This window comes from Megalopta genalis, chromosome 6 (genome assembly GCF_051020955.1).
Source record: "Megalopta genalis isolate 19385.01 chromosome 6, iyMegGena1_principal, whole genome shotgun sequence".
Lineage (NCBI taxonomy): Eukaryota > Metazoa > Arthropoda > Insecta > Hymenoptera > Halictidae > Megalopta > Megalopta genalis.
Genome location: NC_135018.1, coordinates 10,357,438 through 11,496,443, shown reverse-complemented (window position 1 = coordinate 11,496,443; position 1,139,006 = coordinate 10,357,438). Strand labels below are relative to the sequence as shown.

Here is a 1,139,006-nt window from a genome sequence, read left to right as displayed (position 1 = left end):
ACGTTGTATTCGATGGCTACACGTTGACGTATTTCGTGTGACACGAAAATAGTTCAAGTTATATATAGTTATAATAGTTATATATAGTTATAATAGTTCAAATTATGGTTCAAGTTTGTCAATCTTCAACTGACTACGGCGTAAGAGACCGTACAATCTATAAATTTATTTTTAGATAACGATATTTCTCATAAACGATTTGAACAGTTTGCCGAAGGAATGCAATATATCTATAGATAGTTTTAATATTTAAGAAATTCATACGTAGAGATTGTGCTTGAAACGGAAGTAGTAAATGTAAGAAATATTAATATCGTAAAATATAATGATTGCCGTCATCTTTATACATATATTATAGTTTTATGAACGGAATAGTAGGACATATGTATATTGTATTTTAATTTTGTAATTCAAACCTCGGTAAGTACTTTGAATCTCTTCCACACTAAACGTACAATGTATTGAAATGATGTATTGAAACGCAATCTTATAATTTTTATTAGACGAGACAAACCAAACCCAATTAGGGAAGAGGAGATACGATTATTCGAGCCTTGCGCCTCGTTTTTATAGTTACCGATTGTCAACAACTATAAAAGCGAGCCATAAAGCTCGAATAATCATTTTTATTTCCAAGCTGAGAGTCAATTGAGGGGAATTTATTGTACATTTCTACTTCAATTCAAATTATTTTTCAGATATTTTGTCTGTGTAACTGAAAATCAGAGATGCTTGATCTCACCATGTCAAGGTTTAACACTATCAAACGAAGTTTTAATATCATCACTTTTATAACACGAGATGATTGATACATACGTATAAAATTACTAACAACATATATTAACAAATTACTATTTATTTTTTGTTCAAAATTCGCCATTCAATAAGTTTGAAACTTTTAACAGGTGAATTTACTTTCTTTTAAGTCTCTAACATGAATTACAACTTTAATAAACATTTATGTTTGAACAATTTCCTAATTCTGAAATTAGAGAGTAAAGCATTAACATTTGATAGTTCAACGGCGAAATGAGAGTAGCATAGTACCAGAAAATGTTGATAATCTCGTAATCTATTTCGATTTGCAACACGGTGCTCGAATTTTTAAAGTTTATTGGCATAACAATAGGTATCTCACAACAGCTGACAATTGCATAATGTTGTGACTTATGAACTAATTTACATCTTAATCCGTGCGCCCATTGTTCGACGCTATTGTAGCTCAAGAGCTTACTGTGTTTAGGGTGGCAAACTTCGAGGTGCCGTAAGAAGACTGCGTATTTACATTCGTCGATTGCGAAAGAGATTCGTGATTAGTGAGAAAATTCATAATTCGCAGAAATTAAAATTGGTCATCATGAAAACAAGATTATTATGCATCACTCCTTATCAAAATTTTCGATAACTTGTATAATGTCGAGAATTAAATAGTCAAAATAAGTCAATTTTATTTAAAAATTTGTTTTAATTTTATGAAATTTATGATAAGTTCATAACACTAAAGTTCATTGACACTAAAAAAATGTTAAAACTCTTACAGTTTCTTATTGTGTTAATATTGTTTTATTTGTAGTATTGCATATTAAGTCATAAGAAATTGAAACCGATTAGGTTTATAATTTTTAATTAGCACATTTGTGAAACTAGCTTTTAGTATATATTATTCCATTTATATTTATTACACAGTCGAATGAATATATGCATTTATCTAAAGAATAATAAAAACAGTTGAACATCATACGTTATACGAAGAGATTATTTTTCGTTAGTTGTGGAGAATTTATGGAAATTTTTTCATACAGTTTTTGAAGGCATCATTTGTCAATATTGAAACTATCATTTCAGATAGAAACATTCATTGGTGAATATTCTGAACGTGTAATTAACAACTTGCGATTTCACTTGGTATTATAACAATTTGGGCAAGTATCCACTCTCAAAATGTCAAATAAAAGTGTTCACCGTAGTTAATTAATTTCATCGTATTTAATCTTCACAGTCTCAGAATATGGAACGTTCAATTGTACATCAATCTCTAAACGAATAGTAAGCGGGGTTGCCATCGAGCGAACGAATATTCCAATTTTCAGATGACACAGCTTGTCTTTTTTTCTTATTCGTTCTTTCTCGTCCGGCACTTGACTCTATTAAGCCGCTTCCAGACCCTGCTATTCTGTTCGGTCTTATATTTTCATTCCCAGTAAGTTCATTACACAAAACGTGATACCGATCGGAGTAGGCTCAAACGCAATATCGTTCGCCGCTATCTTACAAATGCATCTTTTAATTAAATTGTATTTCCTTAGATACATTCGTATCTACCGATTCGAGTCCGTCAAATTAAAAAGGTTCTCCTGCACCGTGTCCAATGGAAATGCTCGTGCAATGTTTCGCATCTGTCGCTGGTGAGAATGTTGATTGACAGAAATTCTTTGCATTTTAGAATGATCGATTTTCACGATATGATTTTAAAAGAGTTTTGATTATTTTAATTGATTTTATTTGACAGGGATATTTTATTGGGTCTGTGAAGATTAGTATGAATGCGGCTTTATTTGCAACAGAAACGAAACGTGATTTCAAAAGGGTATTGAAGTGATGGATAGTGTGAGGTGTGGTGATCGTAGAAACGGGTACTGGAGGGTGAAGAGGACATGGAAAATTGTCAATCAGTACGAGCCATCTAGACTTGATTACACCTCGAGCATTGGATTTGCAGTTTGTTTCGATGCTTTGAAAATGGCTAGCTAAATTTTTATGCTCAATGAAGCTTGTCTGCCATTGTATCAGTTACAGATACTTACGGTTTTATTATTGATCTGCTTCAAAAAATGTATATATCATTTTATTTCATTTTATATATGCATATTTTGTATGTATATAAAATAATATTACAAACTAACATAGTAACATTTGCATCAATAAATCTATGTTCTCCATTCTAATATCATCTCTATTGTAATTCTGTGCATAGTACATATAATTACACATAATATATTACAGTACATATAATATCTTGTTATATACGATAAAAAATTGTAGGAATTATTAAGGAATTGACCGAAATTAGAACTGAAGTGTTACTATGATATTTGACTGACTATAGAATAAATTTCGATATTTTTCTCGTATTCGTAAATTTTTAATCGGTGTTTCTAATAGACTTTTACGAACTAAATCTTTATATTTTATTCAATTTTCATGTGGTATTTTTGAGAAAATTAATACTAACGAGAAGAAATGAAATTTTTAAACTTGGAAACATCCTGTGCTTCAACTTTAACAATTACATATATAGTTTTAATGAATATAGAAGTAAATTGTGTAATGTTATTTTCTTTTGAATGTGCTTAGTATTTGTTTAATGTTGACTATTATACGCAAAATGACTATTAAAATAAAGTTATTTCGTGACACAAGTATTAATTGAATTCAGTCTAGAATGAAGCATTTTCTTTGCAAAATTCGATGAAATTGATTGATTGATTGATGCACGAAACTTGACACATTGTGTGTGTGTGGTGAATTTACTCTTTATCAATACTGAAAAGAGAATTTCGTATTCATTTTGAACAACCACAGTAGTTCCAATATTTCCTGGTCGTTTAAAGACTCACACATTTGAGTAGTATACATACAGTGCATTGTTCTATTCTCGGTGGATTCTATGCGAAAAAATTCAATGCGAAACACAATGTTTGAAAGTAAATGGATACTAATCTAAATTTCGCTTCACTTGTTTTGCAGCAACAAACTAGTTCATAGTATTCAAACCGCGCAAGTTCTGTACACAATAAAAATAATCTATTTTTCCATCGTCACCATAATTATTGACAAACAAACTTCAAAATACGGTGCAAATAAAATTTACGCTTTATATTCATTTCATAATTAGACACAGTATGTATTGCGTTACAGTAATATATTATAGCACGATCGGTGAAAGGTTCTCGTTTCAGCGATAACTCATCGTCACATTCTAAGGTAAAGAAGAAAGCATCATAATTTGGGCTTCATTATTAACAACTGAATTTCGTGAACAACAGCTCTTAAACAATTTTTTGCCATTGTTTGCTTCTTTTATTTAGTAAATCGCAGAGATTTTTAATTATTAATGATTCAGAAACGAAGTCAAAACCGCAATTTCTTACTTTTGATTGACAGTCGTTTCATGCAACAGAAATAAGAAACAAGTTCGGTAAAGTCTACATGTTACAGATTACGGATTGTATGTATTACTTAAAGGTGGCAATCCATCTCTTATTCAAAGCTCGATAACATCGTCCAGAAAAATCGTATATCAAGTTTCAGGGAGTTGTTGTTAAAGGAATGCTTCAATTTCAACGCTTTTAGAGTCATTTCAATTTGTAGCATTTTCGAGAAAAATATCTTGAATTTCCTAAGCGCTAGATTGTGCAAAACCATCTTCAGCTGCGAATGTGGAGGCATCAAACTTTAAAATTGTTGTAGGTTTATTTTTTCGAAACTGCAATAGTTTAAATACACACAATTTTTTGAAAATCAGGAAAGGATATGAAGTAAGTACAATATATTATTTTGTAACGTTGTGTGTATGTACTGAAATAAGAGTTCATAGGAGGGTCATACATGAATGAATCAATGCTACACGTGCAAATGTTTGTCTACGTGTGTGCGCGCGCGAAAGTGTCACAACCGTTCTTGCCCATTCATCTTTAAGTGCCTCGACGTGTAACTTCACTCGGAGAGAGTGAAAGTACACTCACTCTTCAACTAGTGTACGCAGAGGCTTAGAAATGACTTAAGAAAGTCTTTTTAAAAGAGCAACCGAATAAAGTATACTCTTCTTATAATGTATGTGAAAATGTACTTAAAAGGTTCCATATAAAAATATAATAGAATCTAGTTATGTAGCTCCCTATTTTCATATTTGGGGGGTGAAAGAAGGTTTCAACTATTTTTCTGAATGTGTTAATAACTAATGGATATCAAAAAATATATATGTATAAATGAGCTTGTAAATTGAGCCAAGTATAACGCAGATAATGATACTATACGAAAAACAAAGCCAAAGAGTTCTCTCGTGCATTAATACTGTTAGATTTTAATTAGTTAAGTTAGTGCCTGAATAATAATTTACATTTTCTGTAGAGAAATGCTGTCTGGTGATTTACAGACAACCGAGTAAGTAAGAATATGGATAGATTTCAATTTGCTAATTGCTGAGAAGCAGTAATAAGACAGTAAAAGGTTTTTGGACATGAGAATCGAAACGGGAACTGCGCGATTGATATTACTGTTTCCATCTTACGTTAAGTCAAATGCAGAGAATTTATTTAACCAGTCCAACGTTAATGGGGCACCTGCCCGAGAGAGAAAAGAAAGATGAAGAAATTTAATTAACCACTCGTCCAAAGGAGAAGGTAATTTTGTCGCACTTCCAAGGAATCGCAAAGGAAGTCTGTGAAGGGTGGTGGCATTGGACGTTTTCTCAGACATACAAGATCCAAGATGTGAGTGGCAGAGTCCTGCTTTTCCTTAAAATCAACAGTTAAAACAGTACTGAGGTGGCACGAAGGTAGGACATTTAATAGATTAGGTTTCCAATTTACGAAAATGCTCTCTCATTGATATGAGTGTTCTTAAAGAAATTCAAGGCATTATTAATTGTACTAATTTCATGAATCATTAATGAATGTCTTCAAGAATTTACTTGGCATTTAATTAATAAGTATTACATTATACTACATCCTCACTTTAATCGCAGCACTATCAGAGTCTTTACTCAGTGGTGAATAATCGAAAATATTATTTTTTTAAAGTTGCAGATTCATATGATAAAACTTAGAAGATGAAGAATAAAGAAAAGGGTTAGTAATTTAGATCACAAAGCTTTTTTATTCATAACATTATAACCGTTTTAATTTACTTATCGTACATGAAACTTGTGAGTTTTCAAAAGAGGTCTATTACTTAATGAGAGACATATAGTGCAACCACGCGAAACTGTATTCTAAATAGAAAAATAAGTAAAAAATATAGTCCATAATCTCCGTTTTTGTTTTGCGTTGCTTTTAAACCAATATCGTTTTATCGTGTTAAATTCTTTTTTCAGTACTGGGTGAGCAATTTCTCGGATGCACCAACAGAAACAGGACACCCTATACATGCATGCAGTGGATCACATTGTTGGGCGTTTCAATTTGATCCGCTATTAATCAAAAATTTGTCATGGTTCTTTGCTGTACGCATTCATTAATCTCTGATACACGCAAAAACGTACACCCTGTATTATAGTGGCACTCTGGTAAAAAAATCTCACCTATCTAGTGCACAGTACACCGTGGAAATTAGTATTCAAAAGGACGATAATATCATGTTAACGGACTTTTCGTCTCAAGGAACTTGCGGAGTATTGATTTTACTAAACCTTTAGATAAACTGTACTGAACACACAAGTCCCGCCTGATCGGCGAATTAGCGCCGTTCAACTTTTCTGAACGATTTCCATCCCCCCGTTTAGTATCATCAAACTCTAGTCACTTCCTTCGTAGTTCAAACTAAAAGTATATGCGATCCTTTGAGTCGTTGAAACGAAATACAAATAACATCGCCAGACTGTGCAAGTTCTATTTCATCGCAATAACTGAAGCGTTTATTTCGAACGCGTTTTAGTGGGTATTCTAGTGTAAAACACGCCCGTTTTAAATTTTCTTTTGCAAAGAAACTATAATGCTTTCTGCTTCCATATTTTTAGGAAACAATTGTATCTATTTTACATCGTTACAATCTTTTTTATTCGGAAAAATTCGAGAACCGACTAAATGCTTTTGTACATAATTGTCCAATAGAGAAACCTTGATTACTCGTCTAGGATAAAAAGAACTGAAGCAAATTCTTAATTAGCATGAGTTTGGCTGCAGCAAGTACTGGAACGAAAGAAAAAGGTCTATACTAAAAAGATGGCGACTCTTTAAAGTTTTGGTACTAATTTTCATCGCTTAATTACCTTTTTCTGGTTTGAGAAATAGAAAAAACGAAACTCTTAAAATTCATTCTAACACAGGCTTGTAGATTGATTGTTTTGAATGAACGAAATTAGAGATGTTAAAATATCAAATATAATAGTATAAACAAGTAGTTTAATTTTGAAGTTTTTGCACCAAGCATGTGGATTGTTTGAAACACTATATATAGCTGCTCCTTTTTCAATATAAATTACTTGAATTTTACTCCAGTATATTATTATCGAATGCAGATATGAGCATCACCGTATAATTCTTGGGGAAAGGAAACGAACATTTCCATAGATTTCCTTTCGTGTTCCGTCTCACACTGCTGTTCGCCGTACCGAGCACTATACGTATGTATATAGTCGCCATAGTTCCCACGAACCTTGTATATTTGCCAGATAAGTGGAAAGCCAGTGACGTAGGTCAAACTTTTGGTGGATTTACGGAATCTCAAATCGTACCAACGTAAGCGGATCTGGCCTCTCTGGTCAAACGAGTAAAGGTCAGCCTTGTCCGGTGAAGTGGTAGCGAAGGAAGAGAGAAAGTGCGGGTTCCTCTATATTTGAGAAAGGGAAACACAGAGTTGATGACCCCTAGAGAAAGTACAGATGAACGGAGGGATGAAGAGGATAGAAGTGACCTCGCATTCGCCGCAGAGAGTCGTCTGATGAACCACCTGGTGGACGCGCATTGCTTCTGAGAGCTAGAAAGCAAAGTTACAACAACGTGCTTCGTTTCATCTCTCTTAGTCCTTTCATTCTCCCTCTCCCGCGTTTGTGTTACAAGCTTCATACGCTAATGCTTTTAACCCACAGGTTAGTTACCCAGTTACTTTCAGTCTAAATAACGAATTACTGTTCTTACTTGACAATGTGCATAAACGAAATATTATTCTTCATGCTTCTTGCTTTTGTTTCCGTCTGCATAGAAGATACGTAGGTATTTCATGAAAATGTGGAGAAAAGCATAATTCAGTTTTTCTCGTCCATTTCATATGATTTATTGTTTCGATAAATATTTTGAATAATGCAGAATACACTGTCACAACATATGTGCAATTTTAGTAGGAAAAAATCGCAAAGTATACAAAATGATATGAAAACGCCAATAATTTTACTTTGGAAAAGAAATTTAAAGTTTGGAAATAAATTCGTTTTCAACGATATTCAAACATGTTCTTTAGTGAACTTGATTTTAAGATTACCATATAGAGTGACTTTAATGTTATTTTTGTTTATTTGAAGTAAGTGAATTTCTATTTCCTCTCCACTTGAGTTTGTATTTCTTATTAAAGTGAGAAAAGTAAAAATGGTTGGATTTCTGGATCTTCTGAGAGCAGCTGCAGTGAAGGTACAAAAGGAAATACATATTACCGAATGGATTGAGTGTACCTTTTGTAGCGTTTGGTATTATTGTTCGTGGCAGAATGAAAAAATGACGTTGGTTCTATGTGCGGAGGGTGTGCGAGTAAATTTAATAACCTCCAAACGAATAAACACTAGACAATTAATTAAATAAAAAATATTGAAACTTTTAATAGGTTCTATTTTTTGGCTAGGGGGTGTAAAATTAAAACACAGGCTCTATCGAACTCGTGTCATTGACTTCTTTTTAGAAACCCAATTTTAGAAACCCAAGCAATGCTAAAGTTGTAATAACACCGGAGGATTATAATACCACGAACAGACTGACAGCCAGACGTTTTATCGGGAATCTAATTATTGACGAAAATAATGAAGTCGGAGTGGGTAACAGGATATAAAAGAAGGGAAAATGCACTATCTCATTCGCTTCTATGCGCGATATAACAGCCAGTATACACTTGATTCAACAAAGCAAATCAGACTTCGACACGCGAAGTCGGTATGAAGCATCACGCGAGGTCGACCTCCCTCGGTCAATCTTTTCCCTGACTTTCTTAGCCTTGCCCACGCTTCCTCCTAAAATTAGTGTCAAGCTAATTCCGAAGCAGAATTTAGAAAAGTTTTCTTTGATCGTATGTTTCGATGTTACCCCGCCTAACTCTCTACAATCAGCCCTCTTTTTCTTGCTATATGCCGTTTCCATGAAACGGCAATTGCTTTGCATTGCAACGTGCATTATGAAAGTTCTTACCGAGTAATTTTTCGACTGCCTAACTTTTATTAGACTAAATGTGCATGCAATTGTAAAATACCACGAAAACGCATTCGGCTTGTGTATCGACGATTATTAGAGCGTAATAAATTTTGCCTGATTAATATTATAGATTAATTACATACATGAACTCTTAATCTTGGAAAAGAAAAATTTGTACTTACGTTTTAAATTATTTTTTAAATGATCGTAAAAACTCACGAAATAAGATAGAACTGTTTATTATAAAAGAACAAGGATGTAAACTATTTTCCTATATTCATTTCGCTATTATTAACTCTAGAAAGATCAAGACATGAGTCACTGATAAGATCGTATGATAATAGAATCAAATTCTACATGATCGACGATTTTTCAATGCCAATGTTGAAGTTAAAAATAACAATAATTAATATTTTCGGAAGAGTAGACCTCCTTTAATTTTTCTTGGGACAAGACACTCTCTCATAACATAGAACAGTACGGGATAATTACATTTAAAATATTTTGGACAACAAATTTTGCTTTAGAAATTCGACGGGTAGAAAAATTTTGAGCTCGTCCAGCAATGTTGTATTGTTAGAGCTAACAATGCTATCAAATCTAGTTACCCTGAGGACTAATTTTCTATGCTGCAGTCTCATGTAGTTCATCAGCTGACTGATCCCTTTCGGCAGAGGGCGTGAGAAAACAACTGGTTTTTAGCGATGTCGGTATTACCAGCTCGAAATCGCAGACTTAGGATCCGTACGTACAGACAGTGGCATCTTATGGACTTTCCTGTTTCAGCTTTGGTGGACTTTAGTGCCCCCTTACCATATCGTGTCGCGATCAGCATTACCGATAGTTCACGAAAAATAGACACGTTAACAAGATGCAAATATCCCGTATATTTCATTTTTACTACGAGTGCTGAATACATATTATTTGGAGGGAATAAGTGTGTACGGCAAAAATATTTAAATAGTGGAAATAACATTTATGAAATATGTAATACAGAAAACGATATTTTTAGTGTAATTACTTTATGGGCAATTGAGCAATCATTTTTATTAATTATATGTATAATTAGTGGTATATATACATTCATAGATAAATTTATAACGATAGTAAATTTATAAGCTTTACAGTGCTAGCAATTTTTTTAAGCCTCGGCGAATAACAGATCACAACATTTTTAATTTAATATTTATTTTTATTTGTAATAACATCTTTCAATATTTATAGAGATATTGTTACGCCTCCAAGATTCGTATGGATCTCAAGTCTGTACCGTCAGTACCGTCGCCGAAAGAAATCGCTTGAACGCTTTCATCGCAAGCATCATTCTAAAAGTTGGCAACGCTGTACATTTTGCTACCTCGGCACAGAGTCGGTAATTCAGACCCTAGGTCAAAAACGAGTATTGCATGCAATATTGGATCCTAAGTCTTGGACGAAATATTGTGCCCGTTGTTATCGATGATTCATAATATTAGACTTTTTAGTCGAAATCGAGTATTTTATATATTTCAGTCGTACTACCATAGACGAGGTATTCGTCTGTGATACTGTATTATCTAAAATAGAATATAGAAGTGCATCTATACCTCGTTTGCGGTAAAAGTTAAAAATTATATTTTCCTGCAACGCAAATTACGGTATAAGTTCACCCATTCCTCACAATAAATTGTTTTCAAACTAAGAGAATAAATCATAAAACAGTATAAATAGTTCCACCAGAAAACGATAAATGCAGTCAAGGAAAGTTATACTGAAAAACACTGCAGACAATTAAGATAATATCGCAATAATTGCAGATACGCGAGGTTCCCATCAAATTATACGAAGTGTTTCTCCATTGTCGAACGCATACCGTTTGATTAGATTTGCAGGAAAAGGCCAAGTGTTATAGTCCCGCAGAGTGATCGTACATTACCAATATTGTTTTCTGTCTACCCTACCGTCACTATGGAATGCCTGTGCAGTCTTATACACTCAATGGTCGCAAGCAGTACAATCCGCGGCTCGTAGCTTACGAAGTGAGAGATTAACATCATTCGAAAAATGTTGCATTCATTGAAAAAATCCACAAGCGTCTCATACCAAAAGTTACGGAAATTATTTTACGTCAAGGATTTTGTAACACTGATACGCCCCTATATTTTCATCATTTCCGTTCTCGGATACTTCCCCTATAGTATCTCACTGTCAACGTACAAGGTTGTCAAGAAGAGCTTTGTCTGGTCCTGGATAATGTTGATCAGCATGACAGTGCTATGTCTCGCGGTGCTACCCAGGTTAACTTTTTGGAACAGGCACAGAGACATAATCTCGAGATTGGACTACGCCAATATGTATGGTTTTGGTCTCTTTTGTCTTTGGGCAAGCTACTTTTCATCTCGATCGAAACTGCATTTTCTTCGCACGGTTTCGACTGCATCCCGAGTGCTGTCTCTTGGAACGTTCTGCAGCACTGCCAAGTGGATGTTCGTGATAGACATCATCAAGGTCACGCCGCTCTTGACCCACGTGGTCGTCGTAGAAGCGAATCTATGGTCGATCGTAATCTATGCTAGTTGTTGCTACATATCCTTGGAGGCATTGATAGCAAACTCGTTGTTCATCAATTCTCTATACGTGTTGCGCCTTTGTTTTCGTAACATCAACAGATCTCTGGAGAAATTGAGGATAAATCTGGTTACTGACGAGCCTCACCTACTTAGAAGGGTATATCATTCGCAGAACAATCCTACGCTATTATCAGAGCTGAAGACGCTTAGGAGGCAGCATCTAGAACTTGGAAAAATTGTTGATGCGTCGAATGAGACCTTCGGCCTGGAGATCATTTTTATCATCGCAAGGTCTATGATGACTATCATCTTAAATTTATATCGCTATTTGATAGAAAATACTGACGACGGTAAGATCGTGCATTTGTGGTCAATGTACATCGAGTATCTCGTTCATACTTGCCAGTATCTGATTGTTATTGCTGTCGTGTGTGAGATGGTGAAGGATCAGGCGAAGAATATTGGTTATAATATACATCGGATTCTCGTGACTACCTTTGATAAACAGATTTCCACAGAGGTAAGGGAAGAAAAAAAAGAAGATTTTTATAGACATAATTATTTATATCAAATTGAAACAAATATTCCTTGTAAATAGATGAAATCATTGCATTAACATTTCTCAACTTGTTGCACTTTAGAGATCAGTAATGTTGAAATAAGCCCAATGTTGTCATTACTTTTTCTCCACTCCACTAATTTTGAAGAAACATGTTTCAAAAGAGTAAGACTAGAGCAAAGAATAAAGCGTAGCTTCAAAATGAAAATAGTACCAATATATCCAGAGATATACATATAGTCATGCCAACTTTTGTTTCCACATTTGGAAAAACAGTTGTCGTCGTTCTCGATGGAAGTTCTGCAGCAGAACCACGCAATCGTAGCAAGAGGACTAATAATAGACGTGACCCTGCTGACAAAGGTAAACGCGATCTGGAACCATTGTCTACGAAACAAGTTTCATACCTTTCATTTACAGATAGTGGGAATCATCACGACTTATTTGCTGATCCTAATACAATTTTCCCTGATGAAACCCTGTTGAAGAAAGTGACAAGAGACCGTGCGAGACCGTCTTTCTTCGAAAGAAATTATAGAATTATGTATATGCAACACATTACAGACATTTCATCCCATTAAAAACTTTCGATAACATCGTCGCTGTCGATCCAAAGATGATTCCAGTCTTATCTATTCAAGAACGCATTCTTAAATCTGCAAACTTACAATTTACTGCAGAATGCTTGAAAGCACGATAAGGATTAATACCAAAAAGAGTCGCGAGCCATGGCGATCATGGGATACCACGAACCTCTCATCATTGATATACCATAACATCGTTTTCTGTCTGATTCTTGGACTTTTTCCGTGTAAGAGCAATCCTACGGAATTTGTGTTCTCAAAAACACGATTTGTTTGGTCGATGATCACGCAGCGGAACTACATACATAGTTCAATTGGCCTTGACACTGTACAACGCAAATATCAGTTGAGGTGATTGATCTGAACTTGTTCTTCATCTCGGAGGGTTTAATGACCTTGGTGTTGTACGGTTTATCGTACCAGAGGTTTCAGGTGTTACAAAAGCTGACAAAGCTCTCACGTGTTATTATCTGATCAGGACTTCGAGGTCATGACGAGGTTCGCGAACACGAAGGACATCTTCGGTATCATTCTATTCCTCGTGCACCTGCCGAACTGTATCGATGGTCTGAAACAGATAACCTTATTTTGTGTCATGACTTTGTACATGATGATGGTGTACATCGCCATGCAAATTATATAATGATTATATAATGTCGCCTGCAAAAATGCTGAGGATTTCGACGAATAGTGTCACGGTGTTTGTATAAATTTTAGTTTATCACGGAATCTATGGAAATATTTAATTAGATTAATTCTGGTAACTCATTGTTGGTCATTTCGAAAAACAAACAAAAACAAATATTTATCCATGAAAATGGTTTTATTGTTTTTCAAAATACTCTCCATGATGATCAATACACTTTTGTATACGTATAAACCAGCTTCTATAGCACTTTTTTTATTCCGATGTAGGTACCTCCAAAACGTGGCGTCGAAAATCGTTGTCCATATAATTTATTCTTCACGGACGGAAACAAGAAGAAATAATTAGACACGAAATCGGGGCTGTACGGCGGATGACACATCAATTCGATGTTTTGATCGGTTAAATATTGAGTTGTTTGGGCCGATGTATGAGAGCTCGCATTGTCATGATGAAGAATGATCCTGCGTCACTGGCTGCTTTTTTTATTTCTCGGTTAAATATTTATGTAATATCTTATCTATGCGACGATCTTGCATTATCAGTTCGCGCACAGCATTGATGTTTTCTGGCACAACAACCGATTTTGGACAACCTCTTTTAAATTCATCCGTGAGCGAACAACGGCCACGATTGAATTCACTGAAGCAGTGATATACTACAGTGCTTTTAGATAGTGTTTCATCGTCAAAAGTCGAAATGAGTTCATCGATTCATTATCGTTGCGATAATCCACACTGAAATTATCGCACGAAAATTTTCACGAGTTAATTCTATTATTTCACTGAAATTAAATTTTCAAAACGCAAATAGAGTCTGAGTACGTCATAATAAATATAAATGATAAAACGTTCTGAGCACGTCAAAATAGCTCAAACTTTACAACGAATATGTCAGATGGCGCCTACTAACACCAGTGTTACCAATTCCGAATACATAAATAGCAATTCTCGTGAAGTACCATCGAGTACTTAATCGCGAAATGTATTCTGATATTATCATCTATATTAGCTTTCAAGTGCCATTTTATTTATTCAAGACCACACTTCATTATGGCGTTGAATTTCTAGATCACCATCTCAGAAACAGTCACTTACCAGTCATTTTGAATATTGTTTATGCGAACAGTGCGTGCTAATCATTCAGTTCCTGAAACACGTTCATTCGAGCCGGTTGTAAAACAGACTACAGTCTTTTTCAGTTATAAATAAACTGTGTATCTTTCTATAAAATAAAAACTTACTGCATCAAGAGACAAAGGCATAAGTTAAGTCGAAATGCACTTTCGCTTTCAACAGATTTTAACGAATTAGTAATATTTTAAGCATATTTTAAAACTTTTTTTAGAGTTTTTGCTGCTTTGTTCACTTATCATTTTGGAGTTCGCAGTTTTCTTATAAACCAAAAATTAAAGAAGTACAAGAAATCAACGTGGACTACGTCATAGTTTTTCTGTCACATACAAATTTGAAATCATTGAGCAATGACCAATCACGCAACGAGAACCAACGATTCCAAAGACCGCAAACGATGCCTACTATTTAGCGTGACAGACTTTGAGTCTTTCATGCGTCCCATCATACTTTTGTCGCGGATATTCGGTTTTTTCCCGTACAACTATAAATCTGAAGAATGCGTGTTCTCCAAGAAAAGATTCGTCTATTTAATAATCGCAGCCTGTCTTCATTTGCTTCTCCAAAGTTACAACTTCTTATTAGTCAATTTTCTCGACACCAATAGCACCATAATGGAAACAATACCGGAGAATTTCTTCATTCTGTTAGACGGATCTATACCTCTACTACTGTTCGCTGCACCATTTTCGATGTCGGTCATATTCACAAAATTGTCAAAGCTTTCACACACATTATGCCGCCAGGATTTCAGTGACATGGCGAAAGTAACTTACACGGTTTGCATCGTGAACATCGTTTTCTTCGCGAGTATGATACCGTTATATTTTTGGAAGGTTCTGAAAGTACCTTTGCGGCGACGTCTCATTAATTTGTATCTGGCGATGTCATCGTCCACGGTGACATTTTTCTACCTGTCTTACGTGTGCATCTTGGGAGCGTGCTTCAAGAAACTTAACAAAAATCTGATACAGTTGAATGGACCTTTGTCAGGCCGTCATAAAGAATTGACAGAGAAGCAATTGTCACGAAGACAGAGTATCATGTTGTTGATGAAGGTGAAATATTACGAGGAGGTGCACGAGGAAATCAGCGACGCTGTCGAATACCTGAATACAATGTTTCGTACAATAAATATCGTTTCTGCGACTGTCACTTTCGCTGTGGTCACTTTTGATTTGTACAATACGATCGCGCAATGGTACGTCAGCGATGATGTAACAACGACGCGAAATCGCATGTCTCAAGTGTTTGAGGGATTAACATATGTGGTATTAAGGTTTGGGAAGTTCTGCATAGTGGTTTGGGTCTGCGAAACTGCCGCGAACTATGCAGCGGAGATCATTACCACGATTCATGATTGTGTTAGCCACTGCGCGGATGACACTATCAAGCGCGAGGTAATTGGCCAGTTAGATTGCAAGCTTTTATTTCACTTTTGTAAATGAAAAGGGAAGAAAGGTGTTATTGACACGTTAAGCGCTGAACAATTGAAGCAAAATATCCGCAACGTTAAAGTATACACTAGTGGACAAAATGATAAGGCACCTCAAGATTTTTGGTAGAGTAATGACAAGGGCAACTATCGACTATATAGGAAAGACGGAAATAAAATTTTTTCAAGGAAGTATAAATACTTAAATTTAATCAAGGGACGGATAGAGACTTACGCTGGCAGAATTGCTGGGACAAAATATATATTTCAGCAGGGTAATGCAGCTGTGCGTATCGCTCGCATAGTAAAAAATTATTTTGAAACGGAAAATATAAAGGTTTTAAATTTGCCAGCAAAGTCTCCTGACAGAAGCATTATCGAGAATGTTTGGGGAAATCTCAGCCGAATATTACATGAAGATGGGAAGCAGTATAATACAGTGTCCGAATTGAAATCTGCAATTTTAGAATCTTAGGAAAGCTTGGATCAAAAGTATACATATAAAAGATCTGTATAGAAGTTTACCAAGAAGAATGATTAAAGGGGTACAACGTAAAAGACTGTCCACACATTACTAAAACTTAAACAAACTATGTAATTTTATTTTATTTTAATGCTTTTATTATTTCATATTCAGAGTGAATTATCGTTTTGTCCGCGCAAAATATCTTTTATTTTGTATGAATAACAAATGGGTCGAACGATTTCTTCATATATTATGCCAAACTGGTATCTTATTTTGTTGTGTATTCATTTCCCATGTATATGTGCAAATAGATGTTTATATCCAAAAATCTTGAGGTGCCTTATTATTTTGTCCACCAATGTGTGTATTTTTGTATAATATAATCTTCTTAATGGAATGGGTAATTCGTAATTGATTGTACTCATTACTAGACTATCTTTACTCATTACTAGGTTTACTCATTACTCATTAAAATACTACTTATATATACTTACTTATTAAAATATGCAGTATGAAATTGTTTTTATAACTGACACGGTAATCAAGGTGTTAATTATTGTCACTTTGTACTTTATAAATTTCTGCATGTCACAACCGCATAAAATAATGATTATATTGTTACAGTTGAAGTATTTTGCTCTGCAAGTTACGCACAGAGATATTACGTTCACGACGAAAGCTTTTAATATTGATGGGAAGCTTCTATCGCAGGTAAGATTTATTATTAAGAAAGGGGATGTGAATGACAAAGGATTGTGAAGAATTCAAAGCTAGTGTATGTTAATAGATATAGATTATAACAGCAGCGATTTATTTACAGATTCTGAGTGCAATTTTAATGTACATGATTATACTCCACCAATTTTTAATGAGTTCTAATTGCACCAACTAATCGCTGGCGCCACGATCGACACTTTTTCCGAACTGATACTATTTTGTTTGGCACGTCAGCCTGATCAATGCTTTGATAGCCTCACGGAAGGCAACAGGATGTGTTCATGCGCAGATACCTATAATGACTCGTGGCTGAGTTTTTTGATAATAGCATTCAACTTAGTGTAATGATCAGACAGAAGATGACATGCTAACTTAGGGATTTTATGTTGAAGCCAATTTTGTCTCAATTGCACCAAACAGGAATAAAATCGACATTCGTTTCATGTTTGAATAGTCTAAATTAGTGGAGTAAATATCACGCTTTTCCTTTTTTTAAATGATATCCTCGCTTATTTAAATTCAATATCATGATTGACGGAACTATTGTAAGATTCAAATATTCTGTTGTCTACCTATGTACCTATTGTACTTATTACTGTAATTCCAGCATTTTTTAATCGTCTTGAAATTTTTACTATTTTGCCAATTCGATGGCAGCAATAAAATTCACTATATACTAACAAATAAACAGCAAGATCTAGAGAAAAAGTTGTTGTTTCATTAACCTGATCGATTTTAAAAAGGAAACACTTAGTAAATTGACATTGAACTTCCGAGAAAGCATGACAAGATGATTGCAACTCCCTTTTTAATTTTGTTAAAAGCCCGCAGATAGAATCATAGATACTAACTGAAAAACTATTGTTGCATCATTAACTGAACATTGCATTGCAACAATAAACTTTAGATCGCCATTTGTCAAAACTCAACAGTTGCAGAAAATACATAATTCCGTCCACCAATTGCATTCGTTTGAGCGAACAGCTACCCAAGTATGTATATAGTTCTTTTCCATCACACAAAATTTGTATCACTTGCGAGCCGTAAATTCAAACTACGATTAGAATGGAGAACGTGAATGATCTCGATTGCTGGCGGCCATCGCGCGCCACGGATATTCCAAGTAATAGCAGAATTAAAATAAAAATATTTTACACACACACAAAATTCAAGTCATTTGATCGAGTTTTAAAAAACTGTTTACATTTTAAAACTTATACGAACACTTTTGTGAGCCACTGCGTGTATTAGCGTTACGAGATCAAGGTGGTTGGTGTTTTAATTACCTTTTTAATAAACAACAAGCACCTGCTAAAAACATTCCAAAATTACTGAGGAGGATCACCTTGACTAAAATATGTCGAGGCCAAGGTCATTGAAGCTGAGTCCGCTAGATGTAATATTTAACAATTATTTTAGCCATTATAAAATAAGATTTCTTTCGTTTTTTTTATGTATCGTTCTAAAGATTATACGAATCTAGGGAGGTGTACAAAACACTGGTGTAGTGATTGTGCATTTGCATTTTGCTTTCAAAAAATGTCATTCGGTCATTGATCCCTACATTATTGGTATCTAGTTCATTAAATTTTTTCTTTGTAAGACTAAATAAATCATATAATAAAGTATGCAGTTGCATAATATAAGAATATCAATACCTATCGTCCACCTTCCTGAATCGATTTTTGAACAATCCCCTATCGATCAGTAAAATTCTGCATGAAATTACAAATAAATTTCTGAATTGAATTTTATACCATCCGTTGGTAAGTCGTTATCTTTACCGACTGCAAGTAAACTCGAACGGGTAAGTCCCAATGGTTCGAAAAGGCCCCCCTGCCAGGTTCCGAGATCTTTTAGCGGACCCCAAAAGGTTGCGCGTCAGGTGGTTCTGTCCCTCCGGTTGCCCCCATCCCCCACCAGGCAACGAGAAACATCGTAGCATACCACCTGCAAGGCGATTGGTCAGTTCGGAGACAGGTCAAACGGCAACACATCGGTTAGCGTCTTTGTCACATTTATCTCGCGTTTCGGAGTTGGTTCGAAGTTGTCGTCGGTCGAGTCTCGAACGAATCTCGGCGTTCATTTGCACCACGTGAGACACGAGCGACTTGGTCTTTGCGTGTGAAAAGTGTGGGGCGGGTCTGTTCTCCGTAGGGACCCACGAATTCCTGCGGGCTTTAACCGCGAGCTTTTCAAATGGTGCACGCATTATGCGCCGTGGTGACGCGAGTGTAGCAGAGTGTTTTGACATCAGCATGGTGCGGTGATTTCTGTGAAACGTTGTGTTCGATGAATGAAGAAGACACTGTGGCAGTTTGTAAACAACACGGAAGGATAGACCGTCGAGGTATGTCGCTTCGTTTCTCTCTGACGGCACGCCAATTTTAGGTTAGGTTAGGTCCTATCAGTTGCCAACATTCCCTTGCGGTTCGAAGCGGTAAGGTGGCCTGGGCTCGTGCGGTTTTTTCGATCTCGAATGATATCGTTCTTTCGAGGTCTCTGTATATAGAACCAGGACCTCCGGATCCAGGCATAAAAGGGTCCTTCTTAGTTCTAAACGATATGTGCCGGCGCACGTCTCTAGCGCTCTCGTCCCTCCTTTCAGGAATGCGAACCCGGGGGTCCTGCAGTGTGTCTACTGTATACCCCTCTGCAGCAGGTAGTGATAGGCAACGTAGCCGTACACTTTTCTACACCATACTTTCCTTCCATTATCGCAGCATTTCTTCTCGTTTATCTTCCTAATTCTTTTCTTCAAACAAGAGTTCAATAATATCGCGGGATAAAGTTTTGGAGTCGTTGGAGTTGTATTTATTTTCAAGTCGTATCCTTGTATATTTATAATCACCAATCATTATTATAATCATGTGGTTTCTCGTTCCGAGCATAATTTAGAGTGTGATATATTTTTATGAATAGGATTCAAATTATTTGTACGCAAAGTTATTTGATGATTGATTTATATTTTTAAATAAAATATTTATTGAAGTGAACTATTCAGTAGATAATAGTAGTATTTATTTAATTGAATAATGATATTCGTTGAATTTTATGATGTGTAAATTACTATGTCATTTATTCATATAATGTAATATAACGCTATAATTAACGTGCATAATTTTCTAAAATTAAAACACAAAAGTAGAACGACAATTCCATTCTTTCCACATTATTGCTATTTAGGATTATTCTGAATTACATATTGAACATAATTGCAACCTTCCGATTTTTCGAGTATAGTATGTGCACAAATAAAATACAATACCAAAGTTAATAAAAATTTATGGAATTATTTTGACGAAAGGAATTGTTACATTGTGATCGGCGATAAAATATCCTCGACCGAGAAATCTTCTAAGATCCAAATGGCAAATGTTTAGACAGAAACGCATGAAACGTGCATGGTAAATTTTACGAGGTACCGTTGCACTCGATTTTCGATACGTAATTTGACCCGCATTGCACGTTCTGTGTTTTATGTAACGTGGACGGATTTTGTAATTGAATACCCAACGCGAAAAATGCTGCGTGCCATGAGAATAGTGCTGGATTGAATGCAAAAACATTTTGTTTTGGTCTCCCACGGATTATTTCGCGATTTATATTTCAATTAAAAAATGAAATCATTTCTCTACTTTTCCTAAACAGATATTATTTTTGCCACTGCATCAATCTCCACCATTTCAACTTAAAATTTTTGTCATATTTATGAATTTTAATACTCGGATAATGGAGCTCGGGTCCATTTGGTCCCACAGCTTAAAAATTACTTGAACATCAAGTTTCCGACAAAAATTAAGTAATATTTTCGTATTACGAATTAGACATGATATACGCAAAATGTACCCAAACATCGGTGCTAATTCGAATCGGAGCAAGGCCTAAATGTTTACGAAAGTGTGCAACTGATCCGTTTTAGTATGCAGACGAATCATCAATCCTGTTGCGTGCGGCCACATGCAACGTATACGAATAATGTATAAAATAACCGAAAAAATTCGTATTCCCAATGGTTCAAGGTTTATAATCTCCCATCATGTGAAAGCAATAGAAAGGTCATACCAGTCTTGTTTTCACTCTGATTGCTTTCAGCATTCAACTAGCTCGGTTACATACTCCACACGAAGTCGCCAGGTTTTTTGTCATACTTGATATCACGTTGTAAATGAAACAAGTTTATCCTTTATCATTGATTTTTACCTTATGTCTTGCTATTATTGGATCTAACTGTACAACAGTCGTTTCGTCTTTGCGTGTAGCGAAGATGAATAACAATAATAATAATAGTAAATATGCAGCATGTAATGTTGCAAGCTGCGGTAGTCCTGCAGTCGATAAAGTCATCGAAGAATGGCACTGGTTTGGCGAACAGGAGCAACAGGTTGCTGGTCTCCTACTTTCCAGGGGTCTAATTTAATTTAAATAACTAAAAGGGTCTGTCCTTTGTAAGTATATTACACAGATCAGTTTCCATGGGTTCTGTTCCAGTGTCCCGGAAATTTGACTGGCTAATTGTTCTCGATTCGTTTTCTGTTCAAACCTTATTGAAAAGAAGCTTACGTAAATGATTTCGTAACGCTGCCAGTACCACCGAATCTCGCAAATGTGATCAACATTGAGAATGTTACTCCACAGTTCTGTTAACCGATAAAACGTTCGTATTCCTCTGTCATTTTGTGCATCTTTTTGTTAATTGGTATTAATTTTTAATTGTTAAACATTGACACATTTGGTCTTAGCTTTAATTTTAATTTCAAAATTCCTTATTCTGTCCTCCATATGTAACGCAAACATACAAAAAAATTGTTTTTTAAGTAGGAAGACAATAGATGTTACATGCGTACAATATTCACAGATCGGCTACTACTTTATCGATTCATACTACATAAGATAAGGCATCATTTACAATTACATACTTCCAAAACTTTTTATTTTGTTCAACACTACTCACAGTGAAATGATTGTTCTAGTTAGTTACGCTTTTTATTTGAATAAAATGCAATGATCGTTGTAGTAATAACTATCTATAATTGGGTACTAAAAATAATTAGAAGTTAGAAAAGACCGGTAATATTCGTGGTTTTCTGTAAATTATTATGTCATTATTTTAAAGAAGGGGGTGTTATAATGTATAAGATGTAAATTGAGAGAAAGTTCTGATTTATTTGTTGCATATTCATATACAAACTTGTCCTGCTTCTAAAAATTGGAGAATTATTTGTAATTATTCCGATATCAAAAAGAAATACTCATAAATTAACTAGCTTGAAATTTTCGAGATTTTTTTCTTCGATAATTCTCGCGAATTTGAATTTCGAAAACATAATGAGAATCACTGGCGCAGACGACTCTTCTGCTATTTAAATCTCTAACAGTGACGGGGTAATGTTTTCTCATTATTTCAGTGGTAAAATAACTTCATCGAGCAAACAAAGCTGCTGCAGGATCGTAGAATTCATGTGAGCGGGCAAGAAAGTAAGAAAAACGTGGACAAAAGAATGATGACAAGAAAGCGAAAACATTTTCTCCGGCGACGAGTTAACTAATTACCTTGTACTTCGTTTCATGGACCATTTGCATGTTTCCCATAATTATCATAAACGTGGCGAATTGCTTTCCATGTGCTATCAACCTTGAAATCAATAGGAAATACCGTAGTTGATACTTTCTTCGTTTCGATTCCGAAACTGTCAAATTGAGAAAGTCGCTCTACGAAGATGCATGTTGTTAACGTACGAAAGAAAGTTGCGTGCTCGATGCTCTTAACCAGCTGCATGGTCGTCTGCATGGCATCAGTAACGTTCTTATTAAATTCCTCTGCGTTGATGGTGTAATTCGCGTAGTCGTGTAGAGATACGAAATGACAGAAATCGTTGTAGAATTGTATTGTATGTGTATAATATTTAATTTTACATACAACACATACACATATATACATAAATAAATAAATATTTTCTGATTGTTCGAGTGAGCAATAATTTCTGGTCTCAGTTTTGAAATTATGCATTTATACAATCTGCATACAATGAAAACATGCTTTTGATCCACACACAAATACTGTTATCAATTATTAAATGATCTTTCAATGGTAACAGATGTTCATGCTTGAATCCATCTTGCTATTAAGATTATCCTTAAATATTTCATTGATATTTGTATAATATCGAATTGTTCGTATTTTAAATCTTATTTTGAAGGTTTATTAAGAGTTCTGTTATATATAATGGACTAATGATTGTACAATAAAATTGTAATAATAATTCTTATTTAGTACTTTAACAATATGTGAACAACTATAATTCTCTACGTACATTATTTTAGTTCGTTCTGGATTTGAATATTTCATTTGTAGCCTCCATTCAAACCGTTTATATGTCGTGACTAACGTATGTAATGAAAACTCCGTTTTCTATCGTACGAGGTATTTGTATGCATGCCAACATGTATTTTATTATTATTTCGTGCCACACTCTTTTTCATTATTTCAGACCTTCCTTTTTATGCACACATTATTGGATAATAAATCAGATTGCCCAGATAATTCATTAAACTTTATGTATCCACTAGAAAACTTATTAATTATGACCTACACTTTAGTAATTATAATTTCAACCTAATTGGTAAATTTAATACCATATATATATTATATTTTTACTTATTATACTTATATTATAATTATACTTACTTATTATACTCTCTCTCTCTCTCTCTCTCTCTCTCTCTCTCTCTCTCTCTCTCTCTCTCTCTCTCTCTCTCTCTCTTTCTCCCTCTGTACTATTTTACATTTATTATTTTAGAAAAAATTGATACAAGCGCAATAGCAATATAACGTACAATATTTTGTCATTTTAATTGGTAAGAGTAATCTGACCTATCGGAAGCCAATAAATATTAGAGGCTAGAGATCCTTTATTCTTAACACAACGATTATGGTAATAAAAAGTTTCTAGAATACTTGTTACTTAATGTAATTAGTGGAATGCAGATTTTATGATGGACATGAGTAAATGAAGTTTCAAATAATGAAAATATATTAAAAGAATTGAAAAACACCGATGTATTGTTTACAATTCGTCATAATTGTTACGGGAAGACTGACTAACGAATAATTCAAAAATTATCGAAGGAAGAATAAAGTAGAGAATATCAATTTGACATCTGTATCTGCAATTGCTGCAGGTAATTTTAGTTTTGCATAAAGATCCACAGTCCAATGATTACGTAACATGTTACGAAAACGAGTATAATATCGATTGCTCTCTCGCGTCATAACTGTCGTTGCGCGTATTTTACGATTGTGTACGCACCTTAATCGATAAAACGATTTACATGATTACGAGCATCCTCCTTCCATAACGTGTACAATTATTCTGCAGGAACGAAACAGAAAAAGATCGATTCAAATCGAAGCATGCGGGAAGCGGTTCACGAGAAATCGCAGGGTATCGTAACGAGGCCATTGCCGGCGCATTTTCTCGGTTATCTAGGAAACGGTTTTGTCCGTTCTTGGCGAGGGTTTTTTTCATCGTTCTTTTCTCGTGTGCGCTACATAACAAACCCGACGAGACAACTGACATCAGCACGATTCCCTACCACTCGGTGAAAACGGTCGTCGTGTCGTCGATGACTCGAGACACCTTGTAATTAGGGTACAGGATCTTGACCTGTACCATATTCAATTCCGACAGGTTCTGCAGGCCTTTCTTATTTCTTGTTGTAAATAGTTCTTCTGTGAGCACTTTCATTTTGTATTTAGTCGCGTAACATGAGAACGTCGAGTTTGTTGGCAGTCGTAAATCGATCGTTTAAATGATCAGTTATTTTATATCTATGATTTACTACAAACGCGTTGACGAAAATGCGTACAGGCAAGTAGTGTATATTTTATCAATATAATATTTATTTAAATTAAAAAAATAATGTTCTTTCTTCGAATGATCCGACATTTTATATTACTAATATTTGCTGCAAAATTGCGTGCATGCAAATGGCTCGTATTTTAATTTCGTATTAATTTTTCGTATTATTCCAATTAGAATTTCGTATTATTTCCCTCTCTTTGAATGGTTCTACATTTCATATTCATCGATTTGATATTTGTTGCAAAAATACGTGCAAGCAAATGGCCTGTAAGTTGGTTAGTAAAATATTCAGTTTAATTAAAAGCCATTTTTCATTCCTTTTGAATAGTCCGACATTTTATGTATATTATTGTAACAATTTATTTTTATTTATGTTCATTGCTGAAGATAAAACAGAGTACTGTATAATTAAACAGAGTACTATGTTCTAGTGATACGAAAATTATGACGGTTTTAAAAAATGGATCGATCAATTGGATAAACGATCTATTAAGGACTGCGTACACACGTGAAGGAAAAATATAATAAAGACAGATTATACGAAAAGGACGCTTGTCCAAGTCTAATATAGAGTTTGAGTTTGTGCGCGTTTCATGTGCATACACACACGAGGTATACATATAATGAATTTATTATTTATACTTTGACGAGGACATATTTCTCGCTTCTCAACGCGCATTCCAATAACGCATTTGTGGCCGCAGGCATGCATTTCCTGCACTTGTCGTATATGTAACACGTTGACCATGGACATGGATGTATAAAATGATGCATACACAAGCGCGCATCGGTTGTCGTCTTGCATAATTGACGAACGAGACGATGCGATTTTTCAGGCGTAGTTATTTTAGTTTGCATTCGATGATTCTACAAATTGTTTATTTATTTCATTTTTATTTCGTTCGAGCTGCTCAAAAGGTACAATCATTCGTTCTTTATTAGGTCACGACGCATTTGTGGAAAGTAATACTCATTCTTGCGGAAGAAGTCACTCGAATACAAGGAAAATATTTATTTTATTACTGTAAGCATAAAAAAAAAGAAAAATGCCAACATTCAGTAATTTTCATTTCTTTTTATTATCACCGAAACAGATTTTACTGCAAACACAGATGAACCGTTCTTTTTTTACCTTTTTTACTACATTGATTATCTAATTTCATTATACAATGCGCCTTCATTCTAGCTTTATTGGGCTCATCATTATCATTCTTGTAATCTTGCTAATACCTATCAACTAATCGTTTTAACGTTTTACATTTTCTCACGTTTATGCAATGTTTCTAGGACACAGTTTGCATTTTCGAATAACATTGTGACCTTCGTGCAAAACCGATATTTCTAGCAGATATTTCGTAAATACGTACAGTATTATTTGCATTATCGAACATCCTTCAAACTTAATTATACTTATCACGCTCAGGAATGAAGGCATTCTGAATTTGAAAAGGCTAATACTCTTGTCGTTTACTATACGTATAATATTGCAAACATTTTTGTCCTCTTATGCTATTACACATATATACTTTATACTCGTATAAATTATCTCATAAAACTGAGAATTAAATAATTTAGTAAATATTTCCAACACTGTCCACACACACACACTGTTTTTAGAGCTGGGGAAAAAGGTATTTTAAATGGCAAATAGTAAATAGATATTTTACTTTAGATCATGCATGTATTTTTTAGAAAATAAAATATTTCGTTCGTTGTAAACAATTTTTAAGATAATATTTCAAATAGTATTTTATTTGAAATACACTGAAAATATTTGTGCCACAGATCGGAATATTTTATTGATTTAATTTCTTATCATCAAATAAAATATTTTTATTTCACTAAATCATAGTGTTAAATTATTTTAGTAATCTAAAACGAACAAAGTACTTTTCCTCAGAATTATAAACGTACATAACAGGTGGATTTTGTTACATGCGAATAGTTGAATTTAAAAAGACAATAAATTTCATTTGCAAATATTATGATTTCCTACGTTATCTCTTCTTGCGTTACGTTAACCATTTTCACAATTTATTTTCAGATTAAGAAGTTTAGAAAGTATTCTATTTTATGCTTTATGTTATTCAAATAAACTATTTGATTTTACGTTTTACATTAACAAAATAAAATATTTATTTCATGCTTTAGTTGTGGATTATGAAAATAAGATATTTCATGTATTGAAATTTTATGTCCTGATCTATTATTTAAAATGGAATTATTTAAAATAACTTATATAACTTTTTTATAATATTCTCTATAAATATTAACTAAAATATTTTCTGTGTAAGTACAATAGTTTTGAAATTTAATATGATTTCTTATGTAACTAAAACAATTGACTTTTTTCTCAACAATTTCTTTTATATTTTCGTTTTGCTTTATCGCATGTACGTCACTATGAATTTAAACATCTAGCCTATCATTTAAGCAAGAAATACCCACAATTATCCCATAAACTCGAAACAGAATTGATGTCGTTACAAAGTTAAACAATTGTGAAGTGTTTATCGCGCGAAAACAAGAGTCCCGTGAAATATTTCACCTCCGGTTTTCAATTAAATCGTGCAGGCTTGCATTTAATCGCGCAATTATGTTCGCGGCTCGTTTTAATTGACGCCTAAGCATGCGTCGTGGGTAGAAAAATGTTGGATGACCTTCTTGCTGTGAAGCCATTTGGTTTTTTCTTTTTTAACGTTGACTAATAATAAGCGAGTTTTCTTGATACGAGTTTGCGTTCTTGTCTGGCTGTGCCATCCGTGCTCTAATTTGCATTTCGCCAGTGTGCGCCTCGATTGCCGGTTAGTAAATCATGAGTTACGGCGTCGGCTGGGAAAACAGTTTTGCTCGGAAAAATAGAGCATCGCGTTTCAAGTCTACGTGAATTTCATGCCGTAACGCTAGTTTAAGGGAAATGAGTCTAAAACCAGAAGGACGAGCTGCGCGTACGCACACGAGCATTACAGCAAATAAAATCTAACGTAGCACTAGTCTTTTTTCAATTATCCAGGATGTTTACTGTGGAAATTTATGTAAGCATATTCATGCAGGATATACATATACAATTTCGATTCATATGACTTTGATGCGTAATCTTACGTAAACCATGTATCCAATGCGCCTACAATGTTAGCGAATGATCACAAGTTCTGATGGCTGAATGATTAACTGACGCACCATTTTCGCATACTTCGTTAATTACTTCGATCTTGGGACAGCCGTTGGCATACATTAGCGTTCATAAATTTAAGTCGTATTTAATCTTATAGTCATTCGTACTTAATCTTATTTATTTAGTTTGTTCCGATTTGAAATCTACGCGCGTTTCACTTTCTTAACATTAAACTGGAATTTCTTAAAAAAATTTCTGAGGAACTACAGTTCGTCAAATGATTTAGGTTAATATGTTGAAACAAGTTCTTCTGAAATGATTATTGAACCAGTTAGCTGTGTGTTTGTTTTGGCAGTCTTTCGTGTTATGATGAGCGTACTCATCGTGCGTAAAAATTCGCTGTTTAAATTGCAATTTTAATGAGAATTAAAATATATTTGTAAATTCTAAGATTTTTTGAATATTTGGAGGCGAAGTCGAGATAGAACGAACAAGTGAAACAATATAAGTAATTATTATGAAAAATCTGTATATTATAGTATCTGCTTTAAGTAGTATACTCGTCATCGTTTGCTTTTTGCAACACATTTGAGGTACGTACTATATTTCAAAGAGTTCGCAATAACTAACTGGTTAAAAGACAATTGTCGAGCTTCTTTCAGTCACAGTTGATTTTTCAAAGATATCATAAAACATGTTGGCGATGTTAACTGAAAAATATTCGTTGTAGCTATAATATATTATAGCGCAGATCGAACAATGACCGAGTTCAGGGTAACAGTGGCGTTAACACTATTCCTACCGGGACCGGTCAAATGACCGTTTTTAAATTTTCAATTGGAATTTCTTACATTCAACGTAAGTGAATCGCCTTTAAACTTTACGACTTTTCCTCATATATATGTATGATACATTTTTCAATATTCACTTATTTTTTTATTGTTTATTTTCTGAGAAATATTTGTAGTCTGTCTTACCTACCACGACCGGTCATTTGACCGGTAGTACGATTTATACATTTTTGTAATAGTTATAAGAAAGTGCACAGGGGCAGAGGCATTTAGAGTGTTGGGATATAAATGGGAACTGTCTACTGCAAAGTTATATGCATTTTTGCAATTATGTATGCACGCGGCGCATATGAGGCTAAGAATATGGATATAGCACTTCTATGGAATAAAAAGTGGGGCCCGCCTTTTTTCTCAAATACTATGAGTAGACATGACTTTACGGAGATTATGAGATTTATTCGATTTGACGACAGAAATCAACGAAGCCAACGGTTACAAACCGATAAATTCGCCATGATTTCCGAAGTTTGGTACAAGTTTATTGACAACAGTCAAAATTGTTATAAACCAGGACCATATATTACTATTGACGAACAATTGTTTCCAACGAAAGCAAGGTGTAGATTCACTCAATACATGCCCAATAAACCGGACAAATTTGGTATAAAATTTTGGTTAGCATCCGATGTACGTAAACGGCTTTCCATATTTGGCATAACCTTGACATAACCATCAGTTCCTCTTGGAGAGTTCGTCACTATGAAATTAGCAGAATCGTATGTAGGATGTGGAAGAAATATAACCACAGACAACTTTTTACAAGCCTACCTTTAGCAACAAAACTTTTAGCAAAAAAAAAACTACGATTATTGGGACAATCAGAGCAAATAGAAAAGAGCTACCAAGACTGGCAAAACTGAAAAACGACGACATGGCACTTTTCTCAACCAAACTCTATCGCTCAAATAATTGTATGTTGACAATTTACAAAGCCAAACCAAGAAAGAAAGTTCTAGTTCTCAGTTCAATGCACAACTCCGTACAAGTTGAAGTAAATGACACCCGATCACCGGAAACAATTCAATTGTATAATAGCACCAAATTTGGCGTAGATGCGACCGATCAAATGGCCAGAAATTATTCGGTAAAATCTAAATTTCGGAGATGGCCTTTGCAAGTATTTTTTAATATCTTGGATTTAGCCGGGATAAATGCATGGGTGTTATATAAAGAAACTGCGGGAGGAGAAATTACAAGACAGGAATTTCTATTCCAATTGGCAGAAGAACTTGCCATCGAATATCAACGAGAGCTCGGCACAGAAAATCAACCAATACCCATCGCAAGTACAAGTACAGGTTCCCGTGAACGGAAAACATGTCAGATAAGGTATTGTAAAGATAATAAGACGAACAAAATCTGTCTAAAATGTAAAAAGTACGTATGCGGAAAATGTACAGTTGAGAAGCCCATTTGTAAAAAATGCGACGAAAAAGAATGAAATGTAGATTATGTACTCTTGAATAAAAGAAAATATATTTTTATACTGGTAAACTGGCTATTGGTCTGCATTCAATATTGAAAATATAAGTTGTGAAAGACCGGTCATTTGACCGGTCGCGGTAGGAATAGGTATACGTGAAGTGTCGGTAGGAATAGTGTTAACTGACCGACAATATCTTAATGTACGGAAGTACGATAGCTTATCAAACGAAGGAACTACAGCGGGCCTAACTGGCGTGATAGACACGAAAAGTATAGTCTGCACGTCCTCCCGCTGGCGATTCAATTTCCCCGACGATCGTAAATATGCACAGAAATCATAGATCACAATTTCTCTGTACTTTCACAGCAACCTCGTAGTTTCCCCCATATAAGACCTCATTTTCAAGGCCAAAGGGCAGCATCTCGCCGAACTGCGGCCTTATTCTTGCAATATTAGTCATACGAATTTGTTTTCACTAGTAAAATGTATTTGGTTCTAGGCTATCTTGATCCAACAAGAATTTCAGATATATTGGCGTTCACTGACAAGCCAAGAACAGTTTTACGATATTAGTGGGTTCATTATTTTCATCTGCGGTGTACGTACACGTTTATCGAGTACAAGATGAGAAAGTTTCGTTTAAATTATACCACAGGCTCGCGCGTTAAGAGATCAACGAACTATTGTTATTGGTATACTTAAATAATAGTATTTATTGAAGCAGTATAATAGGATCGTTTAAAATCATAGATCTATAAAATATTATCGAATTAAATAGATATTTAACATATGTACATATTTTGTATAGCTCTATAACAGAGATAGGAGTAACTTCTCTATTTTAACATTTCTTACACAATTTCTTAGTCACATATCCTTAGAGTATAAATATTTGTGACTATCTAGTTTCTGACATTTAATTTAAATTTTTATCTATTTCATTAAGGATTATAGAAAGATGTGCCTAGAAAGAGTAGCTTAAAAAATATGTCAAAATAAATTTATAAATAAAATTATAAATGATTCTTAGCGTATCCAATTATATTTTTGTCAAAAAGGTCCGCCGTTCGAGTGTTACTGCGGATCGTTATGCAAATCCTTATTTTCACTAATCATCTTTAGAATGCCTAAAGAATTAAAGAATTCCTTATATCGGCTAGAAAGTTCCTTGTGGCGAATATAGAACAATAATACAATTAATTTTCATGAATGTGCATGTTTTCTTCCAATTTATAAACTTGCGTGTGCTATAAATACATAAAGAATCGCGGTCTATTAATTACAGTATTGTATTTAGTATTTCTTCACCGTGAGCTGAATTATTGTCTAATTATTACTTATAAATACAGTAAAACTCCGTTTATCTGGACTCTATTTATCCAATATACATAGCTTGCCTCTATTATCCGACTCCAGTCTACAGGACATACCGATTATACAACTTACTATTTTTGCTTTGGTGGCAACTTCTAGATTAATCTCTCTACGCAATAATGTGAGATAAGAGTAACGATTTAATTCAATCACTTATATCCGTTTGATTCGTCTAGAACTGTGTTCTCAAAGAGTGGTGCATAAGCGTGATGTATAATTAGAAATAAACATGGAAAATATGCAGTGCCTTAACAATGCAAAAAATCTTGTTATTATGATATTCTTAACTATACACAATACATATTTTTCTCTATTTGCAATTACTTATTATTTAATTACAATGTGTATAGCTCTTTCATATCGCGCCTCTGTAAATTATAGTATTACCCCAGCAATATATCCTTGCTTATTTAATTATATCAAAGTATGTATGAATTGTAATTTGTTGAAACATATTGTACATACATGTTAAACGATGGTAAAATTGTTACTTACCCTTGTATTCAAAGCAACGTGTAGCAAAATCCAGTTATAGTAAATTCTCACTAATTGAGCCACAGATTGGAAATAAAAATTGACAATTTGGGAAGAGTAGGTACGATTATTCGAGCCTTGCGGCTCGTTTTTATAGTTGTTGACAATCAGTAATTATAAAAACGAGTCGCAAGGCTCGAATAATCGTATCTCCTCTTCTCAAATTGTCCATTTTAGTGTACAAGCTGGAGATCAATTCGGAAGAATTTACTGTATATGAAACATAATTTCAATTCTATGAATGAATAAACAGCGAAAGAAAGGATAATCAGCGGATCCCTATTATATCCGACAGATTCAGTTATCCGTTTTACTGTAGAAGAAATACAAAACAGTATAAACGTTAGAAGACTGTATAGATATTATTATTATTAATTTAAGAAAGGAAATCAATTTCTCTCGAGTTTCCGCAGTGTAATTACTACTATTATCTTCTACGTATATAATTGCTGAACGATAGTGTATTCTTGCTTCGAAGTTTTCTACTGCTTCTTCATGTTACATTCTAAACAAGCTACTTCCGTCATTGAACAAGTTCAGGTAGGTTTCAGATGTCCTGCATAATTAGAACCAAAGCATACTGTGTACTGATTGTCTAGGACGCTCTAGGACGACAACGGCAGGTACTGTCATAAACAATCTTGGACATGCGGGCGCAGGCGGTGACGTTTCTTGGAATTTGCCACCTACAATATCTCAGCCTATAGACAAAGATACTCTAACAGCCCTACAGGGCATCATTCAATTTCCTACCGATATTTTGACTGACGAATATTATTTATATTGCTATAAAAAATCTTAGACACGCTGGAGAGTAAATGAATTGTTAATTTTTAGAAGATACTCAATATCACGCTTGCAATGCAATCTTGTCGTAAATGAGTGAATTTATAATATAAATATACATTTATATAAACTTTTTAGAGTTTTTTTTAAGAATAATTATAATTTATTAAAATACAAATATATTTTAAAATAAATCATGTTTCGTTTAGTATTCTTTTGTTGACAAATTTGTAACTGGTATCGATAATCAGATGAAATTAAATATTTTGATAGTTATCTTGCAATCTTGTACTGCTGTTACTCTGTCGGGATAGAATTTCCGCGACTAAGCAACTATAATTACATCACAAACATCTGATTGCAATTTTCACTATTTATTTTAAATTCTCATAAAGCTATGCATAATCGAAAAAAATGAGAGTTTATTAAGATTATAATGTAAACCTATGTTCGGTTTTTATCGATAATGTGTTTGCTTGTTACCGTATTGTTACGACAGCCTATTACAAATTCATTGTTCAGTATGTACATCTTATTTTGCAAATTTCTTCTCATTTTTTATGTATTCTATACGCTTCTTGACAACAGATGGGTCATTTAAGAGCTTATTTATTCCGATACCATATGACGAAAATCGAAAATAAAAAAACTTGTTATTTCAATTTTCCGTGAAAGCTGTTAACAATTAGGAAGGTATTTTGTCCTAGAACTTCTAAAAATTCAGTTTCTTTCTATCGTAGCTTCTGAAAGTGTCGAAAATAGAAATCAAATAAAAATAAAGAGTTATCATTAGCTAGAAGGAGTATCTTTAAATTGTATTTTTAAACGCACTATTTTAGGAAACCTTGTTTCTTTCTAACTTTTTACTAGGTCAAAATTAAAAGAAAAGTCTAATAAATCGAAGCTCGAACTTCTAACCGCCGCTATTTTTTAAAATAATCAGTTATTTTATTCATTTGATTTACACCATTCTAATGAAGGAAGCTACTTCATCTTTCTGTTTCGAATTATCAGAACAATTAGTAAGATACTTTCTGATGCGGACCTGCATTTATCATACATTGTGTTTTAGGTACACATGGCGTAGTAATGACACTTCGTCAAATACGGCTTAGCAGAGAGCTTATCAAAACATTCACAATATATGAAGTTTTGTTATTTAAGATATTTAGTTTATATTAATTATTTAAGGGTAGGGATCCGGGGCTGTTACTAAAAGAAAAATAGAAATGGATACCCGGGTACTTGGTTGTATACACAAAGTTTAAAACATCTTCGAGTGAGAAGAGACATAATCCCCCAAATTTTCCTCTCCCGATCATCCCTCACAATTACGTAGAATTTGAGCTCTTAAGGCCACTTAACTGTATCCCCGCAGTTTGGCTCGTCCTCCAAAGTTAATGGACAATACTCATCCGCGGTGACTCTCTCCAAGTACCCTATGCCATCTATCTTCGGTTTGAACGGTAACTGGGAAACTAGAATGCCTTCGATCGGTCCTCTTTCGTCCGCGTCTTCCTCGAACTCCCAGAAATCGTCGTTCGAGGTGTCAACCACCGAATCGAAGTCTCTCTCTGTCAAGGTGATCGTCTTCACGGTTTGTTTTTTCGGGGTTGCAGGACCCCGCGCGATGTCCCTAGGGGTGACAGATTTCGTGTTTGTTTTGCTCCTCTTCTTCTTCACCGGCGAGGGACTCGATCGCCGATCGTCGTTCAACTCGCCATGCTGGAGGTCATGGTCGTCGCGATTAACGCCTAGTCGGGATTCCTGATCGGCTTCGAACGACTTCCTACTTTCCAGCTGCGATTCCGCGGTGGTTCCCAGGTATGCATTTTTATCGGTGGATCCGCTCTCGGCCTCGTTTTCACTGGTGCCACCTGTCACCTCCTCTCGCCCCGTATCATTGCCTGCAATTTCGACCGGACAGACGGCCGACTCGCAGGCTTCGAGGATCTCCCGCGACGGTGCCACTGTCGTTTCTGGCATCACCGTAGCGGGATCGTCTTTACCAACTGAGGCTGTCTGCAGATCGGACCGCATTCGCGGATTCTTGCGATACTCCTCCTCCAAGTAGTTACGAAACTGATCTCTGAAGTAGCCGTCGATCAATTTCCACACGTTGGTGCTGTACCAGGAGAGTATGCCGATCAGGAACACCCCACGGAAGAGCATCCCCAACATGATTCCGGGCTGTTAAATTCTCTGCTTCCGGTTGATCAAAATCCAGGATTTGTTAACACGTTAAGTGCCGAATGTCAACCCCAGAAATCCCCACAATATCTCACATTTATTTGATTAATGATAACTAAAAAGTTTAAATTTACGTAGTCTTAGTAGTTTAACTGTAGCAGTAACAGTGTACAGTTTAACTTTTACATATTCTAAAAATCCTAGAAACGTTTGTCCAATATATTGGAAGAAAAATGAATTTCGAAATCCAGTTAAAAATTAGTGTCACTCATATATCGCTTAACGATTAAATGATCTATCGGTGATGAACGAAATAATTGTTTTAATAGTGCAAAAAGCTGAATTGCTCGCGCGAGAATTGAGATAATGGACACAGTATTTGCTGAAATTAGGAGAATTGCTTGTAACACTTGATACTCGAGAACAGTTCAAGTTCTGTCCTTGGGCAAAATTTTGAAGTATATATCGGTCTCTTGCAAACAATCATTTAATCTTCGTCCCAAAAATATTCTCTGAGAAGAGTGACGGCCTCTTGTAGTTTCGGCCACCCCATAGTGACGAACACCAAAACCGAATTGGCAATAACAAATAGTCGCATCATTTCCATGCCATCGCTGGATCGTAGCCAATCGCTGAATCCTTGATTGTTTATCTCATCGTTCAAGCTTATCTCCTTTTTGTTGTCCTTCTTGTCAGCCCTTTTGTCGATCACGCTGGTGTTTTCGTTTAGTCGCCCTTTCGCGATCTTGCTCTCATTATTTCGTTTCCTCATCGCTTCTAGGCAGATCTCATCTGAAAATGGTATAAAACTCTGTTTAACCTATTGATTCTTGCACTGAAAAAACCTGATTTTATTATTTTAAAGTTAAAAAGTTGATGGAAGCATAAACATTGTGACTATAAATATTATATTAATCAATCTGTTATTTAAGAAGCAAATTTTTAACTTAGATCTTCTTGAATCACAATTTTTAGTTCACACTTTGATTATTTCTTAGTATACTGGGAATTCAATGTACTTACGACATAAATGACTGTACGAAATTGAAAACAGCAGGATAAATGTATATTATTCTCAACTCGTAAAGATCACTACAAAGAAGCTTCATTCGTTCTGTAATAGAAGGAAACATTTATATCAATAATATTTAAAAACATTTATAACTTATTTAAGAAATAAGGAATATTTTAGATAATTGATTAAAATTTACGGTCGTCCGGGTTCGAAGGAAGTAATCTGTAAATATCGACGTTTGTATAAAAATTCGTAGCCTCCTAATTACAATCGTCTCCCTGTTTCAGTGAAATCTCCGAGCTTTCACTTTGACGCGTTGACTAACGAACCAGCCCCTATAAAAATCTCGCGAACCTAAAGTAATATATTCAACAAAACCGAAATTAAATATTCAGATTTACCATAATGATAACTAAATCCCAAAAGGTTACACAAATTGTTTTTTCGTTGTAAACAATTTTCGAGAAAATGCAGTGGAGTAGAATTTAATTTTCCGTAATAATTATATTTCTTATATATAATATATATTTTCTTTTCGAGTAATAAATTTAAGTGACGTAAAATGCATTTCTGTGAATGCACCTTTTCTTCCTGCCACGAGAATATCAGGAGATCCACGTGCATTAGCTCGGGTAGTGCAGCGACAGAGGCATATTTCAGACATTCCTCCACGTAAAGAAGATGCGAGTGCTTGAGTGAGTGCGATGACCGTGATCTGATGTACATGCATGATTCACATGCGTGTGCACAATGCCGCGTGTAAAATGCAGCTCTTGAACACGGGGTTTTTGGGACATGCAGACAAATAAGAAAATTATTCATAGATGCATTTGCTTTACCTCTCATAGATTTTTCTTTGCTATTCTACTCTTAGACGATCATTTTCTTGACGCTATTCTCAGCCAATATTTTATGTGATCAGTCACCAAAATCTGTGAACCTTTTCATTATCTTCCATTAATTTTTTTCTCACAGATTTCAAATAACGCTTTCGCATATAAAACGTTATTGATTAGTTTTAAAAAAAATGATAAGTAGGCTATGGATCTTTGTACCAAATTTTAATCTTTATAGGTTACTTTATGACAATCATAATTACAGTAAATCATTCTTGTTAAGTGGAAGGTTTGGCAAGATTCAGAGCAAGATATTTAGTTGTCAATATACACATTTTTGTGTTTTACATATATATAATATATATAATAATATATATAATAATATATATATATATAATAAAAGTATATATATAAATTTATACGTGTCACCAAGTCTGAAACTATTATGCTCATCAGTTTTGCTTTAAAACGTTTCCCAAAATCGTCAGTTTCGGCTATTATAATAATGAATTTCTTAAATGCAAATCAGGAATATATGCCTAGTTAAGGAATCTTCGTTATTCAAATTTCTATTATATCATTGCTTTTGATGAGATAAATTAGACAAAATCTCAATTTTCGTTGTAATTAATAAGAGAACAATGCTTCAGCAACGTTTTATATGTTTCGAAATTCTAATGCAATTTGTGAAGGGTTCCGTGTGTCTGTACCTACGAACTATTTTAATAAAATTATTCGAGGAGACTGATGTGGCTTTTATACGATGTGAAAATGTATACTTTAGTCCATACTGTTTCACACGTGCTGTACGCGAGAAACGAGACAAATTTACGCAAAGCTTGCGAATGAACCAAGACAAAATTGTGGCCAGACGAAAAGCGAATCGTTATCGATGAAAGACAATCGGTCCACGGACGACAGTTTCTATGCCCGTTCGCAATTCTCCACATTTATGATTCCTTAATTAACTACCTATGAATTACGCAAGTTTGTCCACTAATTAATGCTACAGGGTATCTAGTATTACGAAAAACATCGAATAATAAGAATCTAATCTTTGATAGTATGTACTATGAAAAGTATGTTTGTGCATTCTCAATTTAAATAAAACTTCACTGTTTAATCTTCTTATTGAATCTAGTCACGCCATATCGATTCCGTTTTGTCATTTTTTTGGCGATGTACATGCGAAATTAGAGACTTTTAATTTTTAAAATTGTTTGCAGAATGCGAATCTTCAAATTGTTTAATTTTTACACTTTTAAAAATAAGGTGTACCTACCGATTTGATCTCGAAAACTACTTGTCAAATTGAATCGACCTTTTTGTCATTTTGTGCGGAAAGATTTGATCCATTTCAGGAACAATTCAGAAATGAATCTTGTACAAACGATTTCCTGCGACTTTCTCTTATAGCATATTTCGCGATCAGAAGTTACTTGCCGCGTCAACTATTCCACAAGTATCAGGAAACATACTATTCTAGTATTGCAGAAAATGTGGATTTTGATGGTAGTAAACCATTGATTAGAACAGAATAGAATGAACCCTTTGTTTCGAGCCTGTTTCCATCCTAAAACTTGGACGGTCCTATCGACCTCCTAATTACCGAAGTTTCCACTTCCATTATTTCTGTTGAAACTTGCATAATGTATGACAAAACTTGAATCGCCGGCGGCAAAAATAGTTGGTTGTTAACTGTGAGACAATTAGAGCTGTATCTGTCTGTTGCTATACCAGAAATCAAAAATTGTGAAACTTACTGTACTTTCCGTAATTTCTGAAAATTCTGTCGATAATTTTGCGAATCAATTTAAATGTAAATGTAGAGGAACATGTGCATAATATTATTTTTACATAGTCTTAGTTTCACCAGCTTTTTAAATCTGTCGCTAAAAAATTCTATCGTATACAAAATTCTAACAGTAGTAAATATATGTTAAGAAAAACATCGTCATTTTCACAAAAAACTAGATATCGATTTATGTAAATTTATGTAAATTATCGAAAAATACAAGATATCGATTTATGTAAAAGACACATATAACATAAGATTACAATGTTTAACTTCGATCACCTAAATCCAAGAAATACGAATTAAATGGTGTAATTAAACAAACTGCAAATTTCAAACATCTATGACAAAAGTGAGCAAAATGAAATACGAAACGAATAACAAATCTAAAGAATGTAAAGGCTTTATTACATTATTTTCAATTTGTCGAAATTATCGAGAGAAAAATAGATTTCTGTTTAATTCCTGTTTCTGTCAATCGATGCGAACAATTTTTAATTCTCATAAAAATCCACCAATTACAAATGGCCGATGATAACAATATACGACTTTTAAACTCACACGTTTCGAAACAATTTCTGTCAGCACCGAAAATTATGTTCACGTGAAACCCGACGATGTTTTCATAGCACTTGACGCGCACACATCCAAGATTTCGATTGTAAATCAAAGATCACGTATGTTATATTTATATCGTATCATCTCGAAGAGACGGCAAAAGTTCGATATGCTGTGTAAAGTTCACTAAATATAAACTACCTAAAAACGGAGTTTCCGTCTGAACAGAACTCACCGCGATAAATTAGTATTCTGTCGATCACGAGCCAAGTTTAGTGAATCACGATTCGGTCCCGAGTTTTCCAGCTGCGGAGCTTTCCAGTCGTTCGTGTTCACGTATCGTGACGCATGAAACGATCGTCTTCAACTGTTTGCCAGTTTTTTTCTCGTCTACGTCGCCGTGTATCCCATTGATAGGGCTTCTGGAATTGGTAAGCTGATTACAAGATCCTCTTGGTTACGTCAAAGGTTCTCTATGCACACCTAATAATTTAAATGAAAATCTCGAGTAATCTCTACCATGTGCATTATGCATGTCATAATTTAAAGGCTGGAGAGCTCAGAGGCATTTTTAATTCTAGAAAGAGTTTCAAGCAAAGTCATCAGAATGGGAAGAAGAAAAAGTTCATTCGTACATTTGTTTTTCACTTTAAATGGAATTTATGGTACCTACATTGTTCTTCTCGCAATTAAAAACATACAAATTAAGAAAGAAAATCTCTATATAATTTCGTTCGATAATCCCAACATAATCAATAAAATGAAATCTATTTGTTAATCTAATGTAGAAACTATTGTATATATTAAACCCACATGTAATCCGGCAGGCTGTAATTCCACAAGTGATCGCTAATTGCTATTAATCAGATGCAACAGTAAACAAATAAACCTTTGCTCCACAAAAAAAATTAGCTGTAATTTCATTTTCTTTTCAAAACTAAGAATTTTGTCAGATTTGAATCAAGGTTTAGTTCCCAAAGGAACCTGCTTTCCGTTGCAAAGTTAAAAGGAAACAAAATGTCAAGAAACGTATTAAAATGTCCCTACTTTAAAAGTACTTGACGCTAATGTCTTTAGCATGGTCATTTTTTACGAACTCTTAATCTTCGTACTTGGTAGAAAATAATCTGCCTCCGTACAAAAGTCTCCCCCCTTGTGCTATTTTATTTGTAATCTACAAACATTTTTTCCTTTCCATTATTTTTTCACTTAGCTGGAATAATCAGTATAATGACAAACTCTACAAATTTGCAAAAATGTATTTTCTATACATTTAGTTTGCTTTGTTCAATAAATAGGAAATAAAACGTTCCTGAGATCAGCTGTCTTTTTCTCACAAATCATATTAATGTAAACATTTAAGGATTAATTCATTTTGTTTAATAAGTTAGGTTCGTGAAGGTTGATGTAACATTTATATCTGCGACTATTTACGAAATTCTCAGTAGTTGGCGGCAATCAGTCTAGCGCATAATGATCGATGTATGTATGTTTTCAAATGTGATGATGCTTTTTCATGTGGAGTGATCGTTCCGGTTAAATCAAAGAGTGCTTCATCAATCATTTTCTACGTGTCATACGATATCACGAATACAAAAGGGAGCGTAAAAATAGTGGTATTTGTCCTATGTATTATTATGTTATCGCGCAATCTTCGTTTGTATTAAATAAACTAACAAATATTAATTTAATTATAATAATTACGATGCTGAAATGTTGTATAATTCATTAAAGAACTATTGTTTCTGCATTCGTCTTATATAAAATAGCATAGAAGCAATATCTACAAAACTGCCATATTTTTATTATTAAAATGACCGATGATAAACTATTTTTATTGATTTGCCTTTCTCCAGCCATTGAAACCATATCGTGGCATTCCTCATGTCCAACACTGACTGGATAATTAAAGTAACTGTGTCGAATCATCACAAGAAGCCACACAAAATACTGTTTTTCTATCGTCTTGGTTCATTGGCTCCTACACTATTGAAATCGTTCATATAAATTGTTCAAGGTTCCGATGTATTTTTTAGAACAATTTTTTTACATTTCCACGCGGAAAGTAATTTAATAAATTTTTATGATACCAGTTGTAGAACACTGAAATAAAAGTATACACGATTAACATTTTGATAATTATGAGTATTTTAAATTTATTATTTCTTGGGAGATTTTCAGGTTATAAATTGCAACACATACTCGTGGCGACGTTATCACAAAATGTAGCTGGCCATTCATAATATTCTGACCAGAAAAAGGAACAACTCGAGTGAACAGTCCTCCATTAAACTACTGGGAAAGAGGGGGGGGGGGGGGGGACGTTGTGAGCGAGCTCCTTCTTTGCGCAGAAATTGAATTCTAATATAATTATACCAGGTCCCGTTTTAGCGATAAAGCTATAGAATTTACAATACATTTCCAGTGTTCCCTCCAGATTTCAATATTGCAATATTTATATGTATAGGCACCCAGACCCCATTATTTCTTAACATTTTAACATCCATTATTCTAATCGCAAATTTATGAAGTTATTCAGCTAAAACGTATTTCAACTGTTCTAATTTTGTCACAAATAAAGTGATACGTAATAGTTTTATTGTTCCACTTTAATGGAATATGAAATAGCAAACCATAAAGACATTTAAGAAAGATTATTTTACTTATATACTGTTTATATTACTGTTATACCTTCTACAATTTATAAAAATAATTAAGAGAAGAATTACGATTTTATTCAAGTTTTGTTTCTTACAATTGATTTCAAACATTTTTCATTCCCATAAAGATTTCATTTCTCTTTTGTACAATTAATTTATAACACTTTTATTTTCCAAACTGATGTCATTTCTATTCCGTATAATTCGTTTGGAATATATTTATTTTTTTTATAAAGATCTGTAGCTTTCTTTTCATTCTAAACTGAGTCTACACAGAGATCATAAAGTAAATGTTCGTATCAAGGAATAATTTGCTCCTTTCCGTACAAGCAGTATCAAAACACACATTTGCCATCTTTCTTCTACCAATAGTAGAGCCATTTTTTAAAAGAAAAAAGTGGAATTCTTGGCCAATGGTTGAAAAGCTTTTCTTACGGTCAAGGAATACATTTTATTGGCCGTTTTGTTGAGAAATTTCTGGGTCGCTTGTGACTAACGTACCATCTATGTATGTACGAGCGGTCTAGGGTCTCTTTGAAACTCGCAACGTGCCACATCTTTCGTTCCATTTGTCCCGTATCTGGTGAGGATCACGCTAGCGCCAGTATTTTACAGAATAACAAGAAATGATTACGCGATTACTCTCTTTGACAATATCAGATACTGTCTAAAATCAGTGAGAAACAGCAAGAATTTCAAACTCATCAACTCATCCATCAGGTATTTACATCCATAGTCTGATTAAAGCGATTTAATTGTATGAAAATAAAGAAGCAATAATAATGAAAAATAGTTTTAATGATGCATCCAAGGCTACAGTGCTATACAAAATTTACATTTTACATCATAATAGTTATAGAAATGTATATAGTTATAGAAATCATAACAGTTATAGAAATCCCTTCGCAACGAACTCAGGCGAAACGAAAGAATTAGTGTGCGGCAACGGTGAAGGTTATCACATTGAATGTGCGAGGTGGAAGTCCAAGCAATATCACCGATTCAGATGATCCCAAAGTATTTGAAGTGCTAGAAATCACGGCATAGCTGCTAGGATCGTTTACCGCCTGGACATAATGGATGATTCCTGCGAAAGTGCCACAATCATAAACCATTTTGTTCATTAAACGATTGATACTTTATGAATCCAACAAGATTGTAGTGTAGCGATTTGTAATGTCATGTTACCTACATCGTTGCTTGGCAATAAGAAGAAAGACACTGAACAGTCGAAATAAATTTTCCTTTACTCAATCAAAAATTGATTATTTTCGGTTCAAAGCTACTAGAAAAACAAGTTCTATAAAATACGATTAATTCATTTTTTTGTGTTTTAAATAATACATAGTTTTAATAATATTAATTCAATTCGTTTAAAGAAAGTGTTATTTTTATTCGTTGTCCGTTCTTTACCATTTTTAGCAAATTAATGACAATATTTTTAGTAGGTATATTTTAGACTTAAAAAATGTTCGTAAAAATTACTAATATCAACTATATTTATGTATGTCTAGTACTATATTTTTGCCAATAAAGAAAATATGATATTTATTTTTAAATAATACCGTTTATTGTAAAATTTTACTCAGATTTGAGCAACATAACTATTTAATCGAATAAAGCAAGCAGAAGTTTCAGTTATTATAATGTGATTGATTACTAATCCGTGGTTCATAAAGTAAAATAAAATTAATAACAGAGAAATGTAAGAAGAAATATTTTACCGCTAGGAATAGTCAGGTGTAATTCCAAAATCACCGCATTCTGTTCACTATTTGCATACGCATTTCTTGCGCGGTATAGTGTTTCACCTGACCTGTGACTGCCAACCTCTAAATCTACACCGGCTAGACTACTTGAGTCGTTAAGCTGTCACATAAAAAATAATATTCCCATTAATAAACAATACAGGTCGAATAGGACGATCGCTAAAATCCGCTATCTAGTTGTCGTTATCAATTTTGCAACATAAAATCGTGTATTAACGTGAGTCGTAATACTTTTAACGAGGTTTTAAATAGAAAGAAATTTGATAATGTAAAAATTATTTTATGATGTGATGCAACAATTTTTTTTTTTTTTAGTGTCCCCACAAAGTCATCACTCGAGTGCAAAAGATTTTTGTGCCAATAACGAAATTAGTTTTATTTAAATTTCGTGCGATTTTCATTTTAATAAATGTTTAAATAAAGAAGTTTATGAAGAATCAGAACTGACCATTGTGCTAGTTCTATTTTTAAGGGTCTGCTTACCAAATTTGGTTCGACCAAATCGGTGACTTGTAAGTTTAAGATCTCGGTCTTGACCACTGGAGGCTCGTTGACAGGACTGGCAAGTGCTGCCTGAAGAACGGCCAGGACCGCGAAGAGGATGCAAATGGAACGAGACATTTCGTACGATTTAATTGTGACTGTGCCACTAACAAGACGTATGTCCCTTTTATAGTAAAGCTGAAGATAACTATGTTATCAGCATACTTTAGATTGCTGTGTTGATTAATCCGGATATGGTCATTTCTTCATCATATCTCATCAGCTATTTTTTTTATTATATCTTGTGAAATACTTCTTTCTGCACAGTGCATGGTGACAGATAATGAACGAAGGCGCGTATCGATATTTGTACATGCACTTTAATATAATACAAGATTATATACGCTGCTCAAATAAGCACGCACGCAAGTAGCGGGAAGGCACAATATAGACAATAATAGACAATAATAGGCACAATATACACTAGAGCGCATCAGTTACGTTCTGAATACTTATTGTGTGGTGCGATGCTATGAATCGCTCAACATTTTTTGTGTTAGATAAGTTATCCTTTCGTTGACCTGTGTCCAAAATGAATGTTTCGAGTTGAAAGTAGTGACAATACAGTATCCAGAACCTGAAATTTATATGCTTTTTAAATCTCTACAGTTCATGTTACGGAATACTAAGATTTATAACCACAGTCATAGGTATTTAAAAGACTAATACAGAAGTGAAGCAGCAACGAGTTAGCAACCGTATTATCTTTAGAAAAATCAAAATAATGTTTTGAAACAGAAACAATAATAATTTAAAGATAATAATTCTTCTAATTAATAATATATAAATGATAATCGTAGTATAATATAAATAAATAATAAAGTTTTCGTAGTTTCCTCCGAAGATTTAATTATTATTATTATTATTATTATTACTAATTTAATTATTCATTGTTTTGAAACAGAAACAATAATAATTTAAAGATAATAATTCTTTTAAATAATAATATATAAATGATAATCGTAGTATAATATAAATAAATAATAAAGTTTTCGTAATTTTCTTCGAAGATTTAATTAGGTTTTGAATTTTTGTTTGTATCAATAGGATGACATTAGGCTACTTTATCGTCATTATACAACTCTTGTTTTTTCTTTTAGAAAGGCACTACATATTTGGATTCTGGAATAACCCGTTAATCAAGGTTCCGATATAGTTGATTTATTTACTTCTTAATGTTTTATTTCTAAATACAAAAATTAATAATCATTAAATGGTTCATCGTCGTATGGATGGAACTTGGGTTAGTGATTTTATCCCTTAAACTCAAGTCTTCAAACATACCTTCCTAGTACAATAAAGAAAATCAAATAAAATCTGTTTGCCTATTTCTTTGTGAACTTTTCTACTAGCTAAGGGCTATTAGAGCTTTGAAAATTCTTTAATATACACTCAAATACTTAGTAGTCTGAATGGAAGCCTTATTACGATGTAAATTAGTACAAACATAAGTTTTCATCAAGTGTAATTTTTTTTGGCTTGCATCATAATTTCTGACAGATCCTATGCATGTCGGGAGAAAGGGGCTAGCTTGTAATAATATTTATTTTTAACCAGTTTATCAAGACATAATGGGATTGTACTAACTTAGTTGTTGTGAACTATATAGTAAATGGAATGTTTTCATCGTTGTCAATGTCGTAAACACCACCTCGGACGGAGATAACGGCGATACAAGGATAGACACCTAAATTCTTTACAAAGAAGAACAAACTTTAAAGACGATTTCTTAAAAACGGAGTCCCGGATAAAAATATGTTATACCAAATTTTGTCTTTATTTTTTCATACAGAATCACCCCCTGCTCGATCATATTACGAATTCCGGTCCACTCTGTATAGTGCCTTATTAGATGTTGTCCGTCAAACTCTTTACTTGTGCAGATTACTGTGCCATTTTATGAGACTTAACCTATATTCGAACCTCTTTTCCGCTAGCCACTTCGTTTTACGAAGAAGTCCTTAATAATGCGATTGTCGTATCTCGTCGAGAGTAAGCATTCAAATTTCGCAACATCTTCAGCTAATTTCGTGATTCGTTCTCTTGTCCAGTTGGGATGTCTTGTGATAAATCCATCCATAGTATGGTTTCGGTCGTGTGTCGGTTTCGGTGGAAAACCATTTCGAGGAATTACATTATTTTATACATATATTCTTGCGATACAGCTCCAGTAGTATAGTTAACAAATATAGTATTAAAAATAATATACTTTCAGTTAACGATCATAAAAAAATCATGATTTCGATGCATTTTATTTTTTACTTATATGTAGTCAAGAATATTTCAACCCTTTTAATACAGTAACAACTCATATATAGACTCCAACAAAGAATAGGATTTATGTTACGCATAATGTCTTAGGAAAGGACTTGTTAGTTTTGAATTCAGATTATATGTGAATTACTCACGTGATTTGTTTAATAATATTTTTTCGCTTTATATTTTTAGTCTTTGATCTTAAAAATGACAAAGAAATTTTCCATTGAACAACTTCATGTTTAAAAACTGCCAACAATCTTACTTTTCTGCTAAATTAACTGATGTTGTTACACAAAGTGATTTATCAAGATTATTAGGTCACCTAATTTATTCTTTATATATATATTCTGAAAACCTCAGAAGATCAATTTACATATTTTTTAAAAAAAGAGAAAACATGTTGATATGCTCTGATTAACGTTTCCATACTATACGTAATTGTAATCTTATGTATAATATTGCTATATGGAATTGCAAGCATGATACGGTATTCGAATGCTGCATTTTATCGTTAAATGCGTTTTATCATTTCCTTTGTGATTGTCGATACGCGATTGATTAAATGCAATCTCTACTCGAGTCTCGTATTTATGAATCAGCAGTGTTCAAAAGAACAAGAACTTTCCGCTGACACATGCGACGCGACGCGATGAAAATATTTTGTGTAGTATTCGTGAAATTTTCATTTGTTTGGTGTTCACCTGTTACGCATACTATCGCGCTCATGTGGGCATGTGCGTGTACAAACGTGATTTGTTTGCAGAATTGTCCGGATGCTCATTAGCCAATGTTAATTGCACACTTCGAATGCTATACAGGGTGTCTCAATTATGTGTGACCCCCAGAATATCGTCTTTAATTTTGATGTTGTATTTGTAACATGAATGGAATCAAGTGGTCAGTTAAGGAATTAGCCTTCAAGGTCCCTAATGTTCTCCTCAAAATAAGTTATTTTCTACATATATTCTCGCGGTGCATTCCGTAGCTAATAAAAGAATACATTCCAATATTCGTATGTAGTGTGACATGACATTCAACTGACCTTGAATCCCGAAAATGAAGATCAATCGTTTTCGTTTCTAAGAAGAATTTCGAGGCGTTTCGAGTAGTGCTAACATATAAATCTGTAGAAACATAGAAAGTGTTTTTCGTAGCATGGAGAATGTAGAGATGGTTGATCACGAAATTTTCAAGGCAATTCCTTTCTGTGGCGATACATTACTTGAATTGAATACCACAATAATATGAGTTTAGAAACCCTCAAGTTAATCAGTCCAATTATGGCAGTCTATGTGATACTCTGTGATAGCTGTTTGCAATGAATTATTCGGTAAAAGACAGAATTGATATGATATTTGAATGTGATGGGAATTTGAAAAAAGCAGTATGTATGTACTTACGTTCCTTTTCCTTTGTTTGGTAACACAGTAGCTTTGCATTTGTGGTAATAAGATGCGAAGTGAAGATATTATGTGTTGATCATCCCAGGACAAGCAGTTCTTATTATAAATAAGAACTTCTACTCAGATAAGTTTGTTTGAACATGTGATAGAAGGATTTTAATAAGTAGAATTAATAATGAATAAATAAGTAGGTATTATTTTGTCAAAGTATAAGATATATATATAAGACAAAGTATAGACAAAGTACAAGACATATATATATATATAAACCCATTCTCCTGGGTTTTCATCAAAACAATGGAAATGGTTAAGCAATTCATATAAAAATACATGCAAGATTTTATTTATAAATGAATGTTATGTAAATAGCAAGTTATATACATTATTACATGTGTTTAAAAAGTTAAGCGGCAATGGTGAAGGTTATTTCATGGTGAAGAGAATACAAATCGAACGCGACATGTTGTACGATTTAATTGTACTGTGCCATATTAAATATAATTGTACTGTGTATTTGACTGTGCCATTGACAAAACGAGTATCTCGATTTTAATGCAGCCGAAGTTCGATCGAGAGTGTGTGGATAACGTATAATACATAATGATACAGTTCGTTCAATTTAATTTTCGTGACATTAGGAACTTGAATATAGTTAGAAAAATTACTTTTACATGTAATTAATCTATATAAAAAGAATAGTGTAATTAAATTGCATAAGTTTTATATTTTTTTATTTATTTATATTATTTAAGATCGAATTAACATCATGGTCATTAGCAATTATCTATTGAAATGTTTGAGTAGACCACTGAGTATAGATAAATATACTAGAATGCAATATTTGAGAAATTCTTCTTTTAACGAAATCTGATAACTAACGATGGTATAAAATGTTCAACATATGATGATACGCTTAAGGTCAAATATGACATCTAATACGTCTAATAAAGTTAAATCCATGATGACTTGAATCAAAGGCGATGAAGTTTAATTATGTGACGCAATGGTCAAACTTAGCACAGACTTCGAAGTAGGTGGTACTCGTAGGTTTATGCTACCCATAGATGTTCCTAGACTTGATGGGTTGTCACAAACCACTGCATAACTGCCGGGATTGTTTCGTGCACTGACGTAATGGATCGCTCCTGCAAAACAAAAATAAGTTTATAAACCTCTTTGTTTGCAGAAAAATAATTTGCAACTCTACTATCTGCATTAATCATATATTCTTCATAACAGATCTTGTAATCGTCAATATTGATTCCTTTTGCTATATCATCTATTTATATAGGACTCCAAGAAATCATTAAACATTATTTAGGGCCTAGACTTATAATTCGTTGTTTCTTAATAAAATCATTTAATCAAAAACGTTGATTCTTTACATTATTTATTTGTAGGATGTGAAGGAAATCATAACATTGTACAGAATATAGAGACTACATCTAAAAAATGTATTGATTAAATTTTATCAATTGTTGACTTACTGAATTAGAACGGAGATATTACTAGTTAAAAGTAAATCAATATGACAGTTTCAGAATTTCTTAACTGCTCTAGCGCAGTTAATAAAGTGTAAATAAAAAATAGGACTCTCTTTGGATTGCACAAAATAAATAAAAAAAATTAATTTCTTGAAAGCAGATCTTTATATAAAAAGAATTGTCTGTATTAGTTGTAAGAAGCAGAAATTAAATAAAAATCTGTTTGACGTGGATGCACGTTCTAAAATGGAAATGATGAAACAATTAATTTTTATGCAAAATAAAAATTCCCTACACTCTTTGCAAGAAACAGTTCAATGGAAATTTGTTTCTACAAATTCTTTAAATATATTTATTATTCCGTGTTTCATTTCCTCATTTTCTCATTTTTGTCGTAATTACATAAAATCCGCAATCTAGTAGCAATGAATGAAGGGAAAAGAAGTGTTTACACAGTAACAGAAAAAGCTTACCATTGGAGACAGACAGGTTCAATGTGGTAGATTGAATCACGTTGGTGGGGTTCTCAAATTCGATCACTCGACGGAAAACTGTTTCGTCCGCATAGCGTTGACCAACCGTTAAATCTCCAATGAATCCAGTTCCACGTTCATCAGCAACCTGTCACAGACGTAATCATATGCACATTAACGCATAATATACGTTGAAAAAGGATGATCCTTGATTCGAAAATTATTTACGGAATTTTAGATGGATAATATTTGATGAGCATTTTCATTCCGACGTTTATTTATTTATTTTCAGCGTTTCAATTCGCAATTCTTTCAATTTTATCATCTAAAATTGTTGATCATCAAAATACTAATATTCAAGTCTTCAAGAGGAAGTATTTTTTTCAAAAATTTAGGTAACACATGAATACTCTTAAGATCCGAAACACTGAACATTTTTACCATTCCTGTGACTAAAAACAAAAAATTGTGTCAAGTCCTTTTTATATAAAATTTGTTCTAATTGGAACAAAACATCGTACAGTAGTATGATCGAAACCAATATTGTCGTTATAACAGTTTTTTCAATGTAGCTGAAAGATACTCTGATCATATTCAATTGATTTTGATCGTACTTTAAGTAGACACATGAAGTACAATTACAGTCTAAATTCGTTATAATATAGTCATAATAATTTTATCCATATATCAAAATTTATTATAATAAACTTCTCTTTGCATTCTAAACGACCTAGTAAAATTTAGTTTGTTCAAAGATAACTGTGATTGCTAAGAAGAACATCGCATTTCACATGTTTTCACTTCCGAGATATTGTCGCTTAACGTTCTGATCACTAATGTTTCGTATTATGCAGTAGTGTTTCAAATTGCATAATTTTTGTGAGCCTATCGAATCTGTCATCATGATTTTTTTTCTGACAGACACGTAAATGCTATGTGCTAAGGGTTCAGTTAATGCATTAACTTAAATGTTTTGAAATTGTGATCATCCGGTGTTTTTCCTTACAGCCACAGATATGACAACAAACATGACTTTTGAAAACTAGTCAAAAATAAGCGACGCCGTAGTTAACGTGTTAAAGGATCGCTCACCAATTTTGTTTGAATGCCGTCGTTGTCGCCGAATTCGACGCGTATGCTCTTGTACTGGGATACGTCGACGGCAGAAGCGGCCCGAAGCAGTGCCAGGGCCGCGAAGAGAGTGAAAATCGAACGAGGCATTTTGTACGATTTGACTGTGACTGTGCCACGGGCAAGGTGCACGTTTCTTTTATAGACCGTTCCGAAAGTCCGTCAAGGTGAACGTGACTTATCTGCACGGGCCTTTTGTGATTTCTCCATTGGCTCCTATCATGCTCTTCCTCCCGGCATACAAATAAGGGAAATTCTGCCGGGTACAGTGGCACGTACCTGTGTTATTCCTCTCGCAGCGAAATCGACCTTGGCCGATGAATTTCTTCTTTTTTTCTTTCTTTCACCTTAGCGACCTACCAAACTGTAACATCGCTTTGGCGAAACGCGTATAGGTGTTGCGGATCCCGTGAAATTTTCATACATCGGAGAAATTACCGGAAATAACTGAATAGCTCGGTTGCAATCTCTTCTCGTGTTTTTGAATATTTTCATTGGTTATTTTCAGATCACAAATTTGCTATTTTTTGATAGCAAACGAGAGTGCACGACGGTATCGTTCGTAACTGTTTAACTGTTGAATCAACGATCACAGAAACTCTGCAACATCGCAAAACTTTTTCGTTCATTAGTTGTTTGAAGTAATACTAATTTTCATTTGAACTACATTTATTAATGTATACTTTGCGAATTAATTTTATTGACAATCTGTAAGCATTTTGTTTACCAAAATACCTAAGAGTTTAGCTAGGGAGTAAAGGACAATTTTCTACATTAAGACTTTAGGTACACTTTGCTATATTGTTTAGCAATTATTGTAGTGAATGTAGTATGCGTTTTCAGTTTTTGAGTCTTCTATCTTGTGCGTATGGCACGAGAACTGGTCACAAAATGCAAATTAAGCACGCAGAACCTGATCTGGCTTTGAAAGATCAACAAACGCGGAAAGGAAGGAAGAAGCAAAATGGGGGATAGAAAATAACAAAATTACATTTGATCACTACACTATCACAAATTATAATAAATGAATCCTGTTAAGCGTCATTAATTTATTATCACTAGACTGCGGATCTTCATGCAAAATAAAAGGTTTGTGTATCAATTGCAAGAAACAGGAACTGCATTTACATTTATGTCAGTCTTGAATAATTTTAATGAGTTTTAAATAATATAATCGTATTGTAAAATTTTTCTAATAATGTCACTATTTTGTGTTTTCATCATATTAAATTTATAAAAAATCCACAGACTTATTAACACTTTCTAACTTGCTTACATATTTTTTCTTTCGTTCCTTCAGCGTTCATTGATCTCTCATGGTCAGATCAAATTCTAGTAAGCTACTTAATTTGTATTTTATGACCTATACTCACGCCTTATATGTCAAGGTTATGTCAATGTAACCTTGGCTTTGTTAGAATTGAATGGAAGTATTGTATAAATCTTACCACAATGAATTTTGGCCCTGTATCCAGTGACTCCGATGTTGTTCGGTTACCTCTTCGTTTGCTCGGACTACTAGGCCATTGTATAAGAGACTTAACCTATATTCGAACCCCTTTTCCGGTAGCCACTTCGTTTCATGAAGTTCTTAATAATGCGTTTACCGCACCCTGTCGAGAGTAAGCACTCAAACATCGTAACGTCTTCAACTAATTTCATTGTTCAGCCTTCTGTACCTGTCCGGCTTCGACGCTTTCTAACAAATCCTACATACTTTTTCTGAATTCTTTCAAAAAAATACTAGTGAATATTGTACAATGTATGAAGAACATTGCACGTCGAGATATATCGTCGTATTATCTCAGGAACTACACTCTGCAATCGTTTTCTTAACATGTTCGCTATTAACGTCACTAGCGTACGTAGTCGTAAAAGAAAAGCTATAAATTCTTTAAATATCATGCTGTGTGTTACAATTTTAAATAATTATACACACAACATTAATTTAATGTTCACATATGTGTGATGCTGGTAGTGAATGTGTTAACGAACAAGGCTAGCCTTCCTGAAAGATCTGACCACTGAGCAAGGAAGGTGGCGGTGCCTTCTGGTAAGAAGACTATTAGACTGTTCAACCGTCATTAACCAAGTTACAATTCTATCTTCCTCCTTTTTAATGTCTAATTATCTCCATTATCTCTTTAATTTAGTGAATGATTGATACCAATTCTTGTAAAATGATGAGTACAAAAATATAATCGGAGTAGCCAGGATATAATATTGCTTCGTATTCTAATATTACTTTGTGCTTCACATTCTATTTTATTAATACTTTATTCACCGACAGTTCTCTAATAGTTCTTTTAAGATCGAAGATCAACAGTTAAGAATTTTTTAAAAAATTGCTAAAAAAATACAATAACAATTACGATAATATATGTAAATGCTACAATAATCTCATCCGAATGCCTTCGAATTATTTAGATCAGGATAATGTAACAAGTTCTTTTGAAATTGTTATTTAAAAGAATATTATAAAGCTATTATTATTATTATAGCCTATTAATATAGCTTTTATAATTATTATTATAGCCTATTAATATTCGTGCAATTAAAGTGTCAATTTTTAACTTTTCATGTACATTCTATGGTACGTTCTTTTTACAATGCAGAGTTTCGGGGAGTATCTTCCATTTCGAAAGTATTGTGACGCACATTGCAGATACGTTTTCAATATAGAACCTTGAAACAATCAGTGAAATATCTTCATCCGATCGCTGCAATATGCTAGATACTGGGAATTTAGCGGCTATTCTTGTAGAACGAAAAATTCAATCAATTCCAAGGACTCGTAGCTGCTTGTTTTTTTAACTTGAAAATTGAACGTTTGTATTTTTAACGAATTGTATTTATATGCCTTAAACTTAGGTGAAAACGAAACACAGATATATTTATATTACCTGCAATGTGTTTTATAAGCTTTCAGAAAGAATCGAACGAAATGATCGAGTTCGATCTAAACACGTCATTCGAGAGGAAAATATTATAGAACAGCAAATATTTTGTTCATGTGAAAACTGATATGTGAAACGTGGATTAATCGTCGACACCTTATGCTTCATGGGATTTCCAAAAATAATAGAGAGATAATTGCCACGACTGATATTCTAATTTGTTAGCAATTGACTCGACTGTTTTTAGTTTGATTTTCTTTTAAAATCAAATTATCTTGTTAAGAATGATACACTTTAATTCGATTGGGCGTTTTCCAAATGGGATTCATGAAAATTTGAATTAAAACATTTTGGTATTAACCGTTTAGAGGCATAGAAATTAACACTGCGAAATTAGTGCGAGACAAATTCTTCTCATTTTACACAGACCAAACAGTTCTATTTTTAGTAGTTCTTCGTATTTGCATTTTCAACGATTTCCGTCACGACGCAACGCGACGGGAGGTCGATCATTCCCTGCTTCGAAACTAGATTATTGCAGCCTTCTCATTGCGGCTTGAGAAACCTCTTCCTCGTTTTGTTCGCATCGCAGTCATTTAAAATCGATGACAATATAATGAATAGATGTGGATCCTTATGTATTTATGGCACGTATAGATTTTTCAAATGCAAGAGAAATTGTGCAAAATAAAAATTGTCTACCTCAATTGCAATGAGCTAAAGTAAAATAAAGATTCGTTTTCTTCCTTAATTGGTGTAACAGTGAAAATAATGTAACAGTATCTTTTAAATCTTTTAATCTTTTCACTGTTTTGTATTCTATCTAACTCAGTTTTGTTGCATAAATGCGTAAAATCCGCGAACTACGTATAAATTAACAAGGTCTAATAACATTTCTGTTTTCCTTTTACAATGAGTAATTTTTTGACTGACGAAAGAAATGTCTCTTTAATTCTAATTTTCGTAAAATGACATATGAAAATGAGAATTTGCATAGAGATCCGCAGTCTAGTAATGAGTGTTGTGCATTTGTTACCATTGTTTTCGTTTTCTTTAATTCCAAAGATTTATTCAATTTAACATTTTATGTATACATTATTCGCAAAACGCTTAACAAGTATAAAGTGATATGACTACTGCGAACTTTATGCATTTATAATAGTTTTCGCAATACTAATGAAAACATTGTTCATATTTGTTCTTAATGATTGTCTTTTTTCCTTGCAGGTACGAACGATTGCAGACAAGCAGGAATGCGTGACAAATATTTTACAAAATACTGTATCGCGTGCAAAGATGAATTCTTTGACTGCGGCGAATCAACCTAGTTAGAAAACACTCTGCACGACCGATATTGAAACAAACACCAGGTACCAGAGAGAGAGAGCTCGCTTTATTTCATATCTAATGATCTTTTTTCAATAGCGGGAATAGATCAAACAATACTTTCTCGACCAAAACTGTTTTTTATATTTAAGGAGCATAATACATAATTATATAGCGTAATAACTTTTTAAAAATTGAATCAAATGATTCGATTTTTTTCAAATGATAGAGGAAAATTTTCAATTTTTTCAAAAATTATGACTGCGTGAAGTGAGAAAAAAGATAAACAATGTCTTTATTCCAACCAATTGTAATTTTTGCAAAAATTTGTTTAGTCATTGTCTAGCAACCTAATCCTTCTAATGTCTAAAAAACAGAATAGGCCAAAATTTGGTTCGGATGACGGATAAGAGATAAAGATTAACGAACACAATTTTATTCGACATTTTTTACGGACCTCTTCACATATTCCCGAAATTAACTCAATCTAAACTCTGCCGGATAATTCGGGGAAACATGAATTTTCATAAAGATTCGCTGATCCGATGACACACTTAAACAGTGAGTGTAGCACATTAACAGGTTGGACGATTTCGCTCCGACTAATAGTACCAATATGAACACTTCACGGGTCTCTAACATGCATACGTGCATTATGCGATTCCGCGCATATAATGATACGAACGAGGACTTGCACTTCCTACTTCTGCAATTAACCCAGATTTAATGAGGAAGCAAAGTAAAGTCCAGACGCGAAGAATTGCACAGATGACGTTCAAAGTAAGTCGCTGCTGCAGGAAATAATATCACTGATTTCCGGAGCGTGGAATGGAAACTAATTACCCGCATTAATAAGTTAGTATAAGGATCTGGAATTCGCACGACTTTCTTTTGTTGACCATTGGCTGAACTGGATCGGCAACTTCCTGCATATACAAACAGCGGATCTATTTGAACGTTTTGCCCTTTCAGAACTTTATCGTCGACCGTGTGCACCAACCGCATGGTATTTCAATGGCCAACAATGAATTGTGATGGAACAATTTAGTATTTACCTATCTCTGTGGGAATTGTTTAAAACAAATATTGGAATCCCATTGACAAGAATTTATAATTAATATTGTTCGATTTAGTGCGTCATGGGAACTAACGCGTTTTAATTTGCATCATGTTTAAAAATGCTTTATGCATGTTTAAGAAAGTCTTTAAATATTAAAACACTCATAATCATTTAGAGGCATGCATAGCATTGGTTGTTTTCTGAAAGAGTCAATTCCGTAGTCATTTTGTGTGGAAACAGGAAAAGTTAATCCCTTAAATGTTATTGTAAGCGTGAATACGCATAGCATTCGTTTAAAAATATTTTATAAAGATCTTTTGAGTACTTGATCACTACCTGAAACAGGTTGTTAAACAATTATTTCTATTATAATTTTCTATTAATCTCAATTTAGATTCCAACATCCGTCGACTGATTTTGATCTAATAGCATTATTCAACATAACGCTAGTGTTACGTCGCGATGCACTGCCGTGTGCCGTTACCTGTTACCCAAATCAAGAGCAACGGTAACAACGTTCAATAACAGACGCAGACGCAGCTGAAGAAGCGGAGCTGTCTCTTACTGCAAACTTTTTAAGTTCCCAGTTTTCAAAATTAGTCGGAACTTTTCGGTGTAGCTCATACCCGACAGCGGAACACAGACATCTAATCACCCCGAGAATTCTACGGTGTCACTCGGACGATTCTGCGGAGGAAATGCTCTCTCAATCTCGATCGATCGATCCCACGTGACTGGATCATCAGTACGCGCTTGGCGAGAGCACACGGGGTCGGTTAAGGAGTTGCAAAATGCTAAGGGACGATCACTAATGGGCGGGGGCGCAACAGTTGCGTGGGTGGATGCGCGTTTGATGGGAGAGTGGAGCAGAGAGGTGGAAGCAGGGCTGAAAGAGGGATGAGAGGCACACATAGGAAGGGGGTTAAATCCCGGTACCCGTCGACGTGCCTCAGTATTCATCTAGTATCCACGCGATGAGCAACCCTAGCCGTGGAATTTCGTAAGGGCCAAGCTCTGTCTCGCGAATCACCGGTCGGCTGGTGATCCTCAATTTCATTTCGACAACGGTCCGAAAGTTACACTGTTCAGTGCGATTCGCTGTGAAATAACGAAGACCGACGGGATCGTTCTCAAAGGACTTTCGACAGTGCTGGTAATAAGAAGTAGCAATTAACATTACAGAGGATCGCGAAAGTAACCACGTGGAATCGAAATTTCGCTGATCATTTCTCTATATTTCGATCACATGATCGCTGAATAAAAGCGCGGGCGTTTTGTAGTACACACGTTTGAACGTAGCAATCGAGTACTGTGTCTAACTTCTCCGTAGAATGTATGCATCCTTTTGGCCATAATTTTCATCGTACAATCAATTTTCTGTGAACGATATGTTCAATTATGAATGTGTTTCTCAAATTGTACGTGCTTTCGGGGAGTCGTACATACATAGCTCCATTGTACATTGATTCATTAATAAGTCTAGGCGGCTAACCGAAAGTCATCTAGTTAAACAATTCTAGCGACCCGTGCTTTGATCGGTATTTGCTGTGCTACTTTTTTAATTGGCGATATTCTATAAACCAAGCAAATATGTACGTTAAGTAAACAACCGCAGTGTATGGACAATAGTATGCTCGAAAGTGAATCATTTAACAATTGCAAAAAACTGTACACGTTCGCTGTTCTTTGTTTCTGTAACAATCTCCTAGATATTTTAAAAAATGCAATACATCGGTAGAACATTTAACAAAAAAATTTAATAAAAGTCGCACTTTCTTTGAACATCGCGATATGTATTGTATTATAATTTTACGTATTACATATAAGATTTATATATAAGTTCATATATAAGATTGTTATGAGATTTTCTTCACACAAAATGTGAGTTCCCAGAAGGAGACATATTTCGTGGCGAATGTGTTAAACATCGCGGTTAGTAATGATGTTTAAAAAGGTCCGGATGAATTGTAGTCGATTCGATGTTTCCGATTTTTGAAAATACGCTTGAGTGAAATGAAACCAAACTGCATTAGCTTTATCCTTATACGATAAAACAATGCAAAGTTACTTTAGTATGATATTGTATTTACTTTTACTTTTTCCATTTTAATTAGTGAAACTGAAACTAGAAAGTTAAAATATATCATGTACATACATAGTATTTGAATTCTTCTACTATATAGTGCATTCTAAACATCCTAGTAACTGGTGGTACAACCGGATAGGAGCTGATTCTATTGCACGTCAAAAAACAAATCGAAAATATACAATACAGGTTTTTCATTAAGAATTTCGTTTTCGAAAAAATCGCGATAAATCTTATTTAATTTTAGATCAATTTTATTAACGGAAATATTGTTTTGCAATTTTCGCATTTCAGACGCTATGATAATTCTTTTTTTTAACTATTCAATATTCGGTATTGTGTCAGTATATACCATAAACTTGAGAAGAGTAATAGAAAAACTGATAATTAACTGATTTTTAAATTTTATTTGAATGCGAAGTTTCCAATGAACGAGATTTATTCTATATTTACGACTTATTTCTTGATATTGCTTTTTCTCATATATATGTTTTTAAAGTTCTGCCAACGTATTGCTTTCTCGAAGCGAATTGTAGAATCAGTTCCTATCCGGTTGTACCACCATTTACATGACACTCTATGTTACAGTAGAAATGAATTTTGAAAACTAGTCGAACATTGCTGTCATCCAAATGTGACCGATGAGACGTTTAGCGTGTTAATAGAAGTATTTAAAATCCAAGTTATTTTCGATACTCACCATACTGATTTAGGACTGTCAGACGTTTCTATAGATCTCTAGACATTCTAATCCTGCGAAATGTCCTGCTGGCGCAGTTAATGATTTATTTATTATAAGGATGTAAATGGGAGAGCCTGACGTGTAAACAGCTTTGTTGGTAGAGCGCAACGTGGCACGCTCGAGTTTATATCGAAATATGATCGGAGGTTTACTCGAACATTGTGCCGCCTAACCAGTTTGGATAATCGAAGCTTCATCGTAATCGTGTTCGAGTTTCCTCGCGTTGATGTTGTTTCGAAGGCAACCCGACCGGGAGGGAGTTCTTCCGGGCCAAGTTGTACAAATGAGAAATCGAAGCGATGTGGATAGATATCGGTCTCCTGCGGTGTGTTCACGCTTCGAACATTATTCCCTTTAATGGCTCATCAGTTTCAATAGTTCCTATCGATCTACCCGTTATAGCATGCGTTTCTAACGCGTGGTTTGTCTACGACGCTCATCGCGAAGACCTTTTGCGGACGGTTGCAATCCGTCGAAAGGTTTCTTTTCGCTGAATGCATGCGTGCAGCGTCGGGCCCGTTGTTATGAATTTCTCCTACGAAAGTTCAGAGTTCACGGCGGCATTAATCGTGCGGTTCTTTCCGATTCGGGATTGACGGACCGGAATGGTAATTATTCAATAGCGCGGAAGCTCGGTGTCGGAAAAATGGACGGCCCGTGATTCGGACAGCTCCGAAATTATTCCCACGATAATGGTACTCAATCAGATTTTGATCGGACTGGAAATTAAAGTCATTATATGGTATTTTAACAGTTATTATACTGCGATTAATCTGTGGTATCTCGTACATTAATTTCCAACAATTGCGATTAACGAACTTGCGTTTTTGTTGCCGGTTCTGTTAGGTTGTTAAAAATTTTGTGACACTGTATGATATGCCATCGAACATGCATTTTAGGATTTTCTGGGATTTCATTTAGAATTTTCTACGGAAGTTCTGTAGCCTAGGTATCTTCGTAACTATGTAAGGGGGATATGGGATATGAGATATGGGATATCGGATATGAGATCCGGGATATGTGATATGGGATCCGGGATATGCGATATGGAATATGGGATCCGGGATCCGGGATATGGTATATGGGACCCGGGATATGCGATATGGGATATGGGATCCGGGATGTGGGATATGGAATATAGGATCCGGGATGTGGGATATGGAATATAGGATCCGGGATCCGGGATATACGATCCGGGATATGCGATATGGGATCCGGGATCCGGGATTTGCGATATGGAATATGGGATATGGGATACGGGATCCGGGATTTGCGATATGGGATATGAAATATGGGATATGTGATCCGAGATATGCGATATGGGACCCGGGATATGGGATATGGGATCCGGGATATGCCATATCGAATATGGGATCCTGGATATGCGATATGGGATATGGAATATGGGATCCAGGATATGGGATATGGAATATGGGATATGCGATATGGGATCCGGGATCCGGGGTATAGGATCCGGGATATGCGATATGGGATATGGGATATGGAATTTGGGATCCGGGATCCGGGATATGCGATATGGAATATGGGATCCGGGATATGGGATATGGAATATGGGATATGGGATCCGGGATATGGGATATGGAATATGGAATATGGAATATGGGATATGGAATATGGAATATGGGATCCGGGATATGCGATATGGGATATGGGATCCGGGATATGCGATAAGGGATATGGGATATGGAATATGGGATCCGGGATCCGGGATGTGCGATATGGGATATGGGATCCGGGATCCGGGATATGCGATATGGGATATGGGATCCGGGATATGCGATCCCATATCCCATATCCCATATCCTGGATTTCGGATCCCATATTCCATATCCCACATCCCGGATCCCATATCCCATATCGCATATCCCGGATCCCATATCCCATATTCCATATCCCGGATCCCATATTCCATATCGCATATCCCGGATCCCGGATCCCAAATTCCATATCCCATATCCCATATCGCATATCTCGGATCCCGGATCCCGTATTCCATATCCCATATCCCATATCGCATATCCCGGATCCCATATCCCATATCCCATATCCTGGATCCCGGATCCCATATTCCATATCGCATATCCCGGATCCCGGATCCCAAATTCCATATCCCATATCCCATATCGCATATCCTGGATCCCGGATCCCATATTCCATATCGCATATCCCGGATCCCGCATCCCAAATTCCATATCCCATATCCCATATCGCATATCCCGGATCCCGGATCCCATATCGCATATCCCGGAACCCATATCCCATATCCCGGATCCCGGATCCCATATCGCATTTCGCGGATCCCATATCCCATATCCCATATCCCGGTTCCCGGATCCCGGATCCCATATACCATATACCATATCCCGGTTCCCATATCCCATATCGCATATCCCGGATCCTGGATCCAATATTCCATATCCCGGATCCCATATCGCATATCCCGGATCCCATATTCCATATCCCATATCCCATATCGCATATCCCGGATCCTATATCCCGAATCCTATATCCCGGATCCTATATCCCGGATCCCGGATCCCATATTCCATATTCCATATCCCATATCACATATCCCGGATCCCATATTCCATATCCCGGATCCCGGATCTCGGAAACCGGATTTCATATCCCATATCCCATGTCCCGGTTCCCGGATCCCGGATCCCATATACCATATACCATATCCCGGTTCCCATATACCATATCGCATATCCCGGATCCTGGATCCCATATTCCATATCCCATATCCCGGATCCCATATCCCATATCGCATATCCCGGATCTCATATTCCATATCCCATATCCCATATCCCATATCCCATATCGCATATCCCGGATCCTATATCCCGGATCCTATATCCCGGATCCCGGATCCCATATTCCATATTCCATATCCCATATCACATATCCCGGATCCCATATTCCATATCCCGGATCCCGGATCTCGGATACCGGATTTCATATCCCATATCCCATATCGCATATCCAGTATCCGGGATCTCATATCTCATATTCCATATCCCATAGAATGGGGAACTGAACTCTGTCTTTGTAACGATAAATTGCACTCAAAAATTTAAATACGTTATTTTCGGGGGAGTATTTTTGAATACAAAGTTCATTAAATATATTCATATGTTGATGATTTTATGATACGTGCTATTTTATCTAGATTGAGCAAAGTTCTGTACTACAGAAAAAACGAGATCAACGAAATTATTTTTTGACTAGCTTATGCCTTAATTTTCTTCACAAAAATATGTTAGAAGTATGTGTAGTACGTGTAGTTCAAAGATAGGGCGAATTACTTATTTACTCCAAATAAATACTAAAGAAAATCGTACAAGAAAGTATTAAATAAAATTACCAATAATTTATTCAATTGTAAATTATAACAGCACAGATATTTATTAATTACATAGAAAAGTGCAGACGCAACGAAGCTAAAAAAGATGAAACAGTGAAATTGAACCATTTAGATGTAGCAACAGTTTTTCATTCACTTTCGTTTCGAATATTTTGTGCTTAAGAAATTTATTCACCTGAATCGTTTCTATAATTTTGACGGACTTCTACGCCGTTTATAATTTGTGTATTTCATGGAAATTTGTTGCAGCGTCGCCAGCGCTATCTTTCGCCTGATTCGTTCGGATGGTAATTAGTAGATTAATCGTGTAATTAGTTAAACATTGCGTTAACACGGTCGAGTGATTAATTTGATCATTTTATTTCAAGACCGGTCTGCGCACTGGAAACATAAAGCTCCTTTCAATTTCACGCCAGACTTCTTTAGAAAAATGTTTGCCCTCTGTTGGCTGCATCGGTCTTAATTCCTTGTAACGCGACGCGGACGAATTTATCCTGTGCTAATTAACACGAGGGAAAATTAGTACGGTTCAACGAGAGATAGGAGTCGTTTTATCACTTAACTAAACCAATAAATTGGTGTTTGTCCATTGTTTAACAATTGTTAATAAATGACATGGGAAATTCATTTTTATTGCATATAAACTCTCTGCGGATCAATGTCACCGTTGAGGCAGTATAACAATTGTTCCTATAAAATTCTGTCGCATAAATTTTATTGCTTGGAGAAAACAGGTGTGTAAAGTATTATATACAATTTTTGTAGAGGATTAATTTTTGCTAGCAAAATAAACTATGTTCGTGGTTTTATTCCGAAGATATATTAGTAATTAGACTGGTCAATAGAGTTTTACCAATATGCGCGCTAATGGGCGTTTAAATTATGAGTTCTGTGATGCAAGAGAGGTAAAAAGAAACTGAAGTTGTTCGGACATCAAAAAACAGATATCATGAATTTGAATTTTATATGTTATCGTCAATTAAGAAATAATCACACCAATTGTATACTCGTTGAGTTTATACATCCTGAAATCAAATTTCAGTTGTTATAATCGACCTCAATATTCAATAGATAAATTATTATTAAATAGTCTTATAAAATATTAGTATCATATAAATCTATTGAGTTTCAGATTTATGTATATCATATAACTGGACTCGTCACAAAAATGTAACATGAATTCAATAGAAGAGAATGGTTAAATTAATTATTACATTCAGAACGTAGTAAACATAAACACCAGACTCAAATTAAACATTAAAGATTTCTTTGTTATACCCATATTTATCACCTATGAAAAAGATTGAGATCATAACACCATGAGCTACTAAACGTACTGATTATTAATACTGACCGTTGTCCTAAATACGAAAACGCAAGAAAGAGGTTAAAAATACCCAACGGTACTGTTACGTAGCGCAGGGATTTTCTTTTAAATCCAGCTGGGGTTTTAAATCCCTAGTTGACCTTCGTGGATCACTATCGACTCACAAATCACCGTTATTATCACTCATCAAATTTATTTTGGTCAGTGGTTAATTGAACAAGATATTGGTCACACTAAGTTTTTGCTATTTTTAAAAATTCATTTCTATGGCAATGTATTCGAATAATCTGAATCTTACTACTAGGACATTTAGAATGTAAAATAGTTAATATTTTATTCACTACGATAAATGTTAACTTTCTAGTTTCAATTTCATTAACTAAATTTCTTTGATTTCTTGAACAGTTGCGATCGATTGTTCCGTACTCGAGAATTTTGTAACCGATAACAACGGATCAATGAAAAGAATTTCTTCCGTAAAATTTTCATTTATTTTCTTTAATCTGCATTAGATAAATGCACCATGAAAAAAGTGCAATCGCAACTGGATTATTTAGTACAACTAATGGACAAAATTTTTACCTCGCTAGAATCAAAGCAGCTTCCGACGAAAAACTATCGATCATACTTCGTTAAAAACGGAATATCAGACGAGGTTCGTCAAAGAAAATTATTCGCAATGGACTTTTTTAAGACTCAATTGTTCCGCCGCGCAGTCCCTGTAGGCGATGCAAATATTTTTTCCTTCTCGACGCCGTGGTGCATTCTACGATACCTTCGATCGACCGATTATTCCTGCAGAATAATGCTTCGGGGTTCGTCAGGATTTTATCGGGCTTCGTTTACGAATACGCAGACGTCGACGCTTTTAATACTTGTCGCATTCTTTTTCTGAGATATTCGGACAACAGGATCCGCATAATAGAGTTGCGGGAACGAAATCGTCCGGCTAACGTTTAATGCACACCGATTTATTTTCGCTGTAACAGTGCATCAATTACCGGGAATACATTGTTCTTTGTTCCTTTGTTTACTGATAGATCTCTCTTTATGGTGCTGGCTACATCAATTTAGTAGGACACAAATAGTTGTAATTATGGCCAGTTTTTACATAAACATCATTTGTGGCAGTATTAATATTATCATGATTGCAGTTTTCAAATCTAGATATATGTATCACGTACCAAAAATGAGAATTCTTTTGAATTCGCTTATGTTATTATTTATAATGTTCCATAATTTATCTCAATGGTAGTAGCAATCGAAGAGGCCCGAAAAGTATTCATGTTCTTTTTTATCAGTAACATTTTTGACAATATTTTTTGATCACGTTTATGAGACGTGAAGAAAAAACAACAGCAATTATTTTGATTCATTTCAACTTTCAAGTTTCAACTTTCCCAACCAAGCTATTTTGAAATTGTGAGAGTTTTTTGGATCTTAATTCGAGAGTCAACGTATTTTGCAATGTTTATTTCACTCAGTAGATTTAAGAGTAGCTTCTAAAAAGTACAACATATCTGTTGGATACTCTCTCTTACTAGGAAAATTAGTTAAAAGATTCGAGAAAATGTGACTTACACCACTTTAACCTCATCAATTAATGAGAGTCAGTTTTTCACGCGGTAACCATTTTGCGATATTTCGGTCATGCTCGATTACAATCGCCAATTTTCCCCAAAATCAATTTCGAACGAGGATCAGTATCTGAGGGAGATAAGGGTGAAACATGACGCTTCTAGCCGTGTAACGGGACGAGTCAGTTAATGTAAACAAGTTCACGTGCTCGATACAGGTTCGGCTCATTATAATATAGACCTCTTATTATACATTATATTGAGCTGGCCGCCAGGCTTCGTGTTCTTTATTAATAGCTCATTAATATAGTCAGCTTCTCTGAGACACCCTGTATTTTATGCAAATGTTTATAAATTATAAGTAAACTATGTGTCCATTCCATTTGCGAATTTATAAAATAGAGGAACAAATTCACGCTGAAAATTGATGTAGGAAACGAAATGTTTCCATCGTCGTCAATGTTTGTGAACAAACATAAAGTCGATTTTCTTGATAACGCAGTCCCGGATTAAAAAATATACAAAATCTGTTTCTTATTTTTTCATGTAAAATCACCCTCTGCTCGGTTATACTACGAATTCCGACCTACCCTGTATACTTTGATATTCTTTATGAAATTATATATTTTATAATAGTGTTGTATTTAAACAAAATATGAAAAAAAAATCAAATATATATATATATATATATTGTAATTACAGACTTTTCAAAGAGATTGCAACAGCTAACTGGTTAAAGAAAGTGCATAACATCTATATTCTAAGGAAAGATAGTTTGTCCAAAGATCTACGCTCAAAGTTGTAATTTAATCAAGTTCTGCGCGTCATATCAGACAGTCCAGTTTCATACACATTTTACTTTTTGACGGTGGTCAACGGTCTCTGGTAAAGGTTGAATTCTCGTGAATAATTGCGTGTTTGTGTTCACGGAGCGTAGCACGGTGTTGCGACCTACGGTTGCCCCTGCTATTTTCCCACCACCCTCGTTTTTTTTTGTCTTGGGCTTTCTACACTTCCATTTTACTCTAACCTACTATGTATAAGAAGAGACCCTACTGCCGCTTTAGCGTTCTACTAACGAGCAACGACCGCGGAAGTGCTGAAACGACGCCTGGCAATTTCAGTATGCACCAGCTCAAGTTAAACGCCTACCAAACGCCAGCTTCCTCTTTTGTCTCGCGATTCATTTATTTAATTAAACGAACGATAAATCGTTCGGGGAAACGATTGTCAACTGTTTCACGAATCCTTGACAAATAAATGATCGCGCGAACTTTTCCATGTGAGATCGATCACTTCGCAGTTAGTACCTAATTTGTTCTCTCGTGCGAAGCAACAGAAATAAAGGAGTTAATTGCTTTATGAATTAATTTCGTACTATCTATGCTAAAATAGCAAGAGTTAATTAACAATCTGCAACTGTTCCATTACGGTAAAGATTGGAAACTTCGTCAGAAAAAGATACAGCATTTTTTACATTTGCTAATACGCTTAGTCGCTGTTATTATTTATTTCGGTGCATTTGTGAGAAAAATGAGCAGGTGAAATACGGAACAATGAGAACAGTTGAACATTTCCAAAATAGTATTACAATATTCTATAGTATTGTTATACTATTTTGAATTTACCATTAACAGAACGAATGTATTTTTATTCGTCTTCTGTTCACTGCAATCGAGGTGAACAATTTTTATTTTGCATAAAGATCCATTGTCTAGTTATAATTTGATTTCTAAAATATTCGCCTTCAATTTTGTATCGAAAATTTAGCAAGTGGACACAAATTATTAAGAATGATGTTTAAAATTAATCTAGATATTATTATTAAATTTATAATATAATTTTTCTTCTTTTACTTTAAAATAAAAATAAAAGCGATCTACTTTGAGATTTCGAAATAAAAATGTTCATTCGGAATAACGCGACACCTCTAATTCTGCTATCACAATAGGCGATCTCAGCCAGTTGAGTCGTAACGAAATACTATTCAGAGTTCAATTCGCAGAGGATTTCCGAGGGAAGAAGTTCTTTGTCGTGGTATTATCCGTCTTTCTTAAAATTGAATTACTTCGTCTACCTTCTATCAAGGAAGTTATTATTTGCACTTGACTCGGTAACGGCGAGTTTCGATTAGCGATAACCGTGCCGAGTCTGTTTTACTTTCGAATAGGTTTCTTATACCTTTCCCAGTTTGTTATCTAGTTTGTGGCCGAGGGAAATGGTCGGACGGATATTTTAAATCGGTCCTAACGCTACATTCATCAAAAATTTGGGTTACCCTTGCACACCTTTAGAAAGTATTACCCGGCTCGTTGTTATCTTTCGATTATAGTTCTCGCTTCCATCTTAGTCTTTTGCTTTTCCGAAAACGAAGAGATAGCCGAATGAAAATTTCAATATGAACTTTGGATGGCGGATTATATATATATATATTTATATATAATTATTTAAGATAATTATTCGAATGAATTTCTTTTAGTTAAATATTTTATTCGAACAATTCATTAGTCGTCATAGAATATTCTATCTATTTATTCCAATAATCTCTTATTTGAATAATTTTTTATTCGATACGAGTACTTTGTTCTGTATGTAGCACGTAGGTGCTTTTAATCGGTTTAATTAACACTTTGACCGCCAAGTCTTTAAAGAAATCTGTTCTAGACACTAACCTTTCTTTTTTTAGATAAGTGAATAATAAGTAAAAAATAATAAATCTTTTTTTATTAGTAATAAAGCTTTAACGAATGCATCGCGTCGTGGTGGACGTCTACGAGGTATGTAACTCGCCATTGCAGTCAATATGTTAATCGACTGATTGGAAATTGAACTTATACAAAAAATTGAAATTGAAACTTATACAAAAAATTAAATTATGCTCAAACTCAACTCTGGTTCTAACCTATTTTCTGATTACATAGCAGGAAATTATCGATTCATACTCGTAGGACACCAACTCCAACTATCAAGTGATAGGTTGACAGAGCCGTGTTCCCTCAGCGCAGCGTTAGACAATAATCAAGTTCCCGGTGGATGCAAAAAGTTAAATCGATATCGGCCGCGTGACTGGACGCGTCTCATAGTTTGCTGAAACTTTTCCAGAAATTCGCGAGGGCGTGCTTCTTTTTCTGTGCGTGGTCGCACGTACCGCTAGGCTTGGCGTCGTCGTTCAATTGGATCGAGAAAAGAGGATACGGGAAGAGATAGGAGTGCGCCAGGAGAACGAGCCGTGTTGACAGAAACGGGGATCGACATACGGCGAGGATGTTGCTTTATACCAGTAATACGTCGTTTATCTTGCGGTCTATATCCGTCTCTTCGCCTCTTACGGTCGTTCGGTGTCTATATCCTGCCCACCTTTTTTCCCCTCCGTTCCTTCGCGGCTTCTCCGGTACGTAATGCCAATTGCGCTACGCGTTTATTAAATACCGTAGAACTTCGATTATTCGAAGTAAACATGAGAACATGAACGTTTTTTTCTTTTTTAACCATTCAAAATGAAATATCAAGTTGTACCATCACATGATTATTCAATACAGCGTTTAAATCTCGTACTTATCAATTCTGTGGCTGCAAGGAAGAACACCATAAGTCATATGTTTTAACTTCCGAGATATTGTTGCTTGAAGTTCTGATTACTAATGCTCGTCTTAGTGGTGCTTCAAATTACATAATTTTTTTGAGTCGATAGAATTTGTTTTCACGATGCCTTTTTCTGATAAATACGGAAATCCTATATGTTACAGTTCAATTAATGCATTAACTTAAATTTTTTGAAATTGCGATTCATGGCGTTTTTCCTTATAGCCACAGAATTATTCTCGTCTAAGACCTTCGTCTTAATGCTAATGTCAGAAAATGCTAAAAAATTTAACACTAAACCTATCGGGACGGTCAAAATGATCGTTTTCACATGTTTTCGTGAGAAATTATTGACTATGCCTCTTTGTTCAAGCCTAGATTATGTTAATAATGGCGAAAAATAAAAATAAATTCAGTCTTGTCATTCTTATAAAGCAACACACGTTAGTAATGTTTAGAAGTTGATAGGTTGAATGTTAAATTATAATAACATTTTTTCTAGTAATTTGTAGCTGGACACACGTTTCTCGCACACAAATATTCAAGAAAATAGTTTTAAATTTCAATGAAAAAATGAACAAAAGAATGTCATTTTGTAATATATGTATGTTTGAAACAAATCTCTTATTATTGGATAATTGCAGATATCCTTATTTAACACTCAGATGGCGGAGCTCGGGCCCATTTGGACGCAGAGTATAAAAATTATGTATTGATTATCTAGTTTCTGACATGTTAAAAAGATTTTCCTTCAGCTTGTAAACAAAAATGAACAATTTGGGAACAGGAGACACGATTATATTATTATTACAGTTGCGGATTATCAACAATTATAAAAACGAGATGCAAGGGTCGAATAATCGTATCTCCTCTTCCCAAATTGTCCATTTTTGTTTAAAAACTGAAGGAAAATTTGGGAGAATTTACTGTATCTCTATAAATATGTTAGAAGAAATTGATAAATAAGATTATAATCGAAACCACTTCAAAAAGATGAAATCTTTGAAATGATGTTCATCTCGATTAACAGCATTTCTTCGTAAATATTATCGACCTCGTACCGACTGCTGCTTTCTTGAATAGCACGAAATGAGCCAGCAGACTCAGCAAGCAAAAACATGTGAGACATGCAACAGCTGGCGGACGAGTATGACGTTTGCTTTATTCAGTTCTTATACTTACATGCATGACAACATGCCATTCTCTGTTTGGTTTTATTATGGAGCGAGTATTGTCGACGTGATTCACAGCTGAAACTCTGTTGCGCGTTTGAGGAAACTATCTCAATCTTTGTCTAGCAAAAATCATTACCGATTTTATTCGTCTTGCATAATTCATTTACAGTTACAAGAAACTGAACCAAAATGTTTTTCTGTTAGAATTTCAGATGGAATCGAATATCTAAATCGATAGATGAATTTTTAAGCAAACCGCTTATTACACTGCTTTTAAGCACATTCAATTTTTTTTACAAAACACGAATTGTACTCATAAGGTTTACCATTAAATTCTTCATACCGTGTAACAATGAATGTCGTTATGTACAGTAATGAACACGTCGTCAATAACCCTGTATAAGATTTTATAGTACAATACAAACGAAATATCGAAATCGAAAGCTGCATCAGTGTAATGAACAAACATATTGATATAAACATTCAGTAAAGATTGTTGATATTCCTGGGAATTTTATTGTACAGAGTGATTCGAAAATGATAGAATCAAAGTTAGAGAGATTCTATGGCGAAAATGAAAAACAGCGTAACTAAAAGGTCGTTTTTAGGAAAACTATATTTGAAAATCAGTTGAGCACAATCCACAAAAAACAGATGTTATGGATTCCACTATAGATGGCTACAGTGATCGTTTTTGTATAAAATACAAGGCATTGGGAAATCGCTCGCGATAACAACGGGTAACAGCAGTTGCATTTCGGTTATAATACGCTGCAATTGTAAAAATCATGCAGTACATACTCCACATTCGATTGTGCGATAGAAACTGTTATCTCTAATTCGATATCGTTCTGATGATCGAATATTACTGATTAAATTCGTGTTAATGCTTTGAAATATTTAAAATGAAATTTAGGTTAGTATATATTTCAGCACACAATTATTCAGAAAATTAGCAATTTGGATAATGGAACAGTGTTAAATATACCAAATTCTTTTCTCATTTTTTTCACGTAGAATCGCAGGATTTTTCTCGCAAGCTTGTTTAACGGAAGTGGCACTCATCAACCTGTATAATTCTGAAAGTTGCATATCCTTAATTTAAACAAAAATATTTCTGACAACATGAATCTTCGAGAGATATTAGAATTTATATTTTAGATTTATTATTAATACATTATTATTAATACATTCCAACTTATATTTGAAATTTCATTTTATTTAAATTTTTCGGTTTTTCGAATTCGTTAAATATTTATCATACCGATAGCTCGTATCTGTCGTCGTATTGGACGATTTGGAAATTTTGAGGACTGTTTCCAATTGAGCGGAAACAACAGAGTTTATCAGATCAGTTTATCAAGAACAGAATTTATCTTTTGGAATCGAATTTTCAGACGGAGATCGTCGCGCATCATTCGTTAAATATTTGCCGGCGCGGCGTGCATGGCGCACGAACGATGGAAAATCGTTCTCTATTCAATATGTCTGTTGAATTGGCGTTAGGTCCGAGTTAGGGGAAATTGCGCGGGTACGTGCGTTTGCGCGTGAACCAGATCAAACGTTATGAGTCTGTTAACGACATCACGCTAACAATAATCGCAAACAATGAACATTAAAAATGTTACCCGTGAACTACTATAAGAAATTACACGAGCCCCTCAAATCACTCAAATATCTTCCAGAATACTGACTTCATTAAACAATAGTTGCCACGATATGGACATCGACATATTTGCCGTTACAATTCATGATGAAATGTCAGTGAATTTCAACAAATAAATTCGTTGATGCATTTTAATACATCTAGAATTGAATTTAATCGTGTGTCTGTAAAGTGATTAGTAGGCTGCAAATCTTTATGCAAAATACAAATTTTCTTCATAAATTGCAACGAAGAAGATAGAAATTTCGTTTTTCGTTTAATAGTTTTAGTGAGTTGTTAATAATGAATAGATAATTTTTAATTCTTTTAATCTCCCTAACGTTTCAAATTTCACCAATCTATTTGAATTATAAATGCATAAAATCTGCAATCTAGTGATTAGCGTCTTAAACAAATTAAAATCGGTTCGAATCATGTCACGTGAATAAGTCATTTGTATTGTGTCATTCGAAAAGTTTCAACATTTATTTACGATTAAATAAAACAGTTTTTACGTAAAAGAATTTTTCAGTATCGATCAAATAGCAAACGATGAATATATTTAAATCTTTAATATTAAATAATTAACTGCATGAGCAACGAATGCTGGACGAATGAACTATCACAGCATTCTTCTTTCACGTTACCTACGGTTTATTAAAACGAGTTTTTCCAAGGGGACAGAGAAATTAAAAAGTTCGAGAAAACTTTGTTTTCTAAGAAACGGTTTTAAGTAACTCTAGAACTAATTAATTGAAAACGGAAGTTTGAAACTAAAAATCTTTTATCCCTGGAGAGAGGGTTAAGAAGTTCTATGTGATGTCGGAGACTCTACGTCAGTGGCAATGAACCTTACAAAAATCTTCATTCACCAACTTAATTCATAGTTTCAACAGTTTGGAGAACGTGATCGTTCGAAGTTTTGAATGAAATTAATTACAAAAATTCCAGTAGGTTAAACATTTATTTTGTTAAAATGAGCAAATAATATTAATAATGAAACAATTATAAATGAACAATGATTAGATGATATCAAGTAATAAGTGATAACATTCGCAACAATGATAGAAACCTCTATGTGTCAGAAAAAGAATACAAATTAGAATATTACTGACCTCCATATTTAATGGTCTATCGATATCAGACCTCCGTTCCGAGTATTTCGATAATTTTCTACGGAAAAATTAAAGTGATGAGTATAAAATAAAACAAGTTAGTTGTTTCATAGACATAATATGTTAAGGTTAAATTGTTAATAGAATTGAACATATTAATAATATGTTCAAATTAATAACTATTTCGATTAAATACGATGTGGAACAAGAAATGTTTTTAGTCCAATTTTATGTGAAACATCAATATCATATGGGCCGGCTTAATACGTCGGATAAATTAAGCACAGAAAGACTGAAATTATTTTTATTCAGTCAGTTTCAACCTGACTTTAAGCCGACATCAATGCCTAAGCGAATCAGAAATACGAGATCGTCGAACGTCGGTGAAATAATGTCAAGTGGCTTAACAAGATGTCGATCGAAGTCGCACATTTTCCTTCGAATTGCAGCGAGCGAACCGCGTTTCCTGCCGGCATTAACAAATCCAGCGGGATTTCTCTTCTATCTGGAATTTATTTGAAGCTCGTACCTTTTGCAAATTATGCGTTAAATATACGGTGCATAGCTTAATTTCCGAGACAGAAGATAACTAATTCTCACTTAAAAAAAAGAACTATAAAGGTATCGCTAAGCTTCATATTAATTGCGAATGCGTCAAACGACAATTTTAATTTTAACGAATAAGACTGATTAACCAGGTGATGTTTTAGTAGAATTCTTCTAAAACAACTTTTCTTTTTGATACGTTATTTTACAACAATCAGAAGAAGAGAGGAATTTCTTTTGCTGACTTTTTTATGCTAGCAATTGAATAAAAATATTATTCTTTAGTAACAGTAATATATTAGATAAACAGCCAAGGAAAATGTAATTGAACAATTGTTTATAATAGTAAGCGGTAAATAAATAATGGATATGTAATGAATATGATCGCATATGAAGCACCTGTTAGACACAGTCTTATAAATTCTCGCACCAGAACGACAAAATAATGCTTGGAAAAATGATATGTCACTTACTATTGAAAATGTATTTCTTGCAATTGGTATTTCGCTGGTACCACTTATAATATCGAGTGTATCTTCGTTTCGGACGAAAAACGAACGATCCGTTCACAGAATTTCCTCGAAGCTGGCTGCTTCTAATCGCTGATCAATGTCAATGCTGTCTTCTGCACTTAAGCGTCTCCCTTTCCGCTATATTACTGCCTTTGCAACTAATGGCTCGAATCCATTCTGTTTCAAGGGACTGGAATCCCTGACCTTTGGAATGTACTGTGTCTGGGAAATCAATCGAACTATCCCCCTTTCCAGAGTAAACCTGATAAAACCTCCATCTTGGAAATCCAATCGTTAGACAGATTATCCGAAAATATAATCTGCAAGCTAAACATCATTCAGGTGACTTTGAATTCGATGTTATTGATAATGACTTCAATTAGGGCGCATTACATTCGATAGAAAACTGTCGATATCACAATTCGCAGCGCACGAATAGCTTATTGTAACAATGATGGCATTATCCATTCACGCATTACTTGATATTGATAATCTTCACGGAAAATCCAATTACGAATCGATTTGCAGTACAATGTGTCAGACGTGAGCAGGTCCGTCTCGAATCATGAATATTATAACTGACAGATATATAAATAAGTAAATGTATCCCTATGAATATAATATATAATTAATTTAGTAGTTGTTTATTCTTTTATCACAGTTGCCTCCGTTCGAGATAGTATTTACAATGTTTCCATCATTGTCAATATTTGTAAACACTATATTGGATGGCGGCAATTGCGGTAGAAAAATAGACGACAACTAAATCCTTTACAAACATGAACAAACTCTGAAGTCAATTTTCTCGAAAACGCAGTTCCGGATAAAAAAATGTTCACCCCCTTCTCGGTTGTACTACGAATTGCAGCCCACTCTGTATATGCGTTATCAATCCGTATTATTACCGTAAAATGATCCTCATTGCGTTAGTAATGCGATATTACCGTTAAATGCTATTTTGACCAAGAATCGATTGCTACGTTCGAGTTTCACGCTATATCGTTTCACAGCTACATAGTCTTCTTGAAAATTTCCAATAACCGTAGCTTGCAGTGTTCACGTTACGTGTGAAATGATATCACGGAGGCGGATAATGATCTAAGAATTTCGAAGAATTCTGCTGACGATCAAGGCTACATAGTTCGTCGCGTGGGTGACAAAGCCGTTGCTTGCGTTCATCACTGTGTCTATGTGTGTGTAATGGTGGAGAAAGTTGCACACGCACGATGCAGCTGATGACCTTGAACTCCCTGCTGATGTTCGACCTCGTGTTCCTGTTCTTCTTGTTCCTCGTCGGGGTCTCCTGCCTCGTCTACTACCTGCCTGGTACCCGTTCGAATGATTTCGCTCCGCATGAAGTCATTACGGCGAGAACGCCACCGCGTTTCGACGCACCGATCGACAATGTTTAAGGTAAGACTGGTTTAGACCCTCCAACAGATGTATAAAATAGCTATTTGATGAAAAGGTACATTGGTTATCGTAACGATAGTAATCTTGCTTATCAGTCAACAAAACATGCCGAGTAACAAAATTAAATAATATCTTCTCAGTTTTTTATGTAAAAGAATATGTGAAATCTTTTTTCGAATGTAACACAGTTATTTAAATATTTGTGATGAGAATGAATAATTTTGTTATTATTGTTTTATTTACATCGAGCCTTCACTCCATTGAAAAGAGTTATAGGGTTCTCTCATTTATCATAAACCTGTATAATATAGATATATTTTAACTAACTAGTACTCAAATAATGTGTTTAACTAAATTTCTTGCATGTCGTTTCTTCTATACACGTTTGTACTTGTATCTTTGTATTTACAGTTTCACAATTTATTCTTTAAGGATAATTCTATAGATGAATCTCATCCGTAATCTAGTAAAACTTGTTTTTTAATGTGATTGTAATGGGTTGATTGAAAAATGGGAGGATAAATTGTCACAAGATGGTTGCTAATATTACGATATTTACACCTTCTGCTTAATACAACTTTTAATTCGATGATATCTTAATTAATTTTTTTAATAGACTCGAAGTGGTTGTTTGACATGCAGTCAGAATTTTCGAAGTTTACATGAAGAACGTGGCACACAAAAGAAAATTATGAGATATCGAATGCCACGGCGTAAATATTACAAGAATTTCATCAGATTCTTCATCTGTTTCGTATATGTCGTATTCGTTTAGGTACACGGATCTCGTTGCATGCGCGCATTAAATTGTACAGAAACAGAAATGTAGAGGCTCGGTAAAGCTTCTTCAGCGTTGTCATAATATTGGTCGTTCGTAGGAAGATGAGAGTTATTTATTCTATACATTCGCCGGAGAAGTTATCGACATTTTCCTTTGAAGCTTACAAATATGAGCCGTAGGGTATTACACGTCGTCAAAGTTTCTCGATGGTATCGAAGTACGAGTCAAAATTCGGATAGAAATTAATTTTCCTATGGCCTCTTTTTATTACGAGTAGTCTGTGGATTTCATGTATTTATGGTAAAAATGAGTGGATGAAATGGAAAACAGTGAAATGATTAAAAGTAATTAAGGATGTTCCTGTATTCATTTCAATTCATTACAATTATTAAAAAAAGAAAGAAAATTACAATTGGCTCATTTGTGTTGGAATCGATGCAACAAAGCTTTATTTTTCGTAAAGATCCTCAGCCTAGCTATGAGAAACGCGTGTAATTTCGAAGAATGTATTTTGGAAGCGCAAAATTGAAAAACGTATATGTTAGGAAATTTATGAAACTGTAAATAAAATGAAGACAATTTTTTCGTTGTTATTCCTATTTTGATCACTGTCATATATAGTAAATACATAATTGAATAGTATTGTTCAGTTTTACCAAAAATATAATATAAACTACTTACTCTACTTAAACGAACTACAAATTATGACCTAGAAATCGTCGAACTTTGAACTCTTGTAACTTCGTGTAAAAAATCTTCCGGCATTCTGCCAGCCCTTATTTCAAATGTCAAGTCTCTACAATCACGCCCAATAATTTTTGGGTGGTAATTTAGAGTTCCTATGGAAAACTTTGCAAAATGTTAATTTATTCTTTTATTAATAAAATCGATTGGAAAGTACGATAAATTGATAAAAAACGGAGACATTCATGACATTTAATTTCCTTTTTCATTCAATTATTCGTGAATTCAATTGTTAACGGGCTCGTACACAGAACTGCAATGAACATTTGTAACTTTTTCGGAGAGGAAGAATTTGAATTTTATATTTAGGGTATTAAATCATATATTTGATGTATAGATTCTGTACTTTTGATTAAAAAATTATTGAAATTAAAAGCGCAGCAGCAAATTCCGTGAGACTAATTTTTCTGACCGCGCCTACCATATATTTCGTGCAAAACGCGAGTAGAAATTTTCTCTTAAAATGAATAAAAGGAAATAGTTTTGTTGCTGTTAATTGCAAAATTGTCAATTGTCCGCAAAATGATGGTTATTTAAACTAAAAATGGTTATTTAAACTCTTAATTAACATAAAGAATGAACGATATTTAAAAAACAAAAATAAAAATTAAATATTTGCTTCTATTAGGTTGGCAAGAAAGCAATTTCGATTTTGAAACAACAACCGGAAATAGTTTCTCGACAACCCAATATATAAAAATCACTGTAAATTTCAACCCAGTCAGACTGTTAGGTTTCGACAAATATTGGCAACCATTTCGGAAAGAACAATTTTCAGGAAAATGTATTTGAAGTTTTAAACGCCATTTGTAGGTACCGCTGGAGTCTACGCAGGCCATAATTTCATCAATTTTATGCATTTTAAAATTAAATTTTCAGAAAATTCAATTTTAAGATAGTGCGATGGAATCAACACACATTGACGGAAAACCGATTTTTAAGCATAATAAAAGTATTATAGAATTTTTTCAGTTTAAAAGCGTAGTTTTAAAGAGACTAATTTCTATTAATCCTATTGTAAATAATTGAACGAACAACGCTTATTAGACTTTTTATATTTGTTCACATGTATTTTTGAGGTTATATCATCTACTAAAACAAAAAAAAATAAGTAAATATATCTTCATGAATATAGTATATAATTAATTTAATTGTTGTCTATTCTTCTACCAGAGTTGCCTCCGTCCGAGATAGTATCTACAATGTTTCCATCATTGTCAATGTTCGTAAACACTATATCGGACGGCGGCAACTGCAGTAGAAAAATAGGCGACAACTAAATCCTTTACAAACATGAACAAACTCTGAAGTCAATTTTCTCGAAAACGCAGTTCCGGATAAAAAAATGTTCACCCCCTTCTCGGTTGTACTACGAATGGCAGCCCACTCTGTATATGCGTTATCAATCCGTATTACTACCGTAAAATGATCCTCATTGCGTTAGTAATGCGATATTACCGTTAAATGCTATTTCGACCAAGAATCAATTGCTGCGTTTGAGTTTCACTCAATATCGTTTCACAACTACATAGCCTTCTTGAAAATTTCCAATAACCGTAGCTTGCAGTGTTCACGTTACGTGTGAAATGATATCACGGAGGCAGATAGTAATCTAAGTATTTCGAAGAATTCTGCTAGCGATCAAGGCTACGTAGTTCGTACAATACTTATTAGACTTTTTATGTTTGTTCACATATATTTTTGATGTTACATCGTCTATTAAAAGAAATTTTGTAGTAATTACGAATAAAAAAGCCTATTCATGCGATTTCTTTTATTTATTCTGATTCTAATACATCGATGAAAATTAAAATGTATTTGTGTGTGTGTGTGTGTGTGTGTATTTATGTATTTTATTATTATTTGAGAATTTTTAAGTTTACAATAACAATAACTTTTCAGAAATAAATTGTTAAGTTTTTCTTAAATAAAAATGTAATTCTTCTTCGTATTTTAATAAAATTTGTAATAGGACTATTTTGCCCTGTGTTCGTCGTGTATGTATACACGTTGTCCATGATTTTAATTCACTGTGAGGGGTTTTGAAAACTAAATTCGATGCTTAACTGGTTAAAGAAGAAGCTAATCCGGAGATCAGTTTCTGAGAGAAACTTAGATAACATCTCAAAATTATGTTTTCAAACAAACGTGCATAAACTTTAACAATCGATTTGAAGACAAATAGTACAGTGATTATAGCATTCGTCATATTCTGCTATCGTGGAGTTATAAAAGAATCCTCAAGGGAGGAGGCATAAAATGTTCTCTTCTTTCTTTGGAGTAATATTTATCGTATTGGCATTAAGAACAAGCAATCAGTTTATAATCTACGATTGATCGATAACAAGTACTTTAGTATATTCTTATATATAGTATATTCTTATAGCATCCCATTTTTATACTATCTAGAAAGGAAGAAATTGGACGTTAAAGACAATTGTACTGAAAGTTTGCTAGATTATAAATGTTGTTTGCAAAATTGGTGTTCTTTTTGTTTGAAAAAGCTGAAATGAGCTACAGAAGGGTAATTTTCAGTTAAAAAAGCTGAAATGTGCCGCAAAGAGATGAATTCGCAAAACCGTTACCAATAAGTTGTTATTTTCATGGGTCACAAGTAACCCAAGTGCAAACATCGAATGGTAGCTCGAAAAACCCAGTGTCTTCGTTGTTGATATAAAGTGGTGTGTCCGATTGCATATCATCGTAAACGACTCCGATCGCGACGTTACATTCGGATCGCAGTGTTTCCCTCGTTTTTTTTGTTCGGCCGATTGCACGTTGTATGAAATGACGAGCACAGGTCGGTGACAACATCGCGTGCACATGGGTCGGCCAGTAATTTTTCATATTGGATCGAACGCGCGTCAGTGCACAACCAAGCTGAAATTTAAATTCCTGCTGACTGACGGACGCAGACGCGCGTGCGGTCGCACCGGCTCTTGTCCGATTTTAATGTGCGAACGAGTTTTCACCGCTTTCCAGAATCCTGAGCTTTCTCGACGATACTAATATCACTGCTTTCATTCTGTCGTCGACCGAGGCTGGTTTTCAAACAAATAATGGAACACAAACGCGACACCGAAACCGCGAATGCTGATATTGCGAAGATTGTAATAGTTTTAATATACGACGGATTCGATTTCGCGAGCCACTTTTAGGGCGATCGGACAATAATTCCCTCCTGTTTCGAATTTCATCTCTCGCTATCGTTTTTACGATGGGTGAAACACGAGATGCGAAATACTTGAATATTTTTACACCCTTGGTAAAACGTTTTCGATCAGACTCGAAATTATGAAATTGGGTGAAAATATTTTCCTCTACTATATTTCATTCTGTTGAAATTAATGCATAGGAACAAGAGAACAAATCAGACATTAGGTGGAATATTTCGATTGAAAACCAGGGGAATAAGTCATGCCAATTATAAGTTGTATTAGACAAGTTATAGCTTGTAATATATGCAATATTTTATAGATAGATATTGGATTTGATTTATCGAATAATAGAGTGTGTCTAGCCCACTTTTCAATCCATTAGAGACGTCAAAATCTTGAGATTTTCATAATCCACTTTATAATTCAATAATTTGTACTATTATTTGGCAAATAACGTAATAAAATTGGATATCTTTTATGTGAATTTATTTTTTGTATATTCTGTTCAGTATATTAATTATTGCACAATTCATATTTTCCATAGTACGTTGACAAGAAAGTCCTTCAAAGAACCATTTTGCATAAATATTTTGAAATACGACTAAGTTGAAAACTCTTGGAAATGCAAGCGATCGATTTGTATGATTTTTGTTCACAAAAGGTTAACCTAAACAGCATAATAAATACGATTAAATTCTACGCGCTTATCATGTACGTAAATTAGATCACACATTCTCCTGCTCGACGGAGGTCTAATTTAAAATGCATAGTAAACATCAATTAGGCTGATAGGATAATTCGTAATCAATCTCTGAAATGACGGACAGGAATATATTGCAGAACGCGTCGGATACGCGTGAATTGATATGCATCAATTTTGAAAGGCTTTTCATTCGCTGCCAGCTGACTGACACAATGACAAGAAGATTTCATCTGTTTAACTAGTTTATCGACTCTGTACAAAAGCCAGTAATTAAGGAAATTATACATTAATTTAGTGAAGCCTGTTGGACGTAGCGTAAATTATTACGTGCTTTATCTTTCAATCCAATTATTATCTGCGATCTCTTGATTACATTATTTCATTGTATTATTATTCAGATTTTAACGTTTAAGTTGGATCACACGATCCTCTCTCTTTAATTATCGAAAAATGTTTCGATATTTAGAATCTTTTCTAAATAATACTAATTCTCTATATTCTAAGCTAATGTAGAAATTTTTTGTTGCATGAATTCTCAAAAATGCATTTAAAGCGTCACGTCCTGGTATAAATAATGCAAGAGAAAAGTCGCATCTCTAATTCTTTTGGACAATATCTTTAAAACACTGCGAAATAATGAACTTCCGCTAATGGTTATCGAACTGATTAATCTACGAGAGTACATAAACTAGGCAACAACCCCAAAAATAGGCTATAATCTCTTAATCATAACTTCTTAAATTCGTAGTTAATTTTCGAGCCCCGATAACTGTGTTTTACGGTTCACTCTTGTAATTGCAATTTAACCTCCGAAAGTCGCACAGCGCAACACTTAAAGTTTGATAGGAAGTTTTAAGAATCGTACCAGTTTCAGAACACTAAAAACTGTTTTTCCTCGACGAAGTTCGTCGAACATTTAAACCTTAACGCGTCAATCTAATTTTGAACTGTCTTACTTCCTCGAGTTACTGAATATTCACCGAAAGAAATGTGTTGAATGAAATCTTTCCGATAATTGTACTTTCCAAGCAAATCTACTTATAGAATTGCACCGAAACAAATATCATTTGAAATATTTTAAAAAATCAATACAACAGGCAAACAATTTCTTTTAAGAAACAAAGAAAAACATATTTAAATAATGTTCTCATTATATTTTCCTCATAGAAGGAAGCAATGTGTTGGACAAATTGGTTTTTTTTACACTTATCACAGCGTGCAGATTTGCCTTTTTCCTTATATGGGCATATAATGAGTCCGTTTTAATCCTTTACTGTTACCCACCGTTCGTTTTCACTCACCCGTTATCGCTCACGTCCATTCAGAATTCTTCCGAAATATTAGATTTGGACTCCCTATTCTCCTGCTCGTGAAATTCTATGTCAAATTGACATAGAAAACTCTTTTCATAACAGATATTGTCACATATTTATGTTACAAGTTTTTTCATTGATAGTTATTTAATTAATAATAAGTACATAAAAAAAGTTAAGGACCATAAAGTCTGAGATAAATTTTCCTAAAAATAGCAGAATAATGTATTCTAAAATTTGATAAAAAAATAAAATTGTCACCCGGAACGGATGAGGATTAAATGGGCGAGTTATTTATAAAAACGTATTAAATGATTTTGATAACGCAATTGATTTCTGAAAATATATGCGTAGCTTTACTCTGACAATGTGATGCATATTCATTGAAAAACATTTCTCCATTTTTATATCTCACTGTGCCTCATCATGAATTTCTCTACATAATTGTACACAGAAAATGGCACGAGGACGGCATAATCCGCTTTCCCTTATAACCCTCCTCAGTCAAAGTAGAGGGTTGAAGCTTGATATCAAATATTTACTTTTTTAGTAAGTTATTAAATATAATCAGATCTTATTTGCTTCAGAGCTTTCCGTCGCTTATGCAGATATAAGCTTTGTTTAATTTAGTATTTTGCTGACAATGGTAGAGCTTTTAGCTTCCGGCTAAAATACGCGATTGTGACGTATATGTAGTACGCTATTAATTTGTCACGCTGCATTAACTTGTCATTTATGCTGCAAGATTCTCTACGGAAACATCGCTGACTATTTATTATAGTAATAAATATTTTTCTAGGTAAAGTTATTCGTAGTTTTCATACTATGTTAGAATAATTGATATACATAATCGCAACGCTAGGAATACGAAAATTCGTTAAGACATAAAATTTTTGTTTTAGTACCAATTTCATTTAAAGAAACGAGTACTTGTTACGAAATATTTTTGTAAACGTAGTAATTTTTGTGTGATCATTAGACTACAAATCTCTATGCAAATTTTCATTTTCATTAATTATTTTCTAAATATCACAAGGACAACATTTTTTACATTTACTTAAAAATTCCTTACTGAATGGTGAATATTGTAGAATAATAATACCATTAATTTTCATCAGTTCTTGCATTTTACAAATTTCCATGTACCATAAATGCATAAAAATTCAAAGGTCAGTGATCATTAGACTGCGGATCTTTATGCAAAATAAAAATTGTCTACCCCAATTCCAACAAACTAATGTAAAATAGTAATTTTTGTAGTCTGTTTTAATATACCTGATAGAAAGAAAATAATGAAACGGCATTCTTGAAGTCTTATAATCTCTACACTATTCTGTGTTCCATTTGTACATTTCTGTCATAAGTGCATAAAATCCGCAGTCTAGTAATCATAATCTAAAGCCGGATTTAATCGCTTACACGAAAAAATGTCTGGAAAACAAGAAATCGAGATTTTCAAATCCAGCGGCGTGCACGAACTATTAAAACGCAGACGGATTTCCTGTCTATCGCGTCGACCCTCCTACCCTATAATTTTTTAATAAGCCTTAGTGACGCACTGTTGGACGTGTATTGGAAAAATTACAAGCAGTGGAGCGGCTGATTATTCGATTACGATCGTCCGTAGGAATTCTATTGAAAGTCACGTACTGTCGTTTGATTCGTTCTCCGATGAAATTTCGCGGAATTAGGCGAGGCACTCTCGCGGCATTGCCATTAACGGATTGTCCCCTAATTAAACAGCCTTCCTTCTCGATTCTTCGTAACGACCGCGTTCCCGTCTTCGCCTGCCTACTATCATCTACGAAATCCTCAATGAAATTCTTGTTTACGTTAACGAATACAATCACACCGGAGACAATATCCATTTTATTTCTTATAGTTTCTCCACGTGCGAAATGTAGTAAAATAATAACTATGTACAATCAGTTTTTTATACGATCTTTACATTATTTTTAATATACAAAAACTTATCATGTAGAAAACACGGTAAGATATTATAAAATATTTTATGAATATTATACAAATATTCTAGACACGCAGATATTAGTTACAGTTACAGTTTAAATGAAAAGAGACCGACCTTCTTATCGAAAAGTACCGAGATGTAATTGTACGAATCCTCGTCGAACATCGAGATGTGTCCGGACTTACCCAAGAGTTTGCGTAAGCAAGGCCACCACAGCTATCTGCTGTGGCGGAGTCCATAACGAGACGCGAAAAAGTAAAGCTAAGGCAATACTACTAGACATATGCGAAATTAGCGACTCGGGTACCTCAGGGACGCTAACCCCCGAGCCCCCCACGGGCGCTCCCGTGGGTCGGGGGCCCCTGAGTGATCTTAACCCCTTGCCGTATCATTTTCATTACATTTATAATAACTAGAAGTTCCTCGATAGTAATAATTTCTCAGAAGGAGATGAAAATTTGTATTTGTTGTGAGACTACATTTCTCTTTGAGTGATTGAATATTGTGGAGAAAAGAAGTAAAATTTAAATGAACTTGAAAGAAGTAAATAATACTCATTCTTAAGAGAAATCTTTATTATAAGCTAAGACCGGTTAAGACACGGCAAGAGGTTAAGATTCTTAAACTAAGACGCACGCACTTATTAACTAAGACGCATCCCACGGCGGATGATAATCTCTGTAATGTACCTAAAATGATTGAGAATAGTTAGACAGAATAGAAAAAGGGTACCAGGAGTAAATAGAAAACCTAAGACCAGCACAGGAGTGCCAAGCTAACCCGCACTCGAGTGCAATTTTTGAGAAATTGGAGAAAATGAAATTTAACAAACTTAAATTAAGAAAACTAACAACCTATAAGCGCCTCGGGCATCTCGGGGACGCTACCCCCCGTAGTCACTTGCGGGCCCCACCCGCAAGCGAGCCCCTGAGGGACCTCCGATCGGAGGAATACCTATATCAACAATTTTCGAACGAAACATTATTTCGAGCCCTGACTTGAAGTATAAATCCACACACTTTTAAAATGCACACTATTTTACAATATAAAGTTCGCAGCTATTTGCTCGGTATCATCCCCGACTCAAAAAACATTGCCATTGGCAACATTTTCTAGGTCGATGATGATACCGATTGCCCGGGTCTCACCGCGAGGAGGTTGCTGCTTTAGAGACCCGAGAGGGAGTCAGAGCGAAGTCGGAATTCGCTATGGCTTCCTTTCTTACAACGACGACTTATAAACTAACACGCACGATCGCCAGCTAGCTGGCACTCACCCACACTCACTCACACGTTCGCATATGTCAAGTACTTTTGCGGACCAAAGTGGATCAAAGAAGAAGTCTCCGATCCACGGAGACCAAAATGAATCAGTGCATAAGGCAGTGATTCTTTCAAAGTGAGAAACAATTGCGAGTCAGTGCAGAAGGTACTAACCCGAGGGTGACGCGACGCGTACAATGCTCGCACAAGTCTGGAGCCTCGCACATCACGATAACCGGCGCGATCACATGAGGAATGATGATCCAAAGTTGGATCATCCCACAATGAGTCGGACTTCTCGCCCCGCGCCCCGCCCCCAAGAGAGAGCTAAGGACGGCTTACATAGCGAATGTGCAAAGCGAGAGCCTCCTCAGAAGGAGGGTCCGCGTTCGAATCACCACGCCGCATGGTCACTCGTCGAACATCGAGATGTGTCCGGACTTACCCAAGAGTTTGCGCAAGCAAGGCCACCACAGCTATCTGCTGTGGCGGAGTCCATAACGAGACGCGAAAAAGTAAAGCTAAGGCAATAATACTCGACATATGCGAAATTAGCGACTCGGGTATCTCGGGGACGCTACCCCCCGTGCCCCCCACGGGCGCTCCCGTGGGTCGGGGGCCCCTGAGTGATCTTAACCCCTTGCCGTATCATTTTCATTACATTTATAATAACTAGAAGTTCCTCGATAGTAATAATTTCTCAGAAGGAGATGAAAATTTGTATTTGTTGTGAGACTACATTTCTCTTTGAGTGATTGAATATTGTGGAGAAAAGAAGTAAAATTTAAATGAACTTGAAAGAAGTAAATAATACTCATTCTTAAGAGAAATCTTTATTATAAGCTAAGACCGGTTAAAACACGGCAAGAGGTTAAGATTCTTAAACTAAGACGCACGCACTTATTAACTAAGACGCATCCCACGGCGGATGATAATCTCTGTAATGTACCTAAAATGATTGAGAATAGTTAGACAGAATAGAAAAAGGGTACCAGGAGTAAATAGAAAACCTAAGACCAGCACAGGAGTGCCAAGCTAACCCGCACTCGAGTGCAATTTTTGAGAAATTGGAGAAAATGAAATTTAACAAACTTAAATTAAGAAAACTAACAACCTATAAGCGCCTCGGGCATCTCGGGGACGCTACCCCCCGTACTCACTTGCGGGCCCCACCCGCAAGCGAGCCCCTGAGGGACCTCCGATCGGAGGAATACCTATATCAACAATTTTCGAACGAAACATTATTTCGAGCCCTGACTTGAAGTATAAATCCACACACTTTTAAAATGCACACTATTTTACAATATAAAGTTCGCAGCTATTTGCTCGGTATCATCCCCGACTCAAAAAACATTGCCATTGGCAACATTTTCTAGGTCGATGATGATACCGATTGCCCGGGTCTCACCGCGAGGAGGTTGCTGCTTTAGAGACCCGAGAGGGAGTCAGAGCGAAGTCGGAATTCGCTATGGCTTCCTTTCTTACAACGACGACTTATAAACTAACACGCACGATCGCCAGCTAGCTGGCACTCACCCACACTCACTCACACGTTCGCATATGTCAAGTACTTTTGCGGACCAAAGTGGATCAAAGAAGAAGTCTCCGATCCACGGAGACCAAAATGAATCAGTGCATAAGGCAGTGATTCTTTCAAAGTGAGAAACAATTGCGAGTCAGTGCAGAAGGTACTAACCCGAGGGTGACGCGACGCGTACAATGCTCGCACAAGTCTGGAGCCTCGCACATCACGATAACCGGCGCGATCACATGAGGAATGATGATCCAAAGTTGGATCATCCCACAATGAGTCGGACTTCTCGCCCCGCGCCCCGCCCCCAAGAGAGAGCTAAGGACGGCTTACATAGCGAATGTGCAAAGCGAGAGCCTCCTCAGAAGGAGGGTCCGCGTTCGAATCACCACGCCGCATGGTCACTCGTCGAACATCGAGATGTGTCCGGACTTACCCAAGAGTTTGCGCAAGCAAGGCCACCACAGCTATCTGCTGTGGCGGAGTCCATAACGAGACGCGAAAAAGTATAGCTAAGGCAATAATACTCGACATATGCGAAATTAGCGACTCGGGTATCTCGGGGACGCTACCCCCCGTGCCCCCCACGGGCGCTCCCGTGGGTCGGGGGCCCCTGAGTGATCTTAACCCCTTGCCGTATCATTTTCATTACATTTATAATAACTAGAAGTTTCTCGATAGTAATAATTTCTCAGAAGGAGATGAAAACTTGTATTTGTTGTGAGACTACATTTCTCTTTGAGTGATTGAATATTGTGGAGAAAAGAAGTAAAATTTAAATGAACTTGAAAGAAGTAAATAATACTCATTCTTAAGAGAAATCTTTATTATAAGCTAAGACCGGTTAAGACACGGCAAGAGGTTAAGATTCTTAAACTAAGACGCACGCACTTATTAACTAAGACGCATCCCACGGCGGATCTCTGTAATGTACCTAAAATGATTGAGAATAGTTAGACAGAATAGAAAAAGGGTACCAGGAGTAAATAGAAAACCTAAGACCAGCACAGGAGTGCCAAGCTAACCCGCACTCGAGTGCAATTTTTGAGAAATTGGAGAAAATGAAATTTAACAAACTTAAATTAAGAAAACTAACAACCTATAAGCGCCTCGGGCATCTCGGGGACGCTACCCCCCGTACTCACTTGCGGGCCCCACCCGCAAGCGAGCCCCTGAGGGACCTCCGATCGGAGGAATACCTATATCAACAATTTTCGAACGAAACATTATTTCGAGCCCTGACTTGAAGTATAAATCCACACACTTTTAAAATGCACACTATTTTACAATATAAAGTTCGCAGCTATTTGCTCGGTATCATCCCCGACTCAAAAAACATTGCCATTGGCAACATTTTCTAGGTCGATGATGATACCGATTGCCCGGGTCTCACCGCGAGGAGGTTGCTGCTTTAGAGACCCGAGAGGGAGTCAGAGCGAAGTCGGAATTCGCTATGGCTCCCTTTCTTACAACGACGACTTATAAACTAACACGCACGATCGCCAGCTAGCTGGCACTCACCCACACTCACTCACACGTTCGCATATGTCAAGTACTTTTGCGGACCAAAGTGGATCAAAGAAGAAGTCTCCGATCCACGGAGACCAAAATGAATCAGTGCATAAGGCAGTGATTCTTTCAAAGTGAGAAACAATTGCGAGTCAGTGCAGAAGGTACTGACCCGAGGGTGACGCGACGCGTACAATGCTCGCACAAGTCTGGAGCCTCGCACATCACGATGACCGGCGCGATCACATGAGGAATGATGATCCAAAGTTGGATCATCCCACAATGAGTCGGACTTCTCGCCCCGCGCCCCGCCCCCAAGAGAGAGCTAAGGACGGCTTACATAGCGAATGTGCAAAGCGAGAGCCTCCTCAGAAGGAGGGTCCGCGTTCGAATCACCACGCCGCATGGTCACTCGTCGAACATCGAGATGTGTCCGGACTTACCCAAGAGTTTGCGCAAGCAAGGCCACCACAGCTATCTGCTGTGGCGGAGTCCATAACGAGACGCGAAAAAGTTATGCTAAGGCAATAATACTCGACATATGCAAAATTTGCGACTCGGGTATCTCGGGGACGCTACCCCCCGTACTCACTTGCGGGCCCCACCCGCAAGCGAGCCCCTGAGGGACCTCCGATCGGAGGAATACCAATATCAACAATTTTCGAACGAAATATTATTTCGAGCCCTGACTTGAAGTATAAATCCACACTATTTTACAATATAAAGTTCGCAGCTATTTGCTCGGTATCATCCCCGACTCAAAAAACATTGCCATTGGCAACATTTTCTAGGTCGATGATGATACCGATTGCCCGGGTCTCACCGCGAGGAGGTTGCTGCTTTAGAGACCCGAGAGGGAGTCAGAGCGAAGTCGGAATTCGCTATGGCTCCATATCTTACAACGACGACTTATAAACTAACACGCACGGTCGCCAGCTAGCTGGAACTCACCCACACTCACTCACACGTTCGCATATGTCAAGTACTTTTGCGGACCAAAGTGGATCAAAGAAGAAGTCTCCGATCCACGGAGACCAAAATGAATCAGTGCATAAGGCAGTAATTCTTTCAAAGTGAGAAACAATTGCGAGTCAGTGCAGAAGGTACTGACCCGAGGGTGACGCGACGCGTACAATGCTCGCACAAGTCTGAAGCCTCGCACATCACGATGACCGGCGCGATCACATGAGGAATGATGATCCAAAATTGGATCATCCCACAATGAGTCGGACTTCTCGCCCTGCGCCCCGCCCCCAAGAGAGAGCTAAGGACGGCTTACATAGCGAATGTGCAAAGCGAGAGCCTCCCCAGAAGGAGGGTCCGCGTTCGAATCACCACGCCGCATGGTCACTCGTCGAACATCGAGATGTGTCCGGACTTACCCAAGAGTTTGCGCAAGCAAGGCCACCACAGCTACCTGCTGTGGCGGAGTCCATAACGAGACGCGAAAAAGTAAAGCTAAGGCAATAATACTCGACATATGCAAAATTAGCGACTCGGGTATCTCGGGGACGCTACCCCCCGTGCCCCCCACGGGCGCTCCCGTGGGTCGGGGGCCCCTGAGTGATCTTAACCCCTTGCCGTATCATTTTCATTACATTTATAGTAACTAGAAGTTTCTCGATAGTAATAATTTCTCAGAAGGAGATGAAAATTTGTATTTGTTGTGAGACTACATTTCTCTTTGAGTGATTGAATATTGTGGAGAAAAGAAGTAAAATTTAAATGAACTTGAAAGAAGTAAATAATCCTCATTCTTAAGAGAAATCTTTATTATAAGCTAAGACCGGTTAAAACACGGCAAGAGGTTAAGATTCTTAAACTAAGACGCACGCACTTATTAACTAAGACGCATCCCACGGCGGATGATAATCTCTGTAATGTACCTAAAATGATTGAGAATAGTTAGACAGAATAGAAAAAGGGTACCAGGAGTAAATAGAAAACCTAAGACCAGCACAGGAGTGCCAAGCTAACCCGCACTCGAGTGCAATTTTTGAGAAATTGGAGAAAATGAAATTTAACAAACTTAAATTAAGATAACTAACAACCTATAAGCGCCTCGGGCATCTCGGGGACGCTACCCCCCGTACTCACTTGCGGGCCCCACCCGCAAGCGAGCCCCTGAGGGACCTCCGATCGGAGGAATACCAATATCAACAATTTTCGAACGAAACATTATTTCGAGCCCTGACTTGAAGTATAAATCCACACTATTTTACAATATAAAGTTCGCAGCTATTTGCTCGGTATCATCCCCGACTCAAAAAACATTGCCATTGGCAACATTTTCTAGGTCGATGATGATACCGATTGCCCGGGTCTCACCGCGAGGAGGTTGCTGCTTTAGAGACCCGAGAGGGAGTCAGAGCGAAGTCGGAATTCGCTATGGCTCCCTTTCTTACAACGACGACTTATAAACTAACACGCACGCTCGCCAGCTAGCTAGCACTCACCCACACTCACTCACACGTTCGCATATGTCAAGTACTTTTGCGGACCACAGTGGATCAAAGAAGAAGTCTCCGATCCACGGAGACCAAAATGAATCAGTGCATAAGGCAGTGATTCTTTCAAAGTGAGAAACAATTGCGAGTCAGTGCAGAAGGTACTGACCCGAGGGTGACGCGATGCGTACAATGCTCGCACAAGTCTGGAGCCTCGCACATCACGATGACCGGCGCGATCACATGAGGAATGATGATCCAAAGTTGGATCATCCCACAATGAGTCGGACTTCTCGCCCTGCGCCCCGCCCCCAAGAGAGAGCTAAGGACGGCTTACATAGCGAATGTGCAAAGCGAGAGCCTCCCCAGAAGGAGGGTCCGCGTTCGAATCACCACGCCGCATGGTCACTCGTCGAACATCGAGATGTGTCCGGACTTACCCAAGAGTATGCGCAAGCAAGGCCGCCACAGCTATCTGCAGTGGCAGAGTCAAAAACGAGATGCGAAAAAGTAAAGCTAAGGCAATACTACTGGACATATGCGAAATTAGCGTCTCGGGTACCTCGGGGACGCTACCCCCCGTACTCGCTTGCAGACCCCTCCTGCAAGCGAGCCCCTGAGGGACCACACTTTTACAATACACACCATTTTACAGTATAAATTTTGCAGCTATTTGCTCGGTATAATCCCCGATTGAAAAAACATTGCTATTGGCAACATTTTCTAGGTCGATAATGATACCGATTGCCCGGATCTCACCGCGAGGAGGTTGCTGCTTTAGAGACCCGAAAGGGAGCCAGAACGAAGTCGGAATTCGCTATGGCTTCCTTTCTTACAACAACGACTTATAAACTAACGCTACCCTCTGTACTCGCCCACGGGCCCCACCCATGAGCGAGCCCCTGAGGGACCTCCGATCGGAGGAATACCAATTTCATCAATTTTTGAACGAAATCTTGTTTCGAAAGCCGACTTAAAATATAAATCGGCAACAGCACAAAAGTGCAATTTTTCAGAAAATGGAAAAATCGTAATCTAACAAACTTAAGTTAAGAACGCTAACGTACCCCCCACGTGAGGAGATTGACTCCGAATATGAGAATTACAATTTGATTTTGTTTGCCAGAGAGGTAAATCAAAGTGAAAGTGACAAAGAAATGATGCAGCGATCCTTGGTACGGCTACTCGCAGTGCGGCATTTATTTCGCAACTCTAACATAACGCGTTGGCAATTTTCGCAACTCTAACACAAAGAATTGGCAATTTCTTGCGACGCTAACACAACGCGTTGTTAATTTCGTCTCGCAACTCTAAGGAAAATCGCGAATGCCTGCACTGCGGAGGGTTGCAGCTGCAGCATGGGCTCTGAAAGACGAACGAAGCTATTGCAACGCGATTATGTCGTCGCGACGCTAATTCAATGAACAGAAATGCAAAAGCGAATGGACTTTAATGATCTTCGAAATCTTCTAACTTAAAACGCGATCGTGTTTATTCGCAACGCTATCTTTAACGCTTCTTGCATATCGAACCTAATGAAATCGCGATTATTTCATTCGCGACGATATACTTTGAATAATCAATTTCAATGCTAATGATAATCGCAATGGTTTTATTCGCTACGCTAATTTTGATCTCTGTTGAAAATGAAGCGAAACAATGCGAGATTCTTTCGCAACGCTATTGCAAGTCGCGGATGTGCCCATCTGCGCTGATCGTTGGGGCGGAAAAGCCAGCCCAAATACTACTACTACTACTACTATTACTACTGCAGCAAGTACAGTGACCAGTTAACAATACATATACATAATAATATACATGATAATATACACAATAATTTTTGTCTTACAATAGTATTAACCTGAAAATAAAGAATCTGAAAATAAAGGACCTGACAATCGTAGCTAAAATGAGGTTATTAGTTTCAAATTATTCTTCAAAATCAATTTGTTTCGACGAATGCGTGCGAATTTAATTACTCGATAATTAAATTCAAACGGGTAACGCAAATCATCGAAAAGAAAACATCCTAACTACATATGCGATAGAATTCGCAATAAGTATGTGGTCACTGTACTCGAAAAATTGAGGAAACTACTGGTAAAATAAGAGCATGCGACTTACATTTCGATGCGATGTTGGGTCTGGAATTTGTAGTAGGAAGAAGTAAATGGAAGTAGGAGCGGAGTAGCAATAGCAGCAGCAAAGACAGCAGTAGGAGAGAGGAACACACATCTCAGATTTTAATCCAAAATATTAATTTCCATTTGGACAGGATTTGGAAATTATTGGAAACCACCTGGAAATTCGCGTTGATATTAGAGATACGATTTTGCCAAACAACTGTTAATAATAATTTTACCGAATGTTAAATAAATTTAGATTCGAATTAAATAGAAAATTAATTAACTTCGATTATAGAAGGAAGCAGAGCGAATTTCTATTAACACTAAACTTTCCGAACAATAAAATTGATTGTGCACTGCCTGACACGAGTGAAAAAATCCAATTTACTTAGATTTTGTACATTTTCTGTTATATTCTGTTATAGTAGTTGTTCCAACAATTAATTAAGTAATTTAACGCAATAATTTTCCTTGAAAATTATATTATATCTTAATTCTTAACAATTTAATTTATAATATCACTTTTGCAGGAGCTTTCCTGATATGCAACTGATTTTTCCACTAAACGAGTAACGACTAATCGAGCAATGACTTTGAGTCGAGCGAGCAAACAAAGGACAAACGGATTTAACAAAACGCAAAGAAATTTAACCTTGCCTTTGACGATCAACGCCAGCCGATCGTCCTAGTCTGCGCCCCATGCCAGCGCATGACGTCAGCTGACCGTTCAGCAGCCGCCGGCAGCAGCCGATCATCCTAGCCAGCGGCCGACGACAGCCGATCGTCTTAGTATCGTCGCAATTCGCAATGTTTAGATTGCGACACTCACGTACGCACGCACACGTACATCGTGTGGGGTAAACGCCCGGGTGCTGCGAAACCGATCGACTACGTAATTTCGAAGGTCGCTCCGAAGGCGATTATAACACAACGCGTTGGCAATTTCTCGCCACGCTAACACAACGCGTTATTAATTTCGTCTCGCAAGTCTAAGGAAAATCGCGAATGCCTGAGCACTACGTTTCCTTTAAACTTATATTATATCTTACTTCTTAACAATTTAATATATTATAACTTCACGCGCTAATTTTACTTTAAAATTATATTATATCTTAATTCTTAACAAAGGATTCTTATTGCAAATGGTATTATTAAATAATCTCGTGGCTATTTCGTTGTAACATTTAGTAGTGGAGGTAATTAATAACGTCGAACATACGAAGTAATTTTTAAAGCACGAATTTATCGAAGAATCGTTACATCAAAAATATTCTATCGATGCATTTATTATTTCTAGCTGTTTTAATAATAATTTAGAGATAGTAGGTTTTGGAAACTATTCTATTTTTTAAGGCGTGTTCATTATATTATAATCCCCTATCGTTATTCGTATCTTAAACCGTAATCGTGATTGTATAATCGTAAATTGCCTTACGACGTTCGTCGCGTTCTGTTGTGTTCTGACGCGTTCCCTACGAATGCGTCCTTTCGACTTTGTGGGTTTCGTTCAACTAGTGCCCGACATCCGCCGATCGTCCTAGCAACCCCCGACGCCAGCCGATCGTCCTACCTGCGCACGATACCAGCCAATGTTCCTAGCCAGCGCATGACGTCAGCCGACCGTTCAGCAGCCGCCGGCAACAGCCGATCGTCCTGGCCAGCGGCCGACACCAGTCGATCGTCCTAGTAGCGTCACAATTCGCAATACTTATATCGCGACACTCACGTACGCACGCACACGCACACGTACATCGTGTGGTGTAAACGCCCGGGAGCTGCGAAACCGATCGGCTACGTAATTTCGAAGGTTGCTCCGAAAGCGTTAAACTTCGGCTACAATAATTATAAGAATTTCTTTTCCTAATGAAACCGCACCCAGCACTCTCTTGCCTGTTTTACTATCTAATGTTTAAACAAAATTAACGATCACAACTCGAGATAAAGTCGCCTTGCGCCAGCCGAAATCGTCTCTCATTGGTCACTGTTTTTCGTTAATAACTCGAATGCCGAAAATGCCGTGGATTGCAAGAATCACCCCTTTCCGGGCGTTAACACAATAATGGGACACCTTGTTTATTAACCCTTTGCACTCGAGTGGTGGCTCTGAAGCACCACTAAAATTCTTGTATCATGTTCCAAGATAATTTTTATCTTAACAAAGTAGAATACATTTCGTCGTACATCTTAATAATTTAATTTATTACAATTACACTCATTAAATTTCCTTTAAAATTATATCATATCTTAATGCGTAACAATTTAATTTATTATAACATCACGCACTAATTTTCCTTTAAAAAATTACATAATATATCTCATTTCTTAAAAATTTAATTTATTATAATTACAATTTTGGTAGAGCTTACTTGAAATGCGACTGGTTCCCTCAATAGCCAATTTCCGATTAATTGAACAGCGACTTCGCGCTTCGCGCGTCACGACCTTCGTCGCATTTTGTCGTGTTCTGTCGCGTTCCCTACGAGTGCGTCCTTTCGGATTTCTTCGTTTCGTTCAACCAGTGCCCGACGCCAGCCGATCGTCCTGGCCAGCGGCCGACACCAGTCGATCGTCCTAGTAGCGTCACAATTCGCAATACTTATATCGCGACACTCACGTACGCACGCACACGCCCACGTACATCGTGTGGTGTAAACGCCCGGGAGCTGCGAAACCGATCGGCTACGTAATTTCGAAGGTTGCTCCGAAAGCGTTAAACTTCGGCTGCAATAATTATAAGAATTTCTTTTCCTAATGAAACCACACCCAGCACTCTCTTGCCTGTTTTACTATCTAATGTTTAAACAAAATTAACGATCACAACTCGAGATAAAGTCGCCTTGCGCCAGCCGAAATCGTCTCTCATTGGTCACTGTTTTTCGTTAATAACTCGAATGCCGAAAATGCCGTGGATTGCAAGAATCACCCCTTTCCGGGCGTTAACACAATAATGGGACACCTTGTTTATTAACCCTTTGCACTCGAGTGGTGGCTCTGAAGCACCACTAAAATTCTTGTATCATGTTCCAAGATAATTTTTATCTTAACAAAGTAGAATACATTTCGTCGTACATCTTAATAATTTAATTTATTACAATCACACTCATTAAATTTCCTTTAAAATTATATCATATCTTAATGCGTAACAATTTAATTTATTATAACATCACGCACTAATTTTCCTTTAAAAAATTACATAATATATCTCATTTCTTAAGAATTTAATTTATTATAATTACAATTTTGGTAGAGCTTACTTGAAATGCGACTGGTTCCCTCAATAGCCAATTTCCGATTAATTGAACAGCGACTTCGCGCTTCGCGCGTCACGACCTTCGTCGCATTTTGTCGTGTTCTGTCGCGTTCCCTACGAGTGCGTCCTTTCGGATTTCTTCGTTTCGTTCAACCAGTGCCCGACGCCAGCCGATCGTCCTGGCCAGCGGCCGACACCAGTCGATCGTCCTAGTAGCGTCACAATTCGCAATACTTATATCGCGACACTCACGTACGCACGCACACGCCCACGTACATCGTGTGGTGTAAACGCCCGGGAGCTGCGAAACCGATCGGCTACGTAATTTCGAAGGTTGTTCCGAAAGCGTTAAACTTCGGCTGCAATAATTATAAGAATTTCTTTTCCTAATGAAACCACACCCAGCACTCTCTTGCCTGTTTTACTATCTAATGTTTAAACAAAATTAACGATCACAACTCGAGATAAAGTCGCCTTGCGCCAGCCGAAATCGTCTCTCATTGGTCACTGTTTTTCGTTAATAACTCGAATGCCGAAAATGCCGTGGATTGCAAGAATCACCCCTTTCCGGGCGTTAACACAATAATGGGACACCTTGTTTATTAACCCTTTGCACTCGAGTGGTGGCTCTGAAGCACCACTAAAATTCTTGTATCATGTTCCAAGATAATTTTTATCTTAACAAAGTAGAATACATTTCGTCGTACATCTTAATAATTTAATTTATTACAATCACACTCATTAAATTTCCTTTAAAATTATATCATATCTTAATGCGTAACAATTTAATTTATTATAACATCACGCACTAATTTTCCTTTAAAAAATTACATAATATATCTCATTTCTTAAGAATTTAATTTATTATAATTACAATTTTGGTAGAGCTTACTTGAAATGCGACTGGTTCCCTCAATAGCCAATTTCCGATTAATTGAACAGCGACTTCGCGCTTCGCGCGTCACGACCTTCGTCGCATTTTGTCGTGTTCTGTCGCGTTCCCTACGAGTGCGTCCTTTCGGATTTCTTCGTTTCGTTCAACCAGTGCCCGACGCCAGCCGATCGTCCTGGCCAGCGGCCGACACCAGTCGATCGTCCTAGTAGCGTCACAATTCGCAATACTTATATCGCGACACTCACGTACGCACGCACACGCCCACGTACATCGTGTGGTGTAAACGCCCGGGAGCTGCGAAACCGACCGGCTACGTAATTTCGAAGGTTGCTCCGAAAGCGTTAAACTTCGGCTGCAATAATTATAAGAATTTCTTTTCCTAATGAAACCACACCTAGCACTCTCTTGCCTGTTTTACTATCTAATGTTTAAACAAAATTAACGATCACAACTCGAGATAAAGTCGCTTTGCGCCAGCCGAAATCGTCTCTCATTGGTCACTGTTTTTCGTTAATAACTCGAATGCCGAAAATGCCGTGGATTGCAAGAATCACCCCTTTCCGGGCGTTAACACAATAATGGGACACCTTGTTTATTAACCCTTTGCACTCGAGTGGTGGCTCTGAAGCACCACTAAAATTCTTGTATCATGTTCCAAGATAATTTTTATCTTAACAAAGTAGAATACATTTCGTCGTACATCTTAATAATTTAATTTATTACAATCACACTCATTAAATTTCCTTTAAAATTATATCATATCTTAATGCGTAACAATTTAATTTATTATAACATCACGCACTAATTTTCCTTTAAAAAATTACATAATATATCTCATTTCTTAAGAATTTAATTTATTATAATTACAATTTTGGTAGAGCTTACTTGAAATGCGACTGGTTCCCTCAATAGCCAATTTCCGATTAATTGAACAGCGACTTCGCGCTTCGCGCGTCACGACCTTCGTCGCATTTTGTCGTGTTCTGTCGCGTTCCCTACGAGTGCGTCCTTTCGGATTTCTTCGTTTCGTTCAACCAGTGCCCGACGCCAGCCGATCGTCCTGGCCAGCGGCCGACACCAGTCGATCGTCCTAGTAGCGTCACAATTCGCAATACTTATATCGCGACACTCACGTACGCACGCACACGCCCACGTACATCGTGTGGTGTAAACGCCCGGGAGCTGCGAAACCGATCGGCTACGTAATTTCGAAGGTTGTTCCGAAAGCGTTAAACTTCGGCTGCAATAATTATAAGAATTTCTTTTCCTAATGAAACCACACCCAGCACTCTCTTGCCTGTTTTACTATCTAATGTTTAAACAAAATTAACGATCACAACTCGAGATAAAGTCGCCTTGCGCCAGCCGAAATCGTCTCTCATTGGTCACTGTTTTTCGTTAATAACTCGAATGCCGAAAATGCCGTGGATTGCAAGAATCACCCCTTTCCGGGCGTTAACACAATAATGGGACACCTTGTTTATTAACCCTTTGCACTCGAGTGGTGGCTCTGAAGCACCACTAAAATTCTTGTATCATGTTCCAAGATAATTTTTATCTTAACAAAGTAGAATACATTTCGTCGTACATCTTAATAATTTAATTTATTACAATCACACTCATTAAATTTCCTTTAAAATTATATCATATCTTAATGCGTAACAATTTAATTTATTATAACATCACGCACTAATTTTCCTTTAAAAAATTACATAATATATCTCATTTCTTAAGAATTTAATTTATTATAATTACAATTTTGGTAGAGCTTACTTGAAATGCGACTGGTTCCCTCAATAGCCAATTTCCGATTAATTGAACAGCGACTTCGCGCTTCGCGCGTCACGACCTTCGTCGCATTTTGTCGTGTTCTGTCGCGTTCCCTACGAGTGCGTCCTTTCGGATTTCTTCGTTTCGTTCAACCAGTGCCCGACGCCAGCCGATCGTCCTGGCCAGCGGCCGACACCAGTCGATCGTCCTAGTAGCGTCACAATTCGCAATACTTATATCGCGACACTCACGTACGCACGCACACGCCCACGTACATCGTGTGGTGTAAACGCCCGGGAGCTGCGAAACCGATCGGCTACGTAATTTCGAAGGTTGCTCCGAAAGCGTTAAACTTCGGCTGCAATAATTATAAGAATTTCTTTTCCTAATGAAACCACACCTAGCACTCTCTTGCCTGTTTTACTATCTAATGTTTAAACAAAATTAACGATCACAACTCGAGATAAAGTCGCTTTGCGCCAGCCGAAATCGTCTCTCATTGGTCACTGTTTTTCGTTAATAACTCGAATGCCGAAAATGCCGTGGATTGCAAGAATCACCCCTTTCCGGGCGTTAACACAATAATGGGACACCTTGTTTATTAACCCTTTGCACTCGAGTGGTGGCTCTGAAGCACCACTAAAATTCTTGTATCATGTTCCAAGATAATTTTTATCTTAACAAAGTAGAATACATTTCGTCGTACATCTTAATAATTTAATTTATTACAATTACACTCATTAAATTTCCTTTAAAATTATATCATATCTTAATGCGTAACAATTTAATTTATTATAACATCACGCACTAATTTTCCTTTAAAAAATTACATAATATATCTCATTTCTTAAGAATTTAATTTATTATAATTACAATTTTGGTAGAGCTTACTTGAAATGCGACTGGTTCCCTCAATAGCCAATTTCCGATTAATTGAACAGCGACTTCGCGCTTCGCGCGTCACGACCTTCGTCGCATTTTGTCGTGTTCTGTCGCGTTCCCTACGAGTGCGTCCTTTCGGATTTCTTCGTTTCGTTCAACCAGTGCCCGACGCCAGCCGATCGTCCTGGCCAGCGGCCGACACCAGTCGATCGTCCTAGTAGCGTCACAATTCGCAATACTTATATCGCGACACTCACGTACGCACGCACACGCACACGTACATCGTGTGGTGTAAACGCCCGGGAGCTGCGAAACCGATCGGCTACGTAATTTCGAAGGTCTCAATTTTATATGCACAGAATACACTTTGTCATACAAAATGGAAATACTATAAGTCAGAAAAATTAGTTTAGATTTACAGTTAAAATGGCTTCGAGAGCAAAAAATTAATCACCACAGATATAATACAAATAACCACAATACAATAAGTACGATCAACAGCTTTGCAACTTCTTCCGATTTTTATTCCAACATCTATCGGTGCCATTTTCTTAGGCATAGAGTTGCACAGTTCATTAATATTACATTTACGGAGCAGAAAATCCAGCTGTTTTCTATTAGTTTATAAAAGTAACAATAGGACATTTATTCTGATTTTTAACAAGTATTATTGTAACATTTGTCGTAAATTATTTATATATTACAATATATATAAATTGAATAAATAACTCACTACTATAACTAACTCACGTACTAAGTTTCCTTTAAAATTATATTACATCTGAATTCTTAACAATCTAATTTTTATTATAATTACACTTTTAGAAGAGCTTCCCTGAAACGCGATTAATTTCACACACCAAGCTTCCTTCAAAATTACATTACATCTTAATTCTTAATAATTTAATTTATTATAATTATAATTTTGGAAGAGCTTACTTGAAATGCGACTGGTTCCCTCATTAGCCAAGTTCCAACTAATTGAGCAGCGACTTCGCGCCGAGCGAGCACAAAGGATACCCCCACCACTGACTTTGACGATCGACGCGATCGACGGCGATCGATAATTTCGACAATTTCGATTATTTCCATTTATTTAATATTCGCGATAATTTATTTTGCAATAATGCTATCCGGTGCCCGAGAAATTATTTCATCGCTTAATTTGTTCATGAAAAGTACCAACGAGGTTCAATTAACAAGAGTCTTGCATAAATCGATCGAATTGTTTAAGTTATTATATCGAATTGCTTTTGTTAATTAATTTATTATTTCTCGCTTCCTAATATTTGCAACAATTCTGTTTGATAGAAGCATGGTTAAGCACGTCACTGGCTATTTAGCCATTTAATTTGTTGGTGAAATTAATTGATAGAGTCAGACATGTGGAATAATGTTTTGTGCACGAATGTTTCGAGCAAATTGTTGCAGTTGACGAGTTTCGTTAATAAATTGATTGTTTTTCGATGTTTAATATTTACAAGAACTCTTCTTGCCAATGATATTGTTAAATATTCCCGTGGCTATTTTGTCATATCATTTCGTAACGGAAGTAATTAATAACGTCAAACATACAAAGTGATTTTTAAAGCACGAATTTATCTACGAATCATTGCATCGAAAATATTCTATTGATACATTTATTATTTCTAGTTGTTTAATAATAATAATTATAAGAATTTCATCTTCTAACGATACTTTCGACTACTCTCTTATTTGTTTTACTATCTAATGTTTAAATAAAGTTAACTAACATAATTCGAGATAAAGAAAAACTTTCGAAACATAAATATTTATTAATCCAGTTTCACGTGGATGTTAGTCATATACCAAGTACGTGCAAACATCCGCGAAAATCATGTTCTTTCATACTTTAATAAACTTTCGACAATTAAATCAGAAACTCATTTCAAGTGTTATTTATATTTATTACCAAAAGTTAAGAATGTTTAGTTTATAAATATTTTTAATGAAAATTTCATTACAATACTTTCAATGATTCAAAAGTTATTAAAAAATGTCACTGCATTTCTCGATCCGGAGAGTTTTTCTACTTGAATCGAGTTTTTTTTCATTCGTAATAGAAAATGCCGGTGGCTCTGTGGCGGCTACCTCCAGACCTGCCAGCAGAGGGCTCCTCTTCCCGCTAGTAGCCGATCCGTTCCGATCCCTATATATACACCGAGACTTCGTCCTACCCTTACGTCTAAGGCAAGGGCCCGCTAGGATAGCCTTACTGATGAGTCCGCTAGCGGGCCCCGGACGAAACGTCTCCCCACTCCTTTCCACGACCTAACGAACCGCCGCCAAAGCTCCATCTCGTATTTATCAAGCAGCTACACATCTCTAGATAATTCCATTTATGCAACGAAATCTGTACAACAGGTACAACACCGACCTGCGGTATCCTTAAAGTCTTTTGAAGCTCCTGTAGGCACCTCTGCGCTATTATCTTCTGCATACTGTTTTACGTTCCAATAACGTTTGTATACCAGTTGAAGCGTTTTGCCACGGATGACTTTACTGTCATTCAAGATTGCTTAAAATAATTCTTTAAATTGTTTTTATGCATAATAACGAATCAATAACGAGGAAGTTAATAGAAAATATTTGCATCAGAATAGTACTAATTATTATTGTTTATAAAATGAGGATTTTAGTAAGAAATTGGACTGGGCAAGAGAGAAAAATAGGGAAGAATCTGGGGGAAAGCAGAAATAAAAGAGAAGACTAAGAGAAAAGATTAAGTAGAGAGAGAGAAGCTTAGATAAAAGTCTTGGAAAGGGACTCGAAGAGAAAAGAGTTTAGGAAGTAGAGAGTCTAGACAGTTCAGATGAAAGGGAATAAATATGAGTGTAGGACCATGATTTAGAGGTGAAAATGGTGACGGACATTGAGGTTAATAGGACGGAAGTAACCATGTTGATATGTACATGTTTTGCGATATTCATTTCGTTGTAGCAGCATAAGTACTCTACACGATGTTTCATAATTAATAAATGTAAGGAATAAATTCACCAAACATTGATTAAAATTAAGCATGGTCAAATTCATGTAAGAAATCAGGTAATATTTATAAATCACAATATTTACCACTCAAATAACCTGCATTCTTGGAAATATTTTGTCGTACTCGGTTAACAGGTTAATAATGTATAATGAAAGGTATTTTGCAGCATCTAAACTGAAATAAAAAACAGTTCCGCCCGATATATTTGTCGCGAAGAGGACTAATACTTCACAAAAGTTCCTTCGACCTTTTCCGTCAGGTAAAATTACTCCGGATGTAAGCGCTTTGACGAGCGTTCTGCAAATACTGGGACCCAAAGTCTCCCCTCGCCCCCTCTCAACGACCGAGGTCGAGCGATAACTTTTCACCGTTTGCATTTAAAACGTACACACAAAGAATGATCGGTATCGGTCGAAAAGTTTGGAATTAAAGCTCGTCCGGAAAGCGAAATTTCGAGGGGTATTGCAATCACTGCGGATCTTCCGTATTTCGTTCGCAGCGAATTGTCTCTATAAAGTAGTCATTTCACCTATCGTTCGCGTTTCTCTACATTTCGTATCCATTTTATGTTTTATAATTACGGGGATGCTGTCTTATTATCCACATTATGGGGATAATTGCCAACGCGATTACAAAGAGCAATGGGCGGGGTTCAACATTCAGTCAATTAACTGTTAGTAACGCAGTGAGTATCACAGCGATAAAACTGCATGAATATCAAAGAATAAAAATTAATATCAATACAATGTTGAAACTCAAACATTGAATAATAAAATCTGAAGAATGGTGTTGTAGATGAATTTGTATCTATAATATTGCTGCTCTAATTCAATACTGGAATATGTTTAAATAATGAAGTTTAAAGAAAAAGGTATTTAAAGTTTTACTTTCCCAATCATAATTTGTTTCTCGAAAATAATTACATATTATTTTCATTAAATTTTGTACTAATGTAGGTTTTAAAAAATGAAATACATATAAATATAAATAGATATAATTTAAAAAAGTCTATTTAAATATAGATATTTTAATATCTCCATATTTCTCCGGATACATACATACAAAGAATGTAAAAATGGAATAGTAGGATATGGTGATTAGTGCTTTTGCCTTATATACATTTAAAGATATGTCAGCTTGAATTATCCAGATAATATCATTTGATATAAAATAATAAAATATGAACCGCATCTTTTAACAATTTCAGTAAATCGAAAATAATGCGGTAACATTATTAAATTCTTCTAATATCGTCAGTACTTTGTATTTCAATTGCTCGCACGCACAATCGAAAAATCTATAATTAGATACAAATACGGAACAATATAAACCACGTGCTTAATTGGACAACGGAAATAGCGAGCATAAGAAGAATCCTTAACATTTCCATAACAAGAACGATCGGAGGCGTCACGTGCAACCAGAGGCAGCGTTCCCGGAAGGGCGCATACTGCGAACTCCATCAATATGTTACATGAATCTTCTTACGTATCAATTAGTGACATCTGAACAAAAACAAACAAATTTTCTCTTTGCAAGACAGATAGATCTATTATGGCAAACGAGTCGAGATTACAGCTATGGCTCTGGCTACAAATTCGATCGAATTAATTAAGAAGTCATGTTTAACGGTTGCACGCTTCTCAGGACGAAGTGGAGCGGAAACGATGCGTCGGACAAAAGAGATCGAAATAATCGAAGCTGTGTGCCCAACAAGCCCGATACATCCAATATGCACGCCCCGGCCTGTTTACATTTGCTTGTTCTCGACTGGCTGGGCGACACGTTGCCTCAATCTTGTTTCACCGGAGCCTGCCTCTGTTTGCAGCTTGTTTCGAGGCAGACTCTGGACGTATTGTCTGCGGATGAAAAATCGATAACGAACGCAAATGCTTGAACGAGGTTCGTCTGCGAAAGAAGTCTCGTTACGACCGTATAATTTTTAATTTAACCAAGTGTCTCGTATCTATATATTTTTTAATCGAATGTTCTATGAATCTAATCAATCTTCTATGAAATAATGATAATAGTAGCATTCGATAATGATAATGTAGCGAAAGATAAGATTGGTATTTTGTTGTGTTGTTTACTTGATGTTATTTAGAAGAACATGACACATATAACACATGACCAGGAATTTTTATATAATAAAAATTTGTTTAATTAATATATGAGTATACGCGATACTCATTTCATAGTCGGTATAATAATTTCGTACTTCGTTCACAGAAGGTTATAGAAATTAGTGATTTTGACAGAGACAGAGAACTGCATTAACATTTTGCAGGTCATTAGTGAAGTGTCCTATTATTCTGTTATCTAGATTAAGTTATATAATTGCAGATTACTAGACTGCGGGCATAGGAGCTAGATATACATTTTGTTCTTCCTTTAATCATTTTATCTAGTTGAATAGAGTACATCGATTTTCTTCATATTGTTCTTCTGCTTTAGATCGCATCTACTGAATTTAGTCATAAATGCATAAAATCCATAGAGTCTTTTACTGAAGTGTACGCGTGTCTATCAACATTTTTAGAAAGACTGCCTTTAGAGAATTAAAACTCGTGTGTTAGTTTGTAATCATTTCTTGGTATTACAATTTAGAATGCACATTTATAGGGAATTTTTTTTTTATTTAGTTATCTTATTCAAGTAGCAAAGAAAGTGACGTTGCTATAGCACAAATGTCGCTGAATGTTGCTTAATAAGGTAATAGCTAATAATGATGAAAGATAGAATGAGAAGAGTATTTTTAAACAGCTTAAGTGTATAATTTGCAAAATTTATGGAAGTTGGAGTGGTTATGAACATTTTGTAACGCTGAGAAGGAACGGAGTAATTAGCGAGACTTCCATAGGAAGGACGGGGCATTAATTAATGCGGCGTCGTTATAGTTACGAGAGAAAAACGGGGACAAAATAGAGGTATCAATTGTAAACTCTTTTAATCAGTATTAGTCTTCTTATCTGCGTTTTTAGGAACTTCGAGATCTTACGATTTAGCGCATAATTAAGCTGTTCTGTGATTTACAAAGAATTTAGTATTAATCCAACATGTAAATACTTGGATTTAATCAAAGATGTTTACTTCCACCGCCTTGAAATTATTAGGTAAATAATTCATTTGGTAATAACTACATAAATAAACAAGTAATTTATGTAATGCAAAATATCCTTAAAATATTCGATACCATACAGTAAGAACCGTACAAAAAAATTATATAATGTTTATTAAACGTAATATCTTTTTTAAACTTCATAAATTAGTTTAAGTTGTGTTGGGAAGTAAGAGTGCAAAAAATGTCCTTAAATTATTAAACTCTCGCAGTGCCGGCGCGGTGGGTTGAGCTTTTATGCGCAGCCTCACGTTCGAGTCCAGACGGGTGGACCCATATCCTTATGCATACAAACATTTCGAACTAAAATTTTGTTGTTATTATCATCATCATTATTATTACTATTATTATTACTATTATTATTACTATTGTCTTACCGTACCTTTTTTTACATAATAATTACATTTGCTACATTTGTTCCTGTATTTGTTGCCGTTGCTCTAACATAAACAAACAGCAGTAAATGTCAAACAGTCAAGGCAGGCCTTGAGCGACAAAAATCGAACGTGGTTAATATTGTACAATGAGTACTAACGAATAAAGTGTATAATATGTATAATAGTAAATAAGTTTAAGTCGTAAGAAAAATAAGGAAAAACAATTAATATGTGCTGTATAATCTGTATTGTAACATTGAAGATTTTGTTGTAATCGTTGTATGTTTAATGTTCGCAATTTCTTTGCAGGATGCAAACCGACCTAAGCGCAGGACCTGGTCTCGCTGTTGTGGCAGGGGATGTCCTTGCTCTTCGGGGAACAGGTCTAGCAGCAGCCGAAACATGGGCTCTCCTGTGCCAGGCTGCCCAGGCCCTCCAGGATCTCTTCCTCTCAAGTGAGAATATTTTCATTTCTATTCATAGAGCATTTAAAAGACGACATTTCATTTGCAGTTGCAAAAATTCACTTCATTTTTAAATATTGTGAGATCAATAGTGCGAGAACAATGAATGCAAAAGCTTTACTTATTCCATAGATTGTAGAGCAATTTTCTCGTAACAAACCTCAGTGAAACAAATCGGATTTTAAAGTTTTTAATCGACTTACAATGATTGTTGCCGATATCGACCAAGTAAGCTGCAAGAGATCTGGGCTCAAATATTTATTATGGGAGAACACCGAATGTCACAATCCACAAAGATTATGTTTTTACATTATGTTTATGCATTTACGTATTTAACTGAAAAAAATGATATAAACAAATTCTAATATGAAAAATTAGAGATCAAAATTTTAAGCGACAATACATACCTCGAAGGTAAAAATATGTGATGTGCGATGTTACTTGTCACTCCATATTATAAATAGAAATATTCGGTATTTGGTTATAAATGAAAACATTTTAATAACTAAAAATAATTCGTATTACAAAAAAAATAATAAAACTTCACTGCAAGTTATAAACCATGTAAGTTATCATGTGTGCAGGGGAAAATACTGTTAACATAATTTTCTGAATTTGCAAACAATTGCAAAACAATTTTTTTAATAACTGAAGGTAATCCATAAACAATAATGATATAAACGAAGAAAAAAATCGAGTGAAAAAAATAATTTCCGGTACCGGGAATCGAACCCGAGCCTCCTGGGTGAAAGCCAGGTATCCTAGCCACTAGACCATACCGGATTATGGAAGAGCTTCTTCGCATACAGTATATATAGTGCAAATTCAATTCAACTTTTTTTATATGTTAAATCATAAACAACTTCTAATTGATTGAGGATTGATATTGAAGAAATAATATTCCATTTTTTTATACGTAACAGTACTTTATACTTACGCAATAATTTATACTTACGCAATAATTTCGCAATACCGACAAAGATTCCAAAATTAATTTCATTATCGTTAATTACAACGTTTTACGATAAAAGAAAATTTGATTACCGAAACCATGATAATGTTACTATACCTGATCTATTTTCTTCTTAAAGAAGATATCTGAAATATATACATATACATATATATATGCTCGTACATTAACATACATTTATTGCGCCAAAACATATGTACACATTTAACAAAAAACTTAACAATAATGATAAAAAAATATCTCTAAAAAAACGTATGACAAAAGGAAGAACGTGGCTTATATTAATGTGTGGTAGAGATCAAAATACGACACTACACTACATGTAGAATCATACCAATTTTTGCTATGCAAAAGAATTTGTAACTTCCTATATATACAGCATTATTGTTTACACCATGAGAAGTTTTGTATCGGTAAACCGTAATGTATATAGGTACAGACATTATAGTAATAAATCAATGAAAACAATAAAAACCTGTTCGTACGTCATCCAACTTCTATGCTATTAATTTCGACGATTGCAAGAGTACGCGAACGGTGAATCAGTGAAATAGTTTAGCATGCGCCTTTGCCGTTTTTATTATAGTATTCTCGGCGTTTTCGCGTGCTACATTTAAACAGAGGTTATCACCAGAATAGATAAATATCTGTTACGCATGAGGTGATAGCTCGGCAATAAACGAGGAGAGCTCGGCGACACTAAACGGTGCAAAATGGCAGTCAGATTGGTATATTATAAAGGCTGTAACCCTGGTGTGGATCGATAACACTAAATCTCAAGACAAAGGCTATTCAGAGCGGTGTTAAATCGCACGATCACAGCCGATTACGGTTCGCACTGTCGAATCCGGAAGTTAAGCGCTGGCTGGTCGCCGTTAAATATTCAATAATCACAGGGCGTGGAGAAACGTGACCGTCAAGGTACCGTTGAATCCGCACTCGTTGCCTCCCGATTCATTCTGTCAGGAGAATCGACTACTTTCTAATATGGCTTCCTCGATTTGTGGTCAAAGTTTGTGCGACAAGCATTCTGAATCTACCATATTAGGTGCAGACAGATGTTGAATTAATAAATTCGTCGAAGCAGCTTTGAACATCGTCAACGGATTGAAAATATATGATAAATGGGATTGTAGCAACTAAATTCTTTGTGAACGAGGATTTTTTAAAGTTCTAGAAATATTTTCCTCGGGGATAGTTGTGTGTAAAAGTGTCAAAGGCTTCAATAATGCGAAAAATTAGCAATACATCCTGATATGATGTTATATTCATCATCAAATTACATGCTTAGAACTATTCAAATAGTTCTGATGTCGCCCCAGTCGCCAATATGTTCACATTCGTCGTCAGGAGGTAAAAAAATGATTGAATTTGATGAATAGGGGAAGATGACTTTCTCTGTCATTTTTGCTGGCTGTGCGAGATAAAAATACGAAAAACTTTCGATTTAAGATTATGATCAATACAAAATACAAAATAATATGCACAGTAGCGAAAAATAATATTATTTGTATTTTATTTGTTTCGGTAATCAATGAAAAAGCAGTGATAGAAATTAGTCAAAATGTTAAATAATTTGTCCTGAAAATTGAAGTTCTTAAAAATTAGTCGTTAGTAAAATTCTTTTAAATAAATGTGAGAAAAATTTAGTAGTGCACTTTTGAAACAATAGGAAACGAAAATGAAAAGTAAAAAATATGGTGATATCGATTTTGTGAAAAAATTGATGTAGCAATAGAAGTATGGAAAAGTCAGATTTTAATTAGTCATGGACAGCTGTGTACTATATGAGAGACAAAGACGTAGATTTGAAATGCTATTATTGGCAGTGTAATTGAATCCTGATTTCTCTTTCATATAATTTTATTTTGCATAAAATATATTTAATTTTTCACAAAAAGTATTACGTTGCCCATGAACGGAGTGTTAGTAGTTAAGTTAATAAGATAATAATATAAAACAAAAATTATATTCCGGTACCGGGAATCGAACCCGAGCCTCCTGGGTGAGAGCCAGGTATCCTAGCCACTAGACCATACCGGATATATTCTGCCACTCTGAAGATACGAAAGAAGTGAAATTATTTAATTTTCAATACAATTTATAATAAATATATATCACACGAAATTCGACTTGAATTTTATCGGATGTTGTTGTACCAATTTGGTTCTGTACTAGTTTCCACTAGTACAGATCGATAGAAAGATAACGTGATCTTCTTCTATGTTTCGTGAAGCTATAATAATACCAATTATGTTATGCAAACAATATAGAGAATTTGTTTAAGGTGTTCTTTGCTTTCCTTGATTACTTGTAATGCTTCAAGCAAAAATGATTGCATTTTAAATTGGAAATTATATCACGGGTTTCATGGCTATCTCAAGTTTATATTGCATTCATGATTGTATTAATTTGATTTACTTCCAGAAAATGTCCTCGAAAGGCAGAATAATTTTATCTTGGAAAATTTATTACTTGTATTTTGTACTTTGAACTTGTAGTTGTAGTCGTTTTATGTGAACTTGTAATTGTATTATTATATTTTCATTTATAACGAGTTAAATTAGTTACTGAATAAGTTAAGTTTAGTTTATTTACCTAATATTCACCTTTACGAATATTTTATCGAAACAAATCATGAAAGTAAGGCAATGTTTTCAGGAAAATAGAAAAGTTTAAAGGGCAATATATTCAGGAGAGTAAATAAATTCAAAATGCATCTGTTCCGGGAAATATACAAATTCAAAAGGCAATGTGTTTAGGAAAATAAACAAATCTTTTTTCAAAACTCGATGTTTCATTCATCGTCACTTTTCATCGCACACCAATGACTACATTTTATTACACTGTGAAAACACTTTTATCGCAGGAAACATCCTCTGTCCGCGTATGCAAATAAAACGCGTGAAAGCGATGTTGAAACGTACATCGTGTAAAAGTAAATAAAACATGTTAAAGAAAACCGTGCAAAAGTGAATCGCGTGAAAAAGATACCGTTTCAAAAAGAGCCCCAGGCAGGTGTGCAGGTTGTGCCTTTAGTGGCCACGATGACGTTTTGAGAAACGACAAATATTTTGAAGAGAAATCTGGCTCGCGTTCCTCGCACGCCCCGAGCTACGAAAAATATCATCGCGGACAATGAAATGCGTCTCGACCAGGACTCGCAACACCTGCTGCTAGGTGATTAGCAACGTGCTCTGGTATATGTATAATCCGTTGCTTTGCTGTCTGGATTAAATCATACAATTATCGATTATTAGGCTGTGAATCTTTATGCAAACTGAAAATGGTCTGTTTAATTTAAAGACATAAGAACTAGATATTCATTTTTTCACTTTTCTCGATCTGCTCCTTTGTTCTATCTACTCAATTTTCTCCTAAATGCATAAAATCCGCAATTTATTTAATTACTTCGAATGAAATGTACGTGCTTATCAACATTTTTAGAAAGACAATCTTTAGGAATTGGGTAGATCGATTAATTCGAGCGGCTCCTACCTTCTTCGCAAAATATTATTGTGTTCTACAGTAGGATATACAATTCACCACTAAGAGAAATTCGTATGTAATCCTTGCATAACCGAACAGAGTTCTATTTACGATCACATGCTGTTTCCTGTTAACAATTTCACTATATATACACATCTTGACAGAAGTCGTCTATGCTGTTGGATATTTTGGGGGGGTTTCTCAGTATTCCAAGAAAGATTTCACATTTATTGTTAAATTTTCTTTTATTTAAAGATACGCAGATATTTACGAGCTACGAAAAATATCATCGTGTGACAATGAAATACCCGTAACACCTGCTGCGCGTAATCATCGGGTTTCCCGAAGCGAGACGCGGGTGTTTGAATAACTTTGGATTTACGAGCGGCCAGCGAGCTCGATTCTGTCCTTAATTAACATACAAGAGATTTCTGTTTCCGTGTGTGGAAAAGTCGCTGATGAAAGTGGCCGTTACACATGTTCTCCGTGCACTTCCTAGTGGCCGTGCAGAAGTAGTTGTGGGGCGGATTGTACGCGTTGCTCGCATACGTTTCGCTCGCGCGGTTCTTGACTCGCGCGCGCGGGTTAATAGGCGTGTTTACAATGTCGGCAATTCAGTCTCCCACTCTCCGGGGCCCCCCTTGAAATTGCGAGGAGGCATCCTGCATGCGAATGCGATGCCACCGTTCGCATAGCATGACTCACGGCCGAGTATAACGAGAACTACCTGCTGCATACAGAGCTCTCGAGCCTCGAATGCCAAAGATTTGTCCTTGCATCCGACCGCGACCGACGAGCTCGCGAACATCATGATTCCTGGATCAGACCAGTTTCGGAACGTCTTCATGTTTATCTCGGATTCCTGTCTTCGGTACTCCGCCGGGTATCCGAGCGCATATTTCGATTGCTATTCGTTACAATTTTACGAGTGGCACATCCGCGATGACCATATACATATTAGGCGATAAGGTGCGCAGTGTAGGTATTACATGTTGATCATCCTTGAACAAGCTATTCACTGCAAACAATTGTAATAAGAATTATCACTCAGACAAATTCGTTTTATTACATGATTTTATCTAGAACAATTTTAATAGGTAGAATTAACGATTAATAAATAGATACATATTTTTTGTTAGTATAATTCAATGTATAAGCCATTCTCTTGGATTTTTATCGGAACATTGGAAATTATTGGAAACGAACTCAGGCGAAACGAAAGAATTAGAATGCCAATGATGAAGGTTGCCCCATTCTTCAACAAAGATGGTATTCTAACCATTATCACGGCTTCAGATGATCCCAAAGTTCTTCGAGTTTTGGTAAACTCGACTTGACTGCCATTAGAGTTTACCGCCTTGATATAATGGATCGTTCCTGCGAAGATGCCACAAACATAAACCATTTCGATCACTAAACGATTTATGCTTCATGAATCCAAATAGATTGATCACACGTATTAGTATTTTTATCATGTCATGTTCTTGACCACTTGATCGTAAACATCTTTGTATTGCTTACATCGTTGCTTGGTAATAATAAGAAAAATATTGAAATATTGTTCTCGGTTCACAGCTACTAGAAAAACAAATTCTATAAAATAAGATTAATTCAATCTTTTTGTATTTTAAATAATGAATGTTGTTAACACGTACGTTAATTCATTTCCTTGTTATAGGCTCCGATAAAAAAGTTGAAAAACATAAGCTTTTATTTCTTTTGTCATTCCAAGTAATATCAAAATTTAAAAAAGGTATTATAGTCATTGTTTAGTAGACTGGTCACTCTACCATTTAAAAAAATTCAAGTTATCTAGTCCAGTTTTTAAAAAAGTTATTCCGTTTTTCATGTGTACCTAAGTATTATATATGGACGCCAGTAAGTAAGTATATGTAAGTATACATATGTCTCTTTTATAGTGAAGCTGAAGTTCCGTCAAGATAACAATGTTATCGGCATACCTTGTAGACGACTTCCGCTGTTCCGCCGGAAATAATTCAATAATAAAGTATTACTAAGTTAGGTTAAACCACCCTATTTTTTCTGTGTTAGATAATTTCAGTTGTGCGTGATCGTTTTAAATTTCAAAGACTTGAATTGAAAGTAGAGATAACGTAGTATCCAGAACCTGAAATTTATATGATTTTTAAATCTCTGCAGTTCATGTTACGGGATATCATAGCCATAGGTATTTAAAAGACTAGAACTATCGAGTCAGCAACCGTATTACTTTTAGAAAAATCAAAGTAATGTATTAAAATAGAAATAATAATACTTTAAAGATAATAATTCTTCTAAGGAATAATATATAAATAATAATTGATATAAAAATCAAAGATTCCTATTCCGTAATACCATTTCTGTAAATTATTCTGTAAACATATTACAGTTTAAAAACACTTGAAGATACACGTTTGTACTTAAACTTATTTTAAGAGTTCTTGAATATACGGTCACAATCTAATTATTATATCTGTACTGATGTTCAAATTGTTACAACTATTTCTATATCGAGGGAGTAGAATCTCGATCATCCGAAGCAAAACGGTATATTTCAGACTTCCTTTTTGGTTTTATATCTTTCCCAGGATACTTTTATGTTAGAGCTGCGGATGAAGGAAAACTCGCAAACGCGTGCGGTTATGAACATGAATTCTTGTTAACAAATATAAAATTCTCAAGTTTCGTATACTGGAGCATTTGAAAACTTATTGCGTGCATCTTCCTAAGGTTTAATGATATAACGACTGACTTATTGAGTTTATTTTATTATCCGTTGATGTGAATGACCCGTTAATCAAAGTTCCGATAATTGATTTTTCGTTTACCGACATTCTGATATCGACCATCTCATTAATCTGGTTTCCGCTAATCGATGTTCTAATTATGATAAATTATGAAATTTTATCGCAATCATCGAATCACTTATGGAAAATCTTTTCGAACAGCATTTCTATCCCGAATAGTGTTTGTATTAAAAATAATTTCAAAAATAAAGTAAAGCAAAGACTCCGTATTAGTTATCTCGGAATTACGTGTAAATGGATAATGCCATTGCAATAAATTATAAGCCCACCCAATTTAAATAACATCAAGATCATTTTGTGAACGAATTCTGGCCATGTATTAGTATCACTGCAGAACTTGAACACTTTTTGACACTTGCAGCACTACACCCATTACTCGTACTTACATTTTTGATAACTTACTACTTCAGCAAAAGTTGTTTCCAATGATGGTATGGCAATTTTCAATAGAAGCTCACAGTCGAAAATATTAAGCATTTGACGACACGTAACGTTGTTTGGAGCAGCTCGCAGACAGACTGCTCCGTGAAATAAAAGTCTCCTCAATCCTACGCGGGAATTCGTTGAATTAGACGTATTCAGAAATTCCGCGCGAAGTTCTACCTGGTATGAACGTAACACAGAGTAATATGCAAGTACGACTTTAATAAAGTTCCTCGCACAATATGGTCGGCGAAGTGTTACCATTTGATGCACCGTAAATACGGTCCCTTATGAAAACCACGCATCGACACGGTTTTCTAGGCGTGCCTTTCTTCGCGATGTCATTCTTTGCAGATAGAATAGGCGGCCAGCTTGCCCTGCCTAAATAATCAACAAAGTACAAGGTTACTTTCCGCATCGTTGATTTTTTGACACGTTCAATTCCGCATCCTATTGTTCGAAATCGATGCTTGCTTATAAAGAAAACTGAAACGAAACATTCCGTCGTTGCCTTCTGCTTTCTTGCTTGCCTTTCGCATAGTTGTTTAAAAAGGCTGTATCCGCATGGTAGAAGATAAGTGTTATCGAATGTTCTTCATGCGAAAGATCAATTTAAAGGAATTTAATTATATATATATAATTTACAACTTATAGGCTTGATTATAAGACGACTTTTGAAAACTTTTAGGAAGAACATTATTAGATATTTGAATTTCAAGCCTGGTATATCTAGTAACCAATTTTGTAAGAATGCACTTGAATTTTCTTACTCGATGATAATAATTTTCTTCACAGTTAAGGCCGTAGTAGCGAGAACGTTTAGAAGAACTGTTAGTGAGCATAATTCTGACAGAACCTTTCCGTTTTAGAAGCATTGCGATAGAGGTCTTTCAGCAACGAAGAAAATCTTTTATAAAAGGTTATTTAAACATTCTATCTGAACAAATGGAGGAAGAAATGACACAAAAATTGTCTACGAACATCCTTTAAATAATTTTGAAAATAGCGTCAAATGTACCGTGTAATGTGAGCTATGACGTTTAAATATTTCGTTTCTTGTGTTATATCTTTTAGAAAAGCTTAAATAAGTGAATCAAATTGAAACAGAATGGTAGCGTTGTTTGATCGTCAGGAGAATCCCGTGAAATCGATTCCGTCGAATATTGGAAGTGTTACAATCGTTGCAATATCAGCGTTCACAGTTTTGATGTCACGCAAGCTGCGCCCACGTGCAAATGAAGCTTAATCCTTTCCATACGAACGGCAGCTATCCGGTACTAACGATAATTATAGTCTCCCGTTAAAATTGTATGCTCGTTAATAACTCTCGGTTGAGCTCACTATTAAAATTTGATAATATCGATCTCTATCTATTTAGATTTCGTCGTATATTAATTTCGGACGACTTGATTCAAAATTCAATAGAATTGATATTAGATTTAATTCGTAGCAAAATGTAGATTCATAATCCTTTCATCTACAACCTTAAGAATATTGAAGATATATTATATCTATGTATATAATACTTTAAATGCATCTTTATGCATTTATAGTATGTACAGATGTTTAAAATACAAGAAAACGTACAAACTTCTTGCACTATAACAACGAGTCAGACTTGTGATGAGGATTAATGATAGTAACTGCTAAACGTGTTATTCTTTTTATCTAAATTGACACAGAACTCGATTTTTCTGTTAGCACAATCTAGGAATGAAAGTAAATAAAGACATACAAGAAACAGAAATTGTTTCGTTTTATTAAATACGACGAACGTAGCTGTGAAAGAGATCATAGTGCAAAGTTTCAACAAGGTCTAATAGCATGTTTATTTTTATTTTGCAATGATTGATCTTTGAATCGACAAAGGAAACTCTTCTTTAATTATAATTTTTGTAAAATGTACGAAAATCAGAATTTAGGTAATAGTTCGCTGTATTAGTATTATTTCCTAGTTTTCAAAATATTCGAGCTTTTCATCTATGTCTATAGTCAATGGAGTAGCTGTAGTATCGCATCAATATACGAGCTGTCACAGCAAACGAGTAAAACTGTTTCACTGACCCTTGCACTTGCAGAAAACGCAAAACTAGAATTCGATTTTTCCGATGTTCTGTTGCCACAACATAACGGGAGAGTTTCACAAAATGTGAAGATTCTTGTTCCGATTGGAGTATTTTCCAAGATTTAATATCTGTTTAATGTTGTTTTATTTTAAAATATGTTCTCCAAGCCCGAGATAGAGAATAGCAGTGCGTTTGATTCGGACAATATTGATGGTTCTATGTTGTTTGGTGGGATTCTCTTGGATTTGTGGTAGAAAAGAACTATTTACGCACGCGTTCGGAAGGAAACAGATTTTCTTTCGAATCTATGCAATAAGGAAATTTCGGAAAATGGGAAATTTGGCTAAGGATCTGACATCGGACTGTTAGCTATTTTAAATTGACATATACAAGGTGTTAAACGCAGATATGATAGTTCCATGGGAAATATGGTTTTTATACATAGCAGGTGGTCAAGATAGTTCTAAATATATGTATGCACGTATAATATCGAAGCACGTATATGTTGAATGTCGAAGTAACAATAATAATAACAATAATAAGTGATAATTATGGAATGGCGCCGGTTTAACAACGATAGGTTATGATTATAACAATAATAGTAATAATAACGATAGTAATAATAAAAAGAATAAATCTAATTAGAACTAGAATAGTGTGGTGGAACGTAACACCGACCTGTTACAGAGAGTTTTCCTTTCTTTTCGAGACCTTCTTCCTGATTCGGTCGTGTGTCATCAGTCAACCAAAAGGTATGGATAACATAATCGTAGAAAACGTGGCAATAACCCTGTGCACGGGTTTCTGCACACACGTGAACAGAGAGATCCGAAGTTTGTGCTTGACGTGTGCGGAGTATGTGTCTCCCGCGTCTGATGCCCATTCCAGAGTACACTTTGCAAACAGCCACGAGGATCGTAGACAGCTACCCGGGTGAGATCAAGCTGCTCGATAGCTATGAAAAGGGAGCAACTTCGTAATCCCAACATATGAGTCTCTACCCGTAGTTACTCGCGCTTCTCGTTTCCCGCTTTCGAAAACGCGCGCGAGTCGGATCCAACACTCTTGTGGTATTCATTATCTTCTTCCGAGTATGGCGGTATGGCAAATCCTAACATTTCATTTCATAAAAACGAAACGGTTGTTAGTTTGGGTTTTCTGACGCTACGCTGTCAGTAAAGAAAACCGCGTGCGCGAACGATTTTTAGTAAATCTCATGTTTCAGTCCCTTTTTCCAATTTCTCTTTATTTATACGCGATATACAGTATATCAGTCGCAATGTTTTGAAACACTTAATTTTGAATATGTGGAGGGCATTCCTAAGGGAATAGTTTTTTTTATTTCGAATGTAATAATTGCTTCGTTTAAGTTCGTTCGTACACAAAATTTGTGCTTTGTCAATAAGAAACCTGTAAAATCATATCAAAGAAACAGTAAAAGTATACTTTTAACCAAGACAACAAAAGAATCTTTCACAAAAAGTATAAAATTAAACTTTTTCATTGCCTCAAAAAGATAATGGAATTCTTTCGGGTGATCAAGACGATCGAAACATCCTGTACAAATGTAACACAATGACCGTAGAAGGTTTGTGACATATTTGGAAAATGAGTTATTTTAACCTGTTTATGGACAGGATGGAGATTGAGTTTGACGTCATTCACGATGATGTATTTTAGCAGCTTGCTAGAGTTACCAAGTCGGGGTATCAATTTTTCATGTTTTCCAATAAACATTTTTTTCTCGTGGCGCAGCTACATGAAATATCGGATGCGCGCGAAGTGAATAAAGAACTTCGTGTGCAGCTTCGTGTTATCTCGATATATTTGATATATGTATGCGCGGCTTTTCAGCTGACATAAATAAAACTATCAGAAACAATGAAGAACGGTGTACCGGGACGATAAACTATCGGATATTGGTCAATTATATTCAAGCTTGAAATGATTATAATTACAATTTTGTGCTCGAGTAGTAACGAGAAATTTAATTTATCGAGCTTGCTTGCACGTCCCGACTGCAAGATAGATGTTTATGTTCCATATTACTTTCACCAAGGTATACAGAACGTACGAATGTGTAATCCTCCAAGGTTGTTAATTTAAGCGGTTTAACTTTATATGAACATCCAGTATTTTTAGTAATCATTATAGACTACGTATTTTATGCATTTATGGCAAAGTTGAATGAGTGAGATTTGTACTGGGAATATGAGAAGAATTTAAGAATGTTAATGTATTGTTTTCAATCTATTAAAATGACTAAAAAGAGAAAAAATTCTATTTGGTTTCTAATTCCTGTAATTTATGACCTTTTATTTTGTATAAAGATCTGCAGTAGTCACTAATAACAGTTCAAAAAAATAACGAAATCTAACGATCTTTTTATCAACTATGATCAACGAGTTTTCAATTTAAACAATGTAAAGTTACAGATAGTCAAAATTAGTATTTAAACATCAATTGATCATAACTGTCAATTAGAATAATAATCAACTAAATTTGCAAATTTTAGTTTTTTATAATTATAAGAAGGGATCCATTCATTACACTTATGATCCTTGCCTTGTGCCCGATATCCATGCCAGTTAACAATATGCTGATGAGCAACGCGATACGTGACCAACATTTCGGAGTGAAGAGAAACCAGTTTCGAAAATGGCACGTGCCATGGCCAATCCCCTTCGCCCTTCAATTTCTATTTCCGCTTTAAAACGATTCGTCGTGGTTTAGATTAGAGCAACTTGTTTAGCATAAACTTCGCGACAACGTTATCGTAATATAGTATACTATACAATAGATATGTTTTCGCAGAAATAAAATCGTAGAAAAAGATTCGAAATTATCAATACTATATGAAATAAAGGTTTCATATAAATAAAAAATATGTAAAAGAAGACAGCACATTGAAGTACTAAAAAAAATGGCACGCCCCACACGCTAAGTGGGTGCCCCATTGGATCCCTCCATCGGTGTTGATTACGCGTTACTTTGGCCCTGTCGGACAGAGAGAAGCGAGCAGCGAAGCTCATGGCGGTAAAACGTCGTGTACATGTTGCCGTTGAACATTTTCTCGATCTACTCGAAATGTATATCGTTCCGACACTTTTACCGGGCCGTTTCTTCTTCAGAAATGTCTACAGGATCCGATCTACTTTTCGTAAAAATACAAAAATATTGCGCAGAAACTGCTCACGTCGACACTTTCTTAAACTTTGACATTAATTTATTGCTATTTAGGACCAAAAACAATTCATAAATTGCATGCCACTATATTCGGGAAACTCTCCTCTATCTTTTAACACGTTTGTACTTTTCATGCAATACCTCATTTTTGTCGAAAATTTTAGGTTTTTATAAAAGTTCGTTCATTTAAAAAACTGAGGGTGATGGAGCAATTCGGTTTTCGGATTCTTGTTCAGGGAGTGAAGCTCTACAAGAATTTCATAGTGGCTATAGGAACCCAGAAAAAAAGTTTGATTTTGTCGGACAGTGTTTTCAACGAGGATCGTCTTATTTCGTATTCAGCTGTTACAACGAATACGCAGCTTTTTCTGAGCTTTCGAGCTTTTTGAACATTGGGCTTATGAATCTTGAGCTTTCGAGCTTTTGAATATTGGGCTTATGAATCTTAAGCTTCGAGCTTTTGAGCTTGAGCTTCCGAGCTTTTTGAACATTAAGCCCATGAATCTTGAGCTTTCGAGCTTTTTGAGAATTGAGCTTATGAATCTTGAGCTTTCGAGCTTTTTGAACATTGAGCTCATGAATCTTGAGGTTTGAGCTTTCGAGCTTTCTGAGCTTTCGAGCTTTCTGAGCTTTCGAGCTTTTTGAACATTGAGCTTAGGAACTTAAAAATCGTGTCGGACAGTGTAATCGTTGGAAGTCACTCAAAGTCAAATATGAAGTTGAAAACTTTCCGTGGTGCAATCTGATATTAACAGAAGTGTTTAATATAATACGAATTATATTAATCGTACTGGAACTTATACTATGAACTATATGAATCGAACTGGAACTTCTAATATTGTATACATGTTACGTTTTGTGTTAATGAACAAAATCGAAATCAGATGTAATTAATTTTACCGATATTGCGTTATGTTATGGCTTGCGGTTCTGATATCGATTCGGTTCTATTTTCAACATTAATTACATTTTCAAAATTAAGTAATAATGCGGTATATAAATGTATGGATATATAATTATAAATATTATTCTAAAAAAGTTTTCTAGGAAAGATGTATTAAATATATATTATCACATTTAATATTAAATTGTGAATATGTGAAAAGTGAACAAAACGTGAATTGTGTCTCGTCACTGCACTTGTTTTGCTCTACATTATTAAGCTTAAACAAATTTTTCTAGAGTTTACAATTTTTAAGATTTTGAATTCATCAATGTTTCCATAAATGGCGTTGTAAAATTGTATTATCATTACATGATAGTCAAGGTTAAGAGACAAGTCGAACGATCTTGGTGTGAATTTTAGTTGCAAAACTAAATGGAAATGAGTGTAATTAAACAATGATTACAAATTACAAATACTTACAAATACAAATTACAAATTACAATTAGCTCCTTTTTAGATCCATGACTTCATAATTAATTTCTATTTCATCCTAAAATACTTGTATATCTTTTATTCGAATTTTTAAGTGCTTCCTGAATGTAACATAATTTGATGACCGATGCATCTACACATAATGGAAGCCCGAATTCGGTGCAGTCCTGGTCGGTTTACCGATGCGAGTAACTTTGCTTTAACTGTTCAAGCTACACTCTTGATTGGCCCATGGAACTTACGACGGATTTCTATGCTTCTGCTGGTTCTATCTCGACCATTAATTACCTCGAGATACGCTCGTGCTCCGAACCCTCGACTGGAGTAGACCACTCAAAATCGTATCCCGCATTAACGATCCCGCCGACATCCCGCCGACTCTTTGCTGTCACTTGTGATTGGTGTAGCGTGACACCACTCCAAAAGTTTAACGATACCATAAAAATTGTTTTTCCAACATTAGCCTTCGTGTCTACCTACCTGCGCGCTCGAAAATTTTACGATTCTCCAAAATTCATGTGAAAAATTGTATACTATATTCTAACATATTTGTGTACGGTTGTATTACGAATTTCTTGCTTCGTTCTGTATATTAAAGTAAAATTTACGTCGATTTATACTTTTTATTAGCAATTTTTCACTAACTCAACATTTTCGAAATTATGGCCGATGATAGTATAGTGATATAGTTCGCATTTCTTGTAGGTGTCACACATGTGCTTATCTTCAAAAACCACTCTCAAACAATTATTTTATTTATATTTAAATCTACCCCCCCCCCTTTTGATTTGGCCTCCATATTTTCCATAAATTGGGAGGTAGACCCGTGAAATTCCTTAAAATGTTATTTTAACCAGAAGTAGACTATTCTGTAAACATAGGTATTGAAAATAGAGTGCTGGACCTATCCATCAAATCAAGATTGTCTGTCTGTTAAATTGAATAATCAATATTCTACTACAGGATGTTGAAGTGGCCACTAAAATTTCAATTCGAATTATGATGGCCCAAACAAGTTTTCCCGAGCATTATTTACAAAGAGAGCATCTGCCATCGACCACGTTCAATGGAACCGGAATAACCCAGTCAGTTGAAACCACATACAGATTAAGATCAACAGATGAATTTTTGAAGACCAAAGTCAGTTCAAGTTCATATCAATACAGGGAAGTGGAGCCGGTTACGGGGTGATCAATTGCTGGGCCTTTGGTTTATTTATTCTTTTAGTTTGTTTATTTTTGAATACAAAAATTTAATATGTCTTATTCGATAAATATAAAGTTGCATAGCGATAGATCACCCTACTTGTTCAAATTTAAGAAGATAAAGAAGTATACATAATTCATTTTTCTCGGAAATTATTTTTTCGACATCGCTCACATCTTTCGCATTCCCGCAATACAAAAACGTATGTAGGTCGCAATGATTAAACGCTCAACCGAAATGTAGTAAATAGCGTGCTCATGGCCGAATAATTCCGAGGACGACGAGGACTGAAGTTTCCAGCGCCAAGCAGAGTAATCTTATTTTCCCGTCGCCGGAGCGTACTTCCATCAGAGGAGTTGATAATCACGGGTTCACCATTCAATCCCCTTCAACCCGAAAAAATTCCCGTGGCAGAAGGGAAGTGCCATCCAAGCCGACTGGGGATCCCGGCGTTTCATACGGGATTTTAATCGTCACGTTTCACCGAACAGTCGCGCGTTCCGCCAAAGCTTTCTCTGTCCCCAGTCGCCTGCGGAGAATACACGTCGCCGCCCTGTGTCTGCGAAAACAGGGAAAGGGCGTAGGAGAGGTCGCGAGATGTGTGCAAAACGGAGCATATTTCACAGCGGTGCGCCGCGCCGCGAGCCAGGTGCCCTCGTCTCGTTCACCTCTTTGGGTTTTCCGAAGCTGGCACCGCGGGGTGGCTGCCGGGAGGCCGAGGGGTGATTGACCCGCTTCGCGCCTCGGCCAAGATAGTGGCCTAATGGCTTCTCGTCCTTATTTCGTCATTTACCGTCCGCCGTCAACGGGGCCAGTCCGTGGCTAAATATTTGCTCCCCGAGCGAAGGAACAGTCAATGCCCGGCTCAGCCGTCACTTTCCGAGGGTGCGGGCGTTTCTAATTCTCGCGTAATTCCCTCTCGCTGCACTGCCGTTCACGCTTTCAGGAGTCGAGCCGGCCGGATGGCCAGCCGGCTTTGATAAAAGACCGGCCTTAAATCAACGTTGACGCTCATCGCAACCTCTAATGCGTTAATTTATCAGATGAATTGATACTAATTTCAAGTTGCGAATTCTTTAGTTGAATAAAAAAGGGGTGTAAGGTAGATATGTACAAGACAAGCAGATATCATCCGTAATCATAACTCGCTGAATGTTCGTAATAATTGCTAAGCTGCGAACTTTGTGCATTTATAATAGAAAGATATAGATGCAATAATAGCTTGTGAAAATATTAATCCTCATCCGTGTGTCCATCGAGTGTGAAATTGACACTGTTGTAAAAAATCAATATAATAACAGGCAAATAATTTCTTTTACTAAATATTGAAATTCGCATTGAATGCGTCTTCTTAACCAAGAAAATCACGTTTAATTACACATTAATGGAATTTGACATTGCCCTACGGTGATTTCAAAATCTTAAGAATTTTGCTCGTTTATAATACATGGAATAATTGTACCTATCAACATCTTCGTTAACTTCTACATATTTTTCATGTTACTTCGTTTATAACATCAACTTGATTTTAATTCGTTTCACACGTACACAAGACTTCCATTACCGTACTGCCTACCCTTTCGGCCATTAAGCAATGGTAATTTTTTTATTGTGCCTTATCTCTGTGCTCGTTCTAAAATCTCACGGTCCAAACACGAAAGCCTCATTACAAAAAAGTTGCATTGTTTGAACCACTGGAAATCTGTTTCACTGCATCGGTGGAAGTAGTTCTGTAGACATTTAGAAAGTGCCTACAGCGAGAAATCGTTGAGACTAAATTCGGACGAACAAAAAGGTTTATTCCTTTTCCGTAAAGTAATATTTGTTTGCCAAATTCGCGATGAATTGAAAATTGAAGAAAAAGGACCTATTGACGAATGTGAATTTTCTATAAAAGTATCGAAACATTTTATCGAAGTATTAAAATATATGTTCCTGTAACCAGTATTAGCAATTCCTGATTACCTTTTGAGTCGTTTCCTGCGGTTTTTAGAATCCTTCGATAACTGTATGTATATTGTCTCCGCGTCTAACCCTCGTGACCACAGCACCGGAAGGTTATGCAAATTAAAGCCACTCACGGAATTTCAGTTATTTTCACATTCGCCTTTACAAAATGAAATTCCAGTCGCTTTGATGCCGAAACATGCACACTTATGCATTGATATTCATATGGCGGATGAGTCTTCCGCTCGGCGTTTTTTAAAATCTACTGAAACTTTACAAATTCTACAATGATATCCAGGGGGTTCGATCTAATTTTAGCACATCAAATATCTCTACAGTTATTGATAACAGGAAACAATATTGAAGGAAAATATTGTGATAGTACACATATATTGTAGTAAACGATTTTTTCTCAAAACCACAGATTTTAATGATATTTATATTATTATGACGGTAGCCGAAATTAAAATAAATCAAACGACCTATATTGTGGCCTTCACAGGAGCTTGACTGGCAAACAAAATATTAAAATTTATGTTTAAGTACATAAACAATTAGAAGTATAAATAACATCACCATTTTTATGAATTTTTCAACATTAACACGTTGAATGCCATGGGGGTCACCGGTGACCGGCGCGCCCAAATTGTTAGAAATATATATATATTCAAACGGTGACCCCTGTCGCAATTAACATGTCAAACATGGTTATACATTGTAACTTATCTATTGCAGATAATATTTCAACATTATATGTATCACATAAAAGAAAATTCATCGTGGCGCCACGGACAATTTCTGTAAAGCCGGCGTGGCATTCAACGTGTTAAGAATAACACTTAAATTATTTGTGCGGAAATTGATTTTCTGAGTCGTGTGTATAAATACTTGAAACAAAATGTGTTGGAAACAATTAACACAGTGCATGAATACAACGAAGAAGTAGGGTAAGTGTTTTAATCTCCTCACAGTAACTTTATTTATATTTAAAAACAACATTATTAAATTAAAGATATCGAATTTTTTATATAAAAATTGATCTGTAATTTTCGTAATGGAATTAAAACTTTAACTTTCTAAGACCTATAAAATGTGGAAACTAAGTTTTTAAATTTCTGATGTAAGATTTGATGTGTTTTTGCCTCGATCTTGTCGAAACACTTAAGAAACACGTTGCGAATAAAGATGAAAGAAAATTCAAAAATGATTCTCTCCAAAACAACGGAATGAACTATTGTATTCATAAAAGTCGTCTAAATTATAGAAAAACAATAATATAATTGATTTCTTAAATACATATATTAGGTCGAGTCATAAATAAATATTCGTATCTACCCACTATGAGTCACCGGGATAAACGAGTTTTTGCTTTCACTAAATAGATAAATCAAAATAAATAAAATTTAAAAAAAATAGATAAAAAGACAAAATAAATGTCTGATAAAAACGGAAGTTATTTATGACTCGACCTAATATTTTTATTTAAAGTAATTCAGTAATTAAAACAAATTTCATGTGTTTTTCGATGCCTGCGTAGATTACTGGGTACTCTCATGGAAAACTGTTACATATAACCTTACTTTCATGGTCCATGAAACGTGTGTACTCTACGCGCAATTTTCTTCCTTTTTTTGAGTAATTGTTATAGAATTATTTACCTAGAAAAGATCACAGTAACAGTAATTAGATCAGTGTAGAGAAATTGACACACAGTAATTAGATCAGTGTAGAGAAATTGACACACAGTAATTAGATCAGTGTACAGAAATTGACACATGGTAACTAGAAAAAGCACAGTGATACACAGTAATTAACTTTTCATCTTTTTTAAAGGCACAGTAACTCGCTCAAAAACTGTTACGTATATTTTGTTAAATATTTCGTGTTGATTATATATTTTAATTATAGAAAAATTCGTACTTATACAAACATCAGACATTAATACATAATTGAAATATTTTAAGAAGTGCTTTAATGGGCGCAATAATTGACACACTTACCCTAAATACGGAACTGAATATTGCTCTGAAAGTAGGAAAATGCATTGCAAATATTATCAGTCATCCATTTTATCAGTTAAACTGTTAAAAGAGGGATTACGAAGTTTTGGTCGATTATGCTAATGACATCCTGGTTGGCTGTCCGCCAAGCGAGTCGGGAATAAGCACCGTCCCGTCAAATTTTTCTCCCGCTCCATCGAGAACCGAAAGGAATGTGTCAGTATCAGGAATTTCTTAATGCCGTTTACGCGGCCGATAGGGTTTATATTTCCAGGCAGATCGCCTGAAAGCACACATTTGTTCCGGCATCCGATTCTTTTGATTTATTCGCTGTGCTTTCAAAGATTTTTCTTTCTTCTGCTCGCAGCAGGTTTCTTTCAGTTCATTTCTCAATATTCCTTTAATTCACAGACTTAAAGAATTCTACGAATCTGACTAATTAAATATATCATTTTACAAATAAGAGATCACTCTTTATAAGCGTCGAATTTTCTAAAGATATAAAATCTGTTATACCGATTGATATAACTTCATCAATTTATAAGTATCTCAGTAACTGTAACAGAAATAATTAAACATGCAGCGAGCTGTTATTTGAAATACAAACATTCTACGAATGCCTTTACCGTGCAAATGAAGAGGCACGGCTCGCAATTCAGTTGATAAAATGAGGTTGTAATCTGCATTGATGCTTTTTCCTATCGGATACCTATAGAGCTTCTAAAGAATTCAATTACCATTTAATAATTAAATGAAATCTCTTGTATTTTGTCAGAATCAAAATTATTCTTAATATGCATGTACTCTATTATATCTCTGAATGTCGATATTTGCATATATCGGTATGGCGTGATATATCGGTGTTTCGGTATTTTGGTTTCTATAAAGGTTATGAACGTGCAACTGAAAAATACCGGTATATTGTATACCGGTATCAGTTCGTGATCCTGAATATTAACTTTAGCGGTAGCATTGAGATTCGTGCGTTCCGATGAAACATACAAAACAGGATAAAACAAAACACAACAGAAAAAAGTCTCTTGATATTTATCAAATCTACACATGGTATAAAAGGTTTGCAGGATAATATCTAAACAATAAAGTAATCTTCTAAAGTAATCTAAACGAAGAAGAAGAAATTCATCCATTGTCCATTATACTCTGTAATTATATTTACTCATTTATACTCTTCCTAAAAAAGAATATGCCAAAACAGATGTAAACGGTGCGTTTGCCATGAACAGTTGCTCGATGCAATAATTCGTTACACGAATTCACGGAACGATTTATTTTCATACTGAGGAATGTCTGTTTCATCAAGATCATCATCCCTGAAAACGCAGTGTATCGTTTAAAGAAGTCCCAAAATTTTCCATTTGCATGTAAATGCTGCGTCCGTGTTTCTTCCGGAACTTTCAGCGAGTACGTCGTCGTCGGTTGCACTCATACTTAGCGGAATCCTGCATCTTAAAGAAATCTGGCAAACTCGGTCTCTCTCGCTCTTGTAAACATGCTTTTATTATTGGCCGTTCTGTCGGTTGCAAGTGCACGCTGCAGCGCCAGAATGCCAAATTAGCCGTGAGGCACAATGGGTCTAGGGTGAGCACTAAATATGCTAAGCCGGGGGATGATGGGAGTGGCTGAGGGCAGAAAACTGAAGGGGTAGAGAGATTTCGAATGGTCAGTGGAGTAGGTAGCATTTAATAGGACGGACAGCAACGGAGAGCTCTAGGAAACTATCCATCAATGTCGAAGCCTGTACATACTACACTGAACTATATAGGGTGTTCCATAACCGATAGGACAGAAATCGAGGTGGCATTGGAAAAGTAAGAGAGAACGTTTAAAATAGTCTTTCTTTTTCCACATCTTATAATTCTTGAAATAATCGGATCCGCAGATTGATGAGACGCGTATATCGAATACGATGCGTCTGACTATAAATGACTGATACTACTTGCAACGGAGGCTCTTATTACGTTCGCAACAACGTAAACAAAGTATAACAGAATATTTAAAAGAATATAAAAAATGCGATCAGTACATAATATTAATCTAATTGTGAATTAAAAGTAGGACGAGAAATTGATTTTTACTTTTTGTCAACTGCAAAATTAATACCGAACACCCTGTAGTTTCGGCCGTTTTCTTTCTCGAGTCCAAATAGCCGAGAACACGAGGACGGTGTATTAGTGAAATAAACGAACGTTATGTTGTAATGGGATATGTTTCAGGAAAACAATCTTCAAGCTGTCGCTATCTGATCGAAAACTCTGCTAAAACGTGTAGTTTCTGTAATCGTTAGCAAATAAACAGCACATTTTTAGCTCATATATTTTTAAAAAAATGTTATTATATAGATCTGCCGTATCTTTGAAAAACATTACTTCATTACAATAACTATAAAATATAAAATTAAAAACCTAAATTCAAAGTTACACACAAGTAATTTAAAATTTGCACTGCAATATTGATTTTTTTGAAATTGCTATTTGTGAGAAACGATAAAATGTCGATATTTATAAACAATTTGCACTATCAAATATTATGTTTATGTCACAAACAATCAAAAAAATATGTCACATAATTTATAAAACTGCCTCAAAAGATGAACCATTTTCATTTAATTGATTTATACAATTTTTCTTTTTGTTTAAAAATATTATTTCTTTTTTATATTAAAGCGTTCGACAGACATTATATTTATAATATTAAATATTATAAGTGTGCTATCTGTGAAACGACTGCCGTACATTGTTATTAATTCACTTCGCAGTACTATAAACTTCTTTTCACTAGAGTTTCGCCACATATTCACAGAAACACACTTGAGGATATCGTTTTTTTAGACAAACAATAATTTCTTTTTTACATGCATTCCGTCGGTTGAAAGATTGTGAACTTTTAATCCCGTTACGGTAGAATTTAACAAGCAACGGAACACCTCAGGAACTTTGAAAGGCAGCCGACATCGCACATTTGCCATTCTTTATTTGAAAAGGTCATGCGTTTCGGTGCTCTTTGTAACTGCGACAGCGGCGTGTATTAAAAGCTTGTGGAAAAACTTTTTCCCGCCGGCAAACGAACAGCAACATTTGGTTCCATTGTGGATCCACGGAAATGGCCAGAAAATAAGTGCGCTTAGAAACAGAAATGGAAACTACTTTCAGGGATTAAGTAATTGATATCTGAGTTCATAGACAGCTCGCGACTTTCATTTAATAAAAGATACTGTAAAGGGTCATTCCACAGGGTCATTCCAAATAAATGACTTTCCATCGTTGAGAATTTTCCTTAAATTCGAATGTAATGTACTGCAAAAGTAGGGAAAGATTAAAGACATTTCGTTGGCACTGAATAGCTTTAGAAAACACGAACGTCTGCAATTATTTTCGAAATCATTTGCTAAATTAAGTTGAATTCTTTTGTAATACTGATGTAAAATATTTGGACTGTAATAATATTAAGTAAAAGTTTATGGTATTATAACAATTTTTGTTATAATAATGTTTAACTTATGCATATACATATATAGTTTTATCAGTTTCAAAAACTTGTTGAATTATGCTTTACTATTGGTTAATAGTGTTAACGAAACTGGAAAACCACTGATTGAAGGACGAGAAGCATTAGCTTTTATGAAACTACTGATTTGTGTGTATCCTCCGTTCTGTCCATTAATCGTCTCTGTCGGGTTTCCAATTAATTCAGTGAAATCTGAACAACATGCAAAAATGAAAAATGAAATGGCAATTATCGCGTCGCTTTTAAATGAGTGTCTGGAGCACAGGATAACAGTGACACGTGCTATGCTAGGAAAAAGTTTCCTGCGTACATTGGATCTTGCGTAAAAACAGTGAGACTTTTTCGCTCAACGAATTTGTAAAACATCTTTTCACTCTTTTTAGTACTCTTCAATTGAATTTTAAATGAGAATGCATTTCATCGATCGCAAGAATAACATATTTCTCCTTGGAGAATTTTGCTCACGTAGCTTTTTATGCTAATGCAATGCAATAAAGTCAGAGCCACAGTTTTCCTGTATTTCTACTTGTTTTATGAGCTTCTCTTAGCAGATTACTGAAAAATTCGTTTTCCTTATGGACTGAACGGACATTAAATATTTTTTTCTTTGTTTTGCATCGTCGATGATTAAACGGGATACATAAGGAATATAATTTCTAAACACATATTGCAAGAGATAATTACCAATGCTACGAAATTAATGAATACTGATCTCATTTCATGTATATTGCGTCGTTTAAATTGTCAGAGCTTTTTTATAAAACCCTCGCTGCTGATTACTTTGAATGCAGCTTCGCTAGGTTTGCTTGATTAATGCGTCGCGTAGAAACGCAAATTGAATTTTAGATATTTAGTATCCACGTATTAGTTATTATAAAATACATATATACTGTAATATATATACATATTACTGTACGACGTTTCATCAAAATGTTTTTAAAATATATATACCATTTGTTTTTTCATACACGCCAGTTCAACATGTCATTTGAAATAACGTAGATTTTTTCTGAAAATGTGGTTGTCAAGAAAAAAAAACATGTGGTTTAATATATCCGCAAAATGTATAAATTCAATTCACAATTCCAGAAAGTACTAAATTATTTCGGTATAATAGAACTTCTCAGAATTTGTTACAAACCGTGTTTAACCATTCATTTTTCTGTAATTGATACCCTATTGGACATAAATTCGTTGGAGAATCTAGCGATCAATTCTTAATATTGCAATGTAAACAGTTCTATAGATATAGGATTAATCAAGAAACTTTTCCTTAAATTATTTTATGGGATCCAATTCTTTATTCGAAAATTAATAAAAAATTAATAATCTCTGAACCTTTCTACCCTAATCTACGCTCTTACTGTAGACTATGATATAGATTTACATATCATACTTTGAGGAAGTATGATATTAACGAATTAGTATATTTATTTTAACGAATTAGTATATTTATATATTCAAACATTAATTATCATTATTGTCTCAAAACTCGGCATCTGCCCAAATGTTGTATCTTTGTTGAAGGAAGATTTTGAAGAACTAAAGAGTTATAATGAATTTCAATAGTATTTCTAAAATAGAGTTTTTTTTTCATCTTTTGCACTGCGATATTGTGTCACAATATGTGAATGTTACTTGCTTCTTTTAAATGAAAGAGACCGTAGTGCAAAGGGTTAATATAACATATAGAACGTGTGCTATGGATTTTCGATGATGTAATCGAACGCCAATTTGAAACGATCATAGTCGAATCGATTTTATTCTCGATCCTAGGAAAGAGAACTTTTTCCTACAAACGAGTTTGTATCACAGATTCGTGGAACTTCAAGTTGCAAATAGAAGCTAGTTCATCGTGTCATTCCGGCCCGAGTCCGGCTTCAATTTCCTTGGAATTTCATCGGACGCAAAGTATTCCACAGCCCAAGGATGAATACCAAAATTAGTAGGTCATAGTAGGGGAAGAGCATTCTTAGTGTCAAAATGTCTGAGCGATCGTTACCCTGCTAACGTCCATGACACGCGCAAAATTAACGCCTGAATGGCGAATTATATTGGATTTATGGCTATGCTAAAGGACAGCTTGCACTTCAGGCTATTCTGCTTAACAACTGCTATCGAAAAACAGTCCAGTTGTCTTATCGTTGACGGTCAAACTTTAGCTGTATGGGGGCCCACCCAATTTATCCTTTTATATGTAGTGTTTCAGATCTACATATGTATATGGCCAGGAGCGTGTGGTATTAGGCTTATCATAACTTTTTCAATTGCCACCTTATTGAAGTCAAATTTATTGACTTTGCTTAGTTTTAATTAATAAATTAACATTTTTGCAATGTTCGAATGATTGAAAAAAATTAAAAAGTATTATATTACTAATTCGTGGAAGAGTTTATAGAATCGTTTTACGTGATCATTCGTTTAACATTTGTTAACGAAATAGAAACAATTTCTTGAAGTGGAAATTAAGATCGATAAAGGAAAACGTCTGACGTGTAAAAATCGTGCAGTGATTACCGACGCACAAGTGGACAATTTCTTAAATATTTTTAAAGAGCTATATTTAATTTAAGATTTTTTGTAGTTGAAGTGTGATAAGAAAAATATATTTTTCACATAAGAGACATTGAATGCGAGTACAATAAGAACTTTATTAAATTTTTACCAACGTAGTCCTTTTGTTTGAGTTAGAAAGGAAAATGTCGACAGCCATAAACGTCGGATTACTTTTTGTCGAAATTTCTCATAAATTGGGCTCGAAACTACGAATTAACAGTGGTTCATGTTATTGATTGGACAAGAAGCATTCGACGATTCTAAATAAAATCTTAACAAACGTCAGGAAACGTATGGAAACGTTAAAGGAAATGGTCAGAGGTAGACCAATCACCAATCCAAAGCGATTCTAAATGTATCTTCGGAACTTTGGCATTTGAGGCAGCTAGATAGGCATGACGCGGTTAGATTGGATCCGAGATGACGGAAATAGAACCTGCAAATCGAAGAAACAGGATTATCGCACCAACGATGGGAAATCAAATTGCTGGAATAAGCGCAGCCAAAGCGTTTCTTGCTACTTCCTCAATTTTTCTTATCATCTCCGTCAGCTCTGATTCACTTTCCCACGGAGTCTGATGAAATTCTTCCGCCATTTAACTATTCGACCAATCGAAACGTTGTTACTCCTGAATGTTCGATATATCGAATACATATACATCTACGCGTAATGCATTATCATCCTTTTTATTGTTTTTTATTGTATATTGTATACTGCCTAAATAGTGATTCACGCGAATCACTATTTATTATTGGCGAATTTAAAAATTGACAAATGTTTGTAAAATTAAAAAAAAAAGAAGCAAGCTCACAAAAGTACACATGTATGCATTATTTGAATTTCATCACCCTTTGTATTAATAAACGCGTGCTCTTATTTTTATGAAACGCGAAGTTAATTTTCACAGATCTTTAATGTTCTGGTATGAAAAGTGAGAACGTACTTAGAACGTACCTGCACGAGACCTTTTATTCGAAGGCCATGAGCGACTTACTCTTTTCAAATATTGTTTAAATATATTTCAATGTTTATAATATTAAAATAACATCTGCATTATATTTCGTTATGTACAGCTGTTACGATCACCTTAGAAAATATCCTTGAACTTGAAAATTACTGTATAACACTCTAATACTATTTAGTTAAAGATCAAAAAGTAAGCCGACAGCGGCTACACATTTAAGGAGAACAGGATGCAACATTTGATTTGAATCGTTCTGTATATTTACAAAGTTTCCTCACACCTAGTTTCTCAATACTTATTTAAATCTGTTTCAGACGGTGGTGTAGTCGGTGGTTCGAGAGCTGGGCCGGTGGTGACTCTTCACACGTTAGAGTTGACACCGCGTGGTAGGGTTTTGCTGCAACTTGCACCTCCCGAAACTGCTCGAGCGTATCTACCACCTGAATATCGACCGGGTCGTGTATATTCAGACACCGACTCGGAAAAGGTACGTGATACTGTTGCTATATTTCCGAAGGAATTAATTATCAATTCGTATCGTTCGACTACTCGGAATTTTATTTTGCTATGGATACGTTGTGTGGACTGGGTTTACGATGCCGACGTGACTTTCTTAACATTTTTCAAATTAAGATTTCAATGCACGTTTGCGTAGTATCGCGTCCTAATCACAATTGACATATTACGGGATCCCGTATGCATGAGACAGTACAGCAACCATGAAAGTTGACAATTTTCTTTCTGGAAGAAAATGCTTCTTCTGGAAACATCCTGACGTAAATCTTACATTATATTTTTTAGAAAAGCGAAAGAAACTGTATTTTTCGATAAATTGTACTAATTTATATTTATATTTTATGTGTAACAAATGATTAAGATGGTTAAAAGAAATTTGCAACATAGAATTCAATAATTTTATTCGGATAAATCTGTGTTTTATTTTAATTGAACTGGTTTAAACATTTTCATAAAAAAAACATTGTCATCACGGAAAATTCAATAAATTTAATCAAATAGAATAAAACGTAAAATCAGTTTTAAGTGTACAGTGTGTCCCATAATTATATTAACACCCGGAAAGGGGTGATTTTTGAGGTTATTTGGAGTAACTTTTTCCTTAGCGAAAATGCAATCCGCGGCTTTGTTTCCGAGTTCTTAATGAAAAACACTGACCAATAAGCGACTAGATCAGCCGTCGCGCAGTGGCCGAACGAACGAGCGGACGAAGCCACTTCCGCTCATTGGCTCGGCCGCCTCGCGCCAGCTGATCTCGTCTGAATCACCCCTGTATGTAACAGTATTCAAAATTAATTTACAAAAGACAAGCTATCGAAAACTTATTGATCATATGTATGTCGTATTACACTTGCAAATAGTAGTTTTAACTTCACTAAATGTATTGTAACTACTGGTTTGTCATTATTCAATAATTTCGTCACATTACAGCTTTTAGTTACGACTGAAACAACGTCTTACTTGGCAAAACGTTGAATTGAAATGTTCGTAATTAAACAGCACTCAGTATGTTTATTAACGCGAAGCGAGGGTTCGGGAGTGAAACATCGGTCTAAATTGCAGTGCATTTTTTTGCTAGTCTCAAGAGCCCAGACTTTTTTACCGAACGGCGTCTCGTTTCGAAGAACCAACCAACAAGCAGTCTAACCCGCGTGAACCAACAATTAATTGCGAGACCTGTGTAATGACGTTTTCTACAATGCGACAATTTAGAGGAAAATCGTTTGGCATTGGGCGCCACCAAACGCTCGGCCGTCAGCCTGGTAACGGACAAATTGGCAAACAAATTGTTTATCGGGAAATTAGCGGTCCCGCTTTTTTCGCCCGTATCCGTGATCGCCAGCGACTGTAATCCAGCATTGTTCGTATCCGTGAAATATTTATTCTCAATTGTCGAATCCAATTGGTGGAAAATTGGTGGGCTTGGGGTTTTGGCATCGCAGTCGAATTGAGTTAAATATTAACCCAGGATGTACCTGAAAATCGGCCTATATTTATCACCTTCCTTTGCATAAAGATCCGCGGTTTACTTATCAATTTTCTCATCAGTTAAGGAAAGATAACTTTTTATTGTAAACGTGTGTATTTTCATCAATGCTCGAAATTGCATGCAATTTTGGACTAAGGTAACATATGCTTCCCGTTCTTCATTTCTGATGCATGTAACGAGTATCAGCGTGACAACCAGATGCGCCGTATTGCTATTACAGGTCGCAAATAACATTATTAATTCTTTATTAAAGATTAATTCCTCTTATATCAAAAGAAATCGAAAGTTTATTCGAATTAGTAAAATCCTTAATGCATAAAGACTCTTGAATGGTATTTGTGAAATTCTGTATACTACTTGAATTTTGCATTTGTTCAACAATATCTATAAAATCTGATTCGACAGAAGACATTAATAGAATTATCAATATCTATCTAATTGACACACTAATTGACAGCAGTAAAATAAAATTAAATCCGAAATAGGAAATAGTAGAAGAGAATATTGATTGTTGAATCCTAGAGAGAATGATATAAATTGAATGCATTTTACTTTATACAAAATACAATTATTAAATTTCTTGATTGTACATTTTCAGCTTAAAGGAATATACATTGTGGCAGAAAAACGCATTAAAGTTTTTTGTATAGTTCTTTACCCTAAATGCTGCATTAATTTAATAAATCTTCTCAATTAGCATCAACAACTTCTAGAACTTTGAACTAGTTCTTTTTCTATATCCCGACTGCGTGTCAATATTTAACCAACTCATGCACTCATCTTCAAAGCAACATCTTCAACGACAATTTTGAAAATACTTTCGCACACATTTTTGCAAAAAATCGTGGGGAAGTAACAGGTGGAAAAATCAATTACTTGATGCAAAACGCATGAAAAATTGTCGATCTCGCGAAGCAATCTTCGGCACTGTATAGATCCACCTGACAGGTATATTTGCAAACTCTTTGTAAATGAAATTGAAAATTTTGTAGTTTTCTACGAAACAAGAAACTTCGGCCATAGAGTGAAAAAAATCGTAATGAAATACAAATGAAAATAAATGATTTCGACCTTGCGAGAGGAGACGATATCCGATTTTACGAGTTTTCTATTGATCCAGGATAATTTCTATCTCTGCTTTACTTTCCCGCTGTTTTCCTTCTTGTTTTCAGTCAGACAGAAGTCCGTTGTTCCGGCGAGCCCGTATTTATCTCCTCTAGATTAAAGGGCGAACAAACGGCACACGCAATAAATAAACTTCGAGCGTTTCTACAGTCTCGTCTACCTTTCGACACGATACACTTCGAAGAGGGAATTTTAAAGCAATTTTTGAAAAGTTAAATAGTCAAATTTTCCTTATTGCTATTTTATAATATAAAGCATCGGAACCTATAGGAATTTTCGGCAAATATTATAAAACTTCTAAGAACATTTTTACATGATAGTCAAGTTAATTTTGAAGAATATATAGGAAATAAAAAACAAATGTAATTATTACTTTGTCTGTACTCATCGAATCAGAATGACAGACTTATTGCTTTCAGTGGAATGTAACATTAGAGTTTAATTAAATGCAACTTTTTTATTTCGACTAGCATTCATTTCAGAATTAAAGCAAGCGATGGATTTAGCTATAATTACTTCAGGTTTTAGTAAGAAGAAAGTTAAGAAGTGCTGATTCCGAAGTAAAAATTGAGTCCCAATTAGAAACCATAATATTCTTTGCCTTTATTGCACATTCGTCTAAGATGCAGAGCACAAAATTTAAGGTATAGTCTGTCTTTCGAATGAAAACATCTGAAACATAGTCATAGACATAATTGCTCATATTAGTCAGTCTATTTCAAGTGTCTTCAAGTTTTATGTTTGCAACGAATTCAATAGAAAAGAATACAAAATAACGTATTAATTAACTCAATAACACTTCATCCGTATAAATAAATGATTTTGCGAGCCACTATATTTGCAAACTATCCTTTTATATAGCCGTCAATATGATTATACTTAAAATATCGATATTTATTACAAATACACAGTGTAAAATCTCACGATCAAGGAAGTGTACTGAAAAAGCTAATGGAGCACAAGAAGATAGAAGTGCGGTACGAAGATACTAGAAAACTTGATGACACAAGCTTGGGAGGATCTTCGATGTAATAAAAAGAGGATGTTTTCAGTCTGTGATCCGTGAAAGTCTACCACCACGAGCACATGTCTCCACTCTGGCTTACTTTACCCTGTTTTCCTTAACACCTGATCCGTTCATATTTCATCATTTACGTCAGCTAGTTCTAATGCAGACTGTCATTGTGATCGTGGTTTGAATAGCTAGCAACAGAGTATTCGGACGATTAGTCTACTCATACAGTAAGAAATATGAAGGGCGAATCCATTACCACGGGGAAACCAAGTGGATAAATTGCACCGTCATCCTGTAATCAGTTCATTCGGATAGGGTACTGTCAAGTGAACTTAGTAGTGAGATGCCAGATAAACATGCTATCCAAATATTTTTCCTTAATAAAAGAAAAACTCTTGCTATTGAAAACTATAATAATGTTTTTCTTTACAATTGTTTTTTCACAAGTTAATGCAAAAATGTGTATATTGTTTCAAAAACTTTTACACGGAATCAGAAATGTAACTATTTATTTACAGTAACGACAATAATAATAAGTTAACATAGACAACGTAAAAAATTATAAAATAATTATTATGTGTGACTAATGCAGAAATACATCATTGAGAAGGATTTGAGTACACTTTTAAAAAAGTTAAATAATATTTTATAATCAGAGTCTCAAATTGTAAAACTTTGATCATGGCACCCAATATGCAAAATTGACATGCGTGGCCTGTTAACGTCTTCTTCAAGAGCTGACCCAAACTTGAATTAGTACCTCGAGTGAAATTATAGTACCCACGCCCAAAAACCTGATGATTCGGGGTCACTTTCCAGAATCCTGCCACTTCTGCAAGGTAGTGACCAAGCTATATTTGACACTGTATTTGACACATCGATACCTTTAAGTGGCGTCTGTCTAGCATGCGGGTCAACCACTAGCCCCGCTAGTCCAACCTCAGACGATCGTAGCGAGGAATTCTACCCTAGGATGCCTCCGGTCTCCCATGATATCACTATTCGAGTTATACTATTCACATTTTCTGTGGTTTTATCCACTGTCCAGTTAGTTATCAACAGGCCTTCCCAAAATACTCGAACGATTGCACAGAGTGTCCAGACTGCTACTTTGTATTCAGAATTAAAACTTTCTCATTCATTTTTTGTATCTTGTCCTGCATCATTTGCAAAATTGCAGAATTAAAATCGCAAAGTTTAATCAATCGAAAGTAATGTTTACTGTTTTAAATACTAACTTTTATCATGAATGTACAAAATCCGTAGTCTAGTCATCATAAACGTCAACCCTTTGTTGGTTACCTTTGTTATCAATATAATACGATCAGTGGATAGGTGGGTCACGAAAAAACGAACACTTCGAAACCGTTCGAATCGACCAATATGATGATATCAGCAGACTTTTTGATTGCCAGACAAGCAGGAGACTTTTTCGTTAACCCTTTGCACTCCGATGTTGCCGATACGGCGACACTAAATTATCGTTTTTTAAGGTAATCATGTAAAATACATAATGAAAAACACAAAATCTTTTATTTATTAATTTCTATAAAATTTCACAGCAATATAATGATTTTTATTTAAGGTCGACTTTGCATAGCAGAGTCACAATTTTGGCAATATTTGTTGCGAGTTGCTAGTATAAGTACTTATATAAGAAAAATCTTCCGAGAGCTAAGGTTTAAAGGTCATTTAAAGGTATTCATAGTGTCCTAGTTCATTGAACTCATCTCGGTATTAACTATCACATAATACGATTAAAAATACATAGTGCGTTTGGGAAAAACATCGATGACGTCGAAATGATCTCCAAAAAACCGTTAATTAAAAAATCTGTTGATATCTTCATATTGGCCTCTTGAAACGGTTTCATTCCACTTTTGAGCTCTCTTTTATTCTTGATACCAACAGAGAAATTCAAGTATTCGGTTTTTTATGTCTCACTCTGTATGTATGTATGTAATGGTTGTAGTGACATGGATTCCGGTTGTAATCAACGCAAGAGACGATGTGTGCTAGAAATAAAATACAGTTGCGAAATAAATGAGTTTTAGATTCTGAGGGCTTAATTCGTAAAATCTGTTATTAAAAATCCTCAAGCTTTTTTCATTTACATTTTACAACTGATTAAATTAATTTTTAGTGAAATAGTACAATCTAGTCGTTTACAGAAAAGGCGTGAAAGTTTCTGCACTCTCTTATTTCGTTGAAACAGGAGAAATCCGTAAACTCCGTCATTAAAAATCCTAATTTCCTTTACTTATTTTGATGGTACAATAAAATGATGTGGCAGGAAAGATAATATATGACTGAAGAAATACAGAAGAAAATGTCACCAAAAAATTCTAAGTTTCTCTCATTATTTGTATAGCTTTATAATGATTAAAAAGATGGTTTTTAGTAAAGACCGATATCCGTAGTCATTTGCACAAAACGCGTAAGAACTTTTGTGCCCGTCTGTATCTTTAGAATTTTTCGAGCACCTTGTATACTGGAAGGCTTGACGCGAAATTTCTCTGCTTTCAGATGTGGATGTACTCGTTGGGAAGGGCATTATTGGACACGACCCCGCGAGTCGCAGCACTGACGGGAACGGTTTCCGTTTCACCCTCGTCGGCGCTCCAGTCCGTTTTAGCTGCCATGACGGAACCGGATCCCCGAAGACGAGCCTCATTGATGAATCTACTGGACGTGAGTCTGAAAATCCACTGAAAATTGTTTCCCGTTTCTTCCCTTTCTCTCCTGTCACAAAATCTGTCCCCAAGATCGGACAGCTTCTCCCATTCTCGCTCTCGCCGTAACAGAAACAAGCGTCGTGGAACCGGAAGGAACAAGTAAAAATATTTTTTCCTCTGGAACCTTTTTATCTGTGAAGTACTCCGATTCCGTTCATATAAATCGCACCTGTTAGGCTCTCAGCGATAAATTGTTTTTTGTATCAAGCTGGAAAATGGACAGCGGTGCGAAACATTTGTTTCCTTGGGTCGTTACCCGTGGAAACGTTTTTCACTGAAACAGAAGAACATAATAAATTTCTGCGAGTTACGATTATTAATTAGAATGTGCAAGGATTTCTGTTGCAAGTTATTGCAAATTCTATCTGTTTTTTGCGTTTATTTTTTCATAACTAATATGAATTCGTTAGAATGAAAGAAAGCTTTAGAAAATAATGAGTGCAACATGAAAGAATATTTTTATGTTCGAAAAATGAAACTTTTTTTATTATTCTTATTACTTCCAATAAAATAGGAACAGCGAATAGTACAAGGCTGTTGCAAACGTTCGTTAACATCTAACACGTTCACTACCAACGACACGCATTTCTCACAATCACGAGTATGTGTTACACACGAAGAAAGTCAAATTAATTTTGCATGCATCATTATTTAAAATTGCAATACAGTGGTTTGTATCCAGAGAGTTACCAATTTTTCTGTTACATGTTTCATGGAAAAGTTGTTGTGAAATACTGTATGTATTCACAAAGAACAAACCGCTAGAATAAAAACTGTCCCGAGAATATTTTGTAGTTTTGAAATTATGTAATTTTTCATTATCTAAATAAGAGTGAAACAAGGACTCAGAACTCATTCGCCATTGGACACATTACTTCGATTCCGATCAATTTTTCTCGCCGTCTTCGATTCCGCAATGATCACGTTCATATTAACCTTGATTGTAATCAATTACGTATTACTGATTGCAAAATCGTGGTTGGCGAACCGTAGAACGTTTTTGTCAAGCGAAAATTAATTTCTGTGTAACAGGCAAGAACAGCTAGCTCCCGGATAGCTATCTTGAATCAGGAGCCTCATTGAAGAAGCAGCTGCATCGGAGTTGAATCGGATGCATGCGCGTGATCCAAACAACGGGAGAACAACGGGCCACCCGTTCTGGAGAATAATAATGCAATCTCCCAGCCATAAAATGCAGCGTCCTCGTGTTATTGAAATTTTTAGGATATCGTGTACCGAAGTCGAAACCATGCCTCTCATTATCCATTCAGACGGAATGTACCGTTTGCATAATTTCACGAATTGGACCAGTTTCAGAGTGCTTGCTCAAGAAAATTTGCCATAAAACTATCACCTTGGATAAAATCGATTCTTTTAGCATAGAAATGTTCGCACATTCAAACCGACTGCTGTGGGTTCTTCAAAAAATACACTCTACAGATCCACTTCACACTTCTTACGTATTTTCAGTATACTTATTGCTATGACCAGTAACACAATCAAGTTGAAATAATTCCTTTTGTGATCAGTTAAATTGTTTTAATTTTCTATTTTTTGATTCATTGCAGTGCCAACTACAATCATACGTAGGTATACTAAATAAAAAACTAAGGCTCTTTTACGTTAGTTGAACAAATCTACGGTAATCATTAATTCGTCATGCGAATATCATAGTATTCATTCATATTCGAATGGATTCTTTTTTATAGCTGTACTCAATCCTTCATATATTATCTAAATCATAAGTTCTATTATCGTTTCTTATGTGTATGAATTCGTTTGGTAGTATGACATTTTTTTAAAAATAATCAAATATTTACACAAAAATACTGTAAAAAGGAGATGCAAATAAAATTTGAATCACCTTAATAGTTCTTTTATAAGTAATAATATGGAGAACAAAAGTTGACCGTCTGTTTATTAATCAAATCATATATATCTTTTCAATACATTCTTCAAGCAAAATTATTTCTTTTTGTCAATTTTTAACTTCCACGTACATAGCACGTATAAAATCTCGCTTGTCGTGTTACAATGTTCAACAATTGTAGGCAAATTCAAATAAAATAGTTTATCAGATCAATAGCAAGAGAGTAATCATTGGTTAGTTAAAAGCAAATATCTTCCCGGCGGAGCTTCGGATTACTTGATTGCCTGATGTTAGTGCTGTCGATAGGATTGTCGTTGCACGTTACCGATACAAATTTAATTATTATCAGATCCGTGAGGGATAGAACGATCGGAATGGAAGCGAATATGAGGACCTTAACGCGATCGCAGAGAGAGCACTTGAACGCTTGCGGAGGCGGACACAGGAGCTCGCTTTAACTGTATTATCTATCGCGAGAACGGAATGGTGAAAGAGAAAGGGGAGAATCGAACGATGCTCGCTAATACCTGACCCAGCCCTTCTGACACAAACGAAATTTAAACATTATTTCTACAGTCCACGAAGCCAAAGTGCGCATTAATTACTCTACGCATTGATTCGAGTAGTTGCAGTAAATCGGAGGAAGAATAATATAAAATCTCTACAGCATAATCTGTCCTTTAATATCAAATTGAAACAATGATAGAAAATGAATAAGATGGAACAATAAAGAATTGATTTCGTAAATTCCTTCTTTAAGAACAAAAACCTAAGATGAGATGAGACAAGTTTTAATGTTGATTATTCACATTGTACAAAACTAATAAAATAATCTATGTCATTCCAGCTAGTTGGTATTTTTGAAACACAGTTTTTAGACATTGTCTAGTAAACTGATCCCCCTACTATTTAAAAAAATTCAAGACATTTGGTCCAATTTAAAAAGAAAGGTATTTCGTTTCGAAGGGTGTTTGAATACTTTCGGAAGCTGCTGTAGGTACCACCTTATTCATTCTAGCTATCTTGGGTATCTTGTTAGGCACATTAATTATTTGTTTAGATAATTTGGTAACAAAGTTTGAAGGTAATACATTAGGAAATGAATTTTACCTTTTTTTTTGTTTAACGTTCATTAACAATAATTGAAACATATGCAAGAATAAAATTGGGCTACTGATATTAGCATTGTTGAATGTCTAGTATAATACTATACACCTACTTAAGGAAAATTCCAAGATATTCACGGCGTTAATGTAATAAAACAGTAATCTAACAAATCCAGGCGAAAACGCGTTTGAAAATTTTGGTAAATCTTTCACTCGTTGACCAGAGAAATACAAATGCCATTCGAATAGCGGCCCGAGAGGGTAGATTTGTTGTTCAAATTTGGCAGCGCGACCCCGCCACTTTCGAACAAGCAACAGTGAAATTATACGTTTCCTAGAAACCGTCCGCTTTAATAATGCTATTTCGGCGAGCGGTCGTAATTCATCGGTTGCACCTGAATGGGCCGCGAAATTGATGAAATCCCGAGGTGGGGGCGTTCTCGACACGCGAACTTATTCCGCCGCCACCAATTTCTGCGAGGATTCCTCGACTGGCGATAAATTATACGGCCCGAGATCGCCACTTCGCCGATCGCTGGTATGCAGATGAAACCTAAAGACGGAACTCGCCCTAAGATAAGGCGATACCTAGTCCATTCTGCGAAGCCTTGAACCGCGGATGCTTTCGCAAACGTTCGCGATAAATTAACGTATTGATTTTACGTTTGTCATTGTGTGGCGATCGCCGTTTTCCTTATCTGCACGATGCTACCGGTGTAATATCACCGGTGAGATCTTTGCGGGCTTGTGAAATTCCACCGCTGATAAGGATTAAAGTTTACATTTTAGGCTCTGAATCGCATTCATCAAATTTCTATGTGGAACGTGAAATAGTGGGTAGGATCTATTCGATACTAATCTTCGTAGTTGAAACGTTTTATTAACGAGAGTTTTTTCGTATTTTTATTTGTTAATAGACAATATTCAGAGTTAGAACCCATAATTGAAATAATGCTGTAAGAATTATAAGTGGGCGAGAAATGCTCACAAAGTGAGTATAACGTAGGTACATACGAAGAGCTAGATTTTAGAAAATTTTCTCTTTTGGCACTAACGGTTCCTTTTCTCAGTATCCACTCGACCGCTGAATGTGACGAAGGGAAATATATAGCTTCGCCAAAGACTTTTTTTGAAACTCGGCCTAAAGCCGTATTACTAGTACTATCTAGTTTGAAAGCAAAAGTACAAAAAAATTTACATATTGATAGGGTTCTATAATTTTTTTCTATTTAATATCCTTCGTCTAAGATGCACAATAGTAGTACAGTACTAGATACATTGAAGATTTAAAGTTGATGTCTGCAATAGATTCTGTGAAAATGCAACATAATGTGGGCTTTATTGTCTATCTACTGGAAAAGATGTCCACTCTTCTTAAATGCAATTTATTTGGTGAGTAAATGTGTACTGACAATTCTTGTTCAGCTTATTATGCATAATAATTGAGACAAATAAATTCAATTCAGTCACTTGCATAAACTGATGAGTTACATTAAAGCAATCAATTTTTGATCGACTGCCCAGCTACGCTGAATATTAAATACTTTTTTATGAAGCATCGATATTTGAAAATTGCAAATACACATTTTGTGATATTTTTTAAATTGTACAAAAATTTGTTACTCAAATTTCATATGGCAATATTGTGTAATTTTTACAAATACAATTGAAATCTCCAACTCGGATTTGTCATGCATCCAAAACGAAACGACGGCAAGGGAAATTCTAATAATCCAGCTAAAAGACTACATCCGCCATTAATGTAATTGAATCGCGGTTACGTGATAATTTAATGGAAGATTTAGTCAAATGATGCGTCCCTTGTATGATATTGTGTTTTTTAATTAAAATGTAATTTATCAATTCAAAATTTCGATAATGAATATATTCGTAATTAATATCCGATGTCACGATGTAGACTTTACGTTGCAATAAGCATATGTATTAATTCATTCGAGTTTTTATTTCAGTCTAAAGATCTGATCCTTGATTTTACTTGATATTATGCCAAAAACGTTCTAGGAAAAAGAGTTTGTCATCACTTTTGACTTCGTACGTCGAACAATATGTCTCGTAAGAGGAAGTGATTAAAGTAATTTCTGTACGGCACGGAGTTCTAGTTTGCTTAATTATAACTTAATTACGAGTACTACAAGGTTACCTCTTACAACCATGCTTCATGGTAGGAAGTTAAACAGCTTCTTAAATATTTTCCAAGCTCTATGTTTCCAACATTAATGATCTCCTGCGGTACCATGAAACTGATATAATTTTCCTAGCTTCGTCGCGTGTGATCTAAAAATTTCCAATAGAAGAACAATAAAAATCAAAGAGGCTTTCATATCACTTATCAAAAGTTTCATTAAAATTCTAATTAATACAAAATTAATATCTTAAAATCCGCAGTATATTATTATCACAAGATTGCGGATTTTATGCATTTATTACGAAAACGAGTAGAATGGAGTATCCATATATTACTTTTGACCTACTAAAAGTATTAAAAAAAAAGAGATTCTGAAGCGGCTTCTGTTTGTTGCAGCATATACAACTGTTAATTCAACAATACTTCAGTTGAAGATCCGTAGCCTAATCATCTCTATTAACATCGAATCGAACAATTCAATAGAGTTCGTGGAGAGATTTATAGATAAATGATAATTAACGGTATAACAGAAACAAAAGGATCTCTTGGAAGCCTATGTTCTACGGAATCGTCTTTCAAAGACAACCGCGTATTCAAGAGTCTGCTTTTGTTATCACGGAACAGTAGTACAATGAAACGATAATAGGGTTGGGCTTGCGGTCCGTTTCTCGGTTGATATCGTAACTCGCCAAGTTCGCATCCGGAACCCATGCCGACACTATTGTATTCTTTACACTAATAGTTTGTCCAGGCGGCAAGATGACAGTAATTTCGAAACCGAATTACATTTTCCAACGGATACTTTCACTTGTAATGCAAACGCATTCTCTACATGCAATTATATATATTTCGGTATTTTGAACGTTAATTTTCTGTACATACTGCTGTCCATAAATATTTGTAATCCATAACGTTCGCTTTGAAATGTACGTCTCCTATTATTCGATTGAAACCCTTCCAATTAAACTTTCTTTTTTAATCCGTTTTGTTTTTGGCCTTGAACTAGTGCGGAATTTACACTGGGTAATAAAAATGGTACACAATGTTATTTTACAGAATATTTACATTAACATCAACACATTTCTGTCGTTGATTTTCTAACCCTTTATGTTTCAGAACGTCGTGAATTCACTGAATATTTATAATTTTTTATTATTCATTAAATCACAATTTAAATATTTGTTCTAGTGAAACCATTTTTCTGTCCATTAATTTCGTCCATTATCTTATACTCAAGGTGATTTATAGATCATACTATTATCTGTCATTGGATTTACATTGATCTTTTTATCGTGTCAATGATAACAATATGTATAATCCCATTTAAAGAAATCAAACATTTAGAGCCCTAGAACTCTGGTCTTGATGTGCCCCATGTAACTATGATCCACGCACTTTATTTTTTCGAAGCTTAAAGTGTAAGGAATTTCCGAATAATCTTACCATATTTCAATTCATCCTTTGCCATCAGAAAATTTCTTAAGCAACCCTAACGATCATCTTAACTGTTCCAGGTGATTTCCGAATACTGTCGCACGCGGTTGCAGTCGAAGCCCTTCACCCACATAGTAATGGATATGTATCGAGAAGTGGTGAAGTCGCCACAGTACGCAGCGCGACAGCGTGTAGCTTATCAACACTTGAACCCGGCAGCGGGTGTGCGAAACCAGACAGAAAGACAGGACCCGAACCGTCATCACAATAACTATCCTCACCAGCAGCAACCACCGCCACACCATCTCGATCCTCTCCAATTAGTGCACAGCCAATCGGCAGCTAGACATCATCATCAGCACCAGGATCGACTGTATCATCCACCTAATCAGTTCAATCCTCCCCCGCGTCAGAGTCAGCCAGATCGGATACAGCGAGTCCCGAGCCAATTTCAAATGCACCAACAACATCAAGACGTTCAACAGCAGCAACAGCAGTCTCACGTGCCTAAGGTTCATCACTTTCCTCATCATCACCCAGCAAAGGGTGCTCTATTCAAGCTGCAATCGCAAAATTCTCATTCGCACCCGAACTTGACGAGTCTTTGCGGTCAAATGTCGCAGCAAAATCATCGTCGGGACTCGAACTCGAAAGATCATCGGGCACAGTTTCAATCACAGTTGAACGTTCAGGCGAGCTCGCATCCATATGCGTCCGGCGTACATCATCAGCGCAGGCATCATCATTCCAGGACGTATTCTCAGCCGATCTACACGAGGCTGCAGCACACGAGGAGCAGCGGCAACCTGCCAACGACCGTTGTCGGCGAAAATAATACCGGAGGGAACGTTTATAGTGACCCTATTTATGCGCAGCCTGTTAAGCCGTTCCTTAGCTCCCAAGACGTCCGGGTAAACGGACTCTCCATGAAGCCACCTGTCAGTCATAACGGGGACGTTTACGCAAGCACGACGATAGGAAGGTAGCGTGTCACTCTTCCCCGTTTCTTTCTCTGAATGGCCATTGCTATTGTGCTTCTCGCGGTAGAAAGTGTTTGCGGAACACTTCATTCGGAGGATACCCTAGTTTGCCTGTTATAAAAGAGATATAGAAGTGTTTACGCGAGAGGAAAGGGTAACACTATAGAATGCAAAGTAGGATAAAGGTGGCCGGAGTGGGAATGCTGAGAAATAATTGTTTCGGATCGTTGTGCTCGATGGTTTATGTACATTTTATAGCCTGAAGTTTCTGTTCCTTCATCAGAGTAGTTTTTCATGTTAAGTTTGGAATAATAAATTTTAGATGTGATTTCAATACCATGAATTAATGTATTTGTTTTTATTGACAGCTCCAATAATCTTCTTTAGTCTTAAAGTTTGTTGATTCATCCTTACTTGATTTGAAGAACAGAGCTACGGACAATATATTTCAGCATTTTGGCACTCATTACCTTTTAAAAATGTTTCTTTTTCGCAAAGAATAATTGTCTTCTATCTCTCTCTTTTCTGCTTGAAATCCAGTTTTCTTTCGGCCAAACTAGTTCTACTCGTTTAGATTAAAAAGAAACCCTATAAAACGATAAGTAGATTACAGATTTCAATGAATATTCACAACCAAGCTAGAACCATCACATAAGTATGCATATTTTGCATGTGTATTTTTGTATGCACGAAGTAAATCCAGCATTTTCGTAAGCGTCCGTAGTAACAATTGATAGGATCTCTGACGATAATATAAACCTTGAATAAAATTGAAACAAAACCAAATTTTAATCTCAACTTAAATATTAATAAAATGTCAATACTTTCAGTGATAGCGATTCATTCTTGTAGAAATAATTTTCTGAAATATTTTAATTCTAAAAAAGTAGAAAATATCGACCGTAGATAACCATATGCTAAACACGTAGAATTACGATACATAAATACTTCACAGATACACTTTTGTGCTGTAAAAAAAAACTATAAGAAAATGCAAAAGTAATACTTTTTTAAGGGGACGAGTAAGAACATCGTTGTCAGGAAGACAATCTGTTACAGACGACCGTCAGCTGCTGGTTATTCTCATCCAGACATTACGACGTCAACAGCAGAACGCGTGCGGGAAGAGGTTTACGGAAAATCAACGGGACGGACAAATCTCGCGTTGCAGAGGCAATGCTCGAATCCTCAGCTGCCCAACAGGGATCAACAGGAAGTGGATTTCAAGCGTCTCCCGGAGCAAAATTTCGTGACGGTCGACCACAGGTATTTGGCCCCTAGAAGAAAAGAAGAGCAAATAGAACAGCAACCAAATCCAGTGTCTTCCATGAGAGTCAGAGGTGTTCAAGGACCACCGAAACCACCGCGCATAATTACTTCATTGAAAAAGGCCACACTCTCCGATGTGGAGAGCAGCAAATCGGAGCCACCTGCGAAACCACCCAGGTATGATCGTTCAACACTATCATAAATAGACTGCGGATTTTATGCATGGTACGTGAAATACGAAACAATGAAGACATCGGAAACATTAAAAAAATCTCGTTACACTGAGTTTCATTTATCGCGATTATTAAAAGAAAAATTATATCTATGCTGTCTTTTGAATAATGTAATAGCATTGTACAAAGTGACAGAATTAATGAGTTAAAAACTAATTATTGTACCACTTGATTTACCATGTTAGTTCACAGTTACAACGATTAGAAGCTTTTCGTTTATAATAGTTTCTTGGAAGAAAAAAAAATTGATGTTTATTGTGTACCTTTATTTACTTGAATGATTAAATATTGACGAAGAAATAACACAATTTTGTCTGACTTCAAAGAAACGGAGTTTATTAATTAATTAATGTGGAGCACTGCTTTTGAAGCAGTATAGAAATACTTATGACACGAAATATAAAAACTGCAGTTATTATTGCACCCCGACCTAAAAGTTATATTCTTTGAACTTATGACAGAGTTGTAGGGTGATTCATTCAATAGTGCTTTCTATTTATAAGTATTGGCGTACTGTGAGGTTTTATTAAACCTATTATAAAACGTCTTTTTTCAATTGCAACTTTGTCGTTATTGATGCGACAGCAGTGCATTAAATTAGTGTGGTGAGCGCGAAGCTCAGCAGTCAAACAGTTCACTCGCAGCCCCCTGTCCCCATTATTAAGTTTGTCCCGTGCAATGTGTCTGCGTTAATATATGCTTTCAAGCGATCTAGGTCGCACATCCGGAACCAGCAACTCTCAAAGAGAAGAGTGTGCTAAGAGTGTAAGATCGCTGAGCCTGACAATACAAGGATAGAATGACGTTTTGTTAGGAACATAGAAGGCGCTTAGTCGTTCTAAAGCCGACGTGTTCCCCTGATTTTGGATTTACGTGATGGCGCACCACCAAATAGGACAATTCCTTACAATGGTTCTATGTTATGTGGAGGCTGTGGAGCGCTATGCATTTATTTCTTATAGAGAACTCCAAGATATACTGAAACAGGAAGTTCCATTCTAATTTTTTGGTGCATTAAATTCACGATATCATAATAACTAGTTTTTTATGAATCAAATGATTATAAAAGCAAAGCAAAAGAAAGTTCTTTCTGAAATGAAGTCTTAATTGAAGAAAATTGTGAATTACGAAGATTACAGACGAAAAATAATGAATAGAGTAAAATTCTTTTATGAAACAAACAAATTTTCATTCAAATAAAACAATGAAACTGGGTCTTTATGAATTTAAAGTTTAAATTCGAGTTCATTCTTTCGAAAAATTCAAGCTCTAAAACATTCACCATGCATTTAACAAACATTATAAAACATTATAACTTGTAAAAATTCAAACGAATATGTTGAACTGATGAAAATCACTGTCCTGGTTTTGATCAAAGTTCGACTTCCTTCAAAGTTGCTTCCTTCGTTTAAAGTGTTTCATTGGGTTGAACTGTTTCACAGTTCGATCTTTACGTAGATCCTTACTTCAAACTAGTCACTGAAGTATAATATGTTACTTTATGGTTCCGCTAGTTTCCGAAAGGAGGGAGTCTACAACTTTCTGCCGATAATTCCGACGATCGATTCTACCCTGTCATAACAGAGAAAATAAAAGCAGGGAGCGAAGGAATATGTAATTCTCCAGTTACAGCTATAGTTGTCCAGGACTTTTAAAACAACTAGATGTCAAGAACAAGAGATAAAAATGGAGTTTGAAAGATACTATTTTATGTTATACTTTAATTTTTTACATGGTTCTTTACTAGAAATTAGAAGTTATGATATTTTTTTATTCATATTTCTTTTACGTTATAAATTCATACCGTGTCCCGATTTTCCTTTTTATTTTTTGTTGCAGCTTTCTTCTTTAGGTGACATTTGCCCCCCCCCCCCTCCTATGATATATATATACCAGTAAAAAAATTAAAGTATAATTCAATTTTTATCTCTCTCTATATATATTTTATCTCTTATTATATATGTTACATATATTATTATAACTACATACATTGTGCAATATGTAACATATACCGAATACTTTTTTAAATGTCGTTCTTCTAAAAATACTTTTCACTTCAAATTGCTATTTAATATGCTTTCAGAAATTTGATAAAGAATGGACCAAGGGCTCGACGAGGCAAGGCAGTTCAAAGGGCGCCATCCCGGCTTTACAGAACAGTGGGCGGACCAATGAGGTCATTTAACAAAGCTCAGTGCGTTGGTCCTGAATTTGTAGTCCGTGCCAATCAACCACCAAAGACGTTATGTGTCGGACAAGTAAGGGTAAACAACTTTATTTTTCTATTTATTATCCCAACTTCTTAGTGAAGCAGTTCATCAATTTGTATTCAATTAATGACTTCCATAAATAATTTTAAAACAAAATAGAAACGATGAGTAAGAAGGAAAACGAGTTTGCAGTCATAAATTTTAATGCTGTTTCTTAAAAGAAAGGAATAAAAATATTACTTCCGGTACCGGGAATCGAACCCGAGCCTCCTGGGTGAGAGCCAGGTATCCTAGCCACTAGACCATACCGGAGATGCAGTCATTTTTCCTTTTACTTGTATAAATAATATTTTATTAATTGAACAACAAATTAATTTACATTTTATATAATAATATCTTATGAGATAAATTCAGGAAATTAATAGAATTCATAGAATTAATATGCTAGGATTTTAAAAAATCTGTACTATTCAACTTTACGAGAGTGGGTGTTTAAATTTTGTTGGAAATAAATGTATGTGTGTTTATTTAAAATTTAATCCCGTCGCCGGATTTATGTTTCTTTGTTTTTAACTCCTATATCGCACAAAATATTAAGGTTATGTATTTAATTAATTACTTAAAAGTGATTAAATGTATGAGTATTTCACTTGTACTTCACTAGATTATATCAGTATAGTCAACATTTCCTGATAAAAAGTGCTATTAATGATTCGATGCACGCTATAAAAATCCATTTCTTTAAAAATAATTATTGCTAAACATTTATTCTTTATTATAACGTAATAAAATTATTTCGAAATCAAGATTCTAATATACAAGGTGTCTCGCAATTCGTGGTATTTCATTTGAAATTTTGTTTTATTGAAAATCGAGTTTGAAGATCTAAAAAATACAAATACTATTTATTATGTTTTGGCTGACGCATTTATTCATGATCTACCATTTCTACTTCTTGGAAATACTAGGACACGAAATCTTAGAATATTATGATACTTATTTTCCTCGAAAATGAAGTCTTAAACCAAAAAATATTACTCTTTTGTTTTTATTTATTTCTGTATGTAAGATCATTTCCTTGCCACTTGTACCACGAGTTCGAAAACACCATGCATAAAATTAGAAAATCAAGAAGAAAAAAATAATTTCCGGTACCGGGAATCGAACCCGAGCCTCCTGGGTGAAAGCCAGGTATCCTAGCCACTAGACCATACCGGAGATGTTGTTATGATCGTTTTATGCCTGTTGCATCGTTAAGTTTTTACAATACTGAATGATCAACTCCAAATAACTATTTCAAGGATATTATAAATTGTAAAAATCATAAACAAAATTGTTGAATAAATCATGCACAGTAGCAAGTTCATATAAAATTAATAAAATATTTGAAATATTTAGAAGCCAATTTTGATACTTTACGTGAAATATTTTATTTTTCTTAGAAATTTGATAGCAACAATTGAATTGTAATTAAAATAATTTTGATGTAAGAATTTATTAGGTCAGTATTAGTAGAACACTGCAATTTTATAATAATATTATTCGCAGGTTACATGAACTCAGGAGATAGTAGGAGGAGTAGTAATTAATCATTAAGTTTGTTTTAATGACTATTCCAACGATGTACAGTAAGAATTATTACAGCATATAATGCAATAATATTCCACAATTATTTTTTTTTAGTGAACACAATTTTTAGTTAGTCCCTAGAATTTTAATTACTAATTCATTTATGACAAAAATTAGTTGCTCGATGACAACGAAGACATTTAAGAATTTTTAAAATTGTATTGTATTATTTTCAACTGATTCAAATGATTAAAGAATAGAATAATGTAGCTCATATATGCAATTAATGCACAATTTTTATTTTGCATAAAAAAGTTTGCAAGGTAATAATTATTATGGAACATATAAAGTACTTAATATAGTTGTGAAAAAGTTGGAGAAAGACTTCTGATTTTTGTATGAATTCCAAGTGTTTCTACAAACCGTATACATCTTTGCGACTCCGGGCACATCTGGAAAATGTCAGTTGACTTTTCATGAGAAAACAACCTCCTCGTATCATTCAATGGCACTCGACGTACCGTAGACCCTCACATAGTGAAAGGGGACACGTGATTTATGGATCGGCTTCCAAAGCGCAAGGGATTTAACCACGATGTCCTGCCAGACCCGCTTTCAGGTTAAACGCTGTAAATTTGTGGGTTTTACGTGATTCGTTAACCGTCCCAAATTTATTATTGACCATACACTCGGTGCCGACGACCTACATACTTTTTCTTTCACGTTTTTCAAGGAGGAAAAAATAATTCTTACATGTGATTTAATTTCGCATTCTAATTGTCGAAAGCAGTATCAAAATATGACTGTATTATATCGATAGCGATCATTATCTGATGAGTGACCCTCGATGAATATTGCATTTCTATCTACTATTTTTAGCTGCCGTTAAAGTATGGTTACATCAAATAGTTATCGCTACATGATGATTCTTTTTTATAAACATTTTCTCGCAGAATATTAAAAATGATTATAAGAAAATGGATCTCACTCTCCTAGTAACAGACACTTATAAGTTATAAGCGCTGTTAATTGTAAATGTTACTGTAGAATGTATAAAGAGCACGCATGATTATCAGTGATGCCATCTGTTGATGCTCTTAACTAATAATTTATACTTATTAGTACAGAATATTTATCTCAAAAATTCTTTTTTAATTTTATCGCTTTCGAAATTATATAAGGTGGTAATATTTATTGGGACAACATTATAATCGGAGAATTTATAATTTTTATTTAATAAATTGCTTTAATATTATACAAAGCAAGTACTTTGTATTAAATAAAACATTTTATTAACTACGAACATGAGCAACGAAAAAAAGGTGGTAGTTAACATGTTAAATCTAAGAAAAGAGAAGAATGATTTGCATCAATATTTAGAAAATGTATTATTATTATTATTATTATCATTATCATTATTATTATTATTATTATGTGTTTTTGAGCGACACCTATAACGTATTTCCATTTAAAAGAAAAAGGGAAAGAGTGATCTTCAAACGTTTGACGTTAATCCAAAAATATTTACAGCTATAAAATTTTCATTTAAAATGATTGAAATTTTGTTTAGCATTATTAAAAATATCAGAAACATTTTAGACGATCAAAATTAGTAAAACATCTTAAAATATGGTATGAAAAAAAATAATTTCCGGTACCGGGAATCGAACCCGAGCCTCCTGGGTGAAAGCCAGGTATCCTAGCCACTAGACCATACCGGACATTGATGTTTCATTGCTTTTATATGGTACACTTGCTATAGAGTTCTCAACTCATCGTGTAACTATAGATATTGTTTAATACATTAATTATTATATTTCGTAAATTCAAGTAATAAATTAATTCTATAGGAAAAATTCGGGAAACAATATGTAGGATGCAGTATGAGTAATAAAATGCTATGGAGATAATGTAACAGTTTATTATTTTATATCCATTTATTCTACGTCTAACTTTACAAACAAACTTGCACTTCTTAGTGTTTTGTTACTACATGGTTACATAATATACAATATACAGAAGAAACAAATTATTATACCAAGAAAAAATGAATATACCATCAGGAATATTTTTGGCACAAATAAAGCTTATAATATATAAATATGTTATAGTGTGATACTTCAAATTAAATAGATGTTTGCATATTCAAAAACTATAATTATGATAGATTAAATAAGTGAATAAATCCGATTGTAATATATAGTAATTATAATCCCTGTGCTAGATAAGTAATCAATCAAAACAAATTTTTTGTTTAAATAGACTGGAGTCTGCGGGCGTATAGTCGTTATAATGTTGACTGGTCAACGAGTGGAAGTGACTTGCGATCCTCAAAAAGTCACAGCTGGTGACCTGTTCCAGGTAAATTATTTAAGAAACTAAATCACTAACACATTTCAGTTTGATCTGTTCCATTCAGTTTTTATCCGATGACAATATTATTGTCTGAGCAGTGAATGAAATCTAGAAATTGATTTTTGGTGGAGAACTGTAGATCAATTTTTCAAGATGAAAATTGATGAGTTGAGGTGAAGTTCAATCGAAAGCACGAAGCGGTGAGAGTTTTCGATGGAGAGTGTCCGCTCGATGATAAGAGATCCAATTTGCTGAACAATTATATTCGAATGATACGTCACATACACACGAAAGTATCCGAACGACGATGTGTTGTAATTCAAACGAACACAATTCGTATATTATAATAAATTTTTTTAAATGTTTTATGTATTATACGTGTGTTCGAATATACATATTATACAGTAGAAAAATTTCAACGAATTTCAATTGAATGAACCATATCTTAATTAGAATCGCTTTATTATAAATTGGGAGATTTACTGTATATTACAAAATATTCGAACTACATATTAATTCAAGAATTCAGGATATGAAGTAAGGCTATTTTCGATTGAATATAATCATTTTTTTAAACGTTTTCATCTATACACCGCTTGTCAGGATGCACTGATATTCTAGTTCAATGATTCCTTCTCCATAAAACGTGTTTTTTCGTTAATCTTTTTTCCACTTCATTACAGAAATGCTCAATGGAACTTTTTGGTAGATGGAAAAATTTGTGGAGAGTATTGCGTAGCAGCTATCTTTTTATAATCTATAAGATTTTTATAATCTTTTTGTATAGTTGATATATTTCTCACAATATAAAAGTATAAATATAATACAAAATTATAAAAGTTGTTCAACAAAACAAATTTCTCTAACTAATCATTATGATGATCTATTTTATCGTTCATTTTAACGTGATGAGAACGGATCTAACACTGAAATTTCGTAATTTACTGATACGTCATATGTATTTGTAGATCCTGTTCGTACGGCTTAGCTTATGAGACAAACCAAATAATACGATACAATAAAATGGGTTAAAGTATCACAATATTAATCTTTTTGAAAAACTATTCATATTTAATAATGAATAAAAGTTGTATCAACAAATTGTAAGCTATTCTGTGAATTATTTTCTTATAATTAGTATATAAAATCTTTGTGCAAATAATTTATTTGATCGTGTATTTATTAGTATATAATTAATATGTATACGATTATTATATATATAATCGAGTTTGGCATTCTGTGTGATTTTATTTTACATAACTTTGTGCTGCATTATATAAAATACCACACTTTTGCTATAAGAAATTAGTCTAGTTTAGGATTTGCTCTACGTAAACAAGAAAATAATTGTTAATGTTTAACTGCTCTAATTTTCGATAATCTAACTATAAATGAAATCCGTGTCACGTCAAGTTTGTTTTACGATTGGCGCGCGTGCGCTCGATGGCTATCTATCCAGAATTATAGTATGAAGTACAAGACGCAGGCGGTTATTCACGAAACCACAAATTCCGGTGTGAACTCACGAGAAATTCTGGCATTCTGCCGAGATTAATTGTTACATACGACAAATCCACAAACCATGAGTTATGCGATATCAACGATAATCATACGGCCAGTACAAGACGAGTGTCGATCATTATAAAATATCGTATTTCCTGTCGATTCACTGCAGTACAATTTTAGAATCTGCCAAATTCTTTTTTTCATTTTTTTCAGACAAAATTAAAAATAGTCTACGAGGTCCGTAGCTCATTCAACAAAAAATAAAACTTCGAAAGTACTTAAAAGAACAGCAATAATGATTGAAACTTCTATCGGTTTAAAAGTGAAATTAAAGATTTCAAGGGAATGGATATAGAAGATCTGTGTACATATACATATCTACATATTGATCTATTCCTGAACGGTTCGAGAGCTGAATAAATTTACAGATTAATATATAGGGTGCACTAGTAATTGTGCTTAATGGACAAATCAAAAACTTTAGACTCGTTCCATGTTTATTCGCAAATATTATTAATTATCGGAACAACACTGCATAAATAATTTATATCGCAGTGTCAGAAAATATTTATATTGAGTTATTAAAATTTTCATGTTATTATTAACACATTTAACATAAGCTAGTTAATACAATTACATGAAACGGCCAACAAAACCGCCGGAGTATGCAGCCCAAATTAAATTGCTAGAGGCGAACCGATCGTTGATTGAAATTATCAAACATTTATTCAATATTGGGCTTAGACATGTTCGGTAATTTATAATCGAGCAGGTATTTTGAAGTTCAAACATTCTGATGCAAGAGTATTTCATAGCAATTCCCTGAATGCAATCGGCTCGATTATCTATTCAGTGCTGTCCGCAGTAGGGGCCCCTCATGCGTTGGTATGATACATTTTACCGAAACCGACAAAGACACTATAGCAAGTTTCTCCGTCATTCTAGTGCTGTGGCCACGGTGGTGAGGACACCGTTTATCTCCCGTTTATCTCCCGTTTGTCTCCCATTTGTCTCCTTTGTACTGCACTGATCTAATTGTACCGATAATAGTTCGATCTTTTACAACTATTAATTTGTTACTGGAAGAATGTTGAAATTTAACAGTGACTTTAAGGAAACATTAATTTTTGTCCAAATAGAGTAATCAACACGTTTTGTCAATGGCTTATAAGCTCTTCGATTCCATTATAGTAGAAGTTACATGTTCTGGTCATTCATATACCTAATTTCAAAGATTGTTGTCTCCATTTTTTAATTACTTCTTTCATTGATCAGGCCTGCACAAATATCATTTGAAATTAGAAGAAGAAATAACTATTTGAAGTAATTCATTTCGAACCGTTATTTTCAATGCTGTTGTTTGAAAATAAGAACAATATCGATCCATTTGAAAAAAAGCAATTTCAACTAGTCACGTCCCTTGTTTACCGTGTAACTTATCCAATAATAATCTAGAAGTCTAGAATAAAAAAGAATTGGAAGAGGCTGGGCGACCGATGGTCAGGCAAGGATGGAGCGGGCGACCGATTCCCCTTGCCCCTTGCGTCCTTTAGTTCATGCGTAGCGTTGCATTTTCTCGTTTCCCCATATTACCTTCAGGTTCTTAACATTATACATTAACGTAGACGTAAGATATCATATGATACAACGAAAATATGTATATAGTACAGCATGTTTGCTGCATACTGCAATGGAATGTTAATCAAGATGCTAATGTAATTACATATAATCATGTGTTAGTCAGAAGAATCTGAAGTTAATGCTTTAAGGATATGCTAACGCTCTTGCATTTCATATAATTCTTGTAATTCTCTTGATTGTTCTACGTCTCCTGACTTTCGACGCACGGCTTGCTCACCCGTGGTCACGTAAATAATACAACATATACACACCCACACAAAGCACAGACTCACGCGTCTGATGTGCTCCTAGCCGAAAATGGCAACTACGGGGAAGCGTGACGGTGACGTAGCGTTGTTTGTTTTTAATTGGCCAAGTCCGTTGTTTCGTGAAAATTTGGTGTTGTGGCTAACTTAGAACTAATAGGGTATCATTCCTGTCAATAAAGGGGACGAGTTTACCCTATTTCTGCGGGAACGTTAGAATGGGCGGGTTGGTGGAGATCGGTCCAACAATTTTCTCAGCGGACTTCTTCTGAGCAACAGACAGTACTACTTTATCGTCTTACCGGGGTTCTTCTTAAACGTCCTAAATTAAACACCCCACCAGCGGTCTCTAGTAAATTCCATAATAACAGTTATTAGTGCATTCATATTTGTATATGCGCGTTGTTTCCAAATGGAATTAAGTTGAACGAAGTCGCTGGTTGCTTTTATGTACACTTTAATATTACAGTACAGTTATGGTCTTAGCGATGCGTTATTTGCGTTCTATCTGCGTTCTTAGAGTTCTACAAGTTTTGGGAGTTCTAACAGTTCTGACTAACGTTCTAGGTGCCCTTCCGCTTGTCACCTCGGTTTTTTTGTTGATTGGTGGATGGTGGGTTTTGGTGGAGGAAATGAAGCGTTTTTGATTGGAGATGGGTGTGTCGGAAGGAACTTGAAATGAGGAGTGGGAAACTGTTCGAAAGTTCGGGTTGTAATTTTTCCGTTTTGTGAAATATGGAATTTATGAGTCGTGTTGTCCGTTCGTCGGGTCGAAGGGTATTTTCGTTCGGATGCATTTTTTACTGTCGCAGGTATATTGCTTAATTGCTCAAGGGATGGCCAGGGACGTTCGACCTTCGGTGTTGCCGTCGCAACAATACTTATTCGACCGATTTTGAAGTACATTTTTTTCGAAAACAAAGCCTTCTACGCAATTTGATTATTCTTGATTTTCGTATCATTTTGAGCCACAGAATTTTCCTGGTTTCATTTGTATTATAAACTACAGACCCCCCTCTCTGTATAATGCATTAGCAGATATAACGGTACCTTTTGATTTAAAAAATTCATAGCATTTTACATTATGAAATTGAATATTTGAAATTACTTTAACAACGTTATGCTTGCAAAATATATATCTTGTGAATGTTTACAGGCAATTGTGCAAGCCGAAAGCTTGGACGAAAACTTCACTCTTGGCCTGGCTGTGCTGTTAGCAGGTGATTTTGCAATTTTGCCACCTGAAACGAAATTGAATAAGGTCGCGCCACCGGGCTGGTTAAGCAGTGGCAAGAGTAAAGGTCTCCTGGGATTGCCGACTAGTTTCATGCTGTATCTGAGGCTCAGGTTCTTTTTACCTTCTCTTCGTGGAATAAGGTACGATGGAAAGATTTTTTTTCTTAGTAACAATGGTCGTCTGACATAGAAGGAAACAAGACCTAAAAATAAAGTTACGTTACAAAAATTATATTCAGTCTCATAGAATATGCTGTCGATATTTTTCAAGTTAAAATTGCAAATAGCTATAAAACGTAACCAGAATCCAACCATAAACCATATAAGTATTCGAAACGGTTTAACAGTATGTTCCGAGTGGCGAAAAGTGGGCAATGGTGGGTGGTGTCGTAAATACAAAAGTGTACAATTTTAATTTAGAAAATTGTAACGGAGAATCGTCTTCCCTTCAAAATTTATTGCCGGTTAGTATATTTGCTAATTTAGAGAGAACCCGTAACCATTCATTTTTCACATCCGGAAGAAAATCTAAATAACATTTCAAGTAAAAAATTTGCGATTATTTCTTTTCTGTATATGTGTTTACTTCGTTTACAAATTTTATTTGAGTTATACGTTCCTCTTCGGGATATCTCTTGTTACTGTTATATATTTTCTTTTAATATTACCAGATTATTAAAACCTCGTATTTTTTACTGATTATTATTTTTTAATTTTTATATTGGCTACGAAGTGTGTACACGAGAAGTACAGTAGTCAAATTGGGAAGATTGTTTTAAAACATTGAAAAAGAAGTGCATACAATTTTTATTTTTATATTTGTTAGTTTTGTTTAAAAAGAATTCCAAATAACACAGCATTTTGTGACAATCAAAGTTCGATGACCCCTCAATATTATACGCTTGAAATCACTACATATTTCGAATGCAAGTAAAATCAGATTGTATGTTCTTTGTATCATTTTGTGCACAAAATAACCAGCTATGAAATTACATAAATAGAAGTGTTCGTTTTGTTTCTATATGTGTACATATAAACGTTTTATAAATACTCTGAAACACTGTTGTATGAATTGTTCATGTACCAATTAATTGTCGGTTACTCGTATAGGAGTTGGATATCAAAACATCTATTGTATCTGCAAATACGACGATGTATATTGGAGCAACAGCTGGTATGTCCGTGTCCAGAGTTAATTAATCTAACTGGATTGGCACTTCAAGCCGAATTCGGGAATTACAATGTGAACGTAAGTAAATTGAGAGTCAACTATATTTACGAACATGTATTTTAAACTATTTATAAATAATTTTCACAAATAGTATTCTATATTCATTTCATTAAAAACAGATGTTTTTCAAACAACAGCATCCAAAAAGTAAACTATTGACAGATCTATTAATATGTGGTTTTATACATTGAGAATGACAATTTGTTTACTTGTTATTTAAGCAACTGTAAAGAAACAGGTAAATTGAGAAGAGGCGACTTCTGTATAACCACTGTTATAAAAACTGTTTCAAGCTCTTTATTATTTTTACTTTACAAATAAAATGTCAAAAGTGTGATTTTATTTTGTACTTTACTCAAATAATATTTTATTTCAAATACTTGTGATTCAAACAAATAATTTAACGCAAGATGTTGAACTAATTGAACCAATTGTTTGAAACTGCGGAAATGTTTACAACTTCATCGACATTGAGTTAGACCCATATGAAAATGAACAGTATGTAAAAATCTTCATTTTAAACTCGGTTGACAATGTTGACTTGACTGAAAAAGTATTAGATCAAATACAGAATAAAATGTAGAATTATTCTAAATAAATTCCGAATAACGGAATAATCTAGAGCAAATTACTTTGATGTTTGAATAAGTAAATTTTTTAAATAATGCTTGATTTCAAATAACATACACACACACACACCATCAAGTAACAGAATATACTATTTTAACGATTAATATCCAAATAATTCTAATCATTCAATTGAAACAATTAAGCGATTATTTCTCAAATAAAGTCCTTGTTTATAATCTGAACCAACACTTCGTTTATCATTGTGCGCATTTTTATTTAGGAGCACGGTTGCGGCGATTATTTCCTGTTAGAGCATTACATCCCGGAGTCATTGATTCTGAACACCGATCAACATCAGTCGCAGATTAACAACGGAGAAACGGAAGCTCTCCGAGCGCGACTCCACCAGGCTCATCGAGACAGACGGGGCCTCGACTCGAACAAAGCTGAGGAAATGTTCATCACTCACGCACAGACGTTGGCAGATTACGGGTCTCATTATTACATCGCCACGGTAGACTCGAAGGAATTGGAGAAAGTGTTGGTACAGCAGCGGAAGAGAGCTGCGAGCAAGGAGCGTAGTAAGTCGGACGGATTGCACGACGGCACGGAAGACATTTACGGACAGGATAGGGCTCAGGAGTATCCTCTTTGTGGTCGGATCGAGATCGCGCGATTAGGATCCTGCGAGAATCTTCCAAAGATCCCGTACAGCGGCGACGAGGTGAAACCGCCTGCTTTGACGAAGAGCGCGACCTCCAACGACATCTGTACCACCCAAAAGTCCTCCAAGAGTCGCATTAAGACGTGCAATAACAACAACAGCAACATGAATAATAATAATAATAATAATAATGTGAATCATGGCAATAAGAACGGTAAGGGAGAAAAGAACAAGAAGAAAACTGAGAGCAACGTTTGGCTGGCCATCCACGCGCAAGGGTTGAAGCTATTCGAGAGAGGAGGCGTGCCCAGAGAAAGGATCGAGCTGGCGCAGTTTCAGTGGAAGGATATTCAAACGTTGAGCTACAGCAAAAGCTGTCTGGTCGTTTACAGCAAAGTCAATGGAAAGCGATGCAAGTTTAAACTCAGAATGGACCATCGGAAGTAAGTCTCCGTTTGATTAATTGCTCGCGGTACAACCATCGTCGAAAGTAACCGGTTGCTGCATAAAAAACTGTTCATTAGGTACTCTGGTTCACTCATATTTAGACTTTTAAGATTGATTTGTCATTCCACAGATCTTTCTAAACGTATTAGCGTTTTTATTCTCACGTGTAGCGTTTGAAAAAAGAAATATTGGAAAAAGGCAAATTTTCAATTTAGAAAATGTGTCATTAAAATTATTTTAACGTAGCACTGTTGTGCTACAAAAATAGCTTTTTTGGGACAGATTTTCTAATCTTTAATAGAATAGTTAGTCAATTAAGGTCCAGAAAACTGTAGATATTTAAATGATAAATTGATAATTTAAACTCTGTTACTGACTTTTCTCGTCAAATGCTAATCCATTTTTCTGCGCATTCATAAGTGAAAAATTTATGTACATACAATGAACGTAGAAAGTATTCGTACAGCAATCAATTTCAACAAAAATTATATTTTCATCCATATCTAAGAGTTTTGTTAATAGTTTCATAAAGAATATAGATAAACAATTTCTTTTATATGACATTTGTTTTGAAAATTTCAAAGAATATGTTCACATCTTTTTTGTTAACACGTTTTTGTAATAAACAAAATTCTATAATGTTTTTGTTGAAATTGATTGCTGTACGAATACTTTCTACACCCTCTGTATATATTTAAATACATAATATAAATAGACTGAAATTTTCACTTTTGAATTTTATAAAAAAAGTTTTCATAATTGGTTTGTTATTAATATCATGAATCCATTTTGCCAACATCTCCATACTTCTGATTTAATATTCTGGAAAATGTTCTGAGGAAATATTAGTGTACTTCTCGAAGTGACTGTAGCTTTCGCATTGAATGCAATAACTTGAAGCGATTCTGGAAAATGTAGTTTGCATTTAAGTATTTACATTTGAATAACATAAAAAATAAAGTTGTAAATTTGCACGTGTGGTTCATATATTCAATACAAAGCGAAGCCAACGTAGTATAAGGGTATAGCACGCACAAAGTAAATGGAAGTATTACATTCATTTAACGTGCGGAAAAGGTGAACACGAACACTTTAGGTTTTCATGTCTAAACAGGTTGTATGAGTGAATGTAATGTGTGCTGCAAGACGTCTGCACGACGTCACGTAGTCGAGGTTAAAAGTATTTTTGTGTTTCAGAAGTTACTTCGCTTTTAAGCTTACCTCCTTGCATCACCAATTTTTCCTAAGGCTACGTTCCGAGCTTACTTCGCTTCAAGGACTTGCGAAAGGTGTGTACCAACTTTTACGGCAAATTTGGTATCCCGTGTTTCGTGAAAACGTTAAATGACTGACACAATTAAAATTATATTAATATTGTCTTCATTATGCAACTATAGATGATTAAACTTTTAACGTAGACACGTGCTATTTTATTCTAGTATTTACACTTTTTATTTAGTATTCGATTGGTTTTCATTCAATATTTAATATTAATAATTTGATAAAATATTATTTACTTTTTATTTTGGCGTAATACAAATGTTTTGTTTCTATTAATAATTTTAAAACAATGGAAATAATATACGTTTATAATCTTATAAACTTATATTCTTGATTCACGTGTTACAATATTTGTAATGAACGAAGTTTACGAACTTCACACTTTACAGATCATAAAATTTATGGACATTTTTATTAAACTAAAAGTTCTGCTGCAACTGATTAAATACATGATGCAAATAATTATTGATAGAGCAGTTGTATACAAAGTGCATGATACAACGAATTGATTCACAATTGCTGCGTTAAATTCAAATAAATTACAGAGTACAAATCATCGAATACGAGTAATTTGATCGCACATATTAATTGTATTAATTATGATTTCCAGAGTTTGGAGTTCCCACAACGCTGGAAACGAAAGCCTCACCAACAAAGACGAAGTCTCACGATAGTAAAACGAAGATAGCAATAGCAAACACCGTAAAAAATACTCAATTGAGATCGAGCTATCCGATGCAGCTCGAAGAGTATCAGAACAAGGAGAACGAAAATCCAGAGAAGGAGGCGAACATAGTATCAAAGCCGAAAGATCCTCTTCGCGAGCCTGGCTCGTACTCTTTCGAGGAAGATGCACTTTACGCGCAAGTGAACGTTCGATTAGAGCCGGAGGGCGAGTCTCGCGACACGGAAGATGAATCCGAGCGAAGTTTAACGACTCCAAATGAACCCTGCTCGTTGGATGCGAAGGGAATGAAAACTAACGGGCAACTTTACAGTTGCCCTCGAATCGAATTGGGTACGGACACCGAGTGCGGATATTCTTTGCCGAAAATTCTATCGTCGAATAATGTGGATCAATTGGAGAACCCTGGTAATCCCGAAGAACTATACGCAGCTATCAACAAAGTTGGAATCGCTAGGAAGGTGGACTTTCCGGTTCCAGATGAGGTATGGGATGTTTCCGATGTGAAGAAGTCGCTGCACAAGGTGCGCAATAGCCAATATGTATTTATCAAGTAAAACACATTCCCTTAGAATAATTTTATGCTGCCACTCATGTAAAGCATTTTATTCGGAATGTGAATGTTGAAGATGAAATTGATAAGATAAACGAGTATCCAGTATCTCATGCTATTTCAAGGGTAGCAAATTTTAAGCTTTTATTTTGGAATATTAAAGCTTCTATAATACGTTAAAAGGTCGATTTTTTCTAGTAAATTAAAGTATGTAAATGATCTAGTCGTTTAGAATAGCGTTACTTATTTTAGAATATTTTTATGGTATGTACTGTTTCAAGTATGTGAAAAAGAACAAGTTATTTGTATTTCGTTTTACCCAATAGATAATGCAGATCAAAGTACATATTTGAGCAATATAGGACAAAAGTTGAACATTAATGTAACGTTAGCTATAATTTCGTAAAATAAGTGAATTTCTTTTATATAAACAATTCTTCTTGTGCAATTATATAAATTTTCAATGGGAGGAAATTGATGTTTTCCAGATGAAGACCTCCAGTTTACCGAATTACGGAACATCCAAACAACCGGGTGGTTATCGTACACCCAGTTTACCACGGCGTCTAGGGGTGAAAATGGGAACGCGAGCGATCTACAACAGCCTCGTACAGAAGGACACCACTCTTACCGACGACATGGAATCGTTATCCTTAAAATCAGATGCGGAGTCGTCGATTCAATCACTATCTGGTCGGTCTACAGAATCTCCTCTACCGGAAGCATATGTGCTCAGTCAGTAATAATTTATTATAATCTAATTGCGCCTATATATAGGTTAAAATCACGATCGTTAGAATATTCGTCGTTAGTTTGCCGAGATTAAAATAGCTTTTTTTTTGTTAGTTTACATCTTGCTGGTTAGTCAATATGTATATTTAATTCTAGGAGAGTATTTAAATTAAAGCCTTAAATTACACTTCTTAACAGAGGCTTATATAGACTAGGATAAATATCTATAGAGTTTATAAAATCATTAAACTGCACATTCATGAGTAGAAATTAAATAATTGTCAATTGAACGGAAATAGTTACATGTTAGTCGATAAGTTCCAGTTTTTTGGGAACCTGAAACATCATTATCATTTCCGGATCGGTTGCAACGTTATCGATAGGTCACGTATTTAAACTTGTTAGTAAGAACCGGATATTCTGCATACTGTATTTTGACTATAATGTCAAAATAATTTAGTTTCGTTAAATACCATAGGCATTTGGGAACTTCTGAGAGGTCAAATTAAAGATGAAGATTACATTTTATGACAGATACATTTAGGATCCAACTTTAACATCATGGCGGGAAATCAATAAATCCCGTCCGATAGCTGAAGCTGGACCAAAAAAGTTTTAAAAGACCTATACATAGTCCAACCTGAGCTAAGCCATGGTAGGCTAATGTAATCCGAAGTAATCCAACGATTTTCTTGTACAAACATTAAACGATATAAGATGTATTTTTCCAAAAATTTTACTATTCAATATCGATTTCGGTTTCAGAAAAGCGTGGTCTTTCAATTTTTCATATACAAAATTGAGTCGCAGAAATACATTGAATATTACTTCATTTCTCATATCTCATCTATATAGATATGTAATTATGTATATGCATTACATAGTTACAAATTTGTTTATTATCTATTGCCTCTATTTGACTGGTTCGGTAGGTTTAGTGGAAAAGACAATCGCATGTATTGAAAATTCATGAAATTTGCAGTCAAGACATCAATATCTAAATCCGTGCAATTTCTGTATTCTAGACGCTGACATTCGCACGGACGACGAAACGTTCCACGTTACCGAGGACGAATCAATGTCCGTGTCCTTAGCCGCGCGTCTCGAAGAATTATCCTTCGCGGAGGAGCGAATCCTGCAGACGATTAAATTGGAAAGGGGTCACGGTGGCAGTATAGGACTGCAAGTGACAGAGGGTAACGATGGCGGTGTATATGTTCAAGCGGTATCGGTGGGTGGTTCGGCGGACATGGCCGGGAACGTGAACAAAGGTACATTTCTTGAAATATTCTTCTTCTTGGCGTTCGCATTAATTCAACAAAATTTATCGGCGACAGGCGATCGTATCGTGGCGATTAATGGACAAAATTTATTACACTTACGGTACGAGGAGGCTCTGAAGATGCTGCAGAGCTCGTGCGACACGATTGAGCTGGTTCTCTCGCAAGCCACCTCTCGCAAAAACGCAATCTCCAGGCAGAATCACGAACAAAACGTGGCAGAAAATAATTATTTGAAGTGAGTAATTTTTATTTTTTTTTTATCGTTTCGTCCGAGAATGTTTCCTTAAATGTGACAGTGAGTATTATGTTAACCCGAGTTCTCGTTTTGAGATACACATTTAGAGCTACGGAAAGAATTTCGTGTTATTGGAAATTTAATTGTATCCTGTTTTAATGACGCTAACTCAATGTAACGAATCATGTTCCAATTGGGCGCTCTATACATATACATACAATCTAATACATACATACATACATATTAAACTACAAATAATTAGATATGTTAAAAAAAATTCCGTAGAGACTCCTTTATCCGAACATTTACTTTTACAATATTTTAGTATTCAAACGTTTTATTATCTAATCACATTCTATCATCTGGATATATTATTACTTAATGGAGAAGTTGAATGAAATTTTTAGATAATAGAATGTTTTGGTATCAAGATATTACAAAAATAAACCTTCGGATAAGAGAATATCCACTGCAATTCGTTTTACATAGCCAAATAAAAATGTATGTACTTCGGGTATCACCATAAATTTCAGATATCTCTTTAGAATATCTGGAAATTATTTTTGAAGCTTTACATTTCTAATTCATAACAAGAATTTTAATTAATTATGATATTTGTAATGTATTTCTAATCGCAATTATTTATTTTTAAGCAATCTCTGCTTTTATCGATATAATGCTTAAAACATAGAAGCATAATTGCATTCTTTAAAGCGTATTTAGACTTTGCACCACGGATAAATCAACCAGGATGCACATCCAAAGCGCAAAGCCTAAATTCACCTTTAGTATTGAAACTGTTTATGTAACAATTATATAACAACACAATTACAATTTCTCTTCATAAACCACATTAATTTCATTGTCCGCCATTAGTGTGTACTCGAAACTTCGATGCAACAAATAAAAAGAGGGTTCTTGATATCCTTGATGATAGTGTAACCACTGATCTTTTAGCTGAAGGTTGTCCACGTATTGATTTCAGCAACATCAGATTCGACGTGTCCTCGGAAGCGGATACGTCGAGTGTGACGAACAAATGGCTCGTTCAGAGAACCACCGATGGTGCATCAGTCCAAAACACTTCGAGTGCATACAGCAGTGCTGCATCCAGCGCAATGGGCAATCATAATGCAAACAGCCTATACATGAGCGATCTCGTCGATAATAACGCACTTAAATCCGCCAGTATATTGCTTAATATAGAGGACTTCGATGTCAGTAGGACGAGCCGACAAGTCTTTATTTAATCGACTATATGCTTAATTGCAGGTACTTCACTAATATATTTTTGTTATTAAGTCTACCGTACAGTTCTATCCAGACTCAAAAAGCGTGTTCGATAGAAACTACGCGCGCATCACTTTATTACCTTATAATTTTATTTATCTATGTACACCTATGTTATTGTCCATTTTGCGATATTTTTAATGCAGTTTCTATAAAATTCAAGCTTCTTATTTTAAATATGTATTTGAATGTGATCCTAATGCAAATGTTGGAGAGGAACACGTTATCCTCATCGTGCAATTTGTCAGACGTAATAATTCTGTAAAATCATCTCTTCCCTATAAATATATTTTCTACATTGTCATCATTGATGAGTCAATTGTTGGTTTTTTTAAATTGTCATCGATAATATAAAATCTATTTTTTATTATTTTAAATGGAAACTTAAAGGAGTTTAATCATCAGCCAGTCGATCAAATTCATGCAGTTTTTTCTGTTTTGTTGTTTTAACAGTCGTCACTAAATGTTTTCTTATTTGTTTCTATTTTATTTTGGCGCTTCGAACCGTTAGGAAAATTTGTAATGCATCAATTACCAGAAAAACTATATAACTTGCTGGAAAAATCGCTGCAGTACTCGTCGTTATTATTCGTACACGTTTGCTTTAACTATTGAACTTTAAAACAAAGATTACAAAGAGATTGAAATGAAATCACTTCCCAAAAATTAATATAATAATGCAATTTGATTTTTTACAAAATAATCGTGCCAAAAAGATATTAGAACATGTTTCAAAAGTTACAAAACTTTCTGAACCTTCCGCAGTTCCATCGTGTATTTCTTCCATGTAAAAAAGCAAAAGCATTAAAAAAAATACGATAATAGAATTTATAAGGTTTTACTGTATGGAAAATTTTATAGGATGCAACTACAATATTTCGCTGATTTAATGTAGTTGAAACCGCAAAACATGTAATATGAAAACATAGTGATCAAAATTTTAATAGATATATTTTTACAAAAATTTACAACCCTATTTTTTTTAGTATTATGATCAAGATGGTGAATGCACTTATGCATAAAAACCATGACAGAATATCGTTAAGGTCGTTATGTCCATTACGTCGAACGTGGCTGCATCGTTCACGTAACCTAATCGAATTGTGTTTATCCATTTAGCGGGCGAAGCCTTGCTCAGAGTTCGAAGCAGCACCATTTGTTACACTCTCTATTTGTCCATTACTACGGTTGACCACGTTAAACTCATGCCGTTTAATAACGAATATAATGATTAAAAATTACATCTTAAAAGCATCGTCGCATATAAAGCATGAATAATATCTGAAACAAATATTTATGAAATTAGTGCATCTTAAGAAAGAAGAACAATCTTTTAAAAATATTTACAAAATATTAAAAAAAAAAATAACTAGAAGGCGATATATTAAAATTCGTAAACTGAATTGTTGAATAATGACTAATTAAGGAATTTTTGATGTGAACAACAATTCATTCTTCTAGAATTGTTAACATAAAGAAATTTACATAGCCGAAGTTAGGGGTTACATCTGGAATGACATTTGCAAGTGTCATTGATTTTAGCGTTTCACGTAGGTCTTCCTTCATTGAGTAAGAAATTTAAACTTGCTCGTGTTACTGAATCACTGCTATTGACCGCGTGTGGAGAGGGGTCGAGCGGACTGTCATTTGTAGAGAATCACCTTTAGTATTCCTCGAACGGTCTAACATTCGTGTCAGTCTCGCGTTTCCGGATCTCGGATCATTTTAAAAAACACTCGCCGCCGTTTGCTACCTCTCCAATATGCACAAATGTAATTACCAGTATTTGATTGTGCCTCGATAATATTCTCAATTTTAATTTCGTTTTCACTTCACTATTTAATCATAGCTCAACTGAGAGTTTAATTATTTGAACAGCGGTTTTTGAATCTTCTAATCTAACGTAATTAACACATGTCACAAAAATAGTTCAAACGATGTTGAACATTGCAATTTAAAAGTGAACTTAGGATCAATTAAATCATATTTAAAACACTTTTGGTGCAGTAAACAATTTTTTGGGAACTTTAAGATATGATTTACTTTGTGCGTGTGAAGCAACGTTTTTCTGGATATTAAGAATAAATTGTTTATGTCCGCACTTGATATTAAAACATTTTTTGTATTCCACTTTAACGCGCATCGGTACGTAATTTAGTGCATGATTAAATTCTTCAATCGTATTCTCGATCGAACAAGTATAGTGACCTTCGTGGATCTTTTAAGTGGTTCATTGACTAATACTGTTCGTATGTGAACAATATTGGAAATTGTTTCAAAATTGTACAATCTGTATTTTAATTAGTGTTATTTTTTTGCTATCTAAACTAAGATTTTTACAAACATAATGTAAATATGTACCTATACTACCACTGGCAGAAAATATTTGATTAAAATCGTGAACATGACTGTTGTTCTTGACTTTTCGCTAAATAAAAAAAATGCGTTATCCGTCGTTATGTGAAAATTATATAAAATTTAAAATATAACATAGCCACTTATTAGGATAGTTCGTAATACTTTGAAATGTTGATGATAATAATAATAATAATAACCATTGTATAACTTGGAAAAGAATAGATATATTCGTGTTTATATTAACATTTTGTTGATGTGTAACGAGTTTTATCATTACATTTGTATTTGTCAATAATGAAACGAATTTCCACATTAAATATAAGAACAATTACCGATGATAGACGCTTAATCTGTTTGGTCGAATATTTCTTACCAGGGGTGGTACGTAAAACGAGTGGTAAAACGAGTTACATAGTGTAAGCAAAATGTAATAGTTTTCATCGTCACATAAATAAATGTTCGTGAACCAATGTTTCCAGGCGCAGCATCAGCAAGCATACCGCCAGTCCCGCCGCGGCGCAAAAAGCGCAAAGCAAAGTGTCCCGGTACTGTAAAATCTCCTCAAGGAACGTCTTCGAGCAGTCTAAAGAAGGTGGAGAGAAAACGTCTGGCGCCGCCACCGCCGCCACCACCACCGCGAACAACCCGAAGAGTTAAATCCCACGTCACCAAATGTCACCGGGATGTAGATGAAGAAGAAACAATTCCAGACAGTCGGCTGGTCGAAGAGTCGGAGGAAACTTTGCACAGCTTAAGTTCGAAGAAGCCTGTCAGGCCTCTGCCGCGACAGTTCGAAGACACCGACCTGATACCGACTAAAGAGATGAGCAACGGCGCGAACGAGATAAACGATGCTCGCAATGCGGGCGCTGAACGCGCGTTTCCCTTATTCGAGACATTATCGAGAAAGGAGCCAGACAAGTACCCGCCGCTGCTGTTCACTCTGCACGACTTCCAGAACGTGATGTCCAACAGTATGCCGCGCGAGGAGGACACCACGCCTGAGACGATCGTCCAGCTGGTCAGCTCCATCCGCGACATTTTCCACGAGTCCTTCGAGCACTCGCTGGACGACGAAGAGGCCGACATGTGTTTCCGCGTGACTACGACTAACCTACCGTTCGAGAAGTGCCTGGACAGGTGGGGCAACACCTTCACGGACAACCTGTTCAACAAGTTCGACGACTCGAACCGCTTCGTTTTCGAGGACTACATCGACAGGAGCAGCAGGCTGAACATCCGCCGATCTGCTGGTCCGATGTTCTACGACAACTTCGACGAGGATCCACCAAGCGTTCCTAGGTTGACCAAAGTGAGATTCGTCATCCAATCCCCGAGTTCCTCAACCCCGGATCATGATCTTAGTGAGGATGGAGGAGAAGACATAGATCCACCTGTAAAGCAGAATACTACTCGCGGCACTGTCGCTTCTGCACAGCTGACGGAGATCACGGACAACACAGAGCTCAAAGAGGAACACCTCGAAGGATGCCGACAGAGCTCTGATGACTCCGACGAGTTCGGTGACGTACCTTTCTGCACGATTTTGAACAACCGCGACGATGCTGACGAGGTTCCATTCGAATACACCTGTATTTCTATGGACTTAGCTGATCGAGGATCGCCGGATGAAAATAACTATGAGAGTGTTGTTCTAAAGGATTCCTTTGGCGACTCGACTTTCGTGGAATTGCAAAATCAATCCTTTGAAACTAGTTCCTTGGTTGATACATTGAAGTCTGTGAACATGGATAGATTAGAGATAAGTTTGACGAGGACAGAAACAGATCCTCGACTGGAGAATACTTCTACGTTGGATAGAGTCGAAAAGGATTTGTCGAAGAGGTCTATCAACGATATCGATCCGCTGTTTGAAGCTCCGATTAATTTTGTTCAATACGTCAAAGAAAAGCACAAGACAGAACCGCGGATTCTATCAGATCTATCGGAAGAATTTTACGAGGATGCTAGCAGTAAATTTGAAACCGTTGAGACTACAATTTTTGGAAACACTAATGAAACTGTGGATGATGTTATCAAACAGAAAATAACGATGGACACAGAAAATACTGTGGAAAAAGAATTAATTAGTGATCCTGTTGCCAGCGAGGAAAAATTGACAATAAACCAAACAATAACTGAAAATCGGACAACGGTAAAGAACAATGAGGAGAGATGTAATTCGTTAATGAACAGTACTCAAATTAATACAGATGACCAATTACCTGTTGAAAAGCAAAAATGCGATAACTGCGAGGCAGCAATGACTGAGTCATTCGATAAATCGAGTCGGCAGTACAAGCGGCAAATTTTCGTCAACGAATCGCTTCGGAGCTGTGTGGTTTGTCATGACTCCTCGTCGAATGATTCTGAATTGGCGAGTCAGATCTTCAAAGATGAAACTGATAGTGTAGAAGCCGTTACTTTATCTTTAGCTGCACTTGATGGCCACCTCGACGAATATGATTTAGGGGAGAACATAGATGATGTGAAGAATACGAACAAAGGACCCCTTAGACGAGTAGGTAGCGTACCGGTTAGCATCAGGAGGAACTCATTTTTGGAGAACATGCTCTGTGAAGATGAGGCTGAAACTTGGGCCGGGTCAACGAGTTGCAAGATAGTAGCTACTCATCCGAAATCATCCTCGTTGGTGATGAACGAAGAATTGATCCCTATGATCGAGGAAGAAAGCGAAGTTGCATGCCAGCTACCCGATTCGATAAAGACGTGCGCGGAGATCTGGAAAGTAACGAAGTCCAAGGAAATCCCGAAGAAGATTGACACTTCAGTTAGCAATCCAAGATCGCCTAATGACTTTCAATCGAGCAAAAAGCACGCAAGCGAGGTAAAATGTGACGTGCTGAACGAGTTGCTATCAAATTTTAGCAAACTTAAATTGAGACCGGTAAACAATGAAAAACAAGGTAGCGATGGTATCCTGCAAGTAAGCAGTGACAAGGAAACGTCTGCTTTGACATCGGAGATCTATGAAGCAGAAAAGGTACACTATACTCGTCATAACAAAAATCCAACAGGGTCTTCGCAAAGTTCCAGACAGATGCGAACGTCAATGGAAGGTAAGAATTCGTCAGGTGAATTCAGCTTCAGAAGCACATCTACAACTGAACTCAGTGGATTTCCAGCCGGCCTTGACAGGAAGATCAACAGCCACACGGAGATCGTCAAGGTGGATGTACACAGATCGGAACACGGTGACGACGAGGATGACTTAAAAGTGTCAAGCAACGTACTTGAGACTTACGACGAGTCAAGGTTTCCGCGCAAAAACATCGTATCTAATGAGAAGGGCGATATGAGCGCAGCAGAGAGCTCCATGCTACCTCGACAGGTAGCCAGCTGCAGCGAAAAGACTGACGCAGAGAATCATAATGATGAGGAGCTCGATGACCGTGGCCCGGTCGGCGAACAGTTAGATTTAAGCAGGAGAACGGGTAGCGGCGCCAAAAGTGCCATAGCTAGGAGGATTCCTCAACCCCATTGTAATAATAATGACAATAACAGGGCTGTTACATCCGTAGCTGTAAGTGACGACCAATCCCGCGACACTGTAACAATAACCCCCGGTAGAGTTAGAAGCTTCGTTAAGTACTACGAGATTCGGCGCGATGCAACGACCGACAACGATTCTAAAACTAACGATAGAGATAAATTAGATAGAGATGAAATGCCGGGACACCAGTCGGTGTTCAGCATTCGTAGAGGACTGGAGGCGAGGGCGATCAAGGGTAGGCCCTCCGAGTTCCGGAAGGACACCGTTCAGACATCGGTCTCGGTCACAAGTGCGGTCGAATCAGCCAGAACAAAGGGCAGCTGCGCCGCAATTACGGACATGCTCGAGGAGGAACATTCGACCCGACTGAACGATTCTGTCGAGGTAATCGAGGATTTGGGAACGAGGAAAGATGAAGACACGTTGCTAACATCTCCTAGCGATTCAACCTCCAAGTTCGGTAAGGCTAAGAGGAAGAAGTCAGTGCAGTTTGAAGGTGGACACACTGTGATCGGTGCGAAATGTTCTCAAGATGCCGGTCCCTTGGGAAGCCCCGCGAACCAAGTTCCAAAATCGCCGAGAAAGAGCAAGGCTCTCGGTAGACCGACAACGGTGGAAGACGCCTCGCGTGCAACTGAGGATTCCAAAACTGCTGAGCAGAACGATTGGGTGGACGCTGGCGCCTGGTCTTTCAACAAACGAGAAATTGCTGCGCAGGTTAGTTGCCCGTGTAATTAGTTTAACAATGTTTGTTAGAATGTCCTTGGTGAAATTGTTGAAGCCTTATGGTTTGCTGTACGAACTACTTATAAAAGGGAGTTTTTTATTTCTTATTAAGAAAATATTGATTTCGTATTTTCGACGAGATCCTGTACATTAAAGTTGTAAGAATGTTATTGTGCAGTTTTAGATTTACATCTTTAACGATTAGTTGAATATGCGATAGCTGAATTATTTTTTTTTATCGAAACTTGTTTCACTTATTAATAGATTAATCCAAAATGGCCCACGTATAACACTATTCATTGTACATAGCAGTACAGATTTAATGTAGCACTGTAATTAAGTAACTATTTTATTGTTCTAAGATACTGCAGATTAATATTTCATCATAGTATTTTTATTGAAATGTTTTTAATGTTTTGCATTTGATCAACAGATTTTTGTCTTCAATGCGTAAAATGCGTAGTCTTGTTATCACACTTCGAATTTTTGTAACATTTTGTAAGCTTGTAATGTCATAAGTTAATCCTCGGTATTGTTTAGCATTTTTTAGTTATGCAGGTTGAAAACGTAAGGCATAACTTTGAAAAAGTCATAACTAAAATGATAGGTATTGCAGATATTCATGTGAAATAATTAACATTACATTTTTATAATCGGCATTTTGTAAATTGCTATTAAATAATATTTTTAATTTTCAAACTTAAAAATAATCCTGAGCGGAAGCATTTGGAAATTCTTCTACAGTTTTGGTAAAAACTCTTCTGAATATGTACATGTATTTAATTTCGTGCTGGAAAGTTGTTAATCGTCAGAATTATTCTATTGTCGTTTATAACTTGATCGCGGCAAAATTAATTCGAATCGGTCATTGTTTTGTACTCCTAGAGGGATATAAAGTAATTTCTCGAGGTTCCATTTTTCTGTGATTTAGATTTAGTTCGATTTGAGAGAACAATGTGTACGATGCTTGTATAATGTTATGCGCTATACCATTCTATATTGTATTGTGTGTAAAATTGTGTATCTACAAAAAGTGAAAATGTCACAAAAAAATGTATAGCAATCTATTTATCTATCACGCCATTTAAATGTACGAACGTCCGTGCTATAATGACACTGTAATGTACTTTGTACAGTGATCAAAAATAAATCTCGATATTATTAATTCGAATACTGTGACAATTAAGGAACGAATTGCAGATCTTAGTGATCTATAAATCGCAAGCAACTTTTTTAATGTTACAATTACTGAGACTATACACTATATTAATGAAACTACTGTTGCAGAATCAGTTCCATTAGGTAAAAAGTTTTCTTAAAATACATTTAGCAATTGTTGCTGCATTCTTTTTGGCTTCTTTTAAATAAATAATGTAATAATCATTTTACGAACCCTGATTGGAAACAAACATATTAAATGTAACAATTCTTTTCCATTTTTTTCGCAGATACAAGCCGCAGCAGGACGCAAGGAATTTTCAGGTATTAACAGCTTCGTTCCAAATCCAGATACCCCACGCCTCGTATTTTACTGTACTGTATAGTTAAAAGTAGTTTCTACAAGCTGTTGTCGTTGTTTCCTCGAATCTCAGCGAAATTTAACCGCGAGGTTACATAGCGTCAGTGTATCATTAGTTTTTGATGCTTTCATTCGAAGCCTCAACTCAAGAACAGATTTCCTAGTGATTCGCGAGATCGATTTTGAAATTGGATTCGAACTGTGTTCAACCGGTGTATTGGTTGAAATAATCGTTCATTAGCTGGTTCGCCGAAAAGTGGCGAAAATTAAAACAAAATTCTCACTTGAACAATATTTATCATTCCAAAAACTATCATAATATCAGTCGTGATGGATGTTTAATTCAATTCACAACATTAAACATTTAAACAATGGCGAAGACAATAATTTTGACAAGTACAATTGATAATATAAATTCAAATAGGATGCAACGCCTTGAAAATCTATAAAAATGTAAACGTAAATCGTGAAGCGTAAAACGTAAATCAATCACTTTGGAAACTACATTTTGCACACAGTAACAAACATTTTAGATAATGTGGTATTATCTTGTCGATTACTTTGTAAGTAATGATACTCGCGACGGTGATTACATTAAAATTTTTGTGTTCAATCAATCGCGTTATTAATTCAGTTACGCATGAACGCGTAAAATTAACGACATGTGCAGTATATTTGATTTCACCTAAATGTTACAAGCAATTTTGCTTATCTGGCGGAAATCAGAGTTACTAGTCTGCTGCGAGCATTTCGAGATTCGAAGATTTAGCGTAAAAACAGATTTTTTCGGTCAAGTGCTTCAACGATGAGCGCTATTTATTCGATATGCCCGACATTTGACTGTTCGTTTCCATGGCGATCCTCGTAATTTCTTGCACCATTTTGTCTGACTTATTTTACGTATTTCTGGATAATGGGGCTCAGCTGGATTTATTACCCCCTCGACGAGCATGAGCGCAACGAAAACAAGAAACTGTGCAATTTGTGGCTTTGCTCGAATCAGTATTATTCGGGCAATGAATTCATTTAAATTACAGCTAATTTTCCGTGGAATATTATTAGAAAGTACAATGAGGAATAAATACACATTTAATACGAGTCTTTAAATAGATTTTTTGTAAGCTAGAAAATATAGAGAACAATTTAATGTCTCGTTTAGAATACATAACATGTTTTCCTCGCTCATTGTTGACATTGATATGAAATTGAATCTGATATTATACACGGTTAGATTTGACTTTTATTATTCAATTTATCTCATCTTTTGCCTTCTCTTTAGAGTATTTGTAAAATAATTTCGTAAGCTTTTGACGAAAATGATTATGTTTTACATCTAATCATTGACTATATATTTTATGTTAATTTTAGTAAGTTATGTTTGTTAGAACGATCACAATGCTTTAGTTTCGAAGATTGTTCGTCTCTTAACTGTATAAAATTGTTGATTTTACTTTCAGCTAGTTTACAGAATATGTTTGATGACAGTGTTTAGGTAATTCTGAAATCATGATGCATAATAGGAATGCTGTGCTTGAAGAAGATTTTTAATTTTTATCTACCGCTTTTCCAACAATGATCAAGTCAAAATCACATGTTTACATTCGTTTATATCGTTGATGTTTGTAAAGAAGTATCAGGCTAAAACAGAAACTAAGACAATTTCATATTTGTACTCGGTTGCTAGAATTTTAATTATAACAGCAAATTATATTGCCAAATTTGTATAATATATTAACGAATAAAACAATAACTAGAATGAACTTTATATTTCTTCGAAAATTGTTCTTTCATCCTAAATTGTTAATATTCCTTATTTTGTAAGGGCTGCTGAATCTACTGGATTGTGTTGTAAATTACTTTATCCTAACTTTTATAAGAGTTTTCATTCTTGAAATGTTTATTTGTTGGTTTGTTTTCTACATTTCAATTCCATCAAAAATTTTACTTATATCCACTTACCGACTATTTCCCTGAAGAATTTATGATCAAATTCTTGCAGTGTCGATAATTCGTGAGCCGATAATCTCCTTTTAATTCTTTTAAATATGCAAAATTCTGTTTAATGCTCTAATTGCGAATGGAGCTTCTACATGAATAAAGAAATCAAGAGAAAAGAATATTACACAAAAAGTTTCTACTATGAAAAAATCGATGTCAAACTTATACGATCTTACTTCTTGTAACAATAATATTTATATTTACAATATAATTAGTAAACTCTGAATTTTTGTATATTAAAGTATATTAAAGTTCGCAGAAATTGAACTCAAACACAAAGTCTATTTCCTAATAGAAGAATCTATTTCATTCACAATTAAATGTTTCCTATCAATCAACGTCTCGTTGTTGTGTTCAAGAAATATTAGTACTAAAATGAATGAGCTTAAAGGTGTTTGTAACTCACTATACACATTAGTGTTTACACGTGATTAGAATTTGTACATTAACTGCAGGCGTTATTGTAGTAAGCAGTTTATCAAAAACCGAAAAATACTACACAAGATTCATCACCATATTTAAAAATGTTGAGAAACGCACTAATTGCGAAGTGTGTTACATATTTTGACAATTACTGCAATTCATCCGATGCACCCAATGGACAATAACAAATTTGAGAAAGTTCTAAAGGAACGATAGGAAAAATATGTGTCATTGTCTCGCGTACTAAGAATCTGTTCTTCCATTAATTTGCTTGTTAATTATGGTTAGCTTCCGGTTTCTGACGTACGCAGTCACGTGCATTGAACAGAAACGGCGAACAGCTTTCAGCTCTGTTATTGTCGCAACCATCTTAGCGCGATTTTCTATAGGTGAACATTGTTTTTTGACGATACAGCGTATCGCATGGTATTCGCACGCGCGTGTATCCCGTGGCCCTGTGCATATTCGAATTATTACGTAAACAGGGAGTAATTTACGTGGCTAAATAGCGGCAAAATAATATACTTGTTGTGCTGTTGCGTTATGCATACGTGTTTACCAGGACGATTTAATATACATATTATGTAGTGTGGTATTAAAAAGTACTCCCATTTTGATAGCCACGGAGAGACGTTCCAAACAGGTCTGCGCACTGCGCACGGATTACTAATTCGATATGTTTCTGCCTCAAATCATCAACAAAAAGGTGCAATGCCAAATAAAAAAGTAACACATTTTTATTGTATACTAAAAGTTGCTTTCGAAACGTTTCCTTCTCGACCTGCTATTTCAACTTCCTACGATACTGAAAGATAAAGATGTGGATTTATTTTATGTCATGAAATACATACATCACGATGTGTGATTATTTTATCTATTCTTTTTCGTATCTATTCAAAAGTATTTAGACTTATTACTTGAGTTCGACTACTGAAAAGTTCATTATAACGATTTTAACAATTACAGATAATATAATTATTAATAACAGTTGCGATTTTGCAGATAATGTCGGAAATAACTTGCGTACTTTAGTACAAATTTTATTGGTTTAAAATACGTATTCTCGATTAACATTAGGTTTCTAGCTTTTCAAAGCAGGATACGAAGAAAGAATAAAAACAAAAGATAGATTGTGTTAGCTTTTCTACAAATGCAGGGATTTTTAATGAATAATTGAAATTAAAAATTAAAAACAATAATAATAATTCCACAAACAATTTATCAACTATTTTGTGATGATTTAGTTGAAATAATTTGTGTGATCGTACCTGAAAAATCAAGATACAAAGCTAAAATCAAGAAACCAAGAAATAATCTCAATGCTTTTCGAAGGCAAACAAATCGACGAATCAATTAAAATGAGAGTACTTTTTGCAGAGTCGGCACACGGTAGGCGATATAGAAGTTTTGTTTTTTGAAGCGTGCAATTCGTCAGCCAAATGAGACTTAACGGGGTGTAATTATGCAATTGTTTTATTTTCCTCTGTTGATTTATTAATAAGTATGGCGATCGAAGCGAACGCGTTACTGTATACGACGTAAGGAGAAGTTGACGGTGAACAGGAGAGTAACGATATAGTTGACACTTAGGATACGTAAACGAAATGCTTCTTACGATTTACGTATTGCCATCAGAGAGTCGAGACCCGAGATTCGCGCATCGCTGATCGAAATTCAGACAGTTGTGCTTCGAACATGCTGATCGATGAGTAACAATGCTTAATGTTCTCCGCTCTGAGACGGTGAGAATGTCGGAGATTTTGATCATGATGCTCGGTAAAAGTTTTCTTCTTACCGATCACGATTTTCTAGCTGCGATTCCATGCGAGCAACATTCTCATCGTTCGATTCTACAAGAGATTTTTCTCCCCGTGATTTCCCTCTAGAGATTTCCCCAACGTGACAGTGCTCTGGCTACATTTCTGAGGGAACTAATAACCTGACCGTAATGCACTACTAGAGATGTGATTTCCGATTACAGTTCTCCGATCATAATCCCGATAGGTCTAATACGCTTTGCAAGGCAAATTTCGTTTGTGATCGTGCTCGTAGAACTATTAATCTAATAATCAGAGAGAATCGAAAGGGGGACAGTGTATCCTCTGTATTTGCATTCACCGATGAAGATGAAGAAACAGTGAATAAATGGCGCTAGTACATATATTTCCTTTTCTCGCTTGCGTAATGAATTATATTAGAAGAATCTAAAAATATGTACGCATATTTAACAAGTTAGTTGGATTCTTAATTTTCACCGATGTATTTTTTAATAAACCTTCAGGCTTCTTCCTAAATGACTATTCTATTGTACATTCGAATATCTGCGTTTTTTAAATTTTTTCGTTCATAAGTAGATATTTCAGTGTATAACAGCATAGTGATTTTTTCGATGCAATTTTAATCATGATTCGTTGGTTTTCTTATTATAGTTATTATATTTATGAGCGAGACATTTTTGTGAAGATAACTGCGAATAAGCGTAACTGTAATTATTACGACGGTATCGGCTCTCTGAGTATTATATACGCGTGGTTAGTCATTCGTGTTCACACTGTACGCAGATATTATTATTAAAAAGAATGAAATTTTGATATGAACACTTTCTGTCGAATATGTTTGTTCCATTTAGTTCACTTGGCTGTTAGCTCCAAGTGAAAGGTTTAGTGGAATATTTTAGGGAAATTGTTTAACATTGGAATTCGATTCGCAATCGAAGCATAATATATACGTGAACATATTGGGTAAACGCAAGTAGTATGCAATAGCAAACAATACGGAACATAGCAAAATATCGATGAAGAAGTAGCGAATTCTGAAGGTAACTGTGTATATTAGTTTCTCAGAAGCTATAAATAATCTTGCCAACAATTGCGCATCGCTTCGGCATCCGTTATTGAAAGAGAAGAATGTATACTTTTTCTGATATGCAATAATTTTTGGAACGTAAATCAAATAGTCAAGGAGTACTACTTTTGCATCATTTGTTCTATTGTTCGAAATTGTTTACCATCGGATTGAAAAAATGCTATACAATTGATTATTCGTAACATGTGAGAGATATTAATTTTTTCTTATAAAAGTAATACATTCTTCAATTTTCTTTACAGACTTTTTAGCCTTCCTACATATTATATTTGATACGACTTTTTCGAATTGTCGATTTTTACTTCTATTGAATTTTGTAGTATAATTTCGGAACATTCAACAATTTTTAATGTTAATTACATAAGTATAATTATAGTACTTTTTACAAGCTTTTAAAATCTGGTGTTCGAAATAATTTTGTAAATATTATGATTTTACGGTCATAATTTATATACATACTGTATCGTATTATACATTAAATAATAGGTATTACAAATATTATGTAAAATATTTTTTTGTCAGACTTCTAAAGATAGACGTTTCAAGTAAATTCGTTTCCATAAATTTGTTTACACATTTTATTCGTCATGTTTCTTTCAAGAGAAATCGACCTCGCGATAAAAAGAGTTGAGTAAGGAACACTGAATTTGTGAAAACCGATGGAAAAGAATTTGCATAAGGTAATATCAAATTATTTTATTTTCTTTGCTTTTGTTCGTCTTCTGCGTTCAGTATGGAAGCGAATGAATTGAACTGTGTATACATACATATATGTTTATAGAGACACATATGTATATGTAACATACTTGTACAAGATGAATGTGAGTATTATTATACAATAACTGTTCTGTAAAACGCAATGTGACTTAACCTCCTCCATGCCTCTATACCTCTGTTCATTATACCACTTTTTATGACGTTAATTTACATAGCTAGATAACGAAAAGGCACAGGAAGCCTGAGTTGTGCGAGATGAATCGCATTTAGGAGAGTATCATGTATAGCAGTGTACTTTGAGCCATACATTGAAAAAGCAGGAAAATGTAATACAGTAGATCCTTTTTGCAGCGATGCTTTCACAAAATTCTAAATTAAATAAAAAAAAGTCCAATCTTCGTACTACGTAATCTTATTATTAGAAAGACATTTAATTTTTATGTAACTTTAATAAGTGAAACACTACACTGTGAAGTAATTACGTAACTTTAAGAACATTATTATATTTCTTTTCACTTATTTAAATTGTTAAAAGGGGAAACACATTTTTATTTGACTGTTGCTACGTACGATTGATTTAGCAAACTTATAATTTTACATTAAATTTAGTAATAACACTGTGTGGTAATAAAAGCATAACGTACTATTCCGCTTTTTAAAAACAAACATGCAGACTCGAAATAACAATTAAAAGATGATCGATTTAAATATTTAAATATTTTTTATAATGATTTATGAAGCAATACTTCAAATATTTAAAGAGAGCTGTATAGTTCATAAAAATAATTACATCTTGCAATGAAAGGTGCTGCCTTCATTACGCTCACAATATTCCATTATTTACGTAATTTCATTCAAAGCTTTCTTCAGACTTTTAGTATCATTATTTCAGTTTATTCTTTTAAGTCCTTTTTCACACTGTATTCATGTATTATTTCACAGTGTCATTCCAAAACAATTATCATAGTTATAATTAAAGTGACAACTCGCTAATATTTGCATCTATTTTTTAATTACTGTTCACGTAATTACAAACTCAATTTTCACATAAATATTATGTTGTTTCGCATTTCACCAGAATTCATGTATGCTGAAACTGTATTTCCTGATGGTCAATTTACTTAATATGCAATAACAGGAGTGAAACTGAATTGTTAAATAAAAATAGAAGAGAATATATATTATTCATAAAATAATATAATGCATCCATGGTGCATTTGTTAGTTTACATCAAATTGTTTACAAATTGTTTACATCAAACGATGTTTACATAAAAAATAAACATATTTTGTTTTTCACAATCATAAGGGATGCATTTGTATATATTTTCAGTTACACTTTGTGAACGAAAATGAAGCACAAATGATGCTAAAAAACCTAGAAATATGTGTGTATTATTGTTACAAAAATATAATGAATATACTACAGAAGACTTACGTAAATCAAAATTATTCTAGTGCTCTCTTAGTAATCGAAATTATTTGACAAAGTGTACTTTATGCGATCATAAATAAATGTATAAAATTCACAGTGCAGCGATAAAGTCTCGATACTTTAATGAGCATCGAAGAAACAAAAATATGAGAAAGGTATGGCAATTATTGCATATATCGCTTGCTCGGGGAATCCACTGTATCCTTTCCTGTATTTACCACAGATGCTTGGAAATATGTTAGTTGCTGTCAAAGGAAGAAAGAATCGCATAGAAATAAAAGATTAGACAAATTTACGGAATAATTCCCTTCGCACGTTTCCAAACGTGGTCCAGATTTTTTAGTGATTTAGGAAAGAATATACATTCGTACAGGAAACAATGATTGTGTCCAACAAGAACGTCTCGTAATATGGTAACTACACACGCTCTTACGGATAGTTAACATTTATGTTCGTTTCGAGTAATATTTCGCATTGTACGTTTATATTTCCGCTAAATGTTGAATAAATTATTATTTTCTATGCTGTAAACGTAGTCTTTGCTCCTCTTATGATATGCTTGGAATCAGCTACAAGCTGATGAAGCTTCGCATGACACTAATACCTGAAATGACCACGAAGTCAACCATGTGAAGATTTGATCTAAGAAATAAATTGAGGTAGTACATCTAAAACAAATATAGTACAGTAAGTAATATGTCTTCATTGCCTAGGATCCAGTATATTGATCTTAACAAGAAGTTAAAAATATGTGGTGCCATTTTATAAAATATTATATATTTTATTTAAAATACATTCAAATATAATTCCATTCGCAATTCCAATAGAGGTATTAAATTTATTATTTATAAATCTAGTATAATCATTAGAACTATTAGGTCAATTTGGAAGGATGAAGACTGTTTGAAGTCATCGTGCTAGTAGAAACATTTGAAAAGATAGAAAAAAATCTACTAAAACTTATTACAAGTTTCTGGGCGACAAGGGTTAATCAAAATGAAATACTAAAACAATTTCCCTGTTTGAAGGCGATTACTTTCATATTTCTCGATGTATTTCTATATCCGTAAATGCAGTTCTTAAAAATATAATAATCTTCCTTTTTTTAATGTATCGCGTTGCAGCATACATATAAATATGCTTTATGACATATAATTATTTATTTTGGCATAATTATAATCATTGTTGTCGTTACTTTTATACTTTGTAATGGTTTTATTCATAAATATCCGAGTTTATAAAATTCCTTATCAGTGTTAAGAACAAAAAGTCTAAAAAAACCCAATCCCAAAATTGTGAATTACTTACTAATAAACCAAATATGATAATTTTATAAAATATGAAATTAATAAACAAATAATACAATTGTGATATTATATTACAGATATATTCTAGGAATAACAAATATTTTCAAATAATAGAAAATCTATCAATTAATTTTTACATTACATCACGACATACTTTTGACAATAATAATGATAAAAGAAGTTAAGCGAATAATCTTTTACCTGCTTGCGTGGCTAATTCTTATTCGAGTTTCGTTATGTCAGACAATGATTGATGTTCTCTCTCTCATCTGATTCCACTGTTCGCGAGGAAGCGTGCGCATGCAACGTCAAAATCGTAATTACAAGATTTATGTTTACATTGTTTCTGTATACGAGAACTTGTAGCAGTATGCTTCATCGCGTGTCTTCTTTTCACAGAGTTGAGCTATCCCGTTACGAAATCGCTGTAGATGAGTAACGAGAGGATTTATGTCAGAGTGGAAATTTTTGGCAATTACGTATTTCCATACTGACTCACCTTGGGCAGAAATGTTGCGTAAATGGGGCGTCTATTAACAGCCACTGCAATCGATTAAATGACACTTTCGGTGTATAATTCTTTCTAAATTTAGGGAGAGATTAGGTATAACTCCACGTTCCAACTATACGTATATGTCGGTCAAGCATAGTTCCACTGACATAGTTTCTTGTACTTCCACAAGAGTTGATTTTCATGATTTTGAAAAAATAAGTCGCTAAACATAGCATTTAGAAGACCTGCAAAAATATTTATTCAAAATAAAAAAGATATTACTAATCTCGGTACATCGAGATTAACGACATTCCAAATAAAAACTTAAATAATGAAATGATATCATATAAAATTATATCTTTATGACGATTTCAGAAAAAAAGTAATATTTTATAAAATTGTAGAGAAAATTATATATTAATTGTAGAGAAAAAGTATGACGAAATGGAAATTAAAATTGGAACATGGTAGTATAGTATGTAGAAAAAAAAACAAAAAAAATTGAATTACTAGCTCCGTAAAAATTCATTACGCGGATTTAACAAGGTATAAAATTGCCAAGCAACTAGAATTGGGCACATGGTTGCATGCAAATGCTTTTAGCAACATCGTTCTGCGGTATAACAGAAGATAACACTTATCTAGTTATTTACTTATGTGGATCACTCTTATTCGGTGTTATACGTAAAGTTATTAAATTTCGATGCAAAATATCACACCATATTTTGTAAAATAATAACAAATAAAAACATTTCAAGGAATTATTTGATAACTATGTAGAGCACCCCAAAACATTACGGTAAAAATAAGGAGAAGTGAATCAAAGATTCCTCGTAAAATGTATTAGTTAAAATTTATGAAAAGTTCGAACTGATACGGAGGATCTTTTAATGAAGAAAGTCATCCTGTGTGTGTGACTGTCGCTGTCCCTGAGGAAGCGTTTCGGTCTTTGGGGATGTTGCCTTCGACGACTCTTCAAAGAGAGTTGGCTGTAATTTACGACAAGTGCGACGCCAGACTTCTTGGGTCCGTCGCTGTATTCGCCGTAAACTAAACAATGGCGCGAAACCCTTACATAATGATTAGCTTAAATGCTGATTAAGACATGTTTCGTCCCGCCTCCTCCTACGTTATTAGATCTTACAACTCTAAAGTTTCTCTTATGCAGCGTATAAACGAAAGGGTTTATTACACAGAAGTACTTGTACACGTCAGGCCAGCAAATTAAGTATATGGAATAAAAAGTAAAGTAAAAAGTATATGGAGGATGTATAAATACTCGTCATGTAATTTTTGTTTGTCGAACAAGTTCACTCTGAAAGGATCAAATGAATGTCACACATCTTTCACTTCTCTAATTATATAAACAGTACATTTTTACCATAATCGTCATTAAAAGGAGCAATTTTTGTCGCAACATTTTTTCCTGTCTCTTATAGCTATTCTAAAAAATAGAAATTAAAATTAAAATTAAAATACAGTGATTACAATTTTTTGTAGCATTCGATCATTATAGAATACGTGTTCCACGAACTTAGTTATGTCAAGGTTATGTCAAGGTTATGTGACTTACTACAAGGTTAGTGATTACAATTTTTTGTAGCATTCGATCATTATAGAATACGTGTTCCACGAACTTAGTTCACTTGAATTATTCAATCTTCGTTATTTTAAATAAAACACACAAATATTTCAAACAAAAATTTAAATATTTAGAACAATTAATAGTATAATAATAGCAGTTTTTTGACAGATGGTTGAGTAAATGAAATATCAAGATCACTTTCGTTTCTTTAAATGGAATGAATTATTTCTTATGCTCGATTTCGATAATAAATTCTGATGAAAAAAGTACTTTGATACATTTATTTTCTTAAAACTTGCAAATATTGCAGTTATTGCAGTTATTCGTTCATTATTTGTAGTGTGCCGCTGTATTACCGTGATTGCACAATGCTTCTGAAACCTGAAGCTATGATGCTGAATAAAAATCGACTTTGAATAACATCATGTTCCAGCAGACGAAAGCAAAAAAGCGACGATACGATAAACCGTATGCCGGATTTCTGTGTAGGACCAAATACATGCGCGCATCTGTGCACGTATATGGGCCGTAGTTTACCGTGATCGAATGTAAACAAATTTTCAATAGGCCATTGATCCGCGATGGCTACGCGCGGCTTTGTCTTGGCAAACAATGTTGCGAGGCTTGAATGCATGGAACACCTCTAGCGCAGTCTAGATTCTCACGTCAAGTTTCGCGTTATATGCATACAGCTGGAAACTTCTAATGAAACTGCTGATAAAACTTGCCACGAAACTTTCAACCAGTCGAGTTAAACGCTTGCTGTTAATGATGTATATTATTTAAACGGTGAAGGGAGATTTGTAAAATTAACTATTCTTTAAGTATGACACTACCCTGTTCAGGCAAATCAACCAATTAGACAGAATTTTCTGTGATAAATTATAATTACATTCATCCGCTTTTACTTTCTTTTTCAAGTTTGTAATTTCGAACGAAAGTTTCTAATAAATACATCAATTTTTTAAAAGAAAATAGTGTATTAAATTGTGGAAAGATATTTTGAGTCTTATACTACTGTTTGAACAATGTCTGTTTAAGTAGCACTAGCATTCTACGTTGAAGTAGAATAAGAGCTAAAAACTGAAACCAAATTTTAATCGCAAACAAACTTAAACTTTTTTCATCATATTTAAATATATTATTAACTATTAAAGATATTAATAACTTTACATATATGTATTTTGAAATGATAAAACTTGTTCGAAATTGAACTACTTGAAAATCTTCTGTACAATAAACTACTTAAAACAGCTTTGAAATATTGAAAAACTGAAAATATACGACCGACGTTTCAGAAAACAGTTAATCGCGCTGTTTCATAAATGTCCGCATGAAAAATACAAGGTTGCTGCATCGATCCTTCTATATCCAACTGTTTCCGGTAGCAAATATCTGTTGGTTTGCATGAAACTTTGGCAGCAGACTTTCGTTCGGTTTTTCGGTGCGAGTATTCCATTGTCCTATGGTTGGCTTTTTTTGACAACATCAAAGGTCCCTGGCAGTCTATTATTCGTTACGTTTCGACGTATCATGTATATGTGGCAGCACCAATATCAAATCCAAATAACATGGCTCCTTCCGCACTAACTGATGGCTCATACTATGTACCTTGCGTGCTGTCTATTTGTGTTGTAAAGAAACACTCGAAGAAGCACGAGGGAGTCGCTAAGCTCGCAAGATGTGGTCATAACTTAACATTAATTAATAAGTTGCCCTCGTATGCATATCACATCATGTTATTAACCTAAATCTGTTCACGTGACATAATAAATATGGCAACCCTGGATTTTTGCACTTTTCATTCTATCAATCTGAGAACATTGTAGGAACAATGTCAAAAAATATTTATTTATGAATGGGAAAATGAAAGTTGGGGATTACGTTCAACTCACAAATGAAAAAATTATCAATAGAAATTTAAAAACTATGAATAGATTATGAGTAAAAGTATAATTAGGGAACAGTTTACACTTCAGCATGATAATCTTGCTATAATTGTTCACGAAAATATTCAGACTTCCTGGTTTTCGAGAAACCATCGAAACACTTCGACTTGTTTTAACGCTGTTCCGATTTATCGATCATTTTTTTCGACGATGTTTTTGCATAACATAGCGGGAATCTGAAGACGCGTATTTTTCTAAAAAGTACTACACATTGAAACGTCTGCAAAAACATTGGACAATTTTTTTCGTAATTGCGTCTACTACAAATTTGAAAATTACAGTATTACAAATTTAAAATTTACAGTATTACAAGGAACACTATGAGTGTTTCACATGATCAAACTTGTTCCTTATCCCTATCCTATAAAACAGCTTAAAAGAGTCATAGATAATGTTTTATGGTATCCTTGTAAAGGGGAGATTTCACTCGTCAAATTTATAATGGATATAGTGATAACAAAAATTTGCATCTTTGTAGATGTTTCAATTCGTAGCATTAACAATACAAGAAGAATCTTCGGTTTCGCTATATGTTTCCCTGTTCTTTTCTTTTGAGCCTACAGAATTTGTTTTTATGATTTTTGTAATACATACTTATAAATTATACATTCTACAGCTCAATCCATGCATAAAACATTGTTTAAAATTGTGACATGCGGCGTTTTTCCTGCAGCATAAATATAATAAATTTTCACTCTAGATTTTCGATTCATTTTACACGGATGGCATCTACCTCTTTAGCATGTACCAAGTTTATCCAGACCAAAATTTGCAAATTGTAACTGATATATCGTATCCATAATTTGTAAAAGAAATAATAACACATCGTATCAATGATTTATTCAAACACAATCCTTTATTTACGCAATATCACATAATATTTTACTATTTGCGTTCATATACCTGAATCTACTGTTCGACCGCATTTTATACAATAAAAGCTCAGAAATCACTGCAAGCTCGTTCATACAAGTGGAGTGCAGGCAAATAGAGTTCTACTGTATCGTGGTCAGTTTCAGCAATAGCGAAATCTCGAATGTGGCAAAAATATTGACTTTTGTATTTCGAAAGTGACTACGAAATGACCGTCGACTTTTATATGTATATCAATTCGATAGAACTACGCAACGTGAGCATCGCATGCAGCTCCCTCACCTAACTTTACCTATTGCACTACAATAACGAGTCAAACTCGTGATGAAGATTTCATACATAATCTACTAAATATGAATGTTATCCGTTTCTTCTAAATCGAAATAAAATTTCCGTATTCTGTTATCAAAATTTAGGAATGAAAGCGAACGAGGACATACGAGAAACAAAAATTGTCTCGTTCAAGCACTTGTTTGTCGCTAATCGATTTAAAAGTGTGAAAGATAATTTATATTTATTGAATGCCAACCTTTACTTTAATGTAAAAATATTGATAATCGTGCCAGAAATGAATATCACGGGCAGTACAGTCACGAAAAGTCACTACGCAAGGAATGAGGGCAGGTGACGCATATGCATGAGTCCCACACAGCGGCGAGAGTCGTTTACCCACTCTTGGCGTAGTAACTTTTCGTGATTAACCTTTCAGGCACGACGCGCCACTATAGTGGCTTGCTCTAGTAGCTCACTCGCTCATCGTTTGAATCAAATAATCGTCTTCATATGCATTGTCTCACACTTCTTTTGTCTTCACATCGATTTACAACAGTCTACAGGATGTCCCAAAAATGTCTCGCAATCCGGAAATGAGAAGTTTCTGGGATCATTTGAAGTAACTTTTTCCTTAGCGAAAATGCAACTCGTGGCTTTGTTTACGAATTATTAACGAAAAACACTGACCAATGAGAGGCGAGCTCGCCTAGCGCTAGGTGGCCGAGCTAATCGGCGGAACTGGGATTCGACCGCTCGACCGCTGGCGCCGTTGGCTCGGCCACCTCGTGCCAGCTGAGCTGGGATTCGACCGCTCGACCGCTGGCGACGTTGGCTTACGCGAGCTTAGCTGGCGCGAGGCAACCGAGCCAACGAGCAGTCGAAACCCAGTTTCGCTCATTGGCTCGGCCGCCTTGCGCCAGCATATCTCACTTCTCATTCGTCACTGTTTTTCGTTAATAACTCGTTAACGGTGCCTCGGAGAAAATTTGTGTAAAGGAAAAAGTTGCTTCAAATGGCCTGAGTAACCCGCCACTTTCGGATTGCGAGACATTTTTGGGACACGCTGTATATTCAGTATCAGACTCTGCTGGTCAGAGAAATAGCCTCGCGCAGAATTCAGCCGTACCTAAAAGGTTAAGCATCGGTTGGGCCCCACGTAAACAACTCGGGCCAGCCTCATGGTCATATCTTGTCGTTGTCATCTTGTCTCAATTACGTGTTATTTTTGGGCACGTTCGTACACACGTTGAAATATATTTTCTTAGACATATTAGAAAAATACCTCTAAAAAATATCTGCATAAAGAAAATTTAGTGATCATGAGGACAGTGAAAATTGTGCTAATATTGCAAATAATGATTTGTTAACTACTTCCGACAGTGACAGTGGCAGTAGTGATTTTGTACGTCCTGTATGAAACCGTCGAAAGCGATTAGTTACTAAGGATGATAACATCTATGAAGACCATATTAATCATCAACTATCGGAGCAATGGATTCGGAATGAAACGAATAATAAATCAAAAATCTGGAATTATACCAGTTAAGAGTAACCGAAAAAAGATTAGACATTTTTAATATAATATTTGATAATATAATTAAACGTGTATTTACATTCCGTAAGTCGTGTGCGATTGGCACAACTTGGCCGATCTTGTTGTCATTTGTGACACAGGGTAGTGGAACTTAAATCGTAAGGCACAAGGGGTTAAAGACGAAGAATTCGTAATTAACACTAGGTTCAGGGAACACGTTATTTTAACACGTACATTTCTTTTATTTACGATTATTGGAATTATAAAAGTACATTTATGGGAAATTTATTCAATTTTTCTTCATTGGACATATATTATAATAAAAGTCGCTAAAAGTCTGAATAAATATATGCTCGTTATTTTCATGAAGCAACATAAAATAGCTGTTTTTAGTGTTCCGTAAACCTACTGTTAACGTAGCTATGAAAGATATTGTGGTGCAAGGGATGACATGCAACATCGATCGGCTCGATAAGTATCGATCATCCATCGCTACTCATCGCTGCTCAGGGGCCTTGCTACTTTGCCAGACGAGCGTGCGCATATCTAACGGAAGGGCGAACAGATGGGACCGTAACAGCGAATGATATTCGTGACACAATCCACGTGCCAGCATTCCTGCATCCTACCCATTGGATCCCGCGGGATTTATTTTCGGATCGGTATGACGCCACCGTTGGTTTACACGCCGGTGCCGCCAAGCAGCCGCGCGCGACGCCCTCAGTGAATCCGTGGCTGGCTTGCAGCGTGTCCCACGATCGCAATGCTCCACACCGACATAGATCGATCGATCGATCAAACGGTTGGTTCGCGGAACGGGTCGCGGTCTGTGCTCGCGTAATCGGAATTCAGAGGTGCGTCGCTCGATCGCGAATCGCGTCCCGGCGATCTATGGATCAATTCTCCACCCCTCTTCATTTCGCTGTTTCGCGTTGCACCGCACTGCACAATGGTCGACTTTTTAAAAAAGAGTTCTTTTGAACACTATCTGTGTCCAAAGGTTACTATTCCTTAAAATCTTATACACGGTACGATTTTGTTAACGTAAGCACATAGATAATGGTAATAGCGTGTACCATCTGTGTACAGTAATTAATATTGCTTAGAATCTTGTAGAGAGAATGAATTTTTTTCATGTAATTAAATAGTTAATGGTAAATTTAGTGTGTACTGTTAGCGTATAAAAATCACTATTGTTTATAATCTGATAAAGAAGACGAATTACACACATTACAAAAATCACTATTACTTTAGAATCTCAGAAATAGGTCAAATATATTAATACATTGACTGCCACGCCTGTGCACTTAAATGTCACTCAAAATGAAAACAATTTATTATGAAGAAAAAGGAATAGAGAAGATAAGATATATTGTCGCGATTATTTTCGTCACCCTCTAGTACCTTATTTAGTCTGATAAAAAATTGTGTCACGTCAAAAGTGTTAACATAATCATATAGATAATGCTAAAGATTTGCGTGTAATTATTTCTTTATCGACTATTCCTTGAAATCTGTTATTACAGTATCCAATGTTATGCATTGTTTCAGCTTTGTATTTATCTTGATTAAAACTAGAACTGCTGGACGGGTCAAAATTCGAATGTTTCCTGTTACAGTTACTGATATTGTAAAAATATTTCCATGAGAAATTTTCTAATAAAAATTTCTGTTTTCATTTTATAATGAAAATTGATCGAATAAATTCAATTATTTAAAGTTTGGTAGTTGTAATTGTCGAGAATTATTTTTTTGAAACATTTTTCAGTCTTTGTGACACGCGATTCAAATACTTTAACACACTCTTTAAACTTGATATTGTATTTTATATCATAGAAAATCTATCAATATATCTTTATGGGCTTAGCTAGATATCGACAAATAATGATCAGTGATTCAACTCTCCCGAACTAATTTATCTTCTCATTTTGAAACGAATATGTATTTTCCAAATTTTTATGCATTCTTAAGAAATATCGATTACTGTGCATCCTATCATGTCACCGGGTTCCATTGACATCATCGACACAAGTTTTAGCAACAACGTTTTATTCGACACGAATTGTCCGAAAACAAATTAGCTTATGCAGTTTGAGCTATTCCACATATGAGTATTCCACGATTAGCAAATCTCTCACAAGGCTAAAAAGAATTCAATGCGGTTCTAGGTTCCTTTTTTCGTTATTCGACGATGTTGTTACTGCTGGAAATGAAAATAACTGATCTCTCATGAAATGTGGATACAAAAGGAGAATTTGCATAAACATCCGCAGTGAAGTGATCCGACTCGAATTGTAGACGCTGGCGAATATAAGCAAACTGTTAAATGTTAACAGCATGTTGTCAAACGTTTTTAAAAGAAATGGCTGCATATATTAATGTTTCTGAGTCACTGGGGTTTAACTTGATCGTTAGTATTAATTAGATGTAGCTGTATATTACTTACATCTCATTTTTGATAGGGGTCCTATCGAAACAGGACAAGTTTTATTTGAATCGAAATGAGACATCCTATATGATCAACAAGAATTTGGTTCACTCACAAATTCGACGATTTCCTTATAATAGTGGTTTTAATAAAAACAATAAAAACACACGTTTTTGCTGTTTGGGGAATCTAGTTTAATCGTTCTAGGGTATATTTTTCTTTCAAAGCACAGAAGAATCTCTTTCAAAACAGGATACGGAGTTCCATTAGTCCTTCCCAAAGGAATTTTATGTTGCAGCTGACGTCAGTGTTGACAAAAGAAAGATGAACGTACCGGGCTGCAGATAAACAGTTATTCTTGAGAGCAAATATCCCAGCAGTTTTTGTAAAAGTCAACCTGGGACCCATTGTTCCGTTAGCTCTGAATGGGTTAAAGTTTGAAGCTCCTATCCCTGGCTGTTAACTTCGATAATGTTCGTATTCTTATTTCAGAAAAAAACGACCTCATTAGTCCCTTTTGTTTCCGTTCGCATACAGAGTCATGTGCAGAGTGTCTCATTTATCTTAACGATTCAAAACACTCCTGCTATTTTCGATGGCACATAAAACAGTTTGAAACCAAAGTGACCGTGAAAGTTTCTTTTCCATTGTCATACTTTTGTAGATTGCAAAATCAATGTTACAAAATAGAACAGCATATTTTTATTTACTTTCTATTGCGTTTAACATTAAGAAAAATTAATAAATAAACTGCAGTATGAACTTTACCTAGTTTTGAAGATTGAAATGATTATTTATCTAGATCTAAAAATTAAATTTTACAACTTATTCTGTGACATAAATTTTATTCTCATTTCATTGACACGACGAATTTCAGATTTCTTAGTTTACGATTATTGACATTGTAAACATACGTTTATGGGTAATTGATTAAAATTTGTTTCTTTGGACAAACTGTGATAAGAATTGTTAAGAGTTTGAACAAATATTGTATATTTTTGTTCTTTTTATAAAGTAATATAAAATAATTGCTTTTATTGTTCCGTAAATCTAATTTTAAATGACTGGAACTTTTAAGGGTTGATTACCAAAAACATAAAATCAAATATTTTCATGTACTAGTACTAGTTGTTGCAGATTCATGCTGATAACGGAGAAATTTGTGTTTGGTGCAGTTTCTCCGGTCAAGTGTCGGTGATATCAATTATCAGAAACCCTGTAAATGAATTCACCGGTCTCTCGGGTATGTGTGGCAGCGAGTTTTTTCGTTTCGGAGGGCCTCGAGCTATGTCTTCCAAGATATTTTGAGATGCGTACATACAGATACAGTCGCTCACGGGACGGCCGCGTTCCTGTCCAATCGAAACCGGGACAGGTCGGAGTTTCGTGATTTGTGATCCCATAGCGGAGAACTTGGTCAAATCTCCGGGGAATGTCATTCTTTTTTAGGAACAGTTTCCTTGCATTATTGATCGTTTACTCTCTGACTGAGTTTTCCAACTTTAGTGCGACTTCAAATCACAGAGATATTAATTCCAATACCTTGGCGCGATTTTTTAAAATAGAAACTTTCACTAGCTAGTGCCAGAGTCGTGTAGTTCGTTCAAAATCTAACGAACAATGGATGTTGAATGGGTACAATCAATTATTATTATTATGTCAAAATGAGTGTTCTGATTCCTCTTGGTGTTCGATTGAGAAATTGTAAATTGTAAATAAATTAGGGCTCCATTTTCGAGAAAATCGACTTTATAGTTTGTTCATCTTTGTAAAGAATTTAGTTGTCGTTTATTTTTTCTATCGCAGTCCCATCCGTCCGAGATAGTGTTCAAGTACAAACATTAATTGTTGCGAACTGTGTTAATAAACGCGTAATGTTTTCATCATTATCAATGTTTGTAAACACTATCTCGGACGAAAGCAACTGCGGTAGAATAGATGACAACTAAATCTTGGTGGCGACTTCAGAAAATACATAAGAAGCATGTCAACAAACTTTTTTGCGCGCGATTAGTACAAACAACACATTGCCTCGCAGCTTCGAAAGCTCTTGCGTAACTTCTGATACAATATCTGTATATCGACACACTTTCGCTCCAAGAGGAATGGAACGGCCAACGATATTTCTTATTCTCTGTGCAGTCAAAGTAGAAACCTGTACGTAAATTTGGGAAAATTTAAACAACCGCAATTATAAAATTATTATTATTATTAAAATAACCGCATACACAAGCCAAGCAGGTTAGCGAAACGGCAGGGGTACACCGTTTCGGAAACATTCCAAAGTCGAACTCCCTCGATTCTGACAAGCTGCCAAACATCTGAGGTCACGTTACGTAAACGATGTAATATTCATTCGATTCCGTCGAAGAATGATTCTCGGTTCCAGTGTTTCGTGCAGCGGATATCTCGCGCGTTGGTTTCGGTGAGGGTGCGGAATACATATACATACCGGCGCGAAATACACATGCGGTGTAGTGTGGAGCGGAATGAAACGTGGACAGGCTGCCATAAGCAAACAAACATGTCCGAGGACGCGATTCGAAATGCAGCGCACGTTTGATTAACGAAACCGATCGAAAGAACAAACGAGCTTCGGTCGCGACGACGTATCTACAATGTCGAATCGAAACGATTGTCCCTTATCCAAAGAGATTTTCCGAATGTCATTATTTTTCAGAGCAACGTTTTGTGAAAGTGTCATGAAGACAGTGTCACGAAGAATTGCACTGACAATGCAACTTGATGACTTGTTCTAGAATCGCCAGTTTACAAGATCTTTGGACGGTGAAACAATTACCAGACGGAATTATTTTCTCATTTGCTATCGAAAGTGATGTAAATGTCCGACATTGTTGTCTGTTAAAAGATATTTTCTTCTAAGTGTGTGTTTAAATAGAATATTTACGTTCGAGAATTGAGAGTCATCATGGTATCGCATGAATTTAATTTCGCAGCTTGTCGTAAAAGTAAAGCTACAACTTCTTTTTACCTCTGATACTCAAATTGTACCTGTACCTAATTTAGACTACTGGAATTGTGTCATAGAATACAAAGAGTTGAGCAGACGAAGAAAACAGAGAAATAAAAAAAGATACAAGAGAAAGTACAATAAAACCGAATGATTGAATGAAGATTAAATAAATTGAATGAAGAAATAGTAGTATCAATTGTTAAGAAGAAAGGTCGATATTAAAATTGGTTCTAGAGAACAAGGAGAGCAAGAGGATAATTAAATGTTCATGCCACACGAAGTGAGAGGATTCGCCATTCTTATTACGATACTTTTATCCAACAGTGTGAGATTAAAATCGAAAGAGATTTCACAGAGAATTTATAGAAAAACATGACAGTACCAAATGTCAAGAAGCTTATACGTATCCACCTCGGGTGAAGAGAACGAAGAGATCAAGCTAATGCTTTAATATTAATGATTCAGGGAATAGCAGAAGTCATTCTACTCTCAGTACACTATTGTCTGCACCGTTCTCGTTTCCGCAACCGAGAACCATGAAGAGCGTTTACCCGTCGATAACAGCTACCACATGTCCAGAGAACCCGGACTCGTCATCTTCGAATGATGCCGAAGAGCCAGTCATAAGATTGAAGCTGGACAAACCTTTAAACTGGGAGTGGGAACTGACCACGTCTGCGGATACAGTTCCGGTGATCCAGTTGCTGGACAAAAATGGCCGGCTGCTGGTGGAGACGACCGGCAGGACAGCGCAAAAAGCGCGAGGGTCCTTCCGAGAGGGTCTCAAGTCGTACGAGGAGTTTCCAACCGGTAGACAATCCGTGGAGAAGATTCCTACCGCTTCCTCATCTTTCTCGTCCTCCTCTGCCTCGAACTCTGCGGTTCCCATGCAAGGGAACCGAAACATCGACGGATTCAGCACGAAGTTCGGAAGCTGCGAGTTCGGTTACAGGCCCCGGAAATCGAAGAGCGATGTCACCGTGAAAGAGAAGGAGAAGCGAGGGAAGAAGAGACACTCTGGCGCACCGGACTTATCCCAGATGGCCACGCAGCAGAACGGACAAGGGAAGATAATGCCGAAGAGGTACTCGTTGGGCGATTACTTGCGGCAACAGATTATAGATGACTTCAGAACAAGGAGCACGTTCGGTAAATGTCCGGAGGAGATAGCCAAGGAGAGGTGCAAGAAGATGAAGGCTTACCTGAGGAGTCAAAGCGAGACGCTGCCGCGATTGCTGCACGTGGAGGAGGAGGAGGAAGCCGGTAGCGGGAGGACAGAGTCGACAATTAACGAAGACGAAGTCAGAGATCGGAGAATCAAGGACGGTTTGAAGCGTCTTCGCGAAGCGATCAGGGAGGAGGAGCCAAGCGTTTCCGGAAGAAGCGGAACGGAAGTGAATAGTGAAGTGGGCCAGTGGGCGGCAGGAGGTAAAAGTAGCATTAGGAATGAGGAACTGAGGAAGGTGAAGGCGTTTCTGCAGAGGAAGCTCCAGCAGAAAATGGATCAGGAGCGGTCGGCCAGCTCGAGTCAATGCGACCGTCTACAGGACTCGGCGAACGGGATCCGAAAGAGGTATTCGGATTACAGGCAGAACGAGAAGCCGAGGGGTTATCGGGCGCGCAAGGTGCGCAGCGAGACGAACATTATCAGGTTCGAGCCGAACCCGGAGGCTCTCCAAAAGGACAAGCAGATATCGAGCAGCCAGCAGGAAAGAGAGAGGGAGAGGTCGAGGAACGGTAGGACGCATTCCGAGGATTCGCTGAAACAAAAAGTTTATCAGCGGTCGATAAGCGACGGCGTTTCGAAGGCGTCGGAGACCACGGATGCAAATCACCGAGCGAAAGTTCAAACAAGAGAATCGTCGGGCTCGGAGAAGCGAAAACTTTATCGTAAGACGAAGAGCGACGTGTTATTGGGCCAGGCGAATAACAGCCTGGACTCGGAGCAGGATCTCGAAAATCCTCCGAGACGCATCAGAAGCCAGGACAACGTGGACGAATCCTGGCGCGGTTACAAGGTGAGGAAGAAGTTAGGCAAGCTGCAACGGGACCCCGAAAGGGAGGTGAAGGAGGAGGATTTTATGAGCAAGCCGAGGTGGAAGGACCTTCAAGCGGATCTGTGCTCCTTTCGAGATTGTAAGGTCTGTCAGAACTCGCGGAATTGCGTAAATCCGTTGCTCAAGCGGCCCGACAATACCGGGACAAACGAGATCCCGGAGGATTGCTCGAAGGATTCCACGGTTGCGGTTCCTGCAACATTTGACGACTCGGCGAGCGACAGACCCAGCACCAGCCTTCAAGAAAATTATCTGGTTATCGATCGGGATGTCGGAGACTCGATGAATCCCACGATCGCCAGGATCCAGGTGAAGAGTCACGAGGTCGGGTCGTACAACGTGAACTCGCCCGACTGTGGTTACAACACGATCCCGAAAGAGGCTTTTAAGGATTACCGGGAACTGTATATGCGATCGAACGTGAAGAAAAGCGATACGTTTAAGATCGTAGACGGCAGCGAAGACCCTGAAGGGACCGGCGATGGGAGCGATTCGAAGGTAGATATAGACGAGGGATCGCTTGATAGTTTTGGATGTTCCAATACCGAGGGCTTGCTGACATATAAGTCGAACGAGGACATCGCCAGGGACTACTTCAAACGCGTTTACGAGCTGCTGAAGAAACGACAGGAAGAGGCAAGGAGAGTGCAGGAAAGGCTGGAGACGCCAGGATGCGACGACTCGTCGTCCTCTAATTATGTGGAGAAAGTACAGAAGAAGAGACCGAGGAGGAGGAAAAAGGAACGCATCGAGCAAGGTAAGAACAGAGTGTGTTTTTTCACTTTCTTCTTCATAGGTAGTTCACCTAATATAGATGGCTATGTTATGCAAAGGGATTGGTTAATTTGAGATGTAGGATAATTAGTATACTATGTAATAAAAGCAGCTTTTATGCTTTACTTTTTGCTTCATGATTTAGACAGCTTAGTGAAAAAATAAGACTTCAATATTGGTTACATTGGATCAGCAAATGCTTGTGCCTGATTTCAATAGATAACACTGAATTATTTATCTGCAAGTGATATGTGTTGTTGCTTGTGCAAATTTCATAGCGGATAAAAAGTGCGACATTAAATTGTTGTTTCAACAATATGCTTCTGTGTTTTGGCAGTTTTGTAAAAATTGTATTTCCGCGTTTTAAAGAATGACGCAATATATGTGGCACATTTTAGCATTGTTTTTTAATTGTTTGATTACACACGTTAAAGATAGATTTTGTTAAAATAAAATTACATGTTTGGTCTGGATTCAGTGTTTGTAAAATGCTTGAAAAAAATTTATTATAGAGCGAAATAATGTATTCGTACACTACTGTTCAGGTATATTTCATAATTCGTTCGGTCATGATTTTTACTTTCATAAGTGAAAGCTGACAACTAGATATTTAACTCTAAGAAGATTAAAGGAAAGGTTTCTTGAAACAATTAATTACTGCATATATTAAAATTTTTTCGTTTTTCTTGTGTTCTTAATTTAGTGATATTGTTTAAACTTTATAAGTCTAGAAGTTTATCTTCCAAGGTACTACAAAATTTACAATCAACACTGATTGTTGGTTAGAAATTTTAATCGTCAACACATGAGTATATTAAAATAGACGATATACTTAGTAGTTACATACTCAAATGCTTGTTTCATAATAAAATGAGTTAAGAAGTTCTTTAGTTAACCTCGTTAATCGCATCTAACTCTGATAAGATTTTCTGAAGACTGCGTTTTTCTAAAAAAAAAAAATTTTTCCTATTAGCACAAAACAACCACTAATGTAATTAAGACAGGAAGGTTACGTATAGTTTTCATTATTTACTGCAATAAAACGTTGCCAGAAAATAAGATCATTTCAGGAAACAATTCAGATGATCAGCTGATATTGATTAAATAAACCATAAAAACTTTCATTATCTTATCTGTCGTTTTCTCAATTAATACGCGGCCGTTTTCTCGGAGTTCGGCCAGTTCTACGAGAATATTCGCCAAATATTTAATATCCGGCAGGATCTTACGATTCAGCCGAGGCGACGAGCAACGAGCTGAAAATAATTATTGTGAAAGTAGAGTTGGAAGAGTTGATTACAGGAAAGCTACCGGATAATTTTGGGCAGACGTCGCCATGGACGTTGGTTGTATAGCGGACAGCCCCTGTTGGTCCTTACGACGGGCTTTCAGCCAAAGAGATTAGTGCCGCGCCTTCGGCCAGGAAGTCTCGCGGAAATCAGCGAAAAGCTTCGCCGCAACTCATCGTCGCTCTTCCAGCTATAATCTCATTACCGTTGTCTTCCCCCTTTTTACCCGTTAACCGGATATGACCGTTTAATTCGTTCCAAGATGTTGAGAAGGTTGAAATAATTAGCGCACTTTTATGTTACTTCCAATCGAGGAAACTTTGGTACTGTTAAGTGGAACTGTAAAATTATTTAGTTTCTAATTCCGAAAGTGAATGTTATTAACTATATCGATGCGATCTTTAAATCCACTTACAAAGTTGCATTTATTTGTTTTAATGCTTCATGTTATCAGTGGATCGCAGGTTCTTCTTTTTTTGTATCAATTAAATTGATCAGATATACAAAATTTCTTATCTTCTAAATTGTTTTAGTAAGTTGTAAATAGTACAATAGTATTTTTTTCATTCTTCTAACGTTTTTACTTTCTTATATTGTAAGTGTTCATTTTTGTCATGAATGCATAGACAATCTGTTGCCAAAATACCAGTAAATAAAACTATGCTACATAGATAGCTACATATTTATAATAAATGGAAGTCGAAACTAATATAAAATTAGGAATTGCCATCACTGGAATTGTCAGTACTTTTAGATCTTTACATTTCGATATTTTCAATAATTACTCCTGGTAATAGGGGACAATAATTGACAATAGCTACATTTTTTTAAATTTAGAATTAACAAAATGTTCACTATTGTAGCGAAACAACATTTTCATTAAAAAAAGACCACCCACGTAATTTCATTTTTACTTCTCCTCCTATTTCGAGCCATAAAATTTGTCTGACACCGTTTGTATCATGAATATTCGACTATCCTGTATACAATTTTCGATCAAAAGACGAAATAAAACTGAACAGAAACTCTTTCGAGTGTGCACCAACATACGTACATACAAGTATAACGCTAACCTACTTGGACCAGCTACGCGCTTAGTATTTACTCCGCAGAGACTACCTGACTTCTTCAAATAAAAACCACCTCTGGAAAACAAATCTGCTTTGAGAAATGTTTGCAGATGCACGGAGTTTGAAAATGCCACCGTACTAATCAAAATAAGCGTAAAGTTCTTTTACGCAAAGCATGAGAATAACCAGTAACTCAGAAATAAGTAAACCAAGCAATTCTTGTTAATCGACAAAGTATTGAATATCGAACACTCACGATGTACATGGGATAAATAAAATTATATTTCAAGAGAATTATACTTCAATACTTCAATATATATAATATATACTTCAATATTCAATTTATCACTTCAAAATAAGATAAACAAATTTTTAAAGAATGATCAACCTGTAACTTTAATATAAAATTTTTCAGTAGATTTTCTCAAACAAAATGATCTAATTCAATGTTACAGTATGATTTCATGATAATCATCATCCACTAAAGTTCTTACGGCATCTTATTATGAATTATATTAGAATTTATATGGATAATTTAGAACTCTCGTCATCCCGTAAAGAATAGACTATAATTAATTATGTAATTTTGAGTTTTGAGCACATTTGGAGAACAAGTCGTGTTTGATTGATTTGTGCTCATCCTAAAATTGTCTGGGATCCGGTGAAATTCGTATTTCAGTAAGGAAGATTTTGTTGTAGGGATGGATTATTTAGGACTGTCAGTGGTAGGCTGTTAAACGTATGCGTTAAGAAGAGAATGGAACCCCTAAGCCCGTGAGCACTTACATGCTGGTGGGTGATGTCGCGTATACGTAAGTTGAGGAAAGCTTATTACAAGATTGATGGCAATGGTAATGGTATAATATCAACGGTGCATTAATAAACAACATGTCCAAAAAGATGTACAGTTGTACATTATACATATACACTGTACACGACGAAAGCTAATCCATTATATGATATTAGAAACATGATCATCAAATATGATCATCATATTTGATCTCAACATGTAAATGTTGAGATTTAGCGTTTACCTATTCAACGTTAACTAGAATGATAAGATATAATAGAGAAAATTATTATTACGACTTTATATCATATTCGTATTATTTATTATTTATTTCTATTATTTTTACGACTTTATATTATATTCGTATATCAAATCATATATCGCTTATCCTTACATCATATTCATATTATAAATCATATAAAAATCATGACAGATAAAATTTGTCATAAATATTACAAATTAAACAATATAGCGAGTCGCGTACGAACTAACCATTGAAAGGGTTAAATTAAAAGTATATTTACATACTTATCGACTTCCTTGAATAGATTCGCCAATTGTTTTCCTGAACTGTAATCTTATAACTTATTCCCTAATCTGAAAAATAAAGTGACTAATGTGTCTTCTTTTAGAATAGAATCAAGACTGAGTTTTCGTTGAATTTTCTGTATGTAGAAGTAGACTACGGATTTTATGCATTAAAACAAGAAAAAGATTACAAGAATTAAAATGAATCAATATACATATTACTTTTAATATAATAACATTAAAGACAAGAAAAATGGTTGCAAATTTGCTCGTGTGTTTTACAACAGTTGCTGAATATTTTCGTTTTGCAGAAAAATCTGCAGTCTATTTGAAATATCGAAATAAAAACTGTGAAACCTATCAATTTGATCGACACAGTAGGTTTAGTGTTAATCATTGTGCTATCAACGTAAGTAATGTACGAACGTACATTGTCAAACGTGTGCTGTCGGTTTGGAACTATTCCTCATGATTTAGGAATATGAAGTTTCGTATTTAACAGTTTAATATTTAACAAATAATATTTCGATGAAATAGATAATTTCGGTCGGAGTGTTGGTCGTAACTCGAAAGTATTTAGCACTCAATGTCGCGTAACTATCGGTTTCAGCTGAATACTGGTGTGCAAACGTTTACATATAGCAGGAAATATCTACTTGTTGCTAGACAAGAGCCGATATAGCGTTTGATGTTGGCAGAGGAACAATCCCGATAGATATAGGTAGAAATTTACCCGAAAACATCATCGCCGCATATATTATTTCGAAAATGCTAACAATTTCGACGATGATCATATGATACAATCTTGCAAAATATTCTATAGACTATAATGCATGAAATAACTTAGGTAATATGAATGCTTTAAATAAAAATGTTTGTTATAATCAATTGTACACATTCAATACGATTGATCACGAAAGACTGGAATATTTTTTTTAAAAACAGCGGTTCATAGACACTGTTTATTCCTAAAATATATTTTTTCGTATAATTTCCTCTAGGAAGATAGTACCACGTTGGTGTAATGCTTCACGTTTTATCAAATTCAATATTGTCAATATTTTGTTATGAGCGAAAGATTGCCAGAAATCAATATCTTTACATTGAAATTATCGCACTCGATTTAATCCGTTACTCGAATGTTCTTTTCGAGAGGAAAAGACAAGATGGCGGATAATTGTTACTTATAAATGATCTAAAATTTTACTTCTCGATATCTGCCACTATTTTGCTCAGAAATGTGGCCGAGTTCTCGTAAATCTAATCAACCGATGGATCAAATAAGTTCATCGTCTGTTAACGCGTTTCTCTATTTTTCACGTCATCACGAATTTTAGTTCAGCTATATTATCATAATTATTTATATATCCTTATACCTTTTCAAATTAAATTCGTTACAATTACCATTGTATCAGTTAGAATAGACGCAATTCTACCAACAAACAGCTTACAACCAAAAAGTCAAAAGCAACGTTACATTATGTCTGCATTTCAATCTTTGTGATCATAAAAATGGACTATGTATTTTTAAAAATCCATTGGAAGCAGTGTGTGAATTGCTGCAACGAGGGATACTCTGTTTTCCGCCTAAAACCACTTTGAAACCAAAGTCCTAATCATTGTCGGTAAATTACTGGCATCCGAGGCGACGTACGAAATCCTATGTCAAAGCCCCTTCCATAGTTCCGCGCGATAAGAAGAGCTTCACGACAGCGTCCTATGAGCTTTTCCCTTTAATCAAAACATATCGTACCAACGTCCATGCGCGGCGTACAGGATAGAACGTGTGTCCTTGGTGCACGTACAGAAATGTGCATCCAAAGAGCTTGAGCAAAGTAGATTTAAAAATGGGAACAAGAAACATTATTCAACGTCAAAACGTGAGACCGAAAGTGGCTACACTGCTGTGTCTGCAAATGCGTCCGAACAGATTTTATTCACTTCCGTTGTAAATTCTATTGTTTCACGGTGGTTTTTCATTTGTTATTTCCTGATACTGTTGCTGACAAAGGAAGTTATACAAACGATATACAACGATTTTTATTTGCTTTCAGACGGAATGATTCACGAAAAATTGGACACTCTGTAACGATTGAAAAATTATTAAATCGAAAACAGGTACTTACAAGGACCATGAGGCAATAATGATGCAATGATATCTTTCTTCTTGTTATCATCAAAATCTTTCGAGGATTATTGATAGACAGTGGATTTTATGCATTTATAACAAAGGTGTTTCAATTAGGTTACAGTGTCCCGATTAAACAAATTGAAACCTGCTTATGTTGTTTTAAAAGTTGTTCAGTATGTTAAACTTGGAAACACATTTCAAGGCCAGTGAAATTTGGAAATACAAATATTCAAACTAATATAAATATCCAAACTGAAAGTATTCGAACTAACGCTTGCTCCATCAAATATTTTCTTTAACAAAAATAATTTTCGTGAACAAGTTTCGGCGAAGCAGTTACTTAATATAATCGTTATGTACAGTTTTCAAGAAATTTGAAATTTGTCATCTACGTAAACTTTTATTACTGACTTTACTGATTCATATATGCACAGAAAGACTGACGAAACTACAACACCTAACGTCGTTTATTTTATGACTCACGAGATACTGAAAGGGCTATAAATTATACTACTGTCGAAAGAGTTACTTCTTTTACGTTTATTCATTGCAAAATCAATTGCGAAGTCTGTAAAAATATAACACGATTCATTTATCTTATATTTCTCGTGTGCTGTGTTTTGTAGATAATCTGATAAGTAAATAACCCCTGCTTGCTATTAACTTATTTATTTATTATTAATTATGTAGAATACCTTTCGTTGGATGTAGAAGCGTCGGGTATTTCCGTCGTATTCAAGGAACTCGGCCAATTCTCAGTATGTGACGATTATTTTTGAAGCAAAACAGTCGTGGCTATTTGTTTACATCGCTATTTTCGTTAATTCTGTATAAAACTAACAACACTTCACGCGAATCCAAGCGAATCTTAGTCTGCATCGAGTTTAGATATCCATCTCCTAGCGACGAAATATTCTAAATTTTCAGACTATGTTGTGAGGTTGTCAACATTAAAAAAGGAACGTCAACTTTAAATAAATCACACACAAAAATTGTAAAAATAAAGCTGCAAGGACATTATAATAATAGAATTCAGTATATCTCAACATTTACAAATGTAAATTGAAAACTTTAAAAGATAAAATTTATATTATAAATTTTGAGAGAACTCTAGGGTAATATCATTTCGGATAACGAAAAATGTTTAACTTTAACTATATCATACTTTTATAAGTAAGCACTAAGTAAAACATTTATCGATTACGATATTGCCAAACTTCCAGGGAATAAATATTAAATCGAAAGTTGTACTTAATATACGCTGATTAAACATTCCGGCAATACGAAAGGGAAGTACGGAAAATCCGTCCGAATAATTTTCATCGATTAGATTTATCCAATCAGGAAAGGGTAGCAGTCGTTTTGCTCGCACGTTAAAGAAATGGCGGCGCACGTTCGTCGCTTGCCGGCGGATGTCTTTGAAAGTGAATTTGGCAGCGCACCAAACACGCCATCGTTGACTACTACTTCCTGACACTGTAATAGATTACCGTGTTGGGACGAATATTGAAATCAAAGGAGAAGTCCGGCTCTGACTGTATACCGTTACGTAATATCCCGATACGCCCCGATCGGAAGAAGGAACATCTATTTCCGGCTAATTGAAACCTCATTATTTCGAGATCAGCCTAGCATTCGTCTCTATAAGTCACGCGTGAATTATCGATAGGGATATCAATGACGTACACAGGATATCCTGAATTCGAGATAATCATTCGCCGCCATTTTGATTCATTGCGGCACCTTGAGGCAGTTTGAAAACGCACGGAACGTGTTGCGAGCGTCGACGTTACTATCAATGGAATGCTTTGTGCACTGAATAAAAATAACAATTAATATCGTATGAAGTAGTCATTCTTTATTAGAGGAGTGATTTAATGAATTCTTTATTGTTCGCGATGATACATTATATTCGCGATGATGGCATTCTTCTCGATTGTTTTGGAGACTGTTGTTTCTGATTATTCGGTATTTGAAAATGTAAAATTTTAGGAATCTAGAGAAGTTTACGTTTGGTTAGATTGTTTATTGCGTGCAGGGAAAGTGGCATTTATTTATTGAATGTGATATTAACTAGAAAGATTTATATTTCATTTCAAATCACATGTGGATCTGAAGAGGACAGCAGAAATTTTCTGCATCGATTATAAAAACGAGAGGCCAACTGGAACCCTTTTTTCCTTAATAATACTAATAAGATCAGAATATTGAATAATATTTTTAATCTTCTCCAGTTTTAAATTCCCTTAATAATAATATTAATAAGATCAGAATTATATTATTAATCATTTATATATATATATAAATATTTATAAACACGTCGTGTGCTGATTTCATGTGTTTCTTATTAACTTAACTCTTTATAATTTAACCTTTTTATGCTAACACTTTTGTCCAGTAGCATAAACGTATCAATGGTATCGAACAAGTTACAATAACACTCCAACTTGCACCAGCATTTCCAATACACCGGGTATAATCAAATCTTCTTTTCTATCAGTTCTGCTGGACAATGGCGGAAGCGGCCAGCCGACGTAAAGGAATATCGAACGGCCGATGCTATTTTTTTTTGCTCGCCAGTGGCCATGCCGTTATCGTAAAAGCGTTTCAAAACGAAGAAAAAGTATGCGTGGCCGTTGACGCATCCGGCGCGCCACCTTCTTTCTTTTTGTATATCGTTTGCACATGCAACGCCGTAATGAATCGTCCCGATGCAGTCTATCCGATACAGTCCGATGACAAATAACAGGAATCACGTGCTGGAAGCGAGCGGAGCTCTATTTGCACGGTTGATTGCTCACATTAGTTGAACGCGTTGTAATTACTCGCAGGGAAAAATACCAAATAAGAAAGATCGCCTGCGAAAGCATTTTTACCAGAAGATTGCAGTGGAATGTTGAAAGCTGATACAATACTGACCGAAAGGTTATTATCGACATAATTAATTGTGACTGTTTCATACCGAATTGGAGCTGAGAAAAAAAAATTTTCTATTAGATAATAACCGTGAAAGAGATTCTTAAATTATATTGATTATGATGAAGTGTTAATTATCAATTTTGGATTCACCGTTAAATAATCGTCGATTAGCATAATTTTAACAAAATATCAAAAATATTTACGTTATATGGTATTATTTTCATTATTTTTCAAATTATAATTTTAAGGTGATGCTGGAAATATATAATTATACTAAATGTGACAACTATGTTAATAGGAAACAATATTCTATTTTATAATCATACGACGATGAAGACAAGATTTTTTTAACATGAATGCTGACTTGGTCATCGATTAATGAATTATTTATTGATGTTTAATGGACTTGTTACAGAACTGTTTGTGTTCGTTCGTATACTTTTGCACCAATATTAAAACATACCCTCGTTTGTAAAAATAAATCATACATAAAATGTTAAACTGGAATTGGACGAAATATAAGCATCGCAATTACCTCTGCAACATGGTCAGTAATACGGTTTAATTACATTACATCAAACGTTATATCTATTCCTATGATGGAGTTCGAAATATATGAATTAACCGCAGCTACCACATTGTTGAAATTAAAAAGCATGATGTAATTGAAGCTTCAAGGAAACGTTCGTAGTATTCATTGCACAAGGACGCGAACACGTATGCAAACATCCTTTCTAATGCGTGCATAAGACAAACATAAGGCTTATTAAAAACATAGAAACAATATTTAACGAACATAATTTTTAATACGAAACAATTTGTCTATTAAACAAATATATGCAAGTTACTTTTAAATACTTTATTTATATAATGTATGCCATTTCGCGGACAAAATGAAAAATACCTTCGCATCAATTGTTTTAACAAGAAGGTTCCTGTAATGGAACTTAATTATTTCTGGTAACACGGGGAAAACAAACGAAGAAACTAGTTTCTAAACTAAACAATTGACAATATCGAAAAATATAACTGGGAAGTATGAAAACAATATTCCCACTAACATAAATCGTCGAAATCTAATAAATTCTTTTCATTTCCATGATCATATTTTATAAGAGTTATGTACACGGGTTTCGTTTTAATTCATCCAAGCAGTCCACTTTGCTTGTTCTTTTCTCAAGAAGTCTTATGACGTACACAAAGATCATTTAATTGAGGTGCAGTTGAGATTTCAAGGAAAAGTTTAATTAAGTAAAAATCTTTTACTGATTTAAACTGATTATTGATTTGGAACTGATATTAAAGACGTACAATGGAAAAATAGAAATATTTCTTATTAGACTTATTTCTATTATCTAATTAGTTACTACAAATTATATTTATTATAATTAAATTTTATATTAAAAATCTATTACAATTTAAATTTATAATAAAATTCATAATAATTAAATTTGGTATAAAACATCTATAATAATTAATTTTATCTGTATTTAAAATTAAGTACAATTTAAATTTCTATTAACAATCTATTATAATTTAAATCTCTATTAAAAATCTACTGTAATTTAACGTTTCCATTTAAATTCCTATAAAAATCCATGTACACCTACAGTACCATGTTTCGTCAGTCATGGTCGGTCGTTGACAATTTAAAAATTTTGCTTCTCACCCTCGAGGTTATGCTAATATAACAATTTATAAGAAACAGTTAGGACGACGTGTCCTGTTTGTCGATGAATTTAATTTATATAATGTACTATGCACACTAGAAAAAATAGAGGCAACATAATGTTTTTCGAATTTAAACAGCAGTTTCATTGTGTATGAATTCTTAATTATAAAATGATAAAATGCATTTAGTTGTTTAAATACTGGAGCTAATTAACAATTACACTAAACAATCGTCCCGAATTGGTATTCTGTTACTGCGTACAGCGATCTGCATAAATTTGAAATGCGTCAGACTGTTAATAAAATAGTCAGACTCGATGAAAAATAGGGCGCTCCACTTCTTCTCTGACGTCAGATAGAAGTCTTGCGATGCTAAAAATGGAGTATCCAGTAATAATCATTTGTTAAATATTAAATTGCGTTGAGTCGTGAAGATAGAATCTAACATTACTTACAGAATGAAATGCAAGGCATATATTACCAAAGGTATTATTATTTTATAATAAGAATGTCATTAAAATTATTATCGAACCCTTTGCAAAGAAGAAACTTTATGGAATGTATTCAGTATCATGCAGTTGTAACATTAATTCAATAATTGTTTCTCTTATTTAAGTTTTTAAATTTTCATAAATTCAATCATGCAATTTATTCAATTTATTTGTATAAATTGCCACAATTTATTTAAACTAATGACAGTAATCGATTCGCTTAAATGTAATACAGAAAAATATTACTTTACTCTTTCATCTGTTTATTTAAAGATCATATTTCATTATTCAAGTACTTCTTTTTATTGCAAATAGAATATTCTTACCAATAATTTCGAAATATTTCTAAAACGATCTCGAAGTTTCTCAGCTGCATTGCGATATTTGCTTTAATTTCCCTTATTCCCGCTGCAAATGCAAATAAAATAAAGTACCTCGGCTGCATGTCTCCCGCATGTTCTCCTGTCTCTCAAGCATTCCAGTTAGTCTGCATTGTTTATTCGTTTTTTTAGCAAGATCCACTTCCTCTCCTTTCAGATACATGCTTTAATACCCACGTTTTCGGTCGATAGTAAGAACTACTAAAAAACCTTCATCCTCGTGAAGAACATTGAAATCATTTCTATTTAACACCTATTTATATTACGTTATTATGATGCCTGTTAAACATGGTACTTCATTCTTTCCATATTTAGCGAATAATCGAGTTGTTATTAAAAGATTATTGCAAAACACCGATCATCGAAATATGCGAAATTATTTTTCATTAATATCCAACCATAAGTTTGAGCTTAATTAAATTAAATATTATATCATCTTTGATATGTGACTACTTTGTGTACCAAAGAGTTCATAACTGTTAATAAATAAATAAATAAATTATTAAACATTATTTGGAACATATCGGTTTATATATACGAAATTATACTAAGTACTCTGTACGTTATCTGAATACGCTTTACACGCGAATAGTTCCATTTGAGGTGATCCATTTGCAACACAGTTCATTGTAAAAATGAGTAAAAACATACTCTAGCAGAACTAATAACGGCTTAAATTATTTTGGATCATCGAAGTTCTACTGTAATCATTTTTATAGATTGCTAGTTTAAAAATGATTTTATAACTATAGCGCCTTAATCAATACGAAGAATGAATAGCGCTATTTTTTGTTATAATTTATGTTTCATTTTAATTTGAATAAAAATATAAGACTGAATACTGAATACAAGAATTTTTCGTCATCGAGATTGATTTTTATGAATGACATTCGAAAAGTAAAGTGGTATTTTATATTATATTTAGTTAGTCTCCTCAAAATTTTCATTGAACTAAGACAGTCTAGTCTCGTGCTTCCATTTAAGGGATTTAAGGGATGAAGGGGTTGAGAAGCACAGCGAACTTGATAATCGGAAATCCCCCTGTCATGACTTGGACTGCTGCAACTACAGTCACTCTTTCAGTGCACGTCCGTTTTACACAGAACATTGTTGAAGTAGAGTTTGCACAATCCGCGGAAACTACTCGCTAACTAGAGCTTTTCACTTTGTTAATGCAGACTTTACTTTAAAGTTTCAGAAATGCCGAATTATTTACCTTCGAGAAACGAACAATATCGAAGTAGAACCGAGGCAAACATTTCCAAGCGTAATGCTTTGGTATATTCACTATTAATGCACTGTGTTTTTCTTAACAGCTTTATAGTAACACATTTTTTTTTGTACAGTATATCAAATTGTTTCTGCGTCAAATTAGTATGTAATATAATTAGCAAATAAACAGAGTTAAAATGTAATTGTGACAGACACACAATACAAATCATTTAATAGTAATTTCTAAATAAAACTTTTATTGAAAATAAATTTTAAAATCATGTCATAATTTTCTTTCGAATTTCCTTTCTTTGTTTTGCATCACTACAGAAATGTCGTTCGCTAATATTCGTAATAAAACAACGTGTTATACAGGATGTCTGATCTTTATACAATCATTTATTTCTTAAACTGTGTATTCGTCATTCGAAAAAATCTGATTTTGAGACCTTAAAGGAAGCTTTGTTTATTTTTCTAAATAGATTTAGTATTGTTTACAGCCCACTCCGAGATCATGCTTAAAATGTAATTCTGAAAGTCGAGTATTATAGTCTTCAAGACTTGACCAATTTATATATTTGGTGCTCAAAAGTTAATAAAATTATTAACTACATCGTTACGCGTCGTAGTTAACTAATCTGATTATATTTACCCTTGAGCATCCGAAATTCAGGATAGAAATGTAACGTTACTGTTTTAATTTCACTAATTGCGCTTACTTTATCTCTCACGGTGAACCGTTAACACTGTAAAGACATAATTAATTGCAAAAAATGTGTATACACTAAACTTAAAGTACAAGTAAAGGCAATTATTCTAAAAATTCACTGAATAGGTATAACTGCCTAGTAATTTTTAAGTAAAACATCAGTTTCAAGAATTTTCTAAAATTACTATCATTCTAACGTGAAGCATACACCGCATAAGTATTTATCGGTTTGCACGGATTCCTGGTACTTTCGTTTTGTAAATTTGGATTCCCTATCTTTTAGTAGTTCACTTGAAATAGCTTTCTGACCTAATTTTCAGCAGCAGCCGGCGTATAGTGATTCGGGTAGAGAAATTAGCTGCTCAATTACTAAAAAATCAATTAACGAATTTATATCGATTTCTAAAGGTCCGTCAATGCTGGAAACAACGGAGTTAAAAAAATTTGTAAAAATTCGTACTTAGAAGACAAGCATAAAGATCAACATTTTAAAAGTAAATTTTTTTATGGATACCTTGGAGGGCTTATTATTTATTTATTTATTGGTTAGCTCCGCCTCCTGCAAAATTAGTGTGCTCCCTGGGCTATTTTTAAATAAACTTTCTACAAGAAATTACCAGATTTCTCGAAATCAAGCAACTGTTATCATTGCGTTTAATGTCTAATTTTTGTGCTAAAATGTAGCACAGTTTTTTCGTGACGCTTATCCGCTTCCACTCTCGCACAAAAAAAAAATAGTTTCTAGCGTGAAAGATACCTCCGTTCTGGCACAGTGTGTGAAACAAAAATGCTGCGAGTGATCGATCATTTAATAGTTGAGGTTAGGCGTCGTTCGCTCAGGGTAGAAAATAAAAAAAAAGTAACAAAATGATGAAACGACAGAGTTACAGTTGAAGTTTTCGTCCAAAAAGTCATTGCTTCCAAAGCCCTTAAAGAATATTCATTATCAGCGTTCTACGATAACAGAGGATGGTGTTCCACGTACACGTGTTCCAAAGGTATACAAAGTTTCGGAAAATCCGTGTCTGGGGAATGCAATTTCGAGGAAAACGCGTTTAAAGTTTTCAGAAAGATATTCATAATACCTATTCTGCAATCTCGCGCGCCCGACTTGTGTTGGGCTGAACACGCTCGCAGCGACGTCAATTTATCGAAATTTCAAAAGATCGTTTTAACGACCTAAGTATTTTCAAAGGACGAGAGAACCTGAAAACACGAACAGCCGAAAATGCAGGGGCTCACAATTTTCCCGCAAAAGTCGCTTTGGCTCGACGAAAAATTCTGCACCAGCGAATATTGTACAGAGTCGGGTAAAGGGATAGCGTCGTTAGTATTAATTATTAACGACGTACATCACACGCGTATGCTTGTCCGCGTCAAATGCAAGCCGGTTTTTAAAATTAATGGAAACGAAGACATGCCGTACTACTCACGCTGATGTCACGCATTGACGTTCGTAGAATGATTTTCAGTGCAAATTTGTTGCTATGTTGAAGCTACCATTTGTTCGCTAATGAAACTATTTTGTTGATTTGCGCCTGAAATAACGCACATAAAACGCCAAAGCCTTTGGTTCTGTGCTGCAAATATACGAAGGCAAGTTCAAGAATACTGATAAATTATTATTAACTTATATACCCTTTGCTCTCGAATAGCAAGTCTGAGATGACTCTAATAATTGCTGTATCATTTTCCAAAAGAATTTTTACATTATTGTCTACATCCAATAAATTGTTAAAACCGTAATTATTGTATGAGAAAATAGGTTCGATATAACATATAAAATGAGAATAATTAAGGCAGTGGAAATATTATGGGTAAGAAGAAATGTCTTGGTTTTGGAGTTAAAATAGCTTCGAATGCAAAGGATGTTGAGAATGCAATTTTCAAAATTGAGAAAGAAAGAAGAACATAATAAATCCGCAGAACAACGATGATACATACATGATATTTCCAGTTGTTTATTCATGCTTGATTTCAAATAACCATTAAGAATAACTATTGTTAATTCACTTTTCTCTTTTCAATTGAAATATTAAAAAATTTCCAGCATCGCAGTCACAACCCATTCCGTTCTGTATCACGAAAATATTCGTAAATCTTGATCAGATCAAGGACAGAGTACGGATAGATAAAACGATCGGAGGTACGTGAATTCCACTTTACGTCTGTTTGAACATTTTTATTTTCACGCGCGTGCTATGTGAAATGTAACCATGGTGGGCGAGAGCCGTTCGGCAACACCTGGGACGAGCCATTTGCCGAAAGACTGGTTGAAATTTTCCATCGGAAAAACAGTTTTCACAGTGAAGACTAACTGGCATGCGGAATAATTCGATCACTTCGGTCTTTGTTTACGGGCTATGGTTTGCGAGACTTTGCACTGGTATGCTTCGAAAACAATCATTTTTGTTGTACTGTTTTCCGAATGTCTTTCTCCGTGTGTTGCACAACGAACTTAAACGCGCACTTTCGCGGACAAAATGAAAAATATCTTCGCATTAATTGTTTTAACCAAAAGGTGCCTGTAATGGAACTCAATTATTTCTGGTAACACGGGGAAGACAAACGAAGAAACTAGTTTCTAAACTAAACAATTGACAATATCAAAAAATGTAGCTGAGAAGTATGAAAACAATATTCCATTAACATAAATCGTCGAAATCTAATAAATTCTTTTCATTTCCATGATCATATTTTATAAGTGTTATGTACACGTAGGGTTTCGTTTTAATTCATCCAAGCAGTCCACTTTGCCTGTTCTTTTCTCAAGAAGTTTTATGACGTACACAAAGATCATTTAATTGAGGTGCAGTTGAGATTTCAAGGAAAAGTTTAATTAAGTAAAAATCTTTTATGGAACTGATATTAAAGATGTACAACGGAAAAATAGAAATATTTCTTATTAGACTTATTTCTATTATCTAATTAGTTATTACAAATTATATTTATTATAATTAAATTTTATATTAAAAATCTATTACAATTTAAATTTATAATAAAATTCATAATAATTAAATTTGGTATAAAACATCTATAATAATTAATTTTATCTGTATTTAAAATTAAGTACAATTTAAATTTCTATTAACAATCTATTATAATTTAAATCTCTATTAAAAATCTACTGTAATTTAACGTTTCCATTTAAATTCCTATAAAAATCCATGTACACCTACATGCGCTACAGTACCATGTTTTATCACTCATTTCAATTGTTGACAGCATACTCTTGACAATTTTGACAGCATACTAGCCCCTAGAAAGTTTGCTCCTCATCCTCAAGAAATACACTGATGTAACAATTTATAAGAAACAGTTCCGTCGACATGTCGTGTCCGTCGATGAATTTTTTCCCGTTCCCGATCACGGATGCTTCAATTACACGAAGCTCCGGATCCGTTGGATTTAACTTCGTCAGGCGTTAAGCCAAATCTTGACACGGAATCGTCAGGATCCTTTTATTGTTCTGGACACAGCCTTTTGTGCACAAATCGGGCTTGCAGACAGCCGGATAAATGCGGGAAACCTAGCAAAGAGAGAAGGAGATCCAGTTGTCTACGTCCGGGCAAAGGCAAAAGAAGCCGGCTTCGTGAAAGACACGGAATAAATCGTGGAGAACTAGCCGACAGATGAATTGTAATAATCAGACTGTAGAAAACGGCTTCGTATTTTTTTTCTGTTCATTGTAAACGCCATTTTGATTAATTCACGATGGGACATCCATTTGAGAGCGTCTGTATACCCGAAGCTGTAAATTGCAAAATTTCGAAGATTGTTTCGTTCTTTCATTGCTTGTGTGATTGTGTTAATGTCACATTATTCGTTGCATTGAGAATGGTTTTAATAGATAATTTCTTATTTTCGACCACGATAAAGGACTTAGTTTATAATTGCAATCTAATCCCATTTAGACAATGGTTTCATTATAAATCTGGGTTATGCTTTCCTATATTCTGGATGGATGAAATTTCAAGAGAATATTTCAAATAACAGTTAAGGTAATATGATATGAAGTGCAGATGAAATAGAATTTTCGATAAGAAACAAAATTTCAACCAATAAAATATTTGTATCGTTTAAATTCGTAAAATTCAGTAATGAAGTAGTATTGTCATACTAAATCATATCGTGCAAATAAATGTATTATTAGACTTTGAATCTTTACGCAAAATAAAATTTGGTTTTGACTTGATTTCTGACCGACAGAAAGAAATCAAATGAAATTTTTAATTTTGTTTGGAACTTATCACATGATTCAAAATTAAATATGTTTATCTTCTATGTTCCAATAAATCCTCTTGTTTTCTTACCAAACCGCATTGGAGTCTGGAGTTCAGAAAAGATTCAGAAAATGTTCGCGTACCTTATTTTCTGTGGTATGAAATCACCGCATGTTATTTCTGTATCTGCTATGCTTCATAATGTATCCGCTGGCGAAATCTCATGCTCTGACGATTTCAATAAATTTTCTTTAAACGTCTTCATGAGAAATTTATGTGCGCATGACTTTCTTAGTAAGAGGGTATATTGCGCTTTGCGTAGGAAATTAAATTGCATAAATGAATTCATTTATATAGATGTATACGAATATAAATAATCTATATAATTCCACGTACTTTCTTACATTTACATTCACAGAAAAAGGAACGGTTTTTAAGCACACAATTGGTTACATTACATTTTATGTAATTTGTATTGTACTTATTTTTTTAATTACGTATCTAGTTTTCTTTATTTAATGTTTTATCCGTTTGCAGATGTTTACAAACGTTTGTTGATGTTCTTCTCCACACTGATGTTATTCACTTATTCACCATCATAGACAATATGATTTGTCAACATTATACATATGCAGTGAGTGTCGAGTCAACTCCACTAGATATACAACAGATTAGACTTCAGAATGTTTACAGATGTTTGCAGACATTTTTTTTCCAGAATCGAAACCGGTGTTATTCACTTATTCACACAGTGCGCGTGCGTATGTAGGTGTGTTATCACATTATACACAGAAAGTGTTGACCAACTCAATTAGACATAGAACAGATTAAACTTAAATATTTAGAGTGGTTTTCAAACGTTTCCAGACATTTCCTTCGAAACTAACGTCTGTCACTGATTCCGCTCTTCTATGCACCAGTTCGATTGTCTCTCAGCATAAACATTCACGCTATCGTTTATTTATTTTTCTCCCGGATATAACAATCAAGACATTGAAATGTCCGTGTCTATCCGTTCTTCCCTACCACCTCTCGTCTTAAAAAAGCCACAGCAGTTATCTCGAACCACGTACTCGATTATGCCCCACATTTCCTCATATCCCTTTATAATATCGCGGTCCTGTAACTGGTGGTGACCCATGTGGAACAGAAACTCTGTAAAAATCGACCAAAAATTTGTCAAAAATATCGATAACCTGATGAGATGCACTGACCGATAAGTAAATTAATAATAAGGATGGAAGGGGTTGCAGGTTGCTGGGAGGAAGAGAGAGAGAGAGAGAGAGAGAGACCGGAGATGTAGGTGGGGGGTTCGATTACCCCGATCCAGCTGCGGGACAAGTTCGAAAGGGGGTTGCGCGTCGAAAGGTCGAAAGTGGCGAGGGTGCGGAGCGAGCAAGGGGTGACGCCGGTCTCTGGTGGGGGTAAGAAAGGGGGATGGTACCTGCGCCAGACCCTCGGGCACGAAAGGGCGGTCGAGTATCGCGTTAACGCGCGACAGTTTCTCGCGAGCCGCGAGCGGTGTCGTACTGTGTCGTTCGTCGTATGCGCAGTCTCGGCTTCACCTTTGCACCTGTCGCCTGTCGCATTTCGCGCTCAAGTTTGCGCTTCGCTGGCGACGCGCGACGTCACGCAACTGCCATACGTTTTCGCGCCGTTTCCGTTCCGTTTTCATTCCTCTACGCACCGTGAAATCCTCTTTCCGTTTTCTGAACCTTCAAAACCGACGGAATCTCGAAATCCGCTTTGACCAGTGACGCAAAGTAAATTGACAATCGCAGGCAGGGAAAGCGTTTGACAGAGGAGAGATCCGCGACGAGGATTCCGTCTAGCTGCCGTGAAGTGTCGTTCTAATCCCTGCGTGTCTATCGATTCGGTGTGCTCGTCGATTTTCGAATCCGGAGTGTCAGTTGTATGCGCTCCTCGTGAATCATCGACGATCCCGCGACCCTCTTCGAGACTAGTCGATGCTCGCGACATGCCTCGTGTAATCTCGTTCGCCGTCGATCCTCTCTCTCCAGAGGGAGAGGGAGAGAGAGAGGGAAAGAGGGAGAGAGAGAGTGAGAGAGAGTTTAATTTCTCCCGAAATTAATCGCAGAGGCGATCGACGAAATTAATTACCGATCTATCTCGTCGCTCGGCTACCGTCAAAGCAGATCCGCTCCGGGGTGTGTTCGCGCAGAGCGTGACTTCCTCGCGAATGAAAACCAGAACCGAGCGTGTCGAGGTGAATCACAGCGCAGAGACACGGTTCTCGAAAGGTATCCGGCCGTCTCTGCTCCGTATCAGTCGCTCCGTTTCTGTTTCGGTTTCGGTTTCGGTTTCTGCTTCTGTCTCGGTTTCGGTTTGAATGCGCGCGGTCGCGACCGCGAGTGGCTCTCCGATCCGCTATTCGGAACCGGGGAATCTCTTTGTCCGTGGTGAACTGTGACAGAGTTAAATCGGCGACGGTGTTGCGTGCGTTGCGGATCAGAATCCAGGGGAATTCGAGGAATGGAGCGCGACCGCATTGGAGACGTGCACTATCTCCGCAGCTGTGCGACCAACTGCATCAACCGGTCGCCGAGCTTCCCGAACTTACGTGGATCGCGTTACCGTAGCTTGTAAGTGACGCATCATGCTTTTTTCACCAACGTTCGAAGCGCTATAATTCCACGCGACACGCATTGGCGAATTTGCCTTGAATCGTGAAGATTCCTTGTAGAACTCAAAATCTTAACGAGCGCTAAACTACACTAATGACTATGGTTTTGTAACAATGACAACATTTAATTTACATGAACCTCGTACAACTTCTCTATTACAATACATACTTGGATGAAAGTTTAATAAGAAATTAATCGTAGAAATATTTTTGTAATTTTCATAATCGTAAATAAAAAATTCAGAAGCCATTTCGACCCTTCAGCTAGTTCTAGTGTTAAATATTCGTACACTAAGCTTTATTTCTGAATATATTCCTTTGCGAATTTTTTGATTACCATTTTGTATGAAATTTTGATGTTCACATACCATGCCAAGCTATATCAATTTGGACAGGTATTTTTCACATAGATAGACCTTTTTTGGTTGGTGAAAACTATTCGGTTAAACAGAAATGTTATGTTTAGCCATTTCACATTGATTTTTGCCGTTCTTTGTATAATACATACAATACAATACATACGTTTAAGTGAGAACAGTGAACGTATAAATTAACAAGGTCTAATAGTATTTTTATTCTCTTTTTAGTCACGTTATAATTAATGAAGGAAATTTTTTTTTTAATTCTAATTTTTATAAAATGGCGTATGAAAATGAGAATTTGCATAAAGATCCACAGTGTAATGATAATATTTGTCTCATTGGACAGGCATTATATGTATCGTATGCATCATACTCGAGTCAGAAACCCTCTTTTCCTTTTTATTAAATAACGATTTGCAATCAAATTATTGAGGCCAAAACTTAGCTTATATTCTTTCGCCTGCTTAACAGAGAACTAAAGAATCCTCAGAAAATATTTTATATTTCCAAATAAAGGTCTTTTAACCAGTGCTTGAAATAATGAATGGAAATGTAAAATGCGGTACGGGCATAATTATCCATGATAATGTGCAAAGTTTATGCATTTACATACCTACATAATTTTATGTAACATCGACCGAGTATCCCATTCGTAAATATAAAATGAGGAAAAACGATGATTTATAAGCAAACCGTTTTACGTAAAGCATGTTGTAAACCGTTCAATGAATTTTCGTAACCGTGATTCCTCAGAAGCCTGCAAACGAGGCACAAAATAACGAGGTTTCTGTTGCACCGTTATTTTTGCTCTTATGAATTAATAGCTGTTTCTGTTTTGAAACAATATATATGTTCAACTAGAATAGACTTCCGTTTGGCGTTTTTCGTACCAACGGGGTGGGGGTTACTTTGAAATCATCGGCAATCTCTTCATGGACTATGTTTTTGTCGACACGAGTTTATCGACACTACAAAATCATCGACAAATATAATCATTGAGACCTATTCTGTGTTTGATCCGTGTTGTATCAGAATTATGTTACGGTAGGTTAGGTTAGGATAGATTAGTTTAGGTTCTGTTGAGTACGGTTGAGTTCGGTTGGGTTAGGTTTGATTGGATTCGGTTGGGTTGGGTTGGGTCAAGTTAGGTTATATTAGTTTAGATTAGCTTTGGTTAGGTTGGATTTGGTTACGTTAGGTTAGCTTAGTGAAGTTATTCTTGGTTAGATTAGGTTAGGACATGCTAGGGCTTGTCATGTCAGTTAAGATCAGGTCAGATCAGGTCAATTGATGTCGGATTTGGTGAGGTCTGGTCATGTCAAGTGATGTGAGGACAGGTCAGGACAGGTGAGATTAGGTTGGAACAGGTCTGTAGAATGAGCGTTGATTAAGAAAATTTGTCGATGCTTTCAGAGTATCGGTAGATGCATGCTGTCAATAAATCTCGATGCGTTGTGTCGATGAAAACATAGTCGGTGAAGTAAAGGTGATAAAAGGACTATAATGTAGAGATATACATCAATTTGTTTTTAAATACTAGGTTATAGTTAATATTTGTTACTGTATTGGTTATTTGTTACTATATTCAAAGTAATCGCAATGATAAAAGGACTGTAATGTAGATATGCATCAGTTTATTTTTAAATACTAGGTTAGAGTTAATATTTGTGAGATCTAGTTGGTGAATCACGTCATTTAGCAAACTAGCTATTATTCTTTCCAATCAATACTTTCTACAGTCTGATACAATATGTTTAATAGTAATTAGTACTTTGTGGTGTTCAGAAGTTAGTATTAATTTTTAATTACTCCATATTGCGTGATCTATTGTAATTCAAGTAATTAGAAATTAAAACAGCTTGCGAGGTTCCAGTAAAATTACTGGGAAATTGTTACCGTTCAATGTTTTTTTGTTCGAACCCGTTAAATACGAAATATATTACTCTTGACAGAAAATATTTGTTTCAAATCGTGATTATGATTGTTGGATGAATTATTTTCGCGTATTATTTTGTATATATTAGATAAATATGGAGCATATTTTTAAATATAAATAATTAAAAATTTTTTTGCCATCTATAAAATGATAAATTGTTCACTCTTCTGTGAAAGTTACAACGAAATTTTTGCAACATGTTATAGTATTCCAACATTCTCTAATATTCTAAACAATGAAGATTTTTATTTTATAATTTATTAGAAAAGCAAACATTCATTTTCATATCAAATTTCATTGCTGTATTAACATACAACATGTATGTACTTGGAAATCTTGTTTGTCACACCTCTTTGACATAAACGTAACGAAAGTTATGAAATTCTAAATAATGGAGTTTTCGCCATATCATGCGGCGTTGGTGTAGCCAAGGAAATATCAATTGTATAAGGTACACGGTAAACCGATGTGTATGCAAGTCTCAAATAAGATTTCACAACAAAATTCCCGAAAATAACCTGCCCGTTTATATTTCACTTAACGCTCCAACGGCGATCGATCTTCGTAATCTCCCGTGCGCCGGATTTCCTTAAACCGTTTTCTTTCTTTGATCGGCGGCCAATAAAGATAAATGTCGGGAACTCGATTTAAGATCCTTCGAAAGGAACGGCGGACGCGCAACTTTAGCTTTATGGACAAATAAAAAAGTCGACTCGTTAAACTTATCTTTTCTAATTTATCCTTCGTTTCTGGAGTACAAATGTAATATGAGTGTCAACAGTATTCTTACACAATAAACTTATCACAGACAGTAAATATTGTAAAAAATACAGTAAAAATTATGGTCATTCGAAACAACATGTTTCAAAGCTGTAATATAGGAAAATCGAAGCCAATTTATCGTAATCGTGAAATGTTTCAAAGTAATCGCTTGTAATGAACCCTTTCAGTGCTGACTAAAATAAAAGAGTATAGTAGAAGAAATATCTACTTTTTATATTATTTTTATAACTTTTTTATATTATATTCGTATTATATGTATGTACTTACATTATTTTCATATTAACAATATGAATGAATAACGCAGATTTGTTATCAAATGAATTGACGTAATCATTGTTTCTGCGTTTAACAATAAACTTAGACTTATCGAATGACGATAAGTTTCCTCTAGGCTCATAGTAGATCGCCTTTATTGAAAGACACTTCATTAATTTCGAAATAACACGCAGGTTAATTATGAACTGAGTTCATTACGCGTGCTCCATTGAATTTTTAATTAAAATCTGCATATTGCAGTAAATGCGATATCGACTACAAAAGTAACATGTTTTAAATGTTTAATACCTTCAAACAACAGTAACAGTTATTTAACTCCTTGCCGTACTCAAGCGTGCAGATTTTTAGTAATAATCTATCTAGTACGATTGTTATTTCGTATTTTTATGTCTCGATAAAATTCTGTTCTCTGTTTATCAATGTTTAAATATTCAAATAAATGTAGGCACGCGCACGCAGTAAATGGATATTTTTCTGCGAAGAAATTACTGCAATAAAAAAATTTCTAATTATTGTAACTGTGAAGAAAGTTGTTGGGTAACGTGTTAATAAAGTGTGATTCTATTCATCAAAAAATTCTTGCATATGACTGTGTTTTCTTTGTTTAACAAATATTCACAACCTATTTGCCTCAAGAGAATATACCTGAGCTGCGTTATATTCTGTATATTTATTCGCAGTTGAATGACATTTTTCTGCAGTTAAATAACTGTCTACCTTTTGCTGATTCGTAGAATCGGAAAAAATTTCCTTTCAATTTACAGAACTACAGGAACTGCATTGCTATTTCAATCGATTTACCCGAGGAGTAAGCCGATTCATTGAACGGCATTCAAAAAAATGATCTGATTCAAAAGTTGACAGCTCCCGAGCGAACGTTAAACAAGGTTCTTCTGTGAGGAATAATCGGAGACCGCTCACCCGCGGTTCGCCCTTTAAATCCGACTTAAACCTCGCGCGAAATCGGCAGCCGAGCAAGAAGCTTTAATAATCCGCCGTGCCACGGATTCCTTTGAAGCTTCCTATTTCGCCTGTGATAGTTGGGACGAGTCGAATGAATGGCGAAAATTCGAATCGAAATCGCTCTCGCGAGCAACACGAACGATCGGGTTCTATTCTCGGATCGGGTGGGCCGCGGAGTTCATTTTCTCGGCACCGATCGGTTATACCAACGTTCAAGGCGGGTTCATGACGCGCACAATGTAAAAACACGAGTGGACTAATCGGTGGTCCTCTGTTTCATCCGAGAATTCCGCGGATGTTTTTGATCGTCTTAAATTAACCTGCCGCGTCCGTTTCGTACGCACCACCACACGCAACGTATCAATTTCGAGCCACTTCGTTTTATTCGCACTTTTCGCCGTTCTTAACACTTCATTTCATTTCTGAAATCGTTTTTCGATGTATGGATTTCTCTAAGAAAGAGATGAATAACATCCAGTGTAACAGTTCATCGCAACAAAAATTATATATCCCTGTAATACAAAACCTTATTATTGTATAATTCAAAACTATCAAAGCAATCAAAACTGCGGAACGTTATGAGTCGTTTTCTTCTAAATCAACTTTTTAAGAATTAAGAAGTTTCTCAATTGTAAAATAACATGACGCATGCTTTTGTTCAAATTTTCCATACTTAAGGTATACAAAACACCATTTAATACTCATCGACATGTAACAATGTATATTGAACAGATAAGTCGCTATTCCAGTAATTAGATTGTGGGATACATATGTATATTTGATGGAACGTAATGTTCTAACGATTTCTTCGGCAATTAACATTTACATTTGTACACTTATCATATTGATTAACGATGTCACTAAACAATTAATTCATAATCGAACAACAATTTCTCGTAATACTTCCAAGGTTTTACTTGATTTGTTTATTTCTTCATCAAGCTTATTTTTTTAATAATATTTTTCCGTCCTCAAGTGAATAGTATGCTGCTTCTTTGAGTCACATTCTACCATAGAATTGCCGAATTTGTTATGGAACGTAATGTTCTAACGATTTCTTCGGCAATTAACGTTTACATTTGTACACTTATCATATTGATTAACGATGTCACTAAACAATTAATTCATAATCGAACAACAATTTCTCGTAATACTTCCAAGGTTTTACTTGATTTGTTTATTTCTTCATCAAGCTTATTTTTTTAATAATATTTTTCCGTCCTCAAGTGAATAGTATGCTGCTTCTTCTGAGTCACATTCTACCATAGAATTGCCGAATTTGTTATAGAACATGAGAAAAAGGAGCACGAGTATTATTAAGAGACACAATATGATACCGTTATCCTTTGATGTCGTATAGAGGACACAAAGTTATTACGTGCGTGAAATCGGAACAGAGCTCAGTATATCATTAAAAATACACAATGTGGTATAATTATTCCTTGATGTTATATGGAAGCCACAAAATTATATCATATAAAGAAATCAACAAAATTATATTATATACATGTAATAAAGATCACTGTTGTATGTTTTCAATTATAGGTTAGGTCACATAAATGGAATCATGTAAATATCTCCGTTATTTACGTTTTTGTAAAAAAGTTTACAAGACGAAGTTTTACTATTTCACGGAGCGCATGCAGTGATAAAATTACACAACTTGTAAATAGTGTTTCCGTTGTTTTGTCCAATCCCAACATAGTTCCCGTAGCTTGTGTTGAAAATATTTCTGCCTGAAATTCCAACTTCATCAGAAACAGTCTTGCGACATTGTCCAAAATAGCAAACGCTACGAAATGAATAGGGCGTGTAAGGAAAGTCGTGAGATATCAGTTAAAAAATGGGAGTAAGTTTACGTCACAAAGAGAAATAGGCCTATAAAACTTGTATACGGCTTATCTTCTAACTACGTATAAACGAGCCAACTTCAGCAGCAGCCATTTCTCTACGACAACCGTGGAATTGAGATGGAGTTGATAAAAATGTCAATGGTATATGCGCTGTGTCCTTAACACTTTAACAGTTGCACACCTATAATCGTATCTGTCGTCTACCGTCGACGTTATCTGATAATTTTTGTACACAGACTTTTGATACAATAATATTCGTTGTACAGAAACTAATATAAAAGGTTGTTGCAAATGTAAAATTTATTTAATTTTATTATTGAAGAAAATTTTTTATTGTACATTGAGCATGGAAAATGTGCATATTAATATACAGTGAAAGCAACTTTGATAAATATGGTGATGATATTTAATTTATTCATTTAGTAGTACCATCAACGTAAAATGCTATTCTAAACTATTTCATTTCTGAATTGAGTACAAAATTTAATTAGATTTTCTTCTGCATCTTCACTATTCGGAGTGAGTTGACAATTTTTAACAGATTTTCAATACTTTCTTACATTTTATATTTTTGTGCAGAAGAACAGAAACAAGTCATTTGGTGTGGAAGGCGGCCGTGTAACAGCTTTATGTGAAAAATGTAATTTAAATTAAATTTTCATAAAAAGAAATATTTTACAGCCCCATATCAAACACACAGAAATATGTAAAGAGCGTCTGTACAGAGTCGGATATTTGAATATCTGCTGAACTGTGTGCTACAGACTGTGAGAAATCATATATTCACGATATCAGCCGAAAGTATAAAAATATTTTGTTTTTGCGAACGCATGCCAACGTGTGCATATGAGCAGGTCGTTATTTTAAATATAAGTCACATTTACACGTACTAATGTCTAATGGGAGTCCCATTCGAGGTCTTTAAATTTCGCTGATATACGTTGGAAATATTTCCCGATACGATGAAGAATAGCGAACCATCTATGCACATACATCATGAGAAGAAAAAGTGAAGAACCAGTACGGCACTGCTGCATTTGTTAAATAGGTCAGCCTCAAATTGTAGACACTTGTACCAGTAATAAAACCTTGCGATTGATTCTTCTATGATCTTTTAAATTGTTGGCGCGATGAAGCGATGCGTCAATTGACACAATCAATTACAACCGTAAAACACATATTTGGTTGTCTATCTTTGTATAGTGTTTGCGACGGACCTAATAGTTTCTTAGATAAGAATAATCTACAAAATTTCCTGAACGAGATAAGATAGATTAATATTACATCGTAAATACATAGATTCGTTTAAACGATAATGAAATTAAGCAAAACTCCGAATTTCAATGTATTAAAATGTATTAAATTTAAAATTGTAAAATATTTTTTCCGGTGATGATCAATATTCTCCGCCATTGTTTACATTTTTTTCCCAACGGATTGGTAGTAAATAAAAACTTGACGCTCCAATGTTCCCAAAAAATTAATCACTTTATTACTTTATTACAACAGGAGAAAACAAAAGCTATCGGATGACGTACGAGACATAAAACTGTTAGGCAATTATTATGCGAAAAATTGAAATTAAAATCGCACGAACTTATGGACAAGACGACTCAATAAAACGAAATTGTACAGATCACATTGAATATGTAAAATGTATACGATTTTTCTATTTGAAATTGGAAGTTTATAAAAATTTAATATTTGTTGTAACAGAAAAAGTTCAATAAATATTTGCAATTCCCTTGGAAGTGTGTATGTAAAACATTTTATTCGTGCTCCATGGAAATAAAATTTTATTCGGACAGCGTAAAATTGGAAAAGTTGCCCAAAAGGAACATTATTCTATTTGTGTAGAATAAATAAATATTTCACCTTTTTGTTCACTGACATAACTTTGCGTTGTTACACGATGGGTACCGTAGTTATCAGAGCCGCAGTCTTGTTAACGACTGTAAACCTGCAACCCGATGTTCGATAGTTACTTCTGTATGGACCAGTTCTGTTACATTTACAAAGCAACGCTAAACCGCTTTTCCGTTAGTGAAACGCGCGGAATATAACATCACACGTGTGTGAGTTTTAAAAACTATTATACCGTTCCCAATACGCAAACAGTATTGGATATTTTTAGAACTTTTTATTGTGGCTTTCAGTACGTTGGTACTGACGCAGTACTGACATATTTTATTTTTAACGTGTCTTGACTGCCCGAGCATTTATCAATGTTTAATTATGTCAAACTTGCACTAAAACCACCTGTCGATTTATGCTTAAAACGAACCGATCTGAAACTAATAAAGTTAATCATTCGAAAAGCATTTTTCATATTTTTTTATCAGAACAATTTATACAGGTAATTGTTATTATGCAGGTAATTATTATACAGGTAATTGTTATAATAAAACACAAAATTTTTCAAAGAAAATGTAAATATTCTTTTGTTGAAGATTCAGGATATACTACGTAATGATTATTCCTTCAGTTGTTTCAGATAAACCTTTTCATAAACATTCTATTCTCATAGTTCATGTTCGTGCTAATGAAAGTTTGTTTAGGTAAATATGTGTTACTGTCTTAACATTTTCTGAAAACTGGAACTTACGAGTGCTATGATTTTTATTAAATAATGAGGCAACCATAAACAAACGAACGAGAAAGGTATTTCATTGTTTTCTTTCGAGCTATTAAAACTGTTGAAATGGTATTAGCTAGTAAGACACTTTTATAAAATCTCTTGCGCTGGGATGACGTACTACACAAGTCACCTTTAGCCAGGAACAAGAAAATAAATAAATGATGAAACTAGCTAGACATGCAAGAAAATGTCTCGTTGCGTACTGAACAAGATTATTGATAAAGATCTTCAACACACTGGTGCTTTCGTAAATAACTGTTTTTGCAAAGGTTCGTCACAGGCATCTACCGATAAATTTCCAGTGTAAAAGGTTAAAAAGAAAGCGAAATTATAACGTGTGAGGAATTAGTTCGACTGTTGTCACGTGAACCAGAAGATCGTAAACGTGCACACGTGTGACAACGGTAACGAACATGCTAACGCGTTAAAGAATGTCAAGTTCCGGTCAACTTTCCGATAGACCTGTCAGTGATTAAGAACTGTTAACGCAATTTCGCGCGAAGAGGTGCAGTGCACGTATATCTCTATCACGCGATCGAAGGAACGCTATGCGTGTCGTTGTCAGTGCATAGTTCGTACCTAAATGGCGTCACTTGAATTGCTGAACGCAGCCTAAGGTTCCTCAGCGGAACGGAGCGGAACGCGTCGTTATGCATTGTGACGCGTTTGGTGGGCGAATTTAGAAACGGCGCTGGGTAGTCGGACACAAAGACAGAAAAGAAAGGGAGAAGGAGGAAATGGAAGTGGAAAGCGGGATAGAAAGGGAAGGGGAGAATATAGAGACTGACCTAGATTCGGGTCTCCTCTAACCCTGTTTTTCGTTCGGCCCCTTCTAGTAAATAATTCGCAAACTTCGTCATGTGTGACGCTATCGAATATTTCTTCGTGAAACGGAGAAAATCTTGGTAATAAGGATGTTCGGGAGAACGACGTCGACGGCAACTGAGAAGCTTGACGTTGAGGAGCGTAAAACCTGTAACTAACTTTCCAGCAGTACAGCGGAACCTACCATGGTTCCTCAATTTTGTTAACGCATCGTGCGATAACATGCAACTATTGACTTGCGAACTGAAGCTTCGTATCTCTGTCGCTATTTGATCGATACCGAACGTGCTCATTTCGGACCCTGTTACACCGTTCGAGGAAATAGTTATCACTTTGTCGTACAGCGCTTCCTAATAATCTAAATAATAAATTCTTATAAAAATTGTTCAGGAGCGACCACAATCTCATCGATAATCGAACGATTATTTTGTTTATCATTAAAAGATCTGTGCATGTGCTTTTATTCAAAATCAAGCGTTAAAACGATGCAACTTATTATTTTTCAGAATGTCTCATATAACTTGCGCACTTTACAAAAAATATGTTTGAAATTAAATAGTTTCAAACGTGATTAGGTTTGAACGGACAGGCATTTTGGTCGTCTATAAGTTAAGCGAATTTAACGACCTGTAATATAATGATCACGTGATCTTGGGTACCAGAATGGGCATAAATGCAGTTAAGAAATGACAGTCACAGAAAAATTTGTTAAAATTCCATATTTTGACAAATTCTTAAAATAATGCAATTTTAATGTAATTTTTGGTAATTAAAATCATTAACTTGACTATATCGTAATAGTAAGAATAACAACAACTGTGTTTACCTCTGACAATCTTACACGATGTTTAATAATAATCGTAACATCTATTATCGTTTGACTTACGAGTCTCATCAATGATAAGTCAGATGAAAGCACAAAAATCCCAAATTTAGAAATAAAATATTTGGGAATCACATTTGCTTCTATTATTTGTACCTAGTGTTTGTCATTCAGTACTGACCACTTCAAAGTGTTAACACAAAATTCACTTGTTGGTTCATCAGCGCACGCAAGTACGGCGTAGCATAAACAGAATCAACTACATGTTCAAATGAGAAGTAAAGTGGAAATTGGTTGAATAATTAAAGGGAAATCAGCCAAAGGCACAACAAACACGATAGTACCGGTACTGATTCGTGCCGATTAAAATGCAAAATATTGATACAAGCTTGAATCCAACGTGCGGTGAGAGTACCCATGAACCATTACTGGAGGAAATGCTGAATAAGATTTGGTTTAATGCAATTCATAACAGCTAATTCGAAAATAGAACGCAATGTGACGCCTGATTGATTGTGATTTGCAATTGACTTGTAATTCGCACGGGAATCGATGTGCGAAATAACTATGGACTTATCATTGTGCTCTCAACTAATGTTTAAAAATTTTGATAGAGCTTTTTCGTCGATCTTGTATGGTATACATAAACTAGTAAATGTTTGTATTAAGTAAAAGTATATTATTAAATCGATCAATTCGTTTCGTTCGAAAATAAAATACAGTAATAAAATTTTACACATCATTGTACACAAAACAAATCAGTAAGTCACGTTGCGAATAAAAAATGAGGAAATTGTGTAAAGAAAAACTTTATGAAAAATACAATTCTAAAAATCAGCGTCACTCATGTCAGTTTGAATGACGATTATTTCGTGAATGTCCTCAGTTTCTTCGTATACTTTGAAGGAATAATTTGTCTCTTTGTTATTACTTATATTTTTATTGTTGCTTTAATGCGCGACATATAATAATATTCTAAACAATATACTGAAGTCACATAAAGAAGCAATTGCAAGATCGTTACAACGTCGTATTGTAATGACAAATATTTACTAAGAGACGTACCCAAGACAGTTAAATGAAAACGTTCCGTTCTATTTTTCTCCCAGGATTTTCAGCTTTTTTCCCCAGTCCCGGCAATTGAAACGTTATTCACTCTCGTTGAAAAGCAATACCTTTTCAGTCGAGCGGTTTTTTTATTCCGTTCTGTCCGCTTCTCACACGTACCAATCAAAACGATGGAAGACGCCCAGTGTGAAATATTTGGACATGTAGAGTGATAAACATTGAAGTGCTTTGATTGAATCATAAAATGTATAAAATAGTTATTTCTCCATTGCGCGATTCCTGTATTTTGCTTCGAAATATGTACTTCAATTATAACGAATAACTTTTTTTACGGCTCGCTTATCCGTACGAATATCTCAAATCTGATAATAATGTTATTCCGGATTTAGTTAGGTTAATAATTTAATTTAATTCAATTAATTCTGTTATATGTGTAATAACATAACAGTAATAACATAACAAGACAACGAAACCGACGTAAACAAGCAGTTGTATTAAAGACGAAGAAACGAAGGAAGGAATAGAATAGGAAAGGAAAGAATAGTCGGTTTAGTGAATAGTCTGTCAAATCTGACTATGATAAATAAGTATAAATTAGAAATCATCTACATAGAAACAATGTATATGTAATGTCCATCTTTTACATAATTATACTTAAAATATGCTCAATATGTGGAATTGTATTTTCGTGTGAAATTATTACCATTCATAAATATTCACAGAATCGTTAGTTTTACAATTATTATTAGTACGTTTTCATTTTTCTAGCGAAGTATGTCCTATTTTTTACTTTACGTGCACATTTAATCTGTGATTTATCTTTGGTTTACAAATGAAGTATGATAGTCTTTGCCTTGCGAAGCTTCTTCTGATTCCGTTCGAAATTCTCGGTTGAACATAATTATCATTGACTTCCGTTAGCTTTTAGATTTTATCTGGAGAGTGTGAGAAACAGAGAACGAAAGAAAATAATGTGTAAAATAAACATATTAATGATAATTATTTCTGTTTCTCTATTCTGTTCAATATACACGCTTGACCATTCGCGATAGATTCTATATTTAGATATGCAAGTAAGTTACAAGTTAAAGTCATAAAATGCAGGGTAAATGCGTTTTATGAGGTGTAATGTTTCGTCTTACTTGCATGGTTGTTAGGTAGCAGAAACCGCAATGGCTTTAGATGTAACGAATATCACCTTGACATCTAAGTTACATCATCACAATGAGTAATTTGTATCGATGTGTGTTGGTTCGATTAGTATGCTGTTCACGAGACTCGTTAGCATCACATTTACCCTCACTGGTTGACATTGACAATAAGACGTTTTCGTTAATGCTTCTGTTAATTGGTGTGACGTTGTTCACATTTAATTTCGACACATTCTTCGAATGCTTTATTAAGCTGTTCTTCTTTCTCAGAATCGTGTTACATCCTTTTCGGACTCTGAAAATTAAGAGTAATTTATAGATTATGTTTTCAGCTTTAATAACTTTTAATTCTTAAACAGCACTTTTGTCTGCTGACTTTTTGGAATGGTTACAAAACATGATGAGTAACATATTTATTGAATTTATAGCTTACGTTTTAACCCAATACTAAAACAATAGATACTAACTGATGGTATAAAACGCGAGGAAATTTACAATGAATCTTGTTATTAAGAAAGATATACAAAAGAACTATGTATTCAGTAAAAAGCTTGCATCCTCATAGTAAAGTGAGAAGTGAACTGCGGATCTTTGAGCTTTAATTTCTTAACAACCAACTGATCACAGTAATTAATTGATAATTAATGATTGCGTTTTTATCGGGAAAAGGAAAATATTAAAATGTTCGAATTTATTAGTATTTCTATTTTGTTGACATTCGTTTTGTCATATGTAAATAATATGAATACATAAAATCTCGCCATATTTTGATAATTACATTATTATCTGCGGTAATTTTTCGGAATATTAATTAGGGTGAGAATTAATTCACAAAATAAATGAATAAATCATTAAATCATTTGAAAGTTGATTTTCAAAGAGCAACGAGAGCAATAAAAACGAAATTAAATGTATATGCGTGTAATTAAATTTTGCATATTTTCTCATTAGTTTGAAATGTGATACACAAGTAAGATCACAAGATTCGCTTAAACTTCCTACGCAGTCCACTTTATAACAGAAAAATGATCGCAGGTGCGAACGGGCGTTTGCATACAAATGCGTTCCGCGTTGTTAGTGAAGCATTGGATGTTTCCTCTTCTTGAATGCCCCCTTTCATTGAAATTCGTTTACGCCTACCTTTGGAAAGTTGTAATGATTTACGTCAGTAACACGGTATTCAGGAAAAATAGCATGCATTATCAGTACAAATAGCGCTATTTTTCGTGTTACTTGTGTCATGTGATCGGTCCGTCGACCCTTGTCAGGAACATGATGTTCATACACATGATTTTAATTTAAAAAAAATAAATTGTTATGTCTACTGGAAAGATTTGTACAGCTTCAAGTAGAAATTGCATTGATGGTTATTTTATAAAATTCATGATCTCATACAATAAGTAGTGCCACGAATTCATCCTTTCTGCAAACACGTTTGTAACGAGTACAAAGTTTAGTCATGTAGATAACAATAGTTTCAAAACGATTATAGACCTTTAGAATCATAAAATAGTAGGTAATAATGGAAGATAGAATTCTTATAAACAGATGAAAATTATCTCTGATTTGGTACATGATTTGGTACTGATTTTATACATCAATAATGTATAAAATTAGTCTACCTTTTTCCTTATTCCTATCGGCAAATGTAAAGTTTCATAATATTTTGCAGTCTAAATTATGTATCATTTAGAATCTACCAAAAATTTCTTAAAAAATAATGAGTATTGTTATTTTCATGACGCAGATAGAATAATATACACTTATTTGATATTATGAAACAATGCAGCAGCACGAATATTAAAGCTTATATACAAAACCGAGTTTTTCTCTCAGATTATATTTGATGTATCTCTGATTCAAACATATTTTACATTTATCCACGTATACTGTTTCCCTTTTTTACTGACATCGGATGGAATGATGAGAATAATAACAGAGATAAAAAATGACCAACTCGATGAAAGTAATTTGACAGGAATGAATAAATAAAGTACTTAATGAAGCGTATGTCTCACATGTCGCACAGAGTGGCAGATTTTTATTAAATTATTAATTCAAGTTTCAGCGTGCTCGAAACATGTCAAAACTTTTTTTTACAATTACTGGCTTATAGTTCGGATTAATGAATTCCGTTCCGCTATGGGAATGTTTCCGATACAAAACTAACAATAAGCTGAGCTTAAAGCGAACAAGCGAAACTTCTAATTCAGGCTAAGCTTAATTGTGCAATAAACTTCTGTGACATCGTGGTTGCACAAAGCGTTGAAATAGCACCATACAGACTGGTGGATTTCCTAAAATCTAAAATACTCTTTCTCGGTCGGTGCCGCGGCGGATTACCAAGAACGTAGCACTATATAAATTGCGCAAGACAGATGCCTTCTTATATCATTCGTAATGGCGGTAGAAGTAATTTTATTTCTTCGCTAAATTATTTCTTTTCGACTTTCTCCGGTCGCACGTGCGATCTGATATAGTATGTAATTTAGAGTTCGTTCGATTGTTATTTATATTTCTTACTTGCGTTGTCCTTGTTCGGCCGCAGTGCACGGACACTTATAATTTATTCGCTTGTCCTATAAGAGTTTTAATTATAATAGAGATAATAATGATAGATATGATTTATTATGTTTTAGAAATATGTGACATATCTTAAAAGAAATCGATGTGGCACAAACTTTATTGTAATCGATGTAAATGCAATAGAGTATGTTGTCGCATGTGGACTACAGATTTTATGTACTTATGGCAAGTATCTGTAGATAAAACAAAAAACGGTGTACGCATATAAGAAAACAGGCAAGTTATTTTCAAACAATTAAAATTATTAACAAAAGAGATACAATTCAAATTAATTTCTTTTTGGTGTAAATGATATATACACATTTTATTTTGTGAGAAATTTGGAATTCAAATAATGTGAACCGAAAGAAAATAATGTTGAGGGGTTACACTGTTAAAATTATAAAAATTTGTTTGAAAACCTATTTTTATCGTGTGAAGTCTACGATGCACGTCATAATAAGTACAGTGGCGCTATCGGAACATTAGTTATATTGTTCAATACGTAAGTAAAACCACAGATTTATTAAACAATATGCCACAATGTTCGGAATGCACCGCAAATTTTAAAGCCACTTTCACTTTTAATAAATAGATATATAGAAATATATGTTATATATGCTGTATATACTACTACTATATGCTTACGCTATATAAAAATAAAATGACTATAATTAAACGAGGAAAACAAATGCAAGGATGAGGATCAACAGACATCATGTAATGTTATTAAAAAATCAAAGGATTGTATATTAGGTTACAGATAAATATTTACGCTATATTATGATTTCTTTTAACTTGCTTAACAAAATCTCATCTTTTCTGTATTTAAGTTTTATTATTTAATGATGGTAACTATGAATATATGTATACAACGTTTCAAAATCTTGAGAATAAAAATAGTTTACTTGGCAGAAATCGTTGAACACATACTTTGGGAAGACGCCTGAAATAAAAAAAGATGCAAATAATACATACGTAGGTACTATACGGGGTTAAAACAAGGATACAAATTTGGCATAACATTTTTTTATCCGGGGCTCTGTTTTCGAGAAAATCAACTTTAAAGTTCGAGCTTAAACTTCGTCCGAGATAGTGTTTACAAACATTAATTGTTACGAACTATTTATTTTCCGTCATTGTCAATGTTTGTAAACACTATCTCGGACGGAGACAACTGCAGTGGAAGAATAGACGACAATTAAATCCTTTACAAAGATGAACAACCTTTAGAATCGATTTTCTCGAAAACAGAGCCTCGAATAAAAAAATGTTATGCCAAATTTGTTTCTTGTTTTTTCATGTAGAATCACCATCCGCTTGGTTGTACTACGAATTCCGGCCCATCCTGTATTTCCAAAATATAGAACCGTGAGAAAGTACAACAAATTGATGCATGAGATCGTAAAGCAAAAATAAGTCTTAAGGAAAATTTCGACCGCTAAGTATTCGAAGTAGCAACAATTTGTAGCGTAAGCTGCGGGCAGTCGTCGTCCTGTAAATATTATAAATTTCGTACAGCGTTTTGTCGTTGATGAACAAAAAATAGTTATCTACCTTTACCGTTTCGCAATGAAAGGCAACTGATAAATCAGGCCGAGTCGCGACATTCCTCAGACGATTCTCAATTTCTTCATTCATGTCGAAAGCAAGAATCTTCTTGATGAAGACTGCTTTCATTTCAAGCATTTTATACAATGGATATGACAGATATTTTGAGAACGGTGTCATAACTTTGCTATTGGTTAATTAACCACTCATAACTATACTATATACATAGAGTATAAAGCATAGATAAGAGTATGCCAAGATACCGTACATCAATTGCCAAAATAGCAACACCGTATAATCGATATGGTCGGTATTCACTTATTACTGTCATTATTCGTACTACATTAAATAAATTCGTATTGTCTGAGACTAATTATATTTTCGCAGATATGAATATTTTGACAATTTGGAAAAGTATTGAAAGAATTTATAATTATGAATTTTGGAAAATGTGATTTATTTACATTCTGGGTTGAGTGACTGAATTATTGCAGCACAGTTATAGTGCACAGTTATAGGGTACCAAGTTTGTCATTACGTAAATTATGGATATTCAGATTATTGAAAACTCATTATGTTTTCATAGAATTAATAAGAATACTTTCCGAAGGAGTCGAAAGAATTTATAATAATGATTTTACAGAAGAAACTGCATTCCCCATTTGTCCTGAAAATATGACTAAATGTGATCTATACAATTACTGGTTACAGTGACAACAATTAGTGCAACGCATAAAGTTCATCCCAGTACGCGTAACGGGCATAAAAATTTCATGGTTAATAAAATGAACACTAATAAAGCGAAAATGAACATGCTGATTCATGTTTCACACAATAGTTATCGATCGCTATTGCCGCGTATTGCAGGATGTAATAGGTGTTGCCATTTTTCAATGGAATTTTCGATAAAATATGATTAGGTAGTCACTATAGATTACAAAAGCCTTTTAGTTTACGAGATCGCTACATAAAGGAAGGAAAGAAAATTATGACGCTATTAGATTGGTGTACCGAGATTAATTGAACGTGGTATATCAGCCTCGAATTTTCCATCGTGAAAAGGTACTTCTGCATTTTGATAAATGCTTTAAATTGCTGGCCTATGAGTTTCTTGCTATAAAATCGAAGTCTATCGTTTCAAATGTGCACGATTAATCATCATTTCCAAACAATTATCCTCTAATATAATATTATAAATACATAATTTATATAACTTGATTCATTGAACAGTATCGAGTAAAATATCGTTTCCAATAACGAATAGTTTATACAGTATAGAACGTTGTAAATTAATTTCAACATGAAGTATTTTATTAATAATACGGTAGAAAGCCGGTCGCTGTTGAATGGCCAACTGCTGTGCTTTTCGTATTTTTCGGGCATTATTAACTTTATATTTATCGATAAGACATATTACATTTTTTTATTCGTTTATCTTGTTTGTTGCTGCATGATAAAATGTAATATGTCTTACTCGAAGTTAATTATACCCGAAAACGAACCAAAGACTCAGCAATTGGTCACGTCACAGTAACCGACACAGTATCCCATTGTTTTGAAATATTGTTTAAACAGAACATTTCATTTGTAAGATACTGTAATTACAGAAAGTTTAGTCGAAACGTTTCTGCTTATATTTGTTGGATTGATTCCGTATTTGGATATGTTTTTCTAGCATTTCATTCAGTGTTTATATGTATAGAGTGCAAAAACATAGTTTCGTGAACAAAGTTACAAACTTCCGCGATATCGAGGACATATGTATAGTTGCGTCGTGTTTCATCGTCTCATTTTTTCCATTTATTCACACTTCACATATCTCTCAAATGTGCGAAAATATAAAATTTAATTTGTATTATGTGTGTAACAACTTGTGTGAAAGGTCATCTAAAGCACTAAGTTATAAAAGCACTCAGTCATATAATATTCTAATAAAATTACAATTACGCTACATAGAGAAAAGAGGCGAAATTTTTATAATGTAAAAATTTCAAACCAGTACAGCAAATGTAGAAAGTATTTTTGCACTGGTACATATGCCTCACAAATTATATTAATACTATTAGAGATGCAGAGTGGTAATTACCGACATATATCAAAACAATTTATGAACAGAACTTTCGAATATTAAACTGAACGATGTAAACTAGTCACTCATATGAAATACGAGATTGAAATGATTATGTCGTTTCAAACTTTCTACGAAATTATCCTCACTTCTAAAATAACGTTCCCATTTTTAAAATATCTTATGCCATAAACAGGCGTTATAAAAATGTTATTTTAAACGAGAAATATATAACTCTTACAATAAATACTCTGTTATGAATTTTATTTGAATCACAGTCAAATGCTTGACAATTAAATCATGAATTCCTACCAATGTTTCATAAAAACTTACTGTAGAGAAGTAATCACATAAATCAATAAATGAATTAATTATAAAATAAAATATGATATAAAATATTAAAATATAAAATACCATTGAATGTATAAAACGCTAAATAAAGATTTCAAATATTTATCAATAACCTACAGCCGTGATATTTTCGAATAACTATGAACATATTTTCCGACGAGAGACTATATTCAATACGAAAAGGGAACACGTTTACTCCATATATGCTAACACGAGCTTCTAGACGACATATCCACTGATATCGATATACAGCAGGAGGAACACCGGAAGTGGATACCGACTACAATGGCGAACGTGCTCGCCTTCCTGGCTAAAAGATGCCAAGACGCTCAGCAATGACAGGCATTACGTTTACCCTGTTCGGCGTGCAGCTGATTTATGGGGTCGAACCCATCGCACTTAATTTGCATGGAACTTTGGAATTTTGTTAAGATATCGATACGCATGGATCTTCGAATTGGATGTACTCGCTGTTTTACGACTTCAAAAACACCCCGGAAGCGTTGTTTATTTCTCGAACACGTTGTTTTCGATTCCTCCGGCTATGTGTATTTCGAAAGCTGATCTTTTGCATGTATCTCTTTGGCACATATGTATATACCGTCCAAACCTAAATGTGGCACGTTAAGTTCGAGACACATTTTCAGAAATGCGTGTACAGTCTATGTGCGTGTACATCTGATTTTCAAATTTTTGGGACGAGTAAGCAATAGTTTTAGATATTCTATGGACATCAATTGATTTATTAGTCGAAATTGAACTGTTCCTGAAAAATTGTATCTTTTCGGATAGGTCTATGTGACAGGTAAAACAGTATAAGAAATATCATCACTCTTCAGAGTTTCCTCACCTTCAAATAATTAGCAAATCAATGTTCATAAAAGATGCAAAATCTTTTCATCTTTTAAATAGTAATATTGGAAGCACGTTAATTGACAACATAAACTAATTGTTGAAAAACTGTCGCTGCATCGAATTTCTTGTCTGAGATAGACATTAAAGGTGGGGGTAAATTAATTAAGAGTTGAAAGGTTGAAGTCTAAATAATATGAAGCTATAAATATTTCAAGTGTTAAACGCTTATTGGAATATTAATTTACAAGAGAAAATTTTGAATTTTGAAAAATACATAGATTTTGATACTTATAAAAGGAGATGGCGGAATCCCCAAAGTTAAAGATTAAGAATAATTTTAAATATTCTGGGAGAGATATCCTACTAAAAATTAATTTTAACAACGTCCAATCGTAGATTGTAATTAAATAGAATTTTGGTTTCTTACTTAAGATTTATCTTAATATCTAGTGTTATAAACTTATAATTTACAATATAGTACAAAATTTGATCACATTGTGTAGAATGAATTTTGTCAGTTTCAATATTTCATTGAAATGTCCAATAAATGTAAATAAAATTCCTATTCATGGAGGAAATACATTTCTAATATTGGAAACATGTGACTACTATAAATTACATCTGTCGCCACGATTAACTTTAATTCGTGACAAATTTCATTACTCCCGCATTGATTTTCTCAATCCACGTGCACATTAAATGGAAACACTTAAATTAATCGCAATTTCCCTCGCTTCGTTATAAATTAATATTGTTTCACTGCTTTCATTAAACTCGAACCGTTTCCATTAAGACAATTATATTCAACTAGTTTTGTTGATACACTTTTGATATTCCTACTGTTGCATGGACTAAAGAAATGTAACAGAAGTTTTATTATCCCTTTACAAAATAGAATGCGAATTAATGTGCAACTTGCGTTTAACCAGGAATTAGCCGATTTGTCACATTTTCTGTTTTAACTAAAATCATTTTTGGTTAAATTAAAGATAGATTTGAGTAAAATTAGATTTTTATTGGAATGGGGTACATTATTTCCATAATAATTTATACGTACAATAAAATCTCGATGATCCAACCTCTGTATACCTCAAGTTGTTATTATCCAAATGTGTATCACCTGTAATAAATATTCAGTAAGCAATAGTACATATTGCGAAAATCAGTAAAAATTGAATATCTAACAATAAGTAAATGTTCTATTATTAGAATGTTCTCGCGGATCAGTTCGGATACCGGTGTTTCGCTTTATGTGGTATCAAAATATAAAGTAATAATTCGACAAAACATTACATAGTTTTACTTTAATTCGTTTGCTCGCGTATATTCTCAGTGACGGTGTTTCTTTATTTGCATCTTCAGTTATCAAATTATAATAATACTATCCATAAAACAACTATTAAAGCAACTGCTCACGGTGATGCTTATGAAACATATTAAAACTGCGGATTTTTACGCAAAATAAAAATTATTTGTGCAAGATAATTGCAAGATACAGGAGCTACATGGATATTATTTTGTCTTCTAATAATTCCAATGAGCTGAAAATAATGCAACGGTATTTTTAAATTCTTTAAATGGTTTTACTGTTTCGTATTTGACCAAATCATTTTTGTCATGAATGCATAAAATCCGCAGTCTAATCGTCACAATAAAAATTCCATCTCTTACCTATCTTTCACCTTCTTCATTCTAGCTTCGACAAAAAATTTCTAGAAAAAATTGTGTTACACTACTTGGTCCATCCAAAGGTTAAACTGACACATACGTAAAAATGTGAGATGGTGTCGCCGATTCGGCGAAGATTAGCCTTCGAGGATTAATGTCGGGGTCCAGAAAAGTCGTTCCGAAAACTGTCAGTTTCATGGAAACCTAAACGCTCCAGCCATTAATATTCGTGCGTCTTATGTCCTGGGCGTCGATATCAGCGTGGGATCAGAATTCGTAATTTGTTTTGCGTAGGGATTGCCAGAATCCTTATTGTTTTGTTTCCACCTCCAGATCGATCAGGTTTGCTCCAGTTTCCGTTTGCGTTTTCGTTTCCACACGACCGACCGTAGTTCAAACTGTACGAAAAACTTTTTATTCCGGCGAAACTCGGCGTCCAGCAAAGGTAGATGGATTCGGGCGTACCTGCGGTCCACTGCACCCCTGTTTAGGAATTTAAATAATCTCTCCGCACCTCTTCCGCCCTTCTCTACCCCTCCGGTCACCGTTGCGATGTGTTCCGTTAAGAAACGCGGAAAGTCACGTACAGGTCTTGGTGTCGCGGCCGGAAATAAGAATTCCGGTGCCAGAAATCTTACGAAGCCAGAATTTTTATTCGCATCGGCTAACCGATCGGGCATCGAGTAAAACGAATTCAGTTAGTCATTCTACGCCCATTGACGGAGGTGGGGTTACTCGGTTATTTCTCAAGGTGCGGGCTCCCGGTGCACCTGTGCGCTCTTGTATTGTTGTAGGAGGTCGGGCTACGGAAATGGACCACCGGCATTGAAAGCTTTCTCCGCCTCGTGACGGCACGATGAAATTTTATATTTTTTCCTGAATGGAAGACGAGATGTTTCGGTTTTAAAATAACGATATCTTCGTCGTTGTTCTGCTGCGACGGGGGAAAGGTAGACAATGAGAAATCCAGAAAGTTTTCGTACACTTTTATGATTTTCGACAAATTGTCGATATTTGAGCTGCTATAATTTCACAAAAACGAGGCGTACTACAATAAAAACGGATTTAATCGAAAATTTGAGACCTTTATCTTCATAGTTCATCGTTCATTTCTTCCTAACATACTTTTACTACAGCAAACCAAAAACCGAAGATATGGATTTATTCGAAAATAATACTTTGAACATGTTAAAAAATATCGCTAAATTTTTTCTTGAATGAATCTACTGAGTAGGTACGAAAATTGAAGTTTCCCTTATATAATGACCCCTCGAAACTTAAAATACGAATTTTTTTAAACGTTTTATGGAACAGAAACGAGGTACCAGTTCAGTATTAATAGTACCCATTGCATTTTCCATATTTCCAAAAGCCAAGAATAGTATGACTCTGCATAGGGATTTATAAACAGTACTACTTTTGTTAGTATTGTACGAAAAAATGGACAGTCTTTATGGTATTTTAGTGGAATTATACCAACTTACGTGAAAAACAGGTGCTTGAGAATAGGAACTGTTTGAAAGAAACAAGTTTTTTTATTGATCAGTAATAGAATGTATTTTTTCCTTTCGTCTCTACAACTTGTAATAGCATTTTGATAGTAATTTGAATACTAAAGTTTTTAACGAAATGACTAAAAAATCGTGGATCACTCAAATGCTTTAACACTAGTAAAAAGGTTTAAAATTTCAGAAAGCTTTGGCTGGCGTTGAGGTTTTACTTGAAACATGAACTGCAGAACTTTTTTAAAAACATTTTCATATTATGTATTCCCATGTAAAAATGTTTAAAACAGAAATACATAGATGTTTTGTTCACCGGTACTAAGAAAGTTTTTCATCATTGTGACGAACACTAAATATTATTCAACGAATAATACCACAACAATATTGAATAATTATTGTAGTTAAATTAATATTCTGAAAATATCGTTTATTTATAATACTTGCATAAATAATTCACAGTTCAAGAGTTTTTTTGTGTTTCTTCTGTGAAACTTCTTTTAAAGCAAATTATTTACAAAGTATACCTTTGTTGCATAGATTTTAAAGTAGCTATTCCACGAGAATGCTTTTTAAATATAAGCTAAATAAAGCAGATGAATAACTACTTTCATGCCTAGTTTTAAAAACTTCATTTTCCACAATGTTAACGTGTACATTGACGTTTTAACGATCCGTTTGCGTATGCGAGTCGTTTCGAAAAAAGTTATGTGTGCGCGAATGTAAAAGCATCACGTTAAACGTAATTGAACAAATATAACCGTGCAATTAAAATCTCGTCGTGAAATTTTTCCATCCCGAATCGCTGATTGGCCACTTAATAGCGTGCGCACACGGCCGTGTTTACAATCTCGAGTGCGTAAATTAAAATCATCGGTCGCGTTGTTAAATCAGTGTGACGATGACGACGACGACGATGGTGACGCATTAATTGCTTTGAACCGGGAAAATTAACCGCACGAAGCGTCTCATCGAGCCGGATTGACTTTTATCGACTCAGAATTAAGTACCTGAACTGCTTTCGTCTGAAATTCCGCTGTAACGAAATTACAAAAGTTTCAAACGCATTCGAATGGGTCGCTATCCAATTTGCAATCTGCGTGGCGAAGCAGATAAATGTTAATTTTGGTTGTGTGCTTCAGCTATGGAAATTGTGATCAATGAACGAACAGTTAAAATAGATATACACGTGTTAAAATGAAAGAATTACAAAAATACCACTCTTCGTTGTATATTTCAAATAAAGAAGAGATTTTTGCCTTGGATCTTGTCAATTCATACAAAATCTATGGTAGATTGAGTAACTGCTGCAATATTAAATATACTGCATGCTATGACATTAACAATATAATCAAAGAAACATTACCAAGCCATCGATGGATCTTGTGAATAATTGGATAATTGTATCACTGCTTGAAATTATTATATTTATATATAGTGAATTTAGAAAAATAAACAATATAATGAAATAACTGCAACAAGGTTTAGCCGAAGAATGTTCCCAAAATTTCAAGTGCAGTTTATATTATTAAATACAATAATTTTACACTATGAAAAAATCAAGTTTGACAAAATTAGCTGAAGGTACAAAATAGCCACGCATTTCCAAAGTAGATAGATTTTATTTGGCTACATTGGTGTAGCCTTTTAATTCCGCCGAGGCTATTCGACAGATCGATTTGCTGAAATGTAATCGTCCCCAGAAATAAGAAAAAGTTCTAGCTTCCTAATTTACACAAAGAGCTCAGTGTTGAAAGTTCCCATCCGCACTTCGACAAACGCGAAACTTTCGAGTAAGAAAATAGTATCGAGCGTCGTCGCTGCGTCGAGTTTAGGAACGAACCTCTGTTACCTCGGAAATAAGGTAATTTAATTGCGAATCAGGGCTGCGATAATGTGCGAGCAATTTTCAAGTTTCCATTTTGGCGCAATTATGCGTGTAGAAAGTGTGAAAGTATGCTGGAATTAAATAGGGTTTATAAATTACAGCTGTGAACATATTTATATTGCTTTTTAATCCAACCAAATTATTATATCTCCACATATAAGGAGAATATTTCCCGAGTAAATGAATTAACAGGGTGAGTTGGAAAATACTGGCGTTGAAGCTTTTCATTTCTGGTTTCTAAATTAAATTTATGGAATTGGAATGTTCTGTGACAAATTGTTATTAAAATTTAACGTTGATATTTCAAAGTCTATTAGCTTGATTTTCATTGTTGAAATGAAATAAATTAACACTGGTGAAATAATTCGTACGACAAATGGATTTTAGGCTTTCTGTTTCGCAGATAACAGCAGTTACATTTATGGTTTCCAGGAAGTCATCTCGTTTAAGGTTTCCTAAGCTAAAGTGTCTGTGGTGTTGTCGTTAGTCTTAGGAAAACCTACCTCATTTTATAAGGTTATCCATTTTAGAAAAACTTTTACATTAACTTATACATTAGAATATAATCCTTTCAATCTAATCATTATTTAAACATATTTACATACTCGTTACGTAATATTAATCTACGTCATTTTATTTAAGGTGTTTATTATTAAAACAAGAAAAATGCAGAAAATTACAACGTTATAATTTTCGTTTAATATTCATACGTCCATCGTATGAAAACGTATCCACTCTTGCTTGTTAGATACTGTGGTATACGTCATTTCATGAATAATTTGATTAAAATAAAATTACTAGGATTGAACTGATTTTTTCGAAAACTATACAAGTAAAAAATGTTTCTCTAATTCATATTTATTCTATAAGAATTTATAAGAAACGGCTATTGAAAGTTGAGTACTGCTTTCAAAGAAACGCTGTTAAACGAACTAAATGTAATTAAATATTACAAAGATTGTAAACGATCATCAGACAGGCCACTTGCAAATCTTTTGTTTCATAGCAGCCAAAAGAGATGAACTTACAATCATAGAAGGAAATGGTTCAACTGGATAAAAGCTCTATCTCATTACTTGTATAGTAGTAAATTATGCTACCGGAACAATACGAGTGCCATACGAAGTATCATCGTCGATACGACAACGCATGGAATGCAACTGCAGTGATCGCTTTGGAATGCGGTTATGCGGTGCTACGCTATTCTGCATAAGAATATGCATTACGATACGCCGCGATTTTTCAAAGATTATATCCTGTGCAATTTCGTAGTTTTAGGACGACATTGACGTAACGAAGTTTTGTCATTCATTACATACTGCATATCGTTTCCATATTGAGTTTTATGTCATGAAAAGACTGCGGAACATTTTGAAACTCCATGTATCTATGAACAAACTTCACGGGAGCGTGAAACATAAAATTCTCACTTTATAATTTTTCAAAAATATTTATATGCCATAAAAACAAGGATTTTCAAATAAGTTCTTCCAAAAAACATGTATAAAATTTCAATTACAGTTTCTGGTGACACGTAGGCATTTCTTTATCGTAAAATCGTTAGTCTTACAATCTTTTAAATAAAATTTTTCAAGCAAGGCACTTGGAAAGTAGTACTTTGCGTATTTTTGAAACATTGTGTTTATTTCGTTTGCCTAGATGTACATAACCAATTGAAATTAATTAAGTAAATATTTGATGGAATGATTTTAGAATGAACAGTCATTGTTTAATAGATCCTTTTCAAGTTATTTGATAAGAATCTATTCTCCCTTTGTGACTTTTTACTGCATAATTACAGATAAGTATGTTGATATGCGGTACGATGGAATCCAGCAATTGAATAATTCCGAAAGATAATGCCGCGGAGAAGAGAATCATTATAAGATACTTGTGTTGAAGTGTACTTGCCATGATAAATTTAACTCGAACCTCTTGGCGCAGTAAAAGCTTTTATAGAAGACGTCACTCTGGAGATGACAAAATCAAATAGGACCATTCTAATTGAAGTGGCCATTTCATTAACGCAGGAAGAGAAGTTTCGATTGAATCATGCCATGAAATACTGTGTAATCGTTGTTATACCCATTACGCCTTAGATAACAAACTTTTATGGATTTTGAAACTCACTATAAGAAACTTATTAAATTTAAAGAAGTAAAAGAGCCCCAAAGTGTTTACATAAAACGGACATTTTCCTGTTGATTCAAGAAACGTTTGATGTCACTTTAAGGATCATATTTGTATGCCTGCCGCAACAATAACACATTATGCCACTATAAAATCTCTATAACACAGTTAAAATAATTAATAATAAAATGGTGAGACTTTAAGCGAAAATGTTTAACACGTTCAGCGCCACGCGAATTGTTAAGGAAATCTCCGTCAAGCCACGCGCGTTTTTAGTTTTATATCATATTTTAAACTGTCAGCCACCGGTGGTTGACGCGGCCTAAACGGAAGGTTCACTATCAGCCACCGATGGCTGACATGGCACTCATCGTGTTAATATTGCACACGTTTTAATGCCTTATTGCCATAAAATAAGTGAAAAGTTAACTTAGTAACATGATTACAATTCCAGATATACATAGAAGAAGATTTAGTGAATATAATTATAAACAAAGCTAACCTTGTAATTTTTCATAAAACATAAACAAGTGTTTACGGATTGTGACACATACTTGGATCATACCTATAAATTCTATATTTGCATACCTTAGACTTTAATTTCACAAACATTGAATTTTTAGTCTAAATGACTAATAGATCTAAAAACAACTACAACTTCATTAACAATGCTAATTCTTGTAAACTATGTAGAAATGATCTCGAGATTACAGTTTGTCTAATAAAGTAGAAAATCCAGTTTAATCTAAAATAACGGCGTGGGACGAACTATGTATTAGATAACATTTCGAAGGTGAAACTAGATCTCATTAACACGCTGATACCTCCCCTTTCCCATGTTTTTCGTATCCGTGACTGAAAACGAAGCTGTTGACCGCGAAACTGGATCTGCCGATTGCATTGTCGAAAGCTCTTGTAACTGGATTTATACTACGGCGAAAATACTACTAAGCGCGCATGACAACACGAGGGATTTTCAAGTTTTATCTGAGAACGCGGTAACTTTAAGGTGCCTTAAACTTTGATCGCGAAAACTCGGGAACGGTATTACTTTGGACGGTACGCGAATCGACTTTTAATTTCTTATGTGCCCACTCACACCACTTCCCCGTTTCATCCTCCTTTTGTTCTTCACGTCTTCATGGATTATCGTCGCCAGGAAATTCCTTCGGGCTGATACACGCTGATAGTCGGTATCCCACTTTGACTAGGACCTCACGTAATCGTTGCCTTGAAATCATACTACGCCGGTCGGGGAATACAAATGAAAGAAGAGGGAACGACGAACGAATTCGATCCACGTGTCCGCTGGAGAATCAAGTTGTCGTTTTCATCGGAAGAATTCCTCAGCGTTGTGCGACGTAGCAATCTCGAAGTATAACTCACGTGCATCCTCCGAATTTCTGTTACACTCCAAGTCAATTTAATCCTTCAAAGGAAAATGATATATCGGTACTTATGTAATAATTAGACTGCGTGTAATGCAAGAAAACATACGTACTGGTGAAAATTAATTGTATCAATATTATGTGTTTATCATAAAGAACTTTCTAATAGATGTAAGTAATTAGTCTCTTTTTTTAGACATTCAAGAAATAATTGTATCCGCAATCTAGTAATAATATATTAATTTGTATTTGTATTATATGTACATAATTCATAATTTCTTCCATTTCTTCCAATTTAGCAACGTTTTCATTTTGCAAACTGTTTTCCAGTACTCTTTTGGTGATATACACAGTTGATGTTCATATTCATGATGCGTCACAAGTATTCACTATTCGAACTTTATTTAGTGCTACGCTAAATGTAAATTAACACATATTTTCTGTAATATTTAACACCTAGTTAATGATATCATTTTTAAAGTTCATTTTTCATCTTTTATATCGTGAATTGTATCTTTTAAAATTTATATTTCCGCATCTTAGAATAATTTTATTCTGTAACGACCAAACTCCTGAACTTACATCTCGAAAAATGAAGAACACTCGCTATAGCAATTTTCTGAGGAACCACAAATATTGAATAGACATATGAAAGGAGACACGCTCCGAAAAATCGCGCGAAATTTTAATATCTCTGCAGAAAGATAGTACAGGAATAAATGGCACCGGAAAGAATCTGCCAAAATCAGAACGTCCAAGGAGGACTACAATACTACAGGATCGTATAAGACGAAGGATGCTTAAAAATCATTTTATTTCTGTTATCTACATCATGCTAATTTTAATTCTTCTAAATCTTCACGTTTTAAGTTTATTAAATCTAAATCATTTAGATTTTCAATTTTATTTGAAAAACTGCACAAATTAAATTGAAATTGAAGATTCAAAATCTTTGTTATAGAAGTATTTACCTTCAAATTGATAGTATGTTGCACCTATATTTTAATGAATTGAATTCTTGATCTAACTTGACGCGGTAAAACTAACTTTACTCGTCGCGGTAAAACTAAACCTCCTGCCAATGAAACGTAGGATTACTAATTTATTGGCTTATAGCTATTAAACTCTTTATTATTCTTCTTTGCTTATTGCTTACTTAGGAGAGACTATTAATTAAGCTTCTATTTTAATCTAAGGATAAGGAGATATTAAATTACTCTGACTATCTCACGAGGAGTATTTAACGAAATTAAAAATAAATTGTATACATTAATCTAAAAGCAAATTTCTCTTGGATAACAACACTTTTAATAGCATGGGATACTATGAAAAAGCAAGAAATTGGAAATTTTTTTTAGCTTACATCCTACTTTAAACACTTGAATCTTAGCTTTTAATACAAACTCATTTTCGAAACACAAGATTAGAAGCATATTTATGTATAAGATTTATCAACGTTTTTGTATTCTATTATTTAAGACAATAAAAAACAACTTAAATACACGTTAAAAATAACGTTCAATAATCTACAAACGTGAAATGGTCTTGAAATGATGAAAGTCCGAACTAGAATAAATTTATATATTTCAAAATGAAAATCTCTTTAAAACGATTACACGCGGTATCGTAACAAAAATATGTGCATAACAGCATCTGTGATATTTAAGCCATGATGATGCGTTTCGTTTGCATCAATAAATGAATCAAAAAAGATATACCCTTTCTCCACTCTATCATATGATCATTGCAATTTAAGTTTGCCATGGAAATTTAGCACTTTGACTATCACATCAACAACTTCAAAATATTATAAGAGTATTTCATTTAATTATGAAATAATTTTTATTCGTTCAACATTCATTCAAATAATTCCTTCACTCAAATATGACGTTGCAATCAACGTCACCCATCAACCAACGTCAACCTATTAACGATTGGTTTAAGGATCCCATGAGATAAAGAAGATTGAAAAACACAGTGCTAGAGTATCTGATGTAACTGATATGTTTCATAAAAAAGCATACAGTGTTAATAAACAAATTCTAATCATCTCTTAGCCAGTCAAGGTTCGCATAGAGCGCGTTGGGAGATTGCTGTCTTGGCATGAGCACAATAAAAACGTGCTGAAGAATTTATACATTTCAATCCGCGCGCGCTTTCACCTCGAGGCGTTTTCTTTTTCACGCTTTCGGCCGCATGAACATGCACGTAATCCCGTGCCCTCTGTTTTTAAATTCGAACTCGCGCGGAATACGCAGGTGCCGGCTTCATCTCGCGTTACACCGAGACGGTCGTGGTATTTTTCATGAAAATATATGTGACACAGATGTTCCCGGGAAGACAGACCGAGTTTTATAATCGGGAAATTTCGGTATGATGATTCCTGTCCCGTCTCTGCCCGTTCGCGATCGTGCGCATTTATTATTTCCACTTTTCCACGGTTAGTATAATTCAATTCGCTACGTTTTCGTCTTCGTTTCCCCTTCGCGGCAGACAGCCTCCCCACATTTCCCCTCTCATGTTGCTTATGAATACCATCTTCTCAAACATGTAAGCTTTCCAAATGCGTCGCAGTCGTTTCAAATAATTTCTGTAAGTAATTCTCCCATTATTACGTTTTACATGTTCCCGATATTGGGTCAAGATTAAGGTTAAGATTGCAACCTATCATTTCTCTTGTTATGAAATCAGAATGTACTAAATTGATAGGTTATATAACCTCAATCGTTTTACTGTTCTTCTGTCTACTCGTTCAAATAAATTAGGTATGCAGTTCCACTTCGAAGAGCATCGAAATATTCAGAATCAATGAATCAGTGTCGCAGATTAGATAATTCAATTTATAATTCGATGAAAATCGAATGAATATGATATTGGAATATCCTGTAATCATTATATGAATGTATAATTTGGAATTTGTGGCAGAAATCTATGCTTATTGAAAATAATGTGATTCTATAGTTGGAATATTAATTATATTAATTATAATAATTATATAGTATAACAATAATGCCTGCAATAAACATATTCGCTATATTCACAACTCACTAGGAGAACTACACATTAAAAATATTAAAAAACTAAAAAGAGATTCATTTGATTTAAGTAAATATTCTGTACAAATATTTGGAACAGTTTGTACAAACATTCATTGATTTAACTGCTAAATTAAATACATACAATTAAGCTAGTTGAACAACTCTGACAGTTTTGGAAGTAGATAGAAATGTTTTCATTTTATTCAATGAAATCGTTAGAAGGTCTACAACTATGAATCTTAAAAAATACATGGTTCTATTGAAAAAAAGTCGTAGGTGATCTTCGAATCTTTAATACCAAACATCTTTTGTGTCAAACATTTATTTCCAAAACTGTAGCAGTTGTTAATCTTAAGTAACTTGTCTTAAGTATAATTCACATTTTTCTAAAATTCCTTTAATCCTGATGCGGCACATACTATTAAAATCGCTTCGAATATTCGTGTTTGCTCGGACGAATATTTGATGGCTGCACGTGAAACATGGGAAAGCATAACTGAGCACGTACGAAATCGTATCTGTGCACACGTGACTATAACAAGTTCATTAGGCGTTCTAAACGAGCACGTCAGTCATATGAATTTACGCATACATACATATGTATGTATGCACAGGGGAAGCCGGTGCATTAGCAAAATTTAATTATAAACAGCGTTCGTACAATTGCATGCTTCCCGCAGGTACCTCCCGAATCGATTAAAGTTGTTGTCAGTGAAAAATTGAGGATGCCTCAAAATATATGTGTTAATAACCTGATTCTGTCGCATCGTTCGCTGTTACCGTTACCGTTACCGTTACCGTTGTTTCGTTTCAAATTGAACATTATAATTTCGTTCACCATATCCTCGTTGAAAATTGAAACCTCGAAATTTGTTTAGTTCTTTTCTCGTACAAATTACCTTACGATAAGTTGATAATAGAACCTGCAATATCTGTAAACCTGTAATTTGGACATTCTATTATCCGAACAGTGAATTGCCCCACCTCTGTTCTCTACTAGCAGAACAAATTGAGACTTATAATTATCAGAGACATAATTAGGCAGATTTCAATGACTGGTTTACATGTTTACACGACTTTAATTCGATCAAAGCACAACAGATTTAATTGCTAATATCATTGTTTGCACCACTTTCGATTCTCACGCAGAACAAGGAGAAAATTGCAATGAAAGTAATAATGAGGATGTGCCGCCACACTCTGAAGCGTTTGTAGTATTAGAAGGTGGACTGAAATCGTTTGAGATAAAAAAACAGCTAGATGCGTTAAAAAAAATGTATATTTCTTAGCAGCAAGAAAGTATAGAATCTGTTAAATAATTTTAAAAAGATTTAGTTGTTTCGGAAGGTATAGATAAGATATTAGTGGAATTGCTCTTGAGTATAAACAGAGTACAAAGTCATGGAATCGATGTTTTATTCATGGTACAGCAGATTCTCGCTTATCCGAACATACCGGAGGATTGAACAGTGTTTCGATAGAAGTGGTTCACTAGCTGCTCTTAATAATTCAGGTAGTAAGAGTAGATGCTCGGAAAACTGAGGTTGTTCGAACATTGCGTTGCTTATGGAAAGTATATCTATCTGTTGTTGTGTAAGCGCGTTATTTTTCCGAAACTCCTTAGCTATTGTCATATAACCTTCTCATTTCTCCGTGCTAACTTAGCTTTAGTGACCACTCCTAACCGGCGCAGGTTAGTAAAAGGAACTTATCTTGGTAAAGTTGTTCAGTCCCTGCTCTAAACTTGTGTGTCACTCTTTTCGTTTAATCTGCTTCGAAAAATCCCATTATACTAACGTCTGCATACCCAAGAATGCGTTGAGCTACAGTTCATACGTTGAGTGTAACATAAAATTTTAATATAACTAATCTAAATCTATTGCTGTAACTAATCTAGATAAGCCAATATCTACACAATTTAAAATTCTCTCTAATATATTTAAGGAAAAGTAATTCGTTCTAATATATCTGGTCTAACCAAAACCTAATCTAGAATTTTTTATTATAGTTGAAGTCCATATCAGACCTTTTCCATATAAGTCTTATGGCTGAGAAAAATTTTGTTCTTAAAGATTATACACGGTTTAAATACGTAAATTAGATCTAAGCGAGACATTAAGTAGATTTAGGTTATGTACACTATGATAGTCATTAGACTACGGATTTTATATATTTATGGTAAAATTATGTGAATGAAATACAGAACATTGAAGTCGACAGTAGAATTTGAGAATATTACCACATTATTTGAAATTTATTGAAACTATTACGAAGCATATTTTTATCTAAATCCTGTTTTGTATAATTGTTTCCGAAAATTTTTATTTTGCATAAAGATCCGCAATCTAATAATCATACATCGTATGGCATTTTATATATTTATGATAAAAATAAGTATTTGAATATCATAAAACAGTAAAGTATTAGAAGAATTTAAGAGCACTGTTATATTAATTCCAACGTATTAAAATAAGTAGAAGATGAAATAATTCTTTACTAAACTCCTGACTTGTAATGGATGCAGAAAATTTCTACCCTGCACAAAGATCCGCAGACTAATAATTTGCATAGTATTAACCCCTTGCACTCGAAGTCATGTTGACTTCAAGATCCAGAAATTTCGCCCTATCCTGAACATTTTCTAAACAAGAAATTGCGAGCAAAATTTATTAAATTTATTAACAATGACTAGAAATGTACAGATTTTGCGAATACATTTGAAAATCAACAAAGTGTTCTCTTATTTTGCACGACTATGAGTTTTAAAATAAATCATACCATTACACTGAAGAACCTGCAGTATGAACAGTATGTATCTATATGTTCAGCGTTGGTGACCGCGTTTCTAGAAAGTTAAAGCTTCAGTTGAGAGGGCGTCGATGAAAACTGGGACCAAGAGCATTAAAAGCAAAACGATCTCATAAGATGAATTGGAGACCGAACATTACTTGGCGAAAGTGAAGAATGCATTTAGCGTTACGGAAAGGTAAAGGACAAAAATGATCCCCCTTGCATCTCGTTTGTGGAAAGTGGTCGTATTTAGCGAAACGGTGCACCACGTAAACTGTAAAAAGGCTCGCTGTTACATCGACGAGTCAGACGTCACCTTTACGATTCTATTTCTTCCTCGACCTTTCTGCCGTCAGCCTTTTCACCTGGCGAATAATAAGGTTCGAATTTCGCTGAGGGCCGCATAACTTACGATGCACTTTCGGCTCCATCACGAGGGAGAAAATTCTTATCGGCTGCTTATGAAACGCCACTGTAAGCTCCTATTGAATTGCGGGAATTTCTTTGTCAATACAGCTCAGCAGTCAATTACGGAAATTTATATCCATACCACATTCCTTTCAGAATCCTATCGCATTATGGGGCTTTGAATTTTTTAATAATGCTTCTGCTTTCTCCTTTACTTGTATTAGCGAACATCGTGCCTTGGTTGAACAAGATCTTTCTGCACATTGTTAGTGTTGTTAGATATAAAAATTGATTGTTCGCAAGAATGACCACAGTTATTGTGCTGTAAGTGGAGCTAGTTTCAATGGGAATCTGTAAAAATGCAGTTCGCAATATCTGCGAACGGTTTTTTAATAAAAACGGGATAGATATTTCTTTGAAATAAAATACTTTGATTGGCCCTACCAAAAATGAATCGTGCGATATTGGATAACAATTGAAAGTCGATATTACGCGAGAAACCAATGAAAGAAATTTTCATTTTTAGTAACAGTGCATGAAAAGATTACAATATTAGAGCTGTGTGTTTACACTTAATAGTATAAAATAACCTAGTAGCATAAAGGTAATGTACATAATACCAAAGGACCATTTATATAGAATGAGAAGAAAACAATAATAAAATACTTGATTTAACAATGAAAAGAAAAGTTAAGCAGCAATGAAAGCAAGAACTACTTTTCATTGATACCGTGTGTTACTTTCATCTATGTATATATGCAGTAGGTAAAAAAAAGTAATCGCATATTCTTTGAAACGCGATAACTTTTTTAAAACTGCACTAAATGTCTTGAATTTTTGTTTAGATGATACGGGGTCTAGTATATACTGGACTTCAAAATTTAAGAAATGTTTTTCGTAGATCTCGGTAACTTATATGCATGCTGAAAATTTTATGGAATTCGGTTGACGTTGTTATGAATTACAACAAATTAAAGATGACAAAAATCGCAGTTCTGTCACGATTTTTATCCATAACTGTAAGAAATTTGCAGTTTTTCAAATCTTCCAACGTGTGTAGCTTGACTCTGGGTTAACCGATTTCGATCAAATTTTCAATACGCATATAAGTTACCGAGACCTACGAAAGATATTTTTTAAATTTTCGTTATAGACTCAGGTAAAGAAAGTTAAAAGAAATTTTTGAAAAAGTATCTTAGAGAGAAAAGCATTTTAAAAAAAATTCAAGTCATTTAATGCAGTTTTAAAAATGTTATTACGTTGCAAAATGTGTACGAATACCTTTTTTATCCACTGTATACAGATATAAACATACGAATCGTCTTCGTTTACGATCAAAACATTCGCGAATCTGCAGCAATAATGGCTTTTACGTTAATAAAATCCATAATAAGGTTAGCAAATATTGTTCGAACCTCATTAGAGATCTGTCTGAAGAGTTTCCGTAAAAGAGGAGCAATACGCTCCAAGGATCGGAGTTATAATGAATATAAAGCAGAGTAACAAAAACCCCGATCCTTAAGTAGCGGTTTGGCACATTTTTAATGAGAAAAGTTTCGAATCGCTCGATATTACACAAGCTGCATTGCCGGCTTGAAAACATAAATACGTCGTGCAAAAATCAAATTATGAAATACGTTTGAGCTGTGACAACTGAACGTTACGCTATCGCGTAACTTCCATTCTGCTAATAATTAATTTCACGCTGATGTCTCTAATAATTAATCAGTACATCAAACTGACTTTAATTTGTGAATTACTACATTTGCAGAACTTATGTGTTGGCTCAGTTAGGCTTGTAATGAATGAACAAATATATTTAAATAATTTCTTAAAATACACATTATTTTATAATAATATTATGATCTTTCTTTGCAATGTATGGAGGGTTCCTTAATTGCATACTAAACGAAATGTTCTATTTATTCTGCATTAATTACAAGTTATCAACAGTAGAAACTAAAGCAAATAAATAATACATATAACTAGCAATATATAATATAAACTTTAGTATATGATTTTGACTGAACATAGTAAAAGTAAGTAACCTAACGCAGCTTCGAAATAGTTCACAATAAACACAAATGTATTGTATATATATAATGTATATTATGTATTATATATAAGTCTTTCTCATTTCTTCCCAAATAAACTATATAGAGTCTCTTTACATTTCGACATCAGCATTGCTTTTCTCACTTTCGGGTCCATTTGTTCTTTTGTACTTAATTCCCAAGTTCTTCTCCTGTTCTTTAATTCAGTTTCCATCTTTTTCTTTCTCCTCGGACAATAAGAACCGAAGAAATAAGAGTTTAACATTTTTCAGATTTATTTTCACCACTTATTGCTAGATGTAATATCTGTTTTTTAATCATGATAATTTAGCAGATAACGTAGTTTTTCGAATGCCACATCTTAAAGTCGTTTCTCTCAAAATAATTCTTTTCGCTATAATTTAGTTTGTCGCCATTTTCAAAATCTCTATTCCGAAATCAATGAACATCGATAGAAACGCGAAAACACAAAGCCGAGATTTTCGCTGTCCAGCATTTGGAGAACAACGCAACGTTCTGTCGAACACTACAAGAGTCGTATTAACCATAATAAATTCCAACCCACATCGATTTCCCGTCGATCAAATAAGTTTTATTTGATCAGGATCACGTCAAATTGTGTTTCCTATCTATCCCTAAATCAATAGCCTCGGTTTTGCGGGCGCTCTGTATTATTGCGAGATAACATGTTCCCGGACAGTTTCATAAATTATTTAACGGTGTATCAATTTCACGTAACCGGCAGACCATCGGATGATTAACTCGCGGTGCCGCGTGACCTTTCATTGTGCCGCGAAATTTCGAGCACGTGTGAAAGTGGGGCGAAACAACCTTCAATGCGTTGTTTCATATGTTGTTCAGTGCACGGTGCGAGGGGGGCGCGCTGCTGGGGTGGAGATCACGGGAGAACACAGAGCAAAATATCGTATACATTGCCGCGCAATCGTAAACCGAACGAACGAGCCCGGACCACTCATTTATTCAGCATTCGCGAAGATGTATCGGGGTCAATGCTGAAGTTTTCGAGGCTGCGCGCGAACGTCCTCTCGGAAGCGCGTCTCTCGCCGTACGAAATTGAATGAAATCCTTCGAGACACGCGTAGGTGTAACAGCGAGAGAATACCATGGGAACAAAACCAGTCCGCCCATGTTTTATTTACCTTGTAGAACCATGATTTCTTATGAAACAGTGCGTTTCTTCACAAACTCTGAACCACGTCCGCGAACAACAAAAATTGTTTCGGCTATCGCAAAGCTCTGACAAGTTTTAGGTGAACCTGCAGTCAAATCTGGTAAAATAAAACGACTAACTAGATAAACAATTTGAGAACCTGTTTTGGTTACGTTGAATGTGGAGATTATCCAAGCCTTGCGACTCGTTTTTATAATCACTGATTGTCAACAACTATAAAAACGAGCCGTAAGGCTCGAATAATCTTATCTTCTTTTCCCAAATTGTCTATTTTTGTGCACAATCTAAGTGTCAATTAGGGAGATTTTACTGTACTTTCTGTTAAAGCTTTCTGTTAAAGCGGAGTTTGTGACCTTTGCAAGGAAATTTTTCTGAATCTTAAAGATAGTGTTCAATAAAAAGTTGTTAAAGGATTCGTGAAATGCACATGCTTTCGAAATAAATTTTTATAACGATGTATTGGTATCAAAGAAATTTTATTACGATTTTTGAAGAACGATAAAGGCAGCAATTGTCACGATAAATTTTAATTTCCCAGTTTGGGTTTCATTAATTCACTAAATTATTTTGATTTTGTGGGATTTTTTACAGTTGATATTTGGCGGTCAACGTGTTTAATAAACAATTAAATAAACTCACCGAAAGCAAATATGTTCGACATATTCAAATATTGAATTCCTTATTATATTTATGGACACGCTTATATCAGCAATATATCAAATGTTATTTCGGTTGATTTCATATATTTTTTGGTTTTCTAATTTAAACGTTTTACAAGAAATTGTCACGTAGTCACGTAGTTATGACAGCCAGAACATTGAACAAATAAACGCATCTCTAGCAGAATGGCGAGAAGAAAATTGCTGGGTGTGTGTTATGACGTTCGAGGGAAACTTTTCATTGTTGCTTTGAAAACACTCCGCGGCTCGGTAATTCAACTTCCAGTATTGTATACGACTCCGCGGTCCTTGAGACGCCACGAAAAAGTATAACACAACGAGTACAAGGTTTTGAGACGAAAAATAAAATTTTCTCGTGAAATGGATGACAACTTGACGAACGTTCTGGCTAAATTTTTTAGCAAAAACTACATGTCTCAAGCGCAATGCGACAATTCTTTGCGAACGCGAAAATCTAATGTAGGTTGACTTCTACGTGTACATAATCCATAGAATATTACTATACTCTGCGACAAAAAGATAGCACAGTTTAAAAATAAGTGATTTTTATTTATTTAATGTTACAATCAAGATTTTGTTTTTATACGAACTTGCAAAACACCGCTATAAACATACACAAATGATATGAGAGACAAAAAATTGACAAATTCTTATTCAGTTTATTATTCACGAGATTTTTTAGAAACATATATATTTTATATTAGAATTTGACATTTGTATTGCACTGTGTAGTAAGTATACATTTTTATACAAAATAAAAAAATATCCAGTAACAATATTCACATGGAAAGCGATAGAACATATATTCTACTACTGCTCTAAATACAATACATAGATTCAAGAATCAACTTAACAATATTCAACAGTACGCATCACGTGATCATACAACATTCGTATCTTTTGAATAAAAAGACATTTTACACCAGATATAGAATTACATACAGGGTGGGCCGGAATTCGTAGTACAACCGACCAGTTCTACATAAAAAAATAAGAAACAAATTTGGTTTAACATTTTTTTATCCGGTGCTCCGTTTGCGAGAAAATCGGCTTTAAAGTTTGTTCATCTTTGTAAAGGATTTAATTGTCGTCTATTCTTCTACCGAAGTTACCACCTTCCGAGATAGTGTTTACAAACATTAATTGTTGCCAATTATGTCCATAATGTCTGTTGCTCAGAAGAAGTTCGTCGTTTCGCAGAGAGCAAGGGGGCATTTCGCTCGCGCGCCCGTAGTTCCCACGTTTCTATGACCTCCCGAAACCACTTCTATTTGTAAACGAGAAGACCCATAAGCTAATCGAGGAGCAAGGGAGATCGGTCGGCCGCGTCAACTAATCACGTCTCTTATTCAGGGCGTAACCTAGTCAATAATAAACAAAAGTCTGGAATAAAAAAAATTAGGTGAGGCTAGGTGGAGCGGGCAAACCCCGCTCACTTGCCCCATGCATCATTTAGTTTGAGTAGTGTTTCATTTCCTCGCTTCCTGATATCACCTTCAGGTTCTTAACTTTATACGTTCACGCAGGCATAAAATATCAATCAACATAAATATAAAAAAAATGTGTGTATACTACGTGTTAGTACAGCACGTTGCAATGAAAAGTTAATCAAGATGATAATTAGTAATTAATAATTACAAATAATCATGTACTCATTAGAAGAATCTGAAATTAATGCTTTAGGGATAAGTGAACGCTCTTGCATCTTATATTAATTGTTTAACTTTGTCTTCATTGTTCTATACCTCCTGACTCCCGTCCCGCGTCTGTGGTCGCCTGTGATCGCGTAAATAACACACACACACACACAAAAGCAGAAGCATACACGACTGATGTGCTTCTAGCCGAAAATGACGACCATGGCGAAGCAAGACGTGACGGGAGTTAGGAGACGTTGTTTGTTTTTAATCGGCCGGATTCGAGTCCCTCGTTTCGTGGAAATTCAGTATTGCGGCTAATTTGGAGCTAATAGGAAGGGATCATTTCTGCCAATAAGGAAAACGCGTTTACCTACCTCTACGAAAGCTTCGACATGGGTGGGTTGGTGGGAATCGGTCTTACACTTTTCTCAGCGGACTTCTTCTGAGCAATGGACAGTAAACGGAATGAATCATTGTTAATGTTTGTAAACAAATTATACAACACGATAACTAAATCTTCTATAAAAATGAGCAAACTTTAAAGTCAATTTTCTCGAAAACGGAGGACCAGATAAAAAATATTATACCAAATTTGTTTCTTATTTTTTCGTATACGGTACGTTCAGTTAAATTCACTTGTGCATATTTATGTTAAACATCCTATCACGTAAATCATACATAAAAACTTCCTCTTGAAAATTTACATATGCAAATATCTCAATTCACATCGTGATGTAGCAGAACAAAATGCACTTATGATACAGTACTTGAAAATTTGCTGCTCCATGTGTTAAATATATGTACGTGTTCATAGATGCTGCTCCGCTTGAAAGCGTGAAATTCGCTGAAATCTATTCTCGAGCGGCTAGAACCATGATAGCGATAGCTACCGACGAAAGCAACTTTTACGTGGACGTACAGCACACGGGTATACGAAGCGACAAGTTACAGAATCGAATTAACTTGTTAAGCGAGGACAGAGTTCCTGTTAATAATGTCGACGTTGGAAGAACGGGGAGTATTTCACGATCCAAACTTCTCCGTTTTGTCCGCATCAAATTGGCAATAGAAAATAATGACAATGAATCTGGTGGAGAAATGATCTCTATCATCGAAATCTCGTCTTGCGAAAGATATTCACCTCGCTATCATTGCTCCGCTTCTTCCTCGTCCCACCTGAACTAATCGACAACGTTTCAGTTTTTGTTTACGACACAGGCACAGAACGTTATGCCACGCGTCGTCATTCCTTAATAAAAGGCGTCGCGGTCGTTGAATTTCGATACTGTTAGAGAATTCTAGACGGAAGTGCGTTATATTCAGATGACCGCTTTTATGAGAAAAGGTTTGACTCTATTTGAACATTTATTGATAAGCTAAAGCGACGAATATGATTCATTCGTCAATAATATTTGCAAGTGATAATAATAGTAATATGACACTTGGAATGACAACAACAAAAGCGAAAGATAATCTCATCGAAGAGATCAAGATTTTGCAGCATCGATACACAGGATCAAATAATTGTAATTGAGAACTAACAAGTCTGTATCATCGGAAAAGCAAACGTACAGAACGATGTATACAGGATGTGCCAACAACATACACAACAGACACACAATAGATATAATTAAATACATTGGTTAAAAAACAGTCGCTTTAAATAGACGAACCATACTGAAAGCACTGCATCAATAGACCGCCAATAAATTCACACGTCCGACAATAATAAAAACGGAGAAATATGGACTGTACGTTGCTCCTAGACGAAACAATTAAATACAACGGACCATGCATTGTATTTTAGAATAAAATAATTAACACGTAACACAAAGTTGCAACAAAAGTGTAACGAATTTGCAATAATAGTAATAAATAATAACGATGAGAATAATTATGATCACGAAGATCATTTTTGGCAAAATAGGAGTATAATGTTTAAATTAATAGATTATTATTTTCTAAGCATTCTTTTGTCACCGAGCAGTGGAACGAGAAACTGCGAGATATCCGCAGTGCGTATACTGCACACTCATGACCTGTTTCGAAGAAGCTTTGAATATCGGGTAGGGAGTAGCGAAAGCCCATGGTTTTGATGGTACTCGTTGGGCAACTTGGCTATTTTTCTGCTGCTATAAAACATTATGGGTGAGGGTACAATAAAGAATGTTCTTATTTCTGTTCTTCTCTCGTTCGCAGTAACTTGTTTTCGCCTGCAGGACCTGCAGATACATGAACGTCATTTATTAGCTACACCGAGCCGTGGGTGGTTTAATAATTGCAGGAGCAAATTGTATATTTTAGAAATTTTATAAGTCAGCGATATGTACTCGTATTAATTTTCATGAAGTCATTGTATATTAACTTTCCAGAAATAAGGAAAATTCATTTATGCCATAGAGTAAATAATGCTCAATGTTGCTTGAAATAAATTATAAACTTTTATAAAGTTTAACTATGCGAACTCGAAATAATTTTCACTGTTTGAATTTTTATTGTAAATTGTTCATGAATTAGGAAAATCAAATATACCTAAATTATTTGATGTCCTCTGTTTCCTATAGTTTACGGAATTACTGTTTTCATTTTACTTTTTATTTAAACGTATGTAAATTCGAGATGTTTGTTTTAAATACAGTTTTATTTTATACAAAATTTTGTTTAAAATAACTTCTGCTTGGAGCATTTAATGCTTTTAAATTTTATCGTGGGTATTCTTTTCTACTAAAGTTTCCATCTGTTCCATGCAGTGTTCGCCTCTACTTTTGTTACATTTTTCATAACTTTTTCTTTGCTGCGGTAAGGGTTTGTGCATTTTTCGTTTAATGGTTGGAGCGTACCTTCTTTTATAATTTAATAAACTAATTCGTTGGTTCATATATTCTCTGCATTTATATAATATACATAGAATATAATATACGTTGAAGAAACATAATAACAAGAATCCAATTATTTTAAAAATTCTTGGATCTAGACAAATATTGATTCAATCCAACACAAATAGATTTCACAAATATGACAGCCGATTTGAATTTTACAGTGTTTTGACCCGTAAGTGTAATGTTAATACTTATTAATATTAATATTCAATAGTAACAGTAAGTAACATTCAGGTCTTACTTATAAAATTCTAGATAGTACCTAAGAATGTCAACTGTTTACTAGATTAAAACTGTAACCATTTTACAATTTTTCGGCTTTCCAAAAATCATTTTTATCAAAAACTGTACTGTAAAACAAGTTACACTTCAAAGAACCAAGAGAATGATTCTCCTTTCTTGTAATATTTTACAACTTTAGTCTCATTATTCACACACTCCCCTACAGACGCTATTGAGCAAAAGTTACGAAACTCTTACTAAATCCTTGTAATTAAATGCAAGGAGCCAAATCCATTCTTCCGCATTTTCTAATTAAATTTCAATCTACTGAAGCGAAGGATAGAGCACTTTTTACGAAAACTAAATGAAAATACGATGTCACATTAACATAGATAAAAAAGAAGCTTGGGTAGAAAATTATTGTATTTTAAATGGGGCACATGTCTCTGGAGGCCATGGTTATTTGAAGGTCATATTTTCGGAGATCTTTCGAGCAGTAATTTTTTTTTAATAGAATGACCTACTTCTTTATTTATCATTAACGATATTCAGTTTAGAAACTTCCCTCCTCTTTTGGAAGCCATGACTCATATTATTATGTCCAAAATTCAACGTGCACTATTTCTGTCCAGCCACCAGAGAGATAATAAAAAGGAGAGGCTACAATTAGCGTCGGAGAAAAATTGTTGAGCTGCGAAACCGGTTCCCTACAAAAAAACTCGAGCTATTAGAGCTTTCTTTTTTTCGTCCATGCCTCGAATGCAACAACAATATAGGTGCAGCTACTTTTCCGACGTAACGAGCGATCGCATAGTAACAGCCTGTGCACGAGGAAAGCACACTTTAAATTACGAGGAGAAATTAAAAGTTTCCCAGTGTCCCGTGCTCAGCCGCGCGCGCACCAGTAGCAGAAAAACTGACCACTTATCGTTCTTCCGGGACTCTCTTGATACTAGTTAGCCTATGAAAGCCGGCACTCTTTCACGTCTTTTGCGGACGTTTCACAGAAATCCGTCTCACGGGTTCTTGATACAAATACGAGCCAAGAAGAAAGACAAGGCTACCACTGTATTCGTTCCAATTGGTCCGCTAATGGCATGTGTAACTAGGTGAAATACGCGTTCGTCTTCTAGGTATCCGGAGCAAGCGGATGATGCCTGTACACACGTGAATAATCTCCTATCATGGATCTGCGCCACAAAATTGTGGAGCCGCATGACCGAAAAATTGTCAATCTTTGAGTTGCAACTTCGTGAAAAACTGATACGACACTTCGACACTTTTTAATCGAGCGTGCCGGGTATACACGTCGTGGAAAAACGGCAATTTTTCTTAATTGCTACCAGTACACTCATTTTACTATTTCAATTAAAAATTTTCTGCAACGTGTTCGTTCATTTTCTCGGACGTGTTTTCGTACAGTTTGGAATAATTTTAGTTGAAAGAAACTACACGCAGTGTACTTATAAAATGTGTTCAGAAATTTCGTACAGTTTAGAACAATTTTAGAAGAACTTGATGCAAGAAACTGCACGTGACAGGTTTGTGAAATGCGTTCATTTTCATACAGTTTAGAATAATTTTAGTAGAAGTTGCTGAAAGAAACTGCATATTCAATATATATTTGTGAAGTTTCGTACAGTCTATAATAATTTTAAATAACTTGCCGAAAATATGCATAGAATACGATGAACTATGTACAGCTCTTAGAAAGTGGCCTACACAGCTAAGAAGTTAAAGTGTCGAATGGGATTTTTTCAAAGACTTCTATATGTTAAAAAGCACATAAAGATGGATTTTGCCCTAAGTAATTCTATTAATTCAAACAATTTTTTGAAGTCTAAATTTCTCTCCGAGATAGTTTTTATGCTCGGCGCATTGCTGTACTTTAACTGAAGATTGTGCAGTTGGCGTTAGAATAATCCAAGGAATTTTGTGCACTTGAACTTGTAGCTCCTGTAAAGCGCGTGCTCACAATCAGTGTATGCACGAAATGCATTTAGGATGTGTTTAGTGAATTTGGAAGGAAAATCACCCCATCGTTGTCCTATCACTTCCTGGCATCTTCCATACATGTTACGTCGCTGCACCAACTCTTGAAAGATTTCATTCCAAAGTCTCCGAAGTACATTTCCAAATGAGTGCAACGTAGCGGAAGGTCTTATCAGACTTTTCAGTCGTCGATCAAGGATATCTCGATTGAATTTAATTGAATAAATAAGTTTGTTGTTTGTTAATAAAAATCTATAGCTTCTAATACTGTCACTTTAGTAAACCCTTTAAATGTTCACTAAAATGAGAAAGTATAATATAAAGAAGAAATTTACTTTAATATATTAGATTTATGGTTTTATATTATACCCGTATATTATATAAATACCATATTGAGATTAGAATATACAATGTAACTCTCTCGCCCATACCACGTACTGAGTAAACACATAAAGGGTTAATAAAGTCAAGTCCAATTAAGTCGTAGTTTGAAATTGAATGTCGAATGTATTAATCTAATATTTAACAGGATTTTAGTTGATGATTTAGGTGTTTTTGCGGAAAAAGTTCCGTTCGGGGCTTGTCATGCCGCTTGACCCGGCTCGCTTCGTACGTATTAACGCTTGAAATTAATTTGTTTGCCATTAGTCAGCGTGTCTGCCTTCTTCACATTTTCTCATAAATCACGAGCAACCGACTGACATCGTTTTCGTCCTAGTTCCTTCGCCGAAGGCCGCGCGTAACAAGGTAAAACATACATTCATCTCTGTGCAAACTGCAAATACAAGAGCGTGTAGATCAAGCGCCCACACTCTGCGATGACAGTCACCGTAACACGTGCGCTATAAGAAATCAATGATCGTTCTGAAGAGACCCCCGTGTGCGAGCTTCCAACGCATTATTTATTTGAATAACATTTCTTTGCAGCCGCTTTTGGAACGCGACCTTACTTCGAGCGTCATTTAGGATTAGTTCGATAGGATTAGTTCTGAAATCAACAGTATCTATACTGAATCGTGGGGTACCATTCACGAGAGAGCATTTTAATTAGTAAAATATCGAACATAATTGATTTCTCTATCGATACATGTAAATATGTGTATATATGCCGTAATTCTTCATGCAGGTACTTCAACAGTTTTAATACACAACAGTTTAATTGCTAAGCTGTAAATCTTTGTACATTTATGGCCTGTACACAATTTTGAAATATAAGGAAATCTGTAGATTAATTAAAGTTTGTGATATTTTCATTTTATTTTAACCACTATAGAAATTTTCTGATTGGAAAAGAAACGGTTTTTTTTAACTTTTATAAAATAATCTTTGAAAATTCGATTTTGCATAAAGATTCGAACTAACTATAACATATTAAAAATTTTACCTTATCTTTGCTTTCTACCAACATTTAATAAGTAATTTCTATTGGCACATTAGATGAGTGAAAAAGAATATTTTTCAACATATTGAAGAATCTAATTGTAATTCAATTGATGAAAGAAATACTAGTGACAGAATTGTTTAGAATATATTATAAAGGAAATGTTTTGTTGCGATAAGTATAACATATATTTTAGTATTATATTATTTTTTTTGCGTATTTTCAATGTGTTTTTCGTTCTTTTTAGGTAAGAAGTTTAATCAACCCGCTGACCTGGAATCTTGCGAGAGATCCTGCGCAAGTTTAGGTTTAAATTGGTCAGTACAAAATTCTTAACATTCTTCATTCACATATTTTCTGATTGATTTATTCTAACAATGAATAAATTTGTTAATATAAAATAATTTAATACAATTTAGGCCAAAAAATTAAAGAATAACTAAATGAACCGAAAAATTATCGATATTTAAACTACTGCAACTTCGAGAAAAAAAATCGTACGTTCATTTGCACTCATTTTAAAGAGTGAAGCCTCTACTTTCAACTTTTTCAATTTAATTTTTGTAAAGATCATTTGTTGTTGTCAAACGGAATGGAAAGTACATGTAATATACATGTAGTATACAATGTGTTCGAATTAGGATTTAGCTTCAAAAGCTAAAGCTAAAGCTTTTCAAGTTCAAAAATTTGTTTTTAGATAATAATTCTTGGTTACTGTTTCTTTTATATTACTATGCACAAAGCTCGATAGAACCGTAAATTAAAAAATAACTGAAAATTTCATTTACAAACGAACGTATATAATCTGTAACTGAAATGATTATAAACGAGACTGTTGCGCGTGTTGGTTAACTATCGTTGCTTAAAAGCAAGTGAAAATACAGCAGAACGAATATTCGTACTAAGAGAGAATGAGAGCAGACCTACGATTTATAAGGACATTCTAGACTACGGCTCCCATGCACAATAATCCCTCACGATTATACGACCACCCGACACATTCTCTTTGAGTTCCCGTTGCACGATTTAGCAGTCGGTCTCCAATGAAATCTGGTTAATCCATCTTTCCTTTTTGATTTCGTTTCTCCGTAACTGCCTGTGATCCAGAAATGAGTCTTCGAAATTCGCCGGGAACATTAATGGAATGATCTATCATGTCGGAACGCATTGATTCCCTTTGCCGCGGATAACGCGGGCTCAAAAGCGAAATTAAAACGATTTCAGAACGGCCTCTGATATTCGTTGAGAATTATATTCGATGTCAAGTTTAAATGAATATCATTTGGCTTACGCAGGAATTTCCATGTGGCGATCTCAACGCAGAAAATTATATAACGTGATCTACATTTGATTTTACGTAAAGCTTTATTTCCGTATAAACGATTCATTTTCACAGAGAAATTATTTTAAAAAAGATGACGTCATCAAAATCTACGTTAATATCGAACCTTTAATAGTAGAAATAGAATAACGGAGAAATTGTACAAGTGATAATCTTCAATAATAGTTAACGTGTAATATGAAACACGGCTATTCATTTGTTCGCCGAGAAAGGGTTAGTGTAAAATATTCACCAAAGAAATGTAAAAATTAAAAGGATATCCTAATTTAAAAATTCATCAAAAATGCATCCATGAAATTGGATTCGTTACTTTGAAAAGATAAAGAGAATTTCATGCAGGAATTTTCATATTACGTGATGCAATGCAAAATTTTACTATGCAATATTTGTTTTTTAACAAAATTATTATAGCAACGCCTAGCATATTCTCATTCATTATTAATATTTCTATGAGCTCGAATGATTGTAAGAATTGATGACTACAGAAATACTTATTGTTGTAATACCTATTACCTATTACGAGGTGTTTTTACTCTTGTAAACAAAACAGTGGGTGAAAAATTGTTTAAAATTACATTTAATCAAACTAAGAAATTTGTTGAAGGAACTAACCTGGTTTCGATTGTTATTTTAAACAATAGATAGACGTGAATTACGAAGTACCTTATATGCAAGAAACAGCTCGAGTGTGAACTTTCAAGCTGGTGCATAAGTATTTGTAAAAATGCAATTTCTGTGTGACTGTGTACCAGGGATTGGCCGAGCAATGAAGGCCATTCAAGAGCTGGATTCCGCTCCCATTTGTGGCTCTTAGAGTTCTACTTATAGTCTTTCTCACCGAGAGAAAAGAGCCATTAAGTGCACACGTGCGTCTAAGATAGGATAAAATGCGTGAACGAGTCAATTATATCAGAGCCTTTTAATAACAATTGTTGCAAGAAAGAAAGATATGCGAAGTGTATGTGAAATTAACCATTACTGATCTCGACTAAACTTTGTACATCAATGGTTTTACCAATCTGACGACGATTCTATAATTTTGCGCTACAATAGAAATATTTATTTTTTAATTGTAACCACAAAAAGTATTTTAAACTAATTCACTCTGCTCTCAAAATTTATTTTTCGGATCTAAAATAAGAGAATATGACGTATAACCATCCAGAAGCAACTTTGTACATTTCACGAATAAAATTCCGCTTCCGGCGTGCTGACATTTGCAATACTGCTTGTTCTTTTAAAATAATTGACTCTGAATAATTGACTCTGAAATCGAAAAGTTTATACACTACAGAAAAATTTTTGCTTTTTAATCCAGGTAAAATTTCATAAAAATCCTAGACTGCACATAATGTGTCACTTGACGTAGAATTATTATATAAAACATCAGAAGAATTTAAAAAATTTGTTACACTATTTTACCTTGCTTCGTTGCAATTGAAGTAGAAAATTTGAATTTTGTATAAAACCTATAAACGAATCATGGCAGATTTGCTGGATAAAAAACTTATCTACAGAAATACTGTGTAATGTTACTATGCAATCAGTATTCAATGCATTTTTATGAATTGTACTCAATGATTTTCTTTAACTGTTTAGCATTTTTTCATATGCGGAAGAAACTTCCCACAAGAAAGAACAGAACACCTGAACACTATAAACAGTGACACGTTCATGCACTTTAATTTCGTTGCAATACCTACGACTCGCAAGTTAGAAATTTTTAACTTGTTTGCAAATTCTTCTTGCTAAAACTACACGTACAATTTCACAGCGGCCACTTTTCCGTCAATTTTACATGTCTATATGCACCGACTTGGTACAAACTCGAGTTCGTAAAAGTCGCTGAAATTTAAAAGTTTTTACAATTTTGCTACGATATTTTCCCTGCTGTGAAGCCGGCCGGGTACGTTCGATAAACACTCGATAAAAGTTTGCAGGGTTTCATTACAACTTCCTGTAACTTAACACTGCGAATCCCCTCGGAACATTGTTTACTCACTTTTGCGAAATACCATTTTCTTTTCTACAGTAGAACGGCTCGCAAAGAGAAACTGTACATACAATGTAGGTCACACGAAAAATTGCGAATCATTTTTATGTGCCGTATATCCGTTTCTATGTATGTGTCATTCGAAACATGAAATACTATTACTTAAAGAACTCTAATTTTTGTTGCAATGTATCTTGCTACTTCGTATATTTGTACAAACAAATGCACTAAGATACACAGTATACTAATAACATCTGTTTAGAATTTCTGTGTAACGTAAAAATTGCATGTCTTAAAAATATTAGATGTAAATCTTAAAAGAGCTATATCTACTTAATTACTGTTTTATTTTACAGCATACGAAAATAAAACTATAGCTTCATTAATGAGTCATTTCTTCAATTAGACATTCAGAATACCGTGTGACAAATTTTATATATATAAAAATTTCAATCGAAAATTCTGCAAAATTTCTTTCGAAAAAACTATTTTTAATTTAAGAAGATAGTGACAAGTAAATGTTATTCAGGTCTGCAGGGACTGTCCGAAAAATGAATACACCATAACAATCGACACAGGAAAGTCGGTTGCACGACAAACGAAAGTTCTCTGGCATCTAATGAAAAAGAGTGAAGTCGATATCTGTTACGATTGCCGATAAAAACAGCTCCCAAAACTTTTAGTCCGCCAGGTATAATTGGCAGGGCGAAGATAGGAAACGATCCTAAATAAAAGAGGTATAAACCGAGTGAAAGACAGACTGAAAGCAGTTGCTGGATAAGGGCCAATTCACAGGTTCTGATTCGTTCGACGTGAATGCATTCTCGGGTGCAACTCTGTCGCGCCGCGCCGCGCCGTCGCGCGTTCCCTTGACGTGGCTCGATGCACCGAGGAGTCAGCCTCAGTCAAAAGCCTCACCTTTGACTTAAATCTCGTTTGACTCATTGCCAGTGGAAATTGACTCGATTTCTACCCGGCTGGTATTGCAACTAAGGGCTGCTTTATTTGTTCCGAATAGGAGCACGCGTCCAACGGTGAAGCGGCGTTCTTGTGCTCTGCGAGATTCCACTCAAAGTAAAAATCTGCCATTACTTAAAGTGAATTTAGTCTTCGCACTTTGGATGTACATCTGTTAATGAAAAATGAAACCATTTCACTGATTTCTCATTGTCAATGAAGTCTGGATACTAGTTGAATTCGTTTCCGGTGAGGGTCACACCAAACTTCCGCGGAGGTTCACTTGTTCATCAAACTCTTTTAAACATATCACTGTTGCTTCACTAGAGATGAATCATCCATGGGTACACATCCAATTCATCAAAAGTAGACTTCGGCTCTATTTCGTTCACTGTTCACTTTGGAAGAAATGCAGATGAGAACACACACACAATATTTACACTAAATTCGCCTTTAACGCCCCTTCTTTGCCGTTCCATCAATAGTGAAACTGAAACGCTGTTACACTTTCCATTTCTGTAATTTGAATTCCCCGGTCAATTAGAGTGGGACTGTCGATATCATTTAAAAATGCTAGATGTGTGTGAGACGTAACGAAACTAAAAGTCAGCATCAGCTAGTATGTAGATTCCTACTGAATATTCAGTAAAAGATACGATTTAATAACGTTAGCGTGTTTGATTTCATAGTGGATTGCGTAAGAGTGTGCAGTAATGACTAATTACAAGTGAGGAGAGAAGAAAATCACGAATAGCGTCACGCTCTTAAATTTTGCACTAACGAAAACGAAACAGAAACTTGTGAAAAGGAAAAAGATTTATTATTAAGAGTTTTATTTATATATAAGGGAGATTTATTTTTATTAAGAGTTTGTGAGCGGAATTGTTACATGTGCAGTTGCCCACAAAAGTGTTCGTATACCTTTTAAAACGCAATAATTTTTTTGAAACTGGTCTAAGTGATTCGAATTTTTTTTAAATGATAACGAGACTAGTTTACTAGACGATGACCAAAATGCTTTTTTTTAAATTTCGCTATTACTTGAAATGACAAAATAAAAATAAAAACACCTGTTTTTTAACTTTTTTATCTGAGCCTGCAACAAAAATTTTAAAAATATCTCTCGTAGATCTCGGTAACTTATATAAGTGCTGAAAATTTTATCGAAATCAATTGACGTTGTTATGCGTTATAACAAATCAAAGATGACAAAAATCGCAGTTCTATCACGATTTTATCCAAAACCTGAAAGAAATCTGTAGTTTCTTAAATCTTTCAACACCTGTAGCTTGACTCTGAGTTAACCGATTTCGATCAAATTTTTAGCACGTATATAAGTTACCGAAATCTACGAAAAGCTTTTTTTACATTTTTGTTGCAGGCACAGATAAAAAAGTTAATAATTCTTATTTCTAAAAATTTCTCATTTTTTGTTTTCATCTCAAGTAATAACAAAATTAAAAAGACATTTTAGTCGTCGTCTAGTAAATATCTAAAAAAAATTCAAGTCATTTAGTTGAGTTTTAAAAAAGTTATTACGAATTAAAAGATGTACGAACACTTTTGTGGGTCACTGTATGTCATCCAGGCGATGGTCTTCGTATTTTAGGAGTCAAGTCACTTTGAAATCATTACAAAATCGAATCTTTTTAGTCATAAATTGTAGTTTCAAGGTTATAAGAAATAAATAACATTTAAAACAAATTTAACAATGTTTTTTAATAGGTTATACCAATGTAAAGTAAGCCACAAAAATTTATGTCAATCAAATGTTTACTAAATCTTTACTAACCCCTTAACATAGTCTAAATAAGTATTGTAGTTTACCATTGTCATCAAATAAATTCATTTCAATATCGCTGCGTTAAAGAAGAATGAAAGCGAAGGTGAAACTGGTTTAGAATCCAACGTAATAGAACAATTGCACAGATAAAACTCGGTTCTCGAAGTATCAATGAACTATTATTAATCGTCAATAGAATAAAGTACTCTGGTATAATTTTTATAGTAAATATCCTATAACAATAAAGTAAACGTTATAGTTATCATTTTCTTTGGAATAAATGGTATTTCGCTATCAAAAATTATAGTGCATCGAAAACTAGTTTGATCCTTTTAAAAATTCTTAGTCGCGAACAATGACACCAGCACGTCGCCGTCGCGTAGCTATAGACATTCATAGCAATCACGAGGCCTTTAGGTTGCTACGCTACCACAGTGTCCAAACAAATGTTATCGATTACATGTAATGCTGTGTAGAACATGTGTGAATCAGGGGTGCAGTACTCCTTCATTGATCAAACAGTGCACACGATGTAATATCAAATAGTCGAGCAGTGCTGCGGAAGTAATTAGTAAAACAATTCCGGCAAAATACTCTTCCTGTTACAAAATAGTTCTTTTTTTCTCGTTTTATTAGCAGAAGTTCTACACCATTTCTAAAATTGGTATAAGAATCTCATCAATATCATCTAATTGTTTCTTCCTTTTCTTTAATCCTTCTTTCTTTGTTGTCTTGACGATTGTTTTTTTTTATTATCTAGTTGGCAATTAATTAGAAACAAATTGTGAAAGCAGTTACAAGAAATCGTTTTACTTCAAACTTCACAGACTTATTTCGAAAATGAAATTTTAGAAGTCACGAATCTTTCCTATTTTTCTCTAATTTCTGTCTTATACACAAAAGACAAACGGCCTTTAGGCGAAAATCGATACATTGGCTCTCAACTGCCATCATTCTACAGCTGATTAATTTTCCAAAAATTCTGCTCGTTCGGCGATGTGTAATAAAATACATGAATTCGCCTAACATATATTTATGTCACACTCCCATCGTAAAACACTTTTAAAATGAACGCTCTCCGGTTTACATGGCATATATATTCTATAAAGATTAACTCGCGGAGATAAAATGTGATAAATGTCGATGTTCGTTGAATATGTACTTCATAAAACCGATACGTATTTTCTTCAACAGTTGACAACAATTTTGAGAATAATTACTCACTTCTATCAGTTCATTCATAAATGAAAATCTATGTTACATATATTTGTATGTACCTATTACATATACGTACGAAAAGAAAATAAATGTACCGAACAGTTATCCGGTGCACATTATCGAAACAACGACTACGCGTTTGACGTTAAATTATTTTACCATTTAATTGGTAACCCCTTATGGTAATTGGTAACACCCCGTACCGTAGCACCGAATCTCCCTAGTCCATCGCGTCGTTACGAACTATTACGTTCCATTTAGCCAACACGTAAACATGGGGCCGGGGTGTTCCGTGGAAACGAAACTGGGGAACGAAATTCAATGGACAATTAAAGGGAGCCGAATATCTCAATGCCGATGTGCGGTCGTAGATTCTGAGCGGGTCAACATTGAGGGTTCCACTCGTTGCCGTAATTACGTCGCTTCTGAGCAACCATCCATATATCCGTGCATTGCGTCTATCCAGCCAGCATCGGGACCCATCTGTTTCTGGATCGCCGGTTGAACAATTGGCCGTGCTCGCTGTTTGATACGTGTTCACCGTGGTCCGGTGTTGCTCAGTATCGCCGACCAATTGGTTCGCATTTTCAATTATCATGTAATGGAAAAACGGCCCTACAAACACGGTCTGAGCGAAAAAGAACGCGAGGATTCGATTAATTGCCGCATAATTTATTAGCGTCTGGGGTAATCTTTGGAGAAGACCATTGCCATAGGTTATGTCAGCATGTTATGTCAGTAGGTTATGTTGTATATGCAAGTCACTTTCTAGAAACTTCTTTCACGCTAAATATGACTTTTACGTGATGCTTCATAAAAATTGCAAGATTTAATTTACTTAGATTTCCTGAAATTTTGATAACAATGTGTGCCTGATTGGGTCAATAACTTCTACTGGAAGCATCTTTAAAATTTGAGAACAATGAAAACTGTAAAACGATACTTCGATGGACAGAAATATATTTATATCGAATCTATATGTATTTAGATCCGAGTTTAAACACCAATAGCTTAGTTTACAAGGCTATAAGTGTGATCAGCTCAGAAATTTTCCAAAAATACCTAAATAAACGTAGTTTTAGCAATTGGACATTTTTGATAAGTGTAGATACAGTAAATTCTCTCCAATTATCCCTCAGTTTGTAAACAGAAATGGACAATCTTGGAAGAAGAGGTACGATTGTTCGAGCCTTGCGGCTTGTTTTTATAGTTGTTGATATTAGGCTACTATATTTTACAACTATTATACAGGGTGACCCAAAAATGTTTCGTAATCCGGAAATGGGGAGTTCCTGACGTCATTTGAAGTAACTTTTTCCTTAGTGAAAATGCAATCCGCAGCTTTGTTTGCGAGTTATTAACGAAAAAGAATGACCAATAAGAGGCGAGAACAGTTGGTGCGAGACGGTTGAGCCAATCAATGGAACTGGGTTTCGGTACGTTCGTTGGCTGGGCCACCTCACGCCAGCCGAGCTCGCCACTTATTGGTCAGTATTTTTCGTTAATAACTCGTAAACAAAGCCGCGAATTGCATTTTCGCTAAGAAAAAAGTTACTTGAAATGGCCTCAGGAACCATTTTGCGACAAAGAACTAAATCCAAAATACACCACTATTCGCCCTAGTCATTTCTCAAGCTTTCGAACGCTCAAGTGCAAGTTTGAAGTGCAAATGTGAAGAAAAAGAAATGGCAAAAAGAGAAGTGCTAGAATTGGTTCGAGGTGAGCAATTATTCAGCGAAAGCTTATCCCTGTTACTGGGTCCTGTGTTTTGAGCTTAACCTTCCTTTTGCAAAACATGCTTCAAAGTGATTAATCGGCTAAGTAATTAAGTACCGTGTGCGAATGGAAAATTCAGCAAAGAGAATCCTTGAAGCGTTTTATTCTGACATTGTTTTAAAAAATTTCGCTGAAAAGGTTAAACATCAGCCTTGTCTAAAACATTATTACCACATGATGAGGCTAAATAGAATTTGCAGGAAAGAACAGCTTGCAAAATCTCTTCAGGCCGACTATTTGAGTAGCCTGCACTTTGCAACGTGCAATTAAATCGCAAATAACGTCAGATGAACCAAAGACAACCTCTATTTCCATGTGGAGCCAAAAACAAGAAATTTTGAAGTGTGACGGTATACTTCTCGCGGTAAAATTGTAATTTCCGAACACCTACATCGCCTTTTGAAATTTTTCGCGAAATTCCTGATGGCAGTCTTCGACGAGAACTGTTGCGATTAGTGTATAATAGTCAATGGCCGGTTTCAGGAAGCGCATTGTCAGGGTTAGGCGACTCTGATCCGAGAGAAATGAACGCGGCCTTCTGTATCGATGTCGATTGGGCTCGAGTGAATTCGAAGGACAGGGAAGGTGAGGTCCGAGCAAGAGGACGTTGTCAATGACTTTGGCGTGCCGGAGAAAAATAAATATAGCACAGCAACCAAACCAGTTCTCTTAAAATAACTTGCGGTCCTAAGGAGCGCATTCTCCATCTCGTCGCTGGCTTTTTGGTACCGAAGAATGCGTGCGATCGTCACCGAAAAACAACGCAACGGCCTATCGCTACGCCAGGACTTCTGTCGCGATGCGTCCCTTGACTCGCTACCGAGTCATTCCACTTCGTAACGCACAGAATTTACTATATAGTCACCGATCAAACATGCGAAAGCCTTGAAAAATTAGGTTCCATCGAATTTCAGCAGTGTTTTATCGAGTTTTAGCAAATTGTTGATAGTTGAGGTTTTAGCGAAGAGACATGTTATTCTACCATCGATATTTCACTTTGTCCCAAGTAATCTTTGCTTACATCAATTTTTAAAACGGAAAAATATTCTTTTCGTATAATTTGTAATGAAATTTTTAATTATTTCAAATAGGTGTTTTACAAGGATAAAGATTTAAAGAATGTAGAGACCATCATTGTCCCAGTGCGTTATATCTTATAAGTTGTTAATGATGGCTTAAGTAATTTCATAGAATAATGAAATGTAATGGTAGAAAACGATGGCCATATTTTGCTTAAAGTAAAAGACACGTAATGAACAGAGAAACACTTTTAGACTTTTACTTACACGTCCGCTTAGGATCGTTTTTACTTATTACTGCCAAAGTTTGGCCAAGAACCATACATTATGTATATATAGTATATGTATTGTTCCTTCTAGCTTCTATTTCCTTATGTTCCCATTGGTTCCGAAAGTTAGTGGTTCTCTTGAGCCAAATGTAGTTTGCAATTCGCAAAGTTCTGGCAATTTGGTTTTTTATTACTTCTGATGGTTCTCGATGAAATATTGAATACGAAGTAGCAGAAAATTCAAATCGGATACCTGGGAAAATTCCTCGAAGATGCAGAAGTCCGTTTCCACCGTATATGAAACTTGCAATCCAATGTCATTCATTGAACTTTTCTTCTCATACAGTAACATAAACTCAGAAAGATTATTTTTTAATGTTTACATTAAAGAAGAAAGCAAAGTCACTCATTACATTTGATACATAACTTCTTTTCCAAATTAGTAAAGTTCATGAATTGCTCCAAAATTCTTCTAGAAAGTGGAGGAAAGCTTGAAATGTCAGGTACATGGAAAGTTTCACAGAGCACTTTAAAAAAGTTCGGTGATATAAAGTATGCATACAGAATGGTTGCGTTGTTCAAATTAAATTTTTAAATTGAATTTAGTAAGAAGTCGGAAAAACAACTTAACAACCATACAATTGACTGTAAAAGCTTTTCAAAGTTACTGAAAGATTTTTCATTCAACTAGACAAAGGATGCTGCTCTATCATTTGTAAAGACTAATGTTTGTAAAAAGTAGTTTCCACACCTTCGCGGGTGTCGCGTTTAATTAAAAGCCAACGAGTCATTTAAAGAATCAACTTTAATTTTATCTAAGCTGAGTTGGTTACCGACTAAGAGTACTTTAAATTCCAGGTCAACAGGATAAAACTGTCTTTGTTATTTTCGTAAACGTTTATTCTGGGTTCCCTGAGTATTTTTAGCTGTGACGCTACCTACCACAATTTACGGTTCTAAACTTGTAAACTTTATGTATACTAACAATATATATGTAAACTTGAAGGTGGTTATTGGTCGTTTTTCTTCAATCAATTCAGATTGAAAGAAATAGCATAATAGGCAACGCTTGCTGTTCCGAATTCGTACAGAAGTACCACTAATTTTGAAATATTTAATGTTGAACGGTTTAATGTATAAAGGACATTGTATAATCGCAAGCAATGATATTGACAGAACATCGCAGGAAGTAGTATTCATAAAAAATGCTAAAACATATTTGTTGTAAATGAATCACTCTTTTACAGAAAATTAAAACTGTCGAATCAGTTTATTTTCCATACAGTGATGCACGAAAGTGTTCGAGCACCTTTTAAAACGAAATAGCTTTTCAAGAACTGGTACAATATAAATTGAAGTTTTTGAAGATATCAAAGAAACTAGTATGCTAGAAAATGTGTCTAACAAATTTTGTTCAATAACACTAATTAACTGCAATGACAAGAACGTTAAAAACCTGCATTGGCAAAAAATACGTTCGAACACTTTCGTGAGTTACACTGTATTGAACCTGTGCCTCAAGTAATGTTTCTTTTAATACAAACAAGAGACTTACGCGACATTATGAACGTACAGATAAATCAATAAGTACTCCATCAATTTATTTCAGAATGAAGGAATAACACCGACGACGATTCTGTATAACAATACCTTCGATACAAAATATTCACGCTATAGATAGTGAATATAAAATAGCCCAAGTGAAAAATTGTTGCTCACCTGTGTGCAAAAACGCGCACCTGTCTCAAGTTCGGTTAATCACTGAGACATCAGCTCCTCATCATACGGCGAATTAGCTTCCACTCTGTATGTGAGTACGTATTTACTTATTATATTAACCTCGGCTTCGTCTGGCGGTTTAAACTGTCAGCGCGAGGTTTCCTCAGGGAATTTGCCGATTAGTTCGCAGTCGGTCGATGTGTGTCACGGAAGTTGCAAGATTCAGCGGTTCTCGATCTGCTCAGGCCAGGCAAGATTTCCGAAGCGAGCGCGATCATCGAACGTAAACAGGTGCACTTTAATTGCTAATTAAATCGTGAGAATGTTAGAAACCACGAAACACCGAGAGTTGTTCATCAGTCAGACTAATCCTGCAAACACTTTCAGATGCTTGTCGAGTTTTTGAAGCGAAACGGTTTTGCGATTAATCTGATCTTAAATTCAACTTTCGACTCGACAACCATACCATGTGTAGTGTAGTTCTTATTCTCCGACTTTTGATTTTTTTTTAATGTCACTCTTTATGGGAAAGGGGGGAGATTTAAGGCAGACAAAGTTTAAGTTATTAAAGTTATTAAAAAAGAATAGTAATCCCCCTGAGTGACTCTCTCCTGTTTCTTGCAACACATGCAAACATTGTTTATTTTGCATGAAGAACCGCAATCTAATTATGATATTTGGTGAGAAAATTATGAAGCAATCGAATAACGAGTATCCGTGCAATATTTGCGTTCAAGTTGAAAAATGTAAATGATTTAATTTCATTTTCAATGTGTATTACTTTTATCGGGTATCGTCGATGTTGGAAAGATAAAAACATCTCTTACAGTTGGGGATAATAAGTACATTTAAGGGTTACTGCATCATACGCTATACATATTTAATGGCAAAACAAGTCTGAAGATTCTGTATATATTTTCAGAAGTAACACATAAAGCTCATCATTAGTCATCTAAGGCATTGTCGTTTAATCAAAACCGTTTAACATTATTTCTAATATAATGATATACAATTATGTTTGAAAGTGAAATTACATCATTAAAATGTTTAAACTTCAACGCAAATGCGTTAACTTAACACAGATTGCTCTCAAATCTTTCATACATCATTTTCACACCAAGTGTCACAATTTAAGATGTAATGATATAATAGATAATGTGCACACAATATCTATAACAGATCTATTACATTCATTCTAAGATGTCTTGCATGCTGCGTTCTTCGCCTTCCGTCGACGTCTTCCTCCTCCCCGTTTCTTGTTTCTCGTCTCTCTTGCCACGACTCGTAACTCCTTCCGCGACGCATAAATAAAATAAGAACTTTCCGACACATAGTACGCCCTAACCATGCAAGTTATATACCCGCATAGTAAATTGATATGTCACCGACAGTGTTAATAAAGTTAATCGAGGATGCGGAGTAAATTAAGGGTGCCGACACGCGAGAATTAACGGAAACGCTGTGCCGCTCAGGATCGGTGGATTTATACATTTTTTATCTGCACGCAGAGCTTCTTGACGAAGTAAATGTCATTCCGATGAAAGTTTGTGAAACTGCAGCCCAGCGGAAGAATCGCAGATGAATCTCTGCCGAACAAGATCCGTAAATTCCGTAACAGGGTGAATGTAAATTAGAGATATTTGTCGACAGTTATATTCGCGCGGGCATTTCAACCAGCTTGGCCATGTTATTTCGCTGTTGATTCCAGGTTACGGTGCGCACTCCCCTAGTCCAGGCACCACGCCAAGTTGATTTTGATCTCCGACAGGAACAGCCGTTCTTGTACAACACTTGAGGTCCGTTGTGCTCTCGTGACCGTTTGTCCCGGAATCATGTCGTGCATGTACCTCATTGTTGGATCGCATCGACACGTTCTCCCTCTTCCGCGCATCTTCTGCACCGTGAGACACCGATCGAGAGAACTTCGACTATCATGATTTCCTGCGAAATTTCTAGCGATTGCCGATTCATCAGGGAACACGGTGTGCGTTAGAGTACCATCTCCTGTTTCATCCTTTTGATTCGAATTGATTCATCCTCGAACCTTATAAACACGATATTGAAAAACGGACCACGCTTTTGAATTTATTTGTTAAAATGTCCTAAAATCAGATCACTAATTGTGTGAAATGAACTACAGTCTTTACGCAAAATAAAAATTGTCTGCACTGACTGTATTTCATTTCTTAATCATTTCAATGAATTGATCATAATACAAAAGTATCTATAAATTCTTTAAATGTTCTCACTATGTTAAATTTGATCTACTCGTTTTTGTCATAAATGCATAAAATCCGCACTCTAATTATAACATTGAAAATGTGTGATAGAAAAATATATCATTGAAATAATTAAGCTTTCATAATGAACTAAATTACATTCTTCTGTACTCTTGCCTATTAGAAAATACACAATATCAGATTAGTTAGAACGTTTATTTTGTTGAACCTTATCTTCGTGCAAGGTTCGAGGAACCTTCGTGTACTATCTTTATGAAAATTAAGCGTTCTGGATTGTCTACATGCAATGAATTGCAATTAATTGTAAGAAAAATTCGCTAACCCACCTGCGAAGCATATCCGTGAAATCAAGCGTACGATAATCGAAAACACGTGAGTCACAACGTCTCGCTGCAACATGCTATGTTTATAGTCGAAGGTCGCACTTATCTTATCCAGAAGACATGTTGCACACGAAGTCGTGCAGGACATTACATAAAAGTGGAGTAATAGGGAGTTTACAACTGCGCGAGGCGTTCGAAATTAAAGTACAGCGGGATAAACTTTTTTGCGATGGTTCGTAGAAGGCATCGAGGTTTGGACTCATGCAATTGCCTCACGTCTATCCGTTATCCAACGCCGACAGCAATATAAGCAGGCTAATTCGGTCAGGAAAGCCAACTAATTCACCCGAGAGATATTATTTTCGAATAGTCTCGCGAAATAGGCCGTTCGAACGCGTTCGGGCACTGTACACGCAATTTATTTCCGAACCGAATCGAGGAGAAACTTCAGCGATATTAAATTTTAAGGTTCGTCCTAAAAAGACGGTGCTTTGAACTTTCAGAAGTGCTCTCCTTCGAAGGGAACGAAGGAATTCGTTTTATTTGTCAAAAGACATCTTATTCACCGAAGTTTGTGAATCGTTAGAATCCTTCTGGTAATATACACATATTACGTCATATAGAGCGTCACCTAGATTCAGAAGACACTTTCAAGGCACTGTTAAAAGACGTTTGTCCTCGTTCTTAGACTACGGATCTGTGCCCGGAGTAAAAATTGTTTGAACAGATTGCAAACATAGAAAGCGAGTCGGTCCATATACTTTTCTTTTTGGTAGTTCTAATAGTTCTAATAAATTGTAATGTGTCGATATTTTGGAATTCTTTAAAGCTTACAGCACAAGAGCAGATATATGTTTGAAGATGTTACATGAGTTTCTTCAATCATCTTTTGAGAACTGTTACTCATCGACGAATGTATCAGACATGAGAATATCAGGTTTATAGTTTGAGCGTAAAAACATTTGCAATTTAAAATATCGATATTGCTGAGAACCGCGGATTTCTTGAGTAGTATGATATTAATAATTTTTCCTTAATAACCTGACATGTGTGTACGTTTATGAAATAATGTCTATTCGTTGTCTTATTAAAGTAGAGTTTATTGCGAATTTATAAACGGACGCGGAAATTCGCTACTTTTGAGAAAGTGCACTCACGCGGTATTTTCAGCAGTCTTTTAATTAGTATTGAGGTCAGGCTATTAGAAGTAAATTACTTGCGTCACGTTTCTTCGTAAACACGTGGGCTTTTAAGCTTCTGGCTATCCACTAATAATGGTGTCGTAAACCTTCAGAGGCGACACAAACAGACTAAACCGAACATGATCAATTTAAAACAATTTGAAATTTCTTTTATTCATTTGCAGTGTCTATCGTCAATCGCACTTTAGTCTTACGTATTCGCCATAACTTACAAAGAATTATTGTGAGTTTCAAGGCGTAGTATGCCATCGTTATTGGAACAGATAACATAGAAACGTGAAAGTGAGACGTTTCTCATGATACTGTTAAAAGAATCATATTTTTTATAAATGATAGATTAATAATAAATTTCTAATGTACTGTACATAATGTAAATGAATAGTTTGACCATTTTATAGATCTCATGATGGGCATTAGCAGTATCTTATCTGTCCAAGAATTTTATCAGCAGGAGCAGTTGTATTTAGCGCACACGTAGTGCACACTTTCAAAAAAAGGTACACAAGCAATATAATCTACAGTTAAATAATGATTTACTTGAAATAATTATCATGCTACAACAGTAATGTTGGAATATTAGATATATTTAATGCAATTACTGTAGAGTTCAAATTAATTAGATTTCAAGCACACGTTATCCGATAAATCATACTTAATACTAGTTATAAAGATAATTTGCATACGATTTGTATGAACTTTTGATGAAGCAGAAATATTGATTGCTCTTCGCTTTAGTCCATTATTCTCGATCATTTATTTACATTAAATATTCTTAAATGCGGGTGCATAAATTTTAGTCTAATTTAAATTCAGTATCCGTAAACCCATATTTAATAACTGCTCGCTTGTTACAAAGGACAATTAAATGGAAGTTGATTTCACGCAGCGCTGCGATCTACATTTTCAAAACGCGTTGTGTGCGCATAAACGGTAAAATAAGATGCATGTCATTCATTGATCACGCAGAACATATTCTTCTACCGCTTGGATACCGTTGATAATAGTGCTAGAAGGATGCCATCACTTGCCGTGTACTCGACGACAGTTCGAGTTCAATATAAGAGCATAACGAGGTGTACCGGTTCTTCCACCAGTTATGTGCCAAGGAATTTCACTATGCGGTTTATCGCCTGAAGGTTTATGTGTTGGAACTTCGTTGTCCTGGTATTTCTTGGCGATATAGATAAAGTAACATACGAGGAAGTTTATACTAACCGAGATATATGCGATCGTTGCCATGTTTAGCGCAAAGATCACCCCCCTTTATCGAATGGAAATGCTTTATTATCGATAACTGCGCTAAGGATGTTTACGAGCTTGTAATATATTTTACTACACGCAACACGACAAAACAGTAAATTTATGATAGATAATGGAGCTTCTTTCCATAAATCATGGTAATAGAAATTCAAACCGCCCGGTCTATCCATGTTAAACTTCATTCCATCATTAAACTTTATTTTACGCCACTTTTTCTTAAATGAAATATGTTTCTCAAACACTTTCATGCTATTCCGTGAATGCAGGCTTGCTCTGTAATTTCTTTCAGTTCATGTGCTTAACATGTGCTTTTAGGTGTGTTACGAAGCCAGAGCATCGGCAATTTATCTCCCCGGCATCTTCAAATTTTTAATGCTAGTTTTATAATTACATGAGTTTGATAAGATGATAAAGCAAGAACACGACTAGGCTTCTTTTCCGTACCAAATTATCTGGTTCTTGTTTTACTAATCACGTTTCCACAACGATTTAAGATTTTTAGCAACTTTTGCAACTTCTCTTGAAACAACTTTAGGATGGTTTGTCTTTCAGATGAACTTAACATTTTCTCACGATATATTTGTGTAACTCAACAAACTGTTCAAGCAATTTATATTAAATATGATAAATTTTGTCTCATTTAAGGACAGCAATAGTTATTGCCTTCATAACGTTCCTCAACAATCGATACTATGCATAAACTTCCGTATAAATACTTAGAATTAAGTACCTTACGTAGTTATTTTATTGATGCATATAAAGATGTACATTTTCCTCGCATATTATATTAAATCATGACAAAATATATTCTATCTTTTCGTATAATGTATTTGTTAAAAAGACCATTGTATTCCGTATAGTAGAGCTCTAATGTTTTATACAAAAGAAGTACACAATCATTAAAAAATCTTTAAAAATTAAAGGCTAAGGATAAAGGAGTTACATATGCTATTTTATTAATTAGAAAAAGGAACAGAGAAACCTTCTCTCATTCAATTATTTCGATTTAGTATTATATTATTTCTTACATATCCTGTACAACAAAAAAGATAGAAGAGTAACCCTTGTCTTGATTCATACTCGTAAAGCGTTAACATTACTAGAAATGTCCACTACGACTCAGACTCGACAAAGTACAACGAAGTGTTAACAAGTGATGAATAAGGGTTAAACGCAAGTTAGCCTAAAACTAACGTCAATTACGCAAGAAATATTTCATAAGGACGGCCTTGACAACATATATCAAGGTCATCAAGGTGAGCTACCTTTTTCCGTACACAACCATCATCGATCAGAAAATCCGGTTTCCATAATCCCCTCTCCCCCTATTCTTCCGGGTTTTCAAACCACTAATGAGCCTGCTGGGCAAATGTGCCCGGGTCGCCGCAGGTAACAGGGTCGAGCAAGTCCGTGCACCTTGCTTTTCCCACGTGCGCGTCCGATTCCCCGTTCGAGCGTGGCTTCCCCAAAAAATCGGAGCTGATTGCGGCCAGCACGGCGTCGGCGCCGGCAAGAATACCGAAGGGAACGAGAAGGTTCTCGCGCGATAAAGGCCCGTAGTAAAATTCCTCTGTACGCGAAGCGGACGGCGTCGATGCCAGTACACGCCCCCATCTTACGGTGCCGACCGCCGAACGGTCGCCAAGCGGTCGACAGCTAACGAGCCGGTACGTACACTATAGTATATGTACTCCGGAGGTAGCAGCGGTGTTGTGCAGTCGCCTCCAATACAAAGAGAGAAAGGAAGAGAGAAAGATAGAGTGTGAGAGAGTGAGTGAGTGAGTGAGTGAGAGAGAGAGGGACGCCGGCACGCGGCCACCGGCTCCGAAAGAAGTTCCACGCCGAGTGCCGAGCGAGTAGTCGCTCAGAGTCGGAGCTCAGAGTCGCGGAGCTGCAGCTCTCAGCTGCTCAGCCACGCCAAGCAGACATTCCGCGAGCATCTTCTGGAATAGCCGAGGAACAAGTGGGACGCGACTGGGGACGCTTCGAGAACGCAGTTTCGGTTGTTTCACCTGGGTCATCGAGGAGCAGATTCTCTCGAGGAGCTTCTTCCTCCTGAGAGCCATCGACTCCAACGAAATCGCTGCGACCGCAGGATTGATTTACGAGATACACGTGATTTCAGTGCGACACTGCGAGCACGGTGGCCGAGCGTATGAAAGTTTCTTCAGACCTATGGTGTCTCAGCGGAGACACGTTCGCGACCCTTTGTCCGGTTACTGAAATATGTTTCGCGCGGTGTAGTTGCCGATACGATAGCGGGCCCCTAACACGCGAGTGCAGTGACGCCGCGCCGGTTTGATTAATCTCGTTCTGGAGCGGGTCGGAGGTGCTCCGAAAATTCCAGCGGTTTAAAACTCGTCATTCCAAGTAACCGGGCAACCACTGGCGTCGTGGGATCGAGACTACACAAACGAGCCCCTCGGTTTCCATGCAGCAGTTCCGAGGAATTCCGACGAAAAGGTACTTACCGGGGATGCTGACGCATCTTTTGGCGCTGCCCGATCACCGTAACCGTTCTATGCTTCCGTTAGGATTCATCGGAATCTATCACTAAATATCTTTGTGAGATGCGATTCAACGTAGGTGGGAGAAAAATATATCGGGCCACGTGTATCGGCTCGCATTCAGAGCGTCTCGTTGCAAAACCGACTGTATTTGCATGGTTCGAAGGCTGCGTGATTCATTCGCGTCGCTGGAACATTAAAAATCTCTCTACCTGACACCCAAGGACCGCCGAGGCTCGACCCTGCGCGCATTGTTCCGAGATTTAAAGCCCGGCGTTTCCCTGGCTCTCCCTTTCGCCTCTTGTTTTCTCGGTCGACGGGTTTCGACGGTCAACTATTGTAATAACCCCTCGCTGGAACACGCTTTCTAATGCCCATGAAGCCGGAGAGTTCTAACGCCGAAATTGGAGAGGTCGGGTTCGGGTCCCGCGTTTGGATCATAGGTGACCGGCCGAACCGTTAGCACGCATCCTCGAGAAGCAGCTCTTACGTGTCGTCGGACCTCGGCTGCGACCTCGGCCAACACCGGGTCTTCGTTGCCCCGGAACTTGCCAGTGTACGCACATATGGAACCGACGGATTTGTTAGTTAATGTGGAATCTGCGGATAGCGATCCACGTAATAAGGAGTGGAATAACGAGGATTCAATTGCTCCGCAGCTGTGAGCTCCGCGAGTTCGACGGATCGGCCTTGTTCGAATAATTCTGTGTAGTGTGTGAACCGTTACGTGAACGTAAATAATATTTATGTGGTTGCTCCTCGAATGATTTGTGACCGGTGAACTTGAATTACGCGTCGAAATTCCGAGTCGATGTTATCACCGGCATTCCGATGTTGCGTTGTCGAAATTCGCGGCGCATCGCGTACGTAATTTTCGATGCAATTGATGCTCCGGTAAACGGCGAATCGAAATGGACGAGTAACAATTCTAAATGAAAGGTTCGAAGATAGTTTGCCATAGCAGAACTGGATTTCCTTCGGGAAGCGTGTTTGCAAAAGTATACTATTCCGTGCCGCGACCGATAGATCGGTCGGTGGCCGGTGAAGAGCCGAACAGTTCCGTCAATTGCCAACAATCAGGCTTCGATCAAATCGTCCATAGAAAAGGTCGAAAAGCCGGAGAGCGTCCGAACAATTTTAACTGTTGCTCGCGCGGGCAGTTTGTTCACAGCTTGGCTCGCCGATTCGTTTCCCTGTGCTTCGCGACTGATGGTTAATGACTCGAATCGCCTGCCCGATGATGAAGAAGCGGAACGTTATCTGGTAGTGCGCAGGTAGTGCGGGAACACGACGTGTGAACGGATTGTGCAAACATGAAGCAGAAGCGTCCGCTGAAGCCACTTGGAGGCTTTCAATGGAAGAAAGACGACTGATCCGCCGCGATGAATCGCTGACATGAGAATCAAGGCGGGATTGGAAGCAGAATCGAAGCGATTAAAGGAAACAACGTCGCTGTCTCGCACGCGACGCCGATGGACTAATTTTCTGGCGAAGGATTTCGGCTAATTTTTGCAAAAACCAACGTCGTTAAGTTTACGTCCAAAGAAAATATGTTCCGAAAATCTTGAAATCAGCTCGCGGATTATTATACGCATCAGATCCGAGTGAATTGGTTTCGATAGAAAAAAGAAAGGACGAGACCACAGGTGCGGAATATTCATGTAGCGCAATACGTTTACTAGTGCAACAGAAACAGTTCGAAACGGAAACTGTTGAATAATTACGAGTTCGGTCAACGGCGAGCGATATAAAGTTCGCGCGACGCGATTACCAGCTATGAAAATGATGATTTTCATGGGGACTCGCGCGGGAGAAGATATTTGACAGGCTGTGTCGCGCCGATCAGGAAAAATGCGTAAGTATCGCATTGTGAAATATGGTTCACCGTCGGCGTAATTATGGTTTAATTGCAAAGGAACAGCGGGGTTTAATCGAACAAGTTTCTGGTAAGATTTTGGGATTAAGCAGCACAGAGATGATGTAGCAAAAATGTAATTAATGTAACACGTAAACCGTACTATACATACAGACACAGAATGAATATTGTTTAAAACGACAATCGTCTTCACTACACGAAATCATAACGAGTGACAATAAACATTCGGAGTATTCTATAATTCTCATGCAATGTCTAATATTTATACACGTTGTGCTGTTTACTTTTTGCATTTTCCATTATTAGTTAATGCATTCTAGGTAACAACAAACATTTTACAATATTTGACTGAAGCACTCTGCATATCCATGTCGAAATAACGTGTCATCACATATGTAGTGTGTACAGTGACATTGCCTAGTTGTGAAATTAACTTTTGTTTCGTCATTTTGTGCACACTTTTCTGTTTCCTGTTATTCCATAATACCCTATTGCAACTCTTTGCTTCGAGAAAATCGTAAAAATAATAACTGAAGCCGTAAGATAATCCAAATTGAGAAAAGCAATCACTTTCTGCGTTCTCGTGCTAATACACTTTATTTAAATACTCGTTTCTACTCAGTTTCTACTGTTCTTTGTAGTATCGACAATGTAAAATTGAGACGTACCATAATTTACGCTGCGTTTTAAACAACTGTTTCTTTTCCATAGAATTCTATAAAAGTACGAGATATTGTGCAGCAAATATCATTTTTAATATTGTATGTTTGACATTAATATTTCAAGGTAATACTTTATCAGAAATTTTTTAAATAATTATTTGAATCAATATACATAATTAAACTGTGGATTTTTATATAAATTTCTATATTCGTAGACTAAGTTAAAACAAACAGAAAAAATAAAAAAATTCTTACGTCCATCGGACGCTTCCTTTAGGTAAAATATTATGGTCAATATTGACGTAGATTTGCATACCATAAATACGTAAAGATTTTTGCGTTGTGTGACAATAATATAATCCTAATGCAAACAATATATGGTACTCTCTAATAAGAGAGACTTATACATTTGTATTTTTTTATTGTCTCACAGTATTGTCGTAAAGAAAGAAAGAAATTTACGATCACAACATCGTAATTTGATTGGTTAAACGCAGTTAGTTAAATCTCATGCGATGAGTACGCGACAAAAACTAAGAGCGGGATAATGAAAATGTCCAAGGCTGTAGAAATAAAGCACCTTTTCGCAGAGAAAAATAACAGGTTGCAAACACAGTTATTAAGAGACAAAGGGGATTAAAAAAAAAAGGACAAAACGGCGTCCGCGTTGCGGCGATTAACTGTAGTACCACTTAAGAATTTCACATAAGAAATACGATGAACAAGATACCAGTCCGCCCACTATATTCGTTCGTATGATCGTTATGAAGCGGTCGGAAAAAAAGGAAACGAAACGGAATAGCAATGTTCGCTCGGAGTTTATTGATTCATCTCATCTCTCTTAATGCATTATTCAAGCATCTCCGCGAGATACAGATAGCCGAGAGTTGAATTCGAAAATATGTCTATGTCCGTTTGGATTTTGTAACGATCATTTACGTAATTGCGAATACGATCGTTCGATCTACCTCGATACGCGCAGGAATCTCATACTGCTCGTCGAACACGGAAATCATTTTTCACCGGGACAAAGTATTACGGAAATTATTATTTACAAATTTGCAGTAAAAACGAAAGTAATGTAATTGTCTGATCAATCTTCGTTTAGTAGATTCTGAATGACTCAGGTCAAGATAATCGACTTACGATATACGTCGACTTGGAATATAAAGAAATAAAGAAATTCTGCGTTTTATATCAACTCTAGTTATATCTTGAAGGACAAAGATTATTATTAATGTTTATATTGTGCAAACATACGCATATTTTTCTTTCCAATCTATGTTACTTTTAGGGATTCACGATTAATTTTCTCAGAGAAAGAAGAATTACAGAATTTTTGGTCTTTTCAAAGACCAAATACGCGGATGGTGAGCAGAGCATTAATCAATTTAAAATTCCGATAATATCAGCGGACTGATAAAACTGTGGACAGCTAAAAATTATCGCCCCGATGAGTAATGCGATGTTCAAGTGTCATATACGGTTAGAATTTTTCATGACTCACCGTTAGCAGAAATCGGTTATCTAATACCACCAATGAAGCATGAAAATAATTCTGCAAAGCAGTTCTGTAACCGAAAGTTCACGAACTTCGGATTGTTACGGTGTTAATGACGATTATAACAACGAATAACAAGATCGACAACAGAAACATCGCGACGACACATCGATGATGACGTATTACGTATCGTTAGCCATCCCACTTTTTTTCCTTTTATACACGTACTAATGAGACTGAAAATAATAAATTCGTGTAATGAGCAGCTACCGGCTAACGACTTCCGCGATGATACGTGAGAAAATCTTAAACTGCGTTCTGCATGACTTCTCTGCGAAATAATGTGATCACCTAAGGATGTGTTTTCTCAACCGAATTTAGTTGAATAACCAAGTAAATCAAGCACTATACTTACCCAACATTATTGGTCACATTATTCCCAGAATAGTGTTGAAAAATGCAATCTTTGATTTATAATATAAGGAAGTTTGTTAGTTGAGAATTACTTAACCAAGGGAGATCACGTGTTAAGATAATATTTGCATACTTACCAAAAGCATATTTCCCTGTACGGAGCGATTAACACTTAATTCGAGATATTAATTATGTATTCATTAAACACAGGATTAAATTAATTCACTTAATAACTACATAGAAGCATTATTAAATAATTATTAGTTTACTCTAGCATGAATTTATTTTTTATGGAAGTCATAAGATGTCAATGGAACATAAAAATTGTTTGAACCAAATACGGTTATATATCATTCTTGAAGTAAAGATAATTGATACGTACTCGTCCATGTTCTTCGAATATAAAAATTAATAACATATTTTTCGTTTTATTGGACTAATAAAATACAATTCATTTAATAATACACTAAGCCTTATTTGTCGAAAACGATTACATGCTGACAGAATTCGGGCAATATTACAAATATATACTTAATATAATGCAAAGAAAATGTGAAAGATATTATCGAGGGACATGGAACAATAAACGTACACAATTTATAATCGGTGACAAGATACAAGTTTTAAATTATACCATTCATTATTATTCACTAACGTGCATACATCGCTATACAATTACATATAATAGAGAAAATTCAAACATTTTAAAACGCCTAGTGTTGAAGTAAAAAATAGTATTTATTCTTTATAAAAACATTGCTGCAATAGATAAGATTTTATTCAGTTTCGTACTCTCGACAATTTTTCTCAAAAAACAGCGCGAAATTGCATAAATATTAGCAGTCCAGTAATAAGGGAAAAGTAGAAAGCATTTCTCGGAGAGCGAGTACACGTTACGTATCACAGAATAACAATCAGGCCGTTTGTAATTTACATATGCGAAGTTACGAGCGTGCAGTATTACATTACACGGAACCCGTAAGTTTTTGTCGGATGTGAAATTCGTAAAATTGTGTATCTAAAACGAGGTCAGAGAGGATTATTAAGTTATTTAGTGGCACGTCTCGCCAGCATCGACGTGCTAGTTCATTCGCGATATTCTGATATCCGCGCCACAGGATTCTCACTTCGATAGCTCGCGGATTTGTACGGCTCGATAAGCGTTAATGCGCAACTTCATTCAGATTCGTCAACACAGCTAGCACGGTTTGCTATTCATCTGTTTCTGTTAATAGTAGGATGCAGTACGATCAAAGAATTTGTTCGAGTGGTCTACCGAGTCTGAGGATTCTATTTCTCCATCAAAAAATTTCTTCGAGATCACTCGAACCCTCAAACCGTTTAAGAACATTCGAAGTTGTCGCGTTTAAGACCAAATGAAGTGGCCGCTTTTAAGCTTCAATCGAAAATCTAGTTGTTCGATTTTCTTTTTTCGTTTTTGAAATTTTTCACTTTTATACTTAGGATGTTGAATAAACAGGCATTCATTTTTTATTTCTCTAAGTCGTAATAGGTATACCATAGTAATATAATTTGTAATATATCTTCTGTGATTATATGATAGTTATGTGATTTGTCGTGTAAAACTTCTATGATTAACACTTCCTATGTCACGTCAGACATATACAATCTTTTTTATCTACTTGGAATTTATGTTAAGATTAATTAAATAAATCAATCATCAAACGTTGTCTTCTCTATTCGTATATCGATAAGTATGTGTTGTTCAGATTCTGTGACTTTTTGAGTCAGTTAATGCGTTAAATCACGAAAGATTCTCAACATCGACAATTCGATTCTTCTTTAAATTTGAATTCCCCAAAAACCGAGGGTGATGGGAATTAACACAAAAGAGGAATTAACAAAAATCCATCTACTGGTCATGGGAATTTAAAGTAGACGTTGGACAGTATTATTAAGTGAAAAACCCGAGCTTTACGAGAGCCATAGTAACTGTAGAATCGCAAGGTCGAGCGAGTACCGCGCCATTCTTCAAAATAACAAGATACTTACGTCGTCGTTTCGACAATCATCCTTTTCGTAGCAGCGGCGTGGAACGTAATTAAATAAATTTTCCCATATGGTCCGCGCTCCGCGCTGTCCGAGGGACAAGACATTGGTATTCCATCGGTGTTGCCGCAAGCATACATCTGTATTCCCGGTCGACGTTTCGCGAAATATTTGCGATCGTGGTTCCCCTGGTCTTTTTCCGACTAGGCAACATCTGCGAAACAGGCTAAACTGTCCGGACCGCGTCGAGAACGTTTTATTGACTGAATTTCATTCGTCCGCGACGTACTGTGAATAGCAGGGCTTTCGTCCGCGACTGAAAATCTGTGAAATGCTGACAGGTACAGCAAATTCTCCCTAGAATGCCAAATTTCTGGTTGCTGTGAATTTCCCTGTGCTAATTCTACGCCTATGTGATTTATTGCTACATTGGTATTAAGGATCGAAGGAGTCGGTCAATTCGAATTCCCGAAAGACAACATAAAATGGTCTGCTTCGGTATGAGTCAGATAAGTAAAACCACGAAGCTACAAGATGCGTGACCGATCGCAACGACCGTTAATCCTTCACACTCTCCGTCAAACGCGTAGACTTGCTCCACCGAATCTCCGTTGAATCAAGGATGTGGCCTCCGAATTGTCGTCGAATGTAAGCCTGAATTTGTGCAATGAAACAAATTCAGTTACTTGCTACGTGCAATGAATAAATATGGTCAAAAGTATGTCGTGTTTGGTCTCATTTTAATTGGCAAAATCTGACCACTATATTAAAACAATTTTCATGTACAAAAAATTAGAAATAATAAAGTTAAGTCATCGTTTTTTTATTCTAGCATTAGTATGTACAGTAAATTCTCCCAAATTGTCCGTCAGCTTGTAAACAAAAATGGACAATTTAGAAAGAGGAGCCTATTCGAGCCCTACGGCTTGTTTTTATAGTCGCCAATTGTCAACAACTATAAAAACGAGCCGTGAGGCTCGAATAATCGTAAAGACGTAAATCGTCTTTTCCCAAATTGTCCATTTTAGTGTACAATCTGAGCGCCAATTAGGGAGAATTTCGTGCATTCGCATTCTCAGTCTGTTTATTATTTCAGAAAAGACTTGTCTTTGGTTTGTCCTTTCCACCCACTATGTTGTGCAAAAATATCTTTAAAAAGGAATGAAGAATGCAGTGGGGAAAATAGAGACTTTCACTTTAAAATGAATCTAGGCCTATCGCGGTATAATTCTTTTTCCCGAAATTCTAACAATTGTTGGAAATCAGGAAAATAGTTAGAATACTTGCATGAGTATACGCGAAGTATAGAAGAAGCGTGGAGCTGACTGGGGCAGATAAAAATCTGCCTGGGGCAGATAAAAATGATTCGACATGAAAAACTGAATGCCGAGTGGCGTAGGTAACGTTGCGGAGACGTTCGAGCAAAGTCATCCTGCACCCTCGCCCATCCTCAAGCAGAACTCTAAACTTCCATCCATTGCTATAGAATAAATACCGTTGCACTCCCTCCAGAGGGAAATCACATTAGCAGCGTAATGGAGGGGAAGTCGCAGTGCCCCCTAGCTAAACTTTGTCATTAGCGAGTTAGAAGTCAATCAACAGTCAATTAGGAGGTCAGGATTCATACAGGCTTCCAAGTAGTTGTCACTCTACAATCTTGAAAGCAATCAAGCTTACAGTTAGCCAGCTTTAGGGTCGTTTAGGTATTAAGAAGTTTAAGAGAATGTTCCGCCGCCATTAACCTTCAAATATTCCTAGTGAATTAGACATCAATTGGTTTATGAAGTGGCTCAGCTCAAATTACTCGGTCGTGTGAAATAGATCGCTATTAACCGTCGAGTAGCCGACCGTTTAACAGTGTCGTCGTCACTAATGGATCAATACTGACCCGTATCGACTTACTCGTTCTTACGTTTCAGTTGTCAATATTAAATATTATTTCTTTAGTATCGTATTGACCGAAAAAGCTTTTTGCTTTTATTTTTACTTCTCTTAGTATCGACCAAACGAGTCGTGTTTAGCTAATCGAAACATATCAAACCCGTTTCATGTAGCTTGGTAAAGCTTCGAGAAGAAGTTACAAAAATTTTGTAAAACCTAATAATTAGAAAATTCGGAAAGGGAAAAGAAATAAGAAACGAAACTGTTATTTATTAAAAATATTATGAAAACAACATTTCCTCCTATGTAGCCGACGATATATCGTCGTTCGGCACTAAAAGGGTTAAAGAAATTCGAATTCTTTATTGAACTTTTACTTTTAATAACTTTACTCCGTGCATTTTATGGGTCTCAACGTTTCCTATAATTTTCCTCTGGGAGACTTTTGTGAAAAACAAAATAAACGACGATTAGATGAAGCAATAATTATCAAATGTGGTGGACAAAGTGAAGTAATAAAAATGAACTGCAGATTTTCGATATTTTTCTTATTATTATTAAGTATCAGTGATGTTAGAAGCCCATTTCACCAAATTTCATAAATCCCAACGACACTTATTGAGTTAAATATGTCGTCTGAAGCAGTTGTTCTATAGCTGTCAACTGGAAATTGTATCATCCATATGTGGATGACACAATAGTCGATGTGTCAACCTTCGAATTGCGGATCATTGGACAGCAAAATATATCGTCGTGGATACAGGAATGTAGCTCTTGTGAAGCCTGTATTAGAAATTTCGTGGCCACGTAATACAAGCAGACATCACGTTAAAGAAAAATAATGCAAACGCATGGAACTTTATTAACATCAAAACTATCAAGTAATAAAACCAACTAGTTCAGTCATTTTCTTTTAAAAATAACTAAACTGTGTTTATCAAGACCTCGCACAATTTTTATTAGAAAATAAAATACACCCGAATAAATAGGTATATCCGTTAATTGTCCATTAAAGCATTTGTACAGTCTGAGTAATTATAAAATAAAGAGTCAACTGTTAAGTAAACGATTCCACATATTGTTTATCTTTTCTTTATTGTATTAATACTATAAATCACTTATGACTAGCCTCGTCATCAAATTTTAGTTAATTTAAGTCGTTAGTAAAAATGGATAGCTTAATAAATTAAAACAGTTACCAGTAAAAGGTACAAATTTCCTTACGCAAAATAAAAACTTTCTTAAACATTTCATATTTTGTTTAACAATTTTAACAAGCTGAAAATAGTACGCCGATGTTCTCGGATTATATTTTTTCTACTGTCTTAAATTCTACTCACTCAGTTTCGTTATAAATACAAAAACTGCACAGCCTAGATATTAAAATAAAAATATGACTTCTTGTGAACATATGCAGTGAAATTATCGTACAGTTCAAATATATGGTTAACGTATGAATTTTACTCTTCTAATAGGAGAACAGAAATTAAATACAAATAGCATCAATTGTGCAACGAATACGATAAGAATACGAATTAATATTCAATTAATTACGCACTTATACATATATTTGAAGTTAGCTCACTATCATAGATAAAAATTTGAACGTTGATTATTTCAAGTTCGACTCAATCTTATATTTTACAATTATTATTTATATATAATAATTAATATTATAATAAGCCTGTTCCCTATTTGCGAAAGGCCATTGTACAAAACTGTCCGCTCATTTCAAATACGATATTCACGTCGCGTCGATAAAATGTATCAGCGAATACTCTAGTCGCAATCTGTCAATAAATATAGCAGCGACCGGATAAAATTCGCAAGAATCCATATGGTTCGATATAGCAGTGCAGTGTCGCCGTGTTCCAACAGAGCAATATTAGCGGTATGCTAGTTTCGATTTCGAAACATCAGCTTCGTATCCTGAAATTCGGGTGTACAACGTTTGGTCCTCGATTCCTCGGTTTCTCAGTTCCTCAGTCAGTTCCTTGGATCTTTGGTTCCTCAGTTTCTCGGCTCCTCAGACACACTGTCGCAATCTGTGCCCGTAACGGTGCAATCCGCCTGCTTCCCGATATGCATATGCACGAATACATATACGCGACGGCAAGCAATATCCGTGCAACAAGCTCCGATGGTTTGGTAATATGCAATACCCTGGTCCGTCCGGCCACTTCTCTTTAAGATCGATTCGTGCAACGCGATACATTACCGTGAAACTTCATTCCCTTTGGCCCGTGCGGGCTCCGTTTCTTCACGAAACGGTAGAAAAATGCAGTTGTGCCGATTGCAGATGGTTTTCGGGCTCGGAACGATACGCCGTGAATAATGAAACGCGACCTGCTCAAGGTCGATCTGGCTGAACGACGAATTTCATGAAATTTCATCGAGCCCGCCTCGTCGGGCTGTTATTTCGCATCTATCTTGAGAAAATTCCGTTAACTGCAATACCACTGAATATTTTCGTAGGAAATTTTAGATTTCGCTTTCGTATTGACACGTATAGGATGAACAACAATAGCTTAAAATATCATTCTTATCTCGGTGGCAGAAAAGAATTAAACATGTTGGCTGTCAGATTACAACCAGTAATATATACATACGTATATATATATATATATATATATATATATATATATATATATATATATATATATAATATATACATACATACATACAAATTCAGAAAACTTCTTTCTTAATCCTTGCACGGCGGACCGTTTATGACTGCGAGCGTCCATTCAGACCCAAGTCTGGATTTCATTACTTATTCCATTACTTTATTTTTGCTTTATATGAATTGAAAATTATTTATTATTCTTTATTATTAGAGATAATACATAAAATACTATTTTTTATTACATGTGTATTACATATATGTATCTGGCAGTCTTCGCATTTCTGCGTACATTTATTATCATTACCGATACACAGGCTGAATCTTCCACGTTCCAATAACGACTGGTATATCTTCACGCGACACACGACGCCTGCTGTCTCACCGAGTCAGGATTAGAGTAGGGATAATAAGTCAACCGCGGTGCTAGCCGCAACTAGATTTCACGGCATACGTAAACATAAACATTGTATGGGTCAGCATGAACCCTGAGTCCGCCGGGCGAGAGTTAAATACTGTAGTAAGCATCATGTAATATTATTATACAATGTTTTTGAAATAAATTATTTATACAGAAAAATTTGATAAATACAGAAAACCAAAGTTAAAATACAGTAAAATGGCAAGTAATCACACAAATTTGTTTATAAATCTAATCAAAAAATAATGTCATCTATTTACTTGTGTGCAATTTTTATCGTCATAATGTAAAAGCTAAAATCAAGTCCAATGCAACGACCACGACACTATGACCATATGACATTTAGTACGAAAAGTCCAGAAATATTTACGACATTTCTAATCCTTCGCTGAAATGTATAAATCTCTGAATTTTTCTTCAAATTATTTTCTAAAACAGATAATTTAATCAAATTATATTGTTCAACCTGTAATATATTCATATTTATATTAAAAATCAAATAAAATTAAAAATTTATATTTAAATTTCTATTAAATATAATTCTTTAATATAGCTTATAATTCTATTAAATATAATTCCATAAACTACTCAAGATAAAAGGGTAACGAAGATTTTACACGTTTTATGGACATTGGTTAATATTGTGCTGGTTAAAAAAGTTAGGTTACATTTTAAAGGAAATTCTTTTGATTTATAATTGGTCCCTTGAAAACTCGTTAAAAAAGATCTGCTTCCTTCGAAACATCTTGTCGTGGTCTTTTATTGGTCACGATTAAGTCATTTCGTCGGCTGCGGCAAGCGTCGAAAGGAGTTTGCATATACAACTTCCGGCAGATATTTTTAACGAGTACGTTCTTTTTCTCCAGCAAGATCATTTAGGTACATAGTCGTCTATGGAGACTGAAGCGCCTGCTGCTTGTATAAAACATGCATCTTTTCTGATTACGGGAAGCGCGTTCACCGAAAAACATTTCCCTTCTACTCTCGTCCAGGCTCTCGTCCTTAGCCTTATTGCCCGGTTTGCGGTATCAAAGGAGGGATTAATTAATTGTAGCTTTCTACGCTTTTCTCCGATAACTTGGTCCTAAGAAATATTTCTACGGAGAAGGTCTTATTCCTTGCAGATTAATTACGTAGTTAAAACAACCCGATGCGTTCAGGATAAAAACAAGTTACTCTTATACATACAGTGGATAAAAAAAGTGTATTTGCACACTCTTGCGGATTGCATTTTCGCAAAGGAAAAAGTTACTTCAAATGACCTCAGCTACCCCTCATTTTCGGCTGTTAAAATAATTGTGGAACACCCTGTATAATCCCTGTGTCTTACAATTAATGCACAAACATTTTTATTTTACATAAAGATCCGCAGTGTAATTATAAACGATAAAGTTACGAAACATAATATTGTTATACCCATCCTTGAATTTGTACATTAGAAAATGATTTAGTCAAAAATATTTAACATTCTCTGCTTTGTTGTTGAAAGAGGAAGCAAGTCAATTTTTTTTTAAATGATGTGGGAACATTACTATCGAGTAGACAGTCAGCATCAATAACACGAAGCCAGCTTGAATAAAACAATGTTTCTCCACCTAATATTTTTAATAATACGACATTAAACACTTGAAGTATAAAAATTACGTTGTGAACGACATGCAGATTATTCTGCCTGTTCATATCAATCGGTTTCACTGCTCAGATGAAATAAAAACAGACAGAGACCAGAGTATTGGTCTTGATTTAATGTCGCCAGCTCAAGTGTCCCGGGCGACCATATTATTTGAATACTCGGCCATTTCGGGACAATTAAAGTAATCCGAAAATTTTGTCATCCGAGGGGAACGATAAATGCACCTTCGTTACGTGACAGGTAATCTAATCAACTACGCTTTGACGATGAAAGTCCCTAAGTGGATACGGTTCATTTGCAACTTCGAAGAGCAACGCCTGCCGCGGATAATGAGGCACGTCGAAACTTATCTGGAACACTTGGTTCGCGTCATATGTATCACCGCCCAGAAATATTGTTCGCTGGAAATATTTCTAGTCGAGTGGTTTAACCCTTATGTAGGCGCTCAATTGTATCATTTGACAAAGTGGACAGTTCCCGTGAAAAATACAACATGTCCTTTCAGATCCGTGTTTTGACTTCTCTACGACCATTTGTCTTCGCTACGGAAAAATCGATTGTAGGATTTCGAAGCGCAGGGATTCACAACTTGTACCACCTAGTCACCTTAACTTTGTTACTTTAAGTTAGGGAACTTCTTATCTCGTGAAATAACGTTTCAAACCAAAGTTGGAAAACGTCAGAAGATATCTAGAATGTAAGGATTAGATTTTTGACAGTTCGTTCTTTTATACCGATGCAAAGATCGCTTCGGTTTCTAAAATGCGATGTAACAAAATGTTCATGGATTTAATTAAAAAGTAGCATCGAAAATCTGAACTGTGAAAAGTTCAGTTTTTGTCCAGTTTTCACTTTTCGTGACAGTTTCACTGAGTTACAAGTGATGCTTGATGATTAATTTTTTAAATATCTTCACCTTCTCTACTGTTTTTAAGCTTTTTTACGCTCTTGAACATGATTCTACGCGACAGCAAACATAGAGGCGTTTTTAATGTTGTCCTTGATGGTAAAATAACAGTTCACATTCATCAAAATGTCAAAAATATTTACGACTGCAAAATATGCAAGAATGCATGCTTTTCGTATGCGATTCATGCGCCAAACAGAAAATTCATTCTTAAATGTTACGTAACAATCGTGCTCGCAAAATAAACGATTATTTCAACAACTGCCTATATCAATTCTAATAAAAGTAGTATTGATCAAATTCTAATAAAAATTGTAATAACCAAACATACAAAATGGCTTCGACACTCATTACTGAATATACGAGATCGTGATCGTAGTTAATACGACATTAGTAACAAACACGATCGAATGGACAGATTCATTTACTATTCGAGAGTTCTCCTTTAGCTGGCAAGCATCGGGAGCTACGTAAAGGTATTTGAAAAAGGTAACAAGCGAGGCTTTCACGCTCTCGCGTCGTTCAAGTTGCGTCATTCGGTTCTGACGAGTGGAGACGTCTGAGAGCGGAAGAATTCCGATTTTAATTCGGCTACACAGGAGACGGACGTGTTTACAACGGAAGGGCGGCGCTAATGCATATTCGAAGCTTGTACGCGCGCAATTTGCTCTCTTTCTCCTCTTATATTGCATTAATGGGGTATGCGGTACATTGAATTACAGCTTGGCTACGAAAGCAACGCTCTTTTGTGCTGTTTATCGTCAGCATTCCATTGGAATAAGCACCTAGATAGCGTCGAGAGACATTCCATAAGCACCAGAAAAAATCTTCAAGAGCGTTGTCCACGCTATAAAGATACCGATAGACTGGCGCCGCTTAAAAGCTGACGGGGGTTGTCCGCGAAATTATGAAGAGCGTGGAAATTGTATGGACCGAATCATTTCGATTTACGAGACGCGTAATTCACCATGCACAATCTATCGTTCTTGACAGGATAGTCGAATGGAATGGAAAAGTACTTGACGAAACGCGATACGTTGTTTCTGATACTCGTGATAATGCCTGACGAATCGAACACGTCTTCGAGCTTCGCTTTTCCTGACGGCGATTAGAATTCTGACAGAAGGTATCATTAATGATGTACATAATGTCTAATCAAACAAATTAATAATATTGTTATGTAACAAGAGCTTTTATCTTCTTTGTCATGCATTTTTTAATTCATTGTTTAGATCACATCAACGGTATTTAGATTTCATTTCAATAAACGTATGACATGTGAAAACGTTCTTCTCCATTCGATATTCGTATTTTTGGAAACAATTCCTAACATTCTAAAGTTTGGGAAGACACGATTGTTCGCCATATATAATTATGTATAGTATGACTAATTAATAATAACAACGTAACTGTATGATCAAATAACAATTTGCATCGAATCTAGCCATAATTCGTATACACTATATTTAATGCGTAAACGTTTATAAATGTCATATAGAAATAACTTCAAGATCGATATGACGTTTATAAATAAATGAAAACATGTTTCTAAATGGATTTACTCAATCAAGTTTTGTTTTCTTGGAGTCACACTCTATGACAGAGCTGTTCAACAGGCCTCGCGACGGGCAAGGGCAAAGCCGCGGGCGAGGGCAAAGCCACGAGCTAAGGGCAAAGCTGCGGACGAACGTCTTAGCGGAATGGGGCCATGTGGTTAGTGCCTAAGTCACTAGATCCTATGACGATCGTCCGATGCTCATTCTACTTCACTCAATTTCGACGTAACCTACAGTCAATCTTTGTTATCGAGTCGATATATGGCAATATATGTAATATCAACCAAGAACGTATCGTTACTGGTTAGGAGTTCCACAAAGACCTAAAAAATGGGTACGTACCATTGCCCCCAGAAGTAAGGCCTAAAGCCCGCCGATCGGTGTTTGCCCTGAGCTGAAAATCGCTGCTCGTATGGGCAAGCTATTGAACAGATACTTCTATATTCTATGGTAAAATATCGTATCTATCTGTTTGCTGTTAAATAATTCATTTTAATTAATTTAGAAAAGGAAACTAAGTAAAATTACATAACATTGCACAACTTGATTCTTGGCGAAAGTAGCAATATATTATCATCTTTTAATATCATTAAAAAGTATTATTAGTATGTACAATAAAAACCTCGATTATCCGAATCTTTAATATTTAAATTCTTTATTATCTAAACACGTTTCACACGTACATACATAAATAGATTGATCTAAGATGATCCACATTCAACACTATTTATCGTACGAATTAATACAAACTTAATCTAGCATTTTGAGTAACTGTACCATTATCCGAACACACATATTTCTATAATGAATGCGGACAATTCTGGGCTATATTAAACTCTTAAGTTATTGCGTAACAGCGATGATCATCATAGCTGCTTTGCATATTCGATTCTTTCACGGAATAATAACGAAGTACGATTTTCTAAAAGTTTATGAGATATACGACACGGCTCGACTGTTTTACCGAGGTCACAGAATGTTCGAGTAAATCTCGAAAGCGTGTAAAGCCATACACTAGACTAGACCAAAATCCTCGGCGCGATTGTGATAAAGCATTTAAACGCGGTGCATTGTTGAACGCTAAGCTCGATTATTTAGTTGATTCAGCTAATAATACATTACCGGGTCAGAGTAATAGCACAACGTAAACTAATATTCAATCCACTTAATGCTGTCCCGTTATTTCTAGAATATTTGTAGCAACTTTGATCTTAGTTTACGTGTAGTGTTGAAGCCTTTTGCGTGATCGCAAGTGAGACGAAAAATTGATTGAATTAATAATTTAATAAGTAAATAAATCATTTGTGATATAGTACGATTTGTGTAATAATTTGCAGTATGATACGAATTGTTATTATTAAATGATGCTTACTGCGTAGTTTTGTCTGAAATACGTTTTTACTGTTCTCTAGTAATAATGCATAATTCAATCATTTCAATTCTCTAATGAATATTGAAAAGTGTGTACCAATATAAAGTTTGATGGCTACATAAATATTAATTGGCGATAAAAAAATTAGTAGCCACAATATCAAAGTTCACTAACACGGTTATAAAAGCATGCAATGCATCTGTAGACAGGAAAGAGGTATAATTATTTCTTACTATTATCGATTATGTATTTATTTAACTTAATAGTCAAATATGTATATTTGCTAATGCTGTGAAAATATTTTCAGGCAACAACCATTGTGAACAAAAAAGTGTTCGCATAATATTTGTACTATGTTTATTAGAATGAAAAGTGCACCAGGTTGACAAGTTATACAATAATATTTATGATTTTATGCGATGTTAAACTAATTCATTTTTTGCACAAGAACTTTTCGGAGGTTGCATTTTCTCTAGGAACCTTGATTATATCGAGCATTGGAAAATGTAGGGAAGCTAACAGATATTTTCTATACAACATGCAGCAACACGATATTGCGAGTTTCCTATAAAATATCGAAAGTAGAAAGTTCCCACTGGTCGAACAAAAGTGCTGCAACAGAGTATCATCGTCAAAGGTGTTCACATCTGGTGGTTATTCGAATGGAGTTCCTAGTTAGGAAAAATTCTATTCGCATTTCTAAAACCGTTTAAGAGCTTCGGTCTAATAAGGCAACCATTGCGACGCCGCCGTTCTCGCGCTTGAAACTGAAGGATGTGCTCGAAGAAGCAAAGGAGTTGTGTAAACATTAACCATATCGGACTAATTTACAGCGTTTTAAAACACTAATTACTAAACTGGCTGGCTACCTAATGAGCACAGCATGTACAACCGTATTCCACTGTAAAGCATATTAGCTGCAATTGCCATAGATTCCAGGGACATTAAGGTTTCTATGGTAATTCGGGCTTGAAAGGAGAACTTGGTAAACATGATCGCAGATTTAATGCTACTTTTGCAGTTTGTCACTAACTGTGGTTACGGCTGAGTAACTATCTGACAGGACGTGTGTTCGCTTTTAGCATTTCAAATCGCTTTCGCCATTTTCAAGTGCAACTGTTCACAGTAGCCACATTCATCTCTTTTTAAAGCAACACTATTATATATATTAGACTACAGATTGAGCGCACTCATGATAAAACTGAATAGGTAAAATACTAAACTATAATGACCTTAGTAGAATTTAAGGATATTGTTGCATTATTTTCAATTTTTATTATAATTACTACAAGAAAATAAGTTTGAGGCCGGAACCAAAATCCTTATAATACTATGTGATGTAACATAACACTGTTTCATTGAAATATTAAAGAACATTATTTCATTCGAAACTTTTTATTTGTGTCAACTATTAAATATAGTGTACGTAACGTTTGTTCTGCTATGCACAATTTTACTGTTAAAGAACAGATTTTTTTAATAGCTTTTCAAAAAGGTTTTTATTATCGCATCTACGAAAAGCATTTGCATTTGAACCTTTTCTGGGCTGATCAAAAAATTCGAGGATCTTCATTAATTTTTGCAATTCTAATAGGAACGATAAAAAGTGCATCTGCAAAACCATTGCTTTTTACTTTATTCAAATCGGACTGTTACATTTTATGACGTCACCCCCGTGGCTTGAAAATATGTAGTTTCGAGGTAAACCGCATTTAAAATTTCTGGTAGACTCATTGGGATAAAAATTCACACTTCTAGTGTTATTCCGAGTATTGTATGCTAAACATGTAGCTAATAACTTATCAAATGATAATTCCCTATATGTCATTTTAGTAATTTTGTAAATTTCACTATTATCAATTTCAAGGTCACCCATTCATTGATTGTATTGTTTAAGAGATGGTTTGTCATTCTCACCATAATTTAATATCCTATTCTACATACATATATACTACTTTTTCGTAACTAAAGAATTAATAATTACAATTTACAGTTTTTTTTCTAAATTATCTTTTTTTAAATACTGTCGTCAAATGAATTTTTGAACTGACTTGAACAGACTCTCTCGAAAATATATTAGCAACATATTTATTTCGTAGTCACAGAATTATGATGACAAATGCATAAAATTTTTGTAGTCGTTTCAGAGAAGAGTCTTTGAAAAACTTTCATAGTAATAGTTCAAAACTCACGTTTCTTCAATCCCGCGACGCAAAAAAATCAACATTTGCTCGCCCATACACGCCTCCCAATACCAAATCGTATCATTTAATTTAATCGCAAACCCTCAAGATTTGTTCTGGTTCGTGACCGAAATTCATTGTGAACTCCTCCACGAATTTATACTGTTCGAACTAGCGCAGAATGTAGATAGCGCGATTTATACAATTCTTATCTCGCAAATGAAATTTATTCAGTGATTCGCTAAAAAAAATAAGCTCTAAGGAAAGATGATTTTATAACCACACATCGAAAAGTATGTCGGGACGGTCACGCGAAGCTATTAACGGCGGCCATGTTCCGTTTACTCCGAAGACCATCATGTCGCGTCGACACGAACTCCGTAACTTCGTATTTTACCGTCGAGAGGAAACCCATCTCCACGTTGCTTTCTCAGAACTTCGGGAACGCGGGGAACTTGAAAAATTGTCATTCGCGACAGAGCAACTTTCAAAGCTGCGTTCACATCTCGCTGGAATTCGCGACTTGAGACCAGTTTAAGCTGACTAATTCTGTTCAGTACATTATGGTCTTCTCGAAGGTCACTACAAGTTTTATTTAAAAATCCTTGTTTCCAGAACCCTTAAATACATGCATTCCTGAATTTTTGGAATTGCATATTTGCAGCAACCGGCGCTACCTGAAATTGCACAGATGTATACGAAATTGCAGAAAAATTCGTTCTGAAAACGTAGTTTCGAGGAAAATGGGTTCAAAGTTTACAGAAGAATGTTTTTAATGCTTAGTGGAAGAGGTTTATATAAAAATGTAATGAAAATAAGTTTCCATTTATTGTAAGAGACGAAGTACAATAAAAATTAACCTGTTCTCTCAATTTTGATAAATTGGATGTAATAGAATAGTATATTTTTTTTTATTCTTTTCATGTTTTCACTCTTTCGCATTTTACGTAATCAATTTCGTAATAGATGAATAAAGTCTACAGTCTACTCATCATTTATTATAGACGAAAAGCTTTCTAATTACTATTCCAATCTTTCTAAGACGTTTTTGACTCATTTAAAGGTAGAACCTTTGCAAATCCTTTTGTTGACATTCAGGTAACTCCTTCCATCATTTTTGAACGTTCCTGTCGAAATTCTGAATTTCCATTCTTTATCGAATAATTTTTATTTCAATTTACGTAAAATATTATCATAAATATTGAAGCTCCGAGAGTGTACATAAATAAGTGTACTACGAGCTACTCTCGTAGTATAATCGGTTTACTCCTGATAGGAAATCCGATATTTCATGTAAAACGACCTAATACATAAAATTATGCACTTTTAGGAAATCTGAACTGTATTCCACGCAGAAATTATACAAATATCGTAATTTATACATATGTATATGAGATGTTTCACCAAAAACAGCTAATTATCGTCCTTAGCTGTAGTGTTCATTTATATATACATATATTACGTAGAAAGTCATGGATGATTTTGAAAGGAACACTAAAAAGCGAGATTCACAAACTACGTATTGCAAACCTTAATAAGTAAAAAATTATACAGAGAAGTGAAGAAGATAATCAGCAAGTAACATTGAATTACAATTTCCCAAATTATACGAGTCACGTGATAGACATAATTTCCAATCAACGAAACATACGAAAGTAAACAAAATGAAGAGAACTTCCCCAAAATTTATTAAATCTATAGGCATATGTAAGAATAAATAGGAATATGGAATAATACCGAGCTCTAAACTAGTCTGTGACAGAACCTATGTTATAGCGTCATTTTGCCATGCATAAGTGTCCATGCAACATTAAAAAATAAAAGAAAAAGAAGGATTACAGTTTTGCGTAATTTTCTCTCGCACAAACAGTTGTATCGATAATTTTTATTCTGCGTGAATGAAACTACAAATACTTATACATATATAAATAGATTACAATTTCCAGTCTGCAAAATCATGTTTTGTCGTTGATTCATAAAATGTGCCGATGATGCAATAACCACATAAATCAAAGTCCGGGCAACGAGATTCCCATACATCGTGTATTAATTCGACGAGATTATAAGCTGATATCATCGGAACGAAACCACATTCGTGCATAAAGACCCATTTGGCACGCCTGGCGATCCGTGTCTTATCAATTATGTTCGTAACACACATTTCAGCGTTATCAGTATTACACAATTCATTCAGCCTCGTACCGAACCGATGAGTTTAGTTCGCCAGGTCGACGAATGGAGGCCAATTTCACTGGCTTTACTTTAAGATGGGACTTTGTGGCCGATATTGCACCCGCTGAACAACATGTACCAGGTAAGATAGAAAAAAAAGGAGAGTCTGGGACCCACCAGCCGTTTCCTTTGAAAATTGTCGGCTTTTCCACGGAACGAGAGACTTCCCTCGAAAGAATCTTGAAGATTGCGTACTAATGGATACACAAAAGTCCGAGTAGAATCGTTCCGACCGTAAAGCAATTTCGTTCCGCGTGTTGTAATCACGTTTTATTACATCCATTTCCATATAATTTTAAAGCTGAGAATATTGTACTGCTGGCATGCGCGAGCCTAAATCAGGTATACAATTTTAAAGACACCCAGTCCCCTTTATTGCTGCACCGTGGCGTGCGCGCAGTCGTAAATAGAAATTGCGTTTCAACGGAAAATTATGAACCGCGATCGATCAGAAATATTGGCTGACTTATCCGTAAGAGAATCTTGGTTTTTGACAACTTTTTTAGATTTTTCATTTACAAGATGTAAAAATAATAAACTAATGTACATTTTGACAGAAAACTTGCTGAAGCATACTACTATGAATTTGCATGACTATTGTATGTTCAATTCTGAGGAGAAACTTATTCATTCACTGGTACAATATTAGTTTCATTTATCGATTTTTGAAGACATATCTGCTGAAACATTCTTAAATTAATATGTGCCTATCAACATATTTTTACGAGATTAAGTGATTTAAAAGGTAGTAGATACAGTTCGGTAAATATTAAATGTTAGAAAATGTTCTACTTAAAAAAAACTCCAAGATTATTATAGATGAACAAATTTTGTACAAATTTTTACAAATCGAGAAATCTATCGATAGCATGGAAATAATATTCATATTAGATAAGCTGAGAATGAAAAAAATAAACATACAGGGTGTTGCACCTAACTGAGAACAGTGAAATATCTCAAAATATAGATCGAAGCTACGAAGACAATGTTTATACAAAAAGTGTTTAGTATAAAGAAATGTTTTAGAAATAATACAACATAGTATTCGTATTGAAACCAGCTATTGTAATATGACTAAAAAAATGTATGGTCCTATTTAAAAAAATCAACTTGACCTTGAAATATCATTCACCATTATGTCAATAAAAAATTATTGATACTACCTAAAACATCTCTTTATACTGAACACTTTTTGTATAAACATTATTTTCGCAGCTTCGATCTATTCCGAGATATTTCACTGTTCTCAGTTAGGCGTAACACCCTGTATGTAAATTTATGAAATGAATAATTGAGGTTTATACAAGAACATATGTGAATGTATTCCATAATTTCATTATTATTACTGGATTATATTTTTAAAATATAAAAATTTTAAAACATCGAATTTTCTAGTTGAGATACACCAAACTTATTTCTCATTCTAATTTGTACAAAGCAGACAATAAAAATTGTGATTCGCATAAAGATCCACAATTTAATTATTACGATAAAGGATAACAGTAATTTAATCGACATCATTCTTTTGATACAAATGATATTGATATTATGGCGCTTCTAATTAATTGTATAATACTTAATATCACATGCAAGTATTATAACGCTCCCCTAATCTTCCAATTAAGTCTGCTCTTTTCAAATACCCGGGACCGAATGAATTGAAATTTACTGCAGACTGCGAATATTATTATTATTATTATTATGCCGTGTTAACTACGACAATCGACGAGCATTTGCATAATGCACGTAAAACGGGGTAGGTCGGATATTTCAGTGAGCGTCGTTTAATTATCCAAGGCGATATCGCGCCCACTGCCTTTGACCTTTCTATAATAAATGCACGTCGGACTCGGTTTAATTGGCATACGAATGGATTTTCCTGAAACGGTTTCAGCACGAATGGATACGCCCCGGGCCGCTTGATTGAGAAGCACGTGCTCCGCATAATGCGAATTGGTTTACAATTTTTGGTAACCATCTGCATTTATTCACACTTCGAATTTCTTTCCCCAGAAACATTCAAGTCGACTACTTTTCCTAATACCGTACGCTTAACGCTTGTACAAAAGTGGAAATTGCACCTTCGGTAATGTCGGGTTTAATCGACTCATAAAGAACTGATGATGTAGGGTTTATTAACACTTTGTCTGCTAATGTACAAAATCGCATAAAATGGATATAATTTATGGACCGCTAATTGCCACACTGGTGTCCATAAAAGACAAACTAAATCAAAACAATTGCTTTAATAACGTAAATGTAGGAAAGAAAAGATTAATTTTCAGATTTAATAAGAAAATGTGTCAGACGTATATAACTGACGTGACAGTCAAAATATTGAAATGTACTTCGCACTTTGTAGATACGAACTTTTTGTACACTAAATATAAACACACGGAAGTTTATGTTTAAATTTGGACAAATAATTCTATCTCCAATATCTGAGAGATTTAAAGTGTCAAGAGGAATTTCGATCGACATCATGTGCCAACGCACCAGTTTCGTCGACATTGTTTATTTATCGACATATCGAGTTTGGGTTAGGATGTTTTTTTCCGGGTGATGTTGCGCAAAGAGAGGATCCCTGTTACCGATATATGAAAAATGATCAACTTCGACGTGGCTTCGTCGCAAATATTTGCCGTTAATATTGTCGAAACCTGTGTCGATGAAAATATCGTCGGTGATTTCAATATGTCTGTGAATAATCAGTGATTGATTTGGGCTTCTGGTTTTCAAGCATCCATAGCGAGAAAATCAGTCTATCAAATGTGCGTTCAATCAGTTGTCGACAACTGTTCTTCGAAATAAATATCGAACGGTTTAATATTTAAAGTTGAACATGTTATCTATGATATCTCTGATAGATTTTTATTTTTGTCACTTTCGAAATTGTAGCTATATTTTACATCACTTATTCTACGCTGATTTTTGCATACTTCGATATATATTTTCCAAACATTCAATATTATTATTCGTTATTTCATTATCTAATTCATCGTTTCATTTTCCAAAACTCCGTAGATTTGTTTGTAAGTTTATATACCGCATAATTACATTAATTTCCCCCAGAAAATACAATCCTTAACTTACTTGCTGATGCGCCAGTTGCGAGATTTAGAAGAACTACGCCGTTCGAAGTAATAAATTTCAGATCATCCATCCGTCCTTCTCTTAAGATGCCAATAATGTTTGACGTTGCCCCAGATTCTTTTCACCGTTCCAAATCGTGCGAATATTTTTAGAATATCCTAAATCATTTCTGGACCAACCTTTTTAAATATGCTCCCTGACTATTTGTAGACGTGCTATCTACAAATCCCTCGAAAGCTCTAAGTCCCTCTCTTTACCTCTCATCTGTGCCATTATAATTAGAATATGTCATAACACATTTTACAACTGAAATTTAGTCAGGAGTTAAAAGCACATTTTAACCTCTTAGCTGCGGACAATGTGTATACGCGTCATAAGGAAGTAGCAATTGTACATCTTACAACAAAAATACTCCTACGATTTAGGTTAAAATGCTTGTGTAACATATTTATAAATTTCCCACATCTTAGAATAATTCATTCTAAAATAACTTGCCGAAAGAAACTGCATCCAGTGCAATTTTGTGCAAAATTGATCTTAAACATAAATTGACGTAGCTAAGTGGTCAACTAAACATTTTGTTTCTTAAAAAGAAAGAATAATCCATAAGATGTTTGAATTAACATCGCGTTTACACCTATCGATCATGTTTACAGTAGCGATCAGTGAAGCAATTTCTGTTTTCGAAGCAACATAAACTATTACATGCGTATAATCACTTTCTGTGTTCGGTAGTGGGAATGTTGTAGTTGCTCGCTTGTATTCCATTGTCGGTGTTCGATCGATTCCTTCAATGACTATAGCTGCGATTTCCACCCTCCTTGGTCATAATAATAGGATTACCAATCGATCTCTCAATGTAGGTAGAACATGTATTTGACATATCTTCGAAGTATCTGGACAACTGTTTGCACATGATCGAGCAGTAGATTCGCGATCAATTTGTTCCCGATTAGCTAGATTCAAGCCGGTAAGGACTCAGGGAATAGATACCCCGATCAGATTCAATCGATAAGCACCGGATTTAGTTCGTCTGTTAACTTTACGACATCCGAATTCATCCGTACTCACTGCGGCAACAGATAAAGACTTCCTCTGAGAAAAGGATAACAAATAATAGGGGTTGTGGGGTGAGAAGAACAGCTTAGACTTCTTCGACAACGATACGATAACACCTATGTTTCACTTTATGCTGAAACTTATTTTCCTTATTCGATTGCTTCTTTATTACTAAATTAGCGAACTAACTGTGAAGCATCGTTAGGGTATAATCAGGCTAAGGATTTTATACATTTATAATATCATGCTATTACTTTCAACTTATTAAAATCATTAGGAGAAGAAAAAGACTGAATTAATTCAGTAAACAACTCTTATTTTAATTATTAAAAAATGATTCTGGTTATCCTTATATTGATTATTAAAAAAGATTAAGATTTGCACATTTTACGGATGTTAATTAACTTGTTGGTAATATATGCTACATAAACTATAAAAAGCCTAACGTTAGAATTATATTAGGCTATAATTATAACCTTTTTCTAATACATTATTTGATGCGTCGTGTTAACTAACGTAACACCATTTGATTAAATCTAGTTTCATTTGTTAAGTCTAATTAAAGAATCGTACACTCGTTTATCATTTTCATAATTATACACTTATCAATTTCTTCCCTTTACCTATTTTGCATTCGATAAATAAAAAAATATCTATTGTAACAGAAACCATCATATATATGTATTATAACAATACTTCTTTTATATCGGTTTTTTTTTCATTTGCACACTAGATTTCTAATTAACTTCAATTGAGTCATTATGTGTACAACAGATTTTCCATAAACCGCGATAATAGAATAGAAAATTTTCAAAGCGTAACGTTCCATGTTCGCAGTTAGGTGTGTACCGACGTAAAAAATATAATGCGTTACGATCTATTTAACTATCTGCGCAAACGAATCGCGCACAGTTACCGACCAGCAACAAGAGGCTTAGGAAATTAGCTACAATTTAATAACGGATTCGCGAGACCACGAATGTGTAACAATCGCCGAAGCCGGTAACACCGACGTGTTACGAAATCCGTTGCATGATCGATCGTTCGCATTAATTCGTCTCGATTACGTACGATTTTTCGACGTTGACTCTGCAAATGGTACCAGGGACGAAGCTGGCTTTGTAAGTCTCTCGACAGACTAGGCGTGGCACAAATTCAATACGATAAAATAAATTGTATAACAATAACGATACAGTCTACAAGTGTGCCAGATGTTTTATCAGATTTAATTGTTCTGAAATGCATTATACAATACCGATTATCTTATATTATACACGTACGTACCGTAGAATTGAATTCCGTAAAGAAATAACAAAAATTGACATTGTAAACGACCATCTTATCTGATACTTGCGAGTTTTATCTGACTTTCTTGGAAACTGTAATCACTTTTGTTTGTACAAGCGTCTCGGTTTTACAACTACAGCGAAGAATGCTGCTTTGCGGATGTATAATAAGCACAGTTTGCGGAATCATTAAATTGGAAGAAAGAATTTATAATATAACATGGATTAATAATTAAAGAATCTTGTCCGAGTGCACTGCAAGACGAAGATTCATAGCAACCGTATATTATGAACGCAATTCAAAAAGCTGCAGGTCCATTATATTTTATTTACAAACCTCGTTGCATGCAATTAGAAGTAAAATAAAGAAACACAATCACCTACTTTGTCTTAAATAATTATTTAAATGCTATAAACAATACAGTTTTTGTTGTACAACTGTACGCTTATGTCAACGATAAATGTGTTCCCTGTGCTTCATGAATTTGTGAGAATTGTAAATGTAGAACATATCGCAATATAATAATGAGATGTCGAATGAAATTTCTCGGATCTATTAATAATGGATTTTCACAAAATTAGAATTTGTGACAAGTAGTTATGCTCGACTTTCATTGAGTTCACCCAAAGTACGGGAACATGTTCCGTGTATGTCTGGTTGGTAATGATTTCTCGCGTGTTATAAATAAGTCATGCACTAATAAGACGCAACTACCGATGCAACGGTGGTTTCAGGTTTGGAAACTATTTTTCTTCTCGTGCGCACAGTAACGCTCAAATATATTTCATCACTTACAACTTACGAAATCCTCAGTTCACAAAAAAAGAGGAGAAAATGAAGAGGATTGTGCAGTCATTATATCATGATTGTGAGTTGCTGTACGTTTCTTTACGGTCACATGCAATAATTGCAGTTAATCAGTCTCAAAGATTTATTTGTGCTTCGAGCGAAGTGTTCAAATACCCTCGAATGAAAATGTTTTTGTTTTATGTTAGAATATGAAATATTTGTGCCAACAATCCATTTTCTAATCCATTCACTAATCTTATGAAAATCTGAGTCCTAATGGCAGTCATTTAATTTCTATCACATAGAAGAATGCTTTACCACATCAGGGAAAATTAGTGCGTTAATGTTTTGCTCTCTTCGAAAAGTCTTCAAGGACAATTAAAAGTTCATAATGCTATTAAAAAATATACTGTTTTAAGTGAAACTACAGAACTGTTCTACGTATCATTCACATGTATAGAAAAAAATTCTTAATGTTGGAAAACGATTCTCGATTCAACGCACTAAAATTGTATACAAATCATCTATCAATAGTCGAAGCATAAAAAGGTTCCAAATGTATTGAACGATGAAATTTTTTAAAAATTTCATTTGGGTTTAAACGACGTATAATGTGTAAATTATATATATATATATATATATTTAACATCGATTGGATGCTTTTTCTCAGTCAATTAATGTTGACGGAGACTAATTAAAATTCTGTATCGCACAACAGAATTGACCACACGTTGTGTACAAAGTTCACTGACTGAATAATCAGTAACTGTACTATATTAATTAGGACATAATAAGAACGAAGTAGATTCACCTAATTTCTGATACAGAGTGAGGTACAATCGTGCGAACGACGTTACCTTTTTTCCTCGATGTAAGATTAAGCCTGTAGAACGAGCAACCAACACAATCCAATTTCTAATTTGCAGTCTTAATTACGCGATATACTTTCTGACGAGCTGATTGTGTTCCATTTTCAAGAATGAAACACAAAGGTCTCGTCGATGTTCCTGTTGGCACTCTGAAAACACAAATACACGGTGAATCCTTCATTAATGAATGCTCTGTGAAACGCTGGCTTTCCTTTCTCCACTAATTTATTCTGTCATTCGAAGTGCATTTCGCATATTTCTTGAACCGACTCAATTACCGCCATATGCATAATGCGAATATGCAAATATACGAAACTCTTTTATCAAAATAACGGTTACTCGATCGTTACTCGAAGTACGCGAAATCTGAAAGTACAATAATAATAATAAAAGAACATAAAGGTAAAATATATAAAGGTTAAATATAACTTGTTACAAACGTCATATTTGTTGCTCTTTAATCTATTCTACTGTTGATATATATGTTCTGTTAATGTATATTATCTAATAAACGTAAGAAACACGAAATGTTTGTTATGCTTATCCTTTAAGTTCACGACAGAATAAATAAAATTGAAGACAAAAGAGTTGCCACCTAGGCTGTTGCGCCGATTACTCTTTGCAATTCACATTTCAAATTTAGTTTTGTGATAATACACTGAGTACGCCAATCCTGAATCTATGTAATTAAGCACACCAATTAAAGAAAGAATTCCAGCCTAGGTCCCATTTCTAATTCGATAAGAAGCAATTATTTAATAATATAATATTATTAGAAAGTAACGAAATATGAAAGTAGGGGATACTAATATCCTTAGCTACATGACAAAATCGATATACAATTTCGTATATCCTCATTGTATAACACTATTTATTTGCATTAGTAGTCTGATCATTAGCATTTCTTAATTAATTATTTTCGGGCATATTTTTTCGTGTATTTCTCAATTTCTCTTTGAATGTTTCAATGCGACATAAACCGATGCGACAACGAATACGTTAACACAAACCTAGCAAGTTAAGCTTGGGTTATTGTTCCCGGTATCCAGCTGATTCCGTTCACGGATTAGAAGAAAACGCTGCCGTCTGCAAACGCAACAAGCGGGAGCAACCCGAGCCGCTTTCAATTCAGCTCTGTTCGATGAATGCGTGCTGACGCGTGTGTGCACGTGCGTGCGTCTCTCATTAATAATACAGTTATGCAACGTGGTTCGTGTGCCGGGGATATTACTATCGCGCCGTAATACAGTGCGGCGCCTGTGAATCGGACCCGATAAACATAACGTTAGCGTTATACGCTCTGAATGCTGCATTCCGTGCAACGAAGCTTTAAAACATTCGAACGGAACAAGGAATCTGATTGTTTTGAGTCGCGTCTGCTTGCGGTAAATCAGCGATTCTTTTCGTTTCGTGTTTTCAAAATGCGCTTGCACCGGACGCGGTAAACTGGAGAGAACTTTCAACAGCAGGAATCGAAACTGCAGAATTCTGCAAAATCGAAACTGCAAATTATTGCAAGTTTAAAACTATGTGAAATATATTATATCCGGAACGATATGAAAACATTTGTTTAAACTTCGCAAGTCAGAAATGTGGTTAGTTTTTAATTGTACCCAACCGTCTATATAATGTTCCGCTGATTCAAAAAACAAATTCATACTTCGCAGATCAAATATATATATATATATATATATATATATATATATATATATATATATATATATATATATATATAAGTAAACTGACACACAAGAGTCATGTGTGTCGCAACCACTATGCCCATCGTGAAATGATCTAATGCGCCTACTATGGAAGCATTACGTTATTAGACTGTGATTCTTCGTGCGAAATAAAAATCGTTCGCGTCCATTTCAAGACTCAGAAAGTAGAATACATAGTAATTTATTTTTTTCTTTAATAGTTTGTCCAAGACGTAAGTAATCTGTATTCTTAAGTTCTTCCAATTTGTCTACTGTTTGAAATCTCACTCACTCATTTTCATTAGAAATTCCTAAAATCCGCAGTCCAGTTACCTCATTTCCGTGGCCAGTTTAACACTAACACTACCGAACCGATCAAAATGACCGGTCTTGCATTTTTATTTTCAAATTGCCGAAATAATAAAGATTACAAGCTTACGTTATAGTAGGTTTACTGTTGAAACGAGCATGGAGTCGTTAACTATTTCGTTAACAGTTCCTCATTTCCCGCGGACCTTGAACGTCACGGGGCAAACTGTAAAGCAGAATTCGTACGATTGTTACAGGTGAGGAAGTCGTAACAGTTCCACCTACGAGCGGAGGTCAGGATAGCTGGAAAACGCAGACACTTTCGTTGAGCAGCGAATCGCCGGGTAATCGGCGCAGAGGTTACCATCAACAGTTGCAAGCAGTGCCCACCGGTAAACGGACCCGTCCAGCTCCACCGCCGCCGCCGATATCCTGCAAGGTCAATGCGAAGGACATCAACAAGTATTTCGACTGGCCGAACAAGGAGAACCGGCCAGGAAATGCCGTGAACACCAGGAATCAAGAGAACGGGACGAACGAGAGTCAAGTCGAGGACGAACAGACGACCATGGGCTCGAATTTGAGTCGTCATAACGGGAAGGGCCTTACGGGCCGCAGGACCCAATCCTCCGGCAATCTGTGCGAACCCAAAGGGAAGCTGAACAGCATGGGCAAGATTCTGGTTCCCTGTTCCAGCGCGCAGAGAGAAAGGTAATGCTAGCATTCGCTCCGGTCTCTTATTCTTCTTCCAGCATCGACTCAGACACCTTTTAAAATGGAACAACTTTCTCAGTATTATAGAGTAACTTTTCAGAGCAATTTTGGCAAAAATTGAAATTGGTTGGAATGAGAAAAAAAAACGAAAAGATGATGTCTTCTTCAACTTTTTTATCGAAGCCTAGAATGAAAGTTGAAATAACGTCGACGAACGTTTTTTTTGTTACGAGATACAAATAAGTAAATACAATGAAATTCGGAGCTTTTTTCACAATTTTCGACAAATAACTATAAGAAATCTGGAGATTTTTACATCTTTTAATGATCGTAGCTCATAACTATGTTCATCGATTTTGATGTTCTAGGTTCTGATGAAAAAAAAGTTAAAGAAGACATCTTTTTATTTGCCTTGTTACTCCAACCAATTGCCATTTTTTTTTGTAAAAATTATTTTATTACTTATCTAATAAACTAGTCTGCCTAACATTTCAGAAAAATCATTTTGTTCGATTTTAAAAGACTTATTGTGTTTTGAAAGGTACCCGAATATTGAGGGAGAGATTTATATATACGTACGAGAGAAGAAAAAAAGAAAACGTGTAACACACAGGCTGCAATGCTTTGTTTCGGAATTAACAATGTAAAATCTACAATTAGGGATCTTTTTAACTTCGATGATACAAGACTTAACTTATCAACTTCTTAACTTTTCTATTCATTTTCACCCACCACGTATGGTTTTAAACGAACTATTTTTATGGCGAAGTAAACAGTAAACTAACAGTTTCAGCAAATTAAAAATGGCTCCACTTGATACTTTTGTATGTCAATTGTAAATCTTTCTAAATAAGTGCATAGAACCATGATTTAGACACAAGTTTTAGAGGTAGATAATAATAGGAGAAATAAATTTGACGATAGAACGATCTACCGATCGCCGAATTTATTAACATTCGTTTGTTAATGTAAATCTAAATCCTGCACTCTTGGTTCTTAGGACAGATACATTCGATTCCGTTCGACTAACTTTCATTCCATTGATTGAACGCTGTTCACATGCTAACACAATCGAGATAGAGTTGACAAGCGCGTTAAATGTCCACTGCACTATTGAACGTAAACCAAACATTGTCCTTATGCAATATTGTGCCGTCGAACCGCGCCGATCCGTTTAAACGTACATACATGTAGAATGAACTTTGCGAAAAGCTCGAGCTTTGTTCACGAATCTTAATAGAACAGAATCTGTAAACCTAATTTCGCACGTTTAAACACCTACGTTAGACGATATTATATTTCGCTGATGTTTTCCACGGAAAATACTAATTATTAAATAAAAAATGAACTGCTACCACAACTACGATAGGTCCATAAGTTCACATAATTAATTTCCTACGAATTAAAAACAATATACGCTAGATTGTTTTGATTAAGTTACAAACTGCGTTAGAGTTAAAACGCTGAACCGGAAACGCGTTGTAATTAAATTCCACCAGGAAGATGAGACAGTTAAGATAATTGAGCGAAGCGAACGCTGCAGTGCTTTCGCACGAATAAAATCCTCTTTTGACCTGAACGTGAAATTCTTCTACGTAATACAATCTGGCTGCAAAGCACACTCATGGTATCGGAAAAATTGTTAGATAACAGTTTTGCGGAGAAAACAATAAAACAACCGCAAAGCAGTGGTACTGGATAGAGTTACTGTTTTAATTAAAGAATAGCGAAATAATTTTCTATATCCATAAATTCACAGCCGTTTAAATAACTTTCGTCTGAGAGAATTAAAGGAAAAATCGGTTTGTGATCGTAATTGAATCAATTATATAATCAATTATATAATTTATAATCAATTTCCATATAATTATCGATGTCAATTTCAATTTAACTTCAATTACATTGATACGAGTTTTTGAAGAAGACAAATATAATTGGAATCTGTGCAGCAACACATGCGTATAACAATAAAGGTTGAAATAAAATCCATTAAATCGATGAGCTAAATATTAATTACATGACGACCATTGCACCTGAACGAACCGACAGTAATTGAATCAAAATTAACAACTTCAACCAAGCGATATTTACTCGTTACAAAATGTTTTCTTCAGTTCAACGAGCAATGATTTCATTACTTCAATGAATCGCCTTATAAATACATTTACATTTGTCGGACTAAAATTTTATCTCGTGTTTCTCTAATAAAATACATCCCGTTGAAACAATACTATGACTAATTTTGAAGCTAGATTTTCCCCGTTGTCCTTCATTTGTTTCGCTACTCATTTAACAATCGTACAAATTACTACGATACTCAGTCAGATAATTATCTCTGTGATAACCAAGCTCTAAATGTGTTCGGCAAACCGTGAACGTTTATGCAAAATAAAGACTGACTACAATAACTGCGAGATACAGAAGCTGTAAAGACATCGATTTCGTTTTCTAATAACTTTAATGAGTTGATAATTATTGAAAGAATATGTTACAAAGATTTTATCAAGATATTGTACAATTTTTTTTACAAAATGATCCTGAATACAGAAATGTATTCGGTAGTTATCCGTTAAAACATCTTTACGAGCTGAATAATTATAAAACAACAAATTTTGAATCCATCATTTTGCCGATTTTGGTTATTCTAGACTTTATAATCTCTAATTCAGGTAGAATGAATAGGTAGCAATATCACGTTAAAGTGATACACGTACGGAAACATCGAACTAGAGATGAAGCTGTTTAGAACCGGGATTAAACGACGCACCGTTGAAAATTCCTTATTACATGGCGGCACTCGGTGTTGCTGAAACAACCAGGAATAACGTGACATAACTTGGCATAACAAGTTGGTCACGAGATAATTTAAAGTTCCTTTAAGGTCGGTCAGTCGCGGAACTAGGTCGTTTACCATTAAATCCTCGTTTGCACGAAAACGGATACCGGCGGCGTTGCGAGGAGGAAGCCAAATGGAAGGGTAGCTCGTTGAAGAAAGAGAGAAAAACGTTAAAAGGCGCCCGCATTTTGATTTCATTTGCGTAAGTGCTGTTGTTATACTCGGCGAAACTGCTCATTTAACCATGTAATTTCATCTGTCAACTAATATTGCCGACATAGAATCACCGAGCTTACATTCATTGTGGCACGTTACTACGGTTGGACCTCGTTTAACCGAACACCGATTAACACATCACATTTTGCTCTCTTTGATTCATCTATTTATTAAGCTGATCGTCTACTTTCGGTAGTTCTATTTATAGGCACGTGGCTGTAAAATGTATCTCGGACATTAAATTTATCTCGGACATTGAGCTGAGTGAAGTATCAAAACTGTTAGATATCCTCAATGTAAATGTCACCGAAAGCACGAAAACACTTAAATGTCGGAAAATATATAGAAAGAATCTAAAGAAGATCTGGAATACACAAAGATCATACTGATGATGATGATGATGATGATGAAGTGGCCAAAATTAGGACTTTGTAGTCTTTGAACAAAATACTAGCATATACATACACTGGTGTGCATAATTATAGACTCAAAGAAGCTTTTACATTGTTAATGATATCTAAACGAAAACATAACAAAATATCATATTTGTATATTTCTATATTAGAAATAATAGAAAATAGAATTATATACCATATCTTGTTAAGTTCTTTTTTAAATATAAAGGGTGTTTCAGCTAAAAAGGAGGTCATCCACAGTGCTGTGAATAATTATAAACTCAAAGTAACTTTTACATTTCTACTCACGTTCAAATAAAAATAAAAAAAAGAAACTATATTTGTATATTCCTATTTTCTATTATTTCTAATATACAGATATACAAATTTGATGTTTTATTAAGTTTTTGTTTAAATACCACTAAAAATGTAGACGTTACTTCGAGTCTATAATTATTCCTACCACTGTATTATATAAATTGTAGTGACAATAATGTAATATCGTAGATCAAAAAGTAACAAATGAACATGGAAATTATAAGCAATTAGACAGACAATGGATTTTTATCTAAAATAAACATTTTTTTCTTTAATAATTTAAATAAGTTGATAATTACGTATTTTTACATTTTTTAAACTTTCTACTGTTTCAAACGCCTACACATTCTTCCCCTAAAACAAAATTGTAGAATTTATAAATATGCATCGTAAAAACCGTAAAATCGCAATCTACTAATAAATTATAATTTGTCGTATAAGATGAAGATACGGCGCGACGAGATTTCTGCGGTTTCCGAAAAAATTCAATTAACCGATCATTTTGTCATAATTCGTTCGCAAAATCGGAGGTAAAACGTCCCGCGTACAATACATTTCCGTGAATGTTGAACGTCCTGGTTGCTACCGCTGCCGACAGTGAACGTAGTCTTGCTAATATAATGTCACGTGCAAACGGCGTGAACGATTTCGACATAATTTGCAGTAAACCACGCATCACGTCTGACGGATCGCGTTACATTTAAACGCAACGATAACGCAAAGTGAACCACGGGATCCTAAAGCTGTTCCATTATGAAAATTTGTCCGTAATTAATCACCGATTCCTGAACCGTCTACAAAGCAGGCTCTAATTAGAAATCTTGAAAATGACGTGTAAACACTTTCAGCGCATTAGTATGTTTTATACTACGGTTGCGATCGAAAGTTCTACAATTAGTAGCCTTTACTTCTTACGCTCTTACGCTCATTTTGTTTCGAGATCATTAAAATTGTATTAATTGATAGTACATAAGTCATTCTAAAGTGATTCGAGAAATAAAGAAAAAAGCAGATAAAGTATAGACAAATAAGATCAATATTTACATGTGTATTATGTTTACACATAAACATCACTGACCAATGCATATTCGATATTTTCTTAATTAGATTTGTGTGAGATTATGTTGTGCTACTGTTATATTTACTTACTAAATACTTTCTTCACAGTGGGAAACGTGAAAGAAAATGTGCGTTTTTTAATATTGTTCTTGAGATATACGCAATGAAAATCGTGAATTCTGGTTTTCTTGGGATATCAACATTTCGCGAACATAATAATTAATAAGATAGTAGTTAGTTCTTACATAAATTGTATCGTTAGCTCCACTATCCTATTCTGTAATACAAGAATCCCCGTTTAAACACGCTCACCCGAACCAGAAAAACAAGGAGACATTGAAGCGTGTAAATTATGTAAACATAGACGATACATTTTCTTGCAGCAGCTTCGCGCCTCGTTTGCCAGCGGCGTAAAGTCAGCAGTAACATAAATTAGAAAATTGTTTCTTAGTTCACACTTTGTACTTGGTATTTTCAATGTAATGCTACCTTCTTCGAGAGAACAAATGTGCAAAATTTAATTTCTTATAAAGCAGAACAAAATGTTCAGTATATATACTCAATAACATGCGAAAGAACAATTTAAAAAATAAATTTGACCTAACTGAGCTGTAAATAATTTGTCAATGTGGGTATGTCATATACAAAGGCATACAAAAAATGGGACAGGACATGTATCTCTTTTTAAGAGTAATATGACCACATTTTTCCTACAAGTATAACGATAAGCTATCAAAATGTAACATCTTTTTTAATGCAATCGTAAAATTTACGACATTTTTGTGAGAGTATGGTTCTCTTTTCAACCTTCCCAATAATTCTGCGATTTAAAACAACACATATATCTTCTTCTACAGTATTAGATAAACTGTTATTTCAATGTTCTTATAATTTTGTTCACAGTGACGCTGCTGACCTTAATTAGAGAATCCACAAATAAATTATTGTTGGTTGGCATGTGGTACGCTTAAAATTTTACAAAAATATAATAGTGTATTCAGCAAAAAAAAATGTTTAATATTTGGAAATTAGAAATATGTGGAAACGTCTTCTAATAACAGTTCCATTAGCTAGAAGTAATTGCACTAATTATTGTGGAAGTTTTTATTTCGTTACATATTATCCAGGAAAGTAACTATGAACGCAAAAGATCTACAGGCTATTTACTGCCATGAATACAAAATATTCTCATCTGTAGTTTAAACATACACTTGGCGATAAAAACAACAATTAAGACAATTAACCTTCAGAGTTTTGAATGCACGAGAACATAGAGAGTTAATTGTAGCAAATTAACATTTCTTGAATATTGATAAAAGCGTGAACATAAATACTTGCTCGCGTTATCGTATAATTAATAACATTATTATTTGTTTATTATATTATATTTGCACTCACCTTTTGGTTATACAATAAACTATAAAATGTATTTTTGTCTTTTAAAATTACGGGTTTTTGAACGACTGCTATTTTCAACGACTACCTCTTAAAACTTGAATTTGAACGAGCATTCGCAAAGTTATTTTGTGAAACGGTAGCACAACTTATGATCCATTGTATATTTCATAGTATCTGCAGTTATCGCGTATTCACGAAAAGCAATATTTTGTGTAGATATAAATTCTGTGGCTCATTGCCCAACCATCTGGATGACAAGGACGTGCTGGATGACGATTCGAAAGAGAACAATAACATAATGACTGATACTATTGCCGGGAATCTTGGTGGAACGTTGCCACACAAGAAACGGTCGTTGGGCGTTCACTTCTCAGATGGAGGGCCAACTGGAGCGTTAGACCTTGTGAAACATCGATCGCAAGATTCCATAGATGAAAATGATCCTTGGAGGTAGGTTCACAATCATTTTAATAAACTAACAATCATATACGTTTAAGTACGTTTTCGTTAGCCTATTTGTTGTTATCCCGAATAGCAGGACTTGGGTTCATTTCGAAACATGACTATGAACGTAGAATCTAAATTCTAACTTTCTTTTAGTCAATATACGTTATTAGTTGTTGATAATCTTGATCTCAAAAAAGTAGATTCAAGAATAAGTACAAGAAAATTGATGATATGATGAACTGAATGGATTTTTATTCGGTATAAAGTCTCTTACAAAGATGTAACATAGGACAGATTAATCAACGCCAAAATTTTCCACAACAATCATAAAAACGATGTAGTTCTAATTATTATGAATTTTATAACACAAGAGAGGTTGCCAAAAAATATTGCACAACATTCACAAATCAATATTATCAATAGTCCTTTCACAAATCAATATTAAATTTTCTCTTTCCTTGGCTTATAAAAAAGCAAACATATCTCTCTTTTTGCTAACATTTTCTTAATATAATCGTATATATTTTCTTAATACATATATAATGAGCTTTGTCACTACAATTGCCTGTCCCATTCCCATGTTGCGAGCCGAGTCGATCACATATGGATTACACTAATTTTTGACTAATTTTCAAAATTCATTTTTATTTTAGTATATTGAACACTCTTAATATTACTGGGACGTTTAGAATGCAAAAGAATTGAAGTACCACCCACTGCGATAAATTTTAACTCTCTAGTTTCAGTTTCATTGATTGAATTACTATGATATTGTGGCAATTTTGGGGACTTAACGGCACTTAACGTGCTAATGATAAACCACGCGAAATATATCTTGTCAAGGATTGTATCTAGACGTCTGTTCTGGTGGTTGAAACTGCACGTGCGATCTATTTTCTGGCAGGTATCAGCAGAGCGACCTTGATCTGGTGAGATGTCGCCACGGAAATTTCGACTCCGTGAGAAGGAACCGAAGCACCGACACAGTATCCAGCGATTCCTCGAGGAGATACAACCGTGGTTCGTCCCTGGAAGACAGATGTCATCGGAATTCGGATCTTGACCTGGTGGGCACGCTGCCTAAACGAAAGCAGGACACCAGAAACGGCAGGAAGGCTTCCGATATCAATTCCTCGTCCTCACAGCCCAGCATCCCCGACGCCACCGAGAACGATTTGCTGATGCAAATTGTGCATAAACCCGATTGCGAACTAGTCAGGCATCGGCAACAACTTAGCAAGTGCATCGATCTTAAATTGAGCAAACTGGCCGGCGGGGAACCGCAGGATCAAGGTTACGCCTCGGAACGCTCTCCGGAAGACGAACATCCGCCTTCGTTGCCCGGACAACCGTTCCCGAATATCACACCTGGTGAGTACATCCTATGTTCGCGTTCGCATTACCTTCTTTTCGAATTGAACATACGCTGTCGCTTTAAACTTTCAAGTCGAAAGCATCCAGGCACACGAAACGTGCAATATGCTTGTCTGATTTTTAACGAACCCAATCTTTGGTGAGATAAAGTTTCTTATTCCTTCATTAATAATTTAACGTTAAGCTATTGTGGCATTATATTTACTTTTCCTTTCAGATACATATTTAGACACAGCTTGCGAAATTCTACACAGTTTCAGCAAGAAAATCGTTTTCGTCATTTCTTTCGAATACATATTCGATTCTATCCAGTAGCATTTATGAACCACCTTATATCACTGCGGCTACGAGTGTATTTGAAACGGCACATACATTTTTCACAAATGTCAATATTTAAACAACAAAATACCTTCAAGTCAAATGATAAATATTTTTCCTCCGACACCTGATGAAACAATACAACCAGTGCGCAGATACCTGCCAGATTTGTTCTCGTTATCTTTCAGCATTTCATTCTGCATTAAATTGATCTCGTTGCACTTGCAATTTCTTCGGAACTAATCGCTTCAAAAGTTCCCCTGTTAAATCGTGCTTTCTCTTTTCCTAGTTGCGTATCGTTTGTTGACCAATAGGAAGCTGTCCGAGCGCTGTTCCCATTTCTCGACTTTATTTTTCCTCCACTCGGTTCTACTTTCTTTTAATACCATTCTGGTACAACGTATCTGGCCCGCCGCTGCTTTTATTCCGTTCCAACTTCAGCCCTCATCTTTTGGGTATCTTTCAAATAATTTCTTATCTCCTCTTAAGTTCACTCTGTAATTTTCCTTCCTCCAGCCTTTGCCGCATTCTCGTCTATTCACCAGTATTATTCGACTTCTTTCCGCGGCAACTCCTTTATACCATATTCTACCCACCACCGGTGCATCTCCCCTCGCATTCACGACATAACTTCCCCGTCTGTTTGATCTGCTCCCGAATCCACTGTTTTCCCTGTGGCTTTGCAATTTATAACAAGCGTAACATTTTATGCTTCGTTCTGTGTTTCACAGTCATCGAGCGAAACAATGCGCCGACGACTGTGCTCAAATTATAACAAACAAATCGCAGAGCGATCGGTGTTTTTAAAAGAATAAGAAAATAAGAATCATACAGGTACCAGAGTGCCACAGATTATAAGTAATTGCTTGAATCACATGTAACGTATACTCCATAATAAATGAAAGTGCATAACATCTGCTGAATGAAATTATGATTTCACATAATGATATATTACAAGAGTAAGAAAGATGACAAAAAGTATGTCTGGTCGGTAATTATTACTGCATTTACATTTTTAGAATATTCATAGGTTGTGGTCGAACGAAAATTGATCTGAATAAAGAAAACATCAAACCATTGCAATTACACTTGCAATTGAAAATAATGGCCGACACATTCAACATCATGTTTTCAATATGTCTCCGGTCAAAGTAGTAGCCCCGTGCTGAGAGAAACGTTTATGGCTGGCAAATGTATTCTTATCGTATTAACATTATGTATGTAGCAATGAATTACAGCCTTCGGAATGTTTAACGCTTAGTGTAAAAACAGGCATTTTAACTTCCGAGCCATCAACTTGTCGTCATTTTCCAGGATCGTAAAGTTACGATCGTTCCCGCAGGTTTGCATATTTTTTGCGACTGCCTGCTTAAGATACAGCGAGCAGAGAAAGTGTATGGACCGAGGAACCCTGAGGTGTTCACTGTGGAAACATTGTCCAGCGTATCGCGGTTTTCTGTAGAAAATATCCACTTGTTTGCTAATACCTACTTTATATATACTATTTCTTTTATTTATATTTATACTATTTCTCTCTGATATAATCTGTACTCTTGCTCGTTCCGCAAAGCGAAACACGCTCCATTTCTATCAAAACAGAGTAATATAAAATGACAACAATACGGTGTTACTAATTTCATTGTCACATTCACGATCATTAACAACTCCTACGCAAGCAACTGATGCAATTGAATTTTAATGATCCGCAATGATTAATGGCAGTAATAAATTTACCACTCGAAAAGGAGTAAATATGTTAATGGGATCTACAAGCTATTTGACAACGGAGTTAAAAATAAAGAACGAATGCCAAGCTTGTTGTCAAAGCAAGGCTGTATCGCAGAGGCATTAAAAATCAACATTTCTACCCTTTTAAACTTCTCTCCTCTCGCAAAATTGATCTTGATCTTGAAAATTCAATGCAAAAATCGAAAGTTTTCTTTTTATTTACTGAAATCAATGTAAATGTAAATTCTATTGATCTCAATGATGAGTAGAATACGATGCAACGGAGAAAATGTTTAATCTTGATTTTTCAAGGTCGAGATCAATTTTACGGTAACTTACTTATATCGATGCGATGAAATAATGCAATCACACTGTTATTAAATTACTCATCTTACACGTTGAGACATTCAAAGTGACTCACAAAGCGATTGATCTTTATGTGCACAGAAAGAGACCGGCTTCTTCTTGATCACACCACGTATGATCGTCGCGATTGCTCCAGTGATCGAACATTAATGTAAATTACTTTACACACGCTTGACCTCTGTGTGGCACGAGCAGTTGTTTGTGAGACAAATTGGTCGGAGGTGCCCCTTTCCCGGTTTCCCTGTCTATTACGTACTTCCAGTTCCTTAGTTCTATCATTTTCCAGGAGTTTTTGCCGTCTAGACGGCGCGGCGCGGCGTCGCATCAAGTGGTATAGAGTAGAAACACAATGGCCGGGTAAGGACGAGGAGCTCGAGCTTGACATACTTTTCCCGAGTAAATTTTCCGAATAAGACGTGCAGGTATCTTCTGGGAATCCTTTGTCACTGATAGACGGCGAGCCGTGCGTCGAATTCTTCCTCTTTCTCCTACTCACCCTCTCCGACGCTTCTTCTTTCTGTCCATCTCTCACGCGAAGCACTGCGCCAGTTCAAATGAACGTGTGGCGATGGTTCTATTCTTCTTCCCCTTTCAACGCCTCCACATTCAATCCATCTTCAATTTTTCCCTCGGTAATCTGTTTCCGATAGAGAGCGCTTTATTGCTGAAGATGCGATCCCGTCTAGGTCGTGTAATTTTATTTCCTGTTTTCCTTTTTTAACTCGTGCTGATACATTTCTTCTTGCCTATACGAGCCTGGATACTTTCGTTAAATGCGTCGCGCAATTTTCTCGACAACTACATTAGCGGACAAAAAAATTATCCCTTTGCCTCGTAATATCGTCTCAGACCCGCCATGAAGATTTATTCTGTTCTATCGCTATTCAATTATACCCTTCTATCGATAATATTCAAACAATTAAGGTAAAGATTAGCAAAAAGAAATAAATTTAATATAATATTAATATAATGTTATTTTGTAAAATAACACTCGAGTTCGTGAAGCGTTTCTCGCTAGGCAGTCGTTAGCTATTGTCCGTCGTTCATAGAAGTCGGGGAAGTCTAAAAACGTCATGCAACTATAGATTTAAAAGCGAAAGAAACAAAGTAAATAAGTAACAGTTATAGAATATATGCGTATAATTGAAATGATCATTCATCGTCTTAAATTCATGACCGCTACTGTATATTCTTTTAGAGAATAACTGGTTTTCGTTCCGTTGCTTAAATAGATATTTGACATGTCTTTTGAATTGCAAACTGAAAATTGATTTCGCTCGTACGAGCGTTGCATTAAGAATTATATACGACAAGAAATTTATAACGCAGATTCACCGTCACCAAAGAACTGCTCGTCGATTAGAATTCGGTTTTACATCGTGATCGCGGGATTCCGTTTATTACCAGCGTTTCCGTGGCTGATTAGACTTGTATATTTTCGGGTTATTTTTATTACGGCAAACCTTTTTTAACCTAGTATCTGTACGACGAACATTTATCAGCGGCGTCTGATAACTACTAAGATTTACGCATAGAAGCAGGCCAGAGAATTTAAACTCTATTTAACGCAGGGAGATAAGTGGATAAGAGCGGCTGTGGCTTTGACAGAATAGGATTACGGGAAATATATCGAAATGCAAATTATAAGCGCGCAAACTTTCTCGCCGGTGATAATAATCCGGAAATCGAACGTTGTGTAAACGAGGACAACTGCGCTTCAACGAAACTGCGTTACCATGTTGTTTACAGTCTCGGTTTCCTCCTTACCCGTCGCCAAACTTTCGCAACCTGCAAAACTTTATTTCTGTCGCAGTTTCTCGTAGCTCGCTGGAAGATAAACGAATAACGTTTACAGAATGGGGGAAAACAACGCGCGAAAACAAATTCTGAAAAAATTGTATAAGTCCGCTCCGATCCCCCATCCAACTGACGAGTGCTCTTTTATTTGCTTCGATAATACAAAAATGAATACTGAATCTAATCAGCATAATCAACTGAAGCAGCATACTTCCAATGAATTCTTAAGTAGTTTCGTTTCTTCTCACTTATTTAGACAGAAAAATGCAGAACGACTAATGCTAATGTTCGTTTTTGAAATTGTACTGTTTAATGCAACGATTAGATTCCACGATCTTTTTTATACATATCTTGTGAATTCCATTGTTGTATCTTAAACAGTGACGAAGTTACAGCATACTTTATAAGTCAATATTCGCGTACATTGTAAGCATCTCTGCTTGTAATGATAAACTCGTACCAAACATACATCTACCTAAATTTTGCATGGTACGACTTTTTTATGTTAATGATGCTTCTGATAAAATAATTACAGAAATGTAATGAATCCTTGCTTATTACATTGTTTTACTATTATCATATTATTTTAGTATTGTAGTATACAGGATGGGCCAGAATTCGTAGCACAACTGAGCAGAGTGTAATACTACGTGAAAAAATAAGAAACAAATTTGGTATAACATTTTTTTATCCGGGGCTCCGTTTTCGAGAAAATCGTCTTTAAAGTTTGTTCATCTTTGTAAAGGATTTAATTGTGTCTATTCTTCTACCGCAGTTGCCTCTCCGTCCGTGATAATGTTTGCAAACATTGACACTGATGGAAACATTCCATTTACTAGGTACATAGTTCACAGCAATTAATGTTTGTAAACACTATCTCAGCCGGAGTCAACTGCGGTAGAAGAGTAGACGACACCTAAATCCTTTACAAAGATGAACAAACTTTAAAGACGATTTTCACGAAAACGGAGGCCCCGGACAAAAAAATGTTATACCAAATTTGTTTCCTATTGTTTTATGTAGAATCACCCTCTGCTCGGCTGTACTACGAATTCCGGCCCACCTTGTATATTACAGCACATTTCTTCAAGTAATAATATTATCTATCTATCTATATATCTATATATTTATTTTTATCTATATATCTATTATATTATTAAAAATCAATATAATATAAATGAGTGTAAATCAAAATTCATTGTATGTATTAATAAATTATACATATAACTCACATCGAGATTGTATACATATAAAATGAACGTACATCTTTCATAACATTCCTGACTGTGTTAAAACGACTTAATTACAAATATTCAACTTTCAAATGTTTGCAGACATTTTCTCGCAATTGACATTTATCACTAAGCCTACCCTAGCAGATAACAGCGCAATTATTCATTCATGGAAGAATAATAAATAAACAAAAGGGGTGGTCGAGATTATCAAATAAACCTCCAGATTTCTCGCAACAAACGAACAGAACCATGCAGCAGTCTCGCACAGTCTACACCTCCCTTCCAAGTAGCCATTAATCATTCATATACTTCGACTATGTTATAAAGTTATAAATTACCGTTGAAAAATGTACACCGAGTCGGGGAACAGAGAAATTGCAAATATCCGGCGAGCGTGTGTGTGTGTGGTGCCCTTCTCCCTTCGTTTCGTGACAACCAATAATATACGCTGGTAAATATTCCATAATTGAAAGCTCGGTCTTACGATTGATGCTGCCTTCAAGTCAATAACCAAGGCCGTCGCGACGTGCAGACAAATATATATCAGCGAATCATAAATTTCGACGTATTACGCGAATCTCAGAGAGCAATAATTCTGCGCCCGCGACGCTTATAACAGGGCGTCGCGCGCCGGGTCGCTGCCATAATCTGTCACACTCTGTGTGTATCAACGAGCAAAGATGGATCACAAAGTTTTCAAAGGGCACCACTCACCTTTATATCATCGCGCCTCTGACGCCCATAGCTCGTGCCCAGTAAATCATTGGGAACGCTCGCCGGAAAATAGAAGTTGTTTCGCAAAAAAGTGATATTACAGCGCAGCCTCGATTATCCGAACCGATCGGACCGTGCAACGTACACTGTGATGTATTAGCGATGCAGCAGAACAAAATTATTGCACCGGGAGATTAATGCTAGACCCGTTTTTAAAGGCCGCTTCGAAATAAAAACGGAACTAAAAATGATACACAAACTGTATCATAGAGAATGAAACTGTATCGTAGAGAAATGAAAGCACATCTTATTATTCTACATACTTTTCTTAATATTAGAATTTTATATATATTATTTTATAATAATATCAAGATTTTGGATTTAGTCAGATTTTATAAGATTTTCTTAATACTATGTGCTTGAATGAAATGTACTTAAAAAATAATTGAAATTAAGTAAAAGAAAGCTTCTTCGGTAGATCTAGTTTTAAACCGTGTTTCGAATGTTCGTTTATATAACTCTAGTGTAATTAATTATTTCTGTTCAGTTCTCTTACATCCACCGAAATCGCAAGAATGTTTGAAAAATTCTTATTTGAAAAAACGCACAGACACGCGTATTTTCATCTTCCAACGCGCGAATTCGTGATTAATGACAAAGGACCAACAAGAAGTCTGCAACTTGGCAGAGCTTAATCATTCAGTCAAAAAGCTGAGAAAAACAGGAAAAATTAACTCCGCCGCGTTAAAGAGAATTACAGGCTCACGCGCGAAAGGGTGCTGAATAACTAATGTACCATCTACCATCGTTCTCGACAATTTCCAGGCAATTTGATCAATAACGGGTTGAGTGTACATCGTAGTTTGCATTTTGTATGAATATGTCTATAACGGCACGAAAGCACGAAATCTACATATTTTCAATTTCAGTCTCATGCATTTGAAAAGAGCCGCTTATCGACTGACGTTCACAACTTCGCGAAATTATTTCCATTTGTTGTTTTTAGTTACATCGCCCCGCCCATCCAAAAATTATACTTCATCTGATGGCACCGGGTGTGACTAACAGTAAAAGGTAGCATTACTTGTTCGGAAGTAAAAGACGTTAAGTAAGAGACGTTATACCAGACATGAGCAGAAATTAATCAAATGAAACATTTAGGATAATACTCTCTTTCAGTTTCCAATATAACAATTTGTTAGATGATAAAACATCAAGATCAAAAATATTGCTAACAGTTGCTGAAAGAACAAGATCAAAAACGACATTTGAAAAGAAAAGCAAATTATGTTCGCTACAAACAATAACATTCATATTTTTATTTCTTGCAAAATCAATGCACTTAATGCTGATATATCCATTTACACTTATTTCACTAAAGAGATCGAAAAGTCATTCTTCAATGAACAACCGAATGCTTTTGTAATGTAATATAGTTTCGTAGATTAAAGGACTTAGTTTTCCCTGCTCGTACAACAAATTGAAAATGCGAATTATTCAAGTAACATCGTCGTTAGTAAAGTGAGACTGACTGTATTTCGGAACGTTTAAAACGACTCGCAGGGGGCGCGGCAACTACTACATTGATTCTACGAATTAACAGCACTCCGATGCTCAACGTTTAACGTCCAAGTTTCTCGGGCCAATTATTACTCCCGCACCGCCGACCACTTCGAAAGCCGATTCTCAAAGCCAACACGCGGCTCCGCTTTGCATTCTGGAAATCTTTTCATCTGCCTCGTAATCGTAATACGCGAGTACCTCTTTCACGTTTTCAAGCCCATTTTCGGAAGTGTTATGAGGGCACGGTCCTCTTTTCGTTTGCTTCCTTGACGCCATTTTGTTTGTCAAAATCTGCTTCTCTCTTAGAGATTAACAATTACAGTTTACGGCGCAAACTTAAAACCGTCGCTTATGTTTCTTACGTGACGTAACTGAGTTTCACTTGTTTATTAACTGGTAATGTTACGTTAACGTTCTTCTCAATCGTCTATGGTGTATCTTCTATAGTTTTTATGTGTTCTCATCGAATACTATAGTGTATTTAATAAGCAGGATATTCATGCATTCGTGGCATTTTTAAAATGCAATAAGATGAATATATTGACAAAATTTAATAGCACTTTTAAAGTGTCTGATATTTTAGTTGACCGTTTCAATTTCCATTTTTGACGATTAAAGTTGTAGAAAAATTATTCCGTTAATATTGTTATTTCAAAGAGTGTGTATCTCACGACTGTACTAAGTATTCGAAAAAAGAGAAAATATTATTAACTTGTCTTTGCAGTATTCGTGTATACTCACGTTTGATACGTCGCATAGCTTAAACAATACATACAAAGACATTTACACGTAAAACAACATGGATCTTCTTCATAATTTAATTTCTGGTTAAAGCCAACAATTCCCTTACTTAAACGAAGGGAAATAACATCTTTTCGCCTTCGTTTCGTATTCTACAATTAAAACCGTAATTCTTAATAGTGTGAAATGCACCTCAAGTCTAAGACAAGACGCTAAGTGCGTAACATCGATTTCATGCCCGGACGAATCTTTCTCGATTCTTCGTTGAATTCTCTGCGGAAACGGATTCCAACGACAAGGGGATGAAAATGAAGAACATTCTGCACCGTTATCAACAAAGATAACGTTCCAAAGTAAAGTCTGCAGTGATACTACGCCGTTTGGTGGTCGAAATGATAATATGCTTCGCGCAAAAGTGGCGCAGGAAAGAAAACCGACGACGCAACAATAATACTCTCCTCTCGAGCTTATCGCTAATTCAATTAGCGGCGCACCCTTTTTTTCCAGCCTAGAGGCACGGGATAATTCGAACTTAAGCAAAAATCATATTACCCGTTTAATGGAGGCGGCCGGGTTTAAAACGCGGAATGATGGAGACGATGGAAATTAGAAATTCAAATTACTTTCTTTCTGTGTTTCTTGCTTGACGAGGATCCGTATCTCCGCTTAAGATTTTAAGTGCAGATATCTTTCGTAATTAATATTTTCTACTGGTCGATATTAATATTTAATGAAACTGAATTAAATAATCAGTGAAAGGCGAACTTCAGTTCGATGGCAAACTCTTTGCTGTTGAATCTCACAATTTGGAAATGTGTAACAGCAAAACACTGAGAACAAAAAAAAAGTGACTAATTTGTATTGCTTTTTAAAAATAACGTGATTATATTTATTGAGATATTATACGATTTTTATTTCAACAGATACCTGAATAGATAGATATAACGAGTCATTGCTCACAAACGCATCTTTAAGACATTGTGAATAATTAATTTTTTGATTCGGTTAAAATACGATATCTTTAATACGCGAGTGAAGCAATTTCACTGGCACTGGCAAGTGCAACGCTCTAAATCACTGGCAAGTCATGCAGCTTGATTTTCAAGAGGTTGGAATGTAAAGTGCAAGCTCAAGGTATACGTTCCTGACATGAAATTACAGTTCCTTGAATCAACGATTCACAACGTACAAAGAAGATACACATCGACTCTAAACGAAGCTTGTAAATATTCCATGCATCTAGCATGTGCAACCCTCTTTATGAATTAAACAGATTCACTGTATTATCGACTGTATTACACTGCGATAATTCGTGCATTTATAGTGTACTTGACCCCTATTATCGTTTTATGGGAAAAGTTATACTATCTCAAGTGACAGATCCGTATGATGATCCATAGATAACACGAACCAAAATTTGGACATCAGCCTATATAAAAAGTAATGGGAACCCACGTGCATAATTTTCCGTAACACATCTGAAGAACTAACTCTGTAAAAAATTCTTTTAGAATCAACTCGGAGATAATAATTTTAAATTGCCGAAGATCTTGTGTTCGTCAACTCTTATTCCTATTGGTTAGTAATGAACATGATCATTTCCATTCCCATTTTTATAAGCAACAATTGCATTTGCCAACTATCTTACTCACTAGATCAAATTCTCTTCTTGCATCCTTCGTGCACGATGAGGACTATTTCGAATTATTGCAATCATGAAGTACGTATTATATCCTTTTCGTAATACCTTTCTGTCGTTACTTATATTTCTGTTGCAATGTATCATTTTAATGTCTGACGTTCCTCTTTCAATCTAAATTGCCACCTCAAGAACCGAACGATCAATACCAAGATAAAGTGTAATTATATTCATTTTGATGATCCCGTTGAAATCTCCCATTTGCTGAACCCAAATGATGGGCAAGCATAAAAGCAGAAGTGTCGAATAACGATGCCAATTATATCATAACAAATTCACGTTTCCCACTTTATGCAATTAATTGCAAGAAACATGAACCAACTTTCCCCAAAAACTTCGATAAGTTGAAAATGATATAAAATTTGTCCAAATCCATGAAAAATTACTGTATCAATGTAATTCTAGTTCCAACAATGGATCATCCCTGCTCAACGAATACTTGTTTAAGTTTCACAGAAACCTGTCTGTCTGGTTTCATGAAACTCGCGATTTTTGAATATTTTGAAATTAATGATTATAAAATTTAAGTATATAAAGTGATCTCGCCAGTGAATGATCATATAAACTGCATGTTTGTTAAAACGATCATCTATAAATCCTTATTTAATCACCAACATTTACTGCTAAAATGATACATCACTGAACACAATTGTATCTCGTCAAGGCAAACTGGCATCTGAGATCGTATAATATAACTAACGCATTAAGGTGAAAAGAGTACGATAAACGTTACTTTTTCATGTATATCAAGGGAAATGTTCATTCAATGAGATCATTCAAGAAAATAATCTTGAAAGTCGTCGATTATTTAGTAAATTGAACAAAATCGTTCGCAATTAATCGGAACAACGTGCGCATGTTCACAACAGCGAAAATCGGATCCACCAAAAAGCCGACCAATTCACCCGAAGGGAATCACTTCCCGTTACGTACACCGATTTAACTTTTCGTTCCTCTAGTCGGACAAAGTAGTATGTATTACGTTCCGAAAATACTTGTACCAATTCAGTTTGTCTGCTAGCCGATTTGGCACAGCCGCGGCATTATCATTTTGGCACGTCAACGCGGGACAAACGACGTCGTCGATGCTCCTTCACGTTGCTGATGCCGATGCCACTCGATTCATTGGCTCTTGAAGTAGCCTTCACACAGGGATCGGCGTTTCAGCCACTTAAGAGCCGAGGTTCTCGCTGATATTGTAAATTTTCTAAGTCAAGAATTTACTATTGATCGCGGCACGGACTCTCGTTCGCGTTCGTGTTCGCGTTACTTCGAAGTCGGTCATTTCGCCGTGGTACGTTCGGTGCGTCTCACCTACTGACCCAATTATCCGTGGGTCAGCTACATTGTTTCACAGGTCCTGTGTGTCCTTGCGCGGTAACGGCGCAAGGGCTCACGTTCCCCCGTACGAACAAACGTAATGAAAGTCATTCTTCAAATTCTCCCGTGAATGGAGGCCGCGATCGAGTTTTCGGATGATTGTACTTCCACGAAGTTTAATCGCGGCTCGCTGCGCGGACACATCCGAACAGATTTATGAACTTTTTTATTATCCTCCCCCTCCCCCCTTTTCAGCTGTCCAACGAAACGGAGATTTATGGGGCAGTTATGATCGCAATTTTTGAGCCGCTGGTGTGAACGGTGTGCTGAAACTTTACTGAAGTTTCGTCTTGCTTGATTGATTACACCGTGGTCTAACTGTTGTTATTTCGAGGTAATCGGTCTAGGCAAATTGTCACTTCGATGAATACGCTTGATTACTTATAGGCGTGTTCACAATGTTGTGATAGATGTACACGCATATTTAGTGCAATTTACGGGCGACATCGAATCGTTGACAGTCTTTCGATCGATCCTGTTATCAGCTATTCTTTACCATTAGATTTAAGAATTAGGTGTAATTATCAAGTGGAGTGATCTACAAATTTTTCAGTCGGCCACATGCGGGCGAGCATGTATTAATAATTGTGTAACACAATTTTAATTATCAACAACAAAATTATATTCAACGATGTCGTATAATCCATAAATGGTCTAGTAATGTTCTCGTGCGCCTTGTTTTACTCAATGGAATGATGAAAAATGTTTCAGGGTGTCATAGACAAAAGAAGAGGGTGACATAGAAATTTATGATAGATTCGTTAACAAACGAAATTGTTCAATACTCTTACTATGTCACGCACAACTACGTTACAAGAAAATAAATGATGGACCGCAAAAATAGGTGCATCCAACTTCAAAACAGGTCCAAGTACATACCTCGTTGTACAATTCATTATCACGGAATCACAAGGGTTGAAAGATCGACGATTTTTCGAAAATAGATGTTCTGCTACTTTCGTAAGCGACGTTGCATTCAACCATTTGGAATTTTGCAGTTTTAAATTACTAATACTTTCGAGCGATGTCAGGTCGAAACACGCAGCTTGTTTTTCAACACGGCACCAGTAAACAGGTAGAGTCTAGAGGATTTCTTCAACGTGAAAAACCTCATCGAACCCGTACCACATTTACCGATATTTCACATTCCCCAATAAACACCCGCCGACATTGACAAATGAAATGTTCGCAAAAAGGATGGAATCAAATGCGTCCAGCGAACATTGGAAGCAAGGGAGCTGAAAAGTCGGTTACCGAGTCTGCGTCTCGCTGCAGCTCGAGGTGCTCGACGAAACTATAACATTTTATTTCCATACTGTCGCCTACGAAGATCGATGTATCTGCACGGACAAATTCGCTGGCCCGATAACGCGAACAAGCCACACAATAAGACGCCAAGGTGGAACGGAAAGAATGAGAGACGACCGACCCGGAAGGTGTTCGAAAATGAGAATCCTCATCGATGCGATGGAAAAAAGAAGCGTTTCGCAATCGACAGACGAACGACAACTCGTTCAAGCATTCTATTAAAATGTTTCCAGGCATGCCAGCTACGTCGGTTTCCTGAAAATATGGAACAAGAAAGCCCCTTCGATTTGTTCCTGATCGTTACCTACCACAATATCGGGGAACAACTTACAGCTGACGTTATCGAGTTGTTACATACATATAGTCGGCAACGAAAATATTGGGGCACCTTTTAAAATGGAATAACTTTTTTAGAACTCGATATGAAATTTTTTTAGATAATAGGAAGACCTGTCTACTAGACCATAACTAGAATGCTTTTTTTTCAATTTTGCTATTGCGTAGAATGACAAATAAGAATTAACAAATTTTCATTTTTTTAACTTTTTTATCTGAGCCTATACGAAACTTGAAAAATGTGTTTTGTAGATGTCGGTAAGTTATATGCATGTTGAGAATTTTATCGAAATCGGTTGACCTGATATTGCGTTAACCGATTTCGATGGAATCTTCAGAGTGCATATAACTTACCGAGATCTACATTTTTTAAATTTTCGTTAAGCAATAGCAAAATTAAAAAGAGAAGCATTCTAGTTATAGTCTAGTAGACTGATCTCTCTATCATCTAAAAAAATTCAAATTGTTTAGTTTATTTCCAAAAATTTTATTCCGTTCGAAAAGGTGTCTTAATATTTTCGTTACCGGCTTTACATATGAAATGTTCGATTTTTATTTGAATGCTTTGAGTTGGGAAGTTTTGTGTGATATTGCACACATTTTCATATAAATTCTATTAAAATCCGAACCAGGTATAATTCTGTTTGCGCATTTGTGTCACTGAATGTCGATTAACGATTAATCGTTAAATACGTGCAACAGTGACACTGGTTTCTCACAATGTCAAGATTATGTCAAACAAGCATCACATTCGGCTGAATCAAGATTACCAATAGTAAATACCAAGATTGCCAATAATGAACGCCAAGATTATCAATAATCAATGACGAAATCACCAATAAAAAAAGAAGGTTTCCCTTGAAGAATTTATTTATATTTTAATATAAAAAAAATAAAAAAAAAATAAAAAAAAATATAAAAAAAAAAATAAAAAAAAAATATTCGAACTTACAAAATATGACATATTAAAATATTAAAACAAGATGTTATAATTTCTGCGGCTAGATGGGCAGGAGCAAGAGAATAAAATGAAAGAATGTTTCCGAAGGTGGACAAAATCAGCGGTAAATTGATCTAATGCGAGGGAGCCAGATGTCTCAAGAAAGCCAAACGATGAAGCTTTCACCTTGAAAGAAAGGTGTAACAGTTTCCGATAGCGAGCAGCATGTTAGTTAAATAGATTTCGCGCTCAAAAGAAATGAACACGAAAAATCCATCGACGAATAACGAATCGATAAAAGAGAAGGTAATGTCGATTTAAAACTACGCTGGCAGAAGGTCCTCGATATAACTACTTAGCAATTTTTTTCATTCATCTAACCAACTACTTCTGGATCGATCGAAACTAAAGTTGACTACCATCTGTGGGATTTCACTGATAACGTGAAAGTGAATTCGAAAAAAGATGCTCATAATCAACGAAACTATTGTAAATTGCTCGATGAACAAGCTTGCTGGTCGATTGCCTTGGGAATTTACGGTCGTTATGTTCCATTCGATGTAGAACTTTCCTGAGTTTGATTGGCCCTGAATGAATTATCAGTTGCTATGTATGTGGAGGAGCGTACATGAAATGGGTCAGTAATTAAGCATGAGAACGAAGATCTAGATTCGGCGAAAATCCAGCCGTGATAATTGAATCTGAAATGCGTCGTGATTGATTTCTGCACTTTCTCTTACCAAGCTTCGGTATTGGGAAAGATTTTTAGCATTGAACTGCGGAGTTTTGTGCAAAAATAAAATTGTCCACTTTAATTGAAAATAATTAATAATTAATTAAAAATTATTTCATCTCTGAATCATTTTAATGAGCTGAAAGTAAGGCAACAACGTTTCTAAATTCTATAAACGTCTCTATTGTCTTAAATCCACGTGCATGTTCCTGCAAAGTATAACTAATGTATTATGTACGTAATTACATAATGTAAGAAAAATTACGTTAGGTAACAGAATAAGTTATGATGTTACGTTTAGTTTTTTGCATAAGTATTATTTAATATCTTCGAAAATGTTTCATACAAATTTTTATTTTTATCAGTTGCCATTTTTATTACGGTAAAAATAAATAAAACAGATTACCATTTATTCTTTTACCGTAATAGCCTTTTAAGCTATGTTATTGCCAGTATATGCGGTACGTCGTAGAACATTAATTACCACACGAAGTAGATTAAAATTGTAACAAATGGTTTCGTACACGCAACGAAGAATTGCTTACAATATCAATTAAAACTGTTAGAAATGATTAATTACGAGTTGTCTTTTTTGTATCGTGTACATTGAATTACCAGAGTTGCAGGCATGAGAAGCTTGTCGCAATGTGTCGAAACGTAACATGCTTCCAATTAGTTCGATAATGACGGTAAAGTTGAAAACAGTTTTATAAAATGTTTGCCAGGATATTATCGTCTTCGATCGTGTACCTACATATCGCTCCCATTAATGGCCAACCAAACTATCTCGCGGGAAATCGCGGCAAAATGCGAGAACTCGATAAACTTTGTAGTAGAATCGATCATAAGCGGTTTCAGCTTCAGGCACTTCTTCAAGTTTCCATTCTTAGCTCGAGAAACTAATGTTTCTGACTTGCAATTTCCAAGGCGCGCATGGACAACAAACGGCGACTTCGTTAGAATTTTATTGTTTCGGAAACTTCGAGAAACGATGATTATTAGTTAACATTTGTTTCTCTCTGGAAACGGGCGATTAAAAGTTAATAGAATTTCAATAGAATTTCAAACGTTGAAATAATTGAATATGAAATAATTTTGAATATTCGCAATACGCGTAGCACAATTTTTTCAAATAATTTACAGCTTTCAGTTAAAGAAGGTAAAACATCAAATTGTGTCACACAATTAAAAAGTTAGATTGTCAGTGATACATAAGTGTAATAATAGAGTGAACAAGTGAGTTGTGTCGCATTTTCAAAATTACAACGTGTGATTACTAACTAAGCGAACAATTTGTAGTTAAATAAAATCTAAAATTTTGTACGAAAAATTGTCGCATGGTAAATATTCGAATATAAAACGAACGGCTGCAGCTACAGGACATTATAAAGAAAAAACACTGGGTTTTCGATGTATGATAAAAGCACTGTATCGAAGCTTAAACCATAGAGGTTCTTAATTTTCATGATATTTTATCGTGAGTAATAGCACTATTATAATCGGAGTATAACAAAGTACAACAAAACGACTCGATGCAACTCCGAGCTAGGTGCACTGACGTCGGTAATTTTCGGTCAACGACCGCTCAGATCGCATGTCAGAAACCTCAAAATAAACTAATTTGCAACCGGCAGTCAGGAAACACCGGGGTACTACAAAATGTGCAGTTATAAATCAAAAGCATGATCAATATCGCAGGAGCTGAATCTACCATGAAATTCGCTTTTCGTAACAAAGCTGCCATGATGTTAACAGTAATTCCGACAGTTTTATGCCTGAGACCATAAAATTTGATCGTTAACGTGAACATTAGTTCGCTCGTTTCTACACTTTTTTTTACTAACAGTGCATAAACAATTATTTTAAAAATGCTACAGAGATTATTATTAATATTAAGCAAATTAAAATAATGAGAAACGTATTGATTTTTACGAAAATTTTTTCTTTTTAAAAAAAAAGATTTAATTTTTCCGTTTCTATTAAAATAGTAACGATTAGTCAAATCCGAATCGATTTCGTACAATGTGTATCATACAAGAACGAACTGTTCGCCAAAATGCACGCGAGAAACGATTGCTTTCAGTAAAACCGTTCGACAATTACAAAAACGGAAACGAGCCGAAGAGAAATAAGAGTTTTCGTAAAACATGCCACCTGTCTAGCGGACTGTCGATCAATAACCCTTGGAACCATCGAAGTAGTTAAGTAAACCGTCCATGAACATGTTTATAATCGTGTTAAACGCTTTAATAAAGTTGAAGCGTTTGCTTCTATTCGTATAAATTCGTTCCTATACGCACGTCACGTTGTTCGAATTAGTTCGATTTTCCGTTCGATCCATCAATCGACACTACAAAAATCTGAAATGAACAATAAAGAACTCATAAATCTCGCGTTCTCTGAGAATAGCTAGTGGGATGCGAAAAATTCTTGTTGAAACTGCGACACGAAATTCATCTCCTGGAGAAATAAATCTATGATAAATTCTGATCGAAATAAAATATAAAACGCAATCTATATCTTGTCAGATACAAAAGCGAGTATGATATACGATGAATATGCCATATGAATAATACAAAACTGTTGAAACTGCCGTGTAATATGTACAACAAATCGTAATAAATCAGAATATCAGTTTGGAAATTGCTAAAGCTTCAGCCAGGAAAATCTCGGAATCAATAATTGATTACTGAAGAATTATTTATTTTTAAAAACCTACGCATTGATGCCGGTATTAGAGGAAATTATGGAAATCGTTCATCGAATATGTGATTCAGTAAATATGAATTTCGTTAATCCTTGAATCCAATTTATTGTTTAATTAGTGTTATATTTATCCTGAAAAGTTTGCGAGTATAAACTAAATTTGAACGAAAGATGAAGTATAAAATTTGGCGTTCAAATCGCGTTTTTAGTAAGGTAAATAAAGCTTTCAACGTAACGGTTCAACATGCGGGTAGTCTCTCACTTGTGTAGTCTGTGAATTGTCTAAAAAAATTAGGCCACGAACACACTGCGTACACGATTGTGATTCGTTAATTAGGGTTAGTAGGTATGACTAAACTTCTTTCTTTCTCTTTTCCCAACCTTTCTTGTTATTTAGACACATGCGCCGCATGTGTGCAAGCACACATTTACACACATTCACAGAGCGTGCTAGAATGTTGATATACAGAGCAACTCAGCCGCAGTATAAATAATTTTAGAATTTTACCCGTAGTCAATGTGTTCTAAACTGACGTTTTTCAAGATGTATGAGGGATATTCGTTTGGAACTTACCAATTTCGTTAGCTAGTCATTCGAATACACACCCACAATAATCGTACCCTAGGTATCGTGCAGCATGCTAGAACGTCGGCGCTCGCTAATACGTACAACTCAACCGCGGTATAAATAATTTTACAATTTTACCGGCTGCTAATTTACCCTGAACAGACGTTCCTCCGGAAGTACGAAGGAATTTCGGGCGTTCGAGTCCGGTAGCGTGTACCACGAACCCGCGCCGGTTCGGCCGGTAATTCCGAGCAGGTTGTTATCAGGATCCTACGTCGACGGAATAGCCAAACGGACGTCCGGCCAACCACGACAGGGTTCCAGGTATAGCCACGTTCCAACCCTCTCTGCCCTACCGTGGGGGTAATTCATAGCCGGGGTCATGGCGATCACGTTATCATGGTTTAATGCCTCCTTTTCGTCCCCCCCCCTCCCCCTATGCGGGAATTCCAGTCACATGGCTTCACTTTTCCGGAAGATTGTTAGGGCGCAGTTGGAAAGTATTCGGAGATTAGTTAATCAACGAATGCTGGGGAAATTAAAATCGGCGGTCGTTTGTAATGAGATTCGCCGTGTCAGTCGTACGGAAATGCGAGTTTTATAGCTCGTACAAAAAACGTAACGAAATCGTGATCGCGAACAATAAACGTTTTGGTGCTTTGAGTATGAATTGTTTTAAATGTTTGGTGAAATTATATTTTTTAACAATGAAACGTATGATTTTGTTTCAAGTGTACCTGCGCCATCCCTTTCAATTCGTCAAAATATTTCACATGCAGTTCGTACATTTATTAATTCTGGAGTGAATGAAATTAAAATGTATCCATGTAAACTTCTCAAATTTGCTTAACACTGATTTGCTGATCACACTGATATTCTACAAATATACAGGGTAGACCGGAATTCGTAGCACAATCGAACAAAGGATGATTCTACATGAAAAAAAGGAAACAACGGTAAAACATTTTTTTATCCGGGGCTTTCGTTTTCGAGAAAATCGTTTTTAAAGTTGATTCACCTTCGTAAAGGATTTAATTGTCGTCTATTAGTTGTCATCTATCTACCTCCGTCCGAGATAGTGTTTACAAACATTAATTGTTGCGACCTATATACTGTCCGTTGCTCAAAAGAAGTCCACTGAGAAAAGTGTAGGACCGATTCCCACCAACCCACCCGTGTTAACGCCCTCACAGAAGTAGGGTAATCGCGTTTCCTTTATTGGCAGAAATGATCCTTTCCTACTAGCCCCAAATTAGCCGCTATACGTGAATTTTTACGAAACGAGGAACTCGAGTTCGGCCGAATAAAAATAAACAACGCAGTTGCAGTTGCAACATATATATGATGCAAGAGCATTGACTTATCCCTAAAGCATTAACTTCAAATTCTGCTGATGAACATATGATTATTTGTAGTTACTAATTACTAATTGGCATCTTGATTAACTTTTCGTTGACTAGCAAACTTGCTATGCTATACATATATTTTTTATATTTATATTGTATCATATGATATCTTACGCCTGCGTTATATATATTATATAATATATATTATATTATATATATTATATTATATTATATTATATTATATTATATTATATTATATTATATTATATTATATTATATTATATTATATTATATTATATTATATTATATTATATTATATTATATTATATTATATTATATTATATTATATTATATTATATTATATTATATTATATTATATTATATTATATTATATTATATTATATTATATTATATATTATATATATATATATTATATTATATTATATTATTATATTATATATATTATAACGTTAAAAATCTAAAGGTAATATCGGAAAACGAGAAAATGAAACGCTACACATAAACTAAATGACGTAAGGGGCAAGGGACAGAGGGGATCGGTCCACCTAGCCTCTTCCAATTTTCAGGCTTTTGATTATTATTGGCTAAGTTACGCGCTGAACAAGAGACGTGATTAGGTGAAGCGGGCGACCATCCCCCTTTCTCTTCGCGACGATTAGTTTGTGGGTCTTCTCGTTTGCTAATAGAAGTGGTTTCGCGAGGTCATAGAAAACGGGCTACGGGCATGCAGGTCAGGCTGAGGGAGCAGAATACCCTCCTTGCCCCTCTACCGAAATGACGGACTTCTTCTGAGCAGTGGTAAACGGAATGCTTCCATCACACTATCTATCGCACTATTACACGAAGAAGACACCTGCGGTAGAAGAATAAACGATAACTAAATCCTTTACAAAGATGAATAAACTTTAAAGTCGATTTTCTCGAAAACGGAGCCTCAAATAAAAAAATGTTATACCAAATTTGTTTTTTTATTTTTTCATGTAGAATCACCCTCTGCTCGGTTGTACTACGAATTCTGGCCGACCTCGTATATTTGCGGTCCTCCCCACTTCTTGCTGAGTGACTCCGTCACAGAGTAGATGAAGGCTTAAAGATCAGAATAGTCTGCAAAGTATCTGTTTAACCGGAGATACATATAACTGAATACAAATGATTAATAATGATTAATAATAATAAATACTTAATTTTATTATTGGAATTGTGTGTTCGAAGAAGTTAAAGAACTATTGCTTCGTAGTAAATTGCGTGATTCGAAGTTATTTGCCAGCGTGCCATAAATTCTCTTAGATCGCGAGTCGAATGATCCCTTCAGGATCGTACAATATTAATCACCGACTTGAGCATGATACCTACTTATATGTATTGGCAACGTGTTATCGGTATCGGATCGATGGTTTAGGGAACTTAATACCGGTCGACGACCTTTTTATTCGCTCTAGTACACTTTGTTTCCTTTCCGTTTAGGATCAGATGGATTGAGAATTCGAAGCACAGTGTATTCATCGAATTATTTTCCGAGATTTTGTAATTAACAACTCAAAAATAATTTTCTATTATTCGTACACTATCAAATCAAGTAATATTTTTCTCAGATATTCTTGTTATTTAATATCATCAAGTAGAACATAATAAGAAACGTTGCAGACAATTAAATTATCATTTAATAGCACACAATAGGCATTGTTTATAAAAGAACCCAAAGATCTATTGTCACTTGTTTGATACTTTGGCAGTGTGACTAAAAATATAGCACATTTCGTTTTTCGTGTTTACGTGTAGAATGCCTTGATTTCGGCAGTGAAATATACTAGTACTTTCAAAGTACACTTTTTCGCGATCTTGTTACGCTTTCACCGAACGGACTAATGAGAACCGAGTGAATGGGAGATAAAATGATGAATCTCCTTGTTGTGTCCTAGCGTTATATTTCCATAATTCTGCAAATATAATGGAGAGTCCAACTTTAAAAAATGCTGAATAATTATTATTTATACTACACCTACCCAACATAACCTTGGTATTAATTTACATGTAGAATCTTTAGATCTGACAGTGAAATATCATCCACAGGTGAAAATGTTTAAATAGACCAATCCTCTTTTCATATTTCAAATTAATTTGTCCAACAGCTCAATCGATTTCGACGCTTGAATTGAATCCAACGTACAACCCTCTGTGTCAGTCTGCGCTCTGTCAGCAGTTTTAATACGTATTGCACGCAGAGTACGCATAATTTAAGAATCTAGTAGAAAAATGTTTCCTTGAAGAAAACGTCGATGAGGTGTTAAAAGACAATTCAAGCAAATGTATTCCAAATTAAAATGCATTTTATACAACCTTCAAAATGATGTCTATTAACCTGTAAACATTTATTTATTTTTTGTATAATATTATTACAGACTTCTGAAAACATTCTTGATTTGTAAGATTATTTATTATTTATTTATTATTATTTATTATTATTTATTCATTATTATTCATTGATAAAAATGAGACAATGTATAGTGTATAATATATCATATTCGAACGAAATGAAACAAACTATATGTTTGCGATCAATGAAATGAATATCTATCGCAGAAAGATCTGTCTTAATGTTATAGTTTAATTATACATTTCATGTGGTGTAGAGCACGATGGCAATTCCGAGTCATTCAATACGATTCCAGGTGCATCACCAGGTCCATGATCCGATGCATCGTAAATTATTTAATGTCGCCGTGTCGTTCATGGCGATCGCGATGTTTGAAATTGATTTCGAAATAGCTTGGTGGTTTTCGACCTTCTCCGATGTCTCCCACGGTATTTACAATCGTCGACCGACGAATTTGTTGTCAAGCTGATAAATAGAAAAACGTCTCGTTCCAGTTTCACCGCGATAAGCAACTGCACCCAGGGATTACGTAATAAATTGCACCTTGAGATAAATCCTTGCAGAAAGCTTGATGCGGAGCATGCATTTTCGTTTCCGGAAGACGGAAAGCAGTTCCGCTCGCATAAATTTTGGTCAACTCGATGCAAACTTTTGTTACGTTGAAAAATAAACCGCAACGAGATCGGAATCAGTTCGTCCGCGGATTACTGTTTCCCTTCAAATCACAGAATTTAAATCCCTCTCGTTTATTTCATAATATATTTGCGGAACTGCAAAGAATATTCAAAAATGCGAAGACTCCGTGAAAAAAGAAATATTCGTTCATTTCATTAGGATCAATAAAGATGATTTTTCATATTTAATCAGAGGGACACAAATTAAAATAAACTACCTAAATATCTCTTGATTATACTAGTAATACAGAAAAATATTTCAATAATTACTTCTATGTATCGTTCACCTAACCGATTTTAATGACGAAATCATCATTACGAGAACAACACTGTCCTGTACACATTACTGCTACTCGACCTTTGTTTATGAAATATACTGGAAAATATGTTCGAAACTAGAGATGTGTTTAATACTCTACAAACTTCCTTGCTTATGAGACATTTATTGATATACACAGATCATCGTAGACTATTTAACCCAGAGTTAGTCTAAACAAAATTGTTGTATTATCTGCTTTTTAATATTTACTATAAATTGTTCTGGACGAATTTGAAAGGCTTTAACAATAAATTTTATCAGTCTGATAACCTCATCATCGATGTAGCGTCGATATGACGGACAATAAGAAAGAAAAATTGTTATAATAAATATTGCTTATAATAATAAATAATATTAAATAATATTTGCTTGTGATAAATAAATACCACTAATACACACTACAACTAAAATGTACGTAAGTATATAAAATTACGATATTGCGTTTGTTATGACGCTATAAATTCAATGCTTATTTTCATATTGTTATAGTTTATGAACGCATGTATTAAGAAATTATAAGAACATCTTTAACGTTTGTTCCTAGACCTTCCTGTTACATAATTATTCCTGTTACATATTATAGAAGACGTGTGAGTTCAAGATTCCATGACCTTAAATGTGAAACATTGTTTGTATAATCAACGACAATTAAAGGACTTATTTACTCAAAACTGTTAGTGCTTGTGCATAGTTGCGTTACTAATACGAGTGCGAGCGAAGAGGGAACTTCATAACAACCGAATTTCGCCGGAAATCGAATTAACATCCATTTCAGAGTACATCGGGCAAAGCATACATGCAATTAGTGTCTTCATGGCACGCTTTGATTGTTCAAAAGGACGACGCACTAAATGCCAAAGGGACTCGCTGGAGCAAATCAATTTCTAAGGTCGAATGTTCGTTAATTAGAGCTGGTTATCGGGCCGAACGTGTAGTTACGGTTCGATCTAATCTTCGCGTCATCGGCGAACGTTTATATGGCCACTAAACACGGGACGGGATCAAGAGATCTAATTTCGTTTAAATCGAAGTACCTGCGGAGTGGAGGTCGGTTCTGACATCGTTTCAAAGGGAGCAACTATAGGTGTAATAATCGCTCCCGCTTTGCCGGGATGGAACCGCGATCTCGTAGGCGTCCCGCCGTGCCGTCATCATCGCCGTGGATATTACCAACACTCGAAATCTCTCGAAATTCAAACGTAATCGTTCCTGCTGATAGGAGGGAACTTTTACTTTAAATAAATGCACGATCATTTGTTAGAAATTAAACGAGTTTCTTTTCGCATTCCATGAGAATATTAATTTCCAAGTGTCATGTCGTTCCAAGCTTCGTAAAAATCTCAGAAAATTAAAATGATTTATTCAATCCTTGCTGAACAGAGAGAGATCGACGGGTTGGCAATCAAGAATAAAAAATTGCGATTTCAATCTCAAAGCAAAGTTGCGAAGTTATTCACTGCAAAGTTATTCACAATTTGAAAAGTATTTCTAATAACGGGAGTATTTTTAAAATCTCCAAAAATAAAATACAATTTTAATAGAAGAGAACAATTTCATTCACGAAATCAAATATGTTATTTGAAACTGTGTATATTAACGGTTTTTAATCAAACAGAACATTTATTATCTGAAATAATATTTTACCTAACTTTGAATGGCGTCTATGAGCTATTCTCACATAATTTTACAATTCTTTGAAATATTGATTTTAAATTATAAAGCGACATTGAAAACTGCTTCTAATAACATAAATTTCTATGGTTCTGTGTCATATAGTTTTATCGCGAAGCGTATAATGTTTTTAACGCATACTGCACTGCAGCTACTGGGAAAAATGTATTAATGATTATAACTTATCAAACGACTAAATTAAATACTTACCATCCAAGAATCTTCCTTAGAGTAATGAAGGAAACTTTTAAGGAATAATAAATTTAAAAGCGTAGAAGAAAAGGGCATCGATCTTCTCGGCCTCGATTCATTCGATTCTCTCTTCGTTTATTTCCATCCCATTAATTTTACAGTGCCCTCTTAAGCGTGAACGAACATTTGAAGTTTTTCATTCCATGACAAATCATCTTGTAGGCTACATTCAAATTTTTACATGTCATCGAGTTAGCAATAAAACTCGGTTGTTTCTACAATTCGATAGATTCTTTATTGTCAAGAATCAAAGCAATATTTTATTTGTATATCATCTGTTAGTGGGGATTCTCTTATATGTTTAAAATGCACCGATACTTTTTTTGCAATCAGGTTTTAAAAGACTCAATTATCTCAGTTTTTATGAACCTCCGTATGTCTCCTTTTTCCTAATGAATTAAACGACAGAGTTACTCTATTCAAAAATACTATCATTGCAAAACATAAATCGTTGAAATGTTCCCAAAATGTATAGCGATACTAGTCGCGTGGTCCCTAATAAATTTTCACGATTATGCTGCCCGCGCTATTTCATTGCTAGAGTTAGGTCACGTTTAAACATAAATGTGTAAGTACATTAGTGGTAATATTACCAGTGTTAACATTATGTGCGCTTAATTTCACACTTAAATTGCGTGAGGCGTTTATCAAATGCCGAGAAAACCATCCGCTCCATTATTTCCAAGCAATCTAACCGACGATGTAGTCAACAAACTGGTTAACATACTGAAACTATGAAAAGCTAATACATTCCTGTGGTACTGCGTGATGAAGGCCACATTTATCATTTTCTTTTTATTCGTACTCATTTTACGAGCCAGTTATCGATTATGAGTGGACTGCGTACGTATTTATGACAGAATCGAATACTTCAAGTAGTAGGAAGATTTAAAAAATTGAAGGGTGTTAGTATACACTATTTTCAATCTATTACAATGATTTAAGGAAAGAACAATTTTCTATCTGGTTTCTATCTCCTGCAATTGATGCAAACAATTTTTATCCTGCATAAAACTCCGCAATCTAATTATGAGTCATTATTTTCCTGAACAATGAGACGAATATTCTTCGCAAGAATATCAATCTATGCCTGAATTAAAGTAGTAGCAGTAGTGATACCAATGGCGGACGATTATTCCCCGTTTATCGATTATGGTCAACGGTATTATCGATTCTCGAAGTTTTGATAACGTTTATAGCACGATCACCAGAATCGTTCAGAAAATCCACGATGTCGAAATAATTCCGACAATAGTCGGCTCGTTCAGAAAGATTGACATTGCGCGATCCCAAACAATAACGTGACCAGGAGAAGGACAGATTTGAATGGCGAACGAAGTGAACAATACACGCAATATGTCGTCTCGATCGGATCAATATCCGGTAAAAGGCGAGTTATTTCGGCCCGGTGCTCCATCCATGCTAACAAGTCCACGATCATATGAAAAAATCAGAAAAAAAACATTCGTATCGCGGGTGTTTACATTGCGTAAAATTTATGGATTGGGTGTATATAAACCCACAATCTTGAAAATAACAATTGATTATTTGTAGTCTCTCCAGACTGTCGGTTTTATAGAAAACTTCAATTTTCGTACATCATTTTACAAAAATTAAAATTGGGGAAAAGTTTCCTTCGTAAACTAAAAGATTACTCGAACAAATAAAGTTAAAATGCTATTAGACGTTGTTAACTTACACGAGTATATTTTCTTGCATTTTAAAAATCTGCACTTGTCATAAATGCATACAATGATCCGTAGTCTAGTAATCACACTTTCATTAAATTATTATTTACGATGTCAATACACAGAAGTTCAACCTTATTTTTACATTGGAGCAATTAATATTCGTAACAGAATATACAGTTATTTAACTTAGCAAGCACTGGTAACTTTTTAATGTAATTTTAAGTGCATTTTCGCATTTTGAAGTGAAATGATCTCCGATTACAAGTAAACAGAAGTAATCAAATGGTTGAAAACTAACAGATGATCAACAAAAGGCTAAATCAGAAATAGTGCATCTGAGAATAGAATGTGAGCTGGAATTCGTGGTACAACCGAACAGAGGGTGATTTTATGAGAAAAGATAAGGTTTAACATTTTTTTATCCGGGGCAGCGTTTTCGAAAAAATCGACTTTAAAATTTGTTCATCTTTGTAAAGGATTTAGTTGTCGTCTCTTCTTCTACCGCAGTTGCCTCCATCCGAGATAGTGTTTACAAACATTGACAATGATGGAAGCATTTCGTATATTACATACAATAAATTCTCTCTAATTGTCCCACAACTTGTAAATAGAAATAAACACTTTGGGAAGGAGAGACTCACTCGCAACTCGTTTTTATAGTCGCCGAATGTCAGCAACTGTAAAAACGAGCTGTGATGCTCGAATAATCATGTCTCTTCTTCCCAAATTGCCCATTTCTGTTTACAAGCTGAGAATTTCTGCTGTAGTTCGCAACAATTAATGTTTGTAAACATTATCTCGGTCGGAGGCAACTGCGATGGAAGAATAGACAACTAAATCCTTTACAAAGATAAATAAATTTTAAAGTCGATTTTCTCAAAAAAGGAGACCCGGATAAAAAAAATGTTATACCAAATTTGTTTCTTATTTTTTCACGTAGAATCACCCTCTGCTCGGTTGTACTAGGAATTCCGGTCCACCCTGTATATGTATCTCTACCACGCTGTATGTAGAATTACGATCAACAAGGTGACACTACGCGCTGTGAAACTCACTATAACGCCTGAAATATGCAGCTGGTGCAGTGACACTACATAAAATAACGGGTAAAAAGTAATTGTTCACATAGCTAGCCCAATTCGTCGTATCAGGTCATGTATCACGCCAACGAGCGTACTAAATTACGAACTGGACTGAGTTTTAGAAAATTTACACAATCAAAAAACGCACCGTTCTTCCACTATGTCCATATTTTAAATATTCAGCGCCGCGCTTTTCCTATGTGGTGAACAATTGGTTCATCCTAGTTTTCCTCTGTACCGGTTTGAATTCATTTCGTGTAAATAAGCAATTAAAATTGAAACCACCCCAAACACACTGTTTCTATCAATTTGAAAATGGCACGCTTCCACCTGTTTATAAATATTATACGTTCTATTAATGTCGATGAAACATGGCATGTTTGGACATTTGCGGCTGTATATTGACAGAAGTTATAGAATATATAGTGTGTGCACATGTATGAAATATTGAAAACGTGAAATATAAATTCTAATGATCTTCTAAATATTATGCTGCACGTTACGGCTTTAAACAAAAACAAAACTAGCAAAATTAATTTCGTTTTCATCTGATGGTGACAAATAATTTTCCGCGGCTAATATTTAATTTCACATATGTGAATTATATTTCGTTCTCTGTTTATATTCAATTGATTAAACAAATAACTTTGTATACAATGTTGGCAGAAATAACTATTGTTATGTATTTATAATTAATGAATAGGTAACGGCGTGTAGTATTCTCTTCATAGTAAATTTAATAATATTGGCATACTATTTTAAACTTATCAAAATTATTAAAAGAAATGTTTCATTTTTCTTTAATATTCCTGATTCCTACAACCGTCTTGGAAAATGTTTATTTTGCACAAAGATTTGGAGTCTATTAATAATTATAATGTATGAAATATTAAGTAGCGCATTCAGCAAGATTTTATAAAAAAGTTCTGCCTTTTCGAAACGTGACCGTAATATTGTCTTCATCCTCGAATGAGTCAAGGGTACCTTAGGTAAAACTAAAAGTAAATACTTGAAAATGGAATTTTGGTTTTCGGAAAAGTTTCCACATGACTAATGTATTTTATTTCATTTTCAGAGAGCACGTTCCGGGTAACGTTGCAGAAAAGCAGTCGTGGACTTGGCTTAAGCGTTTCCGGTGGTGGAACCGCAGGGCCAGTACGAGTAAAAAGACTGTTTCCTCAACAACCTGCGGCCTTGTCCAATAAACTTCAACCTGGTGATATTCTCCTTGCTGCTAATGGTATTCCCCTAACCGGTCTCACCAATTATGTAAGTAAAGTTTAATTTCGTCAGCTGTGCGCGTTTTATCAACAAGAATTTTTGCCTAGATCGTATTTCCTTAACAAAAATAATTTATTTTATTAAATACATAGCACAATTTCTATTGTTATTTGAAAATAATATTATTTATTATTATTATTTTCAATAATACTCCCCATTGTTATTTAAAACTCTGTGTCTGAGTTGTGTTAAAATATATGTAGATAGATTAGATGTGTTTCTTATAATACTTGCAATATTTGCTTGCCTATAAAACTAGTACACATTTCATAAAATGTATACAATTTTTTACACTTGCCCAATATATTGCAAAAACATAAAATTACACTAAAGTTTCTTTGTCACAGCAATCAAGTAAGAACCTTATAATCTTGTATGTCTACAAATACGAAACAAATAAAATTGTAACATCACAGTATAAAAAAAAAAAATAATAAAAACTGAGAAATAACGTCGTCACAGAACTCCTAATTGAACTTTTGCATGTCCATTTATCAATTAAAGTTCGGTTCTCATTTAAAAAAATTTCTGTCCTCTGGCCCTTACTCAAAAACGTAATATTTCATCCCAGCCTATCCAACCGATTACTGTACCATATTTTGGATGAATTCCACAGGCTTGTCTTCTCGTAGCTGTTCCAGATTTGCATTTGATTAACATAATACGCTATCTTTGGTTAACATAAGACGCTATCTTGCGTATACATACATAGTTTGAGCACGTTTATCCTCGGAGAATCAAGGTATAATATCAGTTTATGTTGTTCAACACTGTTCGCCGTATTTTCTCTTGCACGGTAACACATCAATGGCGAATCCCAAAACTTCGATAACTCTGTTAGAATTTGAATTATGTGAATAATTTTAGACATGCATAATGGAAGACAATACTTGAACAACACTATTACCAAAACTTCTATTAAGTCAGGATATATTTTAGTTCTTCTTACTTGGTATAAAGATAAATTGTTCAAAATGTCTTAGAAAACATTGCAAAAAAGCAATGTTTCTACACTTAATCTTAGATTTCCCAGAACATAATAACGATAAATATGGACAAAAGTGTTAGTATAACGGAATAATGCTAAACGTTTGGAAATAATAGAACTCTCCATTCATATAAAAATAAATGTGTTTGTTTTTTCAATAATGTCTGGAATATTTTCTTTATACATAATATTAACATGTTGACTGCCGCATCGTTCATATAAGGATAACACTAGTCTTTGATCAGATTAAAAACTATTATCGAGAGCAGATTATGATTTGTATCATACAGTAGAATGAAAGAAACAATCGCATTAATAAACTTCAACTTGCCAGTTTTAATTTCCTTAACTAAACTGTTTATAAGTTGCAGGACTTTTTGGGATTGTGATGTGATGGTCAACGTGTTAATGAAAATATTTCCCATGCCGAAAGTATAAATAATTACAACGGTAAACGTTCGATTGAATCATATTTTGTTAGGTGTATTAACGATGCAATATCGAAATAGTTGAAGATGACCAACGTCGAGGAATCGGAATCTTGAATCTGATTTGAATGCAACTTGTTGCAGGAGGCTCTCGAAGTTCTACGAACGACACCCAGTACTGTGGAGTTGGTGGTGTGCCGGCTTCCGGGTGATACGAATGTCACACCACCCGGGGCACCCCCGCCGCCCCCGGCAAGGCGTGAGCCGCCCCCGCCTCTGCGTATTTTGAACCCCCTGCCGCCACTTCAAATCGAACCCTGCGGTGTAAGTAACCCTTATCAAGAATCCTTCCTTGTTGCGACCCGGTAGGCAACCGAATTTCCTGGATCACTGACTCACTGAATTCCTCGATTTTCCACCCCCTTGAATGCTAATCGGAAGATTGAAATTGCCCGATTGAGATACGACGGAATTACTATTGACAAGGTATTATGAAACCACTGTATTTCCATGCGCACACGAGTAACAGTTCCTGCAGACGTGAAATATAACCAAAATGCAAAGGAGCCATAGGATAACCATTATTTTTTCAACCGAAATGTTTTTTATAATATAAGTCATAATTATAAGTGACTAGCAGTTTTTTTTCATGACCGATTTAAATGAAACTTTACACTATTATGAATAAAATCGGTATCATGAAATTGGTAAGCGAAATACAGAGCAATGAAGACATCAGAAGAACTTATGATTCTATTTAGAATGTCTTTAATTTATTAAAAGTAAAAAAGAAAAGAAATAGAACTTGTTGGGATAACTTTTACTGCTAACATATTATCTCATGAGTTCCCACAGATTCTAATTGATAACATTTCAATCTGTTTGGCAATTCAGAAAAGTTAATTTTTAAATCTAGACTTATGAATCATACAGAAATGACCCGATAGTTCTTAGAAGTATAAAATATAAATGTAAATAATATAGTGGACAATATTTATTTTATTATTACATAAATATTTCATTTCGAATAATCAAATACATTGACGTTGTGAAAGATACTAAATTCGTAAAATACAGTCAAGGAAAATCTGTTTTTAAATATCTCGTGGTTCATGGCCATCAAACTCGACAGCATAACTATGTAGTATTCATAAAGCAATGAGTAATGAATATACTATCAGTTACATCCAGAGACTCTCCAGAGGAATACAGAATCCAATCGAAGTTCGTTTACAATTTAGATTTTGGCATCTCTTAGCTAACGAACAGTTTCTGATGCAATGGCAACAAAATCCATCGCGTTTATATGGGTCACATCAACTCCGATTACTCATGACACGTACAAATATTCGACATTATATAATAATCTACCTTCTATTCATATCATAAAAATCTCTTAAACATTTTAACTTAAATATTTCTCAATTTTTACAAGAATTTATGCTTTTCTTTATTTGAAAGACACTTCAATAAGTTGAACTTATATTACCTAAAAAAATTTTATTTTATTTTCAATCTTCGATAATTAATCGAAGGCTGTCATAAATTTTGATGCACTCATCGCAAATCGAATGTCTTTTTTTTGATCATGATGAATCTTCGAAAACTGTAAAAACAGTAACTAAAATTTTCAGTTTTAACAATTTCTCGGCTTTTACCATAAAGCCTGCACAGATATTTCTTGAACATTCTATATATTTCTATGTTATATATTTCTTGTACATTTTTGTACAACATTGCAAATATTACAACACGTTTATACTATGTTTAAAATTAGTAAATCCTAAAAGCCTCAAAAAATCAAATGAATTTAACTTACTTTTTTTTGTTATTATCCTAATACAATAGTATTATCCTAATTACTCTAATATGAAAGAACAAGTGGCCCTAAATTTTTAGTAACTCCGTCATCAAGGAAAATATTGAACAAGGCGTATTGAATCGGTGGAAATTCATCTACCCATTTGCCATAGGAATTCGACATAGAGATGACGAAAGTTGGCGGCAGCCTGGGTTTCACTTTGAGAAAAGCGGATAGCAGCGCACTGGGTCATTACGTGAGGGCATTAGTGCGAGAGCCAGCATTAAGCGACGGCCGCATTCGACCAGGGGACAAAATAGTCGCTGTTGACGGGGCACCATTGTCCCCCATGAGCCACGAAGAGGCTGTCCAATTGCTGCGACAATGTGGTCCCACCGTGAAGCTCCGATTGTACAGGGATCTGGCGCAAACTCCTGTCTCCGCGCTCTCGCCTACTGAGCCTGATCACCCTCTCCGTCCACCACGAACAAGTTTGAGGTGAACTTTTTCTTGTGATTATAAAGTATTTCCATGATCAAACAGAACAAATCAGTCCCTGATGCATTATTCATACCCGACTTCACTACTCGATAGTTTCAACTTACGTTCAACTCTTACTCAATTTACCTAAAATAAATCTATCGATACGCTAACTGTCCTAGTCTTTACGTATACTACATAGAGATTACATGGACATGGGTAGAAGCTTTCAGAACTCAATGCAAATCTTTCAAATCATACGCTCCTCACAAACAGTTGCAGATTCTTCATATATTAACACATTTCGACCACCATCTAAATGATCAGAGGAATAAGAGTCGCACAACTTTTTCTCAAAATCTTCGAAATCAATCTTTATTACAATTTATTAATCTCTTCGTGCTGTGATTTCTCTCACAGCCACGTAAATCATTGATTCGTTATCGCTGATAAATTCCTATACGAGACAAAAAATTCATGTTTGTTGGTCTAGATTCACTGTAATTGCCAAATATCGGCAACAAAAATATTAAACTTCATTTCCATTTAAGATAAGTGAGTAACAAACATAATTAGAAAACTATTGTTTCGCGAGCTTTACGACTTGTCGTGTCTAAGAAGCTTGTAAAAGTAATTAAGTAAGATATTCTGTGACTTTGTGTGACTTCTGAGAACACATACTCAGCTCGTAATAAACTAGTATGTCATGTTTAAAAATAGTGATAGAGAAACTAAAACGGATAGTCTTATAATAACTAAAATAGAAAATGTGTGAAGTTTGACTCGAGGAACGTGTGAGAAGTAAAGATCAGTGGCACGACGACGATGTTTAACAACTGGTTATGCATAACCGAAAGATAAAATACAGAAATGTTCTTCCAGACAAGAGGCAGTCGACATGCTCTGCGATTTAGCGGTTCGGAAACTATCTCCAGGTACCTCGAGCGGTTCAAGTTGCAAGCAATCCCCTGGAGCGTCTTGCAATTCTCCAAGAAGACTTCGCCGTCTTGCCACCCGCACACCTACCGAAAATGATCAAGGTATTCCAACGATTTGTAGCGAAGTATGATTCTTTAGAAATAAAAAGAACCGTAATTTTTTCTATGACATTTGTATCGTGTAAGTAATGCAGAATCCATCTTTGAACGGTATTTTAAATTATCCATCGGCAACAAAATTATCATTGACAATGTTGAAAAAGCTAAATAATATCAACTGTACTATGGTATTAAAGAAAGAATGTAATGAGCTTGAAAATGCTCACGGTCGCTTTGATATTTCAAGAATATCTTTCGAGAATAAATTTCGAGAATATGAAATTGTATTCATTCGATGCGATCCTTAAAATGCTGCGTAATTCATTATTAATATTCCATAGTATTGAAATTCATTAGTATTGACTCACTCTCCGTCGTCAAAATTCAATTAGTCGCAAATGAACTGGTGAATGAAGTATTTTGCCTGTGAACGACTTAAACATGTTCTCTCCTCGTGGCTGTAGTACAGTATGACACTTTCATTATAATGAACTTAACTTTTGAGGAAAACACACAACATATATATATATGAAATTGTGGTTATTGGTTTTTGTCAATTTTTGCGATATTAAAACAAAACTCTTGATATGAACAATCCAATCTGCATTACACATTCTAAGTTAGTTTTGGGTTGATTCTGGGTTTGTTATGAATGGGTTAATTAAAAGTTTCATTAATTATTATATTATTAACATATTGGAAACTAAAAAATGTCCATAAACAAACAATACCACCTTCCTACTCTCCTACCCATAGAATCTCAATTCACTATGATAAGGAGGTCATACCGTACTCTATATCCTATCTGGAGTAACGACAAAGAGAATCATCCACTTTCGAACAGCACCATTCGACAAGGTGTACTTAAACAATCCAGATATCGAAGAATCGATCGGAACAGCTCGATCCAACAATAAGACCGGTACCGATTCTTTCAGGAGCTCCGGAGAAGCACTCGAGCGTGCACACGACGTCGACGGCCAGCCAGGCGGAGACATCCGATTCCGACCAGTGCTCGATCAGGACGCAGATAACGAACTCCCAGCCAAACACACCGGGAACCGACATAATCGATCCACCGCCGCTCTACGACGTCTGCGATTCCAGTGATTCCTCGAAAACACCGGCGCGGCCGAGTTTTCTCGACCTAACGGCACCCCAAGGAAAGCCTCATTTTCAGTTCTGCAGCTTGGACTCCGATCTCGAGTATCCCGGAGGTGACGGGATCGCCGCTGCGGACGATCAGGCCGTGACAACGCCCGCCGATTACGAGAGGAGACATGCGAACATCCTCTGTAGCGACGACCATGACAACAATCTACCTTCTGAGCCGGCCTCCATGCCACCCGTGCTATCCTCAACGAGCAGCTCGAGCACAGCTGCATTCAGCTATAAAAACCCTGCTTATCAAAGCGCCAATCCAGCTTGCGGCGCCGGTATCGACACCGCTGCCAAAAATAAGGCTACACACTCCAGCGATCAGGACATACCAGGTTACACACAATATTTTATTCAAGATCGTACAACGACGCATTTGATTCCGAAATTCCGTCCGAAAGTCCACAAGAAATTGAACACTTTTTGGAGTATGTACTGTTTCACGGTTCGATGAAATTTCGATGAGAACGTACTTCAAAGGATTTTTCGAAATTTTTAAATCGTTGGTTTTACGGGCGATCAAAATTTCGAGCCTTTTTTGTTACGCTATAGGCGAACTAACAAACGGATGAAATTGAGCTTGTGAGTGCTTACTATTGATAATACATTGTATTCAATGATACGAAATGAAGAGAAAATGTACACATCTTTCACATGTTTTAAAAAATTATATCATTCGATTAACAAACTTTATATAATAGATTTTGTACACTTTTTTGTTATTATTTTATGTTAATACTAAAATGCTATCCCTTTTAATTTGTATACAAATATTTTTTGTTTATATACGCTGTTTATAATTCACACTAGCTAATTGATAGTATTATCTATAAAAGGATTGGAAAATCATTATCGTTTCCATTTGTTTTCCATATTACACTATAATAATAAATAAATTATATTCATATTAATTATATTAATTATATTAATAAATTATAATTATATAATTATAAACAAAAGTAAAAGCATATCTTGCAGTGATTAAAAACGATATGGAAGAATTGGTCGCAGAGAAACATAAATAAAATCGTATTCGATTATATTCCCTATTTTGAAATGTACGATGAAAAACATTGAACATTTCAATCAAAGTAACAAAATTTAGTTTAGTCAAATTTATTCATTTAAAATTTAGTTATTTATGTAATCAAAGAAACGTAATTTTCTAACATGGCACTAATATTTAACATTTCTGATAATAATACTAAAAGTTTTTGCGTGCATTTTAACGTAATAATATTAAACTCGCAAAATTAATTGACGAATCTCCTTATCGTATCGGTTAAATGTCTTTGATTTATCGAGTAAGCCAGAGATCATCAAACACGATGTTCAATTAAATAAAATAAACAGAAAGTAAATGAAAGTTCCATTCATTCGACTACTGTCCATCAAGTGTTTAAAGCATATTAGTCAACGTTTTACTATCTTATCTTTTAGTACTATAGGAGCGTGCAATCTCTTGTTGCTACGATGTCGAGTTATCTTGATTTTGCGTACAAAACCGAGTCCCGGCAACCACGAATAAGCAGTCCATTCGAGAGATTGTTAAATACTTTCATCGAGCATTACGCGTTTCATTATCCATATTATTTATTATACATACTTCATTATACTTGACAAACATTCTCTCTCACGTCGTGATCAAAGAAAATGATATAGAAGTGGAAAGTGAACCTTTCAATACCATTCTTCATACGGTAAACGAATGATAAACTAGTGATAAACTATTTTTTTCTAAATCATTTAATTATTTAATTAGAAAACAGTATGTGCGACTAGATTCTAAATCCCCCCCCCCCTCATAGTGAAGTTGAACGAAAAACAATGCCAATTAGTTCAGTCGCATAAATTAGAATCTAATTGCAGGCTGACATTTAATTAACTCCGTGCGTTCTAACTTTGATATATATCTGACATAGGAAAAATCTTGGGAGCGGAGGATCCCGCCGGTAGCAAGGGTTTATTGAAGTGGAAAGGTGTGATGTTTGCCCCAGATGATGGAATAGATAAAACTGAGAATGAAGAGAAGATCGGAAAGGATACCACGGATTCAGCTATCCCCAATGAAGAACTTGAACAAGGAACTGAGGTAGAAATTTGTCTCCGAATTGAATCGAGGTGTTAATAAATACATCCAAGTTTATTGTTCATTTGCGAACGATAATTGCTGGTGAACGATGAATTGTTTCAACGCTCAAAATTTAAAGCTTTAACAAACACAGTCTATAATTTTTAGAATTTTTCTAGAATTCTAGATTTTGCAATCACTTTTGTAAAATGTTTGAACAATTCACATGACGTATGATTTTATTATAATCAATATTCTTGTTAAAGGTGTTCATGGTAGAGCTGACGCGTGGATGGAATAGTCGACTAGGGTTCAGCTTGCAACCGGAAGGAAATCATACAGTTATATCAGTCGTACATCCCGACAGTGTTGCTGCTAAAGATGGCAGACTCAAGCAAGGAGATGTGCTTTTAATGGTACATTATGTTTCATTCTTATAACCGTAATTAATTAGTAAAAATATCAGGGCAGTAAAAGTTAAAATTCTTTGAATGTATAAATAATTGTTTCTAACAATAATGAAATACTTTCATTAATTCAATTTAAAAATAAAATTATATATATATATATAAATACTTAATTTAAGACTTCTTCTATAATAATAATAATAATATGATCAAATTGTGAAAATCGTTCGGAACAGAAGGAGAATACATTTTACATATTATTGCGATTCTTACAATTCTGAAACTTTCAATATGAGTATCGGTGTATGTATGTAGTTTTTATTAAACTATTATTGATTGAATTATAAATAATTATTAATCTTTTTCTCTCGCAGGTAAATGATGAAAGTGTGAAAGACATGTCTACAGCGGATATAATAGACCTGCTACGTAAAATCAGGGGTTCCATAGGTATCACGGTCATGAGACAAAGTAAACGAGAAAATGTAACGTGACGCTAGTCAGATATACATATAATAAAAGAACCCCCTAAAGAAAGAAATAACTTTCACGTCCATTATGGTAGAATGAGTCTTTTATTGTAAAGCATAACATCGATTTGCCAATGGAATATTGCTCGAATGGTATAATCCTTTGGTTCTCGTTTCGTTCGGTGGAAAACCGATACATCTATGAACGAAAACAACTTCCTCCATAATTATACGGTCAACGTGTTAACTGTGTGCAATATAAAGTTTCATGTGACTAGATTCTTAGGTAGAGTCCTTGAGAAATGAAGCCTTAGACGCGCTGTGGTGATTTAATTAATTGTAACGCGCATCCTCTTAAGAATCATTGTTTATGCGACTGCTAGCGTTAAGTTGTCCATTAAGTCCGTGCGATTCCTTACCAATGTTAAACTTTAATTTCTTTTAAAAATGAATTACATTCAATGCATTATATACTTCTTAACACGTGAGATTGAAATTTTCAAAGCAATTTTGATACAAGCAACTAGGAGCTATGTGTATAACAAGCAAATATTGGTACACAAAACTAGTAAGGAAAGTCGTACTTTATTGGACAGCTTAATATAATCGAATACAGCTTCCCCAATTAGCGCATTATCGAATGCGTTTTGAAAGCTGTATCCATTTCAACACTCCCAAGGTATATGAAACCTAATTGCTACTACGTGTAAAAATATATTATTAATATAGTCAAATTAATGTTCAGCGTGGTTCAATGAACGTCCTTCGAGTCAAAGTGCTCGCAGTTCGTTTGGAACTTTAAAATTTAAAGTGACAAGACTGCTTTAAGAATCCGAAAGTGGGAAAAAAATGTATGGTTGCTGTCTAGATATTTAATGGATGAATGCAGGACATGTACCGTATTAAACACATGTCTTTATTTTTACGTGATTCTTGTTGGGAAGTATAGGCACTATACTTGAGCATTCACGTGTGCTCAATAATTGCAAAGTAGGATATTTTTATAAACCTACACACCGAGTAGTATCTCTATTAGGAGATTTAAAACCATCGAAAGGAATACTATATGATTATTGCAAAGACTTTATATATACTCTATGTCACATGAATGTGAAAAAGAAGACTACTCGAAGAATAACAGCAACTTGTTCAGTTAAAATCTTATTAGTGAATTTACACAAATCGACTTATGGTGTTAGACACGTGTTGATAACGTTGAGTACCAATGTAACGAAATGAAATTCGTATAGGAACGCATAAACGAAGTGTTTGTATCAGCCAATTAGAAGTTGTAATTAAAATACGAAAATTTTGTCACACAAGTTACGATTTGTCTCGTTAATAAAAATTTCAATTACACAATTATAAAACAAAGTTTTGTGTGTGTGTGAATCCTTCATTCTAAAGAAATATACAATTACATTCTTCTCAACCAAGTGAACATTGTTAGTAAAAAGTAGTATTTGCTAAAGCTTTTGTTGAATTCCAAAAAATGTTAAGAAGAAATAATCTATTACATTAAAAGTAATAGCAGGAGAATTATGTATTCAACAAAAGTACAGCAATCTATGTCTGCAAACATTCTGAATATTCCTAGGCCAATGTTTCTCAAATTTGGAAATTTAAATAATAAAAACAATCATTTCATTCGCAACAAAAAAGAAAAATCGAGTATTACATCCAAGCCTATAATCAAAGAGTTAATCAAAATGTCGCGGTGAATACATGAAGAAGAATGTGTTTCTTTATTTTTATCTTTATTATGACACTGCATCTCCGCGCCTATTGTAAATAATTATAAGACGATTATTATGTTCTAACATTACGTTCTCAAAGTTTTAAAACGACAATGTTAGAGCTCGAACACGTCGAACATATCGTTATGAAATATAACGCAACCATACCTATACGTGTTCAATGCGTATAATACAAGCGAATCATAATGTGTATTATAGTGTAACAGTGTAACTCATCACTTTGCAATGTACAACCGAAGAATCACTTACAAACATGTAATCGTAAAGTTCCACGATTCTTGGACTGCTGTAGCATCTACCGTTTCTTATCGGAACGAGATTACTGTACGTGTGTTTATTAGCAATAGCAATTTCTAATTGTGCAATGTTCGAAACCTTTGTAATAATACCTATTACTAAGCCACTTGAATTTTTATGCTGCACTTAAAATCATCAACATTCTGTCGCAGTATCTAGAACGCTTTATTTCGACGCACCAATTAACACGTGAACGCATTGCGTAAGTGTAAGCTCCCTTTTAAGCCAAACAAATTTCTAATTCATAAAAATTATACATGATCTAGTATTGAATTATTTTCGAAATTTTATGAAAAGTGTAAAATTGATCTGTGAATTCTTAAAAAATTAAGATTACGCAAACTGTTTTTCGTCTTTCGAATTTGATTTTCTTCGAAGATATTTTTCTCTGTTTTTTCATCTTTTAGAGTTTTATGGAGCACTCTATGCGTAGGAAAAAATTAGAATCGCTTGCAGTATGTTTACAATTAGGAGCGTAGTAAACGAGTAACTACCTCGCACGATGCCATACCATAGAGCAGTGGTTCTCAAACTTTTTATGCGTAACCCTTTATTTTGAAAGCCTAATTATATGTATAATCTGGCAAATGAATGAACTAAACTATAACGTAGCATAAAATATTGTTGACTACAATTTAAAAGAAATAAACTGAGATATAAAACCCTATCGAAAGAAAATAAACATATTTTTGAAGATAAACTTATTTTTGGAATGTAATAACTAAGGAACAAATACAGAATGAATTATTTTCTGTATGAATATCTGTAATTGTATTGCAATCTAAGATAACGTAAAAAAGATCTTACATTGCAGTAATGCAATTGTTAATACAAGAGTACTAAATGATATACTTGCTTCATATTTACTATAGTTTATCTACTATATTACGTTATACTAATATCTTTTTAGCACAATAATATATGAGGTAATAATAAAAAACTAACACTTGCAGCATGAATTTCTTACTTGCTCGACAGAACTATAAAAACAAAGATTTTCGAAAGTACTTAAATCCCATGGTTTCGCAGAGAATGGTTTCAGAAACACTGCCAAACATGAGTAATACTTAATGCCAGAGAAATAATTGTTAGTAGAAGTCACATACAATTGTAGAAAAATTCATCCTTATAACGATGTTAAACTTGTATTTATTCACAGAGGAGAAAATATAATAATATAAATATGTAATGAATATATCATCTCCATAAGATTGCAATAGACTTAAAGAAATGTAAAGAAAATGTTTTATGAATGTGATAGTCGTTCCATTAGGATGTTAGAAGCCTTAATAGTTACATTAAATCAACAAAAATTATACTTGAATATATCGCATTATTTATATGTGATTAAATCAAATATAATTTGTATATAATACAAACATAATGTACATGAAATTAAATGTATAAATGAAACCAAAGTGTATAAGTAATAAAATGCATAACAAAGACAAATATTTTACTTGTATACAATACTAAAAATGACTATTTTAATGTTAAATTAGGCTTCTTATATTGTTGTTAATATCTATACATATGTGAAATGGAAGTCTGTGTTTATCATTATTTTTTCATTGTTAATCCTTTTCTGTTCAAATACTATAATGTATTCAATAAAACTCGGTGTTTTTGATATACAATTTTGTCCTCGTTTTATTAATTCGCTCATCTACTTAAACCTAGAAACATAATATGAAAACATAAAGTGCAAGTAAATTGATAATACTGTTTTCAGTGGTAATAAAAACCAGTTCTAAAGATTGCAATTAAGACACGATTCCAGGATCAGTAAATAATAAAAATATATTAGATAAAAACAGGTTAGTGATTATGAACTTTTCTTGTTTTCTTTATTCACGTTTTATAAATGTATTCTAAAGCTATGTGCACAATAAAAATACATAGTCAATGATGGAATAACCTATAAAGGATATAATAATCTCTATTTTATAATATATTAAGATCATTTTTTCGTTCGATAAAATATTTAAATTTTAAGAGGATTCCAGTATAATAAATTTTCCAGAGGATTCCAAGCATGCAAGGAATAGCACACTGCAATAACACATTAGCTGTTTAAAACAGCATAAAATTAACGCCTAACCCAGTCTGTCTACAATATACTTACTAATGTTATACAAAAATATTTCTTTAGATATTGTTCTTCCGTTTTGTTCGAACAGATTTTCTCAAGATTGTTGTACTTTCTACTGTTTCTGTGTTCATGTTTCGATTTCTTAATCGTGGTTTAGTTCGTAAACATTTTTCTTCATTATCGCACAACCTAATTCCTTCATTAGATACATCAGTCTCACTAGGATACGGTTGAGAGAATTTTTTAATTCTCTTCTTCATATCAGATATGGTTCCATTATCATTTTGAGTCACATCACGACTCCTTTTACGATACGTGCAACTTCCACCACATTCAGGAGATGAGCTTATATTTTCTTTCTCTATAATTGATGAGTTTAACAGACTATTATTGAAAAATCCATAATTGATAGCATTGGATTTGTTGCTAAATTTACTCTCATTGCTATCATTACTTGATATATCGCAACAAATGTCTTGCAAGATGGATGCATGCTTCTCACAGTCTCTATCTTCTTGATCTGAAATACTAACATGATCCAAATCATTCCTGCTTGTTGTAACAAAGTCTATCCTCTTCATTTCATTAGTTGAAAATGACTTTTCTTTATTTTTGGATATTTTGTACTTCGAAGAATTCGATACACATTTGGAATCATTCCCTGATATATGTTCCTCAACAATGGTATCCGTGGCAGAATGCATCCATCTATTAGATCCAGAAATATCACTATGTGCATCTGAATTGTCGTCATCCTTTTCTATTTCTACGAAAGAATGTTTGGTCGCATAAAATTCTTTTTCTCCATCAGGCATGTTATAACTTGAATCAGTTTCATTAATTCGAACGTCGCTATGACAAGAAGAAAATTCAAGATTAAGAAATTTCTTTGGATCATTGCTAGAATACATTTGTAAAGGACATGTAGTATCCGAATCGGAATCTTGAATAAATACAGTGGACTTCACAGATGGCAGATCACTTGTTTCAGTATCATTCATTGAGTCATCTGAACTGTCAGGAATTGTTTCAGGTTTTGGCGAAACACATTTTTCATCTTTGAAACTTTCGTTTAACAAATTACGTCTTACATTCGTACTTCTTTGTAACTCAGTATTCTTAATTTTTTTAATTAAACATTCAAAACTGTCTTTATGTGCTTCCACTAATGCAAAAAAAGATACACATTACAATAGTGTATGCATTGTAATTAATAAAGAAGTATAAACAAGGACTTACAATACTTTCTTCTTTCCTCATCTATAATGTTTTGTTCTGTATTTCTGTTAATTTGTAATTTCTGAAATAATTCGAAATTTTATATAATGAATTAAAATGAATAATAAAATTTGAATAATTTGAAACTAATTGTATATAAGTTTGCTATGCATAACAATAAAAGTATAGTTAATTACATTTATAAATGAAGAAGTCTTGTTCATTCTTTTTTCAAGGTTTTCTTCATCTTCACATTGCCTAATTAATTCCGAAACTGATCGTGGAGTTAATTTATCACATTCTGCATTATAAAGAACAATATATCTTTGCAATCGAGCTTCCATAGTCTTGCGATCTCCTTGAGATGACAAACCAAATTCTTTTAACTTCTTACGCATCACAGCATCTTTCATTAAACTAAATACTAACTTTGGCAATGGTTGACGTTTTGAATCTATGCTGGAAAGTAGGTAGCAATTGCATAAATATATTCAAACATTTCAATAATCTAATGTAAATTATATACGTAATATATATTAGTATATTTTTATAATTACTTAATTTGTGATTGATCTTTCTTTGCTTCTCTTTTTAAACAATCATCAAGATGTCTATTGATATTTGTCTCTGAAATAGTAACTTTACATACTGGACATATAACAACCTTAGGTTCTTCTATGCTGATTAGATCTGGACGCCTTGTACTTTTAGGAGTAAACATTAGAGGGATTTTGTTTTTACCACTAGTACTTGGACTAGATAGATCTTTATGAACATTTATAGAAGGTGACACAATATTGTTAGAAATTATGTTTTTACTAACAGTTACATTTGTTTTCCTAATTAAAGGTGAATGTCTTTTTTCATGTATTGATTTCGGTGTATTTAAAATACCATCACTCTTATTGCCTGGTAGAAATTGTAGTGGACTTTTTAGACATTTCTTTAGTTTATCTTTAATTTGCAGAAATTGTGCTATAATTTCATCCAAAGTTTTATTTTTTCGTAAGTCCTTCTCAAAAGTCTCAGAAAAACAAGTCGGACATTGTGTTTTATAATGTAAGTACTTTCTGATACATAACGAACAATCTAAAATGTATTATCCATTTATATTATTAAGGAAACAATGTTAAAGTCATTGCTGAAAATAAATAAAACATTTTCTTACAATTATGAGAACATGATGTTATTACAGATGTATTCATGTATTCGTAGCATATACCACAAAACATCAAATCCTCAATGTGCTGTAAAAGAATTTACCATTTTATTAGCTATTGTCATTACAAATAGTAGATCAGTTAATGTAAAATGTTTGCAATGTTACCTTTAATTGTATATATTCAGGGGGCCACATTATGCGTTATTGTTGTATACATATGCATATACGTATTACAAATTAAAGGTTAGTCTAGATTAACATTTTTTCTCAATATAAAAAGCATAATTATATGTTACTGAAAATTAAACAATAACTGTTATGAAAAACAAATTGTAAATTACAAATGTTGATGATTAACCACACGTTATAAACATAAATAAACAAATTAGTCTCTTCAAAGAAGCGTCACTTCGAAGTTGTGTACTGTATATGTAGGATAGGGAGTAGGGAGCGAGCACTCAGGTTCCTGACCGTTCTTGGAATTTCTACTTAAGGCCATTGTGCCCATTGGTGTTTAGTATGTCCAATGGTATCAGAGATTCACCTCGGAATTTGCTCCGAGTGGTGGAGAGGAGACCTCACAAATGGGATTGGACGATTCCAATGAATTGCCAATGGAAACCATTAGCATCATCCAATCCCATTTGTGATAGGTAATTCTCCTACTCCTATTTTCCTGAAAGAAAGTCGTAAAGCTGTCAGGATGCTGAGAGCCCTGATAGGGAGTAGGCATGAACCATGAACTACGGAGTTAGGAATAGAGAGATGGAGCATAAAGTCTTCTGGTGAGAAGGGGTATCTGCTTAGAAATGCGAGGGGGAATTGGATCAAATTGAGTGACCGCTATTATATTATACATACATACAGTGGGTAAAAAACGTATTCGAACACCCTTTGAAACGCAATAACTTCTTTAAAACTGCACTAAATGACTTGAATTTTTTTTTAGATGATAAAGAGACTAGGATACTAGACGATGATTAAAATTTGATTTTAAATGATTTTAAATTTTGCCATTATTTTGAATGGCAAAAAGAAAATAAAAAACTCTCGTTTTTTTACTTTTTCATCTGAGCCAAAACGAAAATTAAAAAAGAAGCCTTTTGTAGATCTTGGTAACTGATATGCGTGCTGAAAATTTGATCGAGATCGGTTAACCCCTGAATCGAGCTACAGGTATTGAAAAATTTTTTAAACTGTAGATTTCTTACAGTTTTTGATTTTTAAAAAACCATACCAAGTAAAAGCAAAATTTAAAAAGATATGCACTTTAGTCATTGTCTAGTATACTAGACCCTTTATCATTTAAAAAAATTCAAGTAACTATTTAGAATTACGACCACCTCATCAATTCTTTTGTGCCCTCGGTATATTGTATTGTTTGATGTATAGATTAAGAATTTGAAACGAAAAATTGTCATTCTCTTCTCATTTTCGAGATATAAATGTTTATATGTATATAAATATTTATGTATATAAATAAAGGTAGTTACTTCCGATTTCAATGATTTTTTAATATGTTATAGAATTCGAAATTTTGGACAACTTCTACGGATACATATGTATAACTGCCACTCGGCTTTAGCTTTCGAGATAGGTCTAGGTTCGGGTTTGATTTCTTTTCGTCACCAAACGGAGGATCACTTGTGGCTCGGAACGAGTGCGAGACTATGCCAGCTTCTTATTACAATATGTCGAAAACTAAAACCGAGTAGCAGTTATACGTATAGGTAAAAGTTGTTCAAAATGTCGAGTTCTATAACATATTAAAAACTTATCGAAATCGGAAGTGGTTACCTTTATCTATATACATAAACATTTATATTCCGAAAACGAAAAGAAAGCAACAATTTTTCCTTTCAGATTCTCAATTTACACATCAAAATATATGATAAAAGGCGCCAAAAATTTGGTGAGGAAGACGTTACTCTAAACAATTAACTAGATTTAAATCATTTAGTACAGTTTTAAAAAATACATATTTTTTTACCCACTGTATGTTCAAACCTCTGTCTTCGTTCATTTTTCGTGAGCGCTTCTAACCTTGATCACTTTCATCATCACTTTCACCTTGATCACTACACTTTCTTCCAGGAAAGTAGGAATGGGAGAATTACCCATCACAAATAGGATTGGATGATACCAATGGATTCTATTGGCAATCCATTGGAATCGTCCAATCCCATTTGTGAGATCTCCTTTCCGCCACTTGGAACAGTTTCCGAGCAGAATCACTGACACCATTGGACACACTAGACACCAATGGATACATTGGCCTTGAATGGAAATTCCAAGAACGGTCAGACACCTCAAAACCCTACTTCCGCCACCGATCAGTCCAACCCAAGACGCAACGTTTTTCAACGCTATTCATTCCTTGCCTTGCTCTCGAATGACAAACCGTACGTCTCATAACCTCAATTCTAATATTTTATTAAGTGTTGAACGTGTTGAACGTGTTGAACCTTGTTATTAATATAGAATACATCCTCGTTATTGTTTGTTGTTTTCATTATTCGTAAATATTCTAACTTGCTATTTCGATGCGGAACTTCAAAATTAACGTAATTTTTATTTATTCAACAATATAATTACGGCTTTTTTCTATACGAATTTGCAAAATGCCGCTATAAACATACACAAGAGAAGCAGAATTGAATTTCGTCGGTCTAATCAATTTTATTTGGAAAAAGAAAGAATTTTTATAGGAATATAATGAAACAAAATAATAACAACAAACATTTAACTAAAAAAATTATGTGTAGCAATAAATCAACGAATGATATTTAATGCAAGATATTTTGTGACTCCTCCTTTACATTTATTAACAGTCATTATCTTTGGCAAAGATTTATATGTAGAGTCTTTTTAATAGTCTTTTGCTTTAATTGCTTCTATTCATCTTAAATACATTACTTTCATTTGACAATATTTTGAAATTTTCTACCATTCGCATATACAGCTCGGTTAAGATTTCCAGAACCATTTTCAATGTTATAATCTTGCTAGTCAATTTAAAATGCGATTTTTTTTCGAGAAAAGTACTCTTTTACTACTTTCGCAGTGTTTGCTGCGGTATTATCCTGGTGAAAAAACAGGTTGTCTCTGAAAGTATGTACAAGCGGACATCAGGTGAATCCCCATAAAAAAAACATGAAAAAAATATAGAATAACTTTTTTTTGTTTGAGACTTAGTTTTCGAGAACATTTTTAGGTTAACATTAACCAAAGCAAACAATAAGTATTATGTATACATAATGTTAATTGGTTACTGTACCGTATGTAGTAACAGTAATAGTAGTTGTTGCGGTAGGAGTAGACTGGAGATCTTTCTGTTTTAAGAAATTCGATAAGATCGTGGGAGTTCAGCATAGTGTAAGCAGTGCGTGTAATTAATAACGATCAAGAAGGAACGTTTTGTAAAGAAATACCTTTAATGATGATATTCAGAAGTGCATTCGTGATCGCCGTTTCAAATCTGCACGTAGCGTACTGAGGGCATTTTGAAACGGAATTGTCACATTTAATTTACCAAATCACTTATTTATAATTTGCTACAAATGTATAATCACTACTGTTATAGTCAATATTTCTATATGTTTTACTGGGTCGAGTAAAGAACAGTAAAATATGAAAAAGATGAGCTCATCATCTGAAAAAAGAAAGTTCACTTTGGATACGTGGATTATTATTGTTAGTAGGATATAGTAGCAATGAGTTACCATCGAGAAACCTTCGTAACATAGATCGTACAAACCAGCCAGATTACACCGTACTTCCTTCACACTTCTCAACAATATGAATAATAATACTTTTTGTGATCTTGGTGATATACAGTACCATAACGAATTGGATCTATTTAATGAAACAGTGATATATTATCGCAGCTCGTTTTTGTAGTTGCCGACATTTCGTGTGTGTATGAGAGAGAGAGAGAGAGAGAGAGAGAGAGAGGGGGGGGGAGAGGGGGAGAGAGAGAGAGAGAGAGAAAGAGAGCGAAAATCGGTGCATTCTGCATTAATACAAATACATAATAATGCTAGAATAAAAACGATGCCTTAACTTTTTGTTTCTAATTTTTTATTCATGAAAATTTGCTAACATATTTGTGAGATTCTTCCAATTAAAATGAGACCAAACACGACATGTTTTAGATCATATTTATTCAATTACATCATGATTGACCTTATTTTATGCAATCAGAAATATCTGTCAAAACTATATCATGTTTGGTTTCATTTTAATAAAAAAAACTATCTGCAATATGTTAAAAAAAATTCAGTTTTAAAATGTTAAGATTAAAAAAGTGATGTTATTGGATTAGTTGTCGTTCCGGGAATTCTAGTAAAAGGAGCCGTGTCGCGTGCCGTAACATGGACTACTAGGGAGGATTTACTATATCAGAAATTAATTGTTTAAGCATTCACAATCTCACGTTCATCTTCTAATTAACTATTCAATTACTTTCAACTGATTTGAAGTAGCTAATAAATATTCAGCTAGTATCGCGTATTTCGTAATTAAAGATGTAGACTCACATTTTTTCAAAAATCTTCATACTAGTGTTTGTCAATCTCTGTCCAATATAATTATTTAAGAACATGATTATAAAATGCAATAGAACATCGTTTGCAGAAAAGAAAATATTTTCGAAATCATCCGCACTCTTGATTGCCAGGAGAAGCTGTTACACATAAAAAAACTACTTTATTACATTTCGTTCAACAAAAGCATTTTGCAATAATTAATTCACCAATTCTTCTTATTAACTTTTAATAATGCTTACACGGTATAAGTTTACAGCAAATGAAAGGATCACTCCTATAATCGCTATTAAATACGATATCATCAACTTGTCTATCATATCTGAGAGCGTTCTAGGTTAACAAAATTTTCAATATTCCAGTATGCCGGCCATTGATAGTTGCGAAATAAATAAACGTTGTAAAGAAAGTATAATTACTAGTTACTAGTGACGTGTTAAGAAAAATACTAACTTAAGAGCTCGTTTGTGCATGTCCACAGCTGACTGTACTTCTATTATTTCCGACGAAGCTGAATGTACCACATTGCAGATTGCTGTCTCTATTCGGTAACTGAAAAGATCGCAATATATGGTAGAATCGAGATAGTAGAATAATACAACCGGTTTCTTCTTTCCTCTAAAATTCAACAACACCGATGGTATATTGATTAATCCGACGAACATATTTCTATTTTGTCACGTCTCGCTCTCCATGGTCGTCTATTTTTATTTTAAAAAAAAATTAAAGTTTTAACCATAAAGTTTTTTGCTTAAGTTTCGGCTATTTTTAGTTCTCCGACATTTTACGAGCAATCAAGAAAATGACTATTTTTATTCACCCGGCATTTCACTAGCAGTCAAGAAAATGACTATTTTTAGTCATCCAGATGGTAATGTGTTAAAAAGTTTGCGAATCTTTTTTGGACTGACTGTATGTACATATATATGTTATTACAACCTATCTCCGAGATTACCACTGATACGACATTAACCTTTGCTGCATAAAATTTCCATAGAGTGCACGAGTGACATTCGAACTATTTACTAAGAGTTTGACGATGCTCAACAACGTTTTTCTTAAAATTATAATTTACACGTAGTAAAGAAAACACGAAAAGGAAAAGCGAAAAGTGATTTGCTATCTTGAGTGTACAGTAAAGTTTGATTTTTTAAATAGCAAAGTATACACGTATAATATGTATCCGAAGTGATAGTATAAACGACCCAGTTGTGTACAGGAATATGTCCGTATTGTTCAAGACTCACAAGGAAGAATGTCAAAAAAGATTTGGAAGAATCATTCAAGAATGAATTGTTTCAAAGATACCTGGCGATTTCAAGCAGTCCACACAAGTAGGCAGAAAAAACAGCGAGTACGGATTCCGTACTCGATATCGACAAGAGACCTAGTGAGGCAACGATTATAAACTGAAGACAAACACAATCAGCTATATGACCTCCCTCATGGAAAAAAAATCCAAACATGTGTAGATAATATAGTTGACGTTTTGAACGCAGTAGTGTGGGAACTAAGATTACCACAGTTACGTATGCCATTAATACGCACGATACACCTAGAATTTAAAATCGTATCATTTTAGTGTAGTTTTTACACATTTTAAGATATCGTCATTGTTATAAATTTGACACGAATCTGTTGAATATATTTGCCTAAAAATGCTACGATTACGCGTCTTGCCATTGCCATATGCTTCATGAATATATCAATTTCAATAGGATTTTTTGTTGCTTTCCAATCGTTTCCAATCATATCAAACACTTCTCTTGTCTAAAAACACATAAAAAGGCAATATTATGATTACATTTTGATCGCATTAATGCAATGGCGAAAATGGCATGTGGTCTAACTTACTATTGGTAGGTTGATAACGAAACCAACGTATCGTAGAAAAAACAAAAACATTGGGCATGAGAGCGATAACATCGTAACTGCATTGGACAATGATATTTCTACCGATCTTAGCTTCGATATCTGAAAAATATTTAATTTGTTTTTAATAGGTATAAAAGTATGTGAATATTTAGTGAAAATAACAGTTTCTACGCAACAATTTCCATGGCTCGATTATTTTAACAAAAAGCAAATCGAATACCTATAAACCGTTTCATGAAAAACTATAATTCTGAGTTCACATAAAAGAACTCTCATAGGTATTGATATGTCTATTGTATTGGGTTATTACAAAAGTAATTTCGGTTTTCCAAATTAGATAGCTCATAAAAAATCCGAAATAGTTTTAGCAATAACTCAATATATTGCAATTTTATATGTACATATTGTGTACCGTGTATTGCATGTATCGATAGTAGGAAAATGAATATACGGAAAGTGGTGTTTCTACCGCGAGTAGTGTGGAGCTTTAATTCATTTAAAGAGTCTTCCATTTTTATTAGTTCTTCCCCGCGTGCTATTCCTTTTCTTGAGAGTGATGTATTCATGAGAATAATGTCATTGGGTGGTAGTTATACCTTGAATTCTCGAATGGATTCCCATTGGGATCTTAGCGCTACAATTTTTGCAATATTTTTTTTTTTTTGCTGATTTCACTATATTGGCGATAGTAACAAATAGAGAAATATGCCAAAAGCATATTAACTACTTTAGTTGCAATTTGACTACGTGTAGAAAATTGAATATATGAAAGTGGATTCTTTTAGAAACAAAGCAATCCATGTTCATTTCTGATTTTAAACATACACTACTGTCATAATTTCTTTATCGGTAAGTTCAACATAATCTGTACTTCTCATTTTTCTACTTCTTCTGTTCCCACTTATAATTTAAACATTTTCGGTAAATTTGTGCTTCATTTTTTTTTAAACGAACAGTTTTATTTCCGTTTTGTTTAACTGTTTGCCACGTCCCATTTTTGCAATTATTAATGCTACTTCTTACTAACTATCGCAACAAGTTATTTGTTACACTACCGATCTATCTACTATCATTCAAATACTAACTCAAACATGTATAAAGCACGTCCTACTGTTTTGTCGTATCTGGTTTTAACACAAATGATGATAATTCCAAAAATACATCATAAATTGCAGCTGTTTTCTCGTCTATCACAAAGGATTTAACTAAATCACATTTTCACTTTTTATTTTTACTTGAATTGTAAATGCTGTCTTCTCCGTAAATGCGCAGTTACATCGTCAAAATAAAAAAAGTTTTATTTCAGTTTAAGAAACATTCCATCTCAAGTTGAATTTTTATTACCTGTATCATTATAAGGCTGAGAATGAGCAGAGGAAAAGATACTCTTTGTATCTTTGCTGATAAAGATTCGTCATAGGGCCAGAGCGCAGTTATGCCCAACAGAGTAGAATAAAGAGCGTAGTTCTTTCGAAATTCGTCCATCTTGGTCAGTGTTGATTGATGTCTGCATAGGGAGTTTGTTGTAGCATCCAACTTCATCTCGGGATTATAATTAATTTACGCTGAGATCCACATCCGCTATAAATTTTTAACGCATTTGATCGTACTTCATTCAAATTGTGTTGTTTGTCCGGAATCGATTGATTGCTTTAGCGCGCCGGAGGAAACGTTAAGTATTTATGATACTTCTCATTAATATTTTACATTTCCCTTTTTCTGTCGATTCCTCGCACGGGAACTAAACAGGTGGAGTCTTCGTCGGCAAGAATATCTGCAATAGCCGTCACGAGTCATAAACTTTACACTTCTAAAAAATCAACTCAAAACCGTAGGGATGCTCGAAGTTACCAATAGTGCACCTGGAGAAAGCTTGTAACAGTAAATTCTAATTTCATAGCTATTATCTTGGCATAACCATCAATTGTCGATATCTTCATGATAGAGGAAGAGATCCGAAGGAAGCCTAATGCAACTAATATTCCAGTGACATAATAGAATATAATAATATACAACTAACGCTCCAGTTTTTACAACAATAAAAATAATATATTTAACACTTATTAAATTCATCAAATATTAAATAATTATTAAATACGTCATATATTTAGCACTTATTGAATAGATCAAATATTTAACACTTATTCGATATTTGAAAATCTAGAAAGTACAAAAATCTAAAAGTTCAACAAGAGAGTTCTAAAAAGCCCAAGTACAAAGTAAAAGTTCAAGAAGTGCAGACCGGAGATTTTTATATCGGATATTGAAACGAAACTATTGCGACATAAGTGAGTGCTATCAGTAGTTTAACAACAAGGGGAATTAAGACTAGTCTGCTGTTTTGCTCAAAACAAGCATCAGGAACAAAGATAGTTTTCATAGTGGATTTGATCACCACGGAGTAAAGAAGGCGGTGATGCGTTCTGGTAAGAGACATTTAGTAATATCTGAACTCCTGCACGTTTGTCTACCTCCCTAAGCATTTTAAAAGGTGTTCGAATGTGTGATTTTTACACAAATATCAAAAAATAAAATCGGAGCATTCAAATTTCACATAAAATGTATCTACTTCTTATACACATTTGTCAGGATTCCGTTCACTGTACACATGAATAACAAAATCAGATGCATTGTAAATCTCTCTACCCGATTAAAATTATTCTTTATATTATAAATTATTCACTTGCCTAACTAAAAGCTAGTATAACACCTTCGTTATTTGCCTATCGATTTATTTTTTGATACGTTACCTTGATTAGTTCCTTATCTATTATTTGAACTGCTCTTTAATGTATTATCATTCATTTTTGTCTACACACCGGTTAACCTATTCATCGACATTGTGTGAACAAATTCTTCATATCTCTAAAATTAATTACTTTCAATAATGTCCTATCTAAGGCCTTGGAAATTTTACACCAGACTTGGGAAACTGATGCCTGATATAAACAGCTCGTACTCTCACGACTGCTATCTATTTAGTTTTGGACGCTTCGCCATCGAATGCTGGTCGCAATGTTAACAACAAGCACAACGATCGCTATTTTGTTAACTCTCACGTCGGTTTCGGCTATCACCAATGACCGCCCGATAATCGGTGAGTACTCATTCAAAACTAGATTCACCTGTCCGTTCACGAATCGATTTCAATCCTCCGAAAACGGAACTTGGTTCCATTTTAACATAGAATACTTAAATCATCAATTAATTATTCAATCTATGGCGATTTAATTAAATAAATAGCTGTTGCAATTTTTTTTAGCTGATGGAGGGACTAGTCTATTATTTTTTACATTTTCGTTATAAGCTGAGATAAAAAAGTTAAGAGTTTTTTATTTTTTTTATCATTCTAAATAATAACAAAATTGAAAATAACATTTTAGTCATTGTCTATAACAGAGCTCGGAATTAACTAGTACGTAATATGAGGATCGCGAGAGCTACGCCTCCTGAATCCTGTCGCGCGTCTCGCTCCCCGATGATCACCTAAATGCTACACACACGCATATAAAGTACCATGCACGTGTATGAAAAAGGTGACCACGGGGAGCGAGACGCGCGATGGGAGTCGGAAGGCGTAGCCTTCACGATTCTCATGTTGCGTGCTGGTTAATTCCGAGCCCTTGTCTAGAGGACTAGTTCCTCTATCATCTAAAAAATTCAAGTAATTTTGTCCAGTTTTAAAAAGATTATTGCCTTTTAGAAGGTGTACGAACATTTTTGTGGGCCACTGTATCTAAAGATCTGCATTATCTGAAGCATTGTCAATTGTATTGTCATTGACGTTTGTTTACAATGTATTTGTAAAAAAAGCCTGGCGTCCGAGGCTGAACGCGATAGGCTTTATTATCGTATAATTGGATAATTCACTCTCACGTATCTGTGTTTTAATTTTCCGAAAGGTATCTTGTCTCAGAAGGTGTCGGATGTAATAAACGGGAACTATGGTAATATCTATGACAGCTACATAGCCGCCTCGTATATTAAATTTGTCGAGGGAGCTGGCGCAAGAGTTGTACCAATTTGGTAAGTACATTCGATGACAATCGTATTTCTCAAAAACAAAAAACTTGAACTTAACGTTTGCGATGAACGAGCAATTACTTCTTTCATATTCATTAAACATATCTTATCGTGTTTTTCGATTCAGGATTGGGAAACCTAAATCGTATTACGATGATATCTTGTCGAAGATAAACGGGTGAGTTACGTTAACTTAGAAAATTAAAAAAAAAAGGAACGATGCAGTTGAGTTTGTTCATTTTTTAATAATTTCCGCAGGGTTTTGTTTCCTGGTGGAGGCTCAAACTTCGATGACAAATATGGTTACGGCGATGCCGCAGTACACATACACCGGTAAAGACAGCATTCTTATCCCTGGTTCTCATGCTCCTATAAAAATATTATTCAATTTGTAGAATTGCGAAACAAATGAACGACTTGGGGAATTATTTTCCAATTCTTGGCATATGTTTAGGATTCGAAGTGTTAACATATGCTATGGCTAATCGTGACAAACAGATCTTTACAAGATGCGAGGCTGAGAATATTGCTCTTCCTCTCGTTTTTATGAACGGTGAGTGCTTGTTGCGTGTTCAGCTCGAGTTAATGCAATCAACACTGAATAAGCTTTGATAACGAACGATCATTCTCTGACGGTAACTGATGACAATTTAGGGTCATGAGAACAATGATTGTACCACTGATCAAGAGTTTGATGTCTCTTTACGAATCAATTATAATTATAAATTTGGAGCATCTATAATTTGTAGATTCATGACACTTATATGCGTTCTAATAATTTAAGCTCCATAACGTTTCAGATTATCACGAAAGCAGAATGTTCGGAAATGTATCGAACGATATCATTGACATGCTGAAGAACGAGATGCTGACGTTTAATGCCCATCACAATTGTGTCACGATTAAAGTATTTTTCCTTTTTTCATTTCACGGAAAGTAAAATCCAATCGAGCAGATTTATTAAGTGGGAGATTCGGTTTTCTTGCTTCAAAAAACCAATTTTTGAATTGCTTTAATTAACAGCAATAGATATAGAGATTACACCCCCAAAGTTTCGGAAATGTAGTAAACCGGTTTCTCCTTTAATGTTCGGTAACTTGAACCCTTTAAAATCAAAGATTCTTAAACTCATGTAGAAAGTTGTTTATACCATTTTCAAATATAACCGCAATAATTAAGCCGTTTATTTTGAAAGTGGCATAAGTCACTTTTTCAAAAAAATCGAGTTAATGGCAACACTAATTACAATTGAACGGTATCTTTTCATTAAAAAAAAAAAACTGATAGAAAAGTGATTAATATTCGTTAACGCTAATTTTAATGTTCATTAACGCATTTTCTTGCATTTTGCAAGTTTGTGGGTGCCATGGAAGCATAACAATCCGCAGGATAATAATTAAATATTTGCCGCGAGTAAATTAGCATAGGGTAGTAATTTACTAACCCTGATCACTTCACAGCCAATATTCATAAAGCCAAATTGTAACAACTAATATTCATAAAATTGTAGCAACTACGCCATTACAATATAATGGATAAATTCAAAATACTGTCTGTGAACTATGACAAAATTGGCGAAGAGTATATTTCATCGTTCGAAACGATCGGATATCCGTTCTACGGTTTGCAATTTCATCCAGAAAAAAATCTATACGAATGGAAGGAGGACCTAAAAATTCCGCACGGAGAAAATGCGGCACGAGTCACTCAATTCTTTGCGAATTTTTTTGTGGACGAAGGTTAGTAAATTCTCTTGTTTTCCAAAAAGCAAAGTCAAGCGATTAGTATAGCTACTGAACGATGTTTTTCGCACAGCACGGAAAAATCACAACTACTTCACAAACGTTAATGAAGAGGCTCAGTCTTTGATCTACAATTATCCCGTACAGTACACGGCGCAGTACCATTCTACGTTTGAACAATGTTATCTCTTTTACAAAAACGGTACCACACGATATTATTGAGCAGCTTCATTGGATGAGTTAACACGCAAGCTGGTTTTGTTTCGTGTAGGTGACAAGGTTCGTTGTACATTTTTGTTATAATATGAAGGAGAATAACCAAAGTTGGACCATAGTCTGAGTTGAGCATAATTTCTAATAACACGCTTATAAATAGTTTTCTTCTCTGAGACATTAGTTGCACAGTTTAGCTCCTGAGCCTTTGAAAATAGTGAATAGGATAAAATTAGCTACCCTAGCTGATATTTTTCTATTTTGACATTGACAATAATCAATCGATAGGTACTACAGTAACATATAGAAATAATAACAAAGGCAAAGACTGCCGTTATGAAAACTACGGTAGTTAGGGAACAAGTTAATAAAAGTTATACTTAAAATGTTAGGAGAAATAGCATTATAAAAATTCGAGACAATTTATCTCGTTAAATAATATTTTCTTATGATTGTACCGGAATATACATTTTTACGTACAATTTTAAAAAATAATGCAATTACTGATTACATAAGCATGTTAGACATAGATTATTTTTTAGCCATCGAAGACAGATAGTTCAATGCTATTTTGCTTTCAGTTAATTCATGACAAGGGCGGGAGCTGTAAACAACCTGTTATAACAAACAATACTCTACTTAAATAAAAATAACATTTTTCTATCACCAAAAGGACTAATGTGCAATTTTTAGAACAATTTTGATATCATAAAGAAAGTATTGTAGACAGGATCAACTGTAGCTACAAGTGAAATAAACTATTTGTGTTATTCTAAATCTTTAGAGATGTTCTAACTTTTGAATGTTAACACAGACTTAGGATCAGTTTGACCATTTGTCTGCAACATAGGGACGACGGGGGAAAAGATTGCTGTGGAATAAGAATAAAATTGCTGTAATGCAGTATAAAGATATGTTTTTCTATTACTGAAGCCTTTTATTCAACAAAAGATCCTTGTATATTTATTAATGGCTTTGATTTATTTCGAGATTATATATTACAATATAAATTATAGATATTACATGTAAACCACTTTATTCAGTAAAAATATTATTTATCTTTTAATGAATTTTTTAAACTCGTCCTATGTTTTTCAAATCAGTGAGTCTATTTTATAATTCATTAATAACGATTTAATAATTTCTATTTCCATTAATAAAAAATGGTTAAATTATTATTATATATATAACAAAAGTTCGACACGAGTTTGTGAGGCATTCTTTGTTTCTTTACATGTATATATATTCATAATTCAATCTACACACATAGGTACACACTGTCAAAACACTGGTGAAATCCCTACGTGACAAAAATCATCGCAGGAATCAAAACTTAGACACATCGTACACAATAATCAAGCGGTTTTGGTTCTGGTCTTTAAAAGTACACGCATTTACCCAGGTGTGCTGTTCAGTTCCTACTAACGTCGTTACAAATATTTCATAAAGTGACCATCGTCAATGAGCAGAAGACACTGAAATCAGTGTCGAATTTCTAAGTCGGTATGACAATCACGATTGGCTATAAAAGTTCATAAAATGATTTGTCTATTCTGCACCTGTCTGTCACCAGTAATGTGCAGGACTTATTTCTCGATTAAATTCTAACTGGAAATGCTGCATTGTTTTCTTCCAATTAACTACATAGTTCGATTACATATGCGTTGTATAGGTGAACGGAGCACATGAAATAAATACTAAATTTCAAAATGTAAACGACAATAAATTGTCAAATCAGTTTAGATCAAATTATTTACAAAATACAATATAATATTTATAGTGTTTTATTTCTGTATAGATTTTATAACAATTTGTATAAATATATATCTTCATTGCAAAATATATAAAAACTTTAATGTAAAAAAATTGTATATAACAATGCAATTTAATAAAACATTTCATCAAAAATAAGTTTCAGATTATTCTACAAAGCATTTCTCATGTAAAAAGTTTGCAAAAATAAGCATCTGCGGCAATGTATAATTCCATATTTTAGAAAAAGATAGTTTCATTGCAATTGTACCACAGTGACTGTTCATATTTTATTCGTATTTTAAAGTATGTTCTTCATTTTATGTAGAAATTAATGAAAGAAGAGCTTTCTTGTAATCCCCAGATGTATCACCCTGAAATAATAAAAATTCATGTAATTCTAGTAATCCTATCAAATAAATATATTCATAAAGTACTATTCTATGAAATGCTTGGATATTTTTCCTAGTTTGATCATTGGGATTTCAATACTAATAACTGTAATAGTATCCTCTTAATAATTGAAATAAGATCAATAGAAATACATACAGCAACCCAACTTTCTAATGATTTTCCAAACCGCTCTTCAAAAGCTTTCTTAATATCACCCAGATCAATTTCACTCCGGGAAACAATAATACGAATAAGTGTTCGATCCTTTGTACCTATGCCATGCATACTAGCATATAATCTTTCAGCAAAGAAACCCACTTTTGATTTTACACATTTAACTAGAACATAAACAGGTTTAAAAAGATATTATAGAAGGAGTATATAAATTCACAATAAATTTTTAGGAGAAGGCTTACCTATTCCAAGGAGACATTTCTCAAGATTTCCAGAGAATTCCTTTTTTATAGCAACTTCTATATCATGTCCAGATATTTTTTCATATTCAATAAAAGTTTGCCTCAACTGTTGATAACTACGAGATACTAAAATAGCATTGAATTGAGATTCATCTGTTCCCCACTGTTTTTCACCTAAAATGTAAACAAATAATAATTTAATTATTTGATGATAATCAAATTATTTAAAATTTAGATGTATATAAATTATACACAAAATTTATCAATTCCTACTTTGCTTTTTCAAATGAAATGAGTGTTTTATAGTTTTGCAAACATACCAGCTTCATAAAGTACTTGTGCATCAGCTGTAGCTTGAGCTTGATCTATTCCCTGATTTTCATCTCTGTTTGCCTGAACAAGTGATACCAGCAATCTTTTAAAATGTCCTGTAGTATCCCCCTTCAAGTCACTCTCAAGAGTTTTACCATATACTGTTAAAGTACAATATTTTTATGAATGGAATTTATGCACGGAACATTAGAAATTAATCATTGGATTGATTAAGGTACTTACAATTTTCATAAAATGCTGCAATTGTGCGAATACCATAATTACTTAGAGTGCATAAAATTTCTACAATCGCTTCTTCATCCGTTCCTAATCCACTAACTGCATCGTGCAATTCCTTAGCATAATAATGAGGTAATGGTGTCATAAGAGCAATTATAACATCTTCTAATTTTCCTGTAAGTTCGCTCTTTAAATCACTAATCAGATCTTTTCCATATAATGTTTTATATGCTTCAGCAATTTCCAAACGCTGGACGATGCCTCTCTTTGTAAGTACATCGATAATAGTTTTCTCATCGGTGCCAAAACCTTTCATTGCTTTACGCAATAATGCTGCATCCGCATTTGCATCAAATGGATCAGCAGGGTAGACAGTAGGAGTACACTGTTCAAAAGAAGAAAATACATGTTCTATATTACATGCCTAATATATTATAATATTTGTTCTAAATAACATATAAGTTATAAATTAATTTTAGCTTTATATAAGATACTCCACTAATATTATAAATGAAAAGTGTAAGTTACCAACTGATATTACTTACTAAAACTGAAATTGATTTTATTATTTAAAAAAAAATTAAATTAATCAAAATTTTTGTTCGAACAACGCAGCGATATAAATACGATTGATCGATACTTCATCAGAAATAGATCGAACTGTTTATAGCCATGTAAAAATAAATTTTACTCAAATTCTAAATGTTAATATCAATGGACTTACTTTGAAAGGATAATACTGTTGTTGCGACATGATTATTTATTTAATCGGGAACCTGAAATTATTGCAATATTTATTAATCAATCGACTGTTCACGATTAGTGTAACATTTTTAGATTTACTTTGTTCTAATACGTGTGGAATGTTATTAGTTTTTCTTAATACTTTAAATTATTTGAAGGGAATACACTTACCCTAAATAGAATTGAACAAAATTGTGTAACGAAAATATTTTCGTTAAATCCAGATATGTAGTTCCTATACGGACAACGAGCGGCTAGTCAATAGCGAGACGCACCCACTTTCCCATCACGTCATCCGTAGTTGTCGAGGCACATACAGACTACCGGACTACGAATGAGTAATAAGTAAAAGAAAAAAGGCAACATTGCAACCAATGACAGCATTGTAAGATCAACAATATATATAGACAATTATGTATATATGTATACAGTACACCTACGTGCAATGTATCGATCCACTTATTCACGTTTGCAAATTTAAAATTCAAAGAACACTATTCTCTTCTGCATTTCAACGAACGACAAAATGACGTAAGAACTAAAACTGATATCTATATATTTTTTGTATTTTTATTATGATACGTTATAAATAATAGTACGTTGTAACCATGTATTAATATTTCATTTTACGTTAGTAATTTATTATAACCTATTTGTACAGATAGTTATCTGAAAATACATAAAATATCTCTGTTACTTTTAATGACGAGAAATGCGTAAGAAAAAAATGTTTGACTCACAATTATTGTGATAGAACAGATATGTATTCCTCAAGATTATTTGCCTTTCAGAGTTAAACATTTTTGCTCTCTTACATATTTCTTTGTACATATTATTAAAAACAACAGATATACTTTTGGTGAAAATATTTACCCTATATAATCAATATCTTTTTAATTTCTTAAAAATATATAGTAATCTAAATTAAGAAATTTTTAGAGAGTTAATTATTACTTTCATAATGTTATAAGCTATATGTAATAAAATTGTATGTACATATGTAATAAGAACTGAGATCACATGTTTACAAATAAGCAAAAATACAAGATTAATAATATTACGTAAACAAGTATATATTTCCGACTATTACTGACTTAAATAATAATTACGGCAATCGAAAAATTATTAAAGCAACATTATATATTTATCTATAAAACAACTTTTATAACAATTTTACTAATTCGTATAAAAAAACACAATATTTTAAGAGTTAAACGAAACGTGTTAACATTTCATTTATGATAATAAAATATTACACATAGATGCAACAACAAAACAAATATAAAAGGAAGTAATCTACATATATCGCAACATATGAAATGTGTTACGTTGTATGTACATCTTATTTTGTAGTTTTAATTTATACTACGTTAGTATTGAATGCCGTAGCTTGATGTTTAATACGTTCAATATTAGATGTTTAACTTGTTTACAAAAAGAAATTAATTTGTTACAAATATACGAATTCTTGATATAGTGCTCAGCTTTGGGGTATCTACCCTGCACAGTGTAAGTGGAACAATTTAAACAATCGATTTCTTAAATCGTATCTATTGGTTTTCAAATGTCACATAACCTATATAATAAACCACATCAATGGGCATAATTTAAGAACTTCATGCTGCTATGATTTGTAAAACATGATCAGTTTTATATAAATGTTGACTGAGTCTTTGTAGTGATCGTAATATACAAAGTGTATTATTTAAATAGATTATTGCGAATATTTTTGAAACCATTGGTGATATCAGAAAACATTTCAAATAAAAGTTGACTAACTCGTATGTATACACAATAATGATGTGAATAATTTTGTATAAGTAAATGCGTGCAAAGAAAATTCGGAGAATAACTTTTTTAATTCAAATGCATATATCAGACATGAATCTACTCATCTCTGCATATACATATTGTATACATATTTCATTTAACATTAATCGATGAAAGCTGTTTATGTATATATCATAATTTTAATATCAAGTAATCTTATAATTAACTAATTTATGAAACAAATAAATGATAATTTAGACTTACTATATGTTTAGTTCTTCTTCACAATGTTATTCAAGTACCTTTTAAAGCTTCAGCTCCTCAGTACGAGCAGTTAAAATCACGCGGTTGATTGTTACTTACACGGATGATACTGCTAGGTGTCTCTACTTAAGTTACAGCTTCTACCAACAGCTACTAGATGCCATCACTATCGCCCGCTTACCTAATGTCAGCTTTAAATTTTTTACACACGTTTTGGTTTCCAAGATATCTCGAAAACGTGTTGTTGAACCCTAATTCTGAGATTTGTTTTTATGTATATATGCAAAATCTATGTATTATACTTATTCAAGAAATATGTACTTATGCATTATTTCCTTACAACGAAAAAAATAACAAAAATCGAATTACGTTTGTATATGATTCCTATACACACGATTTTCTCAGAAAATGCATAAAAATTTTCAACTGAAAAAATTAACAAATGACTGCTCTTTTTAACAGATTATTCAAATATGTATATTTAAATGGTTTATTAAAAATACACAGATAGAGTGTTTAAGTATATAGTTAAGTTGAAATTATTCGTCCGTATTTATAGTCCAATGTATTTTACCTAATTTGTTCTTCACGCTTTCGTGAGTTCTTTTTAATCTTTCAGCATAAACAATAAAAAATTGGAATCAAATGTTTTTCTAAAAATTATTTGCTCTAGAAGTTCCATTCAAATCGGCAGATGTTGCCAATGGATTAGATTCGATTAATTGGAATAGACGTAGAATCATCTTTTATATGTTGTAGTACTCTTTGCACGACACCCTATGTATCGAACAACTATGCGGGTAAATAATATCGATGCAAGTTCAATGATGTATGCAAATGAAATAACGAGTCAAGGAGTTGACTCACGAAGCCAGCTTTTGTCGTGTGACTCATTCGTCGAGACAGTATCGAATAGACTGCGGTTGCATCTCGAACGCGCGTTACTCCCTCAATCGTTTTTATTGAGATACGACGTAAAAAAGCACCGAAATGTGCGTAGTGAAAAGAATATGGTATTTTCCAGTGATACAAATTTTAAATTACAATGCGACAACCACAGCGTGCACTCGCGATGAAATCGGAGTTGATAAAAAGATTTCGTCCGTTCCGTGGGGAAAATCGTTTCGAATCTTCCTCAATTCGTTATTTCTTTTACCTTACTTTTTTCCTTCAAAAAGTGTATGGTTTAATAGATTTTTATGCCATAATGATATATAAGATTAAGGATGAAGTCGATTATCTACGAATTTTTATTGTAACGTAAGTTCTCCATGTTTTAACGAATGATTTGGATATTATAAGTAAAATGTTTTATAGGGACATACTTTCAATTCGTGAATTATGGTTGCAGACTCGGCTACATTTTTGTATCATGTACGCATATGAATTGTTTATTGCATACATGCACAGATACGAGGCAAAAAATGTGAATATGCATATTATTATGCATTATCATATCGCTTTTTTTACGTCGCGGCATTCTCAATAAACTCTTTATTCATTAGTTCATTAAATTATCGATTTTTACAAATATTCGATTTCGTACATTGACCGCGCATCCGCCTCCGGCAATTTGACTGTCAGTTTGTGCGAAGGTATTTTGACGATCACTTTATTCCACTATTCCGTAGAGGTTGTTTATTATACTGACATAGGATAGATTTGTTAAACTTATTGCTGCAATACTATGACGTATGAACAATTAAAAATATTTGATCATGTTAATTAGTATTATTACGTACATTTTAGCAACATAAGAACACTATAATAGCGAATTCCACAGCTCTCGAGAATGTGTTTGTTTCAAATATAGAATTATCTTTGCGGATATGAAGTAAGCATACAAGATTATGAATGTGTATGATACATTTTGAATAATAACTGTAAATAGACCAGAAGCTGTACTGTATTTCACGTGTACATAGATTGCTGTATGTGTATTGCTGGTTATATAAGTAGAAGTTCATACATTAATAACTTACAAAAATTAGTTTATTATATCTTTCGATTCAGCACATTCTTGCCAATATGATACAAATTCATTTTTGTTATTTATATGAAAATACGATTTTCTTGTATCAACTTGAGAATGTACTTAATGATATTTGTATCATTTTACGTCGAGTCTTATCTTCTCTTACCTCATTTCCTATCATTTTCTTATTGTCGTTATTTTCTAACAGTTTTATGAAGTGAAGTACGATACAGTTTTAAAATGTTATATAGCATGAGTGTTATATTTCACTTAGTCACAATGTAGATCATTATCTAAAAAAGCTCTTTATCTAATCTTATACTAACGTTGTATATATATATATACATATATATACGTTGTATATCGTGGCAATTTTCAAATAATTCACGATGTCGAATTTGCGAGTTCGAAATACTGAAATTTACAAACTCGACGCTTGTCCAATAGTAATAGAAAAATAATCAAATTCAAGCTAAGAAGTGCTAAACTAATTACAATAAACTATAGCCTGGCGAAATAAAGAAAATAAAGCAACGACATAAATCACTGTTTTATAGGTGAAATTTTGTCATTTTTTGTATTTTCAGTGCAGCTAGTACATTGATGAATGAGTAGGGGTGTGTGGGTATCGGAAACATTCGGGTACTCGAAGTCATATCCGATCCCAAAAACTTTCGTGAATCCGAAATTCCAAAATGGGATTGGGGAGGCTTTAGACATTTCATTCGTTCTTCTTGATTGTGTATCGTCTGCCTCAGATGCGCAATAAATATAATATATAACATATTTCTAGATTTATAAACATTCCCCAATCCGCTTTCAGGATTTTGGGTCCCCGAAAATTCTCGGGCCTCAATTTCAAATCCGGATAACCGAATGTTCCGGATACCCAAAAGTTTTGGGTCTCGACCCAGAACCCGAAGAAAATACCCGACCGGATTTTAACCCGAAATATCTCGGGTACCCACCCACCTCTATGAATTAGTCATCTGATAGCTGGAAAGGTTTTCTATGGCCTACACTGCCTTAATTAGTAAATTTTGATTAGACAATTACGTCTTCCATTCCTATCCGCTTCTGTTCGATGTTTCAAAAAACTCATTTCAAAAAATTAATATTTAGGTTCATTTCCGACTTATTAACACTCAACACCAAAGAACTACAACACTGCCAGATTTTTCGAAAGTAATGTAATAGAACTATACGCGGTCGTTCCTTTAGGGATGAAATTTTTGTGTTAAAATAACGTGAAATAATCGATGCGAACTTGTTCAAAAGAGCTTGTTTCTAGTCGTTACTTACTTAAATACAGTAATAACGACACACGATTTAGATCAGTGTAGTCAATAATAACGTACCTATCTCGGTATCGAATTCTAGAGCCAAGTCATACAGGCCACTTTCGTGTCATGTGGCCGCCCGAAACCAAGGGTTTTAAATATGTCATTACAGGGTGCTTCATTTGAATAGTGGTCGAAAGGGGCACTCTTCATGCTTCCCAAATACGTAGGTACCAATAGGTAGTAAACTGTTCGAGGGCTGAGAAGATCGCGCGCATTGTGGTCTCATTATTGACTGTTGTGTCGCATTTGAAGGTTTATGATATGTCAATCACTATTGAGCTGGAAGCTAGACACTTAGAAATGCACGAGTTTACTAGAAGCGTGTGTAGTAATAAATCAGCTACTGCTAGCTTAACTACAATATTAGACAGTTGAAAACATCACTTATTGTACGCATCTTCTCAAAAAGCAAATTTTAATCATTCGTATCATAAACCTCGGTGGCAATATTTGAAATAGTATTTTATGAAACAGTGTATTTGCCAAACATAAATTTATGAAAACGATCCGAGTTACGATTGATTGGATCAGTGATCATTCCAATTTTTATTGCATAATAAAGCGCACGTTTTTGTCTGTCTATTAAATTTGTCTCTTGTCTACACGTATGAACGTTCCACACACACACACACACACACACACAATCGAATAAATCCCGATGAATTTCTTAAACGTACTGATTAGGGTCATTGAAAGGAGAAGAATTTGTATCACTGTTTACAATATATTGTAAGCGTGTTTACAGTCATCAGTCAAGATTTGAGAACATTTCTTGAGACCTTAGGAGTATCATGTTATTTCACTATTTACAACAACTGTTATGAATTTTTCGTACTCAAGGTTATGTAAAAGCCACAATATTACAGGTGGTTGAATTCGTCTTGACCTCAGCTATTATATAGCGATAATAAAAATATATCATTTCATTAAAAAAAAACTTCGATGACCTTGAAATCTCAAAGAATATAACCTTGAACAAATTTTGTTGCCTATCATAATATTTGCCCCTCTGAATCAATTAATGTTTCCCTTTGACATCTTTTTCTATCATAAAAAGTAAGCGAGATTTTAAATGCTCAAGTTAGGTGAGACACCCCGTATTGTATGAAGTCTGTAACTTCCGTTGTAAATAACTGCGAAATTGTAAATGATGTAGAAGAACTTGAATAACATTTTTCTTTTATCGTTTTCTATGTGGTTCCATAATTTGTGTTCAAATTCAATTCTTCGCTTCTTTTGGAAAATATATATTTTATCATATTATGTCACTTTCGTTGCATGCATGCGCCACAGTTATTCAAGATGTAGACCCCCTCTAAGCTTGCGATAATCTCTACACTGATTAATGCCAACGCGAATGATTTGTACCTTCCGCGTTTTAACTTAGTTCCAGCTTGAGAAAGACTTTCATATTTCGTACAACTGGAAAAGATAACATTGATAAATAATTATTATAATTTACAAAAATCGATGTGATAAATCTGTAGATTTTGGTATGTTTAATAATGAATCAAAAGGCTGTTAAAAATTTCAGCAACAATACATTTTTCGACTTCAAAAATGCGTGACTTTTATCGTGTGATTTTTAAGCTGACAAACAAAGAATTAAAAGATCAGTCCTTGAAAGTATAAATATCTTTTGTTTTCAATTGTACGTATATAATACACTAACTGTACTTGATTTATACACTGTTTACGCACTAATTTATAGTATTATAATACACATCACATTATTCTACTGATATCTCAATAGTATTACCGACTCTAACATTGCCAATTAATGTTATAGTTCCGATATCAACGAGTTCTTTTAAACGAATACAGAAAGTGTTAAAGTAGCTAGATGTTGGACATTTTCGAAAAAAAAGAAACAGTTTTTGCGGAGATCTGCTATCATCTCAGCGTAGCGGTTATAGTGTAACCTGGCCGAATAGCCGAATCATTGCATACATAGAGTAATATCTTGAACTGCTTTCCCCCAAAGAATTGTAGAACTGTAAACAATTCTAGATTTGTCTGCGTAGCCATGCGCGTTCAATACTTATCCAGACAGCTACGTATCTTATCATTTGTTCAAACCCGCCTGGTTTATAGCTGACACGCTATGATTGCAGTTTACCGCCAGCCTCAAGACGGCACGAAGAAAGAAAAGAGAAACGCAGTTTTGTGGTGATTTTCGATACGTATCTCCAAAACTGAAGAACGATAGTAGCTAGTAGGATGTCACGTGACGAGGCTGATAGAGGCTGGGCATGGATGATCGTCGCCGCTGTAACCATCATTAATGTAAGTTTTTCATTTTTCATCGTAGTAATATCGTGATGCATTTTATATTTACTTTATACTTGATCGTTGATATTTGCTCTAACAAGTATAATTACTATATATTTTATAAAGTATTATGACTACTGAATGAAGGTAGATGATCGTTTTTATCATTGCTGATTGTATATTCGTCATCGAGATTCCCCCTATTTCATATTATGTTTTAGTAAGTTTTTAATAATACAGATAGTATCGGCAAGATTTGTTGTTTTACATTTATTGCTTTAAAATTGTTTGGTTAAGTTAGATGCCGGGTAATTTATTAATCATATTGCAATGGAAAGTTGACATTTTTTTTTTATTAAACTATGAAACCTCCTACGGGGGGTTAATAGCAAAAGTTGTTATTCTGTATAATTTGAATTTCTGCAAAGTTGTAATGGAAGTATACTTGAAAGTAATTAGAAAATAAGATAATGATCTCATTATCAGCGGAACCAGGAAAATCAGGAAGTTCACCCAATCTTTTTACACACTCACGGTACCATTCGTCACATATAATTTACAGTTACAATTAATAGTGACAATGCTTATTTAAAATATATAACGTCGATGAATTTAGTTGACATGAAAAAGTGACGATGGATACATAATTGAGAATGAAAACGGTGTTCACTTAAATTGACCATTTAAATTTAAAAGATCCGCAGGACGTCAAACGCCTGGTCGAATCGTGTATTAATTTTTTAATTATATTAATTATATTATTATATTTAATTATATTATCCAAAATAGAATGTAGATGAAAGAGATCAAAGCAATTTTTATTTAAATAGTACTGTAATTTTTCAGTCATTTTCGCAGTCACAATGATATTATATTGTATTAATACTATAATAATATATTATATATTATATTAATACTATATTATATTATATTAATACTATATATAATATATTATATATATATATATGACATAAGGAAAGGAATTATAATAAAAGATTTGGGAGATATGTAAAAATTCTAGGGTTCAGAGGGAAAATAGCGTAAGATTAAATTTTTCAATGGAATCTACAGAAAAAATATTGTCTGTGTATCATTTGTATAATCCCCGCTCTAAATACCAATCGTTGCATGTGATTTAAAATCTAAGATATTATTCAGAATAGAATGACATATTAAGAAATGTCAACAGATTAATAACTTTCAAAGCTTATACACAGATTACAACAGCTTATGGATTAAATACTGATCAAGTTATGTAGTTGGAAATCGGGTGATCAGCGAGAAAAGTATGCATTATTAATTTACGTTATAGATAGCGGTGTATTTAATTTCAGAAATTGTTATTTACTGGATCTTTAGTTGACAAGCCAATGAGCGTTTTCTGTTTTCATAAAAACGAATTATTACAAATTGTTCAGAATTCCTTACTTTGTACTCAGAATTTTATTAAGTTTTCTTGGGCAGTGTTTTTCTTGTTTAATTTTCTGACGTTATCAAGGGAAACAAAGATAATAAAAATGTGAGTGGAAGCGCTATATAATATTTTACATACGTATCTAATCGTTAAAATGTATTTATCTCTTCTGAGCGTTTTAACCTGATAAATATAGTATGCACATTGTTGCATTTATATGCAACTTTATTTATGCAATTTATTTATATGCAATTTTACGATAAGAAAGGTCATTAATCTATTAAATGCACACACTTAATAATAACAACAATAATATCAATATAACAAATGATAATTACGATTAATTGTCCAGATAATTAAGATTAATTTGTTCCAATGATTTTGATATTTAAATATGATGTTACAGTGAATCACATTTATATATTCGGACATTCTTTAGGAAAACAAATTTACTTTCAAAATTGGTCCACAAGGTTTGAGTTATTTTCTCGCAAATTAGAAACATTAGTCTATCAGATAACGTGTAAAAGAAATGTCTAAAAAATCGTAATTGATCAGAATCGCTGGATTTGGATTTAGAATTGGATTCTCCAATTAGTTTCCATATTTGTTACATACGTATGTGTACATACGTTGTATTTTGAATACGACAATTGTTACAGATGTCAATACTACCTATACAACAATGCTTCGGTCTCATTTTCACGGAACGTTTCCTTGCACTTGGTATTACTGCCACACAAACGTCCTTAATTCTTCATTTAAATGGGACAATTACGTGCAGTCTAGGCTTGATAAGCGGGCCGATGATGAAAAGGTTCACATTTCGAAAAGTTGCTTTTGTCGGCAGCATGACAATTGCAGTTGGCATCTGCATGACTGCGTTTGCAGTCTCTGTTCCTTCTATTATCTTCACATATTGCATTATCCTGGGTGAGTGATTTATAATATCTCTTCACGCATTCATTATAAAAGCTCTCGATTGGAGTTCGTTGAAAATGTTCAGTTGCTATAATGGACTATATGGGATTCTATCGCGGCTTAATTCGCAGGCATCGGTTTCGGAATCATGTTTCCAGCAACGACCCTAGCAATGAATACGTACTTCCGGAAGAAACGTAATATGGCAATGGGATGCTCGGTTACTCTGACCGGTCTCGGTCCTATCTTAATGCCTCTTCTAATAACAAAATTACTAGAGAATTATGCTACCACCGGAACTCTTTTAATTCTCTCTGGTATTGCTGCACATGCTTTCATTGGAGCGTCATTGTTAAAACCATTTAGAGAAATGGAGGTAAGTCATAGACACGTTAAGATGCGATCGTTGTTAAGAAGACACTAAACGTTGCATAAAGAGTTCATATTTGGGTGTCACTCGTAATCCCATTGACAACGACGTATCATAGAAAAGAAACTAATTCAAGAATAATTGTGTCTCGGAATCATTTGTGTCGGTAGAAATGAAAAATGAAAATACGATTGTTAATTTTCATGATCATATTACTTCTCTTACATTCTTAATTTTTTAAATACATTGAAAAATATTTGCAGAAGTTGGGAAGTTCGAATGTTTTTTTCTTAAATCGTTTCCAAACATTATTTTCTACGAAACTTTTCTGTGTAATTTCACGTTACTTTGTCAGAAAATATTAAAATCTTTTTCGTCTTATAAGATTTTAACACTGCAGTTTTGTGTCTTCTTCATATTGTAGGTGACGAACGCGGACTTACGTTCACCGTCAGATTTGATTTTAAATAGATTTCATGTATCACGAAGGACAATGACACCATGGAATCTTCCGTAGAATGTATCGACGCTCGTGTTACCAAAGGATTTGAAGAATTGGACCTGAAAAATAAAACTGACGTGAATGATGCTGAAAGTAAATGCCAACTCTTGTATAAAAGTGACAATATCAAAATTAAAACGTCCACGCCAAGCCTGAATGATGAGGGTAAAAAGGAAGATAAAAAAACGTTTCTGTCAACGATCTCAGAGAATTTGGATCTCGATATGCTGAAGGACACTCGTTACGTCGCAGTTATATTAGGTAACGTCTCAATTGTTTAATATATTGTTTTTCTTTCTTTCCTAAATTCTCCTGACGCTGTTAACAATCAACTGACCAAGCAGTCAGTACTATGAATGATTAAAATCGTGAAACGAATGGCGGCACTAACGGCAATGAAAGATTGACATAATCGAAGCATGTACATGCAATACTGCAAGTTTGAAATCGAGATAGGAAAACATGCACCGTATTTCTGGAACCAATAATTCACGTTCTAGGCCGTCGCTTAAAGCTGTACCGTGCGATCAGACACCAGAAAAAGCGAATGGTAATTGGCACTAAAATCCGCTATCTGAATCAAGATAGTCTAGAACTGGCCTTGAAGGATAAGGGAAAAAATACAAAACAACCGTGGAATATATTAAGATAAAAACAGGATGCACTATAGCAAAAGTGCTGCCAATAGTAGCAGGAACGAGAAAGGCAATGCCCTTTGAAACAATCCAGAATCTGAGGATATCGTCGATAGCTGAAAAGATTGATTAGTTATCTTAATGATTGCACCGAGATCATTCATATGGATAGCAAACGTTTTACGGTTTAAATATATTTAAAAAATCAATAAATATACAATGTGGAGCACAAGGAAGAATATGTTCTGGTTTAGGTCTGGGTTAGATAGACTACATGGCGGGAGATTATTAAACATAAATGATTGTGATCTTGTATCTTTTTGATGCAGCTAATATAACCAGTGTTGTATATAATGAATTAATTTTATTATTGGCGTCTAATTAACTGCCACTATGTATGTTTTCTCTACAATAGGGATGGGAATATCTTTGGTCGCTGAGACAAACTTCAACGCTTTGATACCCTTCATTCTTGCCGAGCTGTCTGGACTTCAAAGAACTTCGATAGCAACAGTCATGTCGATTCAAGCTGCATCAGATATTACTGGACGATTGTGCGTTCCACTTTTGGCACAAAAAGCTGGTTGGACGCCAAGGAATCTTTACATATTATCGTTGATCGGCTCGACCATTGGAAGAACTAGTAAGTACAACAATTCATTATTTGAATACAAAAATTTCTCAAGCGTTTTCAATTTGAATCGTTTACCATCCGCAAAAGTTAAAAGTTAAAAGTACGTTACATTGATTAGCATCTGAAGAACAGTGTTTCATGCAGTGCAAATTATTGAATACAATCAAATTTAATTGAATAAATATTATCGGTTTCAGTATTATCGATCTGGGGAAGCAGCTACGCTGTTGTTATCGGTGTTGCATTGATTATTGGCATTGCAAAAGGGACGAAAGCTGTTTTCCAAACGTTAATAATTCCTGATTACGTGCCACTTGAAAGATTGCCCGCTGCCTCGGGCATGCAAATGGTTTCCAATGGTATACTATCTATTGCCATAGGCCCAATCATAGGTAAATGTTCATTTACTTCACTATCTTCTCAAACACTAGAATAGATGTAGATCTCTACATCTATTACTGTTCTGTTTGCGTTCAAGGTGTAGTTCACGATGCGATGAACAGTTACGTAGGTGCTCTTCATTTCACTTCTTTCTTAAGTCTCTCTTGTGTCTTTCTGTGGTACGCGGGAGGACTTTGGAGGATAAACAAAGACACTGAGGATCGTTACAAGAAAGGAGAAATGAAAGGTGTACCGGATGATGCGTATGAATCTAGCACGTAAGATACTGTTATGTAATTTAATTGGTAAATTTTTTTTTAAATTGTATAACTTAGCGATGGTATAAATTCTGTACCTGGGGGCTAGATCGATCCATGTTCTTCTATAACAATTTTCATCAAAGCAGAAATCATTACAATATCCCTAAACGTTCCTAAATTTCATGTTCTCAATGTCACACGAATGTGATTGTGTTATTAAATTGGTCTCAATCTCAGCTATTAGACACATCAATAGTCTTACAATTTTGGAAAATAAGACCTTGACAAAATTGCTGAAACTTTTTCATTTTTAAATTCTTTTCCATCATCAAAGATAAGGGAGAAATTTTAATAAGGGAAGAGTAGTAATATGATGACCACAACATTTTAGCAAAGTAAATTTGGACTAGTTTATCTCTTAGATACAGAATTCTACTTTTTCATTTACTTTATCTTCATGCCATACTTCAATAGCGCTATCAATAATACAATAACAGATACAATAACCAAAATCTGGACATTTCATCGTCATTGTTCAGACTGCCAGTTCTGGAGAATTCCAGTTAGTATAGAACAATTCCCATTTGTCCAAACTCATCCCATTTGAAGTGGAACCAAATTGGGATGAAAATATTGATCCTTATTAAAGAACTAAATACTGAATCTCTGTTATTGCAACAATAAAATAATCGATATTTGAATAATAAAGAATGTACTATATAATTGGTTTTGTAGTTCTGTCAGTTTTGCGAAATTTACGGACCCACGGTCATTAAAATTGAAGCCATCGTTCCATAATCTCAATAATAGTAATTACATTATATATTAATATTTTATTACAGATTTTTTCACAAGGATTCAAAGGGACCAAAGAAATTAAAATAAAAAAATAACTTGGGCTTATAATACTCCACTTAACTGTATAATTAAGGTCAGGGTTGAAAACAGCTACTCGCTGCACCTTGACTCTTTTTTTGTAGCAAATGTGTTTAATTTTTTGTTTCTCGTTTTCTAAGCACATTATTGTGTCTAATAATGTTTGATATTCATATTTTTGTATATATGAATACTAGACATTTTTCCTGCTATTTATAAAAGCTTATACAATTATACAATACTCATTAAATTCACAATTGTAATGTAGGTGTATATACAAATTCATTCGGAATTTTTTTTTACAGAAATCAACTTCTTGTTTTCAGAAAAAATAAAAATATCTTCTTCCTTGAAATATTTGCTATCATTTTTTTGTGGGTTTCCTCTATCTTTGGCAATTAATAAATCCTCTTGCGAAGAAAAGAATGACGACTTTGAATCGATAAAAAACCGTCAGTATACATATTTCCAAATTTCTCTCATTGTTTGGAGTATCTTGAAGATCATGAATTCAGTCTTATAATCAATAGTGCCTTGTAGTTCAGATTTAATAGATTTATAGAAAGTCTGTACTTTAAAGTGATGACCCACGGAGATATCGAATGTCTATAGAACGATAATTTTAGCTAATTCTACATTATAGTTTCGTATTTGTTAATTGTGGGCAAGTAGATTAAGATTAAAATAATTTTCACATCTGTGCTCAACGATCATAAGTAGCAACATATAAAAAGTGTCTGTTCCTCTTTTGAAACGTGGAAGCGTACTAACGGAAGAATGTGTGTTTACTTAAATACGTTGTCTTCGCACAGGAGTGCGATACTGCAGTGAAAGAGGCTGCAGTGACAGTGGTTTCGAGGTCAGTAGAACACACAGTAGGTTCCATTATAATCCGTAAACAGCATTTACGATCATGAAAAATTTCTTCACAAATTTTACCATAATTTTATACAATACAAATTTAAAAATAATGTTAAAGAGAAACGGCACGATTACGAGTATTGAGTACAATGATTATCTAATCACATTGCATTAATTAGATAAATTATCACCTAGTAGAGGACTTGAATGAATTTTTAAGATATATTACTAGGTTTTGTTATCAGGATATGACAAAAACAAACCTTCAGATAAGAGAGGCTCTTCTGTAAGAAATGAATATGGACATCTTTATTACATGTAATTTAAGTAGTATTTGATAGGAATTTCAGCTAAATATTTTATACTAGTACAAAACTAATTCTCCAAAACAAGTTTTGCGGTTCCAGATATATTTTCGTTTCATTCAAATATTTTTAATTTGATTCAATCATTTTCAAAAAATGACAGCTATTAGAACTAGCAATTTCCAACTTCCTTTGGCTGTGAAAAAGAAGAAAATATGCACGGATGAAAATCGTTAACGACTAGATAATGTTACATTAAAATTTGATCTAAATTGAAATAAATCCAGCACTTATATAATTTCAGTACCAATTATAACATTAATTTTAATTTCAATTATTTGTTGTCACTGTCCGAAGCGACTGCAGTGCCAAATCAAATGACTGCCTTATCAGCGTAATTCGCACCAACAGACTCGCTAAGTCAAAAGATTCATATCAGTGAAACTCGCTCTAACAGAATATACAACTTTTGTAAAAACGAGATATGGACCCATAAATCAAAAGACTGTCTTATCGATGCAATTAGTTTGGTCCAGTGTGACATTCATCTCGACTAACATTACTATTTCCGGGGCCGGCCGAGTCCACGCTGAAATGCGCGCACTTGCGAGGCAAAACCACCTTTCTCCTAATTGATCAAGGAAGAAATCCGTTGGGGCGACCAGTCGCGTAGCCCTTGCTACGTCACTGAAGGGGCCCCGTGACACACATCAATGGGCCCAAAGGTAACGGTACCGGCAACAGTGACCTACTCTTCGGCCGACGTTGCTCTCTCTTCCCCTTTCTTCCCTCGTAACTCTGTCTTGCTTTCTCTTGATTCTCGGTCAAGCGAGCGTCGAACGCTCCGCGAAGGACTTCCCGGCCCGTACTTTTACCAATGCTGGCTTACCGATGCCCGTTCGCGTCGCGTGTGAGCCGCCGGCTGATTACAGTCAGTAATGAAAGCGTCCTCTTCGCGCGTGGAGGTGCTGACATGTAGCCACGAATGCTCGCTCCCTCGTCCCGTCGCCCTTTTTACGGTAGCAATCGGCTTCCCAGTGTAAACGATACGCGTCCGAACCAGCCGCGTTGATACCGCCAATACCTTCTGGGCCGACGGTCCAACCCTCTAAACGACCGTCAAATACGAGTTATGAATGTAATCGGGAGTCTTGTTCTCCAGGTGAGCTTATTTCGCCCGTATTAATATTGAAAAACCGGAAAACTTTGCAATTTCTATGCAATGTAACATTGCTGTAGTGACAACCTGCGTACAGATACTGCGACTCTGCAACAGGCGCAAACAAAAAGTGACCAGTTTCGAAGTCTAATAATAAATAATACAATCTAAATATAGTATAACCTACTTGACAATAAAGCTACCGTGACCTAAACGCGATCAACGTTTGTTACTTCATAACGATGACAAGACTGAATTTCTCGAGCATTTTCTTCACAATTTTTATTATAATGGGTTTGATCAATAAGTTTCAATTCATTCACACAATCATTTCCTATGAAAGAGTCCTCACGATTTGAACAACTTTGGAATACAAAAATGTGAAACTGATCATCTTGATCGGTTCGGTAGGTTTAGTGTTAAGGGTGACAGATTCTAGATTAAGGAAAGCAAATCGCGATTTAGCTATTGTCACATTCAATTGTTTATGCATGGATCCACTTAAATTCATTTGCATTTATGACGCTTGATTCCATCAGTTGCACCTACGGCGATAGTTATTAGAAGTTAATTGTTGAAATGTTGATAGTCGAACGTTGAAATAAAAAGTTGGAAGAATATAGTGCAAAGTAACGTTAGATTTTAATTGTAAAGCTGTTTTATTAACGGCATCCTGCGAGCCTTCGTAAACTTCTGCCTATGTTAACGATTGCACAGAAAATGGTAAAAAAAATACCCTACTGCAATCGTGCGGCCATTGCGCTGCCAAATTCTTGTGCAGTATAGAGGAGAGTTCATTTTGTGGTTCCTCAAGTTAGCCTTTCTGTCTTGCTCTTCCTGCAGCTCATGATGATACAAAGTCGAACGATCATCCCTTACATTCAGATCTTCGAGTTCTCTTAATAAACGTATGGACAAATTTTTATTAAATATTCCACTAATTGAAACAAGAATACCAAAATGTATAGTGAAGCTTCTATGAACCGAAGTGTATTTAGAAATATCAAATAGCCGAGAGTTTTATCGGTCATTGCAATCTTTGATGAAGAAATGTTTTCTTACTTTTCGCTGCTTTTACGTTTCGATCTACTAGAAAAATCCTTATTAATTGATATGAAAACATTGTTCTGAGCATATCGTTTTCTGAGTAAATCTATTTCTTCTCTTGAGACAAACGACAATATTTCGATATCATTAGAATCGTTTGAACCAATATTTCATTTCACTTTCCTGCCCGGTTCCTACTACAAAGGGACCCCGAGAAAAATAACTTAGAGAAGTGAAAGTAACGGTTCCATCCTTTAAAATAAGTCCAGGTAGATACTTGTTTTCTCTTATGAAGTTACAATAAATTATGTTTACTCTGATCTGACCAGTTCACTTCCTTTCCAGTATAAGAAAGTAAACATATTCTATATTTCTCAATGCTATTTTGTTCGACGGTATTTATTTTTTACAGAACGCTTTGTATTTTAGTTCGACATTATTTCTTATGAAGATTTTGCATTTTGCACAGTTTAATTTATTGCGATCTAATTGTTGGACTCCGTTAATCTTCAGTATACCTTATTGTAGTATACTCAGCACGTTTGCTTCGTTCTGCACCCGATTGATACATGAGCGAATTGTGGATGGACTTTAACTTTCGATTGGTAGAACGCGGTCACGATACGTGGTACGAATTGCTAAAATTCATAACGTCAACTAATCTAACTCGTTAGAAGTAGGAGCGTAGCGAAAATATTTTAATATCCTTAATTAAATTTTAAAACTTCCCGGTTGCGATTACAAGAATATTTAAATTCTTATATATTTTTCGTATAACATCGATATTTGAATGAATCAACCCTAAATAATAAATATTATATATTTGAATTTGCAGGTCGATAGCTATCCAATTATTCCCGAATTTGACACAATCTACAGCACATTTTGAAATTTGAAATTGTTGACCTAACATATACAATATTTTCTCAATGGTTACACGAGTTCACTAAATGTTTTTATTCATGTTTTCATATAAATGATTTGTTTGTACGTAAACTCGATCATCAAAAGCTTTTATCACTTTAATTTCGTTTTATTCTATAGGTGATCATATATCAGCTCGTGCGATGTCAAGGAAGTGGTGGCCCAAGTACTTTTGGATATGATGCATCGTCAGCCTGCAGTAAACCGTACTCGCGTTCCGGACGTACGAGATTTACAAACCTGCCCTGTGACTTCCGGCGTCAAAACTGGTGTACAGTAGCTGGCAGTGCATATCCTTGGTACCTCAACCATATTATTTTATTATAATCCGGACGTAAATATTAGAAATACCTGTACTTGTACAAACATCCTAAAGGATAGCCTTCCATTCGTTTCTCTAAGAATTTAGTGACTTTAAGAATATCGTGCTTTTAAATATCTTGGAAATTTAGAACTGGTAAATAAGAATTTACAAAATCTTAGAAAGCAGTCTGCTTTTACAGCATATAACTGTAAAAACAGTGAAACTTCTGACTTCTGTTAAGATATAATTACAAACGTAATTATACTAATACTATACAGTTCGTAAAAATTGAAATATTAATTTTTTGTCTAATATTGCCAATTATTGAGATTTTATCAATGATCCTATACTGAAAATTATTTTTTCACACTTTGAATAAATATTCTTCAAAAATTAAAGAAAATAATTTATGAAACTTCTTTTCACGGATATGTTTAGAAAGACATATACAGAATAATTATATTTTTGTGAACGTTGGATGAGTATCCATATATTAGTGAGAACAGGGTGTATATTATCTTGTAACATTATATTATCGAATAACGCAGCTTTTAAATCTCTATATAAAATTTAAATTTTATATTTATAAAATAATATATTCCACGCGCAATGCAATTATATGACTACTGTAATATTTGCTGTAATTAGACTGCGGATTTTATACATTTGTAGGCTTTGTATAAGTGGAATACGCGAATAAAAACTTTAAGTAAGTTCAAAAAAAGTCTTCGTTTTATTTACTACCCAATTGTTGGTTTTCAACCAGGAACAGCAATTCCTTTTTAATTCCTGTACTTGTACAAACATCTGCAGCCTAGATTTCAGCTACTAGGACTATAAATCGTTGATTTCGTTTATAATGTCATTTTGCTAGAAAGTAGCACACGATTCATTGATAATGTTATATCAAATTGTAGCTGCAGTTAATCGATAATGTTAGGAATGTAGGTCATTAAAGTTGCATACCGTTGATATATGTATATTGTAAACTCAAGCTTGTATCATCGATGTTATATCGATATGCTTTATATTGTAACTATGTAACTTCAATGATACGCATCTTTAGGATCATCGATAAACGCTCAAGTTGGAATAAAACTCAGAGTATGGATTACGTATGAATATAAAGATAATAAGATGATGTTTAGAAAAGAAGATGAAAGATGAGATGGAGATTGAAAGGAAGAAGGACAGAATGAATTAGGACAGGAAAGTGGATGTGGAAATGAAATTAATTCAAAACAGATGTAGAAAGAAGTTATATAGGCAGGATATTTAATCATTAACAGAACTTATAAACGCGTACGTGCTGGACAATTTTCTTATTAATGACATGTATATTTTTGTTTTGCTTTAGGCACGCGGTTCGTCGTTTCGTGCAAGAGAATCAAGGATTAATGAGACGCATGTACGGAGACGAAAGGCATTTTAATGTGTTAAGAGCGGAGTTCGAGAAAAATGATGTAGAGTTGAAATATGATGATTATTATAACCATTTCGCAGACGATCATAGGTAAGCGTGAAACAAAATGACTGAAACGTTGGAGTTCATTTTCCAAGTTAATTTTCCTCTTTAATCTTTTGCACTCAAACATCTGCGATACAAACAAAAAAATGTAAAATTCGTGCAGTCCGTTGAGGCTTCCGATTGTACGTTGTTTTCTCATAATTATAAGTAGCTGAAATGCCGTTGTAACGTTGGGAAATATTCCTTTTACACCTGGCTTATCAGGAAGTCTCAACAAATGAAAATAGGATGTTGATAAAACTGTAAGTACCGTCTAAAAGCTACGAGTTTCTTTATTAAACCAGCAAACAAAAAGTGCAAAAGATTGGGTTGTTTACGCCAAATCTAAAAGCATAACGACAAACGAACTTTTAGAAAATATCAGTACGTTCAAGATTACGAGTACTTCGAGGATGAAGACAGTTTAGGGATAAGTGGTGACGAGTACGAGGGACGAGACTTCACAAGTAGATCGTTCAACAACAATCCCTCGAAACGGCTGAACAAATTCCCGAAATTGAGCGAGTACACGAGACCCCATTTTCGGCCAACCGAAAAATCGACGGTTTCGACTTCGACAACCGTTTCACCGTCAACTGCGACCGCTTCGTCCACAGTTGAATCGTTGTCATCTATAACCGTGGCATCAACAACTGCCTCTACCATTCGTGAACCAACCATCAAATCTTCGACAACTACTTTCACGAGCAGCGGCAATGAAGCTAAAAAGCAGAACACGACCGAGGAACCGGCACCAGCAACAGTCACAAGCCAGGTTGTGAAAGAACAGAATTTCAGTATCAACGAAATTTCCGAGCAGATCGACAAGGCTGAGGGAGAATTGGTAGAAGTTGCTGATGTTGTGGAGGTGTCCGAGGCGAATTTTGAGGAAACATCGACGTTTAACTTACCCGGCACCACGGAACTGCCAGACGAACTCGATTCCAGCGGAGACCTGTTTGCTACGCTAAAAGAAACGACCGTTCAAGAGACTACCAGTTCGAACGAGCAACAGGAATTTCGACCGCGACCAGAATATCGACCTGCGAATAAGCCGGAAGCTTCTTCCATGAAAGGCCAACTTTATCAGGATGTTGCAGCAAAGGAACAACAGGAACAACCGGTTCTGAAGCTGAGAGGCATGTGAGTACCGCTGGTATCACGTGCATCGATTATGAATTATCTGAGGCCGTTTCACTTTTGTTTGACACCCTCGCAACTTAATCGGGTTCCGCATAATTAATAGTGTACGTTACATGACACATTCCAAAAACTGAAAATTGAAGAAAGTAATCTGTAAGGGAAGAGTTAGTGAACTATCGTTGCGTCGGGTGTCACTTTTCTTTCAGGATAACTTAGATTGCTATACCTTTATAATTGTAGAGTTGAACTATCTAACATACTGGTCATGACATGAAACTCATTTTTTAGACAGTCAACGAAAGTACTTTTTTTTCTATCTTCTCTCTAAATGTATCCCTTACAACACAATATACATAATCTTTGGTATAAAAAATCAGTGTTGCTAACGTTATTATGAGTGAGTGGTTGCTTTATAAGTTCAACAAGACTTTGGAACGAAGACTTTAGAAGCTAGTGATTTTGAAAATCACACGAATTTGACATGAAAAGTTAATATTCTATCGTTGAAAAGAAATACTGAAACTTTTGAAACACAGTACGTATTGAAACAAATGCTTGTATATGTTTCAGAAATGCTTGTCCCGTAAAGGAAGAAGTCGTTGCTCCTTTCTGGGCGAATAATACAAGGGGAGAAGTATTAGCACTCCTGAATTTGTATCCGTTTGAGCAGTACGTTCACTGGGAAAAATGCACGTAAGTAAATATCAATGTAAACTCGTCACTCTCTCGCGATTCTCAGATAACAATTTTTGATTTACTACCTGGCTTACACAAAATATAGTAAGCATTCTAGGCTTCCACATAAAACTTGATTGTTTTAATATGATTTCAAATGTATTTCAAAACTTGCACATCTTTAAGGAAATATATTTTATATATAAAAGTAGAAAAATTTTAATGGGAATCACATTGAACTACCATATTAGCAGCTGCGCACAGAAGAACATCAAATTTTTAAAATCTGTTAAAATGATTAACTATTTATATTAGATTGAAATTGATTTAAAAAATGTAGGTTTTAGAACATCTAAAACAAATTACACAAGGTTTTGAATGGTTCTAGCCATGAAATCGTCAAAAAACATTTGCCTTGCGAGTATTAAAAAGTCATTAATGTAGTTTGTTTCGTGCTAGTTAACCGATCTATGATTAGAAACGATTTTGTTTCATAAAAGACACGAGAACAAACAGATGTACTGCAGAGACGGATGTAAATGCGAGCAGCAATACAGGCTTCATCGGTTGCTTGCCTACGATCCGAATAATGAATGCCGTGGTATCTTCAGCGATTGGTTCAAGTTTCCCAGTTGTTGTGTTTGCCGATGTTACGACTTGCCACTCGAATTTCGCGTAACATCCCGATCTCCTCGTACGCAGAAACAACGAATCAAAGTACGGCCACCACGGGACAATTACTCGTAAGAAATGGAAAACTCGCGAAATGTACATAATTCCGTTTACATGAAATCCTGACAATTCGTTTGATTGTCCATTACATAAAACGCATCGATTATTTATTATACATAAAAGTTATTTATTAACTTCTACTGCGTCTCGTTTACACAAAACTAGGGTTTGACTGTCAACGTTGATGCACACAATATATGTATGTACGCAGAAACAATTACATTCGTTTTACAGATTATTAATTATACACAAAGTATTTAAGTAATCTCATTGTGTTCTAACTTTATCGTAAGAAGCGTTACCTGTAATTATAACTAGGGTATATTGCAAAGTACTTTTGTAATTAACAATTTTATCTAAAATAAAGAAAATTAGTATTTGATACAGGACAATTTACATTGTACTAAATAACGAGCAATTTAAAAAAGGGTTAAACTACAATAAATATATTACAGCGTGTAATTTGTGCATACTATTTTTGTTTGACATGATGAAAATTTTATATGCTTAGGAAACGGAAATATATTTTGATTATGAATACTGCAGTATTATGTAGTAGTCACATGTTATATGAAATATTAAAGCAATACTACATAATAATGTTATTACGTAACATCAGTTTCTATTTATTTTACTTATAACTAACATTTTTATACTCTGTATGCACTTTTGAACGAAAATATTTAAATTTCTTTAAATTATAATCGAATTATGTCGAAAAATATGAAATAGAAAAAAATTGTAAGAATATGTTGTGAAAATAAGTTATTCGATATTTATCAATTAGAGCTGTATTTTTAAATCAAGAGAATTTAAACAATTACACAAGAATTAATATTTGCTGTTGGTCAAGATACATTGTATCTTATATTACGTTAAGAAACATTCAGAACATGTAATCGCAAAGGCTCGTGAATGAAACAACGTAAGCCATGTTTTTGTTACACCTAGTGTTAAATGTGTCAAATGAATTTGATGTACTTTATTGTAATGCTAATTGTTTACGTTTACAGAATGTGTTAATCGTCGAGAAGGAAAGAATTTTTGTTTTGTAACACGACGTAATGCGACGATAATGCCTATTCGAACGTAATTAATTTGGTTATAAGATATGTATTTATAATATCACCGTTCACATGTCTTTATACCTAAAATGTTTGGAGTAAAAACAAATATTGTCAAACAATTTTGTAATTGTCTCATAGTAATTTTGTATGTAACTACATGTATTTGCATTTAACAATAAAAAGTGGACTGATTACGAAAATGTATCATTTTTATTTCAAGGAATGATTTATATATTATACAATAACAGGACAAAATTATTCAAGTAATGACCCCCCTGCCAACACACACATATTTCAAGGACAGTTATGGGAAATTAATATATGTTAATACATACTTTTATATAACAGCAAAGAATCGACAAAACATTTATCATTATCTCATGGTTTGTATTTACATTTTATAAAATCGAACATATTGATCATTAATGTTGAATTAATATTGAACAGTACAGAACGAACGTAGACTTTTGTAAATTATCTTACATCTAAAAATCAATTATTTTGAATGTAACCTATAGTTTACGGAGCCACAGTTTTTTTTTTAAATTTAGTTACTCGCTATTTAAATAGTAATCAACGCGTTATAAATTCTTAGAAGTGAAAAATATAAAACTAAAAGTCAGTACCTATACGCATAAAATTTCGGATAAATGATCATTATCTTAACAAAGAATAATGAATTATTAGAAATCGAACTCGCCCATAAATGTATAAATAATTCGAACTCTTACGACAACCTAATAATAGTGGGTATCAAAATTCAATTGTTCTGCGCTACATTCTTTATGATGTAACAATTTAAGCTATCAACGTTTCTAAGAATAGAAATAATATTGCACTACAATGTCCCTCGTAAATGTAGAATCGAATATGATTTTTTTTTTTTGCAACATCTGAACAAACAATTTTTAGCAGATAATAATACTTGGTTACGTATATTGGACAGTGCTGAATAAACGAGTGGTGCAACACGAATACAATTAAGAATGTAATTTCTAGAGAAATACTTATTAAAGACTCGTTAAGTTAGGGCATTTTAGTATTTCAGCGTTTGTTCATCAGCGAGCAATTTCCTGTATAATCAATGCTTCTGAGTTATTAAATAAATAAATAGGGTTCAATTTTCAATAGAATAGAAGATTATTAAAGAAATACAGTTACAACATTTTAATAAGCGTATTGAAGATATTAACATCCAGGTTAAACTAGTTCATAATTTAAAACTTATATCAAATCTCCGATGTTCATTGTGTTCACAATTGTCAGAAACAGAAATGAAATAGAAACGCACATATTCTTTTCATAATTTTAATAAATCGAATATAGCGTAACAACATTCTTAAATTCTTCTAACATTTTCACAGTTTTGTGTTTCATCTATTCATTTTTGTCATAAATGTGTAACATCGTGCAATAAAAGCAATATCTTGTTTAAAATCTTTGAAATTATTATACATAAGTAGGAGAGGAACTATTTGATAATAAGAAATTGTTACTCGTAAATTTTTATATTCTTCATTAAACTATAGTAAAATATATAAATATAATTTATCAAGTAAAATTTAATTAAAAATAAAGAACTTAATGATAGAATTATTGATGTAAAAGTAAAGTAAAGATATACTAATAAGTGAATGAATCCTATAAAAATTAGAAAAATAAAGCAATTGCGATAGGGATTTTCAAACATGGTAGAAAATAAGTTTTCGATGAATGTATGAAAATAATCTGTTGGCTAGTATTAATGATCATAATGAATGTATAAAATATTCGTTAATGAAATCTTTTATTTTCATCTTGTTTATTATACCCACATTGTTTAATAAAGCAATTCATTTAAAATAGTATTATAAATCAAAGTATTATTTACAATAAATTAGTATGACTACTTAAGAACTGTTTTCAATTGGTCCGGTATAACTCCACATACAACAAATTACAATAAAATATATTATCAATAATTTTTACTGCTACATAATTAATAAGGCGATTGAAAAGTTACGATTTTCTTAATATTAAAAATTTAATTTAATGTTCTTTGAATATAATTCTGCATGTATTTTTGAATTTGAACAATTTTTGATTCCACGAACTCCAATTTGTAGAAATTAAAATTTCTAGATATTGTCAAAGTGTAGTATTATTTCTTAATTTAAAAGTAAAAATATAACGGCCCTGAAGAACACCTATATCAAATTCTTCTTTTTGATTTTTTTTTGAATATCAATTCTTACTTACCATTTTGCAAACTATCTAAAGCGATCAAAAGAAATATAACTTACGTATATTACCTTGAGCAAAGTAATTTCAATGTGAGCAACATAACAATATGCTAAGTTATTAGTGCTCGAGTTACAAAAATTAATAAGTAAGAATGGGAGACAATTTAAATTGTTTCCTTTTACATTGATACAAAAATTTTCAATTACATTCAAATGCCATTGGTATGCAAAGAAATCGATTTAGTGAAAAAACGTATTAACAGGATCTTAAAGAGCATGTCTCAATTACTTCATCGTAATCAAATGGCGAAACATACTATGGTAATTTATTATATGTATGTAGATGGTATATCAATTCATTTTATTCATCAATCTCCTTAATGAGATGTAGTACAAGTGTAATCGTATGTGGCTATTGATAAACTGAAATTTTCATTAACAGATCATTTATCTCGCGTGAATAGAGAGAAGGATAACTTTTCGAAAAATAACTATGGAAAAGTTCGTCAACTAACGGAGTTACACTGTATATGTATAATAGAAATCACTACACGCTCTTATATCTAAAATGCCCTATAATATTACTGATTGTGATGGAAAAAACATTTGAGATCAATAAACAAATTTTGACTGTTCTATTTATATATGATGTTTAATCGATATTATTATTATCAATCGTTTGGTAATGAAAGTGCAACTCAAAATATATAAAGTTTTCAATTTTACAAACAACAAGTCAATTGTAAACTACTGTTTTGACATTTTAGTTGACAATAGTAACAATAAGAATCATTATGCGTTTATAATGTACATAAACTTTCAGAAATTTATAAAATACAAAGTTGGTTAAAACATGATGTATATCTGTATTTTATGAAGTAAATAAAATTCAATTAAAATTTTTGTTATCTTAGATTTGTCTACAAATATGTAAATTTGCATAAAGATCTAAAGATGGTTTACAATTCTAATGAACTGAATGCAGTGATACGAGACGTTTCAAGACTGTATGTATTAAGTTACCTCGAAGCTGTTATTTAAACAGTAAATTCTTTCCAATTCTCTCTCAGCTTGTAAACAAAAATGAATAATTTGGGAAGAAAAGATACAATTATTCGAGTCTCGCGGGTCGTTTTTATGGTTGCCGATTGTCAACAACTATAAAAACGAGCCACAAGACACGAATAATTGTATCTACTGTTCCCAAATTTACCATTTTTGTTTACAAGCTGAGGGATAATTGAAGAGAACTTATTGCAATGTGTTGGTATCTCATGTAGAATAACAGATATAACACAATATTCACACATTTGCTTATAAAACAGTGTGCCCTGATTTCATATTTCAGTAAGAACATTTATAAATAAAACGTAGAAACTAACAAAGTGATTCGACAATTTATAGAATGATCAAATTCTTTGAACGTAGATGGATATAAATAATGTAAAAATGACATCATTTTGTTATTATTTCCATTTATTAAATATCCTTCAAGTCGCACCGAGTTCTCACAAAGGAACAAATCAAGCTTTTGATTCCAATTTTTGAAACCAGTAAGAAAGAAAAAAAAATCTAGAGAGGAACATCTAGATGGTTTCTCTAGAGAGAAACTGTTAATTTCGTTATACCTATAATCCTGAAACACCCTGATTACCTTACAAGGAAGATACAATTTTTAAATGTAATTTTCGTGAAACATTCCGACTTTTTGAGTTGCGCCATCATTATCGCACATAGATCGCATTAAAATTTTCATTATTCACTTCAATCAAAGTGAAAAGCAATACAGCTAAACGTCGGCGATGTATACAGAATGAATTGTTTGAGTCAATGAGTATTTCTATCCAACTGGTATATGTACTCGCAATTTCTCTCTCATTGAAATCGCAAGTTCCTGAAAATATTACCCACTCATCGCTTTTTTTTATGCACACGCATACATATGTATGTTGTGTACATTGTTTTATGGATATCGAATGGTTGAGAACCATGTGCTTACGAAAAATAGTAAAAGTGCGTAGTTAAATATATACATACATATATATATATATTTTTTTTTTTCGTATTTTAGATATAAATGTTGCCCAAAATATGAATTTCGTACTCAAGTTATGTATGTTTGTATTTACGTATATATGCATGTATGTATGTATATATAATAATAGTAATGTAGCAGGATCATGAAATTGATATGTCGTCGAAATAGTAATTATACGTATCACAGTGTCGTGATTGAAACTTACTTTTTTCGTCCACCATTTTTTAAAACGCTTGTTTCTCCGTTTGCGGCGTTTCGCTTCGCCCTCGACCTATCTTAATTATGTTCTTCGTGTCTCTCATAAAACCTATGCTTTACGAAGGCGTCGACAGCCTCGCACTTCGAAATACATATGTTGTATTTTTAAGAAACATATAACAACTGAGGCTATGCATATACATATATCTATGAAGGACACGTGTTTTAATTATCTGTAAGAATCTGTCACGTCATACATAGTTACCGTGTAAGGTGAGACATGGCATTATGAAGATTACAGACATGTACGCGATGCGAATATTAAAAACCAATATTTCATAAGGGTTTTTACATTTGAGATAGGAAAATTCCTATTAGAGATAATACTTGTTAATTAAAAAACAATCAAAATAATTGCCATCCACGACTAGGCAGCATCGATACGGTAAATTAGTTTATTTTCTTGCAAACAGTAGGATCTTAATTAAAGTTACTTATAGACCAATTTCGCATCATTCTTATGCATTTTTTATTGAATCGGCTATCTATAGTGAATTTAAATTACATTCCGAGTTTTTTCTCCACAAACTTGAATTTATAAAATTTTCATTTGTCTCTTCTAATCAAGAAAATTCATCGAAGTTCTACTCTATTTGCAACAACATCTGCACACTTGTTAATGTATTTTCTTTTTAATAATTCATAATGCAACTAAAAACCGTTGCAACTTCGAAATTAGAGCTTTGAAAGTTCCTCTTTATTGTGTTGAAATTCCATTACTTTTGATACATACATATATAAATAAAAATTTATGATAGTATTTGAAACATTGCTTATAAGTTTTATTTCATTTGTGAGTACTCCTTAAATAATCTATGTAATTTCAAATATTTCTTAAATAACAATTCCTATCACGTTGTTGTTATTAATACGTTTTACATTGCATCACATTGATAAAGAATACAATGCAATAAAAAATCAAACATCAATCTATACATCATTCTTAAATTTTTTAACCAATGTTACGTAATAAATATAATTTTAGATAAATGACATTGATAAATCGATTGTATCTCTACATTCGGTAGACGTTCTAAACAAAAAAATTATTTTTGGTAATTTCAAAACAACTTCATAAATATCGAAAATGTCAAAAAAATATAATATGCGTAATTTGTTAATACCAATATAAACAACAATTTATGTATCTCACCGTACACATGTATCACGTCAGAGATTCACATGTATGTGTACATATATTAATCATATCTTTCATATTTATTAAAAGAATAGAAATTAAATATCCTTTCCCGAAAATATTTCATTATATTAGTTCATTAATAAATTCCGTGTTTTCTAATTTTATTTCTAGGTTGTCGACATCCGATCTTTTAGTGTTGCTTATTCAGGTTGCGAAACACAATAATTCCTTGTTCAGAAATCGCCAAGTACACTCGGCTCTTTTAATAATGCAGTTTTCCATGATTTCTTCGTTCGCCTCTAGCTTTTCTCTACCGCGAAGTTCGTACCGATGATATTTCGCTTCTTTTTGTATCAAAAAGTATATATCTACAAACATTTTTGCATTAAGCGTGTCAACGCTAAACGATGCGGATAATTTTAATCGTAATCCTTATGAGTTAGCACAGTATTCCTTTAATTTTTGGTCTCGCTTTTGTAACTTACGCCTAAATATTGTCTCATTAAAAAACTAAAGTTCTGGTTTACAAAACGCGATACACGCAAAAGCGAAAGACAAAGCTGACGATCTTATCTTAATGATAAATGCGCCACAATGGAAATAAATTGAATCTTCTTTAAATTGATGCAAAGAAGATTGGCTACGGCTATAAGATCCAACCTGTAGCTCTTATAAAATATTAATGTATTTCATAGCCATTAGCTATACAATTTTTAGTATGTAAATGTTGATACTTGACTGTCAATGAAACAAAGTGTATATCAACTTTCGTGATATGTTTCAACACCAATATAGTTCGAATTTCGTACGGATAAATGACTTGTCTAAAATATAATTCTCACGACTTCAAATATTGTTGAAAACTGTAAGTTTGATTTTGTATTCATTCGGAAAATTCGGTATCGAGCAATAAATTGGTCTGAAGAAACAATATCTGGAAGACATAAAAGACATTTCATTGGGACCGATTAAGGCACTGAATGTGTTCCAACGGTTACAAAGGTCAATTGTTACATCTCTTTTGCCATGCCATTGGCTCGTGGTAAAGTGTTAAGAAAAGTTGGAAGACTTCGAAGATAATGAATAAGACAACTACTACTACAATATTTGCATCAGTAACGCGAAAATGTTTAGCCAATTTAAGGAAACATTCTTTCGTTTTATATTTCATGTTCCAATTTCGGAGGATACAAAAATTGATATTACAATAGGTGAATTTGAAATGCTTACATGTTAGTTTCAATTAGGGATCAGCGAATATCACAGGAGCTTAGTTTTTTCATTGGAGCAAAATAAAGGCACTTGCAGAATAATCATTACTCAAAATGATAAGTGTTTCAGTAATTATTAGATTTTAGATCTTTATACAATAACAAACTTTTAAAAATAAGTTTCCAAAATCCTAAACTGAATGAAAACTTATTTTTTGAAATTTTTGTTTTAGTTTCAGACTTATTTTGTTATGTATTATTTGATCAACTGCATTAATACGTACAGTCTAAGAAGTATTAATAAGATGCCTTGACTAATTTGATGTTTTTCAAAACTTCAATCTTAAAAATCAATACGCTTCTGCACTTTTTATAATTTATAAACAAATTTCAGATTTCTTTAAGGTGTTCAAGGTTATAAAATAATTACACGAATTTAGAATTAACGATTTATCACAACCACATGTTTCTGTAATTGTTGCTATATAGGTAGAGTCTTATATGTATTTATAAGAAGGATGCTCTTTTGTATTTCTATTATAAAATGCACAAAAAGTGAATCACTTAAAACAGGATCTACAAATATATCCGTCTGGTTTAATGACGTGAGAAAAATTGAAAAAGAAATATGTTAAAAAGCAAATTTTTCACAACGCGATATATTTTTAAAAACGAAGAAATCATTATTTGCTCTTGAATACATTAAATGTATTAAAAATTACATAATTTATTATAATATTTCAAATAAATATATATTTTTCATAAAAATTTTTTCACATCATTAAATATAACGAAAATAATGTCGCCTTCAATTTTACATGATTCACTCAACAAATGTGCATCAGTCTCATTCGGAACAATAAATTTACAAAATCTGCAATCTATATGTTTGCCTAATTCTTGTAATATTTATTAAGAGTTTCAAAAAATTTATATTTTTAAGTATCACTAGTTACTCAGTTATTTGAAAATCGACAAACTGTTATTTCGAAGTATACGTGTAATGGATGGAATCAGCGTATAATAATACGAATAGTATTTGTGGATGTTAATATTCAGACTTCGATTCATGAATCACGGATAACTGCCAAATTAAAGATATACTATGCAATTGACATAACATCTATACGCAATGGGGAGAATATAAGCACAATTACGTATTAGGCCATAAACTAAGTTTCTGCTTTTATGATTCTAATTTATCAATTCTAAAACCCTGATTTTTTTGCAGTAAAATTGCAACCTTGATAGATCGATCAGACAAGATAGTTAAGAACGATAGAAATTACATAAATGACTAGAAAATGTTGTTTATATTTTTTTTTGTAACGATAAATATATTGAAAGGCGTATTCTTAGCTTTATGACCTAACAACGACCTTGACTTTTACGCTCTTTTGCGTAATTTTAGCGCATTACTTGTGTAGCAGTACACAGCCGATTTAATAGTGAATGGAGCAACATAGAGGAAGTAACAGAAATGCATTAGGGAAAGTCCCTGAGTTTCGAATATTACACTGAATAGTACTGTTTATCATCACAATTATTTTTGATGCTAATAGTTGAACAGTGTATATGCTGGTAATTATGAATATAATCTAAGTAAAAAGATCGGGACAAATATAATTACAATAGAGAGAGAAATCATAGCAATATAATATAAATACATAATATCAATTCCAAATATATAATTCTAATAATATCTTGAAATAAAATATATATGAATTACTTTCATAATAATCAGCATAAGTAGTTCCGAAGTTATAAACCATTGAAGTATTAATTTATACAAACTCATAATACCCGTTACTTCTCTACTTCTAGATGTCTTTAATCTAACATGGTAGTATCAAGAAAGATTGACATGTTCATATTGAAAGTTCTAATACTCATGTTTACATAATTTACTGCTGCTTTATATTGCCATCTACCCGTACTCGATACACCGATCAATATTAGTAATATTAACCGGTTATATACAGTTTTAAATTGGAATCCCATCTATCAAGAGTATTCAACTGCTGCTGAGATCACAATCTAGAAATAATATATCAGACCTTCTTTGCATCAATTAAATTTAGTATATGTATCATAGAAACAAGATTAAGTCTAGTGTCTTTCACCTTTGCCTCACAGTTTCTTCAAGTTCAATTCCCAATCCAATATTTTCTACCCATGACACTTATAATTTTTTGTAAACTACGACAATTCCTCAGATGTGAACAACAAAATATTGTTTGGTTTTTCAACATGATATTTCAGCATTCAGTCATAGTATATTAAAAAGAGCAAGCCTCTTTTAAAGTCAGAAAGATATTGTTTAAAAAAGAAAGATTTATATATTTAAGTATCAAAGCATTGTAGATAGACATTTCTTGTTACCTGTAAATTGGTACATTCAATGCACCCTCTTTTGTCTGATAGTTATTTATAAAATTTGTATCTACATCCAAGCACAATAAAAAATATAAAAGTTTGCATTATGATTGTCATTAAATAGTTTACAGAAACGGACGAAGAACGATTTAAATATTATAATTAGGATTGCAATATAATAATGGAAGAATGTCAAACGCTTGCAAAAATATTTCGAAATCTTCAACAAATTCTGAATGTAGACACGTAACGGTACGTATTCGCGCGTTTCTAATATATTTTCTCAAAAAATACTTCGGAGCATTTTAAACTCCTTTAAAAAACACCATCATAGTGAAAATTTATAAAATAATTTGAATCTTAAAAATAAAAAGAGCAATAATGCACACCATTACGTATTACTTTGTTACGTATAATGTAATATCAAGTTAGTTTATATCGCTGACATCTACCGCTTATCTTTTATTTTTAGATATTTACAAATTCGACGGTAAAAAATGAACCGTCATCTATCAATTCCATAATTTCTTCTTCATCGCGTTTGTTAGTTCTTCAATTCAGAACATTAAAAATTTAACCTCTCAAACCGATTGCTCTTCATTACGAATTAATTATATATAATCAGTTTTACAAAAACGTTATGACTAAAGGTACAACTTAAATCTAACCGATTCGAACAAACTAAAAATTAATGTGCATATACTCCATACATACTGTAAGGAAATTATATACAAATAAGTAACTTCTTTTTCATATATAATATTACATCCTCTGTACAATAATATTAATCACGCGAAATCATTTTGTACAACGAAATGATTTGAGAGGTTAACAAAACTAGTTAAAAACGCGTTTGACTAAACCATATTTGCTAACTAATAACTTTTATGTTCATCCACCAACTGTCTAGCGGGCCACGGTACGACGAATAGATCTTTTTATGTTTACTCCAGACAAATTCATTTATGGTCTCGAGCCAATTACTGTTCATCGCATTACCATAAAGAATATTGCAACCTTTGCAAGAAAATTACGATTGATCGAGGTTCGAAGCAAAATGACAAAACAGCGAGTTGTTTCGTTCTCTTCATGCATAGGTAAGAAACGTTTGTATAGAGTTTTGTCATCAATAAATGATTTGAATATGAACAATGGAATAAATGCTAAAAAGCAATGCACTGATATTTTCTTATTTTCATATGGAAAGTAAATGCAAAATGTGACATGAAGTTGATACAAAATTGATTATCTTATAATTTTTGTTAATTAATATTACGAAGTACGATATTTTGACGTATATATATTAAGAGTTTATTTGATATGAATTCTGTTGTATGCTCTGCAAAATTTAGTAAAAAACAACAATTGAAAATTCAAAATTTAAAACAAATTTAGTAAAATAATTACTCTAATAAAATACGTGACTTACATCAAAATATTTCGATGCGCTAAAATACATTAAAGAAAAGGAACAACATTGCAACTTTCAACAAGTTGCATCACAACCGAAATATTTCAAATAATGTTGCAACATATTCTTAAATAGCATTGAAAACGTTATATACTGTCAAAGTAAATAAGAGACCATAAATAAACAAATTTGAAAGAATTTTGTATAATCGTACAGCATAAGGGCCCCCTGGTGGAATTTAGATTGATTTCCACTGTGGTTTGTGGGGACCCCCCCTTAAACGTCAGGGAAGCCCTCTTGGGACCCACAGCGCTTTGCTTTGTTCTTCATCTACAGCAGATTTCACTTGCGTACATATATACGCTACATTAACTCCGGCAGGTATTACAGCTAAAACAAAATACATAAATTGGTAAAAACAACAAAAATACAAAATGACTACTATCATTTCATTAAAAGTTCATGTTTCTTACTATTTACAATGAATCTGTAGTATTTTCAATAATTCTCAGAAATATATAGAACTTAAATACTAATAAACTATACTAGTAAAACACTGTATTGAGATATTCGTGCTTAATTATTATTTTGGGATCAAATTCTGTTACATGTAAGAAAATTCTTCAATCAACAGATTTTTGATGTAGATAAAAATGTGTAAATAAATGATCTTAACTCACCAGAAATATAATGCTTGTATTCGGCCTCAAATTTAAGTGCTTGTTCATACATTTCTTTTGCAGCTTTAGCACTAACTTTATCACTTGGATACCTGGAATCCTTGACTTCCTTAATTTGCTTTGTATTCTTGAATTTAATCAATAATACTATTGGATATATTTGATGTCGATGAAGTCGCTCAATCGATGCAATTGCTACATCCAAGATACAATGAGTATTCTACAATCAAAGAAAAATGAAAATGTATATGGTTTTATATTTAACCATTATAAATATAATGTAGTTCCAGAAATGATTATATAAAGTTGACACAGTTCATTTTTATCTGGTAAATCTGCCCTGTCTACGCGTTTATATAAATAACATTATCAATATTATGTATGGCATTGGATAAAAAATACCTTACCTTCTCACATATGTCCTTGACAGCTTGTACTGTAGTACACTCGAAATAGCTTCCTTTTTTTCTGTAGTCTACGTAAAGTGCGTCACGCAAACCTTGTTCGAGTGTTGACTGAGAACAGTGCATCGCTTCTGCGAGACACCTAGTGAATTGTCCAGGAAATTCTTGCAATAGTTTTGTTACTACACATTCGCTTAGCGGCCCAATAATCAATACTGGTCTTAAAGCTGGATCTGTAAAAAAATAAAAATACAATTATTAATTCTGCACTTTAAGCAGATCTTAAAATTGCATTTCCTAAATGATATATTGAAGTGAGCAAACATTAAATAAGTTAAAAATACACGTAATAAACCCACCAAATATAGAGTAAATGGAAATACAATATAAATTTAAATCTTAAAATTAATTTCTCCTTTATTAATAAAATATATTTATATACTAATTTCTTTCATGAACTTTTTGATGACTCTCCACATCTCCCTCTAGGGCCATGACCTATATTTTGAGAACCGCCGTAGCGGTTGAACTATTGAAGGCATGAAAAAGTTGTGATTATGAAAGCTTTTTGTAATAACAATATTTCATGTCTTTAGTGATGATGTCCCAGAAATCTCTACGTCTCTAATTAATAAAAGAGGCACGTTAAAAGTAATTAATATTTAACCCTTTTTACTAGTAAGTAATTAAAAATGCAAAAATAATTGTAATAATCTTATAAATTATAGGTTTACGAATACTTACAATCCAATCTTTCGACGCGTTGATAACTCGCTGGAAGAGTTTCCTCATTCAATGTGCCACTATCACTGTACCAACCCAAATTTACTCCAGTAAGATGTGATAACTCTTTACTATCCCTACTGGAAGAACGTTGATGTTTCTTCCGACGGAAGAAACTTCTTCTTGCACTAGTACTGCCTCGTCTAGTGGTGTCTGTTTCCAAGTCACCCATTGAACGTCTTAAAAGTAAATCTTCTTCAACCCTAAAAATACATTATTCATTAGGTGTCCCATCACACTATTGTAATATAAATACAAATCCGGTTCTACAAACGTACTTGAATTTGCTCGGAATAATTCCGCAGGTTTGTCTTCTTCCAGTTTGATCGACTATCCAAGCTCTCCAATGGCCCGGAGTACCATTGAACATGGTATTGTCGATATATAAAATATCATCTTTATTAAATCTAAGTTGTAGGCTATCTCCTACTTCGCCCACTCGATCGAACATCGCTTTTACATAAAAACTGTCCCCTGGTTTATCTTTTACTTCATTATACCTGTCAGGTACATATTGAGCAATCAACGTCACTTTATCTGCTGGCCTAGCCAATTCCAGAGCTGCCTGTTCTGCAGTCGCTTGCCTGAGATCTACACCGTTATATTCTAGAATACGATCGCCGGTACGTAGACCTGCCTCTTCAGCAAGGCAACCTGGTTGTACCGAATGTACAAATATTCCAACGCCGTTTCCACCAACAAGCGAAATACCTAAATTCGAGCATTTTCTGGTCTCAATGAATAAGTACCTAGGTTCACTTGGCGGTGGACTCTTACGATTTTGTTCTTCTTGCGTAGGACTTCTCACGGTAGCATTTTGTCGTTGCAACGTAGTCGCTGCCTGATTTAGCTGTGCGCGTGTGAGTGAATTGGCAGTACCACGCAATGTATCAAGAGTTACCGAATTACGCATATTTTCTAATGTAGCTGAACTGCGAAGTTCTGGTTTCCTAATGTTGATATCTAAGGACGCTGATGCTCTAATTTGTCGCTCTCTTTCTTCGGTACCTCGCACTTCCAAGGAGGCAGAATTCCTAATATCTCTTTCTCGAATGGTGCGAGGTGGTTCCAAGGTATTTGAAGTTTCGCGCATGATAGTTAATGTGTTGGATGCCTCGCGCTTTGTACTTAAGCTACTGGAAGCATCGCGTTCAGGTTCTGAACTCTCCAACTCGATTGTTGGTTTTCTTGTAGCTTCGGGACTATTACAAGGAGTCGGTGATCCACTACGACTACCACCCTGAGCACCACCAGCTTCTGACGAGCTCGAAGAAGCAGATCCTTCTAATTCGTTGTATTCTGATAAAAAGAACATATGATATATAAATACAGATTTCCGTATTGAACGAAGAACCATGCCATAGCAATAAATAATAATTACTTATAACAAGAAGGGTGCAAGACGATTTGAATAGTGCAAATTGTGATAGGGATTTACTACTCGTTCTAAAATGACACTGTACTCACTGTCTGGACTGTACTGCACCAGCATCGTAATGGAATTACCGCACTGACGCAACACATTGGCAGCAAGTTGATACGTGGCACTCCTCATATTAATACCGCAGACTTCGAGTAACTGATCGCCAATTTGAAGACCGACTTGAGACGCTAAACTGTGTTCACTAACAGTGGAGACAAACACACCACCGCTTTCCAAACAAGAAATCTGAATTCCTAACGGCTCAACCGACTTGTCTATATGAACCCTGCGAAGTTCTCCAGGGGCCGGCCTACATTGAGAATAACAATATTCTGGCATGCTAGACCGTTTATTGTTACTACTTCCTCTGACCGTTCCTCCAGAGCTACTTCCGCCTCCGGTGCCAGGACTAAGTACTTCCACGTGGAATGTCGGCATCGGGCTGCCTCTTTCCGATGTCCTTTCTATACTGCCAGTAGACAATTTACCCACGCTGCTTTTTGATGTAACACTAGGATTTGACGGTATTCGAAAACGTTGATTTTCCTTCTTTCTTGGAAATGTTCCACCTTCGTAGCCATGCGTGTATGCCGGTACGTCGTATGTAGTGCCGATCGGTGGAGCGCGAGATTTGTGATAATGCAAATCTACGGAGGGTGTGTGCAAATGCCCGAATCCTGTTTGCGGGCCGGGGCTATACGAAGGTTCGAAACAGTAAGATCGTGCATCAGGAAGTCCTATTGACTCCCCGGACTGTGCAGACGGCAAAGATGGCGGGGAAGGGTATCTCGAAGGTAAAGAGTTCTGTTGATGGGGATGCGGATGCGAATGCGTATAGGGAGGAAATGAAAAATTACCAGTTAGCTGCTGCCTCGTGCCGCTGGTCGACGAAGTTGATGATCCGGCCCCAGAATAAAGTTGAGATTGCGCTCTATTATGTTGCAACGTCTCTACTTGGTTATCGTTGCTAGGAATATATTTTTGCGCCCTCTTCTTCGAGAAATATTCTACGTCTTTTCCCGTGTTACCCGACTTCAAGGAGAAGTCGATGCTAGTTTCGGACGGTGTCAGCGTAGAGCTCAGTCTACTTTCCGTGTTCTCGAATTCGACCGTCGGTTTCTTATCTAGCGGGATATCTTTGAACTGCACCACTGGAGTAAAGGATTTCTGACTAAATAATTGTCCAGTTTTGAGGAAGTTTGGTAATGGTTTTTCTACGGATTTATAAACTGTATGCCGATTATTCACATTGGAGAAACTGGTTAAGGGAATAGGATTAGAAATACGATTATAATTATAACAGTCATACTTGGGCGGTTGATTAAGGAGAACACTTAAGGGCAGCCTTTCTTTTGTCTTACGTGGGTGTAAAATAGTACCGGTACCATTCTGTATTAAAGGCCCACCTCTCGCTTTCGGCCACGTACCTCCATTCTTCTCAATCTTTTCGGTTCCGCGTCGCTTACTTCGTTTCAATACCCCGTTATTTGCTTTTTTGTGATAACTCTCTATCACCGAGTCTAATTCCGCTATTGCATCTTGCTCCTGCTCGAAGGTATTCGGACTGGAATTACGATGCCGTTTCTTCTTTTCTTCTCGATCCTTACTGTGCTTACGTCCTCGTACTATGTCGATCTTCTCTCGTATGTTGTCCCAAGCATTACTAATACCACTTGGCTTTTCACTACTAACCGACTTCGAAACTTTGTAAACACTTCTGTCCCCGAAGTTGGCCGCTAGATATCTCCTGTCGTAATCGTCGGATGCTGTCTTCATCATCATTCTCTCTTGCTCCGTTTGCGAACAACTGTTTACCATTTTCTGTTTCTCTGCGCTAAAGCTACCATCGATGGTCATTGTCTCAGAACTAGTTGCCGAAGGTAACGGTATTCCCTTGAGGGTCGTAATAGTTAAAACATCTGTGCTCGTGTCATTTAAAATTGCCATCGCTTCGTGACTGGAATTTATGCCTTCCATAGTTTTGCTATTAATCTAATAAAAAAGAAACATTAATTTATCAATGACAAGGAATCTATCGTAAGTATTCAAACAGAATTTATATACTAAACACGTACATTTAGAACTCTATCTCCAACAGCAAGATTACCATCCTTTGCGGCTAAACTGCCAGGTGATATCTTTGAAATGTACACACCAAGTTCCAAAGAGATTCCATGAGGAACTGATCCAACCGGTAGTTGTGTTGTCCTTAATGATCTTCTAGTAACACGTCGTCTTCTTACTGTCAACGTAGCAGAACTCACCGAACATGTACGCAAAGTTTCCATTATGACACGCGTAGAAACCGATGTGCAATCGACATTGTTTACTCGCATAATGCAATCGTTCACTCTTAATTTTCCTTCCGCCGCGCTACCTGTTGTAACTTGAGCAACGTAAATTCCCGTGTCATTTGGATAATACGGACTGTCACGACCTCCGACTAGTGTCACTCCCAAATCACGGTCTGTATCTAAACACAGTCGACTAAGATCAAAATGAATGGTAAGAATTTCCCAATCATTGATATCGGTGTCGATTGCAGAGTCATGGGAATGCGCCAAACCTTGCGCAAATTGACTTGATCTTAACGCGTGATCACCAGATTCGATCTTTTCCTTGAGATCTTTCAGCTCCTTTGACGCCTCGTTCCGTTGTTTTTTAATATCATCAGAATCGCGTAAAGCACCCGCTAATTCCGACACTGCACGATCACGCTCTTTTCTTAATCGATCACATAAAGTTCTAATACTTTCCCTCTCTAACACTATTTTATCTCTTTCGCTGAAAGCCCAATCTCTTCTTCGTTTTGAAACTTCCGCCTCTTGAAGGGCTTCCTCGAGTTCTGCTTGCAATTTATCTACCGATTTCCTGAGCTTATCTAATTCCAAATTTGCCTGATCCAAGTTATCCATACGTTCTTTGTCTCTTTTAGTATAATCTGCAGTGTTATTTTCTCTTTCAGCTTCTTTACTTGAATTATCCCGTTCGCGATTATACGAATGTAGTTCCATACGATTTTTGTAATCACGGTTAGAACCCTCGGAATAATCTCCAAACTTCTGGCGCAACTGATTGGATTGCTTTAAAGCTTCGTCTCGATCTTGCAAAGCTGAAGAAATTTCCCTCCGTAGAGTTTCAATTTGATAGGATAAAGCTTTTTTCTAAAAATAATGGGAGCAGATTAAAACAGAGAATGTTCGCTTAAAAATAGGAGCTGCAGTAACAAGTAGTATATAGTATAGCTATATGATACGTAATATAAATAGCTGGAAACCAATATAAAATGTATGAAAAGAAAATAACAATAAGGAAAAAAATTGTTGCATTGACTTATTCAAAACAGTAATTAATTTGAAAATTAGTGTTAAGATGAAACAAAACTTCCGGCCATTTAATGAAATGAAAAAAGATCAATTAATTACGTTTACCTCTTCCATAAACTGTTTATTCTGGTTTTCAAAATGCGTGACCTTCGCGTATGCCTGTGTAAGATCATCCCCAAGTTTTTCCATTTCTTTGTGTACCGTGTCTCGTTCGCCCATAATTAAACTGTATTCTTGTAATGCGGCATTTCTTTCTTCCGTTAATCGTTTCATATCTTTGCTAGCCTTCATTCGTAGTACCATTGCATGGTTGATTTCCTTCACTGCTTCTTCATGTTGCTGCTGCACTTTGGCTAAGGCTTCACGGTACTCGTTTCGTTCCCTCAAGGCAATGTCCCATTGCCTGATTGCAGCAGTACATTGTTGCTTCAAACCATTACGTTCGCGAACTGCGCTATTGCGCTCTTGAACAACTTCGTCATACTGTTTTTTCAATCTGGCAGCCTCTTCTTGTGATAGTTCCAACTACATTTGATTATGCATATAAAGTTACATGAAATCAGACAGTGTTGTTTACTTACTCTATCTTAAAATACTTACAGAACTAATGTTTTACACTTACCTTATTAACAGCAGATGAATGTGATGATATCAAATCATCGTACCGTTTTCTAAGAGCATCATATTCGTCTTTGACCGCTTCATATTTTCGAAGTGCAGATAAATAATGTTGATTCATAGCATCACTATTAGTGGTGTCAGAAACAAGAACTTCTTGGTTCTGACATCGTAGCTCAGACACTTCCTTTTGCAATGCCTGAACCTCCCGGTCAAGACGTTGTTTATCATTTACTAAATCTCCATACTTGCCCCGCAATGCGGAGCTTTCTTGTGATGTTGCCTCCAGCTGATTCATGACTGGTATGTGCTGTCCTCGATAGTATTCCAATTCCTTCATAGTATGCTCACACCTGAGATTGAAATGTTATTGTTTAGCAATTACTAAATATGAAGCAATTTGAAATTAAAGAAAATTATACAACAATGCAAACATAAAAAGCAAATTCCAGTTTAAGATATAACTAGGACAATAACAAACCGTCTTATAGTATCGGAGTGCTTATGCCTAAGTAGCTGAAGCTGATGCATGGCCTGATCGCATTGAGCTTGCAAACCATCATAATCACTATGACATTCAGGACCACCAACAGGACTTCCGACACTGCCATAGCCTCCGCTATCTCTTTCTTCATGCACCACACGCAAATAGTATTCAACAATACAAATTGCAATACAAATAATAAATACAATGCAATGAAACATAAAGGTGTAATTTAAGTATGAACATATATTGACACAGTGCAATATGTACTAAATCAAAATAGATATATATATATATATATATATATATACCTATCTTAAAAGAGAGTAAGAAAAGCAATAATGAAACTGATAAACTATTAGAAATACACAGTATGTTTATTGTAAGTAAATTCATATAGAAAAAAATTGCTAACAATACATTCTTTTCATACCAAATATATAAATATTTTTCAATATTGTTCTTACCCATATTGAGTGCTCCATCTGCAAAACAATAATGAACAAAATCTTAATTGATTGTAAATAAAATGTACATCATTAAATATACACATGAAAAGGAAAGCACTATTATGTACCTCATACACTGTGTTGTTACAATTGGTAGAACAATATAATCAGATGTTCGACTAGCTTTCACCAGGAAAGAAACTCTATGTCACGCATGTAAGCATTATGATTCACTGTTTTTTGCAAAGTGAAATTATAATTACTGTTTGAAACACTATGCCAAGCAGTTTAATTCAGTAAAATACAAAATAATAATTTTGTTTCATACAATTGTCTCTTTCAAAAAGAATATTTAAAAGTATTTTGAGACAATTGATTTTTATAAAAATAAATATTTGATGATGCTACATTTATCAAAAGCTAATATTAGTACGCAAAGAAATGTCCTTTCATCCTTTGTAGGAGAATGGTACAACGACTTTATTATTTATCTTATACTTTGACGATGAATCTCCTTTAGCATCAATAAATTTAATAGGTCGAAGTATATTACTCAACTTCTATCAATAATATCGAACTGACACAAACATATCTAGAAATATAACACAGAAAACTAGAAACTACACTCACCACTACTTCCAGCACTATCCAAGGAAGATGCGCCAGAAGCCATGCTCTTGATTCACCGAGGATCTACCACGAATACTTCGCTAGCAAGGTACGTGCTAGGTATTGCCTGGAAAGTATCCATGCGCTGTATTTCATGGAAGAGTGAACCCTTTGTGAATTACTAAGAAGTAGCCTTCGGGATGACATTATGGCTGTAGTCTAAACGGTGCATGGCACTCATAAGAGGGATGCAACAGTGCACCTGGTGCACACACACGGCTATACACTCGCACGCAAACACATACACTCAACGCGCGCGCACATGAACACACACACATACATACACAGAGTAACTCTTACTCCAATACAAACACGTGCCTCGTAATATCGAAACGTTTCATGCATCACTGTTTTCCGCGCGATTACTGATACGGAAGAAACAACGGGTGAACGTATGTTTTCTGAATGGATGTAATAAATTAATCTACGTTTTGCTGATGTGTCTCGATTTTGAGATCGCGTCACATTTATCTCTTTATTCCCTGTCAACAGAGAGGTTATCGATCCTCGTTTAATAGTAGCACAGATGAGTGACGATCACCGGCTGGCTTATTCCTAACAAATTGAAAACTCGTTATCACTGTAGAAAAAAAAGGAGCCAACAAGCCTTTCAGCGGTGATCTCGATCGCGCACCTCTTCAAATAATCTATTAACTCTCTCGACAACACTGAAATCGACGCAATTTTCACTGACTTCGATCGTCCCAATCGCTGCAAACTGCGCACGGTTCATCCCGAAATGACTAATGTCCCGATATTAACGATAAGTGATCGCTCACCTGCTGCACCAACGAACCTGACAATTAGCCATTTTCATTCCGCCACTACAGTCTGTTTCGCATTGTCGATAATAAACATACATACTTCGTGGACGAGCTTGTTACTGAGCGTTGCGGCGCTAGTATCCACGGAGCACCGGTCGATTATGTCGTTTCAAAATAGGTTCTAATTTTAAAATTGTGTTATCACTTTACGAACTTAAAATTCAAGTCGAAAGAGTTCCAAATTTTAATTAATTCAAAAAGTTTTAAAATTCATATTTTCAAAACTGGATTATTTATGTATCAAATTAATCTTCTATTAATTTGATATAAGTTTTAGCATATACAAAAAATAAAAACGATTGTTACAGAAACAAACCTTAACAAAAGCGCATGGAAAGGGTCAACTCCCTAAAAAAGGAATCAACAAAGGAAATTAATATTCTTTAGAGGGTAAGAAATGCACGTAATGGGTTTAAACAATTTTATTTATTGGCGAACGTCATTACCACTGATTTTCAAGTCGACAGTCGTGCATAGAAAAGAAAAATAGAATGCGAATACTTACACCAGTCATAAGAAATATATACTTTCGTGTCAGTATGTCAGAGAGTAATAGTATTCGCAGTTCTGGTTGATAAATTTGGGCGATTAATATTAAATACAAAATATATATGTATATATATATATATATGTGTATTTATAGCAGTAATATTATATCTTTCTATCTCTCACTCTCTCATAATATAATAACACATATCTCTTTGTAATATAGATAATCTTTCTTTGATTTTGCAAGGCCAGCATAGAAATCACACTAGATAATGGTAAACTTAGCCTTTTCCCTAGATTTTAGACAAAGAGATCCCCTATCAAATGAGTCAATTAATTAAACGCACCTTGTATTGTATACAAATATAAAATTAACTTTTGTTATTTCACCATTTTTCATAAATACTGAATTTAATTCACGGTAATGGAAGTTCATTTAGATATCCATACCTAAATATGACGCTTTACAATATTTATTTTTCAAGAACGTTGACATTTTTCTGCTTTGAAACATGAATGTTTACATTGAATGGATGTATTTGTTTTATATACTAATGATTTGTATTATGTTATATAGAATATTTCAAAAGATGCGAATATAATTTCATTAAGGGAAACAGCACATTAAAACAAGGAAGAGATGACAGAAACATATTATGTCCGATATGTCCTTGCTTCAATATACCCGTTTTTGTATTACATCAATTGTTTACCTGCCTTTACAGAAATTGTTTGAAGTGACCATCTTCGGATTTTCGAAAAATTAATTATTGGAAGACAGAAATTCGGCTGTATTTTTAGTAAACAAGGTCATATAAATTATTTCCCTTATTTTAGTCTGTTGAATCCACTAGTGAAGTTTACACGTTCTGAAATGCACTGTGCAATAACATTAACAAAAAGAATAAACTGTGATACATATTTTAAGGATTTGTGATGCTTTTTTTCGCAATTCATTAATTTAGCAATTTATGCACACTAGAGATTAGAATTGCCATCTCCTTCGGTTTATGATAGCAAATTGTTTTAGTTTTCTAATTCCAGTTTTCGATTAAAGTAATTCAATCCTTAATCTTTAATGTAATATTTTTAAAAAATACATAGTAATTTTTTACATAGTATGAATAATATTAAATCTTTTGCTTTTGTATGTAAAAAAGTTGTAATCCCGATCGTGTTTTACAAATATCATAAAATCTGAAGACATATTCTAGTATTCAGTCTGAAATGACAGCATCATGAAAATATGAAGATCGTAAATCCTATAAAATATAGTGGATATTATTTTTTAGAACAGTTGAAAATAGCATCATTGCAAACTTTACGATAATTGCTAATTCAAATACTTGTTTTTAGAGGCATATTTTACTTAATGATTTTAGCCGGCGTTACAAAGATCATTGTTTAAAAGAAGTTCAAGATAAACTGTTACTATTAGTGTTTTGGCGATTTATTCATGAACTACATATTTTCTCTTAATTCGAATTCAGATTTAATAGCTTTCCGATTTGAAAGTAATGCAAAAAATGTCATTAGTTCATGTTACATCGGAAAATCAAATTTTTCATCAGAATGGAGAAATGCGTTATATTTTAAAACGACATTGTTTAGGCAGTGATAAATTGTGATATACCTGCAAAATATTTGTAAAGGCATACAAAGTTTCATTGAAATTCAGAAGAATTGTATTTGTAGAAAAAAACCTTCGATCAAGAAAAATATGTTGTCTTATACATAAATTTCAGAGGCGAATATTGTTTGTAAAGGAATGTAGAAAACTAAGAGACGTAGATTTTACTATGATAAACTTTGGTATTATATATGAGTGAACTTTCATGTCCCTCTATCCTTTCATTTCATTAACATTTTCCATCTTTCTATACAGAAAGATAGGCGATTATTTACAAAGAAAAAAAAATACCTATAAAGGACATAAGAATAATCGTAATCATACTAATACCGTCAGTGAAAGATAATGAAAATAAAAAGTGCATCACTAAGCAGATGAATTACATTTAGTTTACGTTTGCGTAATTGTGTATAGTGAACGGTAATACGTATCCTATTCGTAACACTATTGACACATTGAGACGCTGTGTGCACTTAAACAATTTGGTGCAGCTACATAAATCATCGTAATCGTTCGAATGGTTAGAAAACCAAATCTTACTCTAGGTTGGCTAACAATATCGGAAGATTAATTAACGAGGCATTCGTATTTTCTAGAATTGTTGCGGACTAATACTAAAAAAACTAGTAATGGTTTTGGTAAATTTACCACAATAAATACTGAAATGATACATATCCTTGTTTCAACACTGGACATCAGAAATATATAGACAAAACACATTTCTAGAGCCCATAATTAGTTGGTACAAGTTGATACACGTATCACACGCTTTATACTGTTTTACGGGTCAATATGCACGTCTTTCGTAGTATAACAATACGATGACAGCATATGTTACATCATATACATATATATGTATATACAGGATCCCTCAGAAGTTGCAGAACAGTTGATTATTCAAGAAACAAAACATTTTATTAAATCATGTTTGAGATAAAAGTGTTAATGATCATTGTGACCATTACATAAAATGTTTAATATCTCTTCTGTTTAAAACACTTTTTTCGGAAACAATTTTTCTTTTTCTAAAACAATTAACAATTCCGTGACTTTTGGGGGATCCTGCATAGTATTTATAAACATTTAATTACAGATAAAATGTATCATATTCGATTCTATGTGTTTACACTTAGTTTCGAAAATTCTAAATCTAAAGGCCATTTTACTTGTTTGATACTAGCGTTTTCTAATATTATAATGACAAGATGCATCTATTTCTTTGAATTTTTCTATCTACATTCACGTTTGTACGTATTTACGTGACCATTTACTTGTAATTATATTGACTATTAGAGGTCAACTTACGCATATTAATAAATTAATAGATAAATAATATGGTTTAAATTGAAACAAGTATTATACTACAAGTAACAATTAGCTCCGCTGCAAATATCTCGAAAGACGCGTTGCTATAATTATATATATCGCAGACTCACTTTTATTTCATCTTTAAATACCATTCACTGACAATGCCTCTTCTGACATTCCGCTTTTGTACGAATTTCTATCTAATTAAAGTTCAACCATATCAGTTAAAATCAAACGTAAAGCCTTTCGATTGCAAATTTTAAACTTTCAGAAAGCAAGTTCGGAAAGTTGTTTCTTTTTATTCAATAGAAGCAATTCCGAAAAAAGTAAGTGTTTCAACTACTGCACCTAATTAATGAATAAAATCTAAGAATAGTAACAGGAAGTTACTCGCCAATATAGGTGTACTAAAGACATGGTAAAATAACATTTAAACTGTAGACGTTTGTTGATTGTTGTTGTCCAATGGAATACTCGTCGAACAATCCTTCAGCAGCGCCCGTAACCGCAAAATTTCTTTTGAAGCAGCTGCAAGATCTGATTGTAAATGAAGCTCCTTCTCACGTAGACGTTTTATGTCACGTTGACAAGTCTGAAATACAATATTATATGTTAGTAATTATAAAATATAAATTATTATAAAAGGTCGAAAAATTTAGATACACGTTCCCTTAGTTAAATGAGACGTTTCCTTCTACTAATTTGAATCAATTTTAATTAAATATGAAAACAGAAAATTTCATCTCTTTTTATTCCCGTGCATCTGATCTTCTTTTCTGAACTCTAGGTCATTTGAAGATCAGAGTGTTACAGGTCGTTGGACTCGTCTTGATATCAGTTAATATTGTTATGAAATCAAAGATAGATCAGACCATTCAGAAAAATCAAGAAGACCTGTATATCTAGTGTATACATCACATTTTTGGTTCTTTCCCGTTTAATCAAACTTCGATTGAATTTTGATTATTATTTCTACTGAAATTTTTCAACTTCTTTCGAAGGACAGTAGCTATCTTTACTTACCACATTCTGCCTTAGCAAGTCTAACTTGTCGCACTTAAGCCTAGTAACTTCCATCCTCAAGTTCTCATTTTCCAGGACACCGTCCTTAGTGGTGCATCGTGCGGTTTCATGAGTCTCTGCGGAACTCATCGATTCAAGGCCAGTATCGCTATCTGGATATACAGCCTGATCGAGTTCCAATTCGCTGTTCAACGAACTGTCGTCACTTTCTGAGATGACGCGTTGCGTGGTCTCCGTTTTTTCTGATCTCTCTTGTTTCCGCAGGTTCTCGTGCGTTAATCTCTGGACCGACTGTACAGGAGCTTTGTCCACAATCGTTGTGTCATTGTTGACGCTAACCGACACGGTAGATTCTCTGCGATCTACCTCGTCCTGTTGCAGAGTAGCTAAACTGCTATCTTGATTGTCTGTGTTGGACAAACTACTGTCCTGACTTCCTAAACTAGGGCTTCCGCGTTCCGAATCCCTTCGGAGGGTCAAATCCGGGGAACCCAAGGGACTTGATGGTTCTACCGAACGCTTCCCACTAATCTTCGTAGTAGACTGCCGATTACTGGGTGGACTGGGCTCGGACTGACCCTTCTTTGATAATTGTTGCGGCACGCTCTCCGTTGACGCGTTTCTAACACGTGATATCAAAGCTTTCCGAACCGTGTCAATGAATCTGGAACCGCTGCCTCCACTTCCGGATCCTGATGTGTCGCTCGCTGTTGGACTTACTGGACAATTCCCTCCGAACCCCAAACCAGGACCTCCTAATCCGATCGCTCCTCCAAGAAACTCGGCGGTTTTGGCTTGCAGCTCTTCTGTCAGGGACTCCAAAAGTGCTGATCTTGTCCTTAGCTGTACATTCAAAATTGATTTCGTTATTAGATTGAAAAATTGAAAAAGGGGTAGGTTAAATTTCAATCTCGCATACGAAGAATAATTTAAAGAATTTAGAAATGTTTATCAATGTTTACTATAGAAAATTTTACTTTGCATAAAAATCCGTAGTCTACCTGATAAGCACAATTAGGCGCAACTTTTTTTGTTTCTGCTTGTATAAAGGAAGATCAATTTGAGTGAATTTTTAAATACAAAATTCTGATTATTTGTTGTGTCCAAATTTTAAAAATGTAGGGAAATCGACTACCTCCAGTTTTGAGAACTTCTCGGCTTTGTACGCGGCATTTTCAGCATTCACCAACTTCGTTAAAAGGAATTCCTTGAATTCGACTCCGCGCAAAAACACAGTTGGCGTCGGTAGAGCTGGTCCGAACCATGGAACGTCGTTTCGCGCAGTCACACTCACTTTGTACCTGCACTCGGAGTAAATAAACAACCGGTCAAAAATATTTCACGATGATGTAACTGTTGTTCTGTAATTGAACACAAAGGGGATTTATTTGTTCTGTTATTTGGCGAAATTCGGCGAAAGATTTAACGAGTTTTACAGCTATTCATATTGAACATTGCGAGCCGTCCGTATTTTTTTTAATTACATCTATATAACGTACATAAAAGTTCTGTACTTGCAATCAATTCAATATTGCATATGTATTACTTGATTTTTACAAAAAAATTTAAAATTTTTGAAGGAGCAAAATCTAAAATTTGACTTCCCATAACAATCGAATTTCTCACGTATTAAAGTTGACACTGTTATATTTCTGCATAGACTTAATTATGTTCTATATTTACTGCAACGGAAATAGAAGATCAACAGAAAAAGACACCAAGGAAGAACAGTGCGAGTTTCACAGCAGATAAATAATTACAACAGCGTTACTTGTCACTCCATAAGACTCTACGGTTCTATATATAAAATATTTTACGATAACAAAGGGGTAATGTTTTTATATCATGATTATAACCATAGAATACGTATATTTAACGTATTTCATCGGGACAAACAAACAAGTCCGGGCAACGAGCGATATCCAGCGCAATCCACTGTATTTTAAGGAGCCGTCTGTTTAAGCTCCGGAACCATGATTTCGTAACTGATACATTTGGATTTCGCGGTGCCATACTATGCAAACAGTATATATACATACGAATCTAAGAATATACCTCGTATTGGAAGTACAGGGGTCAACGACTTGTACCACGATGAATGCGTGTAAGAAGTGACTGGCAATCATATCTGGGCTGAAAGGTGTTGCCTCCTCTTGGAATATTATTGCAACGATGTCATTACCGATATGTCTTTTGCGCTGTAATTGCTGAGAGTCTCCAGGACTGTATGGGAGAAGAGAAGCAACGTGGAAGAGAACTTCTCGTCCGCGGAATACTTCATACACCGCGGAATCACCGGTTTGTCCGTGTCGGGTATCCAAACCTCCACGATATCTGCAACATTCAACATGTGGGCTATAGCGACAGCTTTAAATCTATTATCAAAGTTATACAAGTGTACAATTTTTCGAGTAATTGCAGAACTGCATTCATTAATATTTCGGTAATAAATAAGAGGTTTTCCTCAAAGCGGTTTAATATTTCCAATAATTGTAAAATAAGAAGTTTGTCCAGTTGTTCCCCTGTTAATTTATCATTCCCAAAGATAATTATAGTCATCTAGGAAAATTTTGTGCTCCTCAGTCTGGCGAATATTCGAATTTGATTATTCCAACTTCTACCGTCATACTTTGAATTTAGATAACTGGAATACATATCCAATAATTTGTACAATAGCAAGAAGTAACAGATAGTATGCTCAATTCGCGACGAAGCGTAGAGTTGCAAAACTGTGCCGCGGAGTGTGTGCAAGTCCGCTGGAACGAAAGGGTTAAAGAGACTGCAACGTTTTCTGTATCAGCGGCTGAGGGTATAAGAAATGTGCACATACATTTATTTTTGCTGAGTAAGCAAGGATCGCTGAGGGATACAGTGTAAGTGTCAGAATTCTACGGGAAGAATATTGCAGAGTCACGTAAACGCGGTGTCTAATGCATACGTTCACTACGGGAATCGCACTAGAACAAAGATTAACTTCTTGTTTTACGATCTATTTCCAAGCCTACAACAGTTGATTTCAATATTTACGGTCACAAAATATCATTTTTCTTCCAATGAACTGGAAAATATTCATATCTACTCAATTCGATAATCTTTGCTATATGTGCAAATGTCTAGAAAAATTAAACATTACTAGTAAAAATCAAGAATTAAATCGTAATATTTATTTCATGTCGCTTAGGCTACTCTCTCTCTCTCTCTCTCTCTCTCTCTCTCTCTCTCTCTCTCTCTCTCTCTCTCTCTCTCTCTCTCTGTTGAACACAAAATCATTTCAGCGAAACTAGATAGAGGTATGTATTTTTCTAGATAATGTCCCACTATTTTCAGTAAGTTGGAAATAAAATTTTAGTTTCAATAGTTATTAGAACAAATAACAAGTGCAGATTTTTAAAAATCTACATGATTGGAAACTGTATAAACTATTCGCGATTCGTGACTCACCCTTTGTGATCCTTCAAATCGATTTTTTGACCCAACAAGTCAAGAAATTCTTGGAAAGCTGGTGTAATTTGCCTGTTCCCGAAAAGCTGTTCTTCCGTCACTTGACCGGCACGTTGATGAAGAACGCCGAATTTAAACCTCGATACGAGAGCGTGTTCATCGTATCGTGCTATCAGTGTACCAGCACCGGAACAGACAACAGGCATCAGCGTGCTCACGTTCAGGGATTCGTTCATTGCCTGTAAAAAAAGGATCTGAGTCATATTGCGAACATATCGTATCAGTAGATGCGAGGTACAAACTGCGTATTGGAGTTTAAAAAAAGCTTTCTCAAATATTCATACATATACTGACAGCGTAAAAAGTATTCGCATGCTCTATTTCCGATTTTCTACAAATTGCCGATATTTGAACCGTTATAATTTCATAAAAGTGTGTCGTACGACAACGAAGCTGGACTCATTTTGAAGCTTAAAACTTACGCTGTGCATCGTTTATTTTTCTGTAATATTTTCTTGCATAATGCAACAGGTGGGAAACCGGAGACATGGTCTTTCTGGAAAATTTTACGGATTGAAACGTCTGTAAATATACTGGCAATTTTTCATGACTAATCTTAACATAGATTCAAAAATTGAAAAGCCTCCCTTTTATAATAACCTCGTAAACTTGGATGTACAATTTTCTTAGGTCACTCCATCGAGCTTCGATTAAAAGGTGTACTGCCTACTTTACAGTAGGACAAACACGAAGGCTGTGCACGACCAATCTTATAATGCTGCAATCTTCAAACTCGTGGTCGATTTATTATGGTATGACACTTTTCTACGAAGTTAGAAAAAAAAATAGTTCAAATATCGACAATTTGTCAAAAATCTGAAATTCAGTGTACGGATAGTTTTTACACTGACTGTACCTATAAACTGAACCGTTTTCAACGTATGAATCATGTAAAATAAAGTCTAAACCGTTGCAGGTGACTGGTAGAAACGATATATCAGTAACATCGGAAGATAGAAAGTGGTCAATTAAGTATCGTTAGCAAGCGAAAAATAAGAATTTTGGACGGTGAAAGGAGGTCATTATAAGCGAGCATCTGAAGAGCTCTATACTTTTTACGGTTTTTGTATGAACCAAGAAGGAAAGGTGTAAAAGGGGACGAGTGATGAACGTGAAAATACTTCGATAATGGATCGATATTCTATCAGGAAAATAATCGAAAGAAACTTTATACAAGTGTAGTATCATACAAGAATTAGAGACTACGTTTTCAACGCCGAAGAGACAAAAGAACAGTTAAAATGTTTGAGAATGATAGACATAATCGTCATTTAATTAGTAAATATTACTCGTGTGAACAGTTCTAAGTTAGATAGATATACTATTTTGAATAACGATGGAAAATAGTTAATGTCATAGCTGTCAGTTAGTCGTATCACTTCCCACCGAGTGCTCAGTTATTTAAATAGACATATCAAAGCGTCACGTGCCCTCACGTGACAAATGAATTCTGGTTAAAAACAAAAATCGTTTCGACATATTCCAAGCCAACATGTTTCACGGAAAAATAAAATTAGATAAAATGAGAAATGGTGGAACGTTTCGCAAAAAGACTGATTACTACCACGGAAAAATTAAAATCACAAAAAACAATTAGAGAAATATAATAATCACGTTTCGACACGGTCAGTGCCATTAATTACGGAGCTATTTTAAACGGTCATGTAATGTGCAAATTTCCTATGCTCTGATAAGCGAATAAAACTAGGAAGAGACATCCAACTATTTTACGACCACAAATTAAGGGCAATTAGAAGAATGATACGAATCGTGCTCTCGCCACGAGTCGTTGTGATACATGTCAACTATGAATCATTGCTTAAAACGATTTCACGAAGAAAAAGAAAGCTTTCGGCTTAAATCATTTTTACCATTCGAATTATCATCGTTTTATAACGTTGCATTAACTTTAGAAATCGATATGCAATTATACAGCGGGAATTGTGGAAATCGTACAATTTATAAAGTGTTTTTATAAAAAAATATAATGGAATATCTTGAACCAAATTAAAATGATTTCTTAAACCATCGTCAAACGTAATCACACGCAAAGAGTCTGAAAAATTCGGTCAGATTAGAATTACTGAAACGTTACAAGAATTCTCCTCACTTTCTCATAGCAAACCTTAACTATACAAATGGTATCGATGGTAACGAAACTGTATTCGAAAAGTTTGAAGCTACGCTGAATTTGTCAAGTATTATTTCAAGTGAGGGACACACGTACAAGTTTCCATTTCTCGCGGAGGATTCGGAATAGTTAATAGGTAAATCGTGTTAGTTTGTGTGGGATCGTTAAAAATCCTGGGAGTTTCTCTTCTGTGGGAAGCTCGACACTGTTCTAAGGGGAAATTCCAGAGTGGTGAAAGCATTAAACAAAAGAACACTCGCACGTGTCGGACATAGAGGAAGAGACACTTCACCTTGACCATTTTCGCGGGCGATGGATTCGGGCCGAGGTTTGCGGCTGGTACTAATTCGTGGGTCGAGCCTGCTCGCAGTCGTAACAGGACTCGCCAATGCTCCTGTCCGGCGACCGTTTCGGCCTTCACCGAGACGAGGACCGGCCCGTTCTCCCCGTCCCTTCCCACCAGGTTCACATGCTCCTGCAAAAAGAAGGGAAAAGTTGAAATGAAGTAGGGCCTTTTACGATCGAAGGCGGTCGACAAGTCGCGATCGTGGCCCATGCGAAATGCGACAACTACTGTTCGTCGATTCTGTCGCTCCTGTCTCGCGGGTCTTTGGTACTACATAAAAAAAACGACTATCGAATCAGTTTTGAAAGAATGATTGCGACAGAATTCGAGTTATGACAAAATGAGCAGTTGCAATTTCTAACGGTAGAAAGATTTCATTATGCCCACAGAAGGTTGCATCGGTTTTAAAAGAATAATGATTGCGACAAAATGAGCAATTACTATTTTAAACAGTAGACAGATTCCATTAAATCCATCAAACGTTGAATCGGTTTTGAAAGATTAATGATTGCGACAAGATTCGAATTATGATAAAATGAGCCGTTACAATTTACATTACATTATACCTATCAAATGTTAAATAGATTTTAAAAGAATAACAACTGCGATAAAGTTGGAATTATGACAAAATGAGTAGTTTGAGTTTGAAAGGGTACGAACACATTTCATTATGCCCACCAAATGTTAAATAGATTTTAAAAGAATAATGCTTGCGCTTGATGAAGTTAGAATTATGACGAGGTGTGCAGCTGCAATTTCAAACAGTAAAAAGATTTCATTATATCTAGCAAATATTAAATCAGTTTTAAAAGAATAATATTTGAGATAAAATTGGAATTATGACAAAATAAGCAGCTGAAGTTTAAAAGAGTAGAAAGCTTTTCTTATGTTCAGTTTATTGAAGTCGTCAGGGAAAGAAACTTCTGCTTCCCTGAAATCGAGGCAGAAAAGTTTCATTTTGCATCATGCTGTCTAGTTATAAAGCTCGAGGTGACTACATAATAAATGAAATAAGCGTCCTTTGCGCGTGGAATCACAGGGCTGAAACAGGAATTTGTCCGCTCTGTGAAGGGTTTAAAAGTGAAGTAAAGTAAAAATGTAATTACAGTTCCTTACTTTGCTCTGTCCTTTTTGCGTGCAGAATTCCTAGCTCAGTTCTCTAGACTCGATTCCACGGTTTAAGAAAGCGTTGCACTTCAAGCGCATTCTTTACACCCACAATAAGAACAGGATGCGTGCACGTACACAGACACAATGAGCTCGCAAATTTGTGCGGTGACGTATCAACGAGAAAGATATAGTATTTACGGAAAAAATCTTACCCTGCAATCATTCGAAAAACTATAATTTCTATGTATTATGCGAGATGATTGTTCGAGACAGGTGTACCCGAAGGAGTGTTAGAGATCTAGACTGCGGATTTTACTCGTTTATGACAAAATTGACTAGGTGAAACAATGGAAACATTATAGCATCTCAAAAATACTGAAACTTGTAAGAAAAGAAATACATAGTTCTTTGCAACTGATGCAGATGCTTTGCGCAATAGCATTTGGAAATCAATTACAAATCACAATCTTTCTGCAACAATAAGAAATTAAAAATGTTCGTGTTTTCTCTGCACCAGCATTATGTAGGAACCAGGCACTTGTACCTATGCGGTAATTTCTATGTATCTACGGAGCACTCGTAACAAATGCAGCGTGTATAAAAATAGTGTGTGTTACGAGAGGTTTCGTCGTAAGAAAAACTAGTATAGCTTGAAATTTTATGTTCTCGCCGGAGGGGTTCCGCATTTTGTAAAAACATGACAACCCTGAAAGAAGTGTTGATAGTGCAACGGTGCCCGGGGTATGTATTCCGCTGTGAATTCTTTTTCAGCCGCGCCAGACACCAACTCTTGAACCCATTGCTCTATGTAATGTTGTGCATAAAGGGAAAGAGAGTGAAGGAAGTAACGGCGGCGCGGCGGGGAAAAGTTCTTAAGCTGTGAAATTTATGTCGGACAGCGGCAAGACTACAGTATCTTATGCCCGGGAATATCGCTCCGTCGTATTTCTATTTTCCAATTTGTGGAGAACACTTGTAACACTTTCGAAACGTACGTTTCATAGTGTAATCATTTCTTACTTATAGACTGAACCCACTTCGCAGTATTAAAACACACGTATATTGAACGTTTTGAACGTAGGGAAACATATTTTTACACAGAGAACGCGCGTAATATTTGTTAATCTACGGAAACAATTTTTCAATCAATCTTTATAGCGAATGAATGTATTTTCTCTATGCAATTAAGTTGGCGAGGTCGCAGACTGCATAAATCTTTTCTTCTCTCAAGCTCTCGTTCTTCCTGCTCTCTTCTACGTGCAATTTCCACTTTATACCTCTGCCTTTTCTTCTGCCTTCACTTCCTTGGGCTTGCTACTAGCTCGGCTAAACTACTTACTCTGATCTACGCTTTGGTTGTTCTATTTTATCTGCTTTCGTTCCATTCGCTTAATCCGCTCATCCACATCCTTTCCATTCACTCGTGTGTTCTTTGGCCAAATGCAACGGCATAAGTCACTACCTGTTCTCAGTAATAGAAGAGGTAACTTTTCTCATAACCAGCTTTGTTCGATACGTGTAATTTTCTCAATTTTGCTAAGGTTTTGATGAATGACGTTGCTTTTGCTTCAATTTCTCAAGATAAGAACACTATAAGTTATGTAAACCTAACAAATATGTTAACATCGTATTTTCCACTGCTCGTCAATTCATGATCGTTTTATCTTCTATTTAACTCTGTATGTAATCATATTTATTTATTATTATTATATATATATATATTTATTAATTAGACCATTTATAATTTATAATTATATTTGTAATTAGACATTTTCTGAAGAAATCCATAAGCTTGTTGGTAAAATTGTGTTGGGCGGCCACGGTGTCTTCTCACATGGAACATGCGTTTTTGTAAAGTATTGTTGAAAGTTTCACGTAGAGAGAATATATCATTTGTTCTTGTAGGTGCAAAACATCTAACGGAGTCAAGTCTTTTTTGTTCCGTCTTGGCATACTTTTACCACACGATTCAGTTGACAAGCAAGTTCCTCGTAGTTTCTCGAGAAAGCCATCACATTTCTTGAAATTATCTTTTGCTTGTTTAACTTCTATGACGCTCACGTTTCGAATTGATGTATTTCATGGTACTGTTATGACACAATTTTTATCACGATCTTTACGTATTCATTTAACTCTGCGAATGTTCAAGACACTGATCTGTCAATCTCGATTTAAAGAAAAAGATTCAGACTACCACTTATTCTTTAATTATTAGGCTTTATAGTTATCAAGAATTTTCGCAGCTCTATTACAAAAATGTGTGTAAAACATTAAATATTTCGAATGAAGTACCTTTCAAGCGCATCATAATTTTTGAAAATAAATATTGCTTACAGATTTGTCAATTACTATAATTCCTACAAATTGGTTCAATTACTTTTATAAAATCACTCTTATAATTTATTTATATACTCGCTGCCCGTACCGTTTGTAATTTGACACCGATGCAAACCACATTCGTTGAGCCGTATACATAACCAGGTTCTTCTTCTCCTTTCTTTTCTTTCTGTGTAATCTTTGATGAAGTTACGCTTGAACGAACGACGTTATCGTGCATCGCTGACATATTTACGACCATTCTTCGATGTTCTACTATTAGTTCCTGATCAGTGACTTCTTGTGGAAAGTATTTAAATACATAATTGAGTCGGTGAGTTCAGAAACAGCGTAAGTCAGTTGCTTTTTCTTGGATCCTGGACATAGATGTAAAGGTTCGTCTCTCCTCTCATTATCGATGCCTCGTTAGCAAGACATCTAAACAGATATCGTCTAATTTTCGAGAATTTCTCTTCTTAATAAGAAATATAATCTTATTTAACCCTGCACGTATAACTATATAAAATAGGAGGAGGAGAAGACAGTCGTGCAGGAGAAGCATATTCGAAGGACATCTTTATATTTAAGAGTGGAGATACTGCTTTATACGTGTGAGGAGTACAGCCTAATTAAAATAGAAAATATAAACAAGCTTCATGCGTTGATAAATTGTATTTCATGATCATTTTCAATTTTAGAAAACGATCATCTAATTGATCATTCGTTGAAAGCCGTAAGAAATCACAGCAGTAGAAAAAAATTCTTATTGTTTACTAATATGTGTATTATTTACTGACCAAATTTATTGTTGAATTAATTTATAGTAAATTTATAATTCATTTCATTTTTTTAACATTTTGTCATGTATAGATTACATGTTAAGACAAATAATCTACGTTGTTACTATCAAATTACATTGTTATTTTTGTTTTAGTTTATTAATTGTTAAATTAAACTCGTATTGTATTAGTTTTTTATGCTCTTGGTTTGATAAAGCATGTAAACCGGCTGTGATATCATCTATTTTTAATCAATATTATTACCTGTTATGAAAAAGGCCGAGAATTATTTATTTTACAAGAAATACTGTTTCTCCTTTTCCTGAAAAATAGATAGAAAGTGCCGACTTACGCAGTGCCCGATCTCACCAATTCAATTGGAGAAAGCTTACTTGGCACCCTCTTGATTCTATGTTATAATGGTATTATAATGCATCATCATTATTTCTTCTTCAAACATATTTAGAGGAATTCAGGGCTCATGATAAATTTATTCTTAAGCTCTACTTTTCTGAATCAATTCTCAAGTAATGTTGAAAAAGTTCAAATTAAAATATACAAGTCAAAAGGAATAAACTTTGAGTCGTTCTATACTTAATTAATTTTCTGTACATCGACTTTGCAATGTCCCATTGACATCCACAATGAACTAGAACTGAGCAAAATTTCATTCGACGCTATCGAACAAATATCCAATCGAATAAAAATTTATCTTGATAAAAATTTACCCGAATAAAATTTTATTCGTACAGAAATTCATACGGAAAATAAAATATTCGACTAAAAAAGAATTCATTCGAATAATTATCTTAGATCAATATTTATATTCGAAACAATTCGAATAATTCCCAACTCAGCAATAACAGATGCTTCCCCACTTGATTAAAAAAAGGGAAGGGGGGGGGGCATATTACATTTAACATACACATAAATACGATTAAGTATGATTAAATTAATAAAGGATCATTAACTGAAACAGTTAATACATCTCCGCAAGGCACTGTAAATTAATCATCACTGCTAAATAGAGTTCTTTTGCAAAATTATAGTGATCTCTCTAGTTATCTTTATCTTTCAGATTTTCATTTCCCTTTCGCTTGTTTTTTCTAATTTGATTTCCAGCGAAGCGAGAGAAGAACTTCGGCATCGGGTGCGAGCTAAATGCCAGGTGAATAGAGAGGAAACATCTACGCGTTAAATTCTAGAAAACTGTGGCAAAGCCGGAGGAGTAGCAGGCTCGGAATACCAGCTATCACGGAGCACCGTTTCGTAGGTATACTAATTACAAGAAAAGACTGTCTATCTATACTCGTTCCAGTGCTTCATCTAACCATACCTCGGGTATTATTTCTGCGTTAAGCTTAATCGCAAAGTATAGTGCTGGCGAACGATATTTAGAATGAAAACGTTTACCAGCTTTCACTGAAATTTACGACGGACAAAATTGTTGGGTAAAATTGGACACCTACGATGTATTTACTCTTCATTCTGCGAATCGGGTTCCAAATACTTCCCACGACTATATTTTTTGCTTTTTTTATTCATTCAATTAAATTGATGAATCCTCCAGTACCAGCTGTTGTAAAAACTAATAAAATTCCCAAATATTTACAGAGCCGGAATTTAATTTTTGTATTTTGTACTGAAAATACCTGGAATGTAATTACACTCCAGTGGGCGGTTGTAGGATGTAGTATACGCAGAATGGTTTAAATTATATTTTAAACGAGATATATATTTAATAACAATTAAATTAGTAATCAATTTAACAACGATTAAATTAAACGTTTAACTGTTAATAAATTATAATAATGATTAAATTAACTGTTTAGTAATTTAATTAAATCACTCACGCCATTTTCTGCTGAGATTTCCGATCATCATAGAAACAGAGAATTTTATGGCTTGCATTTAACGCGAACGCTGCATTAAAATGGAATGTTGATCGAAATTGAATAAGGCGCGTTGTATATTTCAATTAAATTGCAAACGCTTGTCGTTGCAGTAAATTAATTTAAAAGTTGTGCGTAACGTGTTTGGTACATAAGCAAATAGAAACAGTTAATCTAGGCTCGCAATGAAGAGAATTAAATACACCCACGGATAGTTCCGTGGTACTAATTCGTGGGCTCCGCGCCTTCGTAATTTTGCGAAATTTTTAATAGAAATAAAAGTTAGTCGCTGTGGTACTTGTTCATTGAATTTGCACAAACTTTACTCGATTTGGAATATAAAGTTTAGGAAATTGTGTGTGTTGGAAACTCTCGTTTTCGTTTAATTAGAAGAAATTTGCTTGCTTATTTTTGTGTATTGAACAGCAGGCCGAGAAAGTTGATTCTTTCGAAATATGTTACATTTTATAAGCTAACAATCATTTCAAACTTCAAAACCACATTCGGTGTTTTTTTTTTCTAAAACGAAAAAAAAAGATTGAAAAGTAAAAAAAGTGAAAAAAGAATTATCTTGTTCATAAGAATTTTGTTAAATGCCTGAGAAATTACGGCTACTAATTTAATATCCTGTATAAAATCAATTAACGTATACATGTCTTTGCGATAATTTGAATTATAAAAATCGATTTTGCATGATTTCTTTTTTAAATGTATCATACTTATATTATTAATAAAATTGATCCTATTTATATTATTAATAAATTATATCACAATTGCACTATTATAAAAGTGTACACTTTGACTACCGCGTCACCCATATATGGGTGACAGAATTATTTAAAATTTAATTTTTTAAAATTAATTTTTACGCTAATTGAAGAAGTATTTGGTATAATATAACTTTGCTTTGCAATTTTAATATAATTGGCTAAAATGCTTTAATTTTATGAAATCATAGAGGTTATTGGCGCGGCCGTCAGTGTTAAATTAATTCCTGTACACGTGTCTATTTTATTATTCCATACACGATTTTCCCAAGACCGCAATTTTTGAGAACCTAAGCCCTGTCGTATAGGAATTCTCAGCGTGCAAGCGAAGCATCATCGATCACCATTTCGCAATTTTCATGTGCCATGTAGCAGAGGCCCGTGGAAAAGATTTAAAAGAATGGAAGAGTAGTATCTTCTGTTATCTCGAAGTCGGTGGTATCCGAATAAACGCCTTGAAAACGCGAGGAAAGAAAATGTTCAGAGGAGCAAAGTAAGAAAGATGGAATCGCGTGGCGGAAAAGAGAATCTGACCGTGAACGCCGCACCATGAATACGGTATCCATACAAACGATATGAAGGAAGAAGCGGGGACTGATGAGGAAGAGGGCAATCGGAAGAAAAGCAGAGGAGGTTTCTTAAAGCGGCTCAGCTTGAAAATCGGGGATGTCGAAGAGGAGAGGATAGTCCCTGTTTATATAGGCATTCCTTGTAGACGTAGACTATGAGAACGTTCCCACTCCCACGCCCGAAGTGCTCTTTTCCTTTCTCTGCGCTCCTCTTCGTCTCCTTTTCCTTCCATCTAACCCCATCCTTCTTTAGTATATGCATTCGCCATTCTATGTGTAGGCACATCTATTCGTTCGCACTCGCTGCTATACTCTGTCTACAGGGTGATTGCGAAGTAACTTTGGGTCAGACCTGGGCAAATATTATTCCAAATAAAACATAAAAATATCTACTTGAAATAATTTATATCAGTACAGTCACTTGAAAATAAAAATAATATCAATTCATTTGAGACAAAGTGATTTCAAATAATAATTTATTTCGTTACTTCTCTATCTCAAATTGGTTAAAATAAATAATAATCAACAAAAAGATTTGATTCTATGAAATCTTCAGATCAGTTTGTTTAAAGCAAAAAGGTGCAAATCAGCCGCATTAAATTAGCCTCATAATTACTTTAAATAATTATAAAATAAAATAATATTTCAAATAATGTTCTTTTAGGAAGGATCACAGGCATGAAAATAACTATGAAATAAAATGTTATTTGAAATGATATATCAAATAATGTAATTTCAAATGTGCCCAGGGGTCTGCTTCGGGTCTAAGAATGGGAACAGTTCTACGAGATCATATGCTTCTCCAATACTTTTATATATACATATATAGATGACCAAAAAAGTGTAGTGCCAAGCCAAATTAAGTTGAGATCTAATTTTTAATTATCTATTTTCCATTGTCCAAGTATTTAAAGTCTTTTGTCCATCTCAGTGCAGTATAGCATTGCTTCAATCCCTCTACAGATTCTATAACTAATTTTAACTATCTCTTGCGTTTTCATATTAATTATTGTATTCTTTTATACAAGGTGAGTCATATAACTTGCATTCCTCAGACAACTTTTAAATTATGTATGTATTTAATTAAAAATAGTTATATACAAAAGTTGTAGAGTTTTAAGGAGGCGATGTCGCATTCACTTTTTTCGTACATAGTGTAGTTTTCGAAATTTCGAGATCGAAAGTATATTAAATTATAAAAAATTATGAAAAATTAAAACGACGGCTGAGAATCATGTCTGATGCATTTCGATTTTTTCTAGCATGAAATATCAATTAGGAATTCTGTTTTTCTAGAAATATAAAATGTTGTATAATGACAATATTCGTTCTTAACACTGAAGTTTCTTTTCTATCTCGAATCTATGAAACTACTAATTACAATTTTCTTTATACTGCGCTGCAAGATAATTACCTAGTATAAAATGCCGTAATTAACGAAACTGCATACAATGTAGTTCGTGAAAACGAATCAATGCCATTGTCTAAGACGTAAGCTATAGGTACTCGCGAAGTTTCAAGGTAGAGGTACTAATTAAAATTTTTTATCAGCTCTTGTTTATTATTACGAGTTTTCAAATTTAATAGTATTCGACAGCAGTTGACATAGTAGTAGCAATGCTAATTTATCTAATTAATCTACCGTGTATTCCACTTGATTATTCTACGTTTAAGATGTAGCACTGTACGCAGTGGAGCTCATTACATAGATATGGAAGATAAAAAGATGTAATCTGGCAAACGAATGCTATCAGTGATAAAAGTGGAGGGGAAGATCAATAGTAACGATAATATTAAGGATGATGATGTTTACGTAGTTGATTAAACGCTTACCGTACTAGACTGCTTTTGTTTTATTTCCGTTTATGATAGCATGGTCAATGAAATAAACAGTAAAATAGCTTTACAGCAAATTGATATTTATAGAAACAGTTACCACGAAAGTTGAATTTTTTGGCTAATAACAGAGAAATACTATATATGTAAATACCATCGGAAATATTCTTGTCGTTCGAATTTAAAAAAATTTTAAGACGAGTGAGCAAGTTTCAAACTTTTCAAAATTTATGGTCATAAAATTTAAAATCTGTATACAAAATTTTCTACAAAACAAAGCTGTTAACGTTCGCTCTACTTTCATTGATATGTCAAATTGTATACCATCTTGCTTAAGTTGGAAACGAAAAAAATGTTATTGTTCTCATACCAACTGACAAATATGACGATACACTTTAAAATAATACGCATACAAATAATAAATGTTAATAATGACAATATGATACCCATAAAAATTTCGCATAGCCTGATCAATAAAAGGACCTGGACTACACTTATAATATACAAATTATAATTACAATATAAAAATTATTAATGGAACAATTAATATTCAGCATTATGTGGTTCATATCGCGATATTTCGATATCATTCGAGGATTGCGAAATGTCATCAGAATAATTTCCGATACCACTATAATGTATGGGAACACATTATCTCCCGGAAATGCATGTATATTCGTTTCAATTTCAGCGAAAATTGCAATAATATACCGTATTGCTAGTGTAACACGCGAATCGTCGGCACGCCATGTTGCCGGGAAGATGTTTATCAAGAAAATCACTAAAATGCATCATTAGGATAATCAGGAACTACTGATATTTCTTATTTACTAAACACGAAAATTATAAAAATGATTCGGTGGGTTTACTGTACTATCATGTTTCTTTTTCTACCCTAAATACGTTCTACAAGAAACACATAAAAGTATATAAAGAAATCACAAAAGGGATATAAATTAGTTGAAAAATTAGAGGTATATTCTACTTGTATGTGTGCAATGTCTATTTACGTTTTATAGTGGATGTTTCTTAACGAACGAACGCTTTAGTGAACAATATTTTGCATGAAATTGAACGACATATGCATTACATTAAATACATATACATATACATATAATATGTCACGTATAAACAAGAGCCAACAGATCTCAACTGTGTCAAAGGTATTGATTGCTGCCTCTCGAAAGTGGCCGAGAGGTGGTCATCGCGCCCTGCCTCCAAAGGATGAAATGAGAAAAGAATGTGATTAATGCTACATAATTTTCTATAGCAAAATTTCCGAGTAAATATTCAATACACGAATACGTCACATCCATATATGGGTAAGAGAATTATTTGTTCAGAAAAATTGAGATTCATACGCTAATTCGTGAAAATGTCGTAAAACTAATTGATGTTATACAACTGAACTTATCAATTTTAATTTCATTGAACAAAATACTTTAATTTTATTAAGTTTTTTATCTGTGTTAGCGTGGCAATTAAAGTGTTAAAGAAGCGCTTTATTTCGAGTCACTACTACGTATTGACTGCAGAACAAACCTGAAATTCATTTTTTTTTTCAAAAACGAAGACCCATTTTGAGAAAGTTGTTGAGATTTCTCAGTGCTGGACACATGCTAAAACATGTTTAGATACTCTTTCTCAAAAAGTTGGTTCTTCTTGTTAGTTCTAACTCTAGCTACTTATTGAGGTAGGCGTCTTCACATTTTAAATGAACAGTAATGCACGGTTAAATTTAAATGGATTTGGAAGCCAGTACTTTTCTAAGAAGTAGCCTTTTCTTTTCTAGCCAGTAAAGACTTTATTTTAATCGTGCACCACTGTACCTCGTACACCTAATATTATTAGGGCTAATACTTGGTTCAGATCACGTACCCTGCCGACGAAGAATCGCCTGTAACACTTGGCCGTGTCGTCCTGGTCTATCCTGGGTTGCCAGGCGGGTTGCGCCGGAAGTAGCGCCCGGCCAGCTGAGTCCAGGGAGTGTCGATGATCGGTACCGTCGACCCAGTATCCAGACGGTGTCACCACCAGAGGTGGCTGAGACCCGGAAGTGGCTTGCTGAAGCGCAGCCTCCATAAGTGCCCTGCCAACGGGTGCATCTCCCACCGGTGATGGAGACGGTGTGGGTGTGTGATTATTCTGACTGCCAGGACTCGACGCCGCTCGATCCTCCCGCGGAGTCTGTAACCACAAGACACCAGATCCTTAATTTACGGCCACGATTCGCTTAATCGTCGTAACGTTTCGATTCAGTCACGATCGGAAAAGACTTTGTGATATTATGTATCAAAGACTACGTATTCAATGCCCACACGTAAACGTTTATCAACTCTTATCTCTGCTATGTTAATAGCAAGAAACTTAAGTTGGAAGAAAATGTCATTTTTCTTTTAAAAATGACAACAGATCAAAAATAATGTAACGATGTCCTCAAATTCTTCTAATGTATTCAATGTTTTGAGAAAGCAAAGAATGAACCTCCAACATATCTCCGAAGTTTCATAATTTGCCGAAGTCTAATCACTTTTCCTCCATCAGTTGAAATTCTATTAAAGCTTCCACAGTGGTATTGGAGAATATAGGTCACGAAGTTTGGAGCTTTCCTGCGAGAGTAGAGTTCGAATGTGTGTTCTTTGAAATTTCAGAATCGCCTGACGAAATAAGGGCGAATAATTCGATATGTTACACATATACGTACAATATACGAGTATGTGCATACATTGTACACACAGTTTCGAGACTCATATATAATTCCAACGACTCTTGCCGTTGTGGTCACCCAACTGTTAGTAGCAGGCATTACATATGTATACCTACGCGATCGACTTTGATGGAGAACTGTCATAACCGCTTTAACTGTACCGCGCGATCTCTTCTAGAAACGGAATAATTATATTGACATTATCAGAACACCGCTGGCTGTCTGTCTGGGTGCGTGAAGAACAATGTGTTGTTCGCGAAATTTGCACGGCAATACTACCGGCAATGTGTTCACGAATCTCCATATATTCCCGCTTTCTACGTTTTTTCTAACACGTGTTATCCTTCTACAGTGACTTGGATTCCTCCGGTTGCATAAGGGATAAAAACTTAATGCGGAAAACTAGAAACAGTTATCTAAGGCTGATGTTCCTATTCGTGACTATGTTTTTGCAATTACTAACTGATTACTTCAAACAATTACCTTTTTCCTATTTATGAACTATAGTTAAAAATATATATTTGGAGTGTTTTAAGAATCAGTTGCTTATTTAGAGAAAATTCCGCCAATTAAATTAAAAATGAAAACTATGATAATTATATTATAAAATATAAATTGCTCTATTCACTGAAATACGATTATACATAAAGCTAGAATTAAGACTGATGTACATTGCTTCGTAAGAATGATAAGATTGGATTTACTAAAAGAAAAATTTGTCATTGAAACATTTTTATAATTTCAGTAACTGTAAAAGAAGAAATCAGAAACCAATCAATTGTGACTGGTTTGGTATTTCTAGGATTAAAATGCAAAATGGATCGATATTCGATGTCGAAATTCATCAATCGAAGAAAATCGTTAAAAAATCGGGCACGATCATTAATTCATAACAAATGAACAAAGCATGTAAACTCCCGTGAATTCAAACGGGAAATCGATTTATCATTAGTATTTCATTTGGTCAAGTTTGGGCAGTTGCGTAACGAAAATCAAAATGGTTATCGCATAAAATTTCAGTCGTGTCGCCGTGTTACCGTGTATATCATCGATCGGCTCGAAAGGAAGCAGCGGGAAAGAAACGGTCGGGCTGCAGGAAATCGAGATGTCTTTGGCTATTCATCGTGATCATGAAACCAGAACAATTGAATAGTCTCATAAATTGGAAAAGGAAACGCAATAATCGCGTTCATAAACGTCATTCGACACGAATTTCGTATATTTCAAACGGCGAATTACGAGCATTTAATATACTTATTATCTACCAGACTCGCGAATACTACCGAATACTACCACAGTACAGAATACAATTTCGAATTTTTCATTTCCAGCTCTACATGATACGAGTTCGTCGTTGAACCGTTGAATAAGTTCATCGTTTCGTTGAATACCCATTGAAATTCTCTGAATATCATCGATTATTGTCGTCGATTAATACTCATTTTTATGAAACATTTACTATGTAAAATATTTATTTTTTAAACGTTACATTGTATTATTTACATGCTTTTAATCGATTACGGATTTAACCAACGGAGCAGTTCAATAATTAAATATGGATTTTATTCATTTTTGTGAAATGTATTTCAGTTCCGCCCATTTATTACACTTTCAACAATATCATGTTCTTCAAAAGCACAAAAAATGCTTTCCAAACATTCTGCGATCACAATTAACTTCATTTGTAGTTCCAAAATCAAGATTTGTGCGGATAATCTTGAATACCAAGGTTTCGAAATTATACATTTTGGATGCGTACATTACGGCTATTACGATCGACAAAATATCAGCTGTAGATGGGAACCATAACCAACTCTAGCTGTTCGAAGCGAACTTAAACAATTCCCGTGGGAAAATAAAGTCAAACTGGAATACGCCTGAATGTCAATGCGAAGAACACGTATTCCAAGTGCATGTGTATTGGTTCATAATGTTGAAACGCACTTCGATGGACAGACGGTAGTTGCCCAGTTGAAATATCATTAGTTTAATTGTCGACTGTCATTATAGAAGCATTATCAATTACATGAAATACCTCTTTGCAAAGAAAATTACAACGGGGAGTACAAGAGTTTCTGGTAAAGAATATGAATTCTATTGGTCAATATTTAATTTCCACTTTGCAATATGCCTTTGTATATCTACAGAGAAACACGCGTTTCTAGTTCTTTATACTGATGATGAACGTGTGACATTACTTCATGTTCAAAACGTTGAACAGAAATTTTTGCACGCGACCAGCTCGCGTAGCACTGTATGGTTTCCAAACTAAAATTTCGTATATACTTATTTCGAATGTATTTTCAAATGGACACGATTTAAAATGACTGGTGATATTTAATAATAATTAGTGACATATTACTTGGTTAACAAAAGGTTGAATTGATGGTTCAGTACGTTCTAATAATTGCTTCGAATGCAAAATATTCATGATTTCAATTTCACGTTAAAACAGGTATTAAAGGAAATACGCCGAATACGTATTACAAAACGATACTGATATACAGAATGTTAAAAATAACTCAAGTCGAGTGTGCAAATAGATAGACCAGGCGGCGCTGATTAACAATACGAACGAAGCATTCAAAAACATTGAAATTTCAGCAAAACAACCACTTAATCACAGTCGTTAATTGAAACTTCGTTCTCTTTATTTTCTTTGCACCGTAAGTCCGTTACTATGTTACACGTGTTGCACAGCGTCGCATCGAAAAGAAGGAAACAGGTGAGAATTGGAGCAAATAAAATATGTACCCTACATCTGATTTTAATTGCTAATTCGAACGATTTAAATTGCAAACGTACCACGTCGCTTTTGAGTTTAAAGGGGAGATCGATATCTTTTCGTAATATTATAAGAGTTTCTGCGCGTGCAATGTTTCCTATACGTATTTTCGGCTGCTTATACATTGCACAGTGAATTTTAAAGTAACTAAAAACGGATGTTGGTAATCAGGCTTTTCCTGTAACTCCATAGGTTACATAGTACCTATTGTTGCGGAATTTTTGTCCGTTAAGATTGATTTCCTCTATTGAAAAAATTTATCTAATTCAATAAGAATATATCTTCTAGCTGAAGAATATTTTTTGCATATTTTTCATATAATAATATTTGAAACGATATTAAAGATGTAAAAATTTCATAAAAGATGTAAAATAGGCCATTTTTCTCCTATTCCGACTACCAAAGGAATGTTGTTTGAATAACTGTACATTCAACATACAGCTCTAAACTGGCTTGGAAAACATTTTTCTTACTATTTAAATACTTGTTTTATTATAAAAAAATATGAAAAGGAACTATCCTTGTATTTAAAAAGCTTTTAAAGCACCCTTGCACTACATTTTCTTTCACAGCTATATTGATTAGCACTTCTTCGTTTTTAATAATTTCCCCTAATAGAACGAGACAATTTTTGTTTTTTGTACCTATGTTATGTAATGTGCAATTTACTTTCATTCCTGGATTTTGATAATAGAAGTATCAAATTTTATTTTCATTGACACAAGATATGAATTACATTTATATTTAAATCGTATAAATAAATTCCAGTCTTTATATATATAGAGTGACGCTGTTGACTTCTCGCCAGTTCGATATTGCGTCATAGTCGATATAATCGAGTAAAAAGCTGACGGTAACAGAAAATCGTTAAATTCATTTAATCGTTTACTTGGAAAGTGCTGTGAAACCTTTTCCTTCTCGAAATAGGTCGATAATGGTATTAGGGTAATGGAAATGATGCAGGACTCAGTGTAAAGGGCACTGAACGTAAATAGTAGGAACACATGGTGTTGCGGCAGGTGTTACTGTAATGCAAACGAGTGCTCGTGAATATCGTTGCACTGGTGATATCGAACAGGCACAATTGGTTATTTCGCATCGACAAGATCCAGGTCCTTTATAAGTGCGAAATATTTCGCAAGGAAGAGAATCATTTCATTTTCGGGACGCTGAAAGTCCTAGCCGAACCCGAGCTTCTATGTAGACTAAATCTTCGTTTCTATTTCGATCACGTAAAGTCTTGTATTTATTTTCTCCGTGAGGACGTTGTTTAGTTAATCGAGACGTTGACATATGCTCCAGAGCGCTTCAGAGTGTCGAAATATTCTGTCGACGTACCAACTGATTTGCAGAACCTTAAAAAGTCATCCAGAAGCTCTAAGTTACCGGACAAAGAATTAAATTGGTAAACTTAGGGATTGCAAAAGTAACTTTCCAATAATTCTTTAAGATTCAGAAAAAGTGAAGTTCACATAATATTAGGTAAATAATAAAAAATAAATGATATGATGGACTGTACAATTATGGATTTTTAATCTTCTCATCATTTTGGTTCAATCTGCTTACTATGAGTGGTGTAATAAATTAAAATTCAAACCTTCTTACCAAAAGCACTTCTGTTATTATTTTTAAAATCCATTGGAAAGTATATTTGTTTTGCTATGGAAATGACAGTGACGATACTAAAACTTCACTTATCATACAATAGGATAAATACATATTCTATGCCGATCTCGATTTATGTATCGTCGTAATAATAGTAGACCGTAGAATTTTGTTAATCGCATCTGTTCCAACGCTACCAATCATTACACAAACTCAGAGAATAAATAAGTAATTGAACCTACCAAATCGCGTATTCGCTGTTATTAATTAAACAATCGATATCTAGTTATTTTAATATTTTCATGGTTCAGATATTTTGGGAATGTAACTAACTATTCATTCTGTTTCAAATTATGGGTAACGAGAATACCGCTTTGTTAATTTGTCTGAATAATTCGACCGACCGTTTCAAATTCCGCCGATTAATTCCACAGTAACCTAAATTTAATCAATAAGTGATAAACATCTAAATGAGAGGATATATGCATACGCAAACATCGAGAACGGTACAAAATTAAATCTGTACTAAATATAGATCTGATTGAATGATTTGTGAATTTAATCCTTTCCAAGCCTCAACTTCCTCTCGGTTTCACTCGCAGCGTACACGCCAAAATTGCATCGACTGCAATTGATCCTCGTTAGATAACACAATTTATGCTATTTTTAGCCTGACATACTCCAAAATATTTTCATCCGTACAAAATAATGTGGAGAATTAAAACTTCGCGCGAGCTTTGCGTTATTTTGACGTTTTTGTATCTAATGTAATCATATTTCGCAGAACTACTTATTAATAGCAATAAACATAAAAATATATCATTAATAATATTCCAATATATTTAAAAGAAAGAAAGATAAGATTCCAATATTTAAAAAAAGAGTTCTGAACTCATATTCTTATAAATACTGTGTAAATCCTCATATGTTTTACTTCACAGAAACAGATGCAACCTCGTTTTCTGTGAGTCGTAAATTCAGTGTTCTCTGTTTCGCAAATTCTCGGCATCGTGCACCGGATTTCGCGAACGCCGCGATTATTCAAGGGGACGAAATTCCTCATCAAAATCAAGGGACACCTAACCGCCGAGCGATCTAAAGATAGTGAAACGAGAGCCACGATGGAGTTTCAGCCGGTCCTCGACCTTTTTTTCCTCGATGATTTTCCTGGCTGCTAGCGTTCCCTTCTTCTCCAAAGCTTCGGCTTTCGAGTTTATATTTGGCAACGGTGGATAGAGAACGACTGGAGGACGACGAGAACGACGACGACGGCGTACCGAAACATCATCGTTCTCTCTTTATTCTCGTTTCGACGGCAGCACAGTTTTTTTCTGTCCAGTGTTCCCGGCTCCACACGAATTTAGAGACACTTAAATTAGTGGACGAAGGGCAGAGGGAAAAGGTGACATCCTCCGGGAACGAATGGCGCACGATACGTATCGGCAACTGTCGGGAAGCTCAAGCTCTGTTGACGACCAAGATTTTCAAACGTAATTCATACTTTTAACTTGACTGCGTTTTCGCGCCTTCTTTTATCAATTATGTCCAGTCATCAAGTGATCTCGCTGCATCAAAGTTTCGTATTTCATTTATCCGAAATAATCTTTTACATTGTACTTAATTTTAAGCGTTCAATTTATATTTATGTATTCAAATTTCTGTGGAATTTGTAAGTGGATAAAATTTAGTACACACAAAATGATGAGAGCTATTAAATTAATGAGAGCTACTGTACACATTACGGAATATGCAACACTTTTCACGACAGAATTTATACGTATGCATTGATAAGAAAAAAAAACTGTTTATACACGTGCACCTATGCATCGCTAATTACTGGCTTCGCTTGACAACACGTTATCTGCATGTGCCTTCAAGTTTTTAACACGTGACCGCGCCTATATTGAAAGTTGTGCCATTAGACATTAGTTTCGCGTAAACGAGTCTTTTTAACTAACAGTACAACTATAAGGAGAGTCAAGGGTGGAGGAATGTATTTTTACATCGCACCTTAAACATATAATATTACGTTATTTTATTATTTTGTCAAACTGACGTTTAAAAATACTTCATTGCGCAAATTAGCATGCTTCTAACAGTTTTCAAAAGTACATAAAAAATCATTCCAATGAACGTAGAAATATCAGAAGTGCCATTTTTTTGAATGCGCACTTTTTTTGCATTTCGAGAGTTTCCTTTCACTTAGTTCATTTTAGCTGAACATGTTTTGTGTATAAGCAATAAAGAATCGCGGTATAATTTGTGAACTAAATAATCGCGATCCGGTTAATCGAGTTTCACCGGCAATATTTCTTCTTTTGTTAAATTCACTTTTCGAACCTTTCAAAGCCCCTTCGCAGCGGATGCTCTAACGCTCGCAGTCTTGTTAAAATCCCATTCATTCTTGAAATCCATTCGGACGAAACGAGAAAGTTCTCTCTGTCTACGTGCTTGCACGCGCGAGTCTACGCATTCCGATGAACAGTGAACCTTTAAGTAATTTTGGAGCGAACGACTAGCAATTTTAAACCGCCCAAGGGTTCAATCGTCCTGCAGAGTCTACTGCTGATAGAAACTGAACCAGTGGATCGAACTTAATAAAAAGAATAAAATGATTTTAGAAAATCGTGCGAAATCTCGGTGAACACGAGACTAGCGTTTCCGAGATGGACGATTCACGTGCTTTTAACCATTTGCGGATGAAGATTTTTGTATAATAAGAATATTCTCCTCAGCAAACTAGATTACTTGTCAAATAATGGGACAAATTAAAAATATTGCAACTTCTGGGATGAGATACCTATTGGGTTGTTGCAATGTTGTTGATATATTTACATTCGTCTTCAAAAGGTTAATAACTGCGGATTTTTATGGATTTGTGACTTATGGAAATATGTATAAAATATAGAAGAATATGTTTACAGCTTCATTGCTGCATTTTTAGTTAGTATAATAATGTATCTTAATTATAGAACGTTTCACTTCATCTGTAAGAGCATATTATTTTTACAAAATAAAGTACCAATTTCTCTCGCTACGTGGAAAATGAACAAACCAACAATACACAGTTGCCTCCTTACATACTTCTCTCTAATACACATAAAAGATGTGTATCAGTTTTGGTATGCTTCGAACGAACTATCAGGAGAGTCGTTTTTGGAATATATACAAACGCGAATATGCTTCCTCGAGCTATCGAGAACCAAAGGAGAGAGTACTGTAGTTCCGGGAAACAATAATGTAGGAGTTGATGATTAAGTTTTCAAGTAACAATATCGTTTCCTTTTCATTTCATTCTTTCTTGGGGACGAAGGAAAGTACATCTCTTGGTAACAAAAATGAACTTAAACAGGAAGTAGTTCTATTAACACAGTACACTATAATACTTAGTAAAATGATTCTTAGCAGAATTGAGCAAAAAAGAGATAGAGACTAACGAATCAAATTTTATTCAACAGTATCGAATAAATATCCAATCGAATAAAAATTCACACAGAGGATGGCATCGGCAATTTTATAATTCTATAAATAGTTGAAGTTGAATTGATTCTGAATGTATTTGTATAAATATATTTTTACAAAATTACGTAAAAACAAAAACAGACAACATTTATTCGCATTACTATTCGAATAATTTTGCAGTCTCTATTCAAATAACTTATTCGAATAATTTTGCAGTCTCTATTCAAATAACTTATTCGAATAATTTTGTAGTCTCTATTCGAATATAAAATTATGCGAATAAAATATTCGACTAAAAAGAATTAATTCGGATTAATTATCTTAGATAAACATTTTTATTCGAAACAATTTGAATAATGCCCAGCTCTGATTCTTAGTATTCCAATACACAGAATCTAGTTACATATGTTCTTTCAAAAAGTCAATTTTAAGATGTTATTTGGAACATTTCTTAGAATAAATATTTCGTTTTCAAAGCAAAGAAGAATATGTAATATATGTAGTCCGTAGACGACAGAAATAGAGTTGATTCACACGATGTGCACTTGGTTATCGCTTACCTTGATCTACCTAAAAAATTATTTATGTATATGTACAACCTCCAAAACTCTAAAAAATCCAGCATTGTTTACGTATCTTCGAATTATCTTAAAAGTGAAATATTTCATAATCTTGTCCGTGTGTCGAATTTATCAAAACAACGTATGATATCATGTTTTTGGAATCTTAACGAGGTAGATGTGGTATTTTGGCAGCCGTTTTATGCAACTAAATCGATTCTGGAAATATAGTACATATTCTATAGAAATGTTTACCGACACATTTTCAACGTAGTTCATATTTTTTGACAGAAATAGTCACGCTAACAACAAATTCAGAGAGAAGAGAATTACATATATGTATATGCATATTAACAACAGTTTAAACAGAATTTTATTCATGTGAAACTCAAACACATACACTTTACTCGATTTTGTAAACAACAACCCCTATTAACAACCAAAACAGTAAACAGCCGATGTTTAAAGCATTAGTCACTCAGGCAAACGAGCTCATTCCCTACAAATACGAAGTTGCTGTGTTGTTCTGCGTACATCATTTCAACCGAATGCGCAAAATTTTTCCAATGAATCTGTTCACGAAATTCTACTGTGAAGTTCTAAAGTGTAACGCACATTACATTCTACGATAATTGCAGCGGTAACGTTATGCCAACAATAAAAATTGCAAGTCACATCTACACAATGAAATTTTCATGAAACAATCATAATTATGGCGTTTTAATATACATTTAGATTGGGTGCGAGCAACACTAAAATTTCGGTTTATTAAATGCATGAAACAGTATGCAATCGTCGATGCAGATTCAAAATTTCGCACACGAATTTAATTAATGCTCCGAAGCGAGAGTTGCGCAAGCACCTGCGGCGATTTGAAATGACGCCACTAATCTGCACAATATTTCACAAGCAATTGAACAGTTCACCGGTGCATTACATTTAACTTTATGCAATTGAACCCCGAACGCGAATAAAGAGAGGGAAAGGAGCTCGATCCCATGTACAGGGTGTCACAGTTTTTCATTCAAAACTCTTAAACGAAACCGCGGATTGCATTTTCGCTAACCGAGAAAGTTACTTCAAACGACCTCAGGAACCCCTTATTTCTCGCTTGTACAATAATTTTGGAACACCCTGTATAACAAATGAAGATCCACCTATATCAGATCGAAGTGGCCATGTTCTAGATTGAAAAGATTTCTCCTGTTTATCTGTTGGATACAACCACTGTGACACCGTGAACTAAAAATAGAAACGTATCACTCTGTACGCTTGAACAGCTACGCCTCTCTAAGCCTCTCCTGAAATATTTTATTAACAATTAACCAGTTAGCTGCTTTTTCTGTTATACCGAATATACTCGTGATGTGGACAAATTTGCTGTTTAAAATGCAATTTTAGAGAAACCTAAAATATATTCGTTAATTTTAAGATGTTTTGGATATTTGGAAGCCAAGACGAGATAAAACAAAACAAATAAAGTATTCTTGTCATTTTTTTCTTTTCACGCGATACATTTTAAGTACACGCTTTTCAAAGAGGTCGCAACAGCTAAATGGTTAACGGAGAAGTGTGGTATCATTACCACATTTCTCATGAATGACGCTGTATTACAATCAATATTGTTGTCTAATTCTGTACCAGAATTAGCAAATCGCGTGCAAAAATATTTTTCCTTATTTATTACTTACAAAGATGGATGAGGTTATTGTTCCTGTATACATATATAAATTGTGGTTCTATTAAAGAAAATTTCGTTTTAGTCTGAATTACGTATGCGCAGATGGATAAATGTTTTATGTGCGAATGCGAGAGCTTATTTTATTATTTTATTTCCCGTTTAGTTTATGCTTTCCGTTCCATTATCGACGTTCGTGATAACGTAAACCGTATTAACAGGTCTATAGAATAACTTGAAGTCAGCAAGCGTGACATTAAAAACATTTTTGCGTTGAAACGCGTAATGCGACTAAATGAACTTCTCCTTTCGTCAGGAACCCGGGACGCTGCAAATATCATGTTGATATTTAGATAAATATCAGGTACGGAACGTGTATATGTTAGTGAGTGGCAAGTGAATTATGTGTTTTAGTGCTCTGTGACGCAACCTTGTAATTACGACCTCGCCAGTGACGCGCAGAATGTAGTTTCGGATTAATTAATATTTTGCCACGATTACGCTGTCCAGGAACTATCTTGTAAATTTTGACGGACCCGTGTATGAAAATCTCAACCCTTTGTGAAATTTAATTTTGACAAAATCTCAAATGTAGTTTGAACGATTTTGTAAATTTTGGCAAACGTTTTTTAACAGAACAAATTCTATAAACATTCTCCAGTATGAAGATAAATTTTTGTAATATCATGAACATTCCAAAATATTTCAGCAATGTCCGAAGCGGCTCTGATCTTCTCTAATATTTTTAAAATCATTTATGACGATCTCGAACCAAATTATTATGACGTTATTATTTTAATGAACTCGTCATTATAGTATCTATATGTAGTTTCCCGCTATTCTCAAATCTCCTGCATGATAGGAAACTGGAATTATTTTTTACCCATGCAAATAAAGGTCAATACTAACGAATACGTGGGTATGATCGAATCCGACGCTGCGAAATTTAACATCATTCCGTTTACGAAGGGTAGATCTAATTGTAAACACACGATTCGTTGCTGACACATTGTTACCCGCCGTAAGCGTGAAGAAATCGGAAAACTTGTGTCAGCAAATAGTTTCCACACATTGAGTAAATTCAGGTTATAAAATATTTTCTTTATAAATTGTCAACACAAATAACAAGCCGAGGAAAGCGTAATACGACAAATGAAAACGTCAACAACGATATTTCCACTAACGAACCCGTCGGACGAAGAATAAGAAGAAATTGAATAAACCTTGAATCAAACTTTTCAAACTTCTTTTGTGCAACTTGTATACCTAAACATCCGTCCTCTTTTAGAGGAATTTGAGAAAACTGCTAAAACAGAATTTTAGTAAAAATCAACTCTATCCTATATTTATCATTTGTGGGAATTATATAACAATATTGGAAGCTAAAATAATTTTTAATTTTATTATAATTTTTTATAATGTCTTCTACAAATGTCTAAATTTGTAGACAAATTGCATGTATTGCTCTAAATAACTAATAGATGTCTAGATACAGAAGGCTTTAATTAAAGTACTAATAATGAATATAACTACATTAGAAATTCGATTATTCGGTCTTCCAGTATCATCAAGATAAAAATTGTCTAAGTTAATTTACAACATCCGTTTTTCTCTTTTAATCGCTTTACTAAGTTGTACGTAATAGCAAGATAATTTCGGATTCTTCCAATGTTCAAACAAGATTGGTTTTTTATTTTTCCTTTCATATAAGAAATTATTACATATGTTAAACTTCTTCGATCAAGCATACTTTATGATAAAAATTGTGCAAAGTTTAAATAAATACAATATAACCAGTATGTAGTCGTTTTTTTGGACTAGGCACATCTCATCAATTTCACGATAAGTGGTACCAGTGATCAACAGATTCCGTTTTCAACAGAAACATCGGGATCACCATGTTTCTATTAATATCACAAAACAAATGGTTCACCAGAAGCGATTGTCGTTGCGTTTAAAAAAAAAAGAAATGGCTACGCCATTTTTATGCGCAGCGCCGAGCCGAACGGATTTTCAATGCGATAACTCCCGTTCCTGTTCCTTCTCCTGTTCAGATAATGAACACGCAATTAACCGACTTACTGCCAAGTAAAACGTTGAAACGTGCACTGCCGATGACCACGACTACACGCGCGAGCGTTAATTAACCCCTTCATAAACGGGACTGTGAAGATATTCTATGGTTAATTATTCGCACGGTCCGAGATTTTTCTCAGTAATCGAATTGAATACAATTAGAACCGAAAGAGCTCCAATTACGAAAACTAAAACGAAATAATCACCATTCAGCGGTATCTGGCAGATCACGCGATAATGATGCTTCTGCGCTGGTATCTGCTCTGCGATAACCATAAATGGACTAATGACACAATAAATACATTTCTCACAAGTGGGTACTTAAGCCGCTGAGGATCACATATTTACATGAATGAAAATTTCTGATGTTATGGCATTTCAAGTAGGGCTCTAGTCGGTAGACTTACCGTTGAAGAAAAGGATTCTGCGTTGATTGCGAGAAACAGGAGACAAATACGAATGTATTGCTTTAACATTAGAACCACTAATAAAGTGAGAATGATTGTTTTCTGAACGTAGTTGCTGAAGTTAGTGAAACTTCTTTATTGAAACATACATTCGTCTTTTTGCACTTCCGATCAATCCAATTTGTAAATTAAATATACGCATTTGTTATTATTGTAGTAAGATTCATATTGAATTTAAAAATTGAATGACATCTTATGAATAATTATTGAAGTTGTAGTTAAGTTTGGTTTATTTTATAAAAATACGCATTTGAATTCATATCAAATTTAAAAATTGAATAAACGACTGCCAATTTTGATCTGTTAAAGGGTGCATCATTTTATTTATAAAAGGGTGATATGATTTACAAAAGGATTATAATTTGGACTTCCTGAAATTGAATATAATCTACAAAAGAATTAATTTTTAGTGTGGAACCTTTAAAAATTATATGTATACAGTTTGAATAAATCCAATCTTGTCATTGTTATAAAACAATAGATACTAGATGGGTATGGAACTCGGGTGTTCTAGCGTCAATCGTTTCGACAAGTTCGACTATTAATTGAATCGCTTACTTTGAAAGTAGTGTAAATCCATTTTGACAGTATTAATTCCAATTTATAAAAAAATATAGATCAATTGTAAATAGTATCTTCACTATGTCTTTCAATGATATTAATCTTTAAAGTAAAAATTACAAATATTTTCTACCTATAACTTATTGATACTTTTTCTTAGCTTAGAACCTAAAATTTGGCGTAATTTATAAATGGACTTACACCACTTTCAAATAAGTGATCCAATTGTTCTAATAAAAGCATATATATATATATATATATATATATATATATATATATATATATATATATATATATATATATATAAAATCTTACAACGGATCCAGAACGAAATGCTACCTATACCTGGAAAACATTTGTTTGGAGTCAATTCTCGCAGATTCATAATTTCAGAAAAATTGTGTAAAACTTTCCGATGTTGTCGTGCACCGTTTTCTGTCAAAATTCAAGTTTCTTTATGCATACCATCTTCGTGATAGCAAGATACTCCGGTACATGGAAAAGTTAAATATAAAGTCGCAACGACATATAAAATTTTCATTTTGCGTTATGGCGTTCAGCTGTCGTCGACCATAGACCTAAGCAGCCAAAAAGTTGTTTTTGTTCAACCAGTTCCCGGAATCTGCGAGAATCACGTTGGAACTGTTCCAGGGTTCTAAAGAGAGCAGATGCTACCTTTCGAAACGCTATTGTGTAAATTTTTGAAGCAAAGTAATTTAACGTATGAATCAGGTTTGTAACTAAATTTGCGTCTAACAGCCACCGTGAATATTTTCCAACTATGATACTTGGACCATAAATGTAATAAACATTGAAATAACAGAAACGATGAAACAATATTTAAGTTTTAAGAATCTTTAAGTCTGTAAAAAGACTGAAAACGCAGAAATAAACGGACTATAAGAATTATAGATCTTCCTACAAAAGAAAAAATAAAATGCTATTTTATCAAGAAATTATACAAATTTGCAATTTTGCATGTATATTTCTCAACGTGCAAAAAGTAAAACACGCATTACGTAAGATATCAAATTTGCACACGCTCCTATTACGAAATATACAAATTACACATTTTTGTCGCGATACTGTTATACTGTAGAGCATCGCTTTACCAAGTGTTTGTATAAGTCTAATGTATATTAAAATTGTAAAAATGTGTATGTGTGTAACGATCGAAAAGCGATATATCAAAGGATTCTAAAGAAAAGTATGCGCCAACGACAGATCTAGGCAAATATTTCAAATGAAATTACTATTACTATAATTAATTCAAAGGAAAAACTATTTTAAATAATTCATTTCGAACTGTCACTTTCAATGCCGTTATTTGAAAATACAAACAATATCGATTCATTGCAAATAATAGCAATTTAAAATAATGAATTATTTCGTTATTTTTTTATTTCGAATAAGACAAAAAAAAATTTCGTTTTAAAACGATTTTGTTTAAAGAAATCTTCAAAGCAATGTGCTTTGAGCAAAATTTTTTTCTCAACAAAATCTTTAAGAGATTTTCGTCGAGGTGCATCTAATATTGTTGCGAAAGAAAATAATCGTTCCACTGGTGCAGAAGACGAAAGAGAGATGATATTCTTCAGAAAAATACGTCTAATTTATCGTATACATAATCATTTAACATAGTCAGGCTTGGTCCTTTTATCTTGCAGAAGTGTCAGAGGGGATGTCAAAATAAACCAGACTCACCGTCACAGCTAGTAATTGGATCACCGTATAATTTTCCAGAAGCATTTTCCAATTCCACATTTCAAATAATGTTATTTCAAATATGCCCAGGTCTGAGCAGCGATATTATCACGGTAATCATTTTTCTTTTGCGCTTCAGTTTACCGGTGCAGCGGTACATTTCCTACTCTTTGTCGACTAAACGCCTGAATTATTGAATGCCAGCCAATAAATTGCTTAGGAGGAGGCAAAATGGCCTGAATAGCCAAAGATCGAGTATTCAGGCCATGCCAGCATGAGCTTTAAAGTCTTCAAAGATTAAATTCTGTAGAAGGCTCTATGTCTCCGAAGACAACGGCTATTTTTCCACGGTGTACGTGTGCACCTTCCATAAGGGAAGTGCAGGTAAAACCACGGGAAAATACAATGCTTTCCTGCAGGTAGAGCTAAGGATAGCATCGCGAGGCGCTCATCGTCCTAACAGGTCATGAAAGTGCAACTATAGTGTCGGGATACTATCTGATTGCTTGAACCAGCATCTTCGATGCGAATCACACTTTTGAACGCACTTTGTTGATGTACATACTACAACAACATGCGTCATTTGCATTTATTTCCTGTTCATGTTGATCCCCAAATGTTTACTGTTGTGCACAATGAAGATGGTTGCGCAAGTTGAAATTAAGTGAAATCGCGTCTGGTATGTACGAAAACAACACATTAGCGAACGTTGTTTTGATACGATGATGTAACTGTCGCGCGTTTTCTTAGAAACATGATAGTATACATACACAAATTTCTAAAGTGGTAGTATAAATAATAATTTTGATTTTACTAGTTACTAAAGGTGAAAAACAGGTGAAAAACAGATATGATAGAATTTAATGCAGATAATTATTTATTAATTTGAAAATACCATTTCACTATTAATTTCATTAAAATAAATAATTATATAGAACGTGCCCAATTTCAAATATTTCTAAAACTGTTCGTAATGCCAAAAAATGATGAATGGTTTCGAAGATTACGCAATTTGACATATGTAGTTTTACCGCAAATGAATGCACAGAGGACATCCGAAGGTTAATCATTTTCGTACAACTGGCATGCTTCTGGAGCAATTGAAAGGGATACCATGTGTGTGATAATTTACATATACCGTCGTATTCTCTCTAGATCGATGGAGGCAATGAAAATTCAGAGATATTCTATTGTTAAGATGACTAGAATTTTAGTTTAAATATTAGTTAAACATTATTTTTATGAAAAAATCAATTTAATTGAAGTTACAATATTGGTTTTTCAATTTCAATCTTAACACTTTATCTATCAGAAGCCTATTAATGGCATTTTCAATTATTGAGCTATAGGAATCTTAACAGAAATCTTAACAGTAAACCTACAGCGTTGCGATGAATATGACCGGTCCTACATTTTTCATTTCGACATTGTTGCAATTATGGAGACTTTTTCACTGAACCTGACTGAATAAATTTATAAAGTCATCATTCTTTGTCTATATGCTAATCCCAAATGAAATGATATCCGTTACTAGGTTTACCTATTGGTGCACAATTGAAGTTGCTGTTGCTAGTGAACAATTTATTAAAAAGTTTTCAATACAATAAATCGTAAATTCTCGAAAATTATGAAATCATTGTCGGTAGATAATGACTTAAGTTGAAGTAATAGGTGCATCAGATCTTACGGTTCGTTAAAACTTGTGTAGATGTTATATGTTTAGTTATCATTCAAGATTAGAAATTGAAATGCAATGCAATTCTATCTATGCGATTCATTTAGATATAACACTTGTTTATCCGTTTAGTCTAGAAACTGATATAATTTGAATTGGATTCAATCGTTATTAACCAGAATTGTCTTCTTGCAGCTCACATTAAAAAAATTCTAACTTGTCTTTGAAAAACTGCTGTGTCTATAGCGATCCTGTTTGAAGTTTCGTATTTCACACACGAAGATTTCAGACTCATTGAACCTTGAAGACAATTTTGGTTATGATATAAGGCTCCAGATATGTTTCAGTGAAATTCACACGATGATATTCACCAGTGCCCAGATAGCAGCTCGGTTAAGGAGTGTTCGAACATATGCTGGCAACCGGCTCCGTTAACGGATAGTGACAATTCAGGTTTGGCATTGTAAGTTTGAACAAAATCATCCGTTCCTTTCATAGAGCATGCTCGGCGCTGCGTGGGTTACCCGTGGCTTAACTGTAAGCTCAATATTCACAGAGCGTGTACACGGTGAGTCTACCAATACTAATTATTATATGACAACAATTTCAGTGTCATACAAAGTGTAAGTTACATTAAAACATGAACAGTTCTGCAGACATTGAGATAGACAAAATATATTGACAGATGTAGAGATATTATTTGCATTGTTGGCATTGTTGACATACATGAACCTATTCTGTAATCTTGCTGTGATTAAACATTAGAAATAAATTTCTGAATTATTTACTAAATTGTTTTGGTATTGCTGAATTCGCAGTCTAATTATTAAAATACAATCTGTTCAGACATTTAAATACTATCAAAACCGAAGTACAATACGTACAATAATTACTCAACGATATCAACGATCAAAGATTACATATATAGTGCCGATTGTATTTAGTAATGACCATCTCGCAATGAGACGATAGTCAGCTGCATCAGCAGTAAAAGTGAGCTGCACCTTCTTCGACTCTAAAAGCGCCAAAATCAAATGGGCATTACGCAACGTTGCATAACCAGTCGTCTCGATAACAACTGCAATAGTTTGGAAAAATCTCGAAGAGCGGGTCTGTCCGGAAATAACGGCTCGAGATATCTGTATTGTCTCCACGCGAGCCATCCTTGAAGAGAGGTGACACGGTTGTAACGAAGTTACGAGCGCTAATACGAACAATGGTAGCCTGTGGGCCGCATCGCGTCGTGCGGCACGGCGCCGCTTCGCCACGTTCTCGCAAGCGTAGAAATTATTCGATCCGGATAATGGGCCGAAGGTGGAGAAAATGTGGGAGGTAGATTGCGGTAGATACGACGCCGTTGCCTATCTCGCGGCGAGAAACACCAAGAGACAAGGAACTCGCGGAGTACAGTGGTGTGAATAATTATAGACTCACAGTAACTCTTATACTTTTAGTGATATGTAAACAAAAACTTAACGATATATCATACTTCTATGTTTATATTTTCTATTATTTTTGATATAGAAATAAACGAATATAGTTCTTTTTCTTGGATTCTGTTTAAATATCTGTACAAAATGTAAAAGTTACTTAAAGTTTATAATTATTTACAGCATTGTAGGTGATCTGTTTTAGCTGAGTTATCCTGTATATTTAAAAACAACTTAACGGAATATCATATTTGTATACTTTTATGTTAGAAATAATAATAAATAGAAATATAAAAATGTGATATTCTGTTAAGTTTTCGTTTGAATATCGGTAACAACGTAAAAGTTATTTTGAGTCTATAATTATGCGATATAGAGCGATACGACGAGGACAAAGGTATTTACGCTTCGGAAAGGCGGAAAGAAAACCGTATGTAGGCTTTGTGTCGATAATTATCGGACTGCATTCGTAACAAGTGTATGAAATATTAAACGGCGAACATTATTTCTGAAGAATTTACGTACTATTATGCTCCTCTTGACTTATTCTAATTAATTCTGTGAACATGAAGCTATTTTAACATTTGCGACACAGACATATGTCAATCTTTTTATTTCGTTTATAGGAAATTAAGCGCATTTTCTGATACCACATTTACGTTTTTAACAATTTGTTAGGATAAAGATGCAAGTACGATAAAGCAGTCAATAGAGAATAATTTCGATTGCATGCCATAATTTATATACACTTACGAAAAATTCAAGAAATTGTTAGAACATCACGAGCACGCTTAACATTAATTCTTTTTACTTGTTTCGAACTATAAATAATTTCTGTATATTGCAAAATAGATCCCGTATTTTTATGTTATATACAGAAAATTTTTAGAAGTCTCGAGAGTTTACATTGAAGTAAACCTGACTACCACGCCACAAAAAGGACACCGAAATACCGTAAGCAAGAAATCGCTGAAAAATAAATATGAATAGAAAGATAAAACTTTTCCTTCCATCACTTATATTAGTTTGGAATTGCTATCCAATGTAGAAACGGTACAAGCACTCGAAGAGAAAACTTTATGATTTCGCAGATTGTCGAAAGCGGACAAAAAGGGTATCTGAATAGACTTCGGGAAACACCGCGCTCACATCAGTGAAACTGGATATGTAATAAACTGATAGACTCAGATAAAACTGAAATATATGGTCGACGTAAAAAGAACACCGGGACATCCCGATAGGGGCGGAGGTGGGCACAGAAATTTATGTGGAGATAACAGATTATACGACCGCGAAAATGAGCCAAGATTATCATTGGTGCATTTGATAGCGCCATGGTTTTCCGCGCGTGACGTCTGAGATGAGAATGCAATGAGAATCGAATAAGAAGTCTTTGAACTTTGGAAACAAAGTCTACTATAAGATACATGAACAATTAAAATAAATTTTATTCGCTAATTGCTATTATTGGAGACTGAAATAAATTTTTCTCGCTGATAATTGTCGTAAGTTCCTAAAATAAAGCTTCCGTCACTGATTACTATTATGAGTGATTAAAACAGAATTTCCTTCACAGATAACTGAAATAAATTCCCCGCATCGAAAATTGTTATAAGTGACCGAAATAGAATTTCCGCCATCAATAATGATTATTGGCAACGAAAAAAATTTTCGGTTAATTTATTGATATTTGGAACCAAAAATTGCAATATTTTAACCATACGGTTTTCTGAACAATTTCTTTTACATTTTGCGATTGATAACTTCAACTTGAATCATAAACTCGTTTCTGTTACTGATCTTTTTCCACAAAAATTCGTGGAATGAGTGCTATTTTTTGACCCTGCTTTAGAGTATTTTAGAATGACCCATTTTTTTATGCGACACGATTTATAGTTGAGCGATCGATCTAGCGACGTATTTGAGTCAGTGTCCTACTATGCAAACGTTTTTGCAAATTAAATTAACCCTTTCAAAGATCTTTGATTGAAAATTTGCCACCTTTTATCAAATATCTACAGTTAATATGCATTTACATACTTACTTATAAAATAATACAAACTTCATTACTGACAATTAATCTACACTAATTATTTACAAAATGCCGTTCAATTTTTATATTTATGTGGTGTGAAAAATAATGAGTATGATCTACAGAAGGATTAATTCCGAGTACTGAAAGGTGAATGGAGTATGAAAAGATTAATTTGTAGTGCAAAATCTGTGCATTCTTTATCTCCAAATTTTTTCAATATCTTCTTTACGATCTTGAAGGTAAATACACAGCGCATCAAGCTTCGAATTTCGGAATTCAATCGGCGTGGTAATTTGCAGGCGGCGCGCGCCTTGCCATAAACAACGCGTTCATCGGCAATTGCACTATTTCCTTGTTTACATTCAGGGAGCACAGCACGGTGAATGCGCGTCTTACAGAATGTATGCCACCCTGAACACCGACGAGACGTTGTTTCCGCTTGAATTATAAATAACTATGTCCATATATGCGACCGACGGAAATATCTGGCCGAGTCGGATGAAACACATTCTAAAAATCAGCTGCGCCAGACCGAAAGAATAAATCTCTTTCAACGGGTGTCGTTAATTTCATTGGGAATGAGACTAGCTGATGGAAACAGCGATAGACGTATCGAAGTATTGGGTCTCAAAAAGTGGTCGAAAGTCAAATTAAAAAATCTCTTGTGCAATAATAATAGAAAAACAGTCGAAAATAATATATCACAATATCTTTTCTTTTCTTCTCTCTAAAGTAATATAAACAAACGTATATTATTTTTAAACATTCATAGATTTAGTTGTAAATTTTTTATATTTTGTACTTTTGTGAATTCATGTATACGGGTTAAAAAGTGATCTTTCAGGGTTTATTATAAGAGCTTACTATAAAGAAACGATTGAAGAATACATTAAACACAGGACGCTAAAATAAACAGTATATTTTTCGTTGAATTTAATTTATAATTTTCAGCCGAGGTATTGTTCAAAATAAATTTGATTTCCTCGAAAACGATGCCTCTCACACGCAACTTCGTTATTCTTGATTATCGTCTTATTACCATGAATTATGAAACACTCCGTATAATATATATATAGTAAATATATATAATACAAGAAAATATAATAAATGAGAGACTGTCAAACATACAAGTAGTTTCTAAACAAAGAATATTTGTTCAAAAAGAAATAAAATTATTTTGGCTAGCTTTCGGGACCGAGTTAGAGGAGAATTAGAGAACCAAGGAAATATATGAAGGAAATAGACGGAAACATTGAGTGGTGGCTACGGGGGAAGAGGAGAAATCGAGACCGAAAGAAGAGAATGACGGAAAACCAGAGGGGAAGAAGATGTCGCGTCGCCGAGAGGCATAACCGTATGGTGTGGTGTGCGAGACGTGACTCATCGAATAGCAACCGTAGAAAAGCCTCGATCGGATCGACAACGAGGAATACGAGAACGTTCGACAACTGTGGCGAGGGGAAACTGCGCAAACTTGCGGAGTGGATGGCAGACCAGGAAGCGGTATCGAGAGCAAACGCGCGAGCATTTGTGTTTAGGAGAAAGTTCCTCGCGACTCTCGGAAGATATATTGTTGACTCGGAACACGGCCTTCCTGGAAGGTCCACCTATTCGTTTTAAAGTTCGTGATCCAATTTACTCGATAGTTTCATCGACTCCGGGATTGTCTGTTCTTCACGGCAGAGCACCGGATCCGTTTGATTTTTTCCCTCCAAACTAGACTGCAGATCTTTATATGGTTTTTTAGTTACGTGGCTTCTGTTGGAACATTGCGCCGAGGGAATTATTTGTTTCGTTAATCCGAATATACATTCGGATATACACATTCGGACAACGCGGTTTCGACGTAACACGGATTTTTTTTCAGTTTTATCTTTTTTTTGCTATGAAAGAGATGAGGTAGAATAAATGCGAATTTGTTTGTGCGAAATAATTCTTCGAAAATTGCATTTGTACCGATTGTGAATTCAAACACATAATGTGTACATAATGTATTGCTACTTGAAGATACTCCACACTCATGATACAGGATCTTGCGTAGATACTAAATGTAATAAATATGTTACTCCACGTGCATAAATTGACAATGTAAGGGAACAGCAAAGGTGCTAGTAGTTTTTGGTAATTATAAATAATTTATTATAATTCTTATACAACCGTAAAATGCATTATTTTTAGCTTATTACTAGATTGTGGGCCTTTATGCAAATTCCCATTTTTATAAGTTATTTCATAAAATACATTTTACAGAAAACATGAACGCACAAGGACCCACAACCTACTTCATAGATTCTATTTTATGGTTTAGTAGCTATTTTGATTGAACCTTTTACTAAAGTTCAACGAATTTTATTATGTATTTACGTTCTCATTTTATTAGAAAACTGTGCGACTGTATTGCACTACATTCGGAATACGTGATGCGATATCGGAAGAAGAGAATTTTATTATTAAGTTCATATGATATGACCAAGTTCACTACGCGCAAAGAATGAAAACTTTGCACAGAACAGAATCCAATAGTACACTAAAAGTTACGTGAGTTCATAAAAAATCGTTTATTGTGATTGCAGACGTTCTCGTATTACGATAAAGCGCGCGACGTTGTATCAAGAGCACGAGATTAAAAATATCTCGACAACATCCTTTTCTTTTTTTCTTTGTTTCCTTAGAAAATTTCTAGGATGGGAGCGAATGCGTCATTAATGCCAGGGCAAAGACATAGGAAGCGGGGACACAGCACCCTCGACTATATCTTAGTCATATCTCTTTTCCCGGAATTTTAGGGGAGAATGCAAACGACCCTAAGGGGAGAAGAAAAAAGGAAAGTTTGCTAGACGAACACCAGTAATAGGCAGCTCCAGCGAACCCCTCGGCGCGGTTCTTAGATGCTAGAAGAACGGAAGAAGAGGCTACTAGCAAGAGCTGCGTGAATCGATTGAGCCGCGGGTAGTCTCGATAAGAGGCCAATTTCGTGTCTGACTCATACATTGCCTGCAATACCGATATCGAATTTATTGGGGAAGGCATAACACTTTGATAAAACTCGATCAAGGAAATCTACCCCGCACGAAATTCAACCAAACAAATGTGCTCGAGCACGATGTTCTAACGAATGTTCCCTGAAAGATCATCTTTTCATTTTAGAATTTCACTAACACGCACATTAATTGTTGCGAATTACAATTTGTGACAATTTGGGAAGAGGAGATACGATTCACAACATTCCATTTACTACATACAGTAATTTCTCCCTAATTCGCGCGCACAGAAATGGACAATTTGGGAAGAGGAGATACGATTATTCGAGCCTTGCGGCTCGTTTTTATAGTTGTTGATAATTGGTAACTATAAAAACGAGCCGCTAGGCTCGAATAATCGTATTTCCTCTTCCCAAATTGTCTATTTTTGTGCGCGCGAATTAAGGAGAAATTACTGTATGTAGTAAATGGAATGTTTCAATCATTGTCAATGTTTGTAAACACTATCTCGGAGAGATGCAACTGCGTTAGAAGGATAGACGACAACTAAATCCTTTACAAAGATGAACAAACTCTAAAGTCGATTTTCTCGATTTTCTAATTCACGTATAATCACTCTCTGCTCGGTTGTATTACGAATTCCGACCCACCCTGTATATCTTCTCATTTAGAAAGATGATCTCGAAGCTTTAATAGCAATGAAGACATTTTAAATCCAAGTCTGTCGTTAATTATATGTACATGAATTTAGTTCATAGCACGTGAATTAGATGATCGCAGTATAGAAATTATACCGAATTTTCTTAAACACTTTGTGTTTGAGTATATTTTACACTTTACGTTTCCGATTTAACACCGAGTATGTACGATTCATTAATCATCGAACGGGGCCCCACTTTCCTCGCTTTCCTATGATTCATCGCGAAATCTGACGAAAGGAAAGTAAAATATGCAAAACTGATGAACTCCCCAGCGTCTGTTTTATTGATATCGTTTCGAGTTGCCGCTGCTTTGATATGCATTAAGTAATAATCATATGTTATGCGGAGCTTCCTGTTATCACGCGAAAGTGCTGTGGAATCATTTCTCTGATAGCTAGCGCGAGTTAGAGAGCGGTGACGTTACGTTTGCACCGTTTCGGGCGCTAGAATTTACAACACAACGTGATATTATCACATTGATTTTATTAGTGACATCCTTGTTAATTGCACGTTAGACGCCAGAAGAAGTTAAGTAGGAAACGTGACGCATCAATTCGTAATTGCAAATTACCTCGTAACACACGAGAAATGGAGAGCGGAGTTAATAACTGTTTAAGATCAACGGATGTCTTGTTTGGAAACAGAGTAGGTAAGAGAAAAGACATCGACTCTGTACGGAATTTTGTCAAATTTACACAGAATCGACTTGATGAAGTCATTCCTATAAGATGATAGAGAAAATAAAACTAATAAACGATTGTGAACAAATTCAATCGCTCGTGTTTTGTAAACACGAAAAATGCGCAACAGAAATTCTTACACTCGTTTATAGTGCTTTGAAATTTGTCTTAACACCTTGACTGCCGCATCATCCATATGTGCGTGACGGGATTAATCGCTCATAATAATTTTATTAACCAGTTAGCTGTTTTTAATGAGACGTTTATACTCGTCATGAGAAAAGATATTGCTATTCCTTCATGAAACAGCTAACTGGTTAACAAGAACGTATACTTTGATAATCCTTATTAAGTTATGTATTTAATAAAAATATTGTATTTAAACAAAATATGAGAAAAATCAAACATATACAATTTAATTACAGTAACTTGCACGCTTTTCAAAGAAATTGCAACAGCTAACTGGTTGAAACGTAAAGATGTTGAAAAAGCAATCGATATCATACAACCAAATTGTTTAATTTTTTTTTGATTAAATAAAATACTTTTGAGAAACTGTTGTGGTTCTTGACATGAAATCGAAGAACAATACAAATTTCGGGACGCAATTACAGTAAATTCTTCCTAATTGACGTTCAGATTGTATACAAAAAATGGACAATTTGGGAAGAAGAGATACGATTATTCGAAATTGTTGATTTTTTTGTACAATCGGAGGGTCGATTAGGGAGAATTTACTGTACTCTTCGAATATAATTTCTCCTTTAACAAATTCCAATCGTGAACACTGAGCGCTGATCAAAACTTGACCGAAAGACATTCGAAAGTCCGAAAGCAAACAATAATAATCCGAGAATTAAATGGATTTTCCGTGCAGAAACCGCGATGAACATCAGTAATATCTAAGATGATATTCAAATAGATTCACTGGTTCCCACAGAGCAAGACTTTCTAATCCATGGGCGCGAGATCTGTGGAGTACAGAACGTGCCGAGAACAACCGGTATTTCTGAGTGGCTACGAACTACGAGCACAACCTCTAACGAGAAAACACTCATTAGGATAACCGAAATGACAGCTATTTCTTCCAACGTCCGCACTCGGCATCGACGAATCGGTAGGTGGAACGAGTTTCCAGGGGACTTTAGCTAACCGAGGTAAGGCCAGGCCAAACAAGGGAGCGGAGAAATGAGAGAGAGGAAGAAAGAGAAAAGATAGAGAGAAAAAGAGGGAGAGACTGAACGCAATTCCGGTATTAATAACGAAAACGGTAAGGGCGAGACAGAAAATCAGCGAAAAGAGGGGCCTTTTTAACCCCTGACAAGCCAAGGGGTTTGCTGCATTATCCCTCGACCCTAAGCAAACTGCGTGAGCACAGATTCATCGTTTCTCCTCCAACTCCTCTTTCTTTCCATCTTCTTCGTCTATCTATACTGCGGTTCGTCTATGCAACCGTACACACGCGCACAGACACGTTCCACGAGTTCACAAGCCGTGCATTTAATTGCCTATCCATATACCTTGTATTTGCATAGCTTTAAACAGGCGCTCGCCTAAAGCGAACTATGCAACTCTGTTTTCCAAATGTCTGGAATTTGGGGGAAAGGGAGAAAGCAGGCGCAGCGGTTGCAACTACGGTCTCTGTATAATAATTCAGCACACAATGAGTTGGATGAGTATTTTTATACTTTTATACACAGCTTTGTCGAGCAGTTCGTGCAAAAGTTACCTTGGAGACGCTAATTGCTTACCGTGCAAATAAAATGAATGGTCGAAAGGGAAGGAAAATATTGTCGACGAGTCTGATAGTCAAATATTTGGAAGCGTAGCGAAGTATGTACATGTCCATTCATTAGTCTCGCAGCGTTTATGTATGTAAAAATAGAAAAATTCGTGATTGATAATGTTCAGGATTGATTGGGAAGCGAATGTCTAAAAAGAAGTTAACAATGGCTTGCATCAAATAACTTGAATTGTTTTTTATCTGAGCTGAGCATTGCAATCAGTTAATGTTGTTTTAAACTACAAATAATTAAATATAGCGAAAATCACAGTTTCGCGAAAAGTGTGTTTTCCTTATTTTTCTTGTTGTGGCTCCAAGTAATAGCAAAATTAAAAAAAAAGTATTTTAGTCTTCGTACAATAAACTGGTCCTCTGATTTAAAAAAATATGTTTTAAAAGGTGTCCGAATATTAATGCGTCACTGTACATAAATCTGCGGATTAATGATAAAATTCATGATAAAACTAAGTAGATTGAAACACAGTCGTATAAACATTTACAGAATTTAAACATATTGAATTGGTGCACGACTGACATTGTTCGGAAAACACAAACTCTATTATCGAGATTACACCGGTATTTTCTGCGCTATATTCTTGAAAGTAGACTAATCACCGCCTGTACATGTATTTACTGTGTTGATTTTGGGCTCTTGAAGAATTTTCAAGCATCTGCGATCAATTAGGAAAGTTTCAAGGATAATCCATCTTCGTAACGGAACGGCGGAAAAAGAAATTGCTTCGACAAACTTTAAGCCGCAGTTAGAAGTCGATTCATTCGAGCGTGTAAGTAACGTCGTACAATAGATGCGTAAATGCATCAGCAAATATTCATGCGGTGCTCTGTGAGCAAACTCTGTGTACAGATTACATATGTAGAGTAGCACTTATGGGGTAAATCTTGCCATGCACACATGCATTGGTAATTCTCCATGGGAATTGCAGTGTGAGGCGATAGAAACGGTTAAGACTACGAAAACTAGCGGAGAAATTATTAGACAAGAATAGTATCCCATGCATCGTCGATAGACAGTATATTTTATGTATTACAAAAATGAATAGGGGAAATATAAAACAGTACAAGATATTTCAAGAATATCGATACATTATTTTCATCTTGTTAATCCAAATAACAACGCGACAAACTCGTTATGAAAATTTGAAACATAATCTCCTAAACATAAACGTTGTATACTTCCTTCGAATCGAAATAAAATTCTACTATTATCAATATTTCAAAATTAAAGCGAGACTTGCAATAAATATAAATTTTCGTTCTTCTCTATGTATTTATTAGTGACAAAGAAGTGCTAATTAACGCAGCCGTGAAAAACGTCCTAGTGGTTAAAATCAATAAAAGGAGAAGAAAACCATTTGTCTACTGCTTCGTGTAACTAATGCAGACTATGATACTTCTACGTAACGATTAGCAATGGAATTACTAGAATAAGCTTGAAACATCACCAAAGGTGGTATAGGACATGTTGAATTAAACATTTTCCTCATTTATATGATGCAACACTTTTGAAAAGAAATATGACGATGATAGATTTTGATTTGAAGAGACATGTGTCAGAGAACATTGACCGGGAAACACAAAAAGGGACAAGGGATGCAGATGTTTGTGAGCCGACAATAAATGGTTAAAGAATCATATGGTGACTCGTGTGTACAGTTTAATCGACCGCGACCGCAACCACGGTGCATATTCGCAAGAAGTCACGCAACCCAGTAAGAATACTTTATTCGTCAGGAGCCTACTACAGAAATAATCATTGTGGTTAGCGTAAGCATTTCCACGAATGTGTGTCTATGCATGATTGCTCTGTCGGCAAAGGGCCTTCCATGATTTGTTTCCATCTTTGCGCACAGTTTGTTATTTTTCGCTAGCTTTCAGCGAACTAACGACAAGTTAGATCAAAACCTTCATCGAAAAGAGGAAAAGCAATTTTCGATTTTAATATGTACGTAATATAATCTTATGATTAAAACACGAGCTTTTGGTGAAAAAAGTGGATAAGACAAATATACAATATTATAAAATTTAGGAGAATTCGAAATCACTATTATATTCTTTGCAACTAGTTAAAATTAGTAGAGAAATAAAAAGAAATTAAAATTTTTTTTTATATTTAGAATTAGAAACTTTTTTGGATTCACTTTTTTTGCTAAAATTTGCAAAATATTTAGAACGCGAATTCCACGTTGCCCGCGATTGGAGGGTCAATACAGTTTTCATTTTACATAAAGATCCGCAGTATAGTAATTAGTACATACAAAAGTAGTAACACATATTTTCCGAGCAATTCTCGTATTTAAAAGTAAATATGAGGTGTGCCATCAACAATGCAGTTACTGTCTCAAATACGAGTGGCGCACAGGGCTGGCAACTTTTATCCAGATCCAAATGGTTGTGCCTAGTCGTGACTATACTTCGGGCATGTGAGCGTTGAGAACGAGCGGAATCGATTCAACTGCGCCAAAGTGTAGCATGGCCATTGGAAATAAACGTTTAGAAACACTATAAGTTACTATAAAGTTACTATAAAAATCTATAAATATAATATACCATAGGTTGGAAGATTAAAATAAACTATAAACCTGGATACAGGTTTAAACAATCAGCCTGCTTTTCATTTTATATAATACAATCTTTGGTGAAACAAGAGATGAAAATGAATATTCTACTAAATATACTGCATGTAATGTAATGAACTCGCAGGTAACTATTTTTCACCAGAACACAGTGCTACGTAATAAATTAATCGTTCACAAAATTTGTGAAACTTCGTTTAAAAGTGTACTGTTTTTTGATCGCAGTAACTTCAAAAATTGAAAAGCCAAGACTACATCATACTGAATTTTCTTTTAATCTTCTTGCATTTTGCAAAGTCTATGATACACTTAATATACTAGTGCAAAAATTTATGTTTAAATCTAGATAAATAATTTCATCATCCATATGAGTGGATTAGGATTACAGTGGCATAAGTCCACATTTTCCACATTATGAGAGACAAGAAGGGTTATCGGTTATAAACATGTAAAATTATTATTATTATATTTATATATATATATATATATATATATATATATATATATAAATATAATAATAATAATTTTAAAAAATAAATAATCTTAACAATAAATTTGGTTAGTATATAATGATTTAATATATATATATTAAATCATTATATACTAACCAAATTTATTGTTAAGATAATTTTGAGTTAAATTAATATTTATAGTAGCTTTATAATTTGTTCACTCGTCTTTTCAACATTTCGGCATGTACATGCATATATCACATTTTTAAGTAGTCAAAATGTTCGAAACCGTAACTTACAACCACCATGATTCTAATCCATTTATATACGAGTGACGTAGCAGAAAAACCTGTTAAATTACTTTTCCACGATTATTATTGTGCCAACGAAGACAGAAGTTGACTCAAGTTAGATTCCATGAACAAGCAGAGCGCGTTTGATTCGCAGCAGCGTCTCAATGAAAGTGGCACTTCAGAGAAGTTTCAGAACAGAAGGGGAAAAGTGCAATTTCAGCTAAGAGCTCAGGAAAAAATCGTGCACGGGGTTTATGCAGTCGACGCGCGCGTTCAAAATATATAAGCGGTGATGTAATGTAGAGGGTAACGGAGCAATCATATTGCATTCATCGTCGGGATTTTTAACAATGCGGAACACGATTGCTGGGAGGAAAGAAAAATTAGATAATACTCGTTACATCCGCGTTAATTACATCGCTGACCGGGAGCGATCACGCGCGATAATTAATTCCAGTGTAACTGTGGCGCCGCATCATCGATCTGCAATTAATCTTATAACCTCTGGAGCAATTAGCAGTACCAATCACGAGTTTTTTTTTCTTTTTCGCTTTTCACGGCAAGGCCTGCGTACATTAAAAAAAAAAAAAGAAAAACATTGAACACGATAACTGAATCGTGTACCGATAAGAGCGCCATGCTTTCCGCTGAATATCGTCGGAGAGAAGAAAACACGAATGCGAGCTCTATGAACAATACCTATCGAATAATTTCTGTGATTACTTGCAGCACTAATTTCTAAACACCACACAACGCCAGTGCTTGATATTTACAACTTGAGAGTTGCCCGAATAAAAATGATAAACAAAGAAGAAACACGAGAACAGCGATTTATAAGCGATGCCTGAATTTACATAATGTCAAGACGTAATCTTTCTTCATTGAATTTTAAATTCGCGATGCAATTAGTAGCATTGGTGCCCTAGTTCCATTGTTTTGTTTGCTTCTACATAAACTACCATTTCTTACGGAATATCCTTGAGTCAATGTTCTCTCGCTAAAATTTTCAGTGCAAAATAAGCATAATTACAAAAAAAAAACGAATTTAATGTAGGTACCTAAATCATTTGCGCGCCGTGGTTCGCGTGCTGCTAGTCTGTAGCGGAAAAATTAACTTCTTCTGTAAGACTTTTCATGGTCGAGCCGGGACCAGCAAAAAAGCATAAATCAACCCGGTTCATGGAAGAAGAAATCCAATTATACATAATGTACCGGTTTGCTTTCCTTCCGCGGAAGAAATTTTTATGGGGCTCGCGATGATGACGATTACATTAATCAGGAGAATATTGCATACGTACTCGTGCGTTAATTTTTCGCCATGAAAATTCATTGGGTTAACGGGATAGTCTTTAGACTTTGGAAAGAAACCACAGTAATTGTGTCGAGGAAGTATATAAAATCATCGTACTTGATTTGAACGAAGTCATCTTATCGGATACTTCATTCAGTAGTAGTTTTATATGGCTATTAATCATGTTCATAGCTGTAGGAATATTTTTTAATATTATCCCGTTTAGAACGATATTATACAGGATGTTTCACCTAAAACAGGCCGTATAATTATTTTTTCTAGCTTTAATCACGAGATTATGTATTACAAATTACAAATATGCAACGTTTTCTGATATATATATCTATGCACTTTTGCTATAAATAAATAAAATATAATTAATCACGAGAACGATCAATTTGTGAATGGTAGGAAATTCAACATAACAAAAGTGACAGACACAAATTACAACGGATTATATAAGCAGCTAAAGGAGATAATTCTACATGAAACACATTGCACACATTGCATGAAAACATTTGTTCTTGTCCCTATATACTACAGTATACTTCATTTGTCTGCATACTGAAGTACAGCAGAATTCTTTACTATATAAATACGTTCAACGCGTAAATTAATCGATTTAACACAATCTGCAGGCCACACTGCTTATTGTATGGATTAGTAAAAATTTAATTTAGCATTTTAACCCCTTACTACACATTTGACAATTGTTTATGAAGTCAAACAAGAAACAAAAAAATTGTTTCGTTCTATTATGAAATATTAAGGACGAAGAAGTGCTAATTAACTTAGGTATACTAGAAATCGTAATTAAGCGAAGGGTTAATGAAGTAGTTGTCTCATTATCCGAACAATCCTGTTTTTCCTATTACATCGAAAATCCTATTACACGTTTCCATTTAGACCTGTAGACGTATTTTCGCTAACGATGATTCAGGAACGAATTCAGTTACGATTTTGACGGTAGAACTTGTAGAATATTCCGCGGATGAGAGTGTCGGGATCCCAGTGGCTCGTCTGTGTTGCATGACCAAAAAAAGAGAAAAGAGAAAGAAGAAAAGTCGAGGGAAAAAAGGGGGCCCTCTCTTATCCGTTGCGCCGAAGAAGGAGAAAGAAACAAGAGGGACGCTGTCTCCCGCGGGGATGAATAATTCAGCACGGGCGCGCATAGTTGGACGCGCCCATGTACAGATTCCTATACATATACATACATACATAAAGCAGAAGGTGCTGCCAGGAATGAAATTGTCGCTGTGAACCGCGGTCACTTCTGCTAACGACGTCAATCTATGCTTATCGCATCCGCAGGAATGCTATCAACCGAAAAACCGGAACCGACGTAATCATCCGGAAATTACGCGAGTTACTTTTTCCTTCTTTTAATGTTCAACTAATCCGTTTGAATATGTTCACTGTTCAGTCACACATACAGTGATACGCGAAAGTGTCCGAACACCTTTTCAAACCGAATAACTTTCTCAAGACTAAGGACCAAGCAACTTGAACTTTTTAAATCATCAGCGATACTGGTTCCCGATACACTCCGAGTTTCAAAGTCTTCTTAAGAGCAGTAGAGACCCTCCTGACATTCATTGTTTTAACCTTTACTGATCGTATAAAAATTCCATAGCGTACACAAGGGGCGTGACACACCCTAACAATTCCAAACGGCTCTTGTATTTCAGAATTTGCAATATCGTTCAGAATTTAATCGTATTGATAATTTTGCAATCTATTCAGTATTGTTGAGAAACATTACAATTGTTCTTACATAACATGTAATTGTGACATTGTTCATGTATATAATGTAGATCAACAAAATAAGTAATTGTTAAGACTTTGTTAGCCACGACACAACCATAAAAATTTCATAAAATTGAAGTATATTATTTAATCACAAATTGAGATTGCAAAGTTTTTCTACACTCTTACGTTTTGCGGATCCCAATTAAATTACTTAAATTAAATATAGTTTGTTCTTTAATAAAAAAAGTATTTATGACCAATCGATACTTTGTTCAATGAACTGGTACCAAAGTTGCAAGCGCGGTAATAACCCACTTGACATTCATCGACAGAAGTACCTCCAAAGAGCAGAACGAAAAGAGTGAAATGAAAGAGTGAAATGCCAATGTCGTGTTTAATGTTGTCTGAAACCGTCCCGTGAACTCTTCTCGAGAACCGTATCTGGCTGAAGCTCGACGAACCTCATTTATTATTCTGCTGGAATGGAAAACGCGGTGTAAAGCTCAAACCAGCATTTAGTACAGTTCGGAGCTTGTAGTCGCTTATGGAATACCTTGGACGTTACATCTAGATGGAAAACGAGCGAAACCACAACCAAAAGCGTGACCAATCGGATAAATTGCTGCGTCCGCTTATTAATCGGTTTATTCGGCTGGAGAACTTGAAAACTCACTCGACTCTGTTCGCTGAGAACAATTTTACCCTTGGGTATTTTCTAAGATGACGCAGATCGCCTCCGGCTATTCGGCGGATCTAGCACAGCTTCAATGTTACTATCTCCGAAGTTCGAACAAACAGCACAAATATCGTCGCACAATCTACGAATTTTGAGGACCAAATGAATCAATCGAATTGGTGTCTGCTGGCATTTTTTTTAAAATTAAGGTACTGCTGCAGTCACGTCATTTATGTTCAGATAGATTGGAACAAGTGCAAAGATATGAAATATCTAGTATATTAGCAACACAAATGTACATACACAGAATCTACGAAAGAAACTATACATTATTTCTGATAACTTTCAAGGTTACGACGTGATAACTGATATCTGTAAAACTGACCGTTGAATAAAGGAAATAATATAAAAATAAAATAACGGCAAAAGAAAAAAATATAAATACACGTTTTCTCTTTTTATTGCATCATTAGTAGTTTATTTTTAGCTTCTTGAGTATTAAATATTAAACTAAAATTTTTAAATATTTGCAATATGAATAGTACGAACTGACAATAAAATGTACGACTATCGCTTGTAGTAAAAATGAACGAATTTCATTTTACTAGATAAAGTAATGTTAAGATTATGAACGAATTAAAGATGACTTATTTCATAGAAAGAAATTGTTTTTCCTCAACCCAAAAAAAATGACCAAAGATATTTTATGCAGGTTGTATTTCCCATTTAACTGAAAACATGACACTTAAGTATGCAAGTTAGGTTATCAACAATGTCAGCGAATCGTTGGGATAATTTGTTTGATGCTCGGATGTTGAACTGCTTGCACATTAACATACTTGGTTTAGACAGATTCAACTGTATAGCCTTCGTCCACGACAGCAGACAATCCTATTCGTAAGTTAATCGTAACTCTCGTGACTTTAGTATGCTAAATGATTGTACCAATTGGGAATAAAGGCCGTATAATGGGTGCTATAATTCCACGCGAAGAACGGTAGAATTTCCATTATGGTCACATGCGCCGCGTACTTGGCAGCTCCAATTCCTTCGCCTTCAATGACATATAAGAGTTCTATTCTCAAACAAGAGAATTAAATTGATAGACAGACGCTAATTAGATATACAGTGGGTGTAGAAAGTATTCGTTCACCTTCTAAAACGGAATAACTTTTTTACAACTAGGCAAGGCGACCTAAATTTTTGGGAGATTATAGAGTGATTAGTTTACTAGACAATGGCTAAAAAATTATTTCCAAAAATTTCAATTTGTTGGCATGATAAAAGAATTGGAAAATGCTGTTCTTCAACTTTTTTATCTAAGCCTATAATGAAAATTTAAAAAATGACTTTGGTACTTGTCGATAACTTATATATATGCTGAAAATTTCATTGAAATCGGTTGACGCACAGTTAAGCTACAGCCATTAAAACATGTACAAATTACCTGTTTTTTTATTGATATTCGTGAAAAACTGTTATTTTCACAAACGTTACATTTTTACATTTTTTTTATTCCAAGTAACAGCAGAATGAAAAAAAGATGTGTTTTAGTCATTATATAGTAAATTAGTCCCTCTAATGTTTGCAAAAAAATCCAAATTATTTGGACCAGTTTTAAAAACGTTACTATACCGTTTTGAAAGGTGTGTGGACACTTTTATCAAAAGAATTACACATGATACACACAAGAGAATCACAATATTAATAGAAAGAATTATATTATTAATCTAAACTACGGATCACATTTATTGAAACCATTATTTAAGTAACCATTGTTCAAATCATTTAAATACTTGCATGAAAATTGATTTATAATTTAACTAGTTTAAAGTCAATTTACAGTAAGTTTAAAGCAATTTGAAACCAGTTTAATGTCATTAAAATGCAAATACAAAGAACTGTAAACAATTATAGGAGAATGTTAGAGTTAATGATTGCAGGACAAAATATTAATAATTACCATGAACACTTACATCTTTGTAATAACTGAAGAAAAAGTAGGCTTGTAGTAACAATTTATAAGGATACACAATGCAAATAAATAAGAATTTTGTTTGTTACAACGAATAAGAATTTTGTTTGATACGATTAAATAAGATGCTAATAAGATAAAATTATATATAAATTTGATACTAGTAAACAAGACAGTATGACTGCAACACTATGCACAAAATAGTAGCTCGATTGATGATTGATTTCGATTCGAGTCATCGAACAGCAATTTCTGTCCCATTTACCGTACAACGTTTTTAGGTTCTAAACATGTACAATCTTCCCGAAAGGCGGTCAAGGTCAAAAACATGAAATTAACGGCAACGCAAACATAACATCATGTTGAAACACATCGGATGCTATTACACGCGACTGTATTTAAACGTTCGATACATGATTGCACGTCTGCATATAGTTTTTAGGCTAATATCGCATCGCACAACTATAATGACCTGTCGCGAAGTTCTCGATGTTCATTTAAATCGCACGATAAGATCGATAATTACCAGAAGATGGTATGCGCGCCGTATCGTATCACCGTGGATAAAAAGCTTCGGACGCGAAACAATTGGGTCGTGATAATAATTCCGTACCAAGGGAGGTATTTCATTGGAAATATTTCCAGCATTTCCGTTGGTCTGGAATTTTCCGTTCATGAATAAGAATAAATGATAAGGAAAATGATTATCTTGCAGGAACATCGAGCATTATCCTCGTCCAGTCTAATGAAAATACATTGTCCGTGTAATCTGCTTGCTGTTATTCCGATACTGTATCAAGCAGCTCATATTTTAATATAATAATAATAATAATAATAATAATAATAATAATAATAATTGAGCAGTAACGGAAATAGAATGCTTCGAAAGATAGCTCATGTAAACAGAAAATTGTATTGCTTCATTAAAAAAAAATGTATGCAAACGCAAAGGAAGCAGAAACTACGAAATAATAGACGCTTACACGATAATCAAAGTAGCCCCTTCCAATGATATAATTTCAATTTAACCTTGAAATCACGAATAAAGTGAAATTACAATACATAGATGGTACAATAAATCCCTCGAATATGTTAATGTACAATTAAAGGTCAACGTACAGTGAACTTGCATATTTAAATGCTGCCGAGCCATAACAATACGAATTTGAAATTGAGATAGGTATACTTATACATTATAATATTTTAGCTTTATTTTCTTTCGAATATATTTGAATGTACTAAACAGAGAAATACCTTTGAAACGTTCACACAAATATATAATTATACTATACTTTATTCTTTTACGGTTACTAAGTCACAAAGTGAGTGTAATTTATAGCGATAGAATAAAGGCAAGCAAATATATGTTCTCCCTTTTTATGTAGTAATTAGCAAGTAGATGTAAGCGAGATATTTTCTAGAACGAAATAAAATTACTTACTCGTGCATTTCTGAACTATTTTTCTATGATACGGTATACTGCATCCGTAACCGGTAATTCGCGTAGCACAGGACACGTTAACGAATCGGAAGGGCATGAGGGTACCAAGAAAAAATTACTTCGGAACATTGTACTCATTAGCGATGTTTCTGAGTAGCGCTATGCATAGTGCCAGTGCCTATCGATCAAACTACATACATCGAAATAAATTTCCAGCGTATTAACAACAGTCATCTATATCAATTTTTATGAAACAGTATACATAAATATACTGTCTGATATTGGATAATTTATGAGATACAATTATTAACAAACCACAGATTTTATGCACATCTGACGAAAACGAATTGATGCAATTTGAAACAGTAAAGAGTTAAAAAAGACTGAATATCGATACATAATTTTCAACTGATCAAAACCAATTAAAGAAAGTTTACTGTTTCTTGCAATTAATACAAAGAATTGAAATTTTGTACGAAGATCTGCAGTCTATTTATTAGTTTCTAAATTCTGTCTGTGAACATCGCAAGTGCGAATATTGTTTTTTTAATTTTATTCATTTTAGTACTTCGTCAAATAAAAACTATGCAATAGAGACGAATTATTCCTCTATAATAATCTACAATAATCAATAGAGAATCGTATATAATTGAAGACATAAATTCATACAGAGGACGATGCTTCATACTTGCAAAGGTTAGGACCAACGATTTACATATGGCATAGATACAAGCAACAACATTGCACTCGTCATCGACCCCAGCACATGTACTTACAGACGTGATCTCAATCTTGACATTCGAAACGCATAATCCATCCATGTGTGGATCGGGGGAACAAATGGCGACTGTAGAAAAGACATCGAGCGTCATCACCGTCTTCCTTTCAAGAGTCTCTCCGTTCCTTTCTCGACGAAGGACAATTCGCTACGATGAAGTCCAGTTACTTTTTGCAAGAAACCTAGCGTTTCTTCGTGTGTCGATAATGATCTCGTCTTATCCGTATAATATCGAAACACATTGGATGACTGTTACGATTAGACCGCGGATCTTCGTGCATTTATGACGTGGGAAAACGAAGGTACAAAAAACTAGTTTGCACTTTTTCTGTTCTACACATTTGTTTTAACACGTCTGTATAGATCAACTTTTTCAAACTAGTTTCAAAACTAATTTGTAAAACTAATATTTCAGACTAATTTTACGCACATTTTATCGATGCCCACTTTCTTTCTTGCGTTAATTCTCCACACAAAGTCAGCATATATCCACGACAAGTATACTCGTCGCACAGTTAAAGAGTTAACTATGAAAACGAGGACTTGCATAAAGACCGGTGGTGTCCTTCGTTTACGAATAACTTGCGCATACAATTAACTACTACAGAGACCAATCTCACAAACAGCTGAGGTAAAAGCATGCAGAAAGATACGTTAACTGCAGGTTACATTAGCATCGTTGCGTACATGTGACCATTGACCAACAAAACCAACAAAAATTGATATTTTCACTTCAAAATGCTGCCATTTTTCTCTGTTCCCTCGTTTTTTGCATCTTTTCGTTACACGATTGCCTACGAGGCTCTGTACTGCCATTAATTTTAACTATCTCTCGTTGTAAAAATTTGTGAATATTGTTGAGAGAATAACAAATATATAAAGATGAAAAACGCCGATCCAAGGAATTACATAGTTTCGTTATTTAAAAAATACCAATAAAAAGAAAAGAAACTCGTCCTCGATTAGATTACTTAAGTGTTCATTCATTGGATCGGTCACCGCAGTGTAACAATCGTCAAGCGCTCCCGGTGAATCTTTTCCCACGAAAAATGTCCGCTAAACATCACCGCAGCAGGATAACGGTACGTGGTTTCGCGAATTCGCAGACGCGTTTCGCCAGGGGAACGGAGCGCGGAGGACGACAGCAGGTATGGACGCTGGAAATGGGTTAAAGGTGAGTTGAACGTATCGATTTTCCCATCGCAGGAAGAACCATGCTCACGCTAGCGAAAACTCAATTCCGTTCTAGGATGAATCGATTTTTCGGCATTTCGTCGGCCGGAAAGCAGACGGTCTGGCAGCTGCGCGGCGTGTTTGCACCTGGCTGTCTATATGGCGAGCGAGGGAACGTGTCGTTACGACAGCCGACTTATGTACGAAAAATCTCTCTTCTGGAGCATGAATGCGCGCGCGCACGCGGCCCCGTCGCTTCGACGTCGGGCCTTATACGTGAAAATAGGGAAAAAAGGAGAGAGAGGGAGAGGGAGGGAGAGAGAGAGAGAGAGAGAGAGAGAGAGAGAGGGAGAGAGAGAGGGAGAAAGACGGAGGGAGAGGGAGAGCATCGGCTATATGAACAGCTGTGCGGCCCCTTTTACGAACCGCCTTTTAAAACGAAGCTGCGGCCAACTCGTACGCGACCCGCACTGTTACGGCTGCGAAATACTCTTTTTCATACCTGTTTCGCCTGGTAAGTATGACTACATATATGTATACATACTGCTGCAGTTATCCGCGGAAGCATTTGAACACGAAATTCTTAAGTCGGAAAAATTGCCACTATTTAACCCTTCTGTGTTTAACTCGGTTTCCACTTCTGTATTTTTTTCGTAATTTTTAGTAATTCTTGATAAAGTGTCGCAAACACTAAGTTCAATTAGGTAGTGAATCCGGTTACTGTGGGGTGACCAGGTGCTGTGCCTCTGGTTTGCTTTCGGCCATAATTAATTTCATATTTGTCAGACATATATCATTTTTGTATTCTTTTTTTATATTTACTTTCGTTTCATAAATTTAATATCTATAAGCACTTTATATTTATTGAACAAGACATCTTACATTTTATTCTTTCATTTTGTTTACTTTTTAATAAAAAATGCAATGTCTTATTCGATAAATATAAAGTTAATTTCAACTTTATTACTCTACGACCAAGTTTTCTAACTTGAGGAATTTCGTGTTCAAATACTTTCGTGAGTAACTATAGCAGCCGTGACAGTTTAAACTGTTAAGTTTTTGTCAAATGAAATTGGACGAACATAAATCTAACTCGTTTCGAGGTTTGAATATCCATGATTAATGTTCTTGTAACATAGTTTTAATAATAATAATAATAATAATAATAGCGGGTGGAAAACCAGAGATACGCGTTATCTTGTTGAACATGTTGAAATGGCTCTAGAAACATTGGAAAATTTTGTTCATAACTGGATCGAACATAGATTTCAATGATGAAGCTTTACGATGATTCCACCAAACTTGGTGTACAATTTTTGTTAGATCTTTTTATGGTACGGAAGTGAAGAACAGATCGCAAATGTTACTGCGAAGTACACGTTTCATTCGATGCTCATTAAACATAATTAAATCTCACGTTTAACGATGCTTTAAGGTTATCTACGCTTCTTTCAATGAAAGCGTATCCATATTCATGTTGTCGTCGCACGTTACGGTCAAGGTCAAGATGGATCCAAATACCTACAATATTATGACCTTCGCGTGACTTCGTTTACCGAAAGTAAATGGAACTAGATATGATTAACAAACACCATCGACAGATTGATAATGAAAATTACCATTAACTTCGTTCGTTCATCGTTCATCAAATCTGTTGAAGTTACTACACACTGTTTCGAGCAGTTGCCAAAACTTCTCCACTGATTTTCAATATGTAATTTTTGGTATCAAAAGTTACGCAACGTGTCGATAATAAATCAGATATCGAAGATGGTGAAAATTACAATGCCGAAAGTTACAGTTCAGTTAAATCCGTACCGACCACGACAGAGCTAAAAATAAATTGATAATTTTTGGTGTAACCGCAAACGCATTTGCCGTTTCGTAAATGGAAATCCACTACATATTGCAGTATATGGTAGCTATGTGCTGTGACAATATTTAATCGACTGTTGGTCAATCATACAGTATGAATAGCCTGTTTCGCAGCCACGCGGCGCCCGGTGCAACGCAAACGGCCCATTCCGGCGAATGTCCGGGTAGCACTAATCTTTTATCAGGCGCATGCAAATGAAGAAATTTCAACGGGCGAATCCAGTTAATACCCATTTGTGAGTCACAACTGTTTTCGCGGAACATTGAAGACTGCTCCGGGGTTCACCGGAGACGAAAGCATCTCGAGAGTTCTTGAAAGGAACCATTTGAAAGTGAACGAGAGAACGACGATACAAAATGCGACCATATAAAGGCCAGATCGTCAAAAGAAAACTTCATAGAAAACGGGACAAACTAACGCCAGCGACACGGATGCTGCTCATAAATCGGATTCGTCGATATCGCCAGGAAGAGGTTCGAGTTGTTAATTTAGACAGCACGAGAACAGCTTTCGCTTTATGCAAATAATTCCACAAAAGTTGCTGCACGTTAAGAACGAGATCAGGAAGGCTCGGCGCAGTTTTATCCGGAACGTGTGATACAAATATATACTGTATCTCTATAGATATAGACTCTATCTCTGTATTTCTATAGAAACTGTTTTCAAAGATAATAGAGAATTTCGATGGGGAAGTGTTTATACGACGCTACACCATCGACACCCGACTTTAACGTTTACGCAACGTCTGTTAGACCGTTGTGCAAGTTTCTTGAAATTCATTTCTATGTGCGTCGAAACACAAAGACGGTATGTTTTAAAACAACAATAAAGTACGGAGAGTTCGTTAGCAGACAACCCATTATGTAAATCATTATCGAACACCCGTGTCTACGACAATACGAAGTGGGCAGAACCAGTGAATCATACGTAGAGAGACTCGACTATTTTCAGGGCGTGACGAATTCCTCGTTACGAGTCTGATATGTTAAAAAAGCAGGTATTTAATTGTGTACGTTCTTCTTCCTGTAACAACTTGTGGCTGAGCTGCTGCAGCGTTTGCTGTTTTCAGTTGAAAATTTCGATCGAACGTTCTTGCTTCATCAATAATTCAGTTGTAGATAAAGGAAACGTAGTATGAAGTAAACAGATTCAAGACACAAAAGGGTTCAACTTGCTTCAGAATGCAACAGTTTTCATCATCGGTAGACAAGGGTCTCAGCATCGAACATTTTGCTGTCAAAATCGTAAAAGCTCGGTCATCAAACATTCCTCAAACAATAAACGTTTTTGTACAACAATTGCGAATAATCTGAAAATACTTGTGCGATCGATAAACGCGTAAGTGAGTCATAGAATACGACAAACGTTCGCGCACAAGGAAGTTCGATTCAAGAAGAACGATTTGCGTATTATTACGCGTAACATTATTCCACTGCCAATACTCGACCGTAGACTGCGGATATTTACACGAAGAAAGAATTGCAGAGACTGATTCATGGAAACTGCAATTAAAGAGACATCCGTTTATCCCGCTAAAGACTCCAGAGTGTTCCAACACGTTATTATTTATTATTCTTCAACATGGAATTATTTGTTCAAACTTGATCCTTATGTTGATACGCAAGCACTAATTTACTATAATTCCTGTAATAATTTTCGACCCTGTAATATCTATTTATGGTTTCAAGATGAAGATTTGTACAAATGATCTTAAAACTTGGAGTTACTTACATACACGTTATGTACTCCAAATTTCTCCATTTGCAAATTACATACACCTTTATTCACACTTCATTGACCGGAAATCTGTCAATAGATCTTTCAAATGATTGAGCTGTATCGAAGAAAAGCACGATAATTTTCTTTCAAATAATAATTTGAAGAAAACTTGCCACATTATATATTAATCCATATAACTTGTTAGATTATGGACGAGATTATCGCAGTTTTCGACAATTTTTTGAATGTATTCGTAACCGTGTAACACCGATTTGAAACGAACTATTAGAAAACTGCCGGTGTGAACAAAGTATGAAACAAAATGAAAATCGCAGTTGACTTTCCAACTCTGTTACGCAGAAAATGCGTAAATACCCGCAGCTTAGGAGCGAGCTTACGACGCAATGCATATGGACTCAGGATAAAACGCAGTATGTATAAAGTTTCACGAGCTCGTCCGAACAGACATTGCTATTCCCATCGATGTTCTCTGCGAGTCACTTCGGCTCGCGCGACTTCGTGTGAAAGACCTCTCTCTAATTGACGATACCACTATGGTCGGGAGCAGAAATTTAAACGCCACGATCTTCGATACTCTCTCTCGCTCTCTCTCTCTCTCTCTCTCTCTCTCTCGCTCCCCACAATATCCCCGCTACCAATTTCGATGCTTGCACCGACATCTGGTACCACAAGACAGGGCCTATCAACGTCAGCTCTGTGTAGCGAGGTCTCACGAAAGTAACATCGCAACGCAACTCTGCTGAGAGTCACTGGCCACGTGAAGGGAAATAGGGGAAAGTGGAAAGATGTGGATACATACATATTGTGGTTATGAGGGATTCCTTGCTACCAACCTCGGCTCCCTTTAATCCTATATACCTCGAGCCAATATCGCAACCGTGTAATTGCGATTTGAAGCCGGGGCATGTACTTACTAAATTACCGACCTGCAAATTAATGCGTTTACGACGCCAACATGTTCATCATACAATCTTTGTACAAGGTTACAACTGCGGTAAGTGTGAAGATAATTGTTTTTAGGGACAAAAGACTGCGCATCTTGGCGAGCTAGGTTACAGAGAATTATGCAATAACGTATTTCTTTAGGCTCTTGGAGATTTTAACGTACTCCAAGATAGATATTTGATTATATTTTCCTATTGTTTTAACAGATTGAAAATGCTTAAAGTGAAATTAACTTTTAACTCTTTTGTCTCGCCGTGTAAGTCTGTCGATGTTTCGAGCTTGTATTTCTTTATAAATAGCTAAAATAACTACATATTGTCTACAGTGCACGGAAACTTAGGTACTATACAGGGTGTCCTCGGTTTTAATGTTCAAACTTTGTCAGTATATTCTATGGCACGAAGTAAGAAAAAAATGTTATGTAAACATAGGTCATATAGAGCTTTATTAAGAAGTTATAACAAAAATTCGTTCACAAAATGAAATGAAAGAGAATAGAAACGAAATTCGCACGGTCATAAATTCGATCTTCGATCGATGTCAATCATGTATTTGTCAACAACGGTAGACATTTTGAAATGTATTAATAAACACAGCTTACATAAACACACGGCATGTGCTGATTTATTCAAGCCAATGCTCGCAGTAACAGCAAGTTGATCATTATTCCTATTCTGAATTTTTGTTATAATTTCTTAATGAAGCTCTATATGACCTATGTTTACATAACATTTCTGTCTTACTTCGTGCCATAGAATACACTGACAGAGTTTGAACATCAAAACCTGGGACACCCTGTATATGTATATTTAACATTTTTTAAATTCTCAGATTTTATCTTTGCTATTACTTTCCATCTTATTAAAATGCCGATCATAACTCTAAGTTCGATTAGTTTCAACGTGGTTTAAAACGAATGTTATGCTTTAAAACTTCGCTCTTCCGTTAAAAATTGAAAAAATAACCAATCAAAATTGAGAGACTTGCCAATACAGTTCAAGGATGAAGATAGAGGTTGTCGGAATGAGACTATCCATCTTCCTTCTTGACAACGACACCTCGGTAAACGTAAATGAAAATTGCAAAACCAATACATCCAGAAGACGTCGGACACAAAAGCCGCAGACTTAGCGCGATGAAAGGCAACGACACCAAGTGGTGGCTGTTAATAAGTCGCCGTTCGGAGGCCTTTAAACGGGTATTGGTTCGAGGACAAGTGTAATTCCTGCCAATCGGGCCGGTCGCGTCTTCGGCAAGAATTGAAGTACCTGTCTCCGGAGCACGTGCTGGTAACTCGTTGAAGATCAAGTCTTTAACTCGGTGAAGCCGGCCGGCCTGTGGCATCGAGCAATTATGTGCGTGTAGAAGGATTTTTAGGTATGCGTGTGCCGGCGAGTCGGAACAGAGAGAACCAGCAGGCAAGCAACCCGTGGCGCAGGACGTAACCCACGGACTCTGCGCGGCCGGTCATGGGAAAATGGGACTTTTTAAAGCGTCTCGCGGCGCAGAACGATGGAGTAACGGGTTGTTAGAGGAAAATTACCGCGAAGCCGATCTTTGTGGTTACAGTTACCGCGCTCGTTTCTTGGCACTGCACCTTTCCATCCCGTCCTCCCTCTGTCTCTGATACTTTTCTGTTGTTTTGCTGCCCTTTCGAGCCCATCGCGGTGTTCGTCTTCGTCCTCTTCATCTTCTGCGTCTCGTCCGTCCTCGCGCGGTTACGAAGGATTGTCAAGCTCGCGCGCAAAAACTATAACAACGGTGCTCTTCCCTCTTCACCGACGTGGCGGAACGTTTAACGCACGAAAAGGATACACGCGGAAGCAAACGATACACGGAACCCGGGAATTAAGATCGCGGCTAGGCTCGAGCCAGAATGCCGGTGAATCGCGAACCTCTTGCGCGTGACGGTTCAACGATTATTCCATTTACCGGTTCGGTTATCAGCTATTATGGAGCAACGGTAGTGGAACGGTGCAATTATCAAGTCATTCTGAACGTCCCTCTGACATTTTAAACATTTGCGGGACTGCATTCGTTAATCGATGATGCCCACGGTATATTAACCCTCGCAAGGCGGCGTCTGGGTCAATTTTCACCAAGCGTACTTACATCGTTATCTTAATTACCGAATTTTCGGCAATTAGATACAATAAATTGCTGTTACATTGGGAACAACGGAAAGGCTTATTAAGACTGCAAGTAATATCTTCAAAAATATGTTCTGAGAAATTGCTGAATAAAGCTCCTTAGAATTGTTGTAAACAACGTTAATAGTGCAACTATTAATCTAAAAATGCAACGTTCTATCCGTCAGGTGGTAATCAATCTTCGTAAATTCGACGTTCATTTCATACAATTTTGTACTACGAATGTGAAGTGATGTGCGATTAAAAGGAAAATGCTTTAGTTTTTTTTTTTAGTTTTGATCGTGGGAAACGACGTCTACAGTGTGAGAGGCGATAACTAGTTACTAATGTAAGGTTTGCCGACATTTCACTTTTCAGACATCTTTATTCTTTTCGCTACAGATAGATATGTAAATCTATATGATAGCTTCATAATTGTAAAAAGTTGTGCTTAACCAATGTAGTATTTTTAGGCTGGTGAATCATTTGAAGTATAGAAAAGTAGGGTAGAGGAGGTAATTACATATTGTGTCCTGTTAGCAGCCTTCAGAAGTTTTCGCTAATAAACACAATTTTAGCAATTTAAATGACATTTGGCAGTTTTTGTACGTATGGAATTTTCCGTACAATATGTTCTACAGTTCTTTACGAAATAGGAGACAAAAGTGCAATGATATTTGAAGGTGTGCCAGTGAACGAGAAGCCCCTGAAAAATCTGCAACAGGAACTCTTTTTCTATTATTTTGTGTGCCCCTTTGAACTTTTCTAACCATGTTTTAAACACTTTCTCATAAGGTCTATTAATACGGAACCTATTTATATGATTCCGTCGTGAATGAACATACTTGTCGATACTGATGTTAAGAACCTTGTTTAGGTACCCAACACTCGTGCACTTTTCAGTACGCAATACTAGAATCAATCGAATAAAAGCAAATAAAAAAATATTTTACAATTCTATGGCTAATATTTGACTTACATATTTTTCAGTTACCCTAAAGTGATCTGTAAACTGCACATTTTAGGCATTCGAATCAAGAAATTTAATACAAAATTATTCAAAGAATTTAAGGACATTTATGTATTATTTTCAACTCATTGAAATTATTACAGAAGGAATTTCTATTTGAGTTATGTTTGTTGCAATTGATGAAGATAATTTTGTGTTTACTATCAAAGAAATTTCAGTAAACCCTCAAAAAACTATCGACACCATTTTAACGTTATAATTGATTTGCACTTGTCTTACATTACTAAGCAGAAATGAAGCTCTAACTTGATTAAGTTGATGTGAGTGAGAATTGAAAATCTAACCATTGCTTTTCGACGGTGTATTTTCGAAATCGATGAGCGTCACATCGTGTGGTCCATTTGTCAACTTTCGTGTGTATTCAGCTCGCGTGTTTGCGCCTGAGGAGACCGCGAAGCCGAAAATGAAACGTGAGATGAACGTTTCTAAAGTACATGGCTATTGAACCGAAGGGTAAAGTACCATCAATGTCCCAAAGACTCTAACTTCAAGATTTATTACTTTTTTTTAAATGATCTCTCATCTTTCTTCCACTTTGAACCACATTAATATTTATATAATATTGTGAAAATGGTTGAGATATATATTGATTTAAAAAACGATTTTCTGGTGACCAAGTAAAATTATATGTGGAATATTGATCATAACAATCGACTATAATTAATTTTTATATTGAAAATTCAACACATGATTTTTCATCGATATTTCAATCCTTCTCTGCACAACTAATTCTAACATTTATATTAGTGTGTGTGTGTGTGTGTGTGTGTTAGAATCGATGCGATTTGAGTGAGTGTGTCACGTGCTGTGCATAATCAATGAATTATAATTATAATAATCCACGTACATCTTATGTGTATAAAGTAATACAGTAATGTCTCTCTAATTGACGCTAAGATTGTGCACAAAAATGGACAATTTGGGAAGAGGAGACACGATTGTTCGAGCCTCGCGGTTCGTTTTTTATGGTTACGAATTATTAACGACTGTAAAAAACGAGCTACAAGGCTCGAACAATCGTATCTCCTCTTCCCAAATTGTCCATTTTTCTGACAATCTGAGCGTCAATTAGAGAGACATTACTGTACCTATTATTTTCTTAAATCACGGCTTTCACAACACACCTATTTTCAAGTTAAAAATTAAATAATCGAATATAAAAGTGTCCACAATAATACCAAAAAACCAACGGGACGTATACGTATTGTACATAAATCTGCATGAAAGTTCTGGTCGGAACGGACACACCAATTCGTAAAATGGAAGCTAAAAGTACCAGTAGTCCGCATGTTTCCTATTCACCGTTATACATCTGTCGGCAATACAGACTCTGCCTTCGCACATCAGATTCAAACGATAAACAGTCCCCTAATCCAAAGGAAAGCCTATCCTAATCTCAAGAGCTAGGAAAAAGAAGAATGACGATGGTAACATACAACGTCGTAAGTTAATATCAGCCAAAGAGTCCGAATTTCCTCTTAACATGTTCGAGAGAATTAGAAGAATGAGAAGTAGAATTAGGCAATGCCGAGTCAAACATTTAAAATGATATACAGTAAATCATATATTTTATCTTCTGCAGAATGTGCTTAATCCTCGAGAGGAGGGACTTAGGTTTCAATGGGATTCCAATGAACTCTAATTTTTCAATTGATTGAAACAGTGGTGGCTAATAAGACCAACGTTGATTCTAAGATAGTAGCCACGACTATCACGAAATCTTCGAAACCTTGTAACGGTTAAAATTGTATTTAAATATTAAGATACGTTACTCTAAAGTAGAACTTTTGTTTATGCAAATGTTCGCATTTAAACTGAAAATAAATGATGGTATTAAAATTTCTTGCATAAACAATGTCATTTCTTTTATTTAGTCTATATTATCACAATGTTTCTTCTTCCGCACTCCAAATTATTAATACAAAAATGTATTTTAACCTGTAGGGGACCGGCACATTTGCTCATATAAATCAGTAGTTTTATTCTAAAAATTATTATATGTCACGAGCGGTATCGTCATGACTCGAGGCAATATATTGTCTATCTGACTCTTTGAGGGTTAAATATTAGGGGGGCCGCAAAGTAATGTCGTTTCTGCGCATATTTATCTGTTTGAATTTAATGTAAACAAACGACATAACTTTCCGGCCCCCCTAATATTATCTCAACAAAATTGTGCAACATTTAACACCATTCCTATCACTATTAGCCAAATGAGCATGATAATATTGTGACCAAAACATGCCGCCAACTTTTACTATCTGGTAGGGTTAGTACCAATATTTGCAACCAGTATTTGGAATCTTTCCCTGTAAACATTACTTAACCCCGAAATCGAGTTTGATCAGGACGCGCGGTAGAGCAAAGAGCGCGGGAAAAACTCACCTGCGATATAAGTTTCGGCAACGTGTGCGTGTGAGGGTGCGCGTGCGCATGATTATTGTGTCCTGTCGAAGACCGGTCTGTGTTTGGCCGTTGTTGTTGCTGTTGGCCGGCATCCGATCTGAGATCGTGCCTCCACCTCAATACACCCATCATAACCGTCTACTGTATCCTCGATTCGATCGAAGAGACCACCAAACTCAGCCGTATCTTCTCGAGGTCCGCGCTACGGGGAACCAGTTCGATCTCCGCCGCTCCGACCTAACCTAACGCGAGTGTCCTGTTGCACCCTTTATGGTGTAGAGCCTGCACCGATCCTTGAAATAATAGACTCTCCTCGACGGGATGCAAATGAAGCCGGACCTCGAGCAAGACATACGTGCCGCTCTTCTGGTCGTCCTCGCGAGAAACCGTGCGAAGATAAAACGCTTTCGAAGCGCAACACGTTAGCCAGGCCCTCCGTGAAGAGACAGGAGTTTGTTCAGCACCGGGGTCACCACAAAAACTTTCGCCTTTCGCCGCGGAGCCTCTCGGTGAGTTAGCGTGCCTTCTTCACTGACATTACACGCGCGTGTCCTCCGCGTACAGCCGCACACCGACGAACTAGGATCCCATTCGATCGTGGTTCACCGGAGGCTTGGACACGCGATAATCTGTTCCGACCCTGACGTTCACTGTCATTCTCGTAATTCGATCTCGCGATTCAACCGCTGGATAAAAGCTCGATTCGCCGCCGAACGGTCAGCGGATCTGTATGCGTGTCACTCTTTTCCTGATGGCTGGTCTCTCTCCGGCCACCTCTGTTCGTGTCGCCCACGTTTCGATCTACCGAGCGAGGTCAGAATAGAAAGTGTTTACACCGTGGGCGCGTTCGCCAGAAAGGATCTCGTGTACACTCGCACGCGCACAAACAAAACCGGACACACCGAGCGGAGTCGCGGCCGTTGGAAAAAAAAAGGAAAGAGGGAACAACGCGCGTGCAGACACTTCGGCTACGTAGAACTGTAGAAACGCGACTAGCGTCAAACCGAGACCGTACCGTTCGAGAGGCTTGCCTCGTCTGCTATCCCTGCTTCTCCACCTTTCCCCACCGCCCCTCTCCGCGGCCGCTCAACCCCCACCTTTTTTGCCCCCTTCACCCGCCACGTCCCGCAACCCGCGCGACCCGATCGCTTCAACATCCTGCTGTCGTACCGTGAACAAACGTTGCCATGGTCGCCATCGAGCGCGTAAACTCGATTCCACGGGAACTTCGATCTTTTCTTTTTTCTCTTTCTTTTTCTCTCGCACTCCTGCGATTAACAATCCATCGATTATTACGCACTACATTTCAAATTAATGAAGAAACTTTTTTTATCTGAAAGTTTCGAAATGACTGAGTTCTTAACCCTTTTGATATTTGGGTTGTGTTTATCCGTCATAGGCACAGATAACGATTTTACATTTAATCGGTCAACTGTTCCACTTCGTTTTGAGCTTGTGCGTTCAATTAGTTTTACGCGGCGACGAGTATGCTCGACGACCGCAGTAAAGTGTTTTAAAATTTGTCTAAATTACGAATATGGTTTTAGCTTCACATGAATTTTAGTTGATCTATTTTTAAGATCAATTTTATACGCGTTTTTCTTTTATCGATCACGCTGGATGGAGTTTCTTTCGGCAAGTTGTTCTAGAAATATTCTAAAATGTGCGAAATTTATGAATATGTTTCACAAGCATTTCCACCTAAAACGTAGAAGTATTCTTGTTGGAAGACGTAGAATTGCCATTTCTTTATGACGCGTATACACGTCGTATACAGCTAGTAATTCCGTATTGAATGGCGAACATCGCTTTATTTTCTGCATCACGAGTATATTCGCCCCTTTAAATCCCTTCGATGCTTATGTCTGTGTCCATAGCTTTTGTCATTCAAGCTATTTTTTCGTGACAAATATACTCGACACAAACATCAAAAGAGTTAACAATGAGTGTACTCGTCCTAGAGAAAAGAAACCGGACTTCTCTATTGAAAATAAAATTACGAACGAATAAATAAGAAACACGTTCGTAATTTTAACACGCTTGTTTTAAAACGAGATATTTTATTTATTTTGATTCACACCGTAGCCACGCCATAGTCGTGTCTATATTAATAAAGGAGCTAATTAATTCCTTGGTTTCCAATTATCAGAGCGACTTGATACGTGTCAGTTAATAAGACATTTCTAAAGGACCTTGTTAAAAAAATGGGACTCGCATAATTTTAAATATTTTTGCTTAAAGTAATATACCGTACATTCTTGATAATGGTAAATATGTATATGTATATGTATACGCTAAATACTTAATTCTGATTTTTAATGGCAGGAAGAATAATAAGTCGAACGAAAAGTAGAATATTTTTTCCAAATGGTAACGGTCAGACAATTTATCAAATGTTTCTTAACATTTTCAGTTCGTGTCGTGGTTTGTTATTAAGAATGAAGTATTTTACACGCTTTCTTCACGGTATTATTATAGAAACCGAAACTATTCCGCCGCGCGTAGCGCTTTATGACTCGTAACCGACTCGTCAGTTCTTGACAATTTAATCTTTTATGTTCGTAATTGTGGCATTCTTATTTTTGTACCGTTCTCCTTGTTTGATAGCTGCGTTTTAATACATCTTCAAGATGTACATTCTTTTCGTAATAAACAATTCCGAAGTGTTTAAATACTACGTATAATTATCTTTTATCATAAATGCATGGAGCAATAGTTTAAGATAAACTTCATTGAACTTTTTAATTAGATACGTATATTTGATTTGTATTAGTATTTCATAGTACAATTGAAATATACAAAGTATTATTGAAACTATTTGTAATTAGAGTATGCTCATCCGTAAATTAAATTTATGTAATAACAATAACAATAATATGTATATCTAAATCTAGGAATAAACTTAACGTAAAGTACAAATAATATAGTACGAGGAAAAGTAATAAAGATTAAAACAAAAAGTTCGTTAAACATTTTCTGAATTATAGCTTTTTACACTATTCCAATCTATTATTAACAATGAATTTACACCTTCTAAAACGCAATAACTTTTTTAAAACTAGACTGAGTGACTTGAATTTTTTTTTAGGTAATAACGGGACTAGTCTACTAAATTTTGACTAAAATGCCTTCTTTTTTTAATTTTGCTATTACTTGGGGTGACAAAAGAAAATAAAAAACTCTCGTCTTTTAACTTTTTTATCTGAATCTATAACAAAAATTTTAAAAATGCCTCTTGTAGATTTCGATAACTTGTATGCATGCTGAAAATTTGATCGAAATCGGTTAACCCGGAATTAAGGTACAAACGTTGAAAGATTTAAAAAACTGCATATTTCTTCCAGTTTTTGGTCAAAATCGTGATAAAACTGCGATTTTGCCATCTTTAATTTGTAATAGCAAAATATAATAATAGCAAAACTTGAAAAAAGCATTTTGGTCACTGTCTGGTCGACTAGTCCCGCTATCATCTAAAAGAAATTCAGATCACTTAGTCCAGTTTTAAAAAAGTTATTGCGTTTTAAAAGGTAACACTTTTGAGGACCACTCTATGTATATCAATCAATATTTCTTTGTAGCTGTAATTCTATCAGAAATGTGTCCTAAATGATTTCTGTACACGAAAATATTTGTTGTTGGATATTTTTAAGTTTCGTTACTGGAACAAAGCGAAATTTGTTACGCGGGAGATACAATCCCTCGAAGGGTGGACACATTTAGCCAACGACCATCGAGCGTGTCAGCTCGATTCTCCTCGCGTTTTCGTTTCCCTCTCAATTACGACCGAATAAAAAGTTTTATATTATTTTTACCACTGGGGTCGTTAGTTTTTCGTGATATTACGGAATTTTGATATTTATGGGGCTTAGAAAGTTTCATGAAAGGATGCTACGCATCCGTTAATGCATCGACTATTAATTCTTATAATGATCACGCTAGTTTCTCAATTATATTGAACGTAAGCTGCTCAGAACATTTTTTCGTCAACAACTGGCATTTTACTCATAGTTTTATATTTACAACAATTTCATTGCATAAATTGCTGTTACATTCGGCACAATAGAAATAATAGCTCTACAAAAAGTATCTTCAAAACTATGTTTTGAAAAATTGCTGATAGAAGTTGAGAGTGTGTGATCACAAACATCGTCAAGAGATATAACGGCAGCATTTGGAAACAAAATACATATGTATTGTTTTATTATAATTTGGTGATTCAAAATTGAAACATTTAAGATTTAGTTTAAACGAAACTTTTCATTTTGCTGTAGTGGGAATATATCGATTTTTACTATTTTCAAGAGAAGTATTTATTGCAAAATCAATTTATCTGTGGCAGTTAACAATATCAAACTAAATTCAAACTACAAGTATGACGTAGAAATGATTATTTTTAATTTTAATTGTTACCTTTATTTTATTAGATACTCGCTACGAGCATTACAATATCATTAGCAAATTGTTGAGTATAATCGCATTGTGCAATTATCAAGATGCAAGTGTGTATGGCGATTAAATTAATCCAAGCTTTGCTTTACTTTAGAGAGTGAGAGAGAGAGAGAGAGAGAGAGAGAGAGAGAGAGAGAGAGAGAGAGAGAGAGAGGGAGAGAGAGAGAGAGAGAGAGAGAGAATGCAAATGACGTCAGGATATAAAGGATTGCGTATAGAACATTGAAATTCTGCACTACACCTGCGTTCACTGATCTTCTACAATTTAGCTATTGATTCATTATAGATATGATGACGTTACGGGAATTAATGGTGGTAAACGTGGAATTGTTTCTCTACCTATCAAGTCTACTCTGTAGGTTATTTGTTTCATCTACTTTTGAGGGCTCAGCCGAAGAGAACGCGTAGCATCGAAAGAATTATTTCAAAATAATTCTGTTTACTTTCTGTTAGTTATCTAAACTGAGGAAATCCATTTGCGTCCCAACTTGCTTACGACGGCTTGCAAAGATGGGTGAAAGGTGAAAATAAACGTCACAGAAACATACAGCTGTTAAAATGTAATTCTAATGAATGAAGATGTGAACTTAATTGGTAAAAATTAAATCGAAGCGATTCGAATTCGAATTCAAATGCAACATAAACATTCTGTCACCAATCGAATAACGAGCAATGAAGGAATATATTACAGGAAATTTTTAAATGCAGGAAATTCAGTTCGCAACAGCAATTTCTTTTAGATATTTTCTATTTCAACCTATCTAAAATAGTCAGATAGATGCTCATTAATGCAGATTGATTTTCAGTGATACATCGTTTGTGTAGAGGGAGATAGAGATCTCGGATCGATGCAATGATCCAATTCCAAGCAATACCGACAGTGAATACACTTCATTTTTATAGTCCAACGAATATCGAGATGAATCAGATCAACTCTCGATTTAATAACTAACGCACAGAGATACATATTTTACTGAATACGTGAAATACGATGTTCCAGTAGCGAGAAATAATTCTCTTCACAGACTACAGTAGCAATTTGTGTCTATCATTTGCGTTTATCTTTCAAGGACGACTTACTAGAAACGCAACTTGATTAGCAGTGAACAGATCCTGCGATTAAACATTCATGACAGTGGAAAACAAAGTCAGCTACCAAGAACAAAAACGTTAGACATTTGCAAACATTATTCATAGAGGGTTAACGATCTTCGCGGATTTCTATTCACATAATCATATTAATTCGACTTCGCTCTACTGTACACCGTGAAAATGATCGTTTTCATTTTCTTTTCACTTATTATTGAACAATTTCATCATGCTTTTCATTTTGTAATTGTTTCGATGTACGGGATAGTTACGTAAAGAAAACACATTACATTTTACTGTTCTGTACGTGTGATACTTTCTACGAAAGGCATATCTTGACTTAAAATTAGTCACAGTGTACACAGATAATGAAATAGTCCAAATGATCATTTCCGTTGTTTAATCTCACTTTCCGGGTTTAGATCTGAATTGAAGATCACGAAAATTAAAAATATTACGAATATACCGTTCAATTGAAATTCGAAGAAACTTGTATGTTACTGTTCCTAATACAGTTATATCGTACATTGATACGTGAAATTTTGTTTAAATTGTTACATATTACAAATTGTAACGTATTCACGTTAAAAATTTGAATGATGCTCTATAAAATCCTATCTAGTGTGTTTACAGTATGAACAATGTTCAAATAAAGAATACATAATAAGAGAAGACAACGCTTAGTGAGAAACTTACTAAAATATCCATAGACTTCCAGGGCTAAGTGGATGCATGTTCGAATAATAAAATATTGGGTTGGCAACTAAGTAATTGCCGATTTGTTCAATGAAATGAAAAATTTTTTTTACTTGGAACGAAGTTTAATCTGTAATGTATTTTCCATTTCGTTCGATGACCTTTTGCCATCTCTCTGACAACTTGAAAATTCCACGCTCGTAGAAAGTCTGATCCTTTTCGGCCAAAAACTGAGTTAAGCGAGATTTTACAGCGTCATCATCGTTAAAAGTTTTACCACGAAGGGAGTTGTCCAGGGATCGAAATAAGTGGTAATCCGATGGCGCGAGATCAGGGCTATATGCTGGGTGTAACATCAATTCCCAACCAATATCCAACAATTTTTGCCGAGTGGACAAAGACGTGTGCGGCCTAGCATTGTCCTGCTGGAAAATGACACCTTTACGATTGACCAATTCTGGTCGCTTTTCCTTGACCGCTGCATTCAATTCGTCCAGTTGCTAACATTCACGGATAATAAAAAATAACATAATAATAATAATAATAATTTTATAATATAACATTTACGGATATCATAAAAATGGGAGTGAGAGACATCTATAACCGAAATCGGCAATTACTTAGTTGCCAATCCAATAGTTGTTACATAACCAGATTTTATCTTTTTTCATTTCTGTAGTAAATCATTTTCCATATGGGTTTTCTTAGATTTTTAGATCGAGCAGATTGATTAGATCGAGGCCGGGTACAATCGAGATTCTACTGAATGCTCAAAAATTAACTTAAAGCTGGACATACGCAAAGATCGGCAATAACAATATTTGACAAAGAGACATGCCGAAAAGTCAGGAAAACAAGATACACGAGCAGCTTTCTTTGGCGAACACACATGCCAAGAATAAGATCATACGGTTAGGTCCGGCGTTTCCGTTAACCGGACGGCGGCGGGTCGGTACGAATTCTGCCGTGTTTGAAGGTAACGACAGGTGGAGGAAGGTGAAACCGAGAGGAAACAGGCTGTCATGGCGGAGGAAGACTGCCAGGAGAGCGGATGTCATTTCGTGGTCGACTTATTTCGTTGCCGGTAAGCTGGCAGGTACTGAGGCTTCCCATTCCTTTGTGTCCACCTCTTTCATTATTTTACCCAACTTCCTGCGCCCGAAAACGACGCCACTCGGCTCTAGACGGTACGACCTCACGTTAACCTTCTCGTTAACGTTAACCTTCTCGCAACCCTTAGCTGGTGAACTGGATTTTCACTTATTTCGACTCTTTCTTGAGAAAATAATATTTTTAACGTATTTGCGATAATTATAGAACTCTGGAAATATGATTTACAAGTTGTCGCTATACGACAATGTTGGCATTTCTTGAACAATGATGAAAATCTTCACTTATCTCCATTATGGTACTTTGCGCAATTTATTTTACTGTTTTGTATTGTAGAAATACAGCGAGTAATGATATTATTCGGACACCCCTTAACGTGTATAGTAACATTTTTAAAATTAGACCAAACGACTTGAGTTTTATTGAGATGTTAGACGGATTAGTTTACTCGGCAATACGTTAACAAATTTTTGCATATTTGACGATTTTCGACCGACAACTGCGAGAAATCTGCAGATTTTTATATCTTTTCCTGTTGTTACAACCAATTGCGATTTTTGCAAAAAATTGTTTACTCATTGTTTAGTAAATTTGTCAGTCTGGTATCGCAAAAAAATTCAAGCCACGCGGTGCTATTTTAAAAATATTGTGTTTTAAAAGGTGTCCATTTTTCTAATTTCGCCTGGTAAACATACCTGTCTTGAGTTACCACACTTTTGTCGAAACAGTACGATATAATGAAATGTCTACGTTAATTTATATTTTCTAGAGAGGACAAGTCATCTCTACTATGATCTGCAAAATATCGCCAACTTAAAATGATTGTGATGAGACACCTATTATAATTCAATGTGCGAAGAATTAAACTCTGCAATTTTCTATTTTTGATGTTCTTTGTCGACTCCAACTTCGATAGTAAAAATTTTGGTGCTTTTCGCATTAATATAAACCGCAACAGCTGTTTCACCGTACTGGAAACATTCGAGCCGTTTATTTTGAAAGTGGCATAAGTGACTTTACCGTAATGGAAAGTGGTGATTTTTTAATGTTTTTACGAAATTATTTATACCGAGAAAAATATCAGTATCCTGAGACAACGAATACAAGTAAATCTTCTCGAAAGTTAGCATCCATATTTTGAAACGTGTTAAAACGCAAACCCTTAAATATATCGACTTAAAAACAAAGTGACTTATGCCACTTTCAAAATAAACGGCTCATTTGTTGGAGATCACGCTGCTAGAACCGGTATAACTTTCAACAACATCATTAATGAATGAAAAAACCATTTGCACGATCTTCAAATTATTTACGATAGATAAGATTGCGTGGTTAGTGTCTAAATTTTTGAACTTTCGCCCGATTTTCAACCGAGTCTGTCTGTTGGGACAAACGGTCAGCAAACTGAATTTCGAAAGTTTGTTCGCCGTGTACGATTCAACGACGCTCGAACGACCGTTTAAAGCAGAAACAGTTTCGTATCAATGAAAATTTCATCGGTCGGAATGAATAGATATTGATATCGGATTCGTCTCTTTTTTTTTTTACTCTTACATCACGCGGTTTAAATCCGAGATAACGGACAGCTGCGCGCGATTTGAATTACTATCGAGAAGAGGCAACGTGTGGAATCCCACGTATCTGTCCATGCACAAATGTTTTCCCTGGGAACGATTCGAGCAAGTATCGACGGGTTACATTCTCCTCGCTAATCTGGAATAATTTTTTCATAGGTACATTCTCTTGACGACTTACCGCTCGGATTTTAAGTTTGAGTGTTTACGCAAAATCTATTATATCAACGAAACTGTTAGTGAGCTTATTTAACGAGTAATTAACGCGATCTATTTCCAAAATTGCTTACGTAAACGTGGTTGTTGGGTTGCTGAATAATTTTGATCGAAGTCAGAACTATAATCGCTGAATAATTTTTAAAAAATTAATAATCGCATTGCTGTTTTATTATCGTTAGCTTGTCCTTTTTGATCAGTTACATCAAGTAATAGTAATTATACAATATTTCCAGCTTCGCCATTTTTAACCCTTTGCGGTCGAAGCTATTTCAACAGAAAATATAAAATCATTTTTCCGACTTACAGTGTTTCTATTCTATATGAGAAAATGCATTTTATGCATATATGAAAATTGACTCTTGGGACTCGCGCAACAGTTACACTCTTAACAATTTTTCAAATGTAAACTTTGTTAATGTCAAAATTATTCTAAAAGGTGATATAACAAAGATTAGTGGTGCCTCAGAGTCGCCATTCGACTGCAAATGGTTAATCTACAAGAATGTATTCATTGGGTTGCTGATTTAATTTTATCCAAGTCAGAATTATAATCGCTGAAGAGTTTTTAAGGAATTAATAATTGAAGTCTTACGATTGTTAGTTCGTCATTTTTTGATCACACACATCTACTAGTTGTAATTATATAATATTTTCAGCTCTATCATTTTTCATAGGATAGAATTTGGAAGATAGAATTCCATTTTGATTCTCTTTGCCAAATAATAAAGCATTTTAAAGGATTATAGAATTTGCTGTAGTTACTAGAAATACAAAATAACATTTATTTGTAGAAGCAATATCATATGAGATCCTTTTTATAGGCCATCACAGATAAATATTTCAAAAATTTACTTACTGACATGGAGAAAATCGGCAGTGGTTCCAGTACAGAGACTCTCTGTTATGATAATGCTTGAATACACAACCGCAGAAACGTACCAAACACCAAGTATGAAATTCGGTTTCGTTTATCAGATTTTCCAGGCTAACATTATCTACCAGATAAACGAAGTCACCAATAACAAGAAATCTATTCAGCTTTCTATGAATCATCGTATTCCGCGGTCTTCCCGTTTCGCATCGATCAAATTTGATAGTATGTAACTGATTACAAATATATTAAAAACAAACAAATTCAATTTCAATATCGTACATAAGTTTCCCGGAATTTAAATGCATTTTCAAATTTTAGACCTGGACTGACTATTGCACGGTATAAAAATACATTTGATTAGTGCAAAATTAAAATTATCCACATCGATTGCTTATTTTAACAGTTCTAATAAATTGAAAATAGTGTAACATTTTTGCCATAAATGCATAAAATTCGCAGTCTATTCAATAGTTATTAATTTTTTAGCTAATCGCAACCTAACAAACATTTGTTTATTCAATTGTATCTGTGAAATTATCGGATTAATATTATTATGACATTGTTACGAACCACTGCCCGTTCTGTGTTTTCATTGCCATCCGCGTTCAAGTTTATCAATGTATTATCGACGGGGAATAAAAGCACTTGATATGTGTATACTATGCACGAACACAATGCGAGATGTACGCGTGTTAGTAATCCGTGTCTGTGGCATCGCGATGAATAATTTAAAGTCAGCGTATTTTATGTACGATAATAATGGCTTTTTGTGGCACGATAGCAATTTCATAATGTGCTGAAAGCGTAACGATGTCAAGTTCGACTTCGGTTACAGACTGGTTTCGGGGTCATTCCCACGTAAAAGCGGGGGTACAATAACCCGTTGTGTACCGTGAACGTCGTCAAACTCGAATCTACGATCTTCACGGGCAACGAGCAGGCCAGAAATCAGAAAATCTTCCCGGCCGTTCGGTTAAAGTCACACCATCACGACCGATCATGGTGGTTCAACCAGCACTTCCGGTCTGCGTACCTGCACGGCCGGAAACGTGCTTCTCCCCCTTACATCCTGAGGATCGCATGTGCACCGTGTTTTACCAATAACCCAGGCCCGCATTTCCAGCTTTTATTCGCCGTTCACGCAATGTTTATGAATCGCCTACTTTTCGAATCGGGAAGATGTTCCATGATCTTTCTTCGAAGACATTGTTAAATTATATTTGCTAAATTATACGATTAACAAACTGTTGCTGTTTATGCAAATGCACCTATTGACTGTGAAACTAAAGTGAAACAGTAATTTAATTAAAGTTAATTTTATTTCGAACTCTCTAAATATATTAATATTCTTTTTGCATTGTCTTAAACTATAAGTATCCCAAAACTTGTGTGACTTGTTTGTAAACGCAAAAATTACGTAGTTATAAATATTAATATTCGTTTCAACAGAATTGGTAAATCATCAAAATCAATTTTGCAAACAGGCATCAAAATTATGTACAATTAAATATCAACGTATTTATATAAGTTTATATAAATTTTCTAATAACTACATTAGCACACCGTAAAAATGGCTAATCTTTAATAGATTTAACAAATTGAGCAATGTATAGTATTGTTGCTTCTGCAAAAATCACAATCCAGCAATAAATACTATGTCCACAATTTCACCTTCGGATCCACTTAAATATTGACTGTATATATATATATATATCTCCCTATTATTCAAATACCAGTCTTTTATAGTTATAAATTTCGTTTCATCAATCACACAAAAAAAGAGCAATTTAGGAACTAGGCTTCTACGATGATTATAGTATTAACGTTAAATTAATCTGCAAGGACTTTTTATGTAAAATATAAATTCACAGTTGTCTTCTCTACATAATAACAAATAATTTAATGTTACTTAAAAATGCATTGAACTATCCTTGAGCATATTACTGTCACACACAGTAGTATGGGATAATAAATTACATATAGAAAAGTTAAACATTTTGTTCTAATTTGAATTACTCGATTCAACATAACTGCAAGCATTTCCACCCTGAATCGTAGTTTGTGTCTACACGAAACTTTTTTGCAAAATTAATATCTCAAAATGTATAATATATACTGCATTAATATTGCATTGTCTATAAAATAACTTTAGAAACAGAAAAATGATCGTATCGACTAAATAACTTAGTTGCTACTGGAAAGGAAGATCTCATTTTGTCCGACCCGAAGATACTTTACCGACCGTCGTAGAAGATACTTTACCGACGGTAAGTTACTCTTACCTTTTACCAGTGGTAGGTATCTACCGTTGGAGAATCTACTGTATCGATCAATAGAAGATCTCTGATATACCAAACGGATTTCCTGAACATCTGGAGTTGAGGAAACGTTTGCAAATCCGTATTTCTCACGATATGACCGCACGTGGTACGCAGATGATTACGGATGTCGCATTTGGTTAACAGATGCAATAGCTACAGAAGAAAGATAGGATGCACTAATCATATTCATGACACGACTAAATGCATCTTATGTGCTCGATGTCTTACAAACGTGTGCGAATCTCTCTTCGCACATTACACAATTGATACTCTACGCACATTTCGATTAATTTAGAAACTTATAAATAATCATAACATTGTTACATCGCGTAGTTTATAAATTATTACTGTAGCAAATTTGTTCCCGTTAATTTAATGGAAATGCCAAGTTAATTGAATTCTCATAGTATTAGTGTGTTATTGTATTTTAAAAATTCAGAGCGGTACTAAGTAAAATATTATTCCAAAACTTTTATTGTAAAAAAATGCTTTAACCCATTGACTGCCAACCACGAGATATCTCGTAGTAAGCGTCTGTACCAAAACTGCCAGCTACGAGATATCTCGTAGTGGGTGCTGCAAGTTTAGATTGGCTGCAAATGGCTATTTGAGTTAGGAACTATTAGAAAGGATGAATGAAAAATGTATATAGTGTAGAGGACATATTGATTATCAATAAAAAAAATACTGTAAATGCCATTGCAATATTATATCAGTAACTTAATATCATTATATTTTGTAAAACTTCATGTTTTTTCTTTAAAATAAAACCGTGGCACCCATGGTGAGACGCGCTAAATTTGCGTGGCTGTCAATGGGTTAAGTTAAAATATTGTTTCCCACATTTGAAATGATTAGAACGAAAACGCTACGTATATTTATTGTATATTTACTGAAATCTTGTTCTCTGCTTAATGACCATATCGTGCTACTAAATATTTGTTTTCCAAAATTTGTTCATTCTCGACCCATCGAAAATTAGATCTCAATTTTGCAAAGTCATGCTGAACCATTCGAGAAATTTGCTGTATCGCCGACGAATAGGAAAATCGACGATACAAATGATACGTCGTCGTGACATGAAAGCACGATGGCAGGATGAATGGATACCGCAACTGTTTTCGGTGACTCTGACCCCCAACTTGGGGCAGTTTAGCACGTGACTGACAGGATTTTCCCTTCCGAAACCGGCGCGGTGAACCGAAAATTTTATAGACACTGCGTTCGAGAGACATACAAAGCGGACGATTCTGATTGAAATTCGAGCGGTGTGTGACCAAACGATTCGTCCTAAACCTTTTTGATACTCGCACCGTAGACGATGACGTTCATTTATCTTCGAGTCATTTGCGGCGGACAGATTGGAATTCCGGTTCCACTCCTGCGGGTGCCACTAAATACGTAAATGGAAATCAAGCCTCTGTATCGAACGATTTCAACGGTGCAACGAAACTGAAACTATCAGGCTTGTTTTCTTGTCGAACAGTAACAGTAGTTTTGCTAAGTAGCTTTAAACTATGATTTACTTTTCACAATATTTCATACAACATTTTAATATCGAACCTACCGAGCACTTAAAGCGATTAGTCCTTCTAGCTCGATAACGATGCCAAGGCTGGATTTATCTAGATTTTTCACCATTTTATCGCATGGATTAAGACATCCGATTGCTTTTATTTGAGCAACTTTAAACGAAAAATAAGTTTACCGAAGTTTCACCAAATAATCTGAATTGAGTTTTCCGCGCAAAATAATTTCGATATTGTTGCAAAAGCTTCGACAAGAAAATAACAACCAGTTGTACGTGAACACGGTGCGATCAAAATAATGTAACGCGAGCGTGAGAAACAGAGCACGGACATAAATTGTCGTTAATTTTGACGATGATTTTACGAGATCGTCATCCGGCTGCTCCGACGAATATGAGAAATTCTATCCAGACGTTCCAGCAAAGCGAGATGATATACATTGGAGAGCATACGGGTGCCGGTATCGTGTTCTAACCCTAATTGTGTTGGTTCTACATCTTAATGTTCCCAGAAGGTATTGGTTTCGTTCTAAAGAATGGGCTCGAGGTTCTCGAATGAGGTCCTTACCTGCGAGAAGTATGGCGGAAGGACGCATCGTTGGTCATCGAGACGCGAACTCTGCACCCTCTCGAGTAGCTCGAATAAATCTTGCGTCGTGTTCTGAAACAGAACGTTTTAATGAATAACCATTGTTTATGCACACAGTTGGAAATCGTAGAGAGAAAGAAACCAGAATTGTTACAGTCATTTTTACTTCTACATGACAAGCATATTTTTCTATCGTAGATATGTCGAGCTGAATAAGTAGTCGTCGAACTAGTTTTAGTCCTTGGAGCTTTGCTTTCCTAGCATACTTGTTCAAAGTCACGTGTCAAATTAATAAATATATGCAGTTGGTATATGTTTCATGCCCCAGATGTTTTTTCGTTAACGAGAATATTGTCGAATTCAAAACGTTTTAAACGGTTCAGTTTACCAGTCCTGCTTTCGAGATTCAACAGCCGGTAACATTAGCTACGTGTAAGAACATAATTTCTTGAAAAGCTAGATTGTTGCTTCATAAAGGCTCGCCTGACTGTACACCACAAGCTGCACGCTAAAACCGTAGATTTTCTACGTATAAAATGATCACCGCAATTATGTACCCAAATAGATATCATTTAGAGATTGTGATTTAAGGTGTACATACACTGTGGCGACTGTGTGTTCACCTTTGTTACTCTTTTTTTTAAACATTGATTTAAAATATAGATTTAAGATACAAACAGAAAAACATTGCATTTCATTCGAATGTAAGAAAGAAACGTATTGTCATAAGAAAATATGTGAACGAGAAATTATGATAAGAAGGCGCGAGTCCTGTAGTACAGTATTCCTCCAAAACGGATCTGCTTTAACGCAGTTAGAGACTTGGGAGAACTCTCGGTATAACATGGTATTTTTACTTTAAAAAAAGCACAAAGTACAAGGGAAAATTGCATAAGAATGCGTCGAGGAGATTTTCACGCCTGGAAATATATGAAGATGTCTCAAGAGAATGCAAACAGGTAAAAATAACAGAATTCCTGGGGGAAGCATAGCATGGAAGTAAAATGTACTACAAAAAGAAGATGGATATTTTTCAATAAGTAAAATGGTCTCTCGTATTTTTCCAATATTACAGTATTTCAAACGATACACACTTATTCCGTATTAGTGCAAGTCGCTTTATTTTTGATAAATGTATTTTGTATAAAAAAAATTAAAATGAAGCTATTTTATTAATTTTTCGAAATTAGCTCTGGTTTCGTGTACCATGTGTTTGCGTAACGCGATAATACGATACGTATTTAAAAATTTGAAGCTGATTATGAAACAATTATATTCACGCTTACTTTGATTTTTTCCGGGTTGGCCCCAACATCTTGCCTATCATCTTCCACCGCATTACGACGTGAGTCAGACTCGCAATACTGTTCAAGTTGTTGCCTCCTGAAAAAGAATGAAGCCATTGTTACAAACAGTTTCCAAATTGCAATGTTAAAAATTACCTAAGTTGCATTTGTCTAAAAGAAGTCGATCGACGAAGAATCTTGAAATTTCAGAAAATATGAAGTACTACCAGAGGCGTACCTAATTTATTTATATAGCAAATGCAAATTATAACTTATAACCAAATATACAGATTTTGATTACAAAATAATGACTCCCCTTTACTATTTTTATTTATTTCCATACAAGTGTGGCGGGCTTGAAATACCGTCGCCCTTCTCCTTTTGAAGGTAACAGCTACTTTCGTTATTTATATCATGCCACATCCACCGTTAGGGTAATAGAGTTCACAGGTATACAAAGAGTTGCTAAGCATGTCATTACATTTAACCCTTCTCGTAGCAACCGAATGTATGAGTAATTTTCAAGCTCGCAACACTTTGACTGTCGCGACACCCGTACACGAGTGACGGAATTATCGGGTTGTTGCAAAAGTAATTTCCAAATAGAAATTGCTTTCGCAACGATCCAATATTTGCTCTCAGATTTGAAAATCAATTTCTACGACGATCTATTATATCTTCCTAATTTAATTGGGATCCGCAAAACGTAAGAACGTCTGAAAAGTAATTAATATCGTACAACTTGACTTTTCAATTTTAATTTAATTAGATAAAGTACTTCAATGTAGCAAAACGTTCGAGGATGTTGGCATGACAATCGGAGCGTGAAAATGATTTAATATTTTTAGAAGAATACGAAGAATCGTTGAAGTGGTTACAATAAACGAGTGTGCTCGGTTTTCGCGATAAGGGTTAATATATATATATATATAAATCCTTGTGCCCTAATAAACCTAAAGATCTTTTTCGGTGGATCTTAGTGCGCCCTTCGTTCGATCGAGTCGTATGCTATTTTTATCGCAACTCGTCGTTCCTTATCGTACCCTATAGAACAGTTCAAGGAATAGGCCGTTCATGTCGAAGTATATCAAGGAGCAGATGGGCCGGAACATCGAGTCGTTAAAAGGCTTTTCTCGGCGTTCACGACAAATGTGAAGATTGCCTAATTCGAAGCTTCCCCCCTACGAAGACTGGGCTGAACAAAACAAATGTGCATCTGGCAGCAGCTGCTGACTTTTCGACCGATGCGACGATGACGGTCGCAACATGCTCGATTTTTCTTTTCGTATGGTTGACGTCGATAACTATAGCTCATTGTCAGTATTAGCTTACAAACACTTCGCGTAATTCGTTGTGTTTAACTCTAATTTAGACGTTCTCAACGCTAAACATATTTGCGCATCGAAATGATCTCGACGTGTGTTGCTAAATAGAATTGGTAAGATTCGATTTACTTAGCCATTTCGCCATTTTGATTATAATATACGTGTGTTTGAATTCGAGAATTTATTGCTATGGAAGAAAAAATTTATTGCTATTTATTTATTCCTATGAAAGTGTCTGCATAATTTCAACAATTTTAAAATAGATATTTTCGAGCAACGTGATAGATTTTGTGTCAACGTTAAAGTCAGTTCTTTTCAGAGAAATTACAGGGGCAAGACATAAAAGACAAAGAATAGATGGAACCGAGATGGATGTTGTTTAATCGACTGGAGACTGTTTTGTTTCCCAACATGAATAAACACAAATCTAGTTGTGTTCGAGAATATTTTCAATTTATACACGCACCGTTCCCGCAACAATAACTGAAACGCTCGGATAGCATTGCTTTGCTATCGATTGCGTAAGCGAACATTTGTCACATTCATTTTATCAATGATCTTGTTTTGTGTTCGAAACTTGATCTCTTAAGTCTCTCGGAAATTCTAACATTTATTTGCTCCTTAAATACTTGCCATTTTTTAGCTCTTTTGTTACGGACGTACCCGTTGCCGTTCAAAATACGACGTCACGGTTCACGATTAACAGAGAAGGATACCATTATTCCATAACGGTTGAACAAATCTTGCAGACGTAGTTATATAAATTGCTTGCGTTTCATTTTGATGTACGAGTTTCATTAAATCTTTAACAGTAACAGGATTAAAACTGCACGGGGCACATATTAGCGGAGAATTACCGTCGAGGATCAGAGATTTTATTTTAACCCTAGTTTTTAACGATGCGCGGGGTTGTAGCTTCGAATTTATGACTCGATATTCGACGTTCCACCCCGTCATTTTATAAACGAAACTGTTTTCAGAGGACCAAAGATCATTTCTAGATACTAATTTTCTTATAAAAACGTACGGAATATATGGACACGTACGACGATCGCAAAGTTGAAATAAAATCGATGATTTACTTTCGCGGGGTTACATCAGCGCGACAAACGTTTGCAAAATAGGTTGGAACGTAACGAATTTATGGGACGACCCGGCTATTGGTCATTTCCCGAGCGCAAAAACTCACGAAGATAAACGTACGATGCATTCTGGGTTTCTGCAACTCATCCAGTCGGTCGCTTTCCATTCGATTACGATCGACCCAGTCAGATTCTGTCGTTCGATCGATCCTTCACATACACATCGTCGGCATTTCGTAACGTAACCACGAGAAATAACGGAAGATACGTCCTTGCGACTGGCCAGCAAAAGGACTGTACGTATGAACTAACAGCAATTCGCATAATCCTACATAAAAATACGGTGGATTGCAGCGTATCCGTTTTATTGAGAGAAAAAGTGAACGAAAGATCGCGGCCTTTTTGAAACGAATTTCCACCATAACGGTTGTGAGCATTTCTGGAATTATGCGATCGAGAAAATTTAAAACATTCGGAGAAACTATCTAAAGATGTTCCGTTTAATTGGCGTTAATGTTCTCTGCTGTACAGTAGTTCTATATTGTGATCTATAAATATTAACTTTTAAAATTCTAAACAAAGCAATCACCGATTTATTTTCTGATTACATTTGTTATTTAGCGGTGCTCGTTCTGCAAATGCTGTTTCTCTCAAAACGCTTTCCCTAATCATTCCAATTGCATTCTCGCCTCGTCGAGCGAACTTGCAGTTGAATTTTCTTTTATTATCCGTCCCATACTTTCCCGAGCAAAGTAATTGTCTTGAATTTTTCAGTTGGCTTACTTCAGTTGGAATATCTGGGCAAATTCTACAAGGAGATCAGATTGAATTTCATTAATTATTATCAACCTCGAAATTAAATTGTCTTGGAATGTGGATAAAAAATTGCATGCTACTACGGATTTAATGTATGTATGAAGAATTAATCCGTTTTACCGAGGACTTGAGGAAAGATATTCGCAACGTATGACGTCGAACAGAATTTTTTTACAATAGAAGATACCTAAGGTACCTGGCATTGTTTTTCTTTGATGTACACAAGTGACACGGAATACTGTGATATTCTAAACTCGTGACACAATAATTATATTTTTTAACCCCTTGCCTTACTTTGACGAGTACGACTCGTCATGAAAATTTCTAATAATAACCTATTGAGTATATATGTTATTCTGTCCATTAAAATGTGAATAAAATTCTAATCTCTTGTCATCAATATTTAAGCAATCAAGTAAATTTAGGCACACGATAAGCATCAATTTTCTTTCCCTTCTAAGAAATTATGGTAATCGAGAAATTTCTAATCGCAGTAACTGCGAAGAGAACGATATGTCAAGGGGTTAAAGAGATTTTTCCATCGTCATTTCCATCATAATTATGTTCGACACTATGTTTCATTTTCTATGCATGCACAATATATCTCTACCACAAAGTATTTGAATGACGTCGATTTTTTCATAATAACGAAGTGAAAATAAGTTTAAAAATTGACTTACACTTCTGAAATAACGCGTACGAAATTATTTGTACGTTACAGGATTAAGAAAAAAAAAGTGAACACATACTGTAAGTTTAGGCTAAACTTTCCCTTGGGGTTTCTATTTTTTTAACTTTCCAGTGTACGTTCCAATGGATATTGTCGAGAAATATTCAAAAATCGAAGTTCTGAATCTAGGAATGTAATGAAAATAAGTCACGAATTCGTTTGTTAAAAAGTTATGCGCGTTCGAAGTTGTGACGAATTTCCAGCGTTTCTGACAGATTAGCGTGTCAATGTTGACGCGTACTCATTCGTACTCATGATTCGTCAACTTTGACGCGCGTAACTTTTTAACAAATGAATTCAGGACTTCTTTTTTTTTAATTACATTCCTAGATTCAGGACTTCGATTTTTGGACATATTTCGACGAAATCCATTGGAATGTTGAAACCGGAGAGTCGAAAGAATAGAAACTCCCAAGGAGAAGATTAACCCAAGTTGATTCTCAAGAGCGTCGATAAGAAAGAAATTATATCGAAAAAAAAATAGTGTTTCGAAGATGCTGATTATGCTTCCGTTCTAACCGCAACGTTTATCTTGAATTCCATCGTATCCAGAAGTGTTGCGCATTTAGAAAGCAATATACAATTGGTAAATATCGACACGGGGAAATTGTTTTTTCAGCAAATAAATAGCCAGTTAATCGATCTGGCCCATTGCGAAGCGAGGTTATACAATTTTCAAAGTCCCCCGAGGCGAAGCGAGGAAACATTGTTATCGGTTGGATTTCCACGAAGAATTCTCAGATTCAATAACAACGCGAGCACGTAGCCTAGCGATTGGAGGTTGCGAAAGAAGGTCGAACGAACGAGAAAGCGGCCAACCAACCGGGCGGCCAGTCAGCCAGTCAGCCAGCCGGTCTACCTCGACAAGGCAAATCGGCGAGCTTCTAAAACGAACTGCAATCTTTCTGCGGCTGGCATTTATCGTCGTATCTGTCGATAATCGCGCATTCCTCTTCGTCAAGCGCCATAAAGGACCGACGCGGCGCGTGTGGCGCGGCAGCGGCCTAGTGTCGCGGGGTGTCGCGCCATAGCTGGCGCGATTACGCTCGCAATCGAGCCGGTCCGTAGCGAACTGGAAACCCGTTTTTCGTGGCCAAAATCGTATTTTCGATGTTTTCGCCACTTCGCAAAATTTGTCCACACATATGCAAACTTGAAAATCCATAATGCCAGCCATTTTAGATAATTATGCGCGCGGGTACGTCGCACTGACGATAAAGTTCGGAGACGCAAAGTGAAAACAATTATTCTAAGAACTCATTATGTACTAACAGGTTTGAAATTAATGTTTTATCGTTGAACACACACAGGTTCGTTATTTGTGTAGTTTCTAAGAATTATTTAATCTATGTACGAACGCCGCGATATTTACAACAATTTAAATATTGCGAAGTGTTTTCGTAAAATGTCTAGGAGTTCATGAAATATTTTCTTTTCTAACGATACACAAAATTTCGGAATCAATTTTTTTTTTCATGAAAAATGGAAGCTTCGATGTGTATTTTTGAGTTCATAATACTCTAGCTGATGTCGAGACGAGTGTACATTGTAACTTTGAATCTTAAAGTAACGTTAAAATCATTTCGGTGACAAAAATAGGATTTTAGCCCATTGTCCAAGAAAGAGCTACGAAACTTTTGTTATTTCGTTGACAAAAATTAAGTAAATTCTCCCCAATTTTGCTTCAGCTTGTAAACAAAAATAGGCAATTTAGGAAGAGGAGATATGATTATTATTCGAGCCTTGCCGTTCATTTTTATAATTGCCGATTGTCAACAGCTACAAAAACGAGGCACAAGGCTCGAATAATCGTACCTCCTCTTCCCAAATTATCCATGTTTGTTTACAAACTGAAGGAAAATTGGGGAGAATTTACTGTACTACTTAACTCGTTGCACTACAAACGAGGGTCAATTCACTAGATATAAACGAGACAACACATTTGATTCTTCTGCTACGAAAACATAGAAATGAAAGTAAATGAATGAATGATATAAAATGAAATGAAATGAATGATATGAACGAGACAACATTTGATTCTTCTGCTACAAAAACTTAGAAATGAAAGTAAATGAAGACGTATATGAGTACGTAAACAAAGATGAAAAAGTGCTGCAACGTAGAGCTGTGAAAAAGATCGTATTAAAAATATATAATAACCGTTTTAAATATATATATATTATGAACATAATAAATATTTCCTTCGCAATTATAATCTTTCGAAGCTGTAGATTGCAAAACACAGGAACTAGATCGAGTGTCTTAATAATCATTGTGATCGGTTGGAAATAATATGTATATTGAAATTCTTGAAATAATTAAATTTTCTTGCTGTACTAAATTTTATTCCTCGTGTTGATCATAAACGCATAAAAGCCGAGGCAAAACTTACCGCATTCGTAGGAACGAATAGTTTCGTTATGTTTCCCAATGGTAGACTCGCAACTCTAAATGTGATCGCTGTAACTTCCTCTACCGTAGTAAACAGACAAATTTATTGACTAGCACGTTAGCATCGCGACGTGTCGTACCGTTTAAGACCGAAATTGTTTCTGACCTATAGAACCAACAGTTAATTGGATGCTCGAAGCACTCTGGGAGATTGCCACGAAATTATAGGAAGAAGTGTTGGTATCAATCTCGTCGCGTCAAAGCAAACAGCGGTGTTTGCGAAGCATCGCGAACGATTTCCTGGGAACGATGCGGCAACCTTCAATGAAAGTGAACTGTTAACACTGTTCCTGCTAATCTTTTAAGCTAACAATCTCATAACAGTTCCCAAAGGAATGGGAAAACTCGCGCTGGGTGTGATTGAATGGATAGAGTTTGCAAGAAACTCTAAGTTAGAACGAGTAAGAATAAGTTTGCGGGAAAAACGAATCGGAGGAGCAGAATGACACTCCTTAGATATTTGTTTCACAAGTAAATTGGATTTCGAGATTGCCAATAGATTGCGCAGATCTTCAGGCAATATTTCTCTCCCATTTATCTTTCGAATCGAAACGATATCTCGATCACTGGCCAAAAAATTCAACGCGAGTCGCATATAAACCAGAAGTGTTTTCATTATTTCATAAGGATCAAGAATTCACACCAACTTCCTCGGCAGACTATTTCTGCAGCATTCTCTTCCCAGAAAGTTCAGTGAACTATAATTGGCTGACCTTGCATATCAATGTAAGTCGGGGCTATTACACGGAATAGTAAATCCTACTCGATAGACAATAAAGTGTCTATTAGACTAATTGTAAGGTAGCCTAAGGCAACTTTGAAACGAGCAACACCGAGTTTATCCACCGAGTGTGTCAATAGTAGACGCGCTTAAACCAAGCCGCTTCGAAATCGAATCTTTTTGAAAACAAACAATCCTGTAACAAAATACCTCGAGTTTACATTTGTTCTTTAACACGTTGACTGCCGCGTCACCCGTATTCGGGTGACAGCAAAAGTTCTCATCAGGCCACGTCACCTGTAATTCGGGTGACGCTGATTTGACTACTTACAAAGGATTTCCGAAAATATTTCGACAAATATACTACAGGAGGTAATGAGACTATTGAATTCTTATAAAAATGGTTTATTAAAAAAATTATTCGCAGTGTATAACATTAAAACATTCTCTGCAAGGTTGAGGTTGATCAGGACAGCTTGGACAAAAAGTTGTTTGTTTTTTCAGATATGCTCGTGCCTCTGATCGGTCCATTTCGTATCTTTTATTTGAACTGTAGCTTCCTCGGTATCATCAACATTTCTTTCTTCTTCCATGACCAATTCTCTCGTAAAATCTCGTCAATAGTATCTTCATAACATTCATTATCGCTAAGATTATATTTATCAGTATCCAAATCAGAATCTGACGATGTAATTTTATTTATGCTTCTCCTTCCGGGCAAACCGATCTCTTTTCATTATTGAAAAAAAATAAGGGCAGAGATTTTAAAGTTATACCATTCGGTGCTCGGCAAAGATTCCAACTGTTCATGCAGGAACAGAAACAGATATGAATTAACAGCGCACGCTTCCTATAGCGGCACGGGTGGCCTGTAGGAGATTTTGTTGTAAATACGCGTGGCAGTCAACGTGTTAACCACAGCTTCGACCGCGATTTTTCATTAAGTTCTTCCGAAACATCTGAAATCGAATACATTTCGCAAAAAATGATCGAAACAATGACGAGCTGAAACAAACATAACCTCGACAAGCAGACATTTCTCCGTGGCGATTTTACTCGTCGTGTTACAAATGAAGAGTCGATCGAAAATCTGTGACGAAACAAAGAAAACGCGGCGTTGCCACAGAGGCAAGCTAGGAAAGATGAAAAACGATTCCACAGTTGTACGCGATGAGACGAGTTAATTTCTGAAATGATCTGGAGCGTAACGGGCGCGTGATACACATCACTAAATAACGCTTCGCATCCAATAGATGGAGCCGAGTTGCCGGCAATTAGTTTGGAATTACGGTGTACCGATTATGCGAGACGTATGATCGACAACGGTCGAGTTTTCGATATATATATATATATACATATAGCTTGTTCGACTTATTGCCGACGACATCGATCAGTACAAGCAGCTGTAATAACAGTCGTTAGCTGGATAGTAAAACTAATCAAAATGCGACACGGGATACAGTTATAATTCGTGCTGCTCATCGATTTAGCCGATCGCTTGGCATCGCTGATATAATACCCGACGCAATTGTCCGCGTATTGTATTTACATATATTGGCCGCGCAGAATTTCTGTTTTCAGCAACAAGTACATAAGCTCAGGTCGCTCGTAACTATTACGCAGCCGTACCGCGCCGCGCCGCGCGCCGCCCGGCGCCGACCGCGACAAGAGCTATGGGCGTATGGGGCACCGATAAGCGCGCTCGCTGACCTGAATAACTACGATTTTTGCCAATTTGACATTTTGCTGGGAAATTTAGACTCCCTCGGTTATTACGCGAATCTTTTTTCGCAATTTTCTGTCCGCGGTATTGGCAGGTCGAGTGCCTCACCGACGAAACATTCATTTCCAATTGATAGCGAAAGATGAAAATAAATCTTTTGTACTGATTTTTAGGAAGCGAACAACCAAGAAACAGTCGTTTCGAGCATTCAAACGATAGAAGCAATATATTTTTATATTTATGTTATAGCAGGTATATTTTACTGTCTTCATCGGGATAAGGATTGATAAATTCGAAATGATAATTAATAGTGCAACTTGCATATTAATATTTATCTCTAACGATAAGTGAATACTTCAACTCTTGTATTTATTTCATTAGATATACAGTGGAACTTCGATCATACGAATCGCTGATATCACAATTTGTTATTGTCTACATTGAAGAATGTAGCATTGTATTACATATCAACAAAGTTGGTTAATATGTGTTAATTAATATTATAAAACAGTATATCATTTAATTGTGGTCAATGGGTTATTTAGTTATAACTCACAGAATAAAAATGTATTGGCATCATTCAAAAGAAGGATAGTAGAATAGCGTTCAATAAAGACAAAAGATAATGGGAAACAATTGTTCTCTTTTCATAGGTTCTAAGTACTTTGTCTACGGTGCCTTTCGGAAAGACGATCCTGGTTCACACGTGCTGTGTATTGAAACAGGTTGCAGACACAGGAGATGATAATAATTAGCAAGCCACATTCGTGCAAAGACAATTCGTTAATTTCCATACGGAGCGGAATCTCAAAGAACCTGCGCGTTATCGTCCCGTTTATCGATAATAGCGCATTCCTTTTCATCTGCTACCGTAAATAACCCATGTGCCTGTTCCTAGCGCCGCGGTATTCCATAGCGTGCCACCATGTCACGCAGTTGTAAATTAAATTATACCGTACTATTATACCGAAGCATTGCGTCTTATCTCGAATTGTTTCTCACATCGATTAAGGCGAGTTGTTTTGCGTCACGACTTACAGTGGAGCGTGAAATTTAAGTATTTTTCTCACTTGTTCCACCCCCTACCGTTTATCAAACTGTAAGGCAATGAAAATGCGAAATGTTTCAGATGTTAGTTACGCGTGTCTTGTGATTGATAATTAGACTGCAGATTTTATGTATTTCTGAAAAACGTGAGGAAATTTAAAATGGTAGAGATTAAAAGATTTACTATTACTATTATTTAGATTTACTATTATTTAAGATTACAATTTACAAGATTTACTATTATTTAAGATTACAATTTATACTTTATATATTATTTTCCCTTCATATGTTACTTTCAACTTTTTTATTAAAACTATCCTAAGGTTTCCTCTTTTGAGATTATGTAGGGTGGGTCGGAATTCGTAGTACAACTAAGCAGGGGCTGATTCTACGTGAAAAAATAAGGGAAAAGTTTAGTATTACATTTTTTTTAATACATTTTTTTAGTTGTCTATTCTTCTATCGCAGCTGTCTCCGGCTATGGTAATGTTTACATACATTGACAATGATGGAAACATTCCGTTTTACTACTGCACGTTGCTCGGAAGAAGTCCGTCGTTTCGGCAGAGGGACACGAATGCAGTCCCCATTTTTCTTGGTAAACTAGGAGACCCACAAGATAATCGACGCGAGGAGCAAGGGTCTTTCGCTCGCTTCACCTAATCACGTTTCTTATTCAGAGAGCGCGTAACTTAGTCAATAATAAATAAAAGTCTGGAATAAAAAAAAATTTGAAGAGGCTAGGTGGAGCGGGCGATCGATTTCCCCTACTCCTTGCGTCATTTAGTTTATGCATACGCACACACAGCCACAGAAAGCACAGGCGCACGCGTCTGATGTGCTCCTAGCTGAAAATGGCGATCACGGGGGGACGTGACGGCGTTGTTTGTTTTTATTCGGCCGGATTCAAGTCCCTCATTTCGTAGAAATTCAGTGTGCGGCTAATTTGGAGCCCCTGGGAAGGGATCATTTCTGCCAATAAGGGAAACGCGTTTACCCTACTTCTGCGAGGACGTTAACACATTGACGACCGCGCCGAAAGCATCTAAAAATTTCATAGAATTCAAGTATTTTAATCAATTAAATTAAACTTGCAAAGCAAAATTATATAACATCGATAACTACTTCAACATTCTTATCAATTGTGAATCTTAATAAAATGAAGAAATTTTTATGGATTAGCATGAAAATGAAATTTTAAATCATTTCGTCATCCGCATACGGGTGATGCGCGGCAGTCAAAGTGTTAACATGGATGGGTTGATGGGAATCGGTCCTACACTTCTATAAACAAATTTTAAAATCGATTTTCTCGTAAACGAAATCTCGAATAAAAGGATGTTATACCAAATTTGTTCCTTACATTCTCACGTAGAATCGCCCTTTGCTCTGTTGTCCTGCGAATTCCGACCCATTCTGTATATGCACACGGAAATAAATAAATTCGCTGCTTCTCAATTGAAAGAACAGTGGCGACTTCTACATATAAATCTCTGCATTCGGTGCAAAATCGAAAGGAAAATACTACGCACAGAAATTACTTTTCTTTAACCTGTGGTAAAAGAAAATTTCTTTCCAAAAGTCCTTCTAAAAGTTTCTTTTACACAGATTGCATTGCACTCATTCTTCTAGAACAAATCTATGATTGAAAAGAGTCCATGGAAATCGCTTTGAGACATTATTTGCTAACATTAAAGTAAACTCCAACACCGGCAAATTGTATTCAGAAGAAGCTTAAGAAGAATGCATGAATGAAACATAGCGTTTAAAAAGTACGGTACAGCATTTGTTCCCATAGGGAACGGGTTTCGACGAGAGCCGCACGTGCAGCCGTCTCGTGAAATAAAAGGACGAGTTCAATTAAACGAGTTAATTTAATAAGCGCCCATGACGAGGCGGGACAAGTACCACGGCTGGACGCTTCGGTACGACCAGAAAGAAAATTAACGCACGCTACGGTGAACTTTCTAATAGATGTCTCATTTTCTAGGACATTCTGGATAGAATTGGAACGGCACGTAACAACGTGTTATCCTCCCCATTACGATTCTGCAAATCGATTGGCGTCCCTGCAAATTGTAGAACTCTTTGCGCTCGAACGCCGACTCCGAGGCGCCACGGAAAATTTTTACCATAATTGGAAATAACTTGCATTTTTTACTCGATAAATTGCTAATACTTCGAGGCATGGGTAAACACTTAATTTTCCTTGTTTCTACAATATTCTGTATCGTAGAATATTTGCGGGTTCTACAAAATTAACCCTTTGCACTCGAAGCGATTTAACCTCCGTCACGCAGCCATTTCTTCTTCCGATTTATTTTCATTTTGTTTATATGGAATTAAATAATTGCACACAGATCACACTTAAGTATTTAGCAATTTATGAAAAACAGACAGATTTAGGTTATGAATTATGATATGGTATTTTTAACCCTTTTTCGCAAGCACTAATAACAGTCTCCTCAAAGAACCGGGCTATTGGTGAAAGACTTTAATAATTGGAAAAATTGTTAATAGAATTTGTTAATAGAAATTTAATTAGAAATTATATTTGTTAATAGAAATTTAATTAGAAATTTAAAATTATAATAGAATTTTAATAGAAAATTAAATTATAATATCTTTTGTGTGTGTTGTGTACATAATGAAATTATATGTTAGCAACTTTTGGAATTAGATACATATTTCTGATGTCACCATTCGAATGCAAACCCTGAGTGGAAATTTTTATTAAATATAACGAATTTAACAGTAAGAGAGCAAATAATTGTAGGCATGGAAACAAACTAAAATTTTTCACACAAATTATGAATCGTTTAAAAATATTATTAATCTGTAAAACTCGCGTAACTTCGAAAGACAAATCACATTTGTTCAGTGCTTTCATCAAAACTCGAATGATTTCAGATATTTCAAGGTAAATCTAGTCTTTTTATTGGAACGTTGAATCTCAGCCCCCTGCGGATTCAGAGAACAAATGGCCATAGAAAATGCATTATCGGTGTCACCGCCATCCTTTCAAGAGTCTTTGTGCCGTTTCTCTCCTTTCATTAAGAGGACAGTTTTTCTTTTGTTTCTTTTGTTCTGCCCGAGGTACAGTTATTATTCTTTGGAAGAAACAGCGTGTTTTTCCGTTTCGGCCATCAAGACGTTATCACGTTGTCGCAACGTCCCCGTTTCGTTCTGAATGCAGTTTTCTGAGCAGCTGGATGGTAACAGATTTTAACAGGTAATTAAGTATATTAAGAACACAGAAAATATAAGGAAAGTAATGTAAAGGAATGATAGCTCTACAGAGACTTCATTTCTGAGGTAAAGTGAAGAATAATCAGTGGAAGATCATTAAAAGCCTTGATTATTATTATTATCATTTCGTACTGTTTTCTTTTATCATCGATTGAAAGAATTTCTACGCTCAATGTGTGAATAATTTATCAGAACCAACGTTTACCATATTTGATTAAATGCTTTTACCAACCCATGATTTATATTTCTAAGGGAAGCGTCAGTCATAGTGTCTGTCTACCCTACTCCAAACAAGCAAACGTCATCAATCTAAAATAATTGTGATCGAGTAGCTATTACAACCGATAGTGTACGCGGGGATTCATCTTTCGAAAAACAGACTATAGACGCCAATACCATCTCTCTTTAGTATTCCATTTCGATCACTCTCAATATGACTGATTTTCCAGCCCCGTCACTTGATAGAAACGTAACGAATCTATGCGGATACAGTAATTTCTCCCTAATTCGCGCTCGGATTTTCCACAAAAATGGACAATTTGGGAAGAGGAGATACGATTATTCGAGCCCTGCGTCTCGCTTTTATAGTTGTTGACAATCAGTAACTATAAAAACAAGCCGGAAGGCTCGAATAATCGTATCTCCTCTTCCCAAATTTATCCATTTTCTGAAAGCAAATTGAGGAGAATTTACTGTATTCGGTCATTCGAACATCAAAACTTTTACCACAGTGGCACAGAGAAGCTTGTACCTTTAATCTCACAAACGATAGAGTCGTTTAAAATCGGGATAGATTCCCGAACACTTAATTAATTTCTAAATTCGACAGTTATTTGCTGAAATTACGTAGTTGTTGATGAACATCCACTACGGTTTATTAGGTTATCCAATGAATTCGAAATACGACGACAGTTATTGCTCGAGGAAGCCGTAAAAATTATGTCCCTGCACGGCAACATCCAATCGTGTTGCTCAAATTACGAAAGAAGCGATGTTTAACTCGGGATAGGAAATTCTTCCGCACACGACATGCTCATCCGATTTAGCCCCGAGTGATTAAGACTGGTTTCAGTCATTACTACACTACTTTGCTGTTCTACGCTTCAACGGTGCCCGGGAATATATCGATGAATTTATCGCGTGAAAGACATCAAGCTTTTTTTTTTTAACACGATAGTATCCTGCACGGAAGATGAAGGATAGTCATTGGCATCAATGAACTACTACATTCGATGACTCAATTAGCTTTCATGTTATTTCGTTGTGCACATTTTGTAATTCATTACTTTCTTCTTACATCCTATGACAACTATAAAATTCATATCAGTTCTAATTACATTAAAAAGTATGGTACTTTACGATAGGTGTCTCTTTATTCAATTAATTAAGTTAGTATACTGAATTTGCTCCATGTGTGGATAATCGAAACAATGTTTTGAAATTTTATTTTTAAATTTCGCGAAGAACGTGTCAGTCGACAGATATACGTATAAAAGCATGTATACGCGTGTGAAATATTTATAAACTCGTTATTTTTATAACATGCACACACATTCTAGAATACTCGTACTTTTAAAAGATGTAAAAAAAATTGATCTTGTCCAAAGATCCAAAATCAGAATACACACGTCGATCGAATCAGAATACACTACCACGTCGATTAATAGCTTCGCAATCTTGAGTAAACGATTTTCAATATTATAATATTAACATATAATATTGATATACAATAATTTTCAATTATTTCTATATTTTGGTAACGTACACAATGGTCGAAGATTATGAACCATTGAAAGCAGAAAGACTGGAAGTCATTATAAGTCGAACAACTTAATTTGTAGATGAAGAAGCATGAACTAAAATGCAATAGTTCTGTAAAATATTCTAGAAATGCGATAACATAAAAAATTGTTACAATTCTTTTATATAAGCCACTTTCAAGTTTTAACTTAAAATCGTTATTGAATTGGAAGATACCCAATAAAATATTAAATTAAATATGATTGAATAATATTAAATCGAACTGGCAAAAAATTGACATACATCACTCTTGCTTTAAACGGCTTCGTATACAGGTGGACGAACTGTTCCGTTTCTGAGTAATTTTGCTCACGAACTCGTGTCGTTATCGTAGAAATTGCGGAACTCTAACGATCGATACGCGTCGCCAATTAAGCCGATTATTTGCGACATTGGAGCGTGCACTATGAAAAGGAGTATGCTCAGGCATGTCCTAGCAATTAATGAAGCCGTGGCGAAAAGAAAGTATCTGCCAGGAAAGGAAAAAGAACGAACGCATGGAGATTCATGGTAGAGTTGTTTCATCACGAGAGCCAATTCGAAAGGATCCCCGATTCATCCAATACTCTTTGTTCCAGTTTTCACTCATCATTTGGAGAATAAAGGAAGAGGCGGGATTTTGTCACGCACGGACTTGTGAACGCGTCCATGACATTGGTGACAACGAGCCATCTCGATAACGGATAGCTTTCTCCTTCGCGTTCTACACGATGCGAACAATTTTTCACGCGTTTCGACCATTTGTCACGCGATCGTTCGCCAGTTCGACGCAAAACAGTTCACGTTTCGATCGCCGGAGTTCACGTTACTATACATAGTTGTACAGTGAGTTACATGCTCTACCGATGTGCCTCGAAACCGTGTACCAAACCGATCCAGAGTCATCGTTGACAAATACGTTGACTCCGACACACGGCGACTTTCTAATGGTTGCGTGTGTCATCCGGTGACCGAAGTTTCGCGATGTAACGGGTTCTGGTATTAACGCATCAATTAAAGTATCAATTAAAAGGACGCCGGGACCGCGTTCGCGTTACTTCGCGCGACCGTGGGAGTTATCGATGACTTTGGCCTTTATGAAACAGGAGAGAATATCGACAGTAGTACACTGTAATTACAAAGCGGGCCGACAGCTGCACTCCACGATTTTTTAATATCACCCTTTGAACTGGTTTTCGTGATCTCGCGCTGCTATTAATTAGCAGGATCCTTCGGTGCTTCGCGTCTGTCTCTCTTTCAGCCTCCACTTTATTCTTCTTTGAATACGTTTCAAATTATGGGATAGGATGGATCAGACAGATTTCGTCATCCGGCCCTTCAATCAATCGGAATTTGTACAAAAGTTCCTTGTGCTCGTGCCACCAAATTGAAGTGATCATTATTGCCACGAAAAGTTGCAGAGATATTTCGTTTGTCGTGAAAATCAGTCTCAAGAACAATGATCTCCAAACCCTTTTTTACTTAGTATTACAGTTAGATCGGCACGAAGCGACGCTCAGATGCAAATGTGTCAGTTGTTCGAACGTTATGAAAGTGTTTAAAAAAAAAAATGGAAAGATAATACTACGTTATATAAGGAAGAATTACTTTCTTTAACGATACAATTGAGATTCTATTTTTAGAATCGTACGAGAAACAGACGTGCATAGTTCGAAGGTAAGTAGCACATAGTGAGAGTTATCTTTTTGTTTGCAAGAGAAAATTTCTTAGTAAGACGAAGTAAACACATATATGGAAAAGAGTATTTGAATGTTTCAAAAAGCGATTTCCACGCTCGTAAGTATGTACCCGTTGTCGAATTCTTTCGTTTCCCCGATGTCATAACTGTTTTCAACCCTATCCGCCGAATGAGCAACGCGATACGGGCCGAACGAAACCATAGGAAATTATTCGAACGTGAATTAACATATCGAGGGATCGATATCGGTCCGAGTGCGGTACAGCGAGCAAATATTTGCCTGCCACAAAGCGCGCGGGCATTGATCAATCACCGAAACACGGAACGCCTTTGCGAGCCACCGGGATCGTTCTCTCTTCACCCTGGGTCGATAGCGACAACTTCATTACGATGCATGGAAAATCGACGAATCGTTGGGGCGATGCATCAACGCCAATGGGCGTTACCCATTGTGATTTATGGGACGCGAGTTTGCCGATATTAACGATACTGTTTCTGCATCGTCCGAGGAGGAAGGCCACAGGGAGCTGTTGAATGGAGCCCCGTGATACGAGTGCGAGAGGCAAGGCGTCGTCGTCCACGCCAGGTGACCCCCAGATCGGCCGGACAATCGGGAACGGTACGATTGTTCCCTGAAAATCAGCATGCCGTCGGAGCGGCGTTCCTTGCGTAATTTTCCCGACGCCCACGTGTTCGAGAAGGCTCGTGAAAACACGCCCAGCGCTCGGCCGCGAAAGCTACCTCGCTTTTGCATTTATTGGCGCAGGCCAGCCTCGCGAATAAACATGCGAATATATTGGCCTGTTCGCGGGACATTCTGACGGTGCGCACGATACTTCGCTCACTGCTCCTCGATCTTCCCCTTGGATCCAGATGCGTAGATACCGCGCGATTATGTTTCTAATGTATTCCAGGCGGAGCTGGAAACGCGCGGGACCGCGAGCTCGAATCCGGGAAGACGAGCCTTCGTCTACACGGAACGTTCTCGGATTCCGTCGACTTTTTACCCGCTGTGAAAATACGCAACAGCGTCCAGGCAAATTCGTGTCCGAACAATGTACCTCGTCTCGATCGATTCTGGATTCGATTTCTCGTTTAGAGTGGGTGGCTGAGCGTGATGCTGTCGAATGGCAATGAGCGTTCTTCAAGGGAAGACAAAGAAAGCAATCGTCGGGATTGTCTGTGACTGTGTAAGTCGTTTCTGATGCTGTTTAATATTATAGTGGGATGTCGATTATCTGGACGTCGCACACAGTGGTCGGTTTTCGTACAAAAAGCGGTAAAAAGTCAGTTTGAAAAAATATCCGCATAATTTATTTACTAGAAGTCAATTAAACATGTGGCTTATTATTTACTATTATCTTTTTCAACATTTGTCTATTTTGGACACGGCTACGTGGCTTCAAAGTTGTCTATATCCAAATCATCCATTTTGTTCTTTAAACTTAGTACATATGTATATACTTAGTATGTACTTATGTCACAGGACACTTCTTTATCTCTCACATTTTTTGAGTTATGTCCAATAGGATATGTTGAATTTTCATTTCATTTTCTTTTATTGTGAGTTTGGTGGAGTTCAGTGTTCGCTTTGATCGTATTTTGAAGGGTGATGCCTTAATAACAAAGTAAAAATTGGTTGCTGTCAGCCAACATACCGTGATATCTATGGGCTACCGAATTACGCGAGATGTTTTGAATAGCTTGAGTAAAATAACAATATTTTAACTGTTCGTACTCTATTGAAACTAATGAGAATAATTATAAATTATTATTTTTTGGATTATACGCAGATTATACGATCGAGAAATCGAAGCCATTTCTCAAAGAAACAATTGAACTACTGAAAATGGAGAGGGTGAGTGTATTTTTAAAAAATTTATTTATAAACAATTAAAACACTGCATTTTGTTTTCAAAGAATAATATTCGGGTGATGACTCTGAGGTGCCATCAAAAATTGTTACGTTACGTTCCAAAATAATTTTTACATTATTAAATTTCTTTATATCTAAACATTATTAAAAGTGTACATGTTAGATGAATCGCAAGACTCCATTTCATATGCACATTGAAATAGTGTAGGTTATTTTGGATTTACAGTTAAAATAGCTTCGAGTGCAAAGGGTTAAACTGCACAAATTGATTGAATTCGAAACTCGAATTTTCTATGCATGCGGAGGGATCGAATGACGTCAAACCTGTTTCGATATTCGAGTTTGATGCGATATTCGTAAATATCGGTTTTCCTACACCGATTATCCGGAAAATCATTTATCGGATCATGTTCGCTTTGCTATTAATCAAGGTAATCGACGTCCCACTATATTGGATTACAGTCTGTAACATACAGGCACGGGAACAGTCACCGATTTATCATTGTATTTGAAAAATACAAGAATACGAGCTTAATAATGAAAGTTAATTGCGTTATTGTTTTTACCGCAATAATTTTTCAGGTCGACTCAAAGAATGTTTCTTTTATTCAAATTTTTTAAAAAGTAATGCATAAAAATGAAAAATTGAATAAAGATTCTAGGTATCGTTGATTTTTGCTGGATAAAGAGAAAAAGCAATTTGGTATAACGTGTAAAAGGAACTATTTACCATATACTAAACTATTTTGTCTATCACAGTTGCGCAAGATGAGGCACGTGAACGTGTTCAAGAGAATAAAAAAAGCATCGTTCAGATCGCAGTAAGCTGTTTTATCATGCACCCATAAATGCCAGAGATATTTACGTGGTCGACCCTAAACCGGAAAGATCAAACTAACCTCTTGTTATTTTTCTACAAAATACGATTTCTATATAAGATATTGTTTATACTCTTCGTGATGAACTAAAATGAAAACGTGGTTTAAATTTTGCATGCCTGTGACGTCCAGTAGGATAATAAAAACTCGACGCATAGGTCAACATGCATTCAAATCTTCTGAGAAACAAACCTCGTGTTTACTATTAATGATACCAGTTATCCGTGCTTTTGTTTATCATAAACAAATAATACTGTGTCACGATTGTTCATTTTGTTACCAAGGAATGAACATAACCGCCACGGCTCTTTTGTAATAAAACGGGAAACTAACCAATTCGATTTTGTTATGAGTTATTATTATATTGTGGATCTCTCTTCTTCTTTATGCTAGAACAGATAGTTAAATTGAATCGTTTTCATTAATAATTTCAATTATTTCAAAACGAATATTTTTCAATATGCTTCTACTGTTTTATGTTTAATGCACTCATTTTTACCACAAATGTACAAAATTCACAGTCTATTTTCTATAAAAAATGGTAAGTTTCATAAATTGTGGATCTTGACATAATACTTTACCTCTTTGTCCCTTACGTCATTTTGTTTATGCGTAGTGTTTCATTTTCTCGTTTCCCGATATTACCTTCAGGTTCTTAACGTTGTGCGTTAATATCGGCGTAAGATATCATATGATACAACATAAATATGAAAAATATGTAGTATAAAAAAAAATATATAGTACAGCAGGTTTTCTGCGTAATGCAATAAATCAAGATGCTAATTAATAATTAGTGATTACGAATAATCATGTGTTCATCAGAAAAATTAATTCTTTAGAGATAAGTCGACGCTCTTGTAGAAGAATATGAATATGTAGAAGAATAAACGACATCTAAATCCTTCATAAAGATAAACAAACTTTAAAGTCGATTCGCTCGAAAACAGAGCCCCGAATGAAAAAATGCTATACCAAATTCGTTTCTTACTTTTTCACATAGAATCACCCTCCGCTCGGCTGTACTACGAATTCCGGCCCACCCTGTATAAGCCAATAATCATATAAAATTTAAATACCGTAGTTTGAAAGAAGTGTCTCTATGCATATTCACAATAACTTCTACGGATAATCTTCACGAGCTTGACTCGTTATACCACACATCATCAATTACATCCAAAATTTGCAGCACAAGTTCGAACAACTTAAAATCACAAACAGGTTTCCTTTTTAAATGATCCCCATCGAACAAATAAATATGAATCAAACACCGGGAACAACAGTAAACCGTGTCTTTCCTGTTCGCCTGCAATTTCGCCGGCGTGTCGCAACCGTCGAAAACAGTATACACATTTAACATGCCCGTTGTTCCTACTTACTCAACATTGGTAACCAAAGCGCTACCGTTAGTTCGCGCGCGAGTGAAAAACAATTAAATAAATCCGTGGAACGGGCGGCTGCGCGTGGCGGACGAATAAAGATGTCGAGAGGAAAAAAGGAACGAGGTGTCAGGAAAACATGTCCCCCGGTCGTGAACGGGGCCGGATGTTTGTTTGTCTTGTAACGATTAAACAGGAATGAGGATCGGTCCGCGAAAACACCGGACGGAACGTAAATACGTGTACACGTAGGATCGCGGTGCTGCGCGACGAGGTGCGCCGTATGTTTGGACAGAGGGTACCGCAACGGAGGAACGAGAAATAATAAACAGTGGTCCACGTAATTTCAGGGGTCCGACCGCTCGAGGGGTGACAACAGCGTGATATATGCGCAACCCCGCGCGGAGCATATGTCGCCGGTGCGCGCAGCCTTGCGCGTGCCTTTAATCTACAACGGAGAAATGCGAGCTCCCTCCAATCCGCTCTTTTTCTCCCACCATTTCATTCTTTCCCTCTTTTTCTCCCTCCAATTTCTGTCCTATTTTTTTCTATTAGAATTAGATTTAGTTATGGAAATAACAGAGTTACACTTTTCACTATTTAACTTGTAATGAATACTTTTTATTAACCAAGGAAGGTATAAAATATGTTTGCTCTTCTCGTGAGATCTCTACGCCAACCAACTCGATTAAACACAATACGCCGCGCTGGTCGAAGAAGATGGTAAATAAACAACTATTTGCCAGACTGACTTTCGTATTCAGCTATCTGTTGAAATTCAGCACTTCCTACATCTCTCTCTCTCTCTCTCTCTCTCTCTCTCTCTCACTTTTTCGCTTCCAATATCTGTCTTCTTCTCTCTACATATCTCTCTCCATCCCTTGTTCCTTCTATTTCTCCCTACATTTCTCTCTCACCCTCTTTTCCTCTCTCCATTTCACTCTCCCGCGGGCAGGCCGGTCTCATCCTCGCATTTGCATAACCCATATTTCTTCCTTCATTACCATTATTACGAGTATTTCGGTATTGTGCATCGAACATAATGCGGGCCGCTGGTGTCCCGTTGACATTTGCATCCCGACAAAGAGAGCATTCACGCCTCTCAATGACACCCTCGAAATTCTACGCCCAGGAGACCGCCGGATACCGAGTATCCGGGCGAGGACGAGATTGAGAACGAGGACAAGGATGAGGACGAATATATGTATTACACATTATCGAACGTTCCGTGGTACGTTTGTCTCGACCGAATGCGGATTACCGGCTCACCTGATGCATAAAATCAGTCTCGAGAGGAAACATAAGAGGATTATAGTCTTCCGTCTATGACGCAACGTCATTTAGTCGTTTGTGGAAGTTTCGGGATGCTTGTGATTTTGGGGAATTGTTGGCATTTAACCTTTGTATGCACAACCGGGACACCCACCTCTGTATCTCCTTTAATAATTTTTTTTACTAATTCTTGACAAAATATTGTTAAACAAGATTTATACAAAAGATCTTAAATCACTGTTGTGGATATATTGATGGAACGCGCAAGGGTTAAACAGCTATCGCTTCGTGAAAGAAGATCGTATGACGATGAACCTGGATTAATTTTAAAATGCCGATTGTTGCGTATCCTAGAAATCGGAGATGGAATTATTTCTCAGAACCGAAAAATGAATTTTTCGAAGTAATTTGTTTAGAAGATGAAAAATCGAAATGATTCGTTTGAAGGCTGGTGGATCGATAGGGAATATATTAAAGCTTGAAAGCTTTACTTTTATCGAATTATTAAAGACACGTTTTTTTTCTCGGTAAAGACCTTTGAAAACGTTGAACAATTTTTTCCGTGATTAAATCAACCACAGATTTGAAGATCGAAGGTTCCCCTTTTCAACGAAACCTTGAAATTTGATATACGATCTTTTTAGAGGGTTTGAATTGGGCTTTGAATGGAAGATGTACTATTAACTTTGTAGTAATATGAGGCGCGCGAGGGTTTTCAAAGGCTTTGACTTGCTCTTTATTCGTGTTCTATAAAATATCCAAAAAAACATACTGCTCAGTGAGTTTAGTAATATTATTTGTGCAAGTGTATAAGAATGCCTAAAAGAAGAATTTAGTGATAACATTATCAAAACGTTAATTTTCTCACATCGATTTCAAGTAAAATATTGCTTCTTAAATCTCCATAAATTTATAATTTGAAAAAATGAATAGAGTTTCATTAATCTTGTATTTAGAACTCTATATGTGACACTTGTTTAATATTATAACAATGCTATTTAAGATATTATTTCCGTTCATTTTCTAAAAATAAAAGAATTCCGTTCGCATAGAATTTATGAAAAAATACTGTTCGCATTAGGCTGAACAAGTTCATCGAAGTAAGAGAATTCGCAGCAGCCTCAAATTCGAATGGTTTCGCTGCACATAAGTATGCGAAAATAACAGTTTATTTTTTAATTTTGTTCTACTGGTCATGTCGGTATAAATTGTCAGCGTTATGTTGATTAATGACACTGAGAAACACTTTCAAAACACAACCCAAACGATAAAGAATTAAATGTTACGTTACAGATAAACCTTCGACTTCTATTTTCCATCTCAACTCAATTGAAACAGTGTGTCCTCCGAGCAGTGAGACTTAATTAAAATGCAGATTTCATCAAAATTTCCAGCAACGCCATTCCTCTTGTGCTTGCAATCTGGAAGCGTACAGTTTCTTTAATTTGCAATTTAGATTTCTGCAAAAAACACTGATCAGAAGACTTAATAGAAAGATATTAATATTCTTCGTAGACTAAATCACACATCTGAAAACTTAAGAAAAAATAGGAGCACGCAAACAGAACAGCTACCTCATTATACAAGTCAACAAATAATTTTCCCAAGACATCTAAAAAAAGTGGCGTCAACCATATACAATTTCAAAAATTACAGCAAGAAAACAGAACAGCTATTATTTCATTATATGTATACCTATATTATATGCCGGTCGCAAAATTGATCTATCACTTCAGGATTTTGAAAAAAAAGATCGATTTAAGTGAAAAAACTAACAAAATCGAGATTATTTCGCTGAAATGATTCGACAATCCGTTGATATAATAATCATACTATATTATTATATTATTATTATATCATATTATATTATTATTTAATAAAAATTATGTTATTTAATCACCAGCTAATCACAAAAGAGAGAAATGTTACATAAAGCAGTTGCTATATCACAAAAATGAGACAAAAACCTATCTTTAGACCTGAACAATTGACGATCCTCGCGTTTACATCAGAGTTTGCTAGTTTCGCTGATGACACCAGCAAGCCAGGTCGACAAACTCCATCCTTTTCTGCCACTTTCTGCTTTCACAATCTTACACTCTCATCTTAGCCGTCGAATGCTTTCTCCGTAGATCGACTATTAAGATAATCGAAGATTCGAAAGATAAGAGCCAGAATCCTAGAGTCGGTAGACTGTTTGAGAATGGTCGATCCCTCGTGACCAGAACGAGCGCATTAGATCCGAGCCATTATGACAGATGTTGCGAACAGGATGTGAGGACTATCTGCATGCGAGTCCGAGTCCGAACAACAGAGCCATGCACGAACCGAAATCTTATTAGGCGAGTTTCCGTCGCGAAAGCGAAGGCCGCCTCGGCGACGGCACACGATGGCGATATGGATTACGTATCTCTGCTCCCTATCGAGGATAAAATCGCGTCCTCGTGTTGTCTACATGACGTCGTTGATATACGAACCACACGGGCCCACACGTGCTCGAGGACTCGAGGCGCGGCGTTTTCATTCGGATCGGCAACAACAACAACAGCAACAACAACACGCGATTCCGCCGCGAGCGGACACGCAACAACGAGCTACGCAACGGATCGTCCATATGTCGGGATAGACTATGATTCAACTTAGAATATATTATTGTACTCGCAGGAATTTCATGTAACGATAGTAAGCTCGATATCGTGTTGCGTTCTGTCTACCTTGTAATTACCCGCGCAGCTTGTAAACCCAATAAACGATCGCCGCGACCTTCGAGAGATCGAACGTTCAATCGGCCACTATCGTTTCGCGGACTCTGGATTTCGTAGCGATATTAATTGCTGGCAAAGCTCTCCCACCAATTACCGCTTCGGAGTCGCGGGTATTCAGCTGTACTTTGCAGGAGAAACATTTCTTTATCGTCTTGCCAGTGCGAACATTGCAAAAGACACATTGCGCAAAAGAAACTTCGCCACGTTGACGCGGTGTTATTGATTTTTGAAATGAAAGTTTAGTTCGAGCATGATCGAGCAACAGTCGAGCAGTTTTTGCCAATAGTACTTTTAATTGCATAAAAACGTGTTTTATCGAAGTGACGCCTTGAAGCATGTGAGATTAATTTTACCTTCGACATTATCCATCTATATGTGTTCCGTCGTTTTTCTAATAAGCGCAGACCTCGATAAAACAAACATTGATGTTTTACACAAATAAATGATTTATTATTAATAACAACAGTTTTAAAATTCGTGCAGTTAATTTGATCGCAAATGGATCGCGAAAAGTTGAGCGCGATCGACAACATGTCCAAATGCGATTGTTCAGTATGGAACGACTGAAATATAATTAAGAAAATTGATTACGCATCCAAGATGCTTATCTAGTATAACACGCTTTAGTGTGCAAAGTAAGTTATTTATGTTCTCTTCCAGAATAAGTTGGTTAATTGAGATCCTACCGCATGCATACAATCAGTTACGGATGTCTATCGTATTTTATATAATGCAAACATTAAAGTCATAAAGGTTTCTGGCATTTGTCGAGCATCAACCTTTTGCATTTGTTCATTTCGAACTATATAGATGAATTGAAAACATTAAATCATACGATCCAATGCAAAGAAAAATCCTGTACATTTTATCGAACGTTGATTGTCAATTAAAAGTAAACAGAGATCGCTAAAAACATGAAATCAACAATACAAAATCATGAAATTCGCTATACAGCCAGAAGCGTTAAAATAACAAAATGTGTTAATTGTAACACATCCACAGTATTTCTAGGTTTATCTACATTTTTTTTTTCAAATTGAGGAGCATCTTTCATTTTCTAGGAGCTCATTTTACGCAAGAAACAGGTAAACGTTTAGACTTTTAATTTTTCTCTATGAATGTATACAATTCCTTCTAACAAACTGCATATAAAATTTGTTTATCCTGTTTCATTTACTAGGACTGTAATCCTTTCACGAAAGGAACCATAATTTTCAACTGGAATCATGAAACCAGCGAACCAAGTGACAGTCCAACGTTCAAAATTGGATCAATTTTTGAGACAATCCGCATACCCGAAATTTTGCCTTTTAAATTGACGCAAATTCCGAGTTCGCGATTGTTTCGCCGAACGTACGTAGTCGCAAAGGATCGAGATTCTACTGCACACGGAGTTGCATTTAATTCCGCGGCGCGCTCGTTTGCGCACACACGTTAAGGGTGCGCGCGTTGGAATGTCTGGATGTGTGATGATTCGAGCGCGGAACTCATTATTTCACAGGCGTTGAGTCCGTTTACGTAGCTCGCCACCGCAGCGCTAATTCGTCTTATTACCCGGAAACGTTTTACGGGGCGTGCCCGATTGACACGCTAAAATTCTCCGGGCGAAAGCGCCCGGGCCCTGGACACGACAGATCCCAGCCGGTCCTGTTATTACCGGATACCACGCGTGTAATCCGAAGTTGCTTATACCTCGTTATCCCCATATGTTAGATTATAATATCAGTTTACCGAACGGTGTTTGATACGCACAATACGACACGCGCGCGACGGTTTGTGCAACACCGTAACGCGACGACTAAATTTAGGACGATAATGCCCGACGGTGTATTAATTAATGAACGTCTACGGACCAGATGCGCCGCCTGCATTAACCGGTTATTGTACCTACTTTATCAGCGTCGCGCCGACACAAAAGGCACACCGTCGCGTCGTCGCGCTGAACACACGTGAAATTTTACGGAAATTGAATTCCACGCGGTTGGAACGGATGACTTCGGAAACGTGGTCTATTAACTCACATCCTGCCCTCATCCTATCTCTCATCTGTCAAATTGACGCTATTGTAAGGAATCAATATAATAAGAGGTGAAAAATTCATTTTACCAAATGTTCATTGGAAATGGAGAAGAACGTATTTGCACAACATTCTCTTCACAGTTTTCACATACACTCGACAGCAAAATTGAAGCATTGCTAATTTTCGACCGAAGAATGTTCACACTTTGAACAACTGCAACGCTGTTAAAAACTATCACAAAATTATGAATGAATGAAAGCTAATTTTTAATGCGGGGATGTTAGGGAACATATTTTCCTGATACCGAAAAAGTGCAAAATTTAACGTCCTCTGTGGAGCTGCAAAAATTTGTTTCGAGCATGCTGTTTACAGTTTGGACTTTCCTCTTTAATTTTAGGACAAAATTAAATCGCTACGATTTTTTTCTCTCGCAAAATTACAGCATTTTAAGTGATGTACCGCCGCCATTAGAATAATCCAAGGAGGAGGTTGCAGGGTTTGATTTGTACCTCCTGTGTACGTGTCTCATGTGTGTTCAGTGTATGTTTAACCTTTTAGGCACGACGCGCCACTATAGTGGCTTGCTCTAGTAGCTCACTCGCTCATCGTTTGAACCAAATAATCGTCTTCATATGCATTGTTTCACACTTCTTTTGTCTTCACATCGATTTACAACAGTCTACAGGGTGTCCCAAAAATGTCTCGCAATCCGGAAATGACGGGTTCCTCGGAGCATTTGAAGCAACTCCTTCCTTTACAAAAATTTTCTCCGAGGCACCGTTAACGAGTTATTAACGAAAAACAGCGAACAATAAGAATCGAGTACGGCTGACGCGAGGCGGCCCAGTCAACCAGCGCACGAAGCCCAGTTCCGCTCATTGGCTCGGTCGCCTCGCGCCAGCTGAGCTGGGATTCGACCGCTCGACCGCTGGCGCTGTTGACTCGGCTACCTCGCGGCAGCTGATCTCGCCTCTCACTGGTTCGTTAATAACTCGTCAACGGTGCCTCGGAGAAAATTTTTGTAAAGGAGAAAGTTGCTTCAAATGGCCTGAGGAACCCGCCACTTTCGGATTACGCGACATTTTTGGGACATCCTGTATATACAAACAGAATATGCAGTATCAGACTCTGTACAGTACACATCAGACTCTGCCGTCCAGAGAAATAGCTTCGCGCAGAATTCAGTCGTACCTAAAAGGTTAAGCGTAAGTTGGATTCACGCAAAGACACTTTTTCCTTGGCATGACCTTGACATAACCTTGACATGACCATGACATAACCTTGACATGACCTTGATATGACCCTGTCATGACCTTGACATAACCTTGACATGACCTTGATATGACCCTGTCATGACCTTGACATAACCTTGACATAACCTTTTTTTAAACCGTTTTTTCATTGGTAATAATAGATATATATATATATATATATATATATATATATATATATACTTCATGTTTAAAAAAGAAAAGTCATAAAGTCTGAGATGAATTTTCCTAAAAATGGCAGAGTAATATATTATGAAACTTGAAAATAGAGTCAAATTGACACTATTTGATATTGACACAGGAAGGGATGAGGGATGAGCTCGGTAGTTTTAAGAACTTTTGAAAGAGTTTCACACTTGGATACTCCTATTGAGCTATTTTAGTTTTAGAACCATAAAGTTGCTTCATACAAATAATAAACGATTTGTTATTTATACGCATGTACATATTTTTATATCAAAAGAAGTGATGTGAAAAATGTAAATAATTGAAACATCCAATGTTTCGTATATTTTTTTTTAAAAATTCATTGTAAATTACATAATGGAATAATGATAAACGAACTAACACTGTTAACGTTTAAATACTACCGCTTATTTAATACTCATATTTTGAATAATTTGTTCTTCAATATCTGAAATGGAAGAAGTTTATGCGAAATACAGAGTTAATTATACAAGATTTAAGAAAATTTTAAGCGATTCTCTTTGTTATCATTTGTGAAAGCAATTCAACGTAGAGTTAGCCAAAATCAAAAACAGGTTCGTCACGATTCAGTTGTGAAACGCCTGTTCATAAAACAGTCATCTCTGATCGAGATACACTGAATGGGTTAAATAAGACACACGAAACGTCAAACATCTGTTATGCATCGCTGCGTAACCACGGACGGACGTATCTCGAATTTTTTCTGGTTGCTAGCAGAAGATTAATTCCGCGCGTGGCTTTCGATATTATCGATGAAACCATCAGTAACGCACCGCTGCTCCATAGTAATCCCTGCTTACAATGAAGACTGGTTGTCATTATTCCTGGTACTCTATTATTCCGGTGTAACAAGTACCAACAATTTGATAACAATCATACCAGTTTTCAACTCTGTCGGACCAATTTTCGTCTGCAATTTACTCTTCTCTATGGAGTTGTACTCGGAAGCGACGAATTTTAATCCTTTATGTAACCGATTATGTCATTCGTAGTTTCTACCGCAAAGCCGATACCATGTATTTCAAAGGAAATAATACTTGTGCCGAGTATAAATTGTAGTAATTGAGACATAAATATAAATTGAGATTTTTTATTAAATATGGGCTATTGTGTGAATTCTTAATTTAAAATTTGGGTCGACCTCCTTGTGCGAATGGTATGTGAGATTTTTAAAAACGTTACCGTAATGAAAGGACAAACTGTCAGAAACAGAAAACAAGTAATGGCTGCATGACCTAAAAAATAAATGATTTTCAGATCGCGTCAGAGACAGCCAGCGCGTATATTCTATTTAAAACGTGTACTCGTATAACAAATACGCATTTAATTCTTCCCAATTTATATTCCTATTATCAAGCATTTTTGGAAACCGATTGTTTCATTAGTTTAGATTATACTGTTTATATTATATCCTAACAAAATTTGTTGAAAAAAAATAAAGTATGTTATACTTTATTATTTATTTGTTATACGAATAGAATGTTGTATTATTTCTTTCGGATAATCATAAATTATAAGCAATTAAATTAGCAACAGCGAGACGCGGACGGTATCGCGTCGGATGCCTGCATCTCGATTCACGTGTTATTTTGATATCTTCTCCAGCCAAATCGTTGTTCTCAGGCTAAGTTTCAGTTGCTTTCTTGGTTACCGTAGAAGGGTTCCGGTTTAGTGAAATACATCTACGATTTTACGTATTACTGAAATCGCAGGCTTTAGTTTCTGTTCGGATGTCGCCTACGAAATTCGTCCCTCACTTGTCGGTATGAATGAAAATCATCACCTCTTAGTCAAACTCATTTCGATTTTTTCCTTGTATGATTATCTGAAAGAATTAATACAACGTTGTATTTGTATTGAAACCACAGCTGTCGTAATATGACTAAAACAATGTTTGATCCTATTTAAAAAAATCAACTTGACCTTGAAATATCATTCACCATTATGTCAATAAAAAAATTATTGATACTACCTAAAACATCTCTTTATACCGAACCCTTTTTGTATAAACATTGTTTTCGTAGCTTCGATCTATTTCGAGATATTTCACTGTTCTCAGTTAGGCGTAACGCCCTGTACGTTGGCTTTCCAATGATCTTCAATTGACTCGCATAATCGACAATGGTTTCATTGTTGCTACTAATACGGTTGTGAGTAGATGTGTTAGCATTCCGATCGTCATGTAATACAGATTGAATAAATTGATCTTCTATCAGCTACAATATTGCAGTAACAAAAATATCTCGTTCCGTTTAACCCCTTAATGCACAATTTAAAAAAAAAAACCGACCAAAAAAAATCAATTTTTTTTATCTAAGAAAATACATATTTGGACCTTAATTTCAATAAATATTTAAAAAAAATGCAAAAATTACTAAAAATTCAATAAAAATAGTGGATAAATAATTATAGTGAATATTGAATCGCATTGCAGATCGAATTTTGTACCCATCGTACTGTTTTTCATATATTCGAATCTGAACATTTTAGCGACATAAGTTGCGACGCCGACCGTATATATACGGGTCTGCACATTTTGGCCGGTTTTGCACGCCCGTGTTAATACGTTTCTGCGCGTTAAGGGGTTAAGAAATGTTTGATAATCTTGAAACAGAGAATCTCTTTCTCTGTATAATTGTAGTCGTTTTGACCGAATAATTTGTCGCATAAATTCTTCATAACGTTGAAGGTAATAAAGATATTCGCCGGGTCCAATCTTAATATTAAAATAACTCACTCGTATATTCCGCTCTGTACATATACCAGCGAGTGTACCGTTCCATTTAATTTAGTTCCATCGAATCTGTTGGTTGGTCGGCCCGGGACCAGTGCAGCGAACGAAACGGAAAGGGTAAGAAATAGAAAAAAAGAAAACTGGATCGCGTGAAGTGAGTCGCCGACAATGATGATCCCCGGGGTTGTTGCAGCGGATGATGATGCATGACTCACAAAGTGCCCACTGTGCTGTACACCCCGTCGATTATCATTACCGTACGACTACAATGGGACCAGTGACCAGTTCCTAGCGTTCGTTGCGTAATGGACCTCATATTTCACGTACGAAAACGCAATAACGTAAATAAATCAGGATCGCTTTTGCATTACATAGACGCCTTACTGGGCTCGTAGAATGCGCATCAACTACACGAACACAACTACGCGCGTTCGAAGTTTACAAGATATTTTGATTTTGATGAATACGCCCCGCGGCCGAAATAGAATACAAACGAAACATAACAGAACTTTTTGTTTCTTAGTTCCTCCGATTTTTACGTTAGATATTGTTCAACATATGCATTCACATTAATATTTCAAATGCCTTGAAATTTCACATTTGGTACAGGTTAACTATTTATAGGTCGTTAATCAATTTAATCGGTGTTCGGGTAATGTAATAATTAGACCGCGGATTTGATGCACTTATGGCAAAAATGAGTGCGCGAGACAGGGGATAGCAAGGACATTAAAGTTAATTTATGAAAAGGTAGAATCAATCTGTGTAATACACACAAAAATGATAATAATATGATAAATAATATTTTAAAGATCACAGAAAAAAATCAACACCATTTCGGTCGTTTCGTTCGAAATACTTGAAGATATCATTCTAGGGATATAAATATAATACTATATAGGTTTCGCAGGCCAGATTAATCCTTTTGTAGATTATATTCACCAAATGACATAGCAAATGAAATGAACCCTTTCACAGATTAAAATAGACCGCTTCTTAATCAATTGTTCAATTTGGTATGAATTTATATCCTTATTTGTAAAATAATAGAAATTCCATTACAAATAATTACCAATAAGTCGAATAAAACCAGCGAACGTATTAATTTGATTAAAGGATTAATTTGGTGTACAATGATAGTATTCCACAGAGCTGCCAAAGTACGCGAGACACAAAGTGTCATTAAATACGCAGTAAATGTGCTTGCACCGTGGAACGTATAGGACAGATGAGAGGATCACTTGGATCCCGATCATTAAATCTGTAAACGCAGATATAATTGCGTCGGCCGCGCGGCCATTGAATCGGAACATGTTTCCGGGTCGATTCATCGTAAACGAAGCGAAAGAGATAAAAATGTGTAGAAAATCGAGCCGCGCGCCGAGTGACATGGCCGACCAGTATCCCATCGCGTTGTTATTTGAATAACAATCGGTCACTCTCGAGCGTCCGAAAAGCCGGACGGTAAAAACTTGAGTAAAAAAATGTTGATAGCCGTCCGGATAGCACAGGATAGCAGCGGAGGCTCGCCGCAGGGGTCGTCGTCGATGATGATCTCAAGAGGGGTGGCACCGATGGATGACGCGCGTGACTCACAAAGTGCCCACTGTCCCGCACACCCTGCCGATTACACCATTGTGGAAGCCAGTGGCGAGGAAAGGGAGGCACGCCGCTCATTCGGCGTCCCTTGCCGGCATTATGCCAACGCTTCCGTATGCGACGGAATTGCGGTTACGGTGTACAACTCCATTCAGGAAGATTACGTGCTCGATAACGTCTGTTTTGTGCAAACATGACTCCCCGACCGAGCTTTAATCGGATTGATTTAATAAAGCGTGCGCGCGGCACAGGATCACGCTGGAAGACGACGCGTTAACGCGGTCACCATTTGCGACTTTAACGCACGCTGTCGACATTCGTGGTTTTCACGCGTCGCAACGCATGCTGCTCTTCAATTCTGAAAACGTGACCTGTGTGGTGTTGATTTTCGAACGAGAATGGAATGAGTTTGGTACGACACCGGTGACGGTTATAACTCAGATCGAAACGTTGAGAGGGAGAGAGAGACTCCCACAGCCAAAACTCCTAAAAATACATTTTCTCGTAGGTTCGTATGCGTATTAACCGGCGTTTAGAATATTTCATTGATGTCCTTACGCTGTTCTCCTTAGTTACATCGTCTTAACTAACATTGCAAATCATCCAAAAGATAAAGCTTTAAATTATAAAAATCAGTATCGCAGTAACTGCGAAGAAAATGATATGTCAAGTGGTTAAATAAGTGGAAACAAATAGGTGAAGTTTCATTTGGAATTCTACGAAATATTAGCTATCCTTGAAAGGTAAAAGACACGCGATGTTCGTAATGTTTGAAAACATCCTGAAAAGTGGTGAATTAATAAATAATACATTTTAGCTAAGGATGACGATATGGTGGGGCGTGGGCAAAAATGTTCCACGAGCTTCGAAGAGTTTCGCATGACAGACGTCTAAGCAACATATGAATGATATTATTTCTGTTCAAATAATTTTCCATTATGTTTTATTAAAATTATAAATTCAAAATCGTAATCAGAGGTGCGGTAAACATTCCGATACTAATTTTTGTAGAAATCACGTGATTTTTTTCAAGCATCCATCCACCATTTTATTTTGTTGTAATTTCAAGTTCAGTTTCGTAATCAGCGATCATGAAAACATTCAATCATAGATTTTCAATTAAATATGAGTTGTCTTTATGGTTCGGCTATGTTGTCGGGATTTAGGACCGCTGTGCGACCGTGCAAAACGCGCGCGTGCAGCGGCCCTAAACCGCCTTTTGCATCATGCGCCGTATGCACCTAATCGCACGCTGGTCGATTCGAACGGTCAACAGCTCGACTTAGGCTCGGACAATGTGGGATGTCGGCTTTGCCCCGATCGCTCATTATTCTTTGACTTAACTTTGTTCGAAAAAAGAATGCCGTGCTAGCTATGGACGTGCAGGAGAGGTTGCTGTCCAGCGGAGATATGTTTTACAATGGATCGCAGGATTGTGTAAACACGACTATGACGAGTCGGCGAAATCCGGTGAAAAATATTTTCTAGACTGCCCGGTCTCGGCGTTGGACGCTCTTATTGACAATGGTAATCCGGATTAACACGGAGGTGTGGCACTGTAAATAGTAGTGGACTGATTATTGCCGAAGGGCAATGCAACGAGAAACATTGGCAATGTTTATTCACGATTTTACGGATGGATCGAATCGAGAGAAACGAACTTTCTGCCCTTTGAGGAAAGAATTTTGTCAAGTAGCGGGTCGTGTGTAAGAAATGTGTCCATGTGTGTTATTGTGTTGCATGTAGATGTCTAGCTTGTTCACGTCGAAGATTTGAGAAACTTTTATAAAGTGTATTTTGCAGGACAGAAAAGGATTTCATATAATCCTAGCTTTATACGTCGTATCAATTGCTAAGATTATTAATGTATTCCATATAATCCTCATGCGATTAATCGTATTTTAAGAATACGATTATATATATACCATTTGTATCATCAAAATTATTACGAGACGAAATAAAATGTCTATGCAGTTCCTGAATCCTGCAATCGATATGGATTTTATGTAAAAATCTACAGTTTAATGATAACATTTTGAATGAATTCTCAGATTCTCCAAAGAAGTGTTCAATTCGCAATCGTAGGGTTAAAAAAGTTCTTTAGACAATATTTAGAAAAAATGATTTTCAAGAAATGTTTTCTCCCAGCCAGGCAGCTTTTAAAATATGGAAGTTCAAATTTTAAATTGAATCTGTGGATACAGTTGAGTAGTTGGCAAAGCTGACTGCAATCCTTTCATAGGAGAGATCTTTGACAAGACCAGCAGATTATCTCTTGGATTAATTTTATCCGTCCTTTCCTCAAAATGGTTCACGTTGTACATTTGGTCGGCTTGTTTATCTCGGTTAGCATTCACTTATATACAAGACTCTTTCGGGATGGATTTCCCCGTAATTCAGTAAGAATTGGACGGTTTTATCGTGCAGCTGCGGTTGTTACTTCCGCCTGGATTACCAAATTTGCATCTGGTTTCCCTCTATTGTAAGCTTATGCCAGTCAACGAGATAAACGATATCATACAGCTACAATAAGAACGGGCATCGTTGCAGTGTAAATTAATAGTTCGCGAAAAAACATGATGAACAACACGTGACATGGGCAAGAAAATATAAATATTATTGTTCTACACATAGGTTTTACTGGAGCTTGTTAACTACGGAGTGAGCAATTGCTGTGCTTTTGGTTTGATTCCGTGTATACTTATCAAATTTATCGAATAATATTTATCATATTTGTCAATTACGACATATTACATTTTTTAATTAAAAAAATAAATAAAACAATTGTCTTTATATTTATATATTTTATATATTTAAATTTATTTTAAATTTTTTATTTACAAGTAAACAAAATAAAAGAATACAAAAATCTACTCTCAACTGTCCTGCTTCACTATCCTATTCACCATAACTTTCGAAGCAACACGAATCATTTGTTCAATGGATGTTTTTAAGCAGCGAATAACCAAAAAGTTGTGGAAAAATATTAAATTGCTCGAAACTCTTACTGGAGTCCTTCGTCATCCGGTCGTGCTCGAAAAAGGTTAACTTTTCGAATATTACCCAAGTTCTCTTGTAAACTCCTAAGATTAGTATCAGTCTCCCATACTTTTGTTCTTAGTATGACGTGGATCTACTTTCCGCGTTATAAGATATTATTTTAAACATTGCTATATCATCTAGTACAATGTTTTGCTCGACTGAAGCGAAAGTTTATTTGAGTAAAAGATTTAAAGAACCGTGAGCACGTACTCGAAATACATGCCCTACTCTGCAAATAACTTAGTGTATTTTCATCATTTGTATATAACATTATATGTATACATTAGGCATCGAGTTTGACGGGTTCAAGTTTGAGGTATATTTTGCACTTGATATATCAGCGGATTCTAACCGTTTATACGAAGAGTATGTTGCGCCCATAAAATCAATGGGAATGAGATTTATCGTCGCCAATTGATCTGGCGTGGGGAAAAACGTGGAAAAAGTGAAATTTCCTATCTTCGGCAATAAACGACCGTCGGAAATTCAAAACTAAGACGAGAAAATCTGTTATCTCGCCGAAGGCGTATCCACGCGGTAAATCAGTTTTACACATCTTCGATTATTCGATTTCCCTCGGTGAATAGTTCGAACTAAATCACCGATTTTATTGCGGTGGTCCGATAGCAATAGGTATCTACACAGTTGATCCATCGGCGCTTATAGCATTCCAATCACGATCGTTTCACACACCGTGGTCTCGTGCCGATTCGTGAACGAGTTTACGACCTCGTTTCTTTCTCCTTCTCATTCTCTGTCATCCTTTTCTCTTTTCCTCTCTCTCTCTCTCTCTCTCTCTCTCTCTCTCTCTCTCTCTCTCTCTCTCTCTCTCTCTTTTCTTCTGCTTCGCGTTGTTCTCTCCGGCTACTCTACCATAGGACCAGACTGCCTCGCATGTTGCTTCTTCTCTCGCGCGAGATAAGCTTGCTATGACCACTTAATTGCTCGTTTCCTGTCCAGGAGCGAAGCGAACTGAACACCACTTCTCTCGCAGAGTCCAACTACACGTACGGACACCCCCGACTAGTTAATCGAAACATGTCCCAATTAGCTGAGGAACAAATTCACTTTATGATATCGTCGATGTAACCAGATTATTTTTCAGTTTCGCCGTCTTTCAGTGGTCTTTCGACTCTCTCTGCTTTCACCGGATATTATTTGTTACAATTATTAATACACCGTTGGCGACTCGTCGAAACATCTCATACATTTTGAATTAGCTTTCATGAAATGTTATTTATTCTAAGTAGACCATGGGTTCCACAATTTTCTGACATTCTATAGCAAAACATTCTGTGGCAAAAGTTTTATTGTAAATGTTCGTTTTATACCCTATCTAATTAAATATTTAGCTCTTAAAAATTAATGCTTACACTTATTGTAATTAACGAGGGAATTTTTAGCACTTGAAGCGTATACGATTTTTTAAACTCTTTGGTTCCATGTTTTTTTTCCATCTAAGTTCCTATTTTGTTGATAATAATTTTACATTATAAAAAATGTAAAAGAATTGTTATTATCGTACCCATCTCTGCGCTATCGAAGTTTATAATTTCATCTACTACAAAGTGTTTACATCAGTTAAAAGAGGACATGTGTGCAGATCCAAATATTCGTACGTTGAATATAGTAGATATACAATTATATTAAGCATTTATGGCGAATTCTTTAAGTGTGTTTCGACTATATGTTGTAAAACTCTGTTAGAATTACGTTCGGTATTTCGGATGTACGAGACTGCATTCAAGAATGCTCGTTCCAACGAGGTACGGAGCCTTTCTAGTACGAGAAGTCTCTATGTACCATGCACTTGAATAACATGAATAATAAGTTGCGCATGAATTAATAATAATTGCATTCGATGCTCGTAATTAATTTTACTGAAGCCTCTCGCCGGTCCAATGAACTTGTCATCTATTAACTCAGTGTAAATTGCACAATACGCGACAATTGTGTAACTTGGTTAAAGTACAATTCCGACGCCCATTACTGCTGCGCTTTTAAAGTAAAAGTTCCCTAACCGAACAATTATATAATTATGGCAATTCAATCCTATCACTCTGGACTGTTTTCACATTATGTACCAAAAGTATTTCATAAACCACGTTTGGAGATTGTTTGAACTTGAATATAATTAATAATATTGTTATCCTAAATTCCACGAAATTTGAAGTGACATATAAAAATAAGAACAAGAATAAAAACACGTATTTAAAAAAAAATAATATGTACTTTCTTCACCTGAAACTTAAGAAATTTCTGCTATTTCTTTCGTTTTTTATTGTTTACCATTTTGCGATAGATAGATCAGCATCATTTGTTTCTATCGAAACGTTACATTTTTTTATGTAACTAATATAAATATGTATATTCTGATTACATATTTATTTTGCTTTATTTAATCTTCAAATTTCTTACAATCATCGTTGTGAAAAACCTGCCCTTATCTTTATTTATTTACAGTTCATAACATTAATCGATTTCGATGTTCAGCTCAGATAAAAACGTTGAAAATACATGATTATGTTTCACTTTTTTGTCATTCCAACAAACTGCAACTTTTGCTAAAACGATGTTACACGTTATTCAAGTTATTTATTCCTATTTTTAAAAAGTTATTGCTTTTTAAAGGATGCCCGAATATTAACGTTACTTATTGTATATAACATTTACATTTTTTTACCATTACCAATTTTTTGTTTTATACAGTACAATGTATTCGATATTCCATATAAATATTGAATGGTTTTGTTTGAACACCATGTATATAGAATATGTATATTGAAATTTTGTATAACTGCTCATGGGAACAGTTACACGAGTCTACGAATTCAGTAGATGGTCGTGTAACAAAAAAGTATAAACAGTTTGGTATTTCTAGCATCAATTTCTTTTATTAGTTTCCTTATTTGTTTTACTTTTAAGTTTTTTTGAAAAAATATACACAAAATTTCTATATATAAAAAATTGTACATAGTACAGAAATGTTACACATACTGCTACATATAGCATAAACGTTACACGTATATTTCAAACAGGTCCATATACGCTAAGAGCTAATAAGTCATCTGGGTTTATTAAGATTTCCTACTAATGTATTAGAATTGATCGTAACTGCTCGTAACTAGGCTGCTTAATGGCTTTCGAAGTACTTTAAGCAACAAACCACTCAATAATTTATACAAATACATGCTGGTTATTTCTTTCTGTGTTATTATTATAGCTCAGAGACCTCGGGCTGGCAAAAAATAGAAGAGATGGAAATAGTACAGGTCAGATTTGTTAAAAAGGAAATGGTCGAAGAACAAAAATACTCCAGACTACATTTGGAAGGTAAAATCGGCCAAAGTCGAAATAGCACCGCAAGCGAGGAAGAGAGTTAATAAATGTAGTCAATTGACCAAAGAACTCTGTAGTTACAAGTTAGCGTAAGTTAGATTAAATACACTTTATACCCATGTGCAATCGATGTATCCTAAAACTGTTTGTACGGATCGTGAATAAAATATACAAATATACGTATGTAATAATGCTGACTAAAATAAGGACGTGAACGAAGCGATTTCTGTAAACATAAAACTGACTTTTGGCACCTCACAGTTTTAGTTCGTATAATGGAGCAATTAATTTGGCTGCAAGTTCCATGGAGGATAGTACTTCATCGAACCGTCGGATAAAGTCGGATGACGTAACTCCTTCTGAACTATTATTTTTCAGAACCATAAACTTATTTCCTGGGTTTTATCAATAGGGAAGTTTAAATTGGACACATTCGTACAATGTGGACGTTTTGCTCGCGAAACGAATGACTTCGACGCGACTCACAGAGCATTAGTGTTCGAGGGAGGAAGCAGATGCTTAATTAATTCCTTGCTGCTCTTAATGACGAGATATACGTTTCGCCCGTCCGCGGGCAAGTGATGACGCAACACTTTGAAAAACATTCTTTTTGACCAACGAGTAAGCATCTCCTCCTCTCTGACTCTTTGAACCGTCTCAATTCCGGTCAATTTTCAGACGCGTTCTACATTCTTACATGATAGTATCACTTCTTCCGTTCTCCTTCGACTACGATGACGCGGCAAAACTGCAGCATCACGGGGATTCCACCGAGGAACTGTTCGCAGTTCCAGAAAATATTACTAATCCAACTTCTCTCGGTCCGTGTACACTTTGCTGTAACGCAAAGACATTTTGGAGATCCAAGTCGAGGTATAGCTGAGTCAAAGCTTTCTCGTGGTCTTAAATCCATCTTGTAATACGCACAGTTTGCCATAATCTGCACGGATTATTTCAGTCCCTTCTATTTAATTAAAATTGGCAATTACCGCAGACTTCATGCGCTTTACATCGAATTGATTAGGTTAAATACCAAACTTAAAAATTTTTTAAACAAGAATACATCAAGATCAATAGTCTAGTTACTATCAATTGTTTATAGCTCTCGTACTTGGACTCTTGTACATCAGCAAGCGTATAATAACATGTGGAACAAATTTTGCCTATTTTTCATAGCATTTTAAAAAAGAATCGATTTTGCTTCATTAGAACAATTATAATAAATTAAAAATTATAATAAATATCATAAATGCATAAAATTTGAAATCTAACAAGATTGTAACAAAACAATTTGTTCATAGGTTCGAACCCTTTCATTTGCATTTGACTTTCTGCTCATAAATCGGTCATTAATGATTATATTAGTATCATACATTTCTATAAAAATTATGTATATTGAAACAGTATATCTTATCCAAAAGTCTTATCCAAATGATCCACAGAAATGTTGCTTCAACGAATACATTTTTTCCTTAGTCTCGAGTCTAGTCTTTTCATTATTATTTCGCTGTATTGGTCTGGAAATCGTGTACTTCGTTGGTTTCACAGTTCTACGAATCACATGCGACGAATCGTCACTGGTATTACACAATGGACCATTCTATTCCATTATTCCTCGTTTCCGCGAAAACCCCACGGTGATAAGGATATCGTCGCGATGCAATAAAGTTAGGGCGTTCGTACGTTCGCCTCGAATTAATGAATGCGAAATAGGCCAACGATTCGAGCCACTTCCAATCTTCATGCAAAATCTGAGCTTCCGCGCCGCGTCACTATATGCAGATTTACTTAGCCATCGATCCACGATTTCTGTACGCCACAAAATAATTCCAATGTATGCTTGATGAATTGAACAGATATTTGTACATTATTGCTTTGCTTTGTAAAAATTTAATCGAATATTACAGTACGTTATACTATATATCGTATAGTATAGTCTTGACTACTTTTACAATTGAGCGGCTTTTTCCATTGTGAAAAACAAGGCGTATTATTATTTACTAACATGTGTATTGCTTATTGACCAAATTTATTGTTAAGATAATTTAGAGTTAAGTTAATTTGTAGTAACTCTATAATTTATTTCACTTGCCTTTTTAACATTTGGCATATATAGATTACGTTTTAGGACATAAGTCAAGATTACCACCACTATGATTCTAATCTAGTCAATTAGTGTACTTGTCCGTACGAGAAGGGAAGACTGTAAAGAAGGAATTTGTTGAAAAAACAACGTTCACCACAAAACGTTATAATAAAAAATGACGTCGTAAAAAATCCATTTGTAGGTGCTAAATGTCTGCTTAATGATATTGCGTTATTTAGAAATGGGAATGATAGTGTCAAACCAGCAGAAATATTGTTAAACTGGATTTTGTGCATTTATGTGTGAAAGTGAGTAGGTGCAATCTAAAACAGATAAAAAGTGGAAATATCAACGTACTAATGTCAACTACTTTCAAGTATTAGCTAATAAATACCTTTAAATAATTATCCAAAGTATTAAAAAAAGAATAGGGGGTCGATCTGAGAGTCCTATTTTTGTTCGCATAGAAATGCGCAGTCTAAATATTGTATTCCGTCCGTGTTTTCTCCTATAAAAAAAAAAGTCTCTGCCGATAAAAAGTTATATTTCTTACGGTTTGAGACCAACATTTCCTTAACTTAATTATAAAATACCAATTAAAAAAAAATAAACAATATAAAATTTTAGAAAGTTTTTTATGGATATTATAAAAATGAAAAATATCCATTTTCAATACATTTAAATAATTTTTCATAGTTTTTTATAACATTTAATCAATAGCATAAGCATTTTATAGCATTTTTTATAGCATTTGAATTTATATTATATAATATTTGAAGAATGAATCAATTTATTAAAATACAAACATATTTTCGTTTAGAATTTGCAAATGGTCTCTTGGAAGCTTTTCTCAGACCGCGTCACTACCAGATGTTTAGTTTACCTTCATTTCGATGAAGTTAGAATCCAGTTCGTAACTCGTTGTGCAGTAAAGTAATAAAAGTTTTACTGAAACGTAAAATAACAATAAAATGAAGTATAAACCTTCCAAAAAGTTTGACCTGCTTAGTTCCGCATTTTTATAAGTACATATCTAGTACAGAACCTTGCATGTTATATCTATATATACTCTCTCCATTATGTTATGACGCATAAAATGTGTCAACAGGTTACCTTAGTAGAATTTAAAATTTCAAATAATCCCAAAATCTTCACGAGCGGCAACGAAGCTTAGCAACGATAATAATTTAGCATAGATAGCAAGTGGCCGCATTTGGAACTAGTTTCTTATCGTTGCTTGCAACAAACGTCGTGTCAATTCACCGGAAGACAGTGAATACCAAGCAGTAAGTGTTTTTCCAAGTATATTTCTTGTATAACTTTCTTGTTAAATGTTTATGCATGTTTCGACTACGAATCAATTATGCAAGAAATCAGGCGACATGATTTTGTTGATTGATGTATTAGCATATTAATTGTAGATTCCTTGCCAATGTATAGTAAGTTTGAGTTTGTTTGTCCGAAAGATCATGCCTGTTACAATATTGGTTGATTTAAGAATTCGTATCTACTGTACTTGTGTTCCGAACTCTTCGTGCAATCTGTTCTTATTGTGAAAGCTTTGATTAAGACAAACTTAAATTGATGGACAGTAAATTTTCCCTAATTGACGCTCAGATTGTACACAAAAATGGACAATTTGGGAAGAGGGAATATGATTATTGGAGCTTTGGGGCTCGTTTTCGTAGTCACCGCAAGACACAATTGTGCACAATCTGAGCGTCAATTAGGGAGAATTTACATAGAACATAGTACATAGAATGATTATAGCAAGTTTCCGTTGACTACTCCATTAAGAAATGCAGTAAAATGTGCATGGAGTGTTAACAACTAATATGATCTCAATTATAAATAAATACTAATAAAATAAAAATAATAAAATAAATATAAATAAAATAATAAAATAAAACAAGTATTCCGTCGTTGGAAAGAATTTTATCATTTATAAGCAATAATTATTGGCACTTTTTCAATAAACAGAATACAAATGGCTGATTGTACTACTATAATATAGCTCACAGTCAGAAAAAAATAATAAAACAATTTATATAGGTTGTATATCGCTAAATATATTTCTCTTTGCGTTCAATATGTATATAAATTCAATCCCCATGGTCAAACAAGAAATTGACGTTCCTAAAAATAATTTTTGCAAGCGACAGAGATTTTGCTCGGTACTCCAAATACCTGGAAAAATACGTCGAAGCTGATGGAAATTCAGTCGCAAATCAGAATATTCGATTCGTTTCCAGCATGGGTTACCAGGTCACGTTTTCATATTCGATGAGAAATGACGAATTTAAGAGAAAACGTAAGAAAATATAGAAGTTCGTGAATCATGATATTCGTATAGATTCAGGGTCGTCCTTGGACAACAAAATTAAATTTCAAAGTTCCAGTTCCTTAATAATTGATAAAACCCGGGGAATATCGATGTTGGTAATAAATCGAGGTCTCTCCGTTACTCGCAAGGCCGCTGCATCGTAACAAATGGATACGATAACGCGACGAACAAAGAATTTAATTATACCAGTACCCCTCCCTTGATTTCAATGACCGCAAATAAAAAGTGAAAGTAGTTTTGTTCTGCGCGATTAAATCGGTCCTGGTATCCTTTTATCTGACATTCTTCTCGCTATGATTCTTTTCCATAATTATCCTGCTTATTGAACATTTACGTACAATTATTTATATAATTACTTAGTTACATTTTAATTACGCGATCACAGCGGAGTCAATTTTCATGTCGACGGAACAAGTGCCCACGTTTTACTGTGCCTTAATTTCCATAGATTGTAACATCGATAATTGTAATACCGGGGACTGTAATGTCGATATTTAATAAGAGGATTTAATGATCACCAGAATGTTCCGTGTATTAAAATCACTGTTGTTCGGATCTTTATGTATTTATGTAATTTGCATGATTGAGAGAAGCATTTAATCGATAAAATAAGATCAGTTTTATTTTGAAATTGATAAAATTGTAGGTTTGTATACAAATTAGCTAGTTTAAGATTACGATGTAGGTATTAACGAAAAATACAGGATGGGTAGAATTTATATTTTACTACTTTTTTAGTAGGTATGAACGAAAAATACAGCTATCTCTGTCCGAGATAATGTTAACGCAAACATTAATTGTAGCAAATTATGTACTGTCCGTTACTCGGAAAAAGTCTGTTAAAAAAGTGTAGGGCCGATTCCTATCAATCTAGCCATGTTCACGCCCTCGCAGAAGTAGGGTAAACGCGTTTTTCTTATTGGCAGAAATGATCCCTTGCTATTAGCTCCAAATTAGCCACAGCATTGAATTTCCACGAAACGAAGGACACGAGTCCGGCCGAATAAAAACAAACAACGCCTCCTGACTCCCGTCACGTCTCGCTCCCCTGCGATTGCCCATTTTCGGCTAGGAGCACATCAGACGCGTGTGCCTGCGCTTTCTGTGTGTGTATGTGCGTGTATTGTGTATTACTTACGCGACCACGGCCGAGCGAGTCGCGCGACGGGAACCACGAGACGTAGAACAATCGAGATAATAATACAAAGTATTAATATTAAAATTAACATTAACATTAATATTAATATTAACATTTTCTATATTTACATTGTATCATATGATATCTTACGGCTATGTTAACGTATAACGTTAAAAACCTGAAGGTAATATCGGAAAACGAGAAAATCAAACACTACGCATAAATGACGCAAGGGTCGAGGGGTAAGGGGAATCGGTCACCCGCTCCACCTAGCCTTTTACAGTTTTAAGACTTTTGATTATTAATAGCTAAGTTACGTGCTGAGCAAGAATTCGTGGGTTTTCTCGTTTACCAACAGAAGTGGGTTTCAGGAGATCATAGGAATGTGAGGGCTACGGGCGTGCAGGTTAGGCGGAGCGAGCAGAATACCCCCCCCCCCCCTCTGCCCCTCTACCGAAACGACAAACTTTTTCTGAGCAACGGACAGTAGTAAACGGAATGTTTCCATTATTTTCAATATTCGTAAACATTATCTTGGACAGACATTATCTGCGGTAGACGAATGGACAACTAGATGCTTTACAAAGTTGATTTTCTCTAAAACGGAGCCCTAGATAAAAAAATGTTATATCAAATTTGTTTCTTATTTTATCGCGTAGAATCACCCTCTGCTTGGTTGTACTACGAATTCCGGCCAACCCCGTATATAATATTTTGTTCAACAATTAGAAGATTCTTCGCGATAAAAATAAATAAAGAACGTTTGTAGACTATACTTTTGCTTGTAAATATATTCACGTTTGCGTGTACATAGATGCACCAACAACCGCAGCTTTGATTAACCTTGTCATTTGATGTTTCAACATATGTATATTAACATCCGAACGTCGTTGCTCGGGTCCATTTGAACCTAGAGTATAAATATTATTTTACTATTTAGTTTCTGACAGTGTTAATATAAATTTTTAGATATTTCATTAACACTTGGACAGCGGACCATTTTCACAACAATGTGGCTGAAAATACTTAGAAGCTTTTATACTTTTATTTAACAATAGTTTCCAACATTGTTTTTGAGGTACTTCATCTAAACACATTAGTTATTCTTTAAACCTCGACGAGCTACGTAAAGGTTTTTATTAATACTCATAAACTAAGTATTTAAATAACGATCCAGGACTCGGTGTCCGAACGGTAAGATAAATTTCAATAAATAATATTATAAATTATATTTTTATAAAAAAGAATATTTTATCGATATAAAAAATTATCTGCTTTTTCTAAATTAAAATGCATCGTGTATTTCTTCGGCAAATATCCTACATTTTCAAAAGCTGAAAAATGGAGGTTCAAGCAGTATAGAAACAAAAATCCTATATTTCAAATTACGCGACCTATTTCGATTTTCGGCCGGGAAAACGGCGCTCGCGAAAAATGTCAGAATGAACGGGTTAATGACACAATTTCCTTCCAGCGATTGCTCGTCCAATCGAAAATCCGCTGGATGCTGTACAACTCACAGAGGTTTGATTCATTCCTGAGGAGAGTGAGACGACGACGGAAAGAGCGGATAAACGACGCAGACTTTGAGTGGGGCGGAAAAAGCGACGACAGGCGTAGACGGAACTCTGGCAGCTGTGGCTGTGGCCGCAGAAGCATCGCACAGAATGAGAAGGAATTTGAGAAGCCAGCGGAGATATCACATGGAACATACGGTCACTTGTTCTCGACTTACATGTTAATTTACACATGTGTCTTAACATACGTAACGCGCATCTACTGTGGCTCGTATTGAAGATCGTCCACTAGCTTTCGGCGGTGATATTTTTATAGAAGATATTCAACTAACAAGGCAAGTTATCCAGGTGTCCAATTAGTAGACCACGGATCTTTATACACGATAAAAATAGGCCAAGACAATCGTAAAAAATAAAAATTAAAAAAAAATGAATCACTCCTTTTAACAGTTTTAGCAAGTCAAAAATAGTGTAATAATGTTTCGTTTAATGCCTCAGAAATTTTGTATTTCACCTATTCACTTGTGCTATAAATGCAAAAAATTCCACAATCCACACACTAATTACTTTAGGAAAAACAGCGATTAGAAGTTAGCATCCGATCTCCTATTAACTGATATGATGCCATTCTCTAAAATAGCTTTAAACGACCTTTTTTTGTAAATTATGTTGACCTTTTGGGTTTTTCTATATTGACGTAAGTAATTTTTTGAACTCATTTTAGTATATGTATGAGTCCAAAAAATTGTGTAGAATTTTTTGAAACAGTACATGAAAAATACATCCAGTAAAATTTAAATAAAATACATTATACTAAATATTAATCAGCCAGAATCCCTGCCAATTATTGTTTAGTATTTCTTAGAAATTACTTCGTCAAATGTGTCATTTATAGATCGCTTCTTTCACACGCGTATACTAAAAATCCAAAACGAAAAGACAAAAAAGTTGTAAAAAAAATCATAATCGTGAGTTTTGTTTTGATAAACTTCTCTTCGTAGATGATATTATAGTAAATTAAAAAAACTGTTAGACGGATGAAAGAGTCAAACTTTGCAGTAAATCAGTTGCTTTATCAGTAGACTACGAACTTTATACATTTACGTCAACCATGGATAAATGAAAGTTAAAAGAATTTAAGAAGAAAATGTAAGGTATTGAAAACTGCTTGGTTCAGCCATCTTTAATATATCAGAATGTGCCGCAGATTTTATGCATTCACGATAAAAATGAGTTGCTGCAATTTAAAACGGTAGAAAGATTGAAAGTGTTCGAGAATGTCTGCATATTATTTTCAACTCGTTGAAATTATTAAAGAAAATAAGAACTTTCTGATCGTTGCATGTTGCAATTGACGAAGAAAATGTTCTATCCTCGGCTTCAGTTCCTATGCTAACCGAAAACGTTGATTTACTTGTAGAGCATTTCGCAGGGACAAATCAGTAAGCAAGTGGAGGATTTTCCATACGAAACATTGTACGTCCGTGCACAACGAATCTCACAAGCGATTTCCAATCTACAGAAATACTTGATCGAACTTTCTTAGAGGCGACTGTCACCTCGAGCGCGCAAGGTGTAAATCATCTATTGTCACAGAGGCCCATGCATTTGAATTCATTGAATGCCTTCTGTGCACGGCTAAAACGACACCCATTGATCCTATTCAAGTACAAATTCATTGTAGAATCGAGTTACCGGTAGAATGCGACACGTCGCGTCGTTTGCGGCTACTTAAACAGTGTGCTACACAGGACTACTGAAGAAACGCCGACTGTTTGAAATTATAGGTTCTTCGGGATATTTCTGCACGTTGTGACTTCAGACGTTTCGATAAAAACAAACGGAAACTGGTTATTGGTGGAAATGAGTTTGACAATGGGACCCCGATGGACTGAATGGTAAATAATTTTTGTTTCCCTTTTCCTTTCTGCCGATCCAAGACACTTTAATTTATCTCGCATTCTCTATAGTTATTAACTGTTGCGATTGTTGTTCAATTTGAACAATCTTAATGCGACTACCTTATTACTTTGGCTAATATTTTTACAGTGGAATACATTTTCTATTCAAATATCCGAAACGTTTCGAATGCAAATATAGTGGTATATATAATTGACTTTTGATATTTTTAAAGTTACTTGATTTTGAGAATAGTAGCATTAGTTTAGTAGCAATTATCTATTTACAAATTAAGAGAATAAACTAACGCTACTATTCTCAAGATCAAGTAACTTTAAAAATATCAAAAGTCAAACAATTTTAAAAATATCAAAAGTTAAACAAATAGTTAAAAAATGAATTGTATTAAAATAATACGTATTAATCTTTATTGTATACACAGCATACCAACTCTATAGTGAATGGAAGCGGTGCAACGTACTCCAACAACTTCAAATAGCTGTCGCGTTTAAAATATTTATTATTTTATGTCCAAAAAATTCTTGAATATTCCTTAGACATCCTATGATAAGGGTATTTTTTTCTAAATTCTGACCTACGCGAAGTAAAAAGATCACGGAACGAGTTTGCGATAAGTGATTTGCTTTAGAAGAAAACGTTGGGGATGTCACATACCTGAAATGTACAATAATGATTAGGAATATTAAAAATGTTGAGATATTAATTCAACCAGGAGTAGAATTTAATATTCTACCCAACCCATCGGTACCTTTCCACGTGCTCAGTGCCAAGAAATACTATTTTAAATTACGTTGCACGAATTGACCCTTGACGAACGATCACGAACCATTTGTACGTGGAACGAATTTTTCGCGCACGGACTCGTCGTGAACATCTACTTGGGTAAACCAACATTTCTTGGGCAATTTTGATGTATCTTGTGCGGCTCTTCGGCCAATAGATCTCCGCCGACGATAAAACTAGCTGCGGGTTCGTAAGATGAAAACGATGATGAAACCCAATAAAGCGATCTCAATAACAACGATAATATCGACGTATATCTTCCATAACAGAACACTTACGGAGATTGAAAGGATAATAAGACGGTTCCAGGCGCAGAGAGAGGAAAGACATATTTCTCGGGTGAGCGTGTGTCTAAGTTCAAGAAATAAGCAGGAACAGAACGAGAAGCATTCACTGCAAAATGTCTTGTAAGATTATCGAGGTACTGGATTGTCGGAGAAGATTTAAAGATCCGTGGGATTGTGTACGGTATTGTATCATTATGATCACTGTTATTTGGATTTTAGTAAAAACAGTTAAAATATCAAATGCGTTTGAGTAATTTGTGGGACTTCTAGATGTTTCTAAACGATAAACAAGGAATTAACCATCGACGTTGACTAGGGAAAACAAAATTAAAATATAGAAACACGATATTTCAAAGAGAATTTAAATATACATTTCTATTTGAGCTCCAATGTACCATTACATATTTTCATTCTGTATTATGACAGAAATCAAACGACGATATTTTTAAAACATATTTACGCTATTTTGTGCAATTTTAAAAATACGCTTACAGCTCGCGTACATATATTACTATACCAATATCTTGAGAAGTTACCTGTAATATTCTTGTATTTGGTCTCATTTTTAATCAAAATTGTCTACTTACTAGTACACTAGTTTTACGAAGGCATTAGAAGCAACTACATACTTCATGTTACTTTATACAATATACACCGCTAAAAAAAAACGATAACTTAGAAAAATTTTGGATAAAGATTGACCAACTTTGACTGACGATAACTCCGCGAAAAATCATTGTAGGATGATGCTCTTTTTTGGCCTCATGGCCTCATATATATAAAGAGTTACAGTAGTGAGGGTGCATCGAACCTAAAATTCAAAACAATTACCTTAAAATAGAGGTTACAAGCTTTAATTTTTAAGAAAGAGTTGTGGCGGATCAGACATAAAAAGACACGTCCTCCAAAAGCGGGGTGTACAGATGCCTTTTTCGGGTTTTCCCGACGCAAGGCGTACACACTGCAATAAAACAATAAAAACGTTGGGACACAGCTTCGGACCATAGGTCCCGGATCACCCTGGTCGGAAAATCTTCGGGAAAGGCCTTCGCCCTTCCCAAGGACTTTCCCTTACCAATTTCAATACGCTCTCCCCAATAAATACGAGGACCTCTCGACCGGGAGACGTCAGTTAGCAAGTTTTCCTCCGACTCTCAACGTGTCCATATTTCTGTCTCATCCGTCACTCGTTTACCTTTACCTTTTACACACTGTACCTCTCATCGCCTTTTGTTACAAGTTATATTAAAGTTCTCGTTATATAAAAACCAAAAAAAACTCTCTCGGATTATTTTATATAAACCGTCGCAGTAACCCCTGCGACAAAGAGTCATCATCCTAAGATGATTTTTCGTGGTGTTATCGTCATTCAAAGTTGTCCAATTTTTATTCAAAATTTTTCGATGCTATAATTTCGTTCAGCAGTATATTTATTCGGATTTTTAACGATTTCTTTTGCAATATTTGTCCCAAGTAACTAAATAAATTCTTCACAAATATATGGTTACCTCACAATAATCGTCATTGAAAAAATTGTTCGCAGACCTAATTTAAAAATTACCTTAAATAAAGAAAATCTGTCAAGCACGTGATACCCATTCGTTTTAATTACGCAAAACGGGGAACGTGTTTTCAGAAAACGAGCGTCGCTTCGTATAATACGTCCATCGTTAAAATATGAAACGAGCGTTGGAATATGAAAAAAAAAAGTAATGCGAAAATTTCATCACATAAACCTTCGCGTTGTTGCATCCCCTGCAGGTTTTCTACAGGAGGCGTAATAAATAATTTGTTGGGATAAAGCTTGAATATCTTTCTAATGCAATTCGAAAGGTATGCGCATATGCACTTACACGCCGCGTATCTCATTAAATGAAACTTCAAAGGGCGCTTACGGTGCCAGGGTCGTTTCACAAGAAAAGAGAAGGGGGTCGGAAGAAAATTTATAGGTTCACCGTCGACTTAACGCTGTCCAGCTTAACACTGAACACCGAATGAATAGACACGCGTTCGCCGTGCTAACACCGAAAAAGGGGTGAGAAGTTCGCCCTTACATTATACCTGCGCAGTCGATCGGGACCTATTTGCTCCTCCTTTCAGCTAAATCAGTATTAATGGCGATAATATCCGTGGTTGATCGTGCTCGTCGATGTCATAATTTTCGTGACAGTGGTACGTGCGGGTCAACTTTCACGACGCGCTTTCATTCTGCTCCGATCAAAAGAAAATCCAAGTCATCGATTCCAGTTATCCATCGCGTGTGATCGAGGAGCACGATCTGTCACGCAAAGGGTACAGGGGCAGCTTGCGCGCCCTTCCCTTGTATCGTATAATCCTCCAACGTGGATTATATTCGTCCTTCGAAAATGCAAAATCATGCCAGAATTTTCGTTTATATTGCTGCATTTATTAAATTTTAATTTTACAAAATTAAGATTTAATAAATTAATGTTCACTAACATTGTAATATTTATTCAATGTTCACAAAATATGTGTGACTTCCCTTTTAAATTGTTTATGTACTGCATATATTGGAACATTTGTATTAATTGTCCGAGAAAAGAGAACAAAGACGGAAGAAATCCTAATGCACAATACATATACATATGTATGTGCGAACACATCGTCTTCGGGACGCATGTTGGAATATGAATTTTCATGCGTGACTATCAAGAAGCTTTTAGTTTATGTTCATCGTATCCCCAGTAATTAATTACAATTTCCAATGTTGTTTGTCCTATACCGAGTCGTGTCGATTCATTCGCCGTGCGTGCAATATTTTTGCCAGTCATCGTGAAAGGGATCCCCGAGTTATCAAGGGAGTCATCGTATTCGCTCGTAATCGGATATGACAAATTTTCGCCCATGCATTCTTAAAATTCGCTCGTGTCCGTGTAAATAGTTTAAGCGTCTTTCTGTTCGAATGAATATTTATGGCAGCATATTCCGAGCCTCGAATTACCATAATTCTGTTCGCGAATGCAGTATTTTGTACCTTCCTTTTTGGGAACGCTGGTAGGGGGTAAGTGAAGTTCGATAGCTTCTACAATTTTCAGTGAAGTTCGAAGTTTCTACAATTGTTCATGGAATGCCGTAATCTTTAATCATAATCGTTTCTATAATCTTTAATGAAATTCTAAGCCATCTATAATTTTTAGCAAAGTTCAAATATTTCTACGAGTTTTACTAAAACTGATTTTTTCTACAGTTAAAAAATCTCGACAATTTTCAGCAAACTTAAAAATTTAGCAATTTAATAATATGCTATAAAAATAGTTAAATTACTTCGCTCCCATATTAATAATCGAAAGAAAAATAAATCAGATCACAATTCCCACGGATTGAAGGAGAAGATCCTTGAAGCGTAACGTATCGCAGTTGACCACAAGCAAATTATTGTTGACAAAGGCCACAAATACATGTTACAGCGTAACTAGGAATTAGAGTACTTGATCGAGGGTAGTGAATGATACAACTGAGTCAATATTTTCACCCCACAGCTCTTTACAACGTCTTTTTAATGTAATGGTCGTACGTACAAAAGAAATCCAGATCTCCGGCTGTGACTTTGATCATTCCGTATGACCGACGATTGATCAAATATACATATACTTATAATAATTTGTAACGACTGCTCTGTAATTTAGTTTTTACGATTCCTGCGGGCATTCTCCAAACATCGAGTTCACTTGCACTAATTTAAGTAGATTTACATTATGTACGACGGAATAAAACTTCATAAGACGTACAAAAAGTAGACCGAATAAGAGAGAGTCGTGCCTGTCCTGAATTCTGCTACTTTTATTCTACGATGACTACGATTTTGTGTTAATGAAAAACATCCAATTAATTTTATGGATGTCATTATTGAAAATTGTAACAGAAGCAAGAAGGAATTTACAGCTTTTTTGTCACATTTTAATATTATTGTTATTATTTATTATTTACGGATGATGTAACTCATTTATTATAAGATACGTTTCAATAAATATAATAAATGAAATAAATATAACTAATTATTCGCCCTCAATAATTTCAAATTTTGCTTCAATTTAGGAGAAATTAATAATATTCGTATTTAGTAGATCATGCATGAAATCTTCATCGCGACTCTGTTTTGTTATAGAGCAAAGGGTTAACGCTGACATAAAACGCGTTATTTGATTAGGTCATTAAGTACGAAGTGCATACTTTACTCTCCAATTTTACTATAAAATTGTAAAATATTTAATATTTCAAGATATGCAATAAGTTTTGTGTGCCTGAGATTTTTAAGTGATACATGATGTAACTAGTGCATGTCAGCAGAATAAACAGATAAATGAATGTATAGAATGTTCACAAAAAATTATACAAATCGCGGAAAAACTCGTTCAGTCATCGGAATCTAATAAGTTTTTAGAAATTGATAAGCAACACGACCGAGCATTTCGATTTTCTGTAACGTCGAATGATTACAGCCGAGAATAGAAGCGAGCGGCAGGACAAAAACCATGGAGTCGATCAAACCGGTAATCACAATTTACAGACGAATTATTTATGAACTGCCATTTTGCAAATTACCAGGAGATTAAGGATCGTAACGGGCACGGTCGAAACTCTTAACGACATGCACCCGTAGGGAATGAATACCTGCATGGTACCCTAACTTCAATTACGTGGTCCGTCTACGGACTAGACAAACTAAAATGCTGCCCTAAATGCACTACACTCACCTTGTCGAGTAATAATGTTCAACGGGCGAGCGTATTATAGGTTGTACAAACATTTCCGCGGCCCCCCTTTTCTCATAGAAAAAATTAATCTGTGTTTACTTTGCTTTCATAACTCGTTTCGGCTTACTGTTTCCCCAATTTCTTCTCCGTCATAGTTTACCTTTTGGCTATATCAAGTTTCCGATGAAAAATAAAACATCGGGGTAAGTTTATCGTGCCGTACAGCTGACGTTTTGTTTTTAAATAACTAGGACTGTTTGTGTGAATCCTATTAGTAGGCAGAAAAGCGGCCTATTCTAATTGGTAATGCTACTGTCAACACTTTTAAATTGTAATTGCAAGAGCTAAACTGAACTGTATTTCTCAATTCTTCTTGAAGATATAATACATATATGTATATCCATTTTTACGGAATGATTGAGTAAAAGTGTTCCTATTGGGTTGGCAACTAAGTAATTGCCGATTTATTCAATGAAATAAAAAATTTTTTTTACTTGGAACGAAGTTTAATCTGTAATGTATTTTCCATTTTGTTCGATGACCTTTTGCCATCTCTCTGACAACTTGAAAATTCCACGCACGTAGATAGTCTGATCCTTTTCGGCCAAAAACTGAGTTAAGCGAGATTTTACAGCGTCATCATCGTTAAAAGTTTCACCACGAAGGGAGTTGTCCAGGGATCGAAATAAGTGGTAATCCGATTGTGCGAGATCAGGGCTATATGCTGGGTGTAACATCAATTCCCAACCAATATCCATCAATTTTTGCCGAGTGGACAAAGACGTGTGCGGCCTAGCATTGTCCTGCTGGAAAATGACACCTTTACGATTGACCAATTCTGGTCGCTTTTCCTTGACCGCTGCATTCAATTTGTCCAGTTGCTAACATTCACGGATAATAAAAAATAACATAATAATAATAATAATAATTTTATAATATAACATTTACGGATATCATAAAAATGGGAGTGAGAGACATCTATAACTGAGAAATCGGCAATTACTTAGTTGCCAACCCAATATTATTAAGAATTTCATAGGCAAATACGCAGTTTATCGTAAGAATAGATGAAAAATGTAAATACATATAGTAACTTTCGTCACATAAAATGATAATATGTCGTAGCTTTTACTATTTTATCTCGAATTCATTTTTCAAATGAAACATTGATATAATGGGAACCAAACAGTACCGCGATTCTTTCTGATTGTTGAAGAGTATTGGCCAAACGAGTCTGTGACAAAAAAAACATCAACTACTCACATTTACGATGTACAGTACATGAACTACAAGAGTCACAACTGAGCACAGAACTATGAATACCCTCTAGTTATATAAATCTTATCATCTGATAAGATGAAGCAAATAAAATTCCATAAAATACAGATCTTTAAAAGTAAACACAAGTCACGCACTCAGTAACATTATATGTAATTAAAAAATTGAATTCTTTTAATTTTTAGAAATGTTTTCTAATTATATACGACTGCAGCTGACGTTGTATTCCTTTAGCGAAGTATAAAATTGGCGAAAATTATCAAATGACAATAAAAAAACATTATAAACAATTATCGATTAACGATATTTTGTATCAGAATACAATGATTATAATATCACTGATTAAAATATTGAATAAACACTAAAATATTTCATCTTTGCAATCCTGCTTTTTTATTCTGGAAAATGAAGTAAATGAAGTTAAATAACAAATACCCTCCTTTAACACAGTAGATAGTTTCTAGAAAATGCTGTGTTGTGTGAAACTGTGTTATGAGACCCCAGTACAAAAAGGGGTCCATACTTAATTCCATATAGGCAACTTCACTTTCAATTATAAATATATGTATAACACAAAATGAAAAAAAGCAACAAAAAATATTTTAATTTAATGTAACCTTAATTTAATAAATTTCTTCCTCGTTACTACTCAGTACAATCAAGCGAGAACGTTTCATCGGTTGAACGATGTCTCACCTTCACTTTCTAAACCTTCTTCTTTATTCAGATTTTTTGCATCTCCTATCCCATTTAAAAAATCTGAAATTTGGTATGTTTGCTGGTTCTTATAAGGTCATTGGAGATTTTATAGTATTTATATAGACAATTTTGTAGCTCCCTTTTGAATTTTCGGCTTCTCTCAGCGGGGGGTATATATTTATATACCCTTAATTATAATAATTATATTTTCATATAAAGCTACTGTAGTTTATTATTCCCTCCCATCATTATTTTAAGGTAATTTAGTTACAGTACAGTGTCGTATAAAGGTTATTATCGTGTTAGAGCGATAATAACGATATGTTATACATAGATTGCAGTGCTATACGAGGGTTCCCTCAATTTATCCTATCGTGTTAAAGCGAAACCGTGTTATAGGATGCCATGTTGTAGGAGGGCTACCTGTATTATCAAAGAGGAATAAGGTTATCGTTCGACCCAATAATGAGATCAGGTCCAGAAAATTTTCAATAATGCTTGCATAATTGGAAAGTTGATTAATCTTCATGTCAATATTTGAGTATACCTATACTCAATTACTAAAATTATGTGTATGTATATCCTTGTTGATAAATAGATAAATTGTTCTGGATTTCGATAATTATAAATTCATTGTTATTTAAGTCGTAAAACGATGCGTTAAATACATCAGTTAACATTGGCGCTTTCAAATTGATAGAAAAATTAGTATTCTACGGAGAATGTAAATATTATAACATCGAGTTCTATTAACCGGAATCCAGTACAAGGTATAATCCATTGCGGACGTTTTTTTTTTTATACCAAGAATATTTTCCTTAAAGAATTAGATCATGCATCAAAGACTTCAATAATGGACGAATTATCTTTCGTTATATGCACAATAAAATGATACATTTGCAACTTCTGGAAAAAGATATAGAATCTCGACGTCGTCGCAATGCCAAAACATCTGTTCTCAAAGGGTTAGTAGAATGTCGAAAGATTTACCGTTTCTTGGAGAGTAGCGTGTACGACTCCTTGGAGCCGGTGCAAAGTCGCATCCGCATCTTGCGAGCGGTCCTGTCGACGCCTCGCTTCTTAGCTACACCTCCGTCCAAAACTGGCATCCAGGCGAATTCGATGTGGGTCGATCGACAACGACACAGCGATCATTGAACACCGCCCACGATCACGACGAGTACACCACTCCCACGCGCACCTCTCTTGAACGCGATCCCTTGGCGAGCAGTTTGAAAAAGTTTCGATCCACGGACCGACGGCGAATAATCGAGTCGACGCGATTAATCGTCTTTCGATCCCGTGAGCACGGTAATTATTTTGTCGGCAATTTTTTCCGAAGTCATATAGTAATATAATTTACAGCCGATAATTCTCGTCGGTTGCGAGCCTTATCGAGGAGAAGGGAACTATCGCCATCAACCCACGGCTCTTCTTCGCATGCACCGCCACCACCGGCTCCTCCACCCCCACCACGACGATCTTTCTTCTCTGCCGCCTTTTCCCGACAACTATTACACTGATAAGCTCAAGCGGCGTCCGGTCGAAAGCGCTTCTTCGACTCCTCCTCCGTTCCGCTCGCGACACGTTTCTGCTCTCACAAACGATCCCCCGGAATCGATTTCTAGATCACGGCTAATGCACCGCGCGAAACTTATCAAGCGCGGGTTAGGCCAGGCCCGTGGAAAAAGTCGCGGTCCTTTATAAGTGGCCTTTTTGCCTCTTAATCGAGGCAGAACCCGTCGGCCCGATAAGCGTAAGTGCAGTGGCAAGAAGTCACGCTACCAAATTGCCAGAGATCAAAGGGGAGTCTTGACAGCGACGTGTTTCGGTTACGTATGGACTCTCGAGTGGATGTTTCGAGAGCTCCTCGTGCTCCTTCGTGCTCCTCGACCTCAAGTTGAAATCCTTCCCGTGGAATTCGAGGATACAAAGCGCCGATTGTGACCTAGCTTCGCCGCCTGCTAATTCCTGCACTATCAATTTCTTGCGCCGACCGCCTCCCCGTATACTTCCGGGACGATTTTTCTCCGACTCTGCCTCGATTTATTTTGGTTTAATCGAAAGAATCGTTGGAAGTAATTTCGATCTGTTCCAACGGAACGACCGATTCGGCACACTGCCCCGACACAAAAAAAAAAACCCCGGTTTATTGACCGGCGACGATGTCCCCGTTCAGCGATCAAGAACGTACTACAGCAGACAACGCTCACTTCCGAATGGGCCAACGAGACAAGTCCGCTCTTGTCCGTTATCTGGCTCGAGATGCTTCGGTCACGTTCCAATTTGTGAATGAACCGACGACGCTCCGCGCGATCACCGGAAACAATAAATTCCACTCTTAGCACAGTTCCTCGATATCCGACCGGCGCGGCGCGGTTGTTCACGAAGACGCTTTTCCAAGAAGTTGCCAGTCAAATAAGGTTGCGAAATTCTCTGGAAACTGTGAACCACCACGCATTTCTTGCTTCTTGCTTTACTTCAAACGCTTAGAGATTTTCTTGGAATTGTTATCACTGGTACGATCATTTGACTTCTATGTCTGCGAACTTCAACGTTCACCGAGCGGAACGAGCTTTGTCAGCGAACACGAGAGCCAAGATTAAACGTCGGTAACGATTACCGCGAGTCTCTTGACATTTCAGTTCCACAGACTGCTTCGATTTTCGTCGTACGCTTCTCCTTCCGCTGGGGCGATGCAATGTTGGTGAAAATTGAAGAACGTCGGCAGCAGCTGCGTAAATTAGAGGCTCGCGTTATTTCCGTCGGTAGCTTTGAATCTTGAATGAAATCAACACGAGAGAAGCACGTGACCGAGCGCGGAACCGACGAGGCAAACGCGAGGCTCGCGTTTCTTCGTATGAGCCTCGATGAGCTTCGACGAGTGTGCTGAGCAGTAGATTCGTCGACGAGCGAGAGGGGCAGAACCCAATGGCGAAAGTCAACAACAGCTCCCGACGCAGGAAAGAAATCTCCAAGCCGCTGATAGACAGCACACTTACATCCTACTCATCCGCTGATACGCGTGTCAATATTGCGCGGGTATCGCGAGAGCTCTCTTTCGTTCACGTCACCTAACGTCTCGGCCGTGGTAGACGAATCGACATTAGGTTCGACAACGAAATTCTTCGCAACAATCCCTTACTGTCGCGTATCTTGAAAAATTCACGTGAGGTGATATGGTAGCCGCAAGGGTCGAAAACAGAGGTAAAAGATAAGAGTCGCGAGATTTGTCGTCAGATTTTTGTAGAACTTTTCAAATTGCAAGCAACAGATAACTGCGGACTAAAAACGAGGTCACAAGATGCAACGAAAATGTACGATCTCCTCGTGTCCGCTTATCGTCGAGTTATTCGAAATACACAAGTAGTAACAAAGAAAAATAATAACAAATCGTAACAAGTGAGACGAAAGTCACGAAAGATGTACACTTTTCTCATATCCAACTTGTGTTAAGATACTGCTAACAACACACTAGCAATTTATCAATTACACGAACGATTTCCAACAAGCAAACTCGCTGCAGAAAAATGTTTACAGTGCAACGTCCTTAAAATAAAGCTTTTCCGAGAGCCGCTGGCACAGAATTCTGATGGAGATTCCCACAAGCTGTGTCGTCATTTGAGATGCATCGGAAGAAGTTCTCCGCGGCGAAGAAACCGCAAAGTTTAAAATCCGGTGTCGCACACTTTCTCACTGGTGAATTTATTAACTTCACTGATCGGTAATTGTTTTATCGTTTGATCGAACCGACGTAAGAACAAGAACGAGCAACGAGACGAAGAACCGATCGAAGATCGAGTTACGTGCGAAGTTACTTCTCGAGAAACACGCACAGGGGATAGAGTAGAATTCTCGCACGTACACTTGAATGGGCCTAGGTGGAGAGCGCACGTGCGTGCGTACGTGCGCGCAGCCCGACGGATCGAGTATGAAACAAGAAGGCATGCGTCACGAGCTCGTAAGGCCCCGATCCTAGTGCTGCAACTGCACCGGAGGGGGCAGAACGCTGCGGGAGCGGTGGGGGGCACGGGTGCACGGGTGCAAGGAAAGGAAAATCGACGAGCGGACTCACAGGGAGGAAATATCGCTCTCCTCTTCTGTTCCCCATGATTTTTCTCGCTGTACTGCTTGGTCTTCTTTCATTTGCTCGTCTCTGTTTTACAGACAGCGAGGAACGATGATCTTCGGGCATCTTTTAAAATACTGTATTTTTCTCAAATTAGACCAAATTATTTCAATCTGTTTGAGATGTTGGTCGAACTAGTTTAATCAGTAAGCCGTTGCAATCCCTTTGTGAAGTGTATATGTTTAATTTTCTTCATATTTTGTTTCGATACAACACTTTTATAGAACGTATAATTTAATAAAGAACGTCAAAGTATATATCCTTCTTAAACAGAGCTATCTTTAACGAATATACCGAGTATACCAATTTTTGCAAAAATTGCAATTGGTTGTAAAAACAAAGAGAAATTGAAAATTAGTGTTTCTATTAACTTTTTTTTAGCATTCCCTATGACGATTGTTAATAATGCGTTTTGTAGATCTCGGTATCTTGTTATATCAATGCTGAACATTTCATTGAAATCGGTTCACGTTGTTATGAGGTACTAAACAATTAAACATAAACAGAATCGCAGCCTTTCATGGTTTTTGACCAATGCCTGTAAAATAAAAAAGTTGAGAAAATACTATTTTTATGTTATTTTTTGTCATTCCAATTAATTGCAATGTTTGGAAAATTCAACTTATTTAGTCCAATTTGAAAAGAGTTATTACGTTTCAACAGATGCCTGAATATTATTGTTCCTCATTGTATACAGTTTCATCCCTTTGTATTTCCTCGTGGTTGTAGGCTGCTTCGTTGCCTTTGTTGATTTATGTCTCGTTAGAGATTTTTCCTTTACAACTAACTGTACTACCAGCTTATTTCCTTGCAATCTGGCTCTTTTTCTGTTACGGTGCCTCGAGTTTCCAAGGTGTAACTCAAACAAGCGACTGCTGCCCGTCCGGTTTTCGAGGAAGTATTTGGAGCAGAGAATAGAGAAGTTTGCTGAATGAAACTCTGCGAGGTACATATTGTGGTAATAACTCAAAATGTCCCCGCGATTATTCATGATTTTAATTGGCTTTCCTGATATACTGTTAGGTTTTAACACGCTAAATATTCGATTTAAAAAAAGGAACATTATATTAAGAAGTTTTTTGTTGAACAGTTTCTATGCGATTTTGAATTACTGAATGTTTTGAAACGCTTTTGAAAGTAAATAAGTTTATTTTACATCGGATAATGTAAGAGAAATTAGTTTTATTATTCACCACATCTTAATAAGAAAAGTCTCAATTGTTCAACTTGGTTGTATATAAATGTACACATATGCGTAATATTAATTTTTATAGGGTACTTTTCATAGAATTAGACGCTAATTTATGTTCTATCTAAAATTTGTTGGTAACACAGTACTGTTATAAAAATCAAAACTCCAGAAATTGAGAAAAATACAAACTCCTATAAAACGCGACGAATTTATGATCGTCTGGCAATTTTCAATCATTTTGTTGATTTCAATAAAGAATTTGTATAACGATGCTACAACGTATAATGCAAATTAACTTATTCTTATTAAAACGAACTTTTTGTATTGTACTTTGCGTTTATTTTGTATCAATGATTTGATTACTTTCATGCTCGAATGTTAAAAATTCATTCTTCTGCTACTCGGCGAATGTGGTATTTGCTGATGCCAATGTCTACATACGTCCATACATAATATCTTTATCTTTCAACATCCCTGTTCGTGCGTCCGAGTCCATCCGCTTCTTAGATTAATCCGCTCCTCTCTTCTTCGAGTCACCCACGGCTTCTTCTCGCATGTTATTTTCTGTAGGATGACCCCATGTCACGCGTGCATATGTTTCTGTGATTGCTAGCAGCGAGGAGGCTCAGTACCGTAGGTGGTAATCGTCAATGGTGTAAATCGAGACAATTTTCGACCTCCTACAGTCAGATTTCTGAGCTCGGCTATACAATCGCGAGTTTACTGCTTTGGATGCAGTATGCTACTGGGATGTGAAACAGGCCAGTACATTTTCTACGCTAGTCGTATAATTATACACACAATTTCAAATATATTATTCTATTTTATCGTAGCCGCTTTCCCTTTCCAATTATCGATGACACTGATTCTAATGAAGTTGAAATTTTAATGAATATTGATGTTACGTGTTTGCTCACGTATTCGTTCCTTTAGAAATCAAATCATTATGCCTATTGGTAGTTAGATGATAATGCTTTCGTTAAATATTGTTCAATTTACTCGATACTATTATTGCTCGTTCAGGTCTCTTCCCATAGCAATTTCTAATAATGATCGTAGTCTATACTTTAATAAACATATCTTTATGCACACGGTCCCGAACATTTTATATTGTATTTATTTATTATTTAGATAATACGGTGACGAGAAGAATGCATTTCAAACTATGTATTTTCTCTAGTTACACACTACCACTAGTACATACTTAGCTGTGCTGTCGTTAATTAAATTAGCTTAAAATTTTCAGAAAATATTTTCACGAGTCAAAAATTACGTGAACATACACGATCAAAGACTTCAGATTTCCAGGCGGGCATAATATCGTAACATTAAAAATAAAATGATACCAATTGGTATCTAAACGAGTCGTTCCATTTGGTATGTGTAGCTGTTATGGTAACCAACAACACCAGACACGAATAACAGAACTAATTAGCCAGTTTTAGCAAGGTCGAGTGGATATTCATAAGGGACGGGCCTCGATCAATTACTCCGGCAAATTTCCATTTATGTAAACGAACACACCGTGTACGGCGATGGCTTGTACACCATTGAGGTTTATGGGTTCTCGCTCGATGCGTTTTACTGTCTAGACCTTCAATAAAATCTTCGAGGTGGTCGCGAAAAAAAAATGTCATTGCGGGTTCGAGTATTTTCCGCTGGTAGAAAATTCAATGACTCGAGGGGTGCACGCTCGATTATCCCTGGGCTATAAACTTCCGCATAAGTGGAAAAACGCGACCGCGAACCCCTTCTCAACAAAGGTGACAATTCTCGAAGGGTTCGTGTGACGGCACGCGACATATGCGACGCAAGATCCAATACTCGATCCCTCCAATTTCCGACGGAATTGTGGGAAAAGCTCGCAACCTCGCCGCAAAATCGGCCGCGGTGGGGTCAAGGGGACGCTAGAAACCGAAATTAATCGTCCATCCTTTGTTATCCGGTAATCGATGATTCGCCGATCCGTAAGTGATTTTGATTCGAAGCCACCGGACGCAGACGTTGCGGTTGCGAATCAGTGTGCGACAATGGGCCCAATTCGACGCCGGAACCGAACCGTTCCCGCGTGCAATTATTCGAGTGCGTCGTTATACCTGCGGCTGCCGCATATTCGGCCATTCATGCAGGCTGTTCATTTTCCAAATCGTACCCCTTCTGCACATTACCTTTCTCCAAGTCTTCATGAATGATTTGTTTGAACAAATTGCTTACTTCTTTCCTGTACTTTTCTGTTTGGAATCTACTGTTGGAACTCTTACGTTTTGCGTTTAATTTACACTTAGTGTGCAAGATTTTACAATGTTTTTCAAACGACAAAATGTATCCTGCAACAGATGCTTTTATCGAAAAATTGGAACAACGAACATACCACTGCATTTGTTCAATTGTTCAATGTTTGTCAATTCAATCACGCTATTGTTTCATTATTTGCAGTATGCGAAATGAACGCGTTTAAGTTATTGTACAGCTACAAAGATTAGAGAAGATGCTACTAATTCATAGAATATTGTTTTCAATTTTCATTAAGGCAAATAACAATATATATATATACGAACATCGTGGGACAACTTTTTAGGCAAATAGATTTAATATCTTTACATGTATTTAACTATAATGTATGTAACTTTAACACTGTTTCTAGCGAAAGTGTCAAGGGACGCCTTTTAATAATTTCCGCTATTTTTACCAGAGAGATTAAAGGACATCTTTTGATAATTTTTAATAAAAAATTTTTTCTATATTTTTGGTCAATTGTATAATACAAAGTATCGGTAAAAATAGTGTTAAGAGCATAATTCTTACGAGTTCAAATCGGAAAATGTACATCATTTCAACTTTCAATTAGTTCAATTATAATTGACGAAAACACAAATGTTTGAATCGAGACAGAGAAATATTCTATTCTTTCTTTAATAATCGAATAATATTCTATATGCGACACAAATGAATAACGTTGAAAATTTTAACATTGCGTTAATTAAGGTTCCGGGTGCCGCGAGAAAAATCGATTTCGTTTCAGCGTAACTGACGAGGCAGAGGCGGAATTTTCGAACAATATAATGGCAGAGGAAGGACGCGCGGACACGTTTGACGCGTGTAAACGTCAATGGGAAACTGGACTGTCGAAAATAATGTCAAGGTGATGATTTACAGGTTTTTTCACAGCTGATGACTGGTACTGTCCCAATGTGGAATACACCAGCAATACCGGGTGACGCTGTAACATATGTGCGGCACTCGTAAACTACGCGGACACAATGTATGCTCTTCAGGCTGATTGCTATTGTTCCAGACGTATGTGCACGAACATAGAATGAGAGTCAACGATGCTACAACACTCGACGGTTATGGCACAAGAACATTGTTTATGTAAAAAAATCAATTGCCATACGCACTCCCATAATTTCGCGTCGTACTCCAGTGAGTCGACTCATTCAAGTGTTCAAAAACTGTCGACGTAACAACGGTCCTTCTGATCCTCGAAAGCCGCAGTATTTCTGTGTGCTACACTGTGCGCGCGGTTTCACGTGTTCAGATTATATAATAGCAATTAAGTAACACTAATAGAAAGTTGGTTACATTTGTTACTGCAGGTGTTTTGAATTTTGAAGGATGCCAAGCAACACGATCACTGCAAACTTGACTTATTTGGCCGCGTCGATTTATGTTCTCATCCGTTACCAAAAAAAGGACTATCTAAATTCTGAGAGTGATGTAAACATTTGTCAGTGATTTCAACGCGGTGGTATTATAAACAACGTCGGTAAATGCGGTGTCGATGAAATAATTATTAATGATTTCAAGATGACCCTGTACACCGGATAGTTTACCACGGAATACATACTAATGAAATATTTATTTTCCGAAGAAAACCAACGAAGCACTTATAATAAAAGAGACAATAAAAGTTGTAATATTATTCACACAGTATCAAAGCTGTATTTAACTCATGCCTAATTATACCAGCATCTTATAATCGGTTTTCATTCTAACTTTCGATATTCCACTAAAATAGGATATCAATTAAGGATTATAAAATAAAAGATACCGCATATTCCGCCAGATAATATTCAATTTCACGAAGTGATAAATCACTGACTATTAAGTGGAGGCTAAGTAAGTTGAAAAGCCTGCGATAAAAGATAAAATGTGAATCGTTTTATGAATATAACCTGTGACATTTGATAACTTCTAGGCATTATATTGCAGCGGCTCTATAAAGACTCGTCTCACGCAGTATTAAGTCAATGCAAATTAGAGGCAAAGCGAATATTGCTCCCACCAAAATTGATTGAACTCGTGTTCATTAAACATTCGATTATATCACGGATTTTCGCGAATTGATTGCAGGAATTTCTGTGTAAACTGATAATAGCTGGCATTTACTGCGCGGATATCTATTATTCCTGTCGGTGGTTGCATCCTGTGCGTTCATTTCAAATTACCGAGCGAGCACGTGTGTGTAAACGTGCGCGCGCACACACACACACACACACACACACACACACGAGGACTCTACCTACATGAGGACAGTCGTTTGCCCTAGCTATCTACCTACCTACCTACCTACTCACCTACTCGTACATATCCATTCACCAAACCTGTCCCGTTTCTGCAGTGGTATGTTCCCGCTTAATGCGAGCAAACTATGCGAGTGTATCAAAACACGCTAAACGGGCGAAAGCTATAAAGGTGGCGCACACTCTATCCGATATCTCCGATCGCGCGATTAAGATTCAACGGAAGATCCTTGGGCGCAGCGAAATTCCCCATTAACAAGGGAAACAGGATGCTTCGAACAATTAAAAGATTGAACATTAGCCGAAGCGACGCTATTGTCTGAGAAAAGACCGAATTCGAATATCCATGAAACGATCGTATGCCAGTGATTATTACAATCAATTTATTATATGGTGACACTGATTTTTAGCTAAATTTTGAAATATATTTTTGCTGTAATATACATGAACAAGTTGAATGCTGGCAGCATTTTTAGAATACAAACGGGGAGTCGAACTAATATTTTCTATGGTACATTTTAACTTTCTACATTTCATTAGTTCAATGACTTTGATATTGGAATTTTTCGAGTTCATCCTCCGAACTTAATGTGTTAAGGTCCATTCATACTCGCCGACGAGCCGAGCGGATTGATAGCGTTTTATTATTTTCTTCTGAGCATGCAAAACCATATCAGTATAACGAAATTCGACGCTATCAATCCGCTTGGCTCGTGCACGGCTCATGGGTGAGTATAAATGGACCTTAAATAGACCTTTAATGGACCTTTTATGTTCTTCTAGACACAGTACTTCGAAAATCGATACCACAAGTAATTGAATACAGTGCAAATTCGATTATTCGAGCCTCTGTTATCTAAATACTCTGTTAGGCAAAGCACTATGATCAAGTAACTGTTCCATTATCTACACACCGCTAACTTAATTCTAGTGGTTACGTCAAGGTTATTTCTAGTGGTTCGGAAAACCGAGACGCCACTGTACTTTTTTAATTTAGTTTGACAAGGAGCTGCTGAATAGTGAAACTGCGTGATCTATAAACAGTGAAAAATTTTCGTTTGACTTCCCTCGCACTATAAAAACTGGTTAAACTCGTAACGAAGATTTCATGAATATTGTACTAAAAATGAATCTCGGTCATTTTTTCTAAATCGAAACAAAATTTGATTTTTTGTTATCAAAATATAGGAACAAAGTACATGAATTATTAAGGAAATTACAAAGGACGAAGAAATCCCAAATGGGACAGAGTTGGGCAAAAATAATTAATGATTAACGATTATAACTCGTTCGTTATTATAAATAATAATTAGTAATAATATAAAATATTACAAATTATTATAGATTAGTCATAATATAAAATATTATAAATTATTATAGATTATTTATAACATAAAATATTATAAGTTATTATAATATAAAATATTATCAATTATTATAGATTAGTTACGATAGCCAACGAGTTATAATCGTTAATCATTAATCAGATTACATTTTCCCAACTTTAAAATGGGTGCTTTGTATTATTTATTGTATGGTTCTCTGATGCTAGTAAGCGAGATTGCTTGAATGTTGCGAGTGTCAGCTGAAAATTTTGACAATCTTCGTCAGCGGTTTCGTGCGACGAAATTGCAGGGAAGGAAATGTCGAACACGGAGTTAGAACGCGACCGCGACAATAAAATAGGAATTGCGATATGCGGGTCGTGGCGCTATGAAAGAGGGCGTGTGACGCGTTCTCACTCTCTCGTCACCGCTTAAAAAGTTACAAAGCTGTCTACGCAGCGCCATGGTGCACATGTCAGATTTCGTAAACATTGGGATTGGCGGTGTACGCAATCTACCGATAAACGAAGAGGCGTGAATACGGCCACGCCGGTCTTTGCGGCGATAACGTAGATACCGTAGGCGATAACCTGTATTATGAATCACAATGCTCATTAATATGAAAATGATATTCGCTATTTCCCCGAGATTCGCTTATCTTGCGTGTGCCGGCGCAAGAAAGGACAATGCACTCGGGGAACTTGCGCGCGGGAAATGCTCGGTTGTCTCTCGCTGCAGAAACGGAAAAGAAAAAGAAACAATAAAAGACGTTACGTAACTACGCGTTGTGTTCATTGCGATATATACACCGGCTATGTACGTAATAAGAAAGCTACGCGGTATATAAACTTTGTAAAATATAACAAAGAACGTGACCCGCGCGTTACACGGAGAAACTGCAATACGTCTTTCGTTTTGTCTTTCTTCGTGATAAACTCGCGTTAAGTATAACCGGGATTTGTATTTAAAAATTTACGTACCTTGCAAGAATGAATGATTGTCCTAATTTAAATTGGTTGGAAAGTTTTTACATGATTGCGTATTTGTGTCCCATAAATTACATCTTATCGAGACTTCGTTGCCAAATTGTTGTGCAGGATAGTATTATTATTCAACTGGGACACGTGTGTTTGGGTCCTTATTGAGAGGAAAAATGTAAAGAAAATATTGTGAAGCTTATTATACTTCCGTAATGTTTCGTGTTTGTTACATCTCGTAGCAAAATGTTGAAAATAAAATGGTTGTCACGTGGTATAGATGTGCCCGTGATTCTGACAGTGCCCGACATAAGTAGACGACAATGAGAACTTACGAGAATAAATAAATAATTTTTATTTTACAAAAATCTACTTGTTCACTTTTAAATCAGTGGTTGTGAAAATAATTTTTTGGTATAAATGGATTATTTGTATGAAAATGGATTATTCGTATAAAAATGGATTATTCGTATAAATATTTGACATACCATCGCATACGTCACTAATTTTCAAAACCGAAAGATATTTAGCAGAAGAGTTCTAGGATCATCTTAAACTTATCCAAACAAATATAACCAAATTGAGTTCTGTACATCTTCCATTTAACCCTCGCTCTGTAAATGCAGGATAGATTCACATCTGTACAGGCTGTTCGGCAACAAGTGGAAGAAAATGAAGGGGTGATCGTCAATGGCAATGTAAAGCGGAAAGCAAGAGTAACTAAATTACGGTTTCGAGACTTCGCTTTTGGGTTGGTAACTATTACAAATTACCCTGATTAATCAATTGTTCATGGGTTAGATCAGGATAACTAGAACAGTGACGTACTTTAGAAAGAGACCGTGGACTTCAGTTATTAGTAATTGAATTCGTTGGACAAAGAAGAAATTAAGATTAAAATCGTTAAAAAATGTGCCACAACGTTCATCATAACTGTAACGATTCTATTCCGCTTCTAATATGAGTAATCTGCGGATTTTATGCATTGATGCCAAAATCGAATAGATCAGTAACATTTGGAAAATTTAGAGATGATGTATTATTTTCAACATTTTTAAGTTTTAAGTTATTATATAAGTGTCTATAGAAGATCTAAATAAAAAATTTGCAGTCTAATTACGAGAATTTCGAATAATTGAATAATTGAAATTTTTGTCGAATTATGAGACACGTTTGTGGCACATAACATCGTATGCAAGCACGATCCTTTTTAACACACACACTATTGGTACAATATTTCAAGTTTTAGAAATTTGCACACTGCGAAAAGTCCAAGCAGTTCTGTTTGAAACGAGATTACCTTCAGAGAGTTCGTCACATCAGAATGTTGTCTTTCACAAGAAAATGAAAAACGATTTTCTGTTGTTTAGAATAAAGTGTTGGAATTTCAACGATGACCCATCGAACTGTTTTATGGCCCTTTTGCGAGGGTGAGCCGTTGGCGACAGAGGCCCAGGTCGGCTCAGACGATAGTCAGTTCAAAAGTAGAAACCGAACCGTGAGGTTGCCACCTCGGGATTTCACCAACACCGTATTTTCTGTACCTCTGTAGTTTTGTAATATATCACCATCATTTATTTTACTGGATACGCGAATGTTCTGGAGTAGAATTTGTAATTCTGAATAAAGTGCTTTTAAGTATCTTTTCATTTTACAACATAAAGAAAAATGATCTGCTGACATTTTTAATAGCTTTGAAATCTTCAATGTTCAGTGACACTGTGCCGAAAATCCGAGCGGATTACCAGAATCCAAAATCTGAATTCCAGAACGAAAACAGCATACCACGATCGACGTTCATTTCAAAATCCGATCTCTCCCTCGTGGAAACGAGGCGGGTAGAGGTGGATGACGGAGGGGAAAACGGCACGAAAAAATGTGGAACGACGCTCGAGCAAGGTGAAAATAAAAGGTATCGTGGAAGGGGTAGGCGCCCCTTTCGACGGGAGCGTCGTCGTTTTGACAGGCCTTGACGAATTTTGACACGAGCCACCGCACGGCTGCTCGAATTCGAAATGCCGCGCGAATGGAATCTACCAGCGAAACTGAAGGGAGAGCATGCACCGTGGAGAACCAACAATCGAAATAATAATGTAACGCGTACTTGATCGTTTTCAGGCCACTGTCACATTGCGATCTAACGGCGGCGTTGCAAGCCTCGAGACTACCTCTTTGTGAAGTTGCGCGGCTGCGATCGTGTTTGGATAGGCGATTCTGTGCGCGTTCTACGATTCGAACTGGCAAAACATCGGCGCATTTTTGCGGCAGCTGGCCAAAAGGGGCGTCGAAATATAGGAAAAAGATCACGACCGGGGTTTTCTGCTTTGTTCGAGATCGATTTGCTGTCAGCCTTGGCAAAAATTTGATCGAATGCGGCACGCGTGTGTCATAATAATTATTCGCGTTTTCGACGGAAAAATGTTTGCACTAACGGTGACTGTGAATCATCAATACGCCTGTTCTGTACACGTTTTGACAGTGTATGGAATTAGGAAACTGAGTAACAATTTTAATTGAATACTTCTATCCTAATATTTTGCTAGGCTGTGAAAAGTCTGTCAATATTTTGATCTGACATTTAAGCATTATTCGTAATTTTTACTTTACTAAAGGTGAATAAGATATTGTTTCATATCTAATAAACCAACAAGAATATTTATCATTTCGACAATGACTGTAGAGATTATTCATTTATGTTAGACACATTAAAATTCTCTAATGTTATAACGAAAATAGTAGTCTGTAACAGTAAGAAATAAAATACAGTGCAAACTCGTCGAAAACAAAATACAGTAAAGTGTTGGAATAATAAAGTAGCTACTTTTTTACTTAGCTAGTTTTAATCTTTATCTAGATTTAATCTCATTTGTATAATAAATAGTGTTCTCTGTGGAACTATTTACTATAAGTGAAACGTCTTCGACCATAATTTTTGTACATCCTTAGAAGAACATTCGAATCTTCTAATTCGTTTCAAAATACAGATTTTGCTTGCAAAATCCGATTGTACATATTTCAAAATAGAACTTATGCCGACAAATAATCGCATTTGATGCCGAGTATTCGATAACAAGAACACGAAAAAACTTGTTCCGTACATAGCGGTCGCTCTCTTAGGTCAGAATTCATACATCGAACCTATTGTCTGGCTTTTCAGAATTTAAGCTCAGCACTTTAGAGCCATTAAACACTCTGATCCGCATTTAATGTTTGCAGGGAGCTAAACGGATCGTGTGCATTTCCGTGGGGTGCAAATGATGCGCGCGCGAGCGCGGTCGTAGTATTCTGGAGCGGAAACGAAACGATTGGAACGCGTGCTTCGGAAATAGGGTCAAAGCGTAGGGGAAGACAGAACGGTTGAAGAAAGACGAAGGGAGGCTCCATAGAAACCTGTTACAAACGAGGGTATCAAATTCTGCGCTTTCATCCGGTGGACGCGCGCGTACGCGACCCGGCCGATGAATACGGGGACACTGACGAAGAAATGATGCGCGTGCGACAGACAGACGTATTGTATTATTAATGACGACGAAGGGTCAGTCGATGCCGAACAAAACTTTCGAGCGATGCCACTTTTTCGACGGTGACAAAGTAGCAGCTTCACCCTCGAGCCCCGTGGTTACGCAGCTCGCGCCCCATGCCGAGTGTCAGGGTTCATTTTTTCGCGAAATTACTTACTACGGCCGGCCCTTTGAAATCGGGGCGTTTCCCGGTCCTATGAATCCCGTGCCATTTATTTTTCTATCTAGGAAACTACGTTTCCAGCGGACTCGAGTCGCAACGTTTCCGTTGAAGGTCCAATCACGACGGCGATTCTGTCCGACGCGAATAAATGATAATTTGATTCGTCTTTCCCTGCACCGCGAAATGCCATTCAATCCATTTAACGAAACGCCGCGCGCGGCTGCCGCCCGAGAAAAATCTTTTGACCTGGAATTCTGCACCGGGTAAAAGTCGTAAATGAGAGTCGCGAGCAAATCGTTTTTATACGCGTTTGTGTACGGATCAAATCCCAGCTGCGATGTTGTGCGAGACGATTCTTTGTATACATACAGATATAATGAGAAAGGTTGCGTGTCGGAAATTTACATCGAGCTTTGTTTCGCGAAGGCCGGTGTGAAGTCATCACTCGGAAGAGAGACTAAAAAGTGTGCAGAGAATTAATTAATGTAATTGAAACTGAACTAAACGTTATCTAGAAGAAAGATTAAGTATGTAAATAGATAAACGAAGAATGGCAAGGATTTTAAATTCTAGAGCTTGGAATGGTGCATTTTACACCTGAAAAGTTAATAGTATTTCTTAATCGAAACAATTTATAGTATTGACTATTACAAAGTTGAAGATTTCAGTCAAAAGTTAGATACAACTTTATGCTATTAGATAGTTGTATATTTTTTACTATCTCTCTTGATAAAAAATTAATATTTGTTTTACAATATAGAATAGATCTTCCTGTAATTTCATTATTGTAGCTTGCATACGTTTTCCAATGAGTCATTGACAAAATTTCGGATTTTTATGCAAAGTAAACATGGCCTGCATGAATTGCAAGGAGCGGTAAGTCAAAAGCTTCCTTCTTCTTTTAATAATTTTAATAAGTTGAGAAAGATGCATCGACATTCTTAAATTCCTTGAATCTTCTACTGTTTCATGTTTTTTCTACTCATTTTGCTCATAAATGCATAAAATTCGCTGTTTAGTCTGTTATCTGATAAAATACTGATGAAAATACTAACAGAAATTCTGTTAGCTGATAAAATATTGATAGAATATGTTAGACGATAGAAATGAAATCACATTTTAGTAGCAGAAAAGTGAACAAAGTGATTCGGAGTTGGTGCATCCAGTACAACTTACTTTTTTGTTGAATGCAACACACTGTTGTCGTCTTAGAATCTCGGCGTTTCGAAAGAAGATTTGTGTAAAGTTTTAAAGATTCTTACCTGCAACATAAAACATTCAATAGTTATAAAAATCTCAGTAGAAAGTGCGGCTCTTATTCCTAATGTATGCACCGTTGTTTAAATATGTTCCTATAGTCATAGTACAGTGTTAAAAGAAAATAACAATTTCTTTAGGAAAGTCTACAGAATGGCATGCAAATTCGAACTGCATAACTATTTTAATTAGTACAAAAAACGCCTCCGAAGTCGAAAACTTATATTTTTCCCTGAAACTGATCTTGAAGAAGAGATTGCTGTGCAATGCTGAGTTGATAAAACAGATCGAGTGCATTTAATAATGCATTGTGTTATTGCCGGAAGTAGAGTTCGTCAGCGTATCCTATATAAATAAGTTTTCTTATGTTCGAACGAGGAGAGAACGTGAACGATCTATTTAATTAAACCTGCCGTTCTGAATCTAGTGTTAGTCATAACCATAACCTGTTCACTCTCAACACACCCAGCGATAACTTTAAATTATGGTAGCTTGTCCTTACTAGATAGTTAAAGAAAGTAACAGCTTATTCCATTCACTCTTAAATCATAGGCGGAGATACTGTCGCAATCGAGGGTGTCGTTTCGTTAACAATTCAATTACTGTAATGATCGCGATTTAAATATCCCCGGCCTCGATGTTAATTGACGACTTTAATTGAAATAAATATATTTAAAAAATCGCATTTCACCGTCCGAATCGATTTATTCGTTTCGGTGCAATACTTTGTCCCATTCGAAACATTTCCAGTTTCATAAGGAAGGATTTAGATCGAATAATATTAAGAATATTATAATATTATAATATCTACGTGAATAATTACTGAGAAAGTATCTTGATCCTAATGAGAGCCGCACAAGAAATATCCGTTGCCCTATAAACGGAGTTGTATAAAATATTTCATAATCTGTTGACGCAGGAATCGCGAAGTGAACGTATCGGGCGCATTTACTCGGTAACTAGAGAGCTAATTGTAATTATACACCCGGGGACACGAATAATTCATTAAGCACATCGCGAAATAGTCGACCCGCGGTTGTAATTGTAAGTTACACGGGCGGATTAATAAATGACTTGTAACGAACAAACCTTAAATGTAGCCATTTTTAGCGAAAATTGCACTATTTGTTGCCTTGGCCGAATATAATTCAATCGTCGATTGTAAACAATACTCCGCGATTTATTTAGAATTTAAAAATTGTTCCGGGTTTTCGTAGCTTGATTATCAATGAATTTTGCTATATTTAAATGTCCTTAAATCAAACTGCTACACTTAAATGTTAATGTTAAGATCATAAAAAATAAATTTAATGAAATATATTTATATTTTTTGGAAGAAATGTGCGAATGGTAAGAAATTAATTAATATATATTACCGAAATTGGTTCATTAATTTGTAAACAGACAATTGTATTAATTATGCGTAGCACTAAAAATCTGATTTTGCAATTTCTTTCAGTTTTGTATTTGAAAAATGTAATCCGCAAACTTGTCAAAAATAAGAACATTTTTGTAAACTCCTTACACAACAGAACGTTAAATTATACAACAATATCGTCAACCTTTGAATAAAATTTGATATTTGAACAGATACACGTATTATTAAATTAAAAGTACATATTATAGTGAAGCGTATAATGCATCATTTATATTGCAATATTGTTTTATTTTGTGCATGCAACGAATAAAAAAATAATAAAAAGGAAACGAAAATAAAAAGCAAAATTAAAAAGTTATAAAGTAATGAAATTAATATTTTCGTTAACACAATACAAATTTGTATCCTATGACGCATGAACATGCGTCTGTTTAACATGTTCCTTAACTTTTGTCGGTAAGTATATAACTTATTTTCTATAGTAATTTATATATCTCAAGTATTTCATTCTTTGAAAGATTGTTACTTATGCAGCACAACGATTATTAGTACGTACTAGTAATACTATATTACTATATATAACACTTAATTATACTTAACCCCTATTATAATTAATATTATAATTATTTAATATTTAATTAATATTATAATTAAACACGTTATTTAAAGATTTATAGATTTTGTCTGGAGATAACATGAAATGAAAAATTCACAAATTAAGATAATAGTTCTGAAAAAGGTTTAATAATTGGGATCAGGAGGAATGTTGTTTGGGTCAGGAGACGTAGAACATGTCTTTGAATTTTTTACTCAATGGCTCGGTATAACGAGGGTCAACTGACAAGTGAACAGCGACAGTGCTATTCGAATCACGTTTAGAGATCGGACGGTTTGCTCGGTCCCGTTTCCGACATACGATTTCCGGCAAATTAAATCAATGCTAGCGTGCGCATCAAGATCTTCGGACACTTCGAAATTTCCTGACGCAAACGACGTTTGTATCGGAAAGCGGATGCGGAAATCATTTCTCCGACTTTACACTTCTGCACGTGTGTCACTGTTTCACTTTGAGAACTATAGCCCGGAAAATTAGTGTCTTTGGGGCCGTTGCGAAAGGGGCCGATGACTATCGATCCAAAGTTGGAGCCTTATCATTCCTTTGTCATATTTACAGGGAAAATGACTAATAAGTAAGCTGCGAATTTTATGCATTTATGTCAAAAGCGAGTAGATGGAATAAAAACCAATAAACACAAGAATGAAAATAAATTTGTGTTTAACTTTTGTTTCTTAGAACCGACGTAGAGAATTTTTATTTTGCATAAAACGTGTACTAATCAATATCACTACAACTATCACTACATTAAAAATTATAGGGCTGTGCGTATAGATTTTTTACAATTTTCATTGTTCTTGTTTTCATTATTTCTTCAATTAATTTTACAGACGACATTACAACAATTATTCACGGTGAAGATAGTGGCGCGAAACATACGACACAATAATGAAGATTCAAGTGAAACTTTCTGGCGAACTCATTAACTACATCTAATAAGCATTCTTGCAACACAAGTTTCTAACAATTTTGCGCCAAGTTTACTTGAAATGTGCTAATATTCTGCTAATCACAAGCTGTGTCAACCAAGGAACTGTGTCAAGGAACTGAGTAATGCAATTGAAATTAATTTTGCTTCAATATTCAGCTTGTGGTCTATTTCGGAGCACATTGTTACTCGGTTCGTTAGTTCGTGTTTAAAATCTAATTTTGCTGCACTCGAGAAACCTGTATTTCCACTTATTTGTACAGAAATTGAAAATATATAATGGAATCATTATCTTTTTATAAAATAAATAATTTTATAAAATAGATAATTTTATCAAATAAATAATTTTATAAAATAGATAATTTCATAAAATAAATAATTTTATAAAATAGATAATTTTATAAAGTAAAAATTTTTATAAGGTCGCGCAGGTTGATTGAATTGAGTGATCTAAATTCTTTATAGTTGGAATAATATTTGTCGTAAGTTTTGAAATACAAAGTAGCATGACAAAACAGATAATAATTTATCAGGGAAAGATGATGTATACATACATATATTAAATATACGTGATATCTGGAGAATAAGGTTTACTGTATGATTTTCTGTTTTCTTTTTACGGTTTTATAAATGTTCTCTTTTGTTTGATTATATTTACATATCTAATTGTAAGTCAAAAAGAAAGAGTTACAAAAATGATTGCTTGCAATGCGTGAAGAAAAGGAATCAACGTGTATTTTAGTTGTTTTTAATCAAGTACCAATCAACTCGAACAATAGTTACAAAAATTGAAAACTAAAGGACGTATATAATCTTATCTCATTTTTCACTGTTCGTTAAAAGGAGCTTGATACCAGCTTCACTGTATCAAGGATCTGGGGACAAAGATTAATACTGCGTTTTCACCGATCGTTTAGAGATCCATCAATCCTTTCAGTGACCCGTTAAAAAATATGAGACAGTATGACACGCGGCTGGAAGAGCCGTGTGAACAGCACATTATTTTCCGTCTTTGCTCACACTCGCAGATAAAACGAATGAGTATACTTGATCCAGGATGGAAATCCTTCTTCCTGTCGGCGGATCGTAAATCGACCTGACGTCCGTTTTCTCCGAGACAGTGACTAACGAGGTGTAAAGACACTTGGCGGTGGCGCGAGGGAGAGCAGGTTATGTTGAAGGGAATGTGAATCCAAATTGGCAAATAACGTTAACATCGCTCCAGTTCCAATTTCTCGACTTTCATCTTAACGGCTGTGCCCTGCTCGGCCAATTGTTACATGGACACTTAAAATATTTTTTATGACTCAGTACTTTTAGCGCAAACTCAATTATTCCGTCGAGCAAGATTAACGTAACACGACACATTTGTAAATAAGAATTTTACTCCACAAACTCTCCACAGCAATTGTAGCTTCCATATTAATTTTCCTCGGTGATTATTCTTCCGGTTTCCCTAAAATTAGAAGCAGCAAGTAGAACATGTCAGTCTTTCAGTCGTTCTTTCCTATCCAAACATTTTGAAAGCTTTTACAAGATTTTACATCAGGATAATTTCGTAACTGTCGATCGTTCCCAATTTTTTTCAACACCCTTTTCCTTATCAATTTCTTATTTATTTCGCTCTTACCAATCATTTCCGAATAACTACTACGAAGAAGCCGGAGAATAGTAAACATGCTTCTTATCGTCTAAAATAATGATAGGAAACATAAGTCAGATGAAAATGTATTTCTTGTTTTAATAGCTTCAATAAGCTGTGTATAATATAAAAATGTTCTCGAATCATCTTTACAATCTTGTTTTTCACCTAATCATTTTTGTCGAAAGTGCATAAAATCCGCGGCCACTTTATTCGACGCTCTATGCAAACAAAAGTTCTATTTTACTGAAATTTTTTAGAACTGACATTTTTCAACGCAGCGCTACGTATCCGTATCCAATTCGAAACTGCAGGTTAGTACCTTCCGTCCAAAGCACGGAGATTTATCATGAGAGTTTGACTATTTCGATGTGCTTTAGGCGATACCGCAGTCGTCTGCCGAAAAACGCGACAACGACGAACAGACGTGTCGTTGTCCGAGAAAAATCATACAATGCACCGGCCAGAAACACCTGTTGCACGCTGCCTGACGGTAAATCAATCGTGCTGGCAGTAATGCAGTTTGCGGGAAAGTCGTAAAAGCTAAGGTACGCCTTCGGTTTTCTTTCATTGGAACTTGCGCGTCTACGTTGCGTGTCGGTCGTTTTGCGTAATACGAACCTGGGTATTTATGCATGACAATTGTCACCGGCAAGTGATACCGAATGGAAACGCTTTATCATTCGATCTTGGGCCTTTTGTACCGGTTTATAACAGATAAATCGCTTTCACTCTTAGACTTGCACCGTACTTTTCTATCGTCATTAAAAATGTTCGTTACCGCGGCGCACGTAACGTAAGAAGCGGAATTTAGTTGTCCACCGTAAATTTTGCTTGCGAATGCGCACTTTTGTGGGGAAGTTTATTGGCGGGGAAATTGTACCGATTCGTGGACCAAGATCTTTGCAGAGGGTCCCGTGCTGCTTTTCGGTAGTGCTACAGTTCCTTCAAGTATTTATCGCTTCGACTGCCATGCTAGCAGCCTCGACAATTTCGTAAAATTGGAGCATTTTGTTTAATCAAGTTAAAACTGACAAGTTCAGTTGTGTATGGCATCCGTTCCTTTTTCAACATTCTCACATTGTCACGTATTTCCTGATCAAATTGGGAAGATGTAATAGATTAACGTGGAAATTATCGTATTATCATCGCCCATCGCATGAACGTTAATTCTGCTCTTGCTTTATATGAAATAGATCGTGGGTTTTGACAAAAATAAGCATCTATATATAATCTGAAACGATATAGAGATTAAAAAGGTTTAATAATGACGATATATTACATTCGATCTATGAGACTTATTAAAGAAAGAATATAACTTCTAAGTAACTCCTCTATTTAGTGCAGAACATTTTCAAGAAATGCAATATTTGTGATGATACGTTGAATTATATTTGTGCTGCTTTAATGACTTGACTGTCCATCCGAGAAACTCGACGATTCTTGCAAAAAGTTAACGGTACCTAGAGATGGCAGTATGACGTACAACATATGTAGAAGAACTAACTAAGAAGTTAACACGGAACATCTGAACAAGAAAGTAACGAGTTCAACCACTAATAACATAACAGTATCTTTGACAGAAGCTCAATACTAAGTGCTTACTCTATGATAACAAATACAAAATTGCTAGAAATGAAGAAAAGTCTGGAGAAAGATGGAAACATTTCGCAGAATTTCGGAGTCCCCCTTAACGAAATAAACGTTAAGTGATTTCTACTGAAAAAAAGTTTTTCTAATTCCGACAAGTTTCTGAGATCGAGTCTTTTTTTAATGAATTCGGATCGCGTGAATTGATGTCGCGTATAAAAAATACCATGTAAATAGTGCTATAATTTGCCGAGTAAAAAAGAGACTCGCGTAAAGATGTGTCGCGTGAATTGAGAGACGGTCGTACACATATTGTGAATACATATTGTACAAACTATATTTGATCGGGCCAAGATTCAGCCGTAAAACTGTCGTAAAATTCCGCAGCGGAGTCGGTATCGTCGTGAACCGTCATAGACGAGGCATTGCAAAATGAGACAAAGAAGATGTTTTTTGCTTCTGCTTTCCATAAAAGCTATATGCATCTGAGGCCGCTCTCGCGCGCATACCGACGCACGCAGAGCGGCTTTCTGCATACGTTTTCGGATTCAATGATTATTTCTCCGCGTACCAGCGAAAACGCGCATTCTTGGGTCCGGTCCGCGCGGAACTCCATATAATACGCCTCGCGTGTACGTGCACGAGCCGAGACGTAAACGCATCCGCGTGCGCGCGTAAGCGCAACCGCCTGGACTGAACCATAAGCGTGTATAGGTGGCCGACGTTCTCGTTGCGGGTGTCATGGGATTATTGCCCGAACTCACGAGCACGTCGGGTCACTGTACACTTCATAGGTATAGCCTCATTCACAACAGGCTGTTCACTTGTTAGTGGCTTTGTCCGAGAAACCCCGCCTCTAACGTGGCGCGTTCGCGTTCTCGTTTGCGGTCGTGTCTTTTAGTAATGGCTTAACGATATCTCGCGATGCAAAACGAACGGCGTGGACTTTCTCGGTTCACGCGATCTCTAATCCCACCCTATGACCCACACAATCGGAATTAATTGCAACGTTCTATATATCGACCTTCTTTTAGCTTGGGACCTTCTTCGCCTATAGCCGCCGCGAGTTCTGCTACGTAACCCCGCTTCGATCACCCCACGAGCAATGACTCGGGCGAAAATTGGTTCAGCTGAACGATGCGGGGCTTCGAAAGGGCTATATCGTGCGCTATTCTAATTTTTTGAGGTTCCCGGGTCTGAATGTGTGAGAAATTACGAAGGTCGGTCTATTTTCTTCATTTTACAAGCTAAGCTATGTACAGTTGCTCACAAAAGTATTCGAACGTTTTTTAACCTTTTAGGTACGGCTGAATTCTGCGCGAGGCTATTTCTCTGGACGGCAGAGTCTGATGTGTACTGTACAGAGTGTCTGTATATTCTGTCTGTATATTGTTAAGATACAGTTATATTGTTAACAATTATATTGTTAAGATAAGTCTGTATATTGTTAACAATTATATTGTTAAGATAAGTCTGTATATTGTAAATCGATGCGAAGACAAAAGAAATGTGAATCAATGCATATGAAGACGATTATTTGATTCAAAAGATGACCGAGTGAGCTACTAGAGTAAGCCACTATAGCGGCGCGTCGTCCAGAGAGATGACATCCGCGAAAGCCACTATAGTGGCGCGTCGTGCCTAAAAGGTTAAAACGGGATCATTTTTCAACGAACCTTCTGCAACTATTGACAATTTTTGAACAGAATTATTTAAACATTGTCTGGTAAACTCTTCTCCTTAAAAATCTCAAACAAAACTCAGCCCATTTGGTCCAATTTTGAAGAAATTATTCCGTTTGAAAATGCGTTTTAAACCTTTTTTATCACGAGTTTGTTGACGAAGCCCAGTTTCCGCTCATTGCCTCAGCCGTCTCGCGCCAGCTGATCTCACCTTTCATCGGTCAGTGTGTTTCATTAATAAAACTCGTAAACAAAGCCGTAGGATGCATCTGCGCTAAGAAAAAGGTTACTTCAAATGACCTCAGGAACCCGTCATTTCCCAATTGCGGGTGACTTTTGGGACGCTCTGTGTATCCTCCTTAACCAGTTAGCTGCCTTTGACGAGTACACTCGTTATGAAGAAACGGCAACATTCTGTGTTACGACGAATGTACCCGTCGAAAACAGCTGACTGGTCACATATCGATGAAAAGGGAACAGAATTTTCTTCTCGCTCGAAAGAACGGAATAACGTTCATATTTAACAGCTTATTACTAGAAACCTCGTCATGTGTCAGACTCGTAAAAGTATGGCAAGCGGTTAATATCTTTCTTGCACGTAAATTCACCAGATTCGTTCGTTGAAGAATTTTAAATTCGAACAAGTTTGCCGTGCGCCATTGATCAACTCGACCAATCCCGATTCCTTTTGCACAATGCTCGCGAAGCGAAAAGGAAACATACGATTTGCCTGGATGAATAAATTGCTCGTTGCACGGGACTGAAACCCGATCGGCAGCCCGTTACTGTGGTGCTTTTCAGAAAGGAGAAACGGTACGAAAGCGACACTCGGAAAAAGGACATGGCGGAACACAGCCCGGACGAATTATCTAATTCCATCTTATCTAGCCTTTACTTTCAGTCGCGACTGGTTCCGCGAGGTCGGGAACGGTGCGTACGACATCGGCCGCTGCGTCAACCTCATAATTAACCTGACGTGCTTTCAGTTCAGACCGTTCGCATACGCGAACGTTCGCTGCGGTCGTTCGCATCCTTTCTGCTCTCTATTGCGCGTCCACGTTCAAACGTGACTCGGAATTATTATCTTTCACTTTCTGGATCCGTGAAACGTGACGCGTAATTGTACAGTTTAAACGCAAGAAAGCCAAACCGTAATTGGACACTAAGAGCAAAGAGTATTGCGAGAGGAACTAGCGAATTCATTATAATACGGGCGAACTCTCGCGAGGAGCGCGCTGGAACACATTGTCGCAAATGTTCCGAATGCGCGTCGAGAAAAACATCGTAAACTGTAGCAAAAATCTGCGTCAGTTGCAAGTAAAAGATGCCACGTAGAAATTAGTTTCGTATTCCAACAATTTCGCTAAATTTAAAATAATGCATTGACGTTCTTTTAAATTCTTTTAATTTTGTTATCGTTTTAAACTTCACCTACCAAATATTACCATGAACGCATAAAAATTGGAACTTCAAAATCGATTTCCGTTGATTTCAACTGTGTCAAGTTTTATCTGAGTTCGGTACTATTTTTCTGAATTTAGCAGCCGTTTGGGCATTAATTTCTAACGTTTTATGCATTGACGTTCTTCCATAATGCGTTGGTCGTTACGTGTTTCAGTATTTAATGTTGGCTCCGCTGCAACTCTGCTCTCTTGCGGTAGCAACAGGATTTGAAGTAACCAATGAAACCATTAAACATTAATAAGAGGGTCATTCTTTCGTTGCAACGATGAAATTACCGTATCTCACATATTAATGTGAGATAATTTACACATGTAAATTATTACATGTGATTGTAGTATGTAATTTACAATGTTCTTTGATATAAACAGGTTAATACTTTTTCGCAAAGAATATCAAGATAAAACGTGCATATATCTTTATATATTTTATATAAATCTAGATATAGATATGTGTATCTATTTAAAAAATGTTAATGACGGAACGATGGTAATACGTGGCGAGCCATCCTGTATAATACAAGAACCGTCGTTATACAATTTTTCTTTGAAAACAAAAAGAAAAATTACATAGCGTGCTATGTAATATATGTAATGTATATCCACGCGTGTCTCCTTTTAATTTCTACGACTGCGAGCAGCGAAATGATCAACGTGTAACCGTTTCATTCGGGAGCATTCCGCGTTCTCCAAAGGTTCTCCCCTCATGAATGAAACCGGCGCGGCCGGATGTAGCTCGCCCTTTTCCTCGTGACAACTTCCTTTTATCGAGCAAAGATTGCAGGCACAATGAATAGCAGGTTTAGCAGGTAGAGGGCCCGGCCTACTCCCAGTTTCGTCGGTGCCTACGAACCCGGTAGATGCGATAGATTAAAAGCGAGTACTTGGCGCGTACATGCGCGTCCACCATTGGCCCCTTTTCACGAGGATGTAAGACGAGAAGAGCGCAAAAATGAAGTAGGCGTGCATGGAAATAACGTTGGGAGCCAGTCTCCGCGCAACAGGATCGCGTCACGGCGCTCTTTAATATTCGGTAGGTGGAGAACTCTTTATGGCCAGCTGAGTGACGGTTGAACAGATTTCACATCTCTCCACGTCATTCGGAACACAATGTATACATTGCGCATGAGAAACATTCACGACAACGTGATTAAACGATAATATCGCCGGCGATGATATGAAATCTCATTCCCCTTCGCAAATTCCTTCCACTTTTCTTTTTTAATTGTTTTCCTTTTCTCCGTCGGCTCCAGGCTTTCGCCTTGCAATTTTTTAACCATCGCACGACACACGGAAGTTTATTGCACAGAAGCTCTTAATGCTAGGGTAATGCTGCGTTCCACTTTTGCTGAACACTTTGAAACGCGACTCATCGTAATTTATTCATAATTCGATCTTCGTGAAACACGAACAGATATGAATGAATGGAAGAGCAAGGAAACACTCTGGGATGCGAGTTAAAGGATTCCAATTTTTTTTTAGAGGTTTACAGCTTTTCCGTCGATCCTAGAAAGTTTGTAGAAAATTTCTAGAAAACAGTTTCTAGAGTTAATTTCTAGAACACAGCTTCTAGAAAATTTCCGGTAATAGAGAACTGTTTTTCTAGAAACTTTGTTTGGACAACAGAGCTACATTACCTGGATAGCCTTATTTCAGACGTCTGTTTCGGGACGTCGTTTCAACGTCTAAAATAAGACGTCTTAAAGACATCAGACCTAAAGTGGACATAAAATGGTCGTCTTTAGGACGGCGTGTGCTACTATGTATGCGTCTGTTGTTAGATAGATTTTGTTACGTTAGTTACTTTTGATACACATCACATCATTTTGATATACATCGCGAGAAATTATAAAATCGTATTAACTTAACCACGTTCAATCGAAAATATCATTTCTTGCAAGACAATTAGAGTTTGCACTTCTTAAATTGTCTCGAAGATATTTCAATATCTCGGTACATTATTTGTATACGAGGAACCGCTTTGCAAAATAAAATTTCTGCATCTTGATTGCACCAAACGAAGTTAGATAGCAATTTATTTTCACTCTTAACAATTTTAACAAGTGGAAAATATTCTAACAGCGTTGTTAAATTTGTCCTCTGTGTTTACTGTTTTCAACTCACTTTTATTACAAACGCATAAAATCCGCAGTCTAGTAATACACCGTGCGAATGCCTGCACAGAAGCTGATTACAGGAATGTTGAACGCAACGCAGTCTATTCTCTATGCCCTATGCAGTGGAAACTAGTGACTCACATTGCAATTCTCGTTGGAGAATTACTCGTACAATTAAAACAAAAAGTCAAAGTAGTACCTAATACTGGCTGCAAATACCGAACCAAATTACCAATTGCAGTAGTAGCAGTTGCTACAAATTAAATGAAATTAGAAGAATGAACGCAATATTATATAACTAGATATGTAATTTCTTTAGCCTAAAAATTAATACCAAATATGCGAGATGAATATGCTTACCCAAAATTAGTTATCCTGAAATCTCTCAATTTTCATATGCAGCGACGCACAAGAAAGATTGGGTATTTCCTGGATCTAATCCACTACGGATTGCTTTTAAAACGCCCAGAGAAAATCTTCCTTCACCAACAGTAATCCTACAGAGGTTTCGGGATAATGCATTTGAAATTCTGCGAGGGTTTAATAAAAGATAAAGCGAGGTATGCAAAATCACGTTTGCCTGATCCGTTTTGTGCTCTCTATTATTTTTAGCAACCTTGTTAAATCTTCCACCTATTCAAATTTAAATCGCGCATTGAACACGCATCTAATTGTAAGCTTTTACGGCGAGCCAATAGCAATTTTAATCTGTAAACTAATTTCATACGGTCTGAAAATCTTTTTGTTGTTTAAACGGCCGGCTGGTTGGCTCGACGGTCTTTATGATTTATTTATAGCGTCTATGAAATAGTGTTTCGCAAAATTTATTGCTCACGATCATCCCGCGTGGAAATATTTAGATGGGAGAAGAAAAATCAACACGTTTAATATTGTGCTTTATTAATACCGACGATGTAATTTTCTCAGCATGGATTCGCCGCATGGTGCAGCCATGTAAATCCTTTCTATAGCGAGCGCGTAAAGACGTGATTTCAATTTAAACCTCGCTAAGCCGGATTCAAAGTTGAGATATTGTTAACTTACGGGAACCGAAAGTTAAAACAATTTCGACGTCACGCGGAATATTAACGTTGAATACACCTAGCCGGTCAAAATGACCGGTTTCATGTTTTCTATTTTAAAATCGTTGAAAAATTAATAAATTTAATCAGTTCTACGCGTGATGAAGTTGAATGTGATTTGCTCGTTAATAATCATACAATTTTTACTTTTTCGTCTTATCATCAGTAAGGAATTTATTACTAATACGTTTCTAAAATATCGATTATAGTATTCGTTAATGCATTGGCGACGTGATTAAGCTATTCGCGATGATATAGTGGTAAATTATACTGAGATTTCCGTCAATACTTTTTCTTTTGTTATGAAATGAATTTTTAATAACGGTAATCTAATTCTGATAACTATATATGTGTTCATATCTAATTCGGATAGAAGACAAAAGATAGATAATACCTATATATTATCTTCCCCAAATTCTTCTAACGCAGTTTTTTGCATTCTAATCCAAAATATGGAGTTTATTAGAATGTTCGTGGAACAGTTCCTTCAACCATCCGGTACAATTTTTTGTACAAAATTTAACTACATTATGCAACCCAATAATTTTAAAGAAACATAACAATGCAAATTAAAAATAAATATATATGATTTTACTAATACTTTACGCCATTTTTGATTTGCACTGCTGTGTTTCTTTAAATGAAGCTATACAGATTGTACAATTTGTTTTAAGTCGACGAATAAAATTGTCACGAAGAAACAATTGTAGAATATGTATCGAACACTGTATTTTTCCTATTATTATAGAAATGTTCGAGATCGTTTCAAATAGAGCTAAAAGAAAGAGTGCAAAAATGAAGAGAAAAAAGATGTATAGATTTTAGTTTCACTAAAAATACAAAGAAATTGTAGAAGTTTTCATAGCAAGATTTGAGAGAAATCATATCGAGATTTCACAGCTGTTACGTGACTAGACTATCTTCCTTTAAATATATCAAATCCGTAGTCTGCCAATGAACAGAAAAATGCAATCTGAAATAAATAAAAGAAAAAAAGGAATCCTGGCATTTCTTATCGATACGGAATAATTACTTCTGAACTAAATCTTATTAGATCAGTTTTTAACTTTCATGAAGTAACTCTGCAAAATGTGTACAAATATTTTCGTGAACACCGTATGTACATTTATAGTAATTATTCGAGGTGCAATAAAAATCGACGAGCACGCGTTCGAAAACGCTGATATTTGATGAAGCGTAGTCATTGAATGGACAGAGGAGTTTCATATACGCGAATTGCGGATTCCCATCCGTCTCTCATAATGCGATATTGCAGGTTCGAGGATCTCGGAATGAGGTTATTAAAGAGGATAATATCGAGGATATGCCGCCGCAACGAGTTTTGCTCCTTGCGCTCCAATTTGGATATGCATTTTAGACAAAGCCGCGCGCCCAGCCAATTACTACGGGACCAACTGAAGTATGAATCTGTAAATTAATTTACTGATGCGCCGGTGTATCTCGTAACAGCTCTTCAATATGCGTCTCCGGTTTGGAAAGGTTCTCCTGCCACGTGAGTGACTGTTGATCAGATCCCGGGTTCTCCGCCGTGTGTCGTCCGGTGCGCCGAACAACCATACGATTACACGTGCGAAAAGATTGCAACAAGGTTATTAAGAACGATAATATCAAGGGCGGAGTGGCATTTACATTCCTGCAGGATCAAACGGCTTCGCCGATTTCATGGCTCGCTCAGGGGATTATGATTCGTATATTTCTTCGCGACGCTCAACAGATGATCGCGTGCATTATTACGGTTCATAACTCACCGAACACCCATGTTAGTCAAAGTAGAATGAGAAAGAATCGATGTTACGAAATGACGCGAACTAACAGAGCAGGCTAGTACCCACTTATCGCGGCACTTGCATTGTACACGGAGGAATGTACAATACCGTTCACAAGTATTAAGTCGTGTTACTCGAATTATTCGAAGAATTGGTATTTCAATTTGAATACATATTTCATCGATTAGAATGTGCACCAGTCGCTTAATATGCATTCTTGTCAACGCGACTTCGATGAAATTCCTATCTCGAAGATTCGCGGAAGAATTACTCGAACGATCCATTTGCGACCGACATAAAATCCGATATTTCATATTACGCGATATTTAATATCGAACTTATTTAAATGATGGGTTTTAGATTTTTTATCTTATCGAGTTATTTATTTTATTATTGAGTTTCTAAAGGTGTTTTAAAGGTTTCATGAAGCAACGAAAATTAATCACGTTTTGAGCGTTGTTGTTCCAGTGTTCATCGTTAGGTACGAATGAAGTATAATAAATAAATATATACATATTATATATATATATATATATATATAATATATCTATATATATAATAAATATATAATAAAATAAGGTAAAATATAATAAATATTTATTTATAATATATAATAAATATTTATTTATTTTTGACAAAGCTCAAAACGTGATTAATTTTCGTTATATTTTAATTATGCACCGTTTTTCTCTATGTTTCGTTTGATGAATACCACGTATGTATACGTTATTAACGTTAGGCATGTTATATTGAAATTTGATATCTCTGAAGATAAATTATTAATTTGATACGACATATCGAATCACTAATTGGAACATAAAACCAATGTTTTTCTTATCGAGATTTATATTACCATTAATATTTAATTTCTCTATTTTCTGATTTTTTAATTTCATAACTTTTATATTCAAGCTTATCGTCTCGTTAAGATTTCCTTCAACGCAATTTCTGTTAACTTTAGAAACTTCATTGTATAATGAATTCTTTCCCGAAAGATAACTTCGTTTCCAAATTGAGAACAAAGTTTATACTCTGTTTCTAAGTTATCTACTTATCATGTTAAAGAAGAGTACCAACTTTTTATAGTCTGTTAATGAAAACGTAATTAAAGCATTGTTACAGGCAGATGGTAGTAGCATTACAACTGAAAAGATATTTTTCTAAACGTAAGAATATAACAACAGTGATAAATACTCGTCATTTCTAACAGAATTCTATATACATATAATAGTACATTCTATACTATCCAGTGAAAGTGATAGACGCTAACATAATACAAATTCTGACTTGTCAGAGCAACTTGTACCTTACGTAACTTCAAAAGTTATTTCACAGTTACGAATTGCACACTTAAACAGTATCAAGTTCGTTTAAAAAATACTTGTACACGGAAGTTATACGCGCGATACTTGCCAAGCACATAATACTGAGCACCCGAAATTTATTGCTCAATTAAATACTTAAACGCATCGAGGGTCAGTTATAAAAATCCCGGATCAAGTGTCAAAATATGCGTAAACATAATGATTATGTATCTTTAAGACACGAGTAATACGCTCGTTACCAAAAAATCAAACGAAACAGCTGGTCATCGTATCCGGCGCGTTGAAAAACGAGTGATTATGCAAATACATTGTATCAATTTGTTTCTGTTTCGCGAAAAAAAATGATCGGTGCGAGTTTCAAAGATTGATTGATCCCGAGCGTGCGTTGCATACAGTTTTCTGGTTCTTGCAAGGCAGATTCCGGGTGTGCTCTTTAATATTCGCTAAAAGCGAAATCGCATGCGATTAAACTGTGAAACAGATTTTGTATCTTCCAAACTGCAACGTACATTGTAATACACGCGGATGAATACATAAACCAAAATTACCGGAATTCACATATTTCGTGTGAGAAAACAGTTTTCAAATTGTCTTGTACAGCACGGCGAGAATGCCTCCGTATCTATGCGTGTAAACGGATGGACGGATTTTTATACATTTTCAGTGGATATTCCTAAATAAAATAATATTCCTAAAGAAATAACAATTCTTATGATGCTTAACAAAGCTAGAAGGATCTTTTTGTCTGGCAGTAATGGTTGTTAAAGTAATACATACGTTCCGATCAAATTCTTCTTATTATTATTTATAAAAGTTTATTTTCAAAAGGTTACATTAATAATAGAATCGTTAGCAGACTGCGGATTTTCTGCATTTTCGACAAAAATTAATAAGTGAGGAACGAAATTGTAAAGACATGAGAAGAATTTGAGAATATTTTTATATTATATACAACTTATTAAAATTATCAAAATAGGAAAGACATTTTCATTTGCCTTAAGTTTCTTGCCATCGGGTTATGCAAATGTTATTTTGCATGAAAACCTGAACTTCTGTTGTACATCAGTAGGTCGCACATTTTATGCATTTATGATAAAAATGATTAATTCAAATACAAAACTGTAAAGACATTAGAAGAATTTAATGATATTGTTCTATTATTTGGAACTTATTATAATCTGCATAAAGATCCGTAGTTGAGTCATCAGTTAGTAAATAATATATTATTATGTCCACATAAATTTGTCATTTGCAATGTAATCATTATTTGTCATGTAAAATTAGTGATCACGAAGGAAAAGTTTACAACAGGCTAGTAAGTACGACCTTACACTTTTACGAATTAACAACGATTGTCAGAACATAAAATGGAGACCGAAAGTGTTATTAGAACATAAGACTAATTGCGTTTTATAACGTTTCTATTAATTTCATAAGCACAAGGAACTCGTATTTACAAATTATGCGTTTCATATCATGTAAAACACCTTACGGGAAATCACGTGAAAGAAATTAACATTTTAAGAATTCAATTGGCTCCGAATAATTTGCTCGAATAATGCACACGTAAACGGCGTTCTGAAATGTATTGGCAAATTAATTGCAGTCACGAACAGATACATACGTTCCTCTTTTTTTCTTCAATGAAACACGTTGAACATTCTCGAAATTAAAGCTACACTTGAGTGTTTTCCGTGAATCTCAGCGTGATTAAAAACTACAGATTTTTTTTCCCAGGATTTTTTATGTGTTTAGTTTGAATGCAAGGTTATTCTTTTGAAGAATTCTATGAGTCTCTCTGTGCTTCGAACGTTTCATGCAAAACGTACACCTAAAAGGATGTCTGTGATTCTAATCACTCTTTACGGTATTGCTAAAAAGCTTTTAGATGTTTCTCTGCTGAATGAATTTTTTAACAGAAGATTGAGAGAGAGAGAGAGAGAGAGAGAGAGAGAGAGAGAGAATGTCAGATTTCTTCTCTTTCCTCATGTTACTTGAACGTGATGCGTGTGCGACATATAATGAGGCATTTAATTCCTCTAATTCGAAACTCCAAAGTTTACAGTCGAAAAACAGCATTTGTAATTTTATTTCAATTTCTTTAATGTGTAAATTGCAATTAGATAGCGGATTTTATGTATTTATTACAAAAACAAGTATTAAATACGAAATAATGAAAGCATAAGAATAATTAAAAAATAATACTATACTATTTTAAAACTATCAAATTTTTAAAGAAAGGATCAGAAAAGATTGAAATACACAATATTATACTATTTTTAAGCTATTAAATTTCTTAAGGAAGGATCAGAAGATTTTTTTAAGTAATATTATACTATTTTTAAATTATTAAATTGCTTAAAGAAGGAAAGAAGCTATTGAATTCCTCTGTTTTAATTTAAATAAAATAAAATTAATATTTAAATATGACTACTATTTATATCTAAATTAATATGAGTTAAATGCATAAATGATGGAACTGAGAAAGCTTGAATGTGAACATAAATAAAATATACCACTCTTAGGAAGTGACATAAAATTTTAATGAGGAGGAAAGTTTAAAGTGGTTCACTGGAAGTGGATTCAGTACTTACTCTTCCGGTAAACGCAGCACTGCTGTTGTTTCAAAATATAGAGATTTCGAAAGCAGATAGTATGCAAAGTATTAAAGATTCTTACCTGAAACACTGTATTGATCGATTATGTATGGAACAATGTGATGTTAAATGGCAAAATGTAAATTTTTTAATATTCATTTATATAATGAAATTTAATAGTTGGTCGAACATGCAATGTGTATACACGAGAATTATATTTCTATCGCGTTATTTCATCGGCGTAAAATTTCCGCGACTACAGATTTAGGGAGTTTAAAGTTTAAAACTCTTTCGACCGATCAATAAATCAGCAAAAGGCGAAGTGCTAATCTGGGAATTTATGAAGCTGTCATTGTTCACAGCTGAGGAAACTTTATTAAAACTGTTGTACTGTAAAATTCGGGAAGCCGTAAATATCACTAATTACAATGTCGTCGTAAAAATAATGTTCGATGTATTTATTGAAAGAATCTTTATATCCGAACACTACTGTGTAGAACATTTCGAAATTGGCAATTTTGCACCTTAATATTTGTGAATCGCTTGATTCACAGTAACTACTTACACGATTGATCAGAAATAAAATTGTAAGCATATTTGTCTATTTACCCGAAGAAATCGATCAGTTAGAATTTCAGAACTTCGAGAACTTTCATGAAGTAATTAATGTGGATGTTTCGATCCCGCAGTAATTACTATGTTCTTCAATTTGATGGAAGATCAAAAAGGGAAAGGTCAAACGCGTAGTCTCGATCAAATGAAAGTTCGTACCCGCTGATACGTTTCAAGTATCATTGCTGCTCACAGATTCATTGACTCAATTGAAATCGAATCGCTCGAACCACGCCAGCCATTTACACATTCATTCATTCATTACAACGGCAAAAGCTGATCGGAGCAGAAACGTAAATATATAGGGTGTTCCACGCAACTGTCGCCACGATTTTTCGTATTGCAGGCTGCAATATAAAAAATTTTAGAAAAGATATTTCATTCCAAACACAATCAAGGTCACCTTCATTTTCTAAACTGCGTGGTATATTTTTTACTTCGTATTATTGTAACTCGAGTCAAAACGAATTCAACGTCCTGTTATACCATGACTTGGTCATGGTGTAAAAAATAACCTTGACGTAAAAAAAAATGAAATGAATGAAGTGATACGTTTTCGTTGAAAATTGTTTTAATTTACATTGTATCAATTTGAAGTGTGGAACATCTAAAGCAACATCCCTTCGTTGATTTCACTTTTTTTCACGTCAAAGTCATCCAAAGGTCATGATATAACAGGTCGTTGAATTCGTGTCGATACGAGCTACAATAACATGAAGTAAAAATATACCATGCGATTTAAAAGAATAAAGGTGACCTTAATCTTTACGAATGACACACTTTTTCTGAAAGCTTTTATATTGCAATCTGTAGCTTTTAACTTTTGTTCGAAACATTTGTTTGTCAGACTGTCGGAAGTGCTCGTAAAATCGTTGCAACAGTTGCGTGGAGCGCTCAGTATAATCTTGTAACTGTCACGCGAATACTATGACAGATGTACTCGTGTACACATCAATTTATTTATTAAGAATGATGTTCAACAAGTTTGCCAATACACGCATCCAATCTTATATTAAATTGTTTACAACTTCGACTGAACCAATTCACGGATACTGCGTTATTGAAATGCACACAGTGTTCGATTTTAAATTTAATATTAGCTTTTGAAACTCTGCCAAAGCTACTACTTTACATAACGATATTTAACATTAAATTTGATTGAACAGCTAAACCATATTTCGTAATCGAAAAGAGAAAAATTGGAATGAACCAAAAAAGTATATAATTAACAATAAAACGGGTTTGTTGTGTACAGACACGACTGCTTTTAATTAATCCGCAATGACTAATCGATACTATTCCTATCGCTCCATTTCATTTATGTATACAGGGTGGGGCATTTTAATGGGAACACTTAATTATCTTCGTTAATTATAGCTCTCCGTGACATTTTTATACTTTACTGCAGGATCACCGACAACAGTCTAAGTAGTCTAAGTAGTCTAAGGAAGTGCTGATCAATCCGACTGTACATGTGGAAATTAAATTCAGTCCTTGTATAGACCAAGCGTTACATTGAATACAAACGAATTACTTATTATGCATGCACCTTAATTATATTACAGAACTGACTCAGCCGGTAAACAACGACGAATATAGTAAGAGACCAACCTACGCATCGAGAATGTAATCTGGCTATTGAAATATGACTAATTCGCAAGAGATTATTACAATAATAACGCTGAACAAATTTCGCTCTCGACTCCTAACACTGTTCGCTCATATTAATTTCAACATTTCTCGTTCGAATTGAACTTCAAACTTCACGATTAGGTAATTTTCAAGTGAATTTATGTTTACAAATTGATTTGAGAAAGCCATTTTATGTGCAATATTGATAAAAATTATCACATCAAAAATGAAATTGTAAAGAAGAATTTAAAAATGTTTCTACGTTGTGTACAACCTATTAAAATAAAATAGAATAATCGAACGATGAATAAGAATAGCATGACGAGAAAGATTGTCATTGTCGAGCGTCAAAATTCTGTTAATGTTTTAATTTTATATTTTGTATTATTCGTAAAATATTAATATCAACGTAAACATCCGCAGCCTAGTCATTAGTATTTAATCCAGATCGTTGATTGGGTTGCACACGTAATCATCGAAGGACGTTTCCCATCAAAATCTCACTAACACAAATTTTGCGACCACATATCTCATTTAGCGACGTTCAACAGGATACTAAGCCGGCCACCACATATCCTGTGTGACACAATCCAGCAGGATGCACGATTGAATTTGCGAGCTGGTAATCGTCGAGCGTGCCCCACGTAGATACAATATGCCCGCGAAACCGCAGTCTAAAAGCCTGCAGTCCATTTTATTGGAAACTCGGTGCAACAAAGAGCTCATCCAGAAGTGAAATTTTTGTCCAATGACATTCACGCGCAACTTCAAAACACTTTTTTACGAATAAAAGAGCCTGTGCGCAACAACGAATCTGGCACACTTCGAACGACATTCTACTTTCAATCCTATAGTTTCGAATTTTGGTTGCGGACACTTTTCGCAATGTGGTCACGCTTACGCTTGGATGAACCAATTTTGAACCATTGGTTGCGACGAAATTTGGGGCAAGCCCGGGATTGGCATTATTCGAACCGTTTCGAATCTATCTAGAATAATTACATATTCGAACGAATTCATGTTGCTCGAACATTTTATTCGAATAATGATTATTCCTTACTCGTAACAAATCATTCTATCTATTTATCTGATTCATTCTTTATTCTTTATTCGAACAGAGATTATAAAATTATTCGGACAGTACCTAATGCGAATAATCATTGATAATACGAATAGGTACATTTCTAATAGGAATTCCCAATAGGGTTCATCTAGTTTCCAATAAAAATATATTTTAAATTTTAATAATCGCTCGATTAACACGTGAAAAGATATAACTTTGTGAAACACTGAAAATGCATCAAGGTTTCCTACCTGTTGGAAGTTAAAACAAGGTATGTAGTTCATTTTGTAAGAATCATTTAACATTTTTGTGCGTTCGTCTGTGTCAGCATATTCTGTATGATACAGTTTAGTTTGACAATGAACATGTTCGTGAGGTTTGAAATATGAGAATTATGAATCACGATGAATGCGAAGCGTTTACGATGAAATTTTTAATATGTGTACGACTGACAGATCTGTAAGACGAATCCTTGAAATATTGTATGGATGTAAAAGTTTTAAAAAGAAACTTTTCAAAAAGTTTAAAATCGATTGGTCCAGTCTAGAAAATGCTATTCTCTTTTCTAGAGTGTCCGAATATCAATGAAAGCAACTAATTGGCTTGTAACACACTGTGTATGGAGAACACACGACACGAGAGTCAAACGATGCGTAATAAATATGTTTTTGTATTACCATTTTACGAAAAAACAGAGGAAAAATCGCCCGAATAAGTATCACGCGTGTAAGATGCTATGCATAAATCTGTATAAATGAATGTAATTTCAATGTCATTAATTTTTGATCGACGTCGTAGTTATTTGCGCGAGCGTAAAAGAAGATCGTTGCATTAAACGAAATCCCGGACATAACACTTAGGAACACTTTCTGAACATAAATTTCCTGAACAGACTGCGCACTCCATTCGAGTATGCTCTCATCTACTTAGGTAATACATATAATCTCCATTCAGGAAAGAGTCGTAACTTTCATATCCTGGAAGGAATGAAAATGAGCGTAATACTTTTCGCCTCTATCAATAAGTAGGATTAGATACTAAATTACAAATATATATATTTCCATCACACTAATTCTATAGTACCAATCTCTTGTCGATTCTAATATTAAGAACGTTATGAACGTACGATTCAGACATAACACTTCGAGCATGATATTTATATTTATGTTATGTTTATGCTATAGCTATGATTTTATTTTTCATTTGAATCCGAATTCTCGTCTCGATAATTATTCGTAGCCTACATTCGCTACTGTTATCTTATACAAACGATGTTGTAATATACTGATTTAACATATTTCTTTAGAAATAGGCATTTCTCTTTGTGTACGCGGCAATGGAATTTCTTATTCTCCATAAAATATTAATAGAATGCACATTAAAAGCACACTGAGTAAAACGAGTGCTCTCGTTCTTGGTACTCGGAAAAATTTCACCGAGTGAAACCTTGTGACGCCTCTCTGCCTTCCTGTCCGAGCATTGACGACCTCGTTAGATCAATTTGCTAACGTTTTGCACCCACAAACCGACCGTTATTACACCGCCGATAAATTGACGGCGTGGGTCGTGTTGAATAAACAGGAAATTAGAAACGTATTCCTGCTGGCTGACGCTTTGCTTATTTTATTGGATTTCATTGGAAAATTGCGGTTCCAAATTGGCCCAATAAAGCCGGGCCTAATTGATTCTAAATTCGTACGCGAACATCTTGCCGTACACGCAACACGTCTCGTGCTTCACAATTATTTGCACCAACAAAGATATAGTAATGTCGGGCTAAAATATGTTAACTCGATGGTATTAGCACGTTTATCTTGCTAATTGAATTGACTCGGACGATGTAACAGTTCGATTAATGGGAAAAATTTAATGATGTAAAAGATAATGTTTACAATTCCATTATCGTTTTGTCACAAATCTTCTGCAGATGTTTCTTATTGCCTTTAATGCAATCGTTTGGATGCAACCACGCGATGCAAAGATTAGTAAAGTACAATGGCATTACAATTAGTAATTCCGCTAGGTAGGTAAGTACTTGATGAACGAAACCACAAGGTCAGCACTTGTTCTTCCTTTCCTTGCCCTCGCTATTTAGTAGCACATGTCCCGATCTTTACTGATATTTCATGCTTAATTGACTTTTTTAAATAAAAATTATGTTTACACTTAAACAATGTAATCATTTACAGCAGTAATCTATGCAATATAATTTGCAATTCTTTACAAATTACTTCAAATATCGTATTTTATTTATCAAAAAATTCGCCAAATTTTTATTGTTGTGAAGAATAATACCGTGCAGAATCAAATTATTTTGATCCAGGAAATTCTGCGAATGCTGTTTTCAGCGTCTTTCAAAAGACAAGAAGCGTTTTTGAATTCACTAATGCCATTGAAATGAGCTTTCAGTATCATTTCGTTTTTCATTTTCCGTTTCACAGTTCCCGAGGAACTGTGAGTGAGTCAAAGTGTTCAACATTTTACTTTCGACGGTATCGTAACGTCGGAACTCTCTCTCTCTCTCTCTCTCTCTCTCTCTCTCTCTCTCTCTCTCTCTCTCTCTCTCTCTTGAAAATAGCAAAAGGCTAGAAGGATTTTACTGTTGAGAAAAGTTTAGAGAAGGCAAAATTCTACTGTTAAGAGAGCCTAAAAATGAAGGCACGGTTTTATTGTTAAGAAAATTTAGAGAAAAACAAAATTGTTCTGTTGAGGTAATTTTAGCAGCAATAAGATTCTGCTGTTAAGAGAATTTTAGAAAAACCAAGATTACACCATCGCAGGTGTTCGCTAAGTAAACCATCTTTACATAGGAAGTTAACAAGAAGAGAGGCTGTATCTCACGTCAACCTTTCTAGATAACGGTAAGAAAGTAGACACGATAGTGAAACACAAAAGGTAAATCACTTTCATTCGAAATTTGATGACAAAGGAAAGCTGTATTACAAGGTGCTCCTGTAAATGAATACTGTAACGGTAGTGCGAGACACGAGAAAATTGTCTGTAATGTCACTTGCAATTGTGAAAGTGATCTTTAATGGCCGACATCGCTGGCGTTCGTGATTCGAGAATAATAATTGAAGTTTCTTCAGGGCGAGAGCCTGAGAAGCAAAGTAATCATTCACGACGAGATTTTATCATGTTACTGATCAGTTATTCTCGGACCGTCGCGAACAATCGTTTCACCTAAATAATAAATAAATCTGTTAACATCGATTTCATCGCGGGAATTGTTTATGAAATGATACAGTTTACGGAATTAAGCGACAGAAATACCTGTAATTAGTGTAATATATTCATCGCATATATATTTCCTTTCTAAATTATTTTTAATTCAGATTAGTGTGTTCTCATTTTTTCGTCCAATCAACTATACGTTTCCAAAGGGCATTCATATAATATAATAAAAATCCTATAATATGTATAAAAAGTCATAAAAATAGTACAACCAGTAGATATTTTTTCTATTATACTTTTTCATTTTAATCAGCTTTGAAAGTGATAAATATGAGTATAACTTTATGTACTGTTGAGTATTTTGAGTAGCTTATAAATATAAATACTAAATATTACTTATTACGATGTTGCTTAGGATATGCTTATTTATATGTTGTTTAGATGTATTGGAAAGTTATCAACGAAAAATCAGCAACAACTTTTCTGGCAACGCAATAACCCGACAAGTGCTGACAAATGGCCCAATTAAGAACACATACATTAGGCGTATATGCCATTTTGTTTTATTCGAGGGTGACAGCGAGCTGAGGACCTTGACGAAACGAGGTTTCGGCTCGTTCTAATTTCGCCCGAAATTTTTATCTAAATACGTTAAGTGAATTCGAGGAGCCATCGTTATACGCGGAGTGGAAAAGAATATCGGTCTTGTTCTCGTGCGTGTTCATTAGTATTCTGAGCGATGCATTCCTAGTGGTGGACTGCGAGGCGTGTAAAATGGGTCCCCCAATCATAATTTCATTCCAGATGCGAATACCGAGTGTGTTCTTAAAAGCACAACACGATAAAAGGAAGTAGCACCTTGGAATTTTAAGCGTCAAAATATGCGCTCTTTTCTCATCGTTCCCTTAATTGCATATAGTTACGGTAAATCACTTTTCGTAGCGTCCACCGTGACAAGTACAATGCGATACACGAAGTCCCATCGATACACAAAAACAACAATCGAAAATAATTTTACCTTGCGTATAAAGAGTTATTTATAAATTACGACGTCTCTAAAATTTTTATAATAAAATTAGTATTTTCAAAGTGTTGCTGATCATAAATGCACGGTGCCATCAAATTGTTTAAAAGTAATTGCTGTGATTTTATTTATTCTGTTATTTCCTTCATAATCAATAATGGTATGCATTGCAATTTTTTAAATTTGCTTCGCACATCCGAGAGCATGCAAATTAACAAAGAATTGTTAATTTATATCTCAAGTTTGACGTTCCTAAATTCACTTATTTCATGTCACATTTATTATTTTGAACCAATATAAAATGTCGGACAATACAGAGGACTATGCTTTTAAAAATCTTGTAACTATCCAAAACTGCTAGAAGCGTCTCGAGGAATAAATTTGGCAGTAAAACAACAGCATTATTCAGAGGATTAAATAACGATCATGCAGCTTAATACTTTATGTACCGGAATTAATAGGTTTCACAACGGCTAAGCTGTACGTAAATAAAGCTCAGATAATTTAGTTTGAAATAACAATTTCAGAGGAAGCTGTTCCATTATAATAATTCAAATGAGTTGGATCATGGATGAAGCTATTTTCACTTTCAAAAAATATATCAAGAAATTCTCAACCGTTGATCTTCGCTTTTAACAGCACTTCATATTAGAAACGTTCCGGCAGGTAAATGGTTAAGTGTTCACTCACTGTACAGATCATCCTGCCTCATCGCCCAAGAGAGATAGAGTTTCCCACGAAAATCCTGTAAAAGTAGCAGCCCATTTCCCGAAAGCAAAGGTCTGACAGATTCTCATCATTCAAAGACGCGGCTCGACTGCAGATTCGCGGTGTGAAAATCAGCAGTTTATAAGATCGAAGCTCTGTCGTCGAAGTGCAAAAAGCAGGAGCTGTGCGGTAAGACTCACCCGGTGTCCCCGATGTAATCCAGCATCCGTATCTTCAGCATCTCCGGGGAGATCTCGCGCAGCCGCGTCGCATACAAGACAACTCTAAGGAGAATCTGGTGGCTCCTGGGAACCGCGGAATCTTTGAGCTCGCGCGGCGAGCAGCATGGAACGAGGAAGGTGGCCGATATCGTGGAAGGTGGACTCTAATGCGAGGAATCAAACGGTATCACGTCCCCGAAGCCTCGAATCGAAAACGCGCGTACGTGACTCAGCCTCGTAGGACGTGTGCATGCACTCGGACGGATGTTTCAATCGTGTTATCGGCCAGGCCTCGACGAATCCTTCGGTGTCCGCTTCTTCCTGCGTGTACCTCCTTCGACCTTTTTCTCGGATTCCTTCGTGCACGCGTCCGTCGAATCCCAGACGGAGCACGTGCCGGCAGATTATTTATCCAGGCGCAGCGGCAAGATCTTCGCACTCGATCTCACTCGTGATCCTCGCGGCCGATGATTAATCTCGAAATTCGAGCCCGGACACGGCGTATGCGGAACCACGGTGTCCTGCGAGCGCTACTCAATTATCCGACGTGTCACATTTAGTCGGTGTAACACTGTTTCCCATATTCGTACCGCGGAGAAACACGGGCGACCTCGTTCCGGCGCCGACTTCGTCGACCATTCGTTCGGTGTCCTGTCGCAGCACGGGAAAGAACACACTGATTTTTAGAATGCCTTCATCGATTTACTGCGACGATCGATCCTTATCCCGACCGAAGCTTTTCGAATCTAAATGAAACGCGCACCAAGAGGATTTTTAAGAATCTGTTGCGCTGGGCGACGCTGTCGGATTTTTCTGCGAAGAGCTGCTCTTAGAACTCTTTCGTCAAACTTGACAATTATTAATCTGTTCATGCTAGAACTAAGGTAGAGATAAACTTTTTCTCGCGTTTCATACTGTTTAGTTCTCTAGTTGTACAATTAAATATTTTCAGTTTGGTAGTTAACACTAGTTGCGTTAAGTAAACTTTGTTAGTATCTACGTGATATGAAAGGGTTAAGAAAACAATTGTTACGACATATCTTGCCTTTTCTACTCTTATATTATCAAACAACTTGTCCCGATTTAGTGCGCCTTTCTTGGAGTGGCTGTTAACATGTTCGCACATTAAACTTCTTAACCGATGAAACTCGTGTACGTATAATCCAAAAGCTGCGATTTAAACGTGTAATTCGAAAGGGTAATTATCACATTTGATTGGACTTTGTAATTTCTAGTTCGATCTGAAGATGAACTATCTTTTATTTTCGCAGAGGTGAAATCGCGGTGAAAACAGTAGAAAAGATTTACGGTGCACAGCGATGGTGACGGGCATGAAAAAAATGGTGCAAAGTTGATAAACGTTGTGGCAGACGTGACAAGATCGATGTGAATCGAATCTCGAGTCGGACTGAAAACAATCTACGTTACGCCGTACGTGTGATTTTTACGATATTGGAAATATCGGAATACTGGCTTAAAAGCCATTTACATCGTTTTACTTTTACGTTTTGGCAAAACTAATATCGGGTGTCAGCAGGAATGCAAAAATACTATTAAAACGGTGATAAAACAATAAAGTATTACGCGGAACAAAAATTCGAATGTTTCATAAACGTGAACAAAACAGGATACACGTATCACTTGGATCAAATTCGTGGTAATTTTTCTTCAATTTTAATTAAAATGCCAAACACATTTTAAGTTTCTCAGAAATATTCAAATCACTTCGCTATAACTACAAAATATATATTGAATGCTATGCAGGACGTGGGTCGCACGATGTTCTAAGCTTAAAAGCATGTTAATGAATCATTCCCATATAAATCGAGATCATGCCAGCTAAACGCCACATTATAAAATCAGAAGCATTACTATCTAGCATACATACTTAGAGTACCTAGTAGCGAACGCTCTTCAGTGCCTGCGAAATGGAGAAATTCGCAAAAAAAGAGTATAAATACAGTAAATTCTCTCTAATTGACCCTTAGCTTGTAAACAAAAATGGACGATTTGGGAAGAGGAGATACGATTATTCGAGCCTTGCAGCTCGTTTTTATAATTGTTGACAATCGGCGACTATAAAAACGAGTCGCGAGGCTCGAATAATCGTATCTCCTCTTCCCAAATCGTCCATTTTTGTTTACAAGCTAAGGGTCAATTAGAGAGCATTTACTGTACTAATTTAGTCCCATTGACTTAGTAGAAATAATAGAAAACTAGACTAAAGTGGTCTAGGAAACCAACCTAACGAATTAGGTGAAGAGTTACTCAGTCAGCCTAACCAGAAGATTGCACAGGAAACACACCACCGACATTTGTCTCCAGCAATGTGACGTAATAACGAACATGTATATGTACGTATATTCCCATGCAACAGTGTCTAGAAGTTTTTCGTATGCAATAAAACTTTCTTTAGCCACACACTCGCATTAAAACTGGAACACGACAACACCTCGTATTATGCAAAAACATAACTGGATCTCAAGCAGAGGGAGAAGAGGTAAAAGAAAACTGTCCTTCAATTGAAAAGGATCAAGGATTCTTGAAAGAAAAATCAACGATTATGTTGAATGTTTTTTCTGTGACATTTGTTCTCCGAATCCATAAAAGGATGGATTAGGTGCTTAGAATGTCACGACTGTACTCGCGCACATGAGTCGGAGGTGACGAGGACTATAAAGACATTGCTCGTGATGCAACGTCTGTAAATCGTTGTATTGTACAATACGAAAACGTTGTATACGTGTAAATTGTTTATACGATACATTTGTCATCATTCTTGTACCAAAGTCATCATTCCGTATTTTCTCTATTTAGTGTGTTTGAAAAATATACCAAAACACACAATATTTCAAGGTATTTTTTGTCAAGATTATGTCATTTTTACAAAAACATACTTCAGATCGCATATTTCTAACGTATTAAGTACCGATGGTTATTTAACAATTATTCTATGTTTACGAATCAAAGCTGAAGAGTTTCTAAAAAAGATTTCTGTCAATGCCAATATCAGTTTTGAACCAACAAACCACCCTCGGAAATGTAATTTAATAATTTCTTTTGATTATTATTCGATTATTAGTTTTGATTCGATTATTAGTTTATTATTATTTTGGAAAGATTTTCAAACATCTTGTCATCTGATAATTAAAGTGTTTTTACTGAAGAAAATCGGGGTGTGGACACAAGAATATTCTGAAAATACAGCAGAAACCATTAATGAAATTTTAAATCTCATTTCTCAAATAAATATAAAAAGACTAACGGAACATAATGTATTTATAAATAAAGTTTAATACGCACACGTACTTCATGAAAAATTCATACCTCTAATAGCATCTCTTTATACTTTTAAACTCTGAATGATAAGATTAACCGTTTGGTTACTACATAGTGCTATAGCGGTTTCCCGTTAAGTGATCTTTAAAGGTGAAACGCGAATGCAGTAGCTCTCTTTTGCAGACTATTTCAATGTATATCTAAATTGCTGACATATTTATACAATTTCGGGTTGTCAAATAGAAATTTTGAGAAATCAGTGTTCATTGGAATGTACATAAAATTAAGGAGATAGAACACAATAACGAGGAAATATACATTATGCGATTTCGAAACAGCGCACGAAAAATGAAATTATATTACAATTGTTACATCTTTGGGTTTTGCATAGTCAACTATGCATAAATATTAGTAGGTTGGCAAAATTGTAATAATGCGTTGAATATAATCTAGCCTCAAAATAGGCTTCACACCTTATTGTGCACTATTTTGTTAATTTGCTTTCCAAATGTAGCTATTATATACATTTAACCGTGTGAATTAATTATGGTAGTTTAAGTTGACAGTCCGACATTTTTGTAATATACTCAAAAAACATTCTCAATTTTCGATATTCAACAAATAATTTCATCTACTCTAAAAGCGGTGTTGGAAAATGCAAAATAAAGTGATCAAATCTTCAAAAATGTGCACAACTTGTATATTGTCTCGCAGTTTAGTCGCAACAATAAAGAGAAGCGACTGGAACAAGCAAGAGCAGATTTGAATAAACCAATAGTCTGCATCAAATTATTCCGAAAAAAAGCCGAGTGCACAAGTACGTTTTTGACCCGCTTCATGCGACTCGCTTCAGGGGAGAAGATAAAGCCGCGCATAAGGGACCGCTTCGTTGGCATTATCGGAAACGGGAAGCAGCCTCGACGAGCATAGTCATTTAAAGGAAGAGAAATCTTTACCGGCCACGAGATCCTGGCAAGATTTCTATTGCGACATTTACATTTAACGAATGATCCACTTAAAGAAGTCGATCGGCCGGCCGTGATTTATGCGGGAGAGCGTTGGCAAGGGGAGCGAATGGAAGAAGACATTTCAATTACGTTATCGGCGAGCAGAAGCGGACGCTGCGGCTAGCGTGGACACCTGACGGTCCAACTTCTCGACCATTGAACATTTTCTCTGTGTTTATCTCCGAGCAGAATGATCCGCTCCAACGCGTTCAACGACAACAACGAATTTTACGGTTTACCTGCATCGCAACGCGTCGAAAGGCAGCGGTTCGCTTTTAAAAAGGAAACGCCCGAGCTTCCACTTCCCGACGAACTTTCGACTGCCTTATCGGCGTTTCAAGGCAACTGGGCAGACTTGAAACCGTGAAACGTACTCGCGACGCCTCGCAATGATTCAGATCGAGTTCAAATAACTTTTGAACGATAAAAGATATCGGAGTGAAATTGTTACTAAAAATATTTAAAAAATAGTCACTTTTAACGACAGATGATGAAATATTTATAGCATTTGCTTTGCAACGAATTTTCATTGACATTTCTGACTGAAAGAAAGATGATGTAAATATCGTTTTCCAAACTATTTTGTCCTTTTTAAATATATATTTTATATTTATGTTTCACATATGTTAATAACATATGTTAATACGTAGAATGTAAATTTTATAAAAAATTTTTGTATATAACTTATAAAGCTTAATTAGAGTTATCGCAAATAAGAAATCATATCAAAATTGAGCTATAATCGTATTGGCTGGTATTAAATGTAAAGAATACTTTTAAACAAATTTGCCTTTATTTATTAGGGGTCCTATTTGAGTTATGATTCAAATTACTTGACATACATACATACAATAGGTTTACAGATGCATCGGATAATAACATAAGTTTACCCGTTTCTGTGGCAGGAACGTTTCATATATTGTTTCTTAACTCGTTAACACCTTAAGGCAGTCAAGCATCGTATATCATTCTAAGAGTTCGATTTTAGTGATTATTTTTGTAAAAGTATATTGTGATCGTTATAAAATAACACAATAATAAAATATATTTAAGATAAAATAATAATGAGCTATTTTTCAAATCATCACAAATGAAGAAAATAAAGAAAGATTATCCATTAGAGACAAGACACCCGATATAAGCAGAGATAGTTCTATTCAAATCAATCCACGCGAATGTCTTCGAAGCTTCAGGCGTATTTGTAAAATGTTTCGAAGGGAAGATAAATGGCGTCGAAAGGAACGTCATTCTGTAGACTGGGATAATCAAGATAAAACATTCACGTTCCGAAGTGTTCATAAAATAAAGAAGTTTCGTAACGCTGGATGCTTTGTGTCCAAGCTGTAAGAAGTTTTACTTATTCAAATGTGTTTTCTGCAGTAAATACAAACGAAACTCGAATGACACGACGCTTGAATTGCTCGGTGTCTCGAATAACACCGCAAAAGCTTGCGACTACGCTCGAATAATCCGGTAATTCAATTGCCCGGACTGTCCATATTTTAAATTTCGAGAAACGTCGGGGAGTAAAGAAGTCTCGGTGTCCAAAGGCGACTATCAGAATGTTTCACGCGAGATCTCCTCGCAAAGTCGAAGAGAGAGAGAGAGAACTCGAAATTTCGAGGATGATAGCGACCCAGCAGATGTTTCCATAAAGATTCCCTCTGGCCATCCAAAGGAAAAGGATCCGGTCTTTGGAGGTCATCGCAAATTAATCCTGTTTGAGCCGACATCTTGTGGTACAGGACTGATAAATGTAACGCAAAGTTTGTAATATGTCTGAGCCCCGTATGAAAAACCGTACAAATTACAACGAAGTAAGAATTCCCAAATACACCGTATACAGGTCAAAAAGAAAATACTATTTATATTACATTACATCCAATATTAAATAATATTTTATACACTTTGTTGTGTGAGTGTTTCCACAAGAAGCAAGTTTCAATATTTATTCTTATCCCAATTTTTGTGATTTTGTAATTTTCGGTTTGTGGTTATACTTTCAGGAATACGCTTGACAAAATTAGAACAATGATACACAATTAGGGTATAGTATCAAAAATAGAGTAAGGCACTTTGCTAGGAATTGTACACAGTATGTACTACACACACGGATCACTTAATTCGATGGGACTTGATGCTCGCATGAATATACAAGACTCGTTGAAATTATATTATAATTGTTACTTCATTAGGTTTTGCATAGTCAACTATGCATAAATATTAGTAGGTTGGCAAAATTGTAATAATGTGTTGAATATAATATAGCCTCAAAATAGGCTTCACACCTTATTGTGCACTATTTTGTTCATTTGCTTTCCAAATGTAGCTATTATATACATATAGCCGTGTGAGTTAATTATGGTAGTTTAAGTTGACAGCCCGACATTTTTGTAATATACTCAAAACACATCCTCAATTTTCGATATCCGACAAATAATTTCATCTACTCTAGAAGCACGCTTGACAAAATTAGAACAATGATACACAATTAGGGTATAGTATCAAAAATAGAGTAAGGCACTTTGCTAGGAATTGTACACAGTATGTACTATACACGGATCACTTAATTCGATGGGACTTGATGCTCGCATGAATGTACAAGACTCGTTTAGTTAGGCTGCGGCGGTTGATTAATGGAATGCGATGACACACATTTTATAGTATATTGCTACTTGAGTACGTAATAATGCGAGTGCGCAGGAAAAACGATCGACTCTTGCTGCAGAAGACGCTCCAAACTTATAATTGATATTTAATCGATTTCGAAGACACGATAGCTTCTCAAAGCTTTACGGCCGTCTCCGGCGTGCTCGCAATAACGAAGTTCGTACCTAGAAGGAAAACTGACAGCCGCAAATTCTTTTGTTGCAAGGAACGCTGTTAATTACATTATCGATTGCTTCAAAAACCTTCAAATACAAACCTGCAAACTATTAGAACATATAGACGTTGTATATAAACGTAAAATTAAATTTAAATCAAAGCATTAGACTGTAAAGATTACAGATCGAAAACGTTCACGAAAATATAGCAAACATTAACGCTAGGTTTACGGGACGCGTCAAAATGACGCGAACCAAACCTTTTAATTTATGATTATCGAAATTATAGAAATAACTCGGTCTCATTTGACATACATATTTATATCATAATAAAAATGGTTAAAAACATGAATAAATGTATGCTTGTTATTTTTATGAAGAAGTGTAGAATAGCTGCTTGTAGTGCTTCGTAAACCTAGTGTTAAATATGTAAAAAAGTTCATACACTGTTAGCTGCACGGAAAAGAGTTCTGAATAAAAATTACACGGCTGAAGATTGCATCACGTACGTTAGAATAATTTCTTTTTATACGCAACGTACGTAGATGCAGAATATTAGATGTGGAAGATCTATTTAAAAAAATTAGTTTTTTGTTTAATTTCGTTATATATTTGAAAGAATCCCTCTGTGAAATCCCAAAAATCCTCATTACATACATATTATCAACAGCTTATTTTCAGTTTTGCAAATATTAAATGTTTTTTAAAAAGCGGATTTTTTCAAAATTCATTGATTTTCCCCCGTTAGACGTGAGTGATCGAGTGAAGCTCGATCTGTGATACGCAGACAATGTGTTAAAAGTGTCCTAAATTTTTAAAAATAAAATATAATATAACAATGTGCGAGTTAAAAGAAATGTTAAGTTGTATGGAAGCTGACATTGATATAGCGGCAGGTATGATGATAAACTACTCTATTTGATTCTCTCCACGGTGCATGAATGCAACGGTGCGGCATGTGCTTGCATGTTTTGACAGTATATTTGTAACGTAAACTAATTTCCATCGTCAAAATACACCATCTCGATTCCATTTCATCCGGCTGTTTACTCAGGTCACGAATCTCTCTTTTTTTTTAACCGGTCCGTTCGTAAACGATCGAAAACCATTGTTTACGTTTGACCGATTTCCTCTATCCGTTTATTTTTGTAAATACATTTGAACGCAGATTATCGAATAAACAAAATAAGAAATTAATTCGCCGAAGCCACGGATCAGTGTTGTGAAATAACCAGACAGATAATTTCAATTAATTCAGAACTGTTGAAATTATATTTTCTATGAAATTAGTGTCGCTTAATGCAAAACGAATTAACAATTATCCGAGTAATTAGCATTTGACAAGCAGTGATACGTGTCCACGGTGAGGGAACAATGAAAATTCATAAATCGCGAGCACTCTGGAAATTCAATTCCGCCGGAGGAAATATCTCATAAAATTTCACGCTAATTACCTTCCCCATAAGCAGGTACTCTCAATTTACAATGTACCGTATATTTACGGTGAACAGTGATAACTTCGTCCAAGTTTAATCTACGCACAACTTAGCCTTCTGTAAACCACGTTATATATCCTGCAACTCCTTCCCAATTTCCTCGGGCCAGTGACTGAATTTCAATAAAAGACCTTCGACTCTCCACCTTCTCCGTTAGCGAGTTCTGGTATTAAAATTTCATTCGTTGCAGTCGGTCATGTAATAATTCTTATACTTCGCAGACATCGAGAATGGAAATTCGAAAAGTTTTATTTATCATTATTATTATATGATAAAATAAATTGTTACGTTCGTTGAACTAGGTAATACGTGATGTTAAGTTAATAAGATGTATTACGTATTTAGTAAACCGGAAGTCATTGTAAGCCGAAATGCAAGGATTATGATCAAATAAATGAATAAATAGTAATGTAAATATTCCGCAGGCATTGACAACGAAGTTCGAAACGTTTTCAGCGACTGAATTACGGCATCGGAAAGCTAATGTATGCCAATTTATGCGGGTCTAATTTTTCTCGTATTCAAGAAACGATCCACTTTAGAGCCTCATTCTTCATGCATTCTTTTTCGAAAGAAACTGGAGCCCAAAGGAATATGTTTTGGGATGAAAGCTCCGATGAAGAATACAGTTTAATTGCACGGAAGGTATAAATACTCACAAATACTAATAACTTTGAAAGGGCACGATAATTAAGTTCTCTTTCCGTTTCGCAGTGCTCGCGTAAAAGGAATTTCCACAGGCTACGCTTCAAACTAATCACTGGGATCGGTTTCAATGTCAGTGGAAATCTGTACACAGACAAAAAATTCCTTTCTCCACCGTCATTTGAAATGCACGATTCAACTTCCCGACGTTTTTTCGATATGATCACCATTTTAATATTTTTCAGCTGAAACGCTTGCACGAGCTACGAGCTTCATTGTTCTAAAAGGCAAGCTCTAGACAGCTTTCTTTTCAATAACACTTCCGAAAGAAATTGTGACATTAAATTTCAAGTAGACAGTTGGATCATGGATGAAGTTATTGTCGCTTTTGGAAAACTTTCCAAGAAATTCTCAACCGTTGACGTTCGATTCGAGAAAGACTATTAGAAAACTAGAGGCAGATAAAATGTTAATAGTTTTATGTATTTTATAACAGTTTTTAGTAACAGCTTCACTGTTTTATTGCTAGTACACATTTGCAACAGAGCCTTGAGAGAGACTCATTCATCAAGGAACAAGTAAAAATAGTAAAATTTTAGTTTTTAAATTACCTTTACAGTCTCTTCGGTGTTTCGTGAACTTTCTACATACTAGCATACTAATCGTTTCCCTATCATAGTCACTAAGAGTTCAATGACAACGGTAAGCTCTTTGCGTTGAAATAATGGATGTCACTTCAAAAGTGAAATTTCGATACTTTCACTCATTAAGAAGGAGATTATTCTAGAAAAGCTACTAGAAAATGTGATATCAAAGTTCTATGAAAGAAGGTGTTATCACAGATTTGTCGTGAAGATTTCAAAGAGAACTTAAAAACATGAATTATTTTTGATTGTTCTCAGTCATAACAAGATACCATCTTTCTGTTACCAACATTTCACTTCCGAGTAAATTACAAGTACAGGCCAACGTTCCAGGAACACTGAAATAGGAATTACTTCATGAAGCACCTTCTTTCGAGAGGCCTATACAAGTAGACGAAAACATTTGATTGAAAAAGAATCTACTAAGTCTACTAAATTATATTTCATTCGCCTCGTTTCTTCGATTACAATTGTAGTATTCTTTTCTCTGTTTGCCAGAGGTCGTTTAGGGAAATAAAATTGAACATGAACCTTGCTGCCTCTCGATGTTCCCCTCCGTAGGCCTTCGTATCCTCTCGAAGGTCACAGACATGTTTTACATAACAGTTCATTTTTGAATGTATTACTATCGTATAGTTTAACTGAACAAGCAAATCGCAACAAGGTTCATCCACTAAATTATCAATGAAAAACTAGCTTCGATGCGCGCAGTCGCGAAAACGTGTTCATATCGAGCAAAAATATCATGATCAGATTTCTGCGGATTCGACGCGATTCTTACTACACGTGCGCGAATAAATGAATTTACTTGTTTCCCACAAAAGCATCTTCACGATATCAGCGAACGCGAAAGAAAAGCATCGAATCGGCCGAACAACCTGTCTGCGGGTTGCAACGTTCACCGATAGAAATCTCGCGAAGACGTCAACGGCTTGGTAGCCAAGATGTCGTACAATCAGGCGTCCCCTTTGAGAATCACGTTGCATCAGTTTTTGCTGGTGGTTCTTTGAGCGTGTTTCGCAACCGGGCTCGTTATTGGAGCATAATCTAGGGGGTAGGTTTACCGTTCAACGAGACCAGTGTCCAGGATCCCCTCGTTACGCGTTTCGCCGAATCACGTCCCCGCGATTACACGTCCCAAGATACATCAAGATCCCGTTATCGTTTGCGATCGATTAACTCCCCTGATGTAGTTCCCCGACATCGGCGCAGCCGACCGAGCGATCGCGGACACGGAAGGAACTTTCTTATTCTCGCGTTCCTTTTTCTGCGCTTCGGAGTCTAGTGGCCAGTCGTTACAGTCTGCTGGGATCAGCCGAGAACGGTTGAGAACAGTTCACTCGGGAAGCACGCGATGACACTAGAGCCTAGAACCTTTTCCTACCACTTTCCCGGGGATAACCATGAAGTCGCGTTTACGAGATCCTCCGGTAAGGATATAGGATTCAATAAACACATCTAAGACATGGCATCTGCTGTCTACGAAAACGATACTAGCTAAAAAGCAAGAGGGAAGGTTGTCGTAACGTTTTAACGCTAAACTTACCGTGCCGATTACAATGACCGGCTCGGCATTCTTTATTTTAAAATTGTTGGGATCATAAAAAGCCTTTCGCAGGCACTGATCGAATGAATTTCTTGATCGAAGCCGACATTACAGCAAAAATAACAAAATAACGACACTAGATCGAGGGAACTCGTCGAGTTAAGTTAAAGTTGAGGAAACAATATAAATACTAATTTCTATCTATTTGTGTTATTTTATAATGTAATATTGTCGTTGTCATGGCACTTGGAAGTTTATCCACTTATTGTTTTCCGAGAGAAAAAGATCGTATGTCGTGGAAACCTTTCGTTTCCAAGCTATCAATACCAATTGAACAGTACCGTTAGAAGCAGTGACGAAATTTGGTGTTTTAAATTAATCTCACTGTGCAATCTCAAGTGGGGTACAATTTCAATTGAATGGAAACGATTCGTGCGTATTTCCGAAGGAACGATGCTTTGAAAAATTCCAACTTATAAGAACGCATCATTCTTTTCACGTCATTGAACTATGATATTGCAAATTCAGCCAACAGTGTTGATTTCCTGATATGAAAGGGTGATCGCTATCACAGAAAAATAGTGAAAGGAAATACTAAATATTTCATATTTCATAGAAAGGAAACAACGTCTTTGATCAAACCTGTTATCTTCAAAGTGTGCAACTTCTATTGTTAATTTCTACAATCAATTAATATATAATTTCGTCACTCTGGTAGTTGACGAACCTCTATGAAAAAGACATTGAAATCCATCAGAAATTGATAAAACGAACTTGCGTTTTCGTAATCGACAAATTCAGTGCCGACTACGAGATATTGGAACAAGAAGGACAGATGTCGGTGGCGGGGGTCGAATACAAACACTGACTACTATCTACAAACAACGTGACACGGCGCAGCCGTTTAAATCTGTTTTTCCCCGCGCGTCTTTTCTAGCCCAACAGACTCGATAGCAACACATCTTGGTTGCAGCTTGCGCGGAAGTCCGCAAGAAACGCACCACTTGTCCTGGCCGATATGAAAGTGCGATACGCACGGCTCTCAAGATTTTTAGCGGCGTCGTTCTCGGAAGCCCATCATCGGAGCGGCGTGTTTCCGTCCCTATTGTACATGAAGAGCCCTTTGTCATCAAGTCGAGGCGACACCTTAGCTCGGTCGAGATTTCGCGGTTATTTACACTGATTTCCTTGGTCGCGGCGCAACGCGTCGACGTCCGTTCGCTCGAGCCGACACAACAACCTCATCCGCTGGCCCGATAATTCCCGTCGAACTGCGATAAGAACTCGCAATAAAAAAAAACGGATTAATAGTCTGCGGTCGTTAGAAAGCGCACGGCCGGCGCGGTGCGTCGGTTCGTGGCGTACATGTTATTTTACACACTGCAAATGAACACGCGGACAGGCCGAGAACAATTACCGTTAGCGATGCGGTAATTGCCGCGTGCCAAGTGACTCGTTGCGGCCGGCCGCGTGAAATCCGATTTTTCCGGCTGGCGGCGGGGGATCCGAGTCTGTTGAACAGACTCTGTTCGGCTAGATAGCACGTCTTCGGGAAGATTAACCCAGTACGCTACATCTGCTAATACTAATTACTTGTCGTTCTAACAATTACCAGCAGATAAAGTTGTTTGCCAGCTGGCGAACCGTCTCGCCAACGCTCGCTCTCTTTCAGATACGTAAACAATAACTTCACTCGTCACGACCGCTATCGCAGCTTACTTTTCTTTACGCCGATGCTGGCTCACGATTACGCATGGTATCACTGAGAAACAAATTCGCCGTGATCACCTATTCACCAGATGCGATCGATCTCTGTTAGAAGATCGCGCCACTATTTTCCCGACCCTTGACACTGGACGCTTCGTTCGCACAGACCAAAAATGCTGACAATCCGATGAATTCACTTGTCTGCAGCAGCGGTTTTCAACCGGTGGATTTTTTCACAGAGATAGGCATCGGCGCGCGCGCGCGCGCGGTTCCCGAATGATCGAGGATCGGCACGCGGTACCCGGCCCGTCGATCCGTGATCTACGAGCGACGATCGATGACCGAGCAGCAGTCCGCTCGATCGGCACGCGCTACGCGATCTGACAACGGATCGAAGTGCCGTAGGACTGTTTTAGTGGCTGCTCAATGCATCGCCAGTGGCAGTCGCTCCCTTCTCTCGATCTCCCACATCATCCTCTTTTCTCTTTCCCACTTATCCGTGCACGCCGCCTCCACCTCCGCAGCCACCTCCAGGCCACGGCTTATGAGCGGCCGAGAGGTGGAGGGAATCAGGGAACACGCTGTGCAAAACGCGCGTCGGCTTAGCCGCTTGTAAACTTGTACCGTGTCACTCGTATTCCTGTTTGCGCGACTTATCCTTCAATTGTGCTCTAACGAATTTCATTGCGATGCGTCGATCGGAATGCCGCCAACAAAGAGCGAGGATTTAAGGCCACCGGAAAAAGTCAGTCACGAGTCTTTCGACGGACACTCGATCCCTGAATTGATTATTAGTGTGCGGATTCTCTCTATATAGGTTTACGACGAAAATGCATAACTGCCAATTCAAAGAATTGGTTTTATACGACTTACAAAAATTGTTACACATAAGGAAGGTACTCGTAAACTGTACTCTGGGATAGCGAATTTTTATTTTGCGTAAAGACTCGCGGTCTGTTGATTTCTTGGTTCATTGACTTTACCGATATCTTAATTTAATCGGACGTGTATTCTTGATGTATTTATAAAATCATAAAATTTTAGGGGATGTAATTGTGTATTTTTGTATAGCAAACTGTAAAACTAATTCAGAAGTATCAGGTTATTCGTACAAGATTAATATTGATTTTCTCATTGGATCCGATATAAGTAGCTGATAACTAGACTGCGGATTTTTATGCAAAATAAAAATTCACTACATCGATTGAAATATATAGAAACGCTAGATAGGAAGGTCGTACTTTCTTTAATCGTTTTAAGAGATTGAAAATAATACACTGACATTTTTAAATTCTTTTGATCTTTTTACTATTTGATACCCACTAATGGCATAAGCTGGTCGCTGGGAAATTGGAATTTAGCTAAAACGTTTGTAACCGTAGGCCAAAATGATCCGAAGTCCCGCTATTCGAGGGTTTAATTAATTGTTGCAGGATAAGCTCGTAATATCATGGTTATCGTCATCGGATAGCTATGATTTAGTCTGATTATCATAGTCAGTTTATGTCTGCCGTTTGTGGATTCTAATAAGTATTCGCTTCAGAGTGAATGCATTTTAGAATTTTCAGATCAATATCAGAGTTCATGTTTCATCAAGGATTCATATAGATTTAGTATATTTAACAAAATAGCGTACGTTAATGACATGAAGTAGGATTAAATTTGATTGTCATTGAAGAATTCAATATTTTCTTAAGATTTTTCAATTATTAATATGAAGGTTAGGGTTAGCACAGCCGGGTGTTCTATTATTCGCTTAAGTTTCCCAATTACTTCGTATATGGAGGGCTCTACTATATTATTAAATGAAGCAACCTCATACTACGCTGAGCGTATCAAAACGTAATTAGATTCAAATTTCTACCATCTGTTGTATATGAATAGAATCTATAAAGATGTCTGCTATATTTTTTTACGGCTGTTAATAGCTGAAAAGTCAGTAACCTTTACCAATAAATTAGAAACTGATCTATAATGAAATCTCAATTTTGCAAATAACTGTACAGCACTCTTCTGAAAGATATACAATTGAAATTAACATATTAGTTCTTTATGTACCTTGACTTGCTTTCATAATGTAAATTCAACACGAAAACAGCATAAATCATTTTTAAAATGAAATATTGTCTGTGTAACATAACTAATAATTAATCTCTGATTGGTAATAAACTAATTGAAAAAACTAACACACCTTAACAAATGACAATCCGTAATTTTGAATATCATAAAAATCAAGCAATTAATAAATAATGTTAGATTTATACCTTTCAATTGAACTGTTTTTTTGAACAAGTGAAATGGTTTAAACTACTTTCGAAAAAAACGTCGACTAACGTTTGTGAAATTTTTGAAAGCTGATTATTGTTTTCCTAGTTTTCACTATAAATTATACATTCTACTCGGAGAGCGTTATACTTTCTGTATTTACTTATGCGGAAACCGAGATTCTTAACAGGATATTTTGTACCAGTTTTTTTTTTAATGAAAGCTAAACACGGTATTACATTTATGGAACGTTTATTTGGAGGCGATTTCATCACACACATTTCACTGTGTGTGCTTAATACCACCGTCAATTACTCGTGGTTAGTAACGAGAACTTCGATGTATTATATATATAAATCTATCCTATTAAAAGCTTGCTCATTTGAGAATTTCTACGACCTCTTTTGTGTTTTATGGAGTATCAATGCTACGTATCATTATTCTTATGCTGGTTATTCCAACACTTACGCCGGTGAATAATGTACTCCACAGTAAGTAGAATGTAGCAAGTTGTACAATTTAGTGGATTTTTTCATTCCATTAATTGAGTCTACGTTAGCTGTGTACGCTCATTCGAAACGACTTTTTAATTATTATTTCATTGTCTTGTTTTAACAAAATATATAGGTATTTGCTATATGTGTTGTGGACAAATAAATATTTACTTACAACTATATCTGCTCTAAACAAATTTAAAAAATACCGTTTAAGGTATTTTGATAATTAATGTACAAAATATTATTAGCAACTCAGAAAATAAGATTTGATGAACATCTTTCACTCAAAATTTTTTTAATTACCACGAAACTGCAGATTTTATGCATTCATTATGATGAAAATAAGCGACTGCAATTTAAAATAGTAAGAAAGTAAAAAAAATCTCCTAGAATTATTACAAAACGAAGACAATTCCTAAGTGGCTTCTGTCTCTTCCAGTGAATTCGATAAATTTTTATTTTGCATAAATATTCGCAGTCTAATTATCACTTTTCCGAAAAGAAATATAGATTCGTACAAAAATTTTCCTTCTTGCGCTAATCTTCGTTTCATTATCAGACAATTTTAGTATTGCCAAAATAAGAAACATTTATTGAAGTAAATAAGAGTTGAGAAACAATGTCAAATAAATAATGTTCCCATCAGATAATTATGCTTTACTTTCGATTCACAACGAGCCCTTTCGCAGTTTCGTTTTCACTATTATTCCTCCTCGCAGAGCGTCACCTCCACTTTCACTATCATTCAAAAGAGAAGGTTCGCGGACAGAGTAAAAGGATCGCCGTATGCAAGCATAAAATACCGCGCGTTTTAACAGAGCATCAAAGAATTTGTTCCGTATTATTTGGATTTTTTATCTTTCTCCAGAGGAAGCAGCACTTTTCATTTCTCTGCAAGTACTGGCGCTCATTCTGCACGGTCCATAGTGTACGGATACGAGCTCCATTCTCTCGTTTTGGGATTCTTAAGCCATTCAATCAGACTGTGGAAACTTTTACTCAACGATTCAATTTTGTTTCTTGTTTTTCAAAATGGCAGTGGATAGTGAAATTAGAAGAAAGAATTTGTTTCTACGAAAACAGCGAAATGGTCAATAGACACGATTAGGATTAGCTTCACAGGGCTTGACGAAATGACGGGTTTCAAATTTGTTAAATTTACGGAGAATTAATTTAATTTTGTTTCTTATAACATGTATATAATATGATAAAAATCGTAAAAAATCTAAATAAACACATTTTTATTATTTTTATCAAGCAAAACAAAATGGTTGCTTTTAATGGTTGCTCATCCAGTATTAAACACATCTTTCGAGCACGATTATTACGATTCTTTCCAAACTAAGGAAATGTAGTTTTCCAAACCATTAGGACAATTTTTCTCACGTTCAAGAGATACGTACTATCTTTTTCGATGAAAAATATGTACTAGACATGGATCTACGTACATATTTATACAATTATTACGGGTATTACAAATTGTTTCATTGTAATTGTTGCCGAAAATAAACTAAGGGAATGATATTCTTAATAATTATACACGGTGGAATCATTTAAATACGATCACCTAAATATTTCTGTTGTCTTTATGGGAAGAATCCTCAAGATAATGTTACACCCACTGTCCCAAGAGGCACATGGTAGCTGTAAGATTAGTTTCTTTGCAAGGTTATAAGTACATTCTTAAACATGCTCTTTCATTTATGTTCTGGTAGATCGTTTGAAACAATCTACAATGACCTACATTATGAAGATCACACAAGGTCAACTGCAATAGAAAACCTTTCAAGATTCACGAACACTCCGCGTGTAAATATTACGTTTTGCCTGGAAGTATAGTACAAGTATTCGAAATGAACAATTGCATGACCGAAACGTTACCAACTCAATTAACCCCTTGCCGTACTTTGACGAGTCCGACTCGTCATGAAAATTTCTAGTAATTACTAATTGAGTGTAAATGTTATTCTTTCTTTTAAAACTGGAATAAAATTCTAATCTCTTTTTATGAATATTTAAGCATTCAAGTAAATTCGGGCACACAATAAGCATCAATTTTCTTTCCTTTCTATGAAATGATTGCAATCGAAAAATTTCTAATCACAGTAACTACGAAGAAAATGGTATGTCAAGAGGTTAATGACAGTCATCAATTTCAGAAATATGTTGGCGCCAAAAAATAGTACGCACACTACGGAGTCGCTACGTTTTCAATTGACCAGCCACGTTCCCTTTTCCTTTGTAGTTCGATCGCGTTTACGGAACGATCGTATAATTATTTACCAAAATTTGATCGGGGCAGCTCGCATTCCTCGCCAACGGCAATAAGGGCTCGCTCTATCTGGTGAAATTATTAATCCTTCACACGTTTACAGACACGCACTAGCGCGCGGTTTTCAGTTCTCATTGGATTCATCGCCGGTGGCAGTGAATGTCTCCTTTCAACCCTCGGGGAGCTTCCTTCTCTGCGGTCTTCCTCCTTTTTTTCCCATACTCCCGTTCTCGGAGGTGCTCGTGAGAGCGAACCGGGGGAGTTCGGTAGCTCGTACGCGTGTGTACGAATGCGCACTCGGGACACGGTAATATCGCATATTCATCGCGAACACAGGGCCCGCGCATCTCTATAACGCAGCTTTCTAACCGTGTCTCCTTTCTAATCACGTCGACTTCCACCGAATATAATAATAGGTGTGTTCGAACATTTTTTGTTCAAACAGTTTATTCGAGTTCGAGCGGATTGTTTTGAATTCGCTTTTAATAAGCAACGTTGATCGAGTCTTGCCAGGATCGCGTTGACTGTAATCGAGCCTCTCACAAAGAACACTATTTAACTGATGACAAAATCGCACCGCTCTTTTTTATATAAATCGAAAGTGTATGTTACAAAGATCGCAAAAATGTAAATTAAAAGTGTTACCATGGTTTGGTCTCAGCTTGAAAGGTCAACAAAAAGGAAAAAATAATAAGGGTACTGAATTTTGTTTTTTGCTGACTCTTTTTGCTGACTTATTTTATTATTTATTTATTTATTTACTATCGCTTACGTTCTGTAATTTAATTTCACGTAAAGATGGTTTGTCATTCTCTTTCCCTCGCTTTTCCTTCCTCCTTTGTTGATCTCTTAAGATCAGAGCAGGTCTTGATAGCACTTTTGATTCACATTTATGTAACGTTTATAGCATATATTTTCGATCTGTACAAAAAAAATCGGTGCGACTTATGGTATAATATTTCTATTTTATCGGAAATAATTATTTGATGGAAGATTTTTCTTTTCAATACTTTCAGGTAGCAAGTGGTAACAAGCGAGAAACAGAGAAACTACTGACAATGTTCATAGGTATGTACTGTAAAAGATTACGAGAAATTAGCTGCTCGAATTATCCTTTTAATAATCGCATCAAAAAATACTGAGCAAAATTAGACTCAATTGATACTAAAGATTAAATAATCAATGAAAATATATCTGATCCTTGCATAATGTTGTACTCATTTAAATATGTATCAACTCTTGCTAAACTCAGGCAATTTCAAAATGATTGGAGGATAAGTAAAATATTCGTCCCCACTCTTGGTTTGACAGAACAAAATCAGATATCCATTACAAACGCACAGCACGCCGTGGAATAACGAAATGTCAATTAATCTTTAACAAAGCAAGGAAGAATATTTCATGGGGAAGTCTCAAGAACAAACACATTCTTTTGTTGCATATCACTGCAGGATTTATATCTCATTTTTGCTACGCAATATACTGGCTAAAGCTCTCGCTATCAGCGGACTATATCTCATTTCAAAAGATGCTGGCATTCATCTTTTTCCTCCTCCGAGAATGAACTTTCTTCCTGCTTCTCCTTTTTGCTCTTGTTTCGTTTCTCTTCTTTAGGGTCTGAGGAAGTTCTTGTTTTTAATGAATTCATTTCCTGAGTGCACGGAGACATGTGCAGCACAACACGTTGGATACGAAGACAGTAATTTAAAGAAACAAATTCTAATGAACATTGTAGAAAATAATCATTTAACGAGGGAGTAAAATGGTTGGTATTTGAGAGATATGACTGCACAATCTGATCCGATAAGGACAGATTTATTGAAACCCGGCGACGACTGGAATTCAGCTATCGTGCTTAACGTTTAATGTCACAAGTTGGTGAATTAGCTCTTTCACATCCTAAAAAATACAGCAACACCTTCGATATTTCAAGGTAGGTTACGTGGTCATTACACGTCGTACTGCCACTTTACCTTGCACTCAGGTATACGGTGCTGTCTCGGTATAAGGGAAATAATAAACACAGCAGCTGCACATGCCGTGCAATCTAATATCTATAGAATACAATGCTGTACTTGCTGGCATAGATTCCCCAGCTCCGAAATGATCCAATTTTTTCGAATCGAGCCTTTACTTGTTCGTACAAGTACTGCCACTATAATATTCGATGCATTTTCGAAATGAATATCTATTAGTTTTGGATAGAAAAATTGTAGAATTGTGATTTTACATAGCCGTGCCTACGGCTATTGAGGATAACACCTTACTCATCTCGTGAGTAATGCAATCTTTGCCCATGTTATCCAATAAGAAAAAGCCGTATTACTTATGGGATGACTTAATTGTTTCTTACGCCGTCGCGTAATAGCGCGAAGGTAATAACAGGTGCAGACTTGTTCAGGTTTTCAAGCAACGTGAGCGAGTTTCTTGATTCGAAAAGAACACGGTCCCCCCGTAATCATGGCTTACTCATCAGAAAGAAGGAAATCGGGCAGAAAACAAACTAACGGTCTTTCGTAACATGTGTACCAGCGATCTCCGTTCGATCTTCGAGTCGACGTAAACGAAGATACGAGTATTTGTTTGCGGTGGACTCCCTCGGGACGGCATCCGGAGATAACGGATCCAGGAACTTTTACTATTCGAATATGGACGGTTCTTTACCTTTCCCGGTACAGATAAAATAACTGCGGGAATTTCGAAAAAGCACAACAGTCTCTTTATGACACTTCGTGAAACGCGCGAATGCCGAACGCATGCTGTATTTGCCAGCGAATTCGTATCATGTTGGTATCTTCGGCCCCCGAAATAAAGCCTCCATTTTGTTCGCTGTGCACGGGGAGATTGTGAACTTGCTGACAACGAAGTTAAATAAATTTCCTTTCGCTTCTGTTTCTCCTGCCGCGATTAAAATAATACGCGTGCGACAGCGAGTGGCGGGAAGTGCTTCCGCTGAAACAACATTCTACAGTCCACCTTAACAAATATTGAAGACAAAAATATTTGTATTCTCCCATTTTGAGCTCTTTCTTGAGTGCATCCACCCCCCTTCTCTCTCTTTCTCTCTCTCCCTCTCTCTATCTTTCTCTTTCTCTTTCTTTCCTTCTCTCTCTCTCTCTCTCTCTCTCTCTCTCTCTCTCTCTCTCCCTCATGCTACTTTGTTCAGTAGAACTATAGTAGCGGTCATAAATTTAAGATGACGAATTTTAACGATATAGCTAACGAGCTGATCAGCTACTCTTTCATAGAAAATGATTGATTAAATTTCTTAATCCGAGCATAAATTATAATAAAAATGGCGAAAGGTCTAAATAATTAAAGAAAAACTTGCACGAATATTGTGCAACTGTTACTTATTGATTTAGTTTGCTTCCTATTGAAATCTACAGACGCATGTTTCACTTTCTTAATCGCAAACATTACGCTGCGAAATTCGAGCAAGACAGGTCTCTCTATGTTTCTGGTCTCCTGACGTCTATGAACGGTGGACATTAGTTTACGACGATTTTCTCTAGCGAGAAAGAAAAACGCGAATTCATTTGTTCTTTGTTATTTTGATATACAAATATCAGAATTGGCTTTTTCGATGCTATAAATATGAGAAAGGCTAAATCTGAGGAAACTCAAGAATAGCAGGTTCTGTTGCCCTAGACATAAAAATTAATAACATAAATGACAAATAAAGATATTATTTCCAATTATTAATATTTTAAATAAAATTCTTCGTGTCCTATCCCTCAATTGAATGTATTGCACAAATAAATGTGTTAGAAATATCAACTATGTAGAAATTAGTTGTATATTAGCAATCATGTATAAGAACATTTCCATTAAAAATTTCGTGTATCAAGTTTTCTCGTAGATGTCTCAATAAACATTAACTGTTGAAAAAATGTGCTAATTGTTATTACATTTCGAACTTGACACTCTTTTGATTCGTATATATATAAAAGGTGAAGGATTATTCACTTAAAAAGAATTATCTTTGAAGAAAGAAATGCATCAAAATCTAGACATCGCTGCAAATAAACTCATTACATTGTGCGAAAATCGAGGCAATCATGAAAACAAATTATTCTCACATAACGAATTACGAAACATAAACGCATTATAAAACATGAAAGATTCTTCGCTGAAAAATCGGCAGGATCGAATCCTTTATGAGCATTCCAATAGCAGTGAGTTCAACGCAACGATGTTACAAAGTATGCTCAATCACGCGATGGTTTCGTGAAAAAGGAAGCAATTAAATCGGTCGACCAGGATAATCGTGAAGGTTCCCCTAGACTACTCACCGTTCCTTATCTGATGAGCACCTAGGGGTCTTCGCGCCTTGGCCAGAACCCTAGAAGGGTATTATCGGGAGAAACCATAAATGGTTACCTCCCACCTCGTACAAATCTGTACGTTTAACCCTCTTCTCCGGTTTGCGCAACACAGTGGTTTTTTCCAACGTTCACGAGGTTGCCTCGTGTGCACAAACGGTACACCATATCGTGATCGGTATCTAAGTTGATGGATCAAAGCGTTGCGCACGATTCACTACGATTAGGCAATACAATGCTATTTCTGTTCGATACCCTGACGTCAATGTTACTTTTCACAATAATAATCACAACGAACCCTAGAATGCTCAAAGACGATTCTTTTCTGCAAAGAGTTTTTAAACATTTATTTATTGTTGTTTACACATTCAAATGTAGCATAAAAAAATCATTATTAAACTTGCGAGCTCGACTACTTGCTACGTTGTACTACGTTTACGATGTACCGCATCTCGCCTAACTTCACCTAACCCAGATCTTCTTTTTTTCCATTGGTCTTTTTTCCATTGCACTCTTTTCGCAAAAAAGTTTTTGTCATATCAGAATGTATTATCTGACAAATTTGTAGAAATGAGAATTTCAAAATATTTTGAGCCGTTTTTTTTTTAAACCTTATTACGAAAATAAATCGAAACTATTTATTTCATTTTATGTTAATTAACATATCGCACATGAGCATTACAAAATTGCTATAAATTAATTAGAATCATATAATCCCTGTAATCTATAAATATTACATCGTAAAATGGCCTTCTGTTCATAAGTCATTGTAAACAAGCTGCGGTGTGAATTAACGTGCTGGTTGAGCCTCTAATATTCACTCAGCGAGCTAATTTGATGTTAATCTCCTGCTCAATTTTTTGAACATTCTGTTGCTAATTATGATTATCTAGATATTTTAACACTTCATACAGGTAGTTTTGAATAAATATGAAGCAATGACTTCTTTGAATTTTGTCCATTGGCGGTCGCAGTGTGCGCCGCGCGGTTTGTGTAGGGAAAAGTTGTTTCAGAATGTCTTCGACAACATATTTCAAGATCAAGGTCGTCAGAACTGGGTCCGTTACACCAGTCTTTAAGTACTTTAATCTTTAAAGTACGATTTCTTATCAATACAATAAAGCTACATATTGCATCGCACGACAAATTCAATTAATAGAAAAATTGAGTAAAATACTGTAAATAATATAGATTTTTAATAAATACGATAAAATAGATCGAACAACATGTATAACACAGTATCTTTACGCTCTCGCAATAGCGATACGCCTGCTCATCTACATCATTAATTAAATTACTTGGTAGTGTATTCGTTGCACGTTGCCATCGTAGCGTTAACCCTCGTGCCGAAGAGGGAGTACAGACATTTTGATCCCCCTGGATCAAAAAGGGTTTCGCGGTCAAAATCAAATGCGGCCGTCAACCCCTTCTGCGCGACCAAAAGAATAGAATCCTTTTGAACGATTCAATTACAGTAACTCTAGCAGGGTAGAGAGATGGATGGCACGGGATGGGGTGTGGCAGGATGCGCATTTCGGGTTGCATTTGAACTAGAATAGTCAATTACGGGTGCGTCGCGAGCGCTTTTTTTCGACCAATCTCGCGCTATTGTGACGACCAAATTTAGCGGAATTATCTTTCTCTCGTCCCGCCTCACCCTTTCCCCGTCTTGGTCATTAATCTCTGTCGCAAGCTGTAAACGTCCTTGAACCGCGTGCCCCGCAGCGTTCATCAATTCTCGATCAAAAATTCGACGGTTATAAAACGCGGAGTAACCAAAGCAAAGCCCGAGTGACCATTCGTTTACTTGCTTTTATGAAACTGGGGAAAGAAACGAACTGGAAATGCGCAAACTATTAGGTCCTCTCTCAAGTTCGTCCGGAAGGAGCTTTTTAAAACTTAACACTTTGAACATTGTCTTCTTTTGCTAACTTCCGTTACAAAGGTATGGAGGTACATTTATCCTGCTTCTAAACGATTCTCTATAGTTTCCCATTCAATAATTAGACAAAAAATTATAATTAAATTTCCTCAAATATTATACAAAAAAATAAAAAAATGTATTGTCAAAAGAGACTAATTAAATTCTATGGAACTTTAAAATACTGGAATACTGATTTCATATGGGAGCATTGTACTTATGATCAGCATCGATAGATGCTAGTAATTGTTCAGTAATATTGTTTTCGTGATTTTCATATGAAAGAAGAACTTAAAAAATATTTTTTTGTACTCGTATGCGGACGAAGTTCCCATATGGGAACAATCATAAAAATCGTTAAATAATATTGTTTTTTTATTTGTTTATTTTCTTTACACGTTATTATTTGTGTGCGGTAACAGCCAAATATAATTTTTTGTCTTGTCATAAAAATTCATTCACTTGCATGCTTTTAACAAATTATCCACTGGCGATAATTTCATAATTTCCAAAAGTCTACAATTTATAGCAGGGCTTAAAATAAACAGGTATCTTCCACTGTGAAAAAAATTCTGTTCGAACTTATACGTTTCGTTGAACAAAATATCTGTCCCTTACGAAATGAGTCTTATCTCTCGAGAACTTTTCCAATAAATGTTCTCGTGGAACAGATATTTTATGAATCTGTACATTAAAAGTTCCGTGAGCAGAAATTCTTTTAGAACGTTTATTCAAAAAGTCTCTATAAAATAAAGTGAACGCCGAATTATTCTATGTTGGATTTATTTAACAATGTCGTGTGATATTATGTACAATTTAGAGAAATGGTAATGATATCAAAACATTCGTATAATAACCCTGTTAGAAATATTGAATAAATAAAATCAATTTAACTTCACAAATAAAATATTTTTGGAATTTGTAAGACTTAAATTATTTCTATAATCATTCAGTATAAATTTTAATATTGAAAAGAACATATATCGAACATTATCGACTAGAACTGTCTTGTGAAGGTATGTAATTAAAGAAATTATTTTTGATATATAACCAGAACAATCATTTAATATTGTTCTGATATTATTCATTAAATAATATTTGGCACTTGCTATTACGTTTCAGAACATTTTTATATTATAAATAACGAAACATCTGTTTCTGTTGTAGAAGAACTTTTATTTTCAAATTTCAATTAGTTCTAGTCAAACCAAAATTTTGAGAATCTGAAGAATTCTTTACTCTACATGTAATAGATTCCAATGTAATTTATGTAACAGTTCCAGAACTTTTCCGAATCCTGAGTTATAGCCGATAATTTCTAAATAAATTGTTTAGTGGTACTAATTATTCAAGGTGTTCAATTTTCAATGGAAGTGGCACGTTATTAATTCTCGGTCTAAAAGCTCGGTTACCATAATAAAAGCTCTAATTAACATTCTTGTACCGGCGGGGGGCAGCACGTTCGGATTCATCGGCGGCAAGGACTCCTCAGTTATTATTCAAACGAAATTCGTTGAATTATGTCAGCTGCGTGGCGCTAATTGTAAAGCGCAAAACAGTAGCCGGCTGAACTGTATCAGGGTCCGTTTCTTCGGAAAATGAAATTCTCGAGAAACTACTTCCTGATTCGGCTCGCTACAATCTAGGAAGCGAAGTCTTACGGTATGGAGTTGAAACGATCCTCCGCGGGATTCTCAAACGATTTCTCGAGCACGCAATTCCTGAAAGAGAGAAGACGAGTATCGCGGTACGTATATCCGCTACACCGTCAGCTGTTACGAGAAAAAGTCAGCCAATACAGAACGAGAGAATTGAAAAGCTGGAGAACGATCACGGTAGAGGTAGAGGCTTGTGTTTGCTTATACGAAAGGTAAATTAAAAATGGATAGATCGTTCGCTCATGAAATCCACTGACAACGCCGCGACGAAAATTGCATTGTTGTTAACGATAAATAGGAGTGTGAACGTGGCCTGAATCGATTTTCAAATTCGTCCAGCTAACAATGAAACGAGGAATTTCCAATCTAGTTCTGACCTATTTTAGAGTTCGTCGGGAAATATTTGCCTTGCGCTCTCGTGATCGTAAAATAAACCTTTCACGCGGAAATTCGTCTCTCGAGGACTTGTTTCTCTCACAAATTTTACCGACTTTGTCGTATAGTTACAGTTCTATTTACGGAAATTTTGTAGAGAATTTTTTCAGCCCAGAACTGGACGACAACTGGACATTGGACGTTCAAATTTTCAAAAATTGGAGGATGACCTTCCATCCATCGAATTTTCGTGCAGCTTCGACGGAATAACCTTCGTCTAGAACCATCTTAAAGTTGAATGCATGTCTTAAGATTGCATACGTACAGGGTGTTAACAAAAAAAGGTGGTTCAAGACTTTAAGGTGTTATAGTACAATATATAAGAATGTCCAATCAACATGGGTTCAAAGATCAATCCTTTCGACGAAAGATCGACTATTAGTATTTATGAATATATGACACGTGAGAATGTTATTAGACTAGCATCAACGACGGTTCTTTCATAAATGCAAAACAAACTTTCTTTGTCACAGGAAGTTTTCCATGTGTCTTCCCTCTGTTGCAATGCACAGATCACATCTGGACCTTTACGCTCTATTCACCAATTTACCATCTACTACAAAGCTTACTACGGCAAAGTATTAAATTTGCATTTATGAAAGAATTCTTGTTGATGCGCTATTGTAATAATCCTGTGTTGACAACCTTGGACGTAGTACTTCTGAATAAATTTCTCTATTTATGTTAAATGCATTACGTCGCTGAAAAACCACGTCATCGAATATTCTTAGATACAAACAGTCGATTTTCTGTCGAAAGAATTGATCTTTGAACCAATGTTGATTGGACATTTTTTACTTCCCCTCGGTGAGTACTATAAATCCTCAGTCTTCAACCACTTTTTTTTAACACCCTGCAAAATAGAATTATTAAACGTTCAACTGTTTTCGAATTTTTAAATAGTACTAATTATTACTTCTAGAGTGGCATTTCCTCTACGATCTCAGCGAAAACTTTAAAACGTTCACAAACGATCTTTTAAGCTTCCAAGGTTGAAAACAGAACGAGTATAACAAGCTGTAAGATCTGTTCGCTTAATGGATGTTGCGTAAAATTAGTCCTAAATAAGAAAATATTATAGCGCCGAGTTTTATTTGGGGAACTAACAAATTCTCAAGCCAATTAAACTTTTTATCCACTCAAATTTGAATTTCTGTAAGTTTCGCAGTCATAACATTTTACTACTCAAGTGTAATACTAATATTTTTGTGATTTCAAACACTAATCAAATAAAATGAACCTGTATTAAATTTTTATCAACTTTGGTATTTTACTCATTTTTACAACTATTGCACGCTGTAAAATCTTTAAGACTTCTTAGTAGATTGCGAATCATTGTGGAAATTCTGATTTTTTTTTATACATCACTTTATAAAAATTGGAAGCAAAAGAAAGTTTCGTTCCTTGATTACAGTAAATTTTTCCCAATTCTCCTTCAGCTTGTAAACAAAAATGGACAATTTGGGAAGAGGAGATACGATTATTCGAGGCTTTTATAATTGTTGACAATCGGCAATCAATTATAAATTCCAAGGAATTTTGTTGCGACTTTTTGAAAGAGAAATCCTTTCTCTTTTAATAATAGATTTAATAGAAGATCGCCCATTCTAAAAATAAAATAAAAACAACATTAAAGCCCGTTAATTTATCATAAATACATAGATTCACGGTATACGCTTCGATTATAGATTGCAAGAAAAAACTAACGTCATTTGAATCAAGATTTCATCCTTCTTCAATTTCCGTCGTGCTGTTCCATCGAGAATAATTTCGCTGTGCCGTGCAATTACACGAGACAGTGTTTTCAAATGCCAAATGACGATTGTTGCTTGTTATAGCAAGTCGGAGGATAATAAATTGCAGTTACGTGGGTGAAGATCATCAGGATTTCAGCGGAAACTGTTGAGAGCGGGAAACTCGACGCGTCGGTAAATTGGACAAATGGCTTGGAAAAAGAAAAGATCAACTGTCCTGTTCTTGTTTCCGTTTCCGACGTTTCCGGAAGCCTGCTCAAGGTCATCTCCGTTCTTTCATCAGATTGCCCTAGTTGTTGGCACCGATTGCATAATCTCCCGTATTACCTCCTAGCAAAACTAATTTATTACTCAACGATCATCTCCGCTCGTCCGATCGACTATCGCGGGTGAAATGAGGATGTCCTCTATACCCTTCCCTAGCATTTCGCAATAGGTGACCCTCTCGATTATATTAAAAAAAAACCTTGCGTGTATGTTGCACCCAATAGTATCTCTCTTCGAATACATGACCGTATGTATGAACATCCATTATTGAGTCTGAGCAATGATTAATCGAGTGATCTAATCTCCGAGAGTTCGTAATCCGAACTCTATGTACTTGCTTATGTGAATAATGTTTGAAAAATAAGCTTTAGTGTCGCAGAACGTTTCTTCATGTCTATTAATTTAAATATGAAAATTACAAAAATTATATTGTTCACTCTTGAAAATGTTTTACAAAGGACACGCAGAACATGTCTGTGAACGATTAATTAAACACTTCGTTTCTTTCCATAATGAAATATTTTGATCGAAGTAGAGGGTATAAATTTTATTATTTTAATTGTGAATGAACCATTATAATCTTGCAATCATACTATTTTCATTTTATATAGACAATCTTCATATTGACAAATGATCGAATTTGAAGGTTGTCAATAATCTTTCCTAAGTAAAATAAAGGTAGTCTATCATTAAACGATTACATAATTGTTTATCTCAGTTATCATTTCAACGTGTTTGTTTTACTTTGTCTTTAAAATTACTATTATCTCCACATAATATAATAATATTGATCCAAAAGTGGATCAAAATCCTGTTCGGAGATTTCCTCCGTATGTGACTCGATAATTGCGATGAGATTTCATAATTTATCGTAATTAGAACATCGATTCGCGGAAACCATATTAATGAGAATGTCGATATCAGATTGTCGCTAAACGAAAAATCAACTATCGGAACTTTGATTAACGGGTCATTTCATTATAGGAATAGCGGTGTCTGAAACAAAAGACGAGAGTTGTATAATGACGAAGTATTTATAAACATTAATTGTTACAAACTATGTACTGTCCGTTGCTCGGAAGAAGTCAGCTGAGAAAAGTGTAGAAACGTCTCCCTTATTGGCAGAAATGATCCCCTCCTATTAGGCTTAAATTATATTAGGTGGAGCGAGTGACCAATCCCCTTTGCTCCTCGCGACGATTAGTTTGTGAGTCTTGTCCTTTACGAATAGAATTAGATTTCGGCAGATCATAGAAAAGTGGAGACCATGGACGTGCAGGTGAGGTGGAGCGGGCGGAATACCCCAATTGCCCTTCTGCTGAGATGACTGACTTCTTCTGAGCAACGGACAGTAATAAACGGAATGTTTCTATCACTGTCAATGTTTGTAAACACGATCTCGGACGAAGGCAACTGCGGTAGAAGAATAGATGACAACTAAATTCGTTAGAAAGACAAACAAACTTTAAAGTAGATTTTCGCGAAAACGAAGTCCTGGATAGAAAAATGTTATACCAAATTTTTTTCTTATTTCTTCACGTAGAGTCAACCTCTGCTCAATTATACTACGAATTCTGTCCCATCCTGTATATACTACATTTGTAAATAGAATCTTGTATTCGTCTTGATGTGAATTGCTTAATTTTTTTCAATGTTCCGATGAAAATCCAGAAGCTTATACTTTGACTTTAACTTATGTTCATAAGCTATGAATAATCACATCACAATACGTGGGAGCGTACGAGCTTAATTATTCCTTATGATCCGAACCATAGGTACTACTGGTAGAAGAACACGATACTATTTGCGATATATTCCCTTTGAATAATGTCTGACATTTAATTTCGCATCAGTCTGTTAGTAACGAAGGTATATAATGAGATAGCCGAGCAGACTAATTAACTTCATTTTAACTCTAGGAAATGAGAAATTACAAAGATCAAGCTACAATGCACCTGCGTGAATAATCCGCTATTGTTTGAAAAGTACTATTCATGAGCAATTTAACCCGATTTCCATCGAAATTCGATCTTAAATTGCACTTAATATACGCATACCGTAAGTACTTAGCAATCTCTGACCTTCATCTCTGACAAGCGTCTGTTTTATTTATATTACGAAATTGTTGCACTGAAAGCAATTAGAGTTTGTTAGTAATCAAGACGTATATTACAAACTAACATTTTCAGCCCGTTCGACTGTTCACACGTTATCATATCATAAAATTCTTTATCAGAAAGTTCTGATTACGTGTCTAAATAAGGAAAAGCCGAGGGAGACGACGTCCGGATAATTCAAAGATCGGATAATCAGTACTCCGATAATCAATAATACGCGGATAACCAACGTTACTGTAGAATTAAAATCAATATATCATTTAGGGACTCGAGAAACGTACAGGATGCTATCTTTATCACAGTTTTAATGCATGACGACATTCAGGATTTTGAACTCAGTATCTTTAATCATAGTTATCAATAACCAAATACACGCGATGCACGAGCGTAGAACAAGCTTCACGAAACGTTCGTGGGCTAATCAAATGTATTTTTCACACATCAAATTATCTTTGGCATCTTACAACGATTATAATACAAGAAAAATATGTTTTCAGAAATTGAGTAAGGTTGCGTGTCGTTCCTAATTTCAGAATAATTGCAAAACAAAGTGTTGAGAAAATGGTGGTTCAGTCTAACGTAAGAACTACGCCTTTCACTCCACAATAAAATCACCAAATTAAACGGAAAAAGTATAAATGGCGATCCCTTTAATTAACTAACATAAAGAAGTCTCATCAAAGTTTGTTCGAAACCAGACTCTCTGAAAGAATATAGTTGAAGACCGTAGTTTTTTCAGAAACCATAAAAAGTCCCTAATGGATGGAATTACTATTCCCATGATTTAGGAAAAGAGGAAGTGCTTTTAATTAGACATTACAGAAAAATTAGAAGTTTTGCGGTCTGCGTAATATTTAATGAATTATTTTAAAGATACAATTGCCGTATATTTTCCTTATTCTATCTTTTATTTTATTCAAGAAGCAATTGATTACTTTTAATTGTATCATGCAAGCAAACAACTAATGCGCCTTATCGTTTCCTTCCCAGCAGCGTAGCATGCTTTCCGCAACCTAATGTTAAATAATGTCACTGTTCCCACGGTATTATGATGCCACCGCCATGCAAACATGTCATCTTAACTGTACCAACCGTACTAAAATAATTACGGGACACGAGAATAGGAAAAATGCGGTTCCATTAACGAATATATGCGGTACGCAAGCAGGAGTGCAATTGTGGACATCAAAAAGCGGAAATATCTTATTAAAAAGTGCATTACTCTACACCGGGACCGGACAGCATGAAATACTTTTACCAACCCAAAACGTTTAATAATAATTCGTTTAGTAGACCGACCTTGAAAAATCAAACAGAAGAACTAATTATGAATTTATGGCGCATATATACGGTTTCACCGATTATCAAAATAAACATTTTCCTCATAGATTGTATAAAACAGGAATTAGATAAAATTGTGTTTCTTCTTTGAATACAGTCGACAAAGTGAAAGTAGAAAAAAAACTGTGCTTCATTTATCCATATTTACTAGATCGTTCCAGAGCTATACATGTATATGTCTTATTCGAAAACTACCTCTCACAGAAATCTCATCAACATCAATGTGTCAGATTCTGCATCATACGCTGCATTTAATAATAAATCAAAGATTTTGTATATATTTTTAAAAGTAACACATCAAGGCATCGTTATTTCAGGCATCGTCTTTTAGTCAGAAACGTTTAACATTCTTTCTAAAATAACGAACTACAAATGTTTAAAATTGTATTATTTAAAAATGTAATTAGATCATCGACATTTTTAAACTTTAACGCAACTGTGGAACAAGTTCCTGTTGTCCGAATTCTGCACACATCATTTTGTAATGTCACAATTAAAGTGGATAAAATTAGAAAAAATCGAAAGTCGAAGAATAAGGATCAGCCTATTATACACTGATTATTCTGCCTAATTCACTTCCCAGCTGAAACTTTTAAAAGCCAGCCAATTGTCACTCTGGAAGCCGGAATGTCCAATAGTGAAGTGACGATCCAGACTAAACTCCTTTCACGCCTCATATTTATTCAACAAGCTCGCCGGATCGACCAGAGCAATGTAAACACTTGTTGAATAACAGGTAAAATTAGTGTGACTTCCACTATTCGGATCTCGTCTTTCATGGTCCCTCTATTTTATTTTCGGTTCGTACACAGCCATTTCGTTCGACCGGTCGGTTATTGGAAACCCGGACCTGGCCGGTTGCAGCATTGCATTTCTTTTTCTTCACTGTCTTCCAAGCGACAAAACTAATTAAACGAGGGAAAAAGAGAGCAAAACGCGATAAAGAAAGGTAATATCGCGTTTGCGCCGAATATTCGCGTAGTTTAATTAAATCACGATACCCTCGGCAAATTCTAATAACAGCTTGCGAGTATCAGGCTTGTTAAAATAGGGGGCGATTACACCGAGGAAATTAATCTTCTGACTCTGTGTATACAGACTTCATTCTCGTGAATGACAACGCAGCTGAACATTCGACATGCAGTTGCTTAGGGACTATCTTAATGCTAAATCTACCGAACTCTAAAAATGGCTAACAAGAATTGATTTATAATGATGAAGAGACTGTATTCACATTTTAATCTTTTGCTATTTCTATTACAATGTATGGTCAATGTAATTTCAAACATTTTAGTACACAAAATGTGAATCCAGTCATTTTGTGTTGTGCTTAGTTTTAAAACACCCCCTGATTGCAAAAGATAACGCATAATTACATTTTAAGGAGGTCTTCCACTGTCTCGTTCGATTATTTTTTTTCACTTATTTTTTTAGGTATGTGAGTGTAAAAAAAGAATAGAGGGATGTGAAGTTTTTAATAATTCTGATTCAAATCATTGCCAAAGAAATACTGGAAATTTGTGCAAAGTTTCGTGGTAATCGATCAATCAGTTTTTGAGAAATCCTGGACCCCGTTTTGAGAAACACAGTTTTGGGAAAAACGTGTTTAAAGTATTCCCATATAGTATCTTTGCGGTACAATTCTACGAATTCTGCCAAATTGTTATGTAAATATGTTTTCATGGATTCAAACTTCAAGAAAATGCGATAAGAAAAGATCGATCTTTTTTCTGCACTCCACTCTGGGACATTGTATGCTGTTATCATATTTTATGATTATATTGAACATATTTCGCCATAAAATGTACTTTTTCCGATGAACTATGAATTAAACCTAAGTGTAATATGTTGATTTTTGAAGTTTATTATTTGAAAGATGTGTATCTTGACGCGAAATGCAAAATGCAATTGAAAATAAATCCATGCTTTCTAGCAGGAAGATAATGGCATAAATATAATTTGGAAGTGTGTTAAAAATAAGAAAAACATTTAAGTGTTTGTTAGATTAGACACTTTGTACGGTGAACTTTCGGCTGAGAAATGCAGGTCAACTGGGAGGTCTTAAACGATTGATTGGTTCGTTTGATAATTGCATGAACTACGATGCTCGCGTGCAGTTCTGGTCTTGTTTCCTTGTAACTATCAAAGTTTCGCTGTAAATCCAAAGTTCCCGACGTGAGTAAATTTTTGAAATATGGTCTGGAACATGGATAGCGCATAATAGGTACTCGTCACAGACTAGCGAACTAATTTTCAGGACGGGATTATTTATCCAGTTTATTAAATGCAGAGATAACGGAAAGTATCGTTAATGGTCCTGCTACCAGTTTCGACATTTTTAATTAAAAATAAGATTTTTGAAATAATCGAATTAGTGTAAATATTAAGTATTAATGTAAATATCGATGAATTTTCATAAATATGTGTAGGATAGATAAAAATACTGCAGCTTTATTTCGATCTCAGAATTTGTCGTTAGTCTTTTTATTTATTCTATACATATTTATGAAAATTCGTCGGCTCTAATTGCGACGCTTCGAACAAAACGGCGGCATTATTCGAGATCTTCAGCCATATCCGTTACAATGCATGCACGCTTCCAGCTCCAAGATGTGTGAATCTGTGATAGAAAAAGTTCTGTTTTCACCGTACATTTCGTCTGTGACCTATTTCCCCTACCAAGAATTGTTTACCATGCAGCGAGCTTGAACAAGCAACAAACTTTTCGCAACCCTGCACGAACCTGGAAACATACGCCGAAGACACATTATGTTCGAGAAACGATTCCGACGATTTTACGACGAGATAAACATTTGCCTGATGTCGCCGGACCCGGAGGTAGGTGGATCGAGTTTTTATCGTCATTTAAGAACTGTACCTTCGCGAAATGAGGCCTGAACGTATTTGGGTCACGAGATATAGGCCATTGCTTAATCCATGCACAAAAATATATGTGTACTCGAAGAATTATCCCCGTTTTTATATTTACGCCTCTGGATCGGTGCCTGTTTCCAGGCCATCTTGATTTGAATCCAAGAAATATTGTAATTATCTCGCAGCAATGCTTCCTCAAAGAGATGTACTATTATGCGCGATGTAATTCGGATTATTCTGCGTACACGTACCTTCTGTAGATTCAACAGATAGAATTTACAATTATATTCTCTATATTGATCGCAAACTTCTGGATTCTCAATTAACAATTCGTTACAATTATTCGTTTTAGAATATAATATCTGTAAACTCGAAAACCAAACCTTTAGCTTCCAGAACACACTTCGAGGTTTGCGAACATAGAAATCGTGTGCTGAATGCTAAGAAATTGATAAAACATAAGATAATGCGATAGAAATACAATGACTGATACCAGGTCGACTGGTACTTTGAATAACAAGTAACTTATGTAATTTATGTATCAGTTCCGTTTACCAAGTTTAAATATATCGCCATTCTCGTTTATATAAGTGAGATTATGGAGCTTCTGGAGGCTAAGAATAAACAACAGCACCACAATCAATTTTCACCTGTATCCTTGCCTAAAAGGTCCACGCACAAAAATTTTTTCCTTATCGAAATCATTAATTTAATTAGAAATTACTTCGGACTTCGGATATCTTTTAGCTACAATGCAGAAGATGGAATGGAATTGAAAATGTCATTCTATTTTTGTAAACATATACTTTAGAATTTTTTAGAATTTTTGTAATACCGAAACGCATTCTTTCTTAGAAAAGATTTCCAAATCTGAATGACATAATGACATAATTATGACATAATTATATAAAAAAAATTCAATATACCAAGAAGTTGCGCCAAAATACCATAGTAATATCAACATGGAATATTTGGTTTCTACTTTACTAAATTGATATGTTCTCATATGCATGCACTTTTGCACATAACGAACAGAGGAGGAATGAAAAATACATTCTGATGTATCTTCAATTAAGCGAACGGTTCAAGATTAACCCTTTGGCCACGACATATGATAGTTTAACTTGTACTACGAACAACGTCCGTGTATTTTTCAGTGAACCGTATTATATAATATATATATATATATATTAACCTTGACATAACCTCGAAACTTCCGTTGGCACCTGTTAGCTATATATATGTGTATATATATATATATTAATAATATTATATAATACCTGGTAAAATGTATCTATCACTTATCACCAATAGCAAATTTTCAAAGCTAACAGGTGCCAACGGAAGTTTCGAGGTTCAGCGAACAGCTCGATACAAAATTGCAAACATTGAAGACTATTTCTATATTTCTATATTCATAGAAAAGCGATGTCGGCTAGTCCATTAAATTAGGGACAAATTTCTGAGAAACGAACCATGCCCAAACTGCGGATCTTTCGATTGTAACGTGGTCGAAAGCAGTGCGCTCGCGCGGCTACCCGGAATGAGCCCCCGAAGGATGCACTGACCTGGACAATTTCGGAGCTAGCTTCCCCTGCGAGCGCGGGACACAACAGGTACACACGCGTGCACGGGACACGGGTCACACAAGCATAGATTGAAATGGGGTTACCTGTGGATCGTGATTCGTGGCTTCGGCGACGTGGGTTGTTCCCTAGACGCGAGGACCGTGGGGACCTTGAGGAGGTCGCAGGATGACAGGTGATGCCCATATTCGCGACAATTCCAGGTGTAACCGCTACGGTTGTCCTCCTTCATGGACTGTTGCCTCCTGGCGCCAGCATTATCACCTGTACTGCAACCGCCCTCAGAGAGATGGCGAATCAGAGGTCGTCGCATCTCGTAGGGGAACTTTCTTCACCGGCACATTCGAATCACTAGCACGCGAGTTGTCTTGCGAGCTTATCCTTCGATTTATTCGATGCGAACGGATCGATAAAGATCGATTTTAATGTATGATCTTATTTTAATACATCGCGAGGGGGGAATCGGTTCGGATAATAGCTGCGAGGAAATGATCAAGTGGTCGGGCGCCTCTGACATGCGAGACTTCACGTTCGAGTTACAGGACCATTGAAATCGGTCACCCTACATCACGCTCGAACCCCGGAACCGGAACGACGTAATCGCGACACAGGTTCTCGCGAGACTATGTACCACGGTACTTCTTGCACGAGTGTTTACGACCGTGCACCCTTCTCCTACCCTCTCGCCCCCAACCGGCATTTGTCTTACCTGCCACCCATGCTTCCAAACTACATCGAGCTCGAAACGTGGTTGGCTCACCAATAAGGTAGATCGCTTTCGTATCCTGCACTCGCTGGTTTCTAGTTTACCGATTCTTGCAAACAGGTGTCGGTAAACTTCGACAGGAAGCACAGACCGCAAATTTAGGATCCGTTCAGACTTCAAACGTCGTATCTTATGGGCTTTTCTATCCAGGGTAGCGCTTAGTGTTACCGATAGTTCATGATCTTGGGCACGTTAGCAAGAAGCGAATATCCTATATACTTCGTTCCCACTACGAGTGCTCAATATTATTTGATGGCAATAAGTCTTTAATTAGAGATAAGCATTTGCAACGTTAATAAATGTGTGAACTTTATGTTGCCAGCATTCTTTTTTAAACGTTGGCAAACAATAGTTGACGATATTTTAAGTTTAATATCCATTTCGATGTATCTTTGATTTTATAATATCATTTTTCAATAATGATCGAGATTTTCTTTTGTATTTATATTTTGATTCCTGCAGACATTGCCGTGCAACACTATCTTCTGTCTCAGAATCTGAATTACCGACGCTAGAAAATGCTGTGATAACGCAACTTAGGATGTCTGTATCTGATGTCTGCTCTGTGACAATATTATCGCAGTATAATATGCATAAGGTAGAGAGCGTAGCAAAATTATGGACATTATAGGTGTTTACCTCTGACTAATTCATGAAATTAGCCTGTTCGTTAACTGTGTTGTTATAAACGATAGTGTAGACTACCACGTATGAAAGTAGATATTGAATTGTGGACACACTGTTTTACAAAGAGTGGGGAATGTTGCAAGCCAATGCCAATAACTAGCAAAATGAATTTCGTTCAAAATCTGAACGGAAGATAAAATTATTAAACAATTGATATTACAACTGTGTAATAAAACATTTAAGCAATACAATCAAACACATTGGAAACATTTTCAATTATGCGTCTCAAACCTAATCTAAACAACGAATATCATATAAAATGAGAGATTATAATCGAAGGTCTGAAACTACTGTTAATTACAAAACTTTCTGTTCTTAATCGATTCCTTCTAAAACACTTAAAAATGTCTTTAGAAAAACAAACTCTAATTGACAAGCAATTTTTTAACATCTGTTTTTAAAAATTGATTTCAGGTAGAATTCTAGCACATATTTTAAAATATCTCTGTGTAGTTGTAATAATTATTCTCTTACTGCCCTTAAAATGGTTCAAAGCTGCTTTAAAGATACCATATATGTGTGATAAAAATCTTGTATTATTTATCGATAAAAAAGAAATTAGAGAGACCATATTTTTATTTTCAAAAGACTTTTCTGAAATTGTAACAAGTTTCAAATTACTAGATTGGTAAGGCAATCAACTTCAACCGAGAAAATCAATAAGGTGTTCGGATTATTCTTATATCCTATTACATTCGTTATTTAATAAATTGCAGTTGATTTATGCTTATACTTTGACTGTGGTGATGCAATGTTAATAATATTAACATGTAATTGGTCTTAATGGTCTTCGTTATTGTTGCGTATGACACGACTTACGTCATAGGTATAAATTACGCAAAAACTACAGATAGCCTTACACAAGCACTCTTATGTCATAGGTGGAAAAATAGCTTGAAGGGTAATAGACGTATCGTTGAATCTCTTTTTCAGTTTCTTCTAATCTACTTAACTAATTATTAGAAAATGTAAGCAATGACTGTGGACGTAGTTGCAAAATCTATATAAAATGTTCGCTAGATAGCGGATTTCTTTATTCGCTAGCGTATTTCTTGTAAATACATATTTTTTATTATATCAAGAAAATGAATCAAAACATATGAAATAAATTCGAGGAAATTTCACCATTGAGAGTAAAAGAAAAAGAAAAATGTTAGTGAAAAATTGCACCTAAATAACTTCCTGTTATTAAAAGAACAGACATCCGAACTTTTATTTTTCTAAATGTAGAATATAGGGCGTTAAATTAAAATCAAAGTAAAATATATATCCTCTCTATATTTCCGATATACATATGGTCCCCATAAAAATCCATGCTTATTCTTATTCGTACATCTGACTTGGTAAAAAGAAATTCTAATAAAAAGTTTGTCTCCACTAATATTTCAAAAGTAATTTATCGAAGATGATATAAAAGTTCGACTGCAAAATAAGGTTTTGCTTCAATATTAGGCAGGCAGATCAATGAACGCAGTCTTTCGATAAAACAGTATGCATTTATTAGTCAAAGATAAACGTATTTCTAAAAACCCTGGTTGCAGTTCCATCATAGTTTCACAGTAACGGAGATTGTTTCGGAGGATCACAATGGGACGTGGCGCTTAAAACAGTTAATCGCGCGTTAAAGCAAATATTGAGTTTATTTGTCGATTTGTGTAGTCATAAAATATATCGATTGATATTGGTAACACTGATAGATCTTCGCATCGATCGCACATTAATAAACAGGAAGTGGAATCGGATGTGGACTCGTGATCGTAGATACCTGAAGCGCGCGCGCAGTACTTGTATGCCTCGGTCGGACAGTGATTGTGAACTTTCAAATCAAAAATAGAACATCCGCGTATACACCCGTGGAATGAGAAACAAGGAAAGACTTCCGATGCGTCGATTCGTATCGAACGTTTTCAGGAAACGGACAACCCGTTTTCGTAGAAAAATAACCGATATCCATTATTACGGAACCATCGTTAAACCACAGGAGATCGACACGGCAAGGCGGTAGAAGGATCGAAAAGAACAAACAGAGGGGGATAGAGATCGGTAAGAGATAATAAAAAAAGATAAAAAGAATGGATCGAACGGAAAGCAAAGCATCAAAACGAAATTCGACAATCAAGGAATGTTCCGAACATAGCACCATATTTTATCCTTATCACTATACACGTACGAGCTAAGAAACTGTATTATTATGGCAGGCAATCGTACATACGTGCACATACGACCCGTCCCTAAGATGTCGAATCGAAAGAAAAGGATAACAGGAGGAAGGACGAACGAACGAACGAACGGATCACCGTTGTTCCCCGACGAATTAACTCCAATTTCGAGGCTTACGCGCTAATTAATAGTTTGCGAACGACCGATCGATTAACTGGAACCTGGGACTGCGATCTATATGTAACGATGCACACGCGTGTGTATGCACATCGCAGTGGTTCACACACGGAGACGGTGTTTACACCGACATGCACATATACGGAAAGACACGCGTGCAATTTAACGTTATCTCTACATTGGTAGGCGTGAACGTAGCCAGTACGACGCCCGTGGTTATTAACACGTAATTGCGTAACGCACTATAATTGAGCTACCGTCGGCCGTTCCTATGTTACGAACCGACCACCCTATGTATACGTAAATCACGCGACCAAGAGGAAAGGGTCGTCGGATGCGCCTGTACACGTGTGACCGTACATCCAGATGCACGCGGTGACGAGGTGGTTGCATAAGTGCAGGCGCGACATTAGGGAGCGCGCGACGCACACGTGTACGATCCTTTAAATTTGAATTCGTTAAATACATCTATGTAAGCGACGCGTGACGCCTCTTCTTGTACTTCGGGACTCTAGCAGCCGACCTGCTGGAGCATCGTAGCCAACCGAAACACTCGCATCCAGGCGAACATCCCCGACGACTGGGCACGACAGAAACCGCTCCTCCTCGACGAGCTCGAAGGATTCTTGTTCTCCGTCGACGTCGAGTGATCCTGGACTACCCGTTTCGGCGTCCCGTCCACCGAGCATATGTCGCTCTCCGACTTCCTTTCCTTCTGCTGTTGCTGCGGCGAGTACTTCATCACTGCGTATCATCGGGACAATTAATCAGACCTGCCTCGTTCAGCCTTTTACTCTCTATTTCAAATTCAATGAGAGTGACAGTGCCGTGTGAACCGCGCGGGATTTTCATCCGGACGAAAAGAAAACGCTTCGCTCGATCGTGTCGCGGGGACACCGGAGTCTTATATCCGTTGTAATTCCTACGATACCTTGGAACTAGACCAGCGCACATTTGATATTGCATTATTTGAAATATTATTTCGAGCAATACGTTATTTGATTTCATAATTATGTCTGTGCCTGCGTCGTCACTTTTAAAATAACATTATTTGATTTGTTATTTGAGGTTATGATTATTTCAAATAATTAGTTTAAATAATTGTAAAATTCTTATTGGAAATTATATTGTGATCTAATTATTAGCTCTGAGTCTGGTTTAAATGATTGTCCGATAATAAGAAACATAATTCTAAGAAATAACAGAGCCTCTTCCATCTTTCGCACAAGTGTGAAACGATTATTTTCTTTCGTGACAATATTAAAAATTTCTTAAAGATGAAATTTTTATATAATATTCTGTTGCATACTATTTAGGGATTATATCCTTATTAAGAGACTTCAAACAAACTGATGCAAAGGTTCCTTAAAATAAAATCTTTCTATTGCATATTTTGAGGATTATTTCTGTTACCATGTGTGAAATGAAAACATTGCCATATTTGTCATATTTGAAATATAAACATAACAACATTGAAAATAACGGCTCAAAATGAATTATTTCAAGTAATTATATCTTATTTTCATTTGAAACAAAATTCATTGATACCATCGTGTACAAAATTATTTCAATTCAGCTACTTTCCGGATTTTGTGATCCGTCGTATGAAAATTTTCTTTTTTCAGATCTCAGTATATTGTTTATGATCTGAATTTACCACTTTCACGTTTGGGGACAAGATATCTTGTACAATAATATTTTTTGAAAATTTGTTGATGCTTTGGGTGAGGAATCATAAACGTATTGTTGGAAAGAGGGCGGTTCATTATGAATATATTTATTAAAATATTTCATTTTAACTCAAACTGATAGTACATTTGAAGTAAGAGGAATCATTTCTTGCAAAAAGTAAATGGAGTTCGAGCAGAACAAGAGGAAATAAAAGAATACTGTGTTTTCTTCGAAAGCAAACAAAAAGTAGTGTAAGTAAGACGCTAGGGATGTTGAAAGTATTTCCTGAGATTATTTGTTCTGTGAATCTGAGGAAGAATGAATCTAGAGTTTATAATGTCACAAGATTGAACTTACATGTGCATGATTCGTCGTCAACTCTCATATTCGTCATTGATGTACAGACAATCATCGCTATATTTCAAGAAACTTTCTTCGTTTTGTATAATTTAGGTAATTTATTTTATTGCGTTTTAATAAACAGATATTAACGCTAATTGTCCTTAACACCCTATTTTTTATTTTATGCTCTTTACCAGGAATATTTTAATAATATATTTTGAATTTTTTTGATATTACGTTAGAAGGTTACATTTAAAGAAGAAAAATTGTATGTACGCTTAAATGAATTTTACGTGCATCCTACATAATGAATTTCAAAGCATAGAACTGTACAATATGAAGTATTGCAGTAATCACAAAATGTTGCTTTTCTTCGCGCAAACCACAATATCCTGACCGAAGTCGAGTCCCATAGGTTGATAAGGTATTATTAATTAAAAGGAGCGTTCTGAAATATATATAATATAAATAATATAATAATAACAATATAAATATAATAACAGTTCTGAAATATCAAGATATTAAAATGAACTGACTTGAAATATACACTACTTCTGTTTTAAAATCTACTTGTTTTCGTTTTAAAATAAATTTACTGGCAGCGAAGAAAATAATGAATACTGTTTGCCTATTTAAATTAGATATTTATTGCAACATTTTATTAAACAAAGCAAATATTTCGCAGTAATTTGATCATCGGAAAAAGGACCTCGTGTTTGCAAAACACTGTTGCATAATTTTTCCATGTAAAACGTACATCCGATACTCTCCGGCTCGTAGGTTCAGCTAAAGCAATGGGTGAAATGGAAAGTAGACTAATGATTTTATGAGCGCAGAATGTAAGCCGGTCTAGTATGATTAAGTAATGAGATTTTCTCGTGTGTCACTGCCTTACTTCTTTTCTCACGGCTAACAGTGAAATTCCTTTCAATAGCAAATCCTCTTTTGTTAAGACAGTCTTGAAGTTGTTTATGTAACGGGGGAAAATATCGTAACAGTGCAGAATAGGTCCCATACGCAACAAACCCAAGAACAATCGCCATTTTGTACAGTATTAATAAAATCACGGTGGAATGAGATTTTCCAGAATTATGTTACGTACTAAATTTTGTTAACATGTTATATAGAAACGCTGCGATTTAATGAAGTTATATAAAAATTGGTAGACACATTTTTTATGAGGCTAAGTCGTTAAAAAAGATTGTGTTCAATTTATTAATCATACCGTTGAGTTTTAATATCGCTTACTATCGCAGAATTAGGTCATCTATGCCCATTTCGGATTAAAAAAACAAGTGATATCATTTACGTTATAATGTTTAACAGAGAGAGAGAGAGAGAGAGAGAGAGAGAGAGAGAGAGAGAGAGAGAGAGAGAGAGAGTGATATTAACAAGTAATTGATTTTTGCAAAAGATGAACTATCGACTGTTTTCAATGATTGGCACTGTTTCTAAAAACAATAAGATTTTTGAATAATGTATACGAAATATGTTAAACAAAGTAAAAAGAAATAAAATATCGTCGACTCAGTATAGTTTAGAGGAAAACAAGATTTGGAGTTTAGAAATCTAACATTTCCGTATATGTCGCATCACCTTGACTATGTTCATGTTAAACGCTCATTCGGTCATGGTCGTAGATCTATTACGTGTTCACTTCAAAGAGCGCTGATATAACAACCGTACAACTTTGGACAAAAATTGCGAACTTTTTCAATAAAATCGACTGACTAGAACTGTAAACATGTTGATAATTTAATTGGACACGTGGTAAAATGGTCATCATTGTTTATCATTTATCTCTATTTAATTGCTCAATCTGGTACACTAACATCAAGATAAAGTTTTCGAAGAAGCCACGAATTTATATTTTATCTCCATATAACTTATAGACCAGAGACAAAAATAAATTTGGTTCTATTAAACATAATTAATTAGAGTTAAAAGATATTAATAGTCTATCTACCATCTTCCTCTGTTACTACTGTACTGTGTATATCAGAGGATTATAAGAGGCTAATATCGAATATATATTAAATCAAAATTATAATTGGAGATACATTGCTCGAAGCAATCAAAGTTCATTAGAGGAAACAATTCCATCGGGTCAATAAAGTAGAAGGAATAGATTGATATGTTGCACATACGATAAGGTAAGTGGTGATGGTCCACTTTTTTAAAAACATCAATGCATTGAAAAAAAGCCAATATGTACGATAAAATATATTCATAAAAGTACATACACGTGAACTTGTAATATCAAAATGCGTAGAGCTGCATACCAATAAATAAGGATCTTTCGGATACAGACAACAAAAAAGCATGAAACGATAGTTTATTAAAAAAAAGAAGAAGAAGAAACGATGGAAAAGATTAAAATCTCGTGAACCACATGATAATATCCCCTAGCGTTTCTTTGTCTTGTATATGGAGTGAGTTGCTATACAACATGTCAAACACGCCTGACCTGCATTTAAATGCGACTCCTAGCCCACGCAAACATACGTGCCTTGTATACCTAACCAAGTAAATGATTAAAAAATAGTTTTTCGTGGGTTTATCAGAAACCGCGTTTCAAGGATTCCTTTCTTCCCAGATTCCGAGTGTAGGCGTGTAGCAGACATTTCAAATGTGTTCTGGTTTTAGTGAAGCGCACGCGCCTCTTTCGGTCAGCTGATTCCCTAGACCTACTTTTTGCCTGATGATGCAGGCTACAAATAGGTATAGTCTCGAGTGCATGTGTGCTGGGTGTATGTATAAATGGATATGTGTATATGCACTTCTCCTGCTGTCACACATATGTACACGCATACATACGTAAGGAAATTCCGTGCCCTAAATCATGCGTTCTACTCGAGGTGATTTTCAGGCCCTTTAAAAATTACAATCGGTGTGTACACTTGAGATAAAAGATGCTTCAACATCGACAGAGATCTTTCTTGTCTCGATTTTTAATCTAGAAAAGGGAAATTAAATACAAGTGGCTCCAAATGAACGAGATAACTCTTTAAAAGATGCGAAGATAATCAGTTTCAAGGATGCTTTTGCTCACAAGGTTTGTAAAGTCTCAGATATACTGATTAAAAGCGGTATCAAAACCCCCAAAAGTATGTTCATAACACCCTAGGAAGAGAGTATTTAACGCCACGTAACACATATCTACAGACGCACAGTGCATGCACTGTGTGCATTCATAAAGTTGATGAATTACAAATCACAATGGGTTTTCGTCACGGTATTTCAAAGAAACCGTTACACGAGCGTGTAAATCGTTGGAAACGTTTTTGAATCTTGTATTCAACGGGTCACGCAACGATTGATATGCTAAACGCGTTCCCCATCGAAAGAATTGATTTTTCAAAGAGAGCTTAAACGACGCATCGAGTAAAAAACTACGAATACTAGCTCTCAACGCTCTTCTGTAATATTTATGGTCCGGTAGAGTCCAAACGCACGAAAGGGTTTAGATTCGGACGAATATTGTTTTAAACGCGCACGATTAGTTCACATGCTAATTCCTCAGATAATAACAACGCGTGTGATGCGTAAAAATACGACAAGCTTAACTGTCACTGTCATCGATTATTTCTGTCATTTATTTACCAATACGTCATATAAGAATAAAAAGGATTCTATAGAATTGATTTATTCGAATTAACTAGAAAACAAATGCAGAATCTGTATACAGAATCGTCAAATGTATTCGACACATACCTGTACCGATTTTATTCAATTCCTAATTCCTCAAGAAGAGGTGAACAGGAAACGGCTGTACTTTGCTGCAAACCGTTCTATACTGGTTCGAGGCGCTTCGTGTAGTGTTCTGCGGAGCACGACGAAATACATTCGTGTGACAAGGGACAGAAGCAAGGAGTGAGATAGAAATGGGGAAAGAGATAGCACCATGATCGCTCCCTCTCATTCTAACTTAAAACGCTGGTTGGAGAAGTGGATATATATCGCGCGATCGTTTCGACGATAGCAAGTGGTGGGGATACTCGTCTTCTTGGTTATGTACCGCCGTACCGCAGCGCCGGCGCTGCATCGACCCATCAGCACTTCGCCAGTGATGTGTTCGCTTCAATGTATCTTCAAAGCACCTATCCATTTTTTCCGATTATTTACGCTTCACGTTTATATAGATTACTTTTGATCGATTACATCCCCGAAGGCTATTCGATTTATATTCATCAACCCATCTCGTCTGCACATATGTTGTACCTTGTATAATACATACATATGCGAATTAACATATCGTTTCGTAAAATGCTAGCACGTGACTCCACTTTCGAAAAACATTTCGAAATGCGATCGCGGTCAAGGTAATCCTAATTGTTTCAGTGACAAAACACGAGGAAAACATTTTTTCCTCGATGATGCCAAACCTTTAACCTTACAAGATCTCGATTCATATAAATCTTTTTGCAAAAGTTTTCAGAAGAGAAGACTTTTATCGTTGCGTTATCATAGTACAGTTCGCATGGCATTTCTATTTATCCATCGTCGCATGTTAATATAGATTTTGAAAAACTTACCCACTGTCGACGTACCATTTTGAATTTTGAAATACGTCTGCTGAACTCGTCGGCGAATCTGTTGAATTGCTACTTGCCAATGATTTCGGTGATGAAAGCGAAACGCCACTTTCCGATGAAGAGTGTGAATGATGCTCTATACAGCTCGAAGGTAATTGCCAAGAATATCTGGATTTCGCAGACGGACTATTGTGGCCTGGACTCGGACTTGGGCTTTGCGAACTTGAACTATGTAACGGACTTTTCGGGCACCTTATTGAACTGGAACTAAAAACGCGGACTAATCGAAGTCTTAAAGAATTTTCTTTGTGTTTCACTTCACAATGACTATTATCACTCGTTGCCTCGTTTGTTTTCAAACAATCCGAATTATTTTTCATCTTAACTGGCAACTTTATGAAAACTTTTAATCAGTGAACGGACACGATTTTACGAGCAACTAAATTCAAATGACATAAAATTTGTTTAAAGAGTGTATAAAGCCCTCTTTACCGGGCTTTACTTCCCGCCATTCTTAACCACATCCTTCCTCCTTCTTATCGAAACAGTTCACAAATATAATATAAATCTGTAAAAGTATAATTTTTGTATTAATTTAAAAATTTCGAATTATTTCCTCATAATTTTATTTAATTATTTATCAGAATTTGTCATATTTTCCTTTTTAGCTAAATTTTAGCCATTCGTAAGGTACAGTGTCTTCTCTACCTACTTGACAAAGTTTAAACTATTTTAATCTTATTGATTATTTATTGCTTTTTAACATTTCGCTGCCCCGTGACTTTGGAAAAATTTGATCTTGGTTTTTAGAAAAAATGAAAACCTTATAAACATATTGTCGAATCTGTATTTTTGTACTGTTGCATTACAGATTATTAATCCGTTGAACGATTCGAACAGTGTACAATCATAAATAAATAAAGTGCACAATATACGTATGGCTCAGCCACCGCAAGAGAGCACCGGAATATCTTTAATGATGAAGGAGTACTGCAAACTCTAGTCAGTTCTAGCCTGACTTTTGTCAATGTATGTAATTACAATATGATTTATCTACTTATAATTCATAATAACAATTGTTCACTATTCAGACTTGCAAACGCTTGAGTACCAGATAAAGAGAGTGTTAATGAATGAGTTGAATGAAATATAGCGAAATGTTTATGAGGTTTGAGATGATAATAGTACTAGTTTCCTCTGGAACACTCGCTGGACACGTTTAGCGTGCTTTGTCATTTTCAGAAAAATCTCAAGCTTATTTTGCTGCTTGTTCAATGTACGCAATTAGATCTACACGTTCCTGTGGTTTCTTCAAACCAGCGAAGACCATTTTTGTACCAGGAATGTACTTCTTTGGGTTTTCCAGGTATTCGAACAGTGTGTCTCTATTCCAAGTGATACCTAAAATAATAATCCATACCTTAGTATAATATCAAGAATAATAGCAAATTTGCTATAATAGTAGCATTTAACATTATAATAATGAAGTAAAACCTTTTGCTTTGTTGGCTTCGGTGTAACTATAACCAGCAGCCTGTCCAGTTTTCCTCCCAACGATTCCATTAAGATTAGGGCCTACCTTGTGTTTACCACCAGCTTCAATGGTATGACACTGTGCACATCTCTGTACAAAAAGCTAAGAAAAAATAAATATAAATAAATTTTTAATTAAGTGCATTTTGTTTTTTGTAATGAAAATGCAAATAAAAACTAGTAATTAGAATTATCGCTTTGAAATGAAAATTAAATGGAAGGCTACATTGATCTTATCAAAAACTGATAAAACGTGACGTTTACTACACACACAATGCGTTTACGTCATCAGATCGGAATGTCGCGGGAAAATAGTATATTATACGAAAAGTTTAAATAGATTCGAATGTACTTGAAACTAATATTAAAAAATCCTAATATTTTTAATTTTCTATTCTTACTTTCTTTCCCTTCTCTACATCACCACCAGCGGGAGCACCCATTGTTGCTTCTTCTAAACAACATATTAAAATGTATATATACATATATTAATATATTACATTAATTATTCAAAAGGTAACAATTTTTTTTTGTTTCAAAAAACCTTATTTCGAAGTTCATGTGGATACAAATTCATTCTACTTAATATTTCTTTTGTTACATAAGCACGAACACGTGGAAAATCGGACGTTTCGAAATAATACGCGAATCAAACATGCACAACACTTACAAAATTTGTTAAACCATAAATCTTAACATTCTATAAATTTAAGAAAATATTTTATCAATTCAGGAAACACTTATATCTTCCATTTTTATTCGTGTATCATGTGCATGATGTATACAGAGGCAACAGATTATCTCTAATCAATTAGTGAATTCGACAAGCATTTAGCAATCGACATAGTGGATAAAATGTTCCGCCCTGTGCCAAGTATAAAAATGTACTTTCAACACTACTGTGACGGCATTGACATAACTGTTTGGTTAAAGGTCAAGTGGTACGTCTAATAAGTACGAGATATAGTACAAAATTTATTTATTTCTCATAAAAAACATATTTCATTGCAATGTGGATAGTATTAGCGTTTTTATATAACGAATAACAATGCTACTGTTATAGATACTATTTGGTTGATACTTAATATGATTTAAACTAATTATATTAATAAATTCACAATATTATGCAATATTTTGTAATGAGTATTAACAAATATAAAACAAAGGATTTTCCGTTTTTTGAAGGAAATAAGAAAAGTAATTAATATACATATATAGATTTTATCGTAATTAACTATAGCAAATTTTCAGTCATGTAAAGATAATTGGAACTTCAATCAATTAAAAATTCTACTCTGTTAAAAACTGAAATGTTCTTATTAACGAAAGAGTAATAATAGAGACACAACTCAAGGATAGTTCTATTACGTAACTTGTGATATTCCACTCAAGACTAAAGTAATTTATATGTTCAGTTCAAATATAAGAAATTAAATAATTTAACTATTCATGGGTTTATAAGAATTATGACTCATTTGCACGTGTGGAAACGCCATGCACATTAAGATTTATAACTGTTCGATTTAAATGTACGTGTACTTTGGTTACAATCTCAATGAAGAAAAACACCAATTTAATTAAATTAAAGATTACATTAATTGATAAACGCTTTGATAAAACAGAAAATCGAACTTACGTTAGTTCAATAGAACTCGCGCGTGCAAAGTAGTATCGAAGACGTCTGCAGTTCAACAGTAGATGGATAGATGGTTCGATCGATGTACATATAGTCACTGACTTCCTCTGAGATAGATTTCAGAGTACTTGAATGGCTGACGCAACGATTCATAAAACAGTAGAAAATGCAACGCCAGATGACGTTCAAGTGCAATAGAGAATTCCTTCTGATTGGTAAAACGATTTTCAAATAATCTACATTAATTGAAAACCAGATCTCTTCATGTCATTTATAATATACATGATAATGACATGTTTATGAAAATAAATTATTCTATTTAATAAATAAAATAATATAAAATCATGATTTATTGTAACAAATAAATTATCGTTTCTACTTATAATTTATTTTTAATTATATTTTGCTTCATATATTAACATGTTTATGAAAGTTTGTATAAAAAATATGTACATTTCTTCATTTAACCATAGATGAAGTATAAGGTAGAGAGCACTTTTTACCATAGATACAACAGAGTAGTTGCTAGCGCCATTATCAATAAGTAATACGTACTAAACTCCAACCATAGAGTATGTAATACTCTAACTAATCTTTATTGGTTTTCTTATCTAGTTGTATGACATAAGTAAATTCTATGGCTATGCAATGCGTGCATTAAGACAGCATCGAATCTAATGTGTAACGAAATTTTATCTTTCTTTTTCTTTTCTAAGAAAAAGTCATGGTAAATGTTACAAAAGGAATTTTGGTCGAATGGTACGTGTATTAAATAAAAATTATGTTACTTTTTTCATTCTTTATAATCTAAATCATCCGGAATATTAAATTGTTTATTAAGTTTTTTTTCAGAAATATCAAACTTATTTTTACACCAACTTTGAATACCGAAAATATTGTCTGTCCATACGTTAGCAGCTTCTTTATAAGCCTACAAAACAAAATATTTGTAAATTTCAATCAAATAAACATAACGTTTAATAATTTGATACCTCTGCTTTTTCCTTAAGTTTAGCTGTAACTTCTGGATCGGCATCACTAAATTTAGCAATTTGAGTTTTCAATTGATCCTCGTTTGCCTTTAGCTCTTCTATTTCATGTAAGAGAACTTGTCGTTCTTCTGTATTTTCCTTTCCTATCTACATGTGCCATGTGAAATATTATATAAAATATAAGAAAAAGTACAACGATGGTTTGTTTAAAAAAATTCAATTTTGTTTCAAACTTCAAACATATAAACAATGGTGTGTGTGTGCTGTGTTATTCTTATTACCTGTTCTTTAATACAAAGTTCTTTCAGTCTTTGAAGTTTAAATTCTGCCTCTACTATTTTTTTAGAAGCTTCCGATATTCTTTGCTCTATAGCAGTTATGTTTCCACTACACAAGATATGTTTTTATTATCTCATAAATAGTCAATTTTATAATAGTATCAATAAATGGAAAACTTACCCTGGAAATGTCCAGAAATATACAGAAGTACCAATTTTCTCTGATCTTACTAATCCATCATCGACTAATGCTTCAACTATATCTTTCACAGATTGTGTTACAATGCCTTTTTCTTTTGGTGCTATTTTTTCTAATTCTTTTAATGTAAAAAATTCCCTTTTTTCATAAAATATTTGAAGCATTCTTGCACGTTTCTCATCAAGAGAAACTCCTTTTCGCTTCGACATTTTACCTGTGTAAATGACAAAATAAAACTATTACATTAACAATTATTTATTATATTTTCAGTGATGCAGCTATGAAGGAATTCCTTTTACATCTGGATGAAACTTTTGCCTTAGGACGAAAATTTATAATTCAAGATTTGGATGAAAAACACTTATTTATTTCTGCTGATATCTTAGATACATTACAAGCAAAAGTTGATGATCTTATGGATCAAATATCATTTCCTTTAGCAGAAAAAGGAATATAAATATTACATAAGAAATATTTCACCTTCACTTTGATTCTAATTTAGAGATATATATCAAATAACACATTATGGCAGCACGGGAGTCTGGTAGAATAAAAGATGCATATCAAAAGCGAGTACTTGATGAAGCTGCTCGTAAACGCAGACAGAAAAAAGCATTGGAAGCTTTGGAACAAGACAATTTTCATGATGACCCACATGCAGATTTGGGTATATACATAACATACTTCAGAAAATTCAATTTGTGTAAACATTATAGTTTAAATATAAATTATTTAAATTGTTTCAGTAATGAGCAAAAAGGTACCAAAATTTCAAGAAACACTAGACACCAGAGGCGGTAGGAAGAAAAAAACTAGGTCAGCTGAATATTATAAGCAAAGGTTTAGAAAAACCTTTGCTCAATTAGTAGAAGAAGATCTTAATATTAATCCAAATTCTCCAAATTATGTCTCTGCTCAAGCACCACCATCACGCTTTCCTGAACGCCACTTTTGTGCAGTTTGTGGATTTCCTAGTAATTATACTTGTATTCCTTGTGGTGCTAGATATTGTAGCATGAAATGTTTAGGTACTCATCTCGATACAAGGTGTTTAAAGTGGACAGCATAATGAGAAAATATATTCTTTGTACAAACCGATTAGCGAAAAAAATTTGTAAGTAATTCAGCATTAAAGATATAGTAGTCAAAATATTATTAAGTTTTTGTACTAAAAATTAAAATTTTTGCAAGTTAAAAAAATAATATTATTATACATATATCATCAGACAGTTATTGTAAATATAATAGTTCTACCTATAATAAGATCTGTATGTGAAATAAAGTTAACTATTTTCCTACTAACAATTAGTATTTTTTTCCTAGTTGGTATGTAGTGAAAAAGCAAATGAAGTTATAAACACAAAGTAATAACAATGTATTTTATATTATTAGATGTGTGAGAACATACCTGCAATTATGAACTTAAATCGTTTCTGGAACAAAAATGTTAATTAATATTATTTCTTGCTATTTTCTTTCTTGCTTCATGTTCACAATATTGAATGGATAATAGAAGAATCGAATACAACAACTACCGTTGTTCCAATACTAACAAAATAACATATCGAAATTGAACAAATAGGTTATGGCATAGCCAATCAAGAACGAAAAAATTGGAAATGGACCACCTGTCAAAACTAAATAAGATTCGCAGCCACTGATCTCTAAGCACGTGTGTGTACCTTCAAGTTGGTTGCATATATTGGATGTGGCGGGAACGATTATTCATTTAATAAAAACAACATTCGCCCTCTGGTGGATTCTAGAAGAATCTTTGATGTGTGACGAAAGAGACAGGTATAGAAAAGTAGGAAGACGTCTAGTGGAAGGACGTGTGATCATTCAGAATTATGTGAAGTTTAAAGTCGTGAACACAATCTTAGTTCCGCCTAATACACGGACGGCTTCGAACGGAATTATATACGTGAAAGTGTTGCGATCTTGAGCACATTGTATTGTGTTGTTTTGAAGGGACTGGTTATCATATAGGTTACAATAATAGATAGGCATGTAAAATGTCATAGATGTAACATTTGTAAAAGAAGAGTGGCTAATAAATTATTCTCCTGTTATATCCAATAAATGTACGTATGCCTCGTATGAGTTGTATTTTATGATTATTTCGATAGTTGAAAAAGTCGATTCCTAAAATGTAACGAACTTTCCTCATGCTACTTAGTGAACGCATTATTAATTGATATCTCGTAGCTGTGTTCAATCAGGTAGAAAACTATCTAATTTCACTCTATTAGTAATCGTTTCTGCTAATATTACATTTTCAAAGGACCGACGAACAATATAATTTGTTGATAAAAGCGCGAATTTGGAACATTCAATTTTCACAAACACATTGTGCCCTCTACCGATATCAACCAATATTGTAACGCGACATTTGAAAATATCCGCGCGAAATATCTATTGGAATTTAGTTTACATTTCAATTATCTAAAAGCGCACGGACAGACAGCATCATTATGTTATTCAGTGCCATGTGAATTAACCTGTGATACAATTAATACTAAGTTAAAGAATGCGGATGTATGAGCGAAAAGGAACAGTTGAAGGTAACACTGTGTTTACGAATAGATTTATCGAAATAGTTAGAAATAGAAAATTCTCTTGTGAACACTACATTCGCATATTTTCTACTGGAGGTAACAACGAGAGTTAATTAAAAATATTTATGATTTTATAGCTACTAGTATATTTGCTTTTAGCAAAACCTTTTTTGTTTTAAAGTAAATCCATACATTGATATTGAGAGAAATCAATGCTTAATTATTTTTTGTAAAAATGAAATACAAGACATTTTATTTTGATGAGTTTCTATAATTTCCTTGAATGTAACTCGGTGAATATTAGGCTGTAATTGTTGCATGAACATTTTTTCAACTTTCTTTTACGTTCCACTCTGTTTTACCAACGCTAACGTGTCGAAAAGATCACATGCACTATAGTACCTGAAAGAAGGAAGTTCTTTTGGAGATATATGTATACACATACACGATATCCCACATTATACATATGTATACAGCCATTGTGCTAATGCAACATTACCGTAATTCCTAATATTCGCAATATGTCTGTAATGTCCTGAGTTTTCTATATCCATTGGTATTTGTATTTATAGGCGGAAATAAAACAGCCGAAGACAATTAGAGTAAGCTTCTATGTGTAACCGTTGGAAGTGGGAGTTCGTAACGAAGATAAGATCTTTGCGAACGGTGCAACTCTTTAATTGCAGAAGTTAATTACTGCGTGCCGCACGGTGCAATAACGATGACGACTTTAGACTCGCAGTCCGATAAAACATTATGTCACCTCGACAAGGTTCCGAACACGGAATTTGCGGAAACATCGTCCGATTGTGGATTCCACGATACGATCAGTTTATTGGAGACTCAGGTAGCCGGACATCCGTCCAATGACAAACGACGTACGATCGGTAAGCAACCGTTTTAATTAACACTAGCATTATGGGTGACTCATATTCACCGATATTAAGTTCATTTGTTTTCCTGAAGTTCATACAGCATAAATAAATCATGCATTCATACTTGCTTCTGTGAACCTCTGAAACAAGAATTTGAAAATCTTCAATATGAAAAAAGTCACACAGCTTTTAAACAGGAAAGCGATTATAGGCTACCCTGTATTTCTATATCGGGTCCGAAGGAAGATTAGCTCGTTGGTGGCTGCGCCGGTCATATATGGCTGGAGCGATTCTTAGGTCATTTTTAAAAATAAATTTCCGTTGTGATATATTTACATAAATATAATCTCATTAGAATTTATATGAACTGAAAAATAAGGATATATAACTTAACTTAACTTATTAACTTATGTACTTTACTGTCATTTTCTGCTGTAATCACTAAGTAATGATAATCACTAACATTATTCCTTGTCATTGTTTACGTTTGTTTGAGATATTAGCCGTTATAAAATTAATACGGAATTAATCGCATGTAGATATAGTTTAATAAGATGTAGTAAAGACTCTTCAGAAAATTAGATTTATGAAGACTGATTAGTTATGATAAAGTAACATCAATCGAATTGTTTTAAGTTATAATTTCTTGGTAAGTCTGTTGGCAAAACACGTTCGAGGAAGAGAAGTTGAAATTTGTATCATTAACTTGGCTATATTTACTGATTCGATTAGAAAAATACTAGTAAAAAGTGTGTACCACTTCTTTCGTTATTTACTTCCGATGCCTTCCGTTATAACCGGAAGTTCGTCACGAGTTTCAGTTTAACGATGGTGTAACTTCAATTTCATCACCAGTTGTTAGTATCAAGTTCCGAAGATAACTTGACTGTTAGCTTGTATGCAGCTTATATACAACTTCCTCTAAGAAGAGAAGTACGATACAGAAAAGTATTAAACCATTTTGATAGAGAACGCCAGTCAATGTGTTACATTAAAATTTACGTATAGTTAATCCAATTAAATTTTTATTATTATTATTTTAAATGTCCAATTTAGTCTCTAATAATTGTAAATGTACAATTTAGTGTTTACTAATTTTAAATATATAATTTAATCTGCAACAATTTGAATATCAGAAATTAACGAAAATTGTTTCGAATGATACATGGTGAAGAAAATTGTAAATAAGAAAACTCTTGTAATTCAATAATTATTTTAGATTAATCAATAGTACAGAAAGGTCTGCCACTTCATTTTTAAGTTACAGCTTTTGTTTGTATTTGCTCAACGATAAGCATCAAATTTTTCCCTCTTATTAACTATCAGTCTCATTCGATTAATCTTGTGTCGGACACGTGAGCGACATGTGCCACCCACTATACATATAACTCTTTCCTGATTATTTTTCATAATAAATATTTTTTGTCTATAATGGTAGGTCCCATTCAAATCCTCACATATATAAAATACATCCTGCTATCTTGATTATACATTCCATGACTAATGGGAATAAGAAAATTAATTTAGTAACAGATTTTCAGTTAGATTTCGCTCAGAACTTGGCACAATCTACGAACGTAGTAGTATTTGTAGTAAGAATATAATAGTAAGAAATATTGCTTCTGATTGCGTAAAAGAAACTCGTTTTAACAGACTCCAATAAAAGGAGTCATGCATGTTTAATTTACAAATGAAGTATAGGTTTTCTCGCAATCGTCTTGGTTGGTGACTGATTTAATGACGTAAGATATGGCGATCCTCGAATAAGAAAATTGAACGAGTTTGAACTATTTATACTTCGCAAATGTACAGTACCTATTGAACGCAACCAGTATGTTCTAGCTATTGCTCGTTAAGCGATTTATCAAATGACTCCGACTGTGATCCGGCACTTGAAAGGCTATGCCCCGCAATGTATCTATGTCTAAACAAAAAAAAAAGACGCGAAACAGTTTTTATGTATTTTTCTCTAGATACATACTACGATGTTCGCTCGACGACACAAGGAGATTAAATAAACCGTTATTCAGATAATCTGAAGCTATACTTCTAGTAACGCGTATTGTTGGTAACAACAACTTGTTTGTAACAAGCCAGTTTGGTTGTATTAAAATTTACTTTAAATGTACTTCACCTAAAATTAGTCCGATGACGTGCGTGGTTTAGTTGGAATATTCTGATTGAATGAGACTGCATTACAGAATTATTTTCTGACGCTCAAACGCTTATACATATGAATAGTCCACGTGTTAGATGGGAATTGATGACGAATAGTCAATAAGAATGGATCATCGTCAGTCAATTTCTGTATATTGAATGCAAGGTCAAGCGTTGCTATTAACGTGAAGTATTTATGTCTTTGTTACATAATTACATTAAATACATGTTTTACTGAATTATTTTTCTGTTTAACGTTAAAACGCGGTCAATGACAATACCTATTGGCTAAAATAATAATTTTCGTAATGATTTTATTAATAATAATTTTTATAATTTTTAAAACAATTTTTATAATTTTTAATATTTTTTGTTACACTAAAGGCTAGAGAACCCGTATATGTAAATAAATTCTAAATTCTAAAAGCAAATATTGCTTTTAAAAATTAATAAGATACCACAACATTCCAACCGTTTTGTTTGACAACATCTCACAAATTTTCAAATTTTCTGATTTTTCAAAATTTTGTGCACATTCTGTATAGTGTTGATGCATTTCTATCAGTTTAGTCTAGAACTTGGTAAATGTCTAGTATCAAGATTTTGAATGCGTTTCTTTTTGACGTCAATTTTATGATGTTTGTCCTAAGATTACGAAGAAAATATTTATCTAATCGATTCGGAAATTTGATATTATATCTCTTACGTCTTTTTCTACGATATCTGTACATCTAGTTTTTCTCTTATTAGGATCTCCGAAAACATATTTTTTGCGAGAATTTTATTTCTTGTCTCGAGAGTTTATCTTTTTTTAACGCTTGGAGTACATACTTCTGAATAGCTTGTCCAAGAATTTGCTAGAATTTGTTAACAGGCTCGTAGCATTTATAATTCAAAAAATATACTTCAAACAACACCTTAAAATCAGTCGAGGTTTGTGACATTTAAATTGATTATATATATATAACTTGGTCATTAAACACTCTATGTAACGATAAGTTTAAAAGATGTACATATTAGGATTCGTAATGAGTAAGCAGTGCAGCAAACATCAATTTGTACAAATTTAACTAGTTCCTTGTTTCTTCTAAAACAACATTGTTATCCGATAAAAAACTAGTGAATGAATCATATATCCAGTCTACAAGATAAAGTATAACGAGTGCGGTATTTTAAAAAATATAAAGAAATAATATATGTGGTCAATGTGTAGTCAATGTTTAAGCATTGTTGGATCTAGTCCTTAAAGCGATTAAGTAATTGTATTTTTTAATTTTTAATAATACCTCAATTTGTCGTGCGTTACAATAAATATTTAGTTATGTGTGTTGTGATTTTATTCCTCTTTAATCGATTTCATTTATTCGCTGCTTTCGAATTCCAATTAAAATAAAAAAAAAAAAATGAATAAGAAATAATTTAATTACTATTACAAAAAATTTGTATGCCGTATAATTTAATATAATGTAATGTATGGTTCAGAGATTATTTATTAGTAAACACTTACACGTGACTAAATTGAATGCACAAAAACAATTTTAAAAACATTGTCAGTTTGAAATTCTGGGCACATTGTCTTATTCAAATATGATTTTGCGCGAAAATCTAGTTTTAATAGGATCTGGCTGTCTTTTACACCTTTCTTCTTTAATTATTCTTGAATAGTACTGCCCACTGAATATTTATATCTTACATTGACCTTCTTTGTAAAGTTAAATTGTACTCACATTTTGGACTTCGTTGCATCTGGGTTTAGCTAATTTTGCATTATCTTGACCTTCGGCTTTTGATCTTTATTGTACCTATACGGGGTGTTCGGAAAATCGTGGCACAATCGGCAACATTTTTTCATACAGGTCAGCAACACCCCGTATAATTAAACTCTTTACAAATGATCTCCAACTTTCTTTAACTTTCACTTAATATTGTTATTCTAATATCGCACTTTGTTCCCGATTCCTTCCTTCACATATTAAAAGTTAATATAAACGTTAAACTATTCGCAGTGTCTATGACGATATCACTTATGATATTAATTTAATTTTATATTAGTATGCACTAATAAATACGTTACTAATAAATTTGGTTACATTCGAGGTCTGAATTTTCGTCTTAAAATTTTTAAAACCACCATGTGTGTGTGTGTGTGTGTGTGTGTGCGCGCGTGTGTGTGTGCGCGCTGATACAATATTATCTGCGAAACAAGGCATAAATTTTTAATGCCAAGAAATGCGATATTCTCCTGCTAGAGTTTATAACAAGGACATGTTCAATACTGTTAGCATTGATAAACGAAATAGTGAATTTTTAAAGCTGCCACCTAATATAGTTTATACGATGTAGGAGAAGATCTAAAACTTTAATGTCCATTTTATAGGAATAGTAACTATATCGATATCCGGCAGATTATTAAACATTAATATTTGATACTATTCAAATCAATTCTTTTCCGAATAACGAATGATGAATAAAGTTTCATCTGTTGTTCGATTAGAATTTTTCAATCGTCTTTCCGCTATGCTATGCGTGCTATCCATTCATGCGACGTGATGAATCGATTTCATTTTTCCGCTTCACTGTTGAACGCGAGAAAAGACTGATGAGGAGGAAAAACTGTCCAACTGTTGACGTTTCATTATTAATTTGGATAGAGTGAGACAGCTAACACACTAGATATCCTGCTAGCCAACGCGTCAGCGCTGGAATTTATTCATTAGTTACGAAGAATGACTAAACGCCTGTTTTTATTTGCTATTCTAAATAATTCTTGTTAGCGCACGTAGATCCATGTAACGTGTAACGCATAAGAAAGCAGAAACCGCAAAATAACAGTTCAACGACTTGTCCGTAACCCGAATTTGCATTGTTGTTGAAAAAAGTTTCCAATCATCTCTTAAAATGTTGCAACGTAAAACCCTACAACCGCATGGTGTTTGACGACTGCGTTTAAATATTTATTTTATTATTTCTAAACGACTTGATAAGGTTGAAATAATGTGTGTCTATGAAATCAGTACGTACATAGATCGTAACGGAAAATTTGCGGCAAGATATATTAGTTTGATAAATGTTTATAGATCATTAAAAAAATTTTGTTTGCACCATTTATTATTATTACACCAATTCTTCTGCTTGCGTTAATTTTCACACAAAATGGTCATTTTCTCTCCATTTTCGTTACTTTCACTCCATGAATATCAAAATTCACTAATCTTCCATGCTATATCTGTGTGCAAAGTTTCATTGCGATACAGTCTCGGTGTTGGAAGTCAAGGTTGCTCCGATTTTGGAGGGTACGCTATGTGTTTCATCTTTATGAATGTTATAAAATGTTTATCGTTCAAAATGTTGTAGGTATGCTACGTAGGCCGGATGGCCGTGTGCTTAAGCCTGTCGTTAAACCATTACTTGGTAAAAGGGAGATCGCATTCTATGAGAGCTTAGAGGAATCCGAAGATCCTGTAATGATGGAGTTGAAGAATTACGTGCCAAAGTACTACGGCACGACAGAGTTGCAAATATTTGGCAAACGTAAGGCATCAGATGTTGCAAATTTCTACGTTGATTTCATCAAAGCATGTCTTCTCATACTACTTTCTGCATGAATTTTATAATTGTAGACGCTCACGTAATATTTGGTAATGATTCTGTAACATCTTCTAACTTCGTGTTTTTGTATGATATTCAAGGAGTAACATTCCTTACGTTGAAAGATATTATCGATGGTATGGCCGAACCATGCGTGATGGATATAAAGATAGGTAGACGAACATGGGATCCTCTGGCCACACCGCAAAAAAGGGCCACGGAAGAATTAAAGTATGCCGAGTCGAAGCGCACTTATGGATTTTGCATAACTGGATTTCAAGTCTATTGTCTCCCTTCTGGTCAGCTAAAAAAGTTTGGCAAACACTATGGCAAAACCCTTGATGCCAAGGGTGTTGTGGAAGGTATATTATACAGTTCAAGTGTTTTATTATTTAGACTACGAATATACAAGTTTTTATTTGAAATATAGTCGACCCCCGTATAATACAACAGTGTTATCACTCAAATTCACGTGCTAAGAAAGAGTACAATGCATTAGTTTCCTTTCATGAATAAATAAACTGCAGTTGCAGTCTATTAGGGTTGTTGTATTATATGAGTGTTCTCGATTTTAATTAATTACAGGGTTACATTTGTAGACGTATCAAATGAGAATTAAGGAGAAAAGTATTGTGATATTTAGTATAACGATGTTGTTGCTAAGCAGTCACTAACAATATGGAACACTTTTGGAAAATTTAGTCCATACAATTTAGCAGTAACCCTTATATTTTCAATTATAAGTTGTTTTTTATTGGTATACTATTAGGAATATATGTAAAAATAATTTTTAGTGAGTGTTAACTAGTATCTGGTTTTTTAAAGTAAATATTCACTTGTTTTTTTTATTTGTATTTATATTTATTTCTACTTTTATGTACGTGCTTATTAGCAGCAAATTTTGTTAGTAAGAAAGGGAAAGGATATTTTAAAAATTGAGATGTTAAAAGTTGTCACAAACTTATTATTTTTATTATTTTTGTGTATAGAATCGATTTTCAAAAGTTGTCTCATATTTTTAGTGATATTTCTGTAGAAGTCGAATCCAAAAGGATGTCAGAAACTCTACGGGCGTATTCTACATTTTATATTTAAGAAAAACTAAAAAATGTAAGAACCTCGACGTTTTAAATATCATTTATAGTACAGAAGACAAATTTTCTCTTAAATTTGGCATGGCCATATTGAAGTCACTTTATATTTTTCTAAAATATTTGTGATTCAGGAAAATTCGGAAAAAATATTATATTTGATAATTTAATTCACAGTGAGATATTTAAGAAATTGTGAGTCACATAATGACAGAAATGGTTAAAATAACAGGAAATTAAGATCCGTGCTATTTTTATTATATTTTGGATTATGGATGTATTCCGGTATCTTCCTCTATTAAAATTTTTTAAAATATTCAAAACTTAATTACATAGTTACTGTAGACTGAACATTGCGGTATATCATTTTGATACAGTGACACACAATATTAATTAGGTTTTATAACTTTTAATTTCTTCGTGATAGTATATAAATAATACATTTTACTAAAAAAGAATATAAAGTGACGTTGGCACTATCTCACGAAATTTCGGAGGTAACGATTGCATGCAACGTTTAGTTAGCATTTGAACGTACACGTCAATAGAGTTTTGCTGAAATTTATTTAAATGTTTTATTCGTTAATGAAAGGTCACAAAAATGAAGTGCATAATTTTACAATAGGAAATTTATATACACGGTGAGCTAATAAAATTTAGGCTGAATAAAGCTTTTGAAACTAATTAAGCTGGCGTTTAATAGCTTTTAAAGAAAAACCGTTTCAATCGGTTTTTGTTTCTTTAATTTTTTAATTTTTAGTTTTAATTTTTAGTTTTAATTTTAGTTTTAATTTTTTACTCTAACACCATATATTGGCCAACATTTTTGAACCTTTCATTAATTTTTAGTACAATTATGTTACGTGGCTTTCGTTTTAACTCGCAACTGACATTTTGCAATATAGCCACTAAATATTCATAAATCAATGCAATTGTAATAATTAAATAAGCGCAGCCTTGTCTCGACTGATTTATGAAAGGGTCCAAACTTTCGGCCAAATAGAGGATTTTTTCGGGTAGTTATACTTCTCTAGTCATAATACAAAATGCTTGTCTAAGAATTCGATAGTTACGTAAGCATAATTGTCTTGCCCATACATCGTTTATTTAAGGAACAAATGCATAGTACTGTTCACAATTATTTAAATGGTTTTAAACATCCAAATGGACACACTTTAAAATTACAACCGCTTTAAATGCAAGCTTGTAGATTATATTATACTTTGATAACGATATTTATTCTTAATTAATCATCGTTGTAAAAAACGTTTGGCACTTATCCTTCCAGTTTTATTGACGTTTCTTGTTGGCCATCTCATTGCATACTTCCAGTAATTTCTTTGCTTATGCTCCTCATACGAAGTACAGTTCATTTCCTTGATTTTGAAATCATTTTAATTTAATCTTCGAGCAGCCGCTTACGGTTTTGTAACATTATCGGACTTTTCTGGTATCTTTTACGGCAGGTAATTCATGTTTTATCTTATTAACAGACCCCTAATCTCTGAGCAAAATATACATCGAGTATAAATCTCAAGAAACTGAAACCAAATAGAAATGCCTTTATTTGTTTAATAATTATAGTAAGCTGAGTCCACTAAATTATCGATCTTGATTTAACAAAGATAAAAATATAGCAAACTAGATGTCTCAGGCACTTACTTCATCTATATTTTTAACAATATCTTTATTAAACCAAAATCGATAGTTAAGAGGAATGTGGAAGACATAAGCAGCAATAAACAATATTATGACATTTATTTAAATCAGAAAAATGATCTTCTGATTTCAGTTGTGATGGTACAAACCATGCTTTCATACTAACTAGTCTTCTCAAGGTTTCGGAGGTCACCGATGTTTTATTACCTATCAATGAATTTTGGAGTCAGAGGTCACGTTAAGGTCATGTTATTAATATCGTCAAATACAAATCGATGCTATAGACAGGGGAAAGTTTATTTACTGACGAGAAAAACATCGATGACCTTCGATGGCTAGAGGAAGATGACCTTGGTCGAAAAATATTATTTGCAGCCTATTCGTACTTTGATACGATATAAATTGCATACAAAAATATTTTGATCATCGTAATCGAAGGAGTATAATAAGAGATTACAGAAATAATAAATGTATTATTAGTCCGTAGCGATGGCTAATCAGAATGCAAAAATATCTGTCTTTGGTCGTAAAAGTGCAATGATAATCATCGAAATTAATCATAGTAATTCCACTAAGTAACGATTTCTGCCAGCAGCGATATTTGAATTTACTTTCCCAAATCAGAGGAAAGCAGAAAACCTCTGCTGAGCCCGAATAATTCTGAACAGTACTATGTATGGGAAATGAACCTCCAGAACACAACACATAATTTGTCTTGATTAAGTACATCGAACAGTCCGTTTTTTTCCTGCGTAGCGCTGAAATTGTTCCTGAACATAAGTCCAGAAAGACCGCCTTGCCGTCAATTGATCGTGCAGCTTCTCTCTTTCCTGTGGAAGATCTTACTATTCTTTCGTACCCAGCGGCTGTTCCGCTTTTATTCTAGTTCTCTGTTGGTGGCATATGACGCGAAAAAATTGCGAAATTACTTGCACCCGAATAGCCTGAACATCGACAAACCGGCCAATTCGTTCTCCACCGGGATCAATCACGCGACCGTGACGAATGTGTTCAAAGATGCGACCGAGGTCAGCCGCGACCCCGGGACGAGCTTCGTTGAAACAGATAGAAAAGATAGAAACCAGACGACCGAGAGAGTACACTACATCAAACGGAGTATCAGTTTGAGCACCGAGTGCGAGTCTACGGGTAAAGAAAATCCCATGAACAGAAGCGTATCCTGCAGTTCCGATTTCAGAGCGGACAGGCTCTGTCGGACACACTCCTATGGGCACAATTACGAGGACGATATCGTCCAGGTGAAGAAGGATTACGACGCCTTGCTCAGCGAGCTCAGCATCTCTTCAGAGGAGAAGCTGAACTGGGTCCGGATCAACATGATCGATTTCACCCATGTCTTCCCGACCGAGGACCGGAACACGCTCGATGTAAACTATCTAGAGGGCATCGAGAACTTGATCAAGCTCGTCGAGATGTTCTTGATCCCTAAGGACAGCACTGCATAATTCTGCTTACTGTAACGTAGAGTCTACGTCGTAGACCGTCGATGTTACAGAGCCTTCGTTCTTTTAATTTACTTTCTCTTGGAATTGCAACATGACGTGTTACAAAACTGTATTTTATATTTTGTAATTAAATTAGATTGTTTATCATTAGAGAGCCAGTTAGAACTGCAAACAGATGTGATTCGTGTTAATGTCCATCGTTGCCGCGCGAATGGAATCGCGAACACGAGGCGGAAGCTCTCGGTTGTACCTTGTTTGATAGGATCTAGGTAGATCCTCGTTAACGTTATGTCGGACTTCCGCGGACGATTTTCGGTACCTGAAATTAACACGACAACGACACATATACCCGCGTCAACCAAGCGTTAACCGTTTCGTATCAGATGCAACGTCTGTGTCACGCTCATGTTCCTTCGATGTACCTCATTTGTCGCGGTTTTGCGTACTATTTTACTTTGACGGCCAGTGTCATGTATGCGTGATCTTCGTTCGCACCTCTTACCAGCGTTCTGTGTCGGCTCGGTGTCACTCCTTCACACGTGTTCACGGAGTACACCCGTCGATTTTCATTGTAAATACTCATACCACGACATTGGAATTAACGATAGTTTTACTAGTTTCAAAACGTCAAGTATATGTATTCCAGTAGCTTTATCAGATAAAGAACAGTGTTTGCAGCGATTGGCGGCGGTATGCTAAAGGATTTCCTGTGAGAAGCGCGGCCGTCAAAGTGCTAACGTCTACACGCCCACCGGTTTTTGATTTGAGCGAACATTAACACTAATTCTACCGAGCGCTAAAAGTGCCTAGTTTATATTACTTTGCAAATGTAATCAAAACTTGTTTATTTAGTATTTTGTTTCGATGTATGTCCATGGAGAACAATTTATTTAATACTTGCCCATAAGTAATCTAAATGATTAGAAAATAAGAAATGTGAGATCTCTGTGCCATTTTGATCGGTACGGTAGGATTAATGTTAATAAGAGCTACGTGTTTGTTGTCTACCCGACAACTGCTGTAGACGATTGTGCGCACTGTTTCCTATGTTACGGTCGTGCAAGTAAGGTTTTATCATCGCATATACCAAACATAAAAATTGTTATGTTAATATAATACAAAAAATAAAAGCGTTATGTAAAACGAAATAGTTTTATTCACGACCTTGTGCAGCTAGACGAAAATAAGTGTTAACAGATTTCTTTCATTTCTAGAATATCAGACGATCATCTAAAATATTTATTAAAATATCACGTGTATTGAGATACTTATTTGCTTACATATTTAATATGATCGTTTGCTAGCTTGAGTAAGTAATAAATTAATAAGTATCGATGCACGAAATATTACCTTAATATGCTGTTGTGGAGAGGAGTAATCCATGCAATATTGGATGAAAAAATTCGTGATCGTATATCTGAAAAATGTGAATGTATACAGCATTCTTAATTAAGTTTTGATGAATATTTTACGGAGAATATTAAACCGTTCAGCGCCCATTAAAATAAGAAAGTCTAGTATAAAGTTAGTTTAGATATTAGGAGTTGATTTACAAAAGCATCTTACTTATCAGCGTAAGCACTGTTTTGATGTGACATTTATGAAAATTTCTTATGTATTTTAAAAACTGTTATATGAATAATAACTGTATTCTGCATAGAGTAGCTTGGAATATACGAGGAATACTCTGCTGTACCGTAAAAGCAAAAAGAAAGGTGAAATAAGAATTAAGGTAATGGGAAAGCTGGCAAAATCGAACTCGAAGTCTAGCAAAAAATTTAATAAGCGTGGTACATGTATCCATCGTTTCAGGAACATTAACGAAACAAGTTGGACTTCTTACTGGGGCTCTATATCTTTTTTCTCCAACAAGCCAATGGACCATTTCGAGGACAGCTATCGACGCTTGATCAAAACGACCAGCCTTGTAATTACCGTGATCCGATTTCACAAGACTTGTACGCGCATGTTACCTAAGAAATCGACATTTAATTTAATAAACGATTGATTTACGCGTTACACAATATTATATCGATACAGCACCATCAACTTTCTTGTGTGTCTAATGAGCATATATTTCAAATGTGCAACTATGAATTTATTGTAGTTGTTGCAAGTACAAAACTTCGAGAGAAAGTATTTTTCTTTAACTTCAATGCGAAGAGAATTTGCCGAGATAGAGCAGAAACGAAAAGATCAAAATTCAAGTGGGTTAACTTTGTGTGCATAATAAAACCTAAAATATATTACATTTTAATATTAAAAGAGCAAAAGTTAAGCCATTATCGTGGAACATTATTTGCATACTTTATTGAAAATTAAATAGTAATTTAAGAGTAAACAATTTTCTTGCTTTTTTGTGAGAATTGTATAAAACAAATAAGTAAGTTGTAAAATGTAAGTTGGCTTGGAATAATATTATAATACTATTAATACGCTGATTAGAGGAAACAACAATAGAAATTATATTTCTGCATTAATATTTCATTTATTTAAGGACACCTAATTTGGTATATTTTCTTCATCAACAACAAAATAACTTTCTTGGTCCTACAATAACGGATAAGAAAGTTCGATCAAACACTTCTTGCCAAGGATACACTGGTTTTTTGTACAGTCGACATTGGCCTCCTTATGTTTTCCGTTGCATTGTGACAGCTTTCTTTCTCCTATAGAAGTTTCTTGTCAATAATTTACAGACTGCGATATAATATCTCCAAAAAGTACTCGATATAAAAAGCCGAGAACTTAGAACAAAATATTTTCGCTTAAGTCAACGTTTTAAACTGACTTTTCCAGAATACATGGTATTATTTTCAGTGTGAAATAATTACAATTTTGTGTGGGCAAGAGTATTTCATTATAAAAAAAGTAAGAATAATGAACTTAATCACGAAGTGCTGGAAATATGAAAAATGACATTAGGAAATTTAATTGAAAAAATTGTATTGGCTGCAGAATGTTTACAAGAACCAATGAAAATCATGTTCATATACATGCTTCCAAATGAAATAACTTTTCATTTGTGACCGATGATTTTCAATAAACGTGTTTCTCAAGTAAAACACCGGTGCTTATAACGATGATGAACAGAAAACTTCTTTCTGTCAGTAAGTTTATTATAATCAATTGTAACTTTCTTCAGTATAATATGCTAATGTAATAAATAAAGTTAAAATAAATGTTAATCAGACGCAGTATGTTACATGCACACCTCGAGTACATTTCAAATACAACATTGACTCCAGACAATACACGCACAGATAATCCAGTTTTAACACTTTTTTTATTTACGTCCATTTATATATTTACAAACTCGAAAACACCGATCTGAAATTCTCGAATATGGAATAGAATACTTTCGAACTCGTTTTAGGAGATTCGTTGCAACGATCGTTGGGAATAAAGCCAACTTTTCGAGTCAACTTTATCGTTGCTTTTTCAAATTTCAATTAGTATCACGTGGACTTACATAGTGTAATCGAGAAATCAGAGGAAAATCCAACATTGTGCGGTCGCAAAACATCTCGGTTGCATTACGGTTTAATATAACACCACTTCTCATTCGAGTTGTACCTTTATGCCCTGAATTATATGTCACTTCGCTATCTCTGTTTCATGTAATATTTATTACAACGGAATATTTTTCAGACGAGATGTAATCAAATTAATTGCAAACGTCTTTTACAATAGTTAAGTGTAAATGTGGAGTTCAAATGTAGCTGAATCAAATTTATAATAACTGTATTTGGCTTATAGCAGCATTTTAAATGAAAATAGTACACTTCAAAATATCTTCAGGACATAAAGGGTTAACGTACGGTCACATTAGCGTTTTTATAACAGACGTTATGTTTGATAATGTTGCAACGGATACGTCGGATTGCAAACGTTGCAACGTTCCTACTTACATCTATCGATGTAGTTATTCTTATATTTTACATATTTGGCTGGGTGTGGCTATACGAACGTTGAATTCGGTCCATTTTTCATGAATCTTTATTTTCTTTCGATAAAGCATATGTAATTAATAACAAACTGACAGTAAACAAAATGAATTTCCGTTTATCGATCTATATAATTAATCTTCAAACGTCTATCGATTTTTTCGTATTCTTATATGAAAAACGTAATCGTCTGTTCAATAATTTACTTTCTAAGATGAAGATATAATTTCAGCAACTCAACGTTGACTGTAAAATACAAACAACGTCATAGATTTAGGCAACTTCTTTATAGTACAACATTTCTATATAAACAACGTTATCTTTTCAACATAGAGAAAAGCATAAAAATAGAGTTCAACTTTGTAACAATATAAGATACGTTAAGATCTCTTAACATGAAATAAGTAGCAGATTTCTTGGTAAAAGTGTCAATTAAGTTGAAAAATATTTGCAGAATGAAATGCTTATTATACAAATTGTATGTTATGCGAACATATGTATACTCGATAATAAAAGAAAAATTTTAACGCATATTAATTAACATTATTGCATATGTTCACGCATAACAATACATCATATATTTAATAAACATATCATTTATTACAATTACGAAATCAAGGAGACGTGAACAGTATTTTATTAGTGTTTGAAATTCAACTGTATCATCTGCGTTAGTTCAGTTTCCCATAACACAAGTTGACATGGCACAACTTCTAGAAATAACTCCGCGTAATAACGAAGTTACCTGTACAAAAAGATCGCTATTTCGCCACGATCAATCTTCATCATGCAGACATCTATTATTTATTCATTTGTGAGAGAAATAAGGGATGACAAAACCAACGTTCGCTCAACACCAGCCACAAGCTTCATTAAAACGATCTTCACGGTGACGACGCCCGTTACTTCAATGTTTGCGCGACCGTAATTTGACAAGTGATATTTATCAGACGTTAAATTAGTTTTGAAACATCAATCTTTGGCAGTTATAATACTCGATAACGGTCTATAAGATCCATGGAGGAAGGTATAAGAGCCGTTTACGTGAAAATATTAGATCACTCAAGAAAATAGCGTAGAAGAGGTCCCAAACAGCTCTGAAAATGAATATAAATAACTTTCATTTCTGTATCCCAATTGAATTGAAAAATCAATTTAAATATTAACTTTAAAGTATAAATGTACTATAAAGTACTATGATATATACTATTATAAATACATTTATAAAGTGTACATTTATTGGATTCGAAATTGTGTTCCATTTTCTATACACGCGCAGAAATTTCTACGACGACACAACGGAATGGCGTAAATGTTTTTTGGAAAATCAAATAAAGACATGTTTAAAAATTATTCGACAACATTTCGACTTGCTCCATCGTGGTCATGTGTAATGAACGTACGAACTGTTTTATTCCATGTATGTTGCAAACGTTCTGAATTAACGAATTTATAATGTTCAATTATTTTATTAAAGAGAAATCATTTTATAAAAGAAAGTTACCAATATTCATGTGTAAAACCGTATGTAAGAAAAATTGAATGCACCCAGGATGGTTCTGAACCATACTCGTTACATTTCTTAGGACAATTTAGTCTTACAATTTCCAATCGTTGTTTCAAAACTAATTTCACGTCCGGCGATGTTTTTTGCAAAGAGCGGAAGCCGAAACAAATTTGGGCGCGATTCTGCTAGAAAAGAGGCCGTTAAGATGCCAGGATAGGACATTATGTGATTACAAAGCGAGTTTCAAGTTCCATTCTAAAACAATTGGCACGAATCAGCGAACTAACAGTGTTGATCGTTCGTCTTCAGGTTCGCGTTACATCGCAGACGTGGCTAGGCTAAACTTGTGTCATTTCTGGCAGTTATTTACGGGTAACATCAGCGTGACGATTAGACTGCGGATCTATGTGCATCATAAAAAAATGATCCGCATCGAAAGAATAGTCTAAGAAAAACTAAAACTCGTCATTCTGAAATTCTTCAAATCTTTCGGCTGTTTCAAATCGCGGGAACCCTCATAAATGCGTAAAATCCGCAGTCTAGTATATTACGGTTACCTTTTCGGCAATGTTACTTTCTTTAGTGTTTTACAGTTATGTTTCCTTTCTTTAGACGACGTAAATATATAACGTCGCCTATATATATATTTTTTTATGTAGGTGTGTGTGTTTTCTGTGTATAATATATAAATACAGCACGCGTTCATTATATACAGGCTCCATCAGCGCATTCTGTTTCGTTTTCATTCGCACTCTTACTTGTTCATATACATTGTCTTCTTTTTCCTCCCTTCAGTTTCCTCTTCATCGCGTTCAACACGATGCTCGGGAGAAAGTCCAGACTGCACGCTTGTCTCGCGGTTTATTTGTCTACGCGAATAAAGCTTGCGGGAGGAACTGTCGAGCTTCTGCCGATTCCGTCGAAGGCAAGCTCTCTCTCTCTCTCTCTCTCTTTTTCTCTTCTCGATTGCACCGCGTTTGCGAAACTTCCGCGATAATGCAGATAATATGCGATGAAAACAATTCATCGAGTTACTTTCTTAACCCCTTGCATTACAACAACGAATTGGTCTCGTGGTGAAGACTTCGTACATATTTTAATAAATATAAATTTTCTTCATTTTTCTTCTAAATCGAAACAAAATACGAGTCTTCCGTTGATGAAGACATACAAGAAAGAAAAACTGTCTCGTTCTATATCAGAGAAATTATTAAGAACAAAGAAGTGCTACTGAACTTAGCCGGGAATGAAATTTTAATGCAATAACTAAATCGGGTTGAACAAATATGGCTCTGTAAACCACTTTTTTAAAAGCACGATTGTTTTTACGCACAGTAAATTTAGCAAGACTTGTTTCCTTATTTTTCCGAGTTCTCTTTCGTCACGAATATATGCAATGGCTTTCGTATCGTATATGGGCATTACTCACGATGTATCATTCTACCAAATTGAAGCCTCTGCTTAAAATTTATTGTAAGAATTATGCTATAGCAACGTTAATGGAAACGAGGATAAATCGTTTTATATTAAAATTTTAACGTGCAAAAATGAATAACGTCAATGAATAGAGTATACAGGACTGGAAATAAAACAGAAAAAATAGAATATTCCGATTACAATTAATCAAAGTTCGTTAATTGATTTTCTAATATACAGAGTGTCAGGTTTAATGCATTGATACAATACCTTTTATAGAATTACCACGATATGACATAAATGTGTTACGATACCGAGAGTTTGTTATGACTTGTTATGTTTGTTGCTACGCTTCAAGAATCGTTAGAGCATTAAGTCACGAGATTTACAAAATAGAGATACAGAGAGAAATAAGGTGTTATACTTCGTTGTACTATGGATCGATATAAATCATTCAATTAGAATGTATTTTTTACAGTTACTAAAATTTTTCCGTTTTTTGCACTTGCTATTTAATTAATTCCGTATTTTCTAAATAACTCAACTGGTTTAAAGTATTAATAAATAATAATTGTCAAACAGAAGTAACAAATTGCAAATAACTAAGAACATATTAATCTGGTTAATGATATAGATTCATCGGTATTGCGATAAATCTTATAGAAAAGGACAAGAGAAATTGAATACAGTAGAGATTCTCTTACATGGAGGTTTATTTTTGTGATATACTTTGATACCAAAACATTCTATTATCAACAAATTTCATTCAAGTTCTCTATTGGGTGATAATGTATCTAAATAAATAAAATGATTAGATAATAGAACATTTGTATATCAGAATATCGTAAAAATAAGTGTTCGAATAAGAGGGTCTCTCTACTGTGCTTCATTAGCTGAACTGTATATGTAATGAACAAGTAATTAAATACATCGGCAAGAGTTGTAATTGAAACGTGAAGAACTGCTCGTTTCATCACAGTGTTATTTAACGTCGCGACTCGACTAGTTATTAAGATCCGTTATTAAAACACAAAAGGTTAAACAGTAACAACTCGAATCAATTGACCGTTTGTTCGTTAAAACGAGGATGTAACCACTTCCCAGCTGTTGACTGGAATATTTTTCAAACAGATGCCTGTGGCAAGTATTTGTTTCTATTCATTGAACCCCGTCACGAGCAAGTTGTTTCTCATTATGATTTAGAAATAAATAAATATGCAGGCGTAATTGCACGTACCTCGTCTTATGCGAATACTTGCTCGTGAACCAAGCTTTATTATTACTTTTACTATGATCACATACATGTAACCATTGCTAAAGTAAATCGTTTGTAAAAGTCTACCGAACCTGTGCTCGTTAATTTTTACAGTGCAGTCTGTATTATTATACGCATAGTTCCTAGTAATTAAAATTAATAGACGAATAATCAAAGACAAACGATAAAATCATAATACATATAAGGTTTCCTTATAAATCATGTTTGTACAGAACGCCTTCTATAGACTTCACTTTTAGACTGTGAATTTTGTAAAAATACATAGGAACACAAACTTTAATTTTCCTAAACATTTTACAAGTACATGCTGAGTTTGTAACATAAATCAAAAATTAATTTTAGTTCATTGAAAATAAACATCTGAATGATACTGTCATTGAATTTAAATAATCGAGCAACCGCTCGTCCGTTATAAACTTCTCGACTCTTAAACGATACTTTTCGAAGATAATGATTAACAGTAGGATGACTTGGACCCGCTATAAGCTATATCATCTAGCATTTACAAAAAAATCGTGCGATTCGAAAACGATTAAAATTCTTCTAAAACTGTTTTATAAGAGATGAGAAATAAGAAAATTGTTTGTTGTCAAGTCCGATGTTGCAAAGATTTTTAATCCTTCAATATACAGTTTTCGTTGCATTTCAAGTTGCATTCCGAGTCCATCAACAATGCAAACAAACAGCCATTGACAAACGATGATTTATACAACTTAGGCCAGAGTCAGACGAGTGTCGAAAAAAACGAATGTCGATCATCTTCCCTTGTTTTTCTAATTAAAAACAAGGACGAATTTTCGTAGTTCTCCATTAGTAAAAGAAGAAGAGACAACCACTGTTCGTCGATCTCGATGCTCGTGTAAACTCTGCCCTTACGCAGCAGCAGCCTATCACGATCGGACGCACGATTTATTTTCTTCCCTCCTGTAAACCGTGAACGCTGCTGCAAACGATCAAATATTTGTGAGCGACAGCGTGCACGCGTTTTAAAGCGCGCATGCAGCATGCATCCGGCGTTGCGCCGTGATTACGGTAATACGAGAAACATTGAATTAGGCCTGAAATTTGTACGATTTATGCGCGGTTTCCTTGTTCCTCGACGAGGATGCGCCGCGGCGCCGCTCAGCAGCGACCTCGGCGTCGTGGCTGCTAATTGACGGACGACTAATTGAGAAGCAAGTAGTAAGGATTCCGTAAAGTTTTCGTTCCGTTACGTTTATGCCCGGTACATTGTGTGCCGAGCTGCGCAGCTGTCGGCCGTGGAAGCTTACCACGGCCCATAATGTGTAACGCTTTAATTAAATTCGCCATCGACGCTATTCAACGCTGAACGAGCCAATTGAAGCGGGCACAATAAGCCCATTCAATGTCGTATCGTTTCTTTAATTCCTCGTTCAGCTATTATTCCGAAAATTCATCTCGTCGACAATACTCGTCCGCGGTGTGCAGCATCGGATAGATCGAACGATCGAAGACGAGAATCGCACTACGCGCGATCGCGTCTCGTTCGTTGCGCGCAGTCTTCTTCGGAACATGAACACAAAATATTCGTTTCTTTTAAATATATCACTTTTATTTAATCGTCACTTTTATTGAACGTAGCACCACAAAACTTGTATAACAAAGAGCAGTATAAATAAAATGATCGGTCGCTAGTGCCGTTAACGATGTCTCGATAAGGAAACGGAGTTAGCCGCGAATCCGAGATGAATCTCTTGATCTCTTGATCGCACAATCTTTTCTTACGCGCGCGTGTGTGTGTGTTTTTTTACCGTGTTCAACAGCATCTCTGTGTAAATGATAACGGGAGGCGTGCATCGTTTAAAGGGGCATAAATGAATGTCTCCGCGATCAAAGAGGTCACGGAACCCTGCTCGATGTCGAGGACAACAAACTATGCTTTAAAGGACGACCTACGCGTGAGCGCCGTTTCAATGCTTGCTGCCTAAATTCCAGACCGACAAAGAGAGATCTCGTGGAGAGGAATTACAACACTAAGTTCTGACAATTGTGCCTAAGTCGTGTTAAATTGGTCTTCTCTCGGCGGCGGGCCGATTACCGGCTGCATAATTCATCGGATCTTAAAAAAACGTTCCCGTCGATTCATCACGCTATGCCCCGGCTTCGTACATACGTTTCGACATCGCCGGGATGAACGCTTTCGCTCGCGTTCCTCGAATAATCAGCTTGTTATTCTCGCGGCTGCGCGCAGCGTGATATTTCGACAACCTAGGTGGATTTCATTTCAAAAGTGAAGGTGTTTAGAAAATTTCCGAGATACACCCTAATTTGAAAGCAATACCTCGGCGACTCTGAATAAGTATTATTTTTCATATTAAACTGTGTTCAGATGATTGTTATTACAATAACAATTACAATGTTATTACAATAATGTTATTACAATAGCAATCATCTGAATACAGTTTAATATTAAAAATAATACTTATTCAGAGTCGCTGAGTCTTATTATTATTAGTCGCAGAGTCTTATTATCGTATTATTCCACTTTTTCAGGCATGTTTCTAATATTTCTTATTTAAAAATTCTCTACATCGAATATATGACAGTTTGCAAAATATAATCATACAAAATCGAAGAACTTATATCCCATTATTCTGAAGACTAAAGCTTCGATATATGGACAGATGTGGCCTTCGCTCTTTACTGACCACATAAAACGAAGTCTTAGTTACTAGAAAATTGAAAGAAAGCGCTATTATTTTTTATGCCATCTTATACCGCGGTTACTAATGCGCGTTCACTGTACACATTCATCTGTCGTTGATCCGGACAGTTTTTTCATGTTCGTGTTTACAAACGTAGCTGCATCTGACGACAACAACGGGCGTTCAGTTCGCCCGAGAAATAAATAAAAGATAAAATGAAAAATATTTGTTAAACATTGGAAACGATTAGAAATCAACGATTTAAGTAATATTATAATCAAACGCATAATGTGAGAGAACGAAAGAAATAGTCATCGAAGATTAAGTCCCCCTACCGAAATATCGAAATATCACACTGTACAGCGTAAGCTGACGCTTTCGCGAAACTCGCGAAAGAACTCCAATGTTCCAAAGATTCAGGCGATTTGCGTTTTTGCCATTCGTTGGCCCTGCAGAGTGAAAATACTTCTCAAAAGGCAGTGAACATGGAGGAATCTCGTTGGAACGAAGATTCCATGGTGCTGAATATTTTTTTTTTTTTAAAGAGGCACTACGTTTTCTTTGTAACTGTTCAGAGTTGTTTTTACCCTGGAAAAGTTAGGCAGTGTCCTACAGACTCGCAAACTTTCAACAAAATTCGGAGGTCGAATTACAGTGGAACGCCGTTCATCCGGATTATCAAACATAATCGACTACCTGAGAAGTATGAATAATATGCGAGCAAAATTTTCACGTCAAGAAATTCATGTTTTAGTCACAACGAAGCGACAACGATGCTCGAAAATGTATTATACAACTTGATACAGCTTCGACTAAACTCGTGACGACAAAGCATCTACGAGAAAAAAAAACGCTCACAGACATTTTTACAGTAACAAAATATTTTTACATGTAAATATTACTATAAAAGTATCTACGTATATATAAACGTGCAATAAAGAAATCAAATGAAACGTATATATAAACTGTGTTATTTACGTCGTCAACGAACTTCTTCGATTATCCGGATTCGGTACTGTTTGAACAAGATAAACGGGGCACCACTGCATCATTTTTTCCGCAGTAATACAAGATGGGAAAGTTTGATAAAGACTACCGTACGTGGAACAGAAAGAAACTGGAACTGGCGACGATCGTTTCGCGGAAGTTTCGTTTAGTAACGCCGTTAATTTAAATGTTCGCACGGGTCGATGGACTAGCTTCTTCCGCGTATCTCCTATCGTTTACAATTAACCTTACGAATGGACTACATGTGCTCATCGATAGAAAACTAAGCTTATTCAACGTAGGCCTCGTCGTTGCAAAGCTCGCTGTTACTTTACATTCGTATAGTCTGGACTTCCTCCAAGATTTCAATTGGTCAACATCCACGAGCTTCGGGAGAAATTAGATTCTGGCCCGAGTGCTCGAGCGAGAGGCTACAGCACGCGTTCCCATAAGTGATCTTCCAGTAGAAAGAATGTCAAAGGAGGAACAGAAGGTCGCACCCTCACACAATTCTTATCCTTTCTTCTTTTTCTCTTCGTATTAGTCTTTTTTTTTGTTCGTTTTATTAGCATGAATGCCCTGTACACTCGTATTTATAGATGGCTCGCTTTGTTTCTCTCTCACCCTTTCTCTCTCTCCCTCTCGCTCCTTCTGTCGGGCGTGAAGATGACACGACGCTACGGCCGGGAATATTCAAAAAGGCACTAATCCTCAATGATCCGACAAAATCGAATGTGTATACAATCAGTGCGGCCGCCGAGGTGTTACGGAATCGTTCACCGACAGGCTTCTGTTTCGCTGGCTCCCCGTTTACTTTCGTTTTCTTACGCCTAATGGCTCTACAGCCGGAAAGCAAACCGCCAAAGTCCGAGGTCCGTCTTCGGAAAGCTCGGGAACACGTTCAAGACGCGGAGAAAGCGTGTCTCGTTTCGAGTTTCGACCCCGCGAGTCGACGTACGTTCTCGCAGACAACGTTGCACTCGTGTCATTTTGGCACTTCGAGTATCTAAATGTATAATACAAATATAAATAGAGTAGAACGTCGATTATTCGAGCACTAGAATATACTCAACGCGTTCGTTGCCCGGACACGTAAGTTTAGAACTTACTGGAACGCAATGACTTTCTCAAGAGCAATCGCGAACGGTCGTTTCTCGAACAGTTGTTCGTTGTTCGAATCAATTTGATGCATAACTTCCTAGCATTTCTTATCGCTCGAAGATCTGCAATTGTCAGACTATAGATCTTTGTGCATTTTGCATGTAAACGTCTTTGGAGTACAGTAAAATGCACACGATACCGTTGTAAATCGTTTTTCGATCTGTCATAATTAATGCAAGACAAATAAAGTTTCACGTATTTTTAAATGTTTAGGATAAAGGTAACAATGAGAAAAGAACAATGACGCAATTCAAAGGGTTAAATTGACTTCTACCTTAATCGTGACTCGTAGCTACTAGTTGTTCATCAGTTGCGTAATACTTATCAACGTTCTGTAATCACATAAATATAATGACAATTTATTTATGAGTTCAACGAATACAAGTTTAAAAAAAAAATGGTTTATTGAACATGGATGTTAATATGTACACCGTGTAACGTAACGTTATGCCTTCAGAATTACTATTCGCTAAGTGTTATTGCAAATTGAAAAAGAATTTAGGAGAATTAATATTACTCGTGCTGTATTACACATTTAATATGTAATGATTTAATACTTTACAAAATTATAAATCTGTTATACATACAGGATTGGAAAAAATTTTGCACATACGAACAAAAACATCGCAAGAAACATTGTAAAATTGTATATACAGTAATAAAAATAAGACCAATGCAACATTGATATCCTTACATCGCATGGTAGCTTAGAGCTGTCGCGTCTCGAATGAGTGTCACTATCAAATGTTGCTCTCGGAAAGCCATTAAATTTATATAAATAAATTCTAGGACCGGAACCATCCTAGATAATAAATATCAAAATAAATCCTAGAAACGGATTTCAGGGTTTATTTTCTGCTCACTAATCCGAACACTTCGAGCCGGTTTCCATCCGAAAGAGTTGTCCAGGTTGTGTGATACCCTTAAAAAATATTCATCTCCGTTCGCGTCTAATTTTTGTCCTCCCCTCTCCAAGAGTTTGATTGTCCGTAACGCTTCGCCCTGTCATTGTTTCAAATAATCGACATTTTACCGTAAGTCTAACATACACGTAAACGCATCGAATGCAATCAACGTAGAAACAACAGTTTAAATGAATTCGAAAGCATGACGACGTTTCTACATTTCACAAACATCGGCAAAATATTATGGCACTGGATTTGACCGTTAACGATTTAATTTAGATGCTTCACATTCATTTTAATGTCTTCAAACTCCAGATGAAAAACATGAACAGCAATTCCCGCTTGATGGACGCATTTCTCTCCGCTTAACATAGACATTATTATTATTATTATTGTTATTATTATTATTATTATTATTATTACTATTATTATTATCATTATCATTCCCAGGATTTCTTGAAAATGTCCGAAACTTTATTCCCCATTCCCATTCGACGTTTCTCACTCTTGTTTCCGATACGCTCAACAAGCGAGTCAACCGAACAGACTAACAATCGGCAAGCAATCAGAACTCCTACCTCCCTTAACAATACTCGTGATGCAGCACAGTGCGTTCTTTCGACAGACAAAAAATGGAAAAACAAGCTTCCCAACGAAATGAAAAAAAGGAATTGCTAGATCGTCCGATTTTCCGTACACGCTCGAAACTCGTTATCCAACGTTCACCGGGCATAGTTCAGCATCCTTGCCCAACATCGTTCCGCTAGCCGCGACTGAGAACAGTTGCGGTGCCCTCCGTTCGGTTGTGTTGCTTTCCTTCGTGATTCAAAGCCAAGTCATCGAACTAGGAATACGTGTATAATGAACTTTGTCGCGAGAATTAACCGCAGAATTACTTTAATTAGCTCTAGCATCCTTCGTCCGATTTAACCGATCCTCTCTGTTCCGTCCTTCAACGGAATTTTCGGGCTGCATTCCGTCTAACTTTCTCCGCGGGACGAATTACCTTCCCCTTTTACCCCTAAAAAAACATTTATTGACGGGGAATCTTCGGCTCAACGAGACAACTGAACAGTCCTTCAACGAACGACGTGCAACCAATGAAAGGTCACGTTCGTTAGGTTTTCAATGTCGCAGAGCCATAGCCTTCTTCCTTGCAATTTCTAAATTTATGATTTTCGAGCCATCTTCTTTCCGGCAATAAAACCATTTCTGCACTATTGAGTAATGCACTCCCCTTCATCGGCAGCATTTTTTATGACAGGGTCGCGAGCACACGCCGCTTCGGTCGCCCCTTCCGTCGCGTCATTAGCCACTCAATTTCTAGTCTTCTGTGTCCACGAAACAGTATAAAAACTCGAAACCGATTCTTCACCAGGTCGGTAGTCACTCGCCAGTTCATCATCATTTAGTCCCCAGTCGTCGATCAGTTGTCAGTTGCTCGGTTCACTCTTATTCAGCCGCAATCTTATTCATTCTTGTCGAGTGGCACATTCTAAATCAACCAAACAGTTGTCCCTTTTTAATTAAACGGACAACGATATCGATCCACTCCGTCGCGCAGCGTAATCGGCTTTACAACCCGAGAGATAGTTTACATCGCGGAGTGACGATATCGGGTGCGAATCCGACGCATCCAAACCGCGAAACATCATACTGCTCCCGCCGCGTGCAGATCTTCACGGTACTCGCCACTACTCGCGCGTTCTCGCGTCCTGAAGTAGGGAGGGAGAATTTGTCTACCGGCATTACTTTCAACGTTAGTACTCTATCGCCTTCGCCTGTCCGCGCGGAAGCAACTCGACGAAGTTCAACAGCTTAATTTTTCTCTAGAACAGTCTTGCCTTTCTAAATAGAAATTTCCTTAGTCCTCGTACACGAATAACAAAAATGTACAACCGATGAAGACCCGTTCTCCGCCGCTCTGGTAACGGAGACAATGCTTGGGCCAAACGGAGGCTGGCTGGCTCCGTTTGGCAGACCATCAAACGCTGGACCATGTTCTTGCCAAGACACCACGCACCGTCAGCAGACACTCGGTATACGCTCCAGCAGCAGCTTCTTTCTTTTCTCTCTCTCTCTCTCTCTCTCTCTTTCTCTCTCTCTTTCTCTCTCACTCCCTTGCCTGTGCCGTTCTTCTATACTATAGATATACTGTGCTATATTATACCATACTATAAAATCTATAGATCGGGACCTGCGGATGATTCCGTGACACGGAACGATCTCGCGGAATAATCACTTCGGCCTCGGACTCGTTGCATTCGGCGATCATCGACGAACTGAGAACACAAAGGACTCGGTGGTGGCTGCGACTCAGCTTCTTCTCCGAATTTCTCCGAACCTCTCTTCTCTGACACCTCTCTGCCGCTGGCCACGTGCGAATGTCTTGTTCGAACCGCGAACTACGAAACAGATTGCCCGCCGTTTCACGGTAGTTACGCGGCAACATTGTCCTCCTCGCAGCTGTTCGGGCCAGACAGCGCGATAAATACCTACGAAGCGGATCCTCATGGCGCGGAATCGGCGGATCGTTTCCCCGTATCAACTGGAAAACCGGACTGTCCGTTGATGCGGGTCTCAAGGTCGTGTTTGTCTAGGTCGTGAGCCGTCGAATTGCTGGTTACCCTTCTTGTTCCTTCTGGCTCCGATGAGATTTAAGCGATCACATGCACGCAAATGATCACCAGGATGGCGGACGACAAGAGGATACTTGATGAACCAGCCGTGGTCGTCATGTCATGATTCATCTTCATCACTGGATCTGGAACAACGGGCCATTTTGTTCAATTAATCGAACGGTTTGTATCGTAGTTTCGTCGGCCGGATTAATTAACTGTGGCGTTGTTCGATCGCGACGGATACTATCAATCTTGGGTAAAACTATAGGAATAGTTAATGAAATACTCTTGTTTGTAAAGACAATTATTAATTTTGAAATAGTATTTCCTTAAGATGCACCGGAAACAATTATACACCAAACAACGTTTCGTGTAAGTAAATTTCTATTAATTACTTGAAATTCTAATCGTTATGTTTAATGTTTATGAGAGAAAGTAAACCTATAGAAAAAAAGTACAAACACATGTTGTTTTGAGAAATGAGCTTCTTCTTATATTTCTTGCTTCTTCAGCATCTGTTTGCTTTTAAAAATGTATACATGTCGTATGTAAACACGAACGTCAACAATCTGAACTCAAGACGTATACTTGCAGTTGCTTGGCCAGCAAAACATGTTATTTTACGCACAATGAAGAAAATATTTGTTTCAATTCAACTCGCGGCGGGAGAGACGCTACTGGGTAAAATTTACCACAGAGGTAACCAGGTAGAACCGAGAAGTCTATTTGAATTTCTGTTATGATTTTCGAAAGAGCTTCAAAATAAAGACTTCAAGAGATATTTTAAATTTTGTTTGCATTTTAAAACACGGTAACTTAATGTAAAAATAATACAGTTAAAAAACTATCCTGGAGCCATGGTTTGTAATATTTCGAATGCATCGTCGACTCATCGTTCTGGTGCAAGTGGTTGAACTAACAAATGTTGTTTAAAGATAAACTAACAAATATTGTTCAGAGATAGCTTACGATCATTGTTATTAACGGAGCGATGATTATCACCATGCTTCTTTAAACCTAGAATTATGCTATCCTGAAATTTCTCATCTTTTATAAGCGACCTTAATTTACGAGGCTATTTTCTTGAACTCGATCGAACTTCGCAGATTTTTTGCAAGTGGAGTCTTGGAGTCTTGGGAGGGCGTAATTAAAAATAATAAGGATTTCAAATTTGTACCTGTTGTGGTGGGTCCCATGCCAGAACCAGACGCCTCTTCGTCGTCGTGATCGTCTCCGTGCGCATCTTCGTCGTCGTTGTCGATGTCGTCGCCCTTTCCTTTCTTCCTCCAAATTGGCCTGTCACCGCTTCCCGAGCCATCTAAAGCTTCGTCAGCGAGCAGCAGTGTTCCACTGTCGGGCGTCGATGCCAATTGAGATTGCAAAATCTGCCAGGAATGAAAGTAAATTTTGCGTAAATAACTTGTGTAAATTGGCGTTAATGTTAAGCTTAAAGAGAATCAAAATTAGAATGAACGATTAAACTATAAAAGTCGTAGGTCTACGTATAGGTCTACACCTCTGTGAATCAGTTTTACGAAGTATAAAAGAAAAAGGATTATGATCGATCAATTGACGAGTTGCTAAATTCAAACAATAAATTCCATTCTGAAAATTATACGCTTTCTTGCAACTTAATGGAAAACATACAACGTATTACACGTTTCATAATTTATTAACACCTTGAAAAGTTAATTAATCTTTCTCATAATAGGGTTGCTTGAGCAGAACTTCGTCGGACTTTGCACGATGTAAAAGAGTTCAAGGTTATATATTTACTGTAATATGTTTTAACTGTGCATAAAACTGCAATAAATAATAAAAACAAAATAAATAATATAAACAGGATTTATAGGGGACGATTGTTCGGCATTTAAGTTACAATGGAAATTAGTTTGTCTGCAGTATCATAGACAATTATGATGTTTAAGCGTTCCATTTCAATGATTTTCTCACACCGCGGTGAATGAAAGTGCGAGAGAATTCAATTACTTGCGGTAACAATATTCGTGGATAAGAGAAAAATACTCAAAAACTAAAACCAAAACTTTAGTTTCTGGGTTTTAATGCATGAACATGGACAGCCTACTCGTAATTACAAGGACGCTGTACCTTTCCCTGCGACTCTATAATAAGCAGTAATAAAATACGAATGAAATGTAGCTACGCTTATCAACTTTATGCTCAATAAATAGGAACGAAATGATATATTTTCGATTCAATTCCTACCGAGACCGTCTTGTTATCGAGACTGGCTACTAAAATTCACACACACAGATAAAATAAATTACTCAACGAGAGAGTAATTTATTTATAGTTATCAACAACTGTAAAAACGAGCCGCGAGGCTCGAATACCCTCGTATCGCCTCTTCTCAAATTGTCCATTTTTGTTTACAAACTGAGGGACAATTGGAGAGAATTTACTCTGCACTTCAATCATCCGAAAATTTCCTAATCAGAACGTTCATATTTTTCTGTTAGTTCGACTGTCGGTGATTCTATTGTAATTCCGATTCTCTAGGCGCAGCTTAACAATGACGCGCAGCTGTAATTCCCGCAACGATATTGAAATTATCGAGGTAGTTAATTTGTTTAATTGCATTGGCTGCAATATACCGGCTTATTTGCATTTAGTAATTCCATTCGATATGCAAAACGACGGCTCTGCGGGCGGATAGCGACTGGATAGACGTTTATTTTGTCGCGGCAAAGGGGTGGAGGGGCAGAGAAAAAAGTAGAGTAGCGACATTCGAATGCACATTGTCTGCGGGGTGGCTGCCCATAAATCATTCATGAGTTCGCACATTGTCATTGTATATCGTTCCGCGCCACCTTCTTCTCGCTTTGTATGATTTTATACTGGATTACGCAGTTGCGATACGTCTGCTGTTGACGGGTGTGCAGGTGTTCTACACGCAACAACCAGAAGTCGTCGGTCCGACTTCCAGACATGCGAATTAACGTGAGCTTAAGCGTTAGGCGTTTCGTGGCGTGACAGGTAAACTAGCGATCACAATATAGTACTTGAACGCGTGCAGGTGTACGTTAAATTGGATAAGTTGTTCGGAAAAACAGGATCCTCGATGTAGGCCACACCTAATTAATTCTCAATTATTTCGTGCGATCCTGGTACTACCAAAGGATGCCGAATTGCGCAACTTGCCGTAGCCTATCTATGGTTGCACATGTTTTGATCTGCTATCTAGAGGAACTGTCATCGTTTTATTAAATTTTTGATATTGTTTTACTGTTTTCATTTATGCCTCAAGAATTAAGCACGAACTTTATTCAATTATTTATAAATAATACCAATTTCATTCCTTTTTTGTGTAGAATACAATTATCCAATAGAAGAAATTTTTTAAGAAGCAAAACCAATAGACAAGTTGTTGATAGTAGCCGTTAGACTGCGGATCTTTGTGCAAAATAAAAATAATCTGCATCAATTGTACGAAACAGGAGTTCAATAAAAATGTATTTTTTCTTCTGGTAGTTTTAATAAGTTAAAAGTAGTGTAACGATATATTCTTCGATTCATCGTGTCTTCCCTATTCTGTGTTATACTTACCCGTTTTTGCCATAAATGCATAAAATCTGCAGTCTAGTAATCATAAACAGTGGTTTATTTAAAGCTGCTTCAATAAAGAAAGATCGTTTGCACATAGAATTCATCATAGACAAATTGAGAGAATGTTTCTCGAGTTTACATGGTCATGAACAATAATTCATTATCGTGAATACCTACAAAATTGGTTTAAAATTATCTTCGATCAATACAATTCTACGGTTAATGAATTTTATACATTTAATGGAAATCGTATCGGTATTTGAAAAAAGTGTATCGATGTCTTTTCGATATAGCTGTTCAAAGTATAAGATATAATTTGATTTTATTACAAGATTACAAGCTGAATAAAAAAATGATCCTCTTATCCTCTCATTAACATTATTATATAAGAATATACTTGTATGAAAAATTCCTTCATTCACTTCAATACATACGACGATAACAATTGCAACAAATGCATTTTTTCAATTCGTAGAATCTGAAACAAGTGCCACTTTTCTAGTGCACGACAATTCATTGTATTATTATTTATACTTGCGTATTAGGTTGGATGTAATCGGATCAATTGTGCTCGATCCGTGAACGAGATCTATTGCCAATAATTCGGATTGTTCGTGCATCTGAAAGCTGCCGTTCTCGCACCTGTTCGGCAAACGCGGACAATTGGAACCGACACGGGGAACCGAGCTCACCCACGCGGTCTTTAGTCGAATCTTTCACGCCTTCTATCCCGCGCGTGAACGCGAGCGAGACTGGTACGCCAGACACACGACTGCACACCTCGTCGTATGAATAATTCGAGATTAGAACGTAATTTATGGCCAGCCTGATCGCACGGGAACGTGGAAGTGCTTACATATCGGGTGATTCACTTAACTCGACGACCTTAAATTGCTCGTAATCTGTCTATTGACCGAAATAAGTGTTTCACGTACAAATTGCTGTAGAACCTCGATTAACCAGCCTAATCGGAGGACAGATAGGTCGGATAAATTAAAGACCCGGCGGATGATCGAGACCCGAGAAGAAATCATCTAGAGATCATTTGAAAAGCGTTACAAAACAGGCTTTCCATGCGACGGCTCCTGATACGAGATCCTTAGTTTATTTACGTTTATAGATGTCCCGAGTGTCGTATTCGACACTTCTTTGTTGCGTATCAATTCGCGTCGATTTAAATAAACATTCAAAAAATTTAAGAATCTGATTCTCTGCAACTTATTCGAATTATCGCATAAAATGTGGATAAAAATTCACGGTTTTGTTATGCAAAATAAAAATTGTTTGCGCTAATTACAAGATTCAAGGAGCTACATAGCTATTAATTTCATTCTTTAATTATTTTAACGAGTTAAAAATAACGTAACAGTGTTTTCAAGTCGTTTCAGCACTATGAATAATACAGCTCTCGATTAAGGTTATCGCGAACTTCAAAATTTCTACCCCTTCCTACCTTTGCACTGGTTTAACGTGAATATTATTTTAACCCTTTATACTCGGATAATAACAGTTCTAATAATCGTAGCACTTCTAAAATTAACAATTTCTGTTTCGTAAAATCTGTACCGATACAATCTCTTATGAAATTCTATTTAAACAGACCAACTCACTAGTTCGCGAATAAATACGTCCGAATTTTTTTAGGTGATCGGCAGACTAGATTTTTTGCATTCATGGCAAAAATGAGTGAAGAGGGCATAGAACAGTACGAACATTAGTAGAATTTCAACGTATTGCCACATTCTTTCGAATCTATTAAACATAATAATTGCTGCTGCAATTGAAGCAAATAATTTTTATTTTGCATAAAGATCAGAGAAAATTCTCCGAGTGCAAAGGTTTAAAAACCAGTAAATCTCTAATCGTTATTCGTAAAACGCACAGTGTGCATTTGTTCTTTTCTTTCCTGTACAAAATTATGAACGATGAAATAGTTTTTTTTAATTAGAGCGGCTGAGGAAAAAGATCGCAACACAAGGTGTTAATCTTAATTTCGGAAATAGAAGGTCGAAACAAGAGGCGTGTTTCCACATCGGAAACAAAACCAGCCAAGGCTAACATAAGCCGAGCGACAAATTACAGTTGGTGGACTCACCTGATTAATGTGCCTCAATTGGTCAATGAGCACGCTTGTGTTTGTATTGCTGTAGGAAGTTGTCGGCAGTGACATTGTCGTTACGGTGTACTCGGGATTGTACTTCTGCGCCATCAAATTCGAGTCCACCACCATCTTTGTGTACCTGCGAACAACAACGGGAAGATCCATGAAATTAACTTACGAACTCGAGCGTTGCATATCGAGACTTCGTGTTCTTTATAAACAATATCGCACGTGGTATGAATACTGGAGCAAATGTCTGCGGTTGTAAGAAAAACGTCGAATTTTGAATTTTTATCAAATTAATAGATTCAAAATCATATAATTTATTATATAAAAATAACTAGGGCATGAATTTAGCTTCTTTATGTACATTATGCAAAGTTATTAATATAAGTTCGTGCATTAATTGAACTGTAGGACTTACGCATTTATCAGAAAATTTGAAAATTTGATAGGTTAAAAGAAAAATGAAAAGCAAGAGAGGACTGCTAATACGAAGAATCAGAGAATTTTATTTTTTTCTTATCGAAATGTAGCAATGAAAGTAAATCGAGGCATACAAAAGACGTAAAAACAAAAATTGTTACGAATTACAATGTGTGCTTGAATTATAACGTAATCGAATTATTTTGAAATTATAATTGCTTTAGTAATTCGATTGTAATTCTGCACAACTCTGGATGTAGAACATTTTTATTTTGTGCGAAGAACCGCAGTGGTTAAGTGATAATATATCGAAAATGAAACCATACACTGCTAACGAGTAAATATCTGTGGTGTTCGTGAGTGTACTGGAAAATTTTTTCGATCCGAGATAAGAAACCGTTTCATTTGTCACCTACATTTACTCTGGTGAACACGAATGGATAAATAAGGAAGATCGTTCATTCGTTGTAACATCGAGTGCCGCTTTATCTGTTTTCGTGATAAATCCTTTTCGCCATCGAGACGCACCCACACAAATATACGCGTGTATATATACACTTGTTGTAATCTTAGCTAGACGTTCGCAGAAGTATCGCAACATTGATTGCAACGGCAATTCATTGAAGAGCCAGAACAGCTCGCCGCACTTGTGTTGCAAACTGACGAACAAAAGAGAAAATCGAAGTTACGTGGCATTCTTTCCTGGAACGAGTTTCGCAATTTAAGTTTCAAACGATCACCGGTGATTAATGATTGCTTAGGTTCGATACATCTAAGATTAATCCGAAGAAAAATGAAATTATGCGCATCTACTTCGTAGCAGATTCGACGTATGTAGTTGATTTTCTTCTTGATACGTATTCGTAACTGAATAACTTCAAATCTGTACACATTTCGTTGAATATTACATTCGTAAAAATGATTTTCGATCAGCTAAACTTTTCGTGCTCTACTGTATATTCTATTAGATTGGTGCATATGAAATTTAAACGAACAGTGAAACCTTCAGATCTACTTTCGAAAGATGTTTATTTCATCAAAATATGTACCATTTGCATCGATACGCTTTTCCCAGCGAGTTTTTAATATATGAATGCGATTTTTGAAGAAGTTCTGGTCTTTCGAATGCGTAAATTCGATTTATGAAAAAAAATTACACGAATATCTGCAGAATTCATAGTCATGCAAAACTCAAGCTAAGTGACAAATATACAGAATTTTGAAAAAAGGTTTTTTTGGCGAAATATGATGCTGGCAATGCACGATAAAACCATAAAAGAAGTTATATCATAAGCCACGTAAAACGTTTATACGCAATACAAATCCGAGATTTCATATGCACCAAGTTATTACCAAATCCGAGCATTCCGCGCGTGCGGGAATCTCCAAAATTCATGAACGCACGTCAGTATCAAGTTTCCAACTTGACATGAATAAGAAACAGCGCCGGGCTACTTAGCGTGCCGCGTGTTCAAAGGCTATTGTTGCAATGGTACAATTTGAAGCTATTTGCGTGTAACCAACTGGAAAGCCAGAATCTCGGCGGGATCCGCAATATCTTGTTGCCGTCAGCAAGCGCGTTTGATATTCTCGAACAAGCCGAGAAGCGTGAGGAAAGAATTATCTGCGAAGGAGATAGGGTGGAAGAGCGGCCGTTCTATTTGCGTGCGCTATTCTCGGATCGTCACTTTTGAAACGCGCGCGCTCATACAAGCCGTAGCATTCGTTGGTTCCCCATTGAGCATGCTCCTACGATCGGATGCTTTTTTCCCGGCAATCACACTTTCTTTACCGGCAATTGTTCAAACACAAAGACGCATTCTTGCAATTGCTTCGAACCGGCTCCCGAGCGATTGGAAATGTATCTAGACAAGCGGTGATTTTAGCTGTCTACGTCTGAAGCGTAGATTTATGCATCAAAACGAAATGCTTCTGTAATGTCTACAAATTAAAGCGTACTCGAACGAATGATTATTATTATGTATTCTCAAAAAACGCGTAATATGTAAAAACGTTTTACAGTTTTTCAGAAGTGAATTAGGCCGACAATGTAAAATGATGCGTCACGAGTGGCTGAGTTATGGAGAATTTACTCAAGGAATTAGAATTACGAAGTAATTCAATTACATCGTAATATAATCACATTGTATGTACAATCACATTGTAATTCGTAATTCAGATCTGCATTCAATTCAATTACAACGTGTTTCGTAAACGCAAATGAAGTACAATTACAAAATACTAAGTAATTGAATTACATTAATTATGAATTACGATGCAATTGAATTCAAATTGCAAATTGAAAAATATTGAATTAATAGGTAATAACAGAAGAACTGAATTCGAATTACATTCTGTTTCAGTTGCATTGATTTTGGATTACGTAACTATGAAATATAATGTAATTAAATAGCGAAATTGAATTAAAATGTAATTGAATCAGCACGACTCTGTAACTGGTTTCCGAAACTGATGTTCAATAAACGGATAGAGTTTATACCGTTCTTCAAATGGATGCAATGATTAGATTACGGACCTTTCTGAAAAATGATAATTGTCCTCGAATTGTTCAAATGCGTGGACAGTCTTGCATTCGACCTACTCATTTTTGTCATAAATGCATAAAATCTGCGGTCTGGTAATCATTGAACAATTTTGAGAGCGTTTGTACTGAATTCCAAAAAGTTAGTGACGAGTCCTAGTGACTACGTTTTCACAATGTTCGTATGAATTCATTTCTTTTAATCTCATTATGAAACAAATGGTTAATTCATATTATTTTGAAACTTTTCTTATTGTCCACATAGTGTTGAATAACAAAAGAATCGTAATACGTTCTATATATGTAGTGGGAATAAAAAAGGGGTACTGTTTCCATCAGAAAACAGAATCAAGCTCATAGTCGATAGAAAGTTGTGTACATAATTATAAAGAAGATGATAAAAATCATTCAAACAACTATATCAATTCAAATAATCGTTAAATTTATTATTGCACAGCAACCGACGCGTTATAAACTCGAAGATTTATCTCGCAAGGCTAACACAACAGAACAAATTGGCTAATTGTAAGTGAGCACCCCTCTCACAATTAGCTTCAGAACCCTTGCCGGCTACCCCATAGCAGACTTTGTCCCCATAAACAAAACAGTGGGCGGTGGCCATTAATTCGTAAAGTAGCTGCTTACGATAGGAAAATCGATTTGAGATTTGCCAACCATGAGCGTGACCAATGTACTATTTATATTACTAACTATTTATATTATTTACTAAATACCGTTGAAACTGCATTGAATATCGTTGCATTAAATACATTACGTACAAAAAAAGCCATAATAATTTTGCCGTCATTATGTATTCGTTGCGGAATAATTTCTGTAATAAACTTGTTCCTCTCAAGAAGGTTCAAAGGTGTCTTGTAACGGATAAGTACTACGAAAAGTTTTTCGATTAATATTAAAAAGTAATTTATGCTTCTCATCTTTGATCTGCTCGCAGTTGTAAAACTAATCTGATTAGTTTTGTTCTCCTCTTTAGTTCCTTTCTATCTCATTCTAACAAGTATATTACGGATGTACATATATTCCTTGCTAATGATTGTACATTTTCATAATACTTTCATTCTTCTTCTAGGAATACAATTGGTTCGGAAGAATTTAATCACTATATACATTTTATTGTACTTCATGAATAGAGAAGGCACAACAATATTTGCATTGTAGTTTCATCTGATGGAAATTACTAGCAAATAACTAAAACCGTTGTTACTAACGACGTGGATATTTTCTCATACTATTTTTATTATAAATCGGTCCTTTCACGTGATTTTGCTACAAACCTAACAAACACTGATATTTTACGTACTTAGATATTTAAAAATTGTTATCATGACGTGCGACCAAACGAATCAATTTACTGATTAATTGCTCGCAATTTAACAATTTAAATAATCGTAAATTATAAAATTAGTATACTATTAATTATATTATTAATCCTTTTCGGACATAAACTTTTTGCACGGGTGATTACTTATTTTGCTGATCTGTGTTATGTCCGCGAAGAATGCGACAATTGCAGTATTTTACAATTGTTCTAAATAAATTACAACACGAAAGATGAAAGAATTATATAATGTTGTAGCTAATTCTGAAGTAACATGGAGGAAACGTTTTGGACTGGAAAGGGCTGAAGAAGCACTCGAAGCTGTAGAGAATCTCAAGTAAAGCGGCTGAAATTACAGCGCAATGCGTTATTGAAAGAATATGTATATAACAGAATAACCGGCGACGATGATCATTAATAACCTAGAGTTGATAGTACCGTGACTGCAAAAAGAGGACTGAAAAATTCTAAAGACTCGGCGAGGATGTATATCAAGAGGGAAACATTTTGCGTGTGCACCGCCTTGCAGCTGTTCTTCTTGACGATCCTCAATACCGTCCATTCACGCAGCAGCCTTCTATCCAATATTTCTTCCCCCTTTCGTTTACATCTGTCTTACTTTCGTGCGCTCCTTCCACCCTCGTACTTTATTTTCTATTTAATTCATCAAAGGCTGCGCGATGTTCTCATTCACTACTATTCCCTCTTGATTCCAACGTCCGCTGGGACCACTGATCCAAGAGATACATAAGCGAAATCTCTTTTCGAAATATTCTTTGGCAGACCCGTCGCGAAGAGGGCCGGTAAAGAGTAGCTGATACAGTTGCCCGGAAGATTCGCGGTCTTTTCTGTGCAGCATGTTTAATATCCCCCTTTGTTATGGCAGGAAATAAAAATAAAATCTCGCATGATTCGGCGAGCAGGGAATCTTCTCGAAATGTTTTATCTGCGTTCACATTCCATTCTTCGAATTTTTATGGAAAAATGCAAGCTTGCGCGCGCGTACGAATGGGTCACATTAAAACATTTGACTGCTGCATGCGAGAAAATGACGTATTTTAGATTTATTATTCGCTGCTTCTCTTGTAACATGGGATGGTGAAAAAAGATTTTTCGAGACTTTAATCTGGTGTAGTGTAAACAGTTTCTATGATATAAATCTGGCTTTATTGGTTTTGACTTTGCAGCTGTTTCGAAATGGGTAACTTTGAAAGACTCGTTATCGTTCCTACGAAATTTCTCCGTGAGTTTGGATTTGATAAACTTATTTTGTACTCAATCTTTAAGTTTTAAGCTATTTCAGTATTATTTTTTATTTCAGTACACGAAATTATTTGCCGTTCATCTAAGCACATGAACATTTTAAACGGATAATCTTCTAATACTTCTTCGACTTCTTCATCGAATTATATATTTGCTTGTTGTTTGCCAAAATTATGCATTCATGATACAGCTACTCTATTGCATAAATAAATGATACAGCTCACGATTCTAGAAAGTCAGACTTTCTAGAATCTTTGTAGTAGATTGTACAGTATGCCGTTAATTAAAAGTCCATCGTTAGGATTCTGCACGTAAGAAATACTGTAAAAGAAGAAAAGAAAAATACCTGTTATGAAACGCGCTTGTGAATCCTTCTTGAAACTGTAGTACAAATGATACGATAAAAACTAGACAGAGCATTTTAAAGGGTATGTAAAAATTCTACCCATATTTTTGAACAATTTTCTTTATAAATTCACTCACGCAAATACTGTTATGTAACGATCAGCTGTAAAAATAAATGCTTATTTGAATACGGGTGTTTCTAAGCAAGAGTATATTGTTCCATATTGTGTACTTCAATTTTTTTCCTTTCCCCGATTATTCCCTTATTCATATTAAACATATATTTTAAGATTCATTACGTTATCTAAAAACATCAATTTATCGAACAGTGGTATAAATATTCAACAATAACACTTTTCAGTTGCAATAAAATCGATGATAATTTTATACCTCCTGGAAATAATTCCATAATAGGAACTTTAACTTCAGTTTCTTTCATACGATATGGAGAGGTGTTCCAACAAAGAAAAACGTTTGCTCGGAGTAGAGTACCGCAAGGAAGATATATGTATCCGTAGAGATAATTGATCGACTGGTCAGAATTAGACTGCTAATTAACTCGATTCCGATATTATTCCGCGTACGCTTAGGAAATTAGCCCGGTGAATCGTGATTCGCGGACCTCTCTACCTGTCATGTCTGCTCTACGAAACTTCCGGGTTCATCGAGTATTCGCTTTGTCCCCATAGACTCCTCTTATTCTCCTTTTCCCTCTTCGTGTCAATTCCAGTTCGTCAGTCCCTCAGTATCCGCCTTCCTGCTGGTTTTTTCTTGCTCCCCCCTTCAATTTCTATGTCTTTCCTCCCGGTTTCTAGAGTTCTTTCCTCTCCGGTAACGAGTATAATTCGAGGACGATGTAATCTCGCTCACGTACGTACCGTGGACGAAAAGAAGCGGTTCGACGAAAACTGGTTCGCCCCGATTGAAAGCTATCGAAACGAATCATGCGTCTTCACCTTCCTTGCGAACATATCCGACTTCGTTTACTTGCACGGAGAACCATTCGACGGGTTCAATGGATCCGGATACGTTCGTTTCCATCGTACCGGTTAAGGGGATACTTTCGTCGAGACGGTGTTCCAAAAATCGATTTCTTTGCAGTCTTTACCGAACAGAGTTTCGAAATCTGTTCCCGGAAACGTCGTTAAGATAGATGTGCCGGTTCTGGCCAGGTTAAGGATTTATGTGAATTTCGATGCAAATATTCACAGAGTCTTGCATCACGTAAGAAATGTGCGAACGTTAACAGTTCATTTAATACTTTCGGCTTTGATATCTAACTTTCAGTAGGGCAACAAAATGATTCCAGAATTATTGCGGTAGAAAAACAGCAAATTCAATCGTTTTCGTTTTTCGTTAACAGCGAGAAATTAAAACGAAGACGGAAATCGAAACGTAATTTTTCAAATGTCTACATTTCGAAGAGCTTACAATTTTGTTTATTATACTGCTGGCTGAGGGCACATTCTTAGTAATATTTCAAAAGCATCTGAATGAATTTTCTTAATCGAACGAGCAAAACTGTTGTAATTATGGCGTACGTGTGTAGAATCAATCAATAAAATTATATACTAAACAGTATTAATTATAATATTGCACGTATGAGCAATAAAATTGATCACGCCTGAATAAATGGTTAGTTATATTTACCAGTGGTGTCACAAATGGATACATTATGCCGGTTTGCGGTGATGTCCCCATGCCGATCGATTTCGTCGGAGTCAGAATAGCAGGTGCTTTACCTTAGATTAATATTTCAATGCCATCAGTATACCATCAGATCCGTTATTCGAGCCACTTTGAAAACCCTGTATCCTCCACCTTCGTGTATAATTCAAAAGGATTCCGTTGGCTTGGAATCACAGATCGGGGGGACATCTCTGCGGCGTGGAATTTGCGAATTAAAGCTAATGGAATTGTCTTATACGAGGTAACCTTAAGCCCGGTGTTTTAGTTAATTGCTAATCCGGTATAATTATCGATCTGATAAATGATGCTGATCGATTACATCTGCATTTCAGAAATCAAACTGCATCCCCGGCGAACTGCCATTGTTTTTAATACTGTGCAACGTATTCCCCAATGTACTGTTCAATTTTCTTTCCTTTTTCAATTTGCAAATAATTTGTGTACGTTAGGATTTATTTGAGTGCTATTAATAGGAGTGAAAACATACTAAAAGTATTCGCGGGGAAATTGAAGTAGCGATAACGTGCTAATTTCATAATTGATTTAAACGGCCATCAGAAGACCAGAGGAGCTTTGGCGTTTTTCCAAAACTACAAAGTGGAATGCACTCTGCCAACCATAAATAGGGTGCAAGGAACAAGATGGAAACGTTTATAAAAGATTCGTTAAACGTTAAATTTAACGACGATATGTTTGTATAGAATACTCGATGTAGTAAAACTACTTTAATTTTATCCTTTGTAATTTCATCCTCGGATGTTCCTTCACGAGAGACATAACAAAATCATTGGTAATTATGGTAATTTTAAGATTAACCATTTTCATTTTATACAATTTGTGCGAATACAGTCTTATGTAACATCCTATTTCTGTAGAATCATTGTTTCCAACGTAATTTTCATTTTGTGTGTTGCCGATTTGAGAAAATTCTCGAGGCGCAAGGATATGAGCGAGTTTCTAACCATTTACCCGTATCACAAATATAAGCATATTATGAAATAACAATATGCATGTTTATATAATTTCGATTTCTTAAGGGTGACTTAGAAAATGTTCATGTTCCACGAAAATACGCAGTTCAATTATTATCGAATATTTATATATATATTTTTTTTCTTTTCAGAATCTTTCTACCTGTTTTGATACGAAGGATTGCACTTTTGTATTGTTCGAGAACATTTCTCCCGATACGCGATCACAAGTGTAATACGCAAGAAGTTAAAAAACTTAATCTCTTTGATCTCCAATTGCAACTTTCCAGCTTCAGTTTCCTTAATTAAACTACTTCGAAATTGTGGAATGTTTGGGATTGTGACTTGGCTGTCAACGCGTTAGTAAAGACATTTGATAATCAACTATTTATACATATCTTTATATATGAACGGCTCAGAAGCCAATCAGTTGATGTTCAAAAAGATATGAAGACATGAGAGAACGCTGGAAGCAGGTGGATGCTGCTTCTATAATAAAAACTAACCCCGTCTTGTAACCTGATCCCATTAAGACCCCGTTAAGGCTCACCCCCTTCCACCACTTATGTGGGAATTTGGTTCCCATAATGGTAAGGCTCACTGAAATGGTGTACACTAAGAAACTAGCTTGTTTGCTCCCTTCAACGACCTCGGACCAGCTACCTGTGCTCGAGTCTCAAGGATGTGCGAGTCCGCTGGCACGTGCCGGCAAGTCAATGGCACTGTATTATAGTACATTAATAATAAGATAGAATATAATACATACATATAATAGGCTTCATGTTTAATTGATGAGAGAGACAAAGAAAAGAACGTGCGAAATTAGTGATAAGTCAACAACTTCTTCCTCATACATATTTTTGTACTTGCTAGGACAGCGAAGATGTTAGAGTGGATAAGGTAAACGAAGCACTCTCTATTTATGTGCTAAACTCTCTTTATGAACATTTTAAAAATAACATTTAATCCATTTAACCCACTTGTTTTAGAACGAACTTGTCTTTCTGTTAATTCCGATAATTGTCTCTGTATTATTACTACAACACACAACACTGCAACACTATATATAATATTATACATATAATATACCCCGTATATTCTCAGCGAACGGTAGTTTATTAGAAATGTCCATTCAAAGTTGGAAATTCAAACACGCGCAATCACAACTCTGGACGACTAGGACTTCAGTGTCCGCGAGCAATTTAATTGAGGTTCAATCGTAGCATCATACATGTACGTACGTTGTTATGATACGAAAAATTACGTGGAACGTGTGTAATATACAGTGCATTCGATTTGTATGGTCATTTTGCTGAATCTGATTGATTTACATTGCTTTTGTCTGACACATCTGCAAAAATCACAAGTCTCTTTCGATTCGCAATCTTGACATTCCAATCAAGGGGTGTAAATAACTCGATAGAAATAACTCGTTACTAATTCAGTTAATCGGTGTACGTTATCAGATCTGCGCCTGGTAAGATATTACTACCGTTCTCGAAACGCGGCGATCAATAAGCGCATTGAATTCAGACAAGCGGAGTTGTTTGCGCAAAAATAAATTCGACGAAGAATTGCGAAATTTCCTGGGGTTTCTCAAATTAATGAACGCCGTCTTAATATTAATAAGTTATCAACGTGATGTGCTTCTCCTTTTAATGATAGGAAAAGTTCGTACATCCGGAGCAATGCAGAACTACGAAATTAATCTAAAGACGAAAAGCCATAAATAAAAAGTTTGCCTGATTTAATTATGAACGTCTGTTGCAAAAATAAAAACCAAATTGATTGATTTGTGAATAATACATAAAAGATATTGCGAATAAGAGATACAAGATTTTGTGAATAAACTGCAGATCTTTGTGCGAAACAAAAATGTATTTCTTCTATCAATAATTTTAACACGTCTAAAATAATTTGACGATATTGCTATGCTTTGATGATGATTACTACACCGCGAATTTTCTGTATTTATTACAGATATGTGCAGTTCAAATGCAGAACAGTACAAACGTTTAAAGAATTTGAAAATACTCTTCTATTATTTTTAATTTGTTAAAATTTGTAAGAGCAGGAACAAATGACAGCTGACAAATTATATTTTGTATAAAAATTCACAGTCTAACGACTACGGGTAGCTAATTTGTTGATTCTATTTCATTTCATTGAAATAAAGTTTTTCTACTCTATATACATTTGCATTGTTATGAAATAAATACACAAAATATTACGTTAGTCAAAAAAACAATTGTAACTTGACAATTTGTAATAGACAGTGACAGTGTTAAGCTATGCATTTAATCTTCTTAAAATGTTTTGTGGATAACACGTATTTAGTTCTGTACATGACACTAAAGACACGATACAACACAGATTTGTAAGTTTCTCACAGTTTCGGTGCGCGATATGCACACGAGTGCAAAACACAGCGGATGTTTTCTGCTTTGGTGAAGTTCAAATTTATGAAACAACGTGGTTACGCTTTGGTACTTTTAAATAGCCTGTGTAAGGAACATTCATCACGTATACAGATATTAATCTCGGAAATAATAACTTCATTTTTTTAATGTCCAGAGTGAAACACGCTACCTACTTACGCTACTTCCTGTATTGAACAATTCATATTTAATTATGTTAATAAAATTATATACTCTAGATTTTTAACTTCGTAATAAGTGCCATAAATGTTCTAACGAGCTTATATTTTCATTGCGACCGTGAAATAATAGGTTTTATGCCTTGTATGTGAACGTAACATGATTGAAAATTAAGGATGTTTCTTATCTGATTTTTGCGAATTGCATAATTTATTTCGTCTCTTAGTTGAAAAACCGTTTTTACGTAAAACTGTAATTCATTTTAAACAAATATAATCGGTATTCGATTTCTTTCAATAAAAAAAGATTTGTTTTAGAAATTAGATATTTGAAATATCCAACAGATTATCAACATATTATATTATATTTGAAATAATTTAATATATTTTAAATTAATTTAATTTATTCACTCATTTCCTGCGAAAAATTAAAAACCGACCATTTTAACGGTAGTAGGTTTAATGTCGATTACAAACATATTAAAACGCTTAAAACATTGAATGGTCAGAAAAGTTAAAGTTAAAAACTGTTGCAACAATTTAACATCATGCGCACATAAAGCTCGCGTTTACGAGGTAAAACTCATTTTATAAAGAAGCCTAGGAAAGGTTCATAAGCGATGGAATTTAATTCAGTCGCGACACCAAACATGTTAAATATGAATGCATTAACGTAGCGCATCCAAAACCTCAGCCGCGGGTGCACTTTTCTGTCATAATTAATGACGCACCATGTAATTAACTGACCACACTCGATAATCCTTGCTCGGTGCCTTTGAACAGAATCCTAACAAGTGGAAGCTAGTGAACATACAGATACGTACATAATGTGCGCAGCGCGTTGTGTGGAGGTGTGGAAAGAAGCTGTGAGCGAGAAATGTGAGAAATCAAATGAAAGAAATGAATGGAGGGGAGGGGGAGAACATGCAGAAACGAGAGAGCAAATCGAGCGAATGGATTGCGTCTCTTAATTATAAAACTACCAAAAATTTTGCAGTTTCTCTCAATACGTAATCGTATTCATCACATTACATATAATATGTTGTAATATTGTGATGTTAATTATGACATATATATGTGTTGTAATATTGTGATGTTAATTATGACATATATATGTAATGTGATGAATACGATTACGTATTAAGATAATACGTAAGATATATATATATAAGATAAGATTAAGATATATATATATATATAGGTCGCCGGCATTTAATGATTTAATGCACATTAACTATTTATAGGTCTACAGAATTTCACGAGTAATCAGGGGAAAACATATTTTTATGACGGCAGGCGATAATGCGTTAACTGCGATATACATATAAAAGTTGAAAATTTTTGCGTGGTTTCGTAATTATGAGACACGGTGTAGTTTTACGTGTGTATGCGAGGAAGGGAAAGGGGAGAAAAAGAGAAAAACAGTGAGAGAGGAAGAGTGAAAGACAGAAAGAAAGAAGGAGAAAAGGAGAAGGAGGGAGATAGGCAGGAAACGTAAAAGACAAGAAGAGAAGGAGACAGAGAAAGAAATAGAGAAAGGGAGACAGAGATGAGAGTGAAAGAGTGAAAGAGGAGAAGGTGAGAAGAGAAGCGAGAGCCAAAGAAAGAAACAGAAAGAAAGAAAGAGAGAAGAGCGAAAGGCGAAAAAGTGAGAAGTGAAAAGAGAGAAAAAGTAAATGGTAGAAAGGTGGAAAGGGAGAAAGGGAAAAGAGAGAAGACAGCGACATGAAGGTAAAGAGAAAGAACTGGAAAAAGACGGAACGAAGAGTGCCGGAGGAAAAGAGAGGAGCGACGAAAAGGGTGATGAAGAAGGACAAAGGTGAAGAAAAGGGACGGGCGCAGCGTGCGAAGGCAGCTTGCGCCCATGGGATTATTAATCAACGGCGAGGCGGCGGCTTTTTAAGCCACCGTCATACCGGAACTATCCAGCCTATGGTTACTCTTTCTGCCTCTCATGATCTCCTTTTTATTCCTTTTTGCGAGCCAATCATTCGGTGACTTGCACAAAATTAGCCTCGCAACTCGATCGATAAGGAATGCGTTGAACCGCAGACGAGGTACGAGAATAGATCCAACATCTCGCAGACTTTCGAGGCCTAAGCCAATTGTCTTATCGACCTAGAAATTCTGGACTGTTTATAATAAGTTCCTGTTCGATGACGTTCCCTCCGACGTTTCGAAACCAGCGAATGTTTGTTGTCAGGACCAGAAACAGACAGCGGCAACGGTAATGTCTAAACTAAGGATTTTGTGCATTTTTATGGTGAAGGTGAATACGTGACATTTTGAAATAGTAAAAAGGTTGGAAGAAACTTGTTAAAATTATTTAAAGTAGAACAAAAATTGCGCGCTGGTCCTATGTCTTGTAATCGGTGCGAACGATTTTTCTTTTGCAGGAAGATTCCTGGTAATGACCATCGGATCAATTGAAAAATAGCAAAAGCATTGAAGGAACTCTAAAATACAATTGTATTGTTCTCAGGTCATTGAAATTATTAAAGGAAAGAAGTGAATGTCTATGTAGCTCGCACGAATCTTGAAATCAATCCAGACAATATTTATCTTGCACGAGAACACACAGTCTAACATTGTTCACCAAGATCAGACCCATTTATACAAGTCATATATGTTGTGCATTACTAACAATAAACTTTCTAAACACGAGCTACGAGTTCGAAAATGACCCAGTAAGTATTCAGTGCAGACTTTGTCTTCTCAAATGTCTTTAAATCTTCAACAAGAAATGTTAAGCACACTGTGCAACGTACTCTGTATACATGTACATACACGTGTATGTACTCATACAAAGAGTTATGTGTCCCTAGAAACCATGGAGCGTTCGTTCGGACCATTTTTGTCTACAGTGAATAATTTGAGTCGTTCTCTGTACGATGGTATCGCAGGAAATTGATGGAATCCAGTTTCTTGTCGATAGCACGTATGCGGCAATACTTTCAAATGATACATTTGTGCGATCGTCGCCTCCTTTGGGGACAAAAGGAACGCGCATCTGAAGTGGGAAGTGGTGAAATGGGTATCTGATGGAGGCGATCTTCCTCGTAATGTCGGCGAACGCTGGATTCCCAATGGCGTCTAATGAAGCTGATGTTTGCTTTCAAATTTTGGTGAAATCTGACGGGCCGCTCGGGCTGCTCGCGATGAATCTGGGTTATCGTAGAACATGTGCAAAGTCCGGCGAGCTTTCAGTAACCATCATTTTCTTTTTATTTCTGTGGATGCATGCGGTACCAACCCTCCAACCTGTTCGGAAAACTGATGGAACTGGTAGTGGACTTCTCGAACAAAATTCCAGTAAACTTCAACATTCTTGGGCAAGAGATACGTAGTTGGTAGTTGTTTTGCACATAGTAATTCTGATAGGAGCTTCTTCATGGCGCGGCCTTTTTACTCTGATCCTCTTACTCGATCTTCCGCTTCTGCTGAACCAACCGACTGTACTAATTGCGCCTTACGGAGGTCATTTATCTGCTTTCTTGTACATCTAGATAGCTTAATTTGATGGTAAGTAAATTTAACGATGTTGTTACGAAAGATTGTCGTAAGATCATTGTTGCATTCTCAATTGTTACTTCAAATGAAATTTATTGCTTGAGAACAAATCAATTCAACGTTTTCGACAGGGCTTGAATGAAACTGTTAAAATTTTGAATTGGTTCCGATGCAACAGTTATTTTTTGACTTTTAACTCTTCTGTTCCGAGGAGTTACCGAAGCTTTTATTCCAACGTTTATGCATAAATAGGAAATTTTGACTTTTCCGGAAATACGAAGAAATTCTATAGTTGGACAGTAACACAGTTGTTCTACTTTGAAAAAGTTAGAGTACTTTCGAACTTTACTGTTTAGTATTAAAAGTAATTGAGTCTTGCAAACAGTTGATTTAAACGTAAACATACTAGAATATTGGATTAATCGAAGATTTAAAAACCCGTTTCTAAATCAACTAGCAGTGTTTTCATTAGCTTTAACCCATATCCAATGATCATTTTAAACAAATGTAAGTTTAACTTTGTTACTTCGTATACACAAAGTACAGTCTGAAATATATCACCTTTAACAATGCAAAAACATTTTTCGGATAAAGTTTTAGGGTCAATTAAATTTTTCGGATGAAGTAAAACATTCCGAAAATCAGTTTTTTCCTAGAAACATATTCAATTTCAGCCATCCACCAAACATCAATGCAACAAGGCTAATGGATGGAATTTTGATACCATTAATAGCACATCGACTGCATCGATGAAATTACATGACATCCTCGCATTATTCTCAATTCACAATACTTTATTCAAGATGAAATCGAGCTGGTGGACCTTTTGATCGCGGTTATATTAGAGCGAACATAAGATTAAATACGATATTTGCGCACTGTTCTGTTTCCCATAAAGCGTGAAATAACTAGCTTAAAGCAGTTGGTATTCGATGGTAATCTAGTATTTCTCCATTGTGTCGATACCGTTGCGGATGACATGGCAATTGTAATTGGGAGTTAGCGTTCCAAAAAGTTAGGCCGTGAAAACACATTGTACGTCAGGTCTATTTTTGTGTCCTGTTTTTGGTTCGAGCGACGCGTCACGATGAGCCAGGCAGGAGGACTGCATCGGTATTTCATTCGAATACTAATCGATACGCCGCTAATCGAATGAATCCGGGAATACGTTCTCGCGGAGGCACGTGCAGAGATTTGTTCCGCAGTCGCATTTGTTTTTGTCCTCCCCGCGGCCTGATTGTGCGTAACCCGAGTAATATCCACTTCCTCGGATTATTCACAGCCAACGTACTCCTTTTGTAATGAACGATAACGCGTGTGTTGCTCTTTAGAGAGGGGATTTTACGGACGAAGCATGTCCAATCGCATTTTTTTACCATACAGATAACCAACTACCGGCTGATGATAATTTAACACGAATACGATCAGGGCCGAAGATCAGTCCTAAAAGTTCCCACAAAATCGAAGTAATTTCACAGATCACCATTTCATTTTACTTAATGAAAAGAAGAAAAAGAAATAAGATGAAATAAGAAAGATATTGATTTTTATCGGAGTATAGGGTCATAAATCATAATCATAATTTTCGATTAAAAACATTTCTATCAAAAGTAGATACACGTTTAAAAACTAAAATATATATTCCTCTACAATCTATTAGAAAATACAGGAAAAGGGTCTGCAATAAAAGCTATAAAAGCTTCGATCCGTGCAAAATTGCTTTCTTTGGTTGGTTCATAATGGAGGTACAATAACAGCTATATTTCAGATATTTCAGATTTCAGGTGAGTAATTCTGGAGAAGAAGTACGTACTATTATGTGTATCTTTAAGTTCCTCAATATGGTTATATGGAAATATACGCACTGGCTCTGTTCGCTGTAGTGCAAACATTCCTATGCAAAACAATAGAATGTATTTCTACGCTTCGCTCTTATCGTTTAACACAGCTCCAACATAATCGTACCATTAAGCAACTTCTTCTGCTGTCTAAATTCGCTGTGAGGAAGTAAACTCGATCCTCGAAAATCATTTCTTCTTTATCATTTTGATTCGTTACATCAAGAGATGGTAAATCTTTCAACAACGACAGTTCCCTTTAAAGTTTTTTTATATATAATTATATTTTTGCCTGTGAATTATTATACTATCTTTTACAAAATCGAAATTTGTATATTTTTCAATTCTACAAAATTTAGAAAAATTGTTTACATATCGTCGAAGTTTCACGATCTTTTGAATTTTCGAATTGGAAATCTTCCCTCGTTAATGGAAAGATCTTTGCAAAATGAGTTGCGAATCTATGCTAATTCAATCTGTAAATCAAACCAATGAGTGAAAGCCTGAACTTCTACACAATCCCACTGTTTGCTTTCTTAATTTTGTACACCTATGTCGAGGTATTGTAATCATTATCATTCGGAATTATCTCGCTTCGGGTTATTGACTCTTGCACAATGGCGGACTATAACTCTTTGTACAACTTATCAATCAGCTGATGGATTACCCTATAACTATAGTATCATTGGAATTACATGTCTATGAAAAGTTTCAGAAATTGCATACTGTTTTCCATTGAACCGCGTCGTACAATGTAATTTCTTAACCTTTGAACGACGGACATTTGTCAGCATTTATGGCAGCCACAGCTGGATCCATTCAAATCTTTACGATTAATTTTCATTTGTATATTATTAAAACCTCTTTGTTCAGACTAAAGTTAATCCTTTTACTAGTTTCAATATTAATAGCTAATAATTCCATATGACTGCGAAGACGAACAATGTGAGTACAACTTTTTCAGTGTGAATTCTAAGAAAATAATAAATATATCAATTCTATAGGTAGTAAAAGGATGATTAGTACATAAGTATCAAAACACATGTTTAAATTTTTTCGTTGGCTCAGTTATTAACCATCCAGCACAACTTGAAAACTTATAAAACCTATAAAAGAATTTCCTGTTATCAACCGCCTCGTATTACTTCGAATATGAACTACGTGGGTACACGTTAACACTATGCCGTCCGCAGATCTCAGATATGATTCTTCTGTTTGACGCCGGCATAATAGCTTGGAAATTTTAGATATTAAAAAAAATTTCGAAGATGGCGGTAATATAAATTCCTAAAATTAAGATAAGTCGTCCGAGAATTTTTGTACTTAATACTTAGTTAAATAAGCACAATGCTATAGTTAGTTTGCTGCCTTTTAGCACCCAAGAAATATAGTTCAAATGTTATTTCAGTTTTTTAAAATGGCACCAAAGTCGTACCACCGGCATACAACAGATAGTTTTTGCAATGCACCAGCGTGGTGCCACCGGACGGCATAGTGTTAAGGACAGAAATTCCGTAATCGAGCGCAAAGAGAGAATTGGAAGAGAGTATGCTCTGAAAACGTGAGTAAAAGAGATGGAACAAGAAACACCGAACACGCCCGTTAATAAGATATCGCGATTATTAATCTGGTACACGTAATTGAACGACGAAGTAACTAACTAAACAGAATCTTGAACGGAATCCCGATAAAATGCCGAATATTTCAAAAAATCAGCACCTGCTCGCCAGACTATCTGGAAGAGACAAACTAGTCCGGGTGCTTCGGAAAGCTGGACTGGACAGCATTGTATAAATCGCAGACGATTACGGCGCAGACAGGAATGCTGTTCGCGTGCCATAGAGCTCGAGAAGCTCGGAACCGACGTCTAGTATCTCACGGTAGAAATCTAAATGAGATTCGATCCGTCCAGGAAGTCTCGAGCTTCCATGATTCAATCCTCGTAGCCAATCGAGGGAAAAGTGAAACCGCCTTTCTCGCCCTCCACGGTAATTCAATTCGATCTTCTGCGGGCCCATCTTCCTTTCTTATTCTCCCTTTCACTGCTTTCCATTCCCTTTCGCTTCCCTTGTACTTACATGTACGGGGTGAACCGTTTAAAACGGAAAACAGAGACATTCCTGTTATTTATGGCTGTGTCGAAAAATTTGATACAATGTTATTACTCTTTTACCCTCGTGCGGAATTTCTAGAGTTGTGAATACATAAATTTTAGCTAAATCGATTTATTAATCAATTTAATGTTTTAATCGTGTTTAAGACTTGCACTATATATATCACACACATCACAAGTGACCTATCGAAAATATGTTAACAGTAGAACTACCCAGAGTTGGGGGTTATTCGAATTGTTTCGAATAAATATTTATGTAAATTAGTTTATCTATTATTCCATTTTATTATCATGTAAATACATTTTAATAAAAAATTATAAGATATTTATTATTATATGGTATAATTTCAATGCATTATTTATATATATATATATATATATATATAAAATATATATATTTATAAAATAAATAATAATAAATATATATATAAATATATATAAATGTTATTTATATATTTATATATAATATAAATAATATATTCCATCATGCAAAACATTTCTGTTTCATGAAATTAATCTATTTTCAGCCCGTGCATGAAATATTTATAAATGTTCAGAGACCGGTTACTTGAAAAGAGCTGTTTAACAGAACGAATTGCGTCCCTAAATAATCAATGATCTACCGTTTCTCCTAAGTCAGCTCAATCAACATCTAATTCGGCCTACGCGTCATATTTCTTATCTCGATTACAGTTCATAGCCGCAGGGTTCAATAATACACGTTTCTCTTACAACAGTTCGATTAGACGAGCAATCATTTGTTTGTCCCGCACGTTTTTTGATAATAATAGCAAACGATGTTGCTTCCAATAATAGTAATATTATTGATATATTAAATATTATATATATAATATTATATATAATATTTAATTATAAATTATATATATATAATTTATATATAATATTTAATTATAAATTATATATATATATATAATTTATATATATTTATAGAATTTATAATTTACATTATATATATAATATAATATGAGATGTTAAACAAAATGTAAGAACGATCAGTTTTGCGGTTTTCGTCATCTTTTCGTCGTCCATCACAGTTCCATTACATTTCGTTTTCGAATTCCCCGTTCCCTCTAGAAGGGAAATTGGGGTATAATCTCCGATAAAAGATGGTTATGGGATTTATTGAGCGGAACGGAGGTACAAGGTTTCTTGCGGTGAACGTTTGAACAGCGATAAAAGAGTTGTAGAACTCGAAAAGGAAAGATGTGGAATAACAGTGGTACATGTCGAACAGAATCAAGTAGACTATTATTTCAAGTGGTATGTCCCAAATTACTTGCTCATTTTGTTTCAAATCGTAGATATTAAAATTAAAATATTTTATTCGTACTCGAAAAATGAATTGACATTATCGAAAACGATTCTCACTCTGTAATGCAATCTCTGTCTAAATATGCGTACGTTGACAAAAAATATCTCAGGTATTTATGCGAATCGTATACGATGCTATTGTACATGCTGTACACTGCATCGTGTTGAAATATTATTTCGTCCGACTCGTGTAGCATTTAATATTTCCAAGATTATTTGAAATATTTCTTCTGGAAATTCTATCCGACAATGGTGTCAGATGATAATACTGATGCAGTTATCAGGAATATGTCCGCGAATACGCGTGACACGCTCCGGGAACGAACGCATGTATATTTATACGAAGGTATAAAGGAAAACTGTTGGAATGCGATCCAGAAGGGGAATCTGTTTCTGCTTCGTGTACTTTTTTATCCAGACATTTCTGTTCCCCTGTATTTTCTGAATTTTTCCTTCCATCGAGAAAATAATTTCCCGCGGACTCGCATTTTTCATGTATCAATGGAAGATATTATACAACGACAGATTGAACAATTAATCATAAACTGTAAGCTCAATTTTGCAGTTGATAAAATGAGATGTGACATGAAAAATAAAAATAAAGGAACAATGAAAATAAATGAGATGCGGTTGGAACTGTATAAGTCAAATGTATTGGACAGAATTACCCAGTTGCTAATATCACATTAGTTCTAGAACATTCTTGTTGCTAAATATAAATAAATGGCTATTTGATTTGACTATTCATTCCTGTCTTAACCTGATGCGTTGTTCAGCTGGATGGTGTCATTAGGGACGTCATATAAATTGAACAGGTAGTGGGGAATATTCTCTATTTAGTCATGCTTCCGTGGAGATAAACGACAATAAATTTCAGAAAGTAAATCGTATACATAGTATAAAAATATTAGGGATTGCGATTTTGAAAATGATAATTAAAGTTAAACGATAAAATTCAAAGGTAATTTTATAAACTAACTACTGCAAATAACAAATTTTCAAAGCTAATCACGTAATTGAGAATAAAATAAATTATTTATCATTTGATATTTGAAATACTATTTCATCCAACACTTGAAATAGACTTTGAAGACACGAGTGGGTTAAGATTCAACCCTCTCTACATTTTTTATCCATCGCAGCCTATTAAACATGTCCACTTATTTTACTTCCTGCTGGCACTTCCATCACGAGGTAACCAATTTAAAGCCTTGCCTTAAGATTTCCTATGAAGCTGTAATCTCGAGAGCTGCTTTATCGTTAATAATGTACTTGAAATGAAAAGAATTCAGTCTTTATTCTACGTCTGCGTTTTGCTGTGACGGTACAATTATTCATGCCAGAACGTAGTTGCATTTCAATCTCAATAGCTTGAAATCAAATAAATATTTCTTTTCACTGAATTCATTTATTCGGACCTAAATGATGTAATTATTCTCCTTGCGATGACTATTGCTAATAAACTGATTGTATGCTCCCAATATTAATGTTGTTAATCGTTAAATTTTAATTTAGTAGCTAACGTGACTTTTAAATACTTATAATAACGCTAAATACTTATTACATATTTGTAAAATTACAAATTAGGTATTTCAACTGGGTTTCATTTTAATACAGAAATAAATTATTATTTGACATGAAGCACATGTAAAACATAGTGATTTCAGTAATTTCTTTTTCAACATATATTTTGATATTGTCAGCGTAAAAAGTATTCGGATATTGAATTTCAGATTTTTTACAAATTGTCGATATTTGAACTGTTATAAATTCGTAAAAAAGAGATACCGTAACAAATCTGGACTTATTTTAAAGCTTTTCCTAGCATGCTTCAGCAAACGGAAAACTGAAGACACAGGTTCGCTCGAAAATGTTACAAATTGAAACGTTTTCGAAAAAAATAAAAAAATCTTCGAAAAGGATTGAAACGTCTTCACAACGACCTCCCAGAATGTGGTCTGTGATCTTTTTTAACCGTTTCAAGCTTTAAAACGAATCTAGATTCGTTGTTGTACGGCAATTATAAAGTTGTTACGGAAATTATAAAGGTCCAAATATCGACAATTGGTGAAAAATCGGAAATTCGATGTACGAATGGTTTTTACGCTGACTGTATTTCAGATGTTTTGTACTACTTTATTATAAAAACAGAAACGATTTCAATAGAAACACGTGCAACGCTTTTCTTTGTGTGCACACAAGGCAATCCTCTATCGGGCTGACCTTAAATCCCTCGACACCTTCCGAGTCTCGGTTTAATGACGCCAAAATAATTACGGAAGATTGTTGGGATTCTAGCAAGGGAGAAAGATCGATGGCCTATTTTAATTTCTCAGAAAATTATTCATTCATGTATGCAGGAAGTCCCTGCAGCGGTGAAACGCGGATCTCTTGACGGGAACTGGATGCCAGTGATCAATCCTGGAATACACGGCTGCGAACGACAATTATTAAGATAATCGTTCGGCCGGCTATTCTTCTAAAAAAATGCGAAACGGTAATGGCGGATCAGCGTGCCGTTCGGATCACTTGCGAAACTCGTGTCATTAAGCTGTTTCGTTCTATTAAATCGTCCGAGCTGGCTTCAATTAAAAACTTATGCTGTCAAACCTGTAACCGCACGAAAGAGTGGAAGGACCCGGACGACAAGAGTACGTGTGCTGACGAGACCGGATACTATCAGGTTTTTAATGGAAAAACATTCAGAAAGTGAGAATGAGTAAGAGCGCCGCAGACGGGAAACTGAACAAAAAGAAACGACGAAACAGACCCGTGGGGTTGACTCAGAAACAAGAAACTGCGGAAAGAAGCTTCCGAGAGAGAGAGAGAGAGAGAGAGAGAGAGAGAGAGAGAGAGATTCTGGTCGTGCACGAATAATAAAAGTAATTCAGTCCGTGATGATCGCCGCTCGGACGCGGCATGAAATTGATTAATTTGCAAGAAAATTTCGACCGGAAAATTCGTGTTATCGGTTATTTACTTAACGCTTCAGTTGCGACAGTTCGTGGTAAAAAGTATATAGGTCACGTTGCTGAAAGTACTATGTGCTTACTTACGTAACAGTTCCTTTTCGAACAACTCGATGCTTCAATTTTAATAAAGTTGCGCAATACTCGAAGAAAATCTTTTGTATTTGTACGAAAGTATCACTGCTTAAATGATTACCATCTTAAAATAAACTTACGTTAGATAAAATTGGCACGAGATTGTAAATAAGACAATATCGCTGGGAATATGTACAAATTATTATTAAGTGCTAAATTATTTGACTGTCTTCGCTGCAGCTTACTAAATGATGTTAAAAAATATTGTACACGGTACTAATGAGCAAAGGAATACCAAAAATTACTCAAAATCTCGGGAAATAAGGGGTTCCTGAAGTTATTATCTTCAACTTATTACAATTGTTAAAAGAGGAAAGATATCTTCGTCACATTTATATGATTCTTAAAATTAACGTAGATAATTTTTATTTTGCACAAACATCTGTAGTCTAATCATGAATAAATAAAACAAGTTCCAACGACGTGCTGTACGATTAGTTACCTAATGTCATTACTAGACTGCGGATTTTATGCATTTACGACAAAAATGAGTAGATCAATCTCAAAACAGTAGAAGCATTTAGGGAATTTCTCAGGGAATATCCTATATGTTCCGATTAACGTAGACAATTTTCATTTTACATAAAGATCCGCGGTCTAGTAATTACGATTGTGATTCATGTCACAGGCTTTTAAATAAGTGGTACTATAGTTAGCAAGCGCGAATAAAGAAGTAACTGCATTGCAGATGCTGCTATTTGGCGTAATTGAAAGACGACCGAAAAAGGCATCAATAAATGCGGTATGTAGGACATTGAATGCCCGAAAAGTCTGGCAACGAGGTCAAACAAACCGGAAAACGGCGGAGAATAACACGTGAAATAGGTTAATACGCAGTGAAATACGAAAATAAGGAGCTTGGTCATATTCCGAATGACATACTACATATTACCATGGATTTCTACCAGCTACGGTATGAATATAAGTAAGTAGCTTTAAGAAGATTGAACTACACGAACGCAAAAGTATGAAGGGTAAAATTACGTTAATACGTTACGTATGAACTTAGCTGGTTTCAATCCGCAGACACTTTTCCATTAATAAGAAATTATATTTTTGCCTGATATCGGGATAATCTGCTTCTAGAATTGTCTATTATTTATGGAAAGATGACAGTTTTGCGAGGCGAACGGGGTCAAACTCGGAAGCAATGAAAAAGTTAGGAGATGATACAGCGTCCCGAAGAATTAGGATGACAAGCGCTACGCTGAAGAAAAATTTGCATAAAATAGTGGATATGTCGAATCATTCCAGAAGTAGATAATGTCGTTGTTTCATGTCAATTTTCACCGTAAAATAGCAATAGGTACTTTTTACTTTTCATCATCGGTACATCGAGCGTTTTCTTCTATTATTGTCTACTATTTCTCGGATGATTTATGAGTTCTTCCGTCGAGAAAATATTAGCACTGTCATTAACCGCTATGTCGTCTAAAAAGTAATTTGAATTTCTGAGAGATAAATAAAACTCAAGTGACCCAGAACACTGCGCAAGTTCTACTCAAAGAATGCACGCATATCACACTGTTCATGGTTCATTCGAGATTTGTTTTTTTTACCTTAAATACCTTACAAATTGTCCATTGAATATTAGGTAAATTCTTATATTTCTGTTGGATTAAATATCTCTTCACCGAGAAAGTGTTTAAATTTTTAAGCTCTAATTGTCTATCAGATTAACTTGGTGACTCTTGTCTTGTAAAGCCATTTCACATTGACGCAACAGCAATTCAATTTTATAAGAAAGCATAAGTGACAACAATATTTCTGAAAAATTCTACTTTTATCCTGTCGTAACGATATGGTTAGCTTTCTATTAAAACAAAGAAAATCAAACTTTCCAAATTATTTTAAAGTGGCCAGATAAATCTTCATCAGTTTCCGCGGAAGAAAGTAAATTCAACATTTGCGGTCCGAATGAATAAATCACAGTTTGGGGGAAGCATACCGCAAAATTAAGTACAAAAAATACCATTCGTGAAATTGAGAAAAATGACGAGTCACTTTGTAGTTTGGGGAGATCTGCACGTTACCAGCAGACACGGTGATTTGCATTTTGCCGAAGGAAATATAGACAAATGGATGTAGCTTGGTATCCTAAAACGAGATTTCGTAAAAAACTTTCTACAATAACGCAAGAATGGTAAAAACGTAAGACAGTAGGCATTACAATATAGAATTAGCAAATGTGATATTGTAAATTATCATATTTCCTAATGAAAACGTGTAAAACAGTCAAACTAACGAACAATAAGTAAAAACTGAAGATTGTGAAACAAAAATGTTGTGAACAATGCACTAGGTTTAATATGTAGCTGTTGAAAGAAGATAAATAGACTGTTAACTTTTATGCAAAATGAAATTCTTTCGACGTTTGTTCAATTCTGTACTTCACTTACACATATTTATTTATATGTATATTTATTTATTCAGCATAAACGGGCCAAATATCCATTTAATTTTCTACAAAGACTCAATATAATAATAATAAAACGCCGATAAACTTTTTGTCAAAAATATATGAAATCCAGAGCGTAAGTTACACTGCAAACGTAAACAAATATACGTAGACATTTTTTACAAGGACGTCTTTTTAAAACCGGATCAAACGAGTTCAACATTTTTAAAATGTTAAAAGGATTGGTTTGCTAGATAATGTGCATAAAAATGTTTGCAAAAATAACACTTGGATGGAATGACAAACAAAAATTAAGAGAAATCATGTCTTTCAACATATTTATCTGAGTATATAACGAATCCCGTTTTTTTTTTAATTTTTTGTGTCATTTTATTCAATTGCTACTTTTGTTAAACAAAAATTTGTACACAATCTCTACTTAATAAACTAGTCCCTCTAACATCTCAAAAAAATTCTGATCACCTAATCCAATTTTAGAAATTGGTGGTGTGCATAATTATAGACTTAAAGTAACTTATACATTGTTACTGATATCTAAACGAAAACTTAATAAAACATTATATTTGTATACTTCTATTTTCTATTATTTCCAATATAGAAATATAGAAATATATTCTTGTACATTTCAATTTTCAATTATTTCTAATGTAGAAATACACAAATATATATTCTTATATATTTCTATTTCCTCTATCATTTCCAATACTTATAGAACTACACAAATACGATATTTTGTTAAGTCTTAGTTTAAATGTCACTAAAAATGTAAAAAGTTACTTCGAGTTTATAATTATTCACGCCACCGTATTTGTCCACGACTGTATTTCTACAACAATTTCGAACATATTTCGTTCACGTTCGGTGCTTTCTATCGATAGAACCGAGCCAGTGAGACATCACCGGGGAGAATTATGGGAGCGAGTCGGTGTGCACAGCCACAGCATGCCGCATCGACTCCTAATTCATAATACAAAACTTCGTGGATTTCGTTAATTCGCTTAGGTAATTCCGACTAATGCGCAACGGGGAGCCGTTCGAGGAGGTCTGGCCGAGTAATATCAAAGTTTTTCCGAGTGCTGAAGGAGGAGGATCCCTCGGCCGTAACATGAAACGCAATTGATAGAAGTAGAGTGCGAGAGAAATGGAAGGAGCGACGAAGATGTCGGACGAGCGAAAAATAGCATAGAGTATGTTGCGACATGGTGACCTCGTAGCCGAGACGTTTGGCCATGTTCGCGGCGAACGCATCAGCAGTCCCCGCGCTACATCTCTTTCAGTTCCGTAGCTCTCCTCTGTTCCTCTTCGCCGTTGGTACACGTACAACTTCCTACACATACATAGACGGCCGACGGAACAACACGCAGAGAGGAAAAGTGGGCGACATCGTGGCGCCCATTTGCTCCCGTTGCCAGACTCTTTGGCGGTTCGGCGTCTCACAGGCTACTCCGATTCTCTCCATCCTCTTTTATTCTCCTCGCTGTCATAGCTTCCCCCACTTGGCGCGCTTCGTCCCTACCCTTGCTCCCTCTTATTCCTATTGTGTCGCTTCACAAGCTCCGAATCGTCGCGTTTCGATTCCCCTGTTCTCCTAGATTCGTCGCCCACGCGTCGCTGTCCGAGGTGTTCGACGAGCCAAGGGGATCCGAAATTTACACTTTTTAATCGACCCTCCCTGTCGCGCGGCGACAATCTCTCCTCGTTGCGTCGGGTTACAGTTTTCGTTGCAAACGGTAACATCGACTTTCGCTCGTTGCTGCGAGCTTAACGTTCCCGGAGTAACATTATCGTGGGGCCTGAAAGTAACTAATCTGTGTTGCTTTATGAGAACGACAAGACTGTACTTATTTAGATCTCGCGTCATCTTTATTATAACGTATGCTTGAATGAATTATTTTCCAGTATTGGGCAAATATTATTCAGAGTAACGAGTTCAATCATAACGAATAAGGTTGATTATTTGTGCGTTGGTGCCGAATAACGTTAATTAAATTATTCGTCATTTGCGAATAAAAAATAAATTTAGCTTAGTCGTTATTTAAAATTTTTGAATAAAAGGAGAACGTATATATTTTTAGAGATATAGGTAAATACGATACATACACAATATGGTCTCGTTGTTTTTAAAAAGCAATGCACTTTTTGTGCTTTTTTTGTTCCAGCGTTTAATATATGGAGAGAATTCAATTACTTTCATTTTATTGAAGTTATTGGAGAAAGAATGAAGCCTCTATTTGTCATAATTCATGCGAAGAAATTTTATTTTGCATAAACAACCGCATTTTTTCAAATACACGACTTTCCTACGAAAATTAGGACGCTGCCACAGATTTTAAATGACATCCCTGCATCTTTAGAATACATTTTTAGGATGATAGAGGATTATTGAATAATTTGCGTTTCAGTTTCTCATTCCGATTTAGGTCGCTTCATTAAAAAAGATTAAGGATGTCCGCATAAAGCAGTGTCGTTTCATAACTGATAAAGGTCTTAAAAATATTTTTAGTTACCGTTTTCGTACTAGATTGCGACCTAAATACAAGAAGTGACGTAATAAATTGCACATCATGCATCTATGATACCTCTGACATACATTCATACAAAACAGAGACAGTGATAAATCAGAATCGAAATAATTATAAAGGTTGTTACCAAGCGAACTTGTTAATTTAATTTTCTTATATGGATTTCTGTGTTTGAATTTAATATGACACGTAAAACAGACTTCACTATGACTACACTGCGAATTTGTTGCGGTATACTAATTTCGACTTATTGAAATGATTACGGAAACAAATAAAATTATATTTGGCTCATTTTTGTCTTGAAATTGAACCAGAAGATTTTTATTTCGCATACAAATTTATTGCGAAATATTATAGGATAAATTGCAGTATCTGTTCTAATAGACAATAAATACCGTTCAATCAGTCCGGACATAGAGGCATTTTACGCACCTAATTTTTAGTTGAAACTATTACAACCCTGGCAAAAAGTTTCTGATCATATACACTAATATAAAATTGACAAATAATATTCGCATTTTGTAGTTATAAAGACGAACGGAGAATGTAATAATAAGTAAATAAATACAACGTAACACAATCTTTCATTTATTATCAAAAAGAAAAAGTTTTCGATCATTGAGTTATTAATATTTTGTTACATTACCACGTGCTTATATGACACTTTTAATGCGTTGGGGTATTGGCATTTTTAAGTTTTCACAATGCCTAGGCGAAATTTCTTTCCACGACAATTTTATCGCATATCGAAGTTTCTCTTTAGTTTTTGATTTCTTCTCGTGAATAAATTTTTTTAATTTTGCCCACATGTTCTCGATTAGGTTCAAATCGGAGGTCATTTCAATGTTGTAACATGATTTTGCTCTGAATAGTCTTTTAGTAATTTTCTGCGGTGACAGCCAGCGTTGTCATCTTGGAAAATGAAATCTGAAGGATCATCGGACCCCCCCCCCCCCCCCCTATGCTTGGAAATAAGAAATCTTCTAAAATATTAATATATGTTTCTGCGTTCACGTTCTGATATACAATGCATAGTTTTCCCACTCTCTTTTCCGTTATACAACTCCATATCATATAAGATTGCGGATTGCTGATCTTCATTAAATTTTTCGTTAGATCTCCGCCAAACAAATTTTCCTTCCAGCGAAGATTTACAAGCGAAGTTGTAACGAAACTATTCCATTTAATGATCTCGATTAATCATGGTTCAATTTGCATTCGATGTTGAATTTCACGTTGAGAGGTCGGCTTTAATTTAATATAACCCTGTTTGTTAACAATAAAAAGTTTCCGTTAGTGCGCATCTGTGCTATTTCGGCGATTCCGTCTTTTATTTTAGGACAGTTCCACCTCACACTACCAACGAAAATTTGCTTCGTCGATGGTAAAATATTGTACTCCGTTCTCCGCATTTCTCGCGTTTCTCTCTATACTTGGCTGACAGCTTCCTGTACCGAATTTGCACACGTTTGATGTTCGTGCTTGTCATTCGTGACGTCCGGATCACTGTCCTCTTAAATAACATTCGCATGTTGCGCCTCAATTTGCGTGAAAAAAAAACATTTCCTTTTATGGAATATGCATTGTACTCAACGAAACGATTCTCGGAGCGGTACACGATACGACATCCACGACGATTCCTTTTTCGTAAAAATTAAGAGAGAACTTGTTAAAGTTGTCGATATTAAATGATACAAACGACAAAGATTACGAAATAGTAGTACTTTTGATCACATATGTTACGAGGGCTTAGAAATAAAATAGAATAAAAGATCCTTATTCTTGAGAAGTGGAAAGCTCTTCGTTTTAGAGAAATGAATCCATGTTCTCTGCAATTCCAATGTATTTACAATTATTAGCAGAATGATATATGTATTGTAATTAACTGTATCATTAATAGACTGCGAATTTCACACATTTATTATACAAGTTATTGAAGAAAGACAATATCGAAGTTTTATTATATTATAGAATATAATATTATATTATATAATATATTTTATTATATCATAGAACTGAGTTAAAATCCTAAGTGATTAACTAACTTTTATTTTGCATAAAAGTCCGCAGTCTAATCATTATGCGCGTTAAAATGTCACAAACTATTCGAACGTACATAACACTCGATACGTCGAATTATGATTACGCGGTACACGTTGGAAGTCTGTCGAATCAGTTTTGAAGTTTCGCTTTTTAAGTTTCGATTAACGACGCACTGGCAATTGCAAATTCTCGTCTCGGTTCTGCGAAATTGGAGGAACTATCGAGAAACAGGAAGGGAGGGTTGGAGGAACTATCAAGTCCAGTCACGGGATGCAAATCGTCGTTTCTTGCGCATTTGATGCAACTTATTTGTAACCGTTGCGTGTAGCAAACGCGATTCGATCTTGACAGAAAATGATACAGGGTAGATATATCAGTTGTGGCCTGTGCACCGTTTCTGGTTATCTGTATTGTTCTATTATTAGTCACAGCTTCTTATTTGAAATTAACTGCGGTTCCTAGCGATCAAATAGAACTTGAAACTAGTAAATGCATATATTGTTTCTAGTGGATAGGTAAGTACAAGATAGTACGAGATAGTGTTTAGAAATGTACGAGATAGTGTTTACAAACGTTGACAGTGATGGAAATATTTTGTTTACTACTGACCATTGCTCGGAAGAAGTCAGTTGAGAAAAGTGTAGGACAGATTCCCACCAAACCACCCATGTTAACGCCCTCGCGAAAGTAGGGTAAAACGCGTTTCCCTTGTTGGCAAAAACGATCCCTTCCTATTGGCCCCAAATTAGCCGCCATACTGAATTTCCACGAAACGAGGAGCTCGAGTTCGGCCGAATAAAAACAAACAACGCCTCCTGACTCCCGTCATGTCTCGCTCACCCGTGGTCGGCATTTTCGGCCAGGAGCACGTCAGACGCGTGTGCCCGCGCTTTCTGTGTGTGTGTATTAGCAAGGCGCGCGTATTCGCGAGACGCGCGATGGAGGTCAGGGGGCGTAGAACAATCGAGACAAAGTAAAGTAGACGCAACAATTACAAGATGCAAGAGCACTGACTTATCCCTTTTAGCATTAACTTCAGATTCTTCTGATTAACGCGTGACTATTTCTAACTAACGTCTTGATTAACTTTTCATTGCATCGGGCAGCAAACGTGCTGTATTATGCACATATTTCTTATATTTATGTTGTATCGGGAAATGAAGCTCCACCTAGCGTCTTCCATCTTTTTATTATTCCAAACTTCTGTTCATAATTGGCTAAGTAACGTGCTGAACAAGAGACGTGATTAGGCGAAGCGGACGCCCGATCCCCTTGCTCCTCGGATCGATTAGGTTGTGGGTCTTCTCGTTTATCAATAGAAGTGGGTTTCGGGAGGTCAGAGAAAAGTGGGGACTACGGGCGTGTAGATCAGGCAACGCGAGCGGAATACCCCCTATAGCCCTCTGCCGAAATGACTGACTTATAAGGGTCGGGCAGTACTTAAATAGCTCGCAGCAATTAATGTTTGTAAACTATCTCGGATGGATCGACCGCGGCAAAATAGACAATTAAATCCTTTACAAATGAAAACTTGTTAAAGTCGATTTTCTCGAAAACGGAGTCCCGGATACAAAAATGTTATATAGGTAGCAAATTATTTTCTCATTTCTTCTCGTAGAATCACGTACTCGGTTGTACTACGAATTTCGGCCCACCCTGTATATGTAGAGGAAACAGGAAAGGGACACTGGAAATGGAGTCAACGAGGAAGGAGGAAAACTGTGTACGTGCTTGGAAATCATTCCTCGACGATGACTCGATCACCGACGTCTAAACTCCATGCATATTGCGAACCGATTCGCTTTCTTGACGATTGTTTCTGATGCTGAACAGCTTATCCATACCTCTCTGCCGTACAGGCGAGAAGAATTAAACATAGGTCTACATAAATATGTTCTGCATAATTGGCTCGATAGAAAGGAATTTTTCTCTAATTTGTAATTCCTAAATATTAGCAATTTAAAATTTCCCGATGCTTACGGAATATTAAGACGCGTATTATCATTCCTCACAGTTGTAGCTTTGGAATGATTTCTGTAATCGGTTACCACTTTAAGTGTAACTTTCTGAAGTTTCAATTTATATATATAATTAATAATTATTAATTATATAATATATATATATTATATAATTAATAATAATAATATATATATATCTTATTATATTATATTATATTATATATATATATATATATATATATATATATATATATATATATATATATATATATATATGTATATATACATATTACTAAACAATAATGCCAAGAGACAGTCGTGGCGAACGGAATAATAGCCCATATTTTGATCGAGCGATTTAACTCGTTATGGTCATTCACTGATTTCGGTTTGAGCCAGTTCACGCGGCACAGCAGCGGTTACGAGTGGGTTAAATGAAAATTAACCAATAATAAGCAAAACATTTTGTACTCGAGTTCAGATGATATAACAAGTAAAATAGATTACGAAATTTAAATAATACATCTTATATAACCGAGTTTCGACAATTAGCTAATCCGTCAAAATGTCAGCCAGAATTAAACTTCGCACGGGATCGTCAATTTACATTTTTCATTAAAAAGTGTCTCAATCTAACAGATTGAAGCGAGCTAATTTTGAGTTTCCATCCGATAGTTATATTGAATTATTAATCCAAGCTTCAATTCGTCTAAATTGGTCTAAATTCGTCGTGAAATATAATGTCATTTAGTCGAAATCCAGGACAGAGTATTAAACAATTATTAGATTGCTGGTTTTGGTTTTTCTTAGATGAAACCGATATTCTATCGTTCAATATTACGTATTGCCCTATATGGGATACGTGCCGAATGGGAAATACTATATTAGAGAATCCTGACATAATATGTACTAGCAGTGGATACAGGCAGCTAAAATCATTTGTTTCTACCAGTATCTATAGTTGTAAAGAAGCAAGTGCTGGCAAAAGAATATTGAGAGGAAAGTGATATTATATGTAACAGGATAAGCAGAGCAGCTTATTATATCTGAATGACTAATTTTGTTATTTTTTGTCTCGTTAACGCAATATTTTTGGAAAATGAAATGACGATTTTCTTGATACGGAATATCTTGAACTTACTGTAAAACATTTCATGTTAAAGACTTGTGTGTTTAATGCAGTTACATAAAACTTTGTTTTCGTATCTCTCGTATGTCGTTCATCATACACATTAGATTTATTAGATGTATGAGATTAATATTTTATAGATTTTATATCAATTGGTTAGCTGTTTTTGACGAGTATACTCGTCATAACAGAAAATGTTGCCATTTCTTTATAACTAGTAGATTCGTCAAAAACAGCTAACTGATCAAGAAAAAAAAATTATATATTTTATAAAAGTGTTCTAATTAAAAACAAAGTATGAAGAAAATCAAATATATACAATACGATTACGGTGACTTATAAAGTTTTCAAAGAGATTAACTGGTTAAAAACCCTGTACGTTCAATGTGGTTGCATAAAGCATCTTTTCTGTTCATCGAATGTTGTAGATAAAAGACTCGATTTTCGCAGACGAAAAGGATCCTAATCGGTACCTAAAGGAGTCTCGAAGATCCTTTTTACTTCCTAGAATTTACATTTCTGTCGTCACACTGATTTGCACACATCAGTTGCGGTAGCTATCAAGGCAAGACCGACTGTCGTTAAAACCAACGACTTCCTCGAAAAACCCTTTCTTCCTACGACTAAGGTCCTTGGTTTCTCGTCTCGGGACGATATTACATTGCGACGGTTTTATATGTCATCGCCACAATGCGTTTTTACAGCTCTAGCTTCTTCTGGGAGCCAATCCATTCGTCCGCATGATACTTATCTCGGTCGCAGGATTGCTGTACCTCGGACGATCAGATTCGGCCTTGCGACGATGCGCGATTCAATCTATTTTCTAACGCGCTTGCACGTTAGGGGCTGTTAAGCCTCGTTGACAGGCTCCCTTGCGGCATAGTACTCTACGCCATAATCTGGCGAGTGCGTACTGCGCTGAGATGACAAGCTATAGCTAGACATACGGGCAAGAGAGGCACTTCGTTCGTCCCGCTTGACCCCGCCTTTGACACTTTCGTAGTTTCTTCGTCGCGCAATCCGATTTGCAGACGCGGCCGTTCCAGGCATCAACGAAAATACGTGTCACAGATGGAGCTGTTTCACTCTAAACATTGATACTGTTGTTGAACGCTTATCGGAACCACATTCCTTTTGCCTGGTCAATCTGTTCTCTCGTTCGTGGGTCACTGTTTTGCATCGAGATACAGCGACGTGCAAAAGTGGGTGCACGCCATTTAACATTCAGATGTGTCTTTTGACAAAAGTATAACTAAATGTGCTCAGGATCATTTAGATGTTGATTTACCAATTTTTCCGCACATGTCTCAGAGAACTCTTTCTTTCTTTCTTTCTTTCTTTTTTTACTAAAATTAACAGTCAGAAACTGATAGTCAAATGACGGTATTTATGCTCTGGGCCGAAATGGATCCCAGCCTCGTCTACCGAGTTCCGTTTAAACGTTAAAACGGGATAACTCTTTCAATTTTTGGCAGAGTTACTTAAATTTTAAAGAAGATGTCACAGCAAGGTGCTAATAATGAGAAATTTCTGCATTTAAATAGAGCACGAGTGATCTCGTTAATTATCACTTGAAAGTTATCAGAGTCTGAGAATGTTCCATATCGACCGAGGATTCGCCAGAATTTTGGTATTCCTGGAAACTGTCGTGCTCCTCGGCGTGATTTAAAGATTCATTTTTGCGAGGAGGATGCGGTTCCCGATTCTGTGTCCGGAATTCTTCGAAATATTCAGTATGTAGGAGCCGGTCGACGCCGGCGTCGTCGTTGTCGACGTTCGGCCGAAGTTTCCCAAGGAAAGAGTGGGCGGCGTTAAAAGCATCGCAGCTCGTAAAAGTCTCGCTCGTATTTGAATATGATTTTAATACTTCCGGCCCGCGAAAGCGCGGACGTATAGGCATAGCGAGGCGTTCCGTCGCGATAATTCACGTACTACCGGCAGTTTGTTGGTGCCGCGGGATAAAACGGCAAGTGTACTCACTCTCCGACGTGCTCGCCATTCCAACACCGTTTGTCGGGATACTCCTCGCAGATCAGGTCGGCGAGAGTGCCGTAGAAGGTCCGGGACCTGACGACACTGGCCAAGAAATTACCCAGCTGCACGTGCAACTGCGTCGGTAATGTTCTATGCGTGACAGGAGGCGCAGCTGCGTGCATCTCGAGGCTGCTGCCCGCCGCCGATTTCCCCGCTGCAGCTGCATCCGAAGGTGTAACGGTTCCCTCGTTCTTCGGCTGCAGTTCCGGGCGGCCGCACTTTATTCTCACCTGTAACAGGTAACAGATTTCTTTAGTTTCCCGAAATTTCGGTCTGAGTCGGTCTCGGTCTGATCTCGGCGAAGAAGTTCGCGGTGGCTTTTTGGAAGAAAGACAAGAGCGACCGCTTTTGTCCACGGACCATTAAGGATAGCGTCTAGTTACGGTAAGGTGGTACCGATGGCGTAAGGAGAATCAAGAGACCGCCACTTTGTGTGACGTCATAGTGCTGCTACCTGTTTCTTAATTGGGAAGAAAGTGCCAACTTCTAGGGTATTTTGTGGAGTTCGTTATTTTACAAAAACGTAAAATTTTGCATTCTAGATACTGCTCGGACATAGATTGAACTTTTAGGAAACACAATTGATCACTTCCGAACTGCTCATTGCGATACTGAAGCATCAAACTGGCTACTACGGAAACCTGTAAGTACATATGGATTTCTTCTGTGTGAATACACTGTATTGATTGGATTTCCTCTACACTTTAGGTCAATTCAAATTTCAAGTGTAATTTCCAAAGTAAGAAACAGGTAGCAGTATTATGATGCCACACAAAGATGGCGGATGGTCTTTAGATTCCCCTTACGGATTTGGTACCATCTTCCCTCGCCTGTAAGTCAAGCATGTGCACTGTCCTTGTGGTCTGTAGTTTTTGTTCCCACACTTTCACTACTAGCCTCACGCTCGCACAATTCCATGAATTTAAAATAAGTAAATAAATAAGTAAGTAAATGAGTAAATAACCCTTAACTATTTTTGCCGGTCTGTGAGACCGCTACTAATTACTTATTCATCTATGGTGCTAATATAATTGTAAGAAAAATTGTAAAGAAAAGAACGTTTTTGATACACTTGCTTCTACTCAATCAAATTTGGACCCCATTATTATTAATGTGCAAAGCAAGAACAATTGAGTTTGATTTTTTATTTAACGCTTCTATGCCAATAGTAACGCAATAAATATTAACGGCACGCGAGACCGCTAATAAGGATTACGTAAGTTTTAATAGGCGCAGCGGTTAAGGGTTAAATAATATGAAAATTGGAAAGTAAGGCAGCATGACGATTGAATACTAGGGTGATTCTCACTCGTCGACTTTCGAGTTTGGAAACCAAAATTTGGAAGCAATCGGTCAACGGGAGCTCGTGTCGCATATGCGTTAAAGCCTAACCACTTCAATTATTTCATCTCATTTTCGAACACAATTATCTTTCGTTAGTTCAGAAATACCGTTATACGTTTCTTTAACAAAAAACACGAAGCCTTAGATGAATACCGATGAGCTGTTATTTTAAAAAGTTTTAATGTTGGGAACGAAAGGTTGATTTAAGGGCTGTTCGTACCAACGCTAATGACTGCCGATAAAAAGACATACATGTAAATCAATATTGTAAATGTTGTAAATATTTCAAAAAATTTCAGCAGCTTTAGAACCACGATTCAACTCATAAAGTACAACGTGTCGGAGATGCTCGTTTTTATTGACTTGAGAATCCATATTTTTGGAAGATTAATTACCTTAGCATTAACGCAAGATAAAAAGATGTAGAATCGCGTACAAGAAGTAAACAAAAGGCAAGAGAACAATAGTGTCAGCTTCAAAACTCTGATAAAGACAATCATTTATTTCCAAACGAACAACATCTATTCAAAATGTGTACGGGTATGTATAAATCTTTTTTAAATAAACTAGTATGCCAATAACGAGACAAAAATAAAAAAAACTCAAATATTCCATCGCACATGGGTTAAATATTAATTCGTCGTGTAGTTGATGAAGTTCCAACATTACAATTGTTCTTTAGACTTTTTTACATTGTTTTACATTTTATACTTGTTTCTTTTTTTACGCTGCACGTATACAAATTTGAACAATTCAAATTGTGTGTTAAATTGTAATTTACCATGATGGACGAATTGAATATTGACTATGAATCACGAAATGACTATGAATCTCCACTTCGGTATTCAACTCGGTTTATTATCTGAATATTGCCCGCAAAGCTGTCGAATGTTCATGTTCGTTGTTGATATTCCATCACGGCATACTATTTTGCAGCTTGTACCATGTGTTCGTTAGAAAACGAATCCGACGCTCGCATTTCGTAGACGCCTAGATCAAAATGGCAAGCAATATGCGTTGATCTCGATACAGCAATGGTAGAAACATTTCCATACATGATCGTCATTCGGGTTATCGTTCGCATCTCTCATCAAGCTTCTGCGGCTCAACGTCCTAATTACTTTTTAACGCTGGCTATAAAAGGAAATAAGCCGGCACTGAAGCCTCTCGAACTGGTATAATCGTAAAACTGTCCGTCAGGTCTGTTGTAATTAAGACAGCACGCGTGGGCGTAGAAACGTCGCTTTCGGTCTTCGTCGCTTTCTCTTTTTCTTTTTTGTTTCGGTTTCCTTTATCCTCTCCTTCTATTCTCTACGACACCTTTTATCTCGATGTTCCACAATAACGTTCCCTCACTGTAAACGAATTGCATAGTTGTTTTCTTCTGTACACTTTCGCTTGTACGAGGCATCGGGTACAAAAACATCTTAACTCGAATTAAGCAGTTTCTGCGCGGAATCCATCACGATTCTAGAATACGCGTTCACAATTTGCTCATCAATTTTCAAAGTTTGCCGGAACACTCTTGCATCGGACGCATCATATTGCATTTGTCTCGCGTTGTCACCGAAACAATTAAAGCGTGCACGAACAATTACGATCGTACTATTGCAGTATTTTTTAATTATTTTAAATACAAAATTACTACATTTCTCAACAAGAATATCCGATAATCGCAAAAGCAAGGTAAATCTGTTTTTGCGTTATTTATTGCTTATTAATTATTTTAAGCGTAATTTATTGTCAAGTATAAAAATATTTAATTACATTAGCAAACACCGTTCGTTTTAATTAATAAGCATTTCATTTGTTTTTTTTTCGCTTCGAAAACTGGGCTGAGTTGTTTTCGCACCGAATACCTCATATGAAAACATATTTCTGGCTTCCTATTCGTACATTACATCGATGTATATATACGAAACGGTCATTCCATTTGCGATAATGTAAATGACAAAATTTGTTGAAGACACGTTTCGTAAATTCGACGCTTGCGCTTTACAGCCGACCGAAACATAAAATTGCTTATTGCAGGCTATCCGTTATAGATACCTATGTACGTGCATGCTGTCGCGGACACTTTTGTAGCCCTTTTTACAGCCAACTATTCTTCCATACATGATTTTGATATATCTTTAACGGCTCAGCCAGCGTATGCAATAAAAGCCGCTCGGACAGCCATTTTTCTCCGACTTCCTTCACCCTGGCCTTTTCTTATCGAATATAATAGTCCATGTCACTTTCGAACCTATAGGTTAAAAAACAGCTATCTGATCGCAAAATTGTCATCGACACGACATCTCTTTAATCACGAAATAATATTCGTGCAAACAAACTAATTTGCCAATATTACTTCTTATTTCATGTTAAACATTATTCGTTTATAGAAAACGGTACTTCCTAAACAGAGTTAGAACTGTTTTTTAAACCACAAATATACACGAATTCGACGGTGTAGCGTTCGATTCAAATCGTATCTTTCCAGATATTAATCCAGCAAGAATTCAAAGCCATAATCTCGAAAGTTAACGAGAAAAATATTCATAAGAATTTTATATATAAAATTATCACACCTGCTAGAAATTCTCATGCACAGATATTTCCAGAATATTTGCAGATATTTCACAGAATTGGGTATTATTCGAATTATTTCGAAAACAACATTTATGTAAAGTATTATTCGAATGAATTCTTTTTAGTCGAATATATTATCCGAATAACAATTATTCATTGTTCGTAATAAATTGTTCAAACTATTTATTCGAATAATTTGTCAATTTCTATTCGAATAAATTATTCGATTGTAAAATTACTCGAATAATAATACTGCGTAGGAAACGTCCTTTACGCTTGATCACCAGGCCACTAATTCTAGCGATTATTGGTAAATGTATCGAAATTGGCAAACCACCATAACAACAAATAATACAAATGTAATCAATTGTTTCACCAATCAGGACATTAATAAAGTTTAATAATGTTTTCTGAATTGTCATCTAACGACTTGGTTCACGACGCCGACGCACTCAAAACAAATGTAATCAAGTCCAATGAATTTTACATATAAATGCATCGGCGTGCATAATTAAAGATTCAAAAAAAGTAACTTTTATATTGTTAGTGATATCTAAACGAAAACTTAACAAAATATTATACTTGTATATTTCTACATTCGAAATAATAGAACATAAACACATGCAAACAGTTTTTCTTCTGACTTTTGTTTAAATATCAGTAAAAATATAACAGTTACTTTGCATTTATAATTTATTCATAGCACCATAGGTGACTTCCTTTAGCTGATATAGCTTGTGCATTCAAAAAGAAACTTAACAAAATATCATACTTGCATGTTTGTCTATTAGAAGTAATAGAAATGATGTTTTCATAATAAAATAAAATAAAAATACGATGTGTTTTGTTAAGCTTTCGTTTCGATATCGGAAACAATGTAGAAGGTATTTTGAATAATTATGCACACCACTGTAATTGCAGATGTAGCGAGGCTAATGCACCAAGCATGCCGAAAACGATCGTGATCGGCCAGCTCGTGATCCAGACAACGCTTTCGATCGGAGCTATTTGAATACATGCTTTCATGAGTCATTGTATACGATCCGGAGTTTCGTAGGCAGACTCGTTGGCATCTGTGCGTGGTGCTCGCGATCCTTATGCAATTGCAAGGGCATTAGAGGCTAGAGCACGGCAGCGCCCGTTAAAACGCGTTGCTTTAGCTCGCGCATTACAAGGCCGTCGCTTTTTCCTCAGCCTCCCACGCCCCGGAGTCGGTGTACCGACACCGACGCAAGTCGATCTTCCGCCTCCTCCGCGTGGTCTCTCGTTCACCTTCGTGGAAGGTAAGAAGGCGGTCGATAACTTGGACCGGGTAGACGCGTCACCCTTGACCCGGAATACAAACGATAATAACGCGTTCCGTTTCAGCGCCGCGATTCGAACGAGGAAGATTAGAAGATTATGGGATTATTTGCTGATAAGCGCACGCATGCCGATGCGCGGGCTCGTCGAACCGATGGTAATGCACGAGGATGATGGACCGCATGATCGCGGACTTGAAACGATTTCGTATCTCGATGATGGAGCGGCGACTCGTGACACGAGACCGCGTAGGACGAGCACCCAGAGAAAAATTGTGAGCCATGTTGGAGGCTCGCAAAGCTCGGAGATTCACTAAGATTACTTTAAATCGGAGTTGGGCATTATTCGAATGGTTTGTTTCTATCTATTTGTACGAATAATTCTTTATTAATCAATTTAGATTTCATTAGTATTTCTTAAATTCTTCTAATCTTTTATTATTTTACAATGTGTACCTTTGTTCTTAAATTGGATATTTACAACATTTTTGGATCTAAATGTGGACGTTAAATTTTTGGATCTTTATTCAATTTTTCTCTTACTATTCTAACACACCTTATTTATGCTAATGATTGTCAATCTAGTATTCGTCGGAACTCGTGGATTTTTGCAAAACTAATAAAACGTCGAATAATGTTAAACGTATATAGCGGCGTAAATCACATTTTCCTTATTGCGAGAAACAGTGTGTTATTGTTTATTAATATGTGTATTATTCACTGATCAAATTATTGTTATGATAATTTAGAGATTAGTTAATTTATGGTAACTTTATTATTTATTTCACTCATCTTTTTAACATTTTGGCATCTACAGATAGATTACATTTTCAGAGATATACTTCAAATATTCGAAAATGTGACTTACACCACTATGATTCTAATTCACTCATATGTGTGAATTATACACAATATATGCAGCTGTTTAGGTGATATGACCGAAACACTATTTTAAAGCAGAATTGATTTCGTTGTTACCATGTTTCAATTTCAGTTAATTCAAGCAATTAATATAATGGAGTATCATATGATGTTTGAGTTTTCTGCTCGTTCTTTCTCCGTTTCTCTCTTTAGATGATATTTCATCGTACCGCGTTGTACTATCTACTCTGTATAATTAAATTTTCATGCGCGCTCCGTGATATTGTAGAGTTTCTACAATATCATACTTGTAAGATAAGTAAAACGAAATAATTTCCATTCGAATTTTGTAAAGTTACTTTATTCATGATTGAAACCTTAGTGCATTTATATCGTTCATGAATTTGTGTCTGCGAAGAAACATTTTTCTTAAAAAAAAATTAACGGGAATTCGCTCTATTATTTCGATTTAGCAGCGACTTAAATATATCTGGGATAGCTTACTTGAAATATGTTCGATGTTTGCTGGGATATTGAAATATATTCTCGCGACACTGACAAATGAGCGTCGTGTCAAGAGGCACAGAAATTTATGTCATATGTTAAAAAACTTCAAATCTCTTGAAATGCAACAAACTGGACAATATTCTATTTTTCAAACGGGAACCGTTTACCTTCATCTTTTTTCTATTTTGATACTGTTCCTAATATTTTCTTTGGCACCGTGCGCGACACCAAGGAAAAGTACATTCTGACTTCTTAAACGAACTATTTTAACAGGTTTCAAGCTAGCTTGCATAGTTGTAAATAAAATAGTTTATTGCGTACTAAATAAATTGTTCATGCATTTGTAAAAATAAAACACTAAAAGACCCATATAAAATTTCCTCTAAATTATTCTGGACCCAGCGAGCTACGCTCGAACGTTAAAAACTCTGCAGAATTTAACTCGCGGCTTGCCCGATTCAACAGATCGGTAAAAATGTTCGAACTATCAAAAAGTTTCCATCGTCAGTGTAGTCGGTAACATCTAGCGAGAGAACGGTAGAGCTATGGTGGAAATAATTATTCGACATGGGCGCGGGAACCGATCCCCGATAATCGGCAATGCCACGAGATCAGAAGTTCCTCGTTACAGGATCGCCAGCGCACAATGGAATAAAAATGAGATTCAGCGGCAAAAAATTTCAAAGCTTAACTATTAAAAGGAAAATTCAAATAAAAAAATGATACGTTGCTTTTTTTTTAATATAATTGATTCAAGCGGCTTTGGCCTTATAGATTAGTTGACAGTTACATCGCATAAAAATTAAATGTCTTCTGAAAAAATTGTGATATTCATTAGTGGTAAACATGCCTCTTTTAATCAAACAAACAATTTCACTTTTTTGAAAACACCGAAAAATCGTTGAATCTCATTTTTTCTTCCCACTGTGCAGCACAAGAAGAAAAACGGGAGCGAACTACTCGGGGAAATCCTGTGGCTGCGCAATATCCTGTTCGTTTATATACTAGCAGGGTGGTCCCAAGAACAATCGATAGATGGATCGATGTTACCACGAAATCAGAGCGGCGAGGGTGGCAACGGCGGCGATGGCAGCGGTATCGATAACGCGATTTCGATATCGAGACGGTAGCGGGGTGAATGAACGAGACCGACACCGGTGTAACGGAGCAACGTGCTCGTCATTAACAGGGATGCCCACGTGAAATCTTACTGTTCGCCGGTAATACGATAGTTTTTACGTGTACCGTCGGTGATTCGTTTAGAATCTCTTCTTCACTTCCTTCTTCCCCCCTAGCTCTCATCCGTTGTTTGCCACCTACACCGACGGCCCTCGCATGCAGGTGAGTCATAACTGAGTGCTGATCGAAGTCGCGATTTTAAATCGACGGTGAATGTCGAGTTGTTGTTAGAGAAACTGGTTGACAAGATTATTTATTTATCTATATATTTACAAACGGGTACGAACCAGAGGTCGCGATTTTGAACGTTATTAAAATGTAAACGTACATTACAATGTACACGAGAATATAATATAATATAATATATAATATAATATATAATATAATATATAATATAATATATAATATAATATTAATATTATATATATAATATAATATAATAATCGAGAAACGAAAAAGCGGTTGAGACTTGAGTCGTTTTCTGATAGACTAGTCCCTCCATTGTATAACAAAATTTCAAGCCATTTACTACAGTTTGAAAATAGTTATTGCGTTTTAAAAGGTGTACGAACACTTTTGTGGGCCGCTGTATGTGTTTAGTGATTATAGATAATATTATACACATAGCCCAGTACAATTTCCGTTATTCTAATTATAATCGAAATATTCGTTACCGGATCTACTGAAATAGTACTTCATCTTGATGTTTAATTAAATGACACGAAAATGTAAAACGTTGTGAGAATCATGAAATTTTAAATGTCGCAATTTTCTTAAAATTTATACAGTTTAGAGAAAGAGAAATGGTGTTATTATCTTGTATGTAAAAAGTATTTTTGAAATTCGATAAGCATGTGTCTAAATTGAAATTCTGTGTTAGTTCCCAAGATGGTTCATTTTCAAGTTTAAATCAACGGTGCATTTTGTTAAATTCCCTCGAATATATTATTGCGGGCGATGGAAAAGGTCTGGTTAAAAATAAGAGCATTTATTTCATTTGGAGAGAATATTTTATCCATTTCTATGTTATGCTGTTCGAATACAATATCTCCAAAATTTAAAAAAAAAAAATATCTCTGTTCATGATGATGAAAATAATATATCAAATTCATCATTTTGATCCGATGGAGGGATAGTAAAAAATTTCAAACAGAAACGAAACAAAATACGATGTGAATACGCATTCAGAGCTGTTCATTTGTAATTGTTAAATATTAAATTAAAGCTTGTGCAAGTTATCCGCAACTTTTTCAAACATGGCAATATATATATGTATATATAAAAGCGTATATCGGTCTTTATACGTATTCTCCTTTTCCGGGGGAAAAATGTATTCACAGGGATGAAAAGGAATAGTCATAAACGATATTAAGGAACACGAAGGTCTGAATAGATGTATACATATTCAATATTGAATGAAAGCTTTATAGGTTACAGAATTGAGAAGAATGAATACATTTCCAAACGCACAAATAGCACGGGTTGAATGGAAGGGAATATATTTCAGGCTTTTCAATTCAATTTCGTAGAGTTTAATGTATTTATAATTTTCCGTAACATAAATTTTACGTATAATTCAAGGTAAAACTTCACTCGATTTTGTCGAAACGATGCAGTGAAACATGTAGCCCCGGTGTTAACAATACCATTTGTTCAATAAAACGCAGATTTTATGAATTCGCGACAAAAGTAAGGATACGATACGCAAAACAGAGAAAAAAAATCACGGACAATGTTATTCCCATTTTATTCAAATTGTTAAAAAGCAGAAATATGTTTTTACCTAAATCGTACTTCTCGTAATTTTCATTTTCAACAAAGATCAGCGGTCTACTTGTTAATATTACTGAACAGAACATGCGAGTACGGAAGATGTACCTAATTTTCATTGAAAACTTGAATGTCATTTGCGATTGTAAATGTCTTGAATAACATCGTGTTCTCAGATTGAGAATTATATCAACGTTCTACATGTGTGAAATGTCCAAAGTATTGCAACAAAATACGGTTGACATACGGTTGATAGTATTACAATAAAATTGTTGATAAGTTCAAACATCTTCGCTACTATGTCACAAGACAAGATATTAATCTTTTGCATTCTACAAAAACTTCAACAATAGAAAAATATTTCTATTTCAACGGAAACTACATAAAGTATGTAAAGTATGTATATTGCTACTACAATGTGTGACAGAGAATTATGCAGACGGACATCTGAAAAGAATTCTAAACAACGCGTTGAGCATTCACCGCAGATATACGTATATTTTTCAAATAGGAGTAGCGATGTAATTTTTCAAGCCTCTGTGTAAAATATGCGCTCAGTTTCCTGCCCTTTTTGTTCACGGTATCGTTATAGTGCACAACGACAATCTCGCCGGTTAGGGTAGATACGGGAAGATTCATCCCTTTCCGGAAACTTTCTCCGGGAAATAATTGCGGAAAACGTGTATGGTTGCTGGAACGACGTAACGTGATCTCGGCCGGTGAAGTTCATAGTTTCGTAGTGTTCGTAGCCGTGAATAGCGGAAACGCGGCTAGAAACGGAACAGAATTCTAACGCGGATGAAAGATGAGCTCGATACTGAAAACTTCCTTTCACACGGGCTGGGCGATACGATGTCGCGTCGCGTGACATCTTCCGAACCGCGTGCCCGGGGTTTTGATGACCCGTTAAATCGATTGCTAAACTCTTTTCGCGGAAATAATTTGTCCGACGGTCGCGTGTGTTATTTGTCGCCCGAAAGTTTGACCGAGCGAGGGTAACTTCGTGAAAACGTTTTCGAAATCTGCAATATTTTAACCTGGGCAAATTTGATTCGCTATGCAAAATGATATAACTATTTTGAAATGATTCAGTCCGTTATTTCCGATCCAGTTATTTGAAAATATGTAAATATATATATATAATAACGATCCATTTGAAATAACAGCAATTCCAATGAATACGTTATTTCGATATCTTTTTTATTTTAAAAATATCGCAGGAAAGAAATAAAATTAGGAAACCTTTACATCAATTTGATTGAAGCAAAACACTCTCTTTGTAAAGATAAAATTCTTGAAATAATATGCGTCGAAAGGATTTTATAAATAATGTTATTTCAAAAAACGATCAGAGGCATGGAAATAATTATGAGATAAAAGGACATAATAATACGTTACGAAATAATATATCTCAAATAACATCAAAGTTATTAAAGTAATTTAATAATATCAATATGTTCTTTGCAATCTTTTAAAATGATCGAAGACACAGACAAGTTTCATTTTGCATAAAGTCCTGTACTCTAATCATTATTATTAATCCATTGCACTCGTAGAATTTTTTCAGATCATCTACCAGAAATTCATACGTATTATTCACTCGCGAAACAGTAAATACGAAATCGAATCGAATATAAAATGGTATAACTGTAATAGTTTTTTAAATTATTATTGTTTCAAGTTTATATCAACGGAAGATTAATTCGTTACATTTTGATGTCACGACAAACTACATAAATGAACTGTAATAAAATTTCGCATGCACGAACTTATTTTATGGATTTTTGTTATCCGCACACAAAGCGTATCTATTAAAAATTGATCACGTACATTTAGGAAGTCGCAGATGAGTATTCTATTCCACGAGAAACGCGTTCATTATGAAATATTTTTAAATAAAAATTTCATACAACAGAGAAAATCAAATTCAGTTTCATTTAGCAAAATACTTGCACAAATGCAGCGCGTTTAAATTTAATACAACAGGGAAAATCAAATTTAGTTTCATTTAGTAAAATACTTGCATAAATGCAGCGCGTTTAAGCTAGATTATTGTTTGTAATTATTTCAATAATTAAATATTTTGCCGATTGAAATTGACAAGTAATAACGCACCTGATGTAATATAAATACCTTCTCCTGTTACTACACAGGTACACATAGTATCGCAAGGAAGAATGCATTTCCTGTCGGATGGGATACCTGTTCTGTATATAAATTACATTTTTAGTTTTTTTGTCTGTACAGTTCCCGTTTGTCCCGGCGAGTTTCAATTTATCCGATACGTCGCTTAATCAATCCGATTAACTTTTTAACAACAAGGCGCGTCAATTGACAACCTACGTAAAATGATCACAGCGCGACGTGTAAACATTGAAAGCATTTCTCGCAAAAAGTCCATACATTGTTCAAAAAAGAAAAAAAAATATATACGGAAAACCGACCACGATTGTAAAACCGGGACGGCAGTAATAACGTGAAATATCTCAAAATATTTGATAGATATTAATACACGATTCAGATATATATATATACAGAATGTCCCAAAATTATGGTACTTCCCGGAAATGAGCGGTTCTTGAGGTCATTTGAAGTAACTTTTTCGTTAACGAAAATGCAATCCGCGGCTTTGTTTACGAGTTATTAATGAAAAACAGTAACCAATGAGAGGACGGCTTGGCTGGCGCGAAGCAGCCGAGCCAATTAGGAGAACTGGGCTTCGTCCACTCGTTGGCTCGGCCGCTTCGTGCCAGCCAAGCCGGCCTCTCATTGGTCACTGTCTTTCGTTAATAACTCGTAAACAAAGCCGCGGATTGCATTTTGGTTAAGGAAAAAGTTACTTTAAATGACCTCAGGAACCCCTCATTTCCAGGAAGTACCATAATTTTGAGATACTCTGTATAATGTAAAATAGTATACAAGGAAGAAAACATAAAATTACAATAAAATCCTGTCCAAGGAAGAAAATGACTACCCAAATGTACCAAAATGTACCCGAATGTCAGATTTTCTTGCTGCTTTAATATTGTGATATGAATGTTTTTCTAGCAAATATCTGAAGGTTGATCCAGCACCCGGCAACTTTTAATCTACGTTTCGAAATTTTCATATCAAAATCTTTGCTCGTATTTTCGAATAACATCGCTGATGGCAGTAAGTTGTTTACAGTAAAAGAGCCCCATCCATACAACGTTAATCGTGGCTCTACCATGGCAAAATATAAACAACCGAAGCAAATGTACAACCAGCGGATGATGACAGAGAACTTGTGCAAATATTATCGGAGTATCGGTTAGAATGTTTTCTGTCAATAAGTGGAAAATTCAAAGGACTGGGGCCGCTACGACAAGCGTTTAGAAAACTTCCGAAGAAAATGTAAGGTCTACGTTTAAACGCTGATGAATAACGCATCTTATCCTGTCGGCGAGACAATACCGTTTCGAAAGTCCTACAACTATCTACGCACGATCTAAAGGCAGGCTCGTTTATGTCCGTCCCAGACGTATCGAGACATGGAGAAGAATATAAAATACCATATCTATTGGAATCTTCACTGTCCCCCATAATACGCCGTGCAAACGTCGGACGGTCGGCCGTTTGTATGTGTATACATATGCATTTACATGAATACAAATCCTTCGTGGACTCCTGTCTGTCCAAAATCAACTACTCGAAGGCACTGACGAGCATTCCGATAAACTCATAGTCCGCCTTCAAATAGCTCTGCAATGCGATTTTTATTCGTTCAATGGGAAATATAGAAGTTTGTTTTTCTTATGGAATTGTTCATACTACTGAAATAGATTGGTAAACGTAACAGGATACGCATGGAAACGGTTTCGTAGGACAGTTGCGACTTGAAACGTTCGTTAAAACGAAGAAGAAGTTCCAAAGTTGCATTAATTAACTCAGCCTGTAACTTTCAAGTACCAGCTATTGTATTCTCGTTCTTTTTAATTCAATCTTCTAGTATCCCAGAAATGAATATAACTTTGACACTTCAGTTTAAATTAGCGTATATTAAGTAACTCGTGCTGCGCTATTTTGCAAAGTTTCCGCATCCTTATCAAGAGAAAGGGGAAATAACCTGCAACGTTATAAGAAATGTTTATTGCGAAATTTTATTTCTCGAAAGTTACGATTTTCACCTTATATTTACAATTAAACGAAATTTTAATTTACAGAATGACGGAAAATTTGTTGATTTTGTTTGATCCCTATATATGTGTACTTCTATTTTCTATTATTTCTAATAGAAAAATATACAAATATGATATTGTGTTGAGTTTTTATTCTAATATCACTAAAAATATAAAAGTTACTTTGAGTCTATGATTATTCACACTACTGCATCTACCGTTTTCTGCAATGTTTCCCAAAAATGCTTCGAAATAATCCTTTCTAAGAAGTTCATAAATACTTGATTATTATCTGCGAAGAAATACGTGCTCATAAAATTACTATGTAATTTACCAATGTTTTACGAGAAAACGAGGTGATCTAAGTAATTAAATTATTAAATAAGCCCGAGCGTTTTTCGACTAATTGGATTTCATTATGCTTCTACTTGTTCCAACGGCACTTTTATATCTGTATTGTGGCTCGGAACTGAATATGTATGTCCAATTTGGGGAGTGGAATGCGAATGAAAAACGGACCAACGAGTATTCTCTTTACAAATCTAATAAAGTATATGAATCGCCCAATTCAATGTCAACATTTACATATTGTTTCAATGTTTCGTGTGGATTGATGCGCGCATATAAAGCTTCAAATGAAGGCGGTTCTGAAAAATTCTGTGGAAAGGTATTACCAAGCTCGATAAAATAAAATTACAAAATCCAATCTCCATTCGTACAGCTTATTTAATGGCATAACAATGACACAAGCAATTGATTAGAATACGAGCCAAACGAGTTCTTCAAAGATACAATAGAATTTTATCCAAATCACAATGTTTTGTTTATGCTTCGTGTGATAATATAATGTACATGTATTATTATTTATCACTTAGAAATTTGATTCACGTAGTTCGAGGAAACCACACGTGGCAAACTTGTGATTCTGAATTAGAAATTAATGGTGCGTCAAGCTGTTTGTTATTCCACGATTTATGTTGTCATACCGGTATAATACACAAGTATCAAATGTTGTAAATCGGAGCATAAACGATGCGAAACGTTGGATAATATTAGTATTTACATAATTTCCAAACCGGTATACAATAATATTCCAGTGATTAAACACGTATATAATATTACAATATTTTGATGTTCAGAAATATCCTTTAATACGTGCTCAACAAAAATTCCATTCTGCGTAACACGAGGGATAGTAAATTTAAAATTTCAGGAGAAAAGGGGACACCGGTCAGTTACGTACCTTACCTTAATCACCACGAAGCCACAGTCAAGAACCTACTGACATTTTAAAGGTCTGGGAGGTCCCTAACCCACCAAATTATAACATCATGTTACATGTCGTGTAATATGAAATGCTGGACTTCTAATCATTAGCAACATGATTGCCCAAATGATTGATTAGCTGTTTAAAAGCTGTGTGTTATAACGACTTAATCTTAAAGCTAATCTTATTATTTAAAATTTTATGCGATGGCATCGACCAAAGAGATACCTAATAGTGATATTTTATACGTTTTCATATTTTCAAATTTCAAAGCACTTCTCAATTTTATCTACTACACCGCAATTCTCTAACACTAAACCATCGAACTAAATTTACGATTTTTTCTTCCATAGTTCTTGATATTGTAAGAGTGTTTCTGTGAGAATATTTAGACAAACTTCTTTATTCGAGCCTATATTAGAACACCGTATAAAGTTTGAGTATATTAATTTAATCTTGTCATTGTTATAAAACAATATACAGTGATAAATACTTTTATTTCATCAGTGAGACAAAAACGCGTGCACATGAAATTACATTTCCAACACTCTGACGATGGAATATATCCTAAATAACAACAGGTATAATCTGAATTCTACAAGAAAATATGTTACTTGTAAAATTTTAACTTTTATACTACAATACTACAGTTTTATACTACTGTACTACAATATTTATTTATTTTAATGGGTAGATTAAGCTTCTCAAGCATTAACATATATTTCTGCGACACCCTGCATAAACTCCAGAATATCTGTTCCATGAGGACACTTTTATAGCGATTCTTCGCGATAAGAGTTAAAAATTCTACAGGAATAGAATATGAACGATATGAATACTAATAGAATTTTTTGTTAGAAAGGCGAGGTTCCTCTACATTTCGATCGCTGATATTAATTACCCTTGCACGTAGCATAGACGCATCAAATTTGCAGGCCTTGCAATCATCAATATTCATCGTCGTCGCGTAAGGGTGAAGGAAAATGTAGAAGGTGATAGCGCTAGGAAAGTCACGAGTTCCGTAGACTTTTACGACACAGATAAGGGCGCGATCACTGTTGAACTTTTAGCCGTGTGTCCCCAAAGGACAAAGTATCGCTACGTAAAAACACGAGCAAAGCTCACGCGAACTGTTTACTCTCGTGAATTCCTTACGTTAACTGGATTAAAGCTGGAATTTGAAGGATTCCCATCGCGGCATACCGTGCGTTTATTAAGGTCGCGCGTTGCACACGTTCCCGGGACTGAACAATGTTAATACACAATACCTTCTTCCCCGTGGACACCGTAGGGATGGTGTCGCCGCGTATATATAAGTAGCAACAAGTTTATTTCATGACGGACTTCCATTAGCCTGGTTGCTTCGACGCGAAACCGGCCGAAAAAGAAATGGAATACGAAATCGTGACACATACATCAAGCGTTGTACACTTGATTATCCACGCTGCAATGCACCCCGTGAAATATTGAATTGTTCAATGCGACTTCGTTTTTACCGCGGATCGAATACCAGGCCAACAATTAGCGCTGTTTTCGATTGTACTGACAACTCTTCGAGTGCCTTACAGTCGGGCTGTGACTATAGATTATTGGATTAGTTATCGATATTTTATCGATACTTTACACTACACGTACCAAGAACGATCAAATGACCAGTTTCCAATTACCAATTTTAGAATTATTAAAAACTTAAAAGAACTTTTTATGAACAAAATTTTCAAGCATATATTACAAGAAAAGTTACACAAGACCTACATTATAACATTTATAAGATGACACAAATCAGTCGCTCTTAGTGGTCGGTGCCTTTAATGTTAATGGCATATCGGAAATATTGCCGATATCGTTCACCCTTTATGGCGTGAATTTTTTACACGAGTTCAAAATAACTTATGTAACTTGACAGTAATGTGTATCAACCTGTAGATATAGATCAACAACAAATTTAGAATTTTTAGTGAAAGCGAATATATTCTGACGTATGAAATAAAATCCAAAAATTGAGACAAAATCTTCTTGGTGATAAAATAGAAACAAGAGATAAATCAGTACATGCGATTTCAAAATTGCACAGAGCTATAAAAGGTTAAGACGAATCAAAGTGTCTAAAGGAGCATCCAGATGATCAACTTAGAAGACGTTTCACGGAAAAACGCACACCTAATTGTCACGTCTATGTGATACTATGAGATTCGCATGAAAGAATCATTGGAAAATGATATTCGCAAATTATAATAAATAATAATAATGTCAATAATAATAATGTCAATAATCTCACACAAGAAATGAAGGAGGTTTCAAAATATTGTCAATGAACCCGCAAGAAACAAATTGATATATCGATTATGTTCGCAATATTGTATTGACAATATTTTATAGACAATATATTTATCATATAATCTATTTATCATTTGAGGGTGCCTAATGATAGAATCTAGATTTTGTAAGCATAGTTCACGCTGTTTATTAGGATCACAGATAATGTGACCACATTTCATGTAATTAATTCGATGAATTTAATTTGATTACAGATTTAATTGAAACAATATTGCTGATCCATTGCACAGTACATATATGTATGTATACACATATTTTTTATTTAATGCATAATTTGAAAATTTCTTGAATATATTCCCAGCCAATATATAATACATAGATTTGTATTCATGTTCCAATTGCATATTATTATCAATTGGTCATTGTTATACAAAATCCAGAATCTGAATATGATTCTACTAAGAGCGACGTGTATATACTGAAATGTCATCATCTGATAGCGCTATCTAAAGTGGGGCGCAAACCACCATATTAAGTAGGACACAAACCACCATAAACGGTGACTAAGATGGATAGATTATACGGTCGCCTTTCAATCGATTTATGCAGTAAAGGTGTCTCGATAGCTTGGCTTTTCCGACCACAAGGATGTTTACTCATGGCCACGTTATTGACTATGTGGATATGAGGAAACCCATTAGCGGGTCTGCGCACGATACGAAGATAGCAGGTGAAACCTGCTGATGGGACTAATTCAATTATCGTATACAAAGTTTCGATCGACGCAAATTCTAGTAATCAATCACTCGACCACGTCAAACAGGAATTAGGGGAAACAATAACATGGAATTCGATGCACAAATATACGACTGCTGTAACTGTGTGCATCGTGATTTCTTGTTAAATTTCTTTTCAAAAAGAAGCTTAGCTTGATTAGAATATTCATTTTTTAATACAATTATTCGCGATTGTTACGATATCCAGTGATTTTATCGAAATAAAATCATGCTCGGTGAATGTTGTTGTTTAATATTAGGAGAACTATGTCGGTTAAATAGAACCGTATTGACATTGCCAGAAATCAATTGAAGATGACGATAAATGTAGATCGTGGATTTTATAAATTTTCTTTACTTGAATCTTTTTTATTGGGGAACGCAGGAATTATAATTATAATTAGTATGAAACTTCATGCAGGTACAACAGAGAAACAACAGACGAACAAGCACAAATTTTTATGGTAGACAACAAATGTTGCGATTATGGAAATAATATATATTGTGTGTCATAACAATAAAATAATTTTTTTATAAAAATGCGAAACAGTTTGCAAGAAGAAAAGTCTCTCTAATGTCATATAAAGAGAACAGTCTATGTATTCTCATGACAGTGATTATATCATTTTATTGACATTTGATTTTATTATTATTTATCGTCGTACATAACAATTACATCACAGAATTAATTGCTATCTATGTTCTTCATTTGATATTTTTATCGCATAATTCACGTTCCGTGTTATTACTCGTTGAAATTGGAATTCCGGAGTTTCGATAACTCTCCGTATCAACGAGAAACTAAAACATAGTAAACCTACAAGACTCGCGAAACGCTCTCTGCAAACCAACCTTTAAACTAACCTTTCGCTAAGCAGACAACGAATGCAGTAACAGCATCCGCAGTTTCAATTCCACGTTCATGCGAGGGCATTAGGATATATTCGAGCAATCACAGTTCAGATTGGGACAGAACCACGCAACTTTATTGCGTTTGTAACATTGGATAACGTACTCGTTATCGGCAGCCATTAAGCATTAACCATTTCCATTATGCATGGTTATCGATCTACCATGTTGGGCCTACTAACGTAATTGCGAGTCCCGATAATGAAAGCAAATATTCGTCGGTTTCCACCGGCGCGGCATTGATATCGGCCAACTATGCGATAGCTTTGTCTATGCGGTAATAAATATCGATTACCGTGGGAAAGAAAAATCATTCTCGATCCCATTCATAAGTCATTAACCCCGTCCTACCTCCGATGAACGAGGCTCGCGCGCGCCGCGGCGCCGCACAGCGGAGTATTAGATCGAAAAAGCTGGCCAAAATATGTTTGTTCGAATCTCACGTAAGATGTAACATCTCAGTTGTCTGAGAATATCGGAATGGAATATATAAAAAACAGTGCTCTTTGCCTTTTTCTGAAATATCGCTCGGGTTATTAGGTTTGTTTATATACGACAAAGACGTTGTGTTAATTTTTTCTTTACAGACACTTTTTAGGCAGGCATCGATTGCAACTTTCAGCGATTTTCACTTTTTTATTGTTTGTCCGTGTCAAATTATTCAAGTTCAAAGATGACCTATTATTTATTGCGATATTTCTCATTCGTAGAATTTTCATGAAAGAAATTTTTTTAGGCTTGTAAGTGAGTCTCGATGTTTTCTTTTTTGCGTCATTGGAGACTGGAAAGGTTTCCGTTAATAATGCCCAACGAATTGACTGCCAAAATGTAACAATACGGCTTTTATATTATTTTTTGTTCTGCGATGAATGGTGCAAAATAAGGTATATACTATTATGTATGGCTGTGATTTATTAAATGAGACGCAACCAAAGTATAAAATTGTTTTGAATGGTTCTTCATTGTTTCCAGTTTCTTTTGCATGTTTTCTTTTTTTACATAATTATATAGCCTTCACACGATGCGAACAATAATAATATCGGTTTTCTAATGTTGACTAATGCTTCGCTATATTGAAATACCAGAAACAACAAAAATAGGCACGCTAATATACTGTAAATAAGTTAGTAGATACGTTCTAGCTACGTTCAGCGGGAAAAATAATTTCGGCCAGCGAAATCGGGCAAATATCCTACTGTGCGGCGTGAGTGCGCGCCGAAATTCGATAAGGCGTGGGTTCCGGCTCCGTCACGAAATTAATTCGTCTGTTTCAGTCGAACCGAGGCCATAGTGAAAAGTCTCATTTATCAGCGTGACGTAGTTTAAGCCCATTTGATTTGTGCAGGTACAAACGAGGCCGGTCCCTCCGACGCGACGAGACGAGACGAGGGGAATTTGAATGCGAGCCCGGCCGCCCACACAAAACCATTGCCTAAGCAGGAACTACAGATTATCCCCATTTGCAGAGGCCCGGGTCGCTGGTATGCATAGTGATCCAGTTAAGGTGTCCCACACACGTGACAAGCGCGTCGCAAGAACCCTGTATTATCCAATATTCTTAACGACGTTCATTATTCTAATGAACTAATTCTTTCGCTCGGCTGCGATTCTCGCGGTTTTGCAACGCGCGGCGTTGCTTTGCGTAACCAACCGCCTCTGCTCAAGGATGATTCGTTCGCTGCGAGACCGATTGGCGTCTGATAAAGTCCACCAACACGTATTACAGTCTATTAGTCATTAGTTCTTCTATCGTGCGTATTGTCTTCGTCGGTCGCGAGTTGGTCGCATCTGCGGATCACGTGACGGAGAAAACGTACGGGATTATGACAATGTCGAAGATGGGGTTAAGTACCCCTCTTGGGCATCCATCGCCCCTCGGATGGATTACGCTGCATCGTAAATGCCACAGACTGTGCGACCATTAATTCTAGCACCGAATGTTCCAGAACATCCGTGTTCACAATGATCACGTAAATGATCTAGAGAATATCGAAGAAAAAAGGTAATCCGAAAATTTTGCGTTACCGATGAAAAGAAAGTCGAGCATTCGAATATTTCCAGCGACGAAAGCGATGAGTTCGCGCCAATTAGAAAGTAAAGGTTCATCGGAGAAGGACAAATCTTTAGACGTTAGGTTCCGATGCGCCAACGTGATAATAATTGAACTGTGCCGACAAGTTTCCGAACGACGCCGTGTTTCTTGGTGGAACCGAAGGCCTAGAGAACTGTATCCGAAAGTCATGTGACGCGTCCCTGGCTGACGTGCCTCGAGAGAAGTTCTTTCGACGGCTATCCGGCAGCCACACTTGGTCTTCGAACAGCTGGATAAGAAACGAAATAGGAGAAATGGCGACAGGCCGATTACTCACGAGTTCAAAGTTCAGCCAATTTAACAGAGTTGACGTCAGAGACACTCGTCCACCAGTTGGCACATGTTCCGCGACATAACGCGTACCTTCGGGAGAAGGTACTGACACGGTAGCTCGCACGCAAGAACTTGTACGAACTACTTCTTTCCCTAGACTCCAGTCAATCGCTGGAACAATGGAATACTGCAAAGCAGACAACTCGTGCGGCACGATATTGGAGTTTACCCGAGCTGCAAAAACGTTTTTTGACATGTGTGCTTTTAAGGCTGTCGGTTATTAAGAACGGTAGCTATTTTTCACGGAATTAGTTGTTTGGATGAAATGGTAGATTTTCTTCATTAGAGGAACGTGTTCAGCAATTAGTATAATAACTGGACCGCAGAGCTTTGTGTAAAATAAAAATCGTGCATCTCGATTGCAACAAATTCAAGTAAAACAGTAGTATGTGCCGCTTTCTTTCTTAATACGACTAATAGGTTAAAATTAATGTAGCAGCAATTTTACAGTCGTGTAATTTCTCCAGCGTTTTCATTTCCACCTACGCATTCTTCTCATAAATGCATATAATCCGCGCAGTCTAATAATAACTGAACTGCATAACTTTATGCGAAATAAAAGTTCTTTGCAGGAGACAAAAGCCGAATACGAATTCCTCCTGTCCTTTAATAACTTCTTTCTATATTATAATTTCCTTTGATTATAATTTCATTTGAATACGACGAATTCCTTTCTTTCCATAATATTGTTCATAGCTCAATGTAGCGTATGCTGGAAGGATATTAATGGCAATCGCAGCTATATGTATAATATAAAATTAAAGTTAGCAAGAGGATCATCAACAAGCGAAATTATTTGGCAAAACGATGAACAGTCATCTTTAAATAGAAATATGTGGTGAGATAAATTATTATGAATTTACAATGAATGAAATTTTTGTAGTCCAGTGTTTGTTTTTTGTTTGTCCAGTGATCAAATTTGCAAAAACGTTCATTTCTTTTTGGCAATCTACGAATTTATTTGAAAAAAAAACAGTGCAAAATGTAATAAATATTACGCAGGCAATTGACGCCTCGATAAAGGCGATTTTTCCGCGTGAAAATAGTGCTCGACAGATAAATCATTTTTGGTTTTCATTGATTTTATCGTTTTATTGATAACAATGTTCTATTCTTCTTGGAAATAAATCGACGACGCTTCCGTATTGCGTTCATTTTCGGAATACCGCACGATTGTTAATTTTTTTATGCAATTACTAATACCATTTATACGGTACATCGGAAGAGCACTGTGATGAGTTGGATTATTGACATTTTCTGGCATCCGACTGAATGCAAATATGCTTCTCCAATTGGAAAAACAACACAGCCACTGCTTAATGGGAAAATATATTTAACGCAAGTAAATGTATATAGATAGTTCGTAATTTCGTATGTAATCCTTATGGTTGGTTATAGAGATTTTAAGCAAAAATAAATTTTCAGCAACAATATTATTCTAAGTATTAGTAGTATAAGTTGAAAAACTTCTGTTATTCTACTAATATGATAGGACATGATTTTCAAATGTACAAAAACGTATAATATAAATTCGTTGGTAAAAGTTTTGTAATTCGTGTTCTGGTAATTCATTTCGAAATTTTTCTAGACGAAAACTATAATAATTTAATCATTTCGATAAGTTGAAAATAGTGTAACAATACTTTTATGTTTCTGCAATTTCACATTTCAGCTATTCAGTTTTACTAAAAGTCCATAAAATCCTAGTTCAAACGAATCGAAAGAATCAACACAATTATTAAACAAACTTTTCTTCAATGGTAAATGCCATTGAGCAATTGTAAAATAGCTTGAGATTGTCACAAATATATAGTAAAATTATTCAAATATTTTCAGACGTATAAGCTTCATAAGCTTCATATGTGGCAATTTCAACATTGAATCCAATTTCCAAGCAAATAACATAGTCGGGTGTACTTTTAATAAGAATCATAAGTAGATTGAGAATTATTATACGAAATGAAAATGTTTTACTTAGTTTGCAGTAAAAAACAGAGTTATTAATGATAATAATAATTATTATTCTATTATCGTGTCTGTTTACACTGATAACCAAGAACGACACGAATACAAATCTATTTAAAGTTCAATCGAACATATTGATCGTACAAAAATTTCGAGGTTTTGTATTTTGTGACGGTCTGAAAGCTGGCTCGTTGGCTGAATAACAAAATAATCATCTCGCCTCGTTATTTTGCACGCGCAACGACATCTCGGAGTCATCCACTTTTGCTTAATTACCTTCTAACTCGAAAATCGGATTGATTAAGGCCACGAATTAGATTTACCCAATTTACAAGAATTAGATAACGAGCACGCCAGCTCTCGGCCGAGATCGTGTAAAACGTTCCGGGGGAATTAGCTGCAACCGTGAAGCTCGGCCGGGCAAACGATCGTCAAAACAGTCGGGAAACTAATCCAATTTTTCCATTTAATGCCGAGAAAAGGGGAATAGATGAAGGGTCGGGAAGAAATTTTACAGGACGCGAAACCACCGGAAAATTCGCCGCGAAATTACAACGTGATTTTCGCAGATCCGTTTTCGAGAGGGTCGGCATGAAACAAGGAGTATTCATTATCCTCCTAGGACTAGACTTTATGAACAACGCGTTTGGATACACCCTACAGGCGACAATACGGCCACAGGATATGCTCAGTCTCGCTGGAGATGAAACTGTGGACCTGGGGTGTAAAATATTTATGTCGGTGCTAATGTATTACATCTTACAAACATCGAAATGCTGTTATATTTAGACGAAATAAAAATAATTGAATAATTTTAATAAATCTGTTGATTTTAATTACTTCGTTTGTAATAATTTGAATGTGGATTTTATACGCACGGGACAAAAATGAATAGCTAAAATATGAAATTGGGAAAATGTAAAAGAAATTTAATAATATTGATACACTACTTCCAACTTATCGAAGTGATTGAAAGAAAAAATTTATTTCCATGTAATTTCTGTTCTTTACAAGTATCTTGGCAATTTTTTATTTCACATAAAGAACCGCAGTCTAGTTATATGTATCTAGTCAATTAACTTTACCTATGACGATCCTCAGCTTTATTCTTCAAGTTCAACATATTTTTGAAGATACTTCATATAGATTTATTAGTTTGCCTGTTTCCAGTGTTAACAGTAATTTATTTAAATAGAAATAAATTGTTCCTTTTAATAATTCCGATAAGTTAAAAACAGTGTAACAATATTATTATTTTATATTTCATTATTTCATATTTCAGCTATTCAGTTTTGCCAAAAATCCATAAAAACCGCAGTTTAGTTCAAACGAATCAAAAGAATTAACACAATTGTTAAACAAAATTTTCTTCAATGGTAAATGCCACTGAGCAATTACAAAAAAGCTTAAAACTGTCACAGGTATATAGTAAAATTATTCAAATATTTTCAGATGTATAAGCTTCGTAAGCTTCATAGTTGGCGATTTGAACACTGAATCCAACTTTCATGCAAATAACATAGTTAGGCGTACTTTTAATGAGAATCATAAGTAGATTAAGAATTATTATGAAAAACAAAAACGTTCTACTTAAACTGCAGCAAATCAGAATTATATAAAAATTGATTTCCCATTTTAGTATCATAAGTAGGTTGAAAATGAGCAATCAACGCTTTAAAATCATTTTGTTCATTCATAAAAAATCAAGTACAGTGATCTACTTTGATTTTATTGGTAAAAATTGTTCGTTAGCACTCTCCATTGTATGAATTACACCACTACCAACTACACTCCCACTTGCCCATTGTTCTCTCAAACAACGAAATTTCGAACATGCTTCAGTTTCCGTGTACTTTCTCGCTTGCTGCGAAAATGAACATCAATTCGATCTTCTATCAGTTTCGAAACAAGCCACTCGGTTCGTAAAACTCGAAGTTCAGTAAGTCGCGCGTGGAAACCGCGACGAATTAAGTACAAAACTGTAAATTGCGGTATATTGAAACTATCACTCGTTGGAAAGGGTCGTTAAAAGTTACAATCGTGTCAGTATTTTATTACTCTGCAACTGATACGGTTCTAAAATTCGACGGTGGTAGTAATTGGAGTGACAACATTGCATCTCGCATATCCACAATACGAAGTGACCGACCTGGAAAAATTGGCGATGTTCACGAGAACGTCACGTTGCTCGAAAAACAGAAACAGTGACTACAACTCAGATGTTAGGAGCATTAAAAAGTTTGCCAAAGTTTACGAATGCGAAAATTAATGTGGTGACAATTTAATAGTACAAATTAATTAGAAGTACAAGGAAAATTACCAGTTGCATAAATAATTATCTGGATTCTACTTGTCGTTCTCTTTTCGTATCGTCTTCGATACGATTCTGTCCTATTGGTGTTCCTTTAGATAACATCATTGTTTTTAAAGATATTCCATTTCAAAAATTTTTATCTTTCATGAAAACCATGAAAGAAACTCCATGAATACAATTCCATTGTTTAGTTGAAATTCGTGATAAACTACTATTTCCATGAACTTTAACTAACATGAACTAACCATGAACTAACTAAACCTACCGCGGTCAAAGTGACCGCTTTCTTATTTTGCGATTCTGAAAAGTTCCGAGACTCTTTCGTGGAAAACGCTTGAATAAGTTATATTATTGGAGCAAGTTTTATAATAAAAACTTTACAAATTCTAATTAAATTCGGACTTTTTTCTCACTTTTGTGAAGCAGTACATGCCAGTTAGTATTACTGCTTGGTAGATTTAGTGTTAACACTAACAACTCATAACAATCTCAATCGATATCAACCAAATTTTCAGCATGTATATAAGTCATCGAGCCGTACGAAACACATTTTTTACATTTTCTTTATAGGCTCAGATAAAAAATGGTTGCAAAAACATCATTTTTAAATTTTCTTAGCATTTCAACGAATTGCCATCTGAAAAAAAATGTTTGTATATTCATTTTAAAGAAATTACTGTAATTTCTCCCTAATTCGCGCTTAGATTGCGCACAAGAGAGAGAGAGAGAGAGAGAGAGAGAGAGAGAGAGAGAGAGAGAGAGAATGGACAATTTGGGAAGAGGAGATACAATTATTCGAGACCTGCGACTCATTTTTATAGTTACTGATTGTCAACAACTATAAAAACGAGTCACAAGGTTCGTATCTCAAGGTGTTCACGTACTGTCCGACCATAGATGGAAATATTTGTGCATTATATAAGTGGGAAAGCATTTACGAGTATGTGATGAAATCTCGAGAAGTCGCCGGCATACTTCTTCGCCAAGTTTGTATCTTCAGCAGTATCCTTCGAAGTCTAAATTTCCAAAATACCTGGTATTCCTAGATGGCCTCGGCGCTGGTTCGTTCGCACAACCTGCTCAAGTTACCCTATTACAGAGTATGTATGTATGTATGTATGTATGTATGTATGTATGTCCTAGCGTTCTCGCGCGGCTATTTCGAATCGGGAATGAATCGGTCGTTCCATCGTCGCCGAGTGAAAACGCGCGAGACGGGAAAAAAACGAAAAAGGTGAAACTATTCTCGGCGTTTGACCGAGCCGTCGGGCTACCAGTTGGGCCGGTTTTCGTTTTCCAGTGGCATAAAGTGAGTAACATTTATTTCACGAAAGTCTGTTAACGTGTCACAGGAATATGCTATCGGCCGACCGAGCTGTTTAGAAGGACGAACTTGGCGAGAAAGAAACGTAGCCGCGTAGAGAGCAGGAGAGGAAGATAGGCCTGAAGAAGCGCAGGAAGAAGCAATAGAGGAGAAAACGATGGAGGAGGGGAGAGAGAGAGAGAGAGGAAGATGGACAAAGAGAAATAAAGATGGAGAAAGAGGAAGAGGAATAGAGAGAGAGAGAGAGAGAGAGAGAGAGAGAGAGAGGCGGAGAAAGAGAGAGAAAGGGACAGAGAGAGGGGGTGGAGGAGAACACCACCCCGCGGCGCGCCCATTGCATTCCACGCATCCTTCGCCGTTGCGAGCCGCTTTGACTCGCCGCCCGTAGTCGAGGATCGAACTCGCATGCTATCGATTGTAGGTATTTTGCGGGGCCGACAATGCTTCTACTCCGGGGTCTGGCTTAACTCGCTTCTGCTTTACTTCGCGACCGGGCCTCGAGGTCGAGGCGACCACCACTTCTTCCTTTCGAGGTTCATTTCGCCAACGTTTCGCTGTCGCCAAGTGAACCGCATTCTTTTCCGATTTCCCCTTCGATCCTCGCTGCATCGTCCTAGACCCCCCCGATTTCGAGAATCTTGCTCGTCTCCAGGAATTTATACAGTGGCTGCAAAATGTATTCGTATGCTCTGATTTTTGAGAAATTATCGATATTTGAACGGTTGTAAAACAGATTTTATGCATTTTTGTTACAAAAAGAATACTCAAAGGAGAATCCAAAAATTTTCTCAGAATTTTAAACATGTATCTCTTTGTTCTAAGAATGTTCTTTTTATATCTTTTATATTTAACTTTTCATATTCTATTTTTGCAAGTGCCTAAATGTATTATTTATAGCAGTATTTTGTAAAAAGATATTATAAAAATATTATATTACTTACAGGTACACGAAATGGCCCTTCCTTAAGCAGACCTTAAAACTTCTAATACCTTAAAGGTCTTAGAAAAATTGTGAACACTTCAAAAGGATTTAATACTACTGTTCCACTGATACACATGTATAATCTAACTTCCATTTATAACAATCGACTTTATAGATTTCTACTTTGCATGAAAATCCACAGTTATAATATTTGAAGAAAGAGTGGTATAGCATACTTGTGCTATATATTATCCATTTTCGTGTAACTTATTGTTAGTTTTGCAGAATATAACAATTAGGGGGCTTGAGACATGTTCTTTCTTGAAAATCATCGGACTGAAAGATCTGTAACTTCATTGGACAATTTTTTTCACGTCTGGTCTTAACGTAGATTTTAAGACTGAAACCTCCTCTTTACAATGACCTCTTCAATTTTGGTGTACGATTTTTTCGGGTTACTTTATTGAGCTATGAATGAAAGATGTCCTGTTTGCTTTACAGTAACACGAGAATTTTACACGGCCGAAATCGTTCCTCGTTTCTGCTCCATAAAACGACTAGGAAAAATCGTATACCAATTTTTGAGGGATCGTTGTAAAGGGGAAGCTTCAATCTTCAAATCCATCGTAGACATATTCGCGAAGAAAATTTTCCAACGTTTCTGGAGACGTTCCAATTTGTAGCATTTTTGAGTGAATTTATGTCATCGGTTTCTCGGCTGCTGCCTCGTAGAAAAGATCTTAGGAAGAAATGAACCACATAGATTCTGATGGTAGTGGCTTCAATCCTGAAAATGAGACGAGATTTATCGTTGTGTGTTTCATTTTCACGAAATTGTAACAGTTCGTGTATCGACAATTTGTCGGAAAGTCAGTGTACGGATACATTTTGTAACCACTGTATCGTTGATTGATGGAATTCAAAATTGAAGAAACACTGACGGCAATTTTTATCCCTTTTAAATTTAAATCTTGTACGTCTCGCGAAAATAGTTGCACAAAAATCATCGTATAATTCACGTATCGTCATTGGGGACTTAAAATCAGCAAGCTGTGTTTCATTTGCAAGCTCGCATACTACAGCAATATTAATGATCTTATTGATTTTTTTCGTATTTTCAAAAAGAGAATTTTAAAGAATAATTTCTCTTAAATAGATCTCATCTCTCTCTCTCTCTCTCTCTCTCAGCTCAATAATTTCAAATAAAAAATTTAGATCCTGTCACTTTCACGGCTACCATAGTTCCATTGCTACATAAATACATTTTATGTATATGAAAATACCTCGTTTACGAAAACAAAGTAAACATTGTGGAAGAACGATTCCGAAGTAGGGCAAATTCCCTTAACTAAAAATAGTTTTCGAGTTTTGTATCGAAAATCTTTTTACCAAAAAGAAACCTTTGCGAATAGATATCCGAATAATCGTTAAATAATCATACAGGTGTTGAATAGACGAAATAAGATGCTTTTGAAACGAGAACAATAAAATGATTGTATCGATTAACACATTTCTGAAATCATTTCGATTTCGTGCAACCCGAAGTTTCTACGGCGTTGATCAATTCGAAGCCAAAATAAAAGAGCCGGAAAACTGTTCGCCAATTCGTCCACAGTACTACGTATTGAAATTTAACCGAATACATTTATCGACAGGAAATAGTTTCTGTACATATACAGGAAACCGTGGTCGAATACTTTTTTTCAGTGGGAATTTGTAACTCTTCATCGAGCACGGGTCGCGAGCATAAAAGTTTTATTTAGGTTGCGAATTTTTATATCCGCCGGCGAACGTTTCCCCGTTATATTGGCACGGAACGAAGTTGAAGACGTAAAACTAATCTATATGCTCCCGTTTTCTGTATCCAAATTAATTCTGCTGCCGATGCTGTACTTTATACGCGTGTCGTAACAAAATGTAAATGCGCCGCAATAAAACCTGTGGCTCGAATACAGTCGTGCACACTGGTCTCTAACGTTGCAGCGTTTTCTCTGTATCCCCCATTCTTCGATCCTATTTTAATCCTACTTTATTCTCACGATCCCGCGCTGTCGGAAATAACTGAATGAAACCACGAATAAAATTATCTATTCAAGCAGTAATACCGGCGCCAGACAGCCAACAATAAGAAGCGGTCTCTTACCTTTCACGGACCGAAAAGGTCAAGTATTTACTGTTTCCTAGACTTTTTCATCGCTTTATATTGTAAATCTACAAATATTTGGTTGGTGGATATGAATTTTTATTACGTATAAATGTTCGTCTCCCTGCTTGCGTTACGTTCGTTCATGACATAAACTCTTTCACAGACTTATTGTGCATTGCCAGCGTTATATTTTGCTGAAAACAATTTTTTCAATATTCTGTATTTTCGTCATTTATTCTGAATTCTACGGATATTCGTGTAACGTTTCTATAAGCCGAGAGTTTATCCCAGCACCCCTTCGAAAATGTCAGTTACGCGTTAAAAACTCTTTTGTAAAAGCGCTTCAAAGCAAATGGGTTATACTTCGATTAAGTAAACGTCTCTCAAAAAAAGGATATGAAGTTTTTGCTATTTCTTTAAAAATCCGACATTTCATATGCAGCAACCTAATATTATAAACAAATTGATAAAATTAGCAATTTGCTCTAAGTAGCTCACTCGCTCATCGTTTGAACTAAATAATCGTCTTCATATGCATTGTTTCACACTTCTTTTGTCTTCACATCGATTTACAACAGTCTACAGAGTGTCCCAAAAATGTCTCGTAATCCGGAAATGGCGGGTTCCTCGGATCATTTGAAGCAACTTCTTCCTTTACAAAAATTTTCTCCGAGGCACCGTTAACGAGTTATTAACGAAAAACAGTGACCGATAAGAATCGAGTACGGCTGACGCGAGGCGACCCAGCCAACCAGCGCACGAAGCCCAGTTCCGCTCATTGGCTCGGTCGCCTCGCGGCAGCTGAGCTGGGATTCGACCGCCTCGACCGTTGGCGCCGCTGGCTCGGCCGCCTCGCGCCAGCTGAGCTGGGATTCGACCGCCTCGACCGCTGGCGCCGTTGGCTCGGCCACCTCGCGGCAGTTGATCTCGCCTCTCATTGATCACTGTTTTTCGTTAATAACTCGTTAACGGTGCCTCGGAGAAAATTTTTGTAAAGGAAAAAGTTGCTTCAAATGGCCTGAGGAATCCGCCACTTTCGGATTGCGAGACATTTTTGGGACACCCTGTATATACAGACAGAATATACAGTATCAGACTCTGTACAGTACACATCAGACTCTGCCGTCCACAGAAATAGCCTCGCGCAGAATTCAGCCGTACCTAAAAGGTTAAAAAGTCAACGCTCTGCAAAAATTAAAATGTTACTTTCTAGAAATATGTTGTACCATTATTTTACTTCTAATTCTTTCTATTACAATAATCCAAATCCGATCGATTAGTTAAAGAACCGACAGCATGATCTTCCTTTTCATGAGACATGCGATATGTGTATACACTGTTGCTTGACACTGTTTAGTTCTAAAAATTTCGCAAAGTTGCAGTTCATTTCAACCGCCGGATGAAGAAAGCTCGTTAAAGAAATATTCGATACCAGAGGGAATTCGAAAAAGCTACTGAACTAATTCAAAGGTTGAAACAGGTATGCCTTTAATAAGACATAGTATAATGAACAATGAGGAAGCCGCTGATCGCATAGAAATCGATACGAGCTGAACTAAAAATGAAAGAAAGAAGACCACGTTCTATTTTTGAAAAGTGCAACATTTTTCAACTATTGATCCACTTATGCGCAACTTTTTTACGTGTGTGAGTTCCAATATCTACGGCTAAGAAACCGTAGTGAGTTCTCATTGAAGTGGAACAAACCATTTGTGTTTGAATCAAGAAGTTAACAGTGACGGGGGTAAGATTCCGAAGCGTACTAGTTACGAGCTGTGTCATCTAGTTTCCACTGATACATTCTAGTATAGTATCAAATATGAACTGCCATAACCTTCGAAAGGTAAGTTCCTTTGATACGTGAAGCGAGCATCAAATTCAAGTGAACTCAAACAGCGAAAGCCTTACTTTTTACAGAGACTGAGCAAAAAAGTTACAAAAAGTGCATGTTATTTAAAATAGCAACAATTTTTCGGCGCCGAACATAATGTTAAAATCGCTGGCTTTTATTTAACGTCAAACATGTTAATTTGATCGTAACTGGCTATTCCACCGCAAAGAAGTTCAACGTAAAAACGAAGTGAAACACTTTTTATTTAAGAATTCTCTTTCGTAAAAATTTTACTCGATATTACGCATTGTACGTTTGACAAGTTTCAAACAAGAAAAATTGTATCTTCTGCTTTTAGCAGCATCTTACTTTTCGGAAACAAAGATAATTAAAAACAAAGTGTTCTGTTTAGCAGGTTTAATGAAAACCTTTTCTACGTCAGACGTGCTGAAAATGTCCGCGAGAGAATGCGAATTACTTTCAAAAAGATAATTTTATTGAAAAATATTATTTTGCTGAGATATTGAAAACATTTCAATACTGATTATAGCTGGACGTATTACAATACGAACATGATATTTTGAAACTAGATTGTACCGGCGTGGGTTAGATAAACGATAACGACGGCTATAGACTCCTCGAGATCGTTTGCGGTTCGTTAAACCAGGCCTTTTCCAGCACTATATTTTGTAAAGGTCTTATTCAGACTCTGTTGGTACATTGACCTCTTGCAATCGATTTTAGAATACTATCCCCAATGATATTCCATAGATAGGTGTTCCATGAGCACATTATTCACAATGGAATCTTGAGATAACAGCGACGGAGCATTTCACTTGATTTCATTTTCAGCTACACCCGCAAGGCATAGATTGCTACGATCTTATCTGCATATAAATTACTCTACTAAATTCGTTATTGGAATAGAGCCTCTTACAAAGGATCTTTCGGATTATAGAACGTTTTTCAGATGAACGATACGTGTCGGTTTAATAATTCTTCTTCGTTTATATCGAACTATACTTTTGCAAGTTTCTAAAGAACTTCAAAATTAGTGTCGGACAAATATTTAAATTTGGCATTTCAGGATGACAAAATATTTAGAGACAAGTAGTGCTTAAAAATGGTTAAAATAAAAATAAACGTTTCAAGCTGTGGTAAATATAAATAGCTGGTTGTAATAACATTGAATATGTTTTTCATAATCGTTGTAATTCTAAAGATAGAAATGAGAATTTTGAGAAAAACCTGGGTGCTCAAAGAAGACGCGTACGTATGAATGGGTGCACTTAATTGAAGGCGCGATAGAATCTCCGGACAAATAACGACGTCATTGACCCTTTTTCGCGCAATCAGTAAATCTATTATTATATAGGATGTGGTTCGTCGAAAGAAGCATAAAATTATAAGGCGTGGATAATGCACGCAACTGATGTTAGTAGTTGTTTAGTCAAATGCTGTCGATCAATTGTGCGATCAAGTGTCATTAAGTTAATTGATCGAAGATTTCTGTCTTACATTCGAAAAGGTGAAGTTCACGACATGCATGCAGCGAATTTGCAGAGACGCTTATTCTGTTGTACATGTCAAGATAAGTATTTTTATTACGTAAAGAGAAAGCCAATACTCCCACGGTGTACTTTACGATTACAACACGCGGGCAAGTTCGATAAAATCAATAAGCGAAACGATATATTTCTTTCCGTTGTACTAATGGATATGTTACTACTCCTATCTACGACTTACGGAGTCGCAAAAAAAGCAAGAAAGCACATTTTCTCGGTATTTTTATATTTCTCATTGAAAAATAGTATTTTCTTTTTCGGAATGAATTAGTTCTACTTTCTCTCGACGCTCGGAGAAATTTTGATTTAATCGTATAAACACGTTCAGTGAGGAAGAAATATTGTTAGTAGTAGGGTTCTGATATTTATGCAAAATACAAATTTTTCAAAGACGATCGTCAGAAACGAAAATGATATCAAAATAAATTGTTTCTTTTAATAATTTTGATACGTTGAAAGTGGCGTAATAAAATGATTAAATTCTTCTTATGTCTTCACAATTTTATATTTCAGTCACTTATTTTTGTTATAGATGCGTAAAATCCGCAACTGATATCCATTTTTGTTAATTGCTTAATTTAGTCCTATTCTAAAACGGTCACATAAATCATTCAGACATGAAAAATTGGTTAAACGCGCGATATTATTATTTATTTTTTACTTGGGCTCTTCACTGGTTTCCTTCAGTGTTTCTTATCATCTTCTGTATCCAACTTAGACCTTGTTCCCCATCATTCATTAGCTCCCTTGCTGTTTTTGCACTTTCTTTTCATCCTCCACTCAGACTTCTCTTAAACGTTGCAATTAGCTTAAATGTTGCAATTAATATTGCTCTCCTTCTTGCGTTTCCTATAAAATTCCTTATTCCTCTCTTTCAATGGTGTAATGTAATCTATTAAATTCATTCACAAAAGATGATTGCAGGAATGTTAGAATTCTACGTTCTTTCGTCTACATCCAGACACATTAAAATAAAATATGACGAAGTAAATAAAATAAATAAATGAATCATAATTTGGTGCATTCTAGTAGGCCACACCAAATTCATTTAATTAAACCACCAAGAGAAATCACTCTGTAAACTACGTACAATTGGTACTCACGAAAAAGTTCAATATAAGAAATTAGTAATAATCTGCGGATTTTTAGACTGCGGATTTTTATGCACGTATAGAATGAGCAAGTTTGTAAATTATATGAAAACGTCTATATTAACAAAAATTTGCGATATCCGTATTTTACATTGACATAGTATTTATTAATCGTCGAAAGAAAGTTTCTTCTTTTCAAAGAAGGATTAACTAAAGGAGCCAACTATTTCCAACAATTCCACAACAAAAACCATGAACCATGGTACACGGATAAAAATCTATAACGAGAAATTATGACAACGATAAACTGGATCTGACTTCTAGAAAATTATAATTCTTAGGGAATTTGGAATTTGCAAAAAGATCCACAAATTAGTTATTCGAAATTGAGGAAGTAAAGTAGTAATTAATGCTTTACAGTAGAAATTGAATCCAACTTTTGCAAAAAGTATATCAAAAATATTATTTAAAGTGAAGTTATACGAGTACGAGAGATCATACTTTCAAACGGCGAGAATTTATTTCTGATAATCCGTTTGAAATATGCATAAAGTTTATGCGTCTCTGCATCGCTCGGGCAGCAACGGGATGAAACATGAGCGAACGAATATATCATAACAGTTTGTATAATCTCTTTTCGCAATTATCCGAGTATCGAGCTAATGATAATGAATGTATAAACAGCCAGGCGAAGAGTATACTTCAACAATGTCTGTCCCACTTATACATTAGCATACACAATTATAATCCGCCCCTCTTTCTCTCTCTCTCTCTTTTGGAGTCGCATTAGCGGGACACAAATTACATGACCGTGCTCTCGATTGTAATTATTTTGTACTTAGTTCACGCATACCCCGGCGACGAACAATTTATTTAATTAAGTTATAGCTGGGTCTCAACGCGATGCTGTATCGACACAACTTATCTCGCCATTTACGGTATCAGTTCCATTTCCATTTAACACCTTAATTGTATAATTACTTTGAACAAGCATTTCTGCCTGTAATTTATATGATCAGGATCCAAGATAAATCGAGACTGTTGCGAGGGGTTTCTAAATGTTTGCTGTTTGTCCATTAATCCTCACTTAACGCGTTTGGCCTGCAATCTGAACTGGATCGGTTCATTTCTTCTCCGCGGGATTTCAAGAAAGATTATTCGTACACACTGCGTTCAAGTTTCAGACAACAACTAAAATTTTTGAACAATTCCGATTTAGATGAAACCGTGCAGGCATAGAAAATAGCTCGGAATTATAGAATTGTACAATTTTTTAGTTGAAAGCACTCGAGGTTATACGGCGAGACTGTTCCTCAAAGTTTGCTTCCTTCAGAAGTCGCTTGAAAATTCTTACACATAGAAAAATATTTTTTTCAGCAAAAATTTTCAGTTAAATAGATCCACCATATTGAAAAAAAATGCCGGAGTCAACAGAAATGATTAATAATGCTTAGAAAAATTTATATCTTCCATATGCATTTCAATGAGTAAACTTCTCATTGACTTTCTTCTACGCAATTTTTATTTTGTAGAATTAATAGAATTCTTATTCACTTGCCAATTATCTGCTTGGTTTGAAATACCAGATTATGAATAAAAATAATCGTTGGAATTCAAATGAGAAACGAAAATGGAGGACATATAAATGCGCAAATCTATTATAATTTAAATTTCTCTTAAAAATCTGTTACAATTAAATTTCAGTAAAAAATCTGCTATAATTTAAATTTATAATAAAAATTCATAGTAATTGAATTTTATATTAAAAAAAAAACTTACTATTAAAAATCTATCATATTCATATAATAAACATAGGAGGATATTACTAGTTACATTATAATTGCATACGTTATATAGCATTCAAGATTTGATACCGTTTCTGTAATAATATTTTAAATAGTACTGTTCTGTCCTCGGGTTGACAGAAGTGCTTCAAAAGAATTCGGAAGAAAAGTCGAGCATCCGATCATAAAACTGCAAACAACGTTTCATTCTCGATAAAAATATAAGCTAGCAAGAAATTAATTATTGCTTATAATATTCTCCGTTTCGTACAATGGAATACAATGGAAATCGTTGGAAACGATTTTTTATATACAGGGAGTCCCAAAATTATGTTACTTCCGGGAAATGAGGAGTTCCTGAGGTTATTTAAAGTAACGTTTTTCTTAGCGAAAATGCAATCCGTGGCTTTTTTTACGAGTTATTAAACGAAAAACACTGACCAATGAGAGGCGAGCTCGGCTGGCGCTAGGCGGCCGAGCCAATAAGCGGAATCGGGCTACTTCGGAATGTCTCAATGTTTTTCAATTTTATTAATCCTTATTCTGTTTCAAATTTCAGCTACTCATTTTTATCACAAACACATAAAATCCGCGGTCTAACTGTGAGTCGCGAGAAAGATATGATCGAATATATAAATTGTTCTGGCTTTTCTAATGTTTTATGTTCTATCATCTGATTTTTGCGTTAAATTCGTAAAATCCGGAGTTCAATAATAGCAGATTTTCTTCGGTTATATGTATGCACACGTGCATGCATGTTCGTTATATTCAGCAGATTGGGTTCACATCCCCATGTGCGAAACGTCACGTATGACTCATGCCTATTTTAAGCGGACCGTCCCATTATTAATTTCTTACCTTCGTTTGTATACGTATAACGTATCACATTCGCGAAACGTAATCACATGTTGCGTCTGGCTTACAAGATTGCAACACACTGATAGCGCCAATTGCTATCGACGAGACATGAAACTCTGCGAAATAAATGACTACGGCTAATGTAGTTGTACGTGAAAACACGTTAATGAATGAAAAGATACTACGGTCGGATTGGTATCTGCCACAATGCAGCGGTACATACGAATCGTTTTAAATAGATTAACATGATAACGATCGAATTGATGAGATCCGGTAAATGAATTGAATAAATTTTTATTCGTTCAGCTAGGATATGACCAATATTAGTGCTAGGATATAACCAATATAATATGAAATGCAAATCTTAAAATTGAGGCGAACTTTGTGACTTCGTTATAAATGATCTCGTCAACTGACGGTGGATTATAAATTGTAAAACGAAGCAAAATACAAGAAAGGTGGAGTTTCGTTTTCAAACCGTAAGGGTACATTATTGCTTTTTGGCAATAAAAGAAATTTTTTTTTAATGGTACGAGAGCATACAACTAGGATATGCAAACAATTAATCACGAACAAAATAAACTGCAGATTTAGTGTATCTTTTGGAAGCGAGATGTTATTTAATGAATAAACAATAAAAGAATATATACCCCAGTATTTTTCATTTCAGTCAATCGTGAATCAACCAGCTACTATTAATTGAAGGCAAAGAGAAAATAAACATCGTGTTTTTTGTGTTTTTTCAAAACCGATAGACCGCGGCGTGTTCGGCTTCTGGTATTATAAGGGCAAAATAGCAACGATACAACCGCCCGTTAAATTAAGTAGTTATCGACACTCGATACTATTTGCAGTAGAAGCGAATTTAATGCTGCGTCTTTAATCCCGACAACGCTAATTACACAGGTCGCTTTTCCAGAAACAGGACTCCTAATTATCTCCTCTGGTGTCAAACGTGTAAGGAGTTGCGGAGGGTCAAATAGTTAAAAGACGCATATTATTTTTCAGAATTGTGCGACTTTCGTTTGCGCTGATAAAGATTGTATGTTCCAGAAATAATAATTTTGTATAAGAAGAACAGGTATAATAAATAAATAATAATGTGCAGGTTTCATTTAGAGTCAATTAATATTATCTTCAAAACTTTGGAGAAAGTCGATTGAATATAGAGATTTTACGTATTAACAGTATGTGAAAGCAATTGTTGTTAAATTACTTTAAACATTCGCATAGGAGCTTCGTTGTAACAAAAAATATAATTGAAAGTAACAGTTTATGTTTTATTCGCAATTGCTCTTTTTCTCTATCATTTATTCACCCATTGCGATTGCAGCGAGAGTTCTGAATCGATAAAATCCACTCTCATGAATACTACGAGTCAAGTAGGTGAACGGGCTCTAAGATGATACTTATTGTTTCTCGAGTGTTAACACTCTTTCCGAAAGGTGGCCAACAGGTCCGACCTTTCCGCACTTGAAACTTGAGGTCGCGAATAATTCGAACTCGGAAGTGGTCAGTAAAAATAATTTTCTTTGAATATTCAGAGTTCAGAACGGAATTCAAATTGCAAATTGTACGCTCTAAAATGTTCAACAGTGACGTAACAGTACTAGGTTCACGAAAGTCGCGTGTTACGGAAGTATTTCTTACCATTCTCCAATGAATATTTTGCTTTGGCTATGCGCATAATAAGCAGATGGTTTAATTAGTTTCAGCCCACCAATTATTCCTTACCACTCTTTGTTTGTTTGTCTAACGACGTTAGCTTTTATCATCTTGTGGCGTTTTTGTGCTTGCAACATTTCTTTATTTTGTGCATTTTAACAAGTGATCATTAACCCTCTCGTACCATAATAACGGGTCAGACTCTAGATGAATATTTTATACATAAATACATATGTTATTCGGTTCTTCTAAATCGAAACGAAATTTTTATCCTTCGCAAAAATTACAAAATATTGAAAATACTATCATTCAGTCCGTCTCGGTATCGCGGAATAGAAATCGTTGAAAACTGAACGAAGAAGCACAGTTTTCCGAAAAGAAAACAATTAAACCCCAAACAGAGAGATGAAGAAACAAAAGAGTCCGTGGGGAAAGAAACAGAGATTCTTGAAAGGAAGACAATCACGACGCTGATTGCTTTCTCCGCGGCCATTTCTTCCTCGAATCTGCAGAAGGATGAAGTAGGTGTTTAGTTGATGACAAGTACATACACGGTGCTTTTTCCTGTGACACGAATAAATCGTTGCAATCCTCCCTCATTCCATGCGTGTGTCTTCATACTTGTGTGTTCAAGGAATAACTTACATTAAACGCCTTATCCTTTCTCCATTCCTCAATGAGCAGAGTGCTTTTGGTCCGTTTTTGTATTGAAAGATGCTTATCGACAAAGTAACTCCGCAATTACACTTGAATATTGAAGAAGCTTTGTGTAACAAGTTCCAAAAATTAAAATTGTAAGATTCAACAGACACACATCCAAAAACGTTCTCATTTCTATTGACAAAGTTCAGCGAACACAGAACAACTTTTCATTCACCGGTACGAGAAATGGACATATTGAAGTCTGTGTAAGAGTACAGACTCAGCGAAAGCTGCGGATGGCAAACATGTCTTCCTTAACATTTGATCAAAATTATTTGTTAAGAAAAAGAAATCGTGTAAGAGTACAGACTCGATTTCTTTTTCTTAACAAATAATTTTGACCAAATGTTAAGGAAGACATGTTTGCCATCCGCAGGATTGAGTTTATCCATTAGGTATGAATGGTTGCAGACAAAAGCACTATATCTCAAGCATCGACGTAGTGAATTTACCGAGTTCGAGCGAACATTTCCAAACACGTGTAGGACTGTCCATTCAGAAGCGATCTGTTGCAGAAACGTTTAGATGAATTTGCACAAACTACTAATGATAGTTTTAACGGAACCATTTGACGTCTGGCTTCAAAGCCAGGCATCCCGACCGCGGTTCTAAAACGATTGAAATTATCTGTTATCTGGCCGGCACACTATTCAATGATGGCTTTCATCCTATTCTTGAAGTTGTGGGAACTACGGACATCGTAATTGGGTGGCAATGCAAAATATTCGTCGATTCCCATAATGAGAAATGGCCGCCGAGAGTAGAGCGTTCTAGCGTACTTAGAGAGAACCAAAGAAAATCGTGCCGCTCGTAAAATGGAAAAACTCATCCACTTATCGAGAAAGAGGTAGGGATTCTTTATGGCCCCGAATAACAGATTAACTTTTTAGATCGATTTTTCGCTGTATTACCTTGAAACTTCGTTCGAAACTTTAAACGCCTTTTTCTTGAAATGAAGTTTTCCGAATTGATGGGCGTAATAACTTAAAAACTGGTTATCCCATCGATTTCAAACAAAGTTCATTCGGTATGAATTCCTTCTGCGGTTACGTCTGAACTGTGACTGTTATCTTTTATTTGTAACAGGCGGACGAAAGAAAGTTTAGCAGATAGATTATACGCGGAACGTCATCATTCTGCGAAAACAGAGTTTTATTTTAACATGATGAATGAGTATTTTTTAAATGTCTGAATCCACTGAAACAATAAACATAAGAATAAAATGTAGAGGCATAGAAAGTTAATAGTGTTTTTTTTTAAACAATTGAACAAATAAGAGAACTAGGTGGACGAAAGTAAATTTAATTTTGTATTTTCGTGACTACTATATTTTTGTAGTTAAATATTTTCTCTTATTTTTAGTAGTTTGTAGGACCTCGATCTAGAGAAAGAGAGAGAGAGAGAGAGAGAGAGAGAGAAAGATAGAGAGGTAGAGGTAGAGGTAGAGGTAGAGGTAGAGGTAGAGGGGTATAGAGAGATAGAGATAGAGATAGATATATATATATATATATAGAGAGAGATAGAGAGATAGAGAGATAGAGATAGAGATAGATAGAGATAGAGAGATAGAGAGAGAGAGAGAGAGAGAGAGAGAGAGAGAGAGAGTATTAAAGTTGCCAATACTCATTCACACGGGTAGAAACTTTGAACTTTCTTTTGTCCACTACTGTATGTATAATCGGTGCATGTTTATCACAAATAAGCTTTAAAGCGATACAATTAGAAATTTCTCACCTTTCGTTTTTCGAAGGTGTTTCGAAAGACTTCGGCTGAACAATTTTGTTTGTGATTTGATTATGAAATGAGTTCGCTAATAGTTTGCCGTTACTACAAGAAGGGAATAATATTGCTCTTGGTTACTAAAGGTTTACCATTATCGAAAGAAATGGGTATGCTGATTAAATATTTTAAGGCATTCGCCTGTCCGTACTAAAAGAGGACGGTGTTCCAAACTTTGTCCATAAGCCGAACGGTAGCGTCATGGACTATCACCTGAGATTCCGGGTTTCATAAAAGAAGCGCTTGTCCCGATCGTAGATTTTCTTTCTAAGTGGCAGAGACCGGAGGGCAACTGTTCCACAGCTTGCTCCCCAATATTTTTTACTACTATTCTCGAAAGTAAGATTCGTGAAAAGTCTATTCCGAAGTGAACGGAAGACCTGCACTTTCAGATACGTAGCATAAGCGCAACAACGCTATGCTAGCACTTCCGTGGTACATTTTCGTGACTTCATCGCTAAGAATGATTCTACCAAATTGTTTTTGCGATACAGAGTTCTCTTATATCGAAAAGTTATTGTCGCGAACACAAATATTCATCAAAAGGAAAATACGTATAGTTAAGTGTCGGAAGAAATCAGTATAAAAAATGTGTAAATTGTTAATTTTCAATTGCAAATAAAAGGAATTAAAGTCGTCATATCGGATCTGTAGATAACAGCATTAATTGTTTTAAATACTACTTTTATTTTTAGTTTAAATAGTACTTTTATTTTTACTGAAGCACAATGTCCAGCTCTTAAATCGCAATTGGTTTTGTGAAGAAAAATGGAACGTGATGCTGTTCTAGTGTTTTATGAAACAACAAATAGATTGCATCTCTCTTTTAGAATTCATATTTCAACTAAATTCTGTTCGAACAGTCAAGTAATCCGAAATCCGCAAACCAACGTTTATCGTTTTAACATTGTGTGCACTATTCCAGAACTAGTGCACTATACCCATTGTTACGTGATTATTAATTTCTAAGTACGATTAACGATGCGCGTACAGACCATAAATATAGGAAGTCATGGTCTATTGACAGTTTTATTAAATGCATACATTTCCTCCGCCTTTCACGCTGTCCTGTGCACTAAATGACTATGCTAATTATTGCGTGTTACAATTGGCGTTAATTTCCCGGCGTAATTAATTGGGTTATCAATTTAAATCTACTGCCGAGCGGTGACGTTGATAATAAAAACATTTAAGAATGCTGTAATCACGGATAATTGTAAATTATAACTTTGAAAAACTTTAAGTAACATTTAAATGTACTGATCAGCGAAGATATCGCTGTTTTCTGTCAACTTTGAAAATATTAATCTTTTAAAATATTAAATAAAATTTTGTTTTCATCACATCTTTCAATCATTTTTCTTTATATTTTCCATCAAATTTTTAGTTACGATTTTTATCTTTTTCGATCAGAAGATCTATTGAAACGAATCGTGTACTCAATTTAATGGGTACTTTAAACGACAAACTCGGTCTTTCGATTAAAATTGCGCCAACAGTTGAGGAGAAAATGGGTCATGAAATCTCAGACTTTTCAATGAAAATCGATTTGGACTATGCATATTTCAGTAATAACTAAAGAAAATTATTTCAAAAATGGCAATCGACTACGTACATGGAAACACAGTTGTTAACGTACAACTTTTGAGCACTACTTAATCATGTTTTCACGATCTACGAATGAAATCCACATTTGGGTTTTCTTCCTCGACATTAGCAGCAAAATGGAAATGAAATTGTATCCCGTGTACTATAACGCGAAATTAATTTTGAGTAACTGACGCATAATTCACCGTAAAAAGGTTAACAAGGACATTATTAATACAAGAGTTCTGGCAGCAGCATCACGTCACTTAATTACATCAGGTTGCCTGGAAAGTTAGCTTCGTCTCCTGTTTTTTATCATTATTCCTCTTTCTTGAAACAGAAAATCTCGTAAAATGAAATTATTGTACTTGTTGTCGCGTATATTTTTGAGATCGATGCTAAAGAATTGTCTTAAATCGAACAAATACAATACTTAAAAAAAAAAAATTAGAAATAAATAGTATATCTGTTAGAGATACATAGTATGGATGCAATCATTTCCATGTATATAAACGCTAATGAATTCATTTTCTAGCGATCACTTATCAAGTTTGCAGTATTCCGCATTCAAACAGGAGCCTTTACAAGTAATAATGCACGATATAATTTAATTCCTCTAATTGTGCGTCATTTTTAAAAAATATTACAAGCTATTAGACTTTCATTATTCGCCCAAAAATGAAAGAAACACTAATATGTGTAACTTCGTGTAAAAATTACAATAAAATATTCTGCCTGTGCTCACTTTCAAGAGCGAAACAGATCTAGATTCATGTCCTATCTGATTCATTAAAGGATCTACATCGTTGTAAAACGGAACTAGAAACTGGCCTTTCTTTTTACTTATAAAATCTTACAGATTCAAACGACTTTATAGTGTGAATTGTTTGCACAGTTTCTTCAGTGTAACTTTACAGTGAAAAGTCTCCAGTTTATAACGACCTCACGAAAGTCGATGATCATGATCAATACTGTACGATTTTGTTGCTCCTGGTTAAAAGAGTTCGACTAACGTGAGAACACGTGACTCTCCGTTGCAACCGCAGATGTTAGCTCTTACAGTGAAAATTCATCATCGCCGATACACTATTCCTTGTTCGTCGATAGTCGCGTCCGCGATTCTCCGTATGACGGGATTCGCGGGACGTGACGAATACGTAACAAGGACGTTAAAGAACACGTCGTTAGGGACCGGCTCGCAAGAAGGGTGCGCAAGGACGAGTCGAAACGTCGAGGTAGCGAAAAGAGGAGTCGAAGACGAAGACGACGATGATGAAGAAGAAGAAGAAGAAGAAATCGTTTCGGTGCGAGTCAGTCGATAGCCGGGAAAAATCGTTGTCGATACGTCCGCAGTCACATGGCAACAGCAATCTTTCGCTCTCTCGGCGAGTTCTCCCACCTTTCGTTGACCCTCTCTCCATCAGTTATTCTATATTCCGTCCTGGTTCATCTCTGGCCGTCTGCTCGACCGATTAACGAGACGGATGAGGATGGAGCATGCGGTCGTACGGAATGAGAGAGTAGAAAGAAGAATGACGGAAAGAGAGTCTAATAGAGGGGAAGGGGGGCAAGCGAGTGAAATAAAAAGACAAAAAGAAAAGAGAAGGAACAAGACAGACTTTCATGAGACAAGGTAAGGAGGAGGCGCGGAGGGGAAAGGCGCGATAAAGACGATGAGAAGTGCGGAAAGGTGAAAGGAATAAGAAGGAAAAGAGATGGAGAAAGAGAGAGAGGGAGAGAGAGTGAGAGAGAGAGAACGGAGAGGGAACAGTTGGATGTGTGCAAGGTTCCTTCGAGTATAACAGGTTCGCTCGAGCTCCCTTTTTAAGGAAGACTAACTCTCTCCTTCTTGGCATCATGCGTATCTCTCTTCCTCTCCTCTCGCCAACTACGCGCAAACACATGTACGTGTTCATCCTTCTCTCTTTTTTCTCTCTCTCTCTCTCTCTCCCTCTCTCTCTCTCTCTCTCTCTCTCTCTCGGTTCCTCTACTACGTTCTCATCCGTCGAGTTTCGCGTGCCAACGACCAGCATCAGGCCCGGTCCCCGTCTCACCGAGACTTAATATGTGTCTTTCGGGAATTCCAGCCGCGAGAGCCCGGTTTCCACGAGAAACGCCCATAACACCGGGAGTTATCGAACGATTCCAATTTCTTATCCACCAGAAATTATCAGTTGGCATATCACGACAATTAAAAAGAGTCTCGGCCATTCGTCAAGGGCCGTTGAAACTTTGTCGACGCGCTTGCGATCGATTCCTGGCCTCGTGTACGATTAAGCAGTTGTCGGTGCCGAGATTAGCCAGTCCTATGCATTTAACCCAACCCCTCTTTATGGATCATTATCAGATCGCTAGCACTTACGAAGTGTTTTCCTGTTCTAGCTGGTCTACACGATAATGCTATGTAGAACCATATCGATGTATTAGGCTGTTCGGGAAGTTCGTTTGAAATCTTTTATACGAATTCAGTGAATGGAATTCTCTATGAAATGTGAAACGAACTTTCTGGATAACCTAATATGTCGTGAAAAACAATTTGTGCCTTCTTGTACGTTTATCGTTAAATTGTAATAATAATTTTTAATAATCTCATTTACAAGGAAACTTATAAAAATGAAAATACATATTTCAAGTTGCGGGAGAACTATAAAACGCGTGAATGTGTTTTTATAAAAGCAGCAATCTATGCTTTTTTTTTATTGTTTCGATCTTTAATTATCGTCCTTGAATTTTACGATCCATTAAGCAAGCTAATTGAATCTTTTTTCTGATCTTGTATGATTTTTATAAGCATTGATTTGGTAGTCGGCGTGTTACTGGCTTTTAAAATGTGCTCACTTATTTATTTTAACATTCGGAGGACAATTAAAAACAACTGAAAATAAGTTGCAATCCTGAGTTTTTGTCAGAAAGATACACTTTATCAAGTAGTCAACTTTAACCTATAATATCTTTAAAGCAACTGCAATATTAAATCGTTTCTGTAGGTCGATACTAACAAAATATTATGCTAAGATGCCTGATTAAGTAGTTATATTAAGGAGTGATGCCAGATGAAGTAGTTATAATAAATAGATCGAAAGAATATAATTTAATTTGAGCGTTCTGTTTTTTGTTCCTTTAAAAGATTGATACGATCGAGAACCAGTTAATTGCATGGAACAAGTTCATTTGCAATTGATATACGACTCATGTGATGATAAAAAATATGTTCCTTTCTTTAATAATCCCACAGTAGCCCACGCTTGAATCTAAACTGAAACGATCACTCATTACTAACCGACATCATTTTCACGGTTTATTTCACGCTAATTTATAATTAATCACATGTTTAGTAGAATCAGGTATAATAGGATTACGCTTAAATCATTAACACGTTTATCATGGATGAAATTTCATCTCTCCCGAACGTTGATTTGATGTCATTGAAATTGCACCGACTGATAACACTAATTTTTAATATTAGTATAACGATAATGTTGCCATAAAAGAATTCATCGATTTCAAAAATCTTAAGATATGTTGCCAAGGTCAATGTACCGAGGAATTTTATCTATACGATTCTATTTATAAACTGCTTTTTCATAAAGTTGAGGTTCAAATAATACGACGTCTCAGATTTAGGTATTACTCACACATGTCTAACATAGAAGGTAACGATAAAGTCCAAGAAATCGGATACTTACTCGTTCATCAATTTAATAGATATTAATTTTTTTTAACAAAAGTAAAGTACTTTTAATCTTTTTTTACAAACTTTTTAGATGTACCATATTAATTACTCATTTGTTTACTCATCTTTTTATTTACTCATCTTTTCTGTAATTCAATAACATTTAATAATATTCTAATATAATTCCAAATATTTTAATTTTCTTCCACTCAACTGTATAAGTACCATTACGTATCGGTTTACACTGCAGTTTGTGTACATGACGTTGAAGAAAATTGTGTACGAATTTTCCGAATCGATAATTTTTTTCCCCCCAAAAAAATTTTGTTGACAAAAAGATGCAATTTGGATAATTAATGTCTACATAGTTGTCCCGTTTGGTTTTCAGCTAAATGCCCACTCTTAAGTATATATTTTTGCAACGAAACAAAATGGTCATATTGATTCGTATAGAGCGCTACGGGTAATTTTGCGATGGAACCGCCACATTATGATCTGCGGTTTCGCGACGCGCTCGCGGTGAGGACTTAAGACAATGGTCTGTCTTCCAACGAAACAATCCATAAATATGTTTGCAAGACGGGGAACGTTTCAAGGTATTGAATTCTGCATTGAATGTCCCTATATTGCGGAGAATATTTGCGGACTCGACGATGCTTGAATACCTAGCTCGCTTGTTCTTCGTATCTCCTGTTTGAAACTTCCTCATCTAGAGAGCCGTTACCTAACATAATCGATCTCCGAAGTACTTTGAGTCCCCCCACCCCCTCTTTCCCGTAAATCGGGGACATGTAAACGTCTATAAACTGTGTCGTGTTGTTTGCTCGAATAGTCGAGTTTGCCCAACTTCGTCGAGCAAAGATTGCTTCGCAAAAACAAATTAAACCCTGCGCGACGCTTACTTCCAGCACACTTCCGCACTAATAGCGTCAGCTTCACGGTTTTATCTACTTTGTCAAGTTAATCGAAAATGAAGTATTTTCTTTCGAATCGACAAAACCGAGCTAGAAGCAAGCCAGAGAAACTGTACAAATCTCCCGAAACGAAAGTGCTTTATGAAATCGAATGAAAATTGATTAAATTAAATAAATTTAGAGTTAATTAAGTACATTTTAATCCGTGATTGCGTCATACAACACATGAGCAACACGACGAGAAACGTATTAAACGAAAGTATAACGTGTCGGTTCAAATGTCTTTTCTTTGTATTATTGACATTTCGTGGATCAGATTGCAACAGTCTGAAACAAATATCCGTGTGTCCACAATTTATTTGATTATAAATTAAAAAATAATTGTAAAATTAAAAAATGTTTTGCTTATCTTTCAACAAGACAAAGAAATACAGTAAATTCTCCCCAACTGTTCATCAGCTTGTAAACAAAAATGGACGGAATTTGGGAAGAGAAGATACGATTATTCGTGCCTCGTGGCTCGTTTTTATAGGCTCCAATAATCATATCTTCTCTTCCCAAATTGTGCACTTTTGCTTACAAGCTCAGGGACAATTGAAGAGAATTTACTGTACATAATGAAACAAATATTTCATCCAATTTTCAAGGAAATATAGAAGAAAATGCTGATGTGCAAATGTGAAACCATGTTGCCGTTCATGGAGTGTTCATACGGATTCATGTTTGTAGGCTGCTAATTACGTATAATTGTCCGTCATTTAAATACTCGACAGGCATATAATGCTAAATCAGTTCCCTACTGTATTGAAATTGATTTATCCTCATGAAAAGATAAGCATAATAAGAACTGGCGTTAGAAAGAGCTTTCGGAAACTTTTGTCATTTTTTGTGACATAAGTATAAAGATGTCCCTTTTTCTAGAGTATACATACAGCGTCCAGCACCTGTTTATCTTCGGTAATCTACCTGAAATTTTAGGGTAGCTCGCAGTATACTGTTTCACACTGCTCTTGAAGTTTGTTTCTTTTTCATGCCTGAATTTACATGTTTGGAAAGAGTACCGTTTACGCTTTTCTTCTTTCCTTGTGTCACTTTAATTTACCATTACAGGTCGCGTTCCGGATCACGAAAATTTATTAGAAAACACGGTTTCGATGTAACGCCGTGTAAACATTACGACGAACCTCCTGTAACGTTTGGTTCTAACACGATTAACCCATCTTCGTAACACGGTTTCCAAACAGCACGATTGTCTAAGCTTCGACTATCCTTAGTATAACAAGGAACACATTCTTCTAATTTACATAAAAATAAACGCTTTATTATACGAACCTTCGATATTCGAACTCTTCGTTATCCAAACATTTCATAAATAAATTGATCCGAGACGATTTACGTGCAGTACCATTTACTTTACAAATCTGCAGTGATTTAATGTGACAGTTTAATTAAGCAAATGTTCTATTATCAGAACACGTAACGCTTCTCCTTCGATAAATTATTTTAATCTATTCTATTTTTAATCTATTAATTGTTACGTCGAGATCGCATTAACTGTAGAGTCATTAATGACCACTCATTTGGATTTCGAATCAATCGTTTTGTTGATTACACACTCACGGTTTTGTAAATTTAATTCGCTCTTTTGCGAACTAAATACACTTACTTGCAATTACTCGTAATAAAAATCATATTAAATTAAAACCCGAATGACATTTTCTAAATAATTATTGAAGATTAACGCAGATTACTTATTTGTAATGCTTCTGTTCATATCGAATAGAAAAATTGAATAGAAGAAGGCTAATTCTCACCTGCGAAAGGATTAATTTCATTTGTTAAAAGACGAATATGATCTACAGAGGGATTGATTTGACCGGGAGGTGAATGTAATCCATGAAAGGATTAATTTCGAGTGCAAAACCGGTACGATCTGGTTGTCTCTCGCAGATTACATATACGTAAATGGAGTTTCGCTGCGTACGATCTCGTCGACCGTAGCGGAGCTGGGAAAAAAAGTCGAGGATCCCACGAATCCGTCGCGGATTCATAGGCTTTGTACACACAATTATTCGAAGTAGACACACCGAAAATACCGATGTAGGAATGGGTCATTGATTCCTCGGGCGGCATCGTGCCAATGCTTCTTCTCGCTCCTCCGGCTCCTCGTCGCGCGCGTCCCGTCGTCTGTCTTTTTATTTCGGCGGCCTCTACGCGTCGTTCTTCGTGGGTCGTGGATGCCGGATGATTATATCGACCGCGTAGGAGGCTGGAGCGAAGCCAGGAAAGTCGCGGCTAAGTCCGCCATGTACACACAACACCGGCGAACAGACGTACACCGCGTCGGGACGAAAAACGAAAAATATTTATTACTTGCCGCGGGATCTGTGCCGGTCCCCGGGCACAGTTCGCCGGACCCACAGCAAATTATCCATGCCACTTACACGTGTGTTACGATTCAAGTGCTTAATTCAACGACCCCACGGATTCTCCGGTGATTTCACGGAGTCATTCAATTAGCGGCCGTGCTTGTCAATGCACGATTTCGAAACCGACTCGGGACGCTTCGACAAAGGAACGGCCCCGGTTCGACGATCTCGATCATGGCGTGCTCTTAGTGCCACTGATCCGCTGTGAAATAATCCGAGTTTTACAACACTTGGAAAAACCGTGATCTGTTTTCTACAGAGGAAGAGCTGAGTAGTGTGTTCAAATTTTTCAAGTTGCACGAAACCGACGAACTGTTCTTGAAATAATTATAATTACCGACACAATGAGGAAATTTTCGTTTAACCCTCTTTCCCTGCAAGTGATGCATAAGCATTGTATTTTGCGTAAAAATCCACTCGTTTACTTACAAGATTTCGAGGTACTTGAAGTAATTGCCGATTTCAGTTATAGATGTCTTTCACTCCCATTTTTATGATATCCGTAAATGTTATATTATAAAATTATTATTATTATTATTATGTTATTTTTTATTATCCGCGAATGTTAGCAACTGGACAAATTGAATGCAGCGGTCAAGGAAAAGCGACCAGAATTGGTAAATCGTAAAGGTGTCATTTTCCAGCAGGACAATGCTAGGCCGCACACGTCTTTGTCCACTCGGCAAAAATTGATGGATATTGGTTGGGAATTGATGTTACACCCACCATATAGCCCTGATCTCGCGCCAATCGGATTACCACTTATTTCGATCCCTGGACAACTCCCTTCGTGGTAAAACTTTTAACGATGATGACGCTGTAAAATCTCGCTTAACTCAGTTTTTGGCCGAAAAGGATCAGACTTTCTACGAGCGTGGAATTTTCAAGTTGTCGGAGAGACGGCAAAAGGTCATCGAACAAAATGGAAAATACATTACAGATTAAACTCCATTCCAAGTAAAAGAAATTTTTCATTTCATTGAACAAATCGGCAATTACTTAGTTGCCAACCCAATATTGTATTTCAAGTTACTCAAAAATATTCGAGAGTTGCTCGAATTACTCGAATATATTTATATACGTATTGTACGCGAGACTATCAAGTACTACATGGGACTCTAATGTAATTGAAGATGATGAAGACTCAGTTGAAAATACAAATCTTCAGACACTGCATAATAGAAGAAAAGTTACCGATATTTTTGTTTGTAAGTAAAGTAATCAGAAGTCATATTTAATCTCTAGTAATTATTCGATTGTTCTTGTATGCACCATCGAGGAATCGCGTACTCGCACGTTGCTAACACCGTACGCGTGAAAACAGATATATGTAATTGAACAATCCCGAGGAAAACTAAAACTATCGTTGTAATATATTGCGCAATAATCATTTTTACTAACCTTTATAAGCGATAATATTTTCTTTTGTATCATTTTTACGTTGCTTTTCTCTACGTATTACCTTCTTTTGTACGAAAGACTTTTCCTCCGTGAACGAAATGAACGAATGAACGCAATGAATGAAATGAACGAAATGAACGAAATGAACGCAATGAACGAAATGAACGAAATGAACGCAATGAACGAAATGAACGAAATGAATGAAATGAACGAAATGAATGAAATGAACGAAATTAATCAAACGAATGAAATGAAATTGAACATTTTTACATTAATTACCAGATCATTTCACTGAATATAGCTCCTTTGGGCCTTTTATTACCTGACTCGCTCTAATTGGATTACAGTAGTCCACGTAACTTTTTCCTCGCGCCAACCATTCGGTAAACCCCCGTCACTAAATCCGGCCTCGCATAAAAATGTCCATGTTCTGACAAGGAATTAACTGCCATAAAAAGAACGTAACGAGTCCGATTAGCGATTCTTTTCGTCGCCTTTCCCTCGTTTGCATACACTATAAATGCATAGAATCCGCGGCCTAGCCATAAGGAAGCAATCCATTCTGGACACATGCGCCGCGGCCAGAACGGAAAAAAATCGAAATCGTGTCGGGTTTTTAAGATATAACATACGGGTTCCGTTAGGTTGACCACTCAAGTTGAGCGCGAAAAAGAAACGCCGTCGAGAGCTAAATCGAAGCTTCCCCTTTACGGTAGCTTGCATGTCGGCATCGACATTTACCAAGGGAGCCAGCCACGGTGTTACGGCGTGGCTCATCGACGCACCACGACCAAGGAAACCGGGCCTGGACAATTTGCCAGACGCGCGGATTATACACGGCGCCGATAAATTGTTTGCACGGATGATTTACATAGATATATCCGCGCGCAGCGAATATTCTTCCGAACGGAACATTTATTTCTCCCGGATTTTCTTTCAATGCTGTCTACATTGCGCTAAATCTTGTTCACCGTGAAATATTGCCCGTGGCGTGTACACCGTGTTACAAAAACTTTGCCGAAAAAATTTACTGCTGTCCTATACACTGCGAAAACACGAAAAATAATCCGAACCCACCCGTGAATCATCAGTTAGGAAGATATCCGCCACCGAAGGAAGTCAGACATTCGGTGACAGCTTGCTGGAAATTTTTTGCGAAATACCATATGCGTTTAGGAACAATGGTCTTCTCCATAAAGTTACAGCTAATTCCTATCCCGTTTCTAAACTCGAGAAACATCTTAATGTCTCAAAGAATTTGCGTAAGCTTCGAAAAAAATCATTCACTTTTATATTTTCAATTTTGAAAATATATATGAATTCATTCATTCAAAATACATTTGAATGGAACTATTCAAAGAATTTAACCATATCTATGTATTATGCTATATTGTATATATATATTGTATTATAATAAATATATAGTATATAAATAATAATATAATATATATAATATATAATAATATATATTATATATATATATATATATATATATATATATATATATATATATATTATTTAATAATATACATAATAATAATATAATAAATAATATATAAATAAATATATAGTATATATTTATATATATATATTTTTTATTATTATGCTATTTTCAATGCGCTGAAGTTATTAAGGAAAGAAAGAATAGTTTTAAAGAGTTTAATAAATCTCCGACGAGAGATTCCGACCAATCTACGATTTCTACGGTATTGGTCTACATATGACCGTAACTATATGTTAACACCGTCGAACTAGTTATAACAGAGTTGTAAACCAGTTACGGCATTCAGGCTTCAAATTTTGCGCGTCATCGGTTAACGATATTAAATTTGTAACCCAGAATCATGACACGCCTGTAACACTGTGGCCGGGAATATCGGTCGTCCGAGAGTTACGGTTACATATCCCTAATCGAAAATTTAGACCCGCTTGAAACATGTTACGAGCAGAATTTCAGTCACCTCAGAAATCCAGGATATCGATCTGTCACCGAAATATGATAAAATCGGTTATCCGTTTACGTTGACGTCTCTCTCTGCTTACGATTTAACAAGGATTGCGATCATCGCGGAATTACGATTCACAATTATTTGTTTATTACAGTATTTCCAAGGAATTTAACGTTTCCTTAGAAACATATTGATTTCTGCATCGCGTCTTCGAGATACAACGTTATCTTTTACCGCAAATCATTGACACTATTATGAATCGACGTGTATCTTGCGAATACGTTGTCAATCAAAAGTGTTTGATCGCTTTTCAGATGTCCGATAAACTTGACTTTTTTCAGAATAAAAATCCGGATAAATGTTTGCGTCCTGATATGACTATACATACGTGTACATATGTATTTGGTCGCATCGATGAAGCAGTAATCGTGGATCAAATTAATTGCATTTTTTATTTTATTTTCTCATTTTCCGTAAACTGTGCTCGTACCGTTGGTCAAGGTTAAAACAGTTGGTTTTCAGCTTTAAGTGTTGCGACGAGTGTACTTAAGTTAAGTGAACAAATAAACTGCAGATATTATGCATTTACAAAGTTGTAAATGATTCAGAATGATTTAAGAACTCTGTTACAATATCTTCAACTTGTTGGAATTATTAAAAGAGAAAAGACATTTTCATCTAACTCATGTTTCTTACAATTATCTTCGACAATTTTTATTTTGAACAAAGATCCGCAGTCTATAAATAAATATCAGTAACGAAACTAAAAAATAAAACAGTCCTTTCGTTACAACTTAATTCTATATTACAACATACACTTTGGTTAATGCAGTAAGGCAACTGGTTAGTACACAGTACAGCATACTGGATTAGTATTTTACTAAATAAACTATAATTTCTCCCGTTGCAGCGCCACATAATTTTTCTGATCTTTGCTTTTCCTTTTGGCAACACACGTTTACCATCTTGCATTAATTTGACCTGCTCCATCGTTGTATTGTACGGCCATCTATCCCCACATATGTACATTATATGTATATTGCGGGCCGGCTACGTATTACCTCTGAATACATAATGTACATGTATTTTAATGTATGCTAGAGCGCGTAGCTACAACGTGCGAGCCTGTAGAACTAATTATGTCCGTTCCGGCAAGCTTCACGATATTGTTTTCATTTTCTTGATTATCAAGTCGACACAAATGAAACACGTTGCATGGATACGCAACTCGCCTTATCGTTCGCACAACTACCTTCGAATAGAAGATCATGAATAGAAACCTAACTATTCTATTACGTAGGAATGCTTATAGCGTTATTAAATTTTATGGTATGTTTGCTTTCAGATCTCCCGTTCGAAGCATCTTCGTAAATTGATCGATACAAGTACGAATCTACATTAACGACCGCAATGGATCCGCGTCTTTCGATTCACTCGCAATGTACAGGGTGAGTCATCGAACTCTTTTACATGAACTCTTTTTTCCAAACTACATGCTGTATAAAAAAATGTTTCGAACAAAAGTTGCTCAGCATAAAGAGGAGCATTAATTTCTCGTCATTTTCCTGTTTTATCAAAATATATAAACACTTCCACGTCTTCATCTTTTGTAACAAAGGATTTTTCTTTTTCTAAAGAATATCTTGTTAATTGTAACTGAATAATTTGTAATTCCGTATTTAATGTTGCACATTACGGTTAACTCGGGGTGACCCTCGTATTACGATAAGAGCAGGAAAATAGCACAAGATTAATTGTGTGATGTATGCTCCTTTTTATACCAAACAATATTTTCGTACGACATACATATAGTTTACAAGAGACATTAAGGTGAACGAGTTAAATGGCACCCTGTATAGCCCAGATCCTTGGGTGAGTTTCTTATCCTCCTCGGTTACCTGGCTGCACATCCGGACTAATTACTCTGAGGGCATTGAATATCCACTCGTAGATAGACCCCTAATTAAGATATTGTTACACTGAGCGTGTCTATTGAAGCGCATAGGCAAATGAATCAACATCTCCTAGTGGAATCGGCTGTTTATCTGTGCATCTAGCAGCTAACTAAATTACAGTACACAGGCCACGGTTATCCGAGAGTATACGGGACCAGACGTATTACGTTTCACGTTTAATTAACCGATTGACTCGATGCCATGTAAATCCGCGTATGCAAATCGCACCATAATCTCTTGACTATCGAGTTCAATTAATTAATGGACGTTAAAGTGAGAATTCTACTGACTCGCTGATTTCTCCGCCCGATTCCAGAGCTATTACTTCAACGGTCGGTTCCTTGCTCGATTTATTGCCTACGCCGGTTAAATCTGGGCAAGTCTACGGTTGACTAACACAATCATGACATGAGAAAGGTGTGACCAACATGTCAGAAAAGAATTCGTTCGAAATGTTACACTTGGCGAATTTATAAATAATATTAATGCATTGCAATGCATGCAAATACATTGAAATCAATTTTCTAACGTGGAAATTTTGAAAAGTAGTTTTTTATGTAAGTATTTATTACGCCTTGTCTTCCGTTTATATGCCATAAATAGACCGCAGATTTTATGCATTTACGATAAAAACGGATAGGAGCAATTTAAGACGGTGGAGGAATGAAAACAAGTGAAAAGTACAGACGGGTTATTTTCGAACAGCATTGTGAAATCTATTCCCTGCATTCACACTGTTTTGTATTCCATCCACTCAATTTTGTCGTAAATGCATCAAATCCGCAGTATAGTCGTCGCAAATAGACTATCGGAAAACTGACATGACTCTATTCTTAGAGAAGCTGTCGTATTCAATATGCACGCTGTACTTTCTGCACGACAGTGACGAAGTAAACGTTTGCCTAAAATTTTAAATCCCATTGATTTCCAATGTTGAACCAATCGCGTCCATATATTCGGAGCATCTTTACGTAAAAGAGTCATTAGAAGCATTGAACTGTGTTGGGCTAATCAATAGTTTAAGAAGAACGTGATCGAGCGTGAACTTCGAAGTATGTCATTTGGTCTATAATTAATTTTGAGATATTTCGTTCCGATTCGATCGGTCTCGGGAAACCAGCGCGAAATGAGGCCGCGGATCAAAATAAATAATTACTCAAACTCGTGTAGATTGGGAACTCTCCGATCGCGAATCGTTCTTGCTATTGGAGGAGCTGTGAAACGGTATCTAATTCCGGTGATTCGACACGAGACACGTCCCCGTTGAGGAATTGCGGATTCTAAGAGGTTTCCAAGTGGGGTCACCAATGAAATTATCTCAAAATTTGATCGAGGGGCTAGCAACGAGTGTTCCTCCGTCTAATTCCGAACAGATTCGCTCTACCGCTATCGTTCGATCGAACGACGCCCTGGAGAGATTGCTATTTGGAGAAGTGCGCTACCACTGACAAGAGATGTGTGCGTTTTGATATTGAACCATCTTTGTCCCCTCTCTAAACAAGAGCTATCAATCAAGGGCTCTTGATATCTCACTAGCGCTAGTGATACGCAAATTCCGCGAAGCCGTAGTTTATTTTCTCTTCGTATATACTGATGTCTATACCTGCAGGCAATACACTAGTAGTTAAAACTTTGTTTTTGCAGCTATTCATCGAAACTACGTTTCACTCGATCGAGAGATATTGAATTTTTTATACAATTACTTTTCATTTCGTTTTCAATTGTGTATAATTTCTTTAAATATTTCTTTAAATTATGTTATTACTTTTTTCTTAGAAAGAGTGATTTTCATTTCACTATTTGAAAGAATAACTCCGTTTTAAAATAACATAAAAAAAATGTGCTTTCATGTACGTATAGTTTTCTTTTAAATCTTGGTATTTAAAAAAAATTGTAGTTACAGCTAAGCGCACCATTTTTATTAGACAGCGGATTTTATGCATTTATGGGAAATATGTGCAAGTGAAACATAGAACAGTGAACAAAATGAAAAGGAACTAAAAATGTTGCCATGTTAATTACAATTTATTAAAATTATTTAAGAGCGAAATAATATTGCACTTGGCTCCTGCATCTTGCACTTGATGCAGACAATTTTTACTTTGCATTGAGCTCCTACTTTCAATCGATACTAACAATGTGTTATTTTGTTATTGATTATTCAATCAATATTACTTATATTTTCTTACCGCCAAGTAATTTGTTTAATGCATTTCTGCACACATGTTTTACTTTGTTCTTTTATTTGTTTTGTAATGCACGTCTCTTCTTGATGTATTCAAATGAAAAGTACTGAAGGAGAAGTCAAAAACAATAGTTACTACGTTTATGTCTAATGAACGTGCTAGAAGTTTTGGAATATCTCCAATGGCAAGTGCAAACATACAATTTGCAATCTGAATCAAAATCAGGTTCTGTTCGTGCTCACCAAAAGGTTAAATTCTCATCCAGGAACCGCTTTCTGATCACAGGTGCCACTTATGGTAACACAGTACTATAATAATAGCCTTTTGCTCTCAGCTACTCGATACGTACCTGCAACAAATAAAGTCCCATACATTATACACGTATATAATTTCTTGTACGTTTATTGCTTGCTAAACGCATAAATAACTAATAAAATATTTAAAACCGTCAAACGTCTACATCAAGGAGAAATAAACAAACGATTATGAATACTTTTAACACCTTGTGAAACATTTTTCTTTCATTTCTGAAGCAGTTATCATATTCAACTCTCTTTCTAAACACATAAATAACTAATAAAATATTTAAAACCGTCAAATGTCTACATCAAGGAGAAATAAGCAAACGATTATGAATACTTTTAACGCTTTGTGAAACATTTTTCTTTCATTTCTGAAGCAGTTATCATATTCAACTCTCTTTCTAAACACATAAATAACTAATAAAATATTTAAAACCGTCAAATGTCTACATCAAGGAGAAATAAACAAACGATTATGAATACTTTTAACACTTTGTGAAACATTATTCTTTCATTTCTGAAGCAGTTATCATATTCAACTCTCTTTTCCTCCGGTACGTTCTTTACTATGTTCTTCATATTAAAAGCAATGACTAAGTAGCCACATGGCAAGAAGCTAACATTAACAAATAATTTTCTAATACTCTTCTAAATAGGTTGTGAAAAATGTTCTGACTTTCACACGGCGTATGTAGTGAATAAAATATAATAAACGGAATGTGTAACAGAGACGTGTTCATTGTTAGATTATTCATAATTAAAATTTTAGCGAAACCCTTTTTCTCAGAAGCATTCGACCGTCCGGGACTTTTGCGCGTAACGAAGCTGCAGAAATGAATGGAAATCAGCGCGTTCTCGAGGTACAAATTCGCGTTTGAGAGCTTGTTGAACACGTGTGTGCCCGCATTACGATACTAGCAAGACTAAATTTGTCGTGAAACTCTTTGAACGCAACTAAACTTGAGGAACGTTTGCTAGTGCACGCTATGAATATTTCGACGGATTCAGAAAGCCTCCACTGGGAAATACAAATGTTTGCGAACGTTTAAAACCATTTCGCGCACTGGTTGGTTCTCAGTGAATGAGGGATTCAAAGCTTGCGTACCGTTACTCGTTAACCCTTAAATGCATGATCTTTTGTTTTGAATTTAAAAGAATCGTTTTTTATAGGAATGTAGTCATAGGTTACGTGAAAAATAAATAAAAAAATCTAGGTGATAATATTGAGTATTTATTTTGAAAAAAAGTTGTACGTAGACTTTTGGCAACAATATGCATTTAAGGGTTAAATGAGTCGGTGGCTAACCAGAAAAATCGATTGCAAATAAAAAGAAAACCTGATGATACTAATTAAAAGACGCGCGCACACACGCGCGCGCGCGCGCGCGTACGCTTCGTACATTATTTAAAATATAATGAAAGAGGTTTTACGACAAAAATAGCATCGATGGAAGAGACTACGATAAAAACACTATCGACGAGAAGAGAAACATGAAAATAGTGACACCAAGCAACTCTTTATGGACGATAGTTCAAATTTTGAGAAAATTTAATGAAATATTGCAGCGAATATCAGCAAATTTATGAGAACTTACGAAAAAAAAGGTATCGAGGAAAAATCATCCGAAAAAATTTATATTAATAATGAAAATAAAGTCCAACTTCCAAATATTTCAAGCGACAGAGATATCAGTTTGTGCCAATTAAAAAATATAGTACAGTACCGATATAGTACCAAATAAAATTTACTTTTGTTTTTTGGAATGTCATAATTGTTTTTTAAGGCTACATACGTATTTCTAAAACTTATACCAGCTTTCATTTCCAATATCTTTTATTTTGCACTTGCAGTTTCTATTTACACGATTATTAATTCAGTATAAGTTAATTGGTCCAATATCTAAAAAGCTACACCGTTTTTAAAGGTATTCGAATATTTTAATGAGTAACTGTAAGCGTGTTCGTTTATGATATTCTGAAAAGACCATCTAAAAAGTTTATCGTTGGGTATATTTGATGAGCCGAAGACTTTATCAACTCCTGCATTTACAAAATAAAAAGTACTGTAATCTTTCGTGACGCGATTGATACAACTGTTTACAGCATTTACGTTCGCGTAAATATTCCGTGAGGTACAGCCAATGGATAAGGACATTAACGATTAAGCTACAAAGTACTATGAATGATACTTTCATTTCTAAGGATCTTCATAAATTAATTGAACACACATCCTTTCCCCTCCTCTCTTCTTGCTTAATCATGTTCTCTATATTTAATTCAAAATCAATTTTTCTGTATTATATTCTTCACGTGACTACGTACGATATTTTTCGTTGCTAATATTTATTTTTATTATGCATTTAATATTCACTTATTTACATATATATATATATGTATGTTTTTCTCGAGTATTGCGAAAATTTATCAATGAATGCGATCTGCGGATTAATACGAGAGATATCAACGCTTTAAAGCATTTTAATTTCGTCACGTACGTTTTAATAATTGTGTGCAGCGCTTCGTTGAAAAAATGACATTGGTAGATAGTGACTAGTGAAACCCTTCGCTGAATACAAATGAGACCATTGAGTATATTGGAGGTAATATGGGATAGGAGTTGGACATATACCTGCAGTTGTGGACCACGTCTCTCGCTTACATGAAATGAGGCACGGCTTTACCGATACATTACACCATTGACTGTATATACCCCATACAATAATTAAGATAACCCCATACAGGGTTTAAGCTTCTTTTGTAGTTGGAACTTCATGCATCCTTCGTGCATTAATTCGTCAACATAAAGTGAACGAAATTATATAAAAATTGTTGAACTCTCGTAACATTGGGCAATTTTCAATATTTTGTGTGTTCGGTGCGAAGAAGCAGGGACGACTTCTTTTTGCACGAAGTTACGAAACAATTGTACGACGAACATTCGTCAATTTTTTAATCGAAACTTAGCGTGTTCTTTTAATTTGAGCAATGATTTACATAAAAACATGAAGTGCTATATTTTTCCAATAAAATAAGTACGTAACAATGAAAACTTGCTTACCCACGTATAGGGTATCTCAAAAGTCACTCGCAATCGGTAAATGAGGCATTCCTAAGGTCGTTTGAAGTAACTTCTCCCTTAACGCGAACGTAATCCGCGGCTTTGTTTTCGAGTTATTAACCCTTTCGGTGCGAGCGCGTTGTCCGCCGTGACACTCCCACTGTACGGGGTGCCGCGCCGAAAATGCGCACATAACGCAGGGTCAGTCCACTTTTGTACGAAGATTTTCTTAAGCGTTAAGTAATGACTGTGCTTAATCCGTTTCTAAATCTTTCTTTAAATGTTTCCTGTAAACATTCTGTAAAGGGCCTACAGAAATATGGCTTACATGGATGCCAGATGTATTCGGCACTCGTCCATATTGGTCATCAGATGGATGCCGGATATATCCGGCGCTCGTACCGAAAGGGTTAACGAAGAACAGCGACCAATGAGGCCAATGGCGAGAGGTAGCCCAGGTTCGGTCGAAGCCCAGTTCCGCTTATTATTGGCTCGGCCGCCTCGCGCCAGCCGGGCTTGCCTCTCATTGGCGATTGTTTCTCATTAATAACTCGTAAACAAAGTCACGGATTGCATTCGCGTTAAGGGAAAAGTCATTTCAAATGACCTCAAAACCGACTGACCTTTATACCGATTGCGAGTGACTTTTCTGAAACCCTGTATTTATCATGGTTCCAGTTCCTTAAATAATACTAAGTAAATCGAAAAATAGCATGAACCTTTATATTAGGGGGACCGGAAAGTAATGTCGTTTCTGCGCATATTTATCCGTTTGAATTTAATGTGAACAAACGACATAACTTTCCGGCCCCCCTAATATTTTACTCGTAAATATCTGTTAAGAAATAAATGTTTCTTCGGAATTTCTATTAATCAAATACAAAACAACTGTTAAAAAAAATTGAACTTTTATAACAGAACACAAGTGTTTACTAAACAAATTATATTTATAAAAGTTAGCAGTTAAATTCAAGCCCTGGTGTAAGGGATAAAAGCATTATATTGAAAAAGGTCCCGGGCATATATTGAGCTCCACCGGTAGAATTGTAAAGATCGCGGAAAAAAGCCGAAATAGAGCGTAGATTGAAATTGCGTCTATGCTAAACGGATGAAAATGCTGGGGACCGATGTTCGGCTGACAAGGACAACGAGCATGTGTCCTGGCTCGCAGCTCCCGATATTCTTTTCCGCGCACGTATGACGGCATGACGTCGGTGCACCAAATTGAATTCGACTGTGAATTCTCCGTCGTTTCTGGCGGGCGGTTCCACTTCCCGGAGAAGCAAAACGTCGACGTGGTTCGGTGGCAAAGGGAACAGGCTGGAACCGCCGAAATGCCCTTCCGTAATGACTGCGTCGAAGAGAGGCGGCCATGTGATCGCAGCGAGAGATGGGACTCGGAACACCACAGAATAATAATGAAGAATTTTAATTGTCACGCTCCGGACGAGATAAGCAATAACGCGCGTGCCGCGTGGGAACCGGCGCTTCTCAACCGAATCTAATCAAAAGACATTCCCCTTGGATCCGATCGAGTCTCCTCGCGACTACTCGATCGAAATATTCTCGGAAGCCGCGGGAACTTTATAAATAATTCATTATCTCTTAACGATCCGCCGCCGAGATATCCGGCCCGTTAATTGCGCTCACGGTGCTTGTCGTCGGCTTCGTTTTGCAAACAAACAATAATATCGTCGGTGAAACGCGTTTCAATCCGAGCACCGCGTTATAATGAATGCGCCGAACAGTGCTTCGAGTATATGGACGTTCAGGGAAGAATATTAGAAAACGCTGATTGATGTAAAAAAATATGCATTTGTAAACAACACAGAAACTACTTATGTTTTCATTCAAAAATTAATTTTATCGCTTTGAAAAATAAGTTCGATCCGAGGCGCAGCATACATATACTTCTCAAAACATTTTTCAAACGCTGACGTAGATATAGCCTGCGAATTCTCTTTTATGGTTTCAGTCGACTCAAAACGTCTTTCCGAAGTGATGATTTGAATTGACGAAACAGAGAAATGTCAAACGGAACCATATCTGGCGCTTGATCGAAAACGTTTGCTGAGTTTTCGGCCAAATACATTCCGTACCAAGACTGACGTGTACGACGGAGCATTGTCGTGTTGCAAAATCCAAGAATTGTCTTTGCACAACTCTGATCGCTTCCGACGAATGTTTTCACGCAAATGCCTCGTGATCATGACTAGAGATGGGATCAAGTTCAATATAATGTACACTCATGAATAAGTAATACCGTTTCAATGATTATATTCGAAATGTATTCATTCTATAGAAAATATAATATCGAACCTCGAAATGTTCGATATTACCACATACAAGTTTCGAAGTGATATAGTGACGGTATAACGTATTCTGTACACCTTTTAAAACTAGACTAAATGGCTTGAATGTTTTTTAAATGTTAAAAAAACCAGTTTTTATTGTCTAATAACTAAAATATATATATAATATATATATATATATATAATAATAATAATATAATATAATAATATTATATATAATAATAATAATAATAATAACAAAAAAAACTTTCGTTCTTTTTAACTTTTTTATCTGAACCTATACCGAAAATTTAAACAATACGTTTTGCAAATTTCATCGAAATCGGTTGACCTTGAATTTATAATCGGCCTGGCTTTTAAGATCCGTGTTTCTGGTTTTACGATTCACTTTCAACTCGTTTGTTAGGTTTCAGATGTAGGTGCAAAGGTTGCGGTTGCTTGGATTAATGTCAACGCCAGTTTCAACTGCAATCTGCAGCGCTGGAGCTGCAGAATCCGAAACTGCTCTCAGAATTACAGGTGGTATCGTTCTATCTATCTATGGTTCTCTTGTTTCTTCATTCTTTCGGATTTCTTGAAACACTGCGAACTATGTGCATTACGTTAGCCAGAAAATTTGTTTGGTTTTTGTTTTAGATACTTTTCATATTTCAATTAGATGAATGCCATTTAAAATTGTGTGTTTATATTGCAGTTGAAACGTTGTTGAATGATTCTGAATGTTCAGAGTAAATCGATGTGTGGTTAAATAGGTATGAATGAATCTATGAATTGATATTATGCATGTGTGAAGTATGCAGTGTCTAGTCGTACGTTTCAAAAATTTTAAAACGTTGCCACATCGTTGCGAGCTGCACTCTGATAATGTCGAATTTTAAATTAATCTTATGTGTTTAATTAATCTTATTAAACTGTTTTAATACTCGTGTGTATATTGAACGGATTCTATTATTTATATTGTCATCAGAAACACAGTTTCATTAAGTTCTCACGTTATACATTTATCAGCTAGCTTCGTAACATTTCACTGGGTAATACCATTTTCTTGTGCAAATTTATTCCTACCGCCACATCCGACCCAAAACAACTACTTCAAAAAGTTGCTTATTCAAACTGTTCTGAGCTGGTTCGCGACAAATGCGATGAGAAAACAGAGGTAAATGTTCATTTTGTTTCATAACAGAGAACGTAATGAAAACTCAGAATACGCGAGTTCTGCAAAAGAATGAAACAGTCAAGCATTTGTTATATATTTTGAAGTTGTATAATTAAAAGCGATATGTTAATTTAAAGTTATTCTTTTAAAGGAGTAAAAATATTCGAGATAGGAAAACACCGACAAAAGTGGATTATTATTTATAGACCGCGGATTTTATGCATTTATGAGAAAAATGCATAGGTGGAACATAAAATAGTGGAAAGGTGAAAAGACTTTAAGTTTGCTGTTACATTATTTTCAATTTAACGGACCTATTAAGAAATAAAAGAAACTTTCATTCGACTTTAGTTCGTTGCAATTAAGGCAGACAATTTTTATTTTGCATAAAAATTTGCTGTCCAATTATTTCGATGATAAACGAGAAACGTCGAAATGAAAATTATACGCTGACAAGCCGAAAATGATAATGATAAAATTATTCAATGATTTTAGTCTGAATTCACCGATCGTTAATTCCCCTTTGTTAAGTAGCAAGCGCAATGGAGTTCAAATAAGCTGCATTATCATGTTTCGTGAAAAGTATTCGGAATCGCGCATCGAAGAGTGGCAAACAATAAGGAAAATCGCAGTTTTAATTGTTACGCTCTGCTTTTCCGCCTAAGCTTGGGCTTTTGCCAAAGTTCCGTTCTCTTTTTTAATGCGGGCTCCTGCCAGCCAGATATTTCGTTCTCTTCCTGTCCAGTTTTGTTCTTTGCGCTACCATGTCGTATAACTCCGTTGCGTATTTCCGACAATAGAGTCGTGGCTCTTGAATTTTATTTCGCTTTCATCTGCTACCCCTGAACAATGTACTCACCATTATGATATTTTTGACAATTGCAGGGAAGCCGGCAGCGCATCGGTGGAAATAAGTGTACCGTGTTTCGCGAGAGTCCGGGTAATATGGTTAGGATACTTATTATGTCAAAGGGAGAAGTAAAGGGAACGGTAAAATAAAAAGGGCACGATCGAGCCACCAGTAAATTTTCATGCAAACCTGCAGCGAAAATGTGAGATACATTTTTTTCATGTACGACTCCCGTTGCAAGAATATTGAATTTTAAGAAACTTCTCTAACACGCATACGGTCGTGCTCGCAACGAGCAGAAAGAGTAAGTAACGGGAAACACGCTATGCCTGAGCCTTACTCGACACCATGCGAAACAGGGAAATATTCCAACTCAATCCCCTAAAAGAACCGTGTCATACAATAAAAGTTCCATTCATCGTAAATGCAATAATGCACGGTTGAATTTACATCAATTCTGGAGCCAGCACGTAAAGTTAACAGTCCGTCAGCGAAGACGGGTCATATGTGTACCTATGTATACATATACACAGTATATTTCTGTGGCTATAAAGGAAAACGTCGCAAGTCACAATTTCAAAAGATTTAAGTTAATTCGTCAATTTAACTGTAGCATATAGGATTTACGTATTTATCGAAAAAAACACATTGTGAAAACAAATCCTATAGACTCAAAAAAATCATGCAATTTGCTTAGGAAGCATTAGTGTTCAGAACTTTAAGCAACAATATCTCGGAACTGAAAACATGTCACTTGCGGCATTCTTCCTTGCAATCACAAAATTATTCTCATAATTTGCGTCGGACACAGCTTGCGAAATTTTGTTCGATCTGCGACATATATGAAGATTCACTTTCTGATCTGAACCAGCCTGGTCACATTTGAGATGACATTGTTTGAAACGTTATTTCAAGTAACATGTTATTTTATTTCATAATTAGACTGTGGATATTTATTTGTAAAAAGCGGGCATAAAATAAAAATGTATTCCTTCTTTTAACAATCTTAACGCTAAAACTACCAAGTACAAAACGTTACTAACGTATATTGTTTTCTAACAGCAACAAAGTTCGATTTACTCGAACTTTGTGCGAATTTTCAATTTTGTGTAAAACTTGTACAAATATGTAAATAATAATGATTATTATATAACACTCATAATATTGTAACACTATTTTAAGGAAATACCATTTTAGGAATGAGTTGTAAAATATTCTACGAATACAGAATTGGAACATCGGTGCGCGCAGTAGATATGCGGATACTGGGTCGAGCCTTCCAAATCAGAGGGCCTCGAGTTTGTTTCCCGCTCGCGATGTTCCACTAATTTTTACTTCGCAACAAATTCAAAGCTGGTCCGAGTGGACCGGACTTCGCCATTTACCTACCCCGCAAACTATCCGTCATCTGGCTGTTAAATGCAAAAGATAGATGTAATACGCCGAGCAGCGATGGTCGAAGTTCGGCGTTTAAAGGGACATCGCGACAATCGAGAAATAAACGTGAAATAAAAAACATTTTCGGTAAATATCTTTAAATTTCTTCTGATTAAAATAAGCATAGACACGATATAAATCGAATTAATTTAAGCTATTTTCGGATTAATTAATAAGCAATCTGTAATAATAATCGTGTTCATAAACCTAGTCCGATTACTATAGTGTTTGAACTCATTTTAATCAGAATGTCCAATCTCGGCATCCTATTGACGTATGTCCGTTTTCTTTCTTTTCACTGCAGATATTCTCTATCCTTGTCTAGTGAAACGTGGATTTCCTAGAAATGTTATCCGTACACCATTGTATTATCAGAGTTCGATAAAAAATGAACAGATGACTAACGATTGAATTACTACTGTTAATCGTTAATAGCAATTAACGATTACGTTCGTTTTAAGCATTAATTTCAATTAACGATTTAAATATTACTGTTCATCGTTAATCGCAATTTACGATTAAATTTCTTTCAATTCTTAGTCGCGATTAACGACTGAAGTTGGAATTTAAGAAAATATAATAAAGTAGAAAACATGACAAAGACGGAATTACATCAAAATATCCTTCCAATTCCATTGAAAAATCAACAATTATTAATCGTCTCTTTCAATTGACAATCAACGATTAATTTCAATCAATGTGATGAATTCAATCTTCATCGTTTCGATGACGAATGCCTTTAATCAACGACTGATGATTACATTCAACATATTCGATATTCTACATCATATTCTACATCCATTAATTCAATCGCCGACTTTTCGACGATTAATGCCTTTAATTGTTTTAATCGATCGATGCCCAACACTGATTATAATACACGAATTAATATTTTAAAATGAATATTTGAATTTGAATACTGTAGAGATCCCACGCTCCGTTTCGATTTAAAAAAATATCACTCGATTCCCTGAATCTTCTCCTACGAACGGAGCTTTTCAAACGGGTGGAGAGACTTCGAGAACCTAGGAAAATAAAGTTTACACTGCATCATTCTCCACACACTCGCTGCGACATGGCGCATCGCGTCGTGTCCGATAAAGTGTCAAACTGGTGCGACAAGTCTCGTTGTCGAACTTTGACAGTGATTCAAACACGGTTCCCATTGTTACTCTGTCATAACAAAAATACCACCGTATCCCCTGAAGCCAACATTCTAATACGCGATAAAAGAATATGGAACAACGTCTGGGACATTCGAAAAAAATGAGAATTTTCGCTGTAAGTTCTGCTACTGAACAGGAATTAAGTTTAACGGTAATTTAACTGTATAATTTTATAAGTATAAGTTATTTGGTAAACTTTTAACTTCTAAATTATTTCTCTTTTCTGTTTCGAGTTAACTTTTATATAAGCATTTTAATTCTGTTATAAAATGTTCAATGTTAACAATTATTTTGCATTTCATTAATAAAAATTCTGAAGCAACGTTTATTTCTTAACAGATACTTTAAAGTAGAATACAAGCATTATTATTAGCATTATTTGAGGAACTTGAACAATGAATACTACGTTTAATACTGAACGGTAGCGTGCATAAATATATGGAATGAAAATTTCAGTGGATGTAACTGTTTCCTCGGAATCGAAAAGTTAAAAGTCAAAAAATAACTATTGGATGAGGTAAAATTTCCAGTGTCATTCCATGGAAACAACAAGGATGCGATTGAAAGCGAAAAGGTAATTGATCATCGCTAATTGTACATTTTGAAAGTGATCAAAGATCGTAAAGATAATTGAATTTTATTTATTTTAGTGTAGGAATTTATAAAATGATTTAATACACGATAAATTTTTATGAGAAAGATTCATATCACGACCAATAATTTGTCTTCGCGTGTTCCAAATGCATAGCGTATAAATGTTGAATAATACGATTGCGCGATAATTTCACATTTATGTTTCTGATGTCTAATAAATTTACGTATTCAATGGTGAAATTGCTCTGAACCGCGTATTTGGAACGTATTTCTCCCAAATATGTATGTATTTCAATGTATGCTAGGAACTGCAGATAGCCTAAAACCAATTAGCTCGTTCTGCATATTCCGTTGTAATTAGATGTCAACCCACTTCCAATTTAATATACGAAACGTCCATCTGACAATTATCTGAACAGTGCGCAACAGTAATCACCTTAAGAGTTTCTTGGACTGATACGATCCAGATTCCCTCAAACTTGTTGACAGATCCGACGCTACGTATAATACCATTCCTAATAGTAGACGGTATTTCATCAAATAATGTACTGATCGAACGTAATTCATGATGATGCGCAAAAATCAATGGTACATGCAACGATAAAGGGCAGCACGATTGCATAAAATTATTAAATAGAAAATTTCAATTTTGACTCCTCTGCTGATGATATACATGTGATATATGTTTGTTTTTTATGTTATTTACAGCGAAAGATGTAGTTACGCATCACTGATCAACGTATCCAAAAGTAACAAACCTTCCGATGCAACATTTAAAAAAAGTTAATTGCAAGAAGTGAGTGTGTAAATTCTTATTCGAATAAATTGTTATCTCAATATATTTATTCAATAGTGTCGAATAAAATTTTAATTTATTTAGTATGATGCCCTTTTAATTTTTCTTCAAAAAATGCAAGATAATAATAATAATACAAATCAGTTTGGTAACACTAAAGTTGTGTACTCTTTTATTTGTTGATCATTCAAATTTTATTGGTTAGTCTTTATCTTTTGTCCATCATCCGAATAAAATGTTGCTCACCTCTGCCGTCGAGTACGATAATAAGCGTATGTATATATCATTCCTTCGGCAATTAAGATCTAGACTTCGATGATACGTATTCTGATTTTTAGTTGAAGAAGAGAGCAAGCAAAAGTCTTCGGGTACGGAGTGAGGATGAGAGAGCAATCTAACTCCGAGGACCTTCGTATTGTATGGAGATAAGAGAACGCGAAGAAACGGTGCTAGGGTTGGCGAACGAAAAGAGGGAGGGGAAAGAGGGACACTAGGAATAATAATGAGAGCTTATGATTCCTTTGCTGCAACCCTAGATGAAAAGAGACAATGGCTCCTTTTTCGCCCGTCCAATTACCGGAACGCTTGAGAAAAGCGGCTATAGAAGTCACTGGGCGCGATCGAGAGTACAGGAAATGAGGTCTATAGGCGATGCAGTTCGTACATAACAATGCTTCGTATACGGCACGAACCAGTAATCGATCCTTGAATAACTGTTGTTATAATTGAAGACAATTTCGCGCTAGGATCGCCAAACAAAGCGGATTAATAACCGGCTTTCGGAATCGATTGATCGGTTCAGTTTCCAGCTCCGAGAGGAAACGCTAAGGACGCTAATCAAACACTCTAAATTTCTTTCTCTTCGGTGGCATAGACTTTCATGTTTACACTAAATCCACAGAACATCAAATGCGTCCGATGCACACTGATAGTAATGACTAGATTGTGGGTTTTTATGCAAAAATTTTTATGCATCGATTGCAAAAAGATAGAAAAAAAATAGCAGGTTCATTCTTTCTTTAATCACTTTAATAGATCGAAAATAAAGCTTTGACATTTTAAAATTCTTTTAGTCTTTTTATTGTTTTAAATTTCGTATACTCAAATTTTGCCATATTGTCTAATTGTCATTTTTGTCTAATAGTGACAAAATTACATGAATTCAGACATCGTGCAATTTTATTGGGATATGTGCTGTTAAGAAAGTTCGAGATATCAAGCAATTCTTAAAATAAATTTTATTTATGTTGTTGTACCGGTGTAATTAAATTTCATGAAGCATGATTAAAGAATGCTTATGCATTGTCATGTTATTGTTTACCTACGTACGTCGCTAATTGTTGTTTGATTCGAATTTACAAAATGCAAGGATATAAAAATGTTAATTTTCAAATTCACTTAAATTTTCAGATATTTTTAATTTTATTATTTTATTCATACATTTATTTAATTTATCTCATTCTTATAATTTTACTCATAAATTTTAAGTTTATATTATATGAATTTATTGTATACATGTAAATAAATTTAACTTTCTATTAAATTATTTAGAAGTTTCATGTTTTTGTACAATTTAATACAAAATTATATTCATAAATTTCTTTAATTTATAGTAATATTTAAAATTGATTTCACAGTTCAATTCACATTCATTTCGCAGTTCATAGTTCAATCGGTGGATATGCCTCAACTATGAGAGACCGGATGCTGGACGCTGCTTTTATTTCAGAATGAAAGAATAGAAACACACTCCACGTGGTAACAAAGTATACTAGATGCATTCCATTCACCGATAACGCTCTGATTCATTGACCATGAAAACTAACGGCATGACACTTTATTAAATTGCTTCGAAATACCACTCAACAGCACTTAGGAGTTCTACTCATCGACTTGATTAACTTGCATAACCTGACCTCACTTATTCCCGATAGAGAGAATGAAACAAATGTTCCCGCGGTGATGCCGACGACATTGGCGCTTAATAATGAAATTATTCAATAGAAAACGTAATGGTCCATTGTATCAATGGCCTTCTGCATACATTTCTGTGCCGTTTTAAAACAATTTCGTTGCTTGCCACTTGTAGCTGCAGTTTAGAACTATTTTTGATGATGGAAGTACACATTACTCTGGTGAATTAAGCATAACCGAACCATCTTTGAGCACGTTTCAATTGAGATTCGTACGTTATTAATACTGTCATGACGGTGTAGTCAATAATATACATTTTTGTATGAGATTGTTCATCGATAAAAAATTACATTATACAATAAAATACCATGATATATCATGATATTGCAAATAGATTGTAAGATTGGAAAAATGTGTGCTCTCTTTTCTTGATTTCTCTAGATAGAGAATCAAGAATGCTTAACGAACTTTCATTTGATTCGCAAGTATTTCATGAAGCAAAGAAACCCTCATTCCGTAAAATTCTACGTTTGTACAAACATCTCTAGTTCGACCATAAATTCAACAATCTTAAAAAATTCCTATCTAACGCACAATATTGATCTCGCTATAGTCATACTCCCACGACAATTCCACTAAACATTCGAGATACTATCGACTTTAATCGCCTTTATTTACACCGACACCGTCGATAAAACGTTCTCCTATGCGAGCTTATTTTCACAACGTTAACAGCAATACTTTCAGTTTTCGCGATAAATAGATACAAATCGATGATTAAAAGACGAGACCAATAAACAAGTGATAACACCACTGCAATAAGTGGCAGTGACCAATCGTAGTCAGACACGTTGACGTTTTCATTAAAGCACGCGTATATTCAACCAGATTGCCAGACTTCATTTTCTCGAGAGCGGAGTCTATTATAAAAAGAACACCGACAAACATTTTCAATTTATCCTTCCACGTAATAACACATCTAAAACGCAAAACATTGTTTGTTACTTTTATTTAAATATAGATGAGACATTACTTATCTGTTTTCATAATCGGCAATTAAATATTATCAACTATTATTTTACACGAGCATGTTAAGTTTTATTCTGTCTTTTAATTTCTTTATGATGAAGTTTTAGTTGTCTTTTTCTATAGAATCCGTATCACGATTCTAATATCTAGATTTTCTAATGATCACCGTTACTTAATAAAGTTCACAATAACATGTAGCTTCCTGTTACTAGACGAGGAGATTATAAGTGTATTAGTTGAAGACTACGAGTTTTGCAATATCGGTCAAAGAGGCATATAAATTGGCAACGTTACTGGAATACAGCTTGAGCTGCCAGTTTGTTGGATAATAGCAATGTATTCTACATTATAGCCATTATAATGGCCGTTCTGCAACAGTTCTTATTACATACAAATCGAATGGTATACGGGGTGCGGCCAAAAGTACAGTACAAGCAGGCATAATGTGATTTTTTATGCGGAGCTATATGGAAAGCGTAAAATCCAATTCTTTCCACCGAGACTTGACATTCGAAAAAATCAAAAACGTCGAGTAGGCGAGTTCAAGTATCTCCAGGAAGGAGAAACGGCAAACTATACGAACACATATTAGCCGATTTCTCTACAAATACTATGCGTGTTCGCGAATTTTCAAATTCCTCAAACGCCGAGCTTCGGATGAAAAATTATATTTTCCGCTTTTCGTTTATTCTTTTCTTTTTCGTTTGCGCCATACTTTCGACGCTGCCTGTCGGTACTGTTTCATCAGCTAAAAATTCTTCCGACATAACACGGCATACTTACCGAAAGAAACTCAACATTCAAGAAAGAATTTCACTAAAATACGTCGCGGCCCATATTACGAAATTTCTAAAGGTCTTTCGGAAGAAAGGGACCAAGTGGAAATAATAGACTTTGCACAGTAAGCAGAGCGTAGAAATGAAGATGCTAAAAGAAATATCGTCTTTCTTTAATTATGTCCAATAGTGGCGAAAAGCGAACAAGATTTATGAATATTAGGTGACAATATTGTATTGTGAAATTTCGACAATTTCATATTTATTTCGTTAGTTTCCGGGACTTAACGCTACATCGAAATGAATGATGTGGAAGAGCAACGTGTCCTTTCACTTCAGAGCATCGAAGCTCATTCAGTTCCCGTCTGTCTCTCGAATCGCATACACTGATAAGAGTATCTTGAAGCACCCACGATTCAAAGGAGACTACAAGTCATAATATTGCCATTGATAAACTCAATTGTGTTCTTATATGATTATATACTTGGAAAAACGGAGTTACCAATGGCTTCGTGTAAATAAACGAATTTCGCAGAACTCGTCGACGCAGGCGGATGCGATAGTTATGCGAAACTGTAATTGTCTAATTAACATTACATATACATAGAAGCTGTATGCAATGCAATCGTTTATGCTCTGATTGATCCAATGATCAGAGCAGTTCGAGGAACTCTATTACTATATAACAATTACCAGAGACATATCCTTCGCATGAAAAAGAATATCGACGAAAGCTTTATAATTGTATTATAATTTTCCTGAATCTCGTTTCGATTTTATAACGCGAATATCTTTATCTATATTCGCTCATTTAATAACGTGAATAGGAATTGAAGTTTATGTTCTCTAATAAAAATTTAATTCTATTAGTTTCTCGATAATGTCATTATTATGGACACGATTAAAATATGATTTTTAAAAGTATAAAAATAATGGAAATAATAGGCTTTATTACACTTTGTAACAAACAGAAAGGCATTTGTTGATCGCACGTACAAACTGACGTCCGTAAAATCCTAGAAATTTCAGCAAGAAAAAGCGCTTTGTGACATGATTTACAATGGGGAAAGTTTTCTTTACGGCTCCAGGACTGAAGACGAGAATAAGTGTCGCGAGTACCTGACTATTTGTCTTGAAATCGTTTGCAAAACTTTAAACGTTCTTCATGAAACTTAATTCCTCGGGCTTGCCCTGTCTCCTTTAGAATCCACTTGCTCGATTGTTTTACTCTCATGAATGCGCATTTTATATATATATATTTTCCTTTAATTGCAACTGAATTTACTTTTAGTATTACAAGGCTGAAGAAAAGCTATCGAATGTATCTATTAACCCCTTGCAATATAATATCGGGACAGGCTCGTTATTACTACTTTGATAAGGATGTTATTTAGACTTTTGAAATGATAATAAATTAGTATTAAGTAGTATTAGTATAAAATACTAATATAGTAGTATTATTATAAAATACTTATGTAGTAGTATTAGTATAAAATATTAATATAGCAGTATTAGTATAAAATACTAATATAGTAGTATTAGTATAAAATTTTAGTTGTTAAAGAAATCATAGTGCAATGGGTTAATCAGTCACATCCATTAATGATAATATTTCATATAATTTAAGTTAATTTATGTATATGTATAAACACGCGAACACCCATTTTCACAACAACAAGAACAAAAGCATAACAATTGAATGGTGGAGAATCGATGAATTGAGTAAGCAGTTTAGAAAGACCTGTTTTAAATCTATTAACACTGGCTGCGAATACGTCAATCTCATCGCTATCGTTGTCAATGTATGTATTTGCCCCGTAAAACGGGTCAGTCATATTACTAAACACTGTTAATATTTTTGTAACATCCAAGGTAGATACTAATAATAATTGATCCAAGAATCAATTTAAAATCAATACTTGCACTTACAATTACATAATTTCTACTTCATATGTAATTTAAATGTAAGCTAGAATACGCCCCAAACTTCAAAATTACGCAAAGAAGAAAAATCAATTTCTTGAACCTGTTACGTGACACGTCGATCATCATACCTCCTATTCAAATTCTAAGAAGCCCGGACGGCAGAGATTTAGCAAAGGAAAGACCAAAAAGCTACGATCTATCGAAACGATTGCTTGCACGTCCTCCTTGCGGCAATAACATCTGTCTCACTCGCAGTAGGTATCATCGGGAAACTAAACTACTAAATATGAGCAAACAAGTACCAGCGGTCGCGACAAATTGGCTTCGCGTCGAACGAGTCAACACGAAAGAAGAAGTAGCTTCGGAGAGGAGTCGATAAACGACCTTCGGAAAATAGGTCCTCGAAAATCGAGAGGAGCGCGGCGACGTATAAAATTCCTGCAAACCGGCGCGGCGTGGCGCGGTTCCGGACCAATGACCGCAGGCTGATTGAATTTTCGCGCGAATTCGCAAGAGCGAACGTCTGCCGCGCACGAAGAAGGTTGAATAACGACAGGAACCGCGAGAAGACCGAGCCGTTCGCAACTAGCCAACCAGCCAGCCAGTCAGCCAGTTAGCCAGCCAGCCAGTTAGCCAGCCAGTCAGTCAGCCAGCCAGTCAACCAGCCATCCAGTCAGCCAGCCATCCAGTCAGCCAGCCAGCCAGCCAGCCAGCCAGCCAGCTAGTCAGCCAGTTAGTCAGCCAGTGAGGCAGACAGGTATACGCATACCAACACACGGAGAAACCTCGCTCGGAGGACGCGGGGTGAATAATAATGAGAGACACCGGCCCGCGAGAACACCACCTCGGGCGTCTTTTCGTAAAAGGGCCGTTAAGGTGCTACCTTAACGATCCCTGAGGCCCCTCGCCGGGGTGGGGCCAAAGGCCACGTGGAATGCAGACACGTAATGCAAGCAGAATGCGCTCACGGTCTGCCGGCCCCGGGAATTATTACTGGATTCGAGAGGACCCATGGGACTCCCTGGCCGTGGGCTCGCCGGACAGGTACACGCAAGTCTCTACACAAGGGCAGTCCATCTGAGAATTTCCGGCGACCATGGCGCGCAGTCCGGTGAAATGACAAAGTTGTATCAAAATCAAAGAACTTTTAATTGAAATTAGATAAAGCAACGCTAATTCTTTTTTTCTGCGTTAGCTAAAACGTTGCAGAATAAGAGAAAATAGAGAGAATGTGGTATGAACATTTTTTAATCTTGAAAATTTTCGTTAAACTTGAAATATTCCAATAAAATTATTATTCATCCAATACCATTTACAGTTGGACTCTTTTCTAACGATATGTTCTACGTCATTTTCCGTTGTAAGTCCAGCCTTACAAAAGTTATTGCGATTTCAAAAGTGTTCGAATACTTTTTGCGATGAGTTGTAATCTACATTATACATTGAAATAACCGATGTTTGGAGAATAGGAAGCTCGAATAATTGATGTTCAGATAATCGAACGTTCGAATAACGAATGTTCGAATAACCAATGTTCAACGATCGAGGCACTACGGTACTTTAATTGCTAATGAATAACATTAATTATCGTTGTCTCGCAAGTTCCTTGATTTTCAGATGAAATATTTGCGAGTCGATCTTCAAGAGTCGATTCTCGTTCGAAGAAGAATCGTTATATTCCCAATGATTCGTGATTCTGGGTTAGAATCACGAGGTCATCCTAAATTCTTCCGAGAGGAGCAGGCGTCGCGCTTTCAACACCGACCGATCGATACTGGTTGCCCGGTAGATTAATCGGTTGCGAGAAAAAACATGGCTCGTTATTTTTCCATGATCTTGTTAAGTAACGCGATCCATTGGGATCGTGTTCTCGTCGTTATCGGCATTAGAGGTCTGTCCGAACGTTTCACGCGTTTATCGCTTGAAGAAATTCACTTTAAATGCTATGGGACTGTGCGAATAAATTACTCCGGTGTACTGCTTGGATAAAGGTAGATATTATGGAACACCTAATTAAAAGATTTCCCAAGAGTAAGGCAATTTAATATTTACACTTTGACATTGTATCTTAACGCTGTTTCGTCAAAATCAGTCGCAAATGAATCACGAGTTGTGTATTTATATGTAAGCAATTTATTAATTAACGTGTGTTGAAGTCACGGTCAATGTTACAATAATATGCTTGTATGAGGATAAAAACATCAGTCTCCTCCTAGCACAATACTGACCTTCAAAAATTTGTTAAAATTCAAAAAGGGTTCAGGAATTATGAACATGCATCGTTATTGACTTGCTGGAATAAAGGAGTATATACCTTCACAGTTTCATTTTTTTCTTTATTTGGGACTTATCATAGCTACAGTACCTATGCCAGTAATAATTGTGAAAATCATTATATCATTTCAGAATTAATGAACAACGTAAAATTTGCAAGTCGCAGCCTGTTTAAATCAACGCACGAAAATGCAGATCTGCTATACATAATATTCGCAGATAATCACCATTAATCATACGCGGTATTAATGATGGACGTACGATACAAATGACTATGGAGCGATCCCCGATGTATAAAACATAAAACCACGTCCGAATGTTCGTACAAGTTTCTCCTTGTACGAACACGAGAATCGGCCTACAGGTATGAACAGGTATGCGGACTCCCGATTCCACGACGAGCCGGACCGAACAAAAAGTAGCACTCTCATCCTCGTCTCTCTACCGTTCACAAATGCATACCGAGCACAGACACAGCCGCACGATCATTCGGTGCACCTTTGTCCTGGATCCAAAGCCGGGAGATCGATTCATATCGATTACATTTGCAATCGTTACACCGACGCATCAGGCACCCACGGAATTCCGAAAGTATTTCGTGGAAACAAAACTGCCTTTATACATACATTGAGAGATTCTTTCATGCGAAACCTTCTCGTTTTGCGGTTTCTTTTGCGTATATCATTAGAGCTACTTTGTTGTTAATGATTTTTCCAATGGAACAGAAAGATAACATGGTTTAATACTTAAATTAGCGGTATAGTGCATTTTATCCTGATTGTAAAGAAATTTATAATATTCATAGTTTTTTAAACTAAAAAATTCCTTCTGATTAAAAAATTCCATAAAAATGCGTGCCGCACACTCCAATGATTTCAAATGTAGCTGTTCCCACCAATTCTTCAAAACATATTTTTGGAAACACTTAGCGCAAACCTAATAGCATTCCTGTTGTTCTTAGTGTAAGAACAATTTGAATAATTAGTTGACCATTTAAACACATTGGATCGATATGATCCGGTAACCGCAATCCGAGGGATAAAGTATTTATTATGTTCGGTCCTGAAAATTACTGGATATTCCTTAAACATTCTAAAATAAGGATCGACAGCGTTTCTTTTTAAGTATAACTTTCATATAGTAAAAAACACGAAAACTAAATGCGATAAATTGATTCGGTTTATGATAAAATTTCGCGTTGGGGTTGTACAGTCAAGCATACAATTTTTTTGCGCTCTTTATTTAGTCACAAGGATGAAAGTTAATTTCGCTAAATGAAAAACTAATCTTCGCGTGATACTACATTAAAAATTCAAGGTTCTCCTCTGTTGGAGGTATTATAGCTGAACATTTTATGAATCCAACTCGATTACACGCATTCGATGTGCTGAAAGATATAAACATCATAAAATGTAGGACCCCACATATTCTGTCGATGTAAATATAAATGTAGATCCAATGCCATTAATAATGCAAAACACAATTGTTATTATAATTAAATAAAAAGATTGATGTTAGTATTTAATTATCTTATTTGATTTAAAAACTGTTTACTTTCTTTATTTTGTTTGGTCATTCCATGGTCAATATAAGTGCTACTATGATAAAGATCCTGTGATAAAGATGTGTTTGCACTGCGTAACTGATTTTCAAAGAAAAGTGGACTTATACTGATTGGCTTCTGAACCTATCACATAATTCGCTTATTTTACGATCTATTTCGTCAGACGTTGCTCGGACTGATTCAAATTTCCTGGGAATTACAGTCGGAAGCCATGCGCGGAACTTTTTGTGAAAAGCGCAGCCATCGCCGTAACTTTTATGGCTCGATCGATCGGATCATTCGCAGTGAGAGCTAATAACGTTCTTTTATGTCTCACCGAGGAAAGCAGCGGTGATATCTTTCTCGACTGAAAGTGCATCCAACGAGTAATCTGTTCCCGATTAGATGTGGATTACTTTAATCGGAAACTTGCTTTCTAGAATCTAATGAACCTTTATAGAAGAGCTTTTAAAATGAAATGAATTGAAAAAGACCAGATATGTTCGGACGTGTATTAAAGAAGCATCTGCGCAACGTGTTAAGAGAGATCATTGACACGATTCTTCACGAAGCGAAGGAGTTTTAAATGATTTATAATGACGATTCTGAAGGTAAATAGTACTTTTGAGGAATCTAATTTGTAAGATCTTCTTTCGTTCGTACCGAACTTTTATAACACGGTCAACATTTTAATTTGCAAAATTAACATAATACAGGAAATAAAAGTTAAACTGCGAATGTATTAGTACACGTATATTTAAATTTGTTTTCTTTCTGTATTTAAACTATGTAGGGATTTATGTTACTAATATCTTGTATTATTCGCGATGATAGTTATTACTTATTACAAAATTGATTACTTGTTGATTACGAAATTGACTATCGCAACAAATGAATTTCAGTTTCGGATCACATAAATCTAAGGAGAACGGCAAGATCGATTAATCAAATTTACCATATCGTTATTCTTTTACTCAAAGGTTCGATTATTTATATATACGATCTTTTTTCGAGATAAAATTTCCCAGTCGAATTATTGTCTCACGGTGAACATAATGTGGTTAAGGTAAACTTTATGCATTTTCATGCTTTTTCGTCTGTGGATTCCGCAACAAAATAAAAAGGATGATGTCTAACTCGCGTGGATGGTGCACGTGAAAAATTTCTGGAGAACTGCTTGCTTACAAAGTGAAACGAGAATTTTCCGGAGGAAAAAAAAAATAATAAAGAGACTTTGTAGGAAACAGCGTGTACTTTCCGGACGACCTACTATACCAAAGATGTACCAGATTTTTCCCGGCACATGGTGACAGCGTATTTTTCGAGTAAAAGTCAAGTAAAAAATAGCTATATTGGTTAACATAGAATCAACACATTATTATTAATTGTAACAATGATATGAAATTACAAATCCATGAGAACTATAAGCAATCCAAGAAACCTGTAAAAAGATTAGCTAAATGCCGTCGATGTGTTTCCATGGTAGATATACGAAATTAGTAAATTATTAATTTGTATTTTTGTTATAAAGATATAATAAAGTATCTACGAACTTATATTTATAGATTACAGTATTTCAAACGTTTCAGTTTAATTGACATTAATTCGAATAATTTGTTTCGTATCCTTTTTCATTTCTTTTCAGCTATATTCCAAAATCATGAATTTAAAACATATTTTAATGTTACAAAATCTAGGTGACACAACTTCAAGTTTTCAACAATTGTTCTAATTACCAGAGTAATGTTGCACAATACATTTACGTACTTTTACGATTTTATTGGTCAATATAATATCAATGTAATAACAAACCGGTTACAGAATTCCATACTAATTACGGCACCCACAGTTACATAAATTCGAATCCCTTTCGGGACAATAATGTTCATTATTCAAACGATTCTTCTATATCCGTTGCAATTATTAACAATTTATCGGCATTCGGTAATTGGATGTTCACGGTACACATTTGCTATAAATGCTGTGTAGGCAACAGACCTTAAAGTAGAATTAACACAACAAACACGTCGCCGGCGAAACAGCAGGCGCAAAAATTCCACAAAATTTGAATAATTTAATTAATGAAACCGAACAATTAATATTTATTAGAGCAATTACTAGACTGCAGACGTTCGTGTAAATTCAGAATTGTGTAAATATATTTCAATAGATTCGAGGTAACATTAACTTCGGCAGAACTTTATATTTCATTGATTATTTAGAATCAATTTTTCAATTCTCTTCCATGAAACAGATTTCAAATCCTATTATTATCGGGTCTATGTACAGTTTTAATTTTCCTCTTCACCGAATATTAAAAAAATAACATATTTTTTTCATTAATATAAAATACGCTTTCGCTTAAAATAAACAAGAGATCAAATAATTCTCTTTACAAAATTTATCTACAATTTTGTACCACGAATAATAAAAACATGGGGCGACCTTGATAATAATGTACAACTAAAAAATTCTCAATGAATCATATTAATAATTTCTTGTTTATTCCAAATACATGCGTATTTTATACAAAATTTTGTTTTGTTCTTGTTTATTTTCTACTTTTTAGTCATAGTTGAAAAGAAAAGAAATAATTTTTAAAAATACCACACGAGCGAGTTAATAACGTCCTCGTCGTACTTTAACGAGTCTGCCTCGTGTGTGTGTGATGGAGATATCTAGTAATAACCATAAAAATCCGCAGTCCGATCATCACGAATTCTAAAGGCTGCATAAAGATCCTAAATATATCATGTATCCTGAAAGCATCGCGATAGTCTCGGTAATCAACGCGTTAAAAGCGATCGCCAATAATCGTTGCAATGAAAAATGCATCGGCCGGCCAATTCCCTGCGAAGCGATCGGCGAGGATACAACTGGAACAATCGATCCCGTTGTAAATCGATTCCGTATTATACCCACGGGATATCTGGCAAGGAGGGATTCCCCTTCGGAGCGAGTCCTTTCGTCGTCCCTGCAGCGGCGCTCTGTGAGAAAGTTTTAATTGCGTTCCACGCGCTGGCGCCTATTTCGACGCGGGCCAAACCGAGCCCAAGAAGCGGAAGAAAGGGAAGGGGAGAATACAAGACGAAGAAGAAGGGAACAACCAAGTGGCTTCAACGCCCGGAAACGAGAATGTTGGTCAGTCTCGGCACTATGTTGCACACCTGCGAGTGTCAAACAGTATCGTTTCGGCAAATAAGATCGCTACTGGCGCGCCGAGGGGAAAGCAAAGTTCTAGTCGACAAAGGGAAACGGGGAAGTGCTTCTAGGAGTTACATGCACTTCGAACCGATGAAAGTATCGTTGTAACGTTTCAGAATTTTGTTTGTCCTGCGAGGTATAATTTCCATCGAGTCGACGGAACGTGAAATCATGTTCTATTGCGTAATTGTTGGTATCGTTAGAGAGGAATTTTTGACAATTTTCGAACTCTGCGCGAGAAAGATTTTTGAAAATTACATTTTGTACTTAAACGGTGAAAGAACGATTGTTCTTTCGCCAGCTTGCCGTGCGATTGTTTTCGCAATGATAATCAAATATACAAACTTCATCATTGAAGGTATAGAGCACGTCGTTGGATTCGTCTTGACCAACTAACTGCAATAATATGAAGCAAAGAATGTGCAATACCGTTTAAAAAATTGCAGGTAACCTGGATGTTTTATTGAAAACATAATCTTCTTTTAATTCAATATACTGTCGTGTAGTCGACAGGAAACCGATAAACTTTTTTATCAGATTAACAGAAGTGCTGAAGAAAATGTGTGCGAAAATTAAGGAAACGTCCTGTACAATGCTGTGTTAAGGATCGTATTATAATGGGTTCTGTCACTTAAACGGATAACAATTAAGGCCAGAGTGTACAAGACAGCAAAAAGAAGCAATCACGCGGAGTGTTTCTCGGCGAATTAGAACGCATTAAAATCACGTGGCCGCTGGAGGGGAATCCAATATAAGGCATAAAAGAGTATGCAGCTTAACAAACTTCCTTGGAACAGACGCAGCTAAATGAAAGGGGGATGAGGCAATAGGAGGTAGATGGGAAAAGGGATGCGCTGATATCCGCTCTGAAAACATACTTCCAGCGAGGTATTCCAATTTAATCAACTGCCGAAAAGCTTCTAATATCGTGGAAATGCTTTCGCCCATGGGCTGTTGACCGGACAAGAGATGAAAGGCATGCTATCGGATAAAATATTATTTCGAATAAAATGAATATACATAGCAACTCTGGCTGAATTCGAAGCCATAGGTACAAGTTTCATTAAAAGTCTCTTATTTATAGCAATCAATTTGTGCACAGTATCTTTTACACTACTATTTCGGACATACTTAGTTTCGTGAAAGCGATCGCTTTTATGAAGTAAAGGAAATCAAATGTTATGAAATTTTGTCTTTGTAAAATAAGAACTGTATATGATTAAGTATACAGAGTGTCCCATAATTATGTTAACACCCGGAAAGGAATGATTCCTGAGGTCATTTGAAGTATCTTCTTCCCTAGCAAAAATGCAATCCGCGGCTTTGTTTACAAGTTATTAACGAAAAACACTGACCGATAAGAGGTGAGCACAGGGTTGTTGGTAAGCAGCTGAGCCTACGAGCGGTCGAAAGCCCAGTTCCGTTCCTAGGCTGCCCGCCTAGCGCCAGTCGAGCTCGCCTCTCATTGATCAGTGTTTTTCGTTAATAAATAGTAAACAAAGCCGCGGATTGCATTCTCGGTAAGGAAAAAATTACTTCAAATGACTTCAGGGATCTCTCATTTCCCGGAAATAACATAATTTTGAGACATTTTGTATATGGTCTAAGATACAGATATGCATAAGAGAAATACTACACATTACATACATATAAATTTTACTTATTTAATTTGAATAATTTAAACTATATATATCGTACAATTTAAAATGTTATTTACATATGTATGTATTATATACATGTGGATACACTACGTACTTACGTATGTACTTCATTACATGCATGCATGATGACGGTATGCAACTTGTATATGTATGCACAAACATACATGCCAATAGGAGGTTAAGATTTTAAGATTTACATCACATGGTTCAGTTAACTTTTCAAACAACATTAAATTAAGAAAATGGGAAAAGCGAAGAAAGTGATATCACCCTTTTCCGGTATTAACATAATTATGGGGCACCCTGTATATAAAAAATATACTAAGATTCAGTTAAGAACTTTTCCAATAAGTTATTGAATTTATTATATCTGCTGAACAATGACATATCGAACAATGTTTTTATTATCCATGCAAATTGTAGCTTGTTATAATGTTCTTCCGAGAAATGTGTCCACTATGTAAAATGAAAACGAACGTTCTTATCCAAACTACACTTTTAGAATAGACGAAGTCATACGTAAAAATCCTAAAATAGAATATTGTACATTTCACGCATACATACATTTGATTTTATGCGTATTAATAAATTTCAAATATTGCGTCGTTTCGTTCTTTCGCGAGGGAACAAAAGTCGATTTTTTAATGTTTAGAGTAAAAAAAAAGAAGAAAATTTTTTGACATTGTTTTAGTAACTTCGAAATCATATATGCTCGTAGCAGCCCTGTTTTTTATTGACAAAACGTTGAATCAAGCGTTTCTTTTTCGCACCCTTACAAAACGAAATTTTGTTGAAAAACGAAACAACGTTCCGAGCGACCTAATATCTTGCTTGCCTCGATAATAAAAATATTGCTTGAAATACTTTCTCCGCAAGCTTTAGCCAACCGTGGAAACGCGACGTGGCACACATTGGTCGGATTGAATACTTGCATCCGGACTAAATAGGATTCGAGCTCGCATATTGTGTAATAGAGGGAAGGAGAAGTGAAGAACGGAGGAACGAGCGCGGCTTTATGGTCACGCGACTACGTGATGAGTTTGTAAGCGTTAGACGCCGATGAAAATGCTAATCTATCGTTAGTCCCGCTCGACGAAGCGTGTAAGTTGTTCGAGTTGCAGTATTCCCCGAGCAACCCGGATGACGCTATTCCGTCGGTCTTACGCAATAAATTTGCTCCTGTGCCGATGGCACTGGTTCATCCAGTTTGGTACGCTTTGGTCTATTCTCACTCTTGTCTCGAATTAAAAGAAGCCTGACACTTACACGGAAACATAAAGTACCGAGATTACGCCTGTATATTTTGCTTACACCATCGCAACTCTTACAAGATCTATAAGTCCAGCAATTTTATGAATTTTCTGGTAACATTCCAAACGAGTATTCTAGAAGGATCGTACCAATAAATCGTACGTACTTTAGCAAAAGCATGCAATCTCCCTTAAGATTGTTGGAACACCGAAGATAAATATTGTACGCATATTTCTGATCGTATGTGCAGTGCGATCACGTCAAAATATGAATGAATATTTCCTTACTTTTTATAATTAACACGTGATTTCAGATTTTCTACGGTAACCTGCTTGACCATTAACTTCTTTCAATCGTTGAGCCATAATGCAGATTATTTTTTGAAATATTCTGTACTAAAACTAGATTTACGAAACACTAAAAGCAATAGTTTTATATTGGTTTATAAAAGTAACAATAACGAGTGTTATTGTGTTTTTGTTCACACAGGATTTTTGTTTTGATTTTAAAGGATCGAATAACATTTACACTTACAGTTAGTTAGTAGATCATGTATGGAATCTTTGTTTGAATTCTAATTCTAATTCTAATTCTATACAAAAACGTAAGCACAAAACAGGGAATAAAATTTTCAGTATACTCGTCATCGAATATTTATTCAATAGATGTACAGTATCTGTGTCCTACAACAAAAAGTAGAAATGTTAAACGATGATTGGTCAGGCTATTTGTATGCAACAGCACGCGTGTCAAATAAACTTTCAAAGTTCATTATCCCAGGAACGGAGGACCTTCGACTAAACAATTTCATTCTTTACTGCGAAACAACATTCTTCCATATCGTACAACCAGTTACATGCCGTCTTGTAATTTTCGAGTTAGTGGTTATAATATTGGAGAAACTTCTAGCGCTTGTGTGAATGGAATTTTTCTAGTCAGAGTTGTTTCTGCTATCTTAGGTACGTTGTTTTGTATAGGTGGAATTGCGGGGTGTATACCTTCTAGAACAACGCAAAAAAACAACGCAAAAACAATTTTTTTAAAAATATATCAAATTAAACTAATTTTACTTTATCGTTATGCATATATCATTATATGTTATAATACAAAGATTTTCAAACTCTACAAAGCAAAAATATAGGAAATCCATGTTTTTTATAAATTATGCTGCATTTAAATTCCTTATTACAAATTTATGCTACTAAACATGGCCAGGACTGGTGTACAAGTAGCCACAATCGGTGAAAAATGCGTATTTTACTAACTTTGTACTATAATAATTCTTGAATCATTTTGTTATCCTATCAAATGTAAGTTAGATATCAAAACTAAAAGTATCGAATAATCTGTTACGAATGTTTGCATTGCAATTCATATAAACCCTTAACGTGGCCACACGACTGGTACATCTACTACCCTAGATGTACATCATAGGCACACAGTAACTAGTTCCAGAATTTTCATTTCCCTTTCTCCTAATATTCAAAAAAGATTCGGTATTTGTTTCGTGGAAAAATCTATATCGGTAGAAGACACTTTGAATTTATCTTTAAATTCTTGAGACATGTCAATTAAATAGTAGAAGTTATTTTTAATAGCGAAAAATCCTGAAGTCTGCCAACCGGGCAGCCAGCCGGTGTTTAACACTCTGCAGGAAAAGAAATCGACAGAACGTCTGCGACAAGCTAATATTATATTTAGCATCGTTCTTCCCCGTCGAAATCGTCCGTTTCGAGTCGTTTCTCCTTTGCGCTCGGCTCGATACCAGTCGTTCGAAGAGCATTGTTACGCCGCCCTTGGTGTCATTCGCCTATCGCGCACACAATATGCGAACCGACGCTGCAAAGAGAAGTTGGATGATCGTGCACGGTGAAATTTATAGCGTGCATCAGAATTTATAGCGTCTATTCATTCCGCTTCTAGTCGTTGCTCCTCGACAAACGCGATTTTTTCCTCCCCGTTCGGACCAGCACGCATTTCGCTTTTCGACGCGCGAACGTCGATCATCCGACAAAAACAGCCACGGCGAGGAACAACTGATCGGCGCGTCTAACAACCAATATGCCTTGCCTATCGCGAAAACACAACACACGCAGAACTTAAGATAAGATCGACACAACGCTCGCGCATTTTCTCCGCTGGTCTCGCATCACGGCAGAACCAGTTCCGAGGCACGGTGGCTCTCGAAACTATAACGCTCTCGTCTGCAACTTTCAGCGTTTTGTCTGCTGCGATCATTCGGTGTGATCTTTCAACACTACATTTATCGAAAGTAGGTTTTTCAATAACTGATATACAGTAGGAATTCGATACTTTTCTCTCAAATAATCATTCCAGATAGAGTTGTTACATTACAAGGAAACACTGTCACGAATGGGACACTTGTATTTAGGACAAGATAATAAAAAAAATTAAACGATCTATCTAATTCTAGTTTGAAACATTCGATAGATCAGTTCTTTTACTATAACATATTTTCATATTTATATATTCATATTTTTTTATATTTTTTTTTATATTTATATTTTCATATTTTCATATTTTTCATATTATTAACATATTTTCTTCCACGTTTGCTTGCTTTATCACTGATTTGTTTGAACAAGTGCAGTTTTCCCACACACCAATTGATTGCCTTGCATGTAATATTATACAGTAATTTTAAATTACATAATTCTTCTTTACATCTTTGGATTAGCATCACATTTTAGTATTTTATGACAAAAAGTAATTCTCTCGATAAAAAAAGGAATTGAAAAGAATTAAGAAAAATTTCTGAATAAAAAACATCTTAGAATGTAATGAAAGAAATTTCTTAGTTTCTTAATTTAAAAATTAAAGGTATAGGAAGCAAGGAAAGTTTAGGACACTTTTTATGGCGTATGATGGTATGGTACCAATATTAAAAATGTAACTTGTTTAATTACTACGATAAAAGAAGACCATCCGATGAGTTTTTATTTCCCGCATTCGTTTCAAGAGTACTGTGAATAGATTTCGATAGCATTGTCAGTATGTCGAGATGCATAAAAGGCATTTTTTAAATTTTCGTTATAAACTCAGATAAAAATGTTGGAAAAACGTAATTTTTTAATTTTTTTTTTGTCATTCCAAGTAATACTAAAATTTTTAAAAGATGTCATTATGCAGTAAACTAGTCTCTTTAACATCTCCAAAAAATTCAAGTCCAGCTTTAAAAAAGTCATTGCGTTTTAAAAGGTGTATGAATACTTTTGACCCGCACCGTAAGTATTCTATACAAAATCCCTTGCTTGGCCCTAAGAATAAAATTAGCGATAAATATCGAAGCATTCATTCATGCAAAAATATGAGAAATTGCGTAGAAATGTACTAATACGAGTATTCGTTTTTGTAGACAATTTTCTTTATCTTGCGCGAAGACATATTTTCTTTCTTCTGAGTCCGTCAGAAAACTGAGTAGATTAGGATAGTTAGCGTGATTCGGTTCACACGAGTTCACCGTGCAACAACATTCCCGTCGAAACAGAACTATATTGGCGAAGAATGTAAGAAATGTAATGCCCGTGAAACATGCCCGGCAGGCAGTTTCTCGTATGTTACCACTGTCTCGCGAATCAAATGCCTTAACATTTCCATAGCTGTTTCTGCTACTCGTGATTTCACTCACACAGATGTCTTATTCTGCGAAGTTTAATTAAATCCGCGAAATGGTCGCAAATCAGCTGATCTCGTAAGCGTATCACAAAAGAAGGTATTAAAATTGCTCGTTTAGATAAATAGTAAACGAATCTCAATAGTTGCAAAGGGTTTCTTAACTAACTGGAAAACTAGCAAAAAAAGATTACTAGAAAACTAACTAGAAAATTAACCAGACCAGAGTCGTGAAGCTGACAGACCACTTACATTTAATAGGATCAGGTACGCAATACATGCGGCTAGCGTAATTACGTAAATAGTAATTATATAAACTACTTTACTTAAAATAACATTGCCTTATAATTTTTTCACATTATGTGTATCTGTGTTTATCCGAGGGAGAACGCCACATGTCATACGTTTTCACTTTACAATTATTGTCGCTTAAAGTTTTGATCACTAATTCTTCGTGTTATTAGTGTTTTAAGTTGCAATATTTTTTAAACCTGTCGAACACTTGTTTTCACGCCTTTTCTTCATTCATCAAAACTGATGTTCACTTATAAACTGTGATAATTTAACGATTTAAAAGAATAGAATGTTTGTTTACTTTGAAATATAATTGCTATGAATCTGCCGTTTAGCTGCTCGCTTACAGCAAAAGTATACTGAATACTCGCGTTACACTGGTAACAAAGTTTTCACAAACAGAAAGAGCAAACAATAAGAACTCCTGGTCGAACATAACGTGATTATAATGTTCGAAATTTTTACTCGATCAACCACAAATGATACAGAAAATCCAAAATCGAGTTAACAGTAATTTAAAAAATATGCAATTATAAATTATAAACAACTTCTTCAAAAATTAATATTTACTGAGCTTGTCTTCGGAATAATTCATTAAAAAGCCTATTGATAGGCTTTCAGTAAACAAAGAATTAAATTTCGTGGAACAAAAGGGGATGTTTCTTTCACGAATGCACCCGGTACATAGAAAGATGATATCACGAAAAAATTTTCGACGGTCCGCAAAATAAACGGTGCTGTCTGCAGTGACCATTCTTCGCGATTTCTCGAGCGGTACTCGAGAATTCCTCCGATCGTCCTGCTCGTTTTGTCAGCCCCGATTCGTGTCGCGGCATTTACCTGCGGACTTCTGCGCGCTGTATTTCGTTTTCATTGTTATTGATATTAGCACCGGCCGGCGAAGAACGCTCCGGGGCCCATGAGAACCAGTATCACGCGACTCGGAGCATTATACGTATTTCCATAAATTCGCTTTTTATTTAGACGGGAAACGGGCAGAGCCAATTTGCGGGTCTCGATATATCAATTCCGGCGCGGATTGGGGGCTGTTAATATAAATGATCGCGAGAACTTTTTGGAAATCGCTCCTTCCCTTAATCTTGTATTTAGGAAGAACCGCCACGTTCCACAATGGTCTCGAAACCCGTTTATCGTGGTCAAAATTACATTTCTAAGGTGTTGCATTACGAAAGGATTTTTGTATACATTTATTAATAACCCTTCAAGGATTCAAAATCCAAAATATTAGTCATTTTTAATAATTATATCTGGAGGGGGGAGGGGTATCGCACTAAAGACAAAGTTTGGAAATTCAAGGTGATTTCAATTAATCTAAAAACTCATTATGGGTTATGACATCGTTATGTCATACTATTTCATATGTATAATAGTAGGCGTATTCTCTTCAATTAATTGGTTCCTAAACATTCTGTAATCCATGTACGAATTCAGCAACATTTAAACAGTTTCAACTTTCCGAAGGATTTTAAAAACATGATTAGAAGTGTTAGACATGGGTCTTAATGAAAAATAATAATTAAAGGTATTATCTGATATTATTTGTTATCTGGCAACAAAAGCTCATCGGTATTCATTTGTCTTGAAATTTTAATACATAAAATTTCAGAAACAAAATTTTTCTTACAAGAGTAATTGAAGTTATTTCGGTTCTTTTTTTAATATTAACATATATTTTTGATTGCATAATATTGTAACTGATGCCGAGTCGAATGCGATGACATACTTATATACTATGACCTTAAACCTTGTAATAACGCTAAAATAATTTTGGAGACAATTAACGGGCCTCCAGCCCACTGTACGTCGCGCGAACATTCCCATTTACGATCCAGAACTTTCCCAAGGTGCGTTTCGAACGGACATATAATTGTCAACTTACGCGAAATGTTTGCGTGTTCAATTCTAATTAAATTCAGATTGTTCAGCATTATTGCAGGTCGCGTCGGAAATTGGAATTTAGATCCTTCCCACGTGTATATTTAGTGCAATTCTATATATAGGTGCTTGGTTGTTTGGACACGATGGCAAATATTACATTGTTCCCGATTTTAGTCAGCAAATACGAATTTGTTGGAGACTGCCGACTTTCGCTCAAAATTTATTTATTAGCTACCATCCAGGCAGTTTTAACATTCGAGAGGAAATACCTACATGATAATATCATATGAATAGTACATATTTCTTTGTTTCTTACATAAAATATGAATATCTATGGATAAATACATTTCATAAAAGTATGTACAGGGTGTTTGGATAATTGTTGTACAACCGGCAAAGAAGCGATTTTTCACATTAAACTAAAAAATATAGAATAAAAATTTTTCATGCAATTTTTCATTTTCAAGAAAATCAAGTCTCGAACACGATTTGCACGGAAATGAAGCTCTGTATGAAAAAATTTTATTCTATATTTCTTCTAAAACTTGTGAACTTCTAGATCATCTAAATAATGAAGTGTCAAATAAAAAGAAGTCGTTTCTTCATGTTTTGAATTTCCTGTATCATCAAAAATCTACCTACGCTCCATTGTGTCTCATGTTTCGCTCAATTTTGTACATGACAGTTAAATAATTCTAACTCCAGTGCAATTTCTGGTGACAGGATCGTTTTGTAAAAAAGAATGTAAAGAAATACAGTAGTTATAGTAATTATGGCTACTGAATTATACGAAGTATTATCATATCGTTGTCAACTAGTTCAGTAAAACCCACGAAGAAAATCACTATAATTAAGCAATTAGATCGAACCGCAAAAAATGCTATGAGGCAGTAGATTTTTGTAACTATACCGTCGTCTAAGCTATATTATACATAAGGTGAATGTTCTATCGATCGGCTTGATTGTTAGTATAATTATCAGATCTGCAGACCCGCGGTTGCAACATTATACACATAATTACAGAGTATCGAAAACGTTAGAAAAAACGAAGATTGAACTGGTGATAAAAGAGAATTAATTTACAGTACAAATAACATAAAGTGCTCTGTAATAAATAATTTAATGAACAGTAAATTATTTTAAATAACAAACTCTTAATGCGATGTTAGTGTAATGATATTTCCATGATGCTTTCTAAAAAAATGATTCAAATAGATACTTATAAAAATAAGGAAATTCTACTTTTTTTTATTTAGCCTTGAAAGACTTGCTGCCGACAAAACCAACACTGTTCAATTAAAAAAGAATTAATACCCGTGTATTTTTGAAGAATAAAAAATGATTTACGTATTCGGTTCTGCAATACGATTTTGCAAACGTTTATTCACATTTCTCCCATTTCTAAATTTACTATTGTACAGTCTATTGCTTCCTTGAAGGAACTTTTATTAAAAAATTCGTAGGAGCGATAAGTCTTAACTTTTAGTCATGCAGCTTGCAGCAGTCAAGAGATTAGGGTGACAAAAAGCTGACGTTAATAAAACAAATTTAATAAACCTTGGACGATTTTAATAAACCACAAACGTGATTTCATGATGTTGTATACGTCAGTATGCATATAAAATATGAACACTGTACAATGCTCCTGATGACATAGTTTACATTATACTTGCTTAAATGTGATTGCCAGATTTGCTAGAAATTGAACTTACGGAACATAATTTTTTTCACGAGATGCAATGTAAATCTAATTTCCGATTGTTGGAGAAAAGTGAAAAATGTCATTGTGTGCGCATTTAAAGAATACTATAGAAAATTAGAGATAAATTATCAAACACATAAAAAGAATGTAGTATTTATCAACGACTTTAAAGCAATAACAAAAATCATCAAACATTCAAATTCCAAAAATGGAAAGAACCAACACATCCATAACCACCATTACGATCATTTATAATGTTATTTACCAATACCGGTTCAACATATTTTTTAAAGGACCCTTTCTAAACACATTAGTTTCTCTATAGACCTTAATGAAACACGTGAAAATTTCAATTAATTTCCAAAACATAGATAGTCAAATAACAATTTTTGTGGCAGCGTGCCAGTGTTAAAATAAACCCGGACAGATTATCCAATATGATGTACAACGACATTTGAAGAGTGTTAAAATAAATCTTCTTCTTATCTGATTAATAAATATAAAAGATTGTACCACTTTTCAATGACAACCATAGAAATCGTCACACTTTCAAATTCCATAAATGTGGAAAACAGGATCCGTAACTACTCATTTAGGCATTACACACCACTTCACCGTGGCATAAACGACATAACTATCTCATTTCCGTCCCTCGCCATTAAAGAAAACACACGCAGTTGTAAGTGTTAGAACTATTACTACCTATTATTACTACTATTACTACCTACAACAGAGGTTCGTTTCGATCGACTGCTTTCCGTTCAGGGGTGGCAACGAGAATCATTAAATTTCGCCGGAGAGTCAGTAATTCTGGCTACGGAATGAAAGCTGCTATTAGTATAAAGCAATTCGCGCGTAGAGACGAGTAAAAAGCCACTTGCGAAATAAAAGTGACGCAAGCCTGCCCGGCCTGTTAGACAGGAGGAAGACCATGGATATGTGTATAGCGTGTATAGTGCAGAGTGTATGTGTAGTGTACAGGGACGAGGGAGATAACGAGTGTGCTGGAATCCTTTTGGCGGGTACTCACCTTCTCCTCGAGCTGCGGCCCGTTCTCCATCGCGTGCATAATGGCATCCGAAATGCGGGTGTCCAATTGTCTGACAGCCTTCTCGGCATTCAGGCCCGACGGATCGTTACGACCGTCGACCGCCACAACGAGCCTCTCGACCGTTTCCACGTAGCCGGACCACGCGAGGTCCAGTTCCGACGCCCGCTCCGTCAGGCAGCCTCTGCAATAACGATAATCTTAAAATTATTGCAAACCGTTCCTACTAGCTCCGCCGTTCTTATTTTCACCGCTCAGAGCCACCTTTTCACCTCGACCTTTTTTCAGCTATTTCTATCGACGCTTACTTATTTAGCTGCGGGCTAACCATGGTTCGATAATCGCCAACGCTACGACGGTGATCATAAGACAGGATCTACCGGATTTGACTGCCCTAACACGTTTTAATAGATCGGTGCGAAGGTTTCGAGGGATGTTTCTACAATTAAATTGGTTGTAGAACATCGATTAACCGAACTCATCGAAGGAATCGTCAATTTTGCGGCAACTTTTTCCAATGAATCTGGAGCAAAGGTAACCCAGATTTTGCTACTATTTATGCAGATATTTTACATGTAATCTTTATGATTTCCACAAATACTGCATTAATAGAACGGTATCACAATACGGTGATTCTGTTTATCCACAGACATGAGAAAATTATTCGGTAATTTCTATTATCGCCTTCTTCGTAAAAAGAATTTGAAGTGTTATAATATCCCTCCGTTTTATTTGAACAGATTTTTATAATTCTCGGATTCTAATAAATGAGTATCATTTTATTTTTGACAAATGAAGAGTTCGATTTCAAATTTTATTACAAACCACGTTGATGATTGCAATCACATAATTTCTGTTAGGTGTAGTGTGATACTTCGCGCATAAGCAAGACACAACTCCCTGTCACGACATAACCGACAACAACCAGGCAGGTAAGTGACAGTATCAAGTAAACCAATTACAAATACCTATGACATCTTACATAAACATGTAACGGAGAAGTACTACATTAAAACGCTACAACTTCTTAATTGACTATTACATAAATCATGTCGGATCACGACCAAGCAATTATTAGTTGCCCCGGATAACGGATATGGACACTTACAATTGCTGGTATAGTTATGGTAACTGGTAGTTACTATAAATAATCGAAGTTTAGATTTTAGAAAGAAACTAATAAGTGATACAAAGAAAACAATTATGACAATCTCGATAAAAAAAAGCAATATAGACCAAAAATAAATATATCAGCGTATGCCCCACTGCATACCCGATAACGTTTATTTGAAATATTTTTCTATAGAAGTAAAGGTTTCGAGTAATTTAAGTGGCAGATTTTGGAAGACCACCCTGTATGTATTCAAATAAAATATTTTATCTTGATAATTAACAGTGTAAAACGATATTTGTAAGTCAGTCTACCGACTCTCGTTAAACGAAAACACTTCGTGATCGAACGAATATACGGTTATAATTAAAAGGCAGCCAGCTAATATTAATTACCCCAAAGTGGCCAACCAGGAGAGGCAAGTTATTATGACATGCAAGTTAGTAATAACTTTAATTACTTTAGTCATTAAGTAAACTTGTAAACATATGCACTCGGCGAAAATTGCAAAGATAACGCGATGAGTAGATCGCCGAGTTTATCATAGATCAAAAAAGATTCCGCAGCAGTGAGAACGAATTTCGCACTTTTTCAACAAAGTTTCCTCATTCGAAAGTCGGATAACCGAAATATTAACTATAGAGGTAGGCTGTTTAAAGTTACCTCCAAGTTCATTAATCTGCCACTTTGATGCTGAACGTAAAACTAATTTATACTTTTGATCATTGACGGAGAAGCATAAATTACTTTTTCCGAACTGATGTACCTACGCCTCTCGTCGAAGTAAACTTGCACGGATTTTAGTGCCTTATGAAGGTATTAATCCCTTCTGTGTATATAAAATTAATAATTATAATAGAAATACATGAACAAATATAAATTACATAGTATACGCATGTAAAAAAAAGATGTGTAATATATGGAAACACATTTAACCTTTTGATATAACTTTCGGGATTAATTTTTGGGTGGTGGGCCGGAATTCGTAGTACAATTGAGCAGGGGATGATTTTACGTGAGAAACATAAGAAAAAAATTTGGTATAATATCTTTTTATTCGGGACTCCGTTTTCGAGAAAATCGACTTTAAAGTTTGCTCATCTTTGTAATGGATTTAGTTGTCGTCTATTCTTCTACCGCAGTTGCCTCCGTCCGAGATAGTGTTTACAAACATCGAAGTTAAGAATTATGTAAGAGTACTTAGTAAACGAAACATGTCCATCATTGTTGACGTTTGTAAACACTGGCTTCATCCGAAATTCGAAATCCGGAAAACCGATCGATCGAAACATTAGATACAAAAGCGCGCTCGTGGATATTTACAATTTGCATCACATGAATCTTGAATAGTTTATTTGTCTCCGGTTTCCTCCGGACAAGAATTCGTTTGCCCCTTTGCTAAATGCCGCGGAACATTAAATTTACGCGATTACACGCATGCATAAATAATCATAGCATTTTGCAAAAATCGATCGTTACAATTACGTCGCGCAAGTATTTCCAGATTTACATTTAATTGCATGCTTATATAAATATTAATACAGATGAGTACTTTGTGAAGTAGCATTTTAAGTTCGGCGTAACGAACCACTGGCTTTCGTTGTATTTAAATCAGTAATCGAATCATTTCTGTCGATCGATAAGTGTGTGATAAAAATTTGATCAAAATCGATTAAACCATAATCGAGCTAAAGACGTTGAAAGATTTCAAAAACTGCAGATTTCTTCCAGTTTTTGGTCATAATCGTGATAACACTGCGTTCTTTGTCATCTTTAATTTGTTGTAACTCATAACAACGTCAACCAATTTTGATAAAATTTTTAGCATGCATATAAGCTACCAAGATCTATGAGTGGCACTTTTTATATTTACGTTATATAGATTATACAGATAGAAAAGTATATTATATATATAATATATATATATATATATATATATATATATATATATATATATATATATATATTATTATTATTATTATACAGATAAAAAAGTTAAAAAACGAGAATTTTAATTTTCTTTTGTCATTCCAAGTAATAGCAAAATTTAAAAAAAGCATTTCGGTCATCGTTCAGTGAACTAGTCCAACTATCATTAAAAAAAAATATTCAAGTGACTTAGTCCAGTTTTAAAAAAGTTATTGCGTTTTAAAAGGAATACGCTTAATTTTGTGAGTAACTGTATATTCAATATTAAATTGATCTAATTATTTAAGACCTTCAGGTAATTACAAACATAAGCGACAGATCAAGATTGTTAATGTTCAACCATTGTTAACGAAATTCCATATAATTTCTATGCGAATGTGGAAATTGAAAGATTTAAGCATAGCCAGGAGGTTGGACTGACCAGACGACTCGAGGTATTTCTGTAAATACAAGTATGGAGGGAACGGGTCATCAAAGACTATAAAAGAAAGTGAAAGTAACCGAAGTTAACATGGAATATAGAGCGGATCGTTAAGGGCGGAAGAAATAAATGCCGCCAGAGGAGTTATGCGAGCTCCTTTATTTTCTGAACCAAGGGCATGACGAAGCATCGGACAGTACTGTTATTAAATGATGTCCCCGAAGCATTTTTGACACAAATCGATAAATTCGCTTTCCTTTATTCGAACAACTCCGCAAGAACGATGAGAAATTAAATGAAATCAAACGTGATATGTTATTAATATCACCTCGTATTCAGATTTCGGTTAAACATTTCCCTTCATTTGTTCGAAGTAGCAAATAAATATTTCGATTTGTTTCCTATCGAAAAATGATTTCGTTCAAAAAATTTCGATCAAAAGTTTCGTTTCATTATTTATATATTTATATCCAAGCGAAATGTATTTCCAAACATTTCGTAGGGATCAATGTCAATGACAAAAATAGTCGAAATATCGAATCGTGCTTAATATTTAAGTAATGTCTAATACATCCTCAAATTTTGCAATATTTAAATTTTCTTAAAATCCTCCATTTGTAAGAGAAAATATAGTTCAAGCTTCTTTAGATCGACAACGGAGAGTCATCTTCGCTTTAATAAAAGTATTATTTCGGGCAAAAGAGTTGTAGAACATTGAAATTACTTTCGTAAAATTTCCAATTTGTGGAAAAAAAATAGTTTGCCCCTAATCACATTTTCCAGATTGACGTAGAAAAATCACGTTCACATTAATAAAATGTATTATTTCAGAAAAAATTCTAGTAGCACATTTATAAATTATGTTTTTCAATTTACCACTATTTAAGTTCTATATATCTTTAAATTTTCCAACATATAAATTATTTCTTTTAAATATTCCCGATGAAATACTTCACCGTTATTTACGCTTCTTAGATCAATATCGAGGAATGGCCTTCCCTTTGATGCGAGTATTATTTCAGAGAAAGGTGCCCGAAGTAAATGGTTATATACACAGACAGGTTACTTAGTCCCGAGACTTGGTTCTTCTAGGGTTAATAAAAAAGAAGAAAAAAATACCGCTAGGATAGTTTAGTAGTACGTTGCTGCGAGGTGGTGGAAGTGGAAAGGGTGGCCGGATCGAATATACGAGTGTCTAGGGACCGCGAATACCATCATGCCGACCCTGTTAACCCGTAAAGAGCAACGTAACCGCACGGTATTCAACCAGAGACGAAACTTCTTCCGCCGAAAGTCGAAATCATTGATGCGCGCGATCTGAAATTGGGTGACCTTGAAACACTACTTCGATCTGGCGCCTATACAGATAAAGTAATAAAAATATGTGACCGAAATAATGGAAGGTTCGTCTCATTTTTGTGATATAACAGAATGTTCTACGTAACATTTTTGTTTTCTGTTATGAATAGGTTTAAATAATATAATTTACAAATATAAATATCACAAAAATTTGAAAATTTTCTGCGAAATAAACATAGGTTCGCTCAATACTTTTTAAATACAAATACAAAAATATTAAGTGAACCTATATTTTTTTCGCACAAGTTCCCAAACTATTATTATTCATAATTATAATTATATACCCTGTGTGACTGCAAAAGGTGTCGTAGTTTATTCGCAAAATACTAGAATACTCCCATAAATGGCATCTCCGTGAGGTCTGCAACGCATTTGAATAGAACTTGGATAAAATATCAGGGTACCTATAGAAACCATTTAAAACTTTGGAAGTCAAAACGTAAGTCAAAAAGTATTCTACGACGCTGTAGAGAAAGTTGATTAAGACGCTACCATAATACGCAATGCTCAACGCTGGAAATCGATTCTCGAAGCACTCTGTTATACCTGGCCGAGGCGTGTAAGGCGCGAGTGAGATAATGGAATGGATGATACTCACCTCATGACGTTGGTGCAGAATCCGTTGCAGGGCATGACGGTGGGTCCAAAGCCCTTACACCTCAAACAATAAGTCATTCTGAGCAGCGCGTCATAGCAGGCTTCCAGCTGCGGAGTGGTACCGGAAAACAGAACGCCGTCGATCCTTTCGAGGATGGTTTTGCCAAGAGTCAACGCCTGCACCAGCACCCTTGTCGCCTCCAGGCTCTTGCTGACTGAGTTCGCGACCTGCTTCGGTATGTCGCCGAACGGCTGGATCTCGTCCATTGTCTCGTACAGGCAGGTCTTGAACTTCTCCGTGAAGTCCTGCTCGTACTCGCGCGGGTTCACCGCGTTGTGGTACGCGATCGGGAACAGCCTCGTGAAGAACTCGACGAACCGTTCCTGAAGCATCTCCCTCGTGAGCGGCTGTTCCAAGGTGTCCGGCGTGTTCTGCGGCGATACGTAATCGACCATCGCCTGGTACAGCGCTTTTATCGACGGCCTGCTCAAAACCGCCATCGAGCGGTACACTTGATTGAAGAGGGTCAGGGTTTTGTTCTCCGATTGTCTCGCGAGCATCGTCACGGTCTCTGCAAGCAAAAACAACGGCATTGATAGCGGCTGCATTCCGACACGGCAGTAACAACGCGGAAAAATCGGAGCGGACGGGTACGTACACACATGACGCGGGAAACGATCGATTAAATTCATCAATATACCGATCAACCGTGCCCGGTTCCTTCTTAGATCGCGGAAAATCATGCCATCAGTGAGTCGGCAACTGAGATGGATGGTTCGTGTTCTTTGGATTTAAGTTCAACGTCTCTACTTTCAGGTTTACAGGGGCGAAGCACACCCCGATTCGTTATTTCCAGTAATTATTATTAGCGGGCTTGCGGACTTTGTGAATTTATCACAAAAATTCATGCAGGCGAATCTCAGATATCCGGACTAACAAGGAGAACTTCCAATCGTAGAAATCGCTTTTGAAACGATAGTGGGTTACAGTTAGAGAGAATACGTACATAATATTAAACAGTCCTAATAGGATTTTTAATCAGATTTTATCTTACAAGGATATTTAATGAAATGAACAATTTAAGAACTGAAGAATCGCAGTGTTTATGTTTTGGAGATGTAATTCTTTATACAGAATGTTCCATTTTAATCACTGCATGCAATTATGTGGAGAACTATTCGTTATTTCAAAAGATATTTCATATGAAACTTTTCTATTTCTAGGAGGATCATACATTCCAGTATGATCCTTCACAGAATTTGCAGGATTTGAATAAATTCTGGAGTGTGCAGCAATAGCTATAGAAACATTAAACGCAGTTATGCAAACAATAAAAATAACGTCATCAGAAATGTTTACGATGTAATGGAGATGCGTTTAGGTATCTCCTTCAGTGAAGACATTTTTTGAAAATATTTCGACAACTAATAATTTGTTTGCAATATCCTAATAATATTCTACGCAGAATGCACAGAAAGGGACCGATGTGTGCAATAAAAGATATGCGGTTCCATTTAAAGAAACGATGCAATATTTTCAAAAAAATGTCTTTACCGAAAAAGGTGCTCAAACTTTTCTCCATTAATTGCACATGCACTGATGCACTTAACAAAAAATCCAATATTGCCTACAGTTGTAGTGCTCTTCGAGTCATTTTTTCGTAAATGCGTTAAGAACGGAGTTGTGGCTTGAAACAATTGCGTGGATCACCTTGTATACCAAAAATATGTATAATCCTAAAAGAAATCTCTTTTAAAACCGTGTATACTCTCTTTTTAAAATAATCATATTCCATTTCCTACAGAAGCTACCTGTTGTTATGGGAGTAAAACTTTCGCAACGAAGTTGTATAGTTGGCGAACACTTCTGTTGGCAAAAGTGACCATTTGAATCGACACATTCTACTGTCTGCATATTTTTACTACGTGACGCGGAGAAACGTCTGCTTCTACTTTGTAAAAGTTTAAATTTCAGTGCCTGAGTACACGTTTATTATGTGGTCGGCATACACATCTGCAGACAAAAGCGGTCATTTAAATTTACGTATTCTCGTGGCTGCACACTTCTTCCAAATTACGTGTGGAAATGTATGCTCGTACTTGTAAAAATTTCAGTTTCATTGTTTACGAATATGTTTACCTACTGAATTAGCATGTGAATACGTTGGCTGTTAAGTCTATACATTCACCAAATTATCGCATCTCTAGTGATCTGCATACGTATTCCATACATTTGTTCATTCAATTTGTACTCTGAGTATCTCTATATTCTTATTGCGCTTAAACTGATGAAGATGCAAGAATAATGAATGCATATAATGCAAAAAGTAACAGATAATTTAAATCGCCGAATGTACGCTTAATAAATTCCAAAAATCAACTTTCGTGATTATATTTGTTTTTCTGAAGGCTAATTTTTTTTGTCAACGTAATATGATCTCTTCGTGGTAGATAAGGCTCGCGTTAAAATTCCTTGTGTAGATAAAAGTGGGCGTGACAACCGTCCTATGATACGATATTCCTGTTACTCGTTTCATTGGCACGGTTAATTTGAAGAAGCATCCAGTGTACCACGACGCTTCTGCTGAAAGACGCGTGAAATTCGCGGAAAAATTTCACAACTCTATTTATACAAACGAAAATGATAAACCCCCTGAAGAAGGAATGAAAGGAATGAAGGAATGAAAAAAATACAGAGAGAGGAACTTAACCAGTCAGCCGTTGTAATCTCTTCGAAAAGCGTGTAAGATACCATGATTATACTGTATACTGTAATTACACTGTTCGATCTTTTTCATGTCTTGTTGAAAAACAACACTTTTATAAAATATGTAATTTAATAAGGACTATATACTTCTTAGTACGTATATGCTTCTTAACCAGTTAGCTGTTTTGACGAGTATACTCGTCATAAAGGAATGGCAACATTTTGTGGGCCTTTGTATCTTTGATCCATTTTGGATCTTTGTACATTGTGCTATTGTACTATTTGTGATAAGTAGAAATCAAATAGTATATTTCTTTCCTTAATAATTTTAGTAGATTGAAAGTAATATATTGAAACCCTTAAAACTTTTAATTTACCTACTATCAGCAAATAAAATTCGCAATCCTGTTATTGTATTTTTAAGCAGCAGTAGTTTAGTGTCCCCAATTGTAACCAGCGTGTTGTACTGTAGTCGCGTACGTTAACAACTTGAATAATTCCACGCTTCCAGGCTAAAATACGCAAGGCCATGGTCTCTGCACAACAAACTCGCAAGAAGAGGAAATTTCATAGTTATCGCAAGTACATCGTAGGGTACATCGATCGTAAAAGTATCGCCGTAACAGTAACAAGTTCCTCGAAGTAGCTGGAAATTACAAGGGTGAGAAGAGTTTATAGTTAGCGTAACAACGGGTACATCGTAAACGCGGGGCAGTAACGTTAACGAGAGCATTCACTAAACTAATCCAATTTTATTGATATCAAATATGTGTAGGGCCACAAGCGTCAATTGCTTAATACGATGCTTACATTCGAATTTCATTCAATATAACATAACGACCCGGTACGTCGATGAATAGAACAAGTCAGTAAAGCCGCGGTGAATTGAAATTAACACCAGTATTTTTTTAATATAAATTCACATCAATTTCTCGTTCACTCGATTATTCGCACATCTTCTCGGTCGTTCGAGCATTTATGCGGATGTTTTTACAGTTCAACGTCTTCTTACAGATTGTCCACTGTATAACAAAATCGGCAAAAACGTAAAAATTCCCAATACCGTCAAAGAATGCTTGGGCAACTACAAACACACAACAAAAGTCATGTCCTATTTAGAAGGAACCAAATTGCTTAGTGAAATTATACATACATATGAGCCGTTTATTTTGAAAGTGACATAAGTCACTTTTTTTTTTTAATGAAAAGATACCGTTCGATTGTATTATAATTAGTGTTACCATTAACTCGATTTTTTTGAAAAAGTGACTTGTGCCACTTTCAAAATAAACGGCTCATATAGTAACTTAAGGAACTTAAGGAAGATTAAGATGATAATGTCGAAGCCAGAGTGTTCAATGTATACATATAATCTAATGATGTTGGCTCATTAAGTATGAAATGCATAGATTTTATATTAAAATTATAGGGTAAAGTATACATTTCATACTTAATAACCTAATAGGAATCTGTTTACATCCATATGTAACACTACAGATTGTAATCCCAGAAGTGATCGTTAATTAGCATTAAGCAGATGCGGCAGTAAATAACTAAATAAAAAGAAAAATGTTGTTAATAAATTTTTGAAAAAGGAAAATAGGCAGCAAACAGTAAATATAGTCTGATTAGCTTGAGCAGAGAAAAATAGGGAAAGTAAACGTAGTAGAGTCAATTCTCTCTAATGGACTTTCAGTATGTACACAAAAATGTACAATTTGGAAGAGAAAGAGAAGATACGATTATTCGAACCTTGAGGCTCGTTTTTATAGTTACCGATTGTCAACAACTATAAAATCGAGCCAAATCCTCTTCCCAAATTTTTTGTACAATCATCGAGATTGAGAACCACAATTTCGTATTTTAACTATTTTGTTAATATTATTTTAATATTAAAGAAACTGTGGAAAAGATAGAAATAGGATTCAAGATGTTGTACCGATAATTAGAAAAGTGGATACAGCGAAACACCTGACAAAATTTAAATTATCACTTGTTGTATGTATCGCATCCATTGAAACGTACAAAACTGATCGGATCTATAACTAATTTTTGAAGTCGATAGAAAGTTTATAAATCGGTAAAACTGAGAATGACAATCAATTGACAGACAGTCGTCCGCGAGTTCTCACGATTAGAGTTAGGGTGAAGTAGGTTCGAAATTGATTGGATAGTTCCGAACACTTCATCGGCAGTTCGAAGAGCGATACTTTCAAGTGGATCCAAATGTAACGATGAGAGATATTTTCAAGTTGATCTTGATCAAATGGATTCGAACTTTTCGTAAGTATTATACTTCAATCGTAAGAAAACAATGAACTTGGCTAAAACAGTAAACCTAGTTTCTAGAATATGAGCTATAGCCACGCACGCGACAGGTAACACGTTAAGTATAACGTAGATTGCTTAAAAATACAATTTCGAAAATTGTAACCATTCACGGTCTAGGATTTAAACCTAACCCAGATCTCAGTGTCAATTATCAAAACTCTCAATTTATGTCACAGAATAGATTTCAAAATTAATCTTAATTTACAGACAAAACGTACCTGACTAAAATTTATTGAATAAATAAGAACTTTCGCAAATACACAACCTTTCTGCTTGTATCACATTTAAATTCCGTCTATCAATGTTCGATGTAACATGGCGGCGTACCAAAAAAACCATTAATGATTCATGGCAGGCGTACCGAAGTATTTTTGAGTGCATACTTTGCAGAGCACACATAGAATAAAAAAAGAGCTGCCAGTGAAAAAGTATCGCTTTTATTTATGTACCGCTCGCTCCATCTTGCCAATAGCTTAATTTGATGTATAGCATATTTACGTTAAATTATTCTCTAACAGCTTTGAACGACGATATGCGTTCGAAAAAAGTAAAAATGTGAACGACGCATATACGTACATACAAAAATAAAAAGTGCACATATTAGGCTGCAGTAGGATTATCCGAACACTTTTCACATACAGATAGCTCGATTTAAAATGCGCTATACGACATTATTTACTGTCCAAATTAAGAAATATTTAATCCAATCTAGAGATTAAGTAACTATTCTATCTTGACGTATACATGTATAGCACACAGTACTAATTGCATACATGCGTAACGTATAACTCTAACTGTACACATGCATGTAATGAATAAGTGTATCCACGTAGTTGTTCCACCGTAGAGAGAAACTCATTTCTTATAAAATTGGATTCAGCTCCACAATCGAGAACCTACAGTGCATTCAACGGAACATTTTCTTCGAGTGAGTAGAACCTCGGTTATCCGAACTAAGCAGATAATAGAACCGTTACTTCGTTACAATGCCAGGGCAACAGTAAGACTTTATACAGCAAACCGTTTGGCACGTGAAATGCCTAAGATCGTGTTGCTCGCATGTGAAACATATTTGTTTCGTACGGAATCAATCATTGGAAACTCGGATAATCGAGGTATGTACTCCTGTAGCGTGAAAAAATCGTAAAACAGAATGGCGGGCATTGAAATCGCCTGGAGTCGCGAATTCATATTGAACTTGATCCCGTCTCTGAACGGTCGGTGTGTACGGCGAGCTAGAAAAATACGATCGAATTTCAAACAAGTAACTCGGACCAGATCGATGACTAAAAAATTGTTGAAGCGTACGCTCCTCTGGAATTGAACTGGTTTCCCGATACGTACTCGCAGCGAAACCCGCGGATGCACGCGTAGGATGGCGACAAAGTTGGCGATGCGAATGGCAATGGTGATGCTGGCGGCCAGCAGCCGGCATAACCGTGAAAATACTATCCAAACATCAAACAACCAAAACGTTCAAAAGCTGCACAGAGGTCTGGCTATGAATCGAGACTGGGAGCCAGGCTCGGCTCGGATCGGCTCGGTTCAATGTCAGTGGTTGGATCTCCGAGCGGAAACAAATATCGCCGTATTACGCCGCGGCCATCGAAGACTAATGAACTTGGCCTGTGCGGCGGAAGCCTCGATAGGCCATCTCGCAGCCTTCGGACGATGACTTAGAACAAATTGCCGATGCACACGTAGGGACCAAGCACGAGTATAACATTCCCATCTTCTTCTTTCTCCTGTTCGTCCTCCGCGAACGAGACCCCGGCTCGCGATACCATGCGAAAGAGGAAATCGATGGCAAAAGAAGAATAATAGAACGGCGGAGGGCGGAGGAGGCACGTAAAAGAAAAATCGAAAGCGGCAGGTAAAGGACGAGAGGGAATGCGAGAGAAATGAACGGAGCACATGTATGAACGAAGGCATGAGGAGGATGGTCCGGGGAGAAGCAACGTGGCTGATCCGACTCGATCTGTCGGCCCTCCGAGTCCTCCACTCTATCCTTCTCTAGATCTTCTCAAAGGCTTCTTTTACCTATGTACGATTTCAGCGGTCCTCCTTCCTCCTCGCTCTCGCGTTTCTCATCCGAAGGCACTTGGGGCTATTCCACAGCACAGCGGAGGGAGAGAGCTTCGGCATTCCTCTCGCCGGTCATTTTATTTTAGCGCCACCGTGTGGGAGAGAGTCTTTTTATCTCTCTCTCTCCCCCTTTCTCTCGACCTCTCGCAGTTATCCCCGACCCCCGCGCCCCTCGTCTGCTTCTCTTCGAATTCTGCGTCCACACCGGCCTCCTCCTCCTCCTCCTCCTCTCTCTCACCCTCTCTCTCTCACCCTCTCTCTCTCTCTCTCCCTCTCTTGCTCTTTCTCTCTACCTTTCGGTGTCCCTTTTCATCTTCCTCTACGGTTCGGAGGCTTGTTCGTGCGAGGCCGATGGACGGACAACGATGCTGGTGTGCTTGCACGGTGTGCCCAATGGTGGCCATGTTGCGGAGAGGACGGAGGGGCTGCAAAAGGTACGTGGGAACTGTACCACGCAGCTTCGGCCCTGGACCGGCCTCCAACCGAGCAAAATTTTAACCGCTTTCCGCTCCACCGGTCAAAAAAACGTTCCTCAGCTTGCAGCGTGCGGATATCCGATCACTGAGAATGATTCAACGATGTATCATAGACTGCGTGCACGCTGGTCGCACGCATCCGACCTCAGCTAGCTCCGATCGTCTCGTCTATATGCCTATCGTCGCCGGTTATTACATACTATGTAGTCTGTGAATGCTGATCGTAATGCGGTACTCAGGGAGAAGCGTCGGTAGGGCAATATTTATTTATTCGGTACGGCTTGTATAATTGATGTACTAATGATATGTAACAACGTGGTTGGTAATGTATTGCATATTTCATGGTTATACATGTGTATGTAGGAATCGATCCGCTTCGATGTCACAGTGTTCTCTTTAATCGAGGATTTTATGCACGTTTCTACTACATTTTGAGTTTCGAGTAGATCACGTGTTTTATCCCTGTCAAGGTTATCTTTTAGCGCGTTTCCTATTTTGTATTTTTCTCGCGTAGCATATTACAGTGACGTGCATAATTATAAGCTCAAACTAACTTTTGCATTTTTATTGATCTCTAAAGGTAAACTGAACAAAATATCATATTTGTATATTCCTATTTTCTATTATCCCTAACACGGATAATTTAACGAAATATCATATTTGTATATTTTTATTTTCTATTATTTCTAATGTACATATAAATATGCAAATATGACGTTTTGTTAATTTTTTGTTTAAACATCAGTAAAATGTAGAAGTCGCTTTGACGATCACACGATTGTATGTTCTGAGCACGATAATATAACATGATCGACTAATATCGGTATTTTGTGTGTATTGCAAATTGGTACCGGATTCTTTGTCATCGGGAATGCGTACGTTCTCTTGGCATGGCCTTATTCTGATTTAGGATATACCTATGAGTATTCTAGTAATGACAGTATAACATGATTTATTTGAACAAAATTTTACCATCATCGAAAGTCTCCAGTTGTGCGAATGTCTGCACAGCAGCTGCGACGTAAAGGAGCTTTTAAGTTTTTGAGATTGTAAAACTTTTAAGTGACTTAACAGACTTCCCTTGGAATTGATAAAATGTAAATTTAAAGTAGCAGAAAAATGTATTTTGTGACGAGTGATTACTTTCGATATTTCTATCATTCAAATTTCCTTTGACTATTTCCAAATATATGTTTTGTAGTTGAGTTGTTTGTTTATTTATTATTTAGTATCAGTATTGCAGGTATTTTTCTTTAATGAAGAATTAATTGACTAAAAACGACGTAGTTATAGGTCTGGAAAGTTCGCAAGGTGTAAAGCATTAGTATGCACGAGCTTAATGAGTGTGGTATAACGCACTTACCGGAGGCGAACTCCAATTATTTGAACGAAAAATCATAGTTAGTAAGGAGAACTGTGAGCTGCTATTATATGAATTGCGTGCGTGTCGTAAACGAGTTCATAGAGAGTTCTACAGTACTGTGATTATTACCTTCAAATAATTGATGCAGTAATGAGAAGGTATTCGAAAATTGAAAAGATCAAATAAAATTAGAAAATTAAACTGAATTATTGGAACTGTTCATTAAAGTCATACCGGTGTCGATTGAATTATAGTTCTCCTCATAAACTAACGTTTTCTACAATTTTTGCAAAAAGAACCTTCGGAAATAATGTTTAAATCACATTACTAATTTATTAAAAGCAATAATTTTGTTATCATTCTTAAAATGATAAAATAAAGACTAATACATGCATATTGTGACAGTACAGAGTACCAAAACAGTTGTCAAACGATTTTTATACTGAAAAATACAGTTTATAAAACATAATTTTGAAAAGAAAAATTTAATCACGTGTGTTATAGCTCTCGTTGCCAGACATACATGTACAGGATGTGTCACGTAAAATTACTGAAGGCAAGATCATCCGATAGTCACAGAATAATAGGTCGTTGAATTCGTTTCTTAATCAGCAACAACTCTAAGAAGTGAAAAATACAGGCTGCTATTTAAAAAAAAAAGTCAAGATAACCTTGATTTTTTATTGTACAAATATAGTTCTTGAAATATTTCAATATATATAGTCGACTAAATACTGATTAACTTTCGTCGGAAATATTTTTGTATCAGACTGTTGGAAGTATCTGAAAAATCATAGCGATAGTTACGCGACACATCCCGTATTCACGAAAAATTAGAAGTACACAGTGCCGAGAATTCAAATGGGAACACCTAAATATCTCAGTTATTTACGGTCGTACAAAAAAGAACTCCTCGACACAAAGTCACCCTATTTTAAGAGGCATATGTAACGGTGGCATAAATTTTTCCTCGAGATAACTTATATTAAATTCCAATGTCGCTGTTGGTTTTAAATTCAATCACATATTTCTTATTGTGCTGATTAAAACAGCAACATATAACAACAAAAATATTTGGAATAAATTTAGTATAAAAACTCTCGTTTAATCCTCGAAAACTTGGCAGAAAGTGCTTGCGCAATTTTTAATTTCACCACGTTAACTACCAGCATTTTATATTAGCAGTAATTTACTACATCAGGGGTCACGTGATTTCATAACAAGTGAAATTGAAATTATTACGCACACTTGATTAGCTCGTTCGTTGCTGACTGCCTGACCCTATTATACATATGTATGTATTCTTGCAGCTTTCCCGCGCACGTTACAAGCATATATACCTTTTGTATTATATGTATGTATATATCCTAATGAAATCATGACTGTTACATTTCGAGCTTGCATATATGTACTTTGACAAAAAGAAAAGTTGAATTGATATTTTACAAATTAATGGTTAACCGTAATCGGAATAAGGGAGCGCGCTAAATATTTATGGATCCATGAAATATACCACAGAATTCGTAATAACAAATATTATGACTCGTGAAGCGTAAAAATAACATAATACATTACATAATAATGGTAATTCTCCAATTTAAAATCATCCAACCGGATGTTACTTAAATAGCCTCGTTAAATATTTACTTATGAGAAATAGCGTTATATTATTCGGTCAAATATATTTCTGCGACGCGGTATTGGTATATCATTAAGCGCATAAATATGTACATGTACGAATGATCACTTGATTAATCCGCCGCTAATAATACGACACAATTTATGAGACGCATGTCATTTACGGAAGCAAATTTACCGATATTCGAATTATCAAGTCCCTTTGATCGTTAAATCATTAGACCCGCCCAGGAAGCATTAGTAAGCTAATTGGTGAAAAGAATAAAGTTCCGAAGCGTAGTTACATGCTCGAAATATAGTAAATTCTCCCCAATTATTCCTCAGCTTGTAAACAAAAATGGACAATTTGAGAAGAGGTGCCACAATTTATTCGGGCCTCGCGGCTTGTTTTTATGGTTGTTGAGAATCGGCGACTATTGGGGAGAATTTACTGTTGAATTCACCACGATAAGATAAATAATTAATGAGAGCATATTTCCGAATGTTTAATTTTTTAAGTTATATAATACGATCAAATATGTTCATGTATGTAATCGATGAAAGGGTAACACAAATATGTAATAAACAATAGCTGTCACCATAACTTTAGCAACTTTTTCTTTAAATAAACACTTTATATTATGTTTCTTCTATTCTATCGATGTTAAGAAAAATGTCAAGAGCATTAAACGGCATTTGAACACTCTGAAGGTCGCGCCAAGAAACCTAAAAAATTTCATAAAATTAAAGTATTTTATTCGATTAATTAAAATTACAAAGCAAACTCACATGACACATCAATTACTTTTTCAACATTCTTACCTATTGCAAATCTTAATAAAATTAAGGTATGATAATGGATTAGCGTAGAAATTATTTTTTAAAAATTAAATTTTGAATAATTCCGTCACCCACTTATGGGTGACGCGGCAGTCAAAGCGTTAAGAGCGTAATTATGATTTCTTTAATAGTGCAATTATGATATGCTTTATTGATGATATAAATGGGACAAATTTTGTTAATCATATAATTATGATACATTTTTTAAAAAACTGCGCTGAATCGATTTTTGTAATTCAAATATTTGTGAAGTCATATGTACGTGACAATAACTGTCAAACGATTAAAGAACACGTCGCATTGCGCCGACGTTTCTTAGCTTTTGTCTACCGCCCACCTATTGAGTTCGATAGCTCGTTACCATTCCTCGTATCGTTTTCGGATTCACGAGGCCACCGTGTTTTTGCCAATTATCTGGCAAAACTGCAGCTAATTGACGAGTGAAAGGCCAAGAGACTATCGCGGGGTTCCGACCCCGACGCGAAGCCAACAGGAATAGATGAAGATACAGCAGGTATACAGCTGCCGAACGTGGAAACGTAGATGCAACCTTCGGATTCTGTCGTCGTCGCAATGAAGCGCCAGTCTTTTTTCCATCGTGGACACGCAAGTGCAGCGACAGGGATTAATTATGTACAGATACATGGATTAGAACGGAAGTCACAAAAGGAAAAAAGGGAGTAGAAGCGATTCGAGAGGATCAAGTAGTGCTCTTGCCCGTTACAAGTGGTTCCCGAAGAGCACCGAACACGACCACTCGTCGACAAGAGAATAATTATTGCTGAAATAATCTGCGGCCTCTTAATACGAGGCTCGCTCATGATTAATATTAGCCCAATTAATTAGCCATTATCACACCCGGACGAAAATCTAATTTCCGACGCCATTATGGCTCGCTCTGCGGTACGCTAGGCAAGATTAACATTGACAGGATTAGGCAAGAGGTCTACTCACAAAATTTCCATCTTCTCGTGAACTCTCGGATACGGTTCTTTGATGGAAATTTCGTGAACGGAATGCTATTGTTTGTGATAATAAAACGTGCTCACCCGGAGATATCCGTTTCGATTAATTGAAATCTTTGGGATATTGCCGATTAACGCAGCCACACTACAGATCTTTCTAATTGGTCAAACGGGAATTGCACTTTATTGTAGACTAACCGAAGTTGACAAACGTAATGAACTTGGCGAACTTTTTTCAAATCGAAGAGTATTTTGTACGAATAATGTGTATTTTCGTTTAACACTCGAATGACAGACCTTTCTAACAAAAATATATGTCAACATGCTTAGGGTCATTTGTAATTTTACTTAGCAATTTATTTCCTCAAATTTGAAGTACTCCTTCTAGACAGGTTAATTTATCTATAAACTTTAAGTATAGACTTTAAAGAAACATACAAAGTGGAAAATTAGTTGTCAGAAACATGATACAATATTTTCACACTCTGGGTCGAAATGGACCCAGCCGAAAAATCAAATGACACGGTATTGTACATATTGTATCTAAAAATATTTCCGCACTAAGAGAGATTAGTATAATAATAAATTTAAATTAGAGGTAAATTACATGGCAAACAAATGATGCAAGGAATGTGTGCGTGTTTGCGGACAGCCTCCCTAATAACGTAAGCAGTTAACCCAATTGAATCCTTCACAATTGTACGACCCGACATTTTGTTGATTGTTTATTACGGACGTAGCGATGAATTCTTTAAGTTCCAACTTATCAAGATTACTGATGAAAGAAACGAACTCCTATAATTAATACGAAGTATATTTATTTTGCATAGAAACACGGCCCCATTGAAATATTAAAAAAGCGAAGAAATGAGTTCTGTACACAGAGTTCCGGCAACTCCCAAATGAATTAGTATAACCAATGAAACCGACCACATAGCGCGCAACGTTCTAATAAGTCTATTATAAAAGTATCTTTGAGATCATCCGCAAAAATGAGAGAACCGTAATATTAACGCTTATTATGATGGCTTCATTTCATTCTTCGAAAAGGCTAATTTATACCTGAGAACCGTTTCACGTCCAAAATTTCACGCAATCGAATATAATTAATTCATTACTGCCTCCGCAAAACCTGTTTCACCGGGCGAACAGTCGCGAACAAATCAACGCCCACGTTAGCGCCTACCTTCGGCGGCCTTAGCGACCGCTCACGCAGTCGGCGTGTCTCAAACTGTCGAGTACTTAGGACGAGCTCGGTGATGGATTCGGATACTCCATATCTAGCACAAAAAATGTTCAACAGAAAATTTCCTGCTGCCACAAGAATCAAGCATTCCCTCCTCGAGACGATCCCTCTGAACTTAGAAGGTCAAAAGAACCGATTTCTTTCCTCATCTTTTTCAATTTCTATATTGTCAGAAGAGGTGCAAAGTGGGTTCTTTTTTTACAAAATACCGGATCTTTGAAGCGCTTTGTTTAACACTAAATTCAATGTAACGCTAAACTAAAACCGGAGTTGTTGAGATTACAGAGACTCTTTCATAGGACATCTTTTAATGCAGGCATACATTATGATAAAAATGGCGGAAAGTCTGAGAACTAGATTTAGTTCTGTCGTCGTCCTGAAACAACACTCGCCAGTCACGTTTAGAGCTCGGTAGATTTATTGTTGAAGCGATAATTAAGATTATAAAGATAATTACGTGTCGCAGTATTACGTATCTCTAGTATCGCAGTATTCCGCAACCATGGTATATTGCTATATAATCTACATCGCTACATCGCTATACCAAGACAAAAAAGATTAGTGACTGTTTATTCTTTCTTTTTTGTAGCATTAAATAAAACAATCAAGTATTTCAGTCGTAAGATGGTGTTAGAGAGTACAAGACTACTTCCTAAGCTAGAAGAACCTCTGAGTGAAAAAAGAAGAAGATACTTTATGAACCTGTTTCATGTAGGTAGGATGTAGAAGAAAGTCTTCCTTATGGTCTCTCTTCGAACAGAAGATTAAAGTAACTGCCATAAATACTTGACTATTTGTCCCACGAACCCCTGCAAAACTTTAAATGGGTCTTTCTTGGAACTTAGTTTTCCAATAATAGTCCCGGATTTTTCGCAAGAATTATCGATGAGATCTTTTTCCTATTCTCCTCGACTATTGAATCGTATTATTTATTATAACGTCAATTTGCTCTCGTTTGAGAGCAAATTAAATTAAAAATCTTTGCAAAACACTACTCAGAGTGATGACCTTGGCCACATATACAAAAATCATTGAGTCTGGAGACCTTTCTGTCAACAATTTTCCTTCGCATATTTTTGAACCTATCTCTCTTCGAGAGGCAGCCCATATTGATACTCTTATTATGCTCGATTATTCGAACCTGCGATATATGCATTCGCGGTTATCCAAACATGTTTCACATGTGAATAGCTTGATCTAAGACGATTTATAAGCAACACTAACATCTCCGTTGACCTATGGGTGACACTAATTTTGGCCTAGTTTACAAAAAATTCAATTTTGTTGTAATATATTCGATCAAACTGGAATTCAGTGGGATATGTGGAATTAATTCTTAAATATGGAATATATGGAATTAATTATTAATTATGGAATATATGGAATTAATTATTAATTATGGAATATATGGAATTAATTATTAATTTCATTCTACTCATGGCAATATCACTTTTCGGATAAAAAAAGAATCTAGGACATTTTGATCCAGTGTGACAGCAAAGGGTTAATGTACTTTGTAATTAATATTAAATTATTTTTAATTAATATAAAATTAGTTTGTAACTAAATTATTTGTTTGTAACTACATTACCTTGCAGCTAAATTAATTACATTACCTCGTAATTAAATTATTAAATTACTAACTTGGAGCATATAACGTGTTAATGTTAATAAGGATTTAATCGAAGGATTTAATCTAATAGTACCGTATAATTAGTTTTCCTGGTTCAAAACAAACCGCCATTCCAGGGTTAATCGCAAATAAACAGAACGAGGAACGACAAAAAATCGTCAACCTTATTGGGACAGCGATAAGAGGCCGGCATCTGTTGCTCGGTGATCGGTTGTCTCGGTAATTGCGCCCGGCTCGGTATTTGCGCGCATCTTCAGCTCGGTTGTCACTTTAGCCATCGAGGCTCTAACATATACGTAGAGGGTATCGAAGACGCGTGACCGACTCTACATAGAATAAACAGCCGAAACCCGCGATGGGAACGCGTTTTCCGCGGCTATCGAAAATAGAACGGGCCCGAGCAAAACCTAGAGACCGGGTTGCCTCGGCAACGACACGCGCGAACACCGTTTCCCTCTCGGTTCCGCTCTGCGTTGTACGTTGTTTCTCTATCGCACGCGCGGCCTCTGTCCCTGCGACGACAACGAGGCCTGCTTCATCCTCTCCGTCGCCGCCGAGCGAAATTACTATACATCACCGCGGATGGAGTCGGCGGTGCCTATACGCGCCACTATAAAATCATGCGCAACGAAAATCGCGCGGTGATACATACTCGCTACAACGAGTGTACACACACGCCGCACAGCCACACGCCGTTACCATCGAAAACGCGGAGAAAAGTCATTTTATAAAAATATTACATTTACCATCGAAAACGCGGAAGAAAGTCATTTTATAAAAATATTTCTATAACGAAAGAATGGTTCACTAATAGTTAATTGAACATATAGATTATGATTTACTTTTTTTTACCATTTGCTCATTTTGGACATGACTACACAGCTTCATTGTGATCTCTAAATCACCGGAAATTGTCCATATTATTTGTAATTGTTTTATTTATTTCGATTACGCGATGGGTGGCAAGATTTAATGTACTTAGTACTGAATCATCCCAGAGCACATTTTTATAGTGTCCATATTTTTTTTGTTATATCGAATCAGATATGTTTAATTTGTATTTCATTCTTTAATTATGAGCGCCGCGAGGCGCAGTATCCGTTTTTGCATTATTTTAACGAGGCTAGGGTTTTACCTTTCCTTATTGACGTGTAAATGCGCCACTGCGTGCCGCCGAGTTGGGCACGTTTGAAGAAGTTTGACTAATGGCTAAAAACATGACTAACTTTAATCTGATTAAACTAGTCATTAGTTATACAACTCTTTTCTCAGACCTAACTAATTTCGTTAGTCATGTTCGGCAAACACTACCGTCCTTAATCACAATTACGTTTTACTTAATATTTATGATCATCCATCTCAGTCAATAGTCACTTGGCATATTGAAAATTACTTTTTGCTTGTTTTTCCTCGGAGATCTTTAGATTCCTATATGACGATTTTACAGATTTTCTTGAGCACGTGTTACTATTCTTACTAATTCTTCGATATAATTTTGTACATAAAGATGATCGAACAAATACATCATAACGCTAAGAGAAGAACGACGGTTCAAGTTTTTTAGTTTTAGCTTTTTTACATGCAATTTTGTTTAATTTACTGATGAGATTTTTCTCACTAAAATTAGACCAAGCATTACATATTTTAAACCGCATTTATTTATGAATACGTATTGAACAACTTGTATACATATACAACATATTTCATTTTATTAAATGTGGTCCGAATTATATCACGTTTGGCCTCATTTTAATCAGAAAATTCTCACCAATATATTAATTGAATTGGTGTTAGTTATTTAGTTCTACAAATAACGAACGTTATTTATTTCTTTTTCCGATAGAATAATAACAGTCATGATTTCTAACTACTAACTAATGATTAATATATTCAGGTTTTTACGAGTGGTTAATGACTAACGTGACTAATACGTATGATCATGTCTCACGAATGAGTATCGACTAATACTCTGTAATCATTAGTCATTATTACGGAAGTGATTGTAATCATAATCATTAGCAATTTTTTGGCGCCTCCGCAATGGTTTCCTCTTTTCTTTTGCAATGCCTAGGGTTAGAATGATCGCTGCTATAACGCCCGAGCGATGATTGCTCTAAGTGACTCGTTTCGAATTCCTCATCAAAATTACAGGAGTTGATTCGTCGAGATCCGACTTTTATCGCATTCGGCTGACGGGAAGAAATGCCCGAGGCTGTTCTTCGCGCGGAAGCGTGGAAATCCTCTACGGCAAAGCTGTCCAACAGGCCTCGCGGCGGGCAATGGCAAAGCCACAGGCTAAGGACAAAGCTACGGGACAAAGATAAGGGCAAGCGACTTAGCGGAGTGGGGACGTGAGAAAAGAAAGAACGAAGTGTTTATGTTTATGTTTTCATGCCATCTTTCCTCTCTCACTCGCACGTATTGCCGTCATATGTCGATCGTCCGATGCTCATTCTATTGAATGATCATTCTATAATATCTAACCTAGAGTCGATCTCTGTCACTGGCTTCAGACAAATAATGTGACGTTACTGATTGGGAGTCCCACGAGGAGCTAAGGAAGGGACACTAATGTCCTCGGAAGTGGCGCCTAGAACCCGCCCATCGGTGCTTGCTCTGGGCTGAAAATCGCTGCTGTGCTCTACGGAATCGTAAACGATCCACCGTCAGAATGACGCACAATGATCATTTTGATTTTTCTAGGAATTCAGAAATCCATTTCTTTAGAACAAAATATTTACGGCTTTGTTTTAGCAAGTATGCGAGTCTAAGTTCTGGTCATTTCTCGGCAGAAATGACTCTCGAGCGAGTTCAGCATGTATAATTAGGCGCATTGAACACAATAGAACACTACGAACAAACACGGATATACAGTGGCGTACATTACATAAGGGCACTTGAAAAACGGTATAACTTTTTAAAAATTGGACCAAATGACTCGAATTGTTTTTTGATGACATCATATTTTTTTTTTGATGTGTGAAGTAAAAATGGAAAACTATGCGCATAAACTCACCAATAGACTGCAGATTTTTATGCAAAATAAAAATAATATTATAATAATAATATTATCATATTGCTTAAATGTTTGAACTATTTTGCATATGATCTATTCATGCTTGTCATAAATGCATAAAATCCGCAGTCTGCGCATCGATTCTGAAGGAAAAACCACAAAACAAGGTAACTGTGCAACACAGAAACACGATAAAGAGTTACGTGACTTCAAAGTTGCACCGTTTACAAGTTACAGGTTTACAGAGGATTAAATTCATGTATAAAAGCTCTGCAATTATTTGAAAAACCTTATCGAGATGCTTTCGGAGAGAGTTAATGAAGAAATTGTTCTAATGAGATCGCGCACAAGATCTGAATTACGTTTCATTACTCGCAAAGCGCGGTTATGATTTCAACGATATAGTCCGATGAAAAGTCTAAAATAGATCAGTTCAACCCGTCCGGTAGTTGCTAGAGGTGGTCGTGCATGTGTAACCGTGCGCAGGATACTGAGTTCGTCAGTCGGTACGATACACCGGCTGATTTTCTCAGAGATTCTAACTTTGCGACGCGTCGCCCAAATTCCGACAACCAACTAGACCGCATGGCGGTACGCAAAATAGCTTCGCTCCGGATCATGCACACAAAATACACTGACGCACGGACTCGCATATACTACATATATCCGCGACGATTCTATCGTTTAATTTTAGACTTATTGTTGCTTATATACCGAGTGTCCCAGTCATTTCCTCCACATATAACGCGTACATCACTGTGTTAACGCTTTGACTGCCTACAACCTCATCATAAGTGATTTTTTCAGAAGTGATTTAAAATAAATTAAAACTGAAAAATTGGGAAATTAAGTTGCACGACGTTAAGTTGTAATACGTTTTCTTCACGTGTTCTTGTGACCCTACAGTATTTCCATTTTACACGACTCAGTGCATTTTATGCGTATGAATTTGAATCTCATACGATAGTTACATTTGCAGTTTTTTAAATACAAGCAAATTTCATAACGTAAAAATTCTTTTCGAACGTGTTAGAAGCATTTTTCGTGTCACCACTCGAATATAAAGCAAATAACGGAGGAAGATAAATAATAATATGAAATAAGTAAATATACTCGGCGAGTGGAACCATGAAAGGAAGAAGGTGAACTCTTGTGACGAATATACCAAAATTTACAGTTTTTCTGACAGACTTTACACGACTGGACCGTCGAGTTTTGCCGTTCCTAAACTAACCGCAAAGTCTGCAAACGCCGCGGTAATTGATATTTCAGTCAGAAAAGACGTAGCGAACCGGGGCACAGAATTTTTTTTATAAAAGCTCATAATTTACAGCTTCTCGACTAAAAGCCGAGCTGCTTTGACGTTACACATCTGCTAAATATCTGTCTTGCCTCAAAGCCGACTCTGTTCGCACTGCCGAGAGATCGCAGGAAAATGAGAAATATGGTGGATTAGGTAGTTCGTAAGTTTTACACAGAATTTCGAAGAATTCCTCGGAATTTATCGTCGCGTGGACCCGTTGCTATCATTTATCTAAATATAGATAAGGCCTATTCTCTCCGGCAAGGTGAAGTGGCGGCACGGTGCGAAATTCACGGGGAACTGGAACATAATAAGGCCAGGCATATGTGCGAAGCCGGTGTAGTCGGCTCGGAGTCCCGAGCTTGCCTATACATATATCCGTCAGAGAGACTAACTTTATCGAGCAACCAACCCCTCCGCGTTTTTTGCCGATGCAAATCCGAAAATCCTCGGTTAATATTTCACGTGGCCACCGATTGCCGAACGAGAGGCCTGGCAAATGCGGCCTGGCAAATGCGGCCTAGCAAATGGGGCTGAAAAAAATGCGGAGGCTACACTTGAGACGCGGATCCACGTTTAACTGCGTTATTGTATGTGCAAATAAATTTCAGTGACCGTGAAACGCCTCTATCGCAGGTAATACTAAAACGATTCGGGTAACAAGGATTCCGTTCTGCTAAAAATTCGCTAGACATTTCGCTAGACGCAAACCCTCGCCGTACCACGCCCGGATTTTTTCAGACCAGAGCTCGAAACCTGTCTTGACCGTTTGACGCTTGATGCCGTTTGCCGTTTGTTTAAAAAAAAATTACAGTAAGATAATAATAGCAATAACAGCAATAATAATAATAACGATAATAACAACAAAATTTTAGTTCAAAATGTTTGTATAATTTATATAAAAATTAATATTAACTATCGGTACTGCGTGAGTTAAGCTATTCTTTACGATGCTAGCCGAAATTCTCTGACATGGGAACGATCTGATAGCTTAGCCGGTTAGGACATTTCGAAATTGTCTTCAAAAACTACGTTAACTCTAACAAGCTAACGACGTTTCTAACAAATTTACGAAAAATCATTTTATGCATATTTTGTTCCACCAAAACCAAGTAGTTAACCTTTCTATTAACCCCTAATTAACCCTGCCAGATAGATGGAAGAAGATTATCAATAATGTTGCGGATTAATCTCTACTAAATGTTAAATAATATAAAATTTTGTACAAGTACCCAAAAATGTTAAACATGGTTTCAATGTAAATCAGTGAATGTGTGAGAAGGGATCTATCGAAATAATGTAGCATAAGATAAGAGAGACCCTGACGAACGTATGATTATCGATTTGATATTGTTTTGCTGATTGAAACGTGTCATGTGATTTTTATACATCGTTTGTTAAATATTCGTTGCCGTAAAACGAAGTCTTAGTAGTACAACTATTATTCACTCAATTCAACAAAAACGACGTTACTAACTATATAACCCTGATACCAACTTGATTTCATCGATTGTTGAATAAAGTAAAATTTTCTATATAGGTATCAAAAAGCGATAGTATTATACTTATGAGTACGCCTGGTGTATCAACTCGATCGATCCACCGCGGCCGGTTGAATTTTCAGCTGGCGCAGACCGTAGACCTCGTTTCTGACGCGAAAGAATCGTCCATAATCGCGAAAATGCGTTGCCAGTGATCCGCAGTGCCATTATAATAACTCTCGACGACCGCTGGGAGTCCGGGAGGAGCGCGGATTGGGCAAAGGAGCAGCGCGATACAGCGAGACAGCAATAAAGATAGAGAAGGCGGCGGAATGAAAAAGTAACGCAGGCATTGTGAGAGCGAAGAAATAAGAGAAAGATGGCTCCGTAAGCTACCGACGACACGGGTCATCTCGCTTATCTCGGGCTTAACCAGCCGTTTAGCTCCGTTACACACGTACGCCGGCTCTACACAGGTAATGCCTGCACACGCTCGCGCTAACGTTTTACTAGAGTCGTACATGTTACCTGATCACCCCGGCCACCTCTGCCACCCACGTGAAAGCGCCTCCAGCCCCGTGGAATTGTACCAGTATCGAGGATTATCCTTGCCGGACGAGGAATTGAAAAGGAGCGACGTTCCTCTCGAGAACGCTTTAAAGCTTATGGAATATAATTGTCTTGCGACGGAAGACAATGCGGTCTTTCCGCTAAATCCGTTTCACCGGAAATCGTAGTTACACCACGAGCGGTTTATTTATTATACTGAACAATCCTTCTCGATCGCATCGCGAAGTTGATCTTTATACAATTAGGACGAACGAACTATTCCAACTACTGGACAAAAACTATTCTGCGGGTTTTATGCATTTACGATCAAAATGAACAGCTGAAATATGAAATTCTGAAGGCATAAGATGAATGCAATAATACTGTTACCCCACTTTTCATTTATTAACACTTCCTGTTTCATACAACCGTCTTTGAAAATGTGCATAAAGATCTGTAGTCTAGCAATTACGCTCGTTTTATGTTAGAGCGTATTCATTGGTTCTAAATTCTCGACATTTGTTATAGTCCATCCGTTTGTCATACAATTAAAGTGAGGTGAAGCGAGGTAACTGCATGAAGCAGTAACCTCGCTTTACCTCACTTTAATTGTACGAGAGAAGATTGTAGAGAACTTATTGTAGAATTCTACTATAAGTTAATATCTTCTCTCAAATATAAATGTCTTTGGTAAGCGATCAAGTGATTACGTTCATTACTACGTTCATTACTTACGTTTTATTACAAAATAAAAATTATCATCATTAATTTCTTATTCATTTTAACTATTACGCATTTGATCTACTCATTCATGTCATGAATGTATAAAATCTGCAATCTATTCATTAACTTTATTGAGAAAATATTCGACTTTATCGAATCTACTTCTTTTAACAAGTTTACATAAAAATTGAAAGAAAATATTACGTCAAAATAAATATAACGTTAAACGATAAGAGTTTAACGATGTTTTGTGCATGGGGTACTAATAACTGTTCCCGCTGGAGATAACAATTATGCGCGTTTTATTTCCAACTTTACAAAAACCAGTCTGCACTTTCCCTACTTCACCTTATGTGTATGTAGAAGAAATTTGATGTAATAGAGTGAGTCTGCCTTATTTTAAAATAAATCTTCGGATTGATCTGCAAACGTGCACTTTTTTATATTTAACAATTTCATAAGTAGTGAAATTGGCAATATTTATTTAATGAAAAATTGTTTTACTGAAATTACTTATTCAGTTGGGAAGATATATTACTCGGTTTGCTTTCTTTAGATAATTTTTTTTTATGTCAACAACTGATTTTAATCCCAACTCAAAATAATTTCATATTCCTACGTACAAACTTTCCAAAAGAGTCTATAGTATTATCTTCAAGTTGACAAATATTCAAAACTCGAAATAGAAAACTGGAGTTTAAAAGTGATCAAATTATCAATTAATTCCAGCATTAGTTACGCAACAAGACTGTGGACATTTATCAGGCTGTGGACTCTAACAGAAAATTTTGTTATATTCGTTCTATATATCCAATGTTAAGCTGTATTAAAACCTTATTCTATTAAATTCTGTGGATTAAAAATTGCTTTAATATTAAGACTTTTACGATCTATTCGCACACGACATTTACGCGATTATAACTTCACATCGCGGTGGCTTCGTATTACCGTACAATTAGTAAACAAGCAAGGATATTTTCAATCTTATTTGTCGGCCCACAGAGAGTTAACTGTATCGAATCTGCGAGACTGCATTAAGATTTAATTGAAAGCCGGAAGCACAGACATTTTTCCATTCTTTTATTACTCGTCCTGCCTCCGATTTACTCGTTTTAGTAAAGCACGGTTTTGAGATAAAATTTAATCAGTGTTTCCACCGAGACGACTCGGATTTTCTGTTTGTTAATGTCCGTTACGCAAATGTCTCGATTATCGCACGGGCAATAACACCGATATTGGTTCACTACGCCATGTTTACGAATATGTATGCACGTAATAATATTGACCATCAGCGAGATACTTCACACCGAATCGTGCAAGCAAATGAGTACTCGTGTAATAGCCTGTTTCGTGATTGAAATGTTCAATTAAATAGGATAATGAACTGTCCAAAGATTAGTATCAGCACTCAGGGATATCTCCAAGATGAACAAAAATGTTCATTAAGCATTTCATGCAAGATCATACAATGACTACAAAACTAGCTTCTGTCAGTATTAAAATCGAAACGATACAAACTTCGTCTGCAACACGTTTCCACTTATTATTTTACTTTGAAAAATCCTGTACGTCATTTTACAATTTTTCATTTACAATTTGATGATATTGTACACGTTCTTATAACGTAAAAAATCCATCGGAATTGAAACAAACACGATACTTACTGATAATACTTGTTATTGTTTCGTTCTTTAATAGAATAGATTGGGCAAAAGATGGATGTGCGCGGTCGAATCAGAACGAAATGCGAGAAGACAAAGCTTATAATATAGCAGAGGGCGCATGTGCCAATGTATGCATTAGCAGACATTATTCAATTGTTTCAATTCTTCGCGGTACCAAATAAATTATTCATGTAGGTTCTCGGTGTCGTCTGCAGACGTTATGAGAAACCTTATACCCTAAATTCATTTGACTCCACATCGCGTCGGCGGTGTCACACCTTATCCTCTAAGAATTTGTTTGTTCCACTTTACCCTGCAAAGTCATTTTTGTGTAATGTTGTATGCGACTAATTCCTCTGGCAAAAGTAATTTATTATTTGTTTTTCCCTAAAATTCGAGTAAAAAATGACGTTTATAACGTAACATAACAAATTCAATTATTATTTCTAAAGGAAACATTAACTTAATTTATATTTTGTTATTAATTATTTAAAAATCTATGTGTAACTATTACAGAAGATACTGAAATTAATCGGATGTGGATTGAGAAGACACACGTGTACGTGCACACGTGAGCCGAACACAGGAATTTATGCATTCGATCGTTAGCACCTGGTTCCACGAAATTATGAATTGTTTTTGTTGCCATCTGTTACATCGGCGCATGAACGTCACGAGGACAGCACCGTGTGTACAACGTGTCCTCCGCAGATAATGTAATTTACAATCGTACAACGTTCACGATTCCATAACTCTTGTTCCGGAACGATAGATACTAAACTGTGTTACTCGTCGGTAGTATGAGACGCGATCGAATGCGCAATTCAATAGGTGACGTACAAACGAAATGTATCGAATCAGAATTTAAACGTATCGATTAATCGTAAACGAAATAATTTCTCGTTCACGAGAGAGGAGAAAGATCCGAAATATGAAATGATGCTTTCCAGGAAATTGGTTTTGTAGATTCGTGAAAAATTTTGTGTAATTCGACGTGAAACCAATAAAACAGACAATTTGTTCGGCAACGGTAATCATTGCGCACCTTAATTAACATTTCATATTGCGTACACGTTCGTGCATTGCCACGGACGTAATTAATCTGCGTCGCGTACGCACGTTTCCATTTCCATTGATGATTTCGTAATACCAAGATAAAAGGGAAATTTTAGCATCGACATACTTTTCGGTCAAAACAGAAGGAGGATAGGATCTTCGTATTTCAGCTGTTTTAGATATGAATTTATAATAATCGTAGAATAATACATACACTTCGGATAAGTATTTTAATAGCAATAAATTCACGATGCATTCTTAATATACGGAGCTTTAGCTTGCATATGCGAAGTCCCCATCATCCGCAGCTCAAACAGCCAAAAGAATATCCATCATCTCGCGCCGCGAATCTTACTCGCATCAAAGTCACGAAGTTCCATCGATAAAAGTGTTTCGCATAATAATTCCCAATGGGTTCGCCGCGCGGTATTTTCTCGATGGTTTTCGCGGCGGAGTTTTTCAGGACAGTCCTACGAAACGGAATTGATCAAGATCCCGGGAGAGCTCGCGCGCGAACCTCGGCTCTCGCCGGGGATACTTATCCGAGCCTTCGAGGGACGCGAATCGTTTCAATAGATATTCTTTTTCCGCGCGGGGACAAGAGATCCGCGAGGATCATTAGAGATGAGAGCGCACCATTGTCCGCTTATAAACGCGACTCGTATGAGATCGCAGAATAGGCGCGCCGTTCTAAAAGGAGAAAAGAAGGCAGGAGCCTCGATTCTTTTTTCCCGTCCTCTTCCGCCGCGGCAATTAATGGCCCGCCAACGTTAATTGTCACCTGCGGTTTAATGCCATGAGCTACGAGCACGGTATTTTGCGCAACCTCCTCCCTCGCAACCCTCGTCCATCGCCACGTTCTTGTCAACGTTTCGCTGCCGTTTCGTCGCCTTTGCTTCCACCAGAGAACTCTCCGCATCAGCGAGACCCGATACTCCGCGATCCTCGACGCATACAGATCCGCCGGCTTATTTTTTCATTTTCGTTCGGCCTGCTGTTTCAGTTTCCTCGAGTCATCACATACTGAAACGTATATTTCAAGAGATCAACGATCCCCTTGTCTAAGACCGAAAAAGGCTTGCGTGTTTCGTGACAGTGCTCCGCTTAAAATAGCTTGCGAACCGTGCGGCGGGAAACTGTGGGACACTGACTTCGAGATTAGTTTTTGAAACGTGGTTGAACGTGACTTCGAAGGCACTTTGTACGAGTATCTTAACGGCGAAAGGCTGTGCTGGTTCTAATAGAAAATATTCGACGAAGCAAGCGAGAACTAGAAGTGCCCTGTCCAGTGAATGAACGCGTAAACTGCATGTTTGTTACAATGATCATCCAGCGGACCGTTTGACTATCAAGTTCGGTCTCTGAGCACAGTTCTAACATTTTTTTGGTAGATATATCTTAACTGGAGATCTTTATGCAAAATACAAACTATTCAAGTTAATCGAAAAAAATGTGAATTAGATGAAAGTATCTTTTTGCTTTCAACAATCGTAATAAGTTGAAAATAATGTCTTTCTAGTTTTGTATTTGATCTATTCATTTGTTTGTTGTAATTATATCATTTCATATTATTATATAACGAGTTTCGTAATTTTACAAGAACAAAATTGTTCCTGAACGAATAAAAACGGAAACAACAACGGAAACAACAGCGGTGTTTCGTGTAATGTCGACATAAATTGATAGTAATTGGTTGATAAATATTCAAGACTTGCAACGATTAAGAACGAGTAAAGAAATCGTATATTAATTCTGCGCAATAACCGAGCCGTTAATACATAGATAACACATTTAGTAGTCATTTCACGATATCGCTAAAATGCAATGAGCGTTTATTATGTTCGACGTGGTACTGCAAAAGTGTCGTAAGAAAGTACGTGCTTTGAAAACATCGGAGCATTTGATTAACTTTTTACGAGAATCAAGATTCTGTGTCTTCCTAGAATTTTATTTATACAATGAAATTTCCATCTCGGCCGTAATGGTGCCAGAATTAAAAATTGCATCTGTGCCATTGTATTGACCTGTTTGTATATAATATGTATTTCAAGCTGTCGTTTTTTCTTTTCCGAGAACTTGTTCATTTTCTTTGTTTTTTTAATCCTCAGACACTAAACATTGTCGCGCAAAATGAAACAGATACATAGCATCAAATGCAGTGTGCTGAACTAATTAATAATTTCTACGAAATATCAAAAAATTCTAGCGATGATAAAACATAGTAACAAATCATTCTAATTTAGTCACCGATCATATTTATACTTTTCGTGTCAACGTAATATATTCACTACCAACATAAATCTGAATTCAGGAACGTATTTATGACCACTTTTCCGATCGACTTACGCCGAACTACTAACATACCGCTCACGTATTTACAGCGACCATAAAAAGACTACAACCTAGTCTACTAATCATCCATTGATGCATCAAAATCCTTATGATATTTGAAACACATCGATGAACAACATTTAAATATTTCGAACTAACAACCTTCTTGTTGAACGGAACCTTTGCGAATAAACAATAATAAACAAAACTAAAACATTTAGTGAAACAATGTTCAAGAATAGTGTCACTTAGAATTATAATAGATATTTTTGACAATAGTTAAGTAAAGACTTCCATATAGTTAAGTAGAGGTATTGGTTAAGTAGATCTACGATTAAATTAGAATGTTATACTTTAATATAAGCATCCAAACCTATGGGCTTAAAGTAGTCTAAGGTTTTTTTGTAATCTTTGTGCGAATACAAATTTAATTATAGTCTACAAGTGGTCGCCATGTGGTCGCTAATGACCTCGTAGTTAGTGCGACCACGCTAAAATAAATAAACTTATAAATAATAATAATAATAATAATAATAATAATAATAATCACTTTTTGAATCGATATTATTCGCGTAAATGTGCAAGAGAGATAAATTTGATTGTCTTTTATTTGTAACTTCGTATTGTGACATATCGTAATTAGCAATTACACGTAGATTAAACACTGTATGAATAAAAAATCAGAAGTCATTATGTGCGTGTTACCTACAATTTTCGAAAATAGGAGATAAGGCCTTCAAACGAACAGTATAATCAATGGTAAACAATGCGAAAAATGAACAAAAATAATTAGTAATTGTTCTCCTTATAGGAACAAAATGTCACAATACGGAATCGTATTATCTATACAATCGCTGATTACAAATTCGAATAACGAGCAAATTGAATCGTCATGCGGAGCATGCATTCCTATCGGCGTGATACGCATCGAATTATACGCGTGCAGTGATGCGCACTGCATCTCTGTATATCGGTGGATATCACCGTCACTTTTATCTCTGTTTCTTTCGTTCGGCAAGCGGCGATGATGCAATAACATCCATTTGGAAGGGGCATAGTCGATCCCAAAATTTGAATAGCGGTTAATCACGTTTTTTAGTAAATTTCACTCGAAAACAGAATCTTGTCTTGCATCATATTTTTCGTAATAGAAACGTAGAAATATTAGGATTTTTAGAAAAGCTGTTTTTCGAATTTTAGTATTACAAAACACCGGCTAGATTTTTACAAAGCACCATTAGAAAATATTTCTATGTATAAAAATTAATATTATTCCATATAAGATTAATCGTTATTTTTTCTGTACACGTTTTATGTTGATAGATTCCAGTTCCTGTTAATATTTCAACCGAAAACGTCACCTCCAATATATTTCACGCTCTCATTTCCACTTTTTTTCGCACTTTATCTCCGCCTTCGATACTTTTCCCTGTAAAATATATTCTATCGCGTCGGTACACAATTCATAGAAAGTTTCTCGGGTCGACAGCCCATATCATATGAGGCAGCAACTTTGCGACAGTAAATTTTTTGTCGACCATATTACGTACACATGTGTGTTTCGACGATGTGACGCCCGATCGAAAAATACGGTACAGTGACTCTACAAATATCAGTGAATGCAAGTTTGCCTTGGTACACGGTTCGGGTCAATTTGATACAAATAGAAAATGTAGTAGGTACATTGAGCCATTTTACGCGCTCTACAAATTTCTAAATTGCACGCGTGTGACACGTTCGTTATAACGCGTTTATAAATAACACTGCTCCTTCAATAAATTGTAACGTTCTCTGTCGTCGCAAGCCGTGAATATTAATGTATCAATTACATAAACAGTATAAAAGCGTACACATACACCTACTTTTGAAATTAGAAAATTAATTTGTAAATAGATCCTGAACATAAGCACGTTTGCAAACTTCAATCTTCTTCTTACTACTAATAAAATCTTCTTTGCGTAGATTTTGCTCCAAATTAATTGAATTTATATACTACAAATACGCGTTATTAGATTTTACTTTCATTTAATATATTTCAACGAGATAGATTATTTCGCGATTAACGACTAAAATAAGAATTTCAAAAAATATAATAAAGCAACAAACATGATAAAGATAATTCTTAACAGAATTCTAACAGATTTAATTCCGTTCAATTTCCTTCCAATTCCATACAAAAATCAACAATTATTATTGTCTCTTTCAATCCACGATTGACATTTAATTTCATTGATCGATTAATTCAATCGACGAATTTTCGACGAATAATGCCTTTAATCAACCACTGACAATTACATTCATCAATCGATTAATTTCTTCAATCGTCGATTTTTTGAGGATTAATATCTCTGATCGTTTTCATCAATCACTTAACTAAATTAAAAATCGTATTCGATTGATGCCCAACACTGCAATATACTACAGCAAATAGATTGTGCGACTGCACTTATCAATTTCCAATAAAGTCGCGAATACTTTACCAAAAAGAAACTATATACTTCGCGTTCACAGAATTAGGGTCGATACACATCGTGCTCGATTGAGAGTGTTCACATTAGATGTGCGAGCATGGTGCCAGCAGGACCGATGACCTCGAGATTGAAGTGCCTTAGACCGAGATTCGGAATTAAACTTTATCTTTTTCGGATCTGCCAATGCAATCGTGAGCTTTTTCTGATTAAAATAAGATCAAACACGATATAATTTTTGTAAGATTATAATGATTTGTATGAAAAATATAAATATACTTTTCATATTAATATCAACTTAAATATTTTAGAAAACCAATAAAACGTCATCCTGCACAAAATTTTTATTTTTGTAGTTTGAACACCCTCCGTATCGAAATGATTGTCTGATTTATAAATTTGTAACAAAATAACATGCGCCGTTTAATTATATGAAATAAAAGTTAAATAAATACTTATTATACTCGTATAGCTGTATCATACTTAGTAAATTATGCTTACACCTTGAAATTAATGATAGCTTATGTGTAAAACATTGTTCTTTAAAATGGGTCGTCTTGAACAATACAGTTATACTTTTTGAAAAATGTGATAACACTACGAATTGAAAGCCGAAAAGAATCAGGAAATTCCCTTCTGACCCCATTTGTTCGTCAAACAATACCAACCAGTTTCTCTGAAAAGCCATTACTTTCTTCAGAATTTAACATTTTACTGAATTATGACCCACAGGTGGTCACCAGAAGTCGCGAGTCACCATCTCTGGCCTTCATACATTCCTTTTTTTTTTGCATGCTTTGTCAAGTCGAAATGCTTTCCCGAGGTTATTGCCTGCGACGTTAGAACGAAAGATTGCGCACTCTGTCCACATCGTACCAGTTCCGTAGTTCCGTCTCGCTTTGTTTTGATTACGGATGAAGGGCCTGCCTGCAAGTGTGAACAGGTGACTGAACACTTTTGGACGATACCGGGCAGCCTGGCACGCGTAGTGTGAACACTCCGATGTAAATCAAATGTAAGAATGATTCGGCATTGGTCAGGCTTGGAGCACGGCCGAGCCTGGTACGTAGACGTGAATCGACCCTTATGCTCCTTACATTATTATATGACCATATACATAGGCCGTTTCGTCATACATGTTACAAGCCAACACTTGCGAAACCTATCAATTATTTCGAAATGATCTGTTTCAGACTTCACTATATAAAGTGGTTTTTTTGTTACAATAACGTGGTAAGGTCCGATGCTGTTATAAACACGACACGGAGAGTAACTTCAAATTCGTGTTGGGCGTTACCGACGCATGACATTATTAGTATGGGCAGTTTAAAGCTTTATAACTAGATAGCGGATCTTTATGCAGATTCTCATTTTCATACGTTATTTCATGCAAAACCGAGCCAGTGAAGAGTATCCCCCGTCAACGAAAAGATTCCACATTGTTGAAATACTATTTGTTAATATTATATAAATAAATTTGTTTTTATTTAATCTTTCATTCGATTTTAAATTCAATTTGAAACCAATTTGTGGGATATTTTGCGAAAAAGAAAATATTGAAATATTGTCAAGGATTGTTATCAGCCTTGTAGGGAGGAACATTTCACTGAAATTTTACAGCTAAAATTTTTAAGATATATATTTGTGTAGCACTTCTAATCGAGTTATGTAGAAATTAATTTGCCAACTTCTACATCTTTGTATTAAAAAATTGTTTCTGTGAAAAAATTGTCGGATTGAAAAATCCCCCTACACAATCTTCTTCAATATTATGTACACAAATCATAGTCAAAATTTCCGCTTGAAAATTTCATTTTTGGTCTAGATATTTTAGTTTTAATATTAATTGACTACATTATTATCTAATGTACATATTTCTATCGTTACATCATGATAGCTAGGATCGAAACTAATTCAATGATCTGTAATAACATGACCATCACGTGACCTTAAGCCGGTTGAGCATCGAGCAATCTGTTTCTGCAGCATTTTTCAGTTAACGATAACGAAGATATCGCTTTGTAGCAGCTTTAGTAAATCACCCCGTACATTGAAGAAAATCGTGTACGAATTTTTCAATCCGATAATTTTAAACATAAGTTCTTTCGATAAAAAGAGAATAAGAAGTTGGAAATTAATTTCCACGTAATTCGATCGGGCATAAAGAATGCTATAAAAAAATTGCACATTTTTTAAATTTTATCTGAAAAATTACTTGAACTGCTTGTCAGCCAAATAATACAGTTGCACTAGGGATAATTTAGTCTTTGCGTGTCAAGTTTCATGATTCTTTAACTTTACGGGTTCGCAAACATCTCTTAAATGACCGTTTAAGATACAAACGCTTGACGCGTTCTCCATTCTCGCAAACGTCTAATCTTGATTGACACGATAGCAATTAGCAGTCGGAAGTACAGCGTGAACGTGTAACGACCGTCAACGAATTACAGGAAGATTTTTAAATCGTGACGATTGCGGAGCGCGTCTCGAATCGCGAAAGGCAATCGAGACGTAAAAACCGGGGGAGGGAGGGGGGCAAGTGTGCAGAAAAGTGCGCGATGTCGTGATAGAGGATGTTCGAGACTCCTCGCTCAAGAGACTCGGTCCGCGTGTGCGGTTCGTTCCGGATTCCTCGTCCACCTCCACTTCTATCGTCCGTTGTTTAGCCAGTCTCTTTCGCCGCGCGTCTCCACTTTTGTCCTCGCGCTTCTCTCACGCAGTAGGTGCATGCTTTGTGAATTAGTCACTGCGCCGACCCTGAGAGGCATGTGGAGGGTGGACGTCTACATCGGTTCCCTTGTTTTCCACGACCATGCGTATCGTTATCAGAGTAGATGTACCGGTTAAGGCCACGTTAAGGATTTATATGGACCGTTTATTTTGAAAGTGGTGCAAGTCCACTTTCTTTCGTTTCGAGAAAATTGAATGATAGCAGTTCTGACAATTAAAAAATATAGATTAATTATGTAAAGTCTGGGAATGTTTGTACTAATTTATCAATATGTAATTTGATTATATAAATTTCTTTTAGGCGAATTTAACTAAAATAATATACAATTTCCAGGCTGCAAATGGACTTACACCACTTTCATAATTAGTCAATTGTAAATATCATTTAATTTCAATTTTGAAATAACAAATATCACTTTCTTTTCTTACTGGAATGAATTTTCCTTTTTTTGTAAAGTACCCTTGTCCGGCATTTCGCTTAATTTTGTTTATTCGTTGCGTATATTTTCCTTTATTTTCTTTTACAGAATCCAAGTTCTCAGTAACAATATCCTCATCTGATGAAAATTCTATCTCCATAATTCTTCTTCTCTTTTCACGCTTCATTAATTTATTTTTCATAGTAGAATTATCTTCATCCTCCGATTCTAAGATTATTCTTTTGTTTATATTCATGGGTCTTATTTCCGTGTAAATTTATTTAAAATAAAATAAAATAACTATTTTCAATTGTCATAAAATAATATTGTCATAAAATAACATTGATTTACTATTTCTTCTTACCTATATCACTATCTGATGTGAATATGAAATTATCCATTGTTGGAGGAAAATAAAATAAGTAACCTAAAATAGTAACTTTTGGCACGAAAATAAAACAATATAAATAGCAAATAAAGCAATTGTGAAGCCACCGGTGGCCACTAACTCCGCCACCTGTCTATGGAAATTGGACTTACACCACTTTCATAATCAATGATTACGCAATTTTTTTTACCGGTCAATTTTAAATTGAACAAAGCATTGGCATTTTTTAAGATATTAACTACTAACTAGTTATAAACAAAAAGTTTACACTAAATAAAGCATAAATTACGTCATATCTTACACCACTTTCAAAATAAACGGTCCATATGTTGTATTCAAAATACTTTTAGTTTTGATATTTATTATTATTACAATACTAAAATAATACTACAGTGTTGGTGGCCATTTGTACACCAGTTCTGGCCACCTCAGAAATTTAATATCAAATTACTTTCTAAAATTTGTTTCTGCGTTGTTCTTTTACGTTTTTCTTGTGCCATTCATTCGTCGTATTTTCCTTTTTTTACCAATTTCCTTCTTTTCGCTTCTAATTTGTTTTTCTTCATTTCATCCGCTTCCTTCTGTTTTATGTTTTAACTTCCTCTTCGCTTATTTGTATTGCACTTTTCTTACACGTTTCTTACGTTAAGTTAGAAAATGTATCGCGCGACCTTTGCGTTTATTGTAAGAAGAACAGACAATTTCAAAGGTTCTTCGCTGAGAATACTTTGTGGTGCAGAAAAAATAGTTGTTTCATTGATCCTACGTATTCACTAGAAACGACATACACGGCGGGCCGGAATTCGTAGTACAACCGAGCAGAGAGTGATCCTGTATGAAAAGATAAGAAAAAAATTTAATATAACATTTTTTTAGAACACCGTTATAAGGCACCGTTTTCAAGAAAAATCGACTTTAAAGTTTGTTCATCTTCGTGAAGGATTTAGTTATCGGCTATTCTTCTGCCGCAGTTGCCTCCGTCCGAGATAGTGTTTACATTCATTGTTGCGAACTATTTAGTAAACGGAATGTTTCAGTCATTGTCGATTGTAAACACTACCTCGGACGGAGGCAATCGCGGTAGAAAAATAGCCGACAACTAAATCCTTCACAAAGACGAACAAACTTTAAACTCGAAAACGGAGCCCCGGATAAAGAAATGTTATACTACATTTTTCTCTTATTCTTTCGCGTACAATCACCCCCTGCTCGGTTATCGCTCGAATTCCGGCCCACCCTGTATAGTATATGTGTTACAGTGAAACACCGAAATCTGGAGAATGTCGACTTTCACCGGTGAATGTCAACATTCACATAGTCGCTTGGTGTATGTCCGAAATATTTGCTAAATACCCTTATTTCTGACTTACACCGGTAAATGTTGACATTCACCATGCACTAATGGTGAATGTTGAACATGTTGGAGATTTATATTTTCTTCTCCGTAATTCAGTCGCTATAAAACGCCACAAGGGTGACGCAACTTTTTCGCCTCTCTTTCTGAAAGGAATGACCAAGAATTTAAAATACACGGTACATTCTACATGAGAAAAGAAAATAATAGTAATAAAAAAATTACTTATGTGATTCAAATCTTATTTATTGCAACAACTTAAACTATTATGACACTTTGAATTGCACAAGAGTCCCTTGCTTTTACAACTGCATTTATTTGTGGAACACTTCCTTTTGCAATGACAGGTTTTGGACCTCCACCAGAGCATATCTGTGATTGCCGACACACACCGGAGAGGGTCCGAATGTACAACAATGTAATGAAATATTCGATCTTTCACCGACGTATTTGGTATCTGTTGACATTCACCGGTGAAAGTCGACATTCTCCAATTTCGGTCATTCACGGTAACATATGTATTTACTAGTTTGAAATTCTATCGATCACTATAGGAAGTGTAGCTACCTTCAACTATGAATAATAATAATACAGAAGGCCAAAGACATTCGCTCTATCCTCTCGCAATCTTCCCTCCCTTATCCAATTTCTCCAAGCAGTAATCGCTTCAAACCGCCGTGAATTCCGGCACGCGGAAATTACAAGTTAGCCGGTTATTGGAATGCGGGTCTGATTGACGGCTAATAGCCACGCCACTGTTCTGAACCTAATTGCCCTACATGCTGTCGCGCGGATCTTCGCTGTCGGCCGAAACGACCGCATCTACAAATCGGATTGCATGACGCAGACAGCATATAGAACTAGGAAAGTGTCAAAGGTGGGGTCAAGACAACGAGTGGAGTGCACCTCGTGCATCCGTGCCTGCCAATTTGTCATCTTTGCCCAGTACTTGCGACCGGACTGCGGATTTTCTGCGATCGGTGCTAAGAATATTAATTGCGTCGTTTTCAAATTCACCTGCGATTTTCGCAAAAATACAAACAATATACAGTGATTTCAGATACCTTTTATTTATACATTCGGATACCCCTTTTAACACTAAATTAAAAATTAAAAATTACCAAGCAATTCAAAATGACTGGTTTTTGATTAAGCAAATATTACTTTAGGTGTCGTGTGAAGTTTACATAAATCCAATCATGTCATTATTTATTGAACAGTATACATTAGCCACGTTTATGGCTCGGTTATTCTAGTGTTACAATAAAATACCTTTTTAGAAGTGGACGAAATGGCTTGTATTTTTTCCAGATGTTAGAGAGATTAGTTTACTGGGTAATGTCTACTAATTTCTTTTTTTAAATTGCAACAAAAATTAGAAACTCGCGCTTATTTAACTTTTCTATCTGAGCTTAAATTTTCGTTATAGGCTATAAAATAAAAAAGTTGAAGAAACATCATTTTTTTTTTCATTTTTCTATCATCCCAACCAATTGCATATTACCATGTCTAGTTTCGTTCAAGTTATCTATTTAAACAAATTTTCCTTTCTCAATTAATTACTACTAACAACGTTGAATACAAAATTTAAACGTTACACTTGCCCGAATATAATTCCTCCTGTGCACACTTCACTTAATTGTGCACTCTTTTTGTAGCTCGTAAATGGAAGTGTACTAAGCTCAGGTTACACTTAACCTGCTTCGTGGGCCACGCCTTTACCCAATTTATCTTCCCAGTTTGGCCACGAAGTCCGCCATTCTCTACACGATTTTATTATCAGCGTCCTAATTCGGTCTGCTAATACGATTACAAAAATTGTCGTACAAATTCCTGTCGTATATACGATACAATCGATACGAATTTGTTGCTGTAATATTTGGAACTTCCTTCTTAAGTATAAATTTTATAATAAAAGATTCTATTCAGACACGACGTTATACGACAAGGGATTGATATTCTAAAATACTGCGTTTCGTTCCCCGTTGCAGTAAAAAAAACTTCGCGAATCTGATTACTCCGTGGGTAGCTCTGACATTATTCCACGTGCGCGTCCGCAGACGAAACTTAAATATCTACACCATTCGCTTTCTCCGTCAAGAAAGAAGCAGGACGGACATTCATGTTTCCCTTAGTTTCGCCAACAGAAACCTGATAAGCTTAATCTTTAGGGTTGGACTATTTGCTCGACTTTTGTGTACACTCTGAAAATGCTTGGTGTTATACCCCTTTTAGCATTTTATTGCTCGCTGTATTTACAAGACGCTGGTCCCATAACCGGCGCTAAAAACGTCACGTTAACGAATCTATTCGGTAAAATGAACGAAAAAGAAAAAGTATGACAAAATTTTGTCGGAGACCGTGTTATCAAGAAAAGTATTCTGATAATGACTTTGATACAACGTAGATAAAAACTTCGATAGCGATCAAATATGTATGTTCTTATGCACAGTTGAAAATAGATAATCTCGCAAATAAAAGTGTTTAAAATTTTAATCAAAGCTTATCTTATGTTGAATTTCAATAATAATAAACTCTACCAGACCAAGAATTGGTCAAAATTTTATTCGGATGACGGATAAGAGATAAAAGACTATCGAATTCTCAATTCTATTCGCCGCTATCGAATAAACATCCAATTCAATAAAAATGTATCTAGACAAACATTTATCCGGATGAGATTTTATTCGAATAACAATTGATTCGACCAAGAGCTCATACGGAAAATAACCGATTTAAAGAACTTTTAAGAATCATTCGAATAAATAGTCAGAATCATTTATGACGAATAATGAATAATCGTTGTTCAAATAAAATATTCGATTGGAAAGAATTTATTCGGATAATTATCTTAGATAAATATTTATTCGAAACAATTCGAATAATGCCCAACACTATACCAGACAAATACACTGCCAGGTACAATAGGTAAATTTACACAATTATCGTAACCAAATTGTGCATGATCATATACGTCGTGTACAATAATGATCATGCTGGGATTTTTTAAATTAAATTAGCGCGTCGTCTGCACAGCCTGCAGTTCAGTTTTGATAGAAATGCTATAATAATTATTGTAATAGAAATTTCGACATGTTAAGGAGTAAAGCTTCAAGTTCTCTGAACTTGGTCCGTCTGTTCAGTCTACTCAATAGGAAAAAAGAATGAGAAACAAGTTTGACAGGCATTCGCAGCTATAAAAATTCTTCTATCTGTCTCTACTCTCTACTGTCTCAGCGACTTCCCAGCAAGTGCCTAGTGTGCTGTGACGAAATAGGCACTTCATCCACCGTCGGGGATCCTTGATGTTGGTTAAGACGATACTTAAAACCAGGGAGGACATTTTAAGGTTACGGCTTGAGAGTCGCCAAGGAAACACGTAAACCCATACGCACGCTAATTTATTGGCGACAGAGTCGAGATGCGTGTCTATTCACCATCCTTGACAATCCGAATGCAATTTCGAATCGGAATTTAGACGAGCATAATGAGTACTTCGATCCAGTAGCCGTGAACTTATTTCCATCAACTATCCAAGTGAAGGGGATTTAACGATGATAATGAAACTGCTGGTTTTTATGATTCGCTTTTATGTTTCTCTGTTCTATGAATACTACAGTGGTAGAAAATAATACTATAACAACAATATTTTTTTGGCAAGAGCAATTTGAAAATATTTTAGACTTTCGTCGCCAAAGTCTGCCAAATCTCTGTTTGTGATAGATCATAACTGGATTTTTATGTATTTATGGCAAAAATGTGTACAAAACTGTAACAACGTCAGAAATATGTAAACATATAAATATCTTACACTGTTTTCAATTCAGTAAAATAATCAAGATATAAAATCAATTTTTGTTTAACTTTTAATAGTTAGAAGTGAGATACAACTTTTTTGTTTTGCATAAAAATACTGAGTATAGTCACAACCGTTCCGGAATATTAATGAATAAAAACTCAGGTACAAGTGGAGCAGTTAATCCCTCTAAGTCTCTATCCTTATATTTAAACTAATATTTACATTTTTGTGTACGTAGTTCACAGCTAACGAAACAATCAGCTATTTATCGAGGGACGAAAATAATCAATTCATGTAATTATTTTGATAATATAGGGTAGATCTATAAAAATCGACGGTCAAGATCATGAAAGAATTACATTCTAAAGAAAGAGGAAAAAAGTTATGACAAAAGAAGAGAATTGACCTGCTGCCATTAAAAACTTAAATTATCATTTCTTCCGCAATGGAAAAGCTCCGAAAGTTGAACTCGAACTCCGATTTCCGTTTTGTCACAGGTGTCCCGACTCCCGACATAACCGAGGCTTCTTTACGTATAACTTCGAATCTTTCTTTAAATTCTGATTCAACTCTGATTAATTTCTCTTAGTTCACGACTACTAATCCGCAAATTAACTTTCATAATCCAGCCACTTTGCAATTCCGAGTTTTTCTTTATCCGAGGCGCGGACGAAGCAAAAACTTGTTAATCTACCGAGTTTAATCTGCAATCTAAACGTCGTTATAAATCATGGAAGAACATGTGCTTCACCTCAAACATGATTTACGTTTGTAACTGTGCGTTTATCGTTCAAGGAACCTGCGTTGTTGTCACTTTAAAAGATCGATGATTTATCACCGCGGTAGAAAATTTACATACTGCTTCTTCGACATGTAAGAACAAACTTCTGATTGGGAATACGTAGCATTTCCCGCGCACATTCAGCGATCTCGCAAGAAAACATTCAATTTTCCTGCTGCTGAACGCGCGCGCGCGCAAACATATGTACGCTCGCGGCGATAATTAATTTTCTCGTTTTAATAAACACGAACCACTCCGAGTTTCTTTGTAACTTCTTCTTTGTAACTTGTAATTTTTTCACGCGTTACAACCGTTTTAATATTTATCTACAAACAGTAGCTTGACGCGTTCGTGTTATTAGCATACTTGTGGCATTAGCATACTTTTTGCGTTGTGTAAAAAAATAACCTAAATGAATAGAATTATGCAATGTCTAGACTATGGATCGTTATGGAAATTTGCCTGACACTGATTTATAGGAGAGAAAACTATGTAGACACCGATTTATATTATGTAGCAAAGATTTGACTGGATTTATAAAAATACGTGTGACCTGTTAAATATTATTAAAATTTATTTTAAATCATCGTATGTGTCGCACGATGAACGTACAGTTATAATTAGACTGCAGATTTTTATGTAAAATGAAAACTGCCTGCCTCAGTTCCAAGCAGGAACTTTATACCGGTATTATTCCAGCAAATCTATGCCGTAATCCATATAATACCAAGACATCAATACCTATATAATATCGACACCAATACACTACCGAAAACTTAAATAAATACCAGTATTATTTCGGGATTTCGTTCGGGTAGGATATATATGTAATATATATCAGGTTTATATATATAATACGCATGTATATTATAAGGCCACTGAATATAATAACGATAGAAAAATAAGACCGATTATTGACATCTGCTTAAAAGATGCTTGGAAATTATAATGAAATCTAAAATTCGGAAAAATTACCGATAAATATAGGTAACTATCTCCGGCATTCCTAAATTTCGGTTTTCAGAAAGGTTATGAAGGGGTACAACCGAAAATCACCGGTGAATCTCTGGTTACAAGAAGTAGACACTAAATAAAACGTTCTTCCTTCTAACAAGTTTGATAGATCAAAAATATGACATCGACATTTTCTAATTCTTTTGATCTTTCTACTGTGTATATGCATAAGATCCGTATTCTAATTAATAATATTATTACAATTTTCTGTTACTACCAAATAATTCAATAAATTCTAGATATTAATCTGTCAATCAAAAGTTAAAAATGTGTCACTGCATTGTTTATTAGCATCTTCATTCTGAATACTTCAAATTTATTGCAATAAATGTTCTCAAAAGATTTAAATAAATTAAAGTTCGAATTATATCGAACTAAAATCTACAATATTTTAAAAAATGTCTGATCTTATTTAATTAATGGTATTATTTTGACGAACTGTTACTTCGACGTGTCATCAAGACATAAGATACCTAAGAATATTTTGTTCTCATTGTCAGAATAATTATCGGCGTGCATTCTCAAAAGTATACAACATCTAATGTTCAACAGCCCACACATGTACGTGTGAAATTGATCAGGCCGCAACTGTACGAAAATTTTTCATGTAATTCAAAGAACTCGATGAACAGCTAAAAACCACTACGGACGTACAACGTGAGGAAGTCGATCAGAGAGCGATAGAGAATCCAGGTCGGAGTGTTCCAAGCCATTATTCAATTTACTTTCAGATATTCAGAAATATGATTTACGTCGATAGCCGTAGGGAGCCAAAGCACGTACACAGTGTCGCACAAACGCATATATACACACGCACACAGAGTTTCGGAGTTGCAGACACTACGATTTATCGCCCTACTATCAGAGATGTATTTTCATTTTCCTCGGTCCCTGTAAAATGTACTTCGGAAGTTCAACCCGGCCATGTGTAACTTGCATCGCGACAACCCCGAGTTTCAGTGCCTCAATTTATGCAACAATATTGGATCTCTCGAGGGTTGTTGCAAATCTCTCAACCCTCGGAAGACGGTGGACCGAGTCTGTTTTGACATGCTTTTCGCAAACGTTGTTTGTATTACCTATTCTCGATGAATAGGTTGAATTTGCTATTATTAAACACTGCAACTAGAGAGTCCTAAACGCGATATTGATATTGTTCTGTAACAATGACGAGATTGGAATAGAGTTTCTCGTAGAAACGTATTTATATACATATAATTTCAGCGAATGATTAACATTTATATCGATAACGGTGGACTACGGATTTCATTAGATTAACAAGATTGTTAAATTATTTCCAACTTTTTAGTACTATTTAAAAGAACAAATATAGTTCTATTCAACTCCTGTATCTCAGAATTGATATAGAATTTTTATTTTGCATAAACCGGACAGCAAATTCTTATGCAAAATAAAACTTATCTTTATCAATTGCAACAAAGATGAGTCAAATAAAAATTTCTTTCTTTCTTTAATAATTTTAGCGAATCGAAAATAATACATAGATGTCCCTAAAATCTTTTATTATTTTCTTCGTTTAAAATTTCACCTACACATTTTTTACAAATGCATAAAAATCCCCGGTCTAATAATAACACATAAAAACAAACCGAATGTTTAACGGTACGCAAAATAGCATTCAACATTCCAACGACTTGTCGACGAACATGTTTGCACCCAGCCATTTCGCCATTAGACTCATCAATCCGCAACACTCTTTCCCCGCCTCGCAATGTGCAACTTTTAAGGTGCTCAGCGCACGCCGAAGCCTTTCTGCTTTATTCTGTCTTTCCAATAATGGTTTTTTAAGTACCACACAGTCTGGAATGCCGTCCTCCACACCCTCCTCCCCCCACCCTGTACCACGCTGTTACCATCGAAATTGTTTCGTCTCCGAGTTTATTTATCTCTGCAGTTATTTAAGTTCCTGCACCCCTTTTACGCCTCTTGCTTAAGGTTTCAATAAACCGATCTTCTGCCTCGATTATTTTTCCAGACTTTCCTGGTCTTTTTACGGTTCGTATATCGCATGATTTCAAGATTCCAACTCTTCCTTACGAAACTGTAATTATATCAGCGTTTGATTCGATGCTTAATTGTTTTCTTTTCTCACACATCATGGTGTAACGAATGTCCAATTATAGTTGAACTCGATATAGAACGAGAGAATACTATCCTACGCTCTTATCTGGAGTTCATGGATCATGAATATAAACATTTATATTGGTCTAACGAGAACAGAGAAGCTACGTTCAAGCAATACAGCCATCGTACAGTGTGAAACAAGAAAATCTTACAAACCATCCGCACACGACAGGATATCAATATGTAATAATATGCTCAATATGTAAATATGCTCAATATAAATAATATGCTCAATATCCTAATAATCTGCTCATTATGTAAACTTTTGGTTGCTTGAAACATTCGCATAATATAATTCTTCAATCCAGCACTGCTGAAGTACGTACAATCCAGAGTTATAATAAAATTCGGTGATAAATATCACTTTACAACAATATGTTTCAACGTATCACGTTTGTGTAAAAATGCAAATGTATACAGGTTTCGCCAAGATCTGATTTTTTTAGAGATAATGCATTTTAATGCATGCTTTGTCACAAAATATACAGGGTGGGCCGGAAATCGTAGTACAACCGAGCAGGGGTAACTACTAAAATCTACGTAGGAAATAAAAAAAAAATCGGTATAACATTTTTTTATCCGGGACTCCGTTCTCGAGAAAATCGACTTTAAATTTTGTTCATCTTTGTAATGGATTTAGTTGCCGTCTCTTTTTCTACCGCAGTTGCTTCCGTTCGAGATGGTGTTTACAAATATTGACAAAGATGTAAACATTCCGTTTACTACTGCTCGTTGCTCAAAAGAAGTCCGTCATTTCGGCAGAGTGACAAGGGAGGTATTCCGCTCGCTCCGCCCGATCTGCATGCCAGTAATCCCCACTTTTCTATGACCTCCCGAAACCTACTTCTATTGGTAAACGAGAAGACCCGCAAGCTAATCGACACGAGAAGCAAGGGTCTAAGCGAAAGTCTAAATCCTATATACAAAGATGAACAAACTTTAACCGTTTGAGTCCTAGGGGTTATTGAGAAAAAATGCCGAACAGCGCGACAGCGCTTGTCTTAACCGATTGCGAAGAGAACCAAGCGACACGATAGCGCTCGTCAAGGTTGACAAACAAAATAAAATAGGACAGGTATGGCCTTGCCCTCAGTAAAATTGAGCGCGACACAAAATCTAAACAGCATAATCACGCTGCTTGGGACTCAAACGGTTAAAGTCGACTTTCTTGAAAACAGAACCCCGGATAGAAAAATGTTATGCTAAATTTTGTTATTTTTTCACGTAGAATCACACGATGCTCGGTTGTACTACGAATCCTGGCCCACCCTGTATTTTAGCACAGATATAATAAAATTCCAATAATATAATTCTGTAAAAGTATTAATTGAAATAAGATTTAAAGAATAATATTGTTCCTTGAAAATATTTAGATTGCAAATAAAGAATAGAGAATTCTTCCATCAATTTCAAAATCATATAAAGAATATAAAAACACCTAATCACACCTTTATCTTTCCAGACACAGACCGAAGATCATTGTTTATTTGAGATCTGGGCACATTTAAAATAATATGTTATTATATATCATAATTATTTCCATGCCCGTGATCACTTTCGAAATATTATTTTAAATAACATGTTATTTTATTTTATAATTATTTGACATAATCGTTTGAAATAATCGTGAAACTCGTTTTGCAAATTATATGGTTATCTAATTATCGGTTCTAAGTTTGGTTTAGGCTGCCATCTTCATTGATGTTTCTCCAAAATAGAAAACAACACGGGTAAATAACATCCCTCTTTCATTTTCTGCATCAGTGAAACGATTATTTTCTCTTTCGCGACAATATTTAAACGACCCAGACAAAAATCTCCTCAGCTTGATCTTTTTGATGAACGAGTTTTGCTCAAAACAAATTGCAGTAGAGGTTTCTCAAAATAAAATCTTTTGTTTCATATTATTTCAAGCATGATATCTTCATGAAAAGAGAGTTTTGCTTAAAACAAATCGACGTAAAGATTTCTTTATATAAAATCTTTTTGTTCCATATTATCGCGAGGATAGTTTCGTCTGTCGTACGTGAAATAAAAAAATAACGTTACTATTTTTATTTCCAAATAACAGCATGGAAAACAACTGTTCGAAATGAATTATTTCAAATAGTTATTTCTTATTTTCGTTTCAAATAAAATTTTCCCAGGCCTGGCTTACTGAACAACGAGTATCGTCGAGCGAAATCTTTGACATTCAATCGTTAGAACGTCGTTTTCATTCACCGGCATGTAAACCTGAGCCAAAGATGTTCTAGGAGAACTGCCCCATCAAAGTGTCCAGCAATTAAAGCGCGGTATCCGTGGGATACTCTCGATTTTACTAATTGGTCGCAAGGAAACGATAAGCGCGCGACAGAGACAGCTGAAACTAATGGCGTTGCGTAATGCCGAGAGAGAAATTTCAGCGGGACGTTCTGTCACGAGTTTAAAATAAATTACCGCGATGCAGGCCGATGACCTGGCCCGCCCAGCACGTGCAAAAATCTTTTTCCCCCTGTAGCATCCACGCCACACGCGGAGCTAACAGCATCGTAAGAAAACGATTCGGCTGCAAGGATTTCTAATTGGGAACATTTTAAGCCCATCACGAACGCTCAGCGCCTCGTCTTTAATTTGCAGTCGATAGACAACTCGGGTGTTCTTTATCTTCAACCGATTGTGTCCCGTCTGAATCCGTATCTTTCGTTTTCAAACAAGAAAACACATGTGATCGCTTACTAATGTCCAAGCAGAGTTGGGCATATTTTTTACTCGAATAACGAATACAATTTTATTAGAATTTATTCGAAATATTATTCGAATAACGAGTAATCGGTAAAATTTTATTCGTAGAATTTATTCGAAATATTATTCGAATGCAACTTTATTCGCAGAATTTATTCGAAACGTTATTCGAATAACGGCTTGTTATTAATGTAAAACAGTGATCAATGAGAGGCAAAAAATCAGCTGGCGCGAGACGACCGAGTCAATGAGCGGAACTCTCTCTAGGATCTAGAATCTGTATCGTTTTTATGTTTCTGAGCTACGGAAGTATAATGTTCGTAAAACTCACGTAAAAGAAGAACAACTTCGAATTAAATCAATATTTACATTTTGAAAAAACGCCGAATATTCTTCAAATACGCAACAATAAATTTCTAAAGGTTGGAACTGATATGTTCAATAATTAACTTTAAAAAGTTCCCGAATAACGCCAGCTTTTTTTTACCGTCGGAGTAAGGAGCCGCCTTAGATATCAAGAGACGCCAGAATTACATTAAGAAAAAAAAAGAACTGAGAAACAGTTGTTTGGTAAAGAAGAAGAAGAAGAAGAAAAAGAAGAAGAAGAAGAAGACGACGACGACGAAGAAAAAGAAGGAAAAGAAATACTACAATAATGACGTACAATGACCAATTAAGCTTGTGTGAAACACAAGTATCCGACACTATAATTTAATTTGCACCATGATCTGTGCAGTTATTTTTTTAAATATTGTCTTCGAATTTATTATCGCAATTTCTCTAATGTTATTCATCCAGTTGATTTGAGATTCTCCACGTGTGGAATTATAAAGATCAGGTTTTATTACGCAAGAACCCGTAAATATGGTAAGAACCTGAGACTGATTAATTCCTGTACAAATGAATTCTTATTCGAATAACAAATAATTTCGTATTCAAATGAATTTTTATTCGAACAAAATCTTATTCGGCTAAATTATTATCTAGATAAATTTGTATTTGATAATGTCGAATAAGATTGTATTCATTAATCGCTATCTCTTATTCGCCATCCGAACGAAACTATGTCCAACTTTGCATAGATCTCACTTTACAGTTCTAATTCACCTATCAAAATACAATATCGAAGCAAAAAATTTCATTGACCATTTAACAGTATTAAAATCATTGACTATTGTTATTGCTTAATAATACCTTCTGACGAGTGCAAGCTTGATATATTCAGTTTTGAAATTTTATTTATATGACGTTCAAAGTATCATTCACATTTGGCTTTTGATTAAAAAAAATTAATAACTAGTTGTAAGTCTCTTTCAGATTAACGATCAGGCGCGGGACCTCAATTAAAAATGAATTAATCTCCGTATCAAAGAAACCTCAAATCACCGGTAAAAGTTAAATATTGTGTAAACAGAAATTAATTATCTCGTAGCGGTGAAATGTGCGTCAACTGCAGCGTTAAACCGTCGAAACGTTTAGAAAGTATTGAATGATTCTTGTAATTAATATTTCCACCGCAAACAATAGAATTTCACGCGCAATTAGTCAGTTCGCCGGTTACGCATAAACCGCAAAACGTCGCTGGACTATCGGTGGGGTTAAAAGTGTCGCTCTCTTTCTCTCTCTCTCTCTCCCTCGCTCTCTCTCTCTCTCTTGCCCCCCCCCTCTCTCCGCATTCCGTTTTCGCACGTGGGGTTGTTAAAACATCAACAAGTACAACCGCTGCGATTCTAAGTGCACTCAATGTCCTACCCAGCGGGAGAGCGTTGCTATTATTGTTGCTGATGCATTCATGTACCTCGACACGCATGAGACATATTTTATGCGGACGATATTAAACAATACCGAACAATGCCGTCTTGCCTGCCTATAAGGAAAAATATTTCGAAATCGTATTACGTTAATGCTCCCATTCCGTGCGGTCTGACTTTCAGCCGCTGGAATTTTTATCAGGTTCGTGAATTACTTAACCTTTGTACGAAATTTCTAATATAGTGCTGTCAATAAGTGGATTAAATTGATCGAGTGTGTCTCATATTTACGGGAAATAATTCCCAAGGACAAACTCAGTTTGTTTAATTGCTACAATTTATTATTTTCATTATCTTTTAGACTTCCACGATATAATTTGAATGAACGCAAAAGCGTCCACGCACCTTTTAAAATGATATAATTTGACTTAAATTTTCTTTGAAATGTTAGAGAGACTAGCTCATTATACAATATTTAAAATACTTTTTTTTCTAATTTTTAGTAAAAGAACTGATCTTTGTTATCTTATCCTAAACAAAAGTGTCCCATTCATGGCAGTTCTCCCCGAGTAATCGAACTGTTGATTCCGAATAGTTCAAGAAGGTGTAGCTAGACCAGAAGATCCCGTTGATTGAATAACGCCTAATCGAATAGGACACGAGACGCGATTTCCCGCGACGTCGCGACGCGTTCAACGGAGCATACGTCAGACGCGAGACTGCGGGGCAAATAGCATCCTTGCAATAATTACCGCTAGCACGGTTCGTGGCCGAATGGACCGGTCAGTTTCGAATTCGTTGCCCGGAGGTTTCGTGCAAGCTGCACTTTCGAGAGAGCATCGAACAGCATTACAAATTGCAATGCACGCACAACCTTATACGGATGCGAGAAAGCGGGCTCTCTGCCTTCGCCCGCCTCCCCTTTCCCCGCCTCGTTCAGCCGTTAACCCTCCTGATCCGGACCGTGGAACCCGGTCCTGGACATCAAACAGGACCAGATATGCTGTTGCAGCGTCGAACTGGTATACGTGCGGTAGCACAACTCTCTCTCTCTCTCTCTCTCCCTCTCTCTCTCTCTCTCTCTCTCTCTCTCACTCACTCACTCACTCACACTCTCTCTCTCTCACACACACTCTCTCTCTCTCTCTCTCTCTCTCTCTCTCTCTCTCTCTCACTCACTCACTCACTTATTCACTCACTCACTCACTCACTCACTCACTCACTCACTCACTCACGCACTCACTCACTCACTCATTCTCGCTCGCTCGCTCTTTCTCTAACTCTCTCATTCTTCCAGCAATCTTTCGCAATCGCTCTATCTCTGACGCTCCGCGCCTGCTTGCTCTCTTTCTTTCCGTGGACCAGGTGCAATCGACAGGTCGCTGGCATTGCGACCGCGAGATCCATTCATTTATCGATTGACCTTTGATCGGAAATAGATATCGCTAGAAAAAACTTCATTGAAATCGGTTAACACGTTCGTTACCACCATTTGTCTCGGTAACTGGCTCCATAGTCGTAATGTTTGATTAATGCGCTGACGGCGCCATAATGGCCATCGATGATCGGTATTGGCGATCCGTTTAGAAATGGAGCAGAACTTTTTCGTGCCGGGCATCAATTAAAATGGTTTATTTATTACGATCCGTGCATATGAAATGTCCAACTCCGTAATACTGCAAGTTTTTCTTTTTTCATAAATTGTGTAATGAAAAATGAGATCAGATAGCACAGGTGTACTATGTACCATGCAGACTGGTGGACAACATTACAAGACACTTAGGAAATTATTAGTACAGGAACTCAACGTAATGCTTACATTAAAATGCACTTCGTGTAAAACGATATAGTAACAATATAGTAAACTGTTATTTATAGCAGAATGATGAAACAAAATTCGTTGATCGTTCAATAAAAAACACCGGCTATCATGTTAGAGCGTATTTTCAAGCTTCAGTTCAATTCCAGTTTTAGTTTGACCAGTGCGGACTTAAAGCATGGATCATATCAATCGTACATAAAGAAAGTTATACATGTAAGAGTCTGCCTAAACGAATAACACAGGTAGGAAAAAATAAAGGACGCTCTACCCACTGCTAATGTTCCAAAAAGTGTAATAATTTAATCTAATTTCGTACATTTTCTTTATTTTTAGAAGCAGTGTCTTATAATTTTGTCGAAGCAAAATTACGCTATTTTGGTTTAAATTAAACATCTTTTGGTTACTTTCTGCAAAATTTATAAAAATGTCATTTAAAAGTAAACTATATTGCATGACAAGAATATGTAAAGTATTGTCGTCTAGAATTATAACGCGTAGCATAATTCGGAGAGAATACGTTGCGTTTATTAAAATAAAAGAATTATGATAACTATTGTCGAAACAGATTCTGACAGCGAACATATTAATAAAGCCTTTACGTGTGGCTTTACGTATTGACAGATCAAGAATTGTTTAAAAATAAAATAGAGAGTAGAGCAAACCAACCAGAAAAAAAACACATTCGAATGATTTGCTTGCAACAAGATATGTACGTAATGAATACTTTTTAATTATCCCACGGTTTACGAAGATACTTTTACAGGATTGTAAACATCATTTCGATTCAATCTATTTCCATACCATCGTAGTTACACTTCAAACGAATTCGGAAATTACTCGATCGCTTTCGCAAACAATAGAGAAAGCGAGAAAGCTAAGGAACAATGAAGGAATTTCAAATCAAAAAGACAATAGGGATCAAAGTGAAATAGATCCACGCTTGCCTCGCAAAGCTCTTCTATTCTCGTGACGGAACGTCAAGAGGGCGAACCTACGCAAGAACTTCGCCAGGATTAGATACGGACTATTTTCGGTTTGTTTCTCATACTTTATCTTTTATCCCGCATATTCTTTATTTTCATTGCTTTCTTCGGCTTCTGTTAACATGGCTCTCCGAGCTTTCGATTTCTTTTCGTTGTTGACAAATCATTTTCTATTAAAAGCGCCGAGAAAACATTAACCCTCCAACCGCGGGCAACGTGGAATTCCCGTTCCGAATATTCTGTAAAATTTAGTAAAAAAAGAACCTAATGTAGAAATTTTTAATTTTAACCCTCCGACAGCCGTACTGGGTCAAAATGTCTCACATTTTTTTTTCGAAAAAGTGAAATCGACAATTAAATCAATATACTTGGAAGAAATTAGTTTCAAAGAAAAGTGCAATTAATATTAAGGATTTTAAGATAATAGATGTTCGGAACAACAGATTAAGTTAAATATGTCGCAAGTAGAACGTGACATCTTAGAGACGTCAATTGTACGGCCATTTTACATCCATTTCACGTCCATTTCAGGTCTGAACGTCTACAACCTGAAATGGACTTCGTTAAGACGTCTTATTTCAGACGTTAAAACGACGTCTAGTTCTATAAGTCTTTTCAAGACTCAATTTGGCACTAAAATTAAATCGAATGCAGACGGTGAAGTTAACTCACTTCGCCTATGCACGGTTCAGCTAGCATAGAGCGAACAACCGAGCATTTTTATCCTATTTGCGTATGCAGGTTATTCGCGGACAAACTGGCTGGAAAATTATAGTCTACCAATACCGCTCGTTCCCCATTCTACCTAAAATGACTTCAGCCCGCCAGAAGTACGCCTCGAATTTTCCGGGCTCGGTATTCAATCGAGAACTATTGCGAACGAGCATATGCACTGGTCAAAATTCGTTGGTCCCAGCGTTTCTTATTCCGCCACGGTCGCACGATTCTGCTCCACTATTTCGCCGTCCCTGTTTCCGAATTTAAATTTACCTCCGACGCGCGTTCGGCCTGACCGTTCTGCGAAATTCAAGCGAGCATCGTACCTTTTTACGTCATATCGAGAAACGAATCGGTAGAAGAGGAGGTTGGGAGAAGGGGGAGACAAGTGGCACGAAAGCGAAAGGAGAGCAAGGAAGCAGAAGAAGAAAGGGTAAAAACAGAACGGGATGGAGCGAGTAAAAACTTGGGAAAGCTGCAACGGGGTCCGTACGTGTCTGGAAAGAAGAGAAAATTGTGGAAGGGAAGCAGAGAGGGATAGGGTGGACTTAGAAATGGAAAGAAAAGGGCGGAAAACCACCAGCGACGTTGCGCTCAAAGAGTGTTGTGCTAGCTATCGCGAACCCGATTCGTATTTAGCAGTACCTACCAGTTCCTTTCCCGCCAAGATGGCTCAAAGCCTTTCAACTTCCGATTTTCCTAAGATCTTGAAATTATGCAGCTGTGTACACGCTCGCGAAAAAGAGACACTGCGTCTCGTAACTATAAAATCGCCTAAAAATTTTCAGTTTTCATACATCGTAGTTAAAATATAATAATGAATCAAGTATGCCATATTTCAGATTGCACCGAAAAAACGATATTATTCTAAAAAGGAATTTTCAGTCGGTGAAAAAAAGAGAAACAGAAGAAAAGTAATTTATTCTTGTTTTGTAACTACAAAACCAACAGAATAGAACACATTATTACACAAAAATTCAACACAGGATACAATAAAATGAAATTGTAACAATAATTTTGTAATTAGTAGGTTCAAATATTCGATTTTGCATGATTCCAGTCAGATCTTGTCGTATTGTTTCTTGTATCTATCCACGACCTTTATAAAACGATCTTTTACAGGCTTGATTTTATAGTTATGAAACAGTGTTATATAAGTGTTTAAACAATGTCGAAGCAGTTTTCAAAAATCCCTTGAAGATAAACTTTTTGAGAAACGATTTTGCTCAAAGCATGTAAAAGTTTCTTAAAGTAAAATCGTTTCATTGCACGTTATTTTGAGAATTATTACTTTGGTCATACTTGAAATAAATTCATTATCTGAAATTGTTAACGTTTCAAATAGATTAATATTATTTGTATTTTCAAATAACAACGTTGAAGATAACGATTCGAAATTAATTATTTGAAATGGTTATTTCTTACTTTCATTGGAAATAAAATTTGACCAGGTTTGTGTATTATCTTGAAACTGAGAAACAGCGGTACTAATTTTGATGAAACTTGAAAGTTTGTCCATTAGATTGCTTATATCTCTGAAAAAACACCGGCTATATTTTATCACGCTAATTTATTAGAGGGGTCGAACAACAATGGTAAAAGTGAAGTAAGTTGGAGCAAAACGAGCGTCCGTGCGGCTTTTATTGCATACGTTTTGCTTAAACTGTTAAAGATAATATATCAAACTGCTGTATAGAAAAATTGTTGGCAATAACAAGAACTACCAGAAAAAGCCCGCCACAGTAAACATCCATGTACTACAGATATCTTACAATAAACATTTTTATTTTACGAGTTGTAGTAAAACAAAAGTTGGAATTTTTATCAAAGAGAATTGTGTATTTACCTCGAATATAGTAGCTCGTAATCTTTAGAAGCAACGGAAACATATTTTTTAAAATAAAATATAATTTCTTGTTGCCGAACAAAATTGTTGAACGTGCACGTTTTTCATTCAGTAATGGTTTGTTATTAATCGACTGTAATAACGCTTCGTTTAATTAATTGTTCTACTTGTTTCTGCGTATTTCGTTATGGTTTCCCATTTATTTTTGTATTTCATTTGCCCGGTATACGTGTTACGGCCGGTGTTATTTATTCGGACATTATTTACTATTTACATGAAAAACGGAACACTCGCGATCCATGAATACGTTACGCACATAGTAAATAAACATAAATAAACGAAATTACTAGAAGAGTTCTTTTATATCATTATATTATAGTTATTTTTACGTGTATCGCAGCAATTCGAAATATCGAGTCGTTTTTCAGCGATGTTGCTTTTCTCCTGGAAAGAATTCTCTCCGCAGGAGAATGTTTCTCTATCTCTCAATGAAGATTCAGTGTACTTTATTTACGAAATGTGTCCCACAAACTTTCCAGATTCCCGAGCGAGCTTTACAAGCTCTGAGAAAGTTCTGAAGAATCCAGTCGAGTGAATCTTCTTAAAGTCTTTCTATATATATATACAAATATTCCCGCGCTTCCTAACGATATTTACATTATCGAGGCGTAAGATAAATAAAAAGCACGAGACCAATATACAGTGATTCGCATTAATATTTGGACACGATATTATCAGAAAAATTATTGCTCCTTTTTACTGTTTACGATAGTATTATTGAATCAATTGTTTTCTCATGTAATAAAGCACTTCTTAAAGTAAGTAGAAACATAAATTTTGTTTAATTATTGCACATGTTCGTTTGTATAATAAGCGATAAACAAGATTGTGACAAAATTTAACATCGCAAAAACATTCGGACACAACATCTTAGATGCTAGAGTAAAATACGTCGCTAACACACATTGTTTACCAACAAATTTTATTTGCAAAATTAATGTACAAAATATCCATTGTATAACATAAAACCGACAAAAGAGAAGCAAAAATGATGTATTATTTGTCTTTCCCTAAAATCCGAATGAAAAATAACATTCTATTTGTGAATAAAAAATAATAAATATGGACCAAATAGAGAATGTGGCCTGTGTGTCGAAAGAAAGAATTGAATAAAAGAAAAATATTCGTCCACATGTTCTCCCGTTTCTTCTGGTTTAAAAACGGTCTCGTTTAGCTTTTATTTTGGAGCAGGGAGCAAAATTCTCGGTATGCCTCGTTACATCGAGTCTATGTAACGCGCCTTCATACACTCAGCGAGAGGGAAGTACAAAGATAAGACACTGTATCAAATAACGCGCATAACAACATACTCGAGAATTTAACTATTTATTTGAATTCAACACATTTGTTGTTGTTAGCACAGTTGTCTTAACACATTAATCGAAATAACAAAAACTGAATGAAATTAAAGCAATTTATTCAATAAAATAAAAACTGAGACGTTATTTATGGATATTAAAAACTCTTTTAATTCTCATGAAGTTTACGACTCGCAAGTTTTAATAGACTCAAATCCATCGGAGTAGAAATTAACTTTTAAATTTGAATAAAGAATTCCGTCAGCCAGTTACAGTGGGGTACATGACAGTTGTATTAAACATTAAAACAATATCTTGTTTAAACTCGTGAACGAAGATACCATTTATGTTGATAAATATTTAGCGCCGATTAAAATAGCTGTTCAACTTAATTAGAATGAAATTGTGATGAAATTAAAATATACTAAAAAATTTAATAATTTATTAATAACGTAATTAAGCCGGTTTATTATATTCACTGCTTCTGCAATAAAAGTCCTATATTACCTCTAAATTACGAACGCTTTTTACTGTGATCAAACTATTATTCAAAGGATAATTATACTCTGTAATTACGAGTTGCATTCCGAGTTGCGTTTAGGAAATCTCTGCTTGGATAAGCGTTAAATACACTTACTGAAATAATAATAATTCATCTGTAGCTCGGAACTGACAGAACGCGAACGAACGCAAAGTAATTTTAATCCACAACAAAATTCTATTGAGAAATCGATGTGAACTTTTATATAATCGCATAAATAAATAAACAAGGCAACAGTTGCAGCTGGGTACAGATAATTCTACATTCAATGCACAAATATTAAAAATTTTCTGATACAACCTGCACACTCGAGAAGTAACATGAACGATTTATTTATTAGCGCTACTATTTCAAATAGAACTGAATACCGACTTGAGAGCCGATTCCAATAAAAATATTCTTATATAACTATTGTAAGGCCAACTGTAAACTACCGTGTCACGAAACATATGAAATGAAATTGGTCTCGACATATTGAAGCGAAACATTGCGAAAGATAATTAGACGATACATACATTGTACCATAAATAACCGTGGTAAGAAAAGTTTCGACGACAATAAGCGCATTAATTGATATGCCTCAAGGATAAAGACGGAGAAACAATGAAAGAACAGATGATGAAACCGACGAAAGCGATAGAAAGAGAAGGACAATGTGTAAGCACGCGTGTGAGAATGAGAAGGAAAAAGAGGGTGTCCCAGTTGGCACGCAAAAATAGTGATCGCGACTGAGTTTTGCCAATTTAAGGAACTGTTTCCCTCGATCCCATTTCTGGAACTCTCGGCGAGGCTACGGAATACCCCATTCTGGAAATCTGTCGTTGCTGCCATCCTTTCTTACCACGCCCTCAGTTTGTCAGTCAAAAGGAACGTATTCTGGCGAACTTCGTTGTTACGACCGACTCGTGCAAGTTTCTCCATTACCAGCTCGTATTTTATTAACACAGTGCCGAAAATCAATCCCAAAAGTTCTCAAAATCCACAAAATCTACGTTATTTAATCAACGAAATTGAAACTAGAAAGTTAAATTTATCATAGTGGATAGTATTTAAACTCTTTCGAATTCCAATCATCCTAGTGAAATTCAGTTTGTTCGAATAGGATAGTAGAGCCGGTTACTGTGGAGTAACCAAATTCTGAGCCTTTAATTTGTTTTTGGGCATAATTAACTTCATATTTATAGAATAAGACATATTAAATTCTTTTCATTCTTTCATTTTATTTATTTTTTAATAAAAAATCAACTATTCTTTTAAAGAATATTAAAGAATTTTTCAAAGAATTTAAATTTATTCTTTCATTTTGTCTATATTTGAATAACGAATTCGTCATCTCTAAGTAAGAATTGAAACATTTCTTTTAGAATATTGCAATCAATGAATACATAGAGTGCTATAAAGATTGCACTGAAGATCTTTGCAATATGTTTATTACGCCTTTACTGAATTTAAAGTAATTGAGTGTACACACTTGAACTATAATGTGCAAAATCAAATTCTAAAGAAAATAATGAAGTGGAGAATGTAATTGCCTTAATTCTCACGTCAAACAGCTGCAAAGCTCGTTTGCCAATTTTCAGCAATACTTCTAACGATGCATCATTTGTTAAGCGACGCATTTAACACGTTCCGTGCCGAGCTTTTTTTACTCGAATCTTCACACTTTGATATTTTACTAAAACTTGATGTATTACGTGCAATATTATTAATTCTCGTACACATAACAACGTAACAAAAACTTATCAACGCCCATTCTTGCGGTGGAAATTGATTCTTCGGTTCTAAATTTCTTGTAAACAATTTGTTCAGTTCACTAAGTAAACATGCAAGCGTGTACCATCGATGGTACACGTGGCACGGAACGTGTTAATGGCTAATAATCGAATGTATCCAATGTAAAAGAATTCACAAGAATTCAATGATATAGATCGCTCAAATTAAGTCCAAGTGAATGTTTGAACGCTAGTAACGCTATCAAATTTCCGATAAAACGTTTACTCGATTCGTTTAAAGTAACTTACCCCTAAGTGCATCCGCCGTTGTCGCCAGAGGACCTTGCAGAGTACTGCTGTACTGTTGGATTACGCAGTGAAAATCTTCTTTTGGTAAATGTCTCAACGCTTCTTCAGTCTCTAGGCTACAACACATGCCGTTGCACGTCGCTGAAACAAAATCAATAATTAAACAAAATAAAATATTAATCTATACGAAAGAAGATTTTAACCGCTCTGCATAAAATATTCCAGTTACGTGGGAAGTTGCGCATTCGTCATTCTCGCGAATTACTGCAGCAGAAACAGTGTTTTAAAATCAACGGGGTTGTAATAAATCACACGTGCATCCGTGTGGAAGTACATACAAAGGGGAAAAGGAAAAATAGACTCAGACGCATTTATCGTGTACACATGCGTAACGAGCACTATCTGAAAAAGTAATTATTAGACTGCGGAAAATATTTTTCCTCTTTTATTAATTATAATATGTTTTAACTCTTCTAATGTCTCTTTACGATTTTGTATCTAATCTATTCATGTTTATCATAAATAAACAAAATCCGCAGTCTAGTAATTACCAAGCATGTTAGTTTAATCGTAGAATGATTCTGTTACTCTGTAAAATGACAGAACTTCAAGTAAGCCACCGCAGCTCGTGAAAAGACGTAAGTTTACGACATCACCTGTGGATGTGTTCATTTCATTAAGATTCTATTTTAAAAGCCGAGTCTTCGTGTTCAAGATTTTTATAATTCCAATAACTGTAAAAGGAAAAAATCAAAAACCAGTAATACTGGCTGGTTCGGTAATTTTAGTTTTAATTCAAATAGCCAAGATTCTATTGCAATTTGAAAATTACTAAAACTTTCGCATTCGCACGCTCGTACAAGCAAATTTTGCTTCCCACTTTCCAAAATTCTTATACTGACAGAATTTCGAGGGATAAAGTTATGCGTCGTCGAAACACGCAGCGACGCGTCGCGACACGACAGTCTCCTCGTGAAACGTTGATCGATCGCGATAATAACGACCAACGATTATAATGATTATTGAACGGACCTTTTTGCAGATGAAATTGTCGTTCGCCGGAAACGCGAAGAGAAGGTTTCGCGTCTCGAAACTCGACCTCGACTCGTCGTCTCATACAATTACGACACGAAGAGGACGATTGCTCGATAAAATAGGATAGACTGACATCTATGTCGCGGAGGTCACGGACGGGGACAAATAGAACGGGGCTAACGGGATCCTCAAGAGGTCCTGGCGCGTTCCAATAGGTCCTTTTGGCCTCGTTCTAGGTTTCAAACCACCTCTTTCTATTCGCCGCCGATCGTCTGTCCTCGCTGCAATTGTACGTGTGCCCCATTTCGCCAAACTTATTGCACCCCGCGCACACGATTTGCATACTTGCACGCGCCACGCAAACAACCGATTTCCTCCAATCGCTCTTAACAGTGCTGGGCAAAATATTATTTCAAATTGTACATACTTATTTTTATTCGAATATCAAATACACTCGTTACCCAATTTATGCGGCACTTTTTTACGCGATCTGAATTTACGCAACCAGCAAATCCTGGTAAATCTCTTGAATCAGGCGAGACATTAGAAAGTGCTGTTCCGGACAAAATTTAATGAAATATTGCAACATATATTAGCAAATATATGAAAACTTAGTAAAAGAAAATATTGAGGAAGAATTGTCCGAAAATATTTACATTAACAACGAAAATAAAGTCAAACTTCCGAATATTAGGTTAAATTAATTTAAATTTAAATAAGTTTATAAGTTAAATTTATATTCTGAGTGTTCGATGAAAACGCAAACAAAATCGCAAAATATTGTGCGAAAACTGGCGTACACGATGAGATCATTGTATAAAAATGTGTCCCACAGAAAATAAAATGTACAAAGATCATCGTACAGAATTTGTATCTTCGCAAAGATGTAATATCGTATATTTGTTTTTAATGAGGTGATTCCGTTTGCTGAGCGCGTCGATAGAAAAAAATGTAACACATCAGAAGAACATGAATTATCTCATGCATCAAGAGATGCGATCGCTTCTTCTGCAATTTCATTCAATTCTCCTCGAGTTTCGTTTAACAAGCTTCACGCAACGGAAATTGGAAAACTAACTGACGCCTGTTATCGACGACATGTTCGTAAAACTGCAACTACAATCTATGAAACGATTGGTTTGATATTTTTACAAATATAGCGTGGGATTGCTTTTGATACCTCAAATACTTTTTGAACTGCGAATGATCGAAGTTAATTTTTCAACGTGTTAAGTGACTTTTCGATTCTATCTACTGCCATTTCTACAAATGATTGAATTTTTTAAAAATCTATATCCTATATATTTAAAAATACAATACAATTTTTTCGATAAAGATACTTGCAACTTTTGTCAACAGCGGCGGTAATCCAACATATTTGATTAATTAATTATCATTAATTTTCTATGACAAAAATTCTCGAAAACAGCAAATGTTTGATAAAACAATACATCCTGATCTTTTGTTAAGTACATAAACAAATAATGTTTGCAACTCTTGCAATAAATATTCACCGTTAATGGATTAAATACTGATAACAGAAAAATAATGTTTTATTCATCCATAGATTTAATAAGACAAAGAGTTAATTAAGAATCGTATTTAACACTAAAAATTGCTAAAATTATAAAGACGCTTTCCTAGGAAATGATGGCATAAATTTCTTAATTAAAGTATACACTGCAAATCAAAATTGTGGAAAGTCTAAATAAATTCGATCTTACCATTCTTATGGAACAACATACATTAGTCAGTTTTAATGCTCAGTAGGTTAATTGTTAACCAATTCAGAGAAATGTACTATGTTCGATACGCTTGATCGGATAAAATTCAACGCTTTTCCACTCGCGCGAATCTTGAATATGATTTCATCCTTCATCCGCGGATACGCCATGAAGAAAAAAGGAACAAAGAGCGAAAACCTTTAGCCGTGAGAACGAAGCCGTTTCAGTCTCGCGATGAACCACACCACACCCTGACGCATCGTAAAGCGTTCGAGACATTCTCACTGTCGGTCCCTTTTATACCCTTTTTTCGTTCCCTTCTATCTTTATCCGTGGCGCCTTCGTCATTTCGAATGATTCAAGACGGAACTCGTCGCACAGGTACAAGAATCGACCGTCCTGGCAACATTAAAAAGAACCGATACGTATCTACGTGTACTGGGTGGCCAGAAATATGTAATCCTATCAGGTGCAAAACCACCAGCAGAAAACGTGAAATGAAGTTTTTCACTAATTAAACATTCCACCTCGTCCATTGGACGCTTAATAATCATTTAAAAAATATAGGGTATATCGAACAGCATCGATTGCTTCAAGGTATTTAATAGTTCAGGACTGTAATAATATGGGGTCCTCGATAGTTGCTTGATAATTATTTTGTTACCGCATTATAATTCAACTGAATAGTTTCAAATTTTTATTACACACTCTTTCAGAGGAATGATTGAATAAATTTCTTAACACCGAAACTCTATCGATCTCTTAACAACTAATCTATAATTGTTTTATAACTATGACCAAATTAAATTTATGCCAACTTCTACGATTTATATTGCAATACATATATGTATGCTCGAACGAAGAAGTTCACCTAAAAATTTCTCATAGAAACATTTTGATAATGTCAGAAATTGTAAAAGGAAAACATCAGAAACCTTTGATTTTGACTGATTTGGTAGTGCTAGTATTAATGCAAGCATACGTTAATGTGATGAAAAGTCTAAATAAATTTAGCCTCGTCACTGTTAGTAGTAACACACGTAGGACAGTTTTAATGCTCGGCACGACACACTGATTTTTGTTAAATAACTATTGGAGCATAGTATTAAGAATTTCGAGTACTGCTTTGAAACCGAAGCTATGCCGCAGCGCATTTGTTATACTCTCGACATTGACCTTGGCAACAAACATAGTAAAGTCATTATGTCGGCAAGGTGGATCCTATACAACTACCTGACCCGTTCGCATGACTCACCCTCTATATTGCCAAAGTTGGAGCATTCAGGTATAGAGTGGTATGCGTAAAGAAAATCATCCGAAACAAGCAAGATGCGGGAGGTCTCCCAAGCCAATTCTTTCACCAAGTTCACCGTAAATGCTACGGTGAAACCGTAAATTCTACAGGGTGTTTCACGCAACCTTTGATACTCTAAATGCAGTCGTCACACTTAAAGCTTCAAAGAACATTTCCTATATTTGCATAGTTTTCTCAGGAACACGATACATTTTGGTGATAAAAATGTAATGAATAGACTGCAGAATTTTATGGAAAATAATAATTGTTTGCATTGATTTCAAGATACAGGAGATACATAAACATTTAACTTTTACGTTGACAATTTTAACGAGTTGAAAATAGTACAACAGCATCTTCAAATTCTTGAAACGTTCTCATTCTCTCAATTTCATCTGCTTGTTTCAATTACTTACAGTAATAGGTCATGGAAAGTCACTGAAGATCGTGTAAATAAAAATATTATTTCAATTTTTGAACATGCCATAATGAAATTGAAAATTAGACACAGACTGTCGACTTAAATTTTTTAGTAAAATCATAGAACTCTTCTTAATACTTAATCATTCTTATCAAATGATACAAATTTTGTATGAAATATTTTCCAAATATTTCAAATGCAGGAACGAAATGCATCCATATGCTACAGATATGGATAAAATTAGAAATCTACTTGGTAGAGCAAGTGATTCGAGACACAGACATTCGCGTGTGTAAGAAAATATTATTGCACATTTTAAATTTATTATAACAGCTTCGCTAGCATTCTACGATCTTGCAACATTCAGTGCGCGCACAGGCACAGAGAGGCAAACCTGGTACTTAAAATTGGTTAACGTAACATGAATTTCATCGTTTTCCTCTTTGAAATCGTTCATAACGGTCGATAGTATTTGCGATAAATTGGTGTGCAGATTTCAAACAAGTAATATACGAGGGTCGATAGACACTAGACAGTTTTTAATTATAGGTGGGCTGCGACGAACGATTCGAGAAATCAATAATTTTACAAAGCCGTTAAACCTTTCAAAGAACGTTGATTAAAAATTCTCCAAATTCTATGAAACGCGAAACATACGATGAATCTGACGCGGGTGAATATGTATTTTGATTAAATTTCCATCGAAAATACGAAAAAATTTCAAACGAATAAAATTCTTCGCCTCCATATCAAAATGTAAAGGTAATCTTAACTTTTTCCAAATGAAAAATGATTTTGTTGTACAATGCCTTATAATGGTGCAGTAATCTCACTTTTTGACGATCTGCAAAGACAAAATTGTTCGGACTTCGAATAAAATTTATAGAATATCAAAATTACTCATTTCTCGTTAACCCTCTACGCTCCAAAAGTATTTTCTTTCTTTTAGAATTTGTTACAACATTAAGCTTTAAATAATCTTGTGGCCGATTTTTAGCGGAGTCACTGTACGTTTCGTTGTACATCGTTCCGAAGAATGAGAAATACGAGCTCGACAATAATAATACCAACGAACGACGACGGACAATACGTTAATGTACGGTGCAGTTGTGGCTGTGTTGTCTCTCGACCGAAAAATATCGATTTCTTATTCCCCCGAGAAATCGAACACTTTTTTCCGAATGTCGCGTCATACCGTGACGCGTTCCATAAAACCGGCGTGGAATCGTAAAGTTCCCGTCACAGAAGACGCACCATCGTCCGGGTGTCCTTCCTTTTTGCCTCTCTATGATCCTTTTGTGCACATCGCTGAGAGCACCTTGACCGGCCCGAGGTAGCGCCACAGAGGATACTCAGGTACCAGAGAAAACCTGCTCACAGTTTTCCGCCACGATTTTTCATGATTCGTCGTTAGCAGCCTATTGTTCGCTACTTCCAGTGGGGATATACTTCTGGAACAGCCGCTTACGGATTTATCGGTTTTATTTGGTGCGCGAATGATTCGTCGGCAGAGATGCGTAAGAGGATTCAGAGTGGACCTCTCGGCTCCACTTTATCCATCTTATCATTTTTTTCTTTTTCATGCACGTTTTCAACGAGTTCTTCTTTTGTTATCTCGCGGCGAATGTGTGTGTGTTCATTCGATGAATTTGAAGTTTTATCGACACACGTTTTCGTCATCCGATTTGCTAATTATTTTTATATTTCCGAATCAATCAATATATTAACGTCCCAACGTATTGCCGTGAGAATGGGTACAGCAGAGCTTCGGTTTTATTCGAACTAAACTGGAAAACATCAGCATCTCCGGATAATAAAACAGCTATGCTTTATACTTCATTTAAGGCGCCACATTAAATGTTTACCGACTTGTACGATTAATAATATTGCCTGCGGTTCTATCGTAACGTCCTTTTATTTCGCGTGTAATAATTAATGCAAATCTGTATTACATAATAACCACCGTAAAATTCTTATAAGTTATGCCTTGTATCGGCGAACGAGGCGCTCACAATAATTCTTATGTCGAGAAGTGATCGTAGCAGTCACACATGAAAGAAATCTTAATCTTAAATTCACAATAGAAATTGAATCATTTAATGCTGCAGTTTTTTATAGTTCACGTAATCACAACTACGAAGGATACTTAAATAGCCTATTTCAAGTAGATACAACTCTATGTAAGAGATACGTTCAATAATTTAAATAGAAACGTAATTGTTCTACATTACTTATACATCTGTAATTATGTTTGGGAATTATTACATGTAATTTTATTATATTTAGATATCTAGTATAATAATGCAATCAAATAGCAAACAACAAGTTGAAACAGGTAGAACTAGTAAAGGGTCGTAATAAAAATGTGGATGCACAGCTGAGAAACAATGACAGCAAGTGTGAAATTTAAAAGACGATGCGTATGATTGTAAAGTGACTTCTAGACTGCGGATTTTTATGCGAAATAAAAATTGTTCGCATCAACTGCAAAACATAGAAACTAAATAACAAATTTATTCGTTCATTTATTATTTCAGTAGATTAAAAATAATATGGATATTTTTTTAAATCATTTCAATCTTTCTACTATTTTAAATCGCAACCACCCAATTTTGCTACAAATGCATAAAATCCGCAGGCTAGTGATTTCATAACTGGTCTGTGTGAAACCGAAGTATTTTCAATTGTAACCTTATTAAGAGAATGTTATACATCTCAAGCTAATCCAATCGTGTTAAAATACTAATTAGCATTATCACGAATAGGTACAAAGACAGTGTTATTCACGGACACCCCAGATATTAAATTAAGGGCCCAGACAACAGTCACAAAGCCATTCTCCGCGTAATTTGTCGTTTTAAATTAAGAACATTAACGTCATTGTACTTCAATTGGAGGCTGCCGCGGACGATTATCTCTATCCATTTACTCCATTAGGTGTGATGTACAGCACTTGATGTACGGAAGCAGATAAAACCGGAAGTGCATAAAACCGGAAGCTACATCAGTGACCCTTCTCCCTCGATTCGACAAGTGGTTACAGACGTGTAAAATGGGTTAGGATAGGGATAGGATCGTGCACAGAGAAAAAGAGAGAGAGAGAGAGAGAGAGAGAGAGAGAGAAAGAGAAAATAGAGAACCGTTGGCTCATTCAGGTTTCTCGCGACCAGTAATAGCACTCCAGAAATCGGTACGCGATCGGTATCGCGGATAATACCATTTACGACTTGGTTTCACAGTCTTTACGACGTCCGAACCTGTTCGTGATATGCGAACTTTCTCCATACGTGACCGCTCAATTGCGTAGCCACGCTACGTCACAAACTATTGTATTGTTGGACGCGAGAAGAGCTTCGGCGAGAAATGTCAGATTCGAGAAAAACGTCTGCAAGCATGAAAACTAAAGTTTGCCAACATTTAACAAAGTTGACTCATCATCTTGATACAGTTCAAATAGTATAGTATATATTAGTAGTTATATATAGTATATTATTATAGTATTATTATATATATTATTATATATTATTATAGTATATATTATAGTTATATAGTATAGTATTTATCAATGTACATAAAGTGAATGCATACAATAGGATAAATCATAAAGTGAGTACCTAACTGGAACGAAAACGAACCTACTTGTATGTACTTTAATCTTCGAATATACATAGAATCTTTCAATAGAGCTCGGATCTTGACAATGAGGGGCAACAATAGGATCAATTCAATGACAAACTCATTAATACTAATATGCATCAATTCGAGAGTGTTATTCTCTAAAGTGGGACACCGTCGTTTTTCAGATATTCTATTGACATGCTTGGCTGAAACTTCTTCAAGGACCTGCGTCGGTGACCTACGTGGGAAAATGAAGACACGGGGTGTCACCCTGAACTCGTCCCTTTTGATCTCTACACAAGGAACAATGTCTTTCACGAACTTCAGTATTTACTTAGTAGGGAATTGCACAATCGTATATGGCACCCGCCTTTTGTGCTTTGAGAGAGAGAGAGAGTCGCGCCTCACTCACCTTTTTAAGCTTTTATTTTCTGAACTTTTTTTTTGAACTTTTATTTCAGACTTTTCAAACTTTTATCGTGAACTTAATATATCAAATTGTGTTCTCTTATATTGTCAAATGGGTTCATTATTAAACGTAAGAAAATTCACGCCTATGATTGAATATAATACTGTCCACCATAATTGAAACTTCATTTCGGGTTTCACAGACCCAAAGAGAACAGCAGTGTTAGAAACATTGTCCGCTGTGATGTTCCAAAAAACGTCACCTAAGGTCACGCTACACCGCAACTAATTTCATCTAGGGGCGCATCGACACGCTGATGCTGAGATATGATAATGATATGATAGCCACGCTGGGGCTGCCTCATCCATTGAGCATAGTAGGACTCGCTAAAAAATTGCAGTAGGTATTCATCTCGAAAGTTTTTCGATGAAATATCCTTTAAAAAATTGTAGGAACTTCTATCAGCGCGTTCGTTCGCGCCGTTCAAGTTTGTATTTAGTTGATCACGTAATGCAATTTCACATATGCAATTAACCAAATGGTACTCGATACGGTGTAAAAGTCTTAATTGCCAATAGATTCGAACTGAACGAATTGGAATGAAAATTCGAACGAACATTGAATTATTCTGTGACAGGAAAATAAGTTAATTACATTTAGAAAAACAGATCTGCAATTAGTAAAGTCATTATAGAAGTGGTAGCAGAATTTGTACAGGCTGTTTTCGGTTTCCTGTTATAATTTTCTAATATTATAAAACAATGAATTATGAAATATTTTAGGACACGTGAATAAGTAGATAGAAGTAGACAACAAACAATCGATGACTTGACAAATTTAATTTGGTATTCTATAGCTACAAAATCTTTCAATTGCTCGCCCTGCATCAGAATTTTAACTCTTAAAATTCAACTTCGACCACAAGGTAATAAATTTTTTCTACACTTTTATGCACATGGTAATATTCACACGCATAATTACATTCGTCTCCCCTCTACGAAACAATATCGGGAAATAGAACCAAATTAACGGAAAAGTGGTACCTTACGCGTGCACTAAAGTATACACAATTTACTCGTAAATATCTACAATAGATAACAAACGTCAAAAGTTAAATAAGTAATTCCGTTTGAATTGAACCGAAGATAAGGGTTAGGAGCTCGGAGTATCAGATGACCATCATGGAAGACAGATATACCGGTCTCACGACAATTGAGGCGGGTTTTTGCAAGAAGTACTTAAATGCTATTTGATGTAATAACATTAAGTACCGTTTAGTGTAACGACACTCGAGAGCCATTAAATAAATTTCATAATTAGAATCAGGCGGGTATAATAATCAAGATACCTAATTGATTTCGTTCAGCGCGAATCGCAAACCTGTTCAATTTCTCCCGTTCGGTAACCTCGAAAACGTAAAAATCTCGCCGCGCGATCATTCGATCGCTCTAATCGAGTAGTCTTTCAAATCCGTCGAAACTATATAGAACCGAGTGTTACCACTTACTTTTAGCAATATTCTCCGGTGTGCTTGGCTTCACGGGCACGATCGTGATTTTCTTGCTTTCGAAGAAAGGCTTGACGCGCTCACAGTCTGGCGCGAAATCCGCCACGGCCCACGAGTCTTCGGCGGATCGTGTCGATCGAGACGACACGAAATCGGACCGGCTGCACAACAGTATCAGGATGGACACAGGTGCCAGGACCGCGTGACGATGTCTCCGCATTACTCTCATTTTGGTGAAATAACGTCGAACTTGGGGCCGGTTTGCGTGAACGGCGAGATGAATCGAAGGAAAAAGGGAAACCAAGAATAAACGAGCGGCAGCGATACCGGCAAGTTCCGTAAATCGTGATTGCTGGTTGAGAAGGGGGGGGGAAGAGAGGACGGAACACGAGCAGCAGCGAGACGATTCAATTCCACCTCCTCCTCCTTCGTCGTGTATTCGGCACGATCGTTCGAAGAGTCATCAACCGCCGGGACGAGACGCGGCTTCCTTCCCCTTTCCTCTTCGTTTCGCGAATCAGCCGCGCGCTGTCAAACGTCACGAGGATACAGATGACGGCGGGTGTTACTCGGTGATCTCGAGAAGCACGAGACGTGCATTTGATGCGATCACGGTGGACGGACAGACGAGACGACGACGGTTATAGTAATCACGACATGCACTGTCGAGACTCGAGACCGAGCGCAACACCGTGTTATGGCCCGCACACATGCACATCCGCCGACCACTCTCGGTACACCACAATAATAAGCACACACATGCACGCACGTTTGATCGCACGCAAGCAAGCATGCATGCATGCACCACGCGACACGCGTTCCACGAGTATCTCGATGCGACTGAACCTGACTAAACCGAGAGCGGCACCGCGCGTGTATTCGCGATTCGAGATTCGACCGACCGGCGCTCTCCCACTATTCGCCTATTCGCCAGCTATCCTATCCCCTCTACTGTCCAACCTCGCATTAGTTCGAATCCAACTGCTTATCCACCACACTGCGACTGCTTACCTTACCAAACAACGGAGCACGCTCGTTTTCCGCGAGCACGTCGTGTGTCGCCACTGATCACTGCCTTCTACACCTACAGTCTCAACCACAACCACTCATTTACTTAATGAGGAAGTATTATTTATAAAGATAGCTCGAAACCTGATTTTTAGATTAGCGAAACTCGAATCTGGAACCTTGTGAAATCTCGATCGAATCAAATTATTTATTGAATATAATTAGATAAATATATAAGTAATGTATTGGTAAAATGGTTCCAGTTTTGAGAACTCCAAACTTTTTGATTTTTGTATTATAATTGTGCAATATATGTATGCATAATTTCCTAAAACAGAATCGCACACTAAGCTTGATCCAGATCCGACTTAGTGGTGTCACTATTATCGAGAAGCTTTATAATCGTTAACATTATAGAATATCCAAAATGCACTTAATCCGTGAATGTATTATAAAAGATTCCTTAGGAGCTGTTATGGAAATATCAAATACGATATTACTAATAAAGTACGAAATTTATTCATCGAAATAGATAAAAATGTAGGAATACCGTCGAAAGCAGTATAACAAGTATTTTATGTACAGTCATTTGGATAAATAATTAAATAAATGTAATTTGAGTTCTTGTTTGATTCACTTGCCACACATTTAGGGCCTCGTATTCTTCGATACAGTCATTGACTTGATCAGGCTTGAATCCTTTGTTTGTGCACCGTTCTAAAATGTCTGATACTTTAACAGTTTTTTTGTCACCGGCTAATTCCTTAATGAGATGGAAAATTCGGTTCATTGGATTCTGATTTGTATTCGTCGACAGTATTTCAGAATAATTAATAGAATGTTTCGACATCTCGATCAATCTATTCGCCTCCATTACATCCGCCTTTTCAACAGTATTTGTTAATCTTAAACGCGCCAATGCAGTAGATAAACGCAATAAAGCCAGTAAGTTACGTGCAGAGGTGAATGTTCTGTCCTGACTATTGCGAGCCGCCCTTCTCATTTCCACATAGGATTCTAAAAATTATTATGTATAAATAATATCGTCAACGTTATCATATAAGCAATTATACTTACCAACTATATACTCTGTTAAATCTTCGGGGACAACAGGCTGCTTCGTTTTACACAAGTTGATGTACTTCCTGATTAAATTCATATCTAATGCTTGCGACTCCATGGGAGGCTGAATACAATGTTGATGAACATAAGTTATATGTTGAGCCATTCTGAAAAATATACCTTTGTTAAAATCAATATTTATACAAAAATTTAATTTCTTGTTCTTATCGAATCATTTAACTTTAGAATGTCCTGAAATGTAAATCATATGCAGTATCATTTACTAACTTTAAATCATTGCTACGATCAGCTCGATCCTGAATTAACCATAACAGATCAAACCGAGATAGTAAGGCAGCAGGTAACTGAATGTTCTGTTCAACTGTTCTTTTTGGATTGTATCTGCCATATGCAGGATTTGCCGCGGCTAATATAGAAACTCTTGCATTTAAACGAGCCGTAATTCCCGCTTTGGCAATAGATATTGTTTGTTGTTCCATCACTTCGTGGATAGCTGTACGATCTGCGTCTGCCATTTTATCAAATTCATCAATACAACAAACACCTTCGTCAGCTAATACCAAAGCCCCTCCTTCAAGCATCATTTGACCAGTTAAAGGATCTTTCATAACTGATGCAGTTAAGCCAACTCCCGAAGAACCTCTGCCAGTTGTATACTGAGATCGCGGCGCCAACCTTGTTATAAATGAAAGCAACTGAGATTTTGCAACTCCAGGATCACCCATTAAACAAATATTAATATTTCCTGTAAATAACAAACACATTGAAAAGAAACGAACAAAAAAGAAACACTGGTGCAACGTTAATTATAAATATATCTAAAACAACCTCTGATTTTAATGTCCTCTCGATGTTTATCCGTCCCACCAACGAGAAGTAATAACAGCGCTTTTTTAACATCTTCAAGCCCATAAATTTCCGGAGCTATGGAACGAGCCAATTTGCCATAAAAATCGTCTTCGATTAATAAAGACAATTCTTCGTCAGTCAATTCAGCAGTAGTATCATCAGCAGATTGCATATTAGTAAGGCAAACGATTTTCTAAACCATTCAAAGTTTACATGTTTACTTACAGTTATATAAAAAGCCATAACGAACAATATTGCAAATTATAAATACATACATGTGCATCTAGATAAGTTTCATTCAAAAGAGCAGCTCCAGCTCTAGCACTAAATCCTGATTTTATGATTGGTAGGAAAATACCTGTAATAAGTACATGATCTCCAGGTAAACACTTTCTTGTTGTTTCACCCCTGCAATACACTGTTAAAGTACGTGGAATATGACCCACAGGAACTTGATCACTCTATAATAATTGTTGCAATTATTATCAAATAATTAAATAATTAATAATTAATAATCGATTCAAAATTTACATGTTCTTGTATTTTTATTTCTTGAAATTTGACAAATTTTGATCCTCTTGTTTGCATTTCTAATACACCTCCAGATTTATTTATACGACAATCATCACTGGGACATATTCGTATTGGCATATATTTAAGAGATTGTACCTGAAAATGTCAGTTATAGTTAAAGTTTATTTAGTATTATAACATCAAGAGTTTTTAACTTCTTACTGGTTGGAATGTTTCAGCACCACATTGATCACATGTATATGTAGCAACAACAAGTAAAGGCATTACATCGCTAGATCTTGTTACTATACCTCGTACAGTAACTAGTTTTCCTATCTTATCTGCTTTAATGTCCCTCACAGAATATGCTTTCGCTGCATCAAAATCTTTGAAATATACTTCACTAAAATGGAGATAAAATAAAAATTAATGAAAATATTATGAATGATATACATACATGCACATTAGAATAAAATTAAATGATCAATAATAATATTACAAGCGTCTCATAAGTTCTGGTGCATATTTATTTCTTGAATCATGTTGTTCACCAAGATGTTTATTACGACTTTCCATCAATAATCTATGTTCGATATACACATCTAAAGCATCTTTTGGTGGTACAGATTTTGTTTTAAAGTCAGGCAACATTTCCTGAATGAGCTATGTACATATAAAAATACATATTTTAATTCGTAATCAAATGTTTATAATGTTCCAATAGGAAATATATACTCACATCCAAAAGTAAATTTACATATCTTCGAGTATTACTTGTTATTGATTCTGCTAATTCATCATCAAATTCATGAACATCATCTAACTCTATTGTAAGTTCCACTTGTTCACGATGAGCAATATTAGTGAGTTGCTGTTTATATTTGAATAATTTTTCACCAGTTGTCTTATCCATTACAATAAATTCCGTCAAGAAAGTTTTCAGTTGTTCTAATACAATAAAAAAATATTAAGCAATATATCACACACATTTAAATCTTAATAATAATATTACCAGCAGTTGAAATTCTTGATATTACAATGTCAAATAATACTTACCCCTAACTTTTGCATAATCCTTTGATATTTTTGATACCATTTTTATAATATTACTTGTAGAAGTACTCTAAAATTGAATTTCTTATTCCTCTCTTAAAACCCACTGTACAACAATATCAAAAGCGACTGTTATTACCAGTTATGAAGTTATTACATACACCTAAGTCTCATTTTCGGTCCTCGGTCGATGTGTTCTTCCCGCCTAAACCAAACCGGAAGTTTACAACACATCGATACGTAAATCGATAATTCTGTTGACTAAAATTCAAAAATCGAAAAATAAGTTCCAATTAACAATTGAATAGTTCGTCAAATTTTATCACTTAGAATATATAAGAATGTTAAAAGTATAATAAAGCAGAATCTTTAGTAAAAATTAGTATTAAAATGTATTATACATACCTTAGACTTTAGATGATACATACAAGATATCCCAAAATTATGTTACTTCCGAGGAATGAAGGATTTCTGAGGCCATTTGAAGTAATTTTTTCCTTAGTTTGTAAATTAGTTTAGTACATTTTTCCAAAGCCTTAGCGGCTTTGTTTACGAGTTATTAACGAAAAACAGTGACCAATGAGAGGTGAGCTCAACTGGTACAAGACGGCTGAGCCAATGAGCGGTCGAAGCCCAGTTCTGCTCATTGGCCGTTTTGTGCCAACTGATCACGTTTCTCATTGGTCACTGTTATTTATTAATAACTAGTAAACAATGCCATGGATTGTATTTACGCTAAGGAAAAAATTACTTCAAATGACTTCAGGAATCTCTCATTTCTCGGAAATAACATAATTTTGAGACACTCTATATATGGTCTGAAGTACAGATATGCATAAGAGAAATACTACATATTACACACATATAAATTTTACTTATTTAATTTAAATAATTTAAACTATATATATATATATATATCATACAATTTTAAATATTATTTACATATGTATGTATTATATACATGTGGAAATACTATACATATACTTACGTATGTACTTCATTACATGTATACATGATGACGGTATGCAACTTGTATATGTATGCACACATGCATGCCAATAGGAGGTTAAGATTTTAGGATTTACATCACATGGTTCAGTTAACTTTTCAAACAACATTAAATTAAGAAAATGGGAAAAGCGAAGAAAGTGAAAGTTTCCAGAGGTGAAACAAAACAACTAAAAATGGCATTGGGAGATCAAATGGAAGATGAAAAAACAGTAAAACCAAAAAATAGGCATAAAATCAGAATTCGAGATGATGAAGATGAAAAGGTTAGATGTTTATGATTTTACACAATGCAAAAAAATATTACATATGAATATTATTTTCACATTTTATTAAATAGAATAATAATTACTTTTGTATTTCAACTTAATATGTATAAGTCATAAATTAATTTTAATTTTACTCGTTAATATAATGTAATTATGTTTTATAGTTTGTGGATTCTTCTCTTACAAAGAAGATTTTGTCTCAAGCCAGGAAACAACAGATTGAAATAGAGGAAGAGTCTGGAATAGGAATGACAAAAAAATCAGTAAAGCAACCGACAGTAAAACTTGATCCAGAATTTAGCGATACAGAAGAAGAACTTAGTGATAACGAACATGATAATTCGAAGTTTTACGAAAACATTGTAATTAATGAAGAAGACGAGCGTGCTATACAAATGTTCATGTCTAAAGATGCTGCACCAATGAGAACATTAGCTGACATAATATTAGAAAAATTAACAGAAAAGAAAACAGAAATTGAAACTCAATTTTCAGAAGTAGATTCTATGCAAATGCAAGAGTTAGATCCACGAGTAAAATCAATGTATGAAGGTGTTCGAGATGTTTTAGTAAAATATCGCAGTGGAAAATTACCTAAAGCATTTAAAATTGTACCCACCTTAAGGAATTGGGAACAAATATTATATATTACAGATCCACCAAAGTGGTCAGCTGCAGCAATGTATCAAGCTACTAGAATATTTGCATCTAATCTTAAAGAAAAGATGGCACAAAGGTTTTATAATTTGGTATTGTTACCACGAATTAGAGATGACTTAGCAGAATATAAGAGATTAAACTTTCATCTATATCAAGCATTACGAAAGGCATTATTTAAACCTGCTGGTTTTATGAAAGGGATTTTACTTCCATTATTAGAATCTGGAACCTGTACATTAAGAGAAGCTGTTATTATTGGATCTGTAATTGCTAAGAATTCAATTCCAATTTTACATTCTTCTGCAGCAGTATTAAAGATTGCAGAAATGGATTACACAGGAGCAAATAGTATTTTTCTCAGAATATTTCTAGATAAAAAGTATGCACTTCCATACAGAGTCATAGATGGTCTAGTGTTTCATTTCTTGAGGTAACGCTAGTCTGTTTTCAGTTATATAATCATAGTTATTATTGTATTTTAATAATAAGTTTTTCTATAGGTTTAAGAGAGATCCCAGAGAATTACCAGTTTTATGGCATCAAGCATTACTAACATTTGTACAGCGTTATAAGAGTGATATCAGTTCGGAACAAAAAGAGGCTTTATTGGAATTATTAAAAAAGCAATCTCATCATTCAATCACCCCCGAAGTACGAAGAGAATTACAACATGCTAAATGTAGGGATTTAGAAATTACTGAATCTATACCAGAACCAATGGTTTGCTGAGAGTTTAACTTTATAAAAGTTTATATTATGAAATATGTAATTTATAATATTGTTTTATTAATCTTTAATAAAACAAAGATTCTCCTAACATACGTTTCCTAAAAAGGTTTATTAATCGCAAGTGTTTAGGATCCTTTCATAAATTAAAATTCTATATTCATAACATTTGTAAAAAGTTGTTTTATACAAATAAAATGTAATTAAAATAAACATATGAGTCTGTTACATTAACTTCAATCTGAATGAAAATCACTTTTCGTTCAAACATTGTATTTTTTCTTTATTTTATTTTAATAGTCTCCAAATTTTATGCTCCGAGTCAAAATTCAAATTTGAAAGAAAAGACCCAAAATTTACAACTTAAAAATTAATTTCTAATGACATTTTTTTTTTTTGTTAAGGATTTCGCAGAAACTGTTTTATCTTTCCACAAATGATTCAATTATAAATCTTGTTAAAATCACTTCTCTATAGTTTTATTTCCAATATTTTGTGTAGTTAAATAACATTTAGACTTAACACTAAATATACAAAAAATAACAGCCGTAATATTTAAAACTAGTTTGTGAAAAACAAACTGAGCCATTTATTTTTTAAGTGATATAAATCCGACTTCTGGAAAGTTAATAATTATAATAAATAATATAAAAATATAATGATGTCGGTCACAAATTGACGTGTAATAGTCAAAATATCTTTACAGTTTTATAACGGATTTATACCACTTTTACAGCAAACAGCACTTATAAAGAATAAACAGTACGATTTTAATGTCAAGGGACATATTAGTGAATTAACATATATGCTTAAGTATTCCCACATCTTTATAAATTACAATATATTTTATCTATAAGTAAAATTTAAACACAATCATTATTTAAAATAAATGCCTTCGATATTTAAACATAGAAAAATTGCAATATAAAAGTGTCTACAAATAAAGTATAAAAAGATCGTTTTTCTATTATTTAAACAGCAATTAAAAATATGTCTAGGTTATAACAAAGTATTTTGACTCTATTCTTGGATAACAATTATTACAGATCCCTATGATAAATCATATATACACATTACAGTACACAAAATTTTAAATTTGTAATGTTTACTTTTTACAGTTGTTTATATATTTTATTTCTTTTTAAAGAAATTGGTAATACTTTTAGATCCAGCTGCTGCCTTTTGCCTGGCTAACTCCTTTTTACCGATAGTGGGTTTTTGGATCTATAATTATTAAATTATTAAAACAAACATATATGTGGTATGAATAAATATTCATACTTACTAAGGAAATTACCTTTTCTGGTTTGGATAGATCAGCTGCTTTCGGTTTTAATATTGATTCATTTTCTGTTGTATCTTTCTTCGACCTTTTTTCTTCGCTATCATGAGGACTGCTTAACTTTCGCTTCTTATTTTCTGTTTCATCTGATATATTTAAGTGCTGCGCTAATTTTTTAGATAAGTCTTCTGAGAGATACTCCGACACAATACCATGAGCATACCTTAAATATTCTAAAAAAAATAATTAACACACATATTAGTTATAATTACATTCAATATTTATTAGACAATTAATATAGTTTGAAACATATGAAATGTTAATTGTTACTTACCTGCTTCTGAAGCACTTTCAAGTTTAATACTTTTAACATAAGTAGCACTAATAGCACCTTGTGATACATGAATACCTTTTTGTTTTAATACATCAATTACTCTTTCCACCTTCTTCTGTAGCCAAGTTAATGTCTTTTCTTCATTAAACTTGTAAGCTTGCAATGATTCATCTCCTTTGCGATCAGCAACTAATGATAATTTTAAGTTCTGACACTGAGACAGACGAGATGTCTCTGGAAAATCTTCGTCCCATAGACATTGATCAAACGGTTGCGCTTGTTGAGTCTACAAGTATGAAATTGAAAATAAATTAATACTCAAGGTTGCTATGTGCAAAATTAGTTGTTCATTGTAACTTTGTAGTCAAATGTGTGGTCCGTTAAAAATTAATTATGAACTTACCTTGCGTAAATATGGCAATACTAAAAATATTGGATCAATAGGGGTGGACAAATGCATTTTTCCATCGGACTTTACATTATCATCAATAAACCATGATCTCTTGTTCTCATCAAATGTTAAAACTTCTTGCACTGTTGTATTGCCTGGACTAAACACGAACATAGCAGGTTGGTTTGTAGCTGGATGCCTCAATTTAATCACATCAGGTATGCCTCCATCTGTATTACTCAAACCATCACCTATAACATTTTCAATAAATTTATTGAAAGGAAATACATTAAATACACTTAAACAAGCAAAATTAATCATAACTCTTAAAGAAGTCTTAGAAAACACCGGTAAATATGTGAATAATACGACAAGCACATAACACAAAAATTCGAAAGCACAAATGATTGTTATTAACTTAAACACCTTTCATAAGGAAAACCCATGTATTTGTTCCTGGATATGAGTTAGTTGTTTTGACGCACTTTTTTGGTGATGCTTTGGTACGCGGCATATTTACGCGCGTTTTACACGATCGATAATACGTTAGGTTATTTACTTATCTATACAATTTTCACCATGTATTAATACGTATATATAAAACAAATTTAGAAATCAGCCATTTTTGGTAAAAGAACCAGCGTTTAATTCTTTATTACACGTTAATCTTAATATATCAGGCTGTATATCTTTTTTGTTAAAGAAACACGTTAAACGCGACATGCCGCCAGTGTTGTGGAGGATAACATTTGAAATCTCGATGTGTGGTCGAATGTCAGTGAATGGTCGATGATCGGAGAATTGGGCCGAGAAGAGGCGTTGCCGCGCTAACGAGCCATCTTTTGAAAAAGAAAAATGTACCAAAATCGTGCTCTGGCGAGAAAGATTTAAACTACAATGCTTATAACTTCTATCGATAAAAACATATGTATTCAATTTTTTTAATATCTTCATCACGCGCGGGATATCTTCTACATGTACTTTGTTGACGAACCTTACGAATTATATACATATTAAAATGCGATCACGAAAAATATTTTTTAAATCTTTTTCTCTGTTGTTCTTAAAACGTGCGTACAATGTAAACTATGTTTTTTTACTTGATGTTATCTACCTATATTGATTATTAATAATAAATACATTAGAAACAAATTTACAATTAGTATTAATATTAGTATGTACAATTATTAACAATCTTTTGAAAGATTTTTATAATTGTCATATGAACGGTGCAGTATGTAAGGATAATTATATAATTAAAATATTTAATGATTATTTCTTATAAGCATCACCGGATAGTGAAGCATATACATACATATATCCATACTTACTGTGACTGGATTACAGTATCTAAACTTATATGTACATATATAGCATATAACGTACATATGCAATTTTGAGTGCAGTGATTGCATGATTGCTTTCATTTTAATATTCCAACATCTTAATGTTCTAATAGTTCAATATTTCAAGAGGAATTAAGGGCAATGCATAAAATGCATATGTGTTCATTACAAAGGTAGAGTTATTTAATTATAAAAGTACAAATGTGAAATCATAGACGAAACACAAGAATAGATCTAACACCTTACGAACTTTCATGGTCTAAAGTTCGCTGTTTTACCGAACTAGTATTTTAAACTGTTGCACAGACTTGGGATCCGTACAGATATTGCATGCAATGCTTTTTTTGTCTTAGGGTCTGAATTACCGACTCTGTAGAAAATGCTATGGTACGATAGAAAGTAAAGGATATAAATTATAGTAGAATGGTTTATGATTATATAAGAAGATAATGTTACAAAACGGTCTACAATTTATACCACATGTATATATAAGCATTATTAATTTTAAGAAAAAAATGTTGTATTTCTTTATTTTTGTTCCACTTTAAGCCAAAGAGTATGTTATGTTATGTTGTGTTGAAAAACTATAAAATAGTATTTGTATACAGAGAGAAAACGAAGTAGTGAGATTGTAGTAAGAATGATATGTTGAAAGGATAAGACTGTCCCTTTAAATAAAGCAAACCTGAACTTGAACTTGGTACGACAGCGGACTCTACCTAAATGGAACGGTCAACTAGTGAACTATATCTAACTGCACACAGAAAAGTATGTGCCTGAGATGGCTAAATTTACAGCGTTGCCAGCTTTTAAAAGTACATTGTTGCCGCGTTATATCCTTACGAAAACTATTGATGCTTGCGCGAAAGCGTTCAAGCGATTTCTTCCCTGCTTTACTGACGGTACAGACTTGAGATCCATACGGATCCTGAAGGCGTATCCCTCGTGGCCTCGATGTTGCCTGCAGTTTTGCTACGGTGTACAATATAACAATGTCTCTATTAGTATTGAAAGATGTTATTACAAAATGAAAGATACATACAAATACATATTAAATTTAAAATATTGTGAACTGTTATATTTGCCAAGGCCTAAAAAGAATGCTGCCATTATAAAGCTTATAAATTTATTAACGTCGTAAATATATCCATCTGCAAGAAAAAATGTATAGCACTATTGCTATATATGTACCATCACTAATTACATAATTAGTAGAAATGTAAACTATATCGTATTTCTGTAGTACATGTTTCATAAATACTATTTCTATCATTTAAATATTCGCGCTGTACACGTTTATTGCCACCAAACAATTAGAGGGCTCGTCTCTTAGTAAATTTTTGGGTTACTGTTTTGACTGCCATCTGAAGTAGCTGCAAACTTGGACGAACTAAAATTCAATATGGCGGTTTAAAAGCGGTAATTCAAATTGTGAATTCTAAAGCCAGGGTAGTCACGTAACATTATGGATTCAGCAGGTCGATATCAGCTGTACAGATTTTGTTATATGTATAAATGGTATTATCTAGAGATGTGTAGCTGTTGTTTTCTATTAGGAATGAAAAAGAAACTTAATTCAAATAAAAATATTCTCTAGATCGAGAAATGTATTTTCTTATAATTTTCTTATAACTTCTGAACCATTGGAGGTATTGCAATGAAATTTTCACTAAGAATATTTAAAAATTCATTCTTAACTTTAGGTAATTAAATATTTTTTGCATTTGTTAAGCAATAATTTTTAATTAATTTTGATTAGTATTTTTGATAAATATGGAAAATAAACCTTGAAAACAGTTTTTGATTTAATTGTCAAAATTTTATTAAAGTATGGAAAAACATGATTTTCGCGGATGTTTATACGTACTTGGTACATGTCTAACATCTACGTAAAAGTGGATTACTTAATATTTATGCTTTGAAAGTTTTTCTTTATCGCAAGTTGTGTTAATTAATTTTGTTATAATAGGTAGTAAAACCGAGAAGAGAGTACTAGAAGGTTTCATTAGGAGAAGAAATTCTTACACAGCGCTATCAAATCTATAGGTGATGCTGATCATACACTGTAGTGCTGGACAGAGAGTAAAGTTTCCTTTAGCAGAAACATACTTGTTAAAAACAATAAATCCTGTTCATTTGTAGAATATTAATTTCAGGTTTTAACATCTATAATTGTATGACTTGCCTTAACAGAGACATTCTATAAAGATCGCAGAATTCTTGTCCTGGATGAATCAACAACAAATTTGGATCAAGAAAATGCAGATGATTTGGCAAATGCATTAGCCATGTATGTAGTAATCATTAGTACTAACATCAGTTTAATTGAATACATAAATCTTAAATGTTGTGTTACATTACAGAGTTGTCAAATTGCGATCACAATATTGAAAGAATTTTCAACTGGTTGTAATCAGTCATGATGAAAAGTGAAAATTAAGCTGAATCAAGTGAAAATAGAGGCTTCTATTAACTATTCAGAAAAATAAGTATGTATATGATAATTATTTATTAATACAAATATCATTTTAAACGTATTGTATGATTATAATTTTATGAATTCTGCAGTGGATACTCATCAATTAGATACTGTCAAGTGGAAAGCCAGAATTTGGAAGCGAATGATGTAGTAGTAGATGATGAAGTAGTGAACATTTAGCACAATTATGAAATAAAGCAGAGGGAAATTTACATAAAAAATTATATACTGATAGTTTACATAAAAGAAAAAGATCTATTAGGGAAACTGACAGCGAGGATCACACTGAAGCTAAAACCTCGAAGAATATTCTCTTAATATATAAGATCTGTACTCTATCTCATTCGATGCTATAAATTAATTAAAAGCAAACATTACTTATCAAAAAGGATTGTAACACACAATCTAGTTGTTTAAAGCAACAGAATTAACATTCAAGTAATTCCTCAAAGTCCAAAATTAAAAAGTAATTCTTTATTTCTTTTAGCGCACAGAACTTTTTGCTTTAATTTGCTATATAATTTCAGAAAATTTTATGTCTTGTAATTACAATAATTTATATACATAAGAAGTGTATGTACTTCATTTACAGTATTTACAATTCTTGTTAAACTTAAAAAACATAAGCATAAATATGTAATGTTCCTATTATTGAACGTTATAAGACAAAAATAAATTAATTTTCTTATAAATTAATTGTGAGTCCATATGTGACAGACGAGGAGCATTTGTCATTCTGAACATCCTCAATCTGTTATAATATATTTCGCCGACTTCTGCTACTGATAAAACAATATAATCAGCAATATGGATTGAAGGCTGATCTATTGGACGAAGTAATTTTCTCTTCAATGTTCTCTCATCGCATTTTTTTATGACGCTTTTTATTACGACTTCTTCTTCACTGTTCAATTCCAGTTTTTCGAATTAAGTAAACTATATAATAGTAAAATATGTTAATGGATCTATTGGCAATTTCTTTAATGGAACGTTGTTATATCAATAAAATAATTTATTTATTCTATATATTACAATACATTAATAAGCATTTCTTCTTACCACTATTATTTAACTCTTATACCATTGATTTTAAATTAGATTGTATATAAAATTATAAAAAAAGCGAAATATTTGAAGAGCATATTATTATAAATTATTAAATAATGTACAGTTTGTAGGATTTAAAATAATTTTAGAGATTACATTGAAATAATAATTACAGTTTTACTAAATGATATTGAATGTATTCTATAATATGTGTAACAATATATCGAAACAATAATTAGTGTGAAACATTTGTTGTTACGATACTTACAGCAGTATTTATGTAAGAGTATTTACATAAGAAATTAAAAGCATTTACGTGTCTTTATACAGTAAAATATTAAAGGCAAATAATACTACTCTTAATTGATAATGTTTTCTCTACTTCATGGAATTTTTGAAATATTTATTTGCGAGTGTACTATTAGGTTGTTCAATAAGTCATTGCGATTGTCTCTATTGCCATTTATGGAATTGAATATTACATTCAATAAAAATTCTAAATGTGTTGTATATCAACTATAAAATGCTTCTCAGGAAATATTTTATGAAATTACTTTTATAATTAACTGTGCTGAATTGAAGAATTATTCATAGAAACTATTCATTTCTATATTATATTTTTTTAAGTAGCTATAGATTTATTCCTTTTTTTCAATTGTTGCTCCTTATGTTCATAATTAATATTTTCATTTAAATGTTTCCTTTTCCTTGGTGGTTTTTCACTGTATTTAAATAGTTGTATACCATTATTATTTTTATTGTTAATACTAGATGAGTTCAATGAAACGCAAAGTTTTGTCGAAGCTTCACGCTGTGGTTCATCTGACACAGACATATTTGTATGTGTATTTCTACATAACTGTGATTCTTGAAGCATGGAACATTTATTTTCTACTGATTCATTGTATTTTGTATCTTTATATTTTATGTCTTTGGTATTTATAGATAGTTTTTGTTCATCGACCATAAATTTATTCAGAATTGGTGTTGGTATAGGAACAGGAATTGGTATAGGTATGGGCACAGGAATAGGATATGGCACAAGAACAGTAACAGGTGGCAGATGGTTAGAAGTTAATGTATGAATAGATGACTCAGCTTGACTAGATTGTATGGAGGGTGATCTTCTTGTAGAAGTATTAATTTGTTTTTTATGTGTTGCCCGATTGAATTTGTTTGTAAGATATTTAGGCGGCAATGGCGTGTCATGCTCTATTTTAGATACAGATGCATTTGTAAACGGGCGCGGTGAACTTATATTTTCCGATGTAGTGTCTTTTTTCTCTTCTTGTAAAACTCTTATGTCTTTTACATGTATATTGTTGTGTCCATGAGTATGTGAATCACAATTAATAACATTTATCAAGTTACAGTTCTCTGTCAAATTATTACAATTCAAAGTATTTTGCCGAGAACAATTTACAATGTAATGATTTTGATTATTTAGACAATGACAGAATCTGTTGTCTTCATTTACAAAACATTGTTTTTTATCTTGTTCATTAATATCATTTTCGTTGATTTCAGTATGAACATTCTTTTTGTTTCCGTTATAGTTACCAGCTTTGGAACATAATTCGATGTAAAATGAATCTCTCTTTCTTATCATTTTTCTAGAAGCTTCTATTGATTTTTCGGTTTCATTCTCTTCATTTTCTTCTGATTTGTCATGCGAAGATAAATTAGAGACCGCATGTTCATTTGCTGCAAATGTATTCTCCGTGGAACTACTACCTATCGGCGATTGACAATTTCGAAACCAAAGCTCTGGTGTTATTAAATTATCTTTTTCTGTATCATGACAAGAAACAGTGTTTAAACCATGAAGCATTAAGTGCGTTTGTGTTTCATGGCAAAAGATATTCATCTTGTATTGATTTAAACACTTATCGCTGCAAAATTGAAGTTGACTTTCACCGTCCTAAAAATCGTGCAATTAGTTGAAAACTGAACACCGTTTACGACACAATTGTCAAAAATAATTGTCTTACTCGACATACTTGAAAGTCAACATAGCTAATTGGATTCTTTATGTGCCTACACCAATTACAAGTTTTCGTACGCTTAAAAACGGCTTTTTTACCAGCTGCGGAACAAGCCTCGCTGCAAAAATGTCCCAAAGCGTTTATCGAATTGCAAGAAAGCGAATTCGTTCTTCCTGATTTACATGTTTCAGTAATTCGACCGCACCAAGAGCAAAATGCGTCACCTGTAAGACATACGAGAATATTAAAAGCAACCGTACGTTATTAATCCTGTACAATCTAATTGTTTTTCTTTACCTGAGCAAATGGAACTTGAGAAGTTATTATATGAGACACTATTTGTATAATCGACTGCCTCTTTTTTGAGTGATAATGGAGTTGATGGTATTTGTTCGCTTGCAGCTGTTAAATTGTTTGCAGAATATTGTAGAGATACATTGGAACCGTTACTGGGTGAATCGGTGGTAATAAGCGGTAGTGGTGACTTTGGTTTCTCTTTATTTGAAATGAAGTTTGACTTCATTTGTAGCATTTGATTATTTTTTGCACGAGATGAAGACGAAAAATGATCTAAATTTAAACTTCTTGTACAATCGCTATCCACTTTGTTATAACCATACCATCCCAGCAACTCACTCATTGTAATCGCTGCATATTCCTAAGATGACATGCAATAAAAAATATATTACACGTAATTGTTTAATAGAATAATTAAATCGTTTTTTTCTTTCCTTGTAATGTATGAAATAAACGATAAAATACTGATTCAATTATACCACGTTATATAATCGTAGTGTATAATTTATTTTAAAGTAACAATAGATATAAAATTGCGATATTAAAATTATTAATTGCACCCCTTTCATCATGTTCTTTTTAGGATTATAAAAATGTCAATAGTGCGCGTGTAAAAGGAAAAAATATTTCTAATACTTTCAACATCGTTTTTCCGCTATCATATGTTTTTTATTTCAATTATTCATTTTTCTTTTACAACAGTATATTTAGCAAAGTCTTATGAATTGTTACTAACAAATATAAATATAAATAAATTCATTTGTAACATTCATACGTATTCATTATAATAAAGAATGATACCGTAGAGAAGAGTAGTAGTAGAGTAAGAGAGAGTAGTAAGTGTAATGTTGTCTATTATGATTCTAATTAAATCAAGCGGGAAAGAGTAATTTGAAACTCGTTGCTCCTATTATTACATCGTATGTACACGTTGTAGAGAATTTCATGAAATTTAGTATACATATGTATTATTTATAAAAGAGATTCTTAAAAATTTCATAATAATATAAAAGTTCTTTATTTTTTTGAATTTTTAATGTCAGTTATATCGACGTTTACAAAAGTTGATTTACGTAAAAATTTCTTTGCAAACTTTAAAGTAAGTGTAAAGTAGGAATGCTTTTTATTTCAGCCCATTTCAAATTTTATACATTTATAGAATATACAAATAAATAGAATAAAATAAACTTTCTAATTAATTTCATAAATCTATCTACACGGTCGATTGATCAATATTTTTCGTACTAAATAATTTCTTTTTAATTCGATGTTAATGATTATTGCATTGTTAGAAAATGTAAAAGTTTAAATAATATAATATATTTATGATTATGCGTTGCTTTCGTCGTCGATAATTTTATATCAACCATAATTACATTTTATGATATACATGAACAAATATTTTCGACGGAAAATGATAACAAATGCAATTGGATAGCCGCGTCAATTACAGTGGAATATGGTAAAATGGATTAAATTACATTTTAATGGTATAAAGGTTATATGTTGCTCTTATGTTACTCGTATGGAAATACTTAATTGTATTTTTTATGCTTATCATTAATTAATGCTTTTTTTCTTATACGTTTTCGTTTTATGTATAATTAAAATGAACGGAACATAAACATTATTTGCTCAATCCATACAGTAAATATAAATTAAATTAATTCATTTGTAGAGTATGAAAGATCGTAGAGAATACATAACGTACAATAATTGGTATCATTTTTGTACGGATATAAAATTACAACGAGACGCACGATTAATTACTGTTTATGATCCTTAATTGGAAACAGTTCACTGTTAGAAACAGATAATTGTACATTAATTTGTATCTATAATTGAAATGTTAATTACGGATTTCATTCAAATCAATATAGAAGTGTGTCATTGAAGTTCGTTATTAATGTTAATGTTCTGCAATTATGAAGGGTGCAATTATTTTTATATAAATAAATTAAAAATGAGAAACTATTTTCCATTTTACGAATTAGTAAAATATAAATATTATTAATTATTTAAAACATAGTTAAAAACGATTTTTTTTATTGTATATATATATATATATATATATATATTATACTAGATAGTATATATATTAGTATAGTATACTAGTATATATATATATATATATATATATATATATATATATATATATATATATATATATATATATATTATACTAGATAGTATATATATTAGTATAGTATACTAGTATATATATTATATATATATATTACCTGAATTTCAACAGTAGCTTGTTCCTCTTTAATCTTAATTGGTGTAGAAATCTTTCCGTGTGAATGCTTTTCGCCATGATCCTCTGACAACTTTGAAATTATTTTTTCCGTGTTTTCTTTAAACTTCTTTGTAAATGATTTGACCGGTCTATTGTCCATTACGAGATTTCACGCGCGAATTCCAAATTAACCTTCGGTAAAACCTCAAATAAATTAATTTTATCATTCGCACAAGAAGTTGAAGTAAATTAACGGTAGTTAAAATACCGGTAGTTAAATTTGAAATAAATAGTATTTATCCTATTGACTGTGAAGCACATACACTGTATACTAATTTCACTTCATTTTAATTCCGATCTAAATTATATGAATGATTATTATTAGTAAGCTAGAAATTGTATGCATATCTGGCACATGTGAATTTATAAATAAAAATAAACAATAAAATCCTCTGTAACGCGTAGTGAAATTGTCATTTTATTTTTAATTCAATAAAAATTTCAATGATAGGAATAAATTTCCGGTACAATCCGGATTTTAAAAAAATTAGTAATTACACATATAGATTTGTAATAAACTACCGCCGTTTCATAATGGTTCTTCAAAAATCTATAAAATAGGAACATATTCTGACGAATTTATATTACGAAATGTATTACGTGTACTGTTGTTGCAATTTGCAATTCGAGCAGTAGGAAGGAATAATAAAAATGCTTCGAATAAGCTTTTCCACTTGAAATAGGTATAAATATTCGAGTAGGTAATACTGAACCATCAAGCTATGCCTAATCAAATTTCACAGATATTTTTAGGCTACTAAGGTAACACAACTTGTGTGAAAATAGATCACATAAATAACTCTGTCTAGTATCTCCTCCTTCTCACCAATATAACAAGAAAATTTGTTATTTTTTTTTTAAATAGAATTTCACTATCCGAACAATCACTCAACGATCAATAACGCATCAATCCGTCGTTGATGCATCAAATAAATCGTAGAAATCGTATTCTTTTCGTTGGTTTAATATTTAAATAGTTTATTTTTCGGTGAATAAAACTCACGTCACTGGATGAACGAAAAGTACACTGAAAGTTCTAAATGGATCTTTAGGAGTGCGCTTTTGGTTCGTGAATCACATGGTGTGATTTTCTCACGTACTTCGAAGTATTTCTTTTCGAATTTCAAATGATTTTTCGAATGCAGATTCGATCTCGATGCGCGGGAGAAAAAGAGGAAGCAATCTGCCTTTTGCTTGGACACTTCTTTCAACGTTCAGGATGACTGGTAACGCCAACTTTTTCCGAGGGCTTAAAGACGGATTCCCGAGGAAGACTGGCGGTAGGTTCACGGTATAAAAATATCTGAGTTTGCTACGTTTCAAACTGTTCGCGTTCGTCTAAAGTCGGAGCTGATAAAAACTGACATGTTACACCTACGAGCGCTGAAAGTAGACTAAACGTGAATTCCCGCGGCTTGCAAAAGAGAGTTGTTCTCCAGATAATACTTCAAAATTTTTGTAATCACGAAATTAAAGATACTGCGCGATGAAGTTAAATGTAATCGAAATTAATGAATATTTTTATTTTTGATCAATATTTCAATTGATGTAAAGAGATCTGGTTAAGAATTCTAGTCGTCATGAGATATTCATTGCGATAAGGCACTAAAATTCTCGAGCAGATACGCGAGAAGATCTTGATGTTAATTGTAGAATGATGAAAAATTATATAAAAGTCATGAACACAATTTATAATGTATACACTTGAAATCACGGATTTTGATAAAATTATATATGTAGACTGGAAGAACTTGACAGCCCGATTAGGAAGGATATTTTAATTTATAGATATTGTTTAAATCTTTCACAGGTTTTTTAATTCCTCGACATTATTTAAACCTTTTATAATAGATTTCTAATTATCCGTAGTGTAAGATTCCAATGTAGCTGTAGTTCTTTTTCTCTGGAGGTCATGTTTTGATTCGGAAGAGAGTATATCACGTTTTATAATTGCGTACTTTTGTTTTTATTTACACAAATGTGTAAATATTTTAATAATTAATGGCTCTGGAGTTCTAAAGTCCTATTACCATTACCATGTCGCACACATTGTTACCGATATTTCAAAAATTTTGATTTCTTAGTGAGAATCGAGTATATATTCAGTAGTACCTCTATAACTGTTTTATTTCAGTAGAGGGCGCAAGAAAACCACTGATTTTGAGCGTTCAGAACTGTTCTAACAGAACATGAGAATGTGAGATATTTCACATGAGAAATGATTCATATGATATGATTGCGTAATTAAATTAAATCCGTCGATTTAATTACATCTTTGCAACATTTATAACTTATGTTATGTATTAATTAAGTATTTGGAAAATAAAAATGACAGAAGAAGTGACTGCTAATCAATTTACACAAGAAAGAAAATGGAATGAGGTTAACATAGGTGACAATGTTTATATGATTTCTGTTACAGAGAAGAATAATAGAATCGAAGTTTTTTTAACTAATTTTATTGAAATATGGATGGAGATATTGACAGATGAGGTCATTTTAAAAAGATGTAAGGTAATTAATCGCATGCATATTTATTCTTTAATTAGTGATCTGGTATTGTTTACAAATACTTAGTGTAACAATTTTATAATCTTAAAATCTTGTTCTTTTTTTTCAACACAGGATCTAAATCCACTTCTAAATGTTGATGCCCTTAATTATAAAGATATTGTGGCAAGTATTTTGAATAATTTACACACATATATTGACGAAGCTTCTGTCGAACAAATAAAATTACGGATTCAAATAGACAGAGGGTCGATGAAATTTATTTTGAATCTATCAAAAGGAACACAGCAAAAGCTTTGGGAAATTATAACCAAACCTCTGTGTATATCATTTATGGAATTAAATCGTCGGCACAAAATTATATTAGATTTAATAAAAAAGAAGGATAAGGAAATTGCTGAATACAGAGCTGAAGGTGTTGAATTAACAAGAAGTAAGTATTCTTTATCATAAGAAGTATTTCTATTTTCCTTCATTGTAATGTCAAATCTAATAGTTCATTTACCACTACAGAAAATATTCAGACGGAAGTTTTTAAAGAAGAACAATTAAAGATGATTATTCCAGTTCCCAGTATGAACACTTATATAAATGTGTTTCAAGAAAGTGAGAATTTTTACAACAAACTTAATTTGCAGAAAGAGAGTGAGGCAGTTACAAAATCTGCAAGGTGCTAAAATAAAAACATCATATTTTCAAGGAGCTTATAACGGTGATTGTAATTCAATTGTGCTATTGTTTTTTACAGTGATACTAATGGGAATAAGATTGAACAAACAGGACAGACTTCACTTAATCCTATAAACAAGCATAACAATGGTTCTAAACAAGATATTTTAAGAAGAGTTCTAACTGCAACGTCCACAAAATCAAGAGGCACAAGTCAGAAAGATGTACATAACACTAAAATGAGAACTATAAATGTGATGCACAAGAAACCTATTAAAAAGTTAAGTAAAGGATTAAAGAATTTTATATCGTAAAATTATGCGAGGATTAATGAATGTAAAATTAGAATTTAATTGTATGCAAAAATGAATGCGTATACCATATTCTAAATTCAGAAAGTATGTATTCTCTATTACGTACAATTTGCATAAATTACAATGAATTTGTATGAAATTACATATTTATCAATTTGAAGTATAAAATATATATGCATGTATATAGTTTACAAAAAATGATAGTTTAATTTACTTCACTTTACTAAAATACTTCATTTATTTATCATTTTATCCTTTTTAATTTTGTCCTTGATCATCTATGAACTGTGCTAAACGTAATAATTATTTGTATCAAGAAAAATTAAGAAAACTGTCAAAAAAGTATATATTAGCGGATAACATTGTAAATGTTATCATTAATAAAAAAAGTTGGGCTCGTCCGGGATTTGAACCCGGGACCTCTCGCACCCTAAGCGAGAATCATACCCCTAGACCAACGAGCCACGATACTCAAGTTTTCTAGTCAGGAGATATCTTATGTAATGGCGACTTAATTGCCTATCGAAAGCGTTATCATTCTTATTGTTTTATGATAATTTTCTTCATTATATGGTAACGTGTATGGAAAATGGCGGAACGAAAACAGCAAGACTTCAACAGGAGCGCGTTGACTGTGCGATGTGAACGGGTAATTGACGTATAGCTTCGTTAAAATATATGAGAAATGTTTGTATCGTAGGCGGCCGTTTTATAACATGTTTTATCACGCATTTTTATCAACATCTTAGGCATGTTACACGGGTCAACGCGCAGAAAAGATTCCTGAGGGCTTGGTAGGAGTCGTCGGTTACGATTGCACGAGCTTAGACCTTTCCTACAACGAGCTAACCTCAATCACTGCTGTCAAACACTTCGAAAGGCTACAGGTGTTGATACTGGATAACAACAAACTCCGAGATCTGAAAACACTACCTCGAATGCCAACATTGACTACACTCAGTCTGAATAACAACAAGGTTTGTATTTTTTTTGTTTATTTTATTTTGAATACAGATAGCCCTCCTACAATACAGTTTCGCTCTAATACGTTTTTTGCGAAAATCTTTGCATGACACTCTACTTCTACAGTACTGGATAACATGATTTTTGTTTAACATATATAAAAACTAAATTATCTTAAAATAATGACGGGAAGGAACAATGAACTATAGTGCATTTGCTTGAAAATATAATTATAAGAGTATATTAATATATACTTAAGAGTACACATACAAATATATATCCTTCCGCTGAAAAAAGCCGAAAATTCAAAAGAGAGCTGCATATTCATACCATGAAATTTGCAATGACTTTGTAAGAACCAACAAACAAACCAAAATTACAGATTTTTTTAAAGAGGTTTAGAAGGTGCAGAAAATCTGAATGAAGAAGGTTGAGAAAATGAAGGTGATATCGTTCAACCGAAAAAACGTTCTCGTTTGATTGTACTGCGTAGTGACGAGGAAGACATTTATTAAATTAAGGTTACATTAAATGAACATAATATTTTTGTTCTTTTTTCCTTTTGTGTTATATATACATTTATATAGTGAAGTGTGAAATTTAAAGTTTGTGTGAACATTCATAGTGTGAACCACAGATCACCGATAAGATTCAATCGTGTATACGCCAAAAAATCGTTAAATCAATCGATCAGCAAATGAAATTTTAAAAAATTTTTTTCAAAAATTTATATACACATACAGTACCGGACATATCTATTCGGTCAAACATGTTTTTGTTTTCCCATGTTGCGATATTATTGTTAGGAAGAAGCCACTCCGCGTTTTGTTTGCTATTAGTCGAACGCTAACTCGTGTGAAAGTAACACGTAGATATTTGCTCTATACTGCACATAAGGTAGGTTTTATTCAAATTAGATAGGACAAAAGTATTCGGACGTTTCATTTATGTATGTAATTATGTATGTTTCATTTATATATGTCATTTATGTATGTTTTATTCTTACGAAGATGGTACAAGGACAAAGCTTACCGAAATGTCTAAAGGAACGAGTTATAAATTTTTTTATTCACCGCTTTACAAAACGGTGAATCCATATTTGATGTTTCTCGTCATTTTGACATCGCAAAACAAACTATGTACTGCATACAGAAGCGATTTCAAGAACGAGGACATTTAGACGATAAATCCAAGTCCGGCCGACCGAAAGAAACCTCAATTAGACAGGACAGGAAAATATGACGCCTATCAGTTGCTGACCCCAGGAGGACTGCAGTAGAGATTCATAAAAGCTTAATCGAAACTGACAAGTTGGACATTAGTGTATGTACAGTACGACGTTGTCTAGTGTCTATCGGATTACATGGATGACATGGAGTGAAGAAACCATTGTTCTTTGCTAAAGAACACCTTCATTGGTCAATAAAAGACTGGTCAAATTTGCTTTTCAGCGATGAAAGCAAATTTAAATTATTTGAATCTGATGGAATTCAGTGGGTAGGTCAACCAATATGTAAAAGATTCAACGTGCGTTATTAAATTTCAACAGTAAAACATGGTGGCAGAACATTATGGTTTAGGGATGCTTCTCCAGTCATGGTGTTGGTCCTTTGCGACAAATTAAAGGTATATGAAGAAGGAGCTGTATATAGAAATATTAGAGACAGAAATGTTATCTCATGCAACTGAAATCATAGACGAAGATTGAATATTTCAACATGATAATAACCTGAAGCACGCTTCTCATGCCGTGAAACATTAGATCAATGCTAATAGTGTGAACGTTCTTGAGTGGCCATCGCAAAGTCTGGATCTAAATCCAATCAAACATCTTTGAGAACACTTAAAACTAAGCATAAAAAATGAAAAATTTCGAAATACTTGTGAATTGTACTACACTCTTTGCCAAAAATGGCAAAACATTACTCCTGTTACAATAAATAATCTTTTGAAATCTATGCTTAAAATAATGCAAGCAGTTATTGTTTCTAATGGTTATTGTACTACATATTTTTTATTTTCACCAACAATATGTGTTAATTTTATAATTTTCTCAAGATTTAAGTTCTGTCCGAATACTTTTGTCAATCAATTTTTTCTTTATTGTACAAAATATACATTTTACGTTACAATTTGTTAAATTGGTTTATATAACCTGACCTTTATAAACTGCTAAGTTAATTTTATATCAATATCGTGACTTATCCATAAAAAGAAAGAAAAATCATTTGTCCGAGTACATTTGTCCGGAACTGTATACTTCTTTATAATTTATATTTACAAACCCAATCAGCCAAGTCTGCTTCGATCAAATACATACATATAAAACGTTTGGTAGTGTACTTTACGAGGAAATTTATGTGAATTTGGTGCCAAGGCTCCAGTAAAAGGAAACTCTGCTTGATATTTGGCACCAGATGCCAAACAATGGGAAATCTTTGCAGAACTTGTAGCGAAACATACCGTTTGAAGAGGGCAGGTCAGTTGCATTTATGTGGCAGATGTAATTTGGCCTGTATTTTGCATGGACAAGACGTTGATGCTAAATACGTATGATATGCAACAATAGATGGCTTGATATTTGACACAAATGCGTACTGTCAAATTCATAAGAAATTCAGGACATCTATTCGCGTCTTTTAACTCACACACAATGAAAAAAACATTTTTATCATTCACGAGACATGAGATAAATATTAGCAAATTTTCAATTTAAATTATTCATCAGTAAGTTATTATGGAGTGCGATAAAGAATTTATCATATATCTATAACAGTATGTATAATCTTCTAGTTTTAATATAACTTACAAAAATTAAAAAATTTTTACGGAATTACACTCTTACCAAAAGTAGGTCTTGCGATCGGTACGAGTGAAGAGTCACGTCATACCGTCTCATGAACTCTTATATTAGTAATTATTCGGAAATAGTCCATCATTCGGAACAACCTTCCTCCAGCAGTCGAGAAACATACAATCATAAAATAATTGTACGTGCAACCACCGATCGGATTCAATTACCTAAAACTAAATTGGTGGTCAATTTATTAGCGATACGGGATTCAACACGTCCACAAGAGTGCATCGTCTGAACAAGTGGCATTATACATATGTTGTAGCACACTACTAAACAAAATTAAGATAAATTACGCAAATAAGATGCAATTTTGCCAATCTATAGTTACAGACGAGATATTAGCATAGATAATTATTTTTGATAGCGATGTTATTAACCTTTTCGTATTCTTCAGAAATTGCGGTGCCCATGCAATCGGCTGAATTTCTTTTTAAATTATATAAGTATATAAAAGAATAAATACATTACTTAAATTCTAATGTTTTGTGTTTAAGCCCGAATACATTTGGAAAAATGATTTCGATAAGTAACCTTCATGTAATTATGTAAAATTCCCAGCTTAAAATGAAAAAACTAAAACTTTTATTTATTATAATTTTTTATTATATTTGTTTTTATATAACTTCTATTTTAACAAGTTTTTACATTTTTTTGACGATTTTTCTAAAAATAAATACAACCAAGGAACAAATTACACATGTATGTATGTGTTCTACAACTGTGCAGATTTTATATTGATATAATAATTATGATATCCTTTTTTTAATAATATAATTAATCAAGTTAATTACGGATGAATTTCTGTACATAGCACTGTATTTTATAAGTATATTTTATAAATAGAGAACAATGCTTAGAATTAATTATGAATAAAGAAAGAGTAAAAAGTGAAAATATGCATAAATATATTTTTCGCTTATAAAAAGTAAGTAAAGAAAAACTGAAAAATGTATCGACAAATTTGGACTTGGAATTGTATCATTAATGCTTGTGCTATTTCGAAGAATAACAAAATGTATGATAATTAAATGTGGTTAATCAAATGGCATATTTTTTTACGAACGTCTGACGTAATAAATCAGTAAATCGTCTTAAAGATGGCTAATCTAGGATATACATACACATAAATAACATGTACATAGTGTGAAAAATGATTCAGAAAATTAATGCGACTTACTTAGATGACTTAGTTACGTAGAATTAGACAACAGTTCTGTAGTCATTTTAGACATTATTTTTACTGTTATTTTTTCCTACGTTTAGATATCTCACATAGATGGAGTATTAAAGAGAATACGGGAATGTTGCCCGAATCTGGTGTACGTGAGTCTGTTAGGTAATCCAGGATGTCCTGATCAATTGACCAATCCAACCACAGAGGAAGCAGATTACAACCGATACAGATTATACGCTATATATTTGTTGCCTTCGAGTTTACGATTTCTCGATTCACGTCCAGTAACACGTGAAGAGAAAATCGATGCGGAAATTCGTGGCAAATACTCGAAAACTGTGAAATTTGGCCCTGAATTATCGCCAAAATTCGTATCAAACTCAATCGATGAGATCGATGATATATTTTTCAACATACATTACACTCCTCTTCCAACATCGATTCGAGATCCCGATGACCATAAAGGTATCAGTTTTAATTATGTTTAATTAAACAGGTTTCGAAGTATGTAATCATTGATTTATTATAAAAATGTGCTAAATGTTTCCTTAGAAGGATTTTTAAGAAGAAATGAAGAGATCGTGACTTTTACCCTTACAAATAAAAATTTGGGTAAAATAAAAAAGGATTTAGTATATGTAGAGTATTTACTTACCAACTTTGCCAACATTGTTGGACTTTCCCAACCTTGCGAATCAGGATTATTTTCCTGCAACAATTTATAAAAAAGCTTTAAGTTTACATGTAACGTTATTAAATTTTTAGAAATAAATAAATAATTGTTTATTTGTAATAAATCGTTCACTATCGTAACCAATTTTATTCGAAACTTACCAAGTCATGTTAAGTGATATAATATAAGGTTCTTTTTAAATATAGCACAACCATTGAAAGGTCAATTTACAGATTTCTGGTAGCTAAAATGTTGATTTCTGGCTGTCTAAAAATGTCAGACATGAATAAATATTATATATCACAAATCATATTTTTTTCAGGTGCTTTTGGAAAATGTAAATATCGATACTCTGGCAAAAATTCCGAAGGAAATCGATTTATCTCCAACAACGATCTTTGAACGTGAGCCTAACGAGTCAAAAGCTACCTTCGTAAGTAAGTTACCGTCGTGTGTTTCTAATAAATCATAAAAACAGCAGTTAGGAATGTGTAGAGTGACTACCATGTAAAGCTGTAGCACAAATTGTATCTTATTTTTATATGTAGTGTACGATATATTCAGCTCCGATCTACGTGCCTGATCTCGCGTGTGTTTGACTTATTACTTTATAATCGTTCGTTACGTTTTTATACATTGTTATTCTTTTTGTATGATATAATATACGTATGTACTTACATATTAAAGCATAATTCAAAATAAATAAACGTATAAAATTTTTATTATCATGTACAACGATGTATGAGACATATTGTAAGTAGGCATTTAATTCTATGTATTTCCTAACATATCTTAAAGGAGCGTCACACATTGTTCCAAGCGTTTGGTGTTTGGAAACAGAGATGGGCAGATGCGCAACTTGAATTTTTACACATTATGGTTCGTGTACGCGAATTTATATAGAAAAATTTCGGTAAAATCTGTCTACAAACATCTCTGATATTGTTTAGTTCGATTTAGGCAGTTGCTCATATTTATAATTGTATCCCGTTACTGCACTCAATAAAACTACCTCCAATATTATCCGGAAGCTAAGTCGTCCAATGATGCGTTTGAAACGCTGGATGCAAAATCTAAGCAGTAAAAGGGATGCTTATAAGTAATAGTGGGCCGCAATGTGTTAACAGGCTTCCTCTCCTTGCTATTGACTTTTACTGTTAATTTAGTGTTATATTGGTCCTTAATGCACGAAGAACAATCTCTGGCTTTCGTTGACCGCGTCCACTGAACAGATAATTAACCTCACATTGAATGCACGTTTCAAAGTATCCTAATGTGTAGCCACACGTTCCAACCCGTCGTGTAAACATCTCGCGTGAACGTGCATCGAAGGCAGTTTGTAGTTTCGATTTTGTTAACCCTGTATTTGGAATGAATTTTACAGTTTAAACGCCAAGAAGGTAGACGTTCCTCTCGATTGTATAGACATAGATAGCAATCTTTGGATCTGTTTGGGCCCCCATTCGACTGTTTTTGTTAAATACATTTTGGATTATGCTCGATTGAGTTACGTTGATTTTCTTATCGAATCCGACACGAGTAATTAACTGGCAGCTCAGAAAAGTTATTATGAACCATGAAATTAATTGGATCTCTTGAATGTCTTAGTCAAAATAAATCCAAATGAGAGTGTGATTATATCATATAATTATGCGTTATCGCCAAATACTAAAGACTTGACCAACTGCGTGATTGGTGAAGTATAAAATACCAAATTCGTTAAGTACATCAACTTTCTGATTCACTTTATACAAAATGCTCGAATACTCGAATTACAAAGATTCCTCGTGCATCAGTGTTTTACATCTGATTCGTCTACTTATGAAAAATACAGGCAGTGCTCGATTACGTTCAATCCTGAAGAATTAGATACTTAGCGAAATTGAATTTGGAAGTGTAGGAATTTAAGTATGAAACAGTTTAGTAGCAAGATTTACAAATTTCCTATCGTATTACATTTGCTTTACTAATTCATGAGGAAAGTCTCAAGTTTTAAGAGAATTACTTGTATCATTGCCTGGAGAATATGTAATTATTTATAATTTACAAAGTATGTGTGTTCTCGTTTATCAGAGAGAAACTTTTAGACCATTGCTAACAACTTTTTTATTATATCAAAAAATATAAGGCTTAGTATCACTTTTCTACCTTGTCAAAATGTCAAATTAGTGACAATTACATAGAAAAATAAAACCATAAATCGAACAATAGTTTTTCAGCCATTTCAAAGATAAATACAGCTGACGTGTAAATACCGGATATCGACGAGAAAGGTTTAACAGAGTGAACAAACCAATTACGATCCTTTTATGTAGTTGAATCGGAAAGTGAAACATTCAATGACTATATACAAGGTAATGAAAATCACTTAATCATTGTTTGTTGTATTTATATGTTTGTATTTTTGAAATTATTAAAAATGGTTTTCACTGATCTTACTTCAAAACTGAGAACTGCCTGTACATAAGATACCGATCTCTTCAGAGTTCCAGCATTGACAGAAGCTTGTTCCGAGCTCTGTTGCTACTATACTCTTATTAATTCTACCAGAATGTATAAATATAACATTTATATGGATACATGGTTAAGTACTGGGAATTGGTCATATTTAATTTCTTAAATATACCATTCCATTCACTTGGCAATGTTCGACGCAAGAAAAAATGTTCAGAGTATTGTACAACACTGGAAGCATCTTTCTCTCCAAGAAAGGAAAGTGTCCACAATGGCCACCACGTTCCAAATGTTACATCTTCTTTCATGTTCATTAACCATGTTCCACTCCCTTTCTGTATTATATTCGATTTAAATCATTTAAATTTAATAAACATCTCTACCTCTGTTCCATAAATAATAGTATACATAGACAGAGTTGGTAGATGACAAACATGCACACAAATAGGAACGGAACAAGGAAATAAAAATAAAGAGAAAGAAAGAAGAATAAAACATACACAGTGAATTATCTAATATTTCATACTAAAAGCTTTTTGTTATTTTTAATGATGCAAAAAATGGTCAAGAAGTTAATTTATATTAATATCTAAGGTTATAGCAAGAACAACATATTTTATATGGTTGAAATTTCTGAGAACATTACCTTGAGAAAAAATATTTATTTCAATATTTGCATCTTTGAAAAAAACGTAGTTTTCCCTAGACATTTTCCTAAGTCAATAAAAAACAACTGACATATTTTAAGTTTGAAAGTCAGGTGATTCACTTTGCAAACTAACCCTGGAAACAAATATTGTTAAACGCATTATTTGAGCGTGTATTAGAAGTGGAAAGTAGTATTTTAAATGTATAAATAATATTTCAGAAAAATATCAATGAAATGTTTTACCAAAAATGAAATAAATTCTCAATCACATTTTTTACATTGAAGATATGAATAATTACAACGATAGACATTTGATCCGTTTGATCGAATAATTTTTGCCAGGGGAGAGTAGTACTGTAGAAACGAAAATCAATCGTCATATTGTCAATCCTTGAGAAGTGAATATTTGGAACGCAGTGGCATTAATTACCTCTTCCCATCTTTTCTGTTTTTCGTGATTAATACACGCTTGGCCACGAAGAATGCTCATGTACCGTAAATACTCGATTGGTCATCTCGTCTCACGGTTGGACGGATGCCCATGAAGAATTGTCTCGCAATCGTCTACTATCATCAAACTTATCGGAGGAGGACGAAGTAAGTGTACCTGCGTTACCTTCAACATATTGCACGATTCTGCGCGTCAACCTCAACGTTCATCGAAATCGATCGTTCTTTATCTAATTAGCGTTCTCGTACTTTGCAGAAATGGGACATAGACACCGAGGGTAGAATAAGTAATTAGAGAACGACACGAAAGAACGTGAAAGACACGAAGTAATAATAAGTATTACAGGTCGTTAAAAAGAATCATTCAGTACTTATGCGGTACAGGACAGATCATACTAAATGAAAGAATCTTAGATAACAAACTTTTTTTTATGCAAGGTGATTCACCTAAGTGTACCACGAAAATTACTAGTAAACCATTTGTTACAAACCTGCAAATAAAAGATGGATGATACCAAGTAAGGAACACGGGACAATTTAATTCTTTATGTTGCTTCTATGTTTATCAAATTTTTTGTTGCTCAATATAATGTGTTCCATGTACCATATAAGTACTAGATATGTGTCTTTAATACTCTGTATATCGTGTAGCTCTTCACATAAAGAAACTTAAAACGTGAGAACAAGACACTTATGAAATAAGAACTACAGTAGAACTAGTACGGTTTACGATATCATGTACAAATTAAACTCGACGTGAACGTAAAACACTAACTGAAAAATTAAGATTCGATCGTATTCGTAAATTTAAATTAGGTAAGTACCTGGCGGCAGTGCGCCAATATTGGTAACGATCGTGTTGCGAAATGTTATCGTCAACGGCGGACGATCATTAGAAATTTCAGACTGTGTCCTGGACAGGATACGATGCTCCCAAAAGGCACTAATTTCCATTCTCCGAGAATCACATTTCGATCTATTCACCGTTTGCCGCATTAATACAGGCCACGTATGTACAGTTCGGTTAGCCTAGGCCGAATCGTTTGTAATTCCATTGATACGCGAATCATACTGTCGCTGAAACATGGTGGAAATCATCGAGATGTCTAAGTGCCGTTGTTCTTCCCATGGTTGTGCAGATTTGGCCTTAGTGTGACAGCACCCTCTACCCAGAAATTGGGTCTCTCGATCATGCTTTGCCATAGCGAAAGCTCGCGACCAGTGGCGTCCATCCAATCTACCGGCTTTCCATAATGTTTCCCTAAAAATTGCATTTACATCATTTAAACATTTTCAGTAACAATTATTTGGTAACAAATAATTTTCTTTATTAAAATGATTGATTTTGTAGATTGTTATACATTAAGTTAATTACTTTTACTGATATTTGAAACATTGTTCAAAATGCAATATAGGGTGACTCAATTACTAATGGTCCTGAAATACCTTTGATTGTTAAATTTCGTACCTGTTCCTAGATTAAATCGTACTCCGCCCAAAAATTCATTGCTAGCGATACGATCGTGATCCCAGACTGTCAATTCCAGGCCTCGTTCTGCCAGTTCCTGTAGACTCACGTCTTTATAAATAAAAGTGTGACCCCATACTGGTGAACCACCAGATCTGCGAACCACTCCAGTCTTTTGTTTTCCTGAACGACCCTTGTCAGGTAGTAAGTAACTGAAAAAAGTGATAATCAATTTGTAGAAAAAGAATTAAATTAAGAACATTTAGAGAACCATTATTACTTTCATTATCCATTGTCAAGAATTTTCTTGCGTAGTATAATGTTAAGAAAATGTGTTGAATTGAAGAACTAAATACCTTTTACAAAATGGATCACACGTGCCAGAATTCTTTCCTCTAGTTTGCAGGTTTCTCGCTTCTTTCACGAGTACGTGCAACGCTCCTCGGCTCCAATTTTTCTTCCACTTCGAAGCAGTTCGATCTGATCCGATTTCTCGTTCACGATCCTGTTGCGTGGGATCCGGTGGCACAAATTTCAGACCGACGATCACCTCACCTTTGTACGCGATAGGATCGTCGAATGGTTCCGTCTAAAATTCAATTTAATATTTGAATTTGATGCACTTTAGCAATGCACGGGGAATAGAGTTATCCGAATTAATGCTTATTAAGATGATGAAGGACTTACTCTCTCTTGAAGCGGGTACCACTTCGGGGTAGGATCGTCGAAGATTTTATTCTCCAAGGGCATTCGCACTTCTCCAAGGAAATCGTTGCGTCCAAACATGTCCGAATGCCAAACTGTCAGCCATAGTGTCCTGGTCTCCAGACCGCTCAGACTCATATGGAACTGAAATGTTATTGTGATATTAGTTGCAATGTACTTTAAACGATATTACAATTTACTTGAAACGACAGGTAAATGAATATCGACTACAAGTTTACCTTTAGTGTTTCGTTGAATTCCGGATTCAATGTGTGCTTTTTCACTTTGGTCTTCCGCTTGCCGCTTTTCGATTTGTCCGGCAATAGATAGACTTTCACATACCTGATGAAAAAGCTCGGTTCTCATTGTCACTCGTGAACGGGTTTGGATAACGATTATTATTGAATGATACAGTGGGATGATTTAGAACCATAGATACAAAAATGTTGTCATTCATGTGCTTAAACTATTTTGAAGTAATTAAAATATTTTTATAATAGTTACTTTTGTTTATTGTATAGTTCGTCTCACTTTTTTCATTTCTATTTTATTTTGGGTTTTTATATAGTAATATTGTAAAAATTCATTTGGATTTTGCTAATGTTGAAGAATGTAGAAATAGAAAGAGTACATAATATTCTATCTTGGCCGACTATGGGTCATCATGCAGATTCTAATTTTGGTATATAAACTCAGTGAAATTAAAAGTTCTACATAAAATGAAAATGACTATAATAATTACTATTAAACGATTTTTAAAGATTTTTATACGCTCTAAACTCTTAAATAATTGTTAAATATATTTGGCTATGCTCATGCATTTTTTAAAAACATTTACATATACAGAATGTACTACAGTATTTGTTCCGCACTGTACCTTCAAGAAAAAAGTGTACTAACGTGTAGATTGCTCCTATAAATTGGCAGTAACTATTTATAGAGTGACAAGATAATTAGTAATTTGAAAGACACAGACCAATGATATGTTATAGTTTGTATTCCGAAGGTTTCTTTTTCTTTTCCTCTGTAGTTGCGCAGTACTTTTCATCAGTTTGTTCTTATTTCAATCAGTCACTGATCTTTTTTTAAAAAAAAAAACGTTATGAAAATTTTGAACGAATTTCGTTTCAAAATGATTATTATGGAATTCTTTGTTAAAGAACAATATTAAAAATAAGTTGCAGCCTGCTTCAGGTGTTTCCTTCCGAAATACAGATTATAACGAACTGCATAACAGTACGATTACTGATTTTCCAAACTGTGATTGTTTTTTGCGTAACAAAATGTATTCTACGTCTAATATTAATTTACTAACATAACTTCATAGAAACCATACGCACACTTCGATTGTGAGTAAAAATTGTTAAAAATTTCAAAAAGAGAATAACACAGTAATTCTATTATTTCCAAACGAAATTTTCGGAATTTACCTGTGAAAGTACAAATTTGCATGAACATTTATTAACCAGTAATAACTTAACGATAAGAATTATGTATTACTGCAAAAGACAAACAAACGAAGAGTGTATATGCAGATTTTTTTTTGTACATTCTGAACACTTAATATTCTAATAGGATGTTAAGAGCGAAATTTTTCTTTTCGTTTATGAAAAAATATCGTTCTTTTTGCAGAACCCTGTAGTTCTACTCTTCAGAAATATTTCTGTAAAATCTTTAGTCAGAATTCATAATATTTTCGAAGTTATTGTTTACTGGAAAATATACTCAATGAAAATATTTCCATGTACACCACATCCCATTATTGGAAATGGGAAAAGAAGTTGATATTTTTCATTGTAAGAGGAAGACATGCGCATCTTAGTCCGAAATAGAAACTATTTCGCCGTACGGGGAGGCAACGTGTTGAAATAAGTTGTCAGTTTACTTACGGATCGGATCGTTTGCGTTTCACATCAACGGGAGCAAGATTCTTGCATTTTGTTACATGCACCTCAAACGTTAGGTGTTTGTAATCATATTGCAACGCGAATTCGACTTCCCCGGTGACAGCTACTGAGCGACAGCACCGGCCTTCTCCAGCACCGCTGTAAACCGACGCCATTGAATCCGAGCGTGCCTGACAAATAAATAAAGAAATTTTAAACAAGAATATTAAACTAGAAATATTAAATTCTACGTATTCTAAGAACATTTGTATGCACGCAGCTTCCAAAAGCAGACGAAGTAAATTTTAAATGGTGGACTCTATACGAAAAAATACAACATGAAAACCAACAGTTAACAAAATTGCAATTTCAGGCTACGTTCTTGTGTCATTGGCACTTACAAGCCTCTCTGTACTTTGAAAATCCATCAATAACAACAGTCCTGAGTCAAGTTGGTTTAAACACTGGCAATGGCGGGTCATGCGAGAGATAGACGCTTATCTCGGAGCTGTGATCTGGTGCTCCAATGGCATTATTTAAAAAATTCATAGATGACTCACGGTAGCGAGTCTGTTCATTTGTTGGTATACGTAATGGCACAGTGAACTCCGGTACGACTAAAAAGAGCGATTGTCTTTTCTGACACGCAAATTTGTTCTCAAAATGCACGCCCACGTACAACAATGTACGTGACCGTGAAAGTTTTTACGCAATACACTTGTCCCGTTACCGAGCGTCTAATAAATCGCGTACGCACACCGATTATTTTATGCAGCAGTGTCCATGTTCCGTGCGATTGTTCTGCATTGTCTTTTATTTCCTACCGAGTATTTATTTCATGTCTAAATAAATAATGAACAATAGTTTGAACCTCTCGCAATAACATACTAAAATACCACTTTAATTTTACCGATGCAGTTCTAAGAACAAATTCCTCGAGAAGTAATGTTTCCCTGGTTTGGAAAATTAGAAATAAAACTTTTAAGCGACAGATTCTTTAGCGAAAACGTAAATCATCATTTCGCTATCATCGAGTTATGTTTTATTTATCGTGTTGTATAACACATGTGCTTATAAGAGTCATCAACAGTTTTTGCTAGAATATCTCTTCTATGCAAATATGCGAAATGGAGGCTTTATTTTATTGTTATTTCGATTAGATCTTAAATCGGACAGATGATATCTACTTTAGTATATGATTTAATTGATTGTACATACCCCAAGACTAGATAAGGACCCTCGGGTAGCAAGATGACCTGAATGCAATCCCTGATCCATGTCATCTACGTCCATCACTGGATTTGAGCCTGTTCTAGATCCTGCGCCGATGATGGGTGTGCTGCATGCTTCCGACAAGCTGCTACCATCATCTATAGTAACGTAATTAAATATTCCGAGTTAGTCCTCGATCATTTCTGTAATCATATTAATTTTAATAGACGGTTCCTTAAGATAGCGTTCTTCTTCGTTAATTATAATCTCATAAAATGTTTATGTTTTTGCATATCAATTATTTTTAGACTTAAATTGCATCTGGCAGGTAGCTAATTGGATCTGCTTTCTTTCAAGCTTAGATTTTGGATTAACCTGCTAAGCAGGGAAGACTTCATTTCTCTTTAGTGTAGTCAATATTGGGAATTAAATTTGTATCATACTAATTCAGTCTCATACCAGGTCTTTGTACAAATTCGGAATTGAAAATGGATAAGTTAACAAGCTAAAACTGAAAATTTCAATATTTTAAGTCTACACCTGATAGCCACACACACACACACACACACACACACACACACACACACACACACACACACACTTGATAAGAAAACCAGGCTAGACTAAAATCAGACCAGTGCGCCCCAATAGATAAGTCCGAGACACATTCGGAATGAAAAAGTAAATACAAGTCTAACTAAATGTAGAATCGTAATTTTTTCCCAAACAACAAACTAAATTAATTTTACTGTTACTGTCTTTCGGATCTCCCATTCATGTTTTCGTTTCATTAATAATGCTACGAATCTGTACTATTTTTTGGCCTAGCCACAGTTTCAATATTGAAGAAACGATTTTGCACCTGAAAAAAGCATAAATGATTGAATACTAATATTCACGTTCTTGACTTCTTAATTCTTTGCTTTGCGATCATCTACACATCCAGAATGATTGCTTTCTGACGAAACTAATTGTCATATTTTTGTTTATAAGTCACGCTACATGTTGTATTTTTATTTTTAAGCATTAGTCTTCAATTCGGTACATTCGTTTATGTATAGTTACTTTTTACATTCTTATTATATGCTATATATCTATATCTCAATTGGTTATTAAAAAAGTTCGTATTTCTTCTGTGAGTGAATCTACTTCAATGTTTAGATATTAATCACAAATGAACAACATTCAAATTTCACGGAGCATCTTCAAATCCTCATCGTCTGTCTGACTGGACACTATGACATGGGGTTAAAATTGTTTCAGGAGTTATAAACCACCCGAAAATCGCAACGGGACGAAACGCACCAAATCTGCCAGCATAGTTTCACGTAGAAAAATCTCATGGGGAAGTTTAATCGTGAAGACAAAGTTCAACCAACTTGTTCTGTTTCCACAATAGTTCATCGAGCCGGCTCCTCTCGATTTCCTGATCGAGCGCTTGGGGAATACGTCCGTAAGCGGAGAAGGCCACGAATGTTGCTTCATCTTTTTCATCTTACACTTCGGGAAGATCTCTTCGAGCGATGGGGATTTCTGATTTCCTTCGGATGCCTGCCTCCAATCGCCATTACTTCCTCGTCTCGCTTTAGAATTCACCGAGTCAACCGGCACGAGTCTCGACGAGGTTCTCCGCTCTTTAGGGTCGTAGTCGATGGAGGAGAGTATGTTTTCCTTGAGTTTCCTCGAGTCTGCAAATTTCAACTGATCCGCGATATCGAAACTCGTGTCTGACTTCGTTAGAACTTCGTTCTTCGTTAACGAGTCGTCGGACCTTGTTCTGTGCAACTCTATCTGTTCCTTCTCTTCAGGATCAGCGATCTTCTCCCTCGAGAAAGCGACGTTCTGGAACTCGCGAGTGCGATGCAGTGGGTAGCAAGAGAGGCAACAACTAGGTAACCATCTCATGGTAAAGTGCCCTGGCATTTTCTTCATGGCGTACCTATTCTCTCCGAGTCACATTGTCAATCGTAATATTATTATGCACAGCAATTGTGTTTAAATCGTTCGAATCCTTCGACACGTATATTCGATCGAATAAAAGTCAGTTTAAATTATTGCCGGAACGTAGAATAATTATGCTGCGACGTTCACGATCCACTTTGATAACGTATTTTAATCACAGTTCCTGTTTCACACAGTAACTGTTTGAGTCAAGCCACGGATCTTTATGCGAATTATAACAGAGATTTGAAGAATTCTTCCGAAGAATTTGAATAGGTGGAGAACAACATATCTACATCGCAGACATCGTAGAATTAAGAACAAAATAAATAAAAACGTGTGTAAAATAAAACTGCAAACTTCGGATGAATTTAAGAACGTTGTTATATCAGTCTAAACTTAGCGAAAGAAGTACATTTTATCTACCGTTTCCCACAGTTGACATGAAAAGTTTTTATTCTGCACGAAGATCCAATGTATAAAACGATAGTTATTGGTGACACTTCCGCGGTCTACTTGTGATTGATCGGATATGGAATCTGTCGCAGATTTTACGTTCACTAGTCGAAGAACATGCGGACGCTGCCGAAAGTATGCGAACCCAGAAAGAACGTTCTTTATACTGACGAGCTCGTTTGTTCCATGCAAGTTTCTGATAATCTGTCAAGTGGAATGAGGGTTACGATAAAGTTGATTTTGATTGACCTTCTGTCATCCGGTGCTCATTGTGGGAGGACTTTCGTGTTCAAGATTCTGCAGCTGCGGAACTGCGATACGGGATGATATTGCAGCTATGAATAGAACTTACTTGGTGACACATTTCTTTTTGTTAATATTTTTTCATTGGAAATATCCGTCGGCGATGCTTTTGATTTACATTCAATTTTTGGTCCACCATTAATCGGAGTCAGTTGTTTATTCGCTGATACAGAAAGATTGGTTTTTATCTGTCGGAATGTTCGTTTTACATTCTCATAATCCAGAGTAGATTGGTATCTACGAAGAATTTTATTTTTCCCGTAACGTAGCAATCGATCAAATGTTTCTCCCATTTCGAAACGCTCGCTGATTAACTAAATTTTTCCTATGTAAATTTCTTTCAGATTTTTATCGACGATTATTCAACTATACTTATTAATAATAAGAATCATGCGCAATTTAATTAATGTCTCCATTGATATTGTAACTGCTGTTTCAGTGAAGATTTGCGTCTAGGAAGCAACGTTTTCGTCGATAATTTCTATTTAACGCGAACAGTTATATTGGAAACTTGTATTTAGCGCAGAGACAACTGAAATATTTGCCTACTACGTAAAGTAAAGAATCGTGTTGATATTATTATTAGTTTATTGCATAGTATCGTGCACGCAACTAACAATCGCGATCGCGATCTGAACTGCAGCCTATGCACACGGCTCAGTTTCTCGAGGAGATAGTCATTTGACTCATTAATGCGTCATCCGTAACGGAACACAGTATTCGATTCGACATAACATTGCGAAACTTCTTTCTACCGGTTTTTAGTTCCACCAGCTCGAGTTGCTCTTTTCACCTGGGAAGTCTTTTTTATCTTATGTATTAAGCTTCGTTTGAAACTTCAAAAATCACCGAACGAAGACATTCAAAGAAATTGGACTATTTTAAGAACCTAATAGAAAACATAACAATTTTGAAAGCTCTGCATGATAGATGGCGGAGATAATGTGGCTAACGGAATTTGTTCGAATGCAACGAAATATAGAGATGAAAAATGTGTTTTTTTTTTACGAGGATATACTGAGCCGCGTAATCGTTTGAACAATTACAGAAGATTCCAGTATTGTATTTATGCTTAAAGTGCAATTTCTATGAGCAAGAGTGAGCGAATGTATGTCAAGGTGATCGGTTGTAGGAACTTCCAAAGAGAAAGATGCCTTTCGTAACTCGATTAAGATCGTGTGCTATTGAAATCGAAATACGGTAAAAGAGCAAATTTTAACAGTAATCATACTAAAAGCTCTTTTACGACAGATCCTAAAAATTTATTTTTAACACCTTTATTACTTTATCACTTTCATCGTGAAAGCAAGTTCGTTTCTTTATGTCGCGTGAGAGGAGTAAATCAATCATTTTGAGTTTACCTTATTATTTTAGATCACTGTTCCGTCAGTGATCTAACGAATAACAATTTCATTTGCATCGTTAATATGAAAACGTAATTTATTCGAGGATCTATTCTGTCAGCTATTTTGTTTTAACAATATTTATTTCTATTTCTCTATTATTTTTTACCTTATTTTTTTTATTATTTCTTTTTTTATTATTTCTTACATGAGCGAAAAATAAAGTTATAAATAAATACCGGTACGTATAAAGGAAAGTGATATTCCGTCGTAACATACATGTATTAATATTAGATCTCGAATCGTTCTCAGGGAAAGAACGAGACAAATCATATCAGCATACAATATAGAAAACTATTCAAACGTGGAGTCTAACAATTTTCGCCAGTCACAATGCTTGTTTCTGTTACAGCGTATTAGGTCGATTCACATGAAAGATTCGAATAATGCAAGCCGCGAAACACTTATTTACGAACTGGTTTCGATCACATTAATTTTTCAGAATGCATTAAGAGTTTTGAATATATCGGTTACGTCCGTTACCAACCATTAATAATTTATTACTAGACTGCGAATTTTTATGCAAATTTCCATGTTTCAATATTTGCTCATAAAAACTGAGTTATAAACTCAATTCTTAAATCCAACTGGATTTTAAAATCCTTGCGGTAAAAGAGACACGAACGTATCAAGTATATTGCGAATATACAAGTTCTTGCATTTTTAAATTAATTACACACCACAATTATATAAAGATTCGCAGTCTATTAGTTGTTTCTGTACATGGTAGATAAAAGCTTTCTATGAATAATAATTTATTTTTATTCACACATTGAAGCGTAAATGGTTCAAACGAAAATTATCAATTGCGTAATTAAAGTAGAAACGAAAATGAAAACGAGAGGCTGGCGAAACTTTCTTCAACTTCTTCATTATTCCGACTGATACACTGTTATGTGTACACACATTGAATTAATTAAAATCCGCAACTAATTATTAGATAACAGCGGGGGCGGGAAGTGTCGTCCGATCGTGAGTCCACGCCTATCCCCGCAATAATTTACATGACATTAGACTAATTGACAGTGTATGTTACAGCGAGCAGTAGAATGGGAAATAATTGCGTTTGTAGGTAGCGTATTTTTGATATGAATAATGCATTGCGTAGGGTTGTCGAACTGAAGTGAGGCTTTAATAACTGCGCTACGGTAAATTCCTGCTCTTTGAACAGTGGCATGAAAAAGAAACTGCAAGGCAGCTTACTATTGAAGTAACCGATTTAATATTTCTCGCCAATACTCGTCGCCAATTTTTTATTCAAGATTAATACTCGTTACGGTCGTTGGATATTGAAAATATCACCTATTAAATATTTAACATTCCCTAAAGAATGCATCTACTATGTCAAGAAATAATTTTGTAATGCAATTTATGACAGCAAAATGGATTGGAGTTAAAAGAAAAATATAAGTGAATAAAAGAAATTGTTATTGTTTAATTATGGGTTCACACATATTCATAGCGTAATACATAGTGAGTAAAATAATGTATTTCTGTTCATAGTAACTCGTATATTAGAACGTAATATTCGGTATTCAGTATTGTTATTAAATAATATATTCATACGTAAGAGTTAGGCCAATAATATAGTTTTTCGTTTATGCAATTACTTAATGTTGCTGCTGAACCATTGGATCATGTTCTAGTTCATTAAGGAGAAAGCAAAGCCACTGTTTTTCATTAGTAGAAATCATAATTTCTTATTCAATGCTGGCGATGCATATCGTTGCAATGCGAGTCGTTATGCATTTGTCGATCGTGAACAATTTGAAAGATTAATAAAACACAAAATCTCATACAGTACAGTTTCGAAATAGTCCTAATCTATTGAAGTTACACGTTTCATTTAATCTCGGCTTTTATTTTAACACTTAGTATAAAAGTATCGCCGTCTAAGGAGGCATTAAAATGTATCTGATTTGCATTTATGTTTTTTTTAACTATTTCACTTTCTTCATCAGGCACATAGCTTATACTATAATTAAGCTGGTTGCGTGATACCTAATGTTTTAAACACAGGTTCAGCAAATGTGTCGGTGCAATTAAAGAAACTTTGTTAACTGTTATATATATATAGTTAACAGTTATATTACAGTTCGATGTAATAAAAGTTTATGTTTTAGTTGAAATAGGTACTCTATATACTTATTCAAATTTCAGTTTATTTTTGCGAAGATAATTTTTATATCCGATATAGGGTAGTGGTGTCGGTTACTGTGGATTGATCAATTGCTGTACCTTTTCTTTCTTCTCGGTCATATTTATATTTATCGAAGAAGACATATTAAATTTTCTTGTTCTTTTATTTTGTTTATTTTTAAATAAAAAAATTTACTATGTCTTCTTCGATAAATATACAGTCAATTATGTCCGAAAACGAACCAAAGGCACATCAATTGATCACCCCACAGTAACAAGCTTCCCTATCCTACAGTGCGTATTTTTAGATTCTGCAGCAATACTGTCTCTAGAATACAGAAAACACGTTTCGTTATGTCATTCATGTGGATTTACTCGTTTCTCCGAAAAATTCGCAATGTTAGATCACCGTTCTTGAACCGTTGAACGTGCGACAAAAATAAATTAGAGTTCTGCGACAGCACTTTCTCTAGGATATTGGAAACACGTTCCGTTACGTTACTCGAATAAAATTTATTCGGATTTACGCGTATCTCTGAATAATTCGCAATGTTGGGTCACCCCTCTTGAATCTTCGAACGTGCGATAACCGCTTAAAAGTGATTCTCATAGAGCGTTGTCGGCAATATACGAAATTAGCTACGGCTACGCCAGCAAGTAGAACGCGGTTTGTTAATGACCACCTTAAAGCGTTCACTAGAGTGTAACAGGTGTAACCGCTTTATTACAAACGAGATTTCCCTTCTTTCTTCGCCCCCACCCTTCACCGACCTTCTCCGCTGTTTCCTGCGCAGGAAAATCGATAAACCGGCGTAGTGTTCGGCGAATGCGTACAGAAGACTCAATTAATGCTCCCTGACTGTACGAGACAGTAATCGCGAGGATGACATTCGCGTGATTTAAAAAGAGAATATTTTCCGACCCGACCAGAAAAATCCAGTGAAAATACCGCTTAACCCCTGAAAAATAATTCTTTCGAGCAGTTGTCAATAGGTTTTAGGCCTTCTGGTTTTCGCGAAACTAAACTTGTTCGAGATTTAGTTAAATCATTGATAAAGTCTGCACTTGACCTTTTATCTACAGCATGAGTTATTTCATTTTAACGACCCGGGGCTTATACAAATTATCTTCTTTGACGTAACGTGTGTTTGCTTATCGGAATTATTTTTTTTTTTCATGTAATTGTCAGTTTGTGATATTTATATGATCTCGTAATTAAACACTTTGTGCGTTTGCCAATCACGTTCGGTGAAGAATTGTTCATGATTTTATACAGTGTTTTGTACAATTGCCTTTTAGACACTAACAATATAGTGTTTTTAAATTCTTTCGATTTCTTACTGTTTTGCGCTTTTGCCACAAATACGTAAAATCCGCAGTTTATTTGCAGCTTAAGAAACAAGAACTTCTTATGAAAGATCAGCTTCACTCAATTCACAGTTATAGATAACATGATTATAAAATGCTGGTTGCAATAAACCGCTCCTACTCGGCAATTATTGCTGCTTCAGAGCCTAATAAAATCAGAATATGTACCAGCTTTACGCGGCAGAGATTTTCACTACACTTTTCTCGTCGGTGGCTCTCTTAATTGCTAAGGCGACTCCATGTTAAGAAACGAGAATCGCATAATGATTCGCTAGTTGTCTACAAGCATTTATTATGTACGTCTAAAAACAGAAATGCCAGATTGTAAAACGCCTTCAACAAGATATATACTAAACGTGCTGCGAAGTCTTCGCTCGAAATTTTATTTACTCCTTATGCCAACACATGCATAATATATTATAAAATTTGTAAACTCTTGAATGATCATAAGTTGATTTACATGTTAGGCGGAACTACATGTTCGACAACTGTTACAACCCTGCTAAACGTCGTAAAATTTTTGGCCATTGGCAATAAGGGTTAAAATACGCGGTAAGAATGAGGCTATCAGAATCAATAACGAAGAGTCGTTTCTCAATACTTAATAACAAGAACACTGAATCGACTTACCAGAGGTGAGGGACATAGCTTGTTGTCTCCTGGACCTGGAGTTGTCCCGTTTCCCTACAGAGGACTGCGACCCCGAGATCTGTAGGCCGGGAGCGCTGACAGCTCGTTTCGGACCGCCAATTGCGCCAGCTACGTTACTGTTCCTGGCGAACCCAGGCGGCCTGTACCTGGCCGACTTAACACCGGAGTGCTGTGGCAGGAAGTAGTACACGCTGTGAGCCTTGTGCATGTTGGAGGAAGCTTGTGATGCGACTGCAGCTAGGCCAGCAGGAGCTGTAGAGGCTGGCAGACGTGGCAGAGAGTTTGTTGCAGCCGTGATCGCTGACTGCATGCCACGAGGTAACGTGGTTGCCCGGGATTCACCATTGTACTCAAGTTCGTCTTCGGTATCCTCGTCGCCAGCAGATGTACCTGCGAATGCAGAATATTTGTCAGCAAAATGTATCGAATAATAAAGAAGACGAGGACAGCGACGATCTATCGGGTGAACCTATTAGCTCACCAGACTCCGCCCTGGTGTTAGCATCAGGAACAGAAGATCGTCTCCTGTTGCTCCAGATCCTCTCCTCCACAGATCCACCGCACCCGCTGGCGGCACCAGCAGTCCCCCCGCCAATCGAACCGCAGCTTCGAACTCTGTCCAACTGTTCTCTAGAGAAGCTTTTCGGATTAAACAGCAGATCTCCTGCGCTACGACGTTTAGCTGCCATAGCCAGGGCATTGGCGCTAGGGCTGGTGCCAACGCTGACGTCTCCGGAACAAGCCAGTAAGCTGAGCTTCGTCCTAGAATCAGCGGCCATCAACGCTGACTCGAAGCTGCCACGCCAGGAGAACCTCTCGTAATCGCTGGCTTCTCTCTCCTCGCCTTCTTGGCCCGTAGATGCTACCGGATGGTTGTTGATCAACAGTAGCGGATCATGGGACTTGGACCTGGGAAGTTGTAGATGCGTCGAAGGGGGTGCGTTGGTGGAATCCGATGTGGAATCGTCATCCTCGGTGGTAGACGCTGAGGACGGGGTTCGATGGTGTTGGGAATACCTCCTCCACGTGGTGGAGTGATGTTGAACGGCTGGACCGCCCTCGGAAACCTCGTGCATCAGTGCTACCAGTCGGCTGCCTATATGATGCATCACCTTGGCAATTAACGGTGGACTGCTGTGGGGTGTAGAATTGGCGTCGGAGCTGACTCCGTCGCCAGCCATCTTCGTGAAGCTTTGGACCAATTTCTGGTAAACGAATGCGGTGTCGCGGCCAAGGTAATGAGGCTGCATCGCGATCACCGACGCCTTATCGTCCTTCTCTTTGTCCAAAAGGTTGTTGTTCGATGTCGTGTCGAATTTGCTGATGATCTGCTGGCAGCTCTGAGAGATCTGTTCCTGCAATGCGGATCGACGGCCGCCAGCTGCCCCTTCCAAATCCGAACTGGTGTAATCGGAACTGTCGTACGAATCGGACCAGGTGTCCTCGGAGCTTAGGTACTCGACGATCTCCCGCACCTGGTCATCCCGAATCCCCGGCACCGTTTTCATTAGCCTGGTCAGCTCGTTCTCAAAGTACACCAACTGTGGCGGTTTCGTTCTGGTCTGCGAGGAACACAGTCTGGCTTTCGAGTAACCGGACAGTCGAGGGCTGGGTGCCGGCGAAGCACCACTCGAGTTCGCAGCATTTGTATTCGGGCTGTTCGAATTGGCGACCATGGTCTTGAAGAACTGCCGCATCTTCGACATCATTAGGTTCGTCTCCTCGTCGCTGGACCAGTTGTTGAAGCTGTCCTTGCGCGACAAAGAGGCGTTCGGCAGGTGGGGCAACGTATTATGACTTAGAAGATGGTCCACCTTGCCCCCGACGCTCGCCTCAGCTGCCGAACTTCTTTCGGCGGACGCTTGATTCCCATCGTTGTCTCTCTTCTCCTTGTTCCCATCTTTCGACTCTTGGTTCGCCTCGACGTTCGTCTGGCCGTCGTCAGGTAGTTTCTGGTGCTGCAAAAGGTCGTCGCAGCTACCGACGAAGCCCGAGTCCCTCGACTGCTGTTTGGATCTTTGATTGTAGCTCGACGAATCCCCTGAACTCATTTGGATGGTCCTCGACGAGTCCAACAACGATCCGCACACGCCTGTAGCGTTGGGGGCTGTCGTTGGCAAAGACGAAGAGGACAACATGTTTTCCGGCTGTGGGGTCTTCGCTCGCTCGGAGTCCTCCGAATGGATCGCTTCGGCCTCGTTCTCCAATACCACTTCGCCGACTACAACCATCTCTCTGCTAGGCTCCGGTGTTTTGTTTCTGTCATCCGGCACACGTGGGCTCTGCGTGCCCATGTTCCTCGGCTTCTTCTTCTTCCGTTTCACCGTATCGAACTGGCCATCCGTACCAAAAGCTGCCGTCTGTCCGTCGTCCGCGCCGTCCGTCTCGGTCGACGAACCCTCCGACTGGCTCTCCTGTGCATCCTGGCTGAGACTCAGATCTTGCAGGGAGTTCTGCGAGCTCAGGTTCTGCGAGCTCTGCGCGAGCGCCAGCAGATTGTCTAAAGAGGAACTGTGGGACCTACCAGTGCCTCTGGCACGGACTAGTTTCTTCCGCCTTTGCGCTTCCGGACTGGGTCTGCCCTCTGAATCGCTGCCAACGGATCCGTCCGAGTCGCGTCTATCTTGATCGAAACCAAGAAACTCTGACAAGAAGTACTTCTCCAGCCTCGAGGAATTAAGGAATCCATCCCCGGACGCCGACCTCTCTTGACCCTGCCCGGTACTGGCAGTCTCGTCCTGTCCCAAGGACTCCAAACCTTCGGAATAGATGGAAGACGTCTCCGACAAACTGTCCACCTCTCGGGAGCCCATGCTCGAGTTGTTGCCATCTCCGCCGAGGCCAAAGAAGAAATACTTTTCCAGTTCCGAGGCCGACGGCGGTCTCTGCTTCTTCGACGGACTTCCGGTCGCCAAGCTGGGTTCTGTCTCGCTCTCTTCGCAGGATTCTTCGACGATGGTATGCAAGGTGAAATCGATTGCCTGCCTGTGGTAGCCTCTGAGTTCTTCTTCTCGATCTCCAAGGTTGTTCGCCTCGTCCTCGGAGCTCTCCTCCGTCGCCGTGGTGGCCCCGGGCTCGTCTTCGTCGTGCGACACCTCCTCCACCCAGGAATCATCGTCGGCCAGACCGTCCTCTAAGATGACGACCCCACCACCGGCCGAATTCTCGTCGCTGGATTGCGAAAAGGCACGTGGCCGCGCATTCTCTCGGTGCTCGTTCGCCGGCCGCTCCCGCGGCACGCTTTCCTCGTTGCCCTCGAGCCTGCCGGCTATTTTTCCGACGTTTTTCACCGACACGTCATCGCTTTCACTGACACTACCGACGCTGAGCCCGCTGTCCACATCCAGCTCCGCGTGACCGCTGGTCGTCGCGGCAGCTAAACGTTTCACCATCAACGGGCGCCTGGGACCCTGGCCATTCTTGCGGTGAGGCTGCTCGTTGACAGCCTCCAGCGCCAACTGGAAGTATCCAGCCAGACCCTGGCCGGCCGTCCTGACCTCGTCCGGCTGTAACAAGGTCGTGGTGTCCGACGTGATCACGCTGACCGGCTGGTACGAGGCCTCCTGGGTGATCATCACGAGGCTTCGGTACCGGTTGCCGCCGCTGCCGTTCGTCCCGACACTGTCACCGTGAACCGCGGAGGGAAAGCGCTGTTGCGAGTCTCTGACCACGGGATCCTTCGCCGCAGCAACACCAGGGAATCCATTCTCCTTCCGAACAGACGGGCGTCGCTCAACTGAGCAAAAATGTGCCGGTATCCCCTCCGCGGCGGTGTTGTCGGTGCTGCCACCAGCCTCCGAATCTCCGTCGACCTCTCCTACCACCTGCCCGACGGTGGAACTCTCACTTCTCGCCGTGCGCGAGCTACCATCCCTACCGTCGCTACCTTCCCAACCACCGACAGCATCCCCTACCACTTGGCCGTCGTCGGAACTCTCACCTCGTATCACGAGCGAACCACCGTTGGTCCCGTTACCACCTTCCCAACCTCCGCCGGCGCCCCCTACCGCCGTCTGGTCAACGGTGGAAGAACGCTCACCTCTCACCGCGTCGCGGGCTGCGGCGGGATCCTCGACCTCGGTACCAGCAACAAACGGTTCAACCTCCTTACGAGCAGACGGGTGTCGCTCGACTGAACGAAACAGCGTCAATATCCCCTCCGCGGCACCGCCATCCGTACCTCTACCACCTTCGCAACCTCCGCCGGCGTCCCGTACCACCTGCCCATCCGCGGAACGTTCACCTCTCACCGTGTGCGAGCTGCCGTCATGCGCGCCGCCTGCTGCGCCCACGCCATCCCCGCACCTCAGCACCGCCCCGATTCGGTTGATGGTCATGTCTGCCACATCGCAACCCGCTGTGGCCAGTTCGATTCGGCGCTGAAACCCTGCTAGATCATTATCTCCGGTACCATTTTGGACATCGACCGACGCAACGGACTCGTCCTCCGTTGAATCGGCGGCCGCGAAGTTCGCCGGATTGCTCGCGGATTTTTCGACGATCCTCTTCTCATGCTGACCTCCCCATATCGATCGTCTCGAGGCTTTGAGGGTTGGTTCGGTGCCGGCGGTTTTGAAACCGTTCGCGACGTCCAATCGCGGATTCGATCGATCCGAGGCCGGGGGACTGTCATCGCGGATGACGCTCACTGGCGTCACTTCGTACTCGTGCAGTTCGTCGCTGCTGACCTCGCTACCAGTTGCGTTGGTATCGTTACTCGTGTAGCTCTCTGACCCTGAGCTCGTGGTTACCGGGATCTTCGGGTTGCCATCGGTGAATGTGCCGCGGCCCACGTTACCGACGGACTCGTCGATAATGGCCATCGACGACAGTATCGCCACATTATCGACGACAGTTTGGCCGTTTTCACTCGGTCGATCAAAGTAAATGTTCTCCGATATTCGGGGGAGACAGTTCAGGGTTTCGGGATGGTTTTCGGATAACGGGGTCTCCAAAGAGTCGGGAATAATGTTCGAGTCGCAGATACTCGATGAACGTTCGAACTGGTTCTCCGAATCCGAGAGCTGGTCCATTTCCGAATTTTCGGCACCATCTTGCACCACGATGTTCTCGCTGATATCCGTCGATTCGATGCTGTCTGGATCCAACGTCTTCACCGATTTCAGCTCGATGTGACTCTCCGAACAGTCGTTGTCGCTCGCGATGTACATTTCCTCGGGCAACGCGCGATGATGCAGTAAGACGGCTGCCTTTTTGTTGTTGCACTCCTTGGTACGGCTCTCCTTCTCCACGGGTATCATCCCCTTTTTGGTTCGCAAGATTGCCTTCTTCGCGTCCGATCTATTCCCGGAATTTTCTTCGCTGCTGCTTTCGAATTTCCTTTCATTCGAACCGTCGAAGTTCGAATCTTCGCTGAAGAACCTGACGTATTGGAGGACAACCGGTTCCTCCTCTGGCAAGGCGGTCACTCTCTTCAAAGTGACACCATGTTCCGCGGACTCGGAGGAGTCTGTGTCCTCGTCCTCGTTGTCTTCGATGTCGTTATCGCTGGTCAGTGAGTCGTCGTTCACTACGAACACCTTTGAGAACCTGTGCGAAGACGAGTCGTCGTCCAGGTCGCTGCTGTCCGCGGAGGATCTACCGGACGAGCTGCCAGAATCGTCATGCTGGAACATCCTTTGCTCCCTTCTATCTTCGAAGGAGACGCTTTCCGTGTCCTGTTGGGAGTCCTCCTCGTATTCTTTCGCTTTGCTCGATTGCTCATCGTCCTGTTGACACTTCTCGGCGCTCGCCTGGCATCGCTTCCCCCGAATCTTCCCCGCGGACTGCTCTTTTCCTTTCAATTCGTTCCCAGGATTTTGCAAACTATCCACGGGCTTGGTCCCAGCAGCCGCGTTATCTTTCTCGTCTTGGTCGAGCTGCAGATTGCACAGTCGTTGCTGAAGAGACTCGGCGGTCGTAGGAATGGACGACGATCCGTACAGCCGCGGCGTCAGCAACTGTTCGGGTCTGAAGGTGCAAGTTGCCGGATCGAAAGCACTCGTTAGTCGTGGGTCAAGCCTGGTTCCGTGTAGGGGTTGATTGAAACGGGGATGCCAGGCGAACCATGGCGCTGCTGGGTCCCCTCTCAACCTTAGGGTTCCTGGCTCCGCGTCGCTGCCACCACGACTGATCATGGAGGATGCGGCGACCGCAAAGTCTCCGGTCCAGAGGGCAGCTGGGACCGGGACCGGATACGGAACTGGAACGGGTATCGGGACCGGCACCGGAAGCACGTTCGCACCTCGCGAACCTCCGCAGGCCTACCGAGGGACAGAGAAGGGTTGGAGCCACGTGCGATTCGGTCTTAGACGTATAAACGATTGCGAATCGTGACAATGTCTAGACGCTGTAGAACCCAGCTGCTTCTACATTCGGATCGCATTTATGAGGGGTTAATAGGGTTGTACAAGGAGTTAACCCTTTACGTGATTCACGAAATTGAAGATTCCGAGCTAAAATTGCCTATCGCCTTTTTTTACGCGTTATTAAATGATTTGCTAAGTAACGCGGTTTGTTTATTTAATGATACCTGAAGAAATTAGTAAAATTAAATTGCGTACAAAATATTTGAATTAGACGCGATTCGAGTCGTTTAAGGAATTAAGCTTATGTTAGACAGGGTTTGTGTGAGCTGTCGTGACAAATAAGAAATACATCGATACGCATCCCCATTTTTGTGAGATATCTTCAGGAGTATCATATATATGTACATAATAATTGATGTTCCAACTGAAAAAAGTTAACATTTTAGCTACCGGTAGCCTGTACGAATATGTAATAAAAATAATCCCTAAACGTTCTATTGTAACCCGACTACCTAATTTCACAAGACGGATGTCCTGCAACGAGCACAACCTACCTGGCAAGAAGCGGTGGTTCCTCGTCCGGGACAACAGCTCCAATCTCCTGCGGTGTTGGCGGTGTCCGTGGCGACGTTGCTCGTTCCGACAGTGACCGGTAACGCGCCGGTCGGGGCCGGCAGTGTCCCGCTCTCGAAGTAGTCCCAGTCACAATCCTCGAGAGACTGCGTGGGCCCAGATCCGCGCGGCAAACCGTTCAGGAAAGAGGAGCTCGAGCAGCTGCTGTCCGCGTCGTCCTCCTCACGGCCGGAAGACGAGTCCGAGCTGATGAAGACCAGCCGCCTGTAATCGATGGTTGGCTGATCCTGACCCTGACTGTTCCCGGCCGGACTCCGTTGTCTACCACCTCGGCCAATCACGTGCAACGCCTGGAAACTCTGAAGCTCCTCCGCGCAACAGCTTCTCGCGTGCGATCGTCCTCTTCGTCGCGAACCTGTTGAATGCAAACGGTTCCGTGCGCGGGTTTAGATTGCTTTTTTTTCCCTCTCCTCTCTTTGTATAATTGCCGATAAGATCGTAGGGAAAAAACGATACGCGACAGTCGCCGATCGACTTATCGGCGAATTATCTGTATCAATTCAGATGTTATCGATGCGCCACGCCGATAGCGAGCTCGAGGATCCTCTGATCGATTTGATGCTCGATAGTGGCACCGTGGGGCAGAGTTGTTGTTAAATATAACGCGGGATCAACTTTTTCGAATAATAATCACAATCGTGATCATTGCCGGGAATAGATGATGTTTGTCGCAGAGAGTAAAAAAATTAAAGGCTGCCAACATAAGAATAGATTGGAATAATATGATGCAATCGATGAAAAGGTAAGAATACACGGTAAGTTAGATACAGTCGATTGCAGATTGTGAAACAAAAATTTTCTGCGTTGATTTCAACAATCGGGAGTTGAACAAAAATGTGTATTTATTATTATTATTATTGTTATTATTATTATGTAAAACAATTCTTAAGAATGAAAATTTTGGTATGACTAGAATTAATGAAATTAAAAAATGAAAGTTAACCAGTAACAGGGACCAGTAACAATTAATGTAAAAATGGTTCTCAAACATCGTAACAAGTGCCAAATACTATTTAATCAATAATATTATCAAGGTAAAGCGATAACAAGGATTATAATATTATTAAATAAGTCTAGCGTATAATATAATTCGATGTTTTATTTATTTTACCGGGGCGTTTTTAATAAACATTCCAAAATAAATTGCTGCTATGAAACTTTGAATGGACAGATTTTAAACTATCTATTCAAGGAGAACATTTATTAAAATAGTTTCCAAGAGATAAGTACGTCTTTCATAAAAGTTCTACAGGAACAGATATCTTCTCGAATGAGAGCTTCAAGGCTGAACAAAATTTTATCCACAACGGAAGGTATCTGTTTATTTCGAACCGTAATATAAATGCCCAATATTCTTGGCTGCAAATATGAATGCTAGTTCCGTTTGCGTTTTTTAACGTTACTTTTGCCCCTGTAATTTTCGAAGGCTGAGCAGCTATAAACAGATTCAATGAAATTTACAGAGGAGTTGCAATAAAGGTGCTTCTATCTGAAGCAGGTAATAGAAGTACATAGTGCGCATGCCCAGGTAAGAAGTCAGGGAATGGGTGTCCGCTATCTGCGCTCTTTCTCTGTTGGATACCTTTCTCTTTCTACTGACGGAACGCTAGCCTAACAAGAGCCCTCATGCTCGACGACCACCACCATGCACCGAGTCAATATATCCGACATTGACAATTCGTCTGCGAGCACCCTCTACTGTTCGAATATTACTATATTGCTTCACTGGAAAAGTTTTCAAGCTTTCCGAGGTCTTTACAGAAAGTAGAAATTTGAACGGAGCAGCGACGTTTATTTGATATCAAAATATTGTTAAGAATGCGAACTGGCGATAGAGTTATTGACTGATGGTCTGTCATAACTAGACTGTGGATCTTTTTGCGAAATGAAAACTTTCCAAGACGATTGTAAGAAGTAGAAATCAAATAAAAATAAATTGTTTCTTTTAATAGTTTTAATCAATTGAAAATAGTGTAACAACATTATTAAATTCTTCGTATGTTTTCACAATTTTATATTACAGTTACTCATTTTCGGCATAAATTCATAAAATCCGCAGTCTAATCGTCACAAATTAAAAGGGTAATAAATGATTTCCGATGTGTCATTTGTAGTCTGTAATGAACGTTGTCCGAGGGATGATTTTTTTTCGTATCACAGGAGTTATGCTGTATAAAGAGTTTACTATTACAACATAGTAATTATATAATTAATTAATTATAATTTATTAATATTTATTATATTATTAATTAATTATATAATTATTTATATTACAACATAGTAATGAACCAAATGAGTATCTCTGAGTATTCGTCCTACCCTAAAGTCATAACATATCCAGTCTCCGTGTGATAAATGCTAAATTTTCAGAGCTTGTTCCAATAAATAAATAATTTCATTTCTGTAAATTTTTTAGTACAAGTTATTCGTATCAATTTTCGAGTAGTTAATTAATTTAACTACGTAATTTTCGTAGTTAAATAAATTACTTCAACTTCGTAGAATTTTTATGATTGCTTATGCAGAAACCAAGCGTTACTTGAATAGAATAATGAAGAACGATGCTAACAAAGTGGTCAGAGAATATTATATCGAATAGCACATAGTCAAACACGACTATGTAGTTTATTGAATGCTCAAGAGATAGGGAGGAGTAAGTAAAATGGTTGCACATGTCACTATCCATGACACATATAGTTTCTATGTGGAGGGGTTGCAGTAATCGATATCAGGAAGGCGGGGGGGGGGGGGGGGTGTTCCCTAGGATTTCCTTCAAGAAAGAATTTCTATTTAATCTTCTTGACAGAAAGCTCTGTCATAGAATTACTAAACCACGGGTTTCATAGCGATGCGTTCACAGTGATACGATTTTATCGATTCGGAAACATTGCTATAATCATTTAAATTTACGCGTAAAGGAGTTTTATAAATTGTAGATATAACCTCAGTGACGGACTTGGCACACAAAAATGAGAAGAAATCGTGTAAACGTATGTCTAATGTGACCTTGTTCCCCAGTTACAGACATTTTTGTGTCGTCCCAGTCGTTCACCTGTACTCGCAGAAACTGTTCAAAGTGAAACCCTCGTCTCGAACACTCGGAACTCCTAAATCTCTTATCATAGGCATTTTCATTTCGTACGTATTCAAAGTCGTGCGTAAAATATCAAACAGCATAAAAATAGTTTATAAACTCTAAGTAAAATAGCTTTAAACTTACAACAACGAACCTTAAACAGTTCATTGAACTTTGCGTTTATTTTCTTATCTTCGTGTGCTGAATATTACTGCAATATGTTATTGTACCGACAAATGAAGAAATAAATATGCCTGATTCATAAAATCTCATCGATATTTTTCTCCGCAAAAGAAAAACTGATTAAAATTAAATTAACCGCGATAGTAATTTAAGCTCCATTAGTTAGCATTTTACTAGTATTTTTAGAATCCCTGCCGTAAATTTCGTGTGACTCAATTTGCACACGGTTCTCATGCTACGAAATCATAATCCAGAACAATTTGTTAGCTTCGTGACTAACATTGTTGTACTGTTCCTTCGGTTTATTCAAATAACACGCAGTCACGAGCACGGGTCACGCGGCGCGAGCAACAGGAAGAGTTGAGCGCGTGTTGTGCCTGGTTTTCACACTCCGCTGAATTACCTGGTCAATGGCACGGGCCATCGTTTGGCCAGGTGTATGACTCGCGGGGCGGTGGTCTGTGAATGGTGTTCGCGTTCGGACACCGGATCCGAGTTTACGACATCCCGGGAGCAGAAGCGGAAGAGAGAAAAACGAGCGCGAAGAAGCGAGAGGGATCGAGGAAAGTCGCGGGAGAAGAACAAAGGAAACAAGGGCGAGGAGATAAGAGACGGGGAAGGATGGGCGAAAGGAGGAGGGAGCAGAGCAAAGGGAGTATGGAGGAAGAGAGAAAGATCAAGAAAGGTGGAAAAGAAGAACAAAGGAAGCCGTAAAGGGAGAGAGGAAATGGTGGTAAATGTAGCGGTTTTGACACATGCTGTACAAAGGGAGTAGTTTTACCGAACCCACCACTGGTAAAATTTTTAAAAATTCCGTAAAAGTTTACCGAGATCTTTCTACGTAAGAGTACTCGAAGGAAGTTGAAGGAGCTTCGCATTTGCAACCGTTACGCAAGACAGAAGTGAAAATTTGTAGGCAGACAATTTTGTTGTGGTCATGGAACTCTAAAGTATGTATTATAATAATAGGTGAATCTAGATAGTCGAAATAATGTCCATTAGATTCTATGTATACCATTTTCCAATGTAGTAACTACGAAATCATCTACTTTGAAGAATAAAAATCAAGATTTGTGGAATCAATAAATTCAAAAATTTTGGAAATTGCTCTTCCTCTACGAAATAATACGAACGAATATTGCATTTTACATTATTTGTACACACAGAGAATAAGGGAAAGAAGAACAAAGGAAATAGTAGCAACGAGAAGAGATTATAAAACGTGGAAGGAAAAAAGCGAAGGTAGAGAGAAAGATAGAGGAAAGACGATCGACGATAAAGAAGATCGCGAGAAACGAAAGGGATGAAGAGACAAACAAGGGGAATAAGGAGGAACGGAGTAAGTTGAAACGGAAATAGGGAAGAAATAGGAGTCGGTGTAGGCCAGAAGAGAATTCCCTTTTTTTCTGCAAGTGTGTGATAATCCCTTAAACGGAATCAGTGGGAAAGTGTGCATTACCGGACTCGACGAATGCTTTAAGGTTGAGTAACCTACTACATACATGTGCGACACTTCTCGCCGTTGGAGATGTAAATGACCGTTTAAGGTGCTCGCGAGCACCTGAGCTAAATTTAGCGTTCGCGTTTGTAGACCAGAGTAAAATACCACTTCAAATGATCATATTTTCTGAAGCGATTTCGTCAACCAAATGATTCATATGAAATTACAGCTTTTCTGCACTGTTTATATCAGTTTCCCTACTTTAATAGCCGCACGCTGCCCCGATTACTTTCAAATTTACTTGGATTAAACTAACTCTGTTATTGAGAATTTCAAGTATGATCGTTTAATTCAAAAATATCGGATTACAATTAAGATAATGTATCTCAAGAAGATGCGTTAAAAATGCTAATCTCTTCGAGAAAACATGTTTGTCTCTTCTTCGAAAAAGTTAAAATACGTTTGTGAAAGTTAAGCTCATTAAACTTTGAATCCATCGAATCTTCGACGATCGGTAAAGAAAAAGATTTGTACGAAGCTCGCAGTCCGTTTCGAGAGAGACCTCGAAGAATATAGATTACCACGAAAATGCTCAGTATAACCGTCACGCAAATTAGAGCTGCTCGCCACGAGGAGAAAACGGAGAAACGATTTTTCTTTCAAAATCCCCAAGCAAAGACGTTCACCAACCTGCGAGAATAAGTCGAGTATATCCGTCGCGCAGTGCGTTCGTTTAACGTATGTCACTGTCCACGATCTGCGAAACTGCGATTCACTATCACTTTTCACCGACACGTTCAAGTTCACAAACAACACGGATCGAAGAAACCGCGAGGCGACAGCTTTGTTGTAGAATCGCCGCCGATTTCGTCATTGTAAGCAGGTAAAAGGCACTGTCAGGGAACAAGAACCTTCGTGTATTTCGAACGATTGTACAGAGGTTTCGTTCACACCCTCTATGATATTGCGTATCATCTATCACACAGACCGAGAGAGATATTTAAACTTCTCTTCTAATTAAAAAGAATCGCCCACATCGAGATGAAAGTTTCAACACTTTACCTACCGGTGATTTAATATAATAACTATCGAGCTACTAGAGTTTGTATGATCATTAAAACATAACACGATCGCATTTTTCGAAACGTTGCGTTATTTTCATGACAAAGTAGGCACAAAATGCTACGATCCTAATAACCGTAATACAAAGAATGTTAAATTCGTCATTTTGATGGGTTTAATTGTTTTTAGTGTTTGCAATCGAAGATATCGTTGAATAATATTATTCGAGAATCAACAAGTCATTTTGGATAACATAGTTTGATAATTTACTTTGGGATTATTTGGTAGAAAATTGATACGCTTCGTTTAGATGTTGCACAGTTATTAAAGGATTCATTTACAGACTTCCGGTGAGTAAAGTGTCTCAGTCTTTATCCGCGGATTTTCATGGTAATATCAGCTTTCATGGACGAATATCAACTTTTCTGAGATTGCAACAAGTTCCTTGAATCTAGCAACTGGCGAGTGCAAAAACTGCGTTGCTGAACTGATTTTTTCATTATGCGATGTACAAAATGCCTCGGGACTGGTAACACAATCCAGAAACGGGGGTGATTCTACGAAGACCAGTAATGAACATCATGAACAATTAGGATTCGTGTAAATCTTGTAATAATTACATCGATACGCGTGAAATAATTATCAACGTAAATCCACCTCCAATAATCCACTTATGGGTTATATGAGCCGTTTATTTTGAAAGTGGCATAAGTCACTTTGTTTTTAATAAGTCGATATATTTAAGGGTTTGCGTTTTAACACGTTTAAAAATATGGATGCCAACTTTCGAGAAGATTTACTTGTATTTGTTATCTCAGGATACTGATATTTTTCTCGGTATAAATAATTTCGTATAAACATTAAAAGAATCACCACTTTTCATTACGGTAAAGTGACTTGTGCCACTTTCAAAATAAACGGCTCATATGTAGATTCCCTGCGAGTGTGCTCATAAGTAGAAACGACAAACAATGGTCAGACTGTATGGCAAGCCCTGTCGAATAACTCGCGCAACTAGCCAAAACTAACACCAAGTTTTTTAACAGCTACAAACTCATTCTCAATTTTTCACTTAGGCTTCCGTAGTAGTATCTGTAGATCCAACCCACACATGTAGTAGTATTACCAGTCGGAGGACACCTTGTATATAGATGCAAAACCACCATGAATTAATTAATAATAACGATCTGAAGCGATTTGTCCTTCAATGAACGTAAACACGTATCTCGCACTATTTATTTTTGCCGGTAAAGTAAACGGATTTGTATGCGCGAATGGAATAAAATCAAGGAATTATTGTAGGACGTGGTGCAGTTTGGTTCACAATTGGTGGATGAAGTGGTTCTTTCTGGTGCGGAGATTGGGAATTCACGTGTGCGGTACCGGTCGGTTCTCCAGGCGTCTTATGCGACGGGGGCTCGCGAAATGATTCACGTTACCAAGCTTTTTCTAACGCCGACGATTCGCGTGGGCCAACGCGACTCAACTGAACACGTCCGTGCCGTGAGGCACACCTGAATCCCACGAGCATCGGTCGCTATACCTTCCTCTACGCCGGGATACAACGCGTGGCGTCGCTACGGCGCGCTGTGACGTATACACCGGGTGGGACGTGCGAAATGGCCACCGAGACGATAGAAACGGATAAACGCGCGATAACAGCACTCTCCCTCCTATGTGTCGCAGTTACACATTATGCCAGGCCCCCTAGTTTACGATATACATACTCTACTTTGAGAAGGTGAAGGATCGCGAAATCGTCGCTACAAAATTCACGATTCTTAAAGCTCTGTAATTTTCTGTAGAAGAATCTGTAAATATTCTTACTACGATCATTTTAAAGAATGGACTGTCTACTTTCGCGCTTACGAACTCTCATTTTTTTGAAGTCCCTTTTCTGTTATGAAATAAAGTGAGAAGCAGAATTCGTCTTTCAAAAAGTCATAAAGGGCGATCTCTCGTTTACAACGACGTCTCGGAAATTGATTTGTGATTTTATACGGGTTTTAAATACAATTAAAACGTTCGTATTAGGATAATGAATGCATCAAATTTACGGACTAAGAATGACAACATTATGAAAAAACATCATTTTATTCGCGAGAGTCTATGAAATCGTTTTCTACATATAACGGGATGGGGTTTCTTTCGGTGTTCAGTGTGATAACAATATTTAATTTTAATATCGCCCAGACTACGATTTTTAAATAGTTCATTCATTTAAATGAATTTAGAATGAAAATCTGTTCAGTCTTACGGAGAAATTCGGACACTGTATTATCTATGTTAAGGAATAGCACCTTCCATTGAGATTTATTCAAAAGAAACCGGCTATTGTGTTATTTTAAGATTTCTAAGGAACCGTTCGACATGTAGATTTATATAGCACAAATAAATCTGCTCTTTGCACAATGGGTGATGTAGTGTCTATACATATAGATATAGACGTGTCATTAAGCTATTTTCAATCCGATATATTTCATTATGCAACTTGGCACTTCTTCAATTCTCTGCCTAGGACACAATGATCGAATACATGTATTCTATGATACGGCGCAGTTATTATTCGATTATTCTTTTTATTAAACATTCAATGTGTCAACGCTATAACGAAAATTTCGTATGTTTTGGTTTCGTAAGACAATGTCAAATATTTGTATAACAATAGGCTATGATTCTATGGATTTCTGTCACTTTGGTATATATTTTTTCGTGTAAAATAATGCATTTTAGAGAAATGTCCATTCTCACTAAAGTCATCGATAAGCGCGCTTTAATCCGAAGCTGTTTTTTCTAAAAATAGTTTCAGACTGATAATAGGTTGTTGCAATTTAAGCGTTTTACTTAAACGACTTTCACGATTACTGACATAGCTGTGAACCACTCGAGTAATTGCTGTATGTAGTTTCAATTAAAACTGGCGTCGCGTGAAAACAAAAGAGTGTCTGTCCATTCTCTAGCGAGACGAAAAAAGTCAGGTCACCGTGTATAAGCGTCGCATGTTGTCGAACCACAGGCCGAAACAGAGAACGTCGTTACACTATTATTTCCATGCTGTTTCGCTTCGTCTCACCTGCTCGTTCACCTGTTCCCCCCCGTCCACTATGGGACCAAATTCAACATGGCCGCCATAATTAATTACACTATGTATCAGGTGTACCAAGGAATCCGCTATTTTCTCTTCAGATGATAGAGACGCGCAGTGACCGAGACCGAAATATGTGATTCATGACTGGATGGTTTGGAAAATCAACTCATAATTGGCTTAAGAAGTATTATGGTTTCGAATTTTCGAGCAATAAATTTGTGTGCAGTTTTTCGTAAAGTATATGTATTCCAGAACATGTATGCAAGAGGTTAGTTCGAATTCGTGAGAATAATATTATAATTGTTTGAAAAAAGTCACTTTTATTGAATGAATCAAAATTGGTATATATATATATATATATATATATATATATATATATATATATATATATTTATAACATCCGTCGTTTTTTTCTTATCTTCTTAATATACTAAAAACGAACAAATATTTTAAAAATCAATAACTTCAATTTAAAAGTCTGTCATTTCGTAAATAATCAAGATTATTACGTTATTTTGTTTAAGCAGAATATAACACACGTGTTTTTAATTGTTTCGATTTAAACAAAATTCATGATGTCTTTCAAATACTTACAAATGAATGCGTAAATACATAGTTCTTTGCAAAAGAATTCCTAAAAATTGTTTAAAAAGTAAAATTCAAAATCAGAATGTCCCCTTAAGCATCTAATTGAGATGTTCAACTAATTAATAATAGTAACTACACGATTGATTTAACAAATAAGATGAAAACAAAGGGATAGTACCTCACGATTTATGAAACATCAAATAACTTTTTCTAATGCCGCTAAGAAATGATAAATGTCTATAAATAAATATTTGAACCTTGTTGTAGAAACATTCTTTATCATTTTGAACACAACAATAAGGATGCCTTATAACTGACTTCCCATGAAACATATGTAAATGTAACTAACGTACATCTTTCGGACATTATTAATTTAATAATTATTAATTTCGGTGCTGCATGTTTTCTCACCTACGAATCTGCCGCGACTGAATCACTTCACTTTGCAGTCCACAGAAAATAAAGAACAACAATAAACGCGGCGTAGAAAAGTAGGAAATACATGGACACAACCATCGTGGTAAACAGTTCGCATATTCTTCTCACGTCCATATTTGTTGGATAGGATAAAGATATCTATATCAGAAATACGACCTCGCTCTATTCTGAAACAATAGTCGATTAACCCTTTCGTCGATAACCGGGTGTGTGGGCACCCGCTTTCCATTAGCTTTTGACATTTTCGTTATCATTATCTTTAAAAATCACAAAACCTTTCTGTGTGTTCACCTCTGCATAATTTTACAATTGTGGCATGGAAATATCATCAAAAATGTTGAATTTGAAAATCCCAAAATTTCACCTTTGAGGAATACAGTAATTTCTCTTTAATTCGCGCTCAGATTATGCACAAAAATGGACAATTTAGGAAGAGGAGATACGATTATATGAGCTTTGCGTCTCGTTTTTATAGTCGTTGACATGTAAATTTAATCGGTAACTATAAAAACGAGCCATGAGGCTCGAATAATTATATCGCTTCTTCCCAAATTATCTATTTTTGTGCGCAATCTGAGCGCTGATTAGGGAATCACTTTCGCTATTAGGGGATTAATGAAATAAGGATTAATAAAATTTCGCTATGACTGTCTTAACAGTCCCCATGTAAACTTAATAAAGAAAGAAAGCTTAGAGGCGCGCTGTGGACTCATATTTGCAAGAGAAAAATTCAGAAAGATGTTGCATCGTCCGTGCACTCATAAGTAAAAATACAAACAAAAATACTTCGTTTGATTTTCGGAAGAGACGATGGTAACGAACATGTTCATAGAACGTATGAATTTGTAAATGTTGCGATTTAAAGACTGAATATTAACCAAATCGCCTAACTGAAATTTTCAATGTAAAAGCATATATTCCGAATGCAGCATGATAGTATTTTTTTCCTATAAAAAATTTCCGCAAGAAATCGTTTACACACAGCTGTATTTAAAAATTGCTCGAAGAGCCTAAAATCCCGCAAACCCGTTTACGCGAGGCCGAGACCGGCTGTCAAAGTGTACAAGTCTGGTTTCGCGTTTATTCTGCGTTGATGAACGTCATTTGTTTCCGGATTGACCTATTTATGCTGATTAGCTGTTTCCGACACGTGCAACGTGAAACTTTTTTATACTACACTTCTTATCGACGATTTCGTGTTTGAACACCGATACTGTAGCAATATCATAGAGCATGCTGTGCTCGCGGTGCCGATAATACTGTTCTGTTGTTCGCGGGTTTCACGGGGAACACTAACTGGTTTCATGCGAACCAACATCGCATGGGTTTCAGTAATCGATAAGTTTTATCGCTCTCGAGCGCCATGTGTCTCTGTTAGTTTTTATACTGCTGCACATCTTAGCAAGCACACTTAACAAAACACATCACTCGTATGTCAGACGTTCAATTTTCGAACAGAGATTAATTAACCATCAACCATTCCTCACCTTCCCAACGTCATTTCTTCCTCGGTCTTAGATTGATGCGATGATAAAAGATCAACACGATGCAACATTAAAGAAACTGGTTTGTTAATTTTTTCGTTGGAGATAAAGTAAAATGAAAACTTGCGAATACATTTCGAGAAGCAAAAAAGAAAATCGACCGATAGAACTAGAAAATTCGATAAAACGCGCCGTGAAGCATCGCAAAAGTATGCTACAACAAAAGAAATATCGTTAAAGTAACAGATAGCATAAAAACGTTTCCCAAGCTTCTCTGTGGTCTGTGGGAACATCGGAGAAATCTTCTCCGAAGATTCTCAAGTGGCGTGAAATTTGTGGCCCTTGTTCTGGGTGCTGAATAGTCTCGGTGCAAGGAAACTCGGTTCTCTTTATCTATGTATATTTTCATCTGTTCTCGGATTAATTTAGACTTCATATTTCTCAACTGTTGTTGTCTCAACTCCATGTTCATGTACAAAGAAATGAATAACTTTCTCTCACATACGTACAAACAATTGTTTATATTTCGTTTAATACCAATCGACTCAGCTGATTTTCCTACCCTACGCGCACAGATGAATTTCTTTTCACTTTTTCATTGTTTTTCCTTTTATTTTTGCTTGTTCTTAATTCAAACGTTATTTCAATGAAAAGAAAATCGGTATCGTTGCTTTCTTTAATCCTATCTGCGGATATGAGAAAAATCTGCTTAACTTTGAGACGCAATTAAACTTAGTTTCAAACAATTAAATTTGAAAATAAATATATGATAAATACCCAAAAGAACGGAAGTTTCATAACAAATGATTCGCTGGCTACAAGCTTCTTAATGATTACAATGTTGTAAATATGTTCTATTTGAGAGATCTGATAAAGCATTCCAAATTAACTTTGCAAAATTAAATTCCTCGAGAGCAAAGGCTGATAGAAAAAGTCAGTTTTCACTGTTAAAATACAGGGAAAATGTAAAATGTTTGCAACGAAGCCATTTAGAGGAGTTGGTTGTCGAATGAACAAGAATATACTTACCAAGTGTGACATTTAAACAAAGACAAAAAGTTTGATTTATAGATCAAGAGAGAGGAAACTATGAATTCATTAGCATGCTCGATAGTATGTTGCATGCTATTTCGACGCGCTAGCTAGCCAATGTAACTATAAATTAGCATAAACATCCGCAGTTTAATGTCTAGTGTGGATAATCGAACGTGATGCGAAACACATAGACGTATGAGTCATTGCACTTGCATGCAAGAGGACTTGCTGTACGCGCACTAATGAAGACAACGTGAGCGTAAACCTATACTGACGTACCTTGAGCATCAAATTGCCTTCTTCTACGTAACATGCTCCTTCCCTGAGAAGAGACAAGACCTGTTCTTCCATGATTGTCATTGTGCGGCTCGTCCTCACCCGCACTTGTTGCACTATCACGTTGCACTATTTCGTCGCTTCCGATTGTCGACGACACGACACCACTTCCGATACCGCCGAAGAACTTCACTTTTCTCTCCAGGTCCAAGTAGCCGTGAAAACCCGTCTCGCTTAATCTAATTAAGAAAAATAAATAAAAATATGTAAAACTAAATAAAAAATATAGTTAGAACTTTCTCTTGAAAATATCCTAATGCTTCGGTTACTTCAACAATGGCTGCTTAAGCTTGACTGACATCGTGTTGTCAAATTAGAAAATCAGATAATATTATTACGCTAGTTATTTCATTTTAAGCCTTAGACGATTTATTATGAAATATGCACATTTATTATATTGATTTCTTATACTGATTTAGCGTAACAAGGAATATTAAATATTCCATGCAGAGTCACCTAACATTTCATTATTTTGTCCATTTTAATCATATGACAAAATGCCTAAGGGAAGAATAGTTTGCTTCAGAGACATATCATAAATAAATTACCAGAACAAGATAAATTTTCCTCTAATGTCGTACGTGAATATTTTTCTTACACTTGAATAATGTGATAAATTATTATGAATGGATTACCATACATTTTCTCGATGAACCGTGCGCATTCCTTTCTGAAATTGAATTGACAAACGGAGTAAAATGAAACTTCGAGGAATTAGTCCATCCTTATCTAAGCTTCTAAAACAAAAACTTGACCCTGACCTAATCGAAATGGGATTTTTAGTGGTCGGTAGTGGTCGGTGTATCGTCGGGTCATGCAGGACAATAAAATTCTATAACTGTAAGAACTATCGATACCTAAGCATGGAATTCACGGGATATTAGAAAAACCATTTGTAGATGCTACAGGAAAATTTCAAGTTGATTCATGTTTTCCTTTACGATTACTTTTTAGTCTGAATTTTGAAACTAAACGTAGACACATTTTGAGAATAACACATTACGCATGGTCAAATTTGTACATTTCTTTTTTACAAAAAAAGAATGTTCTTCAGCCTAATAATTGCCTCTCTGAAGCAAACATTTGGTCTTTAGATATTCTTTGCATCGTTAAATGCAACGAAGATATCTTAGGTTTAAGCGTTAGATGACAGTCTGCACAAATCGAACGGCTGGATTTTTTAAGCCAATTTCGAAAGTGTATTTTAGGATTGATATACTGTATCTAAAATATTTAAATAGAAATTCGTTTCTCCTTTTGTTAACCTTAATTGGTCAAGTAGAATGTAACAGTATCAACTTCATCTTAAGTTTTTTACTATAACATCTTATACTTCACGCCTTCAATTTTGATCACGAATGCGTAAAGTCACAGTCTAGCTGCGATGTGACTTTGGGTACTATTTAGCCAATCCGCACCTTACGCTCTCGCTACCGCTGCTCTCGTATCTAGCACTGCTGTTCGATTCTCTTCTTGTCCTTGTAATCGTATCACGTATCCTTTGCGAGGCGAAGCTGGAGTCACCTGCTTTCCTGGGAAGAGCTGGAGTTGGTTCGCTCTCGCTCTCTCGTGGACTATACCTCGACGATCGTGTGCTTAATGGACTCGCCTCGGGCGAGAGGTGCTGCAAGAAATATATCTATGTTTACATGATGGACGAGCAAATGTTATAAATGTATAACAACAAGCAAATGTATAACACAGACAGATACAAAATAACTAGGCAAAATAAAGTTGATCTATCGAATCTGAAGCGAAGAAAAACTGATACCTTTTATCAGCTATATAATACTTACACTGGAACATCGTTTATTCGTAGTTTCGTCCGTGTCGTCGGGATTGGAAAATTCCTCCTTGGAAAATTTTCGCCGCATCTGTATCACACGAATGACCATGATAGGAAGAATTTCATCTTTCTCTATAAAGACGTGCTTTGTATTCTTATATGATTAGTTAATTATAAAGTATCAATTAGAGATATAGAAATTTGAAATGGTCTTATCGTATGTATTGCAGAATGAATATTGAGAGTTGAATTTTTATTCAGCATTGCAGCTGAATTATATATATATATTATTATATATTAGAAAAATTCAAAATGCACTATGTGAGAGTATTACTTCATTACTTCCATGCATCATATGTTCGTTAAGTATATTATAGTGTTATTAAGTATATTAAGTGTCTTACATAACAAAAGTAATGACTACAAACGCATAACTATACACACTCCGTTAATTGCAAAACTATAATGCCTGAATAATAATATTGCCTTTGGAAGACTTCATAACACATGCGGCTTAGCATGGCCTCGATGAGTAATCTCTTACTCAACAAGTTCCGAATGCTTTGCTGGTACTATTCTTTCACAAAATATTAAATTCTCTGACAATCCCATCAAATACATTTGAATATAAATCTATATACATCAACAGAAATAATATAACATAGCAATTGATTCTTGAATCCTTATTCAATTAATAAACCTTTCAGATTCAAAGATAATAATCGATACTAACCATTTGGAAATCTTCAGACTTCTTCCCCTGACCAAGATCCGCAGCAATTTTCTTCTCATTCTCCCTTAAATCAATGCAATCGGCTTCAACGTGATCAAACTCGGAATCATCGGTTTCCTTGGTAGACTCGATGTCTTTATACCCTTCTTCATCTTGATATTCTTGATCTATCTGATCCTCTTGCTCCGTCGCAATCTTCTTCGCCTTGTCACTCTTCTTAACACCTTGCTTGAACAGCTTCTCTTCAGCAGCAACGACGTCGAGCATGATCTTTTCCTTGGTATCCGGTTCGGGTTTCACTCTGTCATTCTCTCTTGCATTTACGCATTCCTCCTCGTTCCGCGACCACTTCTCGTCAAACGTCTCCCTGTCTTCTCTAGCCAGCACCACTTTAGTCCTGGCCTGTTCTTGCACCGTCGACTTTGGTCTCGAAGAGACACCCACGCGCTCCTCCTCTTTGCCATCTTGCTTTCCTTTTGCAGCGACGCCCGTGGCGTTTCCATTGGAATTCCCCCCGCTGTTCCTGCCCACGTCCTCGCGGCTGTTGTCCCGTCGGAACAGTCTAATACCGTGTTTACAGTCCTCCTTGTTCCCCGATTGAAACGGGCTGCCTCTCACCTCCTCCTTCGAGTTCTTGCGGCTTAACTTCCCTCCGAACCTTATATCGTCCTTGCTGTCGTGACGCTTCAGCTTATCGTCCTTATTGCGGGGTGATAACAATTTAGGGATCAGGCTGGGCACGCTGATGTCCTCGCGGCTCCGCCGTAGATCGTCTGTGCTACTCCTGTATCTGTAACGAATTATCGGCTCACTTTAGCTGGAAGTATTCATGTTTCAAACATGAAGCGTGGGGTCAGAACCATTTACGTTTCCCTAACTCGATTACAATCAGGTAAGGGTAGATATGAATCATGTAGTGCGCCAATATAAACGCTGTGATTCACAGGGAGCAAAATTAATCAGTGGCGAAGTTGCAGCTACACCTGAGTGTAAAAGTTAAAAATATGGGTGAACGTTTTCTTTTTCCTTGAGTATTTTAATAGCATGTATTGAAATTAGAAAGTGTAATTTAATAAGAACTCGTACTGTATATTGACAAAAATTAGTAATATTTACTTTATTCTTGTCGAACAAGATATTCATGTTGCTGACAGAAATTTCCTTCACATTTTGATTTTTATAAAATAATTTATGTAAGTGAAGATTTGCATACAAACACGCAGTGCATTAAGACAAGTACATAGCGTAAATCGTTGTTAGATACGTAACAGTAACATATGCCTACTCCGTTATCAGTAGCACGCATGCTTCAAGAATTTTATTGCTTCTCTTCATAGGAACGCTAAATCTAAGTAATTATTTCGTAGATCTCTTACAATCTTAACTGCATTTATTTTGCAGTTAAGCACAAACCTATATCGCTTTCTGGAATTGTTTTCATTCGATGTTCTCTAACTGTATCGTATATTGTTTGAGAAATGATCTTAAACAAATAATTAAATAAAATTAAAAAATTATTTAGTGACCGCATTTCTAATTTCTATATCTAATCATTTTATGCACATAAAATTCTCCAGATGACCAGAAAAATTGATTGAACAATTTCTTGCGTTGAAACTAATAAACAATCTGAGGAGAAAGGAGTGATGTAAGCAAGGAAAGGTACCTTTGTGGTATAAGGGAACGTTTCGTCGACTCTTGTGGGCTCCTAATGTCTTCGAACTCCTTCGAACTTCTCCGGAATATAGGAATACTGGATTTTCTCTCGCTATGCTTCGACTGACCGAACTTTATATCCGGTGAGATGAACTTCGACAAGATCCTCGGCGGCTTTATCAACGAAAGTTTCGGCGTGCTATGCTCCAGATTATTTCCGGACTCCTCCTTCTCATCAGCCTTCGTTTTACTGCCGGTCGTTGCGACAAATCGGTCGAACTTCTTCGGTTTTATGGCATCGACGGATGGCACTTCTCCCTCCTGAATGCACGGCGATTTTTCTGCACATCGTGTGCTCGTTCGTTCGTTCGTGTCGATTCGCAGCGCGGAATTCTCCGATGCAATTACTACGTCCTTTGCGGAACCATAACAGTCCACCTGCTTGTTCGCCTCCTCCTGGTACGAGCTCAGCAATTCGCCGATCACAGGTTTCACGATTTCGTTCTCGTCGATGATATTCCGATACTCCTGGCGACGAGATGGCAAGCTCCGGTAGATTCGCAGCTCTGACGATTTTCTTCCCGCGGACCAGCGTGTGGGTGGACCTGCATACCAAACAGAACTTTTATCTCACCCTTGCCGTAAAAGGACCTTCAAGGAAGGTTCCGGTCTAGGAGGCTGGAACCTTATTATTGGAAACTGTTATACTCATTTCACCATAAAATCAACTATTTCAGAATTTTCGGTACTTGTTAACAGATTCTTTCAAAGTCTAAAAATCAAATAATTTTTAATTATGGTAAAATAACGTAAGTTCCAGTGAGTTTAGACTCTTCGGTTTTAAAACTAAATGGAGAAATGGAAGTCACAAAATATTCTTGTTCCTTACCACTTTTTCAGAATTCTACCAATTAGTAAGTTTTGATCAAATCTAAGGTACACTTTGCATCATTTATAGCAGTTCCAAGATATGGCAGTTCGTAAATTTATATTTACAAATAATTATTCCAATCTTACTATTAATAGTCCAAGCACGTCGAATGCTGTGCTTCAATAATTCGACAGGGGACGCCGAAGTTTTTCCGTTTATGGACCCTTTGCACACCGCAGTTTCGTACGTCCAATTTCCTGTAGTGGCATTCAGTTCCCTGAAAACAGGAACATTGCAAAATTAGTGTTATTATATTCGGTTCGCCAAAGCCTTCTATGCATGGCTCGTGGTGGATTAGGCACGGAGCTGGGACCTGGATCGTGGGGCGGATCTCGACTCTCGAGATCACGAGTTCAAGTCCCGCTTGTGCCTGGGTTCCTCTTTGTATCTAGGACTCTATGTATACTCAACGTATTCTACTAAACTCATATTCTCACAGTAACGTTTCGCAACATATAAATAAAAATATAAATAATTCAAATTTCTTTCGTATTGTCTAGAAGATAAGACAGAAAAAGATAATCCTAATCATCGTCTGTCACATACGAAATTATAAATTGTAAAAAAATCTAAATTACATTACGAAATATGTATTTCTTATGATTTTATATTTCAGCTTCCGAAAACATGAAAAGAACTTTCCATTATCTCTGGATCAGGTTGATTGTTCAACGCAAAACCTTCTACAGGATAAGGTCAGAGAGAGAGAGAGAGAGAGAGAGAGAGAGAGAGAGAGAGAGAACATATAGGAATTAGAATCAAACGTATAAAACTTCTACGAACGTGTTCATTCAATTCTATTTACAGCGTCATTCGTCACTATAATTTCTGCGGAAATAGCCCAAGTTGGTTAGAATAAGCATATCTGCAGCTATAAGCAAAAATGTCGCATGTCGCAATTGAAAACAAAATTTAATTTTACGCATTATTATAGCTCAGCAAAATAATTCAATTTAGAACGCTGATAATTCTAATTAGTGATAAGAAAACATGTGACGTGCGGCGGATTTTCTTCGCAACCACCGATATGAGCGTAACTCGAATGCAATAATCTTCCAACACTGTTCTCAGAATGCAACACGGGCTTTTCCGCATCCCCACAAGCCCGATACATAATCGCATACCAAACCGAAAAATCATAACGCCAACTACACCTCCAGAATCAACTCTGCACGCTTCCAAAAAGCTCTGTTGCGGTTCAAACACTTCACACTGAGTAGAGTCCCAATACTAATCGCAGAACGAGTATCGTGTTTTCATGGTCACAAGTACTTCACTGCAGTCACGCACTCGGAATGGTTCGCGTCCCTAAATAATCGAGCGACTACAGTTAAGATTTTGACGGCGGTAACAGGATCTCTGCACCATTGTCCTGCGAGAGTATGCTCCCGGATCGGCTGGGAGACACCTCGGATACTTTCATACGGGAAGGGAGCAGTTACTCACGCGATTCCGTAGCAAACGTTGCAGATCCATTCGACGTCTTTGTTATCGGCGAGGCTTCTGACCTCGATACGGCACTGTCTGCAAACTCTTCGGGCGCAGCGTGTACACCTCGCGCCGGTGTTGTAAAATCTTCCGAACGGTGCGCCGCATCTGGTGCATTTGCGTCCTTGGTACGATAGCTCGCCGGACGACTTTAGAAGTCCCCTCCTCCGCAGGAATTGCAGATCGGCCTTCAGTCTTCTGCAATATGCACGATTTCTACTTATTGTTAGAGTATTAGGCAAACGGCCAATACGAATAGTCAAGAACATACATCAACATTTCAATGAAAAAGTCAACAATAAGCGTTATTTTTTTACTTAGAAGTTGTACATTTTTTAGACAAACTTTAGACTAACAATCTACTTATTGTTAGAGCATTGGGCAAAAGACCAACACGAATAGTCAAGAACATACATCAACATTTCAATGAAAAAATCAACAATAAGCGTTATTTTTTTACTTAGAAGTTGTACCTTTTTTAGACAAACTGAGATATTCGAAGTTAGTCGATGGAATTCGATTTCTTAGTGGAAGATAGATTTTGATATTTGAATTGTGTGTGGATCTTCTAGCTGTCGGTAGCTAAACGGTCAATATACGAACGGCCCAATGAATGAAGATTTCCTGTATTATATGAAAAATTAACGTTAATCGCAGCCATTTTACACTAAACTTTATACATCGGTTCTATCATACACATACAAATATCTTGCAGATGTTATCTTGTAAAAGTTTATCGATTTCATTTATGTGCTCATTCATTGGTGGTTTGACGCGTTTTTTCATTAATCTTACATTTTACACATTTAAAAATGCTATAACTATCAAACAATGCCATATAATTACTTACGATAATATGATTCAGGGGATTAAATAACGATCATTTTGACAAGCGCGTAGCTTAAGCGTTCATTCACTGTGGACAGATCACCTAAGTAACCTTTAATTTGTATTGTAATATTTTTTTGAACTATCGTGAATATATATATAAGATGATATAATTTAATATGATCTCGTTAGTACGGAAACATGTAAAATTGTTAAAGTGAAAAATTGTTCCGTTGAAGCAGAAACGTGCAAATGAGGGCCAACCAAAATTGCGTACGTTTACTTGTGATAATAATAAAATTTAAAATTAATTTAAAATTAATAATACGCAATAGGTGTATGTATACTATAACTAATAGCGAATGCTTGCTCAATAAAATCGTGAAAAAAGCAACGCGCCATAAAGGTAAATAAACATGTGAACGAAAACATAAAATGCATGGCCAACGAATTGCGAACTTGACTTGCAATTTTGCACAATCTGCAACAAAATCCCTGACGTTTGTAAATTTCCAAAACGATCGGCGAAGTTCAAAAGCTAACGACACAACTGTGTGTACATGCAAATTGCCTTCCGAGCAATGTAACGATGCTACACAAAGTAGAGTGCTGTCAAAATCGTGCAAATAATGCAAGAATACTACAGTGACTAATGAAAGTATTCGGACAGCAGCATGCATTCAATTTCCGCATAAATATCACGGAGCAGTGCCATTTCCTTGAAAAACTTGCATACGTATTGGTACACGTTGGACAAATAATGCGCTCAAGTTTTCTGAGAAATTGAAGGCAATAAATAGAAGCCGTAACAACAACGTATTCATTTCGTACAACAAACGTACTTGATTATTGCATTATAAAGATCGTAATTTATCATCTGTTCTGGCGCAAGGAATATGAACTTAAATGAATGTGAACTTCAGAGAGCGCGTTTTTCGTTATTAAGTATTTATTTACATCTGCCCAGATAATATGATCGTTTTGTAAATATTAGTCTTCGCTGAATCTTTTTAATGATGCAACATTGCCGAAACAAGTTTTAATAATATCGTGAGCAATTAAACCGCAGTCCCGCATTTTTCGGAACAATTTTCGAAGTATAGATATCGCAGTAGATGATGCACGTTTTAAGTGCTTCTTAATGCATCCATTTGAAATCAATGCATCGGTGCATGACACGTGCGTTACAATAACAGTAAAAGCGATGACAACGCTTGAGTAATTCAGCACAAGAAGCCGAACGAATATCGTATGGGAAGGAGACAGTCCCCATCTTCAAAGTAACGCTGTAATTCGGGCTTCTTGAAACGCGGAACAATGCGTTTTCTCATCATTAAAATAATTAATCGTTGCACTCCCCGTAAGTGCTGAGCAAGAATCTCGTCTGGTATCATTCAATAGATTTCTGTCCTGGCTTGTGCTCCACGAAACATGAAATCATCATGCACTATCATTTCACATAAAATATCATTCCGCGGGTTCAAGTAATTGTACATTTGATACAAGTCGATGAAAATCAGCTCATTACACAGGCAACTTAGCTGGCGAACACAACGGAGTGAAATTTCTCCTTGAATTACCTACTTCTAACAAATAACGAAAAAACCGAACCGATCATTTTGTTCCGGTAATAATACAAGAAACCATTCGGTAATCCTTACCTGACGATGAAGTGGTATCTTTCGTTTACGTTTGCGCGGCCCTCCTTTAACTATTTAACGAGTAGTCTCGACAAGATAACGACAAGAAAATAATGAAATTGGTTAGAAAGGGAGGTTCGACAAATTTCAATGACGAAGGGTACTGTGATATCATTAGGGAGGAGGATGGAGCCTCGCAGGATGAGGATTTGGCAATAAGTGAAAGTGAAGGGCGGACAATATGGTAAAGAGAACGATGTGTAGGAGAACACCTGGGATAAAGGACGTACTATCCAAAACGAATGAGAGAGTGCTAAGAAACATCCATTTTGAAATTTTACTAACAAGAGAAATTCGTGATTGGACGAACTGTACTCTAGTGGAACCTAGTGCAAGGTTTAAAAACACTGTGCACTTGTAAAGCTTCAGACATAAATTGTCCATAATTTCTTCGTACTTCACAATTACCATAAAAATGGCATTATTATTGTGACAAATGGTCGTAGTAACGATAATTACAAAAAGCTACCTAATCGTCACAAAATCGTTAATATACATGATACTTAAACCAAAATGAACTAAAAATACCCATACTGATAAACGTAAATTAAATCAACGTTACAAATCAATTACAAAATATTAAAAACTCTAAAAAAAGAAAAACTTCCGAGTTTTCAGTGATTGCAGCCGAAAAAAGAATACGAAAATATATTATATCTGATTCAACAGATTCGAAGAAATTTTTTCGGGGGAGCTATGATCAAGTAAGTAGATTGACGATCGAATGGCATTAATTTGATGACATTAAAAAAAGATCCAATGTATCAAGTTGGAAATTAAATGGGAGAGAGTGAAGATTGCAGCTTGCTAGTTACTAGTTATACAGGAAACACCTAATTCTATGTATTAGTCACAAATTATGAAGTATCAACTATACATACAGTAAAACTTATGAAGTAGAATTCTCTCATTTTCTACTTCAATCTTTGCAATTGTGAAAAATTATTATTATTACACGAACGATGTGAAAGTTTCTCAGTGATCGATTACCGGATATTCTTAGGTAAACAATGTGTTTAAAAAATGCCATAACATCTGAAACATACATTCATACATACAGACAAATATGAATCGAAGGGTTCTGTCATTTTACGCACCAAGGCGTCCTATTCGAGATATAAATAGTTGGAAATTGATGGTTCGACTTCCGGGGCGCGCAGTTTAAACTCCAGTCAGCAGAGTGCTTACTACACAACGCACTGACTGACTACACATAGTCGAAAAATAGAGGACGATGCCCCCGAGACAGTGGGCCTTTCCCTTGAACACTCTATCACGACTTTTCAATAGCCTTTAACGAGCTGTTCTCCTTTTCTTGTAACACTACGTATTCGTATTTTTACTAATCTTATTTTACGTTGTACACAATTTGCATATACGTAAGAAATTTTATTGTAAATTGATATGAGACGAACTCTGAAGGAAGACACTTTACGATAAGAATTTCTGTAAAGTATTTGTCCACAAAAAATTTACCAATATATTGTATAAATGAATTATTATTGCTTTGATCAGGTGTGCTATCTCATGTATATTGTTTCAATTTCGTAGGTAATTTCAAATAGAATGACTGAGGCATGATATTAATAAGAGAACTGGTAAAGAGATACAAATCGTATAATTTAAATAATATTATATTTCATGTTTGCTCGATAGCCATGATAATTCTGAATACGCAAATAAAATTTTTAATATGCTGCTGAATCGTAAACGTATTCCATTGAAGAATGGAATTCTAATGTTAGCAAATTATCCGGTAATAGGTAGTTAGAATTGTGTCGCCAGATAATTAGTGGATATTAGTCTATCTTATTCGAACTTAATGATAAAGGAGACGTTTTTATCTAATCTTACAAGATCATTGTCTTTCCCTGGGAAAGTTGACCAGGGAAAGTGTCCTCGGCTCAAGTGTCCGTCCCGGCTGGAACGCCAACATTTGCAAACTATCCGCCAGTGTTGGCGATACTGACAAAGGACTTCGCAACTGAACAGTATCACCGACGTATATGTATTACTCGACCAACCCTGCTTTCTCTAGACCTCATACCAATTGCATTGTAAATGCCCTTAAATAGTTTTCTGATGCTTCTTACATCTCTGTCAAGTATTGCACTTTACTGCCATTTCTGACAAGTTGCGTTCGCGAATTTCAATTTCGTTATTTCGCTTTTAAATAGAAAAATTTTTATTAAAAAATTGCGTTATCGCATTTATTGCAATTTTTTCATTCTGCGAATTCTTTTCATTATTATGACACAATGAATGTAAACGACAAAAAAGATCGTTTGTATGGCAATTACCGAATTTTGTTTATATTTGTTGTCATTATAAATTGTTGTAAACATAAACCTGAATATGAAATCTCTGGATATGCAATTGCGATTATTTTAGCTGCTCATTAATCATAATTACCGATTACTCGGTAATCATAGCCAGTTACTAATGACCAGATTTATTAATCATTAGCCGACACTGCCGGCAAGATCATTATAGGTTCAACGGAGGCTTACTGGAAAATCATTTGTACAAAAATATTTGATTATTCATTCGAAAATATTGGATTGAAAAATACATTTAATCGTAAATCTCGAAAGTTATTCGATGTAAACGATGAATATTTTAGAAGAGAAGAGGTTTATACACTTTTTAACGTAATATAATTGGAATTATAAATAACAATGATTATGGACAATCACTAGAGAGTAAGGCTCATCTGCACACGGTCATTTTTTAACAAAATAGCTTATGAAAACTACAAATCAACTTCTTGGAAAAAACTATGGAATATCAAAGTTAATTAATAATTATTGGAATTAATAATTAAATGAGCTAGGTCAGTTTTTGATAGTGAGAATCCCTTGAACATTCTGCATATACATGTTCGCCATGGGTCTCAGAAATTGCAACAGCGATCACCGTTTTGCCGTACAGGTATGCACAGACGCCGGAAGTCCCGTTAGTCAACCTTAAGGTTTAAAATTCGTTCCTTCGAGAACCGTTTCGAACCAGACGTCGAATTATTTAAATTAATACAAATTCCAATGTTTACTGTCGTAATTGCCCGCATCGAAATTAAATCGTTTCAGCATCCGATAGAAAATCTGGAACGATTGTACCCCTCCATTTTCTTTAGTATACTATCTTTTACCATAGTTATAGTATTTTTGACTTATAATGGTTTATTCATGATGGTGTACTTCTAAATTTCACGTTACGATGTGCCGAAAAAATCTCCACATTTTAATTTTGAAAATCATTAAATGTTTCAAACTAGCAACAAATCATTTTCGTATACTAATTCACTAAAATAAAATATTTTATTAGATAATATTAGAAGATAATAAAACAATTGGGGTAACTAAAAGATGATATTTATCTTTTAAAACATTTAATTGCCACAGAACGAACAACATTACGGCCACATTATGCGACTCTATCTTTACTTTTGCGTAACGTCTATTGAACGCTTTCGTAAAGATTTACATAACTTTTTAACATATTGGTCGCTCATTGAACTCCAGTTCGTGACTATTTAACTTTTCAATCGCGTGAAAGTTTCTTGTCACTTTATGCGTACGAGCCTTGTTAATTCCGTCTAACAATTTTCACGTCAAGTCGAGTGCTTTCTGATCGTTCTAAAACGATATTTCTCTGCATTAAGTAATTTCTCTCCAATTTTCCTGTATAATCGACTGCCACAATGCTGTGCAGGAAAATGAAATACGTGTTCGCAATTTTAGTTGGACGTTTAGAATTAATGAAACGTCAATTCGATTTCGGTACTTTCTGAGTGATCAAGCTCTAATCCATACTGTGTAAATCAACTGCCTACTTGTCAGCGATTTAACAACTTTTCTTGCGACAGCAATGGAATTTGATGTTTTCCTTAAAGCCGCATGTTCTTCATGAACTGTTATCTGCCTCGAATGTGTGACCTCAGCTTTCTCTTTTTCCGCGTTTGTAGATATTTCTTAAAGGATTGTGAATCATTTCAAAATTTTTATTTCCCTCTGCATTTATGAATGTATTTTTACAACCACAATAAATTCATTTACACTCGAATAAATGTCGGCCATAGAAAATATTATCTAATCTTTTTGACTGCTTAACAGTTTAGTGCCCATAAAATCAGTATTTTTTTCGTACTGTTCACCATACGATTCCATAGATTCTTTGCTCTAATACGTTGCGGTCAACCTTGGAAATTGTCATAATGGAACACAGCCAGTACTAAATGTGTAACCTAGTTCGAGCAGTTATCCTACGATTATCTACGCCTTTAGCTGGCAGAGTGAAACCAACGAACGAAATCAAATTCCTTGAACATAGGCGTCCAAGATTTTTGCGACAAAAATACGTGAAGTACAAAACAGTAAAGATACTAAGAACTTCAAAACACTGCTGTATCCAATTTACTCAAATCATGGAGATAAATGTATAAAATTCTGTTCACTTAACACCTGTTGATTGCAATTATGGAACATACTATTTTTCAGAAGCAGAGAAAAACGTGTCACATTCGCACCAGATGTAAATAGGGGTTGCCATAATTACAGCCAGACCAGTTCGTTAAAAATTTTGGAACCATTAGAATTTGTGGAAACAGAACCAGTTGCTCACGATAAACGGTACAATACTTTTGTCTACGTCTACGGTTTCCTTCGTCCACTTGTCGTTTACGGAAAAAAATATCGCCGGAGAACAATCACGTGAGTGCCAAGTACAAATATGGATAGTTCCATAAAGACAACCATTCTGACATTCGGCGTGCCTCTCGTGTGAAAGCGCCGTACCTCTCGACTTCAGCGTATTATTGCTGCGACACACAGAAAGACGAGACTCACGTTCACACGGAGGGTCACAGCTAGCCTGAGGGAGCAGTCATTGACATTGAGAGAAAAAGAGGGAGTGAGAGAAGCTCTCGCTCTCTCTAGAACGAGTCTAATATCGCGCTACCTGTATAAGGAAAGCTTTTTTGCATTTTCTATTCAACCGTGGCCATCTGCGGCACCGACCGTCGATGCGTCGAAAGCAAATCGGGCTTCCTATTGTTGAGATTTTCCGATTGACTTCGATTCCGATTGATGGCTTTGATGCCAAGAGAATCGTCTAATCACCTTCGCGCGACCACGGCATCGTATCACGTCGAGTTTTTTATACTTTGACTGCCGCAGCTTTCTGCAAATTTCCAGTCTTGTAAATTATTCTATGAGAACCACGATAAGGGAAGCTGGACCTAGCAAACGTTAACTTTCATTGTCGAAGCATTATTATATTGTGTATCGAAATGTTGAATACTAGAGAAAAGGGAAAACATGTACTAAGTTTTTGTTATGTAATTTTTGTGATGCAATTCTGGGAATTAGATGCACAGTTTGATGCGTAGATATTTTTTCTCGAAGAGTTGAACACGTTCACTGTCACGACGGTTACATCTAGGTGACAAGATTCTTCAACGACAGTATTAGTATACTCACGTAACTACATAATGATACGTTTTTAATTATTGAACCGTAGAAATAAAATGGCAGAAAAGTGTTTGTTTCACTTTATCATTGTTGAACAGATAGAAAATGTGACCTGCTGCGTATCATGTGGAAAGAAAAATTTGGTAACCTAAATGTTCGATATAGTATGTTATTTAATATTCACTACTTAATATCAAGCATTTTCTTTTTCATTTATATACAGCTTTTACATTCAGTTTTAAGATTTCAAGCAGGTCTCTGGCAAAGATCAGTCTAGAAGTGAAATTGGTGCTGCAATGTCCACTATTTTGCACATAAATTAGGACAAATCAGAATCATGAGACGAAATATCTGAAACCTCCCCTAACGCATCGAATGTGTACTGATACATTCTCCATCAAATCTCGTTTCGTCCGAGCGATTTGCGTCGACTTTCTACCCCGCTCGAGGCGATAAACCTCGACGAGCTCAAACCAGCAGAACGATTGTCGAATACTGAACTGTCTGGTGGCCAGAACCGCTCGCGAGAAACCTGTTTTCGTATTGTCCGGAACTCTTATGCCCAGTTAAAACGCGGTAAATGACTAGTTTGATATATATCCTGTGCTAAAAATAATTATATTAGCACGATGAAATCAGCTGCTTCCCGAAGAAATCAGCAAGAATTGATCGAGTACAGCCGAGTCAGGCATAAAATTTAAACAAACGACGGGAATCGTTAAACAGTTTACAAAGAAAATACATGTTGTACTCAATTAACCCTTTAACACGATCAGGAGATTAATTACAAAAAAATGTGATCACTTGTTTGCGATTGATTCCCTTTTGTTTTTGATATTCACTCGCATGTAAAGAATCTCCAAAAATTTAACAACAATTGTCAGTCTCCAATACGAAATCTGTAACTTTTCTAAATTGTTAGAGTTTTATTATGAACAACCAGAATTTTTAAGCAAAGTGTTGAAAAAAATTTATTAACATGCGTTTTAGTGATTACACAGTATCAAATTGGCTTTCAGAACTTTTTGCACGTGATTACATGGTGAAGGTGGAGTGCAGGAGAAGAATAGAAAAATGGAGCAAAAGTAGGATAATAGAACTTTTGACTATAGCTACCCTTCTCGTTGAAATAGTGGGTTAGAACTCAGTGCGATATGTTTTTCCTCAGTAAACTATCGAATGGACCATCGTTGGTTTAATCTGTTTGAAAGTTGTTTCTGATCCCCACATCCGGTTATACCCCTTTGTCATTTTTGTCATTTTTCGCTCTTCGTCGACCGGTCGACACTGTTCCCTGTCGAAACGAAAATTTTTCTACGAAACACCTTCAACCTCGTCAGCCTTTCAACACGTTTCAGGATTGCACGGTCGCATTCTTTTCGCGATAAGGCGTTCTGGCGCCATTGAGCGAATAATTCGATGTATAGATTCTATAAATATTTATAAAATATGCAATAACTGCATCTTCTATATATTTTATATAATAAATGAACTATTTGTTTATTACTAGTTTATTAAGAATTTTAACATCAAAATGACTAAATCAAAATCGTCGCAAATTACAATACATTCGAGGATGGATGCGTGAAATTTAACATCAGCGGAACTCTAGCAAAACGGTATATGCTTAGAATATGTTTAAAAATGCCAAAATTATGTTAAAAGCGTTTGGAAATATTTCCAGTAGGTACAGTGGCGTAGTTATTTTAATAACATGAGAAAAGTTGTTTTTTTTAACTTTCTTTTAATAATACTTTGTTATGTTCAAGTTTCTTAATAATTGTTCACTAAAACAAGCGAATCCAGTATGTATGCATGTATGTATGTATGTATTACATACAACGTATACACATACGTACATTGGTACGTTGGTCTTCAAAGTTAAGGATACAGTAGTTGTGTGTGTACACAACACAAAACCAAAAGCGTGTAAATACGTTCGAAGTGGAAATGAAATACACGTGAAAGAAGTGGGTGACAGCTTGTAAAGCGGTTCACAAACGTATGGGCACGATTATAGTAATTATCGAAGATTCATGAATATAACATAAAGCCAGTACTGAATGAAAGACCAGAATGGAGTGGAAGTCGAAAAAAAAAATCTTTGCGAGTATTTATACGACTATATTTGGAAAGTAAAACAGTGGACAGAGATAGAGGAACGATTATACGAAAAATACATTCTATGTTCGATTTAGTTTATCAGTTCTGCCCATGGACTATAGTGTAAGAGTAATATATATTGAGTAATCTATAAATATATATATATATATATATATATATATATATATATATATATATATATTCATAGATTACTCAATATACATTACTCTGTATATTGAGTACTACTCTCTCTCTACTACTGAGTACTACTCTACTCTCATAATATATATTTTATATATTAATATATTATAATATAATATATAAAATATATATTATGAGAGTAGAGTAGTACTCAGTAGTAGAGAGAGTAGTACTCAATATACAGAGTAATGTATATTGAGTAATCTATGAATATATATATATAATGTATAAAGAGGAATCTATAGTGGCAGAGTAATGTACAGAATGCTAATAGTAGAACCACGTTCAGAAAAACAAAATTAAATCCGCAAGACTATATCTCGTTTTCAAAAACAACTTTCTGTGCGTTATCGTGTATGAAAACGGCCAGGAAACTATGGGGCCGCCATATACGCTGATTCTTGCCGCTCGTTTTGCTTGCACACTCATACGTTTGAATGCAAGACGGAGTGCAGTTGTGCTGAAGTCGCTAAACTCTATACATATGTGCGTACCGCCGATTGTTTGGCATGAATACAATCACCTCCAGATTGATTTTTCCGTCCGTGTTCCAACTATTGCCGTTGTGAAAATGTCGAAGTTGATACGCGCAAGCAATCTTCCATATAAAAAGCCGGATTCAAAGTCATCGTTGGGAGATTCTCCAAGAAAACTGATCGAACAAATTATATGCCGCCGTGAATTCTATTTTAAACGTCTTTATCCATCGATGACTAACTCGATGTTCTAACTTCGACTCGCTTAGAAAATCGAAGCGACTTCATTTAGTACTTCATAAATAATGCAAAAGATTTTTGAACGAATTGTTCAACAGCGACAACGGCTCCATTCGTAAACCAATAGGTTGCGTAATGCGATCTAACAGCCTCATACAAGATCATTATAGCCAGAAAAATCGGTCCGATGTTCATTTAAAAAGCTTACTCATAAGCTTCCGGTAATAAAAAGCGACTGAACCGTGCAACAAAATAATAGTCGCCGCAGCCACAGCTGATGTCCGCGTATCAGCCATGTTGCCTCTGATAAGAAAACTGTACGTGAAAAGGTAGTGTAAGTGGACTCGAAAGTGTCCCGGCTTGCAAGAACCGTGAAGGTAAAACGAGCGGCACGAACCATGGGATCGGTCGTGTGTATGGCGGCCCTTGGAGGTATATGTTGGGCAGCTATGCACTCTCTTATGCTTCTCGAACCACTGTGCTCCCCGAAGTTGTGTGTTACAGAAACGTTACGTTTCGGTTGTGTTACAGAAGAAGGACGTTGCGGCAACGTTACCCTTGCTCCTCCTCGGCGGCAGGACCCTGTTGCGCGATGCAGAACACGTCCGTGGTCGACATGGTGGCCCGCCAGTCAGCACTGTGCGCACACGATCACATATCGACGTCCTCGTCGGCGACGTTCCTCCAGGTACGAGAATTCTTCGTTGTCGACGCGGATTCGGTAGGTCCACGTGCGAACGCCAGCGAAATTTCGTGCACTAGTCACATACGTGGCTGCGTCGGCTGGCGCCCGTCAAGGCTACCGCCGACTGATGTATGCAGGATCAGGCAGACCGGTAGCGCAACAGGTTGTCCGTCCACGGATTTTCCACGAGTCGAACGGAAAACGGCGAAGAGCGACGCACGGCTGCGACCGACTCACTGCGGTCTCGTGTGGTATCACGCCGCACCTTCGCCGCCGTTCCCTCTACCTGTGCACGCACACCGTTTTCCATTTACCTGTCTTCAGCCGCGTGCGTGTACAGGCAAATCTCTCTGTGTGCGTACACCGGTCGTCGACGAGACGCGCGTTCCTTCTACCTGGCCCCCTTACGCACGCCGCCAACTTCTGTGCAGATATCGAGGATCATATAGCGTGCCGGCATTTCACGGGTGTGCGTTATTTCTGTTTCTGCGACCGTACGCACGCACCGCGCTTATGCCCCCCAATGATTTGTTCCCAGCTATTATTGTTACGTTACGTTCTACGTTAATGGCAAAACCATCAAGGAGAATGAGTGTGTACGAGACGATCGTCTTGCGGAGGTATTTTGTTGTTCCCTTGTTCGGTGAATCTTGGAGCTTGATGTTTGGCCCGTGAATAGTGGATGTTTCGCTACTGCAGAGTCCGCAGTGACTCCACATCCGTTTGTGTTTATAATGAATAGTTACAAAAGTATTGGTATCCGCGAGATCCATGACGTGTTCACGAGACAATTTCAGCGTATTGTTTATCGAAAAAGACGCCATACTCGTAATAGCTGTCTGCTCCAGTCTTACGTTGCAAGTCTGTGGTAATATCAGTAAGGTGGAGAGCTTCAATGACGTTCAATGTACGTCAGATATCTTTTATTGTGCTTTCGAAGCTCCGGGTTGTAGCTGGTTTCTTTGTATTGTAATTCTTGTTTATCAAAAACTGTCTCAGAATGCTCTCATCATCAAAAACTCGGAATGCTGTCTGGCGAGTTGTGTCATAAAATGAAAGGTTTCGCTGCAACTGTACTTCTGCATAATTAGTCTATTTAAATATATTAATCATATCGTTGTATGGTGTAGTGTTTCGCTTTCAGGGCTACTACTTATGACCAATTAAGCTATCCGGGTCGCCGACGATTTTCTCTCTCTAAATCCGTAGAACCTAAACGTAAACACACCATATACCTAAAAGTCGGCTCGATTTATCGCATACGTCGACTTATTTAAAATAATTATCGAGAATATGTTAACGAGAAACGATTTTAACCATTTTCATTTACTGAAATTTTTCCCTAATAAACCCTAACGGTAAGTAATCTTTACGAAAACTATCGATAAATCTCAGATATCAAATGTAATAGCAAAAGTTTATTATTATATTATATTATTATTATTATTATTATTATTATTATTATTATTATTATTATTATTATTATTATTATTATTATTATTATTATTATTATTATTATTATTATATTATTTAATTAATAATTTTACGGATACTTCATTCAAACTCATTGATCTTCTTATTGCACTCTAGTCAATGGACTCCAATTTGAATGGATCACCAAGAATATATGATGCGTTTGTAACGTTAGGCGGCAAATCTATGCTCTAGCTAGAGCCCTGCTACTCACGATCGAAGTTCAGATTGGACTGTTCAGTATAATATAGAACTGTCTCAACAGGTTCTTCGCAGTTCTGTATGGTTCAATGCGTAACGTTAACGCGCAGCAAGACCGTGTTGCACGACACACGACACGTGGCTCTCGCGTACTCTCGTTAACTCAGCTAGATACAGTGCACCTTTTATTTGCATATCGTCCTGTACACCGAGGACTTTTACGAAGATAAAACACTGACTTTTTTCTGAAATCAATCTCTCGCGTGTGTACTTTACTATCTCTTTAAGATGTTTTAAATAAAATATAAGAGTTATTATGATTTTGTGTAATAAAACTTCCCATGTTAAAGTTTTGGTTTGTAGTAACATATATATATATATATGTGTGTGTGTGTGTTTACCTCAATCTTTTGTAATTAAGTAGGACTTAAAATTTCAAGAATAGCAATGTTCTGCATAATAGCAATTCTGTCATTCTTTTATTGCAATTTAATTTTATAATTTACGACTTAAATATATTCAATAAATAGTCTGCTATTATATGCAACATAAAATAACGGGAGTGATGTTGCAAGAAAGTAACATCAAATTAGATATATTATTTAACTACAATTTGCCCTACCTATAATGGAATCTTTATTTACACTATCATTTAATGACAGAAAAAACTACCAGATAAAATTGTGTTATTCTATTGCGTATTAAATATTGCTGCGCTCCGATTTTTTAAAATGTTTCGAATATGGTGTATCCTCCTTTATCTTCTGGACGATAGAAAACAATGGAGAAACGTGACTGTAAGTACTACCTGGCAACACTGTCTCTAAGTGGTATCTTGAAGTCTTCGATTTACGATGCCCGATGCCAATAGAACCGACAAGAGTTTTGTCTCTGCAAGGATACTTTTTGGTATCACTCTCTCCGGGACCTGTTTTGTTTTCTTTTTCACTTATGTATGCCTATGTTTGTGCAGGAATGTATTACGTCTTGTAACAGTGCACGTTCGGATATGTTTCCGTTTACCTGTATCCGACTCGTACATATTCTACATATATGCATTTGTGTAATGATTTATACATTATCTACAGACTGTAGACTGGTGATGGTCACCGGGAGCTAAAGTACATGTTCGTGCTCAATTCATTGTCAATGACTACACGAAGAAACTTCAAAACATTACAAAAGCTATCTTATTCATCAGTTTTATATATCCTTCAATACAAAAACATTTTCAATTTTCATTATAACACGTTGTTTGCACGTAGCTTCTGCTTTCATTATTACACACCAAATGATATATCGATGACCATGAATCTAAAGGAAAACTCGAAGTAGATTTATGGTCGTGAAGAATTGCTTACCATCTTTTTCATATTAAGAACTGGGAACTTGGTACATATGTGGGAGGAATGCGAACCTGATTAATCATCGGGTAAAGATGTCTTCATTTTTGTTTGAAATGGTACACACGTTATCGCTAATAAGATATAAAAATAGATCTAACATTCGATTTATCTTCGTGACCCAGTTCATTAAGGCATCAGTGCGCTGCCGCCATTTTTGTATCACCGACAACGTCATCAACAATATGAAATTAAAATCATCTGTTGGTATTGTTTACCTAGTAGCTTAATAAAATTGTCACGAGTGGCGCCACCATCCAAGAAATTGTTTTATGTGTGGAGCACCCATCATTTTTATCATTAATTGTTGCGAACAAATATATGTATTGATGAAAAGTTATAATTGCAATTGCAACATGCAGGTTAGTATTAAAAGTATGGTTACTATATATTTAGGGTTGGCATGGGCAATCCAGAATTTTTAATTTTATCCAAACTGTATTTTTAATTTTATCCAACTGTACAAAAATTTGAACGTCAAAATTGAGACAAAACAAATGATTAATTTATAAAAATAAAAATGTACTATATATGTATTATTTTTAAATAAATTAGACCGTCTTTCAAAATATAATAATACGTAATAACATTACGTATATAATCTAATCTTATAATTATGCAAAAAACAAATTTTAAGTTAGAATATTTTATAGTTAGTTAGAGTGCGATAATTATCACTTAATAAATTTTGGGTTCTGAAGGCATTCTCAGTTTACATTACGTCCGTCATCGTGAGCCATACCATGCATGCCATTTACTATTTGTCTATATCACCGGCAAAACATGGACTTAACCTCAACACGTTTTAATGATTACGCTACATGTGATATGTGATTGATGCTGGATAATTTGTTTTTTAATCAATTAAAATGAAGTTTAAAACATACACGGGAATCACTTGGTCCTTACTGGAACTCACTGGTCTGCTCGAAGACGAAGAATCTCGTGTTTACTATGAGAAATCTAAAAAACATTTTGGTCTGCATCCATTCCATTTGACGAATTTAAATGCATCATTGAACGAGATATTAAGTTCGAATTTAAATTCTTACGATTCTGAGTACGTATTGAATTTACACAATTTTTGCTATAAATTTACGAATTTGTTATTTTCACTACAGTAACCTTTAAATATGAAAAAAGAAATACTCTGAATTTAACCACATCTTGTTTTTTAATAATGTTACTTTTTGTATTTATTGAAGATTAAAAGGGTTTCTGTTGGCATATCAAAACCCCAAATTATTAACACCATTGGGCGAAATATTTTATGATACATGTTTCATTCATATCGATGTGGAAGCAGAGTTTTATATATTTAGACCAGAAGTGGGATCTTCCATAAAAGGTAAAATGCTACATGCTACATTATTATGTCGCTTTAATTTGCACAATTCATTATTAACAGATATAGATTTATAGGAATTGTAAATAAGAAAGGTGTCGACCATATCGGAGTCCTTGTACATAAAGCATTCAATGTATCTATTCCAAAGCCAGATGATCAAGAAAACTGGTTGGGCGACAATCTTGAGATAGGTCAAGAAGTAAAATTTGTAGTAACTTTTCTTGATCTTAATAGTAAATTACCATTTATTCGTGGTAATTTAGATCCAGAGTAAGTAATAAAATATTAGGTGTACCGGAAAGTTCTGTCCGTTTAAGAAATGAAAGGAAATAATAGATTTTTCATAAATTTAGTAATATTTATTGTACAATATAATTTCCGTCGTTACTTATGACCTGTTGCCAGCGTGATGGCAATTTGTGAGCAACATTTTTCAAAAATATATGTCTCAAATGAATATGTGCATATCTATTGAAATTTGCAATGACGTTATCAGACAGAACTTCCCGGTATAATCTGTTCCTTTAATTAATTATTAAATTAATGTAAAGACATTATCAATTAAGATAAAATCAACTATTGTTTACGATTGTTTCAGCAATTATCTACAAGGATGTAGATTATTCAAAAAGGCAGTTCACCGTAAAAAGCAGCAAATTGATATAGGAAATTTGCATAGCGTTAAAGAGAAGAGGCAACACACATTCTTTGATTCAGAAATCAGTTCAGATGAGGATGCAGTACAAGTTAAAGAAGAAACTCCTACACAAAGCAGAAAAAAAAGGTCATCGTCTGAACAAGAAGAAGTGATTAAATATGATAAAGATAATGAAGATAATGAAGATGATGAAGATAAAAGATGTATTAAAAAAATTAAGAAATCTAGATCAAGAAAGAAATCGAAGGATTACAGTTCGCAAAGTAGTATAGATGAATATGCTGATGTAAAGACTAATAATTCACCATCAAGATTATCAAGAAGATTATCCAGTGTGGAACTTGAGGATGAATTTAAAAAGATTAAATCAGAGATTTCAACAAATATTAGTAACAACCAAATTAAGGAAGAAATTATATCAGAGAACGAAAGTAGATCAAAGAAAAGTTCTGCAAAACGAAAGAACTTAGATGAAACTGATAATTCGGCAAGCGATTTTGCTACGGATAAGGACATAAAGAGTTCCCATAAGAAAAGTTCCAAGAAACGAAAAGTATCGCACACAAATATTAATGAATCACTTACTAATATTAAAGTAGAGTCATTTAATAATCACTTTGTTAACGAGATTGATGATAAAGTAGAAGAATCACCTAGTAAGAAGAAACATAAGAAACTCAAAAATGTTAATAATTTTAAAGAAGAAGATTGTGCAGAAACTAGCTACAACATAGACGAAGAGAATGGAACTAGCGCAGACAAAAAGAAGCGGAAGAAACATTCGAAAAAAGGTATTCTAGATCTTAGTGAAGTCAAAGTGGAGCCTACATTCGAAAACGTTGTAATTAAAATAGAGGAATCTGACGATATAAATACTCACAATGAGATCATTGGAAAGCAAATAGATGATGTTCATATAGATCAATCAAAGAAACGAAATTTTAAAGATAACGAATTAAAAGTGCACAAAGTAAAAATAAAGAAGGAAAAATCTGTACCAAACACTGAATCAGATGTAGACCAACAGAAGTTAAAGGTACACAAAGTAAAAGTGAAGAAAGAAAAATCTGTAAAAAATCTTGTATCAGATGAAGACCATCAGGAGTTAAAGGTACACAAAATAAAAATAAAGAAGGAGAAATCTTTGCTAAACATTCTATCAGATGAAGACCAACAAGGGATAAATAGAGATAAAGTAGAGATAAAAGAGGAAAAATTCGTAGCAAGTACCGTAACGGATGAAATTCAAATCGATACATATAACCAATATGACAAGCAGGTAAAAAAGTACAATAAAAATTCACCAAATGAACAATTAAGTGTATCAGGAGGTGATGTTAACAAAGTTAAAGTAAAAATGGAAAAGTCAATTAATGACTAATGAAGTGAAACATTCGAGCATGTTTCATTCAATTTGCATACTAAGACACGTGTATATGTATACACACGCAGATGCATATAAGAATATTATATTTTATATTTCTGTGCACAAACTGGAATTGTAAATAGTATACATATATTGTCAATCAATTTTAGTAAATAATTCTTTTCTGAATATCGAATTCAATGTATAATTGCAGTCATATAGTGCTACAATGCATCTACATATACATAATGTATTATTTCGACGAATCAGAGTACAAATATGACTAATACTATGTAATTAAAATACTTTTGTAGCATACTATTTTAATTTCTATCATTTTTATATACATATACATACTTCCCTCATTAATTTGCTTCTTGAAGTTTCATTACTGTCATGTTAATTATGCCTTACTACAGATCACGTATAGAAGTTGACCTAGCGCCGTTAATGTATTTTTCTATTAAAGGTGAGCGGGACCCGAGCCTCTCCCTCTCTCTCTTTCTCTCTTGAGTCGTGCGGGACCCGTAAGCTTGTAACACCCGGGTAGTCGACATCGCTATAAGATCACGACTTCGATGTCGGGTACCCGATTTTCAGAACTCGACCCGAACCCAAAATGTCGGCACAAAAATGGGGCGCTAGATGCCTAGGATCCAATTACTATTGCCGTGTCGCATTTTTCGTTACAGATATTTCAGAAATATTTCTTTGTTGATAGCTACGCTACAATTTTTGTACGTTTGCTGTCGAGGGACAATCGAAACGTGTAATAATACAAGCACAGAACGTGCTTGACAGAATCTCTTTAATAAAGAAAGGGGTGTATAATAAATTGTTCTTCAGTGTTGCTGTATAAAATGCTTGAGTTTATCTAGAATATGTTAAGGTTTTTAAACGTAATGTATATGGAACCAGAAACAATTGAAGTTGAGAAATGTAAAAACATTTATTAGTACATACAAATACAGATTTACCACTTTACATCACAATTATTGCATGTCCTGTGATTTTAGAATCCATGGCAATTTTATTGTACAGTTAATTGCTGCAAACATAAAAGTTCAATAAAAATTGTGGAGAAATTCAACTTCAATTTCATTCTACTTTACAAGACACTTATACATATATGATTTTGTACTTAAGAATGTCGATACCATTTATATACATACAAGGTGGTGTAACATGATATGCTTCATATTAGTATTAGATTATATCCGATATATTAAGATTCAATTTCTTCCAAGATACAGTACATTCTACTTTTTACTTTTCTATATACCTTCCAAATTTTATTGTTTTTTGTAAGTTGAAGTTTAGCAAAATAATTGCAAGAAAATGGCCTGCACCAAACTATTTGCATTAATTTTCGTATTTACATTGTTCTGTGAGCACATTACAGAACAATCACTTTAATCTCTGGTAAATTAATAAACTTTATCTTGAAGAGCAGTTGTCCTGACTTCTGTAAATTTTTTTATAATATACAATACTACTTTTAGTAGCAACATATATTCTCAGATATAAATGAAATATATTTTTCCAACACAAATGATATTCTAATTTAGTTTAAAAGTAGCTTTTAAAGCACTTTATCACTAATATATACATAAAAAAATGATGGACTTTAACACTCATAATTCACTCCATCAACATATTTTTATAATAAGAGTTATTTATTTACTTCGAATAGCATACCATGAAAAATTCTATATAAAAACAATTATGACTATCAAGAATTCTCCTACAATCATTAGTGTTGTGATAATATATGTATATTTATTTACATATACACGCTTTATGTACATTACTTGTATGTAGCATATATAAAATTACTTTTCCAAATTATTAAACTGCATGATCAAGTGGCTTCATTTTTTTTCAAAAGAATGCCATTTTACAATAGTGAAATTAGTAAAGAAATAGTGATACAAACAGTTCTATTGGAATGTTTATACAGAATGCATAAAAGTCTGCGTTGATGAATGCATAAAAGTCTGAGTCCTTCATGATCAATAATAACAACAATTTTACAAGGCTTATTTGTAGGTTGTGGATTTTATGCATTCCTTGCATATGCAGACGTGTAAATTACAAGAAAACATTATTTAAATTTTATTTGGAACTTTCAACATTTTTCGGTTTAATACATTTCCGCAGTCTATGTACACAGTAGCATCTATAAATAAACATGGCGACCAAGTAACAATGTTAAGCTATATAGGACATTTTGAATTTTTTTCAATCTTTTAGTAATCTGTACAGATATATTAGGGGGACCGGAAAGTAATGTCGTTTCTGCGCATATTTATCTGTTTGAATTTAATGTAACGACATAACTTTCCGGTCCCCCTAATATATAGTAAAGCTCATTGACATAAAATAAAATGTATAAATCTTTTATCTGTTGTTTAAATTTTTTTGGGTGAAGATTGAAATTTCTTAAATGGCACTGTATACTATTGAGCACTTCCAGCCATTGCTAGAGTGGAGCGTCCAAGAAAATTGTGGATGAAACTACACGAATGAATGGTGACATATCATTCACATAAATAGGTAATGAAATTTTCATTATTTTTCATAATCATATTTTTGATATCATTCTTCAGTCATTTTATAGCTTCAAAAATATTTAACTGTAACACATCTAGCCTTTTATCCCATATTGTACTACATATTTCCAAAAAATTATTCATGTGAGTTAGATGACCATGTTGTACAGAGTTGTAAAGAGTAGAAGTCACAGCTGCAAGAGGTTGTAGCATGGCAGAAAACGTACATGGCAATGTATGTGTCTTCATCCAACTGTGTAAATGCAGTAAAACCAATTTTAATAATTCTGTGTTCTCATAATAATTAAATTTGCAGAGAATCTTCTAGATTCTACATGTTTCTCTATACAGCTTCCAAACTCTAACTGAGTTGCATTTTGGAAAGTAATCTCAACCTGTCTACTGGTAAAAAATGGCACTATTTGATCCATCTCCTAAAGAAGTGTCCTCTATGCATATAGAAATTCAACTTGAGTTCTACTGTTGCTTTCTTTGGTATCCTATAAGTCTCAACATTGTTTTGTGACCAGTTTTATCACAAGATATCCTGTTATCATAGCATTCTGTCACTTAACAATCCATCACAGTACGCCGATGGCATCAATTGTGCTCTACTCACTAAGGTCGACAATAAGATTATGTCACTCGATCGTTGACACCATCTTGAGCTCTTAAAATAATGTATGGCATTCTTACTGTCAATCCTTATGATATAATTAGGTACGCACAGCGTTTTATCACGCATCCTATGAAATACATATGTACACATAATTAATCTGTCACCAATTAGCGTGTAACTGTGTCAGCTGGTACATCACCTGCCTGTACTTTACAATACAACACATATACATTTATAACTAGTAAAATATCTTTAGGATATATATATATACAGTGTTAGCTTAGATCTTCGCTTCAGAAAACCATTGATGCACAACAATTATGCATATAGCTGCTCACAGAAGTATTATAATGCTTCTAATCTTTTATAAATCGTTCTTCAATAAATTGTACAATTTAATTTCAAATTATCCAAATTAGATCGCAATTAAAACAATATAAATCTTCTATGTGTAGGATGTACAAAATTGCAAACAAATTAGTTTGAATCAATGTTAAGATTGTACAATGTAAAATAAATGTTATTAATAAGTTTGAGGTATCAAATGGAAGTACTATGGCATTATGTTCCCTTAAAAGTTGTAAAAAACTGTACTAATGATTTTAGGTCGCAAAAATATAAAAAGTACAATTACAGATTATAGGCATTTAAATACTTCAGAGATCAACTGGATATACAGAGTGATTCAAAAACATTCTATAAAGATTGTGATTACAGATTTTTTGTGTTTATAATATAAAAATATAAATGAATGACAATAGTTATGGCGCAGTCATGGTTCAAGTTTTATAGTTGATTTAATAACAAATTTTCTAAATATAATATTATATATGACAATAAGTATCAAGAAATCTTTTCTCACTTTAACTGAAAAGAAACAAATATAATACATATTAGTAACATTGGATTTCTCAGTGTTCTATTCCTTTTGAATTATCCTGTACATACAAATATCCACATAATCCAATGAACTAAACAGAGCAATTTATTAACAATGTAACTATGATACAACATCAATGATTCTTTTAAAAGCTGAAATCTTGGTTACGCTAACTGTTCTTTAATAATCTAGTATAATTACAACATTGTTTTTATCAATCTGCGTTACCATTCAAACATTAACTCATTGTGAGTGAGAAATTTTATAATAAATCAATTGATTTAATCTTTGTAATGGAAAACTAATGAAAAAATTATAACAACTGGTAATTAATGTATACTATAATATTGGATTTAAAGGTTACAATAATTTGGCATTCTCGAAAATGAGTTAAAATTAAGGTGATATACTGAAATACAAATTTTCGTGTTCTTCAATGAAGCAGAGAATTTTGTGCATTTCTGACATTGACACTCAAATCTGTAAATAAATCACTATTGTTGTAGAGTGCTTTATCACTACAACATGTATTAATAGCCGTATGGTCGACGTGAGTCTTCGTAGACCCAAAATACATTGCAAAACTATTTCTATCTTCCAATTCTTTGCAGTGTAAATATCATAATTAAAAAAATATTGGTCTGGAAGGATGTACACTCGCCTTATTCTTTTCAAACAATAACTTTCTTAAAATTGGTCCAAATGATTTGAAATTTTTTTAGATGATAGAGGGACTAGTTTATTAGATAACGACTATAATACTTTTCTTTAATTTTGCTATTACTTGGAATGACAGAAATATAAAAACTCATGTTTTTTAACATTTTTATTTGAGCCTATAAAATGTGTGTTGTAGATTGGTAACTTATATCGATTAACACAAAGCCAAGCTCCAAGTGTTGAAAGATTTTAAAATTATTAGAGAGCAGATTTCTGAGTTATTAGTCGAAAAATTGGGACAAAACTGTGATTCTTGGATCTTTAATCGTTTACAGCTTATATCAAGGTCAACTGTTTCGATAAAATTTTCAGTATGCATATAAGTTATCAGGATCTACAAAACGCATTTTTAAAATTTTTATCATAGGCTCGAATAAAAAAAGTTGAAAAAACATCATTTTTTAATATTTTTATCAATTGCAACGATAAAAAAGTTTGTTTACTTATTTTCTAATAAACTAGTCGAATTAATATCTCAAAGAAATTTAAGTCATTTGGATCAATTTAAAAAAATTATTCCATTTGAAAAACTATCAACGTACTTTCAGCAGCGAGCGTATAAGTTTTTTCAGCTGCCTAGAAATTTGTTTGCAATGTTACAGTTTTTCGATGTACGTATATGAGATAATTGTTAATGACATCACTCTGCACATCGTTCTTACGGAAAACGAAATTAAGATTTATGGGTTACAGTGAAATACAGATTGAGGTAGGAGACCTGTCGTGTTTACAGAAAGGTCTTGAGCGATAATTGACACCTCTGAACAAACGATTTAACTACCTAATGAAATCAACTATAATTAAGATAAAAATACGTTTAAGGAAGCAAACCTTATAATAATTTTGTACACGATATTCAAAAGATACTAGCCCTGGTAAACAGTACACAATCAATTGTTTTATCATGATCCCTGTAGAAACTACTTACTGTACTAAATAAAATAGAAATTAATATTAAGAGAGAAAAATATAGTCCTATGATCATTAAAACAATAAGCAGAAGAATAGATCGTATCCGAATAAAATGTTAACACAGTAAAGAATATTTTGTTTCTTATTTAATTCAATTGGTTGTAAAAATTATAGAAAATTATATAAGAATTTTTTCACTTTGTGGATAAACATAAATATTCATATTTATAATATTTTATTCGAATTCGGATTAGATTGTTATCTCTTTCTTTCAATGCAGGTGAAGATGTGGGAACAATTTTTAATACTGATATTTTCTTTGTTTGATCAAATACTTTTTACCAGGGATAGATTACCTTTCCATATTCAAAACAAATACAGACATTTGCCAACTGTCTGCATCTATTTAACACTGGAACAACTACACAGAATAAAATGACCAATTCCAAATTTCTTATTTCACACTGTGAATTTTATGCAGTTATAACAAGAATGAGTAGATAAAATTTAAAAGAGCAGAAACACATAAAAAGAAGCAGAGGGAATTGTATCTGCCTTTTTCCCCTTGTAATTAAAAAACTGTTGTTTTACGTAAAGATCATTACATGAAGATCGTTTATAACTGTTGAAATGGTAAAGGTTCTCTTGTTGGAGTTTATTAAATAAACCAATTTACTACTGTTGGTTCCAGTGTTAATATCCTTTTGTTTTCACAGAAACTATATTTGTTCATCGAACAAAACACTTCACTGCGAACATAATTTTAAAACAGCACCATCGTAGCACCAAGTACACTCGAAGAAACAAGGTCAAAGGAAGCCATTTGGTCACACACCAGTTTCCAGGAAGTGTGAACATCGCCACAATAAATGCTCACAGCTAATTTGGTCCTAGCTCGATCCTATGTATATGTACATATGGCTTTAGTTCACTGTTCATGCCTGGAATTGGAATGTACTATGGGAGTGGCCAAGGTAAACCAGAAAAATCCACTGGGCCACCTAAACCAGCGTCAGCTTCTAGGAGACTCATAATCACTGCCATCGCTGCCTCATCATTGCCATCCGAAGGAACTGGATTCGGTGATTCATTTATAGTTGTGCCACCGATCATGTCCATCATGTCTTCGTCTGGTGAGGCTCCTGCAAGGAAGGAAATGTTACGTTATGCAATACAGTTGTTAACTTGACAATGTAATATAGCTTGACGAAGCAGAGTAGATGGTTTTAGAGAAGAATGTTTAGGATGAGAAAGGAAAAGCTAATTGTAAGGTGAGAGGAGATTATGTGAGTAACTGTTTTAAAACCATTTACTCTGATATGTCAAATAATATTGTTTCTAATCCTTGGACAAAATATAGCTTCCAGAATTTTATTCTTCAAATCATTATTAGAATCAGTGTATTGTAACAAGGAGACATTGTTGAACATATATTTAATTGAAGATTTTGTTAGTTGAGGTACATACTACTGTTGGTTATAAATATTTGATTCTGCATACAAAGCATTTTTTTCAGTACAAATGTAACATATTAATGTAAAATGCAAATGCAGAATTAGAAAATTCAATTGATTCGAGAAAACTAAATTACTTTTAGGTGTTTGGAATACTTTCCAACAGCCTTTCATTTTTGTAATACTTTGTCATGCTGATAAAAACGATACTTAAAGGAATTAAAATAGCAAAATCTAAAATTTGAAAAGCTTCAATTAAAAGTGAGGTATTAGTTTGACAATGTTTCCTTGCTTTTTAATATATTTCCCTATTAATTGTATACAGGAGGTTAACTTTATAATATGTCACACCTTGTCCAAGGTCCATATTAAGACTACTTTAAACGTTAATGCTCTAACAAACCAGAATTGTATTGTGGACTTGATTACTAGATGTTCAATCCTTTGGATGATCAGTCTAAGTTCGAAAGGTTTACTATCTATGTTATGCCAAAAACAGAGTGTGCAATATTGCATTATTTGTAGAAAATAGTGTAGTCTATGTAAAAATGAATATAATAGGAGAAGAAAACAATGTGTTGTCTTGGCTGTTCAATGAATGTGAAGATCGAAAGGAATCATGTAAACTATTATGACAGAATATTCTGAATTTAGGAGATGAAAATGATAAATGTCAGAAAATTTCTTCTTATTTCCTCGAATCAGTGCTCAATTTTCTTATTCTCTATTTTATAAATAAACAAAAATTCTGATTTTTATGTTAGTATTTTATTTAGAACATCTATTTTATCTCCGTGTTCTTGATTATTAAGCAGAACATTTTTTAAATCACTATGCGAACAATTTTCTCAATAGACGCTTAGTTTACTGGATCAAATACTTTTTACCAGGAGTAATATTTACAATAGCAAAATTCATTCGCCCTTGTTAGCTCATAGAGAGAACAAAGAATTGCGTCAGGTTTGGGAAAACTTGAGAAAACAGTTCGTAAGCAGCTGGCGAACTACTTGCAGACAGTTCGCGAGCTGGTCGCCACCGAAAACATCGGCATGTTTGCATTGGAGCTCGCGAACAGTTATAAGCTTGTTCGCTTTGACTTTATGGTCAGTTACAAACGCGTCCAAATACACTCCGAGCTCGCGAGCAGTCCCTTTGATGTACCGCTTCCCGAACAAACAGTGTTTGCTGTTCGCTGAGGAACTCGCTGCTCGCTGTTCACTTTTCGCGGGTGTCCACACTGCTAGCGAACTGTTCGCGAACAACAGTGTGGACCCGGTATAAAATTTCCTTCGAGCAACCAAATCGTTTTTCTTTTTTCGTAAATCCGGCGATCGCACTACACACCAAGAAACGACTCCTTAGAGACAGTAATAGCTATGACCTTGGTCGTTCGCGATGCTGTTCAGCTGCAAGTTGTTTGCTATGTGGTTGTAAGTTGGTGTTGGATTGCTGCTACTGTTACTGCTACTTCTAGTTACTTGCGCCACATCCTGAAATCTCTCGGGCGATGCTGTCGTAGTTATCTGTGGCTTAAAAGAATAACTCATTATTAGAAGACAGACAAAAATTATGAATAGATTAAGAGTCTCCTAAGTGTGAAGAGTCTACGGAATTGAATTATTCGATTATTACTTTGATCAGTTTTAGAATCACTTGTAAGAAGATCACGTGTAAGATCAGAGGAGATTATTTTTATAGTTTAATAAGGGTGTAGGTGAAAAATGAGCTTGAGCAAAATTTAATTGGTATTGGCAGAAAGGATAATTAATACGTATGTAACTACCTCGGTGTTCATCAGAGATGGCTCTGGTCCTGGGCCAGGACTGCTGCCAGAAGAAGAGTCATCCCCGCGCCTTTGAAGATCCAGAACCTCTTCCGCTATTTGTCGTCCAATTTTACTTACCTCTATGTGACTTGAGATCAATCTTTCTAATCCACCATTACCTGGAAGAAACGAGATCTGTAAATAAGTTTGATAGAATTTTTGCAAGAATTAAAAGTGGGCGATTATTAATCTCGGATCATATTTTTCATTCAAATCGATGCCGTTTTTATAGATAATAAATGAATAAGAAGTAATCGATCACAGATAAAAGAACGTCTCTATGATAAAGTGCTTACTTTGCGTGAAATAGTCATAATTTCCTTGAACGCTGGAGTCCTCAGACCTGGTTCCACTATTTGTGGCTGATCGAGAGTCACAGCTGTATATAATAATTATATTGAATATAAATTCCATGAATAATTATATTTTGTACACTAAGTAAGTTATTCATACTTACGAAGCAACTGAATTCTTAGCTATAAGATATTCGATGTCTTTGGTCCACGGATTTCGGAAAGATTTCCACTCGGACTGTAGCCTTACGAAGCTCGCACCCTTGGTTCTGAACCTGTATATCTATAACAAAGAAATTTGTAGCTAGTTATGTTTGTAACTTGCTTCCTAACTTTCTCAGTTCTAGACATTAGTACTTCCGAGTTAACATTGTTAGAAAATGTGTAGGATTTACATTTCTATCTATACTCGTGCATTAATATTACAGCAAAGCACATTATACTCATATTTAAATTTTTGTTTTGGAAATTAGTTAGTATAAGAAAGATGCAATAGCTTAATCATTAAATATTACTCAAAGATATTATAATTATCGATGAACTTTTATAAAAAAGTTAAGAGGAGATAGAATTTGAGATTTTCTATTAGTGGATTTAGTTATTTAAAAATGAGACTCGAATAAGTACTTGTCTAAAGCTTTAATAAATTACAAATACATGTATCTGCAACGTATTAATAATGCATGTTTTAATGAGAATGGATGACAATAAGAATATCATTTTTTTGCTTATCAAATTGTGCAATTCAATTCATAACAGTCGCACTTTACAATCAAAGTATATTTATTTAAGCACTCATAAAATTCTGAAGAAAATGATTAACAGAGGAAATAAATGTCTATGTAATACCTGTTATTGAATGCTAAATTGATGAATACGAAAATTTTTATAAATAACAACAGCTCGTCAATTCTTTTTGAGTAGATGCATCTACAATTTGCTTACTTCAAATCTTCCTTAGAAATTATAATGCTATTCTGTTCTGGTAAATGCACCTTTGCAATTCAAAGACATAGAAAATTCTCTTCTTCTCTCATTTTGCATGTATTCGCGCATTTATAGTGTACACAGTTGCTTTATACATGGTACATATATATGTAGGAGGTTCGGTGAAAATTATTGTTCTATAGTTAAATACCCTTTAATATGTGCACAGAGTGAAACTTACTTGCGTGGTGACGCATTCTGAGGCCTGAAGAGCAGCTTTATGAGATTCCGCGAGATGAGGAATATCGTCGTGGTGATAATATTCGTACATACTTGTACCTAGCAATTCTTGCGGTAGGAAACCCAGAACCAATGTTGCCCTGGAAATATGTTATATTATTAAATAATAGTTAGATTATTCAACTGCAATCATTTAAATACACTAGTTACTTTATAGAAAACTTTTGATAAACTAAGATGTGGTTTTCTTTTAAATTGGCTTTTTCTTTATGGAAACCTATAAAGATATAGTATACTATATCTTTATAGGTTTCAATATATACATATATATGACTTGAAATTAATATATAATATATAATATATAATATATAATATATAATATATAATATATAATATATAATATATGATATATATGTTCCATATAACATTTTATTTTAGGCTCTGTTTTCGAGATGTGGAAGCTCACAGAATGACAAGAAGTAGAATTGGTAGACCATGATCAGACACACCAGTTGATTCCTATTCTATAGAATTATTTTTAAAACTCATTTTTCCTAAAAACGAAGCCTTAATTGTTGATTCTAGATTTTCGTTTTATTTTTTTAAGTTAAAATCATCCCCGAAAGGGATGCCAGTTTGCTGATCATCCTGTCGTGTATAGATTGTACTTTCATAATATACTTTTTATATCAAATTGAACATTGATACTACGTTGCAACTCTTTACAAGGAAATAGCGGTTTACGCCACTCATTGGGAATTCGATTACAAGAATTGGAAATTACATAATAGCAGTGATGATTGCAACACTACTTATGAGAGTAATGACAAGGCGGAGGTCATTAATAGATGTTGTGTAATAACTTGCAATTAACATAGTCGGTGCAAATGTTAAATTATACTACGAAAAAAAAAGTCCACGTTCGAAGAAGAAAATAACTGAAATCTAAAATAATATAATATATATATAATTCTTTCACTGTGTGTGCGTGTGTGCCTAGTCAGTAATACAGAAAATAAGTGAAAACATGTTCCAAAAACTACAAATAAATTGAGATGTACGATTAAAATGTAATAATTTATATTCGACATAAATCATAATGCTTTTTGAAAATGGTTTCCGCACATGTACGACATTGCACGTTGTTAAATGGGTAAGGAGCTGCAGTCTATTATGGTGGAGAATAAATTAATCTAGGCATTCATGATTTGACAAGAAAAAGATCAGCTTATAAATGATGTGTGACTAAATGAGATGGAACGACAGAAGGAAAGGAGAACCCGAATGCATTAATCAACACTAGACAACGAACGCTATGTATGGATGTCGTAACATTATGTATGTAGAGCACGCGACTATGAAGTTCGAATCGCAAAGCGAGCATTTCCTTCGTTGTTTTGTTAATAAATTAGTTCTAGGTACAAGTAAAACGAACAATCCGAATGTTACGATACCATGTACCTTCTCTGCATTTGTCATGTATAAGGACAATCATTAATATGTTGAACAGCAAGCGAAAGAATTAAACGATATCAAAGTAACCAAGCAGAACTTAAAAAGCTAAGATTACTATTATCAATTATTTTTTCAATCTTCTTTACTATGCGCGATCTGTGAAGTATGCACGGAACAGGAGCGACCGTGTTAAAGTACGCGTAACTATATGATATACTTGAAGCAAATCATAGAGTTTGTGCGAATACTGACCTTTGGTCGACGAAAAGAAATTTTCCATCCATCGCGTGTCGCGAGACAAACTTGATAGGCCTCAATCGTGGCTTCTTCGGCAATGATGTAGATATCGTCGACTGTAATCGGCCGACTGCTACCAAACACGACAAATTGCACGCGTCCCCGTCGCCATCGCCTTCGGCTTCCTCAAGATCAATTTTCGCAGGTGCCCACGATTTTAAATACCCGGTGCACTGGATTACGCAGTATTTCCAATCTGCAAACGAAACTTGTCCTTTGTTTACGTTGTCCATAACGAATAAAAACTATTAGGGGAACCGGAAAGTAATGTCGTTTCTGCGCATATTTCTCTGTTTGAATTTAATGTAAACAAACGACACAACTTTCCGGCCCCCCTAATACTTTAGTAAGATTAACTTTCTGTCATGGAGGAAATTGTGTTTTCTACCGATACTTTTATACATTCTTGACAAAAATAATAGAATAATTGTAAAATTAATAACAATTCTGCGACGTGAACTTATTAAATCTGCACAATGTTTTCGCGTCCGCGTAAAACAGATAAAAACGATCTTCGAAATAAGTTTAAAATATCAGGCTGTTGAACAAATAGCAATCTTTTGAAATGAAAAATGCGAGGGCGCGTAGTCAAGTTCTCTGTCAAAAGAATTCGTATACCGCCGATTCTCTTTCTCGCCATTCCTGAGATATTTATTCTCTATCCCCGTGATTTCTCAGATCCCGAAGCGAATCTTTTGCCGCTTGATTCGTCAAACACGAAAACTGGACCGACGAAAGACCCTTCTCCTTCCTCCTTTTAGAAAGTATTTTTTACAAATAAAAAGGTCTTTTGTTCCCGCTTTTGTCCGCGCCTCTCGCCCAACAATTCGATATTTAATATTCGATATTTCTCAAGTACAGATACTTACAATTAAGTGTTATACAAAGTATTATACAATAGAAATAAGTGGAAGATTTTTGGAACAAGGATGATGATTGAAAACCTACAATACGATTATTTTTAGAAATGATTGATAGAACACTCACCGATATTCTGCTGCTTTTTCCGACGATGACACCCGCTGGTAGTGTCAGCTTCTTCTTTCACCTGTAAATCACTGCAGCGAGCACTTTCCACTTTTCGCTTCATTCTACAGAAAAAGGATCGCCGCGCACCTGGACAGAGTCTTGAAACGCCTTGGGGCACATCTGTCTTTACTGGTAACATTGCTGAAACAATAAGGAGTAATCTCTTACATTTTGAAAAATATTTAAAATGTTTTTCTTTATTTCTACCTATTTATCTTGAATAGCTTGCAGATCATTTTGGCTTGGTTTTCTAATTCAAATGATTGACAATCAAAAAGTATTCTCTCTTACTTTATATCTAACAAAATATCAAGAATCGCATTAAGTCATGCGAAATTCGAATTTAAATTCGGCCATACTTAAAGCTTAACGTTTCGGATCTGATAGCCAAACTATTGGGGTCGTCTTCTTTGAAATGTTATAAGTTATATTACTTTCTTTTATTTGTCGTATGCACTACTTACTTACTCTGTACTTATACTGATTTCCTTACGGATTACAAGTGAATAATACAATATTGCTATGTAAACAATGCGTTATATGCTTCATTATAATATGTGTTTTTAATTCAATAAATCGTACATTTATTAACCCACTGTTTATTGTGCCGGTGTCACGGCGAGCAAGACCGGAGAGAACCACAAAAATATGTTTAGTAAAATATCAGTTTGAGTCATAAATGACTCCGGCACAGGTGGCTGCGTTTCAGTAGTCGGAAGATTAAAACATTAAAGATTTAACCTTTTAGGTACGGCTGAATTCTGCGCGAGGCTATTTCTCTGGACGGCAGAGTCTGATGTGTATTGTACAGAGTCTGATACTGTATATACAGGGTGTCCCAAAAATGTTTCGCAATCCGGAAGTGGCGGGTTGCTCAGGCCATTTGAAGCAACTTTTTCCTTTACAAAAATTTTCTCCGAGGCACGGTTAACGAGTTATTAACGAAAAACAGTGACCAATGAGAGGCGAGCTCAGCTGGTGCGAGGTGGCCGAGCCAACAGCGCCAGCGGTCGAGCGGTCGAATCCCAACTCATCTGGCGTGAGTCGGCCGAGACAACGGCGCCAGCGGTCGAGCGGTCGAATCCCAGCTCAGCTGCCGCGAGGCGGCCGAGCCAGCGGCGCCAGCGGTCGAGGCGGTCGAATCCCAGCTCAGCTGGCGCGAGGCGATCGAGTCAATGAGCGGAACTGGGCTTTGTGCGCTGGTTGGCTGGGCCGCCTCGCGTTAGCCGTACTCGATTCTTATTGGTCACTGTTTTTCGTTAATAACTCGTTAACGGTGCCTCGGGGAAAATTTTTGTAAAGGAAGAAGTTGCTTCAAATGATCCGAGGAACCCGCCATTTCCGGATTGCGAGATATTTTTCGGACACCCTGTAGGCTGTTGTAAATCGATGTGAAGACAAAAGGAGTGTGAAACAATGCATATGAAGACGATTATTTGATTCAAACGATGAGCGAGTGAGCTACTAGAGCAAGCCACTATAGTGGCGCGTCGTCGAGAGAGATGACATCCGCGAAAGTCACTATAGTGGCGTGTCGTTCTGAAAGATGACATCCGCGAAAGCCACTATAGTGGCGCGTCGTGCCTAAAAGGTTAAATGTTAACGATACGTAAAGTTGTCGATAACTGCACGTGTGTCTTTAAAATGGAAAATAGTAGATGAAATGGAAACAGTCGATTCAAAACGTGAAACGCTAATGGATTAAGTATTGTCCTAGGATTTTCCTTTCGAAGGTCAAAGAGAGTGTACGAATTCTGCTACGGCAGGATTATTGATTGATTTTCTATACGGCACTTGGTGTGCAGCAAATGCCAATACTGTTGTCGAAAAGCGTTACGCAATTTGTTTCCGTGCGAGTATTTTTTCTCACGATCACGCGTATCGGTATCGGCACGTGCTGTCGTAGAACAGTTTCTGGCGAGATTCCTCGGAGGAATACGCGCGTGCTGCGTGTCGCATTTTTCTGGCCAAATCAGCCATCGCGGATATGGGATACGTCGAACATCTTCGGGTATACGAGCGAAAAGGTCGTCTTACGAATGTTAACAATTCGATTGGCGCGTGCTAAATCTTTCAGCATACACGAAAAGAATTTAATCTTGAAGATTCTCGCAAAGCAAAACACAGAGTGAGAAGTCCAATTAAATTGTCCGACACGTGGACAATTCGGCGTGGAAAATTCTGCTCGTTGCAATAGCAGTATCTCTGTCAATTTTTATTTTATTCAAACAAATAATAAACCATCGCTTCGAACCGGATTACTAAAGCTATAATGTGTCATCGTTTATTATTCGATCTTTCGCGTTATTGAGATTCTCACCCTGAAATATCGAAGCTTGGAATTTACGATCATTTTCGGCTGCACAAGTCAGCGATCCCGTGGATCTCTCGATTGTCGCAAGCACACAGGTTTCTTTCGCAATGTTCTTATCCCTTGGCGTTAATTCGGAGATGTTTATCGACAGGCAAACGCTGCCATACTACTGACATTTATCAGACATAAAATGCACCGCGGGATCACTAGGCACAGTAAAACCGGCCTGGAGAATGTCGAAAGGTGTCATAATTAATGGATTCTCCGGTAGAAAGTCGATGAAGCTAGCCGCAAACCATGATGGGGTTAATTTTTAGCGTTTGGTTGACCGTAGCGAACGGACAGCCAATGAAATGTTGCACATGTCTTTAGAAGAACACGTTTCTTCTCCCATGGACAAATGCAGAATAAATGAATATTATGCTTGCCGCCGAGAGGACGAAGGAAATAAGTTGTTCGACGTGTACACGTACTTTTTGCGTCTATCAGTCGTTCCCGTGGGCTGAGATCGGAAGAGGATAATTGTTCCTTCACCTTGGCGACGTCTTTCGGGTGCAGGATGTCGAACCAACTTTGACCCAACAGATCACCCTGCGACAGAATACAAAATTATATTTAACTATATTCTACAGCTTCGTTGCAAACCACTGTAAAATCAACCAGCATTTGCTTATAAATGAAACAAACATGGCGGCGAAAAGATGTATTAATAGTACACTACTATAAAGTTTGATCGAAGTGAGTTGATTTATTAAAAGTTACGCTTCGTGACTTTTATGACGTGTTAAATGTTAATACGACCAAGTTCAGTTTATTGGAATTACTGCAGTAAAATTAATTTCTAAGATCAATTTTCTTATTCAATTTTGTGCTGGAGAAGTTTAATTTCAATATTTGTTCACAATTTCTTTATATGTTTATTTAAAATACGAAATGAAATCAAATTTTTTGAATTTGAGAAGTAAGAATGAGTGATATACAATCTAAAAATCTTCTTGTATAATTGATTATAATTTTACAGAATTATACATTATGGATGCCAATTCGAAGTTCCTTGCTTTCCTGCTTCGAAGTTCCTTTAGAAACTTCCGTGTCGAACGGCGGAACAGTTCGAAACAAAAATCAATGAACAATAGGGATGTGCGGGAATCCGAAAATATCAAGAACTCGATAGTCGGGACGAATTGGGAGGAGATCGGCCGAGTCGGGTTGGGTTTCCGAAAAATTAAAGATTCCTGAATAAATCGGGTTTCCTGAAAATTTTAGATTCCCGAAGAAGTCGAGATTCTCAGAAAATTCGAGAATCCGGCTACCGTTCCTCAAGTTTCTGTACATACTTATCATATACTTATTTTGTGCACTACTCCTATTTCATACACTCCGCATTGTATAATTTGATAATAATACAATCGGAATTTCCGACTGTTTATATGCATTTTAACGAATACATTCATCACTTCAGATTTTTTATTATATATGTTTCCGGAAAATTATGTTACTTTGCTTTTTACTTATTTTATTAATTATTATAAAATTATACAATTCGGAATATGTGGAATAGGGATAGTGTACAAATAAGTAATAACTATGCACAGCATTATGAGGAATGTTCTCATACGAATATCCGGATTCTCGAATTTTTCGAGAATTTCGACTTTTTCGGGAAACCCGATTCCTTCGGGAATCTTGAAAATTTCGTGAGAAATCTCCGGGAATCCCGACTTTTTCGGGAATCCTGATCAATTAGAGAATCTCGAAATTTTCGAGTACCCGTGCCGATCCCGAAAAAATTTCGTGTCCTCGATTTAACCCATTCGCATCATCGCTCTACTCAAGCTTTCGCATCGAAACATCAGCGACGTTCAACTGACGAGTGAATCTTATCACGATGATATACAGTGTTATATCGCATTTTACATTTTTTCATACAAAAGGAAAAACAAATATTTTTTATAATAAAATAAATTTATTTAAGTTAAATGAGCATATTAATAAATTAACGTTCGTGAAATTCTTTAAAGTGGTCAATACATAATGCTTTATCACAAACATGGCATTTGAAGACTGTCTCCCGTCGCGAATTGACTTACTTAAATTATATTATAAAGTAAGATAATTTTCGAAACTCGGATTTCTTGAATTTAAATATAGATTGAAAGCACTTACTCATAGTGACAGTTTGAAAGATTTTCACAGAAAAAGTAAAACTCTTTTAGAATACACTGATGTATATTAAACTGAATGAACTGAAACGCTCTCACAAATGATTAAACGTGATCTGTCCCAACTAAAAGATATTTTCCGACTAAATACAAAAAAAAGAACAACGTAAGCTAGCGGAATATTCCGCGCTTGGTGATAGTCGACTGTCGAGCTTCGCGAAATATTCCGCGCTTGGTGATAGCTGACAGTCGCGGTTCGGTGATGATTTGCAATGATGCAAACGGGTTGATCCGATATTTCGGGTTCTGGCACACACCTAATAAGCAATAATGATAGGAACAATACTATTGGGAAGTAAACGTGTGGTCGGTTACCTGAGAATAATTGAGTGTCTGAAGAACGGACTCGGACACGTAGAGTATCCTCCCGCGATCGCAGCCCACCACGAAGACAAAACCCTCTGCGGCCTGAAACAGGAGAAGCCGCTTTTGATTACGTCACCAGGATCAAATACTGCGATTGCGTAACAGGTGTTGCAGTAATGAACATCATCATCGCTCATGGTTCAACAACGTTTGAATTAATAAAAATTGGGAAAGAAGTATCGGGTGTTTTTCACATAAAGAGGACACTTGATCTTTCAACAACATGAAATAAGATGATGTCCGTTCAGTTAAGTCTACCGTGTTCTTACGATAGAGATTCTCGAAATTGTGTTATTGTTTCGTAGACGGAACGCGGTCTGCGAGAAGAAAGAATCGTCGTTTCCAGTCTGTCGACAAAATAATTTACGAAATTACAATAATACAAGACACTTGGCGGATCGAAGTCTCGTGTTACAAAAGATTTTCGTTACAAAATATTTGCAACAGATTTTCTAGGCTTTTCATTGAGGTGAACACCATTTAAAGTTATCTTACAAGATTTATACCTAAGCGATGAAAAGTGAGGAAATGAAGATGTTTTGCCACAATCGCTAGCAAACTACAGATTTTATGCATTTACTGCAACCGCAGACATGTAAGACTCGAAGTTACTCTCCACATTGCACGTCGGAACCGTTCAGTGGCGCAATAAGATTACGGGGTACATTATACGGTAGACGAAACTAGATTTTTCTTTCAATAAACATGGCAATTGCTATCTCCTGCTCCAGACTCGTTTATGAAAATGAGAAGAAATCGATACAGAGTATTTGAAAATGAAGAAATACGTAATAGCATATCGAACAAAAAGTTAACTTTTTGTTTTGGTCAAGAATGATCTTTTGCTTCCTATGCGAGAAACAGCGAATTCGATTAAAGAAAAGGATATGTGTCAGCGAAGTACACAAACTTTACCATTTCCTGCGATGTTACTCGATCGTTCGCCAAGCTTTACAAATTGATAATCGGAGTCTGGAACGTAGTGCAAATTCTCGCTTTCTCAATTATTATTTTCATTGAAACTAAGGCAGATGAGAATCTGTACAATTCGCTAAAACATCGTGATAAAGAAAATATAGAAGAGTTATTCATTTTCGTTAAGGCATACGTTTTTTTTTCATCAAAAAATGTTCACACTTCATAGATACTTAAAGGATCCACGATCTCTATATCGTTAATCGATCTTTCTTGTATCGATATAAATATTAGCGCGACTGCAGGCTACAACCTAAATCTTGTGTAAAGTCATGAATGTTGATTCCGAAGCCAAATGTTCGATAACCAAACGCCAAATTCGATCGCGCGTAAATCTTTCCCGTGCCGACGGATTAAAGAGCTCCGCGCACGTAGAAGTAGATAGTGACATTAATGAATGTTGTATACGGCCGAAGATATATCGCCGCAGGCTTCGCGGATACCGATTATGCAACTGCGACGCACTTAGTTGTAGCTGTTTTACCTGGTACGAGATCGACGATACACGGGTACACGAGACTGACACGCTGCAGTTGATCGTGCTATCGCGATCGCCGGATCAAAGATTCGATGCATTCGAAAACGAAGCATGCATCGCGCCGATTCTGTATCGAGTTGATCCTCAATCTCCTATACCCCCACTTTTCATCTCTTAAAACACATTTTTTTACCCCTCACCATATTGCTACAGTCTCAGTTGCAATGACGAGAAGTACTTCATTCTTAACAAAGCTTCGCACTCGAAACCATTTCAATTCTAAATCAATAATAGTTTTTCCATTCCCAGGATTTCCATTTCATACGACTTATCGTATTTTATGCATGTGAAGTTAAGTTGTAACTCATACAACGGTCGCATCTTCAAAAATTTCTTAAATGTGAACAAAGTTGGTAATCTAACAATTATTTTTGAACGTGATATTAAACGTTTTTAGTGGTGCCACACTCAAGTGCAAAGGTTTAATAATTTTCTAGTAGGAAACAAAATTTATATTTATATTGTATAAATTATGTTGCCTACAGGTTTTTAATGCTCCACAGCATTACTATTACTACTACTACTATTACTACTACTACTACTACTAACCTACACTGGTTTCGAATTTCTTATTTCGCAATTATAAGTGTAAATGTTTTCATCGGAAATGATTGCAACATGTGTATAAGTTTTTGTGTCGTTTTAGTGTGCAATATTGATATCAAAAGGAAGACATTTTATTTCGATTTTAAAGAATTGAATAATATGTCTTAGTAGATTGTGCTGAAAGTCTTCATAACAAAATATATAATATATATATAATATAATAATATAGTATATTTTATTAATATATAGTATAGTAATATTTAATATAGTATAATATATTAATATAGTATATTTTATTATAATATATTATTATATTATAATATATATAATATAGTTATTATATAATACTTTATTTTATACATATATATAATCTTACATTGTTCAACGAGTTGTATCGTCGAGTAACTGGATTTCTCACCGAATTGCATCGGTGCAATTGCAGTGCGTTGGCTATTGACCGTTCGTAGAAATGTTACTATCTCACTGATCTTACTTTTATATCGTAACATCGTGCACTCATTATGCATTTACATCGTTAATTCGGAATGTTTCCGTATAGATTTTTTAGAAGGGATATTTTTTTCTCGATCTGTTACGTTATCGGCGAACTATTAGTCACCGTTCATTGCGCGTGATTGAGGATAGAAGCGGGTGAAAGTAGAGAGCTAGGGGATATCCCGCAGCAAAGCACTGAAATTCTATGATCAATGTTATGCTCCACAGCGACAAATCATGTTTTTACCAGATTCTAGCTCTACTAAAAACGAACGATTGTTATTACTATCGATATCGGATAGTTTCTTACAGGTAGTATATCATTTTAGCAAGTCGCTTGTGAAATTGCCACTACGCGTAAAGGAATTCGCGCGGAAATTGTTTTTGCCCTTTAACCAATCTAGTCGATCACAACAGTTTGCAGTTAATAGTTTGTACTGTTGATAAATATTTGTATTAGTAAATAATAGCTGTACTAGTAAATGTTCATTTACTAGAATCAAATGTAAATGAATATGATTTGCAAAGTTTTTCATACAAAAGGAAATGTTTATGTACACAAAGTTGAATATTCTCGTTATCCAATTTATAATAATGCAAACACACACAGTTACTCACAAAGCGTACACCTTTTAAAACGCAATAACTTTTTTAAAACTGAACTAAGTGACTTTTTTAAAATTTTGCTATTATTATACTAGGAATGATAAAAAAATTAAAAAATGTCTCGTCTTTTAACTTTTTTATCTGAGCTTATAAATTAATTAAAAATTAATTAAAAAGTTGACTTTCGTAGATCTCGGTAGCTTATACGCATGCAGAAAATTTTATCGATATCGGTTGATGTTGATATGAGTCATAACAAATTAAAGATGACAAAAATCACAGTCTTATCACGATTTTGACTAAAAACTGGAAGAAATTTGCAGTTTTTTAAATCGATATTTTCTGCGTGCATATAAGTTACCGAGGAATTTTTAAAATTCTTGTTATAGGCTTAGATAAAAAAATTAAAAATAACGAGAGTTTTTTGTCACCCCAAGTAATGGCAAAATTAAAAAAAGGCATTTTACTCGTCGTCTAGTAGACTAGTCTCTCTATCATCTAAAAATAATTCAAGTCACTTAGTTTAGTTTTAAAAAAAGTTACTGCGTTTTAAAAGATGTACGCTCTGTACATCAAATGTTGTGAGTAACTGTAACTCGATATATTTATTGATATACGTGTTGTACGCGTAGTGAGACATAAATGTCAGTCGCATTTTAGACAGAAAAATTGAAATTTGCATAAATACCGACAGTCTGTTTATGACGCAGCTTATAATGCGCGTTTGTTTAAGTTGTCACCGTGAGGGTCACCGGTGACCGGCACTCGAATTGCTAGGGACATTGTCGAGGTCAACGATTGCGGGTATTTGACCGAGATATCTTATCGCAATGGTGACCAATGACCCACAGTCGGTGCTGTTAGTGGCGTCGAAACTTGTCTTACAACTGGAACCACCGGTGACCGTTGCCAACAAGGCCGTAACGCGATGGAGGACATCGGTGATTGCAGTTATCGTAATTAGTCGGAACATTATTTACGTCATGGGACCGTTGATACTTATCAGTGACATTCTTTTTATCTTTTTTACTTCCTAAATACTTTGCAATTTGTCCATTAGACATTGTTTTTAGGCTCTAATGGTATATCGTATCAGCTGGATGAATTCTTTGAAGTCTTCTTTGAACTTGCTGGTGTTTGAAAGTGGGTCGCTATGAGCTTCAATTCTGCTTTTACATTTCTTGGACGCTCTGAATATTTTTTCCTGCACTACAGCGATATCAACACACAGCTCCATTACCATGGAGCGTTTAATATTCTACGTAGGGTTATCGACAATGATGTTAATAGGGTTAGTCGAGCACCGTATGTTCATATAGATTTTATTGTTGAAAGTAATTCTTGTTTATATGCTGAGTTTTAATTAGTTACCTATTATTCAAGCATTTGCCTTCTTTTTACTCGACTTTGTACAATTTTCGAAGTAAGGCTCGTTTTTACAGTTGCTGACGATCGGTAACTATAAAAACGGGCCGCAAAGCACGAATAATCGTATCTCCTCTTCCCAAATTGTCCATTTATGTGTACAATCTGAGCGTCGATTAGGGAAAATTTAGTGTACGTTGTATCCATGTTAGTTTTGAATAAAAATGGAGTTCTTAATATTTAACTGCGTTTGTTTAAGATATTTCTATATTGTTTAGTTTTATATTTGGCATTTGACTTTTCCTTTCTTATTGCACTTAGTTGTGTTCAGTTCAATTCTTTTCTTGTAAAGTCATTTTTCGAAATCGTTTGTCGGTGTTCTACGAACACTTATGTAAATTCAAGATTTAAGGAGCGATTGGCGGAAACGGAAATTGAAGTGTCACACAGAAACATACTGTTACTAGTAAAATATAAAATTCGACGATATTGAATTGAAATAGGACGAACGATAAATGTGTTAATTGAATGTTATAAAAGCATTATAGAGGATTCACAGTAAACATCGTTCAATAATATTAAAGAGAGAATTACAATTGTGTATGTCTACATAGTTTCAAGCAACATTATGCGTGTCCCGCAACTAGATCGCGGGTTTATTAAGTTGTAGCAAAAGAAGGGTTACTTTGAAATCACCAACAATGTTTCTATCGACACAATTTCTATCGACATCGTTTATACACCGACACGTTAAAATCAATTTTGTCCATCATTCTGATGTTTATAAAATAGTTCTACGTATGGCTTACGAACCAAGGACACACATACAGAATCGAACAATAAACATAATCGAATAAAATATTAATTTATGTCACAGAATCAGTTGCAATAGAGTCGACATACTTTTAAGTAGCAACAACATCCTGACCAACATACCAACGTATTCCTAGTTTACAAAGCTAGCAAACAAGTCGCTCGATCGATCAGCAGTAAATCTGTAATTCGCAGGTCGCGCCAAGAAAATCGTTCTTTGAAATCTCGACAATAAAAACGAACAGTATGAAGTAGGGGGGAGGGGAGGCCGAGAAAAATAACACACGTCCGGCTTTGTCGTATCGGTGACTGTGATCACGGATTCTGAATTTACAGTTATCACGTTCGTCGCGCGATCGAATTGTTAATTTATCCGCGAGCGGAGCCGAGCCGGATACCGGGCTCACTGTATCGGGAGTAATAAACTCGGCCGGCAATCGACAATGAAAGTTTCCGCGGTAATAATGGAGCCGGTGCCGATCTGCGCTGGTATGCCGGGCGTGGTCGACCCGCTCGGATATTTTACCCGTCTCGTCGCCGCGGACCGAAGTCGGCTCGAGTCGGCCGAAGCGGGCCGTAGCGGACCGCGAAGGAAAGTCCGCCGATAAAAGATAAATGCGTATTCACGTACGTTCGCGACAATGAAAAATAGTGGCCGCTCAGCCGACACGGTCAGTCGCGTGACGGAATCTATTGTGTAAGGGAACTCCGGTTGCGTTCCATTTTACGAGGTTCGATCCGCGAGAAACCTGCTCTTCGCACGTCGCGTCACTTACCAATTTTTTTTTCTCCTTCGAACTATGTAGACTTTATCGCAATTATTGCGATGAGTGGCGCATAGTATGTGGCTGATGCAAGCATTCATTCGGATTTGAGCATTGATTTCTTCGGTGATAGGCGAGGGTGGCGAATAAAGTTGATAAGGGGAGGGGGAGGGAGTGACAGCTGCTGTCATAAATTATGATTTTGTTTTTATTAATGAAACAATCTCACACAAATTCCATTGACAAAAGTTTCATCAAGGAACACGCGGGGACAAAGGTTCATCGAAGATTAAATCCAGAAATTGTCGTTTAAACTCTTATAATTTCGTGAAAGCGAGTCCTAAAACAATAAATTTGGACTCATTTTAAAGCTTGAAGATTCTACTTTCGTTATGTATTATTCATTTTCTTCTTCTTCCATTTTTTTTTTTTTAATGTCGTACCGACATTTATACGATCATCAACGTGGACTATTTTAATGTTTATTCCATGCGTCTATAGATTTTATAAGCTGGAGTTCTTTTTCTGTTAAAGTATTATTAAACGTCATCCAATTTTATCAAAATTTAAACGTAAGAGGTCGCGATAGCGATGGAGTCATTAGCAACTTTTATGATTTTATAGTGTGTTATGGATCGCTTACAGTTTTTGGAATTTTTGTGAATTCTAATTTACTTGTGAATTCTAGTTCGAATTCAAATTGCTGAATTACACGGTAGCTTACAGTCGATGCTTACAACCTTTCGCGGACAAGGAGTTTGAAAGTGTTAAATATATTTTCCACAGAAAACTTGATCACGTACACATAGACTAATTTTTTGTTATGTTCATCTTTAAATACTATGCTAGCAATTTCTGAAATAAGGTATACAATCCTGAAGTAACATTTTCGAAAATTTTGACTTATATGTGTCTAAAAGTGTAATCTATGTATATGTTACCGTGAATGACCGAAATTGGAGAATGTCGACTTTCACCGGTGAATGTCAACAGATACCAAATACGTCGGCGAAAGATCGAATATTTCATTACATTGTTGTACATTCGGACCCTCTCCGGTGTGTGTCGACAATCACAGATATGCTCTGGTGGAGGTCCAAAACCTGTCATTGCAAAAGGAAGTGTTCCACAAATAAATGCAGTTGTAAAAGCAAGGGACTCTTGTGCAATTCAAAGTGTCATAGTAGTTTAAGTTGTTGCAATAAATAAGATTTGAATCACATAAGTAATTTTTTTATTACTATTATTTTCTTTTCTCATGTAGAATGTACCGTGTATTTTAAATTCTTGGTCATTCCTTTCAGAAAGAGAGGCGAAAAAGTTGCGTCACCCTTGTGGCGTTTTATAGCGACTGAATCACGGAGAAGAAAATATAAATCTCCAACATGTTCAACATTCACCATTAGTGCATGGTGAATGTCAACATTTACCGGTGTAAGTCAGAAATAAGGGTATTTAGCAAATATTTCGGACATACACCAAGCGACTATGTGAATGTTGACATTCACCGGTGAAAGCCGACATTCTCCAGATTTCGGTGTTTCACTGTAACATATACACGTTGTGTCCTATTCGTGTTTGGGGGTCGATCGTTCTAGCGTTCATTAAGTTATAAATAGATTTACTTCTATGTATGGAATATCAAACTACGTCGATTTATGTATTAAAAATTAAGCGGTATCAGTTAAGATAAAACTTGAAGCTCTTGTTTAATGCCAGAATAATAGTCCACATAATTGTTGTGATAATGCCCGAAATTTTCTAGGATAGAGCACATTTTCGAGCATATAGCATATATTCTTGCACAACGATAATGTACCAAGACCATTTGAAAGTAGATACCCATTGTTATTTTGACGTATAATTTGTATACCATGAAATTATTATGTTATTGCTACTGTGAAAAGGTTATAGATATGGGGTTGGATGTTCGAAGCGCCCATTTTTCAGAGAATCCCCTTCTCCTGTCTATTATTATGATCCTCGGTTTTACGGAGACACGGAGATGTCGCTGATAAATTCGATAATCGATGATGTAAAACTCGCGCGAGTCGAGCGTGCACATTATTGGGATCGTGCCGGCGCGGCGCGGTGCGGCGTCTAATTGCAGATCTACACGCTTCGAGCCCATTCTCTTTCACTCGTCACGAGATCGATCCTCGTGAAAAATGTGTAGCACGCCGGAGAAAGGTTCGCCGCGACTGTTAAGCACAGTCTCGACCCGCTATAAAACGATTGCGAAAGACCCGCGGACTGCCTTTTACAAGGAGCGCGGCGGAAAAAAACTTTTCTCTCGCGTTGCTCCCAATTAACGGATCGGCGATTTCACTGGACGCATGAGAAACCCCGTAGGAAACTAACAGCAAAACGACATCGGATCGCAAGCTTATTTTGGAACCGACTAATCCTTTCGATTGTTCGATAATATCTTTTTATTGGATACAATGTACGATCAATATGTTGATAAAATAAAATAAAATAAAAAATAAATAAATAATAAAAGTAAAATATAAAATAATATAAAATAAATAATAAAAAAAATAAATAAAAAAAATAAAATATGTCGATACTGATCAATATGTTGATAAAAACGTTCATATGATTCAATTTTCGATCGAGGATTACGCACGTTCAGCAAAAGTTTCATCCAATAATAACTCTTGTGTTTACGAAGCAATTAAAAGTTGCCAAGCGAACTAATAAGGAAAATGCAAGCTAGTAGCAATTACAAAGTTTACTGTCACGACTTGGGCACGATAACGACTTCACGATTTAATCGATACTAAATTAGGCAAACATCTTAAAATCCGGATAATTCTAATGAAACGCAGAAAGAATTCCTGTGTTCCTGTGTTCCTGTGTTCCTCTGTTCACGGACGGCAGCAAAATCTTAGATAATAAGAGCGGCGGATCATCCTGTACCTCCCTAGGGATCGTATTTCTCATAAAAAATGGAAGAACTTGAAATGTCATCTGTTTGGATCTTACGTAAAAGATTTAACAAAAAAGAGGAAATTGGAATCATTGAATTCATCCTATAAATAACGTCAGACTTAAAAAGAGATCTTTTCATGTATTACTGGGAAAATTTTTGGATGTCGGCGATACACTTTTTAATTACTTTAGTATGTACATATCAATTATGTATAAATATTATATATATCAATTATGTATAAATATTATATATATAATATTTATACATAATTGACAACAATAATTGATAACAATAAATTAAACCGATTTTCTACGTCCAGAGTTTCATATTTATACATAAATATATATTTATACATAAATAAATATATATATATATATATATATATATATATTTATAATAAGATTATAAATAAGATACTCCACAAAACTTTAATTCCCTAAAGCTCCTAAGTCGTACCAAACATTTTGATAACAATAAATTAAACCGATTTTCTACGTCCAGAGTTTCTTATTTATACATAAATATATATATATTATTTTCGGCCTAACACTAAGTTCACCAGTTCGGTATGTTTTGATAACACGTATAGAATCACGTTTTGATCGCGTTCGACTCACCTGAAGGATCAGCGTTTTCAATTCCTGGTCGCTAAGAAACGCAGGTTTGTAGTGACCTTCCGTGTAGGAGGTGACAGCCCCGAGGATAGTTTTCAGATGCTGAACAGCCATCCTCAGCACGGTTAGCTTGTCGAGCTTCCGGGACATCGCGTGGCACATCGGTATCATCGCCGACAGCTCCGTGATGTAGGTGTTCATCTTGTCCCTCCTCCTCTTCTCGATCTCGCTGTGATTCTGTCTGCAACGCATAAAAGAAACGGGAAAGTCTCAATTATCTGCAAGAAGAATCGAGTGTTTATTCCGAATTTGCAACCCTTTCTATAGAAATTATTATTTAGACAGAAGATTGTAACTATTTTTTTCAGGACCAGTGGTAAAAACATGTAGAGGGTGCTATAAGTAACGCTGTTACAAAAATGGAACAATAGTGGAACATGCAAAATAGAAATTGATTTGTCTATGCTTCTTTTGCGTGAAATTCACTGTTCGAGGTTGCTGCTACGATGGTCTCACAGATGAACTGAGGATAACGATGCAACCATGGATTGTTGTGGACTATTTTATTTAAATCCGTCGAAGATATTACGATGCCCCGAAAGAAATGAAGGCTTCGTTAGACTCTGTCCAACCTTTTGTAATATTGTGTTGAACTACGGACAACTCTGTATAACACAAACATTTACAGTGCACTTGTAACACTTAATTCGCGTGTCTGACCATGACCGGTTATTTCTACTTCAATGAGTGTATTTAACATATTCCACCGTATTGGAATATTAGTGGATAATGCGAGAATATTCTGAACAGTGGCGCTTTTGAGTAATTTGATAGGTGCAAATCGTTGGTAAATAATTAATTCAATTCTAGTAAAGGCAAATTATAATGAATTCAATTATAGTAACGATAGGTTACCTAGCGCACAATTTCTATTTTTGTGCCTTCCGGAAATGCATTGCTTTATTATTTCAACACACAGTTCGATCAACTTTTTTTTTTACGTCTGAAAACCTATGTCTGGCAGTTTTTTATCGATCAAGTGGACAGCAACTGGAGGAGAGTCCATAATAGAAAACTTCACGGAATTTGCTGACAGAAACCGTCCGAAGTTTAGCGTGTTGTCAGCGAAGTTGATATGTTTGATAGTAATAAATTATAAAATGATTTTATTTAGTATAGATACAAATTTATCTGTGTATAGTAGTTAAATCAATATTTTTAGACAATCCTTCGCCGTGTGTAAAGCAATTATATCTAATGATGTATGAAAGAATTTAATTAATTGTACATTAATAATCGTAGCAATATATGTACATACGACTAATAATAAATGATGATAATTAGAATCTTCGATATTTATTATTAACCACAAATGACGAGTTAACTTGTCTCCCCCAATTAACAGGTCAAATTTCACGCTGTCGTTTTGTCGTCGGTTCAGACAACTCGCTCGACGACGCGGCGACCGGCAGCGTCGTCAATCAATTATGAAAGACGAATCAGTTAACAAACAGCGCTTTTGTCAGTGCAGATTCGCATTCAGTGGTTCGGCAAGCCGACGCGACGACGAATTATACTGAGAGTCGGTCCGAGAAAACTCTGCTTTCGATTTGTGAATGAATCAAGTCATTTAGGATCCTTAATTATTAAAATTAATTTAAGTTTTTGTTATGAAACTGCAAAGCTTCGCATTTATCAGCAGAATAAAAAGTATACCTATAAGAACGTTTATAACATGACTAATAACTATGAAATGTCTCTAGTTTAGGAAAGTTAAATATTTGACAACGTACTAACATTTCTCAGATAATTGCACCGTAGATCTTGAATGTCTTCTGCGTGTAACGTTATGTGTTATCTATGTATAATTGGATGTAGAAAATATGTCTCTTGAAGAACTAATAATGAAGTAGAGAAGGCAATGGTAATGATCTAAAACATCCTCTCAGCAAGTGCAATTTTAACACAATTTGCGTTGCAATGGATGTTATGAAACAGTTTAATGTCAGATTCTTCAGGTTTACAAATAGGACGATTAAAATTATCTGAAAACGTGCAGGGCAAATCGTTTAACGTAATCATCGTATTACTCAGTTGTTAGCAAAATCGAGATTTCTTTCCTGTCACGTATTATGGATCATTTTCTAGACGTTTGGACGTTTAATACATATACCTTCATCGATTTTTATTCATATTCGAAGTTTCATCGATATTAATATTTCTCGAAGATATTTTTATAAAGATACACTTTCTTCTAATTTGATGGACGTGTCGCCTTAGCAATTTATAATAGTAAATATAAAATCATACAATGATACCACAATGTTTTCAATAAAGAGAAAAACAAATCAGATCATTTCAGTGACTATTCGAACCGTAATTTTGAAGCTTTCCGTTTCATTTTAATTCAGACGACGATAATGATTATCGTAGAGTAATTAACCGATTGCTGCTTCTTGTTATCACGTTGTTCACAAAGTCACCGTCGTTTCTTACAGATAAATTAACGATACTTTACTTTTCAGCAGATGTCGAAACAAGACGATATATCGATTATGACAAAATACATTTTATTCTCGTCATAAGCTTATCTGTGAAAACTAAGAACAACCTTGAAAAATCCATTAAACGTGGATGATAATTCTGTGGCTATAAGGAAAATCGGTCGCAAGTCACAGTCACCAAAAGTTTAAGATAATGCATTAATTGAACTGTAACATATAGGACTTACGTATTTGTCAGAAAAAAGAACATCGTGAAAACATATTCTATATAGCCTCAAAAGAAATTATGCAATTTGAAATACTAATAAAACGAAGCATTAGTGGTCAGAACTTTAAGAGACAATATCCCGGAAATGAAAACATGTGAGTTGCGGCGTTCTTCCTTGCAGCCACGAAATTAGCCCAAAGGTCTCTCTGGATCATGCTACAGAACACGAATAGATATTTCATAGGTGAACACAAACTTCAAGTTTCCTCGTCGTCTACGGCCAATAGGTTAATAGAGAACCCGTTGGATTTAGCGTACTTGAGTGACGTGGGGCGCATTTTTCATGATCGTGTCGGCGGGCACGGCATCGGAGTGAATCGGATTAATGACGTCGCAGGTGAAGCCAGAGCAAAGAAATCAAGGTAGGTCAAGGTGGCAGTTACTTTGCCCGCACACCTGACATAATAATACGTAATCGCTCTGACCAGGATTAAGCTTTACCAGTGTAATGCGGTTTCTTCGATACGACCGGAACAGAGTGAGCCGGGCGTCCAACAGCCCCTGATAACTTCAACTGCACGTGAATCTTCTTTTATATAATCGATTCGCACTGCGAATCTCGTGGATTTAATATTAGATCGAACATTACAGGTCTACGTTTGCCCCACATCTTAATCAAGCTACTTTTTCTCAATCGCGTTACACGTGTTTGTCGCCGATTACAGTAATTTTATTTAATCGTTATAAGCCGTAACATCAATTATTTCTTAGCTGCCAGTATAAAAATGATATAATTTTAGTTGCGTCTGATCGTCGGTGTAAATAGTAGTAAGGAACTGATTTTGTTTTTATATTAAATAATAAAAGAAATTATTCAATATAAAAATATTGAATAAAATTTGAATTCAAAAATATTGAAAAATATTGAAATATATCAAAAATATTGAATTCAAAATTTCTTAACCGATGTTGTCAAGTGGAGATTAACGTGTGTTAAAGATGATCTTAGGGGGAATATGCCGTGTTTCCGAAATCGTGGTACAATCGGGAGATAGATGGTTTTTTAGGTACATACAATAATACGAGAACATAACAAATATACTGAGGAAATGTTTTCGAGATCATATCCTTCGAAATTTTTAGGTCATTAATGATTTTTTTCTATGATATTACGATTACAGTGCTGGAAAGGATACTTTTCCACTTCGTGTTATGAAGAACAACGAACATACATATTTCAAGTATCAACCTTAGTATTTTGTAATCCTGTTAATGGATAAAAAATGCCGCAAGAACGAACATCCTTATTTTCGACAACAAGGATCAAAATTGAGCTTCGTCGAACACCGTGGCCGCACGATCCGATTAAAGGTGACGGTACTATCCACTTGGCTCGTCCATCCTCGTGGAAATCATACTAAATGTTACGCATACGTTCGTATTTACAGCAAGCGGTAAAGGCGAGCGATGCAGAGTGTCGCGTATCCAACGAACATCCGATTTCGATTTTCTGAAAAACCCAGTCTTATACCAAAACCTTTCGTCGCCTATTCTCTAATTACTTTTTCGTTAACGATCCAGCCACTCTCCAGTTGCACCTCAATTTCGATAACAACTTGAATTTACTTTACTATAACTAACTTTAGAGCACGACTAAGCCTGCCTCTAAATGTGTACCATTAGAAAAACATGATTCTACTCACTTCTTACTGTCGTCGTTTGTGCGAACAGATTTGGCATCGTCGCCCGTATCGTCTAACAAATCACTACCGTCACTGAAACAAAGAACAAGCGAAGATGGTCAATTAGACTATAATAACGACGTGAAGTAACTATTCCTCCAACGATCATTAATTTTTTTCGTCTGATATTTTTACAATTGCGAAATTTTTAAATTTCCAATATTTTCACTTGTTGAAAACAGTAAGTTTTTCCTATTTAATTAGTACTTGAATTTTCCCTTGAAGTTTCGAAAATCTCAGTTAAAATGTTGCTGAAACTTTTGCTAAATATATCGGTTAAATGTGTTACCGAATTAAAAGCTAACAAAGAGAGGTCCCCCAGGCGTGATACTCAATTTTTGGTGAGATTTTGCACAGTGGTTGAGCTCGTAAAACTGGATTTTTATAATATCCGGTTTATAATTATTGAGATATACTTAATGTTAAAGTTGTTAGTAACGAAGCTAGAAAGATAAGCTGGATTTCGGGCCGTGCGGCGGGGTGGGAATGCGGGGATGTCAGAGAAGTGCTCACGAGTGGTGGAGCGAGGGAGAAGAACCTACGGGAATGTCCTAATGTTTCCTCTCTCTTGTTACTACAAAATTTAACATTAAATATCTCAAAAACTATAAGCCGTCTGCACCCAAAACTGGGTATCATCAGATTCAGTTTTACGAGCAAAATCTTATAAAAAATTAAGTGTTACGTCTAGGGATCTTTGATTTCATAGAAATTAATTTTCATTTTTTTCATAGAAATAATATTCAAGTGTTTCGTTACATATACACAGTAAAGAAAATATCTATTTCAATTATTTCAGGTTTTCAGGTTCATATTATAAAATATATATTTTGAATACCTATTATATATTTGTAAAATGTATTTAAACTATTGTAGCATTTCAACTATATGTTATTACAGAAATAAATGTTACTATTTCAAATGAAGTAGGATATATAACACAGTTGAGACAAATAGTATATTTGCAGATATCGGTTTTTCTTAATTGAACTATTTTTATATACCACTGATACAGTAAAAACGTACTTCACATATCAACATTTAGACTTTATTATTTTTATTGTTATTATCATTATGGTTGGGAAGAATGCATGTTCCTCAGATTTCAAATTGTGTAAACATTTTTTTAGACTTATTCGTTGCAAAAATATTTGCCAGGCAGGAAGTAACGTGAAACCGCGGAATAATTGAGGAAGACCTACGCTCGCGCTTCGAAACGACGAAACACGGAGAAACCAAACGTGAGTACAAGCGAAACAATTTATTTGGCGTGCAACCCTTTCGAGGGTGCGACATACACCTTTTTATGCACAGTTTCGCCAAGTTTTTCTCGCGCATAGCTGTCGCGAGCCTTTTCTTGCTCTCCGAAGTTTCGTATACCGCGTCGACCTTCTCTGACGAAAAGTATTCAATCGAGACCGTCAATTCTAAACGAATTGTTTAAATACACGAGATGTATTTTGTACGTCAAAAATTGTTAAAGATAAATCTATATGAACAACCAAGTCTGAAACGATACATTTTTTTCTGTGTGAAGCTTCATTTTTGACAAATTCTACGATCTGGTAATTAGATTGTGAATTTTTACACATTTACGGCACATGGAAATCTTATCATTAGTGAAAGACAATTTTCCTTCATACTTGTGTCTTTTACAAAACAATCTACAAAAATAGATAGCAACAGAAATTTAAATATTTATTTATTTATTTATTTACGGAAGAAAGAATCCCTTTTGGAAACATAGAAAAAAAATTATAAATTAACAATAGGAATCAAGAAAACGATGCACCTGACGCAAAAATCACGGTAGGGTAGAAAAAGACTAACTGTTTATAATAGATGTTAACGTTTCTAAAAATCCTATTTAAACCGTTATTATTGTGCAGTATAATGTGACATGATTCTCTTAAATTAAAATAGTTCGGTTCCTAATGGATATTCGAATATAGATTAACTCCAAAACCACCAGAAATTTTAATGCAAAACTATGGTCTGCGATAAAATTACAATTATAGAAACAGAAATTTATTGGCGCTGTAATGATACTGAATAGAGAAAAAACTTGATACCAATCTACAAGTAAAGAAATTAACAGTACTGATGATCAGTGGTAATTGATGTAAAAATTAAGTAGCAAGAATGTAATGCAAAGAAAAGTGTCTTAACTAACGATCTAACGCTTGTGGCCATCATGTGAATTTGTATATTCTCCTTGTACATTCTAGGTAAGATGGCAAACGCAACTGGTTTCCGCCAATTACTGAACGCAATTTCGAGAGGCCCGGTATCCCGAGGGAGCACAAATCTTCGGCGTTTCGTTAATGATTAAGTTAACCCTTTGAGCGGGTAACCGACACCTTGATCGGTAATTACTTGGGAGTTGCGGTCGTTTAACGGGCAATATCGTGGGAATGGCAACGGGGTGGAAAGATATTTCTGGATGGAAATGTACAAATACATTTAGGTGGCTTCGTTTCCGACGTGTTCTCTACCCTGCTACCGGGTTAACATGTAATACACCGATTGCTGTACGACTTCCATCCATTCGTTCCGTGGAACTGACTTTGTTAGGAACACGATGGATAAAAAAAGGGGCAGTATTATATTTGCACCTGTCAACGTTTCAATGATACTACTCGTTTCTACTTCGATAGAAAATGGCTGACTTATCAATTTAAAAAGTAAATGAACTAATAAAACGATCTGATGAAAGTAAACCGAAGAAAAAACGATTAGAAGAAATTATTGCAACGTGTGTATAACAGTTTGTATAAGCATCCATTAAGTTTTTAGTCTAGGACTCTTATCATTACGAATTGGTATATCGTTTACAAAAGAACAGACTTGTGTAGTTCTTCAGTTCTGGATTCGTCAGATTCGATTCCAGAATTATTTCACCAAAATAGGAATAATTAAATCGAGTTTGAAATAAAATCTCTTTGAAGGAACAATGTGTTCGAATAATTAGACACATGGTGTACACTTATTTGAAAGAAGTCAAAGTGATCTATTTCTAATTTTCTCTTCAACAATTCGAGTTGCAATTGTAAAAATGTTTTCATGTTGAATAAACCCATTCTTTCATGCACTTATTCTAGCAGAAATCGTGCGAGATCTGAATCAATTCAGTTCTTTGCTTGCTAAGCGTACGTCAATGCGTATAGAGGCCTCAGAAACCATTCAGTATAAGTCCCTAAGCATGATAACTCAGATAATCATATTTTTAAAACCTAAGTTTAAAGGTTACAGAAGAATCTATTTAGTAACAGATAAACAAATAGAACATTGCTTATCGCAGGTTTTGACGTTAATCCTCGCATGACGTTGGCCGTGTCTGCGGTGACCTTTATGTATTACATGTAAGGAAACATGATAAATTATTTATTACAAATACAAAAAAACAAATAGTTTTTTATCCCCTACCGCATTTCATTATGGCGATATTAGCGATAATCGACAAATAAATAAATCAATTAAAGTAAAATGCTATAGATGCTAGTATAGGTCATGCGGGACCCGGTCACCGGTCAACCATGGTCCGTGATGCGAGGGTTGAAGAAATCTCTCAGCCTGTAAATTGAAAATTGCCCTTATACTGGTCGATTTCTGAGTGCATCGCGTTTGTGCCGGGTAGTCCAATCGAATCCCAACAAGTATCAACATCATTCGTGACTGATCATTAGAGTGGTTCATATTTTTTGATTTACGATTCTTTCTAGTCTTATCCCTCCACACCGCGATACTTGGTGACAAAATGTGTGCAAAATTTGGAAGTATTTGCGCTAAAGCTGAAAAACTTTAAGGACTTCATGTTCTTTTTGAACATAAGTAGTATTTCGTTATTTGAAAAATATCGTTAAACGTTTCTGCCTGAACGACAATGCCTTAGATGAATAATAATAAGATTTATTATTAACCCTATGCACAAAGTGCAAAGACAACCTCTCCTTCAATGTTTAAATATTCATAATTAAAAAGTAGACAAGTTTGACACAATATTATAGTGCAAGGGATTTTATAATATATATATAGATTTCGATATATTCCCCCTTGTCAAATATATATATATATATAATGTGATGCAGTATTTGACAAGGGGGAATATATCGAAATCTAGACTCACTAATTTAAAAAATATTTGACATCTTTTTCACCCTTGACATAACCCTGACATAATCTTGACATAACCCTGTTGAATGAGTCAAAACAGCCCTCAAAGTTTCGGATAAAAAAATACATTTAAGGTAAGACCAAAAAATCTCAAAAAGTGGCTCTTATAACTAACGAAGTACCATCCTACTGACCAACCGTCGACGAGTTAGTGAGTGAAATAACACAGTCTTACTGGCATGAGAGTTTCCGTTTCCTCGGAACGGGCGTGAACTCGTCGGATGTATCGGTGTTGGCCTGGCCAAGGCTCGGAGTGGTGGACGCGCTTCGTTGTTGATTGTGACGATGATGATGGTGATGGTGATGATGATGATGACGGTGATGGTAGTGATGATGGCCGGAGGCGGGTGCCTGGTCGGGTACCATAGTCGGTGGTGTCTCCATAGGCTGGGGCGGTTCAGCCCCCGTTACGACCCCCTGGTTGCTGTTTTCGTTCCCACTGGCTGGTGCAATGGTGCTGGTAGTGGCGGCGATAGTAACGGTGGTAGCGCAGGTCGTGTTCGGGTTGGTGGTGGTGGTAGTGGCTGTTGTCTCGTTGGTGGCGGGGGTTGGAGTCAGGCTGAGACCATCGCCACCCCCCGCCGGGACCGCGGATACCTCGCCCACACCAGAAGCCGCGCCTATATCGCCGAAGTAAACCGTGGAACAGGTGTTTCTGGAACAATAAATCGTGTACCGATCGATCAGACACACGCTCGCCGTCGCCGTTGAGTGCATGGTCCGTCAGGAATCAACGGGACCTGGCACTGTCTTGACGATAAGGCAGTGGAGCCGGTTACTGTGCGATGACCAATTGCTGTGGCTTTGGTTCGCTTCCGGGCATAATTGACTTTATATTTATCGAATAAAACTAAGTTGTTTTATTCTTTTATTTTGTTCATTCTCGAATGAAAAATTTTAACCAAAAACAAACCAAACAAATAATTGGTCACCCTGTAGTAACTGGCTCCACTAGCCTAATACTGTGGCTGTAAGAAAAAACGTCGCATATCACAATTTCAAAAAATTTCAGTTTAGATTCACGTACTTAACAGAAAAATATCATGAAAACAAATTCGATAGGTTCAACAAATAAAAAAAAGAAAACAAGAAAACACTGGTAATATGAAGCATTTAATGATCAGAAATTTAAGCGATAATATCTCGAAAGTGAAAACATGTGACGTGCGGCGTTTTTCCTTGCCGCCACGGAATTGTCGTTGGAAGCTTGGATGTTAGCATATAGTACAAGACTATGAATGGTGGTCAAACAGTTTTTACAATCGCGATCACGATATTCTGAGGTCGTGAAACCGGATGGGCTATAAAGTAATCGTGCTTGCGATTTTCGCGGGGTAATGACTTTGATTTCCGATCGGTTTAGGACTCCAAACTATGGTCGGGATTGTTCAGGAAAAATGGCGCGTTCCGGTGCGGTAGCGATAGCGATAGCGAGTGCGACGTTGACCGCGATGACGGGTACGTATTTTTCGTTAATTCCTTTCAAGTGCAAAATTTCTTCGAACAATCCTGACCAAGATTCGCAGAGAAGCAAGTCAAATCTAGTTTCGAAGAAGTGCGAATAGGTGACGCATGCGCCAGGAGTTCCGTACAGCAGCGTGGCGCATCTACCGGGTGAACATTATAATTCTGAACTCTCGTGATCGTAGTTCAGAATTATAATGCTTCCCTTTCCCAACTCCTTTAAAATCAGATCTGACTTATTTCTCAGCGATGGCTGGTCCTGACTATAGTTTCTTTCGAGTCCTACTCCGGTCATAAATTAAAATCGTTATCCCAAAAGCCGCAACATGATTACTTTATCGCTCGGCCGATTTTACGACCTCAGAATATCGTGTCCGCAATTATGCCCTTCAGACTTTTTGCAAACATTGTAATGAACTTCATACAGTGGATTCTGTGAATTTTATGACAAATATGAATCGGTTAGATCCTAGAGTGTTAACACAGAATTAAGAGTATTTACTTCTAAATAGTTTAATGCATAGAGAAGTGTCCGGGTTAGTACAATTGGCCCATCGAAATGGATCCGTTTGACTAAATTGTTTTAATAATCACTTTGCTATATTACTGGCCATGTCTGAACTGATCTTTAAATGTATTATTATATTAAAAGCCGATATACAGGGTGTTTCATAATTTATGGTATAAATTAGGTCAGGTAAATTCTATGGCTGGAAATAAAACGAAAATCATGAATAACGATATTGCGTGGAAGGCTTCGTTTTTGAGAAAATCAAATTTAAATATCGGTTTTATACATGCAGTTTGAATAATATCTCGACTAAAAATAAACTAAATTGAACGAAAACTAGACTGATTATTTTAGTACCCTGTGTTCAATGTATTCTTCAATTGTATCCCGATAGTAAACAAGCCCTGATATTGTATTATGCATGAAAACGATCATATTAGCGGTCTATAATGATCAGTTATACTCGACTGATATTAGAATTAAATTCCTGATTTTCGTCTTATTTTCAGCCATAGAAACTACCTGACTCAATTTTTACCATGAATTATGAAACACCCTGTATATTGTTATGTAACTTTGAACATGAACGATGTTAACTTTGCGTAAAGGTCAGCAGTCATCATTGATGATGTCAGCGAGTTTTTTGACTCCTGATGGAAGTAGCTTTAATGTTTGCGGAATTTGTTTATAGATTAATTTCAACAGGACCCGGCTACATCCGAAAGCCTCAATTGTAAACACTGCATGAAATCAGGCCTTGAATCTACGATGATATGTACGTAGTTCTGTGTCTCGAATTGTCTATTTCAAAAATTTCAGTCCCCCCTTTTTTTGGTCTGTACATAAGAGCGTCTTTAGTATTTAGAACCGACTGGCGATTGTGCAAACTTTCGAGCTCCCATCGAAAGGTGTTACACATTGACAAAATCGTTGTTAAGCAAATCGGAACTACAGACATGAAGCAGAAACTATTTCTACAAGATTAGGTGCAGAAATTAATTATTTTCCTTTTTTAAGTGAATCGAACGTTTATTGGCAGAAATATCGTACAATTGTCAAGCCTCAAAATGGTCACCATTGTTTTTAGTGACTTTCCGATGTCAAGCAAGTGTTGGTTTTCTTCTTGAGAAATTGTGAGCACACATGCGAATACGTATCCGTGATAAAATATTACATTTCACATAAAATGCTACTGTCGTGGTAGTGCAACATATTCTTAGGTATAAATTGATCCTCAATGGTTGCGTAGACTTTAATTTTTTGTGTTTTGATTGGAATATGCAAAAGATAGCCGATACCTACAATGAATAATTAATTGATAGCATCTCTTGATCCAAGTCCCGCGGCGGTTAAGATTATTGAAATACTGGTCGGATGAATTTTTACACGAAGTATTTATGTTAAAATCCTAAATATTTTTCACCTGAACAAGGAGTTTATTATTATTTAAATTCAAGTTGGCGACATGAGTGTTTTTATTTGTACAGGACTGCTATAACAATTGATAGTACAGTTGTACAAAGCATGAAAAATCGTTGAGTTCTTATCGAAACGGCTTGGTCGTATCTTGTTTTCAAAATATAGTAATTTATTTTGAAAAATTACTTTCTCCCAGAACTAAAAAGTATTACAAAAAAGCTGTGAGTATAATTTTTGGCGAAGCCCCTTACAGCTTCACGCGAAGAAGAGAAAACGTGAAAACAACGTGGCCGTCGCGGCGTGTTAACATTTATATGATTTATGCAATTAAGTCAGTGGTATACACGCAATTGCAAATAGATGCTAATTAATCCGAAGCGTGGGTTCATTTGAGAAGTTGTATTCGAGAAAGTTTCATCGAACGATGCTCAATCATTCATGGAAATCACTGACTCTGCACAATCGGCGACCATATTGTCGCAACATAGACTATATTGTACAGATTATCCATAAGAATTCATAACACAAATTTCAAAAGACCATATAAATCCATTATAACGATTTAAACAGTGCATCAATTATCTACTGTGTTAACACAATCTATAAAAATGTCTCTTCGATTTCTTATTGCTACACGTGACAACACATTGTCGGGAACACCAAATCACGAGCACCTATAAAGCTAGACATCGAGAAACACACATACATTCATGCGATCTTTCTACCCTTAAATTGGACCTGTCCGCCCTCTAACACGAACGTATAAAACACGACAACAACGCATTGATTTCCACTTACTCTTGGACAGCCGAGAGATTATAATAACAGCGCGTGGGATGATGCTGATGATGTTGATAAAGTTGAATCCCGGTGGTCGTCATTCCGGTGGCCACCTGTCCCCTAGCGTTATTGTGATCTTGGTGGATCCGCGGCTGTAGCTCCTCCAGCGAGATGAACTCCTGCGGCTCTTGACTCGAATGGAGGAGCTGCGTGTAACTCTGTGCCATTTCCTGGGCCACCATCTCCTGGTCCGGTGGTCCACGAAAGCACAGCAGGTCCTCCAGCTCCTCTTCCTGCCGCTGCTGGTATTGCTGCCGATGATACTCGAGCTGCGTCTGGTCCCGATAGTAACGGAGACGTTGCTGATGATGTTGATGCACCTCACAGCTGTTCACGTCGGCGCCATCGCCGACCACAACGTCATTCTTCACGACACCGCCGCTATCTGACAGTAATCCACCCTCGTCTGCGGACCCGCAAACAACTGTTCCTTTATTCGGATAGCGATTTTCGCCGAGCCGACCACATGATTGCAACGCGCGAGCGACCAACATCGGGACCAACACAGATACTAGGACCAAGATCAAAGTCAAGACCAGGGTCAGGGTTGCGTTCGAGATCAGAGCGATTCAGAGTGATTCAACGCAAGACTGCTATCAGGACCAAGGGAAACATGAAAACAAAGACGAAGACTTGTCTTGGGATTGAGACTCGAATCGGGGTTCTAGTGAAGAATCTTGTACGTTCGATGCTTAGAACACGCTAATGAGCAGCAAGGAACCATGGAATCGACCATTGCGTCTGGGTGTCGGATAAACGATCGACTGTACACATCTCACGTGCTGGTAACTTGGAAATTACGACGAAACGCATCGAAAATACGCTGAAGACGAAGCCGAACTGTGTCAAAAACGCTACGGACGACAATGTAAGGGAGTTCACATGTGCTTGACACCTGTTGGCGGACGCTTATTCAGCGTGGTCACGCACACGTGACACCGGTCACGCCGATACGGATTTCACCGAAAAAATAAAATTGCCAAAAATCTCGCTTCCTAATGTTCCATTTCTTGTTAAGGGAAGTAGATACCTGAGTACCCTGAAGAAATGCCTTTGTTGTGGAGATCACTGCAATTCTCGATCGGCGAATTACGCGAACGATTTCCCTGAAGCAAACGATGTGCGCAGATTTTGCGTATTATAGCATTTGATAAGATTCTGGCGGCTCGGTTACGTAAACGGTCATGTAATTATTCATCGCGGTCTGCGACGATGTAAAACACGACTTTCTAAATCGCTGACCTCGTATTTGAACGGGCCGCTGATTGTCATCGGGTTCGAATAAACGCTCCCTTTGTACGCCGGTCTCATTTATTCACCTCTGCGACACGATCACACCGGGACGATTACGATAAACAAATTACACCAATTATGCTATGATCCGGTCAATTAAACGGAAATTACTTGCGACCGTGTCTATCACGAATTTGTTTGGCGTACTCTGTTTAAGTAATACATTTTGTTAATAGGTTAGGGGAAAATTGTGAGAATGAGTGGGAAGCAATCCTGATGCAAATGAAGCTGACGATACACTGCCCGATGATGTACTTAGTATACGGAGAAAATATTTTGTGCTTAGTTTCAACGTTGTAGATTGACCAGGAGGGGAGCTCCTTGTCAGAGACAATTCTGATTACCTGGTTTTGTTTTATATTAGCCACTTAATCTTGTACGAACATACTTGAACTTTTCCCAGGTCCTTTAATCCAAACCGTAATTATAACATATCAATGATATTGTGCACTTAGTCAAATTATTTTGACACTATAAGATAACAGATTTTTTAGGGACATGGATCAACAATACTTTTAACGATCTTATTCTTTTGAAGATTTACCAGTCAGAACAGACGACTACAATTGCAGATAAAGCTGAATCAAACTACACTATTGCATGGAACAGAAATAAATAAAAAATTTGTTCTTCCCGTTAATAATTTCCATAAATCAAAAGTAATATACTTATGTTCTTAAATCCTTGTAATCTCTGTCTACTGTTTCAGACTTCACCTACTCGTTTTAACCATAAATGCATAAAGTCCGCAACCCGATAATTGCGCGTAGAAGACAGTGTAACTGACAGGTTAAAAAATCTGCCGAAGCAATATGAATCTCGTTAAATATAATTTACTTTGTCCGTAAACATAATTGTCGGTGTTCAAACTGCGTGCTCACTGGCAGGCACGCGTGAAATCTTATTAGCTGCCGGTTTCGATAGTCGCAAATAAAAGTTCCTACCTCCTAGATTTAAGTAAACCAAGCCCGCTCGTCTGAAGGCAATTAAATGTTCAAAGAGACAATGTGGCTCGTGGTTACGAAGATACAACTGCATGACAGTCGCAATCGCTTGCCTGTTGACAGCCGGCTAACAAATTGACGACGAACGAAAGGACAATCGAAGTGATCTATGGCGAGCCGTACATCGACTGACAGACAATTTTATATTTTTATGACATTTCGCCGACCGTCTCGACGAATCCACTAATTTATTGTGATTAGCGTAATTATGGCAGTTGTTATGTGTGAACATCTACCAAAAAGCTTGAACTTCGTTTTGCTAGCATAAAATCGGTGCATTATACAGCTTACTTGTGTATTTACACATCTCTGTAACTACAAATTCTATTAATTTCTATTACTTACTAATAGAAAAAGTACAAACACATATTGTTTTGAAAAATCAACTCTTTCTTATATTTCTCTTAATTAATTAATAGCTCAATAAATAATATTTCAAATAAAAAGCGCGAATGTCACGGCATACTCGCAGTTGCTTGATCGGCAAAATGATATGGGAACAATATTCAAGTGTTTCATTATAATACGCAATAAAGAATATATTTATTTAATATATTTATTAATATATAATTATATATTATATATATTATATTATAATTACAATATTATAATATATAATATATTATATCTTATAATATATAATATATATATATATATATTTATATATATATACTATATTTTGTAAAATCAATTCAATATTTCAATTAGTATTGCATTTAATACAGAAATAAATTAGTATTTCAAATGAAGCATATGTAACACAGTTGAGAGAAATAGTATCTGCAAATATTTGTATTTTTTAATTGAAATATTTTTACTCAGGTCTGATTCTACAATACTTTACGTAAATGCAGCTTGCAGAAATTCAAGAGAAATGTTGTTATTTCATAAAAGATACGAGGCTGTAGTTTCGTTCACAAGTTGTGTGTTTAGACAGGTGTAGAAGACGTGGAATAGTAAAATAAGGTAAACGACCGAAATATTGATCTGGAGCAGCAACAGGGGACAGCGTACAACTGTTGCCAGTTTTACAATAGCACAGGTACGAAAGGTTAATAACATTCCCATGTATATGTTTTGGTACAAACACAGTAATCGTTCACATTGACATACTACCGTCGCGCTGTCGTCGTCGGTGTGAAATTAAACGGGCGCAAGCGTTACAGCACTGGGTGTCATTGTCAAGAAAATTTCAACATGAACTTTGTTTCCGGCACGCTTTACATGTACAATTTAGTGGATGTTTTTTAGCGGATGCACGAATTTGAGATCGTTTGAAAATGTTACAATTTCGTCGCTGTTATGCAACCGAAAATGTGTTCGGGTATCGCGAAATTTTCCACGCTCGCCAAGGAAAGCGGCGTTCGTGATTACGTAACCGAAAAATAACATATCGTCGGTGCAATCAGTTTGGAACCGATTAGGTTGCGTCGTGTTGCGTCGATCGCGCGAAGAAAGGGATCGTGCACCATTATCGCCAAAATAATTCGGCAGTTGTTGCCTCGAAACTCCACGCTTTCCGACGAACACGTACGGTCCATGATTGTTCAGTGATAGAGACGTCAAATGCGTGATGCCTGCCAACTGTGTAAAATTAACGTTCTTCAATTAACGCGTCGAACAGATCTCGAAGAATATACAGTGGCCCACAAAAGTGTTCGTACACCTTTTAAAACGCAATAATATTTTTAAAACTGGACTAAGGGACTTAAATTTTTTTTTAGGTCATAGCGGGACTAGTCTACCAGACGATGATCAAAATTCTTTTTTTTAAATTTTGCTATTACTTGGAATAACAAAAAAAAATAGTAAAAAGAACGTGAGTTTTAACTTTTTTTATTTGAGCATATAACAAAAATTTCAAAATGCCTCTCGTAGATCTCGATAACTTACATGCGGGTTGAAAATATTATCGAAATCGGTTAACCCTGAGTCGAGCTATAAGCGTAGAAAGATTTAAGAAGCTGCAGATTTCTTTCAGTTTTTGGTCTGAATCGTGATAAAATTGTGATTTTTGCCATCTTTAATTTGTTATAACTCATAACAACGTCAACTGATTTCGATAAAATTTTCAGCACGGCATTTTTAAAATTTTTGTTATAGGCTCAGATAAAAAAGTTAAAAAACGAGAGTATTTTTTATTTTTGTTGTCATTCCAAGTAATAGCAAAATTAAAAAAAAGTATTAAATTATTAAAAAAAATTCAAGCCCCTTAGTCCAGTTTTAAAAAAATAATTGCGTTTTAAAAAGTGTACGAACACTTTTGTGGGGCACTGTATAATTCATCGTACTAACTTAATGGATAACTTTCTTGTATCTCATAAATTCGAACAATGGTTCACTGAACGAATTCTTGTATAAATTAATTTTGAAACAGTGGGTTATGTCAGATTATAACATAAAATATCAACTTTTTGCACTCGAATGACGACTCTGCGATGCTACCAAAAGTTATCATAGTATATAATTCGAAACAAGATTTACGTTACTTGTTCGCTTTTAATAAATTGCTAAAAATGTAACTGTGATGTGAATAAATACACTCACTTTTTTATTTGTTTCGTGTGTGAGATATACCGAATTGGATGAAATTTTGGATTCAATGAAATTTGTGGGTTTTCAAGCCAAAATGGCTTCGAGTGCAAAGGGTTAATGATCATTATTGTACGAATTGCAGGAAATCTACGTATTATTGATAAAATATTAAGAGACTCTAACAAGATATATAAGAAAAGTAAATTTTCTTAGTCAGAAAACGTATCCTCAAAGTGGATCGCGAGGAATTTTTTAAAACCTTGAATTTACAAGGAGTTAAAACGATTTGAAATTTTTTTGATTTTGTATACGACTGTAATTCGACAGCATAGCGTATTTCTTGACAGCTTGAATCAAAGTTCTATTAAGTTATTTTGTTATATAATAAGAAATTGTTGTTTTCGCAAGTTCATCTTTCTGTACCTAGTTATAATAAACATGTGAGCATAACGAAATTTACCTAATGCTTGCATCGAACAAAGGCTATTGTTTTGCAAAAAAGAAAAAGAAACTTCGTTTTCATTTCGACCTTCAAACGTGATAATATTACATGGTAGAACCTAACAAAAAAATGATAAGCAGCTTTGCTTGTAGTATCTGTTATACAATTTGAAATAATTACATCTTGCAGCTGGTAGTCGACTAATTTATGCATCATTTATGTGATACAATGAATTACAAAGTAGCAGAATTGCTTGTTAACGGGAATCGCCGACGATGTGGTAACATTATCGATTACAATTTTGTAATGACCATCTTCCCCTGCTCGGAAAAACACATTTCACTTGACTTTTTCCTTGCGCAATGATCATTAACTACCAACGACTTCTTCTTGCGTTCCGTCGCGCGCCTCATAATCGCAAATTAGAGTCGGGAGTCGAAGATCCTAGGGATCGGCGAGCGAAAAAATCTTAGCAATCTATTCACCGTAATTTATAACTTGATAAAATTTCTGTGCATTGAGCTAGTAATTACTAGTACCTGACATTAGTCCGCCAATGAATAAAACTCTGACATTTTTTGTCTTAACGCCCGCAATTTAAGAATTTTTTTTCAAACGATACTTATATGAATACTGGCTAAATAATATGTCAAAAATAATTCTCGAAAATATTGACATTCTCAAAGTATCGGGATTTTCGAAAATCATATCATAAAATTTGGAAAATGGAGTGAAAATAACGCATCTAATATATCAGTAATAAATGATTCATTTACTAATTAAAAGTTACTGTTAATTTTTATTTTAATTCCCGAAAACAGAATACTTTCGAGAATCCCGAACATTTTCTCGACGTAATCAAGAATTCCTAAATGAACGGGAACCCCATCCGATTTTGATAAACATTCTCGACCTCTACCGACTCGCCATTTTCGAGTTCTCGCGTGCCTCAGGGGATTCAGAGATGTCAGAAATAAGTTAAAAAGGTCAACCGAAGTTAATGAATACATTAATACGAGTATCACTTTCCCATTGTGCAATTATTAGAGACCACCGGAATTCCAATATGAAACGATTTACGGCGATTGCTACTTTTCCGAGATATTTCCATCGTGGTTTATATCTTTTCCAAAAGGTAGCTATAAAGCATAATTCATGAAATGTTTATTTTGTATTGATTCTGATTCCATTCGAAATTTGATCCTCCATTACTCTACCTCCACGGAATGATTATTGCAGTATCAGTGTGGATCGACAAATATTCAAGCTCACTCGAATTGCAGTCTAAAATTGCAGCGAACCTTATCAGCGTTCATTATCTTCGCACGAGTAACTTATCCAGTATTCAACTGTGAAAAATGTTTGATACCGTAGCCACCATTATCTGGCTAACTCTAGGTCAATGAATAGAAAAATGAGTAATCACCGGTAGATATAGAGGAGCACCGATGCACGAGTCAGCTCGTGGGAAGCGTCGCAACCGTCGTCCTTGTAATAACAGAAAGTAGAAGAGACTTCGCTCGCGGCTGTTACTTGTTCATTAGTGTCATAGCAATCGCACTTTTCCTAAAAATCGTGCGAGAGCCGTTTTCGCTCGGTTCACCTTGGACGCCTGAGAAAAACTAGCATTGATAGTTGGAGTACAATAGTCTGATAAGAAGATGATGTCAGCCCGTATCAAACCAGAAGTGAACGATCAAAGACCATTATCACGGTTGCAGGGGAACGGTTAAACGATTATCTTACAAAGACAAGAAGATAGAGAGGAGGACGTAGAAGTAGAAGAAGAGGGCGAACGAGCGGAGGAGGATACTTTTGACGGAAGAAGAGAAGAGAGACAAAATAAATTAAACTATTTAGCAAATGTCTAATAACGAGAAGAAGTGAGAAAAAGAAGAAGATCGAGAAGGAGAAAAGAACATTCTTGACGAAGAGAAAAGAGCGGACAGCTCGTAGGCGGACACAAAATGACAGACGTTGCAAATGATCCACCGATTCATATAAATCTTAACAGTCCAAGATCATAGCTAAATGATAACCCTTCGATTCGAAACAGTGACAGCTTCAAACCCCGTTACTATATTTTAGTGTGACTATTTCTCACTACTTTCCTTCAGTCTCGATAAGTAAATTGTGAGTCGATGAAGAACTTAGGAAGAAGTACCTTAATCACTGGAAGACCCGGTCCAGAGGCGCGCAGATCTATCCTAGCGAAATGATGCACGATCTCATCGACACGACAGCGGCTCATTCACCGATTTATTCACTGATTGTTAACGATCGATCACTTATCTCCCACATCTCTATCACTATATATCTTCACCAGGTTACTGCTCGGAATTACTGAAACCGACGGAGACGTCGCACTGCCACCTTCGGTTGCCATTCGGCGAGCTTCAGCCAGTGATACCCTAACGACGAAGACCTTCGAGTATCTTTCCGAGCACAGCACACCACAGATAAAGAATCGATGACTTTAATCAACAGAAGCATAAGAAACACGAATCATCGCGTCACCAAGGATCAAACACATCCAACTTCTAACCGAAACCATGGAAGGATTTTCCAGGAAGGCGCATTCGTTCCGTCAGGAAAAGACCGGGTCCGGGTTCACCGTGTGAACCCTCTCTTCGTCGAACGCACCCAAACAAACAGAACGATAAACGAATCTATTTCAACGTCTTATCTAGGATCAGGTAACCTACCAGCACTCATCCAGCACAGTGCACGAGGTATGGTTAGAGTTACGAGCAACAATGCTCGAACACTTATCATCGCCTGCTGACAGCACTAACACGAGAGTGTTCCGAAACGAAACGAACGTTGCGTTCCGTGCGTGAACACTCATCACTCAACACTGCAACACGGAGTGGCGGTCGAACCGAACAACCTTATCACTGATCTTTAGGACGGGGTCGACTTTGCTCCGGTCCTGGTCCTAAGTTGGCCCACGGGACCGACACTGGTCACTGTCGCGCAACTTTCGGCACTGGCACATAAACGTTATCAAGCCGACTCGCTCGCAAGTAAGCGTAGGTCGTCGAGTGGTCGGGTGCGACCGGTTGCAACCACGTGGTCGTGCGAATCAAGAACCGTTTCACCCTTCACGGGGGCGGAACGGGTCCCCGTGCTTACCGAGAAGCGCGTACATCCACGTCGCCGGCGACGACGAAGAAGCGGCGGCATCCTCGCGGAGCGCGGAAGGCCTGTCGCCTTCCCTCCTCTCGGCGGATGCCCTCGTGCCTCGAGGGCGCCCGTTCGACGACGACGAGGTCGTGCCGCCCGCGGCTCACCGAGCCGGGTATCGCGAGAGAGCTGGTGGCGGCGGGCACGTGTGCTGTGTGCTGCACCGACGAGGAGAAGAGGAAGAAGAAACCGGCGGCGAGTCGCGGACGGGCGGTCGGACGGTCGGGCGGTCGGGCGGAAACGCGATACACGTAAGAGCAACGCGTCCGGCAACCTTCGCGATCGTTTACCGTGCCGCTACTGTCCGTGCGAGAGTAATGGTGGTGGTAACGAGCCACTTCGGCTCTCAGCTCGCGCGCACTCTTCACCTGAACGGCCAACGAACACCGAGTGGGGGTGGTTGGTGGCGGTGGCGGTGGCGGTGGCGGATCGCCAGCGGTGGTGGCGATGATACTGGTGGAGGAACACCAGTCGAGTCCCTTGAAGCACAGGTGAACCACAGGCTGGACCCCATGTCCGCTCGACCCCTGCGCTTCGTTAAATTTACAGCGATTCGATAGCCAGCATGTCAATTTAACACTAGGTTCACGGAATATTAAAAGTAGTTATTTTATAGAGTAGATGAGAGATAATTACTGTGCCTTTAGTTTATTTTCAAACGTAATTAACTTTAGATTTCTCGTGTAAGACCTATTAAATTCTGTTATATAAATTCAACTAATTATTTGTTCGTTGAAATTTGACGTGTAAAAGACGAAAGTTCTTAAAATGCAACAACAATTATTTGAATTGTCTGATACCGAGTTCACGAAATTTACTGTACAGCTTACGAAAAAGTTTACGAAAGTACTGAACGAGATCAAAATGTGAATTGTATCGCTGAATTGTATTGAGGAAAGAGAAACAGGACAGTGATTATTTATTTGAATTTTTCTTTTTAGTTCCAACTTCTCAGTAGTTTACTCACTGGGCACTGTAACTAGATCTATCCTTCGCTGAATGCGTTAATTACTGTACCACAGGATAGGCCTACATAATATGATAAGATATGAAATGGCAGATGTTTGGTAAACAAGTAGTAACGGATGTTTCCTTGAATGCAACTGTATACATTTATTACTGATATGCAATAGGTAAGATTACGATGCCTTCAACGATCGATTATTGTCTATGGAATTCGAAGTTGTAGATGAAAGTCGCATAAAACTGCACCCTTTCTCGGATAATAATACAACTCTTTTATTTTGAATTATCCGATACAATTTTTCCATGGTAGTTACCATTTTAATTACATCTACGATCATGTATTTTCGATTATAAGTAACCCCAAGGCGCCGCAACAAATTTGTGATATTTCATTTTCTACGAAAAATGCTCTCTTTCCTATCATTGCATTTTTAGGATCTATGTATAGACTTCGCTGTATGTGTGTCAATAAATTACCAAACTCATCTCGCAATAATTGGATAGGTAAGTCGAAAAATTAATCATATTCTTATTATGGTTTTATTAATGAAATAAAGCCGATTATCTCAAAGCACAATTTCACCAGAAACATCCCTCAGAACCCTTCAATTGTAAGGTCGGACATATATGACGTTGAGAAATATTGTACTTCTACATCATATATTCTTTATGACTCGAAATTCTTTTGTAGTATTACACATGTCTTTGCATTCCTATCGAATTATAACCCAGTGTAACAATTATACAAAATTACAGCAGCATCTATGACGAATAATACAACAGTCACCTAGCAGCTCTACTCAGAAAAGTAATCGAAATCAAGGAATCGACGAGTACACGTGTCGCGGATCAAGTTTCGACTAGTTCTACGGCGAGGAGGAAGCGTTGAGCGCTCATTGGCCAACTCGTCAGCCTTCCCAAGGGGTTAGACCTGCGTACAATTGTCTCGGCACCGTTGACGCCGTGCATCGCGTAGGTGTAGGGCGGATTTAGTCACTCCCACTTCCGTCGCCGATAGAAAACCACGTGGTCCGCTCCCTCGTGTCGCGCTTGTCCCGCTATTATGCGGCCAATTTTTTCCACCTTTTTTCCTATTTCCATCCTTCTGAAATGTGTATCGTTTATTAACACCTCAATGACCGATATTTTTGAAAGCTTCACAGTCAATTGTACTCCGGACACTTGCACGTTTGCCGATGTCACTGGAAGGCCTTGCAAATAGGTTCGCTGATTGGTATGTTTAAATAAAATGAGCTAATGGAAACAGTTCATGAAATACTCTGGTTTGTATGAAAAAATATTTTAAGATTTATTTACCATCATAGAGATAAGTACATGTATTGAAAATAGTTATTTATATTGTGGTAATTATTAATTGAAGTAGTATTTTGTTACAATGTACTGGAAATAATTGTTTATATAAAATAGTATTTCTGTGTATCTATATTTCTATTGAAATTCTATATCTTATTTGAAAAATTCTATTTCTTACAATTATTATTTACAAGAGAATATGGACTAATAGAAAAAGTACAAACACATATTTCTTTTGAAAAATAAACTTTTTCTTATACTCATCGTAATTAATTAATGTAAATGGAATATTTGTTGGCCAGTTGCTTGGTCGGCAAAAATTTCATAGAAATAATATTCAAGTGTTTCGTTTCCTCTTATTTAATCATGTCTAAACATTCGAGTGCAATTGTGATAACAGTACTAGGAATGAATTCGAACGAATCAGAATCTACGCACTACGCGTTGCGCTCGGTATCGTGACATCGATGTTTCCTAATTCCAAGAGTGCTATCGCTGATACGACGGTAATCGACTTGCACGAGAGATTAATTTCCTTGTCGTCGAGGCCTATCTTTGCTAATTTTGAAGTTACCAACTACTTCTTGAGCGATTAAGTAGCTCTCTCAAAAGACGTTTTCTTAATGCGACTATAAAAGCTGCTTCCTTTTTATAAGAATACTTATCTAATCGTTCCTGTTAATTATTGTAGGATTGTGTTTACTTTTGTTTTACTCTTTGTTTAGAATAAACGGCTTCGATCCAATAATAAGCGAAGTAAAAAGTAAAATAATTTATTATATTATATAAATTATACCATAGTTCTTTTGTAATTTTTACTAACACGAATGATGAACTAGTTTAAAACAGGAGACCACTTTTTAGAGTAACGGAAACTTTATAAGATAATGCTTAATATATTTTCTTCACCAACCTTCATCCTGCTATTGTCAATGTCATGGCAGTGTGTTAACAATCAAATATACTACTCAACAAATTGTTGCATAGAAAAATTTTAGATAAAGATTATCCAAACTTGACTGACGTTAACTTCGCGAAACATCATCGTAGGATAATGCCTCTTTTCTTAAATTAGAGCTTCGAACCTTTACTTTAAGACACTGTAACCCTACAAAATTCAACTCATACAAGGTTTATTTTAAGGTGATGTAACTTTGCGAAAAAAATCTTGGCCACGTTTCTCCTTTTCTTTTTAATAAATTTCCGACAAAAAAATATTACAAAAACTGTGCATTTGATCAAACTTGACAATTTTCAATATGAAAAACATGGCCTTACATTTAGAGGGTCACAACGGTGAGGATGCATCGAACTTAAAATCCAGAAACAATATCTTAAAGTAGGTGTTTCAAGCTTTAATTTGAAAAATATGAACATTATCCTACGATATGCAGAGTTATCGTCAGACGAAATTGGTCAATTTTTATCCAAAATGTTTCTATGCTCTAATTTTTTTTAGCAATGTATATTAGCTCCCATTTCCTCGTTTATGTCGGTATACGCTCGTGAATCGTGTCAATCGAGTATATAAAGTGACATAATACGGATCGTTAGAAAAAAGAAGGTGAAAAGAAGCACCCACGACTCTGTCAGCTCGAATTCGTACGGGACTGGGAATGGGAACAATAAGCCATTCGCCCCTAACCGTTTCTTCCCCTTCGAGCACATGGCGTCCCTAGGAAGCTTTGAATGAGGTAGTTCAAGGGTTGCATGCAGGCTCCATTTTTCGAACGTGGTATTAAATCGAATATGATACTGGAAGTAATCATGATGAAATTGTTTAACTGGTTTAAAGAGATCGAAAAAATTAATACAACGGAAAGTGCCAAGCTTCAGATTGGAAACACAATAATGAAAAAATTGCCTTCCGACTTTTTCGTCGTAATTGTGGCCAACGAAGCTTGATTCTTAATAATTTATTATCGGAATAGGGATTTATTATCGGATCGGCATATGATCGGTATAAGCTCATGTCTAGTTTCGCGGTTAAACATTGATAACAGAGAAATAATAGATAGATTAATCTCTAAATTAAACTATCTTCAACGCAAGATTTCTTTGAATATGATTTAATATTCTTTTAATAAAAAATAAAAACTATCTCAACACCTATATCAGAGACCAGTTTCACACGTGACGAATCTTTCTTCGAATCCAGGAACTTGATTACTTGGAAGGTACGCGTTTCAAGGGAAATTGTTCTCGCGGCATCCAGAACCCGAAGCCAGCAAAGTGCGAATTGTTCGGGACTCGACAGGGGTTAATACGCGTCGTGTGTGTACGAGATTCGATAAAGAAACGAGGAAACGCTTTATTCATGGAGCATACGAAATTTCACGCAGTTTCCTTCGAGTAATAACAAAATATTCGGTTGCCTCGAACCGATAGTAAAATCTGATACAGATAGTTCACGTTAAACTGTTATAATATTAACCCTTTGCGCTCGGATGTCCTTCTCAGGAACATAACAAGATTGCTGATAATTATGGTACTCCCAAAATTAACAAATTTGATCTGGTAAAGTCTATATTAATGCAATCTTCTACCGTATTTAAACAGCCTAATTATTTCGAACGTTCTATCATTTTATATTTTCTTTGAAGTATTACCAACTAGGAAATTCTCCGAGTGCAAAGGCTTAAAAACGGCACAATAAAAGATCAAAACCGCGGTGACGTCGGTCGAGACGAGTTAAAAGCAGAATCATATTTAACAACGCGTACATCGGATGATGAACAGTTTACTTGTGAATATTTATTTCTTCTTTTATGGAATGAAGTCGAGAAAACTTTTTAATGAACCTAATACAAGGACTTTGCTACGTATATTCAAGATAGACTCTATAGAAGACCACTGGATGAAAAAGATGTTTGAGAACATCTCGTATTGTCTCTGTAAACACGACGAGGCCGATCGACAATATATACGAGACTGCAAGGATGTTTTATGAAAAAAGTTCCCTCAGCCAGTATCGATACTTAACAACTACTTAAATGTGTTTTGAATCGTACCTTGCCTGCAGATATTGAAACGATTAGTAATTTTAGGAGGGGTAACCTATTTGAAATACTATTTTATTCGAATCGTGAAGAATCTATTACTTAAAGTAGCGTTTCAAATATTTTCTCTATAAATATTACTCAGCACTACTGATGGTGGCAGAGATCAACTGCAGGTTATATCGAGATTAAGAATGGGACTGAAATAGAATGGTCATCGGACGATCGGCATAGGTTCTAGCGACGTAGGCTTCGGAGCGGTTGGCCGCATGTTACTGCTACACAAAGTCGCTTATAGCTTGCTAAACGGCTCTATTCTATGAATACACAGATTCTAGGGTATAGCATTAATTAGCGTTAATCACGCGCGAGTTAATCCTATTCCCAACGGAACGCTATAATTGTTCTCTCATCGGTGCAATCCGTAACCCCCTCTCCTCTCCCAGCGATACGTGATCGACGTCGATCGTTTGAAGTGACCACAGGAGAGGTCTTTCGCGATTCGTCCCCCTAAATCCCTGTCTCTCCGATACTCATTAGTAGTGATTTTTCGGTAACCGGAGGATCAGGCTGCTTCGATTAATTTACTGTGATTTCGCACTCTGCCCTCCTTTTAACTGTACCTCGCCCCTTCTCTATCTCCGCAACGCAGCTTATCCAATTATTTATTACGAGAACGAAATATTTGTGACCCTTGACTTCTGTTAGCGGATCCTCGTGGATCGATGAAAATGTTTCGAATGCCGATTAGTGGATCCGATCGATTGGAATAGATCATGGAGTTTATACCATATAAATATGTATAACGTTGGCTATAGACGTCGAGGATCGATTCATTTATTGGACTATTCCAGATTTCTTTCTCCCTGTGTTGATTGGTAAGATAACACTGGTCAACTTCCCGTAACATAACACTGCCACACGTAATAACCCTCTAGCCCCTAATTCTCCCCTCATGTAACGAGTAAACCTCGAAAAAGGAAATTCGTATTATCGATTACACGGCTAACTAAATTGGAATGAAAAGATAGTATTGATAAATCCTTAAAGACAGGCCAGCATGGCATTTTCGACAATTAAATAGTTGAAAGAGAAGAGGAAAAAATAATCCTTTAAATCGATTTATTACGAGATCAAATATTTATCAGTTTGAGAAGGCGCATCAAACGGTTTATTTATTTACTTTGAATTAGCCTAATCCCTTCAAATCGTTCCTAAAAGCTTGATAGTCAAATAAATTAGATAACGAGATGGTCAATTTTTCACTTACCCTCAAATCTACTTCGAGCAGTACTACCTGTCCCGTCATTTGGAGCCATGGCCCATTTGTCTGTGAATAAAACATGCAAATTGTTAAACGTACGTGAAATGTATTTATAAAGTGCGTATATTCAATAATGATTATTTACTGAGCAGAGACTGAATACTACAAGAATTTCCGTCTAGCAGAATGATATTGCGATATCATTATTATTAGGATTGATTGAGAACAGTTTAGCACCTGGAGAAAGAATTTATTGAATCCCAGTGCTCCTGCGATTTGGCGAAGGATCGCAAGACAAATTAACGAATCCCCTTCCTTTCAGTCATTGTACATTTTTATAATTGGTCCCAGGGAACTTATTAATTACGCGACGCATAGTTCATTCAGCTGTGAAAGAAGACGAGGCGCGTTCTTTGCGATGAATCGAGTGACAGCTGATTAATCAACAGGGAAATAAACTGTAGGTACTCGATGAACGAAGCATCGTGTTCGATGAGATAAAAATAAACCACTTGTAATACAGTTTTCAAGGAATATACAACTCAATTTTTATTTTGTTCTTTATTTGAAACAAATCTTTCTGCAAATAATCAATCAATAATCAGTATTCCTTTCAAAAGAATTTTTTCTCACACTAAGAAATGAATGTGTTAATTTCAAATTGATTTTCCAGAAACGATGAATAAATAAACGCTAAATTAAAAAATTTTCAATATGATTCTAATATGATCTATGAAAAAGTGGTCAGTAAACTTCGAATTTAATGTGGTTCACCGAATAGACATATTTAATAATATTCTAATTAAACACATGCTAAACAGACTGCGGATTTTTATACAAACAGCATATAAAACAGACGGATAATTTAGATATTTCTTTCTTTCTTTAATTATTTTATTGAATTAAAAATAACGCAATAGTATTTTTAAATTCTTTAAATGTTTTCGCTGTTTTGTGATGCATAAAATCCGCAGTCTATCTATAAATAATTAATTGAATACAATGGTTCGGCGTGCCTATCGTGTTCTAAGCAAGACAGAAAACGTTGTCATGCTGTGATTGCTGTCCTATTCACTATACTGCTGTGCAGAAACACGTTGTGTTTTGCAAATGCATAAAATCCGCAGGCTAGTAATTGTCGCACAACGAAACGACGCGTGCATTATTGTAACAGGCTGTTGAATTCTGGTTATATAACCGGATCCGACAACAGTACAACAATTTCACTACGTGATTATATAAACGTCATCGGGCGTGCGGCTGACAGATTATGTCTTGTCGACGACATCCCCCTATCGTGTCGCGTCGGCGGATCATAAAAACAGCCCTTTACGTCCTCCCGAACAAAAACGACTAATATCTGGAATTTGGAGCGTATCAAGATTCTCCCTAAAGGAGCAGACGGTCATCGGTGCACAATAACAACAACACTTCGAAAAATATCTAAAAAATAAATACAAGTCGAGAATTATAAAATTTTTGTTAGTGATAAAGTAAAGAATGAGATCAAAAATTAACCCGACAACAATTTTTTCGTCCTATTTGTTTTTATGGAATGTATCAATATGTTGCATGCGATCTGAAAGGAGATAATTTTATGTGAAAAGTAATGCTAAGACGTAACATGGAATTGTTTCGTAAGCCACAATTGTTTCCGATAAAAACAAGTTGGAAAATTTCACAGATAAGAAACCTTCGGTTGTTCATCGTATTTCAGAGTGTATTTGTAACACAAATTGAAAGGGGATCATTTTAGGTGAAAAGTGAAACTAAAACGTAATATGGAACTTTTTCGTACGCCATTTCGTTATCGAGAAAAACGAGTTTGAAGAATTCGTTCGGTACACGTGTCGTTGAATAACTATCGGCTAATATGCCTACTAACAAACTTAAGTACATCCCTCTTACGAATGACGTCTTTAAGGCGTCATTCATGTTTTATATTTATCCGTATTTAACACGTTGAACGCCACGTCACCCATACTGGATGACGGCTATGTTTCCGCAGTCTTCGTAATTAAAGCAGGATTTTGAAGATAATGTATAGTAATTTTATTTGTAACACAACTACGACGAGTACAGACAATACAGGATAACAATAAAGTATAAAGTAAACAAAAACAAACATTAAAAATATACTTATACTAATAATAAAATAAAATAATAAAATATAAAATATACTTATATTAAAAAATTATACTTATATTTAAATTTGTTTTTAAAATATTATAACATTTCATTAGTTACAATGGAATTTGTTAAAACATTGTAAACATAATTGGGGTGACTCTGAATACTCAGGACAATACGTTATGAACTTTTGTAAATTTTTGTTTGCTTCGTGGCGCCGGGAGAAACTCTGCCGTTTCGTGCTGGCCGTTCAATGTGTTAAAGCATCTCCACCAACACAAGCCTTGTACAAAAGTATAATGATACAAATAAGTGTGTTCAATCAACCCAATGTCACATATTTGCGCAAATATAACCATATAGTATCCAGTCAATCTTACCTATTATTTCTATACAACATATGTATACAAAAATAAAAATCATTGTTATTAAAGAACAAATTATAAATTATTTCTCTTTTTGCAAAGATGATTAACATTTACGATACACTTGAGACGTGTCAGTTCATGTAATGGTTTAATAATAAAAGAATTAGAGTTCATAGAGTTTCGTTTTTTTGAATTAATATTGTAAAAACATCTGCATAAATAAGCACCAAATCTGTACCAGCATCTGCACCAAATTATTAGTTACGTTAAGTGATCACAGCGGAATCATTTCAGCTGTTATATCTCGAAATCTTCGATGCAAAATAATTTAACTAACATTGCAACTGATTCAATATATTACCAACTAAAGAAACACTGCGTGACATAGAAGTGTTATAAGCACAAATAAGATAACGGAAACCGTACGTCGTTAAAGTAATTAGTGCTCGGACTTCGAATTAGTTCCTGTTTCCGTCGATTCCTTTATAGAAACGTAAATACGTTGATAAATATTTACGTGTGTTGTGCACGTTCGCCGAAGTTTTCGCACACTAATAAGATATTTTGACTTTCAGTTTGAATGGATATTCGAACGATCGAATTTCTGATGTTTACCATAGAATTATGCCCGCGAGAGCGCGTCCGAGTGTGTCAGGTGACAATAAAGGCTCGTTAGAATCTTCCTATATAATATTCAACAGCTGTGCATTCTCTATTATGCGGCACATTCACAAGGCAGCGGGACAACGAAGATTCGCCTTGTTCACTGCTGAAGAATATTCGACATCGCGGCGCGATGTGTGCGTGGGACGAACACGCACACGGTGTGTTCGATATTTTTTTGTATTGCAATTTAATAACAATAACGTAACACTGACGAGTATACGATCGGTGATAAAGACCGCGCAACATATTACGCGATCGGTCCAAAGATATTTCAAATTGCAGACTTATGTAAAAATCGTGCGCTCACTTTCCGTTTAACAGGCATTGCGGTTCAACGATTTCTCAAATCGTGTAACAAATTCAAATGTTTCCCGTTTGAAATAATTACATTATGTTTAACGAACAAATCAAAATTCGATAAAAATTTGCATATTCATGATTATAAATTAGCAACTGATTATAATAACATTTCATGATCTAAACTTTACGTCGTAATTGCGGCTGTACATTTGACAAATTCGTTAACTCATTTATTTAACTGTTTGATATCAATTTTGGTCGAATTTTGAATCTTTAGAAGATAAATAATTATTAGAGAGTCTAGCATGTGTCAGGTGATCATTAGAGCATTCCCAATAAGCAGTGAACGTCTCAAAGGCGCCCATTTTACGTCTGAACTTCGTACGCCCTAAAATAGACGTCTTTAAGACGTTTATTTGGAGCCGTCTTTAAGACGTCAGTTTCTAGACGTTTTTAAGATACTTGAAATATTTCTTCAAGGCGTTTCTTTATGTTTTCGTGGTTTTTTAAATAAATCAGTTGAGTGATTTTAAATACAACTTTAATATATATATATATATGGACGATGGAACCAGAAGACATGAATGACGATGTGATTGTTGTTTCTTTTTATACAAATTGGTGGTCGTCAAGAGCATACCGATCAGCAATTTATTTTCTATAAAGATAGTTTTTCTATAAGTTCATCCGTTATAATAGTGGCTGCCGGGAAAAGCGTCGCTAAAATGCCGATCATCGAGATCGGTATTGCTCAGGCGTGTAACGAGCCATATACTCTATGGTAGGGCCATGTGCCCTATGTGTCTTATGGACGTCCCGAATATCCTACACCAAACGTTCTTAAGACATCTTTAAGACGTCTTAAAGACGTCTTTGTGCTATCTGGGTTGTATCAGGTATACAAATTGATTTGATGTCTCTGTTATGAACCTCTGCTTAGACAATAATGAAATACGCTTCATTGATGCAGACATTCGTAATTGCTGTCAATGATTTATTCGATTCTACAAATAGTTCATAAAAAAATAAATCTGTTCATAAAAAGATATTAATAACTTTCGATCGATAATGCTGTTTACGAATTTTTAAACTTCTTCCACTGCTTTCAAATACGCACGTAAATAATGATAATTAATCTTTATTTATCATTTCATTTAGAGTATACGATAAAATTTCACTGAAATTCAACGAAATCTAGTTTGTGTTTATAGAAATAGGTGTGCATTGTGATCTTCCTGTTTGTATAAATCAGCTTTAAGCCTGTAACTTATACTTTATATTATTTACTTCACCGAATTCATACGATTGCCGTATCAAGATTGCAAAATGTCACAGTGGTATGTACATGATTTTAGAACACGTCTAATAAAGGACAATAAACCATAAGATAATTATAAAAGACACCTTTCGAAATTCTCGACGAGGTGAAGCATTCCTTCACGTAACAGAAACATAAAAACCACTTGCAATAAAGTGTTGCGCACTGCGCGTAATATAATGCAACGTAATCGACGTAACCGATAAACTTATTACCGTCGCGCGCGTCTTGTCATGCGAGTTTCTATGAGATAAAATACTATAATACGTTCAATCGCAATACACGATTCGGCTAACATAAAATCATCGTAACTTCTATGCGCGATCCACTGCAATAGGTTTACGGTTCATATTAACGCTCTTACATAACGGATACTCCTTACAAATTCAGCCACGATGCAGTTCACGGTGGTTTCTAGGAGTTCTAGATCTTCGATTGCCCCGAATCGATTATCAACGATTTACACAAATTTCACTCTCAGAAACGATTAGACTATTTTCATACATTTTTTCAAAGAAAATCGTGTATCTGATTTTTCCGAAATTTTGGAACTACTTATAAACATTCTTTGATAACGTTTCCGAATTTTTTCATCGAAAGATTGTATACACCGCGATTAATATTTGTTGTTAGAATCAGAAGTTGGAAGGATATTAGCAGTGAATGGAATATTTTTATTACCTATCAATATTTTTATTGATAGGTAAGACTAGATTCCATTTTCTGGTGAATATTGGCAGCAGTTGTTTCAGACAGATTATAATCACCGTTACTACATGAATATTGTTGAATATTTCCAAATAGAAATATTTAAAATGCCACGAATTTGATATTGGAAAACATAATTGAAATGAAACTTTTACACAGCGGAATAATTAAGTGTGTTTAGCTTATAAACAGTTAATAAATATGCGCACGTTGATTGAAACCGGAAAACATATACATAAAACATCCTTTTCATGTTACGGAAAATGTTATTAAAGTGCGTGTTAATCAAACAAGATATTTAAAAAAAGAGATAATGTAGAACCGGTTAAATGAGATAATAACATTACAGTTAACTGATTTGTGGATGTGTCCATAAAACCGACACTGTTTTCTCACCAATCCACTATTAAAGTGCTCGTAAACATTGGCATGCACCTTGTTCAAGGATACATTGCTACATAGTAAGAAAGAAGGAAAGGGTTGTTCAGATGTTTTTGTTCCATGGGAGATCTTTTTAACAGTATGCACAGTACGGCGGCACAATAATTACAATTTTCTACACAATATATGTACAGATCTAGTTTATCGAACTTCCTACGAACGTCTTTGACCTCTCACCACAACCCAATAAGCACTGGTCGTCTTAAAGACGTCCATTTTACGTCCATTTTGGGTCTGAATGTCATACACTCTAAAATGGACGTCTTTAAGACGTCTTATTCCAGACGTTAAAAGGATGTACAATTAGGGAAGTCTTTAAAACGTGTTAAAGACGTCCCAAATTAGACGTCCTTTTAATGTCTGAACAAGACGTCTTAAAGGTGTCTGTTTCGGACCGTCTTTAAGACGTCTATTTCAAGAGGTCTTGAAATATGTCTTCAAGGCGTTTCTTTAATGTTTTCAGTGTTTTTTAAATAAGTCAGTCAAGTGCTTTTAAATACAACTTTAATACGGATGATGGAACCAGAAGATAAAAATGACGATGTGAATTTTGTTTCTACGTTTTTTATACAAATTGGTGGTCGCCACGAGCACACCCATCAACAATTTATTTTCTATAAAGATAGATTTCCAGAAGATCACCCGTTGTAATAGTGGCCACTAAAAACGCCCTAAAGCATATTTTAAGTGTCTTAAAGACGGCTCGAAACAGACGTCTTTAAGATGTCTTGTTTCTGATGTTAAAAGGACGTTTTAAGATGTCCAGTGCTTATTGGGCACTAATTCCGATTGGTTGCTTTCAACAGTTCCTCATATCTTGATTCAATATACTCTTTCAAATCCCTATTTTCAAAGTTCCTTAGCAAGATTAATTCCCTCTGAGCCAACATATATTTGCACGTTTGCCTGATACAGCAATCTCAGGAAATTCTAATAAATGATTAATTACTTTGAAAAAAGCACGTATCTCTTTAAATAGATTGCGCAACAACGTCTCCATCATCGAGTTCGACGAATTTCAAATTTTGTATAGAAAAACCAACGATAAAGAATAAAATGTTTTAAAGAGTAAATGCCGATTTAGGGGGTGAAAATATTTCTTACTCGTTCACGCTTGCTCCACTATCACTACTATAAAAGAAATAATATAACGTTTATGTTAATTTTAATCAAAGATATATCCTTGTTAATGATATGAACAATAAAAAGTGATTTTAATTATAAATATGTATAAATATGTTAATAAATAAATTAGAAATATTTTAACAGACAAGGACATATGATAAAATAATCAGTTTTATAACTATCTCTGTTTATCTTGTTTACTTGTACAGTTTATAGTATATGCGTGTATAATCTTAATTAAAATACTTATTCCATACAACTATATATTTTAGTTTTATCGTTATGTTTTATGGTTATCGTTTCTAATCTATCGACACTTCTCTTTATGTGATATCGTATTTAATTGAAAAAGTAGTTAAAAGTGTCCGGGGTTATGTTCGCGATTTTATAGATAACAACCCTAATTGTGTACGAAATTTTCATTACGGGTCTAACTCGTCCTTATAAAGCAAGGAATTATTTGGACCATGCTTTTCGTGGACTCCGCACATTGTTTCCAATTCAACCAATGAGACTTTCTAAAGTGCATATCGCGTACAAGATTGGTTCGACTGTGTGAACGTGCAAGTTGTTGACTCGTTATCCTCGGTGAACCGTGTTAAACTGAGCAGCTGCATGTACAGTTTGGATACTGGTCCCAGCGATGTCGCGATACAAGAATCATCGGTAAGAACAACCGGCTCGTATTTACCAGCCGACAATGTCAAGGCGACCGGCTTACTTCCTTATCAACACCACATTACGTAATAAGCGGCGAAGTGCGGTGCAACGATACCGCGTTTCCGCTGCTTCCCCTCCGAATGTGTGTATATGTGTGCACGCGTATGCCTATGTGTGTCTACTTGACCTGTGACGTAAAAGTTGTAGAAACTCGCGCGACGCGCAAGGCCACTTCGAATATTTGCAGAGCTCGCTTCTCGACGACTCGCGACTTTGTCCACTACGATTGTATATCGATGTTCGGTCGAGCTGTTGCAACATTCTAGAAAGCGATATTAACTTTTAGGGAGTTGACATTGCTTCACTGAAACTCACCCTTATTTTTTTTTTATATATTTTTCGGAATAAGTAACATTGTAGGATTGCGAGCAACCCAAAATGAAATCTTAAAAATTAAAATATTATTCATTATATTTTCAAAATATTACTGTTTGCATTCTTATTTGGGGACCATAATACTTTGTTGGCCGGCAATTTGACAACGTCTAGACATAAGTACACGAGTTAACTCGTAACCGGTCATCAATATTAATTATTTTATGGTTACTTAGATCATTATGCATGCTTTACAATGATGAGAAAATATAATTGATATCTTGCCTAAGTAGTGCAGAAAAAGTTTTTGCCATTTCTAGCGATTTTCTACTCTACGCTACTCTAGTGCAGTCAGAACAAATTGCAAGACGGATGTTCAGCACAGGCGACTCATAGGCTCCCAAGCCATAGATATGGAAACGGAATTCTTACATTTTTTCATAGAAATTTATCTAGACATAACTTTTTCTGATGAATATAGAGCAAACACAAACTGACTCATAGCTTGTCATATTTGTCAATAGTAATTATTTATGAAGATATTATGGATTCAATATTTATTTAATTTAGAATTACTAAACCTATTAATTAAATTTGTATTCTACACGAAGTTCGTAGATATAACTTTACCAGTGGCTTACATAAAAGAGATGTAACATACTTTGGTATTATTGCGTTTCGGAACTTTCTCTCTAACATCGAGTAATCAACTCTTCTGTCTTGCATCACCTTTGCATTAAACGGCTCAGCTTATTTGAAAATATGCTTAAAAGTGTGTCTCATTTTTCACTTTAATGAATGCTCAATCCGATTTCCAAGTACGCAAAGTATGTACAAAGAGCGTTCAATGTTCCCCCTTTTTTGTATCAAGCTGATGACTTAGTTTCCTCTTATCGCAAAGCATTCGAAGTCGCTCTATTTAAAAATCACGATATTGTCTATACAAAGGAAAAGTTTTTTTTTTTAAATCGTTAAATTAGGAGATCGTTGAAACCTGGTGGTTACTATAAAAACCAGCAGGAACGACGTTGGACGAACATAACATCGGCTGTCGACACGACTCTAATCGATTCCCGGCTGGCAATATCCCGCCGCAAAAAGCCAATTAAAGAGTTTCGCTTCCGCCTGAAGAAAATTCCGAAATGATCGCGCAGGCATCGTTATTGGTGGCGTGACCCAGTCAAGATCGCCGAAGGCGACTCGAGCTAACTACATAGAAACCGACGCGACGGCGGCGAGCTCTCGCTCAGCACAGAAAAGGTCAAAGCGTGTTTCAAATGCAAATAACATTTCTCCGCCGTAAGGGCACCGTAGAATACTGGCCAGTGATTGCGGAGACGCGGGTCCGGTTGGTTACCGTAACATCGTTTTACGTTTAATAATTATTTGCATCGCGCGAGGGTATATCAAATCAAATTCCTAAAACATTGGACGGGTCACGTCGGCACGCATGTTACATTCACTGCCACGGCGCACACTTTCTCTCTGCCGTCGCGGATTGCATGGTCCACGGTCTGCCTACCGGGACTGTAAATCAAGCCTGAACTATTCGAAGTTCGGACCGACGCGAATAAGGACTTCCTACTTGGCTAGTCGATCTTTGAAATCTGCCAAACATCGAAGTAATGGGTTACATACACTTCTATGCACTTAAATAATCTGTTATTATATAATTTTTAGAAAAGAAAATTATACGGTCGTCTCAGAAGCCAATTAGTGTGTAATTCCATTAACCTTGAAATTGAGATAAACAAGGATTTTTGCAAGTTAGCTATACAAAAAATAACAATTCTACGAATAATGCAAAGTACAATTTTTGTTATAATTAAATAAAAAAAGAAATTAACAATTATTTTATTTAATCTCTTTGTTCTTTCAATCTCTGTTATCTATTGTGTTTCTGACTATTAACATACGGAAAAGTAACATTTGCAGTATATTTAGCAGCTTTTTTTTTAGAGAAAGATGTTCGTTTATAACGAAGGTATACAACAGAATTGTAAATCGATGTTGAAACTTGTTCTCACTATTGTCAAAAGAACATCAACGTCGTTAGATTCGCTCATGGTAGAAACTCTTCAGCATGCATAGAAAATTAAACATTGTTTAAATTACAGTTTATACGGTTAAAAATGGTGTACAATGCTACTCAAAGCGTGGAAATTCTACTTTGTTTTTGTTAAACGCATCATGAAATGAAGATCAGAAAGATCACTTTTGATAGTGTTACGTTCAATTGGATTTTATATTACCAGAAAAGATCTATATACAATATGAAGGAAAGTCTAAATTAAAAAAATTAATAAAAATAAAATTTTTATACCCGTCTTGTTTTAATCTAAGAACTTAAATGTAAATTCAGTTGATTGTATTTGGTGAAACTTTAGGAAATATTCTGAAATAAAGTTTCGTTTTTTTTGGACCTATCTTCACCCATATTGTAAGAATCATCGTCATTTATGTCGATTAGCTTGGAATAAGTACTTCTTGCGTAGATCTATCTCGGTTACGTCAATATAAACCTTTCATCGCAGCAGCAGATCTGTATCGTGATTTATTAAAATTCATATCAAGATTTAAATGATGGCTGTGCATAACCCGTCGTGTTCATTATGTACATTCTCTTAGCTCTTGCCATGACTCCTACAATCAGACACAGTATGTTATTATGGACTTGCGAGTTCAACAAAGAATAATACGTAATTGTCAAATAAATATGAAGAGAATCTGGCTCGGAGAAGAGTTGTCAATGTACGTTACAACTGGAGACGAGCGTAATTAGTCTTAACTAATCGATAACGAATACAAATAAGCTGCAATCACTTCTGATGTTAAACTTTATTTTCGTCTTCGTGTTGCAAGCGTATAAGATTCCGAAAGCATCTTCTTCATTTCTTTAGATGTTTTTCAAGAATTATCGGAACATTTTAAAAATTTCTGGGGCTGTTGTATGTAAATTCGAAGCAATTGTGCAGATGAATCAATATCTGTCATGTCTTCTTGAATCTTGTTGGAGAAAAGATCTTCTGCGATACTTTAACGACCGGTGTCACATAAGCGTGACTTCACAGAATTAATCTGCCGATGTCAAGAACGTGTGACCTGTAGATTCTGAAGTTGACGGCCACTATCGCATACATGCAATTTCCAGTAGCATCCCAATGATCGACACTTCGGTCTAAAACGACTTTCCACAACAACGAGCAACGAATCCGATAAAACCGAATTTCGGTGCATCGCGTCGCTCCAGAGGCAGATTACTTATTCAAGGTTTAACGAGGAAGCCGTTGGCCATGTGGCAGCCTAGCAAGTGTAATCGATGATTCACTTTTCTGCCCCCCCCCCTCTCTCTCTTCTCTATCCCCACCGCCCGATTTCTGCACAGCCGAAGTAATGTTACGTAATAAAAACACAAGCAAATCCAAGTTGGGCAAAGAAATAATTTTTCGCGAAAGTGTCAACACAAATTGTGTCGTCATCAAGGGAACGTATCGAAATGATTAATTTATCCGTGACAATAATGCACGTAATAGATAGACTATTTTGAATGGTGCGCACAATTTTGAAAATGGGATATTTTGTTATATGTTTGTTGTAAATGTAATAAATAGTATTTTTAGAATATTTGACCTGAAAAAACGGATGATTTCGACACGACTGTACAGTTGTCAATGACTTTGACCTATTTAAACATATATTTAAGGATCTTTCTTACACGTATATCTACGAAAATATCTCTTCTAGATACTTTTGTATCGTCATTATATTTCGTCAGATAGTTATCGATCTATATTATTTGCCAGAAGCTGAGTGTAGTCATACTCCTAATACTCCTAAAATTATTCTGCACATTAGGTTACTAAAATAAATATATGTTATTTTCTGTGCGAGGCTATAATTATACTTATCTAGATTACTGCTTCACTTGAATATGTCATTGAATAATTTGAACAGTATATTACACACATATTTGTTTTTAATCTGTATCCTATTCATAGCACCTTTTGACCTTTCATTGCACTTTTGGTGGGGTCTCGGACAATATGTGCGTGGCGTTTTAAAAAGAATGGACTTGCGTACGATAACGCTATTGTAGTGTTGTGAACCTTTACACAAGACGACGCGCGCGACTAATTGTATATTGATTTATTATCATCGATATTTTTATGAATATGATATTTATGAATATTATTATTAATATTTCGAGACAGTTGGTTTGCATTTACGATTTGATTGAACCCTGATTGATGAAACAAGTGTCAGTCCAATTTATCACTATAGTTGACACGTTCATAACACTGCAACTACCAAACCAGTTTCTGATTTTCCATGTTACAATTCCCAATGTTATAAAAATGTTTCTATGAGAACATTTTAGATATAGTTCGTTATTCAAGCGTATAATATAAATCGTACGAAGTTTAAATAAATCCAATTTTGCCAATTTCGCAAATAATATACATTAATCGTGTTTCCAGGTATAATTACTTTCACATTGTTGCAGTGCAAATCGATGCAGCATATATCGAGCGAAAAATTTAATTATTTTAGATCTTTATAGTTCTAAATTTGATCACAACTTTCACAAAATGCAAATACTTCTCATATTTGTGACCGAAAACGCATTATTAAAATTTTCGTACTAGAATCGGAAAAAAATGTAAAAAAACGCGAAATTTTTTTATTTTTAGTTTCATCCGAACTAATTGCAATTTTTGAAAATAATTTGTTGAAGGTTGTCTAATATTTTAAACAAAATTAGAAGTTCTATCGAACACTTACATATGAACAACTTTACACATATAAGTTGTATAAATAACTTACAACTTACATATAAAAAAAGGTTGTATTACATCGGGAGATAACGCATTCCTCGTCGATAGGGTGAAGCGGAACTCTACCGTATCTCCAGGAAAGAAACAAGTTCACGCATATTTCGCGCGACGGTGGGAAAATGACCGCACCGTGCTCGAGAATTGCTTCAATATGAAGTAATACGCGGCACGGAACACGCAAGACACGTTACGTAACGCTTCTCGAGTGTGTACGAATGTGTCGGCTAACCTGTACACGACTGTATATTTATTAACTGGCGATTGTAGTCGCGGTTTCCGCTGGGAGGAAACGCTCGCTCGTGACTAGCAGCACGATCGTGGAAATTTTGCGAAACGCCTTACGTCAGAAACGCGAAAAAAAGGCAGCCATTTGATCGATCGTATCCGCGTATAGGATACTTTGCTTATTTCGCGAGTTTTTGTCTGTAAATCATTCGATGTCGCTTCGACAATGAACACTGAAGAATGACTCTGTATTGACGAATAGACTGATAAAAAAATTGTTATACATTCCTCGAGAACTGATTACTAATTTTTATTTTTGAACAAAGCGACGGGGTATTTTAAAGAAACAACACTTGAAAGTATATATATGAGCCGTTTATTTTGAAAGTGGCATAAGTCACTTTGTCTTTAAGTCGATATATTTAAGGGTTTGCGTGTTAACACGTTTAAAAATATGGATGCCAACTTTCGAGAAGATTTACTTGTATTTGTTATCTCAGGATACTGATATTTTTCTCGGTATAAATAATTTCGTATAAACATTAGAAAATCACCACTTTTCATTACGGTAAAGTGACTTGTGCCACTTTCAAAATAAACGGCTCATATAATAACAGTATATAAAATAATAGTGTCTTCATTGTAGAAATTAAGCGATGGATAAGAACACGTGCATCTTAATAAGCAGAGAAGGAATAAGTCAAATTTGAATTAAAATTGAAACATATAAAAGACGTCGCAAGAACGATACAAATAATGATGATACACAGCGACCGAGATGAAACCCGTGTAAGATGACGTTATTATATTACGCAATCTTGCAGATCTACGTAATTATGTACAATGCATTCATCTCGAAATTCCGAAGCTTTTTCGAACTAACAGTTATCATGAACAATAAGTCGTAAATTACTGTACGCTCGTAGAACGTGCAACTAACCGTGAGATTAAGAAATGATAAAGAATATAACAATATAATAAAAGTATTATATATATATATATATATATATATATATATATATAATATTATATTATATATTATATATATTATATATAACATAAAGATGTTATTCCATGTTTCGGATGTATACTATCAATAGCAAATTTTTGACACTGTACCTAGTGGAATTACTTAATTAATGCAAACAGTGCAATGTGCTCTATCTCCTTCTCTATTCGACACAAGACTCTTGCCTGCGCAACACAAGTTTCTATATCAATTCTGTTTCCATAAATTGCTTCATAAATGTGTCACAAACGTCGAACAGTCGGATAATGAATTAGAACAAGTGCAGCAGGAAGTGTTGGCTCTAGAAATTTTAGCGGAACGGAAAAATCGCCTGGTAAAACGAGCGTAACGTCTAAGGACCTATCATAACTATCCTGCCGGGTAAAGTAGACAGTGCTCCATTGAACGTGTCGGAACAGATAAAGTCCGACACCGGATAAAAGCATAGGAGAAACGCACGACAATCGTAAAAATGTGTATTTATAATCGCGGTCGGTTGCACGGGTGTGCCCGCGAATTTCTTGCGAACGGAGGTCAGTAGTTCATGTCCGTAACAATAGAGACAGGCCAGAAACAGTAGCGGACACACTACCAGCTACTACTTTCCCTCTTGTGGACTTTCCGAGAGAATACGATAGAAGCCGAGAGAGAAAGGTAAACGTTTAGCAACCCGGACTTTGTTCATCGAGAAAATTCACCCTGAATGATTATTTATTATGTATGCCTGTGAACGGTAACGGTATATGATAACCAGACTACGGATCGAAATGATAACGTTCTGCATCGACTGCAGGAAGCAGAAAGTCGAACAGAATACTTTCAGAACATCCAGACGACCTTAAAATGACGGTTTTATATTCTTAGCATTTCGTATTTGATCTAGTCATAAATTAACGACATCTACAATTTCCTGCAGTAATAATAATCGTATTTTACAATTTCATAACAAGAGGTAATCTCACTGATATTTGAAATTCATGTAACTAAAATCGAAGGAATATTGGAAAGAAATAGACTAACTTGATTCTAAGAATGAAGCATTTTAAATTTTGTAAAACGAATGATCGCATAGATCGATATATGTAATTTAACAAGGTCTCTAATTACTTTTAACACCTTTTAACGTCACCACGGTCTTATGTGGATGACACAATCTTAGCCACCTGTAAAAATTCATTCATAACGCAACACAATTGCATAAAGCAGACTTCTTTGAGATTTGTGGGATCTAAAAGACTGTAGGAAGTAATAATTGTGATAAATATTAGTCCTAAAATGTGTATTCAGTGTTATTAATTGAATTACTTCGATCGAGGAATTTTTTGTGTATTGCTATTTTTTAGTATGTAGAAAGTTCATCGTTCGAGCAGCTACGCTGTTTGATTGTTGACATGGTTGCTACAAAGTTGCCACGATAAGAGCTAAGGCAGTGTGGATGCAGCTTAATAGAAGGTTCAGCTAGGTCGGCCGACCATGATACGGAGTGCGTGCGTAACGAATAGTTCATGGCGATTGTATGCATACGCTAGAGCAATGACGAGCATGTGTATGCACGCGCGCGCGATCTGCAGCACGAGTTAGCGATAAGCGGCGACACAACGTTATATCATCGTCCACAGAGCGTGGTGCCGAGTGATTTCTGCAGTTCTTTCACCCGCTCGATTCGGTCATGCGATACAATTGCGATAGAAATCGGCTCGAACCGCTAATCTGCGAGCGTAGATCGTAAAACGATTTGCCGATATTCGCTGAAAAAGGCTGCCGCGAATGTTAATCCTTTGTACGCGGACGTCCCCTTTCAGGGGATGTAACTGCTGGTAATTACGGTACTTACAAGATAACAAATTTTTGTTACATGAAATAACGATACATTCGTTAGCCAAATTTTATTCAGACAGAGTGATTGCTTCCAACGTTGTATCATTTTTTGTTGGAAGCATTATTTATTACCAGACTGCGAATTTTATCCACTTATGACAAAAATGAATAGATGCAATTAGAAGGCGTGGACAGATTGAACGAATTTTTAGAATATCCATATAATATTGAAATCATTCAAGGAAGAAAGAAATGCCTACTTGACTCCTGTTTCTTGTACTATAGAATGCTACCAATGATAAGAACGAATTGGTGCAATTTAAAACACCAGAAAGATTAAAAGAATTTCAGAATGTCACGGTTACGTCAGGATTATGTCACATAAAAATTAAGTTTTGCCTTGATAGACTGATTGCATCGAATTAAGATCTGCGGGGTGCATAAGGGATGTGAGAGAGGGCTACTTTCATGCTTTAGTATATTATTTTAAGTATGTTAAACGTTCTTATATTCACTAGTTGGATTTTTTTATTAGTTTTATTAAACTGGCAGTCCAATTGAGCATACAAAATTCCTTATAATAAATATATAGAATATATAGAGAAACGATCGCTTATCTGTTTTCTAAAAATCTAATACAGAGCGACATTTTTTATTGAAAGAAAAGTTTTTCATGATGTCCGTCTGTATAATAATATTCAAATTTCATCAAAATTTCAGAGGACGATATTTTGATATTAATTATTAATTACCACACAGTGTTCTGGGGTTGAGTTATGTTTATCAATTGGTTTGCGTAAATCGGTTAAATTATCGAGTATGACGCAGGCATTTGATGAAGGAGCACGTAATAGCGAAGCTATAATAGTTCCGCAAGAAAGGGGCAAAAAATTCACGTGACGCTGAATAATAACAAACCACCGGAAGTATAAACATGTTTTCCTTTTTAAGCACTATCACGTCATGTTTCGATTTCGTGATGGAACAGGTGGTTCGTTAGCGGATGATTTGCGTGATTTCTATTACTCGGTAATTACGATTATATAATATAAATCTTTGAAACGGATACTCGTACCACTGGCGACTTCTCTTCTCGATTCGCGTAATGTTTTCTCGGTGAATGTAATCGATTTCTCGCTGAAACGCAATAAAACATTTCTTGCACTAATTGTTCTATAGTGATCGATGAAAAGATGATGCACTTTATAATCTTGTACTTTTTTCTCAAAGTTGGTGGAGAGAAGGAGTATTTTAAACATTTTTATGTTGAAATCTTGTTTCAAGAAAAACACGCTGACGAATGACAAGGATGACTAATTTTATGCTGACAAATCAGTAGCACATATGCGTATGTACGGTGACGAGCAAAAGCGTCGTAGCATGTCTCATGAACATAAAGATCATGCTACCAGTTCATTAACTAATGTAGCATAAAGAAGTGGAAACATCAACGTTTTGTAATAATATCTTGTCTTCTTGGGTGCATCTACATCAATATTAAACTTCATTTATTTTTAATCATGAATCATTATTAAACTATAGCGGTGAAATCTTTAAATAAAAATGAAAAAGGTCAGTACAAGATATTTTAATATTTTTGTCACTTTCTATGAATGACCCTATATAAAAATGATTTCTACCAACTCCTTTGTTATAAGTGTCACTAACAGTGAGTGACATTAATGAACACCGTGGAACATCCTTTTTGGAACACCCCGTATACAATATCTATTTAAACCGTGCAATTTTTCGCCATCTTCTGTTACGTGTTGAACAATTAAGACAGCTTCCACATACATATACAATCAATATTATTGTTTTCCCAATGTTAGAGTGACTGTTCAGTAGGCGTTCAACAATGAGGCCGATAACGATGATATCCGTAAATTACATCACGGCAATAAATGTTGCCCACGCCATTGCCGTTGCACGGGTAACATTATTGACTGGTCGGTGACAGTTATTTTTAGAACATGTCGCAAAAAATGTATTGCAAATAAGATCGCACTTTGTTATGCGAGTCGTAAAAATTTAGGAAAAAATCGCTTATATTTGCGTGACAAGTAATTCGTTATACTGACTATGCGATCTTGGCTTCAACAGTTTCGATTAGGTCAACTCTCTCTGTTGATTGGCAATTGAGTTACTGAGAGAAAATGTTGCCGCAACTCATAATCAATACCGACTATACAGAATAATTAATTCACACTTGGAAGCAAAATTCTTGCTACCATCGTCTTCTGCTCGTGAAAATCTTCTCTCTGATTTAACGATGTATAAAATATTCCATCATACTTGTTACAAGACGATAATCGAGAATTGTATAAAACTTCGTTATATGAAGAAAGCTTCTATAGTATATGATCCAAAAAGTAGGTTCTGTTTTAAATAGGGGAGAAATGAATTTCAATTTTCATAGATTTTTACAGAAACCAGCATGAGGAATAAATTCAATTTACCAAATAGAAAATGCTTTATGGTAAAAATAGAGCAGAAATGTCATTGATGTTTGAAAATATTATCATGCTTTCTTATATATTTTTAAAATCAAAGAAAAAGCATGATTATATTTTCAAACATTAATGACACATTTCTGCTCTATTTTTACCATAAAGCATTTTCTATTTGGTAAATTGAATTTATTCCTCACGCTGGTTTCTGTAAAAATCTATGAAAATTGAAATTCATTTGTCCCCTATTTAAAACAGAACCTGCTTTTTGGATCATATACTATAGAAGCTTTGTTCATATAACTTCTTGTAACAAGTATGATGGAATATATATTTTTAAAATCAATCACAAATACGTACGGATCCGTGAATCTATACACAAGCATCCTGATGAATATGGCAACGCTCTAATATTACAATTATCAATGCTTCTTAAACAAATAGTTGTGTGACACTACATGTATGACTCGCTCCAATATTAAACGACAGCGTTCAAAATACATTAACCCAAGCGTATGTTTATTCGACACGGGCAAACTTTATTCCTCGAATAAATTTGCCCGAGATCCGTATACTCGGGTCGCGATAAAGGCTAACGTTTCTGTGCGGGAAACGCAAACTCGTGAAAAATGAGACGTCACGTTCTCGATGGTGGGGTCACGTTCGCTTTGAACGCGCGAAGAAGCCGAGAAACACGAATGGCGGGTGACTGTTAATGCTTGAAAGTATGTGAAGCATAAACATGTTAACTGTCTAGTTAATTTTGCTTGTTGATCACTGCTCTATGGAACAGGGATCGGGATTGGTCGTTGATGAAGGGCGGGAAAAGGAGTTCTGCTCAGGGAATGATTTCCCATGTTGTGCAATCTAAAACGCTGCTTGTTATATGTCTCATTTGCCACTAATCTACAAGCAGATTAATTTGTATTGTATTGAAAAAATTCATTGCCAATGATAATCGCAAAAAATTAACACCAGAAGTGATTAGTGATCATTTAAAAACTAACTGTAGATATTGACATGTTGGAAACATTTTTAGTGTAGTGTTACAGTGACGAGAAATTTGATTCTGTTCTGCATTAACGATTAATTAATAAGGATTAATTGGCCGCATTTTATCTGTAAAAGAATAGGTTGCAGAAGATTACAGACCCATATGTTACTAGTGTCCATTCATAATGGTGTTTTTATAATATCATAACCTTTCGTCGAAACTAGTATAACATATGTATCAATAAGTTATGAGGGGTTAAGTAGTTCGTCTTCGCGCCTCGTTGCAGTTTTGTTTGTCGCAGGATAGATCAGGCTTGAACGAGTAACAGCTCGCGCAAGAAAACCATCGATACCCGCCTCTCGTGTTTCGACAATCGCATTATCTCGCTCCCGATACTACACCAATCGATGCATTCGCATGTCCCACTTAACGGATTTATCGTGCACCACTGTCCACGGCGAGTTACACATACAACTAATATTCATACTATTGTGTAATCAAATCATAATTCAACGTTCGCATTTAGCCTTGTTCATTTACACTAATTTATGTTTCCTTTTTACACGCGTTTTATCTCCACTATACACACGTTTACTTTCGATGGTTAGTCAACTTTCCGTCTATGTAGACTCGCATGATCCCCTTTAAACATGTTCATTGTTAGTTCATCAAAACAGTTCGAAACGACCGCCCGTTACGTTCGAAATTTGTATCAAACTTACACACAATGTGTACAATAATAACATTATCGTACGTGATAAAACATTATATGTTGCACCAATACTACCGATAGTAGTTGTACACTGTCAAACGCGCATTCTAAAGCAAAATGTTCACTAACCATCGATTTTAAGTCTATTATTATAATTGACGTTGAAATACATCGCATTTTTAACCACAATCCGAGCGCATATTTTTCACCGAAACCTATCCCTGTATTCGTGTTCGATTCACCGTTTCAGTCCGTTAGCTTTTGTCGCAAATATTATTGTTATTGAAGTGCATATTTATTTTTCAGTTTCTTGCCAAAATAATTGAATTGCTGACTTACCAAACGTACAAAATGTTACCGCTGTGGCATTGCAATTAACAAATCGCTGATCCAATGGAAAGCACACTCACGCGGGAAAACACTCACCTCCGTCGTACTAGCAAACTGTTCACGTAGAATATTAACTTCGGCAATGATAATGACAATCGAATTAACTGAATAAAAAAGGTGATCGTCCCGGGAAACCCAGAGTTTCGAACACGCGCATGCACCACGCGACAGCTAACACTAACGCGACCTTTCAGATTGCCGGCAGAGCGGCAGAATTTCGGAATACATTAAAAATTCCGTTCCTTAAGATGGCGACACCTCCTGAGGGAAGCCTTACCATAGACAGCAACGTCAAACGACACAAAGGCACGTGCAAGGTATTAGCACAGACGAAGTATAAGAGCAGACATGGCACCCAATGTATTATCATAGACAAGGTATGGAGTAGACTGGAAATCCAATGCACCGTACTAAGCGGTTCGAGCGGTTCGAAATCCGGACCGAGCTGAGTCGAATATGTATGTACTTGGTAAAACCGAGCGGCTCGAAAGAATCGAGTAGCTCGAATTGCTTCGAGCGGTTCAAACGATTCCACTACATTAAAAATGTCATGTATTAAGAATAAAATTTTACAATCGCTTTATACTTTTTTAAAGTTACAATTGATCGTATCTTTTATTAGCAACTGAAAAGAATTTGTTACATTTATATGTGAAATATTCATAATTTATTACTTATTTTGACATTAAATTGTTTTTTTATTGTTTATTTACCTGCAAAGTGTGAGAAAAACAGGGAATCAGTCACAAAATACACACATTACAGTTATCCTAATCTAAATCCCATTCGTTTAAGGTATTTTTGAGAACTTCATTTAAAGTTTCATTATTATGTGATTGCGATGAAACATTAATTTCATTTCTCATTTACTTGTCATGTCCATGAATCCGTCGTAAAAACAAAGGTTTTCGTCTAATTTGAAGCAATAGAAAAATATTTCCAAACTTTTGACGTAAAATTATATGGAATAAATTGAATGATATGTACCAGGCCGTTGAATTTGTTTCAAAAACATTATTGTGTTATGAATAAAAACTTAGGAAAATTAACTTGACCTTAAAATCTTTCCTACTATTTCACTTACGAAAAAAATTAATTACGATATATAATGTCTTTTATACCAAAACTGTTTTTTGTAAAACCAATTATTCGAAAACTTCAATACCTTGATAGATACTTCTCATTGGTCACAGAAATTGGAACAGGCACAGAAACAGAAAGACGCGCAGAATTGAGATACGCGCAGAAATAGGGACATACACAGAAACAGGGACACGCGTAGAAATAGGGTCACGTGCAGAAATGGGAACATGCGCAAAAATAGGGACAGCCACGGAAATAGGTACGTGCATAGGAATAAGGACATGCGCGGAAATAGGGTCTGGCACAGGAATAGGGACATGCACAGATATAGGGACAGGCTCGGAAACAAAACACGGAAGATTATGAAGCACTGTATATTTTTGCCCTCACCGTGTCGTAGGACTTTATTTAGAGAAGTGTTTCAAAATTTATTACACTGTATTAAATTATTAAAGTGAAAAATTATTTTTTTATTAGGACTTATGTAATTTCATTAATTAAATGTAGCTATGACAGATATGTATCTTGCGGCCGACACAAAATACTGTCGGTCGTATGGTAAGAAACCAGGAAATGCGCGTCGTTCTGGAAGGATTAACGACCGGAGAGTCCGCGAATACGTTACAATTTCGGAGTGACCTTCGAAATCACAACAGCCGATCGGTACTCACGGACTCCCGTGAGTTAACCCCACGCGACGTACGTGTGCGTGCATACGTGAGCGTGGTGCCAGGCAAGACCGATGACCTCGGGACTGAAGTGCTTTAGACCGAGATTTCGGAGTTCGATTTTATCTTTTCCGAACGTAGAAAAGGACAGCAAATGAAGGACAAATAATAACGTAATGTGTAACTTCTTTATGTTTTACTATTTCTTAATGGGTTTTTTTCTAATGCAATCGTGAGCTTTTTCTGATTAAAATAAGACCACAAACACAATATAATTTTTGTAAGATTATATTGATTCTTATGAAAAATATAAATATACTTTTTATATAATATTAACTTCAATATTTTAGGAAACCAGTGAAACGTCATCCTAGACGAAATTTTTATTTTTGTAACTTATACACCCTCCGAATCGAAATGATCGTCTAATTTATAAATTTGCAATAGAAAAACACATGTGCGGTTTAATTATATGAAATAAAAGTTAAATAAATGTATTATACTCGTACAGAAAAATATGTTAACACTACGAATTGAAAGCCGAAAAGAATCAGGAAATTCCATCTCGCTTTGTTTTGGTACAGTATAACTCGCGCACGTAACAAGCCTGGCCCGGGCCTGTCTGCAAGTGTGAACACGTTTAGATGATGCCGGGCCGGCCTGGCACGCTGCGAGCACGGCACGCGCAGTTTGAACACTCCAATGTAATCAAATGTAAGAATGATTCGGCCTTGGTCGGCCTTGGAGCATAGACCGAGCCTGGTACGTATGTAGATGTTGTCACGAGCCTTAGCATCGCGATGTTGCTAGGACAATCGGCGGGCGTTCGATGTTGGTTGAGCGAAACGAACAGATTCGAAAAATACGCTACTTATATTTAAAAGTTATTTGTGCGGCCAAAAAAAAGATAAAAATTTATTTTATTCGTGGTTTGATCAATCAAGGGCAGTTCAACAACAAAAGAAAAATATAAAACAAAATGTGAATGTGAGTATTTAAAAATTTCATCTGAAATGTATAATAAATGTTTTTATTAGTTGAGGACCATTTTCGAAATTGAAAGCAATCACCTCATATGTAGGCTGTTTAATAAACTATGAAAAATTATTTAAGTAAAAAGGAAGAAGTGTTGAAAAAAAAGAGTTCATAACGTTCTTAATTTAAAAAAAAACAGCATGAAATTAAAGGTAATAAATATTACCTAATTGAATATTTATTAAAAGAATGTATTTAACTGAGATGTGTAAGGACTCGAAAATTTCGAGACAAGACTTTGACAGTGTTACGGACCGGCGGGCTTACAGAGCCAAGGGAACGGCGCGTGATGGCGGTGAAAGAAGCGAATGGAAACGTGGCGACGTTTGGAGAGTGCCGTCCAAATCAACGGCGCGAAATTCAAACAGACACTTGAACTTATACTAACTTGCTTTCTACGCTGCGCTCTCTCTCTCTCTCTCTCTCTCTCTCTCTCTCTCTCTCTCTCTCTTATAATGAATAGGATAAATTAAGTTTACTTATAAAATATGTCTTATATCTATACGCTCTTATATATCTGTGTGTTATCTTACCTTACAATGTTAACCTAACCTACGCAACACGTTAACTTCACATAGCTGACGTAACAACTGATTCGAAATCGATAATTACATCGAGCTAATGATTTTGAAGCAGAGCTGGGGAAAAATAGATTTTTTAAGTAGTAAATAGACTATAAGCAATTTTATCTTTTCATGTAATACAGAATTTGGCAAATAAACTTTTTTTGTTATACGTATAAATAGCATTTCAAATATATTTAACAACGTAATATCCGTATGTAACTAATATTTCAAAAAAAGTTTACTTATTAAATTCTATATTACATGAGAAAAATCTATTTTTCGTCATCCCTGCTGTGAAGTAAATGGTTTAAATGCGAATAACACGAATAATAATAAAATTGTATACTTCTACTTCGTAAATAAGGTTATGATATTTATAAAATAATATTTTGCTATAATTATAGATATGATATTGGTTGTGCAATCTCTTCTGAATTTTCAGCTACAAGCTCGAAAGTCTCGAATTTTATATATATATACTGAGTAGTTGCAAATGTAATTTTAGTCTTTCAAATAGATAGCTTACAAAAAAAACCTAAATTACTTTTACAACAACTGAAATGTTCGTGCCGTATACACTTATTGCCTCCAAATAATATTCAGCACTCGTAGTAGAAATGAAATATACAGGATATTCGCTTCTTGCTAACGTGCCTATTTTTTGTGGACTACCGGTAACGTTGATCGCGACGTGAAATGGTAAGGGTGCACTAGAACCCTCCAAAGCTGAGACAGAAAAGCCCATAAAATGCAATGTCTATGTACGGATCCTAACACTGACATTTTCTACAGTGGCGGTAATTCAGATTCTGAGGCAAAAAAAACATTGCATGCAATGCTGTACGGATCCTAAGTCTGCGATAGAAACGCTGTCACTGTGTAGCCACTACAAACGAGGTATACCATGCGAGGTATCCCATATATGTATGTAGTATGCATATATCTCATCTGTGGCAGCACTATACTGGACGAAACACTGAAAACACTCTCATTTGCTCTTGGGTATAATTACTTTTTGTTTATATATAATAAAATATAGATTAAGTCGTAAGTGATTTATTGACTTTGGGGAAATTATAAATAAGAGATAACACATTAAATATGAATGTTTAGTGATAAGACTTTTCTGAATATCTTTTCTTACGAAAATAAAGTAAATACTACGAATACCCAGTTTTCTTTCTGGAAACATAATTCCGACAACATTAAGAAAATAATATTGCTTTACATCTTAAAATTAAAATATCGTTCTTAAATATAACATAGCACATATGTCATAATGGTACTCTTAATGAATTATACATATGTATGTATATGCTTAAAGATCACTGAGATCAACAGTTTCCATTTGTGCATTAATGGTTTCATCATTATTAACATTTTCTTCAGTTTCTGTCTTATCTACTCTAGGGAAATATAATTTTGGCCATGAACCACATTCCGACTTCCTCAATTTGATTTCTACTTTAGTAGGAAGCATACTAACACTACTTTGTGCAATATCAACAATCTGCAAACATAAAATTGTAAGAATAAAATGTTGTGTGATACTCTACTAAATGATTGTTTCAGATTTTGAAATTTCATATACGTACTCCTCTTAATTCTAAATCGCGAGAATATCTTGAATTATCCTCCGCAAAAGATAAGTCCACGGATAAACGTATAGGATTCAACTTAACCGTGGATGAATCTGGCAGATACTTTTTAGCAAAAACTGAAACCACAACAAATGTCCCTGTTTGATGCCAATCCAATCTACATTCTTTCTTTTTACCGGTATTCTAAAAAGAAAGTAATAATGATTAAAATATTTCAATGTTTCACAAGTATGACATAATGAAGATATTTGTTTTACCTTGGAAATCCACTTATGTTCACCTTGCACACACCCAGCTTGTTCCAAGAATATGGAGAAGTCTGTAGTTTTCTTTTGACAACAGGACCAATATTTCATACCTTCATGGAAGATAGGAGTACCAGAATGATAGTTACAAACTTCATTATTAGATTCAGGCCCATTATATGTAGCTTTACATGCATTATTTGTACAAGCCTGTCCAATTTGAATGTTGGCTTCCGATACAGTTCCTAATTCTAGTGACTTTAATCCTTTAATTTGTTCTAACAACACAGGTGATATAGTTGGCGTCAAAGTAATTTGTGGAGTGTCAAAAGGAGGCCTTTTTAGCGAAGGTCCATTATTAAGAGGTTGAGCAATAATTTCTATTACTTCTTTAGTCTTAGATTTATCGACTGCAGTTTTTTGTGGTTCTGGTGGCTTTATGTTGGAGTGACATGATTTTGTGCAACCCTTAATATTTAAAAATTCTGTAAAATCTGTACATTTCTTATTACAACAAGACCATCCTTTATAAGCATCATGAAATACTGGAGTGCCAGGGTGATAAATACAATCGTCTGAAAACAGGAGTATGAAATAAGATTGAAATATTAAAGGAATAAAAAGCTCAATTAATTGTATGTTATCATTCAGGTAAATGTTTCTGCAATTTTTACATAAAATTGAACAACAGACCTTCTTTGTTGTTGTTAGGATCGAATTTCTTCCCACAACCACGATTGTAGCAATGTAATTGTAGCAATGCTTCTTGTGACATTTCTAATTTTATTTTAATTAAATGGTTAAATCTTTTTTTAAATTTGATCTATTTTAGTTTAACACTATATGTCGTATAAAAAACACGAATACGTCAAGTTGAAGAGAGAATCGTAACACTTCTTATCTTCGATAGGAATAAGAAGTCAAATTCACTGAAACAACGTTTCTTTGCCTGCAGATCGGAAAAACTTCTACTTCTAGATTCTAGCACGTTCTAGAAAATGTACACTCTAAATGTAGCAGTTGTAGCACACACATATGTGTAATAAAAGTCCTCTGAGATCGCGGCATCTGTGAAAAACTTCAACCGATTAATTTTTCAATTAATTCTGTTTTCAAAGCAAATACGAAAATTATCGTGACGTTACGTTCGCAGTCTTAATTCAAAACGTTATTCCATAAAATTAATAAATAATATTTTAATGTTTAGTTTTATACATGTTCATACATATAATACGTATATATACATTTTATGTATATAAATGCAACTACGTACATGTATATATATGTATAAGCATTAGAGCGCGAAATTTGTATAAATACAAATTCACATTTATTTAAATTTGCAATTAAACAAAAAACTCCTTTCTTGTTTAAGATTTTATTCGATTAAGTACAATATGCGTAAATATTTTATTAAATTTCATTAAGTTCATTAACTATCAATTATAAATTTAATTTTATAGTTATATTTGTTGTTCGTATGAACCCAGAATTATACATAATACGATTGATGTCCACAAATTGCATAAGCTTGAAACACCACTTCAACGCGATATATGTATAACTTTTTTTGGGCTGTATCCTTTTATCTCTGCCTTAAGATTTATTCCTAATCTTAAATGAACAGCCAATAAGAGCGAGATGAATTTGTAATATTTTATAACAACTATTACTGTTCTTAGGGCAATATGTGTACATATTCGGTAATGGTTACATGAATAATGATAAACAATTGGTGTGATTAATTTGTTGGAAGCAAGAATATTTAAAATACGTTCTGTATATGTAGTGAGAAATGAAAAAGTCCCTAAAAGATTCGAGGGCGACCGAAGCGCGTACATCACCAGAGCAGGAGGTTCGTGACATCGATACTTGACGCATGCGTTAGAATCGAAGATTCTCGCAGGCGCCACCTTGCGAGACAGTTCTGTCGTAGAAGTTATCTCGAGTAGTTCTTCGGTGGTTGTGTTCGTCCGGTTTTCTCGTGATTTTTCCGATCTCGAAGGATCCCTTTCCGTTACTGCTACTCCGACAAAAAGAAGTGAGTATCGAGTGGTCAGCCGACTTTGGTTCGTTGAAAACGGTCGCGTTTCACGGGCGGTCGGACAGGCGGCTCGGATTCGCTGGAAAATTCACGGCAACCAGACGTGACAGGTTCTAGCAAAATGGCCGTACACGATTTACAACAAACGGTTGTTTCGCGTTCGACGGATGAATTTTGCGCCGGCGTCTACTCCGATCGTCGTGACACCGCGCGACATCGTAAAGTCGCACGACGACGCGACGATCGCGAACGATTCATGATTCCTGGTCAGTCATCGAGCCGTGTCCCCATACATATTCAACATACATGTTGCACGTCACTGCGAATTGATTTTTTCGCGAATGACCGCTTGCGTGGTGCGCTGCTAGAACCGCGTTGAACCGCGTTGCCGCAACCGTCCAACCGTCGAACTTAAACCTTTGTACCGAATTTCGTTTTCCCGTGGCTCTGCCCGCTATCTTATCTGTCAGACACCCGAGAGCCAGAGACACGAATCGGTAGTTTTTGACAGACGTTGTCCCCGCGTGAGCTACCGTCGGGTCACCGATCAGCTGTCGGCCCTGTCAGCGACTCGACTCGATTCTGCACCTTGATCACGTTTCTTTTCTGGCCGCGAACCTGCCGATGGCGAATCGAACGATCCTTTTCCGCCGACTTTAAGGTTACCAAGATTTTTCCCCGTGGACAACTGACATTGTTGCCAAACCAGTCTCGGTCTCGGTCTCGATCTCGGTTTCGGTCTCAGTCTTGGTCTCGGTTTCGGTCTCAGTCTTGGTCTCAGTCTCGGTCTCGACCCGCCGTGTTCTATTACGACGCGCGAACCGAGATAAACTCGGACGACGTGTTTCGCGGCTGTTAAGATTGCCAGTGATCTCGACTCCTCGTGCCAGCTTATAAGATTAGAAAAGGAAGCCACAGGTAGATCTTCGTGCGCGGGGTCAGGCAGGCCAACAGTCGCTCACCTGTACCCGTGATCCCGGAAACGTTCGCGAAATATTCGCGATTAATATCTCGTGGAAACGAACCCCGTATCAGACTCGCCAGTCTTATCTAGTTCCAAAGATTATTACACGAGTTTATTAGTGGAAAAAGGTGAAACAATGTGTAATAATCGTTTCCTATCTAATTTCTATAACTTCGCCCCTTTGGGTGGACCAATGGCGTCGTTACGGTTCCGTTCAAATTTAATCTGTATCGAAGCAATTGTTTCGAGGTTTACCGTCTCGTCCTGTTTTCAATGTTACGAATTAATCGAATACGAATGAATATCGAATGTACTTATAGCACGCATTGAACAGATTGTTCGAAGTGCTCAAAGAGATTAAATATGGAAACTTAAGAACTAAGACAGTACTTTCGGATAACCAGACCCGTTATCTCCTTGAAACTCAGTTTTATGCAAAACAGTGCTATCGCCGCTGTTATCGATCTAGGTGCTCTAGTATGTCCAACAGCACGCGAAACTAATTTCCATGAAAACAGTCGGTGTTTGGGGAAACGTCGTAGCTGCAACACGGGAACGGAGTAAGTGGAAAAAGAATTTCCCAGATGATGCGGGTGTTGTATGAATTAGTTTGCGCGTGGTTTATTAATGGGAAGCAGGGTGGTGGGACGAAGAAGGCCGGCATGAATATTTGAATGCACCGCAAGGTGAAATGTACGCGGGCAACGAGGGTGGGCGACCAGCCGGTTTATCGATTACGGCGCGGCGCGGCGCATCGCGCCGAGAACGTCGTCATAAAGCGTCGCGACGACGCAGCACGCCTTTTCGATTGCCAAGGTCCTGTCCTGTTCCGTTCTGTCTACTCCCGGCATTTCTTCGCGCAGATCTTCCAGTTGCTCGGTTCCAGTTTTCGGTTTTCGTTCCGAACGAACTCGTGGCTCCCGGGTTTTCGGAACATTTTCCTGTCGCATCGATCGAAGTCGAACGGTTTGCCGGGAAAAGATGGCGGCCGCTGGCCCGCCGCCTCTAATTGGCTGATTTGGATCCCGTCTCGCCAATCCGAGCTGTGTTTTCTGACAGCCGTCACCGAGATCACCGGCCAACACCGTTTGCTATTTTGTTGACCGCGTGTTTTGCCAAATGTTATGTCATTCACGGAATTGCGTGGACACACACGGTTTTGCAAGGGTTGCCGAATATTTTAGTAGCTGCGTGTTGTCGTCCCGATCGAATGGAGGCTTGTACACAGGCCCTGCCGTGAGAGACACGATGAGAATTACGACCGACTGTTATTTACAAATAACGCGCGGGTTTACATAACTGTGCCACATTGTCGGTGTGTTTTTCCCGCTTTGTGCTCGGTGCCTTATACCTTTCGCAACTACACCGAGGAACTGACCACTTACCACAGTTCCATGACACTTCGTACTGTCTCGATGCATATTATTTACAAATGAACGCTTTTATTGCTTCGACATTTTGCATTTGGTATATATTAGTTTAATGTTATTTCCGCGTTCGGGGAGGAATGCTCGTCGTTCGTGCAGCGTTTTATCTGCGGGTTCATTTGAATCCGAGGGTATTTTAGTTTACGATTGGAGGAGTAGAACAAAATTGCTTCTAACGAACATTTGAGTAGTTAGTATAGTATTTATAATTGTCCTACTACGAACAAATTAGTACTTGTTTTTATAAATATTTACGTTTACAAATGCTAAAATTGTTAACCGCACACAAATATAACTATTAAATAGCTTATCTAATGCACACAAGTGAAAGTTAAAGGACTCGAGCGACCGAGACAATTTGAAACTATCGATATGGAATATACGACCGATTGAAAATGTGAGATACCGATTACACGCTCTTGCACTTGACACAGAAAATTCTTGTTTCGCATAAATTCTTGTTTTACAGTCCAGCAAGAACCTGTACGGAAACCTGTACCCGAGCCTTGTTCGACAAATAGATACAGTTTCAAATTCACAGAAGTTCAAATCAACTGAAGAAGCATCCCGATCCCAGACCATGTTTCTCCGTGGTAGTTTTTCTGAAACTCGCAAAAAAGCCTGTTAGAAAGTAAAATAAGTCGCATTTAGGGAGCACGTTACACCAATTAAATAGCTCGGGACCGTTCGTTCTCACGCATTCGATTCGATTCCCCGGCGGTTGTTGTTCCTTTTTGCAATCGCATGCACAAAGAAATTGTTTCGCTGGAAATGTTTTAAGCGACCCGATCCGCCGTCTATCGTGCGCGGCGCAGGAAATCGCGTGTGACTTTGATTTCCTTTAGGAAAACCGTGTAGGTGCCCTTTCTCTGGCTCTTATTTTCCTTGTCGTGTGCGCGCCGGGGTCGGTTGCGACAGCAATTTTATAATTGAACGTTACGAATCTCTCGGCACAAGTTTTCATTCTGCTGTACAGCGAAATATTTTTTACTCTATCCCTCTCTCTATCTCTCTCTCTCTTTCTCTCTCTCTCTGTTTTCCCAGGCGATGTCGATGACTGGGTACTAAACCAACTTGGAGCTGACTGGAGACGAATCTAGTCGCGCTCATTCGAATCACTGTTGAGTATCAGCCAGCAAACACAAGCGAGGATCATGAAAATGGTGCTGTCTCAACGTCAGAGGGAGGAGTTGTAAGTTTCACTGCTTTCCTTTATTTTCAATAACGAAACAACCGTTTGACGCTTGGCCGTTGTGCCAGCAACTGCAAAGACAGAAAAGCGCAAAATTCAAGTAATTTATTCAGTGGCATAAGATTGAATGATTCAAGACTCAACATAGCAATTCATTTTTAAATGTAAAGGAATAATCGGGTGACTCATGTCTGAGTCATACGGTTTGCTTCAAATTCAAGACTTTCTTGGACCGACTAGAAACAATATTGCAAACCAGTTTTCGAACATCGATCGTTCGAAAGATGCTTGAACTTTTTAAAATTCAAGTTTCATCGATAGCCAGATGAAATGTAGGATTTGTGACCAATGCTTCAGAGGAAGCAGTGTACACGTTCGGCGATTGCATCACTGCATTCCTTTTCTACTTACTGTTTCATGAAAATTGAAATCGAGGAGAACCAATTGTCCTTACGAGAGAAATTATTGAATTCAAATTAACATGAAAGATAATATGCTTTCTGGAAGTATCATACTTGCAATCCACTGTGTACATTTCACTGTAGATAGTATTTAGACACTTATAAGATTAGCCGTAATGTAATAGCAACAAATCCGAGAAAGTTCTTTTATTGATCGATAAGAAAGAAGAGATATTTACGGGCCGAGAAAATGGCAGAATTAAGTGATCGGATCCGACAGTGAAATAAGACACGGTTGGATCCGCTCGGTTTCGAAATAATGTAATTGAAAATACTAAATGACTTCGAATCGATCTGTTCCGTCGTATGCGCGAGTTGAGACGAGCATACACGCATTTATAATGTTATATATATTCATGAAGTTGGAATTGCATCAAGCGGCGAGCATTTGCTAATTCATTCGTAGGCACATCCTCAGGCTACACCGCTTTCTCACTCTTCGAACAGGTTGATCAACGCTGCTCGATTCGGCAAAAAACGCGACAACGCGATAATAGTTAGAAATCTAACACGTTCTTCCAGTATTGTTGATTTGGCGGCGATTTATTTTCACTAGATGTGATCGCTATATCACGAGTCCTCGTAGAAAATCCTATTATCGAAGATCGTTTCGTATAAATCAAAACGAAAGAAAAAAAATAATAAAAATATGCTTTTTTAAGTAACAAGCCCAACAAAAAGAAAATGATCAGATTGTATCATTCGAGGTTCATGGTTGGAAATCAATTACTATTTCACTTTCGATTATTGTGCAAAATTACCTTGAACGATCAGTTTCAATTCAATTTAAAATATAAAACAATTTCAAAATATATTAATTATGACAAATTTAAACCATTTTTTCCATTTAGTAACTCCTAGCCCTTGATCAGTAATCTTATCTTTTAATATTATAAATTTATTATTAAGAACAACTGTTTGATATTATTTTTCTCATATACACATTTACTCATGTTTAATCTTACGACATTATTAATTTCATTATACCAATGATGACGGGATGTTATTTCAGAATAATTTGATGTATCATCTCTGAATTATTTTGTTGAATGTACGTTCGTGACTCTACTTAACCGAATATTGAAATTAGAAGAATTTGACCTTCAAAATCAATTATTATGCATATTTAACCCGTATGATATTCCTTTATTAAACTCTATTATTCTTGTTTCTTCAGGGTTAACTATTACAAAATAATAAGAAAAATTATTATTAAACTATTTATTAAACTATTATATTAGATTGAAGCAGAGCGGAACGATTTCTCAACTGCGAATCATTTTCAGAACGTACCCCGATTCTACGTATGCATTGCCTTATGCAGAAATGCGTGAACATTGTCTGTTCCCAATGATAGGGTCACATGATTGTCGAACATCTCGTCCGAGATTCTATCGGGATCGGGACAGTCTTGATCCCATCCTTGGCTGCGAACTGCGATCTGCGATCGCTTCGAAATCAAGGAAAAGGAAAGTGACGAGTACGCAACCGTCTTTTGTTCTCGCGTATTCGGCTGAAGTTAATGCGATCTCGCCGGAGAACATTTCTTGCGGATAATACCGCGGCGATTCTGCCAGGCCGCACCGTTATGGAAATTTCTCAATAACTGTTGCCACGGGATTGTTCACGAGTCGATACCAAAAGCACAGCGAACGTGCTAATCCCGAGAATCGCCACGCCGCGCCGGCCAAATAGTGTGTTTATTCGATGATGTCAGCTGTTGACCTGGAAGCCTTAGTAGTTGTTGTCACTAGATCAGTTTTACTACCTTGTATAAAAGTTACTAGTCCGTATTCAATTTTTTTTTCTTCCAAATTACGGGTACATCCGATCGGATACATTCAAGGAAATTTTTACGATTTCAATCATTTTAAAGTAAAGAGTCTAGAAAAACCATTGTTTCGACGGGGGTCTGGCAGTTCTATATCACAATTCAACATTTCGTAAAATCCGATCCCGATTGGTACACTATTTCACTCAAACTAAAGAATTCGTCCTCCTTGGAATTCTATTTCGAGCTTGTTGGAGAAAGTAATCGATCCCTGTAATATCGACTTGGTATGTGTGATGGTCTTTGTTTGAAACGAGAGAATAGAATTAGATGAAGTACACGGCAATTTTAGATATTGTGCGTAATTGAAAATCCAGCCATTTATATATCTTTGAAATAATAAATCGTAACAGAGCTAAAGGTGCAAGGTGTTTGCCTCTTTCGCGATTGCAAGTCGAGGACTCCGTAGAAAAGGCGGACGATAAAGGAAGATTTGAGTTTCGTTTTCGTTTTTAAGTCGTTCAAGTATGCATCTTCGTTTTCGTGGCAGTTACAAAATCGGAAACGTCGCTTCGATTCAAGCGACTAAATAGTATCGCGTTTCTCTTCCATTGCTACTGCAATTATCCGTGTAGCGCGCGAATCGATCGTTTTTACGTCTTACAATTTGCAAGTTGTAAGCACTGGTTGCCGATGCAAATCGAGATATATAAATGCTGCTTCACAAGAACCAGCCCCGGTGAAAAATACATTTCTTCTGTCACGGAATCTATTAAGTCTGAGGACAAGAATCTCGCTAGACCTTGCTGCAATTAATATCTACGTCGCATACTAAGCGGACGGCGTGCGTTCTTTTGTCAACCCCTTCTGGCAGTCTATTGCCAACAGGTCAATTGTAAATATGCATAATAGAATGAATGTCTGAATAAAATGTTTCGGTCAACTTGGTAAAACCTTTAACACGCGTACAGCGGGACTTGGCTCCATTTGTCAGAGTATAAATATAGTTTCTGGCAATCAATTTCAACTTTCACATGTTTGATTAATGTTGATAGAAAAACTAACATGTCCAGAAGCAGTACTTCAAAAGATACATTGAACAAATTGATAAATAAGATTATAAATGATACTAAGCTTACTTATACATATGATCGTTCGAGCGTTGAAGGAGGAAATGAATTTCTGTTTATTGTTGTTTCGAAACGGTTTAAAAATACCTAAGGTCGCACGAGCATCCACGGGTTGTTTAATTAGCGTACGCAAGCGTGTACGGAAGACAATGGAACGGTGTCTCGTTAAGAAGGAATCTAATAAGTCCCACAGGAAACTAGCAATATTCATGAGTACATATTAAACCTGATTCGAACATTATTGAAGACACACGTGCACACGCACCCTCCATTCATACTGGCGCGCCGCGCCGCATTGTGGCGCTGTGCACCGCCGCCGCGAATATCGTAATCTGCAAATACTTCTCCGCTATTAATTAGTATTCCTTGCGCGCATGGAAAACACGCTTCGGCCATTATTAACGCGATAAAAATTTCATGCAACGTGCTATGTTTCTGCGCGTGTCCGACAGTGACAATAACGCTTTGTTTGTTTCATTTCTTTGTGTCGTCGATCTTGTTTTGTTAATCGCGTCAACGAGATTCTCTGTTTTTCTCTCATTCCCGATTATTTTCGGCAAAACAAATTACCGAAGACAGAGGTCGTTGAAATAATTGCGAAAGTATTTGCGAGGTCCAACCGACCAAGTGAGTATCGTTATTTACTTTTACTTTTATCAACTTTGTAAATTTTGAGTTTTTATATTTGAGTTCTTTTTGCATCTTTTATTACCCTATTACCTTACTAAATTCGCGCAAAACTAAGACGTCGACGCTGTTGCGATCGACAAGAACCCACTCCCACTGAACTTGCTGACGGTGTTCTGAAAGTGATCGATTTTCCGCTATCGAAAGGTTGAAGAAGTTGTATTATAATATGATTCCTGTTAATGTTCGGACACTTTTCAAAACGCAATAATTTTTTTAGAACTGGACTAAAAGACTTTAATTTTTTTTAGATGATGGAGCGACCAGTCTACTAGACCATAACTAGAATGCTTTTTTAAAATTTTGCTATTACTTAGAATGACAAAAGAAAATAAAAAACGAATACAAATTTTCCCGGAATGGGATGACCTTGGTATGAGCTGTAAACAATTAAAGATCGCAAAAATCGCAGTTTCGTTCCGATTTTTGACACTTTCGGCCAATAAGTGTGAGAAATTTTCAGTTTGTACAATCTTTTAACGCTTGTAACTTGACTTTGCGTTAGGCGATTTCGATGAAATTTTTAGCATGCATATAACTTACTGAGATCTACAAAACGCATTTTTAAAAATTTTCGTTATAGACTTAGATAAAAAAGTTAAAAAACGAGAGTCTTCTATTTTGTTTTCTCATTCGGAGTACAGCAAAATTATAACGAAATAGTTTAGTCATTGCCTAGTATACTAGTCCCTCTATCATCTAAGCATTTTAAAAAGTGTCCGAATATTAGTCATACAGTCACTGTATGTCCCTCAGTACAATTAGTATACTCGTGTTTTCCGCTACGTGCGCATGTTCCCGTTCCCTTTCCGGTTTCAAAGTTAAGTGTTGTTGACGATTTCGGATAATCTGACTTCAGAGAATTGTCTGCAAAAACAGGGCCTGTTATTTCAATGCAACCCGAAAACATATTTAGCACGAAGCTGACTCTCGCCGTCAGCTGTTGTTGCGATTTTACGCATCGCCAAATTCAATATTGATTTCCCTTTTAATTTTCCTCCCTTTACGTGTAACGAACACGGCAGCGTTTTAAAGTTGTTAATAACCAACCTGCAAAATCGGTATATATATCCTAGAAACTTTAAACTACGTTAACATCGCTATCATCATTATTGAAATTGCAGATTTTATGCATTTACGACAAACACTTGAAACAGTTGAGAAATGTCCATGTATTCTTCCCAACTTGTTAAAATTGTTGAAGGGAGAAATAGATCTTTACTTTGTTCCTATAACAACGCCGATCGTTTAAAATATTTTGTAAAATGTTTTTAATTGTTTCATTTTCTCTTGTAGTTGACCAGGGATACCGTCTATTATGATTTATGGGCATTAATATTTCAATCTTTCATTCCTTTCAATCGTCGATCGACTATCAATGTTTACATACGCGTTTAAATGATTACACTTTATATTATCAAAAGTTTATTCGTTGTGCACGTTGCAATTGAATTCGTCTTGTTCTATTTGTCCATTCTATTTGTATTAGTGCAGAACATATTTTTGTGTGTGTTTAGCTTCTCTTCCTTGCAGATCACTTCATACAATTTTCATTTTCCCTAAAGCTTTAGAATTCATCTCAAACGAATCAATCAGCTTCCACCCAATCCCACCTGATCAATTCGTTTATAAAAGCTGTTTGCACAAGGCTTGACAACGTACCATTTGCAAAATATCCAAGATATTACGTAACGTGTGTTTATTCCACGTAAGACCAGCATGCTCCACGTCGAACCGATTTTTCTATTAGAGTGGTTACTCCGCTCCCTATTTTTGTGACACCCGGTGCGTGAGGGCCATAGCAAAATCCTGACCGGCTGCATCTGCATCAGAGTCCACTGTCTTCCCGTGCTTCCCGGTTCCCCCGTTTCCTACTCTTTCTCTTTCTATTCCGCCCTAGAGCTCCGTCGACGTCGACTCATTCGACGCGTTATCGATTCCACTATTCGCGCGTGCTCGAGAGACGCCCTCTTCTCTGCGGCAGCCCGCGCACGATATGCGTCGATCCACGACTGATTTGACGTCACCGTAATTAGCATCGGTCAGCCGGCCTGGATCGATGACGTCCCGTTTTTAAGGGTTGACACGACGGTATAGAATCCAGAGTCTAGATCGAAACGGTGCGCGGCGCCGGAACTACTCCCTCCCAATGATCGAACAGGTACATCCATCTTTTTTGTTCGTACACCCGGGGCTCGTTTATTGATCAACAAGAGTGTTGTTTTGTCACCGATTATCTATTTTCGTGCTATCTATTAACCTGTTTGCTACCGTGGCGCAACACTCGGATCGTCTTGTAGGCAATGCGATCCTCGTTTCGTATTTTTTGGAAGGGGAAATACGGAAACTTGATTCCGACGCTAGCTTTTGCTTAATCCGGGCAATATGTATATATACATATAGCGATGCATAAAAACGGAACGCTTGCGGTTAAGTTTTTGTATTTCATCTTTTCAAAATATAAAAGGAAGCAGACACATTTGTTGTGGAATGATTGTAATAATTGTGAAGAAAATGGTTTATGGGGCTGCGAGAGAAATTCGTCACGCTACTTTCTATATTTTATTTGCTCTATGTCGATCAATATTCTGTACACCCACGCCCACGTGACTCAATATACTTGTATGCTTCATGACGCCCACAGGCCGTAAATAGCATTTGTTTGTCGTGAAGACTTTTTGCTTTACATTGTTATCTATGGATTTGCTCGTGTAACTTTCTGATTAAACAGAAATTTCAGTCGCATATCACTTTACGTGCTAATATCCATTTATGCGAGGTGCGCTTGAAATATACGAATGCAAACGTGACTTTGATATGTATGTGTGTTGCACACGCGCTTCTTGTCCGTGCGTTGCCAATGCAAATCTTTCGTATTCGTGACAAGAACAATACACAATCCTTAATTCATAAATTTTATCTTTAGGGTTTTCCAAATGTAAATCGTTAATAACAATCCCTACTTCGCTAGGCGATTTCCACCCCTCCGGAACAAGAAAATCGATCTCCATGTAAAATAGTAAACATCTTATTTTTTCTGTATTCGAAAGATTGTCTCGTGCCCACAGAGACCCAAATAATGTCGCATTTGCTCCTTGAACTGTTTTGTTTCATCATGTGTTGAAACTCTCGTTTATACATGTTTCGTGACCTCCACGGCAATTCTGGCCCGTGGTGTAGCTTTTTCACTGTATCGTTGCCTTCTGGAGTATCCATCCCCACCATTTTACGGCTGGCGCAACCAATCGTCGCACTGCTTCTAGTTGCCAGCCAATATGGGCGGAGCCAAATAGCGATTCCTGCTTCCTAGTGTCCCGCTGTCTGTCTCTGGTCTAGAGATGTTACGGAGGAAACAGTACAATCCAGTCGAAACTGGTAAAGAACCAGCCAATTTGAATCCTCGTCTGTTCCTAGTGTCAACTTGATAATATTTTCAAGTTTCAGAGTATATTATTCTGCTATTATTAGGAAGATTGATCTGTGATTTTATGACTTTAATTTTTTTTAACGCGAGATATATGTATCTATTACTATCAATTAAAAGTAACTCGAAGGTGCAATAATATTTGTTACGAAATGTGTCATTTTGCGACGAAGATCCCATGAAAAATTTGTTTTCCTATCACTCCGAGTCACTGGCATTCGAAGTACGCAACATCGATGAAATAGATGTTAGCTCCAATGTAATAGATCACACCAGCAGAGGAAAGGGGTGGAACCAGCAGACGTAGAAAACCCGGAACAAAACAGAAAGGGACGCAAATTTCAAGCTCCAGAAGACACATCCCGCAACGATTAGACTCGAACCGAGACGCCGAGATTTCCCGAGGACATTCTTCTCCCCAGTCACGGAGGAAATCAATTTCCATCGAATCGGAGTCTGTGCACGTAGAGCATCGTTCATAGAAAACTGGAACAGCAGTCACAGATAAACACGATCCGTAGCTACTCTCCAACAGCGATCGCTTTTACTCTCGAGAATTAGACTACTCGAAAGAGGACGCGCGAGGCAAAGCGTGAGAGCTACTTTCGAGAGTAGCTAGGAATACATATTTGCTTGAAAACGGACAGGGTCGATTAGCCTTTGCGCCCTGTAAACAATTAGGGGGAGTTCGCCTATTACCAGACGCTTCAGATTTTGTTTAAAGAAATAAGAAAACGTGATGTTTTACTCGTTTTACCGTGCATGGTTTTCAAGTTAACACGACTAGAATTTGAAATTAAAAGAGCAAAATAAGGAAAATGTTAAAAAACACAGCAAACGATGCCTGTTACTGTGCACAGCAAAGATTCGTGATATAGTTTATGAGAAGTTCAAAATAATTGACAATGGTCGCGTACATAGTACTCTGAACACTCGTCATCGAAAAATTGCAAGGTCTTCTTCTTGTTGTGTTTTGGGGATTCAATTGTCTAGCTTCCTTCATCTCCCCCAGCCTTCCCAGTCTTCCCAATCTTTCTTTCAAATTTTTTCTTACATTCATTAGTATTCTTTTAATCTTCTTTTTCTTGGACCCATTCCTTATAAGGAGATAACAAATATCCGGTAATAGGGAAAGACATGCTGTCCGAAATTAGGGAACGGTCAACCTAAGACGAATTTCCCATTTGTGGAAACTGGTTCACTGTACGCAAAATGCTCAAACGTAATTGTAAAAGTACGCAATAACGCCTGTTATATACATACATATGTATGTATATTTTTAATCGGAAAGCTGTAGCAGGAAAAACAATTTGAACGTTACGCGATGTAACAATAACTTCGCTTCTGTCTCTGTGTATTACGCGACCGGCACGTTTCAATTCCTGCATGTCGTTTGTTTTATCCCCACCCAAGTGTTCGCAGTGTTGTTGTTCTCCAACGATTTTCAATTTTTTGAATATAGCTACTGCCCGATGTATGTATTAGACAGTAAGCACCGTCCGGCAATAGGCGAACTCCTCTCACTTTGTTTCTTCTTGCCTGAAGTTCGTGCTCACTATCTAGAGAGCTATTCAGGACGAAAAATTCGGTTCGTTCGGAGTTACCGGGGGCTTAATGGACGGGGCCAGCAAGGTGCATATCCCACCCGACATCGAACACGGTGCGCGGAAGTCGGGATGATTGCCGACACCTGGACGTCATTGAACGCGCGAAACAGTGCATTTAGGAGGAAAGGGGTGGTCGTGCGGGGGCAGATGGTGGTCTGGGAAGGGTTTCGTTGATCATTACAGGTGGCCTCTTCCAGTGCTCGCCGTTCTCTCAACAGGCTTTGGGGTCTACGTCTCGCGAAGGCGTAACCCGAGCCGCGTCGTTAAAACGTTCATTGATCCAGTAGTAATCGGTAGCTTAGTCCGACTTTTTTGCTCCCTTATCTGCTCTAGCACGCGATCCGAACGTGTTTTCGGTTCGTTCGTGAGTAGCCGGGATTCTCTCGGTGCGGCACGGCGCAGCGTTTCTAATCTATTTCGAAACGGCATAATGAAACTACCGACTCGCGAGCATTTTGCTGGAATACTTATTACCACCCTTTCATTTCGAACGTGTCATTCATGCGTCTCGGCAGGTGGTGATCACTCAGGGACCTTCGGGCCAGCTGTTTTCAGGTTGCGGATCTGCGTGCAAGGTCAATTGTTTTTGTCTCTGCAGAAATCACCTGGAAACGCATTGCTTCTTTTATTCATCTCAAATTCGTCTACCATTTTATTTATCTATATTTCTGTTCATTTAAAGTATAATTCACTTCTATTTATTTCACACACATTTATTTTGATTAGATCAATTTAATTCTATTAATTTGGAAATTTGTTTGCGTAAATTCGGTCCACTTCCATTTATTTGACATTTAGTTTTGTTAAATCGGTTCGCTCCTATTGCTGCTAAATTCATTTTCGTAAGTTTAATTCACTTCTATTTGCTTCATATTTATTTTTACTAGATCAGTTCACTTCTATTAATTTTAAATTCATTTGGATAACTTGAGGAGAACGTAATCAGCACTTCAAAATTCTCCTTAGGGGTTTATCATTTTATATTTTACGTACACGGTTTCCCATAAATTCATTTTTTTAATTTACAGTCTATTGTACCGTGTCCTTCCTGTTTATATTCGTCAATTTTCTGAAGGATGCAGGACGCATGGAAATCTTTCATTTGTCATTAAGAATCATCAATCCTTTGACATGCAATTTCAAGTTAATCGTCAGATGAAGATTTCTAACAGAATCCACTACATTCGAATGCTATTCGTTTCTTCTAAATCACAAAAAAAATGAGATCCTGTTTTTCTGTTATCACTGTTCTTCGGTACCAATGTTCAAGTTCACAATGTAAACATACATTCTCACGCTCAATTTTATGGTATCCAAATTAAGGAGAACCATTTCTGCGATGAATAAAAGGCTTTATTCATGACGAAGATAGTATGCTTTAAGAATACTTGCGGTAAAAATAAAACGGAAATACTACTCACTTCGATAAGTATGCACTCACTTCGATATCGTATCTCGGCGCGTACAATCATAAATGAATAAAGATTCGCAGTCCAACATGAATATCAATATCCTTTTTCTCTTGAGAAAGTTTTAAGAGCATTTTAGGAAAATTTATCATGGAGAACATTATACATATGTTAGAGTAGGTTGTTAATTGTCTAGCATCTAGATTAACTCTTTATAGTCCGAATTTTTTATACGAGTAGAACAAACTTATATGTATATAACCTGTAATCAGAACTATCAATCTGTAGATGTAAATTAACAAGGACTTCGCAATCGTAAAAGAAACAGTGAATTTATCCCGATCTATAGACTGCGGATCTTTATACAAAATAAAAATTGTTCGCATTAGTAGTAAGGAACGGGAACCACACACACACACGTTTGAATAATTTTAATGAATTATGAGTAATGTAATCGAAGGATTAACGTGGTGTTACGACTGCACATTTTTGTCATAAATGCATAAAACTCGCAAGCTACCGATGTATGAAGGAGTATGTACATGTACCAGGATAGTTTCGTAACATTCTGATGGAACATGAAATTAGATTAAGATGCACGATATATCAATACGTGACTTGAAAGTTAACACTGATCTTTAGGGGGTTAAATTATCAGCGGTTTCTCCTAGTTGCAGTAAGGCCGACGTTACTCCGAAAGAAGTTGAAAAAATGCTGAAAAAGAAATTGCTGCAGGCAGATTTGAATAGACCTATTCAGAGAACCGTGCAAACAGTGAAATTTCTTTAGGCCTGGAATTTTTCTCACGATGAATACACCGGCGGCGCGGCGGTACGAATGGTCCAGGAATCGACAACTCGTTTCGCCGGAAATAATTGAAACGGTATTTCCAATGGTTCTTGAACCTGAACCAGCTAACGTGTTCGGCAGAGGGTTCGTACGTGTTTTAATGAGGTAATAAAGTGGAGAAGGTAGCGCGAGGAGATCGTTAAGGACGCCACGAGGAGAGATGGCCGCGAGAGTGTTCGACCGACTCGAGTCGGGACGGAGAGTGCAGGCTTGCGGAGGAAAGTTTGGCGCGGATAGACCGCGACTGCAACCGGAGAGACCTACCACCAATCGATACAGCTCCTCCCTTTTCGTTGGCTTACGTTTCTCCCATTCTGTTTCGTGAACTGCCTAAGAAAATGGTAAACGACGAGGGGTCGGGGGTGGTCGTTTCACCGGTGAAAGTAACCATCAACACGACAAACCCCGGGTCGATAGCGAATCACCGTGTAAAAGGGTTTCAAATATTTAAACGCGACGAGCTAAAATTATCGAAGGTATTGACTCCGGTTCAGGGCGAGCATTGCTCTGTTATTACCTGTGCGAGGCGTTTCCATGCTCTGGCCCTTCAGGGTCATATTATCAAGTTGACTATCATCCCTCTATGCTTTTTTCATAATATTTCATTAGTTGGGGTGGCTTTGCAATATGAGCAAATTGAGCGGGATCAGTGAGTAGTAGTCCAAATGATGCAGCGGTTTAAATTAGTTGAATATTTTATTCTGTGAGGTAGGAGTGGGGCTGGTAGATAGCTTGGTCTACAATTGAATCTTTTATTGCGTGGAATAGGAGCGAGGTTGGCAGCCAGCTTGGTGATAGAAACGACTGCATTGTGTTAGAGAAATTGATGATATCTTTAGTAATCACTGCAGGCATCAACCTGTGTACACTGCGGACGTATTTATGCATGCAATTTGAATTATATGTATATTATTAAGATTTTTATTTTATTTTCACCGGAGATTGTCATTTACACAGTGAAAGGTTTTCCTTGTTTTAGTTTTAATAAGATTAAATATGCTAATGGAGAATTTGCATACGGATAGACAGTCGACTTATGTTACTTAACATACAGTTTCAATTGGTATTTAATTTATTATAATATCCACGATTATACATACAATGCACAACAAATCTGTGAATATTAGCATAGACTATTATAATGTCTTTTTTTTTCCTAGAATTGTTGTGTGGTGTAACAAACTTTTGCCTTATTCTAATTCTTACAAAGTAGTCTATGAAAATGGACTATCTGCAGAAAAATCTGCATTCTGGTTATTGATATAATGTTCTGTTAAGTTGCTGCAGTAGCTAAATTAATTAGAATGTTTAGGTGAAGTTAGAACTTACAAAGGTGAACTTATGTGAAGGTGAACTTTTAAAATTAATTGCATGAAATCGCAGTGACTTTGTGAATTTGATGTCCAGGATTGATCGTCCGTGTGCCTTGAGAAAGAGAAATCTTCAGATTAATGCCGACTAACCAAAATATGCTTCGAATATGATACAGCCATCTCGAACGAAAAAAATATATTATCACCGCTATTAATGACATTAATCTCCTATGTAAGTACTATACATGTACATACACGTGTATGCTTTGCGTCGAGTTTCACAATCTTAGAGAAAAGCTATACCGACAGTGTTATTAATCGTGTCGAATGTCCGAATGTGAATTATGCACTAAATCTAGATTAACTCTGTAATATAGTACCCTGAGCTCTTTCAAAAGCTTCGAAAAATTCGTCGCGCAGTGATTTTCTTTAATAGCGTAGAAAATGAATGGAGAATTGCAGCAAGATATTTCGTAATTTGAGGCAACAAGATACCATCATAGTATTGCAGGATTAATCGTCTCGAAGAACAGATATGTTAGCAATGTTCCTGCTAGATTACAAATGTTACGCATTTGTAACAAAAACGAATGAGTGCAATACGAGATAATATGTATACATTTAACGCGTAAATGGTATATACTGGGGTCAAAGTTCATCCTTAAGAGATGAACTTTAGTTCTTTTAATTTAGAACACTGATGTGGAAGATGGAAGAGATGTGTTATTCTTTACAAAAATGTTTCTCATTATCGGATAATCATTTAACACAGCTGATAATTAGATCGTCATATAATTACTGAGAATAATTTCATGATTATAAAGTAATATGTTATTTAATATAATATTTCGAAAGGGATCACAAGCAAGGAAATAATTATGAAATAAAATAATGTGTTGTTTGAAATCATATTTTAAATAATGTCATTTCAAATCTACCCAGGTCTTATCATAATTAAGTTGCGGATCTAGTTCATTTAACTAAGTTGTGGAACTGATAATTTTAAAAGACCGCAAGCAATATAGTGACGTTGTCAAATTATTTTAATCTTCCTATTATTATTTTTTTATTATTATAATATTATTTTTATTTTATTATTATTGTATTATTATTTTTATTATATTATTATTTTTATTTTATAATTATTATTATATTTGCTGTGTTTAGATTTGCGCTATAATCTATTTAACAGAGTTCTTTCTTATTTCTGCTGTTTCAGGTTGACTTAAAGCTTACGTATAAGCTTCTCCAACTTTCAGTATGAAATATATGAAATGTGGTAAACGTTAATCTTTCTGCTATTTTAGATGGTGGTTACTCAATTTTGACATAAATGCATAAAATCCGCAGAGTGTGTTTATAACCGTCTTCAACCCGTGTTATTTCCTGGCAACGGTGAAGTGAATGAGATTTCGCGTCATCCCCATTCAGCGTCGTCGAACGCGAGAACCGTTCGCCGGGTCAAAAGTAAAGTATTTGCATAAAATTTCACGATCTCGCCGGAGGCAGCGGCCCGTTGATCATTTTGTTTTCACCTGCTTGCCGTACCGATCGTTCCGTTAATTATTCAGCCGACATTCTTAATCTGCCGGAGAAAGTCGAAGCACATCGGGCAACCAATTAATGACAGAAGCGCGATCGATACTCGGAAGCCGGCTTTTGATCTCGTAAAGTAAATTCCCCGCATCTGGTCGAGCACCGGAGAGCACCAGAAAAGACTCGCGATCGCGATCGCGATCGTCTTCCATGGAGGGACGATCCGATCCCTTTCCACTCTCTTTCGCCTTGCCACTCTTTTTTCCATTTACCTTAACACACCCGTCAACGGGTATCGCGTGTACGAGATATAAGGTTTCCCATCGTTGGAACGTGTGCTCGAAAAACACACCGTGAGTCTCGCATGGGACGCGTCCCCTTACGCATATACATGGTGTACCGGAAATCGTAGCATCTAGAGACATTCCTGGCGGAAAAGCAAACGGGACTTTCCCGATTGTATCTTTCCATATGATGTTGCATTATCGGGATGAAACAGCTTCAAAGATTTTCCCAACGCACCATTATTGTTCCACGAGTTGCAAACTTCCATCTGGAATATTTCAACTTTCGGTAAATATTTACTTTAGTGGCTTTTTCTTAAATTTGTTTATTTTTTCCCGTGTTCTAAAAAAAGCCCTTTATTTTATCATTAGAACGAGGAACCAATCGGGTTCGAGTTCGAAAAAATTGTTTAACGTTTCGATAAGTTCTTCAGAATCTTGTTCCCTATAACGTAGGGAACAAGACTTATAATGTACTTAAAAATCATCGGGATCCCTCCATGGATTATTTTGTTGTTGTCGAAAAGTTGAAAAAACACATCACTTTTTTATCTTCCAAGATTAATTCTTTTTTTATTTTAAATATTTGCCAAACTTTCTGCAGGAAATTGTATTCCGAGATTTTATGCTTTAGAATGTTCTTGGTTTCAGATCTTTGAAGATCTCTATGCAGTAAATTGCAATTGATCGTATATAAAGAAATTTGAGTAACTTGTTAATGGAATTTTTTGACAAACTCACAGATGATCACGAGCAACGGAAATTTTATCGAAATTATAAATCCTTCTTGTCGAAATGTATAATAATATTTCTAATATTTCTAAACTTGAATTTCGTGAGGGAAATTGTATTTTGGAATTGATATCTAAAATTTTATACTTGAGAGTTTCTTTGGCTCGAAGAAACTTGACAAATCTTCAAAGAATTGCATGCTTCGGATAACTAAAAAAAAATGGATGCACCGATGTGTAATTAACCCACCACCAGAAGAGTTTCGTTTCTTGAAAGCTTTTATAACATCGATGGTAGTAGATTTCAAAACATAAAGGACGAACGAACGAATAGTAATGATCACCAGAGTGTGGATCTTGATATGAAATGAACATGAACTGCATCAGCTGTAAGAAGAAGATAGTAACTGTAAAGTTCCTGATTTCTTTGGTAATTTTAATTGATGTGAAATAATATATCGACATCCTCGAATGCTTTTTGCTGTAAGAGCATAAAATCCGCGGTCTTAACGATCGCCGTAGGCTTCGTTAGGAAATTTCAAAGTCCGATAAACAATGCGCAAAACGCGCGACCCGTGCGAAGCATCGAATTATCTCGAAACAAAGGAGAGATGTCTTAACGTTCATGAATGGAAGTGTACATACCATTAAAGTAACATGACCTCGCGGGCAGTTCAAGAAAGAAAGAGGGGTTCTTCTCACCTTTCTAAAGCGGCCACATATTTTCACGGAAAAATCAAAGGAAAAAAGAACAACGTCCGTTTCACACATTCGTAGAGAGCGAATGACGCGAGTGAATGTTTAGGGCTCCGGTTGCAGGTGTTACCGGAGAATGTTTCGGCACAGTTTCTTCGAGATGTAGGTGCGAAGAAAGATGGCCAAACGGTTCAGTCCTTAGTCAGTGTGTTCACGTACTCGCGATGGATGAATGGTTACGAATCGTCGTACGGTTTCTAAAAATCGTGCTGCGTGTGACAATTGTTAGCGACGCGGTAAACACTAAAGAAACTACAGACTATTATCACTATTTTTTGGGATCTTTCGAACCTACTTTAGAACGACTATTGCGACATATCTTTGCAGACTTTTGAAAAGTGAAATACGAAAGTAAAATTCTAAGCATTAATGTTCTGCGTATTTTCATTTTCATGTTTCGCATTTGCTGATTTTTATGCAAGATCAAGATTGGCTACATTAGCCTCAAGAAACAGGAGACAAATAGAAATTTCTTTCTTTCTGTAATAATATAATTAGACAACGAATTATATATTATAATATTGTGCATCTTTTGAAATTCATCATAGAAAAATGATCGGAAGAAGCTTTATAAAATCTGTATATTCATTGCAATAGGTTCGACACAAATTTTTAACATACTGAAGGAACTTGATTTCTATAAATGTACCCACACGAATTTATATTTCCATGAAGACCCTTTACATAAATTCCGTCTTAAATCGCATCAATTAGTCTTCGTAATAAATGCATAAAGTCTACAGTCTATTTACAGGAATAATCTAATAGGTTATTTAGATGTTGAAGAAGATTTTCGACTATTGCTCTCTTATTATCTAATGTTCAGTGTTCTAAAAATGCTCCAATAACTTTTCCAGCTGTTACAGTTTCCCAAAATTTTAAACTAGTTAGAATCATTTCGACACTACCAAAAATGGAGACACAAGAGAATTAATCATGCTTTGAATATTTTCTCGAAGCATCAAGTTGTCCCTCTCGTATCTGGTTTCCTTGGACGACATTCTGAGGGGTGGCAAAACGGAAGGGACCCCCGCGATTAGGTCAAGGATTGTGTTCGCCAGCTTGCTCGTTTTGTTTACCAGTTCCAAGTGATAATTCCCTACGTACTATCACGCGGATACAGGTGAACAGAGACGAACGACCGACTTCAGGCCTTTCACCCCGGCATAATTCTGCCCGACTTTCAATCTCTTTCCCACGTACTCAACCTGTGCCCTCTATTGTATCTGCCTACGTTGTCGGACGGTTCTCCAGTGAAATGTCATTATCGAGAAGCATATGTTATTTCACTAGAATTCCAGATTGCTAATGCGTACTTGGGAGGAGCTATTGTATCTATGGAACGAATCGGAACGAGCGAAAGAGTAATCTGAAACGTTCATCGCCGGAGAATTAGTATTACTCTTTAATGATATGTTGAGGATCGTGAAATTTGTTGTGTTAGGCGAATAATACTTCGTCTAAGATATTATATGTCCACTTTAATTTGACATCGAAATTGCGAAGTATATTGAAGTTATTATACATTCTCATGCTGCTTAATTTTCACTGCCAAGCTCTGTAAAACTGAGTCATTTCAAATTACTATTATTGTCATTCTAGCGTGTTTGTTATTTTTCTTTTTTTAGAGATTGTAATAAATTTCTACGTAAGGTGAGATTGGTTACTATGCTGAGCTTTTTCTCAACTACCTGATCATGTTGGAGGAATACCGTGTTTTACGAGGGTTGCCTGTAATTGATATGATCTTACAGAAATAAGGCGATCGCAGACTATCTCAGCACCAATGGCTACCAAGATGCCCTCGAGGCGTTCAAGAAAGAAGCTGACATGCCTGGCGAGGTGGAGAGAAAATACGGGGGTCTTCTCGAGAAGAAATGGACCTCGGTGATACGTTTGCAGAAAAAGGTGAGCAGGTTTTCGAGAGAACATCGCTTATTTCTATGAATCATCCAAAGTGTTCATCGCTTTAGAGAGAAATCGTACGGAATAGAGTGGAATAGAAGGTTCAACTGATTGTTAAACTCGTAGGTAATGGAACTTGAATCTAAACTGTCCGAAGCAGAAAAAGAGTTCATCGAGGGAGCACCGACACGAAGCAAACGATCGCCGTCCGAGTGGATACCTAGGCCACCAGAAAAATTTAGTCTCACTGGACACAGGGCTCCCATCAACAGAGTTATTTTTCATCCCGTTTTTAGTCTTATAGTGTCTGCCAGTGAAGACGCCACCATCAAGGTAAAACGTGGAAAATGTTGAAACACCACTGTTACCACAATAACAAAACCAATAAGCATTTCTGCAAACTCATATTTTTCTAAAAATACATTCTTGAAATCAAATTAAAAGAAATAAAATAGTTAATACAAAGTAGATTCTTCAGGGAGTGTATAAATACTTTCGCAAAATGAAAGCATCTTGTAAAGATCAATAAACTCCGGTTTCAAAATTACATAGAGTCTCTGTCACGTCAATAAGTTTATTATTGCAAGAATCGTTGAAAGTAGTATATAATTTTTAACGTGCCCTAAATTTTATGATTCCATCGCGTGCACATTGAATTATTACATACCAAGGTGTGAAAGTTCTGAGAACAGTCTTCGCTTAACGACTGGGGTAGAACGATGCGTCTCTGCTAGCAGCATCAGCGCTGGTTGGAAGCAACAAGGGCTAAAATTAATTGAGAACATAAATCTTGATTCCGCGGATAAGTGGAGTTAATGGAAAGTAGAAAATGATGTTACCAAACTAGTCCCAGAAGAGATCTTTCTCGTGGTGGCAGCCGGTTGCTTTCAGCTTTTCCCATTTGTCAATAGTGTCTGCAACCTTTTTGCCGAAACTGTTCGCAACTAACTTGTTCGCATCTTCTCTCAGGTGTGGGACTTCGAGAGCGGTGAATTCGAGAGAACATTAAAGGGTCACACTGACAGCGTGCAGGATGTGTCATTCGATGTCTCCGGAAAACTGTTAGTCTCATGCAGTGCGGACATGTCTATTAAGTTGTGGGACTTTCACCAGTCATTCGCCTGCGTGAAAACCATGCACGGGCATGATCACAGTGTCAGCTCGGTCGCATTTGTGCCACAGGGCGATTTCGTAGTGAGCGCCTCTAGGGATAAGACCATAAAAATCTGGGAAGTCGCGACGGGTTATTGTGTTAAGACGTTGACGGGACACAGAGAATGGGTACGGATGGCCAGAGTCAGCCCCTGCGGCGAATTGATCGCCAGCTGCTCGAATGACCAAACCGTGCGAGTCTGGCACGTGGCGACGAAGGAAACGAAGGTACTTCATTATTTTATTAGAACTTTACATAGCAGCGCCTTATCTTCGGAAACTTTGGTAACCTTCCGTAACGTCTTCCACGTGGGAGGGAGGTCGGGACCTTTGAGAGCAGTGGAAGCTGTTGCAGTTAATTTGAAAATTTGTTTTTGATCCTCATTACTTGGCAATACGTTGTTGCTATGAGGTCGACAATGCGACGATGAGAAAATGCAGTCATATAGCCATTATGTAAAATAAATATTAATCTGCACATATATATGTGTTATACCATGAAACTGCGTACTTTGTTATATTTCTCTCATTCATGTTTATCACGATTACGTGAAAATCCGTTGTTCGCGTATGAATGAATCACTACTAGTAAAATGCGAGTGGCTGATGCTATGTTCATAAAGTGCTTATTGAAATCGATGCAATTGGTTCGAAAGATAAGCCGTTAAAGGGGATTGAATGGTTTATGATGTAAATACGATTTCCAGGTTGAACTCAGAGACCATGACCACGTGGTGGAGTGTATCGCATGGGCACCGGACAGTGCAAGAGCATCGATCAATGCTGCAGCAGGTGCTGACAACAAAGGTGCCCACGAAGGACCTTTCCTCGCATCTGGTTCGCGAGACAAAGTAATCCGTGTTTGGGATGTCGGCGCTGGCGTCTGCCTATTTGCCCTTCTCGGTCACGATAATTGGGTGCGCGGTATTGTTTTCCATCCCGGTGGCAAGTTTATCGTCAGTGCTTCTGACGATAAAACACTGCGAGTCTGGGACACACGCAACAAACGAGCTATGAAAACCCTCGAGGCGCATGTACATTTCTGCACTTCCGTTGGTAAGCAGAACAATTCTACTCTGCTTAACCCATTAAATTGTTCATCACTTTTGTTCCATAAAATTCTTGTCACTTCTGTTTGTCGTTGACCGATATCTCCAGGTTAGATTTATGCAATAGTCAATGAAGTCAAACAAAAACATTTGCTTCAAATGTACATTAAATAGTAACTTTGTGATGGATTAAAAGTTTTAGAGTTCGAACAAGTTCGAATATGAATTTATTGTTCGACAGGTTCGAACATTGAAATTTGTAAAGACTGGAATGGGGAATAAGCAAATATTTACATCGCACTTGATTATGTATTATTGTTTAATTTAAAGTATACCAGTGTAATCTAGTAACGTTCGATGAAGTCTAGACCTTTAGAATTATTTATTTACATTGCACTATTGCAAGTTCCTTGGATAATGCAACGGCGATGAGAAAAGGCTGGATTTAAATGGAGTAATTTTTCATGCTGTTTTTTAGATTTTCACAAAAGCCATCCCTTCGTGGTCACCGGTAGCGTCGACCAAACGGTGAAGATCTGGGAGTGCCGCTAGTCACCAAACCATGTCAGAGTTTCGTTGAACCTTCGTCGAGTAAGACAGAGATTGTGGAAAGAAGGCGAACGATGCGCACCGAATTCGATGCAGAGAATAACAACAATAGCAACAACAACAAAACGAGAAGAAGTAAAACGGCCGAAAGAGTAAGCTGCTGCAAATTTGAGGATTAAACAGAAAAAAACAAGTTATCGTACATACTACTATTATTAATATTAATATTATTATATACACATAAACACGTACGATTAAGAGCTCTTTAATTAATTTATAATAAAGTATACTTAGTAATTATTAATATTATATGTACGTTTTACGGTAACGATCTGCACGATTCGAGGAGAGTCGGTCGATGATAAATATAATTAGCTTTCCGAACGCGGGGAGGACATATTTGCCATGACGATACTATTCTCTATGGGCCGAGGAGGAAGATCCTTCTCATTTAGTGCGAAAACAAGACAGAGAACGCCTGTCTACGAAGCCGCCGATCGTTCGCAGTTAATCGTTACACGCAGCAAAGCATCTTTTTCTGGTTTGTTCGTACGCGTCGTCCTCCTTCATCCTCCTTCGAATATACATCATTACTCGGTCTCGTTTGCTGCGCTGATCTCTCCTCGAGCGTTCTTGACGATGTGAAGTCGGAAAAAGGCGACCGTCGATCAATATGTACATCGACGTAGAAGAGATACACACAGATACACATAATTTACAGAGAGAAAGATAGAGAGAGAGAGAGAGAGGGAGAGAGAGAAACTGGAAACAAACAAAACTGTGCGGCGTCATTACTTACCGTGTAACTGAACGTCGACTAATTTATCCGACGCTGATCGAGTAACACTGGCTCCCAGAAGCTGAGTCAGAGGAATATGTAAATACTCGAGAACAAGTATGGAAAATGGAAAATGGAAAATAGATTAACAGCGCGAGCATAATGGTGTCCGTGTAAAACGTTCGACTTTCAATTGCTGCGTCCCTTTATGTGAGCGTAACACAGTGTTTATTCCAATAGTGCTTGCTTCCTTTGTCCCTCCAGTCTCTTCGGATGACTACTCTTGTGTCAAAGAAATATTGTTTGATTACTTATTACGGGAACGTCCTAAATCCAATAAAATTTATGTATATCTTTAAATCGATGACCAAGATGTGCTATGGACACTGTGAAGGTAACATTGACAAGCACTACGGAAATAAATACTGCATTTGATATTGATAGAATTATTCGAAAATTATTCCTCCATAATCGAGGACAGATTTGACGAGATCAATTGTACATGTACGCTTATAAAGTGTTCGCAAACGAAGGAAACATCGTTCTGAGTAGAAATGATCAGTTCAGTAAATGCCTCTATATAATATAGTTGCTTCTCGAATCAAGCAACTCATAATTTCTATCTTTATACATGGTTGATGAATAATTCAGAATTTTAATGTCATTTGAGATAATCTCGCAAGCAAATAATTCAATAATTTGCATACCAAAAGTTTTTTGAAGGAAATATTTCTACTATTTCAAAAAATTTGCAAGACTTCTAGTAGCTAAAAAGTAAAGCCCATAATAACAAGGGTACCAGAAAGATGCATTTAAAAATATTGCTGTAACAATTTTGCTCAGAGTTCATAGCAAAGATGTTTTCGTTTGAGGACACCTTATAGAGTATACGAGAATGGTACTGCCAACGAGAATGACAAAAAGTGATGAAAGAGAGACGAAGGGAGAGAGTGAGTGAGAAAGAGAGAAAGAGCAGACACTGTATGGCGTCCAGACAACGTGCATTATTAATAAACAGGAAACACGCTAGAAAGTGGCAGGGGCGGTGGTGAATACGCGTAAGTGCATATTTCAGGAGCGTGTAGTCCGTTGCGTGGGTTCGTGACACGAGAGGTACTAGTTTTCTAGTTAACCCTAAACTACTATTAGCCGGTAGACGAAACGTAGACGAAAACGAGATGGGGATAGAGCTCAAGGCCACGAGTGGAACGATCGATCGGGGTACACACCATACAACTTCGCGTATTTGACGACCACTCGTCAAGACCTCGTGTAAAACAATGCTTGGCAAACTATTCGACCAGTCGCTGAGCTGGTTACCTTTTCTTAATCTGATCCCGTCGTTTAGGCGAACCAAGTCCATTACCTTTTCTTCTTCTTCTTCTTCATCTCCACAAGCATCCCTCAATCCTCCAAGTGAGCCAGACCATTTTGACTCGATGTGGTACTAAACTATTTTGATGAACAATAAAAACGAAGTTCGTAATTCAGCCGTGTGACATCGTTCTGCTGTATTACCTGTGTGTTTCGTCGTCGTTCGTGCATCGCTGTTTGCCACTTTTCGATCCATTGATAATAAAACCTTGTAGCAATCACGATAAACTGGAGCCTCTTCTTTTAAGGATAACCTGAATGCGCGGGACTGTCGTTACATTTTTCTAGAATGGTGTTATTCTTCTTTCTGTCTGGGAGGGAAGTTCATGTCCCAGGACATAGTTCTTCAATGTGGCGCTGACGCCCACCAGTAGGGGCGGGAAAATACTGCGAAACGTTTGTTGAGATATTGGGGATAGTTGGAGGATGTTGAAGGTCTTGCAGAGCATTGAAAATAAACTTGCAATATTTTATCAATCAAACGGTTTTTAAACCAACACTTAACACTTCGCCTACCGGAAGTTTGTAAGATTTTTAACACCTAATGTACCACCATCGGTCGAACCACCGGTCTCAGATTCTTTATCTTGCAGTCATTACAATTATAAAGATGTTTTTGTGAGAAGTAGTTGAACGCCCTTACTCAAAGTTGTACGTTATGTCGAAATAATTTGTAAATTACTATAAAATTATCGATTGCTTAATTTTGCAAGCATGGCTGAGAAGTGTGTGCGTGATATGTTAGTTAAATTTCCCAATGTGGATGTTGAGGAAACTTAGGAATCACGAAAATTTTAGTTTACATTAGGTTTTTTGTTTTGATAAATTACAGTTGAAAGTAAGTTGTAAGAAGATTTCCGTCGGTAGGTAAAGTGTTAAAAAATTGTACGCTTAACTGTTCCTGGAATTCTGCTGATAAATGTAGTATTGAGGGAGAGGCCGAGCGAAAGGGTTGAGAAACTATGTCCTAGGGTGTAGTCTCTGGTTTTATTTGTTCCTTTCTGTTCTGATAGAATGGTAGCACTCTTGTACAAAATAAAAAATGATTCTTTGGAATCGGAGCGTGGCAGGATCACACACGCATACGAGTCGGGGCTCATTTGGGTACGACAGACTCTTCGACGCGGACTCTATTCGTGCGGTGGACGTCAATTGGCGTCTAGCGTTTATGGCATCATGATATATTGAATCGTTTGAGTGCAGGTCGATGCGATCGCGCTTCTCTTATTCAGTGCTTATAAATCCCATAAGTTCGCAGAGTCAAGCCGACTCCATTTTCGGATTTGTTTTCTGTACTAAACTGAAATTTATCATAAGCTGCATAGTTTACTTAGCGCACTGGGAAATTAATTAGAGAAGGGCTATCGCTTTGCCTGTCATTTCCCATCTGGTATTTTTCGATGGGACTTTTCCAAATGTCCGTATGGCCCAATGACACTCAAAAGGATAAGATATGTACACGTGACCTCGAGACATCTGCACGAGAATTGTGCTAATAAATATGTGAATGCGTTCGATTTGAGTCACGACTCCATAGTACATGCATGACAGTATTTTACATTTATAATAGAAAGAAAAAGAGCTAACACTTAACACGAAACAAACGTATACATATATATATTTATAGTGTATAATATATGTATATTATACATATATACATACATATATATGTATAGAGAGAGCGAGAGAGAGAGAGAGAGAGAGACGGTATATTAATGTACGGAAGTTAATATACCAGAACATATTATACAAACATACATACATACATACATGCAGACAGACAGACGTGCATACGTACATACATACATGCATACACACGTGCAGCCACACCATATAAATATACAAATATATTATTGTAATTAAGCAGAATCGAACGAAACCTGTGCTGAAATACAGTCCGAATGTTCGATGTTTATACGTAGGATGACGTAATAAAAGTAATGTCGTAGCTGCTTTTCGTAAATCCCGTCGCAGTTGCTTTTAGCCAAATCTCGCTTTATCTACACCCCCTCTCACACCTCCGCCCCCACGAGACAAGATAATGAGATAAGTGGAGAGTATTAATAAAGTGTTGTCACCGTTTGTGATAAATACGCATACATCGACAAGCATTCATTGAAATCCTTGCGCGGTAGGCCACTTAGCTGGCGAGTCTAGTTAGATCTTTCTTTTTTTCACGTGCTGATCCAGTATCTTATTTTTCTATAGATAGATTTTGTGGCTATTAGTGAATCTCATGTTCTTAATTTACTTTTCTTCAAATTAAAGGACGAGATTTGTTTTCGTTTTATATTAAAATATAGATTATCCAGCAAACTGTATCTACGTATTCTCAGGAGTAATGTAAGTATATATTGTACTTTGCAAGCAACTTTCTTATCTTGTTTTGGCTATTACTGTTGGAAAATCGTCTACAATGTATACTATATTTATTAAAATAAAATGATCATGCGGCAGTTAAAATTAATTGCCAAAATTTAGTTGGAATTAATTTTTACTGCCATGTTGGGAAAAATGTGTTCTGAATTGTTTTAATTTATGTAAAAATTAAGCTTCAGCGCCATCTGTCGCTAAATGTTTAAACTGGTAGACAAAATTACCGTCAGAAGAAGAGAGACATCGAAGACTGATAGTACCTTCTACGGTAGAATTTTGAATTGTTAATTTTACAGGTCCATAAAATAAAGTGTCAACCATTATTCATTAAATCATAATTACTGAACTGCCAAACTGGCACGAGTGAACTTTTGGCTGATTACAGTAGAAACATAAGAGCACAAACGAGATATAGGAATTGCCATTTCCATGTCGGCATATATTGTATACCAGGATTATTTGCTGCTTTAGAGACTCGAAAGGGAGTCAGAACGAAGTCGGTATTCATTATGGCTCCCTTTCTAATAACGACGACTTACTCAACTAATACGCTAGCATGCATGCATATGCCGAGTAATTACATTGCGGTTCAAAAGTGGATCAAGGAAGTCTCCAATCCACGAGGACCAAAATGACTCAGAGCACAAGGCTCCAATTCTTCCAAAGTGAGAAATAAGAGCGAGTCAGTACAGAAGGTTCTTACGGGCGCTCCCGTGAGTCGGAAGCCCCTGAGCGATCTTAACACTACTTAAATAACCACGCATGCAATTATTAATTAAGACGCACACAATTATTATTTAAGCCGCTAGCAATTATCAATTAAGACGCTCGCTCGCACGCATTACGGAAACTGGAATTACGCACCCCTCAGCGGATGATAATCCCTCGGCGGATGACAATCTCTTGGCGCATGATAATCTCACGGCGGATGATAATTCATACCCTGTAGTGAACCCGAAACGACTGACTATGGTTAATGAGAATACAAAAAGGGTGAGGGGGCGAAATAGGAAAACTAACACCAGCACAGGTGTGCCAAGGTAACCCGTATACGAGTGCAATTTCTGCGAAAATGGTGGAAACGAAATCAAACAAACTTAAATTACGAATCCTAACGACCTATAGGCACCTCTGGGACGCTATCCCTAATACTCACTCACGAGCTCCGCTTGTGAGCAAGCCTCTGCAAGCCTACGATCGGAGGAATACCAATTTCAACAATTTTCGAATTAAAGTATTAAATTAAAGTATTAAAATTACACATTCATCAGCGATGAAATGTCTTCGTACGATGATATCCCTCGATGAAACCTACAAACCCCAAACGATTATGATTCTCCTGCGGTATACCACCTCCCATCACCAATACCAATACAAATGCTATATCTTTTTAATATACTCAATATAAAAGCTAAGATAGTGCATATATGTATTGCACTATATTAGCGTCGAACTACACATATCATCACATCCCTACTGCAATAACACAATCACCTAACAGTTATAAATGAGATTTATGATATGTTAGAACCATACTTTTAGCCAAGTGGGTGCATCTTTTCATCGATAGTGTTTCCTTTTCGTTTTCTAAATCGTCCGAATCAGACTTAAGCTTGGTTTCATTTGTCAAATGAAAAAAAAATGAAAAGGAAGAGGTACATTTAATAAAGATGGTCCATTCAATATGTGGCTGTAAAAGCCACCTGAGACATACACCTTCCTCTGTTGCAGTTGTAACGTGTTGTTTGGGGTTACAACAGAAGGACACAGGGTGAAACTCCACTGGACTATATTCAGCGAGGTACATGAATGATGCTCGGTGTGGATAAGTACAAGAAGAAGCTCGGCGGAATAGTCAGACGAGAAGAAGCTCGCGCAGTTTCTTGACTCGGTTATTTATATTATTTCCCCCCAAAAAGGCGTCTTCTTTTACCCCCGTTTAGTTTGGCGGGGGAGACAGCCATCGTCCAACCCTCGCTGTAGGGGCGCGCTGGCCGTTCGGCCGGGTAGCGGTACACGGCCGGCGACTTTCTCCGCGGCTAGGCCTGCAGTACATGTGGCAGTGATAAAAAATAAAGAAACAAAGAAATTTCCGGTGCTTGCAAACGTCAAGGACGTTTTCTCTCTGCCGAACCCTTGACATCTGCAAGTGGACAGTTTCATGGTTATTACGGTCGTCGGCCGTGTGCCGCTACACAGTCATATGTAGTTCACTAGCTCATTCCATTTAGGTGGAGTCCGCTATCGTACCACAGCATTTTCTACAGAGTCGGTAATTCAGATCTTGGGACAAAAAAGAGCATTGCATACAATGTCTGTACGGATCCTAAGTCTGTGGCTATGATATCTGTTGTGCAATCTCGTCTGAATCTTCAATTAGAAATTTTGCCTCGATGATTCGACGAGCTGGAAAGTCTCGAACTCACGCCGCAACATTGTATGTATAGAGCCGACAACACTGTAAAATAGAAACGAAATTTCTCTGCCGCAGTCTTACGTAGTTCTCTAGCCGACTGTTCTATCTTCGTAGAGGGTGTGAGAAAATCTATGGTTTTCGGGGATGTCGGTATTTCAGAATATGTGCCACGAGACATTGTATGGTCGTCCAGTTTACTTTGATACCTTGTCGGTTCTTGTACTATTTAAAAGTTTAGGACATTTTTCGAAAACATTCCGAAGATTGCAAGTCGGAGGGCCCAAATTTGCCGACGTCCGATTTTTCATTGATCCTTACTCCTTAAATGTTTGCAACATTTTTCGAAAAAATTTTGACAATTGCAAGCAGTACAAGTCAATAAAATCTCTAATACCCCTCATCTATGGTAATGGGTCTGTAGTGCATAAAAATATATCGACTGCTAATTCTGTTCCTGTACCTTGTCTCTGATAAAATCAAGCTGCCCGTACCACTTAATTAAGAGTTTCAGTATTTTAACGTAGATGACGCGACCAGTCTGAAAAATTCAGTTATCTGTCGATACTGATCGGCTACCAGTTTCAAGGTTTCGCAGCTACTCCAATTGGCGTTGGAGATTGAATTTCCCGAGCGGATAATTCTCGTGAGTATTTCAATTATACTTGATAAAGAAAACGGCAAGAGAGAGAGTAATTTGAACTTAATTACAAACAGCGCTCACTACGAAATCACAATTAGCGTAAAAATTATTCGCAAATTATATCATAGTACAATATTTTGTACATTATACTCCAGCCTTTTATCATACATTCTGCTGTGTAGTATATTTCGTGTTTCTCCTCTCGCATTGGAAATATAAAAATTATATAAATATATTTAATAATCACCAATGCAAATAAACACATCTAATTGTCAAGTAAATCGATTTTAATAAAGGTTGATTCCGCGCACGTTCGAACGACTGCTGCTGCTGCGTCTGTCTATGATTTGTCGTTACTGGTATCACTTGAGATTCCACCGACTTCTCGTCTTCGTTACTGATTAAGACGATGTACAGAAACAATAGCGAATTCGAACGTTGTATTTCCGACCCATCTTACTTCTGATCACATTCATAAGTTTTAGTCGAAATCTTATATAATATAATACGCAGTTGTTGGCACGGGATGCAAGTTCATCGCGAACACAATGTAGATACAATGAATACAAGAATTTGAATGCACATGGCAGCCACTTGGTAAAATTTAGTAGTACCAAACACGTCGGCTCCTGAGTTCGATATTTCGCCATTAATCGGAAATACGTGAATATGTCTACGGAATGCTATACAACGTATATTTTTCCACGTCAATGGGCAAGAGAAAGGTGGTTCCTTTTCTAAACACACATACATATATTCCTAAGAATTTCTGGAAAACCTGTTTGATTATTCCCATGAAGGTCGAGCCATTTCGTAAATTCTTAACATGTTGACTTATCAGACGGTCTTCCCAGAGTGTTTGGCATAACTCAGCCTAATTCAGAGAATAAAAACGAAAGTGGGTGAGTGAAAATATGCGTCAGCAATTTACTCACCGGTTATTGTCGGATTTCCTAACTCGTAATAAAAAGTATGTCTTCCCGCACGTATCGTGACTGAAATACTTTGTTAAAGAGTCGGGCAACAGGCGAGGCGGTCAAAGCGTTGTAAATCATTTTCGAAAGAGCTGACTCGTTCAACTTTGATCCCTCGGACCTTAGTCAGCAAAAACCGCGAGTAGTTAACAGATTTCTTGTAATAATTGTAAATACTTAAAAAAATGCGGAAGTAGTTTACATACTTGTATTTGCAAATTTTCAAATTTTTATTGCTAATCATGTTGTAGAACAAGGAGGCGGTATTCCTGTTTGCACATATTTTTCAATATTGTATATATAATATCGTTTAGTAGTACGTGGAATGACAAAATATTGACTCAACTACCCTCAACGCAACATGTATTATAAGTATCGTGTGTTAACAAAAAATAATACTTCCCCTCTTCCAAGTAACGCGCAGTGTAAGCAGCTAAATGGGTTAAATATAGAACTTGTTATTAGATTACATATTAATGCGTCAAATATCGTGAACGTGATCGATAACCTGTAGAATGCTAACTAAGGTTTCTTATTTCTAAAATATCAAAAGTCCGCAGGATTGTGAAAGATGCGCTTCCAAATATTCGATTCTAAACCAAGCATATTTAAAAAGCTTTTGGAATCTGAGCGATGAATACTGGTTGTGGGTAAGCGACTGTAATTCGATTTCATTGCGTGTATTTAAATTTATATTTATCTCTTGCTAATTATTGCAAAATCTTCAAGCACGTTGTAATGTATTATGTATAAAAATGTTTCACACACACACACACACACACACACACACACACACACACACACACACACACACACACACACACACACACATTCATTTATAAGAAAATATTTGTGAAATAAGCCATATTGAAAAACACTTTAACCTAAATTTAAAAATGTCAAAAAATGAAATTCGAGGGATGCTGAAGGGGGTAACTCAAAATGTATCGATTTTTTGAAAAATTTATTTGCACATTCTTGTAAATATAAAAATAACATCCAACGTTGGTTTAAACTTGTTTTCAATACTTCTTACTGTTCTTGAGATATTCGACGAAAAAGGTAATTTTACAAATTCTTTAAGGGGTGAAATTACCCTTTAAAAGTGAATTATGACAGGAACGGAAAGTAGGTATATGTTACGAATGACTTACTCTGCTGGTACACGGTTTCATATTTTTTTTAAATTTCCGGGTTGCCAAATTCTCCTTGTTAGTATTATCGATCTCTAGTGGAAAAGTAACTAAAATATTAATAGAAAAATCTCGGATTGAAAGAGTTAAATTTAAAGAAAGAAATACAATCGACTTTTGAGAATCGAATTAATGCAACAGGTGTTACGCTGCACGGTGTGAAGCACCTTTCGTAACTACAGGCAGCACACATGCAGTTGTGCTTTCCTTGTGTATAACTGTTTTCAAGTAAAAAATATACTGATATTTATGTCAATAGTGCAGTAAAATAGTTTTAAAATTTTAGAAAAATTGATTCAACCCATTAGCTACAATACATTCCGAAAGAGTCGTCGATTTTTGATTATTTACGTCAAGCTTCTAGACGATTGATGTGTTAAAAATTTTCCTACATATCCACGTAATAAATGGTACAGGCTATTCACAAAAAATATAAATTGCATGGATTCGTCAATTGCCGTAGAACTCCCCGATTTAGATTCAACTTCAGATTTTGTTACAAATATATTGGTATAGGTGATGTGGAATATAGATATTGAATCTTGCCAGTCTTATAATTAACAGTAATCTGTTTTTGTTTTCACAAAAGATACAAGAGATTCGAGATGCTGGCTAAAACGATGTCCCAAACGAGGAGACAATCAATCGACTGCACATTAATTTGCTGCCTGAATGCGATGAGGAAGATTATCGAAACTCCCAAAGCGGTCTAATCGGATTGAGGTGTGATCATTTTTAGAGGTATTCTAATGTCGTCTGTCGAGTTTAATCATTCTGTTCGGTATCGCTTGACCTACGATGTCCTTGACAGTCACACTAACTCGATGTCAGACAATAGGAATTAATAACGCCATTAGTAAATTTCCCACCAGAAAAAGTTAATTTATGTTGATTGTGACTTGATTTCATATGTTGACTTGAATTTTAGCAGAAATGCAAATGGAATACTTAACTGTTTTTTTCAATGAAAAAAGAAAATGTTTTTTGTTGTAATGGATTTTATTAGGAAAATAAGTTGGGAACAAATAGACGTGATTATTTATTAATTATTTTCTGCTTGGTTCATTTGTAAACATTCTGACAGTGAGTTATATTATTACATACTTCGTTATGGTTATGCGATCGTTAAAAATACATTAGAACCTCGAAAGCTGAATTCTCAATTATCCCTAGTTGATCGTTAAAAACGCATTAGAACCTTATTTAGCTAAATTCTCTATTATCGAAATACATCTCACATGGAAACACGATCTATCATAGAAATCGTTAAAAACTTAGTATAACGTCTAGCACTGTAGCAACATAACTCCACTGCTATTCAAATTTTTGCTGAAAATGTCATTGAAATTTATTGACGTTGTCACGAGCTGCAAGCAATTAAGAATAATGAAAATCGCCGATTTTCACGACTTTCGGCGAACAACCGTGAGAAATCTTTCAGCGGTCCTACAGCTCGTCTACGAGTGAACCGATTACGATGAAATTATCACCATGCATTTTCATTTCTACCTTTCGTCGCTCCAACCACCTGCAATTTCTTGAAAAATTGTTTTCTACGATGTCCAGTCAATTAGACCTTTCGGCATCGAAAAAAAAGATCAATGCCACTTGGTTGAATTCTCAAAACGGGAGTCTGATAACACGAACATGTGCGAATTGGATCGCGGCGGTATGGCGAGATGACGAGGGGTCGCGAGCCGCGAGATCGGCGCGTGTCAACGTGAACTCGCGCCGGTTAAAAAGGGTCCGAAAGAGTGGCGAGTCTATCCGCGAATCGGTTTCCAACATCTGGACAGTTCCCAAAGGCTGCATACCAGAGTAGACTTTGTAGCGCAGAAGCGGCCGTGCCGGGGCCAGCAGAGAGCTCGATGGGAAGGGATAGGGGAGGGAATCGCGACAGCCTTCGACGGATGAGTCGGTCGTCGCCGCGGGATCACCGGATCGTGGGCGAGAGAGTGGTGTAGTATCGGACATTATTTTCGAGCTGTCTTAGGCGGGGAAACATAGAGGTGAGGATGCTTCGGCGGTTGCGGGTCGTTGGTTGCGCAATGTCCGTGCGGGGGAACCGCGTGCTATAGCTGTTGGACCGCGTCGGGCAAGTTAGCGGATAGCGACGCGACGATAGCCACGGTTCCTCACCGTCGTGGTCGTGGTCGTGGTTCGTGGTTCGTGGTCGTGGTCGTGGTACGTTCGGCGCGTGCGTGCAAGAGCTCGCCTCGGACTCTGCCTCCGCCGAAATGTTGATGCTAAATAAAACTCCTAGCTGGTTGGGACGATGCCATGCGTTCTAATTTTCACGAAGGAACGGCCGCTGGTGGACGCGGAGCCCCGGGGTCTGGCTTGTCTTCTGGTTTGATAGTCCCTCGAGGCTCTCCAGGTTGGCCTGTGTCGTCTTGAACGGGCGACCACGGTGACGACAACGACGACGACGACAACGACGACGACGACGACCACGGTGATACCGACGGCGAGGAGAGGGAAACGCGACCGATTATCAGAAAGTGATCGTTGCTGGTGGCTGTTGGTCGCGGCGACCGCACACGCTACTGCCTCGATCGCTCCGACCAGAAGTCGGTTCAGTGCTCGTCAGTGCTTGGCCAGCGGTTCTTCCATGCGAACGCTCCGGTGACATGGCTTCCGCCCTTCTGGGCAAGTGTATCGGTTTGTTGGTGCCAGTCCTGTTGCTCTTGCTGGCCTATAGCAGCTGCTATGGATTCCGAATACGCGAGCAATCGAGCCAAATGGCCTCGAATTCCGCGATGGTCCAGGAGTCGTCGCAACATCACCGGGCCACCTGCGTTTCGGGCTCGGGCTCGGACTCAGCCATCTTTCCCAGGTGCCAAGACAGAACCTCGACAGCGTTCGCCGCCCGCAAATGGCACGAGGCGGCCGCATCGCGCATCCTCGCGAGACGGAAACCACCTGTCGAGGTGACGTCGGTCGAAGATGACGAGGAAGGGACGCCCGTTAGACACGAAAGAATGGCACGGTCGCCGGTCGGGGTCGTTGATCATCGGGTCGCCGAGCGTGAGAACTCGGAGGACGACGACGACGAGGCCGTCGTCGAGGTCGTAGACAGCGAGGAGATAATCGTCGACTCAGTCGACCGCGAGCACGACACGGAATCGGAAGGGAACGACGAAGAGGACGATGACGAAGATGGGGGACAGTCGGTGAGAAAGAAATGGAAACCAAATGTGTCGAGCAGAAGAGACAGGAGCACGGAAGAATCGGGATTCAGGAATAAGGAAGCAAGACCGTTCAAGGAACTGAAGAAGTCGTACGATGGCGACGAAGATGAAGACGATGGAAAGAGTAACGTTAGGCTGCCGAAGAGGCCGGGCGCGGATCAAGCGGAAAACGAACAGGAAACAGATGAAGAATCTGGAAGCAAAGAGGCCGATGAAGAAGATGAGGAAACGGGAGAGGAAGAGGAAGAGGAAGTTGTCACTGCTCCCCCGGCGAAGCTGGAGAAAGCCAGATACGCGGACAAGGATAAAGTCAAGTCCGTGGAATCACCGTCGACGATGAAGCCAAAAGTCGAAACTAGACCGCCAGCGGGGAAGAGGGAAGAACCGCGGAAGGTAGAAGCGATCAAGAAGCAAGCGGACATATCGAAGAAGCCGACAGAGACCCCTGCGAAGTCGCTGGAGACTCCAAAGAAAGCCGAACCGATAAAGGTAACGAAGCCCGATGTCGAATCCTTGAAGCCGAAAACTACCCCGAAACCGGAAATCAAGGAGAAAGTTCCTGCGGAGGTTCCTACACCGAGGGAGAAGGCTCGGGACGACGGGGGCAAGGATCGGGTGCCGGTGAGACCGGAAGAAAAGCAGAAGCAGCCGGTGAAAGTGAAACCGAAAGCACAACCTCCGCAGCCTGCGAAGAAGAAAGTGGAAACTACTGTCAGTCCGAAAGTTGCTCCGCCTAAGCCTGCGAAGATTAAACGACTCGACAGTGAGTATCGTCGATCGATTCGTTCGAGGCGGGCATTATCGTGTTCCGTTAATTGTTTTCTAATTGCTTGTAGAAGACGACCCGATAGAGAAAACGAAAGTGCGCGCGGACGCTGCTTTCACGCTGCCGGAACTGAACGATATGCTGCTACGCGTACCGACCTTCGTGTCAAATTTCACGGCCATGGAGGATTTCGAGTGTCAGCAGCACGGCAAGATCTTCCTGAGGCAGCTGAGGGGTCGAAAACTGTGGGCACTGCAAAGTAAGTCGAGATCTAGCGTGTCGCGGAATGCGGCGATCGTCGCTCGAAAAGTCGAAGTCGATCTTCGACTTCAACTTCCGTGAGACAGTCGTTGATCAAAATTGCCGCACTATCATTCTGGTAAGGCGAATAGATACGGTATAATTCTCGAGGTTGCTGATTCCCGAATTTTCAGATTCAACAACGTCGTTTATCTCACAGACAGGCATTCGACATACTCGTTCGATTAAAAGAGGAACGAGGAAAGAGGAAAGAGTGTCTATGCTATGTCGATATTTGAAAGATTTATGCAAAATGTATGTACATCCAAAATGGATGCAAAATGTGTGGAACAAAAATTCATTTATTATAGTTTAAATTAGAGTACTTCGCAACAGTTTCATATTCGTCATTTCCATTCGTTATTCGTCATTCCATAGTCGTCAAATTGTGCTTCTTATCATTTCAAATTAATCTGTGCGTCGAAAATGTTCTTTCTACATCGCACGACGTTATCGAGACGTATTTATATTTGGACTAATACAGTGATGGAATTTCTGGTGGTTCTTCGACGTTCGTACTTTTCAAAATGTTGCTAATTTTTGATAGTATGTTAAAGTTACAGCGAGCCCTCGACTTTCGCACACAATTGGTTCCTGAATGTGTACGCGAATGTTGAATGTTCGAAAGTAGAGGGATGTAAAAAGATATGCATCAGAAACGGTGTTTTAAAGTATTCATTTATTTATTTAGCTTTCGGCTGTATTCTTTACAAACTTGTCAAGAGTTAGTCGAGTACCTCCTTTTTTTATTCTTTTCGCGATAAAGATTTCTTCCATAATAGTTAAAGATTTGTCTAGATGCATAAAGATCGCATTCTTCCATAATAGTTAAAAATTTGTCTAGATGCATAAAGACTTCATTCATATTTTTAATTGTCAAAGTCTTGACGTTTTTACTGGCCTCTTCTTCCTCACTCTCGTCGTGTATTTTATTGTTAATCAATTGTTGCTCAATTAGGTATTCATTTGACAGCGGTGCTGAGTGAGATTCAATTAATTCATTAACATCGTTATTGTTGACGTCCAAGTTTAATTCATCCATGAGGCTAACTATTTCATCGGTAATAGTTTCCGGTGTTTCTTCAAAATGGAGAGACTCAACAGTCTTGACCTCTTGATCGGTACAACATTGTAATCTGATGGCTAAAGTCTGATGTCCCCTGAGAGAGGGCATCCGATTACAATGTAGCCTGCTCCATTGATGCCTGCTACTGCGGCATCCAATTATGATGTCCGCTCAGAGGGAACATTCGACCGCAAAGGCTTACAAAGTTGAATTTTCTAAAATGTGCGAAATGGCGAATTGTGCGAAGTAGAACGTGCGAAAGTCGAGGGCTGCCTGTATTATTTCTTCGTAATACAGCTTGAAACGTATTATTGATCTGAAAATAACTAAACGTATATTTAGTACTTTTACATGCGTGGGAATGTTTATTAAAATTCTATTCGTTTAATAATTTGTTAATAAAAATGATAAAATAGATGATATCTAACCTTTCGTCCACAACCGCCGGTACATATGTACATTTTCTATAGTTTTCGTAACAACCGTCACAAAATCCATTGAGTGCGTTACAGGTAATCTCACTGACAAATGCTTTCATCGTTTCCGGCAGGATTTGAAGATACCTCTATATAAACGTTAAATTCTGTTGTAAATGTTCATACGGTAATGCTTCTCTAGCTGTTTTAACACTAAACCTACCAAGCAGTAATACCAACTGGCATGTACTGCTTCACAAAAGTGAGAAGACCGAATTTATTTAGAATTTGTAAAGTTTTTATTATAAAACTTGCTCCGATAATATAACTTATTCAAGCGTTTTCCACGAAAGAGTCTCGCAACTTTTCAGAATTGCAAAATAAGAAAGCGGTCACGTTGACCGCGGTAGGTTTAGTGTTAATAGATATTGCCTCCTCCTCATTGAAAGATTTAATAACTCCTTTGATCTTCTCTAAATTCTCTGCATAAAAAATTGAAGCTTCTGATCATGCCTCCCATCTGGTTAGCACAAGTTCTGGTGTTAGTGAAAGGTTTTGTAAAATATTTCTATAGCTTTGCACGCGTATATAATGGAGCTTTTAAAAATACTTTTTTTTTACGGATGATGTTAATTTATTGACTGCCGGAAACTGCTGTCGAACTTCCTCCGCAATTCTATTTATCCCATGCACCAAACACGTCACATGCAATATATGTATTTGGATAAAATATCTTGAAATACTTTTCGGCTTTTTTAACATGTACGCTGCGGCGTCTGTAACAAGCAGCAGTAACTTGTCTTCGTCTTCACTGCGGCATAGTATTTTCAAGACTATATCCACAAAAAGTGCAATGCATGATTGTTCTTTCAATTAACAGGTTCCGTGCCAAGCTCTACTCTTCATATTAAAAAATTTATTATATCCCATCCTTGTAGTGCAAATTAATTTTTCAGTTCTATTTTTTTAGCGTATTAAATAAGCACGTAAGCAAATAAGCATGTACGCACGGCACGCGACGCGTTAAAGCAATAGAATAACAAATGTGATTAGGTTTCTTTACTAATATTTGTCTGTAATGAGGTTTGTTATATAATGATCAGTCACGTCTGTTGTCTCGTCCATTGAAATCCACATGTAATTGTCGCCAATATCCTTCCGAATTTTTTCAACGGCCAAATCATAGCAATCGTCTCAATAATTTTTGCGAAGCATTGATCCGTTTGGAATATCTTGATCTATATATATTTTTTTTAAAGAATCTTTCCACACTTTATTATTCAAGCATTTCCATGGCATGTTAATCGTCACCATTGCTTGACACATTTCAATATAAAAATTATTTTTTCTTGAAGAATGTGCCCCATTTTGTAAGTCGTTATTTGCACTATTAGCAATATTTTGATTACGTTCTTCAACATTTCTTTTATTTATTCCTGTTTTTAAATGTTGTTTTATTTGCGATTTTCTGTAACACTGAATCTGTTTTTCACATATTTTGCAGTACACCTCTTCTCTCTCTCTCTCTCTCTCTCTCTCTCTCTCTCTCTCTCTTTCTCTCTACACTAATATAGTCATCTTTCACAGATGCAATCCAGCTAGAAATTATTAAGCGTTTACTATTTCTTGATTTAGTCATCTTCGCGTTAAAGTTTTGTAATGACACTTGGAATTTGAAATACACTTGCTAATAGAAGTGTTATTCTTTATTCGACTGTGCTATCTTGCGCGTCTCTTATTTAGGTCTGACGACATTGTCTCACTTCAGACCGACGCTTCCTCGATAATCTATCTTCTTGTTAACGACTCTGCCTCCAATATGTCTTATTCCAGCTGATCGACTAATGTAATTGAATTACGGAAATCATCGACGATGTGGTATACCGTAATGCAGTTGGAATAACATCAAGGACATTAAAATTTGCGTTTGAGGCGACGCGCCATTAGAGATCGATTTATGAGATTTACATTTGTCTCGATAAACCATCAGTCAAATATGCATGTATACAAAATATATGCACGTATGCAACATATATGCATACACGGAAAAATATTATGTGAAACATCTGCATTATACAAATATGCAAAATAAAAACTATACAGTCATTATCGTTTACTCTCCATAATAAAATTGTTTTTTGTTTTCAAGTCTTACCGAGAAATGTAATTGGTCTTGCTGGAACTGCAAAATTCTTTCGATGAGAAAAAATGGTAGGACGGTATAAAATGTCACACTGAATTCATGCTTTGGAAAATGTAAATCATAATTGTGTGACTTCCAAATTTTACGGAATTATAGCGCGTTAAAGAAACAACAACATTTTTTGGATAGGGAAATAAAGTAGAAAATAGCACAAGCAAAGTTACGTTAGTTCCTAGCGAATAAACAAAAGCAGACGTAGACGTATGCTAATCGATAACCTGCGATGAGATCATGCTGATTGTAGGAGTTTGATCTCTTCTGAGTAATGTTATGGCTAATATTACAATATATGCATAATATACTATGACACGTGTCGCCATGAATCTTCCTTGAGATCGATTATGAAATTGTTAGCTTAGTAATTACATTACGACGTAATCGCAATCGTATCGCTGCGCTAATGAGAATTTCAGGGCGAACGTTTCTCATAGTTTTCGAATCATAAATCTATGAAATTGTTCCACAGTGCTGGACTCGAGCGCGAAGATCCCATCGGGTTTGTTGCGGGGCAACGTGAACCAGCTCGGTGATTTCGACGAGTGTATGGGAGTAATGGCGCACGTGAAGTTGAACAATGCGACGATAAAGGTGCAGGGGAAATACTGTTTGGCGAATATCGACTTTTACGCCGATGATCCGGACATGAGGCTTCCGACCAACCTGATGCATGGCCGTTCCACCTTCCGAGGAAGTATGCGAGATGTGAGTAGGCCGATTTTCTACACTAATCCACCGAACGAGATATCTGGCACTAATTTCACAGAGAGTAGCAACATGTTCGTCGTAATCGCGTTAACGATAAGTTCTCCGAAGTATGACTATATATACAGGGTGTCCCAAAAATGTCTCGCAATCCGGAAATGGCGGGTTCCTCGGATCATTTGAAGCAGCTTCTTCCTCTACAAAAATTTTTTGCGAGGCACCGTTAACGAGTTATTAACGAAAAACAGTGACCAATAAGAATCGAGTACGGCTGACGCGAGGCGGCCCAGCCAACCAACGCACGAAACCCAGTTCCGCTCATTGGCTCGGTCGCCTCGCGCCAGCTGGGCTGGGATTCGACCGCCTCGACCGCTGGCGCCGTTGGCTCGGCCGCCTCGCGCCAGCGGTCGAGTGGTCGAATCCCAGCTCAGCTGGTGCGAGGCGGCCGAGCCAGCGGCGCCAGCGGTTGAGGCGGTCGAATCCCAGCTCAGCTGGCGTGAGGCGATCGAGTCAATGAGCGGAACTACCGTACTCGATTCTTATCGGTCACTGTTTTTCGTTAATAACTCGTTAATGGTGCCTCGGAGAAAATTTTTCTAAAGGAAAAAGTTGCTTCAAATGACCCGAGGAACCCGCCACTTTCGGATTGCGAGACATTTTTGGGACACCCTGTATGTAGTCATCGCGATTCACAGAGGTTATCCATTTTTCTGATGTTGCAGAAAATGTAATTCGAGACGGGGTTTCAAAACTGCGTCGAGTACGAATTACAAAATCGATAGATGTTCGATCATGCATCGCAAGATACCATAACGTGTTTTGACAGAAATTATCGTCTGTTCGAAAATCCTGTTGGCCGACAACGGTGATAATAAGAATGTATATATGTTTTAGCCGGGTCATTTCGTTCCGAGAGGCACTACGGCGAATTGGGCACTGTGTATACCAGCAGCCTGTTCGGTAGAGCATGCTAAAAACATAGTAGAACAAGCCCTGGAATTCTACAATTCTACCATAGGAATCAAATTCATAGTGCACGTGGACCCTAACATGTGTTACGTGAAACAGAAATCGGAAAGCTATTCGAAAGAGACGATCGGCGTTCTGTACGTACATTAAATTGCACAGTTATGGGGAGGGGGGGGGGGGCTATTGACCTTTTATTCCGCGTATCGTGATGCGAACACATCCGGGGTGCAATTCAAGATGCACGATGCATCTTAGATTCACTTTGTTCATTTATTCAATTAAACTGATTAATCTTTACACAAACTGCCGCGTTACAAGGTTCAATGAAATTTCACAAATAATCACCTTCCATAATTATAATTGTAATTTTTGAACTTTCGTCTTCAGCTATTTCTACGCCATGATCATCTGTCTGGCGATCGTAGCAACCGCGCGGGACTACTTAGTGGTGTCTGAAGGGAAAGGTAAGCGAATATTTACGTGTAATGCTGCTGTTGACTCTGATCTTATCTTATCTTCAGGAAGCTATTCCGAAAGAATAATAATGGCGTTTTCGTTACGGAAAAACTTGAAGACGCTATTAAAGAGAGGAACGAACAGTTTCGATATCAGTTGCATCCACGGATTGAGAGCAATTGGCGCTCTCCTGATTTACACCGCACACAAATTCGTACCATTATTGACCATGCCGTACGTTAATCGACTCGATGTTTCACAGGTAAGTTTCTGCGCAGGTCGCTTCTTAAGAAGTCCAATTTGTTCATGTTTTACGCGTTTCTATACGCGAAATTTAATGCTCGAGAGAATGCTCACGTTTGTTCCTGTCGATGAAGGTTGTAACCAAACCGATCAGCACGATCGTGAGAACGTCGTTCATTTATACGGAATGGTTTCTGCTATTTAGCGGTGCGTTAACCGCTTACAATATGGCGAATGAGTATACAAAGCGCGGAGAAATTCGCTGGTTCTGTCGCCTTGTCACCAGATACATCAGGCAGGTCTTTTTAAAACGATTCTTTTTAAAATAAATACTCTCTGTCATCTAGATACATCGCGCTTTGTTGTTGTTTAGGCTGACGCCAGCTTTGCTAGCGGTGATCTTCTTCTACGCCTTCGTGATGGAACATATCGGATCCGGGCCACTATGGAACATCACTGTAGTCCGCAATGCTGAAATCTGCAAGAGCAACGCGTGGACCAATTTACTCTACATACAGAACTTCTTGCCCATGGAAGAAACCGTAATCAGAAGATTCTTTATTAATTCTCACCGGTTCTTCTTAACTCTATTTTTACCGGAGGGATTAAAAGAAACAGTTTCTCAACATTTTCATTTCGAATGATTTTCTAAGTTCAATCGTCTTTCGTCGATCGACGAATATTCTTATTCCTTGTAATCGTTATAATATTTATGTGGTAATAATAGCAGTAGAGTGATGAATACGTGGAGAGTTGAAATAAGAATAAACGATGAGAAATTACCTGCCGGGGATAACCTGTTTAAGGATAAGAAATCTCTATTTTCGGTTGCATAGTGTGCGACACATACACATCAGCTTGCACTGGACATGCAACTGTCGCTGTTGGCGCCGCTCTTGGTCTTCTTATTGCAGTTCAAGACGATCTTCGGCGTTCTTCTGATATTCTTTTTTGTGCTGCTGGCGGCTACTCTCCGTTACGTGGCGATATCGACCCACAGACTTACTCTCGTCTTCTTCCACGGCGTAAGGTGAGAGAGTGGCCTGTTATGAAACAGCTATTTCGCTTCAACTTTCCAAACATTTCGAGTTCAGCATTCGAACCCGTCGATTTCAGCATAAAGCAGCTCTACAGGACGGCTGATCTGACTTACACGACGACGTTACACCGAGCAACGTCATACGTGTTCGGCGTAGGTCTTGGTGTGCTGTTGCATTATACCAAGAGGGACATTAGGATACACAAGGTATTCGCATGTGACATCCGTCGAGCTGGCAAGAAATGTTGATATACTACTTTCAGGTGTTAGTGGTCTTGGGATGGTTAATCTCGGCGGCCTTGATGTCATGGTCGATACTTTCACCTTGGCATTTAGCCAAGATGGATTACGTGTACGATGCCGAAGAGGCCGCCAATTACGGTGTGCTCAGTCCGATTGCATCTTCCATCGCCCTATGCTGGTCCATATATGCCTGTCACACGAATAATGGAGGTATGCGTGGTCATTGACACGCGAGTCATTTTCCATGGGAATACATGAATAGCGCAATTTACGTTCGAGAATACTACTTAAAAGAGTTTTACCACTTCCGGGATCGATTAATGTAGGGTTCAAGTCTCGGTTATTCTTTTTGCAGGTATAATCAACAGATTCCTGTCACAGCAGTGGCTACTTCTCATTAGCAGGATATCGTACGCGTTCTACATGACGCAGTTCGCAGTGTTTTTTATCAATGTGGGGAGCACGAGGTACGCGAGCGAGTTTAGCGTTTTTAATGGGGTAAGTGACACAGTTAGAGTTATTCGGCACTATTATCAAATTATGACATACCTACTATACCACAACTCTAAGCTTATAGAGTACACAATGAATATGCTACATTTCTTTTTTGCACATTCACACGGTAGAAATATTATCCTAATTAGCAAACTTTTTAAAATTTTTCAATATATCAAACAAGTTCCTCTCATATCTTACACATTATAAAATCAACCAAACAGATTTTTGGCTACCTGAAACGTTATAAAATGGATCTTGTCAATAATCATTTCTATAAAAATGCGGCTATCAAGGTCCAGCAAGGTCGGCGCTGTTGGTCAAATCATTTAATGTACGGACATCACGTGCGACAGCCCTAAACGAGAATTCTTCGTGAATAAATTATGGTATTGACAACACGAGGCAATCATCTTCCACTAATGATAATAATAATAATAATAATAATAATAACAACAAGAACAACAACAACAACAATAATAATGATACAAAATAATAATAATAATAATAATAATAATAATAATAATAACAATAATGTCACGAAACCGGACACAGCAAGATGAGCTACGAAATCGAATAGAACAAAATAAGTCACGGAACCGAACAGAACAAGATAGTTTAAGTTACGAAACCGAACACGATAAGATAAATTACAGAACAGTGAATAACATAACGCGAATCTGAAATCTACGTTTGTTAAGATTCAAATATAGTCTATCCAACCTTCACTCAAATATTTAAATTCATTTTAACGAGGCGTTGTTAATACCAAATTTCTCCAGCGGTTTTCTTTAACACTAAAAGTACTAGTCAAAATGACTGGTTTCTAATCTTTCCTTCGAAAATTTCTGATATTAGATAGATGTTTCTATGAGATGTTTTTTACGTAAACTTTTCTATTCAAGCTGATATTATAATGGCGATCATACGAGAAACTCATTACCACGATTCTGTTGCAGCTCGACTGCAAAGAGTTAGCAACAGTAGTGATCGTCTCGGTTGTACTGACCCTGTTACTGGATCTGCCGATGCAAGAGTTCAAGAACGTGATAATGGAGTGCACGGACATGCGAGCCAAGGTCTCCGTCGAGGATCAACCGCCGGAAACTCAGGTGAAAGAAAAACCAAAGCAGCGAGACGAAGAGGACGAGGTGGTTTCCACGAGTTGGGACTGGCTGAAGAACGGCACGAAACCGAGCAACGAGCCACTGCAGGAAAAAGAAAAAGAATACAAAGAAACCTTGAAGAGAACACCGTTCCAGTCGGAAAACGAGTCTTTGGAAGCTAGCAGAAGGTACTCTACGAGAGACGACGGTTACAGGGAGCGGAGACGAAGCAGAAGTAGTCAGAGGGACTACCAGAACTCTGAACCGGAAGAGGAGGAGTTGCTGAGGTCGCAGCTCGAGCACAAAGATGCTCTTTTGCAACGCAGAAGATCGACGTCGAGGAGCCTCGACAGCAGGATGCTGCAGGACAGCGACGAGGATGAGCAATACTTGTGGAGGCAGACACAGAGGGAGGAGCTTAGACACTATAGCCGGTCCGAATCCAGAAGGAGGTCGGCGATCAGGGACCGCGAGGATTATCGTTCCTCGGAGTCGGCAAACCGCGACCGCTCGTCTTCCCGAGGTGCGGACGTTAAAAGGCACTCCGGCCGATCGGAGGATCTCGATCCTGTTCAAAGACAAACAAGATCCTTCTCAAGGTCCTCGGACGTTAGGCGGGCGTACTCCTCGGAGAGCGAGGAGGAGCTCTCGCAACGAAGAAAGCTGGAAAAGAGGCAGCTTCCAGCAGAACCGAGGCACAGCGACGAGGAGGACTGGGAGAATGAGCTGAGGATACGTAGAAAACAATTCATGGAGAGACTGGCCACGCAGGAACGCGATTCCCTACTGGAAGACGAGGATCTAGTCTCCTTGAGGAGGAGGTCCTCCGCAGAGGGCAGACTGGCTTTGCTGAAGGATCCTTCGGCGGATGACAACATGGACTCTTGGACAGTCAGCGTTGGTTCCAGAGTGGCACACCTGGGCTCTTCGCAGGAACGCAGTGAGGCTGAAGAGGACAGTGCCTACAGGAGACGGAGGGAGTACCGGGAACAAGCGCCTCCACCCAGGGACGACACCATGAGCGAGGAAGAAGTTCTCTGGGATGCCTCCAGGAGATCCCACACCAGCAGCAGCCAAATGACCTCCGTCGAAGAGGACGAGGATGTAGCTACTTTTAACTTTGTGCTTACTAAGGATAGCAAGAGGATTTCTGTGCAGGCAGGATTCCCTGTTTCAAATTAGAATGCCTGGAAATGTAGAAGGTTTTCCTAGATTCGAGTCTGTTATGATCTACTTTCTAGATTCCTTTGCCGTGGAACCGTATAATCTTCTATCGTGAGACTTTTGTGCGCTGTCTTAATACCTGATCTTAAGCAGTTATGCTGCATGCAAGTTGCTAACATATGCGATAGCATGGGAATCGGCGAACGCTCGTAATAACATTTTTAGCATTAGTCGATGAAAGATATATTTGTCGTTTGTTGAAAAATTTACGAAGTTTAAACGGGAAAATGAGAATCTGCATGAGATTTCACAGTCTACAGATCGTTAGTAAAAATTGTTAGAAAGAAAATACATTAGGGTATTTGAATTAGCATGTCTCTCTAAATAGTAACACATGATTCAGTCGATTCACAATGTCGATTCTATTTCCAGGATTTGTCGAAGCTGTCGCAGGAGGAAGTAGATCTGTCCGAGTCTGGTTGGAACATCGTGGATAAATCGTCGGAGTTGCAGCCGAAAGGTCTCTACAAAAGGGAGTCTATAATAAAGAGCCAAGCCAGCGAGGAGGATCCCGAGTATCTTCTTCCGGAGAGGCCGAAGCTGGTACAGCAGGACAACGAGCATCCTTTCAAGAAGGCTTGGCAGATGCAGAAGTCGAGGTCCGAGGAGGACAGGCCGTACGCCGTAGGCGTCAAGGAGGTCAGAGATCAAGCAAAGACGGACCCTAAGGGTCCAAAGGGCGACGACACGCCGAGCATACAGAGAGAGCGCAGTGGAGAACAAAGCTCCGAATACGAAGACGTTAGTTCGTACGGAGACGACGAGTCCGAATCAGTCAGGTTGTCCAGAAGCAAAAGTACCGATACCGAGGAGAATAAGACTAGCTCGACGAAATCGGAGGAGACTACATCGACGGAGGGGAGGAGCAGGGAGAGTAGCAAAACTAATTCGAGGTCGGATAACGAAGAGGATTCCTCGAAGATAAATTGGTCAACCGAGGAGGAACATTTTGGAGTTGATAGAACGACGGCGAGGAGCAAATCGGAGGAGACCAATTGGGTCTGGGAGGAGGAAGAGACTTGAACGGGGATCGGGGCGAAATAAACATAATGATCGTATGAAATTATCGCAACGGGTGTTTCTCGCGCCGTTTCGGGCTCACGGTGAGGTGACAGAAATTTATGGGTACACCACTGGCCGGGGATGCACCACGCCGAGCTGTCGGCGGTTGATATTTATATTATGGGTTAATAAATTGGTAAAGGATCGTTTTGAAATCGTTTTTTTTACAAACCTTCTATTGTTTCACGAATTGGTCGCTGGCGAGAAAGCTCGGTATATTTGTTGTTCACCGATTAATCTCATAACTTGTTCGGTAGAATTCGGGATAGAAGGATCTTTTTAAGGAAGAAATTTATAGATCTGTAGGTAACGGGTGTGTATTAAATTTTCACCGGGACCGGAACGAGACAGTATTGCCATGCAATTCATGGATTTTCTAGCGCATTAGGATTATTGCATTAGGATTTTTGTTTGCTTAATCGATGGATATTCGATTTCGTTCCGGTTGGTATCAGGCGATTTAGGAAGCGAACTGCTGGAAAGTACGTCATTAAAATTGATTCGGACCTTCACGTCATGGCTTTGAATCCCATGACCAAACCAGTCTCGTCGAAATTAATTATCGTATTTCATTCACATGCTGGATGCTGGACGCTGATCAGGTATTAAGCCCCGAGGCTTAGCATTATGCGAACCTATTAACTAAAGCCAAAGAGCATGTTCGGCTTAACGTCTTTATCGTTCTCATAAAATATTCGAAACGAAATATAAAATAGCTGAAATGTAGTATAGGAAATGATAGATTGGTGAAAAGAGCTGTATCTACTCGTCGTCGGATGTCGCCATCGTGTAGTTTTCCTGATCCTGTTGAACTTTGTCGCTCAAAAGGTAGTACACATTCAATCATAGAGAAAAGACGATCCTTATATTCCATTAAAACGTTTTTAATGGCATTGAATGAGTATTGTATCGGCAGCTATTTCCTGAGAGTTTCGTGAAAATATTTTTCAAAGTTGACGAAGTTATACTAATTTTTCTTGGTGATTTTTCAGTATTGGGAGCCTAGAAAAATGTAAAAAATAAAAATTTTGGATCGGTTCTGGTACGAGCTGTGTGCATAAACACATACATATTTAATATGCACTCAAACTTTAAAGGCAATCGGTTAATTAGAATATCAGATATCCCGAGCAATATTTTGAAAAGCATACTTTGGAGAAGAATAAATTGAAAGTTTTGTATACTGTGGCGGCTACCTCCAGACCCGCCAGCAGATGGCTTCTCTTCCCACAAGTAACCTATCCGCCTCACTTTTTATATATATACAGACTTCGTCCTTCCTACCGACATCACAACGTCTAAGACAAGGGCCCGCTAGGATAGCCTTACTGATGAATCCTCTAGCGGGTCCCGGACGAAACGTCTTCCTCTCTACTTTTTTCCTTAACACGGTCCCTTCACCACCGCCAAAATACCAATAGTCATCATTCATACTATGAATATTATACTCTCGCTATCACTTTGTTAATTTCAAGAATTCGGACATAACGTAAATATAGAAAAATTGATTTTTTCGAAGGTTCTCTCTGCAATAGCCCATTAAATAAAGGACATATGATTATCGAATGTGTATTGTATATGCATAATGGTACTTCCTGACGAATTGTCCTGCGACATTACTGCAGAGAACGGCAACGCGATGCAAGCGCGGGATCAAGGGGGAACGTATTAGAGTTGGGGATGAAATACGACGGGGCCGATCTTTCCATCAATTTATGCGTTGCGTAACGTATACAAGGCAATTCCGTTGATTCGCTACACGTCGACGGGACGCGTCGGTACGAAGATCTCGCCCGGGCCGGGCCGCGTGTCCCGTGCGACGAGCATAAACGAACCGAGCCGAGCCGAGCCGGGCCGAGTCGAGCCACGGCGGCGGTCGCGGTCGAGCGACGCGATGCAATGAAAAGCATCGTAAGCGGCCGTCTCTCACGGATTCTGCCTATGCTGAACGGAAGTAATCCCCCCGGCACTATAAATGCGAGCGTACATCACCGACATGGATAACGTCCAGCCGAGAATCAGCCTCGCCGCACGAGGAAACGGCAGGCATTATGCGCTCGTACGAGCTCTTTACGAGATTTCCCGTCGTAAACCACGCGAAGAAAAGCAATTTTCTTCCTTTTGGCCCGTTAACGCTGATCTTTCGAGTTTCAGGTTATGTACACCATGCCGCCGCGAATTTACTTTGCGGCGTGTCGATCGTGACGGAAAAATCCGATCCTACAAGTCAATTTATAGCTACCAATGAACGGTTCGATTCAAAATCAAAGTACATACATCAGGGGTGTCAAACTCGCGGCCCGAGACGAACATTTTCGATGTCAAGTATCAGGACGTAAACAATAATTTAACTTTATATATGTGTTTATTACAATGTACTAGTCAAAATAAAAATATTTGTTTCTATGAACATTGACTTTTTTTGCGGCCCACCTAAAGTTAAGCATTGTTTATTTATTATTATGGCCCAAGTTAGCTTTTGAGTTTGACACCCCCGACATACATGGTATCGACGAGTACAGAACCTCGATTATCCGAACCTCTGATATTTGAATTCGCGATTATCCAAATACGTTTCGCATGAAAGCATAAAATATTTTCTGAAATTTGTCCAAGGTTAAAACCGTATAGAAGAATTTTATTTCACTGTTTCTAAGGATCTTCTTGCAAAATAAAAATGTTTGCCTTTTTCTTTAGTAAAATTTTGATAGAGCGAAGGCAATACTTCAATTGTACTCTCCAATTCTTTTAATCTGTTTTCTATTTCATATTGCAGTCTAGTGATCGGCTGAGCGACAGATTGTAATACGATTGTCACTAGACAGCCAAGAATTCCTGCGAATTAGGTGGCCCTAACAAGTGACGTGACGTGAAATTACCCAGACTACAGTGCCGCGAAATATATGAATTCTCGAGGACTTCGACGAGTGGTTCTGGTCTGTAGACGTTCTCAGGTATGAAACCACAAAATGGCATAGCCGTCGCGATCTCGGATGTTCGTGGAATTCGAAACGGTCGAAACGCGGCCGGTACGACCTTCCACAGATCACTTCGTAGTAGCTCGGACTACCATGCTTCACGAGACCGTGGCTGTGAGCGAAAGCTTGGAACGGGACCCTTGAGATTCTAGAATCCGGGATCGGGAGACTGCGTGACCCTCCGCGAGCTAAGAATGCGACGACCGTGGTTTCTATTCAGGTGTCCCGAGAACATCGGCTGCTGCAGACCCCGGGAATCTAATCTTTCGTTACCTTACGATCCCTGACACCGACACTGTCGAACCTAATTGCTTTAATCGATGCTTCCCCCATCCCTACGACATTGTCAGCGACTATTAGACCGCGGATTTCATGCATTACAGACATAGAATTTATAACAATTCAGATTATTTGAAGAAAGAAAGGCATTTTCGTAGAGCTCTATGGACGTATATATGCGTTTGGCGAAAGTCATCCGTGTAGCCTAAGGCCGCATTTATGTGTTTTCTCTAAGTCATCGGCCTGGACTAAGGGCGCGTATATGCGTTTGTCGATTTTTTCAATCAATATGCAGTTATTTTCGTGTAAAATTAATACAGGGGCACTCGTTAGTAATTTGCCTTCCTTAGGTAGCGGTTGGGCAATATTAGGATCATAAAAATCCCCGGGAATTTCCGAAACGGAAATTCCATTTTATATGTCCCACCCTCTAACCAATTAGATTTCAAAATAATTACCTGCACTGTCACCTTCTCGCGACTCAAAGCACTCAAAACGACTCAGTCAGCAGTATCGTCTTGTGAATGTAAGAACCTCACGGTCTCGCTCGCGTCAACAACGATAGTGCGGAATATACACCCTATAAAATGTCAAATCTTGAGGAATATTTCACAAGGGACGACAGTAAAATAGAATATAGTGAATCACTATCATCAGACATTGAATCGGAAGATGAATTATTTGACCTTCTGCAAAAGAATCACTATAATTTATTACTGTTTGCGCCTTGAATAGTCACTTCAGTGTGGCAAAAAAGTATTCCGCCCCCAGCGATGGTCAGCGATAGCCGTGCTCCGTCCCTACGAACCGTTTCGGCCAGGAGTATTCAGAGCTCAGAAGGTTAATGCAGCCAATTTTCAGACTTGCAGCGGCGACGCAACTCACATAGACTTCTAACACTAGTGGCGATGTACGTCAAATTGACGTCGCATAAGTATGTAAATGTTTACGTAGTGCAAAATTTGACGTACTAACTAACATCTACTATCTATTAAAATACTATCTGAAATCTGGCGATGAGAATTTTGGTTTGTAAGAAGCCCTCGACCGCCAACCGGGGTAGATGGTATCCTTAACGCATCGTTTATCACTCTATTGACGTTATGACACAATTGACGCGAATAATTTGTTTAAAGTGTTAGTAACAAATAGATCATATAGAGTACAGCTGACAGAACGATAAGAATATTAAAAGTACTTCGTCTGGCAATTGCTGTAAAATCATTTTATAGAAAGATCCGCGGCCATTCCGTAATGTCGAGCTGTCCTACACTTAGGCTTGAGATTTGCAGCATTTATTGCATCGTGATCTGTTAAAATTATGCGGATGAATTTATGTTCGTTCGACACGCTGATAAATGATAGTGTCGCGTGTACACCGTATAGAATAGAAACGTTTAATAGATAAGACCGTGATGTTGACTGCAGCAAGTTTATCGAAATTTCATGTTTCTCTACACTGTGATTTTATGAGCGTCGGAATGCGCAGCGAGCAGCTTGAAAAGCTCGAAACAGCAGCTCACACCGCTCACGCGACGCGCCGCGTCGACGCACCTTGTCCCGAAAACACCATATTCCAGCTCTTGAACCGTACGCGCATCTACTTCGCGAGGGCTGTCGGGTATTCGCACAACAATCTCAGATCGTATAATGCACCGACGAAAGCTTTCCTTCCATGAATACTCAAGTATGCAAATGCCAGTACGGCATTAGACGTTTCTCTTCGCCTTCGAACATCACTCGAGGGTTCTTTCCGTTAAACAAACCCCTGCCCATCCGCAGTACTCCTTGTTACCTCGCCTCCTTGTGTTTTATTACTTTAATCAGATATTAAGCAGACATTCCCGCGCGTTTGAAGCGATAACATAGGCAGGGCATGTTCATAAACTGTAAAAGCATTTCGTAATCGCTCGGGTAACGATGTCAGTGTTTGCCAACGTTGTTTCATCAACAATACAATGAACTGTCAATCCGTTCGACAATTCAGCGAATTAATTTGTTATTTGGATGAAATTGCTTGGATGAATAAGACTGAAAAGATGACAGTGAAAGTTTTCAGATAAATTCTATGAACATTAACCTTCTGCAATTGGAAAGAACATTTACATTGTGAAGTCGACGCAAGACATTATAGTAGTAGGGTAAACAAAATCTAGGACAAAGTGATTCCTTTGTTTTATATGTTCAAATGATATCTTGAACATGAAACTAGCATTTCATTTATATTTATTTTATTATATTTATTTTACAGGAGGCAACGTTTCCTGTATGATTACGTGACATATTTTTATCAAATTTTCAATGAACAATTTTTATGATAAATACTATTTCCGAAGGGGTGATTTTGGTTACCCAATCGGTTCAAACGTTTTCATCTAATTTTCAAAAATTAATTAACAAGACATTTTCACACTGCTACCCCAATTTCGCTATGGGATAGCTTTCACTCCCAGCAGATTTTCAAGGACTTTTCAGCGAAGAATTTTGTCAAAGAGTAATTTTAATATGCGGCCACTTCACTGGATGCTGCCCGCCCCAATTCTGTTAACACTTAGCCAACCGAATGGGGAGATATCCGCGTTTTAAATTCATTCGACTGATAATAGAATGGATGATTAATGAAAAATTAAAAACGATTGCTTAATTTTATTAAGATTTGCAAGAGGTACGAACGCTGAAGAAGTAATTTATGCCATATAAGTTTGCCTCGTAATTTTTGTTTAATTGAATGAAATATTTTAATTTTATGAAAATTTTTGAGGTTTCTAGCGCGGTCGTGGAAGTATTAAAAGATGCTTCGAGTTCCCTGTGAGTATAAACCGTGTCGTTGTCAACGGGTCGTTGACATTGAGTCAGTCCAACATTAGCATTGACAAAGACGAGGTCTGGTCGGAAGGTGAAAAAAGTTGCAGGTAAATCTTGTATATCAAACAGGACGCAGTCCTCGGTGGGCACGGTCGAAAATCATTCGTTTCGAGACGGAGTTTAGATAACTGGCCGAGATTGTGTGCGTTGCACCTGCGGATTCAGGAGGTGGAGGGTTGTAGGGGACTCTACGTGTTCGACCAAAGCAAACACCTTGAGTGGCCAAAGAGGCGCCTCTTACGTAGCACAGAGGGCGAACGGACGACGCGACGTGCGCTGTAGTGGATAAGACAAGGCAGGGGCAGCAGGGGCGTGCCTCGAGTTCACGGCGCGTCGCGGCGCCGCGGTATTTATTTTGGCAAGTACATCCAGCGAGGCTTCCCGAGGCATCCAGGACCCGGGGCCCGGGACTCTCTGGAACGCTACAAACCACCGCGCCGAACGAACGCATTGTGGAAATCACCGATCTCTGCAGTCTGGACACGTGAACGGGGGACGGGGCCAAGGGAGTGTCTCGTGTTTGCACGATCCGCCGTGTGCAGTCACACAGCATGCTGTGTATTCGGTGTATCTTGAAATATTTTCGGGAACGATAAAGACAAAATTCGGGCGAAAACTACCCCGCGACAGTTCTTTCCTATTTTAAAGTGGTTACTTTAGTGGGTGTCGCGAAATTGTAATCTGCATCTATTGGGGAAGTGACCGTAGGGGGTTAAGATTCTAAATCGTTATACTCGAGGGACTGGAAAACGATAAAAAGTCAGCATATTTTGTTGCATCTGCTACAGTTTAGCAAATATAAAATCCTAAAGACGAAAAAATTCAATTTATATCAATTTTTTTTGGGGGGGGGGCGGGATTGTTGTAAAAATTGCTGTGGGCTTTGTACTTTTTCAGATTTGTTCTTGAGAGAAGGTGGAACAAGAAAATCGTTTTATATTTTTATGTAGCTGCTATCACAAAGGTTTATAAAACAAAAATGTTTATGAATACAAGTTGGGTTAGCGAACGGCAGACTATTTGAAAAGTATGAAGCTTAACCTCCATGAATTATCTAGAATAAATCGGTGTTCCGTAAAGCAATAAGAAACGAAAGGGGAAGATAAAGCTGTTGCATCGAACCGCGAAAGTTTCCCCGCGATCGACGCCGTGGGAGAATGTCATTTAACGCGAGAAATACTTTGAATAGCGATATGCATTATCGCGGAGTTACACTGGAACTAATACCCTGTTTCATCGTAAGCGGATTGGACTTTGAAAGACAGAACGAGAAGGGTAGTCAAGAGCAAGGACGAGAGAAAACGAATTTTCGGGATGATTACAATCGACGGAAGGTGGTTGAAAGTAAAGGGAGTGAAATTCCCCGTGATACCAACGCGCGAACACAACGTGTCGGTGAAACACGCCTTTAGAATTACTTCCTAACATATTACATCATTCTACGATCATACACATATTCTATTTCAAATTGTAACCACATTTTCCGACAAGGGGCTTGGAACGTTGCATTTAGAAAAAGAAGATAACTTGAAGGAGATTCTTATGGATTGGAAAATTTGTGTGCATATACTTGTATATTATGCGCAATTTGGTAGAAACATGTGGGAACATGTTAGGAATTGTATTTAATTTTAATATTCAACGTTGGAAGCACCGAGCGATCAAACAGACTGAATTTTCGTTTATACTGGAAATCACAAAGTTGCACCCACTTGTAGGCAATCTATCTGAAATAGATCGAAAAAGCAATTTCCTCAGAAATATCTCATTTTTGTTGCGCGAAATAAAATTTGAAACAATTTAGCACACGGGCGAATAACAGAATAACAAAATAGAAAGTAAAAGTAGCGAATAACTGGAGGAAAAGTAAATTAGTATGTAGAGTGTGGTATGATTTTTCGGTTTGGCACGGCAACGGCAACAGCATAACAGCATCCCAGGGCGGGCATCGCGAGAATCGGTGGCCAAGCGACACTTCCAACTAAAATTGGCTATTTGTCAAAAGCAAATTTTTGACAATCCCCGGCTCGCGTAAGCGCGCGTGCCCCGGTAACAGTTTGTTTTATAGGTTCGGTGATCCGGGACCTACGCGGTGAAACGGTCTCGCGGTTGAATTTTATTGCACGACAAAAGGGTATCGATAATTGCGCGATCGGTGCAATCAAACGTGACTGACAACGAGCAATATACATACATATAATATCCATCGCATCGCATCAAACGCCGTCCTGAACTATCTCGAATGCCTCGCAGAATTTTGCAGACGCATAATGGCCGATTGCGTAAAGCAATTTCGCGGATCATTGGCACCGAAAGGCATCGGCCTCCCTCCAATTGTCTCGATGAATCGATGTCTCCTCGGGATCCACTAATTTTTCCGCTGAATGATTTAAATCTAGATATGATTTAAATCTCAGATATTAAGGCGTTATTTATTCTTTCAGATACGAATCGAATCGCTTCTCCTCCCCGTTCCACCCAATGTTTTATAAGGACCTTTAGAAACGCGTTACGATCTGCGAATGCTGAAACTCTCGTCGATTATGATTTCCACTGGTAGCACAAGAAAATCCACGCCAGCACTCCGAAATTCCACGGAAATTGGGCTGCGAATTTTACGCGTTCACGATGAAATCAAAATCGTAGAATATTTCATAGCGTGGCTTTGTCTCCGTTTTAGTAATACGTTTAATGTCTTAGCTATCAGTTTAACATACGTTTAATGCCTTAATAAGCTTCTTAATTATTCAAAAATTTATTTGAACTCAATATGTAATTTGTGGCTTCAGTTTCTGGTGTTTTATAATTCTTCAGGGTGACAACGAAATCACTGGAGAATAACGATGTAGCAGAGTTGGGCATTATTCTCGAATTATTTCGAATAAATATTTATCTAAGATAATTATCCGAATGAATTTATTTTAGTCGAATATTTTATTCGATGATATTTTATTCAATGATTATTCATTATTCGTCGTAAATTATTCTATATACTTATTTGAATAAAGATTGTATAATTATTCGAATAATGATGCGAATTTTAATATATAACATATAATAATACGTAATATATAATATTTCTAATATAATATTGTCAATATATTATCAATAAAATTCTTATTGGGATAAATTTGTCTTCGGTTGGATATTTATTCCATGATGTCGAATGGAATGTTGTTCGTTAGTTCTTATTTCTTATCCGTCATCCGAATACAATTTTGCCGAACTCTGTGATCCAGAGGTAATCTCGGTAGGCGAATGTGTGTGTCGAGCGTTTCGAATTATTGAACGTTGCGACGAAAGAAGGGCGATAAGAATCGAAGAAATCGCGGTGGAATTTGACGGCTCGATCGGACCGCCCGGATCCGCTCGGCATTGTTAAATATAGACCTGTAACCCCCGAGCATTATTCACGTTGAAGTTATAAAATATTGTCGCGCGCGCGTTTCCCCAGCAGCAGTAACTTTCAATTTGTCGCGCGACGTCAAACACTCGCGGGTAGCTCCGCCACTCAATTTCCGGCACAGCAATTTCCCGTAGCGCGTAGCACGGTGAGGGGTGGGGGGTAGGGGACGGGCTGAGGGGAAGAGGGGAGAGCTAAACGCGAGACATCGCTCCGCTCTCTGCTGCGAAGGAAGGACGGCTTTTGGCATCGACTCGTTTACTCGAGCCAATATTATCAATCGTTCCAATGAGCCTGCTAATGAAATAAAGCTGGCCCCTTATTTCCACTCGGTTCAGACGTAGCGCGGTGCGGCGCGGCGCGGCGCTTGCGAAATCCTCCTGCGACCCGTTCTCCGATTCCGCTGAGTTCGACGATTATTTGCGCGATTCAACGCCTTCTCAAATTTAGCTCTCACTCATTATTGTACAATCCCTATCAAGTAGATCAGGGCCACCATTTATTTTTCAAAACTTTCACGGCTATATAATATTGAAAGGCCGGAACATAATACAACACTAATTTGTATTAACTATTGTACTAAACTATTATATTTGACTATTATTACTTGTATTGACTATTATATATTGTTGCGAATTACACCATTTCTCTCGCGTCGCGGCATTTTATTTACGATAAAGAATATTCTTCTTCTTCGACGATCAACATCCCACTTCTAAAAGATCTGAATTGTATTTGTATCGAATTGTGTTATAGAGTTATAATATCCTTTATTGTAAATAAAATGCCGCGACGCGAGAGAAATGGTGTAATTCGCAACAATATATTACACACATATATATCAATCATTTATTATACATATTATTGTATGTAATGTAAACATATCTACAGAACGTAAACATATTGTATTAATTTAAGTAAATGTCTGAATTTAAAAGAAAACCATCGGAAAATAATGATAGAACAGAGCATAAGAAGTATGACATATACGTGCTATGACAGTTAATAAAAATGTCTAAAACGTGATAATTACGCAGAGAACCAACTCCGTTGAAATTCATTGGTAGTCACAAAGTTCGAAGAAAACAGAACAAGAAAACAAGACCACAAGTTACTGCTATTGAGTTCGTCAATCATTCGTGTAATGCGATTGAAATTACGACAACAATCTGTAGCTGCGATCTAGCAGAAAAATAGTATATATAATAGTATATAGTATATATTATATAATAAATAATAGTATAATAATAATAGTATATAATAATTAATAGTAACAGTATATATAATATGTAGTAATAGTAGTAATATATATATATTTTTATTTTCGTAGATCGATACTATACTATTATTATATATAATAGTATAGTATCGATCTACTAAAATGATCAATGGCTTAATGGCCACTTATGTGAGATGTCCGGAGTCTTCTAATTAATATTCTTGCCTCCAGAATAGCCATGTTATAAAAAGGAATGGATAGTTTGATAAAGCAAATACATAGTGGGACCTTTAATGTGGCCTGTTTTCGAGCTGTGGACATAAATGCGAGTGGTTCCCGAATTGAAAGTAACAGAAAGAGTACGCTGCTAGAATATAACAGAGTAGTTGGGTTGAAAGGGACGAGTACCTTTTAGGAGTTTAGAGATTACACTTGAGAGGAGCTAGTAGTAATGCAGAGGTGAATCTCACAAGAGCAAGCCGCTCATTCCCACGAAGGATTCGACCGAACTTATAATACCTACGAAGCGACGCGACGCGACGCGACGGGGGATCGGTTGCGGGTTGTGGCACGCTTCCATCCGCTGTCATACCTTCTCCTCCTTTGCATCGCTGTGCATTCATAATTCAATGATGAGTGCCATTTATCTGGCTTCTGCGACCTCGAATTCTCTAGCGAACTCTTTAGCGAGCTCAATTGCAAGCGGCGGAACATCTCGTTTACAGTTTGTCGCACTGGTCAGATATAAAACGTACTATAGTTCAATATGTTTTGAAAGACTAGATTTATTCTCATCAAACCGTCAATTTATATCGCAGGTGAACACGATGAACAGAAAATTTTACAAACAGACGTACAATAATATAATATTACGAAGGTCGCATTAAAATTGAACGAAGGAATGTTTCGAACGATAGCTCACGGTGTATACAAATTCTACATCTATATCGAAATATTTCGAACGAGGAATGCGAAAAGTTCGCTACGCTACGAACTAGTCGCCTTAAAATATTCACATATGCGTATATTCGAAGATCTTAAATTGAAGATATTATATATATATACATATTGTCGATATAAAATGAACTATGCGAATTCTAAAGATTTCCGGCCGTCATCTACGAATCTTATTGTTAATAATGAAATCTCCGTCATCTTTGTTCGGGGCTAATTGATTTTCAATGATTTCTCGACGCACTGCCTCGTGAGTCGCATTATCTTCCTGTAGATGCACCTTAGAACGGAATACAAGGCAACGAGCAGAATAATAAGAAGTGCAAGCAGGAACGCAATGACGTCCAAGTGCAGGAGTTTGTACATCTCGGTGTCCCTCGACTTGCAGCGAAGATGTTTCGCTCCTTTGTGCCGCACAACGTGCTCTATCCACCAGATAGCGTTCTCCATCGGGTGATACGGTATGTCGTGCAACAAGTCGCGCAGCTTCCTGATGTTTTCTTTGTAACTAAATGTGAGAAGACAGAAGACGGAGAAGGATTTAATTACTTGGCGACGCTATTATCTGGATTAAAGGCGTTTTTTTCAGGAAAGAAAAGAGAAAAGAAGAGAAGAGAAGAGAATAGAGTGGGCGGTGGCCATTCGAGGGAGCACAAAAGCACAGTGGAACGAAACATCTTGAATGGGGGATCCCAATCGTCGAGACGATGCTGATCGAAGACGAGTGATTACCTTGGATTTGAAATTACTTTCAAGATGGCTCGTTTGAACGCCTCCTTCGAGAACTCGGACATCTGCAGATCCTCCGCTACACCGCGCTCCTTCAGTAACTGCACATTAGCGTACTGATCCGCGAAAATCGGCATGCCAAGCATCGGCACTTCGCCTTCGATCGCCTCCTCTGTGCTCTGCAAACCGCCTTGGAAGATGAACAACACGACGTTCGGATGCACTGAATCAGAAATTATAGATTTTGTGGTTTTCTCTGGAGGGATTTCTGGACGGTTGTTGCGCGAAAATTCTCGAGATGCTAACTGAGTATTG

General features: G+C 35.8%; 35 protein-coding genes, 8 long non-coding RNA genes and 6 other non-coding genes across 114 annotated transcripts in view; 21 read left to right on the top strand and 28 right to left on the bottom strand.

The window, feature by feature from the left end:
* Window positions 1-11,106: 11,106 nt before the first annotated feature.
* LOC117226043 (uncharacterized) lies at window positions 11,107-13,620 on the top strand. The gene is made up of 3 exons (XM_076522877.1): window positions 11,107-12,179; window positions 12,495-12,581; window positions 12,639-13,620. Exons 1-3 carry the CDS (start codon window positions 11,154-11,156, stop codon window positions 12,702-12,704), a joined length of 1,179 nt encoding a protein of 392 aa, XP_076378992.1. The 5' UTR covers window positions 11,107-11,153; the 3' UTR covers window positions 12,705-13,620.
* Window positions 13,621-14,830: 1,210 nt separating this feature from the next.
* On the top strand, window positions 14,831-17,885 carry LOC117226105 (uncharacterized). Its single transcript, XM_076522876.1, has 3 exons — window positions 14,831-15,981; window positions 17,107-17,193; window positions 17,303-17,885. The coding sequence occupies exons 1-3, from the start codon at window positions 14,932-14,934 to the stop codon at window positions 17,372-17,374; spliced, it is 1,209 nt and encodes a 402-aa protein (XP_076378991.1). The 5' UTR covers window positions 14,831-14,931; the 3' UTR covers window positions 17,375-17,885.
* Window positions 17,886-31,652: 13,767 nt separating this feature from the next.
* LOC117226014 (uncharacterized) lies at window positions 31,653-35,339 on the bottom strand. The gene has a single exon (XM_033479943.2). It carries the CDS (start codon window positions 35,329-35,331, stop codon window positions 34,501-34,503), a length of 831 nt encoding a protein of 276 aa, XP_033335834.1. The 5' UTR covers window positions 35,332-35,339; the 3' UTR covers window positions 31,653-34,500.
* Window positions 35,340-35,809: 470 nt separating this feature from the next.
* Window positions 35,810-39,927, bottom strand: Xport-A (exit protein of rhodopsin and TRP A). 2 transcript variants are annotated; one of them, XM_033479970.2, is made up of 3 exons: window positions 39,780-39,927; window positions 36,364-36,454; window positions 35,810-36,132 (listed from the first exon to the last, which is right to left on the bottom strand). In XM_033479970.2, exon 3 carries the CDS (start codon window positions 36,110-36,112, stop codon window positions 35,828-35,830), a length of 285 nt encoding a protein of 94 aa, XP_033335861.2. In that variant the 5' UTR covers window positions 36,113-36,132; window positions 36,364-36,454; window positions 39,780-39,927; the 3' UTR covers window positions 35,810-35,827. The 2 variants fall into 2 exon arrangements, with proteins under 2 accessions (XP_033335861.2, XP_076378660.1); XM_076522545.1 differs by lacking the exon at window positions 39,780-39,927 and adding an exon at window positions 39,548-39,686.
* Window positions 39,928-42,984: 3,057 nt separating this feature from the next.
* On the bottom strand, window positions 42,985-44,640 carry LOC117226019 (uncharacterized). The gene is made up of 3 exons (XM_033479955.2): window positions 44,457-44,640; window positions 43,929-44,073; window positions 42,985-43,291 (listed from the first exon to the last, which is right to left on the bottom strand). Exons 1-3 carry the CDS (start codon window positions 44,592-44,594, stop codon window positions 43,137-43,139), a joined length of 438 nt encoding a protein of 145 aa, XP_033335846.2. The 5' UTR covers window positions 44,595-44,640; the 3' UTR covers window positions 42,985-43,136.
* Window positions 44,641-48,499: 3,859 nt separating this feature from the next.
* LOC117225728 (uncharacterized) lies at window positions 48,500-51,398 on the bottom strand. The gene is made up of 3 exons (XM_076522874.1): window positions 51,228-51,398; window positions 50,136-50,283; window positions 48,500-49,323 (listed from the first exon to the last, which is right to left on the bottom strand). Exons 1-3 carry the CDS (start codon window positions 51,354-51,356, stop codon window positions 49,166-49,168), a joined length of 435 nt encoding a protein of 144 aa, XP_076378989.1. The 5' UTR covers window positions 51,357-51,398; the 3' UTR covers window positions 48,500-49,165.
* A 6,096-nt stretch (window positions 51,399-57,494) lies between these two features.
* Window positions 57,495-142,433, top strand: LOC117227282 (uncharacterized). The gene is made up of 6 exons (XM_076522564.1): window positions 57,495-57,702; window positions 75,291-75,657; window positions 106,812-106,957; window positions 133,799-133,971; window positions 140,156-140,320; window positions 141,397-142,433. The coding sequence occupies exons 3-6, from the start codon at window positions 106,813-106,815 to the stop codon at window positions 141,445-141,447; spliced, it is 534 nt and encodes a 177-aa protein (XP_076378679.1). The 5' UTR covers window positions 57,495-57,702; window positions 75,291-75,657; window position 106,812; the 3' UTR covers window positions 141,448-142,433.
* Window positions 107,678-107,749, bottom strand: TRNAE-UUC (transfer RNA glutamic acid (anticodon UUC)). Its single transcript has one exon. It is a non-coding gene; the product is annotated as a tRNA-Glu (tRNA).
* TRNAE-CUC (transfer RNA glutamic acid (anticodon CUC)) lies at window positions 109,908-109,979 on the bottom strand. The gene has a single exon. It is a non-coding gene; the product is annotated as a tRNA-Glu (tRNA).
* A 9,419-nt stretch (window positions 142,434-151,852) lies between the features above and the next one.
* On the bottom strand, window positions 151,853-151,924 carry TRNAE-CUC (transfer RNA glutamic acid (anticodon CUC)). The gene has a single exon. It is a non-coding gene; the product is annotated as a tRNA-Glu (tRNA).
* An 834-nt stretch (window positions 151,925-152,758) lies between these two features.
* TRNAE-UUC (transfer RNA glutamic acid (anticodon UUC)) lies at window positions 152,759-152,830 on the bottom strand. Its single transcript has one exon. It is a non-coding gene; the product is annotated as a tRNA-Glu (tRNA).
* A 2,000-nt stretch (window positions 152,831-154,830) lies between these two features.
* On the bottom strand, window positions 154,831-154,902 carry TRNAE-UUC (transfer RNA glutamic acid (anticodon UUC)). Its single transcript has one exon. It is a non-coding gene; the product is annotated as a tRNA-Glu (tRNA).
* Window positions 154,903-170,791: 15,889 nt separating this feature from the next.
* On the top strand, window positions 170,792-367,844 carry LOC117227272 (uncharacterized). Of its 5 annotated transcripts, XM_033482373.2 has the most exons (15): window positions 170,792-170,907; window positions 171,973-175,467; window positions 175,540-175,724; window positions 177,182-177,215; window positions 318,156-318,609; window positions 325,051-325,284; window positions 326,186-326,652; window positions 355,293-355,486; window positions 357,059-357,238; window positions 358,888-359,213; window positions 360,078-360,235; window positions 361,171-361,725; window positions 363,313-363,482; window positions 363,728-363,877; window positions 364,243-367,844. In XM_033482373.2, the coding sequence occupies exons 1-15, from the start codon at window positions 170,898-170,900 to the stop codon at window positions 364,360-364,362; spliced, it is 6,732 nt and encodes a 2,243-aa protein (XP_033338264.2). In that variant the 5' UTR covers window positions 170,792-170,897; the 3' UTR covers window positions 364,363-367,844. The 5 variants fall into 5 exon arrangements, with proteins under 5 accessions (XP_033338264.2, XP_033338263.2, XP_033338266.2 ...); XM_033482372.2 differs by having other exon boundaries at window positions 171,973-175,724; XM_033482375.2 differs by lacking the exons at window positions 170,792-170,907; window positions 171,973-175,467; window positions 175,540-175,724; window positions 177,182-177,215 and adding exons at window positions 193,424-193,557; window positions 197,812-200,919.
* LOC143259579 (uncharacterized) lies at window positions 218,710-220,874 on the bottom strand. Its single transcript, XR_013033592.1, has 2 exons — window positions 220,471-220,874; window positions 218,710-219,504 (listed from the first exon to the last, which is right to left on the bottom strand). It is a non-coding gene; the product is annotated as an uncharacterized LOC143259579 (long non-coding RNA).
* Window positions 274,467-285,839, top strand: LOC117227273 (uncharacterized). Of its 6 annotated transcripts, XR_013033590.1 has the most exons (4): window positions 274,468-276,925; window positions 277,466-277,567; window positions 279,880-281,608; window positions 281,698-285,839. It is a non-coding gene; the product is annotated as an uncharacterized LOC117227273 (long non-coding RNA). The 6 variants fall into 6 exon arrangements; XR_013033588.1 differs by having other exon boundaries at window positions 274,467-274,652; window positions 275,578-281,608; XR_013033587.1 differs by having other exon boundaries at window positions 274,467-276,380; window positions 276,458-281,608.
* Window positions 367,706-374,430, bottom strand: LOC117227274 (uncharacterized). Of its 6 annotated transcripts, none has more exons than XM_076522553.1 (7): window positions 371,030-372,793; window positions 370,871-370,949; window positions 370,260-370,791; window positions 369,900-370,161; window positions 369,724-369,784; window positions 368,518-369,649; window positions 367,706-368,068 (listed from the first exon to the last, which is right to left on the bottom strand). In XM_076522553.1, the coding sequence occupies exons 1-6, from the start codon at window positions 371,057-371,059 to the stop codon at window positions 368,541-368,543; spliced, it is 2,073 nt and encodes a 690-aa protein (XP_076378668.1). In that variant the 5' UTR covers window positions 371,060-372,793; the 3' UTR covers window positions 367,706-368,068; window positions 368,518-368,540. The 6 variants fall into 6 exon arrangements, with proteins under 6 accessions (XP_076378668.1, XP_033338270.2, XP_076378667.1 ...); XM_033482379.2 differs by lacking the exon at window positions 367,706-368,068 and adding an exon at window positions 374,296-374,430 and having other exon boundaries at window positions 368,211-369,649; window positions 371,030-371,159; XM_076522552.1 differs by lacking the exon at window positions 367,706-368,068 and adding an exon at window positions 374,142-374,160 and having other exon boundaries at window positions 368,211-369,649; window positions 371,030-371,159.
* On the top strand, window positions 373,153-384,565 carry LOC117227279 (gamma-glutamyl hydrolase). 6 transcript variants are annotated; one of them, XM_033482395.2, is made up of 11 exons: window positions 373,162-373,266; window positions 379,448-379,709; window positions 380,185-380,380; window positions 381,186-381,309; window positions 381,434-381,484; window positions 381,565-381,639; window positions 381,702-381,859; window positions 382,107-382,213; window positions 382,817-383,045; window positions 383,122-383,327; window positions 383,843-384,171. In XM_033482395.2, exons 3-10 carry the CDS (start codon window positions 380,287-380,289, stop codon window positions 383,268-383,270), a joined length of 987 nt encoding a protein of 328 aa, XP_033338286.2. In that variant the 5' UTR covers window positions 373,162-373,266; window positions 379,448-379,709; window positions 380,185-380,286; the 3' UTR covers window positions 383,271-383,327; window positions 383,843-384,171. The 6 variants fall into 6 exon arrangements, with proteins under 6 accessions (XP_076378677.1, XP_033338286.2, XP_076378676.1 ...); XM_076522561.1 differs by lacking the exon at window positions 373,162-373,266 and adding an exon at window positions 375,733-376,742; XM_076522559.1 differs by lacking the exon at window positions 373,162-373,266 and adding an exon at window positions 377,154-378,132.
* Window positions 374,280-378,976, bottom strand: LOC143259578 (uncharacterized). 3 transcript variants are annotated; one of them, XM_076522557.1, is made up of 9 exons: window positions 378,628-378,976; window positions 377,263-377,382; window positions 377,061-377,178; window positions 376,717-376,963; window positions 375,862-375,960; window positions 375,651-375,741; window positions 375,403-375,548; window positions 374,587-374,719; window positions 374,280-374,516 (listed from the first exon to the last, which is right to left on the bottom strand). In XM_076522557.1, the coding sequence occupies exons 1-9, from the start codon at window positions 378,823-378,825 to the stop codon at window positions 374,466-374,468; spliced, it is 1,203 nt and encodes a 400-aa protein (XP_076378672.1). In that variant the 5' UTR covers window positions 378,826-378,976; the 3' UTR covers window positions 374,280-374,465. The 3 variants fall into 3 exon arrangements, with proteins under 3 accessions (XP_076378672.1, XP_076378671.1, XP_076378673.1); XM_076522556.1 differs by having other exon boundaries at window positions 374,280-374,719; XM_076522558.1 differs by lacking the exons at window positions 375,403-375,548; window positions 375,651-375,741 and having other exon boundaries at window positions 374,280-374,719.
* A 464-nt stretch (window positions 384,566-385,029) lies between the features above and the next one.
* Window positions 385,030-387,423, bottom strand: LOC117227278 (annexin B9). Its single transcript, XM_033482393.2, has 7 exons — window positions 387,290-387,423; window positions 387,099-387,150; window positions 386,378-386,759; window positions 386,143-386,295; window positions 385,823-385,996; window positions 385,563-385,744; window positions 385,030-385,387 (listed from the first exon to the last, which is right to left on the bottom strand). The coding sequence occupies exons 2-7, from the start codon at window positions 387,126-387,128 to the stop codon at window positions 385,334-385,336; spliced, it is 975 nt and encodes a 324-aa protein (XP_033338284.2). The 5' UTR covers window positions 387,129-387,150; window positions 387,290-387,423; the 3' UTR covers window positions 385,030-385,333.
* Window positions 387,424-387,559: 136 nt separating this feature from the next.
* spz4 (Spaetzle domain-containing protein 4) lies at window positions 387,560-410,658 on the top strand. Of its 7 annotated transcripts, none has more exons than XM_033482387.2 (10): window positions 387,560-387,649; window positions 394,585-394,756; window positions 396,818-397,088; window positions 397,208-397,452; window positions 397,918-398,209; window positions 398,999-399,226; window positions 399,415-399,609; window positions 399,696-399,876; window positions 400,701-400,789; window positions 405,151-406,058. In XM_033482387.2, the coding sequence occupies exons 2-9, from the start codon at window positions 394,691-394,693 to the stop codon at window positions 400,741-400,743; spliced, it is 1,521 nt and encodes a 506-aa protein (XP_033338278.2). In that variant the 5' UTR covers window positions 387,560-387,649; window positions 394,585-394,690; the 3' UTR covers window positions 400,744-400,789; window positions 405,151-406,058. The 7 variants fall into 7 exon arrangements, with proteins under 7 accessions (XP_033338278.2, XP_033338279.2, XP_033338281.2 ...); XM_033482388.2 differs by having other exon boundaries at window positions 387,581-388,627; XM_033482390.2 differs by lacking the exon at window positions 387,560-387,649 and adding an exon at window positions 390,057-390,412 and having other exon boundaries at window positions 397,936-398,209.
* Window positions 410,659-413,020: 2,362 nt separating this feature from the next.
* On the bottom strand, window positions 413,021-430,845 carry Dlg5 (MAGUK family member discs large 5). 8 transcript variants are annotated; one of them, XM_033482399.2, is made up of 14 exons: window positions 430,731-430,845; window positions 429,913-430,018; window positions 429,301-429,318; window positions 428,831-428,978; window positions 428,354-428,702; window positions 427,837-428,256; window positions 426,481-427,569; window positions 425,812-426,397; window positions 424,450-425,556; window positions 423,261-424,281; window positions 422,944-423,185; window positions 422,203-422,432; window positions 421,796-422,015; window positions 413,021-421,505 (listed from the first exon to the last, which is right to left on the bottom strand). In XM_033482399.2, exons 2-14 carry the CDS (start codon window positions 429,953-429,955, stop codon window positions 421,399-421,401), a joined length of 5,580 nt encoding a protein of 1,859 aa, XP_033338290.1. In that variant the 5' UTR covers window positions 429,956-430,018; window positions 430,731-430,845; the 3' UTR covers window positions 413,021-421,398. The 8 variants fall into 8 exon arrangements, with proteins under 8 accessions (XP_033338290.1, XP_033338291.1, XP_033338287.1 ...); XM_033482400.2 differs by having other exon boundaries at window positions 425,833-426,397; XM_033482396.2 differs by having other exon boundaries at window positions 424,450-426,397.
* A 337-nt stretch (window positions 430,846-431,182) lies between these two features.
* On the bottom strand, window positions 431,183-664,376 carry LOC117227300 (Rap GTPase activating protein 1). 12 transcript variants are annotated; one of them, XM_076522812.1, is made up of 12 exons: window positions 630,193-630,707; window positions 629,582-629,851; window positions 617,118-617,789; window positions 517,646-517,742; window positions 516,339-516,431; window positions 452,351-452,659; window positions 441,150-441,332; window positions 438,667-438,905; window positions 437,281-437,559; window positions 436,361-436,526; window positions 435,226-436,068; window positions 431,183-434,794 (listed from the first exon to the last, which is right to left on the bottom strand). In XM_076522812.1, the coding sequence occupies exons 3-12, from the start codon at window positions 617,156-617,158 to the stop codon at window positions 434,633-434,635; spliced, it is 2,412 nt and encodes an 803-aa protein (XP_076378927.1). In that variant the 5' UTR covers window positions 617,159-617,789; window positions 629,582-629,851; window positions 630,193-630,707; the 3' UTR covers window positions 431,183-434,632. The 12 variants fall into 12 exon arrangements, with proteins under 12 accessions (XP_076378927.1, XP_076378929.1, XP_076378933.1 ...); XM_076522814.1 differs by having other exon boundaries at window positions 629,582-629,682; window positions 630,300-630,707; XM_076522818.1 differs by lacking the exon at window positions 629,582-629,851 and adding an exon at window positions 619,027-619,059 and having other exon boundaries at window positions 630,300-630,707.
* On the top strand, window positions 492,211-510,133 carry LOC117227303 (uncharacterized). The gene is made up of 3 exons (XR_004492045.2): window positions 492,211-492,298; window positions 508,853-509,228; window positions 510,024-510,133. It is a non-coding gene; the product is annotated as an uncharacterized LOC117227303 (long non-coding RNA).
* Window positions 520,188-523,933, top strand: LOC143259647 (uncharacterized). The gene is made up of 3 exons (XR_013033665.1): window positions 520,188-520,348; window positions 520,827-521,060; window positions 522,218-523,933. It is a non-coding gene; the product is annotated as an uncharacterized LOC143259647 (long non-coding RNA).
* On the top strand, window positions 563,190-564,165 carry LOC117227304 (uncharacterized). The gene is made up of 2 exons (XR_004492046.2): window positions 563,190-563,408; window positions 563,689-564,165. It is a non-coding gene; the product is annotated as an uncharacterized LOC117227304 (long non-coding RNA).
* On the bottom strand, window positions 656,529-663,276 carry LOC143259635 (uncharacterized). Its single transcript, XM_076522824.1, has 2 exons — window positions 663,117-663,276; window positions 656,529-658,133 (listed from the first exon to the last, which is right to left on the bottom strand). The coding sequence occupies exon 2, from the start codon at window positions 658,129-658,131 to the stop codon at window positions 657,901-657,903; it is 231 nt and encodes a 76-aa protein (XP_076378939.1). The 5' UTR covers window positions 658,132-658,133; window positions 663,117-663,276; the 3' UTR covers window positions 656,529-657,900.
* A 385-nt stretch (window positions 664,377-664,761) lies between the features above and the next one.
* On the bottom strand, window positions 664,762-667,262 carry CytC (mitochondrial cytochrome C). Its single transcript, XM_033482404.2, has 4 exons — window positions 667,107-667,262; window positions 665,872-665,924; window positions 665,432-665,573; window positions 664,762-665,338 (listed from the first exon to the last, which is right to left on the bottom strand). Exons 2-4 carry the CDS (start codon window positions 665,911-665,913, stop codon window positions 665,193-665,195), a joined length of 330 nt encoding a protein of 109 aa, XP_033338295.2. The 5' UTR covers window positions 665,914-665,924; window positions 667,107-667,262; the 3' UTR covers window positions 664,762-665,192.
* Window positions 667,263-667,706: 444 nt separating this feature from the next.
* Tfb5 (transcription factor B5) lies at window positions 667,707-669,032 on the top strand. The gene is made up of 2 exons (XM_033482417.2): window positions 667,707-667,865; window positions 668,846-669,032. Exons 1-2 carry the CDS (start codon window positions 667,831-667,833, stop codon window positions 669,030-669,032), a joined length of 222 nt encoding a protein of 73 aa, XP_033338308.1. The 5' UTR covers window positions 667,707-667,830.
* LOC117227290 (meiotic nuclear division protein 1 homolog) lies at window positions 667,886-670,228 on the bottom strand. Its single transcript, XM_033482415.2, has 6 exons — window positions 670,129-670,228; window positions 669,984-670,008; window positions 668,558-668,789; window positions 668,380-668,485; window positions 668,099-668,245; window positions 667,886-668,037 (listed from the first exon to the last, which is right to left on the bottom strand). Exons 3-6 carry the CDS (start codon window positions 668,782-668,784, stop codon window positions 667,900-667,902), a joined length of 618 nt encoding a protein of 205 aa, XP_033338306.1. The 5' UTR covers window positions 668,785-668,789; window positions 669,984-670,008; window positions 670,129-670,228; the 3' UTR covers window positions 667,886-667,899.
* Window positions 669,101-669,880, top strand: LOC117227291 (zinc finger HIT domain-containing protein 1). Its single transcript, XM_033482416.2, has 2 exons — window positions 669,101-669,242; window positions 669,322-669,880. Exons 1-2 carry the CDS (start codon window positions 669,101-669,103, stop codon window positions 669,642-669,644), a joined length of 465 nt encoding a protein of 154 aa, XP_033338307.1. The 3' UTR covers window positions 669,645-669,880.
* Window positions 670,229-670,519: 291 nt separating the features above from the next.
* Ipk2 (Inositol phosphate kinase 2) lies at window positions 670,520-683,117 on the top strand. 6 transcript variants are annotated; one of them, XM_033482411.2, is made up of 6 exons: window positions 670,520-670,659; window positions 671,706-671,735; window positions 671,820-672,020; window positions 677,520-677,696; window positions 677,855-678,115; window positions 681,260-683,117. In XM_033482411.2, the coding sequence occupies exons 3-6, from the start codon at window positions 671,855-671,857 to the stop codon at window positions 681,967-681,969; spliced, it is 1,314 nt and encodes a 437-aa protein (XP_033338302.1). In that variant the 5' UTR covers window positions 670,520-670,659; window positions 671,706-671,735; window positions 671,820-671,854; the 3' UTR covers window positions 681,970-683,117. The 6 variants fall into 6 exon arrangements, with proteins under 6 accessions (XP_033338302.1, XP_033338300.1, XP_033338303.1 ...); XM_076522823.1 differs by lacking the exon at window positions 670,520-670,659 and adding an exon at window positions 671,007-671,139; XM_033482409.2 differs by having other exon boundaries at window positions 671,706-672,020.
* Window positions 683,118-685,236: 2,119 nt separating this feature from the next.
* Window positions 685,237-905,032, bottom strand: dally (division abnormally delayed protein). The gene is made up of 8 exons (XM_033482407.2): window positions 904,160-905,032; window positions 894,152-894,292; window positions 837,906-838,476; window positions 832,470-832,671; window positions 739,243-739,526; window positions 704,118-704,262; window positions 699,633-699,840; window positions 685,237-698,598 (listed from the first exon to the last, which is right to left on the bottom strand). The coding sequence occupies exons 1-8, from the start codon at window positions 904,386-904,388 to the stop codon at window positions 698,492-698,494; spliced, it is 1,887 nt and encodes a 628-aa protein (XP_033338298.1). The 5' UTR covers window positions 904,389-905,032; the 3' UTR covers window positions 685,237-698,491.
* Window positions 905,033-905,663: 631 nt separating this feature from the next.
* Window positions 905,664-908,880, bottom strand: Mcm7 (minichromosome maintenance 7). Its single transcript, XM_033482418.2, has 10 exons — window positions 908,669-908,880; window positions 908,352-908,560; window positions 908,112-908,275; window positions 907,835-908,015; window positions 907,631-907,768; window positions 907,375-907,560; window positions 907,079-907,292; window positions 906,518-906,995; window positions 906,245-906,396; window positions 905,664-906,184 (listed from the first exon to the last, which is right to left on the bottom strand). The coding sequence occupies exons 1-10, from the start codon at window positions 908,706-908,708 to the stop codon at window positions 905,769-905,771; spliced, it is 2,178 nt and encodes a 725-aa protein (XP_033338309.1). The 5' UTR covers window positions 908,709-908,880; the 3' UTR covers window positions 905,664-905,768.
* An 830-nt stretch (window positions 908,881-909,710) lies between these two features.
* Window positions 909,711-911,541, top strand: bys (Bystin). The gene is made up of 3 exons (XM_033482419.2): window positions 909,711-909,939; window positions 910,107-911,032; window positions 911,103-911,541. The coding sequence occupies exons 1-3, from the start codon at window positions 909,796-909,798 to the stop codon at window positions 911,329-911,331; spliced, it is 1,299 nt and encodes a 432-aa protein (XP_033338310.2). The 5' UTR covers window positions 909,711-909,795; the 3' UTR covers window positions 911,332-911,541.
* Window positions 911,542-911,780: 239 nt separating this feature from the next.
* On the bottom strand, window positions 911,781-915,450 carry LOC117227298 (ribonuclease H2 subunit B). 2 transcript variants are annotated; one of them, XM_033482421.2, is made up of 5 exons: window positions 915,367-915,450; window positions 913,348-913,586; window positions 912,945-913,230; window positions 912,626-912,843; window positions 911,781-912,552 (listed from the first exon to the last, which is right to left on the bottom strand). In XM_033482421.2, exons 2-5 carry the CDS (start codon window positions 913,507-913,509, stop codon window positions 912,460-912,462), a joined length of 759 nt encoding a protein of 252 aa, XP_033338312.1. In that variant the 5' UTR covers window positions 913,510-913,586; window positions 915,367-915,450; the 3' UTR covers window positions 911,781-912,459. The 2 variants fall into 2 exon arrangements, with proteins under 2 accessions (XP_033338312.1, XP_033338311.1); XM_033482420.2 differs by lacking the exon at window positions 915,367-915,450 and adding an exon at window positions 913,762-914,286.
* Window positions 915,451-916,020: 570 nt separating this feature from the next.
* LOC117227283 (uncharacterized) lies at window positions 916,021-917,856 on the top strand. 2 transcript variants are annotated; one of them, XR_013033776.1, is made up of 5 exons: window positions 916,021-916,330; window positions 916,651-916,763; window positions 916,838-916,971; window positions 917,045-917,170; window positions 917,250-917,856. It is a non-coding gene; the product is annotated as an uncharacterized LOC117227283 (long non-coding RNA). The 2 variants fall into 2 exon arrangements; XR_013033775.1 differs by having other exon boundaries at window positions 916,023-916,384.
* A 514-nt stretch (window positions 917,857-918,370) lies between these two features.
* Window positions 918,371-924,258, bottom strand: Sobp (Sine oculis-binding protein). 4 transcript variants are annotated; one of them, XM_076523326.1, is made up of 5 exons: window positions 923,792-924,258; window positions 922,730-923,086; window positions 920,490-920,850; window positions 920,208-920,416; window positions 918,371-920,128 (listed from the first exon to the last, which is right to left on the bottom strand). In XM_076523326.1, the coding sequence occupies exons 2-5, from the start codon at window positions 922,886-922,888 to the stop codon at window positions 918,830-918,832; spliced, it is 2,028 nt and encodes a 675-aa protein (XP_076379441.1). In that variant the 5' UTR covers window positions 922,889-923,086; window positions 923,792-924,258; the 3' UTR covers window positions 918,371-918,829. The 4 variants fall into 4 exon arrangements, with proteins under 4 accessions (XP_076379441.1, XP_076379442.1, XP_076379443.1 ...); XM_076523327.1 differs by having other exon boundaries at window positions 922,730-922,932; XM_076523328.1 differs by having other exon boundaries at window positions 922,730-922,920; window positions 923,889-924,258.
* A 690-nt stretch (window positions 924,259-924,948) lies between these two features.
* LOC117227285 (non-homologous end-joining factor 1) lies at window positions 924,949-926,513 on the top strand. Its single transcript, XM_033482405.2, has 4 exons — window positions 924,949-925,302; window positions 925,414-925,732; window positions 925,813-925,969; window positions 926,048-926,513. Exons 1-4 carry the CDS (start codon window positions 925,117-925,119, stop codon window positions 926,280-926,282), a joined length of 897 nt encoding a protein of 298 aa, XP_033338296.2. The 5' UTR covers window positions 924,949-925,116; the 3' UTR covers window positions 926,283-926,513.
* Window positions 926,514-926,615: 102 nt separating this feature from the next.
* LOC117227286 (leucine-rich melanocyte differentiation-associated protein) lies at window positions 926,616-932,669 on the top strand. Of its 2 annotated transcripts, none has more exons than XM_076523330.1 (4): window positions 926,616-926,931; window positions 927,032-927,259; window positions 931,366-931,741; window positions 931,829-932,073. In XM_076523330.1, the coding sequence occupies exons 1-4, from the start codon at window positions 926,872-926,874 to the stop codon at window positions 931,999-932,001; spliced, it is 837 nt and encodes a 278-aa protein (XP_076379445.1). In that variant the 5' UTR covers window positions 926,616-926,871; the 3' UTR covers window positions 932,002-932,073. The 2 variants fall into 2 exon arrangements, with proteins under 2 accessions (XP_076379445.1, XP_076379447.1); XM_076523332.1 differs by lacking the exon at window positions 931,829-932,073 and adding an exon at window positions 932,272-932,669 and having other exon boundaries at window positions 926,652-926,931.
* Window positions 926,675-926,746, bottom strand: TRNAP-AGG (transfer RNA proline (anticodon AGG)). Its single transcript has one exon. It is a non-coding gene; the product is annotated as a tRNA-Pro (tRNA).
* On the bottom strand, window positions 932,653-987,552 carry LOC117227629 (uncharacterized). 2 transcript variants are annotated; one of them, XM_076523321.1, is made up of 19 exons: window positions 986,873-987,552; window positions 975,259-975,498; window positions 973,899-974,029; window positions 972,892-973,486; window positions 971,226-972,015; window positions 970,503-970,580; window positions 970,125-970,330; window positions 968,650-968,885; window positions 955,897-956,330; window positions 949,516-955,297; window positions 949,014-949,424; window positions 940,780-940,931; window positions 939,565-939,752; window positions 938,576-938,605; window positions 937,915-938,017; window positions 937,658-937,819; window positions 937,327-937,559; window positions 936,971-937,182; window positions 932,653-936,763 (listed from the first exon to the last, which is right to left on the bottom strand). In XM_076523321.1, exons 1-19 carry the CDS (start codon window positions 986,932-986,934, stop codon window positions 936,609-936,611), a joined length of 10,200 nt encoding a protein of 3,399 aa, XP_076379436.1. In that variant the 5' UTR covers window positions 986,935-987,552; the 3' UTR covers window positions 932,653-936,608. The 2 variants fall into 2 exon arrangements, with proteins under 2 accessions (XP_076379436.1, XP_076379437.1); XM_076523322.1 differs by lacking the exon at window positions 938,576-938,605 and having other exon boundaries at window positions 986,873-987,550.
* Window positions 986,617-988,308, top strand: LOC117227630 (uncharacterized). The gene is made up of 2 exons (XR_004492113.2): window positions 986,617-986,748; window positions 986,848-988,308. It is a non-coding gene; the product is annotated as an uncharacterized LOC117227630 (long non-coding RNA).
* Window positions 988,309-990,329: 2,021 nt separating this feature from the next.
* Polr1F (RNA polymerase I subunit F) lies at window positions 990,330-993,771 on the top strand. The gene is made up of 5 exons (XM_033483064.2): window positions 990,330-990,440; window positions 990,780-991,138; window positions 991,284-991,426; window positions 991,501-991,696; window positions 992,025-993,771. The coding sequence occupies exons 2-5, from the start codon at window positions 990,948-990,950 to the stop codon at window positions 993,463-993,465; spliced, it is 1,971 nt and encodes a 656-aa protein (XP_033338955.2). The 5' UTR covers window positions 990,330-990,440; window positions 990,780-990,947; the 3' UTR covers window positions 993,466-993,771.
* Window positions 993,772-994,374: 603 nt separating this feature from the next.
* Window positions 994,375-1,069,787, bottom strand: cyc (basic helix-loop-helix ARNT-like protein cyc). 6 transcript variants are annotated; one of them, XM_033483057.2, is made up of 16 exons: window positions 1,069,544-1,069,787; window positions 1,049,077-1,049,136; window positions 1,042,477-1,043,054; window positions 1,030,009-1,030,488; window positions 1,025,622-1,025,693; window positions 1,021,210-1,021,447; window positions 1,011,505-1,011,597; window positions 1,009,441-1,009,558; window positions 1,006,612-1,006,794; window positions 1,005,580-1,005,820; window positions 1,003,874-1,004,012; window positions 1,002,870-1,002,988; window positions 1,002,709-1,002,791; window positions 1,002,371-1,002,531; window positions 1,001,969-1,002,110; window positions 994,375-1,000,275 (listed from the first exon to the last, which is right to left on the bottom strand). In XM_033483057.2, exons 2-16 carry the CDS (start codon window positions 1,049,113-1,049,115, stop codon window positions 1,000,091-1,000,093), a joined length of 2,871 nt encoding a protein of 956 aa, XP_033338948.1. In that variant the 5' UTR covers window positions 1,049,116-1,049,136; window positions 1,069,544-1,069,787; the 3' UTR covers window positions 994,375-1,000,090. The 6 variants fall into 6 exon arrangements, with proteins under 6 accessions (XP_033338948.1, XP_033338947.1, XP_076379439.1 ...); XM_033483056.2 differs by having other exon boundaries at window positions 1,001,969-1,002,116; window positions 1,069,544-1,069,785; XM_033483060.2 differs by having other exon boundaries at window positions 1,000,137-1,000,275; window positions 1,001,932-1,002,116; window positions 1,069,544-1,069,785.
* A 4,199-nt stretch (window positions 1,069,788-1,073,986) lies between these two features.
* mora (cysteine and histidine rich domain containing protein) lies at window positions 1,073,987-1,076,019 on the bottom strand. Its single transcript, XM_033483067.2, has 4 exons — window positions 1,075,486-1,076,019; window positions 1,074,805-1,075,367; window positions 1,074,542-1,074,730; window positions 1,073,987-1,074,456 (listed from the first exon to the last, which is right to left on the bottom strand). Exons 1-4 carry the CDS (start codon window positions 1,075,565-1,075,567, stop codon window positions 1,074,265-1,074,267), a joined length of 1,026 nt encoding a protein of 341 aa, XP_033338958.1. The 5' UTR covers window positions 1,075,568-1,076,019; the 3' UTR covers window positions 1,073,987-1,074,264.
* Window positions 1,076,020-1,076,675: 656 nt separating this feature from the next.
* Window positions 1,076,676-1,105,283, top strand: Lis-1 (LisH and WD40 domain-containing Lis-1). The gene is made up of 7 exons (XM_033483052.2): window positions 1,076,676-1,076,833; window positions 1,080,272-1,080,419; window positions 1,098,132-1,098,285; window positions 1,098,409-1,098,615; window positions 1,099,252-1,099,662; window positions 1,100,142-1,100,490; window positions 1,100,962-1,105,283. The coding sequence occupies exons 2-7, from the start codon at window positions 1,080,382-1,080,384 to the stop codon at window positions 1,101,033-1,101,035; spliced, it is 1,233 nt and encodes a 410-aa protein (XP_033338943.1). The 5' UTR covers window positions 1,076,676-1,076,833; window positions 1,080,272-1,080,381; the 3' UTR covers window positions 1,101,036-1,105,283.
* Window positions 1,080,101-1,086,271, bottom strand: LOC143259774 (uncharacterized). The gene is made up of 2 exons (XR_013033777.1): window positions 1,086,131-1,086,271; window positions 1,080,101-1,080,490 (listed from the first exon to the last, which is right to left on the bottom strand). It is a non-coding gene; the product is annotated as an uncharacterized LOC143259774 (long non-coding RNA).
* A 7,444-nt stretch (window positions 1,105,284-1,112,727) lies between the features above and the next one.
* Window positions 1,112,728-1,126,419, top strand: LOC117227633 (uncharacterized). 3 transcript variants are annotated; one of them, XM_033483063.2, is made up of 14 exons: window positions 1,112,731-1,114,737; window positions 1,114,811-1,114,999; window positions 1,119,192-1,119,427; window positions 1,120,322-1,120,533; window positions 1,120,784-1,120,860; window positions 1,120,918-1,121,114; window positions 1,121,230-1,121,390; window positions 1,121,469-1,121,637; window positions 1,121,932-1,122,125; window positions 1,122,212-1,122,341; window positions 1,122,398-1,122,587; window positions 1,122,733-1,122,875; window positions 1,123,832-1,125,136; window positions 1,125,575-1,126,419. In XM_033483063.2, exons 1-14 carry the CDS (start codon window positions 1,113,414-1,113,416, stop codon window positions 1,126,223-1,126,225), a joined length of 5,178 nt encoding a protein of 1,725 aa, XP_033338954.2. In that variant the 5' UTR covers window positions 1,112,731-1,113,413; the 3' UTR covers window positions 1,126,226-1,126,419. The 3 variants fall into 3 exon arrangements, with proteins under 3 accessions (XP_033338952.2, XP_033338953.2, XP_033338954.2); XM_033483061.2 differs by having other exon boundaries at window positions 1,112,728-1,114,737; window positions 1,120,784-1,121,114; XM_033483062.2 differs by having other exon boundaries at window positions 1,112,729-1,114,737; window positions 1,120,784-1,121,114; window positions 1,123,832-1,125,082.
* An 11,354-nt stretch (window positions 1,126,420-1,137,773) lies between these two features.
* The window catches only part of LOC117227638 (UDP-glycosyltransferase UGT5), a 4,204-nt gene continuing 2,971 nt past the window's right edge, over window positions 1,137,774-1,139,006 (bottom strand). The window contains exons 4-6 of the mRNA XM_033483068.2: window positions 1,138,998-1,139,006; window positions 1,138,695-1,138,914; window positions 1,137,774-1,138,470 (exon numbers count right to left, since the gene is read on the bottom strand). The exon at window positions 1,138,998-1,139,006 is cut by the window's right edge and continues 211 nt beyond it. Of these exons, the coding sequence (XP_033338959.2) occupies window positions 1,138,176-1,138,470; window positions 1,138,695-1,138,914; window positions 1,138,998-1,139,006 (524 nt within the window). The 3' untranslated portion in view covers window positions 1,137,774-1,138,175. The remainder of the gene's footprint in view (window positions 1,138,471-1,138,694; window positions 1,138,915-1,138,997) is intronic.

What these genes read in the sequence shown, in the direction of transcription:
- LOC117226043 (XM_076522877.1), top strand. Translation starts at nt 11,154, where the DNA reads ATGTTGCATTCATTGAAAAAATCCACAAGCGTCTCATACCAAAAGTTA. An exon ending in ATAAACAGATTTCCACAGAG is followed by an intron (nt 12,180 to 12,494) that starts GTAAGGGAAGAA and finishes TTGGAAAAACAG; the next exon opens with TTGTCGTCGTTCTCGATGGA. An exon ending in ACGTGACCCTGCTGACAAAG is followed by an intron (nt 12,582 to 12,638) that starts GTAAACGCGATC and finishes TTTCATTTACAG; the next exon opens with ATAGTGGGAATCATCACGAC.
- LOC117226105 (XM_076522876.1), top strand. Translation starts at nt 14,932, where the DNA reads ATGACCAATCACGCAACGAGAACCAACGATTCCAAAGACCGCAAACGA. An exon ending in ATGACACTATCAAGCGCGAG is followed by an intron (nt 15,982 to 17,106) that starts GTAATTGGCCAG and finishes ATATTGTTACAG; the next exon opens with TTGAAGTATTTTGCTCTGCA. An exon ending in ATGGGAAGCTTCTATCGCAG is followed by an intron (nt 17,194 to 17,302) that starts GTAAGATTTATT and finishes ATTTATTTACAG; the next exon opens with ATTCTGAGTGCAATTTTAAT.
- LOC117226014 (XM_033479943.2), bottom strand. Translation starts at nt 35,331, where the DNA reads ATGTTGGGGATGCTCTTCCGTGGGGTGTTCCTGATCGGCATACTCTCC.
- Xport-A (XM_033479970.2), bottom strand. Translation starts at nt 36,112, where the DNA reads ATGAGGAAACGAAATAATGAGAGCAAGATCGCGAAAGGGCGACTAAAC.
- LOC117226019 (XM_033479955.2), bottom strand. Translation starts at nt 44,594, where the DNA reads ATGTCTCGTTCCATTTGCATCCTCTTCGCGGTCCTGGCCGTTCTTCAG. An exon ending in ATTTGGTCGAACCAAATTTG is followed by an intron (nt 44,074 to 44,456) that starts GTAAGCAGACCC and finishes TTTATGTGACAG; the next exon opens with CTTAACGACTCAAGTAGTCT. An exon ending in ACACCTGACTATTCCTAGCG is followed by an intron (nt 43,292 to 43,928) that starts GTAAAATATTTC and finishes GCACTTTCGCAG; the next exon opens with GAATCATCCATTATGTCCAG.
- LOC117225728 (XM_076522874.1), bottom strand. Translation starts at nt 51,356, where the DNA reads ATGCCTCGTTCGATTTTCACTCTCTTCGCGGCCCTGGCACTGCTTCGG. An exon ending in ACGGCATTCAAACAAAATTG is followed by an intron (nt 50,284 to 51,227) that starts GTGAGCGATCCT and finishes CGTCTGTGACAG; the next exon opens with GTTGCTGATGAACGTGGAAC. An exon ending in GAACCTGTCTGTCTCCAATG is followed by an intron (nt 49,324 to 50,135) that starts GTAAGCTTTTTC and finishes TTTGTTTTGCAG; the next exon opens with GAGCGATCCATTACGTCAGT.
- LOC117227282 (XM_076522564.1), top strand. Translation starts at nt 106,813, where the DNA reads ATGCAAACCGACCTAAGCGCAGGACCTGGTCTCGCTGTTGTGGCAGGG. An exon ending in CCAGGATCTCTTCCTCTCAA is followed by an intron (nt 106,958 to 133,798) that starts GTGAGAATATTT and finishes AATCTGTTTCAG; the next exon opens with ACGGTGGTGTAGTCGGTGGT. An exon ending in CAGACACCGACTCGGAAAAG is followed by an intron (nt 133,972 to 140,155) that starts GTACGTGATACT and finishes CTCTGCTTTCAG; the next exon opens with ATGTGGATGTACTCGTTGGG.
- LOC117227272 (XM_033482372.2), top strand. An exon ending in AACGAGAAATTGCTGCGCAG is followed by an intron (nt 175,725 to 177,181) that starts GTTAGTTGCCCG and finishes TTTTTTTCGCAG; the next exon opens with ATACAAGCCGCAGCAGGACG. An exon ending in TCCAGCGCGCAGAGAGAAAG is followed by an intron (nt 318,610 to 325,050) that starts GTAATGCTAGCA and finishes TATTTTGTGTAG; the next exon opens with ATATAAATTCTGTGGCTCAT.
- LOC117227274 (XM_033482379.2), bottom strand. Translation starts at nt 371,059, where the DNA reads ATGTGGCCCCCTGAATATATACAATTAAAG. An exon ending in CTGAATATATACAATTAAAG is followed by an intron (nt 370,950 to 371,029) that starts GTAACATTGCAA and finishes ATTCTTTTACAG; the next exon opens with CACATTGAGGATTTGATGTT. An exon ending in AAAGATCAATCACAAATTAA is followed by an intron (nt 370,162 to 370,259) that starts GTAATTATAAAA and finishes CCTACTTTCCAG; the next exon opens with CATAGATTCAAAACGTCAAC.
- LOC143259578 (XM_076522556.1), bottom strand. Translation starts at nt 378,825, where the DNA reads ATGAAGTTGGATGCTACAACAAACTCCCTATGCAGACATCAATCAACA. An exon ending in TCAGCCTTATAATGATACAG is followed by an intron (nt 377,383 to 378,627) that starts GTAATAAAAATT and finishes AATATTTTTCAG; the next exon opens with ATATCGAAGCTAAGATCGGT. An exon ending in ATGCACAAACGAGCTCTTAA is followed by an intron (nt 375,742 to 375,861) that starts GTTAGTATTTTT and finishes TTGTTAACCTAG; the next exon opens with AACGCTCTCAGATATGATAG.
- LOC117227279 (XM_076522563.1), top strand. Translation starts at nt 380,287, where the DNA reads ATGCTGGTCGCAATGTTAACAACAAGCACAACGATCGCTATTTTGTTA. An exon ending in GCAAGAGTTGTACCAATTTG is followed by an intron (nt 381,310 to 381,433) that starts GTAAGTACATTC and finishes TTTTCGATTCAG; the next exon opens with GATTGGGAAACCTAAATCGT. An exon ending in ACAATTGTGTCACGATTAAA is followed by an intron (nt 382,214 to 382,816) that starts GTATTTTTCCTT and finishes ATAAAATTGTAG; the next exon opens with CAACTACGCCATTACAATAT.
- LOC117227278 (XM_033482393.2), bottom strand. Translation starts at nt 387,128, where the DNA reads ATGTCGCAACAACAGTATTATCCTTTCAAA. An exon ending in AACAGTATTATCCTTTCAAA is followed by an intron (nt 386,760 to 387,098) that starts GTAAGTCCATTG and finishes TCTTTTGAACAG; the next exon opens with TGTACTCCTACTGTCTACCC. An exon ending in TGCAGCATTTTATGAAAATT is followed by an intron (nt 386,296 to 386,377) that starts GTAAGTACCTTA and finishes GTACTTTAACAG; the next exon opens with TATATGGTAAAACTCTTGAG.
- spz4 (XM_033482387.2), top strand. Translation starts at nt 394,691, where the DNA reads ATGTCACGTGACGAGGCTGATAGAGGCTGGGCATGGATGATCGTCGCC. An exon ending in CCGCTGTAACCATCATTAAT is followed by an intron (nt 394,757 to 396,817) that starts GTAAGTTTTTCA and finishes CAATTGTTACAG; the next exon opens with ATGTCAATACTACCTATACA. An exon ending in CTCGACCATTGGAAGAACTA is followed by an intron (nt 399,227 to 399,414) that starts GTAAGTACAACA and finishes TATCGGTTTCAG; the next exon opens with TATTATCGATCTGGGGAAGC.
- Dlg5 (XM_033482396.2), bottom strand. Translation starts at nt 429,955, where the DNA reads ATGGCTTCTGGCGCATCTTCCTTGGATAGTGCTGGAAGTAGTG. An exon ending in CACTCCGATACTATAAGACG is followed by an intron (nt 428,703 to 428,830) that starts GTTTGTTATTGT and finishes TTTCAATCTCAG; the next exon opens with GTGTGAGCATACTATGAAGG. An exon ending in ATTCATCTGCTGTTAATAAG is followed by an intron (nt 428,257 to 428,353) that starts GTAAGTGTAAAA and finishes AATCAAATGTAG; the next exon opens with TTGGAACTATCACAAGAAGA.
- LOC143259635 (XM_076522824.1), bottom strand. Translation starts at nt 658,131, where the DNA reads ATGAAGTACTCGCCGCAGCAACAGCAGAAGGAAAGGAAGTCGGAGAGC.
- LOC117227300 (XM_076522810.1), bottom strand. Translation starts at nt 664,317, where the DNA reads ATGAAAAATAATTCGGATTGTTTGAAAACAAACGAGGCAACGAGTGAT. An exon ending in AAATGGTACGTCGACAGTGG is followed by an intron (nt 517,743 to 663,937) that starts GTAAGTTTTTCA and finishes ATTCTTTTTCAG; the next exon opens with GAGGCAACAACTTGAACAGT. An exon ending in ACTTGCTAAGGCAGAATGTG is followed by an intron (nt 434,795 to 435,225) that starts GTAAGTAAAGAT and finishes ATTGTATTTCAG; the next exon opens with ACTTGTCAACGTGACATAAA.
- CytC (XM_033482404.2), bottom strand. Translation starts at nt 665,913, where the DNA reads ATGGGTGCTCCCGCTGGTGGTGATGTAGAGAAGGGAAAGAAA. An exon ending in ATGTAGAGAAGGGAAAGAAA is followed by an intron (nt 665,574 to 665,871) that starts GTAAGAATAGAA and finishes ATTTTTTCTTAG; the next exon opens with CTTTTTGTACAGAGATGTGC. An exon ending in CGAAGCCAACAAAGCAAAAG is followed by an intron (nt 665,339 to 665,431) that starts GTTTTACTTCAT and finishes TTATTATTTTAG; the next exon opens with GTATCACTTGGAATAGAGAC.
- Tfb5 (XM_033482417.2), top strand. Translation starts at nt 667,831, where the DNA reads ATGGTAAATGTTACAAAAGGAATTTTGGTCGAATG. An exon ending in AAAGGAATTTTGGTCGAATG is followed by an intron (nt 667,866 to 668,845) that starts GTACGTGTATTA and finishes TTATATTTTCAG; the next exon opens with TGATGCAGCTATGAAGGAAT.
- LOC117227290 (XM_033482415.2), bottom strand. Translation starts at nt 668,784, where the DNA reads ATGTCGAAGCGAAAAGGAGTTTCTCTTGATGAGAAACGTGCAAGAATG. An exon ending in TATTTCTGGACATTTCCAGG is followed by an intron (nt 668,486 to 668,557) that starts GTAAGTTTTCCA and finishes TATCTTGTGTAG; the next exon opens with TGGAAACATAACTGCTATAG. An exon ending in AACTTAAGGAAAAAGCAGAG is followed by an intron (nt 668,038 to 668,098) that starts GTATCAAATTAT and finishes TTTGTTTTGTAG; the next exon opens with GCTTATAAAGAAGCTGCTAA.
- LOC117227291 (XM_033482416.2), top strand. Translation starts at nt 669,101, where the DNA reads ATGGCAGCACGGGAGTCTGGTAGAATAAAAGATGCATATCAAAAGCGA. An exon ending in TGACCCACATGCAGATTTGG is followed by an intron (nt 669,243 to 669,321) that starts GTATATACATAA and finishes AAATTGTTTCAG; the next exon opens with TAATGAGCAAAAAGGTACCA.
- Ipk2 (XM_033482408.2), top strand. Translation starts at nt 671,106, where the DNA reads ATGCGGATGTATGAGCGAAAAGGAACAGTTGAAG. An exon ending in GCGAAAAGGAACAGTTGAAG is followed by an intron (nt 671,140 to 671,819) that starts GTAACACTGTGT and finishes CTTTAATTGCAG; the next exon opens with AAGTTAATTACTGCGTGCCG. An exon ending in TGACAAACGACGTACGATCG is followed by an intron (nt 672,021 to 677,519) that starts GTAAGCAACCGT and finishes AAAATGTTGTAG; the next exon opens with GTATGCTACGTAGGCCGGAT.
- dally (XM_033482407.2), bottom strand. Translation starts at nt 904,388, where the DNA reads ATGAGAGTAATGCGGAGACATCGTCACGCGGTCCTGGCACCTGTGTCC. An exon ending in ACCGGAGAATATTGCTAAAA is followed by an intron (nt 894,293 to 904,159) that starts GTAAGTGGTAAC and finishes ATTTTGTTTCAG; the next exon opens with CGACGTGCAACGGCATGTGT. An exon ending in CATGGGACCCACCACAACAG is followed by an intron (nt 698,599 to 699,632) that starts GTACAAATTTGA and finishes CCGTTGTTCCAG; the next exon opens with ATCCAGTGATGAAGATGAAT.
- Mcm7 (XM_033482418.2), bottom strand. Translation starts at nt 908,708, where the DNA reads ATGGTATCAAAAATATCAAAGGATTATGCAAAAGTTAGGG. An exon ending in GTGCTGAAACATTCCAACCA is followed by an intron (nt 907,769 to 907,834) that starts GTAAGAAGTTAA and finishes TGACATTTTCAG; the next exon opens with GTACAATCTCTTAAATATAT. An exon ending in AAATAAAAATACAAGAACAT is followed by an intron (nt 907,561 to 907,630) that starts GTAAATTTTGAA and finishes CAATTATTATAG; the next exon opens with AGTGATCAAGTTCCTGTGGG.
- bys (XM_033482419.2), top strand. Translation starts at nt 909,796, where the DNA reads ATGGGAAAAGCGAAGAAAGTGAAAGTTTCCAGAGGTGAAACAAAACAA. An exon ending in GAGATGATGAAGATGAAAAG is followed by an intron (nt 909,940 to 910,106) that starts GTTAGATGTTTA and finishes TATGTTTTATAG; the next exon opens with TTTGTGGATTCTTCTCTTAC. An exon ending in CTAGTGTTTCATTTCTTGAG is followed by an intron (nt 911,033 to 911,102) that starts GTAACGCTAGTC and finishes GTTTTTCTATAG; the next exon opens with GTTTAAGAGAGATCCCAGAG.
- LOC117227298 (XM_033482420.2), bottom strand. Translation starts at nt 913,849, where the DNA reads ATGCCGCGTACCAAAGCATCACCAAAAAAGTGCGTCAAAACAACTAAC. An exon ending in ATGGGTTTTCCTTATGAAAG is followed by an intron (nt 913,587 to 913,761) that starts GTGTTTAAGTTA and finishes AAAATGTTATAG; the next exon opens with GTGATGGTTTGAGTAATACA. An exon ending in TATTGCCATATTTACGCAAG is followed by an intron (nt 913,231 to 913,347) that starts GTAAGTTCATAA and finishes TCATACTTGTAG; the next exon opens with ACTCAACAAGCGCAACCGTT.
- Sobp (XM_076523326.1), bottom strand. Translation starts at nt 922,888, where the DNA reads ATGGACAATAGACCGGTCAAATCATTTACAAAGAAGTTTAAAGAAAAC. An exon ending in AAGCTACTGTTGAAATTCAG is followed by an intron (nt 920,851 to 922,729) that starts GTAATATATATA and finishes ATGTCATCTTAG; the next exon opens with GAATATGCAGCGATTACAAT. An exon ending in TTAGCTATGTTGACTTTCAA is followed by an intron (nt 920,129 to 920,207) that starts GTATGTCGAGTA and finishes CACGATTTTTAG; the next exon opens with GACGGTGAAAGTCAACTTCA.
- LOC117227285 (XM_033482405.2), top strand. Translation starts at nt 925,117, where the DNA reads ATGACAGAAGAAGTGACTGCTAATCAATTTACACAAGAAAGAAAATGG. An exon ending in TCATTTTAAAAAGATGTAAG is followed by an intron (nt 925,303 to 925,413) that starts GTAATTAATCGC and finishes TTTTCAACACAG; the next exon opens with GATCTAAATCCACTTCTAAA. An exon ending in AGGTGTTGAATTAACAAGAA is followed by an intron (nt 925,733 to 925,812) that starts GTAAGTATTCTT and finishes TTACCACTACAG; the next exon opens with AAAATATTCAGACGGAAGTT.
- LOC117227286 (XM_076523330.1), top strand. Translation starts at nt 926,872, where the DNA reads ATGGCGGAACGAAAACAGCAAGACTTCAACAGGAGCGCGTTGACTGTG. An exon ending in TGACTGTGCGATGTGAACGG is followed by an intron (nt 926,932 to 927,031) that starts GTAATTGACGTA and finishes TCAACATCTTAG; the next exon opens with GCATGTTACACGGGTCAACG. An exon ending in TCAGTCTGAATAACAACAAG is followed by an intron (nt 927,260 to 931,365) that starts GTTTGTATTTTT and finishes TCCTACGTTTAG; the next exon opens with ATATCTCACATAGATGGAGT.
- LOC117227629 (XM_076523321.1), bottom strand. Translation starts at nt 986,934, where the DNA reads ATGTCGACCACGGACGTGTTCTGCATCGCGCAACAGGGTCCTGCCGCC. An exon ending in GGTCCTTATCTAGTCTTGGG is followed by an intron (nt 939,753 to 940,779) that starts GTATGTACAATC and finishes TTTATTTGTCAG; the next exon opens with GCACGCTCGGATTCAATGGC. An exon ending in TGTGATCCATTTTGTAAAAG is followed by an intron (nt 937,183 to 937,326) that starts GTATTTAGTTCT and finishes CACTTTTTTCAG; the next exon opens with TTACTTACTACCTGACAAGG.
- Polr1F (XM_033483064.2), top strand. Translation starts at nt 990,948, where the DNA reads ATGAAGTTTAAAACATACACGGGAATCACTTGGTCCTTACTGGAACTC. An exon ending in AGTGGGATCTTCCATAAAAG is followed by an intron (nt 991,427 to 991,500) that starts GTAAAATGCTAC and finishes ATAGATTTATAG; the next exon opens with GAATTGTAAATAAGAAAGGT. An exon ending in CGTGGTAATTTAGATCCAGA is followed by an intron (nt 991,697 to 992,024) that starts GTAAGTAATAAA and finishes CGATTGTTTCAG; the next exon opens with CAATTATCTACAAGGATGTA.
- cyc (XM_033483056.2), bottom strand. Translation starts at nt 1,049,115, where the DNA reads ATGACGGGACAGGTAGTACTGCTCGAAGTAGATTTGAGG. An exon ending in TGCTCGAAGTAGATTTGAGG is followed by an intron (nt 1,043,055 to 1,049,076) that starts GTAAGTGAAAAA and finishes AACGAAGCGCAG; the next exon opens with GGGTCGAGCGGACATGGGGT. An exon ending in GAAAAAGCAGCAGAATATCG is followed by an intron (nt 1,005,821 to 1,006,611) that starts GTGAGTGTTCTA and finishes TTTCGTTTGCAG; the next exon opens with ATTGGAAATACTGCGTAATC.
- mora (XM_033483067.2), bottom strand. Translation starts at nt 1,075,567, where the DNA reads ATGTCACAAGAAGCATTGCTACAATTACATTGCTACAATCGTGGTTGT. An exon ending in AACATAAGTGGATTTCCAAG is followed by an intron (nt 1,074,731 to 1,074,804) that starts GTAAAACAAATA and finishes CTTTCTTTTTAG; the next exon opens with AATACCGGTAAAAAGAAAGA. An exon ending in GCGATTTAGAATTAAGAGGA is followed by an intron (nt 1,074,457 to 1,074,541) that starts GTACGTATATGA and finishes TTATGTTTGCAG; the next exon opens with ATTGTTGATATTGCACAAAG.
- Lis-1 (XM_033483052.2), top strand. Translation starts at nt 1,080,382, where the DNA reads ATGAAAATGGTGCTGTCTCAACGTCAGAGGGAGGAGTT. An exon ending in GTGAAGACGCCACCATCAAG is followed by an intron (nt 1,098,616 to 1,099,251) that starts GTAAAACGTGGA and finishes ATCTTCTCTCAG; the next exon opens with GTGTGGGACTTCGAGAGCGG. An exon ending in TGGCGACGAAGGAAACGAAG is followed by an intron (nt 1,099,663 to 1,100,141) that starts GTACTTCATTAT and finishes TACGATTTCCAG; the next exon opens with GTTGAACTCAGAGACCATGA.
- LOC117227633 (XM_033483061.2), top strand. Translation starts at nt 1,113,414, where the DNA reads ATGGCTTCCGCCCTTCTGGGCAAGTGTATCGGTTTGTTGGTGCCAGTC. An exon ending in GAAGATTAAACGACTCGACA is followed by an intron (nt 1,114,738 to 1,114,810) that starts GTGAGTATCGTC and finishes AATTGCTTGTAG; the next exon opens with AAGACGACCCGATAGAGAAA. An exon ending in GGGACATTAGGATACACAAG is followed by an intron (nt 1,122,342 to 1,122,397) that starts GTATTCGCATGT and finishes TACTACTTTCAG; the next exon opens with GTGTTAGTGGTCTTGGGATG.